This window comes from Triturus cristatus, chromosome 9 (assembly GCF_964204655.1).
Source record: "Triturus cristatus chromosome 9, aTriCri1.1, whole genome shotgun sequence".
NCBI classification, from domain to species: domain Eukaryota; kingdom Metazoa; phylum Chordata; class Amphibia; order Caudata; family Salamandridae; genus Triturus; species Triturus cristatus.
The window spans coordinates 421,930,985-423,084,417 of NC_140592.1; the positions used below are offsets into that span (position 1 = coordinate 421,930,985).

The window sequence follows — 1,153,433 nt, forward strand, 5'->3', positions numbered from 1 at the left end:
GCATCAACTGCTTCAAAGTAGTATGCACTATGTATGTAGTGTTTTAATGATCGTCACACTTGTGGTTCAGGGCTATATTTTCTTAGTCTGGTTTTATATAAAATGCGTTTGTACAGTAATGGAATACTGTAAATTTGAAAGTTATTAATATACATTAATTTGTGATTCTTTTTTGCTGATACTGTTTTTATTTGGATTATTTGAAGGAAAATCAACCACAAGTATTGAATGAACAAGATAGTGTGGCTAAAAGGAAAAAGAATTCTGGTAAGATCACAAAGCAATTTATTAAAAATGTTTGTAGGAGCAAATGTAGAGAATGTTGCAACTTCAGAAAATGTTTTAAGTAAGAAAAAAAATCAAAATAAGAGGAAAAGTAGAAAAGCAAATGTTCAGTCAAAGGAGATAAAGTATGGTAAAAGCATACAAAATCAGTATAAGGAATTACGCAAAAAATATTTTACAAGAGAGTAGTGCAGAATTTGCTGAAAGATGTGAAGAAATATAAAAATAGAGCTTTATTTTACAAAAAGAAGAAGCATATTGAAAGCATTGTGGAAAAGGCTTTTGAAGTAAAAAGGAAACTGTTTATTTTACTGTTAAACAGAATTCGATTACTAGATAAACCAATACATGTCATGAAGGCCAAAAGTAGGAGGAAAAGAGTTATTAATAAAAAAAAATGTTTGTGATGTTTTTTTGGGAGAATGGAAACACAGTTCTAGTTCAGAGCCTTTTTTTAATGAAGAGAGTTATTCACTAAGTGAAAAATTATTGTATGCAGTTGACACCATTGGTAGAGGTTATGAGGTTAGTGATGGTTGTCCAATGGAGAAAGAGAAAATGGTTGAAAGAAATGCAGAAGAAGTGATAGCTGATGAAGTTTTAGGGAGACGTGCTAAAAACCCTGTGTCCATTTGGGATTGCAGTAGTGTTTGTAGTGTACGACAGGAATCTATTGAAAAATGATGTAGTTTTTTACGAGTCTATACAAAAAAAGTGTAAAACAAAAGATTAAGCTATTGCAAGGACTAGACCCTTGCAGAGTGAGAAAACATACTGGTTTGCAAGGTCATTCTCTGGCTTGTCTTTCTAGGAAAGTTTGTGAAAGTGTTTTTCACCATTTCAGAATACTGGCAGTACATCATACTTAAATGCGGAAGTTAGTGAGAAGGTTGTATTATGCAAAAAGTCCAGCACTAAAGTTAAGTGAGTTGAACAGTTCTCTTTTACGTAGGTCAGTTTCAGATGTGAAGCAGGTCTGTGAGGATATTGAGTTTTGTTACTTTGGGCCTCAGCAAGAGAGTGAAGAAACTGACACATTAGTAGAACAAAATGTTGAAGACAATGTAGAACCTGTAATTACAGAAAAATTTGAGGATGAAATCACCAAGTTTAAGGTAATTTCAGGAGAAAGACCAAATGTTTCTTGTATTTGTTGTCGGCGAAATCACTATAAAAATCAGACTAGGGGTGTCAATCTGTATTTAAAAAGTGAAATAGAAGATAATGATAAGTGGATGGAATTTGCAACTTATTTGTTGGTAGAGGATTGTTTTGATTTGGGATGTGAGCAGCGTATTTGCAAATATTGTTATAATAAATTAGATGAGAATAAAATGCCTGCTAGAGCTGTTCATAATAATCTAGAGTTGGTTGCTATTCCTCCAGAGCTGATTGATTTAAATACGTATGAGTCTATTCTGATACAATATGTTCACCCATTTCAGGCTATTGATCGTATGGACCCCAAAACAAGTAAATTACCTCCATCAGAGTTGCAAAGAGGATTGAAAAGAAGAGTTGTGTATTTACCATTAGATTTAAGGAAAAATGTTGAATCTATTGGTGTAGATCATGCAGAAAATGAGCCACTAGTCATTCTAGTTAATGGTGCTCCTACTAAGAATAATAAAATCTGGAAAGAGTTAGTGGATGTTAGAAAAGTGCAAAAGGCATCATTGTATCTGTCAAAAAATAATTAGTACTATAGAAATGTGTTTGTTGGAGAAGAAGAAATAGATTTAGCAGAAGATAGTGAAACATTTAGTGGACAAATTGAAAAAGTGGACATGTCCAGATGTGAAGAGCTCTATGAACATTACAGTGTACATCCACTTCATTCCAAAGAGGTGATGGGGAATACAATTGAGTTGTTTCAAATGAAAAAAGCAACAGGAAGTCCTATGAGTGCATGGGAAGAGAGCTTGGAAGCTCGTTGTTTCCCGCAGTTGTTTCCAACAGGAAAAGGTGGACGATATGATGAACGTCCTGTGCAGATTCCTGCATCTGAATATCGGACAACAAGATTATATGCAGAAGATCCAAGATTTCGACAATGTATCCCTCATATGTTTCATCTTCTGTTTGAAAGTGACTTGTTTGGACTTTCATATGCAGTAAATCACATTTTAAAAACTGGAATGCATCTTCAAAATGTAACTGCAAAGGATTTTATGGATAAAGTGCAACAGAGAGATGATCATTTAGAATCTCAGTTGATTAATCTGATGGCATGTCAGCGTAGGACTAATGAATATTGGTACCGTCGACATGGAGAACTGAAATGCATGCTACGGTACTTGGGAACTCCTACATGGTTTGTTACACTAAGCTGTGCTGAGTATGCTTGGGATGATTTACTTGAATTTCTTCGAGAGGCAAATTCCAATATAAAAAATATTGAATACAAGACACCTGGAGAATTGTGCTCTTTGGATCCTGTCAATGTATGCAGATATTTCAATCATAGATTTGAAGCTATGATATCTTTCATCTGCAATAAAAAGAATCCTCCTCTTGGAGAAGTTGTGGATTTCTTTTGGAGAAAGGAGTATCAAGCAAGAGGTGCTCCTCACATACATATGATGTTATGGGTCAAGGACGCCCCCAAATTTGGAACAGATTCAGATGAAACTGTTTTGTCTTTCATTGAAGATTATGCTACATGTGCTCTTCCAAATAGCAGAGAAGAGAAAAACTTAAAACAACAAGTCTTACAATTTCAAAGCCATAGGTGTGGAAAATACTGTCGACGAAAGTACAAGTCAAAGGATAAGTTCTATACCAAATGTCGTTTTGGATTTCCACGTCCTGTATTAGCCAAAGGAAGAGTGAACAGTTTTATGTCAGCTGTACGACATACCATCACAAGAAAGTCTCCTAAAAACACCTACAACTTAAGAAGAAGCGAAGAATCAAAATACATAAATGACTACAATCCAGTTATTTTATCCATGTGGAACGCTAACATGGATATTCAGTATGTTGCGGACAATTCCATTGCTGTTGCTCGATATGTAACGTCTTACATTACTAAATCAGAAAAGACTGAATTGAAAGAAATGTGGGAAGAGATTTCTCACGAGAAGACTCTAAGTAAGAAATTATACAGTTTCAGTTTGAAGATGTTATCGCATCGTGAAATTGGAGCATATGAAGATCGGTTATCATCTGCAAGTCTATATTCCAAAAGTAGAAGAATCATTTGGGTGAGTCTAGGTCTTGCAGAAATGCGAAATCGGGTACTGGAATCTGTTCAAGAAATTGAATATTTAGCAGAAAAAGACCCTGAAAGTACAGATATTTTGAAAACCAATATGTTGGACACATACTATCCAAAGAGATGTCATCATCTTGAGAACATGTGTCTCTATGAAGTGCTGCAAAACTACACATTTAAACGGAATATTACAGAGAACATCAACGATGGAAAATATGGAGTTATTGGTTCTGAAGGATGTCTGGTGAAACAAAGGAAAGGAAATTTAATTAATCACAGAAAACTGAGTTGCGACACTGCTGACAAAAGGGAATTTTACTGTTTAGCCCTTTTGCAAATGTTCAAACCATGGCGTTCTGAACTGGAATTACTTGGAGATTTTCCCAGCTATGAAGATTCATTAAATGCTTGTAAAGATAGCATACAATGCAGTGCTTTCGCAAATTATGTGAAAATGTTGAATGATGAAATTGATCTAGAAGCTACAATTGCAGCTGAGATTGCTAGAGACAGTTCTCAAGACAGTCAAAGTTCTGCTGCACTGAGTCAAGATCCACTAGGACAACCAATTGTTGAAAATGAAGCAGCGATTGCAATGAATGAGGTGGAAACAGCAATATATCAAGCACAAGAAGATGCAATACAGTTAGGAAACTTGGAAGAGCAACTAAATGTTGAACAGAAACAAATATATCAGCAAGTGAAAGAGCAGATTGGCCATGGATTACTTCATGAAAAGAGAGTGTGCGCATGTACATCATTTCAACCTATCTGAATGTATGTGAGTGGTCAAGCTGGAACAGGAAAGAGTTTCTTAATTAAAGTAATTACAAGTTATCTGCAAAAAACAACTGAGTCGCATTTGTCTTTTGTTGTCACTGCTCCAACTGGATTGGCAGCACATAACATTAAAGGAATTACTTTACATCGTTTACTAATGCTGCCAGTAGAGCATGAGAACTAATTGGAATACCACAAGCTATCTGGAGAAGCTTGTTGTGAAGTTTCAAGAGTGCTGAAGAAAATGAAACTTCTCATTATTGATGAGGTGAGCATGGTTTCAAACTTGATGCCTGCCTTTGTGCATTTAAGAATGCAGCAATTTCTTAAAACAGAGTATGACGTGTTATTTGGAGGAAAACACGTCATAGTTTTTGGAGATCTACTGCAACTGACACCGGTAAAAGGACAACCGGTATTTAAAACACTTGCCCATGAAGATACCAGAAACTCTCTTGGCAGTGTTGGTAATGTGAACATTTGGAGTAATTTTGAATACAAAGAACTGACAACAAATATGCGACAGGCAAATGATGCTGAATATGGAAGTATTCTTCAAGATATAAGAATTGGAATTCTTTCAAAAAAAGGGAAAGAAGCTTTGGAGAGTCGATTACTTTGCAATGTCTTTCCAAATGAAAATGCAGTTGCTGCAAAAGTGCACTTGGAAATTGCTAAAAATAAGTCAGTGATTTGCTTAATGCCGACACTGCGTGAGTGTTCAATATTCAACAAAGAATTATTAAAAATGGAAAATGAAGAAATTGTTAAAATGGAAGCCATCGATAAAATACTACATGAAGGAATCACTATTATTTTGACGGGTAAGTTGAGATCAAAACTAGATTGTTTAGAAAAAAAAATATCTAAAACTGCTGGTTTGGAAAAGACACTGTATGTGTGTGTAAACTGTCGGGTAATTTTAAGGCGTAATTTGGATGTAGAGAAAGGTTTAGTTAATGGTGCAATGGGTAAAGTGGTGGATTTTGTGAATTATCAGAAAAAAGAAGGAACTGAATTTTTCAAAATTAAATTTGATCAGATTGATGAAGTTAAAGAAATTGGTCGTTGTTCAGTTCGTTTTTTGCTTGTGAAAGATTAATATGTCCGTAGGAAACAATTTCCATTTTCTCTGGCATATGCAGTGACTATTCATAAATCTCAAGGATTAAGTGTAGACAGTGCATTAGTGAACATTGGATCTACTGTATTTAAAGAGGGTATGGCATATGTTGCTTTGTCGCGTGTCAGAACATGATCTGGTTTGTTTTTGATTGATTTTGATGAGACAAAGGTTACTGCAGATGCAAACTGTGTAAAAGAGTATAATAGGTTAAGAAGGGTGTATGCTCCAAATTAAGGTCAATATCCTGTATTTGAACAGTGTGTGGGGGAAAATAACAAGATTATGTTGCGATTGCAGGTAAAAAGAAATTGGACACTGTTGATGAGATTGTTGGTTATCAGTTTGAAAATAGTTATGGTGTCAACTGCTATGCTAATGTAGTGGTCAATGTTGTTTTATATCTGGAAGGTTTGCAAGCACAAATTATGCAGAATCAGGAAAAAAGAGTTTGTTTTCTGTTGCATTCTGTTTATGAAAAATTGACAACAGATAGAAGTAAAATACAATCTGTTTCAGATGTTTCATAATCTTTTGGATGTGTGTTCTGGTTCTACACAATTTACACAAAATATCCAACAAGATGCTCAGGAATTTGTAATGTATATGCTTACAATTTTTGAAAATCAAGGTGTAGAAATAGAAAATATTTTTGGCCTTTCTTATATATTGGAACATTATTGTGAAAATTGCATGTATACATGTAGCACCAATGTAGACACTGAGAGATTTCTGTATTTAACATTACCAGACTGTAAATCAGTGTCTTTTAATAAATTAGTGAAAGGTGCAATTCAAAACATGGAGTGTAGCCAATGTAAATCAGAAATGTTATCCACATTATTCTTAACAAATTATGGAAAATACATAATTTTAATGATGCATCGTTGTACAGCTGATGGAAGAAAATTGGATACTTTAATAAAGCAGTTTGTAGCAACACAAGTATCAATATCAGGAAGGACTTTTGTAGCAATTGCAATAGTTTTCCATGATGGTCCTTCCACCACGTCTGGACATTACACTGCCTATCTAAAATGTGACAAAGGCTGGACACTTTGTAATGATGCCCAGTTGGTTTTCAAACAACGTTTGCCTAGGGAATTCCAAAATTCCTACCTAATATTTTTAAAGCCAAAGTTTTAGGAAGATAATTCACTCTCTGAGGAATGTATTATTATAATTTAATAGGACTACCATTGGACAATTTACATAAAGAAGAAGTGCAAAAATACTATTTGGCCTCAAGGAAAGGTATATTTTTGAATTATGGACTTTTTGGTGGTCATTTATTCGGTGATTATTTTAATGCGGCAACATTTACAGTTTTTATAAGTTAAAGTTATAACATTTTGTAATCTGTAAGCATTTCATATATGTATGATTTGTATTTTCTGGTATTTTACTGAGAATAGTATGTTGTTTTTTTTAACAATCTTTCTGATTGTTTTTTTTTGCCCGCTGTTAAGTGATGAGTACCATTGAAATCTCTATTTCTAGTGAAATTCAATATATTCTGAGAACAGCAAAAAAGGCAAACAAATTACTTTGTGGAAATTATGTTGTGTTGTAAAAAATGTATTATTTTGGTGCCGATTCCGATCCTATAAAACCCGGGTACGAATGGTTGTACGGAGCGTATTATCCATCCGACTCGTACCCGGGAAAACCACCTTACAAACCCGCAAGTACGATTCGTACAGAAATACCATTTCCGTACGAGTCGTACAAAACACTGACCGGCAAAAAAATACCCACAATTCCGATCCGGAACATCGCGTACGTGACGCCCGGACGGAGTCAGGCAGCGTTTTACGGACCAGCAAGTACGATCCGTGCCCACGTCACTCCGCACCGCTCATTTTTTACAGCAGCCAAAAACTCCCGGGAAATTGAGGACGACGCAAAGAAGGAGCACCGGTACGCGACGGACAGCCATGGACCCCATCCTATGTGTCTTCCTGGCCATCCTAGCCTACGACCTGGTGCACAGAAACCGACGCAGACGCCACAGAAGGTCAGAACAACACCCAGGGGCAAAGGGGGGGGCCAGGGTAGCAAACATAACCCCCACCCAAGTAAAAATGTTAATATGTCATGTACATACATGACCTCCAGGGTCTGGTCACTTCGGGGGGGCATGTCCACCAACCCCTACGTACCATCACAACGGAAGTGGACGTGGACGCGCACCCGTCACCACGGCAATGGTGGTACGGACCGTACCCATGCCCCCAGAGCGTGGGTATGGCCCGTACCACCATTGGAGTGTTGATGTAGGGGTACGCACCGTACCCACGCCCTCAGAGCGTGGGTATGGCCCGTACCACCATTGGAGTGTTGATGTAGGGGTACGCGCCGTACCCACGCCCTCAGAGCGTGGGTACGGCCCGTACCACCATTGGAGTGGTGATGTAGGGGTACGTGCCGTACCCACGCCCTCAGAGCATGGGTACAGGCCGTACCACCATTGGAGTGTTGATGTAGGGGTACGCGCCGTACCCACGCCCTCAGAGTGTGGGTACGGCCCGTACCACCATTGGAGTGGTGGCATAGGGGTACACGCAATGGAAGTGAATGTGGACGCGTACCCGTCACCACGATAATGGTGGTACGGGCCGTACCCATACTCTGGGGGCGTGGGTACGGCGCGTACCCCTACATCAACACTCCAATGGTGGTACGGGTCGTACCCGCACTCTGGGGGCGTGGGTACGGCACGTACCCCTACATCAACATTCCAATGGTGGTACCGGCCGTACCCACGCTCTGGGGGCATGGGTACAGTCCGTACCACCATTGGAGTGGCGATGTAGGGGTACGCGCCGTACCCACGCACCAGGAGTGTGGGTACGGCCCGTACCACCATTGGAGTGGGGATGTAGGGGTACGCGTGGTACGGACCGTACACACGCACCCAGAGCGTGGGTACGGCTCGTACACACCATGAATGTGGGGGTACGGTCCGTCCCACCCGTACCCCTATGGCACTAGTACAGAATGGATACAAGGCGTACACAAGCCACGAATGTTGGCTTAGGGCCTGGTGCAGCATATAAGCAGTATATTGGTGTCTGTGTATGCACCGGACAGCAGTGTACTGCACCAAGGGGGCGGGTGGGTGAGTGCACAGGACTCCCAGCAGTGGACAGAGACATGTGAGGGGTGGGTGCCAATCACACCCAGCAGTGCCCAGACATATGAGGGGTGGGTGCAGACGAACACCCAGTAGTGGACAGATACATGTGAGGGGTGGGTGCCTATCACTCCCAGCAGTGGACAGAGACATGTGGGTGGGTGCCCAGGACTCCCAGCAGTGGACAGAGACATGTGAGGGGTGGGTGCCTATCGCTCCCAGCAGTGCCCAGACATATGAGGGGTGGGTGCAAAGGAACACCCAGTAGTGGACAGAGACATGTGAGGGGTGGGTGCCTATCACTCCCAGCAGTGGACAGAGACATGGGGGTGGGTGCACAGTACTCCCAGCAGTGGACAGAGACATGTGAGAGGTGGGTGCCTATCACTCCCAGTAGTGCCCAGACATATGAGGGGTGGGTGCAGAGGAACACCCAGTAGTGGACAGAGACATGTGAGGGGTGGGTACCTATCACTCCCAGCAGTGCCCAGACATATGAGGGGTGCGTGCAGAGGAACACCCAGTAGTGGACAGAGACATGTGAGGGGTGGGTGCCTATCACTCCCAGCAGTGCCCAGACATATGAGGGGTGGGTGCAGAGGAACACCCGTAGTGGACAGAGACATGGGGTGGGTGCAGAGGATACCCAGCATAGTCCTGATATATGGGTGGTGGGTGCATCATCCTCAGATAACCACACCTCCATAGGTTCATGAACGCATCCCCAATGTGTGAAAATGTTGAGAGTGCCATATCAACACATCACTGACAGCAGTGTCCCACTCCCATGAGGATGGACGTCTTTCCCCCACGGCATGACACACCACATATGGGTGTGAGGACAAATGACACATGCATACCCACCCCTGGCGGATGCAGCACAATACACACACTGAGAACATGTCACAAGACTGCATAGTTATGTGAACGCCTACTAAACTAAGAGAGCCAAAGGGAATACACACTGTCACGCACATTCCAGGACTGATAGGAATGTACAGGTGCTGGCACAGCCACCAAGTAGTTGTCTCCCATGGAAGGAATAGGGTGGACTTCCCACAGATACAATGACCACAATTGTCAGTCAGGTGACCAAATACCCTGCAGAACAAGTTCCAATTGTGTGCTAGGCTGGGAGTACACACATGCATAGTGCAGAAAAGTGACAATTTCCACATGGAGGCATGGTAACATACTCCATACACAAGCACAGTGACTACCAAGGATGGCACAGACGATGCAGACGGAGACATTGCTGAGCAGGCATGGGCCTAGTTGAAGTGATCCGTCTGCCACCAAGGAAATGTAGACACAGGTCAGCACAACAATTGTGCAACTCCCTGCAGTGAAGATGTCAGGTGCCACAGAGGAAGGAACACTCCTTGTGACAATGTCTCCAATCACAAAGAGCATACACGAGCAAAGAATCTTTGCAGAGACCTTGTGATGGCACGCAGATACCAGGGTCCACCCCATGAGCACCATACTACAACATTTCCCAGACACCTAACACATGATCACCACCTCAACTCATGGAGCATCAGCACCAACATCAATACCTGAAAAGCAATTGTGTTCAAAGGGAAAACAAAATGCTTTATTCAGTAGTAAAATCAAATTTATGAAAGGACACTATGTACAAAGGCCATAGGCCAGTCCAGATGCGATGTCCTGGGGGGGACAGATGTCCATGCATCTACCCTAGCTTGCCTGCACATTCGAAACCTCTGGTTCATCGACTGGGGTGGGGGCATCATGAGGGGAAGGACCAGGCACCGCAGGGACAGGAGGGGGAAGGGTAGGTGTTGTGGGTGCAAGGACGGACGACTCCACCACAGGGGGTGGGGCAGCGGCAAAGGTGGAGGTTACTATGGTGCTGCACACGTCCGCAAGCTCTGCCAGCGTCTCCCCTGCACCCGAATGAACCACAGGCTCCAAGGAGGGGGGGGCGTAGAGATGGGTTGCAGCGCTACTGGGGGAGGTGGTGGACAGGGGGGGACTCAACTCCCCTACCCGTGGAGTGCCTTGCCCATTTGAGCGATGGTGAAGCTGTGGGACTGAGGCCCAGCACAGCCAAGTAGGCCTCCTTCTCGGACTGTGGGGCAGGGGAGCCGAGGGGATTGACATTGGAGGGACTGGGGAGTGAGGCATGCGGACTCCGACTGTGTCTGCATGTCTGCTTGTGTGCCCTAGACCCAGTGGGTGTGCCTTCTACCCCCTGAGTGTGCGTGACTGGAGGTGTGCGCTTGCCTTTCTCTGTTGGTGTGCTGGCTGTGTCTGGTGTGGTGCCTGCCTGGGAATGTGTGTGTGTGCTTGGGACAGGGAAGTGTGGATGGTGCAGGGGTAGGTTAGGGGACCAAGCGCTGCAGGAGACCCATTGCTGCGGTCAGTGACGAGTCCATGGACCTCAGCAACATCCGTTGGTCAGACATCGCTGATGACATGCCCTCCATGTACGACACCATCAATCAATCAATCAATCGCATTTATAAAGCGCGCTACTCACCCATAAAGGGTCTCAAGGCGCTGGAGGGGGGGGGTCAGTGCTCGAAGAGCCAGGTCTTGAGCTGCCTTCTGAAGGAGAGGTGGTCAGGTATGGCGCGAAGGTGGCTGTGTCAGTAGTGTGGTGTGGCCATGGAGGACAGTCAGGATTGATGTCTGCCCAACCTGCAACTGCCGCTGAATGTCCACAGACTCGGCAGTGAGGGTAGCAGGGGAGACAGGGGCAGGGGGTGCGGTGCCTGGCACGAAGGAGACACGTTGTTGCCCTACACGGACAGAAGGGACCGGAGCAACTGGGAGGGTGGTGATGGGAATGGAGGGGGCGGTGACAATTGTAGTGCTGCTGCCAGCTGTTGGAGCAGCCTCCGCCCCCTCAGGGAGTTCAGCCTCGGACCCATCAGCGTCGTAGTCTTTGTTGGTACTACCCAGGTCCTCCACCGCACTCCCCTCGCCCTCCGTGCCACTTGATGCTTCCGACTCGGCAGGAGTGGTGGCACTGGTGCTGGATCCCTCCTGTACGTCCGTGCAGGTGTCTCCCTCGGTGTCCCCCGATGATGCTGTGGGCAAGGTAAAGAGACAGGAAATAATCAGTCACCTGTGTACATCTGACACATGAGTTCAAACAAAATAGGTCACAGTGCATATCATGAAATGCATCATGAGTAACATCTAGATGACTCTGCACATATGTAAGCCCTGCACTCCCCAGTTGGTTCACCCACCATGCCACCTAAAATAATGAAAATCAGGACACAACAGCAAATAACAGGATATCCAATTATACTGAGAAGCTAGTGTCTGTAATAACAGACGCCAATGCTGAAGGTGTCCCCACACTCATAGACCTGTGAGTACTTTAGAAATTCAAAAATAAATACTTTCTGATCCATTGGGAATCACAAGACTTTACACAATTGACAAGTTAGGAATGTGTGAATGTTCCACTTGTGGAACAGAACACACATGTGCATGAATATTAGAAGTCACACAAGGAGGTGCACAAAAAACTACATTTACAGTCATAGTATGAACTGCCAGCCTAATGCCAAGAAGCCATTGTTAAGAAGAAATGTGGTATCAGGAAGTACATATACATGGCACCACAGTGGTCCAGATGACTGGACACCAGTAAGTTGGCATCAGCAACAACCAAGGACTAACCCAAATGCAAACACACTGTGGGAACATGGATATATATAATTCCAGAACACATTTTGGACACAACTGTGCCTTTGTTGGAAATGTGCCAGTGGGTTCCCCCAAAGTGTAAAGGTGGTTTCTTGTGCACTTCCTTGGGAGAAATGTGTCATGCAGGCACATTATTGCCCTTCACAATAATCAAAGTGAAGCATCGAAATTATTGGGACATGTTGACAAGTGTAGTGAGTGCCAAGGTACAAGACTTCTTGATTGACAACTTAAAACATGCCACCTGTCACTTGGTCATCTGTACCATGATGACACAGTTGGCTACACATCTGACACACCACCTGTCATGTGGATTGGCACACATGTCCAGACACAGGACTATGCATTAGCTAATGTCCCTGAAATAGTGTTGGAATAAGGAGCACCTGCACTGAGGAGACACCCTGATAGGAACGAAGAATGTCGACACAGATGTCAGCACACACAGACCAAACCACATAGCATCGGGAGCACACACCGGTGCCAATAATGGATGAGCTGGAAACCTGTATTGCAACTATTGATACATGCTGCAAAGCACAAACATGACACCCTGCACAACATGTCTGGGTCACTGCACGTTGAGTGTCAGTCCAGACAATTAGCACACACAGGTCAGACCTGGCAAGGAGACATAAGGTTTTGACATGTATGCCTTTCCTGCACAAACCCCCCATACAGGTGACAATGTGATTGAGACAGAGCAAGTCGGTACACCTCTCAATCTGTGTTTACTAAAATGTGCATCAAGAACTCCTAAATGTACTCAACATCACCTTGTGAAGCTGACCACACATATATCTGTGACAAACAACCATCAACTGAAAGTTGTAGATAGACACACAGGCACTGCCCAGTGTGAGTATGCAGAAGCCTAATGGGGTCATCCTGTACAATGGACACATGTAGCACACTTTACGTTAATACAAATTAGGGCAGGGAACAATGCCACAGAGGCCAATTTATGCTGAACACACAGAGACTCCTTATCCTAGGAATCATGTGATGCCACACATGATTCCTAGGATAAGGTGTCTCATTGGACAGTAGTGGGCACACTGCTCCATGGTCCTGGAATGATCTGACTGTAACTGGAGCAACCGTCCCGGCCCTAGGCATATATCCCACTCATGCACATCATGTCTGAGGCCACTACATTGGTCATGCATGCTGCAAGGGTGTGTATTCAAAACCTCACACTCCTATGTGGAGCCTCAGGACAGTGCCAACAATTATGGACCCACAAATGAGTGGACAGGACAGGGCACAGGCAAGGTACCAACACATGTCACAGACCACCCCCACACATGATTCAGAAAGCATTGTGCACCGTGATGACCTTGCAGCCTAGATGACCATGTGCAATAGTGATTACACACAGACCAGGGAACACATGTCAAGGAGGGGAAGGGAGGAAGAACAGCAGCGGTTGACTAGGGGCAACAGGATATGCACTGCACATATAAACCCTGGCAGTGTATCCATGCGACTGAGCACTTCCAAAAGTTTGTGACACACAGCAGACACACATGTACCTACCCCCTTGCTGCTGCTGCTTCTCCTGTAACCACCTATCCATGTCAGGGAAGACCACCGCCAGGACACGCTTCATTTGGTGGGTCAGGCGCCGGCGCCCACTGTGTTTTCGTGCTGGTGAGTCCCCCAGCAGGACCCGGGCGATCCTCCTGGTCCAGTACCGGATGTCCTGCCAGCGTTTCCTCACCTGGGCCATGCGCCGACTGCGACCCTCCACGGAGATCACGGCCCTGACGGGCCGCTTCCACATTTTCCCCTTCTTGTAGGCGGTTACCTGTGAGGATGTCAAAGTGAGAATAGATCACTACACCTGCTCCATGTCACAGAGACACACATTAGAACATCTTTGATTTGTTGAACAGGGCATAGCATGCTGCAAACTAATAGCACCTTCGTCATAGGGAAGTTTGCCTCTGTGTAAGCCCCAATGCACTACATGGCATTGAAAGTACACAGGTGGCATGAGGGGTGAAACACACTCCCTGAACCTGGCACACACTGTACAACACAAGCAACACAAGGCTGATGTACAGCACCTCCAAGCAGTCACATGGCCCAGGCCACTGACCCAACCTCAGCAGAGTACACAGATACACACAGGCACAGATAAATCACATGCCAGTGGCAACAGCGGATATAAACATCACTCTGCACATGTGCCACTTGCCTGGGGGGTGTCACAAGCGTGGGGCTAGCCCAGCTAGTCCGACACACAGCACGGCTTACTTCTTACATCAGATGGGTTGAGCAGTTGCCTCCTCCATGCAGCTGTGGTGCAACACTCCACATAGACACTCACCCACATGACAAGGAACATTCACACACATCAATGTCCAGGGGGCGAACACATCATTTGGTCACTCTCACCACAGCTCCACTAAACTCACACACATCTGTGGGTACAGTCACCTGTCACACCGGGGGGAACACTGAATCACCTCAGGACTATAGAACAAGAATGGCCAAGAGTATTAGCCATGCTGAATGTGCCATGCACCATGCAGTGAATGTCACAGTAAGCACTAACCCTGGGCGAGACACTACGCTTCGCCCACGTAGTGTACGTAGCACTGCCTGCTTCGCAGTTTTCGAAGTAGGCGAAGCAGGCTAGCGCTACGCACACCCACGCCCGCGCATGCGCATTTCTCGCAAGAAATGCGCATGCGCGGGCTTCCGCGCATGCGCATTTGTCAGAAGAAGTTTGAAATGGAAGAGGGAGCCCCGGAGACGCCGCGTTTCAGGTAAGTTTCTTTAATTTAGTATTTATTGTAAATCCGGGGGTTTGATTTAAAAGGAGGGCGGGCGGGAGGCGGGTGGCGCGTAGTGGGGCTACGCGAAGCACGTAGTGTTCGTAGATTTGGGCACACTACGTGCTGCTTCACGTAGCCCCACTACGCCCACTACGCCCACCCTTAGTAAGCACAATGCAAGTGAGGAGTGCACACATGAACCACATCATGCTCTGCATAACTGACCTAAGCCATTCCCTCCCTGGGACCCACTCTAAACAACATTGCATGTCTGTCACACCTGGACACAATGCCAGAATTGCCAGTCACAAAAAGAAGGGGCACAGTCAAAGGTAGCGGAGTCAGCACTCACCTGCTCCCCTAGTCTACCATACAGGCTGGTGAACTGTGGGAGGATGATGTCCAGCAACGCCTCATTCTCCTCCTGGGTGAAAGGCTGGGCCCTCTCCACAGTCCTTGACATGGTGCCAGAGGAAGCCAAACAGCAGCAGTGGTGTCGATGAAAGGTTGTGCAGGCAAGTGCCCTCTCATTCCTGTACAGAGTACCGAGTGATTGGTCAGACTCATTTGCATCCTACGTTTCCTCCAATCCCTTTGAACATACACCAGTGACAGCATTAGCATTTTTTCAAATATGCAGCATCATGTCAAGTCAACAACCACTTTGCAACAATGTATAAGCTGCCCAATTGCTTTTTCCAGGCCACACGATGGATAACTTTTATCTTGAAACTGGGTATCCATGACAACCAGCATGCATTTAGGCCCTAATACTTGTCCCTTATGTGTCTCCATTGTAATTTTCAAATACCCACTCCGGTACGGTGCGTTTCACACGTACCCCTAGGACACCACTACTCTAGTGATACGGCCCATACACACGTGTGTAGGGGTCCTATACCTATGGGAGTGTTGCCGTAGGCGTATGCCATAGTGATATGGCCCGTACATGCGTGTGTAGGGGTCCTATCTCTATGGTAGTGTTGCCGTAGGCGTACGCCATAGTGATACGGCCCGTACACACGTGTGTAGGGGTCCTATCCCTATGGTAGTGTTGCCGTAGGCGTACGCCATAGTGATACGACCCCTACACACACGTGTACGGGCCGTATCACTATGGCATACGCCTACGGCAACACTCCCATAGGGATAGGACCTGTGTGTACACGTACGTGTGTACGGTCCGTACACACACACGCGTACTCCTACCCAACCCCTGTATAGTGATACGACCGTACACACGCCCTCAGAGCGTGTGTACGGTGCGTTTCACAGCTTACACTGGTGATAGGAGGCGCACAGGAAAGGAATGGAGGTGTCAGACTCGCACAAGAATGGACATCAAGTCATTGTCAGTGCAGCCCTTCATGTGTAGGGCCTAGGTACGTCAGGCAGTGATGTGGCACATGTCTCCTCATGTTTTAACCCAAAAGTTGTGTGATGACCTGTGTACACATGTCATGTGTGATGGGGCACTATGTGGCACACTTCCCCTTCACACCTTTTACATGTGTGCATATAGTACTAACTTGTCAAGCACTGCATCACTGGCATGGCACAGTCACAAACACCCGCAACTGTCCCCTGATGCCAGGTACACGGATGTTGGAAGGCGTTCCCCGGGGAGGCTGCGGAATGGGTTCCTGACCACCCTGAGGCCCACCTTTCCCAGAATTAGGCCGAGCAAGAGCAGGGAGGCCCTTCCTGGAAGGGTCTCGCACCTAGGATCGCACGCGCTGCGCTTACTCTCTCTTCGGATAGAGGGACACCACACAGTAGGTCGTTATAAGGCAATAAGCTTTTATCGGTAGCTGTCAGGGATCTTTATGATCCGGCAGGCAGGTGCAGAATTTATGCCACAAGCGGCAGCGATCTTGTGATGACGGGGAAAGGGGTAGCGGGACAGTCTTTCAATCAGTGTCTCTGCGAGGTATCCGGCGCACAGCTCTCAATCCTCGAGCTGAGGGGATGTTGCTTCTCTCGGCAATCTCTGCCAATTCTCGTGGGGGAGCGGGCCGCGAGTCACTCAGCAGGCACTGGAGAGTCGTAGTTCAGGGAGCCGCGATGGCGTCAGCAGGGCTCAGATGGTTCAGAATTCGAGGAGCCGCGACGGCGTCAGCAGGGCTCAGAGTTCGGGGAGCCGCGACGGCGTCAGCAGGGCTCAGGTGGTTCAGAGTTCGGGGAGCCGCGACGGCGTCAGCAGGGCTCAGATGGTTTCAGAGTTCGGGGAGCCGCGACGGCGTCAGCAGGGCTCAGATGGTTTCAGAGTTCGGGGAGCCGCGACAGCATCAGCAGGGCTCAAATGGTTTCAGAGTTCGGGTAGCGTTCTTCTGTTTCGGTGAGCGATCGAGCCGCGACCAGGTCAGCAGGCTCTCGTCAGTCCAGGTCTTCTCTGCCTCTCGTCCCTTCAGCACCCCTTGTTATACTCCCCCTCCTCTTTGAAGTCCGGAGTCCTCGCGGAGAGGGGTCTCGTGCCTGGGGGGCGGTATGTCGGGGTTTCCTGTCGCTCAGCCCCTTGATCTGTTCAGATGTGTCCGGGAGGGACCCCAGACGCCCAGCAGGAGAGGCGCCCGCTCACCGGGGGCCTGGTGGCCGATCGAAACCTCCCTCGGGGAAGAGACCAGAGGTGTGGCAGAGTCGGCACCTCTCGGTCTGGTTTGGGGGGGGGTTTCGTTCTCCCTCGGCCAGGCATGCGTGTTGGGGATCTGGTCGGCCCTCGGGATGTTGGTCCACGGAGGCCGGAAGGCCGTGCCCACGAGGTTCGGCGTGTTTGTAGTGTGACTTGCTGGTCGGGAGGGCCCACGCCACGAGGCCGGTCTCACACGTGGCCCCCCAGCTGAAAAGCGGGGAGAACTACCCATCCACTTGGGAGTTCTCCTCGCTGAAGTGGAAGAATCGGGACAGGCCGTCCGCGTTGGCGTGGTCAGTCCCGGGGCGATGTTCCACAGTGAAATCCATCCCCTGGAGAGAGATGGACAAGCGTAGCAGCTTGGGGTTTTCCCCTCGCATCTGCATCAACCACCGCAGGGGTCGATGATCCGTTTGCACTTGGAAGTGTGTTCCGAACAGGTAGGGCCGTAGCTTTTTGAGAGCCCAGACTACGGCGAACGTCTCACGTTCAATCGTGCTCCACCGCTGTTCCCGGGGCAGTAACCTTCGGCTGATGAAGGCTATGGGCTGATCTATGCCTTTGTCGTCGTATTGTGAGAGGACTGGTCCGATGCCGGGTTCCGAGGCGTCCGTCTGGACCACAAACTCCTGGGCGTAGTCGGGTGCTTTGAGTACTGGAGCCGCGCACATTGTGGCCTTTAGGGTGTCGAACGCCTTCTGGCAGGCGGGAGTCCAGTGTATTTTCTTAGGGTGTTTTTTGGAGGTTAGTTCTGTGAGAGGGCCTGCGATGCTGCCATAGTTTTTAATGAACCTTCGGTAGTAGCCGGTGAGGCCCAGGAAGGCTCGGACTTCCGTTTGGGTTGTAGGGGGTTCCCAGGACAAGATGGCGTCGATCTTCGGCTGGAGGGGGGCGACCTGCCCACTCCCCACCTGGTGCCCCAGATAAGTTACGGAGCCGTGCCCAATTTGACATTTGCTAGCTTTGATGGTGAGGCCGGCCCGGCGTAGAGCCAGCAGGACTTGACGGAGGTGCTGGAGTTGCGTGGTCCATTGGGAGCTGAAGACCGCTATGTCGTCAAGGTATGCTGCGCTGAACCCCTCTAGTCCGGCCAGGACCCTGTTCACCAGCCGCTGGAAGGTGGCCGGGGCATTTTTCATTCCGAACGGCATCACCCTAAAGCGGTAGTGCCCATCCGGGGTGGAGAAGGCGGAACGCTCCTTGGCTCCCTCGGTGAGGGCAATCTGCCAGTACCCACTGGTCAGGTAGAAGGTGCTGAGGTAGCAGGCGGCCCCAAGGCGGTCAATGAGTTCGTCGGCACGGGGATAGGGTGAGCGTCTGCTCGGGTGACCGCATTGAGGCCTCGGTAGTCCACGCAGAATCTCAGCTCGGGGGCAACACCCGGTGTAGTCGCTTTTGGAACCAGGACTACCGGGCTGGCCCAGGGGCTGTCGGAGGGTTCAATCACCCCAAGGTCTAACATCTTTGCCACCTCGGTCTGGATGCAGGTCCGGACCCGATCAGCGACCCGGTAGGCCCGATGTCTCACTGGCGGGCTGTCTCCGGTGTCCACGTCGTGGACACACCAGCTGGTGACCCCAGGGGTCAGGGAGAAGAGATCTGCGAACTGCCCAAGTAGCTGGCGGCAGTCGTCGGTCTGTTGGGATGTGAGGGCGTTCGACAGTCTCACTCCCTCCATGGATCCATCGGTTTCCTTCGCCCCCAGGGGGTCTGGGAGGGGCTCGGTGTCTTCTTCGGCCCCATCGTCGGTGGCCAGGAGTAGACTTAATTCGGTCCGCACAAAGTGGGGCTTTAGGCGGTTCACGTGGAGAACCCGGAGGGGGTTCCGCGGGGACTGTACATCGATGAGATAGGTGACTTGGCTCTTCCGCTCGATCACCTTGAAGGGCCCACTCCATTTATCCTGGAGAGCGCAGGGTCTCACCGGGGCCATGACCCAGACTTGTTGGCCCGGCTGAAACTCGACCAGCGTAGCATTCTGGTCATACCAGCGCTTCATCTCTTCTTGACTGGCCTCGAGGTTTGCTTCTGCGAGTTCCCTGAATTTTCGGGTCTGGTTGCGGAGCGCCAGGATGTAACGGAACACGTCTGGAGGGGTCCCCCGGGGGGTTGCTTCCCACCCCTCCTTGACCAGGCTCAGGGGTCCTAGGACGGGGTGTCCATATAACAGTTCGAATGGGTTGAATCCCAGGGATTTTTGGGGAACCTCCCGGTAGGCGAACAGGAGACATGGGAGGAGGACGTCCCACCTCCGGCGTAGGGGTTCCTCGAGGCCCATGATCATCCCTTTCAGTGTCTTGTTAAAGCGCTCGACTAGGCCGTTTCCTTGGGGGTGGTACGGGGTGGTGAATTTGTACGATACTCCGCACTGCTGCCAGAGGGACTTCATATATCGGGAGATAAAGTTCGTACCCCGGTCACTCACGACTTCAAGGGGGAAGCCCATGCGGGAGAAGATCCCCATCAAGGCCCGGCCCACTACGGGGGCCGTTACGGTGCGGAGAGGGATGGCTTCGGGGTAACGGGTGGCATGGTCCACCAGGACGAGGATGAACCTGTGGGCCTGGGCGGTCTTAGGGTCCAGTGGTCCGACAATGTCGATTTCCACCCGCTCAAAAGGGGTACTGACGACGGGGAATGGTTGGAGCGGAGCCTTGCGCTTGCCCCCACTCTTTCCGCTGGCCTGGCACGTGGGGCAGGACTTGCAGTGGGCCTCCACATTTGCTCGCATCTTGGGCCAGTAGAAGTGGGTGACGAGTCGCTGGTAGGTCTTATCTCGGCCGACTTCTGTTCACTGTACAGCAGTCCGTTCTCCCAGTATACCCAGTGGGTGCCAGTCCGGTCGCCTGCTGCTTGGGCCTCGGCCTGTTGTCGGGGTCCAATGAGGGACGGGCAGGTGGATTGTTCTTGGCAGAACTCTTCACGGGAGGGGCCCCCCTCGCAGGGCCACGGGGCCAGTTCTGGCAAGTCTCCGAGTTTGGTCAGGGTTGCGGGGTCCGAAGGCCCGGATTCTTCGCCGGGAGCGGTTGGTTCGTCCAGAAGGGGGTCGTCGGCCTCTGGTGGCGTATCCTGGCTCTCGGGGATGGTGGCGGTGTTCAGGGGCATGGCCTCTCCCCCCTCGGAGGAAGGCGCCCGGAGAGTCATCGAGCGCGTGGTGGCGCATACCCACTCAGGTAGGCCCATCATCTCGAGGTGGGCCCTTCGTTCCACTTGTCCCCACGGGGAGTTCTCCAGGTCGTTGCCCAGGAGGCAGTCCACGGGATGGGAGGTTCGGACCGCTACTTTTAACTTGCCGGTGACTCCCCCCATTCGAAGGGGACTAGGGCCATCCGGCAGAGGCTCTCGGAATTGTCTGATGAGATGACGGGGCAAAAGGCGTCAGGCAGGATCTGATCCTCGGAAATCAGGTGACAATGGACCGCCGTGACACTCGCCCCCGTGTCCCGGAGCCCTTCGATGCGGTGACCGTTGACCGTCACCTGCTGTCGATACTTCTTCGTGTTGGCGGGCAGGGGCGTTCCGGGGACCATCTCCCGGTCCCCTAGGGAGACCAAGGCCATGGCGGCTGGTTCCCATTCTTCGGAGTCTTCCATCTCTTCCCCCAGGGCTACAGAGGCCATCTGTCGAGCCGGCGGGGTTGTGGTGGCGGTCCGCTGGTACAGGGGACACTGAGGGTCACTGGCATAGTGTCCGGTCTGCTGGCAGTGGAAACATGTGATTCTCCCTCGGGGTCCCGGCCTCCCTGGTGGCCCGGTGCTGGCCTGAGGCGGAGCTGGAAAGGGCGGAGATTGTCCTCTGGGAGGGCTGAGCGGGGATCCCCCCGGGAGCTCCCTTTGCCGGCCTTGGTTCCCTCCGTCCCTCTGGCGGGGGGGTCCCTGATTGTGGCGACCGTAGTCTCCCAAGGGGCCCCGGGAGGTCTGGGTGTTCACCCACCGGTCAGCCTCGACGGCCAGTTTCAGAGGGTCTGTGAATTTGCTGTCCAGGAGGTGCTGGCGCAGCTCTACGAAGCAATTAGCGGCCAAGTGTTCCCATGCGGTTAGGTCGAACAGCTCCTCAAAAGTGGAGACCTTGCTGCCCTTGATCCATCCGTCCAAGGCCCGGCTGTAAAAGTTCACGTACTCCACCCATGTAGTACCGGGTATCTTTTTGCAGTCTCTAAACCGTTGCCGGTACATTTCAGGGGTGAGCCCATATCTGGCTACCAGGGCCTCTTTCATGTGACCATAGGAGTTCATCACGGTGGAGGGCAGGTCTAGCAGGGTATCTCTCCCCTCACTCAGGAACCTGCCCCACAGCCCAGCCCCCCAGTCTTTCTGCGGGACTCGGTGGGAGGTCATGGCGACTTCGTAGGCCTTGAACCATTGCTGAATGTCGTCGTTCTTATAGTATTCTTTCACCACATCTTTGGGGATGTGGACCTTTGGTTCCACGGTGGAGGAGATGGGTTGGGTTTCTGAGGGTCGGGCCTCCGCCCTCCTGGCCTTGAGCTTGATTTCTTTTAGGCTACGTTTGTGCTCTAGTTGGAGTTTCTTTTCTTCGTGTTCTCTCTGTCGTTTCTTTTCCTCTAGTTCTCCATTTAGGCATAACTGTTCTACTGCCAGTTTTTTTTCAGCCAGTTTTATCTCTCCTTCGATTTTTAGTTTTGCTAGTTCCAGTTCGTGGTTGCGACTTCTTTCTCGGTCCGCTAGTTCCTCTGGGGATAGGCCCCCCTCGGGGGCGCCGTTCCTCCCCGGGCTGCTTCGTGGTTCGTTGGGGGGTTCTCCTTCTGTTGGTGTCCGGGGAGTTTCTGCCTCGACCCACGTTTTTAATGCCCCCTGGAAGTCCTCTTTCGTGCTTAGTCCGGTGGTAGCGATTCCAAAGTCTTTGCAAAATTGTTTCAGTTCTCGGTGCGTATAAGATTCCAACTGGTCTTTTTGAAATGCCGTGCTTGGGTTGGTGCCTGCGGCACCTAGGGAAGTTTCTCCTTCCATTCTTCTTGGTGGTGCGTAAGCCGTCTACTGCACGATCTATAGGTGTTGGCTCGGATCCCGTCGCCTGCCACCAAATGTTGGAAGGCGTTCCCCGGGGAGGCTGCGGAATGGGTTCCTGACCCCCCTGAGGCCCACCTTTCCCAGAATTAGGCCAGGCAAGAGCAGGGAGGCCCTTCCTGGAAGGGTCTCGCAACTAGGATCGCACGCGCTGCGCTTACTCTCTCTTCGGATAGAGGGACACCACACAGTAGGTCGTTATAAGGCAATAAGCTTTTATCGGTAGTTGTCAGGGATCTTTATGATCCGGCAGGCAGGTGCAGAATTAATGCCACAAGCGGCAGCGATCTTGTGATGACGGGGAAAGGGGTAGCGGGACAGTCTTTCAATCAGTGTCTCTGCGAGGTATCCGGCGCACAGCTCTCAATCCTCGAGCTGAGGGGATGTTGCTTCTCTCGGCAATCTCTGCCGATTCTCGTGGGGGAGTGGGCCGCGAGTCACTCAGCAGGCACCGGAGAGTCGTAGTTCAGGGAGCCGCGACGGCGTCAGCAGGGCTCAGATGGTTCAGAATTCGAGGAGCCGCGACGGCGTCAGCAGGGCTCAGATGGTTCAGAGTTCGGGGAGCCGCGACGGCGTCAGCAGGGCTCAGGTGGTTCAGAGTTCGGGAAGCCGCAACGGCGTCAGCAGGGCTCAGATGGTTTCAGAGTTCGGGGAGCCGCGACGGCGTCAGCAGGGCTCAGATGGTTTCAGAGTTCGGGGAGCCGCGACGGCGTCAGCAGGGCTCAGATGGTTTCACAGTTCGGGTAGCGTTCTTCTGTTTCGGTGAGCGATCGAGCCGCGACCAGGTCAGCAGGCTCTCGTCAGTCCAGGTCTTCTCTGCCTCTCGTCCCTTCAGCACCCCTTGTTATACTCCCCCTCCTCTTTGAAGTCCGGAGTCCTTGCGGAGAGGGGTCTCGTGCCTGGGGGGCGGTGTGTCGGGGTTTCCTGTCGCTCAGCCCCTTGATCTGTTCAGATGTGTCCGGGAGGGACCCCAGACGCCCAGCAGGAGAGGCGCCCGCTCACCGGGGGCCTGGTGGCCGATCGAAACCTCCCTCGGGAGAGACCAGAGGTGTGGCAGAGTCGGCGCCTCTCGGTCTGGTTTGGGGGGGGGGTTTCGTTCTTCCTCGGCCGGGCATGCGTGTTGGGGATCTGGTCGGCCCTTGGGATGTTGGTCCACGGAGGCCGGAAAGCCGTGCCCACGAGGTTCGGCGTGTTTGTAGTGTGACTTGCTGGTCGGGAGGGCCCACGCCACGAGGCCGGTCTCACAACGGATGATGACACCTGACATCTATCTACCAGCGTGCCACGATGTGAATATGTCATGTGTGTGTCATGTGTTCCCATGAGCTTGCTGTTGGTGTTCCATCAACTGCATCTGCTGTAGCTGCATCCAACATGTGTCTGTGTGTAGATGGCCATGGCACACAATGACGCACACCAGGCCACATGTGGAATTACACGTAATGTGTGTCTGTATGCATCGAACAGGGACTTGCGAGCTGAGGACATATCTGCGTAGTCTCAATGTCTGTATGATAAGTATTGACATGTACCCCTTCATGGCAAGGTGTGTGGTCTGTCCTTTTTCAATGACATGTGACCTGTGCATCTGGCTTTCCGCCAGCTGTCTGTATGAGATAACATCCTTCAAATGCACATATGTGGATGTATGTCACTCCTGTAATGTGTCTGGCTGTTCACTCACACTGGCCCACATCTACTTTCATGGCATGTCATGCAGACCTTGACAATCCACGTTTGTAGCTGGCTCTTGGTAGGAGTATCACCTGGCTGGCATACGTGTCCAGGATGTATTGCACAGAACAGACTCTGTATGTAGCATATGTGTATTAGCTGTTGAACATGTGCTAAGTTCATTGCCATTGGTGTAGTAATGTATCCAATCTCTGTTGTTCCTTCCAAATTTCTGCAGGGCACCGCCTCTCCCCCGACCAATGCCAGACTTGGGTGCCATGAGGGAACGTGACTGCATACACCATTACAGATTCCCCCAACAGTTAATGTAGGACCTGACAAACAGGCTGGCACCACACCTCCAACCGCGACACAGTTATCCGACTGTGCTGACCCCCAAGATGAAGGTGATGTCAGCCCTACATTTCTTTGCCACTGGTACGTTTCAATTCACCATAGCTGATGTGGGTGGCATGTCCCAGACCATGTTCAGCCGTGTCCTGCATGATGTGTTAGAAGCCATGTTGGAGCACCTGGATGAATTCATCCATTTTCCAACTCATGAGCAGTTGACAGGTATCAAGGGTTGGTTCTATGCCCTGGGAGGGATGCCCCATGTAATTGGGTCCATTGATGGGACACGTGTGGCTTTGGTACCACCACAGGCACAGGAGGTAGCCTATCGCAACCGTAAACATTATCACTCCATTAATGCCCTTGTGGTGTGTCTTGCTAACATGCTGATTTCCCATGTCTGTGCACGTTTTCCAGGGTCAGCACACGATGCCTATATCATGAGGCATAGCAGGGTGCCAGAAATGATGCTGCGGCTGCACAACGAACGAGCATGTCTTGTTGGTGGGTAGACTCTGTTTGTCCAGTATTTAGCGGTATCTTTGTATGTTACCGCATCTCCTGATCCACTTCTTTACATGATGTTTCCATGTAGGGGACTCTGGCTATCCCAACATGCCATGGCTGGTGATGCCTCTCCGCAACCCCAGAACAGCTGCAGATCACCGTTACAACAACGCCCATGGGCAGACCAGGCGAGTGATTGAGAGGACGTTTGGCCTCCTGAAGAGCCGATTCCGTTGCCTCCACAAGACAGGCGGGTCCCTCCCATATGCACCGGTGAAGATCTGCAAAATCTTCCTCGTGTGCTGCATGCTGCACAACATTGCAGTGGAGAAAGCTGTGCCACTCATCCTGGATCCCGATGAGCAGGAACATCCACCCGTTGGTCACGAGGCAAGTGAGGAGGAGGACATCCGGAGTCAGCTCATACGCAACTTCTTCTCATAATGGTGAGTCCCTGGGTCTGAGTGTGCACGCTTGGAGCCTTGTGTGGCATGTGTTGCAATGTGTGTGTCCAGCTGACTGTATGCTAAGTGACTTAGAGTTGTGTTCTGATGTGTCACTCGAGTGCTGATGTCATTCCACACATTGTAGCTGACACACTCAATTGACAACTAGCATGGTGCATGCGGATGACTATCATTTTCCTGACTTCTTCTGTGTCTGTCATCCCCAGGTAGTTGCGCATGCTGTCTCTGCTCGTGGCATCGTTGTGCTCCTGCTATTCCTCATGAGTATTGCCACATGTGCTGAATCAGCGTTACATGCACGGACATGGTGAAAAGTCTCCTTTGGGTAAGAATTGCAGCAAGGCATTTTGGGTGTGGTAGTTGTTTGGAATGTGTGGGCACTGCTCCTGTGCAGGTTTTGTTACTATGCATACATGTTGATTCACCATGGGGCACATGACATGTAGCATGACTCACATTAATTGATAGTCACACTTCGTGACAGTCATCTGTTATGCGATAGTGGATTGTGATGAAGGCATCAATGTGTGTACAACTTCCCTCGGAAACATACGGGAGGCTACGGGTGGACATAATGTGGGACTTCCCCATAAGAGGCTCAATGGGGAATTGCAGCCTCTCCGTGTGCAGCAGGGGATGTTTGGCTCACCCCCTTCACTTGTGTGCCAGTCCACTGGAATTAGAGCATCTGTGGTGCGAAGGGGCTGTCCAGTGTAGGTCCCACATGTTCATCCAAAAGACCTGTGAGTCTGTTCATATTGATGCATTTCCATGGGTGTGAGCCTGGTAATAAAGGTGTTTCTCACCCTCCAAGGTGCCTAACCTCTGTCAATGCAGGTCTCTTGCCACTGTGCATGTGGCATCTCTGGCATGGTTGTCAAGGATTGTGCATATGAGTCTATGTGTAGATTACCAACCTGCATGCTGTTCTTCATGTATTTGATTCTCTATTGTGCATGAAGTCCATGGCTGTGTATGTGTTTTGGCATGTTGGTCCCCACAACAGGCCGTCAACACCTTCTGGGGTGTGTTTCCTGTGCACAGCTCGGCCTTCAGTTTCATGATCCGGTGTCAGTCATCTTTGGTGATTGTGCATCCTTTGTCTCTGGGTGTGCCATTGAAACCGGTCACTCCTTCCTTTACATACACCTGTTGCAGTAGTCCTTTCTGACATCCTAGTCTTTGTGTGGAAATTGTGGTATAGTTCCCAGGACATGCTGCCTGCTGTTGCAGCCCCTGCAGCATGGGCACACGAAGTTTTCTGATTTGGCAACACACACACATCAAAGATGCTCCTCCCTTACTCCCTCAACCCATTCTTTTGGCTGCCATCAGCTTGTCTGTGCCACAGTTGCGGCCACGCGGTGCCAAAGGCTGGACCGTCTGCACATGCAACGTGCATATTGCACGACCCTCAGGTCCTTGCATGACCCACATCACACTACAGTCTGATGTTGCAGACATCCTCCAAGCAATGTCCATCCACACATCTCCCGCCTGCTCTCAGGCATACACTAAGCGCACACACAACAACTTTGCATGATGAGTGTGCAACTCCGACTGCCTACATGGCGCTGCCATGCCTTCCAGGCCCTGTCACACCCACCAGGTCATGTCCCTCCTACTCCCCACCGGATCTGTACCCCGGCAAGGCCATGGGAGTGGGACTCAAGGCTTCTGCATGTAGTATGGTGTTGTTTTCAGGCACATGGCACAGGTATCATCTCTCAGCGTGCCAATCTACAGTGTGTCCAGGACCCCCCTCTCCACCATCACATGCGCACACAACCTCATCATCAACTCGTATGCCATTGACAGCCAGGTGCTCCTCACCCTCACCAAGGACGTAGACATTGCCAGTTCCAATATTCAAGATTGAATGAGATCCATTGATGAATGGCAGAACAGCAGCCACCTGAGGCTGGACTTGTACAGGACTGAGGTCAACATCTGAGGATTGTCCCCTTACAGCTGGGTCAACTGCTTGTGTTCCACCCGCAAAAGCCGTGCACAAGCACCCAGTGTCTACAAGATGGTGTGCCTCATGGATTGCTTGCTCACATTTGCCATGCTAATCACCAGCATCTGTGCCTCAGACTGCAACACCCTCTGAATTATGCACATGATCCCCAGATAGATCCACTCCTAGGAAAGACGGACCATCCCCCAGGTCTACGACAACATCCGTGTCAAATACTGCCCTCTACGGAGCAGCCACATCCAAACTCCCGGGAAACTTGTCCACATCCAGGCTGCATCTGCACACCTCAGCTGCAACATCCCGCACCCCAGCCACATCACCCTCCAGCAGAGATAGCTTCAATGGATCACTGTGTGCTGCAGGATGACCTTCAGACTCAGGAGGCAGGCCACAACCCCGACCCAAAAGCAACCTTGTACCACTGTCATCCGAGACCCCGTAGTGCCATCTCCGTGCATCCAACCTTGACCTGCCACCATTCTTCAGATCCACCGTACTCCAGCATGCAGGACATAGTTCTCCCACCTGGCAACACATACCTGGGACTCCCTCCCTGGGAACCTACGAATGAGGCATGACCTCTACGCCTTAATGATACTCTTCCAAATAGGTCTGTCGGCACAGTATTGCATGCACCCCTCAGCAGCTTGAGGCCATCACAGGTGAGTATTGTGCTCCTGTACCAGACTAAGATCCCAGGGTATGGATGGGTGGAGTTAGTTCAACACTCAGGCATAGTTTGACATTTACACACACATATGTTGTGTAATAATGCCAAATGACAGCAACATCTCATGACAAAATAAAGTTTTTATTTTTGGTGGGGTAAGTCTTTTGGTAGATGAAGTAAGGTGCTCTACCGGGTACATAGACTCCAAAGTTCACAGGGGGAGATGGCATCCTTGTCAGTTGGAGTCATCAGAGTCCAGACCACAGTGTTGGTCATCATTGGTCAGACTGTGACCAGCAAGTCCATGTGGCAGAGAATGTCATTGGGTGAGGTGGTGCTGTTGCGCCAGAGGGCCAGGTGCCAGGCCAGGTGACCTGGGAGATGTGGATGGTCCGCTGACTCTCACGGTCTTTTCCGTGGATTACCCACCTTCCTCGCGGGACCCTCAGATGCAGGCCTTGATGATGTCTGTGATGCTCCATCGGACGAATCCTCCTCCTCCTCCCTCCCTGTGGCTGGTGGTGGTCTTTGCCTGGTGGCACAGGGAGGGTTGCCCATGTTGTCGGCGATCCGACGGAGTGAACGGCTCATGTCTGTTTGCACCGCCAGGAGCTCAGCCAGTCTTGCCTCCATCCGTCCTTGGTGTTGTTGTTGACTGGCATGTTGCTCGGCCCGCAGGTTCTTCATCTCATCGAGGGTCCCCTTCATCTCTGTGAGGCTCGGCACTACCTGGCTGATGCCCCTGGTGTCACGCCGGTATGTGTCCAGGATGTGGCGTATGTGTGACATACTGGTTCCCTCAGCTGCCTGGTCATGTTCTCGCCTCCGCCTGCCTCCACTCCCACCACCCCTGCCCTCACGAGCCTGGCCTGCCATTGTGGGAACATCGGGTCTACGGGACCCTTGAGGGATGGCATTAGCAGGGTTGTCTGCCTCCTCCTGGGTGCCCGGAGAACCTTGTCCCTCCTGGTCAGACTGGCTGTGTTGTTCAGTGCGAGCAGGGCTCCTGGGTGTCTCCTGGGATGTGGCAGGAATGGGGGTGGGGGTTGGCACAGATGTACCTGACGCAGGTGCTGCAGGGGCTTGGGCACCAGAGGGGCCAGGTTGGTCAGGGTCATCCACGGAGTGGTGAGAGTCGTCGCTGCCGGTGGGATCATCTTCACGCTGAGCCTGGGACTGTGATTGTTCCCCCCATTGTTGGGGGGAGGTCGATGACGTTGCCCTGTGTGTGAGAGAGAGACAACGTTAATGCTGTTTCATGCCACATCCATGTTTCATACATATTCAAGTTGTCACAGTTCCCCCAGGTAGTTGGATGTGCCTAGCATTCGTCTCAATGTCCACTTGGGGATGGGTATGTTGCGGGGTACAGATTGATATGTTCTCCTGAGTGTTTGACCAGTAGATTTTTGGCTAGGATGCTTATTTGGCTATGGATTGGTCTTGTAGTGTCACATGTCCATTGTGGGAGTGGGTAAATCCGTTGCCTGCCCCGGGGGTGTGTGCTTGTGTGAGGGGGGTGTGTGACCGGGCCTGCTGTTGGGTGTAGTGTGATTTGTCATTCGGTCTCCCAGGTGATGTGTCTGACCCCTCATGGTGCATGCTGGCATGACAGTGAGTGTGAGTTCCTGTGCTAGATATCTGAGCTTGTGGAGTTGGTGTTTGAGTGTACAGTGGTCACAGGAGGGCCTTGTGCTGCATACAGCAGGGCCAAGTGTCAGCTACCTTGTCAGTACTTTGCTAGTCCCTGTGCATTGGGCATGGTGCATGGGTATGTACCTAGGCCATATGGGCTGAGGGCATTGGTGTCTGCTTCTGAGTTGCACAATATGTTGTGTGAGCCCCACCCTCCCAGCATCCCGGACATCCAGTCTTGGGTTTGTGGTTGGTGTGGCCTGGGACATGGCATTGCCTTTATTTGTGAATGGGGCATGGAGACGTTAGTGGCATGAGCGTGTGTTTTGAGTGTGGTTGTGTGCGGTGAGGGCTTGGGGGAAGTTGCGTGCATTTGGTGTGTTTGTGGTGTGGATGGCATTCCCCCCATGTTACGTGAGTTGTTTGTGTACTCACCAGGCTCTGCGACTCCTTCGACTTCGTGTACTCCCACTGGCGGAAGCATGGCCATCACCTTCTCCTCCCAGGGATGGTAATGTACGGGTCTGCGGGGCAGCCCACCTCCAGTGATGTTACTCTGGGCGTATTCCTCGTTCATTTTTATCTTGACTGCCCTGTGCAGATCGTACCACCTGGCTTGGCATTCATGCCTGGTCCTTCAGAAGGGCGCAACAGCATTCACCTTATCGACGATCCTCTGCCACAGGCTTGTTTTTTGGGCTATGCTGGTCTGTCTGACCAATGTTCCAAACAGCTGTGGCCGACTCTGATGACTTCATTGACAAGGAGGTCCAGCTCCGCCCTTGTGAACTTTAGATTCTTGTCTGTGGGCATGGTGTGGGGTGTGGGTGTGGATGGTTGTGGGTGTGTGGGTGTGAATGTGACAGTGTGTGTGTGTATGTGAAGAGGGGGTGTTTGTGAAGGAGGTTGTGTGAAGGTGTGTAAGTTAAGGTGTAGTTAAGGTGTAAGTAAGGTGCAGTTGTTTGTCTGTGGGGTCTGGCAGCAGTGGGTCTGTTGCAAAGGCTTATGGGTTGTGTGTGTGGGCTCTTTTTATGGGTCCATTTGTGGGTGTGGCTGGGTTTGAATTTGTGGTGGGTGTGTTATAAGAGGTGGTTGTGATGTAGGGCCTCTGTTTGCCTGTTTGGATGTGCCAGGTCAGTCATTGAGATGTATTTTGTCAGGTGGACGTGTTTTGTGGTGTTGTGCGAGTCGAATTGACCCTCCTTGTGCTGTTTTACAGTGTCCTGGTTCTGTACGTGTCTCTTTCGTGTAGGTAAGGTCCGTACATACGTGATGATGGGTGAGGGTGCTGGGGTACGGTGTTGGGGTACGGTGCGTACAGGTATGGGGCTGGGGCACGAGTCTAGGGTGCGGCGCGTACGGGTGGGGGACTGGAGTACGGTGTTGGGGTATGGTGCCTACACGTGCGGGGCTGTGCTATGGTGTTGGGGTACGGTGCGTACAGGTACGGGGCTGGGGTACGGGCCTGGGGTGCGGCGCGTACATGTTGGGGGTTGGAGTACAGTGTTGGGGTACAGTGCGTAGAGGTACGGGGCTGGGGTACGGTGTTGGGGTACGGTGCATACAGGGGCGGTGCGGTGCTGGGGTATGAGCCTGGGGTACGGCGCGTACAGGTGTGGGGCTGTGCTACGGTGTTGCGGTATGGTGCATACAGGTACGGGGCTGGGGTACGGGCCTGGGGTACGGCACGTAAAGGTGTGGGGCTGTGCTACGGTGTTGGGGTACAGTGTGTACAGGTGAGGGGCTGGGGTACGAGCCTGGGGTGCGGCGCGTACAGGTGCGGGGCTGTGCTATGGTGTTGGCGTACGGTGCGTACAGGTACAGGGCTATGGTACGGGCCTCGGGTGCGGCGCGCACATGTGGGGGCTGGAGTATGGTGTTGAGGTATGGTGCGTATAGGTACGGGGCTGGGGTACGGTGTTGGGGTACGGTGCGTACAGGTACGGGGCTGGGGTACGCTGTTGGTGTACGGTGCGTACAGGTACGGGGCTGGGGTACGGTGTTGGGGTACGGTGCGTACAGGTGCGGGGCTGGGGTACGGTCCTGGGGTACGGTGCGTACAGGTGCAGGGCTGGGAGACGGGCCTGGGGTGCGGCGCGTACAGGTGCGGGGCTGGTGTATGGTCCTAGGGTACGGGGCGGAGGGGGGGCAGGGTGCTGACATACGGGGGTACGGTGCTGACATATGCGGGGGAGGGGGGCTGTACGACTCGTATCAGGGCACAAGTTTACCTGTGTACATGTGTGCTACAGCGTTCGCTCCGTACGGGGCCTTTTACATGCGGTTGTGTATTCAGACGGGCGGTACGGATCGTACTTGCGCGGTCGGACTTCTGTTTTACGATTTGCACGTAAAAATGTCCGTCTCCCTCTCGTAGACTGTTCCCGACGCTATTCGGACGTAAAAATTTCCGGCTCCCTCTCGGACCACTTTCCCGACGCAATTCGTATGTATTTTTCACGTACGAATCGTACTTGGCAGTTTGTACGGTACTTGTACGATTCGTACGCGAAAATATACGGATACGAGTCGTAAATTTCCCAGATCGGAATCGGCACCTTTATGTTATAATTTTTTTTTTTTCTTTCACAGATCCAAATTTAAAAAAAAGCTATTTTTAACAATTTATATTTGAATGAAAAACAGCAAAAAATGAATACCATTTTTTATTCCTATTAATGTGAAGGTAAGTTTAACTAAGTCTCAATATGCAGAATGAAGAGGCCTGCAAGAAGCTACAAAGTTGAAACACGTTTCTAAAAACACTCTGTTTATGTAGTTTTGAAATCTGACCATAATCAGATATCATGTGACCTGCAAAAAAAGAGATTTGAGGGGTTCATAATATTTCACGTTTTTAGCTGTTGAAGGACCGCAATCATTTCAATCATTCTTCTTTGAACATCTTTGCAGACAAAACTCTGTGCTTACTTTTATCATTCGCAAGGAAATTTAAAAACAGAAATATGTCATTTTTTGTAACATAGTTATTGTACAAGATACTCTTTTATATTTACAAACAGAGGAAAAGGCACTCTGTGCACTTTTCATACTCCATGTAAATACAACCTCATCATTTAGACCACTTTGTGTTGAAAGGGTGTTCTATAAGTGTTGTTGTGCATGATTTTACCTAATACTCATAGAACAAGACACATGTCTAGATTTATCAGTAATCTGCTCGCGATAGCACAAAGTCTTATTGCACTTAGTGCAGAGCACTTTTAAAAATTGAAATTGAGGACGGATGTCCAAGGTTTGGTCTGATGGATGCACTCTTGATGTGCTCGGCTGCGATGAAGTGGATGGCGCAGGAGCAGGAGCGTTTCTCATCCGTCTGCACTCTTCTTTTGCAAGATTGTTTGGATGAAGGGTCCTCATGTGCTTCATCATACTTGCCGTGCCGCAAGAGTATTTCTTGTTAGGATCCCCTCTCGATAGGACTCTTTTGCAAATCTTGCATGTGACCAAGGTGGCATTGGTTTTATTCTGCCCTTCGGGAAAAGTAAAAAATTTCCTTACCACTGAAGAGAAACGTTCTTTGCGTGGTAACTCCGGCAAAAATTCATCCTCAGAAGTATGAGGTGATGCAGGTGATGCCTGCTGCTCTGAAGCCATTTTTGGTTGAAAAAAGTTAGAGCTAAGTGTAAACTTACTATAAAAAATCTTCTTCTCTCCAAAGAGGTGGTTCTCCAAAGAAGCTCAAAGAAGAATGATTGAAATGGGTGGGGTCTTTCAGTAGTTAGAACAGGAAGTGTAATGAACCAATCAAATCTCTTTTTTTGCAGGTCACATGGGATCCGCGCACCGTGCGCTTACGCAGCACGCACCCAGCGCGCATCCGCAAAATTGAATTAAAAAGAAATATAGGATTAGATGTCAAAATATATTAGTTTTAAGACTAGTTTAGAGTTTGTCTTCAATTAATATTCACATGAAATACATAAATATGTTTTTTTAAATGTTAAATACTTCGCGGGATCCGTGCAAACACTCCGTCATAGATGCAGATGACGCATTGCGGAAGCGCCTAAACGTCGCATTACGTACATCGAACGTGTCGCGTATAGGCTGGGAGTCGCGTACCTGTCGCATTGAAATCACGCACTACCCACGTACCCGACGCATACCATGCGCAGATGCTATCGCGTAGGGATCGAGAACGGTGCGCTTAGGGTGTGCGGATCCAAAAACATGGAAAAAATATATATAAAATAACGTTTTGCACATATAGTTAAAAAAATATTTTGAAAAATACTAAAAAAAATTTTGAAAAACCCATTAAGTTCAAATAATATTTCTTAATTTTTAAAAGAATTAATTGAAAAAATACATTTAAAAATGGTGATAAAAAATTATTTTTTTAAAAATGTAATTAATGAAATGACACACTGAATTTGAAAAATATAGAAATCCAATCAAAATCATTAAACATGATATCTTCAGAGATAAGTTATAGATAGGAATTAGCATTTAAAAAACCTTTGAAATTCACTGAAAAAACCATAGGATTCATGCATGTTATAGTTACGAATTGGCATTTAAAAAACCTTTGAAATTCACTGAAAAAACCATAGGTTTCAGGCACGTTATAGTTACGAATTGGCATTTAAAAAACCTTAGAAATTCACTGAAAAAACTATAGGTTTCAGGGGTGTTATAGTTAGCTGGACATTTTCCTCGTACAAAACCCTAGAAATTCCCCTGTTATAGTTAGTTCAGCTAACTATAACTCGCACCCCCGCAATGCACTGCTGATGACGTCACATATTACATCACTCATGACATGGTCAGTGACATCACTGATGACATCACTGATGACATCTCAAATGACATCACTGATGACATCACTGATGACGTCATCCATGTGATAAATTAGTGCATCTTCTCACACCCTAATATAACCTTTGATACACCGACTAAAAATTTCAGACGGCCATTTTGACAACCATAGATACTCCAATACCAATAACTACTCACCCACTCATTGACTCTTAGGTCTACATACATCTCCACTCACTCACCTGTACAGTCACATATACTTACAGTCACTCTGTGCATTTATACACCTATATAGACACTCACACACCGCCAATCATCCATTGAGGTACTGACACATCTAGTCAGTCATGCAAATAATTAATCACAGTAAAATTTACTCACCTATACAGTTAAAAACACTCAAGTTCACATACTCATAAAAATACTAACACATTCTGTGTCTTCCTGCAGAAAAACAAACAGCACTTGACACAGATATCCTTGCACTATGGCACATACAGCCACTCCCAAAATCACACTCTCTCACATATAGATAGTTATATACTCTTACACACATATACACTGCGTTTCACATATGTAGTTACTGACACATGTACAACTGAGATATACACTCAAGCACTAACACACCCATACATACACTCACCCAACCATACAGTCCATCACAGATGCACTCTTAAAACCATGCACCCACTGAATCATCCACTCACAAATATAGTCACAGAGTCACACACACCCTACCCACACAAACACTCAGGCACCCATACAGATACTCAGACAACCAATCAATAACCCATATAGACACTCATATAGCTATTCACAAAACCATGCAGCCACTTATACACCAACACACAGACACATACAGACATTCACACAGTTTAGTCACTAGTCTGCAGTAAGATACATTTAATGACTCACTTATAGAGTCAGTTACGCACCTACAAAATCATCCATTCACACAATTGTACACCCACTTATTTTTCAACAGGCCTTTCCCTTTATATATTAAACATATTAAAACTGTTCAGAAACACATAATCAATGGATGATGTCATCAGTGATGTCATCAGTGATGTCATTTGAGATGTCATCAGTGATGTCATCAGTGATGTCATCAGTGATGTCATCAGTGATGTCACTGACCATGTCATGAGTGATGTAATATGTGACGTCATCAGCAGTGCATTGCGGGGGCGCGAGTTATAGTTAGCTGAACTAACTATAACAGGGGAATTTCTAGGGTTTTGTACGAGGGAAATGTCCAGCTAACTATAACACCCCTGAAACCTATGGTTTTTTCAGTGAATTTCTAAGGTTTTTTAAATGCCAATTCCTAACTATAACGTGCCTGAAACCTATGTTTTTTTCAGTGAATATATATATAATAAGCCTTCCTCCCTATTTAGGCTAAAGGCCTTTTAAGATTACAAGCACTGACTCCAAACTCTGATCTATGGCTGGCTGGGCCCTGTGTCTAAATATTGTCACGCATGATGGGGGAGAGCAAGTGTGATGGCAGGGAAGCCTGGAAACCTGCCCTTAACAAACTCCATTTTCAAATTCAAAAGTCATGAGCAGCAGAGGCTGGATTATCAGGTGGTAGGCATGGCGGCTGGCCATGAGCAAGAACAGGTGTTCAAAATTTACCATTTATCATCTGCTACACAAACATTAACTTTCACCACGCCATGAATGCCACAAAATGGAGAGCTCAAGACTGCACACTTTTTGTGACATTTAAATCAAAAACCGCAGTTATGATGCCACAAGTCTGAGCCAGATAGCCTCAAATTTAGTCCCGTGCCAGCCGCAAAGACGGCAAAGTGTAACTATACCCCTAACAACTGACAGACTTTGGACTCTACATACAATCTATATAGGGTTTGTGTGAGGGAGTGAACAGATCCACAAACCCTGATTTATGCCCAGGTCCTGCTTAGGGCCTATTAGGTGGGCAGAAACATGTTGGTGGAGCACCAGGACTCTGCATTATCCAGACATGAATGTATGGCGGTATTCCGCAAGGTGGAGTCTCGCTGTGCCTTCACAGAGCCGTCAATAAAATGAACGCGTCTTTAGTACGCATTCCTTCCACATGCAAGTCATTATAATGACTTGCCTTAGGGAGATGCTGGATTTTGGAATAGGTCAATTTACTATTCCAACTCCAGTCTGCGCAACTGAAGGGAAGATGTTGGATGCGTCCCCCTAAAGCAAGTCGTTGTAACGACTTGCATGCTGAACAAATGCGTACTAAGGACATGTTACTTCCATTGCCGGCGCTGTGAAGGCACAGCGGGATTATGCCTTTGTTCTAATGGACGTTTCCCTCCAGACATAGAGTTTTTACTCATGTGATAGGGTGTGAAAAGTAAAACTTCACAGGTCACCCATTTACACATTTTTATACCTAGATTTTTGGTCTTCTAGGACGCAGTGTAGTAGTAAGGCATAATCCCCTCTAGGGGAGGGTTTTCAGTGCTTTATTTCTTCTCTGGTGTCAAGGTTTTTTGTTGTTATGAACTACAAACGCACATAGGCCTGGGCAAAATGTAAAATACGCTAATGTCATTTGTGTAATGTTGGAAATTTCACATTACTTTTGTTATGCAAAATTCCGAAAATTACGAGTCTTTTGTGGTACACATATACAATGAATCTCAACATTTTCAGTAAAATTTAACATCAAATATTTGAATTTTCTGTAAAAAGTTCTCATGAATGTACGCAAACAACAGAAAACAGTGTCTGCTGTTTGTGGTGCATTGTTTAAATATGTAATTGTGACAATAATTGACACAAGGACTCATTTTGTGCTAATATATAGAGTTAAATACCTGATTTACATTTTGTGTAACTGCTCATAATTTCACTTAGTTCTGCTGAAATTTCACGCAGTTATGTAAATGAAAAACTACACAAATTTTGCACACCATTATATACACATCACATAAGTCCAGGTGTCTCTGTTAGGACGTTTGGCACAATAAATTGGTTCAAGGGGACAACAGGAGACACATTGGTAAAGACATTATCCATAAATGGATATCAAATATCTGATTCTAATGATAATACACAAGTGCAACCCAGTGGCAAGAGTCCACCCACAGGCCATCTGGTAAACAGAGGAACTATGGCTGATAAAATGTCACTGCAAGCAACTGGAGCACAGTTACACTCACTGGAGTGGGAATAGTAATTTTTACCCATCCACTATCCAACAATTTCCCTACTGTTGCACTTACTGGTGTGGGAATAGTAATTTTTAAACCCCTCCGCTATCCAACACTTTCCCTACTGTTGCGCTGATTGGAGTGGGAATAGTAAATTCTATCCCGCCACTATCCAATACTTTCCCTACTGTTGCACTCACTGGAGTGGGAATAGTCATTTTTACCCCTCCACTATCCAACACTCACTACTGTTGCACTGAATGGTGTGGGAATAGTAATTTTTACCCCGTCGTGATCCAACATTTTCCCTACTGTTGCACTCACTGGAGTGGGAATAGTAATTTTTATCCCACCACTATTCAACACATTCCCTACTATTACACTCACTGGAGTGTGAATAGTAATTTTTACCCCTCCGTTATCCAACACTTTCCCTACTGTTGCACTGACTGGAGTGGGAAATTTAAGTTTGCCGATTTTTAAATTGTTTAATGTTTTATTTCTAATATAATTTTTTTATTTTGATTTTATGTTATTGGTACACGCACACACACACACACACACACACATATATATATGTAAATTGTTATATGATTTTAAATGAAATAAATTAAAATTAATAGTTTATTAATTGTTTTAATTTAAATGTATATATTAATTATTATCTATGTGTGTTTAACTTTTTAAATTAAGTTTATTTGTTATATTTGTTAAAATGTATATTAAATCTAATTTTATTATTTAACTTATTTAATATTTATTATTTTATTTTATATGTCTATAAAAATCGATATTTTATACAACTATATTTTTTACATCAATATTTTTCTGATATTTTTGTACTTACCTGTTTAAGGATGAGGAGTCGATATTTTTGCATTCTATATTTTTTCAGCTATATTGTTTACTTCTATATTTTTTACATCGATATTCTGTTAGTGAACCCTTTGTAAGGTCTGCCCAGGTCCTTACCAATACATGCATGTTCCCTCTTCATCAGGCTAATTGCACAGATACTGGGCTGACTGGGACCACAGTCCTACTCACTCAGTCCACACATTTGGGCACATGCCTGTACACACTTATTCATGTGCAAAGAGCCCTAAGCCTCTCATCAGAGCTGCACAGCAGCGTAACTTGTTATAAGGCGGGCATTGGAGAGTAGCAATTAAAAAATCTATTTTAACAGGTCTAGCAGTGGGTAAGACTCAGTGAGGCTCACTCAGGTAAACATCCAGAAAACGGTTTCTCTGAAAATCAAAAAACAGGGAGCTAAATAAATCAGAAACCATTTTCCTTGAATGTTCAAAATCACAAATGCTAATGCTCCCTTAATTTATGCACCACACCCTAACAATCAAAGCTCCTCTCATCAAATTTATTAACCACAGTGCAAGAAAAAAACACAAAAAATATTTCTCACAAAAAGAAGTCATGGACTTTAAAAAGGCCATGTGACTAAAAGTGTGAAAAGTCTACCCTCATACATGCATAATCAATCCTTGTGGAGATATCTCCTAGGATCGACAGTCAGCACTGATTATTCACTGAATGCCAAATTTGGATATGACATAAACAATTAATAGTCCTGTCTATGTACGGCTTACAGAAGTTCCCAATCACTATGACCTCTAAAGAGAGAAGCAAACTTTACTAGACAATAAACAAAAAAGATCTCCCCTTTCACACTATGTTGAGGGCACTTGGAGTGGGTACCTGCAGCTCACACATGATAGGTAGGCCTGGGCAGAGCTCATGGAGTTTCACTCTATGGAATTCCATGGAGTCAACTAAAAACTCTGTGGAATTCCATAGAAATCCGCAGGCGGGCAGAGTATTACTCGGCCATGCCTACAATAGACCCATCCTCCCTGTAAAATGCATCTTGCATGGAAAACACATGCTACAGAGACAGCCCTTACTGTAGAATGAATCGTGCAAATGAAACACTATACATCTTTAGGAGAAGCACTAAAGGCAACCGAGCCAGACCTTTGTGGAGGATGCACAGTGTGTGAAAAGCACTACAGGGCACAGAACAGAAGAACTCAAGTAGCGTGCAATCTTCACGACAGGCTACAGAAGCAGAGCTCGAGCAGAGTGCATCCTGTACTGAAAGCAGGCTCATCTTGCAGAGATATGAACACAGGGGTATCACTAAAGAGAACGGCATAGGTACTCCTGCAGGAAGCACACCGTATGGCTGACCACCCTGTGGAGTCTCCTTTCCATGTGTGCTGGGAACGCAACCCTTCCCTAAAGAGGAGGCAGCCCACCACCCCCATCGTACCCCAGGCTTCTTACCCTGGTCACCCGCAGAGGCCCAGCACACTCCCCCGCCCCCAGAGCCAGATCCTGCTGCACCGGAGCCAGAAGAGTCTTGCTGTGTTTTGGTTGAGAGGCACCACAGGGCAGATGGAGAACATGCACAGCATCACCATGCCAGCTGATTGCCTAAGTGAGGGCAAGAGTACTCCGACATCCCTGCAGCTGCCACAAGCCAGGTTGGAACTCTGCCAGGCTGGGAGGAGACTGTAGGTTGTCTGGTGGGTGTGTTGCATGTGGAGCATGGCCGGGGACACTCCTCCTGCTTTCAGCACAGCGAGAGAAACAGCCACCCAGATCAGGAGAGGGAGGGGCAAAGTGGGGGCCGGACTTGGATGGGAGGGAGAGAGAGGGGATAGTCAGAGGAGAATTCACAGCAGCAGCCACCAACACCATCCGCTAGCTACCAAGCCTGCTGCTCATGCTGATTTAATCTCTGGGTTATCATTTGCCTCCTGCGTCAGATGTGCGGAGGCTTTCTGTGTGTTCCATGAGTGGTGCAGGAAGGAGGAAAGCAAAGCCAATCCCACTGACCCTCTGCTTCACTGGTGTTGCCCAGTCTCGCTTGGTCTGACTACTGGTCAGCGGACTGCCTGCTGTCAAATCCCGCTGCAGTAATTAAAACTAGCCCTTTTGTGCTGTGACATCAGAAGGAGATAAAAGGCCCTTAGCACCTCAGAGAGCGCAGAGGTGCATGAGAGCAGCCTGGATGCCTGCATCGAGGGGATTGAAACTAGGGGTAAGTGAGTAGCACACCAGTAAACTCCGCTCCACATGTGATAGGTAGAATTTTGGACGAACTCAGTGCTACAAGCAGAGCGCAGAGTGGCACAACTCTGCGAACTCTGCCAGTATAGCAGAGTTCACCACCAATCCCTAATGACAGGTTGTAATCATTGTTTCGAACTCTCAGCTGGAAAGGTACACTTTCCCTGGAAGTTAGAACAAACAATGCTGTATAACGGTGGCACAATTGCTTTCAAGGAACTCTTGGAAGGAGCCAACCAACACTGTATCAATTTCTGAAAACATTAACAAATGAACAAAGTTAATAAGTGCTAATACACTACACCAACAAACAAACGTATCACCACCACACAATACCTAAACTCCAATTAAATGTTTTTAAGGACATAATAAAATATTCATTTATCTATAATCATTATGAAAAAAAGAAAATTTTAAATAAGAAATGATAAAATATTATTAAATTGATATTTAGAAAATATGAAAATAAAAAATTTAGGAAAATAACATCTATTCAATCTCAATAAATAACATATAAATGGCATCAAACAATAAATTAATATAAACTACAAATATAAAAACTTTTTTCAAAATACATTACAAGACATTTAAAAAAAAAATACATGGAATATATTTGGAAATTTGTAATCTAAATATGAAGCAGTACATACAAGATATATACCCCAACCAATATTCAAATTCATATAAATAAAACAATAATTCATGACTCAGTAGCAGAAATCATTGACCAATAATCCAATATTAATATTTAAAATTGTTAATCCATAAAAAAAATATGGAGAATATCAAAAACTCCCCAAAAAGTTCTAAAATAACATTTATCCAACTAAAAACTCTGTATCATATCCTTCAATACTATTCAAAGCCTGAAATAAAACAAAATAAACACTCCAAAAAAACTGAAAAAATCACGACAATTTATAAAACTGTTTGACATAAATAATCCAACTTATTTTCTTTGCTGAAAAAAGTCACAATGTAATATACATCATTACATTTACTTGATCGATAACCTGTAATGAAAGAAAGCCAAAATACAAACACATACACATATGTATACTGAAAAAAAGGAAGATAAAGCAACATTGTAGCTGGTGTTGAAATGAGGCAAAACCTAGGGTTTAAAAAAAAAAAACATTAAAATAGACAGGTTTTAGGTTACTGAGCTAACTATCTCTTGTGCCCCCACCCCGCACTACTTAGAAACCCTTAAATATCACATCACGTATCACATAGTAAATGACATTAGAATTGCAACCAACCCCACCATGGGTCAACCAACCCTGCTGCACACAGCTAAACAACCTGGCCTGCGACCATCCCCTCTACTGGCACCCAACCCCCTGATACCTCAACTTCTTACTGGAAAGTTTCAGAGTGATCCATTAAGCAGGGATGAGAAAAAGGAATGGGGGTTCACAAAACACTTTACCCCATTCAGTTTCCAAAGGGAAATTTAGATGATACAGAAAACAATTGCTGAACAGAATAGCACCAATTTTGGCAGAAAGCTACATGTTTACTCAGAAAGTGTGCTTTTTGTAATATAGTGTACATCTGTTCAGCCATTTTAGTGAAATTAAAGTTTAAAAAATAGTAAAATCCAGTACTGTCTCCCAAGAGACTCCTCTTGGAGTACAGCAGAAACAAATGGAAAACAAATTCATCCTGAATTGCTTGGGTTGGATGCTGAATGCCAGTTCCTGCATCTAACACCACGCTGTGCACAGCTGAAGACTGTGTGTGGCGGGGTTTGGCCTAGCCCACATTGTGTTTCTCAAATCTATGTTTAACTTGTAAAAAACAAATGACAAGAGGTGTTTGGTAAAACAGGAACAGTTGGTTTCATTAAAATCAGTGGCCGAGAGCGCATTCATAGAACCGGGTCTGAGGACTGTCACACAGTACAATAATTCTGAGTGCCTGTATATACAATTCATGGAACATCATAAAACTCTTTATAGAATCTTCTAAGGGAAGGGAGTGTGGGCCTGGTCTTGGAACCGTAAATTTGGCCACCTGATAACAAATGCAGGTGGGTTTTGACCTTGCGTGGACACAATGTGGGTCAGTGGGTAACATATCCTGATTTCCAACACGATGAGTATGTGATCTTTGTGTGGACTGTGTGAGCAGTGTTTTGATTGGCTGTGTGTTCCTAACTTCATGTGGCATCTAAATTGATGGTGTTTTTGAAACGCGCTCAATCCTCCGGCCATATCTGTTTTACTGGGGCCAGTCTCCCTGGGCTATTGTGGTGTCACTGACTATCTGAAGGATTGATCTGGGTTTTTCCTGTTTCCGCGTTTGTTACCAGCTACGTGTCACCCCACCTGTCATCTGTCAATGAGTTGCCTTGGGCCTAGGTCGCAGGTATATATGCGTATTTCTGACTCGGAGTTGATGGGGAGGTTACATCGGGTGGATTCAACAACAGTGAAGTGATTACATTTTTATGCAGACCTAGCTCATGGCGTACATCGACATCGACTTTTTCAATATCAACAACTGCCCTGGCCTGTGGAAGTGCATGAGGGAGAGTTGGCTGCAGCCGTATCATAATCAGATATTACTTTACTTTAAAGAAAAATTGAAATTTACTGAAAAAACAAAGGTTACAGTGGAGTTATTAAAGGAGTAAGATTTGAAATTAGGTTAAATAAAACTTAGATATTCAGTGAAATATAACACTACTATTTTAAAACCAAAAAAGCCCTGAAATTCACTTGCAATACATAACTGACTTTAGTAAACTTGCATTGCTGGTGGTGCACTGCTCATAACCTCACATATGACATCCCTGATGAAATGTCTAATCCATGGCAGTGCAAGTAACATGTTGGTCAGTTATGTATAACGGGTGAATTTCAGAGTTTTTTTATTGTTAAAACTGATGTTTTTTTAAGTTAATTTCCATGGTTTAAATTAGGCGTTCACGCAACTTGCGTAGGTAAATTTTGAGACATCGCACAGAATTACTCGAGGATGTATTTTGCACCAAGAAGTAGCGCTAAATGCAGCAGAACATCAACAGCGTGCACGAACAGATGCTTTCACTTGCTGAATGTGCACTTGAGGTAGGATTTTCCCCCAACTTACTCTCAGCATGTAACGCTATTTTGTTAGTGTAAAATTCAACCTCATGTCCAAAATGCGCACAAGGATGCATTTTGCACTGATGAAATAGAGCTAATTGTAACAGAACATAAACAGAGGCTCGAACATTGGCTCACGTTCACTAAATGTGGTATCACTTTTGACTTATTTCCCCCAAAGTATTCTTAATTATGTGAGTGGGGGTAATCACGTTATTATCGGTAACAGATGCAGAATGACTCCTATTGCTCCGTCGTAATTGAAATTCCGCCCATGTCTACTACATATATCTGTAACATCCAGTGGTGGCTTGCACAGGGCGTGCTGCGGGGCGGTGGGGTGGGAAGGGACAGGGGAGGGACAGGGTGGGGGTAGTAAATTCGGACATACGATGGAACGGAGGAACCTAATAATTACTTACCTCCATTCCGTCATATGTATGAGTTTACTACCCCCCCACCCTGCCCCTCCTCCGCCCCACCGCCCCACAGCATGCCCTATTCGAGCCGCTGCTGGTAACATCTGCAATTTCATAGAATTTTCTAAACAAATTCTATTGGGACCGTCATTAAACAGTTACTTCAGAGTGTTCAGAGGACTCCACCCCTACCTTTGGGAGGGAATGTTGCCTTTTTAGATGGTACATATTCATGTTGGCAGTGTGCCTGGATTGTTTGTGGGATTCTACCCCTTACTGTCTAAATTAAATAGCCCCATGGGACCATCACCTCTTTTGCATAACCAAGATGTCAGTACTACCTTGGAGAGTTCTCTTACCCCCACATTGTAATGGTATACCTAAAATTCATGAAGACTGGAGAAAACAGATAGGTGCCCTGTGATCTCTTCCACTCACCTTACTTGAAGTAGGGCTCATATTGGAAAGGACTATCAGTCCTCCCAGTGCTTGGACAGGTTGTTAGTTAATTCTCTTTGACCCAGATGCCAGATTAGGGAACACATGGAAACATATGGCTTGATATGCTAAAGCTTTTATTATACAACAGTCCACTGTAAAATACATGTAACATAATGATTAGGAAATTCTTGAATATATTGGGAACAGCTAACATAAAAAAATGTACACAGGATAAAGAAAGCGATAAATACTAAAGTCAGTTTTTCCGTACATAACATAGCCCTATTTTCTAGTAAACCAGGGCAGAAACGTCAGAGAATGTAAAGGAACGCATATATGACTTTACCCCAAAAAAATCAGTGTTGGGTATCACTGAAAGGTTTGTGATCTATAGGTAGAAGGTAGTTGAGCAAATGCACCCTGCTGTAAATAAAACTCAAGGAATTATTGTGAAAATATAAATGGCACTGAATGTCACTATACAGAGTAGAGGCTAAAAGTTACAGGCCAGTGGCCATATATTAGAGGTCACAGTGCTGACACAATAGAAATTATAATGTGAATGCTACAGAGGTACTATCAGCAATATTTCACTGGAACTCCTAAGCAGACATGTTGAGCTATATGGGTTGAGGCGAGGTTATGCAAGTATCTAAAGGCTAAACAGAAGTTTTTAAAAATAATTAATTGTTTTACAGTGAACCAGAGTAGGCGATATATGAACCCTTCACCTCAAACTGAAAACCTAACTTAACCGCTTTTTGTACCGATTGTGATCTGTTGTGTAAATTGGTAAGCCATCCTAAAATGCATTACAGTGGTCTAAGTTGGAATTTACTGCTGCACCTGTAATCAGTCCCCTCCCCTGCCACAGTCCCCATATGTCTACCCTTTTCGCACAGAAGAGCTGAGTAAAGCTGCAGGTGAGGCTAGGGTCAGCACACATAACAGAATAACACAAAATTACTTCCAAGTCTTAGCACGTTAGTTATGTAAAGGTTTCTGAAAATAATGAAGGCCCTATTTATACCACAGTGGCTTTTTGCTACAATTATCGATTTTAGGCAGTACATTCTTAACATGTATAGGTTTTTCATGAAATCACAAAAACCTATTCAGCACTAACGAAAAAAGATTATATTTCTAAATTCCAGAAAAAACTTTTGAAAGTGTTTAATTTGGTTTTCTTCCATTGTTATATGTAAGATTGTACTTTTTCAAGTGTATGCTTTTGGGTCCTCTTCTTGTGACAAGGTAGCCAGACTGGTGAAACAGAACCCGTAAATCTATATGCAGTGACTTCCTGTTTACTCAGCGAGGGACAACACAAAGCTGGTAGAAAGGTGCCATGTTTTCGAAACCACTCAGTTGAGGTTCAAGGTTAAGATTCTCCAAATCCACCACGGATTGTAATTTGAAGTTCTGTATGATGGATGTGAGGAACAGAAACAGTTCCACCCGAGCCAATCCTTCTCCGAGGCAAACTCTTTTACCTAGGAAATAAATGATAAAGGCAAAAAAATATTAATTCAAACAAAACCTGGATCTGTTGGAAGTTGTGATTAGTGTGAAGCTGTGAACTAAAACACACCCGGTCTGGGTTATACCTTGTGCGGACTGAGTACCTTTATTTGCTGAGGAGGAGGCAGCTATAGCAAACACCATGGGGATGGCAACTCAAGGGGTCAGGAAGGTAGATAACTCATACATAGACAAGGGCCTTATTGAACAGGGCAGATGTTTTTCACTTTAATAGCATAAAAATGCATCAGTGGTGTAGTAAAGCGGGGTCTTCCTTGCCCTTACCAACCCGTACTTCACGTTGGTTGATGTAGGCAGAGTAGTAAAATGCAAAGCTGGATTGGGTTCACATCATGTTACGAAGTAGCACTTGCAGACACTAGGGGCCAAATTTATCAAGATTTGCTGCAGTGCAATGCAGCAGGACAACTTGCTGTGCTGTGTCAAATGGAATGGCAGGAATGCTTCATTTTAATTAACATATGGCGCATTTCTGCTATCTTTCTGTGCTGGCGCATTTGTGGCTGCCAACGCATGCACCATTGCGCCATGTTGCAAGGGTGCCTGCTTTCCAGCCAGGACTGTTCTTGTGCAGAAAAGGACATTTTCCTGCACAAAAACAATCCTTAGAGGCTTTTTCCTATCCTCTTTCTATGTGTGCTGCAGAATGCAAAACACTTAAAAAGAGGAAAACAGAAGGAGAAATAGAAATATTTCTCCTACTTGTGCCTCTTCCGGGAAGGCGTGGCATTTTTACACAATCCAGGTTTGCTAGTGTTAGTAAATCTTCGAACACGTCAAAATACATGGGTGAATGCATGAGAACACTCACTCTCCACCAATGAAATGCCTTTACGGAAGCAAAGTAATGCAAAGCAGTGACTTGTGTTGCCTTGCGTTACTCCACATTTACTATACTACGCAGAGCCACACAAGGCGGATTTGCGTGGCAGGTTAAACCTCACTTAAGGGCTTGCGTTGGCCTTTCGTCACCTTGCGTGACACAAAGGCAATGGAAGTTCTTGATAAATCAGGCACCAAATATCTCTTTTGTTTAGATTTCAGTGCAAGGCAGATCTAACAGATGGAGGGGGAGAAAGACCAAATTAAAGAGATCTTACATTAATACTTCATTGGGCTTTCTACTTTTCAAACTGTCTGCTCCCCACCTGGCAAACTATAGGTTTATACGTTGCTACCCTTTTCTTACATTTAATTTCGTAGGAACCCAGTGTTGGATGTCCCATGCCTGCTACCATGAAGCAATACTGTTAGAAAATGAGACATTATTTGTGTGGCCTGCACAAGTAATGGGTCAACATTTGTGCTTCACTGGGAACCAAACAAGCCATTGTAGCATTTAACTCTCATAGGGTAGCGTTGCAGAGAAGTCTAAGGCCTACTCAAGGGAGGTGCTGTGGGCTAGTAATCGTCATTCACAGATACACAATCATAACACTACAAAATGACTGTGCAGTGTTTGCTTTATATTTTGAAAAAGGAAAACGTACATTTATTGCACACATGCTACTCAACACTATGCAGCAATTTACATATATACACAAGTTGATGGAATTAAGTTTGGAAAACATTGTGCAATCATTCTTACCCCTCCCAAAGGAGGGAGTCTAGTACCACAAATCACGTTTAAACATTATCTTATTCCTAAATGCCAACGTTGACCATAACTTAATACTGGTACCAAAGCGAGTGGCTGTTAACTTCATTATTTCAACAAGCATTTCATATGGGAAAAATGCAATAATGTCATATAACCATGCCTGAGGGCACTTATTTCTGACAATAAAGCATGGTAAATTTGATCACGAGTGGCTGTCAGTCTCATTATTTAAATAAAGCATTGCAAGAGGAAATGTCTAGCACGACTGGAAGTTCTGGGAAATCCTCATAACTGTTCATAACACAATTTAACGCAGCCCCTGGAGGGCATCACAATTATAATTATATCACTATATAATAGGGAAAAGGGGAGGCAGGGTATAGGATGCGCTGGGTTGTGTAGAGTCACCGTAAATGAATCAGAATGATCAAGGATATGGCCATCCACAGTCACCAACTGTGTAGACAAAAGCCCACACGTATAGCCAAACAAAGAGTTAATATCCTGAGAAATAAGTGTCCAAAGTAATCAGAACAGTCCACACCGGTAGTTGCTACAGAATTCTTTCTGTTCTTTATTTTCATATGAAAAAGTTCAACATGGGTGTGAATTCTAGCTAAAATGTTTTTTTGTCTATGTTGAGTAAACCATTAACAAAGGGGGGGATTATGGGCTTTTGGAGAGGTCCAGCATACAGTGCCCAAGCTACAATTCACAAGAAAGGAGTATGCTGTTCCTCAAGTGTTAAATTGATAAGAAAAAAGAGAGAGATATATCTGAATGCATACCGAGAGGACAGTTATACCCGTCACCTCAAACCAGTAATGTGGGTCCTAAGGGGAATTCCCTTTTTTGGAACTAGGGCCCTCACACACCCAGCCAGCTAGGTGTCATGCTTCATCATTGGGCCTGCTCCTCGTTGGGTTGGCGCTGCAATACCCAATGGGCTCCCAATGAGGGGCTCTTTGGTGGAGATCTTTTGTTCCTTGCCAATTAGTGAGGTGTGAGTGAGGGGCCTAGAATGTGTAGGTGTGTGTGAAGAGTGAAAGTTAAAACAGGTTAGGTAACCAATATAATTTATTTAACTCTGGTTCCTACCTGATTAAAAGAAAAAGGAGAGGCGGTTTCGTCTGACATAATGAAGCAGAACAAAGTGGCACTCTACTCCAGTAGGTCAACATGTTTCTTGCCTTGACAGCCCTACCGGGTCTATGGCAATTCATCAGGACCAAAGATATAATGTGAGACTACCTACACACCGTGGTATATGTGAAAAAACTACCTACCACTTAATGTATTGCTGCAGGTTAAAAACCCTTAAGTGTGTTCTGAAAGAGAAAGGGTTACAGCATATACATAAATTGTGGGTTATACTGGCATTCAATATCTCTCTATTATTGATGGTTACTTAAAAGAAAGAAACCCTTTATTTCAAAGGGAATAGTTCCCCTTGACATTATGTTTATTTGTTAAAAATAGATTCCGTGACCTAGTCGCCAAATAAGCAACTTGAGAGAAAAGTTCATATTAAAACATTGGCTCTTTCAGGAAATATAGACTCACCAAATCAATCTATAGAGCCACGCCTCAACAGTATCCGGCGGGCTAGGACACCAGCGGGCTCAGCATCCTGGAAAATGTATATAAGTGGAATAGATAAAGCAACCACATAACCAAAGTCATAATTATCATTCCAACGCACTGGTTAAAGTGGGTGGCAAACGTGTGTCCAGCAAAATGGCAGATTTATGAAACCCCCCCAGGTGGAAATGTTACAAAATGCAGGGAACAGCGTGCATTGACACTCGGGGAGAGTAAGATGCCTCATAACTTGTTACATACTGTAGCAGGTCCTGGTGAAGATCTCCCGTCATAATCCCTGCAAATCTAAACATGGGGGTGTAGGCAAGCTGATTAAAATAAGAGAACGAGCGCATGTAAAATTACAGGAGCGCGTGTCAGTATTCATGTCCAACTGGAGGTAGAAACACCGCAGAGTGACTTGTGGGTCACTGCCCAAGGGAAGGAACCACCACTGGGTCTCCTAGCATTGCCACAAGTGAATAAAGACTCGACGGTGGACTACAATAAAGGGCACCCTACTTACCCAAAAAGGCGGTCTCGAAGTACTTAAGACCTACCCATCCCCGTAGGAACCGGGTGATGTCCAGGGGGCGTCTTTCTCATCAAGATATACAGCCCCCAATGAGTGCGGCATCCTGGAAGTGACTTCACATGCGTCACTAGCGTCTAGAGCGGTAACATCTAGAACGCTAACCTATCTAATTGAAGGAAGGGTACTAGAAATAGATATCATAACCAGCGGCCATATTGAAATGTGCATAAAGGAGCCACAAGTCTATTAATGAATCCCACTAAGTTGCTGAAAAAATCCCCAGCTTATACTAATCAGTGAGAATTCAGTTGTGTTACACCCACATTACATCATGTATCATGTTCTGATAGAGGGTGTTCCTAAAGTACATGCAATCATGAGGGAAACAAAGGGCCCTCACTTGATGGCACATAGTAGGGAATGGTGAGCATATATATCCACACTCCAGAGCAATGTTCACGGAATCAAATGCATAAAAACGCTGTTAATGCAATGTACACAGAATCAAATGCATAAAAACGATTCTAATGCAAGAGTTAAAAAAAAGGTAAAGACAGGAGAGGCCATTCGCGTCACTGGCAACCTTCCATTAAAATGTGGGCCAGAAGACGCAATTTGCGTCTCTGGTAACCTATAGATAGAATCCCACGGGGGTAACCCGTGCTTAATATCATTAACAAAGGGGGGGATTAAGGGCTTTTGGAGAGGTCCAGCATACAGTGCCCAAGCTGCAATTCACAAGAAAGGAGTATGCTGTTCCTTAAGGGTTAAATTGATAAGAAAAAAGAGAGAGATATATCTGAATGCATACCGAGAGGACAGTTATACCTGTCACCTCAAACCAGTAATGTGGGTCCTAAGGGGAATTCCCTTTTTTGGAACTAGGGCCCTCACACACTCAGCCAGCTAGGTGTCATGCTTCATCATTGGGCCTGCTCCTCGTTGGGTTGGCGCTGCAATACCCAAGTTCCAAAAAAAGGGAATTCCCCTTAGGACCCACATTACTGGTTTGAGGTGACGGGTATAACTGTCCTCTCGGTATGCATTCAGATATATCTCTCTCTTTTTTCTTATCAATTTAACCCTTGAGGAACAGCATACTCCTTTCTTGTGATATGTTGAGTAAACCACAGACTTCTTTAGGGCTAGAAACATTAAGTATGAAAAAAGGCCCAAGTTACAAGACAAAAAATGCTACATTACATTTATCACAGAAAACAAAAGGACAATTTGAGTTATTTTGTGCAAGGGTCGGTGAGCAGAGATCCATAGTCTGAAACACCATCATGGTATTGAAAAGAAAGAGTGCAAATGACAAACGATGTTACGTGACAGTAGAGGCAATCAATCTTAATGCCTAACCAGGAGGAATAAGGTGATTCCCTCCATAAACACCACACCATTGTGCAGAAGACTGAGTAAAGGCTCAAAAAGTATGACAACTGAGAATAAGTGAATTGTGATGTAAAACAAGCATGAAAGGTGGGAGAGTGAAGAAAAGGAAAAGAGGGATGTGGTAACACAACCCATGCGTTCCCCTATACATGCGGTAAAGGTAATCCACCACTCACCAAACTGCAATAAAGCTTGGTCATAATCGTAGTATATGGAATACTTGAATGTACAGTTTCCAATTGGTAACTCCAATATCGTCAAAAAGCACGTAAGATCAAAAGATCTATACAGAATAAATAAGATGAAAAAACAGTAATTGTAAATAACGAATCGAAAGAGATTAATTTATCACAGACTACTCAAAAGATTGATTACTATTTATGTTTATTGCTCAGACTAAAGACCTACTCACATAATTAAGTGAACAAACTCCAATAGCAAGGCGTTAGATTCCAAAGTTTTGTTCGAAAGTCAATGGTCAGTATCCATTTGTCTCCTAATAGTAATAGCAGGAATTAAAATTACTGTCTAAAAATGAGTGTCCAGCATATCATATTATTGATAGGAGTCCGATAGTCAATGCCTACTCATATCCATGTAAGAATGTGCTTTAATCAACCATAATTCATCTCCCAATCAAACATAAATTAGCAGTGACGGAGGGTAACGAAAATAAGTAGCGACCCCAAGACTATAGTAATGTGACATAACTACCACACGTTGTCATGTGAGAACAGAAAGCACATTGACCTGGTCCCACCGTAATTGACAGTGACATTTGAAGTAAATAAAAAACATTATGCAAAATTATCCAGGCTAATTGATGGACAATACATTTGTAATCTGGCAATGTATACGAAAATGTCAATAAAAGGTAATTGCAGCATGTGTAGATTAGCGGTACATGACATACATGACTTTGAATTAAACGGTTCAAGGACTTATCATATAGACACACACATAGACTGTACAACCAAGCATGTGGTTTATGCCATTATCTGAAAGTGTGATACAGTATATATTGGCAGTACTATCAGGAGCCTCACAGGTTGCATCTCTGAACACTACAGGGCCTTGAAAAATAGTGATATTAGATATCCTATTGCTGTCCATGCTCTTGAATGCAAAGCACAAGGCACACACATGACCTTTAAATTTCATGGTGTAGAAACTGTGACATCAGATGTCAGAGGAGGTAGCCGTGAGCTGAGACTCAGACAGAGAGAAGCTTGATGGATCATGCATTTGCGAGCCGTTGAAAAAGGACTCAATATTGACAATGAGCTACAGTATTTATTGGGTATATGATGTTACTAAAATATCCGGATAAATGAGATACTGTCTTCATCTGACTCCTCTGTGTATGTTATGCTACCTACATGCCATGTTTAATGTGACAATGCCCCTGATGTACTTCAGAATTATTCCTCCTTTTTTCCATTTATATATGCTTACCAGTTATTCACATATGGAAAGCAATTATATGTTAAAGTGTATTTTCTTTGAATATGGGTTCCATGTACGAAAATACTACCAAGGTTACTCAAACTATGACCCAAATTTTATTTGTATGCATTTTCTGGGACTTTCATTCTAATACTTCTTCATGCATTTTCTATACTATTATTCTAGTGTTCATCACTTCAAGCCCCTTTTTTCGTATACACATTCCTCTTATCCTCCACCTGTATTACTCTATGAGCTATTTTCCTGTTTACATAGTGGTTTTTCTACATCCTTGTTGGTTTTTACTGCTAGGGATACGGCCTTCATTTGGCTTAATCCAGTATATTTAACATTGTAACACTTGACAACCTTTGCAACTTTTAGTTTCTCTTGTTAGTTGACTTTAAGCATGCCAAAACGATTCACGTTTTTATTCAGGTCACTTAATTTGACTGATTTCTTGTCACTATCTTATTACCTTTATCCTTACATTAGTCTATCATTTTCATTTGCCTCACTAGCTTTATTGAATTTTAGAGCTAACATGCTCAGCGTTTATCATCTTTGCTCGATGTTCATTGATAAACATAACTTGGTTTCTCCCACTAATATATATTATATTCAGTGGGTTGCCGATTTCGATTATTATCAACTCACATCGGTTATTTGTTTATACTGGTTTCATAATTACTGTGGCCATTATATCGGTTTTGCGGTATTCATGTATTACAACTGAATTGTACACCTTTCCAATATTGTGGCCGTTATCCTGTACTGGCTAAATGGTGGACGTCTAGTCCTTCTTCTATCTTTGTTACATTTCATTATAAATAGAAATTTCAATATGCACTCTCCATGGGGATTTGCTTGTCTCTCAGGTAATTTTACTTATAGAATATGGTTTTACGCTTTGTTTGTACTTGTTGTGGAACCCACAATTTATGAGCAGACTGCTTCACAGACCGTCCTGACTCGAACTGGGACTCCAATCGATTCCGCTATGCATGCTACTGGTATTACGGAAGACTCATCATTGTTTAATGCTCGTCCTTTCGTTTAGACTTGCACGCTTAACGTTGACATGTTACTTCATTTCCGCATTTGTAACAATGGTTCCTGCGTATGTGAACGTCTCATAAGTGTAGAGCCCACGTAGACTTACTGTGCTGGTGCACTCGTATAGTTTGTGTCTCCGGCACTAGTTAGCAGTTTTCTTTCCCATGTGCATTGATAGTGATCGAGCGCAAGACTGGGAAATGGGGAACAACATATACCGATATCCTCCCTGCGTCGCAGACCCGTCGTCACGCACACTCATTCATACACGCATTCATTGGTGGGGCCCATAACACCAACTCACACACATCACCATTCACGAGTCTACACACACAGGAGGGATGAGTAATTCAAGCGCTGGACATGTGGGGGAACACCTTATAACCTATAGGGAGAGAAAAGGTTTTTTACAAAATATACATTAACATCCGTCGCCTATAGATCCCTAATCCTAAACATCAAGGCACTCCACCCTCTTGGTCGACGAACCAATTAGTTGGATTGGTTGATGGTGATTTAGAACCAGCTAAAACCCATTTAAGACTCAGAATCCTTATTTCCCTTAATAATGAAAAACCACAAACTCATATTTCTTGTTAATCAATATTTGTTTATCTAAATTTTCATAATGATTTATATTTGCATTTGTCTCGTCAAAGTTCAGAATTTCTAGATCAATTCAAGTAAATTGCAGAACATCATATTTACCTAATCTGGCTATTTGGGAGCATCTAATTCATTGGCTATGCATAACCGAGTCTGTCACAAATTGTTCGAATAAAACAGGCCAAAGCTCAAAGTCCTCTGCTCAGCACGTTACAGTCCCCAATTTTATCAAAGGACCAGAAATCGTGCAAGCATCTATCATAGCCCGTGGATTCGGAAAAAGTTTGCATTCATCAAGCGGTCGGGCAGCATCTGGACCATCAGGAAAGGCATCACAAACTTTTTGCTCTCTATTCTACCACCCTTTTTATAATGATTTCATGTTAAAGAAGATACATTTTTAGGTCAAGAACAGTGGTGATTGGCTGGTTGGGATCGTCCGATTCTTATTCCCAGATTTTCAGTACAGATCGAGGGGTGAGGTCACTTGTCAGCCAAAGTGTCGGCTTGTTCCGGTTTACTGTAAGGTTGATTGTTCCCCTATCTTGGCGACCCACCAAATTCATATCCTTGACCAGGAACATGATGAGCAAAGGTCGCTAAGAGGTTCACGATACTGCTCGCACATGCGCAGTTCACTCCGCGCCTCATGAGACAGTGGCCACTTCTGCGGGCGATGTCAGCGGCCATATTGGATTAGGCCCAGATGTCAATTCAAGCGAAACAAACACTAAAGAATAATTAATGCATAGAAATGGTGACTCTATTGTTAACCCCTTACTAATCCCTCCATGTGCTTGTATTTAGCTAGCGTGTCGCGACATTCAAAGCCATTATATTCACCTTTTTCGATCCTCCTCAATGATGCAACATCACAAAGCAACATATATCATGCAATATTCTATTATCACATATACTACTCATTAATATGCGTACAGATTTTAGTTATAAGAGTTATTTAGCCATGCAAATAGCAAATCCCATGTGTAGTTTCAATTTTAATAATGTTGATTAGTATACATGCAACACTTGTTTAATAATATTATAGTTAATAGATTATATAATTAGTATTTTCATGCAAGAATAGAGGAGGTATACAAAATTTTATACTAACTGCTCCATCAATAGTTAACCTTTTTTTGACATTTTCATGTACATTGCCAGATTACAAATGTATTGTCCATCAATTAGCCTGGATAATTTTGCATAATGTTTTTTCTTTGCTTCAATTGTCACCGTCAATTATGGTGTGACCAGATCATTGTGCTTTCTGTTCTCACATGACAATGTGTGGTAGTTATGCCACATTACTATAGTATTGGGGTCACTACTTATTTTCTTTACCCTCGGTCACTGCTAATTTACGTTTGATAAGGAGATGAATTATGGTTGATTGAAGCACATTGTTGCTAAATGGATATGTTTAGGCATTGACCATCTGAATCCTATTAATATTATGATATTCTGGACACTCATTTTTAGACAGTAATTTTAATTACTGCTATTACTATTAGGAGACATATGGATACCGACCATTGACTTTTGAACAAAACTTGGGAATTTAGTTCCTTGCTATTGGAGTTTGTTCACTTAATTATGTGAGTATGATCTTTAGTCCGACCACATAAACATAAATAGTAGTCAATCTTTTAAGTAGTGTGTGCTCAATTAATCTCTTTCGATTAGTCATTTACATTGACTGTTTTTTCATCTTATTTATTCGGTATAGATCTTAGGTCTTAGGCACTTTTTTGACGTCACTGGAGTTCCCAATGGCAAACTCTACCTTCAATTATTTCATATACTACGATTATGACCAAGCTTTAATGTAGTTTGGTGAGTGGTTGATTACCTTTACCAAATGACTAGGGGAACGCATGTGTTGTGTTACCACATCCCTCTTTTCCTTTTCTTCACTCTCCCACATTTCATGTTCATTTTACATTATCATTCACTTATTCGCAGTTGTCATACTTTTTGAGCCTTTTCTCAATCTTCTGCATGATGATGTGGTGTTTATGGAGGGAATCGCCTTATTCCTCCTGGTTAGACATGAGGATTGATTGCCTGTACTGCCACGTGACATCGTATGTCATTTGCACTCTTTCTTTTCAACACCATGATGGTGTTTCTGACTTTGGGTCTCTGCTCGCTGACCCTCGCACAAAAGAACTCAAATTGTCCTCTTGCTTTCTGTGATAAATGCAATGTAGCATATTGTGAGTTGTAACTTGGGCCTTTTTTCATATTTAATATTTGTAGCCCTGAAAAAGTCTGTGGTTTACTCCACATAGACGAAACATGTGTTAACTAGAATTCACACCCATGTTGAACTTTGTCATATGAAAACAAAGAACAGAAGAAGAATTCTGTGGAAACTACCATTGTGGACTGTTCTGGTTACTGTGGACACTTATTGCTCAGGATATTAACTCTTTGTTTTACATCACTATATAATTATACCACTCACACCTAGAGGTTGTTGCAGAATATACTTGAATCACATTCAGCATAAAATGATGCTGTTTTAAAATAGAACACCATTTCTGTAACCACACATGTGCAGTTACCACCTTTCACCCCTAGTGATGAATACAGGCCCCAGCTAGACCCGCAGGACACAAGGGTTCGCTCTCCTGTAACGGAATCTATAAGGAAGTTGGCACGGAAACTGCAAAGTACAAAGACAGCATTTATTAACCCTTAAGGGTGGTCCTACAATCCACACAACACTCTTCAGTATTGCATAGAGTAGCACAAAGAACTTGCGTACACAGTCCCCTTTTATACACAATAGAGGGGCTCATAAGTGGGTGGATACAACATGAAGCCGAAAAACATTACCATTTATGGTCATTTTCGATACTGAATCAATATGTGGGCGGAGCTAACACACTCCTTGAGCCCGCGAAAACATGGTCAAGCAAGGCTAACTGATAACAGATGTGGTCAAGTCTGGGCATGTGCCAGATGGACAAAGGAGCTATTTATAGACTGTTACTAGGCAGATTACAAGAGCAACTAACACAGAGGTTGGACTCTTCTCGTGGGGAACACGTGGAAGCATGACAATACAAAATGGAGTCCAAACTTCGGTCAACATTACAGAGAAAACATGCTCTATAAGAGGGGAATTAATGTCTTTAGTAAATGCTTAATCACATCGTTGTTTCAATTTACAACAGACGACCCTTTCAGCATTTACTGGAGACATCCTGTTTGTTAAGATAATCATCATATATGTCAATCGTCATCATTTCTTCAACTTCTTTAGCTAGACGTTTCTGGTGAGCAACATCGGCAATAGCTTTCTTATCGGGGATACAAAATGATACACATAATGAGCAGAGTAAAGGACCACACTGAACGCAGATACAGCATGAAAACAGAACCGCTACAATAATGCAGAGACCAGTTAGAACCTTCCATCCCCAGGCAGTAATTAACGCCCAAAACCATCCAGAAAAGGACCAAGTGCCGTTTTCTGTATGGATCTCAGCTGCAATTTTATGCAGTTTATTGATGGCATTATAAACTGATGGCGTATGATCAGGGATAAACACACAACAGCTACTTCCAATAATTTTACATGCTCCTCCTCTGTCAGCTAGCATAACGTCTAATACCATACGATTCTGCAATGCAACAATTCTAGTAATCTGTAATTCCTCCGTAAGATTCCCAAGAGCAGCAGCAGTCTGATTTGTCACAGCTTCTACCACTCTTGTTAACCTTCGGATCTTCCTACTGTTCAGGGCAGCTCCAACAAAGAAAAACAGTCCTAAGTTAAAATCAATATACTGTTGCAGACTGGTATCAGTCTGATCTACATCATCAATTGATAAAGTACGTTTATACCTATTTACAGTCACATTATTCAATAATTTCAGATCCTTATGATAAGATGCGGGTGCTAGGAATACAGGAGGTAATAGAAATGATACATAGCATACCCCAGACCACCCAGCCGGCAGACGGTAGTAACCTTTATTTCCACACACAAAATACGTATTATGGGAGGCCAAGAAGGTACTATTGTTCAACCCATCAATATTCAAAACAGTAATGCAATCACTAACACCAACTGGAATAAAACCCACACTCTGGACACACAGGTCCGCTTGAGCTTGTGCTACTTGAATTACAAACTTGTCCTTTCCCACAGTGTCTCTTGTGTTCGTAAAGATGTAGGGAATGGATTCATTGTCTGGTCGGTACTCTTCCCACTCCCAAATTGTCCCATTCGCTTGTGGATACCCATTTTTGTCTTGATGGCATTCTTTATTGAGTCTGAAGAGCAATCGTCCCACTGTTGGTTTCCGAGTAGCAAAAAGCAAGGTATACCATGCTCTACAAGAGCCATTATGAGAGAAAGGAAGTGGTATAAATGGCGTTCCTCCTTTCTTCTGATGAGCTGGCATCATCCCACATATCCAACAGTTCGTAGCATTCGTAGCAACGTGGGTATGATGCAGCATCTGGATGAAAGTGTTATTCAAGTAAGATTGTCGATGCTTCAACTCTTGATACGGTAATGTATAAAAGTAGTGCTCCTCAGGCACCGGAGTTGTCAACACAAGAATTTTCCGAGCGGGAGTTACATCCTCCACGAACCATGTGGTTATCCCAACAATAGCTACTGTCAACATGAACCCTACTGCACAAAGTATTTTCTTTTTCTCCATGTCAAGGTAAAGATAAGAATAAAACCAATATCTTCCTGAAACTAAAAAGTCTGTCAGAACTCTTCCCCTTGGGCAGCGGTTGATTTCTTCACCAGCGGGCCAAGACGGGTGTCGCTACACTAATGCAGGGCTGATCCCCCCCCCCTTGCCTCATCGGCTCTCCGTTTCACTAACCCAAGGGCCGTTCTGACAGTATGTCCCGGTACTGGAAAACTCACTTCCTTGGTCGAAGATGATATCGCCTTCCTCCAGGAGTCGCGTGGTCCGGAAAGAGCTCCTCAGTGGCGTTTGGCTCCGCAGCACGGCCTGTCTCTGCAGCCAAGATTTCTCGTTGATCGGTCAGCACGGCAGGTTCCACCAATCCGGGCGGCACCTTCCTACAGTGCAGAGAGTGGATCCAATTCTTTCGGTTGGAGACTCGCACAGCCGTCCTCGTTGCGAGGAGGACCTGCTCAGGGCCCACCCATCTCGGCTCCAAACTGTTCGTTCTGTCGAAGACTTTCACCATGACATGGTCACCGGGCCGGAGACCATGTCCTTCGCCGGTAGACCGATCAGGGAGCGCCTCTCGGACCTGTTGATGGATAGAAACCAAGTTATCCGTTAACTGTGCTAGATAATCGTTCATCATTACACAAGGTACATCATACATAGCCTTAGGTTTTGGCGGACCCCAAATATTCATTGGGCGTCCGAAGACAATTTCGTAAGGTGTAAGGCCAGTTCGAGAGTGTGGTACCGATCTAATTGACAATAACGCCAGTGGCAGAGCGTCTGGCCAAGTCAAAGACGTTGAAGCTTGAATTTTAGCGATCTTAAGCTTCAGTGTACCATTATACTTCTCAACTAGGCCTGCAGACTGAGGGTGAAACACGGCGTGGAACTTCTGGGTGATGCCCAGGCCCTTCAAGACGTACTTTATAACATCCGCTACAAAGTGAGGGCCGTTATCACTCCACAGAAGTCTACAGACGCCATATAGAGGGAAGAACTCTTTCAGCAGCATCTTCGCAGTAGTCATTGCAGTATTGTCTTTCGTAGGGTACGCTTCAACCCATTTGCTGAAAGCGCAGACCACTACTAGGACATACTTCAGATTATTACAGCGCTCCAGTTGGATATAATCCATCTGCAGAACCTCAAAGGGTGCAGTGGGTGTCACAAATCCTCCTGCTGGAGTTCGAGTACCTTTTCCTGGGTTGTACCTCAGGCAGATCATACAGGTCTGCACCACCCTCTTTGCTGTGCTAGCAATCTCTGGATGCTCCCAGACTTGGGTAAGCAATTTCACAATTGCGGAAGCTCCAACATGTGCTAGCCCATGTGCCATCTGAACCATAGGCTGTACAAAAGCCGTGGGTAATTTCCATCTATCCATCCGCTTATTTCTCCAGCAACCCTCGTCATCCAGTTCTCCCTCGCTAGCCCATTGTTCCCGCTCTTTGTCAGAAGCGGTCCTTTGCATTTCTCGCACTTCCTCCTTCGCATCATGCCATCTTTCCACCTGTGACTTTACTACATACACGGCAGTAGTACCGGGCTGCATCGCAGTTTCCCGTGCTACTCGATCTGCCAACGCATTCCCTTCTCCAACTTTGTCAACTACTTTCCTATGGGCGCTACACTTAACGATAGCAATTTTCTTTGGGTATGTCAATGCGGTTAAAAGATTGTGAACTAACTCTCCATGCATTATCTGTACTCCATGTGACGTTAAAAACCCTCTCTCCTTCCAGAGTAGGCCGAAATCGTGCGCTACTCCGAAAGCATAGCGGCTATCTGTATAAACATTCACACATAGTCCTATACTGAGCTCACATGCTCGTGTTAATGCTATCAGTTCCGCTGCTTGAGCTGATTTCTGTTAGGCCTGGGCAAAAATTTCGTTCCGTTCGCGGAAATTGCGATAATTTGACATTTTTGCGTTCCGCGGAGAGCGCGAAAATGTCAAAAATTCCGGTTTCCGCAGCTTGGCGATAATTTGTTTCTTGCTCGCGCTGTAAAATGATACATTCTCGCGCGCGCGCGATCGCCTTACCTGAATCCCTGCGTTCGCCGACAAGTTTTCTTGATCCGGTCGCGTTCTCCATGAGATGTTGTATTGTTTTTAGCCATTTGCGCTGTCTCGCGACAGTTCGCGCCCGCAGTGACGTCATGCGTCGCGCGATCACGTCTTTCTTCTCGCGATCATGCACCGCGAGAACAACTCAAAACAAGATGGCCGCGCCCGCAAGCAACCACATGGGTAAGTTGGCGACCCGCAACCATGCAGAAAATCTCGCGAACATGCCGGAAAAAAACTTCCGCATCTTTGCGATATTTCTGCTTGTTTGCGATAATTTTAAACATTCTCGCGATAATTTGCGAAGGTTAATTCCGCAAATTCCGCCCACCCCTAATTTCTGTGGTATGCGTGCTGTCTCCACTATCGTTTGCAATGTGGTAATCGCATACGCTGCTGAAGTCGTACCATCTGGTAGCTTCAGGCATGATCCATCCACCCACAGTTCTCCATCTACATCTGGAAAGGGCGTATCCTGGAGATCAATACGACCCTTTGTTTGTTCCTCAGTCACGAGAATACAATCATGCGCTTTCCGCGCCTCAGGCTGGGTTTCGGGGTATGGCAACAATGTTGCCGGGTTTAACGTTACGCACCTTTTTAACGTAATATGAGGAGCCAAAAGCGTCAACTCATATCCCGTTAAACGGGCGCTGGTCAAATGCTGCGTCTTCGTTTGATTGAGTAGGGCATCGACAGCATGGGGGACTAATACCAACAACTTATGAGATAACACAATTCCCTCACTTTGGCGTATTGACACAGCTGTCGCCGCAACCGAGCGAAAACACCCCGGTAATGCTCGGGCGACAGGATCAAGTACAGCCGAAAAATATGCACAAGGGCGCTGCTTATCGCCGTGCATCTGCACTAAAACTGACAATGCACATCCATCTTTCTCATGCACAAACAACGAAAAGGGTTTTGCATAATCAGGGGTCCCTAACACTGGTGCTGAACAAAGGGCCTGTCGTAGTTGCTGAAAAGCAGTATCACACTCATCTGACCAAGGGATTGGGATAGGCGTGTCCTTTGTCAAGAGGGCTAATAATGGCTTAGCTATGTGCGAAAACCCCAATATCCACTGTCTACAAAAAGAAACAAGACCCAGAAATGCACGCACATCCTTCTGTGTGGACGGTCTCGGTGTATCCAGAATTACTTGGATACGATCCGGTGTGAGTGCACGTCCCTCCTTAGACAAAAGGTGACCCAAATAAGTCACCTTTGGTCTACAAAATTGCAATTTCTTCCTAGATACCTTATGATTGTGGGATGCTAAAAAGGAAAGTAAGGATAACGTACTTTTCTCACACAACTCCAGGGTGTCAGCCGCCAGCAAGATGTCATCGACATATTGAATGAGGGCGACACCCTCGAGCAGAGCAAAGGAATCCAATTGTCGTTTCAAAGCCTGACTGTAAATGCTAGGGCTTTCTGTGTAGCCCTGGGGAATCCTACAGAAACGATAAGATCTATTATTCAATGTAAACCCAAAAAGATATCGGCTATCAGGGTGAATGGGAATGGAAAAGAAAGCATTCTTCAAATCAATCACTGAGAACATGGTCGCCGTAGGCGGGACCAAGGTAAGCAACGTCGTGATATCGGAAACCACTGGGTACTGAGGTATCACGATCTTGTTCACTTCTCTCAAATCAATTATAAACCGATAAACTCTGGCATCCGTATCCTTTTTCAGTATGGGAAGGATCGGACTGTTACAAATGTTGTAGGGGACTTCCTCCACTACCCCTACCGCCATCAAATCCTGCACTATCTGTATGAGAGCCTCCTCGCCCTCCTGGGAAATACGGTACTGTGGGAGGCGTGGTAACACCGCCCCCTCCTGGACGCTAATGTGGACCGGTGGAATCACCATTTGTCCTACATCAGTATCCGAAGTTGCCCACAAAGCATGAGGGAGGGTAGCTAACAGCGCATCCTCTGACATCGTACACATCCGTTCTGATCGGGGGTAATTGTCATTCAATATTACCCGTACACCAGCAGGGGAGCAACGGATCGTAGCCCTAAAATGCTTTAACATATCAAGACCCATAATGTTGTCCGGTGTGTACGGGGCAAGCAGAAACGGACAGGGTGCAGAAAAAGAATCAACGTTAAACATGAGGGGCTGTGAAAGAGGGCTTCGGGAGAGTGTACCGTCAAACCCTACCGATGTGACCATTAAGCCGGATGGGGGAGCCCCCGGAACCAATTGCTTAGACAGTGCACTACGTGTCGCTCCTGTATCCACGAGGAACTGATCAGTAGATCCCAAAACTTCAGCCGATACATAAGGACCCTTCTGATCAACCGGCATCTCAACTGATTCTAACCCCCATCCAACGCATCCCTATGCATGCTGAGAGTCATGGTACCCCGACCGGTCAATCCCCGACGCTTGGTACTGATGCTGGCGATCAAAAACGTTTGATCTATCGCGGTGCTGCCCAGCAGAGTCAAAACGAGCCTGGTCGTTAGAATTCCCTCGGAAGTTGGAGAAACCCCCTCTACCTCGCGGGCCACCATAGGTATGCCCCTGACGCGATGCATGCAACACCGGGCAGTCCCTAGCCCAATGACCCGATTGCTTACAATACGCACATTGGTTCCTATTTAAATCAGATCGGCCCGAGGGAGGACCATAAGATCCTCCCCTACCTCTATTACTACCCCGCCGGGGCGGGCCATAGACTTGTGCCAACATCACCTTTGTTTTCAAATCTTTCGATTTCTTTTCCTCCTGGCCCTTTGCTTCTTGCTCCTGACGCTCATAATACTGGGCGATAGTCAGGAGGGCCGTCGGTGTAGCGGAGGACCAAGAACTTTCACTCGCTTTTAACCGGGCCGCAACTGCCGGCAGCAGATTAGCCACATATTTATCCGCAAAAAGGTGGCGACCCGTATCGTCAGTAAGCGACTGACCACTAAAATCATGAAACGTCTCCTCAAAGCGCGTAAAAAATTCCGCAACTGACTCGTCAACTTTCTGTTTACATGCAGCTAACATATTCCAGTCAATCTTTTTAGGGGGGATAATTGTCTTCAACTTAGCCACAATAGCAGCAGGGAGATCTAAAATATTCTGGGGCGGTTTCTGCGCAGGCTTCCTCTCCCTATCCTCATCCTCCAGTTCAGACCATCGAGCCTTAAAAGTGGCAACATCATCTACCTTTCGCACAGACCGCCACATGTCCGGTGGTAGAATAAGCCCAAAGAACAAATCTATATCTGCTAGAGTCATAACGCAAGAATTCAAGGCCCCCTCGACTTCTTCATAGAAGGCCGCTGGATTCTTGCGGGGGTCAGGCAGCGCATTCTTTAATGCCATCACATCAGCTCTATGCCACGGAGTATAAACCCAATTATACACAAAATATCCCTTAGCATCGGCGGAGGTAATGTCCGAGCTAGTCCCCGCTCCTTTAGGAGGAACATACAAAGGCACCGCCTCCCGCATTGGCTTAGCATGCACTAGATCGCTCTTATCTGATTGAGAGGTGGATGAGTGGCCTTCTGCAGTACACGAATCCGACTGCGTCTCCTCTCCTGCTCGTTGGCGCGCTTTTTCTCTATGGGCCAGCACCGCGTCCCGCAAGGCGAATAGCCGCCGAGCCGTATCAGGAGCCTTAGAGGGAGAAAAAACACCATCATGCAATGCTTTGGCATCCGATGTCACTTCTTCAGGCTCAAAGACACTAGAATATTTCCGAAAAGCAGCAATCACTTCCTCAGCGAAATGGTTCAAAAAATACAATCTCTCTCTATCCTGCCACGACCCCCAAGTATGGAACAATTTATCCACGGACACCTTACCCTTAAGTGCACGGAAGGAAATTTGCCGAAGCTCAGCCATATGCTCAGCCGATAACATGGACCGCGTATCTACCTTACCCGGACCCGGGACGGAATCTTGCGGCCTCGGAGCAGATGCGCCGACATAAGGGGGCGGAGAGCGATCTAGTAAATAAAAATCATCATCAAGATTATTAAGGACAGGGTAAAGTGGCTGCCGAACAGCATATTGACCCGAAACTTGTAGCCTACGCTCCTTCTCTTGCCTGTCCGTCTGCTCTCTGTCCTCCCGACGCTTCGCTTCCTGTGCTCGCACATGATCATTCTTCCGTTGTTCTTTATCAAACAGCGCTTTCTCACGCTTCTCTCGCTCACGCACCTCCTTCACCCACAACCGTACACACTCAAACATATCCTGACGAGCACGCCGCTTACACATACACTGTTCCACATACTCAATCTTACGTATATCAAACGATCCATACAAAGGCCATCGTAACTCAGGATCTTTTTTTGTATATTTCCTCCATACTGTGCTGTACATTATGGAAGAAAGACCATGCTTCACATACATATCCCTATTAGGAGTCCCCTCTGGGGGAGCTGGAGCAGATTCCTCGAGGTTCAACCGGTTTCCGAAACAGCAACACCACTTACGGAGTGCGCTGAAAGCAGGCATGCTCAGAAATAATGCAAAATATGCAATATTATAGAAAAAATGGCACTTAATCGTTGCGCCGTTCAAAGTTACACAGCTCCGGAGAAATCTCTCCACATTACCTGCCTATATGTGTTGCAACGCATATATATTTTCACAAAGACAAATACAAAATATGACTAGTCATCACAAATCAAACTCAAATAGCCAGATCAGGCTTCAAAAACTCGGAGCAAGTACCGTACACCGGTTCTTACCAATCAAGAGTCCAGATTCCAACTGCCAAGCTCCACAATCGCCCAAACGGCTTTCACGGCAAGACCGACAGAAGAGGTCTCAGTCGAGGACCGGCGCCACCCAGACGGTCAGCTCGGAAGGGAAGGAAGAAAAACCTCGGGATGCCAGGGCTAAGACGCCGCTGGCAGTGATCACGTCCCCGGCCAAATTCCTCACCTTCGTCGCGACCAGTCCTTCGAGCATCCGAGTCGCCGATGAGCCCCACGTGACGGGCGCCAATTGATGAATACAGGCCCCAGCTAGGCCCGCAGGACACAAGGGTTCGCTCTCCTGTAACGGAATCTATAAGGAAGTTGGCACGGAAACTGCAAAGTACAAAGACAGCATTTATTAACCCTTAAGGGTGGTCCTACAATCCACACAACACTCTTCAGTATTGCATAGAGTAGCACAAAGAACTTGCGTACACAGTCCCCTTTTATACACAATAGAGGGGCTCATAAGTGGGTGGATACAACATGAAGCCGAAAAACATTACCATTTATGGTCATTTTCGATACTGAATCAATATGTGGGCGGAGCTAACACACTCCTTGAGCCCGCGAAAACATGGTCAAGCAAGGCTAACTGATAACAGATGTGGTCAAGTCTGGGCATGTGCCAGATGGACAAAGGAGCTATTTATAGACTGTTACTAGGCAGATTACAAGAGCAACTAACACAGAGGTTGGACTCTTCTCGTGGGGAACACGTGGAAGCATGACAATACAAAATGGAGTCCAAACTTCGGTCAACATTACAGAGAAAACATGCTCTATAAGAGGGGAATTAATGTCTTTAGTAAATGCTTAATCACATCGTTGTTTCAATTTACAACACTAGAGGGTGGCTCTCAACATAAAATTCATACTTTCAACACGTTGAACAACAAACACAGCACTCATAGTCTCGGTCCTCAGCACTCCCAGCTGTAGAGCAAAGGTTCATGCCAGGGGAGAACTTGAAAACCCATCAAAACCTTTGAGGGGTTTACATTTTTAATTCCCTCATAAGTTAGGGTGGGGACTTTGGTGCATAATTTGGGGGGAGGCTGCACTGCTCCTGTTGCTCCCCTTGAACTCTGGTAACCATTTTCTGGTGACCCCGTCCTCCAGGGGGCACCAGGAATCCAGCACTTGTGAGGTTTATTTAAACAATTGCAAGCAAAATTGACAAGCCCCAAAGGATATTATGAGGTTCTCCACTGCTTATTCTGTGCATATTAGAGCAGTAGCTCACCCCCAGCTGCTCTCACTGGCTCCCTGTGTGGCCAGCACACTGGCATGCTGCTGTCTGAGCCAACTCCTCCTCTCTGGCATGCCCGCTCCTGCAAGCAGATACAGCAATTTCTCTCAGGTCTGCCAGCTCCTCCGGCAGTTGCATGGTGCACCAGTTGCTCGACTCCCTGGGCCAAAGGATGGGGTCATGGGTCTTTTCCTCTCCAGCTGGGGGAGCGCAATAGCGCACCCTCCCACGATCAGCTTCTTGGGCCCAGGAATGGGGTCCTGGGCCCCAAATGATGAGGGAGTGTGACTGCTCTCCGGCAATGGCATTTCTTCATGGTGCCCAGTGATGGGGTCCTGGGCCCCTTCATCTTGTCGAGGAAAGCAAGGCGGTGCTTCCCCTTACTTCTTGATTCTAGGGGCCAGCCCCCGGGCCATGGTTCATCCTTGGGATAAGGCTGAAAATGGTGGTGGAGCTCCAAGCGCTTTGCCACCCGTGCTCCCAAAGGTCACCAAAATTTACACTGGGATATCTCAGGCCCCGTTGGGATAAATTGGATAGTATTTTGCTCATTTTGCTCCTGGTGGCCTGCCCTAGCGGCTTGGAACACTTTCACACATCCTCCTGGCATAAAAGCGTGACAAACTATGCAGGGAGCTGATTTCACTGGCTCTCTGAACCAGCCTTTTGCTTCACTCTCCTTCTGGGCCTCTCTCCTCCATGCGCAGAAGCCCAGTCTTTCCCTCAAGTGGTCCTGAGGGGATGAAAAGGGACAAGCTTCCCTGGTCCTGGAAGTGCCCCACTGGTCCGATTGTCAATCAGAGTCAGAGTCAGAGTCCTTGGGCCCGATGGCAGTCAGGGGGTTTCTCATTCCAATTTTCTATGTGTCAGCCTCCAGTCCCAGCATTCCACAGAAAAGCACATCCAAAAGCAAGGTCTCCCCCCTGCACTAAAGCATTTAAGGGGGGTGTGAGGTGCCAGAATGGATGCACTTTTGGCCTATACTGGCATGCCATATGATCCCCTGTTTCAACCTTTCTGCAGAGCCTTCTGGGATACTTCAAGATGGTGCCACCCAGCAGTCACTTGCCACATGTGCTATGGTGGTTTCAGCTTCACCCTTAACTTACATCACTGCCAGGGCCCTCCCCGGGCAAATCTCCAAAGGAGCCCCCCTTCTGGTTTGGCTCAGCATGTCTGGACTTCCTCCTTTGTTGAGTGGCCTGGGGCAGGCCCTCTTCCTGGCACGGGATGACAGCTGGCTGATCAATGCAGAGCAATTTCACCCATTTCCTTCCTCCTTGAGAGTTGATCTGAGCACTATCAATTGCTATCTTTGATGGGTGAGGCATTTGTTCCTGCAGCTGGGGAGAAATGTAATTAACGCAGTCCAGCAGCTGCACAAAAGGCCTAAGCTCTGATCCTGAGCTGAGTCAGCGAAATATGACATTCCTAGATGACCCATAGGCTGTACCGATATGCGTTTGGACTTCACAGAATCGTGTTTTCACACAGATTACTGTGTACATTGGTGCCACCCTGGAGTCTGTGGTCCCGAAGGAAATGGAGCTGCACCCTAAGGCAGCCTTTCCCATCAGAGCATAATGGAGTGTCACTACAGTCAAGACAGTAAAGCACACTGACTTCCTTTACATATGTACCTCCCCATTATAGGGCCTTTTTCAGGTCACCACCCAACTCTGCATAGTTCCTTCTGTGCCAGGCTACCTGTGTGAAGTTCTTGGGCTGCGCATGACAGGTGTCTCCCACGTGCAGCCCTCACACATGTGCACACATGTGTGCACAGATTTCCACATGTAACCAGTCCAGCGCCCCTTATCCTGTCTGCGTCACTGTGGCCTTTTCTTAAAAGGCAGACAATGGCGGTAAACATGAGCAGTCCATTTTGCGATGAGTTTACTGTGGGTGAGTGCCAGGTTATAAGGCTCTCCCATAGTAAAAGGCCAAAAACCAGGTGATCAGAAAGCAGAAAATCCAGGTAGATTAGATGGCCAGAGCCACCTTCTCAAATCTCCCCTCCACAAAGCACTTTTAATCAGTTGTTTTGTGTACAGCCTGGACCTGTTTGCACTCTAACACTCAACAGCCTCTACAAATTGCTAGACACTGACATGTTTACCCCTTCATCTACCCAGCTAACAAACGTTTCAAAAGATGTCAATGAGCGAATGCCAAGGAAACACTGAACATTGATATAGGGTTGGACAGGCTGGATAACATCAACACTAGCACTACTTTGGAGGAGTAGTGCTACAGCAAACAACCAATAGCATGAAGTGGGTGAGAGATGTTCTGTAGTTGACGGCACCAAGATCCTCTCTGTATATATTTTAAATAATTGTTTATAGGGCTTGCAGACAAAAGCACTGTCAAACCTGACCAAATCAGTTTGCGAATTGGCTCAGCTGTGACGCATTTATCATTATAAAAGATGCATGGTGCCCTATAAGTGCTGTTACCTACTGGTACATGCAAGACATAAAAGGTTTTTGCACTGGTTTATATAGCGTTGGTACCAAGGGCCTATGGGCCAGATGCATCAAGGCAAAAACCGGTCGCTTCTCACAATCTGCCTCTTTGCGACCGGTATGTTTGCATTTGGGATGCATCATCCCAAATGCAAAAATAGCAATTTGCGATTGCATTTAAGGAATCTCAAATTGCGATTCCTTAAATGCAATGCAAGAAGCCATTTAAAAAAGCAATTTCGCCATTAGTGTCCGCTATTTACCGAAAAATAATGCCAGGTGGTAAATAGCGAAAACGTTTAAAAATGTACTAAAGTGCATTTTTCAAAGTTGCATGTTACACACACACATGCCCTTGGGGCATGTGTGTACACAACATGGGTGCACATCACAATTTCAGGGGTGCAACAGGGTGTCCTTTTGACACCCTTGAAATTGCATGCGCAATTTGTGAGTACCTATTGGTACTCGCAAATTGCGCATGCAATTTCCCATTCATTCCTATGGGTCTGTAGGAATGAATGGGAAGCCATTCCTTAATTGCGACTCGCAATTTGTGAGTCGCAATTAAGGAATGTTTAGGAATCACTATTTGTATAGAAATTCCTACATGCATAGGCTTTTGAGAGTCCTTAATCGCGATTCCTTAAAAATGGCAATTAAGGACTCGCAAAAGCATATTTTAATGAATGTGCCCCATAGTTCCTTCCCTAAAACTGCATTGAAGCCTAAACCCAATTGGCATCTCTGGCCACAGGTCAATCCCTGGTAAATGGTACCACAGGTACCCAGGGCACTGTGACCAGAAAAAGCCTCTAAGGGCTGCAGCACTTATTGTGCCACCCTTCGAGGTCCTGTACCACTGCACTCACACACTGTCTTTGCAGGCTGCGTGTTTTGGTGCAGAAAAAAGCGAAGAGTCGACATGGCACACATCTCTGTGTGCCTTGCCTACAACCCACTGCCCTGGCATAGGTCAGTCACCCCTCTAGCTGGGTGCACTATACCAGTGGTGAGGATACAGGTGCATGAGCCCTGTACCCCTACAGTGTCTAAGTCCATTCTTAGACATTGTAAGTGCATTGCTGCCATTAAGAGTATATGGTGCTGGGAGTTTGTCATTACGAACTCCACAGCACCATAATGGCTACACTGAAAACTGAGAAGATTGGTATCAAAGTTTTCAACACATTAAACCCACACTGATGCCAGTATGTGATTTAATGTAAAATGCACACAGAGGGCATCTTAAAGATGCACCCTGAAAACTACCCCACCACTAGTGTCCAGGCTGAGTGGCTGATTTCAGCTGCCACCACTGGACATGCTTCTGGACCCCTGGAACGAAAGCCTGCTGCTCTCCGGGGTCTGAAACAATGCACATCCTGGGACGAGGTGCCAAGCCTCCTCCCCCAGGATGGGCAGGATTCACTAAGGGGAAGCTTCAAAGACTTGCCACCTTTGTGAGCTTTCCCAGGCCAATTGCGGCTTTTCAGCAACTGGTCCCCACTGGTTCTGACCCCACCTTGGGTGGGAGAACCGGTGGGCAAAACAAGTGAGGAAGAAAGGTGTGCCCACCTCTGCCAACTCCGACCCTCAGGTGGGGGAGGCGAGGTGAAGCACAGCTCTCAGTCCAAGCCATTTTGAAGATGGGGGACTCAGCCAACCAGGGACAGTCACATGTCCCTCCCCCACTGGAGGATGGCATAATAGGGGGTGTACCCACCCCAGGGAAGGGACACATTGGTCCCTGCCTTTTACCTACCTTGTACCCTAAATCTAGAATTTAGGGGCACCCCTGAACCTTCCTTCCTCAGATCCAGAAAAGGAACATTAATAAAAGAAGAAGATGGACCGAACAGCCCTGCAGCAGATAACAAGAAAAAGACACCCACTGACTTGGCCCCAGCCCTACCGGTCTGTCTCCCCCTCGAACCTGCCCCTGCGAAATCCCAGTGTGCCCTGCAGCCAGCACCCTCAAAATCCCCGGAGGACCTGTCTGCCTTCACTTCCAAAGACTGCTTCTCCAATGAACACCGTATTTGTTCAACTGCAACCTCTGGCCGGACACTGTTAGTCCGCCCCATTCTGCACCTGCCATCCACGGCCCAAGCTCAAGTGGGCAAACACCACGAGGAGGTCCCCCCCCGCGATTCTGACCCAAGATCCGGCGACCCCTGAACTGCCTCAAGCCTCCAGCTGATGCTTGCAGCATAAATCCAGAAGGCCCCCCCTAACCACAACCAGGAGCTGGTAAGAAGATCTGACCCCAAAAGGCACCCCTGCAACCGAAGCCCCACAGCCTTGTGTGCCCAAACCGACAGTGCCTAACCAACCCCTAACTTCCCAACTTACCTCTGGAAGTAGTGGTCACACCCAGAAGACCTTCATCTCCCTGCCTGCAGCGCTTTTTCAAAGCGGATGTTCTCCATTGAAACTAACAGGGTGTCCGACGTCGAAACAGCACCCTGCACCCGGCCACCCTAGTGCCGATGAGGGTGCACCTTTGGTGCTAATCTGTTTCCCCATTTTCCCTGAGCTAAAGTCCAGCAGCTTTGCTCCCACAGCTGAGTGGCCTACTAGCCAGCAGCCACTAACCGGAGGCCCCCTGTCTCCCACTGGATAACATTGGGCCTCAGCACTCTGCACCCGGACGCCCTAGTGCAGCTGAGGGTGTAACGAGAGTGCATCCTTGACCCTGGGGGAACCCTTGTTCTAACCCCACAACCTCAACTCCAAAGACCGGTTACTTGCCTCAAAACCGATAACGCTATTTTCCTACATAGGATAACATTGACTGTTATCTGTGAAAAGTTTCTAAGTGTGGAATTTGAGAAACTAAAGAAATTCTTTAAAAATTGCATAATCTAACGAAAACGATTTTACTTACCTTTTTTCAGGAAATGTCTTAGAGTAGTATAGAGGTACACTTCTCTGTGTAAGCCTAGTAATCTCAAAAGTTAGTTACCTGCTATCTTAATGAAAAGCCTATTCAAGTCTATGTACTGCATTTACTAAGTATTGCATTTCTCTGCATCCATACTGTAAATGAACTCAAAGTGCATATACAATTATCATTCAAATTGTATGTCAGTTGCATTACTACTGTAAAGTTCTTATTGCTTACCTGTGCCAGGCTTGCTTGGTTCTAAAGAAATAAAATAATTACAAGAATATTTTTATACAAAAACAATTGGTCTGTGTTGGACAGGCCACACAGAGGGCTGGCTCCCCCCCCGCACGACAGGGCCCGAGCTCCGGCCCACCCAGCATACCCCCGTGACAAGCCCCTGTACTCCGTCTCCCGACGGACCCTCTGCCCTCGGACCCCTACTCATCACGGGGTCCAGCCCCACCGGCTTCCCCGGCCAGGTCAAGCCGCCATCTTGGGCCCTGCACCACGCGGCCGCGTGGCCTCACCTCGACCCTAACCCCGGGCCTGGCCGGCCCCGACATCCCGGCACCACCATCCACCCAGGAGGTGAGCGGACCACTTGGCAGGTCAATGGGAGAACGAAGCGTCAAGAGCTCTTCCCCCGCCAGGTGCCGATCGCCTCCAGCAGCCCCCAGGCGCTGGCTCCACCCCCTGCTGGGTGTCTGGACACCTTCATCCCGGACCCTCCGACCTCCAAGTGCGAGGGTCCGGACATCAAAGGGCACCAGCCCTATAACTAAGACAGCTCCGGAGCAGGAAGGCAGTTGTATCCTGGAGTCGAGAGACACCGAGTGAACTCAACCCTGACGGTCTACTGGCGCTGCCGTAGCCCGCTCTTGTGAACCATCGTCCTGCCTGCTGGCGCTGCCGCGGCCTTCTGCAACCTTCATCTTCCTGGGACCTGCTGGCGCTGCCGCGGCCCGTTGTACCGACCATCCTCACCGGGACCTGCTGGCGCTGCCGCGGCCCTCTGCAACCTTCATCTTCCTGGGACCTGCTGGCGCTGCCGCGGCCCGTTGTAACGACCATCCTCCCCGGGACCTGCTGGCGCTGCCGCGGCCCTCTGCAGCCTTCATCTTCCTGGGACCTGCTGGCGCTGCCGCGGCCCGTTGTATCGACCATCCGCACCGGGACCTGCTGGCGCTGCCGCGGCCCATACCACCTAACCACCAAGCTCGAGGATTGTGAGCTCATCACCCTCTCATCCGAATTACCTGATTGGTAAATAGACTGTCCCGCTACCCCCTTCCCTACCTTACGAGACTCTAATCGAGGGGACCCCTGAGTCCAGACCTCCTTGTACCCTTTTACCGTACCTTAAATAAGTGTCGATAAAGATCACTGAACCTTATCCGTATGTGATATCTGTCTGTGGGGGGGAAGTTACTTGTCTGTACGATCGCTGGAGACGGCTCTCCCCGGAGACCTCTCCTCCTGACCCCGGCCGACCCTCCCGGTCCGTCTACCTTTTCTAACATTGGTGGCCAGCGGCGCGATCCGAATCAACGCGTAATCGTACAGAGAGAAGCTCACCCCACGACAAAGCACGATGTCGACCAAAGATAGCAACTCCACCGAGAAGTTCCAAATGGAGAAACTAGAGGAGTACAACCACCGCGAACTGAGACAATTTTGCATAGAACTTGGCATTGCTACCACTGGCCTGAGTACCAAGGATGACCTAAAGCACGCCCTTGAGTCGTGGACAGAAACGGGGGTCGCAAGACCCTCCGACCAAAACAGCGTCACACCAGAGGGGAACGCCACGACTCCCGAGGAACGGGGAACGGGCCGATCACCGGAGGAGATACGAGAAAGAGACAGAGTCAGACTGCACGAATTAGAGATGGCACGACTCAAGATGGATGGGGAGCTCAAGTTAGCTGAACAGAAACTCAACCTCGAGCAGATGCGGATTCGAGAGGAGCGAGAAGAAAAACAGAGACAGAGAGAGCTGGAAGAGAAAAAGATAACGCTCGAGCACGAGCGCCAATTGGCAGAGATAGAACTGCGCAAACAGCATAAGGACTTGGGGGTGCCTGAAAGACCACACACCCCGGGACCAACTGAGAAAAAAGTTCACATCCCCAAGGATGTGGTCCGCGAGTATGTCCGAGAAGACGACATACAACAATGGTTTAAGGCCTATGAGTTCGCAATGACCTCCCACCGGATCGACCGGAGTGATTGGGGAGCCGGACTTTGGGGGAGATTTATCAACGAGGGTCGCGATGCCCTGCTGCAGCTCCCCGATCACCAAATGTCGTCCTACGACCACATGAAGGCTGCCCTCCTCACCCGCTACGGCCTCACGCCCGAGATGTACCGCCAGAGGTTCAGGGATTGCACCCGGATCCCAGGTACCACTTGGGTGGAATACGTGAACTATTTCAGCCGGGCCTTCGAGGGTTGGATCAAGGGAAGTCAGGTCACCACCTACGAACAGCTCTTCAACCTCATGGTATGGGAACACCTGTCAAACAACTGCTTCGTCGAGCTCCGGCAGCATCTACTCGACAGTAAGCTGACTGACCCCCGGCAGCTCGCCGCCGAAGCTGACCGGTGGGAGAGCACCCGAGTGGGCCGGAAAGGGCCACACGACCAGAACAGAAGCAACCAAGGCCAGCACCGTCCTCGGGGAGGAGGAGGAGGCCAGGGGCGGGGGAGAGACGCCTTGCCAGCAACAACCGTGGCCAGCACCCCGCCGCCGACCGGCCGGGGCAACCCCCCGTTGCGGCCTGGGTACCGAGCCAACGTCACGTGCCACAGATGCCAGCGACTAGGCCACTACGCCAACGATCCGAACTGCCCGCTGAACCAAACGCCCAAACCCCGCCAGGTAGCGGCCGCTGCCCTGGGGGAGGAGCAGTCGTTGGAGGGTCCCGAGGAGTGTGAGCCGGACCAGCAAGGGTGGGAACCGGCCGCCATGGTCCTGGCATGCTTAGGGGGAAGAGACATGGTTCCGCGGGCTCCCCTACCCGCCAACACCAGGAAATACGGTCAGTGGGTGACCATTAATGGACAGAGAGCTGAGGCCTTGCGCGACACCGGCGCCAGCGTGACGGCCGTCCGCTGTCACCTGGTGAAGCCCGAGCAGATCTTGCCGAACATTCTCTGCCCCGTCCGCTCGGCAGATAACTCTGAAAGCATGTGCAAGATGGCCTGCGTCCCGTTTGAATGGGGAGGGGTCTCCGGCCTACTGAAAGTGACGGTCCGGGACGATGCCCCCGTGGACTGCCTCCTGGGGAATGACCTCGAGAGTTCCCCGTGGGCCACCGTCGAGAGAAGAGAGCACTTGGGGATGCTGGGCCTCCCGGACTGGGCCTGCATAACCACCCGATCCATGGCCGGCCGGGCCGCCCCCCGATCAGAAGAAACCGAATGGCCGGCACCTCCGCCCCCGGTTGCCCCCGTAGAGGACAACGGCGAGGCCGACCTCCCAGACCCGGCCCCCGAAGAAAACGCGCAACCCCAGGACCTTCCGGATCTGGCTCAGTGGCGGCAAGAAGGGGGGCCCACCCAAGAACAGTTCCGCCAGGAGCAAAAGACCTGTCCCTCCCTCGAGGGGCTTCGCCAACAAGCCAGCACCCAAGCCGCCGGGGACACCCCCGGAACCCACTGGGTCTACTGGGATAACGACCTGCTCTACAGCGAGCAAAGAATCGCCGAGCTGGGGGCCAGTCGAGTTCTGGTGGTACCGCTCCGCTTCCGAGACTTTCTACTCAACCTAGCCCACGATGTCCCCCTGGCTGGGCACCTGGGCCAAGATAAAACGTACAGTCGACTGGTGACCCACTTTTTCTGGCCAAAAATGAGGAATGACGTCCTGAACCACTGCCGATCGTGCCCCACATGCCAAGCAAGCGGGAAGAGTGGCCGGAAGCTTAAGGCTCCTCTACAACCCTTCCCGGTGGTCACCACCCCGTTCGAGAGGGTGGGGATAGACATTGTGGGGCCGCTGGACCCTCGCACGGCACAAGGACACAGGTTCATCTTGGTACTAGTGGACCATGCCACCCGCTATCCCGAGGCGGTGCCCCTACGGACCGTGACCGCTCCAGTGGTTGGCCGGGCCCTGATGGGGATCTTCTCCCGGGTAGGCTTCCCCCGAGAAGTCGTCAGCGACCGAGGTACGAACTTCATATCGAAGTACATGAAGTCCCTCTGGCAACAATGCGGGGTCACATACAGATTCACGACCCCCTATCACCCCCAAGGAAACGGACTAGTGGAGCGGTTCAACCGCACTCTCAAAGGGATGATTGGGGGATTGGAAGAGCCTCTCCGTCGCCAGTGGGATGTACTGCTCCCGTGCCTCCTCTTCGCCTACCGAGAAGTACCCCAGAAGTCCCTCGGCTTTAGCCCCTTTGAACTCCTATACGGACACCCTGTGCGAGGGCCCCTCAGCCTCGTGAAGGAGGGCTGGGAGTTGGCCCCCCTAACGACCCCTCCAGACGTCTTCAAATACCTCCTGGCCCTACGAAACCAGACCCGGCGCTTCAGGGAGATGGCCAAGGCGAACCTCGAGGCCAGTCAGGAGGACATGAAAAGGTGGTATGATCACAATGCCTCCTCCGTTGAGTTCGAGCCTGGGCAGCAAGTATGGGTGATGTCCCCCACCGAACCATGTGCCCTGCAAGACAAGTGGACGGGGCCCTTCAAAGTGGTCGAGCGTAAAAGCCCCGTCACTTACCTCATCGACATGGGGTCCACCCGGAACCCCCTGCGGGTCCTCCACACCAACCGGCTCAAACCACACTTTGTGCGCTCAGAACTAAGCCTCCTGATGGCGACCGACAGTGGTACAGAAGAAGACTCCGAGCCCCTCCCGGATCTCTTAAAGACTCAGGAGAAGGACGGCTCCGTGGATGGGGTCCGGCTCTCCGACGCCCTCACTTCGGAGCAACGCCAGGACTGCCGGGACCTCCTGCTGCAGTTCGCTGCCCTGTTCTCACTCACCCCCGGGGTCACCCCTTGGTGTTTGCACGACGTAGACACCGGGGACAGTCCCCCTGTCCGGCACCGGGCCTACCGCGTACCAGATCGGGTACGGACCTGCATACAGGAGGAAGTGGCCAAGATGCTCACGATCGGGGTCATCGAGCCCTCGGACAGTCCCTGGGCCAGTCCGGTTGTATTAGTTCCCAAGGCCGCTGCCCCCGGCACCGCCCCTGAACTGAGATTCTGCGTCGACTACCGGGGCTTGAACGCTGTCACCCGGACCGACGCTCATCCCATCCCCCGAGCAGACGAGCTGATCGACCGGCTGGGGGCCGCCCGCTACCTTAGTATCTTCGACCTGACGGCGGGCTACTGGCAGATCGGCCTCACACCCAGGGCTCAGGAACGGTCAGCCTTCTCCACCCCCGATGGCCACTATCAATTTAAGGTCATGCCCTTTGGCATGAAGAATGCCCCCGCCACATTCCAACGTCTTGTGAACCAGGTCTTGGCAGGGCTCGAAGAATTCAGCGCTGCCTACCTGGACGATATCGCTGTATACAGCCGCCACTGGTCCGACCACCTCCGTCACCTCCAAGAGGTCCTCCAAGCCCTCCAGCGGGCCGGCCTCACCATTAAAGCCGGCAAGTGCCAAATTGGCCAAGGGTCTGTGACCTACCTGGGGCACCAAGTGGGAAGCGGGCTGGTGGCCCCACTACAACTTAAGATTGCTGCCATCCAGTCCTGGCAGCCCCCCGTCACCCAGACCGAGGTCCGAGCCTTCTTAGGGCTCACCGGCTACTACCGGCGGTTCGTGAAGGACTACGGCAGCATCGTGGGGCCCCTCACGGGACTCACATCCAAGAATCAACCGAAGCGGGTCCACTGGACTCCTGATTGTCAAGCGGCCTTCGAAGAGCTGAAGGCCGCCCTGTGCACCGCCCCGGTGCTCCAGGCCCCCGATTACAGTCGGGAATTTGTAGTACAGACCGACGCCTCCGACCACGGCATCGGGGCCGTCCTCTCTCAGCTGAACCCCGAAGGTCATGACCAGCCGGTGGCCTTCATCAGTCGACGTCTCCTGGCCCGAGAACAGCGTTGGAGCACAATCGAGAGGGAGGCATTTGCAGTAGTGTGGGCCCTCAAAAAGCTCCGGCCCTATCTCTTCGGTACCCACTTCCGGGTACAAACCGACCATCGACCCCTGCAATGGCTGATGCAGATGCGGGGGGAGAACCCAAAACTCTTGCGCTGGTCCATTTCCCTGCAGGGAATGGACTTCACTGTGGAGCACCGGCCAGGCCAAGACCACGCCAACGCGGACGGCCTGTCCCGCTTTTTCCGCCTCGACGAAGAGAGTCCCCAAGGAGATGGGTGACTCTCCCCGCCTTCAGCTGGGGGGGACGCATGTTGGACAGGCCACACAGAGGGCTGGCTCCCCCCCCGCACGACAGGGCCCGAGCTCCGGCCCACCCAGCATACCCCCGTGACAAGCCCCTGTACTCCGTCTCCCGACGGACCCTCTGCCCTCGGACCCCTACTCATCACGGGGTCCAGCCCCACCGGCTTCCCCGGCCAGGTCAAGCCGCCATCTTGGGCCCTGCACCACGCGGCCGCGTGGCCTCACCTCGACCCTAACCCCGGGCCTGGCCGGCCCCGACATCCCGGCACCACCATCCACCCAGGAGGTGAGCGGACCACTTGGCAGGTCAATGGGAGAACGAAGCGTCAAGAGCTCTTCCCCCGCCAGGTGCCGATCGCCTCCAGCAGCCCCCAGGCGCTGGCTCCACCCCCTGCTGGGTGTCTGGACACCTTCATCCCGGACCCTCCGACCTCCAAGTGCGAGGGTCCGGACATCAAAGGGCACCAGCCCTATAACTAAGACAGCTCCGGAGCAGGAAGGCAGTTGTATCCTGGAGTCGAGAGACACCGAGTGAACTCAACCCTGACGGTCTACTGGCGCTGCCGTAGCCCGCTCTTGTGAACCATCGTCCTGCCTGCTGGCGCTGCCGCGGCCTTCTGCAACCTTCATCTTCCTGGGACCTGCTGGCGCTGCCGCGGCCCGTTGTACCGACCATCCTCACCGGGACCTGCTGGCGCTGCCGCGGCCCTCTGCAACCTTCATCTTCCTGGGACCTGCTGGCGCTGCCGCGGCCCGTTGTAACGACCATCCTCCCCGGGACCTGCTGGCGCTGCCGCGGCCCTCTGCAGCCTTCATCTTCCTGGGACCTGCTGGCGCTGCCGCGGCCCGTTGTATCGACCATCCGCACCGGGACCTGCTGGCGCTGCCGCGGCCCATACCACCTAACCACCAAGCTCGAGGATTGTGAGCTCATCACCCTCTCATCCGAATTACCTGATTGGTAAATAGACTGTCCCGCTACCCCCTTCCCTACCTTACGAGACTCTAATCGAGGGGACCCCTGAGTCCAGACCTCCTTGTACCCTTTTACCGTACCTTAAATAAGTGTCGATAAAGATCACTGAACCTTATCCGTATGTGATATCTGTCTGTGGGGGGGAAGTTACTTGTCTGTACGATCGCTGGAGACGGCTCTCCCCGGAGACCTCTCCTCCTGACCCCGGCCGACCCTCCCGGTCCGTCTACCTTTTCTAACAGTCTGAAGTTCAGTTTTTGAGTGTTGGAATTCATTTGCTGACTGAGTGTGTACAGCAAATGCTTAACACTGTCCTCTGATACTGCCTTACTGCTCGACCACACTACCACAAATAGAGAGTAAGGTTCTATCTAACTTTACCTCTTCCTACCTTTGGGGTTCACTGGACTCTGTGCACACTATACCTCACTTTGGTATAGTATATATAGAGCCAGCTTCCTACATTGGTGGATCAGTGGTGGGATATACAACTTTGCATTTGTTGGACTACTTGGTTACCACCTGATCACATGACAGAACTCTTAAATTGTCTTTAGAATTCTGATTTTTCAAATTGGCATTTTGTGCAAAATTACTAAAAGTATTGTAAGGGCCTCGGTTAAGTCCCTTTAGATTTTTAGAAAATAAAAAGTCACTGTTGCTCGGGGTAGAGGAGTTAGAAGTTTTTTTAACAATGCCCAGCTATTAGTGAAAATAACCACAATGACATAGAGGACAGGGTTGAGGAGCTTGACCTCACCCCTTACCTTCACTTGTCGTTCAAGGAGGTAGTGTCCCTATGCAAACTTAAAAACATAACCATGGGTCCTCATCTCACCAAACAAAAGCTCCAGGAGCTGTAGGTTGGGTATGCTAAGGACAACTCATCTGAAAATGGTGAATACCAATCAGATGAGGAAGTAGAGGATGGGAATGACCTGGTAGATCAACCCCCTCCACTTCCTGGGGAGAGAAGGGTTCAAGTACCCTTGACTCCGAGAATCAACCTCTCAGTACATAGATCTCACACAGGTGGATCAGGTATCAGTGAGGACATTGAGAACAGCCTCAATGAGGAGGACAGCCTTTTAGTAAGGCTGACCAAAAGACTGGATCTAGAGACCAGGTTGCTGGCTCTGGAAAGAGAGAGAGCAGAGATGGGCCTAGCACCCATTAATGGTGGCAGCAATTTACTATATAAAGATAAAGAGCAATCTTATGAACCCAAAATCCCCAAAGGGATTGTCCCTAAATATGAAGAGAGTGATGATATCACAAAATGGTTCACAGCCTTTGAGAGGGCTTGTGAAATGAGGAAAGTGAAGGAGTCGCACTGGGGGCACTCCTTTGGGAACTGTTCTCTGGTAACTGCAGAGACAGACTCCTGGCCCTTTCTGGGGCACATGCTGGGTCTTATGACCTCATGAAGAGAACTCTGATTGAGAGATTTGGACTCTCAACTGAGGAATATAGAATTAGATTCAGGGGGGCTCACAAGACCCAAAACCAATCCTGGATTTACTTTGTAGACTACTCAGTTAAAACACTAGATGGTTGGTTAACTGGACACAATGTGCATTATTTCAATGCACTTTACAATCTGTTTATGAAAGAACATATTTTAAGTAATTGCACTGATGAAAAGTTACATCAGCATTTGGTAGACCTAGGTCTAATTTCTCCCCAAGAATTGGGAAAGAAGGCAGACCACTGGGTCAAGACAAGTGTGACAAAAACGACCACTGGGGGTGAAAAAAAGAAAGGCGTTACAAAACCTCCCCAGGGGAAAGGTGGTGAGAATCCCCAAGAAAAAAAGCCTGAGTGTTCGAAAGGGCCCCAAAAACATGCACAGGGGGTGAGTCCCAAAACTCTTCCTAGTCCAATAATAGGTGCAGGGGAAAGAACTTTGATCCTTCAAAGGCCTGGTGTAACAACTGTAAGAAGTTGGGACACTTAACTGGAGATGCTGCTTGCCCAAACAAGTAGGCCCCTAGTCCTACTACAGCTACTCCTGGGATAACAAGTCTCCAGACGGGATCAACAGTGTGCCAAGAGCAAATTGTGTTGCACACTGAAGCAGTTCTAGTTTCAGAAGGGGAAGTTGACATTGCCACTGTAGCTGTGTGGCAACCCAACTTAAAAAAATCCTTACAATACCCTTGGATTAATGGAACTAGGATAGAAGCTCTGAGGGATACAGGTGCCAGTGCCACTATGGTGAGAGACACACTGGTTTCCCCTGAGCAATACTTGATTGGGAGAACTTACCCAGTCACCAATGCTGACAGTGTTACCACTAATCATGCAATGGCTATGGTGACACTAAACGGGGGGGTTACTGGCGTGAAACAGGTAGTGGTCTCTCCGAAGCTATCAGCTGCATGTCTGCTTGGCAATGACCTGGAAACCTCAGCATTGCCTGCTGTTGAACTGAAAACCCATGCAGCAATGCTGGATATCCCTGAACTGGTGTGTGTAAAAACAAGAGCACAGAGCAAGAGACAGGGTGAAAAAGAAGTGTTGGAGCCTGAAGGTATGGCCCAACCTTCCAGGAGAAAAGGTAAGAAGACTGGGGAACCAGTTTCTGTACAGCAAAAGGATCAGGGCCCCTCTCCTCAGGGAGAGGACTTGGACACCCCAGAGGGAATTGAGCCCCTGGAGCTTGACCCTTACCAGGTTGAACTCTAAGGCCCAGGGGGACCCTCTACGGAGGAGCTGTGCCTTGGACAGCAGGACTGTCCAACTCATGAATGTCTGGGGCAGCTAGCTGCTGCACAGGAAAAGGGAGATATCAGTGGTACCCACAGAGCTTATTTGGAAGAGGGACTACTGTACACGGAGGCCAGAGACCCCAAGTCTAGAGCCACTGAGAGAGTGGTAGTGCCTCAGAAGTACTGGGAGTTTTTCCTAACTTTAGCTCATGACATTCCCCTAGCTGGGCATCTGGGCCAAACCAAGACTTGGAAAAGGCTAGTTAGCCACTTTTACTGGCCCCAGATACACCAAAAAGTAAAGGAGTTTATCAGCTCCTGTGTCACCTGTCAGGCCAGTGGCAAGACAAGTGGCCCCTCAAAGGCCTCCCTGATACCACTACCTACCTGTGGTGGGGGTTCCCTTTGAAAGGATAGGTGTGGACATAGTAGGTCCACTTGAACCTCTCACAGCATCAGGGAACAAATTCATTGTAGTGGTAGTGGATCATGCTACTAGGTACCCTGAAACAATTCCCCTTAGGACTACTACAGTTCCTGCAGTAGCCAAGGCCCTCACTGGTGTCTTCACCAGGGTAGGGCTTCCTAAGGAGGTGGTTTCGGACAGAGGTTTCAACTTCATTTCTGCTTACCTAAAACACATGTGGAAAGAATGTGGATTGCAGTACAAGTTTACTACACCCTATCACCCAGAGACCAATGGCCTTTTTGAGAGATTCAACAAGACATTGAAAGGCATGATTATGGGGCTCCCTAAAAAACTCAAAAGGAGATGGGATGTCCTCTTACCCTGCCCGCTTTTCGCTTATAGAGAAGTGCCACAGAAGGGAATAGGGTTTTCCCCCTTTGAACTTCTGTTTGGCCATCCTGTGAGGGGACCACTCTGTCTTGTAAAAGAGGGTTGGGAGAAGCCTCTCCAAGAAACCAAACAAGATATTGTGGACTATGTGCTTGGCCAAAATTCCATAATGGCTGAGTACATGGAAAAGGCATCCAAAAATCTTGAGGCTAGCCAGGAGTTTCAGAAGCACTGGCATGACCAAAAAGCTGCACTGGTTGAATTTCAACCTGTGCAAAAGGTGTGGGTTTTGGAGCCAGTGGCACCAAGGGCATGCCAGGACAGATGGAGTGACCCTTTCACTATCCTAGAATAAAAGAGTGAGGTCACCTACTTGCTTGACCTGGCACAAGCAGGACACCCAAAAGGGTTATCCATGTGAACTGCCTGAAGCTCTACCATGACAGGGCTGACATCACCATACTGATGGTGACTGATGAGGATCACGAGAAAGAGAGTGAACCTCTCCCTGACCTCCTCTCATATAGCCCAAAAGATGGTTCAGTGGATGGAGTTGTCTTTTCAGACACCCTCTCTGCCCAACAGCAGACTGATTGCAAGCAAGTCTTGCAGCAGTATGCTAAGCTCTTCTCCTTGACCCGTGGTCAGACAAACTGTTGTACCCATGATGTGGACACTGGTGACAGTTCACCTGTCAAAAACAAAATCTATTGACAGTCTGATCAAGTCAAGGAAAGTATCAGAGCTGAAGTCAGCAAGATGCTGGAGTTAGGGGTTATTGAACCCTCTGAGTGCCCCTGGGCCAGCCCAGTGGTTCTTGTCCCGAAACCTCATCCACTGGGTGGAAAGAGAGAAATGAGGTTCTGTGTAGACTATAGAGGACTCAACTCTGTCACCAAGACAGATGCTCACCCTATCCCAAGAGCAAATGAGTTGATAGACAAATTGGGTGCAGCCACATTTCTCAGTACCTTTGACTTAACTTCAGGGTACTGGAAAATTGGCATGGCCCCAGGAGCAAATGAAAAGACAGCATTCTCCACACATGATGGGCATTATCAGTTTACTGTTATGCCCTTTGGTTTAAAGAATTCCCCTGCCACCTTCCAGAGGTTGGTCCACTAAGTCCTTGCTGGATTGGAGTCCTTTAGTGCAGCTTATCTTGGTGATATTGCTCTCTTTAGCTCCACCTGGCAGGATCACCTGATCCACCTTGGGAAGGTTTTAAATGCCCTGCGTACTGCAGGCCTAACTATCAAGGCATCCAAATGCCAGATAGAGCAGGGGACTGTGGTGTACTTGGGCCACCTTGTTGGTGGAGGCCAGGTACAACCCTTACCGCCCAAGATCCAGGCAATCCTGAACTGGGCAGCTCAAACAACCCAAACCCAAGTCAGTGCATTCCTTGGCTTGACTGGGTACTACAGGAGGTTTGTGAAGGGATATGGGTCCATTGTAACTCCCCTCACAGAACTCACCTCCAAGAAGATGCCCAAAAATGTAAACTGGACAGTTAGGTGTCAAAAGGCTTTTGACACCCTAAAGGAGGCTATGTGCTCAGCACCAATTCTCAAAGTTCCAAACTATGCCAAGCAGTTCATTGTGCACACTGATGCGTCTGGGCTAGGGATAGAAGCGGTCCTTTCCCAGACTAATGATGAAGGCCAAGACCAACCTGTTGCTTTTATAAGCAGAAGGCTTCTCCGCAGGGAGCAGTGTTGGAGTGCCATTGAAATGGAGGCCTTTGCTGTGGTTTGGTGTCTGAAGAAGTTGAGACCATACTTGTTTGGTAGTCACTTCCTAGTTCAAACTGATCACAGAACTCTCTGATGGCTAATGCAGATAAAAGGTGAAAATCCTAAACTCTTGAGGTGGTTCATCTCCCTACAGGGAAAGGACTTCGTAGTGGAACACAGACCTGTTACTGCCCATGCCAATGCAGATGGACTTTCCAGGTTCTTCCACTTAGAAAATGAAGACTCTCTAGGGAAAGATGAGTCTCATCCGTGTCGCAACAAATGTGCATGCGCGGGCGGCCGCGCATGTGCATTTGTGAGGAAGTCGTGGTGAGAGAAGGAAGAGGGAGCCCCGAGACGCCGCAGCTCAGGTAAGTTATTTAAATTACTTAAACCTTGTTTTTTAAAAGTTTAGGATTATTCTTAATGTATTTTAAAAGCGGGCGGGAGGGAGGCGGGTGGCGCGTAGTGTGGCTATGCGGAGTGTGCGAGTGTGTGTAGATTTGCCCCCACTCCATGATGCTCCGCGTAGCCCCACTATGCCCACTACGCCCAGGGTTAGTTGAGAGCCGTAAGCTGATTCAAACATTGTTCAATGTCTGGTGATTGCTTATGGGGTGAGATAAGAAGGAATTCTGTTTTTAGAGCGTTTAGTTTCAGGTGGATACATGCCAGCCAGCTTTGTGTTTCCAGTAGGACTGAGTTGAGGGGCTGAATGTCCTCAGGGTAGGCGATCTTCAGGTATAATTGAGTATCGGCCCCATACATGTGATAGTGAATGCTGGATGATTTCAGCATTTCTGTTAGAGGCTCCATGAACAAGTTAAAGAGCATGGGAGACAGTGCTAAACCTTGGGGAACCCCCAGCGAAACTGGTTCAGGATGGGACAGGGATTGGTTCACCTTGAAGCATTGGGATCTATTCAGGAGGAACGAAGAGAACCAATTAAGCACAGGCCCAGACAACCCCATGCTGTGTTCCAGGGGGTCAATTAGAGTATCATGTTTGACAGTGTCAAATGCTGACGAAAGGTCAAGAAGGATCAGCAGGCACGACTCATTGTGGTACAGCATTCTTAACGCGTCATCAACAATGTGCGTTAGGGCCGACTCTGTGCTATGGCTCGAGTGGAAACCAGATTGGCATTGGTCCAGGAGTTGGAAATGGTCGATATGGTTGCAGAGTTGGGCAAGCACACATTTCTCCAGGAGCTTTGCAAAGGTGGGGATGTTGAAGATTGGGCGGAAGTTATGAAGGTCCGAGGGATCCACAGTAAGTTTCTTTAAAATCGGAGTGACTTGACCCATTTTTAGGCAATCTGGAATAGCACCTTGACGCAGTGATGCATTAACTATCGTAGTCCACAATGTAAGTAGGGAGGATTTAACTTCCGGGAAAAGGTTTGATGGTAACGGGTCATTGTAGTGGTTGAAAGGTTTCAGAGTTGACAGCGTTTTGCGTTTAGCGCATTCATCCAAGGTTTGGAAGAGACTCCAGGAGGCATTGTTTTTGGGGAGGTGTGGTTGCGCCGGGAACATGAAATCCCTACCAAGTGTGCATAGGGGTGTTGGTGGACTGATCAACAGGTGGTTACATGCCGATCATAGTCCAGTTTCAATCTTCTGGTCTTATCTGTGAAGATATTTGCAAATTCTTCGCAGTTGGGCAATGTCCCTTGACCCAGTGATGCGGAGTTCGGATGACTATTGACTTGGGACTTGATGAGTTTGAACAGTTTTTTGGGACGGTTTTTTGCTTGGTCTAACTGAGTTATGAAAAAGGTGGCCTTCGAGCATCTGATGAGTTTATTATAGGGGCTTCTTAGGGATCTTAGGTGGTAGAGATGCTCAAGGGATGGATTGGACCACTACAGCCTTTCAGCAAGTCTTAGGTTTCTTCTTTCTGAATTAAGACTATCGGTAAACCGTGGTTTGAAGAGTTTAGAGGAGATTCTTTTGAGCTGTAGTGAAGCGACCAAGTCTAGTACATTCAGCATTGCGTGATTATAATGGGCCGTAAGGTCGTGGACATCCAACATGTTCTGTGGTGGGGGCAGGATGTTATCACAGAGAGCATTCAGATCATGCAGGTTGGTGTTCCGTAGGCATCTTTTCAACTGTTTTGGGTTCTTGGGCTGGGCTTTACTTGTTCTTACCAAATCCAGGATACGGAAGGTGATGCAATTGTGATCTGTCCAATCACATGGGAGGATAGAATCCAGGAGGATGGAGTTGGGCTTACCAATGACGAGATCTACGGTAGCTCCTTTGATATGCGTGGGGCTGTCACAGATTTGGATTAGGTTGAGGTCAAGATGGAAGGATTTAAGGCTATTGACCACCCCATTGTTTATATCATTCCAATGGAGGTGGAAATCTCCCTGGAAGATTTGGGAGCCGTGGAAGTCTACGTTGGCTGAAATAATGTCCATGATCTGTTCTGTGAAGGGAAGGTTGTCGCGTGGGGGGTGGTAAAATGTGTGCAGTTTGCAGGAGTGATTGTTGCCCCCAGTCACTTCAATGCATAGGTATTCACTGGATGGCAAAAGATCAGTCTGTAGTACCTTCACTGTAAGATTGCTCCGATGTAAACATGCAATGCCTCCACCTTGCCATAAGGATCTGTCCAACCTAATGATATCATAGTTGGGAGGTATTAAGAGGTCCAGGAAGGGGGTAGGTGAGTCATTAAGCCAGGTTTCCGTCAGCATTACAAGGTCAAGATCCTGCGCCAGGGTGAGGTCGGCAATGTCCACAGCGTGTTTAGCTGCCTATCTACAATTTAGGAGCGAGCATTTAAGACTAATGATGGCATCTGTTGGAGTGGGAAGCGTGGAGGTGACTTGCGTGAGGTTGTTCTCATTTAAGGTTCTGGTGTTAGGCGAACGTTACCTGAAGGGATCCGTGGGGATGGATTCTATTTGTTGCAAGTTTGCTATGGAGGGTGGGTGAGCTGGAACATAAGAATGTAGGAGAGAATTAATATCTGTATCGGACAGGGAGGCTCTGCATCTGGAGGGGCGCGCAGGGTCATGAGGAAGCAGAGCGGAGGCCTACCTATGAGGTATGTGGGACACATGAGATGGTGACCTCCGTGCGTCAAGGGGGGGAGGGAGCCCGGAACACCCGCGATCAGAGAGCGAGAGGGGATGGTAATTTTTCGAGCTGGTGCAGCTTGGACTGGAGTTTGCAGACAAGGTCTTAGTGATATGTAGTAGACTGTAGACCTCTGTCTTAAGTGCTATCTCGCTCAGGCAGCCTTCCAATGAGGTGTGTGGGCGGGATTGGGAGGCACTGTCCCCGGGATCCTGGAACACGAGAGAGCTAGTGAAGTCGGGGAAAGTAGGACGGGTGGAGACTGCATGTGTCCAGCAGGAAGAGATTCTGGACACTGGAGCTGCCCGCTCGGAATGGATACGCTAGGGGAGGAGCTAGTGAGGTCAGGGGAACGAAAAGCGATAGGCAACTGGATGATCCCAGCGGGAAAAGATTCTGGGCAGTGGAGCTGCACGCTCAGAATAGGAATGAGTATGGAAGGGGAGGAGCTAGTGGGGGAAGGTAGGGCAGTAGGCTACTGAATGTGTCCCAAGGGGATGGATTCTGGGAAGTGGTGCTGCAAGCTCTGGAGAATGGGTAGGATAGGAGAGGAGGGGAATGATGGATAGAGACCACTGGAGGCCGATGGGAGCCTGATGGGATTGTGAATTGGGCTGGAGGAAGGTGACTTGGGGAGAATTAGGGCGGTGTTGTACACAATGGGGCTAGGGGGGTTAGGGCTAGGGAGGGAGCGGGAGGGTTCGCGAGATGACTGTATCGGCGCAGCTCGTTCAATGCAGGCATTGCAAGGTAATTGTCATTAGGAGTTAGGGTAGGAAGAGGGGGGTCCATCGAGGCAGATATGGGATCAGCTGGTGGTGGTGTCGAGGTAGGGGATAGAGTCTGCGAGTGCTGGGGGACCGCTGGGGGTCCCGCCCTTCCGCTGTGTGCGGGATTGACGCTAGCCACTGTATTCAAAATGGTGGGGAAAAATGTGTCAAATAACATTAGATTGCAGTCGGAGGCTTGTATAAGAATGGTTCAGCTCTATAAGCCGTGGAGGCTGCCACTATCAATCTAAGACCATGTGGCGTTTTCAGGCAGAGAGTGAATGGCCTTCCGCCATTGAGCATGACGTTTAGTGTAGAAGATGAGGTCATTTATGGTAGCACCCTTTCTGATAGAGAAGTAGGGGTCTGAGATGAGGGTTTCCGGATATGATTTAAGTAGTCTATGTTTGAAGATTTTTGCTGCATTTTTAGAAAAGTTCGGGGGGTATCTGATTCGGAAAGCGTTGTGACAAGTCGGTTCCAGGTTGGGCGAGAAGAGGATCGGAAGTTTAGACTCCATATTGGCAAACGTCCTCTCAGCACACAGGTGTGGGTAAGCAGACGGCTGGGCAGAGTTTGGCCCCCACCATCAGAGGCATAAGAATACCAAGTGCCAAGGGCATGGGAATCTCTAATTGTTAGCAACGCCCCTCGGGTTCCTTAGGGTCGACTAGTTTCAGAAGGGCCAGATAATCTAGGGCTAAGAGACCAGGGGTTGGACCATGATGAATAGAGGCAGTCTCTAGAATGGAATTATCACTTTATCTGGGAAGCAAGCAAGGCAGGCAGTTTGAGAACCATCATATGAGATGGGATAACCACCGCATAATGTGTGGTATTGGGGCACATATAACAGGGCCAGGTGTGGGAATATATGACGATTGAGTGACCCACCCCAAGATGGCCACCATAAGTGAATGTGGGAATATAGGTAGTGAGTGCCCATTCCAAGATGGCCACCATAGGTTTGGAGAGGGGCAGGCCCCTTTCTATATCCATGCCCTGCAGAGAATCGAGCCCAGGGAAGGGGGCGCCATCTTCAGATCCAAAGGTAGGGGGACAGCAAGTCTGTTAAACAACAACACCAACAGGCCAAAAACAAAATGGGTGCCCAAGCATGTGCAACAACAGCACAAAAAGAGTCCCCAAACAGGCCAGGCTCGCTTGGCAGCCACAAATCACCCTACGCAGAATCCAGAAGAGCCAGCAGCACCTTCAGACAGGCCAAAGCCATCACGACTCGTTCTGCAGTGTCTCGTAGAGTCGGTAGCCCCCACGCCCTAGACTCCTCGTAGTACCGTGAATCAGGTCACAAAGAGGCAGGAGGGAATCAATGAGAGCCACCGTACCTCATCGAGTAGGGCCCCACAGTTGCGAGAGATCCGGCGGGACGCTCCAAGCTCAGGACACTCGTTCACTCACCAGAACTGTGACGGGCCGTCATGCAGCACGCTGCCGACACTAGTGCTGTAAAAGTGGCCCCAAAGTGCAGCGGGTCAGCCCTCAAGGCAGCCCTGTATCCAGGATCTCAGCGGCTGGGAGGACGGTGATGAGCTCACTACGCTGCGACCTGAGCTCAACCATCACAATCCAGGGAGCTTGTATGTTAATTAGCCTAAAGATTTGGCATACACTTTTGGATATGGAGGTGTGTGACCGCCTGGAGAGTGATCACAACCCACTGTGCTCAACTTTCAAATTATTGGTGCCACAGGAAGATAGCTCCCATGATATCCAGCTCATTATCCGTGACCTGATGCCCACCAATGATATGAGGCAACTCAAGTGGGAAATGGTCCTGGAGAAGCCACATACCCTGGATGCCATTGCCATGGAAACTGAAGATGCAATATCTGATTTGGAGGCTCCCTTACTCCACTCCCCTTGGGACCATGACCATATCCCACAACACATTTTTTCCAAACTTTTTTTAAAGAGGGTAGGGCCAAAAGTACATCCCAGATAAACTCATGCCATTGGTTTAATAATGAATGTAAAAAGGCTAGGAGTAAACTTGTGGATGCAATTTCATCTAAAGAGCCCTGCTGCGTGCGGATAGCAAGGGCAATTGACAGGAAGGTCAAAGTCAAAGCAAAAAAGGAATGGGAAGAGAATAGGTAGCAGGATCTCAGAATGGCATGTGTTAACAACAATGCTCGTAGGTTTTGGTAAGTGGTGAAATGGGGCAGGGATGTTACTCGACCACAGCCACAAAACCACGTAGCACAAGACCAATGGGTTAGCCATTTTGAACCACAATATGCTGCTGATCCTGCAGAGGCAAGTGCTCCAGCTTTTCCCCATACTTATTATACTAGCAAGCCTTTTACTGCTGCTGATGTTAATGCAGCCTTTTGAGTAATCATGAAGGACAAAGCACCTGGGATACACAGCCTCCCGGCTGACATCTTTCTCCACGATAACACAAAATGGAATAGTTATATTTTGTTACTTGCAAATGCTATTGCCTTTGGAGCGCCTATACCTGATTCCTGGAATGGGGAGATCATTCCTGTGTACAAAAAAGGCAACAAAACACTTCCTGGAAATTACAGGCCAATAAGTTTAATCAACTCCACACAAAAAGTTATTGCACGACTGGTGTTAGGAAAGGTTCAGGAATTGGTCAGGGACCAGGACATTCTTACTCCCCTACAGGCGGGCTTTCGAGAGCACGTTAGCATGATAGACCAGGTATTTAGGTTTAGAATATTACACAGGCGGACTGTGGTCTTAGGCAAGGGCGGCATGTATGCTGCCTTTGTTGACCTCAATTGCAAAAACAACAGTTGATGGACAGAATGCAGAACAATGTCATACATTCACCCCAGTACAGAGATCTGGGACTCAATCCATCGTTTTTTTGCTCACCATGCCATTCCAGTTGGAACCCAGCCATATGCAAATCAGGCTTGACCCTGTGCCTCATGGAAACAGTCCAGCCCGAACTGCCAAGCCAGGTCCTCCCTGGACTGGCACCAAGCATCCTAGGACCGGTTTCGGGGTTTCACCCCTCTTCAGCCAGGATAGCTTGATTCCAGTGGCATGGTGAGCACAGGACTCACGTCTGAGCATACCCGTCCCACTCGGGGTGCCAAATGCAAAAACAACAGTTGATTGACAGAATGCAGAACAGTGTCATACATTCACCCCAGTACAGCGATCTGGGCCTAAATCCATTGTTTTTTTGGTCACCATGCCATTCCAGTTTGATCCCAGCCATATGCAAATCAGTCTTGACCCTGTGCCTCATGGGAACAGTCCAACCCGAACTGCCAAGCCAGATCCTCCCTGGATTAGAACCAAGCATCCTAAGACCGGTGTCGGGGTTTCACCCCTCTTCAGCCAGGATAGCTTGATTCCAGTGGCATAGAGAGCACGGGACTCACGTCTGAGCATACCGATCCCACTCGGGGTGACAAATGCAAAAACAACAGTCGATGGACAGAATGCAGAACAATGTCATAAATTCACCACAGTACAGAGATCTGGGCCTAAATCCATCGATTTTTTGCTCACCATGCCATTCCAGTTTGAACCCAGCCATATGCAAATCAGTCTTGACCCTGTGCCTCATGGGAACAGTCCAGCCCGAACTGCCAAGCCAGGTCCTCCCTGGACTGGAACCATGCATCCTAGGACCGGTTTCGGGGTTTCCCCCTCTTCCGCTGAAGGCCTTAGGGATATACTCACAAGATCAGATGGCTATGTGAAATAAGAGCATTGTTGACAAACATGGGCATGCTAAATTCATGGGAAAACCCAACGAACATCCCATTCCCTTCAAAGGAGAGTGTAAAAGAAAGATACTGGGATATGGTGTATCACAATAGTCACAACAAATGTGATAGCTCATCCCTAACAGGGACTTACTTGGTAGTAAAACACCGGCCTAATCTGGAGATGTACTGGGACATTATATCCAAACCCCACGATCAGAAGCTGTACTTCCGATTTAGGGTGGAGACACTTCCTTTGAGATCTTTTACGGCCAAATGGGCAAGTCAGGGTGATATTAAATGCCCTTTTTGTGAGATGTTTGAAGAGTCCCATGCCCACGTTCTTTTGGTGTGCCCAGCATACACTGCAGCACGCACAGCGTGGTTAGCTCCAATTTGCAGATTGCTGGGCACTAGAATATGCAGTATTGCGCTAAGAATATTGCGTAATGACACTCTTCCTTGCATTGCAATAGTTGTAGCTAAATACCATAGCTGGATGTGGGCAATAAGATCATGCTCTCTCCGCACTCTCTGATTTACAAATGGTTGGCTTACATGTCTGAAGTCTTCTTTTAGCGAATCAAAGCGTATGTTTATCCACTTGTAGTATTTTTAAATACAGAATAATTTTTTAATGCACTAATTAGGACGATCCAATGTTTTATACAATTTATTGTTCTTGTTTAATCAGTTTTTAACAGAGTGTATGTTTGTTATATATATATATATTAATCATTTTTTAATCTTTTTAAAATCATTGTATCTATGTTTTGTGATCAAAAATGAGTTTTCATTAGAAGTAACTTGCTTTTATGACATTATTTCTCGAATAAAGCTTATTGGATTGGTATCTAGGTATACTACTCTGTGTAAGCCTAGTAATCTCAAAAGTTGCTTACCTGCTATTTTAATGTAAAACCTATTCAAGTTGATGTACTACATTTACTAAGTATTGCATTTCTCTACATCCATACTGTAAATCAAATCAAAGTGCATATACAATTATCATTCAACCTGTATTTCAATTGCATTACTACTGTAAAGTACGTTTTGCTTACCTGTGCCAGGCTTGCTTGGTTCTAAAGAAATAACGTAACTAAAAGAATATTTTTAGACAAAAACAATTGGTCTGAAGTTCAGTCTTTGAGTGTGAATTCATTTCCTGACTGAGTGTGTACAACAAATGCTTAACACTGTCCTCTGATACTGCCTTACTGCTCGACCACACTACCATAAATAGAGAGTAAGGTTCTATGTAACTTTACCTCTGCCTACCTTTGGGGTTCCACTTGACTCTGTGCACACTATACCACACTTTGGTATAGTATATACAGAGCCAGCTATCTACAGCATGAAGTAAACTTGAGCACTTTGCATGAACTCCAATTACATTACACAATCACACATTCATTTAATTTTTTTGTTGGGAAAGGGGAGATTAAGTTATTTGACCAGAACCACAGATGTTGCATAGATGCCGAGACTCAAACTTTGTTTCCCAGTTTTAAAGTTGGCATTGCTGGCCATTAAGCAAAGAGAGTTGCTCCCATTCAATTGTCCCTCTCAGGGACTGTGCAGTAGTGGCTGCTATAGACTGGGCTGGTAGAGTGGGGGAGGGGAGGAGAGAGGAATGAAATAAAAAGGACTTACCTTTAACGGCCGGCCACCACATCTCCTCCATCCTCGTCCTCTTCCTTCTTCCTGTCCAGGCTGACAGCAAGAAGCACCAAGGACACAGGCTCCGCTAAGCCAATCACAACCCTGCAATGCAGCTCTGTGATTGGTCTGAGCGTTGTGGTTCAGCGCTCAGACGGGACAATGTGCATGTTCCTCACCAGTTTGTGCAATGCAGCCTGGTGGGGAGCATGCAAAGTGTGCATGCACTGTTTTTTTGGCTCAAGAATGCCGGTCAAACAGTTCAGGCACACTTAGGGAGTGCACGCCACTCCTCCCCGTCTCTGGCTAGCCCCACCCTGCCACTGCCTGCAATAGGAAAAATAAAATGATAATAACGAGCCGCCACTGGGTGTGTCTTTTTGTGTGAATGTGACAAAAAAACTGATGGTGACTTGTGACATCAGAAGATGAACGCATGGCATTTCTTGCATAATAAATGACAACGACAAACTTTAAGACATATTTTAGGCAGATGTGCTCTAACCACTAGAGCTGCTGACATATAGCTGGAGAACTAGGTTCAAAGCCCAGCCTCGCCCATGGGATTCTGGAGGGACCACTTAATCATCCTGTGTCGCAAATTTGAGACGTAAAGTGTACATTATGTTTGTGTAATTCCCCACTTGATGTACATGATATTGTAGATTGTCCCTCAACCTCTCTGCCCTATGCCCCACCCCACCCACGGTGTACAGTGCTGCTGTTTCCTAGCTAAGTTCCCACTCTATCAATAACTATGTATAAATACATACATGATGTGTGGAGAAGCAGCCATGTCTATCGTACCTGCGGAAAATGGCATGAAGGCCTCGCTCTTCTTAAATCTTCCATTTTCATCCAAAAAATGCCCAGGGTTGAAGTTCATGGGGTCCCTAAATTCTTTGGGGTCGTTCAAAACAGAGCCTAGAACAGGATAAACATCAGTGCCCTAAAAAAGAACACACATATTGATTGAATACTTGAATAGATAGCATTTTATCCAGCATGAATCGCATTCACTAATTTCCCCTAGTTTACAGAACGTACTCGATTTGTGCCATGGGAAAACAAGGGGGCGTTTTGAACAAATACTATCTTGATCAAACAAGACTTTCTACAGTTTAATTGCAACATCACTTTAGAATTATTGCTAAATGTCAGTCACACTATATTTTTCGCAAGCAAATCATCCAGTGTTCTCTGGAACCATATTATTAAAAATCTGCTCCCAATGTAAAGGGAAAAAATGCTCATTGACCTACAGAGAGAAAACTTTCATACAAGAGAAGGGTTCCAACGTCCACTCTATGTTAGGGAACGCGCAGCTGTTTTTTCAGTGGTTCACACTGAATAGGGGACGTTACTTCCCCATGAAAATAAGGGAAACACTTATGTACATGCGCTCAGTAAGGAAGCAAGCATATGTGTAAGCTGGCCGCCAGAGAATGCCATGTGTATGTGCCACCCAGGAGATGATATAAATTTAGGGCCATATTTATGACCCGGTTTGTGTCGCTCTTGCACCATGCGATGTGGTGCAAGGGCAAAGCAAACCTTAAGTCAGATTTTTGAGTGTCTCCAAAAATCTGGAGTAAGACAATGCAGCAAAAATTGCTGTGTTGTGATACTCTGCCCTGGGGAGGCCTTCCATGGGCATTGCGTGGGTTTTCTCACGCAACTCTCATGGTTTTTGAGGCACTCACCAATTTACAAGACTTTGAATACCTGGGAATGCACCAAAAAGATAAGCCTCCCAGGAGAGGTGTGACAAGGAGAAATATCCTCTTTCTATGTGTTCTACATTCTGCAACACACAGAGAAAGATGAAAAAGCTTCTCATGATTGTTTACCTGCAGGAAGGCCCCCCCTCCTGCAAAAAACAATTCTGCCTACAACACAGGCACATGTGCACCATGGCGCAAGGGTACCTGCATTTTTGCTAGGCTGCTGAAATGGCACCAGAACAAGGGAAAAGGACAGGAATGTGCTGTATTGGATAAATATAGTGCATTCCTGCACTTTCTCTGTGCAGTGCAGCAAGGTGACTTGCTGTGCTGCCTTGCACCTCAAAAGTCATAAATATACCCCTTTGTGTGCACCCTGATGCCTTTCCAGATGCAGCATAGAGTGCCAAATGGACTCATCATGCTTCATGCATCTGGCGGTTCTGTCAAGAGCCCATCTTTAGAGGAATAGGGACTCTGCAATTTTCCAAATGGAAACCATTGGTATACCTATCCATGGATGTGTGCGTACAGTCACACCTGCTCTTTAGGGTTGCCTGAGGTCCTGCATATGAGTAATGAAAGTCAACGACTGCAGACACATTCCAGGGGCTTCAGGTCAACGTCAGGGTGAATATGGCTATATTCTACAGCACAGGTGATTAACTGGAGCCCTGTTACTGTATGATATGTGCTGAAACTTGAGGCACTTTAAGTGTCAATGTTTGTAAGATAGGGAGTTCATGGGTTGTGTTTGTATGAGTGTGTGTGGGAGGGATAGCGAATGAGTGCAAAAGGCTGCTGGCTTTTCATCTGCACCCACCTACAGTTCACGAAATAAACCAGAGATGCCAAACGTTCTGGTACCTCAAGTGGTCAAACTTGACACTCTCTCAACCCTTGCATTCCTCCTGATATACCACAGGTTTTCACAACTGGAGGCCATCAATGCAAAGTTCAGGCATGTTTAGATGGACAACCATCTAAAGTCCTGACATCACTTGGCGCCTATTCGTCCACCCACCACTGGATGTCCCTCTCTTCACCCTTCCAGCTCTAATTATCAGCTTCTCTTACTGCATCATCACCTGGGTGTCAGTCTAAAGGAAAGTTGTCAAAGGGTTTCAGCACCTGTTTCTTGAACTAAAGGAACCACAAACCCTAATCCTCTGTATGCTTATGAATATCACATATCCAAAATACCAGACTCAAAAGATTGGAGTACATTTTAATGAGTGAAATGATACATTTTTGCCAATCTGCTGCATCATATTGTACTATCCTTGTGATAAAACTTATGGAGGTCACTGACTTTGTGAAATCTGCAGTTTTGCATATAGTAGTGCACTGTCGTTTAACAATGCCCTGCATATTCTAACATTCTTTTACATGCCTTACATTCTCATACTTGTGTTATCATATGTAATCACTGTTTCGTACAAAGGTTTGTGGGTGTTGAAGCAACTTTGTGGCAGATTTACTAACACTTTGTGTCAGGTTTGCATCACAGAAGTGATGCAAAAGAAGCTCAAAGTGTAGAATTAAGGTTTACTTTCCAGCGCAAAAAATGTTTTGCGCTGGAAATTAGCTGTAAAGTAGCACAAGGTAGAGCAAAGAGTCAAGGGTGCGAATTATGGGTGATATATGGGTGTTTCAACGCAACCATACATGGGGCATATCAGCAAGGGTCGGCGATAATTATCGCTAAGCGCACTTAGCGCTTTAATAATTAATGCCAGCTTTTGCTGCTTTCTATCGTGGAGATAGCGTGCTATCAGCAACACTTATCTCCAAAGTGATAGAAATGCAAGCGTTAGCTGGAAAACAGTGTGATTATCGCTGGAAATCCAGCGATAATCGCACTGTGACCGGCGATACCTTGCTGATAGGGCAGGGTGGTCTTAGCCATGTAATCCACCTCCCATTGGATTACATGGCTAAGTCAGAACTAAAGCAGGCATAAGGAAAGTAGCGATAACCATGGTTAGCGCTACTTTTCTTATCGCTTGATAATTGGAGAAATGTTGGTTAGCGACATTTCTCCAGTTATTTCGGGAAGGAACGCCCACTTTGCATCTCATTAGAGATGCAAAGCTGGGCATTCAGTAAACAGGCTCTAAGGCAAGGATTCATGCGATAGCGTGACCTTGCTGATATAGCGATAAAATTATCGCCACTTTTCGGCCACAAACGGCCGCAAAAGCGGCGATAATTTTTTATCGCCGCCTTGTAGATATGCCCCCATGATTTTTGTTGCAAACCACTATTTATTAATATTTACGGACACAACTCTGTGCTAAAACTGTATGGCTCTTTGGGGCTGGCGTTAACTTGGAGTGTTTTTATTTCTTTAACTATTTCAAATGTTGCATGTGGGTGGCACTGTACAGCACACAAACAATGTTCAAACCGTTTTAAAGTCTCATAGCATAATATTGTGAACTGACAAGGTACCCTTCAAGTGCACCTGCACTAGACATCACTCAGACATCTCTACACTGTGGTCCAAAGGTGTGTGAGCAGCTCTAAGTGTCATGTGTGTGCACTAGTGTGGGAGTTAACAGCAGCTGCACCATCTTATAGTATATATGATGCTGCCCTGATCTCTCCTCCTAATGCAATGCAACTCAGAAAATTTGATCCCTGACCTGTGTTCCTCTGAAATGTAGTAAATAGTCTCTTTGTATCAGGCACTTTACTCTGCATGCAATTATTTATGAAAATAAACATTTGTATGTGAATTACTACATTTAAAAAGCGTTTCTATGCATGTATCTGGTAGAATACTGTTGTGTCTGATGGTGGCAAATGGGTTATTCATGTCATCTAAATGTATGATTTAATTCAGAAATGATATATTATTCAGTCAACCCTCTGAAAGCTATGCAAGGAACCTTTAAGGTTTGGTGGATGATACTCTACCCATCAGGTTTTAGAGAACATTATCCCTGCCACGCTGATAGACTACTGTTCGCCAACTTTACAAATGTCTGCTGGCCCAGCGGTCATCTCTGTACATTGAAAGTAAACCAATCACAGTGATTCTTTTCAATATACAGAAAGTTTGGGAGGCGACCACAGTTGGTTTTGATGGTCATTCACCAAACTTTTCTCAAGTGTTTGTTTTTTGAGAAGCAATCTCTCAAAGCGACAGTTTGCTTCTGAAAAACAGAAACTAATACCACCCCACACCCTGAGAATTTTGTCCCAGGATGCGGGGATCATTATTGCTTTTTATGTCACTCACTGCCATGTTTTTGCTTCCAGTGACGGACAGCAAATAAAATGCATTACACCATCCACCCTAAATAGTGTGGGTGGTGTAATATCCTTCCTCTGATGGCCCCTTCTCTGTGGGACTATTTAACAAAGTGTTCAGTCTTAAACTTAAGGACCACCTGTCTGTAACTGAGCCATGAGTACTGCGGGTTTTGTGGCCAGGGTACTTTGTTGCAATTTGCTATGGAATACCCAGTCGGTCAACCTACAAATGAGGACCTAAGTCTTTGAGCAAAGCATTGTTATCTCTTTCTAAACTGGGAATTAGTGTTCAGTTTCGCAGGGATTTCCAAGCTTCAAGCAAAAGGTGGGGCATTTTCTCTTGCCCTCCTACCTACCTGCACTCACTAATGCTGTCTCCCCTGCTCACACTGCCTTTCATTAGGGTCACACTTATAATGATAATGTCCAACTCCTTAAACTCTCTACATTCTTTAGGAAATTTTAACACAAAACTTTCAAGTCATGCCACAGGGTGCTTGCTATTTGTATACAATGATCACTACACCAAACAGGGGCCATTTAATACTGACCTAAACTTCTACCATCTCTACTCCAATTTTCCAGTGAATGGCAATATAATACACAGGATTCTGTAATCCCTGTATGAACGGCAGTCACTAATTTCTTTATAATCGGCCACTTTTTACTTACTAAGTTGCCGATCATAAAAGAAAAGATGTCATACCTCAACTATTATAAGTTAATGCACTCCTTAGATAGTGAAAGCTACAATTTTTCTGCATTTTTCTACATTTAAAGAGCTACTGCAGTTTCTTTATTTTTTTTAAAACTGATTTGTATTGAACTGTTTTTAACCCCTTCCCCGCTCATGACGGAACCGTTCCGTCATGAGCCACGGTTGGCGTGTGCTCATGACGGAACGGTTCCGTCATGACAATCCTGTTGGCGGCCGCTCCGCCTGCGCGGCGCTGTTTCCCCGCCTGTGCGGGGCGACAACGCAAATGGGCGGAGTCATGACGGAACCGTTCCGTCATGAGCACAGCTCAACTGTGGCTCATGACGGAGCGGCTCCGTCATGAGCACAGGCCCACCGCGCTGCCCCCCTGCCCCCCCCAGCGCTGCAGCGGAATGTCCGCAGCAGCGAAGGGGTTAATATCTGTTTGCAACAAATACCTAACAGGTTTTTGATGTGTTTAATTTTGCACTAGAGGTTTTATTTTTATTCTTCATGTTTGTAAACATGCACACTCTTTTATATGAAAGTGCTACGTACCAACGTTTTAAGTGATTTGTGGGAAAGGTGATGGTGTGACCATGTATTATGTAGGATGAAATACCTCAGGCGTAAATGATACCGATATTACAAGTCACCTCTGAGTTCCAAAACCTGATAAAGAAACTCCTCAGTGACTTGCAATGTGTTTATAATGTACAGGAGGTGGTAGTTTATACCTTATATTTTGGCCTGTTGCTGGGTCATGTACAGTCTCACTCCATGGCACAGAGGGGATTTTACACTGTTTACAGTAGGATTCGGACTGGAGGCATACCCTTCGAGTATAAATGTGTGTGCATAGGGAAAAAGATGTGGCACATTACATGTGTGCTGTGCTTTGCACCACACATGCAAAATATCACTTTATTGGGGAAATCAATGCAATCCTCCTTGTTTCCACCTGCTTCCACTAGATGTTAGTTAAAATCTATGGCTAGTTGGGCTGATACTCCCTCCAAAGTGCCCCCTTGAGTAATAGCTGCGGACAGCTAATTCGGAAGTATAAAATGACCACCTTTCCATTGCAAAACACCTTTTGCACTGGAAAGTAAATGCCCACTGCCACTTTGTAGCACACTAGTGTATATGTAAAACATTAATAAATCTAGATATATATGTTCTGCGCAATTGTACTTTGTAGAATTATATAACCAAAGAAAGGATGTCGAACATCAGGAAAAGATCTAATAGAAAAATCCGCTGACATAACTCTCTTTACCCACAGACTGGAAAGGCAATACTGCAAGAACAATATCTACAGCACGTAGGTGAACTACGCCCCGAAAAAAGAACATATTGAAATCTGTAGGGCCTCATTTATGAGGCCCTGCCATCACTTTTGCACAGCCGAAACGTCACTTTTTTGACGTTCCGATGGCACAATGTGCCCCTCGCATATTTATAAGGCCACATCAAGCCATGTTACATGGCTTTTCATGGCCTCATAAATATGTGCCCCTTCATACAGAAAACTGCGTGAAAGTGGCGTTCCATGGGTATTACTGGAGGCATTCCCAGCAACATCCATGGCTTTTTGACTCTGCCCCAGATTTACTAGAAATCATAAGTCTGAGGAAGCTCCAAAAACTTACGACTCCCCAGGGGAGGCGGAAGGGAAGCACAACAAGGAGAAATATCTTTATTTCTCCACGTTATTCCTCTATGTGTGCTGCAGAATGCAGCACAGATAGAAAGAGGAAAAACCTCTTCTGATTGTTTTTGTGCAGGAAGGTTTCCCTTCCTGCACAAAAATAAACATCCCCGCAACGCAGGCACCCTTGCAACATGGTGCTAAGTTGCCTGCGTTGTCGCACAGCAGGCCATTGTGCGTCGTTGCAGGGGAAAATGCACCGTATCTAATAGATACAGCACTTTCCTGCTCTTATCTTTTGCCATAGGGCAGTGGAGCAGCAAAGCCTCCTGCGCTGCCCTACGGCAAAAAATGCATAAATGAAGCCCGTAATGTGCACAGCATTGATACGGCAAAACTTAATGAAACTCCAAGAGCTGCTAAAGGCGTTTGCATACAAATGGTTGAATTTGTCTCCCGAAAGTTCACCAAGAAAGTTAAACTCAAATCTAAAGCCTAGGGAGATATTTTCTAATACATGAGCAGTACTCATACTGATAAAAACTGAAACCTAAACACCACTTGGCTTAAAGTCAAAAATGCCCCCACACAGCAGGGGCAACCTATGTAAAAACGAGACATGTCAAGATATTCCACAGAAAACCAGATATTGACCCTTTAGATGGGAAAAAATATAAGCCAATCAAGTATCTAAGGATGTCCTAAACGTCTCAAACTACAGTGAGCCCAGTCCTCTTGTCCTACCACATCTCACTGCAACCTTTAAAACTATTGAGACACCTTTCTTGTTGAGACCTTGTAAAAATATTGAGTATTGAAGTCTGAAATGCTCTCAGCATATCTCTGCAGAAGTAAAATTAAAACTCATACAGACAAACACCACTCCTCCTTCTATGTAACACTGTCCGAAGTGCTACAAGGACCCATCTCCTTTCTCTTGTTGTTCAAGATAATATGTGGACCTCCCAATTTATTTATTTTAAAAACACAGTTTTCTTGATTTCAAAAATAGCAATAAGATCCTCTTACAGAGCACTCTTTGCACTGTCAACCATAGTCTTATCAACCTGTCGCTCGCAGATCACTTCATATGTGGACTTCCTTACCGAGCTTGGAATTGGCTGCTACCAATATGGTGATGACACTCAGCTCTGCTCAGAAAAAACTTCCCTGAGAATGCGTCTTTTCTCTCAAAACAATCTACTGCTAAACTCACAGCATTCCGATGGTGTCCTACTCAATTAATGCATTGCGATGAACTCTGACTCAGTAATGATCTGAACAACATATTCTTCACCTCTATTTGATAAGCCTTCATAATTAAAATTGTCTTAATCTCCTACCTGTTCAAACTAAGTTTATCATCCAAATGATCTTTTTTATTTCATTTATCCACCCTGTTGTAATCCTGCAGTATTCAGACCTTTATGGATTGCACAATAGCAATCCGTTGTATTAGACCTACCTTCCTCAAAAAAATATTTACATCTATAATCTAGCATGCCTCTATATTCTAGGCTGAAAACCATCCTTACAATTTCACTTACAAAAGCTTGAACACAGAAGGATGTTCCCCCAGTCTGCAGGTAACTAAACACCAGAACACAGTGCCTTTCAAAATAGGAAAAACAGACAATCACCTGGATTTTCGAACCGCAGAATAAATCTGTATCTTTCCATCAGAATAACTACATGACTCATATTTAGGCTTTCCTGTTTTCAGTTTCTATTTTTGGTGAATGCTGGTGGGGTTTTTACTGTGATTTCAATACCATAAAAAACAGTGGTCATCAGTGGTTAAACATTTTCGCGCCTTTAAAAACAACAGAAACAGTGTTTTTCCGGTGTTTATGGAACATTATTGCTTGCTTTCTGCACTGACAGTGCATAGTATATATCCAATGTATGTACAGTGTATATGAGGTCCAAATACATTTTTACAAATCAAACTTATTGTAGTACACCATACAATACTTCTTCAGGGTGTCTTCGGTCATGCACGCTCGCTCTTTCCGTCCCATGTAAACGTTTATCTGTGAAAAGTCCCTCTCAACACTGGCACTTGAGATGGGCAATGCCAAAACAACCAGGGGGAGATGAGTTGGCATATGGGCTAGGGCGTTCAACCTCAAATCTGGGTAAGTGGGTTCAAGTCTCGGCAATGACGCTGAACATCCTGTGATTCTGGGCAAATCACTTAATCTCCCTCTGCCTGACAAAAATGAATGTGTCCTCATGTCATGCAACTGGTGATATGTAAAGCGCTCTGATACCTGATTCGGGTCAAGTTTGCGCTATATAAAACTCTGTAAAATAAAAAGAAATGTTAAAAAAACCAGTGCATAATTTGTTGGGAAAGTAAATGGCTTTAGATCTAAAAAATGCAATCAATTTCTCATGCATTGTAAAAATAAAAAATCCTGAAGTGCTCCTCTACATTTCTTTGCTTACCAACTGGCAAGCATTCTAACATGGAACATGCTGCAGTGCCAAAGCCACTAAAAGTGTTACCCAGCCTACTCTGAAGAAGATGTTTCACATCTACACCAATTATGCTGACTACTTGGTAGACAAGCGTGTTTTCAGACGCTAGCTTTTATATTATGTCCACTACAGCAGCCATGTTTTCTTGTAACAATCTAACAATGCAGTAGAGTGTACTTTTTCCACATCGCTATCTATATGCAACCGAAGAACCTCACATTTCTTGCCTTTCCCATCATCGCTAACCCAAACTTCAGTAAACAGTTGCCACATGGATAATATAGCATTCACATCCTCAAGGACTGAGAACCACTGGCTAAATGATACAGTTGGAAGGACTCTTCCTCTGATGCCACACAAAGCACAAAATGAGAAATATTTGTGTTTTAGTTCTCTTTTTTTTTTTTTTAAATATATTTTATTAAAGAGTAACATGACACTGGTATCATCCATCAAAATAAAATGTCATAAAGAAAGAAGAGATACAAGGACATGTATCATCTAAATCATCAGTATCATGACTCTTATTTTACAGTTTTCAAACCCAAGCCCCCCCACAGAGCCCACCCAACACCCCAGAGAGGCTGTGAATTGGAGATAGATATGAAAAATCAATTAAACATTAAACCAATTATCCCGATAGATTAATATCTCCAAAGCAGAATATATACAATATATACAAAATATACACACCACTATCAGCCTAGACTTAATTCAAACATCATGATTTGCATCATCCAACCAGTTCATTAAAGGTGCCCAAATTGATTCTCCATTTCTACGGGCCCTTGGGCCTCTCTTTCTGAAAACCAAGAGCTCCCATTTCCCAACATGTGTTTTAGTTCTCATGCACATCAAATCAATGTACCAGAATGGACTACAAAGTAAATAGCATTCTTCATTAAATCGGAAGATTGTACGAATGCTTTCAGCATACCATTTAGCAAGTAGCAAGGTTCTCATACAGGGAAGCCCTTCAGCTCAGGTATTAATTTTGACAGGTCATCACACAACTTTTTCATATACCTAGCTGAATCAATGGAAATACAAAAAATATCACTCCAAAATTTATTGCACTTGGTAATAACTTTTTACAGCAGATTTCTAAGTGACAATGCATTCCATGTTTTCCAAAAGTCTGGTGTCATGTTTTCACCACTATCCAGGATTCTTGGTGCGAGAACTCTTTTCACATATATCTGCCACTACACCTTGCATTGAACATTTAAAGCCTGAGCTGTTTGCCAATTCACCTACTATCAATACTGACTCACCAGAAAATATGGCTGATGTATCAAAATGATTCAGCCATTCTCTGTCTGTGGGTAAATGTAATGTTCCATGTTGGGAAAGATTCTTATGAAACCAGCTATTTTACCTCTCACTGAAATAATCAAACGTAGTCAAAATTCCAAATATGATTTTGATATTTCCCAATTCTCTATATGTTATAAAATAATTAAAATAAGACCTAAACATGCTTCTAAACCCTGCATTTTTAGACCAAAGACAATAAAACTGAAAAAAAGCAAAAAGAAGAGGAACAGTATTTTAGTGACATACCTAAACAACAAACCTCAAACAGAATAATATTAGCCCACTCTTTCTTGCTGCTACCTTGTATAACAAAGTTGCATTGTATTGGCCCCTTCAGGAAGGAATACAAATGACTCTTTCACTCTTCTTTACTTTGTTTGAATGGCATTTAGTTTGTGGTTGTGCAGGTGTTTTTTCAGTGTTTATATGCTTACACAAGTGAGGGCTATTTCCCTTTAAGTGGGGGTTTATTAGTTATTATAGGTTTAAACCTAAAACAGGGTAGCCTACTCATATTGATTGGTAAGTAGTAGGTACCAACATGCTCAGTGACTCTTAATCTTGCCCTAGATTGTGATGCATTATGTTTATGTGCTGCTTCATGTGCGCAATGTCATGTTTGAAGCACATGTTTGATTATCACACACCTCACCCAAAACCTCAGCATAGGACAAACTATATTCTACACCCTTGCAAACATACTTTCCGAAAAAGCACCAGGAGTATGATCCAATCAGAGAGCTTAGTTGCCTCGATAGTGGTACTAAGTGCTATATAAAAGTCATGGTATAAATACAGCATATTGGCTGCATCTGCTTCAATTACTTACCAGTAATTGCATTTTTCTGAGTCCTCTTCCCTTGCTTATATTCATTACACACATGAGGCATTCTTGCCTCACCAGACACCCATACCATGTGATTCCTAATCAAAGATAAAAATCCTGCTCCATCCTCCTGTAATACCACGTAATCTGACAGCACACCAAGAAAGATTGGCCTGGACTAACAGGGAGGGAGGGAGGGATGTAATGAATAGAAGGGAAGGAAGAGGACTCAGAGTAATGCAATACCGGTAAGTAATAAAAACATTATCTCATTGTCCCTCCCTCGCTTCCCTTCATTACACACATGAGATGTAGAAAGCCAAACAAGTCATCCAAATTGGTAATTCACAAAACATGTTTATTGAATAACTCAGACAAAAAGGAAAGGACCACTATTCAGGCACCATAGCAGAAAAATAAATTAGACCCACAAACCTCAGACCGGTCAACCTCCTGCACAATCTGGCAAGGAGAGGCAAAAATCAAAGGGGAAAGCCGCAATGTCTGGACCCTGAGAAGGAACCTGTAAAGCAGTGGAAAGGGAAGAAATGCGTAAAGAAGCCGCAGAGGCCACTGGCAGGAAAGAGCATCCTCCACCCAAGCCCTCCCCTCCCGAATCTGAGATCAAAACAGTGGCACCTTGGCATTGAGAACACTTGCAAAAAGGTCCATCACAGGGACAACCCACCACACCGAAAGCTCCACAAACAACTCGTGATGGAAGCAAAAAAACACTGATGACGAAATGACTCTGATGAGAATGTACGCCAGAGTATTGGAGACCCCCTTGAATATGGATCGCAGACTTCACCAGCAGATGAGACTATACTCAATGAAACAAGCTGTCCACCACAAGAGCCAGAGAAGGGGACCTGGTCCCCGCCCTGCCTATTCACATAAGCCATCATCGTAATGTTGTTCATTCTGATCACAATGACCAAACCCTTCAGAAATCGCGAGAAGGCCGCTAGAGCCAAGCATACAGCCTCCAACTCCCTCCAATTCGAAGACCTCCTCCTCTGACACTGGGACGAAGAGCCCTTGGCACAATGTACCCAAATCCAGGCCCCCCCAACCCGACAGACTGGCATCCGTCATGACAATCAAGGGGGCAGGAGGGGAGAGAGATACTCCCGCAGCACATGATCCCTGACAAGCCACTAAGCCAGGTCCCCACGGATCTGACGGGAAACAGAAATCAGAGGAGAGAGGGGTAGACAATGGGGAGACCTATGCTGATGTGAGTCATCAGTTTTTGTAAATGAAACCAGACCGAGGAAACCAGAAACAAAATCGCAGCCAGATCCCCCTGCACCTGGAGACCATGAGCAGCCACCTGGACGGGCTGGGACAAAATACTCCGAATGTGGGACCTGATCTTTGCCACCCGAACCTCGGGCAAGTGAGCACACTTTGCTGTGTACAAAATCTTGCCTCAATAAAGAGACGGTCCCAGTACCATGCCTTGTGACTGTGAGCCACCAGGCATGAGGGAGCGTGAACCAACCAGTCATTGAAGTAGGGATGAAGAAATATCCCCTGACTGTGGGCAAATCCTACCAATGGAGCCAACAGTTTTGTGAAGACCTGCGGGGCGGACTTCAGACTGAATGGCAACACAGCAAACAGAAAGTTGCAGTCCCCTATCGCAAACCTCAGAAACGTCTGATGATCCAGAGCCATAGGAACATGGAGGTAAGCATCCTGGAGATCTATGGAGGTCATAAAGTCCTGTACACCGACTAAGGAAATAATGGTCTGCAAAGTCACCATCTTGAAATGAATCTTCCTGACCCACCAATTCACTCTCTCTAGGCCCAGAACCAGTCTGAAACCACCGGACACCTTCTGAACCAGAAAAAGAATTGAATAGCAACCTAGTCCTTGTTCCTCCAAGGGAACTGGAACAATTGCCTACTTTTCTAGAAGAGCCCGAACCCCATCCAGCTTCTTCCCTGGATCCCTGGGAAAGGAGAACGGATGTTCTGAAAAAGGCTTGGAGGTCTTACAGGAGGAACGAAAGGAAGAAGAGGAAGAAGGTGGATCCCAAAAGCAAAGATAGTACGAAGAAGAAGAAGACTTCCCTTTGAAAGGAAAAGCATGTTTCCCATCCTTGAAAGCCTTGGTAATCATACTGTCCAATTGGTCTCCAAACAGCAATTTACCCTCAAACAGGATTTTCAAGAGAGAAGACTTCTCTGAGAATTCCGCCTTGCAGTCGCACATCCACAAATTCCTCAGAGCCAACAACACAGGACCAGTTGCCATGGCAGAGGACCTCAGAACATCCGAAGACAAGTCTGTCAACAACTTGGCCTGCTTTTCCATATGGACCAGCAGAACACTCTGTCTCCTTCTGAATTTCTGTGGCCAACTTCTCAAAGTCCGAAACCAGAGACTGAGCTGCATAAGCAGAATAAACACCACCCTTCAAAGTCAAATTCTCTGCAGAGAAAGCTTTCTTAAGAGCCCCCTCAATTGTCTTGCCTGTAGCATCAGAAAGAGAACAATCCTCTGGATTAATTGCTGTGTGACCAATCAGAGTGGCCAACATGGAGCCCACTTTAACTGAGTAGAAGAGAGTCCTCCTCCTCCATAAAATACAGCTTTTGCAGAAAGCATGGAACTGAAGAGCGATCCAGGTCACGCTATTCACCAGTGAGCAATTACTTGATCGGGCCATGAAAAGGCATAGCAAAAAAAGGGGGGTTTAACACACCTGGAAACATGCCTTCCGCTGCCTCAGAGGATGAGAAAGGTGCAAACCCCAAATTCTCCCGAATATGCTGTAGAATGTCCAGAACCTCCTCTCCATGCACAAACTTCCCCATAGAGGTAGAAGGATGGCTAGCCTCAGAAGCCAAGGAGTACCCAGAGGGAGAGTCTACTGGAACCACAGCCGAACAAGAGCCCCTGCGCTTGGGCTCAGCCCTGGCATCCAGAGCTCGGGCCACAGCAGCTTCAATCAACGCCTGAATCTTAGAGGCAGAGAGTAAATCAGAAGGATCCACGAGGCCCCTAGACCAGCTCTGGTGAGCAGGATTGGCTCATCCTCTTCAGAAGAGGACAGTATATGCTAGCGTTTAGATGCACGCTTCCTCACCATAATGATAAGCTAAACGATGGATTAGGGAGTCACCTAGATACAGATAGAACCCCCCCCAGTGACCAATCAGTATATTCCCCAGAACCAATAAGGAAGGTGCATCAGAACAACCAATCCAACATTTACACAAATGAATGAAAATATAAAAAATAACGGACCTCCGCCGACGCCCTTACTGTAACTCTATCGAGAAACTGACAGCAGAGGAGCCACACTGTCCCCCAAGAGCTGCAGCTTCTCAGGCTGGCCTTCAACATGGAAGGACAGCCCCAGCCACTGTGAGCCGGATACACCATCTTCTGGTCTCATGACAAGCAGATTCTGCAAGAGAGTGCTCCGCGACTCCCAGACGCAGCGCTGCATGGCCAGCATGGAGCTCAAGCCGGCCACGCTGTGACTGACCAGCATTCACCAGAGGAAAGAGAACAATGACCACAGCCCCGACCACGGCTGGTGCATGGCACACGTGTCGAAACCTGGTGAGACAATGAAGAAACAGGAGGCTAGAGAGGGATTTTTATCGGTGATTAGGAATCACATGGTATGGGTGTCTGGTGAGACAGGAATGCCTCATGTGTGTAATGAAAGGAAGCGAGGGAGGGACAATGAGGTAATGAATTTCCTCTTATAATGAAGTCTCTTTCAATTTTTGTTTCTTTTCCATAACCTGATTTCATTGTATAACACTCCAACACCCAAGAATGGCGATAGTTTTAAAACGTGCTCCACAGTAATGCCTGCCTCGAGGAGAAGTTCATGTTTTTAGTGCAACTTGTTCGTGATTTGAAGGAATCCAACCATTAATAGCAAACTCATTTCTCCATAAAACAAATATTTGTGTAACATTACAGACAAGATGGACCATAAATTGACAACTCTTGTTTTTTCTGTCAACTGTAGAAAATATATGTATTGTCAATTCACATGCAGTCAAAGGTGATCCAAGTGCAGACGACGCAGTGCTCAAGCGTTAAACAATATTTACAAATACATATACATGAAGACACTGTACAATCCCCTGGTTCTATATAATATTCCTTGTTATGAAATTCGGAGTGATGTGAAAAACAATGCAGTCCCACCTCTTTCAAAGAGTTTGTTCAACTATTGTAGTGGGGGGGGGGGTGGTTGTCGGCGTTTTGACCCTGTACAAATAAAAGTATCTCATCAGGACCAAGCCATCTGGTCTTTTAACCACCATGTGAGTTTTATTGAGCCTCCGACAAAAATTCCGTAGTATTATTCTTTGTATTCAATACATAAGATGTGAATGGGGGTGCCAGACTTAGGAAGGGATTTCCCTCATTAACTGCTATAACACTAATCGTCAGTGCTCATTTAACCTGCTCTAAAGGAAAGGCATTTGGTTTAACAGCACCCATTATAACAACATGGGGGGATATTCACAAGGATCTTTCGCCGAGTTAACGGCACTTTATCGCAGCTAAAGTTGCGATAAACTTATCGCCCCAATCACAAGCTGGTGTTAACAGCCCAAAGCACCAGTATACCCGCGATAGTAGCCGCAAAAAACATCGCCACAAGGGACCCCCGCAACTATCGCTAATGAGATGCAGAGTAGGCGTTCCCATGCCAAAAGCAGCGACAACACCACTCCACAATATTCACAACGACCAGCCAGAACTGCGATAAGAACACAAAACAGACGATAAGGCTCGTTAGTAGCAGGAAAATAACACCTGCTCTGACCTGGTGCAAAGTCGGACCGCAGCCTGCACCACAAAAGGGAGCACATCCCAGAGCCACACCTGAATAATAAAATTATAATAAAAGAGTTTTATTAAGTGCACAGCTACCCCCAACGGGGTTTCCCGGCGCTATAGCAGACAGAGAGCAGGGGAACTAAAGAGCAAACTAGTCGATTTGGCTAAATAACCAGGTTTTAAGAGATTTGCGGAACTCAAGATCTGACTGAATTAGGCGTAGATAAAGCAGAAGGTTATTCCAACATTGAGTGGCACCCACCTCAAATGATTTGCCTCCCATTCTAGCTTTTGAAAACCGAGGGGTGACCAGGAGGTGTTTGTTATTAGAATGTAAAAGTCTGGCTTGAACATAGGGACGAAGTCTCTTCCTTAAATAGAGTGGTCCTTTGCCTCTACCTGCCCGAAAGGCTAAGGTCAAGGCCTTAAATTCGATATGCTTAGCAATGGGCAGCCAGTGAAGTTGGTTTAAATAGGGAGAGATATGGCGGCGAAGCGGAACTCCGCAGATCAGACGTGCCGCAGATCAGACATGCCGCAGCATTTTGGACAGTCTGGAGTCTGCGGAGGAGGCCAAGAGAGAGACCCAGATATAATCCATTAGCATAATCCAGATGGGAGGTTATCAACGCTTGAATCACAGTTCTACGGGTTGCATTGGGCAGGTTATTAATGAATTTTTGATGATTTAATTTTGCCGAATCAAGCAGCCGAAACCGTTTGGACCTGCGTAGACAGGGACAGCTGTTTGTCGCATCTGACGCCTAGATTCTTAATTGAATCCTTGGGTAGGGGTGCCGTAGCTAACTCATCAGGCCACCACAGTTTCGGAGAAAGGGGAGATGGTTGATTAAAAAATAGGATCTCAGTCTTATCCACGTAGAGTTTTAAAAAGTTACGGTTCATCCAGGCCGTGGTATTCTTAAGGCACTCTTTTAGCGGCTCGAAGGTGGAGGCGAACACATCCTGAAAGGTAAACAATAACTGGGTATCGTCCGCATATGATATAATATTAATCCCAGTTTTTTAGATCAAATCTGCTAAAGGGGTCAGATAAACATTAAAAAGAAGTGGACTTAGGGCCGAGCCCTGAGGCACAACCAATTTAAGGGGTTTGACAGGGGAGATAAACGGGTGGGTCCAGACCTGTTGTTTATGGTCAGAAAAAAAGATGATATCCAGTTCAGCACTGTGCCCTGAATGCAACTGGGCAACTAAACATGCAGGCCAGTGGGTCGAAAGGGCAACAACACTCTCTGCCACTACCCCCAGGACCCCCCCCTCCCCGGCACCCCCCCCGAACAAAGACATGCCACATCAGCTACACCTAAACATGTACAAAATATTCTGCATGATGTCGCACAATCACAAATGCGCAACACACATTTACTTTCGAAGCAACAAATGAAACTGTATTAAAATGAACACTGAAATTAAGTGAAGACACATGACGGCTCCCTTCGGGACAATCCGTAGGTCACAGCCTGCAAGACAAAAATCATGATGAGAAGGTGTGTCCTGCGCACATCAGGGGACAGAGAGAGAGCGAAGGAGAGAGAGAGGAAGAGAAGGAGAGAGAGAGATAAGAAGAGAGGGGGAGAGAGAGAAGAAGAGAGAGAGATGAAGAGAGGGGGGGAGAGAAGAAGAGAGGGGGAGAGAGAGAGAAGAAGAGAGGGCCAAGAGAGAGAAGAAGAGAGAGAGAGAGAAGAAGAGAGTGGGAGAGAGAGAGAGAAGAAAAGAGGGGGAGAGAGAGAAGAAGAGAGGGGGAGAGAGAGAAAAAGAGAGAGATAGAGAGAAGGAGAGAGGGGGAGAGAGAAGAAGAGAGGGGGAGAGAGAGAGTGCTGCCCCTGCACACCCAGGCCGCACTGCTCACCTGCTGCCACCGGTGTGTCTCCAACCACTTGCCGGTATGTATCACAGTACACAGAGTCCAAATACATGATTGGCACAGTACACAAAATTGCACAAGACAACATCGCCTGCCCGCCCATGCACACATAGGCAGAGGCGCCCCAGCCCCTCCTGCCGTCAATCAGAGCATGCCTGCCCATGCACACCCAGGCCTCACTGCTCACCTTCCGCCACTGGCGTACAGACAGGAGGTCCTAACACATGCCGCTGCAAGCCACAAGCCTGGGTCCCAAGGACATGGCACCCTCCACACCATGCGGCCCCGCTCCGCAGGCCACCAGGTCTCACGTTTGGTGCTGGGCCTTGATTACTCCATGGCAGAGGACATACCAGTGCACCCCGCATCATTGCAGGCTGCACGCCCGCTCAGCCCAATGGGTGCCACTAACTCTGGGATCCCGGAAGTGACGCCACGTGGTGGTAGGCCCGCGCTGCCTGCTGGCTCTGGCCTACACTGCGGTCCAGCAGGGCACACAAAACCTGAGCTGTCCGGACCGCCGGGACGGCGCATCATCGCAGGCTGCACACCCGCTCAGCAGCTTAAGGTGCCACTAACTCAGTGCACCCAAAGTCACCGTCCCGTGGCGGGATGCCTGTCCCAGCCGCAATTCTCCATGTGCCACTAACCCTGTGCAACCCCAGTCAGCGCCACGTGGTGGTAGGCTCGTGACGGCCGCAAGGCCTTGGGTGCCACTAACCCTGTGCGCAACAACTAATGGGCCCTTTATGATTGAGAACCATGGTGCGTCCGTCATCCAGTCACCACCAGCAGAGGGGAATGTGACGTCCTCGGCCCCTTATGTTTGCGGAGTCACATGGTCTTTGACGCCTGTGCCGTATGGGTTAGGTGTGCGTGCAAACCTGACCTCAGGGAGTGTCTGTGACATGCTGACAACTAGACCAGTGACCTGCACACCACCAGCGAGTATGCCTGCGACAGGTAGCCATGTGGGCCCCCCCTCGGAGAATAAGTGGAGTGGTCTGGCCTGGCGTATGCCAGACCAGCGCTGGGCTTGCAAAAATGGCTCGTGGGCTCTGGGCGTGGTTCAGTTCATGTCCGGACATGGAAGTGACTGATGCGTGTGTCCCTGTTGTAGTGTCCACGGCACCCGGTACACAATATGCAATGTAGCACCCCCTGACTGGCAGCCCACAGGATGAGCATCATTGACGCATGGGAAATCACTGTCCCTACATTCATCCACACATTCATACATGAATGATGTGAGACATAACACAGCAGTGCATCACTGGATGTTTATTGCACATCCAGTGCAGTTCTGCAGCTGGAGCGGTACAGGGCAATGCCAACCACACTACACAATATGGGCCCGTGGAGGGCCAGCCAGAGTCCATCCAGGGAAGACAAGTACTGCGGAAGAGGAAGGGTGCAGTCCGCAATCTGATCGCCGTGTCATTGGTCATCAAACAGAATATGGCAGTCCATGTCGCTGTCCAAGGTGAGTGCATTGGAGTGTTTCGGGGGTCAGTGGGAGGTCATGGGGCCATGTGTGGCACCAAGCAGAAACAGGCCAGGTGGCAGAAATGAATGCTAGTGCCTCCTGATCACAAACCCATCCACGTCCTTGTCCCCGGTTGTGTGCTCTGCCCCACCTGTGGGTGTTGCAGTACCGGCTGAGGCACTGTGCCACTGACACATCAGGTGCTGGAGTGGATACGTCTGCCGCACTGTGAGGCAATGGCACACCAGGGGGCGGAGATGTGGATGGGGGCAGAAGCATTCATCTGCACCACGTCTTGTGGCAGCAATGCCATGATGATGATCTGCAGGGCATGGTAGATCCCAGCTACATTTCGCTGGTGTGCAGCGATGACTGCCATCCTTTCCGCCTCCATCCGCACCATGTCCTCCATGAACCTCCGCATGTGTGCCAGCTCACGGCTGGTATCGCTGGTGCCCCTCTGAGCAGACAGGTGTTCTTTTCTCCACGTCAGGACTCCAGTGATGTCAGTCAGGGCTCGTTGGAGACCGTGGAGCGTGCCTAGACACCCATGGATGGCGTCAAGTTTGGTAGCCATATGGTCGAACACCACCTGCACCTGCTCAGCCGTCTCCCTCTGGGCCTCAAGCACACGGTGTCAGAAGGCCATGTGTTGTTTCTGGGGTTCTTGGGAGACTGTCAGGCCGTGGGTGCCTCCTGCTGGGTGGTTTGGGTGGTGGGCGGGTCTCCTCGATGCATCTGGTCAGCCCTGATCCTGGAGGTGAGTTGTGGATGATGTCAATGATGTCTAGGAGGGCTTGTGCATCGATTCTGGGTTTGTCCTCCTCGTCATCAGTGAAGAGTGGCTGGGACTGCTCTGCAGAGGGTGTTGACAGTGGCCCTGCAATGTGAAGGGGAGATGGTGTTTTGCAATATGTCCACATGTATGTAGCCGCATGGTACATGTTGACATTCAGACAGCATGGCATTGTACATTGTGACAGTCTATAGATCTGGTCGATGACCCAGAATCATTGAGGGTGTGCACTGTGCTCTGTTTGATTGTGCATGTGTGCCATTGTGGCCATCTCCACCCATCCCCCCAGTAACTGGTGGTCACTCACCCTGTTGCGGTTGTGTTGTGTCCTGTCGAGCAGTGTCCGGTCCCCCAACTCCGGCCACAGTAGCCACACTGATGACTGTTGGCACCAGTTTCTCCATGTCATCCAGCACGAGCTGTGGCGCTGGTCCCTCACTTCCAGTCTGCATTGCTGCCTTCTGGTCTTTCGCTTGATGTCATTCCATCGCCTCTTGACCTCGTTCATTGCCCTCTTGTGCTCTCTGACGGCATTCACCTTGTCCACGATGTCCCGCCATATTCCATTTTTGGTACCAAATGACACGTTGTAGGTGACAAACAGTTGTTGATGGTGTTCCATCACCTCCGTGACTATGATCCTGTTGGCCTGCGGACTGAACTTCATCTTCCTCTTCCTCTTGTTCTTGCCCTTCCCTGTCCTCGAGGTCCCGGGCTGGTCATCCAGGGTGCTTGTAGGGTTGCGCTCGTCCTCTGTTCCTGCTCCGGCTGCACCCATGGTGCTTGGGTGTCGGTCAGTTTGTGTTTGGGTGTTTTTCTACTTTTATGGCGCTTTGGCCCATCGCAGATTTTTTTGTGTAGTGGTTTGTGTTTTTATCTCCATTGAGGTGGTTGTATCGCGGACATTGTCCGCGGTTTCTGCAGACTATTGCATGGTACCGCCTTGTTGTGAATTCCACGTCCACACGGGGTTATTTTCCCGTGATAGGTTTCGATGTGGAAAGTTGCATTAACATTTTTTGGTGATGTTTAGCACACGTTCTTGTGAATATACCCCATGGTGTTTAGGAGTGCATTGTAGTTGTTATACATATAGAATGTTATTACTATAGATGTTGATTAAATCTATGTAGTGAAGCTGCAATTGAACATTGGGGACAGACTGCTGTTGCTATCAGGAGTGCATGTTTTACTCAGCAAATCAGATGTTTATCTTAGGAAGATAACTAGGAATATGTAAAAAGAAAAACCAATATGTTTTCATTTTAGCTTCAGGAGCGCTAAACACAATTTTTTCATGAGAAAATCATGAGAGAAAAATCTTTTCATTCAAAGATAGTTCAGCAAATCCAGGCAGAGGGTCAGTATTTTCGCAAGGTAAAATCACTTTAGAAGTCACCACAGTTACTAAAATTCAGATGTCACCACCAATTTATCATTTATAATATTTTTGAGATATGCTATCACACTTTCTAAGAGCTCCTTTTTGTAACCTACCAAATGAGCAATTCATTGCAATTAATTTCCATATGAAGAAAACGGCAGACCCTTTGTACATAAAACAATTCTACAGGACTGAATCTTGTAACATTCTGCGTAAATACTACCATGAAAAATTCATAATGTAGCATGCATTTTTGTTCTTCACCTTAAATATTAATAGTATGGTTTGCAATAGCCACATTATCCAAGGGGAGCGGGGTGCTAAGCAGTTAGTTACTGGGTGGAGGAGGTACTTTGCCTTCACATTCAACCCTTGACAATCTGATCGACTGTAGTCAACATCAACATGAGAGGGACCTTCCATTTTTAAAATAATGCTATATTCCCACACAGGTCTCATATTTCTGGTACGTGCTACCATGTGCCTGGAATGTATCTCTGAGATAACCTACGGGTGGATATCTTGGGATGAGACAATTTGATGCTTTGCATGGAGATGTCAAGAAACCTCTCAAGCACTCTGTGACATTCTATCTCTGGACGTTCAGTGATATGACTAATATAACACACTGCAACTAGGCTTTGTGATGAAGTCAAAAGTTTTACCTGTTTGTCAATTTACACTTTGAGCCTCCTTTACAAGAAGTGAAAAATCGCTGCATTGCATCAGTGATGCATCAAAATGAGTTACTTATGGTATTGCACACCATGGCGTAAGGTTCAAGCAGTGTCAAAAAAATAGATGCTGCTGCAGGTGTGTTGCTGCAGCTAAAACTGATGCATCCGGAGGAAAACTGACATAAGGCTGTTTAGCGGCACATAAAGTGATGCAAACCACCGCAGCGTCACTTTTGATTGCGTCAGACATCAAACAATGACGTTTGTGGAAAAAAACATTGCCACACTTCACAGAAGACAGCCATGGAGCAGGGAAAACAGAGCAGGAGCCCCGACAACAAGCCCAGCAACCCCAACACTATCCTGGAAGTCCAGACAGACTCCCAGGGGAAGAAGAAGAGGAAGAGGAAGTGCAACTTCAGGGAGGAGGAGAATGAAATCTTGATCACTGAGTTGACAGAGCACCAACATTAGCTCTTTGTCACCTCAAAATTGACATTAGCAGAGACGGCCATTTGGCAGTCCATAGTGGCCATGATCAACATCCTGGGTCAAGCCAAGGGATAGTCACTGACTGCAAGAAATGCTGGCACAGCTAGAAGCACAAGGAAAAGGAGAAACTAGACAGTAACCTGAAGGCACCCATGCGGACTTGATGTGGAAGCCCTGCACCACAGGTGGAGCTGGATGCCTTGGAGGAGCGGGTGACAGCTGTCATCCTAGAGAAGTTGGTGGCAGGGGTTCCGGGACACAAACGTGAAGCCCATGAGGAATGACAAGACCTACTGGGTAAATCACAACAAAGGGAAATGTGGGATAAAAGGTAATTTTGTGCAGTGAAGCTAGCTAGGTTCCAGCATTCCACTGCTCTGTGTGCAGGGCAAGGGACAGGAATCTTGTTCATGTACCATTAAACATCACATTAATGTAAGTCACACATGGCACAGCTCAGTCCAGCTCCCTTACGTGTATCCCTTCCATGTAGGAATTGCAGCATCAGTCCAGGTTCACCTTTGGATAGTGGCACTTGGAGTGGAATGTATAACATTAGTCAGCAGAACTACAAGTCCCATAATACAAAGCCAAAAACATGAGGCCTCATTTACAAGAATGCTGTGCCACTGGAGCATCACTCTTTATGATGCTCCGGTGGTGCAGGCCTCTCAACCCTATCTATGAAGCAATGCAAAGCCTGCATGTCTTCTCATGGTCTCATAGATATGAAAGCACTGCCTTGCCTTACTCTATGTCAAGGAGGCATTCCATGGGCGTTGCAGTGGATTTTCTCACACAAGACTAATGGGTTTTGACACATTTCCAGATTTACAAGGATTTGTAAATCTGGAAATGAAACCAGCGGAGGCATAACGAGGAGAAATAACTTAATATGTCATTGTTTATTCCTCTTTCAATGTGTGTTGCATTTTGCAGCACACATAAGAAAGAGGAAAACGCCTCCATGGAGTTTGTTTTTCAGGAAAGCAGAAACCCATTATACCATGGTGCAAGGGTGCCTGTGTTGGTGCTAGGCACCAATTTGTGGCTTCCACAACCATAAAGGATAGGAATTCCGCAGATATCATCAATACTGAGCATTTTTGCCCTTTCCTTTTGAGTCAGGGCAGCTCAGCAAAGTGACTTGCTGCGCTGCCTTGTGTCCAAAACTCTTAAATGAGGCCCAGAATGAAACAGCACATCATGCATGAACATATTAACCCAGCCTAACCTGACCGTTACAATGCAGGCCAGCTTGCACCATAATGCCACTGTGTGTAATGCAGGCCCATGCACACAAATCTGAACTGTAAACGGATGTATGATGTTACAACGCATGCTTTTACAACGCATGCTGTTACAACGAAATTTTTACAACGCAAATGCAGTGACAATGCAAGTCTTTACAACGCAAGTCTTTACATCGACTTGCACTAGATGGCGTGCTAACATTAAAAAAGTGGAATTTACTATTCTAACTCCAGTCCACGTAACAGTAGGGAAGGTGTTTGGATAGTAAACTACACTATTTTTAATGTTAGCACGCCATCTAGTGCAAGTCGATGTAAAGACTTGCGTTGTAATGGCATGCGTTGTCAATGCATTTGCGTTGTAACAGTTTCGTTGTAATGGTAGTGCGTTGTAAAAGTTGCGTTGTAAAGGTTGTTCCCCCTGTAAACCAATGGAATTCAATGTAATTGTCAGAGGAGAAACTGCACACCTGAGAGGGGGTCATGTGTGGGGTATGTGAAGGATCAACACATAGGAACATGGCAAGAGTCACGTGTATAGTAAAAATGCATTGTACTACATAGCTCACAGCTGTCGTAACATGAGGGATGACAGCACACAGGTGTCAGTTCCCATGGTAGGGACCTGCCGAACTCCTGTCATTACCAAAATCAGACTGAGCGTGGGGGTGAGTGGCCCTGGTGGCCCCTGATAGTGTAGTGCATTGTAGGTGCTGGCGGACCATGCCTGAATGCCACTGTGTCTGAATGATGAGACACTGCATCGCAAGTAGGTGAGAGGGATATTTGTACTGCAAGGTAGTCTGACCAAGACATATGCACTGCTGTCTCTGACAGTCTCACACTTGTGTCACAGCTGGAAGGGATGACAGAGAATAGGCCACTGTGGAAGCACATCTTACATGTGATGTGGCCCTGGATGAAGATGAAGCACGTGGTAGTAGGGAGTCAGAAGGCAAAATGCCTCACCATGCCACATTTTTTAAATTCAGAGGATATGAAATGGGGATCTGTCAGGTTATAGGATGAATTAGCTTGCCACCACAAAGGGCAGGAGTCAGGGATGGTATGAGGCTGAGGTTGGTGGGCCTGGTTGTGTGTCAAACCTGGGTAGGTACATGTTTCCAGTTCCAACACTACTACCATATCGGCTACAGCTCATCCCATAGCCCTCAAAAACAGCCTAGCCATGCCAGTCCATTGCATCTGGTATCACATATTGTTGGTGTTGTAGGCACATGAGAGTCAATGTGTCATCTGGGTTACATCTGTTTGTGGTAGTAACTTGAGTGCCTGGCCCAAAATCAGGTGGGGCAGAGGAGCTATATACATGTACAAGTGAGGGGGCCTGAGTAAAAAGATGAGTCAAACTCTGCAGAGGATATACACTGTCAATTATGAAATTACTTGACTGTCAGTGTCGCAATATTCCTAGTGTGGCTGGGCCCATTCCCTCAGAGTTGCTACACAGTGCCCACTGTCCACAAATATGGAGCCAACTGTGTATGCTATGAAATCATATGAGTATTCACAATGGGAAACTCATCCCAAGTACATGCCCTAAGACATGTCTGCAGTGTAGCGAGGTTGGAAGCTGTGTAGAGGGGGGCAGGTTATGTGTGAAAAAGTCAACCCTAGCTCACATGAAAGAACAATGTGCATGCAAGACAGTACAACAAGGCAGAGTGCTCTGCTGTACTGTGTGAAAGGCAGACTGCAGAATCATAACGTATATATGAGCAAACTCACTTCACTATCACAGGTGCTGTCGGCTGAGTGCTAGTCACAGGGAATGCAGGACCCATGAGGGCTAGGTGCAATGTGCACAGAAATGGTGTCAAGTCATCAAAACACCATTCGTATAGACATCATGAAAAAGAAAGTTAATCACCAAGGCAGAGGTGGACTGTGCCGTAGATCACATGTGCAGGAATAGCAGGGTGAATGAGTTGTGTAACTGTGTTGCAACATATGTCATGACAGGACTAGTCAGCCGTGTCACACAGTGGTTGTGTGAACACTGCAGAGATGCTGGCATCTGAAAGGCAAATACACTGCAACTTGGCCTCAAATCCTATGTGGAACAGATGTCCTAAGCATCAATGTCAACCTGACAGGGAATTAGTAGGAAGTCTGAATGTCAACCAGATTAATATGTCACCAACTAACATAGATTAACAACAACATATAACTTTTAATTGCAGAGGATGTACCAACTACTCCTGATCCACTGCCTGTCCTGGATGAGGATCCTGTTGATGATGACAACCTGCCAACCCTCAACCAAGACATCCCCCGTAAAATCCTGTACCCCATTTGGACACCATCTCCGGTCGCAAGAAGGGCTGACAGCATTACACTCTCTCCAGAGGATCCACCTCTCACCCAACAAACACCAGAAGCTAGCCCACCCCCAGCCCTGGAATCTGAGGACCCTTAAGTTGAATTCCGATGCCATGTGGTATGAGTCCAGTGGGAGCTGGAAGATGCGGTGCGGGCGTTGATGGAGACCATGTTGGGCACCCTAGATGGAGTCTGTAGGAGCCTCAGTCCCAATAAGGACACCTCCTAGGCCATAAGAGGCACCTATCCTCCACTCCATGGCTTGGAAATGTCCCTAACTGACACCTCTGGTGTCCCGAGGCATAGGCATGAACAACTGCCCTGATGAAGTTTCACCAGGGAGGTTGCCAGCCAGCTGGGGGCAATCCACAACATCCTGTAGTCCATGGAGCAGAAGCAGGACTCTTACATAGCAACAATGAATGCCTTGCACCCGACATTGTCGCTGTGCTGGCAAACCAGCAGGTCCTTCTTAGTGCTATGTTGCCTCACATGTTGGGGGCAGGAGAGCCACATCTTCAGCCCTGATGTATGTGTACCTCCATTGCCAATAGCACCAAGAGTTCCCTAATGGGAGGCACCACACACATCAGAGGACGAAGATAAGGGCTTTCCCTCTTTTTACCGAAAAAGTGGCCAGTAGCAGTTCTGTGTGCCAAAGGGTCAGTTTTCCTATTTACCTGTGTTTATGGCCATGCCAGTGTACTATGTAACTGGTAATGTCCTCCCTTCACTTTGCCACCTGTTGATGTCACCCATTTGTGGACTAGCTGTGTGGCCTGTCTTCCCTAATGGCAATTGTGTACTCCTCCTCACTGGAACACTCCTCTACTCCACTTGTCCCATAATACGTATTTCTCATGAACTCTATCTGGACAGCCAATTGCTCAAAAACTATGTTGTAGTTGTTGCCCCAAAGACTGCCACTTACTCCTTGGTTAAGGTGTAAATAAAACCACTTAACAGAACCAGCGTGTTGTATTTCTGATCCCAATTGGGCTACGTAGACAATGGTGGATGAGCTGACCCTAAAGAGACTACCTTACATCTAAAGAAAATTGTATTTCAACAACCCTGGGGTAAATCTGTCCAATCCAAGTGGGAAAGTTTATGTGATCCTATGCCCATCTAAACTAGCAAATACTTATGCAAGGGCGTATGCATGAGGTGCTGCAATTAGCAATCAGTCAATGGTAAGACTGAAAGTCATTTCTGACATGGTGGGTGATAGTTCTATGCATATTATCCAGCAAAAAACAGTGATGTGACAACAAAATGGTGCTAGGGAGAGTGTGAAGTGGCTACCATCAGTGTGGCACCAAACACATCCTAGATTAGTCACAATGGTTTGACTTGATCTTCCATACAAAACATGTAGCATCATGTACACACACAGTGCAAAAGGAGGTTAATACCTGTTGTGGGACATGGTTCATTCACAGCTAGAGTGCCAACTACAATGCACTATCACGTTAGAAGGTCCCTTAAGTGACTCCATAGCAAACTTTACATGATCTACTCCTGAGGTGCTCCACCTAGTAACACATGTATTCAAACCCTGGGAAGGAAAACCTACATCAAGTGCCATGCAGTTAATAAGTAAGCAGTTGTGAAAGTGCAAAAGAATATTTATTAAACACACCATAATGACCATGAAATCTACAAATCTATGAGCTACACTAACTATTCCTATGTACAGACATTCCTAAAATAACATATGCTAACTTACGTACACTCTCATAGCTTAAATCTAACCTTATCTACCTAACCCTAACTTATCCTGCTCTACACACATCCCACAACAGACAGGTTAAGCATCATCTCCCCACCTCTTAATACACATTTGCACATGATAAAACATGAATTACTCCTATGCCCAAACTACCCAAATATTCAAACCTAAACAAAGATATATTTGAAGGTTTTTTTTAGATTTTATATACTAAACAATAACATCTCACCCACTTAACAACCTATCCACCCATATCCCCTCCTAAAAACAGATACATATTCAAAGCTATTAAAACACTAAAGCTAACCTTTCCCTACCCTAAAACCTACCCTAACCTATGCTAAAAGTACAAACAATAACAACTAGCAATATCATCTGGGAGGGCCAGAACTTTGGAGGGAGGGACTAAATCTTATGGTTGATACGGTCCACAGTCTGTTGTAAGCTGTACACCATTTGCCTGAGTGCTGCCACCTGCAGTTGTAGTCCTGCCAGCAATAAATGTGTCTCTTCCTGTGCCTTCAGCAGCTATCTCTCAAACTCAGTGGGCTAATAAGAGGTACCAGAGACTGCCTGTGGTGCCACTGCTGTTGGGACTTTGGAGAGTCCCGGACTTGGAGCAGGTTGACCACTATGGGGATCCTCCACTTGTGGCCTGGTGTTCGGCATGTCCTTTGCTTTTCATCCCTGAGGTGGTGACTTCCAGGTCCCTGCTGCCCTTGATTTTTTATAATTGTGCCCCATGCGCCTGTATGCTTTGGCAATGTTCCTAATGTGTCTGTACCTCTCCAGGCGACTCCAATAGGAATTATTCTGAGCAGGGGACGTATTGTCTTTTGGAGAGGAAGGAGATATGTATCAGACCATGCTGAATTGTCCAAAATGTCATCAATTACATGCATGAATTACTATTACCAGCACAAGTTGCATGTCCAGCCCACAAGTAACATTTGTGGAACAAATCATGATTAACCATCATTAGAAGCATGTACTACCCCTAAAATTTAATTGCTAAAGTACATAGATCTTGGCCTTGAAGGTAAAGGACATGGCAGTGTCCGGCCTCATAAACATGTACCCATGTGCATATGAAGACATATTCTGAACAATGATGTTGTGTACACATGGAATGGAACACGTGGTCCATCCAGGTGCTCCCTGGGGATTGTCATGCAATATGCAAGAGGGTTAAATCTACGGCCAATCACCTATGTGAAATGAGTGATGTGCAGTACATGTATTTGGCCTCACAATGCTTCACTGTTATGGCCTATACACAATGCCAAACACACAGCAGCATGTATTGACTCTGTGCCAGGTAGTTGAATCTTAGACAAAGTGTGGCCAGCTACCTCCAATTCAACAGACCTGTTGGGCACTTCTTCAAGTATGATACATGGGTATACCTGGAACACTTTAACATAGATCACATAATGTAAGTAGAACATGAGCATGTGGTCCTTTATTTACCCAATATTCAGTCTATACATTTTTGTACAGATTCTTAGCTAGATGCACATCAATTCATACTTACTTCATGTGATGAGTGTGTGCATGCATGCTGTTGATCTCAGATATGTGAGTATGTTGTTCTTGCAGGTAATTGGCCAAATGTTTTCAATGGTGAAACATGCTGAGGCTACAGTAGGGGTGCACAATAGTAGTAGGTGGAATGTGAAATGGCCTGTTTGCTGACAACACAGTGCATACATGCCCGTGGGACTTAACACATTAGCCTTGCTCCTCACAAATCACTACAAAGATATGAGAATCTGCGTATTATAGCGCATTGGGAATTTGAGGGCATGAATCAGGCATGTAACAGCATTGGCAAGTGTGGACTGGTGACATGTCCCACATTAAGCCATTCCTATTCAGTCTGCACCAGGGTAGGGATAATCACAGCTTGTGTGGACAAGCCACACAAAATAGTCCATGGAGCAGATTGCCATGTACATGCATACAAAAGCAAGGTGCATTAGACAGCCAGATTGAAGATCATCCGCCCACATCTATGTGCACATTGAGTTTTGTGACAGCATCTTTTATACGACCATGTCATTTTGGCAAATGCTCCTCTGTCACACCATCTAACATGTCACCACTATGCAGGACTCTGGGGGATGCACATGTACCCATGATGCTGAATGCCAGTTCCCACATATCATGATAAATGTGGGCTAAGGTGTGAACTCAAGTAAGTCATTGGTATGTAAACTGACTGACACACTCACTGAAACAAATGGGAATATATAACTTGACCACTGGATGCATGGATTATGCATTTGAACTTTTGCATATCACTAATACATCTGCGGTATTCATACTAGAGAGGAATCACGTTTTGCTATACCAAGCCTGCTCACATGGTCACCCAAGTCCATAGGATTCCAAACTTTGCTGGGACGCTGAACAATAGAAACATGTATAGAAACCTGAACAATTTGCAGTTTAAGTGGTATTAGTGTCTGAGAGACCTTCAAACATTTAGACGGTTCCAATTTTGGTAGGGTGGAGGAACATAGTCTGCAGGCATGTGCATGGGTAATGTGTACCCACAAGAGGAAGACAACTAAATAGGAAAAGCTGTTCACTGTTCACATGACAGCATTAGATATGCTGTTGACAACTGGTTGTGTTGTCTGGGGATGTGTTGCTCCCAACCACACCTATTTCCTGGGCAATTTTGGATTTGGGAAAACATACTGTGTCAGAAAAATCACAGCCTACCCCATGTAACATTGCTGACATGTTGGCACTTTCTGCCCATAATATATGTGAGGTGGACATTTGAGCTAATGATCATCATGTGTGTGAGGAGCAGGTGAGGATACACATACCATGAACATCCACTCCATAGCCTACACAACATTTGCACAGCAGATTCTGGGCCAAGTATCACATGGTTCTGCATACATAGGGATATGCTTAACATAGCAATGAGGCCCTGACATTAGCCCATGCAACTTTGTCCTACTTCTGTTGTGAATCTACATGTAAAGTAAAGCTTACTTCCGCTGACTATTGAGACCCATTACACATCTCACTGCATCTAATTTATGGGAAGACACACACTCCTTACGGAGCACAGAAGCATTCAGTTGCCACTCACTAGTCGCATTGGGATCTTTGAGGCTGCCCACCTCACCATGGGTGTATGGGTTTGGTCCAGCTACAAAAAATGGTACATTGTCCGGTGAATGCTGAACATGTACACTGTGTACTTATGAAGCACAATACGTTGACTTCACAAATGTCTGGCATTATCTATACGTTGGACATGTAACGTTAGGCAGAATTTGAATTACCCTAATGCTGGACCTATGTAAGCCATGTTGCTGTGTATTAAGATAATGTCTGGCACATCACATAACAGATGAACAGAGTGCAGACAAGGTAAAAGACCAGCCTAGCTTGCAAAATGGTGTAAGGAAGCATGGGTTCAATGTCAATGAGAACAGTCTAATTTGACTGACCATACTCTGTATAGTATGATAATGCTGGGGCATTCTAATGTACAGTTCTTTACACTGCTACACACATCAAGTAGTAGCATGCCTGTTTGAGTTACTCACCATTCTCCTTACATGAGACCAGTGCACTGAGAATGAACAATGAACATTCAAGGCCTGTACAGGCTCATACAAGAATTATTAAAACATTTATTTATTTACACAAATGTTTACTCATCATGAGGGTAAACCAAGCACTCTGTGCAACCTGTGGCCTGATGACATGTGAGTGCGCTCCCCTACAACATACATGACGAGTGGCCCCAGAGTTTGGAGTCAGTAATGACCTAGCAGGCTGGGATGACAATACTCCCTGCACCACTGCACCTATGGGCCTACCCTGCACTGGCTGGCTTGTTTTGCTATTGTCATGCCCCTGTGAAGAGGCCCCTGATGCATGTTATAGTCATTAAACTGAGTTAGCCCATATCATGCTATATTACCCCATATATATATCTGAGCCTTCCTGTAGAAAAAACTTTAAATTAATCTCTCCAAAAGACTTACACCTATGAGATCATGGCATTTAGGGATTTACCAGTAGTCCCACCAACTTCAATCCTCAGGTAATCAAGGAGATCAGACTACTAGCTGACAACATCGGCCCCATCTGTGCTTTAGACGCTGGAAGCTCAGCTGGGCATTGAAGAGCCTACTCATTTGATATTTGACCTTCTGCCACCGCTCCCATCTCTCGTTTGTAGAGCAGCCTTGGCTCACTCTTCTTCCACTGCTGATCATGTGTGGCAGGTACTGCACCAGCAGCCACAGTAGTCCTACAATTGCAGCCTCAGACGAATTCTTTGATCTGGCCCTTCCTGAAATTTCCCGACCCACACAAGCCATCCTCACACCCAAAAATACACTACTACCCCTTCCCCCAACCCTGGTAATATTAACCCCTAAATGGACAGACACCCGACAATATTGTGGACAAAACTTTCCAAAATACAAAAACAATACACACATCACAGCAAAGTTACAGAACAGGGACAGCAGAAACAACAACAAGAATGAATCACGCACCAAATCACAAGAGCTCATACCAAACAGGTCCACCAGCCAAATTGACTGCAAGTGAAAGGAACTTCACACTTCCTGGTTTGCAGCATGGCTGAGGCATTGCATAATTTTCTGCTTGGTTGTGTCATGTTTAACGTCTAGTGCGTCATTTTTCTACTAGAGGATCACGTTTTCGACTAGAACGTTACTTTTGCTACTAAAGTGGAACGTTCCCTACTAGAGCATCCCTTTTGCTACTAAAGCAGCATGTTTTCTACTAGAGCATGACTTTTGCTTCTAAAGCAGCACATTTCCTAATAGAATGTCACTTTTGCTACTAAGGACGCCCTTTTCTGCCCACACTTGCTGTGTTGCTGCTTGCTCTCTGTTTCACTGTCTGGGCCTGCGCTGGGATTTCGCACCATCCAACATTAACTTTGGACATTGCCTACAATCGTATCTGTCACTGGGAGCGGACCGCGGACTGCCTGGGACTACATTTCCCAGAGGGCAGTGAGCTGTTGCGTGAGGACTAGAGTCAGCTGGTCTACAAATTCCTTTGCTGGCTCTCGCGGCGTGGGACGCCCTTATCTGCCCACACTTGCTGTGTTGCTGCTTTATCTCTGTTTCACTGTTTGGGCCTGCGCTGGGATATCGCGCCATCCAACATTAACCTTGGACATTGCCTACAATCGTATCTGCCACCGGGAGTGGACCACGGACGGCCTGGGACTACATTTCCCAGAGGGCAGTGCGGTATCGCATGAGGGCTAGAGTCAGCTGGTCTACAAATTCCTTTGCTGGCTCCCGCGGCGCGGGACGCCCTTATCTGCCAACACTTGCTGCGTTGCTGCTTGCTCTCTGTTTCACTGTCTGTGCCTGTGCTGGGATATCGTGCCATCCAACATTAAACTTGGACATTGCCTACAATCGTATCTGCCACCGGGAGCTCACCGCTGAGTGCCTGGGACTACATTTCCCAGAGGGCAGTACGGTCTCGCGTGAGGACTAGAGTCAGCTGGTCTACATATTCCTTTGCCGGCTCCCGCGGCGCCCGGGCCAAGGGTGGGCCCGTCATTGCCCGTCGTCGGCCGGGAGAGGCTGGTCTGGGCCATGGCTCTTGGTTGGGAAGCTCTAATAAATCTTTTGAAGGTACTGTGTATATAAGTTCTACATGTGAGGACTAATTGTACTGGAGGACCTTTCTTTTTTTGGATCCGAGTGGATCGAACAGTTGGTATTAGATGTTATAACTTGTCTCTGCATAATTAATTCAGTATGGGGAAACGAAAAACATCAATTGCCCCGCCCAAGAAGAAGCAGACAAAACTGGGGGAAGGGCCCTGTCTCTCATTATTGAATTATTTGACTGGTGCAATGGGTGCTATTGAAAAGCAAATTTCAAATGTGGAAGAGGCTATGATCTCAGATAAATCACAGAGGCCCCTACTGCACCCACTATTGTTAGAAGTAAAACTAATATAACAGTTGACCCCCAAATGGATCCACAAGTGGAAAGGCCCAATAGTCCAAATGGTCCAGAAATGAGAAATTGCTGTGTGGTATATATCTCCGATCATATAGCCGATACTGACTCTGAGAGTGACATTCAGCCCTCTTTAAAATGATCTCAAAATCCTGATAACTCTCAAAAGCAGAATATGGAAGGTAGTTTAAAGACTTTGGCTACGATAAATTCAAAACAAAAAAAAGTAATAAAAAGGGTTAGAACACCGGCAAATAATAAAACCAGTGGGTGGGAGAAAGCCTCAGCTAGTTCTGATGCACGGATACAGATTGAACTTATAAATGTGAAGAATAAATTGGAAGCTCTTGATACTTACCTTAGGGATATCTTAGGAAAACTGAATGGAAGATTGGGAGTAATAGAAGATGCTTTGACTAAACCCTGTAATAAGTGTGAGCTTTTAATTCCTCCTAAGGTTGTACAATATGCAAAAAATGATATTACTCTCTTAGATCCCTGTTCATCTGTACAAGCGCATAATCAAAGTTCACAACCAATGACTGGGAGTGGAACTGGAAATGCGGGGAACAGCCCCACACCATCTATACATAATGGATGTATTACTAATCAGTATGAGGAGCAAAATATGAATAGAAAGTTAAACGTAATGAGAGGCCTAGAGTTTGAGAAACAAGTTCCATACATAGATCTACTCCTGGCTGTAACTCCATATACTGTGGTACTAACTAATGTACCAAGGTTGCGTAAAGGGATTGAGGAGACTTGGGAAAGTTTAAGAAATAAATCTTTATCCTGGCTGCGGGGTAGAATAGGCTTAACAGATAGACTATTCAATGAGTTTAAAATGGCCAGAAGGGTGGATAGGAAAGGGACAAAAAGACAAGGAAGGAGATTGTGTGATTTTGAATTTCAAAACCCCATGCCTAACTGAGACAATCTTGGGCAGGGTGTATAATAGTCCAAATCAGGAAGATCAGATCAATATTGTGCCATTAGGACACTTTTATAAACCCAGCAATTTTGGTTATGTCACAGAGAGAAAAGCTGCTTGATCGACAACTCATGGTACAAGTTATGGAATACCCACTTTTAATCGCTTTAATATGTTACAGGATCTGGAAGAAGTGGATTGACCAAACAGGCCTGATAAGATCTGTATAAATGAAGTTCCTAAGATATCTAGCGTACCTGGTAGCGATAGAGTGCAAATGATCTACATGGTTGATGTTGGCCTGGGGGATTTGACATCAATGGGTACACATGAAACTATAGAACATCGGAATATAATAGCTGCTGATCTAGCACTGAGTGTTAAGCCTGGGATCTCTGTCATTTTTGATGATATGTTTACGACAATAATGGATATTAACCCAAAGTCTAGTACAGTAGAAAGTCCGTTATCTGTCAGAGCCCCCAGTGTCATGGGTGGATGTAACTTCATGTTTTGGAATATAGCAGGTTTAAAATCTAAAGTGAACAATGTATTGTGGTATGAATTTGTACAGCAATTTGAAGTTTTCAGTTTACAGGAAACATGGGTAATAGAACCAATACATATTAATGGTTATAAAACCTTTCATACCAATGATATAGTTTCCAAACATGGTAGAGCAAAAGGGGGGCTGTGTACGTACATTTTGAACATAGTTAATTTTGAAAAGGTAGATCTGGTATGGGAGGATTGTTTTTATCAAATTATCAGATTAAAGGTTGATATAAATTGTTTAGTAATACTTGTGAACTATTACAATAATATTCCCCAAGACTTACTGGAAGGGGTTGTGAAGGCCATACGTGGACACCTACATAAGTTGCAGGAATCAGCGAGTAAAGATTTGATTATGTTATGGGGGGGGAGATTTTAATACTGATTTATGCCTACACTCGGACAATGGGAACTGTGGATTCACATTTGATATGGAGACTTTTCTTCCACACTTCCAGCACACAATGTATGGTGAATGTTTGATTGAATTAGTATTCGAGTTTGATTTGGGCTTTGCAAATATTTTAAGTAATCCTTCTGTGACTCTCGGCCCTAAGTTTAATGAGCATGGATCCTTCTCTACGATTGACTTTATATAGGTTTCTAATCGTTATGGCTCAATTATTGACAATTTCTCCCAACATCAGATTGCACTGAGCGACCATTTTGCTCAGAGTGTCGGTTTATCCCTATTTAGACATTATATAGGTAAGGCCAACAGCCCAAATGCTATTCTAGAAAATAGTATTCTAACCAGCCAACATGGTTACACCCTGAGTTGGGAGAAAGTGGTACCCTCAGATTTTATGGCTGGGGTGATAACAAACTGTATGAGGCGATTAAGGTATGTTTGGATGAAAACACTGCACCTAAGGATATTATTGACAGTTTTATTATAATCATAGATTACATTAAAAAGGCGCTTATTATTAATATAAAGCGTAGGAATCACTGTAAAAGGAGAAAGGGCTGGTTTGATCCAAACTGCACTCGGGCCTATAGAAACCTTAAGCATGTCCTGCATAAAGAAGTTAAAAATAGGGACAAAATTAGAGAGGCACGGAAAGAGTATAAGCAGGCTCTAAAGGTAGAAGAGATAATTTGAAAGTAGAAGCCTGGGCAGCCCTCCGTGAAGCATCAATTGCTAAAGATCCTTGTGCATTCTGGAGGGCAGTTAATGCTCCCTTCTTCAGAGAGAAGGCGGTATCTACTATTGAGGTGGCCATCCCAGAGAACAGATGGATAGAGCACTTCTCGCTTTTGTATGATGTAACAACCCCACAGTCACATGAAATGGGGGGTATTGAGGGTGACCGTGACACAGTATCAAGGGACATTACGGAGAACCAAGGTTTACTGTCTAGGGACCATGGGAAAGTAATGTCTTTTGAGCTTAATGAGGTAATACTGGCCATTGTTGCAAGTTCGGGAGGTAAGGCAGTGGGGCCGGATGGTGTCCCTGTCGATATTGTTAAAACTAATATTGCTTTTTGGGGCCCGCTATTGACACAAGTATTTAATGCATCAAGTTCGAATGGTTTTATTTCAACTTGGTATGAGTCCATCCTTGTCCTAATATTTAAAAAAGGGGATAGGAACGACCCAGCCTCTTATCGACCAATATCGTTGTTAGATTCAACAGTAAAAATTGTAGGTCGGGTCATATTGAACAGGATCCATGATTGGGCAGAAGAGAGGTCGGTGATAAGTGACTTACAATTTGGTTTTCGTAAAAAATTAGGTACTATTGAGCAGGGTCTAAACTTAAATATTTTATTGAATAAGTACCTTAAGGCAAAAAAGGGGCCCTTGTATTTGGCCTTTGTTGACCTATCATCGGCATTTGATTGCGTAAACCATAATAAGCTGTGGCATATTTTAGAGGAATTGGGCGTCAAACTAGTTTTAATCTCCTTTATAAGAGAGTTTTATTTAAGGGCGTGGGCACGGGTAAGGCTTGGGACGGGTAGAGAATGCACGGGACACTTTAATGTGAAATGAGGTGTTAGGCAGGGGTGCGTCCCTGCACCGTTTCTTTTTACTTTGTATATAAACAATATTGAAAAGCTTTTAGTCCAAGAATGTAAAGACGTACCTGAGGTCGGTAAGCGCCCCATTCCCGCATTATTATACGTGGACAATGCGGTCTTAATGGCACGCACCCCGTTGGAATTGCAAAGGGTGGTTTCCAGCTTTGCTAATTTTATGTCTGAGAGAGGTCTCACAATTAATTCTTCTAAGACTTCTATAATGAATTGCGGGACAGAGTGCATAAAGTCAAAATCTATCTATATTCTTAAAAAACGGATAGAAACTACAAAGATATTTTCCTATCTGGGGATATTGTTTGATCGTACAGGTTCATGGGTGCAGGCTGTCAAAGCAAGGAGACTTCTATACATTAAGACCCTATCTTCCCTATCTAATTTCAGCAGGAAATTGGGCAGACGCCCAACGGTGGAAGTTTTAGATATCTATAAAGCGAAATGCATTAATGCTGCTACGTATGGAGCAGGCATATGGGGATACGCGGACATGGGCTCACTCCGGGTAGCTGAAAATATGTTTTTGAAATTTTTATTGATGGTCCCTAATAGTACTTCCTCCTTTGTTTGCCACAGTGAATTAGGACTCGTATATTTGGAAGATATTAGAAGGATTCAACCATTCCTATTGTGGCACAGGATATGGATAACAGAGGAGACACACTTTAATAGGAGAGTACTAGAAGATGGTAGGGGCCTGGACGGGGTAGTAGGGATTGGATGGTTGGCATATGTTAAATCATTTTTATGCAATATAGGACTTCATGAATTTTGTGATAAACCGCTAACTATGGTTGGGACGGGCAGGAAAGATTTAAAGAACATTTGTTTGAATTTCCTGTCAGAACAGAGACTGAGTACTGAGCCGAATAAATCCTCAGTTCAGGCACACAATCTCATATTAACAACTTTTAGTCTTCAACCATACCTACGCCTGTCTATGAGTGACTATGAGCGATTTTTACTTGTGCGTTTTCGCCTGGGTACCTTCTATAGATTAATAAGTCTCCCTGTTGCTAATGACTGGTCAAAACAGCTCTGCAAATGTCCGTGTGATGACACCTCTGACCAGTCTACAATCCACATGCTATTCTTTTGTAAATTCTATATCCTACAGAGAAAAATATGGATTGTCCCTGTTCTAAAAGAATTGGGTATGAGGTCCTGTCGCCCAGCTTTTTTGGCACTCCAACAACTGGAGACAGTTTTTATTGTAGCCGCTGTAACTACTTTAAAAAAAAATGTTTTTAGATCTAGGAAATCGATTCTAATGTGATAACAATTTTGTATGTGCTTTTATGGTTATATTTTTCGTGTAACCGAATAAAGTATTATTGAATTGAATTGAATACTAAGGCAACACGTTTCCTAGTACAATGTCACTTCTGCTACTAAAGTTGCAAGTTTCCTACTAGAGCGTCACTATAGTTTATTTGATTCAGACCTCAACTGAGATCAACAAATACAGATGTAAAATTATTATTATTGAGTTTAAAATAATTAAAATGGTAAAACCTTTAAGACACAATATAGAATGAAAAATTAATAATGTTTTATCGTCTACTTATACAATATTCGATAAAATAAAATAAAGATGTTAAGCTTGTGCGTTTTACCTTTAGAACAGCTTCAAGAAACTTTTTAAATAGTTAAACAAGTTATGGCATACAGATTCATTGACTGGAGAATTACACAACATAATTAAATCATGGGCCAAGATAGCATTATACTTTAGTTGAATTGGGGTTATATATCGTCGTCGAGCCTCTACTGCACTCGAATTAGGACAGATTAATAAAACGTGAAGCAAATCTTGTGGCCCACCTTTCGGCGTATGGTTCCCTCCATTACTTTTATAGATTGCCATGTTTTAACTTGTGTGTATTCCATGGCATATGATAGAATCGGAGGGATTTTCATTCCATAAACCTCCAGCATTGGCATAAAATGTCTATTTCCTGTAGAATGATACAGTCTCTGTAGAGCCCCAACGTGAGATTCTGCCTTCCGACTTAAATGTTGGAGGTGGCTGAAGCTTGTAAATTATAAGTAAATATACGGCCCAACTAGACATACTCTTTTACTGTCTCGATTGGTTCACCTCCTAATGACCATATATAAGATAAAGGTTTCCTTCTGCCACTGAAAGGGAGAGCTTTAGTTTTAGTAATATTTGGCACCAGGAAATTTTCAGTTGCATATTGATTTAATTTGTTCAGGTTTCTTTGCAGGCCTATCGGAGTACGATCGAGTATAACGATATCATCGGCATGCATTAAACAATGCATGTCAACTTGTGCTAAGTTCGGAGGGTGATTTTTAATTTGGGCGAGACGCCCCGGTAAATCACTAATATAAATAGAGAATAATAGGGGGGCTAATAAGCATCCCTGTTTCAGCCCATTCTTCATGGGGAAAGGTTTGGTCCCCCCATTTGGACTCTACACCATGTTGATGTATGAAGGGAAATTATTATTGTTAAAAGATTTATAGAAATCCCCAGATTCGCCAATTTTCTCCATAGGGTCAATCTGTCTACACTATCGGAAGCAGTAGAACAATCAATAAAAACACAATATAAAGTTTGGGCATTTAACGTAACATATTTGTCAAGTACTGTTGTTGACATGCTTTGGGCGAAACCCAGTCTGTGACATAGGGATCACTTTTCTCAAAAAAGCCCAGTCTTTTAAGTGTTCCAAAACGCAAGCTGCAAAGATCTTACCGGTGGCTTCGAGAAGAGCTATTTGTCTGTAGTTTGAAGGATTCGTTCTTGAGCCTTTTTTAGGAGAGGAACCACCACACTCCCCCGCCAAGATTCTGGTATTTCCCCACTTTTCAGGCAATGTTGGAAGAGTGGGACTAAGAATTTACTCATGTCGTCTGCGTTTTTTTGTAAAACTTTAATTGGGATCTTGTCTAGTCCCATCGCTGCATATGACCTGGCAGAGGATATAAGAGTAGAAATTTGTGTGGCTATGATTTTCATTGGTTCCTGCTCGCATTGGCTCTTTAACGTTTGATACTGTCTGGAGAAGATCAGATGCTGATGATTTGGTTTATAAAGCCTTAGAATATACTTTTCCCAGTCAAATGATGAGACTGGTGTGGCTTGAGCAGATTTCCTTATCCCTATTTGTACAGAGATTATGTTCCAAAACGTTTTATTATTTCTGTGTTTCACTGCAGAATGGATGTTGACCCAGACAAGATCTTTTAGAGCCTGCCTTCCTCTCTCCTTTTTCCGTTGGTGGAGTTTTTTCAGTTTCCTTATTTCACCTTGTCTTATCACACAGAAAGAACGGAATTGATTTCTAGTCAATTTATGCAGTTGTCGAGAATTATTTTTGGCTTGTTTTCCTTTTTGAAGTATTTTAACATTTTCACGCCTTGCTGTGTTTCCTTGGAGAGAGGCAACAACGATTGAATTGTAGCTTCAAATCTGTTTATAGGATTACCTACACTACTCACGATTGTTAGCAGAACTTGGGAGATTTTATGGTTTATTTTACTGATTTTTTTTGGATTCCAGTGGATCCTACCAGTTTTGTGATGTCTAACTGCCCGTCCTTCCAAAGAGCAAAGAGACCACGAAGATGTATGTTGTGTGTAGACATCAATTTCTACAGAAAGTAATGCATGGTCGCTTTCGTGGATTTATTTGGTGAAAAATGATTAGACCCTCAAAAATAGGTCTAAACTACAGATAAAATAATCTTTATTTGAGGACTTGGTTGGACCCAGTCTAGTGTATGCTGCCGAAGTATCACCATCAATTCTCTCGTTTATTATAACGCTGTTAATTGCTTGATAGATGACAAGAGCATTTTCCCCCTTTTATCTGCTTTTATCTTATCGGGAAAGACAGGAGTTGGTATTGAACATGCTACTTCTTGTGGAGGTTTCCCCCTGTTATTAAGCAATGCGTTTGAAATCTTTCCATCGAAGTCCCCAGCTATTATCATCATAGGAAATCCCCTGACTTCTAAGATTAATTCGATTTTCTTGAATGCTTTGGTCAAGAGATGATCTTTTGAGGTTCCTGATGGGAAATAAATATTAAAAAGTAAGAGATTTGATGAAGGTTCCATTCTTTCTTTTCGGCATTTGATGCTAATGCATTGGAGATTTAGAAGTGAGAGCTCAATTTCTTCCGGGTCCCAGTCTATCTCCTCTCTCAGAAGGATTGCAAGACCTCCTTTTGAGTTACCTTTTCTAGAGGCCTCTGCTGCTTTAACAAACACAAAATATTCTTTTTGAGAGTAGGTCTCTAAGGACCATGTTTCTTGCAGTAACACAATAGAAGGTGAATTTTCTAGAACAGAAAGCATCTTGTCAGTAGTCTTTCATGCGATGTTGCATGAAACTATTAATTGTCTATCCCTAAAAAGGCAATTTCAATTCCTTGCCCGGCTTATTGCTGTTCAGAGATCCCGCTATCCAACCCCAGAAATTTTCATCCGATAACGGCTTTTGCCTTGAATCAACTCCATCTTTTATAGAGATCAGCAGCAAGCCGTCTTGCACAGGCTTCCTTTTTTCACCTCGCGCGCACTGCTGGTTGAAATTACTGTTAGTATTGTCTATAATTTCTTTGTCATCTCTCAGCTGGTCACAGGCAGGGCTGGCCTTTTTGACTATGGTAATATTGAATCCGTTTTTATGAAGAATGTCTTGTTCTTGAATTATAATAGCTGAAACTACATTTGACCAGAACTCTATGCAAGCCCCTGAGCAGGTCGATTTGTCAGGGAAAGAAACTAATTGTATTTCTCCTGTAGTTAATGATTGAAGTAGTCTAATTTTGCGTAATAGTTTGATTATTCTGCCACAGTTTAATGGACAAGTGCAGCTGGGAGATATATCTTTAAATTCTAAGAAGTTTGAGACGGGGGATTTGGAGTCGCCCTGAAAGTCCTGATAGATATGTTGATCTTCTGCAGTACGTTCATTAGATTTTAATAATTTTGTTGAAACATTTTGTGCTAAAGGATTTAAGACTTTTGTGTCTTTTCTTTCGATTAGTGGAATTTTTGGAGGTGACTGCTGACAAGTATTTAGGGACCCGTTACTACTGTCCTTGACATGGTTAATTTCTTCCCCTTCTTGCTCTATAAGGCTTGTTTGGAGAACTGTTACTTTTCGTGGAGCATTTTTCGATATTCTCCATTTAGCTCTTTTCTTTATCAGTTTATTCTTGTTATTTTGCCCAATCTTGTGTTTCTCTTTTTTATGAGGCGTTCTTGCGGGTTCCGATTGTAATGATTGATTCCAGGTTGGGGCTTCCCCTGACCCTCTCCCGACAATTATTCGAGATGGGGAGAGACCAGTTTGTTGTTCTTTTACTTGAAAAATTGGGAAAAAAGATATGGGGTTATGAATGGCTTTCCCCTTTACACTTTCTGGGCAAGGGTCTTTGAATAATTTTCGGAGGGAATACATTTCATCACCATTGAGACAATTAGATTTTTGTTTCTGTTTTGTTTGTTTTTTTCCCGTCTAAGTTTCCGTCTGATTTGCCCCGTTTTCTTGCAATCGAGAATTGCTGGAGACTGGGGGTTTTAAGAGACGCTTGTCTTTCCTGCCTGTGTCAAGCTGTAAATTAAGAGATTGCGAATGGGCTATTTGAACAGGTTGATTTAGTTGAGTCAATTGTTTTTTTCCTTTTTTTCTCTACAAGATATTGAAGGATTCCTGTTTGAGTTTCCAATATCTGATCCGAGTTTTCTAAGTTCTTTTCCAAGAGTGTTAATATAGAGTCCATGATTCTCTGCAGTGACAGAGTGGTGCTTGATACAGGATCTTGCCTGTTTACTGATTGCGGCAAAATGAACGACAGGAACTCAGAGGATTGTGAGAAGTTATGTTCCATCTCTAGCAGATTATTCGGTGTACTAAATAATATGTGGACAGGCTGTTTTTGAAGATCTTTTGTATCAGGATGACAAGGCAAATTGAAATTTAAGTCTGGAAGGGTGAAATCTGTTGCTGCGATTTGTCTGAGGCCTTCTTGGATTTCTGTTTTAACAAAAAGCCCTGGGAGGTCTTTCATGGGCAGAAGATCCACAGTCTCTTTAAACTCTTGGGAAACTGTTAAGTCTTGGACTTTTGGGGGGACTGACAATTGAGCACTTTGATGAGCTACATCCTTGAGTAGAGGGGAATTGAAGACTAAGCTCTCCATTCTAACGCCGACTGTATCTAGAGCGTCACTTTTTCTACTAAAGCACCATGTTTCCTATAAAGCGTCACCTTTCCTACTCAAGCATCACCCTTCCTACCCGTTCATCTTGTTTCCTAAAGGGTCACTTTTCCGACTTGAGCATCACCTTTCCTACTCCAGCATCACCTTTCCTACTCAAGAGTCGTGTTTCCTAAAGTGTCACCTTACCTAATTGAGCGTCACCTCTCTGAATGAAGTGTCACCTTTCCGACTAAAGTGTTGTGCTTGACTGACGCCTGGCTAGTGAAACGGACAATGCATTTTGTTTTAATTGACGCAACTAGCCTTTGTGCGTGGGACAGTGTGTAGATTGTTGTAATACAGGTAAACACTCCAACGATCACTGTTCCTGCTCAAAATATTTTGGCAGACATGTTTGAAGACTTGGGATGGGTCATATGTGTGTGTTAACAGTGTGCATATGTGTGACTCCTTGCATTCATGATGCAGTACACAGTTGCGCAAAGCATTCCTGTAAATGTGCAATAGATAGATTCGCAGCATGGGCCCATGCTGGTCAACAGGTCTACTTCTAGCTGACGTGATGTGGGAAATGAACACAAAGACCAAGATTGGATTACGTCTGGGTGGTGAACTCCACTCCGCTCGCTTAGTTTGCAGAGTTTTACGCACTCCATGTACAGCGGGGCTTGTGGAGTTTTTTTTCTCCCTCTCGCTTGCCAACATCAAGTTGGCGAGCACAAGGGAGGAAAATCCACCTCCCGGCGAGATTTTTCCTCATTCGCGATTTTCAACGTCAAGTTGTAGAGCGCGAGCATGGAAAATCAATCTCCCGGCGAGATTTCTCAATGCGGGCGGTCAGATTTCTCATTGCCAGTGGTCACGTATGCTTGTGAACGCTCACATTGAGAACCCGTCCGTTTGCGTCGAGAAAGCTGCCGCTCGAGTATAAAATCTACTCGAGGCACAGAAAGGAATCTGCCCCCGCTTGCGGTGTGCATTGTGCCGTTTGTAGTGATTACACAGTGTGGACAAACACCCGGCGCTGAAAATGACTGCGAACGGCATTTATCTAATGAACTTCGCCTCTTGCGAAGCTCCGCATAGCACGGCAGAGTTGTTTTTGTACTCCGCAAACTCTGAACAGGCTTAGATTGGATTCATAAATGTATCTGCTGTTTGAACATTCATGATGTGGTAATTTTAGCTACATCACTGTACATGTGATTCAGATGAACAACTATTGCACAATATCAAGACAGCAGAACCTGGCGTTCAGCAGACCAAAGGTTTGCTCAACAACATTTCGGGTCTTGCAGAGTGCCTGGTTGTAGTTCCTCTATGGTTCGGTCTGGGGTTATATGCATATGCGGTCATGAGCCTTGGCTGGAGACCATATCCTTGGTCAGCTGAAATAGAAAGAGATAGGACAATTGTCAATGCTTTGGGTCACTGCTACAGATGCATTCTGGTCCATATGCGTAATGTGAGTTGAATGGTCATACACATTTCTAACATTTGTTCACACTATGTGTTACTCATGGAGTTGGTCAAAGGTGTACACATGTTTCCTCCATTACTCTTTGTAAAGGCAAATGGTGAGCATAGGTTGTGATATGGTACACGTCTACATCCTGACTTACATGTTGATCCTGTAACTTTCTTTGATGGCTTCCTGGAGATGATCATGGCCACTCTATGTCATGTGCTTCCACTACATGTGTAAAGTAAAAGATTGGTGATCTGATAATTTGCTAGTTGATCCTCCCTAGGTAGGTTGTGACATGACTGACAAGGTTCACACTGACACAGCCATAAGTCCATGGTAATGCACAGATATTGTTGGTGACCTACATGACACTTTCATGGTACACTTACTTGCCAATGTGATGTTGAGTCATACACGCGGTGCAGTTCACACATGTCACATGGATTGTTACGCTATTCATTGTCTGCCTTACACTATATTTTTGGGCATAATAGTTATCATGATGTACTTTGCTTCACTCATATGTATTGCAAGGTGGGCCATGCTCATGTGGGACAGACTGATGTTGTCATGAGGAGCTGTGTACTATATGAGTATGTATGTTCAGGAGTAGAAGTTGTTGGGGATTCTGTAAGTGCATTCCTAATATTTATTCTCATAGCTGTGAGAGATCCATGTTGAGATCGGTGCCCCGAGCAAACTGTGTTGCCTTGTCCAGGTTGGCTATTATTCTTTGTTGAAAACTTTGGGTGTGTTAACATGTATGAGCTGTGGATTTGCTTGACACATGTGGCATGATGCAATGTGCATATATGTGGCACACCCCTAGTACTAATGGGCTGATCTGCTCCGACCGATACTGAGAAGGGTATTCAGTGATCCATTTCTGACTGTTAGTGGGTCTATTACGTACTTGGGTTTTGCTTAAAGTTCAAGTAGACCATTCCAATATTTGCCATTCTGGAAGGGTTAATTTATGATGAAGTGCCTGAAGATCTATGCATCATACACACTCTCTGGGTATTTGGCAAGCACGTTGGTGAACATCCCCCGATACTTGACGATGGCCTGGACATTGATGGAGTGAGTGTACTTACGGTTTCTGTAGAGATGGGATGTTGCTGCATGGGGAAGCAGTTGCACTTGTGTGCAGTCAATGGCACCTAACACATGTGGAAAATTGTAAATGGGATAGAAGTTTTTCTTGATCTCCAACTGCAGTTGTTGTGTGTTGGGGAAGAGGGCCTACAGTGGCATTAGGAGGATGATAGCATCCAGGACAAAGGGTAGACAAGCTGATAATAATGGCTGGGAGATTCCTGCCACTCTGCCTGTTGTGATCTGGAATGAGCTTGATGCCAATATGTGTAGGACAGCCATGAGCTTAAACTGGGGAGGGATGTTGATGGCCCTGGGAGTTTGTATTAGGAGCCTGGTGGTATCTGGTGTAGCAGTTGGACGAAGGACTCCCTCTTGAGCCAATAGTAAGTGATGACCTTTTCTTCCCTGAGGTCAATTAGAGTAGCTCACTGTCAATAAAAAAACTCCCTTCTCCTGCGCTGTGCTTTGTGGTGGTGATTGCCGAGGGGTGGGTGGTTGGGGTGGTGGTGGTGATCATCGTCTCCTTGTGACTCCCAGTTGCAAAATAAGCACCTCCATTGTGTAGCTGTGCCTGCCACATTGTTCTCTCTTACTTCTCTTTATATACCAATGTCAATGCATCCTTTCCAATACTGTGGTTTCACAGGTCTATGAAATTTGATGCTATTAGATCTCTGTGTGTCTCAAGAAGACGATTCATAACCTTTGTTAAAACTAATAAATATGCATGCATCTTTTTTACGGTGGAAATTATGATGGAATACCTACCTTGCGTATTTTAATACTTACGTGACCCAGGAGGTTCTGATGCTGGTTTCTTTTATGCAAGACTCCAAAAAGGGAGGCGTCTTCCCTGATACGTCAGCTTGCAAAAATGGAGTACTGACAGTGCTGGCATTGTGTCAAAATGTTTGACGTATTGGCGATGTAACTCCTTGTAAATAAGCCCCTCAGTGTTCCTTAATGATTATTTATTTTCAAATTGGTAAATATGCATATATGGAAAATCAGCTCTGGGAGATCCTACCTATTGCAGTTCAGTACCTTACAATTCTAAATAACATAAAAACATATTCAAATTTGCTCTATCCTATTTTTGCTTGGAACTCAGTTATATGTGCCACATCATAATATAGGTAGTCCGGTCTCCTGGAGCACAGTATCATGCACATCAAAGTTACTAGGTCACTATGAGAAAGAGTCAACACTGGAATGTTTACTTTATCTTAATGTGTGCTTATAGGGAAGTACTCAGGCCTAATCCAGATGAGCTGGGCCATATTTATATATGGGTCGCATCGCTTTTCTACGGCACATCAGGGTGCAACCTTCCGTGGCTGTGTGTGACTTCATAAATCCAGAGTAATGTAACGCAGTGCAAATCACTGCACTGCATTACTCTGCCCTGGAAAGACGTTCCATGGGTGGAGTGTGTGAGTTACCATGAAAACCCCATGGGTTTTGATGCATTCCGAGATTTACCACAACTTGTAGTCCTGGGAATGAGTCAAAATACTAAGCCTTCCTGGGAAGGCGTAACAAGGAGAAATGTCTTTATTTCTCATTGTTTTTACCTCTTCCTATGTGTGCTGCATTCTGTAGCAAAGCGGTACAAAAGGGGGTGGTGATGGATGGAGCATCAGAACCAATCAAACACTCACACCCAGTCAACAGATCCGGGTTTGATCCATCACCGTTCTTTAGCCCACTCTGCCACCGCAGTTCAGACATGGCCATATGCAGATCAGTCTGACCCTGTGCCTCATGGGAACAGTCCAGCCCGAACTGCCAAGCCATGCCTTCCCTGGACCGGAAACAAGCTTCCTAGGACCGGTTTCTGGCATTTCAGCCGTCTTCAGCCAGGCTTGCTTGAATCCAGTGGCAAAGTGAGCAAGGGACTCACGTCTGAGCATACCCTGCCAACTTATGGCGAACAAAGCGGTACAAAAGGGGGTGGTGATGGACGGAGCATCAGAACTAATCAAACACTCACACCCTGTCAACAGATCCGGGTTTGATCCATCACCGTTCTTTAGCCCACTCTGCCACCCCAGTTCAGACATGGCCATATGCAGATCAGTCTGACCCTGTGCCTCATGGGAACAGTCCAGCCCGAACTGCCAAGCCATGCCTTCCCTGGACCGGAAACAAGCTTCCTAGGACCGGTTTCGGGCATTTCAGCCATCTTCAGCCAGGCTTGCTTGAAAATCCAGTGGCAAAGTGAGCAAGGGACTCACGTCTGAGCATACCCTGCCAACTTATGGTGAACAAAGCGGTAGAAAAGGGGGTGGTGATGGACGGAGCATAAGAACCAATCAAACACTCACACCCAGTCAACAGATCCGGGTTTGATCTATCACCGTTCTTTAGCCCACTCTGCCACCCCAGTTCAGACATGGCCATATGCAGATCAGTCTGACCCTGTGCCTCATGGGAACATTCTGTAGCACACACAGAAAGAGGAAAATGCCTCAGGGAATGTTTTTCGGGCAGGAAAGCGCCCCTCACTGCACAAAAACAACCCTGCTTACAATATAGGCACTCTTGCACCACTGTGCAAGAATGGCTGCATTGGTGCTAGGCAGCACATCGTGCACCAATGCTGGCTGTACTGTGCTAAATATGCCGCATTCCTGCCCTTTCTCTGTCACATAGCTCAGCATAACAAGATGACTTGCTGCGCTGCATGACTTCTACATAAATATGTCCCAGAGTATGCAATGGTTTGGTGCAAAATACATTGGAGGCTGGGCTACTCTTGCTGGAGTCACTAAAATAATTCACAATAACTGACCTTTGGGAGCATGTATCCTCTGAATTGAGTATCCTTTGTCACTGAACGTGGAACATTCAATGGTATCACATTACTGAATCTTTGAATCTCGTGGATCACTGCCTCTGTGTATGGCATATTCACTCTGTCTTCAAAGGCAGGGCTCCTGTTAGGACCAATGACTCTGTATATCTCCACTTGTAGCTTCTCTGTTGGGAAATACATAGAAAGATTAACCAAGGTGTTACAGCAAGAACATACTAAACAGGTTTCTTGGAATATTGATAGTCTCATTTAGATTTGAAGGAGAACATCTATTGAAAATATAATATGAGTATAATCCGGAATTATTAATAATGTTTTCTTTTATTTGTAGTTGTATGTGCACGTATCGTCACATGTTAAACATGCACATTTTGTATTTCATATTAATGTTAGCCTGACTAGGCCTGCGTTTCTTTAACGTGAAGTTGTCTTTTCTCATTTTGCTTGCAATAATGTTTTCCCTTGCAGGTGCCTTCTCGTGGATTTATTAGTAAGAGTTAGGAGGACAATGTTTTAGAGATAGCAAGGCTGGGAAAGAAATCCTGGCAAGAATGTGATGGTCTTATATTTTACAAGCGAGCTGTGCCAGGATTGGCAAGTTGTTCGAGGCTGAGAAATTCTGTCTTAGTTGAGACATTGGGAATAGGGATCAATGTTGAAAGCACTTGAACACTGTTTTCTCATTGGATGACGGTGGTGTGTTCGAGATAACACCATCTGAATCTCATGTTTTTCCCTATATCCTGGTGTTCACCCAGTTCACAGTAGAGCAGATTACCTTTGGACTTTGAGAGGTATTGGTCTCTATGCTTCCCTTATTCCTTTCCGAGTGTGGCTTCATGCTAACACTTGTTCTTTTTGTGGAATATTTCTATTGGAGGAGAATCGGAGTTTCCTTAAGGAGCACCGATTTTATGTGTTACATTATGCATCTTTGTAATTGCTTTTTCTTCCTGCTTCCTACTTCAATGAATGAGCTTATTTAAAAATCGGAATTTACCTATTGCAAGTCTGTCTCTCACTGATATCACGAATTGTATACATTCTGGACGAATTGCAAATTTGTAATAAATCTAAATGTTATCCTCCGATTCCTAGTCTTCTTTGTGTGGCCATATTGGTTGCACGAATATTAAAATGTCTGATTGCATATTAACTTCCTTTTTGCCTCAATCATGTTAAAACAATTCAAGGTGGAAGGAGAAGCGGGAGCCTCCCAAATCCGCCGCAGCAAGCAAATGCAATGACGACTTGACCATGACATGAGATTTAACAATTGGCTTTGCGAGCTCTGTAGACTTTCTTTGAAACCCTCTGAACTGATGAAAAACATACTTGGCCCAGATCTTATCCTTTCTAGCTATTCCTCCAGGATTGGTAAATAAATCAGGTCTGCCTACTTCATAACATAAGGTCTCAACATATTTCAGCCTTTGGATTTTAATTGAATATCCGACCTGAAATCCTTATTTAATATAGTGGCTTGACCCAGCTAGATAATCAGAGTACTAGGGCTCCAGAAATGTCTACAAAATCTACTTTTCTCGATCTAGAGGAGAACATGTGCACCATAACAGACTGAATAAAGACATATGCTGGTATGTATTGCAACCATCTGTTTAGAGGGTTTGTTGCGGAACATAGAAGCAAAGTCAAAACTGAGCCCTGTTATTGAAGAAAACATTTTCTCCCAGAGGACGAATGATTTACCTAGCAGCCTATATTGTAAACCATTACCACACTATCGGTAAACGCCTGGTCTTTGAAAATAATTTGGGGCCAAATCTGCAAAGAAATGATGTAACACAGTGCAGTAAGTAAAGTTGCGTTGCGTGAACAGGAGAGAAAAGAACAGATTTATATATACTAAAATGTGGTGTTCTGCTCTCTTCCTGTGCTAGTGCACTTTTGGCTGCCATATGCCAACGCAGACAGGCTTGCACCTTAGTGCAAGGGTGTCATCGTTGTGGTATAGTTTTATACATGAAGGGGTCTCCTTGTTATGCCTGTCTTAGGTTGAGACGGGACTTTTGTTAAAGTTCCTGTCTACAATTTTTCGGAGTTCGGGATTTGCATCCAATCTCACGCGTGGGTTGCATGGGAATGCCCATTCACCACCCATGGTGCACCCATGGATGCAAAGTATCCAAGAGTGCGCATTGCGCTGGGTTACTTTGGGTTACAATCAAATGCAAATCACGATTTGCTTTGGATTGTAAAACCTCCCAGTAGATTTTGCATTGATTCAGCATTAAAAAGGTAATGCTAAAACAACACAAAGCCTTTGAAAATCTGGACCTAGGTTTTTAACTGAGAAAAAGTTCTTTATTTAGTCTTTTTTTTCAAAGACAAATACCTTATTAATCAAGTTATTTTTTTTAAAAAAAGTCTGTTAATTGAAGCCTTTGTTTATGATGTGATGAGCGACAATACCTCCAAATTGGCAGCATAACGCTCCACAACCATGGGGGCATAGAAAACAGAGGGCTGTATACAATGGGTATTCACAACTGTGCGGGGAAGGACCTTACATCAGGTTGGATAAGGTGAATGGGATATAGTTCCTTGGTCAGGAGAAGTGATGCAGCACAGCCACAGCCACATGTGTATCAGGAAATCAACAAGGGGGGCGTGGCTTGGCAGCCGACGGGCATGGACGCGTGAGCACAGAGCTCCGCATCCAGCCCAGCCGAAATCCTGCATTAATCGTGGCCCCGGTGTTCCGAGAGCCCTGGAGGGCATCCCCGCTTGGTCCGGACCCCGTGGGCGGCGCTGCAGAGCGGAGCGCGGGGCCGGGGGCTGGCGCCGCCGCCGGAACCACGGAGGACGCGAGACGCTGCCGGCCATTTTGTGCGGCCTGTGAGAAGAGGGGCAGCCGCGGCCCACAGTGAATTGGTGGCCGCCCGGAGGCGTGGCACGCCCGGGCGGGGAGACCGGAAGTGGCGGTTCCGCCGAAGCGGAGGTTAGAGTGGGACAGCGTCAGGCTGGGACGGAGAGGCTTGGTGCTGGGGGCCCTTCCGCGGCCATCTAACTGTTGCGGAAGATCGGAGGAGAGGCAGCTGCCTGGAGCGTTGCGTGAGGCCTGTGGCGGGGGCGGCGGCCCCGGAGACAGAGCGGGAGCCCTAGAGGCGCTGGCTGGTGACCGGAGGGTGGACGGCCGGCTCCGTGGGAGCCCCGGAGGAGGTGGATTGGCTGGGCCTGGTCTGCGGCCCGGACCGAACAGCTGGAGGGCGGCGCCTGCATTGGAGGAGCGGCGTGAGTACGACGCGCCGGACAGCGGTGGGCCGCATCCTGTTACACTGCACGGCGGAGGGGACGGCCATCAGGGAGAGGTGTGGGGTCTCCTCACCGGGGCGCCTTGTGGAGTGCGGACAGCGAGCACTGGTGTCATCGTCGTTCAGTGGTGGGGGAGCGTAGCGCCCAATGGCAGGTGAGGGCAGTGTCGGCGCCCCGTGGTGGCCACTGCTTTGGGGAATTGGCCTGGAGGACGATTGACTTGCGGCTCCCTGGTGTGCTTCCTTCCCTGAGAGCATGGGCAAGCCGAGACCCAAACTGGGAGAGAACCCGCCGGACCCCGTGGAGGACCCAACCGGGGGCCGGGATGGCGGGACACGCGCTGACTCCGCGGCGGGCCTCCAGCAGCGCCAAATGGACCAAATCCTGCAGGCCAAAGCGGACACGCAAGCTGCGTTGCAGACCGACATTGCGCAGGTGTCGTCGGATCTGGGACTGCTTCGGGCGGACCACAGGAAGCTGGCGGACAGGGTCAAGCAAACGGAGGACACGTTGGACTTGGTGGCCCCGGCGCAGAAAATATCAGAGGTTCAGACGGCGGATCTTCTACGACGGGTGCTGATCCTGGAGAAGAGGGCCGAGGATGCAGAAGGGCGTAACCGCCGTAACAACATTCGAGTGGTGGGTCTGCCTGAAAAGATTGAAGGAGGTGACATGTTGACTTATTTGGAGACCTGGCTAAAGGAGGTGGTGGCGCCCGGGGGGCTCACGCAGTTTTACACCTTGGAAAGGGCGCACAGGGTCCCGGCTCGCCCCCCGGATCCGGGCCGACCTCCCAGGCCGGTAGTGGCCAGCTTGTTGCACTACAGGTACCGCGATATTATTCTTCAGAAGGCAAGAACCATGGGCCCCTACCAGGTGGAGAATGTCCCGGTCTCTAGCTACCCTGATTACCCCATGGAGGTCCAGCGCAGGCGCTCCTTTTTTCAGGCGGTGAAAAAGGCGTTACGGGACGAGGGATTGCAGTACTCCTTATTGTTCCCGGCCCGCCTCAGAGTGGTACTGGACGGTAAGACATTCTTCTTTAATGACCCCGCAGCAGCCTGGAGTTGGCTGGAATCGGTCCGGACTGGAGCTGCGGCGCATACTGACGGAGAGGTGCCGTCGGGGACCCGGGCGAGGGCCCGTCGTGGCAGACGCACCAAGACACGGGCGGCGGGGGTCGGATCACCGGAGGCGTCCCAGACGGCGCTGGAGAGGCAGGTGGCGCTGAGGGCGGTCTCAGTGATATTGGGGGCCGAGGCCTCCCAGCCCGGTGAAGAATCGGGCTCCCAGAAGGGTTCTGAGGCCTCCCTCTCAGATGGCATTGGCGGGGAGGCGGAGTTGCTGCCTGATGTTACCCCAGGGACAGCGGATGAACTGCTGGACGCTTGAAGGTTTGGGGTTTCGCCTGGATACCGTAAGAGGGACATGGGCAGGGTGGGTGCTGCTTGGAGGGGGGGGCCTCGCCTGGCTTTGCGGGGTTGGGGGAGAGGCCGGTGCCTGACGACGGACTGTGGGCGGGCCCTGTTGAGGGGACCTGGAGGAGGGAGCGGGGGGTCTGAGGGGCAGGGAACACCGGGGGGGGGACTTGCAGAGACTGGGCATGGATGTACAGAAGTGGACAGTCGACAAGCCCATCTGGCGCAGAGCCACCACCTCACCCTCACAGCTGTTGTGAGACCCTGGTGGATACCAGAGTGTTTGGTTTTTTCTTGGGGTGGTATTTGGATGGGTAACTGTGGTTTAGCACCTGTTCTGGGGACGGGAGGGGGTTTGGGGAGTTGGGGAGTTCCGTGGTTTCAAGAGGATGTCAGTGTGCCTCGGAGGGTCAGGAGAGGACGGTTAGTTAAGCGATGGGATGGGGACCCCACCTGAATTGAGATTTCTGACCTGGATGTGAGTGGGCTCACCTCCATGGGGAAGAGATACAAAGTCCATGCCTACTTGGTACGGAGAGGGGTCCAGGTAGCCTTCCTCCAAGAAACCCACTTAGACCGAGAGGAGGGGAAGGCTTTGCATCGGCGCTGGCGGGGCCAATTGTTCTATACTACCTTTTCGAAGTTTGCCCGGGGTGCCCTGATTTGGGTGAGGGCGGGAATGCCTTTCCAGCCTTTGATGACGCTTGTGGACCCGGAGGGCAGATTTGTAGCAGCACAGGGGAGACTGGACGGGAGGGACAAAGCTTTATGCAGTGTGTACGCCCCTAATGTAGATCAGGCTGCCTTCTTCTCCCGACTGTCGGGGCAATTAGCGGCGTATTTGACGGGAACGGTGGTGATGGGAGGGGACTTCTACTCCGTGACTGATGTTGAGTTGGATAGGTCCCACCCGCCCCTTGCACAGTCGGTGGTCCGTCGGGTGGCCAATAGTAGACGGGCTTGGCAGAACACTTGGGGGTTGGTGGACACTTGGCGGGCACGTCACCCGATGGATAGGGATTACTCCTTCTACTCAGCACCCCACGAGTTGTATGTCCGATTAGATAGCATACTGTGCTCACCTGATGCTCAGACTTTGATGCGGCATAGTGAATACTTGGCAAAAACCATCTCTGACCATAACACCTGTATGGGGGTGCTGCAGTGGTCCAGGCAGCGACAGGCGATTCCTACTTGGCGTCTTAACCCCCTGCTGCTGGAGGACCCGGTTTTCCGGGCTGAGGTTAGTGGTTGTGTGGAGCAGTATTTTGGGAACAACTCGGAAACGGCATCGAGTCGGGCGACGGAATGGGATGCGTTTAAGGCGGTTGTCCGAGGGGTTTGTATATCATCCACGGCTGGAGTGCGGGGGACATTGCTGCGGGAGGTGGAGGGGGCGGAGACCCAACTGCGGACGGCTGAACACGCGCATCAGGCGGGGGAGGGCACGATGGTTGCGGTTATCGAGGCGCGTGAGGGAGTGGCGGTGTGAGTGGAGAAACTCCGCTGTTTTGATCATAAAGACTATCTCACCCGGGCGCACGCGGAAAGAGATAAGGTGGGCTCCCTCCTGGCATGCTTGGCGACCCCGACGGCCCGCGGCACCCCGATACTTTCTCTGGTCGAGGCAGGGGGAACTCCGGTCTACTCTCAGGCGGGGATAAATAAGCAGTTTGCTAGTTACTACGCAGGGTTGTACGATAGCACTTTGCGGGGGGAACCTGACGGCCTGGACGAATTTTTATGGCGGCTCGGCTGACCCGGCTGGACCCAGAGACAGTGAAGGACCTAGGGGGTGCCATATCGCTGAGCGATATTCGCACAGCGATTAAGCACATGGCCCGGCGAAAGACCCCAGGGGCCGACGGCTTGCCAGTCGAGTTTTATGCGGCCTACCCGGATTTACTGGCGCTGCAGTTGCAGGTCCTTTACAGCGAGGCCTGGCGAGTCGGGCGCTTACCTGCCTCCGCTCGGGAGGCGATTGTGGTGCCCCTGTTGAAGCCTGGAGGGGAGGCCAGCGCCCGCACGGCGTACCGTCCGCTCTCCATGCTGACGGTGGATTATAAAATCTTGAGTAAAATATTGGCGGCCCGCCTGTTGACCCACATGACCACCCTGATTCACCCGGATCAGGCGGGCTTTATCCCTCAGCGTAACACGGCCACCTCTGTCCGACGGTTTCTGCGGGTGATGGAGATGGACCGGGATGAATACCCGGAGGCCTGCATGCTGTCGGTCGACATAGAAAAGGCCTTTGATAGTGTAGAGTGGCCCTATTTATGTCGCGTGCTGCGGGCATTTGGCCTGGGGGATGGTTTTGTGCGCTGGACCACCTTGCTCTATAACGATGCCACAGCCCGTGTGAGGACAGGGGCGACCATATTGGCCCCCTACCACGTGAGGAGGGGGACAAGGCAGGGCTGCTCGCTCTCCCCGTTGTTGTTTGCCCTGGCCATTGAACCGTTGGCGGCGCATGCCCGGCTGGGGCGCTCCAATGCTGGAGTACAATTGAGGGGGGAAGCCCACTATATATCCCTGTATGCAGACGATCTGCTGATGTTCTTGGCGGAGGTGGAGGGTGCGCTCCGAGGGACAATCGCCTTGTTGGAGTCCTTTGGTCGCCTGTCTGGGTTCAAGGTCAACTGGGGCAAGACATGCTTGTTCCCGCTGGCGCCGGGCGGACGGGCCCCCCAATCGCTGGGGGCAATCAGATGGGAAGGTAGCTGCCTGCGATATTTGGGGGTTGGTATTTACCATACCCAGCCTGACTTGCTGGAGGGGAATATTGGCAGAGCCATTCGAGGCTTGCGTGGTAGTATGGGTTTCTGGAGCACACTCCCGCTATCGTGCGCCAGGAGGGTAGCGCTGCTGAAGATGGTGGCGTTGCCACGCCTCCTCTACTTCTTTCGCACCTTGCCCGCCTGCGTCATTTTTCGCGCGCTTCGGGCATTGTCTACAGGCTTCATTTGGGGCCCGGGAAGGCGGCGGGTGGCTTTGACCACATTGCGGCGGCCGAGAGCGGAGGGGGGCCTGGCGGTCCCGGACTTTGAAGGGTACTACCTGGCAGCCCAACTCCAATGGCTCACGCAGGTGGTGGCTAGGGAGTATAGAGGCCCGGAGGGCCCGCAGGGTAGGTTAATTCCGCGGCATGTGCTTGCCTTCATAGTCCTTCAGCAGTGGTTGGAACTTGCCCAGCTTACTCTGGAGGAACGTACCCTCCGATTGTGCTGGAACAGGTGTCAGAGGAGGGCCGCCATAGCGCACCCCTATGCCACGGAGATCCCCTTGGGAATGTGTACGGCTCTCCCGCATGGGGGCGACTGGTCTGGACTAGCCGTTTGGGAGGAGCTGGGCGTGCAGGTAGTGGGCGATTTATTCAGAGACGGGGTGCTGTTGCCCTTCCAGGACTTGCAGGACTCTTATGGGCTTCCGCGGGGGGATTATTTACTCCACGCGGCCCTTGTAGCGAGCCTCCAGCGCCATTGGACTATGGGGCTCTCGGAGCCACCGGTCGCCGCGGGTTGCCAATATGTAGTGATGGCGGCGGGGACGGCCAAGGCCATTACCTGCCTCTACCACAGGCTGTCGACGGAAGGCCTACAGCCCCTTGCCGCGTTGAGGGGTAAGTGGGAATTGGACCTTGCGAAATCGATCCCCGAGACTACGTGGTCCACGCTGGTGCGGCGGGCCTGGAAGGGAACGCGTAATGCCCGGTTTCAGTTGGTTCAGTTTTTTACGCTGCACAGGGCTTATCTGACGCCGGTTAAGGTATTGCAATATTTTGGGGGTGCTCACTCTCAGTGCCCGCGGTGTGGGGGAGAGGGGGCTGATTTTCGACACATGTTTTGGTCCTGCGTGCAGTTGGGTGACTATTGGGCAGATGTTATGGATTGCCTGAATCAGGTGACCGACCGCTCTATTGCTCCGGAAATGGGGGCCTGCTTGTTGCTTTGGTTTCCCCACACCCGCCGGACGAAGGTTACCAGCAAGTTCTACGATTTAGGGTTGATTATGGCCAAGAGGGAACTGACTATGCACTGGAAATCCCGGGTGGGGCCGAGCTTCTCGCGGTGGAGGGCGGCGTTTGCGAGATGGGCAGGCGCGGAGGGTACGCTCCGGTTGCAATTGGCCCTTCGGAGGGATGACGAGAAGGCTCTGGCGACGGCCCGAGCATGGGAGGCGCTGGTGGTGGAATTTCAGGGGCTGATGTCTGACGCGGGGGGGCAGGTAGCACATCTGACAGACAGTGGGGAGTAGGAGAGGAGCGGTGGTGGGCACTGGACGCATTAAAAGTAGTCAGCCTTGGTTTTCCAGGGACGGTTGAGCACCCATACAGGACTTATTGTAGGGGAGGGGCACATAAAGAGAGGGGAAGGCAGAGGGGGGCACACTGACATGGGGTGGGAGAGGGTGGAGGGGAGGGTCCGCATGGGAAGGATGTTTATGCTCCTCGATATTTGGTAGCAACGATAACTGTAAGGTTCTCCTTTCGATGGCAGAGGTAGCGGGGCTGGTACTGTGTTGTTGTTATGAAAACAATAAAAAATGTTTCACAAAAAAAAAAAAAGGGAAATCAACAAACTTGAACTGTAACAATCAACAAAGAAACCCAACACCTAACCACCCCCACCATTCCCCTGAGAGCGTCGCCCCATAAGGTTAGGACATGAGAAGACACCTTATGCTTAAATGAAATAGTGAGTTGGAATCCTGGAACAGAGTGCATGGGGAGAGTGTGTTGCGTACCCCATGTGTATAATTTAAAGAAACCATGCATTAAGTGTCTGCTGTTACCCTCCCCCCTATTTGTTGGTGAGGTGGTGGGGGCATCAGAGGCATTTCAAGTAGTTGTTTGTAGGTCAGTCAGGATAGTGTACTAATTGGATGCTATCGGGTATTTGCGGAGCCCTAAACAGTCTTTCTAGTGTAGGGCAGCACTTTGCCTGAGCCCATACCATAAGGGATTGCTTCCAGGCTGCCAGAGGTGGAGGTTCATGTGATTTCCAGTGACAGGTGAAACGTCATTTGGCCATCAGGAACCCCAAGTCAAGAAAGCGAGACATGACCCTTTGCTTCTTCCTTCTACGGTAAAGGCCTAGGAGACATATCTCCCATGTATGGAGCGCCGGGCAACCAGTGTAGGTAGTATAATGGTGGTGAAGCACACATCCACAGCATGTGGAGAAAATCAGCATCTATCAAGTGACAATTGGGCCGGCAGCATCCGTGTGGTGGAAGTAGCATTTTATCTTGCCGGGGGTGAGATAGGCTCTGTGTACAATATGAAACTGAACAAGTCGGAAGAGGGCATTACGGAGGTATGGACCGGGCTTTCCAACAAAGCCCCACATTCTTTGTCCATGCAGGGATGAGCCAGGTCATCCTCTTATCAGCAGCAGATGGGTGTAAGTGGCAGTGTTGCATGGGTGTGGAGCGATTCTGCAAACCAATGGTTCAAGTGCCTACCCGACCCCATCCCATGAAGATATTGTAATATGAGGTGTGTTGGACACCCCATTTGTTCCCTAATGCAGTAACCAAGGAGTAGTTTAAAAGGAACTGGAATGGGGTAGGCCTGTATCTTCAATCAGGGATTCATATGGGAGAAGGACTCCATTAAGGTAGAGGTCGCCTAGGGTATGGATGCCTACTGCATGCCAGCTATTTAGTTCTGTTGATGAGGTGGTAATCTGGCCTCAAAGAGAGCCAAGTAGAGCGACCGACAGAGCATAGGGAAGTATTGTCATCGGCAGATAGAGGCTCCGGCAGAAATAGAAGCATGCCACTGCCAGCAGTAAGGGGGTAAGGTAGTGGCACTTGATTGCAAGAGTGGAACAGATTACGGACATCCTGCAGACACCAAGCAGGTAGTATTGTCACTGTGTCTGCAAGTTTCAGGCCTGCCAACCAAATAGTTATCCATTGGAGTTAGGAAGCAAGGTAATAATGTTCAAAGTTAGGCACCGAAAGCCCACCATGGTCCATGGGGAGGCATAGATTTTAGAGGGCAACCCTACTGCGTGAGTTATTCAATATGAACACTCTTACCAGCTTTTCAAGGGGAGAAAAGAAGGAAGTTGGAATGTAGAGGGGGAGGTTGGTAAAATAGTAGAGGAAATTATGAAGGATGACCATTTTCAAAAGGGCCACTCATCCTGCTACCAACAATGGGAGCAAACGCCAAAAGGTCATCTGTGCCCGAAAGGACATTATGGCACGTGTGAGACTGCCATTGAATAAATACGTAGGGGAGTGATACACTTGGATGTTCAAATACCAGAACATGGTGGACTGCATGGTCACGCAGGTCCCATTAAGAGTGAGTTGTGGGTCCAGTAGTACAGGATAGAGGGGAACAAGCATGACTTAGCCCAGTAGACCCTTAGGTCAGAGAGGTCAGCAAAACAGTCAAGCACCAGGGCAGTCATACCAGGGAGTGAATGCACATCTCTGGGGTGTGAAGCCCATCACCCAGAGGTATACCCCAAACTTAGTTTCTCTCCTGCGGTGCAAGTGGCAGTGGTTTTATCACTAGGTAGAAGAGTAATGGGGAGAGCACGCAGACCTGATGGGTGCCCATGTATATTTGTATTGACTCCAAAACCAAAAGGCCTGTCCTGACTCTAGCCAGTGGATGAGTGTATAGAAGCTTGATCAGGCATAGACAGCGACTCCCAATGCCATAGCGTGAGGGTATTTCAAACATGAAAGTTTATTCTACAGAGTGAAAGGCATTGGCCAAATCCAGCACCAGACATCCCACCCGGGAACATTGACTCGGACTATACCGGAGAACACCGAAGAGGTGTCGCAAGTTCAAAGATGTGTTGTGGGCTGGCACAAACCTGTTCTGGTCCGGGTGGACCAGATTCAGTACCAGAGGCACCAGCTGGCAGCTAGCATTATATCCAGTAGTTTCTAGTCTATATTGAGCAGCGCCAAGGGCCTGTAAAAACCCAGATCAGTGAGTTTTTTTTTGTCTGGCTGGGGAAGAGATATAAATAGCGCTTTGCAAAGGGGAATGAGAAGAAATGAGGACGATAAGACCTTCTTGTAAAGCGTCAACAGTTCTAGAGCAAGAAGCGGGATATGGGTCTTGTAAAACTTGGTGGGCAGGCTGTTCGGGCCTGGGGCCTACTAGTAGCCTGCTATCAGATCATCTCCCATATTTCGGAGAGTGTGATACTGTCATCTAGTTCCGCCCGTTGATCTGGTGTAATGTAGGGAAGGAATATGGTTAAGAGGCAATATCTTGTGATGTAGCAGCTAAGTTTGATTGATTGAGCAAGGCATAGTGGTTAGTCAGCTTATGGTCTATGTCACGTTGAGTGTAAAGCAAGTGGCCTGTAGCGGAGCGCAGTGCCACAATGGGGTGTATAGGTTGATCAGAGCGTATCATCCATGCCAATAGTGAGCCAGACTTGTCGGCTGTGGCATGAGTTGTGGCGGAATGCTCTGCATAGTTCAGTCAGTGCAGGCGTTTCAGTAGAGAGGTGTTTTCTCACTATGCCTGCAACAAGCCGGAGGAGGCTGCTGGGTTCTGCGCCACCTGAGTGTTGAGATGTAAGAGAGCACGCTCAAGTTGGAATATGTTCCTGTCAAGTTGTTTGAGGATGATCCTGGTCATCTCTTAACAGTGTTGCCTAAGTATCACCTTGAACGCGTCCCACTCAGTCTGTTTTTGGTAGATCCGTGATTGAGTTCAAAGTACTCCTCTATTGCAGTGTGAAGCGAAGTAAGGAAAGGGGGTGGCTTCCAGAACTGTTGTCTGCCAACTCCAAATGGGGATGGCAGGAGGGCCTGTGTCCCAGGTGAGCTGGAGCTGCTGAGGGTTGTGATCGGAGTGTGTGCAGCCTATAGAGTCAGTGTGCTTGAAGGAGGCCAATAGATTGGTTGTGTCAACAAACCAGTCAATTCTATCATGTAAATGGTGCAGGGAGGAGAAGAAGGAGTATACAATGGTAAGGGGATTGCGTTGGTGCCAGATGTCAACATGTTGCCAGTGTTGGAGCCAGTCGTGTAGCGCCTGGGCATGGTAAATGCTTGCATGTGGGATAGTTGAGAAAGGACCGGTCGAGGCTAGTGCTCATAACACAGTTAAAGTCCCTGCCCAGAACCCACGAAACTCCACTCCACCGGGAAAGTGTCTCAGACAGGTGATGGAGGAATGGCATATGCCCCATATTAGATGTGTATATGCTGCCTATAGAATGTCCCAGCCATCCATTCAGAATTTTATGAGCACACATCGACCCTCTGCATCTATAACCTCTTCATCTGCTTTGCAGAGGACCACTGGCTGGACCCAGATCAAAACCCCTCTGGCAGAGGAGGAGAAGTCAGTGCCATCCTATTGGATGCACCAGCGATGCTGGAGCTTGGTTGCTTCAGTAAGTGTGAGGTGAGTTTCCTGTAAGAGTGCGACTTGGGTAGATTGGCGCCTGGGGTAGCAGTAGACAGCATATCAACGCAAGGGGGTTTGCATTCCCCACACATTCAAGGTAATGGTGTTAGAGTGTGTAATGTAGGCAATTGGTGAGGGTAGAAGAAACAGCAAAAGCGCGTGGGACAAGAGGCCAGTGCATAGACAGTGATGGTTGTACGCAGTGTTGGGTAGAGAGGCAGGACTTATCAACAGAACAAAGAAATCAATTCAAGAAGTAAAAAAAAAAAGGAAAACTATTGAATACCAATAGTGCAGGGGGTCAACATGTTACTGCCCAAACTGCTGAGCTTTGAAGCAGAGAATCAGCGATGCAACAGCTAAGGAGGTGCAAGGGACAGGTGTAGCAACCAAGGATGGTGCACCCCACGTAGTGAAAGCATTTGTGAAACAGTCAGCGGTAAACAAGTAATGACAGAGCAGATGTCCCTGTGCAGTATACCACCCGCTCCGTGATGACAGGAGTGTGAAAATAAAGGGAAAGGAGAAAATGCGTGTTGAAGGAAAGTGCCCCTTTTTGCATGGTTGCCCCCACTTTTTGCCAAACTCTTGATGTACTTTGGCTGAGTGTGCCCTGGGTTCCTGCCAACCAGGTACCGAGGGACTATGTTCTTTCCCTAAACTGTACATTTGCAAAACCTAACTGACAACTCTCTGGACACATTTAAGTGGCTTGTAAAAGGTACCTTAGGTACCAAGGGCACTGTGACCAGGGAATGCCTCTAAGGGCTGCAGCACTTTTTGTGCCACCCTTAGAGGCCTTTTACGTTTACACACACACACACACTGCGATGGCAGACTGCGTGTTTTGGTGCAGAGCAAAGTGAAGAGTCGACATGGCACACATCCCTGAGAGCCCTGCCTACAATCCATTGTCCTGGCATAGGTAAGCCACACCTCGAGCTGGGTGCACTATACCAGTGGTGAGGGTATAGGAGCAGTAATTCCATAAAGAGTATATGGTACTGGGAGTTTGTAATTATGAACTTCACAGCCACATAATGGCTTTACTGGAAACTGGGAAGTTTGGAGGCGAGGTGAAGCACAACTCTCAGTACCCGCCATCTTGCAGATGGGGAGACCCAGCCAACCAGAGTGAGGATTATGCTCACCCTCCAACTAGAGTAAGTCATAATAAGGGGTGTACCACCCCAAGGAAGGGACCCATTGGTCCTGGGATGTAACTACCTGTAATGCCCTTAAATCTAGTAATTAGGGCCAACCCTGAGCCTTGCCTCTTCACACCAGAGCTTAAAAGAAGAAGCAAGAAGAAGAAGGACCGAACAGTCACGTGGAGAGAAGTAGAGGAGGACACCAACTGAATTGGCCCCATCCCTACCGGCCTGTCCCGACCTCATACCCCTTCTACAGACCCTCGGTGTGTCTTGCAGCCAGCAGTCTTCAAAAACCCAGAGAACCTGCCCTGCCTTGAAACTAAAAAGGACTTTATCTCCTGTGAGTATAGAACATGCTCAAAAGTAACCGACTATGACTCCAGCCGACGGCGTAAGTCTCCCCCACTCCGCTCCTGGCGCCCCGAGTCTGAGTGAACCAACACCCTAAAGAGGTCTTCCCCATGATCCTAGCCTGAATTCTAGTGACCCCTGAACCTCAACAAACTCCCAAATCAAACCAGCAACCAAGAACTAAAAGGTCCCCTTAACCACGACCGACGGCGACACCCTGACCGACTCCATTACTGAAGCGGTCCAGACACAGCAACCACATCCATCCAACTGACTCCATCACCGCCTACTTGAGGTCAAAGGACATCGCCTTCATGAGCCCCATTCGCCTCCACAGCAGCTGACCTACTCCAAGGGAACCGCGACTGACTCTGCAGCATCAGCCAAAACAGCATCCTACACCCGCCCTCCACTGCGCCGCTGGTGGTGTAGTTCTTGTATTGGCCATTGTGCCCTACAGTGCTGACCTCGACCCCAGGTGCTTTTGTCCCCCAATCTGGTAGCCAGCTTGCCGATATCCCCAATCCCACGACTGTGTTTCAGCCGTTGGCTAAAGTGTGGTCCATGCACTCGGCACCCGGCCGCCTCTGTGCCACTGGCAGTGCGACTCGAGTGCCCATTTGACCGAATCCTACCCTCTGACCCCTAAACCCAATTCCGCCATTTCATGACTAAATGTGGTTTGTGAGTAACATTGTGAACCTGTACTGAGTTTGCCAAATGCATCGACTAATTTTTCTCTCCCACAGGAAATGTACCAGCCTTGTACCTAGAGCTACCTGGCTGTGTAAGAAAATAAATTACAAAGTAATTCTACTGTAACTAATCCCCTGCATTCAATCTGTATTTCTACTGTTTATGCTTGCAAAGTATTTATATGCTGACCTGTACTAGGCCTGTCTTGGTTCTAGGAAATAAATACAACTAAATAATATTTTTATACAAACAAATTGATCAGAGTTCATTCCTTGAGTGTGTGAAATCATCTCTTGCCTGAGTTATACAATAAATGCTTAGCACGACCCTCAGATAAGGCCTTACTGCTAGCCCACACTAGCACAAAATAGAGAGTAAGGTACTGTCTACTTTAACCTCTGCCTATCTTTGGGGTTCCACTGGACTTTGTGCACACTATACCTTACTTTGGTATAGTATATACAGAGCCAGCTTCTTAAACGTGTATTTACCAGCTGTAAGAAAACAAGGGTTAAGTGAGATGCAGGACAGGCACAGATGATATGAGCATCTCACTACATGCACTTTAACAGGTGGTCATAACTTAGAAAGAGCAAGTCAACTGACGTCTTCATCCACCTGCGGTGTGACATTTAGGGAGACCAGTGAGTCGATTTCAGAGGGCCATCATCACTCAAATATCCTGAAAAGTCGGCATCTAGGCCTGGAGCCCGGTGGATATCTTCTATCGCTGCCGCTAACTAGAGGGCCCGTGGTCTTTCATGAATGATCTGCTCTAGGTCAGGAGGTGCCACGGGGTCAGGTGCGAGCTGAGAAGGCCAGTAATGGCCACGGTGGGTGTTCCCAGTAGAGTCATAAGATGTAGCTACAATTCATGGAAACTGACGAGATAATGTATGTCCCGATGTCTCAAGCCACACCCAGGCATCTTTGGGCAAGTCAAAGAAGCATGTCTTCCCCTCAGCTATGATCCACAAACATGCAGGGAACAGGAGGGAGTAGTACAGATCTACTTCATGGAAGCAACTTTTAACAGCCATGAAGGATTTTAGTTGATGTTGTACTGTCGTGTAGTCCGGAAACATCTAGAAGTGCATGTGTTTTACGCAGGATGGCGTTTCGGTCTCTATGGTGGAGCAAGTGAAACAGCAGGGGCCTGGGAAAGAAGCTAGGTGGAGGTTTCTGTGTTTGGACTGTGTGGGCCCGCTTGATCGAGAAGAATTATGAGAGGGCAGTTGTGGGGAGCAAGTCATGTAACCAAAGCTTTCTACGCAAGTGTCCCTCCGCATCCTCTATCCTGCAGTACTGTGTGTGCACGCGATCCACCAATGCCTGTATGGAGGGCTACATTTCCCTGGATTTCAGCTGCAGTTCGGCGATAATGTGTTCTGCGTTGTGGACCTTGTCAGCTAACTTGCCGTGGTCCATGTGCAGTGAATTCCGCTGCCATGCTGTCAATTTTGGTCTCCCAAGGAAGCACTGATACTGTCCAGGAACATCTGTGTCTTCACCACAGCGGCCAGTATTATATCTAGCTTTTCCTTGAGGGATGAGGGACAGTTAGGGGATTCCACAGTAATAGTATCCTTGATTGCCATTTCAACAATGGCAATTGGACGTGCAGCAACAATATGGGTGCTCGAGCGCAGATGTCCTATGGCTTCATAAATGATGACAAGCTCTGAAGTTGAAGAGATCCAATACTCCAGTAGCAGCAGGCCGGCTTGCTAGCACCTGAGTGACAACCCAAACACTGCAGCACGAGCAGCCCATTATGGTCCATGAGGGAAGGACAAAGGGCCCGCTTGCTGATGCTTGTAGGTGCCCCCAGGCACCACTGCACAAGCAGCCCTACTTGGCCAACAGCATCTGTACAGCAATTCAGTTCCAGCAACCTGGCATACTGGAAGAGACACAGGTCACAGAGTCAAGTACTCAGGCTGTAGGAAGTGTTGTGTCCGGAGGGCTATGCAGTGCAAGGAAGCCACGTCACCAAGGATTCCCACTCAGTGCATACTTCTAGTGTTCATGTAGGGCAGTGGCGTGAAGTACTTTTGCTGGCATGTCAGATGATAGTAAGAGTAAGGGTGGAGTGGTCACTCTTGAAATATAATCAGCTCTGGGCTAACATCACACATGTCTGTTATGGGCATGTGAAGCTGATCATCAGAAGAAGCAGGCCACAGGCAACACAGTGAGCAACTGGGAGCGAAAAACAGTTTCTGAGTGGACAGGTAAGGCACCAAACGTGCCTTAGGCGGCGACGTATATGTGTGCCAATAGAGCCCTAATGAAGTCCATGAGGGCAGCAAACCTGCAGGGCCTCACTGTTGCCTGCTTCACCAAGGACGCGTGAGGCAGAGCAGCATGCTGGGTCACGCCGAGGCACCCAGTCAGGCTCCTCCCAGGCAGCAGCAGTGTCACTGCAGGTCTGTCTCGAGGTTACTCAAATAGCACACCAGGAAGGTTGCTGGACCAGGGGTGCAACTTGGGCAGTCAGGGCGTCCGATGACTGGCTGGAAACAGGCTAAAGGGTGAATAGCCGGGGTGATGTGCAGAGCCTCACTAGCTCAGCTCAGCAAGCAACCTAAAGTTCTATATTTAGTAGTCTTAGAGCCCAAGGTCATGATAAAATGTTTAGAAAGGTTAGTACTCGGATCAGTGTCATCTATAAAGGATACAAAATCATCAATCCGTTTTTTAAACTATTAGACAGGATATTCAGGTGATAGGCCTTTGTGGAACTATAACTGGCATGGATTCTTCTCCAGTCTTTGAAATTGTATTGTTAATGGCATCAACAGCACGTGCTGTAAAGGTATATACCGTGGAAGCAGCAAGATCCCTGATAGCATGAGAATAATCCACAAGAAAGGAAGTAGTGTTTCTTTTTGGCAAGGGAGTGTGGACCTTGTGTGACCCCAAGTACAATTAATGTAGCTTCAGCATGAGGATGGAGATCCCTCCACTTAGCAACAAAATATCCACAGAAATATATGTTTTACTACATGTATTCCAAAGTGCAGCCTCAACTAGGCCTGGGCGGTAAATTCCGTTCCGCTCGCGGAATTTGCGTAATTTGCTTAATTTCGCGTTCCGCGGAGACCGCGAAATTGCTTAAAAGTCTGCTTTCCGCGATTTCGCGAAATTATTTGCTTGTTCGCGTTCTCAAAATGCGTGTTCGCGAGATATTTCTCCCCGAGCACGCAAACAGCAATTGTGAACAGGAAAAAAGCATCGCGAACAAGCAATTCCGCGTGTTCGCGGAATTTCTGCGTGTTCGCGGAGATTTTTTACCGTTTCGCGGAGATTTGCGTAACGCAATTACGCAAATTCCGCCCACCCCTAGCCTCAACCCAAATATCTGATTGCGACCTCTTCTGTTTCTTGTGTCTCTGAACTTCAGATCCTCCAGATTATATTAGACTCTAGAAGGAGATTATGAAATGATCACAAAATATTTCCCTTGCAAGGGGGGTAGGAGCATGCTGAATTGTTTAGTTCAATATCTCTTATTAGTGCATAACTTGGTTCATTCAGTGGGGTTTTTGACACAAACAGTGGTGCTAGAACTGTTTTCAGAGTAGGGGTGCTGCCATCAATGTTATATTGCTGAAGTCATTGAGACTGAGAAAAATCCAAGAGTCAAATGAAGAACATGTGTAGCAAATGACCTCCACCTATTCAGCAGGACAATGGTATCTGTATTTTATGTAGCCAATGGGGAATTTAGAAGCACTGTTCTCAAATATATTACCAAAGCATGGTGTGGCAGTCCATTTACACGCAGCACATCTTCCAGTAGAATGATCATTAAATTGGCACAAAAGTACTTATACTGATCAAACTATATAGCTCACAAACAATAATGTGTGAGACTCAGGTTACAGCGAATATTTATTCTTTGCTCTTTACTAATTATATTGATTTGTTTCAATCCTCTTATAATCTTTGTTTCCATCATGCTTCAGAATTGCAAGAAAAATTAAATTCATTTTTGGTTTCTAACTGTTGATATATTTTGAAATATTTGTACAGATTATTTGCAGTTATTTAAATTTTGTATTGGAAAAAACAAACATCCTACAGCCTTTTCTTTTAAACGTCCTGTACCCCAGCAAGAATGTTACATAGTTCACTTCACAAAATCCTCTCATTTTGTAGTCAGAGAAAGAACAAGCATTTGCAATGCAATAGGTCTCGCATTTGTCAGAGTTAGAGCTATTGGCGTTGTAAATCACAATGTCTTTTATCTCTGTGTTTTGGTTTGGAGTGTAGTGGATATGAATGAGGTAGCATTTATAAAGCGCATGGCTATCCATAGGCATCCCAGTGCTAAAAAGTGAGAGAAACTTCAGAGACTCATCTGGGGAAGAGCCAAGTTTTAAACAGTTTACAGAAAGCCAGATGGTTAGTTTCTTTTCGAAGCTGAAGGGGAAGAGAGTTCCAGAGCTTGGCGGCGTTATAAGAAAAAAGCCGACCTCCGCTTCTGGCTCTTTTGATCCTTTGTACGAAGGCCAAGTGCAGCTCGTCTGAGCGTAAGGGCCTGTTGGCTTGATAAGGTTTGGCCAAGGGGGAGATGATCTTAGGTCCATTCCTCCTAGCAGTTTGTGAGTGATACAAAGAGCTTTGAAATGGACTCTCTCCTGAATAGGCAGCCAGTGTAGAGCTTTCAAAGCGGGTTTGGCCTACAGTCGGTAAGGAATTCCCAAGAGAATTCTTGCAGCACAATTCTGGATCATTTGGAGTTTAGAAAATACTGCTTCAGGGGAACCTAGGTAAAGTACATTGCTAAAGTCCAAGCGAGTTAAAATAAGTGCTTGGACTACAAGTTTCCTGGCTTGGAAAGGGGGCAATGGGAGTTCTTTACATAGCATTTTTAGAATGCCGAAGCAGGTGGCAACTACCTTTCTGGATTGGACTTTAATAGTAAGGTCTGAGTCCAGCCAGAACCCCAGACTTTTTATATTAGACTTGGGGATGGGTGCTGATCCCATTGTGGTAGGCCACATCATATTACATCTGAATAGTGACGGGTTACCAAGGAGCATAAGCTCTGTCTTGTCGCCATTCAGCCTCAGGTAGGAGTGGCTCATCCATTTGGCCACTTCTTCAAGGCAAGTACAGAGGCGGGATGAGGATGTATCTGAGTGGTTGAGTGAAACTACTAATTGAGTATCGTCTGCATAAGTTACAATGTTCAGTCCGTAAGGCTGTATAATCTCAGCCAATGGAGCCATATAGACATTAAAAAGCAAAGGGCTTAGAGAAGAGCCCTGTGGGACTCCACAAAAAAGGGGCCAAGGTTTGGAGGTGGTTTCCCCCTCGAATACCTGGAAGGATCGTCCTTCCAGGAAGGACATCAGCCAGGCCAAGGCTGTTCCGGACACGCCCAGGTTACTGAGTTGGTCAATCAAGATGCGATGATTAACCGTATCAAAAGCCGCACTCAAGTCCAGGAGGAACACGGCAGAAGATCCTCCCGAGTTGAGAATTTTTCTTGATTCTTCCATGACAGTTCAAAGAGCTGTCTCTGTACTGTGACCGGGGCCGAATCCTGTTTGAGTTGGGTGGAAGAGATGGTTGGATTCTAAGTAGGTAGAGAGTGTGACGTTTATATATTTCTCTAAAACCTTACTGATTCCTGGGAGGAGGGAAATGGGACGATAGTTGGCCAAACAGTCAGGGTCTAAGTTAGATTTCTTTAAAAGAGCTTTGACCATAGCTTTTTTCCAGGGGGGGGGGACTACTCCGGATGTAAAGGATACGTTAAGCAGGTCTAAAATGGCTGGGCCAACTGTCTCAGTTACTTGTTTGAGAATCCTAAGTGGAGCAGGGTCATTGGGTGATCTAGTTTTTACTCGATCTACTGTGGCTAACAAGCAGTTGTAGTCCAATATAGGAAAGGCTACTAAGCGCATATCCTTGTCTTCTATGTGGGGTTTATCACAATGGATGATATTGGATTCTTTAGTGGAAGAAAAGGAACTATAGATAGTCTTGATTTTATTGTGAAAAAATTCTGCCATTTCATTACAACGTTGGTCTGAGATAGCGGGGGAGACAGGGAGAGAAGGAACATTCATTAGTTTCTTAACAATTTGGAATGTTTCACGGGGGGAATTGGCGGAGGACACTATAGTCTTCTCGTAATAGAGAGCTTGAGTGTTTCTAATTTCAGTTTTATAGATTTTGATAGCATTCTTATATACCTTCTTCTTATCAGGGGAAAAATTCCTTCTCCAACCTCTCTCTGTCTTTTTGCAGATTTGTTTTAATTCCCAGAGTTTTGGAGTGTACCAAGCTGCTTTATTAGGTCCTTTATGTAATTGGAATGTGGTTTTAGGAAGGACTAAATCAAGTGAGCTGTTAATCCAGTTGTCAAATTTCTCATTGGCCGTAATCGGATCGGAGTCAGGAACAGGCCTGGATCTCTCCAGAGTTGATATCCAGGTGTCCAGTGGAAGTTTTGACCAACATTGGGACTTAGTATGTACCAGTCGGGTTGGGGGGGTAGCCTGAGTAGAAGACCAAGAAAAAGGGATCAGAAAATGATCTGACCAGGGAATAGGTATAGGGCCTTGACAGGATAACTCCTTCGGACCCGAAAAACATTTTAGAGACATTTGCATGGTCTTGCTATCTCAGAAAGACTTGCTGCAAATATTTTAACATATTCTTCGTGTGGGATTGGATATACCTGTTGCTCATGATGGGTTGCTTTTCTCGTATTCTTCAAATGCCTACCACTGATTTATGTTACTTCCTGCCCATTTTGACTCACTGAGTGCATCTATCAATTACTGATATCAGGTAACTATTTTTCTTTTTCCATGTTTCTCTGCCACTGAGACTTCACCATTGATGGGAATACATGTCCTGCTGGTACCTCTGTCTATCTCGCTGTCTCGCTCTCACTGTCTTTTTTTCTAAATACTTCCACTATAACATCTCTCAATCTCTGCTCCCCAACCACACACTGCCTCTGTGTCGATCTCTCTCTCCCCCTTTGCAAATACTAGCAGAATTGCACTTCATTGCATGCTTGGGAAAAACCTTTAGTGGTTGTCGGCCATCTTGGAATGTTATTTTGTTTACTTCCAAGTTGCCTCCCCATGGTGCATCCAGACAAATATACTGTACTCTACGGTTATTATATGCAGCTTTTGTTCAGTCCTCTTCGGACATTGGAATATTTTGCAAAGGTACCGTTAGCCATTTTCTGGAGGCTCTGTAAATCACAATGTGGATCAGCCCACAGGAGTATTTTAGTCTCACTGTTATTCTATTGCCTTTTGGTTGTGTCTTTCTTCCACCATTAAGATGCATGATGCATACATGCCAACATTAAGAAGAGTAAAGTGGGAAATTAAAAAAAAATATTCGGGAGAAAATATTTTCCCAATTTACTTCTATTGAAGCAGAAGCAATTTCAGGCGAGAGACAGCCAAAAACACTTTTGACTTAAACATTCGAGATTCTCCCACTGGAATCAAGTCTATTGACATGTATAATGATGTAGTATTTTACATCTGATACCAAGTCGGTGAGTAGCCCATCTGCACTAGGGGGTGAGAGCTGAATAATGTATCTGAAGAAATGGAAGCTATATACAAAGGTTTCATTTATTTTCTTTGCATCTATCTGTTTTTCAGATGCTTTTGTTAGTGCTCACTGCACTGCACTCCAACTGATTATAAACATACAACCATCTCGGAATAGTATACTGCATACTCTTTTATTATACTACCATTTCAAAATGGCTCGGACAAAAAACCCTGAAAAATGAATGAAACAGAAAATAAAGCAAACTTGTTTTTCGATAGCACTCATTTTCAGATTCTTGTGTATGCCTTAATCACCAGTGCTGCCGGGCAAACAGGCATTGGCAAAGCTAGTAGGGTTGACGTTTAGACGACATGTGAATACCCTACCTACACAGTATATTAATGTCAAACCTACCAGCTGCACTAATTTCTACAACCACTGGAAAAGGCAATAGCGGTGGGAGACACCTGGAATAATAATTTGTATACTTCCAAGATCGCCACCAAATTGCTTCTCGCAATGTAGCAGCCATCATGGAGTATTCACAATATTACTTGATATATTTGCTGCTATATCATTAAAAAATGGCCATCCTGTTGCGTTTACACACAATCTGCTAGCTGTTTTGGACAGAGCGACTCATATGTTGAGGCGGCGGAGCGTCGCCCCACTGCTCTTTGAGCAGGAAAAATGAAATGATAATAACGTGGTTATCATTCTATTTTTCCCAGGTGCGGGGCTGGGTTAGGGTGGGGCTGGAGGCACAGGGGGAGGAGTGGTTTGCACACTCCAAGTGCTTATGACTGCTTAGCTGGCCGTCTTGGCCCGGCCAAACAGTAATGCGCACTTTGCATGTTCCCCACCAGGCTGCATTACACAGCCGTGTGGGGAACATGTCCAGGCCCCCAGTCCCCATCTGAGCGCTGGTCCACAGTGTTCAGACCAATCACAACGCTTCATTGCAGCGTTGTGATTGGCTATGGGGATCCTGGGTGCTTCCTGGTTCCGGGACATGAGAAACGGAGGAGAGAAGCGGCCGGTGGAAGAGGTAAGTGGATTTGTTTTTACTTTTATTTTACCCCCGTCACCACCCTCCCCGTCCCTCCACCCTCATTCCCTCCCAGACGCTACTGGTTTTGGAAGTATACAAAGTAACAATCCTGCGATGGCAAGCCATCGATATTTACTTACTAATGTTAATTGACAAGTATTGGCAATTCCATTACCTGCAGTTAAAAAAAGCAATGGAAAAGTGAGACCAGTTGGCTTTGCCAATGTTTGTTACAATCATTGCTTACAGAGTGAACAGGAGAAACCACAGACCAGCAATCAACAGTTTTATAGTGGCATACGAGACAAGTAGGAACAGGTATTCTATTTTTTAATTAGACTTCAATTGTTTTAAATATGTAAAATCTTGACATAAACTACATTAAAGTACATCTAGTGGATAGCCTCAAACCACATCTAATCATGCCCGGCTTGCCTTTTTTCTCAGCTGTTTACCTTCGATTTCCGGATGCTTCAGTAGAATCAGCATCCCCATTGTCAGGGTTGTACTGACTGTCTCTGTCCCGGCAGCGAATAGATTTATCAACGTCATAAGCAGGTTTTCAGTGAAAAACTCCGTGTGAGTATTTTCCTTTTCCTTTAGAAAATGAGAAGCCCATTAAAAGATTTTCATGTACAACACATAAATATCCACACAAGGCACAATAACAACATATAATAAGCATGGCCATGTTTTCTAATTGGCAGGCAGAAGAATATTTCTGACCCTGTACATGCCTCTGCTTCATCCTGACATCTGAACTGTGTACCGTATCCACATTGCATCTTCCTATTTCTTATTTAAGTTAATAAAAAAAGGTGCAGCAATTGTCATTACGTGGCAGACCGTTAACAGGGCTAGACCCACTTCTCCTTACAGCAAAACACACCATTCTCTCTCTGTGTAGAAACCAACAAGGCCAACCTATGAACTCTGGTTGCATAACTGTGGCAGCTATTGGGACATAAGAAAGTAGCATATGATCTTGAAGGCAAATCTCAGGCTTTTAATGAACTATGGACTCCTGTCCTTGCATATCTGAGTGAGTGTTACAGGGGCAAGACTTGTCCACCAACTCTGCGAGGATTGGGACTGATCGACCCCAGCCCGCTACCTTGATTTTTAGGTCTCGCCTGACCCAGCGCATGCGCTGGTCTGGCGAGACTTATTGAGAGGGCTCCAAAAAGTGCTACCAGGCCAGCCTAGAGCTACAGTGCATGTGCGCGGGCGCCACTTTTACCGCGATTAATTTCACTTTCGCGGCCGCACGGCCGCTTGGCATAGCCAATAGGTCTCGCTTTTGGGACCTTATAAGTGTTTAGTTATGCAACTGTTGCATGGCTAAACACTTATAAGGTCCCAAAGGCGAGACCTATTGGCTATGCCAATGCTTGTTATCTTTTGTCATTCTTTATACTGATGTATAATACATGTGTATGCCTAATGTGTGGGTTTGAGGGGGAATTTGGGAGGGGTCATGGAGTTTAATGTAGGTGATTGTATTCACAGAAAGAAGCCTTTTCACACTGTAAAATGAATCACATAGCAACAAAATAAAAAGTTTTTTTTTTAAAGTGCAGGACATGCTATCATAATGCTGCAATCATATGTGGCTTTGCCTCCCAGATTACACGGGGAACTCTCGGATTTGAAAACCACACACTTGTAATGGGTGCTTAAAAGTGCTCCATAGTTTCTGTACTCTTAGTATTTTTGGTCTGTCCTTTTCTGGAGAGGCAGGAGTGTTTTTCTCCTATTCTTAGTATCTGTCATGCATCAAGCGTAAAGGGAGATGCCTCTGACTACCATAAATTGCCTTATAACACTGCCATAGAAAACAATGATTACAGTTGGATTCTTTTGCCTTTGTGGTCTGTCTTGACTGCACAGGTGTAGCCAGACAAATTATGTGAATATCACTAGAGAGGCTTTGACTCCACCCATATGCGGGGAGCCAGGAGTGCATGTTTTGATTGGGCAGACATTGGCGCCTGCACAGCGGGTCTGTACTGTTGGTGGGCCCACCGTGGACCCGCATTAGAGGCTAAGTCATCAGGCCAGGGAAGCAAGGCCTGCAGTGCCTAATGGCCCAACTGCAGGAGAACAAGGGTGGCTGCCAGTCAAAGCGAGGGGTCATCACTCCTTCAACACCAATGCAGTGTGTGGCGCCAGTTAAGAGTAACACCTGGCTGCACTCTGTTTGAAAAAACGAGACTCATACTACACTTGCTCGTTCAGATGGTGTTCACGTGCGACCCTGGCCCGTTTATTTATACCCTCTGGCTGAGGACGGCCACAAGGGGTGAGAGTGGATAAATTTGGAGGGGAGGGGCGCTGTTTTTCCTATTGTTTATCTGACATGGCCGCCCAAGGGGGTTCGGCCCATGCTTCGTGTTGTAGCTGGTTTGGCTGTGTGCTTGGCCGGCTCCATGTTTCTTCATTTGCTGTCACTCAGAATGCTCAGTGGCGCACAGACGGTCACCATCCTCGACCCTGCGTCCTTGCCTGTGTGCTCTCTGGGAGTCCTGATGTGGGGTCTCAGTGAGTTTCGGCCCCTGTTGTTGCTTTGCTTGCCTGTGACTGGTGGCCACTGGTTCCTTTCTGTGCTGGGCCTGCTCCACTTTGTGCTGCTCCAATGTTCAAACTCTTGGGGTGGTCGCATCCTCCCTCACGTGCTCCCTTGCGTGTGCTCCTGGGCCTGGTCTTGACTGCAGCTCTCTTTGCGGGCTTGGTTCACCCCTGGTTGGGTGCCCGCATTATCCTGCCTGGTTCTGCTGGGTTTTTATTGGCAGGTGTTGGGCTCTGGGTTTTTGTTGTCTTCCCCTGTTGCCCCGGAGCTCCTCCTTCAATGGCCCTTCTGTGGCCAGCAGTCTTTCTGCACTGTTTGCCCCTGGGCGCTGGGCTGTGTCTGGCCTTGTTCATGCCTGTGTGGGGACCCTGGTGTTGTGTGCTTCTTGGACGTTTCCCTGTTTGTGCTTTGTCTGCCTGGGTCTGTTACTCTGGGGCATGGTCCTGCAGCTGTTGGGGTTCCCGGCCCCACTGTTGCCTGATTTTGGTTTCCCCTGTGTTGCGCCGCTGTGGGTGTTCTTCTTTCTTTTCCCCTTGTGTGGTTGGCAGTCCAGGGGTTTACTCCCATTGCTCCTGGTCTGCCGGCTTGCGGCTTGTTCAGCTTAGCCTCTGGCTGTGCCTCCTTGGTTTCACTGGCTGTGCTGTGGATTTTGTGCCAGCTCTGGGGTGTGTTTCCCCTTGCGTCCCCTGGTCCCTTTTCCTGGTGACAGTGTCCTGGCTTATGTGGTCGCTGCCTGTTGGATGGCTGGTCCCTCTGCTGTCGGGTGCCTGTTCTTGCAGGTTTGGGGTGTTCCTGCCGTTGTGGCCTCGTGGTTCGGTCTGGGTCTGTCTTTGGCTCTCCGCCTGCTCATGACTTCCCTGCGTACCCCCCGGGATCCTGCTCCCGGTGTGAGTGTCAGTCAGTTGGTGTGGCCCCCTCCCCTGTTGGGGTGCGGTCCTGTGGTGTTTGTCTTGCCACTTTGGGTGTCTGCTCACCTTGCTGCTGGTTGTCCGGGGTCTGGTTCAGGGGGGGGGGGTCTTGTGCCTCTGGCTTCTCTTCTTCCTACGGTTCCCGGTCTGTTGTCTCTCTTCCAGTGGCTCGGTTTTTCTTTGGCTGTTGCCTCCATTTTGTTTTCATCCGGCCTGCTGAGTGATCCTGCGGTTCTGTGCCGGGGGTCTCTGTCGGCCTCCCTGCCCTTTCCTTCAGCCTGTGCACTTCTCCCGGGTGCGGGTTGGGCCGCTGATTAATCCTGCCTGGGCGGGTTGCTTGGCTTCGGCCCTGGCTTCCTGGTTCCTTTTTGTCCTCTGTTGCACTGGTTGTGGCTGGTTTCTTGTCCCCTGCCCTGGGGGCTTTCCCGTGCTCCTATCCACTCTTAGTGTGTACTGGGCCGTGGAGTTTGTGTGCCTGTACGGTCTGCTTGTCTTCCGCCCTGGCTTCTGTTGCCTCTCTGGCTTAGCTGGTGTTGGGGGTTTGTTTCCCCTCCCCTTGGGGTTGGGGGTTTTGGGGTTGTGGCCGTTGGCCCTGCTCCACCCCTTCCAAGCCTGTGCGGTTCTAGGATGTTGGTCCCCGGTCTTTGATGGCCTATCTGTTGTTTGGTCGGCTGTCTGCCTGGTCTCTTTGGGGGAGTCTCTTGTTGGCTTGTTCTTCTGCCGTTACTATTTGCCCTTGTCTTTGTGGCCTTGGGGGTTGGCCTCACCTGCCCCTGCTGCTCTGGGGTTTTATGTCAGGCCCTGGTTCAGTTTTTGGCCTTGTTCCTTGTGGGGCATTTGGCTTCCTGGGGTTCTGGCTCTTCCCCTGTCCTTTTCCGTTTGGTTGGGGTCTAGCTGTTTGGCCCTCCTGGTTGGTCTTCCATTCTTTCTGAGACTGGTTTCTGTTGGGTTATTGGGCCTGCACCCTTCTGGCTCTGTGGGCCTTGTGGGGCGGCGTTCCTGGGGTTGTGTTCATGTTTCCCTGGCTTTCTTGTGTGTACCTTGGCCTTTGCTGGCTCTTGGCCTGTTCCTGAGCTCTTGCTGTGGCTCCATCTCCCGGGCTGGGTGCTTGGTGGTTGTCTTATGGTGGCTCTGGTGGTTGGTACTGGCCATCCTTTCCTGGGGCCTGGTCCTCTTCTGAGAGGTTTCGGTAGCTCTGTCCTCAGGGCTCTCTGGGGGCCGGGTCATTCTGGTTGAAGGGCTAGTGCCTGGCGAGTGCTTCCCTCCTTCCTGGTTTGGTCTGGGTGGTCCTGCCCTTGGGGGGTCCTTTGGGTTTGTGCCTGCACCCTGTTGGCTTGCCCTGGCCTCTTTCTTTTTTTCTTTCTCCGGTGTGGCTGTCCGGTGGTGTTTGTCCTCTGGTAGGCCCTTTTTTTCTCCCTTCATACTTGGTTGCATTGGTGGCCGTGGTGGCTTCCTTTTTTCCCATCATCTTTTTAGGGTGGCTTGTGCGTCCGTTTGTCTATCCCGGCTTCCCTTCTGTTCTTGATGGGGCTCGCTCTGTGTTTGTGCTGCTGCCGGGTCCTGTGTGCCTCCCTGGTGGTGCTGGGCTAGTCAGCCTTTGTACAGTGGGTTCCCTTGGACATGTCCTCTTGGGGCTTTGTTTTCTTTGGTCTGCTGCGGTCCAGGGTGTTGGTTGCTTTGGTGCCCGTTTTTCTTCTGGGGCTTTGCCTTTGGGGTCTCTGTGGGATTCCTCCTTTGCGGCTTCCTTCAGGGCCGTACTGGCCATAGTTGGCACCGGGCGCTTCCCCGGTGGGCCGTGAGGGTGGGGGCCAGTTTTGGGCCCCTGCAGGGCAGTTTTTGTTACGGGGATCCGGCAATATCGGCTCCCTGTAACAAAATCGTCCAAAACCGGCCCTAGTAAACAGCTCGGCCGCACCCCCAGGGTGCCGCCGTGCAGTTTGCCAGGGCCAGTTATGGTTCCCAGTCCGGCCCTGCCTTCCTTTTTTGGGCCTGGTTGGCTTGTTGGAGTGCTCTCCTCTTTTTGGTGGGTGGGGTTTCCCTGTGGTTGGCCGGGATACTCTGTTTCCAGTTTCTCTGGTTGGCTGTCTCCTTGTTGTCGCTGTCGCCTTCTGTTTTCCTTGGTCCCGGTTTCTGGTCCTTGGCTGTGTCCCTGCTGGTCTGTTCTGGCTTCCTGGCCGGTTGGGCCGCTGGGGGTCTTCTTCTTTGTGTGTCCTCCTTGCTGTCTTTTTGTTGTGGGTGGTCTCTGCTGGTTTTTAGTTTGGCGTGTTCTCCCCCTTCATAGTTCGCTCGTGGGGGGGCTCCTGGTGTGTGCTGGCTGCCCTCTGTGGGTTGTCCTCTTCTTCGGCTTGGTCAGACTCCCGTTTGTTTTGGTGGGTGCGACCCTCCTTTGGTTGGATGCTTTCCTTTCTGGGTGCTCTGCCTGATGTTTCCTGTGGTTTTCCGTTTTTGCTTCCCTTGGGTTGCTGCCTTTGGTGTGGTTTCCTGGGTGTGCTTGAGGGTTTGGAAGGCCAAATGTTCTGCTTTGGTACTTTCCACTTTGCCATGAATGGGACGAGGACATAAGGGACCTGGGGGCAATGCTCTATTGCTTACTGGTAATCTTCGTTAATCCGGGTCCCGTTGTCCTCATCCCATTCATATGCCCAGCCCTCCCTCCTGGACAGCTAGCCTTCCTGTGGTGGTTTGGTAGTTCAGGCGGAATGCTGGGTAAGTGCTGATTATGTACTCCCAGAGGGAGGTGCGGGTTAGGGTCCCAGCATTCCTCTGGTCTTTTTTTCTGTCGGAGAGGGTTATCTCCACTTTGTCATGAATGGGACGAGGACAACAGGACCCTGAGTAATGAAAATTACCGGTAAGTAATAGAGCATTCCCTTTGCTGCTCTATTTTGTCTATGAAGCTTGCACTGCCTGTTCTGTGTTCACTTTGTATGGATATGTTGCTTGCACTGCCATCACAGAAAGCCTCTGTGCCCAATCAGGCAGGTCAGTCCAATGGTGCACAGTGGCAGGCACAGATGAGCACCTGAGCAGTGTCAGGCAGCCGGTAAGAATAGCAACAGGGGTCGGGGCACACTGAGGGAGATGCAAGAGTGGCTTCTATTTGCACAGCTGTATGTTGAGTGGTGACGCAGTACCTCAGTGTCATGTCGACATTGCAGTATAAATTAGAATATGAGAGTACTGGGTGGAGCAATAACCATCACTGAAGCACAGTTTAGATTCATTCATGTAAAGTAAACTATTTTAGTGATTGCAAGAGTTCACATCACTCGCGCTCTCATTAGAACACTTTTCTCTACAGGTCTCTCACTGCAAAACAAGAGACAAAACTGCACTGTAAAGCATGCTTTCCTATGACGAAGATAGAACAGGCCTCTGTGTGCTTGTGTGAGACATGTTTATTCATATCGCTCATTTATGGAACCTTAATACCTTAATGGATGCTGCTTTCCAATGTATACAATCCAATTCAGTTAGAATCGAATAAAGGGGCTCATAGCATGATAAAAATGCCCAAACCAAGGAATATGTATTTTCACAACTAGACGACTTGAATTAGCTCTATTCAGTGCATATTTTAGTTACTTGTGATGCACTAAAGTTTATTTTGGAAATTAACATACCATGGATCGAACATGCAATAAAATGTCATTCAAAGTGTAACACATAAGACACGGAATGTCAGACTTAAGCAAGCTATGTACATGGAAATGTTACACATATAGCAAAGCAAAACTTGGCAGCTATGACCAAATGACCTTACACAAGATGACATTTTTGGCACTGGAAGTTTAGGTGATTTGCCAAGACACACAGGATGTTGAGCCGACACCGAGTATTGAACCTGGTTTCTCCCTATACAAGTGAATATCACTGTATTCACTTCTAAACACGTGATTCATCAAACGAGAAGTGGTCTGGTTTCTTCAAAGAAACAAAGCGTGTTTCCTACCTACATCCGGTTGTAACTGAAGTAGTCTCCTGCAGTGCCACCGCATGAGAAAAGCACATTGAGGATGCAAATAAGTTCTTGTCGGTATAAGTCGTGCCCAAAGGAACTATGACACGCGTCTTCGAGTTCTTTTCACTTTCTTCTGTTAGCCTCGAAATCGAGTTTCGCCAGCGCCTGAAAGTTAGACTTTCGTTTCACTTTACCTTTGTGAATTGGGTCCAACTGTTTTAAAGTCTGTAACATTCTGCAGAAGCCTCCATTGTTCTGATTTATGTGAGGAAAACTAGCGGAACTTTTTCCTTTTATGTCGCCACCTAAGTTGAGTGCATGGCTTAAAACAGTGCTTTTGGAGGAGTGCACACAAATGTATCCAAATCTCTGCATCTGCAAAGTTGGTCCTTTAAAACTGTCTGCATTCCATTTCTATGGAGCATGTGTGTGTGTGTGTCCATCACATGTGATGTGCAATCTTGATTGCTAGACACTCACCAGCAACCGCGAACTTGTAATTAATTTGCATTCAATAGTTAATTAATGCATCTTCCATTTGTTATTCTTCTGTATAATATGTTAGTGTGTAGTTAGAGGAATGCAGTGTACCACCTGATAGCTCGTGCAGGTATGATGCACGTTTAGATAGCTACCGAATTTGGTCAGTAAAGCGTACAGGTTTATGACAATCACTACCAGCTACAGATTTTACAAAAATGTTCGACGACATATGCAAGGGCCACTCTGGCTACTGAGAATTGTGGGATAGTTCTACCATACCTGTCACAGGCAATGCTATTGTGAAAAGCTGCCCTTCACTTACTGTTCGGTCTCACATAACATAAAAATGTAGCACATACACACTGATATAACATTTGAACAACCAGCTGAGTCTCTAACTTGTACTCGCACACCTTCACCTACCCCAGCACCAGAGAGAGACAGATTCTACCCATCCAACTCCCACACTTTTGAAAGTTGGCAATCAAGCAGTACTTGAAGTGCTGAAAAGCCATTTCGTTACTGCCAGAACTGGAAACATTTCACAAAAACTCTTTTCTCGTTGGGTTCTTGGAAAATGTTTTGGTGATTTGTGAAAGTACTCAAAGGCAATCTCCATCACCCTGTCCATACACAAGTCTCGCACAACCCACTAGACCACCAAACAGCTCTCACTTTACTCATTTGAATCATCTCTCACTTGCCATCACCAAAGCCACTTAACCTCACACACATTACACAGCATTAGTTTTTGGAAAATATTACTCACTTGTGCCAGGTACTCTGTCACCTACATACTTAGGGGCAGATTTATGTTGCACTTGCGCCTCATTTATGCCACCGTTGCGTCACTTTTGTGACGCAGCAGCGGCGCAAATCCTGCGCCATGGTGCGGGGTATTTACAAACGTGACGCATCTCCCAGATGCGTCACGTTGTAAAGCCCTGCGCCACATGTAGGCGTTCCAGGGCAGGTGGGGGCGTTCCGGCGCAGAAACGCCTCCTAAAAGTGGCTGAGTGAAATCTACAAGATTTCACTCAGTCACTTTTAGGCCCATGCTGCGTCAAAACCCTGCGCCTGCTTGAAGCAGGCGTAAGGATTGACGCAGCATTGTACAGATAGGGCCTCCCAGATTATTGCTGGAGCTGCGTCGCGCTTGCGACGCAACTCCAGCAATGCGCCACTTTTCGGCACAGATGCGTCACGCATCTGTGCCGTTTTTGCCCCATGGTGCGCCGCATTATAAATGCGGCGCATCCATGGTGGCGCAGCTGTGGCGCATAATAACTGGCGCATCCCTGCTGATATGCAGGGATGCGCCAGTCGTCATAAATCTGCCCCTTAATCATTTACTCACAGTACCTCACATTATGTGCTTACTATTTAATCATTCACCACACCATCTGCTTGCCCACAGCCACTCTATCCTAAACGAGCTTTTCCCAACATAACCCAGCAACGTCACATACTCCTGAATTTGCATCATATACTCACTGTCCTCTCATCTCCCTTCAACAGTAATATCAATTGCGTATCTCACAATATAACTAACTCACCAATACACCTCTGTTCAGCGCAAGCCTACCACACACGCACACAGTGACATGCACCAGCTAAGCCACCCAAATTCTTATGGCACAACCTATCCTCTTATAGCACCATATTAATCACTTGTCTCACGGATTCTCAAAATAACTCACCCCTGCAACCAGTCTTTTACTTGGCATACCACTTGGACACTCAACATACCAATTGGCCTCACACTACACCACACTGCCCCCTGCAACATTACTAAGTGACACATACCACTGTAAACTAGTAACACAGCCCACAACATTTAATTGTTTACACCAATAACTCACCATCATTCACATATACCACTATTCTAAAACAACAAGCACATGTACCAGATGCAGTATCACTCATCGATGCCATCACCCATCACTCTCAATCACAAAACACACCACACATCCACTGAGAAAACCAACATTCAGCTTGCACACAAAGGGTCACTTATACAACCAATAACTCATGCTCAGATGGTTAGCAGAACTTACTTTCAACACCAATCACTCACATTATTACACAAGCACAATATGTCTTACCCACAGTACAACAGACCACTAATCCCCCAAAAACTTGGACAGTGATTGCTCTGCCCTGCCACTCTCATTATTTGGCTATTAACAGAAGCACTTTCACCACTCCTCTCAAGCATAGTCACTTGCAAAACCATTCATCTTTAGCAAATACAGTACTTATTCACTACCCATTACTCACAACTATTAGCACCCCAGCTACATCTCGCAGGATAGCCCAAGCACCATTTATAAAGCTACTCAACTTCAGCCTATTTTGATATATACCCATAGCTTTTGTGCCTCACCAATCATTCCATCACCTACATGTTAATTAATATTCTTCATTTATGCAATCACCTACAGCCATTCACACTTACCCACTTGCGCACACCTTTTACTTACCACCAGCCATTTTAAACACTACTCATCAACTGACCCAGTCACTCAGGTCATTCACCTACACCAGAAATGCACCATTTCTGCCTTGTACAGCATAACTGGCGGCTCACATCTCTAAAACTGCAAACTTATAATCACTCGGAACATTTATCTCATCTACTTGCACTACTTATTCAACACATCCATTTGTACAGCAGCAGCCACTCATCTCCAGCACCTAACAACTATTCAGTAACACCTCCGCTTATATATCCACTTATTCTCATGCTTCATTCTCCATTGCCAGTTTCAGTACTTAGTTTTCACTAAACATCTGCCATTTTTTTTTTTTTTTTTTTTTTTTGCATATTTATATAGCGCGAACTCGACCCGAAGGTATTGGAGCGCTTTACATAGCACCGTTTTTATGGATCTCTGACATATTATCGACAGACACATTATCGAACTACACAAATATCGCATCAAATATATCGACCTCAAAAATATCGACATTGTATACTTATTTAAAAAACTACACTAATATCGACACTACAATATCGTAATACAATTATATCGATCACACAAAAATCGCACTCATAAATATCGCAATACTAAATATCGACATGAGTCAATAAATATGACACATGTCACAAATATCGATAACCAAAATATAGACATCAATAATATCGTTTTTTTTTAAATAAATCGACAATTCTAATACTAATAAAACCAATACTTTAAACAACATAAAGAAAATATTTTCCGAAAACATACATTTTCAAATGAGATTCTACTTAAACATAAACATAACATTTATAGCGATCTCAATATTTAACAACATAATAAAAAAACACTGAAATAATTGTCACATTGGCATTTCGAACACATTTAAAAAAAATTACTACACATTATAAACAATCTTTTTATATATAATGATTTAAAACTCTCCTCCTTTAACCCCTTCAGCGCTGCGCGGATTCCCCCGCGGTGCTGAAGGGTTCGAGCGCGGGCGGGGCCATGACGGAACGGTTCCGTCATGAGCACAGCTCAACCGATGCTCATGACGGAATCGTTCCGTCATGAGCATGGAAGGGGTTAAAACTAAATATACTCTTACTTAGCATTTTCCATAAAACGAAACCAATTAACTAAAAAAAATTCAAACCATCCAATAGAAAGGCCACATACAGAAAACAACCAATAACATTCAAGAAACAATTTAAAACCACTATATAAACCAATTAAAACAAGTCTTCTACTGTGCCTTAAACTAAAGCATTGAACGAAGAAGAAACTCTGCTAAACAGAAGAAACCTACATCCTACTACTATTCTAAAAACGTAAGTAAATATTATTTTCTAACTAAACTGCCAAATTAAACTAAAACACTAATTTATCTTTACTCAAATAAATAACTAACTTATATATTCCATCTCTTTATGTTTCCACTACAGATATTACTCCAAACAGCTAAAGAAAATATTGAAGATTGCCAGAAAAGACTCACTAAAAAGTAAGTATACTATCAAAATACTTTATAAAATATTAATTAAATCCTACTCAAACCCCAAAACATCCTAAACCCCTAAACAAATCCATGTTCTCTTTTTTAAGTTTTAAAAAACCTGTATAAATTAACACCTATAGTCTATACCACTGGGCATGAGGGAAGGCTCTGTTTGCTTAGGGAGAGGTTGGGCTACTACATCTTATTTATTAGGGAGGAGGGGCACATAGTAAGAGGGGTAAGGGACGGGGGTACATTGACATGTGGTGGGGGAGGGGGGGGGGTAAAGAACTGGGTGGAAAGGTTGTTCCTTCTCCTGAATAATTGGTCTTGATGATAAATGTTTGGTACTTCCGGGACAGGTGAAGGCGGGGGAATGTTTTTTGAGTTGTTGATTTGTAAAACAATAAAATACGTTTCAACAAAAAAAATATAGTCTATACCAAACAGCAATACCACCCCACTTAAAAAACTAAACCAACCAAAACATTATATGTTCTTTAACTTTCAGATACTACATCAACTAAACAGCATTTTCTCTAGAAACAAAATCTTCATTCAAATACAACCAAAAACACTTGGTAAGTATATATAAAAAAAAATGCTTTTTTGCTATTTTCATTTAAATATATAAAGTACTATTGCATATATTTTCATATACATTTTTTCCAGATTTCTAACACATCACGATGACAGAAGAAGCCCAATTTATAACTTCGCAGAAAGGAAAATTCCTATTGTGTTACATGGGTTACACATACACCCAAGAAAAGCAGACAGACCGAAAAGTGAACTGGAAGTGTACTAAATATTATTCTAACAAATGCTACGGACGAGCAACAACAAGAGAAACAACTGTACTATATACAAGAGAGCATAACCATCCACCCAATCTCTCTGAAATAGAAGTCAGATCAACCCTTGAAAATATCAAAGAATTAAGCACTGGTTCACAAACTGCTACAAGTGTAATCCTAAAAGAACTATTACCTAGAGTGCCCAAAGAAGCAAGAGGCCAATTACCATCAATTGCTTCTATAAAAAGAACTATTGCTAGGACCAAAAAAGCAACCACGACAACTATACCATCCCCTAAAACTTTTCAAGAGATCATCATTCCACCAGAATTAACTATCACCCACAATAATGAACCTTTTATTTTTTTTGATAACAAAAGCACAGAAAAAAGAATAATAATGTTTGCTACTGCAAACAATATAACTAAACTGCAACAATGCCAAACATGGATGATGGATGGCACCTTTACAATATGCCCAAAACCATTCTACCAGCTTTACACAATACACAGTCAATATCACAACACTTCCATACCTTTAATTTATGCACTATTACCTAACAAACAAAACACAACATATAATGAAATGCTAGGAAAACTAAAACTAGAATCAAATGATTTTTACCCTCAAAGAATTATCATAGACTTTGAGCAAGCCATGATAAATTGCATTCTAAAACTGTACCCCCATACAGCTATCCAAGGATGTTACTTCCATCTAAACCAATGTATATGGAGACATTTACAAAAATCTTCACTAAGTGTAGAATATGCCACTAACATAAGTTTTGCACATCAAATAAAACTTCTAACAGCCCTAGCTTATGTACCAACCACAGATGTTGCAGAACATTACAATCTTTTATTAGAAAGTCCATTCTACAAACAAAATGAAGTAAAGTTATCTCCCCTCTTAGATTATTTTGAGGATACCTGGGTGGGGAGACTACACAGATCAGGCCATAGACGTCAGCCCAAGTTCCAAATACCTTGGTGGAATGTATATGTAAGTACACTCAACCAACAAGCCAAAACTAACAACGCCGTCGAGGGCTGGCATAATGCATTCCTAACTTCTACTGGGAGAACAACTCCAACACTACAAAAACTACTAATTGCAATACAAAAGGAACAAAGTTTCCAAGAATTAAGAATGCAACAATCTGTCCTACAATTAAAACCAAAACAATCTAGACAAACTACTCAAATGTATAATTACCTACAACAACAGGTACAGCTATACCCATCCACAAGAGGACTTGAGTACTTAAATATAATAGCTCAAACTCTCTTCTAAACCCTTTCCCAAATATTAACCCACAATTCTACTAAAACAACTATCACAACATAAATAAAGCACTTGATTATATCACATATTTAATTATGTGGTCGAAAATATATAAATCAATTACATCGACATATATTTAGACAACATAATTAAACAAACCAAGTACACAACAACAATATTAAATATATAAAGTTTTGCCACCAACAATTAAAATATTTAAATGAACTTACCTGTGTAGTTGCTCCAATGGGATAATAATATTCCTTCCAAATAAATCCAGGTAGTTCAAAATCCATAGGTGTCCGCAGCTTGCCCGCTCCGCCGCCCGGTGCTTCTTCTCCACAGCCCCCATACTGCACTGGCCTCATCCCGCGAGTGACCACGGGGGGCCGAGCGGACAGGAGTGCGGGTAGTGGTGGCGGTAGTGGTGGCGGCGTGGTAGCCGGAGCCGGAGCCAGAGCAGAGGACGAGAGAGCCTGCAGGGGCCGCGGCAGCAGAGCCGCGGAGGGCCGCTGAGAACTGCGGAGGCCGCTGTACCTAGCGGACCATCACCGTGGGTGCTCCCGACGGGCCCCTGTTTTGCCCAAGTTTGAAGAGGCTCCCTCCCAAGACTGCGCCTCCACCCTCAACTCCGCTCATACCCGCTCGGCGTCCCAGTAACCTAGACTGCATCCAGAATCGGAAGTCAGGCGGCTCTGTAGAGTGGAGGGCAGTGGAGCGGTATTGCCTAGAGCCTAGAGCTGTACAGGGGGAGCGGAACGTCGAAATCAGAGCCGTGCTGTGCTGACACCTTTTCTGGTCATTGTTAGTCATCTCTCAACCCTGCCCGAAGCCAGGGGCTTGAACCCAGTTACTTGGGCGAGTACCAGCTCCCTACGTGCCGGACAAATCTGCATAAACTGAGGTGAGCTAAGCCGAGTCTCTGCGCTACTGCTTCCTTTCCCTTCAAGCTCCATCCCAGTATCCTTACATCTCACTGACAGGTTCCCACTCCTCCCCCCCCCCCCCTCAAGCAACGCCTTCTGTTAGGCGCAGTACCATCTGTTCTACTAGAAACTGACAATACTTTCGAGTCAACTTTTGTGAAACAGCCACTGCGGAAGCTAAAGCTAATAGAGCGGCAGCAAGCAGCCGTGGCAACAACAAAGCCATAAAACTAACAAATCCAAAGTGGGAAAAAGAGGAGAATAGCAAGCACGTCAACTAGGAGGAGACACAGTGTGAGTGTGTGCCCGGAGGGGGGCCCACGGAAGCAACCTGACTAGGTCGGGCCCAGCCTGTGGGCAACTCTGCGAGCCCTGATCTAAAAAAAAAAAAAAAAAAAAAAAAAAAAGCCTTTACTAAGCATTCAGAATCTAAACAGAAACTGTAAGGTCCAAACAGAAGTTTCCCCAGGGGCAAGGTCAAGAAGTACTCTTGGATCACACAGCGCACTAGGAGCATACGAGGAAACCCTTCCCCTCTTCACTTCAGAGGCCCCCATTGCCCCGGAGCAACATAGCAAGGGGATAAAGGGGTAAGTGGGATTATCATGAGGTCCGGAAGAGTAAGAAAACCTACAACAAGACCATCACCTAAACGGAAAAGAACGAATGTTGGTGGACGTAAAGAGGCCCTAGAAAACGACAACCTGATAGAAAACAGCACTAAGGACATTAAAAGAACCAACACATGTGAAGGAGAGCTCAACGACACAAAAACGAGCTCAATAGAACTCCCGACAACTAACAGAGGGACCGGTCCAGCCTCGACATCTGAGCAATACAACGTAACTCAGATAAAAGACACGTGCAATACTGACACAAGAAAAAACTCGCAAGAACTTATAAACATAGAAGGGCATCCTCCAAGGAAGATTACAAATTATTTTCAGCCAAAAATCTACACGAAATTCACATTTCTAAAAGACCCCGGCAAAGCAATCTACTCAAATAACGACACTATAACTGGTCTTCAATCCCCACTACGACCCGTTATCGCAGTCAGTTCCTTGCCCCAAAAACCACTCACAACAACTGCAGAAGTACACGAGTTCGCAGAGGAGTCCATGGTCTCCTCAAGAAGCACAACGGGGGCCGAAGTCCAACGGGCGCAGGCAGACGTCACAACAGGAATAACTGAGGAAAACACTAGCCAAAACCACCCACAGAATCGCCTATGCGGCCAAGAAATAAAACTCAGGGGGCTAGTGCCCGAGAAGGAGAACGTCAGCAAGCTGGCCGTAACATTAGAAGGCTCCCCGGGACATCAAAACTGTAATGCTTCAAGTGACCAACCATCTCTCACCCCACCACCTTATCAGCTCATAAAGCTCAAAAATGATGACAAGATTGAAATACCACACTTAACAAACAGCCCTCCACAAGCGCACCAGACAACACAAGACGATACTTTAACAGTTGAAAAACATCAAATGGAAATGGACCCTGTAAACCTTCCTCCACACTCGCCATGCGTGGATTCGTGCATAACAGATAGTGAAATGACCTTCTCGGCCTCACAAGAGTGGGAAGACCTAGTGGCATCCTACAACGTTAAATCACCTCTTAACAGCATCACTGAGGAATGCTCCTTTCACCACACTGAAGGGAGCAGAGGCCCCACTGAAACCTTTTGGGCAACCTTACTTAACTCAATTCAGCTGTCATCAACAGCTCTACAGTATCAATCTGACAAATTAGACTTACAGCTGATAGTCCTCCAAACGCTAGCAGAAGCTACCTCTGGGATAGATAGGAAACTCGCCGACCTTAACGGCCTCATAAAAAGAGGACAAGAAGCAGCAAAATCTTTCCAAATAGAAAGAACAAACTGCGCCTGCTCCCCATTAGTAGACAAACTATCTACATTACCCATGATGCTGGGGAACCTCCTAGGGGACCTAAAACAAAACATACAAACGCACCCCATAAAGGAGAACAAGCTCGGCAATACAACCTTCTGTGATAAACCATTAGGAACCATCTATGACAACCACATAGCCTCCAAGCAAAGGGACTCATCATTAAAATCTACTAGCACATCAGAAGCGTCCCCTCCGAATACCCCGATCAAAGAAAGAGCCGATCTAAAGTCATCTACGAACGCACGAGCCCGCCGCAAACAAAAGAGAAAGGGCAGGAATAAAAAGTCTATAGGAGCAGACAGCATAAACGAGAATCAGCCAATGATTACACCTTGGGGAAAGGAGCAAATAGGATACGCCACAAACCATACCACGGAGCTTATGGACTGTAGAATTACATCACCGTTAGATAAAAATCCACTAGACATAAAATCCAAAAACGCAGCAGAGATCGTCTTATCGACACCCTTTAAAGAGAAAATAAGCACACAGACAGACCAGAAGCTTTTCGGTCACGCCAAAAATAGTCAATCTAGTAATCTATCTGAACAGGCGAACGGCACGCAAAACAAAAGAGGGCCCATCGTAGAAAACCCGCCAGCAGCAAAAACACATTCTAACAAGGCGGTCACAGAGCAAGCCTTTGTTGAGCCCTCACTAATCAATAAGGAAAACACAAACACCGACTCACCTATAAACCGTACTAAATATCTCAAGGAAACAACCATCCAGGGACAAAAGACGAAGGCAAGCATACACAGCACGAATAAGCCTGCCATTGAACAGGGTCAAATGACAAAGGCAAGTACTCACAGCACAAATAAGCCTGCCATCGAGCAGGGACTAAAGACGAAGGCAAGCACACACTGTACGAATAAGTCCGCCATCGAACAGGCCATAGAGGACCCTCACGGGATCAGTACAGAAAGCAATGACACAACATACAAAACCCAGTCTCAACACGAGGTCAAACAAAAAGAGGTATTAACACTCCCCCGAATATTGTCCCCCGGAAAAATAGAGACAGACATTATTTTATTCATTCCAGAATTCAAATCCAGAGGAAGAGTGGACACCCTAAATAGGGGCAACATACTAAGGCTAATCCACTCAATCGAACAAATAAAACATATTAACACAACAGACTTGCTTGCAGTTGAATTTCTCCCTTCCCCAGTCTCACAAGGTCAAGACACTACAAAGACAACATGGAATACTAATGATGCAGCAGACCAAATCCTGGGGCAAACGTTTAGATTTTCTCAATGGGGAATAAAGCTAGTAGCAGGAAAAAGACCAGCATACCCCACCCCGCTCCTAGAGGAAAGTAAAAAAGAGCGCCCACAAATAGCTAAATCAATTTTAAAAGGAGCACGTAGCCATTCCCCAGGTCTAAACAGTAACCCCTCATATATAGAACACTTAGTAACCCAGCAATCAGACTTAAATAAGGTAACCATACGACGGACAATAATTAAAGAAGACACAAACTGACAAAGGGCAACAGGCCAGACCTCTACGGAAAAGAAAATCCCCACCATTAAAATTTGGAGCTGGAACATTAATGGTCTTTCTGAAAAACTAGAAGACCCAGAAACATCTAATTACTTAAAATCATTTGATTTAATCCTTCTCCAAGAAACCTGGGAAGAGAAAGAGATACCCTTCCAAGGATATACAACTCAAATCCACCCAGCTACCAGAGGTTCTTCCTACGGTCACAGCTCAGGAGGCCTGGCGTCACTCGCCTCAATACCAACAATTGGTACAATGGAAGAAATCAATGTAAAAATCACCCCTCCTAGTGCGATACAGGCACTAGCAATATCAATTGAAAAAAATCAGGAGGCACAATTACTCTACATCATAAACATATATATACACCCCAAACACAGACAAACAGGGGCAAGTGAATTAGTTAGGGAAATAGCAAGACTCATGGAGGAGAGAGAAATGGAGAACGTACTTCTAGCAGGCGATTTCAACCTTCACCTCTTCGGAGAGAAAACAGCTGAAGAAATATCTCTGGACATGGATATTGCGTGGGGAATACCAAACCAAGCTACAGTTCATCTACATAAGCAAACAAGTTGCTCAAATCAATTACTGAAAGACCTCGAGCAGTTAAACCTGAGAGTACTCAATGGAAGATTTAAAGAGGATACACCGCCAGCATCAACATATTTCTCCCCAACCACCTATTCTCATCTCGACTTCACCCTCGCAACACTGCCACTGTTTGAAATAATACATTCATTTAAGGTTGGAGTGAACGGCCAAAGCGACCACCTGCCATTAGAAGTGACATTGAGCGTCGCCAGTGGGAACGAAACTGAAGCAAGGAGAAGCATTGGCACAGAATACACCACCAACTATAGACGCATAAGGTGCAAGACTGACAAAGCAGAAGAATTATCAACTAATGCAAAAATAATCCTCCACCAAATAGCAAGCCAGACAAAGAAAACAACAGAGGTATGGGAAGAATTCGTAACAACACTCGGTACCACATACGCCACAGAGCAAAAAACCCGAAAAGAGAATATCCCGTGCAATATATTCGGTAAGGTAACCACACCAGAGACAAAAAATCTAAAACGGCAAATAACCCAGATCCTTAGACAGCTTCGCAAACAATCAAACAATGAAACCCTGCAAAAAGAGCTGCGAACCCTAAAGACACAGTTAAAGAAGAAGAAATGGGAAAGGAAAAGGCAATTGAATGAGGCACTCTGGGTAAAAATCATATACGATTCAAAACAGAAGAACAGTGCTAGATTTTGGAAAACAATCCATAGCCTCCAAAGCGCAGGCTATACAGGTATTAACTCATATATATCAGAACCCGATTGGGCGCATCATTTACTGAACCACTTCAACGATAATAACCCAGAGGGGGATCCACTCAGTGGTGAAACCTGGAAAATCGAAATGAACTCAAGCGCCTATAAAATTGGATACCACACTGACGAAGAACATGAAGACTTTACCATGACAGAGCCCCTACGTATAACTGCTAATCCGGACGAGGCAGTAACAACAATCTTCAAAACAAATTTAAACCGAAAGGAAAAAACTCTTGCCGCAACGGCGGCCAGGATCAAATCACAAATTTCAAAAGGGAGATTAGAGGGTGCTCCCGGCCCCAACGGAATACCCCCAATTATGTACAAACAAGACGCCGATTTTTGGAGTGCCACCCTGGCGCCAGTTTTCCAGGAAATCAGGGAAACAGCAATAAGTCCATCATCCTGGAGAGGATCAACTATAAGCCCAATTTACAAACAGGGCGACAGGAGCAACCCAAGCAACTACCGACTTATTGCTTTAATCGACACAGAAGCAAAGTACTATGCGGGACTTATCTTGGAGGAATTAACATCTTGGGCCACCCACAAGCTCATCATTCCAATTAACCAAACCGGATTCTGTAGAGGCCAGGGTACAATAACCAACATCATGGCGCTAACCCTTCTGACAGACGCGGCAAAAACAGCCAAGAGCTCGCTATTTCTATGTTTTATAGACTACAGCGCTGCATTTGACCACGTTGACCGCAGCAAACTCTGGCAGAAGCTGGAAAAATGGGGGATTCCCGGGCCACTCTTACAACAGCTGATATTACTACACACCAATACTTGGGTCAAAATCAAGCTGGGCTCCGGTACGCACCTCTCAAGGCAAATCAATACCACCAAAGGCTTAAAACAAGGATGCGTCCTAGCCCCTATGTTGTTTAATCTTTTTCTTGCAGACCTCCCAGGAGAATTGGAGAAAATAAACTCACACGCCCCGCGGCTGGGAGGCATCACGCTTTCAAATCTCTTATATGCAGACGACCTGGTCCTTATTAGTCGGTCCCCCGTTGGACTTCAGCATCTTCTGGACACCACCAACACATTTTCAATACATAACGCATTAAAGATTAACTTGAAAAAAACAAAAGTCATGTCAGTAAATTATAACAAAACAAAGAAACACGAATGGTTTCTCGACGGACAGAGGTTAGACCGTGTAGCCACTTATAAATACCTAGGCGTACTTCTAGACAGCAGAGGCTCATTCAAAAACCAACTAGAGGCCATTCAACGGAAGGGTACAATATTCCACCTTTCAATGAGGCCCTTGAAGAAAGTCCTCCCTGATCGGTCATTGGATCCCCTTTTACAGGTGATTAGAGCACGTTTACAGCCTATGCTGACATACGGCAGCGAACCAATGCAAGGGAAAGACGCCACGGTCTTAGACAAAACCATCAGTCAAGCCTACAGGGCAATCTTCCATCTGCCTAACTACGTCTCCCCTGCCCAGATTCGACTCGAATTTGGACTCCAGAGACAAACGGTGGAGAGAAGAGGAGCCTACATAAAAAGCTGGCGAAAAATCAGAGGCGCCGAGCAAGGATCCTTAAACGCTCATCTTTGGACCGAACTCTCCACCCGAGAGAACTCTCCCGCTAGGAAGTATTTAAACGAATCCCTGGAGTCCCTGGGATTAATAAACCTCTGGGAGTCATCAACAGACATCAAAAGCTTTAAAAACGTGGTTACAAAAGTAACCAAAATGATATCATCAATTGACGATAAAGAAATTCTGGCCAAGAGGGCTCATGGATGGGCAGTGTTGAAAGACTATAATGCTCTGAAATCGCAGGCTTACCTGAAAACGGGCCTTACGCAGGTGACAAAAAACAAATTTTTAAACTTGCGTCTCGGCATCCTACCAATACTACCCCACTTGCCACCTTGGAAAAGGGGAACAGAAGTCCATCTCTGCCGACTTTGTAGAGCAGGGAAAGAGGACCTTATACATATAATCTGCATCTGTCCAATCTTGATGGACATAAGGCGCTCTTTACTTCGAACTTCATGGAATCAAAAGGGCATAAGAAGCTGCAGGCAGGCTGTGATGCTGTGCTTCAATCCAGTTGAAACTCAGCTAAACTGCCGACTGACAAAGTTCTTTGACATAGTGGCTAGAAGACTTCCGAACTAGCCACACGGCTCGCTTAATGAACAGCAAGCAACGGCACCTCAACCAAATAAAGGACAGCGGGTTACTCACCTGCCACGTTAAAGCTTCGACTGGCAAACCAAGTCACCTTGACTCTATAAACTTACAAATGGACAATACTAAAAAGTAATGAAACTCATGATTTTATTGAAAATAACTATTTTTCTTTTATAATTGTATTACAAACGTATATAAGTCTTAATATGTACTCTTTTGAAGTTTTTATATTGTGAATTTTTATTAATTGTACAATAAACCTTACCTTACCTTACCATAGGTATCCAAAAAAAATCCAAATAAAATGTAAAAATACAACTGTTTATCGAAAACAACGTGAACACAAAAAAACGACTATCCATTAACCATAAAAATCCCGAAAAATATTAAAAAGGTAAATAACCGCTCCTGGAAACCCGAACAATAAAGGAAATGTAAAATAAAGATTAGTAAACACAACTAATACACACTTCCTTTAAAAAAAAAGAAGGTGTTTGAAACCGACGAAAATATCTTCTCCGTAAAACCTACAAAAGAGAAACAAACATTCCCACCCACACACAAACACACATAAGGCACCTAAAAACATCACTACTAACGGTATTCAAACACTATAAAACTTTAACACACCAAAATAACAAAACACTAACAAAGCCACAAACCGGGAACACAACGTAAATTATAAAACCGTATACAAACTATTACTAACACCCTAACTTCTAAAACATCAATCCATACACACTTATTACAACATTACTACTTCCACAAAACACTTAAAAACTATTTAATAATAAAGAAAATAACTCTTACCTTCTCAAACGCGAAACAGCTCCCGACCGCGACCTGGATTCTACCAAAATAACCCAAAACAACAGCGAGCGGTTACAAAATAAAAGACCCACACAAACATAACAACTAAAACAATAGCAATAAATGCCCGAACTATTTATTTAACATTACACATTACTTGAAAAATTAGTAAAACATTAGAATAAAATACTCAAAAATAATACCTATTGTTTTTATCTATGTGAAAATTATTTAACGTATAATAATAAATATAATGAATAAAATATTTTTATTAATATAATAATAAAACTGTATATATTACCAAAATAAATTGATGAACATGATATAATTAATATATTGTATCTACAACATACCAAAAAAAATAAAAAAATACATATTCTAAAATGTAAACAATTTCAATATTAATTATGTAATATAAATATTAATAATTAAAATATATTAATCATGTATTTCAAAACATACAATTTCTTATGAATTCAAATAAATTCTAAAAATTTTGAGATTACACAATATAAATTTAAAAATTTTAAACAGCTATAAAAATCATATTTTTTTATTTTTAATTATTTTGTGTGTTCATATATTCATGTCCAAAATATACATTAAACAAATATATAACCATTATAAAAAAATTATGACTATAATCCAAATGTTAAATATTAATTATTTTATTACATGTTTATTTCAATGATTTAATTATTAGAATATGCGTAATAATAAACAATATTTTCTCTCTAATGAATATACATTCCAACAACTATAAAACAAATCTTATTTTCCTTTCTACTATTTAATAAAAAAATTTGGAATTTGCATTCTGATATAACTTCTATCTTTTATCCAACCAAAACTAAAATCTACAAATGTTTTGTAAATTAAAACAAATTAATTTAACTGTTCCTATTCAACTCTATATTTAATTCTAATATTTGCTATTTACCAAACTTAATTAACATACTACTCCCACTACAGACTGAACTTAATTAATTTACTATTCTCACTCCAACCTATATTAAATTATAGTAGGTGCTGGACACTGAACTAAATTAATTTACTATTCCCACTCCAGTCTATATTTAATTAAGATAAGTGCTGGACACTGAACTTAATTAATTTACTATTCTCACTCCAACCTATATTAAATTAGGGTAGGTGCTGGACACTGAACTAAAATAATTTACTATTCCCACTCCAGTCTATATTAAATTAAGATAAGTGCTGGACACTGAACTGAATAAATTTACTATTCTCACTCCAACCTATATTTAATTAAGATAAGTGCTGGACACTGAACTTAATTAATTTACTATTCTCACTCCAACCTATATTACATTAGAGTAGGTGCTGTACACTGAACTTAATTAATTAACTATTCCCACTCCAGTCTATATTTAATTAAGATAAGTGCTGGGCACTGAACTTAATTAATGTACTATTCTCACTCCAACCTATATTAAATTAGGGTAGGTGCTGAACACTGAACTAAAATAATTTACTAATCCCACTCCATTCTATATTAAATTAAGATAAGTGCTGGACACTGAACTTAATACATTTACTATTCCCACTCCAACCTATATTTAATTAGAGTATGTGCTGGACACTGAACTGAATTAATTTACTATTCCCACTCCAGTCTATATTTAATTAAGATAAGTGCTGGACACTGAACTAAAATAATTTACTATTCCCACTCCAGTCTATATTTAATTAAGATAAGTGCTGGACACTGAACTAAATTAATTTACTATTCCCATTCCAGTCTATATTTAATTAAGATAAGTGCTGGACACTGAACTTAATTAATTTACTATTCTCACTCCAACCTATATTACATTAGAGTAGGTGCTGCACACTGAACTTAATTAATTAACTATTCCCACTCCAGTCTATATTTAATTAAGATAAGTGCTGGACACTGAACTTATTAATTTACTATTCTCACTCCAACCTATATTAAATTAGGGTAGGTGCTGAACACTGAACTAAAATAATTTACTAATCCAACTCCAGTCTATATTAAATTAAGATAAGTGCTGGACACTGAACTTAATACATTTACTATTCTCACTCCAACCTATATTTAATTAGAGTATGTAGAGTATTTTCTAAATAATTATTTTTTAAAATTAAAAAATATATAAACATTTTTATTTAACTTCCCACCCTTATCCCCTATAACCCAACATTCCGCTCCTAAAATTATTTGTAAAATTCTAAATTTAATTTACAATTTCTAAATAATTTTTATAAAAAATTAACAAATATATAAACATTTTTAAAACACTTCCCACCCATATCCCCTATAAACCAACATCCCGCTCCTAAAATTATTTGTAAAACTCGAAATTTAATTTACAATTTCTAAATACATTTTTACAAAATTTAAACAATATATAAACATTTTAAAAAAACTTCCCACCCTTATCCCCTATAAACCAACATCCCGCTCCTAAAAATATTTGTAAACTTCGAAATTTAATTTACAATTTCTAAAAAATTTTAATAAAAAAATAACAAATATATATTTTACAAATATTTTTAGGAGTGGGATGTTGGTTTATAGGGGATAACCCCTATAAACCAACATCCCACTCCTAAAAATATTTGTAAAAATCTAAATTTAATTTAAAATTTCTAAATACATTTTTTTAAAATTTAAACAATATATAAACATTTTTAAAACACTTCCCACCCTTATCCCCTATAAACCAACATCCCACTCCTAAAAATATTTGTAAAATTCTAAATTTAATTTACAATTTCTAAATAATTTTTTTTTTAAATTAACAAATATATAAACATTTTTAAAACACTTCCCACCCATATCCCCTATAAACCAACATCCCGCTCCTAAAATTATTTGTAAATCTCGAAATTTAATTTACAATTTCTAAATAAATTTTTACAAAATTTAAACAATATATAAACATTTTTAAAACACTTCCCACCCTTATCCCCTATAAACCAACATCCCGCTCCTAAAAATATTTGTAAAATTCGAAATTTAATTTACAATTTCTAAATAAATGTTTTTAAAATTTAAACAATATATAAACATTTTTAAAACACCTCCCACCCTTATCCCCTATAAACCAACATCCCACTCCTAAAAATATTTGTAAAATTCTAAATTTAATTTACAATTTCTAAATTTTTTTTTTTTTAAATTAACAAATATATAAACATTTTTAAAACACTTCCCACCCTTATCCCCTTTAAACCAACATCCCGCTCCTAAAATTATTTGTAAAATTCTAAATTTAATTTACAATTTCTAAATTATTTTTGTTTTAAATTAACAAATATATAAACATTTTTAAAACACTTCCCACCCTTATCCCCTATAAACCAACATCCCGCTCCTAAAATTAAATATACATTTCACATTTTAAATAAAATTTACTAATTAAATTTTACAATATATTAAAATAATAAATTTACTTTTTTAAAACACTCCCCACCCTTATCCCCTATAACCCAACATCCCGCCCCTAAAACAATATACATTTTTCTCATATTATACACATTTTAACTATTTATACAAACAACTTCAAAATATTTACTAAACACACAATGACGATATTTTCACATGTCGATATTATTACTAACGATATTACTTACATCGACATATAAGTAAAAAAAAAAAAACTATATTTTTCACATCGATATTATCTATTTCGATATTTTGTACATTCGATATTTTTGACTCGATATTTATGTCCCTCGATATTAAAAAGTCGATATATAGACTGCTCACCCGTTTTTACATTACACATTCAGGCACGGGGAGATTAAGTGATTTGCCCAGAATCACATGATGTGGACGCGACCTCGAGGCTCGAACCCTGGTTTCCTGCACCAGAGGCGGCAGCGCAGCCGACGGACCACTCTGTCATGATCACTGTGGCACTTCCCATGCGTGCTTTTTTAGTTCCATGGTTTAGCCAGATCAACTTTATTATTTCGATCCTTTGCTAGTGTCAGACACTTTTATCTCTATCCTGGAAATTGCGAAGTGTTTAAGACATGCATAGAAATGTTGGCATCATGGGTATCTGGACTGACATACCATCATGTCTCCTTATTGTCTAAGCTCACATGCTTTTAGTGTTTTTAGTTATAGATGCATATACTCAATCTGTGAATCGAGGTGACACATTTGTTGCCATGATTGTTAGTCTTGTTGATGCGTTACTGTCTCCATGCATTGCATTTATTTTTACAAGGTAAATCGAGGTTAAGAAACTACAAAAACCCAGGTAGTAGTTCATAGTTGGAGTGGGATTTCATACTAGGAATATCCTGCCAGACGTCACACCGGTTCCAGCGCCACCCTGACTCAATTTGAGGCAAAAATGGAGAAAAAGTTGCCTTCACTTTGTATACCAACGCTTCGAGCAAGCTACGATCGAGAATAGAGAATAGCTTAATTGCTATTTCTTAACAAAAACAGGTATACTGTGTGATCCATTTTAAGAAACATGAGCATAGGCTTGCTATTTACTGCTTTAGCTCAATCTTGGCATAGCACTTAGAAACAGCTGAAAAGAATTAAAGAACTAAACAGCCATGTTAGAAACTTTCGTAATGTTTTCGCGGATCATGATATGCTTAGTTGCAATCCTTTATTGCAACCTGTGTGGTTACCATTCATATTTATGCACTAGATTGGATTAAAAAATGAACATTTTAACATACATGTCCTGTTTTCAGTGGTATTTTGAGTGTGTTATTTGCTTACAAAAGAGTGTTTGGAGTTCCACCATGTCCCTGAACACAATTTCAGAGGCTTGTCATTACTAGAAATACTTCCATTGTTCAGTGAGTTACGCCTGGGTTGCAATACAACTTCATTTCTAATTTGTACTGCTGTATTGAGGACGTTCTTTTGCTGAACGGTTAGAACTCCAAGCCCTGCAGTTCTGGGTGGGGGCTTTCGGACCGTATAAACTCTAACCCCTCTCCTGCTACCAGGTGTAACTTGTATCACTCACTGACGCCTATATTATACAGACCATTCACCCACCTTCACAAAACATCCCTATTGCATTAGTCACATGCTCCAACAATGACACACACAATCCACTCAGAACGTAACTCACCTGTAACTAATATTGCCTTTGCTCACATGTACCATGTACTCATACTTACACGTTACACCTCACCCTATCATCCACCCACAGAACACTCACCATTTCATGCAAAACCACCTGTTCACCTCTCCACCAATGACCACTCACCCAAAGATACTTGGATGCTCACTCTGTTCTCACAGCCATTCAACCACATTACCTAGTTATGCATGAAAGCTCCCTGACACCACATTTTCAAAATACGAGCAAGCCACACAAACATTTCTTTCTCCATTTGTAGGATCCAGAGTCACCGAAATCAGCATCTGATAGTGCCACATTTCATTAGTTACTGCCAACCAGTCACCACTATAACACCAATCATCCACCACTGACTTCAAGCTTTTTTTATATATCTTCAAACCCAACTCCATTTAAATGTAGTATCCCGCTCTGCCATTCACAATATTATATTAACGCTGAATTACAGGCCTTAACCACAGTTCATCACAAAAATCCCCATCCCACAGTCACACATACCTTGACTTTCCACATAAATTCTCCACCTGTTGCCTTAACGCAGGCACTTACAATCACTGATTTTCACCTGCCTGTCCACTACTAACGGAAGGAGTCATAGGACAAAATTTCAGAGTAGAGTGGAGACAGGATCAAAAGGAGTGGAGTAGTCAATCAATCATGTTTTTGTTAAGCACGACTACTCACCCGTGAGAGTCTCAAGGCGCTGGGGAGGAGAGGGGGTGCAGGTTCCAGTCCATCAAGGAGGGGGTCTGTCGAAGAGCCGAGTTTTGAGGTTTCTTGTGAATATGGGGAGTAATTTTGTCTGTCTGAGGTGCTTTGGTAGGTTGTTCCAGGCTCTGGCCGCGAGGAAGGAGAAGGAGTGGCCTCCCAATCTGGACTTTCTGGCGCGGCAGGCCACTGCGTAGAAGAGCTGGGCTGATCGTAGGGTCCTTTGCGGTGGGTGGAATTTGGCAAAGGCAGGCTTGTGGTTCTTCTTGCAGTGTTTTAGCTTAACAATACTTTTTTGCTTTTACATTGTATTAGGATGAGTGGTAGTTATATCATAGTAATTGTGGAATCATCCTGAAGTAATACTACATGTTGTACAGTCTTCATGACAGGGTCTGGGTCAATTTTGCATTGTAATCGGGAACCTGCCATTTTATGTCTCCCCATCCTCTATTTATAATGCACAGAAAAAGGGCAAGCAGTCAATGATATAGTCTTCATGGATATGTGGCAATAAATGGTTAAGCTCAATAAAGTTCGAGGTAAAAATTTAAAGAACTTAGGAGTGCAGGTTTTAAAACAAACTCTGTAAAACCCTGTAACCCTTTAATAAGTGTAATACCCCACATTGTGTATTGCCTTTAGATATCAGAAGGGTGCCTAAACCAAACATAGAAAAATTAGGAGCAATTACCACAAAACGAGGTGTACAAGAAGCACTTACTCACCACCCACGACAAATTAAGACATGTTGTGAAGGATTGAATCAAGAGGTGAGCAAAATTACCCTCACAGTTGAGGATTTTTATGATCATTAATATGAACTTTGTAATAGATGTTACAATGGGATCTTTTGCCTGAACTACCTAGGTTTTCCTCTCTAGTATCAGTAAAGACACCCGGAGAGAATATTTAAAGGTGACTGAAGAAAGATTAGGAAGTGATTCTAAGTAGGTAAGGTATCACTACTATATATAATAAATTAGGAGTCTTTTTATAATTGTAACAAATTGAATGACAGAAGTCTGGTTTTTATATTTTAGATCTGTAATTCATCGAGAAGCATAACACTGACCATGTGTCAACCCTGAACAATCAAACAGGTAATGAAGTAAAATGTACATATGAGAACAGGTGGGGATTAATATCCCATTGGTCTATATAAGAAAAAAGTTCTTCTGTTAGACCAGTTAGAGGGAGATTGAAAATATCCTCCACACTAGCACATAAATAATGGAGTATGTTTTTAAAGAGGTGAGGAATGTAGGGCAATGTGTGCATATTTTGCTGGGGCCTTGAACGTGATATAAAACTGAACTCTGTATATGTCATTATGTTGTGTTTATATAAGAAAAGTAACTACATTATGGTGCCAATTCCGATCCGGTAAAAAAATTCCCCGTCCGACTCGTATCCGGATTTTTTTCCGTCCGAATCGTCAAAGTAGCGTACAAACTGCCAAGTACGATTCGAACGGAAAAAAGTCCATACGAATCGCATTGGGAAGATTTCCCCACACGTCCTCGGGTCGGGAAAAGTCACCGACACGTCCCCGGGCGAGAAACCCACCGTGCGGAAAAATAAAGTCCGACTGCGCAAGTACGATCCCTCCCGTCCTCCCCATTTCACAACCGTACGCAAAAAACACCGTCCGAACCGAACTCCCATAGCAACCATGGAGACATGTGCCCGCATACGCGCCGAACACCCCACCACCCCCCGCCCGCGTATGTACGCCCCGAACCCCCACCCGTGTATGTACGCACCGAACCACCAGCCGTGTATGTACGCACCAAACCCCCCCCCCAGCCCTGTATGTACGCACCGAACCACCAGCCGTGTATGTACGCCCCCGAACCCCCCCCAGCCGTGTATGTACGGACCGAACCACCAGCCGTGTATGTACGCACCAAACACCCACCCGTGTATGTACGCCCCCGAACCCCCCCCAGCCGTGTATGTACGCACCGAACCACCAGCCGTGTATGTACGCACCAAACACCCACCCGTGTATGTACGCCCCCGAACCCCCCCCCAGCCGTGTATGTACGCACCGAACCACCAGCCGTGTATGTACGCCCCCGAACCCCCCCCCAGCCGTGTATGTACGCACCGAACCACCAGCCGTGTATGTACGCACCAAACCCCCACCCCAGCCGTGTATGTACGCACCGAACCACCAGCCGTGTATGTACGCACCAAACACCCACCCATGTATGTACGCCCCCGAACCCCCCCCCCAGCCGTGTATGTACGCACCGAACCACCAGCCGTGTATGTACGCCCCCGAACCCCCCCCCAGCCGTGTATGTACGCACCGAACCACCAGCCGTGTATGTACGCACCAAACACCCACCCGTGTATGTACGCCCCCGAACCCCCCCCCAGCCGTGTATGTACGCACCGAACCACCAGCCGTGTATGTACGCACCAAACACCCACCCGTGTATGTACGCCCCCGAACCCCCCCCCAGCCGTGTATGTACGCACCGAACCACCAGCCGTGTATGTACGCACCGAACCACCAGCCGTGTATGTACGCCCCCGAACCCCCCCCAGCCGTGTATGTACGCACCGAACCACCAGCCGTGTATGTACGCACCAAACCCCCACCCCAGCCGTGTATGTACGCACCGAACCACCAGCCGTGTATGTACGCACCAAACACCCACCCATGTATGTACGCCCCCGAACCCCCCCCCCAGCCGTGTATGTACGCACCGAACCACCAGCCGTGTATGTACGCCCCCGAACCCCCCCCCAGCCGTGTATGTACGCACCGAACCACCAGCCGTGTATGTACGCACCAAACACCCACCCGTGTATGTACGCCCCCGAACCCCCCCCCAGCCGTGTATGTACGCACCGAACCACCAGCCGTGTATGTACGCCCCCGAACCCCCCCCAGCCGTGTATGTACGCACCGAACCACCAGCCGTGTATGTACGCACCAAACCCCCACCCCAGCCGTGTATGTACGCACCGAACCACCAGCCGTGTATGTACGCACCAAACACCCACCCGTGTATGTACGCCCCCGAACCCCCCCCAGCCGTGTATGTACGCACCGAACCACCAGCCGTGTATGTACGCCCCCGAACCCCCCCCCAGCCGTGTATGTACGCACCAAACACCCACCCATGTATGTACGCCCCCGAACCCCCCCCCCAGCCGTGTATGTACGCACCGAACCACCAGCCGTGTATGTACGCCCCCGAACCCCCCCCCAGCCGTGTATGTACGCACCGAACCACCAGCCGTGTATGTACGCACCAAACACCCACCCGTGTATGTACGCCCCCGAACCCCCCCCCAGCCGTGTATGTACGCACCGAACCACCAGCCGTGTATGTACGCACCAAACACCCACCCGTGTATGTACGCCCCCGAACCCCCCCCCAGCCGTGTATGTACGCACCGAACCACCAGCCGTGTATGTACGCACCGAACCACCAGCCGTGTATGTACGCCCCCGAACCCCCCCCAGCCGTGTATGTACGCACCGAACCACCAGCCGTGTATGTACGCCCCCGAACCCCCCCCAGCCGTGTATGTACGCACCGAACCACCAGCCGTGTATGTACGCACCAAACCCCCACCCCAGCCGTGTATGTACGCACCGAACCACCACCCCACCAGGGAATGTACGGACCGCACCCCCACCAGTGCATGTACGGACCGTACTGACGCCAAAAAAACACGTACTGAACCCGGACAAACCATATTTACACAAGGAGAGTCAAGTAGAGTTTCCCCACACCACCAAACAGGCCCAACAACCCCACAAACATCACATACACTCACCTGCAACTGCCAAACTGCCAAACAGAGGCCCAAAACTCAATCACTCCTCATAACACACCCACACAAATTTCAAACACAGCCACACCCACAAATGGACCAATAAAAATGGACCACACACACAAACCATGAGCCTTTGCAACAGACCCACTGCTGCCAGAGCCCACAGACGACCCACACCACCATACTTGAACCTCACACTTGCATACCTTCACACAACCACCTACACAAACACCCCCTCATCACATTCACACACACACCTCCACTACCACACCCACACACCCACAGCCATCCACACCCACACCCCCACAACCACACCCCACGCCATGTCCACCACCAAGAATCCAAAGTTCACAAAGGAGGAGCTGGAGATCCTTGTCGACGAAATCCTCAGAGTCGAGCCACAGCTCTTTGGGACATTGGTCAGACAGACCAGCATATCCGAAAAAACCGCCATGTGGCAGAGGATCGTCGATTCTGTGAATGCTGTTGGGACAACCAGAAGGACCAGGCACGAGTGCCAATCCAGGTGGTACGATCTGCGGAGGACGGTCAAGAGGAAGATGACTGACAATCACAACCAGGGGAACATCACTGGAGGAGGGCCGCCCCCCAGACCGGTACAATACCATCCCTGGGAGGAGAAGGTGATGTCCACGCTGGCGGTGGAGGGACTACACGGACTGCCAGGACTCCCAGACCCTGGTGAGTACACAAACAACTCACCTCACATGGGGGGGATGCCATACACAATCAATCATGCATGCCACCCCCCCCAAGCCACCACCGGACACAACAACACTCCACAAACACACACATGCCACTGGCACCTCCATGCCCCATGCATCAATCAGGGCCATGCCAAGTCACAGGCCACACAATACACCAACACAACACAGGATGTGGTCGATGCTGGGAGTGGGGGCAGCAAAACTAACATTGAGCAACTCACAAGCACACAACAATGCCCTCAGCCCATATGGCCCAGGGCACAGCCATACAAACTGTGTGTACCCACACAGTACTGTCTTGCCTGCAAATGATGGCTGCCATGCAGGATGCCATGGGTCTGAAGGCACAATTTGCACATAACAGCAGACAATGAAGATGCATCGCTCTGATAGAGTCTCAGCACACACCGCCACAGCAGCAGCCTACACTCAGACACACTGCCCAATGGGTGCCCGGAGAACAGGGACTAACTCACATGAACAAGCCAATGGCCATTCAAAGACCGGCTAACTGTGTGTGCCCAGGAAGCTGGCCTGAGGTGACAGAGAGTGACAAAGAGAGGGAGGGAGAGGGGGAATGAGAGGGAAGGAGACAGAGGGGGGACACAGGGAGACAGACAGAGGGAGGGAGTAGGGTGACAGAGGGAGACCGACAGAGGGAGGGAGGAGGGTGACAGAGGGAGGGAGGAAGGGAGACACAGGGAGACTAAATCACCCTTGGGTGGTGTGGCCATGTCCACTCGTCAGCCGGTGGACTGTGTGCATGCAGACCAGGTCTGGCAGTGCCTCAACCCCCCCTTCCGTAGATGAAGACCGGTCCATGTGTCAATCTGTGCACGAGTCCATCCGTGCTGCAGGCACAGACCTAACCACACACCCAGTATACCCACCCACCGTGTCGGTAAGAACCCTGTCACAAATGCTTCAGTCCCCTACCTGCAACATCAAATTGCCTTGCCAAAACACCATTTGGCCACGTACAGTGCAACACGTAAGGCGCCTCTGCATGGCTCGCTACGCCCGCACACCACACTGCTGACTGTGTACCCAAATAGATGCATCAACTAAGATTGTGTCTCACACATGCGTAAAGCCCTGACAGCTGTGGCCAAGGGACATAGCCATGCACAAGTGCACTGTGAGAGGAATGCAGGACAGATCCAACTACCCAGAGGAAGAGTGCCAAATCAGAAATGCATGCAACATGGATGCCACATGTGACACTGTCAACATTGTCTCTCTCACACACAGGTCAACGTCGACGAACACCCCCCAACACTGGGGGGGAAGTCACACAGGACCAGGCTCCGCGGGATGATGACCCCACCGCCAGCGATGACTCTCACCACTCCGTGGATGACCCAGACCAACCTGGCCCCTCTGGTGTCCAACCACCTGCAGCACCTGCGTCAGGTACAACTGTGCCAACCACCACCCCCATTCCTGCCACATCCCAGGAGACGTCCAGGAGCCCTGCCCGCACACGACCACCCAGCCAGTCTGCCCAGGAGGGACACGGTCCTCCGGGCACCCAGGAGGAGGCAGGCGGCAACGCAGATGCCATCCCTCAGGGGTCCCGGAGACCCGATGCACCCACAACGGCAGGCCAGGTGCACGTGGGCAGGGGTGGCGGGAGTGGAGGACGGCGGAGGCGCGAACCTGACCAGGCAGCTCAGGACCCGGTAGTGTCCCAGGTCAGCAACATCCTGGATACATACCGGCGTGACACCAGGGGCATGGACCAGATTGCGTCCACCCTCAATGACATCAAGGGGACCCTCCAGGAGATGAAGACCCTGCAGTCCCAGCAACATGCCTGTCAACTGCAACACCAAGGAAGGATGGAGGATAGACAGGCTGAGCTCGTGGCGGTGCAAACCCAAATGACCGGTGTACTCCGTCGGATTGCCGACAACATGGGCAACCCTCCCTGTGGCACCAGGCGAAGGCCATTACCAGACACAGGGAGGGATCAGGAGGAGGAGGATTCATCCGACGGAGCGTCACAGACATCGTCACGGACTGCTTCCGAGGGTCCCCGCAGGAAGGTGGGTCGTCCACGAAAAAGACTGTGAGAGTCAGCAGAACATCACCATCTCCCAGGTCACCTGGCCTGGCACCTGGCCCTCTGGCCCAATAGCAGCACATGACATTGTCTGCCACATGGACTTGCTGGTCACTGTCTGACCTATGTTGACGAAGACTGTGGCATGGACTCTGACATTTTGCTACGACAAGGATACCAACTCCCCCAGTGAACTTTGGATTCTACACTCCCGCTGTGCACCTCTTGTCATCCCCACAAACCGTACCCCACCACAAATAAATTAATCACACTTACAAGATGATGCCGTGATTCTACATTATTACAATACATGTGTGTGTCGTACAGTCAAAGCATGCCTGATCTCAGAATTAACTCCAACCATCCAAACCGTGGGGTCGCAGTCTTGCCCAGGACACACATGGGTCCCAATGTCTCATCTGATACAGACATGGAGTACCAAACTCACCTGTGCTGGGCCCAACCAGCTGAGTGGTTCCCGCACAACTGTGGCTACAGACACATTCAGGGGAGCAACAGTCATGCGCAGAGGTCAGGGATCATGTGGAGTGACCTGGCTTGCCGCTCCCAGGTATGTCTAGACATGTGTCCCTACAATGTGCAGCATGCTTGCGTCAGGCGGATGTTGAGAATGGTGGCTAGGCCAAGGTTGGATGCATGGAGATGCCAGAATGCAGTTTAGGATCACTGTGCCACATGGTTGTGTTGGGGTTGTGGGCTGCATCATGAGTGTGGGCGTGGATCTAGAAGGTCATCCTGCAGCTGGCTGTGAAACATTCCCCCCATCCCGTTAGGACGTTGATGTGGCCTGGTTGCCCGACGCAGTAGCAGAGCTGTGCAGATGCACTCCGGATATGGACAAGTACCATGGGAGTCGTGAGGCACATGTCCGTAGACTGCAGGGTAGGATTCTACACAGATGTTGTAGTTTCCCTGGGGGATGGTCTCTCTTGCCTTGAGGTGGATGGAACTGTGCATCTTGTGCATAATACAGTTCCCACTCCCTGACAAACCCCTAGCATCTTGTCACTCTACACATAGACACATATGCACCACCTATGAAAACTATGCCAGACCTGCGGCACGCACAGTGGCAACAGGGCACCATTGACAGGGAAGAGGCACCTTGGAGACAGAGGGACAAATTTATTAGTCATGTGTGTTGGAATGACAATGATACTCTGTCAACACATACACAGGTCATGTGGATGTACATGTGGGAGCAACACTGGCACCCCCCATTGCAACACAGATGCTGGCATCCCATTGACCTGGCACACAAGTGACGGATAACAGCTAAACACCCCCTGCTGCCACGGAGAGGCCGCTATACACCATTGAGGCCCTGATGGGGCAATCACACACCATGTCAACCCGGTGCAACCTGTATGTTTCCGAGGCCAGTGTTACACACAATGATGGCCTCATCACAATCCCCAATCCCCTGCCACATGACAGTCACCAAGTCTGAGCATGGCTCCAGGTGAAGCCTGCCCCATGTCATGTTCCCCATGTAGGATCACCATGTATGCAAATGGAACACACATGAACCGGAGAAGTGCACACAGACTACAAACAATTCACACACCCAAAACGACGTGAGGCATCCCTTACCCTGAGGAGATTTCAACACTTGCCCGTGCATGTGACGCTGAATCAGCACATGTCGCTGTGTTCATGAGGAGTAGCAGGAGCACAACAATGCCACCAGCAGACAGCATGCACATGGACCTGTGGAAGAGAGACACACAAGGATTCAGCACAAAGGAGCACATCCGCAAGCATGTACTTAACACGTATCATGTTGTTAACATGACAGGTGACAATGATGACCCTCAGACAACATCCTTCCATTGCGCCATCACTTGAGTGACACTTCAATACACACCACTGACTCACTTGGCAGACATGCAGATGGACACACACATTGCAACACATGCCACACACGGCCCAATGCGTGCACACTCAGACACTGGAACTCACCACTAAGCAAAGAAGTTGCGTATGAGCCGACTCCGCATGTCCTCCACAGCCTCCTCCTCCTCCACATCACTTGCCCCGTCACCAAGCCCTTCATCCTCCACGGGTGGATGGTCCTGGTCATCTTGATCCAGTATGAGTGGAACAGCTTCCTCCACTGCCATGTTGTGCAGCATGCAGCAGACGATGATGATCTTGCACACCTTCACCGGGGCATATGGGAGTGCTCCGCCGGTCTTGTGGAGGCACCGGAATCGGCTCTTCAGAAGTCCAAACGTCCTCTCAATGACTCTCCTGGTCCGCCCATGTGCGTTGTTGTAGAGGTGCTCGGCAGCCGTGCTGGGGTTGCGGACAGGCGTCATCAGCCATGGCATGTTGGGATAGCCAGCGTCCCCTACAAGGAAACATCATGGACAGAAGTGTGTCAGCACAGGCAGTGAGATTGGAAGATGACGCCAAACACAGAACTGCCAGAGTCTACCCACCAACAATACATGCTCGCTCGTTCCGCAGCTGCAGCATCATTTCTGGCACCCTGCTACGCCTCATGATGAAGGCATCGTGTGCTGATCCTGGAAAGCGAACACAGACATGTGAAATCACCATGTTGGACAGACACACCACAAGGGCATTAATGGAGTGATAATGTTTGCGATTCCTATACACCACCTCCTGTGCCTGTGGTGGTACCAACGCAACATGTGTCCCATCTATGGACCCAATGACATGGGGCATCCCTCCCAGGGCATAGAACTCACGCTTGACATCTGTCAACTGCTCACGATTTGGGAATTTAATGTACTCATCCAGGTGAACCAACATGGCCTCTAAGAAATCATGCAGAACACGGCTGAACATCGTCTGGGACATGCCCCCGACATCAGCAATGGTATGTTGGAACGTACCCGTGGCAAGGAAATGTAGGGCTGCCATCACCTTCAACTTGGGTGTCAGTGCACTTGGATACCTGTGGCGCGGGAGGAGTTGTGCTTCCAGCCGGCCAGTCAACTCATCAATCAACCGTTGGCTGAATCTGTAGCGGCGTATACAGTCCCGTTCATGCAGGGCAGCAATGTCTGGCATACGTCGAGGGAGAGGCGGAGCCCTGCAGTGAAATGGAAGGAACACCTAAGAGTGAGCACTGTACAACAACATCGTCAATGCACTGAGCACATGTTACACAGCCAATACACATATGCCACGTTGTGAGTCAGGTCTGTGCCACAGTTCCTGGACACGAACGCCAGTCAGGTTACACTCCTACCAAGGGACAGCCACTAACGGAGGGGGGCAAGATCACGATGACATGGCATGAGACTAGCTGTGGGCCAGTGTAAGTGAACATGCACACGCATCACAGGATTCACAGACATCCACACATGTGCAGAGGTAGTATGCGTATGGTACAGACAGGTAGTTGGATGCGATATGCACTGGTCACATGTCATAGGAATAGGACAGGCCACACACATTGCCTTTGAGGAGTACATGTCGAGACAGAACATACATAGGGAGCATGTGGATATGTACTTGTGTTGATACTCCGTGTAGTTGGATACATACACACCTCATGGCAAATCACATATGTGGGCTGGTGTGCGGAACAGTGTGCCATGCCCATCGACACACAGACACATGTTGGCAGCAGCAACTGCTGACACATTGAATCACACACCTACAGCAAAATCATGGAAAGACATGCCACACACATGACATGGTTGCAGCATGCAACGCAGCCATACACGTGTCATATGTAATATTCCGTGTACCTGGCATCAGGGGACAGGTGCGGGTGTCCGTGACTGGGACATGCAAGTGACTCATGGCTCCACTAGTGTGTACGACATGCACACATGTCAAAGGAGTGCAGGGGATGTGTGGTACAATGCGCACCATCACACACGACATGTGTACACAGCTCATCGTACATGTGCTTTGCCCACACCTCAGGGGTAAAGTGCCACATCACATCCTGACACACCTGTGTCACACACAGGTGGTATTGCACAGACAATGCATTGGTGTCCACCCTTGGCAATACCTGTCCGCTCCATTCCTGTCTGTGTGCCGCCTGTCACCACTGACAGTTGTTATACGCACCGTACATACGCTCGGAGCGCGTGTATAGGGTCCCTGGGCCAATATTGCCGCTGGCGTATGCGTACGCCACAGTAGTACGGACTGTACACGCGCTTGTACGGTCCGGATCACAATATGTGCGCTGGCGTATGCGTACGCCACAGTAGTACGGACTGTACACGCGCTTGTACGGTCCGGATCACAATATGGGCGCTGGCGTATGCGTACGCCACAGTAGTACGGACTGTACACGCGCTTGTACGGTCCGGATCACAATATGGGCGCTGGCGTATGCGTACGCCACAGTAGTACGGACTGTACACGCGCTTGTACGGTCCGGATCACAATATGGGCGCTGGCGTATGCGTACGCCACAGTAGTACGGACTGTACACGCGCTTGTACGGTCCGTACTACTGTGGCGTACGCATACGCCAGCGCCCATATTGTGATCCGGACCGTACAAGCGCGTGTACAGTCCGTACTACTGTGGCGTACGCATACGCCAGCGCCCATATTGTGATCCGGACCGTACAAGCGCGTGTACAGTCCGTACTACTGTGGCGTACGCATACGCCAGCGCCCATATTGTGATCCGGACCGTACAAGCGCGTGTACAGTCCGTACTACTGTGGCGTACGCATACGCCAGCGCACATATTGTGATCCGGACCGTACAAGCGCGTGTACAGTCCGTACTACTGTGGCGTACGCATACGCCAGCGCCCATATTGTGATCCGGACCGTACAAGCGCATGTACGGTCGGTATCACTGCTTGTGGGGTGCCCTAGGGCGTGGAACGCACCGTACCTGTGTGTAAATGTATGAAAACACATAGGGGACACATGAGGGACAAGTATAAGGGCCTAAATGCCTGATGGTTGCCATGGAGACTGAGTTAAATTTTTGAATTTGAGCACCAGGTGCACAGCAGAAGTCAGTTTGAAAGAATCTACATTGTTGCAATGTGGATGTTGACTTGACATCATTATCAAAACTGAAACCATGCAAAGCCACACACTGGGGTAGGTTTGAAGGGATTGGATGAAACGTAGGATGCTAATGTGACTGACCAATCAATCTGTACTCCTATACATGAACAGGCCAGCCAGGCATATATAAGGCAGCCAGGTCCCATGAGAGAGCACTTGCCTGCACATCCATTCATCCCTGACCACTGCTGCTGATAGTGATTCCTCTGGCACCATGTCCAGGACTGTGGAGAGGTCACAGCCATTCACCCAGGAGGAGAACCTTGCCCTGATAGATGTGATCCTCCCACAGTTCCAGAGCCTGTATGGTCGACCAGGGGTTCAGGTGAGTGCAGACTCCACTAGCTTAGACTGTGCCCCTTTTGTGTGACAGTGACTTCTGGCATTGTGTCCATGTGTGACAGACATGCACTGTTGTTTGGAGTGGGTCCCAGGGTGTGGAAGGCCTCATGTCACCCATGCAGAGCATGCTGTGTTTCCTGTGTGCACTCCTCACTTGCATAGTGCCTACTGTGACAATGAATGCAAGGTGCATGCCACATTCTGCCTGCATACTCCTCCTGGGGATGTTGTTTCCACAGTCCTGATGTGATCCTGTGTTCCCCCCAGTGTGACAGGTGTCAGTACCCATGGATGTGTGTTTGTTCAGTGTACCTGTGCTGTGAGTGTCCAAAGGCCGTGTTCGTCCCCTGCACATTGGTGTGTGTGTTAGTCCCCTGTCATGTGGGTGAGTGCATATGGGGAGTGTTGCACACAAGCAGCATGAGGGATGGATATGGCCTGGCCATCGGATGTGAGCAGGGAGCAGTGCTGTGTGCATGCCGTGCTGAGCCAGCCCCACACCTGTGACACCCCCGTCTACTGGCACATGGGCAGAGTGAGGTGTGTACCCGCAGTTGGCAATGCCATGTGATTGTCCTGTACCTGTGTGTGTCTGTGTACTCTGCTGAGGTAGCATCAGTGTGCTGGGGCAGGTGACTGCTGTGAGGTGCTGTACATAATCCTGGTGTAGCCTGTGAGGCACAGTGTGATCCCTGGTCAGTGAGTGTGTGGTACCCCTCATGCCACCCGTGTGCTTCCACTGGCACGTAGTGCATTTGGCCTTCCACAGTGGATAATGTCCCTATGACAAAGGTGCAATTAGTTGCATGCATACCATGGCCTGTTCATAATGAGGATTGTTCTATATGTGTGTCTCTGTGTCTTTGCTCATGTGGATTAATGTATTCTCTCTTTTGCATCCTCACAGGTAGGCGCCATTGCCAAGGGGGAGATCTGGAGGGAAGCCGTCAGTGCCGTGAGGGGTACAGAGGGTCGGAGGCGGAGCCTGTCTCAGGTGAGGAAACGCTGGCAGGACATCCGGTGCTGGACGAGGAGGATTGCACGGCTCCTGCTGGGGGACTCACCTGAGAGCCGTAAGAACCGTGGCCGCCGTCGTCTGACCCACATCCAGAAGCGTGTGCTGGCGGTGGTCTTCCCCGATATGGACAGGCGCCTACAGGAGAGGCAGCAGCAGGAAGGGGGTAGGTACATGTGTGTCAGTTGTGTGTCCCCAGCCAATGTAAGTGTGCAGTTGCATGGATACACTGCCAGGGTTTGATTGTGCAGTGCGTCAACTTCTCCACAAAGTAGCACAGTGCTGTTCTCACTCCCTCCCTTCCCCTCCTTGCAATGTGTTCCCTGGTCTGTCGCCACTCTTGCACAAGGTTATTTATGCAGGCAGTTCATGCAGGTGCCCTATGCTATCAGCATCATGTGTGGGGGTGATGTGCCACAGGTATGGGGACCTTGCGTGTGCCATGGCCAATTTCAGTCATTGTGGTGTCCATGTCACTTGGCACTGATTGTGAATCACGACATAGGGGTGTGTCTCCAAAATGTACAGCCTTCCAGCATGCATGTCCAATTGTGTGCCCTCTGACATGATGTGCCTGAGTGGGAGGCCTGCTAAGTGCAGGGACGGTTGCTTAATTTGCAGTCATGTCCATCCTGGACCATGGAGGAGTGTGGGCACTACTGTGCCCTGGGGCACCTCTTCCTAGGTATCATGTGCGTCATCCAACAATATGGCCATTCACTGTGTCTTTGCCATGGGTTGCGTAGGGTGGCATTGTACCCTGGGCTCAACTGTTAGGACCTACAGGTTGCTACATGTGTCCACTGTACAGGGGGACCCATTTTGCTTGTGCATACTCACAGTGGGCATTACCTGTGTGTGTTGTTGAGACAATCTGATGATGTTTGCCTGTCAATGATGTGTGGACATGGCCACCAGGGGCTGTGTGTTTACAGTCATGAATTAGTGGAGGCCATGTGTTTCCATCCCAGAGTAAGAGGTGTACATACTTTCTCCGTCTCAATGAGATTGTCTCAGGTGTGGGTGGTTTGTGCGTACAAGGCCTACATGTCAGAAGCTTCATCCTCCTTGCTGGGTTTAGCCTGTGTGTGATGTTTGACTGGACATACGCTCAAGGTGCAGTGACCCTGTCATGTGTGGCCTGGTTTCATGTATTGCCTTTGCAGCATGCGGCAAGAGTAAATGGATATGATTCATGCTCATCCCTTTTTGACGACGCAGTGTGGTGCAGGTGCTGTGCACATTTGTCCCCAGAGGCTGACTCCTCTCTAAAATTTCAGGTGCAGTGATTTGCTGTTGTGTCATGATCTCCATTGTGTCTCAGTGGCATGGTGGGTAGAAAAACTGTGTGTTCCATGGCCTACATGTGTACATTGTTTTGTAGGTGTTACTCCTGTTGCTTTTCAGGCTATGCAATGTGACCTATGTATATTTGACTCATGTGACATAAGTGTACAGGTGTCTGATTTTCTCCTGTCTCTTCACCTTGCCCACAGCATCGCCGGGGGACACGGAAGGAGACACTAGCACGGACCGGGAGGAGAGATTGAGCACCAGTACCAGCAGTGCTGTCCTGTCTGGCACATGGAGTGGCACGGAGGCCGAAGGGAGTGAGGCGGAGGACCTGTTGACTGCCAACACAGACTATGACGCAGACGGGTCCGAGGCTGAGCTCCCAGAGGTGGCGGAGTCTGCCCCCCCAGCTGATGGCAGCCCTCCACATCCCCCCGCCACCTCAGGTTCCATCACCGGCCTCCCACATGCTCGTGGCCCTTCCCTCCGTGCTCGGTCCCCACATGTCTCCTTCCTGCCAGGCACCGCACCCCCTGCCCCTGTCACCACTGCTGCGGTGAGTGCGGAGTCTGTGGACATCCTGAGGCAGTTGCAGGTTGGTCAGACTGCGATGCTAAATGTCCTCCATGCCCACACCCAGGTGCTGACCCAGATGGAGGCATACATGGAGGGCATGTCGGCTGCGCAGTCTGACCAACGGCAGTTGCTGAGGTCCATAGACTCCACACTGACTGCAGCACTGGATCTCCTGCAGCGCTGCGTAACACCCCCTACCCCTGCCCCATCCACAATTCCCACTCCCGTGCCTGTCCCACGCACATCCAGACGTCAGCGTGCACGCACCCCAACAGACACAGGCACCACACCACCAGGGAAGTCGAAGCGCACACCTCCTGTCACGCACACACAGGGTGAGGAAGGCACACCCACTGGGTCGGGGGGGAAACGTAGAACACGCAGCCACAGTGGGAGTCCGCATTCCACACAACCCACTCCCTCCAAATCCACTCCCCTTAGCTCTCCTGGCCAACAGTCAGTGACAGCATCATCCACTGCGAGTGTGCCCCCCAGCCCCAGGATGACACCACCCCGCAAGCGGTGGAGGCGGGACCCGGCCAGGGGAGTTGAGTCCCCCACCCTGTCCACACCCTCCCCCAGTGGCGCTGCGACCCATCCCTTTGCCCCCCCCCCCTCCTTGGGGCCTGTGGTTGGATTGGGTACGGGGGAGTCGCTGGGGGAACTTGCCGACGTGTGCAGCGCCATTCTGTCCTCCACCTTTGGCGCTGGCACCCCCCCTGTGGCAGATTCATCCCTCCCTGCACCCACAACACCTACCCTTTCCCCTCCTGTCCCTGCGGTGCCTGTTTCCACCCTCCCCCCTGATGCCCCCTCTTCTGTGGATGAAATGGACTTGTGAACTGTGCAGGCAAGCTAGGGGACACACGTCCCGATGTGTACCCCCCCCCCGGACATTGCTGCTGGGCTGGCCCATGGCCCTTGTACATAGTGGACATTTTCTCTGATATATTTTCCTGCTGAATAAAGCCTTTTCTTTTTGTTTTGCACACTGATGCTTTCCTGGACTTGCTGTTGGTGCTGGTGCTCCCTGCGTTGGGGTGGTGATAATGTGTTAGGGGTCTGTGAAATGTTGGAGTGTGCTGCTCATGGGGTGTACCCTGCCATCTGCGTGCCATCACAAAGGTCTCTGCAAATGGTATTTGGTCATGTTTGCTCTCACTGTATGGTGACATTGTCCCAAGGTGTGTTCCGTCCTCTGTGGCCCAGGCCATTTTTCCTGCAGGGTGTCTCCCAAATGCTGTGCTGTGCTGTGTCTACATTTCCTGGATGTGTGAGGGTTGCCTTTCAATATAGCCATGCTGGCTCAGCGATGGCTCCGCCTGCATCTGGGGTATCACCCTTGTAGGTCACTGAACTTGTTGATGGGGTATATTGTCCGATGTCTGGGCACTGCTGGGAGTGATAGGTACACACCCCTCCTGTGTCTGGGCACTGCTGGGAGTGATAGGCACACACCCCTCCTGTGTCTGGGCACTGCTGGGAGGACCCTGCACCCACCCCTCCTGTGTCTGGGCACTGCTGGGAGGACCCTGCACCCACCCCTCCTGTGTCTGGGCACTGCTGGGAGTGATAGGTACACACCCCTCCTGTGTCTGGGCACTGCTGGGAGGACCCTGCACCCACCCCTCCTGTGTCTGGGCACTGCTGGGAGGACCCTGCACCCACCCCTCCTGTGTCTGGGCACTGCTGGGGGTGTTTTGCACACCCCATTCTTATAGCAGGTTCGGTGCGTACATGCACGGGTGGGGGTTTGGTGCGTACATACACGGGTGGGGGTTCGGTCCGTACATACACGGGTGGGGGTTCGGGGCGTACATACTCTGCTGGGGTGGGGGTTCGGTGCGTACATACACGGGTGGTGGTTCGGTGCGTACATACACGGCTGGGGTGGGGGTTTGGTGCGTACATACACGGCTGGTGTGGTGGTTTGGTGCGTACATACACGGGTGGGCGTTTGGTGCGTACATACACGGGTGGTGGTTTGGTGCGTACATACACGGCTGGGGTGGTGGTTTGGTGCGTACATACACGGGTGGTGGTTTGGTGCGTACATACACGGCTGGGGTGGGGGTTCGGTCCGTACATACACGGGTGGGGGTTCGGGGCGTACATACTCTGCTGGGGTGGGGGTTCGGTCCGTACATACACGGGTGGTGGTTCGGTGCGTACATACACGGCTGGGGGGGGGTTCGGTGCGTACATACACGGGTGGTGGTTCGGTGCGTACATACACGGCTGGTGGTTCGGTGCGTACATACACGGGTGGTGTTTGGTGCGTACATACACGGCTGGTGGTTCGGTGCGTACATACACGGCTGGGGGGGGTTAGGGGGCGTACATACACGGGTGGTGGTTTGGTGCGTACATACACGGCTGGGGTGGGGGTTCGGTCCGTACATACACGGGTGGGGGTTCGGGGCGTACATACTCTGCTGGGGTGGGGGTTCGGTCCGTACATACACGGGTGGGGGTTCGGGGCGTACATACTCTGCTGGGGTGTGTGTTAGGTGCGTACATACACGGGTGGGGGTTTGGTGCGTACATACACGGCTGGTGGTTCGGTGCGTACATACACGGCTGGGGGGGGTTAGGGGGCGTACATACACGGGTGGTGGTTTGGTGCGTACATACACGGCTGGGGTGGGGGTTCGGTCCGTACATACACGGGTGGGGGTTCGGGGCGTACATACTCTGCTGGGGTGGGGGTTCGGGGGCGTACATACACGGGTGGTGGTTCGGTGCGTACATACACGGGTGGTGGTTCGGTGCGTACATACACGGCTGGGGTGGGGGTTTGGTGCGTACATACACGGCTGGTGTGGTGGTTTGGTGCGTACATACACGGGTGGGGGTTTGGTGCGTACATACACGGCTGGGGGTTCGGGGCGTACATACCAGGGTGGGGTGGGGGTTCGGGGCGTACATGCACGGGTGGCGCTTGGGTGCGTACATACACGGGTGGGGGTTCGGGGCGTACATACCAGGGTGGGGTGGGGGTTCGGGGCGTACATACACGGGTGGCGCTTGGGTGCGTACATACACGGGTGGCGGTTCGGGGCGTACATACACGGGTGGGGGTTCGGGGCGTACATACACGAGTGGGGGTTCGGGGCGTACATGCACGGGTGGGGGTACGGGCCGTACTTCCACGGGTGGGGGTACGGTCCGTACATACCCCTGCCCACGCTCTGCGTGCCTGGGTACGGGCCGTACCCATGCCTTTGGTGTGTGGGTACGGTGCGTCCCACCATTGTTGCGGGCCGTGGGGTCCGCACCGTACACAGGCCTTGGGGGCGTGGCTACGGGTCGTACCACGCGTACCCCTACATGACCCCAGCAATGCTGGTACGAGCTGTACCAAGGCCTTTCTGACGTGGGTACGGGCCGTACCGCTATTGTTGGAGTGACGTAGGGGGACGCGTGGTACGTTCCGTACCCACGCTCTTGCGGCCTGGGTAGGGTACGTACCGGTTCGCGTGACCATCCACTTCCGTTGTGGCGGACGCTTGCGTTGCTGGCCTTGCCCCCACCCCCTGGAAGTGACCAGGCCCTGATGGTCAGGTATGTCCAGGCCATGTGTGATTTGGTACCATGTGTTGGTGTTGTGTGTCCTGCCCCTGCCCCCCCCTTTGCCCCTGGTTGTTGTGCTGACCTTCTGCGGCGTCTGCGTCGGTTCCTGTACGCCAGGTGGACTGCTAGGAGGGCAGGGATGGCACGTAGGTTCGGGTCCATGTCTGTTCGTCGCGTCCAGCTGCTCCTTGCGTGTGTCGTCCTGATTTCCCGGCAGTTTTTGGCAGCCGGTAAATATTTTCCGTGCGGGATGACGTCGGTTCGAATCGTACTTCCTGGTTCGTGAAACGTAGGCTGGATGCGTACCGACGTCACGTCGGCTCCTTTCAGGATCGGAATTGTGTTTAGTTTCTGTTCGGTCGGTGTTTTGTTCGAATCGTACGGAAATGGTGTTTCCGTATGAATCGTACTTGCATTTTCGGATGGATTTCGCACCGGGTACGAGTCGGACGGAGAAAAGGCTCCGTCCGACGGTTCGTACCCGGTTTTTACCGGATCGGAATTGGCACCCTAATGTATATTTTTAATTAATATTAGAGTCCTGAAGAAGGTGGTTATATCGAATTTCATTTATCGAAACACTGCATCGACAACTATATGCTATTCAGCATTTTTATCTTTGTGATATTTGAACCGTTTTTATAAATTGTATATTGTGTATATGTTTTTAATTTGTTTTTGAAAGTTTTTAACCTATGACACTTGATGCATGAAATATACTGACATAGAAAGGAAAAGGAGGTGGTTAAAAGAAAAGACAAACACCTATGTCTAATTGAAAAAAACAGTGTTTTTTAAAAGTTATGAAGTGATTTTTATGTATACTAGTACAATATATTAAGTAACATACATTTTCGCATATATTCGGGTTCAGTACTATGAGTCTATAGAATAATTGAGGTATGATGAGTGAGAGAAGGGATTATTGTAATAAGGTTTAGACATTGGTGCGTGGGGGATATCCTTGCAATTATACTATAGTGAACCCTGTCCCCTACTGTTGTAAGGGTACTTTGAGAGTAGTTTTTTTCTCCTCATTTGATGGTACCTTCTAATCCCATGTGGACAACATCCCACCGTGCACTTCAATGGATGAAGTTCGCAGTGGAGTCAAGTGCTGCAAAATGTATCTATTGGTTAAGCTATGCTATGTATTTTGCTGTGTTTTATCCGTTTTATCCAAATTGCTGCTTTTATATTGTGATAGTTTTAAATAACTTGATACAATAAAAATGTATCTATCTGTCTATCTGTCTATCTATCTGTCTATCTGTCTGTCTATCTATCTATCTATCTATCTATCTATCTATCTATCTATCTATCTATCTATCTATCTATCTATCTATCTATCTATCTATCTATCTATCTATCTATCTATCTATCTATCTATCTATCTATCTATCTATCTATCTATCTATCTATCTATCTATCTATCTATCTATCTATCTATCTATCTATCTATCCATCCATCCATAAATCCATCCATCCATCCATCCATCTATCTATCTATCTATCTATCTATCTATCTATCTATCTATCTATCTATCTATCTATCTATCTATCTATCTATCTATCTATCTATCTATCTATCTATCTATCTATCTATCTATCTATCTATCTATCTATCTATCTATCTATCTATCTATCTATCTATCTATCTATCTATCTATCTATCTATCTATCTATAAGTGTTCGCCCAGTAGTACTCATGAGATCATCCGGGAGTAGCATCCCCATCTTTAAATCAGTATGGGATTATCATATAGTAAAACAACCACTTTGAAGAGCTCCCGGGGCGCAATCCTGAAGTAATGACAGCTTCCTCCTGAAATCATCCTATTATCATTCTGGAGTAATAAAACCTCATCCTGAAGCCATCAGGGAATAATACTCATGTAATACCACTCCATCCTGAAGTCATACTGAGATCACCCTGTTATAATCCAAGAGTAATACCATTGTAACCTGATTACAATGTTATTACAATGGTATTACTCAGGAAATCACCATGGAGTAGTAAAAGATCATCGCATGTTTTCCACTGAAGTAATCAGAAGGCCATATTATAGTAATAAATCATCATTACCACAACACCATCTCACCGTGGTTTATCTGATGACTTTAGAGTCATCTCATTTATATATTTCATCCTATACTCATACATCAGGTTGGCCTGTGATGGCTTCATCAAATAATTACAGGAATAGTCCATGTGCTGTCATTGGATGACTTCAGAATTACTCAAGGATGATCTTCCTTTTTGATTAGGGTGGCTACCTACTGGATCTGACACTCTCCTGTGTAGGCCCAACTGCACGACCTATAGAAAAGCTCCAAACACCGTGCAAGGTTTTGATCTGCAGTGAGGGGTGCACAAGCAGTGGTGAGCTCAAGTCCCCTTCCTTGATTTGACTCAAAACTCAAATTACTCAGCCAAGGCAATAGTTCCTTGGGAGGTTGGCTCCTTCCTGGGTTACTATCTTCTGTGAGCCTCACTGGCTATAACAAGGAGCTGACCAACCTGGGACCATCATCCCGATTGCCTAGGAATTTACCCATGAACAATTATTTATCCAGCTGCTGATTTTGGAGGGCCCAGTGCTGCGAACATTTGTTTCCAGGGAGACTGAAAGGGGAATCACTGAACCAACATCAGCTGTTTAGATTAAAGGGCAGTCCCTTTTCCTTCCATCATCCAGGGAAGGCTCCGTCATGTGGTCGGAGGAGTGTCACCCCACTACTTTCTCACAGTGCGAGAGGCAGAATCATAAAATGGTATAAATACCATTTTAAGTTTCTGCTTCTCGCACTGTAAGAAAGCAGAAGAAGAGTTTAGTTGGGGGCAGGCGGGTGGGCGGGTTGGGCAGGCGGGTGGGCGGGTTGGGCAGGCGCGGCTAGCCCAATGTTGTGGGCGCTGACTGATTGGTTAGCCACAGGGCCGACCTAACCAGTCATGCATACTTTCCCTGCATGGAGAAAATGGCCTCCCAATAGAGGCCTGTGCAGACAGCGTCCCAGCAAATCACAACGCTACCATTGCAGTGTTGAGATTGGCTTAGGGGATGGGGAGCGAGGCTGCCTGCAGCTGCTTCCTGCCAGGTCAAACGGGGTCGCGACGCAGAACTGGACTGCCGAAGGTGAGTTTCTATTTATTTAAAATTAACCCCCCGCACGACCCCCTCCCCGTTTGACCCCTGCCCCCCCACCCACGAGTCATGCCAGTCGCGACTGCCAGCATCAACATGCACACTGCATCTCCCAGGCTGCAAAGGGTAGATCTATCACCAAAGCCCCAAGAGCAGGTGTATAAAACCGTGTCCAGATCTATTGTACTTTTAGACAGTCCTTGTACCTGCTTCTGTAACCGTGCTCCAGACTGAAGTGTTTGATTAAACCAACTGTTCCTGTTTTGCTAAACACCTCTTGTTTTTTGTTTTTTTCAAGGCGCATTCATATTTGAGCAAAATTTTGATAAGCCAGCCAGGAGAGATTGGTATCTCAGTCCCAACTGCAGCCGTAGGAAGGGGTCCTGGCCCAGACATATTCACATTTGGCCAGCAAGGCCGTTGAGCAGACTTCGCCATTAATTGGAAGTTCTGCTGACTCCATGAGCAGGAGGTTATCTGAGGCCACCATCATAGGGTAAGAGAATACATCTGTATTTGGCGTATGAAAAACAAGGATGAAGCACAAAAACTTAACCTGCACGCCCTGTCCCCGTCAGAAATCTGGCATGCTACCTATTTTATGTGTCTGAACTGAGTAGTCGCAAGGTAGCCTCAGAGACATTCCCACAAAGGGACACCTTTTTCCATAGTCAACACTTTAGGAATGGTGAATATTGTTTGTCGCTTGGGCCCTAGGTGTGATACAGGGTTGAGGCCTCACTGCTTGGACTGCTGGGGGCGATACAGATGGTACACATGGGCCCTGGGTGTGATTTAGGGCTGGCACCTCAATCTTATTCTCTTAGTCTAAAAGGGCTTTCTCAGTGCTATCGGTTTCTTAACACTGCTGATCTCTGAAAGAAGTGAGATGCGTTGTTCCCTTGGACTGCTGGGCATGATACAGGTGGTATGCATTTTCCCTGGGTATGATATAGGGTGCGATTCAGACATTAGGGAAACATATTTGGACCTAGGAGATTAGGTACAGCTGTTTTTGGCCAAGATGTTCCTGAAGCTGTTGAGTTAATCCTTTTTCTCTGCATGAACCAATATTTTCTTTGTCTCAGGTATTGATAGACTATCAGACTCACTGAGTCCTGTGTACTGAGCAGAGCTTCCCCTGTTCACAGGATACCATGTGCTGGGAGCGAGCTAAAGTATTTTTGACAAAGTCAAAAACATTTTTGTGTCAGTTTTTTCTTTGTTATAGTTAAAATTGATTTGTCTTTGATATTGTGATGCTGGTAAATTAATGCAAATGTATTTTGTCTTGAATATTGTGTCTTGTTAGTGACTCAACGTGGTAAATGAAGGTGCTGCTATTTCTCACAATTGTTAATTTGATACCAAAGCAAAATTTGTTGATCTTAGAATTCATTACTTGATATAAATTACATGTCGTATGACTAACAAATTGCACTTTCTTGCAGGTTGTGGCCCTTCATATGCATCATTTGTGGTTGTGAAATGTTCATGTAGATGCACTTGTAAATAGTGCTGAGCTGATGCTAAAGTAATTTGAACCATCAATCCCCGTGTGTAAATTTTTCCACGACCACAGTAGAGCTTAAGGATCCCTAAAACCAGAAAAGCTATGCTGTATCTGTCCCCTAAAAATAGCCCACCTTATCATGGAGTCGCCCCTCAAACACATGCAAGCCAGGTACCCCACACAGTCTAAAAATGTAACAAGTTTTGACACGAATGGCACACGCAAACTAAGGTGAACACGTTTCCGTGGCCATAGGGGGGAACCTTTCACACTAACATAATCGAACATATAAAGACACACATTACAACCAAATGCGTAGGGCAGAAGGAGAGGAGAGCGGCACTATTTTAACTATGGGCCATCTTCAAGAAGGCACAGACCGATTATCCGACCCCACGGTCTGCACCTCCTCCGCCATATGCAGAAATCAGTGTGCTCTCCCTGATGCCTGCTATTCCCGCATTAGGTTATACCAATCCGCCGATCGAAGTAGCCAAAAGGTGCCCAACCGCACAACAAACTGTTAGGTCCAAGCATGAGAGTCTAGCAGCGCAGCAAGCCCAGGCAAACCCCAGTCCAGTGCTAGAGCTCCCTGAACATTGACCCCCTGCCCGTCGTGTTCTGCCCATTGAACCCCAGCAGCGCAGAGAACATGCACTCCTTCTGGTTCAAGGTGTACATACTCAAGTGATACGGATATCAAGGACCCCCTGTAATACTTCTAGAGCTCCTAGGACAGAGTAATAATACAATTGAAAACAAAATTCCTAGGCAGTCAAAAGGTTTACATTAATTCAAACACTCATCAACATAAACAAAATGATAAGGAGAACTCAGTGTGAATATAATTAGGCTACATTAAAACATATCGGAAATTTAATTTATTCATCGATCGCGGACTTTATTACCCGGGTGATACATTTCGTGTTTACTGGTTTCCTGAAGTGGCATTCTAGAGCCATTACACGAGGTTCAAGCTACTCCCATATCCATAGACAGGTCGGTTGTGATCATCACACCTTTAAACCGTGATTTGAAGTTGATATTACTTTCACATACAGAAAGAGTTGTGGCCCTCCTGATGAAGGCGCTATTAGTGCCGAAATGCGCGTTGAGAAGATCCATCTTTTAGCCACTTCATATCATTTGTCCTTGTTTTTCTGAAGTATTGTTTTCTATTTTGTTTATGCAGATGTATTAATGTCCTGTTTATTTCAAACTAATTTTTGGTTTTGTGATATTTGTGTTATTTTGTACTTCACTGAAACTATGTTGCATCAAAACTATGTATTGTTCACAATATTATTTGAACGAAAATCTTTTTTATTAAAAAAATGAATAAATTAAATTTCCAATATGTTTTAATGTAGCCAAATTATATTCACACTGAGTTTTGCTTATCATTTTGTTTATGTTGATGAGTGTTTGAATTAATTTAAACCTTTTGACTGCCTAGGAATTTTGTTTTCAATTGTACATACTCGAGTGACAAGGAGATTTATGGTAGTTCTGGACAGTGATACAACTAATGAAGGTGAAGAAAGGGGTTCCAGTCCTCCAGGCAGGTAACCCGAATGGAAGCGAGTTTGAGGACAAAATCCGACCACAAGGAACAGTGCACATCTCTGAGCAAAGAAGACAATCCAGATTTGATTTAGAGGAAAGGCGCAAACCACGGAAAAAGAGAGAGAGCACCCGAGAAGCACAGCGAGAAAGCAGAGTGGCGCGCCCTCCACCTGAGGAGGACAGGGGTAGGTACATTGCCCCGCTCAGTGAAAAGTCTGAGGCAGAGCTAGAGGAGAGGCTTTTAGCTGTGTACCCAAGCCTCACTAGGTTGTCAATGTAGGGGAGGGGCTGACCAGGAAATTAGAGGCCAAGGTAGCCTGGTGCAAACTTAACTAAGATGTAGGAGAAGTTAAATGCCAACTTTGCATGTGCACGAGGGGAGCAGCGATGAAGACGTCCGCTGCTCGTCCTGATGTGCAAGACAAACAAATTGGCTCTAAGGGAGTTAGTAACCGGAGAGAATGGCGAGATCTTCAAACAACTGCTGGACTGAGGGGAAGGGCCAGTATGATAGACCCTGGTTGGAGGAGGGTTCTTCAAACCAGAAGACATGGCTGTTGCCGAAGACTGCATCTGGCACAGAGGGGGAGATCCCAAGTGGAAGTGCAGGATTGCCTAAGACGATGGGAAGGCTATGTTTGAGCCAAAATGTACCTGCTACTACAGAAGGAATCATCTATGTATCATGGGCTAAGATGGATAAAGAAGGCCTAAAGACCAAATTGCGAATATTGTTGGATGGAGCAGGGAAATGGATCTCATGTTTTGAAATGAATATCGCGGGAATAAACTTAGCAATAGGAGATGTCAGTTTGCTGAGTAGTCTCATTGGAGAACAGACTAACACAGTTCGACTGAGCTCACACCCCAGAAGTCACGCTGACAAACACCAAGCATGATAGAGCCTCATTCTATTTGTACAGGCATCAAATATGCACGGACTTGAAACAAATGTTCTCTTACAGCCCAGATGTAGAAGGATTAACATCAGAAAGTATGACTACTGGGGATACTAAAACTGATTTTTTGGATAGAATGAGGGAACGATAGGGACAAAAGACAGGACACGCATAGAGGGATACAGGCCCTCAGTTTGCATTATTTTATAATATCCTCAAAAAGGGGCTGCCCACTGAAATACAATGTGGACTGGACAGTGTTTTGGGGCTAGACACCAAACCCTGGTGGAAAATAAAACTCACATATTACACTATCACAAAAAGAAACAAGAAAGGGACAGGGAAAAACAGGATAAATCCCAGCGAGACATCACTAAGCTGGTCCAACACAAATTGTAAAACACCGCCCTTGGGGGTGGCTGTGTTGGCCACAATCGTGCAAATGGTATCAGTTTTGACGGGAGCTCCACTGCAAAATGCCAGAGTGTTTCAACCTAGCTATAACGGCTGAAGTCAGGGAGGTTGCCAGCAGCCCTCCCTTATAGAATGCTATCATTGCCACATAATAGGTCTCATGGCCGACCGATGTCGGATAAAAGCATATCACAAACAGAGGTTGATGAGCTTGGGTCAGTCCCTGCAAAATCTCCATTCATAGAACCAAGCCCAGGGAAACCCGAATGGACCTTGCACTCAGCCACAGAGCAGTCAGTCAGATACCACACCACCACAACAAAGATCAGATAGTTGGACAAACACATGGCAACAGCAGCAACAGAAAGGAAACTCAGCCCAACAAGGACTGGGGCCACAACCGCAGCAGGGAGGGGTAACTGTCATGGATGGCAATGCCTTTGCACAACGCGAAACCAAAACATGTAGTAATTTAAGAAAACCCCAATGCAAACCACTTATTTCACCCATACCCTAAAGTTCACTGCACCCAAAAATAAAAAAGAAGGACCAAGGAGACAACATCAGGAATTCAAACAGGGCCAGTTTAGCGCTGGTGATGCCCTGTTTCACTATGTTTGTTGGCGCACCACAATGACGTCCTTCTCCATGAATCAATCACTACCACCCTTTAACAGTGACCCTCAAGTCTCCATAACCGCTCTCTATTGTATGTTTTTCTTTTGTTTTATAGCGCTAAACATAACAGTGTTGGGTGTCAGAACACTTTACAACACACGCATGTTACACAGAGACAATGAACCTCACTTGTGTAAATCAGTGTATGGGAAATATTACATAAGACATAGGACTATAAGGTGTAGAAGTCAGATGCCATCCATACTGTTTGGCAGTATAGATTAAGAGTGCTTGATCTGGAAAAGCACAAACCCAGGAATTAAAAGTACCTCTGTGGTTGGGGATTGTCTTTAATATTAAGAATTGATTTCTACCCAAATGAACCTTTTTTGCACCATTAGGATAATAGACTGGGGCAAAAATCATAATGCTCTAACCTATACCTCTCAGTTTCCACCCAGTTCTTTGATGACGACAGCTAATAGCTTCCTGTGCTATATTAGGATTTTAATTTATAAATTGCAAGTAACAAAAGGATCTCTCCGACAAAATCAGTAACCCACTAAACTATTTACATTATATGCAATTCTGTGATCCACATGGTACATGTGTTTTGCAGCAGGTATATTAACACTCTGTGCTACTTTATGATGAGCCAAAACCTCCACTAGAAAAAACATAATCCCTTCCCAGAAGGTCCATTAATCTCCAGAGTTATCTTGACATTTTTATTGTTGCTTTCAAATTTCTGAAGTCAGGTAACGTTGCAGCAGGTCTTTTATGTCCATTATATATTTGACAACGCAGTGCCCCCATAAGTTTGTTCCTGTTGTGGTCGCACCAATTGCACCACCCTAGACCTGGCTCTAAATGCAAGCATTTACTTGCATTCAGGAATTTAAAAATGCTGTATGTGCTTTGTTGATCAGGTATCCTCCCAAGTGTCTGCCATTCATGGCGTCTGTGGGAGTGTGCGCCCCACTCTGTTGCTAATCCCTGAGGTCGAGGCTGGCTAACCACACCGCAGGGGGAGGGCAGTCTGATGAGGGGGCAGCGCAGCTCCCCGACCAGTCCTTAAAAGCAACCTCTGAGGTCCGGCCAGAGACCCAAAATGTCTTCATGGCTCATACCCCCAACAGCCCCCCAAAGACCAGAAGCCTCCAGCCAAATGTAGGCCTGCTTTTAGTTCCAAAATGAAGCTGTCCTCTGGTGTGGGGAGCCAGGTTTCCTGTACACTTGGGATAGTGAGAACCCAATAACCTCCACAGCAAGCACACAAGACCTGACAGGTTGTGAAGCACCACATGGCACTGAGTCAGTTGGGAGGAGCTATTCACCAGAACACCCGGCTATCCCAGTCCATCACTATCATTAGGCGTATTTTGACAAATTCTTGGTGTCGTACCAAACTCTCCATGCAGCAGTTTTTCCTCTTCCCTTCTCTCAAGTCATGCTGCCAGTTAGAAGTCCCCAGCCACAACCAGGAACTGCAGTTCTGAACACCCTGTAAAAGACATGGTCTGAGGGAGATGGGGTACCTGGAAAAAGGGGGTCTGCAAAGTCCATCACAGCTCCGAGCAGAATGCAGATTATGCCATATTCGGCCTGGCAATAGTCCAACACACAAGGCCTTACATACACCTTCCAGAGGAAACAGTAGGCCCAGCTTCAAAAATACCACAAAATGACACAAACAGGGGTGCACAGGGCCGTCAAACAGCTTCCTGACAATCTCCACTTTCATGAAAATAAGATAACACACCGTGTGAGATCTAGAGAGGCGACCAAAAGACAAACAAAAAGAAGCCCAAACCAACTCAAAATGAAATCTCAAAAAAAGAGATTTTTTGGTCATAGCCAAGACACCTGGTGCCACAAGGGTCATGTTCCATGCCGCAGGCCAAGGACTAGAGGGGTACACACATGCAGCAACCAATGCTCAAATAGCGTCACGCTCCCTCATTATACATTGTCCTGCAAACGTATCAACCAAAAGACACCGCCTGAACTGATTGCACCCCCATGCACACACTAGAAGAGAAGGGCTAACAATCCCTAATGGATTCTTAACTAAAGCTTGTTTTATCCTAAATGATCACAATATCATCCGGTAAAAATTTCTTTAAACATTAAGTCAGGCACGGGCGAGGCCTAACAACTCAATTCAATTTGTCTTTATTCGATAATTTTTCAATCATAACAGACACATATAAAAACATTGTATATATAAAACCGTGTGTACCACAAGAAATAAATTAATTATGTTATATTAAAAAAGAATAAAAATATATCAAAAGTGAGCCACATAAAAGAAGAGACAATATTCCCACATGACCATCAAAGAGAAGACATCCGGCATAATATTATCCTCTTCATTAATGCAAAATGGAGCCTGCATTAGCAGCCAAACTACTTCTTCTAAGGGCCCATGACCAGCTCAAATATTTTGCCATAGCTATGACTACAGATTCCCTTGTATCTGTCTTTAGGATACGCAGTGCTCTTTGGGATGATCTTGTGCCAATATTACGGCAGATCGGGTTAATCCATTTATTACGAGGACCCTTATACACAGGGCATACAAACAATACATGGAGTATGGACTCATCCTGAGATGTACATACAGTGCATTTTGTATCTCCATCTCCCCATTTTGTCGTAAAGGTTTTAAGGGGGAGGGTACCCACTCTAAATTGGTGATACAGTTTCCTGTCACCAGGTCTCATAATGACATCCCAATAGACCTCCAACCTATATTCGTACTTATGATCTAAAGAGAGGCCTGTCAGGGATGCACTATCCACCAGTGACAGGGACTTAAGACAAACCATGACCCAATAAAGAGATTTAAAATCATTTTTAGATGGAAACTGATTCCCTTCTGGGTCCTCCCACAGATGCCTAAGCCCCATGTCGACCAGCGTGCTCTTGATTTTTTTCAGGCAGGTAATTTTTGAAGGCATATCAGCTTCTCTGATATGCTTAACTGCTTTGGCATATGGTACTAGCTCAGGGGTTGTCCAAAGCCGTCTCCAATACGTGAGAGGTCTAAAGCCCGCTGCCACCTCAATAGAAATACATCCCAGATCTAAAAATAGGGGTTTGAGGTGGGATGATTGGGGAAGGCCAGTCAAAGATCTCAAAAACTTATTTTGGGCCAGGACTAAGGGGCCTAGGTTATCAAAGGCCCAAAGTTCTGCACCATAAATTATGGAAGACCTGATTTTCCCATTATATATGGCAAGTGCTGAACCTACCGGTTTAGTATAAGACAGCCGGCACTTTTTTAAAAGAGCCCCTGCTAATTGATTATTCCCAAGGGCTAATAAATCTATCTGTGGATTCCAATTCATCCTCTTGCCCATCATTACGCCCAGGTACGTAAAAGTGTCGGTTTGCTCCAACGGTGCACCATTCATTACAACTCTGCCTTTCACATTCTAATGTGTGTGCAACACCATGAATTTAGTCTTATCAACATTAACTATAAGTTCATGGTCATTACAAAATAAAGTGAATCGGTTAAGGGCTAGTTGCAGACCTGATTGTGATTTAGATAAGATTAGGGTGTCATCTGCAAACATTAAAAGTGGAACCCTCATGCCAGCAAGAGTAGGAGCATCAGTTGGATATTCAGAGTAGTATGAGATAACATTATTTATAAACAGAGAAAAGAAAGTGGGGGCCAAAACACAGTCCTGCCGTACCCCCTTGGTCACAGGAAACCGATCTCTTATCTCTCCCTGTTGACCCCACCGAACCCGGGCATAATTAGACTCATGAAGTTTAATGATAACATTTAAAATCTCAGGGGGCATCCCTATCTCCTTAAGTGAGTCCCACAGCTTAGAGCGGGGCACCAAATCAAATGCTGACTTTAGATCTATAAATGCAGCATAGAGAGCCCCCCCTGTTAAAACCACTGTGTTCCAATAAATCACCATGAATCTAAAAGCTTGATCAATAGTACTGACATGAGGACGGAAGCCAGCTTGAAAGGTGGATAGAATTTCTTGGTCATCTATCCAAGTATTTACCCTTGTCAGCACAAGCCTAGCCACAATCTTTTGCATGGTATCTATGAGACTTATGGGCCTGTAGTTACTTGGGCTGGCACGATCCCCTTTTTTATAAATAGGGATAATCTCTGCCCCGCGCCAGGATTCTGGCAGGGGAGCACCTCTTGCAAGTCCATTGGCCATATGATGTATATATTTAAGCCAGTTTTTCTTATCAAATTTAAAAATGTCCGCTGGGATACAGTCCGGACCCAGAGCCCTACCTGCTGCCACACTATCCAAGGCTCTCTCTAATTCCCCTATATCAAAAGTTAGCACGGTATCGCACATTACTCGTGGATAATGGCTTAAATTACTATTCATTGAAGCAAACTGGGTCTGGCCTAACAACTCATAATACGCTGATGCATTCCATACACAATACCCACTTTTTAACGTAAACCATCAAACATAGATACCTCGACTGCGGCCATCTTCCGGTACCTCACTAAAATAGAGCGAATGGATGGTGAAGAACACACCCCTAAGGAAAGGCACAGAAAATGATTGATGACGGCACATGCAATAATGCACTATTTTCTTAACTAACCAATGAATGCAGCTCTTATCCAACAAGCTGGCAATCAAATGTCAAGTGCACCACCTTCTCAGCGGCCACATCAGTTCCCCGACAGGACCTAAAGTGTGTGAATTGAAAGCTATGAACTGCGCTGTGAACTTTTACCTCAAACTTTTTACCCAAAGACATTCCCAAAAATACTAGAGGACTATAGACACCTTCGATGGATTCAGCACATGAGCAGCAATGCTCAATAAGTTATGTATTGTTGCATTTCTATGTATCATCTGTTAACTGTGGGTGCTGTTCCATCCAATCATCACCAAAGATCTACCTAGTCAAACGGAGTCTACCCATGAACTATTACAGTGCTTGAGTAGGGACCTCTCCCATGTCACATATAATTACATGGAGCCCATCACTAGCATCCCATATGCAATTCACAGAGACATCTTACACAACACATGGGATCAGCACGTAACCACCGTGGACTCCAAAACAACAGCCAGGTCATGTTACGTCTGTTCTCTAAAACCACATGGAGTAGGTGCAGATAGGCTTTACTTGCCCCAGGAGGTAGCCCCCCGAAAGAACAAAAGGCCTTCTCCATCTATACCTGTGTAGGATTAGGACCAAAATACAAGCCACCAAGGTAGAACCCCACAGAGTATTAGTGAATCTGATCCGATACAAACCAATCCAACAGTACTGTACCTTTTCACCGAGCCTAGTGACATTCAAATTGAGCTAGACAGGATGCGCTGGAGGGGCACCATAAGGGAAGATACTGTTTGGCACAAGACTTTTTACATTGCATGCAATTCTGCACTCTGCATGGTACACATGTTTTGCAACAGAGATATTTGGAGGTAGCTAAAACAACTGAGCCACTGCATGAACACATCCACCCCTGCCCCAATCTGCAGTCTCAGGGAGGGGGGCAGGTTGCGTATCCAGGGCAGTCTTCTTTAACAACAAATAGACTCCAGACATTATATTCAAGTGTAGGGCCATCCATTTTGATGATACATAGGAAAGGGTTCAAAAGCTTAGATACCCTAAGTCAGGAGATTTGAGATACTGATGTGGGTACATGGGTAGAAGGGAAGGAGCAACCCCTAATTGTACAGTAACTTACACTGTATTAATTCAGTTTTAGTGATCAAGGAACTATTGCACTGGTTGCGTATAGAAACTCTGGTGCAAACCTGCACATTGAAGACATGCAATGGGGCACCTCCATGCTGATGGATATCTTCTGTGCAGTGAGTTTTCCTGCACCCAGCTGGATGGTTTGGCCTCTTCTCACTCATCACTATACATACCCCAAACCTGGCCATTGCTGGAGAAGAACTGTTGGACTTATACCAACACCTGCTAAGGAAAAAGGCAACTCTTTTGCATTAGGCTCATAAAAAAAAGAACTTCTGATTATTTAGGCTGGTCTCAGCACAAGGACATTCCAGAAGAGTTCAGATCTGTTCTCTGATGCAGTAATGTCAGCTGGAGACTCCATACCCTTCTTCACCGTGCAGACAAAAACGAATGCTTGCTGGTTACAGATAACCAGGTGGGAAATGATCAAGATGATGAACAGTTCCTCAGCTCAGCCATAGTTAAATCAAGGAAGAACTAGTAGCCATCTGCCTCATGGTGATGCAACATCTATATGTGTTGGCTAAATGACTGCAATGGAGGGAAGGGTGTGTCCCAAGATCGGTGCAACCTGTTGTAAGCTTATCCCAGGAAATGATATGGACGATTGGACTTTGACTCTTGTAATCCAAGCACTGCACCTCTTACAAAGAAACATGTGAGAGGAGGGAGGTGCCCCTGAGCAGGAATGGTTTGTGAGTTGGTTTTCCCGGCTCCCCGGTGGCTGTCCGGACTGTGCACGTCATTGCTGCCCATTTTCTTATTGCAATTGTTTGTGTATGGTTTCCTGCAATTGGAAGTTTCCTACTGTTAAAATGTAATCCTCAAACTGGGTAGAATACAAGTAGCTGGGAAAATAGTAATGATCAAAACTGAAGAACAACAAACCCCGAATAATGTGACTGTCATGAGGTATGGGTTAGATGGTATAGTTGAAAATTAAACTAGAGGGGGGATATTAATATTGGAAAAGTCGATGCCATTGTGCACAATGATACTTCTATGTATCGGTACAAGATTGCAACATTTTGTTGAATTCACCCGTCATAAATTCTCCATTAGCTCGACTCAGAAATTCTTGGTCAGGCAGACTCTGAAACCTATGCCTGAGGTAACTGATTGACAGGTCACAGGGAAACACGTAGCCAGTAAACAAACTCACAAATAGGAAACTCAGATCAATCCCACAGATAGACGCAGTGACACAACAATGGTCCAGGGACATTAGCCCCAATAAAGCACACATGGCCAGAGGGGTGCACACATTCCTAAAAATATAATAAAGTCAGATGCCATACGAAGCTAAGAACACCGCACACACAGTACAAGCAGCGATCACGTGCCCCTCATGCGGTCATCTGAACAATTTACCCACTAGCCAACAGTGTGTTCACTCAAGGTCGAGGACCACCTGAATTTGTTATCAGGGGCCTTATTTATGACTCCAAATACAAGGCCAGCATTCTTTTCCATAAAAGGATTGATGGGAGCAGTTTATGATACCCAGAGAAATGCATAAAACTTTGTCCAGATCAATTATATTTTGAGGCCGTCCTTAGACCCGCTTCTGTAAATCTGCTCACAGCGGAAGTGTTTAATTAAACCAACCATTCCTGTTTTGCTAAGTGCCTCTTGTCATTTCTTTTTTCAATATAAATTCATATTCAAGCAGCATCATTAATACCTTTCAATCCCTACAGGTAAGGCTAATTCTCAGGTGTCAGATAAATACATATATACTAGTCTTCAACTCACCACCTGGATCCTGTACTAATCATCATCGATCAATCAATCAATTAGGGTTTATAAAGCATGGCTAACCACCCAATAGGGTATCCAGACGCTTGCAGGCCCAGGAGGCTTATTCCGGAAGTGAGCCGCTCAGAATTCTGGACTGCTTCGGTGGATGCCGGGAGTATGGGCAAGTGAAAGGGAGGTGGCAAATAGTTTTCTCGATGGTTGGTGGAAGTTCAGGCAGTGGTTAATGCAGAAACGTTTTAAGGAATGGGCAAAGTGGGCTCTGGCCAACAGCCCCAGCCTTATAAAGGGGCATCCTGATAGATCTGGCTCTGTTCTCCACACAGTATTGACCTGATGACCCTAAATGATTCTAAAGCATAGATTGTTTAAATACAACTTTATTTTTGTTTATTTTATTAGGTGTGATGTGTGGGAGTCTTTCACAGACATTATTTAGAGAATTTTTTTAACACCATACCACATCAATACAAACACATTCCTTGAAGTTTGAAACAGGACCTCACTGAAATAGCAGCAGCTCACAGAGATTATTTGCAACAATATTAGTGCGCTGCTGCTATATTAAAATATTGAAAACACACATCAATATCGCAGAATATTAAATTAAATGGAAACACATTTACGATTTACTATAGTGTGCCTGTGAACTGTCTGTGACCTAGCCAAAGACAACATGAAAAAGCTGAAATTGGAACATATACTCAAAGTTGTTCCATACAGGGCCCCCCCAAAGGCGTTTGGCCCAGGGCCCCTAAAATCTTTAAGATGTCTCTAGTTTAATGTAGGTGGGTCTTTGGTTATGTAGAGCCTTGTGTGTGTGGTTCAGCAGCTTGATTTGGCATCTTTTCTGTACACGGAGCCAGTGCAGTTGCCTGAGGTGGGGTGTGATGTGGGTTTATCAGGGAAGGCCAAGGATGAGTCTGGGTCTGGCATTCTGTATGGTCTGAAGTCTCTGTCGGGGGTGTGTGGCTATTCCTACATAGAGGGCGTTGCCCTGGTCCAGTTGGCTGGTGATGAGGGCTTGTTTCGCAGTGCATCTCGTGTGCAGGGTAGCCACATGAAGATCTTACTTAGCATTCGCAGAGTGAAGAAGCAGGTAGAGGAGACGGTGTTGTTCTGTGATTTCAAGGTGAGCTTGTTGACAATGAAGATTCCTAGGTTTCTATTGTGGTGGGAGGGATTAGGTGCTGGTCCTAGGTCTGATGGCCACCAGGAGTCATTCCATGTGTTGCTGCTGTTGCCAAAGATCAGTACTTCAATCTTGCCTGTGTTCAGCTGCAGGCAGTTGTGTTATCCAGACGGCAACGTTTGTCATGCATCGGTGGAAGTTGGGTCTGGTGGTGATGAGGTCATCCGTGGGTGAGAGGATGAGCTTGGTGTCATCTGCGTAGGAAATTATGTTGAGACCGTGGGATCTGATTATGTTGGCCTGCATGGTCATATATTCGTTGAGGACCATGAGGCTGAGAGATGAGCCCTGGTGGACACCGCAGGTGATCTCCTTGGGCTCAGAGGTGAAAATGGGAGTGGGATCCTCTGGATTCTTCCAGTGTGGATAATCTACCACTGTTCAAGGTCTCCCTCCCCAGTACCCTCCTAGCATCTTTCCCCTCTTCTGGGTACTCTGATCCTCTGGTATTTACACATACAGGGCCTGATTTGCAAAATTAAACTTACACTTTTATGTAAGTTTACTCATTTTAGTTATTCACAAAGATAAACTAAGACCAAAGCCTAACTTTCCTACTTTTGAATATTCACAACGGTAAATTTAAACCAAAAGTCTAACTTTACTACTTTTCAGTATTCACAAAGGTAAACTTAGACCAAAAGACTAACTTTGCTATTAGTAACTTACCTTTGTAAATACTGAAAACTTGCAAAGTTAGACTTTTGGTCTAACTTTACCTTTGTGAATGCTGAAAAGTAGTAAAGTTCAATTTTTAGTCTAACTTTACCTTTATAAATCAGGCCACAGGGTCGGTGCTGTCAGAAGATGGGCATTTGAGGGTTCTGCTCTTGAGGAATTTGCTCCTAACACAGACAGAGTACATGGAGGACCAGAACCATTAGCATAAGGTGATATCCCCCTGGTGTTGGACAAACTGCCACATTTGTTTTTAACTATTGTAGTGCTGCTATCTCTATAGGCTAACATGGGAAGGCTTTATTAACCTTTAACTAAGTAGAACATTTGACTGGAAATAGCTAGCAAAAAGATAGTCAAAATAAATCCCACAACTTGCAAATGTCGGATTTAGTATAACTAGTGCAGGAAAGCAGATTTACAACCTGCTTGCAAGTGGTTTCCCAACAGTCGGCCTATAGAAGAAGTATCTACTTAAATGTACTTGGGTTTTACCTTAGATGAGCGGGCATCCTTTCTGCCCAAAAGTAAATCATTAAGAGCAAGGCATCAGCCATAATCTTTACATTCATACTCTTTCTAAAAGACAGTGTGGCACCACTCTGAGCGCACTCCTAGCTGTGGTAAAGTCAAAATGCCTGCCTGCAATTTCCTATGGAGGTGCATTGATGTTTGGGCCGGAAGCTATCCTTTTGGAAACCCTTCTGACAGATATGTATAAACGTGTGTTCCCTTTGCCCATATCTGCCTCCCCAGCACAAATAAGGCTTGCATTTCCCCAGGCTAAACAAAATTTGGTCAAGGGGGGGGCCTTTATAAAATTCTGCCATAACCTTTAATTCGCCACAAATGATCTCTGGATTACTATGTGTTGGACCTGGCCCTTTTTGCAGGTTCACCCTTAAACTTTTTGCATTTATCCTGGCCTTTTTCCCTATGTATTGTTAGTAGTTTTAGGCCTCTAGGCACTTTAGCACTGTATCCCAGTGTAAAGTGCATGCGCTCTGTGTTACATTTAGTGAGACTGGCCTGCCCTCCCATAGGAATGCATGGGGGATATGTGTGTCTATGGTAGTTCCTGATGTGAGAGGAGTGCAGGGGCGAGTTTGGTATGTGAGAACTCGTGAGAATAAATGCTGCGCAATGGTGTGCGCAGATTTATTATGACTGGTGGAGAAGTGCCACTTCTAGAAGTTGCAAAAACAACAGTTGATGGACAGAATACAGAACAATGTCACACATTCAACCCAGTACAGAGATCTGGGCCTAAATCCATCGTTTTTTTGCTCACCATGCCATTCCAGTTTGAACCCAGCCATATGCAAATCAGTCTTGACCCTGTGCCTCATGGGAACAGTCCAGCCCGAATTGCCAAGCCAGGTCCTCCCTGGACTGGAAACAAGCATCCTAGGACCGGTTTCGGGGTTTCACCCCTCTTCAGCCAGGATAGCTTGATTCCAGTGGCATGGAGAGCACGGGACTCACGTCTGAGCATACCCGTCCCACTCGGGGTAACAAATGCAAAAACAACAGTTGCAATTCGGACTGGACTGTTCCCATGAGGCACAGGGTCAAGACTGATTTGCATATGGCCAGGTCTAAACTGGGGTGGCATGGTGAGCAAAAAAACTATGGATTTAGGCCCAGATCTCTGTACTGGGGTGAATATATGACATTGTTCTGCATTCTGTCAATCAACTGTTGTTTTTGCATTTGTTACCCCGAGAGGGACGGGTATGCTCAGACGTGAGTCCTGTGCATTCCATGCCACTGGAATCAAACTATCCTGGCTGAAGAGGGGTGAAACCCCGAAACCGGTTCTAGGATGCTTGGTTCCGGTCCAGGGAGGATCTGGCTTGGCAATTCGGACTGGACTGTTCCCATGAGGCACAGGGTGAAGACTGATTTGCATATGGCCAGGTCTAAACTGGGATGGCATGGTGAGCAAAAAAACGATGGATTTAGGCCCAGATCTCTGTACTGGGGTGAATGTATGACATTGTTCTGCATTCTGTCGATCAACTGTTGTTTTTGCATTTGTCACCCCGAGTGGGAAGGGTATACTCAGACGTGAGTCCAGTGCTCACCATGCCACTGGAATCAAACTATCCTGGCTGAAGAGGGGTGAAACCCCGAAATCGGTTCTAGGATGCTTGTTTCTGGTCCAGGGAGGACCTGGCTTGGCAATTCGGACTGGACTGTTCCCATGAGGCACAGGGTCAAGACTGATTTGCATATGGCCAGGTCTAAACTGGGGTGGCATGGTGAGCAAAAAAACTATGGATTTAGGCCCAGATCTCTGTACTGGGGTGAATATATGACATTGTTCTGCATTCTGTCCATCAACTGTTGTTTTTGCACTTCTTGAAGTTGGCATTTCTGTGTGCTGTGTGATGTGAATTGCATGTCTGGCTTGTGATTGACAGGAGCTGAGAGGGCTGGGGAATTCCAGGAGCCAGGGTTAGTCTGACCGGTGGTGAATGGAGAAATCTGCATGTAGATGGGAGGGAGGAGTTGCACCTGGGACCTGAATGGGGCTGGGCCTTCCCTTCACAATGCTGGTTCCACCTCCTGTGGTGTGTCTGATGTCCCTGGCCTGTCCTGTGAATAGAGAGGGGAGCTGATCAAAAGAAAGTACTCCTGAACCAGTTGTATCTGGTTCTCCACTTGCCCTACAGTTGCAGAACAAAGAAAAATGCTGTATAAAAGAAGGGGCTGTGACCCCATGAAAATGTTCTTGTTGTGGAATTGAATCTACCAGGAGCGTGCTGCTGCTGGGGCTCAGGGGAAGGCTTGCCTCCTGGGCCCTGCCCCTGGATCCCTGGAGGACTTCTTTTTTTGGGAACCTTCTGCCCAGCATTGCCCCCCTTCTTCACTGAGGACTGATTTTGTAACTATACAAGACCTTTTGTTTGCTCCTAAGTGCCTTGGGAACGCTTGGCCTTTCCTTTTAAAAGCACCTGGCTCTTGGATGCCCTGGGAGCGCTTGGGCCTTGCAGCACAGCGCTGCATGAAGAGCGAGAGAGGGAATCCCCAGCTTAGGGATTTCCCCGTGATGCCGGCCTTGCAGGTGCCCACCCCGCTTAGTTATATAGTTACGGTGGGTGCCCACCCCACATGGCAGCCTTGGATTTATGTACTTTATTTACCTGAGCGGGTGCCCACCCCCGCTTATTATTTTAAAGGGAGCCTACCCCTCATTGCCGGCAAAGAACGGAGTTTGCCGCCGCCCGCGGCCTGCTGGTTGTGGGCGGGGGCTGAGGATTGAAGCGGAAGTGCAGCCCATGAGAGCGGAGTCCGGTGCCCGGAGTTATGCGGGGCTACCATTAGCAAGGGAGAGCCCTGCGGTGGTGATGGTGCGTTTGGTGGCGCAGGTGGCCTGCGGCACACTGTCGGTGCCTGCACCCTGCCGCAGTGCGAGAAAAGAAGAGTGCGTCCGGTAGAAGGAAGATTGCCTCACTTACCAGCAGGGCTCCCTTGAGTGACTGGGAACCTCAGGAGCCCCGGGGGAAGTGCGAGACGTGCAGCGCTGGCCAAAAGCCCCGGTCCCAGAAGAGGGACCGGGTGAAGCGGAGACAGGAGTCCTGCCTCAGAGTCCTGTTGAGTGGGGGTATCCATGTTTTGTGCCCTTCGTGGCACAAGGCCAGTTATATATCCTGGGTGGCCCCGTCTTGCAAGCGGGCCGCTGCAGCAGTAGGGCCATGGTTATTTTAAGATCCCAGTGTGGCTCCAACAGGCGACAGGCTTATTTGTAGAGCCCCAGAGGGGCCCATGCTGGCCCCCGTATCTGGGGCCATATCGAGGCGCAGTGTCAGCGCCTGGGCGGCCCCGGTTGCGAGGGGGCTGCCCCAACAACAGGGGACATGCTTCTTTCCAGAGCCAGAGTGCTCCAACATTTGGCACATTGGTTTCAAGGGCCATGGAGAGCCCATGCCACATTTTAACTTTTCCAGCTGCTCTGCAAATAGTGGGCAGCTGCACCGTTTAGGTCTTTCTTTTCTTTAGGGCGATATGTTGACTCCAGGAGTGAGACGCACTCCTTTGCCCCCATCTCTTCCTAGACAGCTGCGCAGCACTTAGTGCCAGCTGCCACATTTAGGCCTGTGCAAAGTGCGCACCCTTGACTGTCGCTGCGTTGGCAGCAGCCCTGACTTTTGGACAGAGGGCAGGAGAGCCCCCTTTGGGATAGCCAATTGGCCAGGGGGACAGTTAGATTTATAGGGCGCCAGGCTCTAATGTGATTTATGTGCTAACAGTAGTTTGGGTGCTAGGAAATGTGATTCCTGTAGAATGATTTACGCACCTGTGTTGATACCTCTAAATGAGTTTTATGATTATGATGTTGGTTCACATATTATGGTTTATGCTAGTGAGAGTTATTCCCTAATGTAGTTATACTTAGGAGGTTAGGGTCCAACGCGTTTAGACTGGTGAGATGATTGCCTCATGTGTTTAGCATGGTGAGGTTGGCGCTGAAGGTAATTCGCGCCTGGTGTGATGCTGTGCATAATGTAGTTTATGTTACAAGCCGATGCAAAGTACAGTGATTACCAGTAGTCACTGGTGGTGTTCTATGTTTATGATAAATTTTACATTTACTAAGTTCACTTTGTGATGGTACTGACAGTGGTCCAGTGGGCCCTGTCAGGTGTAAATAATCCCTTGTAAATATGACCTAGCACCAGGTGGCACCCTGTATAATATGTGCTTACTATTCTAATGTGTTATGATAATACAAAGGCTATTTTTATATATAACCTTGTGTGGAGTTTCATTTGTGGTGGGCCTGGGATGTTGTTGCTGGGTGCGCGCGCAAATGTTTTACACATTGCCTCCGGGATAAGCCTGACTGCTCGTGCCAAGCAACCAAGGGGGTGAGCAGAGGTTATCTTTGGCGTGTAACTTCCTTGCCCTAACTAGAGTGGTGGTTTCTGCCTGGCTTTGGCGCACGCCTTAGCCAGCCAGAAATACAATTTCTAACACTATGTTTGAGCGGAAATAAACATGCAAAAAGGAAAGGCTCACTACAAGAGATATGTGGATAAGTCAATTGAGAACTTGGGCCTAGAGGAGTTCTGGCCCCTCCCAGCGAGCCAAGCTGTGTTAAAAAAAACAGTGAATAAATGCATCAAGAGGTGCACCTCAAATCATTCTCCTCCATCTTGTGATTTGCAGCCTACCTGTGCCCAGATTGCAGTGAGCAGAGTCCAGGAAGTGGTAAGGAGGCAGACTAGTGCTGTCTCTTTCCTAAAAAAGTAAAAAAAATCGATTTTCCCTACATGTGATTGAATCATATTATTTTTTTCTTTTTAAATTTCTTTATCTGTCTTTGCCTGTGGTGGTTACAGTTTAAAATTGTAGTTTTAACCTGCCAGTGATTGCATAATTTATTCCATGTTTTTGTGTTGAAACTTGTGGTTTTTCCTGCCGTGACTGCTTCCATTTAACCTGTTGAATTGTGGGATTTGCAATCCAAACTCTGTAGTTTTTCCCTCTCATTCCCATTGACTATCAGTTTTTCCCTCCAAATGTCTCCTTTGCTCTGTGCTAAGACCTGTATGTTAAGCAGTGCACCCCCAGCGACCAATATGTGTTAAGAAGTCTGTGAAACCAGCTCCCCCGTCCCCCCTGAGACAGCAGTAATCTGTTGTAAACTGTTTAAACTGTGTTTAATAGGGACAGTGCACTTTGTTTTTTGGCCAGGAGAGGGAGTAAAGCTTTATACAGATAGTGTTAGAGGACACGTTTGTTAGGGCCTTACCAAAGTGTGGATTGAGCCTGTCTGTCTCCTAGGAGATTTCTGAATAGAGGAGCAGCTTCCAACTCCCTGGCCAGCAAACCTTGTCTGAGGTAGCTGAGACCTTATATAGTCTCATATTGTTTGGTAGATGTGTACACTGGTTGGTGGTTGTATCTGATGTTTCTATTGGATTAGGGTTAGTGTCCTCATTGGCTGGGTATTTGAGGGTTCTGGGTCTGTGATTCAATCAATGTAGTGTTTGGCACTAGGGCTAGGGTTAAGATTGTTACTGGAAGTAGGGACTAGGGCTTCCTGTGTTATTGGTTGTTGGTACTTGGGTGGGACTAGGGCTAGGGGTAGGCCTTTAATAAGATGAAGTGATTAGGGCTTCCTGTGCCATTGGTTGTTTGGACTGGGTGTGGGACTACTGATAGGGTTAGGGCCTCTATTGGACATAGAGATCATGGTTTTTTAAACTGATTTGGTGCTTGGACTAGGGATAAGATTGGCTGTAAGGTCCTGATCGCCTATTGGTTCTAGATTTTAGGGCTAGTGTTGTGATTGGATAGTGTTAGGGCTAGGGTTCCTATTGGCTGAAGGGGTCACCTGACTACTAGGGCTATAAACTGCCAAGGCTTAGGGCATCTCAGCCCGGGGGTCGAGGCTAAGGGTGGAGAGGACACGGGTGAGTGCCTGTTTGAGCCTGCTTGAGACTGGTCGGGACCTGGGCCAGAAATGCTGCCCATTTTCCCATTCATTAATACCCACCCTATGTATGTGTCCCACTGTATATAACTATTTACTTTCACTATAGATATGTACCTATCTTTGTGTATTGCTTTGTATAAACACGTAGAACAATTATGTTGGTATAAAAAAAATAAAAAAAATCATCTTTTGTCTACCTGTACTTAATTCCATTGTGCATCTATGTACCTCCATGTACTTGGATCTGTGTGTCTGTTACTTTTCTCCTGAAAATGCACTACCCAATTTCTCATCCTGTACCCATATCAATAGCTTTAATCTATATATAATTACCTACTTTATGCATCTATATACTTTCAATGTACTATATGGATCTATATATTTATCACTTTCTTCTAATTTAGCATTTCCAATGCACTACCCTATTTCTCAGCCTATACTTCTCTCAATATATCTTCTGGCCCAACCTTCTGACTCATCTCAAACTTCTTTCTAATACTCCTTCCAATGCACTACCCTATCTCTCACCCTATACATCTATCAATATATCCTGTACATCCACTCTCTCATTTATCCCAAACCCCATACCACTACTATGATCTCCAAAATAACCCTTTCTAGACTCTCCTACTCTACCCCTCCTTGCATCATCTGAGAACTCTTTTTACTACACTTATCCCCCAAAACAAACCTTTCTAAACTCTTCCCTCTGACTCTTCCCCTCAAAAACCCCTTTTACACATTCACAATCCTACTCCTACTGCTATGACCTCAAAAAATTACATCTCACTCTTCTGTCCCTCCATTATCCTTTTCAATCAAGATGACAGACTAACATGTTCACTTCTCAAATTCCATATTCCACTTTACTAATTCACCACTAATCCTTTATGGCTTCCAGTGTAGTGCGCTACTCGCTAATAAAGCATTTCAACACCCCATCAGGGTTACCAGCGCTATATAAATACAAACCTTTTTTCCCTTTTCTGTCCCTCCCCAACCCTTCTCAATCCAAATAACTGACTAACATATCCACCACTCAAATTACTTTCATGTTTCGCCATACTAATTCAACAGTAATCCTTATGGGTTCCAGAGTAGCGTGCTACTCACCAATAAAGAGCTTCAAAACCCCATCAAGGGGTAGCAAGCGCTATATAAATAAAAACCTCTTTCCCTCTTCTGTTTCGCAACCTACCCTTCTCTATCCAAATAACTGAATAACATATCCACCACTCAAATTACTTCATACTTCACTATACTAATTTTCAACACTAATCCTTTATGGGTTCCGGAGTAGCATCCTACTGCCAGAAAAGCGCTTCAACACCCATCAGGGGTAACAGGTACTACATTAATCCAACCCTTTCTTCCCTTTTATCCCTACGCTACCCTTCTCACTCCAAATAACTTACTAATATCCACCACTCAAATTACTTTCATATTTCACCATACTAATTCAGCACTAATCCTTTATGGGTTTCCAGAGTAGCGTGCTTCAACACCCCATCAGGGGTAACAAGCGCTATATAAATACAAACCTTTTTTTTCCTCTTCTATCCTTCTGCTATCCTTCCCAATCCAAATAACTGACTAACCTATCCACCACTTAAAATGTACTTGCATGTTTCACTATACTAATTCAACACTAATCCTCTATGGGTCCTGGAGTAGCGTGCTACTCGCCAAAAAAGCGCTTTGACGCCTCATCAGGAGTAGTAAGCTCAATATAAATGCAATTACAATACAATTACAATACAATACTACAGAGCTATATTTTGAAGAAAATGGTGGATCAGCCTCACATCCCAATGTATAATGGCATGCTTTTAAAATTGTTATAAGAAGACACTTGTAGGAGAGTAGGTTCTGCTTCACATGGGTACCCCCACTTTTTGCTGGTGTTTCATTGTTTTTACTAGCACTCTGCCTTCAGGATTGTTAAGGCCTACCATAGGATGGGATTCTAATGGGATTCTGGGGTGCCTTATACGTCCCTAGTATATGGTATACTATGTACCCAGGGCATAGGTACCTCAGAGGCCTACCAGGGACTGCAGCATGTATTATGCCACCCCTAGGAAGCACTCCAAAATGACACCACAGGTCTGCTACTGCAGCCTGGGTAAGGTGGTGATGCACCCCTTACTGTGGTATAGGCTACCTATATCACTACCATTGCAAACACACATAAAACCTATAAGTCACTCCTATGGCAGGCCTTAACAATCCTGAAGGCAGAGTGCTTGGTTTTTATGTGAGAGGCTGCTCCTGCACGGAAACATGTTTTGTTTGGTGTCAAACACTTTGGAATACTACCCCTCCGCCAGTTCTGTTGGCGGGGGTAGCATTCCACCCTTCTAGAGGGAGAGACATGTTCACACTGGTCTACCCGGTAAAGACTTTCTACAGCCCTGGCATCACAAAATGGATGCCACTGCCACAGACGTGGGTCTGGCCTCCTGCTGCTGACCGAAACTCCAGCAGGGGAGGCTTGGACAATAGGTTTCCTGTCCCAGGCAGATGTGTATTGTGGATGGGTGGGAGCACTCTGGTGCTTTGAAGTCCTGCACCGGGGGCACACTTGGTGTCCCTGTGCATAGTCTAGTTCAAACCATTTGCAGGGGCTACCTGCCCCTGTTCTGGCACAGAACTGGACAAAGGAAATGGGTGTAACCACACCTCTTTCCAAACCCTCCCATAGGTGGGTCCCCAGAGTATGCCCAACCCCCTATCTTAGTATAAGTATAGGAACCCAGTCCTTGAGACTTTAGAATATCCTGGACAAAACTCTGCAAACATATATCCTGGACCTTCAACTTTCTATTTCAACTAGAAGACTGAAAAAATCTCCCTTGGGGTCAAGGAGTGACTCCCCTGCACTCCTGCTTGGCAGGCACCAAAGAACCAACTGTCCGGTCTGCAACTCCGAAGCTCCCGCCGGATGCCTAAGTCTTTGCATCACCAGAGGTAGATTTCCAGATTTCTCTGAGGCTACCCTGAGTCCACAGCAAAGCTGAGGCCCGTGACTATCGTGGGTATTGTGGAACCGTGACCCCTGGACACTGTGATCTTTTGCCGGTACATCATCTTCCTGGTCTTCCTCGAAGTTATACTTTGGGCTCTGAGTAGCTCTAGCCTTGAGCACTGACTGCACCGAAGATCTCTGGCCTCTACTCCATGACGGACCCGTGGGCCAGTTTCCAGTGCAACTGCTCGAGGCTCCTTCGTGATCGCTAGCCCGTTGGCTAGTGTGTCCCCACGAAGGCAACTCCTTTTCTGCTTGGGCTTTCCTGGTTGCTCCAGATTTGCCCTGACTTACCTCGCTGGTTGAGTCCCCCAGAACTTGCTGGTCTGCACCAACGTCTTTCTTTTATTTCCACTTTACTTGCCGTTACCAAGGCTTGTTGGGTCCATTCTGGTCGGCAACACCACAGCACTCGACAGACTTTGTGGGACAGCTCTAATCCAGCTCCTGGTCATCATCGACACCTTCCGGACCTCCTGGCTGCAGAGTCAAGACACCTGTCAACTCACCAGAAGCAACCGACATCTGTGGGCATTGGACTAGCGTGCCCCTGGTCACTGGTAAGTGACCAAGACTCTGTCCCCTCTGCTTTCAGGTTCCTTCCATCCTCTATCCGGGCTTGGATCTCTGTGGACACCTCTCCTCTTCACGGCAGCAGCACTTCTTTGCCAGCTTCCATTGAAAACGACACCGCGACCCAACACCAAAAGACACCTATGCACCCGGCTTCCCAGGGTGAGGTAACACGAGTACTCTGGTGCTCCCGTGGGTGTTGGCCCTAGACACCTCTAAGTCCAAAAGGGTTTGCTTGTAGTCATCCTCTAAGTGTCCTTAACTTGTAATTTTCCAACATTGACATTCCCCATAGAAGTTAACGGCGATTTGTGCCTGTGTTCTATCACTGCACGCGTCCCCCGTGGGTCTCCTACGTCACTACCTTGGGTGGTTCCTTGGGGCCCAAACACTTCTAAAGGCTCTAGGCCTTGTGTCTAGCTCAGTCGTGGTTCTTATACCACTTTATTGGTATATGGTTTTGTGCGCCCCTAGGGCCAACACGTGTATTTGTGCTTTTACTGTTGAATACTAACTTGTAAATTAAGTACTTCGAAATCCAGCCTCATAAAGAGACTAGAGGGGTGTGTTTTATCTTAAATACATATATTTTAAATATATACCTGGTGTGGTTGTCCTTTCATTTGGTGATTCAAGAGATTATAGACTGGTAAAACGAGCTGCTTTACATTCCTTCAAGACTTAGCCTGAAGGCTGCTCTCCATAGCTACCACTAGGATAGCTTTCAATAAAGGTTGTCTTTAACCTATCACCATAAGGGGTTGTTTGGACCAATACAGGGTGCCCACTATCACTAGTGGACAGCATATATCAGGCCAACTTCTCACATTGGTGTGCAGCGTGTGGGATTCCAGCTTGCTATTGCTTTACCAGATAATCTCAATTGAATTGATCATCTGAAAACCACTAAAGGTACCTTACGTACATATAATATCAAGCTTAGTATACAGTAAGTTCTACTGAACTTAGAGTTGTGTGTCAAGGGCTTAGAACACCCTTTCCACAACTCAAGAGGGTTTAGTAGGCCACACTAGTGTAGGTAGTGCAATACACCACACCACACTAGTAATGTCTAATCAGCCAGGAACCAGTGGGTCCCTGCCAGAAGCCAGTGGACTTCTCCCCTATAAGTGTTAGGATCTCACCTTTGCTCAGCTTAGGGCCTTCTGTTCTTTTAGGAAGCTGAAGACAGACAAAAGCCCAACCACCCAGCATCTCTAGGAGATACTCAGGCTGGATGATCTCTCAGGGCCTAATGGAACTGAAGGGGTAGGCAGAGTGGGTGGGGCAGCAGTTGGGGGTGGACCTAGCGGTGGAACTCCCCCTGGCCCAACCTTTGATACTAAACAAGACTGATGACAATGATCAGGATATGGACAACCCAGCTCCACTGGATGAGGATGATGAGGAAGAGCACAATGCTCCCCTCTTTGTCCCTCCAGGAAGAGTTGAAAGTGGGGTTAATAGGTAAAGATCTCTCTCAAGGGAGTCTGTCCATTCTACCTCATCTGTAGGCACATCTTCTCACAGAGGGAGGGAAACCTCCCAGGAGAGGAGAGAGAGACTGCTGAAGTATGAGCAAGCTCAGCTTCACCTCACAATGCTGCAGGTGGCCCTAGATAAGGAAGCCCTAGAGCTCTACAGAGCTAGAAAAAAGGAGGGACTAAAAGGCTGTACTGACTGTTTACCAGCCAGGACAGAAAGTGTGGGTGTTGGAGCCTGTGGCCCCAGCAGCTCTCCAAGACAAGTGGAGTGGGCCCCACACTTTTTTTGAACAGAAGGGAGAGGTTACTTACTTAGTAGACCTAGGAACTCCCAGGAGTCCCCACAGGGTTCTCCATGTCAACAGGCTAAAGCCATATGTAGACAGGACTGACATGGGCTCACTCAGGGCTACTGATGAGGGACAGGAGGAAGAGAGTGACCCACTTCCTGACCTCCTCTCACAGAACCCTGATGATGGGTCAGTTGATGGTGTGGCATTGGCAGACAGCCTCCCTGCCCAGCAGCAAACTGATAGCAGACAGGTGCTCAATCGGTTCAGAAACATGTTTTCTCTGACTCCATGGCAGACTACCTGGTGCACTCATGAAGTGGACACTGGGGACAACCTGCCTGTTAAAAAAAAGATTTATAGGCAACCTGACCATGTCAGGGACTGTATCAGGACAGAAGTCCAGAAAATGTTGGATTTGGGAGTTATTGAATCCTCAAATAGCCCTTGGGCTAGTCCAGTGGTCCTTGTGCCAAAACCTCACACCAGTGGTGGGAAAAGAGAGCTGAGGTTTTGTGTGGACTACAGGGGTCTCAATGTAGTCACTAGGACTGATGCCCATCCAATTCCACGGGCAGATGAGCTCATAGATACTTTGGCCTCAGCCAAGTACCTTAGCACATTTGACTTGACAGCTGGCTACTGGCAGATCAGACTAGCTGATGATGCAAAGCCAAAAATAGCATTTTCTGCCCCAAGTGGGCATTACCAATTTGTGGTGATGCCCTTTGGTTTGAAGAATGCACCTGCCACTTTCCAAAGGTTGGTGAATACAGTTCTCACAGGTCTGGAAGCCTACAGTGCAGCTTATCTAGATGATATTGCTGTATTTAGCTCCACCTGGGAGGATCACCTGGTACACCTAAGGAGTGTTTTGGAGGCCCTGCAAAAGGCAGACCTCACTATCAAGGCCACCAACTGCCAGATAGGGCAGAGTCAGGTTGTGTACCTGGGCCACAATGTAGGTGGAGGCCAGGTTCAACCACTGCAGAGCAAAATCCAGACCATCATGGACTGGGTGCTCCAACCACCCAGACTCAGGTGAGAGCCTTCTGGTTATTCCAAGAAGAACAGATGCATCTGAATTGTGGGTAGGGGCTGTACTGTCACAATTGAATGGTGAAGGTCAGGATCAGCCAGTAGCTTTCATAAGCAGAAGGCTGACCCCTAGAGAGAAACGTTGGTCAGCCATTGAGAGGGAGGCTTTGCTGTGGTTTGGGCTCTGAAGAAGTTGAGGCCATACTTGTTTGGTACTCTCTTCCTTGTTCAGACAGACCATAAGCCCATTTTATGGCTAAAACAAATGAAGGGTGAAACCCCCAAACTGCTTAGGTGGTCCATTTCCCTACAGGGGATGGACTTTACAGTGGAACATAGACCAGGGAGTAACCATGCCAATGCAAATTGACTCTCTCAGTATTTCCACTTAGAACATGAAGACTCAACTGGTCAATGTTAGTTTAATGTCCCTGCATTTGGGTGTGTGTGTGTAGCAGAGTAGGATCTGCTTCACATGGGTACCCCCACTTTTTGCTGGTGTTTCACTGTTTTTGACCTTAGTCTGGCTGTGGCCCTGCTAATCAGGACCTCAGGCTAGCTCCTTCCTCTCTAAAATGGTTTCCATGTACATTAGGTACATCTCTAATGGGATTCTGGAGTGCCTTATAAGTTCCTAGTATATAGTATACTATGTACCCAGGGCATAAGTACCTCAGAGGCCTACCAGAGGCTGCACCATGTATTATGCCACCCCTGGGAAGCACTCCAAAATGACACCACAGGTCTGCCACTGTAGCCTGGACCCCTTACTGTGGTATAGGCTACCTATATCACTACCATTGCACACACATATAAAACCTATAAGTCACTCCTATGGCAAGCCTTAACAATCCTAAAAGCAAAGTGCTTGGTTTTTATGTGAGAGGGTGCCCCTGCATGACCAGAGCCCCTCTGCAGCATTCGGAGTACCTCCTCTGATGTTGTTTGTGTTGCAGCCTGACCATATGCTCTTAAGTGCATTAAAGCCTTGCGGTAAATGCTAAACTTTGGACTGGCTGAACAGAAACATGTTGTGTTTGGTGTCAAACACTTTGGAATGCTACGCCCCGCCAGTTCTGGTGGCGGGGATAGCATTCCACCCTTCTAGAGGGAGAGACATGTACACACTGGTCTAACCGGTAAAGACTTTCTAGAGCCCTGGCATCACAAAATGGATGCCACTGCCACAGACACGGGTCTGGCCTCCTGCTGCTGACCGAAACTCCGTCAGGGGAGGCCTGGACAATAGGTTTCCTGTCACAGGGAGGTGTAACCACCTCTCCCCCAGACAGGCAGATGCGTATTGGGGCTGGACGGGAGCACTCTCTGGTGCTTTGAAGTCCTGCACTAGGGGCACACTTGGTGTCCCTGTGCATAGTCCAGTTCTACCTGCCCCTGCTCTGGTACAAAACTGGACAAAGGAAATGGGTGTAACCACCTCTCTTTCCAAAGCCTCCCATAGGTGGGTCCCTAGAGTATGTCCAACCCCCAAACTTTGTATAATTATGGGAACGCAGTGCTTGAGACTTTAGATTACCCTGGATGAAACTCTGCAACATATATCCTGGACCTTTGACGTTCTATTTCAACTAGAAGACTGAAGAAATCTCCCTTGGGGTCAAGTAGTGACTCTCCTGCTTGGCAGGCACCAAAGAAGCAACTGTCCGGTCTGCAATTCTGAAGCTCCCACCGGACGTCAAAGTCTCTGCATCCTCAGAGGGGGATTTTCAGACTTCCGAGGCTACCCTGAGTCCACAGCAAAGCTGAGGCCCATGGCTATCGTTGGGGACATGGAACCGTGACCCCTGGACACTGTGATCTTTTGCCGGTACATCATCTTCCTGGTCTTCCTCGAAGTTGTGCTTTGGGCTCCAAGTAGCCCCAGTCTTGAGCACCAACTGCACTGAAGATCTCTGGCCTCCACTCCATGAGTGAACCGTGGGCCAGTTTCCATTGCGACTGCTCGAGGCTCCTTCGCGATCGCTAGCCCGTTGGCTCGTGGGTCCCCACAAAGGCAACTGCTTTTCTGCTTGGGCTTTCCTGGTTGCTCCAGACGTGCCCTGACTTACCCTTGCTGGGTGAGTCCCCCAGACCTTGCTGGTCTGCACCGACGTCTTTCTTCTATTTCAACTTGACTTGCCGTTGCCAAGGCTTGTTGGGTTCATTCTGGTTGGCAACACCGCAGCAGTCGACAGACTTCGTGGGACAGCTCGAATCCAGCTCCTGGTTGTTGTTGATGCCTCCTCGACCTCGTGGCTAAAGAGTCAAGACACCCGTCAACTCACCTAAAGCACCCGACATCTGTGGGCATTGGACTATTTTGCCCCTGGTAAGTGACCCAGACTCTGTCCCCTCTGCTTTCAGCTTCCTTCCATCCTCGATCCAGGCTTGGATCTCTGCGGACACTTCTCCTCTTCACGGCAACAGCACTTCTTTGCCAGCTTCCATTGAAAATGACACCGCGACCCGACACCAAAAGACACCTATGCACCCGGCTTCCCTGGGTGAGGTAACACAGGTACTCTGGTGCTCCCGTGGGTGTTGGCCCTAGACACCTCTAAGTCCAAAAGGGTTTGATTGTAGTCGTTCTCTAAGTGTCCTTAACGTGTAATTTTCCAACCGCGACATTCCCCATAGAAGTTAACGGCGATTCGCGCCGGTGTTCTAACACTGCACGCGTCCCCCGTGGGTCCCCTACATCACTACCTTGGGTGGTTCCTTGGGGCCCAAGCTCTTCTAAAGACTCTAGGCCTTGTGTCTAGCTCAGTCTTGGTTCTTATACCACTCTATAGGTATATGGTTTGATGCGCCCCTAGGGCCCAAACGTGTATTTGTGCTTTTACTGCTGAATACTGACTTGTAACTTAAGTACTTCGAACTCCAGCCTCATAAAGAGACTAGAGGGGTGTGTTTCATCTTAAATACATATATTTTAAATATATACCTGGTGTGGTTGCCCTTTCATTTGGTCATTCACGAGATTATAGACTGGTAAAACAAGCTGCTTTACATTCCTTCAAAACTTAGCCTGAAGGCTGCTCTCCATAGCTACCACTAGGATAGCTTTCAATTAAGGTTGTCTTTAACCTATCACCATAAGGAGTTGTTTGGACTGATACAGGGTGACCACTATAACTAGTGGACAGCATATATCAGGCCAACTTCTCACAACACTGTGATTTCATACAGTTTGAAATCGGTAGTGAGAGAGATTGAGATACCTAAACCAAAAGGAATAAATGTCACGCCAACATGGAGCAGTCTGCCAAATTAGCATGGCTCATGAGATCAGAGACCCTCCTCCTTTAAACCCATTTGCGTGATATACCCACCTACCGGCTACTTGGTGACCACGTAGGTAGTCTAGAAACAAAATTTTCACAGAATGCATACAAAGTCGCTACACTACCACCATGATATTTCCACCTTCACAAATTGCAAATTACTTATATTCAATTCCTATCAAGACCCTTTCCCCAGGGCAAGCCATTTCATTTAATTTAGATTTCAAAATCCAAGAGGTGAAAATTGCCATTGACCAATTTGCTCCCAGGATGGCACCAGGACTGGACAGAGTTCCCCTGGAGTTTTACGACACTTATAAATCACAACTTGCACCCCACTCCATGTCAAATATATATGAAGGCATATCAAACAGGGCTACTCCTGGAAACGACCTGTGAAGCCATAATAACAGTATTACCTGAATCAGGCTGCGACCCGCTCCTAGTCAAATCATAGAGACCACTCTCACTGTTAAACAAAGGGAGCAAAAATACTAGGTAAAATTGTCACAGACTCACTACTCCTTTACTACCTAGACTGGTACACACAGACCCATGTAGTTTTATACTAACAAGGGACATCTGCATTTTGGAATGCTTCTAGGTGATTCTAGGATTTCCTTTGATGGCCTCTTTAGACATGGAAGAAGCCTTTCATATGCTGTTGTGGGTTATGTTTTGGGGGTGTTAGCTGGAATGGGTATCAAAGGCAATTTATTAGGCTGGGTACAGTAATTATATGCACAATCGCTAGCATGGGTCTGTACTGGAAGAGTGTTTCAAGAAAGGTTTAAGATTCATAGGGACACTAGAAAGGGGTGTTCATTATCCCCCATTCTATTTGAGTTGGCACTTGAACCATTCACATGCCTGATGAGATCAAAGGGCCAGGAATGGGATATTGCTCCATGGCAGACTGAATGCTGTGGCTTGATATGTAGACGATGCACTTCTGTTCCTCAGAGAACTGGAATTGAGTCCACAGTAACTGATCTTGTTACTGTAAGAATTCCAGGAGATCTCCAGGCTTAGATTAAATTGGGACAAATCCTCTTTATTCTCATTGCCAAAGTCAGATGCCATGGGCAACCTGCCTTTCACTTGGGATCTCTGAAGTGGGAATCTGGAACCTTTAAATACCATGATGTCCAGATATATCACTCAGAAGATAAATGAAGGGGTGCAATGCACAGAAATATGTTTCTGGCATCCTGTGCCAGATTCAATTTTGAGCGGAGCTTCCACTATCCCCACTCGGTAAGGTAACCATAATCAGTATGATTGAGCTGCCAGGGTTGTTATCATTTTTTATGTCACTCTCATTGACTATACTGAGGTCTTTTTTCAGATATGAAATCTCTTTTTTCTGAATTGATATGGGCCCAATAGAAAAAGTGCATCTCCAATTATAGAGCAATGTGCTTATTAGATACTGGAGGGACTTGTGTACCCAACCTAAGTATATATCCTGGCTCCCCAATCGATGTGGATGTCATGATGGCTAGCAGTTGAAACCGACCCTGAAAGCATGAACCCAATACATATTATCAGCAATGCCGACTTTTTTCAGGTACTATATGACAAAGGGAAGGGACCCAAATATACAGATCTCTATGCACAATCACGGTATGTTGCAAGAAATATGCTTATAAACTGGGGTTACTGCCCCATTTCCTCCAGATCTTTTCCCATGTGGTTAATTCCTGGACTGGCGAAAGTTGCCAAATTACACTGCTTTCAATCCAGATTCACATTACTATGTTGGGGGACCTCTTTGACGATGGTCCGCTTGTTCGCTTTCAGACCCTGGTGGCTGATTATAGTCTTAATGCTGGCCAGCTCCTGACATATAATGCTCTTGTTGATGCAATTAATGGAACATTGGCACCATTGAACCCCTGAAATCTGAAGTACTATATACACCAAGTGGCATATTTATGAGGCAACTGTGCTGCCGAAGCCTCACTTTTTGTGACACTCTGGCAGGGCAAACCTTGAAATCAAATCTATGAGGCCAACAAAGCCACTCTTAGTGGCTTTGAAGGGCCTCATGGATGTGGAGTAAGGTAAGGCAGCGCAAATTGCTGTGTTGCCTTACTTTCACTAAGGAGGCATTCCAGGGGCGTTACGGTGGGTGTTCCCATGCAACACCTATGGATTTTGATGCTTCTCAGATTTACAAGACCTGATAAATCTGGGGATGTGCCAAAATCTTACACCTCCCGAGGTGAGGCATAATGAGGAGAAATAACTTTGTTTCTCCTAGCTTTTTCCTATTTCTATGTGTGCTGCATTGTGCAGCACACATAAAAAGAGGAAAACACTTAAATGGATTGAGTCTGTGCTGGAAGGTGTCTCTTCCTACTCTTAAACAATCCTTCCAACAACACAGGATCCCTTGCACCATAGTACAAGGGTGCCTGTGTTGGTGCTAGGCTGCCAAAATGGGACCAACGCAGGGGTAAGGACAGAAATGCACTGTATTGGACAAATACGGTGCATTTATGCCCTTTCACTTTGATGTAGGGCAGCACCGCAAGGTGACTTGTGGCACTGCCCTACACCAAAACCTCATAAAATAGGCCCTAAATATACATGGCGTACAATCTAGATATGTGACATTAACCCAGAAAGCCCTGGCCCCTGCTTTTCAGCTAACCACAATTGCACTGAAAATATTTTAGGAATAACAACTAGGAGTAGAATTACCAGCTAAACAACAGGTACAGATCCTAGAATACATTAAAAAAAGTAAATAGAAATTACTTTTTAGACACACCCTTTAAACTACTACACCATACAACCTCTCCACAGAGCGCATGGCCAAAGTGTATCCAGGGACAACATCCGCTTGCCGCAAGTGCAAGTCTACACACTTTTTCCATGTGGTATGTCACTATTTAGTCATTCAGCATTATTGTACATCTATGATAGACCTCATACAAGAGATTGCAGTCCAGCGCCTAGTAGCCACCAATGGGCGGGCCTCTTGGGTTAGATTGGTAGACCAATGAAAGCCAGGGACACATCTAGATGAATAGATTTCTAATTTCTCATTGCTAAATCAATATTGTGATATAATGGAAGGCCCCACAGCCCCATCATCACATACATGGATACAGGATTTGCACAAATGGACTTCAGCAGAAATCTAGGATCTGACACAATTGCAACATTGAAGGCAAACCGGCACTGCCATTATGGAATGGATACAGACCAAGACGGATGTCATGCCCCCATAATAACTTGTGTTACGGATAGCAACTGACCTACCACACTGACCAGGGAACACAGAAGACACCCACTACAGAATGGGGTACTAAATATATTTTAAAAGGGCCGGTATGATGTGGCAGGTTGGTATAGGGTTCAACTGGAGAGACGTGCTGCTGGGCACAGCGATAATCACTGTGTTTTTGCAGCATTTATGGAATGTGGACATCGTGACACCACAATTACTGGTAATCTAACAACATATGATTCAGCTAAATGTAATGGATTGTTATTATAGTTTTGAGCTCTATAAATACTATATTCATGATATTAAATAGTTTACACACCTGTCTTCTGCATTAAGCCTGACTGCTCATGAGCAAAGCTACCAAGGGTTGAGCAAGGATTCATTTATTTATACTTGACTGGAGCTTATTTGTGATTATGGGGTTATTACAAGCTCTAGGTATATACCTGCACATACCAATAATCTACCTTCCAACACCAGCCTGCCTGCAAGAACAAAAGAGCAGCCCCTCTCGTGTGTGTCCCCTTTTGCCCTTCAAAGCCAGCTTCACCTTTGAAGCGTGCCATTTGGGCCCACACCCTGTTTTGCCTTTCCGCGAGGGAGAGGTCACACCTCTTTCAATGGTTGACCGTTTGTGTTCTGCATGAGAGTTGGTCACACCTTCTCAGAGGAGGGCAGGAGACTTTTGTTATGGCCAGCAACTGTAAACAGTCATTGGAAAACTGTGGTCAACAAAGTGGCTACTTACTACACTTACCACTTGGGCAAAAGTTATTTTAAATTTGACTTGACTACCAAGTCTGGTTTAATGCAACAATTCTTTTGATACCTTGAAGTATCCATTCACAAGTTAGCACTGCTGAGTGATCACCATGTAACTATGTCCTTGCCAAAGGGGCAACTAGCCTCTTCACCGTAAAAATGGCAATGTAGAGTTTTTACTACAAGGACATGTAAAGTTATAAAGGACATATCCAACATTTAATATTATTCACCATGCCCCTAGGGCTTGTTAAGTCTGTCTTAGAGTTGACTTTTACGTATTAAGAAGGAAGTTTGGGAGGAGGAGCCTAGCGCGCAACCTAGATGGCCGCGTAGGTGCGAGGCTCCCGTGGACCTCCGCGACCTCCTGAATAAATCCTGGAAATATCCTGTCCTTGTTAAGGGGACTGTGTCGGGGAACCCGAGCTGAGGCATTACCCGTTTTTTGGGCTCGAATCGGACCCCGAACACCGGTGGGAACATCGCCTGAAGATTGCGGCCTTCTCCTCGCCGGCCCCCCGGATTGGAGTAGTGGCGTGATCCGGGGACAAGGTGAATAACAGCGGCGAGCGGGGCTGGGCGACTCGCGTACCCCGCACTTTCACTTTCGCTTTTGCGCCCTCCTTGCTCTCAGGCGAGGTCGGGCTGCGGAGCGGGGTGCGGTGGTGTTGCCTTGTCCCGGTGCCCAGCTGACCCGCCTGCGGTGGATCGACCCGCAGCTCGGTGGTCGCCCCCCCTTGACACCCGTGATCTGGTGTGACGGCCCGTTTGGAGATCTTGGCGCGACGGTGGAAGGGCCAGCATGGCCACCAAACAAGATGGCGACCGGGCGAAGGTGAAGACGACCCGCCGTGGTACGGCGCACCAGGCCAATAGTATGGACCGCTACACGCTCCAAAGGGGTTCTCCGGAGACAACGCGGTCATCCCCGGTGGGCCCGACGGAGGCACCCGCCCATCCAGTGGATCTAACCCTCCGGGACGTCATGGGCGCCATCGCTGAACTGAAGGCCTCAGTGGACCAGCGTTTTGACACCTTGTCGCAGAAAATTGACTCGGTCCTGGTGGATGTGGGACTTGTGAGGGCGGACTTGTCAAAAACGAATGACCGAGTCGACTCCCTGACCCACACCACAACGAGCCTCACGACTGACGTGGTGGCCCTCCAGAAGGAGGTGCGCCGGCTTGGCCAGGCGAGCGCCCTGATGGACCGGCGACTGGAGGATTCCGAGGGTCGCGCCCGGAGGAATAATATCCGCATTATTGGTGTGCCGGAGGGACGTGAGGCGGAGGCGGCGGACCTCTTCGTGGAAGACTTGATCCTGACCCACCTCCAGCCCCGGGGGCTGAGTAAGTTTTTTGCGGTGGAACGTGCCCACCGCGTCCCCGGGGGCCGCCCTAAGACCGGTGCCCCGCCACGGCCCCTTATTGCCCGAATCTTTAATTTTCGGGACCGAGATGCCATCCTCCAGACCTCCAGGCAACAGGGACCGGTCAGGTTGGACAACATGGACGTCAACTTCTACCCAGACTTTACTCCGGCGGTCCAGAAGCAGCGGCAGAGCTTTATTGGCGTCAAACGTCGTTTAAGGGACCTAAATCTTAAGTACTCAATGCTCTTCCCGGCTAAGCTGCGGGTGGAGGTGGATGGTCGCACGCACTTCTTCGACCGGCCCGAGGCGGCTGGGGACTGGTTGGACGCCTTGCCTGGGGATCGGGGCCGGGGGGGTGGGGGGAGCGCGGCTGGCGAGGAGGGCCCGCTGGATCAGAATTGAGGGATGACTGTATTGCCTTGCTCGGGACATTGTTCCTTCACCACATACTGCTTCTGTACGTTCCCCTCCCATGGAGGTCGTGTGGGGCCTGCTGGGGGCTTCCCTCCTCCTCTGGGGGACTAGTTAGTATTTAGCTATGGGGCGACAGGCACACTGCACTTTGGGGGGGCTGTCTGGGCTCATGCAGGGGTGCAGGGAGGGGGGAGTTTTGTTGGGACCGGGGGGTGGGGGGGGTGTGTTGTTTGTTTGTACCGCAAGGCAATCCTGCAGCTGTTTTGTTGTCTTTAGACTGCTCGGTGGGGGACGACCGATTGTTTCGACGTATGATGGGGGGTAGGGACTTGACGGTGTTGTCATGGAATGTTAACGGTCTGGGGGATAGGATTAAGCGTGGTGTGGTCCTGCAGTATTTAAAACGTATTTCACCAGATGTTGTCTTTCTGCAAGAGACGCACCTTATAGGTAACACCTTTCATGCAATGAATCGGAGGGGATATCGTTTGGCGGCCCACTCTGGCTTCACCTCGGGCTCGCGGGGGGTGGGTATTATGATTAGGAACTCGCTCCCGCTGGAGATTGATGAGGTGCACCACGATGAGAGGGGACGTTACACTGCTCTGGCGGGACGTATGGAGGGTAGAGTGTTCAGTTTTGTGTCGGTGTACGTCCCGCCTGGGCTACAGGCCACTACATTTGCGGACCTGGGGCGCCTCCTTCTGGAACTTCCGAGTGGCCTCTTGGTGGTGGGAGGGGACTTTAATGCGGTTATATCTGGATCTATGGATCGCCATCCCCCTAGGGACCTCCCTCGGGCACAGGCGTGGCTGCCTGGCCTGTTAGACACACTGGGCCTGGTGGATTGTTGGCGCCTAAAGCATCCCGTATTGCAACAATACACCTTCCACTCGGGGGCCCATGGCAGTCTCTCGCGGCTTGATTACATCCTTGTCCCAGCGGCCCATGCGGGGAGGGTGGGAGAGGTGCGCCATCTGGCACGGGGTATTTCAGACCACTCCCCATTGTTGTTGCATTTCGATGTCATCCCGAGGGGGGATGGCAGGGTGGCCCCGATTAACGCCTGGTATCTGCGCGACCCCTCCATTCGTGCAGACTTGATCACATCCTTGCAGCGCTATTTTGAGGAGAATGAGGGGTCGGTCCCATCTGCCCTCTCCCTATGGGAGGCTTTCAAAGTGGTTCTTAGAGGGGAGGCCCTCTCCTTTATTGCCAATGCCCGGCGGCGCGAGCGGGAGGAGGTGACCCGGGTGGAGGCCGAGATTGCGGAATTGGAGGGTGACCTGGAGAACGGGGTAACAGACGCCAAGTTACATGTTCTGCAGTTAAAGCAGGCGGCCTACCGGGCCCTCGTCACGGAGGCGGCCAGGGGCCTTGGTAGAGAGCAGCAGGGGCGCTTGTACGATGTGGGTGATAAGGCCGGTAAATTGATTGCGTGGTTGGATAAGAGAGAGAGAGCGAGCCGAGTGGTGCCTTTGATTGAGAGCGTGGATGGTGCGTGTGCCACGGAGCCGGAAGCCATTGTCTCCTGTTTCGCGGATTATTTCCGCGGAGTCTACTCCCCTGTTTCTTCCTGTTCGGAAGCGGACTCCTTTGCCCTGCTTCAGGATATTGCACTCCCCTCCCTTACGGCGGAAGACAGAGACTCGCTGGACGTCCCCCCCACCTCGGACGAAATTGCCTCAGCTATTCGCTCGATTTCATCTGGCAAGGCCATGGGCCCCAATGGCATTCCCATTGAGCTATATAAGCTACGCCCGGATGTGCTGGCGCCCCACCTGCGTGCGATGTTCCTCGCGGCTCACTCGCAGGGCTCCCTCCCGCCGGACCAGCGTCTGGCTACAATTGTGGTGATCCATAAGGAGGGAAAGCCCCGTGAACGGGTCACATCCTATCGGCCGATTTCGCTTTTGAACGCGGAGCCCAAAATCCTCGCCAAGGTGTTGGCTAACCGGTTGGTTGGCGTGGTGGGCGATTTGGTCCACCAAGACCAATCGGGCTTTATCCCGCACCGCAACACGGCGCTTAATCTACGGCGCTTGCACGGCGTGCTTGCGCGTGTTCCATTTGTGCGGGAGCCAGCCATCTTGGCGTCCTTGGACGCCACCATGGCGTTTGATACGCTCGAATGGCCATATCTCTGGGCGATGCTCGCGAAGTTTGGGTTCGGCCCGGGTTTCATCAGCTGGGTCAAATTACTATATTCGGGCCCAATGGCGCAGGTGGTGGTGAACGGGCGTGTGTCGACCCCGTTCGCGCTGGGACGGGGCACGCGACAGGGTTGTCCCCTGTCGCCTCTTCTGTTTGCCCTGGCCCTGGAGCCCCTGGCGGAGTGGCTGCGGTGGCACCCTTCCATCCGGGGTCTCCGCTGGACCCCCGAGCACGAGGACCGTGTGTCCCTCTACGCGGACGATATCCTTTTGTATCTCGCCTCCCCGCGCAAGTCCCTGATCGTCCTAGTTGATGTGCTGCGCTCCTTCGGTCGCAACTCAGGCCTAGTCATTAACTGGGCGAAATCCTGTGTCTACGTACTCTCCGGGGAGGCTCCGGTCCTGCCGCGGGACTGCCCGATCCAGATTGCCTCCCAGGGTTTCCGGTACTTGGGTATATATATCACTCTTGACCCGGAGGCCCGCTATGAGCGGAATCTGCTGCCCCCTCTCCAGCGTTTGAGGGAGGATGTGGTGCGCTGGCGGCGTCTCCCGCTCTCGCCGCTCGGTCGAGCGGCCTTGTTTAAAATGATGTCCTTGCCGCGCTTCCTCTATGCCCTCCAGAACACTATGGACATGGTCCCGGCAAGCTACTTTCGTGAGGTGGAGGGCCTTCAGCGGCGCCTGTTCTGGGACGGGAGGCCGCGTATTGCTCTGGCTAAACTGACGCTCCCGTGGTACGATGGAGGGGTCGCCCTCCCGGACATTAAACGGTATTACTGGGCCTCCCAGCTAGCTGCAATTAATCATGGCCTTTACGGGCCCGCCCTGAACCCGGCATTCGAGATGGACAAGATGCTCCTTCCCGGTGGCGATTACAATCGAGCACTGTACTCTGGCGCGCCCGACTCCCGTCTGACGGGACCGACGCGTGTCATGGTGCGGGTTTGGCACGCGGCAAATGCAGCTATGGGGTGGAAGGACCGTTTGACCCGGGCGTCTCCACTGTATGCCTCCGAGAGGCTGGGCTCCCTGTGGACATCAAAGGGCTTCGAGAAGTGGGACACGATCGGAATCAGCACAGTGGGGGATCTCTGGACGAGGGGGGGATTCAAAACTTTTGAGACGCTGCAGGCGGAGTTCCAGCTGCAGGGCAGTGAGTACTTTCGGTACCTACAAGTCCGCCATGCGCTGGGCTCCGTCTTCCCGGATGTTGCATCCATTCCGGAGTCTTCCCCCCTGGAGGACAGAGTGCTAGATGGCCATGTCCCGGACAGCACGATCTCCCTCATATATAAGAAGCTGATTAATGATAGATCGTGCCTGTTGACTAGTCTGCGCGAAGCTTGGGTGGCCGACGGGCTGGAGCTGGACGACGAGGATTGGATGTCCGCGGTGGCCTCTCCAAAAGAGGTGGCCATCCCGGCTCGCCTTCGTTTCGTCCAGCTCAAGATCCTTCACCGGGTCTACGTGACGGGGCCACGGCTTCTACGTATGGGTTATGCCGTGGACGGACTGTGTAAGCGTGGCTGTGGTGCGTTGGCGACTTTTATGCATATACTGTGGGAGTGCCCGAAGGTGGAGCGATTCTGGCGTGGTGTGCATGAGGTCCTGCGTGTGGTCACGCGTGTAGCGCTGCTGCCTGAAGCGAGGAGGTGCTTGTTGAATGTATGGGAACCGAATGACTATTTGGCTCCGCAGACGCGGTGGGTGACTCTGGGATACATGATAGCGAAACGTGATATTGCTCAATTGTGGGGATCCCAGAGGCCCCCTGCGGTGTCGGCCTGGAAAGAGCACATGGATTGGTGTATGTTCCGTGAAAAGGTGGTGTATGTGGCGAGGGGTAAGCCTGGGGCGTGGGTGAAACTCTGGGGCCCCTGGAACGCCTACCGTGGGGGCATTTGTGAGCCGCCACAGCTGCCGGCTGCCTCGCCTGCTCCGTCTCCCTAGCTGGACCCCCTTGCTCGGCCGCGGGCACGCGGCCCCCCAGTCCCTGATCTCCTCCCATCCCCCTCTTCAGATCTTTCCTGCCACTCTGGATCCCCCACTATGGAGCAAGTGTTGTCACCTTGAATCTTGGGTTGCCTTGCGGTTGTGGTTTTTGTTGTTGTTGTTAGTCTTTAAAATGAAACCGTACTCTGTGGCAGGACGCCGTGAGGCCTGCACCGTTGATTACTCCTGTGTTTCTACTGTGCACCGCTGAGAGACTTTTACTGTCTGTGTGTACTATATTTGTGATGCTCTAGCGGCCGGCCGTGCGGTTGTAGGCCCATAACTGTAACCTTTTTATGGATGTAATAAACGGTTTCAAAAAAAAAAAAAAAAAAAAAAAAAAAAGAAGGAAGTTTGGGCTTTTCCATTAGTTTAAATGGGAAAGTTGAGTTTATAATTTGAAATGCTCTAACAGTCTGCAGAGGCACACTTAAGGTGGCACAATGAGTACTGGCTTTACTATCCCTGCTCAGTGACATTCATGAAGGCCTTGTTTCTGTGTTCCAGAATATTTTGTGAGCAGAACTGACCCCAGACAAAGCTTTGCAGCAGGTTGGCGACTCCCAACATAATGAGCTTTACAATTGCACAGGGCAGCAAAGTTTAGTCAGAGCCAAGGGCCCTACAGCTGTGCCCTTATTTGTGTCTCGTACAGTGTCATGCAGGCCACCTATTTTCTTTACTGAATGGGGTATGCCAGTGTGGGCTGATGTATGTGTGGACAGGGTGTTCTTGTCCATCTTTGATTGAGAACTGTTGAGAGTGCAAAGACACATTGTGTGTGAGATTTTTGTACATGTGAATGAGTGCTTATGAGTCTCAGTCACATGACTCTGGGCTGTCACTCACATCAGATCACAGGCTGACAGGCAGTTTCAGTAATGCCTCAGTTTCCCAACCAGTCACAGGGTAGATTGGGTCTGTGATGCTTTCTGAGGTCCACTTCACCATGAGAAGACCTGAGAAAGGGTGGGTGATGGGGAATCTCCACACTCAAATGCTGAAGTAATTGACAAGCAACTCCTGGAAGCACAGGGCTGATCCCCTATATGCCCGAAGTTGCTTCAAAATGTGACGATGCTATGTATCATTAGTGTGTGGTCTCTGAAGAACCCATGTATTCCAGATCAGAGGTTGCTCAAAGTCAGCCCTTAGGCTTGTTTAGATAAAAAGCAAACAAACCAAAATAGCGGCACTTATGCACTATCTCACGTGCCTCTGAAAACTGCCTGGCTGCCTGACGTGTTACAGTCGTGATCCCCAGGCAGGCTCGGGCATCGTTTTCAAAAGAAATGTGATGGTAAATGATATTTACAATTACCATCTACATTAATCACATACATGGAAGGGCAGGACTCCTAAACTCTTTATCAGCAGCCTCCCTACAACAGATTAGCTTAATTTGTACAGAGTCAAACAATCAATTGTTCCATAGAGCAAGAAGCACATAAGGATTCAGGCAAAAAGGCAGGCTCCAGTTGCCTGTGTATGTCAACCTCATACATAGAAGGATATATAAACAAATGTTGGAGTTTTAGGGCAATTGAGACCCCGACAAAGTCACTTTAAGATGCAGGCACTGACATGATGATGCAATAATATACGATTCACCCATGCTGCGGACCAATGTTGTTTCATTACCTATTTTAACAAAATGATTGTGCAAGCAAAATGCATAGATTATGTGTTTACTATTTCCCATAAGATTACCTTCTCCATTCTAATAAGGAAACAGTCAATTAAATCCCTTGGACAGTTGGGATCCAGGGTCTCAATGTGGTCCTTTACTCTTTCAGCTGCATAGCTTTTGAAATTCTCGAGGCTTCGCAAGAGAGTATTGTGTGGCCCAGGTAAGTGCTTGAGAATGTTCGGGAACATGTTGTACAGCTGTAGGAACAGAAGGGCAAAGATAGACCAAACTCAAAGATAATACATCAAGCTAATTTTACCTGAAGCACAAGTGAAAAAACACATTATATAGCGAATACAGGAAAAGCTTGCTGTTTTGTATATAATTGCCTCGAATAGTACTTCGTTTTTTTTAGCCGGTTTTGCAAACCCAACACAAATCCCACCGAAACTTTAAACAAATACTTTTTTTGGCCCTGGGGATCACTATGGGACCTCCTGAGAAGGTCGAGGGGGTCGAGGTGTTTCTACCTTGTCCTCTTTTCTTACATTTGTAACCTTTTAACCTTTCCAGGGCTTTGTTTTTGAAATGCGTGGGGGGCTCTTCCCCTCCATGCTGCCCCAGGGCTTCAAATTAAATAGGCTTTGGGGAGCCTTGTGGGCTCCCCCAAGCCTTGGGGAAAGCCACCTCCCCGGGGCACACTTTATTTATATATGTGGTCTGTTTCGGACCCCTGGTCGGGTACCACCAGCTCCCCGGGTCTATAAACTTGTTAGAGGGGGGCCACACAACCCCCTCATGGAGCCCTAGATGGACCTGTCGACCGCCACCCCCCAGGGCAGGCTCCAGCAATATCCCGTGGTGCCTACCCCAGGGACATTGAAGTTTGCAATGACAGCGCGGGAGAACAGCTGCCGCTCTGTCATTGCAAAATCTGCTTTGCTTCATGGGAGCAAGAGCAGGAAACCTGCTCTTGCTTCCATTAAGTGAAGAAGAATTGCTTTTGGGCAAAGGGGGCTGCATGTTAGCAGCTCTCTTTGCCCAAAAGCAATGCCAGCTCCCTCAGGAGTTAGGGAGCTGGCTGGGACCACAGGGGCATTGGGGCTTCCCCTGTGGACCCCATCATAAGGCCAGAACCCAGGGGATGGGGTCCCTGGGGCCATAATTGCCATCAAGAGGGGGGCCACGCGGCCCTCCTCCCCCCCAAAAAAAAGAAATTCTGGGTAGGCCCCGGGGGAGGGGGTCCCCAGGGCCATAATTGGCCTCAGGAGGGGGGCCATGTGGCTGTGTGGGACTTACTAGAGGTAATAGGAGGGGTAGTTGGCCCCCAAGGTTGTCCTCGGGGGCCAACTACCCCCCTGTTACCCCCAGTAAGTCCCACACAGTGAGATTGCTAAGAGGTCTTCGGAGGCCGTGCCCCCTTTCTCCACCACTCTGCAAACACTCCTCTGGCTTTTATCCTGAGGGACTTTGGGGGCAAAGAAGCCCTCCTGGTACCTCCTGTATGTCCTATGCAGCAGAATTCCTGAGTGGTGGACGAAGGCCCAGCCCCCTTTCTCCACCTCTCTGCAAATGCAACTACTAGTTATAGAAGTATTTGCAATGTGATAGGTTTCTCATTTGCGAGAGTTAGTGCTATTGGCATTGTAAATGTAAAAGTGTTTTACTAATGTTTCTTGGAGTGGAGTGGATGTAGGTTGTGAGAAGTGAAATTATGTGGTATGTTGTGCAGTGCAATTAGGTGGTGTTAGACCTGGCACCTTGGCGTGAGTTTCCCTTCCACTTTTTGATGGTGTGCCTCGACTGTTTTTCTGGTGTTGTCCGCTCAGGGCACTGCGCCACGGCTAATCCGTGCCGCAGTGCAAGTGCTCCCGAAGTAAAGTGTACCTGTAATTGATGTCCATGATTGGGTTATTGGATTCACTGTCAGTCCCCAGTAAAGTGCACCAGGGGTGCCAGGGCTTGTGAATGCCAATGCTGCTGGTGGGCTTGCAGCGCTGGTTGCGCCACCCACGGAAGCGGCCTTGTAAAATGTGTCTAGGGTCTGCCACCGCAGACCCTGTGCGCGGTCCGGGACCGTCGCGCTGACTGCGCAAGTGCCCCCACTTGCCAGTCCCTAACCCTTCCCTTACCTACATATTAGCCACCCCTCTGGTAGGCCCAAGGGCAGGGTGCATTGTAGGCATAAGGTAGGACATGCCCTGATGTGTGTGGCATGTCTTAGTAGTGAATTACAGCCATTGTCGTTTTTCACTATTGAAGGCTACCTGCTCTCCATAGGCCAGAATGGGCTGCCGGGATCACGCCGACGCTGTGACCCCAGTGGACTCAGAGAGCATGGTAGAAGTGTCAAGTTTAGTATGCCTGAACTCAGGATGATAAAATACGTCTTGTAGTCAAGTCTATTTTAATATCCTGGGTTTGTAAATACTACTTTTAGAAAGTTAGTATTTACTGACCTGACCATCTCAGTCCGCCTCTGCTGTGTGTATGTGTTCTGCCTGGCAACAGTAAGGAGCGGGGTTGGGGAATCCCCAGAGACAGGTTGGCTGCCAGGTGGTGGGTAGAGAGATTACACCTGGATGGGTGGGAGGAGTACACCTTGACTCTTGAATAGACCTGTGCGCTGCCACCACAAAGCCGGCGCCACCCCCTGTGGGGCGGCTGATGTCTCTGCCCTGCTGCTGAAAGGAAAGAGCAGAGTCACCATAACAAAGTGCTCCAGAACTGGACTGAGCCAGGCCTAGGCCCCCTGGCGCTAAAGAACAAAAGAATCATGGTATAAAAGTAGGAGCCTGGCTCCTAAGAAATCAGAATCCTGTTTACCACAAAGAACCTCTGCCCGACTAGAAGGAGAAGAAGACGCCGGAGGAGCTGGCCTGCTGCTTGCCTTGCTGAGAAAGGAGAGGAAGAGACTTACTGAAAAGACTTTGCTACTTTGTGCTTGAACATTCTCCAAGGGCTTGATCTGAGCTTGCCCCCTGAACTGAACCCCAGGACCAGTGGGTTCTCTGTGCTTCTTGCTCATCCTCCAATTCGAGCCGTGTGTGCATCCCGCTGGAAAGAGACTGCGCCCCTCATCGCCCCTCCTAGGGCCGTGACACTCAGAAGCTCGCCTGCCTCAAACCCGTGAGAGCCCCGCTCCGTCCCGAGCCGCTCTCTGTCCCCGGGCCAGGCCGCCTGCATCCCTGTCACCGCCTGCTACTGGAGCGCGCTGACCGCGCTATCACCCCTCCCGCCGGAAGCCGTCCGACGACTGTGATCTACGCCGGGTCATCCAGCTGCACTGACCGTGCCCTGCGACCCCGCTTCGCTATCCCCGGACATCTCAGGCCGCGCCGCCCCCGCTGGGGAGACCCTCCTGCACCGCCGTGCTAAAGGGTCGCTGGCCGCGCCTGCCTACGTGCCCACACCTGCTGATTGAGGACCCAAAAACACTTCCCAAGCTGAGAGTCGCACCGACCTGTGCCGGCTCTCCACATCACGAAAGAAGTTCCAGCATCGGGCTCGGGGCCCGCAACGCCTTATTTCCCCGTTCGCAGGAGTCGATCTCTGTGAGTACTGGAACCACAAGTAACATTTGCAAGAGACTACAAAGTATCCATTTTAAACTACGAACAAAGAACATTTGCCTGCTTTATAACCTGGTGGCATAGCGAAAACGTTATTGGTCTTGTAATAAGTCTGCTGAGATATATATCCTTATTTTTACATAAAGAAGCGTATTTTTATATATATCCAAGTCTGGTGTCCGTTTCTGGGGGGATTGATGTATTTACTGTGTGTATGGTTGTAAGTGCTTAACCAACAACGCCTGAGGAATCGCCTTGGCTGCTCACGCCACGCACCTAGAGGGTGAGCAAGGGTCATTCGCGAGGGGTTATCCTGCGCCCTGACGTGGAGGAGAGGGTTCCTGCTTGACACAAGGGCAACCTTGCGCCAACCAGAGATCCCCGACTCTAACATTGTTGGCAGCGGTTGGGATTTCGGATTTGCACTTGTAATTTGCATACAGTGAATTATTAATCACCAGATAGTGAGAGCAGACCAAATAACGCAGCCACAGGTTTTCATTTTTGGAACTTTGTTGAGACATCTGCCATTACTGCAACCATGCCTGGCTCACTCTCTGCTGGAAGAGCGCTCTCCGTGATTTCTGGAATAGATGAGGTGGATTGGGAGAGACTGGGAGGCTACACGATGGAGCAATTGAAAGGCTACAGTGTAAAATTCAGAGTCCCCCATGCTGGATTCAAGAGGAAGACCCAGTACACCAAGGCGTTGAGAGCCTGGAAAGAGTCACGAGACCCACGGAATGCGGGGGACATCGTTCCACCCGACAACCTCGAGGAACCCAGCAGAGTCCGGTCGCCAGAGGAGCTGGCAGACAGGGCAGCCGACAGGGCGCATGCAATGGAGATGGCAAAGTTGGCCGGACAAATGGAAATGGAAAAGCAGAAGTTGGCCCTGGAGGCACAACAACGCCAAATGGATCATGATATAAGATTGAAGGAGTTGGAGCTGAAGGCGAAAAGTTTGGACACCGCTCCTTCTGGTGGCAGCGCTCCACCAGCGCAGGTAGAGTCCAAGGTGTACATCCCCAAAGATGTAGTAAAGGAGTACTTTAGAAAGGATGACATAGGGCAGTGGTTTAGAGCCTACGAGGTGGCCATGTCCTCACACCGGGTCCCTGAGAAAGACTGGGGAGCGGGGTTGTGGGGAAGGTTCCTTGCGGAAGGGCGGGACACACTGTTAGATTTGCCCTTAGAAGTCCAGACCTCATACCCCCATATGAAGGAAGCTTTAATGACCAGGTATGGGTTAACTCCTGAGCTATATAGACAGAGGTTCAGGGAGACCAAGAAGATCCCTGAGAGTACGTATGTGGAATATGTGACCTTTTTCTGCAGAGCGCTGGATGGTTGGGTGAAGGGTAGCAAAGTGAATGATTATCAAGGGCTGCTTGATTTAATTGCATGGGAGCACTTGTCCAGTCAATGTTTTCCTGAGCTACGCCAGCACCTGATAGATAGCAAGCTGTCCAACCCGAGGAAGCTTGCTGAGGAGGCGGACCGCTGGCTCAGCACCAGGGTCCACAAGGGTCAAGTGGGAGACTCCGCCAAAGGTGGGCAGGGTCCCCAGCAGAAGAGTGGGGGGGACAGGGGTAAACAGAAGGGGTTCCAAAAAGGCCCCCAAAGTAATTCCCAAGGGAACCAGCAGAAGGGTTCTCAGCCTCCCCCACCCCCGCAGCAGAACGGGGCCCCGACAGGTAGACCTGTTCCAAAGGGGCCCTTCAATTGTTATAGGTGTGGTGACCCGGGTCACATTGCCTCTGATCCTAAGTGTCGCCTGTTTGGTAAGACCGCACCCACTGGTGCTCCACCCCGGCAAGTAGCTAATGTTAATTTTGGGGAGGAGGTAGCAGTCCAGGAGGGTGGGGGTCCCGGGCAGATGACCCTAGTCTCGCTAGGAGACAGTGAGATGGTCCCTGTAACCTACCTGCCCTCTAACACTAAGAAATATGGGCAAGTAGTGACCATCAATGGAAAGAAGGTTGAGGCTCTTAGAGATACAGGAGCCAGCGTGACCTCGGTGAGGCAACACCTGGTGTCTCAAGAGCAGATTGTACCCAATGCCTACTGTAGGGTTGTCAATGCTGACAACATAGAGAGTCGTTGTCCAATGGCTCAAGTTCCCTTTGAGTGGGGGGAGGTCTCTGGTACTCTACAAGTCGCTGTGAGAACTGACATGCCTGTAGACTGTCTGCTAGGGAACGACCTGGAGAGCTCCCCTTGGGAAAAGGTGGAGAAGACCACGCATCTGAGGATGGTGGGTCTACCCGACTGGGCGTGCGTGACCACCCGGTCCGTGGCAGCCAGTAGGGGTGTTGAGAGGGTCCTGGAGCCTGAGGGAGAGGTCCAGGAACCGGCCTTAGGGAGAAGGCGCAGGAGGCGCGGGAAACCGGCCCCCGAAGTTCCCACGGCCCAGGAGGAAGTAGACCCTGAGGGGGATGCTCTGGAGCCTACCGGGGAACAGATTGCCGAACTGGGAGATCTGCCTGAGCTGACCCATTGGCAGCAAGAAGGAGGTCCCTCCAGGGAGGAATTCTGCAGGGAGCAGAAAGAATGCCCTTCTCTCGTAGGTATGCGGCAACAGGCTGCAGACCAGGCCAACGGTGTTCAGGCCAAAACACACTACGTGTACTGGAAGAGTGACCTCCTGTATTCCGAGCCTAAGGCTGCTGAACCTGGGTCAGCCCGTGTGCTGGTGGTACCCCAGAAGTTCAGAACCTTCCTACTGGGGCTGGCTCACGATGTGCCTTTAGCAGGACATTTGGGGATGGACAAGACCTATGACAGGCTTGTCACCCACTTTTACTGGCCCCAAATGCATAAGAATTCCGATTCCTACTGCAGAACCTGTCAGACTTGCCAGGCAAGTGGTAAGAGCGGAGGGAAGCACAAGGCTCCTCTGCAACCTTTCCCTGTGGTCGGTACGCCATTCCAACGAGTGGGTATTGATATTGTGGGGCCTCTGGATCCCAAGACAGCCCTGGGCAACAGGTTCATCCTGGTCTTGGTGGACCATGCCACCCGGTACCCTGAAGCCATCCCTCTGAGGACAGTGACGGCCCCCGTGGTGGGACGGGCACTGATGGGAATTTTCTCCCGAGTGGGATTCCCTCTAGAGGTGGTGAGCGACAGGGGGACCAATTTCATATCCACATATATGAAATCCCTGTGGAAGGAGTGTGGGGTAACTTACAAGTTCACCACTCCTTACCATCCCCAAGGAAATGGGTTGGTTGAGAGATTCAACCGAACCCTCAAAGGCATGATCATGGGCCTGGACGGTCCAATGAGGCGTAAGTGGGACGTCCTCTTGCCATGCCTGCTCTTCGCTTACCGAGAGGTGCCGCAGAAGTCTCTAGGGTTCAGCCCCTTTGAGCTTCTGTATGGTCACCCGGTAAGAGGACCTCTGAGTTTGGTGAAGGAAGGCTGGGAGCAATCTCCCAGGAAACCTCCCCAGAATGTATATAGTTACATGCTGGCCTTCCGAAACCAGACTCGGCGTTTCAGGCAACTTGCTGAGGCAAATCTGGAAGCCAGCCAGGAGGAGATGAAGCGGTGGTACGACCGGAATGCCACTCTGGTAGAGCTTCAACCTGGACAAAAGGTGTGGGTCTTGGCCCCAGTGGAGCCTTGTGCACTTCAGGATAAGTGGACAGGTCCATTTGAGGTTGTGGAGCGCAAAAGTCCTATCACCTACTTGGTGGACATGCAGACTCCCAGGAACCCTTTGAGGGTCCTACATGTTAACCGCCTTAAGCCCCACTTAGAGAGGACCGAAGTGGGCATGCTGCTGGCCACTGATGATGGAATGGAAGAGGAGACCGAGCCTCTTCCTGACCTCTTAGTGGCCTCTGAGAAAGATGGGTCAGTGGATGGAGTTAACCTCTCACCCACCCTGACGCCCGAACAACAGGAAGACTGCCGCCACTTGCTGGGACAGTTTTCCGACCGATTCTCCCTGGTTCCTGGTGTCACAGATTGGTGCGTCCATGATGTGGACACAGGAGACAGCTTACCTGTAAAGCACAAGGCTTACAGGGTAACTGACAGGGTCAGAGCTTGCATTAAGGAGGAGGTCTCCAAAATGCTTGCGCTAGGGGTGGTTGAGTCCTCCAGCAGTCCTTGGTCCAGCCCCGTGGTCTTGGTCCCCAAAGCTGCTGCGCCGGGAGCCACACCTGAACTCCGGTTCTGTGTGGACTACAGAGGACTCAATTCAGTCACGAAGACTGACGCGCACCCCATCCCCAGAGCTGATGAGCTCATTGATCGGCTGGGGGCTGCCCGGTTCCTCAGTACGTTTGATTTAACGTCTGGGTACTGGCAGATCGCCTTGACCGATGGGGCCAAAGAGAGGTCCGCATTCTCTACCCCAGATGGGCACTTCCAGTTCCGAGTCATGCCATTTGGGATGAAGAATGCCCCTGCCACCTTTCAGAGGTTGGTCAACCAGGTACTGGTTGGGCTGGATGCGTTCAGTGCCGCCTACCTGGATGACATCGCAGTGTTCAGTGCCACCTGGCCTGAACACCTGCGCCACCTCTGGGAAGTGTTGATGGCGCTGCGCCGAGCAGGCCTCACGATCAAGGCAAGCAAGTGCCAGATCGGGCAGGGTTCCGTGGTGTACTTGGGACACCAAGTGGGGAGTGGCAAGGTGGCACCCTTGCAACCCAAAATTGAGACCATCCTGGCTTGGGAACCCCCCAAGACGCAGACTGCAGTGAGGGCCTTCCTGGGGCTCACTGGGTACTACAGGAGGTTTGTCAAGGGCTATGGAACGATCGTTGCCCCCTTGACAGAGCTGACTTCGAAGAAGCAGCCCAGGAACGTGATTTGGACTGACACCTGTCAGAAAGCTTTCGACACCCTGAAGACTGCCATGTGCACGGCGCCCGTGCTCTTGGCCCCTGACTTCTCCAAGGAATTCCTAGTGCAGACAGACGCTTCAGAGCATGGTGTAGGGGCTGTTCTCTCACAGATGACTGAGGAGGGCTGGGACCAACCCGTAGCCTTCATCAGTAGGAGGTTACTTCCACGGGAAAGTAGGTGGAGTGCAATTGAGCGAGAAGCATTTGCTGTGGTCTGGGCGCTGAAGAAGCTAAGACCCTACTTGTTTGGGTCTCACTTCCGGGTTCAGACGGACCACAGGCCCCTCAGATGGTTGATGCAAATGAGGGGTGAAAACCCGAAGCTGTTGAGGTGGTCCATCTCCCTACAGGGTATGGACTTCACGGTGGAACACCGTCCTGGTACAGATCACGCCAACGCTGACGGTCTGTCCAGGTATTTCCGCCTTAGTGACGAGGAACCCCCTGGGCAAGGGTAGTTCTCCCCACATTTCAGCTGGAGGGGACACGTGTTAGACCTGGCACCTTGGCGTGAGTTTCCCTTCCACTTTTTGATGGTGTGCCTCGACTGTTTTTCTGGTGTTGTCCGCTCAGGGCACTGCGCCACGGCTAATCCGTGCCGCAGTGCAAGTGCTCCCGAAGTAAAGTGTACCTGTAATTGATGTCCATGATTGGGTTATTGGATTCACTGTCAGTCCCCAGTAAAGTGCACAAGGGGTGCCAGGGCTTGTGAATGCCAATGCTGCTGGTGGGCTTGCAGCACTGGTTGCGCCACCCACGGAAGCGGCCTTGTAAAATGTGTCTAGGGTCTGCCACCGCAGACCCTGTGCGCGGTCCGGGACCGTCGCGCTGACTGCGCAAGTGCCCCCACTTGCCAGTCCCTAACCCTTCCCTTACCTACATATTAGCCACCCCTCTGGTAGGCCCAAGGGCAGGGTGCATTGTAGGCATAAGGTAGGACATGCCCTGATGTGTGTGGCATGTCTTAGTAGTGAATTACAGCCATTGTCGTTTTTCACTATTGAAGGCTACCTGCTCTCCATAGGCCAGAATGGGCTGCCGGGATCACGCCGACGCTGTGACCCCAGTGGACTCAGAGAGCATGGTAGAAGTGTCAAGTTTAGTATGCCTGAACTCAGGATGATAAAATACGTCTTGTAGTCAAGTCTATTTTAATATCCTGGGTTTGTAAATACTACTTTTAGAAAGTTAGTATTTACTGACCTGACCATCTCAGTCCGCCTCTGCTGTGTGTATGTGTTCTGCCTGGCAACAGTAAGGAGCGGGGTTGGGGAATCCCCAGAGACAGGTTGGCTGCCAGGTGGTGGGTAGAGAGATTACACCTGGATGGGTGGGAGGAGTACACCTTGACTCTTGAATAGACCTGTGCGCTGCCACCACAAAGCCGGCGCCACCCCCTGTGGGGCGGCTGATGTCTCTGCCCTGCTGCTGAAAGGAAAGAGCAGAGTCACCATAACAAAGTGCTCCAGAACTGGACTGAGCCAGGCCTAGGCCCCCTGGCGCTAAAGAACAAAAGAATCATGGTATAAAAGTAGGAGCCTGGCTCCTAAGAAATCAGAATCCTGTTTACCACAAAGAACCTCTGCCCGACTAGAAGGAGAAGAAGACGCCGGAGGAGCTGGCCTGCTGCTTGCCTTGCTGAGAAAGGAGAGGAAGAGACTTACTGAAAAGACTTTGCTACTTTGTGCTTGAACATTCTCCAAGGGCTTGATCTGAGCTTGCCCCCTGAACTGAACCCCAGGACCAGTGGGTTCTCTGTGCTTCTTGCTCATCCTCCAATTCGAGCCGTGTGTGCATCCCGCTGGAAAGAGACTGCGCCCCTCATCGCCCCTCCTAGGGCCGTGACACTCAGAAGCTCGCCTGCCTCAAACCCGTGAGAGCCCCGCTCCGTCCCGAGCCGCTCTCTGTCCCCGGGCCAGGCCGCCTGCATCCCTGTCACCGCCTGCTACTGGAGCGCGCTGACCGCGCTATCACCCCTCCCGCCGGAAGCCGTCCGACGACTGTGATCTACGCCGGGTCATCCAGCTGCACTGACCGTGCCCTGCGACCCCGCTTCGCTATCCCCGGACATCTCAGGCCGCGCCGCCCCCGCTGGGGAGACCCTCCTGCACCGCCGTGCTAAAGGGTCGCTGGCCGCGCCTGCCTACGTGCCCACACCTGCTGATTGAGGACCCAAGAACACTTCCCAAGCTGAGAGTCGCACCGACCTGTGCCGGCTCTCCACATCACGAAAGAAGTTCCAGCATCGGGCTCGGGGCCCGCAACGCCTTATTTCCCCGTTCGCAGGAGTCGATCTCTGTGAGTACTGGAACCACAAGTAACATTTGCAAGAGACTACAAAGTATCCATTTTAAACTACGAACAAAGAACATTTGCCTGCTTATTAACCTGGTGGCATAGCGAAAACGTTATTGGTCTTGTAATAAGTCTGCTGAGATATATATCCTTATTTTTACATAAAGAAGCGTATTTTTATATATATCCAAGTCTGGTGTCCGTTTCTGGGGGGATTGATGTATTTACTGTGTGTATGGTTGTAAGTGCTTAACCAACAACGCCTGAGGAATCGCCTTGGCTGCTCACGCCACGCACCTAGAGGGTGAGCAAGGGTCATTCGCGAGGGGTTATCCTGCGCCCTGACGTGGAGGAGAGGGTTCCTGCTTGACACAAGGGCAACCTTGCGCCAACCAGAGATCCCCGACTCTAACAGGTGGATAGAAAGTATGTGGTATTTAGTGTATAGGAATTATGTAGAGTGGGATTATGTATTATGGAGAGTAATTGTGTGGTATGATAGTCTGTGTTGAGGAGTTTTAACCTCAGGTTTAGTCTACCTCGTTTCCATAGAAGCTAAACTATAAACTCAATGAGACAAAAAAGAAGGAACTACTGAGGAGCACTTCTGGACCTAGTCAGAGGTATAAGCAGAGCCACTTGAACTATGCAACTGTTTGGCTGCACTGACCTTTGCACAATTGTACATTTTCCGCATTTGCTACATAATCCATCATCTGCTACATAGTTTGCAGATTTAAACAAAACAACACCTTGTTTCTAGCTCAAACGGCTCAAATGTTACCAAAAATGCAGCGACAAGTGTTACAGCGTGGTGGAAGGCCTTTTGCAAACCTAAAATGGTAACCTGTTACTTATTGCTAAATATTTGTATTACATTGGTACTAATGGTGTGCAAACCACTCTTGCTTCTTTCTGCACCGCTCTTGCTTCTTTCTGCAGTTCTGTTGCTACTTTCTGGACCTTTCTTTTCCTGCACTTTTTTTGCCTCTTTCTGTTCATCTCTTCCATTTTGAGCACCTCTCTTGCACTTTCTGTACCTCTGTTGCATCTTTCTGCTCCTCACTTGCTTCTTTCTTTACCCCTCTTTTCTATTTGTGTACACTTCTTCCCTGTTTCTGCACCTACTTTGCCTCTTTCTGCACCCCTGTTCCCTCTTTCCACACCTCTTTTGCCTGTTTCTGCACCTCTCTTGCCTCTTTCTGCACTTCTCTTGCCTCTTTCTGAACCTCTTTTGCTTTTTTCTGCACTTCTCTTGCCTCTTTCCGCACCACTCTTGCCTCTTTCTGCAACTCTGTTGGTTCTTTCTGTACTGCTCTTGCTTCTTTATGCACCTGTCTTGCACATTTCTGCACCCTCCTCCCTCTTTCTGCACTTCTCTTTCATCTGTTTCCACCCCTGCTCCCTCTTTCTGCACCTCTTTTGCCTGTTTCTGCACCTCTCTTGCCTCTTACTGCACTTCTCTTGCCTCTTTCTGAACCTCTTTTGCTTTTTTCTGCACTTCTCTTGCCTCTTTCCGCAACACTCCTGCCTCTTTCTGCAGTTCTCTTGCCTCCTGCTGCTCCTCTGCTGCCTCTTTCTTTATCCCCCTTGCTTCTTTCTGCACCCCTCCTGCATCTTTCAGCACCCTTCTTCCCTCTTTGTGCATCTCTCTTGCTTCTTTCTGCACCTCTCTCGCCTCTATCTGCATCCCTCTTGCCTCTTTCTACACCCTTCTTCCCTTTTCTTCTACCTGTCTTGCCTCCTTCTGTACCTCTGATGCTTCTCTCTGCAGTCCTCTTGCCTGTTTCTGCACCCTCTTCCCTCACCTCTTTTGCTTCTTCCTGCACCTCTCTTTCCTTTTTCTGCACCTCTCTTGCCTCTTTCTGAACCTATCTTGGTTCTTTCTGCACTGCTCTTGCTTCTTTCTGTATCCATCTTGCAAATATCTACACCTCTCTTGCCTCTTTCTCGACCCCTCATCACTCTTTCTAAACTTCTGTTGCCTCTCTCTGCACCCGTTCCCTCTTTCTGCATCTCTTGTGCCTGTTTCTGCACCTCTCTTGCCTCTTTCTGCACTTCTCTTGCCTCTTTCTGAACCTCTTTTGCTTTTTTCTGCACTTCTCTTGCCTCTTTCCGCACCCCTCTTGCCTCTTTCTGCAACTCTGTTGGTTCTTTCTGTACTGCTCTTGCTTCTTTCTGCACCTGTCTTGCACATTTCTGCACCCTCCTCCCTCTTTCTGCACTTCTCTTTCATCTGTTTCCAACCCTGTTCCCTCTTTCTGTACCTCTTTTGCCTGTGTCCGCAACACTCTTGCCTCTTTCTGCAGTTCTCTTGCCTCCTGCTGCTCCTCTGTTGCCTCTATCTTTATCCCCTTGCTTCTTTCTGCACACCTCTTGCTTCTTTCTGCACCCCTCCTGCATCTTTCAGTACCCTTCTTCCCTCTGTGTGCATCTCTCTTGCTTCTTTCTGCACCTCTCTTGCCTCTATCTGCATCCCTCTTGCCTCTTTCTGCTCCTCTCTTGCTTCTTTCTGCACTTCTCTTGCCTCTTTCCGCACCACTCTTGCCTCTTTCTGCAACTCTGTTGGTTCTTTCTGTACTGCTCTTGCTTCTTTATGCACCTGTCTTGCACATTTCTGCACCCTCCTCCCTCTTTCTGCACTTCTCTTTCATCTGTTTCCACCCCTGCTCCCTCTTTCTGCACCTCTTTTGCCTGTTTCTGCACCTCTCTTGCCTCTTACTGCACTTCTCTTGCCTCTTTCTGAACCTCTTTTGCTTTTTTCTGCACTTCTCTTGCCTCTTTCCGCAACACTCCTGCCTCTTTCTGCAGTTCTCTTGCCTCCTGCTGCTCCTCTGTTGCCTCTTTCTTTATCCCCCTTGCTTCTTTCTGCACCCCTCCTGCATCTTTCAGCACCCTTCTTCCCTCTTTGTGCATCTCTCTTGCTTCTTTCTGCACCTCTCTCGCCTCTATCTGCATCCCTCTTGCCTCTTTCTACACCCTTCTTCCCTTTTCTTCTACCTGTCTTGCCTCCTTCTGTACCTCTGATGCTTCTCTCTGCAGTCCTCTTGCCTGTTTCTGCACCCTCTTCCCTCACCTCTTTTGCTTCTTCCTGCACCTCTCTTTCCTTTTTCTGCACCTCTCTTGCCTCTTTCTGAACCTATCTTGGTTCTTTCTGCACTGCTCTTGCTTCTTTCTGTATCCATCTTGCAAATATCTACACCTCTCTTGCCTCTTTCTCGACCCCTCATCACTCTTTCTAAACTTCTGTTGCCTCTCTCTGCACCCGTTCCTTCTTTCTGCATCTCTTGTGCCTGTTTCTGCACCTCTCTTGCCTCTTTCTGCACTTCTCTTGCCTCTTTCTGAACCTCTTTTGCTTTTTTCTGCACTTCTCTTGCCTCTTTCCGCACCCCTCTTGCCTCTTTCTGCAACTCTGTTGGTTCTTTCTGTACTGCTCTTGCTTCTTTCTGCACCTGTCTTGCACATTTCTGCACCCTCCTCCCTCTTTCTGCACTTCTCTTTCATCTGTTTCCAACCCTGTTCCCTCTTTCTGTACCTCTTTTGCCTGTTTCCGCAACACTCTTGCCTCTTTCTGCAGTTCTCTTGCCTCCTGCTGCTCCTCTGTTGCCTCTATCTTTATCCCCTTGCTTCTTTCTGCACACCTCTTGCTTCTTTCTGCACCCCTCCTGCATCTTTCAGTACCCTTCTTCCCTCTGTGTGCATCTCTCTTGCTTCTTTCTGCACCTCTCTTGCCTCTATCTGCATCCCTCTTGCCTCTTTCTGCTCCTCTCTTGCTTCTTTCTGCACCCTTCTTCCCTTTTCTTCTACCTGTCTTGCCTCCTTCTGTACCTCTGTTGCCTCTTTCTGCAGTTCTCTTGCCTCTTTCTTCACCCTGTTCCCTCTTTCTGTATCTCTTTTGATTCTTTCTGCAATTCTCTTGCCTCTTTCTGCAACCTTCTTGCCACTTTCTGTACCTCTGATGCTTCTCTCTGCAGTCCTCTTGCCTGTTTCTGCACCCTCTTCCCTCACCTCTTTTGCTTCTTCTGCACCTCTCTTATCTTTTTCTGCACCCCTCTTGCCTCTTTCTGCACCTATTTTGGTTCTTTCTGCACTGCTCTTGCTTCTTTCTGTACCCATCTTGCAAATATCTACACCTCTCTTGCCTCTTTCTTGACCCCTCATCCCTCTTTCTATACTTCTGTTGCCTTTCTCTGCATCCGTTCCATCTTTCTGCATCTCTTTTGCCTGTTTCTGCAACTCTCTTGTCTCTTCCTCCAGTTATCGTGCCTCTTTCTGCACCTCTGTTGCCTCTTGCTGCACCTCTGTTGCTTTTTTCTGCACCTCACTTGCCTCTTTCTGCACCCCTCTTGCTTCATTCTGCTCTTCTCTTGCTTCTTTCTACACCTCTCTTGCTTCCTTCTGCACCCCTCTTGCCTCATTCTGCACCCTTCTTCCCTCTTTGTGCATGTCTCTTGCCTCTTTCTGTACCTCTCTTGCCTCTTTCTGCACCCCTCTTGCCTCTTTCTGCACCTTTCTTGCTTCTTTCTGTACCCTTCTTCCCTTTTCCTGTACCTGTCCTGCCTCTTTCTGCACCTCTGTTGCCTCTTTCTGCAGGTCTTTTGCCTCTTTCTGCACCCGAACCCCTCTTTCTGTACCTCCTTTGCTTCTTTCTGCACATCTCTTGCCTCTTTCTGTACTCATCTTGCCTCTATCTGCAACTCTCCTGGTTCTTTCTGAACATACCTCTCTTACTTCTTTCTGCACCTCTCTTGCTAATTTCTGCACCCTTCTAGCCTCTTTTTGCACCCCTCTTCCCTCTTTCCGCACTTCTCTTGCCTCTGTCATCACCCCTGGTCCCTCTTTCTGGACCACCTTTTCCTGTTTCTGCAATTCTCTTGCCTCTTTCTGCAGTCCTCTTGCCTCTTTCTGCACCCTATTGTATTTCATTCTGCACTTCTCTTGCTTCTCTCTGCACCTCTGTGGCTTCTTTCTGCAGCTCTCTTGCCTCTTTCTGCACTTCTCTTGCTTCTTTCTGCACCCCTCTGGCTTCTTTGTGCAGCTCTCTTGCCTCTTTCTGCATCCTTAATCCCTCTTTGTGCATCTCTCTTGAGTCTTTCTGCACCTATCTTGCTTCTTTCTGCACCCTTCTTCCCTTTGCCTGCCCCTGTCTTGCCTCTTTATGCACCTCTGTTGCTTCTTTCTGCAGTTCTCTTGCCTCTTTCTGTAATCTCTTCCCTCTTTCTGTACCTTTTTACTTCTTTCTGCACTTCTCTTGCCTCTGCCTGCACCCCTGTTCTCTTTTTCTTCACCTCTTTTGCCTGGTTCTGGAACTCTCTTGCCTCTTCCTGTAATTCTCTTGTCTCCTTCTGTACCTCTGCTGCCTCTTTCTGCAGTTCTCTTGCCTCTTTCTTCACCCTGTTCCCTCTTTCTGTATCTCTTTTGATTCTTTCTGCAATTCTCTTGCCTCTTTCTGCAACCTTCTTGCCACTTTCTGTACCTCTGATGCTTCTCTCTGCAGTCCTCTTGCCTAATTCTGCACCCTCTTCCCTCACCTCTTTTGCTTCTTCCTGCACCTCTCTTGCCTTTTTCTGCACCCCTCTTGCCTCTTTCTGCACCTATCTTGGTTCTTTCTGCACTGCTCTTGCTTCTTTCTGTACCCATCTTGCAAATATCTACACCTCTCTTGCCTCTTTCTCGACCCCTCATCCCTCTTTCTATACTTCTGTTGCCTTTCTCTGCATCCGTTCCATCTTTCTGCATCTCTTTTGCCTGTTTCTGCAACTCTCTTGTCTCTTACTCCAGTTATCGTGCCTCTTTCTGCACCTCTGTTGCCTCTTTCTGCACCTCTGTTGCTTTTTTCTGCACCTCACTTGCCTCTTTCTGCACCCCTCTTGCTTCATTCTGCTCTTCTCTTGCTTCTTTCTGCACCTCTCTTGCTTCCTTCTGCACCCCTCTTGCCTCATTCTGCACCCATCTTCCCTCTTTGTGCATGTCTCTTGCCTCTTTCTGTACCTCTCTTGCCTCTTTCTGCACCCCTCTTGCCTCTTTCTGCACCTTTCTTGCTTCTTTCTGTACCCTTCTTCCCTTTTCATGTACCTGTCCTGCCTCTTTCTGCACCTCTGTTGCCTCTTTCTGCAGGTCTTTTGCCTCTTTCTGCACCCAAACCCCTCTTTCTGTACCTCCTTTGCTTCTTTCTGCACATCTCTTGCCTCTTTCTGTACCCATCTTGCCTCTTTCTGCAACTCTCCTGGTTCTTTCTGAACATACCTCTCTTACTTCTTTCTGCACCTCTCTTGCTTCTTTCTACACCCTTCTTCCCTTTTCTTCTACCTGTCTTGCCTCCTTCTGTACCTCTGATGCTTCTCTCTGCAGTCCTCTTGCCTGTTTCTGCACCCTCTTCCCTCACCTCTTTTGCTTCTTCCTGCACCTCCCTTGCCTTTTTCTGCACCTCTCTTGCCTCTTTCTGCACCTATCTTGGTTCTTTCTGCACTGCTCTTGCTTCTTTCTGTACCCATCTTGCAAATATCTACACCTCTCTTGCCTCTTTCTCGACCCCTCATCACTCTTTCTAAACTTCTGTTGCCTCTCTCTGCACCCGTTCCCTCTTTCTGCATCTCTTGTGCCTGTTTCTGCACCTCTCTTGCCTCTTTCGGCACTTCTCTTGCCTCTTTCTGAACCTCTTTTGCTTTTTTCTGCACTTCTCTTGCCTCTTTCCGCACCCCTCTTGCCTCTTTTTGCAACTCTGTTGGTTCTTTCTGTACTGCTCTTGCTTCTTTCTGCACCTGTCTTGCACATTTCTGCACCCTCCTCCCTCTTTCTCCACTTCTCTTTCATCTGTTTCCACCCCTGTTCCCTCTTTCTGTACCTCTTTTGCCTGTTTCCGCAACACTCTTGCCTGTTTCTGCAGTTCTCTTGCCTCCTGCTGCTCCTCTGTTGCCTCTATCTTTATCCCCTTGCTTCTTTCTGCACACCTCTTGCTTCTTTCTGCACCCCTCCTGCATCTTTCAGCACCCTTCTTCCCTCTTTGTGCATCTCTCTTGCTTCTTTCTGCACCTCTCTTGCCTCTATCTGCATCCCTCTTGCCTCTTTCTGCTCCTCTCTTGCTTCTTTCTGCACCCTTCTTCCCTTTTCCTCTACCTGTCTTGCCTCCTTCTGTACCTCTGTTGCCTCTTTCTGCAGTTCTCTTGCCTCTTTCTTCACCCTGTTCCCTCTTTATGTATCTCTTTTGATTCTTTCTGAAATTCTCTTGCCTCTTTCTGCAACCTTCTGCTTCTCTCTGCAGTCCTCTTGCCTGTTTCTGCACCCTCTTCCCTCACCTCTTTTGCTTCTTCCTGCACCTCTCTTGCCTTTTTCTGCACCCCTCTTGCCTCTTTCTGCACCTATCTTGGTTCTTTCTGCACTGCTCTTGCTTCTTTCTGTACCCATCTTGCAAATATCTACACCTCTCTTGCCTCTTTCTCGACCCCTCATCCCTCTTTCTATACTTCTGTTGCCTTTCTCTGCATCCGTTCCATCTTTCTGTACCTCTCTTGCCTCTTTCTGCACCCCTCTTGCCTCTTTCTGCATCTTTCTTGCTTCTTTCTGTACCCTTCTTCCCTTTTCCTGTACCTGTCCTGCCTCTTTCTGCACCTCTGTTGCCTCTTTCTGCAGGTCTTTTGCCTCTTTCTGCACCCGAACCCCTCTTTCTGTACCTCCTTTGCTTCTTTCTGCACATCTCTTGCCTCTTTCGGTACCCATCTTGCCTCTTTCTGCAACTCTCCTGGTTCTTTCTGAACATACCTCTCTTACTTCTTTCTGCACCTCTCTTGCTAATTTCTGCACCCTTCTAGCCTCTTTTTGCACCCCTCTTCCCTCTTTCTGCACTTCTCTTGCCTCTGTCGTCACCCCTGGTCCCTCTTTCTGGACCACCTTTTCCTGTTTCTGCAATTCTCTTGCCTCTTTCTGCAGTCCTCTTGCCTCTTTCTGCACCCCATTGTATTTCATTCTGCACTTCTCTTGCTTCTCTCTGCACCTCTCTGGCTTCTTTCTGCAGCTCTCTTGCCTCTTTCTGCACTTCTCTTGCTTCCTTCTGCACCTCTCTGGCTTCTTTGTGCAGCTCTCTTGCCTCTTTCTGCATCCTTAATCCCTCTTTGTGCATCTCTCTTGAGTCTTTCTGCACCTATCTTGCTTCTTTCTGCACCCTTCTTCCCTTTGCCTGCCCCTGTCTTGCCTCTTTATGCACCTCTGTTGCTTCTTTCTGCAGTTCTCTTGCCTCTTTCTGTAATCTCTTCCCTCTTTCTGTACCTTTTTACTTCTTTCTGCACTTCTCTTGCCTCTGTCTGCACCCCTGTTCTCTCTTTCTTCACCTCTTTTGCCTGGTTCTGGAACTCTCTTGCCTCTTCCTGTAATTCTCTTGTCTCCTTCTGTACCTCTGCTGCCTCTTTCTGCAGTTCTCTTGCCTCTTTCTTCACCCTGTTCCCTCTTTCTGTATCTCTTTTGATTCTTTCTGCAATTCTCGTGCCTCTTTCTGCAACCTTCTTGCCACTTTCTGTACCTCTGATGCTTCTCTCTGCAGTCCTCTTGCCTGTTTCTGCACCCTCTTCCCTCACCTCTTTTGCTTCTTCCTGCACCACTCTTGCCTTTTTCTGCACCCCTCTTGCCTCTTTCTGCACCTATCTTGGTTCTTTCTGCACTGCTCTTGCTTCTTTCTGTACCCATCTTGCAAATATCTACACCTCTCTTGCCTCTTTCTTGACCCCTCATCCCTCTTTCTATACTTCTGTTGCCTTTCTCTGCATCCGTTCCATCTTTCTGCATCTCTTTTGCCTGTTTCTGCAACTCTCTTGTCTCTTCCTCCAGTTATCGTGCCTCTTTCTGCACCTCTGTTGCCTCTTTCTGCACCTCTGTTGCTTTTTTCTGCACCTCACTTGCCTCTTTCTGCACCCCTCTTGCTTCATTCTGCTCTTCTCTTGCTTCTTTCTGCACCTCTCTTGCTTCCTTCTGCACCCCTCTTGCCTCTTTCTGCACCCTTCTTCCCTCTTTGTGCATGTCTCTTGCCTCTTTCTGTACCTCTCTTGCCTCTTTCTGCACCCCTCTTGCCTCTTTCTGCACCTTTCTTGCTTCTTTCTGTACCCTTCTTCCCTTTTCCTGTACCTGTCCTGCCTCTTTCTGCACCTCTGTTGCCTCTTTCTGCAGGTCTTTTGCCTCTTTCTGCACCCGAACCCCTCTTTCTGTACCTCCTTTGCTTCTTTCTGCACATCTCTTGCCTCTTTCTGTACCCATCTTGCCTCTTTCTGCAACTCTCTTGGTTCTTTCTGAACATACCTCTCTTACTTCTTTCTGCACCTCTCTTGCTAATTTCTGCACCCTTCTAGCCTCTTTTTGAACCCCTCTTCCCTATTTCTGCACTTCTCTTGCCTCTGTCGTCACCCCTGGTCCCTCTTTCTGGACCACCTTTTCCTGTTTCTGCAATTCTCTTGCCTCTTTCTGCAGTCCTCTTGCCTCTTTCTGCACCCCAATGTATTTCATTCTGCACTTCTCTTGCTTCTCTCTGCACCTCTCTGGCTTCTTTCTGCAGCTCTCTTGCCTCTTTCTGCACTTCTCTTGCTTCTTTCTGCACCTCTCTGGCTTCTTTGTGCAGCTCTCTTGCCTCTTTCTGCATCCTTAATCCCTCCTTGTGCATCTCTCTTGAGTCTTTCTGCACCTATCTTGCTTCTTTCTGCACCCTTCTTCCCTTTACCTGCCCCTGTCTTGCCTCTTTATGCACCTCTGTTGCTTCTTTCTGCACTTCTCTTGCCTCTGTCTGCACCCCTGTTCTCTCTTTCTTCACCTCTTTTGCCTGGTTCTGGAACTCTCTTGCCTCTTCCTGTAATTCTCTTGATTTCATTCTGTACCTCTGCTGCCTCTTTCTGCCCCCCCTTGTCTCTTTCTGTACCGTCTTGCCTCATTCTGCACCCCTCTTGCTTCATTCTGCTCTTCTCTTGGTTCTTTCTGCACTGCTCTTGCTTCTTTCTGTCCCACCTTGCAAATATCTGCACCTCTCTTGCTTCTTTCTCCACCCCTCATCCTTCTTTCTATACTTCTGCTGCCTCTCTCTGCACCTGTTCCCTCTTTCTGCACCTCTTTTGCCTGTTTCTGCAACTCTCTTGTCTCTGTCTGCAGTTATCTTGCCTCTTTCTGCACCCCTGTTGCCACTTTCTGCACCTCTGTTGCTTCTTTCTGCACCTCACATGCCTCTTTCTGTACCCCTCTTGCTTCATTCTGCTCTTCTCTTGCTTCTTTCTATGCCTTTCTTGCTTCCTTCTTCACTCTTCTTGCCTCTTTCTGCACCCTTCTTCCCTCTTTGTGCAGCTCTCTTGCCTCTTTTTGCACCTCTCGTGCCTCTTTCTGCACCCCTCTTGCCTCTTTCTGCACCTCTCTTGCTTCTTTCTGTACCCTTCTTCCCTTTTCCTGTACCTGTCCTGCCTCTTTCTGCACCTCTGTTGCCTCTTTCTGCAGGTCTTTTGCCTCTTTCTGCACCCGAACCCCTCTTTCTGTACCTCCTTTGCTTCTTTCTGCACATCTCTTGCCTCTTTCTGAACCCATCTTGCCTCTTTCTGCAACTCTCCTGGTTCTTTCTGATCATACCTCTCTTACTTCTTTCTGCACCTCTCTTGCTAATTTCGGCACCCTTCTAGCCTCTTTTTGAACCCCTCTTCCCTCTTTCTGCACTTCTCTTGCTTCTTTCTGCACCTCTCTGGCTTCTGTGTGCAGCTCTCTTGCCTCTTTCTGCATCCTTAATCCCTCCTTGTGCATCTCTCTTGAGTCTTTCTGCACCTATCTTGCTTCTTTCTGCACCCTTCTTCCCTTTGCCTGCCCCTGTCTTGCCTCTTTATGCACATCTGTTGCTTCTTTCTACAGTTCTCTTGCCTCTTTCTGTAATCTCTTCCCTCTTTCTGTACCTTTTTACTTCTTTCTGCACTCCTCTTGCCTCTGTCTGCACCCCTGTTCTCTCTTTCTTCGCCTCTTTTGCCTGGTTCTGGAACTCTCTTGCCTCTTCCTGTAATTCTCTTGTCTCCTTCTGTACCTCTGCTGCCTCTTTCTGCACCCCTCTTGTCTCTTTCTGTACCGTCTTGCCTCTTTCTGCACCCCTCTTGCTTCATTCTGCTCTTCTCTTGGTTCTTTCTGCACTGCTCTTGCTTCTTTCTGTCCCACCTTGCAAATATCTGCACCTCTCTTGCTTCTTTCTCCACCCCTCATCCTTCTTTCTATACTTCTGCTGCCTCTCCCTGCACTTGTTCCCTCTTTCTGCACCTCTTTTGCCTGTTTCTGCAACTCTCTTGTCTCTGTCTGCAGTTATCTTGCCTCTTTCTGCACCCCTGTTGCCTCTTTCTGCACCTCTGTTGCTTCTTTCTGCACCTCACTTGCCTCTTTCTGTACCCCTCTTGCTTCATTCTGCTCTTCTCTTGCTTCTTTCTATGCCTTTATTGCTTCCTTCTTCACTCTTCTTGCCTCTTTCTGCACCCTTCTTCCCTCTTTGTGCAGCTCTCTTGCCTCTTTTTGCACCTCTCTTGCCTCTTTCTGCACCCCTCTTGCCTCTTTCTGCACCTCTCTTGCTTATTTCTGTACCCTTCTTCCCTTTTCCTGTACCTGTCTTGCCTCTTTTTGCACCTCTGTTGCCTCTTCCTGCAGGTCTTCTGCCTCTTTCTGGCCCCTATCCCCTCTTTATGTACCTCCTTTGCTTCTTTCTGCACATCTCGTGTCTCTTTTTGTACCCATCTTGCCTCTTTCTGCAACTTTCCTGATTCTTTCTGAACGCACCGCTCTTGCTTCTTTCTGCACTTCTCTTGCAAATTTCTGCACCCTTCTAGCCTCTTTTTGAACACCTCTTCCCTCTTGCCTCTGTCGTCACCCCTTGTCCCTCTTCCTGGACCACCTTTTCCTGTTTCTGCAATTCTCTTGCCTCTTTCTGCAGTTCTCTTGCCTCCCTATGTACCTCTGTTGCCTCTTTCTGCACCACTCTTGCCTCTTTCTGCACCCCTGTTACTTCATTCTGCTCTTCTCTTGGTTCTTTCTGCACTGCTCTTGCTTCTTTCTGTACCCATCTTGAAAATATCTACACCTCTCTTGCCTCTTTCTCGACCCCTCATCCCTCTTTCTATACTTCTGTTGCCTTTCTCTGCATCTGTTCCATCTTTCTGCATCTCTTTTGCCTGTTTCTGCAACTCTCTTGTCTCTTCCTCCAGTTATCGTGCCTCTTTCTGCACCTCTGTTGCCTCTTTCTGCACCTCTGTTGCTTTTTTCTGCACCTCACTTGCCTCTTTCTGCACCCCTTTTGCTTCATTCTGCTCTTCTCTTGCTTCTTTCTGCACCTCTCTTGCTTCCTTCTGCACCCCTCTTGCCTCTTTCTGCACCCTTCTTCCCTCTTTGTGCATGTCTCTTGCCTCTTTCTGTACCTCTCTTGCCTCTTTCTGCACCCCTCTTGCCTCTTTCTGCACCTTTCTTGCTTCTTTCTGTACCCTTCTTCCCTTTTCCTGTACCTGTCCTGCCTCTTTCTGCACCTCTGTTGCCTCTTTCTGCAGGTCTTTTGCCTCTTTCTGCACCCGAACCCCTCTTTCTGTACCTCCTTTGCTTCTTTCTGCACATCTCTTGCCTCTTTCTGTACCCATCTTGCCTCTTTCTGCAACTCTCCTGGTTCTTTCTGATCATACCTCTCTTACTTCTTTCTGCACCTCTCTTGCTAATTTTGGCACCCTTCTAGCCTCTTTTTGAACCCCTCTTCCCTCTTTCTGCACTTCTCTTGCTTCTTTCTGCACCTCTCTGGCTTCTTTGTGCAGCTCTCTTGCCTCTTTCTGCATCCTTAATCCCTCCTTGTGCATCTCTCTTGAGTCTTTCTGCACCTATCTTGCTTCTTTCTGCACCCTTCTTCCCTTTGCCTGCCCCTGTCTTGCCTCTTTATGCACCTCTGTTGCTTCTTTCTACAGTTCTCTTGCCTCTTTCTGTAATCTCTTCCCTCTTTCTGTACCTTTTTACTTCTTTCTGCACTCCTCTTGCCTCTGTCTGCACCCCTGTTCTCTCTTTCTTCGCCTCTTTTGCCTGGTTCTGGAACTCTCTTGCCTCTTCCTGTAATTCTCTTGTCTCCTTCTGTACCTCTGCTGCCTCTTTCTGCACCCCTCTTGTCTCTTTCTGTACCGTCTTGCCTCTTTCTGCACCCCTCTTGCTTCATTCTGCTCTTCTCTTGGTTCTTTCTGCACTGCTCTTGCTTCTTTCTGTCCCACCTTGCAAATATCTGCACCTCTCTTGCTTCTTTCTCCACCCCTCATCCTTCTTTCTATACTTCTGCTGCCTCTCTCTGCACCTGTTCCCTCTTTCTGCACCTCTTTTGCCTGTTTCTGCAACTCTCTTGTCTCTGTCTGCAGTTATCTTGCCTCTTTCTGCACCCCTGTTGCCTCTTTCTGCACCTCTGTTGATTCTTTCTGCACCTCACTTGCCTTTTTCTGTACCCCTCTTGCTTCATTCTGCTCTTCTCTTGCTTCTTTCTATGCCTTTATTGCTTCCTTCTTCACTCTTCTTGCCTCTTTCTGCACCCTTCTTCCCTCTTTGTGCAGCTCTCTTGCCTCTTTTTGCACCTCTCTTGCCTCTTTCTGCACCCCTCTTGCCTCTTTCTGCACCTCTCTTGCTTATTTCTGTACCCTTCTTCCCTTTTCCTGTACCTGTCTTGCCTCTTTTTGCACCTCTGTTGCCTCTTCCTGCAGGTCTTCTGCCTCTTTCTGGCCCCTATCCCCTCTTTATGTACCTACTTTGCTTCTTTCTGCACATCTTGTGTCTCTTTTTGTACCCATCTTGCCTCTTTCTGCAACTTTCCTGATTCTTTCTGAACGCACCGCTCTTGCTTCTTTCTGCACTTCTCTTTCAAATTTCTGCACCCTTCTAGCCTCTTTTTGAACACCTCTTCCCTCTTGCCTCTGTCGTCACCCCTTGTCCCTCTTCCTGGACCACCTTTTCCTGTTTCTGCAATTCTCTTGCCTCTTTCTGCAGTTCTCTTGCCTCCCTATGTACCTCTGTTGCCTCTTTTTCTGCACCACTCTTGCCTCTTTCTGCACCCCTGTTACTTCATTCTGCTCTTCTCTTGGTTCTTTCTGCACTGCTCTTGCTTCTTTCTGTACCCATCTTGAAAATATCTACACCTCTCTTGCCTCTTTCTCGACCCCTCATCCCTCTTTCTATACTTCTGTTGCCTTTCTCTGCATCCGTTCCATCTTTCTGCATCTCTTTTGCCTGTTTCTGCAACTCTCTTGTCTCTTCCTCCAGTTATCGTGCCTCTTTCTGCACCTCTGTTGCCTCTTTCTGCACCTCTGTTGCTTTTTTCTGCACCTCACTTGCCTCTTTCTGCACCCCTCTTGCTTCATTCTGCTCTTCTCTTGCTTCTTTCCGCACCTCTCTTGCTTCCTTCTGCACCCCTCTTGCCTCTTTCTGCACCCTTCTTCCCTCTTTGTGCATGTCTCTTGCCTCTTTCTGTACCTCTCTTGCCTCTTTCTGCACCCCTCTTGCCTCTTTCTGCACCTTTCTTGCTTCTTTCTGTATCCTTCTTCCCTTTTCCTGTACCTGTCCTGCCTCTTTCTGCACCTCTGTTGCCTCTTGCTGCAGGTCTTTTGCCTCTTTCTGCACCCGAACCCCTCTTTCTGTACCTCCTTTGCTTCTTTCTGCACATCTCTTGCCTCTTTCTGTACCCATCTTGCCTCTTTCTGCAACTCTCCTGGTTCTTTTTGATCATACCTCTCTTACTTCTTTCTGCACCTCTCTTGCTAATTTCGGCACCCTTCTAGCCTCTTTTTGAACCCCTCTTCTCTCTTTCTGCACTTCTCTTGCTTCTTTCTGCACCTCTCTGGCTTCTTTGTGCAGCTCTCTTGCCTCTTTCTGCATCCTTAATCCATCCTTGTGCATCTCTCTTGAGTCTTTCTGCACCTATCTTGCTTCTTTCTGCACCCTTCTTCCCTTTGCCTGCCCCTGTCTTGCCTCTTTATGCACCTCTGTTGCTTCTTTCTACAGTTCTCTTGCCTCTTTCTGTAATCTCTTCCCTCTTTCTGTACCTTTTTACTTCTTTCTGCACTCCTCTTGCCTCTGTCTGCACCCCTGTTCTCTCTTTCTTCGCCTCTTTTGCCTGGTTCTGGAACTCTCTTGCCTCTTCCTGTAATTCTCTTGTCTCCTTCTGTACCTCTGCTGCCTCTTTCTGCACCCCTCTTGTCTCTTTCTGTACCGTCTTGCCTCTTTCTGCACCCCTCTTGCTTCATTCTGCTCTTCGCTTGGTTCTTTCTGCACTGCTCTTGCTTCTTTCTGTCCCACCTTGCAAATATCTGCACCTCTCTTGCTTCTTTCTCCACCCCTCATCCTTCTTTCTATACTTCTGCTGCCTCTCTCTGCACTTGTTCCCTCTTTCTGCACCTCTTTTGCCTGTTTCTGCAACTCTCTTGTCTCTGTCTGCAGTTATCTTGCCTCTTTCTGCACCCCTGTTGCCTCTTTCTGCACGCACCTCTGTTGCTTCTTTCTGCACCTCACTTGCCTCTTTCTGTACCCCTCTTGCTTCATTCTGCTCTTCTCTTGCTTCTTTCTATGCCTTTATTGCTTCCTTCTTCACTCTTCTTGCCTCTTTCTGCACCCTTCTTCCCTCTTTGTGCAGCTCTCTTGCCTCTTTTTGCACCTCTCTTGCCTCTTTCTGCACCCCTCTTGCCTCTTTCTGCACCTCTCTTGCTTATTTCTGTACCCTTCTTCCCTTTTCCTGTACCTGTCTTGCCTCTTTTTGCACCTCTGTTGCCTCTTCCTGCAGGTCTTCTGCCTCTTTCTGGCCCCTATCCCCTCTTTATGTACCTCCTTTGCTTCTTTCTGCACATCTCGTGTCTCTTTTTGTACCCATCTTGCCTCTTTCTGCAACTTTCCTGATTCTTTCTGAACGCACCGCTCTTGCTTCTTTCTGCACTTCTCTTGCAAATTTCTGCACCCTTCTAGCCTCTTTTTGAACACCTCTTCCCTCTTGCCTCTGTCGTCACCCCTTGTCCCTCTTCCTGGACCACCTTTTCCTGTTTCTGCAATTCTCTTGCCTCTTTCTGCAGTTCTCTTGCCTCCCTATGTACCTCTGTTGCCTCTTTCTGCACCACTCTTGCCTCTTTCTGCACCCCTGTTACTTCATTCTGCTCTTCTCTTGGTTCTTTCTGCACTGCTCTTGCTTCTTTCTGTACCCATCTTGATAATATCTACACCTCTCTTGCCTCTTTCTCTACCCCTCATCCCTCTTTCTATACTTCTGTTGCCTTTCTCTGCATCCGTTCCATCTTTCTGCATCTCTTTTGCCTGTTTCTGCAACTCTCTTGTCTCTTCCTCCAGTTATCGTGCCTCTTTCTGCACCTCTGTTGCCTCTTTCTGCACCTCTGTTGCTTTTTTCTGCACCTCACTTGCCTCTTTCTGCACCCCTCTTGCTTCATTCTGCTCTTCTCTTGCTTCTTTCTGCACCTCTCTTGCTTCCTTCTGCACCCCTCTTGCCTCTTTCTGCACCCTTCTTCCCTCTTTGTGCATGTCTCTTGCCTCTTTCTGTACATCTCTTGCCTCTTTCTGCACCCCTCTTGCCTCTTTCTGCACCTTTCTTGCTTCTTTCTGTACCCTTCTTCCCTTTTCCTGTACCTGTCCTGCCTCTTTCTGCACCTCTGTTGCCTCTTTCTGCAGGTCTTTTGCCTCTTTCTGCGCCCGAACCCCTCTTTCTGTACCTCCTTTGCTTCTTTCTGCACATCTCTTGCCTCTTTCTGTACCCATCTTGCCTCTTTCTGCAACTCTCCTGGTTCTTTCTGATCATACCTCTCTTACTTCTTTCTGCATCTCTCTTGCTAATTTTGGCACCCTTCTAGCCTCTTTTTGAACCCCTCTTCCCTCTTTCTGCACTTCTCTTGCCTCTGTCGTCACCCCTGGTCCCTCTTTCTGGACCACCTTTTCCTGTTTCTGCAATTCTCTTGCCTCTTTCTGCAGTCCTCTTGCCTCTTTCTGCACCCCATTGTATTTCATTCTGCACTTCTCTTGCTTCTCTCTGCACCTCTCTGGCTTCTTTCTGCAGCTCTCTTGCCTCTTTCTGCACTTCTCTTGCTTCTTTCTGCACCTCTCTGGCTTCTTTGTGCAGCTCTCTTGCCTCTTTCTGCATCCTTAATCCCTCCTTGTGCATCTCTCTTGAGTCTTCCTGCACCTATCTTGCTTCTTTCTGCACCCTTCTTCCCTTTGCCTGCCCCTGTCTTGCCTCTTTATGCACCTCTGTTGCTTCTTTCTACAGTTCTCTTGCCTCTTTCTGTAATCTCTTCCCTCTTTCTGTACCTTTTTACTTCTTTCTGCACTCCTCTTGCCTCTGTCTGCACCCCTGTTCTCTCTTTCTTCACCTCTTTTGCCTGGTTCTGGAACTCTCTTGCCTCTTCCTGTAATTCTCTTGTCTCCTTCTGTACCTCTGCTGCCTCTTTCTGCACCCCTCTTGTCTCTTTCTGTACCGTCTTGCCTCTTTCTGCACCCCTCTTGCTTCATTCTGCTCTTCTCTTGGTTCTTTCTGCACTGCTCTTGCTTCTTTCTGTCCCACCTTGCAAATATCTGCACCTCTCTTGCTTCTTTCTCCACCCCTCATCCTTCTTTCTATACTTCTGCTGCCTCTCTCTGCACCTGTTCCCTCTTTCTGCACCTCTTTTGCCTGTTTCTGCAACTCTCTTGTCTCTGTCTGCAGTTATCTTGCCTCTTTCTGCACCCCTGTTGCCTCTTTCTGCACCTCTGTTGCTTCTTTCTGCACCTCACTTGCCTCTTTCTGTACCCCTCTTGCTTCATTCTGCTCTTCTCTTGCTTCTTTCTATGCCTTTATTGCTTCCTTCTTCACTCTTCTTGCCTCTTTTTGCACCCTTCTTCCCTCTTTGTGCAGCTCTCTTGCCTCTTTTTGCACCTCTATTGCCTCTTTCTGCACCCCTCTTGCCTCTTTCTGCACCTCTCTTGCTTATTTCTGTACCCTTCTTCCCTTTTCCTGTACCTGTCTTGCCTCTTTTTGCACCTCTGTTGCCTCTTCCTGCAGGTCTTCTGCCTCTTTCTGGCCCCTATCCCCTCTTTATGTACCTCCTTTGCTTCTTTCTGCACATCTTGTGTCTCTTTTTGTACCCATCTTGCCTCTTTCTGCAACTTTCCTGATTCTTTCTGAACGCACCGCTCTTGCTTCTTTCTGCACTTCTCTTGCAAATTTCTGCACCCTTCTAGCCTCTTTTTGAACACCTCTTCCCTCTTGCCTCTGTCGTCACCCCTTGTCCCTCTTCCTGGACCACCTTTTCCTGTTTCTGCAATTCTCTTGCCTCTTTCTGCAGTTCTCTTGCCTCCCTATGTACCTCTGTTGCCTCTTTCTGCACCACTCTTGCCTCTTTCTGCACCCCTGTTACTTCATTCTGCTCTTCTCTTGGTTCTTTCTGCAGTGCTCTTGCTTCTTTCTGTACCCATCTTGAAAATATCTACACCTCTCTTGCCTCTTTCTCGACCCCTCATCCCTCTTTCTATACTTCTGTTGCCTTTCTCTGCATCCGTTCCATCTTTCTGCATCTCTTTTGCCTGTTTCTGCAACTCTCTTGTCTCTTCCTCCAGTTATCGTGCCTCTTTCTGCACCTCTGTTGCCTCTTTCTGCACCTCTGTTGCTTTTTTCTGCACCTCACTTGCCTCTTTCTGCACCCCTCTTGCTTCATTCTGCTCTTCTCTTGCTTCTTTCTGCACCTCTCTTGCTTCCTTCTGCACCCCTCTTGCCTCTTTCTGCACCCTTCTTCCCTCTTTGTGCATGTCTCTTGCCTCTTTCTGTACATCTCTTGCCTCTTTCTGCACCCCTCTTGCCTCTTTCTGCACCTTTCTTGCTTCTTTCTGTACCCTTCTTCCCTTTTCCTGTACCTGTCCTGCCTCTTTCTGCACCTCTGTTGCCTCTTTCTGCAGGTCTTTTGCCTCTTTCTGCGCCCGAACCCCTCTTTCTGTACCTCCTTTGCTTCTTTCTGCACATCTCTTGCCTCTTTCTGTACCCATCTTGCCTCTTTCTGCAACTCTCCTGGTTCTTTCTGATCATACCTCTCTTACTTCTTTCTGCATCTCTCTTGCTAATTTTGGCACCCTTCTAGCCTCTTTTTGAACCCCTCTTCCCTCTTTCTGCACTTCTCTTGCCTCTGTCGTCACCCCTGGTCCCTCTTTCTGGACCACCTTTTCCTGTTTCTGCAATTCTCTTGCCTCTTTCTGCAGTCCTCTTGCCTCTTTCTGCACCCCATTGTATTTCATTCTGCACTTCTCTTGCTTCTCTCTGCACCTCTCTGGCTTCTTTCTGCAGCTCTCTTGCCTCTTTCTGCACTTCTCTTGCTTCTTTCTGCACCTCTCTGGCTTCTTTGTGCAGCTCTCTTGCCTCTTTCTGCATCCTTAATCCCTCCTTGTGCATCTCTCTTGAGTCTTCCTGCACCTATCTTGCTTCTTTCTGCACCCTTCTTCCCTTTGCCTGCCCCTGTCTTGCCTCTTTATGCACCTCTGTTGCTTCTTTCTACAGTTCTCTTGCCTCTTTCTGTAATCTCTTCCCTCTTTCTGTACCTTTTTACTTCTTTCTGCACTCCTCTTGCCTCTGTCTGCACCCCTGTTCTCTCTTTCTTCACCTCTTTTGCCTGGTTCTGGAACTCTCTTGCCTCTTCCTGTAATTCTCTTGTCTCCTTCTGTACCTCTGCTGCCTCTTTCTGCACCCCTCTTGTCTCTTTCTGTACCGTCTTGCCTCTTTCTGCACCCCTCTTGCTTCATTCTGCTCTTCTCTTGGTTCTTTCTGCACTGCTCTTGCTTCTTTCTGTCCCACCTTGCAAATATCTGCACCTCTCTTGCTTCTTTCTCCACCCCTCATCCTTCTTTCTATACTTCTGCTGCCTCTCTCTGCACCTGTTCCCTCTTTCTGCACCTCTTTTGCCTGTTTCTGCAACTCTCTTGTCTCTGTCTGCAGTTATCTTGCCTCTTTCTGCACCCCTGTTGCCTCTTTCTGCACCTCTGTTGCTTCTTTCTGCACCTCACTTGCCTCTTTCTGTACCCCTCTTGCTTCATTCTGCTCTTCTCTTGCTTCTTTCTATGCCTTTATTGCTTCCTTCTTCACTCTTCTTGCCTCTTTTTGCACCCTTCTTCCCTCTTTGTGCAGCTCTCTTGCCTCTTTTTGCACCTCTATTGCCTCTTTCTGCACCCCTCTTGCCTCTTTCTGCACCTCTCTTGCTTATTTCTGTACCCTTCTTCCCTTTTCCTGTACCTGTCTTGCCTCTTTTTGCACCTCTGTTGCCTCTTCCTGCAGGTCTTCTGCCTCTTTCTGGCCCCTATCCCCTCTTTATGTACCTCCTTTGCTTCTTTCTGCACATCTTGTGTCTCTTTTTGTACCCATCTTGCCTCTTTCTGCAACTTTCCTGATTCTTTCTGAACCCACCGCTCTTGCTTCTTTCTGCACTTCTCTTGCAAATTTCTGCACCCTTCTAGCCTCTTTTTGAACACCTCTTCCCTCTTGCCTCTGTCGTCACCCCTTGTCCCTCTTCCTGGACCACCTTTTCCTGTTTCTGCAATTCTCTTGCCTCTTTCTGCAGTTCTCTTGCCTCCCTATGTACCTCTGTTGCCTCTTTCTGCACCACTCTTGCCTCTTTCTGCACCCCTGTTACTTCATTCTGCTCTTCTCTTGGTTCTTTCTGCAGTGCTCTTGCTTCTTTCTGTACCCATCTTGAAAATATCTACACCTCTCTTGCCTCTTTCTCGACCCCTCATCCCTCTTTCTATACTTCTGTTGCCTTTCTCTGCATCCGTTCCATCTTTCTGCATCTCTTTTGCCTGTTTCTGCAACTCTCTTGTCTCTTCCTCCAGTTATCGTGCCTCTTTCTGCACCTCTGTTGCCTCTTTCTGCACCTCTGTTGCTTTTTTCTGCACCTCACTTGCCTCTTTCTGCACCCCTCTTGCTTCATTCTGCTCTTCTCTTGCTTCTTTCTGCACCTCTCTTGCTTCCTTCTGCACCCCTCCTGCCTCTTTCTGCACCCTTCATCCCTCTTTGTGCATGTCTCTTGCCTCTTTCTGTACCTCTCTTGCCTCTTTCTGCACCCCTCGTGCCTCTTTCTGCACCTTTCTTGCTTCTTTCTGTACCCTTCTTCCCTTTTCCTGTACCTGTCCTGCCTCTTTCTGCACCTCTGTTGCCTCTTTCTGCAGGTCTTTTGCCTCTTTCTGCACCCGAACCCCTCTTTCTGTACCTCCTTTGCTTCTTTCTGCACATCTCTTGCCTCTTTCTGTACCCATCTTGCCTCTTTCTGCAACTCTCCTGGTTCTTTCTGATCATACCTCTCTTACTTCTTTCTGCACCTCTCTTGCTAATTTCGGCACCCTTCTAGCCTCTTTTTGAACCCCTCTTCCCTCTTTCTGCACTTCTCTTGCTTCTTTCTGCACCTCTCTGGCTTCTTTGTGCAGCTCTCTTGCCTCTTTCTGCATCCTTAATCCCTCCTTGTGCATCTCTCTTGAGTCTTTCTGCACCTATCTTGCTTCTTTCTGCACCCTTCTTCCCTTTGCCTGCCCCTGTCTTGCCTCTTTATGCACCTCTGTTGCTTCTTTCTACAGTTCTCTTGCCTCTTTCTGTAATCTCTTCCCTCTTTCTGTACCTTTTTACTTCTTTCTGCACTCCTCTTGCCTCTGTCTGCACCCCTGTTCTCTCTTTCTTCACCTCTTTTGCCTGGTTCTGGAACTCTCTTGCCTCTTCCTGTAATTCTCTTGTCTCCTTCTGTACCTCTGGTGCCTCTTTCTGCACCCCTCTTGTCTCTTTCTGTACCGTCTTGCCTCTTTCTGCACCCCTCTTGCTTCATTCTGCTCTTCTCTTGGTTCTTTCTGCACTGCTCTTGCTTCTTTCTGACCCACCTTGCAAATATCTGCACCTCTCTTGCTTCTTTCTCCACCCCTCATCCTTCTTTCTATACTTCTGCTGCCTCTCTCTGCACCTGTTCCCTCTTTCTGCACCTCTTTTGCCTGTTTCTGCAACTCTCTTGTCTCTGTCTGCAGTTATCTTGCCTCTTTCTGCACCCCTGTTGCCTCTTTCTGTACCTCTGTTGCTTCTTTCTGCACCTCACTTGCCTCTTTCTGTACCCCTCTTGCTTCATTCTGCTCTTCTCTTGCTTCTTTCTATACCTTTATTGCTTCCTTCTTCACTCTTCTTGCCTCTTTCTGCACCCTTCTTCCCTCTTTGTGCAGCTCTCTTGCCTCTTTTTGCACCTCTCTTGCCTCTTTCTGCACCCCTCTTGCCTCTTTCTGCACCTCTCTTGCTTATTTCTGTACCCTTCTTCCCTTTTCCTGTACCTGTCTTGCCTCTTTTTGCACCTCTGTTGCCTCTTCCTGCAGGTCTTCTGCCTCTTTCTGGCCCCTATCCCCTCTTTATGTACCTCCTTTGCTTCTTTCTGCACATCTCGTGTCTCTTTGTGTACCCATCTTGCCTCTTTCTGCAACTTTCCTGATTCTTTCTGAACGCACCGCTCTTGCTTCTTTCTGCACTTCTCTTGCAAATTTCTGCACCCTTCTAGCCTCTTTTTGAACACCTCTTCCCTCTTGCCTCTGTCGTCACCCCTTGTCCCTCTTCCTGGACCACCTTTTCCTGTTTCTGCAATTCTCTTGCCTCTTTCTGCAGTTCTCTTGCCTCCCTATGTACCTCTGTTGCCTCTTTCTGCACCACTCTTGCCTCTTTCTGCACCCCTGTTACTTCATTCTGCTCTTCTCTTGGTTCTTTCTGCACTGCTCTTGCTTCTTTCTGTACCCATCTTGAAAATATCTACACCTCTCTTGCCTCTTTCTCGACCCCTCATCCCTCTTTCTATACTTCTGTTGCCTTTCTCTGCATCCGTTCCATCTTTCTGCATCTCTTTTGCCTGTTTCTGCAACTCTCTTGTCTCTTCCTCCAGTTATCGTGCCTCTTTCTGCACCTCTGTTGCCTCTTTCTGCACCTCTGTTGCTTTTTTCTGCACCTCACTTGCCTCTTTCTGCACCCCTCTTGCTTCATTCTGCTATTCTCTTGCTTCTTTCTGCACCTCTCTTGCTTCCTTCTGCACCCCTCTTGCCTCTTTCTGCACCCTTCTTCCCTCTTTGTGCATGTCTCTTGCCTCTTTCTGTACCTCTCTTGCCTCTTTCTGCACCCCTCTTGCCTCTTTCTGCACCTTTCTTGCTTCTTTCTGTACCCTTCTTCCCTTTTCCTGTACCTGTTGTGGTAAATTTTAATTACCTAGACTTAATTTATGCGGTAAAATTCAATAAGAATAACTCAGTAAAAATAAGAGGCAGAATCCGTGGTATTTGAGGTTTTAAAAGGGGATTTATTCCTTACAAAGGAATTGGTTCGAACCAGGCAATCGGATTCCGTCACCACAAAGGTTCGGGAAGGGATAGAGGCAATACCTTATTGACAGGTCATCATATATATAGTAAATGCATTACAGTGAAGACATATGCAGAAGGCGTGACAGTTGAGAAGAGAGATAAGAATACACATACGTAATGAATCAAGGCGTTACAATAGGCGTGTACTTAGAAACGTCATTATGAGGATGTCACAGGTGGGTGGATCCATAAGAGAATCCTGCAAAGTCAGCAGAAATACATGACAGAGATGTGCGCACAGTAGCATGACGTGTGTTTGACGTGTAACTGGAGGGTGAAGGGGACTTGACATTTAGCCCTACATGAGGAGACAGAAGTCTGGGATGTCAGAACAACCTAATCCCAACTCGTATCTAATATCTTGTGTTTAAGGTACTGTATTATCTGGAAGGAGAGGTCTCTCAGGCAGAGGCTATCCTATACTAACTACTAGTGCGTGTATAAGCATCTACGTGTCTACATGAGATGCGAGGGGGCATGGGCCTATCATGGTAACAGGAGCTATGAGTTACTTGCATGGAGACAGTAAGGCCGGGCCCTTTGCTTCTGTAGCTGGAAGGATGTTTACCTAAACTACTAGACAGGAATGTATTTCTCGAGGAGCGGAGCAGATAACTTGAAGGCTGAATACAGTCTTGGCAGGCAACAGGCCGGGCCAGGCACCGTTAGCCGCGCAGGAAGTAAGACAAACGTCATGGATACAGATACAGGTCCAGGCTGGAGCATTTCAGAGGCAGAAGGTAGGAAAAGGCTCGATGGCAGAATTCAGGGCCTAACTTGCCAGAGCTGAAAAACGTGAAAGGTACACCATATAAAGACGGTGGCAAGGCATACTTAAGAACGGAATATTCGATCCATTCATGGTGGATCTGAAAGAGGACATGTTAACGTTGGACGCATATGTATTTGCGTCTCCATAGCTGGAAGTGGAGGGAACATACATGTACTTGTAGCATGTACATGGAGCCGTTGGGGTCTAAGATAGGGGACACAATTGATCATAAAAATTCATATTTCCTCATTCCCTCCTTGTCCCCTACGGACCCTTCATGAGATATCGATCCTCAGGAATCCATCAATCTGTTCATGTAACATCATTTGTTCTTCTTTCTTCTTCCGGGATTTTGAATGAGAACTTGAGTGTGGAATACATGATGTGGCACACAGGCCGCAAATCGCTGGTCCACATTGTAGACACAGGCAGCAACTGAATACTATGAGAAGGGCAATACCTAGGAAGGATAGGACTTTCCATCCCCAGGCTGACAACACGCTCCAGAACCAACCGGACCATGTCCAGGTGCCTGGATTCTGATGTATCTGGCTTGCAATCTTATGAAGACGAGTTATGGCTTTATATACGGATGGCGCGTTTTCTGGAATGAAAACACAGCAACTCGATCCGATGACTCTACAGGCTCCGCCCCTATCGGCCAGGATGACGTCAAGGACAAGACGATTTTGGAGAACAACAATCCGCATCGCAGACTGCTCCTCTGTTAAGTTGCCTAGGGCAGAGGTAGTTTCATTCACTACTGCTTCAAGGGTTCTCGTTAATCTGCGTATCAGTTTACTATTAGAGACAACACCTATGTAGGGGAAGAGACCTTTATTGAAGTCTGTATATTGTTCCCATGCCGTTTCAGTGTAGTCGACAATCGGGAGATCTCTCTGGGGTCTATTGTGTACTAGATGGGTGTTTCTATGATAATCAGGAGGGGCTAGGAAAACAGGTGGCAGAAGGAATGCAATGTAACAGGTACCATCCCAATCTGGAGGTAAACGTATATATGCGGTATGACCACAAATGAAGTAAGAATGACGGGAAGCTCTAAATGTAGACTTGCCTTGATCACTGAATTCGATCACAGTAGTACATTTACTATGACCCAAGTGTACTGAACCATTCTTTCTTACACATAATTCACCTTTGACTGGTAATACGGACATAGCAGGCAAGACTGGTGCAGCTTCGGATTCAACATTCAGAATCATGAGGTTAAGTGTAAAATTACCTAATCCATATACTTCATTCTCTAGATCAGTTCCTGTCCTTTTGGGAAGTCCCTGCTTGTTAGGGTAGCAGGCTTTAAGCAACACTAAGTTCAGGTTTCTCCATACCCAGTTGCTCTGGTAAACTATGGTATTTGAATCTAAAGAATTTATCAAACTAAACCATGCGCCACAGGAACCATTGTGTGTGAATGGATACGGAAAGAGGGGCAGAACTCCCTTGTATTTCTGATAAGGAGGGAGTCGGCCACATATCCAACAATTTGTAGCGTTGTTGGCCTGATGGAAGTGATGTAACATACTAATGAATGTGTTGTTGCGCAGCGCAAGTCTGTAGGGCAACTCATGTGGAGGTAATTCGCTAAAAGAGTGTTCGGCAGTAACATCGGAAGCAGAATGTGCACGCTTGAAAATAGGGTAGTATATGTGCAACAGTATACTTGCAGCAATAATCAGAAGATTTAGAAAAAACATAATCAACAATGTCACTATACAGTGACTATGAAGTAATTTACAATATGCACTTTTCTTGAGCTGTTTCTGTCTATCTCTCTCTCGATTTCGGTCTAGAGGATACATGTCAGAGACTAATTTAACTGATTCACCTAGGAGAGGACTTAAACAATCAAATTGTCTGACTTGCTAGACCTTAGTTTCAGTTTATAGTTTTGGGCAGCAGTGTTCTCGACCAGGGGGAGTTTTGAATCAGTCTGTGGAGGGGGGCAGGGCTGAGAGTTTAAATCAGAAGGTAGTCCATGAAATTTCTTGATATGGCTCGAATGTAGCCAACCCTTGCGACCCTCAATCTTCACTGCTGTCCTCGTGGTCAGGAGTACTAATTTCGGCGTTTGCCAGCGAGGCTCCAGCGGGCTCCTCCTGTCGAAATTTCTTACGAAAACAAAATCTCCGGGAACCACTTCATGGGGCTTCACCTCGGTGTTGTCGGGAAAGGCTGCAGCTACCTGTGAACGGCAAGATTGTAGTGCAGACATCAAGGAAGCAAGGTAATCTGTCAGCATATTACAATCAACATCAGTGATTTTACGAGGTATAGGCGTCCCCCACATATTTGGTGGCCTACCGAAGACCACCTCGTACGGGGACAGCCCTGTTCGAGAATGTGCTATCATTCTCATGTAAAATAGTGCAACTGGTAAGGCTACTATCCAGTCGATGCCTTTCTCTCTACAGATTTTAGAGAGTCGAATTTTCAGAGTCTGGTTATGACGTTCCACGAGACCTGCTGCCTCGGGATGCCGGACACAGTGGAATTTCCATTGATAGCCTAACAGGAGTGAAATATGTTTCATTAGCTCGGATGAGAACGGTTGGCCATTATCTGAGTACACGATACGGGGCAAACCATACCGTGGGAAGACTTCACGAACCAGCTGCTTGGCAGTGGTCGGGGCAGTGTAATCTGAGACTGGATATGCTTCTGTCCAACGGGAAAGTGCGCATACAACTACGAGGACATATTTGAATCCTCGACATCGTTCCATCTGGACATAATCCATCTGGAGGACTTCAAAAGGGTGATCAGGAGGTTGAAATCCACCTTGCTCTACAGGTACGCCTTTACCTGGGTTGAACTGACAACAAATCATGCAAGTACGGACTTTCTGCTTGGCTGCAGCTCGTAAGTGTTTATTAAACCAAATGTTTTGAATACTGTCTAACATAGCTTTCTCTCCTAGATGTGCTGGACTATGTATTGTGTTAATGATAACTTGAACCATGGAGTCGGGGAGAAACCATGTAAATTTTCCCTTCGTCATCCATCCCTGATCTGTTTGGATCCCTCCTAGTTCAGTCCATTTCTTGATTTCCTCTGGTGTAGCATGTGTCTGTATGTCGATTACATCAAGGGCGGGATCCTTAACTGTCATGCAGTGTGTCGATGTCGGAACTATTGTCTTTGTCAAGTCGGTTGCATGAGTCCGATTCTGTGCTGTTTGCTTAGCTGTTCGGTCTGCTAGGTCGTTACCCTGGGAAATGATATCGGTGACTTTTGTATGAGCCTTGCACTTCATGATAGATATCGAAGTAGGCAGATGTATTGCATCTAACAGAGCTTGAATGAGGGGACCGTGTTGAATGTGGGCACCGTGAGAAGTTAAATAACCTCTCTCTCGCCAAAGGACTCCGAAGTCGTGTACAACTCCGAATGCATAACGTGAATCTGTGTATATGTTGACTCTTTTATTTCTGGCTTGAATACAGGCTTGTGTCAGAGCGATGAGCTCTGCTGCTTGAGCTGACAATGTGTCAATACAATTTGTTTCAATAACTTCGGTGTCTGTCGTGACTGCGTAAGCGGCCACTAACTCTCCTGTACTTGTTCTCATGCATGAACCATCCACATAAAGTGTCAGGTCTGGATCTGATAATGGAACGTCTGTCAAGTCTTGTCTGGGTTTCGTCGTAATAGTAATGACTTCAATACAATCATGTGCCAATGGGTCTGTTCCACTTAATGGCAAAAGTGTGGCAGGATTTACTGTACTACAGCGTCTGATTTCTATGTGTGGCTGGAACAATGTTAATTCGTAACCTGTCAGTCGTGCTATAGTCAAGTGCTGAGTCTGAGTTCTGTTTAAAAGAACTTCCACGGAATGTGGAACTTGCACTGTCAATTGATGTCCTAATACTATGGAATCGCTTTGTCTGATCGCTAAAGCTGTCACTGTGACTGATTTCAGGCACGTAGGCAGAGCCTGGGCTACTGGATCTAATGTGCTAGAAAAGTAAGCACACGGCTTGTGTGAACCTGCTTGTTCCTGAGTGAGTACTGACAAGGCAGTACCTTCGCGTTCTGTAACAAAAAGTGTAAAAGGCTTACTGTAACATGGTGTCGCTAAAACAGGTGCTTGACATAAGGCTTTCTTTAAGTCTTCAAAAGCTTGTGTATGTGCCTGAGTCCAAGGGAGGACAGTCGAAGTCGCTGCCTCCTGGGTTGTCAACTGAATGAGTGGTTTTACTAGAAATGCATATTGGGGAATCCATTGTCTACAGTACGAAGTGAGACCTATGAAGGCCCGCACCTCCTTTTGTGTCTTGGGTGGTGGCATGTTTACAATTAACTGGATGCGGTCAGGTGTGAGCTGTCTCCCCCCCTTGGACAGCAAGTGCCCAAGGTACACAACTTGCTGAACACAGAATTGCAGCTTCGAAGGGGACACCTTGTGCCCCTTGTCGGCCAGGAAATGTAAAACCGTCAGTGATGCTTTTTCACATTCGGGTTCGCTTCGGGCGGTGATCAGCAGATCATCGACATACTGAAGCAGGGCAGTGTTAACAGGCATGTGGATACTGTCAAGTTGTCTTTTCAGTGCTTGGCTGTAAATGCTGGGGCTTTCTGTGAATCCTTGAGGTGCGCGTGCAAATTTGAAGCTTCGTCCATTTAAACTAAATCCGAACAAATATTGGCTTTCCGGATCAATTGGGACGCTAAAGAAGGCGTTCTTGAGGTCAATTACAGTAAAGAACGTTGCTTCTGAATCAATAGCTGTCAATAGTGAAGAGATATCTGGAACCACGGGATATTGTGGTACAATGCATTTATTTAATTCGCGCAGATCAATAATCAATAGGTAAACTGGGGGTGCTTTTGGATCAGTTCGTTTAAGAATTGGAATAATAGGAGAATTACACACATTGGAGTCGGTTTCCACAACCACTCCTTGTGCAATGAGCTCGTCAATGATTTGCAGCAAAGCCACTACAGCATCTGGAGGTAACTTGTATTGTCGGATTCGTGGTAATACCACTCCTCCTTTGAGTGTGACTCGATATGGTGTAATATGCATACAACCTACATCAGTAGGGCCTTGCGCCCATAAATGTGCAGGGACGTTCTGTAACCTGTGATCCATGTCTCTAAATACATAGTGACCTTTGAAGTCACGCAAAAATAGTCGTACCCCCTCCGGGGAACAACATATTACAGCTCCTAGAGCTTTCAGTGTCTTTATACCTAACAAGTTTTCTGGGCATGATTTTGTAAGCAATAGATCTGTAGTCCGTGTCAATGGACCAACTGCAAGAGGAAGAGGTTGCGATACTTCATTAACAATAGGTTTTCCTGAAAATCCAAGGGAAACATTCTGTGAGCCTGAGAGGGGTGCCCCTGGAACCTCGTCGTGACTTATAGTCGTTCTGCTTGCCCCTGTATCAATTAGAAACTTTCTGTCTTTCCCTAATACTTGACTATGTACATAAGGACCCTCTTGATCTACAGGGACCTCAATAAGGGGTAAGCCAACTTCCCTCTCTAGGCTGTTTCATGTGTATCGCTGACACTCTGGATAGTCATTTTGTGCATACTGGTACATCTGTTGTGCCGTGTTCTGTGTTGCGGCAATAGGCTGTGGCTGTGGTACCGCTAAGGTTTGTTGTGCAGCTTGCATAGGCTGTACATTCTGAGGTACTTGTTGTTGGATCTGATCCTGTCTGGGTGGACGTGGTCTCTCCTTGGTTTTACCCGTAGAGATATTATGTTTCAGAACTGCACAATCGTTTATATAATGACCTGGCTGTTTACAATAGTTGCATGTCCCTTTAACAGGAACCGCTGAATTACTGGACTGTGTCGCACCCTTTTTATGACTGTCAGCCGGAACTGACTGGGCGACGAGCATTTTCATTTTCGTGTCTTTCATACGTCTTTGTTCGTGTTCTTGTTCTTCTCTAATTCTATTCTGATGGTACTGTAACATTTGTAACATTTGTGACGGGGTATTAGCTTGCCAAGAGCTCTCTACTTTCAATACTCTGTTCTTAACCTGAGGCAAGGAATTCTCGACTAGTTTCGTTACAAAAAGATGTGGATATGAATCGCTACTTGCTTTCAGACCACTATTAATACCAAAACATTTTTCAAATCGGGAATAAAAATCATTAGTGTCTTCATCGGGTTTCTGTTTGCAAGCTGATATTGCTCCCCAGTCTTCCTTTTTCGTAGTTAATAAACGTGGTAATACTTGTACTAATAATCCTGGTAATGCTTTAGTTTTTTCTCCAAGCCCTAGGCCTGCAGTTCGGGTATTTTCTTCGTTTTCTAATGCTGTCCAATCAATCTTTTGTTCTCCCACCTCCCGCTCTTTTTCTTTGAGTTTCTCGTAAATACCGGCAGGCAATAATACTTTCAATATTTTCATAATGTCAGGATAGGTATAATCACCCATAAGTAACATGTCTTTTATTTCACGGTGAAAACCTGCTGGATCTCTGTCATGGCTGGGCACTACTTTTTTCATTTCCAATAGTTCTATTTTAGTTATAGGCGTGTACACGAACACGCGTCTAAAAGTATTATCATCGTTTCTAACTGGGTGCACTTCGCGTAAGGGATTCTGTCTGTCTATGTAATACGTCTTTCTTTCCATGGAAGGAGCTGGATCGTGCTCTGGACACAGAAAGGCACTATATCTGTGTCGATGTTCTAGAATTACTTTAATTAGATCTGTACCTAGACCTCTCCATTTATTCATGAGTAGTTCTATCAGTATATCAGGTAGGGGACCAGGATCGGAATGTTGGCCTTTATATAATATAAGGAGATGTTGTATCATGTATGTACCGGCTAAACGCTGTTCGTCTGGTGAAAGATTCAAAAACGTATGTACTAGCGCATCATCACTATATTTATCAGAACCGTCAGCCCATTGTACTGCTGACCTGGCTAATTCTTGTTCGTCCATAGAATCGAGTACATGGTACCCCATTCGTTCTTGAAGTATTTTATCAGTAGCCTGAAATAAGTGTTCGGGGGTCTTTGGATTTGACATGGCTGCTTGAAAAATTCTCTTACTTTCTGGACGTATCGGACGTATTGAATTATTAAAGGATCTTCCCTTACCTACATACGCTATCATTTCTCTAGCTGGTAATTGTAATTGTCCTGTAGTCATTTCTAGTTGTTCCTCCTCCCCCGAGGACTCAGTCTTATCTGCATCTGTTTCTCGTTCAGGTCGTTCTCTTTCACATATTTGTTCTACTGTTTTTCGGATCCTTCGGTACATACTTTCTATACTATTCTGTTTATCATGTTTTCCGTCCGCTATATTCTGGCCCCATTTGTTAAGGGCTCTCATTTCTTCCGCGTCTACACCTGGCCTATCTCTGTGTCTTATCAGGCAGTTTATAAAGAAGCGTAACAACAGTTTCTGCGTGTCCACTTTCTGGTATGCCATGGCCTCGCCAATACTTTCAGGACCTTGCCCTGTTTGGACAAAGTGATATATTTTGTCTAGATGATCAATCATTCCTGGTAGTATCATTAAATAGTTCGCAACTCGTCGTAGACGTACTGATGATAGCATCATTCTGTCGTCTTTACCTGGTACTGGATCATATCTACAATCTGTAAGAGGCTCTTTAAGTATGTCATAATTCGCTGTTTGCAGTGTACGTTGGTGTGCTAAATCCCTATAAGTCAATCGACGCACTGATGGCGGCGTATGAAAACTTCCTGTCGCACCTCCTGAGGTGGTAGGTCCAAAAGGATTCGTAGGGTGTAAGGTAGGAAGAATAGATGCAGGGAGAAGTGAAGGAACGGGCGGAAAGTTTTGAACGGACGGAGGAGTATGTTGCTGCGGGAGTGGGGACAGATTTTCTCGGGGTCGAGCGCCATTAGCAGGCGGTGTGCGTGGCGGCGGAGGGTTAACATATTCGGGGGCTACGTCATCTAAATAGGAAGAAAGGAATATGTCCTTTGCAGTCTTGGGGTGCAATTTAGTCGGAAGCAATGGAGGTGGCAGATCTTTCGGTACTTCCAGGGTGGCCTTAGGTAAACCCTCGGCCAGAAGAGGATACATACCATTCATAAGAGTGTTTCGTTGCCTGTCTACTTGTTCTGCTTTTACTCGGATACCTTCCTCAACCAATACGTTTTCTCGGGCTTTGTCTGAATCCTCCCTACTTTTCTCTTCTTTTCTGAGCACTTTCTCTGTGCGTCTATGCGATTCTTTATGCCATAATTCAATGGCATCTTTCTGTGACTGTCTGGCTTTCTTTCTCCATAATGCTTCTTCTACTCTCATGATGCAATCTGCATCCCATGTCCCAACGGCGGGCCATCTCTGATTCTCTGCTAAATCCTTGGTGTAGTCTACCCACAAATCGAGATATAATACGGCATCTAGGCCATGTTTATGGTACATAAAGTACCCTGGAGTGTCCCTAGGTGGAACGGGAACGGCTTCCTCGAGTATCCCTTTTCTAGTTCTAATCTGTCTTAATTTTGAGAATAACGGCATCTTAAACCTTGCTACTTGATTCTTTCTCGGACTTGAACACAATTAATACAATAAACACAGTAATGAAGATCGAACAATCACTCATACCACGACATTTAAAACATATGAAAACATTTTAAAACGAACAATAATAATTAGAATAAAACTAGTTAACTGCATAATACTAGATATACTGCTAAACAGTACAGATACACTGCTGAAACAGTGCAGACCAGGTCTGTGTACCCAAACCCGTCTTGACCGGCACAAACCAATGCGCACGTCTAGATGCGTCCCCAGCAACGGTACTCACCGGGAAGCACGGAACGGAACAGAAGGCCTCGGAAAGTCTGGTCTGGACTAGACCAAACTGGACTGGACTCGACTCGTGACTTAGTTACTTCGGAACTTCGGAATCTGGTGGGCCTTTGTATACCTCGGATCTTGCTCTCTCAGCTAGGCTCTGGTCGGGATCCTCCGCACTCCTCACCGCCTCGTCTGGGTGTTGATCGCAGCCTCAGTCACCTCCGTTGGCCTGAGGGAGGTACAGGAAATCCTGCGGGTACGCGTAGTTGTCCGTCCGGCTGTGGCAGGAGACCGGGTCTGCAATGCACCTCCGGCGCGTGGGGTGGGGGAGGTGTCCCTATTCGGGCGCCAATTATGTGGTAAATTTTAATTACCTAGACTTAATTTATGCGGTAAAATTCAATAATAATAACTCAGTAAAAATAAGAGGCAGAATCCGTGGTATTTGAGGTTTTAAAAGGGGATTTATTCCTTACAAAGGAATTGGTTCGAACCAGGCAATCGGATTCCGTCACCACTAAGGGTGGGCGTAGTTCGCGAAGTAGCACTTCGCGAAGCTACGCAAAGTGAAGTTCGCACTACGCGAGCTACGCGTAGCACTTCGCGAACTGCGAAGTAACATGTTCGCACTGTGCAAGATGTTGTTTTCAATGATTGCACAGTGCGGACAAGCAACCGGCACTGTGCAATCATTGAAAATGGCATCTTGCACAGTGCGAGCTGTAGTTTTCTGCTGCTCGAGTAGATTTTTACTCGAGCTGCAGCTTTCTCAACGCGAACTGGTAGTTTCTCATCGCGAGCGGTCGCGAGCATACGCGACCCCTCGCAATGAGAAACCTGACCTTCTCGCGTTGGGAATCTCGCCGGGAGGTTTATTTTCCATGCTCGCGATCGCGAACAAGGAAAAAGTCTCGCCAGGATGTCATTTTGCTTGCTCGCGGTCGCCAACTTGACGTTGAGGACCGCGAGCAAGCAAAAAATGACCGCAGCACTACGCAACACTACGCTACGCGTGTTCGCACTGTGCTACGTGCAGTTCGCGTAGTGCGAAGTAGCGCGAACTTCGCAAACTACGCGAGCGTAGCGTAGTGCTTCGCCCAGGCCTAGTCACCACAAAGGTTCGGGAAGGGATAGAGGCAATACTTTATTGACAGGTCATCATATATATAGTAAATGCATTACAGTGAAGACATATGCAGAAGGCGTGACAGTTGAGAAGAGAGATAAGAATACACATACGTAATGAATCAAGGCGTTACAATAGGCGTGTACTTAGAAACGTCATTATGAGGATGTCACAGGTGGGTGGATCCATAAGAGAATCCTGCAAAGTCAGCAGAAATACATGACAGAGATGTGCGCACAGTAGCATGACGTGTGTTTGACGTGTAACTGGAGGGTGAAGGGGACTTGACATTTAGCCCTACATGAGGAGACAGAAGTCTGGGATGTCAGAACAACCTAATCCCAACTCGTATCTAATATCTTGTGTTTAAGGTACTGTATTATCTGGAAGGAGAGGTCTCTCAGGCAGAGGCTATCCTATACTAACTACTAGTGCGTGTATAAGCGTCTACGTGTCTACATGAGATGCGAGGGGGCATGGGCCTATCATGGTAACAGGAGCTATGAGTTACTTGCACGGAGACAGTAAGGCCGGGCCCTTTGCTTCTGTAGCTGGAAGGATGTTTACCTAAACTACTAGACAGGAATGTATTTCTCGAGGAGCGGAGCAGATAACTTGAAGGCTGAATACAGTCTTGGCAGGCAACAGGCCGGGCCAGGCACCGTAAGCTGCGCAGGAAGTAAGACAAAGGTCATGGATACAGATACAGGTCCAGGCTGGAGCATTTCAGAGGCAGAAGGTAGGAAAAGGCTCGATGGCAGAATTCAGGGCCTAACTTGCCAGAGCTGAAAAACGTGAAAGGTACACCATATAAAGACGGTGGCAAGGCATACTTAAGAACGGAATATTTGATCCATTCATGGTGGATCTGAAAGAGGACATGTTGACGTTGGACGCATACGTATTTGCGTCTTCATAGCTGGAAGTGGAGGGAACATACATGTACTTGTAGCATGTACATGGAGCCGTTGGGGTCTAAGATAGGGGACACAATTGATCATAAAAATTCATATTTCCTCACTGTCCTGCCTCTTTCTGCACCTCTGTTGCCTCATTCTGCAGGTCTTTTGCCTCTTTCTGCACCCGAACCCCTCTTTCTGTACCTCCTTTGCTTCTTTCTGCACATCTCTTGCCTCTTTCTGTACCCATCTTGCCTCTTTCTGCAACTCTCCTGGTTCTTTCTGATCATACCTCTCTTACTTCTTTCTGCACCTCTCTTGCTAATTTTGGCACCCTTCTAGCCTCTTTTTGAACCCCTCTTCCCTCTTTCTGCAGTTCTCTTGCCTCTGTCGTCACCCCTGGTCCCTCTTTCTGGACCACCTTTTCCTGTTTCTGCAATTCTCTTGCCTCTTTCTGCAGTCCTCTTGCCTCTTTCTGCACCCCATTGTATTTCATTCTGCACTTCTCTTGCTTCTCTCTGCACCTCTCTGGCTTCTTTCTGCAGCTCGCTTGCCTCTTTCTGCACTTCTCTTGCTTCTTTCTGCACCTCTCTGGCTTCTTTGTGCAGCTCTCTTGCCTCTTTCTGCATCCTTAATCCCTCCTTGTGCATCTCTCTTGAGTCTTTCTGCACCTATCTTGCTTCTTTATGCACCCTTCTTCCCTTTGCCTGCCCCTGTCTTGCCTCTTTATGCACCTCTGTTGCTTCTTTCTGCACTTCTCTTGCCTCTGTCTGCACCCCTGTTCTCTCTTTCTTCACCTCTTTTGCCTGGTTCTGGAACTCTCTTGCCTCTTCCTGTAATTCTCTTGTCTCCTTCTGTACCTCTGCTGCCTCTTTCTGCACCCATCTTGTCTCTTTCTGTACCGTCTTGCCTCTTTCTGCACCCCTCTTGCTTCATTCTGCTCTTCTCTTGGTTCTTTCTGCACTGCTCTTGCTTCTTTCTGTCCCACCTTGCAAATATCTGCACCTCTCTTGCTTCTTTCTCCACCCCTCATCCTTCTTTCTATACTTCTGCTGCCTCTCTCTGCACCTGTTCCCTCTTTCTGCACCTCTTTTGCCTGTTTCTGCAACTCTCTTGTCTCTGTCTGCAGTTATCTTGCCTCTTTCTGCACCCCTGTTGCCTCTTTCTGCACCTCTGTTGCTTCTTTCTGCACCTCACTTGCCTCTTTCAGTACCCCTCTTGCTTCATTCTGCTCTTCTCTTGCTTCTTTCTATGCCTTTCTTGCTTCCTTCTTCACTCTTCTTGCCTCTTTCTGCACCCTTCTTCCCTCTTAGTGCATCGCTGAATTACTGGACTGTGTCGCACCCTTTTTATGACTGTCAGCCGGAACTGACTGGGCGACGAGCATTTTCATTTTCGTGTCTTTCATACGTCTTTGTTCGTGTTCTTGTTCTTCTCTAATTCTATTCTGATGGTACTGTAACATTTGTAACATTTGTGACGGGGTATTAGCTTGCCAAGAGCTCTCTACTTTCAATACTCTGTTCTTAACCTGAGGCAAGGAATTCTCGACTAGTTTCGTTACAAAAAGATGTGGATATGAATCGCTACTTGCTTTCAGACCACTATTAATACCAAAACATTTTTCAAATCGGGAATAAAAATCACTAGTGTCTTCATCGGGTTTCTGTTTGCAAGCTGATATTGCTCCCCAGTCTTCCTTTTTCGTAGTTAATAAACGTGGTAATACTTGTACTAATAATCCTGGTAATGCTTTAGTTTTTTCTCCAAGCCCTAGGCCTGCAGTTCGGGTATTTTCTTCGTTTTCTAATGCTGTCCAATCAATCTTTTGTTCTCCCACCTCCCACTCTTTTTCTTTGAGTTTCTCGTAAATACCGGCAGGCAATAATACTTTCAATATTTTCATAATGTCAGGATAGGTATAATCACCCATAAGTAACATGTCTTTTATTTCACGGTGAAAACCTGCTGGATCTCTGTCATGGCTGGGCACTACTTTTTTCATTTCCAATAGTTCTATTTTAGTTATAGGCGTGTACACGAACACGCGTCTAAAAGTATTATCATCGTTTCTAACTGGGTGCACTTCGCGTAAGGGATTCTGTCTGTCTATGTAATACGTCTTTCTTTCCATGGAAGGAGCTGGATCGTGCTCTGGACACAGAAAGGCACTATATCTGTGTCGATGTTCTAGAATTACTTTAATTAGATCTGTACCTAGACCTCTCCATTTATTCATGAGTAGTTCTATCAGTATATCAGGTAGGGGACCAGGATCGGAATGTTGGCCTTTATATAATATAAGGAGATGTTGTATCATGTATGTACCGGCTAAACGCTGTTCGTCTGGTGAAAGATTCAAAAACGTATGTACTAGCGCATCATCACTATATTTATCAGAACCGTCAGCCCATTGTACTGCTGACCTGGCTAATTCTTGTTCGTCCATAGAATCGAGTACATGGTACCCCATTCGTTCTTGAAGTATTTTATCAGTAGCCTGAAATAAGTGTTCGGGGGTCTTTGGATTTGACATGGCTGCTTGAAAAATTCTCTTACTTTCTGGACGTATCGGACGTATTGAATTATTAAAGGATCTTCCCTTACCTACATACGCTATCATTTCTCTAGCTGGTAATTGTAATTGTCCTGTAGTCATTTCTAGTTGTTCCTCCTCCCCCGAGGACTCAGTCTTATCTGCATCTGTTTCTCGTTCAGGTCGTTCTCTTTCACATATTTGTTCTACTGTTTTTCGGATCCTTCGGTACATACTTTCTATACTATTCTGTTTATCATGTTTTCCGTCCGCTATATTCTGGCCCCATTTGTTAAGGGCTCTCATTTCTTCCGCGTCTACACCTGGCCTATCTCTGTGTCTTATCAGGCAGTTTATAAAGAAGCGTAACAACAGTTTCTGCGTGTCCACTTTCTGGTATGCCATGGCCTCGCCAATACTTTCAGGACCTTGCCCTGTTTGGACAAAGTGATATATTTTGTCTAGATGATCAATCATTCCTGGTAGTATCATTAAATAGTTCGCAACTCGTCGTAGACGTACTGATGATAGCATCATTCTGTCGTCTTTACCTGGTACTGGATCATATCTACAATCTGTAAGAGGCTCTTTAAGTATGTCATAATTCGCTGTTTGCAGTGTACGTTGGTGTGCTAAATCCCTATAAGTCAATCGACGCACTGATGGCGGCGTATGAAAACTTCCTGTCGCACCTCCTGAGGTGGTAGGTCCAAAAGGATTCGTTGGGTGTAAGGTAGGAAGAATAGATGCAGGGAGAAGTGAAGGAACGGGCGGAAAGTTTTGAACGGACGGAGGAGTATGTTGCTGCGGGAGTGGGGACAGATTTTCTCGGGGTCGAGCGCCATTAGCAGGCGGTGTGCGTGGCGGCGGAGGGTTAACATATTCGGGGGCTACGTCATCTAAATAGGAAGAAAGGAATATGTCCTTTGCAGTCTTGGGGTGCAATTTAGTCGGAAGCAATGGAGGTGGCAGATCTTTCGGTACTTCCAGGGTGGCCTTAGGTAAACCCTCGGCCAGAAGAGGATACATACCATTCATAAGAGTGTTTCGTTGCCTGTCTACTTGTTCTGCTTTTACTCGGATACCTTCCTCAACCAATACGTTTTCTCGGGCTTTGTCTGAATCCTCCCTACTTTTCTCTTCTTTTCTGAGCACTTTCTCTGTGCGTCTATGCGATTCTTTATGCCATAATTCAATGGCATCTTTCTGTGACTGTCTGGCTTTCTTTCTCCATAATGCTTCTTCTACTCTCATGATGCAATCTGCATCCCATGTCCCAACGGCGGGCCATCTCTGATTCTCTGCTAAATCCTTGGTGTAGTCTACCCACAAATCGAGATATAATACGGCATCTAGGCCATGTTTATGGTACATAAAGTACCCTGGAGTGTCCCTAGGTGGAACGGGAACGGCTTCCTCGAGTATCCCTTTTCTAGTTCTAATCTGTCTTAATTTTGAGAATAACGGCATCTTAAACCTTGCTACTTGATTCTTTCTCGGACTTGAACACAATTAATACAATAAACACAGTAATGAAGATCGAACAATCACTCATACCACGACATTTAAAACATATGAAAACATTTTAAAACGAACAATAATAATTAGAATAAAACTAGTTAACTGCATAATACTAGATATACTGCTAAACAGTACAGATACACTGCTGAAACAGTGCAGACCAGGTCTGTGTACCCAAACCCGTCTTGACCGGCACAAACCAATGCGCACGTCTAGATGCGTCCCCAGCAACGGTACTCACCGGGAAGCACGGAACGGAACAGAAGGCCTCGGAAAGTCTGGTCTGGACTAGACCAAACTGGACTGGACTCGACTCGTGACTTAGTTACTTCGGAACTTCGGAATCTGGTGGGCCTCTGTATACCTCGGATCTTGCTCTCTCAGCTAGGCTCTGGTCGGGATCCTCCGCACTCCTCACCGCCTCGTCTGGGTGTTGATCGCAGCCTCAGTCACCTCCGTTGGCCTGAGGGAGGTACAGGAAATCCTGCGGGTACGCGTAGTTGTCCGTCCGGCTGTGGCAGGAGACCGGGTCTGCAATGCACCTCCGGTGCGTGGGGTGGGGGAGGTGTCCCTATTCGGGCGCCAATTATGTGGTAAATTTTAATTACCTAGACTTAATTTATGCGGTAAAATTCAATAAGAATAACTCAGTAAAAATAAGAGGCAGAATCCGTGGTATTTGAGGTTTTAAAAGGGGATTTATTCCTTACAAAGGAATTGGTTCGAACCAGGCAATCGGATTCCGTCACCACTAAGGGTGGGCGTAGTTCGCGAAGTAGCACTTCGCGAAGCTACGCAAAGTGAAGTTCGCACTACGCGAGCTACGCGTAGCACTTCGCGAACTGCGAAGTAACATGTTCGCACTGTGCAAGATGTTGTTTTCAATGATTGCACAGTGCGGACAAGCAACCGGCACTGTGCAATCATTGAAAATGGCATCTTGCACAGTGCGAGCTGTAGTTTTCTGCTGCTCGAGTAGATTTTTACTCGAGCTGCAGCTTTCTCAACGCGAACTGGTAGTTTCTCATCGCGAGCGGTCGCGAGCATACGCGACCCCTCGCAATGAGAAACCTGACCTTCTCGCGTTGGGAATCTCGCCGGGAGGTTTATTTTCCATGCTCGCGATCGCGAACAAGGAAAAAGTCTCGCCAGGATGTCATTTTGCTTGCTCGCGGTCGCCAACTTGACGTTGAGGACCGCGAGCAAGCAAAAAATGACCGCAGCACTACGCAACACTACGCTACGCGTGTTCGCACTGTGCTACGTGCAGTTCGCGTAGTGCGAAGTAGCGCGAACTTCGCAAACTACGCGAGCGTAGCGTAGTGCTTCGCCCAGGCCTAGTCACCACAAAGGTTCGGGAAGGGATAGAGGCAATACTTTATTGACAGGTCATCATATATATAGTAAATGCATTACAGTGAAGACATATGCAGAAGGCGTGACAGTTGAGAAGAGAGATAAGAATACACATACGTAATGAATCAAGGCGTTACAATAGGCGTGTACTTAGAAACGTCATTATGAGGATGTCACAGGTGGGTGGATCCATAAGAGAATCCTGCAAAGTCAGCAGAAATACATGACAGAGATGTGCGCACAGTAGCATGACGTGTGTTTGACGTGTAACTGGAGGGTGAAGGGGACTTGACATTTAGCCCTACATGAGGAGACAGAAGTCTGGGATGTCAGAACAACCTAATCCCAACTCGTATCTAATATCTTGTGTTTAAGGTACTGTATTATCTGGAAGGAGAGGTCTCTCAGGCAGAGGCTATCCTATACTAACTACTAGTGCGTGTATAAGCGTCTACGTGTCTACATGAGATGCGAGGGGGCATGGGCCTATCATGGTAACAGGAGCTATGAGTTACTTGCACGGAGACAGTAAGGCCGGGCCCTTTGCTTCTGTAGCTGGAAGGATGTTTACCTAAACTACTAGACAGGAATGTATTTCTCGAGGAGCGGAGCAGATAACTTGAAGGCTGAATACAGTCTTGGCAGGCAACAGGCCGGGCCAGGCACCGTAAGCCGCGCAGGAAGTAAGACAAAGGTCATGGATACAGATACAGGTCCAGGCTGGAGCATTTCAGAGGCAGAAGGTAGGAAAAGGCTCGATGGCAGAATTCAGGGCCTAACTTGCCAGAGCTGAAAAACGTGAAAGGTACACCATATAAAGACGGTGGCAAGGCATACTTAAGAACGGAATATTTGATCCATTCATGGTGGATCTGAAAGAGGACATGTTAACGTTGGACGCATACGTATTTGCGTCTTCATAGCTGGAAGTGGAGGGAACATACATGTACTTGTAGCATGTACATGGAGCCGTTGGGGTCTAAGATAGGGGACACAATTGATCATAAAAATTCATATTTCCTCACTGTCCTGCCTCTTTCTGCACCTCTGTTGCCTCATTCTGCAGGTCTTTTGCCTCTTTCTGCACCCGAACCCCTCTTTCTGTACCTCCTTTGCTTCTTTCTGCACATCTCTTGCCTCTTTCTGTACCCATCTTGCCTCTTTCTGCAACTCTCCTGGTTCTTTCTGATCATACCTCTCTTACTTCTTTCTGCACCTCTCTTGCTAATTTTGGCACCCTTCTAGCCTCTTTTTGAACCCCTCTTCCCTCTTTCTGCAGTTCTCTTGCCTCTGTCGTCACCCCTGGTCCCTCTTTCTGGACCACCTTTTCCTGTTTCTGCAATTCTCTTGCCTCTTTCTGCAGTCCTCTTGCCTCTTTCTGCACCCCATTGTATTTCATTCTGCACTTCTCTTGCTTCTCTCTGCACCTCTCTGGCTTCTTTCTGCAGCTCGCTTGCCTCTTTCTGCACTTCTCTTGCTTCTTTCTGCACCTCTCTGGCTTCTTTGTGCAGCTCTCTTGCCTCTTTCTGCATCCTTAATCCCTCCTTGTGCATCTCTCTTGAGTCTTTCTGCACCTATCTTGCTTCTTTATGCACCCTTCTTCCCTTTGCCTGCCCCTGTCTTGCCTCTTTATGCACCTCTGTTGCTTCTTTCTGCACTTCTCTTGCCTCTGTCTGCACCCCTGTTCTCTCTTTCTTCACCTCTTTTGCCTGGTTCTGGAACTCTCTTGCCTCTTCCTGTAATTCTCTTGTCTCCTTCTGTACCTCTGCTGCCTCTTTCTGCACCCATCTTGTCTCTTTCTGTACCGTCTTGCCTCTTTCTGCACCCCTCTTGCTTCATTCTGCTCTTCTCTTGGTTCTTTCTGCACTGCTCTTGCTTCTTTCTGTCCCACCTTGCAAATATCTGCACCTCTCTTGCTTCTTTCTCCACCCCTCATCCTTCTTTCTATACTTCTGCTGCCTCTCTCTGCACCTGTTCCCTCTTTCTGCACCTCTTTTGCCTGTTTCTGCAACTCTCTTGTCTCTGTCTGCAGTTATCTTGCCTCTTTCTGCACCCCTGTTGCCTCTTTCTGCACCTCTGTTGCTTCTTTCTGCACCTCACTTGCCTCTTTCAGTACCCCTCTTGCTTCATTCTGCTCTTCTCTTGCTTCTTTCTATGCCTTTCTTGCTTCCTTCTTCACTCTTCTTGCCTCTTTCTGCACCCTTCTTCCCTCTTAGTGCATCTCTCTTGCCTCTTTTTGCACCTCTCTTGCCTCTTTCTGCACCCCTCTTGCCTCTTTCTGCACCTCTCTTGCTTCTTTCTGTACCCTTCTTCCCTTTTCCTGTACCTGTCTTGCCTCTTTTTGCACCTCTGTTGCCTCTTCCTGCCGGTCTTCTGCCTCTTTCTGCACCCTATCCCCTCTTTATGTACCTCCTTTGCTTCTTTCTGCACATCTCGTGTCTCTTTTTGTACCAATCTTGCCTCTTTCTGCAACTTTCCTGATTCTTTCTGAACGCACCGCTCTTGCTTCTTTCTGCACTTCTCTTGCAAATTTCTGCACCCTTCTAGCCTCTTTTTGAACACCTCTTCCCTCTTGCCTCTGTCGTCACCCCTGGTCCCTCTTCCTGGACCACCTTTTCCTGTTTCTGCAATTCTCTTGCCTCTTTCTGCAGTTCTCTTGCCTCCTTATGTACCTCTGTTGCCTCTTTCTGCACCACTCTTGCTTCTTTCTGCACCCCTGTTACTTCATTCTGCACTTCTCTTGCTTCTTTCTGCACCTCTCTTGCTTCTTTCTGCAGCTCTCTTGCCTCTTCTGCACCCTTAATCCCTCTTTCTGCACTTCTCTTGTCTCTTTCTGTACCCCACTTCCCTCTCTCTGCACTTCTCTTGCATCTGTCTGCACTCCTCTTCTCTCTTTCTGCACCTCTTTTGCGTGGTTCTGGAACTCTCTTGCCTCTTTCTGAACTACTCTTCTCTCTTTCTGCACTGTCTTGCCTGTTTCTGCACCCCGTTGCTTCATTCTGCACTTCTCTTGCTTCTTTCTGCACCTCTCTTGCTTCTTTCTGCACCCCTCTTGCCTCTTTCTGCACCATTTTTTCCCTCTTTCTGCATCTCTCATGCCTCTTTCTGTACCTCTCTTGCCTCTTTCTGCACATCTCTTACCTCTTTCTGCACCCTCTACCATCTTTCTGTAACTCTTTTGCTTATTTCTGCACTTCTGTTGCCTCTTTGTGACCCCTTTTGCTTCTCTCTGCACCTCTGTTGGTTCTTTCTGCACTGCTCTTGCTTCTTTCTGCACCTCTCTTGCAAATGGCTGCATCCCTCTTGCCTCTTTATACACCCCTCTTCCCTCTTTCTGCACTTCTCTTGCCACTTCCTGCACCCCTCTTCCCTCTTTCACACTTCTCTTGCCTCTGTCTGCATCCCTGTTCCCTCTTTCTGGACCATGTTTGCCTGTTTCTGCAACTCTCTTGCCTTTTTCTGCAGTTCTCTTGCCTCTTTCTGTACCTCTGTTGCCTCTTTCTGCACCACTCTTGTCTCTTTCTGCACTGTCTTGCCTCTTTCTGCACCCCTCTTGCTTCATTCTGCTCTTCTCTTTGTTCTTTCTGCACTGCTCTTGCTTCTTTCTGTACCCATCTTGCAAATATCTACACCTCTCTTGCCTCTTTCTCGACCCCTCATCCCTCTTTCTATACTTCTGTTACCTTTCTCTGCATCCGTTCCATCTTTCTGCATCTCTTTTGCCTGTTTCTGCAACTCTCTTGTCTCTTCCTGCAGTTATCTTGCCTCTTTCTGCACCTCTGTTGCCTCTTTCTGCACCTATGTTGCTTTTTTCTGCACCCCTCTTGCTTCATTCTGCTCTTCTCTTGCTTCTTTCTGCACCTCTCTTGCTTCCTTCTGCACCCATCTTGCCTCTTTCTGCACCCTTCTTCCCTCTTTGTGCATGTCTCTTGCCTCTTTCTGTACCTCTCTTGCCTCTTTCTGCACCCCTCTTGCCTCTTTCTGCACCTTTCTTGCTTCTTTCTGTACCCTTATTCCCTTTTGCTGTACCTGTCCTGCCTCTTTCTGCACCTCTGTTGCCTTTTTCTGCACATCTCTTGCCTCTTTCTGTACCCATCTTGCCTCTTTCTGCAACTCTCCTAGTTCTTTCTGATCATACCTCTCTTACTTCTTTCTGCACCTCTCTTGCTAATTTCTGCACCCTTCTAGCCTCTTTTTGAACCCCTCTTCCCACTTTCTGCACTTCTCTTGCCTCTGTCGTCACCCCTGGTCCCTCTTTCTGGACCACCTTTTCCTGTTTCTGCAATTCTCTTGCCTCTTTCTGCAGTCCTCTTGCCTCTTTCTGCACCCCATTGTATTTCATTCTGCACTTCTCTTGCTTCTCTCTGCACCTCTCTGGTCTTTCTGCAGCTCTCTTGCCTCTTTCTGCACTTCTCTTGCTTCTTTCTGCACCTCTCTGGCTTCTTTCTGCAGCTCTCTTGCCTCTTTCTGCACTTCTCTTGCTTCTTTCTGCACCTCTCTGGCTTCTTTGTGCAGCTCTCTTGCCTCTTTCTGCATCCTTAATCCCTCCTTGTGCATCTCTCTTGAGTCTTTCTGCACCTATCTTGCTTCTTTCTGCACCCTTCTTCCCTTTGCCTGCCCCTGTCTTGCCTCTTTATGCACCTCTGTTGCTTCTTTCTACAGTTCTCTTGCCTCTTTCTGTAATCTCTTCCCTCTTTCTGTACCTTTTTACTTCTTTCTGCACTTCTCTTGCCTCTGTCTGCACCCCTGTTCTCTCTTTCTTCAACTCTTTTGCCTGGTTCTGGAACTCTCTTGCCTCTTCCTGTAATTCTCTTGTCTCCTTCTGTACCTCTGCTGCCTCTTTCTGCACCCCTCTTGTCTCTTTCTGTACCGTCTTGCCTCTTTCTGCACCCCTCTTGCTTCATTCTGCTCTTCTCTTGGTTCTTTCTGCACTGCTCTTGCTTCTTTCTGTCCAACCTTGCAAATATCTGCACCTCTCTTGCTTCTTTCTCCACCCCTCATCCTTCTTTCTATACTTCTGCTGCCTCTCTCTGCACCTGTTCCCTCTTTCTGTACCTCTTTTGCCTGTTTCTGCAACTCTCTTGTCTCTGTCTGCCGTTATCTTGCCTCTTTCTGCACCCCTGTTGCCTCTTTCTGCACCTCTGTTGCTTCTTTCTGCACCTCACTTGCCTCTTTCTATACCCCTCTTGCTTCATTCTGCTCTTCTCTTGCTTCTTTCTATGCCTTTCTTGCTTCCTTCTTCACTCTTCTTGCCTCTTTCTGCACCCTTCTTCCCTCTTTGTGCAGCTCTCTTGCCTCTTTTTGCACCTCTCTTGCCTCTTTCTGCATCCCTCTTGCCTCTTTCTGCACCTCTCTTGCTTCTTTCTGTACCCTTCTTCCCTTTTCCTGTACCTGTCTTGCCTCTTCTTGCACCTCTGTTGCCTCTTCCTGCAGGTCTTCTGCCTCTTTTTGCACCTCTGTTGCCTCTTCCTGCAGGTCTTCTGCCTCTTTCTGCACATCTTGTGTCTCTTTTTGTACCCATCTTGCCTCTTTCTGCAACTTTCCTGATTCTTTCTGAACGCACCGCTCTTGCTTCTTTCTGCACTTCTCTTGCAAATTTCTGCACCCTTCTAGCCTCTTTTTGAAAACCTCTTCCCTCTTGCCTCTGTCGTCACCCCTGGTCCCTCTTCCTGGATCACCTTTTCCTGTTTCTGCAATTCTCTTGCCTCTTTCTGCAGTTCTCTTGCCTCCTTATGTACCTCTGTTGCCTCTTTCTGCACCACTCTTGCCTCTTTCTGCACCCCTGTTACTTCATTCTGCACTTCTCTTGCTTCTTTCTGCACCTCTCTTGCTTCTTTCTGCAGCTCTCTTGCCTCTTCTGCACCCTTAATCCCTCTTTCTGCACTTCTCTTGTCTCTTTCTGTACCCCGCTTCCCTCTCTCTGCACTTCTCTTGCATCTGTCTGCACTCCTCTTCTCTCTTTCTGCACCTCTTTTGCGTGGTTCTGGAACTCTCTTGCCTCTTCCTGAACTATTCTTCTCTCTTTCTGCACTGTCTTGCCTGTTTCTGCACCCCTTTGCTTCATTCTGCACTTCTCTTGCTTCTTTCTGCACCTCTCTTGCTTCTTTCTGCACCCTTCTTGCCTCTTTCTGCACCATTTTTCCCTCTTTCTGCATCTCTCATGCCTCTTTCTGTACCTCTCTTGCCTCTTTCTGCACATCTCTTACCTCTTTCTACATCCTCCACCATCTTTCTGTAACTCTTTTGCTTATTTCTGCACTTCTGTTGCCTCTTTGTGACCCCTTTTGCTTCTCTCTGCACCTCTGTTGGTTTTTTCTGCACTGCTCTTGCTTCTTTCTGCACCTCTCTTGCAAATGGCTGCATCCCTCTTGCCTCTTTATACGCCCCTCTTCCCTCTTTCTGCACTTCTCTTGCCACTTCCTGCACCCCTCTTCCCTCTTTCACACTTCTCTTGCCTCTGTCTGCATCCCTGTTCCCTCTTTCTGGACCATGTTTGCCTTTTTCTGCAACTCTCTTGCCTTTTTCTGCAGTTCTCTTGCCTCTTTCTGCACTGTCTTGCCTCTTTCTGCACCCCTCTTGCTTCATTCTGCTCTTCTCTTTGTTCTTTCTGCATTGCTCTTGCTTCTTTCTGCACCCATCCTGCAAATATCTGGACCTCTCTTGCCTCTTTCTCTACCCCTTATCCCTCTTTATATACTTCTGTTGCCTCTCTCTGCACCTGTTCCCTCTTTCTGCACATCTTTTGCCTGTTTCTGCAACTCTCTTGTCTCTTCCTGCAGTTATCTTGCCTCTTTCTGCACCCCTGTTGCCTCTTTCTGCACCTCTGTTGCTTCTTTCTGCACCTCACTTAACTCTTTCTGTACCCCTCTTGCTTCATTCTGCTCTTCTCTTGCTTCTTTCTATGCCTCTCTTGCTTCCTTCTCTACTCCTCTTGCCTCTTTCTGCACCCTTCTTCCCTCTTTGTGCACCTCTCTTGCCTCTTTCTGCACCCCTCTTGCCTCTTTCTGCACCTCTCTTGCTTCTTTCTGCACCCTTCTTCCCTTTTCCTGTACCTGTCCTGCCTCTTTTTGCACCTCTGTTGCCTTTTTCTGCAGGTCTTTTGCCTCTTTCTGCACCCTATCCCCTCTTTATGTACCTCCTTTGCTTCTTTCTGCACGTCTCTTGCCTCTTTCTGTACCCATCTTGCCTCTTTCTGCAACTTTCGTGGTTCTTTCTGAACGCACTGCTCTTGCTTCTTTCTTCACTTCTCTTGCATATTTCTGCACCCTTCGAGCCTCTTTTTAAACACCTCTCCCCTCTTGCCTCTGTCGTCACCCCTGGTCCCTCTTTCTGGACCAACTTTTCCTGTTTCTGCAATTCTCTTACCTCTTTCTGCAGTTCTCTTGCCTTCTTATGCACCTCTGTTGCCTCTTTCTGCACCACTCTTGCCTCATTCTGTACCCCTCTTGCCTCTTTCTGCACCCCTGTTACTTCATTCTGCACTTCTCTTGCTTCTTTCTCACCTCTCTTGCTTCATTCTGCAGCTCTCTTGCCTCTTTCTGCACCCTTAATCCCTCTTTGTGCATCTCTCTAGCCTCTTTCTGTACCTCTCTTGCCTCTTTCTGAACCCTTCTTGCCTCTTTCTTTACCTTTCTTGCTTCTTTCTGCACCCTTCTTCTCTTTTCCTGCCCCTCCCTTGCCTCTTTATGCACCTCTGTTGCCTCTTTCTGCAGTTCTCTTGCCTCTTTCTGTACTCGCTTCCCTCTTTCTATACCTCTTTTGCTTCTTTCTGCACTTCTCTTGCCCCTTTCTGCACCCCACTTCCCTCTTTCTGTACTTCTCTTGCCTCTGCCTGCACTCCTGTTCTCTCTTTCTGCACCTCTTCTGCCTGGTTCTGGAACTCTCTTGCTTCTTTCTGCAATTCGTATGTCTCCTTCTGTACCCCTGCTGCCTCTTTCTGCACTACTCTTGTCTCTTTCTGCACTGTCTTGCCTGTTTCTGCACCCCGTTGCTTCATTCTGTACTTTTCTAGCTTCTTTCTGCACCTCTCTTTCTTCTTTCTGCGCACCTCTTGCCTCTTTCTGCACAATTTTTCCCTCTTTGTGCTTCTCTCATGCCTCTTTCTGCACCTCTCTTGCCTCTTTCTGCACATCTCTTACCTCTTTTTGCACCCTCTACCATCTTTCTTTCTTTTCTTTGTGATCCCTTTTGCTTCTCTCTTCACCTCTGTTGCTTCTTTCTGTACTGCTCTTGCTTCTTTCTACACCTCTCTTGCAAATGTCTGCACCCTCTTCCCTCTTTATACATCCCTCTTCATTCTTTCTGCACTTCTCTTGCCTCTTTCTGCACCCTTCTTCCCTCTTTCTGCACTTCTCTTGCCTCTGTCTGCATCCCTGTTCCCTTTTTCTGGACCACGTTTGCCTGTTTCTGCAACTCTCTTGCCTCTTTCTGCAGTTCTCTTGCCCCTTTCTGCACCTCTGTTGCCTCTTTCTGCAACACTCTTGCCACTTTCTGCACCCCTGTTGCTTCATTCTGCACTTATTTCGCTTCTTTTTGCATCTATCTCGCTTCTTTCTGCAACTCTCTTGCCTCTTTCTGCACCCTTATTCCCTCTTTGTGCAGCTCTCTTGCCTCTTTCTGTACCCCTCTTGCCTCCTTCTGTACCCTTCTTGCCTCCATGTGCACCTTTCTTGCTTTTTTCTGCACTTCTCTTCCCTTTTTCTGCACCTATCTTGCCTCTTTATGCACCTCTGCTGCCTCTTTCTGCAGTTCTCTTGCATCTTTCTGTACTCTCTTCCCTATTTCTGTACCTCCGTTGGTTCTTTCTGTACTTCTCTTGCATTTTTCTCTCTCTGAGCAGTTGATGAATAGTGAACCTTCAATAGAAAAGTGAGGTTTAAGACATCTTAGGAGAAGGATTAATGATTAGGCTAGTTTGTATGAGTCTGTTGCAAGGGACAGTCAAAGTAGGCCTCTTTCTGCACTTCTGTTGGTTCTTTCTGCACATATCTTGCTTCTTTCTGCACCTTTCCTACCTATGTAGGCATAGTAAGAAATTAGCATTAAAAAAACCTTAGAAATTCACTGAAAAAAAACAGACGTTTCAGGAACGTTATATTTAGAGATTAGCAATTATAAAACCTTATTAATTCACTGAAAAAAACACAGGTTTCAGGAACATTATAGTTAGGAATTAGCATTTAAAAAACATTTGAAATTCACTGAAAAAAAGGAGGTTTCAGGGACATTATAGTTAGTCAGACATTTCAATCATACAACACCAGAGAAATTCAGTCGTTATAGTTAGCTGCGCTAACTATAACTCACGCCCCCACAATGCACTGCTGATGATGTCACATAGGACATCACTAATGACATGGTCAGTGACTTCACTGATGACATCACTGATGATATCTCAAGTGACATCACTGATTACATCACTGATGAGATAATCCATGTGATCATCTGATGCACCTCGTCACACCATAATATAACTTTTCATAACCCACTCTAAAATACGGACTACCAATCTCAAAACCATAGACACTCCAATAGCAGTTAGTTAATATCTGCTCATGGATTCATAGGTCAACACACATTTCCACTCACTAACCTATACAGTCACTTATACACGCAGTCAATCATCAATACAGTCACTAATATATATACACTCATACACCCATATAGATACTGATAAACCGCAACTCATCCATAGAGTTACTCAAGCACCTAGTCAGTCATTCAATTAATTAGTCACACTGCCATTTACTCACTTATATAGTTATAGACACACACCACCTCACTTATTCATACAGATAGTACTATATATCTACTCTCTTCTACAATCATTGACACAAGCATACAGCCACTCTCACAATCTCTCAATCTTACATTTAGTCACTTATATACTCCAACTCTCACATATACTGTCTTTTACATATGTAGTTACCTACACATATGCCACTGAGACATCTATTCACTCACCAACACAGCCATACGCACAATCACTCACCCATACAGCCCCTCGCAGATGTACTCATGAACCCATACACCCACTGAATCACCCACTCACACATCCATGCAGGGAATCACATACACACCCATATATCCACACAGACATTCAGGTACCCTTACAGGTAATTAGACAGCCAATAATTAACCCATATAGACACTCATGTAGCTACTCACCAACCCATGGAGCCACTTACATACCAACTGACAGACTGATACAGACATTCACAAAGATTAGTCATTCACCCATGCATTAATTCACTAATACACGTTTAATCACTCACTTATAGTCAGTCATGCACCCACTAAATCATCCATTCAGACACTCATACACCCACTCATTGTTTAACAGACCTTGGCGTGTGTATATATAATATTCATAAACCTTTTAGAAACAGTCACTGGATGATGTCATCAGTGATGTCATCATTTATGTCATTTGAGATGTCATCAGTGATGTCACTGACCATTGTATTATGTGACATCATCAGCAGTGCATTGTGGGGGCGCAAGTTATATTCAGCTCAGCTAACTATAACAGCCACATTTCTCTGGTTTTCTACTAGTAAAATGCCTGACTAGCTATAATGTCCCTGAAACCTGTGGTTTTTTCAGTAAATTATCTGCTGGTGGTCGCCAGTAGGTAGTTATAGTTAGGACCTAGTTACCATAGGAAAATCGCAACATTCTATTCCCAATAACTTTGGCGCCGATTGACGAATCTTCGCGAAATTTTCAAAACTCGTGGGGCGCTCCGGTCTGCTCCTATCTTAAACGTTTCGCGGTGATTGGACAAGCGGGGGCTGAGAAAAAAGGGGGGTCCCAAAACATGTTTTCCCCATGTAATTTTCCATAGGCACCTTTAGTCGCAGATACAGCCCGAACTGCTGAACAGAAATACACCAAATTTGGCAAAAAGGTAGCCCTTGGTTCAGAGTCATGCCTTTTAGTTAAATGGTGTAAATCCATTCAGTAGTTTTTTAAATATTAATGGAAATAGAAATATATATATCTGGGCGGAGCTTAACCACCCATCTCATCGTGAGATCTGATTGGCTGGCAGCACTTCATCCAAGAAGTGTTGGCAGCCATCTTGGGACCAATATACATGATAGCACCTCATTAAAAAGCATTGCAGTTAATAGAAGGTTTTAAGACTTTAGTTACATTATAAATCATGTGTTGATGATACCATACTCATTTTAGGAATTGTGGAGTGTTCTAAGGTGATTTTACCACGTGAAAAAGTCTTCTGCTGGGATATCATGAATCATGTTTGAGAGAAAACTATTTTCTCATGCTTTTCCCACAGAGGTTTGGAAGATGATCCATAAGCTAAACTGAGAGCATATTTTCTGTAAATTCACATTATCTGTCTCAGTCATGTGAGAATGAAGTCTGACATTCTCAGTAAAACGTGTACATCCAACAAGGGCATAGACTGTCAGTTGATTCCTTTGTGTTCTACTGCAGCTTCCCAGAGTGTTCTAAAGAACAACTAGAGCGCTAACAGTCCTACTTATGACAAACATATTGCACACCTGAAGCCTTGTTTGGAATAAAGTGGTAACTCTTAAAACATTTAATTTAAAAAGGAACAAAATGAGGGGGTTCATTTTGCCATAGAAAGTATGATTAGTGCTGCAGAATGAAAAATTAGGGCGCATTTTGAGTGACTTCTCAAATCCTATTCTATTTCATTAAAAAATTCTGACATGCAGACTGAAACATGCACTTTCAATACCAGCAGCAGACTTCCCTGGTGAGCAGTAGCTTTGCTACAGTGATCTAATGAGCAACTAGAGTGCTAACATTCTGAATTTATGGCAAATGTGTGACACATCTGAATGCCTTCTTGATGGAATCAAAGTACAAAACTGAAAGTATTTCCTACTGAGGAGACTGTAGTAAATGAGGAAATTAGGAAACTCCATAACAAATAAGTCTCCCAAGATGGCCACCAGAGACAAAAGAGTTCAAATGTAGCACAAATTGTCAGGATTTAGCCTAGGCACCTGCCTAGACTACAATTCCCATGTTTCCATGGGTTTTAACTACATTTCCCAGAAACCCTTGCTACCGAACGGATATAGCGAGGCACGGCCGTTAGGGAAGTGTTCGTGATTTTGATGAACTCAGCGGGAGCATTTGCTCTCGGTTCCGGAGTATCCTGAGGCAGCGCTGTCAGCGGAGTGTTTGCAGGTTCCCGCGCCCGGCTCTGGTATCGTCTTGTTTTCGCCGACCCAGGGCTTTATGTTGAAGGACGAGCGGATTGCTCGTGCAGGTACCAGGGAGACAGGCGGGTGTGCCGGGGAGTGGTGCGGCTGTCGGGGCCATTGCCTATCCCGAGAAAAAGGGAACGGATTGTTTTCCTTGATTCTAGTTAATAATTGTGAGTGGCGGAATGCTGGGGGGATCCTCCGCATTACCGTCACGAAGGTCAGAGGTATAAAGGGTGGATTACAAATACAAAGCGGGCGGCAGTAGTTAAGCGCTACGCCCTACCGTGTTTGGTTGACATTTGCTCCTCGGAAAGGTGCTTGTTTATGCTATCGGTGGATATGACGAAATATACACAGGTGGCCGTATGACAATATTCGTAACCCTCACTACGTACCAGTTATTGTTTTGCGGTGTGGAGGACAAATACCAGGAGTGTGGCCCGAACCTGAACTCTGCGGAGGATTCTATAGGCTATGGCACTTCTACGTTAGGGGGGTACGTTACCATCAGTTGATACCGAGGCCTTGAGTAGGAGGGCAAGGAGTGCAGTGTTCCCTAACTGGTTTTCTTGTGTTATGTAGGGACAAGGAAGGCACCAGGAGAGAAAAGCCGATGTGAAGCCGCTAAGCGGAGTTAGCTCAGGTGACGCTCCTTTCTTTAGCGAGACATAACTGAGAGCAGGATAACTGAGAGCAGGTATTAACCTATGTGTTTTGTTTTGTAGCTTCCCTTCCCTGCCGTCCCTTCCTTTCCCTCCCTGAGCTTTTTCCCCTTTGGGGGTTTTTTCCCTCGCCGTATTGTTCGAATACCCTGTAATTATATAATCTTCAGGGTGTTCGGAAGGTCCGGAGGTGGAGCTTATCACTGCGAATGGATCCTGCAGAGTGACAACCTGACAGAATCACGAACCCAAGAATTACATTCTGCCTGGGTTGTTCGCAGTGATAATGGCGTCCATGGAGGACGTGTTGCACGCTTTAGTCCTGGTTCAGCAGGAGTTGGCGTCAGCTAGAGCAGAAACCACAGTCTTGAGAGACAAGGTAGACCAGTTGACTAGGAATCCTTTCAATGCCTCCCCTCCTCCTTCTTCCATACAGGTGACGATGCCACCCCCCATTCCGTTGGCCAGCCCCGAGAGGTTCTCCGGCAATCCTCGTAAGACACAGGTTTTCCTCACGCAGATACTGCTACACTTTTCCTATAAACCGGCTTCTTTTCCGACTAATCACTCCAGAGTGGCTTTCGCCATATCCTATTTGGCAGGGTACGCGGCCAATTGGGCGCTGCCGTTAGTAAAGAACAATGACGCTATCTTGTCCGATTGGTCTGCCTTTAAGACAGAGTTCGAGAAAGTCTTTGATCGTAGGGCAACAACCTTTTGTGCGGACAAGGAACTCTTGGAATTGAGGCAGGGTAAAGGCGAACTAATTACTTATTTGACCACGTTTAACAGACTGGTGGCTGAGGCTGAATGGCCGGTGGAAAAATGAATGTCTCTTTTTTATCAGGGGTTAAAAGAGGACCTGAAAGATGTGGTGGCTCAAGTAGACCCTCAGCCACGAACGTGCGTAGACAATGATCAACCTGGCTTTAAGACTGGATAGTCGCATGACAGAGAGAGGGGGTGGTCGGAGAAGATGGGACCGGGGGTCTGTTGGTTTTGATCGGTCCCCTCGTAAGCCCTCTGGAGGGGTCGAAGGCAGTCCGGAACCTATGGAGATAGGTGCACTTCGAGCTCCATTAACGAAAGAAGAGAGAGAAGTCAGGAGGACCCAGGGTCTTTGCATGTACTGTGGGAAGAAGGGGCATTACGTCAGAGAATGCCCCTCCAAACCCAAGAGTACTGGGGCCAATAGATTCAAGAGAGTCGCTGTGTCTTCCATAGCTTCTGACATGGTGCAGTCTGAGAACCAGAGATCAGGGGTGGAGGGAGGACAAGAATGGAAACTCACCTCGCTATCCACGGTAGGAATAGGGGAAACCGAGTCACATCTCGTCATAGGTATGACACTCGAATGTGAGCATGTGATCCATACGGTTCTGGTTATGCTAGACTCCGGAGCAACAGGTAATTTTATTGACAAAAGCCTGGTGTCCCGCCTGGCCTTACCCCGTGTTCCGAGAGAGAACCCTGAGGAAGTTCTAGCGGTAGACGGGCAGCCTTTGAAATCAGGCCATATAGAGGAAAGAACGAGAGAGGTAGGTCTCTCTGTGGTTAGGCAGGGGGTTATCCATACTGAGCTGTTGACGTTAAACATCATCGCAGCCCCTCAGTATGAGGTAATCTTAGGCATGCCCTGGCTCTGCCTTCATAACCCAAGGATTAACAGGAGGACAAAGACGCTCCAATTTGTGCCCGAGTTTTGTCAGGATCATATGTTGCCTAGTCCCTCTGTTCATGTTGCTGTTTTGGCTACCCCTTATTTGGCAGCTACGGCAGCAGAAACCGACGTACAACTCCCTGAGGAATACAGCGGTTATAGAGACGTGTTCAGTGAAATCAAGGCGGACACTCTGCCCCCACACAGGGAGTACGATTGCCGCATTGATTTGGTGGAGGGGGCTACTATCCCTACTTGCCGAGTATACGCGTTGTCTGTCCCGGAAACCACTCATCTGAAGGAATACATCGATCACTACCTTCAATTGGGGTTCATTAGGCCGTCCCGCTCCCCTTCAGCCTCTCCTATCTTCTTTATTGCGAAAGCCAATGGGGACTTAAGAGCTTGTGTGGATTATCGCGTCTTGAACAAAAACACCGTACGTAACCGTTATCCTCTCCCCCTCATTTCGGTGTTGCTCGACCAGGTGAGGGAGGCAAAGATCTATACCCGTCTGGATTTACGGGGGGCCTATCACCTGGTCAGGGTACGCGAGGGGGATGAGTCGAAGACGGCGTTCAAAACGCGGTATGGCCTCTACGAGTATTTGGTGATGCCTTTTGGGCTTTGTAATGCCCCGGCGGCTTTCCAATATTTTATCAATGACGTGTTGAAGGACTATGTGGACCATTTTGTAGTCATGTATATCGATGACATACTGATATACTCACAGGACGAAGCTAGCCATACAGAACAAGTGAGAAGAGTATTGGAGAGGCTGAGAGAACATCATCTATATGTGAAGTTGAGCAAGTGCGAGTTTGGGGTTCGTGAGGTGGAGTTCTTGGGAGGTAATCTCAGTGCTAAGGGATTGCAGATGTCCCATCGGAAGGTCAGGGCGGTTCAGGAATGGCCAGCCCCAAGAAACGTGCGGGAAGTGCAGAGTTTTTTGGGGTTTGCCAATTATTACCGCCGTTTCATTGTACAGTTTTCACAGACAGCCGTCCCGATAACTAGGTTGTTGAAAAAGGGGGTACCATTTGTATGGACCAGAGAGGCAGATGAGGCTTTCACGACCCTAAAAAGAGCGTTTACTACGGCCCCGGTGTTGGCACATCCGGTACTAGAACAACCCTTTGTAGTGGAAGCCGACGCCTCGGAGGAAGCGATAGGGGCTGTCTTGTCCCAGAGGGATTCACTCACCGGTCGCCTCCATCCTGTGGCCTACCTGTCTAGAAAGTTGAGCCCCGCGGAGCTCAACTATACCATAGCAGAAAAAGAACTTTTAGCTATCAAGCGTGCTTTTCAGGAGTGGAGGCAATACCTGTGGGGGGCTTGTCACGCGGTGACCGTATACATTGACCACAGAAACCTCCAGTATATGTCATCAGCTAGGCATCTGACGCAAAGACAAATGCGTTGGATGCTTTTTTTTGCCGAGTTTAACTTTGTGGTGACCTATAGACCTGGCGTTGATAACAGAAAAGCAGACGCCTTGTCCCGGCAAGTGATGCCGGCGGAACAACAAGAGGTGGTCCCGCAAGCCATTATACCAGCAACCAAGGTACTGCGTGTGGTTCGGGCGGAGAGGTTCCTGGATATGGTGAAGGGTTCCAGGTCTTTGGTGGCCTGGGAATGATGGGCTGCCAGTAAAGCGGGACGGGTGGTGAGACAAGGATTGCCTTTTCAGGGAGAGTGCTTGTACCTGCCCACCATTGAAATACGGAAAAAGGCTTTTGTGTGGTGTCACGTAACGCCCATAGCAGGGCATCCAGGGGTTAACTAGAACGTGCATCTGCTTCAAAGATACTTTTGGTGGGAATCCTTGGTTAAAGATGCCATGCTGTGGGTGAAGGAGTGTGAGGAGTGTGCAAGAGCTAAGGGGGAGAACACAAAAATGAAAGGCCAACTAATGCCCATGCCCACACCTGCTCGCCTGTGGCAGAACATAAGTCTGGATTACATAACAGGGTTGCCCCTGGATCAGGGGTGTTCGGCTATCTTGGTGGTGGTAGATAATCTAACTAAGATGGGTCATTTTAAACCTTGCACAAATCTACCCATGGCTAGCCAAACCGCCCAGTTACTGGCTTCTCAGGTCATACGGCTACACGGAGTTCCTCAGGTGATCGTGTCGGATAGGGGTCGGCAGTTTGTGGCACGTTTTTGGAGAACTTGGTGTCAGGCCCTGGGTATTGAAGCAGCTCTTTCCACGAGTTTTCACCCGCAGACTGATGGGCAGACGGAAAGGCTGAACCAGACGTTGAAAAAATACATACAGTGTTATTCCAAGGAAGCGCAGGAATCATGGGTGGATCTGCTATGGATGGCCGAGTTGGCATATAACAATGCGTGGCACAGCTCTACGGTCATGTCCCCGTTCAAAGCCAATTACGGTTATGAAGCCAACACATTGCCCATCAATATCCCTCCGGAAGTAAACAACCAGCCCAACGTGAGGGCTCGCTTACGTACTTTGAGGAAGGTGCATAGGGTAGTGCACACTCATCTGTTGAAGGCTAAAGAGGTGTACAAGCGTTGGGAGGATAAACACAGAAATCCCAGTCCTCAGTTCCAAGTGGGTGATAAGGTGTGGCTGTCCACTAGGTACATCCGATTTAAGCTGAGGAGTGTGTTTCATCCACGCTTTATTGGCCCCTATCCGATAGTGAGACAAGTCAATCCTGTGGCGTACAAACTGAGGTTGCCTGGCTCTCTGAGGATCCATCCTGTGTTCCATGTTCATTTATTGAAGAGGGTGCTGACATCCCAGAGGAGGACACCCCTGCCGGTGAAATGTGACGGAGGGCTAGAATACGAAGTACGGTCCATACGTGACTCCAAGATACGCAGGGGGGTGCTTTGGTAGTTGGTCTCCTGGAAGGGTTATTCGGCGGAAGACGACTCCTGGAAGCCCTGGAACAACGTGCACGCACCGAGGGCCATAGTTTCCTTCCATCGGAGGTTTCCTTCCAAACCTGGGCCTAGAATGCGCCCGGGAGGAGGACGTACTGTCAGGATTTAGCCTAGGCGCCTGCCTAGACTACAATTCCCATGTTTCCATGGGTATTAACTACATTTCCCAGAAACCCTTGCTACCGAACGGATATAGCGAGGCACGGCCATTAGGGGAGTGTTCGTGATTTTGATGAACTCAGCGGGAGCATCTGCTCTCGGTTCCGGAGTATCCTGAGGCAGCGCTGTCAGCGGAGTGTTTGCAGGTTCCCGCGCCCGGCTCTGGTATCGTCTTGTTTTCGCCGACCCAGGGCTTTATGTTGAAGGACGAGCTGATTGCTCGTGCAGGTACCAGGGAGACAGGCGGGTGTGCCGGGGAGTGGTGCGGCTGTCGGGGCCATTGCCTATCCTGAGAAAAAGGGAACGGATTGTTTTCCTTGATTCTAGTTAATAATTGCGAGGGGCGGAATGCAGGGGGGATCCTCCGCATTACCGTCATGAAGGTCAGAGGTATAAAGGGTGGATTGCAAATACAAAGCAGGCGGCAGTAGTTAAGCGCTACGCCCTACCGTGTTTGGTTGACATTTGCTCCTCGGAAAGGTGCTTGTTTATGCTATCGGTGGATATGACGATATATACACAGGTGGCCGTCTGACAATATTCGTAACCCTCACTACGTACCAGTTATTGTTTTGCGGTGTGGAGGACAAATACCAAGAGTGTGGCCCGAACTTGACCTCTGCGGAGGATTATATAGGCTATGGCACTTCCACGTTAGGGGGGTACGTTACCATCAGTTGATACCCGGGCCTTGAGTAGGAGGGCAAGGAGTGCAGTGTTCCCTAACTGGTTTTCTTGTGTTATGTAGGGACAAGGAAGGCACCAGGAGAGAAAAGCCGATGTGAAGCCGCTAAGCGGAGTTAGCTCAGGTGACGCTCCTTTCTTTAGCGAGACATAACTGAGAGCAGGATGATGACATTGTATTAACCTATGTGTTTTGTTTTGCAGCTTCCCTTCCCTGCCGTCCCTTCCTTTCCCTCCCTGAGGTTTTTCCCCTTTGGGTTTTTTTTCCTTCGCCGTATCGTTTGAATACTCTATAATTATATAATCTTCAGGGTGTTCGGAAGGTCCGGAGGTGGAGCTTATCACTGCGAATGGATCCTGCAGAGTGACAACCTGACACAAATATCACCCAGATGTAGCCCAAGTATAGCCCAATGACAGAATGTCCCAGAGTGTTCCAAAGAACAACTAGAGCGCTAACAGTCTTACATATGACAAAAGTATGACACACCTAAAGCCATCTTGATTGGAATAAAGCGGTAACACTTAAAACATTTAATTTACAAAGGAACAAAATGAGGGGGTTCATTTTGCCATAGAAATTATGATTAGTGCTGCAGAAAGAAACCTTAGGGCACATTTTGACTTCTCAAATCCTCTTCTATTTCATTAAAAAAGTTCTGACATGCAGACTGAAACATGCACTTTGAATACCAGCAGCAGACTTCCCCGGTGAGCAGTAGCTTTACTACAGTGATATAATGAGCAACTAGAGTGCTAACATTCAGAATTTATGGCAAATGTGTGACATATCTGAATACCTTCTTGATGGAATCAAAGTAAAAAACTGAAAGCATTTCCTACTTCCTACTAAATTAGGAAACTTCATAACAAATAAATCTCCCAAAATGGCCACCAGAGACAAAAGAGCACAAATGTAGAACAAATATCACCCAGATGTAGCCCACATGTAGCTCAATGACAGAAGTGCGCAAAACACTTTTTATTTTTTGTGTTTTTGCAGTTTTATATAGTGCAGACTTGTCAGGTATTGGAGTGCTTTACATGAGCATTGGTTACAACATACAAGAACAAATTCATTTTGGTTGTAGACATGGGGAGATTAAGTGATTTGAGCAGAATCACAGTATGTTGAGCTGAAGCAGAAAATCCAACCTGGTTCCTCAGTTGCAAAGTCTGCAGCTCTGGAAGTAACACCACATCCTCTCAACATTTAATCAAGTGGTCAACTGGATAAAAAAACATAAAAATAAAAAATAATTTAAAAGTGCTTTGTCGCTATTTGAAAACTCAGAAACTATGTCTTCATTTTAGTTTTTTAGAGCACTAACCATAATTTTGATGCAAATAAGACCGTCTCATATATGTAATTTCTAAAGGAAATGCTGTAGGTATTACGGTTTTGATTACATCAAGATGACATCAGGCGTTCCACACTTTTGTAATAAATATAGAATGTTAGCAATCTATTTGTTCATTAGGATACTGTTGAGAGGCAGAGGCCAGGGGCACGGACTCTGAAAATTGAAGGCAGGTAGGAGGGTGCAGAGGCAACAATTTGACCACACTGGGCAGGCAGGAAGGGCAGTGGACGCACAACAGTCTATGGAGGGCAGTGGAAAGGGGGACAGGGGCAAGAAACCAACGATACAGGACTAGCAAGAGAGGATGTGGCCATAAAATAGATCATTGTGGGCAGAAGGAAGAGGCAGTGGTAGTACAACCATACATGCCAAGGGACACGATTCAGCCAGTGTAAGAAGGTGGAATCTGACTACATGGTTGCCCCCACTTTTTTCTGGTGTTTGATGGTTTTTGACTAGTCTGGCTGGGATCCTGCTATCCAGGACCCCAGCCTATCTGCTTACTCCCTTAAATGACATAGTGTGCATATTAGGTGCACTAGTGATTGGATTCTGCAAACAGAAACGAGGATTCATTTAATTTTTCTGTCTTCATATACCCCTGAAGAAGGGTTCTCGGAAAACCGAAATGCATTGGGAATTGTTTTGATTTTGAAATGTAGATGATACATGAACTTGTTTTGACACTTACTAAGAAGTTTATTAGGGAGCATTGAAGATTTGTACACACTCATCTTAACAGAGTGGAATATGTTTATTATCTGTCTGTACAATGTAATGATGCAATACAACGTATTGAAATAGAACAGTTCATTGATTACATGGTTTTAAGTTTTTCTAACTAATTTTAAATTTGATTATTCATTTTTGAAACCCACAGGGACTCTAGCTGTGCATCTCACAGACCTGGGTAACTCCAGGCCTCACAACATCACAAAATGGATGCCACCAGTCACAGACACTGGGCTGCCCTCCTGCTGCTGACTGAAACTCGCAGTGAAGGAGGCCCAACAATAGGCAGCCTGTCACAGGGAGGTGTGGTCACCTCCCAGACAAGGTTTAGTGTATTGGGGCTGGGTGGGTGCACTCCTAGAGTGCTTTGAAGTCCTGCACTGGGGGAGCAGTAGGCTCCTCTGTGCATATGCCAGCTCAAACCGGTTCAGGGGCTACCAGCCCCTGCTCTGGAATGAAACTGGACAAAGGGAAGTGGGTGTAGCCACCCACTCCCCTGACCCTCCCATAGGTGGGGTCATAGAGCTAGTCCCTCCCTTCCTTGTAGTATATGTTAGGGAACCCTTGCCAATGCAAACTAGATATCCCTGGATGATGCTCTGAAGAAGAATCCTGGACCTTCGATGTTCCACTACCACTGGAAGACTGAAGAATCTCCCTTGGAGTCAAGGAGTGACTCCCCTGCTTGGCAGGCACTAAAACTTTGCATCATCGGTCGCAAACCTTCTCGCTCCCGCCAGAGTCCGAAATCCCTGCAGCCCTGGAAGTGGATTTCCTGACTTCTCCAAGGCCATCGTGAGTCCCCTGCGACACTGAGGCAAGTGGACCCCACGAGTGACCAGGAACCACAATACCTGGGTACCGGGCACTATTTTTGAGTGCAACCCCTTCATGACATTCTATGAACATGTGCATTGGACCACGTGTGGTCCGAGCCTCCAGCAGGATTTCCTCTGAAGATCAGAGGCCTACCTTGTCCCGAGTGACCGTGGGCTCCTGGTGAGTGAATCCTCCTGAGGTGTCTTCACAATCCCTTGCCGGTTGGCTTGTGGGTCCCCAGAAGACTTTTCTACAGAACCGAAAGTCTCCCCTGGTTTCTCTAGGCCTCCCTGACTTACCCTCACTGGGTGAGCTCCTCAGACTTTACTGGTTTGCACCGCTGACTTTTTACACTTTCCAAGAGACTTGCTGTTGCCAAGGCTTGTTGGATCCAATCTGGTCGCCGACACCTCAGTAAGCTGAAGACTTCGTGGGACACACCGAATCCAGCTCCTGGTTGTCATAGACACCTCCTGGACCTCGTGGCTAAGGAGTCAAGACACCCGTGATCACCTGAAATCTCCCGATGACTGTGGGCATCCAGCTTCCTTGCCCCGGGTCACTGCCAAGTGACTTTGAACACTGTACCCTCTGCTTTCAGGTCTTCTTTCTTCTGAATCCACGCTTGGATTCCACCGGTCGCAAGTCTTCTTTGGCTCCCATTGAAAACGACGCCGCAACCCAACACAAAAAGACACCTATGCACCCGGCTTCCCTGGGTGAGGTAACTCCAGCACTACGGTGCTCCTGTATGTATTGGCTCTAGAACTACTTACCCTGTAAGTGACTTGCTTGTAGACTCTCCCGAAGTATCCTAAAACTTTAAAATTCCAACCGTGACTTGCTGCATTGAGGTCAATTGAGATCCGCGGCTGTGTTCACACAAGCATGCGTCTCCCGTGTGTCCTTTACTTACCTGCCTTGGGTGGATTAGTGAGGGCCCAGCGCTTCTGAAGGCCCTAAGCCTTGTCCCCTCGCAAGTCGATATTCCTAAGTCTCTTTTTTAGTATATGGTCTGGTACGCCCCTAGGGCCCTAGCCATATTTGTGCTTAATTTGTTGTGAAATGTTGATTAGTGCATATGTCCTTGACTTCTAATCTCATAAAAAGATTAGTAGAGTGTGTCTAGTAATAAATACATATATATTTTATATATATACCTGTGTGGTGTTCTTTCATTTAGTAATTCAAGAGATTATGGTAAAACAAGCTGCTTTACATTCCTCTAAAGACTTAGCCTGAAGGCTGCTCTCCACAGCTACCACTAGGATAGCTATCTTTAAAAGGTTGTCTTAAACCTATCTACCATAAGAGTCGAATTGTACTGGTGCAAGGTGTCCACTTTAACTAGTGAACAGCATATACCATGCCAACTTCTCACTGCCAAGAAACGTCCAATGTTTTTAAGCCCAAATGGGCTTTATTTGATCTGTCTCCTGTCTACAATCTCCTCTTTTTCAATGTAAGTCAAAGGGGAAAATCAATACCCCAGTTTTTTTCCAAAATCTCCCTCTTACCAAGTTCAAAATGTTTCCAAGTATGGTACATTGGATCATGGACGGCAGGAGGAATTGGGGTAGGGACATGGACTCGGATAACAGAGGACAGGAGGGACATGGAGAGGTTCACCAAACTGACCCTACAGGGCAGGCATCAGGGTTTGCAGCAGCACAATACACCACACAGGGCATGCAGGATGGGAGTGCAGCACAACAATCCATAGAAAGCAATAGGGAGGGGACAGGACCATGCCCATGGACAACAGAGAACAGAGGGGAAAGAGGCAATGGTAGCTAGCTGACCATAATGGACAGACGGGAGAGAAAGCTACAGCATAACAGACCATAAAGGGCAGGAGGGACGGATCAGGGGCATTACAATGGAACATACAAGCCAGGAGGGAGGGACTAGGGGTCTGCACATGGAAACAGAGGGCTGGGGGCAAGGGGGCAGGGCCAGCAAGATGACCATGGAGGTCAGGCAGGATGGGCACTAGAAGCAAGACACACCATGGAGAGCAACAGTGAGACTATGATGGCATACACACAGACCATGGAGGGAAGGTGGGAGGGGGTCAGGGGCAGCTAGCTGACCACACAGGGAAGGTGGGAGGGGCTGTGGCAGCACAGAAGACCATGCATGGCAAGCAGGAGGGTTAATGGCAGCACAATGGCTATGATGGGCAAGAAGGAGGGTGCAGAGGCATGCACAAAGGACCATGGAGGATTGAAGGGAGGGTCAGGACCTGGGTACAGACAAGAGAGTTCAGGGTAAGGGGCCTCACAACAGACCACGCGGGCAGGCAGGAGGAGCAGTTGCAGCACAACAGACCAGGTAGGGCAGAAGGGTGTGGCAGTAAAATGGACCATGAAGGACAGGAGGAAGGGGATAGGGGCATGGAATGTGGACAGGCAGGTTGTAGGTGTCAGGGACAGGTTACAGTCATCTGGCAATGCTAGGCAGGTGGGAGGGGAGTGGCAGCTCAACAGAACACTCAGAGTAGATAGGAGTGGCAGGTCCTTGGAATTTGGTGGGCAAAAAGGATGGAGCTGGGGCATGCACAAAGACATCGGAGGGCAGGGGGAAGGAGAATAGGGGCAGCAAGCTGAGCACAGAAGCTAAGCAGGAGGTCAATGATGGGGCATAGAATTGGGCAATGGAGGGCAGGAGGAGTGGACTGGTACATCATGCTAAATGGGGGGAAGTGGCAGCACATCAGATCATGCATGGCAGGAGGGAGGAGGCTAGTCCATGGTTTCAGACAACAGAGGATAGGGAGGAGATGGATGGGGCAACAAACTAACCCCAAACTAACTGTTCAAAGAAGGGGGGAAGGCCAGTGGCAGAACAACGGCCACACAGGGTTGTAATAAGGGAGCAGGGACATGGACTTGGACAATGGATGGCTAGAAGGAGGGAAGGCAGGAGCAGCAAGCTTGGGTGGGGGCAGCACAATGCCAGGTCCTGCTTCCAACCCCCCACCATCCATTGTGATATGCATCTTACTTAACGTTAAAAAAAACTAGAAATTTGCTGCAAAAAACAAAGATTACAGGGACGTTATAGTTAGTTGGACATTTCACTCGTACAAAACAAGAGAAATTCGGCCGTTATAATTTGTTGTGCTAACTATAACTCACGCCCCCGCAATGCACTGCTGATGATGTCACATATTACATAATTCATGACATGGTCAGTGACATCCCTGATGACATCACTGATGACATCTCAAATGAGATCACTGATGACATCATCTACGTGATCATCTGATGCACCTCCTCACACCCTAAAATACAAACTACCATTCTCGAAACCATAGAGACAGCAATACTAGTACAGCTACAATATTCTGTACACTATGCATGCAGACCTCTAATCAGCTACATAGCATTGATACAGTCTGTTAAATACTCATTTAGTACCTATACAGTCTAGGAATCCTTCTGTCTATTCCATGAACTTCTCCATTCACCCATCCAGAACTATCTACGTATCCTATCACTTCACCAATAGCTAAGCACTTATAAATTGAGTATGCACTCTCTTTGCAGCACTGAAATTACTCCAGTTATTGGTCATATACTTAAAGAATGGCCTAGCCACTAATACAAGTGCCAGTACAATATTTTGTACACTATGCATGCACACCTCTAACCAGCTACAAACTATTGATATGCTTTTCTAAATACCCAGTTAGTACCTATGCAGTGTAGGAATCCTCCTTTCTGTCCCATGCAATCTCCCATCCAGCACTATCTACTTATCCTATTACTCCACCAATACCTAAGCACATATAAATTCACTATACACTCTGTTTGTAATACTGTAATTATTCTAGTTACTAGTCATGAATTTATGGAATGGCCTAGCTCCTAACACAAGTACATCTATAATATTTTGTGCACTATCCAAGCAGACCTCTAACTAGTTACATACTATTGATACACTCTTCAGAATACCCAGTTAGTGCTCAAGCAGTGTAGGAATCGTCCAGTCTGTCCCATGCACCTCTTTAATCACTTATCTACCACTATCTACTTATCCTATCACTCCACCAATACGTAAGCACTTATAAATTAAGTGTTCACTCTGTTTGCAGCACTGTCATCATTCCAGTTACTAGTGGTATTCTTATAAAATGACTTAGGCACCAACACAAGTACACATACAATATTCTGTGCATAATCCCTGCAAATCTCTAAGCAGATACATACTATTAGTCCACTCCATTAAATAGTGAAGTAGTACCCATGCAGCGTAAGATACCTCCTGTCAGTCTCATGCAATTCATCAATCACCCATCCAGCACTATGTTCTTATTGTATCAGTCTTCCAATACCTAAGCACTTATGGGGCAGATTTACAAGCACCCTGCGCAACCAGTACGTCACTTTTTGTAACGTAGTGATGACACCAGGCACTCCTTCATATTTACAAGGAGAGGAAAAGCCACCCTGCGTGGTTTTTCCTCTCCTTTTAAATATGAACCCTTCATACACCCATAGAACAAGACACATCTCCAGATTTATGAGAAATCGTAAATTTGGAGATGTGTGTGAATGCTGCGCCATCCTAGAGTTGGTATAGCAAGGCGCAACGAGGAGAATTGTTTTCATTTCTCCTCATTTTTTCCTCTTTCAATAAATGCTGCATTCCACAGCATACATTGAAAGAGGAAAATGCCTTTACTGATTGTTGTTTTTGTGCAGGAAGGTGTCCCTTCCTGCACATAAACAATCTCCACACAACACAGACATCCTTGCACCATGGTGCAAGGGTGCCTGTGTCACCACATGGCTGCAGTTTGTGCAGCAGTGCAGAGGGAATCACAGAGTTGCAACATATTCATGTACATATGTCACATCCCTGTGCTTCAGAAGGGCCACAGTGCAGCTAAAGAGCTTGCAGTGTCACGCTGCAGTACTTCCTCATGAATCTTCACCTATAAATTCACCATACACTACTAATGCATTCTTTCAGTCAATCATGCTGTATAGATATATTCAACCAACCTGTCGCACATTGCCTTGCAATTATAGTTCTTTCTTTAACCAGATAAGGTAGTTCTGACAAGAACTTTTTTTTTTCTTCTTTTTTCTTTTCTTCTTTTTTTTTTTGAACAATTTTGTATTTTTTTTGGTGTTTTAACAAAAAATGAACAAAAAAAGAACGAATAAAACAGGAAACATTTGGAACTACTTATCATTCAAAAACAAAAAAACAAAAAAATTAATAATGATGGTTGCGTTGCGCAGCACAAACTGCATCCACCGACTGCTCACCGAAGCATATAAGTTTCTTACACTTCACGCAGTGTTGCTCGAGAAAGGTGAATTCTGGCCTAATGTCCATTGCAGGTGTTCCTGAGGACGCTCCAGATGTACTTGCCACAGCAGGTGAGGGGTTGAAAGCAGCGCGCCTCATTTCCTCCCGAGCAAGATTGAGAGGAAGTGTGGTCCGGAGATGCTTGTACATAGAAGCAGTGCCACAAGAGTATTATTTTCACTGCCTCTTGACAGGACTCGGTCACACATTTTGCACGTCACCTTTCTCGCATTTACTTTCTTCTCTCCAGGTGGAAAAGTGAAGAATTTCCACACGACAGATTCCGGCCTCTGTGGACGTGGTGCCTCCTGCAATAATTCTTCTTCCTCCAGCTGCTGCTGCTGTCCAGATGTCATTTTGTTTGATATTTTTTGAAAAACACCAAAAAAGCAAGCAAAAAGGGTTCTTGTAGGAAAAGAGATGTCTCTCTAAAGATGCTCCAACAAGAATGATAAAAAAGGGTGGGGTCCTTCAATAGTTACAGTGGAAAATGTTATGAACCAATGAAATCTTTTTTTTTTAGGTCACATGGGATCCGCGCACTCTGCGCTCATGAAGCACGCATCCGACGCGACTTCGCGAAAATATATTTAAAAATAATATAAGTCTCTTGCCCTAATATATATTAAACACACATACCTATCGTTTTAAAACATAAACATTTTTTGCGGGAGCCCAGCACGTATATGACATCACGCGGGACCCGCCACTGCGTAAGCGTTGCGTACCGCAATGCGCATGTGTAGCGAATGCGCGGGAGCAGGATTCGCAGACTGGTCGCATACCAATCGCGCACATCACGTCATATTAAATGTATGTGATGTAACTGAAAAACACGTAGCGTCGCACACCGTATGCGGATCCTTCACAACATTTGTAAAATGGTGGCTAGAATCCGCACACCCACCGTGATGTCTACGCTTTGGGTGCGCGACTCCGAAAAAAGTTTGCGAAAAAAAAATTAAAAAAGAAAATAATATAAATATATTAAAGTAAAAAATAGAACAAAACAATGAAAGAATATTTCAGTTGTAATTTATTTTGTAATTTTTTTGCAATTTTCCGAAAAATATATAATGTTATTTATTGAATAAAATAATTATAAATAAACAGTTAAAAAACTGTAGAAAATCAGTACAAAAAATAGGTATAACTACTATTACACTTTAAAAGGAGCATTTAAAAAACCTTTGAAATTCACTGAAAAAAACATAGGTTTCAGAGACGTTATAGTTAGAAATCAGCATTTAAAAAACCTTAGAAATTTACAGAAAAAATCCATAGGTTTCAGGGGTGTTATAGTTAGGTGGACATTTCACTCGTACAAAACCATAGAAATTCCTCCATTATAGTTAGTTCTGCTAACTATAACTCGCGCGGCCACAATGCACTGCTGATGATGTCACATATTACATCATTCATGACATGGTCAGTAACATCACTGATGACATCTCAAATGACATCACTGATGACATCATCCAGTGAATGTGGTTTAGTTTGAAAGTTAAATATGTATTATATACATACCAATCTGTATTGAAGATTGAGTGGATATATAACTGTCTGGATGGAGGATTTAGTAGCTGTCTGACACACACATACGTACATACATATATATATATATATATATATATATATATATATATATATATATATATATATATATATATATATATACATATATATACTTGCATATACATATATTTATATATTCACTCAAAAAAACATAGGTTTCAGAGACGTTATTGTAAGAAATTAGCATTGAAAAAAGCTTGGAAATTCACTGAAAAAAGCATAGGTTTCAGAGACGTTACAGCTAGAAATTAGTATTTAAAAAACCTCAGTAATTCACTGAAAAAAACCATAGGTTCAGGAACGTTATATTTAGCTGGACATTTCACTCTTACAAAACCATAGAAATTCCACCGTTATAGTTAGTTCAGCTAACTATAACTCGCGCACCCACAATGCACTGCTCATGACGTCACATATTACATCATTCATGACATGGTCAGTGAAATCACTGATGACATCACAGATGACATCTCAAATGACATCACTGATGACATCACTGATGACATCATCCTTGTGAAAATGTGACGCACCTCCTCACACTCTAATATAACATTTGATACACCCACTGTAAAGAATGAGTGAAAGTAATAACAAAATGAGACTCACATTAGCTGAGGAAGTTGATTTTGTATGTATGGACAGGCGGCAAACCTTAAGGCCACGGAACCCTCCAAAAGTTCCAGAGAAAGGAGTAACAAAATGAGAAGAGAGAGGCGCCGTCTTGTATAGACTTTCAATGGCTGCATGTCCACTTTTATGGAAAATGAATTAAGTTATTTAATGTCACTCACGGGCAGCCTGGTGAATACCGTCCTATGTATACCAGCCCCTGTGCCTCCAATTATAGGTGCCTTTAAAGCTGTAATTTCATCCCTCATCGTGCCGGGGTTTCAAAAATATTGCACATTCCTGCAGGTTAGAGTAGGGATTGCTCCAATCTTTCCATTCAATAATAGACAGCATATCAAGCTGACAGGAAAGTTTTCCATTCTACCATTCTATTTTACGTTTTCCACTATCATTCCATTCTATTTTACCTCGGCTGTTCAAGCAGTTGGAGGCACAGGGCCGGTATACGGAGGACTGTATTCACCAGGCTGCGTGTGACTGATATTAAATAACTTAAACCATTTTCCATAAAAGAGGACATGAAGCCATTGAAGTCTATAAAAGACAGAGAACTAATGTGGTATTTATCAGAGGCTGTATATTGTGTAAAGGAAATGCTGACATGGCAGCCATAAAGATTGGTATTACACCCAAAATGTGATTAGTCCTTCGTCACTGGCCATGATGGAGTGTTTCTCCAATGAAATCATCTGGGATAAAATGTAAACATGTTATGTGTTAAGTGCTAAATCATTGAGCAATGAGGAAGGCTAAGAGGCCAAAATGCATTTGCTCTACTAAATGATTATTGAAAATGACCCAAGAGTGCTCCGCATTTTGGTAGCAGACTATGTGAATCTATATATCTATATTCACTGAAAAAAACATAGGTTTCAGGGGCGTTATAGTTAGGAATTGGCATTTAAAAAACCTTAGAAATTCACAGAAAAAAACATAGGTTTCAGGGGTGTTATAGTTAGCTGGACATTTCCCTCGTACAAAACCCTAGAAATTCCCCTGTTATAGTTAGTTCAGCTAACTATAATTCGCGCCCCCTCAATGCACTGCTGATGATGTCACATATTACATCACTCATGACATGGTCAGTGACATCACTGATGACATCACTGATGACATCTCAAATGACATCACTGATGACATCACTGATGACATCATCCATTGAGTATGTGTTTCTGAACAGTTGTATTATGTTTAATATATATAGGGAAAGGCCTGTTGAAAAATAAGTGGGTGTACAAGTGTGTGAATGGATGATTTTCTAGGTGTGTAACTGAGTCTATAAGTGAGTCATTAAATGTATCCTACTGCAGACTAGTGACTAAACTGTGTGAATGTCTGTATGTGTCTGTGTGTTGGTGTATAAGTGACTGCATGGTTTTGTGAATAGCTATATGAGTGTCTATATGGGTTATTGATTGGTTGTTTGAGTATCTGTATGGGTGCCTGAGTGTTTGTGTGGGTATGGTGTGTGTAACTCTGTGACTAGATGTGTGAGTGGGTGATTGAGTGGGTGCATGTTTTTAAGAGTGCATCTGTGATGGACTGTATGGTTGGGTGAGTGTATGTATGGGTGTGTTAGCTATTGAATGTATATCTCAGTTGTACATGTGTCAGTAACTACATATGTGAAACACAGTGTATATGTGTGTAAGAGTATATAACTATCTATATGTGAGAGTGTGTGATTTTGGGAGTGGCTGCATGCGCCATAGTGCAAGGATATCTGTGTCATGTGCTGTTTGTTTTTCTGCAGGAAGACACAGAATTTGTTAGTATTTTTATGAATAAGTGAACTTGAGTTTTTTTAACTGTATAGGTGAGTAAATTTTACTGTGATTAATTATTTGCATGACTGACTAGATGTGTCAGTACCTCAATGGATGATTGGCGGTGTGTGAGTGTCTATATAGGTGTATAAATGCACAGAGTGACTGTAAGTATGAGTGACTGTACAGGTGAGTGAGTGGAGATGTATGTAGACTTAAAAGTCAATGAGTGGGTGAGTAGTTATTGGTATTGGAGTATCTATGGTTGTCAAAATGGCCGTCTGAAATTTTGAGTCGGTGTATCAAAGGTTATATTAGGGTGTGAGAATATGCACTAATTTTTCACATGGATGACGTCATCAGTGATGTCATCAATGATGTCATTTGAGATGTCATCAGTGATGTCATCAGTGATGTCACTGACCATGTCATGAGTGATGTAATATGTGACGTCATCAGCAGTGCATTGCGGGGGCGCGAGTTATAGTTAGCTGAACTAACTATAACAGGGTAATTTCTAGGGTTTTGTATGAGGGAAATGTCCAGCTAACTATAACACCCCTGAAACCTATGGTTTTTTCAGTAAATTTCTAAGGTTTTTTAAATGCCAATTCCTAAATATAACGACCCTGAAACCTATGGGTTTTTCAGTGAATTTCAAAGGTTTTTTAAATGCCAATTGCTAACTATAACGTGCATGAAACCTGTGGTTTTTTCAGAGAATTTCAAAGGTTTTTTAAGTGCTAATTCCTAGCTATATCAGGCCTGAAACCTATGTTTTTTTCAGTGAATTTCAAAGGTTTTTTAAATGCTAATTCCTATCCATAACTTATCTCTGAAGATATCATGTTTAATGATTTTGATTGGATTTCTATATTTTTCAAATTCAGCGTGTCATTTCATTAATTACATTTTTGTTAAAATACTTTTTTATCACCATTTTTAAATGTATTTTTTCAATTAATTCTTTTAAAAATTTAAAAATATTATTTGAACCTAATGGGTTTTTCAAACATATTTTTTTATATTTTTCAAAATATGTTTTTAACTATATGTGCAAAACTTTATTTCATATATTTTTTTCTCCATGTTTTTGGATCCACACACCCTAAGCGCACCTTTCTCGATCCCTACGCGATAGCATCCGCACATGGTATGCATCGGGTACGTGGTTAGTGCACAATGCCAATGCGACCGGTACGCGACTCCCAGCCTATACGCGACACGTTCGATGTACGTAACGCAACGTTTACGCGCTTCCGCGATGCGTCATCTGCGTCGATGACGCGGTAGGTCCGCGAATCCCGCAAAGTATTTAACATTTAAAAAAACATATTTATGTATTGCATGTGAATATTAATTGAAGACAAACTCTAAACTAGTCTTAAAACTAATATATTTTGACATCTAATCCTATATTTCTTTTTAATTCAATTTTGCGTATGCGTACTGGGTGCGTGCTGCGTATGCGCATGGTGCGCGGATCCCATGTGACCTGCAAAAAAAGAGATTTGATTGGTTCATTACACTTCCTGTTCTCACTACTGAAAGACCCCACCCATTTCAATCATTCCTCTTTGAGCTTCTTTGGAGAACCACCTCTTTGGAGAGAAGAACATTTTTTAGACTAAGTTTACACTTAGCTCAAAATTTTTTCAACCAAAAATGGCTTCAGGGCAGCAGGCATCACCTGCATCACCTCAAACCTCTGAGGATTAATTTTTGCCGGAGTTACCATGCAAAGAATGTTTCTCTTCAGTGGTATGGAAATGTTTTACTTTTCCCGAGGGGCAGAATAAAACCAATGCCACCTTGGTCACATGCAAGATTTGCAAAAGAGTCCTATCGAGAGGGGATCCGAACAAGAAATACTCTTGCGGCACGGCAAGTATGATGAAGCACATGAGGACCCTTCATCCAAACAATCTTGCAAAAGAAGAGTGCCGACGGATGAGAAACGCTCCTGCTCCTGCGCCATCCACCTCATCGCAGCCGAGCACATCAAGAGTGCATCCATCAGACCAAACCTTGGACATCCGTCCTCAATTTACATTTTTAAAAGTGCTCTGCACTAAGTGCAATAAGACTTTGTGCTATGGCGAGCAGTCAATCGATCTGATCTGCCGCCGCCAAGAAAGTCATATTTGCTAGTTTTTTAATTTTTTTTTATTGTACCCTGAAGTTCATTCTTTAGTTTCTCCTGTTTTTTTTTCAGAGAAACAAAAAAAATCACAAAATTGTTCAGAAAACCCCCCCAAAAATATAAAAGAAGAAAGAAGAAAAAAAAAAGTTCTTGTAAGAACTAACTTTCCTGGTTTAAAAAAAGAGCTAAATTTCTTTGTTAGTGTGTGAAAGTTTAGATGAATGTATGTGTAGTACGTAATTGACTGAATGAATGCATTAGTAGCGTATGGTGAATGTATAAGTGCAGAACTATGAGGAAGTGCTGCAGCATCACACAGTAACCTCTTTAATTACAGTGTGCTGTAGAACTTCCGAAGCACAGGGATGCAACATATGTACCTAAATATGTTGCAAATCTATGCTTCTGTCTGCACAGCTGCTTAAACTGCAGCCATGTGGTGACACAGGCACCCTTGCACAATAGTGCAAGGATATCTGTGTCATATGCTGTTTGTTTTTCTACAGGAAGACACACCTTCCAGTACAAAAACAATGAGAAAATGCATTTTTCTCCTTCAATGTATGCTGAACATTTTTGCTGTTCTCAGAATATATTGAATTTCACTAGAAATAGTGATTTCAATGGTACTCATCACTTAACAGCGGGCAAAAAAAAACCAATCAGAAAGATTGTTAAAAAAAAACCCAGCATACTATTCTCAGTAAAATACCAGAAAATACAAATCATAGATATATGAAATGCTTACAGATTACAAAATTGTATAACTTTAACTTATAAAAACTGTAAATGTTGCCATATTAAAATAATCACCGAATAAATGACCACCAAAAAGTCCATAATTCAAAAATATACCTTTCCTTGAGGCCAAATGGTATTTTTGCAGTTCTTCTTTATGTAAATTGTCCAATGGTAGTCCAATTAAATGATAGTAATAAATTCCTCAGAGAGTGAATTATCTTCCTAAAAATTTGGCTTTAAAAATATTAGGTAGGAATTTTATAATTCCCTAGGCAAACCAACTGGGCATCATTACAAGGTATCCAGCCTTTGTCACATTTTAGATAGGCAGTGTAATGTCCAGATGTGGTGGAAGGACCATCATGGAAAATTATTGCAATTGCTACAAAAGTCCTTCCTGATATTGATACTTGTGTTGCTACAAACTGCTTTATTAAAGTATCCAATTTTCTTCCATCACCTGTACAACGTTGCATCATTAAAATTATGCATTTTCCATATTTTGTTAAGAATAATGTGGATAACATTTCTGATTTACATTGGCTACACTCCATGTTTTGAATTCCACCTTTCACTAATTTATTGAAAGACACTGATTTACAGTCTGGTAATGTTAAATACAGAAATCTCCCAGTGTCTACATTGGTGCTACATGTATACATGCAATTTTCACAATAATGTTCCCATTTGTAAGAAAGGCCAAAAATATTTTCTATTTCTACACCTTCATTTTCAAAAATTGTAAGCATATACATTAAAAATTCCTGAGCATCTTGTTGGATATTTTGTGTAAATTGTGCAGAACCAGAACAAACATCCAAAAGATTACGAATATCTGAAACAGATTGTATTTTACTTCTATCTGTTGTCAATTTCTCATAAACAGAATGCAACAGCGAACAAAATCTTTTTTCCCGATTCTGCATAATTTGTGCTTGCAAACCTTCCAGATATAAAACAACATTGACCACTACATTAGCATAGCAGTTGACACCAGAACTATTTTCAAACTGATAACCAACAATCTCTTCAACAGTGTCCAATTTCTTTTTACCTGCAATTGCAACATTATCTTGTTCTTTTCCCTTCTTGACATCTTCAGTACAGATATTCTCTAAAATTCTTTTTTGACAAACCACACGCTTTTCAAATACAGGATATTGACCTAAATTTGGAGTATACACCCTTCTTAACCTATTATACTCTTTTACACAGTTTCATCTGCAGTAACCTTTGTCTCATCAAAATCAATAAAAAACAAACCAGATAATGTTCTAACTCGCGACAAAGCAACATATGCCATACCCTCTTTAAATACAGTAGATCCAATGTTCACCAATGCACTGTCTACACTTAATCCTTGAGATTTATGAATAGTCACTGCATATGCCAGAGAAAATGGAAATTGTTTCCTACGGACATATAAATCTTTAACAAGCAAAAAACGAACTGAACAACAACCAATTTCGTTAACTTCATCAATCTGATCAAATTTAATTTTTAAAAATGAAATTCCTTCTTTTTTCTGATAATTCACAAAATCCAGCACTTTACCCATTGCACCATTAACTAAACCTTTCTCTACATCCAAATTACGCCTTAAAATTACCCGACAGTTTACACACACATACAGTGTCTTTTCCAAACCAGCAGTTTTAGATATTTTTTTTTCTAAACAATCTAGTTTTGATCTCAACTTACCCGTCAAAATAATAGTGATTCCTTCAGGTAGTATTTTATCGATGGCTTCCATTTTAACAATTTCTTCATTTTCCAATTTTAATAATTCTTCGTTAAATATTGAACATTCACGCAGTGTCGGCATTAAGCAAATCACTGACTTATTTTTAGCAATTTCCACGTACACTTTTGCAGCAACTGCATTTTCATTTGGAAAGACATTGCAAAGTAATCGACTCTCCAAAGCTTCTTTCCCTTTTTTTGAAAGAATTCTAATTCTTATATCTTGAAGAATACTTCCATATTCAGCATCATTTGCCTGTCGCATATTTGTTGTCAGTTCCTTGTATTCAAAATTACTCCAAATGTTCACATTACCAACACTGCCAAGAGACTTTCTAGTATCTTCATGGGCAAGTGTTTTAAATACCGGTTGTCCTTTTACCGGTGTCAGTTGCAGTAGATCTCCAAAAACTATGACGTGTTTTCCTCCAAAGAACACGTCATACTCTGTTTTAAGAATTTGCTGCATTCTTAAATGCACAAAGGCAAGCATCAAGTTTGAAACCATGCTCACCTCATCAATAATGAGAAGTTTCATTTTCTTCAGCACTCTTGAAACTTCACAACAAGCTTCTCCAGATAGCTTGTGGTATTCCAATTTGTTCTCATGCTCTACTGGCAGCATTAGTAAACGATGTAAAGTAATTCCTTTAATGTTATGTGCTGCCAACCCAGTTGGAGCAGTGACAACACAAGACAAATGCGACTCAGTTGTTTTTTTGCAGATAACTTGTAATTACTTTAATTAAGAAACTCTTTCCTGTTCCAGCTTGACCACTCACATACATTCAGATAGGTTGAAATTATGTACATGAGCACACTCTCTTTTCATGAAGTAATCCATGGTCAATCTGCTCTTTCACTTGCTGATATATTTGTTTCTGTTCAACATTTAGCTGCTCTTCCAAGTTTCCTAACTGTATTGCATCTTCTTGTGCTTGATACATTGCTGTTTCCACCTCATTCATTGCAATCGCTGCTTCATTTTCAACAATTGGTTGTCCTAGTGGATCTTGACTTAGTGCAGCAGAACTTTGACTGTCTTGAGAACTGTCTCTAGCAATTTCAGCTGCAATTGTAGCTTCTTGATCAATTTCATCATTCAACATTTTCACATAATTTGCGAAAGAACTGCATTGTATGCTATCTTTACAAGCATTAAATGAATCTTCATAGCTGGGAAAATCTCCAAGTAATTCCACTTCAGAACGCCATGGTTTGAACATTTGCAAAAGGGCTTAATAGTAAAATTCCCTTTTGTCAGCAGTGTCGCAACTCAGTTTTCTGTGATTAATTAAATTTTCTTTCCTTTGTTTCACCAGACATCCTTCAGAACCAATCACTCCATATTTTCCATTGTTGATGTTCTCTGTAATATTCCGTTTAAAAGTGTAGTTTTGCAGCACTTCATAGAGACACATGTTCTCAAGATGATGACTTCTGTTTGGATAGTATGTGTCCAACATATTGGTTTTCAAAATATCTGTACTTTCAGGGTCATTTTCTGCTAAATATTCAATTTCTTGAACAGATTTCAGTTCCCGATTTCGCATTCCTGCAAGACCTAGATTCACCAAAATGATTCTTATACTTTTGGAATATAGACTTGCAGATGATAACCGATCTGAACATTCATATGCTCCAATTTCACGATGCGATAACATCTTCAAACTGAAACTGTATAATTTCTTACTTAGAGTCTTCTTGTGAGAAATCTCTTCCCATATTTCTTTCAATTCAGTCTTTTCTGATTTAGTAATGTAAGACGTTACATATCGAGCAACAGCAATTGAATTGTCCGCAACATACTGAATATCCATGTTAGCGTTCCACATGGATAAAATAACTGTATTGTAGTCATTTATGTATTTTGATTCTTCGCATCTTCTTAAGTTGTAGGTGTTTTTCGGAGACTTTCTTGTGATGGTATGTAGTACAGCTGACATAAAACTGTTCACTCTTCCTTTGGCTAATACAGGACGTGGAAATCCAAAACGACATTTGGTATAGAACTTATCCTTTGACTTGTACTTTCGTCGACAGTATTTTCCACACCTATGGCTTTGAAATCGTAAGACTTGTTGTTTTAAGTTCTTGACCCATAACAACATATGTATGTGAGGAGCACCTCTTGCTTGATACTCCTTTCTCCAAAAGAAATCCACAACTTCTCCAAGAGGAGGATTCTTTTTATTGCAGATGAAAGACATCATAGCTTCAAATCTATGATTGAAATATCTGCATACATTGACAGGATCCAAAGAGCAAAATTCTCCAGGTGTCTTGTATTCAATATTTTTTATATTGGAATTTGCATCTCGAAGAAATTCAAGTAAATCATCCCAAGCATACTCAGCACAGCTTAGTGTAAAAAACCATGTAGTAGTTCCCAAGTTCTATAGCATGCATTTCAGTTCTCCATGTCGACGGTACCAATATTCATTAGTCCCACGCTGACATGTCATCAATCAGCTGAGATTCTAAATGATCATCTCTCTGATGCACTTTATCCATAAAATCCTTTGCAGTTACATTTTGAAGATGCATTCCAGTTTTTAAAATGTGATTTACTGCATATGAAAGTCCAGACAAGTCAATTTCAAACAGAAGATGAAACATATAAGGGATATATTGTCGAAATCTTGGATCTTCTGCATATAATCTTGTTGTCCGATATTCAGATGCAGGAATCTGCACAGGACGTTCATCATATCGTCCACCTTTTCCTGTTGGAAACAACTGCGGGAAACAACAAGCTTCCAAGCTCTCTTCCCATACACTCATGGGACTTCCTGTTGCTTTTTTCATTTGAAACAACTCAATTGTATTCCCCATCACCTCTTTGGAATGAAGTGGATGTACACTGTAATGTTCATAGTTCTCTTCACATCTGGACATGTCCACTTTTTCAATTTGTCCACTTAATGTTTCACTATCTTCTGCTAAATCTATTTCTTCTTCTCCAACAAACACATTTCTATAGTACTCATTATTTTTTATCAGATACAATGATGCCTTTTGCACTTTTCTAACATCTACTAACTCTTGCCAGATTTTCTTATTCTTAGTAGACTAAAACTAACTTAACTAGAATGACTAGTGGCATGATCTACACCAATAGTTTCAACATTTTTCCTTAAATCTAATGGTAAATACACAACTCTTCCTTTCAATCCTCTTTGCAACCCTGATGGAGGTAATTCACTTGTTTTGGGCTCCATACGAACAATAGCCTGAAACGGGTGAACACATTGTATCAGAATAGATTCATACGTATTTAAATCAATCAGCTCTGGAGGAATAGCAACCAACTCTAGATTATTATGAACAGCTCTAGCAGGCATTTTATTCTCATCTAATTTATTATAACAATATTTGCAAATACGCTGCTCACATCCCAAATCAAAACAATCCTCTACCAACAAATACGTTGCAAATTCCATCCACTTATCATTGTCTTCTATTTCACTTTTTAAATACAGATTGACACCCCTAGTCTGATTTTTATAGTGATTTTGCCGACAACAAACATTTGTTTTTTCACCTGAAATTAACTTAAACTTTGTGATTTAATCCTCAATTTTTTCTGTAATTACCAGTTCTACATTGTCTTCAACATTTTGTTCTACTAATGTGTCAGTTTCTTCACTCTCTTGCTGAGGCCCAAAGTAACAAAACTCAATATCCTCACAGACCTGCTTCACATCTGAAACTGACCCACGTAAAAGAGCACTGTTCAACTCACTTAACTTTAGTGCTGGACTTTTTGCATAATACAACCTTCTCACTAAGTTCCGCATTTGAGTATGATGTACTGCCAGCATTCTGAAATGGTGAAAAACACTTTCACAAACATTCCTAGAAGGACAAGCCAGAGAATGACCTTGCAAACCAGTATGTTTTTTCACTCTGCAAGGATCTAGTCCTTGCAACAGCTTAATCTTTTGTTTTACACTTTTTTTTAGTATAGACTCGTAAAAAACTACGTAATTTTTCAATAGATTCCTGTCGTACACTACAAACACTACTGCAATCCCAAGTGTACACAGGGTTTTTAGCACGTCTCCCTAAAACTTCATCAGCTATCACTTCTTCAGCATTTCTTTCAACCATTTTCTCTTTCTCCATTGGACAACCATCACTAACCTCATAACCTCTACCACTGGTGTCAACTGCATACAATAATTTTTCACTTAGAGAATAACTCTCTTCATTAAAAAAAGGCTCTGAACTAAAACTGTGTTTCCATTCTCCCAAAAAAACATCACAATTTTTTTTTATTAATAACTCTTTTCCTCCTACTTTTGGCCTTCATTACAAATATTGGTTTATCTAGTGATCGAATTCTGTTTAACAGTAAAATAAACAGTTTCCTTTTTACTTCAAAAGCCTTTTCCACAATGCTTTCAATATGCTTCTTCTTTTTATAAAATAAAGCACTCTTTTTATATTTCTTCACATCTTTCAGCAAATTATGCACTACTCTCTTGTAAAATATTTTTTTGCGTAATTCCTTTTACTGATTTTGTCTTCTTTTACCATACTTTATCTCCTTTGACTGAACATTTGCTTTTCTACTTTTCCTCTTATTTTGATTTTTTTTCCTCCTTAAAGAATTTTCTGAAGTTGCAGCATTCTCTACATTCTGTTTGCTCCTACAAACGTTTTTAATAAATTGCTTCGTGATCTTACCAGAATTTTTTTTTCTTTTAGCCACATTATCTTGTTCATTCAATACTTGTGGTTGATTTTCCTTCAAATAATCCAAATACAAACAGTATCTGCAAAAAAGAATCACAAATAAATGTATATTAATAACTTTCAAATATACAGTATTCCATTACTGTACAAACACATTTTATATAAAAACAGACTAAGAAACTATAGCCCTGAACCACAAGTGTGACGATGATTAAAACACTACATACATAGTGCATACTACTTTGAAGCAGTTCATGCCCTAATGCCTACCTCACTAAAAGACTACATGCTAAGTGACTGAATGATTACACTACTAAAAGGAGACACACTGGGTGAGTACCAGGGTGTTTGCTAGAAGTATATGAATACTAACTGGGGAATTGAAGGTGCGAAAGACAACTGTGTAGCTGATTAGAGAACTGAATGCATACTGGATAGGCATTTAAAGCAGTCCATGTGCTAAGGCCCGACTCACTGCATGACTACTTGGGTACTGACTGAATGATTAGACTACAGCAAGGAGACTGCCTGGATGAATTTATAAGTGGTAGGCTTTTCGCACAGGGAATGGATTAGTACTTGGTACTGAATGGGTCACTAGAAGAGTGCAAAGGGAGTGACAGGATGTTTGCTGGACTATATGGATACTGACTAGAGAATTGAAAGTGTAAAAGACAAGTCTGTAGATGGTTAGAAAACTGCATGCATAGTGCATAGGGGTTTGAAGCAGTCCATGTGCTAAGGCCTGGCTCAGTGCATGAATACTTAGACAGCGACTAAATCATTAGAGTACTGTAAAGAGAGTGTCTTAGTGAATTTATAAGTGTTTGCGTTTTGGCACAGTGAATGGATTACTACATGGTGCTGAATGGGTCACTAGAAGACTGCAAAGGGACTGACAGGGTGTTTCCTAGAAGTGTATGGATACTGACTAGGGAATTGAAGGTGTGAAAACAACTGTGTAGGTGGTTACAGAACTACATGCATACTGCATAGACATTTGAAGCAGTCTATTTGGTAATGAATGGTTCACAACATAAGTACTTAGAAACTGACTAAATCATCAGACAACTTCTAGGACAGTGCCTGGGTAAAAATTTAAAATTTTCCGCTCTGGTGCAATGAAGACAATACTACATGGTACTGCACTTTAGTGTCAAATCATAACTCATTTTATCAATGCATAAGCAAACACTGACTTCTAATGCTACTAAAACTTGACAACATGACAGGTTTTATAACAGTTATCTGTCAGCAAATACACGATGTTACCAAACGCTTCTCTCACAGTGGTTCCCAAATGTACACAGACTCACAGTGTGATTCTAGACAAGCACCACTATCCCTAGGAGTTTACCAAAACTCATTCACTACAGTGGAAGAGGTAAGGGGACTGCACACAATCTACATATTTCACGACTACACTTTAGTGTCAATGCCTTCCTCATTTAATCAACACATAAGCAAAGACTGGCTTCTAATGCTACTAAAAGTTGACAACATGACAGGTTTTAAAACAGTTATCTGTCAGCCAATACATGATGTTACCAAACGCTTCTCTCACAGTGGTTCCCAAATGCACACAAACTCACAGTGTGATTCTAGACAAGCACCACTATCCCTAGGAGTTTACCAAAACTCATTCTCTACACTGAAAGCGGTAAGGGAACTGCACACAATCTACATATTTCACGACTACACTTTACTGTCAATACCCGACTCATTTAATGAAAGCATAAGCCATAACTGTCTTCTAATGCTACTAAAACTTGAGAACATAACATGTTTTAAAACAGTTATCTGTCAGCAAATACACGATGTTACCAAACGCTTCTATCACAGTGGTTCCCAAATGTACACAGACTCACAGTGTGATTGTAGACAAGCACCACTTTCCCTAGGCGTTTACCAAAACTCATTCACTACACTGGAAGTGGTAAGGGAACTGCACACAATCTACATATTTCACGACTACACTTTACTGTCAATACCTAACTCATTTAATGGAAGCATAAGCCATAACTGCCTTCTAATGCTACTAAAACTTGACAACATGACAGGTTTTAAAACAGTTATCTGTCAGCAAATACACAATGTTACCAAACGCTTCTCTCACAGTGGTTCCCAAATGCAAACAGACTCACAGTGTGATTCTAGACAAGCACCACTATCCATAGGACTTTACCAAAACTCATTCACTACAGTGGAAGTGGTAAACGAACTGCACACAATCTACATATTTCATGACTGCACTTTAATGTCAATGCCTGACTAATTTAATCAACGCATAAGCAAAGACTGGCTTCTAATGCTACTAAAACTTGACAACATGACATGTTTTAAAACAGTTATCTGTCAGCAAATACACAATGTTACCAAACGCTTCTCTCACAGTGGTTCCCAAATGCACACAGACTCACAGTGTGATTCTAGACAAGCACCACTATCCCTAGGAGTTTACCAAAACTCATTCACTACACTGTAAGTGATAAGGGAACTGCACACAATCTACATATGTCACGACTACACTTTGCTGTCAATACCTAACTCATTTAATCAACGCATAAGCAAAGACTAGCTTCTAATGTTACTAAAACTTGACAACATGACAGATTTTAAAACAGTTATCTGTCAGCAAATACACGATGTTACCAAACGCTTCTCTCACAGTGGTTCCCAAATGCACACAGACTCACAGTGTGATTCTACACAAGCCCCACTATCCCTAGGAGTTTACCAAACCTCATTCACTACAGTGCAAGTGGTAAGGGAACTGTACACAATCTACATATTTCACGACTACACTTTACTGTCAATACCTAATTCATTTAGCATAAGCCATAACTGTCTTCTAATGCTACTAAAACTTCACAACATTACATGTTTTAAAACAGTTATCTATCAGCAAATACACGATGTTACCAAACGCTTCTCTCATAGTGGTTCCCAAATGCACACACACTCACAGTGTGATTCTAGACAAGCAACACTATCCCTAGTAGCTTACCAAAACTCATTCACTTCTGTGCAAGGGGTAAGGAGACTACACACAATCTACATATTAAAGTACAGCACATTAGTGTCAAAGCATGACTTATTTTATCAATGTATAAGCAATCACTGACTTCTAATGCTACTAAAACTTGACAACATGACAGGTTTTATAACAGTTATCTGTCAGCAAATACACAATGTTACCAAACGCTTCTCTCACAGTGGTTCCCAAATGCACACATACTCACTGTGTGATTCTAGACAAACAACACTATCCCTTGCACTATACCAAAACACATTTCTTCATCTAGAAGAAGTACTACATTTTAGTATAGAAACATAAAATAACTCATTTCACAAATTCATAAACAATGACTGGTTTCTAATTCTACCAAAATATAAAAACAGCACAGTTACCTCTCTGCAAACACATGAAAAACACAAATGCTTATCACAGAATGGTTTCTACATGCACACACACTGTCAATAAGATTGTACAGAAAAAAAGTACTCCTTACACTTTAGCAGGAGAAATACATTAGTCTGATTAAAATCAAAATAGTCTACATACATCCCCTCACAATTAAATAACTCACCTTTCAAGATGTTTTGTAGATTAAGAAGTATATCAGTCACACACCAGATATCAGTCACACACCAGATTTTCTTATACAGAATCTCTGCACTGTGCACCTGTCAGCAGAACCAAAGAATGGCAAGGTTTCCCTCTCATTTTCCACACATATACATGTAAACATCAAATCACATTCCTTCCCACATAAATTCAAAAGCAAACACACATTTGTATTGGTTAAACATTTCAACCCTTTCCAAATGACATAAACTTCAATCCTTCCCCCAATCTGCCTTCTGCCCGTTACCATAGAAACAGGTCATGGAACACTGTACTGAGCACACAGGTCACAAGTTCAGCACACACAATGTTGCTAATCAAAACAGCAAGTGTGCTTGACTTCTCAACATATCAGCTTATCATATATAATGTTCCTTACAATCAGTTTTTGTTAACCAATAAGAATCATGCGTTTAAAAAACAGAAATATGCACCCTACCTTTCAGTGTAGAAGTTTGTCAAACAACCAATGATTTCTTGTCTTTTTTCAAAATTGCATCTTAGCCACCATTTTAGAAACATCTTACTTTCCAAACTGCCATTTCATTTTGAGAGACTATCTGAGTGCATCCAGACTTCCTTACAAGATGCTTACAGTGTGGATTGTGGGACACAGCTACATTTTCCGGAGCCAAAGGTATGCAGAAAACAAAGGCATTCACAAAGACCTAGGTTTGCCAAATGTAGACATTAAATGGATTGGACAGAGAGGCTTAAAGTGGCACCAATTGATGCCATTGGTGAAATCCTTCATGCAAATCCAACACCCTGACCTCATAAAAGTGCACTATGGTGGCAATGACCTAGGCACTTTGACTGGGGTAGGTCTGGAAATGCTTATGAAGGACACCTTTGCACAACTGATTTCACTTTTCCCTAAAACTGCCTTTGTGTACTCTAACATATGCCAAAGGCAGAAATGGAACTGGTCCGATCATTTTTGTCCACAGATTGAGAAAGCTAGGAAACATGTAAATAAATCTGTTTTCACTTTTCTCCGAGACTACAGAATGGGTTCCATTTACAATAACAATCTGCGCTTTCATATGCAAGAGATGTATAGGAGAGATGGAGTACACTTTACTGATGAAGGAAACAGAGTCTTCCTCAACAACTTTAGACTCTGTATAGGTACTTACTTATAAGTACCAACAACTCTGAATGAACACAACGGCTCTTTTTAGAGCCACTCATGAACAAAACACTTAAGCTTAATCTTTATCTCCCAACAATTTCATTTTTTTCCCCTTGGATCCGTGAACCCACCGCGAGAGGATCCGTGCATCCAACGCGATAGGATGCGTGCACCATGCACGCATTTCGCGGTTTAAAAAAAAAAAGTGGGGCCCAGGGGGTCCTTCTGGGATCCCCTAAGCACCTCTAGAGGGTCAGAGTATTCCCACTCTGCCCCCTTTATATGTTTTACACACTTATTCCCCTTGCATCTTCAGCCTCGCTTCTACCGAGGCAGAAAATGGCCGCCAACAGTTCCTGGTTTTGAATGTAGAGGGACACTCGACAGCCAATTACCATTCAGCATGCGATCGGGAGGGTGCACGCTCGGTTCGGGGAGGGTGCGCTTACGGTGCGGGTAGGGTCCGCGGATCCTCCCCGGCCATAGAAATCACTAACTTTTTTACCCTAATTTTCTCAGGAACTACTGAACAGATTCACACCATATATGCAAAAGGCACGAGTCCGAACTGAGGACTACCTCTTTGCCAAATTTGGTGTCATTCCGTTCAGCGGTTCGGGCTGTAGCTGCGACAACAGATCCTATGGGAAATTGCATGGGGAAAACGCGTTTTGGGACCCCCCTTTTTTCTCGGCCCCCGCTTAACGGATCACCGCAAAGCTTTCAGGGTAGGAGCGGAGCGGAGCTGGCCAAAAGTTTAGAAAATGTCGCGAAGATTCATCAACCGGCGCCAAAGATATTCCCAATAGAATGTTGTGGATTTCCTATGGAAAATAGGTCCTAACTATAACTATTTACTGGCGACCGCCAGTAGATAATCTATATCTATATCTATATTGACTTAAAAAACCATAGGTTTCACACATGTTATAGTTAGCTGGACATTTCACTCGTAAAAAAACATTGAAATTCCCCCGTTATAGTTAGTTCAGATAACTATAACTCGCGCGCCCACAATCCACAGCTGATGACGTCACATATTACATCACTCATGACATGGTCAGTGACATCACTCATAACATCACTGATGACATTATCCTTGTGATAGAGTGGCGGTCGCGTGAGTTATAGTTATCTGAACTAATTATAACGGGAGAATTTCAATGTTTTTTTTACGAGTGAAATGTCCAGCTAACTATAACGTGTGTGAAACCTATGGTTTTTTAAGTGAATTTGTAAGGTTTTTTAAATGCTAATTTATGTACGTATTATTATATTTTTTATATATTTATTTTACAATAAACTACCTATGTATATAGTTATAGATTGACTTTATCCTGTAATATGGAATGGCTCGTTTAAAATGTTTTTTTTTTAAGGGTTTTTACCGTGCGCGCATGGTGCGCGCACCCCGCAAATTTTTGAAAAAAAATACAATGTTTTTTTCACCCTTCGGGGTCCTTCAGGGACCCCCTGACAAAGGCTAGGGGGTCAGAAACTCTCTACCCTGCCCCCTTTTCATGTTCTCCACCTTTCTTTTTCACTGTCACACACAAAATGGCGGCCGACACTTCCTGATTTTGACCGATTCGAATGTTGACTGACATGTAACCACCAATCAGAATTACGCTCACGCACGTTATGGTGCGCTCACGGTGCGCGCTCGGTGCGCGCTTATAGATATTTATGTACTTTTAACTGCAATTTTCTCAAGAACTACTGAACAGATTGACACCATGTATGCAAAAGGCACATGCCTGACCTGAGGACTACCTCTTTGCCAAATTTCAAGTAATTCTGTTTAGCCGTTCGGGCTGTACCTTCGACTAAAGGTCCTATGAGAAAATGCATGGGGAAAACGCGTTTTGGGACCCCCCTTTTTTCTCAGCCCCCGCTTGACGAATCACCCCGACACTTTCAGGGTAGGAGCTGAGCGGAGCGCCCCATTAGTTTTGAAAATTTCACGAAGATAAGTCAACCGGCGCCAAAGTTATTCAAAATAGAATTTTCAGATTTCCTATGGGAACTCGGTCCTAACTATAACTATCTACTGGCAACCGGCAGTAGATAATATATATATATTCACTGAAAAAACCATAGGTTTCACACACGTTATAGTTAGGATTAGCATTTAAAAAAACCTTGCAAATTTACTGAAAAAACCATAGGTTTCACACACGTTGTAGTTAGGAATTAGCATTTAAAAAGCCTTGCAAATTCACTGAAAAAACCATAGGTTTCACACATGTTATAGTTAGCACGGGGCGCGCACCAAATGTCCGCGAGCGAAATTCTGATTGGTTGTTAGATGTCAGTCAACATTCCAATCGGTCGAAATCAGGAAGTGTCGGACGCCATTTTGTGTGTGACAGTGAAAAAGAAAGGTGGAAAACGTGATAAGGGGGCAGGGTAGAGAGTTCCTGACCCCCTAGCCTTTGTCAGGGGGTCCCTGAAGGACCCCGAAGGTTGAAAAAAACATTTTATTTTTTTTCAAAAAATCGCGGGGTGCGCGCACGGTGCGCGCACCCCCCAGCCTCCATTTTGAGTTTTAGAGGCAGAAGAGAGCTAAAAACACAAGTGGAGAACGTGAAAAGGGGGCAGGGTAGAGAGTTTCTGACCCCCTAGCCTCTGTCAGGGGGTCCCTTGAGGACCCTGAAGGGTGAAAAATACATTTTATATTTTTTCAAAAAATCGCGGGGTGCACGCACGGTGCGAGCACCCCCTAGCCGCCATTTTGAGTTTTAGAGGCAGAAGAGAGCTAAAAACACAAGTGGAGAACGTGAAAAGGGGGCAGGGTAGAGAGTCCCTGACCCCCTAGGCCTTCTCAGGGGGACCATGAAAGACCCCTAAGGTCCCCAAAAGAAAAAGTAATTTTTTATAAATATCGCACGGCGGCAAAAAATTCATTAAAAAAATAGAATCAAAAATCAAGTTTAAGTGTTTAGATGTTGGTTGGCTCTAAAAAGAGCTGTTGTGTTTATTTAGTGTTTTTTTGTACCTACAAGTAAGTACCGATGCAGAGTCTAAAGTTCAAGAGGGAGACTCTGTTCCCTTCATCTGTGAAATGTACACCGTCTCGTCTATAAATGCCTTGCATGTTGTAATGCAAGTTGTTGTGGTATATAGAACCCATACCATAGTCTCTGAGGAAAGTAGAAACAGACTTATTGATGTGCTTTTTCGCTTTCTCAATCTGCGGACAATATTGGTTGGACCAGTTCCACTTTTGCCTTTGGCATATATTAGAATATACAAAGGTAGTTTGTGGAAAAAGTGACATCAATTGCACAAAGGTGTCCTTAACAAGCATTTCCAGACCTACCCCAGTTAAAGTGCCAAGGTCATTTCCACCACAGTGCACAATTATAAGGCCAGGCTGTGGGAGATGTAGAAAGCATTTCACCAAAGGCATTAGTTTGTGCCACTTTAACCCTCTCTGACCAATCCATTTACTGTCTACATTTGGCAAAGCAAGGTCTTTCGCAATACCTCTTTTTTCCGCATACTTTTCACTCCAGTAGACATAGCTATGACCTACAATCCACACTGTGAACATCTTTCAAGGAGATCTGGATGCACTCAGAAGGTGTCTTTCAGTAGAATGGCAATCTGAAAAGAAAGATAGTTGTAAAATGGAGGCTTACATACTTTTTTTAATAAAAAGAACTCATTGGCTGTTTCAGACCATTCAACACTAAAAACTAGGCTGTATGTTAAAAATTTTAAAAGCATGTTTTGTATTGGTTCAGAAAAATGTGTTCCCACAAAAGATTACTTTGGATATGCTGTTAGGTTTGAAAAGTCAAGCACTCTTGCTCTTTGGATTAGAAACATGGTGTGCTGAACTTCTGACCTCTCTGCTCACACAATTGTTCCATGATCTGTTGCTATGGTAGGAGGCAGAAGTCATGTTGGGGGTAGGAATCATTTGGAAAGGGTTGAAATTTGCAACCAATAGAAATGTGTGTTTCCATTTAAAAAACATGTGGGAAGCAATGTGATTTGAAGTTAACATGTATATGTGTGAAAAAAGAGAGGGAAATTTTGCCATTTAGTGATTCTGGTGAGAGGAGTACAGCTCAGAGATTCTGGCTCTGATAATCTGCTGTGTGAGTGGCACATTACTTTCTCAACTAACTACTTTTAAAGGTGAGTTATGAATTTGAGAGGGGATGTATGTGGTGTATTTTGATATAAATAATATAAATTTGTTTCTTCTTTTAAAGTTGTGTTTTACATTTTATGTTTTGGAAGATATTTAACTGCCTTGAACTTGTAAGATATTATGGAGTATGTCTTTACCATAAGTTAAGGTGTACTGGTATCACCCAGGAATACTGTTTTGTGGCTAGAATCACATCATGAGTCTGTGTGCACACAGGAATTGTTGTCAGAGATTTAATTCATGTTGCTCTTGTTCTGTAAGACTTGCACTCGTAGGAAAGGGGCAGCTTGTTTTCTTGAACTATGATGATTAGCATTCAGCAGAAATCACTATCTCACAAATGAGAGGCAAATGCTAACACATTTGAAATCAACATGGTAGATTTTCCTTCCACTCCTGCAATGGGTGAGGTAGTTCCTACATGTTCAAAACTCCAATTAACCCTTACCACACATGTACTCTTACATACATCTCTGCAGTCTTCATGGAGTTGTGCAAGCGTCCATGCAGATCTCTCTTGCACCTGACAGTACACAGTCTCCAGAAACACACTCTTACCACACAGGCAGCTGCTTGTCCTGCACTCCCATGCTTACTATTCAGCACTGTGTGGTATTTCTGATAGCAGTGTGTAACGCTAACACATTGAACGTCACCAAGGCTCATTTCCTTTGCTCTAGTCTAATCACTCACCCAGGTTCCACATTCTCATGGTCTCAAGTAGCTGTTAGGACATGTGCTCTTTTCTGCCTCTCTAAACTATAAGGAAAATGTGTCAGGCTGTTGCAGTAATTATCACTTGCTCTACCACAGTAGTAAATGTGCTTTGAAATTGCCAATCAAATATTGTTTTCTGCCTAGAATAACACCATGAGTCTGTCTGCACACAGGAATTGTTGTCAGAGATTTAATTCGTGTTGCTCTTCTTCTGTAAGACTTGCACTCGCAGGAAAGGGGCAGCTTGTTTTCTTGAACTGTGGTGGTTAGCGTTCAGCACAAATCACTATCTCACAAATGAGAGGCAAATGCTAACACATTTGAAATCAACATGGTAGATTTTCCTTCCACTCCTGAAATGGGTGAGGTAGTGCCTACATGTTCAAAACTCCATTTAACCCTTATCACACATGTACTCTTACATAAATCTCTGCAGTCTTCATGTAGTTGTGCAAGCGTCCATGCAGATCTCTCTTGCACCTGACAATACACAGTCTCCAGAAACACACTCTTAGCACACAGGCAGCTGCTTGTCCTGCACTCCCATGCTTACTATTCAGCACTGTGTGGTATTTCAGATAGCAGTGTGTAACGCTAACACATTCAACGTCACCAAGGCTCATTTCCTTTGCTCTAGTCTAATCACTCACCCAGGTTCCACGTGCTCATGGTCTCAAGTAGCTGTTAGGACATGTGCTCTTTTCTGCCTCTCTAAACTATAAGGAAAATGTGTCAGGCTGTTACAGTAATTATCACTTGCTCTACCACAGTAGTAAATGTGCTTTGAAATTGCCAATCAAATATCGTTTTCTGCGTGTGTGCCTGTTGTTGCTTCCCTGTGAAATGGATCCAAATTTTAAAAACGTTCGTCTTTCTAGTTGCTTCCCTGAGAAATGGATCCAAAAATGCAGAGAAATGCCCTTCTTTTTAATTTTTCAAATCCAAAGTGCAGCAGCCTGTAGAGAAATAGAATTTCTTATATGAGAATTAAATACCTAACTAATAGCAAGACAGTGGGGTTGCAAAGTGGCCAGATTATTTTTTTTTTACATCCAAATACACCAGCATCACTTTACAGAGTTTGCCAGTGAAGTGCTACTTTCATTTTCTCGTCATTGTTGTTTCCAGGTTGGGAGAGTGTACAATTCCTGGAGGTACTGCAATACCTGGTTGATGGGTGGATTGGAAAACACAATGGTGCCGATTACGATCCGGTAAAAAAATTCCCCGTGCGACTCGTATCCGGTCTTTTTACCGTACGAATTGTACAAGTGCCGTACGAACTGGCAATCACGATTCGCATGGTAAAAAGTCCATACGAACCGCATCGGGAATGATTTCCCACACGTCCTCGGGTCGGAAAATGTGTCCGACACGTCCTCGGACGATTTACCGTACAAATGTGAAAGGTGAAGTCCGACCGAGGAATCACGATCCATCCCGTGCGTCCGATGTTACAACCGTATGGAAAAAACACCGTCCGCACCGAACTCCCATAGCAACCATGGAGACATGTGCCCGCATACGCACCCAACACTCCCCCCCCGCCCCCGTACATCCGAGACGTACCCCCCGTGTATGTACACCCCCACCCGTGTATGTACACCCCAGTACGTTCGAGTCGAACCCCCACCCCTGTACGTGTCCGACCCCCATGTATGTACACCCCAGTACGTTCGAGTCGAACCCCCACCCCTGTACGTGTCTGACCCCCATGTATGTACACCCCAGTACGTTCGAGTCGTACCCCCACCCCTGTACGTGTCCGACCCCCATGTATGTACACCTCAGTACATTCGAGTCGAACCCCCACCCCTGTACGTGTCCGACCCCCATGTATGTACACCCCAGTACGTTCGAGTCGTACCCCCACCCCTGTACGTGTCCGACCCCCATGTATGTACACCCCAGTACGTTCGAGTCGAACCCCCACCCCTGTACGTGTCCGACCCCCATGTATGTACTCCCCAGTACGTTCGAGTCGAACCCCCACCCCTGTACGTGTCCGACCCATGTATGTACACCCCAGTACGTTCGAGTCGAACCCCCACCCCTGTACGTGTCGTACCACCGTCCATGTACACCCCAGTATGTTCGAGTCGTACCCCCACCCCTGTACGTGTCCGACCCCCATGTATGTACACCCCAGTACGTTCGAGTTGAACCCCCACCCCTGTACGTGTCGTATCACCGTCTATGTACCCCCCAGTACGTTCGATTCGTACCCCCACCCCTGTACGTGTCGTACCACCATCCATGTACACCCCATTACGTTCGAGTCGTACCCCCACCCCTGTACGTGTCGTACCACCGTCCATGTACACCCCAGTACGTTCGAGTCGTACCCCCACCCCTGTACGTGTCCGACCCCCATGTATGTACACCCCTGTACGTTCGATTCGTACCCCCACCCCTGTACGTGTCCGACCCCCATGTATGTACACCCCAGTACGTTCGAGTCGAACCCCCACCCCTGTACGTGTCGTACCACCGTCTATGTACACCCCAGTACGTTCGAGTCGTACTCCCACCCCTGTACGTGTTGTACCACCGTCTATGTACCCCCCAGTACGTTCGAGTCGTACCCCCACCCCTGTACGTGTCGTACCACCGTCCATGTACACCCCAGTACGTTCGAGTCGTACCCCCACCCCTGTACGTGTCGTACCACCGTCCATGTACACCCCAGTACGTTCGAGTCGTACCCTCACCCCTGTACGTGTCGTACCACCGTCCATGTACACCCCAGTACGTTCGAGTCGTACCCCCACCCCTGTACGTGTCCGACCCCCATGTATGTACACCCCAGTAGGTTCGATTCGTACCCCCACCCCTGTACGTGTCCGACCCCCATGTATGTACACCCCAGTACGTTCGAGTCGAACCCCCACCCCTGTACGTGTCGTACCACCATCTATGTACACCCCAGTACGTTCGAGTCGTACCCCCACCCCTGTACGTGTCGTACCACTGTCTATGTACCCCCCAGTACGTTCGAGTCGTACCCCCACCCCTGTACGTGTCGTACCACCGTTCATGTACACCCCAGTACGTTCGAGTCGTACCCCCACCCCTGTACGTGTCCGACCCCCATGTATGTACACCCCAGTACGTTCGATTCGTACCCCCACCCCTGTACGTATCCGACCCCCATGTATGTACACCCCAGTACGTTCGAGTCGAACCCCCACCCCTGTACGTGTCGTACCACCGTCTATGTACACCCCAGTACGTTCCCATCGCACCCCCAACACAACCTCCTAAGTACGGAGCGCACCCCAGGCCCCAACATCACAACCGCATGTACGAGTCATACCAAGCCACACACAAGGACAGCACCATACAACCAAATGGCCCATGTACACATCGTACTCACGCTCAAAATGCACGGACACAACCAGGACAAAACAAAACAACACAAGAATACACTATTCGAATGGCACAAAGCCACTAAACATGGCCAACAAACACTAAAAATACACATTCACTGACCTGCAACTGCCAAAAACAAACAGAGGCCCAAAACACCACCACTCCTTATAACACACCCACCCAAACTTCAAACACAGCCACACCCACCCATGGACCAATAAAAAGGGCCCACACACACAAACCATGAGCCTTTGCAACAGACTCACTGCTGCCAGATACCACAGAACCATACTACAAGCCTCACCACACCTTACACTTGCACACCTTCACACAACCACCTCCACAAACACCCCCTCATCACATTCACACACCTGCACAACCACACCCACACACCCACAACCATCCACACACACCCCCCACCATCCACACCCACACCCCTCACCATGCCCACTAACAAGAATCCAAAGTTCAGTAACCGAGAGTTGGAGGTCCTTGTTGATGAAATCCTCAGAGTCGAGCCACAGCTCTTTGGAACATTGGTCAGAAACACCAGCATGGCAGCAAAAACAGCCATGTGGCAGACCATCGTCGATGATGTGAATGCTGTTGCGGACACCAGAAGGACCAGGCAGGAATGCCAAGCCAGGTGGTACGATCTGCGGAGGAGGGTCCGAGCCAAGATGCTGGAGGAACACAACCAGGCCAACGCCACTGGAGGAGGGCCCTCCCGCAGACCCGTACACTACCAGCCCTGGGAGGAGAGGGTGATGGCCATACAGCCGGTGGAGGCAGTCGAAGGATTAGGAGGACTCCGAGACCCGGGTGAGTACACGAACAACGCACCTCACATGGGGGGGACCTCATCCACAACTAAAATCACTAACAGGCACGCAACCACCCCAACCTATCGCATGACTCAACCACACTCCATTAACACGCACATGCCACTGCCGCCACCATGCCCCATGCACCCAGCTGGACAATGTCAAGTCACAGGCCACAGAAGACACCAACACATGACACGGTAACCCGGATGGCGGGAGGGTGGGCCCCAAAAATCACATAGTGCAACTCAGAAGCAGACAACAATGCCCTCTGCCCATATGGCCCAGGTCACAGCCAGACAAACAGTGTGTCCCCACACAGGAAAGACTCGCCAGCAAATGGCGGACGCCTTGCATCAACACATGGGGGTGAAGGCACTGTTTTGCACATGACAGCAGCTAATGAACAGCCAACATTGTGAAAGAGTGGCAGCACACACCACCACAGCAGCAGCGCAGAGACACGCACTACACCCAATGGGTGCCTGGAGATCAGAAACAAACTCACATCAACAAGCCAAGGGCCATTCAAAGATCTGCTAACAGTGTGTGCCCAGGAAGCTGGGCTGAGGTGACAGAGGGTGACACACAGAGGGAGGGAGAGGGGGACACAGAGGGAGGGAGAGGGGGACAGAGAGGGAGGGAGAGGGGGACAGAGAGGGAGGGAGACACAGGGACACGGACAGAGGGAGGAGGCTGACACACGGAGGGAGGGAGAGGGGGACAGAGAGGGAGGGAGAGGGGGACAGAGAGGGAGGGAGAGGGGGACAGAGAGGGAGGGAGACACAGGGACATGGACAGAGGGAGGAGGCTGACACACAGAGGGAGGGAGAGGGGGACAGAGAGGGAGGGAGACACAGGGAGAGCAAATCAGCCGTGTGGTGTGTGGGAATGTCTGCTCGTCAGCAGGTAGACTGCGTGCATGTAGCCAAGGGTGGCCAGTGCCAGAACCCCCCCTCTTCCCCATGGCAAAACACAGGGCCATGTCACAACCTGTTCACGAGCACAACAACAGCTACCTGCATAATATAAGTGTGTGGATCCACTCCATGTGCACTTGTCCAGTGCTACATGGAAGGCGCCAATGCAAGGCTCGCCACACCTGCCCACTCCACTGCTGACTGCAGTCACACTTGACGCAGCAAGTAAGACTGTGCCACACATAGTTAAAGGGGCCAAAGTGGTGCCCAAGGGACACACCCATGCACAAGTGCACTGTGAGTGGAATGCAAGACAGATCCTAATTCCAAGAGGAAATGTGCCAACGTTGAAACCGATGAAACATGGATGTTGCATGGACCAAAATTAACATTGTCTCTCTCACACACAGGTCAACATCGTGGTTCACCCCCCAACACTGGGGGGGAAGACTCACAGGACCCGGATCTGCGGGAGCCCGATCCCACCGGCAGCGACGACTCTCACCACTCTGTGGACGACCCCGACCGACCTGGCACCTCTGGTGTCCAACCACCTGCAGCACCTGCGTCAGGTACAACTGTGCCAACCACCACCCCCACTCCTGCCACATCCCAGGAGACACCCAGGATCCCTGCCCCACTACCACAATGCAGCCAGGCCGGCCAGGAGGGACACGGTGTCCCGGGCACCCAGGAGGAGGCAGGCGACAACGCCAATGCCACCCCTCAGGGGTCCCGGAGACCCGATGTACCCACAAGGGCAGGCCAGGTGCAAGTGGGCAGGGGTGGTGGGAGTGGAGGACGGCGGAGGCGCGAGTCTGACCAGTTGGCTGGGCAACCGGTATATTCCCATGTCCGTAACATCCTGGACACATACCGGCAGGACATCACGGGCATGGCCCAGGTTGTGTCCACCCTCAATGAGATCAAGGGGACCCTTGATGAGATAAAGACCCAGAAGGCCCAGCTACATGCAGAGCAACATGCCTGTCTACTGCAACACCAACGGAGGATGGAGGACAGACAGGCTGAGCAAGTGACGGTGTTCCAGGGGATTCACGATACACTCCGTCGGATGGCCGACAACATGGGCAACCCTCCCTGTGCCAGACGGCGTAGAACATCACCACCCACAGGGAGGGATCAGGAGGAGGAGGAGACATCCGACGGAGCATCCCAAACATCGTCACGGCCTGCTGCTGAGGGTCCCCGCAGGAGGCCGGGTCGTCCACGGAAAGGACCGTGAGGGTCGGCGCTACATCACCATCTCCCAGGACACCTGGCCTGGCACCTGGCCCACTGGAGCAACAGCATCACAGCATCAAGAGACATTCCCTGCCACATGGCCCTGCTGGTCACTGTCTGACCAATGTTGACAAAGACTGTGGCATGGACTATGAGGATTTCCAATGGCAAGGACACCAACTCCCCTACTGAACTTTGGATTCCAAACTCCCGGAAAGCCCCTCACTTTATCACCCCCCCCCCCCCAAAAATAAAAATTCACACCATGAAGAGAAGATGCCTGCTGGTTGCATTATTACCTTACATGTGTGTTGTAAAGTCTAAACATGCCTGAGCTCTCTTTTGACTCCAACCATCCACACCCTGGGGCCTGAGACAGGCACAGGACACACGGGTCACAGTGTATTAGGCAAGACAGACATGGAGCACCATACACACCCGTGATGGGCCCAACCAGCTGAGGGGGTGGCCGCACAACCGTGCTGACAGACACATTGAGTACAGCAACAGTCATGCGCAGAGGTCAGGGATCATGTCCAGGGTCCTGGGGGGCACCCAGGTATGTGTAGACAGGTGGCAGAACCATGTCCTGCAAGCTTGAGTCCGGTGGATGCAGAGAATGGGGGCCTGGCCAACGTTGGATGCATGGGGATGGCACATGTCACAATACCCACACAGTCATGGACATCATGCCCAATACACAGTCTCAGCCCACACACACAGCTTGCATCTTGCTACTCGACACATCGACACATAGCCACTATCAGGGAAAACCATGGCAGACATGCTGGATGCACCGTGGCAACACACCAGCATTGACTGAGAAGAGGCACCTTGGAGGCATAGGGACACCTTTATTAGTCATGTTTTCGGGATTGCAGAGGCAACTTGAAGTACACATGAACACATCTTGTGGAGTAACATATGGGTCCAACACTGGCACCCCCCTTCTGCAGCACAAATGCGTGTTAGCCATGGTACTGGCACACAATTGTCGGCTAACAGCTAAACACCCACAGCTGCTCACGGAGAGACTGCCATACACCATTGATCCGCTGATGTGGAAGTCCCACACCATGTCAAGCCAATGCTAACCGTATGTGTCCGAGGGCAGTGTCACACACATTGATGCCATCATCACAATCCACTATCCCATCACTGATGACTGTCAACCAGGCAGACCATCTATTCAGGTGTACACAGCTGCATGTCGTGTCCCATGGTGATGCTACATGGCTGCAGAGGAACCAAACATCGACAGGGGCAGTGTGCATACATCGTGAACAACTGCCACACCCAATACACCCCTGATGCATCCCTTACCCTATGGAGACTTCCAAACGTGTCCGTGCCTGTAATGCTGAGTCAGCCCACGATGACGTGTCCATGAGGAATAGCAGTGCCACAATAATGCAAGCAGCAGACGGCATGCGCAAGTACCTGGGGAAGAGAGACACACAAGAAGTCAGCCACAAAAAGCACAGCCACTTGCATGTGCATTTACTCGACACATGTATGGATGACAACATGCTAGGTCACAATTATGACTGGGGAAATACAACCATCACTGGCACCATCACTCCAATGACACACCCACACACACCTCTGACTCACGTGCCATACATGCAGGTGGAGACACACATCACAACACATGCCACACGGGGACCAATGCGTGCACACTCAGACACTGGTACTCACCACTAAGCAAAGAAGTCGCGTATGAGCCGAGTCCGGATGTCCTCTTGCGGCTCCACATCCTCCACATCACTAGCCCCATTGCCAAGCCCTTCGTCCTCCACGGGTGGATGGTCCTCGTCATGTTGATCCAGGATGAGTGGCACAGCTCTCTCAACTGCCATGTTGTGCAGCATGCAGCAGACCATGAAGATTTTGCAGACCTTCGCAGGGGCATATGGGAGCGCGCCGCCGGTCTTGTGGAGGCACCTAAATCGGCTCTTCAGCAGGCCAAACGTCCTCTCTATCACTCGCCTTGTCCGGCCATGGGCGGTGTTGTAGCAGAGCTGGGCTGGCGTGATGGGGTTGCGGAGAGGTGTGAGCAGCCATGGCATGTTGGGATAGCCAGCGTCCCCTACATGGGAAGCACATGGACATCGTTAGAAGTGGTGAAGCGGTCGTGCTGGTAGGCTATGCAAAATACAGGACAGACAGACTGTACCCACCAACAACACATGCTCTTTCGTTGCGCAGCTGCATCATCATTTCAGGCATCCTGCTACGCCTCATGATGTAGGCATCGTGTGCTGATCCTGGAAAACGAGCACAGACATGTGAAATCACCATGTTGGACTGACACACCACAAGGGCATTGATGGAGTGGTAGTGCTTCCGATTGCGGTACGCCACCTCCCGTGCGTGTGGTGGTACCAAAGCTACATGTGTCCCATCTATGGACCCAATGACATGGGGCATCCCTCCCAGGGCATAGAATCCACGCTTGACCCCAGTCAACTGTTCAGGGGTTGGGAACTTGATGAAGTCATCCAGGTGAATCAACATGGCCTCTAAGAAATCATGCAGCACACGGCAGAACATGCTCTGGGACATGCCACCAACATGAGCTATGGTATATTGAAAGGTACCCGTGGCAAGAAAATGTAGGGCAGCCATTACCTTCAGCTGGGGTGTCAGTGCCGTAGGATACCTGTGCTGCGGTTGCAGGTGTGGTGCCAGTCTCGCCGTCAACTCCAGAATCAACGGTTGGGGGAAGCGGTAGCACCGGATGCTGTCATTCTCCCGCATGGCAGCCAAGTCCGGAATTGGTCGGGCAAGAGGCGGCGCTCTGCAGTAATTTGGAAGTGACAAGGAAGAGTGAGTGCACTACGACAACAATTCATATGTACTGAGCACATGTTAATCTGTCAATACACATATGCTACATAGGGAGTCAGGTATGTGCTACATGCCCAGGACACGTATGGATGCAAGGTGACACTCCTACCAAGACCCAGCTACACACGGAGATTGAGAACCTCCCCATGCCATGCCATGGGAATAGCTGTGTCCCAGTGCAAGTGTACAGCCAGACGCAAGACAGTAGTGACATACGCCCACACATCAGCAGAAGTAGGATGCCGATTGCAGAGACTGGTAGCGGAACACTAGAGCCACAGGTCACATGACATTACACTAGGACAGCCCACACACCTTGCCATGAAGGTGCACATGTCATGACTCACCACACATTTATTGTGAGGATGCAGACATGTCCTTGTCACGCAACTCTGTGTCCCATGCATACATGTGCACCTCACATCCGATACCACATGTGGCATGGTGTGCGGAAGAGTGTGCAATGTCAATCTACACACAGACACATGTTGGTTGCTGCAACAGCTGCAGTTTTTGAGGGTGCTCCAACATCAACCTGATGGGAAGCCCCCATACATACATGACATAGTCACATTGTGCACCGTGGGTAGTGACAAGTCAGGTGTGGTAACCCCTGTACCGGGCATCAGGGGACACTTCCGTGTGTTGGTGTCCGTGCCATGCCAGTGACGCTCACCCCAAGTGTGCAGTACGACATGCACACATGTCAAAGGAGTCAAGGGCATGCCTGGCACACATTGCACCGTCACACAGTACATCTGTACACATCTCATCGTACATCTGGTGCCTTCTCGACTCAGGAGTAATGTTTCACATCACAGGCTGTCACACCTGTGCCCCACACATGTAGTAATGCACAGACAATGCCTTGATGTCCATTCATGGACAAGTATGTCCATCCATGGACAAGTATGTCCATCCATGGACAAGTATGTCCGCCCTATCCCTACCTGTGTGCCGCCTGTCACCACTGTGATGTGTGAACACCGCCGTACTGCTGCTAAGAGGGCCTGTGTACGTTCCCATATCACTATGGGAGTGCTGCCGTATGTGTACCCATCGTGATGGCGAGCGTACAGGCATGTGTACGGTCCGTACCACTACGAGTACGCATACGCAAGAACACCCATAGTGGTAGGGCTGTACGCACGCCTGTACGCTCCTTATCACCATGGGTGTCCTCGCGTATGCGTACACGTAGTGATAGTGAGCGTACAGGCGTGCGTACAGCCCGTACCACTACGAGTACGCATACGCGAGGACACCCATAGTGATAGGGAGCGTACAGGCGTGTGTACGGCCCGTACCACTGCGAGTACGCATAAGCGAGGACACCCATAGTGATAGGGAGCGTACAGGCGTGTGTACGGCCCGTACCACTACGAGTACGCATACGCGAGGACACCCATAATGATAGTGGACGTAGGCACGCGTGTACGGCCCGTTGCAATGCATTTGGGGTGCCCTAGGGCCCCGGAACGCACCGTACCTGTGTGTGAAGCTCCAAATTACATAGGGGACACATGAGGGACAAGTATCAAGGCCTACATGCATGCTGGTTGTCATGGAGACCAAGTTCAAATTTTGAATTTGTTCTGGAAGGTGCACAGCAGAAGTCAGTTGGAATTAATCTACTTTGTTGCAATGTGTTTGTGGGGCTGACATCATGCAGGAGAATGAAACCGATAGAGAACCCACAGACTGCTAGGTTTGAAGGGATTGGAGGAAACATAGGATGCAAATGTGAGTGACCAATCACTCTGTACTCCTGTGCATGAGATGGGCCAGCAAGGCAGATATAAGGCAGCCAGGTCCCATGAGGGAGCACTTGCCTGCACATCTTTGTATTCCATGACCCAGCTGCTGCTACTGATTCCCTGGAACCATGTCAAGGGCTGTGGAGAGGTCACAGACATTCACCCTGGAGGAGAACATGGCTTTGGTGGATGTGATCCTCCCACAGTACCCCATGCTGTATGGGCGACCAGGTTATCAGGTGAGTGCAGTGTCCACTGGCACAGACTGTGTCCCTTTTTTGTGACTGTGACTTCTGCCATTGTGTCCAGGTGTGACACACATGCTATGTACTGTACGGGGGTCCCAGGGGGGAGAATGCCTGATGTCTCCCAGCAGTGCCCAGAGACAGGAGGGGTGTGTGCAGAGTCCTCCCAGCAGTGCCCTGAGACAGGAGGGGTGGGGGCCTATCACTCCCAGCAGTGCCCAGAGACAGGAGGGGTGGGTGCCTATCACTCCCAGCAGTGCCCTGAGACAGGAGGGGTGGGGGACTATCACTCCCAGCAGTGCCCTGAGACAGGAGGGGTGGGGGCCTATCACTACCAGCAGTGCCCTGAGACAGGAGGGGTGGGGGCCTATCACTCCCAGCAGTGCCCAGAGACAGGAGGGGTGGGTGCCTATCACTCCCAGCAGTGCCCTGAGACAGGAGGGGTGTGTGCAGAGTCCTCCCAGCAGTGCCCTGAGACAGGAGGGGTGGGGGCCTATCACTCCCAGCAGTGCCCTGAGACAGGAGGGGTGGGGGCCTATCACTCCCAGCAGTGCCCAGAGACAGGAGGGGTGGGTGCCTATCACTCCCAGCAGTGCCCTGAGACAGGAGGGGTGGGGGCCTATCACTCCCAGCAGTGCCCTGAGACAGGAGGGGTGGGGGCCTATCACTCCCAGCAGTGCCCTGAGACAGGAGGGGTGGGGGCCTATCACTCCCAGCAGTGCCCAGAGACAGGAGGGGTGGGTGCCTATCACTCCCAGCAGTGCCCTGAGACAGGAGGGGTGTGTGCAGAGTCCTCCCAGCAGTGCCCTGAGACAGGAGGGGTGGGGGCCTATCACTCCCAGCAGTGCCCAGAGACAGGAGGGGTGGGTGCCTATCACTCCCAGCAGTGCCCAGAGACAGGAGGGGTGTGTGCAGAGTCCTCCCAGCAGTGCCCTGAGACAGGAGGGGTGGGTGCAGAGTCCTCCCAGCAGTGCCCTGAGACAGGAGGGGTGGGTGTGATGCACAGTGTGAGCCTGGATCATTGATTGTGTAGTTGCCCTCATTCCACCTGTGTCCTTTCAATGGCACGTACTGCTTTTGGCCTTCCCCCACAGGATCATGTCCCTATGACAAAGTTGCAATGCGTTGGATGCACACTATGCCTTGTTGTTAACAGCAAATGTGTTCTAATCTGTGTCCCCGTGACATGTGCAAGGTGTATTGATGTGGTGTCACTTGTTCATCCTCACAGGTAGACGCCTCTGCCAAGGAGCAGATATGGCTGGACGCCGTCAGCGCCGTGAGGAGTGCGGATGGTCGGAGGTGGCACCTGTCCCAGGTGAGGAAACGCTGGCAGGATATCCGGTGCTGGACGCGGAGGATCGCACGGGTCCTGCTGGGGGACTCACCTGAGAGCCACAAGAACCGCGGGTGCCGCCGTCTCTCCCACATCCAGAAACGTGTGCTGGCGGTGGTCTTTCCTGACTTGGACAGGCGTCTACAGGACATGCAGCAGCTGGAAGGGGGTAGGTACATGTGTGTGTTCGTTGTGTTTCACCAGCATTTGTAAGTGCACTGTTCCATGGATACACTTCCAGGGTTTATGGTGCTGTGCAGATCCTGTACCCCACAGTATTGCAGTGCTCTCCTGCCTCCCTTCCCCTCCTTGCAATGTGTTCCCTGGTCTGTGTGTAGTCACTCAATCACAAGGTTATGTAGCCTGACACCTTCTCCAAGTGTACAATGCCTGCAGCATCATGTGTGGGGGTGGTGTGTAACAGGTTTTGTGACCTTGCCTGTGCCCTGTCCAGTTCTGGACTTGTGGGTTCCATGTCAGTTGGCACTAATGCTGAGTCCAGACATGGGAGTTAATCTCTCGAGTGCCAGGCCTTCCAGCAGGCATGTCCCATGTGGTGGCCTGTGACATGATGTGCATGAGTGTGCGTTAGGCATAGTGCAGGGATGTTAGCGTGTGTTGCAGTCATACCCATTCAGGAGCATGGAGTTGTGTGGCCACTACTGTCCCCAGGGGCATCTTTTCCTAGGTATCATGTGTGTAATCCGAGAATGTCGACAATCTCTGTGTCTACAGCATAGGTTGTGCTCTGTGCCATTGTCCCCTGGCACCATATTTCTTGACGTGAGATGTATTACAAGTGTCCACTGTCCAGCCTGACCTGATTTTCAAAGTACATACTCATGGTGGCCATTGCCTGTGTGTCTTGTTGCAATCATCTGATGATGCCCATTTGTAGATTATTATTAGGACAGGCGCACCTTGGGTATTTGGTGTGCAATCTTGAATTGTTGCATCCCATGCGTATTTCACCCAGACTAAGAGATGTAAGTGCTTCCTGTGTCTCCACAGATTTGTCTCATGTAGGGGGTGGGTGGGGCGGGCATGGCCTACATGTCAAGACCTGTCATCTCCTTGCTCGCACTGGCCAGTGTGTGATGTTTGTCTGGACATACACTCAAGGTGCAGTGTGCCAGTCAGGGTGGGCATGTTATCAGTATTACCTATGCTGCATGTGCCTCTAGTTCCTGCCTATGGTCCCTGCTCATCCCTATTTGCTGCCACGCTGTGTGGTGCAGATGCAGTGCTGTATTGTCCCCAGGGCCTTGCTCCTCAGTCAGAATACCATGTCATCTCATTTGCTATTGTGTCATGCTCTCCATAGTTTTTCCATGGCATGGTGGGTCACACAACTGTGTCTTGCAGGGCCTATGTATGTACCTTGTTTTGTAGTTGTAACTCATCCTTTGTTTCAGGCTATGCACTGTAACCTACGTAGATTTGACTCATGTGACATATGTATACAGGTGTATGATTAATTTCTGTCTCTTCACCCTGCCCACAGCATCGTCGGGGGACACGGAGAGAGACATGGACACAGACGGCGCGGAGGGACCGAGCACCAGTGCCAGCGGTGACATCGGGGCTGGCACTTCGAGTGGGACAGAGGCAGAGGAGAGTGAACCCCGGGACCTGTCGACTGGCACAACAGAGTATGAAGCTGACGGGTCCGAGGATGATCTCTCTGAGTGGGCGGTGGCTGCACCACCATCTGACAGCAGCCCTACATCTGGCACCGCCCCCTCCATTGGCATCAGCCGCCTCCCACTTGCTCGTGTCCCTTCCCAACGTGCCCGGTCACCACATGTCTCCTTCCTGCCAGGCACCGCACCCCCTGCCCCTGTCTCCACTGCTGCCGCCAATGCTGAGTCTGTGGACATCCAGCGGCAGTTGCAGATTGGTCAGACTGCGATCCTTAATGTCCTCCATGGCCACAGCCAGGTCCTCAACAACATGGAGGCATACTTGGAGGGCATTCATTCATTGCAGGCTGACCAACGCAACTTGCTGAGGTCCATAGACTCCACACTGACTGCAGCAGTGGGTCTCCTGCAGCGCTACGTCCCACCCCTACCCCTGCTCCTTCCACAATTCCCACTCCCATGCCTGTCCCACATACACCCAGACGTAAGCATGCACCCACCACAACAGACACAGGCACCACACCAGCAGGGAAGGTCCGCCGCACACCTCCTGACACGCACACACAGGGTGAAGTAGGCACACCCACTGGGTCGGGGGGCAAACGTGTGACACGCAGCCAGAGTGGGAGTCCGCATTCCACCCAACCCACTCCCTCCAAATCCCCTCCCCTCAGCTCTCCTGGCCACATCTCCCCCAAAGACTCCTTCATGGCCGCTCTGTCCCTGAGCCCCACAGTGACGCCACCACGCAAGCGGTCAAGGAAGTCCTCGGTCAGGGTGGTTGAGTCCCCCCCCTGTCCACACCCTCCCCCAGTGGCGCTGCGACCCATCCCTCTGACCCCCCCCCTCCTTGGGGCCTGTGGTTCCTTCGGGTGCAGGGGAGTCCCTGGAGGACCTTGCTAAGGTGTGCAGCGAGATCCTGGCCTCCGCCTTTGGCCCTGCCCCACCCCCTGTGGTGGAGTCCTCCATCCCTGCACCCACGACGCCTACCCTTCACCCTCCTGTCCCTGCGGTGCCTGTTTCTTCCCCCCCACATGATGCCCTGACCCCTGTGGAAGACAACGGATTGTAACTGTGCAGGCAAGCTAGGGGACACGCATCCCACTGTGTCCCCCATCCAGCTGGGACTACTGGACTGCCCTATGGCCTTTGTTAACATTGGACTTACGTCATACTAGTTTTTTGCTCATGCTGAATAAAGCTATTTATTTTTTGCCCTTGGAACACTCCTGCATTGCTGGCATTGCTGTTGGTGGGGCTGCTACATGGTTGTGGGTGTTGGTCATGTGTTGGGTGTGTGGGAAATGTAGTAGTGTGCTGCTCATAGGGGGGACCCTGGGATCTGTGTGCCATCACACAGTGTTAGATACCTTTCTCCATTCATGTAAGCAGTTGCTGCATGTTGCAATTGTCCCAAGGTGTATTCCTTCCTCTGTGTACCCTGACTTCTTCCCTGCAGGGTGTCCCCTGACTTTGGCACAGAGCTGTGTGTCCATTAGCTGGGTGTGTGACGTAGTCCTTCACCTTTGCACATGCATGCTGAGCGATGTCTCCACCTGCATCATTTGTGGCATCCTTGGTAGTCATTGTACTTGTGTATGTGGCCTATTGACATTACTTCATGTGTACATGTTTTCTTTTCTGCGCTATGCATGCGTATACTCCCAGCCTCGCACACATGTGGTACATGTACTGCAGGGTCTTTGTGCACCTGACTGACATTTGTGGGCATGGTATCTGTGACTACTCCACCCTTTGCGTTCCATGGGCACTGCTGGGAGGAATCTGCACACACCCCTCCTGTCTCTGGGCACTGCCGGGAGTGATAGGCCCCCACCCCTCCTGTCTCTGGGCACTGCCGGGAGTGATAGGCCCCCACCCCTCCTGTCCCTGGGCACTGCTGGGAGTGATAGGCCCCCACCCCTCCTGTCTCTGGGCACTGCTGGGAGGACTCTGCACACACCACTCTTGTGACTGGGCACTGCTGGGAGGACTCTGCACCCACCCCTCCTGTCTCAGGGCACTGCTGGGAGGACTCTGCACACACCTCTCCAATTTCACAATATGTACGCTCATGACATACACGGATGTGGGTACGCTCCATGCATTCGAGGTGGGGGTACGTGTTGTACTTACACTGTTGGGGTGGGGGTACGCTCCATACGTACACGGGTGGGGGTACGGGTTGTACTTACACTGTTGGGGTGGGGGTACGCTCCATACGTACGCGGGTGGGGGTACGGGTCGTACTTACACTGTTGGGGTGGGGGTACGCTCCATACGTACGCGGGTGGGGGTACGGGTCGTATTAACACTGTTGGGGTGGGGGTACGCTCCATACATACGCGGGTGGGGGTACGGGTCGTACTTACACTGTTGGGGTGGGGGTACGCTCCATACGTACGTGGGTGGGGGTACGGGTCGTACTTACACTGTTGGGGTGGGGGTACGCTCCATACGTACGCGGGTGGGGGTACGGGTTGTATTAACACTGTTGGGGTGGGGGTACGCTCCATACGTATGCGGGTGGGGGTACGGGTTGTATTAACACTGTTGGGGTGGGGGTACGCTCCATACGTACGCGGGTGGGGGTACGGGTCGTACTTACACTGTTGGGGTGGGGGTACGCTCCATACGTACGCGGGTGGGGGTACGGGTCGTACTTACACTGTTGGGGTGGGGCTACGCTCCATGCATTCGAGGTGAGGGTACGTGTCTTACTTACACTGTTGGGGTGGGGGTACGCTCCATACGTACGCGGGTGGGGGTACGGGTCATACTTACACTGTTGGGGTGGGGGTACGCTCCATACGTACGCGGGTGGGGGTACGGGTCGTATTAACACTGTTGGGGTGGGGGTACGCTCCATACGTACGCAGGTGGGGGTACGGGTCGTATTAACACTGTTGGGGTGGGGGTACGCTCCATACGTACGCGCGTCGGGGTACGGGTCGTACTTACACTGTTGGGGTGGGGGTACGCTCCATACGTATGCGGGTGGGGTACGGGTCGTACTTACACTGTTGGGGTGGGGCTAAGCTCCATGCATTCGAGGTGAGGGTAGGTGTCTTACTTACACTTTTGGGGTGGGGGTACGCTCCATACGTACGCGGGTGGGGGTACGGGTCGTACTTATACTGTTGGGGTGGGGGTATGCTCCATGCATACGGGGTGGGGGTAGGGTCCGTACATATCCGTCCCCATGCCATGTGATGCTTGTGCGGCCCGTACCCAGGCCTTTGCCACGTGGGTATGAGCCGTCCCGCCATTGTTGGGGTGACGTGGGTGTGGGCGTGGTACGACTCGTACCCACGCTCTTCAGGCGTGGGTACGGGACGTACCTGTGTGGTTGTGTTGCCGGTTCGCGTCGTGACGGACTTCCGTTGTGGCGGTCGCTGGCTTAGCTGGACACGCCCCCACCCCCTCATAGTGACCAGGGCATGGGAGTCAGGTATGTCCAGGGCATGTGTGCTGTGTGACTTTGGTGGGGGGTTTGTGGCCTGCCCTGGTCCTGCCACCCCCACCCCACCCCACTTTCCCCCCTCCCTTAGTTGTTCTGACCTTCTGCGGCGTCTGCGTCCGAACCTGTAGAGGAGGTCGACTGCTATGAGGGCCTGAATGACACGTAGGTTCGGGTCCATGTCTGTCCGTCGCATACGGGTCCTCCTTGTTCGCGTCGTCCTGTCTGTCCGTCGCGTACTGGTCCTCCTTGATCGCATCGTCCTGTCTGTCCGTCGCGTACTGGTACTCCTTGTTCGCGTCGTCCTGTCTGTCCGTCGCGTACTGGTCCTCCTTGTTAGCGTCGTCCTGTCTGTCCGTCGCGTACTGGTAGTCCTTGTTCGCGTCGTCCTGATTTCCCGGCAGTTTTTGGCAGCCGGAAAATATTCACCGTGCGGGATGACGGCGGTGCGAATCGTAATTCCTGGTTCGTGAATGGCAGGCTGCGAGCGTCCCGACGTCAGGTCGGCGCTTTCCCGGATCGCATTTGTAGGTTTATTTTGTTCGGTCGGGGTTTTTTACGATTCGTACGGAAATGGTGTTCCCGTGCGAATCGTAATTCCATGTTTGTAAATTTTGACGACCGGGTACGCGTCGGACGGAGAATATGCTCCGTCCGACGGTTCGTACCCGGTTTTTACAGGATCATAATTGGCACCATAGTGTACCATGGCTCTTTGTTTATGGATGTGGTCTTTTTATACCATACTGCTTACGTTTTGTAAGGATGTAAGCAATGGACAGTGAAACGGTTTCCTTCAGGGCCCTCTAGTCATGTCCATAACTTTTCAGGTGAAACCACTCGCTGATTTCTGAATAGTTAGTTAGAGATCGTTTAGGTAACCATCTTGTTTCTGCTTACATTTCACATGCTTTGCATTCCTCATGAGTGGTTGCTTTTTTTTTTTTTAGGCAGCATATTACTCTTATCAAGTGCATAATTTGAATTGAGCCACATCCAAGTGTTTATAGCGGGCACAATTAGGTTATAGCTGAAGGCAGTGCGAGTTTCTCTCAGAGGGCAAGTATGGTGTTCAGTGGGGATGTGGCACTATGGCCAGAGCTGTGTTATTTGAAACTGGGGAACCGGGTTCCGCATTCATGACCAGTCCACCACACCACTGTACTGAGGGAACACATTCCCATGCTGGACCGTAGAAGGCCCCACTAGACCTTAGAAGGCTTGATGTCTTAGCACAAGCAGGTGTACCCTAGTGGTGTCAATTGTGGGTTAACCTTGAAGGCCTGTCCAACACAACCCATACTGAAGTTCATCTCCAGTTTTGCGGGCAGGCCTACGAAGCAGCACACCCTAGAGCAACAGTGATCCAGTCGCTGTGACTGTCACTGAGGTCACATGAACCTTGAGCAGGTTAGGGCGATGCGAACGGTGTGACCTCACTGGGTACCTATTTCGGGTGGGTGTTTGGATTGTGCTGAGGGGATTACCAGGTATTTAATCACGCAGCTCTCTGATGGATGTCACATGAGGTAAAATACTGCAATAAATGGCAGACACTCTGAAAACAAGAGCAAACGTTATGTTACATGAGGCAATGGTGGTAATTGTGCATGTATCAAAAGCAAACAAAATACAAGAGGTAGAAAACAATACGTTACAAGAGGAAAAGTGACATGTGTGCAAGTTACAAAAGAGTACGAAGTACAAGTAGAGGTATAAAAGTGCAATAAATGGCAGACACTCAAAACACAGGAACACACTGGAAAGGCACTTCTACGGGCATGGAGTACAGAATTTGCTATAATGTAAAGACTTCCTTCAGACAATAGAGAGGGTGTGAATTAAGTTTGGAAGTGTCTTTGCAGGAGGAGAACTTTGAGGTCAATTTTGAAGGACTGGGAAGAGGGAGGGGGGGGTCCGGAGCTGAGGCTGAGTTCTAGATTCTTGCCGCGTTGCTTGTAAAGGATTGGGCCATCGATCTTTCCTTCTTCCTTCAGAAACCAATCTGACGATCTCACTTCCAAACTGGTAGCGAGAGGGTATCCTCATCCCTTACTCTCCAAAAGCTACAAACGTGCTAGGAACCAACCTAGGTGAGTAGAATTCTGTCCCCCCGTCCCTTCCCCCTCTCTCCATTATGACGGTAAGCGTTCTAAGAGATACCTTGCTCTTTGTTTCTCATCCCTCTTTTCCTCCCTCTCCCTAATTCCAGGGTGTGCCATATGCTCCCACCCTTCTCCCGGGATCCCTGAGGCTTCATAAGGATATGCCTCCGAGTAAGATTGGGTTGTTTTTAACGTCACCTTTATGCTAAGTTGCTACCTACGACTTACACCGGGGTATGTTTCTTCGTCCCCCTCCCTGCCCATATGCTATAATAGTGTTCACACATTGTACAGCATTCACGTGTGTCTCGATATACCGAACTAGACACGCTATTCAGGACAAGTATTAACTTACTTGCCTGACACTTGTGCCCTGATATTTTTAGGTGCACCGATCTCACAATTAGTGCACCTGTGGTATTACTTAATGGCACATCATCGATTGAGCACCCTGTTGGCTGTCTGGCTGACCTGACAGCCATTGATTACGAGTTTTACATCAATACTTAAAATTCTTTCATGTTATGTCTTTTATTGTGTGTCAACTACCAGAATAAACTCGTTCCTCTCCACCACTATAATTCGTTGGCGGATTTTTCACTGTATATATTTTTCACATTTATAGTCCTCGGTAGGGTGAGCCTTAGCGTGTTCATACCGCCGGGACTCTGCACTTCCACTCTGGTCCTGATGAAAGCCTGTTACCATATATCTAGGCAGAAACATGTTGACCGCCACAGAGTGAATCCGGTCTTCTAATTTTTGACCCTCACTCTTCCTTTTAATATTTCCAATTAGCAAAACTAATAAAATTTATCTTTTTGACTCAATTGGATGTTTTTAAATTCACTGTCACCTCACACGAACCCCGCTCTGCAGTAACCTGGCGTTGTAACACACTGGGATGGCATTCGGCAATACCCAGTGGAGCCCGATGATGAAGCATGTCACCAACCAGGTTGGCGAGTGAGGGCTTTATACCAAAGCTATAAAACCGATGTAGGTTGCTTTTCCTTTCTCCCTATACAATATATAGGGTTGCTTTGAGTCAGCTGACACGTGCTCCTTTGACCCAAAGAGGTTCTGTTGAATTCACACGGACTTTGTTGTTTTTGAGATTAATTCCTCGAGGGGAGTAGTCGTGTTGTGTTCCCTTCCTCTCCCGTTGTTTTTGAGTTATTAGTTTCTCTGCCAAGGTGTATGTTCCATGTAAGAATAACCCACCAACTGTAGAGATTGTCGTAAACCCACGGGAGTTCATGGTGATGTCTCTCTTGTGAATTCCAAAAAGTTATTTTATCCACAATGTCCTCCAAACCTCAAAATGTCTGTCACATTTTCCTTGCAATATTGTGCCGAAATTCTCACGCTGTAGAAACAAACAATGTCAAAACGATCTGGTTTTGCAAGGGAGTCAACTGTCTTTTTGGCCTGTGCTCGGCGGCCATCTAGGGAAACCTACCAAACCCATACATTTCTGAAAACTAGACAACCGGGGGCTTCCAGGTAGGTATGGCTTGCGTGGATCCCCCAACGTTTCCTTACCCAGAATCCCCTGCAAACCTCAATTTTAGCTGAAAAAATCACTTTTTTCACACATTTTTGTGTGGGAAAATTGTGGCATCACCGGGCTCACTCAAATTTCCCACCTCCCAGCATTCCCCTGGGTCTCCCAGTAAAAATGGTGCCTCACTTGTGTGGGAGGCCCAAGTTCCCGCGACAGGCAAGGGCCCAAAACGTAGTGAGGTGACTTCAAATTTGCCTAGCTCAAAACCACCTCATTTTGCAAGGGGGTCACCTGGGTTTTTGGCCCGGTGCTCTGCGGCCATCTAGGGAAACCTACCAAACCCATACATTTCTGAAAACTAGACACCCGGGGGCTTCCAGGGAGGTACGGCTTGCGTGGATCCCCCAACGTTTCCTTACCCAGAATCCCCTGCAAACCTCAATTTTAGCTGAAAAAATCACTTTTTTCACACATTTTTGTGTGGGTAAGTTGTGGCATCACTGGGCTCACTCAAATTTGCCACCTCTCAGTGTTCCCATGGGTCTCCCAGTAAAAATGGTGCCTCACTCGTGTGGGAGGCCCAAGTTCCCGCGACAGGCAAGGGCCCAAAACATAGTGAGGTGACTTCAAATTTGCCTATCTCAAAACCACCTGGTTTTACAAGGGGGGTCACCTAAGGTTTTGGCCCGGTGCTCTGCGGCCATCTAGGGAAACCTACCAAACCCATACATTTCTGAAAACTAGACACCTGGGGGCTTTCAGGGAGGTATGGCTTGTGTGGATCCCCCAACAATTCCTTACCCAGAATCCCCTGCAAACCTCAATTTTAGCTGAAAAAAATCACTTTTTTTCACACATTTATGTGTGGGAAAGTTGTGGCATCACTGGGCTTACTCAAATTTCCCACCTCCCAGTGTTCCCCTGGGTCTCCCAGTAAAAATGGTGCCTCACTTGTGTGGGAGGCCCAAGTTCCCGCGACAGGCAAGGGCCCAAAACGTAGTGAGGTGACTTCAAATTTGCCTAGCTCAAAACCACCTCATTTTGCAAGGGGGTCACCTGGGTTTTTGGCCCGGTGTGAGGTTCTGTAGCGATCCGAACCCGTAAATTCGGTATCATAGTACTGACACGATTTTGGTACCAATGAACCGCAAACGATCCATTGTATACGTGACAGTATTTTCGCTGCGCAACTAGCACGAATTCACTGGAAACTAGGGCATTCTCTCTAAAAGTCACGGCATCCATTTTAGTTACGGCATCCATCTTGTTTCTTGCCCTCACATAGTCAATGAACGGACGATGACCCCGGCAGAGTCACCTTGTTAAGGACACGTAAGCTCGAGCCCCGAGAAAGGCTGACGCTACATGACTAGGCAGAATCAAGCTGCCTCCCTTGCCTGAGGCCAGTCCTGCTATACTGGTTCTCGTGTCCGTTGTCCTGACTGAAAGGCCGAAGACGATTGCCCTGCCCGTTTATGATCCATAAACACCTCTTATCCTACATTTCAATCCTTTGCACCTGGCTCTGCTCCTTTCTTTCTGGGCTTTTACAATGGGGAGGTTACGATTTTTATGATGGGGAGGATCAAGTAGAGAATGAAAAACTGTCGAGAGGACCTGATTGAATACCGAAAACCCACAACTAATCATTGTTTGATATTTATTTATTGTCTGTTTGGGATACCGGGTTAGGCATGAGAAATATTCTTGTAATGTTGCCCCAAGACATTTTTCTTGTATTTAAGAAGCAACCCACTTAATGCAATTTGAACAGCCTCGTAGATTCTGCCTCTCTGTGGTTCCTATGATTTCTGTATCCCTGCAGTAAATAAACCTTGGTCTTTGACGCCGCCATCGAGAAGCCCGTGTCTCTGTTTATTTGTGCACCGAGACAGGAGGAACTCAGGGGTCTTCGGGTGTTGTTTCCCTGACACCTCTGGACTCTTAAAAGTCCAGTGCTCTGCGGCCATCTAGGGAAACCTACCAAACCCATACATTTCTGAAAACTAGACACCCGGGGGCTTCCAGGGAGGTATGGCTTGCGTGGATCCCCCAATGTTTCCTTACCCAGAATCCCCTGCAAACCTCAATTTTAGCTGAAAAAAATCACTTTTTTTCACACATTTTTGTGTGGGAAAGTTGTGGCATCACTGGGCTCACTCCAATTTGCCACCTCTCAGTGTTCCCATGGGTCTCCCGGTAAAAATGGTGCCTCACTCGTGTGGGAGGCCCAAGTTCCCGCGACAGGCAAGGGCCCAAAACATAGTGAGGTGACTTCAAATTTGCCTATCTCAAAACCACCTGGTTTTACAAGGGGGGTCACCTGAGGTTTTGGCCCGGTGCTCTGCGGCCATCTAGGGAAACCTACCAAACCCATACATTTCTGAAAAGTAGACACCTGGAGGCTTTCAGGGAGGTATGGCTTGTGTGGATCCCCCAACGTTTCCTTACCCAGAATCCCCTGCAAACCTCAATTTTAGCTGAAAAAATCACTTTTTTTCACACATTTTTGTGTGGGAAAGTTGTGGCATCACTGGGCTTACTCAAATTTCCCACCTCCCAGCGTTCCCCTGGGTCTCCCGTTAAAAATGGTGCCTCACTTGTGTGGGAGGCCCAAGTTCCCGCGACAGGCAAGGGCCCAAAACGTATTGAGGTGACTTCAAATTTGCCTATCTCAAAACCACCTGGTTTTGCAAGGGGGGTCACCTGGGTTTTTGGCCCGGTGCTCTGCGGCCATCTAGGGAAATGTTAGACCTGGCACCTTGGCGTGAGTTTCCCTTCCACTTTTTGCTGATGTGCCTCAGATGTTTTGTTGGTGTTGGCCGCTCAGAGCGCTGTGCCACTGCCAATCAGTGCCACAGCGCAAGTGCTCCCTATGGTAAACTGTATATATTGATTGGTGTCCATGTTTGGCTTATTTGGTTTACTATCAGCCCCTAGTAAAGTGCACCAGGAGTGCCAGGGCTTGTAAATACAAATGCTGCTGGTGGGCTTGCAGCACTGGTTGTGCCACCCCCAGAAGCGGCCTAGTAAAATGTATCTAGGCTCTGCAACTGCAGAACCTGCGCGCGGTCTGGTACCGTTGCGCTGACTGCGCAAGTGCACCCACTTGCCAGTCCCTAAACCTTCCCTTAACTACATATTAGTCACCCCTCTGGTAGGCCCAAGGGCAGGGTGCATTGTAGGCATAAGGTAGGACATGCCCTGATGTGTGTGGCATGTCCTAATAGTGAATTACAGCCATTTCCGTTTTTCACTATTGAAGGCTACCTGCTCTCCATAGGCCAGAATGGGCTGCTGGAATTACTACACGCTGTAATCCCAGTGGACTCATAGAGCATGGTAGAAAGTCATGTTTAGTATGCCTGAACTCAGAATAATAAAATACTTCTTTTATTAAAGTTTATTTTAATATCCTGCGTTTGTAAATACTACTTTTAGAAAGTTAGTATTTACTGACCTGGCCATTTCAGTCCGCCTCTGCTGTGTGTGTGTGTTCTGCCTAGCAACAGTAAGGAGCAGGGTTGGGGAATCCCCAGAGACAGGCTGGCTGCCAGGTGGTGGGTAGAGAGATTACACCAGGATGGGTGGGAGGAGTACTCCTTGACTCTTGAATAGACCTGTGCTCTGCCACCACAAAGCCGGCTCCGCCCCCTGTGGAGCGGCTGATGTCTCTGCCCTGCTGCTGAAAGGAAAGAGCAGAGTCACCCCAACAAAGTGCTCCAAAACTGGACTGATCCAGGCCCAGGCCTCCTGGCGCTAAAGAACAAAAGAATCACTGTATAAAAGTAGGAGCCTGGCTGCTAAGAAATCAGATCCTGTTTGCGCCAAGAAGAAACTCTGCCTGAAGGAGAAGGACCTGGAGAAGCTGAAGGAGGAATACTGTCTCTCTGCCTGAGAGACTGGCCTGCAGTGGGTGCCTGTCTGCTGGAAGGAGAAGGAAAGCCTGAAGAAAAAGACTTTAATTCAACTTGTGCTTTTACAAACAATCTCTAAGGGCTTGCGTGTGAACTTGCCCCCTGACCTGCGCCCAAGGAACAGTGGGCGCTACCACCCTGAAAGAAGAGGAGAAGTGCCGTGGGTAATTCCGCAAGCTGACCCCTGGGCACCTGTGCATCCCCTGACCTCACTGAGCAACGCGACTTCTGCTGCTGGCTTGGCTGCAAACAAAGTAAAGGCCTGACAGCCCGAGCACCGTGAACAGCTGCCCCCTCGAGCCGTAGCTCGCAAAGTAAGGAGGAGAGTCCTGCGTCTGAGCGCTGAGCCCCTGTGACCCCGCCGGGTTGTGGAGGCTTTTGTGAGGACCTGAAACGTGCCCTGGTTCGCCGTACCGGGAAGATGACAGCGCGCTGCGCTGGGAAATCACCCCCCGAGGCTGCTCTTCTGCTTCTGACCCCCTTCGTGGCAACCTGCATCCTGCCCGAGCGCCCCACGAAGCTCCGCCGTCCCCTGGACACTTGGGACGCCAGCGCGACGTGGGACACGCCTGGACTGGACCACGAGGCCGCCACAAACCTTCCTGTGAAATTCCAAAGGTACTGTGTCCCTTCGCGCTAAAACGTACGGCCCGCACTGCCCGTTGTACGAGCCGTACCTGCCTTTAAAGTATTGTGGGCTGGTGCTTACTTCGTTCGACCCGTACTGCCTGTGAATCATCAGTGCTTTGAGACGTACTGGCTTGAACCGTAATTACTTCGAGACGTACTGCTTTTAAAATATCCTGGGTTCGCACCGTACTGCTCCACTGGTTGCACCGTACTGATTGCACCGTACTGCCTTTTTAAGACTCTGGGTTCGCACTGTGCTTTGGAATAATCCGTGTTCGCACCGTACTGTTTGCCCCTACGGCCTTTTGAAGACTCTGGGTTTGCGCTGTACTGTTTGAACTGTACTGCATTGAAAAGCATTGCCGGTGCTCACGCGAGAAGCGTGAGACTCGGCAAGCGTACTCCGGCTCCCGCGAGAAGCGTGGGAAACGGCAAGGTACTGTCAAAACCTTGCCCAGAGCACCCCAAAGGCGCTACGAAGTGCGCAGAAGACCAAAAGAACTCCTTTTAAATAGAACTGTGCCATTTTGGAACCTGTGGACTGCCCTTAAGCATTTGAAAGTAACTGGATTGAGATTCGCTAAGAGAACTGTATTTATGCAACCTGCCTGAAAGAAAACCTTTTATATAAAGAATTATATTTTGGATATAAATACAGCCTTGTGTCTTTGTGTGGTGGGGAGGTGATTATTGTGTGGGACAACTTGAACGCTTAACCTATATTTCCTCTGGAAATTTAGCCTGACTGATCGCGCCACCTTACCTAGAGGGTGAGCAGGGGTTATTTTTAAAGAGGTGATCCTTTGCCCTGACTTAGATGAAAAGGGTCCCTGCTTGTCGCAAGTGCATACCTGCGCCAACCAGAGACCCCGGATTCTAACATTGGTGGCAGCGGTGGGATTACGGATTTGCGTTCTTGGTGTCTGCGCAGTGATTACTAACCATTGCACAGTGGACAGTCCAGTAGCTTAAGCCACAGAACTTTTAAATTCAATTTTCGCTTGCCAAGTAAAGAAGATCCCTTGCGTTTGAAGCCATGCCGGGCTCAACCAGCTCAGCATCTGAAGCCTCTGGAATGGAATGGGAATGGGATGAATCAGAGCTGGACAACTACACGAAGAAACAACTCAAGTACTTCTGCCAGAAGTTCAAGGTTCCACATGTAGGATGTAAACTCAAACCAGATCTCTACAAGGCGCTGAGAGACTGGATGGAATCAAGGGGTGCAGCTGGTGATGGTGTACCTGAGATTGTGCCAGTGGAGCCAGCAGAGAGCATCCACAGCTTTGGCAGAGACCTGTCACCAGGGGAGCTGGCAGACAGACAGACCGCAAGAGAACCAGAGGTCACTTTGGCGAAACTGAAAATAGCTCTGGAAGAGAAAAAAATAGCTCTGGAGGAAAGAAAGGCTCTGATGGAGCATGACGCCAGAATGAGGGAACTGGCGATAAAAGAGAAAAGTTTGGAGAACACTCCCTCTGGTGCCAGCACAACGCCGGTGCAGGTAGAGTCAAGGGTGTACATCCCAAAAGATGTAGTTAAAGAGTTCTTCAGGAATGATGACATAGGGCAATGGTTCCGGGCCTCTGAGGTAGCCATGTCCTCCCACCGGATCCCTGAGAAAGACTGGGGAGCGGGGTTGTGGGGACGGGTCCTCAGTGAGGGGCGGGACACACTTTTAGATTTGCCCTTGACATGCAGAATTCTTACCCCCACATGAAAGAAGCTTTAATGACCAGATATGGGCTAACTCCTGAAATGTATAGACAGAGGTTCAGGGGGTGTACCAAGATTGCGTGGGGTACGTATGTGGAGTATGTAACCTTTTTCTGCAGAGCACTGGATGGCTGGGTGAAGGGTAGCAAAGTTAATGATTACCAAGGTCTCTTTGATTTAATTGCGTGGGAGCACTTGTCGGTTAATTGCTTTCCTGAGCTATGCCAACACCTGATAGATTGCAAGCTGACTAACCCTAGGAAGCTTGCAGAAGAGGCGGACTGCTGGCTCAGCACCAGGGTCCACAAGGGTCACGTGGGAGACTCCGCCAAGGGTGGGCAGGGTCCCCAGCAGAAGAGTGGGGGGACAGGGGAAAACAGAAAGGGTTCCAAAAAGGCTCCAAAGTAATATCCAAGGGAACCAGCAGAAAGGTTCTCAGCCTCCCCTACCCCCGAAGCAGACCGGGGCCCCGACAGGTAAACCTGTTCCCAAGGGGCCCCCTCAATGTTATAAATGTGGCGAGCTAGGTCACTTTGCCAGTGATTCTAAGTGTCGCCAGTATGTGAAACCAGCACCCACTGGGGCTCCACCCAAGCAAGTGGCTAAAGTAGCCTATGGGGAGGAGGTAGAAGTCCAAGGTGGGTGGGACCCCGTCCAGATGACCTTAGTCTCACTAGGAGACAGTGAGATGGTCCCCCAAGCCAACTTGCCCTCTAACACTAAGAAATATGGGCAAGTGGTGACCGTCAATGGGAAGAAGGTAGAGGCTCTTAGAGACACAGGAGCCAGCATGACTGCAGTGCGGCAGCACCTGGTATCTCAAGAGCAGGTCGTACCCCATGCCTATTGTCGGGTTGTCAATGCTGACAACACGGAGAGTCATTGTCCAATGGCTCAAGTTCCCTTTGAGTGGGGGGGGTCTCTGGTACTCTGCAAGTCGCTGTGAGAACTGCCATGCCTGTAGACTGTCTCCTAGTCTCCTAGGGAATGACTTGGAGAGCTCCCCTTGGGAAAAGGTGGAGAAGACAGCCCATCTGCGGATGGTGGGTTTACCTGATTGGGCGTGCGTAACCACCCGGTCAATGGCATCCAGTAGGGGTGTTGAAGGGACCCTGGAGCCTGAGGGAGAGGCCCAGGAACCGGCCTTAGAGAGAGGGCAAGGGAGGCATGAGAAACCGGCTCCTGAAGTTCCCACGGCCCAGGAGGAAGCAGACCTTGAGGGGGATGCCCTGGAGCCTACCGGGGAACAGGTAGCCGAACTGGGGGACCTGCCTGAGCTGACCCATTGGCAGCAAGAAGGAGGCCCCTCCAGGGAGGAATTCTGCAGGGAGCAGAAAGAGTGCCCCTCTCTAGAGGGTATGCAGCAGCAGGCTACAGCCCAGGCCAATGGTGATCAGTCCGGAACTCACTTGATCTACTGGGAGAACGACCTCCTGTACTCAGAGCCTAAGGTTGCTGAACCTGGGTCAGCCCGTGCGCTGGTGGTACCCCAGAAGTTCAGAACCTTCCTACTGGGGCTGGCTCACGACGTGCCATTAGCAGGGCATTTGGGGCAGGACAAGACCTTTGAAAGGCTTGTCACCCACTTCTATTGGCCCCAAATGCGCAGGAGTTCTGATACTCACTGCAGGACATGCCAGACTTGCCAGGCAAGTGGCAAGAGTGGAAGGAAGCTGAAAGCTCCACTCCAACCTTTCCCTGTGGTCAGTACCCCATTCCAGCGAGTGGGGATTGACATTGTGGGGCCACTGGACCCCAAGACAGCCATGGGCAACAGGTTTATCCTGGTCTTGGTGGACCATGCCACCCGGTACCCTGAAGCCATCCCTCTGAGGACAGTGACGGCCCCCGTGGTGGGACGAGCACTGATGGGAATTTTCTCACGAGTAGGATTCCCTCTAGAGGTGGTGTCCGATAGGGAGACCAATTTCATATCGAAATATATGAAATCCCTTTGGCAAGAATGCGGTGTGACATACAAGTTCACCACCCCTTACCATCCACAAGGAAACGGGTTGGTTGAGCGATTCAACCGAACCCTTAAGGGCATGATCATGGGCCTTGAAGGACCAATGAGGCGTAAGTGGGACGTCCTCTTACCATGCCTTCTCTTTGCGTACCGTGAGGTGCCACAGAAGTCTCTGGGGTTCAGTCCCTTTGAGCTTCTGTATGGCCACCCTGTACGTGGACCTCTGAGTCTGGTCAAGGAAGGCTGGGAGCAATCTCCCAGGAAACCTCCCCAGAATGTATTTAGTTACATGCTGGCCTTCAGGAACCAGACTAGGCGTTTCAGGCAACTTGCTGAGGCAAATCTGGAAGCCAGCCAGGAGGAAATGAAGCGGTGGTACGACCAGAATGCCACTCTGGTTGAGCTTCAACCTGGTCAAAAGGTATGGGTCCTTGCCCCTGTGGAGCCTTGTGCACTCCAGGACAAGTGGACAGGACCCTTTGAGATTGTGGAGCGCAAGAGTTCTGTCACCTACTTGGTGAACTTGCAGTCTCCTAGGAACCCCTTAAGGGTCCTACATGTCAATCGCCTTAAGCCCCACTTGGAGAGGTCCGAAGTGGGCATGCTCTTGGCCACCGATGATGGGACGGAGGAGGAGTCAGAACCTCTTCCTGACCTCTTGGTAGCCTCAGAGCAGGACGGGTCAGTGGATGGAGTTAACCTCTCACCCACCCTGACCCCTGAGCAACAGGATGACTGCCGCCAGCTGCTGGGGCAGTTTCCTGACCTGTTCTCCCTGGTTACTGGTATCACAGATTGGTGCGTTCATGATGTGGATACAGGAGACAGCTTACCTGTGAAGCACAAGGCTTACAGGGTAACTGACAGGGTCAGAGCCTGCATCAAAGAGGAGGTCTCAAAGATGCTTGCTCTTGGGGTGGTTGAGTCCTCCAGCAGTCCTTGGGCCAACCCAGTGGTCTTGGTCCCAAAGGCTGCAGCGCCGGGTGCCACACCCGAACTCCGGTTCTGTGTGGACTACAGAGGACTGAATTCAGTCACGAAGACTGACGCGCACCCCATCCCCAGAGCTGATGAGCTCATCGATCGGTTAGGGGCTGCCCGGTACCTCAGCACGTTTGATCTAACGTGTGGGTACTGGCAGATCGCCTTAACTGATGGGGCCAAAGAGAGGTCCGCATTCTCCACACCAGATAGGCATTTCCAGTTCCGGGTTATGCCCTTTGGGATGAAGAATGCCCCTGCCACCTTCCAGAGGTTGGTCAACCAGGTGTTGGCTGGACTGACCGAGTTCAGCGCAGCATACCTGGATGACATCGCAGTGTTCAGTGGCACATGGAAAGAACACCTGCAACATCTCTGGGAAGTGTTGATGGCACTGCGCAAGGCAGGCCTCACGATCAAGGCAAGCAAGTGTCAGATCGGGCAGGGGTCCGTAGTGTACTTGGGACACCAGGTGGGGAGCGGCCAGGTGGCGCCCCTCCAACCCAAGATAGAAACCATCCTGGCTTGGGAGCCCCCAAAGACCCAGACGGAGGTGAGGGCCTTCTTAGGACACACCGGGTACTACAGGAGGTTTGTCAAGGGGTATGGCAGCATCGTTGCCCCCTTGACAGAGCTGACTTCGAAGAAACAGCCCAGAAAAGTGATATGGACTGACACCTGTCAGAAGGCCTTTGACACCCTGAAAACTGCCATGTGCATGGCGCCCGTGCTCTTGGCTCCTGACTTCTCCAAAGAATTCCTAGTGCAGACAGACGCATCAGAGCATGGTGTAGAGGCTGTTCTTTCACAGATGACTGAGGAGGGCTGGGACCAACCTGTAGCCTTCATAAGTAGGAGGTTACTTCCATTGGAACAAAGGTGGAGTGCGATAGAGCGAGAAGCATTTGCTGTGGTCTGGGCGCTGAAGAAGCTGAGGCCCTACTTGTTTGGGACTCACTTCCGCGTTCAGACCGACCACAGGCCCCTCAGATGGTTGATGCAAATGAGGGGTGAGAACCCCAAACTGTTGAGGTGGTCCATCTCCCTACAGGGTATGGACTTTACGGTGGAGCATCGCCCTGGCACAGATCACGCCAATGCTGACAGTCTGTCCAGGTTTTTCCGCCTTAGTGAAGAGGAACTCCCTGGGGTAGGGTAGTTCCTCCCACATTTCAGCTGTAGGGGCACGTGTTAGACCTGGCACCTTGGCGTGAGTTTCCCTTCCACTTTTTGCTGATGTGCCTCAGATGTTTTGTTGGTGTTGGCTGCTCAGAGCGCTGTGCCACTGCCAATCAGTGCCACAGCGCAAGTGCTCCCTATGGTAAAATGTATATATTGATTGGTGTCCATGTTTGGCTTATTTGGTTAATATCAGCCCCTAGTAAAGTGCACCAGGAGTGCCAGGGCTTGTAAATACAAATGCTGCTGGTGGGCCTGCAGCACTGGTTGTGCCACCCACAGAAGCGGCCTAGTAAAATGTGTCTAGGGTCTGCCACTGCAGAACCTGCGCGCGGTCTGGTACCGTCGCGCTGACTGCGCAAATGCACCCACTTGCCAGTCCCTAAACCTTCCCTTAACTACATATTAGTCACCCCTCTGGTAGGCCCAAGGGCAGGGTGCATTGTAGGCATAAGGTAGGACATGCCCTGATGTGTGTGGCATGTCCTAATAGTGAATTACAGCCATTTTCGTTTTTCACTATTGAAGGCTACCTGCTATCCATAGGCCAGAATGGGCTGCTGGAATTACTACACGCTGTAATCCCAGTGGACTCATAGAGCATGGTAGAAAGTCATGTTTAGTATGCCTGAACTCAGAATAATAAAATACTTCTTTTAGTAAAGTTTATTTTAATATCCTGCGTTTGTAAATACTACTTTTAGAAAGTTAGTATTTACTGACCTGGCCATTTCAGTCCGCCTATGCTGTGTGTGTGTGTTCTGCCTAGCAACAGTAAGGAGCAGGGTTGGGGAATCCCCAAAGACAGGCTGGCTGCCAGGTGGTGGGTAGAGAGATTACACCAGGATGGGTGGGAGTTGTACACCTTGACTCTTGAATAGACCTGTGCTCTGCCACCACAAAGCCGGCTCCGCCCCCTGTGGAGCGGCTGATGTCTCTGCCCTGCTGCTGAAAGGAAAGAGCATAGTCACCCCAACAAAGTGCTCCAAAACTGGACTGAGCCAGGCCCAGGCCCCCTGGCGCTAAAGAACAAAAGAATCACTGTATAAAAGTAGGAGCCTGGCTCCTAAGAAATCAGATCCTGTTTGCGCCAAGAAGAAACTCTGCCTGAAGGAGAAGGACCTGGAGAAGCTGAAGGAGGAATACTGTCTCTCTGCCTGAGATACTGGCCTGCAGTGGGTGCCTGTCTGCTGGAAGGAGAAGGAAAGCCTGAAGAAAAAGACTTTAATTCAACTTGTGCTTTTACAAACAATCTCCAAGTGATTGCGTGTGAACTTGCCCCCTGACCTGCGCCCCAGGAACAGTGGGCGCTACCACCCTGAAAGAAGAGGAGAAGTGCCGTGGGTAATTCCGCAAGCTGACCCCTGGGAACCTGTGCATCCCCTGACCTCACTGAGCAACGCGACTTCTGCTGCTGGCGTGGCTGCAAACAAAGTAAAGGCCTGACAGCCCGAGCACCGTGAACAGCTGCCCCCTCGAGCCGTAGCTCGCAAAGTAAGGAGGAGAGTCATGCGTCTGAGCGCCATCCCCTGTGACCCGCCGGGTTGTGGAGGCTTTTGTGAGGACCTGAAACGTGCCCTGGTTCGCCATACCGGGAAGCTGACAGCGCGCTGCGCTGGGAAATCACCCCCCGAGGCTGCTCTTCTGCTTCTGACCCCCTTCGTGGCAACCTGCATCCTGCCTGAGCGCCCCACGAAGCTCTGCCATCCCCTGGACACTTGGGATGCCAGCGCGACGTGGGACACCCCTGGACTGGACCGCGAGGCCGCCACGAACCTTCCCGTGAAATTCCAAAGGTACTGTGTCCCTTCGTGCTAAAACGTACGGCCCGCACTGCCCGTTGTACGAGCCGTACACGCCTTTAAAGTATTGTGGGCTGGTGCGTACTTCGTTCGACCCGTACTGCCTGTGAATCATCAGTGCTTTGGGTTGTACTGGCTTGAACCGTAATTACTTCGAGACATACTGCTTTTAAAATATCCTGGGTTCGCACCGTACTGCTCCACTGGTTGCACCGTACTGATTGCACCGTACTGCGTTTTTAAGACTCTGGGTTCGCACTGTGCTTTGGAATAACCCGTGTTCGCACCGTACTGTTTGCCCCTACGGCCTTTTGAAGACTCTGGGTTCGCGCCGTACTGTTTGAACCGTACTGCATTGAAAAGCATTGCCGGTGCTCACGCGAGAAGCGTGAGACTCGCCAAGCGTACTCCGGCTCCCGCGAGAAGCGTGGGAAACGGCAAGGTACTGTCAAAACCTTGCCCAGAGCACCCCAAAGGCGCTACGAAGTGCGCAGAAGACCAAAAGAACTCCTTTTAAATAGAACTGTGCCATTTTGGAACTTGTGGACTGCCCTTAACCATTTGAAAGTAACTGGATTGAGATTCGCTAAGAGAACTGTATTTATGCAACCTGCCTGAAAGAAAACCTTTTATATAAAGAATTATATTTTGGATATAAATACAGCCATGTGTCTTTGTGTGGTGGGGAGGTGATTATTGTGTGGGACAACTTGAACGCTTAACCTATATACCCTCTGGAAATTTAGCCTGACTGCTCGCGCCACGTTACCTAGAGGGTGAGCAGGGGTTATTTTTAAAGAGGTGATCCTTTGCCCTGACTTAGATGAAAAGTGTCCCTGCTTGTCGCAAGTGCATACCTGCGCCAACCAGAGACCCCGTATTCTAACAGGAAACCTACCAAAACCATACATTTCTGAAATCTAGACACCCGGGGGCTTCCAGGGAGGTATGGCTTGCGTGGATACCCCAACGTTTCCTTACCCAGAATCCCCTGCAAACCTCAATTTTAGCTGAAAAAATCACTTTTTTCACACATTTTTGTGTGGGAAAGTTGTGGCATCACCGGGCTCACTCAAATTTCCCACCTCCCAGCGTTTCCCTGGGTCTCCCGGTAAAAATGGTGCCTGACTTGTGTGGGAGGCCCAAGTTCCCGCGACAGACAAGGGCCCAAAACTTAGTGAGGTGACTTCAAATTTGCCTATCTCAAAACCCCCTGGTTTTGAAAGGGGGGTCACCTGGATTTTTGGCCCGGTGCTCTGCGGCCATCTAGGGAAACCTACCAAACCCATACATTTCTGAAAACTAGACACCCGGGGGCTTCCAGGGAGGTATGGCGTGCGTGGATCCCCCAAAGTTTCCTTACCCAGAATCCCCTGCAAACCTCAATTTTAGCTGAAAAAATCACTTTTTTTCACACATTTTTGTGTGGGAAAGTTGTGGCATCACCGGGCTCACTCAAATTTCCCACCTCCCAGCATTCCGCTGGGTCTCCCGGTAAAAATGCTGCCTCACTTGTGTGGGAGGCCCAAGTTCCCGCGACAGGCAAGGGCCCAAAACGTCGTGAGGTGACTTTAAATTTGCCTGTCTCAAAACCACCTGGTTTTTCAAGGGGGGTCACCTGGGTTTTTGGCCCGGTGCTCTGCGGCCATCTAGGGAAAACTACCAAAGCCATACATTTCTGAAAACTAGACACCCGTGGGCTTCCAGAGAGGTATGGCTTGTGTGTATCCCCCAACGTTTCCTTACCCAGAATCCCCTGCAAACCTCAATTTTAGCTGAAAAAATCACTTTTTTCACACATTTTTGTGTGGGAAAGTTGTGGCATCACCAGGCTCACTCAAATTTCCCACCTCCCAGCATTCCACTGCGTCTCCCAGTAAAAGTGGTGCGTCACTTGTGTGGGAGGCCCAAGTTCCCGCGACAGGCAAGGGCCCAAAACGTAGTGAGGTGATTTCAAATTTGCCTATCTCAAATCCACCTGGTTTTGAAAGGGGGGGTCACCTGGGTTTTTGGCCCGGTGCTCTGCTGCCATCTAGGGAAACCTACCAAACCCATACATTTCTGAAAACTAGACACCCAGGGGCTTCCAGGGAGGTATGGCTTGCATGGATCCCCCAACGTTTCCTTACTCAGAATCCCATGCAAACCTCAATTTTAGCTGAAAAAATCACTTTTTCACACATTTTTGTGTGGGAAAGTTGTGGCATCACCGGGCTCACTCAAATTTCCCACCTCCCAGTGTTCCCCTGGGTCTCCCGGTAAAAATGGTGCCTCCCTTGTGTGGGAGGCCCAAGTTCCCGCGACAGGCAAGGGCCCAAAACGTAGTGAGGTGACTTCAAATTTGCCTATCTCAAAACTACCTGGTTTTGCAAGGGGGGTCACCTGGGTTTTTGGCCCGGTGTTTTGTGGCCATCTAGGGAAACCTACCAAACCCATACATTTCTGGAAACTAGACACCTGGGGGCTTCCAGGGAGGTATGGCTTGCATGGGTCCCCCAACGTTTCCTTACCCAGAATCCCCTGCAAACCTCAATTTTAGCTGAAAAAAATCACTTTTTTCACACATTTTTGTGTGGGAAAGTTGTGGCATCACCGGGCTCACTCAAATTTCCCACCTCCCAGCGTTCCCCTGGGTCTCCCGGTAAAAATGGTGCCTCACTTGTGCGGGAGGCCCAAGTTCCTGTGACAGGCAAGGGCCCAAAATGTAGTGAGGTGACTTCAAAGTTGCCTATCTCAAAACCACCTGGTTTTGCAAGGGGGGTCACTTGGGTTTTTGGCCCGGTGTTTTGCGGCCATCTAGGGAAACCTACCAAACCCATACATTTCTGGAAACTAGACACCTGGAGGCTTCCAGTGAGGTATGGCTTGCATGGGTCCCCCAACGTTTCCTTACCCAGAATCCCCTGCAAACCTCAATTTTAGCTGAAAAAAATCACTTTTTTTCACACATTTTTGTGTGGGAAAGTTGTGGCATCACTGGGCTCACTCAAATTTGCCACCTCTCAGTGTTCCCATGGGTCTCCCGGTTAAAATGGTGCCTCACTCGTGTGGGAGGCCCAAGTTCCCGCGACAGGCAAGGGCCCAAAACATAGTGAGGTGACTTCAAATTTGCCTATCTCAAAACCACCTGGTTTTACAAGGGGGGTCACCTGAGGTTTTGGCCCGGTGCTCTGCGGCCATCTAGGGAAACCTACCAAACCCATACATTTCTGAAAAGTAGACACCTGGGGGCTTTCAGGGAGGTATGGCTTGTGTGGATCCCCCAACGTTTCCTTACCCAGAATCCCCTGCAAACCTCAATTTTAGCTGAAAAAATCACTTTTTTTCACACATTTTTGTGTGGGAAAGTTGTGGCATCACCGGGCTCACTCAAATTTCCCACCTCCCAGCATTCCGCTGGGTCTCCCGGTAAAAATGCTGCCTCACTTGTGTGGGAGGCCCAAGTTCCCGCGACAGGCAAGGGCCCAAAACGTCGTGAGGTGACTTTAAATTTGCCTGTCTCAAAACCACCTGGTTTTTCAAGGGGGGTCACCTGGGTTTTTGGCCCGGTGCTCTGCGGCCATCTAGGGAAACCTACCAAAGCCATACATTTCTGAAAACTAGACACCCGTGGGCTTCCAGAGAGGTATGGCTTGTGTGTATCCCCCAACGTTTCCTTACCCAGAATCCCCTGCAAACCTCAATTTTAGCTGAAAAAATCACTTTTTTCACACATTTTTGTGTGGGAAAGTTGTGGCATCACCAGGCTCACTCAAATTTCCCACCTCCCAGCATTCCACTGCGTCTCCCAGTAAAAGTGGTGCGTCACTTGTGTGGGAGGCCCAAGTTCCCGCGACAGGCAAGGGCCCAAAACGTAGTGAGGTGATTTCAAATTTGCCTATCTCAAATCCACCTGGTTTTGCAAGGGGGGGTCACCTGGGTTTTTGGCCCGGTGCTCTGCTGCCATCTAGGGAAACCTACCAAACCCATACATTTCTGAAAACTAGACACCCAGGGGCTTCCAGGGAGATATGGCTTGCATGGATCCCCCAACGTTTCCTTACTCAGAATCCCATGCAAACCTCAATTTTAGCTGAAAAAATCACTTTTTCACACATTTTTGTGTGGGAAAGTTGTGGCATCACCGGGCTCACTCAAATTTCCCACCTCCCAGTGTTCCCCTGGGTCTCCCGGTAAAAATGGTGCCTCACTTGTGTGGGAGGCCCAAGTTCCCGCGACAGGCAAGGGCCCAAAACGTAGTGAGGTGACTTCAAATTTGCCTATCTCAAAACTACCTGGTTTTGCAAGGGGGGTCACCTGGGTTTTTGGCCCGGTGTTTTGTGGCCATCTAGGGAAACCTACCAAACCCATACATTTCTGGAAACTAGACACCTGGGGGCTTCCAGGGAGGTATGGCTTGCATGGGTCCCCCAACGTTTCCTTACCCAGAATCCCCTGCAAACCTCAATTTTAGCTGAAAAAAATCACTTTTTTCACACATTTTTGTGTGGGAAAGTTGTGGCATCACCGGGCTCACTCAAATTTCCCACCTCCCAGCGTTCCCCTGGGTCTCCCGGTAAAAATGGTGCCTCACTTGTGCGGGAGGCCCAAGTTCCTGTGACAGGCAAGGGCCCAAAATGTAGTGAGGTGACTTCAAAGTTGCCTATCTCAAAACCACCTGGTTTTGCAAGGGGGGTCACTTGGGTTTTTGGCCCGGTGTTTTGCGGCCATCTAGGGAAACCTACCAAACCCATACATTTCTGGAAACTAGACACCTGGAGGCTTCCAGGGAGGTATGGCTTGCATGGGTCCCCCAACGTTTCCTTACCCAGAATCCCCTGCAAACCTCAATTTTAGCTGAAAAAAATCACTTTTTTTCACACATTTTTGTGTGGGAAAGTTGTGGCATCACTGGGCTCACTCAAATTTGCCACCTCTCAGTGTTCCCATGGGTCTCCCGGTTAAAATGGTGCCTCACTCGTGTGGGAGGCCCAAGTTCCCGCGACAGGCAAGGGCCCAAAACATAGTGAGGTGACTTCAAATTTGCCTATCTCAAAACCACCTGGTTTTACAAGGGGGGTCACCTGAGGTTTTGGCCCGGTGCTCTGCGGCCATCTAGGGAAACCTACCAAACCCATACATTTCTGAAAAGTAGACACCTGGGGGCTTTCAGGGAGGTATGGCTTGTGTGGATCCCCCAACGTTTCCTTACCCAGAATCCCCTGCAAACCTCAATTTTAGCTGAAAAAAATCACTTTTTTTCACACATTTTTGTGTGGGAAAGTTGTGGCATCACTGGGCTTACTCAAATTTCCCACCTCCCAGCGTTCCCCTGGGTCTCCCGTTAAAAATGGTGCCTCACTTGTGTGGGAGGCCCAAGTTCCCACGACAGGCAAGGGCCCAAAACGTAGTGAGGTGACTTCAAATTTGTCTATCTCAAAACCACCTGGTTTTGCAAAGGGGGTCACCTGGGTTTTGGGCCCGGTGTTTTGCGGCCATGTAGGGAAACCTACCAAACCCATACATTTCTGGAAACTAGACACCTGGGGGCTTCCAGGGAGGTATGGCTTGCATGGGTCCCCCAACGTTTCCTTACCCAGAATCCCCTGCAAACCTCAATTTTAGCTGAAAAAAATCACTTTTTTCACACATTTTTGTGTGGGAAAATTGTGGCATCACCGGGCTCACTTAAATTTCCCACCTCCCAGCGTTCCCCTGGGTCTCCCGGTAAAAATGGTGCCTCACTTGTGCGGGAGGCCCAAGTTCCCGCGACAGGCAAGGGCCCAAAACGTAGTGAGGTGACTTCAAATTTGCCTATCTCAAAACCACCTGGTTTTGCAAGGGGGGTCACCTGGGTTTTTGGCCCGGTGTTTTGCGGCCATCTAGGGAAACCTACCAAACCCATACATTTCTGGAAACTAGACACCTGGGGGCTTCCAGGGAGGTATGGCTTGCATGGGTCCCCCAACGTTTCCTTACCCAGAATCCCCTGCAAACCTCAATTTTAGCTGAAAAAAATCACTTTTTTCACACATTTTTGTGTGGGAAAGTTGTGGCATCACCGGGCTCACTCAAATTTCCCACCTCCCAGCGTTCCCCTGGGTCTCCCGGTAAAAATGGTGCCTCACTTGTGCGGGAGGCCCAAGTTCCTGTGACAGGCAAGGGCCCAAAATGTAGTGAGGTGACTTCAAAGTTGCCTATCTCAAAACCACCTGGTTTTGCAAGGGGGGTCACTTGGGTTTTTGGCCCGGTGTTTTGCGGCCATCTAGGGAAACCTACCAAACCCATACATTTCTGGAAACTAGACACCTGGAGGCTTCCAGGGAGGTATGGCTTGCATGGGTCCCCCAACGTTTCCTTACCCAGAATCCCCTGCAAACCTCAATTTTAGCTGAAAAAAATCACTTTTTTTCACACATTTTTGTGTGGGAAAGTTGTGGCATCACTGGGCTCACTCAAATTTGCCACCTCTCAGTGTTCCCATGGGTCTCCCGGTTAAAATGGTGCTTCACTCGTGTGGGAGGCGGCCCAAGTTCCCGCGACAGGCAAGGGCCCAAAACATAGTGAGGTGACTTCAAATTTGCCTATCTCAAAACCACCTGGTTTTACAAGGGGGGTCACCTGAGGTTTTGGCCCGGTGCTCTGCGGCCATCTAGGGAAACCTACCAAACCCATACATTTCTGAAAAGTAGACACCTGGGGGCTTTCAGGGAGGTATGGCTTGTGTGGATCCCCCAACGTTTCCTTACCCAGAATCCCCTGCAAACCTCAATTTTAGCTGAAAAAATCACTTTTTTTCACACATTTTTGTGTGGGAAAGTTGTGGCATCACTGGGCTTACTCAAATTTCCCACCTCCCAGCGTTCCCCTGGGTCTCCCGTTAAAAATGGTGCCTCACTTGTGTGGGAGGCCCAAGTTCCCACGACAGGCAAGGGCCCAAAACGTAGTGAGGTGACTTCAAATTTGCCTATCTCAAAACCACCTGGTTTTGCAAGGGGGGTCACCTGGGTTTTTGGCCCGGTGTTTTGCGGCCATCTAGGGAAACCTACCAAACCCATACATTTCTGGAAACTAGACACCTGGGGGCTTCCAGGGAGGTATGGCTTGCATGGGTCCCCCAACGTTTCCTTACCCAGAATCCCCTGCAAACCTCAATTTTAGCTGAAAAAAATCACTTTTTTCACACATTTTTGTGTGGGAAAGTTGTGGCATCACCGGGCTCACTCAAATTTCCCACCTCCCAGCGTTCCCCTGGGTCTCCCGGTAAAAATGGTGCCTCACTTGTGCGGGAGGCCCAAGTTCCTGTGACAGGCAAGGGCCCAAAATGTAGTGAGGTGACTTCAAAGTTGCCTATCTCAAAACCACCTGGTTTTGCAAGGGGGGTCACCTGGGTTTTTGGCCCGGTGTTTTGCGGCCATCTAGGGAAACCTACCAAACCCATACATTTCTGGAAACTAGACACCTGGAGGCTTCCAGTGAGGTATGGCTTGCATGGGTCCCCCAACGTTTCCTTACCCAGAATGTCGTACTTTAATATTCGGGACCGCGTAGGGGACAGGGCCCTACCCCTGTCTATGTTGGTATTAGCGAACCGCAAATGGTAAATGCGGCATGTACGAGTGCTTTATATATCGTTCTAGCTATGAATGCACTGTGTACACGTTATTCTGCTCAACTACGCGGGTTCCATTTTGGAAGCAGTGGCCATCTTGTCATTGCCCTCACATAGGCTATGATGGAGTTAATACGGGCCTCACAGTACATGGGCTTTCCCTCTGACTTCTCTGTGACCTGGGCAGCTGGCTCTGCTGCCCCGGGTCAAACCGGTCTCACGAGCTCCCCTTCCTCCGTCCACCTGTGATTAGCATCAGGGTTTGACCCGTCATAAAATCCTTTCATTCTACACAATCCCCCGGCTAATCTCTTCCACACCTGCTTGTTCTTGCTTTATGACTTGTTTCCCAAAACAGGAGATGCTCATGTTTATTGGGGGGTCTATTTACTTCAAACATGGGATCTGAACCTTACTGTGTAAATCATTGTGGGCTGGCCGAATTGGAATGTGGGATGGTCATCATGACTCTGCTTTTTCGTTTGTAATGTATGCCTTTATATGACCATATCGTAAACCAAGGAATGTGTGCCTGGAGCATGATATTTTGTACTTAAGGAGAAGTCCGTTCCTATGATTTTCAGCAGTCTCCTGAGAACATACACGCTGTTGTACTTCTAGGATACCTGTCATTGGTCTGCAGCCAATAAACGATTCTTTGACTTCACCCAGAAGACTCTGTGTTTCTGTAGGTCCGGAACAGGGTGAAACCCAGAAGTCATAGGGTGTGTGCCCCTGCACCGCTGGGTCTAAAATACCCAGTACTTCAGTTTGGCGCCCAACTCGGGCCGATTTCAGCGGTACCAGTCCAAGCCAGAGGTTCGTGAGGAGCTTCGTGTGGAAATTCCGGAGGAAGGCCGCCACTTCATCGACCCCTGCATGTCGACGTGGTCCGAAAGTCTTTTCTGCGAGGTTCTCTGCGTCCCGACGGCTACGAAGGACTGCTGCCCTGATTAATCGACCTGTTTTGGACCCTTGACGAGTTTGAGAGAGCGAAACAATCGAGAGAGTCTTCTGGTGACGCCATCGATCAGCAATATTCAGTTAAGTATAAGTGGAGCGTCTCCCATTTGTTTTGGTATCCCTCGGGATCGTTTGGTTTGATTTGGTAATTGGTGATTTGGTGTTTGCAAACCCCAAAGCCAGAGGATTCGTGTATTCACGAGAATATCGTAATCGATAATCCTTTGACGTTTGGATCTAGACTAGTGAGCGAAGATGCCTGGTTCTGGACTATTTGGTAGATTATTCTGTTTGGGTTGTGGAAAAGATTTCCAGCTAGAGGAATCATGTCCGGTTCCTCCGGTTGGAACTCCAACTTATGAGCTCTATGTGAAACATGGCGTAGGCCCCATTGCATATAACGAAGTGTGGATCCACTACACCAGGAAAGATGGTGTTTTAAAATGGCCCCAAAATGGTAGTTTTGATACCGATATTTTAGATAATCTGGAAATTAAATTGTTTAAGAAGAAAGCCCGGCCGGCGATGTTTGACTCTTTCCGCTTATGGCGAAAAGAAGCCAAACAGAAGGAAATTAAGTTAGCGAAAAAGAATAAAAGAGAGAGAGGTATGTCAGTAATGCAAGCAGCTGTACAATTTAAAGACAATGAGGAGGAGCAAATGAATGAGCAATTGCACAGGCAGCGTAAGTTAGGGATTGACAAATGTTACCCAGCTTTGCCACATTCTAAGCAGGATGAGTCAGAAGAAAAGGAGAAAGATCCCTTGATGTCACATTTGTTGAGTTCGCCACCCCCGTATGCTCAAACTGCCACGGCGCCTCCCCAGCTTGTAAATATGCCACCTCCAGTGCACATACTGCAAGCCTTGCCGCAACCGCCAGTTGCTTTGCAGCCAGTTCCTATTCCTGTAGCGCAGTCCTCTCAAGCGCCGCCAGTTGTGCTTCCAACTGCCCCCGCACTTCCTGCGACTTTGCCTAATCCAGTAACTGCCTCCCCTAACACTCTTCCTTCCATCACTCCAGTACCTGTCTCTACATCCTCTTTTCTTCCCTCTGTTTTTCCCCCTGTTCTCGCCTCAGCTTCTCCTTCGGCGCGACAGCGCTTAGCTAATGTGGTTACTACATTAATGTCTCCTCTCTTTGGGTCATCTGGTGCAACTCCTGGTTTACAGCGTAAGCAGCTGCGCAGCCAATTGCCTAACCCAGATGAGAAAAAAATAATAGATCACATGGCGCGTAGATGGATCGTTTTTCCTTCACTTTATGATGTGGAATCAGTTGTCAATACTTTCCATCAATGGGATGCCCCTAAACAGAGATATGTGTTCGAGAAAATGTGCGAAATTCTCTGTGAAGAATTGGAGGATAGTGGTAAAAATCCGAGTCCGCAGGAATTGTGTAGAGTGAGGTTCGATTTTGGAACTGGTATAATTGTGGACCGCGAAGTAGATAAAGCAGTTGCGGTTGTATTGTCACTTAGGAATGACGATTGCCAACAGTCATTGTTTGAACAAGAGGTCCTTGTGGGGAAAAAGGCAAAAGCGCGACAATACCCCATGAGAGAAGTTCCCCCGGTATGGAAGGAAGCGGTTGCAGCTGTCGGTGGTAACCCCGCTGTGGCAGCGCATTTCCAGCGTGTTTGGGTGCATGTTCCATGGAAGCGCTCTGAAGTATTAGCGCTTAAGCAGTCCTTACCTGATCCCCGTAAGAACCCAGCAGGTTATTATAAAGAGTTGTCACAGACGGCAGGGTCATGCATTATGAATCTGGCCGTTATAGACATGTTGTTTGGCAATGTTGTTCCACAGCCTCTATGGGGATCAATTCGTAATGTAGATCACAATGCAGAACTAGGGGATACATGGGCCAACATTGTTGCTGCTGATGCTAGACAAACGGGTGGTGCGAAACCAGAACCTTTAGTAGCTGAACTCCCTGGTAGAATCATCACGTATATGAAGACAATAATGCCTGCAATGCGCGTAAATTGGGACAAGTTATCTGCATGCAAGCAGAAGAAAGATGAGACAGTGTCAGACTTCTTTACTAGGTTTGAAGAAACGTTTATTGACCACAGTGGGCAAGATATGAGTACTGAGGGTGGCCAACGGCTGTTTGTGGATAAGTTTGTGCAGAATTTACTTCCTGACCTGTGTAAAAAGTTAAAAGATTCAGAAAGTTCTTGGGCTGTTTCTTCTTCAGCGCAAATACTGGCTACTGCACAGTATTATGAAAATAGAGATAAAGACGAGAAAGATAGAACGGAGAAGAAAACGAAGGAATTAAAGACAAAGGTCCTTTTACAGCAGGCCTATCCGCCACGTGGAGGTCAGAATAATTATAGGCAACCCCAAGGTGTCTATCACCAACCCCAACAGTTTCAGAACAATCAGCAAATGAACGGGTATTACCAACCACGTGTCCCTGTAGGTCCCAACCAATGTTCATACTGCAAAGAGGAAGGTCATTTTAAATATAGTTGCCCTAAATTAATGCAGCGGAACGGTAATATGTATGGCGCAAGAGGTAGAGGTGGTCAGCAAGCTCCTAGAGGTAGAGGGCGTGGAAGTGTTCCCCAGAACGCGCGTCCTCTGCCGCCTCAAAGTACCATCAATAGCTTTGATCAGCAAGCTAACGCGATTAGCAATACGGCCCAGTATTATAATAATGATTATTATGCAGAGGACGGTGATGCAGAGAATAATGATTACTAGGACAGCCATAGACAGAGAGAGGGAGTTGTTTCAGTGCCAGTGGATCAGAGTGGACCGTATGTTGAGGTGACTACAGCCAATGTAACGGAGCCTTTTCTGCTAGACACTGGTGCTGCAAAGAGTTCAATCATGCATTCAAAACTCCCTGGCGCACCTTTGTCTGGCGATATCAATGTTTCAGTAGGTTTTTCTGGCGCCCCAGTTAGGAACCCGATTTCTAGTCCCATGTCACTTTCTGTTGGACCTTGTGAGCTGAAAGCACCCCTGATCCTGACAACAGGTTGTGGTGAGAATTTACTGGGATTAGATTTGTTGAAAAGATTGCACGCTACACTGTATTGTTCTCCTTCAGGAGTACAACTTACATTAGGTAGGAAAGTGATTTCCCCAATGTACCTGTCTAAAAACACGATGCCACCTGAATTGTCATCCCTTCCGGATGCCCTTTGGGCTACTGGTCCCAATGATGTGGGCCTCTTGGAGATACCGCCATATGTGGTGACTTTAAAGGCTAATGTCAGACTGCCACGTATTCCCCAGTACAAGATCTCTAATGAAGGGCAGAAAGCATTGTTAGACATTGTCAGCGACTTGATTCATAAGGGTGTGATAGAAGAGACAAGAGGCAACGTTTGCAATAGTCCGATCTTACCTGTCTTAAAACGAACGGACCCTTCACAGCCACCTGTTTACAGGTTTGTGATTGATCTTAGAGAGGTTAATAAGATTGTTGTGCCACAGTTTCCGGTTGTCCCCGATATAACTGCCTTGTTAACGATGATTCCAGCCTCTGCTGTATGGTTTTCAGTGATCGATTTAAAGAATGCTTTCTTTAGTATCCCAATTGCAGAAGAGAGTAGAGATATTTTTGGTTTTAGTCTGGGAGGCCGAAGCTTCCGCTTCAAACGCGCTCCCCAGCGCTACTGTGAGAGTCCATCCATATACAGTCAGGCTTTGAAAGCGCAGCTTGATGCACTTGTTTTACCTAGTGGCGCTATCCTGATTCAGTACGTGGACGATTTACTGATCGCCGCGGATACTGAGAAGATCTGTAAAGAAGCCACATTGTCACTGTTGCGCCATTTATCCGCATTCCATCACAAAGTGTCTCTCTCTAAGCTGCAATATTGTCGACAAGAAGTGACCTACTTAGGTCATCTCTTATCGAAGGAGGGAAGGAAACTGACCCCAGAAAGAATTCAAGCCATTGCACAGTTGAGTGTGCCAAAAACACAGAGAGAAGTGCGTGCTTTCTTGGGCATCACTTCATACTGTAGGCATTGGATCCCTAGTTTTTCTTTATTGGCAAAACCTTTGTTAGCCTTAACATGCAAAGATACGCCGAACCCTATCCCATGGTCTGAAGAGTGCCAGAAAAGTTTCGTGGAATTGCGTAATGCGTTATGTTCAGCTCCTGTGTTGGGCACTCCTGACTACAGTAAGCCTTTTACATTGTATGTTCACGAGAAAGATGGATGTGCGTTGTCAGTGTTAACACAGCCTTTTGGCGACAGACCGCGCCCATGCGCATATTTTTCATCCACCTTGGACCCTGTAGCGAGGGCATTGCCAAGCTGTCTGAGAGCGACAGCTGCTGCGGCGATGTCTATCCGACAATCGGCTGGTTTGGTAATGGACAACACATTGATTGTCATGGTTCCACACGCTGTAGATACATTATTAAATAGAACTAAGACACAACACTTGACTAGTGCACGATTATCGGGCTACGAACTTACACTGTTAGCTAATCACATACACATAAAAAGATGTAATACGCTGAATCCAGCTACATTGTTGCCAATTCCAGCAGACTCAGATGAGATTGAGCAACATGACTGTCTGTTCAGAACAGAAGAAGAGACGAAAGGGAGAGTAGATCTCAAAGATACTCCCCTGACTGAGTGTGATGGCACTTTATGGGTAGATGGGTCCTGTTTCAAGCTCCCTAATGGTGACACGACTGCTGCATATGCTATCACGACTCTACACACGGTTGTGGAAACTGCACGAGTGCCACATAATTCGGCCCAAGCAGCAGAATTAATCGCCCTCACGAGAGCATGTGTGTTATCTGAAGGAATGAGAGTGAATATATACACAGATAGCCAGTACGCCTTTGGCGTGGCTCATAATTTTGGGCGTTTGTGGAAGGAGCGTGGGTTCCTGACGTCGCATGGAGCTAAAATTCAGAATGGCAAGTTGGTGAATGATCTCCTTGAGTCACTGACCCTACCGTTGCAAGTTGCGATCATGAAATGCAGTGCGCACAGGAAAGTCACAGATGATGTTGGACGTGGGAATGCGTTTGCTGATGAGACCGCGAGAGAAACGGCACAGAATGTGAAGACTAGAATGTATGTTGCAGGTCCCGCCAGATGGGTTAATGATGTTGGGATGTGTGAGAACACAATAGAGAGTGTGAAGTCGCTTCAGGCTGAAGCCACAGAGGAAGAGTTAAGAAAGTGGAGAGAAAGTATGGGTAAGTTGGATGAGAATGGTTGTTGGATTGATCTGACAGAACATAGGCGATGGTTGTTGCCTGATGCATATGTGCTTCCAGTGGTTACTATGGCACATGGAATGGCACATATCAGTACGAAAGGTATATGCAAGTTGTTGGCTCCAGTATGGCAGAATACTGGGATTCCCAAGTGTGCAGAGAATGTGGTCAAGAATTGCATAGTATGCTTGAAGTACAACCCTGGTAGGGGAACCCCAACTCCGGCTGGTCACTTTGCACCCCCATCATGTCCATTTGAAGTTTTGCAGCTGGACTTTATTCACATGGAAAGATGCAACAACCTGAAATATGTACTGGTGGTTGTTTGTGCTTTCTCAAAATGGATTGAGGCTTATCCTCTGAAGGATAACACTGCCCTATCCACAGCCAAAGCCCTTGTGAAAGAGTTTTTTCCTAGGTTTGGGATGCCAAGAATGGTGTGGTGTGATAACGGAAGTGAGTTTGTGGGTAAAGTGATGAAGAATGTATGTGAAGGGCTAGGGATAAAGCAGAAGTTCCACGCTGCAAACCACCCCCAATCAGCTGGATTAGTAGAACGCTACAATGGAGCCTTAAAGCTCAAGCTGGCTAAAATCCAGGCGAGCACCGGTCTTAAATGGCCTGACGCTCTGCCCTTAGCACTCCTGTCCACCAGAATGACCATACACTCACGAGTGGGACTTAGTCCTTACGAGGTCGTTTTTGGCCGTCCCGCCAACGTATGGGGTGTACCGAGACCTACGAAGTTCAGTGAGATTGAGCATCCAGTACTGCTCGATTACCTGTATGATTTGACTGTTAAACTGCGTGTTTTGCACCAACAGGTACATGATACTCTTCCCCAAGCCTCTGAACCTCCTGGACACCCTATCAACCCTGGCTCGTGGGTCCTGGTCCGGAACTTCCAGCGCAAGAGCAACGACGAGCCTCGCTGGATCGGCCCTCATCTTGTTCTTCTTTCGACAAGATCAGCAGTGCGAGTGAAAGGGAAGAAGCACTGGATTCATGGTACCCACTGCAAAGTAGTCCCCTTGCCTCTGCCATATGACCAGTGGGTCAAGGAGGGTATCACCGACTCAGAGACAAACATTGTACCTCGCTTTGTACCATTCAGTGACGCACGCTTAAGAGACACAGTTTCAGATCAAGAGAGTGACAATATTCTGCAGGAAGCTGTGCCACCATCGAGTCGACTGGACGCCACTGAGCCTGAACTTTTGTTTCAAGACCAAACAGCACCTGGCCGCCTTCGCTATAATTTGAGACCTAGGCCCATGGACAAATAAAGATTTCCTCATTATTTCCCTTTTGGCATTTTTGCTCTCCCATCTGAAAGACTTTCTTGATTTTTGTTTTTTGAACCACCATCCGGGTTCTGCCGCAGGGTCGCGGTGCCAAGACTTTGGGGTACAGGCCGAAGACGCTAGGTCGACGGTTCTGGTTAGTCTAGGGCGTTTCCCTGGACTGACAGGCGTACTCCTTAGCAGAAGAAACTCATCCGCCGCGAGCGGCCCGAGTAGAGGATGGAGTTTTTTAAGATGGAGAGACCGATTGAGGAAATGACCTCTAATGCAAGGATGTGTAGAATTGTAAAAAGTAAATGTTTTGTCTTTTTGTGCTTTTTTACACTGTGTAGTATCATAATGTTTATTGTAGGATTTGTGTTTTTCTCCGCTCAAAAACCCATTGCACCCACTCAACAGCCTATATCTCCTTCTACTGCCTCCTCTCACTCTTTTCACCCTTTGCCTGAGCACGAACAGACCAGACGATCAGAGTTCGTAAATAACTCGTTTATCCAACTCTTGCACCAGCACCAACTGGTAATGAATACGACCAATTGCTGGGTGTGTGGGTTAATGCCCCATACCATTAACAAGGGTATTCCCTACCTGGTGCTACCGTACAGTTACAATGGATCGTCATGGGCATTCCAAACCATGTTTCTCTATGCTCTAGATACATACTCCCCTCGCCAACCGCGTTCCATCAGACCTATCACCAATAATAAGGCTTTGATGAAAGGAGTTGCCGATATGAGTAGGGATATTAATGCATACTCCTCTATTCCCAAAGAAGAGTTGAGACCTTATGCAGGATGGAACGCGACGGGGTATAGTATTAGTATGGGTGAAAGACAGCGAAAAATCTCATCTCCAATCTGGGTCGTACCCCACATGGGTCGGTTCTGCTTACAGGGTAATGGTCAGAATCCTAGGGCTCAACTGGGAAGAAGTGACTGTACTGAAACGTACACTTTCCCGTCACAGTTTTCCCCTGCGTTTTTGGCTGCTAAGGGCACATATTTCATCTGCAATGACCGAGCATATACATGGCTGCCCCCTGATTTCTCGGGCACATGTTATATTGCGAACTTGCTACCGCCGACATTTACTGCTGCCTCTGACTATCACAAGACCAGAGTTGTGAGAGGTGTGATTAGTAAGGAGGACACTGCCGGTCAGGAAGCAGGAGACTTCTTCTTGGGTTTCCTGCCGTTTTGGGGACCTATGGTCAATAGTAGGAACCTGAGACAGCTGACTCGTGTGGTTGAATCCACTGTCAATGTAACGGCTGGTGCCCTTAGTAATCTGACAGCTGAGCTCCAAGCGGATCGCCTTATGACTCTGCAGAACCGCATGGTTCTAGACGTTATTCTTGCAGACCGCGGTGGGGTATGCAAGGTCATCCAATCCAGTTGCTGCATTTTCATACCAGATAATGCTCCAACAGTGTATCAAGCCATCTCCAAACTCCATAAAATATCTGAAGCCATACACGTGGATAAGGGAGATTGGTCACTGATGGGGTGGTTCTGGGAATTGATATCTGCCTGGGGTTGGAAAGTTCTGATGGTCATTGGAATGATCTTAGCCATTCTTTTCCTGTTCTGTCTGTGCATACAGTGTACTCCTGCGATATGTGGTCTCTGTGCTACCTTATGTGTAAGGAAACCTGTATCGAGGGACGAGCTAAGTAATAGGATGATGCTACAGCAACATCTCCATGACTTCGTGAACATTGACCTGGACTCGGATTAAGATGAGTATAGTGATTGCCTATGTAAGGGCAAAAGGAGGGTCTGTCGTACTTTAATATTCGGGACCGCGTAGGGGACAGGGCCCTACCCCTGTCTATGTTGGTATTAGCGAACCGCAAATGGTAAATGCGGCATGTACGAGTGCTTTATATATCGTTCTAGCTATGAATGCACTGTGTACACGTTATTCTGCTCAACTACGCGGGTTCCATTTTGGAAGCAGTGGCCATCTTGTCATTGCCCTCACATAGGCTATGATGGAGTTAATACGGGCCTCACAGTACATGGGCTTTCCCTCTGACTTCTCTGTGACCTGGGCAGCTGGCTCTGCTGCCCCGGGTCAAACCGGTCTCACGAGCTCCCCTTCCTCCGTCCACCTGTGATTAGCATCAGGGTTTGACCCGTCATAAAATCCTTTCATTCTACACAATCCCCCGGCTAATCTCTTCCACACCTGCTTGTTCTTGCTTTATGACTTGTTTCCCAAAACAGGAGATGCTCATGTTTATTGGGGGGTCTATTTACTTCAAACATGGGATCTGAACCTTACTGTGTAAATCATTGTGGGCTGGCCGAATTGGAATGTGGGATGGTCATCATGACTCTGCTTTTTCGTTTGTAATGTATGCCTTTATATGACCATATCGTAAACCAAGGAATGTGTGCCTGGAGCATGATATTTTGTACTTAAGGAGAAGTCCGTTCCTATGATTTTCAGCAGTCTCCTGAGAACATACACGCTGTTGTACTTCTAGGATACCTGTCATTGGTCTGCAGCCAATAAACGATTCTTTGACTTCACCCAGAAGACTCTGTGTTTCTGTAGGTCCGGAACAGGGTGAAACCCAGAAGTCATAGGGTGTGTGCCCCTGCACCGCTGGGTCTAAAATACCCAGTACTTCAAGAATACTCTGCAAACCTCAATTTTAGCTGAAAAAAATCACTTTTTTTCACACATTTTTGTGTGGGAAAGTTGTGGCATCACTGGGCTCACTCAAATTTGCCACCTCTCAGTGTTCCCATGGGTCTCCCGGTTAAAATGGTGCCTCACTCGTGTGGGAGGCCCAAGTTCCCGCGACAGGCAAGGGCCCAAAACATAGTGAGGTGACTTCAAATTTGCCTATCTCAAAACCACCTGGTTTTACAAGGGGGGTCACCTGAGGTTTTGGCCCGGTGCTCTGCGGCCATCTAGGGAAACCTACCAAACCCATACATTTCTGAAAAGTAGACACCTGGGGGCTTTCAGGGAGGTATGGCTTGTGTGGATCCCCCAACGTTTCCTTACCCAGAATCCCCTGCAAACCTCAATTTTAGCTGAAAAAATCACTTTTTTTCACACATTTTTGTGTGGGAAAGTTGTGGCATCACTGGGCTTACTCAAATTTCCCACCTCCCAGCGTTCCCCTGGGTCTCCCGTTAAAAATGGTGCCTCACTTGTGTGGGTGGCCCAAGTTCCCGCTACAGGCAAGGGCCCAAAACGTATTGAGGTGACTTCAAATTGCCTATCTCAAAACCACCTGGTTTTGCAAGGGGGGTCACCTGGGTTTTTGGCCCGCTGCTCTGCAGCCATCTAGGGAAATGTTAGACCTGGCACCTTGGCGTGAGTTTCCCTTCCACTTTTTGCTGATGTGCCTCAGATGTTTTGTTGGTGTTGGCCGCTCAGAGCGCTGTGCCACTGCCAATCAGTGCCACAGCGCAAGTGCTCCCTATGGTAAACTGTATATATTGATTGGTGTCCATGTTTGGCTTATTTGGTTTACTATCAGCCCCATGTAAAGTGCACCAGGAGTGCCAGGGCTTGTAAATACAAATGCTGCTGGTGGGCTTGCAGCACTGGTTGTGCCACCCTCAGAAGCGGCCTAGTAAAATGTATCTAGGGTCTGCAACTGCAGAACCTGCGCGCAGTCTGCACCCACTTGCCAGTCCCTAAACCTTCCCTTAACTACATATTAGTCACCCCTCTGGTAGGCCCAAGGGCAGGGTGCATTGTAGGCATAAGGTAGGACATGCCCTGATGTGTGTGGCATGTCCTAATAGTGAATTACAGCCATTTCCGTTTTTCACTATTGAAGGCTACCTGCTCTCCATAGGCCAGAATGGGCTGCTGGAATTACTACACGCTGTAATCCCAGTGGACTCATAGAGCATGGTAGAAAGTCATGTTTAGTATGCCTGAACTCAGAATAATAAAATACTTCTTTTAGTAAAGTTTATTTTAATATCCTGCGTTTGTAAATACTACTTTTAGAAAGTTAGTATTTACTGACCTGGCCATTTCAGTCCGCCTCTGCTGTGTGTGTGTGTTCTGCCTAGCAACAGTAAGGAGCAGGGTTGGGGAATCCCCAGAGACAGGCTGGCTGCCAGGTGGTGGGTAGAGAGATTACACCAGGATGGGTGGGAGGAGTACTCCTTGACTCTTGAATAGACCTGTGCTCTGCCACCACAAAGCCGGCTCCGCCCCCTGTGGAGCGGCTGATGTCTCTGCCCTGCTGCTGAAAGGAAAGAGCAGAGTCACCCCAACAAAGTGCTCCAAAACTGGACTGATCCAGGCCCAGGCCCCCTGGCGCTAAAGAACAAAAGAATCACTGTATAAAAGTAGGAGCCTGGCTCCTAAGAAATCAGATCCTGTTTGCGCCAAGAAGAAACTCTGCCTGAAGGAGAAGGACCTGGAGAAGCTGAAGGAGGAATACTGTCTCTCTGCCTGAGAGACTGGCCTGCAGTGGGTGCCTGTCTGCTGGAAGGAGAAGGAAAGCCTGAAGAAAAAGACTTTAATTCAACTTGTGCTTTTACAAATAATCTCTAAGGGCTTGCGTGTGAACTTGCCCCCTGACCTGCGCCCCAGGAACAGTGGGCGCTACCACCCTGAAAGAAGAGGAGAAGTGCCGTGGGTAATTCCGCAAGCTGACCCCTGGGCACCTGTGCATCCCCTGACCTCACTGAGCAACGCGACTTCTGCTGCTGGCTTGGCTGCAAACAAAGTAAAGGCCTGACAGCCCGAGCACTGTGAACAGCTGCCCCCTCGAGCCGTAGCTCGCAAAGTAAGGAGGAGAGTCATGCGTCTGAGCGCTGAGCCCCTGTGACCCCGCCGGGTTGTGGAGGCTTTTGTGAGGACCTGAAACGTGGCCTGGTTCGCCGTACCGGGAAGATGACAGCGCGCTGCTCTGGGAAATCACCCCCCGAGGCTGCTCTTCTGCTTCTGACCCCCTTCGTGGCAACCTGCATCCTGCCCGAGCGCCCCACGAAGCTCCGCCGTCCCCTGGACACTTGGGACGCCAGCGCGACGTGGGACACACCTGGACTGGACCACGAGGCCGCCACGAACCTTCCTGTGAAATTCCAAAGGTACTGTGTCCCTTCGCGCTAAAACGTACGGCCCTCACTGCCCGTTGTACGAGCCGTACCTGCCTTTAAAGTATTGTGGGCTGGTGCTTACTTCGTTCGACCCGTACTGCCTGTGAATCATCAGTGCTTTGAGACGTACTAGCTTGAACCGTAATTACTTCGAGACGTACTGCTTTTAAAATATCCTGGGTTCGCACCGTACTGCTCCACTGGTTGCACCGTACTGATTGCACCGTACTGCCTTTTTAAGACTCTGGGTTCGCACTGTGCTGTGGAATAATCCGTGTTCGCACCGTACTGTTTGCCCCTACGGCCTTTTGAAGACTCTGGGTTTGCGCTGTACTGTTTGAACCGTACTGCATTGAAAAGCATTGCCGGTGCTCACGCGAGAAGCGTGAGACTCGGCAAGCGTACTCCGGCTCCCGCGAGAAGCGTGGGAAACGGCAAGGTACTGTCAAAACCTTGCCCAGAGCACCCCAAAGGCGCTACGAAGTGCGCAGAAGACCAAAAGAACTCCTTTTAAATAGAACTGTGCCATTTTGGAACCTGTGGACTGCCCTTAAGCATTTGAAAGTAACTGGATTGAGATTCGCTAAGAGAACTGTATTTATGCAACCTGCCTGAAAGAAAACCTTTTATATAAAGAACGATATTTTGGATATAAATACAGCCTTGTGTCTTTGTGTGGTGGGGAGGTGATTATTGTGTGGGACAACTTGAACGCTTAACCTATATGTCCTCTGGAAATTTAGCCTGACTGATCGCGTCACCTTACCTAGAGGGTGAGCAGGGGTTATTTTTAAAGAGGTGATCCTTTGCCCTGACTTAGATGAAAAGGGTCCCTGCTTGTCGCAAGTGCATACCTGCGCCAACCAGAGACCCCGGATTCTAACATTGGTGGCAGCGGTGGGATTACGGATTTGCGTTCTTGGTGTCTGCGCAGTGATTACTAACCATTGCACAGTGGACAGTCCAGTAGCTTAAGCCACAGAACTTTTAAATTCAATTTTCGCTTGCCAAGTAAAGAAGATCCCTTGCGTTTGAAGCCATGCCGGGCTCAACCAGCTCAGCATCTGAAGCCTCTGGAATGGAATGGGAATGGGATGAATCAGAGCTGGACAACTACACAAAGAAACAACTCAAGTACTTCTGCCAGAAGTTCAAGGTTCCACATGTAGGATGTAAACTCAAACCAGATCTCTACAAGGCGCTGAGAGCCTGGATGGAATCAAGGGGTGCAGCTGGTGATGGTGTACCTGAGATTGTGCCAGTGGAGCCAGCAGAGAGCATCCACAGCTTTGGCAGAGACCTGTCACCAGGGGAGCTGGCAGACAGACAGACCGCAAGAGAACAAGAGGTCACTTTGGCGAAACTGAAAATGGCTCTGGAAGAGAAAAAAATAGCTCTGGAGGAAAGAAAGGCTCTTGTGGAGCACGACGCCAGAATGAGGGAACTGGCGATAAAAGAGAAAAGTTTGGAGAACACTCCCTCTGGTGCCAGCACAACGCCGGTGCAGGTAGAGGCAAGGGTGTACATCCCAAAAGATGTAGTTAAAGAGTTCTTCAGGAATGATGACATAGGGCAATGGTTCCGGGCCTCTGAGGTAGCCATGTCCTCCCACCGGATCCCTGAGAAAGACTGGGGAGCGGGGTTGTGGGGACAGGTCCTCAGTGAGGGGCGGGACACACTTTTAGATTTGCCCTTGACATGCAGAATTCTTACCCCCACATGAAAGAAGCTTTAATGACCAGATATGGGCTAACTCCTGAAATGTATAGACAGAGGTTCAGGGGATGTACCAAGATTGCGTGGGGTACGTATGTGAAGTATGTAACCTTTTTCTGCAGAGCACTGGATGGCTGGGTGAAGGGTAGCAAAGTTAATGATTACCAAGGTCTCTTTGATTTAATTGCGTGGGAGCACTTGTCGGTTAATTGCTTTCCTGAGCTACGCCAACACCTGATAGATTGCAAGCTGACTAACCGTAGGAAGCTTGCAGAGGAGGCGGACTGCTCGCTCAGCACCAGGGTCCACAAGGGTCACGTGGGAGACTCCGCCAAGGGTGGGCAGGGTCCCCAGCAGAAGAGTGGGGGGGACAGGGGAAAACAGAAAGGGTTCCAAAAAGGCCCCAAAGTAATACCCAAGGGAACCAGCAGAAAGGTTCTCAGCCTCCCCTACCCCCGAAGCAGACCGGGGCCCCGACAGGTAAACCTGTTCCCAAGGGGCCCCCTCAATGTTATAAATGTGGCGAGCTAGGTCACTTTGCCAGTGATTCTAAGTGTCGCCAGTATGTGAAACCAGCACCCACTGGTGCTCCACCCAAGCAAGTGGCTAAAGTAGCCTTTGGGGAGGAGGTAGAAGTCCAAGGTGGGTGGGACCCCGTCCAGATGACCTTAGTCTCACTAGGAGACAGTGAGATGGTCCCCCAAGCCAACTTGCCCTCTAACACTAAGAAATATGGGCAAGTGGTGACCGTCAATGGGAAGAAGGTAGAGGCTCTTAGAGACACAGGAGCCAGCATGACTGCAGTGCGGCAGCACCTGGTATCTCAAGAGCAGGTCGTACCCCATGCCTATTGTCGGGTTGTCAATGCTGACAACACGGAGAGTCATTGTCCAATGGCTCAAGTTCCCTTTGAGTGGGGGGGGTCTCTGGTACTCTGCAAGTGGCTGTGAGAACTGCCATGCCTGTAGACTGTCTCCTAGGGAATGACTTGGAGAGCTCCCCTTGGGAAAAGGTGGAGAAGACAGCCCATCTGCGGATGGTGGGTTTACCTGATTGGGCGTGCGTGACCACCCAGTCAATGGCAGCCAGTAGGGGTGTTGAAGGGACCCTGGAGCCTGAGGGAGAGGCCCAGGAACCGGCCTTAGAGAGAGGGCAAGGGAGGCATGAGAAACCGGCTCCTGAAGTTCCCATGGCCCAGGAGGAAGCAGACCTTGAGGGGGATGCCCTGGAGCCTACCGGGGAACAGGTAGCCGAACTGGGGGACCTGCGTGAGCTGACCCATTGGCAGCAAGAAGGAGGCCCCTCCAGGGAGGAATTCTGCAGGGAGCAGAAAGAGTGCCCCTCTCTAGAGGGTATGCGGCAGCAGGCTACAGCCTAGGCCAATGGTGATCAGTCCGGAACTCACTTGATCTACTGGGAGAACGACCTCCTGTACTCAGAGCCTAAGGTTGCTGAACCTGGGTCAGCCCGTGCGCTGGTGGTACCCCAGAAGTTCAGAACCTTCCTACTGGGGCTGGCTCACGACGTGCCATTAGCAGGGCATTTGGGGCAGGACAAGACCTTTGAAAGGCTTGTCACCCACTTCTATTGGCCCCAAATGCGCAGGAGTTCTGATACTCACTGCAGGACATGCCAGACTTGCCAGGCAAGTGGCAAGAGTGGAAGGAAGCTGAAAGCTCCACTCCAACCTTTCCCTGTGGTCAGTACCCCATTCCAGGGAGTGGGGATTGACATTGTGGGGCCACTGGACCCCAAGACAGCCATGGGCAACAGGTTTATCCTGGTCTTGGTGGACCATGCCACCCGGTACCCTGAAGCCATCCCTCTGAGGACAGTGACGGCCCCTGTGGTGGGACGAGCACTGATGGGAATTTTCTCACGAGTAGGATTCCCTCTAGAGGTGGTGTCCGATAGGGAGACCAATTTCATATCGAAATATATGAAATCCCTTTGGCAAGAATGTGGTGTGACATACAAGTTCACCACCCCTTACCATCCACAAGGAAACGGGTTGGTTGAGCGATTCAACCGAACCCTAAAGGGCATGATCATGGGCCTTGAAGGACCAATGAGGCGTAAGTGGGACGTCCTCTTACCATGCCTTCTCTTTGCGTACCGTGAGGTGCCACAGAAGTCTCTGGGGTTCAGTCCCTTTGAGCTTCTGTATGGCCACCCTGTACGTGGACCTCTGAGTCTGGTCAAGGAAGGCTGGGAGCAATCTCCCAGGAAAGCTCCCCAGAATGTATTTAGTTACATGCTGGCCTTCAGGAACCAGACTAGGCGTTTCAGGCAACTTGCTGAGGCAAATCTGGAAGCCAGCCAGGAGGAAATGAAGCGGTGGTACGACCAGAATGCCACTCTGGTTGAGCTTCAACCTGGTCAAAAGGTATGGGTCCTTGCCCCTGTGGAGCCTTGTGCACTCCAGGACAAGTGGACAGGACCCTTTGAGATTGTGGAGCGCAAGAGTTCTGTCACCTACTTGGTGAACTTGCAGTCTCCTAGGAACCCCTTAAGGGTCCTACATGTCAATCGCCTTAAGCCCCACTTGGAGAGGTCCGAAGTGGGCATGCTCTTGGCCACCGATGATGGGACGGAGGAGGAGTCAGAACCTCTTCCTGACCTCTTGGTAGCCTCAGAGCAGGACGGGTCAGTGGATGGAGTTAACCTCTCACCCACCCTTACCCCTGAGCAACAGGATGACTGCCGCCAGCTGCTGGGGCAGTTTCCTGACCTGTTCTCCCTGGTTACTGGTATCACAGATTGGTGCGTCCATGATGTGGATACAGGAGACAGCTTACCTGTGAAGCACAAGGCTTACAGGGTAACTGACAGGGTCAGAGCCTGCATCAAAGAGGAGGTCTCAAAGATGCTTGCTCTTGGGGTGGTTGAATCCTCCAGCAGTCCTTGGGCCAACCCAGTGGTCTTGGTCCCAAAGGCTGCAGCGCCGGGTGCCACACCCGAACTCCGGTTCTGTGTGGACTACAGAGGACTGAATTCAGTCACGAAGACTGACGCGCACCCCATCCCCAGAGCTGATGAGCTCATCGATCGGTTAGGGGCTGCCCGGTACCTCAGCACGTTTGATCTAACGTGTGGGTACTGGCAGATCGCCTTAACTGATGGGGCCAAAGAGAGGTCCGCATTCTCCACACCAGATAGGCATTTCCAGTTCCGGGTTATGCCCTTTGGGATGAAGAATGCACCTGCCACCTTCCAGAGGTTGGTCAACCAGGTGTTGGCTGGACTGACCGAGTTCAGCGCAGCATACCTGGATGACATCGCAGTGTTCAGTGGCACATGGAAAGAACACCTGCAACATCTCTGGGAAGTGTTGATGGCACTGCGCAAGGCAGGCCTCACGATCAAGGCAAGCAAGTGTCAGATCGGGCAGGGGTCCGTAGTGTACTTGGGACACCAGGTGGGGAGCGGCCAGGTGGCGCCCCTCCAACCCAAGATAGAAACCATCCTGGCTTGGGAGCCCCCAAAGACCCAGACGGAGGTGAGGGCCTTCTTAGGACACACCGGGTACTACAGGAGGTTTGTCAAGGGGTATGGCAGCATCGTTGCCCCCTTGACAGAGCTGACTTCGAAGAAACAGCCCGAAAAGTGATATGGACTGACACCTGTCAGAAGGCCTTTGACACCCTGAAAACTGCCATGTGCATGGCGCCCGTGCTCTTGGCTCCTGACTTCTCCAAAGAATTCCTTGTGCAGACAGACGCATCAGAGCATGGTGTAGGGGCTGTTCTCTCACAGATGACTGAGGAGGGCTGGGACCAACCTGTAGCCTTCATAAGTAGGAGGTTACTTCCACGGGAACAAAGGTGGAGTGCGATAGAGCGAGAAGCATTTGCTGTGGTCTGGGCGCTGAAGAAGCTAAGGCCCTACTTGTTTGGGACTCACTTCCACGTTCAGACCGACCACAGGCCCCTCAGATGGTTGATGCAAATGAGGGGTGAGAACCCCAAACTGTTGAGGTGGTCCATCTCCCTACAGGGTATGGACTTTACGGTGGAGCATCGCCCTGGCACAGATCACGCCAATGCTGACAGTCTGTCCAGGTTTTTCCGCCTTAGTGAAGAGGAACTCCCTGGGGTAGGGTAGTTCCTCCCACATTTCAGCTGGAGGGGCACGTGTTAGACCTGGCACCTTGGCGTGAGTTTCCCTTCCACTTTTTGCTGATGTGCCTCAGATGTTTTGTTGGTGTTGGCTGCTCAGAGCGCTGTGCCACTGCCAATCAGTGCCACAGCGCAAGTGCTTCCTATGGTAAAATGTATATATTGATTGGTGTCCATGTTTGGCTTATTTGGTTAATATCAGCCCCTAGTAAAGTGCACCAGGAGTGCCAGGGCTTGTAAATACAAATGCTGCTGGTGGGCCTGCAGCACTGGTTGTGCCACCCACAGAAGCGGCCTAGTAAAATGTGTCTAGGGTCTGCCACTGCAGAACCTGCGCGCGGTCTGGTACCGTCGCGCTGACTGCGCAAATGCACCCACTTGCCAGTCCCTAAACCTTCCCTTAACTACATATTAGTCACCCCTCTGGTAGGTCCAAGGGCAGGGTGCATTGTAGGCATAAGGTAGGACATGCCCTGATGTGTGTGATATGTCCTAATAGTGAATTGCAGCCATTTTCGTTTTTCACTATTGAAGGCTACCTGCTATCCATAGGCCAGAATGGGCTGCTGGAATTACTACACGCTGTAATCCGAGTGGACTCATAGAGCATGGTAGAAAGTCATGTTTAGTATGCCTGAACTCAGAATAATAAAATACTTCTTTTAGTAAAGTTTATTTTAATATCCTGCGTTTGTAAATACTACTTTTAGAAAGTTAGTATTTACTGACCTGGCCATTTCAGTCCGCCTATGCTGTGTGTGTGTGTTATGCCTAGCAACAGTAAGGAGCAGGGTTGGGGAATCCCCAGAGACAGGCTGGCTGCCAGGTGGTGGGTAGAGAGATTACACCAGGATGGGTGGGAGGAGTACACCTTGACTCTTGAATAGACCTGTGCTCTGCCACCACAAAGCCGGCTCCGCCCCCTGTGGAGCGGCTGATGTCTCTGCCCTGCTGCTGAAAGGAAAGAGCATAGTCACCCCAACAAAGTGCTCCAAAACTGGACTGAGCCAGGCCCAGGCCCCCTGGCGCTAAAGAACAAAAGAATCACTGTATAAAAGTAGGAGCCTGGCTCCTAAGAAATCAGATCCTGTTTGCGCCAAGAAGAAACTCTGCCTGAAGGAGAAGGACCTGGAGAAGCTGAAGGAGGAATACTGTCTCTCTGCTTGAGAGACTTTGCCTGCAGTGGGTGCCTGTCTGCTGGAAGGAGAAGGAAAGCCTGAAGAAAAAGACTTTAATTCAACTTGTGCTTTTACAAACAATCTCCAAGGGCTTGCGTGTGAACTTGCCCCCTGACCTGCACCCCAGGAACAGTGGGCGCTACCACCCTAAAAGAAGAGGAGAAGTGCCGTGGGTAATTCCGCAAGCTGACCCCTGGGAACCTGTGCATTCCCTAACCTCACTGAGCAACGCGACTTCTGCTGCTGGCGTGGCTGCAAACAAAGTAAAGGCCTGACAGCCCGAGCACCGTGAACAGCTGCCCCCTCGAGCCGTAGCTCGCAAAGTAAGGAGGAGAGTCCTGCGTCTGAGCGCCGAGCCCCTGTGACCCGCCGGGTTGTGGAGGCTTTTGTGAGGACCTGAAACGTGCCCTGGTTCGCCATACCGGGAAGCTGACAGCGCGCTGCGCTGGGAAATCACCCCCCGAGGCTGCTCTTCTGCTTCTGACCCCCTTCGTGGCAACCTGCATCCTGCCTGAGCGCCCCACGAAGCTCTGCCATCCCCTGGCCACTTGGGATGCCAGCGCGACGTGGGACACCCCTGGACTGGACCGCGAGGCCGCCACGAACCTTCCCGTGAAATTCCAAAGGTACTGTGTCCCTTCGTGCTAAAACGTACGGCCCGCACTGCCCGTTGTACGAGCCGTACCTGCCTTTAAAGTATTGTGGGCTGGTGCGTACTTCGTTCGACCCGTACTGCCTGTGAATCATCAGTGCTTTGAGATGTACTGGCTTGAACCGTAATTACTTCGAGACATACTGCTTTTAAAATATCCTGGGTTCGCACCGTACTGCTCCACTGGTTGCACCGTACTGATTGCACCGTACTGCGTTTTTAAGACTCTGGGTTCGCACTGTGCTTTGGAATAACCCGTGTTCGCACCGTACTGTTTGCCCCTACGGCCTTTTGAAGACTCTGGGTTCGCGCCGTACTGTTTGAACCGTACTGCATTGAAAAGCATTGCCAGTGCTCACGCGAGAAGCGTGAGACTCGCCAAGCGTACTCCGGCTCCCGCGAGAAGCGTGGGAAACGGCAAGGTACTGTCAAAACCTTGCCCAGAGCACCCCAAAGGCGCTACGAAGTGCGCAGAAGACCAAAAGAACTCCTTTTAAATAGAACTGTGCCATTTTGGAACTTGTGGACTGCCCTTAGCCATTTGAAAGTAACTGGATTGAGATTCGCTAAGAGAACTGTATTTATGCAACCTGCCTGAAAGAAAACCTTTTATATAAAGAATTATATTTTGGATATAAATACAGCCATGTGTCTTTGTGTGGTGGGGAGGTGATTATTGTGTGGGACAACTTGAATGCTTAACCTATATGCCCTCTGGAAATTTAGCCTGACTGCTCGCGCCACGTTACCTAGAGGGTGAGCAGGGGTTATTTTTAAAGAGGTGATCCTTTGCCCTGACTTAGATGAAAAGGGTCCCTGCTTGTCGCAAGTGCATAACTGCGCCAACCAGAGACCCCGTATTCTAACAGGAAACCTACCAAAACCATACATTTCTGAAAACTAGACACCCGGGGGCTTCCAGGGAGGTATGGCTTGCGTGGATACCCCAACGTTTCCTTACCCAGAATCCCCTGCAAACCTCAATTTTAGCTGAAAAAATCACTTTTTTCACACATTTATGTGTGGGAAAGTTGTGGCATCACCGGGCTCACTCAAATTTCCCACCTCCCAGCGTTCCCCTGGGTCTCCCGGTAAAAATGGTGCCTGACTTGTGTGGGAGGCCCAAGTTCCCGCGACAGACAAGGGCCCAAAACTTAGTGAGGTGACTTCAAATTTGCCTATCTCAAAACCCCCTGGTTTTGCAAGGGGGGTCACCTGGGTTTTTGGCCCGGTGCTCTGCGGCCATCTAGGGAAACCTACCAAACCCATACATTTCTGAAAACTAGACACCCGTGGGCTTCCAGAGAGGTATGGCTTGTGTGTATCCCCCAACGTTTCCTTACCCAGAATCCCCTGCAAACCTCAATTTTAGCTGAAAAAATCACTTTTTTCACACATTTTTGTGTGGGAAAGTTGTGGCATCACCAGGCTCACTCAAATTTCCCACCTCCCAGCATTCCACTGCGTCTCCCAGTAAAAGCGGTGCCTCACTTGTGTGGGAGGCCCAAGTTCCCACGACAGGCAAGGGCCCAAAACGTAGTGAGGTGATTTCAAATTTGCCTATCTCAAATCCACCTGGTTTTGCAAGGGGGGGTCACCTGGGTTTTTGGCCCGGTGCTCTGCTGCCATCTAGGGAAACCTACCAAACCCATACATTTCTGAAAACTAGACACCCAGGGGCTTCCAGGGAGGTATGGCTTGCATGGATCCCCCAACGTTTCCTTACTCAGAATCCCATGCAAACCTCAATTTTGGCTGAAAAAATCACTTTTTCACACATTTTTGTGTGGGAAAGTTGTGGCATCACCGGGCTCACTAAAATTTCCCACCTCCCAGTGTTCCCCTGGGTCTCCCGGTAAAAATGGTGCCTCACTTGTGTGGGAGGCCCAAGTTCCCGCGACAGGTAAGGGCCCAAAACGTAGTGAGGTGACTTCAAATTTGCCTATATCAAAACCACCTGGTTTTGCAAGAGGGGTCACCTGTGTTTTTGGCCCGGTGTTTTGCGGCCATCTAGGGAAATGTTGGACAGGCCACACGAAGGGCTTGCTCCCTCCCCGCACGACAGGGCCCGAGCTCCGGCCCACCAGGCATAATCCACGAAAAGCACCTGTACCCCGTCTCCCGACGGATCTTCTGCCCTCGGACCTCTACTCATCACGGGGCCCAGCCCCACCGGCTCCCCCGGCCGGTTCAAGCCGCCATCTTGGGCCCTGCACCACGAGGCCGCGTGGCCTCGCCCCGACCCTAACCCCGGGCCTGGCCGGCCCCGACATCCCGGCACCACCATCCACCCGGGAGGTGAGCGGACCACTTGGCAGGTCAATGGGAGGACGAAGTGTCAAGAGCTCTTCCCCCGCCAGGTGCCGATCGCCTCCAGCTCCCCCAGGCGCTGGCTCCACCCCCTGCTGGGTGTCTGGACACCTTCATCCCGGGCCCTCCGACCTCCAAGTGCGAGGGTCCGGACATCAAAGGGCGCCTGCCCTATAACTGGGGCAACTCCGGAGCAGGAAGGCAGTTGTATCCTGGAGTCGAGAGACACCGAGAGAACTCAGCCTTGACGGACTACTGGCGCTGCCGTAGCCCGCTCTTGTGAACCATCGTCCTGCCTGCTGGCGCTGCCGCGGCCTTCTACAACATCCATCCTCGTCGGGACCTGCTGGCGCTGCCGCGGCCCGCTGTAACGACCATCCTCACCGGGACCTGCTGGCGCTGCCGCGGACCGTACATCGACCATCTTTCCGGGACCTGCTGGCGCTGCCGCGGCCCGTTGTAACGACCATCCTCACCGGGACCTGCTGGCGCTGCCGCGGACCGTACATCGACCATCTTTCCGGGACCTGCTGGCGCTGCCGCGGCCCGTACCAACTAAGCTCGAGGATTGTGAGCTAATCATCATCTCATCCAAACTACCTGACTGGTAGACAGACTGTCCCGCTACCCCTTACCCTGCTTTGAGAGACTTGAATCGAGGGGACCCCTGAGTCCAGACCTCCTTGTACCATTCAACCGTACCTTAAGAAGTGCTTATAAAGAACACTGAACCTTATCCGTGTGTGGTATCTGTCTGTGGGGGGGAAGTTACTTGTCTGTACGATCGCTGGAGACGGCTCTCCCCGGAGACCTCTCCTCCTGACCCCGGCCGACCCTCCCGGTCCGTCTATCCTTTCTAACATTGGTGGCAGCGGCGCGATCCGAATCAACGCATAATCGTACAGAGAGTAGCTCACCCCACGACAACAACACGATGTCAGCCAAAGATAGCAACTCCACCGAGAAATTCCAAATGGATAAATTAGAAGAATACAACCACCGCGAACTGAGACAATTCTGCATAGAACTTGGCATTGCTACCACCGGCCTGAGTACCAAAGATGATCTAAAGCACGCCCTAGAGTCGTGGACAGAAACTGGGGTCGCCGGACCCCCCGACCAAAGCAGCATCACACCAGAGGGGAACGCCACGGCTCCCGAGGAGCGGGGAACGGGCCTCTCGCAGGAGGAGATCCGAGAAAGAGAAAGAACCAGATTGCACGAGTTGGAAATGGCACGACTCAAGATGGATGGGGAACTCAAGTTAGCTGAACAGAAACTCAACCTCGAGCACATGCGGCTCCGAGATGAACGAGAAGAGAAGCAGAGACAGAGAGAGCTGGAGGAGAAAAAAATAACGCTCGAGCACGAGCGCAAACTGGCGGAAATAGAACTTCGGAAACAGAATAAAGAACTGGGGGTGCCTGAGCGACCACACACCCCGGGGCCAATCGAGAAAAAAGTCCACATCCCCAAGGATGTTGTCCGCGAGTATGTCTGAGAAGACGACATACAACAGTGGTTTAAAGCCTACGAGATCGCCATGACCTCCCACCGGATCGACCGGAGTGATTGGGGAGCCGGACTCTGGGGGAGGTTTATCAACGAGGGTCGCGATGCCCTACTGCAGCTCCCAGATCACCAAATGTCGTCCTACGACCACATGAAGGCTGCCCTCCTCACCCGCTACGGCCTCACACCCGAGATGTACCACCAGAGGTTCAGAGATTGCACCCGGATCCCAGGTACAACTTGGGTAGAATACGTGAACTATTTCAGCCGTGCCTTCGAGGGTTGGATAAAGGGGAGCCAGGTCACCACCTACGAACAACTCTTTAACCTGATGGTATGGGAGCACCTGTCGAACAACTGCTTCGTCGAGCTCAGGCAGCACCTCCTCGACAGTAAGCTGACTGACCCCCGGCAGCTCGCCGCCGAAGCTGACCGATGGGAAAGCACCCGAGTGGGCCGGAGGGGGCCACACGAACAGAACAGAAACAACCAAGGCCAGCACCGTCCTCGGGGAGGAGGAGGGGGCCAGGGGCGAGGGAGAGACGCCTTGCCCGCAACACCCGTGGCCAGCACCCCGGCTCCGGCCGGTCGGGGCAACCCCCCGTGGCGTCCTGGGGTCCGAGCCAACGTCACGTGCCACCGATGCCAGCGAGTCGGCCACTACGTCAATGACCCGAGCTGCCCGCAGAACCAAACACCCAAGCCCCGCCAGGTAGCTGCCGCCGCCCTGGGAGAAGAGCGATCATTGGAGGAACCAGAGGAGTATGAGCTGGCCAAGCAAGAGTGGGAACCGGCCGCCATGGTCCTGGCGTGCTTAGGGGGAAGAGACATGGTCCCGCGGGCTCCCCTACCCGCTAACACCAGGAAATACGGTCAGTGGGTGACCATTAATGGACAGCGAGCCGAGGCCTTGCGTGACACAGGCGCCAGTATGACGGCCGTCCGCTGTCACCTGGTGAAGCCCGAGCAGATCCTGCCGAACATTCTCTGCCCCGTCCGCTCAGCAGACAACTCTGAAAGTATGTGTCAAATGGCCTGCGTCCCATTCGAATGGGGAGGGGTCTCCGGCCTGTTGAAGGTGACGGTCCGGGACGATGCCCCCGTGGACTGCCTCCTGGGGAATGACCTCGAGAGTTCCCCGTGGGCCACCGTTGAGAGAAGAGAGCACCTGGGGATGCTGGGCCTCCCGGACTGGGCCTGCATAACCACCCGGTCCATGGCCGCCCGTGCCGTCCCTCGATCAGAAGAACCAGAATGGCCAGCACCTCCGCCCCCAGTCGCCCCAGTAGAAGACAACGACGAGGCCAGCCTCCCAGACCCGACGGCCGAAGGGGACGCGCAACCCCAGGACCTTCCTGGCCTGGCTCAGTGGCGTCAAGAGGGGGGGCCCACCCAAGCACAGTTCCGCCAGGAACAAAAGACCTGTCCCTCCCTCGAGGGACTCCCCCAACAAGCCAGCGCCCAGAACGCAGGGGACTCCACCGGAACTCACTGGGTCTACTGGGATAACGACCTGCTATACAGCGAGCAAAGAATCGCCGAGCTGGGGGCCGGTCGAGTACTGGTGGTACCTCTCCGCTTCAGAGACTTTCTGCTCAACCTGGCCCACGATGTCCCCCTGGCTGGACACCTGGGCCAAGATAAAACGTACAGCCGCCTGGTGACCCACTTTTTCTGGCCGAAGATGAGGAACGACGTCCTGAACCACTGCCGATCTTGCCCCACATGCCAAGCCAGCGGGAAGAGTGGTCGGAAGCTGAAAGCCCCTCTGCAACCCTTCCCTGTGGTCACCACCCCGTTCGAGAGGGTGGGGATAGACATCGTGGGGCCTCTGGACCCCCGCACGGCACAAGGACACAGGTTCATCTTAGTACTGGTGGACCATGCCACCCGCTACCCCGAGGCGGTGCCCCTACGGACCGTGACAGCTCCGGTGGTTGGCCGGGCCCTAATGGGGATCTTCTCCCGGGTAGGCTTCCCCCGAGAAGTCGTCAGCGACCGAGGCACGAACTTTATATCCAAATACATGAAGTCCCTCTGGCAACAATGCGGGGTCACCTACAGATTCACGACCCCCTATCACCCCCAAGGGAACGGACTAGTGGAGCGTTTTAACCGCACCCTCAAGGGGATGATTGGGGGATTGGAAGAGCCCCTCCGTCGCCAGTGGGATGTACTACTCCCGTGCCTCCTCTTCGCCTACCGAGAAGTTCCCCAGAAGTCCCTCGGTTTTAGCCCTTTCGAACTCCTGTACGGGCACCCTGTGCGAGGGCCCCTCAGCCTAGTAAAAGAAGGTTGGGAGATGGCCCCCCTAAAGACCCCTCCAGACGTCTTCAAATACCTCCTGGCCCTACGCAATCAGACCCGGCGCTTCAGAGAGATGGCCAAGGCGAACCTCGAGGCCAGCCAAGAGGACATGAAGAAGTGGTATGATCACAATGCCTCCTCCGTTGAGTTCGAGCCTGGACAACAAGTATGGGTGATGTCCCCCACCGAACCATGTGCCTTGCAAGATAAGTGGACGGGGCCCTTCAAAGTGGTCGAGCGCAAAAGCCCCGTCACTTACCTCATCGACCTGGGGACCTCCCAGAACCCCCTTCGGGTCCTCCACACCAACCGACTCAAACCACACTTTGTGCGCTCAGAACTCAGCCTCCTGATGGCTACGGACAGTGGGGCAGAGGAAGACTCCGAACCCCTCCCGGATCTTCTGAAGACTCAGGAGAATGACGGCTCCGTGGACGGGGTCCGGCTCTCTGACGCCCTCACTTCGGAGCAACGCCAGGGCTGCCGGAACCTCCTGCTGCAGTTCGCTACCCTGTTCTCCCTCACCCCCGGGGTCACCCCTTGGTGTTTGCACGACGTGGACACCGGGGACAGTCCCCCTGTCCGACACCGGGCCTACCGCGTACCAGATCGGGTACGGGCCTGCATACAGGAGGAGGTGGCCAAGATGCTCACAATCGGGGTCATCGAGCCCTCGGACAGTCCCTGGGCCAGTCCGGTTGTATTGGTCCCCAAAGCCGCTGCCCCCGGCACCGCACCTGAACTGAGATTCTGCGTCGACTACCGGGGCTTGAACGCTGTCACCCGGACCGACGCTCATCCGATCCCCCGAGCAGACGAGCTGATCGACCGGCTGGGGGCCGCCCGCTACCTCAGTATCTTCGACCTAACAGCGGGCTACTGGCAGATCGGCCTCACACCCAGGGCTCAGGAACGGTCAGCCTTCTCTACCCCCGATGGCCACTACCAATTCAAGGTCATGCCCTTCGGCATGAAGAATGCCCCCGCCACGTTTCAACGCCTCGTGAACCAGGTCTTGGCGGGGCTCAAAGAGTTCAGCGCTGCCTACCTGGACGATATAGCTGTATACAGCCGCCACTGGCCCGACCACCTCCGTCACCTCCAAGAGGTCCTACAGGCCCTCCAGCGGGCCGGCCTCACAATTAAGGCCGGCAAGTGCCAAATTGGCCAAGGGTCTGTGACCTACCTTGGGCACCAAGTGGGAAGCGGGCTGGTGGCCCCGCTACAACTTAAGATTGCTGCCATCCAGTCCTGGCAGCCCCCCGTCACCCAGACCGAGGTCCGAGCCTTCTTGGGGCTCACCGGCTACTACCGGCGGTTCGTGAAGGACTACGGCAGCATCGTGGGGCCCCTCACGGGTCTCACGTCCAAGAACCAACCGAAGCGGATTAACTGGACCCCCGATTGTCAAGCGGCCTTCGAGAAGCTGAAGGCCGCCCTGTGCACCGCCCCTGTGCTCCAGGCCCCCGATTACAGTCGGGAATTCGTGGTACAGACCGACGCCTCCGACCACGGCATCGGAGCCGTCCTTTCTCAGTTAAACCCCGAAGGTCATGACCAGCCGGTGGCCTTCATCAGTCGACGTCTCCTGGCCCGAGAACAGCGCTGGAGCACCATCGAGAGGGAGGCCTTCGCAGTGGTGTGGGCCCTCAAAAAGCTCCGGCCCTATCTCTTCGGTACCCACTTCCGGGTACAAACCGACCATCGACCCCTGCAGTGGCTGATGCAGATGCGGGGGGAGAACCCAAAACTCTTGCGCTGGTCCATTTCCCTGCAGGGAATGGACTTCACTGTGGAGCACCGACCAGGCCAAGACCACGCCAACGCGGATGGCCTGTCCCGCTTTTTCCGCCTCGACGAAGAGAGTCCCCAAGGAGATGGGTGACTCTCCCCGCCTTCAGCTGGGGGGGACGCATGTTGGACAGGCCACACGAAGGGCTTGCTCCCTCCCCGCACGACAGGGCCCGAGCTCCGGCCCACCAGGCATAATCCACGAAAAGCACCTGTACCCCGTCTCCCGACGGATCTTCTGCCCTCGGACCTCTACTCATCACGGGGCCCAGCCCCACCGGCTCCCCCGGCCGGTTCAAGCCGCCATCTTGGGCCCTGCACCACGAGGCCGCGTGGCCTCGCCCCGACCCTAACCCCGGGCCTGGCCGGCCCCGACATCCCGGCACCACCATCCACCCGGGAGGTGAGCGGACCACTTGGCAGGTCAATGGGAGGACGAAGTGTCAAGAGCTCTTCCCCCGCCAGGTGCCGATCGCCTCCAGCTCCCCCAGGCGCTGGCTCCACCCCCTGCTGGGTGTCTGGACACCTTCATCCCGGGCCCTCCGACCTCCAAGTGCAAGGGTCCGGACATCAAAGGGCGCCTGCCCTATAACTGGGGCAACTCCGGAGCAGGAAGGCAGTTGTATCCTGGAGTCGAGAGACACCGAGAGAACTCAGCCTTGACGGACTACTGGTGCTGCCGTAGCCCGCTCTTGTGAACCATCGTCCTGCCTGCTGGCGCTGCCGTGGCCTTCTACAACATCCATCCTCGTCGGGACCTGCTGGCGCTGCCGCGGCCCGCTGTAACGACCATCCTCACCGGGACCTGCTGGCGCTGCCGCGGACCGTACATCGACCATCTTTCCGGGACCTGCTGGCGCTGCCGCGGCCCGTTGTAACGACCATCCTCACCGGGACCTGCTGGCGCTGCCGCGGACCGTACATCGACCATCTTTCCGGGACCTGCTGGCGCTGCCGCGGCCCGTACCAACTAAGCTCGAGGATTGTGAGCTAATCATCATCTCATCCAAACTACCTGACTGGTAGACAGACTGTCCCGCTACCCCTTACCCTGCTTTGAGAGACTTGAATCGAGGGGACCCCTGAGTCCAGACCTCCTTGTACCATTCAACCGTACCTTAAGAAGTGCTTATAAAGAACACTGAACCTTATCCGTGTGTGGTATCTGTCTGTGGGGGGGAAGTTACTTGTCTGTACGATCGCTGGAGACGGCTCTCCCCGGAGACCTCTCCTCCTGACCCCGGCCGACCCTCCCGGTCCGTCTATCCTTTCTAACAGGAAACCTACCAAACCCATACATTTCTGGAAACTAGACACCTGGGGGCTTCCAGGGAGGTATGGCTTGCATGGGTCCCCCAACGTTTCCTTACCCAGAATCCCCTGCAAACCTCAATTTTAGCTGAAAAAAATCACTTTTTCACACATTTTTGTGTGGGAAAGTTGTGGCATCACCGGGCTCACTCAAATTTCCCACCTCCCAGCGTTCCCCTGGGTCTCCCGGTAAAAATGGTGCCTCACTTGTGCGGGAGGCCCAAGTTCCCGTGACAGGCAAGGGCCCAAAATGTAGTGAGGTGACTTCAAAGTTGCCTATCTCAAAACCACCTGGTTTTGCAAGGGGGGTCACCTGGGTTTTTGGCCCGGTGTTTTGCGGCCATCTAGGGAAACCTACCAAACCCATACATTTCTGGAAACTAGACACCTGGAGGCTTCCAGGGAGGTATGGCTTGCATGGGTCCCCCAACGTTTCCTTACCCAGAATCCCCTGCAAACCTCAATTTTAGCTGAAAAAAATCACTTTTTTTCACACATTTTTGTGTGGGAAAGTTGTGGCATCACTGCGCTCACTCAAATTTGCCACCTCTCAGTGTTCCCATGGGTCTCCCGGTTAAAATGGTGCCTCACTCGTGTGGGAGGCCCAAGTTCCCGCGACAGGCAAGGGCCCAAAACATAGTGAGGTGACTTCAAATTTGCCTATCTCAAAACCACCTGGTTTTACAAGGGGGGTCACCTGAGGTTTTGGCCCGGTGCTCTGCGGCCATCTAGGGAAACCTACCAAACCCATACATTTCTGAAAAGTAGACACCTGGGGCCTTTCAGGGAGGTATGGCTTGTGTGGATCCCCCAACGTTTCCTTACCCAGAATCCCCTGCAAACCTCAATTTTAGCTGAAAAAATCACTTTTTTTCACACATTTTTGTGTGGGAAAGTTGTGGCATCACTGGGCTTACTCAAATTTCCCACCTCCCAGCGTTCCCCTGGGTCTCCCATTAAAAATGGTGCCTCACTTGTGTGGGAGGCCCAAGTTCCCGCGACAGGCAAGGGCCCAAAACGTATTGAGGTGACTTCAAATTTGCCTATCTCAAAACCACCTGGTTTTGCAAGGGGGGTCACCTGGGTTTTTGGCCCGGTGCTCTGCGGCCATCTAGGGAAATGTTAGACCTGGCACCTTGGCGTGAGTTTCCCTTCCACTTTTTGCTGATATGCCTCAGATGTTTTGTTGGTGTTGGCCGCTCAGAGCGCTGTGCCACTGCCAATCAGTGCCACAGCGCAAGTGCTCCCTATGGTAAACTGTATATATTGATTGGTGTCCATGTTTGGCCTATTTGGTTTACTATCAGCCCCTAGTAAAGTGCACCAGGAGTGCCATGGCTTATAAATACAAATGCTGCTGGTGGGCTTGCAGCACTGGTTGTGCCACCCCCAGAAGCGGCCTAGTAAAATGTGTCTAGGGTCTGCAACTGCAGAACCTGCGCGCGGTCTGGTACCGTCGCGCTGACTGCGCAAGTGCACCCACTTGCCAGTCCCTAAACCTTCCCTTAACTACATATTAGTCACCCCTCTGGTAGGCCCAAGGGCAGGGTGCATTGTAGGCATAAGGTAGGACATGCCCTGATGTGTGTGGCATGTCCTAATAGTGAATTACAGCCATTTCCGTTTTTCACTATTGAAGGCTACCTGCTCTCCATAGGCCAGAATGGGCTGCTGGAATTACTACACGCTGTAATCCCAGTGGACTCATAGAGCATGGTAGAAAGTCATGTTTAGTATGCCTGAACTCAGAATAATAAAATACTTCTTTTAGTAAAGTTTATTTTAATATCCTGCGTTTGTAAATACTACTTTTAGAAAGTTAGTATTTACTGACCTGGCCATTTCAGTCCGCCTCTGCTGTGTGTGTGTGTGTTCTGCCTAGCAACAGTAAGGAGCAGGGTTGGGGAATCCCCAGAGACAGGCTGGCTGCCAGGTGGTGGGTAGAGAGATTACACCAGGATGGGTGGGAGGAGTACTCCTTGACTCTTGAATAGACCTGTGCTCTGCCACCACAACGCCGGCTCCGCCCCCTGTGGAGCGGCTGATGTCTCTGCCCTGCTGCTGAAAGGAAAGAGCAGAGTCACCCCAACAAAGTGCTCCAAAACTGGACTGATCCAGGCCCAGGCCCCCTGGCGCTAAAGAACAAAAGAATCACTGTATAAAAGTAGGAGCCTGGCTCCTAAGAAATCAGATCCTGTTTGCGCCAAGAAGAAACTCTGCCTGAAGGAGAAGGACCTGGAGAAGCTGAAGGAGGAATACTGTCTCTCTGCCTGAGAGACTGGCCTGCAGTGGGTGCCTGTCTGCTGGAAGGAGAAGGAAAGCCTGAAGAAAAAGACTTTAATTCAACTTGTGCTTTTACAAACAATCTCTAAGGGCTTGCGTGTGAACTTGCCCCCTGACCTGCGCCCCAGGAACAGTGGGCGCTACCACCCTGAAAGAAGAGGAGAAGTGCCGTGGGTAATTCCGCAAGCTGACCCCTGGGCACCTGTGCATCCCCTGACCTCACTGAGCAACGCGACTTCTGCTGCTGGCGTGGCTGCAAACAAAGTAAAGGCCTGACAGCCCGAGCACCGTGAACAGCTGCCCCCTCGAGCCGTAGCTCACAAAGTAAGGAGGAGAGTCCTGCGTCTGAGCGCTGAGCCCCTGTGACCCCGCCGGGTTGTGGAGGCTTTTGTGAGGACCTGAAACGTGCCCTGGTTCGCCGTACCGGGAAGATGACAGCGCGCTGCGCTGGGAAATCACCCCCCGAGGCTGCTCTTCTGCTTCTGACCCCCTTCGTGGCAACCTGCATCCTGCCCGAGCGCCCCACGAAGCTCCGCCGTCCCCTGGACACTTGGGACGCCAGCGCGACGTGGGACACGCCTGGACTGGACCACGAGGCCGCCACGAACCTTCCTGTGAAATTCCAAAGGTACTGTGTCCCTTCGCGCTAAAACGTACGGCCCGCACTGCCCGTTGTACGAGCCGTACCTGCCTTTAAAGTATTGTGGGCTGGTGCTTACTTCGTTCGACCCGTACTGCCTGTGAATCATCAGTGCTTTGAGACGTACTGGCTTGAACTGTAATTACTTCGAGACGTACTGTTTTTAAAATATCCTGGGTTCGCACCGTACTGCTCCACTGGTTGCACCGTACTGATTGCACCGTACTGCCTTTTTAAGACTCTGGGTTCGCACTGTGCTTTGGAATAATCCGTGTTCGCACCGTACTGTTTGCCCCTACGGCCTTTTGAAGACTCTGGGTTTGCGCTGTACTGTTTGAACCGTACTGCATTGAAAAGCATTGCCGGTGCTCACGCGAGAAGCGTGAGACTCGGCAAGCGTACTCCAGCTCCCGCGAGAAGCGTGGGAAACGGCAAGGTACTGTCAAAACCTTGCCCAGAGCACCCCAAAGGCGCTACGAAGTGCGCAGAAGACCAAAAGAACTCCTTTTAAATAGAACTGTGCCATTTTGGAACCTGTGGACTGCCCTTAAGCATTTGAAAGTAACTGGATTGAGATTCGCTAAGAGAACTGTATTTATGCAACCTGCCTGAAAGAAAACCTTTTATATAAAGAATTATATTTTGGATATAAATACAGCCTTGTGTCTTTGTGTGGTGGGTAGGTGATTATTGTGTGGGACAACTTGAACGCTTAACCTATATGTCCTCTGGAAATTTAGCCTGACTGATCGCGCCACCTTACCTAGAGGGTGAGCAGGGGTTATTTTTAAAGAGGTGATCCTTTGCCCTGACTTAGATGAAAAGGGTCCCTGCTTGTCGCAAGTGCATACCTGCGCCAACCAGAGACCCCGGATTCTAACATTGGTGGCAGCGGTGGGATTACGGATTTGCGTTCTTGGTGTCTGCGCAGTGATTACTAACCATTGCACAGTGGACAGTCCAGTAGCTTAAGCCACAGAACTTTTAAAATTAATTTTCGCTTGCCAAGTAAAGAAGATCCCTTGCGTTTGAAGCCATGCCGGGCTCAACCAGCTCAGCATCTGAAGCCTCTGGAATGGAATGGGAATGGGATGAATCAGAGCTGGACAACTACACAAAGAAACAACTCAAGTACTTCTGCCAGAAGTTCAAGGTTCCACATGTAGGATGTAAACTCAAACCAGATCTCTACAAGGCGCTGAGAGCCTGGAAGGAATCAAGGGGTGCAGCTGGTGATGGTGTACCTGAGATTGTGCCAGTGGAGCCAGCAGAGAGCATCCACAGCTTTGGCAGAGACCTGTCACCAGGGGAGCTGGCAGACAGACAGACCGCAAGAGAACAAGAGGTCACTTTGGCGAAACTGAAAATGGCTCTGGAAGAGAAAAAAATAGCTATGGAGGAAAGAAAGGCTCTGATGGAGCACGACGCCAGAATGAGGGAACTGGCGATAAAAGAGAAAAGTTTCGAGAACACTCCCTCTGGTGCCAGCACAACGCCGGTGCAGGTAGAGTCAAGGGTGTACATCCCAAAAGATGTAGTTAAAGAGTTCTTCAGGAATGATGACATAGGGCAATGGTTCCGGGCCTCTGAGGTAGCCATGTCCTCCCACCGGATCCCTGAGAAAGACTGGGGAGCGGGGTTGTGGGGACGGGTCCTCAGTGAGGGGCGGGACACACTTTTAGATTTGCCCTTGACATGCAGAATTCTTACCCCCACATGAAAGAAGCTTTAATGACCAGATATGGGCTAACTCCTGAAATGTATAGACAGAGGTTCAGGGGGTGTACCAAGATTGCGTGGGGTACGTATGTGGAGTATGTAACCTTTTTCTGCAGAGCACTGGATGGCTGGGTGAAGGGTAGCAAAGTTAATGATTACCAAGGTCTCTTTGATTTAATTGCGTGGGAGCACTTGTCGGTTAATTGCTTTCCTGAGCTACGCCAACACCTGATAGATTGCAAGCTGACTAACCCTAGGAAGCTTGCAGAGGAGGCGGACTGCTGGCTCAGCACCAGGGTCCACAAGGGTCATATAGGAGACTCCGCCAAGGGTGGGCAGGGTCCCCAGCAGAAGAGTGGGGGGGACAGGGGAAAACAGAAAGGGTTCCAAAAAGGCCCCAAAGTAATACCCAAGGGAACCAGCAGAAAGGTTCTCAGCCTCCCCTACCCCCGAAGCAGACCGGGGCCCCGACAGGTAAACCTGTTCCCAAGGGGCCCCCTCAATGTTATAAATGTGGCGAGCTAGGTCACTTTGCCAGTGATTCTAAGTGTCGCCAGTATGTGAAACCAGCACCCACTGGTGCTCCACCGAAGCAAGTGGCTAAAGTAGCCTTTGGGGAGGAGGTAGAAGTCCAAGGTGGGTGGGACCCCGTCCAGATGACCTTAGTCTCACTAGGAGACAGTGAGATGGTCCCCCAAGCCAACTTGCCCTCTAACACTAAGAAATATGGGCAAGTGGTGACCGTCAATGGGAAGAAGGTAGAGGCTCTTAGAGACACAGGAGCCAGCATGACTGCAGTGCGGCAGCACCTGGTATCTCAAGGGCAGGTCGTACCCCATGCCTATTGTCGGGTTGTCAATGCTGACAACACGGAGAGTCATTGTCCAATGGCTCAAGTTCCCTTTGAGTGGGGGGGGGTCTCTGGTACTCTGCAAGTCGCTGTGAGAACTGCCATGCCTGTAGACTGTCTCCTAGGGAATGACTTGGAGAGCTCCCCTTGGGAAAAGGTGGAGAAGACAGCCCATCTGCGGATGGTGGGTTTACCTGATTGGGCGTGCGTGACCACCCGGTCAATGGCAGCCAGTAGGGGTGTTGAAGAGGCCCTGGAGCCTGAGGGAGAGGCCCAGGAACCGGCCTTAGAGAGAGGGCAAGGGAGGCATGGGAAACCGGCTCCTGAAGTTCCCACGGCCCAGGAGGAAGCATACCTTGAGGGGGATGCCCTGGAGCCTACCGGGGAACAGGTAGCCGAACTGGGGGACCTGCCTGAGCTGACCCATTGGCAGCAAGAAGGAGGCCCCTCCAGGGAGGAATTCTGCAGGGAGCAGAAAGAGTGCCCCTCTCTAGAGGGTATGCGGCAGCAGGCTACAGCCCAGGCCAATGGTGATCAGTCCGGAACTCACTTGATCTACTGGGAGAACGACCTCCTGTACTCAGAGCCTAAGGTTGCTGAACCTGGGTCAGCCCGTGCGCTGGTGGTACCCCAGAAGTTCAGAACCTTCCTACTGGGGCTGGCTCACGACGTGCCATTAGCAGGGCATTTGGGGCAGGACAAGACCTTTGAAAGGCTTGTCACCCACTTCTATTGGCCCCAAATGCGCAGGAGTTCTGATACTCACTGCAGGACATGCCAGACTTGCCAGGCAAGTGGCAAGAGTGGAAGGAAGCTGAAAGCTCCACTCCAACCTTTCCCTGTGGTCAGTACCCCATTCCAGGGAGTGGGGATTGACATTGTGGGGCCACTGGACCCCAAGACAGCCATGGGCAACAGGTTTATCCTGGTCTTGGTGGACCATGCCACCCGGTACCCTGAAGCCATCCCTCTGAGGACAGTGACGGCCCCCGTGGTGGGACGAGCACTGATGGGAATTTTCTCACGAGTAGGATTCCCTCTAGAGGTGGTGTCCGATAGGGAGACCAATTTCATATCGAAATATATGAAATCCCTTTGGCAAGAATGTGGTGTGACATACAAGTTCACCACCCCTTACCATCCACAAGGAAACGGGTTGGTTGAGCGATTCAACCGAACCCTAAAGGGCATGATCATGGGCCTTGAAGGACCAATGAGGCGTAAGTGGGACGTCCTCTTACCATGCCTTCTCTTTGCGTACCGTGAGGTGCCACAGAAGTCTCTGGGGTTCAGTCCCTTTGAGCTTCTGTATGGCCACCCTGTACGTGGACCTCTGAGTCTGGTCAAGGAAGGCTGGGAGCAATCTCCCAGGAAAGCTCCCCAGAATGTATTTAGTTACATGCTGGCCTTCAGGAACCAGACTAGGCGTTTCAGGCAACTTGCTGAGGCAAATCTGGAAGCCAGCCAGGAGGAAATGAAGCGGTGGTACGACCAGAATGCCACTCTGGTTGAGCTTCAACCTGGTCAAAAGGTATGGGTGCTTGCCCCTGTGGAGCCTTGTGCACTCCAGGACAAGTGGTCAGGACCCTTTGAGATTGTGGAGCGCAAGAGTTCTGTCACCTACTTGGTGAACTTGCAGTCTCCTAGGAACCCCTTAAGGGTCCTACATGTCAATCGCCTTAAGCCCCACTTGGAGAGGTCCGAAGTGGGCATGCTCTTGGCCACCGATGATGGGACGGAGGAGGAGTCAGAACCTCTTCCTGACCTCTTGGTAGCCTCAGAGCAGGACGGGTCAGTGGATGGAGTTAACCTCTCACCCACCCTTACCCCTGAGCAACAGGATGACTGCCGCCAGCTGCTGGGGCAGTTTCCTGACCTGTTCTCCCTGGTTACTGGTATCACAGATTGGTGCGTCCATGATGTGGATACAGGAGACAGCTTACCTGTGAAGCACAAGGCTTACAGGGTAACTGACAGGGTCAGAGCCTGCATCAAAGAGGAGGTCTCAAAGATGCTTGCTCTTGGGGTGGTTGAGTCCTCCAGCAGTCCTTGGGCCAACCCAGTGGTCTTGGTCCCAAAGGCTGCAGCGCCGGGTGCCACACCCGAACTCCGGTTCTGTGTGGACTACAGAGGACTGAATTCAGTCACGAAGACTTACGCGCACCCCATCCCCAGAGCTGATGAGCTCATCGATCGGTTAGGGGCTGCCCGGTACCTCAGCACGTTTGATCTAACGTGTGGGTACTGGCAGATCGCCTTAACTGATGGGGCCAAAGAGAGGTCCGCATTCTCCACACCAGATAGGCATTTCCAGTTCCGGGTTATGCCCTTTGGGATGAAGAATGCCCCTGCCACCTTCCAGAGGTTGGTCAACCAGGTGTTGGCTGGACTGACCGAGTTCAGCGCAGCATACCTGGATGACATCGCAGTGTTCAGTGGCACATGGAAAGAACACCTGCAACATCTCTGGGAAGTGTTGATGGCACTGCGCAAGGCAGGCCTCACGATCAAGGCAAGCAAGTGTCAGATCGGGCAGGGGTCCGTAGTGTACTTGGGACACCAGGTGGGGAGCGGCCAGGTGGCGCCCCTCCAACCCAAGATAGAAACCATCCTGGCTTGGGAGCCCCCAAAGACCCAGACGGAGGTGAGGGCCTTCTTAGGACACACCGGGTACTACAGGAGGTTTGTCAAGGGGTATGGCAGCATCGTTGCCCCCTTGACAGAGCTGACTTCGAAGAAACAGCCCAGAAAAGTGATATGGACTGACACCAGTCAGAAGGCCTTTGACACCCTGAAAACTGCCATGTGCATGGCGCCCGTGCTCTTGGCTCCTGACTTCTCCAAAGAATTCCTAGTGCAGACAGACGCATCAGAGCATGGTGTAGGGGCTGTTCTCTCACAGATGACTGAGGAGGGCTGGGACCAACCTGTAGCCTTCATAAGTAGGAGGTTACTTCCACGGGAACAAAGGTGGAGTGCGATAGAGCGAGAAGCATTTGCTGTGGTCTGGGCGCTGAAGAAGCTGAGGCCCTACTTGTTTGGGACTCACTTCCGCGTTCAGACCGACCACAGGCCCCTCAGATGGTTGATGCAAATGAGGGGTGAGAACCTCAAACTGTTGAGGTGGTCCATCTCCCTACAGGGTATGGACTTTACGGTGGAGCATCGCCCTGGTACAGATCACGCCAATGCTGACAGTCTGTCCAGGTTTTTCCTCCTTAGTGAAGAGGAACTCCCTGGGGTAGGGTAGTTCCTCCCACATTTCAGCTGGAGGGGCACGTGTTAGACCTGGCACCTTGGTGTGAGTTTCCCTTCCACTTTTTGCTGATGTGCCTCAGATGTTTTGTTGGTGTTGGCTGCTCAGAGCGCTGTGCCACTGCCAATCAGTGCCACAGCGCAAGTGCTCCCTATGGTAAAATGTATATATTGATTGGTGTCCATGTTTGGCTTATTTGGTTAATATCAGCCCCTAGTAAAGTGCACCAGGAGTGCCAGGGCTTGTAAATACAAATGCTGCTGGTGGGCCTGCAGCACTGGTTGTGCCACCCACAGAAGCGGCCTAGTAAAATGTGTCTAGGGTCTGCCACTGCAGAACCTGCGCGCGGTCTGGTACCGTCGCGCTGACTGCGCAAATGCACCCACTTGCCAGTCCCTAAACCTTCCCTTAACTACATATTAGTCACCCCTCTGGTAGTCCCAAGGGTAGGGTGCATTGTAGGCATAAGGTAGGACATGCCCTGATGTGTGTGGCATGTCCTAATAGTGAATTACAGCCATTTTCGTTTTTCACTATTGAAGGCTACCTGCTATCCATAGGCCAGAATGGGCTGCTGGAATTACTACACGCTGTAATCCCAGTGGATTCATAGAGCATGGTAGAAAGTCATGTTTAGTATGCCTGAACTCAGAATAATAAAATACTTCTTTTAGTAAAGTTTATTTTAATATCCTGCGTTTGTAAATACTACTTTTAGAAAGTTAGTATTTACTGACCTGGCCATTTCAGTCCGCCTATGCTGTGTGTGTGTGTTCTGCCTAGCAACAGTAAGGAGCAGGGTTGGGGAATCCCCAGAGACAGGCTGGCTGCCAGGTGGTGGGTAGAGAGATTACACCAGGATGGGTGGGAGGAGTACACCTTGACTCTTGAATAGACCTGTGCTCTGCCACCACAAAGCCGGCTCCGCCCCCTGTGGAGCGGCTGATGTCTCTGCCCTGCTGCTGAAAGGAAAGAGCATAGTCACCCCAACAAAGTGCTCCAAAACTGGACTGAGCCAGGCCCAGGCCCCCTGGCGCTAAAGAACAAAAGAATCACTGTATAAAAGTAGGAGCCTGGCTCCTAAGAAATCAGATCCTGTTTGCGCCAAGAAGAAACTCTGCCTGAAGGAGAAGGACCTGGAGAAGCTGAAGGAGGAATACTGTCTCTCTGCCTGAGAGACTGGCCCGCAGTGGGTGCTTGTCTGCTGGAAGGAGAAGGAAAGCCTGAAGAAAAAGACTTTAATTCAACTTGTGCTTTTACAAACAATCTCCAAGGGCTTGCGTGTGAACTTGCCCCCTGACCTGCGCCCCAGGAACAGTGGGCGCTACCACCCTGAAAGAAGAGGAGAAGTGCCGTGGGTAATTCCGCAAGCTGACCCCTGGGAACCTGTGCATCCCCTGACCTCACTGAGCAACGCGACTTCTGCTGCTGGCGTGGCTGCAAACAAAGTAAAGGCCTGACAGCCCGAGCACCGTGAACAGCTGCCCCCTCGAGCCGTAGCTCGCAAAGTAAGGAGGAGAGTCCTGCGTCTGAGCGCCAAGCCCCTGTGACCCGCCGGGTTGTTGAGGCTTTTGTGAGGACATGAAACGTGCCCTGGTTCGCCATACCGGGAAGCTGACAGCGCGCTGCGCTGGGAAATCACCCCCCGAGGCTGCTCTTCTGCTTCTGACCCCCTTCGTGGCAACCTGCATCCTGCCTGAGCGCCCCACGAAGCTCTGCCATCCCCTGGACACTTGGGATGCCAGCGCGACGTGGGACACCCCTGGACTGGACCGCGAGGCCGCCACGAACCTTCCCGTGAAATTCCAAAGGTACTGTGTCCCTTCGTGCTAAAACGTACGGCCCGCACTGCCCGTTGTACGAGCCGTACCTGCCTTTAAAGTATTGTGGGCTGGTGCGTACTTCGTTCGACCCGTACTGCCTGTGAATCATCAGTGCTTTGAGATGTACTGGCTTGAACCGTAATTACTTCGAGACATACTGCTTTTAAAATATCCTGGGTTCGCACCGTACTGCTCCACTGGTTGCACCGTACTGATTGCACCGTACTGCGTTTTTAAGACTCTGGGTTCGCACTGTGCTTTGGAATAACCCGTGTTCGCACCGTACTGTTTGCCCCTACGGCCTTTTGAAGACTCTGGGTTCACGCCGTACTGTTTGAACCGTACTGCATTGAAAAGCATTTCCGGTGCTCACGCGAGAAGCGTGAGACTCGCCAAGCGTACTCCGGCTCCCGCGAGAAGCGTGGGAAACGGCAAGGTACTGTCAAAACCATGCCCAGAGCACCCCAAAGGCGCTACGAAGTGCGCAGAAGACCAAAAGAACTCCTTTTAAATAGAACTGTGCCATTTTGGAACTTGTGGACTGCCCTTAACCATTTGAAAGTAACTGGATTGAGATTCGCTAAGAGAACTGTATTTATGCAACCTGCCTGAAAGAAAACCTTTTATATAAAGAATTATATTTTGGATATAAATACAGCCATGTGTCTTTGTGTGGTGGGGAGGTGATTATTGTGTGGGACAACTTGAACGCTTAACCTATATGCCCTCTGGAAATTTAGCCTGACTGCTCGCGCCACGTTACCTAGAGGGTGAGCAGGGTTTATTTTTAAAGAGGTGATCCTTTGCCCTGACTTAGATGAAAAGGGTCCCTGCTTGTCGCAAGTGCATACCTGCGCCAACCAGAGACCCCGTATTCTAACAGGAAACCTACCAAACCCATACATTTCTGAAAACTAGACACCCGGAGGCTTCCAGGGAGGTATGGCTTGCGTGGATACCCCAACGTTTCCTTACCCAGAATCCCCTGCAAACCTCAATTTTAGCTGAAAAAATCACTTTTTTCACACATATTTGTGTGGGAAAGTTGTGGCATCACCGGGCTCACTCAAATTTCCCACCTCCCAGCGTTCCCCTGGGTCTCCCGGTAAAAATGGTGCCTGACTTGTGTGGGAGGCCCAAGTTCCCGCGACAGACAAGGGCCCAAAACTTAGTGAGGTGACTTCAAATTTGCCTATCTCAAAACCCCCTGGTTTTGCAAGGGGGATCACCTGGGTTTTTGGCCCGGTGCTCTGCGGCCATCTAGGGAAACCTACCAAACCCATACATTTCTGAAATCTAGACACCCGGGGGCTTCCAGGGAGGTATGGCGTGCGTGGATCCCCCAAAGTTTCCTTACCCAGAATCCCCTGCAAACCTCAATTTTAGCTGAAAAAATCACTTTTTTCACACATTTTTGTGTGGGAAAGTTGTGGCATCACCGGGCTCACTCAAATTTCCCACCTCCCAGCATTCCGCTGGGTCTCCCGGTAAAAATTCTGCCTCACTTGTGTGGGAGGCCCAAGTTCCCGCGACAGGCAAGGGCCCAAAACGTAGTGAGGTGACTTTAAATTTGCCTGTCTCAAAACCACCTGGTTTTGCAAGGGGGGTCACCTGGGTTTTTGGCCCGGTGCTCTGCGGCCATCTAGGGAAAACTACCAAAGCCATACATTTCTGAAAACTAGACACCCGTGGGCTTCCAGAGAGGTATGGCTTGTGTGTATCCCCCAAAGTTTCCTTACCCAGAATCCCCTGCAAACCTCAATTTTAGCTGAAAAAATCACTTTTTTCACACATTTTTGTGTGGGAAAGTTGTGGCATCACCAGGCTCACTCAAATTTCCCACCTCCCAGCATTCCACTGCGTCTCCCAGTAAAAGTGGTGCCTCACTTGTGTGGGAGGCCCAAGTTCCCGCGACAGGCAAGGGCCCAAAACGTAGTGAGGTGATTTCAAATTTGCCTATTTCAAATCCACCTGGTTTTGCAAGGGGGGGTCACCTGGGTTTTTGGCCCGGTGCTCTGCTGCCATCTAGGGAAACCTACCAAACCCATACATTTCTGAAAACTAGACACCCAGGGGCTTCCAGGGAGGTATGGCTTGCATGGATACCCCAACGTTTCCTTACTCAGAATCCCATGCAAACCTCAATTTTAGCTGAAAAAATCACTTTTTTCACACATTTTTGTGTGGGAAAGTTGTGGCATCACCGGGCTCACTCAAATTTCCCACCTCCCAGTGTTCCCCTGGGTCTCCCGGTAAAAATGGTGCCTCACTTGTGTGGGAGGCCCAAGTTCCCGCGACAGGCAAGGGCCCAAAACGTAGTGAGGTGACTTCAAATTTGCCTATCTCAAAACCACCTGGTTTTGCAAGGGGGGTCACCTGGGTTTTTGGCCCGGTGTTTTGCAGCCATCTAGGGAAACCTACCAAACCCATACATTTCTGGAAACTAGACACCCAGGGGCTTCCAGGGAGGTATGGCTTGCATGGATACCCCAACGTTTCCTTACTCAGAATCCCATGCAAACCTCAATTTTAGCTGAAAAAATCACTTTTTTCACACATTTTTGTGTGGGAAAGTTGTGGCATCACCGGGCTCACTCAAATTTCCCACCTCCCAGTGTTCCCCTGGGTCTCCCGGTAAAAATGGTGCCTCACTTGTGTGGGAGGCCCAAGTTCCCGCGACAGGCAAGGGCCCAAAACGTAGTGAGGTGACTTCAAATTTGCCTATCTCAAAACCACCTGGTTTTGCAAGGGGGGTCACCTGGGTTTTTGGCCCGGTGTTTTGCAGCCATCTAGGGAAACCTACCAAACCCATACATTTCTGGAAACTAGACACCTGGGGGCTTCCAGGGAGGTATGGCTTGCATGGGTCTCCCAACGTTTCCTTACCCAGAATCCCCTGCAAACCTCAATTTTAGCTGAAAAAAATCACTTTTTTCACACATTTTTGTGTGGGAAAGTTGTGGCATCACCGGGCTCACTCAAATTTCCCACCTCCCAGCGTTCCCCTGGGTCTCCCGGTAAAAATGGTGCCTCACTTGTGCGGGAGGCCCAAGTTCCCGTGACAGGCAAGGGCCCAAAATGTAGTGAGGTGACTTCAAATTTGCCTATCTCAAAACCACCTGGTTTTGCAAGGAGGGTCACCTGGGTTTTTGGCCCGGTGCTCTGCGGCCATCTAGGGAAATGTTGGACTTGGCCCTTCTGGCAGGTTCACCCCTGAACTTTTTGCTTTTATTGGTGACCTGGTGGTAGTGATCTTTGGTTTCTGCACACCTTCCCTGTGTCCCAGAGTAAAGTGCGTGCGCCCTCTGAGTGCATGTGGTGAGATAGGCCTGCCCTCCCATAGGAATGCATGGGGAATGTATGTGTCCCTGGTAGTTCCTGATGCGTGCGGTGTGCAGGCTCGAGTTTGGTATGTGCGGACTCGGGTGATCGAATGCTTCGCAATGATATATAATGCGTGATTATGTCATGTGCGGAAGTGCCACTTCTAGGAGTTGGCATATTAGTGTAAAGTGTGTCTGGCGTGTGATTGGCTGGTGAGCCTGGCTCCAGGAGTCTGGTTGGGTCTGCCCCAGTGGTGAGTGTGAGATTAGCATGCTGATGGCTGGGGAGGAGTGCACCTTGGACCTGAATAGGGCAGGGCTTTCCCCACACAATGGTGGCTCCGCCCCCTGTGGTGCGACTGATGACCCTAGCCCTGCCAGTGAATAGAGTGAGGGGCTGAGCACATCAAGGGTCCTCCCCAACCAGCTGCGACTGGTTTTTCCCCTCACCCTGAACCCAGAACAAAGGGAAAAGGTGTATAAAAATGGGGCTGCGTCCCCACAGAGTTGTTCTCTTCCAGGATCCTATCTGAGGGGGGCTGCTGCTGTAGCTGGACCAGAGGACCGCCACTTGGACTACCTCCCTGCCTGGAGGCCCAGTGAGCTGGCTCTGGGTCCAGCCTTGCCCCGCCTGCCTTGCTGCATGCAGGGGAGAACTCTTCTGGACTTTTACATTCTCCCCTAAAGCGCCTGGAGGTGCTTCCATTTGACTTATAGCGCTAGGAGCGCTTTCTGTGGGACCCCAGCGTCAAAGAGTGCTGTACTTGGGGTTTTGCTGAAGCTTCCAGCGGCTGGAAGCGCTGGACTTGCCTGGATCGCAGAGAGGGCTTTCACATTTACCCCAAGCGCCAGGAGCACTTTCTTTCTGATATCGAGTGCCCACCTCTATTTATTGTCTAGTTATCGAGCAGGTGCCCACCCTGCATCGCGGCACTAGGAGAACCGAGTGGGAGCCCACCCCACATTTATGCACCCCAGCGGGAGCCTACCCCGCTACTGAAGTGGTTTGTTGGAACCGCGGGTGCCCACCCCGCAGGTGCTGTTGTCCGAATACTGGTGCCCACCCCGTGTAGAAATCACCGCCGCTGCCCGCGGCAACCCGGAAATCGTAAGGACCCGGCCCGGATGTGGGCGGGGCCAACTCCGGACGTGCAGGGGATTGCGGGGCTCCCATGCCCTGAGGAGAGCCCCGCAAGTGCACCAGCCGGTTAGCAGAGGCAGAGGGGGCCTGAGGCACATTGCCGGTGCCTGCCCCCACCGCTGAGGAAGACGTACTGCCGACGGAGCCTCCCCCATCAGAGAAGAAGCTCGGCTGCCCCGCTGTGAGGGACCGGAGCAGAGAGCCAGCAGGAGGTTGCCCCGACGAAGCCCCGGTGAGTGGGGGGTGGTCGCTCCCACGCTAGTGCCGGATATCTTGCTGAGTCCCCCGAGCGGGACTCCAACGTTTCACGGGGCACATTGTCCTAGAGCCGAGACGGCTCCACCGTGGGGGCATATTTGTTTAAGAGCGCGAGGTCGCTCCCCAGTTGGGGACAGTGTTGCTTAGAGTCCAGAGGGACTCCAACGTTTGGGGGCCATTTTCTTTGCGATCAGAGCGGCCCTGGAAGGCAGCGGGCCGCTCCAACGTTTTGGGCACATCCTTTTTCTCGAGCCCACGAGGCTCCAAGGGGGCATAGTAGTTTCAGAGCCCAGAGAGGCTCCAGCGTATGCCACATTCGATGTACAGGCACAGTGGTGCCCAAGTTCAGTTCCACAGCTGCCCAGCACTTTGTGGGCAGCTGCAACGTGTAGGCTGTGCCCTCCACGCTTGGGCCTGCGCAGCCTGCGCAGCCTTGCCCTGACTTTGGGACAAAGGGCGTCCTAGCCCCCTACAAGACCAGTTGGCCTAGGGACTGCCACAGGTGGTGGCTGTTAGAAATGAGGGGGCTCTGGTTGACACAGGTGTGTACCCACAACAAGCAGGGACCCTTTACTTCTTGTCAGGGCGAAGGATGACTCACCAGAATAACCCCTGCTCACCCTCTAGGTGCGTGGCGCGAGCAGTCTAGGCTAAGTCTCAGGCGTACACGGTTAAGCAAATGCAATTACACATACAGTAAACCCCTTGCATGCACCACAAACGGACACCAATCAGGAAGTATACAAAAATAAGCTTTTATGTAGATTCAGCAGATTCAAATACAAGGCCCAGTAACATTAAACTGATGGGGCCACAATTCTTAGGAATACGGTAAAGTCTCTTCGTTACGGAAAGTTCTTTAGGCGGGCACAAGGTAACTGTGGGCCTCAGCGCACTTCGTGCTGAGGCGGCGCCCGGGAAGCACACGGCAGATGACAGGGAAATCAGAACGTTGCGGACCCTGGATCCGATGCGAGCTCGCGGTCGAGTTCGTAAGTACAGTACCTTGTTTCTTGACGCAAAGGCGGGTGCGGGATTTCAGCGGCTCTTTGGCAGAAGGGCGAGGCGGCGTCCGGGGCTCCCACACTTCACGATGGGGGTCTGATCTTCAGGCTCACGACAAGAGCGGGGTGTTGCAGGTGGCGGGTGAACAAAGCGGGGCAGCCGGGCACGCAGATTACGTCCGGGCCGTCCGAGGCTTGGAGATGCTCACAACACCGATTCCGGCGGGAGGGTGAAGGTGCACAGCGAGCCTCCAGCGAGCGAGGTGACAGGGGCAGCCCAGCACAGCATAGGGGGAGCGGCTCCGATCGAGCGAGGCTCTTCCCAAGGCGGGGGCGGCTAAGCAGTCCTGGTCACGGCTCAGGGAGGGACTGGGGCATGAGGGTCACAGCTCCGCGAGGGAAAGGACACCACAGTCCAGCGGCAGGCGAGTGAAGATCAGGTAGCGCCCAATGGTCCTGGGGCTCAGTTCAGGGGGCAAGCTCAGTTCCAAGCCCTTGGAGATCGTTTTGGAAAGCACAAGTCTTGAAAGTAAAAATAAAGCAAAGTCTTCAGCAACAGTTTCTCTTCTCCCCTTTGGCAGCAAGGTCACCACTGCAGGCCAATCCCCCAGGATAGGGACAGTCTTCCTCCTACAGCTTTCCCGGTGCCTCCTCCTCAGGCAGAGATTCTTCTTGGTCAAAAGCGGATCTAGTTTCTTAGGAGCAGGGCTCCTACATTTATACAGCAAATCTTTTGTTCTCCCAGGCCAGGGGGGCCCTTGCCTAGTCCAGTCCGGTTTCTGAGCACTTTGTTTATGCGATGCAGGCTTCTTCTTTCAGAGTGCAGGGCAGAGTCATCAGACGCTCCACAGGGGGCGGAGCCGGCATTGAGGTGGCAGAGCAGTGTCCTATACAGAGCCTAGGAGTACTCCTCCCCCCATCTACCTGTTGATCGTCCTATTCACTACCAGGCTACCTAGCCCTGCCCATCTGGGTTCCCCCAGCCCTGTCACTCACACCAGCCAGACATCAGATACACATCACGCAGAGGCGGGCTTAAATGTTTAGGCAAGCAAAGGCCAGCTTTCTAAAAGCGGCATTTGCAAACGCGGAATATTAAAATAAACCTTGGGAAAAGATGTACCTTATTATTCCGAGTTCAGGCATACTAGACTCGATCTTCTACCATGTTTCCTGGGTCTTAGGGACCGGCAAGTGTGGGCACTTGCCAATCAGCATGTCAGTACCAGACTGCACGCAGGTTCTGCGATGGCAGACCTTAGACATATTTTATCGGCCGCTTCTGTGGGTGGCACAACCAGTGCTGCAAGCCCACCAGCGGTGTTTGCATTTACATGCCCTGGCGCTCCTGGACCTCTTTACTGGGGTCTGACAGTAAATCAAACGATCCAATCATGGAATCCAACCAACATATACAATTTACATAGGGAGCACTCGCACCGCGACACTGGTTGGCAGTGGCACAGCGCGCTGAGCGGCCAACACCATAAAAGCACATGAGGCACAGCGACAAAAAGAGGAAGGGAGACTCACGCCAATGTGCCAGGTCTAACACGTGTCCCCTCCAGCTGAAAAGTGGGGAGAACTACCCTACCCCAGGGAGTTCCTCATCACTAGGGCGGAAAAATCTGGACAGACCGTCAGCATTGGCGTGATCTGTACCAGGGCGATGTTCCACCGTGAAATCCATACCCTGTAGGGAAATGGACCACCTCAACAGCTTCGGATTCTCACCCCTCATATGCATCAACCGTCTGAGGGGCCTGTGGTCCGTCTGAACCCGGAAGTGAGACCCAAACAGGTAGGGTCTTAGCTTCTTCAGCGCCCAGACCACAGCAAATGCCTCACGCTCAATAGCACTCCACCTCTGTTCCTATGGAAGTAACCTCCTGCTAAGAAAGGCTACAGGTTGATCTAGGCCCTCCTCATTAATCTGTGAAAGAACAGCCCCCACACCATGCTCTGAAGCTTCTGTCTGAACGATAAACTCTTTGGAGAAGTTGGGAGCCAAGAGCACGGGCGCCGTGCACATAGCAGTTTTCAAGGCCTCAAAAGCTTTCTGACAGGTGTCAGTCCAAATCACTTTCCGGGCCTGCTTCTTCGAAGTCAGCGCTGTCAAGGGGGCAACCATGTTGCCATACCCCTTGACAAACCTCCTGTAGTACCCGGTGAGACCTAGGAAGGCTCTCACCTCTGTCTGGGTTTTGGGCGCCTCCCAATTCAGGATGGTTTCTATCTTGGGCTGAAGGGGTGCCACCTGGCCACTCCCAACTTGGTGTCCCAAGTACACCACGGAACCCTGCCCGATCTGGCACTTACTCGCCTTGATCGTGAGGCCTGCCTTGCGCAGCGCCATCAACACTTCCCAGAGGTGTCGCAGGTGTTCTTCCCAAGTGGAGCTGAACACCGCGATGTCATCCAGGTAGGCTGCACTGAACGAATCCAGCCTAGCCAACACCTGGTTGACCAATCTCTGGAAGGTGGCAGGGGCATTCTTCATCCCAAATGGCATAACCCGGAACTGGTAGTGCCCATCTGGGGTGGAAAATGCTGACCTCTCTTTGGCCCCCTCGGTCAAGGCGATCTGCCAATACCCAGTCGTTAAATCAAACGTGCTGAGGTAGTTGGCAGCCCCTAGCCGATCTATGAGCTCATCAGCTCGGGGGAGGGGGTGTGCGTCGGTCCTAGTGACCGAATTGAGTCCTCTGTAGTCCGCACAGAACCGGAGTTCGGGTGTGGCTCCCGGCGCTGCAGCCTTTGGGACCAAGACCACTGGGCTGGCCCAAGGACTGCTGGAAGACTCAATTACCCCGAGTGCAAACATCTTGGAGACCTCCTCCTTGATGCATGTCCTCACCCTGTCAGTCACCCTGTAGGCCTTGTGCCGCACAGGTGTACTATCCCCAGTGTCCACATCATGGACGCACCAATCTGTGACACCGGGAACCAGGGAAAACAGATCAGAAAATTGTCCCAGCAACTGGCGACAATCATTCTGTTGCTCAGGGCTCAGGGTGGAAGAGAGGATGACACCATCCACTGACCCATCTTGCTCCTTGGCTGGCAGGAGGTCCGGAAGAGGTTCTGTCTCCTCTTCCACCCCAGCATCTGTTGCCAAGAGCATGCCCACTTGGGACCTCTCCAAGTGGGGCTTGAGGTGGTTGACATGTAGGACCCTTAAGGGGTTCCTAGGAGACTTCAGGTCCACCATGTAGGTAACAGGACTCTTGCGCTCCACCACCTCAAAGGGACTGGTCCACTTATCCTGGAGCGCACACGGGGGCCAAGACCCATACCTTCTGTCCAGGCTGAAGCTCTACCAGAGTGGTATTCTGGTCGCACCACCGCTTCATCTCCTCCTGGCTGGCTTCCAGATTTGCCTCAGCAAGTTGCCTGAATCGCCTAATCTGATTCCTGAAGGCCAGCATGTAACTATATACATTCTGGGGAGGTTTCCTGGGATATTGCTCCCAGCCTTCCTTGACCAGACTTAGAGGTCCTCTGACTGGGTGACCATACAGAAGCTCAAAGGGACTGAACCCCAGAGACTTCTGTGGCACCTCACGGTAAGCGAAGAGAAGGCATGGTAAGAGGACGTCCCACTTACGCCTCATGGGTCCTTCCAGGCCCATTATCATGCCTTTGAGGGTTCGGTTGAATCTCTCAACCAACCCGTTTCCTTGGGGGTGGTAAGGTGTGGTGAACACCACACTCTTGCCAAAGAGATTTCATGTACTTGGACATGAAATTGGTACCTCGGTCAGACACCACCTCTAGAGGGAATCCCACTCGGGAGAAAATTCCCATCAGTGCACGTCCCACCACGGGGGCCGTCACTGTCATCAGAGGAATGGCTTCCGGGTACCGGGTGGCATGGTCCACCAGGACCAGGATGAACCTATTGCCCATCGCTGTCCTGGGGTCCAGTGGCCCTACAACGTCAATCCCCACTCACTGGAATGGGGTACCGACCACAGGGAATGGCTGGAGTGGAGCTTTCTGCTTCCTTCCACTCTTTCCACTTGCCTGGCAAGTCTGGCATGTCCTGCAGGGAGTATCTGAACTCCTGCGCATTTGAGGCCAATAAAAGTGGGTGACAAGCCTTTCAAAGGTCTTGTCCTGCCCCAAATGCCCTGCCAATGGCACATCGTGGGCCAGCCCCAGTAGGAAGGCTCTGAAGTCCTGGGGTACCACCAGCGCACGGGCTGACCCAGGCTCAGCAACCATAGGTTCTGTATATAGGAGGTCGTACTCCCAGTAAACGAAATGTGATCCTGACTGATCACCTGCGGCCTGGTCTACAGCCTGCTGCCGCATACCCATGAGAGAAGGGCACTCCTTCTGTGCCTTGCAAAAGTCCTCCCTGGTGGGACCCCCTTCCTGCTGCCAATGGGTCAGCTCCGGCAGGTCTCCCAGTTCAGCTATCTGCTCCCCTGTAGGCTCCAGGGCATCCCCCTCAAGGTCTGCTTCCTCCTGGACCGTGGGAACTTCAGGGGCCGGCTTCCCGCGCCCCTTGCTCCTTCTCTCTGAGGCCAGTTCCTGGGCCTCCCTCTCAGGCTCCAGGACCTCTTGAGTACCTCTACTGGCTGCCATGGACCGTGTGGTGACACACGCCTAATCCGGCATACCCAACATCTCCAGGTGAGCACTCCGCTCCACCTTAGCCCAAGGTGTGCTCTCCAAATCGTTCCCTAACAAACAGTCTACAGGCATGGCGGGCCTCACAGCTACCTGAAGAGTACCAGAGACCCCCCCCCCACTCAAAGGGAACCTGAGCCACCTTGCAGTGCCTCTCTGTGTTGTCAGCGGCAACAACGGGATAGAATGCATTGGGGACCACCTGCTCCTGAGACACCAGGTGACACCTGACAGCTGTCACACTGGCTCCTGTATCTCTAAGAGCCTCCACTCTATGGCCATTTATGGTCGCCCACTGCCTGTACTTCTTAGTGTTCTCAGGCAGCTGGGTTGGAGGGACCACTTCACGGTCTCCTAGCGAGACAAGGGACATCTCTGCGGGACCCCACCCACCTTGGATATCTCTCTCCTCCCCCAAGGCTACACTAGTCACCTGCCGGGGTGGAGCACCAGTGGGTGCTGGTTCACCAAACAATGGACACTTTACATCAGAGGCAAAATGCCCCAAATTGTTACATCTGTAACATCTGACGGGCCCCTTCTGAACAGGAGGACCTGTCGGGGCCCCGGTCGGTTTCTGGGGTGGGGGAGGTTGAGAACCCTTCCCTTGGTTCCCTTGGGGACTACTTTGGGGCCCTTTTTGAAACTGCTTCTGTTTACCCCTGTCCCCCCCACTCTTCTGCTGGGGACCCTGCCCACCTTTGGCGGAATCTCCCACGGGACCCTTGTGGACCCTGGTACTGACCCAGCAGTCCGCCTCCTCAGCAAGCTTCCTAGGGTTAGTCAGCCTACTATCTATCAGGTGCTGGCGTAGCTCAGGAAAACAATTACTGGACAAGTGCTCCCATGCCATTAAATCAAGAAGCCCTTGATAATCATTTACCTTACTACCCTTTACCAAACCATCCAGCGCTCTGCAAAAGAAAGTCACATACTCCACATACGTACTATTGGGAATCTTAGTGAAACCCCTGAACCTCTGCCTATATAACTCAGGGGTCAACCCATACCTAGTCATCAAGGCTTCCTTCATATGGGCGTAAGAATTATGAACATCAGCAGGTAAATCTAACAGTGTGTCCCGCCCTTCACTCAGGAACCGTCCCCACAACCCCGCTCCCCAATCTCTCTCAGGGACCCGGTGGGAAGACATGGCTACCTCGTAGGCTCTGAACCACTGCCCGATGTCGTCATTCTTGAAGAACTCCTTCACTACATCCTTGGGAATATAAACTCTTGGTTCCGCCGGTACTGGCGGTGTGCTGCCACCAGAGGGATTAAGCTCCAAACTTTTCGCTTTCAGCTCCAGCTTCCTCAGCTTCATGTCATGCTCTAGTTGTAGTTTCTTTTCTTCCATGGCTAATCTTTGTTTTTCCATATCCATCTGCCCATGAAGTTTTGCCATCTCCACTTCGTGTGCCCGGGTTGCTGCCCTGTCTGCCAACTCTTCTGGTGACAGGCCTCTGCCAAACTCATGGACACTTTCTGGTGAAACCATTTCCACCTGATTCTCTGGTGCCTTTGACTCATACCAGGCCCTCAGCGCCTTCACGAGTTGGGCCTTATTTTTCAATCCAGTTTGGGCAATTCTGAACTTGGAGCAAAAACCTTTCAATTCTTCATTGGTATGATTCTGAAGTGCGCTTTCTTCCCAATCTATGTCCTCAAATCCAGAGATTATAGAAGCTGTCCTTCCCGCGGGAAGTGAACCAGGCATGGCTCTAACAACGGAGATTCTTGGCAAAACAAAAACAATTGCTAGTCTTGTGGCTGTGTTACTGGTCTGCTCTCACTACGTGGTGATCAGTGGTTCACTATACGCAAACCACAAATGCAAATCCGTAAATCCTCACCGCTGCCACCAATGTTAGAAATGAGGGGGCTCTGGTTGACGCAGGTGTGTACCCACAACAAGCAGGGACCCTTTACTTCTTGTCAGGGCGAAGGATGACTCCCCAGAATAACCCCTGCTCACCCTCTAGGTGCATGGCGCGAGCAGTCTAGGCTAAGTCTCAGGCGTACACGGTTAAGCAAATGCAATTACACATACAGTAAACCCCTTGCATGCACCACAAACGGACACCAATCAGCAAGTATACAAAAATAAGCTTTTATGTAGATTCAGCAGATTCAAATACAAGGCCCAGTAACATTAAACTGATGGGGCCACAATTCTTAGGAATACGGTAAAGTCTCTTCGTTACGGAAAGTTCTTTAGGCGGGCACAAAGTAACTATGGGCCTCAGCGCACTTCGTGCTGAGGCGGCGCCCGGGAAGCACACGGCAGATGACAGGGAAATCAGAACGTTGCAGACCCTGGATCTGATGCGAGCTCGCGGTCGAGTTCGGAAGTACAGTACCTTGTTTCTTGACGCAAAGGCGGGTGCGGGATTTCAGCGGCTCTTCGGCAGAAGGGCGAGGCGGCGTCCGGGGCTCCCACACTTCACGATGGGGGTCTGATCTTCAGGCTCACGACAAGAGCGGGGTGTTGCAGGTGGCGGGTAAACAAAGCGGGGCAGCCGGGCACGCAGATTACGTCCGAGGCTTGGAGATGCTCACAACGCCGATTCCGGCGGGAGGGTGAAGGTGCACAGCGAGCCTCCAGCGAGCGAGGTGACAGGGACAGCCCAGCGCAGCGTAGGGGGAGCGGCTCCGATCGAGCGAGGCTCTTCCCAAGGCGGGGGCGGCTAAGCAGTCCTGGTCATGGCTCAGGGAGGGAGTGGGGCACGAGGGTCACAGCTCCGGCGAGGGAAAGGACACCACAGTCCAGCGGCAGGCGAGTGAAGATCAGGTAGAGCCCAATGGTCCTGGGGCTCAGTTCAGGGGGCAAGCTCAGTTCCAAGCCCTTGGAGATCGTTTTGGAAAGCACAAGTCTTGAAAGTAAAAATAAAGCAAAGTCTTCAGCAACAGTTTCTCTTCTCCCCTTTGGCAGCAAGGTCACCACTGCAGGCCAATCCCCCAGGATAGGGACAGTCTTCCTCCTACAGCTTTACCGGTGCCTCCTCCTCAGGCAGAGATTCTTCTTGGTCAAAAGCGGATCTAGTTTCTTAGGAGCAGGGCTCCTACATTTATACAGCAAATCTTTTGTTCTCCCAGGCCAGGGGGGCCCTTGCCTAGTCCAGTCCGGTTTCTGAGCACTTTGTTTACGCGATGCAGGCTTCTTCTTTCAGAGTGCAGGGCAGAGTCATCAGACGCTCCACAGGGGGCGGAGCCGGCATTGAGGTGGCAGAGCACTGTCCTATTCAGAGCCTAGGAGTACTCCTCCCCCCCATCTACCTGTCGATCGTCCTATTAACTACCAGGCTACCTAGCCCTGCCCATCTGGGTTCCCCAGCCCTGTCACTCACACCAGCCAGACATCAGATACACATCACGCAGAGGCGGGCTTAAATGTTTAGGCAAGCAAAGGCCAGCTTTCTAAAAGCGGCATTTGCAAACGCGGAATATTAAAATAAACCTTGGGAAAAGATGTACCTTATTATTCCGAGTTCAGGCATACTAGACTCGATCTTCTACCATGTTCCCTGGGTCGGTTAGGATCATAGGATGTAACAATCCAAGCCGCCCATACTGGCCTATGAGAACAGGGTAGCCTTGCAGTAGTGAACAACAAGATGGTGGTAATTCACTACTAGGACATGCCACGCATCTAGGCTTGTCCTACCTTATGCTTACAACGCACCCTGCCCGTGGGCCTACCAGAGGGGTGACTAACATGCAGTTAAGGGAAGGTTTTAGGGACCGGCAAGTGTGGGCACTTGCCAGTCAGCATGTCAGTACCAGACTGCACGCAGGTTCTGCGATGGCAGACCTTAGACATATTTTACCGGCCGCTTCTGTGGGTGGCACAACCAGTGCTGCAAGCCCACCAGCGGTGTTTGCATTTACATGCCCTGGCGCTCCTGGCGCACTTTACTGGGGTCTGACAGTAAATCAAACGATCTATTCATGGAATCCAACCAACATATACAATTTACATAGGGAGCACTCGCACCGCGACACTGGTTGGCAGTGGCACAGCGCGCTGAGCGGCCAACACCATAAAAGCACATGAGGCACAGCGACAAAAAGAGGAAGGGAGACTCACGCCAATGTGCCAGGTCTAACAGTGGCTTATGTGAGTTTTGCGCAATTGTGTTAACCTGCACCTCTGAATGTTTTTCTACGCGTCATGTGCCTTGTTCTTACACCGCTGAATGTATTTTGTGCATCATGTGTTTTCCTTCCCTACACCTCTGAATGTGATGCATCATGTGTAATGTGCGTTTACCCCTACATGTATTGTGATACTTAGGTGGTTGTTTTCTCCTAGTACAGGTGGTGCTAGTGAGGTCCTGGTTCCCTGTGCGATATTTTCCTAAGGTGGTTAGGGTTGCGTAGGTGGTACTTACTTGTTACCAGTAGTTACTGGTCGTGTGCTACATGTGTTATTTAGTGCTACAGTGATTGTATGTGCTATGTTCTAAAGCATTATTCCTATGTTCTAAGTGCTAATTTCTACAAAGTGCTAATTCCTGACAGTGGTCCATGTGGCCCTGTCCCCTGTACATATAATCCCTTGTAAACTCTGCCCGTGCCTGTTGGCACATTGTAAAGTGTGTGTTTTTATCTAATGTGTTTTGGTAATACAAAGGCTATTTTTATATAATACCTTGTGTGGAGTTTCCTTTGTGGTGGGCCTTGGGTGTTGTTGCTGGGTGCGCGCGCAAACGCTTTACAAATCGCCTCCGGGATAAGCCTGACTGCTCGTGCCAAGCTACCAAGGGGGTGAGCAGGGGTTATCTTTGGCGTGTAACTCCCCAGCCCTCACTAGAGTGGTGGTTTCTGCCTGGCTTTGGCGCAAGCCCTAGCCAACCAGAAATCCCATTTCTAACATGAAACCTACCAAACCCATACATTTCTGAAAACTAGACACCCGGGGGCTTCCAGGGAGGTAAGGCTTGCGTGGATCCCCCAACGTTTCCTTACCCAGAATCCCCTGCAAACCTCAATTTTAGCTGAAAAAATCACTTTTTTCACACATTTTTGTGTGGGAAAGTTGTGGCATCACCAGGCTCACTCAAATTTCCCACCTCCCAGCGTTCCCCTGGGTCTCCCGGTAAAAATGGTGCCTCACTTGTGTGGGAGGCCCAAGTTCCCGCGCCGGTCAAGGGCCCAAAACATAGTGAGGTGACTTCAAATTTGCCTAGCTCAAAACCACCTGGTTTTGCAAGGGGGGTCACCTGGGTTTTTGGCCCGGTGCTCTGCGCCCATCAAGGGAAACCTACCAAACCCATACATTTCTGAAAACTAGACACCCGGGGGCTTCCAGGGAGGTATGGCTTGCGTGGATCCCCCAATGTTTCCTTACCCAGAATCCCCTGCAAACCTCAATTTTAGCTGACAAAATCACTTTTTTCACACATTTTTGTGTGGGAAAGTTGTGGCATCACTGGGCTCACTCAAATTTCCCACCTCTCAGTGTTTCCCTGGGTCTCCCGGTAAAAATGGTGCCTTACTTGTTTGGGAGGCCCAAGTTCACGCGACAGGCAAGGGCCCAAAACGTAGTGAGGTGACTTCAAATTTGCCTATCTCAAAACCACCTGGTTTTGCAAGGGGGGTCACCTGGGTTTTTGGCCCGGTGCTCTGCGGCCATCTAGGGAAACCTACCAAACCCATACATTTCTGAAAACTAGACACCCGGGGGCTTCCAGGGAGGTATGGCTTGCATGGATCCCCCAACGTTTCCTTACCCAGAATCCCCTGCAAACCTCAATTTTAGCTGGAAAAATCACTTTTTTCACACATTTTTGTGTGGGAAAGTTGTGGCATCACCGGGCTCACTCAAATTTCCCACCTCCAAGCGTTCCCCTGGGTCTCCCGGTAAAAATGGGGCCTCACTTTTGTGGGAGGCCCAAGTTCCCGCGACAGGCAAGGGCCCAAAACGTAGTGAGGTGACTTCAAATTTGCCTATCTCAAAACCACCTGGTTTTGTAAGGGGGGTCACCTGGGTTTTTGGCCCGTTGCTCTGCGGCCATCTAGGGAAAGGTTAGAAATGGGATTTCTGGCTGGCTAGGGCTTGCACCAAAGCCAGGCAGAAACCACCACTCTAGTCAGGGCTGGGGAGTCACACGCCAAAGATAACCCCTGCTCACCCCCTTGGTAGCTTGGCACGAGCAGTCAGGCTTATCCCGGAGGCGATGTGAAAAGCGTTTGCGCGCGCACCCAGCAACAACACCCAAGGCCCACCACAAAAGAAACTCCACACAAGGTATTATATAAAAATAGCCTTTGTATTACCAAAACACATTAGATAAAAACACACACTGTACAATGTGCCAACAGGAACGGGCAGAGTTTACAAGGGATTATATGTACAGGGGACAGGGCCACATGGACCACTGTCAGGAATTAGCACTTTGTAGAAATTAGCACTTAGAACATAGGAATAATGCTTTAGAACATAGCACATACAATCACTGTAGCACTAAATAACATATGTAGCACACGACCAGTAACTACTGGTAACAGGTAAGTACCACCTACGCAACCCTAACCACCTTAGGAAAATATTACGCAGGGAATCAGGAACTCACTAGTACCACCTGTACTAGGAGAAAAACAACCACCTAAGTATCACAATACCTGTAGGGGTCTCAGCACATTACACATGATGCATCGCACCACATTCAGAGGTGTAGGGAAGGAAAACACATGATGCATAAAATACATTCAGCGGTGTAGAACAAGGCACATGACGCATAAACACACATTCAGAGGTGCAGGAAAGGAAAACACATGATGCATAAAAACACATTCAGCGGTGTAAAACAAGGCACATGACGCATAAAAACACATTCAGAGGTGCAGGTTAGGAACAATAGCGCAAAACTCACATTCGCCACCACCTGTGGCAGTCCTTAGGCCAACTGGCCTCGAAGGGGGGGGGGCTAGGACGCCCTATGTCCCAAAGTCAGGGCAAGATTGCGCCAGCTGCGCAAGCCAAAGCGCAACGTAGCACTGGGTGTCCTAAATGTTGCAGCTGCCCACTAAGTGCTGGGCAGCTGGAGAAATACTGGGGCACCCCTGTGCCTTTTAAAACAAATCTGGCATGCCTTGGAGCCTCCCTGGGCTCTATCAAAACAATGCTGCGTAGGTTGGAGCCTCTCAGGAGCTCAGGAACACTGCCCCCTTAATTACAATGGCCCACTACGGCGGCGCCACTGCCAACACTGGCCCCCTCGTCGGAGCCTTCTCGGGGCTCGTTTGCTCTAACCAACTGGAGCCTCACTGGGCTCAATACAACAATGCGGCCCGCGTTGGAGCCTGTGGGGCTTTAATAAAGAAAACTCTGCACGTAGCAGAGGAGGGGGACGCCCGCACTCACCGTTTGCCTGGGAGGCGGCGTCTCCCCTCTGCGGCGTCGTCTACTTCACCCGGGCCCCCTCCTGGGACCCGGGACTCTGCAGGGGCACTCGGGAAGGTGGGGTAGGCTCCCATCCTCTCCGTCTTCTTTCCTACTGCTGGCGCGGACTCTCCTCTCGCGGGGCTTCCCTTGACCCGGAAGCCCCGCCCACGGAGTCCCTGCCTTCCGGGTCGCGCTGGGCAGCGGCCCGGAGGGAATCAAATGCGTGACTCGGGCCGCGGCGGTGACTCCTTCATCACGGCTCAGATGCGGGGTGGGCCGCGCGAATTTAAACAACAGAAGCGGGGTGGCACCCACAAATTAAAGACATAAGCGGGGTGGGCACCTGCACCAAAAGCACCATATAAGCGGGGTGGGCTCCCGCTAGGCATAATCAGAATGCGGGGTGGGCACCCGCTCTCGGCAGCATCACGGGGGAATCCCTACGATGGGGATTCCCTCCAAACAGATGGCAGCGCATTGCTGCGGAGCTCTAGTGCTCCTATGTGGCAAAATAAAGCGATATAGCACTCCCAGAGCGCTAGCAGGCTGCATCACGCCTGGGCAGAGAAAAAGGACCAGCAAAAAGGTCCAAAAGGTCCTGAAGGCGTCCAGGGGGGCAAAGCAGGGCCCAGGGTCCAGCACACAGGGCCCTCCAGCAGGGAGGTAGCCCCCATGGCGGTCCCTCCTGGGCCCCACCAGCAGCAAGCCCCCCTCTGTCAGGATCCAAATCAGAACATTTTGTAAGGGGACACAGCCCCTTTTTATACACATAATACCTTTGTCTCAAGGTGCAGGGGAGGGGCGAACTAGATGCAACTGGTTCTTGAGCACTTTGTTTTGCTCAGCCCCTCTCCCTATTCACAGAGCAGGCCAGGGTCATCAGTCGCACCACAGGGGGCGGAGCCAGCATTGTGTGGGGAAAGCCCAGCCCTATTCAGGACCCAGGTGTACTCCTCCCACCCATCTAGCTGTTGATCTCCCCATTCACCACTGGGCGACTCCTCCTGACTGGGGATTCCCTAGCCCGTCACATGACCTCACTCAGCCAATCACGCAACAGGCAGTCACTGCACATTTATGCCAGCGTCTAGAAGTGGCACTTCCACACTAGACACAGTCACGCCGCACACATCATCGCGCAGCATTTAATCACACGAGTCCGCACATACCAAACTCGCACCTGCACTCCCCACGCATCAGGAACTACCAGGGACAATACATTCCCCCAGGCATTCCTATGGGAGGGCAGGTCAGCCTCACTCAATGTACACAGAGCGCACGCGCTTTCCACTGGGACACAGTGTGAAAGTGCCTAGAGGCCTAAAACCACTAGTACAACACAGGAAAAAGGCTAGGATATTTGCAAAAAGTTCCAGGGGTGAACTTGCCAGAGGGGCCAAGTCCAACAGGAAACCAACCGAACCCATACATTTCTGAAAACTAGACACCCGGGGGTTTCCAGGGAGGTACGGCTTGCGTGGATCCCCCAAGGTTTCCTTACCCAGAATCCCCTGCAAACCTCAATTTTAGCTGAAAAAAATCACTTTTTGCACACATTTTTGTGTGGGAAAGTTGTGGCATCACCGGGCTCACTCAAATTTCCCTCCTCCCAGCGTTCCCCTGGGTCTCCCGGTAAAAATGGTGCCTCACTTGTGTGGGAGGCCCAAGTTCCCGCGACAGGCAAGGGCCCAAAACGTAGTGAGGTGACTTCAAATTTGCCTATCTCAAAACCACCTGGTTTTGCAAGGGGGGTCACCTGGGTTTTTGGCCCGGTGCTCTGCGGCCATCAAGGGAAACCTACCAAACCCATACATTTCTGAAAACTAGACACGTGGGGGCTTCCAGGTAGGCCTGGGCGAAAATTTCATTCCGTTCGAGGAAATTGCGATAATTTGACATTTTCGCGTTCCGCGGAGAGCGCGAAAATGTCAAAAATTCCGGTTTCCGCAGCTTGGCGATAATTTGTTTCTTGCTCGCGCTGTAAAATAATACATTCTCGCGCGCGCGCGATCGCCTTACCTGAATCCCTGCGTTCGCCGACAAGTTTTCTTGATCCGGTCGCGTTCTCCATGAGATGTTGTATTGTTTTTAGCCATTTGCGCTGTCTCGCGACAGTTCGCGCCCGCAGTGACGTCATGCGTCGCGCGATCACGTCTTTCTTCTCGCGATCATGCACCGCGAGAACAACTCAAAACAAGATGGCCGCGCCCGCAAGCAACCACATGGGTAAGTTGGCGACCCGCAACCATGCAGAAAATCTCGCGAACATGCGGGAAAAAAACTTCCGCATCTTCGCGATATTTCTGCTTGTTTGCGATAATTTTAAACATTTTTGCGATAATTTGCGAAGGTTAATTCCGCAAATTCCGCCCACCCCTACTTCCAGGGAGGTATGGCTTGCGTGGATCCCCCAATGTTTGCTTACCCAGAAACCACTGCAAACCTCAATTTTAGCTGAAAGAATCCCTTTTTTCACATATTTTTGTGAGGGAAATTTGTTGCATCACTGGGCTCACTCAAATTTTCCACCTCCCAGCGATCCCCTGGGTCTCCCGGTAAAAATGGTGCCTCACTTTTGTGGGAGGCCCAAGTTCCCGCGACAGGCACGGGCTCAAAACGTAGTGAGGTGACTTCAAATTTGCCTATCTCAAAACCACCTGGTTTTGCAAGGGGGATCACCTGGGTTTTTGGCCCGGTGCTCTGCGGCCATCTAGGGAAACCTACCAAACCCATACATTTCTGAAAACTAGACTCCCGGAGGCTTCCAGGGAGGTATGGCTTGCATGGATCTCCCAACGTTTCCTTACCCAGAATCCCCTGCAAACCTCAATTTTAGCTGAAAAAATAACTTTTTTCATACATTTTTGTGTGGGAAAGTTGTGGCATCACCGGGCTCACTCAAATTTCCCACCTCCCAGCATTCCCCTGGGTCTCCCGGTAAAAATGGTGCCTCACTTGTGTGGGAGGCCCAAGTTCCCGCGACAGGCAAGGGCCCAAAACGTAGTGAGGTGACTTCAAATTTGCCTGTCTCAAAACCACCTGGTTTTGCAAGGGGGGTCACCTGGGTTTTTGGCCCGGTGCTCTGCGGCCATCTCGGGAAACCTACCAAACCCATACATTTCTGAAAACTAGACACCCGGGGGCTTCCAGGGAGGTATGGCTTGCATGGATCCCCCAACGTTTCCTTACCCAGAATCCCCTGCAAACCTCAATTTTAGCTGAAACAAAACACTTTTTTCACACATATTTGTGTGGGAAAGTTGTGGCATTACCGGGCTCAGTCAAATTTCCCACCTACCAGTATTCCCCTGGGTCTCCCAGTAAAAATGGTGCCTCACTTGTGTGGGAGGCCCAAGTTCCCGCGACAGGCAAGGGCCCAAAACGTAGTGAGGTGACTTCAAATTTGCCTATCTCAAAACCACCTGGTTTTGCAAGGAGGGTCACCGGGGTTTTTGGCCCGGTGCTCTGCGGCCATCTAGGGAAACCTACCAAACCCATAAATTTCTGAAAACTAGACACCCGGGGGCTTCCAGGGAGGTATGGCTTGCATGGATCCCCCAAAGTTTCCTTACCCAGAATCCCCTGCAAACCTCAATTTTAGCTGAAGAAATCACTTTTTTCACACATTTTTGTGTGGGAAAGTTGTAGCATCACCGGGCTCACTCAAATTTCCCACCTCCCAGCATTCCCCTGGCTCTCCCGGTAAAAATGGTGCCTCACTTGTGTGGGAGGCCCAAGTTCCCGTGACAGGCAAGGGCCCAAAACGTAGTGAGGGGACTTCAAATTTGCCTATCTCAAAACCACCTGGTTTTGCAAGGGGGGTCACCTGGTTTTTGGCCCGGTGCTCTGCAGCCATCTAGGGAAACCTATCAAACCCATACATTTCTGAAAATTAGACACCCGGGGGCTTCCAGGGAGGTATGGCTTGCGTGGATCCCCCAAGGTTTCCTTACCCAGAATACCCTGCAAACCTCAATTTTAGCTGAAAAAAATCACTTTTTTCACACATATTTGTGTGGGAAAGTTGTGGCATCACCGGGCTCACTCAAATTTCCCTACTCTAAGCATTCCCCTGGGTCTCCCGGTAAAAATGGTGCCTCACATGTTTGGGAGGCCCAAGTTCCCGCGACAGGCAAGGGCCCAAAACGTAGTGAGGTGACTTCAAATTTACCTATCTCAAAACCACCTGGTTTTGCAAGGGGGGGTCACCTGTGTTTTTGGCCTGTTGCTCTGCGGCAATCTAGGGATACCTACCAAACCCATACATTTCAGAAAACTAGACACCTGGGGGCTTCCAGGGAGGTATGGCTTGTGTGGATCTCCCAACGTTTCCTTACCCAGAATCCCCTGCAAACCTTAATTTTAGCTGAAAAAAATCACTTTTTTCACACATTTTTGTGTGGGAAAGTTGTGGCATCACCGGGCTCACTCAAATTTCCCCCCTTCCAGTGTAACCCTGGGTCTCCCAGTAAAAATGGTGCCTCACTTGTGTGGGAGGCCCAAGTTCCCGCGACAGGCAAGGGCCCAAAACGTAGTGAGGTGACTTCAAATTTGCCTGTCTCAAAACCACCTGGTTTTGCAAGGGGGGTCACCTGGGTTTTTGGCCCGGTGCTCTGCGGCCATCTTGGGAAACCTACCAAACCCATACATTTCTGAAAACTAGACTGCCGGGGGCTTCCAGGGAGGTATGGCTTGCATGGATCCCCCAACGTTTCCTTACCCAGAATCCCCTGCAAACCTCAATTTTAGCTGAAAAAAATCACTTTTTTCACACATATTTGTGTGGGAAAGTTGTGGCATTACCGGGCTCACTCAAATTTCCCACCTACCAGCATTCTCCTGGGTCTTCTGGTAAAAATGGTGCCTCACTTGTGTGGGAGGCCCAAGTTCCCACGACAGGCAAGGGCCCAAAACGTAGTGAGGTGACTTCAAATTTGGCTATCTCAAAACCACCTGGTTTTGCAAGGGGGGTCACCTGGGTTTTTGGCCCGGTGCTCTGCGGCCATCTAGGGAAACCTACCAAACCCATACATTTCTGGAAACTAGACTCCTGGGGGCTTCCAGGGAGGTATGGCTTGCGTGGATCCCCCAACGTTTCCTTACCCAGAATCCCCTGCAAACCTCAATTTTAGCTGAAAAAATCTCTTTTTCACACATTTTTTTGTGGGAAAGTTGTGGCATCACCAGGCTCACTCAAATTTCCCACCTCCCAGTGTTCCCCTGGGTCTCCCGGTAAAAATGGTGCCTCACTTGTGTGGGAGGCCCAAGTTCCCGCGACAGGCAAGGGCCCAAAACTAGGCCTGGGCGCTAAATTCCGTTCCGTTCGCGGAATTTGCGGAATTTGGGTAATTTCGCGTTCCGCGGAGAACGCGAAATTGCCCAAAATTCTGCTTTCCGCGACTTCGCGAAATTTTTGCTTGTTCACGTTCTCAAAATGCGTGTTCGCGAGATATTTCTCCCCGAGCACGCAAACAGCGATTGTGAACAGGAAAAAAGCATCGCGAACAAGAAATTCCGCGTGTTCGCGGAATTTCTGCGTGTTCGCAGAGATTTTTTACCATTTCGCGGAGATTTGCGTAACGCGATTACGCAACTTCCACCCACCCCTACCCAAAACGTATTGAGGTGTCTTCAAATTTGCCTATCTCAAAACCACCTGGTTTTGCAAGGGGGGTCACCTGGGTTTTTGGCCCGGTGCTCTGCGGCCATCTAGGGAAACCTATCAGACCCATACATTTCTGAAAACTAGACACCCGGGAGCTTCCAGGGAGGTACGGCCTGTGTGGATCCCTCAAGGTTTCCTTACCCAGAATCCCCTGCATACCTCAATTTTAGCTGAAAAAAATCACTTTTTGCACACATTTTTGTGTGGGAAAGTTGTGGCATCACCGGGCTCATTCAAATTTCCCTCCTCCCAGCGTTCCCCTGGGTCTCCCGGTAAAAATGGTGCCTCACTTGTGTGGGAGGCCCAAGTTCCCGCGACAGGCAAGGGCCCAAAACGTAGTGAGGTGACTTCAAATTTGCCTGTCTCAAAACCACCTGGTTTTGCAAGGGGGGTCACCTGGGTTTTTGGCCCGGTGCTCTGCGGCCATCTAGTGAAACCTACAAAACCCATACATTTCTAGAAACTAGACTCCTGGGGGCTTCCAGGGAGGTATGGCTTGCGTGGATCCCCCAACGCTTCCTTACCCAGAATCCCCTGCAAACCTCAATTTTAGCTGAAAAAATCACTTTTTTCACACATTTTTGTGTGGGAAAGTTGTGGCATCACCGGGCTCGCTCAAATTTTCCACCTCCCAATGTTCCCCTGGGTCTCCCGGTAAAAATGGTGCCTCACTTGTGTGGGAGGCCCAAGTTCCCTCGACAGGCGAGGGCCCAAAACGTATTGAGGTGACTTCAAATTTGCCTATCTCAAAACCACCTGGTTTTGCAAGGGGGGTCACCTGGGTTTTTGGCCCGGTGCTCTGCGGCCATCTAGGGAAACCTACCAAACCCATACATTTCTGAAAACTAGACACCTGGGGGCTTCCAGGGAGGTATGGCTTGCATGGATCCCCCAAAGTTTCCTTACCCAGAATCCCCTGCAAACCTCAATTTTAGCTGAAAAAATCACTTTTTTCACACATTTTTGTGTGGGAAAGTTGTGGCATCACCGGGCTCACTCAAATTTCCCACCTCCCAGCATTCCCCCGGCTCTCCCGGTAAAAATGGTGCCTCACTTGTGTGGGAGGCCCAAGTTCCCGCGACAGGCAAGGGCCCAAAACGTAGTGAGGGGACTACAAATTTGCCTATCTCAAAACCACCTGGTTTTGCAAGGGGGGTCACCTGAGTTTTTGGCCCGGTGCTCTGCAGCCATCTAGGGAAACCTACCAAACCCATACATTTCTGAAAACTAGACACCTGGGGGCTTCCAGGGAGGTATGGCTTGCGTGGATCCCCCAACGTTTTCTTACCCAGAATCCCCTGCAAACCTCAATTTTAGCTGAAAAAATCACCTTTTTCACATATTTTTGTGTGGGAAAGTTGTGGCATCACCAGGCTCACTCAAATTTCCCACCTCCCAGCATTCCCCTGGCTCTCCCGGTAAAAATGGTGCCTCACTTGTGTGGGAGGCCCAAGTTCCCGCGACAGGCAAGGGCCCAAAACGTAGTGAGGTGACTTCAAATCTGCCTATCTCAAAACCACCTGGTTTTGCAAGGGGGGTCACCTGGGTTTTTGGCCCGGTGCTCTGCGGCCATCAAGGGAAACCTACCAAACCCATATATTTCTGAAAACTACTAGACACCCGGGGCTTCCAGGGAGGTATGGCTTGCGTGGATCCCCCAACGTTTCCTTACCCAGAATCCCCTGCAAACCTCAATTTTAGCTGAAAAAAGCACTTTTTCACATATTTTTGTGTGGGAAAGTTGTGGCATCACCGGGCTCACTCAAATTTACCTCCTCCCAGCGTTCCCCTGGGTCTCCCGGTAAAAATGGTGCATCACTTTTGTGGGAGGCCCAAGTTCCCGCGACAGGCAAGGGCCCAAAACGTAGTGAGGTGACTTCAAATTTGCCTATCTCAAAACCACCTGGTTTTGCAAGGGGGGTCACCTGGGTTTTTGGCCCGGTGCTCTGCGGCCATCTAGGGAAACCTACCAAACCCATACATTTCTGGAAACTAGACTCCTGGGGGCTTCCAGGGGGTATGGCTTGCGTGGATCCCCTAACGTTTCCTTACCCAGAATCCCCTGCAAACCTCAATTTTAGCTGAAAAAATCACTTTTTCACACATTTTTTTGTGGGAAAGTTGTGGCATCACCAGGCTCACTCAAATTTCCCACCTCCCAGTGTTCCCCTGGGTCTCCCGGTAAAAATGGTGCCTCACTTGTGTGGGAGGCCCAAGTTCCCGCGACAGGCAAGGGCCCAAAACTAGGCCTGGGCGCTAAATTCCGTTCCGTTCGCGGAATTTGCGGAATTTGGGTAATTTCGCGTTCCACGGAGAACGCGAAATTGCCCAAAATTCCGCTTTCCGCGACTTCGCGAAATTTTTGCTTGTTCGCGTTCTCAAAATGCGTGTTCGCGAGATATTTCTCCCCGAGCACGCAAACAGCGATTGTGAACAGGAAAAAAGCATCGCGAACAAGCAATTCCGCGTGTTCGCGGAATTTCTGCGTGTTCGCAGAGATTTTTTACCGTTTCACGGAGATTTGCGTAACGCGATTACGCAACTTCCGCCCACCCCTACCCAAAACGTATTGAGGTGTCTTCAAATTTGCCTATCTCAAAACCACCTGGTTTTGCAAGGGGGGTCACCTGGGTTTTTGGACCGGTGCTCTGCGGCCATCTAGGGAAACCTATCAAACCCATACATTTCTGAAAACTAGACACCCGGGAGCTTCCAGGGAGGTACGGCCTGTGTGGATCCCTCAAGGTTTCCTTACCCAGAATCCCCTGCATACCTCAATTTTAGCTGAAAAAAATCACTTTTTGCACACATTTTTGTGTGGGAAAGTTGTGGCATCACCGGGCTCATTCAAATTTCCCTCCTCCCAGCGTTCCCCTGGGTCTCCCGGTAAAAATGGTGCCTCACTTGTGTGGGAGGCCCAAGTTCCCGCGACAGGCAAGGGCCCAAAACGTAGTGAGGTGACTTCAAATTTGCCTGTCTCAAAATCACCTGGTTTTGCAAGGGGGGTCACCTGGGTTTTTGGCCCGGTGCTCTGCGGCCATCTAGTGAAACCTACAAAACCCATACATTTCTAGAAACTAGACTCCTGGGGGCTTCCAGGGAGGTATGGCTTGCGTGGATCCCCCAACGTTTCCTTACCCAGAATCCCCTGCAAACCTCAATTTTAGCTGAAAAAATCACTTTTTTCACACATTTTTGTGTGGGAAAGTTGTGGCATCACCGGGCTCGCTCAAATTTTCCACCTCCCAGTGTTCCCCTGGGTCTCCCGGTAAAAATGGTGCCTCACTTGTGTGGGAGGCCCAAGTTCCCGCGACAGGCGAGGGCCCAAAACGTATTGAGGTGACTTCAAATTTGCCTATCTCAAAACCACCTGGTTTTGCAAGGGGGGTCACCTGGGTTTTTGGCCCGGTGCTCTGCGGCCATCTAGGGAAACCTACCAAACCCATACATTTCTGAAAACTAGACACCTGGGGGCTTACAGGGAGGTATGGCTTGCATGGATCCCCCAAAGTTTCCTTACCCAGAATCCCCTGCAAACCTCAATTTTAGCTGAAAAAATCACTTTTTTCACACATTTTTGTGTGGGAAAGTTGTGGCATCACCGGGCTCACTCAAATTTCCCACCTCCCAGCATTCCCCCGGCTCTCCCGGTAAAAATGGTGCCTCACTTGTGTGGGAGGCCCAAGTTCCCGCGACAGGCAAGGGCCCAAAACGTAGTGAGGGGACTACAAATTTGCCTATCTCAAAACCACCTGGTTTTGCAAGGGGGGTCACCTGGGTTTTTGGCCCGGTGCTCTGCAGCCATCTAGGGAAACCTACCAAACCCATACATTTCTGAAAACTAGACACCTGGGGGCTTCCAGTGAGGTATGGCTTGCGTGGATCCCCCAACGTTTTCTTACCCAGAATCCCCTGCAAACCTCAATTTTAGCTGAAAAAATCACCTTTTTCACATATTTTTGTGTGGGAAAGTTGTGGCATCACCAGGCTCACTCAAATGTCCCACCTCCCAGCATTCCCCTGGCTCTCCCGGTAAAAATGGTGCCTCACTTGTGTGGGAGGCCCAAGTTCCCGCGACAGGCAAGGGCCCAAAACGTAGTGAGGGGACTTCAAATTTGCCTATCTCAAAACCACCTGATTTTGCAAGGGGGGTCAACTGGGTTTTTGGCCCGGTGCTCTGGGGCCATCAAGGGAAACCTACCAAACCCATACATTTCTGAAAACTAGACACCCAGGGCTTCCAGGGAGGTATGGTTTGCGTGGATCCGCCAACGTTTCCTTACCCAGAATCCCCTGCAAACCTCAATTTTAGCTGAAAAAATCACTGTTATCACACATTTTTGTGTGGGAAAGTTGTGGCATCACCGGGCTCACTCAAATTTCCCACCTCCCAGTGTTCCCCTGGGTCTCCCGGTAAAAATGGTGCCTCACTTGTGTGGGAGGCCCAAGTTCCCGCGACAGGCAAGGGCCCAAAACGTAGTGAGGTGACTTCAAATGTGCCTATCTCAAAACCACCTGGTTTTGCAAGGGGGGTCACCTGGGTTTTTGGCCCGGTGCTCTGCGGCCATCAAGGGAAACCTACCAAACCCATATATTTCTGAAAACTAGACACCCGGGGCTTCCAGGGAGGTATGGCTTGCGTGGATCCCCCAACGTTTCCTTACCCAGAATCCCCTGCAAACCTCAATTTTAGCTGAAAAAAGCACTTTTTCACATATTTTTGTGTGGGAAAGTTGTGGCATCACCGGGCTCACTCAAATTTACCTCCTCCCAGTGTTCCCCTGGGTCTCCCGGTAAAAATGGTGCATCACTTTTGTGGGAGGCCCAAGTTCCCGCGACAGGCAAGGGCCCAAAACGTAGTGAGGTGACTTCAAATTTGCCTATCTCAAAACCACCTGGTTTTGCAAGGGGGGTCAACTGGGTTTTTGGCCCGTTGCTCTGCGGCCATCTAGGGAAACATACCAAACCCATACATTTCTGAAAACTAGACACCCGGGGGCTTCCAGGGAGGTATGGCTTGCATGGATCCCCCAACGTTTCCTTACCCAGAATCCCCTGCAAACCTCGATTTTAGCTGAAAAAATCACTTTTTTCACACATTTTTGTGTGGGAAAGTTGTGGCATCACCGGGCTCACTCAAATTTCCCACCTCCCAGTGTTCCCCTGGGTCTCCCGGTAAAAATGGTGCCTCACTTGTGTGGGAGGCCCAAGTTCCCACGACAGGCAAGGGCCCAAAACTTAGAGAGGTGACTTCAAATGTGCCTATCTCAAAACCACCTGGTTTTGCAAGGTGGGTCACCTGGGTTTTTGGCCCGTTGCTCTGCGGCCATCTAGGGAAACCTACCAAACCCATACATTTCTGAAAACTAGACACCCGGGGGCTTCCAGGGAGGTATGGCTTGCATGGATCCCCCAAAGTTTCCTTACCCAGAATCCCCTGCAAACCTCAATTTTAGCTGAAAAAATCACTTTTTTCACATATTTTTGTGGGGGAAAGTTGTGGCATCACCGGGCTCACTCAAATTTCCCACCTCCCAGCATTCCCCTGGCTCTCCCGGTAAAAATGGTGCCTCACTTGTGTGGGAGGCCCAAGTTCCCGCGACAGGCAAGGGCCCAAAACGTAGTGAGGTGACTTCAAATGTGCCTATCTCAAAACCACCTGGTTTTGCAAGGGGGGTCACCTGGGTTTTTGGCCCGGTGCTCTGCGGCCATCAAGGGAAACCTACCAAACCCATATATTTCTGAAAACTACTAGACACCCGGGGCTTCCAGGGAGGTATGGCTTGCGTGGATCCCCCAACGTTTCCTTACCCAGAATCCCCTGCAAACCTTAATTTTAGCTGAAAAAAGCACCTTTTCACATATTTTTGTGTGGGAAAGTTGTGGCATCACCGGGCTCACTCAAATTTACCTCCTCCCAGCGTTCCCCTGGGTCTCCCGGTAAAAATGGTGCATCACTTTTGTGGGAGGCCCAAGTTCCCGCGACAGGCAAGGGCCCAAAACGTAGTGAGGTGACTTCAAATTTGCCTATCTCAAAACCACCTGGTTTTGCAAGGGGGGTCACCTGGGTTTTTGGCCCGGTGCTCTGCGGCCATCTAGGGAAACCTACCAAACCCATACATTTCTGGAAACTAGACTCCTGGGGGCTTCCAGGGGGTATGGCTTGCGTGGATCCCCCAACGTTTCCTTACCCAGAATCCCCTGCAAACCTCAATTTTAGCTGAAAAAATCACTTTTTCACACATTTTTTTGTGGGAAAGTTGTGGCATCACCAGGCTCACTCAAATTTCCCACCTCCCAGTGTTCCCCTGGGTCTCCCGGTAAAAATGGTGCCTCACTTGTGTGGGAGGCCCAAGTTCCCGCGACAGGCAAGGGCCCAAAACTAGGCCTGGGCGCTAAATTCCGTTCCGTTCGCGGAATTTGCGGAATTTGGGTAATTTCGCGTTCCACGGAGAACGCGAAATTGCCCAAAATTCCGCTTTCCGCGACTTCGCGAAATTTTTGCTTGTTCGCGTTCTCAAAATGCGTGTTCGCGAGATATTTCTCCCCGAGCACGCAAACAGCGATTGTGAACAGGAAAAAAGCATCGCGAACAAGCAATTCCGCGTGTTCGCGGAATTTCTGCGTGTTCGCAGAGATTTTTTACCGTTTCGCGGAGATTTGCGTAACGCGATTACGCAACTTCCGCCCACCCCTACCCAAAACGTATTGAGGTGTCTTCAAATTTGCCTATCTCAAAACCACCTGGTTTTGCAAGGGGGGTCACCTGGGTTTTTGGACCGGTGCTCTGCGGCCATCTAGGGAAACCTATCAAACCCATACATTTCTGAAAACTAGACACCCGGGAGCTTCCAGGGAGGTACGGCCTGTGTGGATCCCTCAAGGTTTCCTTACCCAGAATCCCCTGCATACCTCAATTTTAGCTGAAAAAAATCACTTTTTGCACACATTTTTGTGTGGGAAAGTTGTGGCATCACCGGGCTCATTCAAATTTCCCTCCTCCCAGCGTTCTCCTGGGTCTCCCGGTAAAAATGGTGCCTCACTTGTGTGGGAGGCCCAAGTTCCCGCGACAGGCAAGGGCCCAAAACGTAGTGAGGTGACTTCAAATTTGCCTGTCTCAAAACCACCTGGTTTTGCAAGGGGGGTCACCTGGGTTTTTGGCCCGGTGCTCTGCGGCCATCTAGTGAAACCTACAAAACCCATACATTTCTAGAAACTAGACTCCTGGGGGCTTCCAGGGAGGTATGGCTTGCGTGGATCCCCCAACGTTTCCTTACCCAGAATCCCCTGCAAACCTCAATTTTAGCTGAAAAAATCACTTTTTTCACACATTTTTGTGTGGGAAAGTTGTGGCATCACCGGGCTCGCTCAAATTTTCCACCTCCCAGTGTTCCCCTGGGTCTCCCGGTAAAAATGGTGCCTCACTTGTGTGGGAGGCCCAAGTTCCCGCGACAGGCGAGGGCCCAAAACGTATTGAGGTGACTTCAAATTTGCCTATCTCAAAACCACCTGGTTTTGCAAGGGGGGTCACCTGGGTTTTTGGCCCGGTGCTCTGCGGCCATCTAGGGAAACCTACCAAACCCATACATTTCTGAAAACTAGACACCTGGGGGCTTACAGGGAGGTATGGCTTGCATGGATCCCCCAAAGTTTCCTTACCCAGAATCCCCTGCAAACCTCAATTTTAGCTGAAAAAATCACTTTTTTCACACATTTTTGTGTGGGAAAGTTGTGGCATCACCGGGCTCACTCAAATTTCCCACCTCCCAGCATTCCCCCGGCTCTCCCGGTAAAAATGGTGCCTCACTTGTGTGGGAGGCCCAAGTTCCCGCGACAGGCAAGGGCCCAAAACGTAGTGAGGGGACTACAAATTTGCCTATCTCAAAACCACCTGGTTTTGCAAAGGGGGTCACCTGGGTTTTTGGCCCGGTGCTCTGCAGCCATCTAGGGAAACCTACCAAACCCATACATTTCTGAAAACTAGACACCTGGGGGCTTCCAGGGAGGTATGGCTTGCGTGGATCCCCCAACGTTTTCTTACCCAGAATCCCCTGCAAACCTCAATTTTAGCTGAAAAAAATCACCTTTTTCACATATTTTTGTGTGGGAAAGTTGTGGCATCACCAGGCTCACTCAAATGTCCCACCTCCCAGCATTCCCCTGGCTCTCCCGGTAAAAATGGTGCCTCACTTGTGTGGGAGGCCCAAGTTCCCGCGACAGGCAAGGGCCCAAAACGTAGTGAGGGGACTTCAAATTTGCCTATCTCAAAACCACCTGATTTTGCAAGGGGGGTCAACTGGGTTTTTGGCCCGGTGCTCTGGGGCCATCAAGGGAAACCTACCAAACCCATACATTTCTGAAAACTAGACACCCAGGGCTTCCAGGGAGGTATGGTTTGCGTGGATCCGCCAACGTTTCCTTACCCAGAATCCCCTGCAAACCTCAATTTTAGCTGAAAAAATCACTTTTATCACACATTTTTGTGTGGGAAAGTTGTGGCATCACCGGGCTCACTCAAATTTCCCACCTCCCAGTGTTCCCCTGGGTCTCCCGGTAAAAATGGTGCCTCACTTGTGTGGGAGGCCCAAGTTCCCGCGACAGGCAAGGGCCCAAAACGTAGTGAGGTGACTTCAAATGTGCCTATCTCAAAACCACCTGGTTTTGCAAGGGGGGTCACCTGGGTTTTTGGCCCGGTGCTCTGCGGCCATCAAGGGAAACCTACCAAACCCATATATTTCTGAAAACTAGACACCCGGGGCTTCCAGGGAGGTATGGCTTGCGTGGATCCCCCAACGTTTCCTTACCCAGAATCCCCTGCAAACCTCAATTTTAGCTGAAAAAAGCACTTTTTCACATATTTTTGTGTGGGAAAGTTGTGGCATCACCGGGCTCACTCAAATTTACCTCCTCCCAGTGTTCCCCTGGGTCTCCCGGTAAAAATGGTGCATCACTTTTGTGGGAGGCCCAAGTTCCCGCGACAGGCAAGGGCCCAAAACGTAGTGAGGTGACTTCAAATTTGCCTATCTCAAAACCACCTGGTTTTGCAAGGGGGGTCAACTGGGTTTTTGGCCCGTTGCTCTGCGGCCATCTAGGGAAACATACCAAACCCATACATTTCTGAAAACTAGACACCCGGGGGCTTCCAGGGAGGTATGGCTTGCATGGATCCCCCAACGTTTCCTTACCCAGAATCCCCTGCAAACCTCGATTTTAGCTGAAAAAATCACTTTTTTCACACATTTTTGTGTGGGAAAGTTGTGGCATCACCGGGCTCACTCAAATTTCCCACCTCCCAGTGTTCCCCTGGGTCTCCCGGTAAAAATGGTGCCTCACTTGTGTGGGAGGCCCAAGTTCCCACGACAGGCAAGGGCCCAAAACTTAGAGAGGTGACTTCAAATGTGCCTATCTCAAAACCACCTGGTTTTGCAAGGTGGGTCACCTGGGTTTTTGGCCCGTTGCTCTGCGGCCATCTAGGGAAACCTACCAAACCCATACATTTCTGAAAACTAGACACCCGGGGGCTTCCAGGGAGGAATGGCTTGCATGGATCCCCCAAAGTTTCCTTACCCAGAATCCCCTGCAAACCTCAATTTTAGCTGAAAAAATCACTTTTTTCACATATTTTTGTGGGGGAAAGTTGTGGCATCACCGGGCTCACTCAAATTTCCCACCTCCCAGCATTCCCCTGGCTCTCCCGGTAAAAATGGTGCCTCACTTGTGTGGGAGGCCCAAGTTCCCGCGACAGGCAAGGGCCCAAAACGTAGTGAGGTGACTTCAAATGTGCCTATCTCAAAACCACCTGGTTTTGCAAGGGGGGTCACCTGGGTTTTTGGCCCGGTGCTCTGCGGCCATCAAGGGAAACCTACCAAACCCATATATTTCTGAAAACTACTAGACACCCGGGGCTTCCAGGGAGGTATGGCTTGCGTGGATCCCCCAACGTTTCCTTACCCAGAATCCCCTGCAAACCTCAATTTTAGCTGAAAAAAGCACCTTTTCACATATTTTTGTGTGGGAAAGTTGTGGCATCACCGGGCTCACTCAAATTTACCTCCTCCCAGCGTTCCCCTGGGTCTCCCGGTAAAAATGGTGCATCACTTTTGTGGGAGGCCCAAGTTCCCGCGACAGGCAAGGGCCCAAAACGTAGTGAGGTGACTTCAAATTTGCCTATCTCAAAACCACCTGGTTTTGCAAGGGGGGTCACCTGGGTTTTTGGCCCGGTGCTCTGCGGCCATCTAGGGAAACCTACCAAACCCATACATTTCTGGAAACTAGACTCCTGGGGGCTTCCAGGGGGTATGGCTTGCGTGGATCCCCCAACGTTTCCTTACCCAGAATCCCCTGCAAACCTCAATTTTAGCTGAAAAAATCACTTTTTCACACATTTTTTTGTGGGAAAGTTGTGGCATCACCAGGCTCACTCAAATTTCCCACCTCCCAGTGTTCCCCTGGGTCTCCCGGTAAAAATGGTGCCTCACTTGTGTGGAAGGCCCAAGTTCCCGCGACAGGCAAGGGCCCAAAACTAGGCCTGGGCGCTAAATTCCGTTCCGTTCGCGGAATTTGCGGAATTTGGGTAATTTCGCGTTCCACGGAGAACGCGAAATTGCCCAAAATTCCGCTTTCCGCGACTTCGCGAAATTTTTGCTTGTTCGCGTTCTCAAAATGCGTGTTCGCGAGATATTTCTCCCCGAGCACGCAAACAGCGATTGTGAACAGGAAAAAAGCATCGCGAACAAGCAATTCCGCGTGTTCGCGGAATTTCTGCGTGTTCGCAGAGATTTTTTACCGTTTCGCGGAGATTTGCGTAACGCGATTACGCAACTTCCGCCCACCCCTACCCAAAACGTATTGAGGTGTCTTCAAATTTGCCTATCTCAAAACCACCTGGTTTTGCAAGGGGGGTCACCTGGGTTTTTGGACCGGTGCTCTGCGGCCATCTAGGGAAACCTATCAAACCCATACATTTCTGAAAACTAGACACCCGGGAGCTTCCAGGGAGGTACGGCCTGTGTGGATCCCTCAAGGTTTCCTTACCCAGAATCCCCTGCATACCTCAATTTTAGCTGAAAAAAATCACTTTTTGCACACATTTTTGTGTGGGAAAGTTGTGGCATCACCGGGCTCATTCAAATTTCCCTCCTCCCAGCGTTCTCCTGGGTCTCCCGGTAAAAATGGTGCCTCACTTGTGTGGGAGGCCCAAGTTCCCGCGACAGGCAAGGGCCCAAAACGTAGTGAGGTGACTTCAAATTTGCCTGTCTCAAAACCACCTGGTTTTGCAAGGGGGGTCACCTGGGTTTTTGGCCCGGTGCTCTGCGGCCATCTAGTGAAACCTACAAAACCCATACATTTCTAGAAACTAGACTCCTGGGGGCTTCCAGGGAGGTATGGCTTGCGTGGATCCCCCAACGTTTCCTTACCCAGAATCCCCTGCAAACCTCAATTTTAGCTGAAAAAATCACTTTTTTCACACATTTTTGTGTGGGAAAGTTGTGGCATCACCGGGCTCGCTCAAATTTTCCACCTCCCAGTGTTCCCCTGGGTCTCCCGGTAAAAATGGTGCCTCACTTGTGTGGGAGGCCCAAGTTCCCACGACAGGCAAGGGCCCAAAACTTAGAGAGGTGACTTCAAATGTGCCTATCTCAAAACCACCTGGTTTTGCAAGGTGGGTCACCTGGGTTTTTGGCCCGTTGCTCTGCGGCCATCTAGGGAAACCTACCAAACCCATACATTTCTGAAAACTAGACACCCGGGGGCTTCCAGGGAGGTATGGCTTGCATGGATCCCCCAAAGTTTCCTTACCCAGAATCCCCTGCAAACCTCAATTTTAGCTGAAAAAATCACTTTTTTTTACATATTTTTGTGGGGGAAAGTTGTGGCATCACCGGGCTCACTCAAATTTCCAACCTCCCAGCGTTCCCCTGGGTCTTCCGGTAAAAATGGGGCCTCACTTGTGTGGGAGGCCCAAGTTCACGCGACAGGCATGGGCCCAAAACGTAGTGAGGTGACTTTAAATTTGCCTATCTCAAAACCACCTGGTTTTGCAAGGGGGGTCACCTGGGTTTTTGGCCCGGTGCTCTGCGGCCATCTAGTAAAACCTACCAAACCCCTACATTTCTGAAAACTAGACTTCTGGGGGCTTCCAGGGAGGTATGGCATGCGTGGATCCCCCAACGTTTCCTTACCCAGAATCCCCTGCAAACCTCAATTATAGCTGAAAAAATCACTTTTTTCACACATTTTTGTGTGGGAAAGTTGTGGCATCACTGGGCTCACTCAAATTTCCCACCTCCCAGCATTCCCCTGGGTCTCCCGGTAAAAAAGGTGCCTCACTTGTGTGGGAGGCCCAAGTTCCCGCGACAGGCAAGGGCCCAAAACATAGTGAGGTGACTTCAAATTTGCCTGTCTCAAAACCACGTGGTTTTGCAAGGGGGGTCACCTGGGTTTTTGGCCCGGTGCTCTGCGGCCATCTAGGGAAACATACCAAACCCATACATTTCTGAAAACTAGACACCTGGGGGCTTCCAGGGAGGTACGGCTGGTGTGGATCCCCCTACGTTTCCTTACCCAGAATCCCCTGCAAACCTCAATTTTAGCTGAAAAAATCACTTTTTTCACACATTTTTGTGTGGGAAAGTTGTGGCATCACCGGGCTCACTCAAATTTCCCACCTCCCAGTGTTCCCCTGGGTCTCCCGGTAAAAATGGTGCCTCACTTGTGTGGGAGGCCCAAGTTCCCGCGACAGGCAAGGGCCCAAAACTTAGTGAGGTGACTTCAAATTTGCCTATCTCAAAACCACCTGGTTTTGCAAGGGGGGTCACCTGGGTTTTTGGCCCAGTGCTCTGCGGCCATCTAGAGAAACCTACCAAAACCATACATTTCTGAAAACTAGACACCCGGGGGCTTCCAGGGAGGTATGGCGTGCGTGGATCCCCCAATGTTTCCTTACCCAGAAACCCCTGCAAACCTCAATTTTAGCTGAAAAAATCACTTTTATCACACATTTTTGTGTGGGAAAGTTGTGGCATCAACGGGCTCACTCAAATTTCCCACCTCCCAGTGTTCCCCTGGGTCTCCCGGTAAAAATGGTGCCTCACTTGTGTGGGAGGCCCAAGTTCCCACGACAGGCAAGGGCCCAAAACGTAGTGAGGGGACTACAAATTTGCCTATCTCAAAACCACCTGGTTTTGCAAGGGGGGTCACCTGGGTTTTTGGCCCGGTGCTCTGCAGCCATCTAGGGAAACCTACCAAACCCATACATTTCTGAAAACTAGACACCTGGGGGCTTCCAGGGAGGTATGGCTTGCGTGGATCCCCCAACGTTTTCTTACCCAGAATCCCCTGCAAACCTCAATTTTAGCTGACAAAATCACCTTTTTCACATATTTTTGTGTGGGAAAGTTGTGGCATCACCAGGCTCACTCAAATGTCCCACCTCCCAGCATTCCCCTGGCTCTCCCGGTAAAAATGGTGCCTCACTTGTGTCGGAGGCCCAAGTTCCCGCGACAGGCAAGGTCCCAAAACGTAGTGAGGGGACTTCAAATTTGCCTATCTCAAAACCACCTGATTTTGCAAGGGGGGTCAACTGGGTTTTTGGCCCGGTGCTCTGGGGCCATCAAGGGAAACCTACCAAACCCATACATTTCTGAAAACTAGACACCCAGGGCTTCCAGGGAGGTATGGTTTGCGTGGATCCGCCAACGTTTCCTTACCCAGAATCCCCTGCAAACCTCAATTTTAGCTGAAAAAATCACTTTTATCACACATTTTTGTGTGGGAAAGTTGTGGCATCACCGGGCTCACTCAAATTTCCCACCTCCCAGTGTTCCCCTGGGTCTCCCGGTAAAAATGGTGCCTCACTTGTGTGGGAGGCCCAAGTTCCCGCGACAGGCAAGGGCCCAAAACGTAGTGAGGTGACTTCAAATGTGCCTATCTCAAAACCACCTGGTTTTGCAAGGGGGGTCACCTGGGTTTTTGGCCCGGTGCTCTGCGGCCATCAAGGGAAACCTACCAAACCCATATATTTCTGAAAACTAGACACCCGGGGCTTCCAGGGAGGTATGGCTTGCGTGGATCCCCCAACGTTTCCTTACCCAGAATCCCCTGCAAACCTCAATTTTAGCTGAAAAAAGCACTTTTTCACATATTTTTGTGTGGGAAAGTTGTGGCATCACCGGGCTCACTCAAATTTACCTCCTCCCAGTGTTCCCCTGGGTCTCCCGGTAAAAATGGTGCATCACTTTTGTGGGAGGCCCAAGTTCCCGCGACAGGCAAGGGCCCAAAACGTAGTGAGATGACTTCAAATTTGCCTATCTCAAAACCACCTGGTTTTGCATGGGGGGTCAACTGGGTTTTTGGCCCGTTGCTCTGCGGCCATCTAGGGAAACATACCAAACCCATACATTTATGAAAACTAGACACCCGGGGGCTTCCAGGGAGGTATGGCTTGCATGGATCCCCCAACGTTTCCTTACCCAGAATCCCCTGCAAACCTCGATTTTAGCTGAAAAAATCACTTTTTTCACACATTTTTGTGTGGGAAAGTTGTGGCATCACCGGGCTCACTCAAATTTCCCACCTCCCAGTGTTCCCCTGGGTCTCCCGGTAAAAATGGTGCCTCACTTGTGTGGGAGGCCCAAGTTCCCACGACAGGCAAGGGCCCAAAACTTAGAGAGGTGACTTCAAATGTGCCTATCTCAAAACCACCTGGTTTTGCAAGGTGGGTCACCTGGGTTTTTGGCCCGTTGCTCTGCGGCCATCTAGGGAAACCTACCAAACCCATACATTTCTGAAAACTAGACACCCGGGGGCTTCCAGGGAGGTATGGCTTGCATGGATCCCCCAAAGTTTCCTTACCCAGAATCCCCTGCAAACCTCAATTTTAGCTGAAAAAATCACTTTTTTCACATATTTTTGTGGGGGAAAGTTGTGGCATCACCGGGCTCACTCAAATTTCCAACCTCCCAGCGTTCCCCTGGGTCTTCCGGTAAAAATGGGGCCTCACTTGTGTGGGAGGCCCAAGTTCACGTGACAGGCATGGGCCCAAAACGTAGTGAGGTGACTTTAAATTTGCCTATCTCAAAACCACCTGGTTTTGCAAGGGGGGTCACCTGGGTTTTTGGCCCGGTGCTCTGCGGCCATCTAGTAAAACCTACCAAACCCCTACATTTCTGAAAACTAGACTTCTGGGGGCTTCCAGGGAGGTATGGCATGCGTGGATCCCCCAACGTTTCCTTACCCAGAATCCCCTGCAAACCTCAATTATAGCTGAAAAAATCACTTTTTTCACACATTTTTGTGTGGGAAAGTTGTGGCATCACTGGGCTCACTCAAATTTCCCACCTCCCAGCATTCCCCTGGGTCTCCCGGTAAAAAAGGTGCCTCACTTGTGTGGGAGGCCCAAGTTCCCGCGACAGGCAAGGGCCCAAAACATAGTGAGGTGACTTCAAATTTGCCTGTCTCAAAACCACGTGGTTTTGCAAGGGGGGTCACCTGGGTTTTTGGCCCGGTGCTCTGCGGCCATCTAGGGAAACATACCAAACCCATACATTTCTGAAAACTAGACACCTGGGGGCTTCCAGGGAGGTACGGCTGGTGTGGATCCCCCTACGTTTCCTTACCCAGAATCCCCTGCAAACCTCAATTTTAGCTGAAAAAATCACTTTTTTCACACATTTTTGTGTGGGAAAGTTGTGGCATCACCGGGCTCACTCAAATTTCCCACCTCGCAGTGTTCCCCTGGGTCTCCCGGTAAAAATGGTGCCTCACTTGTGTGGGAGGCCCAAGTTCCCGCGACAGGCAAGGGCCCAAAACTTAGTGAGGTGACTTCAAATTTGCCTATCTCAAAACCACCTGGTTTTACAAGGGGGGTCACCTGGGTTTTTGGCCCAGTGCTCTGCGGCCATCTAGAGAAACCTACCAAAACCATACATTTCTGAAAACTAGACACCCGGGGGCTTCCAGGGAGGTATGGCGTGCGTGGATCCCCCAATGTTTCCTTACCCAGAAACCCCTGCAAACCTCAATTTTAGCTGAAAAAATCACTTTTATCACACATTTTTGTGTGGGAAAGTTGTGGCATCACCGGGCTCACTCAAATTTCCCACCTCCCAGCATTCCCCTGGGTCTCCCGGTAAAAATGGTGCCTAACTTGTGTGGGAGGCCCAAGTTCCTGCAACAGGCAAGGGCCCAAAACGTAGTGAGGTGACTTGAAATTTGCCTGTCTCAAAACCACCTGGTTTTGCAAGGGGGGTTACCTGGGTTTTTGGCCCGGTGCTCTGCGGCCATCTGGGGAAACCTACCAAACCCATACATTTCTGAAAACTAGACACCCGGGGGCTTCCAGGGAGGTATGGATTGCATGGATTCCCCAACGTTTCCTTACCCAGAATCCCCTGCAAACCTCAATTTTAGCTGAAAAAAATCACTTTTTTCACACATTTTTGTGTGGGAAAGTTGTGGCATCAACGGGCTCACTCAAATTTCCCACCTCCCAGTGTTCCCCTGGGTCTCCCGGTAAAAATGGTGCCTCACTTGTGTGGGAGGCCCAAGTTCCCACGACAGGCAAGGGCCCAAAACTTAGAGAGGTGACTTCAAATTTGCCTATCTCAAAACCACCTGGTTTTGCAAGGGGGGTCACCTGGGTTTTTGGCCCGGTGCTCTGCGGCCATCTAGGGAAACCTACCAAACCCATACATTTCTGAAAACTAGACTCCCGGGGGCTTCCAGGGAGGTATGGCTTGCGTGGATCCCCCAAAGTTTCCTTACCAAGAATCCCCTGCAAACCTCAATTTTAGCTGAAAAAATCACTTTTTTCACACACTTTTGGGTGAGAAAGTTCTGGCATCACCGGGCTCACTCACATTTCCCACCTCCCAGCATTCCCCTCAGACTCCCAGTAAAAATGGTGCCTCACTTGTGTGGGAGGCCCAAGTTCCCGCAACAGGCAAGGGCCCAAAACGTAGTGAGGTGACTTCAAATTTGCCTATCTCAAAACCACCTTGTTTTGCAAGGGGGGTCACCTGGGTTTTTGTCCCGGTGCTCTGCGGCCATCTAGGGAAACCTACCAAACCCATACATTTCTGAAAACTAGACACCCGGGGGCTTCCAGGGAGGTATGGCTTGCGTGGATCCCCCAACGTTTCCTTACCCAGAATCCTCTGCAAACCTCAATTTTAGCTGAAAAAATCACTTTTTTCACACATTTTTGTGTGGGAAAGTTGTGGCATCACCGGGCTCACTCAAATTTCCAACCTCCCAGCGTTCTCCTGGGTCTTCCGGTAAAAATGGTGCCTCACTTGTGTGGGAGGCCCAAGTTCCCGCGACAGGCAAGGGCCCAAAACGTAGTGAGGTGACTTCAAATTTGCCTATCTCAAAACCACCTGGTTTTGCAAGGGGGGTCACCTGGGTTTTTGGCCCGGTGCTCTGCGGCCATCTAGGAAAACCTACCAAACCCATACATTTCTGAAAACTAGACACCCGGGGTCTTCCAGGGAGGTTTGGCTTGCGTGGATCCCCCAATGTTTCCTTACCCAGAATCCCCTGCAAACCTCAATTTTAGCTGAAATAATCACTTTTTTCACACATTTTTGTGTGAGAAAGTTGTGGCATCACCGGGCTCACTCAAGTTTCCCACCTCCCAGTGTACCCCTGGGTCTCCCGGTAAAAATTATGCCTCACTTGTGTGGGAGGCCCAAGTTCCCGTGACAGGTAAGGGGCCAAAACGTAGTGAGGTGACTTCAAATTTGCCTATCTCAAAACCACCTGGTTTTTCAAGGGGGGTCACCTGGGTTTTTGGCCCGGTGCTCTGCGGCCATCTAGGGAAACCTACCAAACCCATACATTTCTGAAAACTAGACACCCGGGGGCTTTCAGGGAGGTATGGCTTGCGTGGATCCCCCAACGTTTCCTTACCCAGAATCCCATGCAAACCTCAATTTTAGCTGAAATAATCACTTTTTTCACACATTTTTGTGTGAGAAAGTTGTGGCATCACCGGGCTCACTCAAATTTCCCACCTCCCAGTGTACCCCTGGGTCTCCCGGTAAAAATGATGCCTCACTTGTGTGGGAGGCCCAAGTTCCCGCGACAGGCAAGGGCCCAAAACCTAGTGAGGTGACTTCAAATTTGCCTATCTCAAAACCACCTGGTTTTGCATGGGGGTCAACTGGGTTTTTGGCCCGTTGCTCTGCGGCCATCTAGGGAAACATACCAAACCCATACATTTATGAAAACTAGACACCCGGGGGCTTCCAGGGAGGTATGGCTTGCATGGATCCCCCAACGTTTCCTTACCCAGAATCCCCTGCAAACCTCGATTTTAGCTGAAAAAATCACTTTTTTCACACATTTTTGTGTGGGAAAGTTGTGGCATCACCGGGCTCACTCAAATTTCCCACCTCCCAGTGTTCCCCTGGGTCTCCCGGTAAAAATGGTGCCTCACTTGTGTGGGAGGCCCAAGTTCCCACGACAGGCAAGGGCCCAAAACTTAGAGAGGTGACTTCAAATGTGCCTATCTCAAAACCACCTGGTTTTGCAAGGTGGGTCACCTGGGTTTTTGGCCCGTTGCTCTGCGGCCATCTAGGGAAACCTACCAAACCCATACATTTCTGAAAACTAGACACCCGGGGGCTTCCAGGGAGGTATGGCTTGCATGGATCCCCCAAAGTTTCCTTACCCAGAATCCCCTGCAAACCTCAATTTTAGCTGAAAAAATCACTTTTTTCACATATTTTTGTGGGGGAAAGTTGTGGCATCACCGGGCTCACTCAAATTTCCAACCTCCCAGCGTTCCCCTGGGTCTTCCGGTAAAAATGGGGCCTCACTTGTGTGGGAGGCCCAAGTTCACGTGACAGGCATGGGCCCAAAACGTAGTGAGGTGACTTTAAATTTGCCTATCTCAAAACCACCTGGTTTTGCAAGGGGGGTCACCTGGGTTTTTGGCCCGGTGCTCTGCGGCCATCTAGTAAAACCTACCAAACCCCTACATTTCTGAAAACTAGACTTCTGGGGGCTTCCAGGGAGGTATGGCATGCGTGGATCCCCCAACGTTTCCTTACCCAGAATCCCCTGCAAACCTCAATTATAGCTGAAAAAATCACTTTTTTCACACATTTTTGTGTGGGAAAGTTGTGGCATCACTGGGCTCACTCAAATTTCCCACCTCCCAGCATTCCCCTGGGTCTCCCGGTAAAAAAGGTGCCTCACTTGTGTGGGAGGCCCAAGTTCCCGCGACAGGCAAGGGCCCAAAACATAGTGAGGTGACTTCAAATTTGCCTGTCTCAAAACCACGTGGTTTTGCAAGGGGGGTCACCTGGGTTTTTGGCCCGGTGCTCTGCGGCCATCTAGGGAAACATACCAAACCCATACATTTCTGAAAACTAGACACCTGGGGGCTTCCAGGGAGGTACGGCTGGTGTGGATCCCCCTACGTTTCCTTACCCAGAATCCCCTGCAAACCTCAATTTTAGCTGAAAAAATCACTTTTTTCACACATTTTTGTGTGGGAAAGTTGTGGCATCACCGGGCTCACTCAAATTTCCCACCTCGCAGTGTTCCCCTGGGTCTCCCGGTAAAAATGGTGCCTCACTTGTGTGGGAGGCCCAAGTTCCCGCGACAGGCAAGGGCCCAAAACTTAGTGAGGTGACTTCAAATTTGCCTATCTCAAAACCACCTGGTTTTACAAGGGGGGTCACCTGGGTTTTTGGCCCAGTGCTCTGCGGCCATCTAGAGAAACCTACCAAAACCATACATTTCTGAAAACTAGACACCCGGGGGCTTCCAGGGAGGTATGGCGTGCGTGGATCCCCCAATGTTTCCTTACCCAGAAACCCCTGCAAACCTCAATTTTAGCTGAAAAAATCACTTTTATCACACATTTTTGTGTGGGAAAGTTGTGGCATCACCGGGCTCACTCAAATTTCCCACCTCCCAGCATTCCCCTGGGTCTCCCGGTAAAAATGGTGCCTAACTTGTGTGGGAGGCCCAAGTTCCCGCAACAGGCAAGGGCCCAAAACGTAGTGAGGTGACTTGAAATTTGCCTGTCTCAAAACCACCTGGTTTTGCAAGGGGGGTTACCTGGGTTTTTGGCCCGGTGCTCTGCGGCCATCTGGGGAAACCTACCAAACCCATACATTTCTGAAAACTAGACACCCAGGGGCTTCCAGGGAGGTATGGATTGCATGGATTCCCCAACGTTTCCTTACCCAGAATCCCCTGCAAACCTCAATTTTAGCTGAAAAAAATCACTTTTTTCACACATTTTTGTGTGGGAAAGTTGTGGCATCAACGGGCTCACTCAAATTTCCCACCTCCCAGTGTTCCCCTGGGTCTCCCGGTAAAAATGGTGCCTCACTTGTGTGGGAGGCCCAAGTTCCCACGACAGGCAAGGGCCCAAAACTTAGAGAGGTGACTTCAAATTTGCCTATCTCAAAACCACCTGGTTTTGCAAGGGGGGTCACCTGGGTTTTTGGCCCGGTGCTCTGCGGCCATCTAGGGAAACCTACCAAACCCATACATTTCTGAAAACTAGACTCCCGGGGGCTTCCAGGGAGGTATGGCTTGCGTGGATCCCCCAAAGTTTCCTTACCAAGAATCCCCTGCAAACCTCAATTTTAGCTGAAAAAATCACTTTTTTCACACACTTTTGGGTGAGAAAGTTCTGGCATCACCGGGCTCACTCAAATTTCCCACCTCCCAGCATTCCCCTCAGACTCCCAGTAAAAATGGTGCCTCACTTGTGTGGGAGGCCCAAGTTCCCGCAACAGGCAAGGGCCCAAAACGTAGTGAGGTGACTTCAAATTTGCCTATCTCAAAACCACCTTGTTTTGCAAGGGGGGTCACCTGGGTTTTTGTCCCGGTGCTCTGCGGCCATCTAGGGAAACCTACCAAACCCATACATTTCTGAAAACTAGACACCCGGGGGCTTCCAGGGAGGTATGGCTTGCGTGGATCCCCCAACGTTTCCTTACCCAGAATCCTCTGCAAACCTCAATTTTAGCTGAAAAAATCACTTTTTTCACACATTTTTGTGTGGGAAAGTTGTGGCATCACCGGGCTCACTCAAATTTCCAACCTCCCAGCGTTCTCCTGGGTCTTCCGGTAAAAATGGTGCCTCACTTGTGTGGGAGGCCCAAGTTCCCGCGACAGGCAAGGGCCCAAAACGTAGTGAGGTGACTTCAAATTTGCCTATCTCAAAACCACCTGGTTTTGCAAGGGGGGTCACCTGGGTTTTTGGCCCGGTGCTCTGCGGCCATCTAGGAAAACCTACCAAACCCATACATTTCTGAAAACTAGACACCCGGGGTCTTCCAGGGAGGTTTGGCTTGCGTGGATCCCCCAACGTTTCCTTACCCAGAATCCCCTGCAAACCTCAATTTTAGCTGAAATAATCACTTTTTTCACACATTTTTGTGTGAGAAAGTTGTGGCATCACCGGGCTCACTCAAGTTTCCCACCTCCCAGTGTACCCCTGGGTCTCCCGGTAAAAATTATGCCTCACTTGTGTGGGAGGCCCAAGTTCCCGTGACAGGTAAGGGGCCAAAACGTAGTGAGGTGACTTCAAATTTGCCTATCTCAAAACCACCTGGTTTTTCAAGGGGGGTCACCTGGGTTTTTGGCCCGGTGCTCTGCGGCCATCTAGGGAAACCTACCAAACCCATACATTTCTGAAAACTAGACACCCGGGGGCTTTCAGGGAGGTATGGCTTGCGTGGATCCCCCAACGTTTCCTTACCCAGAATCCCATGCAAACCTCAATTTTAGCTGAAATAATCACTTTTTTCACACATTTTTGTGTGAGAAAGTTGTGGCATCACCGGGCTCACTCAAATTTCCCACCTCCCAGTGTACCCCTGGGTCTCCCGGTAAAAATGATGCCTCACTTGTGTGGGAGGCCCAAGTTACCGCGACAGGTAAGGGGCCAAAACCTAGTGAGGTGACTTCAAATTTGCCTATCTCAAAACCACCTGGTTTTTCAAGGGGGGTCACCTGGGTTTTTGGCCCGGTGCTCTGCGGCCATCTAGGGAAACCTACCAAACCCATACATTTCTGAAAACTAGACACCCAGGGGCTTCCAGGGAGGTATGGCTTGCGTGGATCCCCCAACGTTTTCTTACCCAGAATCCCCTGCAAACCTCAATTTTAGCTGAAAAAATCCCTTTTTTCACACATTTTTGTGTGGGAAAGTTGTGGCATCACCGGGCTCACTCAAATTTCCCACCTCCCAGCATTCCCCTGGGTCTCCCAGTAAATATGGTGCCTCACTTGTGTGGGAGGCCCAAGTTCCCGCGACAGGCAAGGGCCCAAAACGTAGTGAGGTGACTTCAAATTTGCCTATCTCAAAACCACCTGGTTTTGCAAGGGGGGTCACCTGGGTTTTTGGCCCGGTGCTCTGCGGCCAAAAACCCAGGTGAAATGTTAGAAATGGGATTTCTGGTTGGCTAGGGCTTGCGCCAAAGCCAGGCAGAAACCACCACTCTAAGTCAGGGCTGGGGAGTTACACGCCAAAGATAACCCCTGCTCACCCCTTTGGTAGCTTGGCACGAGCAGTCAGGCTTATCCCGGAGGCAATATGTAAAGCGTTTGCACTCGCACCCAGCGACAACACCCAAGGCCCACCACAAAAGAAACTCCCCACAAGGTATTATATAAAAATAGCCTTTGTATTATACCAAAACACATTAGATAATATTCACACAATTTACACTGTGCCAACTGGCACTGGGCAGAATTTTACAAGGGATTATATGTACAGGGGACAGGGCCACATGGACCACTGTCAGGGATTAGCACTTTTAGAACTTAGCACTTAGAACAAAGGATATAAAATTAGTGTAGCACAAAATAACACATGTAGCACACAACCAGTAACTACTGGTAAAAGGTAAGTACCACCTACGCAACCCTAACCAACTTAGGAAAATGTCACGCAGGGAACCAGGACCTCACTAGCACCACCTGTACTATGAGAAAAACAACCACCTAAGTATCACAATACCTGTAGGGGTAGAAACACAAGGCACATGACGCATAAAAACACATTTAGAGGTGCAGGAAAACACAATTGCGCTCAACTCACATGAGTCACCACCTGTGACTGTCCCTAGGCCAACTGGCCTTGTTGGGGCTAGAACGCCATGTCAAGCAGAGTCAGGGCCATGATGCGCATGCAGTCAAGGCAAAACACCAAGCGCCCAGGAGCAACTGAGCACAGCCTACACGTTGCAGCTGCCCACTAAGTGCTGGGCAGCTGGGGAAAATGAGCGTGGGCACCAATGTGCCTTTTAAAACAAATATAGCAGTCACATGGAGCCTCTCTGGGCTCTAACCACAAGAAATGCCCCCTAGAGCCTTCGGGGCTCAAGAACAATGTGCCCCCAACGTTGGAGCGCCCGAGCGCTCTGAAACAAATGCGCCCCAAAATGGTGGAGCGGCCCGCTGCCTTCTGGGGCCGCTCTTCTCACAAAAGGAAAATGCCCCAGTAGGTGGAGCCTCGGGGCTCGGGAACACGTTGGGGCGGCCCGCTGCCTTCCGGGGCCGCTCGACACTCATACGGCCCCATGCCTTGTGTAGGCACGACAGAAATGCCCCCTCGCAGTTGGAGCCCTCTCGAGGCTCTTAAACCAGCACAGCTCAGAGGAGAGACCGGCGGGGACACCCCTCACTTATCGGTTCTCCGCAGCGTCGTCCTCCCACTTCTCCGGGACCGGCAGCACTCCGGCCGGTCAGCAGCGACACTGCTGCTGGTTGTCTCGCTCTCCGTTTTCCCCTCAGGGAAGTGTGGGGTAGGCTCCCGTCGGCTTCCTGTAATCAGAGCACACTTCCTCCTTCGAGGCCCCGGTCACGTGGGCAACACTCCCTCCCGCTGGACCAATGCCAGCGCGGCAGGGAGATGACGAGGCGGGGACTCCAGGCCTGCGGCGGTGTTTTTCGATCGCAGTGATGCGGGGTGGGCACCCGCTAGGGGGATAAAAACAAAAGCGGCAAAGTCCCTGGCAGGGTGGGCACCCGCTAGTGATATTAACTCTCCAATAAAGCGGGGTAGGTTCCCGCTCGAGCACCACAATGCGGGGTGGGCACCCGCTTCACAGCACGGCAGCAAAGCGGGGAATCCCACGCCGTGGTTCCCTCGCTAAGTATCGCAGCTCCACGCTGCTGGCCATAATGCAGGTGCTCCCTGGTAAGGAAAGAGACAGCGCTTCCCAGGCACTTTGAGCAAGGTCCAGCAAAGTCCTGGCAAAGTTCAGGGAGGTAGGCAGGGGGGGCAAGGCAGGGCCAGGGGCCAGCTCACTGGGCCCTCTAGGCAGGAAGGCAGTCCCAAATGGCAGTTCCTCCTGGCCTCCAGCAGCAGCAGCAGCCCCCCTCAGATAGTATCCTGGACGAGAACATTTTACTTGGGGTCACAGCCCCATTTTATACACAGGTTCACCTTTGTCTCAAGGTGCAGGGAAGGGGCGAACCAGTTACAACTGGTTCCTGAGCACTTTGTTTTGCTCAGCCCCTCTCCCTATTCAGAGAGCAGGCCAGGGTCATCAGTCGCACCACAGGGGGCGGAGCCAGCATTGTGTGGGGAAAGCCCATCCCTATTAAGGTCCAAGGTGTACTCCTCCCGCCCATCTGGCTGCTGATCTCCCCATTCACCACTGGGTGACTCCTTCTCACTCTGGGGATTCCCTAGCCCATCACATGACCTCAGCCAGCCAATCACGTGACAGGCAGTCACTGCACATTCATGCCAGCGTCCAGAAGTGGCACTTCCACACTAGGTACATGGACACCGCACACATCATCGCGCAGCATTTTATCACACGAGTCCGTACATACCAAACTCACACCTGCACTCCCCACGCATCAGGAACTACTAGGGACACATACATTCCCCCATGCATTCCTATGGGAGGGCAGGCCAACCTCACTACACGCACGCACTTTACCCTGGGACACAGAGGTAAAGTGCGCAGAAACCAAAAATCACTACCACCAGGCCACCAGTAAAAGCAAAAAGTTTAGGGGTGAACCTGCCAGAAGGGCCAAGTCCAACACAACCCCCTTCCAGCCAAAACGCAGGGTAGGCCAATCACCACCGTGATGGTCTTCCTTGCTTGGGGCGATAAAACACGGACGCAGGCCCGCAACGGCAGGGACACTCTCCGGTTTTATACCACTCTGGATTCACGTGGTACCCTCTGAAAAAACCCGGCGGACTAACTGGGCTACCCCACTGGTACTCCTCAGCTTTTTGCGGCCAGGACCAGTCCCTAGGCCACCCAGGTGCCACTGGTCCTTGCCTAATCATAGAGTGGGGGGTAGTAACCCCTGGCACATAGCAACCATTCTCCACTCTACCCCTCATCAGGGCAGTTCTAAACTGCCACTAATCCTCCAGCCTAGGGTCTGTACCCTCAAGCTGACCAAAAGTCACGGGAGAGGCCATCCTCCCCCTACCTCTTCTTCTAGGGTTCCGCCCTCTCCTCCTCCGAGAGGCGACCCCGTAATGCAATTCACCTACCAGCTCAGGACCTCTCCCTGAGACCTGGTCTCCCAACCTAGGGTTTAACCCCTCAGGTTGCACCGGGGTCAGAGGTGGGCTCTTCCACCCTCTGCACCCCCTTCCAGAGTCCTGCTCCCTACCAACTGGGGCGGTACCTCTGGAAGAAGAACCGGTCAGGACACTTGTTACAGTAGTCCTACCCTTCAGGTCAGGCTGCCCCTGAACCTGGCCTCCTAACCTCTGGTCTAAAACCTTTGGTGGAATAATTGCCTGGCACTCCAGGTCTTCTGGGGATTCACTCGCTATCCCCCTGAGGCTGACACATGACCCATGTGTCGTGTGACTGTTTGTCTGGCGCACATCTCCCGTCCCCTGTCTGCCTGACAGTGCGCGAAGATCCCCCAGAACAGAAGTGGGGCCATCCGGGTCCCCCCAAGAAGATCTAACTCAACTGGCTAGTCCCTGGTCCACTGGTGCATCCACTGTGAATCTCATCCCCCAATCACTCCTCACGCTGGACTCCTGTACCCTCCCTACCGGAGCTGTACTGCCAGACTCTAGAACCACAGGAGCTCTGTTTACAGGCGCTCCAGGTCCTCTACTCACTAGGAGATCTTCCTCAAATGGAGTAACAGGACAGCCTAGGTCCCCAACTTGGTGTTCCCTCATGAAACCATCCAAGTCCTGAGGCAGGGTTTCGTACGTCTGGGGACCCTCGGTCACCCACTTACTCCCGCTCCACTGAGCCAGGCCGTAAGCCCCTACACCCTCCTCGCTATCCTGGGACCTAGCTGGGCTACACTGAGCCTCTTCCACCACGCTGGGCTGGAAGATACCTGAACCACTACTTTTGGAAGTACTCTCCCATACTCCATCAGAACATTGGGCACTTTCCCAGCGTTCTGCTTCCTCTGCAAGTTCCCAAGGACAAAAAGAGTCGTACCTTAGCAGGTGTTGGCGCAACCCGGGAGAACAAATACTGAGCATCTGCTCTTTGGTAAACATCTTGAGCGCCTCATCCAAATCATCTTCCGGCTTAACCATCAGCCACTCCACCAGTGCATCATGACAGTTATCCACAAACAACCCCCACGACTGGTGAGACAGTTTCCTACTGCCCCTGAATTTCAACCTGTACTCCTCCTCTCGGGAACAAGGTACCATACTCGGGGAACTGGGAATGGGATATCCTACACTGAAACCTATATAGCTGCCACCACTGGACTCAACCCTCACTGGCGAATCCAGAAAACTACCACTGCGCTCAGGGGACAATTTACCCTCCAGAGCTAATTTCTCCCTGGCGAAGGCCATCTCAGCCTCCGCCATCTGTTTCTGAGCTAAGACCCTCTCGGTCTCCAGCTTGTCATGCTCTATCCTGAGCTTCTCCATGGCCAGCTGATGCTCCCTTTCTTCCCTCCTATCTACCCACTCCTCTGGGGACAGGGAAAGGGATGGGGTGCTGCTCCTGACACTGGACCCAGCAAGGGACTCCCTATCTATAAGGTCTTTCTTCCTCTTCTTCTGAATCTTCAGGGCTCCCCACAGACCCACCACCCTCCTGGTGTGAGGCCCGGGCCCTTATCCTACTGTGCTCAAGATCCCATTGACCCTTTTGCCATAGGATCAGGCTGCTTCTAAGTTCGGACTGAGTGTCTGACTCATCCACCTCTATGTCTCTCTCTTCACAGAACCTTACCAACTCCAACATACTGTACCCAAACAGATCACAGGAATCAAAAGCAGGCTCCATATTGCCGGAGGTTCTTGAGAAAAGATTACACAGGGAACCTAGGGGTCTGAGCTTAACACAGGAGTACACAATTCACAAAGGATTCAGCAAGCTCTCTATCTCAGAGAACTCACATTCACTGTCTAGTGCCACACACCATTCATCCACACACAACCCTCCCCTCGGACTGGTAAGGCAGTTTCTACCACCCCTGATTCCTCAACCTGACCACAAGTGACACAGGTACCAACTCTGGGCGCAGGGCGGGGAACAAAAGTACTGGACACTATTATGCTGCCACCACTGGATCCCACCCTTACTGGTGAATCCAGAAACACTTTCCACAGAAATAACACTTAAGAACAAACTTAGCACAATAATCCCTATACAATGTGATTATCTAAATGCAGAGTTTTGTGGTGCAGCCAGCTGCTGCTGCGGTACAGCGCAAACGCAAGTCCAAATCCCACCGCTGATCACCAATGTTAGAAATGGGATTTCTGGTTGGCTAGGGCTTGCGCCAAAGCCAGGCAGAAACCACCACTCTAAGTCAGGGCTGGGGAGTTACACGCCAAAGATAACCCCTGCTCACCCCCTTGGTAGCTTGGCACGAGCAGTCAGGCTTATCCCGGAGGCAATGTGTAAAGCGTATGCGCGCGCACCCAGCGACAACACCCAAGGCCCACCACAAAAGAAACTCCACACAAGGTATTATATAAAAATAGCCTTTGTATTATACCAAAACACATTAGATAATATTCACACAATTTACACTGTGCCAACTGGCACTGGGCAGAATTTTACAAGGGATTATATGTACAGGGGACAGGGCCACATGGACCACTGTCAGGGATTAGCACTTTTAGAACTTGAAGAATGCACTAATCGAGTTGAGTAGTGTCCCTCTAAGCACAGCCAAATAGCAACGAAGTTGCAGGATCAACGATGTTCAAACTCAAAGGTAAAATTATAAGTCGTTCATTGTTGTCATATTTCCTCGTTTTATTCACGGGATATGAAGTTCATCAAAGTAATCAAACCAAGGACTCATGAATATACTCAATGCATTTCGGGTTTAGAGTAACCCTTCGTCAGGAGTGGTCCTAGGGAAAATACACAAAGGAGAGATGTGTCGACCTATTGCGTCATGCAAGTAATTAAATTAGATTAGTGTCTGGTGAGTTAGAAACTAATCAAAAGGAGATCAATAACTGTGAAAAGCCAGAAAGGACGGAAGTGAAAAGTCAAAAATAAGGAGAAAAACGGTACCTTATAAAGTGACGGTTATTGTGAAAAACTAAAACAAAAAATGACGTAATTAAAATCGACGGTGCCGCGAGGAGCAAGAAAAAAGTGCTGTTGAAATCAAACGTGTGAAGCATAACTAATTTGACCTTAAACAACAAAGCCGTGCTGCTCCCCGGTGCGTTAAAAAGATAAATCCATATGGTGGCAAAACGTACCTGGTAGATTAAATAGTCAGAGTAACCAAAGTTACGACATGCGGTGAAAGTCAGCGTGTATGTCTACAATCCTGCTCCAACGAGTGGATCAGTTAGTAAACAGTGAAAAGGAAGAGCCTTCAAGTATCAAAGGCAGAGTAATGGAAAGTAAATAAGGACCGAATGACATCGGGAAAAAGTCAGCCATCTTGTGATGGTGTTCACAGAGTGACAGTGATGCTGTATATGCGCTCAATGGTAGATAAAGATAAATAAAGTAATAACAATGGTTAAAATGTATAAAGAATACTGGAAAGAACAGAAGATAAATAAGCAATACACAGCCAAATTAAAAAAGAGGAATTTGAAATGTAAAAAAGGTGTAGCTGAGTTGAAGACGAATAAAGTTAAATGGGAAGAAAACATTTTTTTTATTTTTTTTTTTTGGAAAAAAGATAAAAAAAGATCCAAAGTGAGACATAATAGAAGAAAGAAAAATAATAAATGAAGTAAAGTTGTGAGAAGTTGTATAAACGATAACAATGATAAATACGGATAGTCGGATAAAACAAAATAGACACAAAGATCAGAAACGAATTCAAAAGGCCAGGATGCACAGAGCAATAGTTACAAAAAGAAACTGAGTTCAACGCGGTCATTAAGTCCGTGTAGGACCAAGGCATTCATTTTGTAAATCCATACTGTTTCTCTATGTAAGAGATATTTGCGGTTGTCTCTATTGTCTCTGATTGGAACCATTTCACAAACCAGAAATCTCAATTGGCTGATGTTGTGACTCTTGGATAAAAAGTGCATCGCTACTGTTGACTTGATGTTTTGATTGCGAATATTGCTTTTATGTTCTGTTAGACGCACTTTTATTTTCCTCTCAGTTTTGCCTATGTATACAAGGCCACATGGGCATTTTAACATGTATACAAGATTCTTTGAGTCACATGTCGCCGTGACGTGTAACTTAATGTTAAAACCTTGTGTAGGATGTTGAGTTGAATTTCCTTTGATAATACTGTTGCAATGCCCACAGTTGTGACAAGGTATGGTACCTTTGTGAGTTGAAACTAAATCAATGGTGGGTTGAGAATGCAAAAGTTCCATCAAGTTCTTACTCCTCTCATATGCAAAAAGAAGTTTCTCCAGAAATGTGTCCTTGAAGTCCGGTTCTATCTGTAACATTGGCCAGTGTTTCAAAATGATTTTTCTGATGTTAAAACTCTCTGTGGAGAATTTGGTGACTATGACGGAACGTGACGTGGACTTCTTAGTGTCACAAATCTTTAACAATTGAGATCTGGATTTGATTTGAACCCTTTCCAAAGTAGAAATCAAAGTTTCTTTGGGATATCCACGATCGGTGAAGCGTTTTTCCATGTTCAAATTCTCTTGTGACAGTTGCTTGGGTTCAGAAATGATTCTTTTAACTCTGAGAAATTGAGAATACGGTAAGTGTTGCTTCAAAGAGGGCTGATGAAAGCTTGAAAAATGTGATAAATTGTTCCTGTCAGTGCTCTTCCTGTATAGAGTAGTCTCAATCCGACCCTCCTTGATGTACAACAGTACATCCAAATAGTTGATGGTATCGCTATGAATGTTATACGTGAATTTCAAACGATCATTGATCTCATTGAGAGCCTCGATCGCGGTCTTTAGTGGTTGTTCAGAACCTTTCCAAATTAAAAAAATGTCATCAATGTAACGTAAGAATAATAACATGTGTGGTTTCCACGCTGTGTTGTTGAGAATGTGGTCAAGTTCAAACTTGTGCATGAACAACTGTGCGTAGCTGGGAGCTGCACAATTGCCCATCGATGTGCCGTTCAATTGAAGATAGTACCTGTTGTTGTAACCAAAATAACTGTGATAAAGTGTAAAGTGTAGTAATTCAAGTAGAAATACTTTGTGGTCTTCAGAGATGGACGATTGTAACAGAAAAAATTTGATGGCTTCCATGCCGAGGTCGTGTGGAATGGAAGTGTATAATGAGGTTACATCAATGGTGCAAAAAAAAAGTGTTGGTGTCCCATTTAATGTTGCTTTCTTGAATGATGTTTAAAAAATGAGTGGTATCTCCTACGTAGGTTGACATGTTATGTACTAAAGGTTGCTCGGGAACACGTTGGGGCGGCCCGCTGCCTTCCGGGGCCGCCCAACACTCGTACGGCCCCCGTGCCTTGTGGCACAACAGAAATGCCCCTTCGCAGTTGGAGCCCTCTCGGGGCTCTTAAACCAGCACAGCGCGGAGGAGAGACCGGCGGGGACAGCCCCACTTACCGGTTCTCCGCAGCGTCATCCTCCCACTTCTCCGGGACCGGCAGCACTCCGGCCGGTCAGCAGCGACGCTGCTGCTGGTTGTCTCGCTCTCCGTTCTCCCCTCAGGGAAGCGCGGGGTAGGCTCCCGTCTGCTTCCTGTAATCAGAGCGCGCTTCCTCCTTCGAGGCCCCGGTCACGTGGGCAACACTCCCTCCCGCTGGACCAATCCCAGCGCGGCAGGGAGATGACGAGGCGGGGACTCCGGGCCTGCGGCGATGATTTTCGATCGCGGCGATGCGGGGTGGGCACCCGCTAGGGGGATGAAAACAAAAGCGGCAAAGTCGCTGGCGGGATGGGCACCCGCTAGGGATATTAACTCTCCAATAAAGCGAGGTAGGCTACCGCTCGAGCACCACAATGCGGGGTGGGCACCCGCTTAACAGCACGGCAGCAAAGCGGGGAATCCCATGCCGGGGGTTCCCTCGCTAAGTATCGCAGCTCCGCGCTGCTGGCCATAATGCAGGTGCTCCCTGGTAAGGAAAGAGACAGTGCTTCCAAGGCACTTTGAGCAAGGTCCAGCAAAGTCCTGGCAAAGTTCAGGGAGGTAGGCAGGGGGGGCAAGGCTGAGCCAGGGGCCAGCTCACTGGGTCCTCCAGGCAGGAAGGCAGTCCCAAGTGGCGGTTCCTCCTGGCCTCCAGCAGCAGCAGCAGCCCCCCTCAGATAGGATCCTGGACGAGAACATTTTACTTGGGGTCACAGCCCCATTTTATACACAGGTTCACCTTTGTCTCAAGGTGCAGGGAAGGGGCGAACCAGTTACAACTGGTTCCTGAGCACTTTGTTTTGCTCAGCCCCTCTCCCTATTCAGAGAGCAGGCCAGGGTCATCAGTCGCACCACAGGGGGCGGAGCCAATGTTGTGTGGGGAAAGCCCAGCCCTATTGAGGTCCAAGGTGTACTCCTCCCACCCATCTGGCTGCTGATCTCCCCATTCACCACTGGGTGACTCCTCCTGACTCTGGGGATTCCCTAGCCCATCACATGACCTCAGCCAGCCAATCATGCGACAGGCAGTCACTGCACATTCATGCCAGCGTCTAGAAGTGGCACTTCCACACTAGGTACATGGACACCGCACACATCATCGCGCAGCATTTTATCACACGAGTCCGTACATACCAAACTCGCACCTGCACTCCCCACGCATCAGGGACTACTAGGCACACATACATTCCCCCATGCATTCCTATGGGAGGGCAGGCCAACCTCACTACACGCACACACTTTACCCTGGGAAACAGAGGTAAAGTGCGCAGAAACCAAAAATCACTACCACCAGGCCACCAGTAAAAGCAAAAAGTTTAGGGGTGAATCTGCCAGAAGGGCCAAGTCCAACAGGAAACCTTCCAAACCCATACATTTCTGAAAACTAGACACCCGGGGGCTTCCAGGGAGGTATGGCTTGCGTGGATTCCCCCAACGTTTCCTTACCCAGAATCCCCTGCAAACCTCAATTTTAGCTGAAAAAATCACTTTTTTCACACATTTTTGTGTGGGAAAGTTGTGGCATCACTGGGCTCACTCAAATTTCCCACCTCCCAGGATTCTCCTGGGTCTCCCGGTAAAAATGGTGCCTCACTTGTGTGGGAGGGCCAAGTTCCCGCGACAGACAAGAGCCCAAAACGTAGTGAGGTGACTTCAAATTTGCCTATCTCAAAACCACCTGGTTCTGCAAGGGTGGTCACCTGGGTTTTTGGCCCGGTGCTCTGCGGCCATCTAGGGAAACCTACCAAACTCATACATTTCTGAAAACTAGACACCCGGGGGCTTCCAGGGAGGTATGGCTTGCGTGGATCCCCCAACGTTTCCTTACCCAGAATCCTTCCAAACCTCAATTTTAGCTGAAAAAATCACTTTTTTCACACATTTTTGTGTGGGAAAGTTAGGGTATCACCGGGCTCACTCAAATTTCCCACCTCCCAGCATTCCCCTGGGTCTCCCGGTAAAAATGGTGCCTCACTTGTGTGGGAGGCCCAAGTTCCCGTGACAGGCAAGGGCCCAAAACGTAGTGAGGTGACTTCAAATTTGCCTATCTCAAAACCACCTGTTTTGCAAGGGGAGTCACCTGGGTTTTTGGCCGGTGCTCTGCGGCCATCTAGGGAAACCTAACAAACCCATACATTTCTGAAAACTAGACACACGGGGGCTTCCAGGGAGGTATGGCTTGCATGGATCCCCCAACGTTTCCTTACCCAGAATCCCCCGCAAACCTCAATGTTAGCTGAAAAAATCACTTTTTTCACAAATTTTTGTGTGGGAAAGTTGTGGCATCACCGGGCTCACTCAAATTTCCCACCTCCCAGCATTCCCCTGGGTCTTCCGGTAAAAATGGTGCCTCACTGGTGTGGGAGTCCCAAGTTCCCGCGACAGGCAAGGGCCCAAAACGTAGTGAGGTGACTTCAAATTTGCCTATCTCAAAACCACCTGGTTTTGCAAGGGGGGTCACCTGGGTTTTAGGCCCGTTGCTATGCGGCCATCTAGGGAAACCTACCAAACCCATACATTTCTGAAAAGTAGACACCCGGGGGCTTCCAGGGAGGTATGGCTTGCATAGATCCCCCAACATTTCCTTACCCAGAATCCCCTGCAAACCTCAATTTTAGCTGAAAAAATCACTTTTTTCACAAATTTTTGTGTGGGAAAGTTGTGGCATCACCGGGCTCACTCAAATTTCCCACCTCCCAGCATTCCCCTGGGTCTCCCCGTAAAAATGGTGCCTCACTGGTGTGGGAGGCCCAAGTTCCCGCGACAGGCAAGGGCCCAAAACGTAGTGAGGTGACTTCAAATTTGCCTATCTCAAAACCACCTGGTTTTGCAAGGGGGGTCACCTGGGTTTTAGGCCCGGTGTGAAGGACTGGGTTATTTTAGGACCCAGCGGTGCCAGGGGACAACACCTGAAACCTTCGTGGGTTACCTGTTCCGGCGTACAAAACACAGAGACACGGGACACTTCCTGCGGCGTCAAAGATCAGCATTTATTTTACTGCAGGGATACAGAAATCACAAGAAGTACACAACGTGTAGGTTCTGGGAGACTGCTTCAAATTGCACAAGTGGATCGCTCCTTTTATACACAATCTGGTCATTGCACAACATGGCAGACAAAAGGTTACAACTCAGTTCCCACAGTAAAGTTCAAAAAGGTCGCATTCATGTTTTCAGAGACCCGGAACATAATTACAGCAGCATTGCCGGTTCCCAACTGTAAAAGCACATTAAGCACATTCCATTCTGACCGTAACGAATTAGAGGAGGGGACAAAAACAGATGCAAAGGAAAAGACAAGAATGCATAACAGTTTAGAAAACAGTGTAGAGGGTGATACCGGGAACTTGATTGCAGGATCATAGAACTCGTGCCTAATGCATGCATGACTGAAACAATACACTAGCACGGCAAGATGAGCCCCGAGCGGAGCCATCTGCCCTTGCCGTGTCATCCCCCTCGCCATAAAAACACCTTCAAAGGAACATGTGTCCTCTGCGAAAGCTTGGGAAACCCAGGGTCACGAAGCGGACAGTGTCCGTTCGCTGGCTACTTGAGGGCAAGAGACAAAATGGATGCCGTATCTAAAATGGAACCCAAGGGTTGGGATGGACATACCCACAAATGAGACGAACCATACATGGTAGTGTAGCGAAAACGCGTACACCCACTAAACTCGTCATTTGCGGTTCATAGATACCAAACTCGTCCATATTCGAACGTATCAAAAATGTCGTTCCGATTATCACGGAACCTCAGACGCTCCTTTTGCCCTCATGTAGGCAAGCACTAGTCGAGATCAGAATCGATTTCGATATTCATCAAATCGTTCAGTTGTTGCTGAAACATCATTCTATCCATCAACGTCCCCTTGGTAACTGATGAACGTCTTATACACGTTGCAGCACAGAGGCCACATAAGGCCGGACCACACTGTACGCAAAGACAACACGTGGATAGAAATGCTACAACAACCCCTACGATCATCAGAATCTTCCAACCCCAAGTTGATATCAAGCCCCAAAACCATCCTAGGAGCGTCCAATTTCCCTCGTCCACGTGTATGGACTCGGAAATTTTATGCAACGTTGAGATGGCTTGGTAAACGGTTGGAGCGTTGTCAGGGATGAAAATGCAACAGCTCGAATGGATAACTTTGCACACACCACCTCTATCTGCAAGAATAACGTCTAGAACCATCCGGTTCTGCAACGTCATAAGTCTATCCGCCTGAAGTTCTGCCGTCAAATTACCAAGAGCACTCGCAGTTATGTTAGCAGTCAATTCTACCACACGGGTCAACTGTCTCAGGTTCCTACTATTAACCATAGGTCCCCAAAACGGCAAGAAACCCTTAAAGAAGTCTCCTGCTTCTTGACCCGCAGTATCTTCTTTGCTGACGACGCCTCTCACAACTCTAGTTCTTTGATAGTCTGAGGCAACCGTAAATGTCGGTGGCAAAAGATTTGCAATATAACAGGTACCCGAGAAGTCACGGGGCAACCATGTATATGCACGCTCATAACATATGAAATAGGTACCCTTGGCAGTCAGGAAAACAGGGGAAGAGAGCATCGGTAGAACATATGTGTCAGTACAAGCACTCTCTCCAAGCTGGGCTCTCGGATTTCGACCAAGACCTTTCAAGCAGAAATTACCGAGGTGGGGTACGATCCATATTGGAGACGAGCTCTTGAGCTGTCTATCACCCACTGACGTACTATACTCAGCCTCACTCAGGTCCTTATAGGCTTGCACCTCTTCATCTGGAATAAGTGATACGTCGATAATATCTCGATCCAAATCAGCAATCGCTATTGCCAAAGGCTTATGGTACGGACCAGGACCAAAGTTTGCAGAACGTGGCTCTCGACTGGGGTAGGAATCTAGTGCACTACGGAACATAGTTTGGAATGCTCGAGCTGACCCTTGGGAGCTATAAGGAAGAACCAAATACGGAATACCTCTATCCATGGTATGTGGCATTAACCCACACACCCAACAGTTGGTAGTATTCATCACCAACTGATGCTGATGCAAGAGCTGAACGAAAGAGTTATTCATAAATTCCGCACATCTAACCTGTTCATGTTGGGGCAGAGGATGAAAGGAATGTGGGGAAACAGTGGTAATAGTACTCAGTCTAGGAGGAAAAGTAGGCGAAATGGAAGGCAATAACAACGGTATCCCAAAATACACTCCTCCCACCAATAGCATAGAAACAGTCAGAAACAATAGGAATACCTGCAACAAAAAACATTTTGTTCGCACAATCTTATGCAGTTTTGATCTTTGCGCCGACATCCCTTCTACTTCCAACAGCTTAGATAATGCCATCCTCTAAAAACCGTCCGTACGTTCTTGACGCACTTCGTTCTGAGTTGCGATTATCAACTCCCAGGAGTTCCCAGGAATCGACAAAGGGTAACTGACCTAGTGTCCGGAACCTGCTAAACAGAAGGAAGTACCCGCACGGCCCTACGGTTAACCCGGATGATAGGTTTCCTTAAACAAACATACAATTCAATAAAAATCTCTTTAGCTGCAAAAAGTACATATAAAAAAAATACAACAATCAGAAAAGGATGTAATCGGGCAATGTCTGTGGTAACAGTAAAGGAAGATACAGAAATTTTTTATTAGTCTTTGTTGTGTGAACGAAGAAAATATCGACTTCTTCCAGGTCGAGTCTGTTCTTAAAATAATCGCTCAGCTGATGAAACAGTGTTCAATCGATCAGATGACGATTCAGTCCTCGAGTTCTCCAAAACTAATGACTCAACAGATGTGTCTGGCTGCAATGAATTGTCTATCATAGGTTGAGCATCGCTGAACGGCACATAACGTAGAGGAGTCTCGGTTTCTGCTGTCGCAATACCAGTTCTCACCCAATTATCTGAAGGGATCACAACCTTTTTGGTATGGGCAGCATGCACCCAGTTATTTCTGCCTTCCAACCGAACTGCAGTCCTCGTAGCTAACAACACTTGGTAGGGGCCCACAAATCTTGGCTCCAAGTTACGTTTTCTACCAAAATTTCGGGTAACAACCCAGTCACCCGGTTGGAGCCGATGTCCAGGACCCTCTGTCTGTGCCGGCAAAGCTTCAAAGACCTGTTGATGAATTAACCTTAGTTTAGCAGTCAGATCATGAAGATAATCAATCAACATTGGATACTCAAGGCTATCAAAGGCCTTAGGCCTCGGGACTCCCCAAACGTTCGCAGGGCGGCCGAACACAATCTCATATGGGCTAGGCCCTACTCGAGAGTGTACAGTCGCCCTGGTCGACAAGAGAGCCAGAGGCAAAGCATCAGGCCATGATAGACCAGTCGTAGCTTGTATCTTTGCAAGTTTCAGTTTCAGAGTCCCATTGTACCCTTCAACCAAACCTGCTGCTTGAGGATGATTGGCGCTATGGAATTTCTGTCGAATTCCAAGGCCCTTACACGCACTCTGCATCACGCTTCCCACAAACTCACTTCCGTTATCTGACCACACAATCCGTGGCATTCCATACCGAGGAAAATATTCCTTCAGTAGGACTTTCGCTGTGGACAGGGCAGTGTTATCCTTAAGAGGATAAGCCTCTATCCATCTGGAGAACGCACACACCACGACTAACACGTACTTCAGGTTATTGCATCTCTCCATATGGATGAAGTCCAACTGGATAACCTCAAAGGGACATGTAGGAGGGGCAAAATGGCCAGGCGGAGTGGGAGTGCCTTTGCCAGGATTATACATCAAACACACCATACAATTCTTAACCACCCTCTCAGCACATTTAGCAATACCATCATTCTTCCATACAGGAGACAATAACTTGCATATACCTTTCGCACTAATATGTGACAATCCGTGAGCCATGGTTACAACGGCTAGCACATATGCATCTGGTAACATCCACCTCTGACATTCTGACAAGTCAACCCAACATCCATGCATGTCCAACTTTCCCGTGCTTTCTTTCCACTTGGTTCTTTCAGTTTCAGTGGCCTCATTCTGAATTGCTTTCACGCTCTCAACAGTGTCCTCACACATACCAGTCTTCGCCGGCCATCTCACTGAACTCGTAACATACATTCGGGACGCAAGATTCTTAGCCGTTTCCTTAGCAATCTCATCCGCAAATGCATTACCAACATCATCCATAACTTTCCGATGCGCACTACATTTAATAATTGCCACTTGTGTCGGCAATGTAAGTGCATCCAAGAGATCGTTCACAAGCTGTCCGTGTTGGATCTTCGTACCATGCGATGTCATAAATCCTCTCTCTCTCCACAATCGGCCAAAGCTATGTGCAACTCCAAATGCATACTGACTGTCGGTAAATACATCTCACTCGCCTCCCTTTAGACAGAACACATGCTCTTGTCAATGCAATCAACTCTGCCGCTTGCGCTGAATTCTGACTCAATCTTGCAGTTTCCACAACCGTACTCAACGTCACTACAGCATACGCAGTCATCACATCACCATTCGGCAACTTGAAACAAGAACCATCAACATACAAAGTGCCATCGGGGTCTGTCAACGGAGTGTTTTTCAGGTCCACACGACCCTTCGTTTCTTCCTCAGTTCGTAAATAACAATCATGTGGTGGTACATCATCTGATTCCGTATTAGTCGGCAACAATGTTGCCGGATTCAGCACATTACAACGCTTGATCTGTATATGACTTGCCAAAAGGGTCAACTCATACCCGGACAACCTTGCACTCGTCAGATGTTGAGTTTTTGTCCGATTCAAAAGAGTGTCAACTGCATGGGGAACCATCACTATGAGCATATTATCCATAACCAGACCTGCGGATTGTCGAATAGACACCACAGCTGCCGCTGTCGCCCTCAAGCAACTTGGCAATGCTCTAGCTACCGGGTCTAAAGTCGAGGAAAAATACGCACATGGACGCTGCTTACCACCGAATTGTTGCATCAAAACACTCAACGCACAACCTTCTCTCTCGTGAACGTATAGTGTAAATGGCTTACTGTAATCAGGAGTACCCAACACAGGAGCCGAACACAACGCATCACGCAGTTCAGAAAAACTTTTCTGACATTCTTCCGTCCATGGCAAAGGAGTCGAAACATCTTTGCACGTAAGAGCTATCAATGGCTTCGCTAACAGTGAAAAATTTTGGATCCACTGTCTGCAGTATGACGTGATACCTAGAAAGGCACGCACGTCTCTCTGAGTTGTTGGCACAGTCATTCGAGCGATCGCTGCAATTCTTTCTGGGGTCAACCTTCTTCCCTCCTTTGACAATAAGTGACCTAGATAGGTTACTTCTTGACAACAATATTGCAACTTAGAAGGTGACACTTTGTGATGTAAGTCACATAGATGCTGTAACAGTGATACTGTAGCAGCTTTGCAAATCTGTTCAGTGTCAGCAGCTACTAACAGATCATCAACGTACTGAATCAAGGCCGCACCAGCCGGTAACACAAACGCATCAAGTTGGCTCTTAAGAGCTTGGCTATAGATCGATGGACTCTCACAATAGCCCTGAGGTGCGCGTTTAAACCTGAAGCTACGACCACCCAATGAGAAACCAAATAAATCTCTACTTTCCTCAGCAATTGGAACACTAAAGAAGGCGTTCTTCAGATCGATCACTGAGAACCAAGATGCAGAAGCTGGAATCAGAGTCAGCAAAGTCGTAATGTCAGGCACCACTGGAAACTGCGGAATCACAATTTTATTTACCTCTCTCAAATCAATAACAAAACGATACACAGGAGGCTTGGATGGATCAGTTCGTTTCAAAATAGGTAACACAGGACTATTACACACGTTACCTCGTGTTTCCTCGATGACATCTTTATCGATGAAATCATAAATGATCGCTAATAGCGCTCGTTCACCATCAAGAGAAATACGATACTGGGGAATACGTGGCAGTCGCACATTCGAGTGCAATTGAACAATATAAGGTGGTATATCCAGCAGGCCCACGTCATTGGGACCTGTCGCCCACAAAGAATCAGGAAGAGAACTCAATTCCGGTGGGAGCTTATCAGTCGACAGATACATAGGAGAGATCACTCTCCGGCCCAATGTAAGCTCCACTCCCGCAGGAGAGCAGTACAAAGTCGCATATAACCGTTTCAATAAATCCAAGCCCAAAAGATTCTCACCACAACCAGTAGTCAAAATCAAGGGAGCTTCTAACTCACGAGACCCGATTGTAAGGGGCAAAGGGCTAGAAACTGGATTGCTAACGGGGGCGCCAGAGAATCCAACGGAAACATTCGTCAAGCCAGACAAAGGCGCGCCAGGGAGTTTCGAATGAATGATGGAACTTTTCGCTGCACCAGTGTCCAACAGAAAAGGCTCAACTACACCCAATGTAGCAACTGCGACATAAGGCCCTCTCTGATCAACCGGAACTGATACTTCTCCCTTCCTTTGTCTACGGCTGTCCTAGTAATTACCGTCAACACCAACATCATGCTCGACATAATAGTCGTCCACATGATACTGTGCAGATCTACCGGACGATGGATCGCGCCGATCAAAACAATTTTGCGAATCTGATGTAGTGGCAAGGCGCTCATTCTGAGTCTGAGTAACACCGCGACCTCTACCACGTGACGCTTGTTGAGGACCACTACGACCTCCCCGAGCCGAAACACCATTGTTGCGGTCACGCAGCACTGGACAATTAAACTTCAAATGACCCTCACCCCTACAATATGCGCATTGATTGTACCCCAACACAAAACGAGGTGTAGAGGAGTCATTACGCGACTGCAATCTAGAAAACTGCGATTGTAAGCGATTTAGCTGTTGCGAGTCAGTCTGATTCGAGCGCGGAGGATACGCTTGCTGCATTAAGACCTTTGTTTTAAGGTCCTTCGTTTTCTTATCTGCGCGTTCGCTTTCTTCTTTCTCCCTATTTTCGTAGTATTGGGCCGTGGCTAATATCTGAGCAGTGGTAGAAACGGCCCACGAACTTTCAGAATTCTTCAATTTGTTGCTTAGGTCAGGCAGCAGATTCGATACAAATTTATCAACAAACAGTCGCTGACCTCCCTCAGTGCTCATATCCTGACCACTATGATCGATGAATGCCTCCTCAAATCTCGTAAAGAAATCAGAGACACTCTCGCCCTTCTTCTGTTTGCACGCGGACAATTTGTCCCAGATAACTCTCATTGCTGGCATAAGCGTTTTCATAAGTGTAATTATCCTCTGAGGCAGATTCTTAATGAGCTGTTCAGGTTTAGCCCCACCAACTTGTCGTGCATCAGCCGCAGCAAGAGCAGCCCAATCACCGCACAACTCGGCTGCGTGATTCTCTTGGCGGATTTTCGCCCAAATGGGTTGAGGTACTACATTACCAAACAACATATCAATGTCGGCAAGGTTCATAATAGTAGCATCCACTAATTGGGACAACTCCTTATAATAACCTGCAGGATTTTTGCGAGGGTCAGGCAAGGTTTGCTTCACCTGCAAAACTTCTGATCGCTTCCATAGGAGATGTATCCAAACTCTCTGAAAGTGTGGTAGAATAGCAGGGTTAGCATTAGGATCACCTGGCATCCATACTGGCGGAACTTCCCGCATAGGATACTGACCTGGTTGTGCCATCCATTCCTCAGTGGTGTCCTTAAACAATGCTCGAGGTTGCACTATAGATCGAAAAGATAACAGACGCTCTAGAGCACGTCGGACATTATTACCTACAATCGTACCAGTCGAAAATTGATTGTGAAGGTCAGTGATCTCGGGCGGTACATTATCTACCGCATCATTATCCCACTCTTCTCTCAAAGATTTACACATTTCCTCGAACACGAATCTTTGAGTGGGCTCATTAAACTGAGAAAATGTCTCAAAAACTATACGCGAAGCGTATTTTGCAGGGTGTCTAATCCATTTACGCACCATTTTTACCAACGACTCACGTTCCCTACCATCAGGAATTTGACTGCGCCTCTGAGCAACATCAGAAAGATTTGACCCAAGTACTGGTCCAAAAAACGGAGAATAGAGAGTAGCAACAGCATTAAATATACGACTACGAACAGAAGGGGAAGAAGAAGAAGGCACAGGAGGAACAACATTAGGAGTAAGCGTAGAAACAGTAGCAGTAGTCCGGGTAACAGGAGTAGTAGTAAAATTGGGCTGATGAGATACCGGCAAAGGAGCAGTAGGAAAAAGAGCGGGTGAGGGAGGACGAACAATTTGCGGCACAAGGGGATTCGGAAGAACAGGAAGAGCGGCGGGCTGACCAGCAGCCGCCAAAACAACAGGTGGAAGAACAGGAGGAATCACAGGACCCACGGTATCTGGAGCATAGGGAGGTGGTGATTTCAATAGATAAGACAATAATGGATCCTCTATCACTTCCTCTCCCGTCTTATCAGAACTAGACGGTAATACCGGATAACATCTATCCACTGCCATATGATGAAGCCTAGCACTAACTTCCTGCTCCTTCTCATCTTTGTCTCGCTGATACTGTTCTGCATTTCGCATCACCGTAATGACACCTTCTCTCTTAATTTTCTTAGTCTGTTTGATTTCCTTCTGCTTGGCCTCTTTGCGCCATAATCGAAAGGAATCAAACATGGCCGGCCGAGCCTTCTTTTTAAACAATTTAGCTTCAAGATTATCCAAGATTGCAGTTTCGAAACTACCATGTGATGGCCAACTAAGAACACCATCGTTTTTAGTGTACCGAATCCAATATTCATTATATACAATAGGACCTACGCCTTGGCGACTATAGAGCTCATAAATTGGAGTTCCAACTGGAGGTATCGGACATGAATCCTCCAGTCGGGAATCCGTGCTGCAACATTTAAGGAAACCAAACAAAGTACTACGGCCAGGCATCGTGCACACTAACCGAGTTTACAAACTCAAGGGCTATCGAATTACGATGTCCTCGCAAAAATGCAAGACCCTCGGTTTTTGGCAATTGCAATTGTCAAATAAAACCCAACAACTAAGAATCCACAACTAAGAACCACAAATGCAATGGAACCATGCAAACAACAAAGTAACCTGGGAGCAACTCACAAATACTTAACTGAAAGAGCAATGGCGTCACCAGGAAGGCCCGTCTATCGTCTCGCTGTACAAAGAACTACGCCAGGCGCCAAAACAGGTCGACAGTCAGGGCATCAGTCCGTCGCAGCTGTCAGGAGGCGGGAATCTTCGCGGGAAAAGTCTTCGGGCCACTTATTTCGACAACTGGATCGATGAAGCGGGGTGCACCTTCCCTCGGAGATTTCCCACGAAGTTCCTCACGAACGTCGGGCTTTGGACCGGTACAGCTGATGTCGCCCCACGTTGGGCGCCAACTGAAGGACTGGGTTATTCTAGGACCCAGCGGTGCCAGGGGACAACACTTGAAACCTTCGTGGGTTACCTGTTCCGGCGTACAAAACACAGAGACACGGGACACTTCCTGCGGCGTCAAAGGTCAGCATTTATTTTACTGCAGGGATACAGAAATCACAAGAAGTACACAACGTGTAGGTTCTGGGAGACTGCTTCAAATTGCACAAGTGGATCGCTCCTTTTATACACATTCTGGTCATTGCACAACATGGCAGACAAAAGGTTACAACTCAGTTCCCACAGTAAAGTTCAAAAAGGTCGCATTCATGTTTTCAGAGACCCGGAACATAATTACAGCAGCATTGCCAGTTCCCAACTGTAAAAGCACATTAAGCACATTCCATTCTGACCGTAACGAATTAGAGGAGGGGACAAAAACAGATGCAAAGGAAAAGACAAGAATGCATAACAGTTTAGAAAACAGTGTAGAGGGTGATACCGGGAACTTGATTGCAGGATCATAGAACTCGTGCCTAATGCATGCATGACTGAAACAATACACTAGCACGGCAAGATGAGCCCCGAGCGGAGCCATCTGCCCTTGCCGTGTCATCTCCCTCGCCATAAAAACACCTTCAAAGGAACATGTGTCCTCTGCGAAAGCTTGGGAAACCCAGGGTCACGAAGCGGACAGTGTCCGTTCGCTGGCTACTTGAGGGCAAGAGACAAAATGGATGCCGTATCTAAAATGGAACCCAAGGGTTGGGATGGACATACCCACAAATGAGACGAACCATACATAGTAGTGTAGCAAAAACGCGTACACCCACTAAACTCGTCATTTGCGGTTCATAGATACCAAACTTGTCCATATTCGAACGTAACAAAAATGTCGTTCCGATTATAACGGAACCTCAGGTGCTATGCGGCCATCTAGGGAAACCTACCAAACCCATACATTTCTGAAATCTAGACACCCGGGGGCTTCCAGGGAGGTATGGCTTGCATGGATCCCCCAACATTTCCTTACCCAGAATCCCCTGCAAACCTCAATTTTAGCTGAGAAAACACTTTTTTCACACACTTTTGTGTGGGAAAGTTGTGGCATCACCGGGCTCACTCAAATGTCCCACCTCCCAGCGTTCCCCTGGGTCTCCTGAAAAATGGTGCCTCACTGGTGTGGGTTTCCCAAGTTCCCGCGACAGGCAAGGGCCCAAAACGTAGTGAGGTGACTTCAAATTTGCCTATCTCAAAACCACCTGGTTTTGCATGGGGGGTCATCTGGGTTTTTGGCCCGGTGCTCTGCGGCCATCTAGGGAAACCTACCAAACCCATACATTTCTGAAAACTAGACACCCGGGGGCTTCCAGGGAGGTATGGCTTGCATGGATCCCCCAACATTTCCTTACCCAGAATCCCCTGCAAACCTCAATTTTAGCTGAATATATCACTTTTTTCACACATTTTTGTGTGAGAAAGTTGTGGCATCACCGGGCTCACTCAAATTTACCACCTCCCACCATTCCCCTGGGTCTCCCGGTAAAAATGGTGCTTCACTGGTGTGGGAGGCCCAAGTTCCCGCGACAGGCAAGGGCCCAAAACGTAGTGAGGTGACTTCAAATTTGCCTATCTCAAAACCACCTGGGTTTGCAAGGGGGGTCACCTGGGTTTTTGGCCCGGTGCTCTGCGGCCATCTAGGGAAACCTACCAAACCCATACATTTCTGAAAACTAGACATCCGGGGGCTTTCAGGGAGGTATGGCTTGCGTGGATCCCCCAACGTTTCCTTACCCAGAATCCCCTGCAAACCTCAATTTTAGCTGAAAATATCACTTTTTTCACACATTTTTGTGTGAGAAAGTTGTGGCATCACCGGGCTCACTCAAATTTACCACCTCCCACCATTCCCCTGGGTCTCCCGGTAAAAATGGTGCTTCACTGGTGTGGGAGGCCCAAGTTCCTGCGACAGGCAAGGGCCCAAAACGTAGTGAGGTGACTTCAAATTTGCCTATCTCAAAACCACCTGGGTTTGCAAGGGGGCCACCTGGGTTTTTGGCCCGGTGCTCTGCGGCCATCTAGGGAAACCTACCAAACCCATACATTTCTGAAAACTAGACATCCGGGGGCTTTCAGGGAGATATGGCTTGCGTGGATCCCCCAACGTTTCCTTACTCAGAATCCCCTGCAAACCTCAATTTTAGCTGAAAAAATCACTTTTTTCACACATTTTTGTGTGGGAAAGTCGTGGCATCACTGGGCTCACTCAAATTTCCCCCCTCCCAGCATTCCCCTGGGTCTCCCGGTAAAAATGGGGCCTCACTTGTGTGGGAGGCCCAAGTTCCCGCGACAGGCAAGGGCCCAAAACGTAGTGAGGTGACTTCAAATTTGCCTATCTCAAAGCCACCTGGTTTTGCAAGGGGGGTCACCTGGGTTTTTGGCCCGGTGCTCTGCGGCCATCTAGGGAAACCTACCAAACCCATACATTTCTGAAAACTAGACACCCGGGGGCTTCGAGGGAGGTATGGCTTGCGTGGATCCCCCAATGTTTCCTTACCCAGAATCCCCTGCAAACCTCAATTTTAGCTGAAAAAATCACTTTTTTCACACATTTTTGTGTGGGAAAGTTGTGGCATCACTGGGCTCACTCAAATTTCCCACCTCCCAGCTTTCCCCTGGGTCTCCCGGTAAAAATGGTGCCTCACTTGTGTGGGAGGCCCAAGTTCCCGCGACAGGCAAGGGCCCAAAACGTAGTGAGGTGACTTCAAATTTGCCTATCTCAAAACCACCTGGTTTTGCAAGGAGTGTCACCTGGGTTTTTGGCCTGGTGCTCTGCGGCCATCTAGGGAAACCTACCAAACCCATACATTGATGAAAACTAGACACCCGGGGGCTTCGAGGGAGGTATGGCTTGCATGGATCCCCCAACGTTTCCTTACCCAGAATCCCCTGCAAACCTCAATTTTAGCTGAAAAAATCACTTTTTTCACACATTTTTGTGTGGGAAAGTTGTGGCATCACCGGGCTCACTCAAATTTCCCACCTCCCAGAGTTCTCCTGGGTCTCTCGGTAAAAATGGTGCCTCACTTGTGTGGGAGTCCCAAGTTCTCGCGACAGGCAAGGGCCCAAAACGTAGTGAGGTGACTTCAAATTTGCCTATCTCAAAACCACCTGGTTTTGCAAGGGGGGTCACCTGGGTTTTTGGCCCGGTGCTCTGCGGCCATCTAGGGAAGCCTACCAAACCCATACATTTCTGAAAACTAGACACCCGGGGTCTTCCAGGGAGGTATGACTTGCGTGGATCCCCCAAAGTTTCCTTACCCAGAATCACCTGCAAACCTCAATTTTAGCTGAAAAAATCAATTTTTTCACACATTTTTGTGTGGGAAAGTTGTGGCATCACCAGGCTCACTCAAATGTCCCACCTCCCAGCGTTCCCCTAGGTCTCCCGGTAAAAATGGTGCCTCAATTGTGTGGGAGGCCCAAGTTCCCGCGACAGGCAAGGGCCCAAAACATAGTGAGGTGACTTCAAATTTGCCTATCTCAAAGCCACCTGGTTTTGCAAGGGGGGGTCACCTGGGTTTTTGGCCCGATGCTCTGCGGCCATCTAGGGAAACCTACCAAACCCATACATTTCTGAAAACTAGACACCCGGGGGCTTCTAGGGAGGTATGGCTTGCGTGGATCCCCCAATGTTTCCTTACCCAGAATCCCCTGCAAACCTCAATTTTAGCTGAAAAAATCACTTTTTTCACAAATTTTTGTGTGGGAAAGTTGTGGCATCACTGGGCTCACTCAAATTTCCCACCTCCCAGATTTCCCCTGGGTCTCCCGGTAAAAATGGTGCCTCACTTGTGTGGGAGGCCCAAGTTCCCGCGACAGGCAAGGGCCCAAAACGTAGTGAGGTGACTTCAAATTTGCCTATCTCAAAACCACCTGGTTTTGCAAGGAGTGTCACCTGGGTTTTTGGCCTGGTGCTCTGCGGCCATCTAGGGAAACCTACCAAACCCATACATTTCTGAAAACTAGACACCCGGGGGCTTCCAGGAAGGTATGGCTTGCGTGGATCCCCCAAAGTTTCCTTACCCAGAATCCTTGCAAACCTCAATTTTAGCTGAAAAAATCACTTTTTTCACAATTTTTTGTGTGGGAAATTTGTGGCATCACTGGGCTCACTCAAATTTCCCACCTCCAAGCGTTCCCCTGGGTCTCCCGGTAAAAATGGTGCCTCACTGGTGTGGGAGGCCCAAGTTCCTGCAACAGGCAAGTGCCCAAAACGTAGTAAGGTGACTTCAAATTTGCCTATCTCAAAACCACCTGGTTTTCCAAGGGGGGTCACCTTAGTTTTTGGCCCGGTGCTCTGCGGCAATCTAGGGAAACCTACCAAACCCATACATTGATGAAAACTAGACACCCGGGGGCTTTCAGGGAGGTATGGCTTGCATGGATCCCCCAACGTTTCCTTACCCAGAATCCCCTGCAAACCTCAATTTTAGCTGAAAAAATCACTTTTTTCACACATTTTTGTGTGGGAAAGTTCTAGCATCACCGGGCTCACTCAAATTTCCCACCTCCCAGAGTTCTCCTGGGTCTCTCGGTAAAAATGGTGCCTCACTTGTGTGGGAGGCCCAAGTTCCCGCGACAGGCAAGGGCCCAAAACGTAGTGAGGTGACTTCAAATTTGCCTATCTCAAAGCCACCTGGTTTTGCAAGGGGGGGTCACCTGGGTTTTTGGCCCGGTGCTCTGCGGCCATCTAGGGAAACCTACCAAACCCATACATTTCTGAAAACTAGACTCCCGGGGGCTTCTAGGGAGGTATGGCTTGCGTGGATCCCCCAATGTTTCCTTACCCAGAATCCCCCCTCAATTTTAGCTGAAAAAATCCCTTTTTTCACACATTTTTGTGTGGGAAAGTTGTGGCATCACCAGGCTCACTCAAATTTCCCACCTCCCAGCATTCCCCTGGGTCTCCCGGTAAAAATGGTGCCTCACTTGTGTGGGAGGCCCAAGTTCCCGCGACACACAAGGGCCCAAAACGTAGTGAGGTGACTTCAAATTTGCCTATCTCAAAACCACCTGGTTTTGCAAGGAGTGTCACCTGGGTTTTTGGCCTGGTGCTCTGCGGCCATCTAGGGAAACCTACCAAACCCATACATTTCTGAAAACTAGACACCCGGGGGCTTCCAGGGAGATATGGCTTCTGTGGATCCCCCAACGTTTCCTTACCCAGAATTCTTGCAAACCTCAATTTTAGCTGAAAAAATCACTTTTTTCACACATTTTTGTGTGGGAAAGTTGTGGTATCACCGGGCTCACTCAAATTTCCTACCTCCCAGCATTCCCCTGGGTCTCCCGGTAAAAATGGTGCCTCACTTGTGTGGGAGGCCCAAGTTCCCGCGACAGGCAAGGGCCCAAAACGTAGTGAGGTGACTTCAAATTTGCCTATCTCAAAACCACCTGGTTTTGCAAGGGGGGTCACCTGGGTTTTTGGCCCGGTGCTCTGCGGCCATCTAGAGAAACCTACCAAACCCATACATTTCTGAAATCTAGACACCCGGGCGCTTCCAGGGAGGTATGGCTTGCGTGGATCCCCCAACGTTTCCTTACCCAGAATCCCCTGCAATCCTCAATTTTAGCTGAAAATATCACTTTTCTCACACATTTTTGTGTGGGAAAGTCGTGGCATCACTGGGCTCACTCATATTTACCCCCTCCCAGCATTCCCCTGGTCTCCCGGTAACAATGGGGCCTCACTTGTGTGGGAGGCCCAAGTTCCCGCGACAGGCAAGGGCCCAAAACGTAGTGAGGTGACTTCAAATTTGCCTATCTCGAAACCACCTGCTTTTGCAAGGGGGGTCACCTGGGTTTTAGGCCCGGTGTTCTGCGGCCATCTAGGGAAACCTACCAAACCCATACATTTCTGAAAACTAGACACCCAGGGGCTTCCAGGGAGGTATGGCTTGTGTGGATCCCCCAACGTTTCCTTACCCAGAATCCCCTGCAAACCTCAATTTTAGAGGAAAAAATCACTTTTTTTACAAATTTTTGTGTGGGAAAGTTGTGGCATCACCGGGTTCACTCAAATTTCCCACCTCCCAGCGTTCTCCTGGGTCTCCCGGTAAAAATGGTGCCTCACTTGTGTGGGGGGCCCAAGTTCTCGCGACAGGCAAGGTCCCAAAACGTAGTGAGGTGACTTCAAATTTGCCTATCTCAAAACCACCTGGTTTTGCAAGGGGTGTCACCTGGGTTTTTGGCCCGGTGCTCTGCGGCCATCCAGGGAAACCTACTAAAACCATACATTTCTGAATACTAGACACCCGGGGGCTTCCAGGAAGGTATGGCTTGCGTGCTTCCCCCAACGTTTCCTTACCCAGAATCCCCTGCAAACCTCAATTTTAGCTGAAAAAATCACTTTTTTCACAAATTTTTGTGTGGGAAAGTTGTGGCATCACTGGGCTCACTCAAATTTCCCACCTCCCAGCATTCCCCTGGGTCTCCCGGTAAAAATGGTGCCTCACTGGTGTGGGAGGCCCAAGTTCCCGCAACAAGCAAGGGCCCAAAACGTAGTGAGGTGACTTCAAATTTGCCTATCTCAAAACCACCTGGTTTTGCAAGGGGGGTCACCTGGGTTTTTGGCCCGGTGCTCTGCGGCCATCTAGGGAAACCTACCGAACCCATACATTTCTGAAAACTAGACACCCAGGGGCTTCGAGGGAGGTATGGCTTGCATGGATCCCCCAACGTTTCCTTACCCAGAATCCCCTTCAAACCTCAATTTTAGCTGAAAAAATCACTTTTTTCACACATTTTTGTGTGGGAAAGTTGTGGCATCACCGGGCTCACTCAAATTTCCCACCTCCCAGCGTTCTCCTGGGTCTCCCGGTAAAAATTGTGCCTCACTTGTGTGGGAGTCCCAAGTTCTCGCGACAGTCAAGGGCCCAAAACATAGTGAGGTGACTTCAAATTTGCCTATCTCAAAACCACCTGGTTTTGCAAGGTGGGTCACCTGGGTTTTTGGCCCGGTGCACTGCGGCCATCTAGGGAAACCTACCAAACCCATACATTTCTGAAAACTAGACACCCGGGGGCTTCCAGGGAGGTATGGCTTGCGTGGATCCCCCAAAGTTTCCTTACCCAGAATCCCCTGCAAACCTCAATTTTAGCTGAAAAAATCACTTTCTTCACACATTTTTGCGTGGGAAAGTTGTGGCATCACCAGGCTCACTCAAATTTCCCACCTCCCAGCGTTCCCCTGGGTCTCCCGGTAAAAATGGTGCCTCACTTGTGTGGGAGGCCCAAGTTCCCGCGACAGGCAAGGGCCCAAAACTTAGTGAGGTGACTTTAAATTTGCCTATCTCAAAACCACCTGGTTTTGCAAGGGGGGGTCACCTGGGTTTTTGGCCCGGTGCTCTGCGGCCATCTAGGGAAACCTACCAAACCCATACATTTCTGAAAAACTAGACACCCAGGGGCTTACAGCGAGGTATGGCTTGCGTGGATCCCCCAATGTTTCCTTACCCAGAATCCCCTGCAAACCTCAATTTTAGCTGAAAAAAATCACTTTTTTCACACATTTTTGTGTGGGAAAGTTGTGGCATCACCGGGCTCACTCAAATTTCCCACCTCCCAGCTTTCCCCTGGGTCTCCCGGTAAAAATGGTGCCTCACTTGTGTGGGAGGCCCAAGTTCCCGCGACAGGCAAGGGCCCAAAACGTAGTGAGGTGACTTCAAATTTGCCTATCTCAAAACCACCTGGTTTTGCAAGGGGGGTCACCTGGGTTTTTGGCCTGGTGCTCTGCGGCCATCTAGGGAAACCTACCAAACCCATACATTTCTGAAAACTAGACACCCAGGGGCTTCCAGGGAGGTATGGCTTGCGTGGATTCCCTAACATTTCCTTACCCAGAATCCCCTTCAAACCTCAATTTTAGCTGAAAAAATCACTTTTTCACACATTTTTGTGTGGGAAAGTTGTGGCATCACCGGGCTCACTCAAATTTCCCACCTCCCAGCTTTTCCCTGGGTCTCCCGGTAAAAATGGTGCCTCACTTGTGTGGGAGGCCCAAGTTCCCGCGACAGGCAAGGGCCCAAAACGTAGTGAGGTGACTTCAAATTTGCCTATCTCAAAACCACCTGGTTTTGCAAGGGGGGTCACCTGGGTTTTTGGCCTGGTGCTCTGCGGCCATCTAGGGAAACCTACCAAACCCATACATTTCTGAAAACTAGACACCCAGGGGCTTCCAGGGAGGTATGGCTTGCGTGGATTCCCTAACATTTCCTTACCCAGAATCCCCTGCAAACCTCAATTTTAGCTGAAAAAATCACTTTTTCACACATTTTTGTGTGGGAAAGTTGTGGCATCACCGGGCTCACTAAAATTTCCCACCTCCCAGCGTTCCCCTGGGTATCCCGGTAAAAATGGTGCCTCACTTGTGTCGGAGGCTGTTAGAAATGGAGGTCTCTACGTGGCACAGGTATGCACTTGCGACAAGCAGGGACTCTCAATTCTAAGTTAGAGTAAGGGGATCACCCTTTCAAATAACCCCTGCTCACCCTTTAGGTAGTGTGGCAAAAGCAGTCAAGACTATTCTCAGGGCGTCATAGGTTAAGCATTTGTGAACACATACAGTAATGCAATGACACACCACAAATGGACACCAGTCAAGGTTATATCAAAAATAGGTTTCTTTATATAAGGCTTAGCACAAGACCATAATAACGATTAAAATGACCACAGTATTATTTTAAAGTTCAATGTTCTTGTAAAAAGGCTTAAAATACAAAAATAGGCTTCTTTTACTCAATTCTGCTTCTTTTCAGGCTTTGTACCTGTTCGTACCTGTGTGTGCGACTCGTCCGCATTAAAAACAAGGAAAGTACGAGTCAAACAATCGGTGCGGACTCCGGGGTCCGTGACGCGCACACTGTGGTTCGAACAGAACAAAGTACCTTAAGTTCCTGGGGTCCGCGACGGACAGTGCGGGACAAGTTGATGGGTCCAGGTCGTAGTTCGGCAGCGTATTCGGTCTGGTCGGGTCGCGGCGTCGGTACGCGGCTTTGGTACGGGACCTTCTGGGATACGTGCGGATGGCCCGGATCAGCTTGCAGAGTCCGTGGCGTTCGGCGTTCGAGCCGTACCTTCAGTGCGGATAGGCGGCGACACTTCTCGGCGCCATGCAGCGTACAGGGAGGATCAGCGTACTGCGGCTCCTCGGCTCTGAGCACGGCACGGAGCAGTACGTTAGCAGCGTACGGACCGTACCTGCGGGACAATGGAGCTTGGGTCCGGCGTACAGGGTTCGGCAGCCAGTGTTGTATGTCTCGAATCGGCGGGGAAGGTTAGGTGCCATGCGGCCGGGAGGGATACCGTGCGTACTAATGCTTGTGGATCAGCGTAGACGCACGGTGCCGGGCGGCAAAGACACAGCTTCGCGGCGGATGGGGTACGAGGTGTACTCTGGCCAAATCCAGCAGGAAACAAGCACAGATCATCCAGGCAACTCAATTTTGGAAGGCAGATGAGTACAATGGTCCTGGGACTCAGTTCAGGGGGCAAGCTCTTCTTCCAAGCCCTTGGAGATAGTTGAAAAACAAAGTGCAAAGTCTCTTTCAGTCTTTTCCTCTCCTTTCTCAGCAAGGCACCAACTGCAGGCCAATCCCCCAGGTCAGGGAAAGTTACTCCTCCTTCAGCTTCTTCCAGGTCCTTCTAGACAGGCAGAGTTCCTTCGTGGTTCCATCAGCATCTGATTTCTTAGGAGCAGGGCTCCTTCTTTTATAGCACAATTCTTTTGTTCTTTGTCGCCAGGGGGCCTGGGCCTGGCTCAGTCCAGTTTTGGAGCACTTTGTTGTGGTGACTCTGCTCTTTCCTTTTAGCAGCAGGGCAGAGACATCAGCTGCTCCACAGGGGGCGGAGCCGGCATTGTGGTGGCAGAGCACAGGTTTATTCAGAGTCAAAGGTGTACTCCTCCCACCCATCCTGGTGTAATCTCTCTACCCACCACCTGACAGCCAGCCTGTCTCCTGGAATTCCCCAGCCCTGCTCCTTTACTGTTACTAGGCAGAACACACCACACAGCAGAGGCGGACTAAAATGGTTAGGCACGCAAAGGCTAACTTTATAAAAGTAGCATTTGCAAACCCAGGTTATTAAAATAACCTTTCCTAAAAGATGTATTTTATTATTCTGAGTTCAGGCATACTAAACATAAATTTCTACCATGCTTCCTGAGCCTGCTAGGATTATAGAGTGTTATAATCTAGCAGCCCATTCTGGCCTATGGAGAGCAGGTAGCCTTGCAATAGTGAAAAACGAAAATGGCTGTAATTCACTATTAGGACATGCCACACACCTCAGGGCATGTCCTACCTTATCCTTACAATGCACCCTGCCCTAGGGCCTACCATAGGGGTGACTAATATGAAGGTAAGGGAAGGTTTAGGGACTGGCAAGTGGGGACACTTGCCCAGTCAGCATGACAGTACCAGACTGCATGCAGGTTCTGCAATGGCAGACCTTGGACACATTAAACCAGGCTGCTTCTGTGGGTGGCACAACCAGTGCTGCAAGCCCACTAGCAGCATTTGGATATACAAGCCCTTGGCACCCCTGGTGCACTCTACTAGGGACTGATAGTAAACCAAATAGGCCAAACATGGAAGTCAATCAATGTATACATTTTACCATAGGGAGAGCATATGCACCTTAGCACTGATCAGCAGTGGTAAGTTGCCCAGAGTCATAAAACAGCCAACACCAGGTCAGAAAAAATACAGGAGGAACTCAAAAAGTTTAGGGATGACCCTGCAAAAAGGGCCAAGTCCAACACAACCCATTTCCAGCCAAAACGCAGGGTAGACCAATCACCACCGTGATGGTCTTCCCTGCTTGGGGCGATAAAACAAGGACCTGGCCCGCAACTGCAGGTGCAGACTCCAGTTCTACACCAATCTGAACCTATTGGAATCCCTCTGTCCATACTCTCAGGGCCCACCAAGCCAATCCCTGGGGAACCCTTCTCCTCACCTGTGGACACCACCTGTGCAGCACCTAACCTTAACTGGCCCACAGGTGTGTCCCAACAGACAGACAGCAAAATGCTACAGTGGCCACTGACAGTAGTCAGGGATGAGACCCAGGCCGTAGGCCTCTCAGGGCTCTCAAACCTCTGGGGCACCAGGGAGCGGGGGCAGTGGCCCCAGGTGCTTGGCACCCTTTGTCCATTGTCCCCCTTGTCAGGTCAGGTATGACATCCTGGCACTGCTTCACCAGCCCCAGGACTGTACCCGGTGGCTGGACTAAAGACTGGGGTGGCATCTCCCACACCCAGTCCTCCCTCTTGGGGCTCTGTACCCTCCCTCCTGGAGTGGTACCCCCTTCCAGAATTGCCAGGGCACCTGGGGCAGGTGTCCTGCGCAATTCGCCTACCAGTTCAGGGGTTCTATCCTGCAACTGGGCATCCAGGTCAGGGGGGACACCCTGAACCTGGCCCTCCAACCTAGGGTCTAAACCTTTCAGTTGAGCCGGGGTCAGAGGCGAGGACTCCCTCCCTCTGCACGCCCTTCCAGAGTACTGCCCACTCCCAACTGGCGTGGTACCCCTAGAAGCAACATGGGTCAGGACACCGCTTACAGTGGTCCCACCCTCCAGGTCAGACAACACCTGAACCTGGCTTCCCAACCCTGGGTCCAACCCATGCGGTTGAACGCTCGCCTGGCGCACCAGGACTTCCCGGGGAGCACGCATGCCCCCCCTGAGGGTGACACATAACTCATGTGTCGTGTGGCAGTCTGCCTGGCGCTGATCTCCCGACCCCTGTCCATCTGACAGTGCCTGAAGATCCCCCAGGACAGAAGTGGTGTCACCATGGTCATTCACTGGTGACGCAGCCCTTCTGGCTGTCCCCTGACCCACTGGTTCTTCCACTGGGGACTCTTTCCTCCTCTTACCCCTCACTCTGGACTTCTACACCCTCCCAACTGGAGCGGTACTGCCAGACACCAGAACCGAGGGAGGCCTGCTTACAGATACTCCCCGTCCACTAGACACTAGGGGACCTCCCTCAACGGGCGGACCATCAGGACAGCCTAGGCTCCCCGCCTGGTATTCTCTTAAAAAAACATCCAGGCTCTGAGACTGGGTTTCGGGCACCGGGGGGCACGCAGCCCCACACTCACTCCTTCTCCACTGAGACAGGACGTGAGCCCCTACACCCCTCCCACTACCAGGGGACCTAGCTGGGCTACTCTGCACCACTTCCACCACTCTGGGATGGAAGATACTTGAGCCACTCCCCACGGGGTCACTCCCCAATGCCTCTCCAGACCCTCTGGAATCCACCAAAAGGTCTGCCTCCAATGTGGGCTCTCTGCGGTCAGAGAACTCACCCTCACACAGGTGTTGGCATAGCTCTGGAAAACAGGGTCTTACAATATGCTCTCCCACAATTGGATCACACAGCCCCCTAGCAGGGTTAACCAAACTATCCTTCACCTTACCATCCAGTGCCTCACACACGTACTCCACACCACTCTCCTGAGACTGGCAAGACAGTATCTGACTGTCTCTGTCACACAACCCACACTCTTCTGGGCGGTCTTCACACTCACCCACCAGGACTTCAATTTTGGGGGAACCCCTCTCCCTGCACCTCTCAGCTAGAGTCAGTAGAGTGTCCCTCTCGCCAATAGGACCATGAACCCCGGCGCCAGTTACCCTATTCCCTTCAGGGATACTGCGCACTACTGGAGCTACCTCATGCCCTTGAACCTCCTGGTGTATGTTAACTCCCTCCTTCAAGTCAGGCGCCACATCTCTGGGTGTGCGTACTACTCTCTCAGCACTAGAAAAGTCAATATTGCTGCCACCAGAGGGAGAGCGGTCTAAACTCTTGACTTTGAGATCCAACTCCCTCATTTTTACCTCATGTTCCATGGCCAGCCTTTGTCTTTCCATTTCCATTCGCAGTTTTGCCATTTCCACTTCATGTGCTCTTGTAGCCCTCCTGTCGGCCATCTCCTCTGGCGACAGGCCTCTGCCAGGCTTAGAAGCACCTTCTGGGGGTATCACCTCCAGCACATTCTCTGGGAACTTGAATTCGTACCAGGCCCTCAGCACCTTTGTATACTGCTCCTTGTTTTTCAATCCAGTTTGGTTAATTCTGTACTTGGAGAGGTATCCTTTCAAGACTTTATTTGTGCACTTCAGCAGTGCCCTCTCCTCCCAATCTATGTCATCAACCCCAGAGGATATAGAGGACGCCCCGCCTCCATTGACTGAGCTAGGCATGGTTTCTAAAGTGGAGATTCTTCAGCACAACAAAAATCAATACTGTGTGGCTGCGTTATCGGTCTGAACTCACTACGTGGCGTTCACTCAATCACTGTACATGAATCACAAATGCAAATTCAAATCCCACCGCTGACCACCAATGTTAGAAATGGGGGTCTCTAGTTGGCACAGGTATGCACTTGCGACAAGCAGGGACTCTCAATTCTAAGTCAGAGTAAGGGGATCACCCTTTCAAATAACCCCTGCTCACCCTTTAGGTAGTGTGGCGCAAGCAGTCAAGACTATTCTCAGGGCGTCATAGGTTAAGCATTTGTGAACACATACAGTAATGCAATGACACACCACAAATGGACACCAGTCAAGGTTATATCAAAAATAGGTTTCTTTATATAAGGCTTAGCACAAGACCAGAATAACGATTAAAAGGACCACAGTATTATTTTAAAGTTTAATGTTCTTGTAAAAAGGCTTAAAATGCAAAAATAGGCTTCTTTTACTCAATTCTGCTTCGTTTCAGGCTTTGTACGGTTCGTACCTGTGTGTGTGACTCGTCCGCATTAAAAACAAGGAAAGTACGAGTCAAACAATCGGTGCGGACTCCGGGGTCCGTGACCCGCACGCTGCAGTGCGAACAGAACAAAGTACCTTAAGTTCGGGGGGTCCGCGACGGACAGTGCGGGACAAGTTGATGGGTCCGGGTCCTAGTTCGGCAGCGTATTCGGTCTGGTCGGGTCGCGGCATCGGTACGCGGCGTTGGTACGGGACCTTCAGGGATACGTGCGGATGGCCCGGATCAGCTTGCAGAGTCCGTGGTGTTCGGCGTTCAAGCCGTACCTTCGGTGCGGATAGGCGGCGACACTTCTCGGCGCCGTGCAGCGTACGGGGAGGATCAGCGTACTGCGGCTCCTCGGCTCTGAGCACGGCACGGAGCAGTACGTTAGTACCGTACAGACCGTACCTGCGGGACGATGGAGCTTGGGTCCGGCGTACAGGGTTCAGCAGCCAGTGTTGTACGTCTCGAATCGGCGGGGAAGGTTAGGTGCAATGCGGCCGGGAGGGATACGGTGCGCACTAACGGTTGTGGATCAGTGTAGACGCACGGTGCCGGGCGGCAAAGACACGGCTTCCCGGCGGATGGGGTATGAGGTGTACTGGGGCCAAATCCAGCAGCAAACAAGCACAGATCGTCCAGGCAACTCAATTTTGGAAGGCAGATGAGTCCAATGGTCCTGGGACTCAGTTCAGGGGGCAAGCTCTTCTTCCAAGCCCTTGGAGATAGTTGAAAAACAAAGTGCAAAGTCTCTTTCAGTCTTTTCCTCTCCTTTCTCAGCAAGGCATCAACTGCAGCCCAATCCCCCAGGTCAGGGAAAGTTACTCCTCCTTCAGCTTCTTCCAGGTCCTTCTAGTCAGGCAGAGTTCCTTTGTGGTTCAATCAGGATCTGATTTCTTAGGAGCAGGGCTCCTTCTTTTATAGCACAATTATTTTGTTCTTTGTCGCCAGGGGGCCTGGGTCTGGCTCAGTCCAGTTTCGGAGCACTTTGTTGTGGTGACTCTGCTCTTTCCTTTCAGCAGCAGGGTAGAGACATCAGCCGCTCCACAGGGGGCGGAGCCGGCATTGTGGTGGCAGAGCACAGGTCTATTCAGAGTCAAAGGTGTACTCCTCCCACCCATCCTGGTGTAATCGCTCTACCCACCACCTGGCAGCCAGCCTGTCTCCTGGAATTCCCCAGCCCTGCTCCTTTACTGTTACTAGGCAGAACACACCACACAGCAGAGGTGGACTAAAATGGTTAGGCACGCAAAGGCTAACTTTCTAAAAGTAGCATTTGCAAACCCAGGATATTAAAATAACCTTTACTAATAGATGAATTTTATTATTCTGAGTTCAGGCATACTAAACATGAATTTCTACCATGCTTCCTGAGCCTGCTAGGATTATAGAGTGTTATAATCTAGCAGCCCATTCTGGCCTATGGAGAGCAGGTAGCCTTGCAATAGTGAAAAACGAAAATGGCTGTAATTCACTATTAGGACATGCCACACACCTCACAGCATGTCCTACCTTATCCTTACAATGCACCCTGCCCTAAGGCCTACCATAGGGGTGACTAATATGAAGGTAAGGGAAGGTTTAGGGACTGGCAAGTGGGGACACTTGCCCAGTCAGCAAGACAGTACCAGACTGCATGCAGGTTCTGCAATGGCAGACCTTAGACACATCAAACCAGGCTGCTTCTGTGGGTGGCACAACCAGTGCTGCAAGCCCACTAGCAGCATTTGGATATACAAGCCCTTGGCACCCCTGGTGCACTCTACATGGAAGTCAATCAATGTATACATTTTACCATAGGGAGAGCATATCCAGCTTAGCACTGATCAGCAGTGGTAAGGTACCCAGAGTCATAAAACAGCCAACACCAGGTCAGAAAAAATACAGGAGGAAGGCAAAAATTGTAGGGATGACTCTGCAAAAAGGGCCAAGTCCAACAGAGGCCCAAGTTCCCGCGACAGGCAAGGGCCCAAAACGTAGTGAGGTGACTTCAAATTTGCCTATCTCAAAACCACCTGGTTTTGCAAGGGGGGTCACCTGGGTTTTTGGCCCGGTGCTCTGCGGCCATCTAGGGAAACCTACCAAACCCATACATTTCTGAAAACTAGACACCCGGGGGCTTCCAGGGAGGTATGGCTTGCATGGATCCCCAACGTTTCCTTACCCAGAATCCCCTGCAAACCTCAATTTGATCTGAAAAAAGTCACTTTTTTCACACATTTTTGTGTGGGAAAGTTGTGGCATCACCGGGCTCACTCAAATTTCCCACCTCCCAGCATTCCCCTGGGTCTCCCGGTAAAAATGGTGCCTCACTTGTGTTGGAGGCTGTTAGACCTGGCACTTTGGCGTGAGTCTCCCTTCCTCTTTTTGTCGCTGTGCCTCGTGTGTTTTTATGGTGTTGGCCGCTCAGCGCACTGTGCCACTGCCAACCAGTGCCACAGTGCAAGTGCTCCCTCTGTAAATTGTATATGTTGATTGAAATCCATGATTGGCTTATTTGGTTTACTATCAGACCCTAGTAAAGTGCACCAGGGGTGCCAGGGCGTGTAAATACAAATACCGCTGGTGGGCTCGCAGCACTGGTTGTGCCACCCACAGAAGCGGCCTAGTAAGATGTGTCTAGGGTCTGCCACTGCAGAACCCGCATGCAGTCTGGTACTGTCGCGCTGACTGCGCAAGTGCCCCAACTTGCCAGTCCCTAATCCTTCCCTTAAACTTCATATCAGTCACCCCTATGGTAGGCCCAAGGGCAGGGTGCGTTGTAAGTATAAGGTAGGACAAGCCCTGATGTATGGCCTGTCCTCATAGTGAATTACCGCCATATTCGTTTTTCACTATGTAAGGCTACCCTGTTCTCATAGGCCAGAATGGGCTGTTAAGATCGTTACATCCTATGATCCTAACAGGCCCAGGGAACATGGTAGGAGATCGAGTTTAGTATGCCTGAACTCAGAATAATAATGTACACCTTCTCGTGAGGTTTATTTTAATATTCCACGTTTGCAAATGCCGCTTTTAGAAAGCTGGCCTTTGCTTGCCTAAACCATTTCAGCCGCCTCTGCGCGATGTGCATCTGCTGTCTGGCTGCGTGAGTGACAGGACTGGAAGCACCCAGATGGGCGGGGCCAGGTAGGCCAGTAAACAATAGGACGATCGCCAGGTAGATGGGTGAGAGGAGTGCCCCTGAGCTTTGAATAGGGCTGTGCTCTGCCCCCACGATGCCAGCTCCACCCCCTGTGGAGCGTCTGAGGACTCTGCCCTGCACCTTGAATGAAAGAGCCTGCATCGCGTAAACAAAGTGCTCCAGGACTGGAATGAGCTAGGCAAGGGCCCCCCTGGCCTGAGAGAACAAAAGAATTATGGTATAAATGAAGGAGCCCTGCTCCTAAGAAATTAGATCCTGCTACAAGACGAACCTCTGCCTGAGGAGAAGGAACCAAGGAACTGTAGGAGGAGTACTGTCCCTGACCTGGGGGATTGGCCTACAGTGGTTGCCCTGCTGCTGAAGGGGAGGAGAAAGACTGCTGATAAACTTTGCTTCAACTTGTGCTGTTTAAGATCTCCAAGGGCTTGTGCGGAGCTTGCCCCCTGAACGAAGTCCCAGTACCAGTGGACTTCACCGCCGTGTGGGAGAGCAGGAAAAACGGACCGTTTTCCCTGCCATCTGGAAGAGAACTGCTGCCGGCGCTTCCCAACCGAAGCACACTTTCCCTGAAGCTTGCACCCACTGTCTGGCCCAAACAACGTGATTGTGGCCTCTCCACGAGCAGTAGCTCGCACCGCAAGGGAGGGTCTCACCCCGCCTGAGCATCGTGACTATTGGCCCCTACGAGTCGCAACTCGCACCGTGAAGGAAGGCCTGTGACCGTACTTGCTTTGCCCCCCTACGAACCACATTTGCCTGCGTACGCGTCTTCCCTCTGCTTTGGGGAAAGCTGTGGCACGTGTGGCCATTCCGTGCGTCTCCCCGGTAAGGAGCGTACGAGTGTTCGTGCCCCGCAGCGTAATCTTCAAGTGACCCACCACCGGCATGGCACGAATGCCGCCACCAGCTGAAGAGTGCCCCCGGATGCCCGTCTTCTGAGCCTGTAAACCCGAGGTCGCCGAGTACCGTAGTAGGCATCGCCAGGACAACCTCACATCCCCGCACTGAAAGCTGCGCTGCATTCGCGCCGACTTCCAAAGACTAAGGTACTGTGCCCGATCGCACCTCGAGGTGCACGCTCCCCCTTGGAGCGCAACCGAGCAAGTGAGACCCGTTCCCCCATCCGAACCGGGAACGAAGTGCACGGACCGTGTAACCATACGCTGAACTAAGAACTCTTTTGACAAATAGTATTGTGGGCCCGTTTTACACGTTATTTGGTCTTGTGATTAAGTCTGCTTATATAAAGAAGTCTATTTTTTGATACATCCCGTGTGGAGTCCATTTGTGGGGGTAACACTGAATTGATGTATGTGATCACAACTGCTTAACCATTATGCCTGCGATAACGCCTTGTCTGCTCGCGCCAAGCTACCTAGAGGGTGAGCAGGGGTTATTAAAGAAGTGTAACCCCTTACCCTGACTGGAAGAAAGGTTCCCTGCTTGGCATAAATACCCACTGGTGCCAACTAGAGAATCTGGGTTCTAACAGAGGCCCAAGTTCCCACGACAGGCAAGGGCTCAAAACGTAGTGAGGTGACTTCAAATTTGCCTATCTCAAAACCACCTGGTTTTGCAAGGGGGATCACCTGGGTTTTGGCCCGGTGCTCTGCAGCCATCTAGGGAAACCTACCAAACCCATACATTTCTGAAAACTTGACACCCAGGGGCTTCCAGGGAGGTATGGCTTGCGTGGATCCCCCAACGTTTCCTTACCCAGAATCCCCTGCAAACCTCAATTTTAGCTGAAAAAATCACTTTTTTCACACATTTTTGTGTGGGAAAGTTGTGGCATCAACGGGCTCACTCAAATTTCCTGCCTCCCAGCGTTCCCCTGGGTCTCCCGGTAAAAATGGTGCTTCACTTGTGTGGGAGGCCCAAGTTCCCGCGACAGGCAAGGGCCCAAAACGTAGTGAGGTGACTTCAAATTTGCCTATCTCAAAACCACCTGATTTTGCAAGGGGGTCACCTTGGTTTTTGGCCCGGTGCTGTGCGGCCATCTAGGGAAACCTACCAAACCCATACATTTCTGAAAACTAGACACCCGGGGTCTTCTAGTGAGGTATGGCTTGCATTGATCCCCCAAAGTTTCCTTACCCAGAATCCCCTGCAAACCTCAATTTTAGCTGAAAAAATAACTTTTTTCACAAATTTTTGTGTGGGAAAGTTGTGGCATCACCGGGCTCACTCAAATTTCCCACCTCCCAGCGCTCCCCTGGGTCTCCCGGTAAAAATGGTGCCTCACTTGTGTGGGAGGCCCAAGTTCCCGCGACAGGCAAGGGCCCAAAACCTAGTGAGGTGACTTCAAATGTACCTATCTCAAAACCACCTGATTTTGCAAGGGGGGTCACCTTGGTTTTTGGCCCGGTGCTCTGCGGCCATCCAGGGAAACCTACCAAACCCATACATTTCTGAAAACTAGACACCCGGGAGCTTCCAGGGAGGTATGGCTTGCATGGCTCCCCCAAAGTTTCCTTACCCAGAATCCCCTGCAAACCTCAATTTTAGCTGAAAAAATCACTTTTTTCACACATTTTTGTGTGGGAAAGTTGTGGCATCACCGGGCTCACTCAAATTTCCCACCTCCCAGTGTTCCCCTGGGTCTCCCGGTAAAAATGGGGCCTCATTTGTGTGGGAGGCCCAATTTCCCACGACAGGCAAGGGCCCAAACCGTAGTGAGGTGACTTCAAACTTGCCTATCTCAAAACCACCTGGTTTTGCAAGGGGGGTCACCTGGGTTTTTGGCCCGGTGCTCTGCGGCCATCTAGGGAAACCTACCAAACCCATACATTTCTGAAAACTAGACACCCTGGAGCTTCCAGGGAGGTATGGCTTGCATTGCTCCCCCAAAGTTTCCTTACCCAGAATCCCCTGCAAACCTCAATTTTAGCTGAAAAAATCACTTTTTTCACACATTTCTGTGTGGGAAAGTTGTGGCATCACCGGGCTCACTCAAATTTCCCACCTCCCAGCGTTCCCCTGGGTCTCCCGGTAAAAATGGTGCCTCACTTGTGTGGGAGGCCCAAATTCCCGCGACAGGCAAGGGCCCAAAACATAGTGAGGTGACTTCAAATTTGCCTATCTCAAAACCACCTGGTTTTGCAATGGGGGTCACCTGGGTTTTTGGCCCGGTGCTCTGCAACCATCTAGGGAAACCTACCAAACCCATACATTTCTGAAAGCTAGACACCCGGGGGCTTCCAGGGAGGTATGGCTTGCATGGATCCCTCAACGTTTCCTTACCCAGAATCCCCTGCAAACCTCAATTTTAGCTGAAAAAATCACTTTTTTCACACATTTTTGTGTGGGAAAGTTGTGGCATCACCAGGCTCACTCAAATTTCACACCTCCCTGCGTTCCCCTGGGTCTCCCGGTAAAAATGGTACCTCACTTGTGTGGGAGGCCCAAGTTCCCGCGACAGGCAAGGGCCCAAAGCGTAGTGAGGTGACTTCAAATTTGCCTATCTCAAAACCACCTGGTTTTGCAAGGGGGGTCACCTGGGTTTTTGGCCCAGTGCTCTGCGGCGATCTAGGGAAACTTACCAAACCCATACATTTCTGTAAACTAGACACCCGGGGGCTTCCAGGTAGGTATGGCTTGCGTGGATCCCCCAAAGTTTCCTTACCCAGAATCCCCTGCAAACCTCAATTTTAGCTGAAAAAATCACTTTTTTCACACATTTTTGTGTGGGAAAGTTGTGGCATCACTGGGCTCACTCAAATTTCCCACCTCCAAGCATTCCCCTGGGTCTCCCGGTAAAAATGGTGCCTCACTTGTGTGGGAGGCCCAAGTTTCCGCGACAGGCAAGGGCCCAAAACGTAGTGAGGTGACTTCAAATTTGCCCATCTCTAACCACCTGGTTTTGCAAGGGGGTCACCTGGGTTTTTGGCCCGGTGCTCTGCGGCCATCTAGGGAAATGTTGGCTTCGGCCCTTTTTGCAGGGTCATCCCTAAACTTTTTGCCTTCCTCCTATATTTTTTCTGACCTGGTGTTGGCTGTTTTATGACTCTGGGCACCTTACCACTGCTGACCAGTGCTAAGGTACATATGCTCACCCTATGGTAAAATGTATACATTGATTGGTGTCCATGTTTGGCTTATTTGGTTTACTGTCAGCCCCTAGTAAAGTGCACCAGGAGTGCCAGGGCTTGTGAATACAAATGCTGCTGGTGGGCTTGCAGCCCTGGTTGTGCCACCCACAGAAGCGGCCTAGTAAAATGTGTCTAAGGTCTGCCACTGCAGAGCCTGCGCGCAGTCTGGAACTGTCGCGCTGACTGTGCAAGTGCACCCACTTGCCAGTCCCTAAACCTTCCCTTAACTAAATATTAGTCACCCCTCTGGTAGGCCCAAGGGCAGGGTGCATTGTAGGCATAAGGTAGTACATGCCCTGATGTGTGTGGCATGTTCTAATAGTGAATTACAGCCATTTTCCTTTTTCACGATTGAAGGCTACCTGCTCTCCATAGGCCAGAATGGGCTGCTGGAATTACTACACGCTGTAATCCCAGTGGATTCAAAGAGCATGGTAGAAAGTCATATTTAGTATGCCTGAACTCAGAATAATAAAATACTTCTTTTAGTAAAGTTTATTTTAATATCCTGCGTTTGTAAATACTACTTTTAGAAAGTTAGTATTTACTGACCTGGCCATTTCAGTCCGTCTCTGCGCTATGTGTGTGTTCTGCCTAGTAACAGGGAAGGAGCAGGGCTGGGGAATTCCAGGAGACAGGCTGGCTGCCAGGTGGTGGGGAGAGAGATTACACCAGGATGGGTGGGAGGAGTACACCTTGACTCTTGAATAGACCTGTGCCCTGCCAGCACAAAGCCGGCTCCACCCCCTGTGGAGCGGCTGATGTTTCTGCCCTGCTGCTGAAACGAAAGAGCAGAGTCACCACAACAAAGTACTCCAAAACTGGACTGAGCCAGGCCCAGGCCCCCTGGCGACAAAGAACAAAAGAATTGTGCTATAAAAGTAGGAGCCTGGCTCCTAATAAATCAGATCCTGTTTGCGCCAAGACTAACCTCTGCCTGAAGGAGAAGGACCTGGAGAAGCTGAAGGAGGAATACTGTCTCTCTGCCTAAGAGACTGACCTGCAGTGGGTGCCTGCTGCTGGAAGGAGAGGAAGAAAAGACTACAGAAAAGACTTTTGATCAACTTGTGCTGAAAACAATCTCCAAGGGCTTGCTAGTGAACTTGCCCCCTGATCTGCGCCCCAGGAACAGTGGGCGCTACCCCCCCTGGAAGGAGAAGAAGCTGCCGTGGGTGATTCTGCAAGCTGACCCCTGAGAACCTGTGCATCCCCTGATCTCGCTGAGCAACGCGACTTCTGCTGCTGGAGTGGCTGTGAGCAACGTAAAGGCCTGTCAGCCCGAGCAAAGTGAGCAGCTGCCCCCCCTCGAGCCGTAGCTCGCAACGTAAGGAGGAGATCTCTGTGTCTGAGTGCCGAGCCCCTGTGACCCCCGCCGGGTTGTAGAGACTTTTGTAAAGACCTAAAAGTGCCCTGGTTCGCCGTATTCGGACAAAGCTAACAGCGCGCTGTGCTGTGACATCACCCCGAGGCTGCCCTCCTGCTTCTGCCCCTTTCGTGGTGAAATGTGACCTGCCCAAGCGCCCCACGAAGCTTCGCCATCCCCTGGACCCTTGGGACTTCAGCGCAACATGGGACGCCCTTGGACCGGACTGCGAGGCCATCACGAACTTTCCCCTTGAAGCCTAAAAGGTATTGTGACGATCGCGCTAAAAGTACGGCCCGTACTTGCCTCTAATGTACTTGGTTCGAATCGTACTTGCCTCTAATGTACTTGGTTCGAATCGTACTTACCTCTAATGTACTTGGTTCGACCCGTACTTGCCTCTAACGTACTTGGTTCAACCCGTACTTGCCTCTAATGTACTTGGTTCGAATCGTACTTGCCTCTAATGTACTTGGTTCGACCCGTACTTGCCTCTAATGTACTTGGTTCGACCCGTACTTGCCTCTAACGTACTTGGAATGCTGGTGTCCGGGCCGTAGTTCGAACCATACTGATCGTTCCTGCTTTGAACCGTACAGCCTTGAAATCTATTGCCGGCGCTCACGCGGGAAGCGTGAGACTCGGCAAGCGAAGCCTGAATCCAGTTCGACACGTACCTACGTAGGTACGGCCCGTCTGGTTCACTGCCAGCACACACGTACTCACGCGAGAAGCGTGAGGAACGGCCCAACATCCCCAAACTGCGGTACGGAACATACTTGAGGCGCTACGATGCGCACAATACACCTAAACAGGCTATTTTAAACAGAACTGTGCCATTTTTACACCTGTGGACTGCCTAAGCATTGTAAAGAATAACTGGATCAGCCTTTTAACAAGAGTAATGTATTTTCGCAACCTGCCTACAAGAGATCTTATATATAAAGAGCTTTTATTTAACTATAAATACAGCCTTGTGTCTTTGTGTTGCGGGGAGGTGATTATTGTGTGGGACAACTTGCAACGCTTAACATAATGCCCTCTGGAAATCTAGCCTGACTGCTCGGGCCACGTTACCTAGAGGGTGAGCAGGGGTTATTTTTAAAGAGGTGATCCTACGCCCTGACTTAGAGGACAGGGTCCCTGCTTGTCGCAAGTGCATACCTGCGCCAACCAGAGACCCTGGATTCTAACAGGAAACCTGCCAAACCCATACATTTCTGAAAACTAGACACCCAGGGGCTTCCAGGGAGGTATGGCTTGCATGGATCCCCCAATGTTTCCTTACCCAGAATCCCCTGCAAACCTCAATTTTAGCTGAAAAAAATCACTTTTTTCACACATTTTTGTGTGGGAAAGTTGTGGCATCACCGGGCTCACTCAAATTTCCCACCTCCCAGCGTTCCCCTGGGTCTCCCAGTAAAAATGGTGCCTCACTTGTGTGGGAGGCCCAAGTACCAGCGACAGGCAAGGGCATAAAACGTAGTGAGGTGACATCAAAATTACCTATCTCAAAACCACCTGGTTTTGCAAGGGGGGTCACCTGGGTTTTTGGCCCGGTGTTCGGCGGCCATCTAGGGAAACCTACCAAACCCATACATTTCTAAAAACTAGACACCCGGGGGCTTAAAGGGAGGTATGGCTTGTGGGGATCCCCCAACGTTTCCTTACCCAGAATCCCCTGCAAACCTCAATTTTAGCTGAAAAAATCACTTTTTTCACACATTTTTGTGTGGGAAAGTTGTGGCATCACCGGGCTCACTCAAATTTCCCACCTCCCAGCGTTCCCCTGGGACTCCCAGTAAAAATGGTGCCTCACTTGTGTGGGAGGCCCAAGTTCCCGCGACAGGCAAGGGCCCAAAACGTAGTGAGGTGACTTCAAATTTGCCTATCTCAAAACCACCTGGTTTTGCAAGGGGGGTCACCTGGGTTTTTGGCCTGGTGCTCTGCGGCCATCTAGGAAAACCTACTAAACCCATACATTTATGAAAACTAGACACCCGGGGGCTTTCAGGGAGGTATGGCTTGCAAGGATCCCTCAACGTTTCCTTACCCAGAATCCCCTGCAAACCTCAATTTTAGCTGAAAAAATCACTTTTTTCACACATTTTTGTGTGGGAAAGTTGTGGCATCACCGGGCTCACTCAAATTTCCCACCTCCCAGCGCTCCAATGGGTCTCCCGGTAAGAATGGTGCCTCACTTGTGTGGGAGGCCCAAGTACCCGCGACAGACAAGGGCATAAAACGTAGTGAGGTGACATCAAATTTGCCTATCTCAAAACCACCTGGTTTTGCAAGGGGTGTCACCTGGGTTTTTGGCCCGGTGTTCGGCGGCCATATAGGGAAACCTACCAAACCCATACATTTCTGAAAACTAGACACCCGGGGGCTTCCAGGGAGGTATGGCTTGCATAGATCCCCTAAAGTTTCCTTACCCAGAATCCCTTGCAAACCTCAATTTTAGCTGAAAAAATCACTTTTTTCACACATTTTTGTGTGGGAAAGTTGTGGCATCACCGGGCTCACTCAAATTTCCCACCTCCCAGCGCTCCAATGGGTCTCCCGGTAAGAATGGTGCCTCACTTGTGTGGGAGGCCCAAGTACCCGCGACAGACAAGGGCATAAAACGTAGTGAGGTGACATCAAATTTGCCTATCTCAAAACCACCTGGTTTTGCAAGGGGTGTCACCTGGGTTTTTGGCCCGGTGTTCGGCGGCCATCTAGGGAAACCTACCAAACCCATACATTTCTGAAAACTAGACACCCGGGGGCTTCCAGGGAGGTATGGCTTGCATAGATCCCCTAAAGTTTCCTTACCCAGAATCCCTTGCAAACCTCAATTTTAGCTGAAAAAATCACTTTTTTTCACACATTTTTGTGTGGGAAAGTTGTGGCATCACCGGGCTCACTCAAATTTCCCACCTCCCAGCGCTCCCCTGGGTCTCCCGGTAAAAATGGTGCCTCACTTGTGTGGGAGTCCCAAGTTCCCGCGACAGGCAAGGGCCCAAAACATAGTGAGGTGACTTCAAATTTGCCTATCTCAAAACCACCTGGTTTTGCAAGGGAGGTCACCTGGGTTCGGCGGCCATCTAGGGAAACCTACCAAACCCATACATTTCTGAAAACTAGACACCTGGGGGCTTCCAGGGAGGTATGGCTAGCATGGATCCCCCAAAGTTTCCTTACCCAGAATGCCCTGCAAACCTCAATTTTAGCTGAAAAAATCACTTTTTTCACACATTTTTGTGTGGGAAAGTTGTGGCATCACCGGGCTCACTCAAATTTCCCACCTCCCGGCATTCCCCTGGGTCTCCCGGTACAAATGGTGCCTCACTTGTGTGGGAGGCCCAAGTACCCGTGACAGACAAGGGCATAAAACGTAGTGAGGTGACATTAAAATTGTCTATCTCAAAACCACCTGGTTTTGCAAGGGGGGTCACCTGGGTTTTTGGCCCGATGTTCGGCGCCATCTAGGGAAACCTACCAAACCCATACATTTCTAAAATCTAGACACCCGGGGGCTTCCAGGGAGGTATGGCTTGCGTGGATCCCCCAACGTTTCCTTACCCAGAATCCCCTGCAAAGCTCAATTTTAGCTGAAAAAAATCACTTTTTTCACACATTTTTGTGTAGGAAAAATGTGGCATCACCGGGCTCACTCAAATGTCCCACCTCCCAGCATTCCCCTGGGTCTCCTGGTAAAAATGGTGCCTCACTTGTGTGGGAGGCCCAAGTAACCGCGACAGGCAAGGGCATAAAACGTAGTGAGGTGACATCAAAATTGCCTATCTCAAAACCACCTGGTTTTGCAAGGGGGGTAACCTGGGTTTTTTGCCTGGTGTTCGGTCGCCATCTAGGGAAACCTACCAAACCCATACATTCCTGAAAACTAGACACCTGGGGGCTTCCAGGGAGGTATGGCTTGCGTGGATCCCCCAACGTTTCCTTACCCAGAATCCCCTGCAAACCTCAATTTTAGCTGAAAAAATCACTTTTTTCACACATTTTTGAGTGGGAATGTTGTGGCATCACCGGGCTCCCTCAAATTTCCCACCTCCCAGCGTTCCCCTCAGTCTCCCGGTGAAAATGGTGCCTCACTTGTGTGGGAGGCCCAAGTTCCTACGACAGGCAAGGGCCCAAAACGTAGTGAGGTAACTTCAAATTTGCCCATCTCAAAACCACCTGGTTTTGCAAGGGGGGTCACCTGGGTTTTTGGCCCGGTGCTCTGCGGCCATCTAGGAAAACCTACCAAACCCATACATTTCTGAAAACTAGACACCCAGGGGCTTCCAAGGGAGGTATGGCTTGTGTGGATCCCTCAACGTTTTCTTACCCAGAATCCCCTGCGAACCTCAATTTTAGCTGAAAAAATCACTTTTTTTCACACATTTTTGTGTGGGAAAGTTGTGGCATCACTGGGCTAACTCAAATTTCCCACCTCCCAGCATTCCCCTGGGTCTCCCGGTAAAAATGGTGCCTCACTTGTGTGGGAGGCCCAAGTTCCCGCGACAGGCAAGGGCCCAAAACGTAGTGAGTTGACTTCAAATTTGCCTATCTCAAAACCACCTGGTTTTGCAAGGAGGGTCACCTGGGTTTTTGGCCCGGTGTTCGGCGGCCATCTAGGGAAACCTACCAAACCCATACATTTCTGAAAACTAGACACCCGGGGGCTTCCAGGGAGGTATGGCTTGCATGGATCCCCAACGTTTCCTTACCCAGAATCCCCTGCAAACCTCAATTTTAGATGAAAAAATCACTTTTTTCACACATTTTTGTGTGGGAAAGTTGTGGCATCACCGGGCTCACTCAAATTTCCCATCACCCAGCATTCCCCTGGGTCTCCTGGTAAAAATGGTGCCTCACTTGTGTGGGAGGCCTGAGTACCCGCGACAGGCAAGGGCATAAAACGTAGTGAGGTGACATCAAAATTGCCTATCTCAAAACCACCTGGTTTTACAAGGGGTGTCACCTGGGTTTTTGGCCCGGTGTTCGGCGACCATCTAGGGAAACCTACCAAACCCACACATTTATGAAAACTAGACACCCGGGGGCTTCCAGGGAGGTATGGGTTGCATAGATCCCCCAAAGTTTCCTTACCCAGAATCCCCTGCAAACCTCAATTTTAGCTGACTCAAATTTCCCACCTCCCAGCGTTCCCCTGGGTCTCCCGGTAAAAATGGTGCCTTACTTGTGTGGGAGGCCCAAGTACCCGCGATGGGCAGGGGCCCAAAACGTAGTGATGCGACATCAACATTGCCTATCCCAAAAAATGTTTGGGCCCTTGCCTGTCGCGGGTACTTGGGCCTCCCACACAAGTGAGGCACCATTTTTACTGGGAGACCCAGGGGAACGCTGGGAGGTGGGAAATTTGAGTGAGCCCGGTGATGCCACTACTTTCCCACACAAAAATGTGTGAAAAAAGTGATTTTTTTCAGCTAAAATTGTGGTTTGCAGGGGATTCTGGGTAAGGAAACGTTGGGGGATCCACGCAAGCCATACCTCCCTGGAAGCCCCCGGGTGTCAAGTTTTCAGAAATGTATGGGTTTGGTAGGTTTTTCTAGATGGCCGCAGAGCACCGGGCCAAAAACCCAGGTGACCCCCTTGCAAAACCAGGTGGTTTTGAGAGAGGCAAATTTGAAGTTACCTCACTCGTTTTGGGCCCTTGCCTGTCGCGGGAACTTGGGCCTCCCACACAAGTGAGGCACCATTTTTACCAGGAGACCCAGGGGAACGCTGGGTGGTGGGAAATTTGAGTGAGCCCGGTGATGCTATTACTTTCCCACACAAAAATGAGTGAAAAAAGTGACCTCACTACGTTTTGCGCCGTTTCCTGTCGCGGGCACTAGGCCGACCCACACAAGTGAGGTACCGTTTTTCTCGTAAGACTTTGGGGGACGCGGGGTGGGTGGAAATTTGTGGATCCACACAGATTCCGGAACTTTCCACGACAGAAATGTGGGGAAAATGTGGGTTTTTTTGACAATTTTTTAGGTTTGCAATGGATTCTGGGTAACAGACCCTTGTGGGAGGCAGTCAATTCACCCCATCCTGGATTCCCCTGGGTGCCTAGTTTTCAAAAATGTATAGGTTTGCTAGGTTTCCCAAGGTGCCCGCAGAGCTAGGGTTCAAAAACTACAGCTAGTCATTTTGCCAAAAAAGGGTAATTTTTCACTGCGAAATTGAGGTTTGACCACGATGCGTTTTGCGCCGTTTCCTGTCACGGGCACTAGGCCGACCCACACAAGTGAGGTACCGTTTTTCTCGTAAGACTTTGGGGAACGCGGGGTGGGTGGAAATTTGTGGATCCACACAGATTACGGAACTTTCCACTACAGAAATATGGGGAAAATGTGTTTTTGTGACAATTTTTTAGGTTTGCAAGGGATTCTGGGTGACAGACCCGGGTGGGAGGCAGTCAAGTCACCCCATCTTGGATTCCCCTGGGTGTCTAGTTTTCAAAAATGTATAGGTTTGCTAGGTTTCTTAAGGTGCCCGCAGAGCTAGGGTTCAAAAACTACAGCTAGTCATTTTGCCAAAAAAGGGTCATTTTTCACTGCGAAATTGAGGTGTGACCACGTTGCGTTTTGCGCCGTTTCCTGCCGCTGGAACTAGGCCGACCCACACAAGTGAGATACCGTTTTTCTCGTAAGACTTTGGGGAACACAGGGTGGGTGGAAATTTGTGGCTCCACACAGATTCCGGAAGTTTCCACCACAGAAATATGGGGAAAATGTGTTTTTTTTGACAATTTTTTAGGTTTGCAAGGGATTCTGCGTAACTAACCCTGGTGGGAGGCAGTCAAGTCACCCCATCCTGGATTCCCCTGCGTGTCTAGTTTTCAAAAATGTATAGGTTTGCTAGGTTTACCAAGGTGCCCGCAGAGCTAGCGTTCAAAAACTACAGCTAGACATTTTGCCAAAAAAGGGTAATTTTTCACTGTGAAATTGAGTGTGACCACGTTGCATTTTGCGCCGTTTCCTGTCGCGGGCACTAAGCCGACCCACACAAGTGAGGTACCTTTTTTCTTGTAAGACTTTGGGGAACGCGGGATGGGTGGAAATTTGGTGATCCACGCAGATTACGGAACTTTCCACTACAGAAATGTGGGGAAAATGTGTTTTTTTGACAATTTTTTAGGTTTGCAAGGAAATCTGGGTGACAGACCCGGGTGGAAGGCAGTCAAGTCACCCCATCTTGGATTCCCCTGGGTGTCTAGTTTTCAAAAATGTATAGGTTTGCTAGGTTTCCCAACGTGCCCGCAGAGCTAGGGTTCAAAAACTACAGCTAGTCATTTTGCCAAAAAAGGGTCATTTTTCACTGCGAAATTAAGGTGTGACCACGTTGCGTTTTGCGCTGTTTCCTGCCGCTGGAACTAGGCCGACCCAAACAAGTGAGGTACCGTTTTTCTCGTAAGACTTTGGGGAACACGGGGTGGGTGGAAATTTGTGGATCCACGCAGATTCCGGAACTTTCCACCACAGAAATGTGGGGAAAATGTTTTTTTTTTTACAATTTCTTAGGTTTGCAAGGGATTCTGCGTAACTGACCCTGGTGGGAGGCAGTCAAGTCACCCCATCCTGGATTCCCCTGGGTGTCTAGTTTTCAAAAATGTATAGGTTTGCTAGGTTTACCAAGGTACCCGCAGAGCTAGGGTTCAAAAACTACAGCTAGACATTTTGCCAAAAAAGGGTAATTTTTCACTGCGAAATTGAGTGTGACCACGTTGCGTTTTGCGCCGTTTCCTGTCGCGGGCACTAAGCCGACCCACACAAGTGAGGTACCTTTTTTCTTGTAAGACTTTGGGGAACGCGGGATGGGTGGAAATTTGGTGATCCACGCAGATTCCGGAACTTTCCACGACAGAAATGTGGGGAAAATTTGTTTTTTTTGACAATTTTTTAGGTTTGCAAGGGATTCTGGGTGACAAACCCTGGTGGGAAGCAGTCAAGTCACCCCATGCTGGATTCCCCTGGGTGTCTAGTTTTCAAAAATGTATAGGTTTGCTAGGTTTCCGAAGGTGCCCGCAGAGCTGGGGTTAAAAAACTAGAGCTAGGCACTTTGCCAAAAAAGGGTAAATTTGCACTGCGATATTGAGTTGTGACCACGTTGCGTTTTGCGCCATTTCCTGTCGCGGGCACTATGCCTACCCACACAAGTGAGGTACCATTTTTATCAGGAGACTTAGGGTAATTCAGATTTGTAAAGGAACTGTTATTATCTATTGACTTTCGATGCATTTCTGCCTTCCAAATGAAAGACATTGTGTAAAAAATAAGTCATTCTAAAAAATGACTGATAATTCTCATGCTAGTATGGGTATTCCCAATTTCAGAAATGTGCAAATATCTACTGTTTCTAAACTCTATATTTTGTTCCCATTTCAGAAATACATAGGTGTCTTTCATACCGATTTTTCCATGTACACATTTTTACAGAATAATTACTATATACCATGTACATAATAAAAAACCATTGCAAGTTGCTGCTCAGTTTTTGGCTCTGGGCTTGTCGGGTTCTTGGTGAACCTACAAGTCCTATATATCCCCACAACCAGTAATGTCCAGCGGATGCAACGGTCTATTGCTTTCAAAGAGCTGTCATAATTAAAAGAAGTTACAGGTGAAAACGCAGACACAAAAGGCTGTTTTTTTCAACTAATTTTCAATTTATCCTATATTTAACTGTTTGTTTCTTTAAAACAAACCTTTATTGATCTACACAAATGACCCCTTGCTGAATTCAGAATTTTGTCTTATTCTCGAAAATGTATAGCTTTCCAGGATCCATTATTGCTTTTGTACCCATTTCTGAAATTAACTGGTAGGAGGTCAAAAGCACAAAAAATAGCAAAAATAGGCTATGTCCCAGAAAAGTGCCAAAACTGTGTAAAAAATGTTGGGTTTCTGACAAAAGTCTGGTATCCCCGAAAAGCTGGGAAAATGGTGATTTCAACCCCACAAACCCTTTTTTGATAACATTTGCAAAAAAAACCCAGATGCTTTCATATACAGCCCGTTTTTCAAATTTTTCCATAAAAAACAAAATTTTCCTGTATTTTGGCTCATTTCTGTGACCCCTCCAGGGGAATCCACAAACCCTGAGTTCCTTTAGAACCCCCATGATGTTGGAAGAAAAGGACGCAAAATGGCGTGGATACCTAATGTGGTCAAGAAGTTACAGGGGCCAAAGCACGCACTACCCCAAATAGCCAAAAAAAGGCTTGGCACAAGAGGGGGAAAAGGCCTGACAGCGAAGGGGTTAAAACATTTAATTTACAAAGGAACAAAATGAGGGGGTTCATTTTGCCATAGAAAGTATGATTAGTGCTGCAGAAAGAAAAATTAGGGCACATTTTGAATTCTCAAATCCTCTTCTATTTCATAAAAAAATTCTGACATGCAGACTGAAACATGCACTTTGAATACCGGCAGCAGACTTCCCTGGTGAGCAGTAGCTTTACTACAGTGATCTAATGAGCAACTAGAGTGCTAAAATTCAGAATGTATGGCAAATGTGTGACACATCTGAATGCCTTCTTGATGGAACCAAAGTAAAAAACTGAAAGTATTTCCTACTGAGGAGACTGCAGTAAATGAGGAAATTAGGAAACTTCATAACAAATAAATCTCCCAAGATGGCCACCAGAGACAAAAGAGCCCAAATGTAGCCCAAATATCACCCAGATGTAGCCCAAGTATAGCCCAATGACAGAATGTCCCAGAGTGTTCTAACGAACAACTAGAGCGCTAACAGTCTTACTTATGACAAAGGTATGGCACACCTGAAGCCATCTTGATTGGAATAAAGTGGTAACACTTAAAACATTTAATTTAAAAGGGAACAAAATGAGGGGGTTCATTTTGACATTGAAATTATGATTAGTTCTGCAGAAAGAAAAATTAGGGCACATTTTGACTTCTCAAATCCTCTTTTATTTCCTAAAAAAATTCTGACATGCAGACTGAAACATGCACTTTGAATACCAGCAGCAGACTTCCCTGGTGAGCAGTAGTTTTACTACAGTGATCTAATGAGCAACTAGAGTGCTAACATTCAGAATTTATGGCAAATGTGTGACACATCTGAATGCCTTCTTGATGGAACCAAAATAAAAAACTGAAAGTATTCCCACTCAGGAGACTACAGTAAATGAGGAAATTAGGAAACTTCATAACAAATAAATCTCCCAAGATGGCCACCAGAGACAAAAGAGCCCAAATGTAGCCCAAATATCACCCATATGTAGCCCAAGTATAGCCCAATGACAGAATGTCCCAGAGTGTTCTTAAGAAAAACTAGAGCGCTTACTGTCTTACTTATGACAAAAGTATGGCACACCTGAAGCCATCTTGATTGGAATAAAGTGGTAACACTTAAAACATTTAATTTAAAAGGGAACACAATGAGGGGGTTCATTTTGCCATAGAAATTATGATTAGTTCTGAAGATAGAAAAATTAGGGCACATTTTGAGTGACTTCTCAAATCCTCTCCTATTTCATTAAAGAATTCTGATATGCAGACTGAAACATGCACTTTTAATACCAGCAGCAGACTTCCGTGGTGAGCAGTAGCTTTACTATAGTGATCTAATGAGCAACTAGAGTGCTAACATTCAGAATTTATGGCAAATGTGTGACATATCTGAATACCTTCTTGATGGAATCAAAGTGAAAAACTGAAAGCATTTCCTACTGAGGAGACTGCAGTAAATGAGGCCACCAGAGACAAAAGAGCCCAAATGCAGCACACATGTCACCCAGATGTAGCCCACATGTAGCCCAATGACAGAAGTGTGCAAAACACTTTTTTTGTGTATTTGCAGTTTTATATAGTGCAGACTTGTCAGGTATTGGAGTGCTTTACATGAGCATTGGTTACATCACACAAGATCAAATTCATTTTGGTTGTAGACATGGGGAGATTAAGTGATTTGACCAGAATCACAGAATGTTGAGCTGAAGCAGAAACTCCAACCTGGTTCCCCAGTTGCAAATTCTGCAGCTCTGGAAGTGACACCACATCCTCTCCCCTAGGTGCAACATTTAATCAAGTGATCAACTGGATAAAAAAACATAAAGATTACAAATAATTTAAAAGTTCTTTGTCGCTATTTGAAAACTCAGAAAATATGTCCTCATTTTAGTTTTTTAGAGCACTAAACATAATTTTGATGCAAATAAGACCCTCTCATATATGTAATTTCTCAAGAAAATACTCTAGGTATTACAGTTTTGATTACATCAAGATGACGTCAGGCGTGCCACACTTTTGTAATAAATATAGAATGTTAGCAATCTAGTTGTTCATTGGGATACTGTTGAGAGGCAGAGGCCAGGGGCACGGACTCTGAAAATTGAAGGCAGGTAGGAGAGTGCAGATGCAACAATTTGACCACACTGGGCAGGCAGGAAGGGCAGTGGCAGCACAACAGACTATGGAGGGCAGTGGAAAGGGGGGCAGGGGCAACAAACCAACAATACAGGACTGTCAAGAGAGGCTGTGGCAATATAATAGACCATTGTGGGCAGAAGGAAGAGGCAGTGGTAGTACAACCATACATGCCAACAGACCCGTTTCAGCCAGGAAACGTCCAATGTTTTTAAGCTCAAATGGGCTTTATTTGATCTGTCTCCTATCTACAATCTCCTCTTTTTCAATGTAACTCAAAGGGGAAAATCAATACCCCAGTTTTTTTTAAAAATCTCCCTCTTACCAAGTTCATAATGTTCGCAAGTATGGTACATTGGATCATAGTAGGCAGGAGGAATTGGGGTAGGGACATGGACTCGGATAAAAGAGGACAGGAGGGACATGGAGAGGTGCACCAAACTGACCCTGCAGGGCAGGCATCAGGGTTTGCAGCAGCACAATACACCACACAGCGCATGCGGGACAGGAGTGCAGCACAACAACCCATAGAAAGCAATAGGGAGGGGACAGGACCATGCACATAGACAACAGAGAACAGAGGGGAAAGAGGCAATGGTAGCTAGCTGACCATAATGGACAGACAGGAGAGAAAGCTGCAGCCTAACAGACCATAAAGGGCAGGAGGGACGGATGAGGGGCATTACAATGGAACAGACAAGCCAGGAGGGAGGGAATAGGGGTCTGCACATGGAAACAGAGGGCTGGGGGCAAGGGGACAGGAGCAGCAAGATGACCATGGAGGTCAGCCAGGATGGGCACTAGAAACAAGACACACCATGGAGAGCAACAATGAGACTATGATGGCATACACACAGACCATGGAGGGAAGGTGGGAGGGGGTCAGGGGCAGCTAGCTGACCACACAGGGAAGGTGGGAGGGGCCATGGCAGCACAGAAGACCAGGCATGGCAAGCGGGAGGGTTAGTGGCAGCACAATGGCTATGATGGGCAAGAAGGAAGGTGCAGGGGCATGCACAAAGGACCATGGAGGATAGAAGGGAGGGTCAGGACCTGGGCACAGACAATAGAGTTCAGGGGAAGGGGCCTCACAACAGACCACGTGGGGCAGGCAGGAGGAGCAATTGCAGCACAACAGACCAGGGAGGGCAGAAGGGTGTGGCAGTAAAATGGACCATGGAGGACAGGAGGAAGGGGTTAGGGGCATGGCATGTGGACAGGCAGGGTGGAGGTGGCAGGGACAGGTTACAGTCATCTGATAATGCTAGGCAGGTGGGAGGGGAGTGGCAGCTCAACAGAACACTCAGATTAGATAGGAGCGGCAGGTCCATGGAACATGGTGGGCAAAAAGGATGGAGCAGGGGCATGCACAAAGACATCGGAGGGCAGGGGGAAGGAGAATAGGGGCAGCAAGCTAAGCACAGAGGCTAAGCAGGAGGTCAATGATGGGCCATAGAATTGGGCAATGGAGGGCAGGAGGAGTGGACTGGTACATCATGCTAAATGGAGGGTAGTGGCAGCACATCAGAGCATGCATGGCAGGAGGGAGGAGGCTAGTCCATGGATTCAGACAACAGAGGATAGGGAGGAGGTGGATGGGGCAGCAAGCTAACTGTTCAGAGAAGGTGGGTATTAGGAACTTTATTGTTTTTAAAATGTGTGTCTGTGCGAACTACTTAAAATATGAACAAGTATGCAGCATAATCTCACTTTTATTTAGGAAGAAGAGGACGTTTGTGACTGTGACTCCGGGCTCACTTGGCAGAAATACCCCCTGACCCTCCACCCCCCATCGTAAAATGTAATGCCCGTGAAAAGGGTAGGTGGACGCAGTGTTATATAGAACATAGTCCTGAGAGCACGATTGAAAATGAAAACTAGATATAGTATATGGTATAAACTATGCACCAAAAAGTGTGATATAAGATCAACCGGGCGTGAAATATAATATGCAATACATTGTGCGCAATGACAGATTCATTGGAGAGCGCGAGATAGCACAGGCACTAGCGCATGCTATGCGATATACGCCTTGGAGTGGAATATGCATAGGGCAGTGTTGTGTAACCTAACTAGTCTCTAAAGTTGTAATATAAAATATGTGCTGGGGAGTGTAACGTTGCATTTGCACTGTGACAAAGATATGGATCCAAGATTGTAATATGTATGGCATAGCGCTGTGCGTTATAACATAGGCATTGAGGAAGGCATGTTAGATGGGGCAATATAACCCGTGCGAATGCAAGTGTGGCATGACATATTCACGGGGTGGTGTTACGGTGCACATGGGCTAGAGAGTGTCATAGCATACGCACTAGCTGGTGGAATACAACAGAGGTGTGAGGCACTCGGCAGGCACTGGTGGGTGTAACACAGCATTGGGCTCAGCCAGGAGCACGCTGTGACTCTCAAGTGAGGTTTGTCTCCTTTCCAGAGAGTAAAATAAAAATTATTACACATCCGACGGTGGATGTGTGTTTTATTAACGGTGAGGGGGTTTCTTGCATAGTTTGGTCGAATTTTTGTTGAATCCCCTTTGAATGCCATGGTGTGCGTGTATATTAAATATGCCCGTCAATAGCTACCCATGTTTGTATAAATAAACGACAAGGGTGTCTACTTGGAGAGTACCCACTGGCGGGGGCGCCGGGATTAGGCACGGTAGGGCGTCAGACACGTCAGAGCTTCACTAGCGGTGTAAACACATTCCATGTGGATTCATTCTATGCATAATCGCCTTTTAATGAATATCACGCAAATCGTCATGGTGATAGGTACGTACGGTTTGTCCAGCATGTCCTAGGTTTTTCTATAAATATATATTTTTTAAAAATAATAAAAAACAAAGGCCGGCCCCGGGGGATGAGGTCCCCGGGGCCATAAGTGGCCTGAGGAGGGGGGCAACGCAGCCCCCTCCTAAAGAATTTTTTTTAAAAAGGCCATGACCCGGGGGTTGGGGTCCCGGGGGCCGATTAAGGCCTTGGGATTGCCAAATTTATTTTTTTCAACAAAAAAATTAGGGTGCAGGCCCTGGGGGATGGGGTCCCCAGGGCCAGTAAATTAGAAAAAGAAGGGGGGCCACACAGCCCGCCTTCTTAAAAAAACAAAATAAATAAAATACCGGCATCGCACCGGAGGCCACACCCTCTCTTTGCAGCACTCTGCAAACGCACCCCCTGGTCAGTTGTAAGTTGGGGAATAAATTCCCCTTCAATACTGAGGGTCCCTGAGGGCCAACTCGCCCAACAGGTATCTCCAGTATGTGCCAGGGAGCTGCGTTGCAGACAGGTGTTCTGAGGCCACGCCCCTTTTTACACCTCTATGCAACGCAGCTCTGTGGCGCTTACTGGAGGTACCTAGTGGGCTAGTTTGACCGTAGGGACCCTTAGGATTCAAGGGGACTTAATCTCTCAACTTAGAATGGCCACAGGGCGCGTTTACACAGTGGTGAAGGGAGGGGACGGGGACTGAGGTGACGTGTGCAAACACGCCCTGTGGCGCATTTTAAGTTGGGGAAATAATTCACTTTCAATCCTGAGGGACCCTGGGGGCCAACTAGCCCACCAGGTGCTTCCAGTAAGCACCACTGCTCTGCGTAGCAGAGAGGTGGTGCAGGCCATGCCCCTTTTAACACCTCTCTGCAATGGCGCTTACTGGACGTACCTAGTGGGCTATTTTGCCCCTAGGGATCCTCAGGATTCAAGGCGACTTAATCACCCAACTTAAAAAACGGCCACAGGGCGTGTTTACACAGTGGGGAAGGGAGGGGATGGGGCCTGAGGTGACGTGTGCAAACACGCCCTGTGGCGCGTTTTAAGTTAGGGAAATAATTCCCTTTCAATCCTGAGGGACCCTGGGGACCAACTAGCCCACCAGGTGCTTCCAGTAAGCGCCACTGCGCTGCGTTGCAGACAGGTGGTCTAGGTCGTGCCCCTTTTTACATCTCTCTGCAATGCAGCTCTGTGGCGCTTACTGGAGGTACCTAGTGGTCTAGGTGGACGCTAGGAACCCTCAGGATTCAAGGGGACTTAATCTCCAAACTTAAAACGGCTACAGGGCATGTTTACACAGTGGGGAAGTGAGGGGACGGGGCCTAAGGTGACGTGTGCAAACACGCCCTGTGGCGCGTTTTAAGAGGTAGTTTTAATCCCCTGCCCTATTATATACTAGGGGCTTACAGAGGAGGTCATGCTGATCACAGGGGGACCCCAACGCATAGTGTTCCCTAGTGTATGTAGGTGTTTTCACTGTATTCTGAGTGTCTTTTAACATAGCACTGGCTCTAGGACTGGTTAGTCAGACTCAGTTACCACCAGTATCCGTCTGAAAAAGTTGAGGGTACAGGATGATTTTGCAACAAGGCTTCTTTCTGCTCTTCTGTTTGTTCTTTCTGCACATTATCCTTCTTCCTGCACTTTTCTAAGTCTTTGAGGACTTCTGTTGCTTCTTTCTGCATTTCTTTTTTTTCTTTTGGTGCGTTTTTTTCTTCTTTCTTCACATGTCCTATCTCTGTAGGCATAGTTTGAAATTTACTGAAAAAAACATAGGTTTCAGGCACGTTATAGTTAGGAATTAGCATTTAAAAAACCTTAGAAATTCACTGAAAAAAACATAGATTTCAGGGGCGTTATAGTAAGCTGGACTTTTCACTCGTACAAAACCATTGAAATCCCCCCGTTATAGTTAGTTCAGCTAACTATAACTCGCGCGCCCGCAATGCACTGCTGATGACGTCACATATTACATCACTCATGACATGGTCAGTGACATCACTCATGACATCACTGATGACATCTCAAATGACATCACTGATGACATCATCCTTGTGATAGAGTGGCAGACCTCCTCTCCCTCTAATATAACCTTTGATACACACATTCAAAAATAGAAACTAAAATTTTCAAAACAATGAACATACCAATATCAGTTACAACAACCTATTCAGTAATTCAAAGATCCACATACACATCCACTCATTCACCAACAGTCCTATACAGTCACTCATACAAGTATTCACTCATCATATGTACTCATACACCAATACATCCTGTTACACAACGCCAACGAGTTATTCACACACATAGTCACTCATTCTAATAAAGAATCAAACATCCATTTACTTGCATATACAGTTATACACACACCACCACACTTACTTCTACAGAAACTTACACATACTTAGTCTTTTAAACAATCACTTATAGAAACACATACTTATTCATACAGGAACTCTTTCAATCTCTCCCTCTCACATATACTCACTTATATACACCAATAGTCACATATACTAGTTTAAAACATATGTAGTTACTGATAAAGACACTATTGAGACAGTCATTCACTCACTAACACACCCATACACACACTCATCCACCCATACAGTCCTGCACACATGCTGTCTTTAACACATATAAATAGTGAGTCACTCATTCATGCACCTATACACTACGTAATACCCCCCACCGAACCATACAGACTCTCAGACACTCATACTGATACTCAATAAACCAACTAATAACCTATGTAGACACTCATGTAGCTACTCACCAACCCATGCAGCCACTTATACACAAAGTGAGAGACTGATACAGACATTTACATATTTAAACATTACTCACTAAGCCATGTATTGACTAAGATGCACATAATCAGTCAGTTATACAATCAATTTTTCAAAAACAAATCATCCATTTAGACACTTATATACCCATGTATTCTTCCATCGACCTTGAGATATACATATATAAAACATATGTAATTTTCAGAAAAACACATATTCACTGGATGATGTCATCAGTGATGTAATTTGAGATGTCATCAGTGATGTTATGAGTGATGTCACTGACCATGTCATGAGTGATGTAATATGTGACGTCAGCAGAGGTGCATTGCGGGCGTGCGAGTTATAGTTAGCTGAACTAACTATAACGGGGGAATTTCAATGGTTTTGTACGAGTGAAAAGTCCAGCTAACTATAACGCCCCTGAAACCTATGGTTTTTTCAGTGAATATATATATATGTATATATATATATATTATCTACTGGCGGTCGCCAGTAGATAGTCATAGTTACAACCTAGTTTCTATAGGAAATCTCAAAATTCTATTTTGAATAACTTTGGCGCCGGTTGACGAATCCTCGCGAAATTTTCAAAACTAATGGGGCGCTCCGTTCAGCTCCTACCCTGAAAGTCTCGGAGTGATTTGTCAAGCAGGGCCGAGAAAAAAGGGGGGTCCCAAAACACGTTTTCCCCATGCATTTTTCCATAGGACCTTTAGACACAGCTACAGCCCGAACGGCTGAACAGAATTACTTGAAATTTGGCAGAGAGGTAGCCATAAGGTCAAGGAAGTGCCTTTTGCAGGTCTGGTGTAAATCTGTTCAGAATTTCCTGAGAAAATAGCATTTAAAAGCATATATATATGTGGGCGGAGCCTAACCCCACATCTCATCCTGAGATCTGATTGGCTGTCAGCACTTCATCCAAGAAGTGTTGGCAGCCATCTTGGGACCAATATACATGATAACACCTCATTAAAAAGCATTGCAGTTAATAGAAGGTTTTAAGACTTTAGTTACATTATAAATCATTTGTTGATGGTACCATACTCATTTTAGGAATTGTGGTATGTTCTAAGGTGATTTCACCATGTGAAAAAGCCTTCTGCTGGGATATCATGAGTGAGAGAAAAATATTTTCTCATGCTTTTACCACAGAGGTTTGGAAGGTGATCTATAAGCTAAACTGAGAGCTTATTTTCTGTAAATTCACATTATCTTTCTCAGTCATGTGAGAATGAAGTCTGACATTCTCAGTAAAACATGTACATCCAACAAGGGCAGAGACTGTCAGTTGATTCCTTTGTGTTCTACTGCAGCTTCCCAGAGTGTTCCAAAGAACTACTAGAGCGCTAACAGTCCTACTTATGATAAACGTATGGCACACCTGAAGCCATCTTGCTTGGATTAAAGTGGTAACTCTTAAAACATTTAATTTAAAAAGGAACAAAATGAGGGGGTTCATTTTTCCATAAAAAGTATGATTAGTGCTGCAGAAAGAAAAATTAGGGCACATTTTGAGTGACTTCTCAAATCCTCTTCTATTTCATTAAAAAATTCTGACATGCAGACTGAAACATGCACTTTCAATACCAGCAGCCGTTTTCCCTGGTGAGCAGTAGCTTTACTACAGTGATCTAATGAGCAAAAAGAGTGCTAACATTCTGAATTTATGGCAAATGTGTGACACATCTGAATGCCTTCTTGATGGAATCAAAGTAAAAAACTGAAAGTATTTCCTACTGAGGAGACTGCAGTAAATGAGGAAATTAGGAAACTTCATAACAAATAAGTCTCCCAAGATGGCCACCAGAGACAAAAGAGCCCAAATGTATCCCATATATCACCCAGATGTAGCCCAAGTATAGCCCAATGACAGAATGTCCCAGAATGTTCTTAAAAACAACTAGAGCGCTTACTGTCTTCATTATGACAAAAGTATGGCACACCTGAAGCCATCTTGATTGGAATAAACTGGTAACACTTAAAACATTTAATTTAAAAAGGAACACAATGAGGGGGTTCATTTTGCCATAGAAATTATGATTAATGCTGAAGAAAGAAAATGAGGGCACATTTTGAGTGACTTCTCAAATCCTCTTCTATTTCATTAAAATATTCTGACATGCAGACTGAAACATGCACTTTTAATACCAGGAGCAGACTTCCATGGTGAACAGTAGTTTTACTACAGTGATCTAATGAGCAACTAGAGTGCAAACATTCAGAATTTATGGCAAATGTGTGACATATCTGAATACCTTCATGATGGAATCAAAGTAAAAAACTGAAAGCATTTCCTACTGAGGAGACTGCAGTACATGAGGAAATTAGGAAACTTCATAACAAATAAATCTCCCAAGATGGCCACCTGAGACAAAAGAGCCCAAATGTAGCCCAAAATCACCCAGATGTAGCCCAAATATAGCCCAATGACAGAAGTGTGCAAAACACGTATTATTTTGTGTTTTTGCAGTGTTATATAGTGCAGACTTGTCAGGTATTGGAGTGCTTTACATGAGCATTGGTTACATCACACAAGAACAAATTCATTTTGGTTGTAGACATGGGGAGACTAAGTGATTTGACCAGAATCACAGAATGTCGAGCTGAAGCAGAAACTTCAACCTGGTTCCCCAGTTGCAACGTCTGCAGTTCTGGAAGTAACACCACATCCTCTCCCCTAAGTGCAACATTTAATCAAGTGGTCAACTGGATAAAAAAAACATAAAGATAACAAATAATTTAAAAGTGCTTTGTCGCTATTTGAAAACTCAGAAAATATGTCCTTATTTTAGTCTTTTAGAGCACTAACCATAATTTTGATGCCAATAAGACCCTCTCATATATGTAATTTCTAAAGGAAATGCTCTAGGTATTACAGTTTTGATTACATCAAGATGATGTCAGGCGTTCCACACTTTTGTAATAAATATAGAATGTTAGCAATCTAGTTGTTCATTAGGATACTGTTGAGAGGCAGAGGCCAGGGGCACGGACTCTGAAAATTGAAGGCAGGTAGGAGGGTGCAAAGGCAACAATTTAACCACACTGAGCAGGCAGGAAGGGCTGTGGAAGCACAACAGACTATGGAGGGCAGTGGAAAGGGGGGCAGGGGCAACAAACCAACAATACAGGACTTGCAAGAGAGGCTGTGGCAATGTAATAGACCATTGTGGGCAGAAGGAAGAGGCAATGGTAGTACAACCATACATGCCAACAGACCCGATTCAGCCAGGAAACGTCCAATGTTTTTAAGCTCAAATGGGCTTTATTTGATCTGTCTCCTGTCTACAATCTCCTCTTTTTCAATGTAATTCAAAGGGGAAAATCAATACCCCAGTTTTTTTTCAAAATCTCCCTCTTACCAAGTTCAAAATGTTCGCCAGTATGGTACATTGGATCATGGAAGGAAATGGGATAGGGACATGGACTTGGATAACAGAGGACAGGAGGGACATGGAGAGGTGCACCAAACTGACCCTGCAGGGCAGGCATCAGGGTTTGCAGCAGCACAATACACCACACAGGGCATGCAGGACGGGAGTGCAGCACAACAATCCATAGAAAGCAAGAGGGAGGGGACAGGACCATGCACATGGACAACAGAGAACAGAGGGGCAAGAGGCAATGGTAGCTAGCTGACCATAATGGACAGACAGGAGAGAAAGCTGCAGCATAACAGACCATAAAGGGCAGGAGGGACGGATCAGGGGCATTACAATGGAACAGACAAGCCAGGAGGGAGGGAGTAGGGGCCTGCACATGTAAACAGAGGGCTGGGGGCAAGGGGGCAGGGCAGGAGCAGCAAGATAGCCATGGAGGTCAGGCAGGATGGGCACTAGAAGCAAGACACACCATGAAGAGCAACAGTGAGACTGTGATGGCATACACACAGACCATGGAGGGAAGGTGGGAGGGGGTCAGAGGCAGCTAACTGACCACACAGGGAAGGTGGGAGGGGCCATGGCAGCACAGAAGACCATGCATGGCAAGTGGGAGGGTTAGTGGCAGCACAATGGCTATGATGGGCAAGAAGGAGGGTGCAGGGGCATGCACAAAGGACGATGGAGGATAGAAGGGAGGGTCAGGACCTGTGCACAGACAAGAAAGTTCAGGGGAAGGGGCCTCACAACAGACCACACGGGGCAGGCAGAAGGAGCAGTTGCAGCGCAACAGACCAGGGAGGGCAGAAGGGTGTGGCAGTACAATGGACGATGTAGGACAGGAGGAAGAGGATAGGGGCATGGCATGTGGACAGGCAGGGTGGAGGTGGCAGGGACAGGTTACAGTCATCTGACAATGCTAGGCAGGTGGGAGGGGAGTGGCAGCTCAACAGAACACTCAGAGTAGATAGGAGTGGCAGGTCCATGGGACATGGTGGGCAAAAAGGATGGAGCAGGGGCATGCACAAAGACATCGGAGGGCAGGGGGAAGGAGAATAGGGGCAGCAAGCTAAGCACAGAGTTTAAGCAGGAAGTCAATGATGGGGCATAGAATTGGGCAATGGAGGGCAGAAGGAGTGGACTGGTACATCATACTAAATTGAGGGCAGTGGCAGCACATCAGGCCATGCATGGCAGGAGGGAGGAGGCTAGTCCATGGATTCACACAACAGAGGATAGGGAGGAGGGGGATGGGGTAGCAAGCTAACTGTTCAGAGAAGGCGGGTATTAGGAACTTTATTGTTTTTAAAACATTGTGTCTGTGCGAACTACTTAAAATATGAACAAGTATGCAGCATAATCTCACTTTTATTCAGGAAGAAGAGGACGTTTATGACTGTGACTCCGGGCTCACTTGGCAGAAACACCCCCTGACCCTCCACCCCCTATCGCAAAATGTAATGCCCGTGAAAAGGGTAGGTGAACACAGTGTTATATAGAACATAGTCGTGAGAGCACGATTGAAAATGAAAACTAGATATAGTGTATGGTATAAACTATGCACCAAAAAGTGTGATATAAGATGAACCGGGCGTGAAATATAATATGCAATACATTGTGCGCAATGACAGATTCATTGGAGAGCGTGAGATAGCACAGGCACTAGCGCGTGCTATGTGATATGCGCCTTGGAGTGTAATAAGCACAGTGCAGTGTTGTGTAACCTAACTAGTCTCTAAAGTTGTAATATAAAATATGTGCTGGGGAGTGTTGAGGTTCTGGACTTTTAAGAGTCCAGAGGTGTCAGGGAAACAACACCCAAAGACCCCTGAGTTCCTCCTGTCTCGGTGCACAAATAAACAGAGACACGGGCTTCTCGATGGTGGCGTCAAAGACCAAGGTTTATTTACTGCAGGGACACAGAAGTCATAGGAACCACACAGAGGCAGAATCTACGAGACTGTTCAAATTGCATTAAGTGGGTTGTTCTTTAAATACACGCAAAATGTCTTTAGGCTACATTACACGAATATTTCTCATGCCCAACCCGGTATCCCAAACAAACAGTAAATAGACATCAAACAATAATTAATCGTAGGATTTCGGTATTCGATCAGATTCCCTTGACAGTTTTCCATTCTTTGTCCGAACCTCCCCATCATAAAAATCGTAACCTCCCCATTGTAAAAGCCCAGAAGGAGAGGAGCAGAGCCAGGTGCAAAGGATTGAAAAGTAGGATAAGAGGTGTTTATGGATCATAAATGGGCATGGCTACCGTCTTCGGCCTTTCAGTCAGGTCAACGGACATGAGAACCAGTATAGCAGGACTGGCCTCAGGCAGGGGAGGCAGCTTGATTCTGCCTAGTCATGTAGCGTCAGCCTTTCTCGGGGCTCGGGCTTACGTGTCCTTAACAAGGTGACTCTGCCGGGGTCATCGCCCGTTCATTGACTATGTGAGGGCAAAAAACAAAATGGATGCCGTAACTAAAATGGATGCCATGACTTTACAGCAGATTGCCCTATTTCTCAGTGAATTCATGCTAGTTGCGTAGCGAAAACACTGTCATGCATATAATGGATCATTTGCGGTTCATTGGTACCAAAATCGTGTCAGTACTACGATACCGAATTCACGGGTTCGGATCGCTACAGAACCTCAGACCGTCCTTTTGCCCTTACATAGGCAATAACTCACTCTATGTCAGAATCCATTTCTATGTTCATCAGGTCACTGATATGTTGTTGAAGCATTATTCTATCCCGTGGCGTATCTTTAAAAACAGGTGGTCTTCTTACGCATGTTGAAATGCAGAGGTTACATAAGGCAGGACCACACTGAACAATGAGACAGCACGAAAATAAAAATACTAACGCAACACCAGTGACTATCAGAACCTTCCATCCCCACGCAGACAACAGGCTCCAGAACCATCTCATTAATGACCAGTCACCTTCCTCTACATGAATAGAGTCAGAGATCTTATGTAACTTAGAGATGGCCTTGTACACCGTTGGCGCATTATCTGGGATAAAAACACAGCAACTCGATTGGATCATCTTACACACTCCACCTCGATCTGCAAGTAACACATCAAGAACCATACGGTTCTGTAACGTCATGAGGCGATCCGCTTGAAGCTCAGCTGTCAGATTACTAAGGGCACCCGCAGTTTCGGTGATAGTGGATTCAACTACCCGTGTTAGTTGACGTAAGTTTCTACTGTTGGCCAGAGGCCCCCAGAACGGAAGGAAACCTTTGAAGAAGTCTCCTGCTTCTTGGCCAGTAGTATCTTCCTTACTGAAAACACCTCTCACAACTCTAGTTTTGTGATAGTCCGGTGCAGCAGTGTATGTCGGAGGTAGCAGTTGAGCGATATAACATGAGCCTGAGAAGTCAGCAGGCAGCCATGTGTATGCTCTGTCTTGGCAAACAAAATAGGTACCCTTAGCAGCTAAGAATGCAGGGGAAGACTGTGACGGGAAAACATATGTTTCGATACAGTCACTCTTCCCTAGTCGAGCTTTCGGATTCCTCCCATTTCCTTGCAAACAGACCTGACCTTGGTGGGGTACGACCCAGATCGGAGTCGAGCTTTTACGTTTGTTCTCACCCAGAGTAATGCCATATTCTGTAACATTCCAACCCATGTAAACTCGCAATTCATCCTTGGGAATGAACGGAGTGTTATTGACATCTCTAACCATGTCAGTGATTCCTTTTACCAAGGCTCTATTAGCAGAGTTATACCGAGTGGAACGCGGAGGTCGTGGAGGATAGGTCTCTAGGGCATAAGCGAACATGGTCTGAAATGCCCAGAATGATCCATTATAACTAAAGGGCAGAACCAGATAAGGGATGCCCTTGTCCATGGTATGTGGTATCAAGCCACACACCCAGCAGTTTGTTGTGTTAACCACTAGTTGATGTTGGTGCAAGAGCTGAATGAAAGTGTTATTTATAAACTCAGAGCGTCGAGCTTGCTCGTGGGCAGGAAAAGGATGGAAAGAATGGAGAGAAACAACAGTCGGAGAAACAGGAACATGGGGAGATACTGTAGATGTAACAGGTGTAAAGATCAACTGAATACCAAAAATAATTCCTCCTACCAAAGTTATTAAAACAATTAGAAGTGTCAGAGTACATTGCATTAGAAAACATTTACTATGTAATATGTCATATAGTTTTGTCTTGTGCACATTTATGACATTAACCCGTCGCAGTTCAGGAAGCTCCATCTTCTATAACCGTTCGCAACGGATGGTTTGTACCTGTTAAAAACTTGCCTCTGTTTACCCTGGGAGTTCCCAAGATAGATAGAAGAAACCGACCTTGTGTCTGATTCCCTGCAAATTAAAACAAGGCACACGTTATGACCCTACGGTAACCCAGACGGCAAGGTGAGAGAAACAATAAAAACAAAAAGATAAAAATTTAGAGCAAACTTCCTGACTGAATGGAATGCAGTAAGATCAAAACAGTTTTCAAACAGAAAGGTAATTATGCAATGTCATTAGTTCATAACATGAGAACGTAGATTATATCTGTACTTTCCGGGTCTTGTCTGATCTTGAAATAGCTGGTCTACAGGTGCGGAAATGTTCGACTCCACAGGTGGCAAATGTTCACTTTGTACAATACTCGGTCCAGGATTCAAAGGAGCGGTTCCTGCTGAGGTGTCAAAGTTCTGTGTTTCAGTTCGTGGGTGGTCCGTTATGTACTCTGCATCACTGAAAGGGATGTGCCTAGGAACAGGTTCTGTCTCGGATATACCAAATCCCTGTCTAACCCAATTGTCATAGGGGAGTGGGAGAGGGACACGCTTCGTTAGGCTAGCGTGCACCCAATTTTTCCTTCCAGCTAGGCGTACAGCAGTTCTTGTTGTGAGGAGTACCTGGAACGGACCCACGAATCTTGGCTGGAGGTTCCGAGTTCGTTCAAAGTTCCGAACTACAACTTGGTCGCCTGGTTTCAACGTGTGGCCTGGACTCTCTGGCAGTTTAGGCAAGGATTCGAATACCTGTTGATGAATAAGGCTTAATTTAGCAGTCAGATCATAAAGATAATCAATCAACATTGGGTATTCAATCTGTTTGAATTCCTTTGGCCTAGGGACTCCCCAGACATTAGCAGGACGACCGAACACAATCTCATATGGGCTAAGCCCTACTCGAGAGTGTACAGTCGCTCTGGTGGACAGTAGAGCTAAAGGCAGTGCGTCTGGCCAAGAGAGACCAGTGGAAGCTTGAATTTGAGCAAGTTTCAGCTTCAGGGTGCCATTGTACCCTTCAACCAAACCCGCTGACTGTGGGTGATTCGCACTGTGGAATTTTTGGTTAATACCCAGACCCGCACACACACTCTTCATAACTTTCCCTACAAACTCACTTCCATTGTCCGACCAAACAATCCGTGGCATACCATACCTGGGGAAGCACTCTTTGAGGAGGATTTTGGCAGTGGACATAGCAGTGTTATCCTTCAACGGATATGCCTCAATCCATCTTGAAAAGGCACAGACTACCACTAGGACGTATTTAAGATTGTTACACCTATCCATGTGGATATAATCCAACTGAATCACTTCAAAGGGACAAGAAGGGGGAGCAAAATGACCAGTTGGGGTTGGGGTTCCCTTGCCAGGATTATGCATCAGGCATATCATGCAGTTTTTCACCACTCTTTCCGCACACTTAGTAATTCCTTCGTTCTTCCATACTGGAGCTAACATTTTATAGATCCCTTTCGAACTGATGTGCGCCGCTCCATGTGCCATCGTGACTACCGCAAGTACATACGCATCAGGTAACATCCAACGTTGCTGTTCAGACAAATCAACCCAACATCCACTTGAATCCATTTTACCCGTTTTCTCCTTCCATTCATTCTTCTCATTTTCAGTTGCATCATTCTGGATTGCCTTCACACTTTCAATCGTATTCTCACACATCCCTGATTCAGCAATCCATCTTGCAGACGTTGCAACATACATTCGGCTCGTCATGTTCTTGGCCGTCTCTTTGGCGACCTCATCAGCAAACGCATTTCCACGGCCAACATCATCCGTAATCTTCCGATGTGCACTGCACTTCACAATCGCAACTTCATTCGGTAGGGTCAGGGATTCCAATAGATCACTGACTAACTGTCCATGTTGGATCTTAGTCCCATGGGATGTGAGAAAACCTCTTTCTCTCCAGAGACGTCCAAAGCTATGTGATACGCCGAAGGCGTATTGGCTGTCAGTAAACACATTCACTCTCTTTCCCTCAGCTAAAACACACGCTCTTGTTAGTGCAATTAATTCTGCAGCTTGGGCAGAATTCTGACTTACTCTTGCAGTCTCAACAATCGTACTCAAAGTCGTAACTGCATACGCGGCCGTCACATCACCATTCTGAAATTTAAAACATGACCCATCGACATATAAGGTGCCGTCTGGATCTAGTAACGGAGTATCTTTCAAGTCAATCCTACCTTTTGTCTCTTCCTCAGTTCTGAAACAACAGTCATGGGGCTCTGAATCACTCGACTCCTGAGTAGTCGGCAACGGTGTTGCTGGATTCAATATGTTGCATCGCTTGATCTGAATGTGACTTGCCAAAAGCGTCAGCTCATAGCCTGATAGTCTAGCACTGGTGAGGTGCTGAGTTTTCGTTCGATTCATGAGTGTATCCACAGCATGTGGAACCATGACTACTAACATGTTGTTCATGACAAGTCCAGCAGACTGTCGAATAGACACTGCAGCTGCTGCTGTAGCTCTCAAACAACTTGGCAATGCTCTGGCTACCGGATCTAATGTGGATGAGAAATATGCACAAGGCCGCTGTTTGTCACCAAATTGTTGCGTTAAAACACTCAACGCACAACCTTCTCTTTCATGGACATATAGTGTAAACGGCTTACTGTAGTCAGGAGTACCCAACACAGGAGCTGAACACAGCGCATCACGTAAGTCGGAGAAGCTCTGTTGACATTCATCAGACCATGGCAAAGGGCTCGGAACACCTTTTCCAGTCAGGGCTACCAATGGTTTTGCCATGAGAGAAAAATGTGGGATCCATTGCCTGCAGTATGACGTAATACCCCAAAACACACGTACTTCTCTTTGTGTGCTTGGTACAGTCATCTGCGAGATTGCTTTGATTCTCTCTGGGGTCAACCTTCTTCCCTCCTTTGACAAAAGATGACCTAAGTAGGTCACTTCTTGGCAACAATATTGCAATTTAGAAGGTGACACCTTGTGATGTAAGTCTGACAAATGACGTAATAGAGAAATTGTAGCTGCTTTGCAGGTTTCCTTGTCATCAGCAGCCAGTAAAAGATCGTCTACGTATTGGATCAGAGCAACACCAGGAGGAAGTACAAGAGCATCTAATTGACTCTTCAATGCTTGACTGTAAATTGAAGGGCTCGCACAATAACCTTGTGGAGCGCGCTTGAATCTGAAACTGCGACCTCCTAAGGAGAAACCAAAAATGTCTCTACTTTCCTCGGCTATGGGAATGCTGAAAAATGCATTTTTCAAGTCGATAACTGTAAACCATGAGGCTGAGGCAGGAATCAACGTCAATAATGCAGTGATATCTGGGACCACAGGAAACTGTGGAATTACTATTTTATTAACTTCTCTGAGGTCAATCACAAATCTGTAGATTGGAGGTTTGGAAGGGTCAGTACGTTTCAAAATCGGCAGAACAGGACTATTGCAGACATTTCCTCTAGTTTCCTCAATCACATCTTTCTGTATTAAGTCTTTCACAATCAGTAAGAGTGCTCGTTCCCCTTCATTCGAAATCCGATACTGTGGGATTCGTGGGAATTTAACATTCGCTTTCAGACTTACCACATAAGGGGGAATTTCCAAGAGGCCTACATCGTTAGGACCAGTTGCCCAAAGAGTATCAGGGAGAGAACGCAGCTCCGGTGGGAGCTTATCCATCGACATATACATTGGAGAGATGACTCTTTTGCCTAATGTGAGCTGTACTCCCGAAGGAGAACAGTACAGTGTCGCATGCAGGCGTTTCAACAGATCTAAACCAAGCAGATTCTCATTACAACCGGTTGTTAGAATAAGGGGTTCTTCTAGTTCGCATGGCCCAACAGATATTGGCAAAGGACTAGAAACAGGATTGTGAACAGGGGCACCTGAGAAACCTACTGAAGTGTTCGTTAAGCCAGACAAAGGTGCGCCAGGGAGTTTCGCATGCATAATTGAACTTTTTGCCGCACCAGTATCCAACAGAAACGGTTCGACCACGCCTGAGGTAACTACTGCGACATAAGGTCCACTCTGATCAACTGGAACTGATACTACTCCCTCTCTTTGCCTGTGGCTGTCCTAGTGCTCGCTTCTCTGAATCTCCTCATTATGATCATAATAATCTTCAACATGATACTGTGGAGATCTACCTGCTTGCGCAGATTGTGCATTTCGCTGATCGAAATAATTCGATTGGCGATCGGCCTGTGGTGTCATAGTACCACGTCCTCTACCTCTAGGAGTTTGCATAGATCCAACAGTACCTCTCTGAGCTGGGACACCACTAGTCTGTGCGTGCAGTACCGGACACGTATTCTTATAATGGCCCTCCTTTTTACAATAGGCACACTGATTCCATGCTAACTGTTGTCGGGAAAAACCATAATTAAATCTTTGGGACGTCCCTCGCTGGAATTGTGGCTGCTGCTGAAACTGGGGTCGCTGCTGTGAATCTGACTGATTCGAACGAGGCGGATACGCCTGTTGCAAAAGAACTTTAGTCTTTAAATCTTTTGTTTTCTTTTCTGACTTTTCCTTCTCTTCTTTCTCTCTATTCTCGTAATACTGAGCAGTTGCAAGTATCTGTGCTGTTGTCGACACCGCCCATGCACTTTCAGAATCCTTTAACTTGTTACTAAGTTCAGGTAGTAAATTAAACACGAACTTGTCGACGAACAATCTCTGGCCTCCTTCAGTACTCATATCTTGCCCACTGTGGTCTACGAAGGTCTCTTCAAATCTAGTGAAAAAGTCAGAGACGCTTTCGTCCTTCTTTTGTTTGCATGCCGATAGTTTATCCCAATTGACTCGTAACGCTGGCATCAGCGTTTTCATCACATTAATTATTCTGCCAGGCAAGGCAGCAATCAGAGGTTCAAGTTTAGCACCGCCAACTTGTTGCGCATCTGCTGCTACAATAACTGGCCAATCACCTCCTAAGGCGACTGGGTGGTTCTCTTGCCGAATCTTGGCCCATATAGGCTGTGGCACTACATTACCAAATAACATTTCAATGTCTGCCAAATTCATGATGCACGCTTGAACTGTCTGCATTAACTCTTTGTAATAACCAGCAGGATTTTTCCGTGGGTCTGGTAATGCTTGTTTTACTGCTAACACTTCGCCCCGTTTCCAAGGGATGTGTATCCACACTCTCTGGAAATGTGCCGGGGCAGCTACAATATTATTAGCCCCATCAGCTTGAACTGCATCACGCCATATCGGCGGAACTTCCCTCATCGGATATTGACCTCGTTTTTTCCTAGTAGTAATCGGTGAAACATCAGGGTCTCTTGTCGCTCGAAAAGGGGAATCATCCCTATGAGCTAAAATCAGTTCTATCGCTCCCCTTACTTCTGAACCTATCACCATTCCTGCGGCAAACTTCTGTTGAATATTTATCAAATCAGAGGGGACGGAATCTAAGTCATCATCTTCCCATTCTTCACGCACAAGAGAACACATCACGTCAAAAACATAACGTTGAGTAGGTTCATTCCATTGCATAAAAGTATCTAACACTCTTTGTGCATCATACTTCATAGCTTTCGACATCCACCTAAGAGCTGTCGAATCTAACATGTCTCGTTCCTGAGGACCAGGAAGCTGGCTACGTCTCTGTATAGAGTCAGAAACGGGGGTCCCAATTAAAGACCTGTAGAGAGGAGTTAAGATATTAGTTACAGAGTCGGTTATTTTCCGACGAACGGAAAGCGGAGTCAGAATGTTCACAGGGTTCGGGGATAGGGCAGCTGGAGCAGATGAAATAGTAAGGGTAGGAGTAGCAGGTAAAGCAGTTTGCGAAACGACAGGCAAAGGCGGAGCAGGCGACCCAGGAAGAGGGGGTGCCGAAGGAACATTAACCACGGGAAGGACAGGAGCTGGAATCACAGGAAGTGGAGCAACTATTCCAGGCTGACCAGCAGCTGGCTGTACAACAGGTAGTAATTGTGGTACTGTAATACCCTGTGCATACGGTGGAGGTGAATTCAACAGGTAAGACAACAGAGGATCCTTCTCATGATCCTCCATCGGCTTAGTAGGACAAGATGGCAATACAGGGTAACATTTATCAATTGCCAAATTATATTTTCTATTCGCATCTCTGTGGTAAATATTTCGTTACCGGTACTATTTTTTATGCGGTAAAGTCTATCAAGAATAACTCAGTAAATATAAGAGGCAGAATCCGTGGTATTAGAGGTTTAAAAATGCTTTATTCCTATAAAAAGGAAGACAATTCGAATTGTGGGCCTTCTATTCCATCACCACGAAAGTTCAGGAAGGAAGGGAGCATATATTATTGACAGGTAGGTAGTTTTATAGAAAATACATTACAGTGAAACAGATGCAAGAGGCGTAACAGCTGATAAAAGGTGCATACGTAGCTAATAGAGGGCGTAATTCAAGAAACGTCATTAAACATGATGTCACAAGTGGGTGGATCCATAAAAGAATCCTGCAATGTCAGCAGAAATGTTTGGCAAAGATGCGCACGCAGCCGCATGACGTGTGATTGACGTGTAACTAGAGGGTGAAGGGGACTTGACATTTAGCTCTACATGTGGAGACAGAAGTCTGGGGTTATGTCAACCTAATTCCAAATCATATCTAATATCCTATGTTTAAAGAACTGTGTTATCCAAAAGGAAAGGTCTCTTAGGATAGAATCTTATTCTATACTGACTATACTGACTGTTAGTGCGTGTACAAGCGTCTAAGTGTCTACACTAGATGCGAGGGGGTAGGAATATTCCATGGTAACGGGGCTATGAATTACTTGCATGAGGACAGCGAGGCCTGGCCCCTTTGCATGGTAGCTGGAGGAATGTTTACCTAAACTACTAGACAGGAATGCATCGGATGAGGAGCGAAGGAGATAATCTCGAAGGTGAAATACAGTTTTTGGCAGGCGACAGGCTGGATCAGGCACCGTTAGCCGCGCAAGGAGTAAGACAAAGTTCATGGTCACAGATGCAGGCTCAGACTGGAGCTTTCAGAGGCAGAAGGCAGGAAAAGGCTTGATGACAGAATTCGGGCCTACTCGCCTGAATCTGTGAAATGTGGAAAGTGAACCACATAAAGTCGGTGGCCTTTCATACTTAGGAATGGAATATCTGACCCATTCATGGCGGATCTGAAAGAGGACATGTTGACGGTGGACGCACATATGTTTGCGTCTTCAGAACTGGAGCAGGAGGGAACATACATGTACTTATAGCATGCACATGGAGCCGTTGGGGTCTACGATAGGGGACATAACTGATCACAAAATTCATATTTCCTCATTCCCTCCTTGTCCCCTTCGGACCCTTAGGAGATATCGATCTTCATCAATCCATCGATCTGTTCATATAGCATCATTTGTTCTTCTTTCTTCTTCCGGGATCTCGAATGAAAACTTGGAGGTGGGATACACGAGGTGGCACACAGACCACAAATCGCTGGCCCACATTGTAGACATAAGCAGCAACTGAATAGTATGAGAAAGCCAATACCTAGGAAGGATAGGATTCTCCATCCCCAGGCTGACAACACACCCCAGAACCAACCGGACCAAGTCCAGGTGCCTGGACTCTGGTGTATCTGGCTTATAATCTTATGAAGGCGGGTTATGGCTTTTATACAGACGGTGAATTTTCTGGTATGAAAATGCAACAACTTGATCCGATGACCCTACAAGCTCCGCCCCTATCGGCCAGGATGACGTCAAGGACAAGACGATTTTGAAGCACAACAATCCGCATAGCAGACTGCTCTTCTGTTAAATTGCCTAAGGCGGAAATAGTCTCATTCACTACTGCTTCAAGGGTTCTTGTTAATCTACGTATCAGCTTACTATTAGTGACTGTACCTATATAGGGAAAGAAACCTTTATTGAAATCTGTGTATTTTTCCCATGCTGTTTCAGTGTAATCGACAATTGGGAGATCTCTCTGCTGTCTATTGTGTACTAAATGGGTATTTCTATGATAATCAGGAGGAGCTAGGAAAACAGGTGGCAGAAGGAATGCTATGTAACAGGTACCATCCCAATCTAAAGGTAGACATATATATGCGGTCTGGCCACATATGAAGTAGGAATGATGGGAAGCTCTAAATGTAGACTTGCCTTGATCACTGAATTTTATCACAGTGGTGCATTTACTATGGCCCATGTGTATGGAACCATTCTTTCTTATACATAATTCCCCTTTTACTGGGAATACTGACATGGCGGGCAAGATTGGTGTAGCTTCAGATTCAACGTTCAGGATCATGAGGTTAAGTGTAAAGTTACCTAATCCATATACTTCATTTTCTAGATCAGTTCCTGTTCTTTTGGGAAGTCCCTCCTTGTTAGGGTAGCAGACTTTAAGTAAAACTAGGTTCAGGTTTCCCCATACCCAGTTGTCTTGATAAACTGCGGAATTTGAATCTAGGGTATTAATCAAACTAAACCATGCTCCACAGGAGCCATTGTGTGTGAACGGATAGGGAAAAAGGGGCAAAACTCCCTTATAGTTCTGATAGGAGGGAGTCGGCCACATATCCAACAATTTGTGGCGTTGCTGGTTTGATGGGAATGATGTAACATACTAATGAATGTGTTGTTGCGCAGCGCAAATCTATATGACAACTCATGCGGAGGTAATTCGCTAAAAGAATGTTCTGCAGTTATATTATAAGCACGCTTAAGAATAGGGTAATACATATGCAATAGTATGCTGAAAATAATGATCAGAAGACTTAGAAAAAACAAAATTAATAATGTTACTGTACAGTGACTACGAAGTGATTTACAATACGCATGCTTTTTCAGCTGTTTTCGCTGATTTCTTTCTCTATTCCGGTCTAGAGGATACATGTCAGAGACAAATTCAACCGATTCACCTTGGAGAGGACTTAAACAATCAAATTATCTGACTTACTAGACCTCAATTTTAGTTTATAAATTTCTGAGTTCGATTGCTCAACCAAGGGGAGCTTTGAGTCTGTTTGTGAGGGAATACAGGGTTGAGTATCTACACCGGGTGGTAGTCCATAAAATTTCTTGATATGACTCGAGTGCAACCACCCTTTTCTTCCCTCGATTTTCACGGCTGTCCTTGTGGTGAGTAAAACCAACTTCGGTGACTTCCACCTAGGATCCAGTTGGGTCTTCCGGTCAAAATTCCTGACCAGCACCAGGTCACCAGGAACCACGTCATGGGGCTTCACCTCAGTATTGTCGGGAAAAGCTGCGGATACCTGTGAACGACAAGATTGTAGTGCAGACATCAAGGAAGCCAGGTAATCTGTCAGCATATTACAATCAACGTCAGTGATTTTACGAGGTATAGGCGTCCCCCACATATTTGGTGGTCTACCGAAGATCACCTCATACGGGGATAGCCCTGTTCGAGAATGTGCTACCATTCTCATGTAAAAGAGCGCAACTGGTAAGGCTACTATCCAATCGACTCCTTTTTCTCTACATATTTTGGACAATCTAATTTTCAAAGTTTGATTATGGCGTTCTACGAGACCTGCTGCCTCGGGATGTCGGACACAGTGAAATTTCCATTGATAGCCTAATAGAAGGGAAACGTGTTTCATTAGTTCGGATGAGAACGGCTGGCCGTTATCTGAGTAGACAACACGTGGTAAACCGTACCGTGGGAAGAATTCTCGAACTAACTGTTTGGCAGTAGTCGGGGCAGTGTAATCTGAAACCGGGTATGCTTCTGTCCAACGGGAAAGAGCACAGACAACTACGAGAACATATTTGAATCCTCGACATCGTTCCATCTGGATATAATCCATCTGGAGGACTTCAAAAGCATGATTAGGAGGTTGAAATCCACCCTGCTCTACGGGGATGCTTTTACCTGGATTAAACTGACAACATATCATACAGGTACGAACCTTTTGTTTAGCTGCGGCTCGCAAGTGTTTGTTAAACCAAATGTGTTGAATGCTGTCTACCATAGCTTTCTCTCCTAGGTGTGCTGGACTATGTATTGTGTTAATGATGACTTGGACCATAGAGTCGGGAAGAAACCATATAGATTTTTCCTTCGTCATCCATCCCTGATCCGTTTGGATCCCTCCTAATTCAGTCCATTTCTTTATTTCTTCTGGTGTAGCATGTGTCTGTATATCAATTACATCAAGGGCGGGATCCTTAACTGTCATGCAATGTGTTAGTGTCGGGACTATTGTCTTTGTCATGTCAGTTGTGAGAGTCTGATTCTGAGCAGTCTGTTTAGCTGTTCTGTCAGCTAGGTCATTACCCTGAGAAATGATATCGGTAACTTTTGTATGGGCTTTGCATTTCATAATCGATATTTCAGTAGGTAGATGAATCGCGTCTAATAGGGCTTGAATGAGGGGTCCGTGTTGGATGTGGGCACCGTGAGAAGTTAAATAACCTCTCTCTCGCCACAGTACGCCGAAGTCATGGACGACTCCGAATGCATAACGTGAATCTGTGTATATGTTGACTTTTTTATTTATGGCTTGAATACAGGCTTGTGTCAGAGCGGTGAGCTCTGCTGCTTGAGCTGACAAAGTGTTAATACAATTTGTTTCAATGACTTCAGTGTCTGTTGTGACTGCGTAAGCGGCCACTAACTCTCCTGTACTTGTTCTCATACATGACCCATCTACATACAATGTCAAGTCTGGATCTGATAAAGGGATGTCTGTCAAGTCTTGTCTGGGTTTCGTCGTGATAGTAATGACTTCGACACAATCATGTGCCAATGGATCTGTTCCGCCTACTGGTAACAGTGTAGCAGGATTTAACGTATTGCAACGTCTGATTTCTATATGTGGCTGAAACAATGTTAATTCGTAACCGGTGAGTCTCGCTATAGTCAAGTGTTGTGTTTGTGTGCGGTTCAAGAGAACCTCTACTGCGTGTGGTACTTGTACTGTCAATTGATGTCCTAACACTATGGCATCGCTTTGTCTGATTGCTAAAGCTGTTGCTGCCACTGATTTCAGGCACGCAGGAAGAGCCTGAGCTACTGGATCTAATGTACTAGAGAAATAAGCACATGTTTTATGTGATCCTGCTTGTTCCTGAGTGAGTACTGACAAAGCAGTACCTTCGCGTTCCGTAACGAAGAGTGTAAACTGTTTACTGTAACATGGTGTGGCTAGGACAGGTGCTTGGCATAAAGCTTTCTTTAAGCTTTCAAAGGCGTGTGTATGTTCTTGAGTCCAAGGGAGGACAGTCGATGTGGCTGCCTCCTGTGTTGTCAACTGGATGAGTGGTTTTGCTAGAAATGCATATTGAGGGATCCACTGCCTACAGTATGAAGTGAGGCCTATAAAAGCCCGCACCTCCTTTTGTGTCTTGGGTGGTGGCATGTTAGCAATTAACTGGATGCGGTCGGATGTAAGCTGCCTTCCCTCCTTGGACAGCGAGTGCCCAAGGTAAACAACTTGCTGGACACAGAATTGCAGCTTAGAAGGGGACACCTTGTGCCCCTTGTCAGCCAGAAATTTTAAAACCGTCAGTGACGCTTTTTCACATTCATGTTCGCTTCGGGCGGTGATCAGCAGATCATCGACATATTGAAGCAAGGCAGTGTTAACTGGCATGTGGATACTGTCAAGTTCTCGTTTCAGTGCTTGGCTATAGATGCTGGGGCTCTCTGTAAATCCTTGAGGTGCGCGTGTGAATTTAAAACTTTGTCCATTTAAACTAAATCCGAATAAATATTGACTTTCCGGATCAATTGGGACACTAAAGAAAGCATTCTTGAGATCAATTACAGTGAAAAACGTTGCTTCTGAGTCAATAGCTGTGAGTAATGAAGAGATATCTGGGACCACAGGGTATTGTGGCACAATACATTTATTTAATTCGCGCAGATCAATAACTAATCGATATACTGGTGGAGCTTTTGGATCCGTTCTTTTAAGAATCGGAATTATCGGAGAATTACATACATTGGAGTCGGTTTCGACAACCACTCCTTGTGCAATGAGCTCGTCAATTATTTGCAGCAAAGCCACAACAGCATCGGGTGGTAACTTGTATTGTCGTATTCGTGGTAGTACTACTCCTGTTTTTAGTGTGACACGATATGGTGTAATATTCATGCAACCGACATCAGTGGGGCCTTGTGCCCATAAATGTGTAGGTAAATTCTGCAGTCGGTGATCCATGTCTCTGGACACGTAGTGACCTTTAAAGTCACGTAGAAATAGTCGTACTCCTTCCGGAGAACAACATATTATAGCTCCTAGAGCTTTCAATGTTTTTATACCTAATAAGTTTTCTGGACATGATTTAGTAAGCAATAAATCTGTAGTACGTTTCAATGGACCAATCGTAAGTGGAAGAGGTTGTGTCACATCATTAATTATAGGTTTTCCTGAGAATCCAAGGGAAATATTCTGTGAGCCTGAGAGGGGTGCCCCTGGAACTTCACTGCGTCTTATGGTTGTTCTGCTTGCCCCTGTATCAAGTAAAAACTTTCTGTCTTCCCCTAATAGTTCACTATGTACATAAGGTCCCTCTTGGTCTACAGGAACCTCAATAAGGGGTAAGCCAACTTCCCTCTCTAGGCTATCTCATGAGTATCGTTGATAATCGGGATAATCTGCTTGTGCATACTGATACATCTGTTGTGTCATTGCTTGTGTTGCAGCAATAGGCTGCGCTTGTGGTGGTGCTACAATTTGTTGTGGAGCTGCCTGTTGCGGAGCTAGCTGTTGCGGAGCTAACCTAGGTTGTGCATGCTGAGGGATTTGTTGTTGATTCTGATCCTGTCTAGGTGGACGTGGTCTCTCATGTGTTCTACCTGTAGCAATGTTATGTTTCAGGACTGGACAATCGTGTATATAATGACCTGGTTGTTTACAATAGTTGCATGTCCCTTTCGCAGGGCCTGCGGAATCACCCTTTTGATGACTATCGGCTGGAACTGACTGTGCAACAAGCATTTTCATTTTTGTATCTTTCATACGTCTTTGTTCGTGTTCTTGTTCTTCTCTAATTCTATTGTGATGATATTGTAACATCTGTAGCATCTGTGATGGGGTATTACCTTGCCAGGTACTTTCGAATTTTAATACTCTATTCTTAACTTGTATCAGAGAATTTTCAACTAATTTAGTCACAAACAGATGTGGGTATGACTCACTACTGGCTTTTATGCCACTATTTATACCAAAACATTTTTCAAATCGGGAATAGAAATCACTAGTATCTTCGTCTGGCTTTTGTTTACAGGCTGAGATTGCACCCCAGTCTTCCTTTTTCGTAGTTAATAAACGTGGCAATACCTGTATTAGTAATCCTGCTAGTGCTGTAGTCTTTTCCCCAAGCCCTGCTCCTGCAGCTCGGGCCTTTTCTTCGTTTTCTAATGCTGTCCAATCTATCTTTTGGTCTCCCACCTCCCATTCTTTTTCTTTGAGTTTTTCATAAACACCGGCGGGTAATAGGACTTTTAATATTTTCATAATGTCGGGGTAGGTATACTCTCCCATGAGTAACATGTCTTTTATCTCACGGTGGAAACCTGCTGGGTCCTTGTCATGGCTGGGTACTACTTTCTTCATTTCTAATAATTCTAATTTAGTTATAGGTGTGTACACAAATACGCGTGTAAAAATTATCACCGGCACCTCTAATTGGGTGTACTTCGCGTAGCGGGTTCTGTCTATCTATGTGATACATTTTTCTTCCCATAATGGGAACTGGAACGTGTTCTAGGCATACGAAATTTAAATATTGGTTTCGGGATTCTAGTATTTCTTTAATCAAATCAGTACCTGACCCTTTCCATATGTTCGTGAGTAGTTCTGTCAATATGTCAGGTAAGGGTCCTGGATCGGAGTGTTGGCTTTTATATAATATAAGGAGGTGTTGAATCATGTATATACTAGCTAAACGCTGTTCATATGGATCTAGATTCAGAAACGTGTGTGCAAGTACATCGTCATTGTATTCGCTGGGACTGTCAGCCCATTGTACTGCTGACCTGGCTAATTCTTGTTCGTCCATGGAATCGAGCATGTGGTACCCCCTTCGATCTCGGAGTAATTTATCAGCGGCTTGGAATAAGTGTTCGGGGGATTTTGTATTTAACATAGGGTTTGGAAAATGTCTATTATATTCTGGACGTATTGGACGTACCGGATCATTAAAACCTCTGGTATTATTATGGGGTCTTCCTCTACCTACATAAGCTATCGTTTCTACTTGCTCTGACTCTTGCTCCTCCTCTTCTCTGTTTAGGTTAGCGGCGTCTACCTCTAATCTTTCTTCGTGTATTCGTTCTACTTCTTTGCGGATCTTTCGGTACATAGCGACTATACATAACTGTTTATCATGTCTCCCTTCTGATATATTCTAACCCCAAGTGACAAGTTTTTGCATTTCTTCCGCATTTACCCCAGGCCGGTCTTGATTTCTGATTACACAGTTTATGAGGAAACGTAACAGTTGTCCCTGTACCTCCGCTTTCTGGTACTCCATGGCTCTGCTAATACTTTCAGGACTTCGCCCTGACTGGACAAAGTGATACATATTTTCGAAATGTGTAGTCATTCCTGGTAGCTTCGTTAAATATATTGCAGCTCGTCGAATACGTAATGATGACAGCAGCATTTCGTCCCGTTTACCGGGCACAGGATCATATCTACAATCTACTAGAAGTTCCTTAAGCATGTCGGGAGTTGCTAGTTTGGGCGTACGTTGGAGGGCTAAATCTCTAAGAGTCTGTTTATTTCGCGGCGGAGTGGCAAACATGTCTGTCGTACCTCCTGTAGCACCGTCTGAGGTGCTAGGCACGAAAGGATTCGTTGGGCGTAGGATAGAGATTGTAGATGCGGGAAAAACTGTAGAAACGGACGGGTCTGTTGGAACTTGTGTAGGAGTTTGTAATTGCGGGGATACAGACGGATGCTCTTGGTGTTGAACACCATCGGCAAGCGGTGTGGGTGGTATGGCATTAGCATACTCGGGAGCTGCATCATCTAAATAGGAGGAAAGAAAAACGTCCTTTGCTGTTTTGGGATGTGATTTGGGATGTGCTTTTATCGGAAACAATGGAGGTGGCAAATCTTTTGGTATTTCCGGAGTAGCCTTAGGTAACCCTTCGGCCAGAAGTGGATACATACCATTCATAAGGGCGTTTCTTAGTCTATCTACTTGTTCTGAGTTTACTCGAGTACCTTCCTCAAGTAATAGATTTTCTCGAGTTTTATTTGAATTCTCTCTACCTTTCTCTTCCTGTCTGTGTGCTTTTTCTGTACGTCTATATGATTCTTTACGCCATAATTCAATGGCATCTTTCTGTGACTGTCTGGCTTTCTTTTTCCATAACTCTTCTTCTACTCTCATGATGCAATCTGCATCCCAGGTCCCCGCTGCGGGCCATCTCTGACTCTCTGGTAATTCTTTGGTGTAGTCCACCCATAAATCAAGAAATAATACGGCATCTAGACCATGCTTATGATACATAAAGTATCCTGGAGTATCCCTAGGTGGAATGGGAACAGCTTCTTCGAGTACACCTTTTCTAGTTTTGATCTGTCTTAGTTTCGAAAAGAGCGGCATTTTTAGATCTTGTTTCTAGAACACACTTTATACAAGAAAACACAATAATGAACAGTCATTCACACCACAATATATAGAACGTATTTAAAACATTTAACGCTTAACAGTTTTAACGAACAATGATAATTAATAGAAAACTAGTTACTGACATTATACTGACACTAGATAATACTTATTTATATGCAAAACATACTATATTACTATATATACTGCTAAACAGTACAGATACACTGCTGAAACAGTGCAGACCGGATTTGTGTACCCAAACCCGTCTTGACCGGCACAGACTATGTGCACGTAAAATGCCTCCCCGGTAATGGTACTCACCGGGTAGCTCGGAACGGAAGGCCTCGGAACGGAACTGAAACTGGACCGGACTGGACTCGACTCGACTGGACTCGACTGGACTCGGAACTTCGGAACCTGGCGGGACTCTGTATACCTCGGATCTTGCTCTCTCAGCTAGGCTCTGGTCGGGATACTTCGCACTTCTCACCGCCTCGTCTGGGTGTTGATCGCAGCCTCAGTCGTCCCCGCTTGGCCGGAGGGAGATACAGGAAATCCTGCAGGTACGCGTTTTTGTCCGTTCAGCTGTGGCAGGAGACCGGGCCTGCAACGCACCGCCGGCGCGTGAGATGAGAAAGTGTCCCTATTCGGGCGCCAATTTATGTGGTAAATATTTCGTTACCGGTACTATTTTTTATGCGGTAAAGTCTATCAAGAATAACTCAGTAAATATAAGAGGCAGAATCCGTGGTATTAGAGGTTTAAAAATGCTTTATTCCTATAAAAAGGAAGACAATTCGAATTGTGGGCCTTCTATTCCATCACCACGAAAGTTCAGGAAGGAAGGGAGCATATATTATTGACAGGTAGGTAGTTTTATAGAAAATACATTACAGTGAAACAGATGCAAGAGGCGTAACAGCTGATAAAAGGTGCATACATAGCTAATAGAGGGCGTAATTCAAGAAACGTCATTAAACATGATGTCACAAGTGGGTGGATCCATAAAAGAATCCTGCAATGTCAGCAGAAATGTTTGGCAAAGATGCGCACGCAGCCGCATGACGTGTGATTGACGTGTAACTAGAGGGTGAAGGGGACTTGACATTTAGCTCTACATGTGGAGACAGAAGTCTGGGGTTATGTCAACCTAATTCCAAATCATATCTAATATCCTATGTTTAAAGAACTGTGTTATCCAAAAGGAAAGGTCTCTTAGGATAGAATCTTATTCTATACTGACTATACTGACTGTTAGTGCGTGTACAAGCGTCTAAGTGTCTACACTAGATGCGAGGGGGTAGGAATATTCCATGGTAACGGGGCTATGAATTACTTGCATGAGGACAGCGAGGCCTGGCCCCTTTGCATGGTAGCTGGAGGAATGTTTACCTAAACTACTAGACAGGAATGCATCGGATGAGGAGCGAAGGAGATAATCTCGAAGGTGAAATACAGTTTTTGGCAGGCGACAGGCTGGATCAGGCACCGTTAGCCGAGCAAGGAGTAAGACAAAGTTCATGGTCACAGATGCAGGCTCAGACTGGAGCTTTCAGAGGCAGAAGGCAGGAAAAGGCTTGATGACAGAATTCGGGCCTACTCGCCTGAATCTGTGAAATGTGGAAAGTGAACCACATAAAGTCGGTGGCCTTTCATACTTAGGAATGGAATATCTGACCCATTCATGGCAGATCTGAAAGAGGACATGTTGACGGTGGACGCACATATGTTTGCGTCTTCAGAACTGGAGCAGGAGGGAACATACATGTACTTATAGCATGCACATGGAGCCGTTGGGGTCTACGATAGGGGACATAACTGATCACAAAATTCATATTTCCTCATCTCCATTGCTTTCTCAGTCTCGTTGACATGCAGCTGCCTAGCAGACTCCATTAAAGTCAACCCTTTCTCTTTCTGTTCTTTCTTCATCTTCCTAATTTCTCTCTGTTTGGCTTCTTTACGCCATACGCGAAAAGAATCAAACATTGCCGGCCGGGCTTTTCTCTTAAACAACTTCTTTTCTAGATTGTCTAGAATTTCGGTTTCGAAGCTACCATGCGGTGGCCAACTAAGGACACCATCTTTTCTGGTATAACGGACCCATACTTCATTATACGTAATAGGACCAACACCATGTTTACAATAGAGCTCATATGTAGGAGTTCCAATCGGAGGAACCGAACACGAATCCTCCAACCGGGAATCCTCGTTGCAACGTAACCAGGACAGGAAACAATTACTACTGGTAGTCATGACAAACAAAGACGAATTCCAACCAAAAATGCGCAAAGAACTTAGGCCTACCAAAATGAACTAATACCAAAACAAAGATTATCTAAACAAGAGCAACCAGTGATAATCTACGAATTAAACCAGAGCAACAAGGAACAACCAAACTGAGCGTAGCCCACTTAATACTTAACTGAAATGTGGAAGACGTCACCAAGGAGAACCCGTCTACGTCTCGCCGTACTAAGGTCTGCACCTCGGGTCCAAGACAGGGCGACAGTCAGGGCAGCGGTCCTCTGTAGCCGTCTGGGAACGGGAACCCTCGTGGAAGAGATCGTCGGGCCACTTTTACGACATGCAGGGATCGATGAAGCGGGTACCTCCCTCCGGAATCTTCACACGAAACTTCTCGAACTTTTCAGGCTTTGGACCGGTACCGGATGACGTCGCCGTACGTTGGGCGCCAATTTGAGGTTCTGGACTTTTAAGAGTCCAGAGGTGTCAGGGAAACAACACCCAAAGACCCCTGAGTTCCTCCTGTCTCGGTGCACAAATAAACAGAGACACGGGCTTCTCGATGGTGGCGTCAAAGACCAAGGATTATTTACTGCAGGGACACAGAAGTCATAGGAACCACACAGAGGCAGAATCTACGAGACTGTTCAAATTGCATTAAGTGGGTTGTTCTTTAAATACACGCAAAATGTCTTTAGGCTACATTACACGAATATTTCTCATGCCCAACCCGGTATCCCAAACAAACAGTAAATAGACATCAAACAATAATTAATCGTAGGATTTCGGTATTCGATCAGATTCCCTTGACAGTTTTCCATTCTTTGTCCGAACCTCCCCATCATAAAAATCGTAACCTCCCCATTGTAAAAGCCCAGAAGGAGAGGAGCAGAGCCAGGTGCAAAGGATTGAAAAGTAGGATAAGAGGTGTTTATGGATCATAAACGGGCATGGCTACCGTCTTCGGCCTTTCAGTCACGACAACGGACACGAGAACCAGTATAGCAGGACTGGCCTCAGGCAGGGGAGGCAGCTTGATTCTGCCTAGTCATGTAGCGTCAGCCTTTCTCGGGGCTCGGGCTTACGTGTCCTTAACAAGGTGACTCTGCCGGGGTCATCGCCCGTTCATTGACTATGTGAGGGCAAGAAACAAAATGGATGCCGTAACTAAAATGGATGCCATGACTTTACAGCAGAATGCCCTATTTCTCAGTGAATTCATGCTAGTTGCGTAGCGAAAACACTGTCATGCATATAATGGATCATTTGCGGTTCATTGGTACCAAAATCGTGTCAGTACTACGATACCGAATTCACGGGTTCGGATCGCTACAGAACCTCAGTGTAACGTTGCATATGCACTGTGACAAAGATATGGATCCCAGATTGTAATATGTATGGCATAGCACTGTGCGTTATAACATAGGCATCAAGGAAGGCACGTTAGATGGGGCAATATAACCCGTGCGAAGACAAGTGTGGCATGACATATTCACGGGGTGGTGTTACAGTGCACATGGGCTAGAGAGTGTCATAGCATATGCACTAGCTAGTGGAATACAACACAGAGGTGTGTGGCACTCGGCAGGCAATGGTGGGTGTAACACAGCATTGGGCTCTGTCAGGAGCGCGCTGTGACTCTCAAGTGATGTTCGTCCCCTTTCCAGAGAGTAAAATAAAAAGTATTACACATCCGGCAGTGGATGTGTGTTTTATTAACCGTGAGGGGGGTTTCTTGCATAGTTTTGGTCGAATTTTCGTCGAATCCCCTTTGAATGGCTTGGTGTGCATGTGTATTAAATGTGCCCGTCAATAGCTACCCATGTTTGTATAAATAAACGACAAGGGTGTCTACCGGGATTAGGCACTGTAGGGCATCAGACATGTCAGAGCTTCACTAGTGGTGTAAATACATTCCACGTGGATTCATTGCATGCATAGTCGCCTTTTAATGAATATCACGCAAATCGTCATGGTGATAGGTACGTACGGTTTGTCCAGCATGTCCTAGGTGTGTCTATAAATCTATATTTTTTAAAAATAATAAAAAACAGTGGCCGGCCCTGGGGATTGGGGTCAAAAAAATATAATTAGGTGACAGGCCCTGGGGGATGGGGTCATCAGGGCCAATAAATTAGAATGAGAAGGGGAACCACACAGCCCCCCTTCTTAAAAAATTAAAATAAATAAAGGACTGGCATCGTGCCGGAGGCCATGCCCCCTCCGTGCAGCACTCTGCAAACGCGCCCCCAACAGGCATCTCCAGTATGCGCCAGGGAGCTGCGCTGCAGACAGGTGTTCTGAGGCCAAGCCCCTTTTTACACCTCTCTGCAACGCAGCTCTGTGGCGCTTACTGGAGGTACCTAGTGGTCTAGTTTGACCCTAGGGACCCTTAGGATTCAAGGGGACTTAATCTCTCAACTTAGAACAGCCACAGGGCGCGTTTACACAGTGGTGAAGGGAGGGGACGGGGCCTGAGGTGACGTGTGCAAACACGCACTATGGCACGTTTTAAAATGGGGATATAATTTCCCTTCAATACTGAGGGCCCCTGGGGGCTAACTAGCCCACCAAGTGCTTCCAGTAAGCGCCACTGAGCTGCATTGCAGAGAGGTGGTCCAGGCCGTGCCACTTTTTACACCTCTCTGCAATGCAGCTCTGTGGCACTTACTGGAGGTACCTAGTGGGCTAGTTGGACCCTAGGGACCCTCAGGATTCAAATGAACTTAATCTCCCAACTAAAAATGGACACAGGGCGTGTTTACACAGTGGTGAAGGGAGGGGACGGGGCCTGAGTTAACGTGTGCAAAAACGCCCTGTGGCCTGTTTTAAGAGGTAGTTTTAATCCCCATGCCCTATTATATACTAGGGGCTTACAGAGGAGGTCATGCTAATCACAGGGGGACCCCAACGCATAATGTTCCCTAGTGTATGTAGGTGTTTTCACTGTATTCTAAGTGTCTTTTAACATAGCACTGGCTCTAGGACTGGTTAGTCAGACTCAGTTACCACCAGTATCCGTCTGAAAAAGTTGAGGGTACAGGATGATTTTGCAACAAGGCTTCTTTCTGCTCTTCTTTTTGCTCTTTCTGCACATTATCCTTCTTCCTGCACTTTTCTTCGTCGTTGAGGACTTCTGTTGCTTCTTTCTGCACTTCTTTTGTTTCTTTCTGTGCATTTTTTCTTCTTTCTTCACATGTCCTATCTCTGTAGCATAGTTAGAAATGAGCATTTAAAAAACCTTTGAAATTCACAGAAAAAACCATAGGTTTCAGGCACGTTATAGTTAGGAATTAGCATTTAAAAAACCTCAGAAATTCACTGAAAAAACCATAGGTTTCAGGGGCGTTATAGTTAGCTGGACTTTTCACTCGTACAAAACCATAGAAATTCCCCCGTTATAGTTAGTTCAGCTAACTATAAATCGCGCGCCCGCAATGCACTGCTGATGACGTCACATATTACATCACTCATGACATGGTCAGTGACATCACTCATGACATCACTGATGACATCTCAAATGACATCACTGATGACATCACTGATGACATCATCCTTGTGATAGAGTGGCAGACCTCCTCTCACCCTAATATAACCTTTGATACACACATTCAAAAATAGAGACTAAAATTTTCAAAACAATGGACATACCAATACCAGTTACAACAACCTCTTAAGTAATTCTAAGATCCACATACACATCCACTCATTCACCAACAGTCCTATACAGTCACTCATACATGTACTCACTCATAATATGTACTCATACACCTATACATCCTGTTACACAATGCCACTCATCCATAGAGTTACTCACACACATAGTCACTCATGCTAATAAAGAATTAAACATACATTTACTTGCATATACAGTTATACACACACCACCACACTTACTTCTATGGAAACTTACACATACTTAGTCTTTTAAACAATCACTTATAGAAACACATACTTATTCATACAGGAACTCTTTCAATCTCTCACTCTCCCATATACTCACATATATACACCAATAGTCACATATACTAGTTTAAAACATATGTAGTTACTCATAAAGACACTATTGAGACAGTCATTCACTCACTAACACACCCATACACACACTCATCTACCCATACAGTCCTGCACACATGCTGTGTTCAACACATACAAACAGTGAGTCACTCATTCATGCACCTATGCACTACGTAATACCCCCCACCGAACCATGTAGACACTCAGACTGATACTCAAAAAACCAACTAATAACCTATATAGACACCCATGTAGCTACTCACCAACCCATGCAGCCACTTATACACAAAGTGAGAGACTGATACAGATATTTACATATTTAAACATTACTCACTAAGCCATGTATTCACTATGATACACTTAATCAGTCAGTTACACAATCAATTTTTCAAAAACAAATCATCCATTTAGACACTTAAATACCCATTTATTCTTCCATCGACCTTGAGATATACATATATAAAACATATTTAATTTTCAGAAAAACACACATTCACTGGATGATGTCATCAGTGATGTCATCAGTGATGTCATTTGAGATGTCATCAGTGATGTCATGAGTGATGTCACTGACCATGTCATGAGTGATATAATATGTGACGTCATCAGCAGTGCATTGCGGGCGCGCGAGTTATAGTTAGCTGAACTAACTATAACGGGGGAATTTCTATGGTTTTGTACGAGTGAAAAGTCCAGCTAACTATAACGCCCCTGAAACCTATGGCTTTTTCAGTGAATATATATACATCAAGGTGGCGTGAGGGGAGAACGGACACCGCCCACTGGGGCAGTACTAACGTTGAAGGTCCGTTCCACAGAGGCTCGGTATTCCGGGCTGGAGACATCCCCCTCACTGCCTGTCATCAATGCCTCAACCAATCGAAGCGGGCATGTGACTATTTTAATGTGGGTGTGGTACTTACCTGATGTTTGGCGGGCATCTGAAGAAGCTATTCTAGCGAAACGCGTCATGCTGTGAGCCAATTAAAGGGGCTGTTGGAAACTTGAATCCGTGTGTGCTCGATTTCTTTCGAGGGAGTGTGGTTCAGTATTTCGGTGCGGTCACAGCACCTATGAGCGCCCATCTCCAAAGCTGTTCGGTGGATTGTGGCAAAGTGTGGTAACTCTAAAAACATTTTGGAATACGCCGAACCACCGCGCTTTTGAAACCTGCCTGTCCAGCACTGTTTGGGACTGCAACTTTGCGGAAGAACCGCACTTACTGAAGCGCTGGCCTAGGCACAAGACAGAAGCAATGCGGTGAGATGTAGGATTCCTATCAGCAGCCCTTCACCCCCAGTAAACATCAAGGTGGGCGTGAGGGGAGAACGGACACCGCCCACTGGGGCAGTACTAACGTTGAAGGTCCGTTCCACAGAGGGTCGGTAGTCCGGGCTGGAGACATCCCCCTCACTGCCTGTCATCAATGCCTCAACCAATCGAAGCGGGCATGTGACTATTTTAATGTGGGTGTGGTACTTACCTGATGTTTGGCGGGCATCTGAAGAAGCTATTCTAGCGAAACGCGTCATGCTGTGAGCCAATTAAAGGGGCTGTTGGAAACTTGAATCCGTGTGTGCTCGACTTCTTTCGAGGGAGTGTGGTTCAGTATTTCGGTGCGGTCACAGCACCTATGAGCGCCCATCTCCAAAGCTGTTCGGTGGATTGTGGCAAAGTGTGGTAACTCTAAAAACATTTTGGAATACGCCGAACCACCGCGCTTTTGAAACCTGCCTGTCCAGCACTGTTTGGGACTGCAACTTTGCGGAAGGCCCGCACTTACTGAAGCGCTGGCCTAGGCACAAGACAGAAGCAATGCGGTGAGATGTAGGATTCCTATCAGCAGCCCTTCACCCCCAGTAAACATCAAGGTGGGTGTGAGGGGAGAACGGACACCGCCCACTGGGGCAGTACTAACGTTGAAGGTCCGTTCCACAGAGGCTCGTTATTCCGGGCTGGAGACATCCCCCTGACTGCCTGTCATCAATGCCTCAACCAATCGAAGCGGGCATGTGACTATTTTAATGTGGGTGTGGTACTTACCTGATGTTTGGCGGGCATCTGAAGAAGCTATTCTAGCGAAACGCGTCATGCTGTGAGCCAATTAAAGGGGCTGTTGGAAACTTGAATCCGTGTGTGCTCGACTTCTTTCGAGGGAGTGTGGTTCAGTATTTCGGTGCGGTCACAGCACCTATGAGCGCCCATCTCCAAAGCTGTTCGGTGGATTGTGGCAGAGTGTGGTAACTCTAAAAACATTTTGGAATACGCCGAACCACCGCGCTTTTGAAACCTGCCTGTCCAGCACTGTTTGGGACTGCAACTTTGCGGAAGGCCCACACTTACTGAAGCGCTGGCCTAGGCACAAGACAGAAGCAATGCGGTGAGATGTAGGATTCCTATCAGCAGCCCTTCACCCCCAGTAAACATCAAGGTGGGCGTGAGGGGAGAACGGACACCGCCCACTGGGGCAGTACTAACGTTGAAGGTCCGTTCCACAGAGGCTCGGTATTCCGGGCTGGAGACATCCCCCTCACTGCCTGTCATCAATGCCTCAACCAATCGAAGCGGGCATGTGACTATTTTAATGTGGGTGTGGTACTTACCTGATGTTTGGCGGGCATCTGAAGAAGCTATTCTAGCGAAACGCGTCATGCTGTGAGCCAATTAAAGGGGCTGTTGGAAACTTGAATCCGTGTGTGCTCGACTTCTTTCGAGGGAGTGTGGTTCAGTTTTTCGGTGCAGTCACAGCACCTATGAGCGCCCATCTCCAAAGCTGTTCGGTGGATTGTGGCAAAGTGTGGTAACTCTAAAAACATTTTGGAATACGCCGAACCACCGCGCTTTTGAAACCTGCCTGTCCAGCACTGTTTGGGACTGCAACTTTGCGGAAGGCCCGCACTTACTGAAGCGCTGGCCTAGGCACAAGACAGAAGCAATGCGGTGAGATGTAGGATTCCTATCAGCAGCCCTTCACCCCCAGTAAACATCAAGGTGGGCGTGAGGGGAGAACGGACACCGCCCACTGGGGCAGTACTAACGTTGAAGGTCCGTTCCACAGAGGCTCGGTATTCCGGGCTGGAGACATCCCCCTCACTGCCTGTCATCAATGCCTCAACCAATCGAAGCGGGCATGTGACTATTTTAATGTGGGTGTGGTACTTACCTGATGTTTGGCGGGCATCTGAAGAAGCTATTCTAGCGAAACGCGTCATGCTGTGAGCCAATTAAAGGGGCTGTTGGAAACTTGAATCCGTGTGTGCTCAACTTCTTTCGAGGGAGTGTGGTTCAATATATATATATATATATATATATATATATATATATATATTCACTGAAAAAACCACAGGTTTGAGGGACGTTATAGTTAGCTGGACATTTCACCCGTACAAACCATAGAAATGTGGCCGTTATAGTTAGTTGAGCTAACTATAACTTGCGCCCCCGCAATGCACTGCTGATGACGTCACATATTACATCACTCATGACATGGTCAGTGACATCACGGATGACATCTCAAATGACATGGTCAGTGACATCACTGATGACATCTCAAATGACTTCACTGATGACATAATTGATGACATCATCCAGTGTTTCTGAAAAGTTTAAATATGTTATATATATATATATATATTGACAAATCACCCCGAGACTTTCAGGATAGAAGCGGACCGGAGCGCCCCACAAGTTTGAAAAATTTCCCGAAGATTCGTCAACCGGCGCCAAAGTTATTCCAAATAGAATGTTGCGGATTTCCTACGGATAACAGGTCCTAACTATAACTACCTACTGGCGACCGCCAGTAGGTAATATATATGTATGTATATATATTCCAACCACTTCCGACTCGCTTAAAAATCGGACACCGATACAGGAGTAAGCTCTGCTATCCAGCTCGGGTTTATTTGTTCTCTTGCTTGACGCGTTTCGGCACACCTGCCTTGTTCACATGAGTAGTCGCAAACAATCAAACACATTTAAACAGTGGCTCATAAGTCACATGATCACTTCTAAAATAGACAAGGAAAAAAAACTGCCAGTTCCACGTGTGTTTTACAAGAGAACAGATAAAACTTCTTGAACATTTTTTTCTTTCTCTCACACTTTTTTCCATTGTTACTTTTTTCTGTATGACTTTATATTGGTGTTTAAAATTAATTGACATCATAAATCACCAATATGAAAAAATCGATAAAACTTGCATTAATAATCATGCACAGATAAAAACAATATATAGTCCCAATTGCTCTCATTTGAAGACATTTTCATTGGAATATAATCGTTTTTTTACAATTCTTAAACTGTCTCATCACACAATGTTTGCTTATTTCAATTTGCTGTGATTTCTCTGTCTCTGTGTTTTGTGTTCATACTTGTCACACAAACTGATCACATAAAGGGTCTCCTGGGCCAGTGCCCCTGCCTGGAATCCATTTTCTTGTTATTCAATCAGGCGAGTTCCTTCACAAAATATCCCAATTAATCTGCCAGTAGACCCATATCAAGGACAGTTAAAATATATCGAAATTTAGATAGGTCAGCATTTATAAAACAGTGTCTATAAAATTACATAGTTGAACAAGGTGCAAAAAGTCCGTAAAAATAAAACAGTGTCTATAAAATTACATAGTTGAACAAGGTGCAAAAAGTCCGTAAAATGTAATGTGCAAATGTTGCTAAGTAAAGTGCAAATGCTTTATCATGTGCAAATATCGCAATAAATAAAGTGCAAGTGCTTCACAGTACTTATAATGTGCAACATATTATAAATAAAGTGCAAATATTCTATAACATTTTTATTCACCTGATCTGCTTATTAAAGATATTGTTTAAGACCTTTTCTTCCCTAATTGATCTAAAAGGCACGTAATCTTTCTTGACAAGAAGTTCACAAGCTTAAACATAGTAAACACAGTCTTTTTCATTCCTCTAAAAATTAAAATTAAAAAACATTAAAATCTTTTATAATGGAATACCGATTTATACTAAATGTACATGTAAGTGCTCTTCAGCGTTTAATCCATGCGGACTCTTGGTGTTGAACATAAGTATGTATTTTGACTCCAACTTGCGCAGTTTCTTTTCTCTGTCCCCCCTCTCTGATTTTTGGGGACCTGATCAATGGCAGAATATACCAGTTCATTGGCATTGCCTTTATGCACTTCATTGATTTGACGTGCTACCACATAGTTTTTATCATTACTGTTGATTGCCCTTAAATGTTGTAAAATATGTACATGGACCATATGGATTGTACTACCTATGTACATTTTAGGGCATGAGCATTTTGAACAATAAACAACAAAGTCATTTTTTCTATTCAGTGGTTTCCTTAGCTTCCATGGGCTACTAAGTATATATATATATATATATATATATATATATATATATATATATATATATATATATCCTGCTCTCACTCCGTCTTAGTCCCTGCACTCGCGATCGGGTGCTTTCATGCACGGTGACAGAAACCATGCGGATTCCGAATCCCAAGCTCGTGGCAAAAACACCAGCACTCACAAGAACGTTCCTTTCAGATATTTATTTGAAAGGTTTAACACACACACTAGACGCGTTTCGGCTTGCCGCCTTTGTCAATAGAGGCCGGCGCCAGTTTTCCACAGATCTAAATATCTTTACATTAAGAGACATCAACAAGGGACACCTACACTTGCTTCAGTGAAGGTGTCATCCATCTTAGAATGGGTTCGTAATATGCATTGTGTTCGAATAAACGTAGATATTTTGCCCTGAATGGGCTGTAACAAACTACAAAGAACATAATATAGTCATTGGTTGCATAAAAAACAGAAAACTTTACAATTATGCCCTGGATGGGCTTTGCATCTTATTATATGTTTTCATAATAATTAACCCGATGATCTCTCATTTTTTAGAACAAAAAACAAAAAAACAAAAAGACACAAGACCTTACAGAGTAGAGAATATTATAAATGTACAGCCATTTCTTCCCCACTGTTGAGGCCGCCTGGTCTTTTGGTCTGGTTATCAATAATGTGTCGTGATTCCAGTCTGCGTAGTTGCAACAGTCTGTTACCACCTCTCACATTATTGGGCACTTGGTCCATGCAAAAGAAGCTTAAAAGGTCTCTGTTACTTTGATGGAACATCTCAAAATGCCGTGCCACCGGATAGGTGGGATCTCTATTTTGTATGGCCCTGAGATGTTCTAAAATTCTGATCTTTGTCGGGTGAATTGTACTGCCAATATATCTCAACCCACACGGACATATCAAACAATATACCGTGTGGGTAGTGTTGCAGTTCATTAGAGTTTTGATTTTCTTAGGTTCCCTCATTCCTGGTACCTTATACTCCAGTGTATATATATATATATATATATATATATATATATTCACTGAAAAAACCATAGGTTTCACACATGTTATAGTTAGCGGAAATTTTACTGATAAAAAACCAATGAAATTCCCCCGTTATAGTTAGTGCAGGCAACTATAACTCACGCGACCGCAATCCTCTGCTGATGCTAATACTGTATTTAGACACTTATTTGCCCATGTCTTCTTCCATAAATTTTTAGCTATACATATATTACAAATATTTTTTTTTCATAAAGACACATATGTCATCAGCAGAAGATTGCGGTCACGTGAGTTATAGTTGCCTGCACTAACTATAACGGGGGAATTTCATTGGTTTTTTATCAGTAAAATTTCCGCTAACTATAACATGTGTGAAACCTATGGTTTTTTCAGTGAATTTTCAAGGTTTTTTAAATGCTAATTCCTAACTATAACGTGTGTGAAACCTATGGTTTTTTCAGTGAATTTTCAAGGTTTTTTAAATGCTAAGTTACTTTACGCCATTCGTGGCGTGCGCGCCCACTTAACGCAGTTCGTTCCGTGTGCGCACGGTGGGCACGCGGTGCGCTACGTGCACCGCGTGCCCACGTTACGCTAGATGGGCCATGTACGCACGATGCGCTTCGCGCACCGTGCGCACATGGAGGACATATGATGCGCTTCGTTGTGAAAGGTAATATTTTAATTTTTCATATCTGTAATATGCCATGCACAAATGGTGCCCTTCGGGCACCATTTGCACGTGGGGTGGGGAGAGTATGGATAATTTTTTTTATAAAATAATATTTACCGTACGCGTATGGTAAGCGTAATCGGCGAAATTATCGAAAAAATTAAAATTCCGTTTTTGGCCTTGGGGGATCTTTGGGGACTCCCTCAACATGGCTAGGTGCTTAGGAGCTGTCTAAACAGCCCCTTTACATGTTTTTGTCCTTTGTTTTTTAATCCACACTTTGAGTGCGAGAGAGAAAATGGCGGCCGTCGCTTCCTGGTTTCGACCGATTCGAATGTTTACTAAGATCTAACAGCCAATCAGAATCACGCTCGCGCACGTCACCGTACGCGTACGGTAAGCGCACCGTAAGCGCACCGTAAGCTGGCTCAGATATATATATTGATTTAAAGGCTATTTTCTCAGAATCTACTGAACAGATTTACACCAAACCTACAAAAGGCACTTCCTTGACCTGTAGACTACCTCTCTGCCAAATTTCAAGGAACTCTGTTCAGCCGTTCGGGCTGTAGCTGTGTCTAAAGGTCCTATGGAAAAATGCATGGGAAAAACGCGTTTTGGGACCCCCCTTTTATCTCAGCCCCCGCTTGACGAATCCCCCCGAGACTTTCAGGGTAGGAGCGGAGCGTAGCGCCCCACCTATTTTGAAATATTCGCGAGGATTCGTCGACCGGCGCCAAAGTTATTCAAAATAGAATGTTGCGGATTTCCTATGGAAACAGGGTCCTAACTATAACTACCTTATGGCGACCGCCAGTAGGTAATATATATATATATATACATATATTACCTATTGGCGGTCGCCAGTAGGTAGTTATAGTTAGGACCGTGTTTCCATAGGAAATCTGAAATTTCTATTTTGAATAACTTTGGCGTCGGCTGACGAATCTTCGCAGAATTTTCACAACTAATGGGGCGCTCCGCTCAGTTCCTACCCTGAAAGTTTGGGGGTGATTCGTCAAGCGGGGGCCGAGAAAAAAGGGGGGTCCCAAAATGCGTTTTCCCCATGCATTTTTCCATAGGGACTTTAGTCGCAGCTACAGCCCGAACGGCTGAACAGAATTATGTGAAATGTGGCAGAGAGGTAGCCATAAGGTCCATGAAGTGCCTTTTGCAGGTTTGGTGTAAATCTGTTCAGTATTTCCTGAGAAATTAGCATTTAAATCAATATATATATCTGTAAGCGCGCAGCGTGCGTGCACTGAGCAAGTCCTGTGCGCGCACCTTGCCGTGCGCGAGCGCACTTCTGATTGGTTGTTAGATGTCAGTAAACATTCGAATCGGTGGAAATCAGGAAGCGGTGGCCGCCATTTTGTCTCTCGCATAAAGAGGGGGTGAGAAACAAAGGGGGGGAACTTGAAAAGGGGGCAGAGTGGGGAGATATTGACCCACTAGGCATTGTAAGGGGGTCACAGTAGGACCTTGTAGTGCAAAAAAAAAGATTTATATTTTGAAAAAAAATATCGCTGAGTGCGCGCACCCAGCGCGCACCCGAAATTTTTTTAAAAACAAAACATTTTTAAAAAATTCGCAATTAAGTAAAAAGATATAAGGTGGCTCTAAAAAGAGCCCTTGTGTTTATTGTGTGTTTTTCGGTACCTACAAGTAAGTACCGATGCAGAGTCTAAAGTTCAAGAGGAAGACTCTGTTGCCTTCATCAGTGAAGTGTACACCATCTCCTCTATAAATGTCTTGCATGTTGTAACGCAAGTTGTTGTGGTATATAGAACCCATACCAAAGTCTCTGAGGAAAGCAGAAATAGATTTGTTGACGTGCTTCCTTGCTTTGTCAATCTGCGGACAAAATTGGTTGGACCAGTTCCACTTTTGCCTTTGGCATATGTTAGAATACACAAAGGCAGTTTGTGGAAAAAGCGACATCAATTGCACAAAGGTGTCCTTAATAAGCATTTCCAGACCTACCCCAGTTAAAGTGCCTAGGTCATTACCACCACAGTGCACAATAATAAGGTTAGGCTGTGGGAGATGTAGAAAGGTTTTCACCAAAGGCATTAATTGGTGCCACTTTAACCCTCTCCGACCAATCCATTTAATGTCTACATTTGGCAAAGCAAGGTCTCTCACCATACCTCTTTTTTCTGCAAATTTTTCACTCCAGAAGACATAGCAGTGACCTACAATCCACACTGTGAACATCTTCCAAGGAGATCTGGATGCACTCAGGAGGTGTCTTTCAGTAGAAAGGCAATATGAAATGAAAGACAGTTGAAAAATGGGGGCACACATAGTTTTTTTTTTACAAAAAGAACTCATTGGCTGTTTGAAACCATTCTACACTAAAAACTAGGCTGTATGTTTAAATTTTAAAAAGCATGTTTTGTATTGGTACAGAAAAATGTGTTACCAAAGAACATTACTATGGATTGGCTGTTAGGTTTGAAAAGTCAAGCACTCTTGCTCTTTGGATATGAAACATTGTCTGCTGAACTTCTGACCTCTCTCCTCACAGCAGTGTTCCATGACCTGTTGCTATGGTAGCAGGCAGGAGACAAGTTGGGGGAAGGGTACATTTGGAAAGGGGTTGAAGTTTTTAACCAATAGAAATGTGTGATTTCATTTGAAAAAAGTGGGAAGCACTGAGATTTGAAATTAACATGTATATGTGTGAAAAAAGAGAGGGAAACATTGCCATTTACTGGTTCTGCAGAGAGGAGAGAGGTGTAGAGCTCTGATATTCTGACTCTGATAGTCTGCTGTTTGAGTGGCACCTTTCTTTCACAAGTAACTAATTTTAAAGGTGAGTTATGAGTTTGAGAGGGGAAGTATGTGGTGATTTTTGAGAAAAATATTAGAATTGTGAATCTTCTTCAAAAGTTATGTTTTACATTTTGAGGTTTGGGAGATATTTAACTGTCTTGAACTTGTAAGATATTAAGGAGTATGTTTTCACCATAAGTTAATGTGTACTGGTAACAATGAGGAATACTGTTTTGTGCCTACCATCAAACCATGAGTCTGTGTGCAGAGAAGAATTGTTGACAGAGATTTAATTTGTGTTGCTGTTGAAAAGTAAGACTTGCAGTTGAAAGAAAAGGACAGCTTCTTTTTAATTGTGATGGTTAGGATTTAGCAGAAATCACTTTGAAAGAAAAGAGAGGAAAATGGTAGCACATTTGAAATTAGCATTAGTTCTGTAAGAATTGCAGTCCCAGGAAAGGGGCAGCCTGTGTTTTGTGCCTACCAACACAGCATGAGTCTGTGTGCATATAGGAATTGTTGGCTGAGATTTAATTTGTGAAGTTGTTGTTCTGTAAGGATTGCAGACCCAGGAAAGGGGCAGCCTGTGCTTTGTGCCTACCAACACAGCATGAGTCTGTGTGCATATAGGAATTGTGGCCAGAGATGTATTTTGTGTTGCAGTTGTTCTGTAAAACATGCACTTGCAGGAAAGGGACAGCTTGTTTTCTTCAAATGTGGCGGTTAGCAGTCAGCAGAAATCACTAAATCGCAAATGAGAGGCAAAAGCTACAACATTTGAAACCAATAGTGTAGATTTTCAATTCAAAATAGCAAAGGCACAGGTAGTTGCCATATGTTCAAAACTGAAAATAACCCTTAGCACACATGCACTGTTACATACATCCCAGCAGTCTTCATGCAGTTTTGGAAGTCTCTTTGCTCATCTGTCTTGTACCAGACAATACGCAGTCTCAAGAAACAAACTCTTGGCACACACGCAGCAGCTTCTCTCACACTCCCATGTGTAGTACTCAGGTCTGTGTGGTGCTTCAGATAGCACTGTGTAACGCAAACACATTCAACGTCATCAAGGCACATTTCGTTTGCTCTAGTGTAGTCACTCACCCAGATTGCACATGCTCATGGTATGATGTAGCTGTTAGGACATGTGGTCTTTTCTGCCTCTGTGATCTAGAAGAAAAATGTGTCAGGCTGTAACAGTAATTATCACTTGTTCTACCACAGTAGTAAATGTGCTTTGAAATTGCAAATCAAATTCTGTTTTCTGCTTAGACGCACACTATGAGGTTGTGTGCGCACAGGAATTGTGGCCAGAGATGTAATTTGTGTTGCAGTTGTTCTGTAAAACATGCACTTGCAGGAAAGGGACAGCTTGTTTTCTTCAAATGTGGTGGTTAGCACTCAGCAGAAATCACTTAATCGCAAATGGGAGGCAAAAGCTAAAACATTTGAAACCAACAGGGTAGATTTCCTTTTCAAAATAGCAAAGGCATATGTAGATGCCATATGTTCAAAACTGAAAATAACCCTTAGCACACATGCACTGTTACATACATCCCTGCAGTCTTCATGCAGTTCTGGAAGTCTCTTTGCTCATCTGTCTTGCACCAGACAATACACAGTCTCCAGAAACACACTCTTGGCACACACGCAGCAGCTTCTCCAATACTCCCATGCGTAGTACTCAGCTCTGTGTGATGTTTCAGATAGCACTGTGTAATGCAAACACATTCAACGTCACCAAGGCCTCATTTAAATTGATCTAGTCTAATCACTCACCCTGTAACACATGGTCATGGTCTTAAGGAGCTGTTAGGACATGTGCTGTTTTCTGCTTCTGTAAATGATAAGGGAAATGTGTCAGGCTGTAACAGTAATTTGGTACTATTCAGGAACACTGTTTTGTTCCAAAAAACATAGCATGAGTCTGTGTGTATACAGGAATTGTGGGCAGAGATTTAATATATGAAGTTGTTGTTCTGAAAGAAATGCAGTCCTAGGAAAGGGGCAGCCTGTGTTATGTGCCTAAAATGATGATATGAGTCTGTGTGCACACAGGAATTGTGGGCAGAGATTTAATTTATGAAGTTGTTGTTCAGTAAGAATTGCAGTCCCAGGAAAGGGGCAGCCTGTGTTATGTGCCTAAAATGATGGCATGAGTCTGTGTGCGCACAGGAATTGTGGGCAGAGATTTAATTTGTGAAGTTGTTGTTCAGTAAGAAATGCAGTCCCAGGAAAGGGGCAGCCTGTGTTATGTGCCTAAAATGATGGCATGAGTCTGTGTGCGCACAGGAATTGTGGGCAGAGATTTAATTTGTGAAGATGTTGTTCAGTAAGAATTGCAGTCCCAGGAAAGGGGCAGCCTGTTGTGTTTACACAAATTATCCCTTAGCACACATGCATTGTTACATACATCCCTGCAGTCTTCATGCAGTTCTGGAAGTCTCTTTGCTCATCTGTCTTGCACCAGACAATACACAGTCTCCAGAAACACACTCTTGGCATACACGCAGCAGCTTCTCCAACACTCCCATGCGTAGTACTCAGCTCTGTGTGATGTTTCAGATAGCACTGTGTAATGCAAACACATTCAACGTCACCAAGGCCTCATTTACATTGATCTAGTCTAATCACTCACCCTGTAACACATGGTCATGGTCTTAAGGAGCTGTTAGGACATGTGCTGTTTTCTGCTTCTGTAAATGATAAGGGAAATGTGTCAGTAAGTAACAATAATTTGGTACTATTCAGGAACACTGTTTTGTTCCAAAAAACATAGCATGAGTCAGTGTGTATACAGGAATTGTGGGCAGAGATTTAATTTATGAAGTTGTTGTTCTGAAAGAAATGCAGTCCTAGGAAAGGGGCAGCCTGTGTTATGTGCCTAAAATGATGATATGAGTCTGTGTGCACACAGGAATTGTGGGCAGAGATTTAATTTATGAAGTTGTTCTTCATTAAGAATTGCAGTCCCAGGAAAGGGGCAGCCTGTGTTATGTGCCTAAAATGATGGCATGAGTCTGTGTGCGCACAGGAATTGTGGGCAGAGATTTAATTTGTGAAGATGTTGTTCAGTAAGAAATGCAGTCCCAGGAAAGGGGCAGCCTGTGTTATGTGCCTAAAACGATGGCATGAGTCTGTGTGCGCACAGGAATTGTGGGCAGAGATTTAATTTGTGAAGTTGTTGTTCAGTAAGAAATGTAGTCCCAGGAAAGGGGCAGCCTGTGGTATGTGCCTAAAATGATGGCATGAGTCTGTGTGCGCACAGGAATTGTGGGCAGAGATTTAATTTGTGAAGATGTTGTTCAGTAAGAATTGCAGTCCCAGGAAAGGGGCAGCCTGTTGTGTTTACACAAATTATCCCTTAGCACACATGCATTGTTACATACATCCCTGCAGTCTTCATGCAGTTTTGGAAGTCTCTTTGCTCATCTGTCTTGCACCAGACAATACACAGTGTCTAGAAACACACTCTTGGCACACACGCAGCAGCTTCTCCAACACTCTCATGTGTAGTACTCAGCTCTGTGTGCTGTTTCAGATATCACTGTGTAATGCAAACACATTCGACGTCACCAAGGCCTCATTAACATTGATCTAGTCTAATCACTCACCCTGTAACACATGGTCATGGTCTTAAGGAGCTGTTAGGACATGTGCTGTTTTCTGCTTCTGTAAATGATAAGGGAAATGTGTCAAGCTGTAACAGTAATTTGGTACTATTCAGGAACACTGTTTTGTTCCAAAAAACATAGCATGAGTCTGTGTGTATACAGGAATTGTGGGCAGAGATTTAATTTATGAAGTTGTTGTTCTGAAAGAAATGCAGTCCTAGGAAAGGGGCAGCCTGTGTTATGTGCCTAAAATGATGATATGAGTCTGTGTGCACACAGGAATTGTGGGCAGAGATTTAATTTATGAAGTTGTTGTTCAGTAAGAATTGCAGTCCCAGGAAAGGGGCAGCCTGTGTTATGTGCCAAAAATGATGGCATGAGTCTGTGTGCGCACAGGAATTGTGGGCAGAGATTTAATTTGTGAAGATGTTGTTCAGTAAGAAATGCAGTCCCAGGAAAGGGGCAGCCTGTGTTATGTGCCTAAAATGATGGCATGAGTCTGTGTACGCACAGGAATTGTGGGCAGAGATTTAATTTGTGAAGTTGTTGTTCAGTAAGAATTGCAGACCCAGGAAAGGGGCAGCCTGTTGTGTTTACACAAATTATCCCTTAGCACACATGCACTGTTACATACATCCCTGCAGTTTTCATGCAGTTCTGGAAGTCTCCTTGCTCATCTCTCTTGCAGCTGACAATACATAGTCTGCAGAAACACACTCTTGGCACACACGCAGCAGCTTCTCCAACACTCCCATGCGTAGTACTCAGGTCTGTGTGTAATGCAAACACATTCAACGTCACCAAGGCCTCATTTTCTTTGCTCTACTCTAAACACTCACCCAGGTTGCAGATGTTTATGGTATGAAGTAGCTGTTAGGAAATGTGCTCTTTTCTGTCTCTGTAAACTATAAGGAAAATGTGTCAGGCTGTAACAGCAATTATCACTTGATCTACCAGAGTAGTAAATGTGCTTTGAATTTGCAAATCAAATTCTGTTTTCTGCTTAGAAGCACACCATGAGGCTGTGTGCGCAGAGGAATTGTGGCCACAGATATAATTTGTGTTGCAGTTGTTCTGTAAAACATGCACTTGCAGGAAAGGGGCAGCTTGTTTTTTTTCAACTGTGGTGGTTAGCACTGTGCACAAATTAGTAAATCACAAATGAGGGGCAAATGGAAAAACATTTGAAATTAATGAAAAGCAAAAAAAATATTTTAATGTATTATAATTACAAAAAGGAATTTTTTTTAAGTTTCTTGCAGGTATTGCTGAGCAACAGTGAAAAAAAAATGTCTTTAAGGACAAGAAAGAGGAAAGAAAGCAACAACAAGTATATCTGGACAAAACTGGGAAAAAAAAATAGGAGGAGAAGCTGGTGATGGCAAAAAGAAAAAGTCTACTGGTAAGCAGAGTAGAGATTTCTTAAAAAAGATTTTCAAAAAACAAAAAAATGGCAAAAATAAATGTAAAACAAACAGTGTTTTATGTACAAAGCAACAACAGAGTCAACAGCAAAAAAAAGCTAATGTACAATCAGAAGTATTTCAAACTGATTTAACACGAAAATTAGATTTTAAAAACATTCGTCGAAAAATGTTTCAGAGAAGAGTGATGTTAAATTTGCTAAAGGATGTGAAAAAATATAAGAAAAAAACAAAATTTATTAAGAAAAAAAAATGTATAGAAAATATTGTAAGCAAGGCTTTGGAAATAAAAAGAAAACTTTTTATTCTAATTTTGAATAGGATGCGTAGATTAGAAAAATTAGTGAATGCAATGAAGTCACAAAGCAAAAGGAAAAGAGAAGTGAAAAAAAGTAACTTTTGTAAAGTGTTCTTGGGAGAATGGAAACACAGTTCAAGTACTGAACCATTTTTTAATGAAGAGAGTTATCTTCAAAGTAATAGTTTGTTGCATGCAGTTGACACCAATGGTAGAGCATATGAAGTTAAGGATGGTTGTGTGATGGAAAAAGAGAAAATGGTCCCAAGAAATGAGGAAGAAGTAATGGCTGCTGAGGCTATGGGGAGACGTCCAAAAGCCCCAGTGTACACTTGGAACTGTAGTAGTATTTGTACTGTGCGTCAGGAATCTATTGATAAATTACGTGACTTTCTAAGAGAATATAGTAAAAGGAGTGTAAAACAGAAGATGAAGGTGCTTCAAACACTAGATCCATGCAGAGTGAGAGAGAATACTGGTTTGCAGGGACATTCTCTGGCTTGTCTATCTAGAAAAGTGTGTAAAAGTGTTTTTCATCATTTTAGGATGCTTGCTGTTCATCATACTGAAATGAGAAAGTTTGTGAGAACATTGTATTTTGCTAAAAGTCCAGCAGTAAAGTTAAATGAGTTGAATAATGCTCTGTTCCGTGGATCTGTATCCGATGTAGTGAAGGTTACTGATGAGATTCAGTTTTGTTACTTTGGTCCAGAACAAGAAAGTGCAGAAAAGGACACAGTTAATGAGGAAAATGAGGAACAGAATGTAGAACTCATTATTACTAAAAATTTTGAGGATGAAATGACAAAATTTACTATCATATCTAGTGAAAGACCAAATATTACTTGTATTTGTTGCCGCAGAAGTCATTATAAAATTCAAACAAGGAATGTTGATCTGTATAAAAAAAGTGAAAATGAAGATAATTATAAGTGGAAGGATTTTGCAACATATATATTTCTTGAAAATTGTTTTGAATTGGGTGAAGATCAGCGTATTTGTAAATACTGTTATAACAAGTTAGAAGAAAATAGAATGAAGACCAGAGCTGTACATAATAATTTAGAATTGGATGCTATTCCTGCCGAACTTTCTGAATTAAATACATATGAGTCTATACTCATTCAATGTGTTCATCCGTTCCAGACCATAGTACGTATGGAGCCCAAAACTGGTAAATTACCTCCTTCTGATTTACTGAGAGGTTTAAAAGGAAGAGTGGTGTATTTGCCCTTGGATTTGAAAAAAAATATGGAAACTATTGATGCAGATACTTTGGAAACTGAACCATTAGTTATTCTGGTTAATGGTGTACCTACAAAGAATAAGAAGATTTGGCAGGAGCTGGTAGATGTACGGAAAGTACAAAGAGCAAATTTATATTTGAAAAGGAATAATAAATGGTATGAATCAATTTATATAGATGAAGAAGAAGAAGATTTACAAGAAGACACAGAAACACCAACTGGTCAAATTGAAAAAGTGGACAAGTCAAAGGAAGAAGAAATTTATGAACATTTTAGCATACATCCTCTTCATTCAAAAGAAGTTATGGGAGACACTATTGATCTGTTTCAGATGAAGAAAGCAAAAGGAACTCCCGTGAGTGTATGGGAGAAGAGCTTGGAAGCTCGATGTTTTCCTCAGCTGTTTCCTACAGGAAAAGGTGGACGATACGATGAACGCCCAGAACAGATTCCAGCTTCTGAGTATCGGACTACAAGACTATATGCTGAAGATTCAAGATTTCGTCAAAGTATTCCTTATTTGTTTCATCTTTTATTTGAAAGCAACTTGTCTGCATTATCTTATGCAGTAAATCACATTTTAAAAAGTGGAGTACATCTACATAATGTGTCTGCTAAGGATGTTATGGAGAAAGTGCAGCACCAAGATGATCATTTGGAAACACAACTGATCAATCTGATGGCTTGTCAGCATGGGACAAATGAATATTGGTACCGACGCCATGGTGAATTAAAATGCATGTTACGGAATTTAAGAACTCCTACATGGTTTCTAACCCTAAGCTGTGCCGAGTACGCTTGGGATGATTTACTGGATTTTCTACGAGAGGCAAATTCAAACATTAAAAACATTGAATACAAGACAGCAGGAGAACTGTGCTCATTGGATCCAGTTAATGTTTGCAGATATTTCAATCATAGATTTGAGGCTATGATGTCCTTCATCTGCAATAAAAAAAATCCACCTCTTGGAGAAGTAGTGGATTTCTTTTGGAGAAAAGAGTACCAGGCAAGAGGTGCTCCTCATATTCATATGCTGTTGTTATTGTTATTGTTATTGTTAATTTGAATTTGTAAAGCGCTTAATACCATCAGGTCTCTAAGCGCTGCGAACAGAACTACGGAAATACCAGGGGGTGAGAGTATCACGAGTAGGCATTTAAGCCCAGGCTTCCGTGAATAAGAGAGTTTTTAGTTTCCTCCTGAAGGCTAGGAGACCGCTTTCAGAGCGCAATTCGCTTGGCAGTTTGTTCCAGATTTGAGGCATGAGAGTGGAAAAGGCTCGGCCCCCTTTCGTGGAGTAATGGAAGCGTGGACATTTTAAAAGGCCCTCCGTGGAAGACCTAAGAGTACGACAGGAGGTGTAGGTTATCAGGCGTTCCTTGATATATTTGGGGGCTTGCCCAAACAGGGCTTTGTGTGTAATGCAGAGGCCTTTGAATTTGGCCCTCTGCTTGATGGGTAGCCAGTGTAGTTGTTGAAGTAAGGGCGAAGCACGATTGTGTCTGGGTAGTTTAAAGATCAGTCTGGCTGCATCGTTCATGATCACCTGTAGTCTGTGCAATAGTGAAGTTGGTAGGCCGATATACAGTGCGTTACCGTAATTGAGCCGAGCCAGGATCAGGGCAGACACAACAGTTCTCATTGATGAGAAGGAGAGGATGGGAGAGAGTCTTCCTAATCACCTAAGTAAGCTCACGCAGGTCCCGAAGACGGAGGTGATCTGGTTTGACAGGGAGAGATTAGCGTCGATTTTAATTCCCAGGCTTTTTACCATAGCGGCTGGAGCGGGGATCGCCCCCAGCTCGTTGGGCCAGAATTGAGAGTTCCAAGGGTTGCTGTTATTTGTGATAGCAAGCACCTCCGTTTTATCTGGGTTGATCTTGAGTGAGTTAGTGGTCATCCACCTGACCACGAATCTCAAGATGTTTTTTACCCGATCGTGTCCTTGCGTGCTGTTATCTATTTGGACAATAATTTGTGTGTCATCCGCATAGTTAAAAACTTGGCAGTTCATCAAGGCGAGCTTCTTGATCAGGGGACCAAGGTAGATGTTAAACAGAAGGGGGGATAGAGCCGATCCTTGAGGAACACCACAGGGGATAGACCCCCTCTCTGACGTCAGGTCCCCCATCTGAATTTTGTGGGTACGGTCTGATAAAAATGATTCAATCCAGTGGAGGATCGACCCTCCAATGCCGATGTCTCTTATTCTGTCCAGGAGTTGTGAGTGATTGACCGTGTCGAACGCTGCCGACAGGTCAAGGAGGACTAGGACACAGGGTTTTTTGTTATCTGCTTTGGTCCTGATTTCATCTAGGACGGACAGCATCACCAGTTCTGTACTGTGATAGGCCCTGAAACCGGCTTGCCTATCCTCAAGCACGCTGTGGGTCTCCATGAATCTGGAGAGGGTTTGGAGAACATATTGCTCCAGTATCTTAGCTAGGAATGGCAACTGAGATATGGGTCTAAAGTTTTTCATGTTGGATGCGTCGGCCCCAGTCTTTTTAAGGAGGGGGATAACTCTGGCTTCTTTTAGTCGAGGTGGAACTTTTCCTAATTCCAAAGAGGAGTTCATCAGGGCTAGTATTTCTTCCTCAATTGCTGGGAAGGCCAGTTTAAAAATCTTTGGAGGGCAAGGGTCTGATGGTGAGCCGGATTTAGTTTTATTTACGATACTTCGCAGTGTCGCCAAATCAAGGGATTGAAAGCAGGAAATCAGCACAGGTCGTTTTTCTTGTGACTCCACTTCAATGTTGGGGGGGAGCTTAAAGAGGGAGTTATTAATATCTGTCAGAATGTCTTGGACTTTTTCCGAGAAGAAGGATAGGAATTTGTTGCATGATTCCTTACTAGATGGTGCGACTGGTGCCTGCCTATGGCTCAGTTCGTTGAGGATGTTAAATGTTTCTTTTTGTTTATTAGAGGCCACCTGGATCCTGTTCTCATAGTGTTTGGCCTTGCAGCTAAGCAAGGTCTTTTTGTAAGCGGCGAGTTTTACCCTATATTCTGCACGAGCTTGTGGTTCATACGCTTTGCGCCAGCGTCTTTCGTAGTGGCGAAGAGTACTTTTCAGGACTCGAAGTTCTTCTGAGAACCAGGGGGAGCCTTTGCCTTTATTTCCTGTTTTTATTCTTCTAGTTGGGGCAAGTGTGTTTATGGCAGAAGTAAGTTGATTGCCGATGGAAACTGTCCATTCTTCCAAATCCAGTGTGATTGGCCTCTTGATGGGATTACTCCGAAGAGAGCTCTCTTGGCTGGGACCCGAGATTTTGTTCCAGCTTCTAACTAGCTTCCAGGTAGGAGGCTGACCGAGGTTATGTTTGATAGAGGGAAGTAGGAGGTTGATAAAGTAGTGGTCAGACCACCCACAGGGTGAGATGTCCATTAAATTCACGGAGGGGAGAGTGGTCCATGCTAGGTCAAGGGTGTGTCCTTTCACGTGGGTGGGGCCTGACACTAGCTGGATAAACCCGAGGGAGGTAAGCATTATCTCAATTTGTTGGGCCTGTGCCCCTCTAGGTGTCTGGTCCCAATGGTAGTTAAAGTCTCCTACTATCAGGATTTGTTGAAAACGTGATCGGAGGGTAGTAATACATTCGGTAAAAAGGTCAACGAAGGAGGGAAGGCAGCTAGGTGGGCGGTAAACAGTCATGATTACTATGTTAGAGGCACTGTTGCAGACCTTGGTGACTAAAATGTCTGCTGCCTCCAAGTTTTCACCCGACAGCTTCTCGATAGTCAGGTGGTTTTTAAAGATTAGCGCTACCCCACCGCCCCGCTTCCCTGCTGTCCTATTATGCCAAACGGCATCATAGCCATCGGGCAGGGATGCGATTAGCGTTGGTCCTGAGTCCTCGTCGAGCCAAGTTTCGGTCAGGGCGAGGATATCGGGGGCGTCTTCTTGTAGGAAGGTGAAGATTTCGGGTGCGTGTTTATGTAGTGATCTTGTGTTGAGTGTAGCGAGTTTCAGTGGGGTACAATGCTTTGAATGGACGAGGTCCGGATTGTGTGGAGGAGAGGCGTGACTTATCTCCTTCACTTGTGGTCTGAGGATACCTTCTCTCTGGAGGGCGAGCGAAATATCTGGGTGTAGAGGGTGAGAGCCCGCGCCTAGTGTTTGTAACTCAATGTCCGAGTATTTGTAAACATGGGCAGCGCTTTTGGTCCCTGGGCCCTTTCGGGCGCGGACGGGCGCAGACGGGTTTGCCTTAGGCGCGCCTTAGGCGCGCCAGCGGCGCGACCGCTGCACGCGACCGCTGCGCGCGTCCGCTCCAGCGTGCCGCTTTTGTGCTCCTCGTGACCCCTGGCCCCTCCCCTCCAATCAGCCCAGCTGAGCAGCAGCTGAGGCCCCTAGACTCGTGGGGAAGGCGGGGAGGAGGTGCAGGACCGGTCAGGAGAGCCCTGAGAGCCAAGATTCAAGTGTGTGGCAAGCGTGAGTACAATTAGTTTTAAAAAGCACAACAAAGTAGGTACAGTTTTAAAAGTAGAACCAATTTTTAAAAGCAGGTTAAAAGCGAGTAAAAAGCAATACTGTCACTGCCTGGGCTAGCGCGTTCTGCTATCGCTGCGCGTCCGCTCCAGCGTGCCGCTTTTGTGCTCCTCGTGACCCCTGGCCCCTCCCCTCCAATCAGCCCTGCTGAGCAGCAGCTGAGGCCCCTAGACTCGTGGGGAAGGCGGGGAGGAGGTGCAGGACCGGTCAGGAGAGCCCTGAGAGCCAAGATTCAAGTGTGTGGCAAGCGTGAGTACAATTAGTTTTAAAAAGCACAACAAAGTAGGTACAGTTTTAAAAGTAGAACCAATTTTTAAAAGCAGGTTAAAAGCGAGTAAAAAGCAATACTGTCACTGCCTAGGGCTAGCGCGTTCTGCTATCGCTGCGCGTCCGCTCCAGCGTGCCGCTTTTGTGCTCCTCGTGACCCCTGGCCCCTCCCCTCCAATCAGCCCTGCTGAGCAGCAGCTGAGGCCCCTAGACTCGTGGGGAAGGCGGGGAGGAGGTGCAGGACCGGTCAGGAGAGCCCTGAGAGCCAAGATTCAAGTGTGTGGCAAGCATGAGTACAATTAGTTTTAAAAAGCACAACAAAGTAGGTACAGTTTTAAAAGTAGAACCAATTTTTAAAAGCAGGTTAAAAGCGAGTAAAAAGCAATACTGTCACTGCCTGGGCTAGCGCGTTCTGCTATCGCTGCGCGTCCGCTCCAGCGTGCCGCTTTTGTGCTCCTCGTGACCCCTGGCCCCTCCCCTCCAATCAGCCCTGCTGAGCAGCAGCTGAGGCCCCTAGACTCGTGGGGAAGGCGGGGAGGAGGTGCAGGACCGGTCAGGAGAGCCCTGAGAGCCAAGATTCAAGTGTGTGGCAAGCGTGAGTACAATTAGTTTTAAAAAGCACAACAAAGTAGGTACAGTTTTAAAAGTAGAACCAATTTTTAAAAGCAGGTTAAAAGCGAGTAAAAAGCAATACTGTCACTGCCTGGGCTAGCGCGTTCTGCTATCGCTGCGCGTCCGCTCCAGCGTGCCGCTTTTGTGCTCCTCGTGACCCCTGGCCCCTCCCCTCCAATCAGCCCTGCTGAGCAGCAGCTGAGGCCCCTAGACTCGTGGGGAAAGCGGGGAGGAGGTGCAGGACCGGTCAGGAGAGCCCTGAGAGCCACGATTCAAGTGTGTGGAAAGCGTGAATACAATTAGTTTTAAAAAGCACAACAAAGTAGGTACAGTTTTAAAAGTAGAACCAATTTTTAAAAGCAGGTTAAAAGCGAGTAAAAAGCAATACTGTCACTGCCTGGGCTAGCGCGTTCTGCTATCGCTGCGCGTCCGCTCCAGCGTGCCGCTTTTGTGCTCCTCGTGACCGCTGGCCCTTCCCCTCCAATCAGCCCTGCTGAGCAGCAGCTGAGGCCCCTAGACTCGTGGGGAAGGCGGGGAGAAGGTGCAGGACCGGCCAGGAGAGCCCTGAGAGCCAAGATTCAAGTGTGTGGCAAGCGTGAGTACAATTAGTTTTAAAAAGCACAACAAAGTAGGTACAGTTTTAAAAGTAGAACCAATTTTTAAAAGCAGGTTAAAAGCGAGTAAAAAGCAATACTGTCACTGCCTGGGCTAGCGCGTTCTGCTATCGCTGCGCGTCCGCTCCAGCGTGCCGCTTTTGTGCTCCTCGTGACCCCTGGCCCCTCCCCTCCAATCAGCCCTGCTGAGCAGCAGCTGAGGCCCCTAGACTCGTGGGGAAGGCGGGGAGGAGGTGCAGGACCGGTCAGGAGAGCCCTGAGAGCCAAGATTCAAGTGTGTGGCAAGCGTGAGTACAATTAGTTTTAAAAAGCACAACAAAGTAGGTACAGTTTTAAAAGTAGAACCAATTTTTAAAAGCAGGTTAAAAGCGAGTAAAAACCAATACTGTCACTGCCTGGGCTAGCGCGATCTGCTATCGCTGCGCGTCCGCTCCAGCGTGCCGCTTTTGTGCTCCTCGTGACCCCTGGCCCCTCCCCTCCAATCAGCCCTGCTGAGCAGCAGCTGAGGCCCCTAGACTCGTTGGGAAGGCGGGGAGGAGGTGCAGGACCGGTCAGGAGAGCCCTGAGAGCCAAGATTCAAGTGTGTGGCAAGCGTGAGTACAATTAGTTTTAAAAAGCACAACAAAGTAGGTACAGTTTTAAAAGTAGAACCAATTTTTAAAAGCAGGTTAAAAGCGAGTAAAAAGCAATACTGTCACTGCCTGGGCTAGCGCGTTCTGCTATCGCTCAAGGATGCCCCAAAGTTTGGAACAGATGCTGATGAAGCAGTGTTATCTTTCATTGAAGAATATGCAACATGTGCTATACCTAAAAGCACAGAAGAGAAACAGTTAAAAGAACAAGTTTTACGTTTCCAAAGTCATCGGTGTGGAAAATACTGTCGACGGAAGTACAAGACCAAAGATAAATTCTACACAAAGTGTCGATTTGGATTTCCTAGACCTGTTCTTTCAAAAGGAAGAGTCAACAGTTTTATGTCAGCTGTGCGACATACTATAACCAGAAAATCTCCCAAAAATACATACAACCTAAAAAGAAAAGAAGAGTCAAAATTTATAAATGACTTCAACCCAGTCATTTTATCCATGTGGAATGCTAACATGGATATTCAGTATGTGGCAGACAATTCTATTGCTGTTGCTCGGTATGTCACATCTTACATCACTAAATCTGAGAAAACAGAATTGAAGGAAATGTGGGAAGAGATTTCTCACAAGAAGACTGTCAGTAAGAAGCTGTACAGTTTCAGTTTAAAGATGTTATCGCATCGAGAAATTGGATCCTACGAATGCTCAGATAGGTTATCATCTGCAAGTCTTTACTCGAAATCCAGAAGAATAATTTGGGTAAGCTTAGGCCTTGCAGGAATGAGAAATCGGGTACTGAAATCTGTTGGAGTATTGAATATTTGGCCGAGAATGACCCAGAAAGTACAGATATTTTGAAAACAAACATGTTGGACACATATTACCCAAAAAGAAGTCATCGTCTTGAGAACATGTGTCTCTATGAAGTGCTGCAGAACTACATTTTTTCACGGAAAGCCACAGAAGACATCAACAATGGAAAATATAAAGTCATTGGTGAGGAAGGATGTTTGGTGAAGCAAACAAAAGTAAGTTTGATAAATCACAGGAAGCTGAGTTGCGACACTACTGACAAAAAGGAATTTTACTACTTGACTCTTTTACAGCTGTTTAAACCATGGCGTTCAGAGGACGAACTACTGGGAGAATTTCAAAGCTATGAAGATTCTTTTAATGCTAGCAAAGATAGCATAGAATGCAGTACTTTCACAACTTATGTCCAAATGTTAAATGAAGAAAATGAACAGGAAGCAAAAATTGCAGCTGAAGTAGCTAGAGACAGTTCTCAAGACAGCCAAAGTTCAGGAACACTTAGTCAAGATCCCCTAGGACAACCAATCATAGAAAATGAAGCTGCAGTAGCCATGACTGAAGTAGAAACGGCTATGAATCAAACACAGGAAGATTCAATCGACTTACTAAATCTGGAACAACAACTGAATGAAGAACAAAAACAAATTTATGAAGAAGTCACCAAAAAAATTGATCATGGATTACTACATGAAAAGAAAGAGTGCTCATGCACATCATTTGAACCAATCAGGATGTATGTGAGTGGACAAGCTGGAACTGGTAAAAGTTTCTTAATAAAAGTCATCAGAAGCTACCTACAGCAAAAAACAGCTTCAAATTTGTCTTGTGTGGTAACTGCTCCAACTGGGTTAGCAGCCTATAATATAAAAGGAATTACCTTACATCGCTTGCTAATGTTACCAGTGGAGCATGAGAACAAAATAGAATACCACAAGCTAACTGGAGAAGCATGCTTCGAAGTTTCAAGTGTGTTGAAGAAGATGCAAGTTCTCATTATTGATGAGGTGAGCATGGTTTCAAATTTAATGCTTGCCTTTGTGCATTTAAGAATGCAACAAATTCTTAAGAGAGACTATGACGTGTTATTTGGAGGTAAACACGTCATAGTTTTTGGAGATCTTTTACAGCTCACTCCAGTTAAAGGACAACCAGTGTTTAATACTGTGACACATGAAGACACGAAGAAGTCATTAGGAAGCATTGGTAATGCGAATATTTGGTCGTTCTTTGAGTACAAAGAACTCACTACCAATATGAGACAAGCAAACGACGAAGATTATGCAAGTATTCTGAAAGATATCAGAATTGGACTACTCACAGAAGTTGGCAAAAAAGCATTACAGAGTCGGTTGCTACATAATTTATTTCCAAATTAAGAAATAGTTGCAGAGAAAATATACAAGAACATTGCAGAAAAAAATACTGTAATCTGCTTAATGCCAACACTACGTGAGTGCTCAATATTCAATGAGGAACTTTTGAAATTGGAAAAGGAAGAGATTAAGAAAATGGAAGCAGAGGACAAAATTCAGCATGAAAGAATTACTTTTACATTAACAGGCAAACTGAAAAATAAATTGGATTCACTAGAGAAGAACTTTTCCAAAACAGCTGGATTAGAAAAAAATCTATATGTTTGCATGAATTGTCGAGTGATTTTAAGGAGAAATTTGGATGTAGAAAAAGGTTTAGTGAATGGAGCTATGGGAAGAGTTGTGGGTTTTATTAATTATCAGAAAAAAGAAGGAATTGAATGTTTAAAAATAAAATTTGATCAGATAGAAGAAGTTAAAGACATTAGTCGTTGTTCAGTTCGTTTCATGCTTGTGAAAGACTTATATGTACGTAGGAAGCAGTTTCCGTTTTCTCTAGCATATGCTGTAACTATTCACAAGTCTCAAGGATTGACTGTAGATAGTGCTTTTGTAAACATTGGTTCTACTGTGTTCAAAGAAGGTATGGCATATGTTGCTTTGTCACAAGTGAAAACATTATCTGGTTTATTTATGATAGACTTTGATGACTCAAAAGTTAGTGCTGATACAAACTGTGTAAAGGAGTATAATATATTAAGAAGAACCTATGCTCCTCATTTAGGTCAGTATCCTGTGATTGAAAAACATGTTGTTTCTCGGAAAAGGAGATTTGAAAATATCTGTAATGTGGATGAATAGAACAAAAAAAAAAGGACAGTGATGTGATAGCAAGAAAAAAGAAAAAGGACAGTGTTGAAGAGGTTGTTGGTTGCCATTTTGAAAATAGCTCTGGTGTCAACTGCTATGCAAATGTAGTGCTGAATGTTGTATTTTATCTTGAAAAGTTGCTAGAACAGATAATAGTAAATCATGGAAAAAGATTGTGTTCTCTGCTGAGTCTCCTTTATGAGAAGCTGAGTAATGATAAAACTGAAATAGAAAGTGCTACTGATGTTAGAAATCTTTTAGATGTATGTTGTGGTTCGACACAGTTTAAAGAAAATGTCCAGCAAGATGCACCGGAATTCTTAATATATATTTTGATTGTACTTGAAGATGAAGGAGTAGAAGTAGAAAACTTATTTGGTGTCTCTTACAAATGGGAACATTGCTGTGAAAATTGTATGAACACATGTAGTAGTAATGTTGATTCAGAAAGGTTCATATTTTTACCATTACCAGAGAGTAAATCAGTGACTTTTAGTAAATTAGTTAAAGATGCCAATCACAACATGGAATGTTCTGAATGCAAATCTGACATGTTTTCCACGTTATTTTTACAGAAATATGGTCAGTATGTAATTTTAATGATGCAACGTTGTAGAGCTGATGGTTCAAAATTGGAAACTTTAATAAAGAAGTTTACAGGACAACAATTATCAATTTCTGGAAAAACTTTTGTTCCAGTTGCAATCATTTTTCATGAAGGACCTACTGTAACTTCTGGACATTACACAGTTTATCTTAAATGTGAAAAAGGCTGGACACTGTGTAATGATTCCCAATTGATTTTCAAGCAATGTTTGCCTTATGATTTACCCAATTCTTATTTAATTTTTCTAAAACCTAAATTTTGAAAACTAAAAACTGCATCTGAAGAAAGCATTTTTTGTAATTTTAAAGGATTATAATTGAAGATATCACTTAAAAAGGATTTTGAAATTACTATTTGGCCTAAAGAAAAAGTAATAAAAACAATTGTGGACTCCTTTGACAGAAATTATTTTGGCATGTGTGCTTTTGCGACAAGGTTTAAAGACGGTTTGTCTAGAAAAAATGTATTCATCTAGAAAAGTACTTGTAATATATATGTAATATTTCTAACAAGGTATATTTTAGTGAGGAAAGTTTTAGTGCTTTTTTTAAACAATCTTTCAGATTGTGTTTTTTTTTGCCCGCTGTTAAATGATGAATACAATTGTTTTCACTATTTTAAGTGAAAAATAAAAAATTCTGAAAAGATCAAAAAAGGGCAAAAAATTGTTTTGTAAAATATGTAAAAACATGTAATGCTTTTTGTAATGTACGATTGAATATTAATACTTTTTTTCTTTTTTTGCAGAACTGGAAAGAAAAAATTCTGTTCCCTTGCAAAATACTTTAAAAAAATATTTTTCTAAATTTTTTATTTTTTTTAAAAAATAAGTGAAAAATATTAGTATTTCTCAATCCTCCCTTTTCATGCTTCCATTTCTTCACCTCTTTTTGTACATTAAGTTTAAAAAAAAAAAAAGAATAATAATTTTAAAAAAACCTTGTTTTGTTTTTTTGGGGTGCGCGCAGGGTGCGCGCACCCCAAAAAACATAAATAAATAAATAAATCCCCCCCAAAAAATTTTTGGGGTTTAGTTTTTAAGTGGCTCTTAAAAGAGCCCTTGAGTTAATGGAGGGAAACAGGAAGAGAAAAACGAAAAAAAAGAAAAAACATCTATGGCCTACTGCACTAATGCGCATCAAATTTTCTCTGAATGAGATCAAGACTGGTCTCACACACAGAAATAAGTTTACCGCAATCAGTGCAGCGTGTGGACAACCTCGCAAAATAAGGTGGTCCAAAACGAGGTGTGGAAGAAGGCAAAGGCACCACTGCAGAAGAAGTGCTCGGCTGAGCTTCCGAAGATGTGCTCGGCTGAGCTGCTGCAGATGTCGTCGGTTGAGCAGGTGGAGGGTTTGCTCCAGAAGCTCGACGAAAAGTCACTGGATGCATTTTGTCAACATGCCTCAACATAGTGTGAATGCTAAAAGAATACTTCTTGTTAGGATTCCCACGTGACAAGACTTTTTGACAAAGTACCCATGTAACTTTAGGTGCATTTACCTTTTTGTGTCCCTCTGGAAAAGTGAAAAACTGCCATATAAAGCTGTCTTTCTGTTTCCTGCTCCTCTGCCTCTCAAGAGTGTCCTGGTCACTGTCTGAAGATGGTTGCTGTTCAGCCATTGTATCTCAATAACAGAATAGCTCCTTCTCCAAAGGAATCAGAACTAATAATGAGGGGAGTAGGTGTGGTTTGGGAAGAATCTGGAACTGAAAGTACTTCAAACCAATCAAAAGTGATGATTCTTGATCACATGACTTGCCATGAGGGGATTGGGTGTGGTGTTGAAACAATCAGAAACTGAAAGTAATGAAAACTAATAAGAAGTGTTGTTTTATTAAGCATATAACCCGAGGTGCGCGCACTGCGCAAGCTCCGAGCGCACACCTCGTGATTACGCATGCGCGAACGCATAGGAGCGCATGTGCATACGTCATATGCGCGTAAGTAGCACGCATACGTTGAACACGCGTATATGCGAACGTTATTGCGCGTAATTTAAGCGTATGAGGAAGTAAACCGCGTCGAGCGCGTAGGACGCACGCACGCATGCGTACGTACGTACGCATACGTACTGGGTGCGCGCTCCCAGCGCGCACTATGACGTATATATGCGTACGTAAATAACGTACAACGGTATTCATAAAAAACTTACGAAATTGTACTAGAAGCGCGCTCAGAGCGCGCACCCCAAGAATTTATATAAAAAAAAAAGTGGAGAAAAATTAATTGCAAAAATTAAAAAAACTGTTCAACTTTATCCTAATTGAAATTTTTTTTAAAAAGCAAAAACAAATAAAAGGATACAGATAATATATAAATGAATACATAGGAATTTTATTTTTAATGTAAAAAATGTTTTTAAATTAAATAATTCAAAAATTAGCATTTAAAAAAACGTACAAATTCACTGAAAAAACCAAAGGTTTCACACAAGTTATAGTTAGGAATTAGCATTTAAAAAACCTTGCAAATTCACTGAAAAAACCATAGGTTTCACACATGTTATAGTTAGCTGGACACTTCTCTCATACAAAACCAATGAAATTCCCCCGTTATAGTTAGTTCAGCTAACTATAACTCGCGCCCCCGCAATGCACTGCTGATGACGTCACATATTACATCACTCATGACATGGTCAGTGACATCACTCATGACATCACTGATGACATCTCAAATGACTGATTTTATCTTGTGATTTGTTTTTGAATTTTTCACAGGATGTTTTCTTTCTTTAGCCTATGTTTTTGTTTATAAGTGTATATAAAGCTCTTCTGATTGATTAAGGCCGTGCGGTTGCAATGTTCGTAATTTCAAAATGTATCTTGACTCTTTTTGGCGCAGTTCTTTTTCTCGATCTCCCCCACGTTCCTTTCTTGGGATAGTTTCAATTCCGAAGAATTTCAGTTGTTTCCAGTCTCCTTGGTGATGTTGCTCCATGTGTTTGGCCACTGCATTGGATCTGTCCTTATGTATTGTTGCTCTTATGTGTTCCAATATTCTTTTTTTTAATTCAAATATCGTACTCCCAACATACCTCAATGGGCAGGGGCATTCCAATACATAGATTGTATATTGTGTTTTGCATGTTATCAATTGTCGGATTTCCCATGTTTTATTATCCGCCATTTCTATTTTCATAGTTTGTTTGGCAATTTGGCAAGCTTTGCACATGTGACATTTTACGAATCCTTTTGTTTTCAACCATGTGGTCTCTTTCTCTTTGCCTCGAAAGTGGCTATGGATTAGATGATCCTTCAGGTTTTTGTCTCTCCCGTAAGTCACTGTTGGATGCTTCCCAACCAATTCCTTCACAGTAACATCCAGTTGTAATATTTTCCAATTCTTTCTTAGAATATTGACAACCTGATAACTCTCCAATGAATAATCTGTTATAAGTTGAATTGGCTGTTGTTGCGTTGTCTTTTGTTTCCGAAGTAAACACTCTTCTCGTGTTTTGTTATATGTTTTTTCCCAGCATTTCTTCACTGTTTTGGTGTTGTACTTTCTTTTTTTGAATCTTTAAATAGTTATATTGCCATGTTTTTGCCATTCCTGTTCTTCACTGCAAATTCGCCGAATCCTCAGGAATTCCCCATATGGAATACTTGAGATCAGGGATTCTTGATGAAAGCTTGTGGCTTCTAAGGTGGCATTGGTTGATGTGCTTTTTCTATGTAATGTTGTCTGTATATGGCCATTTTTTATGTAGATCTCCGTGTCCAGGAATACTACTTTTTCATTACTTATTTCATACGTGAACTTCAGATTTGTATTGCTGTTGTTTAGCACTGTAAAGTATTCTTGGAATTCCGTTTTTGTTCCATCCCATATGATAAATAAGTCGTCAGTGAATCTTCTCCAACTGACAACCTTATTCAACATTATGTCATTACTTGCACTCCATGCCACTTCTTTTTCCCAATATCCCATTGCTCAACAGGCATAACTGGGACTAAATGAAAATCCCATTGCAGTCCCGTTCCTTTGGCGATATACTTCTTCTCCGAAAACAAAGATATTTTCATTGAGGCATATTGATATCATTTCCAGAAGCATTTTATTGTGTTCACAGTATTTTATATTGCGATCTTGTAGAAAACAGTTGCAAGCTTCCAGGCCTAGGTCATTCTCTATATTTGTGTATAGGGATATGACATCCATTGTTATCAGTTGATATGTATCCTGCCAGGGGGTATTTTGTAGTAATCTTAGTAAATCTGTTGTATCCTGTATGTAGGAGCTGAGTTGAGTTACTTAGGGGTTTAGAAAAAAATCAATGTAATTAGCCATAGGTTCGAGCAAAGATCCCTTAGCTGACAGGATCGGTCTGCCTGGTGGTTTTGATTGATCCTTATGAAGTTTTGGCAGGAAGTAAATTGTAGCTGTAATTGGATGTGTTACTGTTAGATATTTTCGTTCATCCTCATTTATTAGTTCTTGTCCTACCCATTCTTGAAGCTGATTGTCAATTGCTTCCTTTATCTCCAAGGTTGGGTTCTTTTTCAATTTTTCTTAGTAATTCGTGTTCCACAATTGGCGATGTGCTTCCAAAACATATGCTCCTTTCTCCATGATTACTATGTTTCCCCCCTTGTCTGCCATTTTAATTTCAATTTGATCATCATTTGTCAGATTTACCAAGGCATCACGTTCTTGTTTGGTTAAATTATCCCTGAATTCCGGACCTTTTAATTTGTAAAGATCTTGGACAACCGCTTCCTGGAAAAGATCTATTTTGTTTCCTAGTGCTAATTGAGGATAAAACTTTGACTTTGGTTTCATCCCACTTAGGCCTGCTCCTCCTTGTGTGATTGCTACGTTTAATGGGATTTCTTCCCCCTCTATAGCATCCAAATTTAGAAGAGTTAGGAAGCTTTCCGAATCTTTTACTTGTACACTTCCCGTTACTTCCTCCGATATTTTTGATTTTTGTTTGTTTAGTTTTTCTGTGAAGAATTTTGCTAATTTTATTTTTCGGATATAGAGATATAAGTCTATCCGTACTTGTGCTAAATCCATTCTTCTTGTTGGGCAAAAATGTATGCCCCTTTTTAGTAACGATGTTTCCATTTGTGAGATGGGTCTTTTGGATAGATTTATCACTTGCAGCTCTTCCATTACTTGTTCTTCCGACGCATACTCCTTGTTTCCGTTCCCATCCTTTCTGTAGTTGTGTTTGTTTCTTTTGCCCCTTCTTTTGGGTTTCTTTGTTGCCATTGTCGACCTCTTCCTCTTCCCCTTTGTTGTTGAAATGTAGGTCGATTTTGTTCCCATTGTCTCTGCTGTAATACCAGATGCATGTCTCCTAAAAAAGATAACTTGCTTTTAATTGCTTCTGTTGATTGTTCACCCTCACTGGGGTCATTGGACATTAAGGAAGAGGCACTGCTCGAAAAACTCATTGAGCTATTCCAAATCACTTGTTCCTTCATTGCATCGAATTTTCGGGAAAAGGTGAATATGCGTCCCTCTGCATAATCATTTGCATCCCTAATAAATTTGGAATGCTTACGTTCTCTCACTATATCTTCATGTTTATCAATTTGTGCTTCCAGTTCTTCTTTAAATTTGGTCATTTCCGTTGTCATTTTCATTGCTGTTAGTTCTTTTTCCACTTCACAGAGTTGTTCCTTTGTTTTCTCTAGGCCAATTTCAATATGTTTCACCAGAATTTCAATTAACCCTAATGATGACTTCAATATAAAGTCACCCCATTCCTGTAATAGTTCATTTGAGGCTTCTTGATGATTTGGCATTATCATTATTCTCAATCCTCTAGGAACTCGTTGTACTTCTAGGTATTTTTTCAAAGTAATGAGCTCCCAGGATTTATTTATTTCCTTGCGGCTTAGTTTTTCCCAGATACGTATTTTGTTTCTAATGTCCGTTTTTTCCGTTATATTGGCTGTTGTTGGATCTTTGTCTGCATTGCCCTTTTCAAACATTGGGCTTAATAATTCATTTCTTTTCACTTCCCGTTTCTCCATAATTATATGCCTGTATTTATACTCCCGATGTGTTCCAGTTCTTTGTTTTTCAAATACGCCGTTGCGATCGGGGATTACTGTAACTTTGAAGATACCACAATTTGCAGCGCGTTTCTACATTGAAACTTTCAATGCGGTTGTATCTAGGTCGTTAGTTACTTTCCCTGACACTTAGCTGAGTTTTCGCCTGGTGCGGATACACTGTATTCACTTTCACAGTTTACACACGCTTACCTCGGTCTTGGTTTCGAGCGGTGTGTGTTTTTTCGTTTGCCGTCTCTTTACTCAGCGGTCACTGCACTCGGTAATTTGAATTCACTCCGTTGGTTCCTGGTCACAGAGCCTCTGCAGCGCTCCTTGTGGGTGCGTATCCCTGCGGCCGAACCACGCCGCTTTAAATCCACAAACAATCCCTCCGATTTGGAAGAAAATTGGGACGCACTCTCAGCAACTTTTTTGCGTTTCTTTTAATAATTTGCTTCTCGGGATACAGGCATAAGCAGATCTACGCATTTCGGTATCGCAGATACCTTGCTCACGATCAACTGTTACTTTGGGTCCGCCCACTATATGTTAGTTTGCAGTTACATGATTTCCTGGCGGTTACCCAACCCCCTTTGCATTACGGAGAATGTAGTTTTGTGCATTTCCATATAAATCACATTTTCAAATTAAATTCAATGACTTAGTTATGTTTCACATTGTCAAAGTATATAATGTCTCTTATAACTGGAACGAAAGTTCATTTCACTGAATATTTTTAAGGGAAATAAAAATTATTATATTCCACATTGTTCCTCAGCCCCTACAATGGGGCATATCATCTGACTGTCCATTGTCAATTTCTCCTTACTTTTTTTTTTTGTGTATATGATGTTTTTTGTTGTTATGCCTCCAATGGGAATTGATCTTGTTTATTCTGTCCGATTTCAAATTTTTCTCAATCGTTCCATGTCTGTTTATGACTGATTTTATCTTGTGATTTGTTTTTGAATTTTTCACAGGATGTTTTCTTTCTTTAGCCTATGTTTTTGTTTATAAGTGTATATAAAGCTCTTCTGATTGATTAAGGCCGTGCGGTTGCAATGTTCGTAATTTCAAAATGTATCTTGACTCTTTTTGGCGCAGTTCTTTTTCTCGATCTCCCCCACGTTTCTTTCTTGGGATAGTTTCAATTCCGAAGAATTTCAGTTGTTTCCAGTCTCCTTGGTGATGTTGCTCCATGTGTTTGGCCACTGCATTGGATCTGTCCTTATGTATTGTTGCTCTTATGTGTTCCAATATTCTTTTTTTTAATTCAAATATCGTACTCCCAACATACCTCAATGGGCATTCCAATACATAGATTGTATATTGTGTTTTGCATGTTATCAATTGTCGGATTTCCCATGTTTTATAATCCGCCATTTCTATTTTCTTAGTTTGTTTGGCAATTTGGCAAGCTTTGCACATGTGACATTTTACGAATCCTTTTGTTTTCAACCATGTGGTCTCTTTCTCTTTGCCTCGAAAGTGGCTGTGGATTAGATGATCCTTCAGGTTTTTGGCTCTCCTGTAAGTCACTGTTGGATGCTTCCCAACCAATTCCTTCACAGTAACATCCAGTTGTAATATTTTCCAATTCTTTCTTAGAGTATTGACAACCTGTTTACTCTCCAATGAGTTATCTGTTATAAGTCGAATTGGCTGATGTTGCGTTGTCTTTTGTTTCTGAAGTAAACACTCTTCTCGTGTTTTGTTATTTGTTTTTTCCCAGCATTTCTTCACTGTGTTGGTGTTGTACTTTCTTTTTTTGAATCTTTCAATAGTTATATTGCCATGTTTTTGCCATTCCTGTTCTTCACTGCAAATTCGCTGAATCCTCAGGAATTCCCCATATGGAATACTTGAGATCAGGGATTCTTGATGAAAGCTTGTGGCTTCTAAGGTGGCATTGGTTGATGTGCTTTTTCTATGTAATGTTGTCTGTATATGGCCATTTTTTATGTAGATCTCCGTGTCCAGGAATACTACTTTTTCATTACTTATTTCATACGTGAACTTCAGATTTGTATTGCTGTTGTTTAGCACTTTAAAGTATTCTTGGAATTCCGTTTTTGTTCCATCCCATATGATAAATAAGTCGTCAATGAATCTTCTCCAACTGACAACCTTATTCAACATTATGTCATTACTTGCACTCCATGCCACTTCTTTTTCCCAATATCCCATTGCTAAACAGGCATAACTGGGACTAAATGAAAATCCCATTGCAGTCCCGTTCCTTTGGCGATATACTTCTTCTCCGAAAACAAAGATATTTTTATTGAGGCATATTGATATCATTTCCAGAAGCATTTTATTGTGTTCACAGTATTTTATATTGCGATCTTGTAGAAAAAAGTTGCAAGCTTCCAGGCCTAGGTCATTCTCTATATTTGTGTATAGGGATATGACATCCATTGTTATCAGTTGATATGTATCCTGCCAGGGGGTATTTTGTAGTAATCTTAGTAAATCTGTTGTATCCTGTATGTAGGAGCTGAGTTGAGTTACGTAGGGGTTTAGAAAAAAATCAATGTAATTAGCCATAGGTTCGAGCAAAGATCCCTTAGCTGACAGGATCGGTCTGCCTGGTGGTTTTGATTGATCCTTATGAAGTTTTGGCAGGAAGTAAATTGTAGCTGTAATTGGATGTGTTACTGTTAGATATTTTCGTTCATCCTCATTTATTAGTTCTTGTCCTACCCATTCTTGAAGCTGATTGTCAATTGCTTCCTTTATCTCCAAGGTTGGGTTCTTTTTCAATTTTTCTTAGTAATTCCTGTTCCACAATTGGCGATGTGCTTCCAAAACATATGCTCCTTTCTCCATGATTACTATGTTTCCCCCCTTGTCTGCCATTTTAATTTCAATTTGATCATCATTTGTCAGATTTACCAAGGCATCTCGTTCTTGTTTGGTTAAATTATCCCTGAATTCCGGACCTTTTAATTTGTAAAGATCTTGGACAACCGCTTCCTGGAAAAGATCTATTTTGTTTCCTGGTGCTAATTGAGGATAAAACTTTGACTTTGGTTTCATCCCACTTAGGCCTGCTCCTCCTTGTGTGATTGCTACGTTTAATGGGATTTCTTCCCCCTCTATAGCATCCAAATTTAGAAGAGTTAGGAAGCTTTCCGAATCTTTTACTTGTACATCGTGAGATCTGATTGGCTGTCAGCACTTTATCCTGGAATTGCTGGCAGCCATCTTGGGACCAATATACATGATAGTTCCCCATTGAAATGCATTGTAGTGAATCAAAGATTTTGAGGGTTACAAAAAGGAGAACTATAAAGGGTGATAACAGACTTTAGTTGCATTAGAATTCATTTGTTGATGGTACAATACTAATTTCAGGAATTGTGGTGTGTTCTAAGGTGATTTTATTCTGTGAAAAACCTTCTACTGGGATATCATGAATCATGTTTGAGAGAAAACTGAAGCTAAAATGAGAGCATATTTTCTGTAAATTCACATTATCTTTCTCAGTCATGTGAGAATGAAGTCTGTCATTCTCAGTAAATCATGTACATCCAACAAGGTCAGTTGATTCCTTTGTGTTATACTGCAGCTTCCCAGAGTGTTCTAAAGATCAACTAGAGCGCTAACAGTCTTACTTATGACAAAAGTATGGCATACCTGAAGCCATCTTGATTGGAATAAACTGGTAACACTTAAAACATTTAATTTAAAAAGGAACAATAAAATGGGGTTCATTTTGTGATAGAAATTATGGTTAGTGCTGTATAAAGAAAAATTAGGACATGTTTCAAGTGTGATCTCAAATATCTTCCTGTTATATTTCAACAGGAGCAGCCTGTCAGTTGATGCCTTTGTGTTCTACTGCAGCTTCCCAGAGTTTTCTAAAGAACAACTAGAGCGCTAACAGTCTTACTTATGAGAGAATTATGGCACACCTGAAGCCATTTTGATTGGAATAAACTGGTAACTCGTAAAACATTTAATTTAAAAAGGAACAAAATGAGGGGGTTCATTTTGTCATAGAAATTATGGTTAGTGCGGTAGAAAGAAAAATTAGGACATGTTTTAAGTGAGATCTCAAATATCTTCCTGTTATATTTCAACAGGAGCAGCCTGTCAGTAAATGCCTTTGTGTTCTACTGCAGCTTCCCAGAGGGTTCTAAAGAACAACTAGAGAGCTAACAGTCTTACTTATGACAAAATTATGGCACACCTGAGGCCATCTTGATTGGAATAAACTGGTAACACTTAAAACATTTAATTTTAAAAGGAACAAAATGATGGGGTTCATTTTGCAATAGAAATGATGGTTAGTGCTGTAGAAAGAAAAATTAGGACATGTTTTAAGTGAGATCTCAAATATCTTCCTGTTATATTTCAACAGGAGCAGCCTGTCAGTTGATGCCTTTGTGTTCTACTGCAGCTTCCCAGAGTGTTCTAAAGAACAACTAGAGAGCTAACAGTCTTACTTATGACAAAATGATGCCACACCTGAAGACATCTTGATTGGAATAAACTGGTGACTCTTAAAACATTTAATTTAAAAAGGAACGAAATGAGGGGGTTCATTTTGCCATAGAAATTATGGTTAGTGCTGCAGAAAGAAAATTTAGGGCATTTTTTAAGTGAGATCTCAAATCCTCTTCTATTTCTTTAGAAAATTCTGACATGCAGGCTGAAACAATCACTTTCAATACCAGCAGTAGACTTCCAATTAACTCCCTGGTGAGCAGTAGCTTTACTACAGTGATCTAATGAACAACTAGAGTGCTAACATTTTGAATTTTTTTAATTCTCACTGTATTGTATTAGGAAAGAGGATTTACTGTTTTTATGTACACTTTTATGATCTATGTTTCTAAATCAGATCGAATAAAGTTTAATGAATTCTATGGCAGGACAGAGGCGAGGATTATGCATATCTTTCCTCACTTTATTTGCATAGCAGTTCAAAGAAAACGTTACACAACAATCATTAAACAAAAGACTACACAACCCATGAACCATTAGGGGGGTATTCTCCAAGGCAACTATAGACCAATCATATCACAGTCCATCGTATATAATATCGTAACGTCCCTTCCGCTTCCTCTTTCATCACTGCTCATTAGTTAAGTGCATTCCTTACATTCTTGGCTTAATCTGACGTTGTTGCTGTTTGTATATCGGTTTCTTGTACACGTTATTAGCATTATTGCCTTGGCATTGTTTCATATTCCCTGCGCAGCAGGCTCTTGCCCGAGAGTGTTCTCCCCCTGGCAGTTTCTCCCGCTGTGCGCACTGCGCGCGGTGAGATCCTATCAGGCGCGTCTGGTTCGAGCGAGGCAGCTCCGTCGAGCACTCCTGCTGGTCTTTACACGCATTTGGGAATCCAGTCACTCTTTTAGTGTCCGCTTGATTCCCGACCAACCCTCGCCTAATTTTGACACCACTATGCGGTGATTTCCCCACACGGTCACGTTAATGACCAGCGCCACCTGGTAATTGGTATTGCGCCTCAGTCTATTCTTATAACAGCTTTGGGGAAAGCCCAGCTGTTGGAGCACCGGCGAGGGGGCTGCCTTAAGGTTTTTAAGGGCATTTGTTCTGTGCTCACACCCTCTGCTATCATGTCTTCTCCAGAGGACCCTTTTTACTGCTCCTACCAGGAAGTGGAGGAGGAATGGCCCCCCAACTTCTCCCTCCAGTAGTGGTTCAAGCCCTCTCTCTGGCTATTTCTAGGGCGCTGGCTCCTCTTAGGGATCAGGTTGATAAGCTGGCGAAAAGCATCCCAGGGGTGTTCAGTGACCCAGATCTGGTGGTGGCGGGTCCCAGTAGCTCCCAGATGGGGAATAAAAGGGCCATTAAGCATAACGCGGGGCACTTGGAAGGATTCAATAAACTTATGAAGACCTTCCTCAATAGTGCGCGAACGCTAAAACCTGCACCCTGGCGGGAGGAGGAGTCCGGAGAAAATTGCGACGCTGGCACCACTATTGTAGAACCAGACAACGGATTTCCCTTAGAGGGAGAGGGTGTATCGGAGGACGATTTCTCCTCCGATGATGATAAGGATTCGGGGCGTCCCTGGCATCCAGAGTCCCACTCCTCTCAGTCCCGGGTTGGGGACGGGGTCCACTCGGACATGTTAAAGCCTACCCAAATTTACCATCCTAGGTCGGCGGAGTGGACCCCTGACAACAAAGTGGCAGAGTATGTGGTGGGGAAAATCCATCAACCCCTTGAAAGGGAGGTCAGGAATAGGATGAGGGGAGAATGCCCCAGGCCCTCACTGTAGGGGAAGGTGGCACACCCCTGAAATTGATGAGAAACTATGTACCTTTTTCTCCAAGTATATGAGGGATGCCAAGAAAGGAATTGATAGGTCTTGGACGTGGTAGGGCCCTTGACCCAAATTTTTCAATTGGCTAAGCATTTAAAAGAGTCAGGATCCCCTTTGTCCACAGATATTGTGGCTGGTTGGGCGCACCACCCTAAACCCTAAAACACTATCCCCTCCACTACCCAAACACCTCTGCACTACCCTAAACCCTAAAACACTACACCCAGCACAACACCCTACACTACCCAAACAAAATTGCACTACCCTAAACCCTAAAACACTACCACCAGCACGACTCCCTACACTACCTAAACACCACTGCACTACCCTAAACCCTAAATCTACCCCCAGCACAACCCCCTACACTACACAAACACCACTGCACTACCCTAAACCCTAAAACACTACCCCCAGCACGACCCCTTCACTACACAAACACCACTGCACTGCCTTAAACCCTAAAACACTACCCCAGCACAACCCCCTACACTACACAAATACCACTGCACTACCCTAAACACTAAAACTACCCCCAGCATGACCCCCTTCACTACACAAACGCCACTGCACTATCCAAAACCCTGAAACACTACCCCCAGCACAACCCCCTTCACTACCTAAACACAACTGCACTACCATAAACTAACCCTGGGCGTAGTTCGCGAAGTAGCGCTACGCGTAGCACCGTGAAGTGAACTTCGCACTACGCGAGCTACACGTAGCACTACGTGAACTGCGTAGTAGCCTGTTCGGGGATGATTGCACAGTGCCGGATGCTTGTCCGCACTGTGCAATCCTTGAAAACGGCATCTCGCACAGTGCGAGCTGTCGTTTTCTGCCGCTCAAGTAGATTTTTACTTGAGTGGCAGCTTTCTCAACGCAGACTGGTAGTTTCTCATTGCGAGTGGTCGCGAGCATACACGACCACTCACAATGAGAAACCTGACCTTCCCACGTTGAGAATCTCGCCAGGAGGTCTATTTTCCACACTCGCGATCGGCAACTTGATGTTGCTGATCGCGAACGAGGAAAAAGAATTGTGGGATGTCATTTTGCTTGCTCGTGGTCGCCAACTTGACGTTGAGGACCGCGAGCAAGCAAAAAATGACTGCAGCACTACACTACGCTACACTACGCGTGTTTGCACTGTGCTACGTGCAATTCGCATAGTGCGAAGTAGCGCAAACTTTGCAAACTACGTGAGCGTAGCGTAGTGCTTTGCCCAGGCTTACCCTAAACCCTAAAACTCTACCCCCAGCATGACCCCCTTCCCTACCCAAACACCACTGCACGACCCTAAACCCTAAAACAAGACCCCCTACACTACGCAAACAGCACTGCACTACCCTAAACCCTAAAACACTAGAACCCAGCACGAACCCCTACAGTACACAAACACAACTGAACTACCCTAAACCCTACAACACTACCCCCTACACTACACAAACACCACTGCACTACCCTAAACCCTAAAACACTACCACCAGCACTACCCCCTACACTACACAAACACCACTACACTACGCTAAACCCTAAAAAACTACCCCCTACACTACCCAAACACCACTGCACTACCATAAACCCTAAAACACCACCCCCAGCAAACCCCGTACACTACACAAACACGACTGCACTACCCTAAAACACTAACCCCAGCACAACTCCCTACACTACCCAAACACCACTGCACTACCCTTAACCCTGAATCACTCCCCAGCACAACCCCCTACACTACCCAAACACCACTGCACTACCCTAATCCATAAAACACTATCCCCAGCATGACCCCCTACACTACACAAACACCACTACACTACCCTAAATCCTAAAACACTACCACCAGCATGACCCCCTACACTACTCAAACACCACTGCACTACCCTAAACCCTAAAACACTACCCAAGCACGACCCCCTACACTACCCACACACTACTGAACTACCCTAAACCCTAAAACACTACCCCCAGCACAACCCTCTACACTAGTGCACTACCCTAAACCCTAAAACACTACCCCAGCACAACCCCCTACACTACCCAAACACCACTGCACTACCCTAAACTAGGGGTGAGCAGAATTTGCGAAATTAACTTTTGCAAATTATCGCAAAAATGCTAAAAACCTCCGCAAACACGCCGGAAATATCGCGAAGACGCAGAAGTTTTTTTCCCGCCTGTTCACGGTAATTTTTGCGTGATCGCGGGTTGCCAACTTACCCATGCGGTTGCGCACGGGCGCGGCCATCTTGTTTTCACTTGTCCCGCCCTCACGCGATGCTTACTTCCTGTTCCGGGTCGCGCAATGCATGTTCACGCCCGTTCCCGGTAGATATTTCCTGTTCGCGACCGCTTTTACTTGATCGCGTTGCTTTTTGCTTGCTCGGGGAGAAAATATCGCGCAAATTGGCGCACGTGGTCGCAATGGGCGCGGCCATCTTGTTTTTCACTCTATTGCATGGTTCTGGGGCCTGATTTTTAATCCTCCCTACATCTTTTCAATCCTTTGTTTAAACCCACTTTTTTTTTATCTTTCTTATTTATTATTTCTCTAACTATTTTCCTGCTTCTAAATTTTTTGTTTTTGTCTCCTTTTTTTGTTTTTTAGCTACTTTTTCTCTTTCTATTGCCTGCTATGATTTATTTCCTTTACTTTTTTAATTTTATTACCTTTTCTTACCCCAGAACCATGTCTAAGGGTAGGGCTGGTCGCCGTCGCAGCCAGAGCCGCGACCGCCTTCCTTGCGGAAGGCGGTGCCCACAAGGGGTACAGGCATGGGCCTTATTTGGGGAGGTGGAGTTGGCTGCACTGATTTTCTTTGTGCAGCGCCACCTCCCCTCAACCCTGGCAGCAGGTGGCAGGCCTGGGTCCGGGTACGGCCTCCCGGAGCATCGGCAGCGGTGGGGGAAGGTGCGCCGGGCAGTGTCGCGCTTCTCTGGGGTCCGGCGCACCCAGGCGCAGCTGATGCACCGGTGGTCCAACATCCTGGACCGTGAGCAGGACCTGCTGGACCTGCTAGGAGTGGAGGTCCCGGGGCTTGGTGACTAACTATTTAATTATTACTACTTTGTGTCTGTTCTTCTGCTCTGTGTTATATATTGCAAATATCTTTTTTTTCTTCCAACCAGCTAGAATGTTGCTGCTTACATTCCAGGTTAATTACGTTTAAAAGTCTTCTGTGATTATGACACAGGTGCTCTTCTGCACTACTACTAATCTTACTTTGCGTTTGCGCTCGCTTAGCGTGATTCTGTACGAGTTTATTTTAGAGAAATTAAGTTACGTAATGCTACAGTGACTCTAGTCCACTCCTTACTTTGTCCTGTCACTAATAGATAGGGGCGGATTGATACTTATGTGTAGGTACTTTGAATGAGTTTCTAATTTGTTAGTGGTATGCGTGATGCCCCCTCAGTTACATGATGTGCTGCTAGTACGGCAGTCTTTATTAGAACCTTTTCTAGTTTGTTCAATGACTGGTGGTAATTGGCTTAGCAATAGCAGAACATCAGTATCAATCAATCAACCCAAAATTTGGTGTATGCAAAAAATGTAGTCATGTGTCCTCCATTTGACCATATGCATTGTTGAGGAATAAAAGAAGTGGAAATGCATACTTAATGTACAATTGGTATGCCTGGAATAGGTGGGCTAGGTTGGGTGGTACGTCGTACTTAGGCTTAGTTGCTTGTAACTCTAGTATTCTGGAATCAGAATGGAAGACTGGATTACTGTTGATAAATAGTAACTTAAGTAGTCAATCCGCGAATCCCCCGATACTACTTGTTGACCAGATGAGATTGGTCAATTTAGTTATTGCAATTGTTGTTTACATAAGTGTTTTTTGACCGTTGATGAAAAATATTGTATTTGTTTGACACCATCCATCAATGTTTGTCTCTTTCTTATATCTTTCCTGTTCATCAGCACCCAGGGGCAGACAGACAGGGAGTGGGGAGTCGGCGACCACAGTCTGAACAGCACCACCAGGAGGACACCAATGAGGGCTCCTCTGCTGGCCCCAGTAAGTCTTCTTGTTTTTAATAATATTTCTTATTCCATAACTTTTACTGCACCATATTTTTCACGAACTATTGTTTGTTTCCAAATGCTATTTTTTTACCAACAATTATCCTTCGATCTGTACGGTTTCAAAAATCTTATCCCTGCCTCTGCTATGATGACTCTCAGTACTACTACTACTATCAGTCTGTCTGTACTGTAGTAGCTAAGCTTGCCCAGTTGGCCAGTGCCACTCTTTATGTGAAAGGTTGTAATATAAAACTCATATTAACCAGTAGCTCTAGCCATTGAGTCCAATCCTTTGGGTCGTCCTCTTGTACTACTTCTAGTATTATTGATCTTGAGTCTTTGTTAATCTTGAGGCTTTGAAAATTCACAGCAACAAAAGCCCAACCAGATTTATTACTATTTTGATAGGATAGCCTATAGGACATACTACTACTGTTGTAGGGAACTTGTACATACACAGACCTTTGTACAAGAAAATAGGATGTTGGTAATGGTAGGTTGGACCTTCCTCACACACCTCAATCAGAAATTCAGAACCCACCACAATCTCCTGCTCGACTATAGTACTGTCTTGTCATAACTATTAGGTCTCCGAACCCTCCCCCCAAGATACCCAAAAAGTACACAACCCAGAACATAACACACCCAACCTCTCAGTCGTGGAAGCAATGCACATGCACACCCTTACTTTAATTTGCTCACTCGTCTAAGTTAGTCCACACCAAATACCACCAAGTCTGTGTACGTTCAAAATGTTTAATTTGAATTGAGAAGCTCTGTACATTGTTCTATTATAAAATGCAGCACCAACCGGAAAATCAATAACATTAAAACAATAAACATTGTTACACTTACTTACAGTTGGGAATTAAATCATGATAACTGAACAGTGGTGGAAGGCAGCACCACCATCCTCTAGGTATTTAGTTTATATAAACTTATAAATGAAGATGTGAGTGAAGGGACCCCTCACCTTAGAAGAACCTAGTACTAGTAGTTGTTGCATCATTCAGAAGCTCTGCAAAGCTCTGGTTCGTAGAAGGGAATCTTCCGTCTGTAATGCGAAAAATGAAATGGTGCGCGTTAGTATGTTGCAACTTGCAAGCATTTCTCAGCCGTGCCAAAAAGTGTAGCATTTATTGATAAGCAATATGGATTAACAGTACGCCAGTACTTCCTAAAAAAGTGGCTTGTTAATGTTTTTGTTGACCGCTTGTACGCAGCGCGTAGACTAGACAGTAGCAGTGTGAGGCAGGTCATGTGGGCTCAAAGGTGTCTTATACAAAAAGCTGCAAGGTAACATCACATGTGCAAAAATAAAAGAGACAAAGGTAAAATGGTTGCATGGCTCGGGCTAACTAAGCAAAGGCTAGAATGACCATATATAACTATTAGTGTCTACTCTACTACTACCTGATTTGTACTAGTGATGTATGTTAGTATTAACTCATTTTTCAACCTTGCTACTGATCAATAGGGGGGAGGTGTATATGACGCCTAATAAATGTGTAATGTTTTCTAAGCGCACTACCGACCACCATTACCGGGGCCAGCGAAGGCGACGCGGAGGGAGAAGATGCGGCAGTTGCTGCAGATACCAACGGAGCGGTAGGGGGAGTGGCAGCACCAGTGGCGGGCGGTGGTAAGTTAGATTCATAATCCTTAACTATTGTTGAACTTGACAGTACACTCACTGCAAGGGTGTACTGTATGTATATGTATACTATACTGTTGAGACTTAGGACCCGCCGACACCGCAGGGGCAAACCTTCCACCATCCCTGTAGAAAAGAGTCAGAGCACCACATGTCGACCAGGTGGAAAAGGGTTTAATATGGCGGTGGTGTCTCTCTGAATACACCGCCAGCCATATAATCTGCATTTTGGAATGCCTTTGCATGGCAGCATTGCCGTCCGCCACATTGCAGAGTATGCTTGGGGGCCCCCATGGAGAGTAACTACCTATGCTATGGTACCCCCCCTGCCGTTCAAAGCAAAACGTGACAGGCTCCGTGCGGGGCCCGTCATGTTGTGCTTGGAAAAGCAGCGCAACATGTATTTTTAGCATTGCTTTCGGCACCGCCAACCAGAATGTAAAAAAAAACAGGCTGCGCCCGCCACTGTGCCGGGCGCATCTTCCTAATTAATTGTCCCCACGGGACCCCCACCCTTTTTAGCGTGAGGATTTGTCTGCCCGCCATCCGAAGTCGTAAGTAAGTATGAGTTGTTGTGAACGTTTGAAGAGTGAACTAGAAGACTAGAATCCCTTTAATTGGCATAGCAGCGGGAGTATTGAGTAACCAATGGCCTCATCTATCTGATTTCAACTTCGCTTTGAAAGTTTTATGGAGAAGAGCCCCTGGTGCACTGTTCAACTAAAAAGTGAAAGACGGGTGGAAGGAAGAAGGACGGGCGAGATTTAAAATGCTATGTACTACTGTGATTTATAGGGCTACTCTACCATGCCACTATGTGTATAAATATTTAACTTGTCTTACTGTTTTTCTAAGAGTATATTTTAAGCCTGGGCAAAGCACTACACTACGCTTGCGTAGTTTGCGAAGTTCGCACTACTTCGCACTACGCGAATTGTACGTAGCACAGTGCGAACACACGTAGCGTAGTGTTGCGTAGTGCTGTGGTCATTTTTTGCTTGCTCGCGGTTCTCAACGTCAAGTTGGCGACCGCAAGCAAGCAAAATGACATCCCGGCGAGACTTTTTCCTTGTTCGCGATCAGCAACATCAAGTTGGCGATCGCGAGCGTGGAAAATGAACCTCCCGGCGAGATTCCCAACGCGAGGAGGTCAGGTTTCTCATTGCGAGTGGTCGCGTATGCTCGCGACAGCTCGCGATGAGAAACTACCAGTTCGCATTGAGAAAGCTGCCGCTTGAGTAAAAATCTACTCGAGCAGCAGAAAACTACAGCTCGCTTTGTGCAAGATACCATTTTCAATGATTGCACAGTGCCGGTTGCTTGTCCGCACTGTGCAATCATTGAAAACAACATCTGGCACAGTGCGAACAAGGTACTACGCAGTTCGCGAAGTGCTACGCGTAGCTCGCGTAGTGCGAAGTGCACTTTGCGTAGCTTGGCGAAGTGCTACTTCGCGAACTATGCGCAGGGTTAGTATATTTTACAATTGTCTTGTTTTTTTCTTTTTGATACACAGCTACTCCTAAACTCAACCGAAAGGAGTTGGCCGCCAAGGCACGGCACCGGAAGCTGGAGGCAATCCAGCGGGAATACCGGCGGATGGTGGTCTTAGCAGAGGAGGAGGAGGAGACTGCAGCAGCAATTGAAGCCTCCTCCAGTGCCACGGGCCCCAGCCACTGCCCTCCAGCGGTACGACACCACCGTCTGGCAGCTGCCCGCCACCACCATAGTGCCATCTCTTGTGCCCCCGCCACTGTGGCTGCAACTGCCACGCCCTCAGACGCCGCGTCGCCCGTTTAGAGGAGCAGATGCATGTCCTCCTTGCGTCCCGCCCCACACCTTAGTCCCTGTCATCAAGTTCTGCCCCTTTTTTAATTCTTGTTTGGGTGGGTGGGAACTGGTTTGGGCGTTGGGTTTGGGTTTTTGCTTTACAGACTTTTTCTCCTGGACTTTCCTATGGACATTGGTTGGGGTTAGGGAGGGGGGTGTTTCAGCTTTTGTGGGTTTATTTTATTTTTGTTAGGGTAAATTAAATATATTTTTCTATGTTACATGCAATGTTAATGTTTTGTAGGTGGGGTAACTGTTTTTCATCACACTGTTTCCTTGCTGGTACAGGGCCGCCCATAGCCTGTGTTTGATTTAAATAATTTGCTGACTGTGTAAGACACAAACAGATAGATGCGACACACCTCACTGATTGCCTTGTCCTTCTAGTACTTTCAGTCTGTCCTCTAGTCTATGCATTCTTTATCTGGACTGGTGTGTGAAATTGAAATCATTGACAACATGTCCATTATTAATTCTGCCTCCCCAAAACTTCTCTCTTACCTGTGCTTGAAGTTTATGTTTAACTTTGGCACAGCAATGGCTGCATGGTGAAGATGGTTTCCTTTTTCTAACATGCCATGATTGGGGTGGTGGTGGTGGTAGTATAGTAGTAGTAGTAGACACTGGCAGGGCGGCAGCATTTGCAAAAAAAGAAAAGGAGACAGTCAATCGCCTTTGAGAGACTGTTAGAGGAGTAGTAGAATGAAGTACAGTACAGAACTTAGCGAACAACAATAATATGCTAAAATATTTTACAACGAAACATAATGGTGGTTGGGATAGCCTACTAGACAGAGTTACAAACTATAGTTGTGTCGAGTCACTAAACTAGGCCTACAGCCTAACAGTTAGTGCTGTATATGAGGAATGACAACCAACAAATCCAATCAATGCTGGCAATTAATGCTGAGGTATATGTTCCTTTGTTAAATAAAATAACCTCTAAAATATTCTACTCATGGGTGGGCAAGCAGAAGAAGATCATCGCTCTGCCTTGAAATTGAAGTACTGTTGCTTTCGCCACATCCGCCCCAGCAAGTGTGTGATTAGGTATTGGTGTACATTTAATTTAGTCACACCTCGACAATACGTCACACAGCCCGGGGGAAGAGGGTTAGGGTTTGTTGAATGGATGGGAAGGGGTTTTTGGGAAAGGTTTGACATAGAAAAACAGTATGCATGGACAAACAAACAACAATCATTGAAGACTACCATATCCATATGTTAAGGGAGAAAAAGGTAATGCATGCATGATGATGAAAGACCCGGATTACATACACTTCTAGTTCTTGTTCTGTTGTTCCGGCCTTAATACTTTTACAGATAGCAAATAGACATTTTAAATATTGGTAGGGAGGAATCGTAAACAGAGAGCAAACCTAATGATGATAATAACAACTCCAAGAACACACTGTTGTAAAGATTGTATACAAAATATTAATCAAATTATTTAAAAGAAGATAAAAGTGGATACTGTTACTGTGTTATCCTGGTAAAAAATGTGGACTGGATTTGCATCTCGGCATTCCTCTTGGTCCTCTCATCCATCAATCTTGGGTGTGTCGCCTCGCCACTCGCCACTGCCCGGCTGGAAAAAAAATGTTGATTTATTGGTAAGGTAAGTGTGCATTGTAATGTTTTCCAAAGTATAGGGCAAGGCCCGGCCTGTAATTGTAGATGGAAAACCAAAGGGGATATTGAGAAACAAAGTTGAAACAAATGCACAAGTTATGGTGTAGTGCAACAAGAACACTTTCTGAGGTTGCATGTATGCATCATCTCTACTCTAGTCTGTTTCCAGCATTGACCTTCAACAATAACAGGAGAGAGCAGGCCCACAGTGCTTAGCAGTAGCACATCCTTCGTTAAGACTTTAGAGTACTTTTTTTTTTTAAAGAGTTGGACAAAGGCAAAGCACATTATCCATTCCAAACATAGCATTTTACAGTTTAAGTTAGTAAATCCATGCATCGCAGTCCTCCCACCGCTACACTCCATTCCACTTCTACACAGACATTTGGGTCTGCTGTGGTTGTTTTTGACGTGTTTACCTTTAGGCTTTTAAGTTTATGCCACTCATGAAACGTCCTCCTGACTTCATCATCATCTCTGATACTTTTACTGACTGACTGTGAAGATCGGTCTGCAGTAGAAGTAAAATTGTTATTACACAACAAGAGTAGAAATATTATTGACTTGAGTCAGTCTTTGGTGTGTACAGAAAGATAGATTACTAGTACACTTTGACTTCACTTTGTGCACAACAAACAAAAAACGAAAACACAAAGACCAATCGCTCAGAGTCAGGTGTCCAATGCATGCCATTAATTGGCATTACCTGTTCCTTCTCATCTTAAGTTAACGGGCCGTCTATTTCGCCATCATCATGATGGACTGTGCTGTTGTGTCAATCATACTCATTGTGCAGATTGAGTGAGTCCCCTTCCTGTATTGAATTAAAAGCAATGTATCACCAAGCTGCAGGAGAAGTACAAATGTCTTATTTGCAAGAAGGGGAAAATTGAATTCACCTTGAGTTAAGTTTAGTGTGCTCTGTAGAAATTTGATTAGTGGCAGTGGACAATTACATAAATTCATGCACAACAAACACAACAAAATCATTGAGTCTGCGACTCTGCGTCCAATGCATGGCATCAATCATTACCTGTTCCATCTTCTTTTCAGTTAATAGCCAGTCTCTCTCGGCTCTGAAAGGAGGATAGCTATAGTAGTCATCTGATTCATGCTCCACTTCTTTTGGCAGGACTAGGAAAGTTTGAATTTGTTCTTGTAGTATTTTACCATCATCCAATCATCATTCATGAGGACAATGGATTTGGGCGGGAGATTCAGTATGATGGAGCGGAGGAGCTGGATTTGGAGGACTGTACTGTCAAATTGCAGACACCTGAAAACTGTATATTAAATAAGAAGAGTAGAAGACGGTGGTAATGGATTTATTGTGATTCACAAGTTTGTAACCGGAACAACAGACACACAAATAAAGGTGGTAAAAAAGGGAGGAAGACAGTAAGTGCAAGCCCAATTGTCAGGGAAGTATAGCTCATCCTCTAACTCTGGGGGGGTCCGTTTTTGGGCGAGAGACTGGTCCTTCTCAATGTTACAATGGAACCAGCAGCACTGAAAACACGTTCGGAAGAGACACTTGCGACAGGGCAAGCCAGATAGCTTATCGCCAGCCTGCTGAGCTGTGGCCATTCAGACCTTTTCCTATACCAATACTGCAATGGGTTTTGATCAATGTACACCTCTGTTGGGTCGTCCAGATAGGCCTGGACCATCCGCTCAATGTTCAGGGTTGCTGCTGGTAAGCTTTCGTGCTCTTTTCTCTGTGAATCAGCACTTTGCTTATTAATGCCTAACTTTACATACCAATCGTGTAATGATTGTACTCAGCCTAATGATCCAGTTACTGTTTCTGTGGTCGATAGTGATGGTGAGTGTTGTGATCCAAACGCACTGCACTCAGCCGACGAAGTTGCACTTGATCCTGCCTGGCCTGCTGCAGTACTTCTTGTGGGTTGATCTTGCGGGGTTTTAATTAGCAGCCGTTTGTTTTCCAACTTACTGGCTGCTTCAGCTATACAAGTTTTGTAGCGGGCAAAATCAATCTCGGAAAAAGCAAAGAATGTCTTCAGTCCAAATTTTGCACGTGGATCCAGATTTGTGGCACAAATGTTCTTGTGACAACATTTTATTTTGTATCCTTACATTTTCAGTTAAGCGCAGGGATAAGCTCTCCACCAAGTCATGGGCTTGCCTTTTGTCCTCTACACCTTTGTATGATTCAGACACATTATTCAGCTGATGCTCTAGCATTTGCAATAATGGGATAGCTTGGCCCATTGTACAGTCCTCCTTGCTGACTTCACTTGTGAAGACCTCAAAAGGACAAAGCATCTCAGTCAGGCATTTAATTAGGCTCCATTGCTCCATCTCAAGGTTCATGCCTTTAACAGTAGCATCCCCTCTTCTTTTCCAGACATATTCATGGAGTGACCTGTACTGCTCATACAGACGATCAAGCATGTAATACGTTGAGTTCCAACGTGTTGCCACCTCCTGGATGAGTGCCTTGACTGGCATCCTATGTTCACTTTGGATGATCCTCAGTTGCTTCCGAGCTTTAAAAGAATGGCTGAAATGAGTGCATATTCTTCGGCAGATGGCCAGTAAATTGCTGACTATGGGTTCTTTTTTCAGAAAGTCTTGAACTATAATGTTTATGCAGTGCGCCAAACACCGAGCCCTCTTGGCCGCAGCCATTCCAAAACCTTGCTGCGAATCTCGTGTAAAATGTTTTCAGCCGTATGAGATTTCTCCATGGCGAACATGGCTACAGTTGCATGTTTCCGAGTACCTTCAAAAATCGCAGCTGTGTCAACAGCACCTTGTGCAGATAGCTTATCTCTAACCCCCACAAAAGAGATCCAGTGTGCTGTGATGCACATGTAATCTGTGGCTTTGCAACTGGTCCACATGTTGGTTGTCAGGTGGATATTGTGAACAGCACTCTGCTGCAAAGCTTGTCCAACCAATTCCAGCACATCATGATGTAGTGCCGGAACAGCAATTCTTGCTAAATAGGACCGGTTGGGAACCTTCCATTTAGGGCAGATGGCAGACACAAATTCAAGGAAACCCACCCCTTCCACAAATGAAAAAGGAAGAAGGTCCAGCGCTAACATTTTAGCCAGCTTCACATTGTACAACCGTGCCGTTGGGTGGTTGCGTTGGAACTGCCCCGCCAACCTAAACATGCTCTCAAAGGTAGGCTGGATTACTTTCCTTTGTGGTGCTGTTTTCATTAAACCACTAAGGCTCAACGACACAGATTGTCTCATTGCGGTACTCGGTCGCCTTGGTGTCTCAGCATGACTCAGAGTATGGCTCTTACTGCGGTGCCACTCTGATGTTACTGAGGAGGATGTGGGCATTACCACTGCACTACTGGAGACAAGGCTGGAAATGCCTCCCTCTTCTTCACCTTCCACCGCAATAATATCGCTCCCTGATTCTTCCTGACCAACTTCAATGGGTTGAGTTTTTCTACTTTCTTTTAACTGAAGTAGGTGATCCTCTCACACAATAGTGTGGTGTATTCTGAGATGACTTGCTTGTCCTCCGGTACCATAGTTTGTACAAAGCTTACCACGCCGAACACTTTGCCGACAAATTGAGCATATAGCAACGTTCTCCTCCTTGGCGCTAACAGAAAAGAAGTCCCGAACTGGGGAGGAGAACTTTCTGGCACTGCTGGATGTGCCACTTTCAATACCAGATGAACTGGAGAGTGTGCTTGAAATGTGACCCTGTGCCCCTAGACTGTGACTTTTACTACCACTACCTACTGAGATGATTGAGCAGGATGTAGGTCCCTGCCGGGCCTTGGAAAATATGGCAGCTGGAAGTAGTGGTGGTGTAACCTGTGTTGGTGATATCCGTGCGACATCCCGCTCAGTAGCAGCCTTTCTGGATAGGGTGAGAATGTTGGTCTCCAATCCCTTTGGGGCGGGAGTAATGTGCATGATGACTGGCTCGTCTTCATCAACATCATCACCCCCCTCTTCTACATCTACCTCCATAACTCTAAGTTTTTCTGGGACCTTCCTTTTCAGAAGCATTGTCTTGTGGCGTATATCACTCTCAGACTGAGCTGATGGGAGCCAAGTGGCATCACGATCATAAGAAGTGGGGCTTGAAGAAGAAGATGATGGACTAAGCCTCCTTTTCCTTGCTGGTGGTCTGGAAGACAGTAGATCTTCTGAAACAGTGGTTTGACTTTGCTCCACTTTGTCTGCAGGAAGCTCGATTTCCTGAAATGCCCCTATGTCAGGAGCAACAACTACTATGGTGGGCTGTTGCGGCCGCTGCCATTCTTGTTGCGGCTGCTGCTGTTCTTGTTGCGGCTGCTGCTGTTCTTGTTGCGGCTGCTGCTGTTCTTGTTACGGCTGCTGCTGTTCTTATTGCGGCTGCACACTTATCTGCTGAGTTTGCGCCTGCGTTGAACTTGATTGTGTACTACTTTGCCGTAATTACATTTCTTCAACTTCGCTGCCCGTTAGTAGACTGGCTACCTCTGTGACACTAAAGCCCTTGGGCCTAGGTTGGTGGGGTTGGACCACTGTGCTGCTTCCAGCTTGGTTTCCGGACAACGCTGCTGCAGGTGTAAAGTTTTTGGTGCCAAAAAAAACATTGGCCGGCACACCACCAGTCGTGGTTAATAATGGCATTTCCTTTTTCTGTTCCTTCTTCTCACCGGCAACTTTCTTGGTACTGGACCTGGTACCTTTCTTTGGGGCCATCTTCTTCAGATGTCAGGTACGATGCAGATGCACAACAAGTTCTGGTCACACGTGGACGTGATGCGCAGCAGGACTTCTGTCTGGCTGGCAGTACAACGGGTAGCCGGGTGATGCTGATGACACCTCCTCCTCTGTCTTTTGTGCACCTAAAAGCAAATAAACCAGGAGAAGAACATGAGTGAAATGTTCCATTTGTTGTTGTGGTTCAGTTACTTAAAACTGTACTAGTGCAAACAAAAGATATTTATGACTTTTTTTTTAACAAGGCTATGTTATACTACTGTGTACAGTCACACACTACACTCTCAGGAAGGATAGGAAAGTTAATAATAACCACCAAAATAAAAATGTAATGGAAGTGGGGTGGACCCGATTTGCCATTAAATTATTTGAACATCTCAGCATCCATGGAGCTGCTGCTGGCAAAGGGGGTGGATGGATGGAAGCAGTAAGCCAAATAGCCAATAGGAAAACCGTGCAGGCCTATGGCAAAAGCAGGACACTAATAACTCCCAGTCCAAACACAAAAAAAGGCCACCAGCCACATGGACACTCACAAATCACAAACAAGCAGGGGGCCTGGGAAACACCAGGAGCTGACAAAAGGCCTATAAAAGCCAGGTAAATGATGCATGCTAAAGCACACTGCTCTGCCTTTTTAATGCAAGAAAATGGAAATAGGAACATTCAGAGGCCCCAAAAAGGTCTGCAGGGTGCATGTATTGCACACCAACACACCAGACACATACAACAAAAGCATGTCTTTAAGACAACCAACATCAGAAAGGCCAGCCCAAAAAAACACACTTCCCCAACTCAATCTAATGCCATCCATGCCCTAAATGATGTCTAAATTCAACAGACCACACAGAAAACACTTGATTAATAAAGCTGTGGCTACCTGCTCTGATCCTAGTGGATGAAAGCAGGCCTGTTGGAAGACAAGGCCAGGAAAGCTTGCAGGCCTAGGCTTCAAAATGGCCACTAGCCACATGGCCAGGCCCAACAACATCAGAAAGCCCACCCCAAAAAAACACACTTCCCCAACTCAATCCAATGCCATCCATGCCCTAAATGATGTCTAAATTCAACAGACCACACAGAAAATACTTGATCCTAGTGGATGGAAAAGCAGGCCTGTTGGCAGACAAGGCCAAGCAAGCTTGCAGGCCTAGGCTTCAAAATGGCCACCAGCCACATGGCCAGGCCCAACAACAACAGAAAGCCCACCCCAAAAAAAACACACTTCCCCAACTCAATCTAATGCCATCCATGCCATAAATGATGTCTAAATTCAACAGACCACACAGAAAACACTTGATTAATAAAGCTGTGGCTACCTGCTCTGATCCTAGTGGATGAAAGCAGGCCTGTTGGCAGACAAGGCCAGGCAAGCTTGCAGGCCTAGGCTTCAAAATGGCCACCGGCCACATGTCAGGCCCAACAACATCAGAAAGCCCACCCCAAAAAAACACACTTCCCCAACTCAATCCAATGCCATCCATGCCCTAAATGATGTCCAAATTCAACAGACTACACAGAAAACACTTGATTAATAAAGCTGTGGCTACCTGCTCTGATCCTAGTGGATGAAAGCAGGGCTGCTGCTGATGAGAGGTAACAACCTCTAAACACGTGTCCAGGGATGGCCAACGCGACATTGATTTTTGCTGAAGACTGTGGCAGAGGCGCACTCGCTGATGCTTACTTCATGGACCACAATGTTTTGGGGAAACACGCTGGTAGGACGAGCAGTGTGCGACCAATTGGATTTTTGTGTATATTCAGGCTCCCTTGAGCCGGTGGGGCTGACGAGCTCATGGTTACGCACCTGCGTGCCACGAGTGGTACCGGACCTGAGAACATTTTTTTGGCAGCCTACGCAGCAACCCGACACACATGCCTATTCCCTGCTGATGAGAGGTAACAACCTCGAAACACGTGTCCAGGTATGGCCAACGCGACATTGATTTTTGCTTAAGACTCTGGCAGAGGCGCACTCGCTGATGCTTACTTCATGGACCACAATGTTTTGGGGTAACACGCTGGTAGGACGAGCAGTGTGCGACCAATTGGATTTTTTAATTTTTTTATTTTTATGAAAGCAGGGCTGTTGGCAGACAAGGCCAGGCAAGCTTGCAGGCCTAGTCTTCAAAATGGCCACCAGCCACATGGCCAGGCCCAACAACATCAGAAAGCCCACCCCAAAAAAACACAGTTCCCCAACTCAATCCAATGCCATCCATGCCCTAAATGATGTCTAAATTCAACAGACCACACAGAAAACACTTGATTAATAAAGCTGTGGCTACCTGCTCTGATCCTACTGGATGAAAGCAGGCCTGTTGGCAGACAAGGCCAGACAAGCTTGCAGGCCTAGTCTTCAAAATGGCCACCAGCCACATGGCCAGGCCCAACAACATCAGAAAGCCCACCCCAAAAAAACACACTTCCCCAGCTCAATCCAATCCCATCCATGCCCTAAATGATGCTTGAAAATGAAATACATTAAAAAAACACCAAAGGAACAGTTGCTTCATCATGCACACACCCATGAGGCCATGCCCATGACTAGCTCGGGCCTACTACTGACTACTACTACCCACAACATTTTAAAAAAAAGGAATGATGATAGTTACCAAAAATAAATTGTAGTTACAACAACTGCAATGCCCACAATCAAACAGACACAACAACCACTTACTTGTAAAATATCCAAATCAAAAAATCCTCAAATCCAATTGCAATGATGCAGCAGACAAAAAGAGTGATCTTTCCAGCTCAAAATCCAAAGGCAGAATGAGCAGGAGATGGACAAAGCACTGGGAGGAGCCTGCTGGACAGGAACAGGAAGTTGGAGATTCTGTGTCATTTCCTCCCTCTCCCCACCTTTTTAAAAAAGGACTCCTTGCACAAAAAAGGACAGCCAAATGTCAATCTGAGGAGTTGTTTTCATCCAAAATCATCATTTGCAGAAGGTTTCATGCTGCTAGAGCTGATATTCTTCTCCAAATTGAAAATTTTACATGTTCGAGTTCTCGAGCTTCACATTACTTCCGCCGGATGTCGATGGCGTGTCCAAAATGACCTGATTGCGTTCTCTCGCTCCCTGTCGCGTTGGATATTACGTGTTCGGGGTCTCTTTCTCCTTTTCGCGTTCGATTAGACGTGCCCGTGTCCTCACTCTCTCGCCCACGGTGGAGAATGACGTGTTCGAGATCTCAATCTTCTCATACTTGCGTTTAGCATGATCGCGAGAAGAATGACGTGATCGCGCGACAAATGACGTGATCGCGCGACTAGTGACAATAATGCGAGCGCGAACTGTTGCGAGACAGCGCAAAATGGCTACCAACAATCCAATATCTTGGGGAGAACGCGTCTGGGTCGGGAAAACTTGTCAGCGAGCGCGGGGATTCAGGTAAGGCGATCGCGCGCACGCGAGTATGTATTTTTTTACAGCGCGAGCAAGAAACAAATTATCGCTAAACTGCGGATTACGGAAATTTTGACATTTTCGCGTTTTCCGCGGAACGCGAAATGACAAATTATCGCAATTTCCGCAAACGGAACTGAATTTTGGCCCAGGCCTACCCTAAACCCTAAAAGACTACCCCCAGCACGAGTCCCTACAGTACTGCACTACTCTAAACCCTAAAACACTACCCCAGCACGACTCCCTACACTACTGCACTACCCTAAACCCTAAAACACTACCCCAGCATGACCCCCTACACTATCCAAACAGCACTGCACTACCCTAAACCCTAGAAAAAAAAAACACCCCATGTCCAATCCCCCTTACCTCTCTCTCCTCATGGTTCCTCTCTCCTCGTGGTTCCTGCTTCACGTCGTCTCTGAGCGGCGGTGCACATCGTTGTGAGGAAACGGAACAGCCTCTGTTTCCTTACAACAACGTGGATCATCTGCATGTTTTCTAAAACGCATGGTCATTTACCATACATACCCTTACAACAAAATTTGTTGTAAAGGCATGCTTGGTAAATGACCATGCGTTCTAAAAAAATGTGTAGTAATGACTTTGCGATGTACAACGCATGCGTGGTAATGCATGCATTGTAATGGTATCGCGAAGTAAAAAAGCCGTTGTAACGGCTGTTTACCGATCAAAGCTGGTCCTTTTTCTTCAGTGAGACGTTTATTTGATTAATTAGGAAGAAGGAATGTGTTTTTTTTACCGAAAAGTGCATTCCCAGCTGTTGTATTGTGAAAGTGTCTGCGTGGCCTGGTTTCACTTCCGGTGAGAAAGTGGAAGAGTCTGTTTAGATCTTAAGGAGTTCTGTTGTTGGACGGGGCCAGCGCGACACGTCATCAGAAAACATAGCTTATGGAAGCGTCCTCCCTGAAGTCTGGAGCAGTGCCATGAGAGGTCAACGAGTGTGCGTCCCACCACAGTATGACTGTACCGCGTGACCCATGTGCCGCGTCCAGGGTAAGGGAGGCAGAAGCGGCATTGCAGGTCCTCTTGAAGACCATTTTAGCACTAATTCTACATTTTGGTACTAGGGCATTTTAACTTTGTTGTTCCTGCCACATACAAAGAGAAGATCCTGTGTTATTAAGTGCCCTCGTTACCTTTTTTGTGGGTTGTGGTGCTTGTCACTTCGCTGCCCCACTGGTGCACACGACTGGGCACCTCACCTCATGTGCCTTCTGCAGAGTCTCTGCCTTTGGATCACTGGTTTTGGTTTCTGGAGTGGCAACATAAACAGTTGCTCCCAAAGGATTAGCCTGAACACTTAGGTGAATATCCCCTGCACCAGCATTCCACGGAAATTCGTTCCTAGCTCTCCCATGTCGACGAGGATGTCAAAATAGCACGGCTCCGCTCACAACACCGTATGACGTCATCGGAGCCATAAGAGAACCTCGTTGGTGTGCTGACGTCAGTTCCACCCATTTTTTCTGTGCCACCGAGGCAAACAGGAGGACCGAGACATTTTTACATGTATACATAGTATAATAAATATATATATATTCACTGAAAAAAACATAGGTTTCAGGCACGTTAGTTAGAAATTAGCATTTAAAAAACCTTAGAAATTCACTGAAAAAACCATAGGTTTCAGGGGCATTATACTTATTTGGACATTTCACTCGCACAAAACCATAGAAATTCCCCCGTTATAGTTAGTTCAGCTAAGTATAACTCGCACGCCCGCATAGCACTGCTGATAACATCACATATTACATCACTCATCACATGGTCAGTGACATCACTCATGACTTCACTGATGACATCTCAAGTGACATCACTGATGACATCATCCAGTGAATGTGTGTTTTCCTGAAAATTAAATATGTTTTATATATGTATTTCTCAAGGTCGATGGAAGAATACATGGGTATATAAGTGTCTAAATGGATGAATTTTTTGTTTTGTAAAATTGATTGTATAACTGACTGATTAAGTGTATCTTAGTGAATACATGAGTTAGTGATTAATGTTTAAATATGTAAATATCTGTATCAGTCTCTCACTTTGTGTATAAGTGGCTGCATGGGTTGGTGAGTAGCTACATGAGTGTCTATATGGGTTATTAGTTGGTTTTTTGAGTATCAGTATGAGTGTCTGAGTATCTGTATGGTTCGGTGGGGGTATTACTTAGTGCACAGATCCATGAATGAGTGACTCACTGTTAGTATGTGTTGAAGACAGCATGTGTGCAGGACTGTATAGGTGGATGAGTGTGTGTATGGGTGTGTTAGTGAGTGAATGACTGTCTCAATAGTGTCTTTATGAGTAACTACACATGTATTAACCCCTTGCATGCCCGCCCCTTTCCCCGCCCAGTGCCACGCTTTGTATTAGCGGGCGGAGTTCATGATGAGCTGGACTCGTCATGGGCACAGCGCCACCGCAGCCCATGACGAGTCCAGCTCGTCATGGGCACTGAAGGGGTTAAACTAGTATATGTGAGTATTGGTGTATATAAGTGAGTATATGTGAGAATGATAGATTGGAAGAGTTCCTGTACAAACAAGTAGGTGTTTCTATAAGTGATTGTTTAAGAGAGTAAGTATGTATAAGTTTCTGTAGAAGTAAGTGTGTTAGTGCGTATATAACTGTATATGCAAGTAAATGGATGTTTGATACTTTGTTTGCATTTGTGACTATGTGTGTGAGTAACTCTATGGATGAGTGGCGGTGTGTAACAGGATGTACAGGTGTATGAGTACATATCATGAGTGAGTACATGTATGAGTGACTGTATTGCGATTGTTGGTGAATGAGTGGATGTGTGTGTAGATCTTGGAATTACTGGATAGGTGAAGAATGGAAACTAGCAGCAGTAAGACCCCTACAAAAAAAAACATTACCTGACCCCACCATTCTTACTAATCTTCGACCAATCTCACTACTCCCTACCTTCTGCAAATTTACAGAAAAGGAAGTAAATAAACAGCTCACCATCTTTTTAGAGGCAAAAAATATTTGGCACCCAAACCAAGCTGGTTTCAGAGCAAAACATTCATCGGAATCAGCTCTAATGTTCTCCCTGGAAACACTTAGAGCAGCACTAGACCAGGGCAAAAAAGCAGTCCTCATACTTTTAGACCTGTCCGCGGCTTTCGACATGGTGTCTCATACCATCCTGATAGACCGACTAGCCGCGGCAGGGATAACGGGTCAGGTACTGAGCTGGCTAAAGAGTTTCCTAACAAACAGATGACAAGTGGTCACCTTGGGCCAATTTAGATCAGCAGAGATTCCACTAAACTCAGGTTTTCCGCAGGGCTCATGCCTGAGTCCGACACTTTTTAATGTATACATGGCCCCCCTGATTACCCTTATATCATCCTTCGGCATAGATACCATCTCATATGCAGATGATACACAACTCATCCTAGTGATGGAGGATGACTCCAGCCAAGCAGAAGCCAGACTCAAAAACTGTATAAAGGCCACTTTCTACTGGATGAGCATGAATCATCTTAAATGCAATTCAGGGAAGACTGAAATGTTACCATTTGGAAAAAACAACTCCTTCAACCCGACTCTATGGTGGCCAGAAGATGCTACCGTCCCCCCTAATACAGCAAAAGTCATCCGTAACCTGGGGATAAAATTTGATCCTTCCCTGAGCTTCAAACAACAAGCAACAGCCGTGGCAGGGACCTGCTTCGGCATAATAAAAGGACTCAGAAAATGTTTCGATCTGATCCCTTTTGCAGCAAGGAAGATGGTGGCAGTAGCCCTCATTTCATCCCGTATTGATTACTGCAATAGCATCTACGCAGGAACAAATAGGACGGTATGCCATAAACTGCAAATGGTACAGCATGCAGCGGCCAGATTAGTGTTGGGATGGAAAAGAAGGACCTCAGCCTCAACAGCGTTGAGCATTTTGCATTGGCTGCCAATACATAAAAGGGCGCTGTTTAATATCCTGTTAATCACTTTTAGGGCATTTAATAAAACAGGACCCAAATACATTGAAAATCTCTTCAAACACTACGTCCCGCACGTTGTCTAAGATCCCAAAGTGAGAATCTTCTTACCATGCCTCATTTTAGACTCAAAACCAAAGGAGGTAAAGCACTGGCAGTTTTGGGATCTAAAGCCTGGAACTCTCTGCCGCCCCCACTCCGACAAATCCCCACAGAAATTCCTTTCAGAAGGACCCTTAAAACTTGGATCTATACCTTATCCGATACTAAATGCAAAAATATGATATAACATTTTAACTCCTATACATCACAAGAATCACTCTCATCTGGTTCTTTCTCACTCAGAAGCGCAAAAATGCTCCGTGGAGTGTAACCTGCGCTATACAAAACACATTTACATTACATTACATTGTAACTGGTATTGGTATGTCCATTGTTTTGAAAATGTTCGTTTGCATTTTTCAAAACAATGGACATACCAATACCAGTTACAACACACCTATTCAGTAATTCCAAGATCTACACACACATCCACTCATTCATCAACAGTCCTATACAGTCACTGATACATGTACTCACTCATCATACGTACTCATACACCTATACATCCTTTTACACACCACCACTCATCCATAGAGTTACTCACACACATAGTCACTCATGCTAAAAAAGAATCCAACATCCATTTACTTGCATATACAGTTATACACACACCAGCACACTTACTTCTACAGAAACTTACACATACTTACTCTTTTAAAAAATCACATAAAAAGAAACCCATACTTATTCATACAGGAACTCTTCCAATCTCTCACTCTCACATATACTCACTTATATACAGCAATACTCACATATACTAGTTTAAAACATATGTAGTTACTTATAAAGATTCTATTGAGACAGTCATTCACTCACTAACACACCCATACACACACTCATCCTCCCATACAGTCCTGCACACATATTGTCTTCAACACATACAAACAGTGACACACTCATTCATGTATCTATGCACTAAGTAATACCCTCCACTGAACCATACAGACACTCAGATACTCATACTGATACTCGAAAAAGTAACAGCCCATATAGACACTCATGTAGCTACTCACCAACCCATGCAGTCACTTATACACAAAGTGAGAGACTAATACAGATATTTACATATTTAAACATTACTCAGTAAACCATGTATTCACTAAGATACACTTAATCAGTCTGTTATACAATCAATTTTACAAAAAAAGACACACATTCACTGGATGATGTCATCAGTGATGTAATTTGAGATGTCATGGGTGATGTCACTGACCATGTCATGAGTGATGTAATATGTGACGTCATCAGCAGTGCATTGCGGGCGCGCAAGTTATAGTTAGCTGAACTAACTATAACGGGGGAATTTCAATGGTTTTGTACGAGTGAAAAGTCCAACTAACTATAACGCCCCTGAAACCTATGGTTTTTTCAGTGAATTTCTAAGGTCTTTTAAATGCTAATTCCTAACTATAACGTGTCTGAAACCTATGGTTTTTTAAGTGAATTTCAAAGGTTTTTTAAATGCTAATTTCTAACTATGCCTGCAGAGATAGGACATGTGAAGAAATAAGAAAAAACTCACAGAAAGAAAAAAAAGAAATGAAGAAAGAAGCAACAGAAGTCCTCAAAGACGAAGACAATTGCAGGAAGAAGGATAACATGCAGAGTAGAAAGAAGCTTTGTTGCAAAATCATCCTGTACCCTCAACTTTTTCAGACGGATACTGGTGGTAACTGAGTCTGACTAACCAGTTCTAGAGCCAGTGCTATGTTAAAAGACACTTAGAATACAGTGAAAACACCTACATAAACTAGGGAACACAATGCATTAGGGTCCCCCTGTGATTAGCATGACCTCCTCTGTAAGCCCCTAGTATATAATAGGGCAGGGGGGTTAAAACTACCTCTTAAAACGTGCCACAGAGTGTGTTTGCACACTGGTGAAGTGAAGGGGGACTGAGCGACGTGTGCAAACATGCCCTGCAGCTGTTTTAATTTGGGGGATAAAGTCCCCTTGAATCCTGAGGGTCCCTGGGGTCCAACTAGCCCACTAGGTACCTCCAGTAAGTGCCACATAGCTGCGTTGCCGAGAGGTGTAAAAAGGGGTACGGCCTAGTCCACCTCTCTGCAACGCAGCTCCGTGGTGCTTACTGGAAGCACCTGGTGAGCTAGTTGGACCCCCGGAGCCCTCACAATTGAAGGGGATTTATTTCCCCAACTTAAAATGCACCACAGGGCATGTTTGCACACGTCACCTCAGGCCCCGTCCCCTCCTTTCACCACTGCGAAAACACGTCCTGTGGCCATTTTAACTTGGGAGATTAAGTTCATTTGAATCCTGAGGGTCCCTAGGGTCCAACTAGCCCACTAGGTACCTCCAGTAAGCGCCACAGAGCTGCGTTGCAGAGAGGTGTAAAAAGTGTAACGGCCTGGACAACCTCTCTGCAACGCAGCGCAGTGGCACTTTCTGCAAGCACCTGGTGGGCTAGTTGACCCCCAGGGTCCCTCAGGATTGAAGGGGAATTACTTCCCCAACAGAAAACGCACCATAGGGTGTGTTTCACACGTCACCTTAGGCCCCTCCCCTCCCTTCGCCACTGTGTAAACACGCCCTGGGGCTGTTTTAAGTTGGGAGAATAGGTCCCATTGAATCCTGAGTGTCCCTAGGGGGAAATTAGCCCACTATATACGTTCATTAAGCGCCATTGCAGAGAGGTGTAAAAAGGGGCACAGCCTCCACCATCTCTCTGAAACTCAGCACAGTGGCACTTACTGCCAGCAACTGGTGGGCTAGTTGGCCCCCAGGGTCCCTCAGGATTGAAGGGGAATTATTTCCCCAACTTAAAACACGCCACAGGGCATGTTTGCAGACGTCAGAGAGATTAAGTCCCCTTGAATCCTAAGGGTCCCTAGGCACCGCAGCTCCCATGCGCATACTGGAGATACCTCTTTGGCTAGTTGGCCCTCAGGGACCCTCAGTATTGAAAGAGAATGAATTCCCCAACTTACAACTCGTCACAGGCGCGTTTACAAAATGCTGAAGGAAGGGGGCGTGTCCTGAGTTGACATGTCTGCAAACACGCCCTGTGGCTCATTTTAAGTTGGAGGTTTAATTCTTCCTCAATCCTGCGAGTCCCTGGGGGCCAACTAGGCCACCAAGTACCTCCAGTATGTGCCAGAGAGCTGAGTTGCAGAGAGGTGTTCAGAGGCCACGCCCCTTTTTACAACACTCTGCAACGCAGGTCCGTGGCACTTACTGGAGGTATCTGGTGGGCTAGTTGGCCCCCAGGGACCCTCAGGATTGAAGATTAATTAATTCCCCAACTTAAACTGTGCCACAGGGTGTGTTTGCGCACGTCGACTCAGGCCTCGCCCCCTCCCTTCACCACTGTGCAAATGCACCCCGTGGCACATTTTAAGTTGGGAAATTAACTCCCCTTGAATCATGAGGGTCCCTGGGGTCCAACTAGCCCACCAGGTACCTCCAGTAAGCACCACGGATCTGCGTTGCAGAGTGTTGTAAAAAGTGGAGTGGCCTCAGAATGCCTCTCTGCATTGCAGCTTCGTGGCGCATACTGGAGAGTCCTGGTTGGCTAGTTGGCCCCCAGGGACCCCCAGTATTGAAGGGGATTTAATTCCCCAATCTAAAACACGCCACTGGGCGCGTTTGCAGAGTGGTTCCATGAGGTGGTGGGGCCTAGGCACGATCGCATCTTTTTTCATTTTATTTATTTTCTTGGAAGGGGGACTGTATAGCCCACCTTTTTTTTTCTTTTGTGTGGCCCCGGGGACCCCATTCCCTGGGGCATGGGCTTTTTTTTAATAATAGTTTTTTTTAGGGTGGCTGCATGGCCCCCCTCCTAAGGCCATTTATGGCCCAGGGGACCCCATCTCCCGGTGCCTGGTCAACTCGTTGGGGACCATGGGGGGAACCCCAATGACCCCACGGTCCCAGCCGGCTCCATGCCTCCCTCGGGAGCCGGCATTGCTTTTCCACATGGGGAGCTGCTATGATGCAGCTCCCCGTGTGGAAAAGCAATTTGCTTTGGTTTTTGGAAGCGAGAGCAGGTTTCCTGCTCTCTCTTCCAAAAACCAAAGCAGTTTGCTGTGACAGAAGCGGGAGCCACGAGGCTCCCGCCCTGCCATAGCAAACAGTACAGGGAAGAGTAGGGCCATTGTAGGAATTAGTTAATCTAGTTGAATAACAAACATTCACCACTAATTTCTTTGTGTGATGCTCTAGTCATATTTAATCACAAGTTTTGACAAGCATTGAATGCAAAAATATAATATGAAACATGTGTTACTAACTATGTTTGTTCAAATGCCATAATTTATGCATCCATAGGTTAATTCGTAATATCAGCAGAGACCATCTAATGTCATGATTTTATGTTGGTTCCTTTTGGCGTGCAAGTGCCATAATCTATGCATTCACAGGCTAATTTACTATATCAGCAGAGACCATCTAATGTCTTGATTTTCTGTTAATTCCTTTTGGCGTATAACGCCCCCTTGTTTTACTGGATACTATTTGACATGTGTTACTATCTATTTATTCACCCTTAAGATTTGTCCATAGCTCTGTTTACAAGAGTCTGTGCAGACAATGTATGTTTGACGATAACGTCTAATGTCATGTTTTTATGTTGTTTCCTTTTTGCGTATACCGCCCCCTTGCTCTACTGGAAACCATTTGACATATTTTTTTCACTGTTAGATTTGTCTGTAACATTGTTTAACAAGGGTCTGTGCATACTGTTTCATTTCCTGACAATTTTGCCTTGGAAATCACTTCACCCCTTCCCCTTTCCCAGTTACAATCCTCTCCCCTTTGCTCATTGGTTCCCTCGTAACAAGCCCCTAATGCAGCAATCAGCGGCTGCACCACGTGTTGCACGTAGGCTTGTCAGTCGGCATCCTTCTTTACCCGCCGATCTGACAGCCGCACCCATTCACGAGCCGGACGGCCGCGGATGAGGTAAGCCTTTTTTTCCCCAAAGACCAGCATGGGACTTCAGGATTCAGACCCTTTCATTCTGGTGTTATTTACCCTCAATCCCCTCGGCTCCCTCACTTGGAGACGCCGTTTTTCAACGAGTTAAGCATGTTTTCCACAGGATTCAGACTTTTGTGATTATGTTAAATTAAACTCGTAATTCCCCCGGCTCCCCCCATATGGAGATGCCGCCTTCCAGTAGTCCAGCATATTTTTCATAGAAGTCAGACCTTTCTCTTTCTGTTTAAATTAACCCGTTATGCCCCTGAGTCCTTCTAATCAAGGTGCCGTTAGCTCCGATCATGCCACTCACGAGTCCATTTCACCCGTTCTCATTTCATTTCCAGGATTGATCGCATGATGCTTGATCACGAGCACTTGGCTCACTTTAGAATTAGAACACCCTGCGCATACTTTCGTTTACCACCCGGGTATGTATGCTCTGTGCGACGCCCAAACAATTAATCCTTTACTCCATGGCAAAATCGTCTCCCTTCCCCACCGGCTCACTATCCACTGTTGAGCATTTGATTTTAAACAGGGAAATGTTTTTCCATACGATGGCCACCGCGCCCATACTGTTTTTCCTTACCCCAACCCTTAATTCCCTTTGTGGTGCAATCATAAGTTCGTCGACCTTGTCTCTTCCCTCATCAGATTTTCCTTGGATTAACTCCCTACTGTGAGAGATTGATGACCTCACTTATGGACAACAAGCTACTCTGGAGCATTGTCCCCCTCTGACACACACTCATAGTGTTTTATTCACAAGTAGGTACCTTACTGACCTAAGCATTCACCACTCGTTCCAACTAGCATTGCTCCTCAAACCCTTTTTTCCCCTCATCCTCAGGTGCTCCTCATTCCCCCGTCCTGAAGAAGACCCCCACGTGAGGACCAAAGCCACCCTCTCCTTTTTGAGGTCGAAACGAAGACCATTCACAAACCTTGATACAGTCTCAATGGACTAAATGTGATGAATAACATGTACAATTGAGCACTGTCTTTTATCTAAGGAACAGTAGACCTATACTAGGCTGAAAAAGGTCCTACTTCATGTATGAAAATGTATTCATGTTACCTTACCTTTTTCCTGTCCCTCACCCACTGAACCAACACTTCCCATCCCACACTTTTCTTTCTCTTCAACTTTAAGAGCACTGTCATATATTACTATTTTTAGAAATATTCTTTGGAGCAAATGCGTTGCCATCCTATGTTTCATATTATATTTTTGCATTAAATGCTTGTCAAAACTTGTGATTAAATATGACTAGAGCATCACACATAGAAATTAGTGGTGAATGTCATTTAGTTATTCAACTAGATTAACTAATTCCTACCATGGCCCTACTCTTCACTGTACTGTTCATACAGACCCAGGTCTGGTAGTTTTATGTGGGTCACCCCATTGAAACTTAACACTGCCCTAGCAAACAACAGTGTCCCAGAGGTGGGCACCCCAGGACACTGCAGGAGCCGGCCCTGGGGGGTGGCGGTCCCTACGGCCATCGAGGGCTCCAGGAGGGGGGCTGCATGGCCCCCCTCCCAACATTTTCAAAGCCCCGGGGAGGTGGTGGTCCCGGGGCATGTGGGGGGGCTTGAGCCCCACACATAGGATATTTTATTAAAAAAAAAAAGCCCTGGGGTTGGTGGTCCCTGGGGCTCGGGGGGGCCTTAGAGGCCCCCCAACATTATACTATAAAGCCCCAGGGGTGGCAGTCCCCAGGGCTGTGGGGGGCCATATGCCCCCCACAATAATTCATAGTTTGCCCCAGGGGTGGCAGTCCCCAGGGCAGTGTGGGGGGATTGGGCCCCCCACACTTTTTTTGTGCATGCCTACGGGACTTGGCCCCCCAGGGCTAATTAGCAACGAAACGCGGGAGCCCGTGCTTTTTTTTTTTCTATCGGTAGGATCCGCACACCCAGCACGAATTTTTACTCATTTTTATTGAATTTTTTTTTTTTTTTAGGCCCTTGGGGGTCCTTGTGGGACCCCATGAGCAGACCTAGGGGGTCAGGGTGTTTCTACCCTGCCCCCTTTTTGCGTTCTGTGCGTTTTTCTTTTGTTTTCTTGTGCCTCGGTTCTACCGAGGCACAAGATGGCTGCCAACACTTCCTGGTTTGGTAGCCAATTTGCATACAGCTTGTGCTCGGCAGAGTGCGCGGATCCACCGCCCCCATAGATATATCTATGATTTTCTCAGGAACTACTGAACAGATTTACGCCAAAAGGCACGACTCTGAACCAAGGGCTACCTTTTTGCCAAATTTGGTGTAATTCCGTTCAGCAGTTCGGGCTGTAGCTGCGATTAAAGGTTCCTATGGAAAATTGCATGAGGACAACACGTTTTTGGCCCCCCTTTTTTCTCGGCCCCCGCTTGACGAATCACCCCGAGACTTTCAGGATAGGAGTGGACTGGAACGCCCCACCAGTTTTGAAACTTTACGAAGATTCGTCAACTGACGCCAAAGTTATTCCAAATAGAATGTTGCGGATTTCCTATGGATAATAGTTCCTAACTATAACTACCTACTGGCGACCGCCAGTAGGTAATATATATAAATATATATATATATTTTAAGCTCTAGGTTTCAAAAGGAGAAGGTGAGAAGAGAGAAAGACGGTTGGGGTTTGGAGTCCTTCTTTATTAAATAAATGGATTTATGCCTATACTACCTAAAGGCCCAGCTTTTTTTAACAGCTGATATCAGATTATCTCTCTGACAATGATCACAGCAGGAACTCCAAGTGGCACCCCAAAGTTAACAAGCAATCAGTTTTATTTAGGAATTTGTGTCAAACATCAACCTGGACAAAACATTTTAGCTGCCACCTACCACTGGGCAATAACCAACATTCCCAAAGTTACCAATTTGTGGTGGTGTAACACAAATACTTTCTTTGTTTTCATACTACAACAAATAGAGTACAGTTTGTCACAACAGTCAATAGCCCATTATGGACAACATTTCTACTCTTTTTTGTTTTCCCTAATTCAAGCACAGTATTGTTAATCCCAGTTGTTTCATCAACTTTCTGGCACAGAATGGCAATAAATAATTCTTATAATACAGCCAGTAATCACATTACTCATGCACATATGAGCGTGATATGTCAAATCTCATTGTTTTTTCAGTATATGGTCAAGCTAATAAAGTGATAGTACATTTCTACATTGGGAGCTAGTAAATTAGCAAATAGGTAATGCACCTGTCCGGAAACCTTAATGCAATTTTCATCAATCTCCATTCTAGCCTGTACTCCTCTAATTGATACCACAATACAGCTACCTGTTGTCTTATAGAACAGCAGACAATATATTGCAATGTATACAGTTAACAAGTTCCCCATTGTTAAATGAAACGTATGATTACACTAAAAAATTACATATCATTTTTATATACCTTTTGAAGATACCGTCACATTGTGCAATATGAGGACTTTCATCTTTGTATAAGCGGTAAACACATCAAAGTGATACTGAGACATACGCATGAGCATTTTAAAGTGCCTATTAGAGCAATGAAAGTACAAGTGCATGCATGCAACTTCACTCCTACATTTCCTTTGCAATCAACGGCAAAGCCATTAAACAATTACAGTCATGTTTTGACCTGATCTAGAATTGAGTTTCTTATCCATGGAAAATAAAACCTATCATAATGGCAACTAATGTACAATGGCAAATGCATCAAGACTGTTAATATGCGCTGCACTACATGAAAACGAAAGGGCAGGAATGCTCAAGTTTACCATTATATGGTGAACTCCTGTCTATTCATTGCGCAGGCAACATTTTGGCTGCCCAGGGCCAATGCAGGCACCCTTGCATTATAGGCAGGATTGTTTTTGTGCAGGAAGGGACACCTTCCGGCACAAAAACAATCCTCAGAGGCATTTTCCTCTTTGCATAATGCAGCACACTTAAAAGAGGAAATAGCCACATGAAATAATGATATTTTTCCTTGTTAAGCCTTCCCTGGGGAGGCATAGCATTTTGACACATTCTCAGGTTTACCAGTGTTGGTGAACTGGGGAATGCACGAAAATGCCTGGGAGGATGTGGAGGAACACTTAAGCTCCACTCATGAAACACCTCCCTGGGGCACAGTAACACAACACAGCAATTTGCACAGTGTTATGTTACTCCAGATTTATCAAGCCATGCAGTGCCATGCAAGGTGGCCTTGTGTGGCTTGATAAATCTTACTTTAGTGTTGTGTCACCCTTGCACGGCACAGGGGCGATGCAACACATCAATAAATATGCCCTTCAATGAAAAAATCAAAGTTTGAACGGATGTTATACTTAGTTGAAAATTTCAGTTAAAACATACTATTTTAAATAAGCAAAACCACTGAAATTCACCAGTTATAGTTGTCTCAATTAACTATAACTTGTCCTATAGTAAATTTAATTCTTGCCGTAGACATGCACTGTTAATTACTTTCCATATTACATCACTCATGATATCATTGATAAAAACACTGCAACAACTGAAATGACATTCACCCCCCACACTATACCACACGTTATAGCAAACCCACATGTCAACACTGACTGGCATGCATGCATTTCAACACACGATCACACAGCAAACACACAACTGAAATATGGGACATATTGAGTATCGAGGCACATGACAGGTCTGCCTTCACAGGGTAGGAAGAGGACTCGCTATCATCTCATCTACAAGGAATCCATCAAATGCAGAACATTCACCGAGAATACCACCCCATTCATTGAACACTTCCTGTTCAAGCTGAAATCTCAGAAAACTTAACCTTGAACAGTACACTTGCTTACTGACTACCCGGACCACATGTCACCTATAACAGCCTCATCACTAACTTGTGACCTCAATTTTCACCTGGAAGACTGAATCTACCCCTGCTCCACAGCACTCCTCGGAATCTTGAGCAAAATCGGAATCACCTAGCTCGTCCTAGAACCAGCACATACCGCAGGACACACACTGGACCCCATCTTCCCCACAAGTGATATCATCAAATACAACCCACCGCACAGTCATATGGACCAACCAGTCCTTCATCCACTTCCAAATCAAATAACTTCAAGTCAACACACCCCTATAAGGTTCAGCATTCCAAGCCACAGCTGGGGCAAAATCACAGAAGCAGACTGGCTCAGCACCCTCAGCACAGGTTAACCTGGCCCCAGAGACAACCTCAACAAGGACATCAACAATTTCAGCAACTGGATCAAGAACTGCAGGGAATCTCACACAACCATCAAACCTAACAAGCATAGTAGATCATAGAAGTAGGCCAGTTGATACACAGAAGACCTTCAAGACACCAAACAACACTGTAAAAAGGGAGACAAGAATTGGAGAGCCAACCAGAACACCATTGCCGGAAACTAACTACAAGGATACACTCAGAGGCTATCACCAGCATAAAAGAGACATCAAGAAAAAAGCACTAGAGGACCACATCGAAGGATGCTGCAACAGTTGAAAGGAGAACTTTTCAATCATTAAGGATTTTACCTCACCCTCAGTCACTGTCGCCAACATCCCAGCAACTATGCGACAACTTATCCAACTTCTTCCACAGCAAAATAACAAACATCTACAGCAACTTCACACACCAACCCAACCTGAGAAAACTCCATGCTAGCCTACCCACCACCAACCAAGATGGCCACCTGACTGAATGGACAACCCTCACCAGAAATGAGACAGCTGAAATAATGCAGACCACTTACTCAGGGGCCCTTATGGACCCATGCCCCCACCACATCCCCTACTGGGGAACATCACCAATCAGCACCAGCCTAACCCACAACTTCAACACCTTCATCTCATCCCCCACTTTCCCAGATGAATGGAAACTTGAGAAATCAACACTCCTCAAGAAGCCCATAGCCGACCCAAATCAATTGAGCAAATTCTGACACATCTTCCTGCTTCCCTATGCAGCCAAAGTGATTAAGATGGCCGTAAACAAGCAATTTATAACCCACCTCAAACTTCACCATCTTTTAGACAACACTCAATCAGGATTCAGAAAGAACTGCAGCACTCAAAGCGGCCACCAATGACATTCAAATCATCCTGGACCAGGGAGAAATAGAAACCCTCACCCTGCTCGACCTCTCTACAGCCTTTGACACTATCTCCCTTAACACCCTCATTCGAGCACTCCATGAGATTAGCATACAAGGATCCGCTCTCAAATAGATCTTATCCTTCATCACCAGAAGAAACCTAAGGGTCAGGCTGCCACCCTTCTCATCAGAGAACACAAAATTGATATGAGGAGTTCCACAGGGATCGTCCCTCAACCCTACTTTTTTAATCAAATACAGTAAACCACTTACCAACATCATCCGATCATAAGACATCACCATCATCTCCTATGCCAAAGACACTAAACTCATCCTCTCTCTGATGGACAAAACAACTACCGCCCAAACCAAATTCACCAACCGCGTGACCATGGTAGCAGACTGGATGCGAACCAACTATCTACAGCTCAACTCTGACAAGACGGAAGTACAGAACTTCGGAAACAAGACCTTCCTGGTGGCCGTTGGAGCTAGGATCAACACCTACACCCAAAGACCATGCAAGAAATCTAGGGATCACCCTAGACAACAAGCTCAACATGAAAGCTCAAGTCAATGCAGTGTGCACCTCCTGCTTACACATCCTACACATGCTGTGAAAAATCTTCAAAAAAGTTGCCTCAGAACAACTAGACAGACCTTCATGCAAGCACTCATCACCAGCAGGCTAGACCACAGAAACACTCTCAACTCTGGAATCTCCAAACAACTCCTAAACAGACTCCAGACCATCCAGAACACCATAGTACGACTAATACTGGACCTCCTATGCAGCACACACATCACAACACACCTCAGGAAGCTTCACTGGTTCCCTATTCACAAGCTCAGCCAATTCAAACTTCTCATACACACACAAAGCCCTACACAACACAGGACCAGAATACCCGAACAGCAGCATATGCTTTCACCAATCCACCAGACACCTATGCTCTGTCTCACTCTTACTCGCACACATTCCCCTCATCCACAAAAGCAAAACTCAAAGTTGCTTAGGGGCATATTATCAAGCCAGGTGATAAAATTATCGCCGCTATAGCGGCAGAAAACTGCCGCTAAAACCGGCGATAATGGGCTTGATAATATGCTCTATGGAATTCCAATTGAAGCCCATGTTAGATGTCGTTCACATCTAACCTGAGCTCCAATTGGAATTCCATAGAGCAAATGATCAAGCCCATTATCGCCGTTTTAGCGGCAGTTTTCTGCCGCTAAAGCAGCGATAATTTTATCGCCTGGCTTGATAATATGCCCCTATTTCTCTTAAATAGCACTTAAGACATAGAACCACCTCTCTCAACACATCAGAGCCTTCTCCTCACTTCTTGAGTTCTGCAAGATGCTGAAGACCTGGCTCTTCATATAAGAACCTTAGGAACTACAAACCAACACACCTGCCTAAGCACCTGGATACCCTTTTGGGTGATTAGTGCACCATACTAATTAAAATAACACAGAATTAATTACAAAACTATAAATGGTAAAGGTGTGATCCAAAGGTTGCCTTCTTCGAATTGTCGAGGAAGCTCTAAAAATGACTACACTCCAGATTCAACTTCGAAGTGTATTCATTTTTCATTAAAAACTACTGTACTGGTACACTGAAGGACCACACCATGATCTAGAAAAAAAATTGTAGAGACTTGGATTGTCAGATTTTGCAAAATTAAGTTTTTGATAATTTTCTCGCACTTGGAAAGAATGTTTTTTTATTTTTGTATGATTTTCATGTTCAGCATCCCTGAAGAAGTGACTGTTGATGCAAAACATGTGTTGACTGTTTATGTGTCATGAATTATTTTCAAGAAATTATGAAAATCAAGATTTATGGACATTTATCAACAAAAGGACTTGGTAAAAACAGTAACCCGAATCACATTTATGTTGTTTCCACCTCTAAAAGAACGATTGATGGACTGATTTACTTAAACTGTTAAGACTGTGCTGGACAGGTATAAAGTTTATCTGAGCGGGAGAATGGCAGGCAAAAATCCTGCTTACCTGTTTAGTGTAGATGCCTCCCGACTTAAAGAAATAGGTATCTCAACACTGCCATAATTCCCATGTGTTCCAACTTAATATAGTAGACCTTTCTCAAGAACTGCCTTTCTCAAGACAAATAGTGTAAGTTTGTTATACAAATCTTACCTGTCCCCAGCCAGAGCTTATGTGATAGAAGATACAATGGAGCATTGCCAGTAAGGATAAGATTCTATCATCATCATACTCAAACCGATTCCCATAGACTATAGAGCAGACAACATTGGAAGCAGCAAGACTGAAGCAGGTGTTGGGATTAAATGGTCTTTCTGGAACACAAAGGGAGAATACATTAATTCCAGCCCATTCTGTCAATCAATCATACACTTTATTGAACTTGACAAGCAAATCATATATAACAATGCAATAAAATATGTCACAGAATAGAGGTAGTAATTTAAATGAAATACACAAATTCATTAAAAAGATGCTACATTCAATGGAAACCATGAGAAGTGCAAATGATAGGTTAAGAGACAAGATTGTAACACAGTATAACTAGTCCAGTGTACATTTCTTGCAAAGCTATCATAAATACAAAAGAATCACGTTCCAACCCTGCATGAAAGATAAAGTACATTTGCAAAAATAAGCATTATAGCATATGCTACAAATGAATGCACTCATTTATCCATATTGATTTCGTATTAAGAGGGATCCTCTTATAAAATTTAAAACAGCAACACAAATATCAAAAGAGTAGCACAATTCTAAATGACTAAAATCTTCTTTATAAGAACAAGGGTGACAACACATCAGTATCAAAAGCAAAAATTGGGATTTCAAACTGTTGTACAGTGCACTAAACAAGACAAAGTGCAAAGTAGATTGTTTTGCAACATTATTACATGGGCAGGGCTGGAGGTTCTCATGCTAACCATCATAATTAAGAAAACCTACCAGAAAGTGCAGCGTGCTGAAATGATATCTGGTTACATTAAATGTATGTTGAGGCTCTATAAGAAGATATACATATAGTTGAATCTGATTGGCAGAAAAACAAACATTGGCCATGCTCACGCACTTCGCTGATTCAATTGCTGATTATAAGGAATTTATTAAAAGCGTTGCTTAAGGAGGAATGTTGCAAGGATCATTAAATAACTATATTATACCCAGTTCGCTAAATGCTTGTTTCTGATAACCAAGCCAGGGCAAACTCTCAGAATTAGTCATTGAAAGACAATCTATAATAATGGATCTTGAAAAAACTAGCTCCACTGTACGCCAGATTTTCCCCCATAATAATAAAAGGGCAAGTCCAATACAATCCACAATTCACCGAAGGCCCAGATCTGAGTGGCAAAAGGATGTTGTGCGTTCTTAGGGTCCATTAAAAGCTTTGTAATAAAATTATTTTCCACTAATTGGAGTTTCCCACAATTGCTAAAACCCCATACACCATCCCCATAAGTAGCAATTGAGAGACATTTAGTTTTTTTGAGTGTGGTCATTTGTTTGATAGGCTTGTGGCCCAATTTTGTTGCAAAATGAAATAATGTCTCTGTGGCTATTTGCTGTGCCCTAAGGGTCAGCAAGGGATACCATGATAACTGGGTGTTAAAAAGTATCCCTAGGTAGGAACATTTTTGAACTTTCTCAATCCGGTTGTCCTGAACAGTAAAAGATGTCAACTTTATAAACTTAGGGCCACACACCATAATTATGGTTCAGTTTCATGTCAAAAGAAGACATAAAGTCTACAGAGGCATCTGTGGATCTCTCAAGACTCATAGCTGTCCTTGCAAGAAGGACAGCATCATCGGCATAAAGTAATGTTGTGACAAAGTTTTGGACAATTTTTCGGCAATTTAGACTCTTTTTCAATAAATGGGCCTGTAGTTCATTTGTATGAGTGAGAAATAGAAAAGGGGCCAGTATACAGCACTAACAGGTCCCTTCATTGAGACGATTTAGTCTGTTCTCTCACTGTCACTGCTGTAGTGTATTTGAACCAAAGTTTTACAATGTAACCTACACATCAGGACATCAAGGGATTCCTCCATCCCCATATCTCCCATCATATGCTACAATCTGTCATGATTTACAGTATCAAACACACTAGACAAGTCCATGAAGGCCAGATGTAAAGAGTATGTCATGGACCTAGTGTATTTACTGACAATCAGTGACAGATCCAAGCATTGTTCTCTCGTGCCCATTCCCCACTTAAAACCATATTGTGTTTTAGAAAGCACATTACTTTTAAAGGCCTACTTTTCCAGCAGGGCCAAGAGGACCCTGCCCACGACTTTTACCGTTGCATCTATTAAAGATATCAGCCTGTTACAGGCTGCGTCATTCCCATCTCCTCGATGGAATATATGGACCACTGTAGTGTCTTTCAATGAAGCAGGTAAGGGACCTATAAAAGAATCCCTAAAGATATTTGTTAGAAGAAGCGCACAGTGGTTGGTGTTATCCTTGAACAAGTCAAGGGGAACCCCATCTTGGCTGGGTGCTTTGCGTAGGGTGCCTTGAGTTATTGCTGCCTCCACCTTCTTAACAGAAATTGATTACTAAACTTCAGAGCTTGTTCCTTATCCTTAATCACAGCAACCTCCCTTTGCTCAAAATGTCAGGCTCTGTTTAAAGGGTTAAAGATACATGAATAGTGTGACCCCCAGGTGTCTCCTGATATCAGGAAATCCATTTTTTGTGTAGAGCTATCTGAGAACATTGGCAGTTAATGACTTCCCAGAACTTATTCATGTCCTTCAAGTCCCTGGCAGCCACCAAACTCACCCAGGCCTCTGTCCTAAGATCCATCTTTCTCTGGGCTATCACTGCCTTGTACTTCTTTCTCAATACCCTGACTATTTCTTTATTGCAGTGGATAAAATTTAGGGCTCTTCTCAACTCTTTATGGGCCTTTGTACAATCACTATTGAACCAATGTTTAGGAAGGGCAGGTTCAGCCGAGCATCTGAAGGATAAGGCTGATGAGATAGATCAACAAAGTGTCTCAAAATCTTGAACTATGGCAAGAGGCACTTTTCCATGAGGGCAATATTCTCACTTCCGATTTTATACACAAAATCCTGAGAAATTTACCTGTTCCCCTTTCAGCCTTAAACCTTTATTCAGGCTAAACTGGATAAGGGGGTCATTTGACATCAGGTTCCCTGTCCGCAAATGTAGTTAGAAGGAGGCCACTAAGGGATTGTGGTCACAGGTGCTATTTGGCAAGATTTGAAAATCCCGGTTGAGACTACAATATTATTGGAACGAAACCCACATTTTACAGTTAAAATCACAAGCCCACAAAATACATAATGACTGTCTAGAAATGGTTACCTTAAAACTGTCCTCACTTAAATTATTAGCGACTTCAGAATTCCTTTGATCAAACATATTATGATAAAAATTAACAACTAAAACAATCCACAATGACCTGAGAGTAAAAGCAGTTGACACTAGGGAGAACAACATACTAATTTAACCTTCATTGCATCACATTTAAATGAGGTAAGCACTGCTTAGCCACCCTTTTCCCTCCCTGACGTAGCTGGGATAGCTTGTGTACAATGGGAGCAAAACCTGTTCATGGCACAGGTCTCTTGTAACAGAATTAGATAATGCTCTGACACAAAACCCATAAAATCCGCATTTCCCAACTTCATCTTAATTCCTGTGATATTCCAAAACAGGGCTGCAAATGAGTGATCAGGGTTCCTTGTCCTCTGGCACCAGCAGTGACCACTTAATTAGAGATTTGGTTCCTTCTGGCTTTCTTCTTAAAATCAAGGGGTAGATCTTCCCAATACCGTGGTCCCTGGTCTCCAAACCCTTGTGAGAGTTAAGTAAAGCTGGTTTGGCCTCCCTATCAGCTGTAGGGCATTTACTCATTCTGGGCCGAGATACACACAGTCAAATAATTTTGCCAGAAAGAGGTGCAAACCTATTGCTGCCTGGCATATACTGTCCTAACTGCTTGCCAGAGTTAGGAGGGTAAACAGATAATGATTGTACAGGTGGCTTATAGAAATACCTCTGGGGCAGTGCAGAAATGCCTGTGTGAATTGATGACCTCTCATAATGCCTTAGCAGCCTTCTCACTGTTGATGCATGACAAAACTTCACTACCAGGCAATCTCCTCAGATAGTCTTTGGCATGAGGTCAATCGAGCCAACGATATGAACAGTTAAATCTCGTTTCTCTCTGCTGGGGAAAAATCCTTATGCACCCCTAGCCAGTGTGTGACTTTATGTGTGGGACTGAACCCCCAACTCTGTTTTGGTGGATTTCAATGGTGGGAATCCTATCAAAACTAGCCCGTATGGGCGTGCCTCAGTGGGAGAATTAATGTCAAAGAGCTAGGCACTGTCTCCTCATTGTCGTTCATTCTAGACACCTTGTCCATATTCCTCTGTATTCCTGTTGTGGACTGTGACAGAACCTGGACTCTCTTTTTTCTCATAGTGGCCGCTCCCTCCTGTACTATCTCATCAGGCCTCTCACCTTTGTCATTTCTCCTTCATAGCTGGGTGTGGGAAGTTATCTTCTACTTTTGTGGTAGGGTGGCCACCAGACCTGACTCTGGTACAACAAGCACACAGTATCTGCAACTGCAAACGTGTTAAGGCTGACTCATACAGAGTGCACTCTGCTCACTTGCGGGCACTCGGGAAATAATAAATATAACCAGTTGGGCTTCCATGGCAGCCAGGCTTTACTCGATTGGGGAAAGACAATCCGGCAAAATTTCAACAAATTTCCAAAAGATCTCATTAAGATTCAAAATGTCCCCTACCAGCCCAGTCTTCCCCTTGGTAGCTCTTAATTTTGGCTGTTGGGCTGTTTGGGGCACCTTAGCATTTGGCCTAATGCGTTTGGCAGTAGGTCCTGGGAAGGGAATGGTAGTGTCTGGACTCTGGGAAGCCAGATAAATGCAGGAATTTATGCATCGACTAATATCTATCAATGTAGCTTTGTCTGCAACTTCTGCAGAGCTCTGGGAACTCACCCCTCTGATATCTCTTACTGGACAGTCCTTCTCAGTCGTAGCACCTACCCCCACTATGCTACTACTGACTGGTATCCCCCGAGCCTTCCTGTGGCCCCCGTTACTTCTCCCAGCCTCGATGGACAGACTTCGCTCAGTCATAGCAATATCGGTAGAGACTGCCCTGATGGCTCTCTCAGGTATTGTATCTATCTCCTTGTGGGCCTATATGGAAGAGGAGTCTTTCCCTTTGTCGTTGCCTTGCGCTTGCCCATGGTGCAGTATAACCCTAATCCTTAGTTGGGATGGCAGCTTTTCATGAATGGGGTGCCTCTGCCCACCCAACTTTCACCAGTAGGTTATGTAGGGCTAAGATCACAGATCATCAGAGGTAGTCAATAAAAAACACTGAGAACCGGTAGGGATGCCAGGAAGGCCGTTTAAGAGAGCAAACAAAAGAAGTAGCTGTCACATGGATGGAATTTCACTTATCTTCCCACCCCCGTAGGGTCAATAAATTTGCTGCCTCCACAGCATTGCTGCAGACCTGAGTCTTAGGTTTTTACAGTTTGACTTTTCCCCGAGGTAACAGGATCTAGCAACAGGGTCTTACAACACCACTTTAAAGTGGTAAAGATGGTAGGGAAACACTACGGCAGTAGGCTGCATTATGTTCTGAACCCCTGGCATCCGGGTCTCCCATCACCCTGCCGTACATCTGTGCCGGTCTTCCAGACCCAAGCACAGTGAGGGCAGACAGGCAGAGCAGAACAGGACAGGACAGGGTAACTCTGAATAACTGATGTGTATTATTACCCACACATTTTATACGCTCGCATTCTAGGCAGAGGTAGGTGAGAGTCAGTGGGCTGCAACAAATTGTTTGAAGTGTGTCATCTTCTTTCCTTGAGTGATGTGCCCTGCCGAATGGTGTGGCTATATGAACAGGGTGTCTTTCTCTTTCTCTCTAATTATCACTAATTTCCCCCAAACCACCATTGATCGATTCTGTAACCCACTCCACCAAGTTGTGAGACAATTTGAGTAGTAATTTATTTCCACCATCACACTTGGTGGGGTGCATGTTGTGTAAGCAATCCTTAATCTTTTGTGGTGCAGGTGTAAAAAACATGCAAATCCACATGCAGAGATTTGTCCACTCCTCGTGGAGTTCTGAAAAACTCAGCAAGGTGACGTGAAGCAGAGTTTTTTTTCTTGAGCGGCTCACCATCAGTAAGTTCGCAAGTGCTTGCGAGAAAAACTCACGCACTAAAACTCCTGGCAAGATTTCTCAATGATGCTGGTCTTGGCAGGTTACGATCGCTCGTGTTAAAAAAACTGCCATTCGCATTGAGGAAGCTGTTCCTCGAGTAGACTGTCTACTTGAGCGGCAGAAAGCAGCAGCACCCTCTGGCGCAACGCACAGTGCCACTCGTGCTGATTTAACAGTGCAAGACAAACTCCTGGCACTAAAAATAAGTGCAAGCAGTGCAACTTAACAGACTATGCTATTGGGGGAACTCCTCAGGGTACAGCAGAGTTTTTCTGGCACTTAGCGGAGTTCCACGGAGTAAAACTCCACAATCACGGCCCAGGCCTAATATACACCCAACAATTTTATAATTGTCAGGAAGAAAGATAATGCAGAGTAACCTCTGGATAGGAAAAACACATGAACTATATACATCATGCTTCTTATTGAGGTTTTATAAACAGAGTGGTACTCTGAGTGTTATTAATAAACATTGGTGTTTACCTAAATCGAACCCCATTCTGAAAGGACATGTTTCTTCTAGAGTTACACTGACATTTCTTATAGGAGAGAGTTTGAAAGGCAAACTCACAAGCAGTATGCTTAAACCCATTCACCAGATAGAAACTGGCAGTCTGATGAGGGAATTTGTTGTTGTGGGATTTGTAACATATACCTGTTCGCTTTTAATTAATGCAAAAACATTTGTGTTAGAAATTAAATAATATTTAGTATTATATCATTTCAGAAGGCTAAAGTTTGTACCTATGTGTGTATTAGAGTGCTCTTGTACCCTATTAGATGTAGGAAGCACCATACCACAATTAAGAGTCATCATTCCACAACTAGTTTCATACAATTAGAAGAAATGAAAAAATATTCCAAAACATCACATTATAAAAAAATTGTCATAACCATAACCCCTCACTATTGTTTCTGTTCAAAATATTTGATTGAGTTTATAATAAGGCAATAGACCAAATAAAAAAGAGCACTGGTGAAATACATAAAATTTGCAATATTACATTAAAATAAAATGTGTACCTATACAATCAGAATTGCAGTATAATAGGAACTAACATTTAAAAATAATAGAAGAGGGGAATCAGTCAGTCAGTCAAGAAAGCTTTATTCGATTGTTTGAACAGACACTCAAAAAAGCACATTAGAAATACAATACTGTTATTCATACAATAAAAAATTCACACGTGAGCTACCTTAGGCTCCAGTCCTAAGAAATTAAAACAGTATTAAACTAAAGAAAGCTCTTGACATAATAAATCAAATAATAGACAATTGTTTCCTGTGGGACAAAACTTTTTTCAGAAAAATCGATACCCTAAAAACCCTATGCTCATTGTCTAAGAATTGTAAAACCAGTAAGGCTGGTCGGCATTGGCGTAGCCTAAACTGTTTAAGAATAGGTAATAAAACCAGGGCCCTTGCAGCAGTGTCAAATTTGCAGAAGAGGGTAACAAGAATCATGGACTGTGGGAAAGAAATATCACACAGGCAGGCTTGGAGGTTTTGAGACCAGTCGTTCGTTGTAGGAAAAGTGACTAGTCGATGAAAGACTCCAAGCCTAAAATGGGTCAATAAAAATCTATCATAGGCGCTTTGTACAAAAGTTAAGTAAAATTGAATTTTAAAAGTAGTTAAAACCATCTGGTTGTGCATAACTGTGGGTTTTAAAATGTCAGACGACATTCTATTAGAGTCTAGCAGCAGCAGACCCTCGTTTCTTAATTTCTTCCTTGTTATAATCTTAATGGTGCTAGGGTCGGTAAAAAACTCAGGATGGCCAAGATCTTTTAGAACATTACACACATATCTTAGCCATGGTATCCACATTGCTCCTTTCAGGTTCAAAATATCTAAAAGAATTTCTCTGTTCCATTTGGCCTCATCTTTAGACCACAGTCTGTGCCATAAAAGCACAGGTTCAAGCCTAATTAAATCAGAGATGAATATAAGCCCTAACTCTGCGTGGCAAACACATGCAGAAGAACCTTTTGGTAAGCATAAAATATATCTTAGGAAAGAATTTTCAACTCTCTGAATTGGGAGCAGATCAGCAAAGCCCCAAACCCCGCTCCCGTAGACTGCTGCTGAAACACACTTTGCTTTGTAAATTTTTAAAAGCTCCACAGGGGGTCTTTTTCCCAATTTTCTGGCAAAAGCAGTTAAGGCAGATGTAGTACGTAGAAGTACCAGTTTTTTAGCTAAAACTGCTTGAACCCAGGTATCGTTATAGGCAAAAAGAATGCCCAAATATGAGAATTTCTTTGCAACCCCAATCTTTTGCCCTACCACAAACATATCCTTATGCTTCTTGATGCCATTACCACAGCGCATAATAAAAGTTTTGGATGAGTTTATTCTTAGGCCTAGATCTTTCATAAAGAGGGAGAAACTATCCAAGACACGCTGAAGGCCTACTTGGGTACGAGACATCAGTACCGCGTCGTTCGCGTACAGGAGGGATGGAATTGGACAACCAGCTACTAGAGGAAAGTCCTGGTTATCCTTAAGAAGGGCCTCCCCCAGTCCATTTATATACAGGTTGAAAAGGAACGGGGCCAGGACACAGCCCTGTCTGACTCCGCTCCTAATCGAAAAGGCTTCTGAGCATTATCCCCTCAAACCATAGCACACACGAGCCTTGGCATCATAATAAAAATGTTTAAGAAAATAAATAATATTTGATTCAACCCCCATAGCTTCTAAAATTGACCATAGTTTACTATGGACCACACAGTCAAAAGCGGCTGTGAGGTCCAAAAATGCTACAAACATGTTCCCTTTCTTAGCCCTTGTGTATTTCCCCACCAGAAGAGAAAGATTTAGGCCCTGCTCTGTAGTCCCCAGCCCAGCCAGAAAGCCATATTGCAGGTGTGAAAAGACCAAGTTTTCTTCAGCCCAATCCTGAAGGCGCTCAAGAAGGACTCTGCCTACCACCTTCGTTATAGCATCCAGTAGGGAAATAGGTCTGTAGCACCCTTGGTCCTGCCTGTCGCCCTTTTTAAAAATGGGCACGATAGTGGATACTACCCAGGTAGGTAAAACATTGGTGCTACAGCTGGCTTTAAGCAGCTGTACCAAAAGGGACCCCACATGGAAACATTTGAGTTAAATATATTAACAGGGACCCCGTCTGGGCCTGGAGCCTTGTCACCCTGACTAGCGTGAAGGGCCCGCTTCACCTCCTCTAAGGTAAACCCTAGATCCTTGTGCTGCAAAGCACAATTTATACCAGGAATCTCCCGAGGATGATCATCAGCCATAGAAAGTGGTTTATCCACTAATCCTCGGTTATGGCTATCTCAATTGATGGGCCCACCTCACTAGTTAAAAAGGGGGCCCTGATTGCCCTCCAGAATGCCACACTTTCTTTAGTTACTGAGGCCAGATATAAGACCTCCCAAGCCTCCTTCATTGTGGCCTTTCTATCCCTTAGTGCTTGTTTATATGCCCCTCTGGCTATCCTTTTGGCAGGGAAGTTTCTAGGAATTTTCTTCAACTCTTTCTTTAGCTGAGAATGTGCTTGGGTGCATTGTGAATCAAACCACCCATGTTGTGGACCATTGTTCTTTTTCCGTCTGATAAGGGACTCACTTATTTCAGTGGTTATACCCAGAAATGAAGCTAAAATCTTTTCAGGGGCGGCTTCTTCACTCATACAGAACTCTATGTCAGATTTACATTTCTTTATCACAGTATTAATCAGTTTTGCTTGATCTACCAAGGCCCAACCAAGGGAGTATCCATTAGTACTCCCAATAGCTATGGTTTCTAGCAGCTGGTCATTGTTGTTATGAGATCTAAACATTTTGCTAGAGGGCAATAGAATAGTTAAGCAAAGACGAAAATGATCACTAAGTGGATTTCCAGAGACATTGAAAGAACGGAGACTACGTGCATGGTTACTTGATATAAGTACATAGTTGATCGTAGAGGAAAGTCCCCTTCCGTTAAATGTCCGTGACAGAGGGGCAGGAGATAGACATGGCTCATTTGCAAATCCCAGATCATGACTCAAAATGAGTTTGTTAAACAGCTCCCCTAAGGTAGTATGCCTAAAGTGTGATGAGCATACTCCGTCTTCTCTTAAGGCTCCACATAAATTATTCCCAGCATTAGGACATGGCGTACAATTAAAGTCCTCTGCCAATATTAACATAATATCTTTTAACTTGCCTCTACTGGCTAATTTCAGCGATTGCGAGATATTTGTTATGGCAGTTCCAACTTTCCCTGGCGGAATAATATTATAAAAGTTAACCAGTGCTATAGAGCATGTTGAGTCCACATCCATTTTGATTAGATGGTGGTAATCATCATTGGCGAGCATCGTGACTTGTTCAGGCTGCTCGATATGTAGGTGCACAGACCACCCTTAGCCCTACCGCTCTGAACTTCAACTGCTGGGGTGTGGTAAGTCCTTTACCCATTGAAATGTATCACCTCCTTAGTCCAAATTTCCTGGAGGCACAACATCTCAAACTGGGTAATAAAGTCCCACCACAGTTGATTACTTAGTTTAGAACAAGTTCCAGCAATATTCCATGAAGCAATATTACAACAGGGGGATTTGCCATCATGAATACAATTTTTGAGATGAGTTAACATGCCCTCTGGTTCCTTTTGCGAATAACTAGATGGAGAAGAGAAATTGTAAATATTGACAGGGCCGATCAAAGCCTCATATTCAGGGGCCAAAGTCCCTCGTACCTCGTCTCCTCTGCTTTTGCAGGAGTCATTAGTTAGACCTATATTTAAAAGAGAGACATTTGAAAAGCCCCGAGAATCAACCTGAATCTCCATCTTCAAGCTCATAAGTCCTCGAGCCTCATCTCTGGTATTTTCAACTACAAGTTTAAGGGGGCGATTAACATTATCCCTCGCAAATGAGCCTATTTCACTCCTGTTTTCATGTCTGGAAGATGCACGAAAGTTCCCAGGGTCCAGTCAATCAATGTCTTCCAGGGAGTTCAAAGCGTCAAAGCGGTTATATGTTGGGATGGGGTATCTGAACTGCCTTATTCCCCTATAATTATCTCCCTCAGGCATAAAGGCTTGTTGTTGTTAAAAATTACATGGTTGGTAGAAATATCCCAGAGGTAATATATTTATAGCATTGGGGTTAACAGGTCCGTTATTAACCCTTTCCAGGATTGTGTGCACTAATAAAGGTGACCTAAAGGTTAAGACAATACAATCTCCATGCAATGATTTAGGCGAAGGACCCACCCATCCAATCCTTCGTACCGTTTTAAAATCTGAGAAAAGGGGATTATTCAAACCGGTCTTTGTAGTTAGAAAATGTAGAGACTTATTCTTTAGAGTAGACCAGTGCTCAAATTCATTATGTGAGCAAGGGGGGATGTTGCCAGAACCACCGTATACGGAGTTGCTTCTGGGGGTAGATTTAAGTTTTGTAGTGAATTATGTGGTGTGTCTAGATGTTTTAGGGAGTGTTTCCCCTTCTCTACAACTCTATTTTCACAATTCATCCTAGTAGTCTCTCTAGTGGTCTCTGCTTCCCTTACTAAGCCAGGGGGATTATTAGGGGCTATAACGTTGAAAGCATCTCAAGGGGGATGTTGACCAATACACACTTGATCTTTGTTTGGTCCTGCTATGTAGTTGTTTATTTAAACTGGAGCTCAGAGATGGTCCGGAGGCCATACCTGCTCCCTTGCCAGATGAAGGGTATTCTCTTAGTTTTAGACCGTGTGCCGATATAGCAAGGTGTCGACTGGTCGCCAACTCTTCCACGTTGGCTAATCTAGTTTCAATATTGGTTACCTTCAACATAATGGGTTCCAAAAGAGTTGTTATCATTAACTCGAGCTTTCCCCAAAAATTTCCATCTAATATACCATCAGTAGGCTTAGCAGTCTCATTCTGTTTTATAGGTATCAGTGGGCCCTTCTCCGGATCAGTGACAGTTTTCCCTCTTCTCCTGTTTATATTCTGAGCCGGTTTACTCTGTTTTTGAATGTTTTTGCTTTTCTTTTTTTTATGGGAGTTCTACAATAATATCTGACCTACAATTGGCCTTTTGCTCTCTAGTGAGGATTTTAGACCCACCAGGGACATCTTCAGTGTCGGGGGGAAGGGGAGAAACTATATCTATTGATTGGTCAATTACAACTTGTATTGAAGTGCCAGTCAATATGGGGGACGGCTCATTACTAGGCGCCCTCCCTTGATTCATGAGTACAGGCGTCAGAGAGAGTCTGCTCTGTGAGGGAACGGGCTTCTTGAGACAATCTTCGTGCAGTTAGTTTAATTTTGTTTATGATGGCTGATTCTGCCCTCAGAAGGAAAGCGTCTAAATTCCCTACAACACCTCAATCTTTACGCTTGCTCATAATTAAACAATGCCTACCCCAGAGGATTATATACTGAAAGAAAATGAGCAGTCCTTTAACAGTCTCAAAATCAAGTTTTTAGGGAAATGGCCCAGCCCAGCCTCTTACTGTCTCTGACAGGCTCAGATGGGCCCGCCCTTGGCCCGGGCTTTGTCCGGGCGTGGCCCGCGCACATCCTGCACCAAGGGGTCGAGGCAGCGCTTTATAGCGCGATGCTCACTCCTCCCCAAGCAGCAGCTGCTGTCAATGAGGGTGCTGTGATGCACCCTGGGACTCCGAGTCCCACCAGGGTGTCGCGGTGATGTATGGGGGTAAAGAGTCACTCCAAAACAACAAGGGCATGCACGTTAGCACAGAGCCCAGCCGGGCGAAGGTGAGTGCTTACAAAACCACGGTAAAAACAAAAAGATCCTCAAGCGGGGGGAATCGTTAACTATTGGTAACAAGTATAACGTAACAGAGCCACATATTAAAATCTAACAAACTATGCTTAATATATCATATAAAACAATTCATACCATAATGCTATATAATTATCAATTGGTTTCCAAAACAATTGGTAAGTAGATGTATTATGAACAACACCCTACATTGTCAAATCAGGTCCCTTTCTGGAAATATATTATCCATTACCACCATGCTTATAGTGATAATAATGAAGTGTCATTCCAATTGGTAGTAATTGATTTTAGAGCAACAGATATTAAGAAGTTAAAGAGCTTGTTATTTGAATCTGGCAGCTTAGTTGAGAGCATTAACGATTTACAAATCAACATATTATATGGAGGTTTATCTGATAAATGAATATTTTTTATAATAACATCCCAAACCTCATTCCAAAACTTAATGAAATTATTTTATTTGAAAAGCAAATGTTTTAGTGAACCTGGAGCCAAATTACAGTGTCAGCAATTAGGAGAATGTAGTAGTTTTGCCTTAAACATTTTTAATGGCGTCCATAAACAATTAAATAATATGAAAGCATTAGTTTGATATAAGGACACTGGCAACCATCCCAAGACGCTATTCATCCATATTTTCCTCCATATGTCTTGAGAAAAAGATTGATTGAGCTCATTATTCCAAAAAGAAGAGGTAAAATGAATGTTATTCTTGTTGAAATTATTACATCTTTTCTAATACATTGAAACAGCATGAGATGAAAAAGCTATTGCTTGAATATACGTTTCTAACTCAGATCCATTTTCAATTGGAAAATGGAAATGAATCAAGGATAGAATTACATAAGAATTAGTACTTAGGAATATCAGAAAGGAGCAGTAGAAACTTTTGTTGCAGCTCTTCAAAAGATAAAAAGTGTTATTATGATATCTCTCTTTTAAGTAAAAGATTCCCACATTCATCCAAGATTGCCAAAATTGTTTGATACCTCGTTTAAGCTTTATAATAGAACTGAACAATAAGGTTATATTTAAGGTGTGAGAAAAAGGTGTTTGAAAGAGAGAATCTAAATCCTCCTGTAATATTAATTTTGTAGATGTCAATATTGCAGATCTTCAAAATAAAGAATTAGAAGCAGACATATTAAGCAAAGTAATTAAAGAAATGGTGATATCAAACTTTTTGCAATGAGAAGCAATGAGGGTGTGTTATTAAACTCTGTAATGGTGAACCAAAAGACACAGAAGGGCCGATTCCGATCTCGGTCGGAATGGCACCGAATCGGGTTTGGCTGTAGCGGATCCGATTTCGATGCGTCTTTTCTGACTGATCCTTACATGGGTCCGGACAACGAAGTACGATGCGAAGATGCGCAAATTCTCCGACCGACTCGTTCCCGGCTCTGACCCGATCCGTCCGACTCGGTCGCACGCAAAGAGATGCGCGCAATGGAGACGATTCTCGAGCAAACGAGTACGATGCTCGAATCGGACAGCTCGACCGAGTCGGAGTGTCCGGCACGCAAAAGCTCCCGGAGTAGGACTTCAGGGGTCTGCGTCGGACCCTCCAACACCCGCAGCCGTACGACTCGCACACAGGGGGAGACTCCTGGGTCTCCCCCACACAGGCATGTACGGCACAGATGGCATCGATGCGTACCCACTGTAGGGGGCACACTTGTTTGAGAAGTACCCATTCAGTCAATGGGAGCGCATGTACGCGTCGTACAACTGGCTCCCTTTGACTTCTATGGGAGTCCGACCGAACCGAGTCCGACAGCATACATGAGCATTGTACTCGCTCGGTCGGACTGTAGGGGTCCGGCTCGGTTGGAAAACACTCCAGATCCGACTCGGTCGGAGTGCTTTCCGACCCGGATTGGAATCGGCACCTCTGTTTTAAAATAAATGTATTATGTTAGTTAAAAGAAAATCTGGCTAACCAAAAACGCCACTACATTGAGCAATTTTCTACTTTTTGTAGCTTATACTAGATGTTTTATTATTCCAAACAAATGTAAATATTAGATTTATGGAATTTATTGGACGTTGGGTCGGTATCATAGATAATAAATAAACTATTTTAAATTTATTATTAACTTTAAGAGCAATATTCATAATCATATGCCAGCGAAAATGGGATTATTGAGATGCGCTAAGATGCACAACACCCGAAATAAGTGCATGGTCAGAGATATCGATATTGTTATTTGTAGGATCTGAAAATGAATAAATGAATGGACAGGAAATTAACAAATAATCAATATGAGATTAAGGGTTGTGAGGGTTAGAGAAAAAAGTAAAGTTTCTATTTCGGGTGATGTAGACTTCAAATAACTACCAATTTGGTTGATTAAAAAAAAGATTTTAAAATAAAATAAGCCTTAGCAGAACAAAATTTAGTTTGAGAATATCTATCCAATAGTGGATCACACATTATGTTAAAGTCGCCACCAACAACAAGTGGAACAGTACCTAATTTTATCACTTCAGAGGTAAAAAGAGACCAAAATTTAGTATCATCATTTGTTGGACCATAGATATTAATTATATGAAAAATATTAAAATCAATTTTAACTTTCGCTATAATAGAATAACCTTCTGTATCTGAGTATTTGGATAGTATTTGAATATTTCACTTTTGTGCACAAAGGAAAGCAACACCATGTACTAACTGCAGGAGAGGAAATATCAACCCATTGTTTATTCATACATGGTAAAACTGTATCATCTATATGAGTTTCTTGAAGTAAACAAATGTCTGCCTTATGTCTGGCTAAATATTCTAAAACTTTAGTCTTAGAATGGTTCAAAATCTACCCTGTTTACCACCATACTCTGGTTTGCTATAACTTTTTAATCCTGATCAGGGAGCTGGGAATAAAATAAGGAATTGGATATCCCTGAGCTAGTTTTAACATCTGATTTTCTGCACTTATTCTTTGCTTGATCGCTACTCTTCTTTGTGTTTGTATTGTTTCTCCCACCCTATTGCTCCACCCCATGCATTGGTCTGCACAGCGGTGTGTTTAGCAGCCCAAATATGAAGCATGCCACAATTTTGTGAGTGAGGACAGTTTTTCCAACATATTGACTTTGCCTCCCAAAAAATCTCTTAAAGCGATTTTCTCACTCCTACTTCCTTTTGTGTGAATCATTTGCTTTAGAGGAGGTCGAAGTAGGAGTTTCCCTCCTCTCCCTCTTCTGTGTGTGTTGCAGTTTAACATTACTTAGGTTACGATGGGAAGGAATTCTATGTGCCTTATGAATTTCAAATGTTTCTCAGAATTTTAACTGTAAAAGACCAGGTATCAAGGATTTTAAGTATTGACTATAGTCGGTGCCTTCAACACCTTCCGGCAAATTAAACATGTGCAAATTATACTGCTTATTACGGTTTTCTAATACAAGTAATAAACCATTCATTGGCTTAATGGTGAGTGGGAACATACTGTAAATTTTTACCTTGCCAACTGGATTTTTATTGCATTGCCATAGACTTTCATTGAAAGGTCAGGTATGTCCTTGCGAATATTTTTATTTTCCAAAATAATGTTGTCTTTATGTTCCCATAAAGTTGTTAATAAAGGCTAATAAGAATCCAAAAATGTTTACTTTACTGGTGGAGGAGAAATTGTTTGTTTACCTTTCTTAGTTGTTGTATGCAAATTCTTTCCTTCCATATTAGTCTTTTCCAAGCAAAATATATATAAATCACGTCAAAAACACTTTAAAAACAGAGAAAATGAAATTACATAAAATATCACCAGAGCAGGCAACTGTGCAGCAGCTAGAACCAGCTGTGGATGTGGTTTAGGCCTCAGCCACATCCTTTCCTCAATATGTCCCGCCCTCCTGACAGGAAGCTCCAGTAGCACCTCACAGGTCAGCTCGATGTAAGGGCACAGCACGAAAGAAAGCCCTTAAAAAATGGAGACAGAGCCCCGAAAACAACCTTTTCAGAAGTGCCGGTCACAAAGAGGAAAATGTGACACTTTAAAACTAATAAGGAAAACCTACAAGCGGCAAAATTATCGGGAGGTGGCCATCTTGAATAGTGCGCTCGCGCGAGAACCCCTCACTACTGTATTTGTTGCATATGCAAACTTCGCCAGATGAAATCCAAGTTCATAACGAAATTGAGAACAATGAAGCTCAATTATCTGAATTTGGCAGACAGATTATCATATTTATTTAATGGTCGATCACATAAAAAAATAAGTACAGCACATGCCCTTTGTGATGAGATTAATGTATAAACAGAAGATATCTACTGTTTAGAGATATTCAGGGATATTAAAAGCCAAAATGAAGGTGTCCTGAGATGATTGTCATTAAAACTTAGGCAATAAAGAATGAAAGCAAACTTACTGAGTTTATAACTGCGATTTGTAGTTAGTCAGTTAATCTTTATTGTTTAACTAATTAAATCATACACCGAAAACACTAGCAATGCAGAGAAAAATAAGTACATGAATAAATATCAAGCATTACAAAGCAAGATCATCAAATGTGCCACTGCATATAGACTGATGTATATGATAAACAAAACCACTGATACAACTATTTGGATAATATTCAACATCCAACGATGACAAATGATAAACATGAAAGTCAGAAAGATAAATTAGCCAAACAATTTAAAGGGGCTCTCTTCTGGTAAGGTGAATCAAAGCTGCATAATTAAAGTGGACTAAACTGGCAGTCATTTGCACTTAATGCATATCTCAATACTCTTAATGCCTTCTGACAGCCCCTTTCAATGAACAGAAGCCTCAGCTATTTTCTTAGTTCGCCCGATAATAATAGGCACATCCATACTGGAATGATTCACTCTAAGCGTCACACTACAGCAAGTTTCACATCTTTTAAACTATAAGCATGCATGTCTTAATTCCAAAACAGAGATGGTTAACTAACAAATAAGCACACAGTACTGCCTAGTTAATTTTGCTAGTGGGGCAGATAGACTATTAGCCATTTTTTTTTCTGTGAGGCCATCAGGAATATAGCCTGATCATTTCCTTTTGTTAAAAGCCTCTGGCCCAGATTCTCAAAGGTGTCATGGAACACAACGCAGCAGCCAAAACTGCTGAGCTGCATTGCGGGACAGAGAGAGAACAGGAGAGCACAATATTGACAGAGATATGGCTCTATCCTCTCCCTCGCGCCAGTGCTGATTTCAGCTGCCATGAGCCAAGCATACACCTAAGCACCATAGTACTAGGGTGCATGCCTGAGTCTACCATGCGTTTTCTGCAGGAAGGGTACCCTTCCTGAACAAAATACTATGGCTAGACAAGTGAAAAACCTTTTCCTACTTTGAATGTGTGCTGTACAGTGCAGCACACATGCAAAGTCGGAAAAGAAAGGAGAAATTAAAACATTTCTCAATGTTAATGCCTGCTATTCAGCACAGTTAATTTTGTATACTAAACCCTGTAGTTAGGATGTAAAGTTAAAAAACATGGACTGTTGCATGGGAACGCCCATGTACCAACCACGTAACACCCACTAAATGCAAAGTAATGCAAAGCAGTAGTTCAGGTTCTTTGTGCTGGTTAGCATCACTTTTATGACGCTAACCCAGCACAATATGTTTGAGAATCTCCCCCAAAGAGTCTCCGATATACGACAATCTTTTAACCTTTTTATTACAATGCAGTCTTAATGGAGGCCAAGACAGATCGGTCTCCCACAAGGTTTGCAGTTCAATCCCTTAAGTAAATAAAGGGACCAAGAATGTGAAAAATGGCTACAGTGGAGTGGGTGCCAACCGGCCGCCCAGAGTTGTCTCACACGTATTTAGCACAATAAATAGTATAGGCCAAAAATTGTGACATCAATTTTGAGCGATTATCGCTGTAATTTTTAGGGCAAGATGTCTGAAGGGAAAGGTTTGAGATGACCAAATACTGATTTTTTGTGATTCGATATTTGATACTCACAAACACCAATGTATAAAAGTGTGCTTTACACTTTCTGTGATTCCCAGCGGGTCACAAATAGACCAACAACATTAATATTCATGAGGTAGGTCTTGGTTTGCGACCATTGGGAATTGCAAAAATCACATGGATGGTGGCCAGCTAGGGTCAGCAGACCAAATGTCTGTGATTGCTTTTCAATAAAGCAATGTTTTTTTAAAAATGCAGCCTGCTTTCCTTAAAGGAAAGCAGGATGTATTTAAAAAAGAAAATGAAAAGTTTTCTTTTCATTTTCTAACAGTAGGCAGTGGTCTGCTCTTAAGAAATGTTTTTACAAACCCTCATAAAGGGGAAGGGGTCCCTTTGGGACCCCTTTCTATTTGTAAACAGGTTACTACCTGCTTGAAGTAGGTGGTAAAATGTAAAAGTCTTGTGACAGCATTTCTGTCACAAAACATTCACACACCAATGTGATTCAGTATTAGGAAGGGACACTCTAGACACACCCCTTCCTTAAACTGAATTGCGAACCCTGCAATTCTTTAATAGGTTACCAAATCACAAATTGGGCCTTTGTACATCAACAAATGCTTTTTGCAGTCGCAAACTGCCTGATTCTGCGAATTGGGTCGTTTGTGACCTCAAAAAACGTTGTACATCTGACCCGAAAAATTCTAGCTAAATTCATGGTTGACTGGTTGAATTATTTTGAACAAAGTTTTGTCTGAAAACATTGCAATAGAAACGTCTAACAAAAAGCCTAGTTTCCCAGGAAATGCTTCCAAGCCATAATCAAGAGATGGTAAAAAGTTTGCATTGAGTATATCTTTGGTGACAATTTGTAAATAAAATACATGCAGTTGCGAAGAGTGCGGTTTCAGTGCCAGAGAAATTCTGTATAAGAAACTTATGAGGTTATATATTATAAACTTAGGAAAGAATCTTCAGCACCAGAGATTTTCCTGCAATTCTGATGTTTGCCCAGACTCCAATCCAGTGCTGTGTTGAAAAGAGTACAATGATTGATAAATAACATTAATCACCAATTACCATACATGCCTTCCTTACTTTATCCTAATCCGAACCAGAGTTCCTTGCCTTCAAATACCTGTAAGTTTTATTCCTTCTCACCAACCATCACACTAAAAGAATCTGCAAAGTTTAAAACCTTCCAGCTCACAAAGATGGAACTTCTGTGCTGGGGCAGAGTTGTCAAAGGAGGACCATAAACCCACAAGCCTTGGGCCCTTCCGTCTTTTCCTCTCAATTTCTGTCCATCAGTCTAAGAATATTTGGCTTTCATCATGCCTACTACCATCTTGAGTGACTTAACTCTCCATCACATATGAAATATTTTTTAAAACACGATACCAGGAATTGCATGAAATCGGCTCCAAGCCAGTCCTCGTAATCTTGTTGTCTGGAGATGTTCCCTACCTGACTGTTGTACCCTTTGGGGCATGTTAACAAGGGCCGGCGATAAATATCGCAAAGCACGCTTAGCGCTTGTATATTTATCGCCGGCTATCTCTGGAATTTATCGCCCGGTTAGCGCGTTATCAACAACGCGCATCGACGAGGCGATAAAAATTCCAGAGATAGTGTGTATATCGCCGTTTTTCATGGTGGAAAATGGCGATATCCTAGATGATAGGGCCTGTGGTCTTAGCCACAGAATCCACCCCCCAAGTTAGGTATGCCTTAGTCAGGAATTTAACAGACGTTCAATTCCTACGTTAAGGCATACTTAACGCGATTTAAAAAATCGCTACCCTTCCTTGTTAATATTGCGAAGATGCCTTCACGATATTTTCCCTGGTTGGTTTCACAGCCACGTCTACTTTGCATCTCATTAGCGATGCAAAGTTAGGCATGCTGGAAACGGGTGCTAAGTCAGCAAAACATGCGATAGCTTGTCTTTGCTGATAAGGCGATGAAATTATTGCCGCTTTTCGTCCAAAAACAGACGCAAAAGCTGTGATAATTTCATAGCGCCGCCTTGATAATATGCCCCTTTGTTCTTAAATAGAGAGTGAAAAACAACAATTCATGGTAAAAAAGGACTGATGTTCTTCTGTTAGTCATGGGCAGGGTTAGTGGAAATGAGCCATTGTGCAGCCACTGCATTTTTTTGCATAGCAATTGAATTGCCACATAATTGATCATCAACTGCAGATTATAACAAAACATAAATTGTTTCTAGCTCAAACGGTTTAAAAGATGCTAAAAATGCAGCAACAAGGGTTACTCTGCAGTGGAAGGGCCTTAGCAAATATTGATTAGTCATCTGTCTATAGCTTGTTTCTATATTTGGGTGTTAAACTGGTACTAGGCGGTGCAACCAATGCCCAGGCACTGTTAACAAGTGTAAAAATGGCAAAAAACTAAATAATACTATGACCAAATGTGCTGCATTACTCATAATTTGTGTAATCTTGCCTCATAATGTACTCAACCCTGCTGTATATTTTGCCCTCACCCACTGCATAATTCCAGTACCTCTTGCCATAGATCTGCATCAATGCAGACCTATAGCTATTAATGAAAATACCATTGGTAGCACAAGGGTGAGCATTAACCTCATACCTCTACCTTCCTTGAGAATGTAGAGAGAGGCATGCCCACCATTGTCAGCTATTTCATATCTTCGACCAGGTCTTTGGAGATCTGGATGAGAAAAAGGAGAATGGGGAAGCAAACTGTCTCTCTGTGATGTCACATAGATAAAGAACCAATTATTTTCCAAATCTCTAACAGATTAGAATGAATGGATTTACCACTATTTTAAATTACATTAATATGTGACTGACCTGAAAAAATATTATAACATAATGTATCTGTCTTTACCACAATATCCCACCATTTCAGCCCACCTGAGGAAATTAGGAGGGGAGAAGGAACATTGATGCCAAGATATTCATGGCTAAAGTGGAGTGATTAGGGTATGTACAGAGAGGTCTGCCAGAAGTGCTTTCTAGCTGGAGGAGACAATGCTTGCTACTGATTTAAATCAGTGAAGGAAAGTGCCTCAGAGGGGAGTCTCAACTCACCTGTTTTTTTCAGCTATTTAGTTCAACTGCTGAGAACCAACTTGGTTGCATGAAGACTTGGCAAAGTGATCACCATGTTTAACCAGTGGAGCAAGGACCTGGGGGTGTTAGAGTTCACTTCAGCAGATGCTGTATACTAGATACTGTACCACTTGTTAAAACTACCACCAGTGCTTTAGAATGCATTATTGAGTCCTATTGGTCCTAACTACAATATTCGCAGTAGCCAGTAGCTTCTCGTGCTCTCCTCTAGATGAGCAAAATTAAAGGAGTGTTTGGGGAGCTGAATTCGCCCTCATTTCACCCTCCATGAGGAGCTACCTATGCACGCATCCAATCATCCAGGTGCTACTCCTGAACTCATCCAGTCACTCAGGCAGTACCCATGCCCTCATACAATCAACCAGGCACTACCCATGCAGTCATGCAACCACCAAAGCAGTACCCATGTACTCATCCATTCACTCAGGCACTACGCATGCCCTCATCCATTCACTCATGCACCACCCATGCACTGATCATTTACCCAGGCACTAACCATGCACATATTCAATCACCCAGGTCCTACCTTTGCGCTCATCCATTCACCCAGGCACTATCCATGCTTTCATCCATTCACTCAGGTACTACTCATGTAGTCACCCATTTAGTCAGGCACTACTCATGCACTCATCTATTCACTCCTGCACTACCCATGCACTCATTCAATTATATATGAACCTATCTTGCATTCATTCATTCTTCAATACGCCACTCATCCAGTCATTCACTATTGCAAACATTATACACATACTTACACACACATTCATTCATTCAGTTTTTTTTATAACTATTAAAAAAATGTTTTGAGATTTTGTTTTTATGTGATTTTTCAACCTATTTTTTTAAAGCAAATATTTACTGCAACTGGCAGTTGGGAAACTTATAGAAGCTCTCCAAAACATGAAAATACTGCAAGGATCCAGAGATAAAATCCACATTTGTGAGTCTTGCAACTGTTGCAGAAAGCTGTTTTGCACTGTTTACCAGTACTAACCACAACTCCACAGTCCATAAAATAAGTGACCACCCATCTGCATTCAGGTGCAATGTCTTGAGACTGTTGTGGTACATTCAGAAGGCACTCTTTGGCCAGGTGTTTATGCATCTGCTAAAGATGTAGATGGACTTTCAGCCTCTCATTGTCTCTTCACAGATTTTACTTGCACCTCTCAACAACTTCTTCTCACAGCAGTTTTGGATTCTCCAGAAGGAATTGTGAAGAACTCCCATGCAATGTTGCCTTTTTCTGCAGGGGCCCCTCATCTTCAGAGTCTTCAGAATGCAGCTCCTGGACATCTTTGTTTTTGTGCTGTTGCTGGTTTTCCCCCTGTCGTTGTTCTGTTGTTTGAGTTGCCATTTCTTTAATAAAGTTGTTAGAATTTTACCAGAAAATTCCAGACACCTTCTCTCACTGAAGTGCTCTGAGAGAATGAACCAGGAATGTGTTTGAGTGTGTTCTTTCTTTGAAAATATCAAAGACCCCCTGTAAAATATATGCGTCAATTCCTAGGACAGGGCAACAAGCATGGTGAGTAATAACTTCCAAGGCAATCGTTGTAAGATAATTATCACAATAATGTCTATTTCAGAAGACAAAAACCAAAATTTGTCTAAAAGAAGCATAAAAAACACAGTGTACCATAGTGGATGATTATAAAATAAACTTTTTTTCTTTATTATAAAGAAATGATAATTTGTTATATAAAAATATTTTTTTGGGCCATGAAACAATCATAGGTTAAAATCTACTGTGGTACACTGTGTTTTTTATGCTTCTTTTAGACAAATTTTGGTTTTTGTCTTCTGAAATAGACATTATTGTGATAATTATCTTACAACGATTGCCTTGGAAGTTATTACTCACCATGTTTGAGTGTGTTCTTGCCAATGTTATAGTTGTAAAGGGTATCATCCAATCATATTTCTTTCCTTTCAGGTCACATGATCTTGGCGATGATCCGCGTCATCGCGAAGACCGAAAATTGAACAGAATAATGTTTTGTTTTAAAATGAGTAGTCTAACATAAATGTTAATTGACTGATATGAAACCCCAAATGAGTATCATATAATGTAATATGTATAAATATGTGTTAAACACTTTTCCAAAAACCAATGTCCATCGCGGTTATCGATGTCATCGTAACTTCCGGCATCACCGCGATCCCACAAAACAGCAAATAAAAGGCTCTTAATTAAAAACATTCTTCCAAAAGTTAGGTTTAAAGAGTATATCAATAAACAACTTGTATCAAATATTAATTAAAATATGTTCAAGGTTGTGTCTGCAAGCTTTACAAAAAGAAGCGCAGTACACAACTAACGAGGACGCCGCAGTCTAGATAGCCACCGTGAATATATAAAACAACACATTGAAGACATTTTTTCACAAAACCATCACACAAACTCAAATAATTTCTGCTATTAAGTAATGTCTGCCTACATATGTTTAAGAATTCCTCAAAAACATGTGGCTTTCACGACATCAATTAAGTGATGTCGTCTCAAATATAAAAAATGTCAAGGAAAAAAAACAACGCTTATTAGTCCACTGAAGTAAATGCAAGCTTATAAAAATACCCCTTACAGACCCATTTTAGATTGAAAATACAATTTAAAAACCTTAAAAATTCAATGAAAAACATAGGTTACATGGACGTTAAAGTTTTAAAATAGAATTTGAAAAACCTTTAAAATTCTCTGAATAAAACAAAGGTTACAGGAGCATTATGATGAGGATTTAGCATTGAATAAACCAGAGAAATTCACTGAAAAAAACAAAGGTTGCAGGGGCATTATAGTTAGGAAATCAAATTTAAAAAACTTAGAAGTTCTGTGAAAAAAAACAAAGGTTACTGGGAAGTTATAATTGGGCTGACATTTCACTCATACAAAACCAGAAATTCAGCAGATATAGTTAGCTGAGTTAACTATACCTCGCGCCCCCGCAAAGCACTGCTTAGACCTTACATATTACATCGCTCATGCCATGGTCAGTGACATCACTGATGACATATCAAATGATATCACCGATGACATCACCGATGGCATAACCACAGAATCTCTGATGCATTCACTCATACTCCCATATAACCTTTCATACACCCACTCCAACTTCCACACTACCATTTTCAAAACCATTGACACACCCATACTAGTACTTACAAATCCACTCTCTGATTCATGGGTCTACACACACATACACTCAGTCACCCATACAGCCACTCATGCACCAACTTGCTCAGTAATACAGCCACATATCTACTCATATACCCATACAGCCACTCACACACTGTAAGTCACTCATAAAGCTATGCACACACCTACTCATTCACCAAGAGAGTCACTCATACATTTAATCACCTTTACAGTTATACACACTCACTCACTTATTCATGCACATACTAACACATACTCCCTCAACTACACAGTCACTGACAAAAACACACACTCACCCATATAGCCACAAACACAATCCCTCACACACAGTCATTCATATACTCCAATACTCTCCTATACTGCCTTTCACATATCCAGTTACTCACCCATATCTCACTGACACATTCATTCACTCACTGACACACCCATACACATACTCAGTCACCTATACAGTCTCTCACTTACACACTCAATAACCCATACAGCCACTGACTCACCCAGTCACTCATCCATCCAGGCAGACAGACACCCTCTCACCCAGTCAAACAGAGACTCATGCACCCATACAGTTACTCAGATATCCAATCAATCACCCATACAGCCACTCATATACCCATGCATCAACCCATACAGCCACTTAGACACCATCTGGCAGACTGATGCCGACATTCTCCAACCTAGTCCCTCACCCATACATTCACTGAGATACCTAAACACTCATATATAAAGTCAGTCACACACTGACTGAATCATCCATATAGGCACTCATCATCAGTACACCTTATTATATATTTAACATTCATAAACTTTTAAAAACACTCACTGAATGATGTCATCATCAGTGATGTCATTTGAGATGTCATCAGTGATGTCATTTGAGATGTCATCAGTGATGTCACTGACCATGTCATGAGTGTTGTAATATGTGAGGTCATAAGCAGTGCATTCAGTTCAGCTAACTATAGCGGCTGAATTTCTCTGGTTTTGTACAAGTGAAATGTCCAACTGACTATAACGTCCCTGAAACCTGTGTTTTTTTCAGTGAATTTCTAAGGTTTTTTTAATGCTAATTACTAACTATAACGTCCCTGAAACCTGTTTTTTAGTGAATTTCTAATGTTTTTAAATGCTAATTACTTACTATAACGTCTCTGAAACCTATGTTTTTTTCAATGAATTTCAAAGGTTTTTTAAATGCTGATTACTAACTATAACGTATTAGTTGTCTTTGCAGAATGGTGCAGAAAGGGGGCGGGCCTCTGACTAGTGCTCAGGAAAATCTGCTGCGTAGGACTTACTGGAGGTACCAGAATGGCTTCTTGGCCCCCAAAGTCACTCAGGATGAAGTGGACTTCATCCCCAACACATAGTGTGCCAGGAGGCAAGTTTGCAGAGTGGTGGAGAAAGGGGGACGTGGCCTCCAAAGACCACTTAGCAATACCATTGTGTGGGACTTACTGGACGTAACAGGAGGGGTTGTTGGCCCCCAAGGACAACCTTGGGGTCACCTACCCCTCATATGACCTCCAGTAAGTCCCACAAAGCAGCATTGGTTAGTTCTCATAGGAGGCTACGCCCCCTTTGCCCACCATTCTGCAAACATGCTCCCTGGCGCGCTCTTGGATGGGGATTAAAGTCCCCTTCAGTGCTGGGGGTCCGTAGGGGGATACCTCCAGTAAGCCCTAGATCGTGGGATTTCTGAGAACTGCACTCAGGCCATGCCCCCTCTCTGCACCACTCTGCAAACGCACCTCCTGGTGCGCTCTTGGTTGGCGAGATGAAGTCCATTGCCTCCTGAGGGTCCCTAGGGGCCAACTAGCCCTCCTGTTATCTCTAATAATCCCCAGACTCCAGGGATTAAGTCCACTTTAGTCAGAGGTCCTCAGCACACATGTGGACCTCATTGCCCTACCAGCAGTGCACCAAGAGGCATGTTTGCAGAGTGGTGTAAAAAGGGGCGTGGCCTCAGACCACCTCTCAGCAATCCCACTATGTGGAGCTTACTGGAGATACCTGGAGGGCTAGTTGGTTCCTAAGGACCCTTAAGGATCTAGGTAACGTAATACCCCAACCCACAATGCGCCAGGAGGCACGATTGCAGTGTGCTGCAGGGAGGGTGCAGGGCCTCCGGCGAGATGCCAGGTTTTTTCCCTTTTTTTTGGTTAGAAGGGAGTTGTGTGGCCCCCCCTTCTCTCAATATTTTTTGGGCCCTGGGGACCCTATCCCCAGTGCCTGTCACTTTTATTTTAATTTTAAAGTGGATTGGACCCATGTGGCACACCGATTTTTGCCCCGGGGACCCCATCCCCTGGGGCATGGCTACATATTTATTTATTTTTTGTATTTTATTATTTTTAAAAGATGGGGGCTGTGCGGCCCACCTCCTGAGGCCTTTTTTGGCCCTGGGGACCCCATCCCTCGGGCCTGGCCTCGTGTTGGGGACAACGGGGGGAGCCCCGATGACCCCACGGTCCCAGCCGGATCATCGCCTCCTGCGGGAGCCAGCAGTGCCTTTGGACAAGGGGAGCTGCTGACATGCAGCAATTCTGCCTCGCTTCATGGAAGCCAGAGCAGGCTTGACGAATGTTTGTGAAATTTTCAAAACTAATGGCCTGCTCACTTCAGCTTCTGTGTTGAAAGTTTCGAGACAATTCTTCAAGCGGGGGCTGAGAAAAAAGGGGGGTCCCAAAACAAGATTTCTCCATGTTAATTTCCATAGGAAATGGAGACCCGGCTACAGCCCAAAATGCTTAACGGAGTTACACCAAATTTGGCAAGAATGCAGCTCTTGGTTCAGAAAGCACCCTTTTTGTTAAATGATGTAAATCTGTTCAGTAGTTTCTGACAAATTTGAATATTTGCAGATATCCACCTCTCTACACAAAGGATCCTCGAACCCTCCTGATCTCCACCCTGGGATTTGATTGGCTGCCAACACTTCAAACTTGGAAGTGTTGGCATCCATCTTGTGACTCAGTTGAACCCATTACAAGACAAAAGGTAAAAATGAAGAAAAGGAGGAAGGGTAGAAACACATTGACCCCATGGACCTGGTCAGGGGATCCCACAGGGACCCCTACGGCCCAAAAATTTAAAAAAAAAAAAAAGAAAATGCAGCAAGAGTTACACTGGGCAAGCAAATCCTGCCACCCCCCAAACATGAATGGCGGTGTCCCGCACTTCGTTTCTTTTAAGCCCCCAGTGGCCCAGGTTCCTGGGGCAATGCAAAATTATAGTGAGGGGGTCCACGGGGCCCCCCTGCCCTGGGGACAACCAACTCCTGGGGGCGACAGTCATTAAATGCAGGGGGCACGTGGCCCCCACAGCACCAGGGATCATTATCTCCCGGGGCTATGTTAATAAAATGAAGTGTGGGGGGCTGGAGCCCACTTACACTGCCCCGTTGACCACCACTTCCCCAGGTCTATAGTTATTAAAGCCGTGAAGGACACGTGGCCCCCATGCAGCCCCGGGGACTGCCACCTCCATGGGCCTTGGTAGATGTAGGAGGGGGCCACGGGGTCCCCTTCCTGGAGCCTGGGGTTCCCAGGGTGGAAATCGGGATATGGAAGTGAGGAGCATTACTTTATTTTCTCAGTGTAGGAGTCACAACCCTTTTGCGTTTCTCAGCACGGACCCCCATGTAACATCGAGGTGGACTTCTTTATAGATGTACTGAGATTGAACTTCATAATGTCATTAAAATTATCAGAGTTTGTTATAAATTATGCCTTGAGAAACATGGTGAGACTTATAATAATGAAATGGAATGGTTGTTGTTTTAAATTTGGCTAGACAGATTAGAAATGAGAAAATGTGTCAACCAGTAGGAAAACCAACCAGGTTTTAAAGCTACTGCCTTCAGATGCATGTCACGTGTAAGAATACATGTTCAACTAGAAACACATGTAACTCACTTGACAGACTTGGTAAGGGTTTATTTGATTTAATGTTGGCGTTGGCTTTTCAGCAAATTTCAATGAATTGGAAATGTTCTACTAAATTGTGTGTTAAGTCCTGGTGGAACAGTGTCTGTCATTATCACAGATTGGATGCTGCATTTGCCGCCTCTTTTAAACCATCTGTGAATAGACAATTATTTTGGTCACCATTAACCAATTACTTGAATAAGATTACAACATCACATATCTCACACAGCCGTTCTGAAAATTTTCAGCCTCCATAAATTGATAATATCTCTGCCTTTTCCCCCTTTTAATATCTTTCATTATTGAATTCTTCTATGTTTTGATTATTCTAATGATTTCTTTACCCTTTAGGTTATTTTTTATAATGTTACTCGATCTTCAGCTACAGATTTATATCCGGCTCCTTTTCCTCCCTCCTCCCTCCCTCCTTTAATTTTGTCCAAAACGAAAATAGCTTTTAACCCTGTTTTACAGTCTACGTTTATGTGTACTAGTTCACAGCTAATATCATGTCAAAAGTTTGGCTTATTCTCTAGTATTAGTTAATTATTCAATAAAGCTTATCAACGTAAACTTGACAGACTGCATTGCTCATTTCAAGCAGACACTTACATTTTTAAGCCTACTTCAAGTGTACCTTTCCGCAGACTCATACAAAGTAGCCTAACTACTAAGACTTCTGCCAACGTGTCTTAAACCTCATTTTTCTCTTGCAGCTTCTGTTTTCACCAAATGCTCAGAATGTTGGGCCAAGCTAAATGTAAAATGGCAACCCTTCCCATGTCACTTTTATAAGTCTCACTGGCCAGCAGCCTAAGCTTGCAGATTGGCTCCCTACCTCCCAGGCAACCATGAGCCCTTCTCTCACACCTGCCCAGGCTACTTAAAGGTTTGTTGGGTGAACCCCAAAACATTCACCTCCATTTTGTAAGCTGCAGTTTCCTTGTGCCCAAGATTCCAGTACACCAATGACCAGGAGATAGAAAGAAGCAGACTAGTGCTGTCTCTTTCCTGAAATTTAAAAAGTGATTTTTCCTACCTCTGATTTCATCATTTTTACTTCTTTTTGCTTGTTGTTTTTAAAGTTTAAAAATTGAAGATTTTTACCTGCCCATGATTGCATCATTTTTCACCTGTTTTGTCTAGAAAATAGTGGTTTTTACTTGCCCGTAACTGTTTCAGTTAACCTGTTGAATTGTGGGATTTGCAGTCCAAAATCTGTTGGTTTTTTTCTTTGACATTGCCCGTGACTCTCTGTTTTTCCCTAATAATTTCTCCCTTGCTCTGTGCTGAGACCTGTAGGTTAAGAAGTCCACCCCAGCTCCCATTTTGGTTTACAAGGGATTAAAACCGGAAGCTCCACTTCCCCCCTAACAACAGGGATATTCCATTCCAGAGACTGAACAGAGGGTGCTCTGAGAAAGCAGTAATCTGTTGTTAGCTGCTTTGTTTTAGGGATTGTACACTCATTTTTTGGCTAGGAGAGTGAGTAAAGTTTTGTACAAACAGCATTGTTAGAGGGCAAAGCCCTTACATGCAGAACTCCAAAGTGTGGATTGAGCCTGTCTGTGTACTAAGCTATTCTTAATTGAGGAGCAGCTTCCAACTCTGTGGCTACTAAACTTTGCCTGTGGTCACAGGGAGCTTATATAGGCTGCAAGTGGATGCTACTTGTGTGCAGTGATTGGTGGTTGCATCTGGTGTTTCTATTGGATGAGGGTTAGTGCTTTCATTGGTTGGTTATTTGAGGGTACTGATTGGTTAATGGGTCAGTGACTCTATGGATGTAGGGCTGAAGGCTAGTGGTCAGATCGGTGGAAAGGTTTAGGGTTTCGGATTGGTTCCTAGGGTTGGGCTTTCTATTGGACATAGGGTTTAGTGTTTCTTGTATCATTGGTGCTGGGACTATGGCTGGGGTTAGGCTTTCTATTGGACGTAGCGTTTAGGTTTCGTGCCTGATTGGATGATGAGACTAGGGCTTTGATTGGCGGTAGGAGGCTTGTCTCATATTGGTTCCTGGGTTTAGGGCTAGTGTTGTGATTGGTTAGGGTTAGGGCTGGGGTTTACATTGGCTGAAGGGGTCACCTCATTACTAGGGCTATTTAAGGCCAGGGTTCAGGGCGTCTCAGGCCGGTCATCGAGGCTAAGGGTGGAGAGGACAGGGGCAAATGAATGTTTGAGCCTGTTCAAGACTAGGCGGGGCTAGGGCCAGAAATGCTGCCCAGGTTTACATACATCAGCCCCCATCCTACATCAACCACATCCAAACCTAGACTAACATGTGCGCTACTCATTTACTACAAACTAATCTGAAACAAATTTAAATGTCTCAGTGCCCACTACAAAACCCCACAAACCATACCAGCTACCACAAATTTGCACCATCACCTACAAACGATATACAACTCAATACTATACCACTAACCAATCCACTCATAACTAACACAATCCAATTCCACACCATACTTAACTACATCCCATCCAGACACACTCCTTGCTCTAATTGTTCCTAACAGACCCCTTTTGTCACTAACAAACCTATAATCAGTCATCCATCATTTCTTCAACCAACACCCTCCTCTTCTTTCTATCACAATAACCCAACCATACAACACTTACACTCCACTGCACCACACATATTACCTCTTGCAGCAAACACGTCTAAGACACCCTTAACTCAACTTTATCCTCTCTTACACACAACATAGTCTACTCACAAATGCATCACCATCCCCTTTACCTTACAACTTCCACTCACAAACAATACTATACTAACACATCCATCTCATAAAATAAATACATCAGCACCTCCTTTCACTTCTCCTAAAAAAAAACATATCACGCACACCAGCACATCAAAATCTCCCAAGTGCAACACCTCATAATACTTACCAACACAATTAACAAACATATACCCACCTTTCAAACTACACATATGAACAAACTCCAATGTCAAGTTTTCTCTCTTCCACCACATCTAACACATATACAGCAACACAGCAACTCTCTTTCAACCGCCTCTAATCCATTGGACAATTTACAACCTTACTACATGACTCACAAGCTGTACCACCACATCTAACTTATACATCTTCCACCATAAACAAAATTAGCAACGTGCTATACCTCCCAACTTTGCTTCTCCATGTCTACTACACAACAAGGTTACACCAAAAAACCAACACTGCGCACTAACTCAAATCAAATCAAATACACTTTATTCGATTTTCATACAGTAAAAATCATAAAAGCACAGACAAAAAAGAAAAAATACTTCACATTATATCACATGGTAAAAATCAAAAGGACAATCAAGGTGTTTTCACGGGAGCGGGAGTCACATCCGTTAAAAAATATCTGTATTTAGTATTCCTGTATCTAATAACAGACTTTAAAAATGAAGAGATAACCAGTATAATCAGCCATTTTCTAAACATTGTAACCTTAAAAGAGCTGTTCTGCATTGTCTTAAGCCCAAACTCTTCAAAATAGGGATTAAAGACCTTTTCCTCGGTAAAATGTAATATTTACAAAATAAAATACAATGCAACATTGATTGAGTTGAAATATCATCGCATGGACATAGGGGCAAATTTCTCAACCAGTCGTTAATTTCTGGGAAAGTAATCATTCTATAAAATGACCCAAAGAAAAAGCGGGTAAGAAGCATACGACAGAAACTACCCTGAGCCTGTATCAAATAAGGTTGTATGCCTATGCATGTTATCATCAAGTTGTTCTCCATAACTGTTATTTTCTCTCTCTCGATGAGCCATCGTTTCTTCTCTAGTTGTTTCAAGCAATCTGTTTTCATGGTTTTTCTTGATATTGTTTCAATACTCTTTGGGGTTTTAAAGTATTCAGGATGGCCGATATCATGCGACATTATTTTTATATATGTTAACCAAGGTATGTTAGCCTCCTTCTCCAATTTAAGGCAATCCCCAATTACATCCAGATTAAAGCCTGTCTCCATGGATACCCACACCTTATGCCATAACAAGAGGGGATTAATTCTGATAATGTCAGCGATATAAGGGAGACCAAGTTCCCTATGACAACTAAAAGTAGCAGTAGAGCTGGGAACTGCCAACAAATAACGAATTAAAGCATTTTCACAAAATTGAATTTGTTCAACATCTACAAGGCCACAGATTCCTGCCCCATATGTCGCTGTTGTTATACATTTAGATTTATAGATATCTAATAGCTCCAGCACAGGTCTACAGCCTAATTTCCTTGAGAAATTAATGACTGTTCCTACTGCTCTAGAAAACATTAATTTTCTCACCTGCATCACCGCAATCCAAGAGCCAGTCCTATCAAAGTTAATTCCCAAATAGGGGAACCTGTCTGTATTTTCAATTCTGTTATTATTAATAAAAATGTCACATTTATTAATTTTTTTACTCCCTTTTCTTCTACAGCTCATTTTAAATGTCTTGCTGATTTTTACATTTAGGCCCCTATCTTGCATATAGTTGACAAAGTTAGTGACAGTTCATTGTAGGCTTAACTGTGTCCACGCCATAATGACTGCGTCATCCGCATAAAATAAAATGGGGACGGGAGTATTCTTAATAATTGCTGAAATTCGCTCAGGTATTGAACGAGACTAATAATGTATAATGAAAAGAGGAAAGGAGCAAGTATACAACCTTGTCTCACCCCCTTTCTTAAACTAAATTTGGTCGTACACTCCCCTTGCCTCCTGTAGCGGATCCCTGGCCCCTGCCCCCCTATGCAATTCCCTGAAGAATGACAGCAAGGGTGGGTCCACTTCCATGTCTTTAAGGATACTCCACAATTTTTCATGCTTTATGCAGTCAAACGCTGAACTTAAATCAACAAATGATAAAATATTTTACCCTCCTTTGCTAGTGTGTATTTACTTATAAGTAATGATAGATTAAGACCCTGCTCAATCGTGCCAAGTCCTGCCTGAAATCCATATTGTAAATTTTATAGTACCCCTTTCTCGTCAGCCCATATTTGTAATTTATTTAAAATAACCCTTCCTGTTATTTTCATAAGAGAATCCAGCAAGGAGATCGGGCAATAGCACCTTGGTTCATTTCTATCCCCTTTTTTGAATATAGGGATCACAATTGCATCTGACCATGTAGGAATAAAACCATAATGGCTACAACTGATTAAGACATTCATTAGGAGTGGGGCCCATAGCCCAATATTAGTTTTATAAATTTCCACTGGGACGCCATCCAGCCCTGGTGCTTTCCCAGAGGCACTCTCAGTTATAGCCCTGGTAACTTCCTCAAGAGAGATATCAATATCTATGGGAAATACCAAAGTTTGTACATTATCGTCACACCCCACCGTCGTTGAGGGAAACTCATAATGGTCGGTGGCCTCATCATTATAAAGATCCACAAAAAATTCAACCCACTTATCCTCAGTAATTACAGTATCCACAATATCCATATCTCTAGTCACAAAAAAGGGAGCATTTACCGCTCTCCAAAAGCCAATGCTATCCTTCCTCAGGCATGCCTGGTGCAATGCCTGCCAAGCTTCCATTTTCAGTTGTGCCTTGCGCTTTTTTATCGCTAGTCGATATAGGGTTTTGGCCTGTCTGATTTCTTCCTTGCATCTAATTTCACTGTGCAGGACGTTCTTCAGATGGGTGTGGTTCTTACTACAATACCTATCAAACCAGCCCTACGACTTGTGCAATCCTTGTCTCTGCAACCTTGTTAATACATTCTGAACCACACTTGTGATCTTAAGGAAGGCATCAAAAATGTCTTCATTCTTCCTTGTCTGTGAAGGGCAAACTTCAAAATAGCTATGCGATTTCCTGACCAATTGTTTGATAAAGGCTACGGGGTCCACTTTTGCCCAGTTTAAAAAATACCCATTAGTGCTGGCAAGGTTAATGTTAAAATTATAATGTGCATCGTTCTTGTTATTAGTTTTAAGTGACCTCTTTACATAGAAGACTATGCTAATTGGGTAATGATCACTCATTAAAAGATCATGGGTTTTAAAAGTACAAACCTTATGACAGTGCCTATTTGACAATAGGGCAAAATCAATGATAGAATTGCACCCCCTCAAAAGGTACAAGGTGTGCAAACAATTCGTTAGCATTTCCCAAATCAAACTGAAAGACTATTCCATTTAGCAAGTCCCCCAAGGATGTATGTGAGAAGTGTGTCAATGTATCTTCTTTATCTTTGCCTAAGCCACAGATTCCCCGTTGATTATATTGGCACAAAAAGCAATTGAAATCGCCAACCCATATATTGCACGTGTCCCCAGACATTTTTTCTTCTATTTTACAGAATTTTTGGCTTAAGTCCATTAAGACACTCATTGACTGCGCTTTGGGGATATTATTATAAAAAATTATTAACACTGTGGCATTTCCTCCTCCCATGTTCACTGATAAAAACTGATAATACTCAGTCTCACCTAAATGTTTTAGGTTGGTCACCCCTGCCAAATTGGAAACATAGATACAAAAGACTCCTTTATTGCGCCCCTGCTTGCTAATACTGGCTGGTGTGTTAAAAGTTCGGAAACCTTTAATGTGGGTTTCCTTGACTACCCAGGTTTCCTATAGGCAGATTATGGAGTATTCTTCTATGAACGATAGCCACTGGGGGTTTCTCACTTTGGTGAGTAGACCCGCAATGTTCCAAGAGAGTATTTGACAGACTTTGGACATACTTGCCTTAGTCTGTCCCCCTCCTACTGCGTTAGTATTTGTATTTCTAATGGTATTATCCTCTTCCATGATTGATAATACTACGTTGTTAAATCTATTATCAGGATTGCCTTGGGTGTTAATTGCATCATCGTCCGTACGCTCTATTTCATTCTCATGTCTAGAATCTTGACCATGTTCCTGTATTTGAGAGATATCACCTAGAGGCACTAGGAATTTCACCCTCCTTACATTATCCTCCCTCACATGCTGTATTCTTGGTCAATCTATGTCTTCCATAGACATTAACGGATCAAAGCGGTTGTGAAGTGGGACATTCCATGATCTTGTAGGTTCAGTATAGGAGTTCCCAACATGATTTATAAGGGGATACCTAGATGAAGGGGATAGAAAGCCCCTAGAGGTAGGATGTTGATTTGGCTGTGATTAAAAAGTACGTTCCCTACCCTTGAAACGATTGCATGCACTAGCATGGGATCATTGAACGGCAAGACTATACAATCTCCCTAAAAAACTTTTGGCCATTGCCCAGTCACGTAACCCGTCTTACCATTTTGAAGTTTTTAAATAATGCGTCAGTAGGACCGGTTTTTCTTCCTAGCCAGTGTAGTGATTTGTTACGGAGCTCCTCCCAAGGTTCATGCTCTGAAGTGTGCGTTAGAGGGGCATTGTCCAAAATTACTATATATGGCATTGCGGCCGGCGGTAAATCAAGACGACTGCACACTGGAATCTCTGGGGGTGCCCTTAACCCACTTGAAGGTGCCCCAAGTCTGGTGTTAGGTCTGTTCTTCTCAGCGCTAGGTTTGTTATGATCATTATTGCCTTTTAATAAATTACTGGGAGGGATAGGTCTTTGGGGTGGTGGTCTAGATGCGTCTTCTGTGGTGACTAAATTTGGTGTTTCTATGGGTCTGGGCCTAGTGTGCCTAGTAGAGTGGATTCCTGCCTGTGAGATTGACGGTATATTACTGGGAGGGGTGTCATTACTTTGCGTGTTTACCCCCCCCTGAGATGACTCCTTTATTTCCTCTTAATCTCCCCTCTATATTTGCCACTCTGTCTGTTAACTTTCCCAAGGCTCCAACCATACAGTTTATAAATTTTGCTTGAAATTTTTTCTAAAATAAGGCTTTGTCCCTCTATTTGCATGTTCACGGTAGGTTTTCCAGCGCTGACAGTGTTTCTGCGTGCAGGTGTTTTATATTGCTTGCCCGGTATTTTTCTTTTCTTTGCTTGGACTTGCCGGGCGTTTTCCCACTAACTTCGCTGTTTGAGTCCCCTCCCCAGCATCCGGGTTCTTACTGCGTTTCGAGGGTGATTGGGAGTCCTCCTCTAGATCACCCCCCGGATAAGTGATCTGAAATCACCTGAATACACCCATTGTGGATGCCCTGATCAATTTGGGCGTCACTTCTGGATGTAGCGGATTTATTTGACAAGTTAACATGTGTATTATCTCCTGATTGCTTGCCCCACCTCCCCTGGGTGAGAGTCTCTTCGACAGTAGGAATTTGCTCCTCGATAGCCCCCATAGCGCCAGTCAAATAGTTCAGCAACGATTTTTGCCCACCTGTTTTTAGCACTGGAGTGGCTGAATGTCCAGACTTCCTCTTGCTCATATTGATTACGCTTAAACAATCACAATCTCCGTACTAGATATTCACAATGCAGTATGTCATTGAGTCTTACCCACCTTAGAGGGGTTGCCCAGCCTGGCCTCTGCCAGCCTATGACGGGCTTCACCCGGCGCACGCCCGAGTGCATTCCCGCAAAGCGGGTACCTCGAGTTGTTTTAAGCGCCCCCTGGATGCACAGTAGCAGTGTCGGCACCTCCTGACGCGAATTCAGGGCCTTCTTGGGGATGGAGTCCGCTTCCAATGGCAGCAGTAGTGGCAATTAGCGGCTTCAGAGTCTACTAGTACCTATTAAAATAAGACGCATTAAAATATCAGTTTTGATTGTGGATTTAAGTGCCAGATATTCTGTGGTAATGAAGCTTCTTACACATCGTTGTATGGTAATAACAACCAACTTTATTGGAGCCTGCTGGATGCTTGGCTTTACTCCTGCCAGCTGTGGAGCAACTTTTAGAGAGTGGAACCCTTTGGCCTAGATGCACTGAACCTGCATAAGATCATCCACAAGCCCATACACACATTGCTGGACACATCCTAGATGTCAATTTTGCTAATGTAGAACTAGTTACCTTTTAAGCGATGACTCAAGTCACATGGTCACACCACCATTTGCTTTTCTTCCAACATAAAACAACACTAAGTGACACACCTGAAACGACCTTTCGGCCCTGGAACAAACTCAATCTGGAACACTTAGAAACATAACTAACATCCAGTACAGATCTAGAAACAATAAATTCTGTTTATAAACTATATGAGTGGCTACAGGAAGCTTTTGATAAACTGATACCACTAAACCCCACACAACAGAACAAAAGAAAACAAGCACCTTGGAGGAATGCAGAGTTAAAAGAGATAAAACAACAAATTAGAAAGTTGCAACGGCCTGGCTCAAAACAAATGCCTATCAAGACAAACTTCACCTACAGAAAATTAACAGAAGTCAGCTGTCAAAAAAGCAAAGAAAAGATACTATTCAGACGGAATTCAAAATGCTAAATGTGAAAATAAAGAATTCTATAAAATTCTCAATTAATTTTGTAAACCAAATTGCCTAGAAGTAGCTCATCCTGTTACTCAAGATTTCACAAACAAACTGACAAATCATTACACTGACAAAGCATACACATTGGACTCCTACTCAAAAAAAGACAAAGCATCAGCACTGACTCTTTTACAAAACAACAACCAAGAATACTCTAAACCAGGCTCTCTGTTCCTTCTAACACATTTCACCCAATGAATGTATGGACCTGGTCAAATCAAGCAGGCCTGCCGGCAGCCCTTCTGCCCCCTGTCCACCGCAAACCTTCAAGACAATTCTTTTAACAACCTCTGCTGCCACTCCAGTGAGAGAATCCTCAAAAGCTCCTTAACTACAGGAATATTCCCAGAAGTACTCAAAAAGTCATGCATATGCCCATTACTGATAAAACAAACGTGTACCCGCTGAATCCTGAGAACTACAGACCGATTACAAATGGACTGTTCCTGAGCAAACTGATAGAAAGCGCAGCGCTAACCCAGATGTCACAATTAATTGAAGATAATGCCATACTTTCAGACTTCCAAACGGGATTCCGTCCAGGAAGAGGCCAGAATCTGCCCTCCTTGCCATCTGGGAAGGCCTGAAGAACACAGTTGACCGCAACGGGGCTGTTGCGCTACTTCTCTTGGAACTCCCAGCTGCCTTTGGCACGTTTGACTATGACACTCTGATACAAAGACTCTACGAAGTCGGTATAGAGGGGACTGCTCTAGACTGGATCGCATCATACCTTCGCAATAGAACTAATGCCATTAGTACCCCACCTTTTTCGTCCAAACCGTACTTTACAAACGCAGGCCTCCCTCAAGGCTCTATTATCTTGCCCATGCTTTTCAACATCTACATGAAGTCATTACCGGCCCTGATCAATCAATTTCACCTCACATGCTATAACTATGCAGATGACACGCAAATACTCCTTCATCTGGAACGCCCCATTGACATTGGAAACTCAACAATTTTCAGTTGTCTCAGAGCCAAGGATCAATGGATGACGTGGAGCCATCTCAATTTGAATGCTCTCTCGAAGGGCTTTGGGATGGAAATTTTCAAAACACAGCAACGAGTTGTGAGCTGTGGGTTTTCGATAAAGTTCCATGCTTAACCCTCCTCCATCAGGAAAAATACAGATATCCAAAAATGGTAAACTACTGTTCAAATATTCAACCGTAAATCTCAGGTAGTGATTTTGTGTGTTGAGCCATGCATGAAAGGCAACAATGGTATCGGGGGCACCTCTATTAAGCAAGATAAGGCTTGGACATTTTGGACGATTGTCCAGATCATTGAATTAACTTAACATTGCCATTGTTATGTTTCTAAAGTTTTTGCACTTGTCCATTTCTGTAGGTGGTCACTGACACCACTTACACATCCTTACATTTTACATAGCAAAACGTATTGATTATCTTACGTTCGCTTGTTTTTTCAGAGCGGTGCTCCCTTCCCGAGTTGTAACCAGGTTGAGGCGGGCTCACTTGTCCTTCAAATTGGGTGAGTGAATATACCTTTTGAGTATCCTACAGGACTCAAAAATAAATTGCGTCTAAGGCATTTATAATACAATTATCCTCAAATGATATAACAATCATTTGGCATGACATTAGAGTGTTTATGTTTTTTTGTGTCTCTCTGTTTTATTTTAGACAAGTTCCAGTGATACTGAATCCGCAGGTGGATGACTGGTTTTGTATCTAAAATTATTTTTCATTATTATTCTTTTTACACTTTACTGCAGCAGCTTTGTTTCCTTGGTCCTGACGAAAGCCAGACATACTATTTAGATGGTTGATGGCTGAAACACGTTGACCTTTTTTCCATCAAGCAGTTTTCAATAGATACTGCTTTGCACTGTTATTTATTCCTGTCAGTGCAGATGAGCCAATAAAAATCCTTTTCATCTGCACTAGGCAGTTTTAGGTTGTATTCACTTATTATTATTTTCCTTGCGCTGCACCCTTACATCATTTCATTTATTAGTCTTTATTTCGACCAAATTGATCATAAAAGACACAAATATTTACAACATCACTTAATAAAATCCATTGTTCCTTAAGGACTTTTACAAAAATGTAATAACACATATAATAAAAACATATTAAAATCGGTCAAGACCCACTCCAAGGAAACCCCAAGAAAAATATTTTAAAACCCATACCAATGGGAGCTTTACTTGAAGTAAAAAATACCAAATTGCCCCTGTGCAAATGTACAAATATAAGTCATTTATAAATATATGTAATCACAGTTTCAACAATACTAGGTGATGGAAACTAAGCAGAAGACAGAACGCTAAGGTTTACTGTCACAGTCTACTTGTTTTTTCCAACTGTTGTCTTATTCTCCATGCCCATCCCAAGAATTTCGCTATGGCTATTACGATTACCTCTTGGGTACTAGACTTGGTACCAAGCTTCTGACAGACTGGTTTTAACCATGTCCTCCTTGGAGAACAATATGCTGGGCACACAAAAAGTATGTGGGAAATAGTTTCATCCATGTTTTTACAAAATAAATATTTACTGTCTGTGATCGAGTAACATGATTTTGTAAAGGCTTTGGTAGGTAATGATCCTACCCTAAACTGGAAGTAGCATTTCCTGTCCAGAGGCTTAGCTAGTATATCCCAGAATTCTTCATAGTGTGGATCTAGCTTATGTTCCAGGAAGGCACTGGTCAATGATATAGCCCCCGATTGTTTCAACTTTCCTGCTCTAATCATAGACCAGTACGCATCCTTATATTCATTTTTAGACGGAAATAGATTGTGGGCCGGATCATCCCATAGCTGTCTCATACCCATGTCCACCAAAGATCTTTTAACCTGCTGTAAGCAGCTAATCTTATGGGAATTACCATTGCCTTTTATGTCCCAGAGGGCTGTAGCGTAATGGGCTAATTCCGGAGTGGACCATAGCCTTCTCCAGTAAGCCAATGGTTTGAATCTTACAGCCGCTGTAAACTGGTGGCACTCCAAATCAGAGTATAAGGGAATTAGGGGGGTACTCTGGGGGAGGCCAGTCAGACCCCGCAAAAAACTATTTTGGGCCTGAGCTAATACAGACAAGTTTTCAAACCCCCACAATTCTGCCCCATATAAGATAGATGCCATGGCTTTGACCTGATAGATCTGAAGTGCAGGGCCTATTGGCTTAGTTTGAGAAAGCCTATGTTCTTTCAAAATCACCCCTGCTATTTGTGAATGTTTAAGTGCCATTAGTTTTATTTTTGGGCTTCCAATCCATTTTTCCATTAATAGTTACTCCTAAGTACGTGAATATGTCAGTTTGTTCTAGGGGCTCATTATTCCATAGAACTCTTGACTTTATAGCTTTATGGTTATGGAGCACCATAAATTTGGTCTTGTCCACGTTCACCATTAGTTCATGTTCGGAACAAAACACCTCAAAACGTACCAGGGCTTTTTGCAACCCGCCTTGGGTCTTAGATAAGATGAGGGTATCGTCCGCGAACATGAGAATTGGAACTTTGATACCTGCTACAGAGGGGGCATCAGTAGGGTGATCATGGAAATACCTAACCACTCCGTTTAGAAATAATGAAAACAATGTTGGGGCTAACACGCATCCTTGTCGTACCCCTTTGGAGATTGGAAATTTGTTTGTGGTTTTTCCTTGACCACCCCATCGAACCTGAGCGTAGGTTGATTCGTGCAATGGCTCTAGTGGGATTCCTAGGTCTCTCAACACAGTCCAAAGCTTGTTTCTTGGTACAGTGTCAAAAGCTGCTTTGAGATCCACGAAAGTGGCGTAGATGGTACCCCCCGCCAACTGTACAACACGCCAGTAAATTAATAGAAAATAAAATACTTGGTCTATCGTGCTCACGTAAGCCCTGAAGCCAGCTTGAAAAGGGGATAATATATTGTTCTCCGTGATCCATGATTGAATTCTATTCAGGACCAGTCTGGCCATGATCTTTTGCGTGGAGTCAATCAAACTGATAGGCCTATAGTTATTGGGACTCTAACGATCCCCCTTCTTGTATATGGGGAGAATTTCCACCCCACGCCAGGAGTCAGGGATAGATGCTCAACTGGCGATAGCATTTGCCAGAAACAATATGTACCTTAGCCATAGTTCTTTGTCTGACATGAATAAAATCACAGGGACACAATAAGGACCTGGAGCCCTACCTACGGGGGCCGAGATCACAGCTAATTCAACTTCTCTTAGGGAAAATTGAGCCGGAGTCACTACACTTAGAGCTGGGAATGGGGATACTTGTCCCATGACAGCAAATTGACCCTCAAAAAACAATACCCATTGGTCTGGGGCAATGTGATTTGACGGGATGTTTCCTGAGCCTCGACGACCCCATTTGACAAGTTGCCAAAATGATTGAGGGTTTTTCATTTTGCTAGCTATCAAAAGATCCTTCCATCTTTGTTCATCCCATACTCGTTTAGCAGAGTGTTGGATCGGTTTGTACTCCTTACGGGCTAGTCTTATCAAATTTATATCTTTTGATTTTATCGCCCATGACAACTGTCTGTAAGCTAACCTACATGCCTTGTTGTACCAGTGGTCACACTTTAAGTAAGATGGCTTTGGGGTTGTGTAAGGTTTAGTAAAGAACCTCCTAATATTTTCAAACAAGGATTCATGAATATTCTTAATATTTTCATTTATTTCATCCTGTTTTGAATATTGATCAAGGAGGTCTAGCGTCTTTTGCACCTCAGCATTCATGCTTGTGATGGAATTTTCATTTTCGTTTACCCGGGACCACTTAACCCTCCTCATATCATTACTAATTACAGCATCGGCAGTCTCAGTTAGCTCTATTGGTAGCAAAAATCCATCTTGAGCTAAACCTTTTATGTAAAGCAACAGTGGATTATGATCGCTTTTGATCCCACTACAGACCTTCATATCTACTACAAAGGACCAGTACCCTACATTTATAAAAATATAGTCTTTTCGGCTACTCCTCAAACCGTTGTTCTATGTGTGAGATCCTGTGCGGTCAGATGGAGTACGACCATTTACTGCTCGCACAACTCTCTCCAGACTAAAACCTTTCAGCTGGAGAGCTGCCTCCGTCCATTTCTTAATTGGTGCAATTTCCAATTGGGGGATACCCCATTGGATGTCTTCATCTATACTTACTTGGCTATCCTCATAGTCTAGTGGCTCAAAGGTAGTATTGAAAATAAATCACCAGCTATGATTACGTTATACCCTTCCCCTTTGCTGGCTAGAAAATTGTTAAGATCAGTGATAGTCGTTGAAGATCTACCACCTACCAGACCCCGAGCATATATGTTGACTATAAGAATTTTTGGCTGATTTTTAATACTAATGGCCAACGCCAAAATATCCACATTATCGGTCTCAAGTTCGGTTATTTTAAAGGCTGAGGACTGCCTAACCCAGATAATTAAACCACCGGAAGGCCTACCCTTATGTCCGCCCTGTGCAGGTTTATAAAAAGTGAGATAGCCATGATGAAAAATCGGTGACACCGCCCAGGTCTCCTGAAATGCTACAATATCTAACGTGTCAATAAATTCAATCCAATCAGATGAGCTAGTCTTACTAAGCAACCCCGCTATGTTCCACGATACAAATCTCATTGGTGGTAGATCGAGAATTCCCTGTTTATTGATGGAACTAGTCGTAGATGGTGCACTTAATTCGGTGGTGGTTAAGGCTGGAAGCTGCATTGTTTTTGGTTTTGTATTTCCCATATTAGGATTGGTTACTCTCAGCATGTTCAAATTTGTCAATGACCAATCTTTTTTTCTAACGCAGTCCATCCCTCCTGGTCTTAAACAGTTTGGGAGGTTCATGCAAAAGCTTTCAGAGCATCACTTTATTGCTCTTCTTTGGGATTTTAGCATCCAGATTCTCCATATAATTGAAAACATCGCTGAGCTCCCACCTCTCAGAGAGGTGGTCGTAGCCCTCAGTGGGACTAGGTTTTACCACTGGGAGGAGAAAGCCCAAATTATGGAGCATGTCACCTCTGGTGAGTGAGGGCGTTCATCCTATAAAGGGATTCCTCCCCTATTAGGTTGTTGTTACTGAGACACTTATTTACTTTTTCATTCTTTTTTTCGTGCCTACGCTTTGAGCTTGTCTAGACCCGAGAAGTTAACTGTGTTTATAGTGAATGTTCATTGGGGAAAAACTTCTTGCAGGTCTTTAAATATTCATTCCCTTGGACCCCCTACTCCTTTTTAGTGTGTTATTAGGTCTGTGCCGGACCCCCCAGCCCTGGGGACCACCACGCCCCGGGACTTTGTAAATTGTGGGAAGGGTGCCACGCAGCCCCCCCTCCTGGAGCCTTGTCATTACCCTGCTGACCACCATCCCCCAGGGCCGGCTCCTGCAGTGTCCCAGGGTACCCATCCCCGGGACACTGTAGTTTGCTATGGCAGGGCGGGAGCCTCACGGCTCCCACCCTGCCATAGCAAACTTGGTTTGGATTTTGAAAGACAGAGCAGGGAAACCTGCTCTCTCTTTCAAAATGCAAACCAAATTGCTTTTCCACACAGGGAGCTGCATCTTAGCAGCTCCCCGTGTGGAAAAGCAATGCCGGCTCCTGCAGGATGTGGGGAGCCAGCCGGACTGTGGGGGGGATTGGGGACCCCCCACGATCCCCAATGGAGAGGGCCTGCCCCGGGGGATGGGGTCCCAGGGGCTACAAGTGGCCCGGGGACCCACCACTGCCACAGAGCGTGTTTGCACAGTGGTGAAGGGAGGGGACGCGACCTGAGGTGACGTGTGCAAACACGCCCTGTGGCGCGTTTTCAAAGGTAGTTTTAATCCCCCTGCCCTATTAAATACTAGGGGCTTACAGAGGAGGTCAGGCTAATCACAGGGGGACCCCAACGCATAGTGTTCCCTAGTGTATGTAGGTGTTTTCACTGTATTCTAAGTGTCTTTTAACATAGCACTGGCTCTAGGACTGGTTAGTCAGACTCAGTTACCACCAGTATCTGTCTGAAAATTTAAGGGTACAGGATGATTTTGCAACAAGGCTTCTTTCTGCTCTTCTGTTTGTTCTTTCTGCACGTTTTCTGTCTTCCTGCACTTTTCTTCATCTTTGAGGACTTCTGTTGCTTCTTTCTGTATTTCTTTTTTTCTTTCTGTGCATATTTTCTTCTTTCTTCACATGTCCTATTTCTGTAGGCATAGTTAGAAATTAGCATTTAAAAAACCTTTGAAATTCACTTAAAAAACCATAGGTTTCAGGCATGTTATAGTTAGGAATTAGCATTTAAAAAACCTTAGAAATTCAATGAAAAAAAAATAGGTTTCAGGAGCGTTATAGTTAGCTGGACATTTCACTCGTACAAAACCATTGAAATTCCCCCGTTATAGTTAGTTCAGCTAACTATAACTCGCGCACCCACAATGCACTGCTGATGACATCACATATTACATAACTCATGACATGGTCAGTGACATCACTCATGACATCACTGATGACATCTCAAATGACATCACTGATGACATCACTGATTACATCATTTTTTTGATAGAGTGGCAGACCTCCTCTCACCCTAATATAACCTTTGATACCCACATTCAAAAATAGAAACTAACATTTTCAAAACAATGGACATACCAATGCCAGTTACAACAACCTATTCAGTAATTCTAAGATCCACATACCCATCCACTCATTCACCAACAATTCTATACAGTCACTCATACATGTACTCACTCATCATATTTACTCATCCATCTATACATCCTGTTACACAACGCCACTCATCCATAAAGTTACTCACACACATAGTCACTCATGCTAATAAAGAATCAAACATCCATTTACTTGCATATACAGTTATACAGACACCACCACACTTACTTCTACAGAAACTTACACATACTTAGTCTTTTAAACAATCACTTATAGAAACACATACTTATTCATACAGGAACTCTTCCAAAATCTCACTCTCACATATACTCACTTATATACACCAATAGTCAAATATACTAGTTTAAAACATATGTAGATACTCATAAAGACACTATTAAGACAGTCATTCACTCACCAACACACCCATACACACAATCATCCACCCATATAGTCCTGCACACATGCTGTCTTCAACACAAACAGTGAGTCACTCATTCATGCATCTATGCACTACGTAATACCCCCACCGAACCATACAGACACTCAGACACTCATACGGATACTCAAAAAACCAACTCATAACCTATAAATACACTCATGTAGCTACTCACCAACCCATGCAGCCACTTATAGACAAAGTGAGAGACTGATACAGATATTTACATATTTAAACATTACTCACTAACCCATGTATTCACTAAGATACACTTAATCAGTCAGTTATACAATATATTTTTCAGCAAAAAAATCATCCATTTAGACACTTATATAGCCATTTATTCTTCTATCGACCTTGAGATATACATATATAAAACATATTTAATTTTCAGAATAGCACACATTCACTGGAAAATGTCATCAGTGATGTCATCCCTGATCTCATGAGTGATGTCACTGACCATGTCATGAGTGATGTAATAAATGACGTCATCAGCAGTGCATTGTGGGCACGCGAGTTACAGTTAGCTGAACTAACTATAACGGGGAATATATATATATATATATATATTTATATATATATGTATATATATATTACCTACTGGCGGTTGCCAGTAGGTAGTTATAGTTAGGACCTATTATCCATAGGAAATCCACAACATTCTATTTGGAATAACTTTGGCGCCGGTTGACGAATCTTCGTGAAATTTTCAGAACTGGTGGGGTGCTCCGGTCCGCTCCTATCCTGAAAGTCTTGGGGTGATTTGTCAAGCGGAAGCCAGGAAAAAAGGGGGTCCCAAAACGTGTTTTCCCCATGCAATTTTCCATAGGAACCTTTAATCGCAGCTGCTGCCTGAACTGCTCAACGGAATTACACCAAATTTGGCAGAGAGGCAGCCCTTGGTTCACACTCATGCCTTTTGGTTAAATGGTGTAAATCCGTTGAGTAGTTCCTGAGAAGATCAAAAGTAAAATCATAGATATATCTGGGAGGAGCATAACCACACATCTCTTCGTGAGATCTGATTGGCTGTCAGCACTGCATCCAAGAAGTGTTGGCAGTCATCTTGGGACCAATATACATGATAGCACCTCATTAAAAAGCATTGCAGTTAATAGAAGGTTTTAAGACTTTGGTTACATTATAACTCATTTGTTTATGGTACCATACTCATTTTAGGAATTGTGGTGTGTTCCAAGGTGATTTTACCATGTGAAAAAGCCTTCTGCTGGGATATCATGAGTCATGTTTGAGAGAAAACTATTTTCTCATGATTTTCCCACAGAGGTTTGGAAGGTGATCTACAAGCCTAACTGAGAGCATATTTTCTGTAAATTCACATTATCTTTCTCAGTCATGTGAGAATGAAGTCTGACATTCTCAGTAAAACATGTACATCCAACAAGGGCAGATACTGTCAGTTGATTCCTTTGTGTTCTACTGCAGCTTCTCAGAGTGTTCTAAAGAACATTTAATTTAAAAAGGAACAAAATGAGGGGGTTAATTTTGCCATAGAAAGTATAATTAGTGCTGCAGAAAGAAAAATTAGGGCACATTTTGAGTGAATTCTCAAATGATCTTCTATTTCATTAAAACATTCTGACATGCAGACTGAAACATGCACTTTCAATACCAGCATCATAATTCCCTTGTGAGCAGCAGCTTTACTACAGTGATCTAATGACCAACTAGAGTGCTAACATTCTGAATTTATGGCAAATGTGTGACACATCTGAATGCCTTCATTATGGAATCAAAGTAAAAAAACTGAAAGTATTCCTACTGAGGAGACTGTAGTAAATGAGGAAATTAGGAAACTTCATAACAAATAAGTCTCCCAAGATGGCCACCAGAGACAAAAGAGCCCACATGTAGCACAAATATCACCCAGATGTAGCCCAAGTATAGCCCAATGACAGAATGTCCCAGAGTGTTCTAAAGAACAACTAGAGCGCTAACAGTCTTACTTATGACAAAAGTATGGCACACCTGAAGCCATCTTGATTGGAATAAAGTGGTAACACATAAAACATTTAATTTGCAAAGGAACAAAATGAGGGGGTTCATTTTGCCATAGAAATTATGATTAGTGCTGCAGAAAGAAAAATTAGGTCACATTTTGACTTCTCAAATCCTCTTCTATTTCATTACAAAATTCTGACATGCAGACTGAAACATGCACTTTGAATACCAGCAGCAGACTTCCCTGGTGAGCAGTAGCTTTACTACAGTGATCTAATGAGCAACTAGAGTGCTAACATTAAGAATTTATGGCAAATGTGTGACACATCTGAATGCCTTCTTGATGGAACCAAAGTAAACAAGCATTGAAAATGCAACAGGTCTCGCCCTAGTTTAAGTTAAAGCAATTCTGTTTGTAATGAGGTGGCTTTTTAGCTTTGCTTTTATTAGTGTTTTTCAAACTTTCATGTACATAACATGCATATGTATGCATATATGTATATGTATATGTATGCATGCATTTATATTTGTATTTATATAGATATGCAGATTATATATATGTTTATATATGTATGTATATATATACACATACATATATATAAATGCATATGCATATATATATATATATATCTACATATATATATGTGCATATGTAAGCCACAATCCTGAAACGATCCCAGTCACAGTCGCAAAAACAGGTACGGACCACAATGTGGAAAAAAGTTTTTCTTTTTATTGTCACAGATTACAAAGGTGCCTGTGCAAAGTCTTTACAAAGCAAGTGCCCAGACTGATGCGTTTCGACTGCCCGACGGCAGTCTTGATCACATGACGCGCTGGACCTATCAGTGCAAATATATATTGAAACTTAAAATAGCACATAATCACATGATACTTCTGATCCGATTGGTTTTAAAGACACAGTGCAAATCTAGTTAAAGGGCCACCAACTCCAATACAAAATAGTAAAACGAATGACGCAGAAATTTAATACAAGCTTTTCTCAATCTGATATGCAGAAAAGAAACTGATAGCATAGTGCTCCTTGTCAATGCAAAGTTCAAAGAATAATCAGCTCATGAATTCTGATTTATCTTGTAATGAGAAATTACTAAATGCAACATAGTGTTCTAATTTAGTTTCAATTGACTTAAATCTCCCATTCGTAAAAATATTACTACAAATATCGATGTTTGACCTCTCTGATATCTTAACACTGGCACTCTAAATATTTTTTACGTCTCAATTAATCAATACATCATTATGTGCAAAACAATGCAAGCAAAGTGCAATTGTGAAAGCGCAAAAATAAATATTCACACAAAACAAGATCAATTACATATAGTAGCATATATACAGAAGCCCCTCAAATTCTTTCTTTGTATTGAGTATCATAATGTATTTTACATTCACATAGCGTCATGTTCCTTTTTCAAGGCTTTGTAATTGGATGTATCTAATGAAAAAAGAGAAATAATACATTTCTTATAAAATAAGGTAAGGTAACCCTTATCTAATACTTATAGCAGCACAATAATTAAGTTACATATCTAATTTTGTCTGATGTTAACCTAGTATGCAGATAAAATTAGCCGGCAAAAATCTCATAAAACTCAATAAAATCTAAAACTCAGATAAAATTAAGTAAAATGAGATCATCACCGAAAAAAATCATCAATTTTTTTTTTAATAAGGAATACAAATGTAAACAAACAACATAAATATAGCCGCTATTAATCTTTTAAAAAATTAATAAAGTGCCAATACAAATACTTGATAAGGATAAAATCTCAAAACTAAAAATCGGCAATATCCTCCACCATAACCAGTTAAAATCCAGAAAAAAACAGACTAAACAACCGGCCATAGGAGACGAATAAAAACCCATTTAAAAAGCCTGATGGAGATCCATCATAAATAGTTGTTATCATCCTTTAAACCTATAAAAAAATTGTGCAAATCATCACTATTGTTAAGACCATTTGGCATTTTTGAAACAAGTAACATAATAAATTCAGATTCTACTTGTCTTAGTCTTTTTTCTCTATGGCCCCTCTGAAATTTTTGGGCACTGAACTGATAACAAAATACTTAAGATCATTGAGGTTGTTATTATGAACAAGTTTCAGATGCCTAGCTATTGGATAGTTGGGATCAGAATTGACCACCGCTCTAAGATGTTGTAATATCCGGTTAAAAACCTGCAGTTTTGCACTTCCTACATATAATAAATGGCAAGTAAATTCTAAAACATATATAGCATAATCTGTTCTACAGGTATAGTGTCCTTGTATTTTAACCGGTTCTGAACTAAAAGCTGTGATATATTCTGAAGTATTTTTCCAACCTTGCATGCACGGCATGAACTACATTTAAAGAATCCTGATCTTGCTGATAGCCAGGTATTAGAGGCTATAACCTCAGGACTGTGTTTTTACAAGTGCATCCCTCATTGAGGGCGCTCTTCTAAAAGTTACATTTGGAAGTTCTGGCAAGATCCATGACATTGTAATGTATGACCGAACAATTGGCCAATTTTTGTATAAGATCTTGCGAACCTTTCTCTCTTGTCTAATATACTGTCTACTGGCTCAATAGTGGCCGTATCATAGTCACCTTCAATTTGCATAAGTGTTGTTGGAATCTCAGAAATTCTAGAAGAGTAACCAATATCATTAGTACTGTTTTCTTTATCTAGTGCTTTGGTCAACTCTATAGCTTCATATCCTCTGTTTAAAAATCTCTTAAAGGCTTCTGTCCGGCAATCTTCTAAATCATCATCATGGCTACAGATGCGTTTAATTCTTAAAAATTCACCGTAGGTAATGCTTCATATAAGGTGCTTAGGATGTGCACTACCAGCATGAAGTATGGAATTCCCAGCCGTTAACTTTCTGTGTAATCAGGTATGGATTTTGTTTTCTTTTATATAGATTTCCACATCCAAAAATTGCACTTTTTCTTTACTCATATCCGATGTGAATTTCAAATTTAGTGTATTTTCATTTAGGTCTTTTTACAAAATGTTCTGCTGTTTCTAGGGAACCCTTCCAAATCAAACAAACGTCATCTATGAATCTCCACCAGTGAAGAACATGCTGATCAAAAATATTTTTGTGGGTGGCCCTCAGTACATGCTCCTCCCACCAGCCCACGTGTAAACACGTGTAGCTAGGGGAGAAGCATGCTCCCATAGCCACTCTGCGTAACTGTTGAAATATTTCCTTGTTAAATAAGAAGTAATTATGGGTTAAACAGATCTCTATCATTTCAACCAACATCTTATTATGTTCATACATATGTATACTTCTTTTATCCAAATAGTAACGTATTGCATTGATGCCATCACTGTGGTGAATACTGGTGTAGAGCGAACTAATATCCATCACCATTAGTAAACAATCTATATCCCATATAACTGTTTTTAATTTAGATAGAAAGTGTCCAGTGTCCCTGATAAATTTTGGCAAATTCTCAACAAATTCATACAAGAAATGGTCAACATACTTTGACATAGCCTCCAACAAACTTTTCTGAGCCAAAATAATCGGCCTACCTGGGACTGGTACCACATTCTTATGTGTTTTCAGAATAAAGTATAAGAAGGGAGTCATAGGATGTTCATTTTTTAGAAAGCTGTACTCATTTTTGGATAGTAGAGTGAGTAGTAGAGAGTTGTAGAAAGTAGTAGAGAGTGAGTAGTAGAGAGTGAGTAGTAGAGAGTGAGTCGTAGAGAGTAGTAGAGAGTTAGTAGTAGAGAGTGAGGAGCAGAGAGAGAGTAGTAGAGAGTGAGTAGTAGAGAGTGAGTAGTAGAGTGAGTAGTAGAGTGAGTAGTAGAGAGTGAGTAGTAGAGAGTAGTAGAGAATAGTAGAGAGAGAATAGTAGAGAGTGAGTAGTAGAGAGTGAGTAGAAGAGAGTAGTAGAGAGTGAGTAGTAGAGAGTGAATATTAGAGAGTGAGTAGTAGAGAGTAGTAGAGAGTGAGTAGTAGAGAGACAGTAGTAGAGAGTGAGTAGTAGAACGTAGTAGAGTGAGTAGTAGAAAGTGAGTAGTAGAGAGAGTAGTAGAGTAGTAGAGAGTGAGTTGTAAGGAGTGAGTAATAGAGAGTAGTAGAGAGCAAGTAGTAGAGAGTGAGTAGTGGTGAGTGAGTAGTAGAGAGTATTAGAGAGCGAGTAGTAGAAAGTGAGTAGTAGAGTGAATAGTAGAGAGTGAATAGTAGAGAGTGAGTAGTAGAGAGTGAGTAGTAGAGAGTGAATATTAGAGAGTGAGTAGTAGAGAGTAGTAGAGAGTGAGTAGTAGAGAGACAGTAGTAGAGAGTGAGTAGTAGAGCGTAGTAGAGTGAGTAGTAGAAAGTGAGTAGTAGAGAGAGTAGTAGAGTAGTAGAGAGTGAGTAGTAAGGAGTGAGTAATAGAGAGTAGTAGAGAGCAAGTAGTAGAGAGTGAGTAGTGGTGAGTGAGTAGTAGAGAGTATTAGAGAGCGAGTAGTAGAAAGTGAGCAGTAGAGTGAATAGTAGAGAGTGAATAGTAGAGAGTGAGTAGTAGAGAGAGAGTAGTAGAGAGTAAGTAGTAGAGAGTAGTAGAGTGAGTAGTAGAGAGTGAGTAGTAGAGAGAGAGTAGTAGAGAGTGAGTAGTAGAGTAGTAGAGAGTGAGTAGTATAGAGTAGTAGAGAGTGAGTAGTAGAGTAGTAGAGAGTAGTCAGTCAGTGTCAGTCAGTGTCAGTGTCAGTCAGTCAGTCAGTGTCAGTCAATCAGTGTCAGTCAGTGTCAGTCAGTCAGTGTCAGTCAATCAGTGTCAGTCAGTCAGTATCAGTCAATCAGTGTCAGTCATTGTCAGTCAGTCAGTGTCAGTCAATCAGTGTCAGTCAGTGTCAGTGTCAGTCAGTGTCAGTTTTAGTCAATCAGTGTCAGTCAGTGTCAATCAGTCAGTGTCAGTCACTCAGTGTCAGTCAGTCAGTGTCAGCTAGAGCAGCTCTGCTGACCTGATTCTCTGGCTCTAAAGCAGCTCTGCTGACCTGGCTCTCTCCCTCTAAAGCAGCTCTGCTGACCTGGTTTCTCTTGCTCTACAGCAGGTCTGCTGACCTGGTTCTCTGGCTCTAGAGCAGCTCTGCTGACCCGGTTCTATGGCTCTAATGCAGTTCTGCTGACATGGTTCTCTGGCTCTAGAGCAGCTCTGCTGACCTGGTTCTCTGGCTCTAGAGCAGCTCTGCTGACCTGGTACTCTCCCTCTAAAGCAGCTCTACTGACCTGGTGTCTCTGGCTCTACAGCAGCTGTGCTGACCTGGTTCTCTGGCTCTAGAGCAGCTCTGCTAACCTGGTTCTTAGGCTCTAGAGCAGCTCTGCTGACCTGGTTCCCTGGCTCTAAAGCAGCTCTGCTGAATTGGTTCTGTGGCTCTAAAGCAGCTCTGCTGACCTGGTTCTCTCCCTTTAAATCAGCTCTGCTGACCTGGTTCTCTGCCTCTAGAGCAGCTCTGCTGACCTGGTTCTATGGTTCTAAAGCAGCTCTGCTGACCTGGTTCTCTGGCTCTAGAGCAGCTCTGCTGACCTGGTTCTCTCCCTCTAAAGCAGCTCTTCTGACCTGGTTTCTCTGGCTCTAGCGCAGCTCTGCTGACCTGGTTCTCTGGCTCTAACATAGCTCTGCTGACCTGGTTCTCTCCCTCTAGATCAGCTCTTCTGACCTGGTTCTCTGGCTCTAAAGCAGCTCTGCTGACCTGGTTCTCTCCCTCTAAAGACCTCTGCTGATCTGGTTCTCTGGCTCTAAAGCAGTTCTGCTGACCTGGTTCTCTGGCTCTAAAGCAGCTCTCCTGACCTGGTTCGCTCCCTTTAAATCAGCTCTGCTGACCTGGTTCTCTGCCTCTAGAGCAGCTCTGCTGACCTGGTGCTATGGTTCTAAAGCAGCTCTGCTGACCTGGTTATCTGGCTCTAGAGCAGCTCTGCTGACCTGGTTCTCTCCCTCTAAAGCAGCTCTGCTGACCTGGTTTCTCTGGCTCTAGAGCAGCTCTGCTGACCTGGTTCTCTGGCTCTAAAATAGCTCTGCTGACTAGGTTCTCTCCCTCTAGAGCAGCTCTTCTGACCTGGTTCTCTGGCTCTAAAGCAGCTCTGCTGCTGATATTTTTTAAAATAATATAAGTTTATTATAAGTACAAATATATTATTTTTATGAAGCTCTTAGATAATCTCTTGCCCTAATATGTATATTAAAGACAAATACATATCTTTTTAGAACATAACATTTTTTTGCGGGAGTCGTGCACCCAGCGCGCCCCAGCACGTATATGACATCACGCTGGACCCGCCACCGCGCAAGCATCTCATACCGTAATGCGCATGTGTCGCGAATGCGCCGGAGCCACGGACTGGTCGCATACCAATCGCTCACATCACGTAATATTAAATGCATATGATGTAACTGAAAAACACGCAGCTGTTGCACACCGTACGCAGATCCTTCATGACTTTTCTAAAATGGCAGCTAGAATCCCCGCACTCACTGTGATGTGTACGCTTTGAGTGCGCGACTCCGAAAACATTTTGTTTTTTTTTTTTTAAGAAAATAATATAAATATATTAAAATAAAAAATGTAAACAAAAAAATTAATCAATATTTCAGTTTGAATTTTTTAACATTTTTTTTGCAATTTTCAGAAAAATATATAATGTTATTTAATGAATAAAATATTTATAAATAAACAGTTAAAAAACTGTAGAAAATCAGTACAAAAAAATAGGTATAACTACTATCATACTTAAAAATTAGCATTTAAAAAACCTTTGAAATTCACTGAAAAAAACCATAGGTTTCAGAGACGTTATAGTTAGAAATTAGCATTTAAAAAAGTTTTTAAATTCACTGAAAAAAACATAGGTTTCAGAGGCGTTATAGTTAGAAATTAGCATTTAAAAAACCTTAGGCTCTAGAGCAGCTCTGCTGACCAGGTTTTCTGAATTCACGATGCATTTCATTTGAGATGTCATCAGTGATGTCGTCAATGATGTCACTGACCATGTCATGAATGATGCAATATGTGACATCTTCAGCAGTGCATTGCGGGCGCACGAGTTATAGTTAGCAGAACTAACTATAACGGAGGAATTTCAATGGTTTTGTACGAGTGAAATGGCCAGCTAACTATAACACCCCTGAAACCTATGTTTTTTTCTGGTAATTTCTAAGGTTTTTTAAATGCTAATTGCTAACTATAACGTCTCTGAAGCCTATGGTTTTTTCAGTGAATATATATATATTCACAGAAAAAAACATAGGTTTCAGGGATTTTATAGTTAGCTGGACATTTCACTAGTACAATACCATAGAATTTCCTCCGTTATTGTTAGTTCTGCTAACTATAACTTGCGTGCCCGTAATGCACTGCTGATGATGTCACATATGACATCATTAATGACATGGTCAGTGACATAACTGATGACATCACTGATGACATCTCAAAGGACATCACTGATGACATCAACTCCCGAGAAATGTTTTTATGTTCTAAAATGATATGTATGTGTGTTTAATATACATATTAGGGCAAGAGACTAAGATATTCACAAAAATAATATATTTGTACTTGTAATAAACTTATATTATTTTTAAATACATATTCGCGAAGTCGCGTCAGGTGCGTGCTTTGTGAGCACAGAGCGCGCGGATCACATGTGACCTCAAAAAAAAGATTTCATTGGTTCATAACATTTCCCACTGTAACTATTGAAGGACCCCACCCATTTTAATCATTCTTGTTGGAGCATCTTTAGAGAGACATCTCTGTTCCTACAAGAATCCTTTCTGCTTGTTTTTTGGTATTTTTCAAAAAATATTTTTAAAAATGGCATCTGGACAGCAGCAGCAGCAGGAGGAAGTATCTTCTGAAGAATTCTTGCAGAAGGCACCACGTCCACCGAGGCCAGAATCTATCATGTGGAAATTCTTCACTTTTCCACTTGGAGAGAAGAAAGTAAATGCAAGAAACGTGACGTGCAAAATTTGTGACCGAGCCCTGTCAAGAGGCAGTGAAAAAAAATACTCTTTGGCACTGATTCTATGTACAAGCATCTCCGGACCACACATCCTTTCAATCTTACTCGGGAGGAAATGAGACGAGCTGCTTTGAACCCCTCACCTGCTGTGGGAAGTACATCTGGAGCATCCTCAGGAACACCTGCAATGGACATTAGGCCAGAATTCGCCTTTCTCGAGCAACACTGCGTGAAGTGTAAGAAACTTATATGCTTCGGCGAGCAGTCGGTGGATGCAGTTTGTGCTGCGCAACGCAACGCAACCATCATTGTTAATTTTTTTGTTTTTTGTTTTTGGAATGATAAGTAATTCCAAATGTTTTCTGTTCGATCGTTCTTTTTTTTGTTCATTTTTGGAAAAAAAAAAAAAAAATTCTTCAAAAAAAATATACAAAATCAAAAAGAAGAAACTACCTTATCTGGTTAAAGAAAGAACTATAGGTAATGTGGGAAAGTTTGGTTGAATATATGTATACAGCATGATTGTCTGAAAGAATGCATTAGTAGTGTATGGTGAATTTTTAGGTGAAGATTTATGGGGAAGTACTGCAGTGTGACACTGCAAGCTCTTTAGCTGCACTGCACTGTGGCACTTTCGAAGCACAGGGATGTGACATATGTACATGAATATGTTGCAACTCTGTGCTTCCCTCTGCACTGCTGCACAAACTGCATCCATGCGGTGACACTGGCACCCTTGCACCATGGTGCAAGGATGTCTGCGTCATGTGGAGATTGTTTTTGTGCAGGAAAGGACACCTTCCTGCACAAAAATAATCAGTAAAGGCATTTTCCTGTTTCAATGTATGCTGTGGAATGCAGCATGCATTGAAAGAGGAAAAAATGAGGAAAAATGATAACAATTCTCCTCATTGCTCCTTGCTACACCAACTCTAGGATGGTGCAGAATTCACACACATCTCCAGATTTACGATTTCTCATAATTCTGGAGATGTGTCTTGTTCTACGGGTGTTGCGTGGGAACACCCACAGCAAAGTTCTATGTATGAAGGGGTCGTATTTACAAGGAAAGGAAAAAACCACGCAGGGTGGTTTTTCTTCTCCTTGTAAATATGAAGGAGTGCCTGGCGCCATCACTACGTTACAAAAAGTGACGTACTGGTGGCGCAGGGTGCTTGTAAATCTGCCCCATAAGTGCTTAGGTATTGGCAGACTGATACAATAAGAACATAGTGCTGGATGGGTGATTGAAGAATTGCATGAGACTGATAGGAGGTATCCTACGCTGCATGGGTACTACTTCAGTATTTAATGGAGTGGACCAATAGTATGTACCTGCTTAGAGATTTGTAGGGATTTTGCACAGAGAGGCAGATTTACAAGCTCCTTGCGCCACTTTTATGTCACTTTTCCCATATTAAAAGTGACACAAAAGGGGCTTGTAAATCTGCCCCAGAATATTTTATGTAAACTTGTGTTGGTGCCTAGGTCATTTTATAAGAATACCACTAGTAACTGGAATTATGACAGTGCTGCAAACACTGGACACTTAATTTATAAGTTCTTACTCTTAATTTATAAGTTCTTACGTATTGGTGGAGTGATAGGATAAGTAGATAGTGGTTGATAAGTGATAAAAGAAGTGCATGGGACAGACTGGACGATTCCTACACTGCATGAGTACTAACTGGGTTTTTCGAAGAGTGTATCAATAGTATGTAGCTAGGTAGAGGTCTGCTTGGATAGTGCACAACATATTATAGATGTACTTGTGTTAGTAGCTAGGCCATTCCATAAGTTCATGACTAGTAACTAGAATAATTACAGTATTACAAACAGAGTGTATAGTGAATTTATAAGTGCTTAGGTATTGGTGGAGTGATAGGATACGTAGATAGCGCCGGATGGGTGAATGGAGAAGTGCATAGGACAGACAGATGGGTTCCTAGACTGCATAGGTACTAACGGAGTATTTAAAAGACTGTATCAAAGCTATGTAGCTGATTAGAGGTCTGCATGCATAGTGCACAGAATATTGTAGCTGTTCTAGTATTGATGTGTCTATGGTTTCGAGAATGGTAGTCTGTATTTTAGGGTGTGAGGAGGTGCATCAGATGATCACGTAGATGATGTCATCAGTGATGTCATTTGAGATTTGATCAGTGATGTCATCAGTGGTGTCACTGACCATGTCATGAGTGATGTAATATATTGAAGTCATCAGCAGTGCATTACTTTAATCCAAAAAGCTGGCGGCCATATTGGCCTGGTCACAATATGAAAATTCAGGAATTGATACAATAAAGAAAAGAAAACAAGTGTTAAAATGCACACAATGTCATTTCAGGATATCTTGCCCCAAGACCGCCATACCTGTATGTTCGTCAACGTGACTTATTCATAATAAACATACTTAGAATTGCAAACATCAACATAAACAATGGACTGCACATTACTTTAAAGTGAAAGGTTATCGGCCATATTAATCTGGGCACGTTGCATATTATAATGGTTCTTACACAAAAGAAAAGGAAAAAATGGGTGTTAATATACACACACTATCCCTAAATAAAGTTCTAGCGATTATAGTTCCATTCCATTCACAGCTCATTAGAGATGTCATGAGTGATGTCATGAGTGATGTAACTGACCATGTCATGAATGATGTAATGTCTGAGGTCATGAGCAGTACATTGTGGGGGCATAAGTTATAGTTAGCTCAGGTAACTATAATTGCTGAATTTCACTGGTTGTGTATGTGTGAAATCTGAGTCTAACTATACCGTCCCTGTAATCTTTTTTTTCAGCAAATTTCTAGGTTTATTTTTAACATTATGTAAGATGCATATCACAATGGATGGTGAGGGGTTGGAAGCAGGGCCTGGCATTGTGCTGCCCCCACCCAAGCTTGCTGCTCCTGCCTTCCCTCCTCCTAGCCATCCATTGTCCAAGTTCATGTCCCTGCTCCCTTATTCCAGCCCTGTGTGGCCGTGGTTCTGCCACTGGCCTTCCCGCCTGCTCTGAAAAGTTAGCTTGCTGCCCCATCCACCTCCTCCCTATCCTCAGTTGTCTGAATCCATGGACTAGCCTCCTCCCTCCTGCCATGCATGGTCTGATGTGCTGCCACTGCCCTCCATTTTGCATGATGTACCAGTCCACTCCTCCTGCCCTCCATTGCCCAATTCTATGCCCCATCATTGACCTCCTGCTTAGCTACTGAGTTTAGCTTGCTGCTCCTATTCTCCTTCCCCCTGCCCTCCGATGTCTTTGTGCATGCCCCTGCTCCATCCTTTTTGCCCACCATGTTCCATGGACCTGTCACTCCTATCTACTCTGAGTGATCTGTTGAACTGCCACTCCCCTCCCACCTGCCTAGCATTGTCAGATGACTGTAACCTGTCCCTGCCACCTCAAGCCTGCCTGTCAACATTCCATGCCCCTATACCCTTCCTCCTGTCCTCCATGGTCCATTTTACTGCCACACCCTTCTGCCCTCCCTGGTCTGTTGGGCTGCAACTGCTCCTCCTGCCTGCCCCGTGCGGTCTGTTGTGAGGCCCCTTCCCCTGAACTCTCTTGTCTGTGCCCAGGTTCTGACCCTCCCTTCTATCCTCCATGGTCCTTTGTGCATGCCCCTGCACCCTCCTTCTTGCCCATCATAGCCATTGTGCTGCCACTAACCCTCCCGCTTGCCATGCATGGTATTCTGTGCTGCCATGGCCCCTCCCACCTTCCCTGTGTGGTCAGCTAGCTGCCCCTGACCCCCTCCCACCTTCCCTCCATGCTCTGTGTGAATGCCATCATAGTCTCACTGTTGCTCTCCATGGTGTGTCTTGCCTCTAGTGCCCATCCTGCCTGACCTCCATGGCCATCTTGCTGCTCCTGCCCTGCCCCCTTGCCCCAGCCCTCTGTTTCCATGTGCAGACCACTATTCCCTCCCTCCTGGCTTGTCTGTTCCATTGTAATGCCCCTGATCCGTCCCTTCTTCCCTTCATGGTCTGTTATGTTGCAGCTTCCTCTCCTGTCCGTCCATTATGGTCAGCTAGCTACCCTTGCCTCTTTCCCCTCTGTTCTCTGTTGTCCATGTGCATGGTTCTGTCCCCTCCCTATTGCTTTCTATGGATTGTTGTGCTGCACTCCAGTCCTGCATGCCCTGTGTGGTGTATTATGCTGCTGCAAACCCTGATACCTGCCCTGTAGGGTCAGTTTGGTGCACCTCTGCATGTCCCTCCTGTCCTCTGTTATCCAAGTCCATGTCCTACCCCAATTCCTCCTGCCTTCAATGAACCAATGTACCATACATGTGAACATTTTGAACTTGGTAAGAGGGAGATTTTGAAAAAAAAACTGGGATATTGATTTTCCCCTTTGAGTTACATTGAAAAAGAGGAGATTGTAGACAGGAGACAGATCAAATAAAACCCATTTGAGCTTAAAAACATTGGACGTTTCCTGACTGAATCGGGTCTGTTGGCATGTATGGTTGTACTACCACTGCCTCTTCCTTCTGCCCACAATCGTCTATTATATTTCCACAGCCTCTCTTGCCAGTCCTGTATTGTTGGTTTGTTGCCCCTGCCCCCCTTTCCACTGCCCTCCATAGTCTGCTGTGCTGCCACTGCCCTTCCTGCCTGCCCAGTGTGGTCAAATTGTTGCCTCTGCACTCTCCTACCTGCCTTCAATTTTCAGAGTCCGTGCCCCTGGCCTCTGCCACTCAACAGTATCCTAATGAAAAACTAGATTTCTAACATTCTATATTTATTACAAAAGTGTGGAACGCCTGACGTCATCTTGATGTAATCAAAACTGTAATACCTAGAGCATTTCCTTTTGAAATTACATATATGAGAGGGTCTTATTTGCATCAAAATTATGGTTAGTGCTCTAAAAAACTGAAATGAGGACATATTTTCTGAGTTTTAAAATAGCGACAAAGCACTTTTCAATTATTTGTTATCTTTATGTTTTTTTTCCAGTTAACCACTTGATTAAATGTTGCACTTAGGGGAGAGGATGTGGTGTTGCTTCCAGAGCTGCAGACTTGGCGACTGGGGAAACAGGTTGGAGTTTATGCTTCAGCTCGACTTTCTGTGATTCTGGTCAAATCACTTAATCTCCCCATGTCTACAACCAAAATGAATTTGTTCTTGTGTGATGTAACCAATGCTCATGTAAAGCACTCCAATACCTGAGAAGTCTGCACTATATAAAACTGCAAAAACACAACAAATAAAAAGTGTTTTGCACACTTCCGTCATTGGGCTACATGTGGGCTACATCTGGGTGATATTTGTGCTGCATTTGGGCTCATTAGTCTCTGGTGTCCATCTTGAGAGATTTATTTGTTATGAAGTTTCCTAATTTCCTCATTTACTCCAGTATACTCAGGAGGACATGCTTTCAGTTTTTTACTTTGATTCCGTCAAGAAGGTCTTCTGATATGTCACACATTTGCCATAAATTCTGAATGTTAGCACTCTAGTTGCTCTTTAGATCACTGTAGTAAAGCTGTTGCTCACCACGGAAGTCTGCTGCTGGTATGAAAAGTGAAGTTTTCAGTCTGCATGTCAGAATTTTTTAATGAAATAGAAGAGGATTTGAGAAGTCACTCAAAATGTGCCCTAATTATTCGTTCTTCAGCACTAATCATAATTTCTATGGCAAAATGAAGCGCCTCATTGTGTTCCTTTTTAAATTAATTGTTTTAAGTGTTACCAGTTTATTCCAATCAAGACGCCTTCAAGTGTGCCATACTTTTGTCATAAGTAAGACAGTAAGCGCTCTAGTTGTTCTTAAGAACACTCTGGGACATTCTGTCATTGGGCTATACTTGGGCTACATCTGGGTGATATTTAGGCCTGGGCGAAAATTCTGTTCCGCTCGCGGAAATTGCGATAATTTGACATTTTCACATTCCGCGGAGAGCGCGAAAATGTCAAAATATTCGCAATCCTCATCGTACCGGAATTTTTTTTCTTTCTCGCGCTGCAAAAAAATACATTCTCGCGTACGCGCAATCGCCTCACCTGAATCCCCGCGTTCGCCGACAAGTTTTCCCGATCCGGTCGCATTCTCCACAAGATGTTGGATTGTTGGTAGCCATTTGCGCTGTCTCGCGAAAGTTCGCGCCGGCATTAACGTCATTTGTTGCGCGATCACGTCATTCGTCGCGCGATCACGTCTTTCTTCTCGCGATCATGCACCGCGAGAGTATGAGATGATTGAGATCTCGAACACGTCATTCTCCACCGCGAGCGACAGCGTGAGGACGCGGGCATGTCATATCGAACGCAAAAAGGAGCAAGAGACCCCGAACACGTCATATCCAATCCGACAGGGAGCGAGAGAGAACGCGATCAAGCCATTTTGGACACGCCATCGACATCCGACGAAAGTAAAGTGAAGCTCGAGAACTCGAACATGTAAAATTTTCAATTTGGAGAAGAATATCAGCTTTAGCAGCATGAAACCTTCTGCAAATGATGATTTGGATGAAAACAACTCCTCAGATTGACATTTGGCTGTCCTTTTTTGTGCAAGGAGTCCTTTTTTAAAAAGGTGGGGAGAGGGAGAATGTGCCATAGAATCTCCAACTTCCTGTTCCTGTCCAGCAGGCTCCTCCCAGTGCTTTGTCCATCTCCTGCTCATTCTGCCTTTGGATTTTGAGCTGGAAAGATCACTCTTTTTGTCTGCTGCATCATTGCAATTGGATTTGAGGATTTTTTTATTGGATATTTTACAAGTAAGTGGTTGTTGTGTCTGTTTGATTGGGGGCATTGCAGTTGTTGTAACTACAATTTATTTTTGGTAACTATCATTCCTTTTTTTTTTAAATGTTGTGGGTAGTAGTAGTCGTCAGTAGTAGGCCCGAGCTAGTCATGGCCTCATGGGTGTGTACATGATGAAGCAACTGTTCCTTTAGTGTTTTTTGTATGTATTTCATTTTCAAGCATCATTTAGGGCCTGGATGGCATTGGATTGAGTTGGGAAATGTGTTTTCTGGGGTGGGCTTTCTGTTGTTGGGCCTGGCCTTGTGGCTGGTGGCCATTTAGAAGCCTAGGCCTGCAAGCTTGTCTGGCCTTGTCTGCCAACAGGCCGGCTTTCATCCAGTAGGATCAGAGCAGGTAGCCACAGCTTTATTAATCAAGTGTTTCTGTTTGGTCTGTTAAATTTAGACATCATTTAGGGCATGGATGGCATTGGATTGAGTTGGGAAGTGTGTTTTTTTGGGGTGGGCTTTCTGATGTTGTTGGGCCTGGCCATGTTGCTGGTGGCCATTTTGAAGCCTAGGCCTGCAAGCTTGTTGTCTGGCCTTGTTGTCTGCCAATAGGCTTGCTTTCAACTAGTAGGCTCAGATCAAGTAGCCACAGCTGTATTGATCAAGTGTTTCTGTGTGGTCTGTTAAATTTAGACATCATTTAGGGCATGGATGCATTGGATTGAGTTGGTAAGTGTGTATTTTTGGGGTGGGCTTTCTGATGTTGTTGGGCCTGGCCATGTGGCTGGTGGCCATTTTGAAGCCTAGGCCTGCAAGCTTGTTGGTTGGCCTTGTTGTCTGCCAACAGGCCTGCTTTCAACTAGTAGGCTCAGATCAAGTAGCCACATGTATTAATCAAGTGTTTCTGTGTGGTCTGTTGAATTTAGACATCATTTAGGGCATGGATGGCATTGGATTGAGTTGGGAAGTGTGTTTTTTTGGGGTGGGCTTTCTGATGTTGTTGTGCCTGGCCATGTGGCAGGTGGCCATTTTGAAGCCTAGGCCTGCAAGCTTGTCTGGCCTTGTCTGCCAACAGGCCTGCTTTCATCCAGTAGGATCAGAGCAGGTAGCCACAACTTTATTAATCAAGTGTTTCTGTGTGGTCTGTTGAATTTATACATCATTTAGGGCACGGATGGCATTGGATTGAGTTGGGAAGTGTGTTTTTTTAGGGTGGGCTTTCTGATGTTGTTGGGCCAGGCCATGTGGCTGGTGGCCATTTTGAAGCCTAGAACTGCAAGCTTGTTGGCTGGCCTTGTTGTCTGCCAACAGGCCTGCTTTCAACTAGTAGGCTCAGATCAAGAAGCCACAGCTGTATTAATCAAGTGTTTCTGTGTGGTCTGTTGAATTTAGACATCATTTAGGGCATGGATGGCATTGGATTGAGTTGGGAAGTGTGTTTTTTGGGGAAGGATTTCTGATGTTGTTGGGCCTGGCCATGTGGCTGGTGGCCATTTTGAAGCCTAGGCCTGCAAGCTTGTCTGGCCTTGTCTGCCAACAGGCCTGCTTTCATCCAGTAGGATCAGAGTAGGTAGCCACAGCTTTATTAATCAAGTGTTTCTGTGTGGTCTGTTAAATTCAGACATCATTTAGGGCATGGATGGCATTGAATTGAGTTGGGAAGTGTGTTTTTTTTGGGGTGGGCTTTCTGATGTTGATGGGCCTGGCCATGTGGCTGGTGGCCATTTTGAAGCCTAGGCCTGCAAGCTTGTTGTCTGGCCTTGTTGTCTGCCAACAAGCCTGCTTTCAACTAGTAGGCTCAGATTATGAAGCCACAGCTGTATTAATGAAGTATTTCTGTGTGGTCTGTTGAATTTACACATCATTTAGGGCATGGATGGCATTGGATTGAGTTTCGAAGTGTTTTTCTTTGGGGTGGGCTTTCTGATGTTGTTGGGCCTGGCCATGTGGCTGGTGGCCATTTTGAAGCCTAGGCCTGCAAGCGTGTCTGGCCTTGTCTGCCAACAGGCCTGCTTTCATCCAGAAGGATCAGAGCAGATAGCCACAGCTTTATTAATCAAGTGTCTCAGTGTGGTCTGTTGAATTTAGACATCATTTACGGCATGAATGGCATTGGATTGAGTTGAGAAGTGTGTTTTTTGGGGGTGGGCTTTCTGATGTTGTTGGGCCTGGCCATGTGGCTGGTGGCCATTTTGACGCCTAGGCCTGCAAGCTTGTCTGGCCTTGTCTGCCAACAGGCCTGCTTTCATCCAGTATGATCGGAGCAGGTAGCCACAGCTTTATTAATCAAGCTTTTCTGTGTGGTCTGTTGAATTCAGACATCATTTAGGGCATGGATGGCATTGGGTTGAGTTGGGAAGTGTGTTTTTTTGGGGTGGGCTTTCTGATGTTGTTGGGCCTGGCCATGTGGCGGGTGGCCATTTTGAAGCCTTGGCCTGCAAGCTTGTTGTCTGGCCTTGTTGTCTGCCAACAGGCCTGCTTTCAACTAGTAGGCTCAGATTATGAAGCCACAGCTGTATTAATGAAGTATTTCTGTGTGGTCTGTTGAATTTACACATCATTTAGGGCATGGATGGCATTGGATTGAGTTTCGAAGTGTTTTTCTTTGGGGTGGGCTTTCTGATGTTGTTGGGCCTGGCCATGTGGCTGGTGGCCATTTTGAAGCCTAGGCCTGCAAGCGTGTCTGGCCTTGTCTGCCCACAGGCCTGCTTTCATCCAGAAGGATCAGAGCAGATAGCCACAGCTTTATTAATCAAGTGTCTCAGTGTGGTCTGTTGAATTTAGACATCATTTAGGGCATGAATGGCATTGGATTGAGTTGAGAAGTGTGTTTTTTGGGGGTGGGCTTTCTGATGTTGTTGGGCCTGGCCATGTGGCTGGTGGCCATTTTGACGCCTAGGCCTGCAAGCTTGTCTGGCCTTGTCTGCCAACAGGCCTGCTTTCATCCAGTATGATCGGAGCAGGTAGCCACAGCTTTATTAATCAAGCTTTTCTGTGTGGTCTGTTGAATTCAGACATCATTTAGGGCATGGATGGCATTGGGTTGAGTTGGGAAGTGTGTTTTTTTGGGGTGGGCTTTCTGATGTTGTTGGGCCTGGCCATGTGGCGGGTGGCCATTTTGAAGCCTTGGCCTGCAAGCTTGTTGTCTGGCCTTGTTGTCTGCCAACAGGCCTGCTTTCAACTAGTAGGCTCAGATCAAGTAGCCACAGCTGTATTAATCAAGTGTTTCTGTGTGGTCTGTTAAATTTAGACATCATTTAGGGCATGGATGGCATTGGATTGAGTTGGGAAGTGTGTTTTATTGGGGTGGGCTTTCTGATGTTGTCGGGCCTGGCCATGTGGCTGGTGGCCATTTTGAAGCCTAGGCCTGCAAGCTTGTTGGCTGGCCTTGTTGTCTGCAACAGGCCTGCTTTCAACTAGTAGGCTCAGATCAAGAAGCCACAGCTGTATTAATCAAGTGTTTCTGTGTGGTCTGTTGAATTTAGACATCATTTAGGGCATGGATGGCATTGGATTGAGTTGGGAAGTGTGTTTTTTTGGGGAAGGCTTTCTGATGTTGTTGGGCCTGGCCATGTGGCTGGTGGCCATTTTGAAGCCTAGGCCTGCAAGCTTGTCTGGCCTTGTCTGCCAACAGGCCTGCTTTCATCCAGTAGGATCAGAGTAGGTAGCCACAGCTTTATTAATCAAGTGTTTCTGTGTGGTCTGTTAAATTCAGACATCATTTAGGGCATGGATGGCATTGAATTGAATTGGGAAGTGTGTTTTTTTGGGGTGGGCTTTCTGATGTTGATGGGCCTGGCCATGTGGCTGGTGGCCATTTTGAAGCCTAGGCCTGCAAGCTTGTTGTCTGGCCTTGTTGTCTGCCAACAAGCCTGCTTTCAACTAGTAGGCTCAGATTATAAAGCCACAGCTGTATTAATGAAGTGTTTCTGTGTGGTCTGTTGAATTTACACATCATTTAGGGCATGGATGGCATTGGATTGAGTTGGGAAGTGTGTTTTTTGGGGGTGGGCTTTCTGATGTTGTTGGGCCTGGCCATGTGGCTGGTGGCCATTTTGAAGCCTAGGCCTGCAAGCTTGTCTGGCCTTGTCTGCCAACAGGCCTGCTTTCATCCAGTAGGATCGGAGCAGGTAGCCACAGCTTTATTAATCAAGCTTTTCAGTGTAGTCTGTTGAATTTAGACATCATTTAGGGCATGGATGGCATTGGGTTGAGTTGGGAAGTGTTTTTTTTGGGGTGGGCTTTCTAATGTTGTTGGGCCTGGCCATGTGGCTGGTGGCCATTTTGAAGCCTAGGCCTGCAAGCTTGTTGTCTGGCCTTGTTGTCTGCCAACAGGCCTGCTTTCAACTAGTAGGCTCAGATCAAGTAGCCACAGCTGTATTAATCAAGTGTTTCTTTGTGGTCTGTTAAATTTATACATCATTTAGGGCATGGATGGCATTGGATTGAGTTGGGAAGTGTGTTTTTTGGGGGTTGGCTTTCTGATGTTGTTCGGCCTGGCCATGTGGCTGGTGGCCATTTTGAAGACTGGGCCTGTAAGCTTGTCTGGCCTTGTCTGCCAACAGGCCTGCTTTCATCCAGTAGGATCAGAGCAGGTAGCCACAGCTTTATTAATCAAATGTTTCTGTGGTCTGTTGAATTTAGACATCATTTAGGGCATGGATGGCATTGGTTTGAGTTGGGAAGTGTGTTTTTTTGGGGTGGGCGTTCTGATGTTGTTGGGCCTGGCCATGTGGCTGGTGGCCATTTTGAAGCCTAGGCCTGCCAGCTTGTTGGCTGGCCTTGTTGTCTGCCAACAGGCCTGCTTTCAACTAGTAGGCTCAGATCAAGAAGCCACAGCTGTATTAATCAAGTGTTTCTGTGTGGTCTGTTGAATTTAGACATCATTTAGGGCATGGATGGTATTGGATTGAGTTGGGAAGAGTGTTTTTTTGGGGAAGGCTTTCTGATGTTGTTGGGCCTGGCCATGTGGCTGGTGGCCATTTTGAAGCCTAGGCCTGCAAGCTTGTCTGGCCTTGTCTGCCAACAGGCCTGCTTTTATCCAGTAGGATCAGAGCAGATAACCACAGCTTTATTAATCAAGTATTTCTGTGTGGTCTGTTGAATTTAGATATCATTTAGGGCATGGATGGCATTGGATTGAGTTGGGAAGTGTGTTTTTTTGGGGTGGGCTTTCTGATGTTGTTGGGCCTGGCTATGTGGCTGGTGGCCATTTTGAAGCCTAGGCCTGCAAGCTTGTCTGGCGTTGTCTGCCAACAGGCCTGCTTTCATCCAGTAGGATCAGAGCAGGTAGCCACAGCTTTATTAATCAAGTGTTTCTGTGTGGTCTGTTGAATTTAGACATCATTTAGGGCATGGATGGCATTGGATTGAGTTGGCAAGTGTGTTTTTTGGGGGTGGGCTTTCTGATGTTGGTTGTCTTAAAGACATGCCTTTATTGTGTGTGTCTGGTGTGTGTTGGTGTGCAATGCATGCAACCTGCAGACCTTTTTTGGGCCTGTGAATTTTCGTATTTTCATTTTGTTACATTAAAAAGGCAGAGCAGTGTGCTTTAGCATGCATCCTTTGCCTGGCTTTTATAGGCCTTTCGTCAGCTCCTGGTGTTTTCCAGGCCCCCTGCTTGTTTGTGATTTGTGAGTGTCCATGTGGCTGGTGGTCTTTTTTTGTGTTGGGAGTTATTAGTCTCCTGCTTTAGCCATATAGGCCTGCATGGTTTTCCTATTGGCCTACTGCTTCGATCCATCCACCCCCTTTGCCAGCAGCAGCTCCATGATTGATGAGATGCTCAAATAATTTAATGGCAAAAAGGGTCCACCCCAATTCCATTACATTTTTATTTTGGTGGTTCTTATTATCTTTCCTATCCTTCCTGAGAGTGTAGTGTGTGTACACAGTAGTATAACATAGCCCTTGTTGACAAATTCTCAGAAATGGCTAGACTATATCTTTTGTTTGCACTAGTACAGTAGTAAGTAACTGAACCACAACAACAAATGCAACATTTCACTGATGTTCTTCTCCTGGCTTATTTGCTTTTAGGTGCACAAAAAGCCAGAGGAGGAGGTGTCATGTACTGCCAGCCAGACAGAAGTCCTGCTGTGCATCATGTCCACGTGTGACCAGAAGTTGTTGTGCATCTGCGTCCTGCCTGACATCTGAAGAAGATGGCCCCAAAGAAAGGTACCAGGTCCAGTACCAAGAAAGTTGCCGGTGAGAAGAAGAAACAGAAAAAGGAAGTGCCATTAACCACGACTGGAGTGCCGGCCAATGTTTTTTTTTGCACCAAAAAAGTTACGCCTGCAGCAGCGTTGTTCAGGAACCAAGCTGGGACCAGCACCTCAGCACCAGCGGTCCAACCCCACCAACCTAGGCCCAAGCCCTTGAGTGTCGCAGAGGTAGCCAGACTACTAACGTGCAGCGATGTTGAAATGTCATTATCGCAAAGTAGTACACAATCAACGCAGGAGGGAAACTCAGGAGACAAGTGTGCAGCCGCAACAAGAACAGCAGCAGCCGCAACAAGAACAGCAGCATCCGCAACAAGAACAGCAGCAGCCGTAACAACAGCCCACCATAGTAGTTGTTGCTCCTGACGTAGGGGCATTTCAGGAAATCGAGCTTCCTGCAGACAAAGTAGAGTAAACCACTGTTTCGGAAGATCTATTGTCTTCCAGACCACCAGCAAGGAAAAGGAGTCTTAGTCCATCATCTTCTTCTTCAAGCCCCGCTTCTGATGATCGTGATGCCACTTGGCAGCCACCAGCTCAGTCTGAGAGTGATGCGCGCCACAAGACAATGCTTCTGAGAAGGAAGGTCCCAGAAAAACTTAGAGTTATGGAGGTAGACGTAGAAGAGTGGGGTGATGTGGATGAAGATGAGCCAATCATCACGCACAGCACTCCCGCCCCAAAGAGATTGGAGACCAACATTCTCACCCAATCCAGAAAGGCTGATACTGAGCGGGATGTAGCACGGATATCACCAACACAGGTTACACCACCACTACCTCCAGCTGCCATATTTTCCAAGGCCCGGCAGGGACATACATCCAGCTCAACCATCTCAGAAGGTAATGGTAGTAAAAGTCACAGTGTAGCTGCACAGAGTCACATTCCAAGCACACTAACCCTGGGCGTAGTTCGCGAAGTAGCACTACGCAAAGCTACACAAAGTGCACTTCGCACTACGCGAGCTACGCGTAGCACTTCGCGAACTGTGTAGTACCCTGTTCGCACTGTGCAAGATGTCGTTTTCAATGATTGCACAGTGCGGACAATCAACCGGCACTGTGCAATCATTGAAAACGGCATCTTTCACAGTGTGAGCTGTAGTTTTCTGCCGCTCGAGTAGATTTTTACTCGAGCGGCAGCTTTCTCAACGCGGACTGGTAGTTTCTCATCGCGAGCGGTCGTGAGCATACGCGACCACTCGCAATGAGAAACCTGACCTCCTCGCGTTGAGAATCTCGCCGGGAGGTTTATTTTCCATGCTCGTGATCGCCAACTTGATGTTGCTGATCGCGAACGAGGAAAAAGACTCGCCGGGATGTCATTTTGCTTGCTCGCGGTCGCCAACTTGACATTGAGGACCGCGAGCAAGCAAAAAATGACCGCTGCACTACGCAACACTACGCTACGCTCGTTCGCACTGTGCTACGTGCAATTTGCGTAGTGCGAAGTAGCGCAAACTTTGCAAACTACGCGAGCGTAGCGTAGTGCTTTGCCCAGGCTTAAAGCACACCCACCAGTTCATCTGGTATTGAAAGTGGCACATCCAGCAGTGCCAGAAAGATCTTCTCCCCAGTTTGCGACTTCTTTTCTGTTAGCACCAAGGAGGAGAACGTTGCTATATGCTCAATTTGTCGAAAAGGTGTTCGGCGGGGTAAGCTTGGTACAAACTCTGGTACCGGAGGCCAAGCAAGCCATCTCAGAATACACCACACTATCGTGTGGGAGAATCACCTACTTCAGTTAAAAGAAAGTAAAAAAACTCAACCCATTGAAGTTGCTCAGGAAGAATCAGGGGACAATATTATTGCGGTGGAAGGTGAAGAAGAGGGAGGCGTTTCTAGCCCTATCCCCAGTAGTGTAGTGGTACCGCCCACATCCTCCTCAGTAACATCTAAGTGGCACCGCAGTAAGAGCCATACTCAGAGTCAGGCTGAGACACCAAGGCGACTGAGTACCGCAATGAGACAAACTGCGTCGTTGAGCCTAAGTGGGTTAATGAAAACAACAGCACCACAAAGGAAAGTAATCCAGCCTACCTTTGAGAACATGCTTAGGTTGGAGGGGCAGTTCCAACGCAACCACCCAACGGCACGGTTGTACAATGCAAAGCTGGCTAAAATGTTAGCGCTGGACCTTCTCCCTTTTTCATTTGTGGAAGGGGTGGGTTTCCTTGAATTTGTGTCAGCCATCTGCCCTAAATGGAAGGTTCCCAACCGGTCCTATTTCGCAAGAATTGCTGTTCCGGCACTACATCATGATGTGCTGGAATTGGTTGGACAAGCTTTGCAGCAGAGTGCTGTTCAAAATATCCACCTGACAACAGACATGTGGACCAGTTGCCAAGCCACAGATTACTTGTGCATCACTGCACACTGGGTCTCTTTTGTTGGGGTTAGAGATAAGCTATCTGAACAAGATGCTGTTGACACAGCTGCGATTTTTAAAGGTACTCGGAAACTTGCAACTGTAGCCATGGAGAAATCTCATACTGCTGTAAACATTTTGCTAGAGTTTCGCAGCAAGATTTTCGAATGGCTGCGCCCAAGAGGGCTTAGTATTGGTTTTGTTGCCACAGACAATGGCAGTAATGTACTTAAGGCCATGGATCTTGGTTCCTATTTCAGGGTTCCGTGTTTGGCGCACTGCATAAACTTTATAGTTCAAGACTTTCGGAAAAAAGAACCCATAGCCAGCAACTTACTGGCCATCTGCCGAAGAATATGCACTCATTTCAACCATTCTTTTAAAGCTCGGAAGCAGCTGAGGATCATTCAATGTGAATATAGGATGCCAGTCAAAGCACTCATCCAGGAGGTGGCAACACGTTGGAACTCAACGTATTACATGCTTGATCATCTGTTTGAGCAGTACAGGCCACTCAATGAATATCTCATGCAAAGAGGGGATGCTACTGTGAAAAGCATGACCCTTCAGATGGAACAATGGGGCCTAGTTAAATTCCTGACTGAGATGCTTCGTCCTTTTGAGGTCTTCACACGTGAAGTCAGCAAGGAAGACTGTACAATGGGCCAAGCTATCCCATTATTGCAAATGCTAGGGCATCAGCTGAAGAAGGTGTCTGAATCATACAAAGGTGTAAAGGACAAAAAGGGAGCCTATGACTTGGTGGAGAGCTTAGCCCGTTGCTTAGCTGAAAATACAAGGATAGAAAATACATTTTTGCACAAGAACATTTCTGCCACAATTCTGGATCCACGGGCAAAATTTGGACTGAAGACATTCTTTCCTTTTTCAGAGATTGCTGGTGCCCGCTACAAAACTTGGATAGCTGAGGCAGCGAGTAAGTTTGAAAATGAACGGCTGCTAATTAAAAACCCGCAAGATCAACCCACAAGAAGTAATGCAACAGGGCATGCAGCATCAAGTGCAACTTCGGAGGCTGAGGGCAGTGCGTTTGGATCACAACACTCACTGTCACTATCAACAACAGCAACAGCAACAGCAAGAATAACTGGATCATTAGGCCCAGTAGAATCATTAGACGATTGGTATGTACAGTTAGGCATTAATAAGCACAGTGCTGATGCACAGAGAAAAGAGCCCGAAAGCTTAGCAGTAGCACCCCTCAACATTGAGCAGATGGTCCAGGCCTATCTGGACGACCCAACAGAGGTGTACATTGATCAAAACCCATTGCAGCATTAGTATAGGAAAAGGTCTGAATGGCCACTGCTCAGCAGGCTAGCGATAAGCTATCTGGCTTGCCCTGTCGCAAGTGTCTCTTCCAAACGTGTTTTCAGTGCTGCTGGTTCCATTGTAACAGTGAGAAGGACCAGTCTCTCGCACAAAAATGTGGAGAGGTTAACAATGATCAAAATGAATCAGCACTTCATACCACCGAATTACACAATACGTGAATCAAGGGAGGAAGATGAGGACAGCGGCTCAGGTGACGGAAGTAGTGTGTCACATGATTACCTACTACTGGCTGAACCCCCAGAGTTTGAGGACGAGCAATACTTCCCTAACAATTAGGCTTGCACTTACTGTCTTCCTCCCTTTTTTTCCCCTTTATTTGTGTGTCTGTCGTTCCGGTTACAAACTTGTGAATCACAACATATCCATTACTACCGTCTTCTACTCTTCTTATTTCAATATACAAGTTTCAGGTGTCTGCAATTTGACAGTACAGTCCTCTGAATCCAGCTCCTTCGCTCCATCATACTGAATCTCCTGCCTAAATCCATTGCCCTCATGAATGATGATTGGATGATGGAAAATAGAAGAAAAAATAAAAACTCTCCTAGTCCCGCCAAAAGAAGTGGAGCATGAATCAAATGACTACTATCGCTATCCTCCTTTCAGAGCCGAGAGAGACTGCCCATTAACTGAAAATGAGATGGAACAGGTAATGATTGATGCCATGAATTGGACGCAGAGTCGCAGACTGAGTGATTTTGTTGTTGTTTGTTGTGCATGAAGTTATGTCATTGTGCACTAATCATCTTTCTACAGTACACACTAGGGTGCCGATCACGATCCGGTAAAAAATTCCCCCGTGCGACTCGTATCGGGTCTTTTTACCGTACGAATCGTACAAGTGCCGTACGAACTGGCAATCACGATTCGCATGGTAAAAAGTCCATACGAACCGCACCGGGAATCATTCCCCACACGTCCTCGGGTCGGAAAATGTGTCCGACACGTCCTCGGACGATTTACCTTACAAACGTAAAAATCCAAGTCCGACCGAGGAATCACGATCCATCCCGTGCGTCCGAGCCTACAACCGTATGGAAAAAACACCGTCCGCACCGAACACCAATAGCAACCATGGAGACATGTGCCCGCATACGCGCCCAACACTCCCCCCAGCCCCCGTACGTCTGACACGTACCCCCCGTATATGTATACCCCCACCCGTCTATGTACACCCCAGTACGTTCCAGTCGTACCCCCACCCCAGTACGTGTCGTACCACCGTCAATGTACACCCCCCCACCCTTGTACGTGTCGTACCACCGTCTATGTACACCCCAGTACGTTCCAGTCGCACCCCCACCCCAGTACGTGTCGTACCCCCCGTGTACCTACACCCCAGTACGTTCGAGCCACACCCCCACCCCAGTACGTGTCACAGCCCCGTCTACCTACACCCCAGTACGTTCCAGTCGTACCCCCACCCCAGTACGTGTCGTACCCCCGGTGTACCTACACCCCAGTACGTTCGAGCCACACCCCCACCCCAGTACGTGTCATAGCCCCGTCTACCTACACCCCAGTACGTTCCAGTCGTACCCCCACCCCAGTACGTGTCGTACCACCGTCAATGTACACCCCCCCCACCCCTGTACGTGTCGTACCACCGTCAATGTACACCCCCCCACCCCTGTACGTGTCGTACCACCGTCTATGTACACCCCAGTACGTTCCAGTCGTACCCCCACCCCAGTACGTGTCGTACCACCGTCAATGTACACCCCCCCACCCCTGTACGTGTCGTACCACCGTCAATGTACACCCCCCCACCCCTGTACGTGTCGTACCACCGTCTATGTACACCCCAGTACGTTCCAGTCGTACCCCCACCCCAGTACGTGTCGTACCACCGTCAATGTACACCCCCCACCCCTGTACGTGTCGTACCACTGTCATTGTACACCCCCCCACCCCTGTACGTGTCGTACCACCGTCTATGTACACCCCAGTACGTTCCAGTCGTACCCCCACCCCAGTACGTGTCGTACCACCGTCAATGTACACCCCCCCACCCCTGTACGTGTCGTACCACCGTCAATGTACACCCCCCCACCCCTGTACGTGTCGTACCACCGTCAATGTACACCCCCCCACCCCTGTACGTGTCGTACCACCGTCTATGTACACCCCAGTACGTTCCAGTCGTACCCCCACCCCAGTACGTGTTGTACCACCGTCAATGTACACCCCCCACCCCTGTACGTGTCGTACCACCGTCAATGTACACCCCCCACCCCTGTACGTGTCGTACCACCGTCAATGTACACCCCCCCACCCCTGTACGTGTCGTACCACCGTCAATGTACACCCCCCCACCCCTGTACGTGTCGTACCACCGTCTATGTACACCCCAGTACGTTCCAGTCGTACCCCCACCCCAGTACGTGTCGTACCACCGCCAATGTACACCCCCCCACCCCAGTACGTGTCGTACCACCGTCAATGTACACCCCCCACCCCTGTACGTGTCGTACCACCGTCTATGTACACCCCTCCACCCCTGTACGTGTCGTACCACCGTCTATGTACACCCCAGTACGTTCCAGTCGTACCCCCACCCCAGTACGTGTCGTACCACCGTCAATGTACACCCCCCCACCCCTGTACGTGTCGTACCACCGTCTATGTACACCCCAGTACGTTCCAGTCGTACCCCCACCCCAGTACGTTCCTGGCGCACCCCCAACACAACCTCCTAAGTACGGAGCGCACCCCATGCCCCAACATCACAACCGCATGTACGAGTCGTACAAAGCCACACACAAGGACCAAATCGTACAACCAAATGGCCCATGTACACACCGTACACACGCTCAAAACGCACGTACACAACAAGGACAAAACAAAACAACTCAACAATACACCATTCGAAAGGCACACAGCCACTAAACATGGCCAACAACCACTAAAATAACACAATCACTGACCTGCAACTGTCAAAAACAAACAGAGGCCCAATACACCACCACTCCTTATAACACACCCACCCAAAATTCAAACACTGCCACACCCACCCATGGACCAATAAAAAGGGCCCACACACACAAACCATGAGCCTTTGCAACAGACCCACTGCTGCCAGACACCACAGAACCAGACTACAAGCGACACCACATCTTACACTTGCACACCTTCACACGACCACCCTCACAAACACCCTCTCATCACATTCACACACACACACAACCATCCACACCCCCCCCCAACATCCACACACCCCCCACACCCACACCATCCCCACCCACACCCCTCACCATGCCCACTACCAAGAATCCAAAGTTCAGTCACCGAGAGTTGGAGGTCCTTGTTGATCAAATCCTCAGAGTCGAGCCACAGATCTTTGGAACATTGGTCAGAAGCACCAGCCAGGCAGCCAAAACAGCCATGTGGCAGACCATCGTCGATGCTGTGAATGCTGTTGCGGACACCAGGAGGACCAAGCAGGATTGCCAGAACAGGTGGTACGATCTGCGGAGGAGGGTCAGAGCCAAGAGACAGGAGGAACACGACCAGGCCAACGCCACCGGAGGAGGGCCCTCCCGCAGACCCGTACAGTACCATCCCTGGGAGGAGAGGGTGATGGCCATACTGCCGGTGGAGGCAGTTGAAGGAGTAGAAGGACTCCGAGACCCGGGTGAGTACACAAACAACGCACCTCACATGGGGGGAACTGCAACCACAACCAAAATTAATAACAGGCACGCAACCACCACAAGCCATCGCATTACTCAACCACACTCCATGAGCAGGCACATGCCACTGCTGCCACCATGCCCCATGCACCCAGCTGGACAATGTCAAGTCACAGGCCACAGAAGACAACAACACATGACACGGTAACCCGGATGGCGGGAGGCTGGGCACCAAGAATCACATAGTGCGACTCCAAAGCAGACAACAATGCCCTCTGCCCATATGGCCTAGGTCACAGCCAGACAAACACTGTGTCCCAACACAGGAATGACTTGCCAGCAAATGGCGGATGCCTTGCATCAACACATGGGGGTGAAGGCACTGTTTTGCACATGCCAGCAGCTAATGAACAGCCAACAGTGTGAAAGAGTGGCAGCACACACCACCACAGCAGCAGCGCACAGACACACAGCAGACAAAATGGGTGCCTGGAGATCAGAAACAAACTCACATCAACAGGCCAAGGGCCACTCAAAGATCTGCTAACAGTGTGTGCCCAGGAAGCTGGGCCAAGGTGACAGAGGGTGACACACGGAGGGAGGGAGAGGGGGACACAGAGGGAGGGAGAGGGGGACTGAGAGGGAGGGAGACACAGGAAGATGGACAGAGGGAGGAGGCTGACACACAGAGGGAGGGAGAGGGGGACAGAGAGGGAGGGAGAGGGGGACAGAGAGGGAGGGAGACACAGGAAGATGAACAGAGGGAGGAGGCTGACACACAGAGGGAGGGAGAGGGGGACAGAGAGGGAGGGAGAGGGGGACAGAGAGGGAGGGAGAGGGGGACAGAGAGGGAGGGAGACACAGGAAGATGGACAGAGGGAGGAGGCTGACACACAGTGGGAGGGAGAGGGGGACACAGAGGGAGGGAGACACAGGAAGATGGACAGAGGGAGGAGGCTGACACACAGAGGGAGGGAGAGGGGGACACAGAGGGAGGGAGACACAGGAAGATGGACAGAGGGAGGAGGCTGACACACAGAGGGAGGGAGAGGGGGACACAGAGGGAGGGAGAGGGGGACACAGAGGGAGGGAGAGGGGGACACAGAGGGAGGGAGAGGGGGACAGAGAGGGAGGGAGAGGGGGACAGAGAAGGAGGGAGACACAGGGAGAGCAAATCAGTCCTGTGGTGTGTGGGAATATCTGCTCGTCAGCAGGTGGACTGCGTGCATGTAGACAAGGGTGGCCAGTGCCAGAACCCCCCCTCTTCATCATGGCAAAACGCAGGGCCATGTCACAACCTGTACACGAGCACAAGGACAGCCACCTGCATCATATGAGTGTGTGGATCCACTCCATGTGCACATGTACAGTGCTACAAGGAAGGCGCAAATGCATAGCTCGGCACACATGCACACTCCACTGCTGACTGCAGTCACACTTGACGCAGCAAGTAAGACTGTGCCACACATAGTTAAAGGGGCCAAATTGGTGCCCAAGGGACACACACATGCACAAGTGCACTGTGAGTGGAATGCAAGACAGATCCTAATTCCAAGAGGAAATGTGCCAACTTTGTAACGGATGAAACATGGATGTTGCATGGATCAAAATTAACATTTTCTCTCTCACACACAGGTCAACGTCGTGCTGCACCCCCCAACACTGGGGGGGAACACTCACAGGACCCGGATCTGCAGGAGACCGATCCCACCGGCAGCGACCACTCTCACCACTCTGCGGACGACCCCGACCGACCTGGCCCCTCTGGTGTCCAACCACCTGCAGCACCTGCGTCAGGTACAACCGTGCCAACCACCACCCCCACTCCTGCCACATCCCAGGAGACACCCAGGATCCCTGCCCCAACACCACAATGCAGCCAGGCTCGCCAGGAGGGACACGGTGTCCCGGGCACCCAGGAGGAGGCAGGCGACAACGCCAATGCCACCCCTCAGGGGTCCCGGAGACCCGATGTGCCCACAAGTGCAGGCCAGACGCAAGTGGGCAGGGGTGTTGGGAGTGGAGGACGGCGGAGGCACGAGCCTGACCAGTTGGCTGGGGATCCGGTATTTTCACATGTCCGTAACATCCTGGACTCATACCGGCAGGACACCACGGGCATGGCCCAGGTTGTGTCCGTCCTCGAGGGGATCAAGGTCCAGCAGGCCGAGCAACATGCGGAGCTAATAGCCTGTCTACAGCTACACCAACGGAGGATGGAGGACAGACAGGCTGAGCAAGTGACGGCGTCCCAGGGGATTCACGCTGAACTCCGTCGGATGGCCGACACCATGGCCGACCCTCCCTGTGCCAGAAGGCGGAGAACATCACCACCCACAGGGAGGGATCATGAGGAGGAGGAGGAAACATCCGACGGAGCATCCCAGACGTCGTCACGGCCTGCTGCTGAGGTTCCCCGCAGGAAGCCGGGTCGTCCACGGAAAGGACCGTGAGGGTGGCTGCTACATCACCATCTCCCAGGACACCTGGCCTGGCACCTGGCCCACTGGAGCAACAGCATCACAGCATCAAGAGACATTCTCTGCCACATGGCCCTGCTGGTCACTGGCTGACCAATGTTGACAAAGACTGTGGCATGGACTCTGAGGATTTCCAATGGCAAGGACACCAACTCCCCTACTGAACTTTGGATTCCCTAATCCCGGAAAGCCCCCCACTTTGTCCCCCCCCCCCCCTAATAAATCACACTATTAAGAGTAGATGCCTGCTGGTAGCATTATTACCTAACATGTGTCTTGTACAGTCTAAACATGCCTGAGTCATCTGTTCACTTCAACCATCCACACCCTGGGGCCTGAGTCTGGCACAGGACACATGGGTCACAGTTTATTAGGCAAGACAGACATGGAGCACCATACACACCCGTGATGTGCAGAACCAGCTGAGGGGGTGGCCGAACAACCGTGCTGACAGACACATTGAGTACAGCAACAGTCATGCGCAGAGGTCAGGGAACCTGGCCCGTGTCCTGGGGGCACCCAGGTACGTGTAGACAGGTGGCAGAACCATGTCCTGCAAGCTTGAGTCCGGTGGATGCAGAGAATGGGGGCCTGGACAACGTTGGATGCATGGGGATGGCACATGTCACACTACCCACACAGTCATGGACATCATGCCCAATACACAGTCTCAGCACACACACACAGCTTGCATCTTGCCACTCGACACATTGACACATAGCCACAATCTGGGAATACCATGCCAGACATGCAGGATGCACCGTGCCAACACACCAGCATTGACTGAGCAGAGGCACCTTGGAGGCATAGGGACACCTTTAATAGTCATGTTTTTGGGATTGCAGAGGCAACTTGAAGTACACATGAACACATCATGTGGAGTAACATGTGGCTCAAACACTGGCACCCCCCTTCTGCAGCACAAATGCGTGATAGCCATGGTACTGGCACACAAGCGTCGGCTAACAGCTAAATACCCACAGCTGCACACGGAGAGCCTGCCATACACCATAGATCCGCTGATGTGGAAGTCCCACGCCATGTCAAGCCAATGTCAACCGTATGTGTCCGAGGGCAGTGTCACACACATTGATGCCATCATCACAATCCACCATCCCATCACTGATGACTGACAACCAGGCAGCCCATCTATTCTGGTGTACCCAGCTGCATGTCGTGTCCCATGGGGATGCAACATGACTGCAGAGGAACCAAACCCCGACCTGGGCAGTGTGCACACATCGTGAACAACTGCCACACCCAATACACCCCAGATGCATCCCTTACCCCATGGAGACTTCCAAACGTGTCCGTGCCTGTAACGCTGAGTCAGCCCACGATGCCATGTCCATGAGGAATAGCAGTGCCACAACAATGCAACCAGCAGATGGCATGCGCAGGTACCTGGGGAAGAGAGACACACAAGAAGTCAGCCACAAAAAGCACAGCCACTTGCATGTGCATTGACTCGACACATGTATGGATGACAACATGCTAGGTCACAATTATGACTGGGGAAATACTACCATCACTGCCACCATCACTCCAGTGACACACCCACACACACCTCTGACTCACGTGCCATACATGCAGGTGGACACACACATCACAACACATGCCACACGGGGACCAAGGCGTGCACACTCAGACACTGGTACTCACCACTAAGCAAAGAAGTCGCGTATGAGCCGAGTCCGGATGTCCTCTTGCGGCTCCACATCCTCCACATCACTAGCCCCATTGCCAAGCCCTTCGTCCTCCACGGGTGGATGGTCCTCGTCATGTTGATTCAGGATGAGTGGCACAGCTCTTTCAACTGCCATGTTGTGCAGCATGCAGCAGACCATGAAGATCTTGCAAACCTTTGCCGGGGCATATGGGAGTGCGCCGCCGGTCTTGTGGAGGCACCGGAATCGGCTCTTCAGCATGCCAAACGTCCTCTCTATCACTCGCCTTGTCCGGCCATGGGCGGTGTTGTAGCGGAGCTGGGCCGGCGTGATGGGGTTGCGGAGAGGTGTCAGCAGCCAAGGCATGTTGGGATAGCCAGCGTCCCCTACATGGGAAGCACATGGACATCGTTAGAACTGGCGAAGCGGTAGTGCTGCTCGGCCAAACAGAATACAGGACAGATAGACTGTACCCACCAACAACACATGCTCGTTCGTTGCGCAGCTGCATCATCATATCAGGCATCCCGCTACGCCTCATGATGTAGGCATCGTGTGCTGATCCTGGGAAACGAGCACAGACATGTGAAATCACCATGTTGGACAGACACACCACAAGGGCATTGATGGAGTGGTAGTGCTTCCGATTGCGGTACGCCACCTCCCGTGCGTGTGGTGGTACCAAACCTACATGTGTCCCATCTATGGACCCAATGACATGGGGCATCCCTCCCAGGGCATAGAAACCACGCTTGACCTCAGTCATCTGTTCAGGGGTTGGGAACTTGATGAAGTCATCCAGGTGAATCAACATGGCCTCCAAGAAATCATGCAGCACACCGCTGAACATGCTCTGGGACATGCCACCAACATGAGCTATGGTATTTTGGAAGGTACCCGTGGCAAGGAAATGTAGGGCAGCCATTACCTTCAGCTGGGGTGTCAGTGCCGTAGGATACCTGTGCTGCGGTTGCAGGTGTGGTGCCAGTCTCGCCGTCAGCTCCAGAATCAACGGTTGGGTGAAGCGGTAGAGCCGGATCCTGTCATTCTCCTGCATGGTGGCCAAGTCTGGAATTCTTCGGGCAACAGGAGGCGCTCTGCAGTAATTTGGAAGTGACAAGGAAGAGTGAGTGCACTACGAGAACAACTCATGTCTACTGAGCACATGTAAATCTGGCAATACACACATGCCACATAGGGAGTCAGGCATGTGCTACATGCCCAGGACACGTATGGATGCAAGGTGACACTCCTTCCAAGACCCAGCTACACACGGTGATTGAGAACCTCCCCATGCCACGCCATGGAAATAGCTGTGTCCCAGTGCAAGTGCACTGCCCGACGCAAGACAGGAGTGACATACACCCACACATCAGCAGAAGTGTGATGCCGATTGCAGAGACTGGCAGCGGAACACTTGAGCCACAGGTCACATGACATTACACTAGTCCAGCCCACACACCTTGCCATGAAGGTGCACATGTCATGACTCACCACACATTCCTTGTGAGTTTGCTGACATGGCCTTGTCACGCTACTCCGTGTCCCTTGCATACATGTGCACCTCACATCCGAGAACACATGTGGCATGGTGTTGGGAACAGTGTGCAATGACAATCTACACACAGCCACATGTTGGTTGCTGCAACGGCTGCAGCTTTTGAGGGTGCTACAACATCAACCTGATGTAAATCCCGGACACATATATGGCATAGTCACATTGTGCACTGTGGGTAGTGATAAGTCATGTGTCATGAACCCTGTACCTGGCATCATGGGACACTTCCGTGTGTTGGTGTCGGTGCCATGCCAGTGACGCTCACCCCAAGTGCGCAGTCCCACATGCACACATGTCAAAGGAGTCAAGGGCATGCCTGGCACACATTGCACCCTCACACAGTACACATGTACACATCTCATCATACATCTGGTGCCTTCTCCACTCAGGAGGCATGTTCCACATCACAGCCTGTGACACCTGTGCCCCACACATGTGGTAATGCACAGACGATGCCTTGATGTCCATTCCTGGACAAGTATGTCCATCCATGGACAAGTATGTCCGCCCTATTCCTACATGTGTGTCGCCTATCACCACAGTGATGTGTAAAATCCGCCGTACTGCTGCTGAGAGGGCCTGTGCATGTTCCCAAATCACTGTGGGAGTGCTGCCGTATGTGTACCCATCGTGATGGCGAGCGTAGATGCGAGTGTACGGTCCGTGTCACTACGGGTACGCATACGCGTGCAGACCCATAGTGATGGAGAGCGTAGATGCGAGTGTACGGCCCTATCACTATGGGTCTGCACGCGTATGCGTACCCGTAGTGGTACGGACCGTACACTCGCATCTACGCTCACTATCACTATGGGTCTGCACGCGTATGCGTACCCGTAGTGGTACGGACCGTACACTCGCATCTACGCTCACTATCACTATGGGCCTGCACGCGTATGCGTACCCGTAGTGGTACGGACCGTACACTCGCATCTACGCTCACTATCACTATGGGTCTGCACGCGTATGCGTACCCGTAGTGGTACGGACCGTACACTCGCATCTATGCTCACTATCACTATGGGTCTGCACGCGTATGCGTACCCGTAGTGGTACGGACCGTACACTCGCATCTACGCTCACTATCACTATGGGTCTGCACGCGTATGCGTACCCGTAGTGGTACGGACCGTACACTCGCATCTACGCTCACTATCACTACGAGTACGCATACGCGTGCAGACCCATAGTGATGGAGAGCGTAGATGCGAGTGTACGGTCCGTACCACTACGGGTACGCATACGCGTGCAGACCCATAGTGATAGTGAGCGTAGATGCGAGTGTACGGCCCTATCACTATGGGTCTGCACGCGTATGCGTACCCGTAGTGGTACGGACCGTACACTCGCATCTACGCTCACTATCACTATGGGTCTGCACACGTATGCGTACCCGTAGTGGTACGGACCGTACACTCGCATCTACGCTCACTATCACTATGGGCCTGCACGCGTATGCGTACCCGTAGTGGTACGGACCGTACACTCGCATCTACGCTCACTATCACTATGGGTCTGCACGCGTATGCGTACCCGTAGTGGTACGGACCGTACACTCGCATCTACGCTCACTATCACTACGAGTACGCATACGCGTGCAGACCCATAGTGATGGAGAGCGTAGATGCGAGTGTACGGTCCGTACCACTACGGGTACGCATACGCGTGCAGACCCATAGTGATGGAGAGCGTAGATGCGAGTGTACGGTCCGTACCACTACGGGTACGCATACGCGTGCAGACCCATAGTGATGGAGAGGGTAGGCATGCATGTACGGGCCGTTGCCATGCATTTGGGGTGCCCTAGGGCCCCCACACGCACCGTACCTGTGTGTGATGCTCCAAATTACATAGGGGACAAGTATTAAGGCCTACATGCATGCTGGTTGTCATGGAGACCAAGTTCAAAATTCGAAATTGTTCTGGAAGGTGCACAGCAGAAGTCAGTTGGAATTAGTCTACTTTGTTGCAATGTGTTTGTGGGGCTGACATCATGCAGGAGAATGAAACCGATAGAGAACACACAGACTGCTAGGTTTGTAGGGATTGGTGGAAACATAGGATGCAAATGTGAGTGACCAATCTCTCTGTACTCCTGTGCATGAGACTGGGCAGAAGGGCACATATAAGGCAGCCAGGTCCCATGAGGGAGCACTTGCCTGCACATCTTTGCATTCGTCGACCCAGCTGCTGCTACTGATTCCCTGGAACCATGTCAAGGGCTGTGGAGAGGACACAGCCATTCACCCTGGAGGAGAACATGGCTCTGCTGGATGTGATCCTCCCACAGTACCCCATGCTGTATGGGCGACCAGGGTATCAGGTGAGTGCATAGGCCACTGCCACAGACTGTCCCTATGTTGTGACTGTGACTTCTGCCATTGCGTCCAGGTGTAACACACATGCCATGTACTGTCGGGGGGGTCCCAGGGGGGGGGGGTGCCTGATGTCTCCCAGCAGTGCCCTGAGACAGGAGGGGTGGGGGCCTATCACTCACAGCAGTGCCCTGAGACAGGAGGGGTGGGTCCAGAGTGCTCCCAGCAGTGCCCTGAGACTTGAGGGGTGGGTACAGTGTGCTCCCAGCAGTGCCCTGAGACAGGAGGGGTGTGTGCCTATCACTAACAGCAGTGCCCTGAGACAGGAGGGGTGGGTACAGAGTGCTCCCAGCAGTGCCCTGAGACAGGAGGGGTGGGTACAGAGTGCTCCCAGCAGTGCCCTGAGACAGGAGGGGTGGGTACAGTGTGCTCCCAGCAGTGCCCTGAGACAGGAGGGGTGTGTGCCTATCACTAACAGCAGTGCCCTGAGACAGGAGGGGTGGGTGTGATGCACAGTGTGAGCCTTGATCATTGATTGTGACATTGCCATCATTCCACCTGTGTACCCACTGTGGCACGTAGTGCTTTTTCCCCTCAACAGGGGATGATGTCCCTATGACAAAGGTGCAATGCGTTGGCTGCATGACATGCCTTGTTGTAACCAGCTAATTTGTACCTATATGTCTCTCTGTGACATGTGGCTGGTGTATTGATGTGGTGTCACTTGTTCTACCTCACAGGTAGGCGCCACTGCCAAGGAGCAGATCTGGCTGACCGCCGTCAGTGCCGTGAGGCGTGTGGATGGTCGGAGGCGGAGCCTTCCCCAGGTGAGGAAACGCTGGCAGGATATCCGGTGCTGGACGCGGAGGATTGCACGGCTCCTGCTGGGGGACTCACCTGAGAGCCACAAGAACCGCGGCCGCCGCCGTCTGAGCCACCTCCACAGGCGTGTGCTGCCGGTGGTCTTTCCAGACCTGGAGAGGCGCTTACAGGCGATGCAGCAGCCGGAAGGGGGTAGGTACATGTGTGTTTGTTGTGTGTCACCGGCATTTGTAAGGGCACAGTAGCATGAATTCACTGGCAGGGTTTAAAGGTGCTGTGCAGATCCTGTTTGCCCCAGTATAGCGCTGTGCCCCTGCCACCCTTCCCCTCCTTGCAATGTGTTCCCTGGTCTGTGTGTAGTCACTCCTCCACAGGGTAATGTAGGCTGGCGCTTTGTCCACGGGAACAATGTCTGTAGCATCATGTGTGGGGGTGGTGTGTAACAGGTTGTGGGACATTGCCTGTGCACTGTCAAGTTCACTGCATGTGGGTTCCATATCAGTTGGCACTGATGCTGACTCCAGACATGGGAGTTGGTCTCTCATGTGTCATGCCTTACAGCGCGCATGTCCCATGTAGTGGCCTGTGACATGATGTGCATGAGTGTGCGATACACATAGTGCAGGGATGGTGACGTGTGTTGCAGTCATTACCATTCAGTAGCATGTAGTTGCGTGCCCACTACTGTCCCCTGGGGCACCTTTTCCTCAGTGGTGTATGTGTCATCATAAACGTGGCCACTGTCAGTGTCTACAGCGTAAGTTGTGCTCTCTGCCATTGTCCCCTGTCACCATGTATATAGACGTGCTATTTTGTACAGGTGTCCACTGTGCAGCCTGACCTGATTGTCCTTCTTCATACTCACAGTTGCCAGTGCCTGTGTGTCTTGCTATACTCATCTGAGGATGGGCACTGGTACCACATTATTTGTACAGGCGCACCTTGGCTGTTTGGCGTTCAATCTCGCTTTTTGCCTGCCCCTGTGTGTATCACCCAGACTATGAGATGTTGGTGCCACCTGTGTCTCAACAATTTGCCTCGTGTAGGGTCTTGTTGGGGCGGGCAATGCCTATGTGTTAAATCCTGATTACCACTTGCTGGGTCTGGGCAGTGTGTGATGTGTCTGGACACACACGCAATGTGCAGTGACAGAGTCATGTTGTGCATGTTTTCAGCATTACCTATGCAGCATGTGTCTCAAGTTCATGGATATGGTCCCTGGTCATCGGTATTTTCGCCAACGCTGTGTGGTGCAGATGCAGTGCTGGATTGTCCCCAGGGCCTGGGTGCTATGTCAGACTCCTTTTCCTGTGTTTAGCTATTGTCTCATGCTCTCCATGGTATTTCAGTGGCATGGTGGCTCAACCAACTGTGTGTTTCATGCCCTACATCGGTACCCTGTTCAGCAGATGTTAGGGATCTTCCTTTTCAGGCCATGCAATGTTACCTATGTGGATTGGACTCATGTGACAGATGTGTACAGATGTCTGATTATTTCTGTCTCTCCACCCTGCCCACAGCATCGTCGGGGGACACAGAGGGAGACATGGACACAGACCAGGCGGAGGGACCGAGCACCAGTGCCAGCCGTTACATCGGGTCTGGCACATCGAGTGGTACAGAGGCGGAGGAGAGTGTGGCCGAGGACCTGTCGACTGGCACATCAGACTACGAAGCTGACAGGTCCGGGGACGATGTCTCCGAGTGGGCGGAGGCTGCACCAGCAGCTGACAGCGGAACAACACCTCGCACCGCCCCCTCAGTTTCCACCAGCCGCCTCCCACTTGCTCGTGTCCCTTCCCAGCGTGCCCGGTCACAGCATGTCTCCTTCCTGCCAGGCACCGCACCCCCTGCCCCTGTCTCCACTGCTGCCGCCAATGCAGAGTCTGTGGACATCCAGCGGCAACTGCAGGTTGGTCAGGCTGCGATCCTTAATGTCCTCCATGCCCACGGCAAAACCCTCACCAACATCGAGGCTTTCTTGGAGGGCATTCATTCATCGCAGGCTGACCAACGCAACTTGCTGAGGTCCATCGACTCCACACTGACTGCAGCAGTGGGTCTCCTGCAGCGCGACCTCCCCCCACCTACCCCTGCCCCATCCACACTTCCCGCTCCCATGCCTGTCACACGTACACCCAGACGTCGGCATGCACCCACATCAACGGACACGGGCACCACACCAGCAGGGAAGGTCCACCGCACTCCTCCTGACACGCACACACAGGGTGAGGTAGGCACACCCACTGGGTCGGGGGGCAAACGTGTGACACGCAGCCATAGTGGGAGTCCGCATTCCACCCAGTCCACTCCCTCCAAATCCCCTCCCCTCAGCTCTCCTGGCCACATCTCCCCCAAGGACACCTTCATGGCCGCTCTGTCCCTGAGCCCCACAGTTACACCACCACGCAAGCGGTCAAGGAGGTCCCCGGTCAGGGTGGTTGAGTCTCCCCCCCTGTCTCCACCCTCCCCCGGTGGCGCTGCGACCCATCCCTCTGACCCCCCCCCTCCTTGGGGCCTGAGGTCCCTTCGGGTGCAGGGGACTCCCTGGAGGACCTTGCAAAGGTGTGTAGTGCCATCCTGGCCTCCGCCTTTGGCACTGACCCACCCCCTGTGGTGGAGTCCTCCATCCCTGCACCCACAACGCCGCCCCTTTGCCCTGATGTCCCTGCGGTGCCTGTTGCTTCTCCCCCCCCTGATGCCCTCACCAGTGTGGAAGACGATGCCATTTGACTGTGCAGGCAATGTAGGGGACACGCATCCCACTGTGTCCCCCATCCAGCTGAGAATCATTGACTGCCCTATGGGCTTTGTGAAGATTGAACTGCCTGCGATCCACGGACATTGTGCTCATGCTGAATAAAGCTTAATTTTGTTTTCATTATCACACTACTGCTATGCTGGTATTGGTGTTGGTGGGGCTGCTACATGGTTTTGGGTGGTGTGTAAGGGTTTGGGTGTGTGGGATGTGTAGTAGTGTACTGCTCATTGGTGGGACCCTGTGATCTGTGTGCCATCACAAGGTGTTGGCTAACTTTCTTTGTTCATGTAAGCAGTTACTGCATGGTGCACTTGTCCCAGGGTGTATTCCTTCCTCTGTGTACCCAGCTTTCTTCCCTGCAGGGTGTTCCCAATGTTTAGCGCAGAGCTGTGTCTACATGAGCTGTGTGTGTGACGGAGCCCTTCTACTTTGGCCATGCATGCAGGGCCATGTCTCCACCTGCGACAATCGTGGCATCCTTGGTGATCACTGTACTTGTGTGTGGAGTCTGTTGACATGAGTTCATGGGGACATGTTCCCTTGTAGCCAGTATGCATGTGGATAATTCTGGCCTCACACACATGTGTTACACCCCTCCTGTATCAGGGCACTGCTGGGAGTGATGGGCACCCACCCCTCCTGTCTCAGGGCACTGCTGGGAGGACTCCACACCCACCCCTCCTGTCTCAGGGCACTGCTGGGAGGACTCTGCACCCACCCCTCCTGTCTCAGGACACTGCTGGGAGGACTCCACACCCACCCCTCCTGTCTCAGGGCACTGCTGGGAGGACTCCACACCCACCCCTCCTGTCTCAGGGCACTGCTGGGAGGACTCTGCACACACCCCTCCTGGGTCTGGACACTGCTGGGAGGACTCCACACCCACCCCTCCTGTCTCAGGGCACTGCTGGGAGGACTCTGCACCCACCCCTCCTGTCTCAGGGCACTGCTGGGAGGACTCCACACCCACCCCTCCTGTCTCTGGGCACTGCTGGGAGGACTCTGCACACACCCCTCCTGGGTCTGGACACTGCTGGGGGGACTCTGCACACACCCCTCCTGGGTCTGGACACTGCTGGGAGGACTCTGCACCCACCCCTCCTGTCTCAGGGCACTGCTGGGAGGACTCTGCACACACCCTCCTGTCTCTGGGCACTGCTGGGAGGACTCTGCACACACACCTCCAATTTCTGGATATGTACGCTTGGGACATACACGGTGTGGGTGCGCTCCATGCATTCGAGGTGAGGGTACGGGTCGTACTTACACTGTTGGGGTGGGGGGTACGCTCCATGCATACGCGGTTGGGGGTACGGGTCGTACTTACACTGTTGGGGTGGGGGGGTACGCTCCATGCATACGCGGGTGAGGGTTCGTGTCGTACTTACACTGTTGGCATGGGGGGTACGCTCCATGCATACGCGGGTGGGGGTACGGGTCGTACTTACACTGGTGGGGGTGGGGGTACGGTCCGTACGTCCGCGGGTGAGGGTTCGAGTCGTACTTACACTGTTGGGGTGGGGGGTACGCTCCTTGCATACGCGGGTGGGGGTACGGGTCGTACTTACACTGGTGGGGGTGGGGGTACGGTCCGTACGTCCGCGGGTGAGGGTTCGAGTCGTACTTACACTGTTGGGGTGGGGGGTACGCTCCTTGCATACGCGGGTGGGGGTACGGCTCGTACTTACACTGGTGGGGGTGGGGGTATGGTCCGTACGTCCGCGGGTGAGGGTTCGAGTCGTACTTACACTGTTGGGGTGGGGGGTACGCTCCATGCATACGCGGGTGGGGGTACGGGTCGTACTTACACTGTTGGCATGGGGGGTACGCTCCATGCATACGCGGGTGGGGGTACGGGTCGTACTTACACTGTTGGCATGGGGGGTACGCTCCATGCATACGCGGGTGGGGGTACGGGTCATACTTCCACTGTTGGCATGGGGGGTACGGTCCGTACGTCCGCGGGTGAGGGTTCGAGTCGTACTTACACTGTTGGGGTGGGGGTACGCTCCATGCATACGCGGGTGGGGGTAGGGTCCGTACATATCCGTCCCCACGCTATGTGATGCTTGTGCGGGCCGTACCGAGGCCTTTGCCACGTGGGTACGATCCGTCCCGCCATTGTTGGGGTGACGTGTGTGTGGGCGTGGTACGACTCGTACCCACGCTCTTGAGGCGTGGGTACGGGACGTACCTGTCTGGTTGTGTTGCCGGTTCGCGTGGTGACGGACTTCCGTTGTGGCGGTCGCTGGCTTATCAGGACACACCCCCACCCCCTCGTGGTGACCAGGGCATGGGAGTCAGGTATGTCCAGGCCATGTGTGACTTATGTGGTTGTTTTGTGGTCTGCCCTGGTCGTGCCACCCCCACCCCACCCCACTTTCCCCCCTCCCTTAGTTATTCTGATCTTCTGCGGCGTCTGCGTCGGTGCCTGTAGAGCAGGTGGACTGCTATGAGGGCAGGGATGACTCGTAGGTTCGGGTCCATGTCTGTCCGTCGCGTACTGGTACTCCAATCGCGTCGTCCTGTCGCGTACGGGTCCTCCTTGGTGGCGTCGTCCTGTGTGTCTGTCACGTACTGGTCCTCCTTGTTCGCGTCGTCGTCTGTCCGTCGCGTACTGGTGGTCCTTGTTCGCGTCGTCCTGATTTCCCGGCAGTTTTTGGCTGCCGCAAAATATTCACCGTGCGGGGTGACGTCGGTGCGAATCGTGATTCCTGGGTCGTGAATGGCTGGCTGCGAGCGTCCCGACGTCAGGTCGGCACTTTCCCGGATCGCATTGGTAGGTGTTTTTTTGTTCGGTCGGACTTTTTTACGAATCGTACGGTCATGGTGTACCCGTGCGATTCGTAATTCCTTGTTTGTAGAAATTGACGACCGGGTACGCGTCGGACGGAGAATATGCTCCGTCCGACGGTTCGTACCCGGTTTTTACCGGATCGTGATCGGCACCCAGACGTATCTGAAGGTGAATTTTCCCCTTCTTGCAAACAAGAAATTTGTACTTCTCCTGCAGCTTGATACATTGCTTTTGATTGAATACAGGAAGGGGACTCAATCTGCGCACTGAGTATGATTGACAACAGCATCGTCCATGATGATGATGGCGAAAAAGACGACCTGTTAACTTAAGATGAGAAGGAACAGGTAATGAAAATTAATGGCATCCATTGGGCACCTGACTCTGAGCGATTGGTGTTTGTGTTTTTTTTGTTTGTTTGTTGTGCACGAAGTGAAGTCAAAGTGTACTAGTATTCTTACTGTACACATTAAAGAGTGACTCAAGTCAATAATATTTCTACTCTTGTTGTGTAATAACAAAATTTTACTTCTCCTGCAGGCCGATCTTCACAGTCAGTCAGTACAAGTATCGGAGATGATTGATGGAATTAATTACAAGTCAGGACTGGATGATGTTTCATGGGTGGCATAAAAGCCTAGAGGTAAACACGTCAACAACAACCACAGCAGACCCAAATGTCTGTGTAGAAGTGGAGTCGAGTGTAGCGGTGGGATGACTGCGGTGCATTGATTTACTAACTTAAATTGTAAAATGCTATGTTTGGAATGGATATGTGCTTTGCCTTTGTCCAACTCTTTAAAAAAAAAGTACACTAAACGGAGGTTGTGCTAAGCAACGTGCCGTCAGGCCTGTCACTGTGGGCCTGGTCTGTCCTGTTGTTTTTGAAGGTCAATGCTGGAAACAGACTAGAGTAGAGATGATGCATACATGCCGCCTCGGAAAGTGTTCTTTTATGCACTACACCATAACTTGTGCATTTGTTTCAACTTCGTTTCTCAATATCCCCTTTGTTTTTCCACCTACAATTACAGGCCGGACCTTGCCCTATACATGGGAAAACATTACAATGCACACTTACCTTACCAATAAATCTACATTTTTTTCCAGCCGGGCAGTGGCGAGTGGCGAAACCCAAGATGGATGGATGTGAGGACCAAGAGGAATGCCGAGATGCAAATCCAGTCCACATATTTGACCAGGATAACACAGTAACAGTATCAACTTTCATCTTCTTTTAAATAATTTGATTCATTTTTTTGTCTACAATCTTTACAACAGTGTGTTCTTCTTTAATTTTGACCTGCCTGCTGCCTTGTTGACCTACCTGCCGTGAGGGGAACGGCCAGTCCAGCGGGGATATTTCTCCTCTCTTGCCTTCGCTCTGCTCACGGACGCCTCCGCCACCGCCGTGAGGGGAACGGCGCACCGGAACTCCATTTCCCGGCTTCCCTGGAGAGCGGCGCTCGCGGTGACGACACCTGGCAGCGCCGGACTACTACATAGGCTGCCAGGTGTCACCGCAGCGCGGGACGCGCGCGGGCCGTGCCCGGGCGAAGCCCGGGCCAAGGGCGGGCCAGTCCTTGCCCGTCACTGACCGGAGCTGGACGGGGCGGGGCAACCCTTCCAAGTTGTGCCACTCCATCAACGGTCACCCCAAGGTACTGTGGACTTTGCTTCCTAAACGGATTGTTTGTACTACTCCTGGTTGCTAACCCAGTTTCCCGTGTGGATTATTTGTTGGGCACTGCGGCAGTCGGCCCTTCTAGGATAAATTGCTTTTTCTGACTCTTGTTATGCTATTTAATGATCGTAAAGGCAGAGTAGCCAACGATCATTTTCTATCTTGTTAACAAGGTCAACGTTGACCACACGGGATTGGTCTGGGACTAGTTTGTGGCCGTTCACGATTGGACGAGGTTGGGCTTGTCCACAATCATTGGGTTTTCATCCCATTTCATTGTGTTTTTTATCGCAGAGGGCATCTACCTATTAATACAGTTTGGGGTTTGTTATAGGCACTGCTTGTCTCAATATAACTTAATATGCCTCTAAGGTCCGGTAAGGCTCGCACAGTTCAACTGCAAACTTCTAAGGGAATAGTTTCTGGTCCGCTTGATGATAATTCGAGCAACTGGGATTTTAGAAAAAGAAATAGCATTGACTGAGAAAAGGCTTTCCCTAGACTTAGTTAGTGGTAAGCGCTCCTCTTTAGGTGCCCTTGCTACTATTTCTAGCCCTGTGGCCCAAGTCCCGTCTAATTGTTTACATTCAATAACGACGGAGGCACTAATGCATGCTGAGGGAGAAGGGGTGGGTTCCCTACATTCTCCAGACAATACTGATTTGAGTTTAGATGATATCCAGCATAGATAGAGTGGACACAATCATTAATTTGGTGTCGAATCCACCGGAAGCGATTGATTCTTTTAGAAAAAAAGACTGTAAAAGGAAAAATATTCTGAGCAATCATGGGGTAGAGCACAGAAGCTGTTTAAATTAAATGTTTCTAATAGTACTTGTGCAGCTGGTTCATTGCTGCCCACTGCTATGCAACCCCCCCCCCCCCGGTACTTCCAAATGTATTGTGCCCCACTCTAACCTCTATTGGTTCATCAGATCCTTGCCCTACTTGTCTTAATAGTGACGAAATCCTGTTGGCAAAAATGGAGGCCATGATTAAAACCCTCCTGCTCCCCGTCCTGGAGCAAACCAGGCTGATGACCATCAAAATTGATGCTTTGGAGTCTGCCGCGAATATGAACATGAACCTACTTCATGAGCTATCCGTCCCCTCCATAGTTATGGGGGCTTCCACTTCTCAGGCAAATCCAATTAAGTGTACAGACAATGTTAGCCTTGGTAAAGCAACGGGGGCTGTAGTAACCAAGTCTCCAGCACAGGTGGGTTCCAGGGACAATGTTAGCACTGTTGGTGTTGGCACCTTGGCGCAGGATTCTAGTAAAGTCACCTCCATGATACCAGCGCATCGAGCTCAAACAGGCAGGACGGACGACAGGGAAAATGTTGCACATAGCACCCTATCCCAGCCTTCTCTAGGAAAGCCAGCTACTAATCGTAATCCCACTACCCATACTGGGGGAATCAATGCTAAGTGTGCTTATCTCCGTACTGACTTACCCCCAGAAGCAAATCATTATACTATTGTGTTAACCGGGGCAGCACCCGTTAAGGAGGGTGTTAATGAGACAGACAGGGACTTACGTAATAAAGTAGTATTCTGGCTCAATAAAAATCGCCCCCTCCCGCCACCAACTTCAACTGAAATCCTATTAGTAAGGAGAGTAGATTGGGTGGGTTTTGGGACCAAAGACTTAGAGGGTGATTGCATTTTGGTATCGTTTAAGGATCCCTGGGTGGTAGAGTCCATTCGAAGGGAAGCAAGGTTTGCAAGAATGGGGGATGTTCAAACACTGGACCTTGCTTATTTTTACCCCGAAAGACATTCTAAACTCCCACCCGGCCCCCCACCTAAGAGATTACTAGATAGGAGGCGTCCAATTGTTAGATCACCTTACCGCCCCCAATACCCTCTACTTTTCAATCGTTACGGCCCCCTTTCCGACCTTGAGGCTGTCGATTGACTACACCTACCAAGTAAGGTGAACAGCACTGTTGAGTGTTGTAGGGATGTAGTAACCAGGCCCGAAAGGGTGGAATCCTCTATGGGGTTTGTCGAAGAGGGGGGCCTAATGCCAAATCTTATGGGGGGGACGGTCGAAGCGACTGCTGAGGATATTTTAGAGGAAATTGTGGGGGTGGATAGTGTATGTATGACTTCCAGTTTCGAGATACGGGCAGAACCTGTGAAGGCAGTGGAGAACCAAGCCTCCACTGTGCCAATGGCTCAATTATCTAAAAGTAATGTAACAACTCCACACGATATATTAAAGGTAGCTTCCTGGAATGTGGCTGGGATTAAGGGTCGGCTACTCTCAGAGGAGTGGTTGGAATTTATAGATACTTTTGATATCATATTACTTCAGGAAACTTGGGCAACGGTCCCAATCCACAGGGTTGGGTTTATTAATTTCTCCAAACCCGCAATCAGTGGTAGTAAAGGGCGCGCTTCAGGGGGCCTATTGATTTGGGTGAAGCAGGCTTTGGGAGCCCACCTGTCTGAAATATTTGTAGAACATCAGGACCTCCTGGGTATTAAAATGAGTAAAGCTGTCCATCGGGATTTGATTATTATTAACATCTATGCACAAGGCCTACCTAGAGGCCGCTGCCCTGGTATTGTTGATGTAGTGGACAGGTATCTCGATGGGTTAGGAAGTGACAATTTTTTTGTCCTAGCGGGTGATTTGAACTGCACCTTTGAGCCGCTTCAGGCAGCTGGGGACAGTTGGGGGTCCACTGAGGATGCAGTCTGGAATATTCCGGACTTATCTATTGATAAAATTGCCAAAGGGACTGAGGCTGCTTTGAACTGGATGGCTTTATGCTTGAATAGGGGCTTAAGGGCAGCTAATGGCCGCTCCTTATCAGACCAATGTGCCTGCGATACCTATGATAATGGCTTAAGGAAAAGCCGTATAGATTATATTTAGCTAAAGTTGGAATTCTGGCAATATATGATCGACATGGAAGTGGTATCCCGCCCAGAAAGCGACCACAATCCTTTGTCGCTTAGTTTAAGGTTCCCGGGCTCAAATAGATTGAGGAATCCAGATACTTTTAGGATTGGAGATGTCACCTTGTCCAATGACAGAAGAAGGCTGAAAGGGTCTAGGTTGGGGGGTGACGCCTCCCTCCTCGAAAGTATTAATAATTTGGTCACCAACACGGTGAATGAACTCATGCCCAATGTGTTTGAGGGGGTTGGCATCGATTATGTTACCGAGACTCACGAATGCTGTTTTGAGCAGCTTAAATCTCTTTTATCCTGTCCATGCTTAGAAGGCCCCCCTAAAAAACGTGGTTCCCGTCAGAAATGGTACAACGGGAAATGTAGGGAGGCCTATAGCCAATTAGTTAAAGCGGTTAAGTCTCGGGTTATGAGTGATGTCAAGTTAGCTAGGGTACAGTATAAAAAAACCCAGTGGGATGCTAAAAGAGAGTGGGAAGATAGGCACTGGTCCGATCTCCTGCATGCATCTACATCCAATAACCAGACTAAATTCTGGGAACTTGTAAAGTGGGGCAGAGACCCAGATTCGAAAACGCCTACAAATCATGTCCCCCCCGGAACTTGGGTGGATTTTTATGCTGCCCAATTTAGGTCTGAGATCTCGGAATCCTCCACCATGTTGAGTAATGAGTATACACTGTTTGATCACGGTGGGGTCCTGATCTTCTCAGAACAAGAAACCGAATTGGCCCTGGGTTTGACTCAGCGGGGGAAAGCACCGGGGATGGACCTAATCCCCGCTGACTTGTTTAAAGCCAACCAAGAACTTTGGGTACCGTATATTACCAGGTTAGCCAACACAATTGCTAAAGGAGCTAGAATCCCAAAGAGCTGGAAGGGGGCTGAGATCCTTCCAATCCACAAAAAAGGAGATCGGTCTAATCCGGGCAACTATCGCCCGATCAGCCTTATTGATTCTCTTCAAAAGGTCATTGCACGAATGGTCTTAGGTAGAGTTCAGGGCTGGATGGTCTCTGAGGGCATTTTGTCTCCCATGCAAGCAGGCTTCAGATCTGGTATCAGCACCATCGACCAGGTGTTTAGACTTTGTCTGATTTACTGGAAGGTGGTGCTGTTGGGCGGGGGAAAAATTTTCGCCGCTTTTATTGATCTGAAGGCGGCTTTTGACATGGTCCCGAGGGCTAAACTGTGGCGTGTCTTGAGAGACTTGGGTTTGCCCTTGGAACTATTGGATTTAATTGTTAAACTGCATGAGGACAATTTTGCAAGGGTCCGGTGGGGAGGTCAAGGACAAGTGACGAACAGTTTCCCAGTAACACGTGGGGTTCGTCAGGGGTGTGTCCTGGCACCCACACTCTTCCTGTTATTTATTGACCAGGTAGTAAATTTTTTCAAGGCCTTCCCCACTGATGCTCCCTCCCTGGCTGGGAAGAAGTTCCCCATGCTTATCTTCGCTGATGACACTCTGCTCCTCTCTAAGACTAGAAGCGGTTTACAGCGGGCTCTGAACCGCTTTGAGGAGTTCTGTGTCATCAATGATTTGAAGGTAAACGTGGGCAAAACTAAGTTCATGGTTTTCACTAAGAACACTTCGGTTCGGAGCTCGGTAAGGATGGGTGGGGCTAACTTGGAACAAGTAGATCATATGACCTACCTAGGGGTTACCCTAGACTTTCGCCTGCGATGGAAGGAGCAGGTTGTCGAACAGCAGCTTAAACTGGCCCGCCTAACTGGCTGTCTCCTTAGGGAACAAAGGAGATCGATCACTAAACGTGTGCTCCCAGCGCTAAAAATTTATCACGCAAGGATTAACGCTGCTATTTTATATGGAGCAGATCTCTGGGCGTATATGGACCTTTCTAGTCTGTTCAAAGCACAGTGCAAGTTCTTGCGGAGTTTAGTGGGGCTACCAAAATCAACTCCATCTATACCCCTTTGTTTGGACTTAGGATGTAATCCAATAAATGAGATGGCGAGGTTTAGATTGGTAGCCCTTTGGAGACGGATTTGGTCTTCTCCCGACCTAGCCATATTTGCTAATGAACTTGTAGAAGTTAGGTCCATTGAGGGCTCCGGGAGAATACCATGGCTACGCATGGTAAAAACCATTCTGGTGGAAATGGGATTGGAACAGCTGTGGGTGTCTCCAGGAACCAATGTGTTTCCCACCAAACAAGAATTTAACCCCTTCAGCGCTGGGCGAATTCCGCCGCGGTGCTGAAGGGTTCGAGCGCGGGCGGGACCATGACGGAACGGTTCCGTCATGAGCACAGCTCAACCGTGGCTCATGACGGAACCGTTCCGTCATGAGCATGGAAGGGGTTAAAGCATTGTACTGGGCCTCAGTTTGGCAAACCCTAGTGTCCGCTTCTAGTTCTACAAGTTTAACAGGAAGGTTCCTGGCTAATAAGTTGGATCCTTCCCGTGAGAACTACTGGGATATCATTACCAGACCCCTTGACAAGAAACTCAACCATCAGTTTCGGGTGGGATCTCTGCTCTTGAATTCATTTACTAAAAATTGGGGTACTGGAGCAACCGAATGTTGCAAATGGTGTCCTGGCGATAAGGAGACTGAGGGCCATCTTTTATTTGCCTGTCCCATGTATAAAGACCCACGTAGAAAATGGATAAAACCTCTGTTCCAACACCTTACTTGCAGTAGGTCTGTGGAGGCCATTCGGGCATTGAAGACGAATACCTCAGAGTTGTTTGTTGTGAGCACAGCGAAATTCCTTGGCTGGGTTTGGATTATTAGAGCTAACAAACAGATAGAAATGATTGCTCATCCGAATTGTATTTAAAACTTTCATTCCAAAGATGGACATTGTATAGTATTTTAAGATGGTTTTTATTGACTGATTTTATGCTTTTAAAAATTTATATAGATGGATTGTCTAAATACAAATGGGATGCTTAACAAGGGTTTTTTAAATGTATAGCTTTTATTGTGTGTCTCTCAAAGGCGACTGACTGTCTCATTTTCATTTTTGCAAATGCTGCTGCCCTGCCAGTGTCTACTACTACTCCTATACTACCACCACCACCCCAATCATGGCATGTTAGAAAAAGGAAACCATCTTCACCATGCAGCCATCACTGTACCTAAGTTAAACATCAAGCAAAGGTAAGAGAAGTTTGGGGGAGGCATAATTAATAATGGACATGTTTTCAATGAATTCACACACCCCTTTGAGTCCTGCAGTCTCCTCCTCCTTCTCTGCCAAGACCACCAGCTGCCAATATTCCTGCTGGATTCCCTCCAGCTGCAGCGCCGTGCCTTGGCGGCCAACTCCTTCCGATCAACTTTGGAAGGAGTAGCTGTATATCAAAAGGAAAAAAACAAGACAATTGTAAAATATGCTCTTAGAAAAACAGTAAGACAAGTTAATTATACACATAGTGGCATGGTAGCACTATAAAACATAGTACATAACCTTTATTAAATCTCGCCCGTCCTTCTTCCTTCCACCCGTCTTTCACTTTTTAGTTGAACACCAGGTGATCTGATCTGACTTTTAGTCTTCTCCATAAAACTTTCAAAGCGGAGTTGAAATCAGATAGATGAGGCCATTCGTTACTCAGTACTCCCGCCCCTATGCCAATTAAAGGGTGTCTTCACTCTTCAAATGTTCACAACAACTCTTACTTACTTAGGACATCGGATGGCGGGCGGACTCTGTGCGCCCGCCATCCTCACGCTAAAAAGGGACTGCCCGCCATTAGGGCGGGGGTCCCGTGGGGACAATTAGGATGCGCCCGCCACAGTGGCGAGTGCATCCCGTATTTTTAACATTGTGGTGGGCGGTGCCGAAAGCACCGCCCGCCGCAATGCTAAAAATACATGTTGTGCTTTTCCAAGCACAACGTGACAGGCCCCATGTGCAGCCTGCCATGTTGTGTTTTGAAAGTCAGGGGGGTACCATAGCAGATTATATGGCTGGCGGTGTGTTCAGACACCACCGCCACATTGAACCCTTTTCCGCCTGGTCGGCATGTCGACTGTGCGGAAAATCGGCAGATGGTTTCTATTCGCCACGGACCCCCCAGCCATTGTAATATGGTGGGGGGTCTTTTCTACAGGGATGGTGGGAGGTTTGCCCCTGCGGGGTCAGCGGTGACTACCGCCGGCCCGGCGGGGGCAATCCGCCGCCATCCTAATGGGGCCATAAGTCTCAACAGTACAGTATACATACAGTACACCCTTGCAGTGAGTGTAATGTCAACAATAGTTAAGGATTATGAATCTAACTTACCATCGCCCGCCACTGGTGCTGGCACTCCCCCTACCGCTCCATCGGTATCGGCAACTGCCGCATCCTCTCCCTCCGCGTCGCCTTCGCTGGCCCCAGCAATGGTGGTCGTGGTCGGTAGTGCGCCTAGAAAACATTACACATTTTTTAGGCATCATATACACCTCCCCCTATTGGTCAGTAGCAAGATTGAAAAATGAAAAATGAGTTAATAGTATGTAACATACATCACTAGTACAAATCAGGTAGTAGTAGAGTAGACACTACTAGTTATATATGGTCCCCCCTAGGGTCATTCTAGCCTTTGCTTAGTTAGCCCGAGCCATGCAACCATTTTACCTTTGTGTCTTTTATTTTTGCACATGTGACGTTACCTTGCAGCTTGTTGTATAAGACACCTTTGAGCCTCACACTGCTACTGTCTACGCGCTGCGTACAAGCGGTCAACCAAAACATTAACAAGCCACTTTTTTATGAAGTACTGGTGTACTGTTAGTCCATATTGCTTATCCATAAATGCTACACTTTTTGGCACGGCTGAGAAATGCTTGCAATATAGTAAAACGCACCACTTCATTTTTCGCATTACAGATGGAAGATTCCCTTCTGCGAACCAGAGCTTTGCAGAGTTTATGATGCAACAACTACCAGTACTAGGTTCTTCTAAGGTGAGGGGTCCCTTCACTCAGAGATCTTCTATTATAAATGTATATAAACTAAATTCCTAAGGGATGGTGGTGCTTCCACCACTGTTCAGTTATCATGATTTAATTCCCAACTAAGTAAGTGTAACAATGTTTATTTTTTTAATGTTATTGATTTTCCTGTTGGTGCTGCATTATAATAGAACAACGTACAGAGCTTGTCAATTCAAAATAAACATTTTGAACTTACATAGACTTGGTGGTATTTGGTGTGGACTTACACGAGTGAGCAAATTAAAGGAAGGGTGTGCATGTGCATTGTTTCCACGACTGAGAGGTTGGGTGTGTTATGTTCTGGGTTGTCTACTTGTTGGGTATCTTGGGGGGAGGGTTCGGATAGCTAATAGTTATGACAAGACACTACTATAACTAGTCGGGCAGGGGATTGTGGTGGGTTCTGAATTTCTGATTGAGGTGTGTGAGGAAGGTCCAAACTACCATCACTAACATCCTATTTTCTTGTGCAAAGGTCTGTATGTGAAAAATCCCAACAACAGTAGTAGTATGTCCTATCATATCAAAATAGTAATACATCTGGTTGGGCATTTGTTGGTGTGAATTGTCAAAGCCTCAAGATTAACAAAGACTCAAGATCAATAAGACTAGAAGTAGTACAAGAGGACGACCCACAGGACTGGACTCAATGGCTAGAGCTACTGGTGAAACTGAGTTTTATTTACAACCTTTCAAATAAAGAGTGGCCAACTGGGCAAGCTTAGCTACTACAGTACAGACAGACTGTTAGTAGGAGTAGTACAGAGAGTCATCATAGCAGAGGCAGGGATAACAAGATTTTTGAAACAGTACAGATCGAAGGATAATTGTGGGTAAAGAATAGCATCGGGAAACTGAAACAATAGTTTGGGAAAAATATGGTGCAGTAAAAGTTATGGAATAAGAATTATTATTAAAAACAAGAAGGCTTACTGGGGCCAGCAGAGGAGCCCTCGTTGGTGTCCTCCTGGTGGTGTTCTCCCGCCAACTGTGTCCCACTCCCTGTCAGCCTGCACCTGGGTGCTGAACAGGAAAGATATAAGAAAGAGACAAACATTGATGGATGGTGTCAAACAAATAAAATATTTTTAAAGAACGGTCAAAAAACACTTATGTAAACAACAATTGCAATAACTAATTTGACAGATCTCATCTGGTCAACAAGTAGCATCGGGGGATTCACGGATCGACTACTTACTGTTTATCAACAGTAATCCAGTCTTCCATTCTGATTCCAGAAGACTAACTAAGCCTAAGTACGACGTACCACGCCACCCGAACTAGCCCACCTATTCCAGGCATGCCAATTGTACATTAAGTATGAATTTCCACTTCTTTTAGTCCTCAACAATGCATATGGTCAAATGGAGGACACATGACTGCATTTTTTGAATACACCAAATTTTGGGTTGATTGATTGATGCTGATGTTCTGCTAGTGCTAAGCTTATTACCACCACTCATTGAACAAACTAGAAAAGGTTCTAATAAAGACTGGCGTACTAGCAGCACGTGACGTAACTGAGGGGGCATCACGCATACCACTAAAAAATTACAAACTCATACAAAGTAACTAAACCTAAGTATCAATCCGCCCCTATCTCTTAGTGAAAGGACAAAGTAAGGACTAGAGTCACTATAGTATTACGTAACTTAATTTCTCTAAAATAAACTCTTACATAATCACGCTAAGCGAGCGCAAATGCAAAGTTGCAAACAAGTAAGATTAGTAGTAGCGCAGAGGAGCACCTGTGTCATAATAAACACAGAAGACTTTTAAACATAATTAACCGGGAATGTAATCAGCAACATTCTAGCTGGGTGGAAGAAAAAAAGATATTCACAATATATAACACCGAGCAGAAGAACAGACACAAAGTAGTAATAATTAAATAGTTACTCACCAAGACCCGGGACCTCCACTCCTAGCAGGTCCTGCACACGGTCCAGGATGTCGGAAACCGGTGCGTCAACTGCGCCTGGGTGCGCCGGACCCCAGAGCAGCGCAACACTGCCCGCCGCACCTTCCCCAACCGCTGATGACCCTCCCAGAGCCCGTACCCAGACCCAGGCCTACCACCTGCTGCCAGGGTGAGGGGAGGTGGCGCTGCACAAAGAAGATGAGTGCAGCCAAATCCACATCCCCAAATAAGGCCCATGCCTGCACTCCTTGTGGGCGCCGCCTTCCACAAGAAAGGCAGTCGTGGCTCTGGCTGCGGCAAGCCCTACCCTTTGACATGATTCTGGGGAGAGAGAGACGGGGCGGGAAAGAAAAGGTAATAAAATTAAAAAAGTAAGTAAAGGAAATAAATAGCAGACAATAGAAAAAGAGTGAAAAAGTAGCTGAAAAACACAAAAAAAGTAGACAAATACCAAAAATATGGAAGCAGGAAAATAGTTAGAGAGATAATAAATAAAAAAGATTTTAAAAAAGTGGCTTGAAACAAAGGATTGGAAAGATACAGGGAGGATTGAAAATCAGGCCCCAGAACCTTGCAATAGAATGAAAAACAAGATGGCCACGCCCATTGCGACTGCGTGCGCAAGTTCGCGCGATATTTTCTCCCTGAGCACGCAAAAAGCGGTGTGAACAAGTAAAAGCGTTCCCGAACAGGAAATTCGTACCGCGAACGGACGCGAGCATGCATTGCGCGACCAGGAACAGGAAGTAAGCATCGCGGGCGGGAGAAGTGAAGACAAGATAGACGCACCCGTGAGCAACCGTATGAGTAAGTTGGTGAGCCGCGATCTCGCAGAAAATACCGCGAACGGGCGGGAAAAAAACTTCTGCGTCTTCGTGATACTTCCGGCGTGTTTGCGGAGAGTTTTAACATTTTTGCGATAGTTTGCAAAAGTGAATTTCGCAAATTTCGCCCACACCTAGTGATATTTGTGCTCCATTTGTGCTCTTTTGTCTCTGGTGGCCATCTTGGAAGACTTATTTGCTATGAAGTTTCCTAATTTACTGCAGTCTCCTCAGTAGGAAATACTTTCAGTTTTTTACTTTGGTTCCATCAAGAAGGCATTCAGATGTGTCACACATTTGCCATGAATTCTGAATGTTAGCACTCTAGTAGCTCATTAGATAACTGTATTAAATCTACTGCTCACCAGGGAAGTCTGATGCTGGTATTCAAAGTGCATGTTTCAGTCTGCATGTCAGAATTTTTTAATGAAATAGAAGAGGATTGGAGAAGTCAAAATGTGCCCTAGTTTTTCTTTCTGCAGCACTAATCATAATTTCTATGGCAAAATGAACCCCCTCATTTTGTTCCTTTGCAAATTAAATGTTTAAGTGTTACCACTTTATTCCAATCAAGATGGCTTCAGGTGTGCCATACTTTTGTCGTAAGTAAGACTGTTAGCGCTCTAGTTGTTCTTTAGAACACTCTGGGACATTCTGTCATTGGGCTATACTTCGGCTACATCTGGGTGATGTTTGTGCTACATTTGGGCTCTTTTGTCTCTGGTGGCCATCTTGGGATACTTATTTGTTATGAAGTTCCCTAATTTCCTCATTTACTACAATCTCCTCAGTAGGAATACTTTCAGTTTTACTTTGATTCCATCAAGAATGCATTCAGATGTGTCACACATTTGCCATCAATTCAGAATGTTAGCACTCTAGTTGCTCATTAGATCACTGTAATAAAGCTACTGCTCACCAGGGAAGTCTGCTGCTGGTATTGCAAGTGCATGTTTCAGTCTGCATGTCAGAATTTTTTATGAAATAGAAGAGGATTTGAGAAGTCACTCAAAATGTGCCCTAATTGTTCTTTCTGCAGCACTAATCATACTTTCTATGGCAAAATGAACCCCCTCATTTTGTTCCTTTTTAAATTAAATGTTTTAAGAGTTACCACTTTATTCAAATCAAGATGGCTTCAGGTGTGCTATACGTTTGTCATAAGTAGGACTGTTAGCGCTCTAGTTGTTCTTTAGAACACTCTGGGAAGCTGCAGTAGAACACAAAGGAATCAACTGACAGTCTCTGCCCTTGTTGGATGTACATGTTTTACTGAGAATGTCAGACTTCATTCTCACATGACTGAGAAAGATAATGTGAATTTACAGAAAATATGCTCTCAGTTTAGCTTATAGATCACCTTCCAAACCTCTCTGGGAAAAGCATGAGAAAATAGTTTTCTCTCAAACGTGATTCATGATATCCCAGCAGAAGGCTTTTTCACATGGTAAAATCACCCTAGAACACACCACAATTCCTAAAATGAGTATGGTACCATCAACAAATGATTTATAATGGGGGAACAACCTTTACAACGCAACTTTTACAACGCACTACACTTACAACGCATTTTTTACAACGCAAAATCCATTACAACGCATTGCATTACAACGCATGACACTACAACGCATTTTTAAAAACTACCTTTACAACGCATTCCATTACAACGCATACTACCTTTACAACGCATACCATTACAACGCATAATATTACACTACACTATCCAACACTTACCCTACTGTTGCACCCCCTGGAGTTAGAATAGTAATTTTTACCCCTATACTATCCAACACTTACCCTACTGTTGCACCCCCTGGAGTTAGAATAGTAATTTTTACCCCTATACTATCCAACACTTACCCTACTGTTGCACCCCCTGGAGTTAGAATAGTAATTTTTACCCCTATACTATCCAACACTTACCCTACTGTGGTAAATATTTAAATTACCTGTACTATTTTTTATGCGGTAAAGTCTAGTAAGAATAACTCAGTCAAAATAAGAGGCAGAATCCGTGGTATTAGAGGTTCTGAAAAGGGCTTTATTCCTTACAAAGGAATCATAGTTCGAACCAGGCAATCTTATTCCATCACCACGACGGTTCAGGAAGGGATAGGCAATACATTATTGACAAGTAACAATATATATATGAAAAGCATTGCATTAAGACAGATGCAGGAGGCGTAACAGCTGATAGTACAGATAAGAATACACATACGTAATGAAAATGGGCGTAATAACAGGCGTATACTAGAAACGTCATTTAAAATGATGTCACAAGTGGGTGGATCCATAAGAGAATCCTGCAGTGTCAGCAGAAATGTTTGGCAGAGATGCGCGCGCAGCCGCATGACGTGTGATTGACGTGCAACTAGAGGGTGAAGGGGAATTGACATTTAGCTCTACATGTGGAGACAGAAGTCTGGGGGTCAGGTCAACCTAATCCCAAATCGTATCTAATATCTTTGTTTAAGGAACTGTTTTATCCAAAAGGAAAGGTCTCTCGGACGGAATCTACTCTATACTGACTGTTAGTGCATGTACGAGCGTCTATGTGTCTACATGAGATGCGAGGGGGCAGGAATCTTTCATGGTAACAGGGGCTATGAATTACTTGCATAAAGACAGCGAGGCCAAGCTCTTTGCTCGGTAGCTGGAAGGATGTTTACCTAAACTACTAGACAGGAATGCATTGGATGAGGAGCGGAGCAGATAACTTGAAGGCTGAATACAGTTTTTGGCAGGCAACAGGCCGCGTCAGGCACCGTTAGCCGCGCAGGGAGTAGGACAAAGTTCATGGATACAGATGCAGGTCCAAGCTGGAGCATTTCAGAGGCAGAAGTAGGAAAAGGCTTGATGGCAGAATTCAGGGCCTGCTCGCCTGAACTGTAAAACGTGAAAAGTGAACCATATAAAGTCGGTGGCCAATCATACTTAGGAATGGAATATTCGACCCATTCATGGCGGAGCAGAAAGAGAACATGTTGACGTTGGACACACATGTATTTGCGTCTTCATAGCTGGAATTGGAGGGAACATACATGTACTTGTAGCATGTACATGGAGCCGTTGGGGTCTAAGATAGGGGACACAATTGACCATAAAAATTCATATTTCCTCATTCCCTCCTTGTCCCCTACGGACCCTTATGAAATATCCATCTTCATCAATCCATCAATCTGTTCATATAGCATCATTTGTTCTTCTTTCTTCTTCCGGGATCTTGAATGAAAATTCGAAGGCGGGATACACGATGTGGCACACAAACCACAAATCGCTGGCCCACATTGTAGACACAAGCAGCAACTGAATAGAATGAGAAAGCCAATACCTAGGAAGGATAGGATCCTCCATCCCCAGGCTGACAACACGCTCCAGAACCAACCGGACCAAGTCCAGGTGCCTGGATTCTGGTGTATCTGGCTTACGATCTTATGAAGTCGAGTTATTGCTTTATATACTGACGGCGCGTTTTCTGGTATGAAAACACAGCAACTTGATCCGATGACCCTACAAGCTCCGCCCCTATCGGCCAGGATGACGTCAAGGACAAGACGATTTTGAAGAACAACAATCCGCATCGCAGACTGCTCCTCTGTTAAGTTACCTAAGGCGGAAGTAGTTTCATTCACTACTGCTTCAAGGGTTCTAGTTAATCTACGTATCAACTTGCTATTAGTGACTGTACCTATGTAGGGAAAGAAACCTTTATTAAAATCTGTGTATTGCTCCCATGCTGTTTCGGTGTAGTCGACAATCGGGAGATCTCTCTGCTGTCTATTGTGTACTAAATGGGTATTCCTATGGTAATCAGGCGGGGCTAGGAAAACAGGTGGCAGAAGGAATGCAATGTAACAGGTACCATCCCAATCTAGGGGTAGGCGTATGTATGCGGTATGACCACAGATGAAGTAGGAGTGACGAGAAGCTCTAAATGTAGATTTGCCTTTATCACTGAATTCTATTACAGTGGTACATTTACTATTGCCCATGTGTATTGAACCATTCTTTCTTACACATAATTCGCCTCTAACTGGAAATACTGACATAGCGGGCAAGATTGGTGTAGCTTCGGATTCAACATTCAGGATCATGAGATTAAGTGTAAAGTTACCTAATCCATATACTTCATTTTCTAGATCAGTTCCTGTTCTTTTGGGAAGTCCCTCCTTGTTAGGGTAGCAGACTTTAAGTAAAACTAGGTTCAGGTTTCCCCAAACCCAGTTGTCTTGATAAACTACTGAATTTGAATCTAGGGAATTAATCAAACTAAACCATGCTCCACAGGAGCCATTGTGTGTAAATGGATACGGAAAGAGAGGCAGAACTCCCTTGTATTTCTGATAGGGAGGGAGTCGGCCACATATCCAACAATTTGTAGCATTGCTGGTCTGATGAGAATGATGTAACATACTAATGAATGTGTTGTTGCGCAGCGCAAATCTATAAGACAACTCATGCGGGGGTAATTCGCTAAAAGAATGTTCGGCAGTAGCATTGAAAGCACGCTTGGAAACAGGGTAATACATGTGTAATAATATACTGGCAATGATAATCAGAAGACTTAGAAAAAACATAATTAACAATGTCACTATGCAGTGACTACGAAGTGATTTACAGTACGCATGTTTCTTGAGCTGTTTCTGTCTATTTCTCTCTCTATTTCGGTCTAGAGGATACATGTCAGAGACAAATTCAACCGATTCACCTTGGAGAGGACTTAAACAATCAAATTGTCTGACTTGCTAGACCTTAGTTTCAGTTTATAGTTTTCCTTTTCTGTCTTGTCAACCAGGGGGAGTTTTGAGTCAGTCTGTGAGGGAATGCAGGGCTGATAATTCAAGTAGGATGATAGTCCATGAAATTTTTTGATATGGCTCGAGTGCAACCACCCTTTACGTCCCTCAATCTTCACAGCTGTCCTTGTGGTCAATAAGACGAGTTTAGGCGACTGCCAGCGAGGCTCCAGCGGGTTCCTTCTGTCGAAGTTCCTTATCAGTACAAGATCTCCCGGAACCACGTCATGGGGCTTCACCTCAGTGTTATCGGGAAAAGCTGCAGCTACCTGTGAACGACAAGATTGTAGTGCAGACATCAAGGAAGCCAGGTAATCTGTCAGCATATTACAATCAACATCAGTTATTTTACGGGGTATAGGCGTCCCCCACATATTTGGTGGTCTACCGAAGATCACCTCATACGGGGATAGCCCTGTTCGAGAGTGTGCTACCATTCTCATGTAAAAGAGCGCAACTGGTAAAGCTACTATCCAGTCGACACCTTTTTCTCTACATACTTTGGACAGCCTAATTTTCAAAGTTTGATTATGCCGCTCCACGAGACCTGCTGCCTCGGGATGTCGGACACAGTGGAATTTCCATTGATAGCCTAACAAAAGTGAAACATGTTTCATTAGCTCGGATGAGAACGGTTGGCCATTATCTGAGTACATGACACGGGGCAAACCATACCGTGGGAAGAATTCTCGAAGTAACTGTTTGGCAGTAGTCGGGGCAGTGTAATCTGAGACGGGATACGCCTCTGTCCACCGGGAAAGAGCGCATACAACTACGAGGACATATTTGAATCCTCGACATCGTTCCATCTGGATATAATCCATCTGGAGGACTTCAAAAGGGTGATCGGGGGGTTGAAATCCACCCTGTTCTACAGGTACGCCTTTTCCTGGATTGAACTGACAACAAATCATGCAGGTACGTACTTTCTGTTTAGCTGCTGCTCGCAAGTGTTTATTGAACCAAATGTGTTGAATACTGTCTAGCATAGCTTTCTCTCCTAGGTGCGCTGGACTATGTATTGTGTTAATGATGACTTGAACCATTGAGTCGGGGAGAAACCATATAGATTTTCCCTTTGTCATCCATCCTTGATCCGTTTGGATCCCTCCTAATTCAGTCCATCTCTTTATTTCTTCTGGTGTAGCATGTGTCTGTATGTCAATTACATCAAGGGCGGGATCCTTAACTGTCATGCAGCGTGTTGGTGTCGGAACTATTGTCTTTGTCGTGTCAGTTGTATGAGTCTGATTCTGAGCAGTCTGTTTAGCTGTTCTGTCAGCTAGGTCGTTACCCTGAGAAATAATGTCAGTCACTTTTGTATGGGCTTTACACTTCATAATCGATATTGCAGTCGGCAGATGTATTGCATCTAACAGAGCTTGAATAAGGGGACCGTGCTGGATGTGGGCACCGTGAGAAGTTAAATAACCTCTCTCTCGCCAAAGCACGCCGAAGTCATGGACGACTCCGAATGCATAACGTGAATCTGTGTATATGTTGACTTTCTTATTTTTAGCTTGAATACAGGCTTGTGTCAAAGCGATGAGTTCTGCTGCTTGAGCTGACAAGGTATCTATACAATTTGTTTCAATAACTTCAGTGTCTGTTGTGACTGCATAAGCGGCCACTAACTCTCCTGTACTTGTTCTCATGCATGAACCATCTACATACAATGTCAGGTCTGGATCTGATAATGGAATATCTGTCAAGTCTTGTCTGGGTTTCGTCGTAATAGTAATGACTTCAATACAATCATGTGCCACTGGGTCTGTTCCGTTTACTGGCAAAAGTGTGGCAGGATTTAATGTACTACAACGTCTGATTTCTATGTGTGGCTGGAACAATGTCAATTCATAACCCGTCAGTCTTGCTATGGTCAAGTGTTGTGTTTGGGTCCGGTTCAAGAGAACCTCTACTGCGTGTGGTACTTGTACTGTCAATTGATGTCCTAACACTATGGCATCGCTTTGTCTGATTGCTAAAGCTGTTGCTGCGACTGATTTCAGGCACGCAGGAAGAGCCTGAGCTACGGGATCTAATGTACTGGAAAAATAAGCACATGGCTTGTGTGATCCTGCTTGTTCCTGCGTGAGTACTGACAAAGCAGTACCTTCACGTTCTGTAACAAAAAGTGTAAAACGTTTGCTGTAACATGGTGTTGCTAAAACAGGTGCTTGACATAAAGCTTTCTTTAAGCTTTCAAAAGCTTGCGTATGTTCCTGAGTCCAAGGGAGGACAGTTGATGTTGCTGCCTCCTGTGTTGTTAACTGAATGAGTGGTTTTGCTAGAAATGCATATTGAGGGATCCACTGCCTACAGTACGAAGTGAGGCCTATGAATGCCCGTACCTCCTTTTGTGTCTTGGGTGTCGGCATGTTAACAATTAACTGGATACGGTCGGGTGTAAGCTGTCTTCCCCCCTTGGACAGCAAGTGCCCAAGGTACACAACTTGCTGGACACAGAATTGCAGCTTTGAAGGGGACACCTTGTGCCCCTTGTCGGCTAGGAAATGTAAAACCGTCAGTGATGCTTTTTCACATTCAGGTTCGTTTCGGGCGGTGATCAGCAGATCATCGACGTATTGAAGCAAGGCAGTGGTAGCTGGCATGTGGATACTGTCAAGTTCTCTTTTCAGTGCTTGGCTATAGATGCTGGGGCTTTCTGTGAATCCTTGAGGTGCGCGTGCGAATTTAAAACTTCGTCCATTTAAACTGAATCCGAACAAATATTGGCTTTCCATATCGATTGGGACGCTAAAGAAAGCGTTCTTGAGATCAATTACAGTAAAGAACGTTGCTTCTGAATCTAAGGCTGTTAGCAATGAAGAAATATCTGGGACCACGGGGTATTGTGGTACAATGCATTTATTTAATTCTCGCAGATCAATAACTAATCGATATACTGGTGGTGCTTTTGGATCAGTTCGTTTAAGAATCGGAATTATCGGGGAATTACATATATTGGAGTCCGTTTCTACAACCACTCCTTGTGCAATGAGCTCGTCAATAATTTGCAGTAAAGCCACAACAGCATCCGGCGGTAACTTGTATTGTCGTATTCGTGGTAATACTACTCCTGTTTTGAGTGTGACTCGATATGGTGTAATGTGCATACAACCTACATCAGTGGGGCCTTGTGCCCATAAATGTGCAGGTAGATTCTGTAACCGATGATCCATGTCTCTAGACACATAGTGACCTTTAAAGTCACGCAAAAATAGTCGTACTCCTTCCGGAGAACAACATATTACAGCTCCTAGAGCTTTCAATGTTTTTATACCTAACAAGTTTTCTGGGCATGATTTTGTGAGCAATAGATCTGTAGTCCGTGTTAATGGACCGACCGTTAATGCAAGCGGTTGCGATACTTCATTAATAGTGGGCTTTCCTGAAAAACCAAGGGAAATATTTTGTAAGCCTGAGAGGGGTACCCCTGGGACTTCGCTGTGACGGATAGTGGTTGCGGAGTTGGGGGCGGATGATCTCGGCGTTGAGCACCATCGACAGGTGGTGTGTGTGGTGGAACATTAACATATTCGGGAGCTACATCGTCTAAATAGGAGGAAAGGAAAATATCTTTTGCGGTCTTGGGATGTGCTTTAATCGGGAATATTGGGGGTGGCAAATCTTTCGGTATTTCCGGGGTGGCCTTAGGTAAACCTTCGGCCAAAAGAGGATACATACCATTCATAAGAGTGTTTCGTTGCCTGTCTACTTGTTCTGTTTTTACTCGGGTACCTTCCTCAATTAATATATTTTCTCGGGCTTTATTTGAGTTCTCCCTACTTTTCTCTTCCAGTCTGAGTGCTTTCTCTGTGCGCCTATGCGATTCTTTACGCCATAGTTCAATGGCATCTTTCTGTGACTGTCTGGCTTTCTTTTTCCATAATTCTTCTTCTACTCTCATGATGCAATCTGCATCCCATGTCCCAGCTGCGGGCCATCTCTGACTCTCTGCTAAATCCTTGGTGTAATCCACCCATAAATCAAGATATAATACGGCATCTAGGCCATGCTTATGGTACATAAAATACCCTGGAGTATCCCTAGGTGGAATGGGAACAGCTTCTTCGAGTACTCCTTTTCTAGTTTTGATCTGTCTTATTTTTGAAAAGAACGGCATTTTTAAACCTTGCTACTTGATTCTTACTTGAACTGGACTTGGACACAATTAATACGATAAACACAATAATGAACACTCATTCATACCACAATTTTTGAACACAGTAAAACATTTAACATTTAACGAACAATGATAATTAAGAGAAAACTAACTACTGACATAATACTAATACTAGATAATACTGGATTATATACATGAACATACTGGATATACTGCTAAACAGTACAGATACACTGCTAAAACAGTGCAGACCGGATCTGTGTACCCAAACCCGTCAGGACCGGCACAAATTAATGTGCACGTCTAAATGCCTCCCCAGCAATGGTACTCACCGGGTAGCACGGAACGGAAGGCCTCGGAACTGAACTGAACTGGACCGGACTGGACTCGACTCGACTCGACTCGGAAACTTCGGAACCTGGTGGGCCTCTGTATACCTCGGATCTTGCTCTCTCAGCTAGGCTCTGGTCGGGATACTTCGCACTTCTCACCGCCTCGTCTGGGTGTTGATCGCAGCCTCAGTCACCCCCGCTTGGCCGGAGGGAGATACAGGAAATCCTGCGGGTACGCGTTTTTGTCCGTTCAGCTGTGGCAGGGGACCGGGCCTGCAACGCACCTCCGGCGCGTGAGATGAGAAAGTGTCCCTGTTCGGGCGCCAATTTATGTGGTAAATATTTAAATTACCTGTACTATTTTTTATGCGGTAAAGTCTAGTAAGAATAACTCAGTCAAAATAAGAGGCAGAATCCGTGGTATTAGAGGTTCTGAAAAGGGCTTTATTCCTTACAAAGGAATCATAGTTCGAACCAGGCAATCTTATTCCATCACCACAAGGGTTCAGGAAGGGATAGGCAATACATTATTGACAAGTAACAATATATATATGAAAAGCATTGCATTAAGACAGATGCAGGAGGCGTAACAGCTGATAGTACAGATAAGAATACACATACGTAATGAAAATGGGCGTAATAACAGGCGTATACTAGAAACGTCATTTAAAATGATGTCACAAGTGGGTGGATCCATAAGAGAATCCTGCAGTGTCAGCAGAAATGTTTGGCAGAGATGCGCGCGCAGCCGCATGACGTGTGATTGACGTGCAACTAGAGGGTGAAGGGGAATTGACATTTAGCTCTACATGTGGAGACAGAAGTCTGGGGGTCAGGTCAACCTAATCCCAAATCGTATCTAATATCTTTGTTTAAGGAACTGTTTTATCCAAAAGGAAAGGTCTCTCGGACGGAATCTATTCTATACTGACTGTTAGTGCATGTACGAGCGTCTATGTGTCTACATGAGATGCGAGGGGGCAGGAATCTTCCATGGTAACAGGGGCTATGAATTACTTGCATAAAGACAGCGAGGCCAAGCTCTTTGCTCGGTAGCTGGAAGGATGTTTACCTAAACTACTAGACAGGAATGCATTGGATGAGGAGCGGAGCAGATAACTTGAAGGCTGAATACAGTTTTTGGCAGGCAACAGGCCGCGTCAGGCACCGTTAGCTGCGCAGGGAGTAGGACAAAGTTCATGGATACAGATGCAGGTCCAAGCTGGAGCATTTCAGAGGCAGAAGTAGGAAAAGGCTTGATGGCAGAATTCAGGGCCTGCTCGCCTGAACTGTAAAACGTGAAAAGTGAACCATATAAAGTCGGTGGCCAATCATACTTAGGAATGGAATATTCGACCCATTCATGGCGGAGCAGAAAGAGAACATGTTGACGTTGGACACACATGTATTTGCGTCTTCATAGCTGGAACTGGAGGGAACATACATGTACTTGTAGCATGTACATGGAGCCGTTGGGGTCTAAGATAGGGGACACAATTGACCATAAAAATTCATATTTCCTCACTACTGTTGCACCCCCTGGAGTTAGAATAGTAATTTTTACCCCTATACTATCCAACACTCACCCTACTGTTGCACCCCCTGGAGTTAGAATAGTAATTTTTACCCCTATACTATCCAACACTTACCCTACTGTTGCACCCCCTGGAGTTAGAATAGTAATTTTTACCCCTATACTATCCAACACTTACCCTACTGTTGCACCCCCTGGAGTTAGAATAGTAATTTTTACCCCTATACTATCCAACACTTACCCTACTGTTGCACCCCCTGGAGTTAGAATAGTAATTTTTACCCCTATACTATCCAACACTTACCCTACTGTTGCACCCCCTGGAGTTAGAATAGTAATTTTTACCCCTATACTATCCAACACTTACCCTACTGTTGCACCCCCTGGAGTTAGAATAGTAATTTTTACCCCTATACTATCCAACACTTACCCTACTGTTGCACCCCCTGGAGTTAGAATAGCAATTTTTACCCCTATACTATCCAACACTTACCCTACTGTTGCACCCCCTGGAGTTAGAATAGTAATTTTTACCCCTATACTATCCAACACTTACCCTACTGTTGCACCCCCTGGAGTTAGAATAGCAATTTTTACCCCTATACTATCCAACACTTACTCTACTGTTGCACCCCCTGGAGTTAGAATAGTAATTTTTACCCCTATACTATCCAACACATATTAAGTAATTTTTACCCCTATACTATCTAATACTTACCTTAAATGCAATTTAATATTATGCGTTGTAATGGTATGCGTTGTAAAGGTAGTATGCGTTGTAATGGAATGCGTTGTAAAGGTAGTTTTTAAAAATGCGTTGTAGTGTCATGTGTTGTAATGCAATGCGTTGTAATGGATTTTGCGTTGTAAAAAATGCGTTGTAAGTGCATGCGTTGTAAAAGTGTGCGTTGTAACGACATACATCCTTTATAATGTAACTAAAGTCTTAAAATCTTCTATTAACTGCAATGCTTTTTAATGAGGTGCTATCATGTATATTGGTCCCAAGATGGCTGCCAACACTTCTTGGATGAAGTGCTGACAGCCAATCAGATCTCATGATGAGATGTGTGGTTATGCTCCGCCCAGATATATATGTGATTTTACTTTTGATTTGCTCAGGAACTACTGAACGGATTTACACCATTTAAGCAAAAGGCACGACTCTGAACCAAGGTCTACCTTTCTGCCAAATTTGGTGTAATTACGTTCAGCAGTTCAGGCTGTAGCTGCGACTAAAGATCCCTATGGAAAATTGCATGGGGAAAACACGTTTTGGGACCCACTTTTTTCTCGGCCCCTGTTTGACGAATCACCCAAAGACTTTCAGGATAGGAGCGGACCGGAGCGGGCCATGAGTTTGGAACATTTTGTGAAGATTCATCAACCGCGTCAAAGTTATTCCAAATAGAATGTTGCAGATTTCCTATGGATAATAGGTCCTAACTATAACTACCTACTGGCGACCACCAGTAGATAATATATATATATATAAATACATATTCACAGAAAAGACACAGTAATTAAAAGTTGCCCTGGCTCAAGATATAAAACCACTGAAATGTACTGTCTATCATTCACAGCTCACCTGCTATGCATGTAAGTATGGATATATGCATTATGCATGCATGTATGTAGCATTTCTATAGCGTAAAATTTAGCCAAAAGGCAGCAGAGTTCTGTCCAGGGTCAAAGACACAAGCATAAATGCAATGTGCGATAGAAGAGGCATTTGTTTGTAGACAGTTAATGCATTGTGATGTGGTGTTCTTTAAAGAAGTGAGTCTACCACTCTTTCCTAAACTGGAGTGGCTCTAGGGCAGCATGGACATCGTTGAGGGAATGCTGGGGGTTGCAGCTGTGTTTTTTATGGCTCTGAGAGTGCACTGAGGCCTGCTAACGAGATCTCAGGGCCAATGTTCTAACCCCTTCCAAAATATATGTTAAATTGGCTGTAGGAGAGTAGGATCTGCACTTATGTTGCCCCCACTTTTTTTCTGATGTATACACTGGTTTCTGGCTATAGTCTGGCTGGGTCCCTGCTAATCAGGGCCCCAGTCTCTCTTTTCTCTATAAACGACTTGGTGTGCATATTAGATGCACTAGTGATTGGATACTGTGGTACCTTATGAGCCCCTAGTATATGGTACCGTAGGTACCTAGGGCATAGGTACTTCACAGGCCTACCAGGGGCTGAAGCATGTATTTTGCCACCCCTGGGAAGCAGACTAAATCTAACACCACAGGCCTGCTACTGCAGCCTGTGTGAGGTAGTGTTAGCACTCCTCACTGAGGTATAGGTTTCTATATCTCACCATATACACACATATAAACCTGTCAGCTACCCCTATGGCAGGCCCTATCAATCCTAAGGGCAGGGTGCTTGGTTTACAATGTGAGGGGGTGCCTCTGCCTGAGCAGGGCCCCTCTACAGCTACCAGAGTCTATTCTCTATGGCTGTTTGTGGATGCGGTTAAACCATATACTCTTAAATTGCATTAAAATGCTAACTTTGGAATGACTGCATCAAAACATGTCGTGTTTGGTGTCAAACAACTTGGAATCATACCCCCACATCAGTCCATGATGTGGGAGCATGATCCCACCCTTCTAGAGGGGGACGACATGTAAAACAACAGAAATCTGAAAGAGCCCTGGCATCACAAAATGGATGCCACCAGCACAGACACTGGGGTGCCCTCCTGATGCTGACTGAAACTCGCAGTGGAGGAAGCCCAACAAAAGGCATCCTGTCACAAGGAGGTGTTACCACCTTCCAGACAGTATTTAGTGTATTGGGGCTGCGTGGGTGCACTTCTAGAGTGCCTTGAAGTCCTGCACTGGGGGAGCAGTAGGCTCCTCTGTGCAAATGCCAGCTCAAACCGGTTCAGGGGCTACCTGTCCCTGGCATGAAACTGGACAAAGGGAAGTGGGTGTAACCGCCCCCTACCCTGACCCTCCCAGAGGAGTGGTCATAGAGCTAGTCCCTCCCCTATCTTCACTATAAGATAGCAAACTTTGCCATTACAAATCAGATAACCCTGGACGACGCTCTACAAAGAATAATCCTGGCCCTTTAATGTTCCACTTCCTTTGGAAGACAGAAGAATCTCCCTTGGAGTCAAGGAGTGACTCCCCTGCTTGGCAGGCACCAAAAACCTTAATCAACTGTCTCAAACTTTCACGCTCCCGCCAGAGTTCGAAGTCCCTGCAACTCCAGAAGTAGATTTCCTGACTTTTTGAAGGCCATTGTGAGTCCCCAGCAAAGCTGTGGTGAGTGGACCCCATGAGTGACGAGGAACAGCAATACCCGGGGACCGTGCACTATTGTCAAGTGCAACCCCTTCATGATGTTCTTTGAATGTGTACTTTGGACTGTTTGTGGCCCAAGCCCCCAGCATGTTTTGCAGTGAACATCAGAAGCCTACTCCGTCCCGAGTGACCGTGGGCTCCTGTGAAGCATTTCCTGAAGAGGCGTCTTTGTGAACCCTTGCCCATTGGCTTGCAGGTCCCCTAAAGACTTTCTTATCAACTCAAAGGGCTTCTCTTGTTGCTAAAGGCCTGCCCTCACTTACCCTTGCTGGGTGAGTCCCTCAGACCTTGCTGGTCTGCACCATTGACTTTCTTCACTCTACACAAGACTTGCAGTTGCCAAGGCTTGTTGGCTCCAATCCGGTTGCCAATACCGCCATCAGCTGCAGACGTTGTGGGCCACTCCGAATCCAGCTGCTGGTCATCATCAAACTCTCCTGGACCTTGTGAGCAAAGAGTCAAAATACCATCGATGACCTGAAATCACCCGACATCTGTGGTCATCCATCTTCCTGGCCACCGGTCACTGGCAAGTGACTTTGAACACTGTCCCCTCAATTTTCAGGTCTTCAGCATCTTGAATCCACCCTTAGATTCCACCGGACACTTCTTCAGTCGACGTAAGCAGCAAGTCTTCTTTGGTCTCCATATAAAACAGCGACGCGACCCGACACCAAAAGACACCTAAGCACCCAGCTTCCCTGGGTGAGGTAACTCATGCACTCCAGTGCCCTAGTGTGTGTTGGCTCTCGAATTACTTACCTTTTAAGTGGCTTGCTTGTAGACTTCCTTGAAGTAACCTAAAACTTTAAAAATCAAACCGCGACTTGCTCCATTATAATCAATAGGGAACCTGCGGCTATGTTCACACACTGCACGCGTCTCCCGTGGGCCTACTACTTACCTGTTTTCACTGCAGTGGTGAAGCCCCAGCTATTCTACAGGCCCTAGGCCTTGTCATTTTGCAAGTCGACCTTCTTATACCATTTTTTTAGTATATGGTCTGGTACGCCCCTAGGGCTCCAGCCATATTTGTGCTTAACTTATTGAGAAACGTTGAATTTTTAATGTGTATCTGACTTCTAATCACATAAAGAGATTAGTAGAGTGTGTCTAGAAATAAATACATATATATTTGATATATATACCTTTGTGGTGTCCTTTCATTTGGTAATTCAAGAGAATATAACAAGCTGCTTTACATTCCTCTGAGACTTAGCCTGAAGGCTGCTCTCCACAGCGACCACTAGGATAGCTTTCTTTAAAAGGTTGTCTTAAACCTATCTACCATAAGAGTTGAATTGGACTGGTGCAAGGTGGCCACTATAACTAGTGACCAGCATATGCCAGGCCAACTTCTCACATTGGCTAACCCCAATTGCCATAAACTTACTTATAAGTCCCTAGTAAATAATACCAAGGGTATCCAGGCCATATAGACAGATTGTCCCCCTAGGATTGCAACACTGGATGTGCCTCCCTGTGTGTGACAAAAAGCAACATGGCTCTTGTCTAGTTTGACATTGCCATTTAAACCAATGGTCGATTCCCCAATTTCTCATAACAATATAAATTGATCTCCTCTAAAGGAAGACCTATGGAGCCCAAAGGCAGGAAGCTGTGCATTGAATGAATGAATGAATGACTGAATGAATGAAAATGAATGAATGAAAGAGTATTTGTAAAGCGCACAGCTACTCAGAAAGAGTGTCCCAGTGCTGGAGAGCCTCAAAACTAGTCTGCTGCTGTATCTAATGGACGGGGTAAACTTAGGGTGAGTCTCGGAAGAGCTAAGTTTTAAGCATCTTCCTAAAGGTGAGTATGTCCGTCTTCTGTCTGAGTGTCACCGGAAGGAGGAATTATTATTAAGCACGACATATACATTTAGTATGTCCTAAGAGCAAAACTTCAAAATTGTTGTTTTTGCTGTGGAAAAGTTAGTAACCCAATTGGCTAACACAAAGTTCCCAACTGACCTCTCAGTCTGGCTAACTTCTGAATGGAATTATTAAAATACGTATTTCAAGGTACTATATTAAAAATGTTATTACACCTGACTTGAGGTACATGTCAAATTTAATGTCACTTTGGCAGAAATTCAACTTTTAGAAGATGCTACCAGACAGCCTTCTGGCCTCCTGAGGAATAATGTGAATGACTCCATGTCTTAGGAACAATAGAAGCCTGCTACAGGGAGACGTGTTACCTCTCCCTCTAGGAAGCCATTTTGGGTGTTGGTCCACGAGGTGTGCTTCAAAGATGAAGATGCCTTAGGTATGCAAATGGCAATCACACTTCTGATGGATTGCCCCTTTGTTCTGGTAGACAGGTTGGTATTGGAAACAGAGAGGGAAAACCTGTGGTCAAACCAGTTTATCCATAGGTGTGTGGTCCACATGTAGCCACACCTCTAGCGTGGACTACCAAGCTCCTACAATCCAAGGAAGGGTACATACATCTTGACAGAGGGTAGAATAGTGCTCTCTGAGATTGCTAGGTGCCGCACATAGCCAGATGTGGTCACAGAGTGAGAGGGAACCTGGAACCCCGTTAGCTAGTGACCGCATCATCACCCCAAGACACTTTCTACACATAAATATGGCACCCCTGCCACTGTAAACGTCAGATCATGATGGAACTGGAGAAAGGAACAAAGAAGTTCTACCATGCTGACCCCTGGACCCGGCAAAAGAGACTTCACCGACTGCTGGACTGCACCTACTGCACCTTGGGCTAGCAAAGAGAAGACTGTGCCTGTAGCTCCTGGCTCATAAAAAAGTCACTCTTGAGCCCCAGGCCAAAGAAGGGACAATAAGGGTCAGTCCACTGACCCCCTGGAACCATTACCAGAGGAAGAGGTCCACTCCGGCAAGTCTGTAACCACATACCTCCGATTGCCACTGGGCTTCCCAAGAGACCAATCCTCGATAGACATAAGTGACATTTTAGTGTGCCTGACCCGGGAGTGTCACCAGAGTCCAGATTGGTCATCAAAGAGGGACACCGCCTTCACCAAAGGTTACCACTGTGTCTGCTGTGTATGGAGATCGGTAATCCAGCCGCATCTGACCTTCTATGGGATAAAAGAAGACTTCAGGAGACACCAAACTCTGTGGGAAAATGTATCCCACCTTACCCATGAACTGAGCAAAAATCAGAAGGACACCCCGTCGACTGCACAGCGTCCAGAGCAACTTTCAGAATTCTTAGCATCCAACATCCACAGGTAACTTTCCAAATACTCCTTCTTGATCCCCCTAACCTTCTTCCTGCTGAATTGGTTGCCCCTCTCACGTGTGTGTAGCCAAACAGAACTCTTTGTTGACAGTTACCAATGCTTGTTTGTACTTTGGCTAAAAAGCTGAGATTTACATTTTTACTTAAAAATTCTATATAGCTGGATCCCTCTGGTGGATTGGGGTGGATTGTGGTCATCTTGGTGTCTAAAAATTGAGAAAAATATAACCTATTTTTATAAATTGGTGTTGGAGCTCTTCTGTATTTTGTAACTTTCTTATTTTGGTGCTTCTAAATGCTTTACTCTAGTTCCTTTGTTTAAGCCTTGCCCCCCTTGAAGCCACCCCTGCCTTGGATTGAGCTAAAGGATTTACCAATTCGCCTGAATTGACCCAACACAGTTTTGTAAGTCTATTACTCGTACGTTTGTGCAACCATACCATATAATAACCCATAATCCTCACAGCTCTGGAAATGGTGAACTCAATTCATGAGAAGATTTACACCTAGGCATAGGTGTAGCTCTATATCTGGGGATATCTACATTTGCAAACATACCTTTGTGATTAGGATGGTGTATTTTTTCTATGTTTGATAAAGTGCTCTGTCACAAGTATTCAGTTTCTCTCATGTGCACTTCCCTAAACAAAACTATAACATTTTGCCATAAAGCCACAGTGGATTGGTTGTTTCTATCAAAGCCTTCTAAAGCAATCTAAAATGTAAAATCAGTTGGTAGGGTAATGATCCCACTACCCTTTGTCTTTAAATATACAGAGCTTTAAATGTTTCAGTACAAAAGGCTTCAGTACACATCCCACCTATTTCTTATTTCTCTCCATAAAGATAGGACTGTAGAGCTGTCAATAAGGTATTTGGTATCAAATTAAACTTGCCTTTGTAGATGATCAAACTTGAATTCTCTCTTGTCTACTTACATCCCTGTGTTAAGTCACACACACCTTTAGTTTTATGGAATTCCACCAGAAGGAACTGGATTTCTTCACTGATACGCTCCTCAATGCTCCTCTTGCCCATTCCAAAATTCCTAAGAGTTGTGATGCAAAAGTTACGGAGCTTCTTCCACCTTTCTCCATTACTGAAGATAACTCCTGAAGCAAGAAGGGAGGTAGGATAGAAACAACACAAAATGTGGACAATTGTTAGTTTTCATTGTTAATACAAAATGCATGCAATCATTTGTTTTTTAGAGTAATCACCTTCTTTCCACTACCCTTAGGAGTATCTCTAACACACTGTTTATAGTTGCCAGACAGAAGCCACTAAACAATATTATACCATGTAACACAAAAAGCAGAAACATGCTATGCTCCTTCATTCAAGCTTTGAATATTGCATGATTTCAATTTGCTGCTTTAAACCACAAGCTTGTGCTTTCCACCATATTTGGACACAAGCAACTTACCACAAATGAGCACAGAAGGTGCAACATGCACACTTAGGTCATTGTTACGAGTTACACATTCATTCTGATTAGGGGTGGGTGATTAACGCCACTCCTCTGGCAGAGTTCATGGAGTTTTGCCCACTCCGCTTGGAACAGGGAGCTCCGAAAAAACTCCACCAAACAAAGTGTGACAGTTTGTTTCTCTTGTGCGGCAAATTAGCGAGGAAATCGAGCACTAAAATGCATCCCGTGGGCGGTCGCAACAGGTCGTTACTGTTCACGTAGAGAAAACTGCTGTCTGAGCAGAAAATCTACACAATCAGCACAGAGAAGCAGTGCCCTCTGAAGCATTATGTGGTGCTGTTTTTGCTGAATTTATAGTGCCGAATAAGCTTCCGGAGCTAAGAATCACCGCGGCGTGAAAAATTCCACCGCCCACAGAACTCCTCTGAATCTCACAGAGTTTTTATGTAACTTCGCAGAATTCCACAGAGTGAAACTCCACGAGTTCTGCCCACCCCTAATTTTGATGGGCCCAGTAAAGAAAATTACTGAGTCCTTCCAAATTATGAGTTCAGTGCTTGCACCACTGGTAAGTGATATTTCACACAGAGAGTTTCCAGGCTGAATACCATGGAGAAAACTGAAATCAGCACAGTAAATCAGATCTCTTCATATTACTCTCCGCAGACTCGTAATTTTTCTTTATTTTCCTGTTTCCAGATTTACCTATGGTTCCGGAATCCATGGAGGGTAGGTCGGTCGCGAATTGTGTACCTGACGGATGAGTCAGACGCAACGCCATTGCGCGTCCCGTGACTTCAGAGCCTTTGGCTCATTTCCCGGTCCCTACTCAAGAGGAACCAGTTGGTGTATTTGGTTAGGGTATGCATTTCAATTCTTACACACAGGGTACGATTCACAAAAGTAATCTGAGACAAAATCCTAACTTTACAACTTTCGGTATTCACAAAAGGCATTTAGTAGTACTAAAGTTAGGATTCCTAACTTTACTACTACTAAACTGAGACAAAATCCCAACACTACGACTTTTGGTATTCACAAAAGGCATTTAGTAGTAGTAAAGTTAGGATTCCGTACTTTACTACTACTAAACTGAGACAAAATCCTAACTTTACGACTTTTGGAATTCATTAAAGGCATTTAGTAGTAGTAAAGTTAGGAATCCTAATTTTACTTTTACTAAATCCCTTTTGTGAATACCGAAAGTCGTAAAGTTAGGATTTTGTCCCAGATTACTTTTGTGAATCGGACCCATAGATGTGAACCTGCCCCCTATGAGTAGCTAGTAGGGTTTCAAGGTCTTGAAGAAATGCCACGATCTCAAAGACATTAAAGGGCATGAAACATGTTTATCATTATTCTCACTTAAACGCTTGACAAGACTATTAGAATCTCTTCGTGCAAGTACTATGTAAAATTTTCCTCTGCAAGCTAGACGACTGACCCTAAGATGGCAGCTGAAATGAGGGGCAGGAACTCCTACGTCAAACCAACTGCAAAATGATGAACTCCATTTTGATCTTGCCAGCAGGTACTGTCCCCCTGCTTTACGACCATTTCAATGCTTCTGTTATTTAATACATGGGAGGCTGATGATGTCCTCACAAGCCCCTCTTCTTATAATGTGAGAGAGGTCTGATCGAAGAGCATCACAATATAGTAAAATGATAGCAAAAAAACTACCCAGTGCCAAGTATTACTACAAGGCAACTAAATCTTAATCCAAAACAAAAAGGGATCCCATATCTAAATAGTATTTCCGTTGCAAATACCCGCATAGGAGGCGGCCATCTTTACCGGCCCTCAACAAAACGGCAGTCATCCCAAATGGCTCCCACCTTCCATTAAACTGCCTTCCCCCACCCGAAGGTGAAATACCACACAGAACAAGGACTTCCCACATCATGGCTGGTCCACACATGATACCAGAAGGAAATAGCACATACTCTATTCACTACCCTCCAAATCTAACTAAAAGTGCCTCGAAAAGGTTCAAACAAAACCTTCTTAGAAAAAAACCCAAAATCTTGTTTCTGGACCCCTCCTTCAACACCAAGAAAGGCACTATAATCAATAAACTCATATTCTTCACAATAAGAATAAGCAAATGGCGGTCTGCCTTCTCTAAGCTACTAACCATCGTTGCCCATAAAAATATCCCCTATGGAACTAGGATAACAACAACACCCGCACCAAACCTCAGAGCCACCCTGAACATACCATCCTACAAAAAAGGCACTGTTCTTATACAAGCAGCTAACAAGGACCTAGAACTTTTTGACAAATACTTTCTCACCCTAAAAACTCACACCATCTCACCACCCAACGCACCACAGGACCTATCCATACCCTCCACCCCTTCATCCCACAAAGATCTGAGTCCCCACTCCTACCCAGAACCTATGAAAGAGGCAATAACAACTCAACTCATTCAGAACTCATATCACCTACACCCTCAAATGGAATCATCTTCAGCACCAACAACAACGCCCCTCCCATTATATCCAATCTCCGACCTTCTGTATCTCCACACTCTGCCACCTCCCCTATCCCCACTACTCTCACCCTCTTCCACAACCCTCTACCGACCGCTGATGACACTCTCCTCAACAACCCTCTTCCGACCGATAATGACACCCACTACGACATGGTCACTCTATCGAGTCAGATTAAAGACCCCAGCCAGCACATACCCCTATCATTATCTACCACCCCACTCCCGCTCCCAGCTACACATACCCATCACACTTCCCACACAGACATCAAACCCCTCAGCAATACTACTCCCAGCTGTCCCTGCCCGCCGATCCTGTCTCCTCCTCTCTATCACCCTTCTGAACAAGACCAACTCATAAACCAGTCCTACCTCACATCTAGGAAACTACAAAACGTTATATTAGATATTAAAAGCATCCTACTACTTGCTGAACACTCTCTTTCCAAACTTACCCATCTTCAACACTATCTAGCGGCAGTCAACAATGTGATCAAAACTATCCCCCTGCCCCTGACTAATCGACACGCGCTCGCAAACTCCCCAACTACCTACCAGACCTGGAAATCCATACCCTTCTACTACTATACAAAACTCCTACGAGCCCCATCACACTTGAAGAAGATCTCAACTACCTAACGGACCTGGAAATCCAAACCCTTATACTGTCATACGAATCCCCCGCTTTCCACATCACTAATGAAGAAGAATTCTCTATTCTCCCAGTCCCCGTCAACCCAAACAGAACAGCCCATCCAAAACACAGAGGAATAAACCTGAACAACCTCCAATCTATAACACCTAACCCGTAAATTCACGAACCGACCGTAAAGAATTGCTCAAAACCAATCTCCTGCCTTCTCCTAAACTGCCGTTCAGCCTTAAAACACGCCTCGAACATCGCCGACCTCACCCTGAACATGAAAACGGACATAGCCATCCTCACGGAAACTTGGCTCAATGAATCGTCCTCCCCATGCCTAGACCTTCTAGTCCCCCAAGACTACAACATTATTAGACTAGATAGACCTCTCAAAAAGGGTGGAGGACTAGCCTGCATTCATCGATCCGACATTACCATCTCGAAGTTTCACTCCGAACCCATGGACTCCTGTGAATACCTTGGGATCTCTGTCAAATCAGATAACCACTCCCACAAACTACGTATCCTCTACCATCCCCCATGTAAGAAAATGTAGTATTTACAGACCAACTTATGGAAATCATTACTACAAACTCTACCCCTCTTTCCAACTACATATTCCTCGGTGACTTCAATCTCCACTGGGAAAACCCCCTTGACAAACAGGTCAACACCCTCAAAACCTTCCTAGCAGACCATTCCTTGATCCAAGCTATCTCAAAGCCCTCTCACTCTAAAGGTGCTACTCTTGACTGGCTCATCTCTAAACAAAATACGATTGAATCTATCTTGATCACCCCTTGTGACTGGTCAGACCATCACATCATCACCTTCCAAATCTTCTCCACCACAAAGAAAACTTTCCCACAACAAAACAAGCCCAAACAATGGATAAGAAACATGAAAAACCTTGACTGGTACAACCTAGCCTCCCGCTGTGAGAAAGTCCTCATCCCCCCAACAACATGTCCGACGTCAGTGACCTCACCGATCACTACAACTCCACAATGACCAAGGTCTTTGGCCAAGCTGCTCCACCTAAACTCAAACGAATTCCAGACAAAGACTAAAATCCATGGTTTAACAAAGCCTTGAATGAAGAAAAACATAAACTTAGATCATCAGAGCGGAAAGGGAGACAAAATCCCTCCCCCCTCCATCTTAAACTACTTCGGAAAGCTAGAAACTCCTATAACAAAAGTATTCTACAATCTAAAAAAGACTTCTTTAGATCAGAACTAGACAATGCCAAGAACAGACCAAAGAAACTCTTTGAAATTCTAAAACAACAATCTAACAAATTAGCTATATCCTCACTGCTGACCTCGAAATCACAGCTTAGCAGCGAAGAATTTTCTTCATTCTTCACAGCAAAAACAAACTCCCTCCAACTTGAGCTTAACACAGCAGCAATCAACTCATCCACCCCAAAGAACCTTTAAGTTGAAAACCCTGAACAACCTAAGTTACTTTTGCCAAAAAATAACTCTCACTGGTCCACCTTCAAACTTTACGATCTTAATGACATCACCAAAACTTTAGCAACCACCAAACTCAATAACCACTTCAATGACCCACTACTCTCAAATTGCTTTCCCCACATCTACCAAGTCATCTCCCCTCTCTGGACCAAAATCATCAACGCCTTGCTAGCACAAGGTCACATACCAGACTGCCTAAAAACAGGCCAAGTCACACCTATACTAAAGAAACCGACAGGAAACCCCTCCGACCCCAACAATTTCAGACCCATCACCAACATTCCCATGCTAGCCAAGCTTCTGGAAAGATGTGTTCAACAACAACTGAACCAACACATCATGGACTTCAACCTTCTGAACATCCACCAATCGGGTTTCAGACCAGGCCATATCACAGAAACAGCCATTCTGCATGTAGTGGACAACGCCCTCATTGCTCTTGACCGCAGCGAAACCTGTCCACTAGTCCTGCTCGAACCTCTCCTCAGCCATTGACATGGTCAATCATGACAAAATTCTAAGAAGACTAGAAAATAGGATGGGTTTATCTGGCACCGTCCCTCAATGGTTCAAATCCTTTCTGGAAAACAGAACACAATCGTTCATGGTTGTTAGACCTGGCACCTTGGCGTGAGTTTCCCTTCCACTTTTTGATGGTGTGCCTCGATTGTTTTGCTGGTGTTGTCCGCTCAGGGCACTGCGCCACGGCTAATCCGTGCCGCAGTGTAAGTGCTCCCTAGGTAAAGTGTACCTGTAATTGATGTTCATGATTGGTTTATTGGATTCACTGTCAGTTCCCGGTAAAGTGCAGCCAGGGGTGTCAGGGCTTGTGAATGCCAATGCTGCTGGTGGGCTTGCAGCGCTGGTTGCGCCACCCACAGAAAGCGGCCTTGTAAAATGTGTCTAGGGTCTGCCACCGCAGACCCTGTGCGCGGTCTGGGACCGTCGCGCTGACTGCGCAAGTGCCCCCACTTGCCAGTCCCTAAAACCTTCCCTTACCTACATGTTAGCCACCCCTCTGGTAAGCCCAAGGGCAGGGTGCATTGTAGGCATAAGGTAGGACATGCCCTGATGTGTGTGGCATGTCTTAGTAGTGAATTACAGCCATTTTCGTTTTTCACTATTGAAGGCTACCTGCTCTCCATAGGCCAGAATGGGCTGCTGGAGTCACTACACGCTGTGACCCCAGTGGACTCAGAGAGCATGGTAGAATGTCAAGTTTAGTATGCCTGAACTCAGAATAATAAAATACTTCTTGTAGTCAAGTTTATTTTAATATCCTGGGTTTGTAAATACTACTTTTAGAAAGTTAGTATTTACTGACCTGGCCATTTCAGTCCGCCTCTGCTGTGTGTGTGTGTTCTGCCTAGCAACAGTAAGGAGCAGGGTTGGGGAATCCCCAGAGACAGGTTGGCTGCCAGGTGGTGGGTAGAGAGGTGACACCAGGATGGGTGGGAGGAGTACACCTTGACGCTTGAATAGACCTGTGCTCTGCCACCACAAAGCCGGCGCCGCCCCCTGTGGAGCGGCTGATGTCTCTGCCCTGCTGCTGAAAGGAAAGAGCAGAGTCACCATAACAAAGTGCTCCAGAACTGGACTGAGCCAGGCCCAGGCCCCCTGGCGCTAAAGAACAAAAGAATCATGGTATAAAAGTAGGAGCCTGGCTCCTAAGAAATCAGAATCCTGTTTTACCACAAAGAACCTCTGCCCGACTAGAAGGAGAAGGAGACGCTGGAGGAGCTGGCCTGCTGCTTGCCTTGCTGAGAAAGGAGAGGAAGAGACTACTGAAAAGACTTTGCTGCTTTGTGCTTTAAACATTTTCCAAGGGCTTGATCTGAGCTTGCCCCCTGAACTGAACCCCAGGACCAGTGGGTTCTCTGTGCTTTTGCTCGTCCTCCGATTCGAGCCGTGTGTGCATCCCGCTGGAAAGAGACTGCGCCCCTCATCGCCCCTCCTAGGGCCGTGACACTCAGGAGCTTGCCTGCCTCAACCCCGTGAGAGCCTCGCTCCGTCCGGAGCCGCTCTCTGTCCCCGGGCTAGGTTGCCTGCACCCCTGTCACCGCCTGCCACTGGAGCGCGCTGAACGCGCTATCACACCTCCCGCCGGAAACCGTCCGACGACTGTGATCTACGCCGGGTCATCCAGCTGCACTGACCGTGCCCTGTGACCCCGCTTCGCTATCCCCGGACACCCCAGGCCGCGCCGCCCCCGCTGTGGAGACCCCCCTGCACCGCCGTGCTGAGGGTCGCTGGCCGCGCCTGCCTACCTGCCCACACCCGCTGATCGAGGACCCAAGACCACTTCCCAAGCTGAGAGTCGCACCGACCTGTGCCGACTCTCCACATCACTGAAGAAGTTCCAGTATCGGGCTCGGGGCCCGCAACGCCTTATTTCCCCGTTCGCAGGAGTCGATCTCTGTAAGTACTGGAACCACAAGTGACATTTGCAAGAGACTGCAAAGTATCTATTTGAAGCTACGAACAAAGAACATTTGCCTGCTTTACAACCTGGTGGCATAGCGAAAACGTTCTTGGTCTTGTGATAAGTCTGCTGAGATATATATACCTATTTTTACATAAAAGAAGCGTATTTTTCTACATATCCAAGGCTGGTGTCCATTTCTGGGGGGATTGATGTATTTACTGTGTGTGTGATTGTAAGTGCTTAACCAACAACGCCTGAGGAATCGCCTTGGCTGCTCACGCCACGCACCTAGAGGGTGAGCAAGGGTCATTCACGAGGGGTTATCCTGTGCCCTGACGTAGAGGAGAGGGTTCCTGCTTGACACAAGGGCAACCTTGCGCCAACCAGAGACCCCCAAGTCTAACATTGGTGGCAGCGGCTGGGATTTCGGATTTGCATTTGTAATTTGCATACAGTGAATTATTAATCACCAGATAGTGAGAGCAGACCAAGTAACGCAGCCACAGGTTTTTATTTGTTGAACTTTGTTGAGACATCTGCCATTACTGCAACCATGCCTGGCTCACTCTCTGCTGGAAGAGCACTCTCTGTGATTTCTGGAATGGATGAGGTGGATTGGGAGAGACTGGAAGGCTACACGGTAGAGCAATTGAAAGGCTACAGTGTAAAATTCCGAGTTCCCCATGCTGGATTCAAGAGGAGGGTCCAGTACACCAAGGCGTTGAGAGGAGTCAAGAGACCCACGGAATGCGGGGGACATCGTTCCACCCGACAACCTTGAGGAGCCCAGCAGAGTCCGGTCGCCAGAGGAGCTGGCAGACAGGGCAGCAGACAGGGCGCATGCAATGGAGATGGCAAAGTTGGCAGGACAAATGGAAATGGAAAAGCAGAAGTTGGCCCTGGAGGCACAACAACGCCAAATGGATCATGATATAAGATTGAAGGAGTTGGAGCTGAAGGCGAAAAGTTTGGACACCGCTCCTTCTGGTGGCAGCACTCCACCGGTGCAGGTAGAGTCCAAGGTGTACATCCCCAAAGATGTAGTAAAGGAGTATTTTTAGAAAGGATGACATAGGGCAGTGGTTTAGAGCCTACGAGGTGGCCATGTCTTCACACCGGGTCCCTGAGAAAGACTGGGGAGCGGGGTTGTGGGGAAGGTTCCTTGCTGAAGGGCGTGACACACTGTTAGATTTACCCTTGGATCTCCAAGCCTCATACCCCCATATGAAGGAAGCTTTAATGACCAGGTATGGGTTAACTCCTGAGCTATATAGACAGAGGTTCAGGGAGACTAAGAAGATCCCTGAGAGTACGTATGTGGAGTATGTAACCTTTTTCTGCAGAGCACTGGATGGTTGGGTGAAGGGTAGCAAAGTGAATGATTATCAAGGGCTGCTTGATTTAATTGCATGGGAGCACTTGTCCAGTCAATGTTTTCCTGAGCTACGCCAGCACCTGATTGATAGCAAGCTGTCCAACCCGAGGAAGCTTGCTGAGGAGGCGGACCGCTGGCTCAGCACCAGGGTCCACAAGGGTCAAGTGGGAGACTCCGCCAAAGGTGGGCAGGGTCCCCAGCAGAAGAGTGGGGGGGACAGGGGTAAACAGAAAGGGTTCCAAAAAGGCCCCCAAAGTAATCCCCAAGGGAACCAGCAGAAGGGTTCTCAGCCTCCCCCACCCCCGCAGCAGAACGGGGCCCCGACAGGTAGACCTGTTCCAAAGGGGCCCTTCAATTGTTACAGGTGTGGTGACCCGGGTCACATTGCCTCTGATCCTAAGTGTCGCCTGTTTGGTAAGACCGCACCCACTGGTGCTCCACCCCGGCAAGTAGCTAATATTAACTTTGGGGAGGAGGTAGCAGTCCAGGAGGGTGGGGGTCCCGGGCAGTTGACCCTAGTCTCGCTAGGAGACAGTGAGATGGTCCCTGAAACCTACTTACCCTCTAACACTAAGAAATATGGGCAAGTAGTGACCATCAATGGAAAGAAGGTTGAGGCTCTTAGAGATACAGGAGCCAGCGTGACCTCGGTGAGGCAACACCTGGTGTCTCAAGAGCAGATTGTACCCAATGCCTACTGTAGGGTTGTCAACGCTGACAACATAGAGAGTCGTTGTCCAATGGCTCAAGTTCCCTTTGAGTGGGGGGAGGTCTCTGGTACTCTACAAGTCGCTGTGAGAACTGACATGCCTGTAGACTGTCTGCTAGGGAACGACCTGGAGAGCTCCCCTTGGGAAAAGGTGGCGAAGACCACGCATCTGAGGATGGTGGGTCTGCCCGACTGGGCGTGCGTGACCACCCGGTCCATGGCAGCCAGTAGGGGTGTTGAGAGGGTCCTGGAGCCTGAGGGAGAGGTCCAGGAACCGGCCTTAGGGAGAAGGCGCAGGAGGCGCGGGAAACCGGCCCCCGAAGTTCCCACGGCCCAGGAGGAAGTAGACCCTGAGGGGGATGCTCTGGAGCCTACCGGGGAACAGATTGCCGAACTGGGAGACCTGCCTGAGCTGACCCATTGGCAGCAAGAAGGAGGTCCCTCCAGGGAGGAATTCTGCAGGGAGCAGAAAGAATGCCCTTCTCTCGTGGGTATGCGGCAGCAGGCTGCAGACCAGGCCAATGGTGTTCAGGCCAAGACACACTACGTGTACTGGGAGAGTGACCTCCTGTATTCAGAGCCTAAGGCTGCTGAACCTGGGCCGGCCCGTGTGCTGGTGGTACCCCAGAAGTTCAGAACCTTCCTACTGGGGCTGGCTCATGATGTGCCTTTAGCAGGACATTTGGGGATGGACAAGACCTATGACAGGCTTGTCACCCACTTTTACTGGCCCCAAATGCACAAGAATTCAGATTCCTACTGCAGAACCTGTCAGACTTGCCAGGCAAGTGGTAAGAGCGGAGGGAAGCACAAGGCTCCTCTGCAGCCCTTCCCCGTGGTCGGTACGCCATTCCAGCGAGTGGGTATTGATATTGTGGGGCCTCTGGACCCCAAGACAGCCCTGGGCAACAGGTTCATCCTGGTCTTGGTGGACCATGCCACCCGGTACCCTGAAGCCATCCCTCTGAGGACAGTGACGGCCCCCGTGGTGGGACGAGCACTGATGGGAATTTTCTCCCGAGTGGGATTCCCTCTAGAGGTGGTGAGCGACAGAGGGACCAATTTCATATCCACATATATGAAATCCCTGTGGAAGGAGTGTGGGGTAACTTACAAGTTCACCACTCCTTACCACCCCCAAGGAAATGGGTTGGTGGAGAGATTCAACCGAACCCTCAAAGGCATGATCATGGGCCTGGACGGTCCAATGAGGCGTAAGTGGGACGTCCTCTTGCCATGCCTGCTCTTCGCTTACCGAGAGGTGCCAGAGAAGTCTCTAGGGTTCAGCCCCTTTGAGCTTCTGTATGGTCACCCGGTAAGAGGACCTCTGAGTTTGGTAAAGGAAGGCTGGGAGAAATCTCCCAGGAAACCTCCCCAGAATGTATACAGTTACATGCTGGCCTTCCGAAACCAGACTAGGCGTTTCAGGCAACTTGCTGAGGCAAATCTGGAAGCCAGCCAGGAGGAAATGAAGCGGTGGTACGACCGGAATGCCACTCTGGTAGAGCTTCAACCTGGACAAAAGGTGTGGGTCTTGGCCCCAGTGGAGCCTTGTGCACTTCAGGATAAGTGGACAGGTCCATTTGAGGTTGTGGAGCGCAAAAGTCCTATCACCTACTTGGTGGACATGCAGTCTCCCAGTAACCCTTTGAGGGTCCTACATGTTAACCGCCTTAAGCCCCACTTAGAGAGGACCGAAGTGGGCATGCTGCTGGCCACTGATGATGGAATGGAAGAGGAGACCGAGCCTCTTCCTGACCTCTTAGTAGCCACTGAGAAAGATGGGTCAGTGGATGGAGTTAACCTCTCACCCACCCTGACGCCCGAACAACAGGAAGATTGCCGCCACTTGCTGGGGCAGTTTCCCGATAGGTTCTCCCTGGTTCCTGGTGTCACAGATTGGTGCGTCCATGAGGTGGACACAGGAGACAGCTTACCTGTGAAGCACAAGGCTTACAGGGTAACTGACAGGGTCAGAGCTTGCATCAAGGAGGAGGTCTCCAAAATGCTTGCGCTAGGGGTGGTTGAGTCCTCCAGCAGTCCTTGGTCCAGCCCCGTGGTCTTGGTCCCCAAAGCTGCTGCGCCGGGAGCCACACCTGAACTCCGGTTCTGTGTGGACTACAGAGGACTCAATTCAGTAACGAAGACTGACGCGCACCCCATCCCCAGAGCTGATGAGCTCATTGATCGGCTGGGGGCTGCCCGGTTCCTCAGCACGTTTGATTTAACGTCTGGGTACTGGCAGATCGCCTTGACCGATGGGGCCAAAGAGAGGTCAGCATTCTCTACACCAGATGGGCACTTCCAGTTCCGAGTCATGCCATTTGGAATGAAGAATGCCCCTGCCACCTTTCAGAGGTTGGTCAACCAGGTACTGGTTGGGCTGGATGCGTTCAGTGCCGCCTACCTTGATGACATCGCAGTGTTCAGTGCCACCTGGCCCGAACACCTGCGCCACCTCTGGGAAGTGTTGATGGCTCTGCGCCGAGCAGGCCTCATGATCAAGGCAAGCAAGTGCCAGATCGGGCAGGGTTCCGTGGTGTACTTGGGACACCAAGTGGGGAGTGGCAAGGTGGCACCCTTGCAACCCAAAATTGAGACCATCCTGGCTTGGGAACCCCCCAAGACGCAGACCGCAGTGAGGGCCTTCCTGGGGCTCACTGGGTACTACAGGAGGTTTGTCAAGGGCTATGGAACGATCATTGCCCCCTTGACAGAGCTGACTTCCAAGAAGCAGCCCAGGAACATGATCTGGACTGACACCTGTCAGAAAGCTTTGGACACCCTGAAGACTGCCATGTGCACGGCGCCCGTGCTCTTGGCCCCTGACTTCTCCAAGGAATTCCTAGTGCAGACAGACGCTTCAGAGCATGGTGTAGGGGCTGTTCTCTCACAGATGACTGAGGAGGGCTGGGACCAACCCGTAGCCTTCATCAGTAGGAGGTTACTTCCACGGGAAAGTAGGTGGAGTGCAATTGAGCGAGAAGCATTTGCTGTGGTCTCGGCGCTGAAGAAGCTAAGACCCTACTTGTTTGGGTCTCACTTCCGGGTTCAGACGGACCACAGGCCCCTCAGATGGTTGATGCAAATGAGGGGTGAGAACCCGAAGCTGTTGAGGTGGTCCATCTCCCTACAGGGTATGGACTTTACGGTGGAACACCGTCCTGGTACAGATCACGCCAATGCTGACGGTCTGTCCAGGTATTTCCGCCTTAGTGACGAGGAACCCCCTGGGCAAGGGTAGTTCTCCCCACATTTCAGCTGGAGGGGACACATGTTAGACCTGGCACCTTGGTGTGAGTTTCCCTTCCACTTTTTGATGGTGTGCCTCGATTGTTTTGCTGGTGTTGTCCGCTCAGGGCACTGCGCCACGGCTAATCCGTGCCGCAGTGCAAGTGCTCCCTAGGTAAAGTGTACCTGTAATTGATGTTCATGATTGGTTTATTGGATTCACTGTCAGTTCCCGGTAAAGTGCACCAGGGGTGTCAGGGCTTGTGAATGCCAATGCTGCTGGTGGGCTTGCAGCGCTGGTTGCGCCACCCACAGAAAGCGGCCTTGTAAAATGTGTCTAGGGTCTGCCACCGCAGACCCTGTGCGCGGTCTGGGACCGTCGCGCTGACTGCGCAAGTGCCCCCACTTGCCAGTCCCTAAAACCTTCCCTTACCTACATGTTAGCCACCCCTCTGGTAGGCCCAAGGGCAGGGTGCATTGTAGGCATAAGGTAGGACATGCCCTGATGTGTGTGGCATGTCTTAGTAGTGAATTACAGCCATTTTCGTTTTTCACTATTGAAGGCTACCTGCTCTCCATAGGCCAGAATGGGCTGCTGGAGTCACTACACGCTGTGACCCCAGTGGACTCAGAGAGCATGGTAGAATGTCAAGTTTAGTATGCCTGAACTCAGAATAATAAAATACTTCTTGTAGTCAAGTTTATTTTAATATCCTGGGTTTGTAAATACTACTTTTAGAAAGTTAGTATTTACTGACCTGGCCATTTCAGTCCGCCTCTGCTGTGTGTGTGTGTTCTGCCTAGCAACAGTAAGGAGCAGGGTTGGGGAATCCCCAGAGACAGGTTGGCTGCCAGGTGGTGGGTAGAGAGGTGACACCAGGATGGGTGGGAGGAGTACACCTTGACGCTTGAATAGACCTGTGCTCTGCCACCACAAAGCCGGCGCCGCCCCCTGTGGAGCGGCTGATGTCTCTGCCCTGCTGCTGAAAGGAAAGAGCAGAGTCACCATAACAAAGTGCTCCAGAACTGGACTGAGCCAGGCCCAGGCCCCCTGGCGCTAAAGAACAAAAGAATCATGGTATAAAAGTAGGAGCCTGGCTCCTAAGAAATCAGAATCCTGTTTTACCACAAAGAACCTCTGCCCGACTAGAAGGAGAAGGAGACGCTGGAGGAGCTGGCCTGCTGCTTGCCTTGCTGAGAAAGGAGAGGAAGAGACTACTGAAAAGACTTTGCTGCTTTGTGCTTTAAACATTCTCCAAGGGCTTGATCTGAGCTTGCCCCCTGAACTGAACCCCAGGACCAGTGGGTTCTCTGTGCTTTTGCTCGTCCTCCGATTCGAGCCGTGTGTGCATCCCGCTGGAAAGAGACTGCGCCCCTCATCGCCCCTCCTAGGGCCGTGACACTCAGGAGCTTGCCTGCCTCAACCCCGTGAGAGCCTCGCTCCGTCCGGAGCCGCTCTCTGTCCCCGGGCTAGGTTGCCTGCACCCCTGTCACCGCCTGCCACTGGAGCGCGCTGAACGCGCTATCACACCTCCCGCCGGAAACCGTCCGACGACTGTGATCTACGCCGGGTCATCCAGCTGCACTGACCGTGCCCTGTGACCCCGCTTCGCTATCCCCGGACACCCCAGGCCGCGCCGCCCCCGCTGTGGAGACCCCCCTGCACCGCCGTGCTGAGGGTCGCTGGCCGCGCCTGCCTACCTGCCCACACCCGCTGATCGAGGACCCAAGACCACTTCCCAAGCTGAGAGTCGCACCGACCTGTGCCGACTCTCCACATCACTGAAGAAGTTCCAGTATCGGGCTCGGGGCCCGCAACGCCTTATTTCCCCGTTCGCAGGAGTCGATCTCTGTAAGTACTGGAACCACAAGTGACATTTGCAAGAGACTGCAAAGTATCTATTTGAAGCTACGAACAAAGAACATTTGCCTGCTTTACAACCTGGTGGCATAGCGAAAACGTTCTTGGTCTTGTGATAAGTCTGCTGAGATATATATACCTATTTTTACATAAAAGAAGCGTATTTTTCTACATATCCAAGGCTGGTGTCCGTTTCTGGGGGGATTGATGTATTTACTGTGTGTGTGATTGTAAGTGCTTAACCAATAACGCCTGAGGAATCGCCTTGGCTGCTCACGCCACGCACCTAGAGGGTGAGCAAGGGTCATTCACGAGGGGTTATCCTGCGCCCTGACGTAGAGGAGAGGGTTCCTGCTTGACACAAGGGCAACCTTGCGCCAACCAGAGACCCCCAAGTCTAACAATGGTGAACAAAAATCTTTCTCCCTCCTCACCGAACCCTCTAGGAGTACCAAAAGGCTCTACCGTATCCCCCACCTTATTCAACCTATATGTCGAACCACTAACAGAAATACTACAGCAGGCGAACATAGCCTACCACATGTACGCGGACGACACTAAACTTTACATCAAGATCTCCTCCATTGAAGACATAAAGACGATGAACTTGGCACTCAAAAAGACTGTCCATTGGCTAACGACCAACTTCCTCAAGCTAAACTCGCAAAAAACAGAATTTCTTCTTATCTCCCCCCCTTTTAACTCCCAGGAGACAAAGGAATCGACCAAGTTGATCACTGCATTGAACTGTACATCAACTCTGGTAGACTCCACCAAAACACTTGGAATTACATTAGATAAGAACCTTAACATGCAATTACACATCAACCTGTTAGCTAAAAATGCACACTTTCACCTCAGCTATCTTAGGAAAATGAAACCTTTCATTGTGAACCCAGACCTCAAAACTGCAGTTCAGTCTTTAGTCATCTCAAAGCTGGAGTACGGATGCACCTACCTTGTGGGGCTTCCCAAAATCTCACCCGCCCCTTTAAAAGCCGATCTCCATGCCACAGCAAGACTCCTAACAGGATCTAGGAAATTTGACCATATATCGCCACACCTGAAAGCACTCAACTGGCTACCTTATGAAGCTCAAATCCACCTAAAAATGGCATGCATCACTCACAAAGCGCTTCACGACAATACTCCCCAATACCTATCCCAAAAACTTACCGTATCTGGAGGAATCCGACATTCTAGGAGCATTGATAATTTACTCCTGAAACCCTCTCGTTTCAACATGAAAAAAACCTCTGACAGAGCATTCTCCTTAGCAGCACCAAGAATATGGAACTTGCTTCCTCCCTACATCAGAAAATTCTCCTCTACTCCTTGGTTCAAAAAAGAAGCACAATCATTCCTTATGTGCAAATTACTCCCATAAAGTATCACATGGACCATTCCACATCTACACTCTTAAACTTGCCTCTTCTATCCCTCTAAGGAAACCCTCGCTGCTCATGACCCATTGCTCAGAAATACTCTCGCGCCTGTGACCATCCGAACTTTGTAAAATTTGCTGATTTTATGTATGATATATTTTGCTAATTTTTTTATTCGTACTGTGCCCTCACTGTAAAGTGCTCTGATACCCTACCCTTGGTCTGGTCCGCGCTATAGAAAACACAAAAAATAAAAATAAATACTATAGTGTTAGACCTGACATCCTTGGCGTGGGTTTTTCCCCTGTCTTTTGCCTCTGCTACCTGGATTTTTGATGCTGTGCTCGATTTCGTTTTTGCTGGTTTAGATGCTTTGGACACTCTGCCACTGCTAATCAGTGCCAGAGTGTAAGTGCTCCCTGTGTAAAATATCGTATTGATTGGATATACCTGATTTGCATATTTGTATCACCATGAAGTCCCTAGTAAAGTGCACTGTGTGTGCCAGGGCTGGTGATGACAGATGCTACTAGTAGGCCTGCAGCGCTGATTGCGGCACCCACACGAGTAGCCCTAAATGGTGTCTCAGGCCTGCCACCGCAGGCCTGCCTGCAGTTCCTGGACTGCCATGTTCTCCTGGCCAGTGTCCACACTGGCCGGGCCAAACCCTTCCCTTTTTATGCACATCAGGCCTCCCTATGGAAGGCCCAAGGTACCCCCTGGGCAGGGTGCAGTGTATGTAAAAGGTAGAGCATGTACTACTGCAGGTATCATGCTCTGGTAGTGAACAGCGGCCATTTTGTGTGTTCACTGCTGCAAGGTTATCTTGCTCCATAGGCTAACATGGGGGAGGCTGGTGCCAATGGCCATCAGCCTATCTTCTCATAGGAACAAGATAAGACATGAGTGTTTGATATCCCTGAGCTCAGCAATTAATAACACATCTTTTAGGAGAGGTTGTTGTTAAATCCTGAGTTGGAGAACAGTACTTTTTAGAGAGTAGCTGTTCTCTTGTCTGACCCTTCTGTGTGCCTGGGAATGCTTGTGGATTGACCGTCTGGTTTGAGAGTGACAGGGGCTGGGGAGCCCCCAGGAGGTTGGATGAGTCAGCCCTTTGCTGAATGACTGCATTTGCAAGTAGAGTGGAGGGAGGAGATAGCACCTGGGAGTGAATAGGGCTGTGCCTGCCTGCCACACTGCTGGCTCCACCTCCTGCTGGGCGGCTGACGACTCTGCCCCTCACTCTGAAAGGAAAGCAGAAGCCAGGAAAACAAAGTGCTCCAGCAACACCCAGAACTGGATCAGACCGGGCTCAGGACCCACTTGCACAAAGACTTCAAAGACTTTTAGGGGTATAAGTACAGGACCCCTGACAACAGATTTTTAGATTCTACCATCAAGAGGAACCTCTGCCAGAAGAAGGACCGCGGAAGAACTGAAGGAAGATTGCCTTTCTGTGTGCTCCAAGGGCTGACCTGTTCTGCTCTTCAACTGAAGGGGAGAAGAAGGGCTTGCTGTGTGCTGTGCCCCTGCCTACTTGTAACTGCCAAGACTTTGCTGTGTGCTGTGTCTTTGACTGAATCTCCAAGGGCCTGAGAAGAGCTGGCCTCCTGTCCTGGAACCCAGGGTCAAAAGGTTCCCAAGAAACTGAACTAAGCTATCAAGTCCGTGCTGTACCTGCCTGGAGTGTGAATTTGTCAGCAGCTGCTAAGAGACCCGATCGGTGTGCTCATCGGCACACGGCTTTTGCGAGGGTCGGAGGACTGTGTGGCCTCCCCTCGTGAATTCTGCCTCAGATCATCAACGGGGACCCTGAGGGTGGCCTAGCCGTGGCCAGCACCCTCCAACCCCTGTTGCCGTGAAGGTTTCTCGCTGCCAGAGGGCCGTACATCGCCCCGCAATCTAGCCTGCACTTCCGAGGCGAAGATCGAGCCCACTGCCCTCTCATTGGTCGAGAGGATCGAGCCCCCTCACTAACGCCGCGCTGGGATTGGCCAGCGTCATCGGACCATACCGGGAGCCCGCTGCCCTTTCATTGGTTGAGAGGATTGAGCCCCCTCGCTGATGCCGCGCTGGGATTGGCCAGCGTCACTGGGACATCCCGAGAAGCCGGCAGAGTAGTGTCCGAGTCATCAGCGTGACCCGTCTTCGTCGAGGGAGCCGCGAGTGTATTCAGCGTGCCCCTGGCCTGTGAACCAAGGAGGAGAAGTGCCGCACTGCCTCCCCGCCGCTCGTTGGATTGTCGAGAGCGGGCGGAAGAGCGGACGTGAATGGCCGGGGCTGCTTCAGAAGATTCTACCCAAGCTGAGGCTGCAGTGTACAGCGCAACGGTGAGAAGAGCTGACTGGGGCCCATAGCCCTGCTGTGATACCCCTGTGATAGCGAGTAGAGACTTGAGACTGTTTTTATAGTAGGAGAAACTTCCTAGTAACCTAGTGCAACCATTAAGCTCATGTGCAATTACCCTGTAAGTGATCGTCTTTCTCTCCTGCTACACTAGATAAAGATATATTTTTATATACATACCTGTGTGGTCTACCTTTGTGGTGTACTGGGGGGTCATTGTGGGGATTGAGTGCAAATACCTAGCACATTGCCTTGTGGATAAGCCTGTCTGCTCGTGCCAAGCTACCTAGAGGGTGAGCAGGGGTTGTCCACAGTGTGTGTCCCTGTACCCTGACTAGAAGCAAGGGTCCCTATTTGGTCTCAGGTACTTACCTCTGCCAACTAGAGACCCCCAGATCTAACATATAGGTTTTTAATCATGACATGGAACGCACTAATCAAAGTTGGTTCGGCTTGTTTCCATAGTTATTTTGAAATATATACATTCCCCACACTCTATTCACCTTTGTATATACACCACACACCTCAAACACACCTGCTTCATCTACATCCAAGAACACAGGTAAAACATCTCTGGCAAAGAGCCCCCCTGTAGGGCCCGTTGGACATTGCAGCACCGGCCCAATGAGGGGCTGCCCTATGATGAAGCATGACACCCCTTGAGGTGTGTCAGGGCCCTTGCTCCTTATAGGAGATATCCCCCCTCCCTTTTCTCTCTGTTAGGAACAGCACACCTCGTGGTTTATAGTTCTTTTGTTTGAAGTTGCCATTTGAGTCATAATTCATGCTAAGTTGAAGAGGCTTACAGCTGATATTTTTGTTTCTTACTGGATGATGCAAAATGCTAATATAGATATATAATGACATATGTGCAGGTTTTTCATCATCTGTACCGTTAAAGCTTTCTCTGATACTTCTAGAGGTGCAAGAGTTGTAACCTAGCACATCGGACCTCTATACAAATGAGTAGTAAGAATGTTGTATGAGTTGGTAATTTGTCTGGTGTGGTTTATCCAGATTTGTAATACTTTTAACTTCACTAACATGCACTTTCAATTAGAGTCTTGGGGACTAATTTAGAGTTTGACGGATTGGTCACTTTGTCTAAGGGGTCGATTATGATGTCATCAGGAAATGTTCCGAACAGCATTCAAATCCGATTCGGAAGCCTTGTTTCCGAACGAGTGAGACATGTTTCTCAATGAGCAAGTACGATGGCTGGAAAGCTTTCAAACCGTCCGACTCGGTTCCAAAAGGCATTGGGAGTACCTGAGTTGTTTGGAGCTGAATCGTTGTGGTCTACGGAGCGTGTTTTCAGCCGAGTGATTAGGATGTCAGATTTGTACAGCCTTTCTGATTCGGTTTGTTCGGAAAGGATCGGCTTCAGGAATCTGACTTTGGGGGGTCCATAGCAGGCCCCCCTTCACCCAGGGCCCTCCGAATTGGGCCCATGGGGGTACCCATGGGTCCCCCCTTCCCCTGCATTCAAAGTTTGGCAGGCATCATGGGGTGCATGTTTTTTCCCACCTACCCTTTTTTCAATGGAAGTCTGTGTCTTGTTTGGAACAAAGGCTCCCATTGAAGTCAATGCGAGTCCAACCGTACCATATCCAGAGGCATCTAGACACATTGTACTCAGTCGGTTGGACTACCAGAATACGATTCGCATGGAAAATATTACGGAACCCAGTCGGTATGAAGGCTTTCCTGACAACATCGTAATTGACCCCTTAAACGTGACAAATATCTGACCCACCTTTTTTCAAGTGCCTTATTTTCTATGGCACTTGTCATAAAGTGGATCAGCTATCTGTCACACTCAAGATGGAGTACCTGTCCACCAAACTCGATGTTAGACTTGGGGGTCTCTGGTTGGCGTAAGGTTGCCCTTGTGTCAAGCAGGAACCCTGTCCTCTACGTCAGGGCACAGGATAACCCCTTTGGGAATGACCCTTGCTCACCCTCTAGGTGCGTGGCGTGAGCAGCCAAGGCGATTCTTCAGGCGTTGTTGGTTAAGCAATTATAATCACACACACAGTAAACCCATTAATCCCCCCAGAAACGGACACCAGGCTTAGGTATGTGAAAATATGCTCCTTTATATAAAAATAGTTATCTCAATATGCAGACTTATCACAAGACTAGTAACGTTGTTTCTATGCCACCAGATTATTAAAGCAGGCAAACAGTTCTTTACGCGAATACTTCTTTAGTCGTTTCTCAATGTCACTTGGGAGATTCCAGTCTTGACTTACTTCAGGCCTACTGCAGCTCACGCATCGGCCGTGGGTGCGCTCGCGCCGTGCACAGCTCCTCCCGGTGGCTCCCGGGCAGCAGCGGTGAGGCGGGCGTGCGGTGAGGATTTAACGGGGAAGTAAGGCGGTGCGGGCCCCGAGCCCGATACTGGAATTCCTGTCGCACTGTTGCGTGGAGAGAGTCGGCGCAGATCGGTGCGACTCTCGGCTTTGGGGAAGTGTTCTTGGATCCTCAATCAGCGGGTGTGGGCAACAGGCAGGCGCGGCCAGCGACCCTTAGCACGGCGGTGCAGGGGGGGTCTCCACAGCGGGGGCGGCGCGGCCTGAGAGGTCCGGGGATAGCGAAGCGGGGTCACAGGGCACGGACAGTGCAGCTGGATGACCCGGCGTAGATCACAGTCGTCGGACGGATTCCGGCGGGAGGGGTGACAGCGCGCTCAGCGCACTCCAGTGGCAGGCGGTGACAGGGGCACAGGCAACCTAGCCCGGGGACAGAGAGCGGCTCCGGACGGAGCGGGGCTCTCACGGGGTAAAGGCAGGCAAGCTCCTGAGTGTCACGGCCCTAGGAGGGGGCGATGAGGGGCGCAGTCTCTTTCCAGCGGGATGCACACACGGCTCGATTGGAGGACAAGCAAAAGCACAGAGAACCCACTGGTCCTGGGGTTCAGTTCAGGGGGCAAGCTCAGATCAAGCCCTTGGAGAATGTTCAAGCACAAAGCAGCAAAGTGTTTTCAGCAAGTCTCTTCCTCTCCTTTCTCAGCAAGGCAAGCAGCAGGCCAGCTCCTCCAGCGTCTTCTTCTCCTTCTAGTCAGGCAGAGGTTCTTTGTGGTAAAACAGGATTCTGATTTCTTAGGAGCCATGCTCCTACTTTTATACAGTGATTCTTTTGTTCTTTAGCGCCAGGGGGCCTAGGCCTGGCCCAGTCCAGTTCTGGAGCACTTTGTTATGGTGACTCTGCTCTTTCCTTTCAGCAGCAGGGCAGAGACATCAGCCGCTCCACAGGGGGGGCGCTGGCTTTGTGGTGGCAGAGCACAGGTCTATTCAAGAGTCAAGGTGTACTCCTCCCACCCATCCTGGTGTCATCTCTCTACCCACCACCTGGCAGCCAACCTGTCTCTGGGGATTCCCCAACCCTGCTCCTTACTGTTGATAGGCAGAACACACACACACAGCAGAGGCGGACTGAAATGGCCAGGTCAGTAAATACTAACTTTCTAAAAGTAGTATTTACAAACCCAGGATACTAAAATAAACTTGACTACAAGAAGTATTTTATTATTCTGAGTTCAGGCATACTAAACTTGATATTCTACCATGCTCTTATGAGTCCACTGGGGTCACAGCGTGTAGCGACTCCAGCAGCCCATTCTGGCCTATGGAGAGCAGGTAGCCTTCAATAGTGAAAAACGAAAATGGCTGTAATTCACTACTAAGACATGCCACACACATCAGCGCATGTCCTACCTTATGCCTACAATGCACCCTGCCCTTGGGCCTACCAGAGGGGTGGCTAATATGTAGGTAAGGGAAGGTTTAGGGACTGGCAAGTGGGGGCACTTGCGCAGTCAGCGCGACAGTCCCAGACTGCACGCAGGGTCTGCGGTGGCAGACCCTAGACACATTTTTCAAGGCCGCTTTCTGTGGGTGGCGCAACCAGCGCTGCAACCCACCAGCAGCATTCGTATTTACAAGCCCTGGCACTCCTGGTGCACTTTACTAGGGGCTGATAGTAAACCGAATAAGCCAAACATGGACACCAATCAATGTATACATTTTACCATAGGGAGAGCATATGCACCTTAGCACTGATCAGCAGTGGTAAGGTGCCCAGAGTCCTAAAACAGCCAACAACAGGTCAGAAAAAATACTGGAGGAAGGCAAAAAGTTTAGGGATGACCCTGCAAAAAGGGCCAAGTCCAACACAACCCCCTTCCAGCCAAAACGCAGGGTAGACCAATCACCACCGTGATGGTCTTCCCTGCTTGGGGCGATAGAACAAGGACCTGGCCCGCAACTGCAGGGGCAGACTCCATTTCTACGCCAATATGAACCTATCGGACTCCCTCTGTCCAGACTCTCAGGGCCCACCAAGCCAATCCATTGGGAACCCTTCTCCTCACCTGTGGACACCACCTGTGCAGCACCTAACCTTAACTGGCCCACAGGTGTGTCCCAACAGACAGACAGCAAAATGCTACAGTGGCCACTGACAGTAGTCAGGGATGAGACCCAGGCCGTATGCCTCTCAGGGCTCTCAATCCTCTGTGGCGCCAGGGAGCGGGGGGCAGTAGCCCCAGGTGCTTGGCACCCTTTGTCCATTCTCCCCCTTGTCAGGTCAGGTATGACATCCTGGCACTGACCCACCAGCCCCAGGACTGTACCCGGCGGCTGGACCCAAGACTGGGGTGGCCTCTCCCACACCCGGTCCTTCTTCTTGGGGCTCTGTACCCTCCCACCTGGAGTGGTACCCCCTTCCAGAATTGCCAGGGCACCTGGGGCAGGTGTCCTGCGCAATTCGCCCACCAGTTCAGGTGTTCTATCCTGCAACTGGGCGTCCAGGTCAGGGGGGACACCCTGAACCTGGCCCTCCAACCTAGGGTCTAAACCCTTCAGTTGAGCCGGGGTCAGAGGCGAGGACTCCCTCCCTCTGCACCCTCTTCCAGAGTACTGCCCACTCCCAACTGGCGTGGTACCCCCAGAAGCAACATGGGTCAGGACACTGATTACAGTAGTCCCACCCTCCAGGTCAGACAACACCTGAACCTGGCTTCCCAACCCTGGGACCAACCCATGCGGTGGAACGCTCGCCTGGCGCACCAGGACTTCCCGGGGAGCACACATGCCCCCCCTGAGGGTGACACATAACTCCTGTGTCATGTGACAGTCTGCCTGGCGCTTATCTCCCGACCCCTGTCCATCTGACAGTGCCTGAAGATCCCCCAGGACAGAAGTGGTGTCACCATGGTCATTCCCTGGTGACGCAGCCCTTCTGGCTGGCCCCTGACCCACTGGTTCTTCCACTGGGGACTCTTTCCCCCTCTCACCCCTCACTCTGGACCACTGCACCCTCCCAACTGGAGCGGTACTGCCAGACACCAGAACTGATGGAGGCCTGCTTACAGACACTCCCAGCTCACCAGACACTAGGGGATCCCCCTCAACGGGCGGCCCATCAGGACAGCCTAGGCTCCCCGCCTGGTGTTCCCTTAAAGAACCATCCAGGCTCTGAGACTGGGTTTCGGGCACCTGGGGGCACGCAGCCTCACACTCACTCCTTCTCAACTGAGACAGGACGTGAGCCCCTACACCCCTCCCACTACCATGGGACCTAGCTGGGCTACTCTGCACCACTTCCACCACTCTGGGTTGGAAGATACCTGAGCCACTACCCACAGGGTCACTCCCCAATGCCTCTCCAGACCCTCTGGAATCCACCAAAAGGTCTGCCTCTAATGTGGGCTCTCTGCGGTCAGAGAACTCACCCTCACACAGGTGTTGGCATAGCTCTGGAAAACAGGGACTTACAATATGCTCTCCCACAATTGGATCACACAGCCCCCTAGCAGGGTTAACCAAACTATCCTTCACCTTACCATCCAGTGCCTCACACACATACTCCACACCATTCTCCTGAGACTGGCAAGACAGTATCTGACTGTCTCTGTCCCACAACCCACACTCTTCTGGGCGGTCTTCACACTCACCCACCAGGACTTCAATGTTGGGGGAAACCCTCTCCCTGTACCTCTCAGCTAGAGTCAGTAGAGTGTCCCTCCCTCCACTAGGACTATGAACCCCTGCGCCAGTTACCCTATTCCCTTCAGGGATACTGCGCACTACTGGAGCTACCTCATGCCCTTGAACCTCCTGGTGTATGTTAACCCCCTCCTTCAAGTCAGGCGCCACATCTCTGGGTGTGCGTACTACTCTCTCAGCACTGTAAAACTCAATATTGCTGCCACCAGAGGGAGAGCGGTCTAAACTCTTGATCTGGAGATCCAACTCCCTCATTCTTATATCATGATCCATTTGGCGTTGTTGTGCCTCCAAGGCCAACTTCTGCTTCTCCATTTCCATTTGTCCTGCCAACTTTGCCACCTCCATTGCATGCGCCTTGTCTGCTGCCCTGTCTGCCAGCTCCTCTGGCGACAGGACTCTGCTGGGCTCCCCAAAGTTGTCGGGTGGAACGATGTCCCCCGCATTCTGTGGGTCTCTTGACTCCTTCCAGGCTCTCAACGCCTTGGTGTACTGGACCTTCCTCTTGAATCCAGCATGGGAAACTCGGAGTTTTACACTGTAGCCTTTCAATTCCTCTACTGTGTATCCCTCCAATTCCTCCCAATCCACCTCATCTATTCCAGAAATCACAGAGAGTGCTCTTCCAGCAGGGAGTGAGCCAGGCATGGCTGAAGCAATGGTCGATGTCTCAACAGTTCAAAAATGAAAACCTGTGGCTACGTTACTTGGTCTGCTCTCACTATCTGGTGATTAATAATTCACTGTATGCAAATTACAAATGCAAATCCGAAATCCCAGCCGCTGCCAACAATGTTAGACTTGGGGGTCTCTGGTTGGCGCAAGGTTGCCCTTGTGTCAAGCAGGAACCCTCTCCTCTACGTCAGGGCACAGGATAATCCCTTTGGGAATGACCCTTGCTCACCCTCTAGGTGCGTGGCGTGAGCAGCCAAGGCGATTCTTCAGGCGTTGTTGGTTAAGCAATTATAATCACACACACAGTAAACCCATTAATCCCCCCAGAAACGGACACCAGGCTTAGGTATGTGAAAATATATGCTCCTTTATATAAAAATAGTTATCTCAATATGCAGACTTATCACAAGACTAGTAACGTTGTTTCTATGCCACCAGATTATTAAAGCAGGCAAACAGTTCTTTACGCGAATACTTCTTTAGTCGTTTCTCAATGTCACTTGGGAGATTCCAGTCTTGACTTACTTCAGGCCTACCGCGGCTCACGCATCAGCCGTGGGCGCGCTCGCGCCGTGCCCAGCTCCTCCCGGTGGCTCCCGGGCAGCAGCGGTGAGGCGGGCGTGCGGTGAGGATTTAACGGGGAAGTAAGGCGGTGCGGTCCCCGTGCCCGATACTGGAATTCCTGTCGCACTGTTGCGTGGAGAGAGTCGGCGCAGATCGGTGCGACTCTCGGCTTTGGGGAAGTGTTCTTGGATCCTCAATCAGCGGGTGTGGGCAACAGGCAGGCGCGGCCAGCGACCCTTAGCACGGCGGTGCAGGGGGGGTCTCCACAGCGGGGGCGGCGCGGCCTGAGAGGTCCGGGGATAGCGAAGCGGGGTCACAGGGCACGGACAGTGCAGCTGGATGACCCGGCGTAGATCACAGTCGTCGGACGGATTCCGGCGGGAGGGGTGACAGCGCGCTCAGCGCACTCCAGTGGCAGGCGGTGACAGGGGCGCAGGCAACCTAGCCCGGGGACAGAGAGCGGCTCCGGACGGAGCGGGGCTCTCACGGGGTAAAGGCAGGCAAGCTCCTGAGTGTCACGGCCCTAGGAGGGGGCGATGAGGGGCGCAGTCTCTTTCCAGCGGGATGCACACACGGCTCGATTGGAGGACGAGCAAAAGCACAGAGAACCCACTGGTCCTGGGGTTCAGTTCAGGGGGCAAGCTCAGATCAAGCCCTTGGAGAATGTTCAAGCACAAAGCAGCAAAGTCTTTTCAGCAAGTCTCTTCCTCTCCTTTCTCAGCAAGGCAAGCAGCAGGCCAGCTCCTCCAGCGTCTTCTTCTCCTTCTAGTCGGGCAGAGGTTCTTTGTGGTAAAACAGGATTCTGATTTCTTAGGAGCCAGGCTCCTACTTTTATACAGTGATTCTTTTGTTCTTAAGCGCCAGGGGGCCTAGGCCTGGCCCAGTCCAGTTCTGGAGCACTTTGTTATGTTGACTCTGCTCTTTCCTTTCAGCAGCAGGGCAGAGACATCAGCCGCTCCACAGGGGGCGGCGCCGGCTTTGTGGTGGCAGAGCACAGGTCTATTCAAGAGTCAAGGTGTACTCCTCCCACCCATCCTGGTGTCATCTCTCTACCCACCACCTGGCAGCCAACCTGTCTCTGGGGATTCCCCAACCCTGCTCCTTACTGTTGCTAGGCAGAACACACACACACAGCAGAGGCGGACTGAAATGGCCAGGTCAGTAAATACTAACTTTCTAAAAGTAGTATTTACAAACCCAGGATACTAAAATAAACTTGACTACAAGAAGTATTTTATTATTCTGAGTTCAGGCATACTAAACTTGATATTCTACCATGCTCTTATGAGTCCACTGGGGTCACAGCGTGTAGTGACTCCAGCAGCCCATTCTGGCCTATGGAGAGCAGGTAGCCTTCAACAGTGAAAAACGAAAATGGCTGTAATTCACTACTAAGACATGCCACACACATCAGGGCATGTCCTACCTTATGCCTACAATGCACCCTTCCCTTGGGCCTACCAGAGGGGTGGCTAATATGTAGGTAAGGGAAGGTTTAGGGACTGGCAAGTGGGGGCACTTGCGCAGTCAGCGCGACAGTCCCAGACTGCACGCAGGGTCTGCGGTGGCAGACCCTAGACACATTTTTCAAGGCCGCTTTCTGTGGGTGGCGCAACCAGCGCTGCAACCCACCAGCAGCATTCGTATTTACAAGCCCTGGCACTCCTGGTGCACTTTACTAGGGGCTGATAGTAAACCGAATAAGCCAAACATGGACACCAATCAATGTATACATTTTACCATAGGGAGAGCATATGCACCTTAGCACTGATCAGCAGTGGTAAGGTGCCCAGAGTCCTAAAACAGCCAACAACAGGTCAGAAAAAATACTGGAGGAAGGCAAAAAGTTTAGGGATGACCCTGCAAAAAGGGCCAAGTCCAACACTCGAACTCAGGCCCTTCATCATAACACATATCTCAGTATTGACAATTAAGAGGCAGAATAGAAAAATGAAGGTAAGAAACATGCTTTCTACGTTTTAGTAATATTAGCCAATGTGACTTTGCATAATTATGATTTTAAGTGCCTACATAGAGTTATATGTGGCCAATTTTCATGAACATTTAGATGAAAAAAATATTATGCTTCAACTTTTTTCAAAATGTTCTTGGGGTGTGTAAGCTACAACATGGCTGTGGAGGGTAAACGTTAGGTGCCACATGTCAAAAACAATAATTTTTGATTTAGAATCACTGATCACTGAATTGCTTATCAATTTATGTTAAAATGTTCTATATAATGCACCACTGCACAGTTTTCGTCATCTTTCCTCAGATTGGTAGAACTCCCTGAATCACCACTTTGAATTTACACCATCCTCTCCTTACCGCACATTAATCAGTCTCCAAATGTCTGCCCAAAGAGGTGAATCTGCTTATGCATTTTTAAACAAAACTACAGAGAGCAAGACAAAGCAGCAAGGAAATCTCGAGTTCTGAATGACTCTTAGGCCTATATTTACTAAACAAAAATCATGCTTTTCTCTTTGGCATACCTGCCTCAAGGAGGCAAATGATTTGACACAAATCCCTTTCTACAATTCTTTGTAGATAGGGAGTTGTCTCATAACGAATAGGTGGTCCATGGAAACACGCTTGCACCAACCATGAAAGACCAACTTGCCCAAAGTAGCACAGTTTCTTTTAGTTGGATTGTAAATCCCACCACTACACTTTGCATTGAGTTTGTGTTAAAAGTAACACAAACCGACACAAAGAGTATAACTCTGGGCTGTAGTGTTCTATTCTCTCTGGCTTTTCACACTCAGGGGCATATTCTCAAGGACTCATCGCCGAGTCAGCGGCACTTTATCGCAGCTAAAGTGACAGTAAATTTATCGCCCTATTCACAAGCTGGCGCTAACAGCCGATAACACCAGTTTTCCTGCGGTAGCAGCCGCAAAAAACATCGCCACTGATGACACCGGCAACTAACGCTAATGATAAGCAGAGTAGGCGCTCCCGTGCAAAATTCCGCGACAACACCACTTCGCAACATTTTGAATGACCAGCCAGATCGGCGATATGATCCCAAAACATGCGTTAAGGCGCATTAGCAGCAGGTAATTAATACCTGCTCTTTCCTGGTATTAAGTTGGACGATAACCTGCACTAGAAATGGGAGCCCAGCCCACAGCCACACCAGAAGAACAACAGATGCCATGGAGCTACTGATCATGCAGCTCGGACACCCAAGAGGGCCACAACACCCACTGCCACCAGCCCTACCCCGGGCTCCCCCCACAGACAATTCAAGAACAAAACAATTCACCTGATGTCGCACTATTACAACAAATAACATTCATGTGTGGTCAGAAAAAGGAAAATCTTTCATTCATCTTTGAATTTCCCCAAAAATTATTTTATTTAAATTTGTCATGGCGGGTCTTCTCTGGACAATCTGTAAGTCACAGCCTGCAAGACAAAATTCAAGATAAGAAGGTGTGTCATACGCTCATCAAAGGCCAGAGAGAGAGAGAAAAAAAGGGAGAGAAAGTGAACGAGAGGGCGAGAGAGAAAGAGAGAGAAAGGGGGAGAGTGGGAGAAGGAAAGAGAGAGAGAAACAGAGGAAGGGAGAGACAGTGAAAGAAAAGAGGGAGAGAGAGAGAGAGAGAAAAAAAGAGAAAAATAGAGGAAGAGAGAGAGAGAGACAGTGAAAGGAAGAGAGGGAGAGGGAGAGACAGTGCCGACACTGTGCACCCAGGCCTCACTGCTCACTGATTTTTGGAGATCGCTATTTGAGAATCGCAAAACGGGATGTATTTAAAAATTTGCAAATATTTTGTGATTTCTTGTTATTCCTTAATTGCAATTAGCAAATTGCGAAATCGCAATTAAGGAATACCTTCCCATCCATTCCTAAGGGCCAGGAGGTCCATAGGAATGAATGGGAAGTCATTCGCAATTCACAATTAGAGAATCGCAAATTAAGAATAATTTCAAGGGTGCAAGGGTGTCATAAGGACACCCTGATGCACCCCTCAAATGAGCATGTATGTGCGCCACATGGCATTTTGAAAAATGCCAAAAAGTGCATTTTTCAACGAGATTTCTCAAATTACCACCAACTTGAAGTTGGTGGGAATTTGCGATTTCTTAAGGAGAAATCGCACAACTTGGGTGCTTATTACAAAGCATTTAAGGAATCGCAATTTGCGATTCCTTAAATGCTTACGCAAAATTAAGGAATCGCAAAATTAGCGATTCCTTAATAATGCGATGCGATAATGGCTCATACATCGTGTTTTGCAATTTTGTATTTGCAAACGCTGTTTTTTTGCGAATCGCAGCATTTGCGAATACAAAATCGTTTGATACATATGCCCCTAAGTCCCTTATCATTGCACACAGCATCATCGCTTGCCTGCCCCGGTGCACACAGGCTGCTGCACCTCAGCCCCTCCCGCCACTCAGCGGTGATTTCCCGCCCCTGCGCACCCAGACCTCACTGCTCACCTTCTGCCACCGGCGTGTCTCCAAGAGGGCCCACCACGTGCGGGTGCAAGCTCCAAGCCCGGGGCCCGCGACCTGGACAGCCTCCACATCATGCAATCCTGCACCGTGGTTCACCAGGTCGCACACTTGATTCTAAGTCTTGATTTTGCAATGGCAGAGATCATATCAGTGCACACAGCATCATCGCAGGCTAAACACCCACTCAGCTCTATAGGTGCCACTAACTCTGTGAACCACGAGGCAATGCCACGTGGCGGTTGGCCCACGCTGACCGCTGGCTCGGGCCTATACTGTGGCCCTGCAGGGCTCACACTAATCCTTACCTGTTCAGACCACCAGGATTGCGCATCATCGCAGGCTGCCCACCCGCTCAGCACTTTATGTGCCCCTACCTCAGTGCACCGAAAGTCATCATCCTGTGGCGGTAGGCCCACGCCAGCCACAGTGTATCCGGTGCCACCAACTCTGTGCAATGCAAGTCATGGACCCTTACTGATTGAGTCTCGTGATATGCCAGGGGGACGCAGCCATGTCTTCAAACAGCTACGTTGTATTGGTCATAGGTATGTCGGCGCCACAAAGGATTTACACATTAGTTTGCTGTTTTCCACTATTATGACGGTGCTGCAAGGTGTAGAGAACCACAAACTCTACAGGGGGAAGCAAAGCTTAGCACAAATTTTTTCAATTCCCCAGCACACGTGAATATGGGAGTTTTAACGTTTTTTTGTTAGTTAATGAAAATACAGTAAACCAAAACAATTCGAAGAGTCATGCGTCAAGTCTTCTTCTTGTCTTTTATTCAAGAAGCTTTCATAAGGAACATCACAGCCAACACTTGTTTCGTCGTTTAGGGATAGTAGTCCCACGACTTCCTCAAGGTTGTATAAGTAAAAGACAATAGTAAAGAACCAATACATGGCATCAGGAACTTCAACAAAGAGGGGTTTCTCATCGTTAATATGTAACCATCATACTCCGGAGAGAAATTCCAGCAGATTTAAAGCATTTCATTCACAGTTCTCACAAACAAAGTATGTCAAATGGTGAAATGTGAAAGCCGAAATTTGATGAGACTATGACCCAAAAGGATGGAGAGAGAAGGAAAACCAAACGTGACAACATCAAAGGATACACATTCTCATATTTCATGTGAAAACAGGTAAAGACCGTTCCTTTACACTGTAAGGTAGTGAGCCTCAAATATGCATGCAAAACCCGTGATGCCTACCACAGCTATAAGTCCACCAAGACTAAACATATTTACCTAGTTTCTTATTTAGTCATAGATCTGTTAAATAGAAATAAAAAAGGCGAAATTAAACGAAACCCTATCAGAAATGTCCAACGAATTGTGATTATGTCTAAAACCGTGTTTGTGAGCAGGACAAATAGCCTACTTGAAATGTGGTACAAATTCCAGACCACTCAAGGATCTAGTCTCGGACGGGGATAAATCAAAACCTCTCACTTCCGTTTCCATGTAACGTGTAAGTCCGCAGTAGTCTGTAAAGTTGAAATGAGGCCCGTGATTACTCGTATGGAGTACATGTCCCCTAAGTATCAAGCAATATCCACATTTTCGTTCTTCAATCTTTAACCACCAATGTCTATGTGGGCTAGGTAAGTTGCGCCCAAAGTCTAACTAAAATTTTAACACAGAGTTTGTTACTCAAAATTCAACGAGGCTAGTTGCTGCTGAGGATTTCCAAAATATAGATCCATATCACCACCCAGAGTCAATGTATCCTCTTACCTATCGGTATTGATGTGTGTGTCGGTCCACCGTCCTCATAATCACAAGAAAAGGCGGCTAAGCCGAGTGCAGCAGCCCGTGTCTCAAGTGTCTCCGTCTAATACCTTATAAACCCACTCAGCAGATAACACTTCCTGATGATGCTGACGTATCGCGTCAGAGTCATAAAACTAAAGAAAAGACTCAGTTTAGTCTTCTCAGTCTTAAATTTCTCTATATTCATTTAAGTGTGACACACTCGTATTTCTAATTTCGTTAATTTGCACCTACATATGATTGTGAAAGTGATTTTAAAACTCCAAAGATAATCAGAAATGAAAAGAACTCCATATCTTAATTAAGACGTAAAATCATATGTACGCGTCCCGTAATAACAGGACCGTCTCTAATTTGCCGCTCCATAGTAATGCCACTTGTGCCTTTAAATCTCACGATCAAGATGTGGAAAAGTGATAATTCGTTGTGTGATGATAGGACTAACCTCACTTGCCGTTTCCTATTAGTGTTGCGTGTGTCCCAGGTATCGTGCCCTTAAATCTCTCCATCAATTTTGGTCATTACAATAGTGTTCTAGAATCCTTAACACCTCTAATTGGTCACTCGTGTTATAAGCATTATGCCACATTATGATATCAAAATAGGAGATAAAGTTATACAAAACAGTTTGAACATAGACATCAGACATTCTGTTTATGATCCTCCAGTTGATTCTCCTTATTAAGTCAGAGTCAAGTCTGATGGTGATGCACATGTTCACATAATGACCATTTCTTAGGCACTTAGGGTCAGATTTCCAAACATTAAGAATACCAATGTCCTAATTGCAATTATCTCTGAATCGCAATTAGGAGATCGGCAGTCCTAATGTACGAATCTTTGTATTCCCTAAATAACAATTCCTAATAGGTCCCAAATCAACCTACCTCATGACGATTAATGAGGTAAGTCATGATTTACCATCCATTATGAGTCTCCACCATCACTAGGATGGTGGCCTGCTGAGGTTTGCAGACCACCATGTCTGTGAGTGCTTTTTAATAAAGCAATCCTATTTTTTTTGTGCAGCCTATTTTCCTTAAAGGAAAATGGGATCAATTTAAAAAAAGAAAATTAAACATTTAAGTTTAATTGTTTAAGAGCAGGTAGTGGTCCCTTGGTGGTAAAGTATTACTGTTTTCAACCAGCATTTGGTTGTAAAACTGTAATTCATATCATTCCGAATCGGTATTTGGAAAGTATGCCCTAAACACGCCCCTTCCAAATACCAAATCGAAAAGTACATTGCGATTAAGTGCCAACCGCCAAATGGACATCAGGAATACCACTTTCCTAATTGTGATTCCGTCTGAATTGCAATTAGTGAATCAGTATTCCTAATGAACGAAACTCTTTTGAATTTAATTAGCGATACCTAGTGGATTGGAAAAAGACCTATCTCGTGGATATTAATGAAGTAGGTCGAAATTTGCAACCCGTAGGTATCTCTGCCATCACAAGGATGGTGGCCTGCTACGGTCAGCAGACCACCATGTCTTTGATTGTTTTTTAAAAAGGCAATCTTTGTTGTTGTTGTTTTTAAATACAGACTGTTTTCCGTAAAGTGGGACAACAACTTCACAAACCACCCGATTCTGCGAATCGGGACATTATCGACTTTGACTGCAAAAATACTTTCTACATCTGGCTTCATCTCTTTCTCACAGTTTATTTCTAGTTTTCTAATTTATTGCCTCTATTTTGTTTTATTATTCTGAGAATTATATATGCCTGCAATATGATTGAACACCAAAGAATTTAAAACCAACTGCTTTGACTAGAAATGGTGAGAAAAGTTTTCCCGATCCGGTCACAACAGCATTTTTATCCAAGTGCTCACCATGTACTCTTAAAAAGCACATTTTCAATCTATTGTAAGATTTTGGTGATTCTACTAAATGACGCTATAACTATCCTTCTTAAAATTGACTTAGAGGAGCAGTCGTCTTATCTGTGCATTTTTCATGGCGCAAGAAACATGACCTCCTGCTACTACGACTTGGTGTGTTTGCATCAAAGGACCACATGCCCTCATGGAAACAGCACTGGACAGCTCCAGAATATCAGCTATGTGGCCAAACAAACTGACCTTTGCTCCATTTGCCGTGTGTTTGCTGAACATTGCTAGGACAGAGACGAAGAATTCCTATGACCTAGATTAAGAACTTTTCTAATTAGATCATGTCGACCTGCTGTTATTACAGTACTGAGGGAAACTCCCATGCAACTGGCATGTAAAACCGTAACATTGCCGAACATACCAGCCAAGGAAATGGCAAAAGCCAGTATCTGACTTTTAATCTGTGTCTCTATCTGAGATTAGTACAATGTTGATGTGGTTCACGTTTTATACTTCTTATAATGTGGTATACTTTGAAATTGAATACGCGTAACAAAATAAATAGAAGCTCTCTTAGTCTATAACGGCCTTCAACTGTTTGAGTGGTAAAGTATATCATATGCACTTTAGTACAAAATTCTTGTATTATCATTAAGAAAAAAGGGCTTCCTATGAAGTAAGACTTTTGTCTTTGTTCTCCTTACTGGATATAGTACTTTAGCTGATTATGATATTAAGTACTGACTGGTCGAATGTTTTTTACTAATAATGCTTGATTGGCTAGCTCATATTATCTTGGTAGTATGTGAGATGTTGCTTTTATGTGCATGCAATGGTTTTAATCATTAAACTTGACACACTTTATGGCACAGTTTTGCACTGCAAATACGCATTTTTAAACCTAGAAAACATTTCCTGAGAGGTTTGATGTTTTTTAACCGTAATGCTTGACTAACTGTCTCATATTATTTGGGTAAGAAGTTAGCATTTGCTTTTATGTGCATGCAATGGTTTTAATTGCCAAACTAAATACATTGTATACAAAGTTTTGCACTGCATGTACTCACTGTATAAATACTAGAAAAAAGGGTTCTCTAAGAGGTTGGCCTTGTTATTGTTTTTGCTTATGGAGTGTAGTATTTTTGTATTTGAAAGTATTGCATTGTTATTCTGTGAAATTCGTACCGATGCAAAGCGAAAAGAGATTATGCATCAATTTCTTATCTTTCATTCTTTAGAACTGTGAATATCTGCAGCATTATCATGGTAAAAATTGGTATACCTTTTTGTAAATCTAATGGTTTTAATTAACTCTGCATCAATACACTTACTAAACTTAATCTTTGTCAAACAGATTTATGCTTAAGAGACGTTGATTTTTGGATGTTGAAGATCCACTCCTATCCAAAGTTCCTCTCCTTCTCATTTCTTAGAAATCTACTATTACTGATTGTGTTCACCCTACCACACATAAAACACAAATAATGTGTGCTACGACCAGTTTATATTCTACAGAGTGATGCCTTGAAGTCACATGCATTGACATTGCAACATCTGGATTGGGAGAAGTCACTCTAGTAAGACTCCAACCCTCCTCCTATTGAATAGTTTTTAAACTCTCCAAGAACCTTTCTTCGTTTTCTCAGAACCTCTCCTCCCATAAATGTCAATAAAACGAGTATCAAAATAATCTCAGCAGATGATGACCACGCACTGTAGAAGCAACAGGACTATGAATAACTCCTCCCAGCCAGGAAATGCTTCATCAGATAAGTTTCCATCTAGTACTCATACAACATGTTTCACAGTACTCTGCACTTGCCCATTTAGTAGTCAATAGACAAATTTACATGATTAGTCAAGAACAAACAAAGCCTATATTTCGTCTGAAAATATTAATCTTGTCTTAAAGGAAACTGCAAGGTATAATCCACCCACCTTTATTAGTTTTAGCGATTCTCATATATGTTAAAAACGAATTCCTCCTTTGCGCGGCTGCATGCACATCATTGGAAGCATTTTCCACCAGCTTTCTAAAAAGGGAACACCAGCACGCTGACCTCCGTGGCCACCAGTCAAAGGGAAACCCAGTTATTTACGTTAATCAAGCGATTTATGGACCTCTTATATTATACGTGATCATAGGTGCGTGTCACCATTCATCAGTTTGTAAAAACGCTTTTTTGCTCAGTATCATGAGGCAGCCTACTCTCTGCTCTGAATCCCCAGGCATGTGACAATAGCCCTCCTCAAATTTGCTTGTCCCTCCTGTCTTCCCCCCACCCTTATACTTAGTGTTAGAGGGTTTCTCAGAAAAAAAGATTGAGGGCCAGATATATGATACTTTAATGAAATGAAACACAGCAAGATTCCCTGTTGCACTGCATTAAAGGGAGAGGGCAGAAATGCACCATGTTTAACATTATATGGCACATTCCTGTCATCTCCTTGTACTGGTGCACAATGTGATCCCTTGCGCCAAATGCAGTCACTCTTTAGCCATGGTGCAAGGGTGCCTGTGTTGTAGACAGGATTATTTTTGTGCAATAAGGTGAACCTTCCTGCGCAAAATCAATCCTCAGAGGCATTTTCCTTTTTCTAAATGTGCTGCAGAATGCCGCCAATGGGGGTAGCACCACAGCTCGCCACTGGAGCATGAGCATGCACTTGGTCAGGATATGTGCCATGGCTGCTAAGGTCATCCATACTTTATGTTGTTTCCTGTGTTTAAAGATACCTAAAGTGCATTCTTCTCATGTGTAGATGTCAAGGAGTTCTGTGACCTTTTGTAATGTGTTTTTAATCAATTGCCAGTAACCTTGTAGGGCCAAGCAGGATCACAGCATCAGGCTTAGATCTATGTTTAGCGAGATGCACCATGGGCAGCAGAGTTGCGCCATGGTAACTATTTATTTGTGCAAGGGTCAGGTAGGCCCAATGGAGCATAAAGACTGTACATTATTAAAGCGGGTGTTCTAGACACAAGCTGGGGGAATTGTAGGGCCTGTTCCCACTCTGTGTCATGAAGTGTCCTCCCATGGTCTTCCTCCCATTTGTTCCGCAGTGCAAGCCAAAAGGTCCAGCAGGTAGAGCATAGCTGTCTAAGAGGGAGAAACTGTCCCTGTGGGAGGCCGTTGTTTGTGGTGAGTTGTTGGAAAGTAAGATGGCGCCCATTGGAGAAGAGATACCCAATGGTAACCAGCGACTGCTCCCACTAGCTTCATAGCTCCCTGGACTTGTAGAAACCAGGAAAGCAGGGAGGTCAACAAAAGGGAATTCTGGAGCATTATCAGGAGTACAGTGTGTGAGACGATGCAGTCGGACCATATAGTTGCGGGTCACCAGCAGGGACCAGAGGAATCCCCGAATCCTGGATGGGTACAGTGGTCCTGGCCCCTGGCTTGTTTCTCCCAGGTGCATCCAATTGTCCACCAGGCCACCCACGGTAACTGGGCCACCAGGAAGTGTGACTCGAAACGTAGAGCACTGAGTCCACCCCACCTTACAAGTAGCTGTAACTTTTTTCAGGGTGATTCAGCGGTATTTGTTTCCCTAGATAGAGACACAGAGCAGTGAGCCCAATTTACCCAAAAAGGTTTTTGGTGGAACTATGGAGAGGTTTGCAAAATAATAAAGGAGTCAGGGAAAAATCACCATTTCAGTCAGCTCTGTCTTGCCAATAGGTGCCAAGGACAAATTCCTACAGAAGTGCACTTGGGATCCGATCCTGGCCAGAAATCCAAAAGGTTGATCCGCGCACAGATCTTGGGGGGTATGATGGAGGCAGATCCCAAGATAGAGAACAGCATTCCAACAGTAATGAAGCAGAGCAACGCAAAGGTGTATCTCTCATGGTGCCAGGAAAGGGAGGATTGGATAGACAGGTGATTTTGCCCAGTTTACTCAGAGCTCCACATCCCTAGCAAGATCAGTCAGTGCATTGTGTAGCAAGGAGCTGTCAGCCTCTATATCCTGTAGGTATAAGAGTACATAATCAGCATACAGGGATACAGCATTCATTTTCTGTCAGCCAGGGGATGCCTCAGGCCATTCCCACCCTCTGCAGTCTAATACCAAAGGGCTCCATAGCCAACATGAAAAGTAAGGGGGATGGTGAGCCCCCCTCCCTGGTTCCACAGCCCACAGGGAAGGGAGATGAGATTAGACAACCCAAGCATATCTGGAATGTGGGAATTGGTGTATAGCAGGTTTGTGTTGGCAAGAAAGCATGCGCTTATTCCCATTCAGGTGAAGACCTGAAAGAGGTAGTTCCATGTCAGTGAGTCAAACGCCTTCTCCAAATCCAGTATAAGGCAGGCTGCTTGTAAGAAGTGTCAATTTGCGTGGTTCTGTACATGAAACGGGCACATGATGTTTTGTGAGGTGATACGCCCAGGGACAAAGCCATTATAATCGGTATGTATGAGTTCAGGATGAACCTAGTCATATCTACTAGAAAGGATTTTCCCTAAGATCGTGTAATCCGCTCCAGGAATAGCGATGACTGGAGTTCCTATCTGGTTTGAGACTGGAAACCAAAAGGGATTCCCAGAAGAATTGTGGAGGCTCACCTGTATGCAGTGCCTCATTAAACATCTAAACCAGGCAAAATACCATACTCGTAGAAAGGTGTTATAACATTCTTTTGGCAATCCAGGCCAGGTGTTTTATTTCTAGAGTGCTTCTGGACTGCCTGCTTTACGTCCGCTGCTGTGATAGTTGTGTCCAAAGAGAGTTTGCATGAGTCAGTAATGCATGGGAGGGTGAGGACCAACAAAAAAGCATTCGCCTTATCTGTGGATATGTTGTGGGGTGCCTGATATATGCACAGGTATAACTAAAGGAATGCCTAAAGTATTTGGCCCTGTGTATGAAGAATCGCATCAGACGGTGCGAGAATTCCCAAAGTATGGACTCGTGGAAGTGTCTTGGCGTATCAGCCAAGTGAGAAGACACCTGGATTCACTTTCTCTGTGTACTTTGGCAGCATGTGCTGAAAAGTTAAAGTATCATAGATAATCCAAGAGGATCACTCTGTCTCCACAATCTACCCATCCATGCAGGCTAGCGCCTCTCATAACCACCTTTAAGGAATCTCATTCAAGTATCCCAGTGGAGCCAGTGTTGTGGTTTTCAGTGAAATATCACCGGATGTGGGTCTCCTATGCAATGTGGGAGACAGTGTTTGCATGGTAATCCAGTGGGAGCCCCCATTTCGGTGTTGGGGATGGAGCAGCCCATTGCAGATCAACGATGTGTGCATCATGATCAGAGATAATATGTCCGAGATAATCGGGGTGGTGCACTAGGGGAAGTAACGGATGGGAGCAGAGGAAGTGATCCAGGCACACATAGAGACCTGGAGGTGCAGAATGGAAAAAGTAGAATCTGGTACTAGAGTGTGTGGCTCTCCACATGTCTGGCAGCATCGAATGATGGACCAAACACAGCAAATGTTCTGATTTTATGAAGGAGTGAGCATGGTAATGGAGGGAGGGATCTGTCTCAGTTAGAGTCAAGCATGCAATTCTAGTCCCCACCCAGCACCCATGGCATGTGTGTCTAATGGGAATGATCCAGAAGCCCCCTGATCAGTATTCTGGGCATAAATGCTCCTTATGAGAATGGCAAATATCTCCCCTCCTTATCTATTCCTGCTTTCAGTACCTGAACAGGAACTCCAGGCTGGATCCAGACCATGGCTCCATGCTCTTATACTGAGTAGGTAGTGGTGTGCATGATAGCCTTCTATTGCTTACACAGCTGCTCCAATTCCGCAGCAGTAGTGTCTGTTTCCTAGAAGAATATTATATGCGCTTGCTGGCGCATGGTATATGAATAACTGGAATACCTCTTCCTCGCTGTATGCATGCCAAGCACATGTTTAGTGTAAAGAATCTGAAGTTAAAGGGGCCCATAGTGAGTGTGAGGGGGAGCGCATGACTTGTGCAGTGGAGAAATTGCTGAAGCCACCCCACCCACTGGTTGTATTAGGATGTTCATTGTTTGAGGAGTCATCAGCAGTGGGGACTGGGAACTCCTACGTGAATGAGTGAAGGGGCCTGAATTGTCATGGGAGGTGGTGATTTGTGGGGCCCTTTCGTCATGGTGGTCCAGAGGAAATGTAGGAAGCATTTTTAGTAAACGACCTCATCAACCACATTCAAGTGTAGAGGAGGAGGTTAAATATAATTGTCTGATGTTTGAGGAGTCATCACTGGTGGGGTCTGGGATCCCCAGCAGGAATAGTCAGATGGGCTGGTTTCTTCATCAGAGGTAAACATGTGTGGACCTCTTTCATCATTTGTGACTCCAGCTATAGTCCCCAGCTGGCGGCCACCCATAGAGCTCATCAGCAATCCTCAATAATTTGTGCCATAGCATGGGACTCCAGTGGAGTGGGCCAGGGAAGGCCCCTCTCATGGTTTGTCCCGTCATGGTCAGGGCGAAGGGCACCCGCGTCTCTTGCAGGAGAGGAATGTTGGTAGTGATCCTCCCAGTCCCAAGCATCCTTGGGGTCCGTGAAAAAGGTAGAGCCATCATTTGCCATGATTTTGATGTGGGCCAGGAACAACAACGAATATTGAACCCTTAGCTGTTGGAGCTGCCATTTGATCTCCAGGAAAGTGGAGTGCCGCAGCTGAATGGCTCATTGTAGTCTGGAAACAACATTATTAGCTTGCCATTGACCTTTAGGGGTCCAGCCAATCTGGAAGTCCTCAAGATGGCAACAGGGCCCTTAAAGTATAACAATGTAACCAACATGGGGCGTGGGGCACACACGGAAGAGAACGGTGGGATGGCACTCGATGGGACCTCTTCAAGGAGAAGAAGGGGATGAAGTCTGATGTGGGAACAAATTACTTGATTTCTAACACATATCCTCACTGGGTCTAAACTCTCAAAGTGTGTATAGGGTAGCAAATTAGGAAGGGTATTGAATCTCAATATAGAGATTAAAGAGAAATCCCTTAAGGACGATTACCCTCACTCACCAAAGGTGACATGCTTCATCATTTGGGAATCTCCCCTCAGTGGAAAACCTAGTTCCACTGAGGGCTACAACCCCCTCACTGTGAGGGAGGAGCTCAGGGATGTTTTTTGAGTTGAAGCTGCTAACCACTCAGGGATCCTAAAGTCCCATGGCAAGTAAGGTAAAATGCAAAAACACGCAGCGCTAATAATAATAAATGTGATTTAAATCTACCTAGTGAGCAACAAATTGAACTAGCTTTATTGGTTTGCGCCCACTGGCAGGTATAAAAAGCAGTGCAACAGCAGTATGGGAATTAAACTGCTGGTTGTGAACAAAAGGTCAACATGTTTCAGCCCTTCTGGAAAGATATATATATAGCAACAAGAGACCCCTGAGCCCAGAGGTCAAGAGAACACGCACTCACTCGGAATCCAGTCATTTGAGTTGCAGTTCGTTTTAATTCAAAGCCAAATTCATCAGCAAACAAGCCAAACAACGCTGGCCCAACGCGTTTCGGTTCTCACACGAACCTTGATCACGGGTTACCAACAAAATGACCTGACATTATTTATTTCTATTTTTTCTTTCACTTCCTGTTTCACAATTTGCAAAGCATTCTGGTCATTGTAGTGTGTTTAAATTACACATTGTGCTGGTGAATTGCAAAAAAATACCAATTAGGTAAAATTAAATGGTAAAATAACATATGGAGAAAAGAGATAAGTTCCGGATGAGTTTGTCATTAATACAATTCTTAACAACACCCTTTTTTAAGCAATAATATTCAATTGTTGTTGTGATATGGGAACTCCACTTATAAACTATCCACTGTTGACTTACAATTCTGGATTATAGATACCCTCTAGTGGGTATGTCAAAGGCATGGCATGCACACATTATTTTTAGGCTGTATTAACCTGTTATGTCGAATTCGCACACAGGGTACTGTACTTGATCAATGGATTACATCCCTCTAGTGGGTGTTTGAGCATTATACATTCTTAGATATGCCGAATTGGCTGATTGAACCCATTTGTACAGAATGAATGTAATAGCAAATAAACTATTGAAGCCTTATACTGTTGTGTCATGCATTGATTACAACTACAATTATAGTCTAGTCCTTTTAAGAAAACAGTTTCACCAGTAGAGAGTTCACAAATGCACAAAAAGTTCCTCATCCTGATTTAAGCCATAAGGAGTCAGGGTTCTGAATGAAACAATGTGCTTGGACTCCTTTTGACGGGGAAGTTTTTCTCGGTTACCTCCGCGTTCCAGAAATGGCACTTGTTCAATGGCGTAGTACCTAAGCAGTTCCCATTTGCTTTCATGCATACTTTCCATGTGCTTAGCAATTGCATTAGAGCGATCTAAGTTCACAGTGGCTCTAATGTGTTCCAGGATTCTTTTCTTGTTTTCCTCTTCCTCCTCTGCCCTGTCCTCTGCCCCTTCCTCTAACTATAACGGGGGAATTTCTATGGTTTTGTACGAGTGAAAAGTCCAGCTAACTATAACGCCCCTGAAACCTATGGTTTTTTCAGTGAATATATATATATATATATATATTCACTGAAAAAACCACCCCAATCCTGGCGCTGCTCTCTTACAGAGAGAGCCTCTCTCTGTAAGAGAGCAGCGCCAGGATTGGCTGCAGTGCTGCAGTGCTGCAGCGCGGCAGCGGTTGCCAGTCTAGTCTGCAGTTACAGTAGCAGAGGAGGCATCAACCCAGCGTCCAACGTAGTAATGCGATGCCCAATCACTGTAATGGCTTATTGTTAAGCCATGCAGTGGTTGGGTCATTCTGCCATTGCTGGGCAAATCAGGCCGGCCCTTCCTTCTCCTCTCAGTCTCACAGTTACAGTGGAGGGAGCACGTGTATACTCTAGTACTTGACTCGTCACTCGGAATCAAATCGACTTATCAAGCACTGCTGTAGTGAGTCCTCCTCCAGTGCACTCATCATCTGATCCTAGTGATCTGTCCCTGTCAGAAGAAGAGTCAATCCACGGAAGTTAGCTGGTAGATTTTGTGACTGTTAACATACTTAAGTTCAGTTGTTATAGGTCAGGATCTGAGACAGGTGGTTGCTGAGGTGTGAGGCCATGATCACGCCTTTGCGCACACTGCACAGCAGCAGTGAATTATATAACCAATATATCCTAAACTGGCCAAGTGGCCATATAATAAGAAACAAGTGTCGGGGCGTGGCCCAGCTCGCGAGTCGCGACTAAGTCTGTAAATAAATGTAATACGCACATGATCATTGCATCGCATGGAAGGCGTGGTGGGCCTTGAAAGTTAATGAATGGCCCCGGCCCCCGCGGCGCCACATTACATAAATAAGTTTGCTGTCTTTCAGCGCAGCGGCAGTGCGTTTACTGTAACTTTTTACATAATCCCGGGCCGCACCGATTGGCAATTGCATGCGCGTCGCATGAAAGGCGGGGTGGGCCTTGAAAGTGAATGGAATGGCCCCGCGGTGCCACATTATAAATAAGTTTGTTGTCCCGGCCTCAGCGCAGCGGCAGCGTGTTTTTATAATTGCGGGCCCAGTCGCATCGGTCCGCACCGATACGCATCACATGGAAGGCAGGGTGAGCCTTGAAAGTTAATCCATCGCCTCGGGTGGACATAGCATGGATGAATACCATTGCCAACTAAACTAAATAATATATTTCTTGGCTTCCAGCCCAGCCCCGGGACAGCCGTGAGCTTCAGAGGCTGGCCAATGCGGCCATCAAGCGTAGGTGCGTTAGCGTGAACTTTAATTGACTGTTTTAATATATACAACGCCTGAGACTTTATGGGTGCATTTTTTTTCTTTTATGTAGCACTGGCATTAGTGGATTCATAGTGCTTGAGTGTCCTATAATACAGGTTTCGTTCACCAGCCTCAAAACGCTGGTAAAAGAGAGCCTCGGTTTATCAAGTGAGGAACAATGATGGCTATTGTGACCGGATAGTGATTTCGCCCGTATCAGTCTGTGGGAGGGCGAGGTTCCACATTCACCAACCATTACGCTATTGTCTGCCAAAAAAAACATGGTCAAACCCAGACTGCTCATGGTTTCATAAGTTCACAATCCACTAGAATTGAGGGTCCATTTATATATGCTCGTTTGTCGCCCGGCTCCTCCTTAGTGTTCTAAAATGTTCCCCAGGCCAGTGCAACCGCGCTTAGCGCCAGACACTAACTGTTTCCCCTGTGTGCCACTTAACCACTGCACTGATGACACGTTGGTTAGGCGGTGACCATTGTTGTCCCAGAGAAAGGAGCCAACACACACAGTCATTCCCAATTCTCAAAAGTGTTGCTCGGTTCCCCTCGACAGTAGTAAGGAAGTGGAACATACTACTGTACATATGTGAGCTATGTTTTCATCAGCACAGTCCTCCTTTGCAATATTCTATGTGTGCATGCCCCCCCAATAAGGTGTTACCCTATTTGAAGAATTTGTATATAAATAGTTACAAACAGCATGTGCCCCAATCATAAACTCATTTGCAGGTGCAAGTCCTTCTTTAGCCCTCAGCAAAGCATTGTATCTCGAAGTCTGTTATGAAGCTCTGTGGTTATACTGAATAAGCATCTACCTATGTTACATGACATCTCTATATTAATGTAATAACTGCATTTTCACCATTGCTTTATTAACCTTCCTGCTTTCTCAAATTTGCTTGAAAATGCACAATTTGTCCACTTTGTTTTCAAAATTTTCTTGGGGGGAGAACCCTCCCAAACCCCCGTAGGTTATTTCGGCTCTCTCACTACGCTTGCTCGCTGGGGTTCAGTATGGCAAGATTTTTACACCACACCACTTTCAAATGTCACCAGCCGCCACTGCTGACACCTTAACTGATCTTAACTGGGGAAATGCTATGTAGCGATGTCACGTTAGTGCTTGTGTATGGACAGACTAATTATTTTTACCCACAAACTTCTGATGAAGGGGAATTTGGATGTCTGCACGATAATCTTTTGTATCCTGATTTTCAAACTAATTATCTTGTGCATGTTGCACCGCCTTAGCTTCATCCGTAGATTGGGCTTTGTATTAGTTCCAATCTATTTCTACACCCTCACTTTGAGGTGCATGTATGTCCAGTCGTTCTTGGTTTTGTAATAAACCAACTAAACTTAATTGGGATTCAGTGCTTCGTAACAGTCATGATAAATTGGAGCTGAAACGATTGACATCCTAACGATTGCTCTCCCCCTACGTTTTCATGCTGATAAAAAGTCCAATCGACCTCAGGTTCTAGAGCGGATCTGGAACATGGAACCCAGTTTCTTCAGTTGGCAGCAAAGTTGGATGTTTATCACATGAAGCAGAAGGAGAATACAGGAAAATCTAGAAAAGATCTGGACCCCTAGATCTCCAAAATAGCACCCAATGATCGAGAGCGACAGACTTTGGTGGAGACTGACAGAGCTTGGTGGCGCGGTGAGAACAGTAGTGAACAGAGGAGTGAGTATCAATAGGGATGCATCATGTGTTAGATTGCAGGAGTAATGTGACTGTGGAATGTCGGGAGGAGTTTGTGTGAAAGTCAAGTGAATGTGGTTTTGGTCCAGACTTGGTCCAAGGATTGGGATTTGAGTTTCAGGTCCTGAAGTGGCCTAAGATCCCGGGATATATTAAATGGTGTAGAAGACATGAGTCATTGTGATTGTCTCACCGCTGATTTGAGGAGTTGTTGTGAGACTTCATCAGCAGTTCCATCTAAGACAGGGAACTTTGTGTGAGTGAGATGTGTGGGAATCATCTGGTAAACTTTGTGTAAAGGGGTGGATTATACTAATTCAGGTGAGCAGCTCAGGTGAGGGATCGATGTGTATGAATGTTCTTGGGTAATTTATTCTATTGATCTTTCAGAAAGGCAGACAATTACGGAGTTGTGATTGCGTGAGTGAATGTGGACGGAGAAATTGCTGCGAGGAGGAAAAGGTGACGTTAAGCTGTGCAGCACTGTGATTGGTCGCTTGGTTGAACGCCGCGCTGAGGTTGAGTGGTAGTCATCAGAAAGCTGCGATTCGGAAAATTGTCTATCAAGGGGAAAATTTTGATCTAACCATGAGATATTTTAGGGTGTTGCAAGATTTGCTCTGGGAAAATCAGGGAGTTGTCACTCAAGTGGGTGAGGAAGCACTGCCTGAGAATACTCCACCACATTATATGGCAACAAATGTAGGACTTCATACTATAGTTTGGCTTCAAAATTGACACAAAATCACTGAAAAGAGGGAGTTTTGGCATTTCCACGTTATGGCTCATTTCGATTGGAGGTGTTGTGTCAGTTGAGGGTAGTTATGTCTTCGCTACAGCTTTTACCTAGTCCGACACTAAAGCATTAGATGCATGGATGCAAGCAGCACATGCAAAGAACAGGGAGAGATTTCATGGGAAGATCAAAAAGGCAATGGAGTCATACAGGATGCACAATGGGACTCACAACTTAAAACATGGAAAGTAGACACCATTGAGGGAGATAGGTTGTATCGATGCTGGTGACAGGATGTCAGCTTATTGGATAGGTTATTATCGGAGCGTCCAACACCTTATAATCCCCATTCGGAGGAGGGAAGGCGAGAACTGGTGAATACAGGGAATACGGAAAGAATGTCAACATCACAGACAGGCCCTGGTGCAGGCATAGTGGAAAGGATTTCAACAGGCGTAGAAGGAACGGTGGTAGCTGCTTTAGGAGGTGCAGAGTCAAGTGAAGTCAATATTGCTTTACGGTTACCAGAAGCCCTTACAGTACCGGTCACGATCGGCCCTGTAGTCTCTGTGTATGACCTGAACTTAGTGGGAAACTCTAGACAGCAACAGTGAGGGTTGGAGGAGAGAATAGGCTAAGAAGGGAATAAGACCACAAATGGATCTAGTACCCCTTTGCCGGCAACTGCAGAGCCCTCGAGAATACCCATTGGGTCTAGTACCATACGATCTGTGTCCTTAGCAAATTCTGATTTGCGGATGTGGGAAGCTCAAGTCAGAGGACCCATGGGAAGAACACTGCAAGCAAATGCAGGTCAGGGAGCATCTGAAAAACAGCGTGTCTTAGAAGTCTCACATTTAGAGAATTGGCTGAGAAATTAAAATAGTGATAGAGAAAGACAGAATAGCACGTCGAGTCAGGGCGCGATCAAAGCTGCGGTGAAGGCAAGACTGTTGGATGTAGTGAGATTGAAGGCTGAGGTGGATAAAATAATCAATGGGAACTTGCCTTTGGAGAGGATAGACACTTATGAGCAGGATGAGCTATTGTTTGTGGCGAAGTATGTCACCCGTAAGGCGAGACTAGCACATGAGTGTAGGAGAGTAGGATCTGCTTCACATGGGTACCCCCACTTTTTGCTGGTGTTTCACTGTTTTTCGACCTTAGTCTGTCTGTGGCCCTGCTAATCAGGACCACAGCCTAGCTGCTTCCTCTCTAAAATGATTTGCATGTACATTAGGTACATATCTAATTGGATTCTGGAGTGCCTTATAAGCCCCTAGTATATCGTATACTATGTACCTAGGGCATAGGTACCTCAGAGGCCTACCAGGGGCTGAAGCATGTATTATGCCACCCATGGGAAGCACTCCAAAATGGCACCACAGGTCTGCTACTGCAGCCTGGGTAAGGGTGTGCTTGCACCCCTTACAGTGGTATAGGCTACCTATATCACTACCATTGCACACACATATAAAACCTATAAGTCACTCCTATGGCAGGCCTTAACAATCCTGAAGGCAGTGCTTGGTGTTTTATGTGAGAGGGTGTCCCTGCATGAGCAGAGCCCCTCTGCAGTGTTTGGAGTATCTCCCCTGATGCTGCTTGTGGTGCAGCCTGACTATATACTCTTAAGTGCATTATAGCCTTGCGGTAAATGCTAACTTTGGGATGGCTGCACGGAAACATGTCGTGTTTGGTGTCAAACGCTTTGGAATACTACCCCCCGCCAGTTCTGGCGGCGGGGGTAGCATTCCACCCTTCCAGAGGGAGAGACATGTTCACACTGGTCTATCTCGGTAGGACTTTCTACAGCCCTGGCATCACAAAATGGATGCGTCTGCCACAGTCACAGGACTGGCCTCCTGCTGCTGACCGAAACTCTGGCAGGGGAGGCCTGGACAATATGTTTCCTGTTGAAGGGAGGTGCAACCACCTCCCCAGACAGGCAGATGTGTATTGGGGCTGGGCGGGAGCACTCTCTGGTGCTTTGAAGTCCTGCACTGGGGGCACACTTGATATCCCTGTGCATAGTCCAGTTCAAACCGGTTTCAGGGGCTACCTGCCCCAGCTCTGGTGTGAAACTGGACAAAGGAAATGGGTGTAACCACCCCTCTTTCCATCCCCTCTCATAGGTGGGTCCCTAGAGTATTTCCACCCCCAAAACTTAGTATAAGTATGTGAACCCAGTCCTCGTGACTTTAGATTACCCTGGATGAAACTCTACAACATATATCCTGGACCTTCGACTTTCTATTTCGACTAGAAGATGGAAGAAATATCCCTTGGGGTCAAGGAGTGACTCCCCTGCTTGGCAGGCACCAAAGAAGCAACTGTCCAGTCTGCAATTCTGAAGCTCCCGCTGGACGCCGAAGTCTCTGCATCACCAGAGGGGGATTTCCTAACTTCCCCGAGGCTATCCTGAGCCCACAGCAAAGCTGAGGCCTGTGGCTATCGTGGGTGAGGAGGAACCGTGACCCCTGGGCACTGTGTACTATTGCTGGTACATCGACTTCCTGTTCATCCTTGAAGTTCTGCTTTGGGCTCCAAGTAGCCCAGCCTTGAGCACTGACTGCACCGAAGATCTCTGGCCTCCACTTCACAAGTGACCCGTGGGCCAGGTTCCAGTGTGACTGTTTTAGGCTCCTTCGTGATCGCTAGCCCATTGGCTAGTGGGTCCCCACGAAGGCAACTCCTCTTCTACTTGGGCATCCCTGGTTGCTCCAGATGTGCCTCAGACCTTGCTGGTCTGCACCGACGTCCTTCATCTCTTTCCACAAGACTTGCCGTTACCAAGGCTTGTTGGGTCCAATTTGGTCGCCGACATCGCAGCACTCGACAGACTTTGTGGGTCAGCTCAAATCCAGCTTGTGGACTGGCAAGTGACCCAAACTCTGCCCCCTCTGCTTTCAGGTTCCTTCCATCCTATATCCAGGCTTGGATCTCTTCGGACACCTCTCCTCTTCACGGCAGCAGCAGTTCTTCACCAGCTTCTATTGTAATTGACGACGCCACCCGACACCAAAAGACATCTATGCACCCGGCTTCCCTGGGTGAGGTAACTAGAGTACTCTGGTGCTCCCGTGGGTGCAAGCCCTAGAAATTCTTAAGTCCAAAAGGAACTGGTCCCGACTCAATTCTAAGTGTCCCTAATCTTTAAATTTCCAACAGCGACATTGCCCATAGAAGCTAACGGGAACCCGCGGTTGTGTTTACATACTGCATACAGTCTCCGTGGGTCCCCTGTGTCACTACCTTGGGTGGTTCCTTGGGGTCCCAGCGATTCTACAGGCTCTAGGCCTTGTGTGTAGTTCAGTCATGGTTCTTATACCACTTTTTTAGTATATGGTTTGGTACGCACCTAGGGCCCAAACGTGTATTTGTGCTATTACTGTTGATTGCTAACTTATACATTAAGTACTTCGAACTCCAGTCTCATAAAAAGACTAGAGGGGTGTGTTCTATCTTGAATACATATATTTTGAATATATACCAGTTGTGGTTGTCCTTTCCTTTGATCATTCAAGAGATTATAGACTGGTAAAACAAGCTGCTTTACGTTCCTTCAAGACTTAACCTGAAGACTGCTCTCCATAGCTACCACTAGGATAGCTTTCAATAAAGGTTGTCTTTAACCAATCACCATAAGGGGTTGTTTGGGCTGATACAAGATGCCCACTAGTACTAGTGGACAGAATATATCAGACCAACTTCTCACAACGAGGAATTGACAGCATCTGTGAAACATATGATGTAGGTCTGTCCAAAACAAAAATGTTACAGGGAAACCATCAATTGAATTGCAGTGATCAGGAATTGGAAGAGAAAAGAGTAACAGGTTTGAAAACATACATTCAATAGCTGATCATAGGGATACACTCTTAGAGCATGCTTGACAAATAGGAGAAAAGGTGGCCAAAGAAAAGGAGCATTAGGAAGGTGACTGGGAAACGCCGCCTCCAGGAGGGGGAACAGCAGGAGTTGAGGTTTATCCACTGTGAGACGTGCCAAGTGGAGGGATGTGCATGTTCCTTGGAGTAGGGGTGATTTAGCTGGGTTCACAAATGATTTTCCTCGGCTGAGGAAGAAGTCTGCTGAAAGGTACAAGCAAGTCAATCGCTTTGTAAAAATTTCAAAGGTGTTGTGAATTGATCTGAACACATTGATTGACATTGTAGTTCCCATTGATTTATGGCCTGCTTGTAATATTGCTATTGATTGGCCTTCTGCTCAACCAGACAGGGATCCTATAACTCACGGTCCTTCACCTTTGGTTATGAAAAAGTTTGAACAAGTGATTACATGTTTGTAGTCCAAAATAGCCCCACAAGATTACGGTTAGGTTAAAATAGATCGAACAACCCAGGAACCCAAAGAATCAGTACATGCCTATATACGAACAGCTTTTGCAAACCTTCAAGCAATACAGTGGGTTAGTTACACTTGACCTTAGAGCTATGGGAGAGTTTGTTTCCAAATTTGTGATGGGGTTGAGACCAGAAATTAGCGTTATGATCCAGCAACATTTGATCCGCTGGCAAAACAAGTCAGTGGATGAAATTTTACGGTATGCCAGATATTGCAGTGATGAGGTGGATTCCAAACACAGGAGAATAAAGGACAAATTGATGTTGATCCAGGTGAGGAATGCGCAAAGAGTAGATCAGTCGCACAAAAATGGGAGAACAATTGGCCGGAATCAAGGGAATGAACAAGGAGGGGCTCAGAACGCTGTGAGTAACTCTGGACAGGGAAAAGGGAGAGGTGTTCCTATGGACCCCAAAGCAGGTATAGACATTGCCACACTAAAGAAAACTATCGCTTGCCATTTTTGTCACAAAATCAGGCAATGGAAGTGTGAGTGCTGATTAAAACTTATTGGCCACTGAGAATTTCACCCTGAAGCGGTGTTCTGTGTTAAATTCTGCTACCTTGTTGCCTATTCCACATGTTGATGGGGAACATTGTGAGGACCATGACTGTCTGGATGTAACTGAACTGTGCACTAAACCGAGACCCAACATTGTCAATGAGCTACTGCCTGACTCTGACCAGATCCTTTTTGTTGATGGTTCATGCTTAAGAGACAATGAAGGTTACTTAAAAGTACCTTTTGCTGTCTGCACCATTTCTGGAGTTGTGGAAGCTACTTGTTTACAGGGAGTATACTCCACACAAGTAGCTGAAATTATCGCCTTGAACCATGTATGTCTTGCTTCTGATCAAATCAGAGTCACCATCTATACAGATAGCCAGTAGGGTTTTGGTGTAGTTCATGACTTGGGACAACTTGGGTCACAGAGGGGGTTCTTAACATTATAAGAAATGGGGAGTATGTGAGACAACTGTTGGAAGCCTAGCAGCGACCAAAAGAAGTGACGGTTGTAAAATGCGCTGCACATGGGAAGGGGGTAGATTTTGTGACTGTGGGCAATCGATATGTGGATGAAGTCGCCCGCTTTTGTGAAACCCATGCATGTATTTTTAATGGGGAATATTCTGGTGAGAGCACAGAGAGAACCAAGCTCAGCATGATGCTAGCCATCGCAGATACCTGAGATGAGGTCAGACGTCTGCAGGTAGATGCGTCAGATCAGGAACAGGCTGGTTGAATCAAAGCAGGATGTGAAAAGGGGGAAGATAACATTTACATTTCAACAGATGGTAGAGCAGTGCTACCAGATTGTTTGCTGAATCCTATGGTGAGACAGTTTCATGGAGCAGTTCATATTGGGAGAGATGCAATGATGAGATTGTTCAGGCTAGCGTGGTTAAACCCAAAGTTCCATGTGATTGCTGATGCAGTGTGCCATCGATGTGTCATGTGCCAACAGATGAATGCTGGAAAGAATACTGCAGTTGCTTTGAGTCACATTCGAAGGTCAGGAGGTCCTTTCAACCGAATACATTTGGATTTTGTCAAGATGCCTAGGTGCAATGGTATGAGATACATTCTGGTTGTTGTGCGCATCTTTTTACGGTGGGTGGAAGCTTATCCGACTAGAAGGTCTGATAGCTTCACAGTAGCAGATTTACATCTAAGCAAGCTTATCCCACGCTTCGGGTTTCTAACTACATTGGAGTCGGCCCGAGAGACTCACTTCCATAGTGAGATCATGAGGCTGTTGTGCACTGCCTTAAAAGTTATTCAGTGACTGCATGGTAGCTACAGGCCAGAGGTGTCAGGAATGGTGGAGCAGATTAATGGGACTTTAAAGATGAGAATAGCAAATGTGTGCTCCTCGACATCACTGAACTGGCCTGATGCGTTGCCTTTGGTTTTGATGAGTTTGCACAGCATTCCAGACAGCAGGACTGGCTAACCCATCATGAAATCCTCATGGGGAGGGTGATGCATTTACCTGTGGTGCCATCCACAGCATTAATTAACATCACTGATGATTTGGTTCTTGACTAATGCAAAAGATTGACTAATGAAGTTTGTTCTGTGTCTTTCCAGGTTGAAGCTACAACTTTACTGACCTCAAAGGACTTCTGCCATGACTTGGGTCCGGGAGATGGGGTCCTGGTCCAAAAACATGTAAGGAAGAGCTGTCTCGATACATGGTGTTGAGGTCCATACCAGGTGATCTTGGTGACGAACACTGCTGTGAAGTGTGGAGGCCTGACAAACTGGATACATGCCTCACACACTCACAGAGTTTCAGGACCCTCGGAATAAACAGCTCCTCTCCCAGAGTGACTCCGGCCATGGTTGCAAGACGACCAGTGAGGACAAGCCAAGCTGTGGGGGTTCCTGAAGAGGCTGGATACCCACCAAGTCGAGCTGAGGGTAGTCACACTACACAAGCCCAGGTATGGTCTCAGAGGGATACGGTAAAGTTGTGAGTGGTATAGAGTCTGACACAACTAAAGAGAATGGTGTGGAAAGTGGTCATGTGCTGTGAAAGAAAGCTGAGGTCACCAGAGAATCGTGGCCGGTGACACAGAAAAGGCGAAATATGAGACTTGCACCAGAAAGAGATCTTGGTCCCATATCTGAATCATCTGAATCTGATCAAAGTGAGTCAGAACAAGCTCAAGGGAGCTTGAGGAGATCTAGGAGGGCAAGAGTACCGTGCCAGAGATACGCCTCTCCGGAGTGGACTTACCTTGCTACAAATGCTGTGAGAGTGAGATCTGAGACTTTGGTATTGATAATTGAATTTTGAACTGTAATAAAAATCATTTTGTTTAAGGAGATATCTTGAACCCGAGTGGAAGAAGAATAAAAATAGGGACTTTATCGTAGAAGAAGAAAGAGGGCTAGGGAAGTCTTTCAAGCTGTGTAAATAATTTGCCAAAGACTGATAACTGTTTCCACAATTTCAAGGAACTGTTTATGAACTTTATTGTGCAACAGGGAGAGACAGAGAAAGAGACACTGTGTTAATCCTCTTACAGCTACAATCCCAACAGTTGAAAGTGGTGTCTGGAAATCCGAACTGTAGACACAAATGTTTATTATGTACAATTATTGTAGGAGTAATCATAGTAATAGCTGTAGTCATCATTATGTCCACTATAAGTTGACATGAAGCTGAGGGTAAGGGAGTGGGAGTACATGAGACATCCACACCTATCACTTGTAGCACAAGAGAGGGTATATTAGGATCTGCTAGTGCTTTAATAGAGGAAACTAGTAGCTTATTGCATGTAGATTTGTCCAAGGGTGACTATACGCTGAATGCCAATGCAAAGTTAGTGTATGAGTATGTGAATACCATGGATGTGAGAGACTGTTATGTATGCATGCAATTGCCAGCCTCAGTTGAGGAGGGCCTTAAGTACCATTACCTTCCCTTGACGCATGACATTAGTTGTAGTTTGCTTCTTAGTATGTTTTATGGAAAGGATCATTACGAGTACTATTTCTCAAATTATGATTTGGTGCTTTCAGAAATTCCAGTCTATAAGCATCTGAACAAATATGATTATTACATGCAAGAAGAGAGAATGGAAAAGTATTTTGTACCTACTGTTACATTAGACACATCTCATGCACATAGACACAATTTAACCTGTATATTAACCGAGATAGAGAAGACGTATGTAGATCGATAGACATAGAGGACTAACAGTTAAACTCGATAGTAGGAAGATGTTTTCAAATAAACCAAGGAAGACTTAGCTCACTAGGCTAAGAGAAGTTATGGTCCAATAACTCTAAATTGGGAACAACGAGTAAAGCTTTGTATTCAACAAGAACAGACGCGTCATAACACCATCTTTGTGGGACAGAGAGCATGTGAACACTCATTTCTGATTAATGCTTCTTCAAAGAAGTTCTTGCAGGATGCAGAACAAGTGGTGCTGAGTGTGTACTTTGTGTGTGAGAGAAATTAATATGCCCGACTGCCGAACAATTGGTATGGTACTTGCTATGTGGCTCTTGTGTTTCCTAAGATATACCACGTAGAGGATTTGAATAGTTTGGAAGGGAAGTCATCACATATAGAAAAACGTAGTACCAATTCAGGAGAGGTTGTAGGAGATGTGTTTGGAGCAATGATGCCTAGTTTGGGAGTGTTCTTAAATGATATCAAGATTAGAAGTTTATAGTAGATAACTTGTCAGTTAATACGGCTCAGTCATTGTTACTTGTAGCTGAAGAGATGGTTTCGATAAGAGCTATGGTGATGCATAACCATCTTGCTTTAGAGGTGTTATTAGCAAAAGAGGGCGTTGTCTGTAAAATGTTGAGGGTTCAACAGTGCTATACTTATATCCCAGACCATAGTTTGGATCTGAGGAAATATGTAAGTAACATCACCAAGATACATCATGAGATACATGAGGTGACAACTGAGGGAATTTGGGATGAAGTTGGAAAAGAGTTTGGGAAAGTTGGAAGTTGGTTTGCAAACCTTGGAAAATGAATCCTTGGTTATATCTTGAAACCAATAGTGATGGATGTGATCTGTGTCATCTTGTTGCTGTGAATAGTGAGGGCCTACAAGTGGCATCAGTCTAGACGAGCTGAAAATTCCCTTAAGGAAAGAGAAAGGAGAATGGAATGACTGCAGGGCAGTCACTATGAGAACCTAAAGTGCTCAGAAAGGTTTTGACAGGGGAGACTGGCTACGACATCTATTTAGATCAGTACTCACTACAGGGAGTTGAATTTGGTGTGATGACACTTGTCATCAGAGGGGGGATTGATGTTGCGCAAAATTCACTTTTAATTTGTAGGGGTGCATTATAATCATGAAGTAGTACTCACCCGCATATAATCCTTTGGTGTATTAAACTGGGACAGTAGAACGTGAACTGTAATAACATGAATTGGGGTGTTTTAGGGATATTTTCATGTAAACATGAAAATATTAACGTTGAATTCATATGCTTTTAGCTGAAAACATTAACGTGCAGAAATCGTATATGCAGCTGACAATATTCACATATTTGATGTGCTTATGTGCTCACGTAATGTGTTAATTTAGGAGTGCTCAGTAAAAGTGTTAATTTTATATGTAATTCCATAACGCCTGTGTGCTATTTCTTATGTTGGACGATTTCTGTAGTCCTGAAATGCATTTTCCCTGGAAGCTCTCACATTAGATATAATAATTGAATTTCATGTGCATGTTGTATTTGTTATGTCTCACGTTTCTGTTGCAAGTGGAAGACTCACCCTTGTTAGTTAGAATAATGTCTTTGTTTTAGGCGTTTGTCTTATGGAGAAGAGGATACTTTGAACGTTGATACTGACAATGGAGAACTGTTGTACTTTCACATCGGAGCAAGCCCGGGAATCAAGGTCACCTAGCCAAAGCTTGTGAGCATCGCTGTCTAATGGAAAGTTACCTACGAGGAGGTGGCCTGAGTGGATGGTGTGATGTTGCAAAGCACCATCGGATACTACATGTGGTATTGATGTATTGTAACTAGGGAAAGGGCCCTAGGATGCCTACCTTGCCTTGAGAGAGAGAGAACATCTTAGAATGAGCTCTGGGGCTTTATGCTACTTGACCCGACTGATGTTAAGAGACTTCTTATGAAGACTTCACAGGTTGACACCATAACTGATCTTGCCTAGGGAAATGCTATGTAGGAATGTCACATTAGTGCTAGTGTAGGGACAGACTAATGTTTTTTCCCACAAACTTTCGATGAAGGGGAATCTGGATGTCTGCTCGGAAATCTTTTGTATCTTGATTCTCAAACTAATTATCTTGTGCATGTTGCACTGCCTTAATTTCATCCACAGATTTGGCTTTGTATTAGTTCCAATGTATTTCTACACCCTCACTTTGAGGTTGCTGTATGTTCAGTTTTTCTTGGCTTTGTAATTAACCAACTAAACCTAATTGGTAGTCTGTGATTCTTAAGAGTCATGGTAAATTGGAACTGAAATGATTGACATGCTAACAATTTCCCTCCCTCCTACGTTCTCATGCTGATAAAAAGTCCTATCGACCTGAGGTTCCAGAGCGGGTCTAGAACATGGCCCCGGCTCCTTCAAAGGTGTGCATTAATATTTCATATTTTCGATTTTAATGTAGTTCCTGGCCACACTGACGTGATTATTTTGAGACTTGCTGAATGTTCCATGTGATGTGAACCTAATACACTAGAAACTTATATCCATTTTTGTTTAAATGTGCACACACATATTAAATGTGCATCATTGAGTTAATGCTATAACTTGTTCTGACAGTTTAGGCTTGTATTTCAACATGATGCATACATTCTGTTTTCCATTTTCTGCTAACATGACATTTCTTGCAGGTATTCACATGCATTTTTAGCTGTAGATAGATACATTACTGTACTAGGAATAGAAGACCCTGAGAAGAAGACCTTGATGAAGGAACATGGGGAACCAGAGAGTTGACAGAAAAGGACTACTGAGAAAATGTAAAACCAACCTGCTCATGAGAAGCAGATGCCATTCCCATGTCCAGCGTGACATTTTCCCCCGAAGTTGCAGTGTGCTACGTGACAAATGGATGAGAACTATAACCTCTGATGATACGTTCAAAGGGGGATTTACAGAATGGACTTCGTGTGTTATAATGTACTGTTCACACCATTGGAGATCAGATCCCTTTTGACATTCCTTCAGAAACGTTCCCCTGAATGAGTAGAGCATTTTCCTTTGGACTCTCAGAGGTTCACGCATGGGCTAACAGTTACTCTCAGACCCATAGAAGACCCTAGACTGAGCTTCTGGGATGCTGACAACTTCCCTACTTATTTCTACTTTCTTTGTTTTAATTTCCTTTATAGATATTCCTGATTGGTGACTCTTAGATTTTTAAGAACCATCCCTTTAGCTGGAAGTCTACTATATGCTTGTTACCATTCATGCCCCCACTGCAAGTTGGCCAGATATAGGGTGTTATACATGGAGGCAAGAGTTTCTGATTCTGGTCAGAACAACCCCATCAACATTTCGCTATTATGCATTTAAGCTCTAGGAACACTGAGTCTGTGAACTTTTGTTCTCTGATCAATTGCTAATTGTGAATTAGGAGCAAGTGTGATTGATCTGCAAGGCTGGGGATTGGGAGGATGTCAGGGCCATTTTCAGACTCAGATGCTGCCATGGAGGGCATTTCATACACTGCCATACTATAATAGAGGATTGGCTTTGGGCTCGGCTACATCTGTCTGCCCCAGTGTACCAGTGCCTGTAGCAGGTGTGCATTTGCACTTATTAAAACAAATATCTCTGTGCCTGATTATTTTGGGTAGAGAAACATCTGGACGCCCAGAATAGGCCGGGCCGAAGATACCTTCCAGAAAAACTACTGTGATTGATTTGTATTGAAGATCCTGATAGAGTAGCAGTTTGGTCACTCACACTGAATTGATGTGCTACAGAGAAAATTAAATATCAGATCATTGAAGAATATTACTCACCAAAGCCCTTGAGGAAGTTGTCCACAATTGGTAGTTCTCCCCGTCCCTCAAAGTCCCCTCCTTGATCAATCAGAGCTTCTTTCACAGCCTCAAATCCACACAGGACCACCACCGGTCGTGGACCAAAATACACAGTGTAAACTGGTCCATAATTTTTTCTCAACTGTATGGGAATTCAAAATGAAAGCTTGATCAGTTGTGTAGATATTACTCATTCCTTCATTACTGGGTGTTTGGAGGCTACCTAGGACTCAAGGTTGATCAAAACAAAAATAAATGCACATGGATTTCACAAGAATGATGGGCAACAGGCATTATAAAGCACAGCATAAATGTTATAGTCCAGGACATTCTGGGACAAACTTAAGATGTGGAGGATGCCTATGCACTCAAAATGGGAAAGGTGGATCATCAGCCATTTTTTGACGGATGCTACATATCTGTCAAATTAGAAATGAGTACTTTCGTCCTATACAAACAATTGCATGGAATGCAAAGTTTTCAATTAAAAATGTCTTTGTCATAAAGATTGTGCTTAACCAAATGGACATACATAGTTACATCATGACCTTTGAATAGGATGATGACCTTGTCTTGTTCAAAGTAATATTATAGAAAGGACAAGAACATATCATTACAATTTACTGCAACTCTTGCTGAAGAGTTTAGTTACTTATTAACTTCATATATATATATATTAAACAGTAAAGTATGGGCACCTTCACCCTATAAAAACCTTATTCTAATACAACTATCCTTTCACAAACGGGTCTATGGACGAATCAGCCAGCCTATCACTCAATTAACTAATCATCAATTAATAACGTAATGTTCATGACATCATATGTGTCCAAAGGATATGGTTATAATATACATACTATATACGTTTTTGAAAGCATACAATAAAATCCACTTATTTAAAAATAAAAAATAAACAATTAGAAATCCATTGAAGGCTGTTCCGTGGCTAAAACGCTGATGCACTGCAGTAAGAAGCAGCTTTATGCAGCTCCCAAGCCCAGGGACATAAAAAGCGTATTACCCTAGGGCCGCGACAGTAAAGACTCGCAGAAGGGACAAAGAAAACATACAGGGATCTTTGAGGCCCACAAGATGAAAGTGGACTCCGTATTTAGGGTGCACTCCACCAGTTCTGGTCTAGGAGCCTCAGTGAGCATCAGCCAAGATGGCAGCGCCAGAAAGCTTAATGCGGGACTCCAGGTTGTAAGCCTACCACAGGAGAGAGGCAGTGTGGATGTGTGCTGGTGAGAAGCGTTCCACGTAGGGTGACCAACTGGCATTGGTGCAAATTCAGGACGGTGAGTGTAAAAATTCAGGACAAAGGGTCAAAATTCAGGACACAAATTCAGGACAGGAAGTCAAAATTCAGGACAAAAGTTCAGGACAATAGGTAAGTTTTACAGACACATCAGAGGAGGTCGCGCAATAGTATATAAGTAAGCCCAGCCATACAGTGCTTAATTTGTAAAATATGAAGTCCACGTGCTCAAATGTTTGTAAGAGGCCACATCCACTTTCCCTGGCTCCACTCACTTCCTTCACTGACTCCACCCACTTACTCTAGGAGCATTATCAACTCTGCGTGGGTCCTCGCTGCTGGATGGCCACCTACCAGCCGGGCAGTAAGTTAGCCACAGAAACCAACTGGCTCACCTCGCCGAGCTGTGATCCAATGACCTGGACAAGGGTGGCATGAAACCAGTACATGAAACCAATGGGCCACCAAGTGTTTACGTTTATGAAAGTGCCCTCAATTCAGCCCTCTAGTGCTGGTCACGCACATAAGTCCCTAGCCCAAACCATCCACTGGTCACGCACATACAGTCCCTCGCCCGAACCATCCACTGATGATCACACACATACAGTCCCTTGCCTGAATCAGCTACTGATGGACACGCACATACAGTCCGTTGCCCGAACCATCTACTGATGGTCACGCACACAGTCCCTCACCCGAACTGTCCACTGATGGTCATGCACATACAGTCCCTAGCCCAAACCATACAGTGCTGGTCACGCACATACAGTCCCTAGACCGAACCATCCACTGATGTTCACGCACATAGAGTCCCTCACCCGAACCATCCAGTGCTGGTCATGCACATACAGTCCCTCACCTATATATTCAGTGATGGTCATACATGGCAGTCCCTTGCCTAAGGCATCACGAGATTGTCACTCATGGCAGTCCCTCATCCGAGCCTTCCAGTGTTGATCACACATGGCAGTTTCTCACCTGATCCATCAAGTGATGGTTACTCATGTGCTGGTCACTCATGGTAGTCCCTCACTTCAAGCATCAAGTGATGGTCATTCATGTGATGGTCCCTCATGGCAGTCTCTCCCCCGAGGCACCAAGTAATGGTCACCTATGGCATTCCCTGAGACATCAAGTGATGGTCATTCATGGCGGTCCCTCGCCTGAGACATCAAGTGATGGTCATTCATGGAAGTCCCTCGCCTGAGGCATCAAGTGATGGTCACTCATGGCAGTCCTTCACCTGAGACATCAAGTGATGGTCATTCATGGCAGTCCCTCACCTGAGGCATCAAGTGATAGTCACTCATGGCAGTCCCTCACCTGAGACATCAAGTGATGGTCATTCATGGCAGTCCCTCGCCTAAGGCATCAAGTGATGGTCACTCATGGCAGTTCCTCATCGGAGACATCAAGCGATGGTCATTCATGGTAGTCCCTGAGGCATCGAGTGATGATCACTCATGGCAGTCCCTTCCCTGAGGCACTGAGTGACAGTCACATGCACGGCAGTCTCTAGACCGAACCTATATTAACAACGTGGCCAAACTGCAGTAGTATATATGTAGCATTGATGCAGATGCGCCGAGTGTATTATGCTATTTATTTCCACTGTGAAATGTGAAGAGGGGCCATCAAAAGAAGAGCAAAGCCTCAAGTGACTCCTGATGTCCTTATCCATTCTCAGCAAAGATGCCACCAAGTACCATTGATAACTGGAATAATACTTGTTAGTTACAACGCTTAGAAGCATGAGACGTTCTTTAAGGCGCATATTTACTTCATATGATAAGAAGTTGGAGGGCACAGTACTCTTCGTGAGTCAACGCATATTGCAAGTCATGCTGTTTTATTATTAATAAAGTTATGTTTGCGGCTCCATACCACCCTTCTGCCCCGTTCTACGATCTGTACACAACAGGTGTTAATATTTACCAGGTCAAAGGGTTTCAATTACTCACCATGGAGGATGAAAGGCTGAGTGGCCCTGCAGGGATTCAAATTTGTGACTTAAACAAAAGCCCACAACCCCATTCCTCTTAACACGAGGATGCCATACGAAAACACAATTTATACACAAGACAAATAGACCAGTTCTACAACTCAAGAAAAAGAAAACACATTATGCAGCCAATGACCAAAATAGCCATTTCACAGCACTAGAAGGAAAAACACCCGGTGAAAATAAATTCCCAGCTCACTCACAGAAAACGGAAGCCCCAAAAAGCTGTGAAATACTATTTCCGATAAAGGAATTATTTTCCAGCTGTAGTATAGTCTGCCCACAGAACACCACTAAACTGTGTAATCACCCATGCCTCAAGGTGCAACTCTTGACCCTTCAAGAACACACAACATCCACCCCCTTAGAATGTGCTAGCATAGTAAGGCGGCGTCCTATCAGGAGACAACCGCAAGGCCTTGTTGAACTCCACATGATGTACCGTAAATTGGCATGACCCCACGTCACATGTGAAGTGTACATAACACAGAGAGCATCTCATGGCTCCTTACACAACCACAACCCCCCCTTCAACATAACGCTATCAGGTACCACTGACCGGACGTCTCAACCGCCACAAGAGCACAGCAGAATCACATCCATCCTTAAGTTCACCACCACTGCCTCCTGAAAATAATTTATAGCCCCGGCCATGACAATGAAGTGCCGGTGCTGAGCACCGGAAAGCACCGGCACAAATTAAGCACTGCAGCCATATCCAAACATATTCAACCATTTGCAAACCTATCCATCATGTATCCTTCCATCTATCATTTCACTTATCCATCCCTTCATCCATCCTTTCACTCATCCATCCATTATCCATCCATCCACCCTTTCACCCTATCCATCTGTACACTCATCCATCCATTCTTCCAACCATCCATCCATCCATTCATCCTTCCAGCCATTTACCTTTTCACCCATCCAGCCATCCTTTCACTTACTCATCCATCCACCCAGTCACTCCTCCTTCCACCCATCCACCCTTTCAGTCATCCATCCATCCTTCCTTTCTCTCTCCATCAACCCTTTCACTTAGCCATCCTTCCTTCCATCCACCCACCCATCCATCTACTCATCCACTCATGAATCCATCCATTGACCCTATATCTCATCCATCCTTTCTCTCATCCATCTATCCTTTCATTCCTTCACTTATCTATTCATCCTTTTGTCCATCTACCCCCCCTTTCACTCACTCATCCATCCTTACATCCAGTCTTTTACTCATCTGTCCATCCATTCACCCTTGCACTTATCAATTCATCAATCCATCCATCATTTCACTCATCCATCCACCCACTCACTCATCATCCACCTTTTCACTCATCCATCCACCCTTTTACCCATCCAGCTACCCTTCCACCCATACATCCAGCTATTTACCTTTTCTCTCATCCATCCTTCCACTCACTCATCAATCCATCCATCCTCTCTCATTATCCATCTATTCAATCGTACATTCATCCATTCACCCTTTCACTAATTCATCCAGCCATCCACCCATCCCTTCACTTACTCACTCGCCCATCTTTTCATATTAATTTTGAGCTTAGCCTTTTTGAGAAGATGCCCATCAAGAACTTCACCCTCGCTGCAGGAACTATTCCAGGGCTGGGACAGAAGCCACCCAGGATGGAGACAGGATCCACCAAGGGGTGGGGGGGCAGGAGCCACCACATGGGGGGACAGGAGCAATCACTGGGGGGGTGGGGGCAGGAGCCATCACAGGAGGGGGACAGGATCCACCAGGGTGGGCACAGGGGTGGGCATGCAGTATTCTAGTATCATCTTGGTCTCTTCCAGGGAGGGGTAGGGCTCCTCGCCCCCTCCTGGACAAGACAAGAGAAGACAGGCTCTCTTTCCAAAATGTTAGTTTTGCCATCCCTCACTGTGATGTACAGTACTTAAAGGAGATACTCCAAGAGAACTGATTTAACTGATTGTCCTCCATACTTTGTTAATCAGTGTGGGTGGGTTTGTGCCATTTCTTTATTTTATTACATTATAGACTGCATGTTTGAAGCACTGAGGTTTGCTTACAATTTAGTGACAGTAATTAAGCTCTGTGAAGAGAACCACGTGCTGCCTGGTGTAATCAGGGCCAGTTCTAGGGTGTTTGGGGCCCTGGGCAGAAAGGGAATGTGTGAGGCCCCTCTAAATTGCAGAGACATGACGCATTCAGGGCTGTTTGCATCTGAATAGATGCCCCAGCTCCTGAAGCTGCAGCCCCTCCCTCTCAGTCCCCTTCAAACACCTCTTAACAGCTCATCAAGGACGGAAGGTGTGAGGGTTGCCATCCCGCTGTGCCTCTCCAATGCTGCTGGGTATCTGAGCTTTGGTACTGCATCGGAGTTTGTTACACCCGACCTCAACAGCATAGGAGTCAAGCAGGGAGGTGGGTGGAAGCTGTGCCGGCTTTAGGGTGTTGCGACCGGTGCCCGGTTAAAATTACGGACAAATGGCGTCCGTTAAAGAATCCTTCACGGACAACGGACAGACGGCCGAAATTACGAACTGTCTGTGAAATTTACGGACGGTTGGTCACCCTAGTTCCACCCTTATATGTTCTGATGCCACCCGGAAGGTCCTTTGGAGACCCAGTGAGCGGCTGCGAATGCCAAAGGGGCGTGGTTATTGCTTGCAGAAACGATCCACTGTTAGAACCGGGAATGTTGTCTCTCCTCTTGATTAAAGGAGGGTGGAAGCAGAAGGAACGCCCCACTAGACCAAGCGAGCTGCTTCCCTACTGCTCGGTGAGGCATCGAGTGATGATCACTCATGGCAGTCCCTTCCCTGAGGCACTGAGTGACAGTCACATGCACGGCAGTCTCTAGACCGAACCTATATTAACAACGTGGCCAAACTGCAGCAGTATATATGTAGCATTGATGCAGATGCGCCGAGTGTATTATGCTATTTATTTCCACTGTGAAATGTGAAGAGGGGCCATCAAAAGAAGAGCAAAGCCTCAAGTGACTCCTGATGTCCTTATCCACTCTCAGCAAAGATGCCACCAAGTACCATTGATAACTGGAATAATACTTGTTAGTTACAACGCTTAGAAGCATGAGACGTTCTTTAAGGCGCATATTTACTTCATATGATAAGAAGTTGGAGGGCACAGTACTCTTCGTGAGTCAACGCATATATTGCAAGTCATGCTGTTTTATTATTAATAAAGTTATGTTTGCGGCTCCATACCACCCTTCTGCCCCGTTCTACGATCTGTACACAACAGGTGTTAATATTTACCAGGTCAAAGGGTCTCAATTACTCACCATGGAGGATGAAGGGCTCAGTGGCCCTGCAGGGATTCAAATTTGTGACTTAAACAAAAGCCCTTTGTGTTATCCCTGTGCACTCTAGACGATTAGACAAATTTCAAAGAATTTATGTTGGTGCTCCTTGTGTCACGCGGAGTCCTCCCGCGTCTTTAAAAGAATTATTCGTGTGTAGTGAGAAGAATCACCTTCTCGCAAGACAAGGGCACTCAGTAAACCATGAAACTGATAAAGTTTCTTCAACAATTTATTTACTTCATAGATTGAGTTTCGACAAATTCATCCGATTAAGTCTCTCGTTGAAATATCATTTCCAAATGTAATCATACATAACAAAGAATTGTTCTTCTTGAGCACATTAGACATCCACCCAATGCATTTCGGGTCAATAATCTGACCCTTCTTCAGGGGTCTACAAATGAAATTAAACAGGACCATTAAGTTCACTATCCCAAACAAATGAAACAACTCTGGACAGTTAAATCAATGCATAAAAAATCACATGTACAGACCAAAATACATAAACTGTGATGAAGACAAACCAAATGAAAGAAAATTAACGAAACGAGCGGTAAATAAATATTTAAGCTGGGGAGCAGAAAATGAACGGAAGTGAACAATACATGCGGGAAATAAATGTGTAATTGAAAAAATAATAACGAAGCGTGTACTAAGGAGAGATGCAGATAACCCAGGTCCAAAATTCAGTAAAAAAGAAACGCGCCAGCATAAAACGAGTGAAAGAAAGTACCAAAAGGTCCCTTTAAAACCCGGAAAGAGCGTATTTAACATGAACTTACTGGAAACCAAACGGTTTTCACATGTCTAAGGCTCTGCGGACGGCGTGAAAGTTCAACGTCGAACTTGATGACAAATCTAAATCACCCTGTGATAGGTTAATATATATAAGCTAAAGTGACGTGATGTGGGAATGGACAGTATAAGCCAATCGGTTACGTGTTAACGTAATCACAACGAATGGGCATCAAGCTGACAGGAATGTAGACGCAAACGGCCAATGAAGCGGCCAGACAAGTAGAAACCCCAAAGAAAAGACCAACATTTCAATAAAGTTAATGAAGAAAGAAAAAGGTTTGAGAAAGGAAAATGTACATAGAAGTGGAAAATAATAAGTGAAAAATATAGACAAAATCTGAATATGTTAATAAACATCATCATCCCGTAACATAATTCATGAATAATAAACAGTGAATTACGGGACCGGATAACACGATTTACCAATGTAACAGTAATCAGCAGACTAGAGAAAACAAGCATATTCTATGCGGTCATTCAACCCAATGGGATGGGAACAATTTAGCTTTTTAATCCAAAAATATTCAGTCCTTAGTCTTTGTTTTACAGGATCCATGTCTCGACGTTGTGTGATCTTTTCAAGTATTGTAAAACGCAGTTGAGAGATTTGGTGACCAGCTTCAATCCAATGTGATGCCACAGATGATTTTAAATTATTTGTTCTGATGTTACTCTTGTGTTCTGAGATACGGATTTTTACTTTCTTCTCAGTTTGACCTACGTATATTTTTCCGCAGGGGCATTTAATGGCATATATACAATTAGTTGTATCGCAAGTGCTTGTGTGATGTAAAGCTATGGAGTAACCTTTTGTAGGGTGATTGAATTTGTTGCCGATTATTACATTACTACAGTGGGTGCAGTTTTGACATTGAAGCATACCTCGCCAAGGTTTAGTCAATTTCTTGGGTGTATTCAAGATTTCTTTAATGTTTTTAGAACGTTGAAAAGCGAATGTGATTTTATTGTCAAAAAGATCGACAAGATCTGGTTCCATGGAGATGATTCGCCAATGTCTGTTTATAATTTTCTTGATTTGTGATGATTCAGTGGAATATTTCAAAACACATACAGTTTTATTTTTGTCTTTTTTGTCTGTGGTTTTTTCTTGAAGAAGGTTAACTCTAGGTACCAATGATACCTTATCTGCAGATGTTTTCAACACACTCTCTGGGTAGCCCCTTTGTCGATACTTAATCAATTGTTGTTCAATAGACTTAGTTAAATCTTCATTGTTGGATACAATACGTTTTATTCTGATAAGTTGCGAAGTTGGTAAATGTTTTTTTAACGTTTCAGGATGGAAACTCTGAAAAAGTAAACTGGAGTTTCTGTCAGTCTTTTTAATGTGTAGCTGAGTCGAAATTTGGTTGTGATCAAGCTTGACAATGACGTCCAAAAATGTAATGCTTTTTTCATCTATGTGATAGGTGAATTTTATCCGGTCATTGTGTGAGTTCAATGTCGAAATATTCTCCTCAAGTTGTGAGCAGGATCCTTTCCAAATAAAGAATAAATCGTCAATGTACCGTTTGTACATGATAATGCCTTCGTTCCACATATTATTGTCAAGGATGTGATCAGTTTCAAATTTGCTCATGAAAATGTTGGCGTACGAGGGAGCCCCCCCGAATCCCATAGATGTGCCACTCGTTTGATTGTAGAAGTTGTTTTGCCATTCAAAATAACTGCAATACAAAGCAAATTGCATAAGTTCCATGATAAATAATCTTTGTGACTCATCTAATTCGCTTCTTAACAGGCTCCATTCCAATGCTTCAAGGCCTTCGTTATGGGGTATTGAAGTGTATAGCGCTACTACATCAATAGTACACAAACTATAAGATACACCATTTTCAAGTTCAACCAAATTCAACAAGTTCAAAAAAGAGGTGGTGTCTTTAATGTAGGTGACGCTTTTTTGAACAATAGGCTGCAAAAATTTGTCCACAAATTTACCAATAGGCTCAGAGATGGACCCACAAGCCGAGACAATGGGCCTGAAAGGAGGATTATGAATATCCTTATGAATCTTTGGCAGCATGTATAGCTTCGGTCTTCTTGGAAATTTTGTCTCAAAAAATTGTTTGGTTTTGGTGCCAATCCAGTTCAATTCAAATGCATGCTTAACAATGTTTTCTAGTATTTGTTGGTATTCTCTAGTAGGATCAGATTCCAAAGGCAAATAGATATCTTGATTTGCAACATGTTCATTGACATTTTTGATGTAAAATTCAGTGTCCATTATGACAAGGGCGCCGCCTTTGTCTGCTTTAGAAAAAGTTAGTTGTTTGTCAGCACTCAAATTTTTAAGTGTATTCCATTCTTTGGGAGAAAGATTCAACTTTCTAGGTTTAACGAATTTTATTTCCTGTATGTCAGCAAGTACGGATCTCTCAAAAGCTTCAATAGTTTTGTGAGTGAAAGGCGCACAAAAGGTACTGGTTGGTTTAAAATCCTTATCCCCTGTTTCTGTACATTGTGGTGTTTGAGTATCTTTGAAGAAAAATTTTAGTTTCAAGGTTCTGAAAAAATTAAACAAAGCAATTTCCGTTTCTGGTAGATTAGAATGGTAGGTGGGAACAAATGTAATGCCTTTATTCAGTACTTTAATTTCTGCTTTGGTCAACTGTTTGGATGAAATGTTAACTATGAGGTTGTTTTCGATTTCTGGCTCCTGGACCTCTCTGCAATTGTTTGATCTGATTCTTTTACTCCTTCTTGTTGGCTTTCTGTTGATGTTGGAGAATTGGCCGCGGGGCTGATGTCTAAAAAAGCAGGCTGTTGGGTGCTAGTACTTGTAGATGGTTTGGTGATGGATACAGTTGCTTTGTTTAATGGAGCTCTTGACCCTGAAATTTCTGAATCTGATACCACGCTTTCTTGGGATGAGGATGTAGTTGTCTTTTGTGTGGGTTGTGGTTGCCATTTCCTTTGATTATAAACTTCGGCCCAGGTGTAAACTTCTTCTAGCTTATAATCCAGTGTATCTCTGCGATATTTTCTAACTTTTCTTTCGTTGACTTCTTTTGCATATTTTTCCAGTTTCAAGTTGATGTCTTCCAACGTTTTGGTGAGATCTGGAATTTTATTAATTTCAGTCTGTAAGGTTTTAATTTCCTCTTCTAGTTCAATTAAGACTTTTGAAAGTTCTTCCACAATCAAGAGAATCAAATCTAATGAACATTTGTTCAATATCTGATACCATCTTTCAACAAATTTCTTGCTGTTTTTACATAACATTGGCTTGAGGGCTATCCTAAGTCCCCTAGGTATTCTTTTGTTTTTGTGATAATGAATTAACGTGGTGGCGTGCATCCTTTGGTTAATTTCTTTTTTACTTATGTATTCAAACTGTCGTAAAAGTTGAGAAGTGGTGTTTTTTTGTGGAGTGAAACTTCTGGTCTCCTGGATCAAATCGTAAATTTCCTGGGCTGCTTCTGCGGAGAAGCCGAGTGTTTCAGCTTTGTTGGTGGTTAATTGTGCAATGTCATCTAATTGCATGATTGCTGGTGGTGCAAACAAGGATGGGAAGGACTGAGGATCAAATGAAAACCACTGTGTTATCCCTGTGCACTCTAGACGATTAGACAAAGTTCAAAGAATTTATGTTGGTGCTCCTTGTGTCACGCGGAGTCCTCCCGCGTCTTTAAAAGAATTATTCGTGTGTAGTGAGAAGAATCACCTTCTCGCAAGACAAGGGCACTCAGTAAACCATGAAACTGATAAAGTTTCTTCAACAATTTATTTACTTCATAGATTGAGTTTCGACAAATTCATCCGATTAAGTCTCTCGTTGAAATATCATTTCCAAATGTAATCATACATAACAAAGAATTGTTCTTCTTGAGCACATTAGACATCCACCCAATGCATTTCGGGTCAATAATCTGACCCTTCTTCAGGGGTCTACAAATGAAATGAAACAGGACCATTAAGTTCACTATCCCAAACAAATGAAACAACTCTGGACAGTTAAATCAATGCATAAAAAATCACATGTACAGACCAAAATACATAAACTGTGATGAAGACAAACCAAATGAAAGAAAATTAACGAAACGAGCGGTAAATAAATATTTAAGCTGGGGAGCAGAAAATGAACGGAAGTGAACAATACATGCGGGAAATAAATGTGTAATTGAAAAAATAATAACGAAGCGTGTACTAAGGAGAGATGCAGATAACCCAGGTCCAAAATTCAGTAAAAAAGAAACGCGCCAGCATAAAACGAGTGAAAGAAAGTACCAAAAGGTCCCTTTAAAACCCGGAAAGAGCGTATTTAACATGAACTTACTGGAAACCAAACGGTTTTCACATGTCTAAGGCTCTGCGGACGGCGTGAAAGTTCAACGTCGAACTTGATGACAAATCTAAATCCTGGATTTGTCATCAAGTTCGACGTTGAACTTTCACGCCGTCCGCAGAGCCTTAGACATGTGAAAACCGTTTGGTTTCCAGTAAGTTCATGTTAAATACGCTCTTTCCGGGTTTTAAAGGGACCTTTTGGTACTTTCTTTCATTCGTTTTATGCTGGCGCGTTTCTTTTTTACTGAATTTTGGACCTGGGTTATCTGCATCTCTCCTTAGTACACGCTTCGTTATTATTTTTTCAATTACACATTTATTTCCCGCATGTATTGTTCACTTCCGTTCATTTTCTGCTCCCCAGCTTAAATATTTATTTACCGCTCGTTTCGTTAATTTTCTTTCATTTGGTTTGTCTTCATCACAGTTTATGTATTTTGGTCTGTACATGTGATTTTTTATGCATTGATTTAACTGACCAGAGTTGTTTCATTTGTTTGGGATAGTGAACTTAATGGTCCTGTTTCATTTCATTTGTAGACCCCTGAAGAAGGGTCAGATTATTGACCCGAAATGCATTGGGTGGATGTCTAATGTGCTCAAGAAGAACAATTCTTTGTTATGTATGATTACATTTGGAAATGATATTTCAACGAGAGACTTAATCGGATGAATTTGTCGAAACTCAATCTATGAAGTAAATAAATTGTTGAAGAAACTTTATCAGTTTCATGGTTTACTGAGTGCCCTTGTCTTGCGAGAAGGTGATTCTTCTCACTACACACGAATAATTCTTTTAAAGACGCGGGAGGACTCCGCGTGACACAAGGAGCACCAACATAAATTCTTTGAACTTTGTCTAATCGTCTAGAGTGCACAGGGATAACACAGTGGTTTTCATTTGTTCCTCAGTCCTTCCCATCCTTGTTTGCACCACCAGCAATCATGCAACTAGATGACATTGCACAATTAACCACCAACAAAGCTGAAACACTCGGCTTCTCCGCAGAAGCAGCCCAGGAAATTTACGATTTGATACAGGAGACCAGAAGTTTCACTCCACAAAAAACCACCACTTCTCAACTTTTATGACAGTTTGAATACATAAGTAAAAAAGAAATTAACCAAAGGATGCACGCCACCACGTTAATTCATTATCACAAAAACAAAAGAATACCTAGGGGACTTAGGATAGCCCTCAAGCCAATGTTATGTAAAAACAGCAAGAAATTTGTTGAAAGATGGTATCAGATATTGAACAAATGTTCATTAGATTTGATTCTCTTGATTGTGGAAGAACTTTCAAAAGTCTTAATTGAACTAGAAGAGGAAATTAAAACCTTACAGACTGAAATTAATAAAATTCCAGATCTCACCAAAACTTTGGAAGACATCAACTTGAAACTGGAAAAATATGCAAAAGAAGTCAACGAAAGAAAAGTTAGAAAATATCGCAGAGATACACTGGATTATAAGCTAGAAGAAGTTTACACCTGGGCCGAAGTTTATAATCAAAGGAAATGGCAACCACAACCCACACAAAAGACAACTACATCCTCATCCCAAGAAAGCGTGGTATCAGATTCAGAAATTTAAGGGTCAAGAGCTCCATTAAACAAAGCAACTGTATCCATCACCAAACCATCTACAAGTACTAGCACCCAACAGCCTGCTTTTTTAGACATCAGCCCCGCGGCCAATTCTCCACCATCAACAGAAAGCCAACAAGAAGGAGTAAAAGAATCAGATCAAACAATTGCAGAGAGGACCAGGAGCCAGAAATCGAAAACAACCTCATAGTTAACATTTCATCCAAACAGTTGACCAAAGCAGAAATTAAAGTACTGAATAAAGGCATTACATTTGTTCCCACCTACCATTCTAATCTACCAGAAACGGAAATTGCTTTGTTTAATTTTTTCAGAACCTTGAAACTAAAATTTTTCTTCAAAGATACTCAAACACCACAATGTACAGAAACATGGGATAAGGATTTTAAACCAACCAGTACCTTTTGTGCGCCTTTCACTCACAAAACTATTGAAGCTTTTGAGAGATCCGTACTTGCTGACATACAGGAAATAAAATTCGTTAAACCTAGAAAGTTGAATCTTTCTCCCAAAGAATGGAATACACTTAAAAATTTGAGTGCTGACAAACAACTAACTTTTTCTAAAGCAGACAAAGGCGGCGCCCTTGTCATAATGGACACTGAATTTTACATCAAAAATGTCAATGAACATGTTGCAAATCAAGATATCTATTTGCCTTTGGAATCTGATCCTACTAGAGAATACCAACAAATACTAGAAAACATTGTTAAGCATGCATTTGAATTGAACTGGATTGGCACCAAAACCAAACAATTTTTTGAGACAAAATTTCCAAGAAGACCGAAGCTATACATGCTGCCAAAGATTCATAAGGATATTCATAATCCTCCTTTCAGGCCCATTGTCTCGGCTTGTGGTTCCATCTCTGAGCCTATTGGTAAATTTGTGGACAAATTTTTGCAGCCTATTGTCCAAAAAAGCGTCACCTACATTAAAGACACTACCTCTTTTTTGAACTTGTTGAATTTGGTTGAACTTGAAAATGGTGTATCTTATAGTTTGTGTACTATTGATGTAGTAGCGCTATACACTTCAATACCCCATAACGAAGGCCTTGAAGCATTGGAATGGAGCCTGTTAAGAAGCGAATTAGATGAGTCACAAAGATTATTTATCATGGAACTTATGCAATTTGCTTTGTATTGCAGTTATTTTGAATGGCAAAACAACTTCTACAATCAAACGAGTGGCACATCTATGGGATTCGGGGGGGCTCCCTCGTACGCCAACATTTTCATGAGCAAATTTGAAACTGATCACATCCTTGACAATAATATGTGGAACGAAGGCATTATCATGCACAAACGCTACATTGACGATTTATTCTTTATTTGGAAAGGATCACGCTCACAACTTGAGGAGAATATTTCGACATTGAACTCACACAATGACCGGATAAAATTCACCTATCACATAGATGAAAAAAGCATTACATTTTTGGACGTCATTGTCAAGCTTGATCACAACCAAATTTCGACTCAGCTACACATTAAAAAGACTGACAGAAACTCCAGTTTACTTTTTCAGAGTTTCCATCCTGAAACGTTAAAAAAACATTTACCAACTTCGCAACTTATCAGAATAAAACGTATTGTATCCAACAATGAAGATTTAACTAAGTCTATTGAACAACAATTGATTAAGTATCGACAAAGGGGCTACCCAGAGAGTGTGTTGAAAACATCTGCAGATAAGGTATCATTGGTACCTAGAGTTAACCTTCTTCAAGAAAAAACCACAGACAAAAAAGACAAAAATAAAACTGTATGTGTGTTGAAATATTCCACTGAATCATCACAAATCAAGAAAATTATAAACAGACATTGGCGAATCATCTCCATGGAACCAGATCTTGTCGATCTTTTTGACAATAAAATCACATTCGCTTTTCAACGTTCTAAAAACATTAAAGAAATCTTGAATACACCCAAGAAATTGACTAAACCATGGCGAGGTATGCTTCAATGTCAAAACTGCACCCACTGTGGTAATGTAATAATCGGCAACAAATTCAATCACCCTACAAAAGGTTACTCCATAGCTTTACATCACACAAGCACTTGCGATACAACTAATTGTATATATGCCATTAAATGCCCCTGCGGAAAAATATACGTAGGTCAAACTGAGAGGAAAGTAAAAATTTGTATATCAGAACACAAGAGTAACATCAGAACAAATAATTTAAAATCATCTGTGGCATCACATTGGATTGAAGCTGGTCACCAAATCTCTCAACTGCGTTTTCCAATACTTGAAAAGATCACACAACGTCGAGACATGGATCCTGTAAAACAAAGACTAAGGACTGAATATTTTTGGATTAAAAAGCTAAATTGTTCCCATCCCATTGGGTTGAATGACCGCATAGAATATGCTTGTTTTCTCTAGTCTGCTGATTACTGTTACATTGGTAAATCGTGTTATCCGGTCCCGTAATTCACTGTTTATTATTCATGAATTATGTTACGGGATGATGATGTTTATTAACATATTCAGATTTTGTCTATATTTTTCACTTATTATTTTCCACTTCTATGTACATTTTCCTTTCTCAAACCTTTTTCTTTCTTCATTAACTTTATTGAAATGTTGGTCTTTTCTTTGGGGTTTCTACTTGTCTGGCCGCTTCATTGGCCGTTTGCGTCTACATTCCTGTCAGCTTGATGCCCATTCGTTGTGATTACGTTAACACGTAACCGATTGGCTTATACTGTCCATTCCCACATCACGTCACTTTAACCTATCACAGGGTGATTTAGATTTGTCATCAAGTTCGACGTTGAACTTTCACGCCCTCCGCAGAGTCTTAGACATGTGAAAACCGTTTGGTTTCCAGTAAGTACATGTTAAATACGCTGTTTCCGGGTTTTAAAAGGGACCTTTTGGTACTTTCTTTCACTCGTTTTATGCTGGCGCGTTTCTTTTTTACTGAATTTTGGACCTGGGTTATCTGCATCTCTCCTTAGTACACGCTTCGTTATTATTTTTTCAATTACACATTTATTTCCAGCATGTATTGTTCACTTCCGTTCATTTTCTGCTCCCCAGCTTAAATATTTATTTACCGCTCGTTTCGTTAATTGTCTTTCATTTGGTTTGTCTTCATCACAGTTTATGTATTTTGGTCTGTACATGTGATTTTTTATGCATTGATTTAACTGTCCAGAGTTGTTTCATTTGTTTGGGATAGTGAACTTAATGGTCCTGTTTCATTTCATTTGTAGACCCCTGAAGAAGGGTCAGATTATTGACCCGAAATGCATTGGGTGGATGTCTAATGTGCTCAAGAAGAACAATTCTTTGTTATGTATGATTACATTTGGAAATGATATTTCAACGAGAGACTTAATCGGATGAATTTGTCGAAACTCAATCTATGAAGTAAATAAATTGTTGAAGAAACTTTATCAGTTTCATGGTTTACTGAGTGCCCTTGTCTTGCGAGAAGGTGATTCTTCTCACTACACACGAATAATTAAACAAAAGCCCACAACCCCATTCCTCTTAACACGAGGATGCCATACGAAAACACAATTTATACACAAGACAAATAGACTAGTTCTACAACTCAAGAAAAAGAAAACACATTATGCAGCCAATGACCAAAATAGCCATTTCACAACACTAGAAGGAAAAACACCCGGTGAAAATAAATTCCCAGCTCACTCACAGAAAACGGAAGCCCCAAAAAGCTGTGAAATACTATTTCCGATAAAGGAATTATTTTCCAGTTGTAGTATAGTCTGCCCACAGAACACCACTAAACTGTGTAATCACCCATGCCTCAAGGTGCAACTCGGCACCCTTCAAGAACACGCAACATCCACCCCCTTAAAATGTGCTAGCATAGTAAGGCGGCGTCCTATCAGGAGGCAACCGCAAGGCCTTGTTAAACTCCACATGATGTACCGTAAATTGGCATGACCCCACGTCACATGTGAAGTGTACATAACACAGAGAGCATCTCATGGCTCCTTACACAACCACAACCCCCCCTTCAACATAACGCTATCAGGTACCACTGAACGGACGTCTCAACCGCCACAAGAGCACAGCAGAATCACACCCATCCTTAAGTTCACCACCACTGCCTCCTGAAAATAATTTATAGCCCCGGCCATGACAATGAAGTGCCGGTACTGAGCACCGGAAAGCACCGGCACAAATTAAGCACTGCAGCCATATCCAAACATATTCAACCATTTGCAAACCTATCCATCATGTATCCTTCCATCTATCATTTCACTTATCCATCGCTTCATCCATCCTTTCACTCATCCATCCATTATCCATCCATCCACCCTTTCACCCTATCCATCTGTACACTCATCCATCCATTCTTCCAACCATCCATCCATCCATTCATCCTTCCAGCCATTTACCTTTTCACCCATCCAGCCATCCTTTCACTTACTCAACCATCCACCCAGTCACTCCTCCTTCCACCCATCTACCCTTTCAGTCATTCATCCATCCTTCCTTTCTCTCTCCATCAACCCTTTCACTTAGCCATCCTTCCTTCCATCCACCCACCCATCCATCTACTCATCCACTCATGAATCGATCCATTGACCCTATCTCTCATCCATCCTTTCTCTTATCCATCTATCCTTTCATTCCTTCACTTATCTATTCATCCTTTTGTCCATCTACCCCCCTTTCACTCACTCATCCATCCTTACATCCAGTCTTTTACTCATCTGTCCATCCATTCACCCTTGCACTTATCAATTCATCAATCCATCCATCATTTCACTCATCCATCCACCCACTCACTCATCATCCACCTTTTCACTCATCCATCCACCCTTTTACCCATCCAGCTACCCTTCCACCCATACATCCAGCTATTTACCTTTTCTCTCATCCATCCTTCCACTCACTCATCAATCCATCCATCCTCTCTCATATCCATCTATTCAATCGTACATTCATCCATTCACCCTTTCACTAATTCATCCAGCCATCCACCCATCCCTTCACTTACTCACTCGCCCACCTTTTCATATTAATTTTGAGCTGAGCCTTTTTGAGAAGATGCCCATCAAGAACTTCACCCTCGCTGCAGGAACTATTCCAGGGCTGGGACAGAAGCCACCCAGGATGGAGACAGGATCCACCATGGGGGGTGGGGGGGCAGGAGCCACCACATGGGGGGACAGGAGCAATCACTGGGGGGGTGGGGGCAGGAGCCATCACAGGAGGGGGACAGGATCCACCAGGGTGGGCACAGGGGTGGGCATGCAGTATTCTAGTATCATCTTGGTCTCTTCCAGGGAGGGGTAGGGCTCCTCGCCCCCTCCTGGACAAGACAAGAGAAGACAGGCTCTCTTTCCAAAATGTTAGTGTTGCCATCCTTCACTGTGATGTACAGTACTTAAAGGAGATACTCCAAGAGAACTGATTTAACTGATTGTCCTCCATACTTTGTTAATCAGTGTGGGTGGGTTTGTGCCATTTCTTTATTTTATTACATTATAGACTGCATGTTTGAAGAACTGAGGTTTGCTTACAATTTAGTGACAGTAATTAAGCTCTGTGAAGAGAACCACGTGCTGCCTGGTGTAATCAGGGCCAGTTCTAGGGTGTTTGGGGCCCTGGGCAGAAAGGGAATGTGTGAGGCCCCTCTAAATTGCAGAGACATGACGCATTCAGGGCTGTTTGCATCTGAATAGATGCCCCAGCTCCTGAAGCTGCAGCCCCTCCCTCTCAGTCCCCTTCAAACACCTCTTAACAGCTCATCAAGGACGGAAGGTGTGAGGGTTGCCATCCCGCTGTGCCTCTCCAATGCTGCTGGGTATCTGAGCTTTGGTACTGCATCGGAGTCTGTTACACCCGACCTCAACAGCATAGGAGTCAAGCAGGGAGGTGGGTGGAAGCTGTGCCGGCTTTAGGGTGTTGCGTCCGGTGCCCGGTTAAAATTACGGACAAATGGCGTCCGTTAAAGAATCCTTCACGGACAACGGACAGACGGCCGAAATTACGGACTGTCTGTGAAATTTACGGACGGTTGGTCACCCTAGTTCCACCCTTATATGTTCTGATGCCACCCGGAAGGTCCTTTGGAGACCCAGTGAGCGGCTGCGAAGGCCAACGGGGCGTGGTTATTGCTTGCAGAAACGATCCACTGTTAGAACCGGGAATGTTGTCTCTCCTCTTGATTAAAGGAGGGTGGAAGCAGAAGGAACGCCCCACTAGACCAAGCGAGCTGCTTCCCTACTGCTCGGTGCAAGCTCCCTACAATGGAGGAAACATACAATGACTGCGACGTATTGCACAAATGACCTCTGCTGCAAAAGCTGGTGAGTTTGCTCAGGTCAGGTCACAGCCCATAGTTCTTGTACACTGAAGGGCACCCAAGTCATGGGGCAAGAGCCCCCACATGACCTGACTACATCAGAGGATTCCCTCCCCCAATACTAAAAACATAATAGGAATAGAGAACAAATCAAGGGCATAACAGTGCTGCCCCCAGTGTCCAGTAGCTGGACTGGAGGCATGAAGCCACAGGGAAATCGACAGTGAAGGTGAAACCTAAATACCCACAGGTGTGGTCTGGTAAAGTCCTCAACATAGTTGCCTCCCTGCCACAAGCCGAAGATGTCTTCTAATTTAAAATATTGAGGGCAAAACTGTACCGATTCCACTAATTTTGCTAAAGTACTACAGGTCATTCATGACATCAAAGGTGGTCTTGAGCATAAAATAGATGCTTGCACTATAGATATCACTCTCCTGAGGAATGACCATAAGAAACTAAAAGAAAGAGTGCTTACCCATGAGGCTTCTTTGGGAGACGCAGCGTTGCAACGCAGAATGGAGAAACTGAGATGGTGTATCTTTCAACTGCAGCCAAAGAATGAGGGCCATATTATCAAGAACGGCGTTAAAATTATCGTCGCTTTAGCGGCTGGCATATTATCAAGAATGAGATATGGCACTGGCATTAACTCAAGGGGGTGAGCAAGGAGGACAGACACCCGCAATGAATGGCTCGAAAGCACACAGGGGAGATGGGGGTCCTAGACAGCAGCATTTTATGAGTAAACCCGCAAAGGAACAAAGGCTCTGACGTGCAAGCACGTCTACTCGCCCACAGATCTTGCAGCGTTCTGATTGACAGCAATGATTCTGCTCTGGCTAGTGAGAAGGATGAGCATCTCTAGATGGCATAGATATGGGCCGAGGTTTAGCTCTCATGATTTCTTTTGAGACTCACATGTTTAATCCTTTTCATCAGTGCAGTTTATGTTATTACACGGGGTATCTGATTGCTACGACTAGAACTGGGAATGTCATGTAAATTCTTTCTCTCCCTATGGGCCTGACCCCTATTCTGTGATTTCCAGGCAAGATGAACTCCTACTACATGTAGTGTGTGGCCCCACCCCTACAGGAAGCTCTTCAAGAGCAGTGTTCTTTTCTAAGCTGCCCGCGCCAGGGCCAAAATGGTATTAAGCCCCAATCATCGCATGAAGTGCTCATATGATCCAGACGGACTGGTTAAGTTTTCATGTGTATGCATTCTTACAGGGTGGCACTGATAATTTTGAAACCTTGGAGGGTGACAGGAGTTCAGTGAGACCTGTGATTGATGTTCGACTGTAGTAATATAGGAGACATCTTTATGTGAGATGGCAAAAACATTTGCACCCAGAATTTACATACAGATTGATGGGTGGGTTGTGTCTAACGTGGTGGTGCTCATGGAGTAGTGGCTGGGTAACGAGAGAAGTGGGAGGTGGAGACACATTCATTGGGATGTCAGAAATCATTTAAATTGTATCATCTGAAATGTAATGGGGCTGAAATCGTCATATAAGAGGGACAGAATTTCTCATTTCTAAAAAGAGACAAACTGAACATGCTGCATGCCTGTAGGAAACACATATCACAGAGAAGGAATTACAGGAGATAGGGAGAAAGTACACAGCCAGGTGTAAGGCTTATACGAGAGGCACACTTATATGGATAGTGCCCGGAGTTCCATACACTGAGCAAGACACTTATATTGATTCAATACACAATAGTAGATAGAACCCTAGATGGCAGGTCATGGTGCTGGCTTTTATCTATGCTCCCATATGTGCTCAATGAAGACGTGGTTCGACGTCGCCCCGATTGTGGGGTGGTGACTTCAACATAGGTCACATTAAATGGTGGTGGGTTCCCTCAAGAAACTTTGGCAGCTCCTATTATGGCATGGTTGCTCAGTTGCGAATAGATAGGCCCCCATTGTTTCTCACACACAATGCTTCGATGATGGCAGCCCAAAACAACACAGGGGCTAGTGACTCGGACGGAACCACCTGTCAATGACACTCTGCAGATGATACTCTCCCATGGTGGGAACAAACACGCAATCACCCGATGTATAATGTTATATTTGCTGCTTTGTGTGTGGACATACTAGGTTAAAAAAAGAATGGGGAGGGGTGCTTGGGAAGGAATTAACTGACATGGAATAGGAGAGGTTACTGCAATACACTAAAACAGTCACCAACCAGCAGTTCCATATTTGAGCATACCCAATTTAATTACCTGCATTTGACTTATTTAACCCCTGAGAGATAGGCCCGCTTATTCCGCGGGGCCGCAGACACATGCCCCAGATGCAGAACTGCAGTGGCAGATTTTATCCACATGGTGTGGGCCTGCTCAATCATCACCCAGTTCTAGTTGTAGGTGGTTGCAGCACTGGCAGAAGTTACAGGATAACAGTTGATCAGGACATGACAACCGGCATACTGTAAACATTTCATAGGCTAAATTCAGCCAAACAAATAGCACCGTTTATAGATTTGGGACTAGCGCTGGCCAGACTAGCTCCAGAAGTGAAGAACTAGTAGCAGACGTTAAGAGGTGGACACATGCAGAAGTTACAGTGGCCGGAATTGCACAGTGGGACACTATGTTGCTGGCTATGCAATCCAAGACAGATGAGAGACTGCCATAGAGACAATGGATGCTGGTGTTGAAGGAAGTGACCCGCCAAGGGCCACCCGGGTCATCACTGACCACCTATCAGCCTTCTATACCAAATGAAGAGTCTGAGAGACAGTGGAGAATATACACCAAAAACTATTTATTTGTATACGCTCAGAGCGGGGCCCCACTTGCAAAGTCTCAAGAGAGTGCTACAGAGGGAACTGAAAGAAAGTCAGCATAAAGATACATTATGTGCATTACATGGCTAGTTAAGAAGATGCCCACAGTGGAATTTTCCAAGCAGTTGTAGCTAGACAGGGAAAGACAAAAAGTGGTTTCTGCTCTCATATCTTCCACAACTCAGCACAGTTCAAGAAAGTTTCACCCTGGGCTGCGATCAAACTTGAAAACAAAAGAGGTACGGTGTTCCTGGGTGGCAAGTTCTTTTTACTTTTTAATCAGGTTGTGACCTCGCCAGAATAAAAATAATTATAGAGGATTCCCTTACCTTTTTTAACCCACACACCACATCTACATCTTACCAGGCCCCTCACATCCACAGCACATATACAGCAAGGAACAAAAGATCTCCGATAAAGAGCCCCTTTATGGGTGCCCGTCGAGCATTGCAGCGCCGGCTCGACGAGGAGCAGACCCATATGATGAAGCATGACACCTAGCTTGCTGGGTGTGTGAGGGTCCTAGTTCCGAAAGGAGGTATTTCCCACCTCCCCACCACTCTGAGTACTCACCAGGTGGCCAACTTGCCACCCAGGAACACCGTACCTCTTTTGTCTTCTAGTTCTACCCAGGGCAAGTACGGTGGACATTTATCAAGCCCTCATTGTCCCCCTTGTTGTTTACTGCGATCAAACTGCCAGACTGGTGGGAAAGGGCCTTTATCTAGTGGGAAAGCTATGCACTGGCACTAACAGTTCTTTATTGCAGAAACAAAACTTAGCAAAGGGTATTTGAAGGAACCGGAAAAGATTAGTTTTGAACATCACAAATAATGGAGTCTAAAACAGAAAATGGTGCAGCGTATGCTAACTTATACATAGCATTACGTGAGCATCAACGGGCCTAATCTAACAAACCCTCCTTTTAGCAGGAGCTAAAGACATTTTCTAATATAAAAAAAACAACTGAGAAGACAGGCACATGGATAGGGCTACTGTAACAGCGTCAGAAGCTGACAGAGCATCAAAATCAGAAAGGCAATCGAGGTGAAGCTATGGGCACACTTTGCAATCTACATCAGATATTGGGACAGCAGGGAGGGATGAATGCTCAAATATTCCCTCATCTATATTCATAAGATCTTCAATATCAGCTTGGAGCATCATAGCAGTATTAGTAACATTGGCTGATATTTTCACTTTGGGCGTGAAAACAGTAGCACTATATTAACAAAAGAGGGGAAGACATTGAACGAGGATGCAACAGAGCACTAATACTACTATAAGATAAATCATTTTCTTGCGGATCCAACCCCAATTACCCCCAAAAAAACAACTCCAGTTCACACTTTCCATCCCCTTGACGTTATCAATGATGTCCATAATGTGTTGTGTTATATTATTTTCCATATTTTCTATACCAACCACAGACTGGTAGCCAACTACTGCGCATACACCACCACTCTTAGCCAAGATAAAATCCACTGCATATCTAGTCTGTTTCGAATACACCCGCATGCTTTCCAACTGAGTAGTGATGTAGATCAAGGCAGCCACCGTAGTATTGGACAGGATTTGCAACTTACAACCGAAATATTCTCTAGCTTTCTTACCCCTGGCCATGGCAGTACCACCCAGTGTAAGGATGGAGGAGAGGATATATCCAAATGTAATTCCATTAATATAGCTATTTCAATCAATCAATCAATCAATCAGGGTACTTGTAAAGCGCGCTACTTACCCGTGAGGGTCTCAAGGCGCTGAGGGGGTTGCCGCTACTACTACTGCTCGAAGAGCCAGGTCTTGAGGAGTCTTCTGAAGGCGAGTAGCCCTTCACAGAATTCTTTAGTTAATGTCCTTTTCACCCATCTTGTTTTGTGTCAATCATATTTATATGGAACACCAAAGGCAGTACCCTCCCAAGAACCACATCATCTGTACCATTATAGACATTGGAGTAAGTTCCATTAGACAGAAATAAAAACCCTGGGTGCGCATATATCGGCCCCTGATAGTTCACTGCAGAGTATCTGGAGTTCATTCCCAAAGTGCTCAAATCATTTGTATTCACCAAAGGGACTGTATTTGTAAACAATATTATACCTGAACAATTAATGTAAAAAGAAGTATCTGTACTGTTCACTAAGGGGCAACAAGCAGGATAATAACCAGCCTCTCGAGGTACTGTCAACTCCTTGTAATGCCAACCCACCAGCGTTATATTCTGCTCTTCCATATAGAAATTATCACAATATGTATTGTTATTGCAACCCGGATAACCCAAACACTGTGGTTTCATATGATACAGACTAGGTCCAGGATAACTAAATCCAAACATTCCCTTTACTTCCACAAACTGAGGTGAGCGTGTGTATGTGTAATTAACAAGTGACAATGGATATGCAGTCCAGAGGCTAGTGACAGATCGAGTGTAGTAGCAGGCGCTCCCTTTTCCTAAGAACCACCTATGGGTCTCCACAAACACATCACTCGGGCAGCCCTTTTTTCTTGCATCTCAGAGAAATGACTTCACCCCTACTACGTGTGGGTACATTATGTGCATCCTCCAAAAAAACCACAATACCACACATATTATTATCATCATTATGAGGACAATGTCATATACAATTTTACTACGTATTGACCAAATCACACTGTATTGTATAGTGGTCATTGACTGCTCCTCCTCATTAACTTTCCTGCCAAAAGGGTGCACAGTATATTAAAGGAAGAAGATGCCCAGAAAATATTAATGTTCCCAGTGTCTGCCAGATCCTCACTGTCACAGGCTCCTATCATCCATCAATCAGTTGGCGCTCTTGAGCACCGGCGGCGGAGTTTGCTTTGTCCTAAGCTCTTTCCTAATCTATCCCACGCTGACAAAGGTGGTATACTCTCAGTGTATACTTTTTAAAATAATGTTCAAACAACAAAAGCAAAGCAAATACAGGATTTATACTTGTTGCACTCCCTTGTTGGTACTGCTACCCAGTACTTTCCTACCTTATGCAGTCCATCCCTAGTCTTTCTTTTTCCCAAACTCAGTGGTCCTCTTACGAGGACATAAATTGTACCTGGCAGCTCGAGGCACTGTGTGATCACTGAATAGAGGCTCCTGGATAGCTCATATTTCTGGTGGGACAGCCTTGTTCAGAACGTTGTTGTTCTCCTTGTCTGTTTGTGTCCAGATCAACTGTGTGTCACTAAAAGGCACACATCTGGCCTCTTGCTCACATTCAACATCTCCTATTCCCTCCTTGAACCACTGGTCATAAGGCAACGGCAAAGGTATTCTTTTGCAATGGGTCACATGGACCCAGTTCTTTTGACCAGCAACCTTCACAGCCATCTGTGTAGCCAGCAGGACCTACTCAGGACCTTTCCATCTGGGCTCCAAACGTTTCTTCCTCTCAAAGTTCTTGATAAGGAAGAAGTCCCCAGGCTCAATGTTGTGGCCAGGTCCCTCGGGTTTGGAGGTAAGAAGTCTCGCACCTGTTGGTGAATAGAAAGCAAACTTTCATGATTGTCCAAAGTAATCAGGCAATACAGGATATTCATTATCTGAATATTTCTTAGGCCTAGGGACACCCCAGACATTCGCAGAGCGTCCAAACACTACCTCGAATGGTGATAAGACAGTTCTATAATGTGCTGTAGTTCTAGTTGACAAAAGAGGTAACGGAAGAGCATCTGGCCATTTCAATCCTGTTGTCTCCTGAATTTTTGCCAATTTCAGTTTGAGCATACTGTTGTACTTCTCAGCAAGACCCTCTGAATGCGGGTGATTGGCAGCATGGAATTTCTGTATAATGTGCAAACCTTCACATATTAGCCTAATCACTTTCCCATTGAAATGAGACCCGTTATCACTCCAGATAATTTGGGGCTTTCCGAAACGAGGAAAATATTCTTCAAGGAGTACTTTCACAGGTGTGATGGCCATATTGTCTTTAGTAGGGTAAGCCTCAACCCATTTACTGAATGTGCATATAACCACTAGGACATACTTGAGATTGTTGCAACGTTCCAGCTCAATAAAGTCCATTTGAAGGACTTCGGAATGGGAATTTAAGTGGTGTAAAGTTACTGGATGGTGTAGGGGTATCTTTTCCTGGATTGTGCCTCATGCAAATCATACAATGTTTCATTAAATGCGCAGCACTCTTGGAAATATTATCGTTACACCACACCTGGGTCAATAGTTTACAAATAACTTTTGCACTCATATGAGCTAGACCATGAGCCATAGTAACCATAGGGAGCACATATGCATCGGGTAACATCCATTTCTGTTCTCCAGACAAATCAATCCAACACCCTTCTTCATCTAATCATTCTGTACTCTCTTTCCACACCACTAATTCCTCCATGGTAGACTCGCTTTGTATCTCTTTCATACTCTCAACTGTATTTTCAAACATGGCGTTCTCTGGAACCCAACTAGCTGGGCCTGCAACAAACTTTCTCTTTATCTTGCTTTGAACAGTTTCCTTGGCTCTCTGATCTGCGAATGCATTCTCTCTGCCCACATCATCTGTCACTTTCCTATGGGTGCTACACTTCACAATCGCCATTTTCTTAGGGAGTGTTAATGCGGATAACAATCGCGATATGAGATGTCCAAGTTGTATCTTAGTGCCATGAGAAGTAAGGAACCCTCTCTCAGTCCACAATCACCTAAAGTTGTGTGCAACCCCGAATGCATACTGGCTATCTGTGTAAATATTGACAACCAATCCTACACTCAATTCACAAGCTCATGTAAGGGCAACAAGTTCTGCCGCCTGGGCTGACTGATAGGGGACTTCTGATGTCTCTACCACTGTGTGCTATGTAGTAATACCATAAGCTGCAGTAGTGGTGCCATCTGGTGATTGGAAACAAGAGCCATTGACATATAGTTCCCCCTGGGGATCAGATAAGTGAACATGAGTCAAGTCTACCGATTGTATGACGAATCAACTACTGCCTAAACAACGACTCCCTAAACCGCGAAAGCTAAACAACAAACAATGCTTAACTACTACTTTTTTTACAACGACTTCCTTATCCACGAAAATACTTTAAATTGCCCATTACTAATTGACCCCAGTATGTTCTTTCAAATATACATGTTCAAGCTGTGCCCCTCTGCTCAAGCACAATCAAGGACAGTAGACTCGTAAGGCTGAAATAAATTGAGCATTTGCTTGATTTAAAAAAAAAAATTGTAATAGATGAATATTTTGAAAATATTTTTAAGTGAAGATTCTTTAAATAAACTTATTTTCCAAATGAAAGACATACTTTTATATTCCGGATGAACAATAAAAGTCAATTATTCACACAGAGTCACAAAATTAAAATTCCATCATCTATTTTCACACATCTGTCTGCAATGATCACTAAAATGCCCTCGGCATAACGAAACTGAATATAGAAAATAGAAAAGAAAAGCACTTATGCCGGTAAGACGTGCACTGATGAGGTGCAGTGTCCTTGTTTTATTCAAAAGTGTATCCACAGTATGGAGTACCATAACTGTGAGGTCATTATCAAGTACGAGTCCAGCTGATTGTCTTATTGAAGTGGCCACAGCCGTGACCGCTCACAGACAGCATGGGAGGGCCCTTGCGACAGGATCAAGCACAGCAGAGAAATAAGCAAAAGTTCTCTGTCTATCCCCAAATCTTTGCATTAAGACAGAAAGAACACAACCAGCCATCTAGTGCCATACAGCACAAACGGTTTCCAATAATCAGGTGTGCCTAACACTGGAGCAGACCAAAGCACAGTTTTTAATTGTTCAAAAGATTGCTGACAATCTAGCGACCAAGGCAACTGTTCATGCACTGCTTTTGTTGTCAGTGTAAGCAAAGGTTTGATTAGTAAAGAATAATTAGGGATCCACTGGCAACAGTCAGAAGTGATGCCTATAAAAGCACGCACATCTTTTTGAGTTTGTGGAAGGGGCATTTTAGTTATAGTACTGATGCCTTCTGGCATTAACCTTCTACCCGCCTTCGACAGTAGGTGACCAAAATAGGTGACCTCCTGTCGACAGTACTGAAACTTCGAAAGGGAGACTATATGTCTATGATGCACTAATAATTTCACCCTCCAACCCTGCAACTTTGTTCCGTATCAGAAGCAAATAACAAATTATCTACATACTGCACCAATACATTACTTGGAGAAAGTGAGAGTGAATCCAACTGACCTTTCAATGCTTGACTATAGATGCTAGGACTTTTAGTATAGCCTTGAGGAGTGCAACAGAATCGGAAACTTTTGCCAGCTAGTGTAAATCCGAACAAATACCTGCTATCTGCGTGGATACGAATGATAAAGAATGCAATTTTTAAATCAATAACAGAGAAAAACTTAGCAGTAGATGGAATCATTGTTAAAAGTTATTATTATTAATATTTAATATTAAGGAGTTTTATATAGCGCTAGCCAGACCAGAAGGTATTGGAGCACTTTACAACACTTTGTAAAGAGGAAAACACATATTATAGCAGTAGTAGACAGGATGCCTCAACGTGCAGTAGATGACTTTGCGCGTTGTATAAAGCTAGAGGCCGGGAAGTAGCATAGTCTCATAATAGTGAGCACAGTAGTTCAAGCCGTGCATCCTTCCGAGCGGGGGGATAATGGGAAGGAGTCAGGCTAGGAGTGAGGTAGAGGTCTTAGTTTCAATGTGTCATTGTGCCGTAGAGTGCACGCTTGTGAGTTTTGGTGGCAATCTATCCATTTGAGAGAGTACGCTTGAGGAAGAGGTCTTTGAGCTGCCTTTTGAATTTTAGAAAGGAGGGGATGGTCCTGATATGAACTGGGATGGAGTTCCAGATTTTGGGTGCATTTCCAGAGAAGGATCGGGCTGCGGTTTTTTGTTTGTGGGTTTTTGGCGGGATGAGGAGTAGAGTGTTGAAGCTCCTGAGGCTCCTTTTCGGACCGGCCTTCGTGAGTTTGGAGGCCAGGTAGGCAGGTTTCCCTGTGTGTAGGGCTTTGTGCGTGAGGCAGGCAGTTCTGAAATTGGCACGCGTTTCAAGTGGGAGCCATTTCAACTTTCTGAGTGCGGCCGAGATATGGTCATATTTTTTTACTCCAGTGACCATTCTTGCAGCTGCATTAAAAGTTGATCGGAGGGGAGCTAGGTGTGATTTTGATGTGCCTGTGAGAGTTGCATTCCCATAGTCTAATCTGGAAAGTACCAAGGATTGTGTCGCTTCTTTGAGGTCGTTGGTTGGGATGAAGGGTTTTATCTTGTTGAGTAATTTCAGGTTGAGGAAGGTGCTCTTTGCAATGTTATTGATGTGTTTGTCCATGCTTAGTTTAGGGTCCAGGGTGATTCCCAGCGATTTGACCGAGTCGGCCAGTGAGAGATTGTCGTTGTAAGCATCAATTGCTTTTAGCCATTCAGTGACTTGGGGGTTCTCCGTTTTTTTGGAAATGAGGAGGATTTCCATTTTGTCTTGATTCATTTTCAAGTGCTTTAATGAGAGCCAGTGTTGGACTTCTCTAAGAGTGTTGTTGAGTCTCTGGATGTCTTCAATGGAGGAGGTTTCAAGATAGATCTGGGTGTCGTCCGCATAGAGGTGGAAGGGAATGTTGAATCTTTTGAGTATAGTGGTGAGGGGTTCCATGTATATGTTGAAATGTTGCGGGGAGAGGACTGATCCTTGGGGGATGCCTCTACTGACAGGGTGAAGGTCCGACGTGAAGTTGTTGATTTTGACTCTTTGAGAGCGATTCTGGAGAAAGGAGCCGAACTAGTGTAAGACCACCTCTTCAGCCCCTAGCCTTTCTTGGAGTACCTTATTGAGTAGTTGGTGGTCCACCGTATCGAAGGCTGCCGATAGGTCCAGGAGGATGAGTAGGGAGCATTGGCCTGTATCGAGAGACTTGTGTATATCATCCATGATATTAAGAATCGCTGTCTCTGTGCTGCACCCTTTTCTGAAGCCCGATTGGTGGGGGTCTAGGAGGTTGATGCTGTCCAAAAAGTGTAGTGATATCAGGAACCACTGGAAAATGTGGGACTACTATTTTATTGACCTCTCGCAAATCAATCACAAAACGATATACATCATTAGTTTTATCAGAGGAGTCTGAAAGTGCCTTTTTTTAGGAACGAAAGAATAGGACTATTTCATATGTTACCTACAGTCTCTTCGATAACTACCTTGCTTATTAGATCATGAACAAATTGAAGAAGGGCACGTTATCCTGCCTGTGGTATTTTATACTGAGGATTGCGGGGCAATATGCCATTGTCCTTAAACTATATAGAAATTGGGGATATATGCAATAGTCCTACATCAGCGTCGCCCGGGGCCCATAACATGGGCAGTACTTTATCAAATTGTGGTGGAAGGGGGGGATCTTTAGATAGGCACTGTCTAGTATTCACATTCGGACCGACGGTAATATAAACACCATCTGGCAAACAATATATAGCAGCATGCAACTTTTTTAGTAAGTCCAAACCAATCAGATTGTCACCACAATTGGATGTCAAAATAAATGGGGAGTCCAAGGTAAAACGACCAACAGTAAGGGCAAGGGGGCGCGAAATGGGGCTTACAACCGGTACTCCTGAAAAACCCACTGAAACATTATTATGGCCAGATAGGGCCACCCCTGGGACCATGTGTTGGGAAACAGAACTCTTTGTAGCACCTGTGTCAACCTAAAATTCCTTAGTCGATCCTTGCAAATCCGCTTTGACATAAGGACCACGCTGATCTACAAGTATGTGAACTGGTCCCTTACCCTGCCCCTAGCTGTCCTAGCTGTAAGAAATGCCTGTTGCATTGTCAAACTCATAATCATCATTATAATACTGTCCGCCACTGGTGTTATCAAAATAATTGTCGGAACGGCCCATAGAGGTTGTAGTGTTTTGCTGTCTATAGGCCCCACAACCCCTATTCCCAGGAACCCTTCCTCGAGTAGAAAAAACCTTTTGCAAAAGCACAGGGCACTGGCTGCGCCAGTGACCTTCTTCCTTACAGTAAGCACACTAAATCTGTGTCAAATGTGTTGTGGGAGGCTGTCTAGTGCGTGCAAGTTGTCGCAGGGATCCCCGTCCCTGATATGCCTGTTGCAATAATTCCTTTGTCTTCAAATCCTTATGTTTCTTGTCATTTTTGTCTTTCTATTCATTATCCCTATTCTTGGGCCATATTTAAAATCACAGAGGGGTAGAATGTGAACAAAGTGCTTTCAGAAGCCTTGAGTCTGGATATTATTTCGGGGAGGAGATTAGTGACAAACCTGTCAACAAATAAACAGACTCCCCCTTCTGTAGACATATCCTGCCCACTTTAATCCAGAAACGTCTCTTCAAGCTGAGTCAAACAATCAGACACACTTTCATTTGTCTTCTGCCGACAGGCAGTCAATCTTTCCCAACTAACCCTCTTGGGTGGAATAAGTGAGTGCATATATGCTATTATACGGCCAGGCAAGGCGAGTAACTCAGCACATGATTTATCTCCTGACTTCCGATCACGGTCCTAACCCTTAATCGCATCCCATGTGCTGTCCAACTCAGCGACATGGTCTTGGGTATGCACGTGTCACCAAATATCAACTGGAACTGGTAGGCCAAAAATAGTTAAATGTCTGCAAGGTTAATCACAGAAGAAGAGGCAGCCTCTGTCAACTCTTTATAGTAGGTAGTAGGATTTTTTCGGACTTGGAAAAGTAGCCTTAAGGGCCAGAACTTTACTCCTTTTACACGGAGGATAAAGCCATTGCTCGTGAAAGCTGGCAGCCACAGTCGGTCTAGTAAACGCTCCCTGTTGGTCCTTCACTTCAGGAATTTCCGGGTGATAAACGGGGTTACCTTCTCGCATTGGGAACTGAGTTATTTGAGTGGGATTCTTATTATGTAGTCTGCTTCTATAAGAAATCAAAGTTGAAACATTACCAAACACTTGGTCCGGTTCCATGTTAGATGCATAAACACAGTTCTAATATCGAATAATATTTGGGGAGCCTCCATTTTGATATGTGAGTGCCAAAGGTCAATCAGAGCGGCAGACATATACTTAAGGACATGCTGCTGAACGAAGGATTCAAAATCTTGCATGACCTGCCAGATATCCTTGAGACTGTAAATTGTATTATGAGCCCACCATATAGCCTGGTCCGCTATTACTTTCTTCTCTTCCTCCATTATCCTAGATCGCATTAACGGACCTAGCTCTCTCTCATGGAGCACGCACCAGTGTGTCAGTAATTAGTGACAATGGAGGATGAATGACTGGAACAGGAGTAACAGGTATTGCTGTAGCCAGAGATTGTAACGAAAGAGAAGGAGTAGAGGGTACATTAACCGGGGCAGTAGGTGTGAAAGCTGTAGAGACGGATGCACCCTGGGCAGGTTGTTGTTGCTGATGGGGAACGGGATATATACGTTCCTGGACATATGGTGGCGGGGGTCGAGTATCTATCAAAGCCTCCATAATAGTATCACCATCCTCCTGAGCCCTTTAGGACCTATCAATCTGCAACCAAAATCTCCAGTCCACACATTCTACCCCTTGTTCCTGCTTCTCCTTATCATAAGCGACAGCCTTCCGTGGAAGGGTCTGCATACCTTGCTTTCTAGCACCCTTCTCCATCTTTTATTGCCTCTCTTTGGCCTCTTTCTGCCTAGTACGAAGTGAGTCAAACATGGACAGTCTACTGCGCCTTTTAAACAATTGTTCTTGAAGAAATCCAATTTTGTGTTCGTAAAAGGAGCCTGTCAAATGCTACTGTAACTCTGCATTGTCCCTCGTATATTTGTGCCATAATGTACTAAACATAATAGGGTCAAGGCCATGTTTTATATACATTTAAAACTTAGGACTGCCCTCAAGAGGTGCAGGCTGGGATTCTGCCAACTGTGCATCTGTAGAACAACAGCCACAAAACAAACATCAAATCTTACTAAAACCAGGCATAAAGCAAAATTGTTATTTTACCTGGCAAAGTATTTGCAAACACTTTTCACAAAAACAACCCTTAAAGTGAAACAAAACCAAATTACATTGTTACCACATCCGCATAGAACCGCAACAGACTCACCTTATATCAGATGTACAGATAAACCAGTTCTCCCTTGCCAACTCTTCGGACCAAACAGTCAAATCAAGGGTTCGAAGTTCAGGACTCCAGTCGGGATGACCACTGGGCGAGTCACCCTCCGGTGGGACAAAGAAAAAGAGAAATATACCTCCTCATGCAGGGATCCCTGAGCCGCTGGTTCTGACCTGATGATGTCCTCGTCCTACCTTCCATCTACAGAAGATGGATAGGTCATGACCCGAAGGAGTCCCTGTTCAGGCGTCAACTGAAGGAAGTGACCTGCCAAGGGCCACCCAGGTCACCACTGAACACCTCTCAGCCTTCACTACCAAATGAAGAGTCGGAGAGACAGTGGAGAATACACACCAAAAACTATTTATTTGTATACGCTCAAAGCGGGGCCACGTCTGCACAGTCTTGAGAGAGTGCTACAGAGGGAACTGAACGAAAGTCAGCATAAAGATACATTATACACATTACATGGTTAGTTAAGAATACGCCCGCAGTGAAACTTTCCAGGCAGATGTAGCTGGACAGGGAAAGACAAAAAAAAGGTTTCTGCTCCGTTATCTTGCACAACACAGCACAGTCCAAGACTGTTTCACCTTGGGCTGCGATCAAACTGCCAGACAGGTGGAGAGGGCCTTTATCTAGTGGGAAAGCTATGCACTGGTACTAACAGTTGTTTATTGCAGAAACAAAACTTAGCAAAGGGTATTTCTTGGGACTGGAAAAGATTAGTTTCAAACATCACACACTAAAACAGAAAATGGTGCATCAAATGCTAACTTATACATGGCATTACGTGAGCATCAAAGGGCCTAATCTAACAGTGTTACAAATGTTAAAAAACAAAATGGGGTCTGATCCAGTTAAGGAATCATGAGGCAGGATCATTATACAGATTCAAAACCAGAAATTCCCCCATTAAACATGGGGACTCTGTGCGCTTTTACTCGGACCCTGGGCAAAGTGGACCCTCATTCTAAGGAATTTTCTGCCTGGACCTAATTGCTGTATCTTTCATCACTGTTCGCCGGACCCGCTTCGCGGGTCCCGCTTCACGGAAACAATCAGCGGAGTATCTGTAGTTTCTACGACAGCTGGGGAGGTCTGTGGCAGTGCAGCAGGGCTGCGAGCGTTACTGCAGGAACTCCATCTCCCAGGAGTCCCTGCCTGGCCAATTGCTGATACCTGGCCCGCTCTCCCTGCAAGCCACGCCCCCAGCGCACCGGCTGCATTCAAGAACAACTTTTCTTCCCTGTGCTGGTGGGACTCTGTGCGCTTTTACTCGGACCCTGGGCAAAGTGGACCCTAATTCTAAGGAATTTTCTGCCTGGACCTAATTGCTGAATCTTTCATCACTGTTCGCCGGACCCGCTTCGCGGGTCCCGCTTCACGGAAACAATCAGCGGAGTACCTGTAGTTTCTACGACAGCTGGGGAGGTCTGTGGCAGTGCAGCAGGGCTGCAAGCGTTACTGCAGGGACTCCATCTCCCAGGAGTCCCTGCCTGGCCAATAGCTGACACCTGGCCCGCTCTCCCTGCAAGCCACGCCCCCAGCGCACCGGCTGCATTCAAGAACACCTTTTCTTCCCTGTGCTGGTGGGACTCTGTGCGCTTTTACTCGGACCCTGGGCAAAGTGGACCCTCATTCTAAGGAATATTCTGCCTGGACCTAATTGCTGTATCTTTCATCACTGTTCGCCGGACCCGCTTCGCGGGTCCCGCTTCACGGAAACAATCAGCGGAGTACCTGTAGTTTCTATGACAGCTGGGGAGGTCTGTGGCAGTGCAGCAGGGCTGCGAGCGTTACTGCAGGGACTCCATCTCCCAGGAGTCCCTGCCTGGCCAATATCTGACACCTGGCCCGCTCTCCCTGCAAGCAACGCCCCCAGCATATACGTACTTAACCACGCTCACGACCGCGCACGCGGGACGCGCGTGGGTCGAAGCTCGGAGCGAAGCCCGGGCAAAGGGCGGGCAGTCTGTGGCAGTCCGGAGCTGTCCAGGACCGGGCTGGGTCACCCCCCTGACAACAACACTTGCATCCTTAGACATATAGGGGTGTATTATTATTAATATCCGGTTATCACTATAGCTTGTGTTAATGTCCACCCGTTCAGGGAAGAGCCTTAGGGGAGGAGGATAGGGAGGAGCCAGCGGTATTATAGGCACTATGGATCAGTTCATTACACGGGTAGCTGCTGTAATAGAGAAGGAGATTGTAATGACAGAGCGGCGTCTTTCCCAAGAACTTCCTCCGTCGAAACGGTCCTCATTGAGTTCCCTGGCGTTTGTTACCTCGCCTGTAAGTAGTTCAGATCCCCTCTCAATTACATCCCCTCCACTGGAGCAATTACGGGTTGCATCTCTGAGGGCCAGTATAGATAGGTTGGAGAGCTTGGCAGCCATATCTATTCCCCCTCTTGTTGATAGTAGTAGTTTTGACCCACTCTCCAGTGAATTCCCTGTCCCTACACCCTGCCCTATCATTCCTACTATTCAAGTTAATATCCCTCAGCCACCTGTCTTACCATTGACGGTCTCCAAGAATGTAACTTATACTAAAAGGAAAAGGATTGCTAGCCCACATAAAGGCAGCTTCCCAAAACTTTATAAGAGACCAAGGAAGCATGGTGTCAGGGGAATAGGAACTAAAGCAGGTGAGGGGTTGGGCATGAAAAACCCCGGGATGGAAAAGGGGGGTGATCATTCAGGTCATATGATTGAGGAAGCATGTGTAGATCCAACATCAGACTGTCATTTAGCCCCACCCAATGACTCTGTAACAATTATACAATTTGAAGATCTGATGATAACATTACTTTCCCCGATTGTAGAGAGAGTAAAAGGGTTGGGAGAGAGGTTGGATAGATTTGAACAGGCAACCTTGGATAATTTCTTCTCTCTAAAAACCCGTATCAAACTGCACTCTAAAATCAGGGAGGATGAACAGGGAGGGGAAAGTGGCACCCGGGTGTTCCCCGCATCCATTCAGGCCACACCTACCGCTTCTAATACAGCAAACACTGTAAATATGTTGCCTGTGGCTAATGCCCCTGCTGCACACGTTGTGGATACCCCAGGCAGTACTAGCCAATTAGGCCTAGCACAACCGAGTGTACCTAAGCCTTTTAAAGCCCCGGCAAAGAAGCCTATCTGGGCTGAGCTGCCGGGTAGGAAGGGACCTCTTAAACTCAAGGGAACCTCGAATGGGATTGCCAAAGGCAATGGTCCCGATCAAGCCCACTCGACCAGAACTTGTACTAACTTCCCCAGAGTAACCCAGCCAGAAGAATCTTCCCCTAAAGTGGCTCCAACTTTGCCACCGGTGAATTTGCCCCCCGAGTGCCACCCGTATGTCGACATACTTACTAACGTACCCACCTTGAAGGATGATTATTATGAATCCCACCAGGCTTTAAAAAATAAAACCATGCACTGGTTAAAGACCAATAGACCTCTTCCTAGGGGTCTAGATGGGTTGATCCTAGGAGTGAGAAGGGTAGGGTGGGTAGGTTATGGTCGCAAGCACCTAGAAGGAGATTGTGTGGTGGTAAACTTTAAAGACAATAGGGTTGCACAAACTATTTGCAATCAAAAGTATGTAATTGGGGGGCAAGCATTGGTGTAGTAGATTTAACCTATTTCTACCCCAGGACTGCAGCAAATTATAATGGTTTACATTTTGGTGGGGGTTGGAGCAATAACCCTATTTATCCCGAGAACCCTGTCATCCCTCAATTTTTCCAACTGGCAGCCTGGCCCGGGTCTTATGGGGGGCCGTCGGGATATTGAACCGACACTTGCCATAGGGTGGCCATCAGGGTTCTAAGCCCAGGTGATGTCCCTGGGCTAAACGAGTTGAGTGAAAGCAATGCTATTCTTCCCTCTCAGTTAGACGAAGCCTCTAACCCACCACAGGACATTAACCTGCCCGCAGGAAGATTAAGTGGGGGCAGCAGATTAAGTCTTATAGATCAGACGGAGGGGGCACTAAGCACCGAGCCCTGCAGGGAGCCGGTTGTGGTGGATCCAGACCTTAAGATTTTCAGCTGGAACGTTGCGGGTATCTCGAGGAAGCTGGGACTAGCAGACTGGAACGCCCTTGTGGAGGGTTACTCTATTTACATTTTTCAAGAAACATGGTGCAGGGAGCCCTGTCACAAGGTAGGATATTCAACTTATTTTTTTCCCGCTGTCCCCCTCTGTACTAGGGAAGGGACGCCCTTCGGGTGGTCTCCTCATATGGGTTGATGTCGCTCTCGATTGTCAGGTGGTTCAGCACCCCACCAACTCTCCCAATCTCCTCAATATTACAATAAAGGGTGCACGGGGTGGTCTGCTCCTGGACATCTTTAACATCTACGCCAGAGGTACGAAGGGTGGTATACAATCAGCCACAATATCCCTATTAGAAGGTCTGCTCAGGCAGCGCCCCAATAAATCTCGCATCTTGGTGGCGGGAGACCTGAATTGTATGTTCGAGCCTTTGGGCTTGGACGATACATTGGGAAGTGGTGAGGAGGACTCCAGGAGGGGGATTCCTGCCCTAGCGCTGCCCCCTATCAAGAGGTGGACTCAAGTGGCGGTACAGATTAATTCCCTTAACATGGAATTTGACCTTAGGGCTGTTAATGGGAGGTCAAAGTCTGACTTAGTGGGAGCTCATACTTATAATAGGCCGAATTATACGTCTAGAATAGATTATATTCTTCTTGACGTAAGTCTATGGAGCATCCTGAGGGATATGGAGATTATACCGACAACTGAGAGTGACCATCATCTCCTCTCACTTGCCCTCTTTCCCCAGTGGCTAGCCGATAAGGGGGGATTATCATCTTATATAGCTCCAAACCCCCACAAAGTTTTTCCATCCAATTGTGGTAGGCGGCGGAAGTGGGCTAAGCTTATCATGTCCGAAGAGAAAGTGGCAGATATAGGGGCACTCCTCGCTGCAGCACAGTGCAAATTGGAGTCGCTGACCCGATTGTCTGAGGAGGTCACGCTGACCTTCTGCGACTTAACTAGGGCGTTGAGCAACCTGTTTATTCTCCCTAGCTTTGCTCCTCGTGCTAACAACAGGAAGTTGCTGCCCAAAGCGCAGGGTTGGTTTACAAAAAAATGTAGAGTCAAGAAAAAAGCGCTGGTAGGGGCTGTCAAATCTAAATCTCAGGTTGCAATTAGGCTTGCAAGGAAAGATTACTCCCAGACCTTAAAGGTAGCAAAAAGAGAGGGGGAGGAGAAGTTCTGGGCGGACCTCTTGGCTGCAAGCTTGGGCAGGAATGCTAGGGGATTTTGGAGTTTGGTAAGAACCAGGGATAGGCCTGTTGGCACATTGCTGACATGTAATATCCCAGCTCAGAAATGGTTTAGCCACTTACTGTCCCTTTATACCCCTGCCGAGGTGGTCCTTAACAACTCCTTTGCTCTGGTGGTTGAGGCAGGGGACACTGAGGCCGATGCCTTTACTGTCAGAGAAGTGGAGGCCGTAATCAACTCCCTGGTCCCCCTAAAAGCTGCCGGGCCTGACGGGATACCCGGTGACTTGTTACGTGCCAATCCCAAGAAATGGGGGAAGTTGGTTTCCACTCTATTGAATGCTATTATGGGGGGAGCATCTGTACCTGAATCCTGGAAAGGGGCAGAGGTTGTCCCGATATTCAAGAAGGGATGTCGGGACAACCCCGCTAACTATAGGCCCATAAGCCTTATCGATTCATCCCAAAAGGTGGCAGGGAAGGTTATTTTGGGGAGGATCCTCCAATGGGTGGATGATAACAAGATCCTGTCAGATTTCCAGGCTGGTTTTCGCTCTGGAGCCGGGACCATCGAGCAAGTCTTCAGACTGGCGCTTCTGCATTGGAAGGTGGTGGTGCTGGGCAAAGGCAGTCTTTATCTGGCCTTTATTGACCTCAAGACTGCCTTTGACCTGGTACCTAGGGAGGAACTGTGGAGGATCTTGCAGGGTTTGGGGGTGCCTTCTTATATCCTATCGCTCCTGATAAAACTACACACAGGCAATTATGCGCAGGTACGGTGGGGTAAGAATGGGGAGAAAACCGACAGAATTCCAGTAAGTAGGGGCGTCCGCCAGGGATGTGTGCTAGCTCCCACCCTATTCTCTCTCTATGTGAATGGTGTGGTTGAGTATCTGCTACAAGAACCTGCTGATGCACCCTCCCTGGCGGGCACTCGGATCCCCACACTGCTCTTTGCAGATGATACCCTCCTCATTGCAAAGACCCCCCAGGGCCTCCAAAAACTTCTTAACCGCTTCCAGGAGTTCTGTTCCCTTAGGGGATTGGTGATCAATGTTGACAAGACCAAATATCTGATCATGAATCCCCCTAGGAAACTGGGGCGCCTCCCGGTCTTGAACTCTGCTCACCTGGAGAGGGTATCAGAGTTTGACTACCTGGGAATCCGCCTTAGCGACTCTTTGAGTTGGACTCCGCACATTCACAAGATGCTCCTTAACCACAAAAGGGTGGGTGGTGCGTTGCTTAGGGAACATCGTTCTTCCACAAAACAATTTATTGCCCCAACTGTGGAGATTTATAAAGCTAGAGGGGTTAGTGCTGCCTTGTACGGGGGGAGTTGTGGGGTACAAGCAACCTCGATGTACTTGCAAAATCGGAGAGCAAATTCTTGAAAGATCTGATGGCTCTCCCTTTGAGCACACCCACAGTTCCAGTGTTGCTGGATCTAGGCTGCATACCAATTGCAGACCAAGCTCGTCTTCATCCCCTGCTCCTGTGGGCCCGCTTGTGGAGGGTGCCCGAATTAGCCTCCTATGTGGAGGGACTGTCCGAGGTGATGTCAATGGGGGGCTGGTATAGGATTAAATGGTTGAGGGATGTTAAACACTTTCTGGGGGAGTTGGGCCTAGGTGAAGCTTGGGTTACTCGATCTGCCCCACCTAAAGCCACTCTAAAGAAATTATATTGGGATTGGGTTTCTTCCAAACTCACTGTCGATCCACGCCTATGTAAGTCAACTGTAGCTTTCTTGAGGATTAAAGACGTGGTAGCTTACGAACCCTATCTCGACATGATTTCCATTCCATTTGACAGGGCTTTATATTTTTAATTTAGAGTAGGGATTCTACCTGTAGGTGACCTGATATCCTGGTGGAAATTGTCCCCCCAGCCCTCCCCCTTTTGTGCCCTCTGTTCCACGCGGGTCGAGACGGTGGCACATATTCTTTTTGAATGCCCTGACTATTGCTCTCCCAGGAGGCGCTGGCTCAAACCACTTTGTAGACTGTTGGGAACTCGCTATTACACTGTGGCCCTACGCATTTTATTGTCCGACACATCCACTTTGGTGGTTTGTGGTGTGTCTAAATTTTTAAAGTGGACTTGGTTGATTCGTGCAAAAAGGCTTTCTGTATCAATCTAATCCTGATTTTAACTGTACTAATTGTATTTATTAAGTTACTGTTTTTATACTTTTTTTTTATTTATTTTTTTCTGGGAAAGTGTTTTATTTGTTGTATATATTGTGATTATTTTCTTGTGTTTTTTTTTTTTCCTTAACTGTTGAACTGCTTTCAAGATATTTTATGTATCGAAATAAAGCCTATCAATCAACAAATGTTAAAAAACAAAATGGGGTCTGATCCAGTTAAGGAATCATGGGGCAGGATCATTATACAGATTCAAAACCAGAAATTCCCCCATTAAACATGAATAGATCAAATTTTTCCCTGAACTTTCCATCAGTTCTGAGGACATGTATCACAAATATATTGTTTTGGCTGACATTTTCTTCTCTTTCTGACCACACCTTATTTGGTCCTCCTTCAAGAGCATTAGGTTTAAGGCTGTACTAAATCCCAAGTCATGAATTATTAACTATGAACTGTCAATATATTTAGTATTTGTGCATTAAATTATTATTTTTCAAACTTTTTCATGAAACAAACGTATTTGCAATTCTTACAAAATGAAGAAACCACAATTTCTTCCATCATAAAAATACAAAAAGCTTATTATTGCAACAACATATGGACATAACAGCGTCCATTATACACATCCAACATTTTTAAAAAGAAAAAACATGGAAAAGTGTCAAACACATATAAACATGTTATGTTCAGCTATTTACTAGCCTTGCGACATAGCATTTCATGAGTGTCCCTACTTGGTACTTGGCAGTTCAAAAGTACATATTGCGATTTGGTAACATGTTACAATGGGCCATATGCATCAACATTAGGAATACCGATTTCCTAATTGCGAGTATCTTAGAATTGCAGTTGGTAAATCATTATTCCTAATGTAAACTACAACTATAAATTTCTCAAAAGCGATTCCTAGTAGGTCGCAAATCAACCTATCTCGTAAATATTAATGAGGTAGGCCACAATTTGTGACCCATTAGGAATCATAGCCATGAAAGGATTGGTGGCATGATGAGGTCAGTAGACCACCATGTCTTTGATTGCTTTTAAATGAAACAAAACCATTTTTTTCAAATGCAGACTGTTTTCTTTAAAGGAAAAGGGGATTTGTTATAAAAACGAAACAAGGAATCTTTGAAGTTTTTATTTTTTAAGAGTAGGCGACCACTTCCTACTCCTAGAAATATTTTTTCAACTTTCTCAAATGGGAAAGGGTCCCTAGGGGACTCCTTCCTATTTGGGAATGGGTTACCACCACTTTTAAAATTACTGTTTAGCGACCGGAAGTCAGTTGCAAAACAGTAATACCGACTCTACTGATTTAGGGCCTCATTTATGAAAAGTGACGCATTACTGCGTGAAAACAGTGATGCGTCACTTTTCACTGCGCCCTCCCTGCGACTCCAGTGATGCGTCATATTTACAGTATGACGCATCATGTCGCAAGGTGTCACAGATACGTCAGTATTTCTGACGTATCTGTAGGCGCAAAAGTGACGCATTGCTGGAGTGTGTCACAAAAGTGACGCAACTCCAGCAATGTGTCCTTTCACATGGGGCAAGCCCCATGTGATAGGGCCTGCGTCAGTCTTACGCCTGCTGTGAGGCAGGCGTAAGATATTGACGCATTCGCACCCTAGAAGTGGCGCAGTGAAATCTCGTAGATTTCACTGCGTCACTTCTACGATGCTTACTTACGTGGGAACGCCCACCCTGCATACATTATACCTGACACAGGTATAATGTAGCGCAGGGGTTTACAAAGTGACGCATCTAGGTAGATGCATCACTTTGTAAATATGGCGCATCATGGCGCATGTTTTACGCCACTGCTGCGTCACAAAAAGTGACGCACCAGTGGCGCAAAAGTGACGCAGGGGCTCATAAATGAGCCCCTTAGTATTTAGAGGGGACGCCCAAAACATGGTCATTCTAAATACCAAATCACAAATGCAAATTGTGATTCGGTAATAAGTTACCGAATCACATTCTGTAATTTGTACTTCTGAAAAAGCATTTTTTCGGCCACAAATGGCCCAATTCTGCTAATCGGGCCATTTGCAACAGAAAAATGATTTGTACATCCGGTCCCAAATCAGATGTTGTGTTATTGATTCAGTATTTGGAGGAAGAGTGTTTAGGGCGTCCCTTACAAATACAGAATCGCAGTGATATTTATGACAGTTTTGCAGTCAATTACAGTTGCAAAACATTAACATTTTACCGACACCTTAAAGAAGGTGGCAACCGTTAGTAAATGGGAAGGGGTCCCCAAGGCATACCTTTTCCTTTGTGAATGTTAAAACAGATATTTTTCAAGACTCTTAAAAAATTAAACTTAAACATCTCATTTTCTTTTTTGAAACACATCCTGTTTTCCTGTTAGGAAAACGGGCTGCATTTAAAAAACAAAAACAATTGCTTTATTGAAAAGCAATATCTCTCATGGTGGTCTGCTGACTCCAGCAGATCACCATTACTTTGATGGCCGGAATTTCTATTGGGTCTCAAACTGTGACTTCCCTCATTAATATTCATGAGGTAGGTTGATTTGCGACCCACTAGGAATCGCAATGTAATTGTTGTACGTTTTTGTGCATTAAGAATTGTGATTTCCTAACTGTGATTCTGTAAGAATCACAATTAGGAAATCGCAAACCCTAAAATTTGTACATATGGCTCAAAGTTCCGATATAGAGCAACTAGCCTGAAAAAACTTTGAGACTGGTTGTTAGACTTGGCATCTTTTGGCATGTTTTCCCTGAGTTTTTGCTTTCTGACCTCCCGGTTTTTGCTGGCTTAGTGTCTCTGCGCACTGTCTCACTGCTGATCATTGTTAAAGTGCAAGCGATTCTGTTGTAAACTGTGTTATGGATTGGTGTTTCCATGATTGGCCTATTTGATTTACCCGTCAATCCCTAGTAAAGTGCTCTGAGCATGCCAGGGCCTGTAAATCAAATGCTGTTAGTGGGCTGCAGCACTGGATTGTGCCCCCCATGCAAACGGCCTGTAAATTTAACTTCCCTGCCAACTCTTCGGACCAAACAGTCAAATCAAGGGTTCGCCGTTCAGGACTCCAGTCGGGATGACCACTGGGCGAGTCACCCTCCGGTGGGACAAAGAAAAAGAGAAATATACCTCCTCGTGCAGGGATCCCTGAGCCGTTGGTTCTGACATGATGATGTCCTCGTCCTACCTTCCATCTACGGAAGATGGATAGGTCATGACCCGAAGGAGTCCCTGTTCAGGCGTCAACTGAAGGAAGTGACCTGCCAAGGGCCACCCGGGTCACCACTGAACACCTCTCAGACTTCTCTACCAAATGAAGAGTCGGAGAGACAGTGGAGAATACACACCAAAAACTATTTATTTGTATACGCTCAAAGCGGGGCCACGTCTGCACAGTCTTGAGGGAGTGCTACAGAGGGAAATGAACGAAAGTCAGCATAAAGATACATTATATACATTACATGGTTAGTTAAGAATACGCCCGCAGTGGAACTTTCCAAGCAGATGTAGCTGGACAGGGAAGGACAAAAAAAAGGTTTCTACTCCGTTATCTTGCACAACACAGCACAGTCAAAGGCTGTTTCACCTTGGGCTGCAATCAAACTGTCAGACAGGTGGAGAGGGCCTTTATCTAGTGGGAAAGCTATGCACTGGTACTAACAGTTCTTTATTGCAGAAACAAAACTTAGCAAAGGGTATTTCTTGGGACTGGAAAAGATTAGTTTCAAACATCACACACTAAAACAGAAAATGGTGCAGCAAATGCTAACTTATACATGGCATTACGTGAGCATCAAAGGGCCTAATCTAACAGTGTTACAAATGTTAAAAAACAAAATGGGGTCTGATCCAGTTAAGGAATCATGGGGCAGGATCATTATACAGATTCAAAACCAGAAATTCCCCCATAAAACATGTATATATCACATTTTTCCCTGAACTTTCCATCAGTTCTGAGGACATGTATCACAAATATATTGTTTTGGCTGACATTTTCTTCTCTTTCTGACCACACCTTATTTGGTCCTCCTTCAAGAGCATTAGGTTTAAGGCTGTACTAAATCCCAAGTCATGAATTATTAACAATGATCTGTCAATATATTTAGTATTTGTGCATCAAATTATTATTTTTCAAACTTTTTAATGAAACAAACGTATTTCCAATTCTTACAAAATTAAGAAAGCACAATTTCTTCCATCATAAAAATACAAAAAGCTTATTATTGCAACAACATATGGACATAACAGCGTCCATTATGCACATCCAACATCCAAACCCGAGTTGGCCAGAAACGGTTCTGACAAGGAGTCAGTCGGAATGCTTTCCGATAATGAGGCCCATAGTCTATTTTGCCATGTCATAGTTATCATTTGACAGCATTAAGTATGCAGGTGGATGTGTGGGAAACTGTACTTTCTGTGTGTGAGTTCCACTGCATATGCTCTAAGAAGAAAAAGTGTATATTGGGGAGGGGGATTGACAGTTTGTTTAGTACTATGAGAAGTCCCTACGTGCAAGTAGAAAAGTGCTCAGCTGACTACTAATTCCCAATGCTGTCACAGACAACCTGAATATCAGCTAAAATATCTCTCAGTACAGTTGCATTTGTGCTTTTTAATTCTGAGAAAATGGTAAATTAAATATAATACTTTCAGAGGACATCCCTGCCATTGGATTGGAATATCAGTGTCTCACTGAGATATCTAACCCTGGAATTCTTCATCAAAGGAGTAAGAAAACTCATTTCTAAACCCACCCAAACTCCTTATGAAAATGCACACTCTATTTCCCTTGCATAACAGTAGCATAGGCAATAAATGGTAATGGGTGAGCAGGAGTATCACAATTTGTGGAATGACTAGAGCAGAACACGAAATGTTGCTGTGGCTTATGGTGAAACCAATCAGACAAAGCCTCACTTCCAAGTTTTTTTTAAATGGGCATTGAGAACAGTGACTAGGATTCCATCTCTACCTCCCCACCTCTTCCACACCTTCATGACAAAGAGAAATATCCCCTCTGAGCTAGCCCCTGATATTCCTTTCATGAAAGTAAGTTCCTGGTTGTTTGTGACATTCCTGCTTCACAAAGGCAATTTGTGCCGGTAGTTTCCAGTGCTCAGCACCAGCACCTATTTTACCAGCCCGGGTCTATACACATTTTCTCCTTGGCCAATGGCCCAGTGATTATTCAAAATAAATTCCTGTACAACACTTTACAAATGAAAGCAAAAAAAAATGAGGAGAAATGAAACATTTCTCCTCGTTGCACCAGGGTAAGACCAGGTTTTCCCTGGTCTTAATTCTGGTGCTGCCTCCTATTTACGCCTCCCTTGTAAATACGAGGCAGCCCCAGAATCAATGGGTGTTGTGGTGGAATGCCCACCGCAACATCCATTGCCCTCCCCTTTCACGCTAAGCATAGCGTGAAAGGGGTCTTATTTACAAGGCAGCATTAAGGCATGTTAAGTGGCTTAATGCTGCCTTGTAAATAAGGTGAGGAACCTATCGCCATAACAACTGATGTTGTGATGGCGATAGGGACTTGTACATATGCCACTATGTTCCTTGTGAAAAGCAGGCGCGATCTGTCAAATTGACATCACTAACATGATGATGCCGCTCTTCCAATATGTCTGGACCAGGGTAAGCCTTCCTATGATGACATACCAGGTAGCCACAGAAGGAGAGCAGGAATTTATTTTTAATAATTACCGGGCCATTTGCGGAGGAGAAAAATCGTATAGACTCGGCCCGGTAAAATAAGTGCCGGTGCTGAGCACCAGAAACCACTGGCACAAATTAAGCACTGGAATCTGGTGTCGCCAACCAGTAGCTCATGAGCTACTGTAGCTCTCCAGCTACCTTTCAGTAGCTCACCTGTATGCAGCCCAGCTTATTAAATGAGCAAGCTATTGCTTGTTTGAATTATTATACAAATATAATTTTTTTTATTATACAACACTAATAATAATAGAAGCACTCAATGCATTTCATTGAACATAAGTAGCTCTCAGTACAGAAACGGTTGGAGACCCCTGCGTGCTTAATTTGAGAAAGAAAAAGTGCTGGTGCCCGAAGTTCTGCCTAGAAGCCAGTGACCTGTTCAATTACACATCAGTGTACCTCATACCAAGGCTGATAGTCTTTAATCCACTACCAGATACTCCCTGCCCCTTTTCTCTCTCTTGGAGATTCCTACTTTATCCCTTTGTGACACCTTTGTTATCTTTCGTTTCCTCCTTCTTTCCCATTTGTGTGTTTGCACTTGGGAAATATCTGATGTGGAAAAATAATTGCTGGTCTTCAAAAATAAGTGCTGGTGCCCCCAACCGGCAACCACTGGCTTAAATTAAGCACTGCAACATAGTGATTTTGCCCTAGTCTTATTGCGCCCTCATCATCGTATGGGCAATCAGGGCTCTTACAAGCCAGGCTCCTGAATCCACACATTTTATATCCTACATATGTATTCTAGAATAATAGGATCCCCCTCATTGGAGTACTTAGAAAATACTGCTGCAATTGCTGTTGCTGTTTTACTACTTTTGTAATGTGTCAGAGCAATAAACAGGATGCATAGCTTCTCGGACCTACCTCTTGAGTTGTGAGCTACAGTTCAAAAACTTACAAAATGCTGTTAAAGTTAATAATAATTATACATTTCCTATTTGGGTGTGTCTTCAGGAAATTGGGGTGATGTTGATGAAGCGTGGAATTTTAAATCCTTCCTTCGTCACAGACAAAATATCATACTAGCATATTCACTCAATACATTCTTTGGTGGGGCCCATAACACCAACACTCACACATCATTGATCCGTTATCACGGGAGAGATGAATTTTCCAATAGCTGACATGAAAGGAATACCTTTTCACCTAAAGAACCCAATTTACTTGAACATACATTAAGTACCTTTATTAAACTCTGAACCTCGAGATATTCCCTCCATTTAGTCGATGGATCAGTTAGTTGAAATTGGATATTTGGTGACTGAATTCTTTAATCTACATTTAATCTTATTCTAATTTCTACAAATAACTCACCTGACACATTTGTTTGTTAGAATAATAATTTTGTTTATCTACTCAATTGCAATTTAAAAGATCATAAACCAAACCACCGAACACCATATTTACCTAATCTGGCTATTAGTCGTCCTCTAAGTCAATCACGTTGTGGAAAAGTCTTTAATTCATCAAAGTCAGGCAGCAATTCAGTCTGTCAAAGATTCAGGATAAACAGCTGTCCAGCAGTGTTATCGTCCTCTCCGTCAGCATCAGCACTCTCCTTATAATAATGACGAACGCAGCCCCTTAACTCACTATTCTACCATCTTTTATAATGAATTTTATATCAAGATGTAACAAAAATCAGTTTTAGACAGTCCTGATTGGAGGATTTGGGGTCGTTCGGTGAGGTTCTCACATAGTCCTTTCTGTTAGATCATCACGCTTGCTGGTTCTGGTTTTAAAGACAGTCTTTTGTTTAACACTTTTGGCAACTCTCCCAGTGCGTCCTTGATAGGTACATCTTACATGAGGTCAAGACGAGGCCACTTGTTGCTGGCTGTGGCGCAGACGCACTTCACCCGAAACCTCGTGGAACAGTGACGAGGCCGTCATGTCGAAGTCTGCCATCTTTACTAAGGCCCAAATCGGTCAACTTAAGTAAAACAAACAAAAACATAATTAAAACATTGAAATGGCTAATAAAACGTTAAACCCTCACTAATTCCCCTATGTGTATGTAATTATCTAGCACGATAGCAACATTCAAAGCGTTTATATACACCCAACGATGTCATCTGGTGCAATTTACAATTACATCACAAAAGCAACATATATCATGCAATATTCAAATTTTCTACCATTAGTATGCATCCATATATTAGTATACAAATTAGTTCAGCCATGCAAATGCAAATCCCACGTGTAATTCTTTCATTAATATAGTTGGTTAGATATCACTTCAAACAGATTAATAATATTACAATTAATAGATTATTCAGATTACTATAAACATGCAAAAATGGGGGGGGGGGGTATACAAAATTTTGTACTACCCGCTCCAGCAATCCCCCCTTTGGTGATTATATCACCACACTATTAAAATTTTGTATCTCTTTCATGGAATTTCAAAGTGATTTCTTGTTTTTATTCATAATTCAGTTTCCCCTGTCTCTTCTCTTTTTGCTGATTTGTACATACTCTCCTTAACTTCCTCCAATTCTATCTCATCAAATTCTCTCTCTTGTTTTATGTCTTTTCTCCTTAAATTTTCTCTTTTTAACTTTTTCTGGTTTTTATTCCATTTGCGACAGATACACCCTAATCTTATTATTAATACTATAAAAATCACACATGTTAATGGAAATAATATCTTACCTAAAAAGGTACTACCTAAATTTACTAAGAAATCTTTAATAGCTGATATTTTCTTCCCAATCTTTTCCCATACACTTTCAACCTCCAGTGGTACAATTTCGTTATGCAATTCTGTAATATTTTTAATATACATTTTCAAATCTTTACTTTCGTCAGGAATGTAAGTACAACAATGTTGAACTTTCAGCATTCCACAGACTCCACCTTCTTTTGCCAATAATATATCAAGGGCAAGTCGATTTTGCATTACCATAGCACGCATGGCTACCATTTCAGTGTTTACCAATAAAAATCCTCCAGCGGTGCTTGTTGACAAGCGATCCACTACTGTTGAAAGTCGTCTGATTTTGTTTGCATTCAGAGATATTCCCACTGCCGGTATCAATGCTCCAAAAATATCACCTACAATTTCTGAACAAGATTCTCTCTTACTACGTGCTAAATTACTACCTAATGTACACCATCTTCTCCTATATCCGTGTGAAAAATATTCGGAAAGACCAGGCCTACATAACATGTGTCATACCAATGGTCTGGCAAACGATAATATGCCCTGTTCCCACAAATGAAATATAATCCAGGAAAAACTGGATTTTTTCCACCTTTAAATCCCCATACACCCATGATTCGTTACGTATCATGGCACTCGCTATTCCCTACAAAATAGCTATCGTATGCAGTTTTATTCCTTCTAATACACAATTTCCCTTTCTGAGGCCAATCTAAAGCCATAGTTGGACTCATTTTCCCTTTCAAGTGTTTTTCCATTTCTACATCCCATAATGTTTTCTCCACCTTTCCTTCTGATGCCTTTCTTTGCATTTTCAGTCTCCTTTCTTCAACCATATCTAAAAATGTCTTTTCCTCTTTCTTTAAACTGCAAGTCAAATTGTTTTCAAATATGTATTCTAATGTTAGTTCTTTAGTCTCTAAGAAAAATTCACCTAATACCTTTGCAGATTTTACCTTGTTGAGCTTGTTAATTGACGGTACTTGTGAAAATATAGTATCTACATCTGAAAAATAATATTGTAATTTCCCTGTTTGATAAATTAGACTAGCTATTACACTACATGTTATTCCATAAGTTACTGTAAGGTGGTGATAATCACTCCCTCCGATACAGAGGCAGGTAACTGCATACAGACATAGCAGTCCCTTACATTCATTGTCTTTACATATTCGTACAACAATTTCAAAAACACATTATTAGAAAAATTTGTTATAGACCTGTCTTTATGTAAATAGTTTTTTTCTATTGTAATCGGAACTACCTTTTGAATCTTCCCTATATTAGCTATGTTTTCACTATGTCCTTCTATTGTATCTATAGTAACTTTAAATGAGATCAGGAGAGCAGGTACACTCCATAGAAGCATTAATAATCCTGTACATTAACAAAACATTTTACACCATCTCTTCAAAAATGTACATCTACCTTTTCTATCTATGTTTGCCATCTTTGCTAAAATGGACTGTGTCTTTTGACTTAGCCTCTTCTACTTGACAACTAGTTTTCTAACCCAAGGCTCCAAGCACCTACTTGGTTCTACCAGTTTTTGTCTTTTTCTGTATTTTTATTGTCTTTCCATCAGTTGTTTTCTTATCTCATTCAGTTTGGCATTTCATCATCTTTCACTTTTCCTTCGTGATCCGTATACAGAATGTCCTGACCATCCGCTTCTTCTCCAATATCGGACAAGATAACTCTCAGGATTTTCGATTCTTCATCTTCCTCATTCACTTCTGATACAATCACCTCTGGATTTCCTTGGCTATCCGCCTCTTCTTTTACTTCAGGCAGGGCCACATACGTCCATTCTGGTGATTTATATTTCTGGTTAGGTTTTCTGGTTCTTTTGCTCTCTCTAATTTCAATGGTGTCTTCGTCTTTTGATTTCACCTGACTTGTCACTTCATTCACCTGTTCAGCTCTTGGTGAATTTACTCGTGTCAGTCGGTATCTCAATCTTTTTATTTTATTCAGCCAAACATCATATTTTGCTGCTCTTTTCAATCTACTTCTTTTATCATTCTTTTCAGTTCTCCAAGCTCTCTTTCTTAGAACTCGACTTTTAGGTATTTCATATTCGCTTTCAAATGACTCTGTTTCAACTTGCTTTTTACTCTCAACAGTTTATTTTTCCACCACTTCTTTAGTTTTCCCTACTTCTGTCTCTCCTCGAATCTCCGACACGCAATCTTCCGTCTGACTACTTGTCCCTGCTTCTAACTGAATGTTGGAGTTCCCTACACCTCTTCGGGGGTCTTCCGCAATAATCTTTCCCTTTCTCTCTGTATTTGGCACCTGTCCATCTAAATGTGTTGTTACAGGTGGAATTTCTCTCAATCTCTTATCTGGCACTTCCTTTTCATGAATTTCTTTAATTGTCTCTTCACTGTCTTTTTCTTTTATTTTCCCTTGTTTTTCCCTTGAACACTTGGCTCCTTGTTCGGTGTCTGAGTCTGAGCTAGTATCAGAGACCTGTAACCTTCTTCTCAGGGAAATACTTCTTGGAACATATGTTAGACTTTGTTCTGCTTCCCCCCTTTCAGGGTTTTCTTTTGTTTTTGGCTCTCCGTCATCTGACTCAGTACTGGATTCTGATTCATCAAAATACTCCTTTTCCGTGCTGTCCACTGGATTTGGAATTCTCAATGTATGGCTTGCATGGATCCAGTTTTTCAATCCAGCCCACTTTACAGCTGTTGTTGTGGTCAAGATGACTTGTCTTGGTTTTCCCCACCTTGGAACCAAACAGTTTCTTCTTCCGTGTACTTTTACTCTCACCCAGTCCCCTGGGCTTAGATCATGGGCTGGCTACTTTTCAAGGGTGGTGGCATCCGCTCCAACCTGATGAAACACAGAATGAACTGCGTCAGCCAGGCTTTTACAGTATTCCAACACCATGTCATCAGTTATAGTCATCAGCTTGTTGACTGGTATAAACACGTGCCGCATGGCTCATCCCATGATGATTTCATGGGGGCTTAACCCTGTAGTTCTATCTGGAATTGATCTTATAGTCATGAGTACCAGAGGCAAGACAACAGGCCATTTCATACCTGTGGCTAAACACATTTTCCCTATCCTGTTTTTGATAGTACTATTCATCTGTTCCACCACACCAGAATCCTCTGGTCGGTAGGCACAATGTAGTTTTTGTCGTACATGCAATGCTTCACAAATCAGTTTTATGATCTCATTATGAAAATGTCCTTCTCGGTCTGATTCAATTGTCACTGGTAACCCAAATCTAGGGATGAATTCCCTCAAAAGTAATTTTGCTACTGTTATCCCATCATTTCTTCTTGTTCGGAATGCTTCTACCCATCTGGAAAACAGACAGACCATAACCAAAACATACCTCAGTCTGTTACAGGGAGGCATCTCAATTAAATCCACTGGCATTCTGGTAAAAGGCCCTCCTTCTCGACGTATTGTTCCTAGACTCACTACTGTCTTTCTTCCAGGATTGTATTGCTGACATATTAGGCATCTCTGACAAAGACTTTCTGCTACAAGTCTGAATTTTGCATTGTACCAGGTTTGTTTAAATGACCTGACCATAGCATCTCTCCCTATGTGTCCCTGACCATGATACATCCGTGCCATGTCAGACATCATGCTATCAGGCATGACTGGTCTTCCATCTGGATAGACCCACACATGATCCTTCTCTCTTGGTGCACATCCTGCTTTTACCCACTGCTTCATTTCCTCATTTCCTGCTTCTTTCTGTAATTGTCTCATTTCTTCTCATGTTCCCACAATGTTAGTAAACATCAAGGAACAAGAAATCACTTCTCTTTCCTAAGCCCGATTAATGGAATTCTGATTTCGTGCACAGTATTGTGCCATGTCATTAGCGTATTTGTTGCCAGTGGCGATATAATCACCACTTTGACTGTGGGCAGCACACTTCACAACAGACAATTGCCTAGGCAGCTGTATTGCCTCAAGCAATTTTCCAACCACTTCAGTATTCTTAATGGGTGTTCCACTTGATGTCAAAAAGCCTCTCTGCAGCCATATCTGACCGAAGTCATGTACGACTCCGAATCCGTACTGGCTGTCAGTTATCACAGTCACTCTCACACTCTTTCCAATCTTGCATGCTCTAGTCAAAGCAACAAGTTCAGCTACTTGTGCCGATTTTACTCCTTTCAGATATGATGCTTCCATTACTGCTGCAACCGTACATACCGCATATGCTGCACTTAACACTCCACCATCTGTTCTCAAACAAGACCCATCCACAAACAGAACCAAATCACTTTCTGGTGGGGGTACATCTTTTATGTCAGGTCGAGGTTATATACAGAAATCAAGTACATCCAGACAGTCATGATCTGCTTCATCTCTGACTTCCACATTCTCAGCATCAGGCAGTAATGTTGAAGGTCACATTCAAACATCTCACAAGACTTACATTTGTGGCACCTCATATAACTTTCTCATACTTAGTCAGCCGACTATGTGTCATATACTGAATGCGACTCTTTGTTAAAAGGATTGCCACATCATGAGTTACCAACACTTTCACAGGATACCCCATCACAATTCCCTCACTCTGTTCCAAACTTCGGCATGTAGCAGCTACTGCTTTCAAACACCCAGGTAGGGCCACAGCTACTGGGTCCAACATTGACGAAAAATATGCAATTGGTCTCCTCAGTTTTCCATGCTTCTGTATTAGCACATCCATTTCTCTCACTGCAATACAACTCAAACTCCTTTTCATAGTCAGGTACACCTAGTGCAGGTGCTTCACACAACCCATCTCTCAATCTTTTAAATGCTGCCAATTCTTCTTTGTTCAAATCAATGGGATCTTTCACATCGCTTCTTGTCAGTCATACCAAAGGTTTTGCAATCAACGAAAAAATGCTAATCCATTGACGACAATATCCAACCATTCCCAGAAACATTCTCACCTCTCTTTGGGTCATGGGTGCACTCATTCTTTTTATGATCCTGATTCTATCTATCATTATTTTCTCAGTCGTTTTTCAATGTGATGTCCTAAATATTGTACTTCTTTCTTGCAAAATTGTAATTTTGATGGGGACACTTTAAGTCCTCCATCTGCCAAATGATTCAGCAAGGCTATAGTGTCTAGTTCACAAGCCTCACGGGTTTTCGACGCCACAAGAAGGTCGTCGATGTACTGAACTAATACTGAATTTTCGGGCATTTCTAGACTTTCCAAAGACTTCTTCAATAGCTGATTAAATATCGAGGGGCTTTCTGTATACCCCTGTGGAATTCGGCACCAAGCCAAAATACACTTGCCGAAACGAAATGCAAAAATTTGCTGACTGTCATGGTGCAATGGGATGGAAAAGAAAGCATGGCATAGATCAATTACTGTATACCATTCTGCGTCATGGGAAATCTGATATAAAATCACCGATGGATTTGGTACAATGGGACAACATGACATAACAATTTTGTTTATCTTCCTCAGATCTTGTACTATCCTGAACTTCCCACTAGGCTTTTTCAGTCCCATTATTGGTGAATTACATGGACTACTCATTATTTCTCTCAAAAGATCTTGTTTTATCATTTTCTCAATCACAGGAGTCACTCCTTCAATTATTTCAGGTGTCAATTTATATTGAGGGACATTTGGATAACTTACTCCTTCTTTTACTGTTATTTTTACTTGATCTACATTTCTCAATAATCCCACATCTTCTCCTGTGAAATCCCAAACTTCTGCCTTTACAGATTGTTTTAATTCTTTAGGTAATTCATCAGGGTTAAATACAGCAAAGATTAAATTAACCTTATTTTCCCGGTTTGTCATTTTCATTTTATACAGCACATCTTCATCCGGGGTTGCAAATGCTATCCCATCCGGGGTACAAAATATAGCGCAGTTCATTTTGCACAACAAATCTCTACCTAACAGATTCACAGGACTGGTGTCGCACACGACAAAGCGGTGCATTTTAGAAAATTTCCCTATGCTAACTTTCACTGGGTCTGTAAGGTAAGTTTTAATCTGCCTGTTGGATACACCAACTACTTGGATCGTTTCATCCGAGCGAGGAAGATTCTTAACATCAGCTGATCTGACAGTTGATCGAGTAGCACCAGTATCAACTAGGAAAGTAATGCTTTCATCATTAATCTTTCCATCTACAAATGGGCCTGACTGGTCTACTTCTAGAGTTGCGCCAAGTATGCACTCTTCTTCCTCCCTTCGGCACCGTCAATAACTTTCTTCTGAATCACTCTCATCGTGTTGCAGCCAATACTGCGAAACAGCGTTAGCGCGTGGCAGTTTATTTACCTGTTCTCCGTTGTAGAATCCTGTTTCACTACTATACCTCTGGGAGTTTTTGCTCTGTGGAAAAGGCGGTTTTGGCACCTGATTCTGTTGGGTAACAACCTGCTGCTGTTGCTGCGGTTGACCACTCACCTCATTCTGCACCTGTGGATTAAATGATGCATTTTCATCGTTAGTACTTGGGGGAAATTTACACTCGGATTTCCAATGCCCTTTTCTACCGCAAATATGACACAGGAATTTCTTCTTACCTTCCTCTATATTTCCTTTACCTTTTCCAGGACTGAATTTTTGTCTTGATCCTGTATTATTCGCTTGTTCTGCTAATTGAGCTTCCTGTCTCTCTGCTACCTTCACTTGTGCCCACATAGCCTTTTCTTTCAATTTTCGCTGTTTAGCTTCAATCTCATCACTGAAATATTTAGCGTGTCTCAACACTTCGTCTATTTTCTTATTCTGCCAAACTACAGTATGTTGTTTTATCATCTCACTAATTTCTGGACGAAGACCATATACAAACCTGTATACAAAATGACTTAGATCCTTTTCACTCAGATTTTTATCTCCACTAAACTGTTTAAAGGCCAAAATCAGCCTCTCATAATATGCATGTACTGACTCTTTGCTTTCCTGATGCGTTCTGTCAATTTTTACCCAATCTGCCTCTTTAGGTGGAACCTTATTCTTCAGAAAGGCAATAACCTGTTCGTATTTCTTCATTACCTCGGGGTCTGGAGCCCCTGTTTTTGGATCCCTTGGATATTCTTGTGTTGGCCAATCTATCATTATTTTGCACTCTGTCCATAGATCTGCTGGGAATATGAGACGTTATTTCGCATGCCATTACTTCGCATGCTATTACTACGCGGTTATTACTTAGCAATAACCTTTACTACGCAAGTTTTTACTTCGCATACCATTACAATGAAAATGTTAATATATGCGAAGTAAAAACTTACCTAGTAATAAGAATGGTATGCGGAATAACGTGTCATACTACCTAACACCTCTAAAACACTAAAACACTACCAATACATTAAAACACTACACTACCCTATACTACTGAAACACCACTACACTAACCTAAACCCTAAAGCACTACCCCCTGCACGAACATACACATTCCCCTACTCCTGTGCCTACACTCATTCACTACCCATCACAACCCCCCGACACTACACTAAACCCTAAAACACTACCCTACAATTCACTAACCCCACAACACTACCCTAAACCCTAAAACACTAACCCCAGCATGACCCTGCCCCTACCCCCAGTCCGTTCCCTACTCCCAAACACTACCATTTCCGACCCCATACAATATACTACACCCAAATACACAACTTTACACTACACCTACACTACCATTTCCGACCCCATACAATACACTACACCCAAATACACAACTTTACACTACACCTACACAACCGTACACACAGCTTCACTTACCTCTCTCTCCTCATGGATCACCTTCCACTGCTCCAGCTTCCTGCGTCCTCAGAGCTGTACTACGTTTTTAGAAACGGAAGCGCCTAAATAAACACAACGATGTGGCTATCCTGCTAAGTAACGGTCATGCGCAGTAAAACCATGCGAAGTAATGGTTTTTGCGCACTAACAATCCGAAGTAAAGGCAATCCAAAGTAGTGGCCGCGTAGAAAAGGTCACCCACCATCTGCTGGTACTCTTATGTCAAACAGGCTGTTTAGATCAATCCATAATACTTTGGACAATTTCACAAATCTGTCTACATGTCTATACCACTCAATGGGTTTTTCACGTAGTTGAGGGAAGTCATTTGTGAATGACAAAATATCTTGCCTAGTCCATGGGACATGTACATATCCTCCTCCTGGAATCTCTCTCATAGGATATTCTGTTACTACCTTCTCCTTTTCTCTAACAGGGAAAGCTGAAAAGGTTTTATCTGGCGCATCATCTCTTTTTCGATACCATCTACTTTTCCATTTGTCCACATCTCCCCATTTTCTCAACAAGATAATTATTTCCTTAATCTGACTCATTCGTCCTGTGGTATTCATATTTTCAATGTCCTTTTCAGTGAAATCTATTCGATATGGTTTCTGTAGGGCTTTTACCTTTTCAATCTCTATACCCATTTCATTTGCTACTTCTTCTAATCTTTCATGGAGATTTTTTGCTCTCCAATTTATGCTTTTACACAGAAAAAGCCACTCCTCATCCTGGTAAGTTTTTAACTTCTCCGTAGGGATAGTTCCTACTATTAACTCTTCCAGTACCATTCGTAATTTGACCACATCTATTGGCTGAGATTCTTTATCTTTTCTTTGCAAGTTTCTCAACCATTCACTTAATTCCTCTGTAGATGGTCCTACTGACTTCTCTACATTACCTTGTTCTGAATACTTTTGTGTTTCTGAAAGTGACTCCATTGTTGTTATTCGTCTTTCTGCAAAATTCTGGCCTATAAACGGGTTATTAGAAACATTTGGTTCAATCATACTTATTGTCTGTCTCCATGGATTTTCATTTTGACTGTTTAATGTTTTTATAAGGGACCGTTAAACAATGTTCGCTATTTTTTGTTTATCGAAAATTGGCATTACTGGACCTATCGTTACTGGAACTGTTACAGCTTCCAAATTTTTTGGTTAATTCTCTTATTTTCTCTGTTAATTCTAAGGTTGTCTTTGCTAGTTCTGCTGAATTTTCACCATTTATTCTACTTTCTGACTTCCTCTATACCTCCCTAATGGGATTGTTTTTTCCTAAATCTTGGAACTCTGGTTCCGATTTTATGATTCGTAAAGTTTCTTTCATTGGGGCACTTGGTGTTAATATTTCTGGTTCTGACCGATATGGGGGTGGATTTTTATAGAACATGTTGTCAAGAACATCATCCTCTGATTCATTCACTCCATACCCTCTTGATTCCACATTATGTCTTTTTTCTGTGCATTTTCTTCCTCAATTTTCTTCTGCAGTTCTTACGGAAAACAAACCCTCAGTCATACTTGCATTCCGCCACCTTCTCATTCGATCATCATGATTCTCATGTCCGTATGATCTACCAAATATGTACCTATACCTTCCGCCACTTCTCTGTCTTTCTCGGTCATGCATCTCATCTTCCCATTCTGTCAATGCTTCAAATTGTGTCGGTCTAGGTCTCGGTTCTAGATTCATCATTTTCTCTCTTAAATTTCTCAAAACCGCTAAATTAAATGAACCATGTTCTGGAAAAGCCAAAACTCCGTCATTTCTAGTGTACTTAACCCAATTGTCTAACCAAATACAGGTGTGATATCCATATTTCGCAACCATAAAGGATGCAGGGGTTTTCAGTGGAGGAAGTAATTGTCCTTCCCTCGTTACAATCGGTTTGTCCTTCTTAAACCACCTTTTAACTCTACCGAACCAGGACTTCTTCTCCTTTTCTGGGGGATCATAATACATCTTTTCTGTCTTTTCGTGTATCTCTAGTTTCTCCTTTCGACTGTACCGCTTTTCTGACCAATTGTTGCGCGACTCACACTAATGCATCAGTCCGGAGCATCTAAGTCACTCTGTAATTCTCCAATCCCAGCGCGACTCACACTAACGCACTAATCAGGAGCGTCTACGTTACTCTGCAATTCTCCAATCTCAGCGCGACTCACACTATCGCACCAATCAGGAGCGTTCTACGTTTTCAACTGACTGGCCAATCCCAGCGAGGTCGTTCTGACATCAGCAGCCGCTGCCGCAGCTCCTGCTCCTGTCTACCCCTCCTTTACAAAATTCACTCGGTAAGTTTTGTTTCAAATTTACAAATCTGTTAGTAACAACACAAAAAACACCACCATTGTCCACTTCGCTAACCAAGGAATAGCAATAGACTTTTCTCACGAGAATTCCGTCTTTCCTGAGAGCAGCACTTACCTCTGCCCTACTACGGAATCGTTACTTCCATTGATAAAGTAGCACATCCCTCTACCCTACCCTTCTAACAAGCATTAGCTAACCGTTTCTCCAGAATTAAGACACTTGGTTGGAGACCCAATGCTCCTGAGAAATAAAACTAGAGCTTCACAATTAAACCGAATGCCTTCACATTCACGCACCTTCACACGAGAAAATGTAGTACATTCACACAGAATCCTGTCTTTCCCAAGAACAGTGAACAGTCTGTCCAACTACAGAATTATGACATATGTTGATAAAGTAGCACTTCCCTCTACTTTATCCTTCTAACAAGCTTAGGGAGCACCTATTACCTTTCTAGTGATAAGCGTTATCGGAGTGCCATTTGGACTCCTGGTACCTAAGACCAAAACTTCACAGGTGACCTTCGCTACCATACACTTCTTTCATACAGGAGATATTTCTAATGGCAACACGCGACGATGTCACCGGATCGAACCCAGACAATGTGTCGTGCAACTTCAATCGTTACACGTTTTCCCTGTGTACCTACAGGGCAACAACAATTCCGTCTTTTCCGAGAACAGCGCTTACCTCTGCTCTACTACGGAACTGTTACAAACTTCCAATTTCCTACATCCCAGAAGCCGTGCCAACAACATAGAACTCAACGCGACTCAACATAGAGTGTTAATACATAAATCAATACTAATCAATAACCAATAAGCAATTTACAAGCAATAATCACCAAACCAAAACAATAACAACAATCATACTGCTACCAGAGAAACTGATGCAGCGTGGAATTTTAAATCCTCCCTTCGTCACAGACCAAATATCATACTAGCATATTCACTCAATACATTCATTGGTGGGGCCCTTAACACCAACACTCACACATCATTCTCACGGGAGAGATTAATTTTCCAATCGTTGACATGAAAGGAATACCTTTTCACCTAAAGAACCCAATTTACTTGAACATACATTAAGTACCTTTATTAAACTCTGAACCTCGAGATATTTCCTCCATTTAGTCGATGGATCAGTTAGTTTCAATTGGATACTTGGTGACTGAATTCTTTAATCTACATTTAATCTTATTCTAATTTCTACAAATAACTCACCCGACTCATTTAGTTGTTAGAATAATAAATTTGTTTATCTAATCAATTGCAATTTAAAAGATCATAAACCAAACCACCGAATATCATATTTACTTAATCTGGCTATTAGTCGTCCTCTAAGTCAATCAAGTCGTGGAAAAGTCTTTAATTCATCAAAGTCAGGCAGCAATTCAGTCTGTCAAAGATTCAGGATAAACAGCTGTCCAGCAGTGTCACCGTCCTCTCCGTCAGCATCAGCATTCTCCTTATAATAATGACGAACGCAGCCCCTTAACTCTCTATCATCTTTTATAATAAATTTTATGTCAAGATGTAACAAAAATCAGTTTTAGACAGTCCTGATTGGAGGATTTGGGGTCGTTCGGTGAGGTTCTCACATAGTCCTTTCTGTTAGATCATCACGCTTGCTGGTTACAGTTTTAAAGAAGTCTTTTGTTTGACAATTTTGGCAACTCTCCCAGTGCGTCCTTGATGGGTACATCTTACATGAGGTCAAGACGAGGCCACTTGTTGCTGGCTGTGGTGCAGGCGCACTTCACCCGAAACCTCGTGGAGCAGTGACTAGGCCGTCATGTCGAAGTCTACCATCTTTACGAAGGCCCAAATTGGTCAACTTAAGTAAAACAAACACAAAACGTAATTAAAACATTGAAATGGCTAATAAAATGTTAAACCCTCACTAATTCCCCTATGTGTAATTAATTATCTAGCACGATAGCAACATTCAAAGCGTTTATTTTCACCCAACGATGTCATCTGGTGCAACTTACAATTACAACACAAAAGCAACATATATCATGCAATATTCTAATTTTCTCCCATTAGTATACGTACATATATTAGTATACAAATTAGTTCAGCCATGCAAATGCAAATCCCACGTGTTATTCTTTCATTAATATAGTTGGTTAGATATCACTTCAAACAGATGAATAATATTACAATTAATAGATTATTCGGACTAATATAAACATGCAAAAATGTGGGGGGTATACAACATTTTGTTCTACACGCTCCAGCTCCAGCAATGTGAGAGGGGTGGTGGGTAGGGGTGGGCGGAATTTGCGAAAGCGACTTCCGAAAATTATCGCGAAAATGTTAAAAATCTCCGCAAACAAGCGGAAATATCGCGAAGATGCGGAAGTTTTTTTCCGGCATGTTCGCGAGATTTTCTGCATGGTTGCGGGTCGCCAACTTACCCATGTGCTTGCTGGCGGGCGCGGCCATCTTGTTTTCAGTTGTCTCGCGGTGGATGATCGCGAGAAAAAAGACGTGATCGCGCGACGCATGACGTCACTGCGGACGCGAACTGTCGCGAGACAGCGCAAATGGCTAAAACAATACAACATCTCATGGAGAACGCGACCGGATCGGGAAAACTTGACGGCGAACGCGGGGATTCAGGTAAGGCGATCGCGCGCGCGCGAGAATGTATTATTTTACAGCACGAGCAAGAACCAAATTATCGCAAAGCTGCGGAATGCGGAAATTTTGACATTTCCGCGCTCTCCGCGGAACGCGGAAATGCCAAATTATCGCAAATTCCGCGAACGGAACGGAAATTTTGCCCAGGCCTAGTGGTGGGGTGGAGTGTTATTGTAATTTGTTGCATTGTGCTAGGCAGTGCGTGGTGCAGCTTGTGCAACTTGCTCTATGCTCGGGCTGCACCTCCACTGCTTGTGGTATTTCAAATGTAATGTTATTCTTTAACTTGGGCCCGTGCAAGCAAACAGAGCAGCGGGTGAGGATTCCAGTTAATGAGTTCATCTTGGGATTTGAGCTGGCCAGCCGCTACCGGTCGTGGACGAGTATTTTCGAAATAAATCTTCGCGCTTTAGTGGCACTTTCCTGGCATTTGGGAGACTGAGTATGAGTAACACAGATTCGGCATGTGTCTGAGTGTGGTTCAACTCGTACACTGTTAGAATCCGGGGTCTCTGGTTGGCGCAGGTATGCACTTGCGACAAGCAGGGACCCATTCCTCTAAGTCAGGGCAAAGGATCACCTCTTTAAAAATAACCCCTGCTCACCCTCTAGGTAACGTGGCGCGAGCAGTCAGGCTAAATTTACAGAGGGCATAAGGTTAAGCGTTCAAGATGTCCCACACAATAATCACCTCCCCACCACACAAAAGACACAAGGCTGTATTTATCCAAAATATAATTCTTTATATAAGAGGTTTTCTTTCAGGCAGGTTGCATAAATACAGTTCTCTTAGCGAATCTCAATCCAGTTACTTTTTAAATGCTTAAGGGCAGTCCACAGGTTTTAAAATGGCACAGTTCTATTTAAAATAAGTTTTCTCAGGTCTTCTGGGTACTCCGTAGCGCCTTTGGGATGTTCTGGGCAAGGTTTTGACAGTACCTTGCCGTTTCTCACGCTTCTCGCGTCTGCCGGAGTACGCTTGCCGAGTCTCACGCTTCTCGCGTGAGCACCGGCAATGCTGTTCAATGCAGTACTGTTCAAACAGTACGGTGCGAACCAAGAGTCCTCAGAAGGCAGTACGGGGCAAACAGTACGGTGCGAACCAAGATTCCTCAGAAGGCCGTACGTTTTAAAAGCACCAATGATTCCCAGGCAGTACGTCTCACAGCACAAAGGATTCCCTGGCAGTACGTTTTAAAAGCACAAATGATTCCCAGGCAGTACGTCTCACAGCACAAAGGATTCCCTGGCAGTACGTTTTAAAAGCACAGCATTGGGTCCTCAAAGCACTCGAGATGTGAGTACGGGCCACGTACAAGCAGGTACGGGCGGTACTAGCGCACCAGGCTGGGGGATTTTAAATGCGGTACGGCTTCGAACACCAGACGCTTGTGATGTACGTACGGTCCGTACGAAAGGGAGTAGGGCTGTACCTTTAGCGCGGACTCACCGGAAGATTGTAGTCTGCAAAGGGGGGGTTCGGGGCGGCCTGGTAGTCTCGTCCAAAGGCGTCCCACGTCGCACTGAAGTCCCACAGGTCCCGGGGACGGCGAAGCTTCGTGGGGCGCTCGGGCCGGTCACAGTCCACCACCAAGGTGTAGAAGCAGGAGGGGCAGCTTCGGAGGCAATTCTCCAGCGCGTCGCGCTGATGGCTTTAGTCGGGAGATGATCAGTGCGTCGCAGGTCCTCACAGTGGCCTCCACACCCTGGGGTCACAGAGGCTCGGCGTTTGGAGCCTGGTCAGTTTCTTCTTCACTTTGCGAGCTACGGCTCGGGGGGCAGTTGCTTGCTGCGCTCGGGCCAGTCAGGCAGGCCTTTACTGCGCTCACAGCAGCCCCAGTGGGCGGACGTCGCGGTGCTCAGATAGAGGGGGACACACAGGCACTCGGGGGTCAGCGTTCAAGATCACCTCCAGCAGCTCCTCTTCTTCTGGGGAAGTAGCGCCCACTGTTCCTGGGGCGCAGATCAGGGGGCAAGTTCACACGCAAGCCCTTGGAGATTGTTTTAAAGGCACAAGTTGAATCAAAGTCCTTTTCTTCAGGCTTTCCCTCTCCTTCCAGCAGACAGGCACCCACTGCAGGCCAGTCTCTCAGGCAGAGAGACAGTATTCCTCCTTCAGCTTCACCAGGTCCTTCTCCTTCAGGCAGAGTTTCTTCTTCGCGCAAACAGGATCTGATTTCTTAGGAGCCAGGGTCCTACTTTTATAGTGCAATTCTTTTGTTCTTTAGCGCCAGGGGGCCTGGGCCTGGCTCAGTCCAGTTCTGGAGCACTTTGTAATGGTGACTCTGCTCTTTCCTTTCAGCAGCAGGGCAGAGACATCAGCCGCTCCACAGGGGGCAGATCCGACTTTGTGCTGGCAGAGCACAGGTCTATTCAAGAGTCAAGGTGTACTCCTCCCACCCATCCTGGTGTAATCTCTCTACCCACCACCTGGCAGCCAGCCTGTCTCTTGGAATTCCCCAGCCCTGCTCCTTACTGTTGCTAGGCAGAACACACACACACAGCGCAGAGGCGGACTGAATGGCCAGATCAGTAAATACTAACTTTCTAAAAGTAGTATTTACAAACACAGGATATTGAAATAAACTTTACTTAAAGAAGTATTTTATTATTCTGAGTTCAGGCATACTAAACATGACTTTCTACCATGCTCTATGAGTCCACTGGGGTCACAGCTTGTAGTGACTCCAGCAGCCCATTCTGGCCTATGGAGAGCAGGTAGCCTTCAATAGTGAAAAACGAAAATGGCTGTAATTCACTATTAAGACACACATCAGGGCATGTCCTACCTTGTGCCTACAATGCACCCTGCCCTTGGGCCTACCAAAGGGGTGACTAATATGTAGTTAAGGGAAGGTTTAGGGACTGGCAAGTGGGGGCACTTGCACAGTCAGTGTGACGGTACCAGACTGCATGCAGGGTCGGCGGTGGCAGACCCTAGACACATTTTACTAGGCCGCTTCTGTGGGTGGCACAACCAGTGCTGCAGGCCCACTAGCGGCATTCGCATTTACAAGCCCTGGCACTCCTGGTGCACTTTACTAGGGGCTGATAGTAAACCAAATAAGCCAAACATGGACACCAATCTATGTATTCATTTTACCATAGGGAGAGCATATGCACCTTAGCACTGATCAGCAGTGGTAAGGTGCCCCGAGTCATAAAACAGCCAACAACAGGTCAGGAAAAATACCGGAGGAAGGCAAAAAGTTTAGGGATGACCCTGCAAAAAGGGCCAAGTCCAACACAACCCCCTTGTGGTAAATAAAAATTCCTTTACCGGGACTGAATTTGATACAGAAACATTATAAAATAGCTCAGTAAAATGAGAGGCAGAATCCGTGATATTAGAGTTTCGGAATGGGCTTTATTCCAGTGATCGATTATAATCGGATGCTTCAAGTTCCATCACCACGGGGGTTCAGGAAGTGAAGTACATACTTTATTGACAAGAAGTAACTTTTATAGTACATACATTATAATGAAGTGAATACAGTAGGCGTAACAATTGATAAGGACATTGACGTTTGGTCTGCGTAACCGAAAATGGGTGTAATAATGAGTAAAAAGGAACATGATTGGTTATGATGTAATACATAGGTGGATCTATAAGATAATACTTGGCATAGATGCGTGCGCAGCAGTATGACGTGTAATTGACGTGTAACTAGGGGGTGACGGGGACTTGACATTTAGCTCTATATGTGGAGACGAGAAGTCTGGGGGGTCAAGTCAACCTAATCCCAAATCATATCTAACATCCTATGTTTAAAGAACTATGTTATCCATAAAAGAGGGACTCTCGGACAGAATCTATTCTATACTGACTGTGCGTGCGTGTACAAGCGTCTAAGTGTCTACACTGAATGCGAGGGGGTAGGAATATTCCATGGTAACAGGGCTATGAATTACTTGCATGAGGACAGAGAAGATGGGCCTTTTTGCTTGGTAACTGGAAGAATGTTTACTTAAACTACTAGGCAGGAATGCATCGGCTGAGGGGGAGGCAGATAATTCGAAGGTGAAATACAGTTCTTGGCAGAGAGTAGGCTGATGTCAGGCTTCGTGAGCCGCGCAGAGAATGAGACAAAGTTCATGGTCACAGATGCAGGCTCGGACTGGAGCTTTCAGAGGCAGAAGGCAAGAGGAGTTTTGATGACAGAATCAGGGCCTACTTGCCTGGACTGTAAAGTGGCATAAGTGAACCATATAAAGCCGGTGGCCTTTCATATTTAGGAATGGAATATCCGGCCTATTCATGGCGGATCTGTCAAAGGACATGTTGACGGTGGACGCACATGTATTTGCGTCTTCATAACTGGAACTGGAGGGAACATACATGTACTTGTGACATGCACATGGAACCGTTGGGGTCCAAGATAGGGGACATAACTGACCAGAAAAATCCATATTTCCACATTCCCTCCTTGTCCCCTACTTGCCCTTCAAGAGATATCAATCTTCATCAATCCATTGATCTGTTCATATAGCATCATTTGTTCTTCTTTCTTCTTCCGGGATCTTGAATGAAAATCTTGATGTGGAATGCACGATGTGGCACACAGACCACAAATCGCTGGTCCACATTGTAGACATAGACAGCAACTGAATAGTATGAGAAGGCCAATACCTAGGAAGGATAAAACTCTCCATCCCCAGGCTGATACCGCATTCCAAAACCAACTGGACCAAGTCCAAGTGCCTGGGTTCTGGTGTATCTGGCTTACAATCTTATGAAGGCGAGTGATGGCTTTATATACAGATGGCGAATTTTCTGGTATGAATACGCAGCAGCTTGATCCGATGACCCTACAAGCTCCGCCCCTATCAGCCAGGATGACGTCAAGGACAAGACGATTTTGAAGCACAACAATCCGCATAGCAGACTGCTCTTCCGTTAAATTGCCTAAGGCGGAAATAGTCTCATTCACTACTGCTTCAAGGGTTCTAGTTAATCTACGTATCAGCTTACTATTAGTAACAGTACCTATATAGGGAAAGATGCCTTTATTAAAATCTACATACTTGTCCCATGCCGTCTCAGTGTAATCGACAATGGGGAGATCTCTCCGTTCTCTGTTGTGTACTAAATGAATATTTCTGTAATAATCAGGAGGAGCTAGGAAAACAGGTGGCAAAAGGAATGCAATGTAGCAGGTACCATCCCAATCTAGAGGTAGACGCATAGATGCAGTCTGACCACATATAAAGTAGGAGTGGCGAGAAGCTCTAAATGAAGATTTTCCTTGATCACTGAATTCTACTATAGTAGTGCATTTACTATGGCCCATATGTATGGAACCAACCTTTCTTACACACAATTCACCCTTCGCTGGGAATACTGACATGGTGGGTAAGACTAGTTCAATTTCAGATACGACATTTAGAATCATGAGATTAGGTGTAAAATTACCTAATCCATATACTTCATTTTCTAGATCAGTTCCTGTTCTTTTGGGGCGACCCTCCTTGTCAGGGTAACAGACCTTGAGTAAAGCTAGGTTCAGATTTCCCCATACCCAATGATCTTGGTAAACTGCTGTGTCTGAGTCTATGGAATTAATTAAGCTAAACCATGCTCCACAGGAGCCATTATGTGTAAATGGATGTGGAAAGAAAGGCAGGACTCCTTCATAATTCTGATAGGGAGGGAGTCGGCCACACACCCAACAATTGGTGGCATTACTAGTCTGATGGGAATGATGTAACATACTAATGAAAGTGTTATTGCGCAGCGCAAGTCTATAAGACAATTCATGCGGAGGTAAATCACTAAAAGAATGTTCAGCAGCAACATTATAAACATGTCTAGAAATAGGGTAATGTATGTGCAACAACATACTTGTAATGATTATTAAAAGACTCAATAAAAACAAAATTAATAATGTCACTATGCAGTGGCTACGCAGTGATTTACAATACGCCTGTCGTTTCAACATTTTTCGGGTATTTTCTCTACTCAGGTCCAAGGGATACATGTCAGAGACAATTCAACCGCTTCACCTTGGAGAGGACTTAAACAATCAAATTGCTCGACTGGTTGGGCCTAAGCTTTAGTTTGTAATTTTCAGATTTGTTCGGTTCAACAAAAGGGAGTTTTGTATCAGTCTGTGAGGGAGTGCAGGGCACAATGTCTATATCCGAGGATAGTCCATGAAATTTCTTGATATGGCTTGAATGAATCCAGCCCTTGCGGCCCTCGATCTTCACGGCTGTTCTTGTGGTCAACAGGACCAACTTGGGTGCTTTCCACCTGGGCTCCAGCTGAGTCTTTCGGTCGAAATTCCTCACAAAGACAAGATTACCCGGAACAACGTCATGGGGTTTCACCTCAGTGTTGTCGGGAAAGGCTGCAGCTACCTGTGAACGAGAAGATTGTAGTGCAGACATCAAGGAAGCCAAGTAATCTGTCAGCATATTACAGTCAATATCAGTTATTTTGCGTGGTATAGGCGTCCCCCACATATTTGGTGGTCTGCCGAAGATCACCTCATACGGGGATAGCCCTGTTCGAGAGTGTGCTACCATTCTCATGTAAAAGAGTGCAACTGGTAACGCTACTACCCAGTCGACACCTTTCTCTCTGCATATTTTGGACAGGAATGCATCGGCTGAGGGGGAGGCAGATAATTCGAAGGTGAAATACAGTTCTTGGCAGAGAGTAGGCTGATGTCAGGCTTCGTGAGCCGCGCAGAGAATGAGACAAAGTTCATGGTCACAGATGCAGGCTCGGACTGGAGCTTTCAGAGGCAGAAGGCAAGAGGAGTTTTGATGACAGAATCAGGGCCTACTTGCCTGGACTGTAAAGTGGCATAAGTGAACCATATAAAGCCGGTGGCCTTTCATATTTAGGAATGGAATATCCGGCCTATTCATGGCGGATCTGTCAAAGGACATGTTGACGGTGGACGCACATGTATTTGCGTCTTCATAACTGGAACTGGAGGGAACATACATGTACTTGTGACATGCACATGGAACCGTTGGGGTCCAAGATAGGGGCCATAACTGACCAGAAAAATCCATATTTCCACACCCTTCCAGCCAAAACGCAGGGAAGACCAATCACCACCGTGATGGTCTTCCCTGCTTGGGGCGATAGAACAAGGACCTGGCCCGCAACTGCAGGGGCAGACTCCATTTCTACGCCAATCTGAACCTATCGGACTCCCTCTGTCCATACTCTCAGGGCCCACCAAGCCAATCCATGGGGAACCCTTCTCCTCACCTGTGGACCCCACCTGTGCAGCACCTAACCTTAACTGGCCCACAGGAGTGTCCCAACAGACAGACAGCAAAATGCTACAGTGGCCACTGACAGTAGTCAGGGATGAGACCCAGGCCGTATGCCTCTCAGGGCTCTCAATCCTCTGTGGCGCCAGGGAGCGGGGGGCCGTAGCCCCAGGTGCTTGGCTCCCTTTGTCCATTCTCCCTCTTGTCAGGTCAGGTATGACATCCTGGCACTGACCCACCAGCCCCAGGTCTGTACCCGGCGGCTGGACCAAAGACTGGGGTGGCCCCTCCCACACCCGGTCCTCCTCCTTGGGGCTCTGTACCCTCCCACTTGGAGTGGTACCCCCTTCCAGAATTGCCAGGGCACCTGAGGCAGGTGTCCTGCGCAATTCGCCCACCAGTTCAGGTGTTCTATCTTGCAACTGGGCGTCCAGGTCAGGGGGGACACCCTGAACCTGGCCCTCCAACCTAGGGTCTAAACCCTTAAGTTGAGCCGGGGTCAGAGGCGAGGACTCCCTCCCTCTGCACCCCCTTCCAGAGTACTGCCTACTCCCAACTGGCGTGGTACCCCTAGAAGCAACATGGGTCAGGACACTGATTACAGTGGTCCCACCCTCCAGGTCAGACAACACCTGAACCTGGCTTCCCAACCCTGGGTCCAACCCATGCGATTGAACGCTCGCCTGGCGCACCAGGACTTCCCGGGGAGCACGCATGCCCCCCCTGGGGGTGACACATAACTCATGTGTCGTGTGACAGTCTGCCTGGCGCAGATCTCCTGACCCCTGTCCATCTGACAGTGCACGAAGATCCCCCAGGACAGAAGTGGTGTCACCATGGTCATTCACTGGTGACACAGCCCTTCTGGCTGGCCCCTGACCCACTGGTTCTTCCACTGGGGACTCTTTACCCTTCTCACCCCTCAATCTGGACTTCTGCACCCTCCCAACTGGAGCGGTACTGCCAGACACCAGAACTGAGGGAGGCCTGCTTACAGACACTCCCTGTTCACCAGCCACTAGGGGATCCCCCTCGACGGGCGGCCCATCAGGACAGCCTAGGCTCCCTGCCTGGTGTTCTCTTAAAGAACCATCCAGGCTCTGAGACCGGGTTTCGGGCACCTTGGGGCCCGCAGCCCCACACTCACTCCTTCTCCACTGAGACAGGACGTGAGGCCCTACACCCCTCCCACTACCATGGGACCTAGCTGGGCTACTCTGCACCACTTCCACCACTCTGGGTTGGAAGATACCTGAGCCACTCCCCACGGGGTCACTCCCCAATGCCTCTCCAGACCCTCTGGAATCCACCAAAAGGTCTGCCTCCAATGTGAGCTCCCTGCGGTCAGAGAACTCACTCCCCAACAGGTGTTGACATAGCTCTGGAAAACAGGGACTTAAAATATGCTCTCCCACAATTGGATCACACAGCCCCCTAGCAGGGTTAACCAAACTAGCCTTCACCTTACCATCCAGTGCCTCACACACGTACTCCACACCACTCTCCTGAGACTGGCAAGACAGTATCTGACTGTCTCTGTCACACAATCCACACTCTTCTGGGCGGTCTTCACACTCACCCACCAGGACTTCAGTTTTGGGGGAACCCCTCTCCCTGCACCTCTCAGCTAGAGTCAGTAGAGTGTCCCTCCCTCCACTAGGACTATGAACCCCTGCGCCAGTTACCCTATTCCCTTCAGGGATACTGCGCACTACTGGAGCTACCTCATGCCCTTGAACCTCCTGGTGTATGTTAACCCCCTCCTTCAAGTCAGGCGCCACATCTCTGGGTGTGCGTACTACTCTTTCAGCACTAGAGAATTCAATACTGCTGCCACCATCTGAGCTGGATTCCTCCTCCCACTCAGAAAAGCTCAATCTCTGAGCTACGCACCTTTCTGGTTGCTGGGCTGAGACACTCATGGCCTCAAGCCTCTCGAGCTCCATATCATATTTCTTCGTTAGGAAGTCATGCTCCATTTGCATTTTCTTTTCTTCCAGAGCCAGATTCTTGCTTTCTAGCTCCAATTGGGCATTTACTTCCAGCTCTGCCAACTTCAATTCATGATCCCTGGCGGCCTGTCTGTCTGCCAGCTCCTCTGGCGACAGGTCTCTGCCAAAACTGCGAACGCTTCCCGCTGGTTTCAATGGTGTAACTTCCTTGGTTGCACCCCTTGATTCAATCCAGGCTTTCAGCGCGGTTTTCTCTATGCTGTTTGGGCCCGGCATGACTCCAAACACAAGGGATCTTCTTCTCTTGGCAAGCAAAAATAAAAAGTTCTGTGGCTCAAGCTACTGGACTGTCCTCACTGTGCAATGGTTAGTAATCACTGCGCAGACACCAAGAACGCAAATCCGTAAATCCTCACCGCTGCCACCAATGTTAGAATCCGGGGTCTCTGGTTGGCACAGGTATGCACTTGCGACAAGCAGGGACCCTTTCCTCTAAGTCAGGGCAAAGGATCACCTCTTTAAAAATAACCCCTGCTCACTCTCTAGGTAACGTGGCGCGAGCAGTCAGGCTAAATTTACAGAGGGCATAAGTTTAAGCGTTCAAGATGTCCCACACAATAATCACCTCCCCACCACACAAAAGACACAAGGCTGTATTTATCCAAAATATAATTCTTTATATAAGAGGTTTTCTTTCAGGCAGGTTGCATAAATACAGTTCTCTTAGCGAATCTCAATCCAGTTACTTTTTAAATGCTTAAGGGCAGTCCACAGGTTTTAAAATGGCACAGTTCTATTTAAAATAAGTTTTCTCAGGTCTTCTGGGTACTCCGTAGCGCCTTTGGGATGTTCTGGGCAAGGTTTTGACAGTACCTTGCCGTTTCTCACGCTTCTCGCGTCTGCCGGAGTACGCTTGCCGAGTCTCACGCTTCTCGCGTGAGCACCGGCAATGCTGTTCAATGCAGTACTGTTCAAACAGTACGGTGCGAACCAAGAGTCCTCAGAAGGCAGTACGGGGCAAACAGTACGGTGCGAACCAAGATTCCTCAGAAGGCCGTACGTTTTAAAAGCACCAATGATTCCCAGGCAGTACGTCTCACAGCACAAAGGATTCCCTGGCAGTACGTTTTAAAAGCACAAATGATTCCCAGGCAGTACGTCTCACAGCACAAAGGATTCCCTGGCAGTACGTTTTAAAAGCACAGCATTGGGTCCTCAAAGCACTCGAGATGTGAGTACGGGCCACGTACAAGCAGGTACGGGCGGTACTAGCGCACCAGGCTGGGGGATTTTAAATGCGGTACGGCTTCGAACACCAGACGCTTGTGATGTACGTACGGTCCGTACGAAAGGGAGTAGGGCTGTACCTTTAGCGCGGACTCACCGGAAGATTGTAGTCTGCAAAGGGGGGGTTCGGGGCGGCCTGGTAGTCTCGTCCAAAGGCGTCCCACGTCGCACTGAAGTCCCACAGGTCCCGGGGACGGCGAAGCTTCGTGGGGCGCTCGGGCCGGTCACAGTCCACCACCAAGGTGTAGAAGCAGGAGGGGCAGCTTCGGAGGCAATTCTCCAGCGCGTCGCGCTGATGGCTTTAGTCGGGAGATGATCAGTGCGTCGCAGGTCCTCACAGTGGCCTCCACACCCTGGGGTCACAGAGGCTCGGCGTTTGGAGCCTGGTCAGTTTCTTCTTCACTTTGCGAGCTACGGCTCGGGGGGCAGTTGCTTGCTGCGCTCGGGCCAGTCAGGCAGGCCTTTACTGCGCTCACAGCAGCCCCAGTGGGCGGACGTCGCGGTGCTCAGATAGAGGGGGACACACAGGCACTCGGGGGTCAGCGTTCAAGATCACCTCCAGCAGCTCCTCTTCTTCTGGGGAAGTAGCGCCCACTGTTCCTGGGGCGCAGATCAGGGGGCAAGTTCACACGCAAGCCCTTGGAGATTGTTTTAAAGGCACAAGTTGAATCAAAGTCCTTTTCTTCAGGCTTTCCCTCTCCTTCCAGCAGACAGGCACCCACTGCAGGCCAGTCTCTCAGGCAGAGAGACAGTATTCCTCCTTCAGCTTCTCCAGGTCCTTCTCCTTCAGGCAGAGTTTCTTCTTCGCGCAAACAGGATCTGATTTCTTAGGAGCCAGGGTCCTACTTTTATAGTGCAATTCTTTTGTTCTTTAGCGCCAGGGGGCCTGGGCCAGTTCTGGAGCACTTTGTAATGGTGACTCTGCTCTTTCCTTTCAGCAGCAGGGCAGAGACATCAGCCGCTCCACAGGGGGCAGATCCGACTTTGTGCTGGCAGAGCACAGGTCTATTCAAGAGTCAAGGTGTACTCCTCCCACCCATCCTGGTGTAATCTCTCTACCCACCACCTGGCAGCCAGCCTGTCTCTTGGAATTCCCCAGCCCTGCTCCTTACTGTTGCTAGGCAGAACACACACACACAGCGCAGAGGCGGACTGAATGGCCAGATCAGTAAATACTAACTTTCTAAAAGTAGTATTTACAAACACAGGATATTGAAATAAACTTTACTTAAAGAAGTATTTTATTATTCTGAGTTAAGGCATACTAAACATGACTTTCTACCATGCTCTATGAGTCCACTGGGGTCACAGCTTGTAGTGACTCCAGCAGCCCATTCTGGCCTATGGAGAGCAGGTAGCCTTCAATAGTGAAAAACGAAAATGGCTGTAATTCACTATTAAGACACACATCAGGGCATGTCCTACCTTGTGCCTACAATGCACCCTGCCCTTGGGCCTACCAAAGGGGTGACTAATATGTAGTTAAGGGAAGGTTTAGGGACTGGCAAGTGGGGGCACTTGCACAGTCAGTGTGACGGTACCAGACTGCATGCAGGGTCGGCGGTGGCAGACCCTAGACACATTTTACTAGGCCGCTTCTGTGGGTGGCACAACCAGTGCTGCAGGCCCACTAGCGGCATTCGCATTTACAAGCCCTGGCACTCCTGGTGCACTTTACTAGGGGCTGATAGTAAACCAAATAAGCCAAACATGGACACCAATCTATGTATTCATTTTACCATAGGGAGAGCATATGCACCTTAGCACTGATCAGCAGTGGTAAGGTGCCCCGAGTCATAAAACAGCCAACAACAGGTCAGGAAAAATACCGGAGGAAGGCAAAAAGTTTAGGGATGACCCTGCAAAAAGGGCCAAGTCCAACACAACCCCCTTGTGGTAAATAAAAATTCCTTTACCGGGACTGAATTTGATACAGAAACATTATAAAATAGCTCAGTAAAATGAGAGGCAGAATCCGTGATATTAGAGTTTCGGAATGGGCTTTATTCCAGTGATCGATTATAATCGGATGCTTCAAGTTCCATCACCACGGGGGTTCAGGAAGTGAAGTACATACTTTATTGACAAGAAGTAACTTTTATAGTACATACATTATAATGAAGTGAATACAGTAGGCGTAACAATTGATAAGGACATTGACGTTTGGTCTGCGTAACCGAAAATGGGTGTAATAATGAGTAAAAAGGAACATGATTGGTTATGATGTAATACATAGGTGGATCTATAAGATAATACTTGGCATAGATGCGCGCGCAGCAGTATGACGTGTAATTGACGTGTAACTAGGGGGTGACGGGGACTTGACATTTAGCTCTATATGTGGAGACTAGAAGTCTGGGGGGTCAAGTCAACCTAATCCCAAATCATATCTAACATCCTATGTTTAAAGAACTATGTTATCCATAAAAGAGGGACTCTCGGACAGAATCTATTCTATACTGACTGTGCGTGCGTGTACAAGCGTCTAAGTGTCTACACTGAATGCGAGGGGGTAGGAATATTCCATGGTAACAGGGCTATGAATTACTTGCATGAGGACAGAGAAGATGGGCCTTTTTGCTTGGTAACTGGAAGAATGTTTACTTAAACTACTAGGCAGGAATGCATCGGCTGAGGGGGAGGCAGATAATTCGAAGGTGAAATACAGTTCTTGGCAGAGAGTAGGCTGATGTCAGGCTTCGTGAGCCGCGCAGAGAATGAGACAAAGTTCATGGTCACAGATGCAGGCTCGGACTGGAGCTTTCAGAGGCAGAAGGCAAGAGGAGTTTTGATGACAGAATCAGGGCCTATTTGCCTGGACTGTAAAGTGGCATAAGTGAACCATATAAAGCCGGTGGCCTTTCATATTTAGGAATGGAATATCCGGCCTATTCATGGCGGATCTGTCAAAGGACATGTTGACGGTGGACGCACATGTATTTGCGTCTTCATAACTGGAACTGGAGGGAACATACATGTACTTGTGACATGCACATGGAACCATTGGGGTCCAAGATAGGGGACATAACTGACCAGAAAAATCCATATTTCCACATTCCCTCCTTGTCCCCTACTTGCCCTTCAAGAGATATCAATCTTCATCAATCCATTGATCTGTTCATATAGCATCATTTGTTCTTCTTTCTTCTTCCGGGATCTTGAATGAAAATCTTGATGTGGAATGCACGATGTGGCACACAGACCACAAATCGCTGGTCCACATTGTAGACATAGACAGCAACTGAATAGTATGAGAAGGCCAATACCTAGGAAGGATAAAACTCTCCATCCCCAGGCTGATACCGCATTCCAAAACCAACTGGACCAAGTCCAAGTGCCTGGGTTCTGGTGTATCTGGCTTACAATCTTATGAAGGCGAGTGATGGCTTTATATACAGATGGCGAATTTTCTGGTATGAATACGCAGCAGCTTGATCCGATGACCCTACAAGCTCCGCCCCTATCAGCCAGGATGACGTCAAGGACAAGACGATTTTGAAGCACAACAATCCGCATAGCAGACTGCTCTTCCGTTAAATTGCCTAAGGCGGAAATAGTCTCATTCACTACTGCTTCAAGGGTTCTAGTTAATCTACGTATCAGCTTACTATTAGTAACAGTACCTATATAGGGAAAGATGCCTTTATTAAAATCTACATACTTGTCCCATGCCGTCTCAGTGTAATCGACAATGGGGAGATCTCTCCGTTCTCTGTTGTGTACTAAATGAATATTTCTGTAATAATCAGGAGGAGCTAGGAAAACAGGTGGCAAAAGGAATGCAATGTAGCAGGTACCATCCCAATCTAGAGGTAGACGCATATATGCAGTCTGACCACATATAAAGTAGGAGTGGCGAGAAGCTCTAAATGAAGATTTTCCTTGATCACTGAATTCTACTATAGTAGTGCATTTACTATGGCCCATATGTATGGAACCAACCTTTCTTACACACAATTCACCCTTCGCTGGGAATACTGACATGGTGGGTAAGACTAGTTCAATTTCAGATACGACATTTAGAATCATGAGATTAGGTGTAAAATTACCTAATCCATATACTTCATTTTCTAGATCAGTTCCTGTTCTTTTGGGGCGACCCTCCTTGTCAGGGTAACAGACCTTGAGTAAAGCTAGGTTCAGATTTCCCCATACCCAATGATCTTGCTAAACTGCTGTGTCTGAGTCTATGGAATTAATTAAGCTAAACCATGCTCCACAGGAGCCATTATGTGTAAATGGATGTGGAAAGAAAGGCAGGACTCCTTCATAATTCTGATAGGGAGGGAGTCGGCCACACACCCAACAATTGGTGGCATTACTAGTCTGATGGGAATGATGTAACATACTAATGAAAGTGTTATTGCGCAGCGCAAGTCTATAAGACAATTCATGCGGAGGTAAATCACTAAAAGAATGTTCAGCAGCAACATTATAAACATGTCTAGAAATAGGGTAATGTATGTGCAACAACATACTTGTAATGATTATTAAAAGACTCAATAAAAACAAAATTAATAATGTCACTATGCAGTGGCTACGCAGTGATTTACAATACGCCTGTCGTTTCAACATTTTTCGGGTATTTTCTCTACTCAGGTCCAAGGGATACATGTCAGAGACAATTCAACCGCTTCACCTTGGAGAGGACTTAAACAATCAAATTGCTCGACTGGTTGGGCCTAAGCTTTAGTTTGTAATTTTCAGATTTGTTCGGTTCAACAAAAGGGAGTTTTGTATCAGTCTGTGAGGGAGTGCAGGGCACAATGTCTATATCCGAGGATAGTCCATGAAATTTCTTGATATGGCTTGAATGAATCCAGCCCTTGCGGCCCTCGATCTTCACGGCTGTTCTTGTGGTCAACAGGACCAACTTGGGTGCTTTCCACCTGGGCTCCAGCTGAGTCTTTCGGTCGAAATTCCTCACATAGACAAGATTACCCGGAACAACGTCATGGGGTTTCACCTCAGTGTTGTCGGGAAAGGCTGCAGCTACCTGTGAACGAGAAGATTGTAGTGCAGACATCACGGAAGCCAAGTAATCTGTCAGCATATTACAGTCAATATCAGTTATTTTGCGTGGTATAGGCGTCCCCCACATATTTGGTGGTCTGCCGAAGATCACCTCATACGGGGATAGCCCTGTTCGAGAGTGTGCTACCATTCTCATGTAAAAGAGTGCAACTGGTAACGCTACTACCCAGTCGACACCTTTCTCTCTGCATATTTTGGACAGGAATGCATCGGCTGAGGGGGAGGCAGATAATTCGAAGGTGAAATACAGTTCTTGGCAGAGAGTAGGCTGATGTCAGGCTTCGTGAGCCGCGCAGAGAATGAGACAAAGTTCATGGTCACAGATGCAGGTTCGGACTGGAGCTTTCAGAGGCAGAAGGCAAGAGGAGTTTTGATGACAGAATCAGGGCCTACTTGCCTGGACTGTAAAGTGGCATAAGTGAACCATATAAAGCCGGTGGCCTTTCATATTTAGGAATGGAATATCCGGCCTATTCATGGCGGATCTGTCAAAGGACATGTTGACGGTGGACGCACATGTATTTGCGTCTTCATAACTGGAACTGGAGGGAACATACATGTACTTGTGACATGCACATGGAACCGTTGGGGTCCAAGATAGGGGACATAACTGACCAGAAAAATCCATATTTCCACACCCTTCCAGCCAAAACGCAGGGAAGACCAATCACCACCGTGATGGTCTTCCCTGCTTGGGGCGATAGAACAAGGACCTGGCCCGCAACTGCAGGGGCAGACTCCATTTCTACGCCAATCTGAACCTATCGGACTCCCTCTGTCCATACTCTCAGGGCCCACCAAGCCAATCCATGGGGAACCCTTCTCCTCACCTGTGGACCCCACCTGTGCAGCACCTAACCTTAACTGGCCCACAGGAGTGTCCCAACAGACAGACAGCAAAATGCTACAGTGGCCACTGACAGTAGTCAGGGATGAGACCCAGGCCGTATGCCTCTCAGGGCTCTCAATCCTCTGTGGCGCCAGGGAGCGGGGGGCCGTAGCCCCAGGTGCTTGGCTCCCTTTGTCCATTCTCCCTCTTGTCAGGTCAGGTATGACATCCTGGCACTGACCCACCAGCCCCAGGTCTGTACCCGGCGGCTGGACCAAAGACTGGGGTGGCCCCTCCCACACCCGGTCCTCCTCCTTGGGGCTCTGTACCCTCCCACTTGGAGTGGTACCCCCTTCCAGAATTGCCAGGGCACCTGAGGCAGGTGTCCTGCGCAATTCGCCCACCAGTTCAGGTGTTCTATCTTGCAACTGGGCGTCCAGGTCAGGGGGGACACCCTGAACCTGGCCCTCCAACCTAGGGTCTAAACCCTTAAGTTGAGCCGGGGTCAGAGGCGAGGACTCCCTCCCTCTGCACCCCCTTCCAGAGTACTGCCTACTCCCAACTGGCGTGGTACCCCTAGAAGCAACATGGGTCAGGACACTGATTACAGTGGTCCCACCCTCCAGGTCAGACAACACCTGAACCTGGCTTCCCAACCCTGGGTCCAACCCATGCGATTGAACGCTCGCCTGGCGCACCAGGACTTCCCGGGGAGCACGCATGCCCCCCCTGGGGGTGACACATAACTCATGTGTCGTGTGACAGTCTGCCTGGCGCAGATCTCCTGACCCCTGTCCATCTGACAGTGCACGAAGATCCCCCAGGACAGAAGTGGTGTCACCATGGTCATTCACTGGTGACACAGCCCTTCTGGCTGGCCCCTGACCCACTGGTTCTTCCACTGGGGACTCTTTACCCTTCTCACCCCTCAATCTGGACTTCTGCACCCTCCCAACTGGAGCGGTACTGCCAGACACCAGAACTGAGGGAGGCCTGCTTACAGACACTCCCTGTTCACCAGCCACTAGGGGATCCCCCTCGACGGGCGGCCCATCAGGACAGCCTAGGCTCCCTGCCTGGTGTTCTCTTAAAGAACCATCCAGGCTCTGAGACCGGGTTTCGGGCACCTTGGGGCCCGCAGCCCCACACTCACTCCTTCTCCACTGAGACAGGACGTGAGGCCCTACACCCCTCCCACTACCATGGGACCTAGCTGGGCTACTCTGCACCACTTCCACCACTCTGGGTTGGAAGATACCTGAGCCACTCCCCACGGGGTCACTCCCCAATGCCTCTCCAGACCCTCTGGAATCCACCAAAAGGTCTGCCTCCAATGTGAGCTCCCTGCGGTCAGAGAACTCACTCCCCAACAGGTGTTGACATAGCTCTGGAAAACAGGGACTTAAAATATGCTCTCCCACAATTGGATCACACAGCCCCCTAGCAGGGTTAACCAAACTAGCCTTCACCTTACCATCCAGTGCCTCACACACGTACTCCACACCACTCTCCTGAGACTGGCAAGACAGTATCTGACTGTCTCTGTCACACAATCCACACTCTTCTGGGCGGTCTTCACACTCACCCACCAGGACTTCAGTTTTGGGGGAACCCCTCTCCCTGCACCTCTCAGCTAGAGTCAGTAGAGTGTCCCTCCCTCCACTAGGACTATGAACCCCTGCGCCAGTTACCCTATTCCCTTCAGGGATACTGCGCACTACTGGAGCTACCTCATGCCCTTGAACCTCCTGGTGTATGTTAACCCCCTCCTTCAAGTCAGGCGCCACATCTCTGGGTGTGCGTACTACTCTTTCAGCACTAGAGAATTCAATACTGCTGCCACCATCTGAGCTGTATTCCTCCTCCCACTCAGAAAAGCTCAATCTCTGAGCTACGCACCTTTCTGGTTGCTGGGCTGAGACACTCATGGCCTCAAGCCTCTCGAGCTCCATATCATATTTCTTCGTTAGGAAGTCATGAAACGCTATTTGCATTTTCTTTTCTTCCAGAGCCAGATTCTTGCTTTCTAGCTCCAATTGGGCATTTACTTCCAGCTCTGCCAACTTCAATTCATGATCCCTGGCGGCCTGTCTGTCTGCCAGCTCCTCTGGCGACAGGTCTCTGCCAAAACTGCGAACGCTTCCCGCTGGTTTCAATGGTGTAACTTCCTTGGTTGCACCCCTTGATTCAATCCAGGCTTTCAGCGCGGTTTTCTCTATGCTGTTTGGGCCCGGCATGACTCCAAACACAAGGGATCTTCTTCTCTTGGCAAGCAAAAATAAAAAGTTCTGTGGCTCAAGCTACTGGACTGTCCTCACTGTGCAATGGTTAGTAATCACTGCGCAGACACCAAGAACGCAAATCCGTAAATCCTCACCGCTGCCACCAATGTTAGAATCCGGGGTCTCTGGTTGGCACAGGTATGCACTTGCGACAAGCAGGGACCCTTTCCTCTAAGTCAGGGCAAAGGATCACCTCTTTAAAAATAACCCCTGCTCACTCTCTAGGTAACGTGGCGCGAGCAGTCAGGCTAAATTTACAGAGGGCATAAGGTTAAGCGTTCAAGATGTCCCACACAATAATCACCTCCCCACCACACAAAAGACACAAGGCTGTATTTATCCAAAATATAATTCTTTATATAAGAGGTTTTCTTTCAGGCAGGTTGCATAAATACAGTTCTCTTAGCGAATCTCAATCCAGTTACTTTTTAAATGCTTAAGGGCAGTCCACAGGTTTTAAAATGGCACAGTTCTATTTAAAATAAGTTTCTCAGGTCTTCTGGGTACTCCGTAGCGCCTTTGGGATGTTCTGGGCAAGGTTTTGACAGTACCTTGCCGTTTCTCACGCTTCTCGCGTGAGCCGGAGTACGCTTGCCGAGTCTCACACTTCTCACGTGAGCACCGGCAATGCTGTTCAATGCAGTACGGTTCAAACAGTACGGTGCGAACCAAGAGTCCTCAGAAGGCAGTACGGGGCAAACAGTACGGTGCGAACCAAGAGTCCTCAGAAGGCCGTACGTTTTAAAAGCACCAATGATTCCCAGGCAGTACGTCTCACAGCACAAAGGATTCCCTGGCAGTACGTTTTAAAAGCACAAATGATTCCCAGGCAGTACGTCTCACAGCACAAAGGATTCCCTGGCAGTACGTTTTAAAAGCACAGCATTGGGTCCTCAAAGCACTCGAGATGTGAGTACGGTCCACGTACAGGCAGGTACGGGCCGTACTAGCGCACCAGACTGGGGGATTTTAAATGCGGTACGGCTTCGAACACCAGACGCTTGTGATGTACGTACGGTCCGTACGAAAAGGAGTACGGGCCGTACCTTTAGCGCGGACTCACCGGAAGCTTGTAGTCTGCAAAGGGGGGGTTCGGGGCGGCCTGGTAGTCTCGTCCAAAGGCGTCCCACGTCGCGCTGAAGTCCCACAGGTCCCGGGGACGGCAAAGCTTCGTGGGGCGCTCGGGCCGGTCACAGTCCACCACCAAGGTGTAGAAGCAGGAGGGGCAGCTTCGGAGGCAATTCTCCAGCGCGTCGCGCTGACGGCTTTAGTCGGGAGATGATCAGTGCGTCGCAGGTCCTCACAGTGGCCTCCACACCCTGGGGTCGCAGATGCTCGGCGTTTGGAGCCTGGTCAGTTTCTTCTTCACTTTGCGAGCTACGGCTCGGGGGGCAGTTGCTTGCTGTGCTCGGGCCAGTCAGGCAGGCCTTTACTGCGCTCACAGCAGCCCCGGTGGGCGGAAGTCGCGGTGCTCAGATAGAGGGGGACACACAGGCACTCAGGGGTCAGCGTTCAAGATCACCTCCAGCAGCTCCTCTTCTTCTGGGGAAGTAGCGCCCACTGTTCCTGGGGCGCAGATCAGGGGGCAAGTTCACACGCAAGCCCTTGGAGATTGTTTTAAAGGCACAAGTTGAATCAAAGTCCTTTTCTTCAGGCTTTCCATCTCCTTCCAGCAGACAGGCACCCACTGCAGGCCAGTCTCTCAGGCAGAGAGACAGTATTCCTCCTTCAGCTTCTCCAGGTCCTTCTCCTTCAGGCAGAGTTTCTTCTTGGCGCAAACAGGATCTGATTTCTTAGGAGCCAGGGTCCGACTTTTATAGTGCAATTCTTTTGTTCTTTAGCGCCAGGGGGCCTGGGCCTGGCTCAGTCCAGTTCTGGAGCACTTTGTTATGGTGACTCTGCTCTTTCCTTTCAGCAGCAGGGCAGAGACATCAGCCGCTCCACAGGGGGCGGAGCCGGCTTTGTGCTGGCAGAGCACAGGTCTATTCAAGAGTCAAGGTGTACTCCTCCCACCCATCCTGGTGTAATCTCTCTACCCACCACCTGGCAGCCAGCCTGTCTCTTGGAATTCCCCAGCCCTGCTCCTTACTGTTGCTAGGCAGAACACACACACACAGCGCAGAGGCGGACTGAATGGCCAGATCAGTAAATACTAACTTTCTAAAAGTAGTATTTACAAACACAGGATATTAAAATAAACTTTACTAAAAGAAGTATTTTATTATTCTGAGTTCAGGCATACTAAACATGACTTTCTACCATGCTCTATGAGTCCACTGGGGTCACAGCTTGTAGTGACTCCAGCAGCCCATTCTGGCCTATGGAGAGCAGGTAGCCTTTAATAGTGAAAAACGAAAATGGCTGTAATTCACTATTAAGACATGCCACACACATCAGGGCATGTCCTACCTTATGCCTACAATGCACCCTGCCCTTGGGCCTACCAAAGGGGTGACTAATATGTAGTTAAGGGAAGGTTTAGGGACTGGCAAGTGCGGGCACTAGCACAGTCAGTGCGACGGTACCAGACTGCACGCAGGGTCGGCGGTGGCAGACCCTAGACACATTTTACTAGGCCGCTTCTGTGGGTGGCACAACCAGTGCTGCAGGCCCACTAGCGGCATTCGCATTTACAAGCCCTGGCACTCCTGGTGCACTTTACTAGGGGCTGATAGTAAACCGAATAAGCCAAACATGGACACCAATCAATGTATACATTTTACCATAGGGAGAGCATATGCACCATAGCACTGATCAGCAGTGGTAAGGTGCCCCGAGTCATAAAACAGCCAACAACAGGTCAGGAAAAATACCGGAGGAAGGCAAAAAGTTTAGGGATGACCCTGCAAAAAGGGCCAAGTCCAACATACACGCTCTGCTTACGTTGTCTTTTCATGCCTGGCAATGGTTAGCTCACTACTAATGTCAGACAGACGCTATTGCGTTTGTCGTGACATGCAGCAGCCATATTAGAAAGGCTGAATTTACACCATAATTTCAGCCACACGTTTTAACACAACACTTCGCAGTCTACTCCACTCCATGCATATTTAGTCCACAGTGCCTCACTCGTCGGAGACACCATCTTCAGCGGGAGACCATGGTCTACAATTTTGTCAACAACGTAAGGAATTTTATCTTTCATTTTCAAAAGAAGCAACTTAAATATTAGTGAGTTAGTTTGCAATCATCATTGCCACTTCTCAACAAGTAACCACCTCCCTTCTTGGCTCATCCTGATAAACTCACTATTAAATTGGCACAGTGGTTTCGACTTTTTGAAAATCATCTAACAGCCATAGATGCGGGGGTTTATTGCTCATAAAGGAAGTTTGCATTTTTATTTGGCAGTTTGGGGCTTACAGCGCACCAAAAATCAGACAATATACTACCTACTGCTGCCCCTCGAACTCCAGCTGGTGATAATTGGAATATTTATGTGTAAGCAATTGAAATTTTCAAAAAACAATTTGCAGAGGAACCTAACTTCATGCTTGAAAGACATAAATTTGTAAAGCGGAAACAATTCAATCAATCAATCAGAAGTTTGTTAAGCGTGACTACTCACTCGTAAGGGTCTCAATGCGCTAGGGGTAGGAGGGGTGAAGGACCCATTCCATCAAGGAGGGGGGCTGTCGAAAAGCCAGGTTTTGAGGTTTTTTGTGAAGATGGGGAGCGATGTAGTCTGTCTGAGGTGAAGCGGAAGGGCGTTCCAGGCTTTGGCCGCGAGGAAGGAGAAGGGGCGTCCTCCAGATCTGGTCTTTCTGGTGTGGGGGACCACGGTGTAGGAGAGCTAGATTGATTGTAGGGTCCTTTGGGGTGCGTGGAATTTTAGTCCGCTATTCAGGTATGCTGGTCGGTGCCATGGAGGGCCTTTTGTTCGTGGATGAGTATCTTGTAGATGATTCTCACCTCGACGGGGAGCCAGTGGAGTGTGCGCAGGTTCTGGGAGATGTATTAGTGTTTTGGCAGGTTGAGGACCAGACTTGCGGCGGCGTTCTGGATGTTCTGTAGCTTGCGGTGAGGTTTTTGTTTATTCCGGCATAGAGTGTGTTGCCATAGTCGAGTTTGCTGGTGACCAGGGGGTGAGTGACGGTCTTTCTGTGTTCGAGGGAGGAGTTGAAGAATACAAAGCTATGCTTAGAATCCTAGCTGTGACTTGTCAATTTGGTCCCAATTTGGATACCTACATTCTCAATCAATTTGTTTTTAATTGTGCATTAAAAAAAATACAAGAGCAGTTACTGAGCTGTCGCAATCCTACACTTAGCAAGTTGTTGGATTTGGCCAAAACCATTGAACGTTCTTTGTTCTCATCAAAAGTTTTGAACCCTGATGCCATGGTCAATATCAATGTTGAGTCCACCTCTGCTCAGGAAGTTGATTCAGTGTGCACTGTGCAAAAGAAGGCAAATATTCAAACAAAAAGAGGAAGTGGAAAGAGGACTTCTACAATGTGTTACAGATGTGGATCAAAAAATCATTTGAGCAACTTTCCAGGGTGTCCGGCTATGGGGAAACACTGACTTGGTTGCAAGTAGCTAGGTCACTTTCAGGTGGTGAGCAGGAGCAGCAAAAACACTGTTTGTATCAACAATGTGGATTTGGAACTTAATTATTGCACTGATTCTGTTAACAAGGTTGTGTTAACTATTGAATGTAATACCATTTGTACACCAGTGAATGGTCCCTCATCCGATGCGATTATTGACAATGTGTTGTTACAGGTCATGGCGTACTCTGGTTCGCCGATTATCATTTTTCGGGATACCACATTTCATAACAATTGGGGTTCAAGCATTTCACTTGCATCCCCTGACATCCTTCCAAAAGCTTTTAGTGAGAAATCCATCAATTTTTTAGGTTTCTTCATAGGTAAGGTTCAGTGTATGGGCAGAGAAATTACCAACATGTACATTGCCTTCAAAGGTTGGCAAGACCTTGCCAGGATGTGATTATATCTCATTACTGGTTCCAGCACTCCTGTAGTTATGGGTGAGCTACCTGCAGACTCTGTGTGTAGTGTAGATGAGCCCATCTACATGATTCTGAGCAGGCATAAAGAACTATTTTCAGAGGAGATTGGAACAGTAATGGGTATTGCACATCACATCAGGCTTAAGCCCGATGCCGAACCATGTGTACATAAAGTATGACAAGTTCCTTTGTCAGTCAGAGGGGAACTTAAACAGATATTAAAAGATTTATGTGGCCAAGAGGTCCTTCAACCTGTAGACTTTTCCCAATGTGTTGCACCAATTGTCATTGCATGCAAAAAATCATGCAATATTAGGTTGTGTGCCAACTTACTCAGATTAAATTCCAATATTGATTGAATTTCACTCCCTGTTCAGAATACACAAGATGGTGGCTAACTTAGGCAATGCCAAATTGTTCTCTGTTATTGACTTGAGATCAGCATACCAACAAATTCCATTTGACAAAGAGTCTCAGGAACTGACGGCTGACTGTTGCCCAATACAGTGGTTACAAGTACTTGAGACAATGGTTTGGGTTGGCATAAGCTCCCAGTGTTTTTCAAAAGCTCATAGAAGTTTTGTTTTCAGATATCAAAGGGATAAATGTGTACCAGGATGATATTCTGTTTTTGCAGAATAATTAGAACAACACAATTTCATTCTTGAGAAGGTCTTGTCCATTCTCACACAAAGTGACATGACAGTCAGGAAAGACAAATGCAAGTTTGCCAACAAGGCTTTGGATTACCTGGGTCACACTACCCATGACACTAGAATCAAGCCCAAGTTCTCTTTGGTCAAAGCTATTCAAGATGCTAGTGCGCCCACTGATCGTGATGCTCTGCATTCCTTTTGTGGTCTTGCAGAGTATTATGCTTGGTTTGTGTCAGGACATGTCGCTGCTGTGGAACCACTCAGATCTCTGTTACGAAGGCGGCAGAAGTTCATTTTGATGGAGGGAATACAGACCACTTTTGAGAAAGTGGAGGACTTGATTGTAAATGCACCTTTCTCCCACAGCTTTCAGAGATGATTGCACGCCTCTTATCACTGTTGACAGCAGTCTCTGTGGTCTTAGAGTTTTAAGCAGGAGGGTAGGTGACAACAAACAAACTCTTGCATTTGCTTCCAGGTTTCTCAGGAAATAGGAACAACAGTACAGCACCATTGAGCGAGAGGTCCTGGTGCACTTTTTGCAGTTCAGAAATTCAAAATGTATGTCTGGGGACTTTGATTTGATTTACACACTGACTACTATCCCCTTGTTTACATCTTCACAAAGGGTATTCAGAATAATGTGTCTGCAAGGCTGACACGGTTGGTTTCAAAGCTGCATGAATACACATTTAACATAAGCCATGTGGCAGGAGGATATTTTATTGGGGCTGATTGCCTATCTCGCATGCCTCTACCTGATCTAGATGAAGAACTTGAAATGAATGATGATGTGTGTTTTGCACATGTGGATGCTGTACAGGCCCATCTAGATTGTGAGTCCACATTTTCAGAGGAGGACTGGAAGAGTGCCTTCAAAGAGGGTGAAATTCCGAAGCAGGTCAGTATGTACATAGTCCAGGGTTGGCCTGAAATCGGGGAACAACCTTTACAACGCAACTTTTACAACGCACTACACTTACAACGCATTTTTTACAACGCACCATCCACTACAACGCATTCCATTACATAGCATGACACTACAACGCATTTTTAAAAACTACCTTTACAACGCATTCCATTACATCGCATACTACCTTTACAACGCATACCATTACAACGCATAATATTACACTACACTATCCAACACTTACCCTACTGTTGCACCCCCTGGAGTTAGAATAGTAATTTTTACCCCTATACTATCCAACACTTACCCTACTGATGCACCCCCTGGAGTTAGAATAGTAATTTTTACCCCTATACTATCCAACACTTACCCTACTGTTGCACCCCCTGGAGTTAGAATAGTAATTTTTACCCCTATACTATCCAACACTTACCCTACTGTTGCACCCCCTGGAGTTAGAATAGTAATTTTTACCCCTATACTATCCAACACTTTCCCTACTGTTGCACCCCCTGGAGTTAGAATAGTAATGTTTACCACTATACAATCCAACACTTACCCTACTGTTGCACCCCCTGGACTTAGAATAGAAATGTTTACCCCTATACTATCCAACACTTACCCTACTGTTGCACCCCCTGGAGTTAGAATAGTAATTTTTACCCCTATACTATCCAACACTTACCCTACTGTTGCACCCCCTGGAGTTAGAATAGTAAATTTTACCCCTATACTATCCAACACTTACCCTACTGTTTCACCCCCTGGAGTTAGAATAGTAATTTTTACCCCTATACTATCCAATACTTACCTTAAATGCAATTTAATATTATGCGTTGTAATGGTATGCGTTGTAAAGGTAGTATGCGATGTAATGGAATGTGTTGTAAAGGTAGTTTTTAAAAATGCGTTGTAGTGTCATGCTATGTAATGGAATGCGTTGTAGTGGATGTTGCGTTGTAAAAAATGCGTTGTAAGTGCATGCGTTGTAAAAGTGTGCGTTGTAACGACATACATCCCCTGAAATCAGATGCTTACAGGGTGATTTAAAGACTGATGCTCAGGTGGCTAGGGAACTTTCTTTAGTCAGCGGTTTGGTCCTAAGAGATGATTTACACATTCCTCCATTCAGGTTACATGAGTCCATTATTTCTAAAGTACATCAAGGGCATGTGTGCACCACCAAGACTTGCATGAGCATTAAGCAACATTATTAGTGGGCTTATCTGGATAGTCAGGTTAAACATGTGGTAGACAAATGTCCAGAGTGTCTTCTTTCTGGCAAGCATTGGAAGGTCATCAAGACGCCCTTGTAGCCCGTTCCTTATCCTTAACACCTTTGGACAAATTGGGCCTGGATTTTTCAGGGCCGTTTGTTTTACTTCCTGGTGAGATGATGTATGTTATTTTGTTAGTTGACTACTATTCTAAATGGTTTTACTTCTCTTTTGTCAATTCTCCTTCAACAGAGGTAGCCGTCAAATTCCTGGAGTAAGTGTTTGCCATTGATGAGTCTCCTAGATACCTGGTGACCGACAATGGCTCCCTTTTTGTTAATAGTCAGATGTGCAAATTTTTGAGCAAACATGATGTCAAGCATTTAAGGGTTGCTTTGTATTTGCCAACATCCAGTGGCCTGGTGGAAAGGGGGACCGACAATGGCTCAGATTTTGTTTCTAGTCAAATGTGGAAAGTTTTGAGCAACCATGATGTCAAGCATTTAAGGGATGCTTTGTATTCACCGACATCCAATGGCCTGGTGGAAAGGGGGAATAAAGTCATAAAGGAAGGGGTGCAAAAAGCTCTCACAGCTGGAATGGAAGGTAAACAATTTCTCAAACAGAAAGTATGGGAGTTCAACATGACACTTCATTTTACCACGGGTGTTACCCCATTTTCACTGTTGAGAGGTCATGAATATCATTGAGCTATGTTCCCCACATGGCTTAAGGAATATGCTGCCAATGAAAAAGGAATGTGTTACCAATTAAACGGGAGATAGCACTACCTTGAATGAACGGGTTAAAGCAAGAGAATTGAAGAGACAGTCAAGTACGAAACAAAATTTTGATTAGAGTAGACATTTTTAATCTGACTTTGCTGTTGGAGATCAAGTTTTGCTTAAAAAAAACAGGTATGGTAACGAAAGGGGAGTCAAGTCTTTCATCCCCTGCAAGAATTAGCAGAATAGGTAAGGGATCAGTCATGGTAGAAATAAAGGTTGGTGGAATAAATGGAGTTTGGTAAAACTCACACCGCAGCAAGCAGGTATCGTTAACTAGTCACAAAGTTGATATTAGGAGCAAAATCATAATTCTACAGGATGCTACTTCCCATTACAATGCTGTTGGTACAAGGTCACGTGTTGTTAGGGGACTTTGTAAATTTAATGACTACATAATGTATAATGTTTTAGAAGTTGTGATTGCTGTAATTGTTCCATGCTATTTTTATTTTTAGGGGGGAAGGTAAAGTAATATGTTGCATTATGCTAGGCAGTTTGTGGTGCAGCTCGTGTGACTTGTTCAATGCTCGAGCTGCACCTCCAGTGCTTGTGTTATTTCAAATGTAATGTTATTGTTTAACTTAGCCCCATGCAGGCAAATAGAGTGGTGGGAGAGAATTCCAGTGAATGACTTAGTTCATCTTGGGATCTAAGCCTGCCGGACGCCTGTCATGGGCAAACATTCTTGGAATAAATCTTCACACTTACCTCTTGTCTCTAGAGATTTCTTCTACAACAGTTATCCAGTGAATTGTTGCAACACACAACTACACAACATGCAATATCCAGTACTACATACCATCTTTACATATGGTTTACTGACGTGACAGAAGATGCACACTTTTCTGCCTCCCAACAGGTTGTTGCTCCAACCCATAGGGTCACATGTATCAACATTTGTAATAGCGATTACCTAATTGCGATTTTCTGCGAATTGCAATTAGGTAATTGCTATTACAAATGTATGAAGCTCATTGAGTTACAGATAGCGATTCCTCGGGGGGCGCAAATCGATCTACCTCATTAATATTATTGAGATAAATCGCAATTTGAGACCCACTAGGAATCGCTAAAAAGATGGGGATGGTGGCCTGCTGTTGTCCACCATGTCCATGATTGCTTTTAAAAAAAGCAATCCTTTTTTTATGCCGCCCATTTTCCTTAAAGGAATACAGGTTGCGTTTAAAAAGAAAAAGAAACATTTTCTTTTAATTTTTTAAGAGCAGGCAGTGATCCATGGGAGCACAACATTCTCTTAAAAAAATGTTTTTACAATCATTCCCAAAGGGTAGGGGTCCTTTGAGGACCTCGTCCCGTTTGCGAATGGATTACTGCCAACTTGAAGTGGCTGGTAAATTGCAAATGTTTTGCGGCCATATTCACGGTCACAAAACATTCACATATACCGTTGCGATTTGCTATTTGGAAGGGATACCCTAAACACGCCCCTTCCAAATACCGACTCGCAAACCCAGTTAGCAATTTGGTAACAGGTTGCCGAATTGCAAAATGGGGTTTGATACCTTTTTTGTGATTGCAAACGGGTTGACTCTGTGAATCGGGCCGTTTGCGAATGAAAAATTGGTTGATACATGTGGCTCAAAATCTCAAACTCTTGACCTGAAATGTCCACGCGATTAGCAATCCACAAAGCCTCATCTTATCCTCCCTTTTCTCACAAGGCATAGTATAGACATCGTCGGGGAGGAGAGGAGTACAAACCTAGGTGCAAAAATGGGAGATGCACCTTGAGGCAAGTTTGACTACTGGGGTCTTCCTTCCATCTTCCTCCTATGGGGCATGTAGGTTCATGTCCTAGGGCTTAAATTACACAAGCCTTTCTCCAGTGGAGTGTTACATAGGTCACCCCACAAAGTGGTACCTTCCCACTATAATTTAGTAAGAGTGGAGTCCCCCCTTTTTTCTATAGGTCCTGATGAATGCCACTGACCCAACTAGGCCAAACGGCAGAAACATGTCGACCATATTCACTATGGTGTATGGACAATAAAATCCCCATTACACCGTTCACTTGTTTTTAATACCATATAGCTGACAGTCACATTAAAACTCGTTTGATATCTATAATGGTTTTTAATCCCACTCACTCTTTCACGGGCCCCCACTTAGTTTAGAAGTGCATCCCTGTCGTCAGGTGTATGCCCGCCCTCTACCAAACCAAGTTTCTAGAGGGCGAGATACCCACACACTTGAGCACCTTGGTCTCTATACTGGGAGTGGCCTCATTTGTGTTAAACATTTGATGTTGGAGGCTGCCTGCTCCTAGCGCCCCGCGCTTCTGGTTCCCTCCCCCGGGACTTCCCCGGGGATAGTGTGGTTATATATAGTATAGATATAAACTTTGATCAGGAGACACACATATAGCATTTCTCCTTATATATTTGCTAGCAGATAATGTGCATATCGATACATGTCTCCCTTATTAATGTGTATGGGCCAAACATCGATGATTACAAATTCTATGATAAGCTAGGGCGGAGACTGATGTCCCATGCATCTCCACAATAATAACGGGCGGCAATTTGAATATCTCCTTACAAGCTGGAATTGACTACCGGTAAAGGGACTGGGAGACACATCTGAGCTTGTGAAGAATTATAAAACGTATTGACTCACTGTGGGTTGGTGGATGTGTTCCACATTTGATATCCAACAGCTCAAGACTTCTCATTCTACTCAGTGGCTCACATTCCAGGATGGATTTTTAGTTGGGCACTAGACATGGGATGGCTAGACTGTTGTGATCCTTGATCATTCACTGGTGTGGCTTTCACTGAACATTCCCTCAGTAGCTTGAGACTCCTGACTCTGGCATTTGCATCTTCAGGAGCAGCTGGATGAGGCCTTTCAGACTGAAATCAGGCAATCAATAAATTCCTACTTATAACTGAATCACGGTTCTGAAATAAATGATGTGACAGTATGTGAGGTGTGCACGGAAGGTGGCATGATCTGCCCTCCATGGGCAGCTGCTGATATTGTTAAGATTCAGTCTCCAGAAGTGCAGGAATACTACAAGCCGAATGAGATTCAGCAAGAATTTACTTAGTTTAATTCTGATATATATGCAGCAAGAATACAACACAACCCAGAACAACACCAGCGAGAACCACTATGTGAACCCATAACAACACAAGATATTAAAGCTAGTATAAAAGCCATGAGGAGTAGGTCTGCTCTTGGGGAAGACATGCTTTGAGTAGAATTTTACAAATAATATGTGGAAGAACTAGCATCAGTTCTGCTGGAGATGTATATGAAGGCTTTTGAGTAAGGTGTTCTTCCCCGTATTTTGTGAGAGGCAATAGTGATTACCCTTCCTAAACCTGGTAAGCCTGCACATCTATGCAAGTATTATCACTCCCTCTCACTGTAGACACTAAAACATTAGATAGAAACATCACTAATAGGCTGATCCCAACTCTTCCCTACATGATTGCACCAAATAAGACTGGATTTGTCCAAAGTAGGTCCATTTCTGACAACTTACATATGATTGTTCATTCTTGTGCATCAGATTGATCCAACCCTAGTGGTGGCTGCTGTCTTCCTGCAGACAGCCAAGGCTTTCAATTTAATTGAATGGTTGTATCTCATTACAGTTTTGGATAGTATGCGCTTGGGTCAGGCTCTGCTAAGATAGGTATCTCTATGAGACACAAATCCATATGCAAAAATTAGAGTTAACAATCTGACATCATCCTCTGTCCCTGTAGGCAGAGGGATCTGACTCTGGTGTCCCCTCTTGCCAATCATTCTTGCACTAGCAATGGACCCCTTGCATGTATCAATGAAGACCTTGGAAGACTGGGCCTCACCCAACCAGTAAAAGGACCTACCCGAGTTGACAGACACCTCTATGACCCTATTTTCACCATCTGAGTCGACAAGCCCACACCGTCCCCAAAGAAAAACCATGCCCTCATCAAGTTCAGTATCCCCGTCTGTTCCAATGCACATGCATCTCCAAAAGACCAGCCCACCGAAACTGGAACAGCATCAGTGACAAGGACTGGAACACCGCCCTCAACACCCACTGACTGAACACAGCAACACACAGCAGATTTTTCAAGAATGTCAACTATTGGATCAACTCTTGTGCAGACTCCCTGGCTCCCCTCAAACAGCAATACAACAAGATCACAACCCCAGGCTTGTTGGTACATGGAGGAACTCAGATTTATGAAATTCTACTGCAAACAACTGGAGTGCAAATGGAGAATGGCCCAAGACAATGCAGACAATAGCACATACAAATCCTCCCAAGGATGCTACCACTCAATGATACACACCACTAAATACACTGCTCTGGCAGACCACATCAATTCCAGAACCAACAGAAACAAATAAATATTTGCCATTCGGAACAATTTCACATCACCAATTGCCACCTCCAACTCAATCACTGCCTTGCAGGACCTCTGCAACAATCTCTCACAATTGTACAACAACCAAATCACAGCCACTTACGGGAACTTCAACCCACAATTGAACCTGACAGACCTCTCCAAATGCCTCCTGTTTTTATCCAAAGAACCATTAGTAACCAATTAGCCCATCATCATCCCAGAAGAAACAACCGCCACCATGAAGTCCATTCACTCCGGGGCTCCATCAGACCCCTGCACCCACCAGACCTACTCCAGAGAACAGCAACCCATCAGTACCATGCTCACACCCATTCTGAATGCCTCTCATTCTTCCACAACGTTCCTGTTCGATTTGGGAGTCTCTAGTTGGCAAAGGTAGGTACTTGTGACAAATAGGGACCTTTACCTCTAGTCAGGGTAAGGGGGTACACTCCTAAAATAACTGCTGCTCACCCCCTTGGTAGCTTGGCACGAGCAGACAGGCTTATCTCAGAGGCAGTGTGTAAAGCATTTGTGAACACATACAGTAATCAAGTGACAACACTACAGATGGACACCACACAGGTTTTATATCAAAAATAAGTATTCTTTATATATATTTAACACAAGTTCATAAACAACAAAACTCCACAATACTGTTACTTTAAAATGGTAGAATTTAGCTTAGTTCTCTTTAGTTCTTAAAGTGCGACACTCTTAGTTCAATGTACCTTTAGATGCGACACACAGGGCAACGAAAGTGCTGCAAGGACGGTGATGCCTTGAAGATTTTGGTGCAAAGAAATAAAGACGTGAAGAACTTCCTGATGCGGCACGCTTCTCCGATGTTGCGAGAGATCTCGGCTCGATGCGTCAGCTGCAGCGGTGACACCCTTGTCCAGTGATGGGACGACAGTGGCTTTGGCGGTGACACTCTTCTCCAACGATGCGAGATGCTTCATCTCGATGAGACAGTTGCAGCGGCGACACCCTTGTTCAGTGATGCGACAACAGCAGCTCTGACGGCGGCACGCTTCTCCGTGGATGCGAGGTGCTTTTCTTGATGCGGTGCAATGCGACAGCTACAGCAGCGACATCCTTGTTCTGAGAAGCGATGCCAGCGGCTGTGATGGCGACATGCTTCTTCTTTGTTGCGAGACTCTTATCATGATGCGCTGCAATGCGACAGCTCCAGAGGCGACACCCTTGAGCCAGCCCCAGTAGGAAAGCTCTGAAACGCTGGGGTACCACCAGCACACGGGCTGACCCAGGCTCAGCAACCTTAGGCTCAGAATACAGGAGACCATTCTCCCAGTAGACCCAATGTGACCCAGACTGATCACCTGCTGCCTGGTCTGCAGCCTGCTGCCGCAGACCCACGAGAGAAGGGCACTTGTTCTGCTCCTCACAGAATTCCTCCCTGGAGGGTCCTCCTTCTTGCTGCCAATGGGTCAGCTCTGGCAGGTCCCCCAGTTCAGCTACCTGCTCCCATGTAGGCTCCAGGGCATCCTCCTCAGGGTCTGCTCCCTCCTGGACCGTGGGAACTTTGGGGGCTGGTTTCCCGTGCCCCCTGCCTCCTCTCTCTAAGGCAGGTACCTGAGCCCCCCTCTCAGGCTCCAGGTTCTCTTGAAAACCCCTACTGGCTGCCATGGACAGTATGGTGACACACGCCCAGTCAGGCAGACCCAACATTTCCAAATGACCACTCCGCTCCACCTTCGCCCAAGGTGAGCTCTCCAGATCATTCCCTAACAAACAGTCAACAGGCATGGCGGGCCTCACAGCTACCTGAAGAGTACCAGAGACCCCCACCCACTCAAAGGGAACTTGAACCACCTTGCAGTGGCTCTCTGTGTTGTCAGCAGCAACAACTGGATAGAATGCATTGGGGACAACCTGCTATTGAGACACCAGGTGACACTTGACAGCTGTCACACTGGCTCCTGTATCTCTAAGAGCCTCCACCCTATAGCCATTGATGGCCACCCACTGCCTGTATTTCTTAGTGTTATCAGGCAGTTGGTTCCTGGGGACCACCTCACAGACTCCTAAAGAGACAAGGGATATCTCTGCTGGCCGCCACCCACCTTGGGCACCTATCTCCTCACCTAGGGCTACACTGGCCATCTGCCGGGGGACTGCACCAGGGGGTGCTGTCTTCACAAACAGGCGGCACCTGGGATCATTCGCTCTATGACCCAGGCCTCCACACTTTTAGGATTTCAGGGGTCCCCCTTGAACAGGTGGACCTGTCGGGCCCCTGATGGTTTCTGTTGGGGAGGCTGGGAACCTTTCCCTCGGGGATTACTTTGGGGCCTTCTCTGGAACTCCCTCTGTTTACCCTTGTCCCTCCCACTCTTCTGCTGTGGACCCTGCCCACTCTTGGCTGAATCTCCCACGTGACCCTTGTGGACCCTGGTACTTACTCAGCGGTCTGCCTCTTCAGCAAGCTTCCTAGGATTAATCAGCCTACTATCAATCAGGTGCTGGTGTAGCTCTGGAAAACAATTACTTGACAAGTGTTCCCATGCAATCAATTCAAAGAGCCCCTGGAAATCATCAAATTTGCTACCCTTCACTCAACCATCCAATGCTCTGCAGAAAAAAGTGACATATTCCACCCATCTACTATTCTCTATCTTCTTGCAACCCCTGAACCTCTGTCTGTACAATTCAGGAGTTAAACCATACCAGGACATTAATGCATCTTTCATGTGGGGATATGAATTATAGACATCAGAAGGCAAGTCTAACAGTGTGTCCTGCCCTTCACTAAGGAACCGCCCCCACAACCCCGCTCCCCAATCCTTCTCAGCGACCCGGTGGGAAGACATGGCTACCTCATAGGCCTTGAACCACTGCCCAATATCATCATTCTTAAAAAATTCTTTCACCACATCTTTGGGAATATACACCCTGGATTCAACAGGCAATGACGGTGTGCTGCCACCAGAGGGACCAATCTCTAAGCTCCTGGCTTTTAATTCCAACTCCCTCAAACTTTTCTCATGATCCAACTGCATTTTCTTTTCTTCTAGGGCCAATTTCCTATTTTCTAATTCCAGTTGCCCAGCCAACTTGAGCTTGGCCAGATCCATCTAATGCCTCCTGCCTCTCTCTCTGTTCTCCAGCTCCTCTGGAGACAGACTCTTGGCAGAAACATTGCTACCTGTGGGGGAAGTTGCTTTCCTTCCTCCTGGACCCAATGGCCCACCCAGCCGCTCCTCTGCATTCTCAACCCCTTCCACATCCTCAGGGGTATTCCTAGCTTCTACCCAGGCCCTCAGCGCCTGAATTTCTTGCAGAAGTACTTCAGCTGCCTTACTTTGTAGCTTTCTAGTTTCCCCTCTTCCCACTCAAGGTCAATAGAGGCGATGGACGCTGTGTCCTCCATGATGTTTAAACTTGGCAAAAATAGAAGATCCCAGAAAAGAAATCTACCAAAAGTATGTGGTTGTGTTTTGGTCTGCACTCACTAGTAGTGTTCACCAATCACTGTACATGAGTCACAAAGGCAAGTCCAGAATCCTCACCGCTGACCACCAATGTTAGATTTGGGGGTCTCTAGTTGGCACAGGTAGGTACTTGTGACAAATAGGGCCCCTTGCCTCTAGTCAGGGTAAGGCGGTACACTCCTAAATGAACCCCTGCTTATCCCCTTGGTAGCTTGGCACGAGCAGGCTGGCTTATCTCAAAGGAAGTGTGTAAAGCATTTGTGAACACATACAGTAAAAAAAGTGACAACACTACAGATGGACACCACACAGGATTTATATAAAAAATAAGTATTATTTATATAGATTTAACACAAGACCATAAACCACAAAAATCCACAATACTGTAACTTTAAAATGGTAGAATTTAGCTTAGTTCTCTTTAGTTCTTAAAGTGCGACACTCTTAGTTCAATGTACCTTTAGATGTGACACGCAGGGCAACGAAAGTGTTGCAAGGACAGTGATGTGTTGAAGATTTTGGTGCAAAGAAATAAAGACATGAAGATCTTCCTGATGTGGCACGCTTCTCTGATGTTGAGAGAGATCTCGGCTCGATGCGTCAGCTGCAGCGGCTACAACCTTGTCCAGTGATGCGATGACAGCGGCTTTGGCGGTGACACTCTTCTCCAACGATGTGAGAAGCTTCCGCTCGATGCGACAGTTGCAGCGGTGACACCCTTGTTCAGTGATGCAACGACAGCAGCTCGAAAGCGGCACGCTTCTCCGTGGATGAGAGGCGCTTTTCTTGATGCGGTGCAATGCGACAGTTACAGCGGTGAAATCCTTGTTCAGAGATGCGACGGCAGCAGCTGCGACGGCAACTTGCTTCTTCTTTGTTGTGCGACTCTTCTCGTGATGCAATGCGACAGCTCCAGCGGTGACACCCTTGTTCAGAGATGTGACGGCAGCGGCTGCGACGGCGACACGCTTCTTCTCCGTGAGTCGCCCTTCCAGCTCCTTGCGACACGCAGTCCCTCGGAAGGCCCAAAGCAGCAGCAGACACTTCCAAAGAATTCTGGGGAGCTGGGGGTTGAAGTCTGTTGTCCCTGAGACTTCAGCAGGAGGCAAGCTCTTTTCCAAGCCCTTGGAGATCCTTACACAAGTTGAATGACAATGCACACAAAGTCCTTTCTCCTTTCTTTGGCAGTCAGGCAACCACTGCAGGCCAATCCCCCAAGCAGCACTGCAGCTTAAGGATAGTCCCTCCTCAGTTTCTTCTGGTTCCACTCCTCAACAAAGGTTTCTTCTTGTTTCCCAAAGGGATCTAAATTTCTTGGATTGGGGTCCCAATATTTATTGTAAGCTTTCCTTTGTTCTCTGAAGGCAGAGAAGCCTTTGCCTAGTCTAAACCAGTTCTGGTCAGTCTTGGAGCACTTTGTGTACATGACTCCTTCTTTCCTTTCAGAGTGCAGAGCAGAGACATCAGACGCCCCACAGGAGGAGGAGCCAGCATTGTGGGGGGAAGGCACATCCCTATTCAAGTCCCAGGTGCAACTCCTCCTTCCCATCTAGATGCAGATCTCTCTATTCACCACTGGGCTGACTCACCCTGTCTCCTGGAATCCCCCAGCCCTGTCACTCAAACTCCAGACAAGGAATACACAGCCTAGCAGAGGCAGGTTTGAATGGTTAGACAAGAAAATACCTACTTTCTAAAAGTGGTATTTTCAAACACAGAATGTTAAAACCAACTTCACTAAAAGATGTATTTTATCATTCTGAGTTCAGGCATACTAAATTTGAATTTCTACCATGTTCCCTGAGTCAGTTATGATTATAAGATGTAGTAATCAAACTGCCTATTCTCTCCTATGGAGAACAGATAGCCTTGCAATAGTGAAACACGAAAATGGCTGTAATTCACTATTAGAACATGCCACACATACCAGGGCATGTCCTACCTTATACTTAGAATGCACCCTGCCCTTGGGCCTCCCATAGGGGTGTCTGATATGAAGAAAAGGGAAGGTTTAGGGACTGGCAAGTGGGTGCACTTGCCCAGTCAGCATTACAATACGAGACTGCACACAGGCTCTGCAATGGCAGGCCTTAGACACACTTTTACAGGCTGCTTCTGTGGGTGGCACAACCATTGCTGCAAGCCCACCAGCAGCATTTGGATGTACAAGCCCTGGGCACTCCTGGTGCACTGTACTAGGGTCTGACAGGTAAACCAAACCAACCAATCATGGAATCACTAATTCATACATCAATTCACAATAGGGAGCACTTGCACTGTGGCACTGGACAGCAGTGGCACAGTGCCCAAAGCATCTAACACCAGCAAAAACACATGAGGCAAAAGCTAAAAAATGGAAGGGAGACCCACGCCAAGGTGCCAGGTCTAACAGTTCCTATATGCACTGAAACACTCAACTGTCCTCCTGTTGTTGAAGAAACTCTCTGTGGACTATTCAATGCTCACCACCTCAGACCAATCTCCCTGCTACCATTGCCGGGCAAGGTCTTAGTGAAAAGTATCAACAAACACCTCACTGAATAACCCAACGACCATCAACTCCTCAACACCACTCAGTCTGATTTCAGACCCATCTACAGCACAGAAAATGACCCCTTTTTCTCAAGGGCTTATTATACACCAATGTTCAGGGCCAGATTTGGCCTGACCTCTAAGTCAAACTGCTGGAGGTGCAAAGTCCTTGCAGAATACATTTTACACTCATCTTGGGAATTATCTCAAATTCATTCATATTGACTTAAACTGAATCAAGAACTTAATATTATGGTGTCCTCTGATTTAATGCTTACACTGTTGAATGCCCAACTAGGCTAGGTTAAAGATGTCTCTAAGCCTTATTGCTGTTTTACGGTGATGTTCCTGATCGGGGAAACGTAGATTGTCTATTAACTAGAGGAAGGACACTTTCCCTAGATATGCACACTGATTGAGAGATTTCACCACTTGTTCTAATTATTTTGAGATATATGTTATTTTACTACTGTGGGCTTCCCATCCAATGGACCTCTGTGATCCGCTTTATCAATACTTATTGGATCTGCGACATTCTTCCGGACTGCTTATGATGAATTACATCTTCAGTTCAAAACAACTTTGATTCCATGACTCAACAGCCAGAGACATTCTGTTGTCATTTGCTAATACTTCTATGACTTGGGGCTCACACTTACATGTATGCCACATAAAATTTGATCTGTAGACCATTAATTCTGAGCACTTTTCCCCTACCCAACTATTCACAGCTGTCTTCATCTCTTAGTCTGCTATTTCATATCCCAAATCAATTGCTTCCTCCTGTGTGATCTTAGGGGTTAGTGCTTGTGCATCATAATCAATTAAATCTTGGGTGCAAGCTGAGTCGCTAGCCCAGTAGAGGCTATCATAATAGGTCTTAAACGCTGCATTTAACTCAAGTTGGAAGTATACTGATAGACCCTTTTCTGTATGGGTATGCAGGATATGGGTAGGCCTTTGTTCCCTATTGGCTTGCCAGATCGGAGGTCTCTCTGCTTTATTACATCCATTGTGGGCTTTTTAAATGCAGCTTTATAATTATATCCGGTCAATCTGTCCACCAGAAAAAACAATGTCTTCCTTTCCTCACCAATGAGCTCTCAGGACACACCACCCTTGCACAGCTTTCCTGAGGGCATTTAGTACGTCTTCTTGTGTTGCAATGTATCAATGAAGTTGCTCTCACCTGACCCTAGCAGAAATGCAGTGCCCCTATATCATTTTTTTGAAGGCATCTCATTTTACCATGGCTAAAGATACTGTACCTGTGGCTTCAGCAATGTAATTTTAAATGACCGTCCCAAGGAATGCCTTAAAATCGAAGTCCTCAAGAAAATCTACGTTGAGTTTCTAGGTTATGACTGCTCTCAGAGTGTCCCATTGTATTGTCAAAAGCAATGAGTTGAGATCAGAGTAAGTCCTGACCAATAATTCAGCAGATATGACTTTTGCTTGCTGTTGGGACTTAAAAGTTCTTCACATTGTGATGGGCATGCACCCCTGCCCTGTGTGCCCCAACTGTAATGATGTCTGGAAACCTAATGCTGATGTTTGTTGTCATGGGTGAAAATGGATCATGCATGCACAATGGCATAGGCATGTCTCAAGGATTGCGGTCTTTTTGGACCGGGAGGAGTGCCAAAAATGCTACCTTAATATCGGTAAAAGGATACTACCTTTGCCTGGAGTAAAGCAGCACAAGGGTGGTGGTGGTAGTAAACCATGTAGTGATCAGGAGAAGTAAATAGTTATTTTTTAGCTGCATCACTGGAGTTAGGATTACCAGCTCACTCATCTATATTCCTCTGATGTGTGCTTAACTCTCCCTTGGCCTACCTCGGTTTTGTGTGTAGTGTTGTGCAGTGCATGTGTGCTATACCTGTGCTGGGTGTATGTATCAAAGCAAACACAATATGATAATGGACAGAGCCAGAAACATACAGACACTCACCCCCAGTTACTATCAGATGTGGGTTAAATCCACCATCGTTCTTCTGTTCACTTCGCCACCCCAGTTCAGATCCAGTCATATGTAAATCAGTCTTGACCCTGATCCTCTTGGGAACAGACCAGCCTGACCTGCCAGGCAAGGTCCTACCTGGACCAGAAACAAGCATCCTGGGACTGTCTTCGGAGTAACACTTGTCATCAGCTAGGCTGGCTTGAATCCAGTTGGAAAGTGAGCAAGGGACCCACTTCTGGGCATACCCTGCCAACTTAGGAAGAACAAAGCTAACACAATATGATTGTGGACAGAGGGCTAAAACTTTTCAGACATTCACCCCCAGTCACTTTTAGATTTGGGATAAATCAACCATCATTCTTCTACTCACTTTGCCACCCCGGTTCAGACCCAGCCATATGCAAATCAGTCTTGACCCTGTTATTCATGGAAACAGTCCAGTCCGGACTGCCAGGCCAGGTCCTCCCTGGACTGGAAACAAGCATCCTGAGACCGATTTCGGGGTGACACCCCTCATCAGCCTGACTAGCTTGAAAGGAGTGGCTAAGTGATCAAGGGACCTAAGTCTGGTCATACCCTGTCAACTTAGGGCAAATAAAGCAAACACAATATGATCATGGACAGAGCTCTGAAACTTATCAGACACTCACCAACAGTCACTATTAGATTTGTATTAAATCCACCATCATGCTTCTGCTCACTTCACCACCCCAGTTCTGACCCAGCCATATTCAAATCAGTCTTGACCCTGTTCCTCATGGGAACAGTCCAGCCCGAACTGCCAGGCCAGGTCCTCCCTGCAACAGAAACACACATCCTGGGACCGGTTTCATGGTAACACCCCTCATCAGCCAGGCTATCTTGAATCCAGTGTCAAAGTGAGAAAGGAACTCACATATGGGCATACCCTGCCAACTTAGTGTGAACAAAACAAACACAATATGATTTTGGATGGAGTGATGAAAATTTTCAGACACTCCCCCTCAGTCACTATTAGATCTGGGTTAAATCCACCCTCATTCCTCTGCTCACTTTGCCACAACAATTCAGACCCAGTAATATGAAAATCAGACTTGACCCTGATATTCATGGGAACAGTTCAGCCCGAAATGCCAGGCCTGGTCCTCCCTGGACCAAAAACAAGCATCCTGGGACCGTTTTTGGGGTAACATCTTTCATCAGCTAGGCTGGCTTGAATCCAGTGGCAAAGTGAGCAAGGGACCTACGTCTGGGCACACCTTACCAACCGAGGATGAATAAAACAAACACAATTTAATCACAGACAGAGAGCTGAAACTTTTCAGACACTCGCTCCCAGTCACTATTAGATCTGGGTTAAATCCACCATCATTCTTCTGCTCACTTTGCCACCCCGGTTCAGACCCAGCCATATGCAAATCAGTCTTGACCCTGTTATTCCTGGGAACAGTCCAGTCCGGAATGCCAGGCCAGGTCTTCCTGGACTGGAAACAGGCATCCTGAGTCAAATTTCGGGGTAACACCCCATATCAACCAGGCTAGCTTGAAACGAGTGGCAAAGTGAGCAAGGGACCCAATTCCGGTCATACCCTACCAACTGTGAGCGTATAAAGCAAACACAATTTAATCATAGACGGAGAGCTGAAACTTTTCAGACACTAGCACCCAGTCACTATTAGATGTGGATTAAATCCACCATCATTCTTCTGCTCACTTTGCCACCCCAGTTCAGACCCAGCCATATTCAAATCACTCTTGACCTTGTTCCTCATGGGAAAAGTCCAGCCCGAACTGCCAGGCCTGGTCCTCTCTGGACCAGAAAAAAGCATCCTGGGACCGGTTTCAGGGTAACACCCCACATCAGCTAGGCTGACTTGAATCCAGTGGCAAAGTGAGCAAGGGACCCACGTCTGGGCATACCCTGCCAACTTAGGATGAACAAAGCAAACACAGAATGATTATGGACGGAGCGCTTAAACTTTTCAGACACTCAACCCAGGCACTATTAGATCTGGGTTAAATCCACCATCATTCTTCTGCTCATTTTGCCACCCCAGGTCAGACCCAGCCACATGCACATCAATCCTGACCCTGTTCCTCATGGGAACAGTCCAGCCCGAACTGCCAGGCCAGGTCCTCCCTGGAACAGAAACAAGCATTCTGGGACCGGTTTCAAGGTGACAATCCTCATCAGCCTGACTAGCTTGAAACAAGTTGCTAAGTGAGCAAGGGACCCAGGTCTGGTCATACCCTTCCAACTTAGGGAAAATAAAGTAAACACAATATGATCATGGACAGAGCACTGAAACGTTTCAAACTCTCAGACAAATTCACTATTAGGGGTGGGTTGAATCCACAATCGTTCTTCTGCTCACATAGCCACCCCAGTTGAGACCCAGCCGTATGCAAATCAGTTTTGACCCTGTTCCTCATGGGAACAGTCCAGCCAGAACTGCCAGGACTGGTGCTCCCTTGACCAGAAACAAGCATCCTGGGACTGGCTTTGGGGTAAAGCCTGTCATCAGCTTGGCTAGCTTGAATCCAGTGGTAAAGTGAGTAAGGTACCCACATCTGGGCATACCCTGCCAACTTAGGACGAACAAAGCAAACGCTATATGATTATGGACGGAGAGCTGAAACTTTTCAGACACAAAACCCTTTCACTATTAGATATGAGTTAAATTCGCCATCGTTCTAATGCTCACTTCACCACCCCAGTTCAAACCCAGCCATATGCAAATCAATCTTGACCCTGTTCCTCATGGGAGCAGTCCAGCTAGAACTGCAAGGCCAGGTCCTGCCTGGACCGGAAACAAACATTCCTGGGACCAGTTTCAGGGTAACACCCCTCATGAGCCAGCCTAGCTTGAATCCAGTGGCAAAGTGAGCAAGGGACCCACATCTGGGCATACCCTGCCAACTTAGGGCGAACAAGGCAGACACAATATGATCATGGGCGGAGTGCCGAAGGTTTTCAAACACTCACCCCCAGTCACTATTAGATCTGGGTTATATCCATCTTCGTTTTTCTTCTCACTTCGCCACCCCAGTTCTGACCCAGCCCTATGCAAATCAATCTTGACCCTGTTCCTCATGGGAACAGTCTAGCCCGAACTGCCAGACCAGGTCCTGGCTGGAGCAGAAACAAGCATTCTGAGACTGGTTTTGTGGTAACACCCGTCACCAGCTAGGCTGGCTTGAATCAAGTGGCAAAGGGAGCAAGGGACCCACATATGGGCATACCCTGCCAACTTAGGGCAAAGAAAGCAGATACAATATGATCATAGACAGAGTGCCCAAAATTTCCAGACACTCACTCCCAGTCACTATTAGATCTGGGTTAAATTCACCATCATTCTTCTGCTCACTTTGTCACCACATTTCAGACACAGCCATATGCAAATCAGTCTTGACCCTGTTCCTCATGGTAACAGTCCAGCCTGAACTGCCAGGCCAGGGCCTCCCGAACAGAAACACACATCCTAGGACTGACATCTGGGCATTCACTCCCAACTTAGGGCGATCAAAGCAAAAACAATATGATTACGGACGGAGCGCTGAAACCTTTTAGACACTCACGCCTAGGCACTATTAGATCTGGGTTAAATCCATCATCGTTTTTCTGCTCACTTCGTCACCCGAGTTCAGACCCAGCCATATGCAAATCAGTCTTGACTCTGTTCCTCATGAGAACAGTCCAGCCCGAACTGCCAGGCCAGGTTCTCCCTGGACCAGAAACAAGCATCCATCATCAGCCAGGCTAGCTTATATCCAGTGGCAAAGTGAGCAAGGGACCCACTTCTGAGCATACCCCGATCACTTAGGGCAAACAAAGCAAACACAATATGTTCATGGACGCAGCGCTGAAACTTTACAGACACTCATCCTCAGTCACTGTTAGATCTGGTATGTATGCCTGTGAATGGAACAATAAAAAGAAAATGCAGTGCTGTGCAGTGTGTGAAATTTCTATGCATGTGCTGGGTGTATGTGTTCCTGTGAATGGTATACTATAAATAATTTAGTGCTGTGCAGCGCAAATATTCCACGTCAATGTGCTGGGTGTATTTGAGCCTTTGAATTGTGCACTAGATGCAAGAATCTGGGTTCCATTTTGGGAGACTCACAGAGGAACATGTAGAGAGTAGTAATCCCCCACAGACAGATGTGTGGATTGCTGCATTGCTCCAAGCTAGGTAGGAAACACTGGAGGAAGGGAGGGTCAGGCTCTTCAAAAAACCTCAAAGGGTGCTCTTTGATTCAGAGAGAGGTCACTGTGAAATGCCTGGGAACATCTCACCAAGTAAATAGGGCTGATAAGAAAGTATTGGAGGGTAGGGCTGAGGCTCTGGAGTAAACCTTTGATGCACATATCACTGTGACTGACATCAAGGTGTGAACCTCTAGTCACTCCCATGTCCTGTGTTGTGGGGCTATCGGATTTGGAGTCACTGCTATGTTAAAGCCTCCTTTTAGGAGGAAAGGAGAGCACAGAAGGTACGTCAAAAGGCAGCAGACCCCAACAAAAATTTCATAGACTCAGACTCCAAATCACATTTGGTGTCTGGAAATGGACTGTAAGAAGGAGAGCTTGATACCCCATAAACTCTCAACTGTCAAGCAGCCAGTCGGGCTGTGCAAGGAGGAGAAGCTCTGCACGACCTCTGCCTGTGAACAGGACTGGGTACCAAGGCCTGCCAGCCTCCCAGCTGGTCAGGGTACATCATCCAGGGAATCCAAGACCCCCTGCCCTTTGAGCCTGGAGCACCAATGCCTGTCTGTTCACCCAGACCAGTTTGCCCTGTGAGGGGGAGGAGAGCATATGAGGGAGTGAGGTCGGTAGGATCCTGGCGAGTGGATGCCCTAGGCAAGGTGTGAAGAGGCAGTTGTTGCACCAATCTCGTCTTTGCGAGTATGCTAGGAATGGTTGGTGACCCCCTGTATGCTAGAGGAGGGCAGCTGTGAAGTAAGCCGTTACTGTTACTGCACCGAACAGGTCATTATCTATGAACAGTATTAAATCGGTGTCCTCGCGTGCTTGGTGGCCATGCCATGCAGATTTCTGTGAGCCGATTGAGATGGAGCCTGTTTGTTGTATCAAGTTGGCGGCCCTTTGCCAGAGGGGGACCCCACGAGGTTTGCTGCTGTGCTCATCAGGCCATAATCCATGTAAAGACGAGGAAAGGTTGCCCCATTTGCCAGAACGGGCCACCGGGACCATGCAAGAACAGTGGTGGGGTCAAGACCTTTGACTGAAGAAGGAAGCAGCCATGGGGACCCGAGTCTAAGCCATGAATGAGGATCAGCATCTGGATCATCACACCCTTCTCTCTCCAATAGGAAGGAACCTGAGGAACTTACCAGACATTGAGGATGATCAAGAACCCCCTGACCACTGCTGCTGCAGGATCACAAGTGAGAAACTCGAGGAAACCCAAGAACATCCCTCCTGAAGTCTTACTGGATGTAACTGCTGCAGCATCAGCACCTTTGAGGGAGGCACGCTCCGAGGCTCTACTCACTTGAATTCTGCTGGTGCCAGTAAGACTGATTTTCTGGCTAGATGGCCCAGGGAAAACTTGCTTGTCAGATAGCTCTGCAGCTCTGGAACACTTTTGACTTTAATTGAGAATTGGAGTGGGACTCCAGAGACTTGAACTAGTAGCGGGGCTTAACCTGAATAATGTTGATAGTGAAAGGAGAATAACAACTACCACTAGCCAGAATGGAGTGGGACTCAGGGACCTACCTATGAAATGCTAGAGCCCCAACCTTAGAGGACTGTGTGCATATTGTTTGTGACTGGTCTTATTTTATTGTGTGGTCATATATAAATACTCCTTTCATCATGAAAGCAAGTATTTAACTTGACAATCATTTACTGCTGTCACTGCTCTCAATTGATTTGTGAGCTTGTGTTCATCTCCTTGTGTCTACTCCCCCCACAAGAACCCTTGAACTGTTTGACACAAGCTATCACAGATGGTCAAGGGCTAAAGGGGTACGTGACCCTTTTGCTCATGACTCATAGTTGGTTGGACCCCTGTACATAAGGAGGAAAAGTTCCATGGTTGGGCACAGTAGCTCCTGCTTGCTTGCCTGATGGCCCTCTGAATGGGGTTCTGACACTAGCATTCTCTGGCAGCAAAGAAGTCTGTCCAGGCAGAAATGTAATTAATGTAACCTGATTATTAGGAGTATTTCCTCCCCGTGGAGTTATGAGCCCTCTAGCTGTCCACCATTTCCCACTGCACCATCCAGTAAACCAACACCTTAGCCACCTTACGTGTCCCAGCCACGGGGATAGGAGGGTGTGACCTATCCAATTTTGCATCTACCACACAGTTGCAGTTACTCCCAATGACTTATAGGAAACCTAAATGAGGTTTCAAGTTTCTTTATTTTGCATAGTTAACAAAAACCATTGCAATATTAACATTTAAAAGAAAAGCGATTTAGACAAATATTCAATATGATTTTATCAACCATTGCCACATTTTGAACACTATGTTATAGAAAAATATCATCAAGTAAAAACAGTTTAAACCCGAGATAAAAAACACTATACAGTTTAAAATCAGAGTTAATAATAGTGGCATTAGTGAGTGTCACTAGTTCGCAGGGTGGAGTGGAGTGCAATCACAGATTTTTAACTCCCGTAGAACAGTATCGTATTGTGTATGTTGTACAAATTATCTGGGCTTGTTGCAAGCTTATTCACTAAAATTCAGGTGATCCGTCCCTGGTGTGGTCAAAGCAAAGACCTCTTCCCATCTACAGGACGTCATACAGCATCAGAGCTTTATGTTTGCTATATCACATTTTCGGTATTTTGGGCATTTTTGGTTCTGCCAGCATAATACATTTTACCATTCTGCAGTTCAACTGTGTGTTCTCCGGGTTTAAGCAGGCCAGCACTGCTTGCCTCCTGGTGCAGCTGCTTTCCTCTTAAGGGGTTCTTTTAGGAACTGTTGCCGTTCTTGATGCAGTTCCTTGCATGAGTAGATTAGATGTAAAATATCTCCTTGCTTGGTATTACACAGCCTGCACGTGTCTTGTGCTGTTGTCCTCAGCCATGGCAGAAGATGCTGAGCACACAGAAAAATCCCCAGTCTATGCCTTAGAAAGTTCAGTTTTATGGCTTTGGGAAATCCCTGATTGAAGAATGTTTGTGGGGCAAGTGATTTGTAGGCGTTCAAGGTCATCCAGGCATGAGATTTATTTGAGAAGCTTGCCTTGTCCTCCACCAAGGAAATTTGTTTTATGCATTTCCAGACTAGTTTTTTAAAGGTTAGATAGCCGAGTTACGTGTCCCAGAGTCCCTTGAGTCTGGTAGATTCTAGGGCTAACTGAAAGTAACATCTAGCTTGGGAGGACTACCTATGCTGGATGTCGTGCCACGGCAGATGATTTAACGTGTTTATAGTGGCGCTTCTGATCTTCTGCCAGCAGATGATGCAAGATCCATGCCTGGCCAAGAGTTGTTGTAAAAGACCGAACTCCAGCCTTATTTGAGCCAGTGAAGTGTAGAGCGGGAGGCAGAACATGGTTCTATATGCTTCGACCAGTGTGTTGTCCAGATCCTTAGCATCTTTCCACGCATTGCCTCACTGCCATAGGCAATAGAGGGGAGTAGTTTAGCCTGGACTACCTTCAGAAACATGGTCAAAGTCAGCCCCATCAATTTATTTGAAAGTTTTGTCATGGACAGAGATATCAACAATCCTTTCCTTCTTATTTCCTCTTTCTGGTGCCTAAATGACCCTTCCTTGTTGATTATAACTCCTAGATACTTGTACTCCTGAGCTGGTTCAAGTTTAGTGCCGCCCAGAAACCAGTTTCTCTGCAGGTTTTTGTTGTTGTTTATTGTCATTGTCCGAGTCTTACTCAGATTTATTTTTAAGTTGTTTTCTGTAGCATAGTTCTGCATTTCCATTAATAGATATTGAAGACCAACGTAAGTGTGACTAAGCAGAACTACGTTGTCTGCATACATAAGATTGGTCAATGTTTTTCCTCCTAGCTTGGGTGAGTGGGAATTACAGGCATCGAGCGCCTTTGGGAGGTCGGCCATGAATAGATTGAACAGGGTTGGTGCGAGCACACAACACTGTTTCAGTCCTTTTGTTGTGGGGACTTTTGAGGAGAGGTGGGTACCGCCGCCTAGTTTCACCTGGACCCAAGTGTCTGTATGTAGAAATGACAGAATGTTTAAGATAGGCTGTGGTATGCCCCATAGCGCCAATCTCCCCCACAGTCTGCCCCTCTCTACGTTGTTGAAAGCAGCACTGAAGTCGATGTAACATAGATGTAGGGGTAGGTTAAAGGTTTTAGCTGCGTCAATTAGTAAAGAGATTGTGAGGATATTTGTTGATGTGCCGGCCATTTTGCAGAAACTGGTCTGGTTCAACGGTATTATCTGGTTTGCCTCTGCCCAAGATGTGAGCTCCTCTAGTATGATGCCTGCAAAGTATTTTGCTTCATTATCTATCAGAGCAACTAGGCGGTAGTTACTAGCCTTGGCCTTATCTCCTTTTTTGTAAATTGGCACAATTGTCGAGCCCTTCCACAATTCCAGTATTCTGTTTAGCAGCCTGACTTCCTGAAAGAGAGGTTGCAGGATATCAGCCCAGTCCTCCGTCTTTGCTTTGAACAGTGCAGGTGGAATGCCGTTCGGTCCCGGAGCCCCTTCTTTCCTCCATTTGGCGATCTGCTTTTTTATAAGGAGTGACAGGGGGCTGTAAGCTATGCATGATGGTACGTTTTCTGTGTCTGGCAACTTCTCCTCCCTCGTCTCAGTGGCACATGCTCCAGCTTGTTCTTCTGGTGGCCAGCTATTAAGAGTCCGACGCCTCCCGTTTGGTTATTAAAGTGAGTAGTAAGAAATTCTACCCAGATTGCTTCTGAGATGTATGACGCTATGCCCTCATGGTGAGGGTGGATAATCCCATTCACGGTTTTCCAGAAACGGACACTGTCATTGCAATCTATGTCATGTAAGAGTTTTGCCCAGGTCGCAGTTTCTTAATCTCTGCTGATGTTCCATTTCAGTCTTTTAAGTGCTGCCCTTTGGTCTTTCAAGACTGATCGTGCGCTGGCATTTCCCAGGAGTCTTCTCAGCCTGCGCAAAGTCATATTTATTGAATTTTTGAGGGACTTCAGATGATCTCTTTGGCCTTTCGGAATTATGTTTTTTCTGCATGATTTCTGGGAGTTGTCTTTTATGGAGGAAGTAGCTGCATGTTGTTCTAGAAGTGTGGCAGTGAACTGTCCCCAGTGGGCATTTTGGTCTTCTAGACTGAGTGCTTGAGATTTGAAAAGTTGGATTGCGGCTTCGGCCTTAGGATTTGTGTTGATTACTGACCATTTGATCCTTCTTAAGTTGGAAGTCTGAACCCAAGGATGTGTGGGAACAGAGATAGGCTTGCAAAGGTGTAATCTAGTATGGAGCTTGTTGTTGCAGAATAGAATGTATCGACTGGAGGGGAGTCGTCAGGGAATCTGCCATTTGGCGCTCGGAGGTTTAGGTGTTGTAGATCATCTAGAAGGCGGCTTTTGCAGCATTTCTTCCTTCCATGCAGTGGGGCGCATTGTATGGGGATGTTGTGGATTCCAGTTTGGGTAGATACCTCCTCTCCTTCTGCTGAGCCAAAGAGATATTGGTTCAGGTCCCCTGCCAGGATAAACGTTGGTGTTTTCATCTCTGTTGCGTACTTTGCCACTTGCTCAGTGAGTTTTTTTAAATCTTTCACTTTACGTTTAGGGTGAACATATAAGTTGATTAGGCACACCTCTGTTTCTTCGTCCTGGAGGAAGATGGTAATTGCAACTGCTATTGTTGCAGATGCCGTTGAGCCCATGAGAGTTGCTGAAGGTATGCTCATCGTGGATACGTAGGTGGCAGGCCCCCCAGAGCGATATCCAAATCTACCACTCCTTGTCGCTGGTGTAGCAAAGCACATGTAGCGCTGAATGTGCTGAGGATCCATGAGCCAGTTTTCTTGCAGCAAGATTATATCGAAAGTTCTAACATAACTCAGGAAACCCAGGTCCTTGATTTTTGTTGCTAAACCATTGATTTTCCACGAGCATAGTCTAAGTGGGGTCCCCTCTACCCTGCTGTGGCCTTCGTCCTGTGAGTGGCATCAGTCCTCCACTACGTGTGTAATTATAGTAAGGGATATTACTTCCCTGTTGAATCCGTGGCTTGTGGAGGCGGCTGCCATCCGTAGTGTTTCTTGTGGGTCCAGATAGCTACTAGCGCTCTGTTGTCGAGATCTACCCCGAGCTCCTCTAAGTAAGCAGTTTGAGCGTGCATGGTGTATTTTTGGTCCAGGGCTGGCGTTACTTTGTAATAATGGAAACGGGTAGGCTGGTTTTTGGAAGGGGGCGATATCATTACCCCAGTCTTGGAATGTGCCCAGTTCTGCTAGCATTATCTCTGCAATTTTACTTGAGTTCCATGTTGCCTTTGTGGCCTCTGGTCTTTGAGGGTTGGCAGTGCGTATGAACTCTATGGAGAGTAGATCCTTTGAGCTTTTGCCGGTGAGATTTGGAATTGCCTTCATTAACCTTATGATATTACCTCGATTTAACGTATCCTGATGGCCCTTGGAAATGTATAGGGGTAGAATACCAAAGCCTGTGTTTCTTACTGCCTGGTTCTTGGTGTTTGTGTTACCGGCAGATGTAAATTTGCTGTGGCCATCGGTGCGGATTGGAGTATGAAGCTGGTTGCTTCTTTGAGCTGGATTTCCACTTCATTGCTTGATGTTCCAGCCGTAGAGTTCCTTGGGTTTGCCTTAGATGTTATTAATTTGGGGGGTATTTGTTTTGAATCTTGCGCTCCATCCTGAGCCTCTTTATACGGGAACCTCCAGCTGGGGCAATCGTTATTTGGTGGAAGAGGCCATTTTGGCTCTCTGAGCAGTGTATCCTGGTTTGGCCTGTCTATCTTACCAGTGCATCCTCTTCTGGGCCCGTTGTTTGACCTCATATTAGTGTCTTTGCACATTATTTCTGTCGGCCTCAGGGCCCCAGAGTTGCCCGCCTCTCCACTTGCCTGTTGAAGGTGTACAGGTTTATTGGATAAGGGCCATGTCTCTTCCTTCGGTTCTTGGCAATGTGGTGACTGTTGACTGTAGCCTCTGTCGAGTTTTTTTGTTAGGGGGATGGATGTAGTACCTTGTCTTTTTTCTTCTTTGTATTCTGCACCAGCCCCTGATGGGGTTCCCTGTCCATTTTCTTCTCTAGTTTCCGCATGTGCCCTGGCTGCGTATGTCCGTGTTGGGTAACCTCCTTGTTCCGGGGAATTATTGGAGATGTTTGGTGACTGTTGTGCTTGATTTAGAATACTTGAGTTGCCTAAGTTAATGTCTTGTTGAGAGAAGTAGGCTGTTGCATTTGTGGGGGCTTCTGGTTGCGCCCTTTCCTTTTCTGTTGGCAGCGTGGCTTAGCATTTAGTTTTGGCGATCCTCCGATGCCGGACCCTCCTGTCTTCTAAGTGTTCTCATTAGAGTTGCCTGTGTGCGTGTTACTGTTTGGTTGATCGTTGGTTGTTCCATTTGTGTTGTTGGGAATACCCTGGCCTTTATTTTGTGTTTCCCACTGTTGCGCTTTTTATGTCCTTTATCATGCTACTTAGCATTGAGGGCAGAGTGGATAGTTTGTCCACGATCTGGTCACAGTTGCAGCTGAGGTGAGTGTCGGGGTAGCACTCTCTTTATCAGGCCATTCAGGTTTTCCAATTTCTCGTCGATGCCTGCCGTGAAGACTGCCAATGTGTTCAGTAATATAAGCTGAATCTCCATCTTGTCTGACTGAAATTGCAGTGCTTCGACGGCCAGTTGTATTGTGTTTAATAAGGAAGTCCAAGTACCAGCAGTTTGTTCCTTTGTTTGCGCACTCTCCTTTGGGTCGTTTTTGATCTGGTTCATGTGAGATGGGTTCCGGGAAAGCTCTTGGGGAGGGAGCTCCCTTTGTACCTGATCTGGTGAGTAAGTGGCGAGCATGTTTTCCCATTTTTGCGTATTCAAGTAAGAGTTATTCGCCCTCCCATCATCTTTCTGGTATGGGTCCGGTATCCCTGCACGTGGTCCTTCTTGTTGAAAATGCAGGTAGTAGTGGGGTGGTTGGCGATTTTGCGTTTACTAAATGAGATGTTTGGATGGGGGTGCTGTGGGTACTGGTCGTCGTATTAAATGTGGGGCTGGAGTTGATTTAAATGATTTGATCCCCGTTATTCACATTCTTGATTTTTTAGGTGGTACTGTCCCCTGCCCTGACGCCAGGTAGTAGTGGTAGTGCAGTTGTTTTTTTAACTTGTCTTCCATGGTAGGAGTCCCCTGTAAGCAGCCCTGTTGGCTGGTTATTGTTGGATGAAGCTCTGAATACACGGGCGCTCCAGCGGGAGCTGCCGGGGATGTAGTGCCTGCTGCTAGCACCCCCACTGAGTGCATTGGAGATTGAGGCTTGATCTGGAGTTGCTGGCCTTGTTGCTGTGGTGCCCTAGTATCCAGCCTATATTTGTCTGAGGGCGATGTACTTGGGGCAGGTGCTTGTGACTGTAGGGGTTGCAGCAGAGTTTGCAGGCCTTTAAGAGTTGCATTGCTGGAGTAAAGGACGGAACCTGCATCCCTTAGAAAATTAAATTTTGTGTACATTTTGGGTTGGTAGGAGTATGTAGCGCTGGTAGGTCCCGTCCGTGCTGTTATTTCACTTTGGTCCTGGTCTGTTGCAATGAGTATTGATTCGGCGCTGTGCTGAGCCCAGGAGTTTGTTTCTTTCCTTTTCTCCCCCCTGTCCTGGGTGGCATGGCCACTCTGGTTCTTCCTAACCTCATTGAGCCTGTGAAGTTTAGAGAGCAGATCAGCGACTGCGACGAGCAGGGCAGGGTGCAGGGTGCACGTGGCGAGTAGTGTAATAGTACTGTAATAGCTTGGGTGACTGTTCTACGTTGTGCTCTCTCCTGTGCATTGTCCTGAGTAGCACCTAACCGCGCTTCTGGCTGTGCTTCATTGTTGCCACAGAGGTTGCCGCCGTCTCCTCGGTGCAAAAATATAACACTACTGCACCACTGCTGTGCTACTGTAGCACTGTAGCACGTCCTCTGCCGTTGACCATTGGCCTCTACCCTGTCTCTGTGGGCACTGCTGGGGCTTAGATGTGCAATGGAATAGCCAATGCCCACCGCAGGGCAGTGCATAGGTAGTGCGTTGGTGGTGCGTAGGGGGCCTAAGGCAAGGCAGGATGAGTGAGTGTGCGAGGCAACACAAGTGGGTCGTTGGCTACACTGGCTGTTTGGCTGCGCTCACCGCCACTCACCGCTGGCACGGCGGCTCCGCCCGGATCAGGTGATTGCAACTGGTGATTTAAGCGGGTCACAGCGGGGCTCCAAAGCACTCCGGCTCTCGTTCAGGCCGCGGTCTGTCCCACAGTCTGTCCTCTGTGCACCAAATGACTCCCATAACGGCGGGAACAAGGGTATAGGCAGCGCTGGCGCTGGAGGCACTAGGTGGGCAGGCTGGGAGCTGCGGGAGCCGCGGCAGCAGCAGCTTCTCCTCCTTGCGTTCGGCATTTAGCATCTGACATCACCAAATCACATGAGGTGGCATTTTCTCGTGGAATGCCAGGCGTTCTACGTTTGGGGCATATACATTGATCAGTGCTATATCTGTGCAGTCCAGTCTGATTATATCTATGAAATAATGTCATCTGAGGTAAAATATATTTGATAGAAGTTAAAAAGATGTGCCCATCGTCCCCCAGATCAGAACCCCATTAGCAAATGTTGAGTGTGTTGTAAATGCATACAGCTCCACCATATGTTTTAGAACACTTATCCCTTGTTCTATGTAAGGTGTGTCTCTTTAAGAAATGCAATGTGAGCTACAAGTCTCTGATGTAATTTTGCTGGAATTGCTTAGCCCACACACATTCGATGGTATTATATTAATCTTACCTAACAACCAGGTAATCATAGGCATTAATCAGTAGTACGAAAGGAACACAACAGGGATCCCCTCCAGGGGAGATGCACTCTGTACCACACCCCATCTGCTCACTCCAGTATGAACTTGCAACATTCAAACAATCTTCTTTAACCAAGAAAACATCTTCATAACTTCCCAACTTTACCCTCCCAGGATCGTGATGATGGCATATCCTGTCCAACTGGTGATAAACTGATATATATAGTCCTTCTAGCTCACACCAGTGCATGCAATGAAGGGGGAAGAAAAAGATAGAGCCACCTAATACCGTAGTTGCCAACAGCCCCCAACCAAAACGCCGGCTTACTAACACATAACAGAAAAAAGGTATACTCCAATCCAGGCCACTCCACAGTTAATAAAGTGTGCATTTTTATCAGAAGTGGGCAAGAGGCGCAGTGTCATATTATATTATCTGCTGTGCCGGGTATTATTCTAAGCAACACACTGTAAAAGTCACATTTTACTGTGCTCTTGGGCCCTGTTGCTGAGTCATCTTCTGCATTTTGTTTTTCTGCTAGTGGTCTCATTGAGATGCTTAAACATGGAGCAGCCTTCCATGAGCTTTCTCTTTCTGCTTCATCCTCTTGTTTCTAGCTGCGCATCCCCATATCCTTCTGGAGTGCTGTCTTTTTTACATACATTTAGCGTGTCTGGCCCCTCCAACACACCTCTGTGATCTCTAGCTTCATAATTCTCTGTCCAATGACATGCCTGAGTCAGGTCAGTGGATAAAAATACCTTCCCTTCCACCTTGATTCACAGGCGGGCCAGAAATAACAATGCATAAGTCAGGCCGAGCTTATACGTTTCTTCACAGCCATGAACAACATGTGCTGGTACTGAAGAAGTATCGTATAGTCTAAGTACAGAGATACTTTAGCACTTTTCCACTGACTTAGCAGAAGGTAGTCCCTATCCCACAAATGCAGTAGCTTAAGTCACCACAGGTCGCGGTGTAACACCTGGTCTAGATCGTCATGCTGACACTCTGTGTACTCTCATGAGTGGGTAAAATTTAGGGAGACCCTTCAGCGCCACTGTTTCCTGTAACCAATCCTTCAGAAATGCCACCAATGAATTTCTCTCGGTGTGTTCAGGAAGACAAACTATCCTTATATTATTTTGCCTAGCTTGGCCTTCCTGATCATCCAACCTACATTTTAGCAGTTTCACTTTCTTGATCATGACTGTCAGTTGCTGTTTAATGTGTGCTAGAGTTGGGGTGAGCTCAGTCAAGGTCATCTCCACCTCAGTCAAGTTTCAACAACTTTCTTTGATCAGCCCTTATCAAGTCCAAATTCACTGCCAATTAATCAATTTTGCTTTCTAGCAAGTCTCTGGTGGATCTTACGGCCACAAGAATGGTGTCAAGCTTGTTCGCAGGCCCCTGTCTATCAGTGACTAGTGTCAGATTCTGTGCCATCATTACCATGCTCCCATCTGTCATGGCACCACCAGTGTAGTCATTTAGTCATCTTTGTGTTTTGGGTCCTCCCCATCACTTTGAGAGCGTGCAGAGCATAATCACCACTGGGAAAGCAGTGGCAGGCTGCCACTTGTGGACAGCCTCCAATGGGTCACAGGCTGCCTCACAACAATTCAAGAAAGAATACAACTGTTCCATCACTCAACAGACAAGGAACAAGATTTCAGCAGCAGAAGGCTTTATTGTGTACAAGAATGATGTGGGCCTGCTCTTAGAAGCCAGGGCAGAATGCTGCACTTCTCAAATCATCAGTATGCAGGAAAGTAACAGGTCACACTGAGCTGAGATCCCTCAGATACCAATTTTCACACTGGGTCTGTCGCTCTGCAAGGCCCCATATAGATCCTGACTGCAATACACAAATAAATCATGCAGTCTATACTCCCCTTTCTCATGTATTACATTACAACATAGCCAGTTGACGATCACCAACTGTGCACATTAGTGATGTCTGTGAAAGTAGAAACACATGTATTTCCCAGGGTCCTGTAAGTGCGGATCAGGTACTCCCACCCACACTAATCCACTGGCAGCCCATACACCACGTCTCTGTGCACTTGGGGGTGTGCCGCACTTCATCCAATGTTGTATCACTTGCTCTTCCAGGGCATGTTCATGGCACCCAGCAGCATATATTTGGCCTCCATCCCGCACAGGCCTGAAGCCACAGATCTTGGCTTCATTACAGTGGGGGACAGACCTGTGCGCCGATGTGGGTGACACTCTGCTTCCTCATCCCTTCCGATATTTATATGCCCGGGTGACAGCTACAGAGCCTCGGTCCACTGATACCCACTTTAGAACTCCTCCATTATTTAGTCTTCCCTACAGATGCTACAATCAAATCCGTTCAAAATGGTTGCGACCCAACATATGGGCATATTTACAAGGTAATGGTGGAGTGTGGCGCTGCAGCAAATTTTGCAGGCCCATGCTTCGCCATTTCTAAAATGCAGAGATGCTCTGTTTTTACAACAATATGACCCTGGCGCTAAAAATAACAGTCTAGCACCAACGCAGACACCCTTGCACTATAGTAGAGGGTGCCTGCATTACAGATAATGATTGTTTATGTGCAGAATGGTGTCCCCTCCTGCACATAAACAATCAATAATGGTGTTTTGCTCTTTCTATCTAAAAGCAAAAATAGGAGAAATAAAGGTATCTCCCATTGTAGCGCTATTCTAATGCCTGCTATTGCATGGCGTTAGTTTACGGTGCTGGCTCAGATTTACAGATTCTTGTAAATCTGGGGCAGCATCAAAAGCAATGGGTGTTGCATAGGAACGCTCACAGCTACACCTATTGCATTCTTCTTTCACGTATATACCTGCATAAAAGGGTACCATATTTACAAAGCGACGTTAAGCAGCAAAAAGTGGCTTAAAACCACTTGTAAATATGTGACGTTCTGGGTTCATAATCCCCTTCTAAATATCCCCCTCAGTATCTCCACCTGGGACACACAGCTCCCATGGACTCCAAAACACCACAGGACTCCTTGCCAACGTTCAACAATGACAACAGGCTGCCAACTGGTCTCCATATGTGCAGGGCAACCGGAAAGCTGCAGGAAAAGCCTCTCCATGGCATGGAGGTTATCTTCACCATCGGGGGATGTTCCCATTTGACGTTTAGATAGAGATGCCTCTTTCTACTGGACGACTTTTGATAAATGTCACTTTTCCTCTTGCAGAAGGTTCCCAAACCCAAGTAAGAATTTGTTGACCTGGTCTTTGAGTGTATAGCCCTTTCAGCAGTGACATTCTGTTTTGAGTGATACCCACTACGGAGAATGAGGTTGAAGTCTGGGAAAGTCATTTTCCTGGGAGAGGTCCAGATCTGCAAGCCACACATCTCTTCACCTATTGGAAAGAATTGGTTTGGAGAGAAGTGTGAAGAAATGCATTTAAAGCTTAGTGGCAGAGGAAAAGCCATGCCACGGAAGTCAGAAAATAGGTTTTTAAATTGCTTTCTCTTAGGATGGAAAAGTCCCTGGTATGGTGAAGAATGTGCACCCCTGCCATGAGAGCCGAAGCTGCAATGATATCTGGGACCTTGGTGCTGATGTTTGGTCATGAACAAGCACGGATCATCTATATCATAGCTGCCAACTGTCCCGTTTTTGCCGGGACGGTCCCTGCACGTTAGAGACTGTCCCTGGTAATTCACTATCATGGGACAGTCCTGGCATGCCTTCATTGGTGCATAATTGGCGAATCACTTAGCTTTTAACGATCTGCAGATTGCTCACTTTAAAAAGTTAAAATAAAATTTTGTATCTGTCCTATGTGTATCAAAAACCTCTGGTTGAGTATTTTCATCAGGAATCCAGCAGATGTCACTCCTGTATTTGTTTTGAAATATTATCAACATCTTGCTGTACTTTTCTTAATCCTTTTATCACAAGAGCTAAAAGTGAACATTAAATTATGCTAATTAAGTGGGTTGGGTGGATTGGGCGGAGTGGGCAGAGCTTTGGGGCAGTGGGTGTGGTGCATTTTCAAGTAAGTAATTGATAGGTGTGCTGCAAAGTTTTTTCAATTGTTGGGAACTATGGCATTTGCGCCATGCCTGAACCATGGATTGCAGTCTTGCTTAGACCTAGAGAAGTGCCCAAATTGCTAGACTCATAAATGAAAAAGGGCTACTCTCCTTACCAAGGAGTTAATTAGGAAGAACGTGGTGGTGGCAGCATATCTTTTTTTAGTAATCATGTTCACTAGCGTGACCAAGCATTTTAATGTGTGTCACTGGAGTGAGGCATACCAGTCAACTCATGTAAAATTCAGCTGCTGTGTGTTTAACTCTCCCTTTGCTTAGACAGTGTTAGCATGTAGTGCTGTGCAGCACGTATATGTACATGTGCATGCTGTGATTTATGTGGGCCTGTGATAAGTTCGAAACATGGAGACCTGTGGGATCCTTACAGGTTCTTGAGCAAGACATGTGAAGGTGGAGGAGCTCAGCACCAGTGCCTGTCTGCCTGCAGAGATCATAGAAACCTGTGAGGAGGAGGACACCCTCTGCCGGGAGGAAGGTCCATGAAGGAAGCTGCTGTTACCCTTGCCCATGTTCAGACTAAAGTTGGCAACCTTGTATGCCAGAGGGGGATGTTGCCCATGTGCAGACCTAAGTCAGCCACCTCATATGCCAGAGGGGGTCACAGTGAAGAAATCTGCTGAAGCACCAATCAGGCCATTGCCCGTGTGCAGGCTACAGCGAAACCATTTGCAACAAGCATTGGCAAAGCCAATAGGTCTCGCCTTTGGAACCTTATAAGTGTTTAGACAGAACTATTGACTTTGCTAATGTGTTTAAAGCTGTGTTTTAGAGTAGTGGGGCTTGTGTGCAGCAGGTTGCAAAGTTGTAATACAAAAAACGTTATAAGCATTTTTGTAACCTTGCCCATAATTGAGATGAGATTATGTATAATTGAACGACCTTATTAAAAAAGGATTTAATATAAAAAATGTTTAGTGTATGATTGAACAGTGCACACTCGTCCGTGGCATAAGGAGAGCCAGCACATCGCTCTCAGTAGTTAGAGAGGGAAGGGATACACACTCTACATCAAGCTAACGAAACGCCATTCACAAACTCTACTTAGATCCTACCCTTCGCATATTGCATATTCTGCAGAGGAAACACTGCGTGCACCATGCGGTTCTCACAATACAATGCACATAAGGCAGATGGCGCACACTAAACTTTATATACTACTGCAGCACATCCTGGCCATGTATTTTACTCGGCACATGACGTACACCGATGTCAGTACTCTAGCTGAACTTTATGAGAATCATGCTGTACACAAGATGCATACAGCACACTCTGCGCATAGCACTTGCAGCATACATAAACTAGAGAGGAAAACAAACTTCCCCCGACCCCTGCAAAAAACATAAGGAACGATGATGTTGTCATGCCAAATTAACTACCAATTTGAGAGCTATTGGTGATGTTAATGTCCATATCTTTTACCCATGTGTTAGGAAGTGGAGTGGATGTTTGTGGTGAGGAGTGGAATTATGTGGGTTGGATTTGAGTTGTTTATTAAGAAATTGTATGGCATGAATTGAGTGGTGTATAAGCCCCAGTCACAAGCTGACAGCGCGCAGACTCCACAGCAATGTAAAGACCTGTTGGAGAGGGCAGAGGGCGCATTTAAAAGAGAAGACATCACCTTCGCTGGTGAGGGAAAGTGTCCAGAAGCTGCGAGCAGTGAAAGTTCGCATAACGGGAGGGCGGTGGAGGATGAGTGGCAGCTGCAAGGGTGTGGAGTACTATTCGTCAATGCACAAGGCACAGGACAAGAGTGAGTGTGGCAAGGGCACACGGTGGGCCGGGATGTTGTCGGGTGCAGGGTGCAGGCTGGCAGGAGAAGCTGGAAACCGAGTGTCCTGCAGGCTCACCTGAAAGAAAGCGTGTGAACTACTGTTCTGCTCTTGAGAGCAGGCCCTAGCTATTTCATCATCTCCACTGGGCTGCTGGGGAGGACTCTTTCCGTACTTGTTGTTAGACTTTTTAGTGACAACCGGTAGTGAGGAAAGACGTGGATATGGGGGGGGGACAAAAGAAATGAGGAAACACACAATGTGTACTTGTGCGGGAGACTTGCTTATTGGACTAAGCGGGGGTTATTGTTGCTGGTTGCTTTGTTTCTTTTTTAATTGAAACTGCCTTTGATGACCGACTCTGATAGGTATGCGTTGCTGCCGTGAAGAAGGATGAAGCGGCACACATAGAAGTAGAGGCAGGCAAACAACAATAAACTGCACCGGACCAATTGATATAAAAAAGAAAATGGTGCAGCAAACACACGAGAAGTAAAGCTAACAATAAGGGGACATGTGGCAGGGGCAGTTGCTCCCAAAGTCAAAACTCACTTAAAGGCGGGACAACCAGCAACCTTTAACAAATGAAAACAAGCGGCCGCGAAAGTGATCGGGATTGCGATCAAACATCAAAGCAGCCGCGAAAGTGAAAGTAATCGCGGTCAAGTGCGGCGCGCGCACCTGCGTACTTGTACTGTAGCTCTAGGCTGGCCTGGTAGCACTTTTTGGAGCCCTCTCAAGAAGTCTCGCCAGATCAGCGCATGCGCTGGGTCAGGCGAGACCTAAAAAGGGACTGCAATGAAGAACACTGCTGTTGCACTGATTGGGTTACTGCTCATGAGCAGACTTAAGTCTACAACCCAGTATGCCTGGTGGGGGCAACTGTGAAGAGCAACAGTCATCGCCCTTGTAGATCTTATGACAAGAAGGAGGGCCGTTGCCAATAGCATTGTGTGACCATGAGGAAGCAGTGGGTTCTTCTGACCTCTCTGGCCAGAGCCCTGACGGAAGCATCGAAAGCGGAGTGACCAACCTGCCAGTGGGATCAGAGGAACGTACCACATCATCCAAAGGAGTGCTGCGGCTGATAAGTCTCTAGACCTGCAGGGCAATGCCAAAGAGCATGTGGGGTCTTTCGTATTGAAACACCAGCAGAAGTGGGTAAGACGGATTGCCAGGCCAGAGACTTCAGGTAATACTTGCTCTGCCTCCATCCCTATAGGGCTGACTTCTAAAAAGCTATAATGGAACTTCTAAGATTTGGACTCGTAGATGTCCTACCTGAATGTTCCCTATCATAAACAGTGAAGAACAACTGCCAGTAGACATGGAAGAGGGACTCAGTGCTCTGTCCTAACTTACCTTTGTGAATACAGAAAAGTAATAACTTAAGTTTGTAAATCGGGCCCTTACTGTACTTAATATTAAAAATGTTTCATTAAAAGGGCCCAATTAAGTCCTCTAGTCTCTCAATTCATCCTTGTTATTTTGATGTAAAAACCTTCCCTCTAGTGGGCTGCTCCTCGGAGCTCTTATTTTATGCATGCTGAGCAAAAGGATTCTTAGCCGAATCAAAAACAATTACAGAAACAAAATAATAACAGTGAAAGAAATAAACAATAGAACTGGCATACAACAGAATCGTTTTTTCAGCTTTAAATAAAAGCTATTTTGACTTGTTCGGATTCACCGACTTGATAATAATAAGGTAAATTCAACTAAGGCAGAAGTCGGTGAAAACACTTTTTACTACCGTATTAAGAAAGCAGATGTTTGCATACAACAAAAACAAAAAAAGTGCACAACAATAAAGTAATCAAAAAATGATGCAGCACAAAGACCAACAGCACAAACCAACGCCAAAGCACAACAGCTAATCACAAACATTCTTATCAGAAATGAACATCTCCAGAAATATGCTATCATAATAAAGTGGTAAAAGGTGCTTGTAAAAAGTGCTGCTTTACTTACCACCAACGATATTTAACAGTATCAATCAAAAATGCCTTAAAGTAGCACTTCCAGTGTTCACTTAGTGTGATAAGGCCCAAGTCCTAAATTAGCACTTTCGGTGCTCACTTTTATGTGATGTGATCTATCCCCACTCTCACTGCTTACAAAGCCATGAAACTCCTTTTTGCAAAGATAGTTTTAGAAGAAACCGACTTACCTCCAGCAGAGATTTATACAGATTACTGCTTTTGAGCTGCAGAAGATTCCCTAAGAATGGCAATGGGGTTGGCCCCGGTGGTAGATTGCCCCCTTTGCTCACAGATGTCCAGGCTAGAAGGAAAAGAACCCCGATGGCTAGAAGAAAACTCGTGTTGAAAAACAGATCCATTTTTGAAGGGTGCAACAGCACTGAGACCAACTTAGTAAAACACGGAAGAAACTTCGCAAGGACTGACTGATGCACAACCTATCCTTTTCTTTTAGTAGTAGCAGGGCCATCTCGTAAATATTCATAAAGCTGAAAGCAAATAGTTGTTTTTTATTATGGCTCCGATGAAGAATTGTGACCTGTGCTTAATTGGCAATGCTAGACAATTTTGGCAAGCCTTCTTAGCAGATTAGTTCCAAGGCCCTCCAGCACTTCGAAATTGCGTAGTTCTGGACTCCTCCCCTATATTTCCTCACTATATAAATACTGCACGGCTTCCTGTTTTGATGCATGCATGAAAATGAATGGGCCCTCTTTCAAAAACAGAACGGAGGTTGCTGATTAGCCTAAGGCTTTAAAGTCTCACTGTCTCTGACCTCTTTGTCGAAACAGATGGTGTCTCTCAGAGCTTAATTTAAGCCAGTGGTTTCCGGTGCTCGTACTTTGACAGCCTGCGATTTGGTAGCGCTATTTGTCTAATTTTGTGATGATCACAACCGTTCTTTAATAATTTATTATACATTAAAAATGACTGCCACCTGCCACGCAAAGTTATAAGACTAGCTAGGACAGCAGGTACTAGTAGTATTATTGTATATTAAAAGTCTGAATTGTTATGTTATGTGCTGTCATTGGCAGCGCTGGCCGGGGCAATGGGGGAAACAACCGTTACATGCATGCATTACAACAACGCATGCTTTTACGCCGCATGCCATTACAACGAAAATGGCTTGCTGTAGGGGGGTATAAGGTGCTGTATTTAACTTCAACACCTTCCCTACTGTTGCACAGACTGGAATTGGCATCGTAAATTATACTATTCCAAACTGCAGCGCACCCCCGACAACAAGTCAGCGTTAAAAATTGAGCTGTAACGGCATGCGGGGTAAAAGCATGCGTTGTACATCATACAACCGGCAATGGGTGGTGCAAACTGCAATGGCCTCCTGACAAGGCACCTGGCACTTATTTTGTGTTACAAATTAAGCACTGGTTTCTCCTCCTACTTATAGTTTGACAGGTTGAGTGCGTGTAATAACCCTAAATATTTCTAATCATCATAGTTATTATATTTGAGGCTGTTCAGCCTCAAGACAAGTCACCCATCTGCCAAACTTTAAATCACGTCCTTTAGTTTTTTGCTAGAATATGAAATTACGTTGCAAAAGCAAAAGACAAGGGGCCTTTGTTAAAACAGGATCAGTTGGTTTAATTAAGTGCCTTGTCTGTGGAGTTGTAAATAAAAGGTCCCAGACAGCAAATGCAGGTGGGTCTTGACCTTGAATTGACACAATATGGGCCAGTGGGTAGTGTGCCCATATGTCCGGCATCAAGACTGATATGCATATGGCTGTGTCTGAGCTGGGGTGGCCTGGTGAGCAAAAGAACAATGGATTTAACCCAGATCTCTTGACTAGTGGTGAATGTTTGATTTGTTCCGCATTCCATCCATCATTTGTGTGTCTTTTCCTTTCTTGTCCTACGTGTACTAGGTATACCCAGACGTGGATCTCGGGCTCCCTGTGCCACTGGATTAGCTAGCCTGGCTGATGAGGGGTGATACCCTGAAACCAGACCCAAGATTCTTGTTTCTGGTCCAGAGAGGACCTGGTTTGGTGGTTCGGGATGGACTGTTCCAATGAGGAGCAGGGTCAAGACTGATCTGCATATGGCTGTGTCTGTATTGGGGGTGGCATGGTGAGCAAAAGAGCAATGTATTTAACCCAGATCTCTTGACTTGCGACAAATGTTTGATTTGTTCTGCATTCTGACTGTCATTCGTGTGCCTTTTGCTTTCTCGCCCTAGGTGCAACGGGTATGCCCAGACGTTGGTCCCGGGCTCACTGTGCCACTGGGTTCAAGCTAGCCTGCCTGATGAGGGTGTGAGACCCTGAAATCGGTCCCAAAAGGCTTGATTATGGTCGAGGGAGGACCCGGCTTGGCAGTTCAGGCTGGACTGTTCCTATTAGGATCAGGGTCAAAACTGATTTTCATATGGCTGGTACTTAACTGGGGTGGTATGGTGAGCAAAAGAACGATGGGTTTAACCCAGAAGTCTTGACTGGGAGTGAATGTTTGATTTATTACACATTCCAACATTTGTGTGTCTTTAACGTTCTAAAAGTGGCATTTTCAGAAGTACTATTTAAAATCCGATTCCACACTAAGGTGCCGATCACGATCCGGCAAAAACCGGGTACGAACCGTCGGACGGAGCATAATCTCCGCCCGACGCGTACCCGGTCGTCAAATTTTACAAACAAGGAATTACGATTCGCACGGGTACACCATTACCGTACGATTCGTAAAAAAGCCCGACCGAACAAAAAACACCTACCAATGCGATCCGGGAAAGCGCCGACCTGACGTCGGGACGCACGCAGCCAGCCATTCACGACCCAGGAATCACGATTCGCACCGACGTCACCCCGCACGGTGAATATTTTGCGGCAGCCAAAAACTGCCGGGAAATCAGGACGACGCGAACAAGGACCACAAGTACGCGACGGACAGACGACGCCGCGAACAAGGAGGACCAGTACGTGACGGACAGACATGGACCCGAACCTACGAGTCATCCCTGCCCTCATAGCAGTCCACCTCCTCTACAGGTTACGACGCAGACGCCGCAGAAGGTCAGAATAACTAAGGGAGGGGGGAAAGTGGGGTGGGGTGGGGGTGGCACCACCAGGGCAGGCCACAAAACAACCACATGAGTGACACACTACACATGGCCTGGACATACCTGACTCCCATGCCCTGGTCACCACGAGGGGGTGGGGGCGTGTCCTGATAAGCCAGCGACCGCCACAACGGAAGTCCGTCACCACGCGAACCGGCAACACAACCAGACAGGTACGTCCCGTACCCACGCCTGAAGAGCGTGGGTACGAGTCGGACCACGCCCACACACGTCACCCCAACAATGGCGGGACGGATCGCACCCACGTGGCAAAGGCCTGGGTACGGGCCGCACAAACATCACATAGCGTGGGGACGGATATGTACGGACCCTACCCCCACCCCGTATGCAAGGAGCGTACCCCCCACCCCAACAGTGAAAGTACGACCCGTACCCCCACCCGCGTATGCATGGAGCGTACCCCCCATGCCAACAGTGTAAGTATGACTCGAACCCCCACCCACGAATGCAAGGAGCGTACCCCCCAGCCCAACAGTGTAAGTACGACCCGTACCCCCACCCGCGGACGTACGGAGCGTACCCCCCATGCCAACAGTGTAAGTACGACTCGAACCCCCACCCACGAATGCAAGGAGCGTACCCCCCAGCCCAACAGTGTAAGTACGACCCGTACCCCCACCCGCGAATGCAAGGAGCGTACCCCCCTGCCCAACAGTGTAAGTACGACCCGTACCCCCACCCGCGTATGCATGGAGCGTACCCCCCATGCCAACAGTGTAAATACGACCCGTACCCCCACCCGCGGACGTACGGAGCGTACCCCTCATGCCAACAGTGTAAGTACGACTCGAACCCCCACCCACGAATGCAAGGAGCGTACCCCCCAGCCCAACAGTGTAAGTACGACCCGTACCCCCACCCGCGAATGCAAGGAGCGTACCCCCATGCCCAACAGTGTAAGTACGACCCGTACCCCCACCCGCGAATGCAAGGAGCGTACCCCCCATGCCAACAGTGTAAGAACGACCCGTACCCCCACCCGTGGACGTACGGAGCGTACCCCCAGCCCAACAGTGTAAGTACGACCCGTACCCCCACCCGCGGACGTACGGAGCGTACCCCCCATGCCAACAGTGTAAGTACGACTCGAACCCCCACCCACGAATGCAAGGAGCGTACCCCCCAGCCCAACAGTGTAAGTACGACCCGTACCCCCACCCGCGAATGCAAGGAGCGTACCCCCCTGCCCAACAGTGTAAGTACGACCCGTACCCCCACCCGCGTATGCATGGAGCGTACCCCCCATGCCAACAGTGTAAGAACGACCCGTACCCCCACCCGCGGACGTACGGAGCGTACCCCCCATGCCAACAGTGTAAGTACGACTCGAACCCCCACCCACGAATGCAAGGAGCGTACCCCCCAGCCCAACAGTGTAAGTACGACCCGTACCCCCACCCGCGAATGCAAGGAGCGTACCCCCCTGCCCAACAGTGTAAGTACGACCCGTACCCCCACCCGCGAATGCAAGGAGCGTACCCCCCTGCCCAACAGTGTAAGTACGACCCGTACCCCCACCCGCGAATGCAAGGAGCGTACCCCCCATGCCAACAGTGTAAGAACGACCCGTACCCCCACCCGTGGACGTACGGAGCGTACCCCCAGCCCAACAGTGTAAGTACGACCCGTACCCCCACCCGCGAATGCAAGGAGCGTACCCCCCTGCCCAACAGTGTAAGTACGACCCGTACCCACACCCGCGGACGTACGGAGCGTACCCCCACCACACCAGTGTCAGTAGACTCGTACCCTCACCTCGAATGCAGTGTGCGTACCCCCACCGTGTATGTGCCAAGCGCACATATCCAGAAATCGGAGGTGTGTGTGCAGAGTCCACCCAGCAGTGCCCTGAGACAGGAGTGGTGGGTGTGGAGTCCTCCCAGCAGTGCCCTAAGACAGGAGGGGTGGGTGCAGAGTCCTCCCAGCAGTGCCCTGAGACAGGAGGGGTGGGTGCCTATCACTCCCAGCAGTGCCCAGAGACAGGAGGGGTGGGTGTGGAGTCCTCCCAGCAGTGCCCTGACACAGGAGGGGTGGGTGTGGAGTCCTCCCAGCAGTGCCCTGACACAGGAGGGGTGGGTGTGGAGTCCTCCCAGCAGTGCCCTGACACAGGAGGGGTGGGTGCAGAGTCCTCCCAGCAGTGCCCTGAGACAGGAGGGGTGGGTGCAGAGTCCTCCCAGCAGTGCCCAGACACAGGAGGGGTGGGTGCAGAGTCCTCCCAGCAGTGCCCTGAGACAGGAGGGGCGGGTGCAGAGTCCTCCCAGCAGTGCCCAGACACAGGAGGGGTGGGTGTGGAGTCCTCCCAGCAGTGCCCAGACACAGGAGGGGTGGGTGCAGAGTCCTCCCAGCAGTGCCCAGACACAGGAGGGGTGGGTGCAGAGTCCTCCCAGCAGTGCCCTGAGACAGGAGGGGTGGGTGCCTATCACTCCCAGCAGTGCCCAGAGACAGGAGGGGTGTGTGCAGAGTCCTCCCAGCAGTGCCCTGAGACAGGAGGGGTGGGTGTGGAGTCCTCCCAGCAGTGCCCTGACACAGGAGGGGTGGGTGCAGAGTCCTCCCAGCAGTGCCCTGAGACAGGAGGGGTGGGTGCAGAGTCCTCCCAGCAGTGCCCTGAGACAGGAGGGGTGGGTGCAGAGTCCTCCCAGCAGTGCCCAGACACAGGAGGGGTGTGTGCAGAGTCCTCCCAGCAGTGCCCTGAGACAGGAGGGGTGGGTGCCTATCACTCCCAGCAGTGCCCAGAGACAGGAGGGGTGGGTGTGGAGTCCTCCCAGCAGTGCCCTGAGACAGGAGGGGTGGGTGCCCATCACTCCCAGCAGTGCCCAGAGACAGGAGGGGTGTGTGCAGAGTCCTCCCAGCAGTGCCCTGAGACAGGAGGGGTGGGTGTGGAGTCCTCCCAGCAGTGCCCTGAGACAGGAGGGGTGGGTGCCCATCACTCCCAGCAGTGCCCTGAGACTGGAGGGGTGTAACACATGTGTGTGAGGCCAGAATTATCCACATGCATACTGGCTACAAGGGAACATGTCCCCATGAACTCATGTCAACAGACTCCACACACAAGTACAGTGATCACCAAGGATGCCACGATTGTCGCAGGTGGAGACATGGCCCTGCATGCATGGCCAAAGTAGAAGGGCTCCGTCACACACACAGCTCATGTAGACACAGCTCTGCGCTAAACATTGGGAACACCCTGCAGGGAAGAAAGCTGGGTACACAGAGGAAGGAATACACCCTTGGACAAGTGCACCATGCAGTAACTGCCTACATGAACAAAGAAAGTTAGCCAACACCTTGTGATGGCACACAGATCACAGGGTCCCACCAATGAGCAGTACACTACTACATATCCCACACACCCAAACCCTTACACACCACCCAAAACCATGTAGCTGCCCCACCAACACCAATACCAGCATAGCAGTAGTGTGATAATGAAAACAAAATTAAGCTTTATTCAGCAGGAGCACAATGTCCGTGGATCGCAGGCAGTTCAATCTTCACAAAGCCCATAGGGCAGTCAATGATTCTCAGCTGGATGGGGGACACAGTGGGATGCGTGTCCCCTACCTTGCCTGCACAGTCAAATGGCATCGTCTTCCACACTGGTGAGGGCATCAGGGGGGGGGGAGCAACAGGCACCGCAGGGACATCAGGGCAAAGGGGCGGCGTTGTGGGTGCAGGGATGGAGGAGTCCACCACAGGGGGTGGGTCAGTGCCAAAGGCGGAGGCCAGGATGGCACTACACACCTTTGCAAGGTCCTCCAGGGAGTCCCCTGCACCCGAAGGGACCTCAGGCCCCAAGGAGGGGGGGGGTCAGAGGGATGGGTCGCAGCGCCACCGGGGGAGGGTGGAGACAGGGGGGGAGACTCAACCACCCTGACCGGGGACCTCCGTGACCGCTTGCGTGGTGGTGTAACTGTGGGGCTCAGGGACAGAGCGGCCATGAAGGAGTCCTTGGGGGAGATGTGGCCAGGAGAGCTGAGGGGAGGGGATTTGGAGGGAGTGGACTGGGTGGAATGCGGACTCCCACTATGGCTGCGTGTCACACGTTTGCCCCCCGACCCAGTGGGTGTGCCTACCTCACCCTGTGTGTGCATGTCAGGAGGAGTGCGGTGGACCTTCCCTGCTGGTGTGGTGCCCGTGTCCGTTGATGTGGGTGCATGCCGACGTCTGGGTGTACGTGTGACAGGCATGGGAGTGGGAAGTGTGGATGGGGCAGGGGTAGGTGGGGGGAGGTCGCGCTGCAGGAGACCCACTGCTGCAGTCAGTGTGGAGTCGATGGACCTCAGCAAGTTGCGTTGGTCAGCCTGCGATGAATGAATGCCCTCCAAGAAAGCCTCGATGTTGGTGAGGGTTTTGCCGTGGGCATGGAGGACATTAAGGATCGCAGCCTGACCAACCTGCAGTTGCCGCTGGATGTCCACAGACTCTGCATTGGCGGCAGCAGTGGAGACAGGGGCAGGGGGCGCGGTGCCTGGCAGGAAGGAGACATGCTGTGACCGGGCACGCTGGGAAGGGACACGAGCAAGTGGGAGGCGGCTGGTGGAAACTGAGGGGGCGGTGCGAGGTGTTGTTCCGCTGTCAGCTGCTGGTGCAGCCTCCGCCCACTCGGCGACATCGTCCCCGGACCTGTCAGCTTCGTAGTCTGATGTGCCAGTCGACAGGTCCTCGGCCACACTCTCCTCCGCCTCTGTCCCACTCGATGTGCCAGACCCGATGTCACGGCTGGCACTGGTGCTCGGTCCCTCCGCCTGGTCTGTGTCCATGTCTCCCTCTGTGTCCCCCGACGATGCTGTGGGCAGGGTGGAGAGACAGAAATTATTCAGACACCTGTACACATCTGTCACATGAGTCCAATCTACATAGGTAACATTGCATGGCCTGAAAAGGAAGATCCCTAACATCTACTGAACAGGGTACCGATGTAGGGCATGAAACACACAGTTGGTTGAGCCACCATGCCACTGAAATACCATGGAGAGCATGAGACAATAGCTAAACACAGGAAAAGGAGTCTGACATAGCACCCAGGTCCTGGGGACAATCCAGCACTGCATCTGCACCACACAGCGTTGGCGAAAATACCGATGACCAGGGACCATATCCATGAACTTGAGACACATGCTGCATAGGTAATGCTGAAAACATGCACAACATGACTCGGTCACTGCACATTGCGTGTGTGTCCAGGCACATCACACACTGCCCAGACCCAGCAAGTGGTAATCAGGATTTAACACATAGGCATTGCCCGCCCCAACAAGACCCTACACGGGGCAAATTGTGGAGACACAGGTGGCACCAACATCTCATGGTCTGGGTGATACACACAGGGGCAGGCAAAAAGCAAGATTGGACGCCAAACAGCCAAGGTGCGCCTGTACAAATAATGAGGTACCAGTGCCCATCCTCAGATGAGTATAACAAGACACACAGGCACTGGCAACTGTGAGTATGAAGAAGGACAATCAGGTCAGGCTGCACAGTGGACACCTGTACAAATTAGCACGTCTATATACATGGTGACAGGGGACAATGGCACAGAGCACAACTTACGCTGTAGACACTGACAGTGGCCACGTTCATGATGACACATACACCACTGAGGAAAAGGTGCCCCAGGGGACAGTAGTGGGCACGCAACTACATGCTACTGAATGGTAATGACAGCAACACACGTCACCATCCCTGCACTATGTGTATCGCACAGTCATGCACATCATGTCACAGGCCACTACATAGGACATGCGCGCTGTAAGGCATGACACATGAGAGACCAACTCCCATGTCTGGAGTCAGCATCAGTGCCAACTGACATGGAACCCACATGCAGTGAACTTGACAGTGCACAGGCAAGGTCCCACAACCTGTTACACACCACCCCCACACATGATGCTACAGACATTGTTCCCGTGGACAAAGCGCCAGCCTACATTACCCTGTGAAGGAGTGACTACACACAGACCAGGGAACACATTGCAAGGAGGGGAAGGGTGGCAGGGGCACAGCGCTATACTGGGGCAAACAGGATCTGCACAGCACCTTTAAACCCTGCCAGTGGATTCATGCTACTGTGCCCTTACAAATGCCGGTGACACACAACAAACACACATGTACCTACCCCCTTCCGGCTGCTGCATCGCCTGTAAGCGCCTCTCAAGGTCTGGAAAGACCACCGGCAGCACACGCCTGTGGAGGTGGCTCAGACGGCGGCGGCCGCGGTTCTTGTGGCTCTCAGGTGAGTCCCCCAGCAGGAGCCGTGCAATCCTCCGCGTCCAGCACCGGATATCCTGCCAGCGTTTCCTCACCTGGGCCAGGCGCCGCCTCCGACCATCCACACCCCTCACGGCACTGACGGCGGTCAGCCAGATCTGCTCCTTGGCAGTGGCGCCTACCTGTGAGGAGGAACAAGTGACACCACATCAATACACCAGCCACATGTCACAGAGAGACATATGGGTACAAATTAGCTGGTAACAACAAGGCATGTCATGCAGCCAACGCATTGCACCTTTGTCATAGGGACATCATCCCCTGGTGAGGGGAAAAGCACTACGTGCCACAGTGGGTACACAGGTGGAATGATGGCAATGTCACAATCAATGATCTAGGCTCACACTGTGCATCACACCCACCCCTCCTGGCTCAGGGCACTGCTGTGAGGACTCCACACCCACCCCTCCTGTCTCAGGGCACTGCTGGGAGGACTCTGCACCCACCCCTCCTGTCTCAGGGCACTGCTGGGAGGACTCTGCACACACCCCTCCTGTCTCAGGGCACTGCTGGGAGTGATGGGCACCCACCCCACCTGTCTCAGGGCACTGCTGTGAGGACTCCACACCCACCCCTCCTGTCTCAGGGCACTGCTGGGAGGACTCTGCACCCACCCCTCCTGTCTCAGGGCACTGCTGGGAGGACTCTGCACCCACCCCTCCTGTCTCAGGGCAATGCTGGGAGGACTCTGCACACACCCCTCCTGTCTCAGGGCACTGCTGGGAGTGATGGGCACCCACCCCACCTGTCTCAGGGCACTGCTGTGAGGACTCCACACCCACCCCTCCTGTCTCAGGGCAATGCTGGGAGGACTCTGCACCCACCCCTCCTTTCTCAGGGCACTGCTGGGAGGACTCTGCACCCACCCCTCCTGTCTCAGGGCACTGCTGGGAGGACTCTGCACACACCCCTCCTGGCTCAGGGCACTGCTGGGAGGACTCTGCACCCACCCCTCCTGTCTCAGGGCAATGCTGGGAGGACTCTGCACACACCCCTCCTGTCTCAGGGCACTGCTGGGAGTGATGGGCACCCACCCCACTTGTCTCAGGGCACTGCTGTGAGGACTCCACACCCACCCCTCCTGTCTCAGGGCACTGCTGGGAGGACTCTGCACCCACCCCTCCTGTCTCAGGGCACTGCTGGGAGGACTCTGCACCCACCCCTCCTGTCTCAGGGCAATGCTGGGAGGACTCTGCACACACCCCTCCTGTCTCAGGGCACTGCTGGGAGACATCAGGCACCCCCCCCCTGGGACCCCCCCGACAGTACATGGCATGTGTGTTACACCTGGACGCAATGGCAGAAGTCACAGTCACCACATAGGGACAGTCTGTGGCAGTGGCCTATGCACTCACCTGATAACCTGGTCGCCCATACAGCATGGAGTACTGTGGGAGGATCACATCCAGCAGAGCCATGTTCTCCTCCAGGGTGAATGGCTGTGTCCTCTCCACAGCCCTTGACATGGTTCCAGGGAATCAGTAGCAGCAGCTGGGTCGACGAATGCAAAGATGTGCAGGCAAGTGCTCCCTCATGGGACCTGGCTGCCTTATATGTGCCCTTCTGCCCAGTCTCATGCACAGGAGTACAGAGAGATTGGTCACTCACATTTGCATCCTATGTTTCCACCAATCCCTTCAAACCTAGCAGTCTGTGTGTTCTCTATCGGTTTCATTCTCCTGCATGATGTCAGCCCCACAAACACATTGCAACAAAGTAGACAAATCCCAACTGACTTCTGCTGTGCACCTTCCAGAACAATTTCGAATTTTGAACTTGGTCTCCATGACAACCAGCATGCATGTAGGCCTTAATACTTGTCCCCTATGTAATTTGGAGCATCACACACAGGTACGGTGCGTGTGGGGGCCCTAGGGCACCCCAAATGCATGGCAACGGCCCGTACATGCATGCCTACGCTCTCCATCACTTTTGGTCTGCACGCGTATGCGTACCCGTAGTGGTATGGACCGAACACTCGCATCTACGCTCACTATCACTACGGGTACGCATACGCGTGCAGACCCATAGTGATAGTGAGCGTAGATGCGAGTGTACGGTCCGTACCACTACGGGTACGCATACGCGTGCAGACCCATAGTGATAGTGAGCGTAGATGCGAGTGTACGGTCCGTACCACTACGGGTACGCATACGCGTGCAGACCCATAGTGATAGTGAGCGTAGATGCGAGTGTACGGTCCGTACCACTACGGGTACGCATACGCGTGCAGACCCATAGTGATAGTGAGCGTAGATGCGAGTGTACGGTCCGTACCACTACGGGTACGCATACGCGTGCAGACCCATAGTGATAGTGAGCGTAGATGCGAGTGTACGGTCCGTAACACTACGGGTACGCATACGCGTGCAGACCCATAGTGATAGTGAGCGTAGATGCGAGTGTACGGTCCGTAACACTACGGGTACGCATACGCGTGCAGACCCATAGTGATAGGGCCGTACACTCGCATCTACGCTCTCTATCACTATGGGTCTGCACGCGTATGCGTACCCGTAGTGATAGTGAGCGTAGATGCGAGTGTACGGTCCGTAACACTACGGGTACGCATACGCGTGCAGACCCATAGTGATAGGGCCGTACACTCGCATCTACGCTCTCTATCACTATGGGTCTGCACGCGTATGCGTACCCGTAGTGATAGTGAGCGTAGATGCGAGTGTACGGTCCGTAACACTACGGGTACGCATACGCGTGCAGACCCATAGTGATAGGGCCGTACACTCGCATCTACGCTCTCTATCACTATGGGTCTGCACGCGTATGCGTACCCGTAGTGGTACGGACCGTACACTCGCATCTACGCTCGCCATCACGATGGGTACACATACGGCAGCACTCCCACAGTGATTTGGGAACATGCACAGGCCCTCTCAGCAGCAGTACGGCGGATTTTACACATCACTGTGGTGATAGGCGACACACATGTCGGAATAGGGCGGACATACTTGTCCATGGATGGACATACTTGTCCAGGAATGGACACCAAGGCATCGTCTGTGCATTACCACATGTGTGGGGCACAGGTGTCACAGGCTGTGATGTGGAACATGCCTCCTGAGTGGAGAAGGCACCAGATGTATGATGAGATGTGTAAATGTGTACTGTGTGAGGGTGCAATGTGTGCCAGGCATGCCCTTGACTCCTTTGACATGTGTGCATGTGGGACTGCGCACTTGGGGTGAGCGTCACTGGCATGGCACGGACACCAACACACGGAAGTGTCCCATGATGCCCGGTACAGGGGTCATGACACATGACTCATCACTACCCACAGTGCACAATGTGACTATGCCATATATGTGTCCGGGATTTACATCCGGTTGATGTTGTAGCACCCTCAAAAGCTGCAGCCATTGCAGCAACCAACATGTGGCTGTGTGTAGATTGTCATTGCACACTGTTCCCAACACCATGCCACATGTGTTACCGGATGTGAGGTGCACATGTATGCAAGGGACACGGAGTAGCGTGACAAGGCCATGTCAGCAAACTCACAAGGAATGTGTGGGGAGTCATGACATGTGCACCTTCATGGCAAGGTGTGTGGGCTGGACTAGTGTAATGTCATGTGACCTGTGGCTCAAGTGTTCCGCTGCCAGTCTCTGCAATCAGCATCACACTTCTGCTGATGTGTGGGTGTATGTCACTCCTGTCTTGCGTCGGGCAGTGCACTTGCACTGGGACACAGCTATTTTCATGGCGTGGCATGGGGAGGTTCTCAATCACCGTGTGTAGCTGGGTCTTGGAAGGAGTGTCACCTTGCATCCATACGTGTCCTGGGCATGTAGCACATGCCTGACTCCCTATGTGGCATGTGTGTATTGCCAGATTTACATGTGCTCAGTAGACATGAGTTGTTCTCGTAGTGCACTCACTCTTCCTTGTCACTTCCAAATTACTGCAGAGCGCCTCCTGTTGCCCGAAGAATTCCAGACTTGGCCACCATGCAGGAGAATGACACGATCCGGCTCTACCGCTTCACCCAACCGTTGATTCTGGAGCTGACGGCGAGACTGGCACCACACCTGCAACCGCAGCACAGGTATTCTACGGCACTGACACCCCAGCTGAAGGTAATGGCTGCCCTACATTTCCTTGCCACGGGTACCTTCCAATATACCATAGCTCATGTTGGTGGCATGTCCCAGAGCATGTTCAGCGGTGTGCTGCATGATTTCTTGGAGGCCATGTTGATTCACCTGGATGACTTCATCAAGTTCCCAACCCCTGAACAGATGACTGAGGTCAAGCGTGGTTTCTATGCCCTGGGAGGGATGCCCCATGTCATTGGGTCCATAGATGGGACACATGTAGGTTTGGTACCACCACACGCACGGGAGGTGGCGTACCGCAATCGGAAGCACTACCACTCCATCAATGCCCTTGTGGTGTGTCTGTCCAACATGGTGATTTCACATGTCTGTGCTCGTTTTCCAGGATAAGCACACGATGCCTACATCATGAGGCGTAGCGGGATGCCTGATATGATGATGCAGCTGCGCAACGAACGGGCATGTGTTGTTGGTGGGTACAGTCTGTCTGTCCTGTATTCTGTTTGGCCGAGCAGCACTACCGCTTCGCCAGTTCTAACGATATCCATGTGCTTTCCATTTAGGGGACGCTGGCTATCCCAACATGCCTTGGCTGCTGACACCTCTCCGCAACCCCATCACGCCGGCCCAGCTCCGCTACAACACCGCCCATGGCCGGACAAGGCGAGTGATAGAGAGGACGTTTGGCATGCTGAAGAGCCGATTCAGGTGCCTCCACAAGACCGGAGGCGCACTCCCATATGCCCCGGCGAAGGTCTGCAAGATCTTCATGGTCTGCTGCATGCTGCACAACATGGCAGTTGAAAGAGCTGTGCCCCTCATCCTGGATCAAGATGACGAGGACCATCCACCCGTGGAGGACGAAGGGCTTGGCAATGGGGCTAGTGATGTGGAGGATGTGGAGCCGCAAGAGGACATCCGGACTCGGCTCATACGCGACTTCTTTGCTTAGTGGTGAGTACCAGGGTCTGAGTGTGCACGCATTGGTCCCCGTGTGGCATGCGTTGTGATGTGTGTCTCCACCTGCATGTATGGCACGTGGGTCAGAGGTGTGTGTGGGTGTGTCACTGGAGTGATGGTGGCAGTGATGGTAGTTTTTCCCCAGGCATAATTGTGACCTAGCATGTTGTCATACATACATGTGTCGAGTAAATGCACATGCAAGTGGCTGTGCTTCTTGTGGCTGACTTCTTGTGTGTCTCTCTTCCCCAGGTACCTGCGCATGCCGTTTGCTGGTTGCATTGTTGTGGCACTGCTATTCCTCATGGACATGGCATCGTGGGCTGACTCAGCGTTACAGGCACGGACACGTTTGGAAGTCTCCATGGGGTAAGGGATGCATCTGGGGTGTATTGGGTGTGGCAGTTGTTCACGATGTGTGCACACTGCCCCGGTCGGGGTTTGGGTCCTCTGCAGACATGTGGCATCCCCATGGGACACGACATGCAGCTGGGTACACCTGAATAGATGGGCTGCCTGGTTGTCAGTCATCAGTGATGGGATAGTGGATTGTGATGAAGGCATCAATGTGTGTGACACTGCCCTCGGACACATACGGTTAACATTGTCTTGACATGGCGTGGGACTTCCACATCAGCGGATGTATGGTGTATGGCAGTCTCTCCGTGAGCAGCTGTGGGTATTTAGCTGTTATCCGACACTTGTGTGCCAGTTCCATGGCTATCACGCATTTGTGCTGCAGAAGGGGGGTGCCAGTGTTGGAGCCACATGTTACTCCACATGATGTGTTCATGTGTACTTCAAGTTGCCTCTGCAATCCCAAACACATGACTATTAAAGGTGTCCCTATGCCTCCAAGGTGCCTCTTCTCAGTCAATGCTGGTGTGTTGGCACGGTGCATCCTGCATGTCTGGCATGGTATTCCCTGATTGTGGCTATGTGTCAATGTGTCGAGTGGCAAGATGCAAGCTGTGTGTGTGTGCTGAGACTGTGTAATGGGCATGATGTCCATGACTGTGTGGGTATTGTGACATGTGCCATCCCCATGCATCCAACGTTGTCCATGACCCCATTCTCTGCATCCACCGGACTCAAGCTTGCAGGACATGGTTCTGCCACCAGTCTACACGTACCTGGGTGCCCCCCAGGACACGGGCAAGGATCCCTGACCTCTGCGCATGACTGTTGCTGTACTCAATGTGTCTGTCAGCACGGTTGTTCGGCCACCCCCTCAGCTGGTTCTGACCATCACGGGTGTGTATGGTGCTCCATGTCTGTCTTGCCTAGAAAACTGTGACCCATGTGTCCTGTGCCAGACTCAGGCCCCAGGGTGTGGATGGTTGAAGTGAACAGATGACTCAGGCATGTTTAGACTGTACAAGACACATGTTAGGTAATAATGCTACCAGCAGGCATCTACTCTTAATAGTGTGATTTATTATTGGGGGGGGGGGGGGCCAAGTGAGGGCCTTTCCGGGATTAGGGAATCCAAAGTTCAGTAGGGGAGTTGGTGTCCTTGCCATTGGAAATCCTCAGAGTCCATGCCACAGTCTTTGTCAACATTGGTCAGCCAGTGACCAGCAGGGCCATGTGGCAGAGAATGTCTCTTGATGCTGTGATGCTGTTGCTCCAGTGGGCCAGGTGCCAGGCCAGGTGTCCTGGGAGATGGTGATGTAGCAGCCACCCTCACGGTCCTTTCCGTGGACGACCCGGCTTCCTGCGGGGAACCTCAGCAGCAGGCCGTGACGACGTCTGGGATGCTCCGTCGGATGTTTCCTCCTCCTCCTCATGATCCCTCCCTGTGGGTGGTGATGTTCTCCGCCTTCTGGCACAGGGAGGGTCGGCCATGGTGTCGGCCATCCGACGGAGTTCAGCGTGAATCCCCTGGGACGCCGTCACTTGCTGAGCCTGTCTGTCCTCCATCCTCCGTTGGTGTAGCTGTAGACAGGCTATTAGCTCCGCATGTTGCTGGGCCTGCTGGACCTTGATCCCCTCGAGGACGGACACAACCTGGGCCATGCCCGTGGTGTCCTGCCGGTATGAGTCCAGGATGTTACGGACATGGGAAAATACCGGATCCCCAGCCAACTGGTCAGGCTCGCGCCTCCGCCGTTCTCCACTCCCACCACCCCTGCCCACTTGCGTCTGGCCTGCACTTGTGGGCACATGGGGTCTCCGGGACCCCTGAGGGGTGGCATTGGCGTTGTCGCCTGCCTCCTCCTGGGTGCCCGGGACACCGTGTCCCTCCTGGCGAGCCTGGCTGCATTGTGGTGTTGGGGCAGGGATCCTGGGTGTCTCCTGGGATGTGGCAGGAGTGGGGGTGGTGGTTGGCACGGTTGTACCTGACGCAGGTGCTGCAGGTGGTTGGACACCAGAGGGGCCAGGTCGGTCGGGGTCGTCCGCAGAGTGGTGAGAGTGGTTGCTGCCGGTGGGATCGGTCTCCTGCAGATCCGGGTCCTGTGAGTGTTCCCCCCCAGTGTTGGGGGGTGCAGCACGACGTTGACCTGTGTGTGAGAGAGACAATGTTAATTTTGATCCATGCAACATCCATGTTTCATCCGTTACAAAGTTGGCACATTTCCTCTTGGAATTAGGATCTGTCTTGCATTCCACTCACAGTGCACTTGTGCATGTGTGTGTCCCTTGGGCACCAATTTGGCCCCTTTAACTATGTGTGGCACAGTCTTACTTGCTGCGTCAAGTGTGACTGCAGTCAGCAGTGGAGTGTGCATGTGTGCCGAGCTATGCATTTGCGCCTTCCTTGTAGCACTGTACATGTGCACATGGAGTGGATCCACACACTCATATGATGCAGGTGGCTGTCCTTGTGCTCGTGTACAGGTTGTAACATGGCCCTGCGTTTTGCCATGATGAAGAGGGGGGGTTCTGGCACTGGCCACCCTTGTCTACATGCACGCAGTCCACCTGCTGACGAGCAGACATTCCCACACACCAAAGGACTGATTTGCTCTCCCTGTGTCTCCCTCCTTCTCTGTCCCCCTCTCCCTCCCTCTCTGTCCCCCTCTCCCTCCCTCTGTGTGTCAGCCTCCTCCCTCTGTCCATCTTCCTGTGTCTCCCTCTCTCTCTGTCCCCCTCTCCCTCCCTCTCTGTCCCCCTCTCCCTCCCTCTCTGTCCCCCTCTCCCTCCCTCTGTGTGTCAGCCTCCTCCCTCTTTCCGTCTCCCTCCCTCTCAGTCCCCCTCTCCCTCCCTCCCTGTCCCCCTCTCCCACCCTCTGTGTCCCCCTCTCCCTCCCTCCGTGTGTCAGCCTCCTCCCTCTGTCCGTCTCCCTCCCTCTCAGTCCCCCTCTCCCTCCCTCCCTGTCCCCCTCTCCCACCCTCTGTGTCCCCCTCTCCCTCCCTCTGTGTGTCAGCCTCCTCCCTCTGTCCGTCTCCCTCCCTCTCTGTCCCCCTCTCCCACCCTCTGTGTCCCCCTCTCCCTCCCTCCGTGTGTCAGCCTCCTCCCTCTGTCCGTCTCCCTCCCTCTCAGTCCCCCTCTCCCTCCCTCTCTGTCCCCCTCTTCCTCCCTCTCTGTCCCCCTCTCCCTCCCTCCGTGTGTCAGCCTCCTCCCTCTGTCCGTCTCCCTCCCTCTCAGTCCCCCTCTCCCTCCCTCCCTGTCCCCCTCTCCCACCCTCTGTGTCCCCCTCTCCCTCCCTCCGTGTGTCAGCCTCCTCCCTCTGTCCATCTCCCTCCCTCTCAGTCCCCCTCTCCCTCCCTCCCTGTCCCCCTCTCCCACCCTCTGTGTCCCCCTCTCCCTCCCTCCGTGTGTCAGCCTCCTCCCTCTGTCCGTCTCCCTCCCTCTCAGTCCCCCTCTCCCTCACTCTCTGTCCCCCTCTCCCTCCCTCTGTGTCCCCCTCTCCCTCCCTCCGTGTGTCAGCCTCCTCCCTCTGTCCGTCTCCCTCCCTCTCAGTCCCCCTCTCCCTCCCTCCCTGTCCCCCTCTCCCTCCCTCTGTGTCCCCCTCTCCCTCCCTCCGTGTGTCAGCCTCCTCCCTCTGTCCGTCTCCCTCCCTCTCAGTCCCCCTCTCCCTCCCTCTCTGTCCCCCTCTCCCTCCCTCTCTGTCCCCCTCTCCCTCCCTCCGTGTGTCAGCCTCCTCCCTCTGTCCGTCTCCCTCCCTCTCAGGCCCCCTCTCCCTCCCTCCCTGTCCCCCTCTCCCACCCTCTGTGTCCCCCTCTCCCTCCCTCCGTGTGTCAGCCTCCTCCCTCTGTCCATCTCCCTCCCTCTCAGTCCCCCTCTCCCTCCCTCCCTGTCCCCCTCTCCCACCCTCTGTGTCCCCCTCTCCCTCCCTCCGTGTGTCAGCCTCCTCCCTCTGTCCGTCTCCCTCTCTCTCAGTCCCCCTCTCCCTCCCTCTCTGTCCCCCTCTCCCTCCCTCTGTGTCCCCCTCTCCCTCCCTCCGTGTGTCAGCCTCCTCCCTCTGTCCGTCTCCCTCCCTCTCAGTCCCCCTCTCCCTCCCTCCCTGTCCCCCTCTCCCACCCTCTGTGTCCCCCTCTCCCTCCCTCCGTGTGTCAGCCTCCTCCCTCTGTCCGTCTCCCTCCCTCTCAGTCCCCCTCTCCCTCCCTCTCTGTCCCCCTCTCCCTCCCTCTGTGTCCCCCTCTCCCTCCCTCCGTGTGTCACCCTCTGTCACCTTGGCCCAGCTTCCTGGGCACACACTGTTAGCAGATCTTTGAGTGGCTCTTGGCCTGTTGATGTGAGTTTGTTTCTGATGTCCAGGCACCCATTTTGTCTGCTGTGTGTCTGTGCGCTGCTGCTGTGGTGGTGTGTGCTGCCACTCTTTCACACTGTTGGCTGTTCATTAGCTGCTGGCATGTGCAAAACAGTGCCTTCACCCCCATGTGTTGATGCAAGGCGTCCGCCATTTGCTGGCAAGTCATTCCTGTGTTGGGACACAGTGTTTGTCTGGCTGTGACCTAGGCCATATGGGCAGAGGGCATTGTTGTCTGCTTTGGAGTCGCACTATGTGATTCTTGGTGCCCAGCCTCCCGCCATCCGGGTTACCGTGTCATGTGTTGTTGTCTTCTGTGGCCTGTGACTTGACATTGTCCAGCTGGGTGCATGGGGCATGGTGGCAGCAGTGGCATGTGCCTGCTCATGGAGTGTGGTTGAGTAATGCGATGGCTTGTGGTGGTTGCGTGCCTGTTATTAATTTTGGTTGTGGTTGCAGTTCCCCCCATGTGAGGTGCGTTGTTTGTGTACTCACCCGGGTCTCGGAGTCCTTCTACTCCTTCAACTGCCTCCACCGGCAGTATGGCCATCACCCTCTCCTCCCAGGGATGGTACTGTACGGCTCTGCGGGAGGGCCCTCCTCCGGTGGCGTTGGCCTGGTCGTGTTCCTCCTGCCTCTTGGCTCTGACCCTCCTCCGCAGATCGTACCACCTGTTCTGGCAATCCTGCTTGGTCCTCCTGGTGTCCGCAACAGCATTCACAGCATCGACGATGGTCTGCCACATGGCTGTTTTGGCTGCCTGGCTGGTGCTTCTGACCAATGTTCCAAAGATCTGTGGCTCGACTCTGAGGATTTGATCAACAAGGACCTCCAACTCTCGGTGACTGAACTTTGGATTCTTGGTAGTGGGCATGGTGAGGGGTGTGGGTGGGGATGGTGTGGGTGTGGGGGGGGGTGTGGATGTTGGGGGGGGGTGTGGATGGTTGTGTGTGTGTGTGAATGTGATGAGAGGGTGTTTGTGAGGGTGGTCGTTTGAAGGTGTGCAAGTGTAAGGTGTGGTGTAGCTTGTAGTCTGGTTCTGTGGTGTCTGGCAGCAGTGAGTCTGTTGGAAAGGCTCATGGTTTGTGTGTGTGGGCCCTTTTTATTGGTCCATGGGTGGGTGTGGCAGTTTTTGAATTTTGGGTGGGTGTGTTATAAGGAGTGGTGGTGTATTGGGCCTCTGTTTGTTTTTGGCAGTTGCAGGTCAGTGATTGTGTTATTTAAGTGGTTGTTGGCCATGTTTAGTGGCTGTGTGCCTTTCGACTGGTGTATTCTTGTGTTGTTTTATTTTGTCCTGGTTGTGTACGTGCGTTTTGAGCGTGTGTACGGTGTGTACATGGGCCATTTGGTTGTACGATTTTGTCCTTGTGTGTGGCTTTGTAAGACTCGTACATGCGGTTGTGATGTTGGGGCATGGGGTGCGCTCCGTACTTAGGAGGTTGTGTTGGGGGTGCGCCAGGAACGTCCAGGGGTGGGGGTACGACTGGAACGTACTGGGGTGTGGGTACACGGGGGGTACGACACGTACAGGGGTGGGGGGTGTACATTGACGGTGGTACGACACGTACTGGGGTGGGGGGGTGTACATTGACGGTGGTACGACACGTCCTGGGGTGGGGGTACGACTCGAACGTACTGGGGTGTAGGTTCACGGTGGTACGACACGTCCAGGGGTGGGGGTACGACTGGAACGTACTGGGGTGTGGGTACACGGGGGGTACGACACGTACTGGGGTGGGGGGGTGTACATTGACGGTGGTACGACACGTCCAGGGGTGGGGGTACGACTGGAACGTACTGGGGTGTGGGTACACGGGGGGTACGACACGTCCAGGGGTGGGGGGTGTACATTGACGGTGGTACGACACGTACTGGGGTGGGGGGGTGTACATTGACGGTGGTACGACACGTACTGGGGTGGGGGTACGACTGGAACATACTGGGGTGTAGGTACACGGGGGGTACGACACGTCCAGGGGTGGGGGGTGTACATTGACGGTGGTACGACACGTACTGGGGTGGAGGTACGACTGGAACGTACTGGGGTGTAGGTACACGGGGGTATGACACGTCCAGGGGTGGGGGTACGACTGGAACGTACTTGGGTGTAGGTACACGGGGGGTACGACACGTACTGGGGTGGGGGGGTGTACATTGACGGTGGTACGACACGTACAGGGGTGGGGGGTGTACATTGACGGTGGTACGACACGTACTGGGGTGGGGGTACGACTGGAACGTACTGGGGTGTACCTAGACGGGTGGGGGTATACATACACGGGGGGTACGTGTCGGACGTACGGGGGCTGGGGGGAGTGTTGGGCGCGTATGCGGGCACATGTCTCCATGGTTGCTATAAGTGTTCGGTGCGGACGGTGTTTTTTCCATACGGTTGTACGCTCGGACGCACGGGATGGATCGTGATTCCTCGGTCGGACTTGGCTTTTCACGTTTGTAAGGTAAATCGTCCGAGGACGTGTCGGACACATTTTCCGACCCGAGGACGTGTGGGGAATGATTCCCAGTGCGGTTCGTATGGACTTTTTACCATGCGAATCGTGATTGCCAGTTCGTACGGCACTTGTACGATTCGTACGGTAAAAAGACCCGATACGAGTCGCACGGGGGAATTTTTTGCCGGATTGTGATCGGCACCCAAGCCTATGATTTTAAATTTTGAGTCCAGAAACACCAAACTCCAAAATTCTATCCCTCCCCAATTGGAAATTACATGTAAAAGCTTTTTTAAAGCAATCCTAGTATTAACCTATGTGAAAGATAGGCCTTGCAAAAGTGGAAAATAAAATGAATTTAGCAGTTTTTAACTACTAGGACATGTAAAACTCAAAAGGACATGTCCAACCTTTTAAATATACTGCCCCTTGCCCTTAGGGCTGCCTAGGGCCTACCTTGGGGGTGACATATGTAATTAAAAGGAAGGTTTGGGCCTCGCAAGTAGGTGAACTTGCCAGGTAGAAATGACAGTTTAAAACTGCATACACAGGCTCTGCAATGGTGGGCCTGAGCAATGTTTAAAGGTCTACTGATGTGGATGGCACAATCATTGCTGCAGGTCCACTAGCTGCATTTAATTTACAGGCCCTGGGCACATATATACAGGCCCTGGGCACATATAGTGCACTTTTCTAGGGACTTATAGGTAAATAAAATATGCCACTTGTGGATAAAACAATGTTACCATGTTTTGAGTACACAGCATATGCACTTTTGCACTGGTTAGCAGTAGTAAAGTGCCCAGAGTAGTAAACCCAACAAAAACAAATTTAGTACAAAGGGGAGGAGGAACGCAAACATTTTGTGGTGCCCCTGCAGAAAGGGCCATTTCCAACAATTTACTACTCTTATCTCCACATCTAGGTAGCTTGAAGATATATATATATTGCCAAAGAACATGTATATGAAGTAAAGTAAAGTAAAGCTTTGCTTTCCCACAGAAACTCACCTTCACAATATTCTTGTCCTCGATTTTCTTGACATAATAATTTTTACACAAAATATTTATGATCCAATATTTTGCCCAAACACCAACATGAGCACCAGGCAAACAGGCTCACTCTCTCATCTTTGCTCGCTATTAGGCTTGGGCAAAGTTTTAGTTTTGCAGGTGTAATCGGAGTAATTTCTATAATTTGGTGTTTGTCTTTTGACATGAAATTTCAAAGCATTATGTGATTATATCTGTCCACATAATTATTAGTAGTTTGGCACAAAAATCCTATTCCAGAAGCACAGGAACAACAAACTTAGAGGGCATGAGCGACTACTAGCTGCTTCTGTAAGTATGCAGTTGCTGTATTTAACATTATTTTCTTAGTTCAAAACACACCCTTGGGTTCATTTGTGACATACAATTTTAGTTTTAAATGCTGGGTTATGCTGCTCACTAAAGTGTGCCTAAACTTGCATACTTTTGGCTGTAATTTAATGAAATTCTGCCACAACAAATTCCACAATTTACACCCACCCCTATATATCTATTGAATCATTAGAAACTAACATCAGAAATAATTCCAGTATAAAATGCATCTGGCTCCTTAAATGGAGCAGAATTCCTGTTTGCAAATGACATCATGAGGTCTGTGAATAAGCAGCTGTGTTGAGATGGAAATGTTCCCTGCTTGTTATACAGTTGTGTTCTCTGTTATGCATGGCCATAAGCACGTAACTGGTATCCCGGTTTTGGCATTTTTGTCCCCAGCCTCAGGCTAATTCTAGCATGAGTGCAAAGGATTAGGTCTGTCTTTGACAAATGTCTGCTCTTGCACTTGCCTGGACCTGGAGGGCTACATCAAGTGAGCCTTCAATAGTGACTGAAGACACCTATCCAACTCACTGATTCATGCATGTATTATAAAGATGGCAGCATACCATGGGGAATATTCTCAAGGATCTATCGCCGAGTTATCGGCACTTCATTGCAGCCAAAGTCGCGATAAAATCATCGCCCCATTCACAAGCTGGTGTTAACAGACGGCACCATCAGTTTACCTGCGATAGCAGCCGCCAAATACATTGCCACAGATGACCCCGGCAACTATCGCTAATGAGGTGTAGAGTAGGCGTTCCCGAGCAAAAATCCGGGACAACACCACTCCGTAACATTCTCAACGACCTGCCACATTGGCGATAAGATCCCAAAACAGGTAATAAGGCGCGTTAGCAGTAGGAAATTAGCACCTGCTCTTACCTGGTGCAAAGCCAGATGACAACCTGCGGCATAAAAGGGAGCCCAGCCCATAGCCACGCCTGAAGAACAACAGATAACATGGAGCTACTCATCATGCAGCTCAGAGCCCCAACAGGACCGCCCCCCCTGAACTCCCTGCCCCCCCAGACCACCACAGAGGCAGCACAGACAAAGACAGCGGACCTTCAGGAAACGCACCAGCCTCACAGACTTAACAGCAGAGTATGTCATTGCCCACTACAGGCTCAAAAGGACAACCATCCTCCGCATCCTGAACATCATTGCCCACAGGCTGACAGTACCAACACAGCGGACAACCAACATTCCTCTGCAGACAAAGCTGCTGGCTGTGCTGCACCTATTGGCCTCTGGGACATTCCAACCAACAACCGCCAGAGTCAGAGGAGACTCACCACCAGCACTATCCAAGTTCCTCAAACCTGTCCTGGATGCCATCATCAGCTTGGTACCCCAGTACCTATACTTCCCCCACACTGCGCAGAAACAGCTAGAGACCAAGCAAGCCATCTATGCCATAGCTGGATTCCCGCACCTGTTGGGGCAATTGACTGCACACATGTCCTTCTTGGGCCACCTGCCGACACTGCACACAATTACCACAACAGAAAACACACACATTCCATCAATGTGCAGGCAATAGTGGATCACCGGGTACTCTTCACCAATGTCATCAACGGTGAGTAGACAAAATATCGGAAATGTAATATCGATATACAAAAATATCGAAGTCAAAATATCGATGGAACAATATATCTCAGTTATTAATATCGATGTAAAAAATGTCGAGATTGTTATGTGTAGAAAAATATCGAGGTATAGTATATCGAAAGACATAATATCGTGTAGTAAAAATATCGAAAAAGGATAGTATTTTGTCATTTTGTGATTTGTTAAAAATTATTGTTTAGAAGTGTTACAAAATGTTTATTTAAGTGTATTAAAAATAATATTTTTGTTTCTAATAATATAATATTTTTAATTTTGATATATAATTTTAGGAGCGGGATGTTGGGTTTATAGGGGATAAGGGTGGGGAGTGTTTTAAAAATATATATTTGAAATAAAATATTTTAAATTTTTTTTGTACAATTTGAATTTAAATTTTGAACAAAATTGCAATATTTACATTTTAATTAGGAAAATATTTTTATTAGTGGGATGTTGTGTATATAGGGGTTAAGGGTGGGGAGTGTTTTGGAAATAAATATTAAATTTAAAATGTTATGATATAATTTTATAAATAAATTTGGGAATAAAATTGAAATTTTAAAATTTTAATTATAAATTAAATGTAATAAGTGGGAATTTGGGTTCATAGGGGATAAGGGTGGGTATTGTATTAGAAATAAATTTAATATAATATATTTAAAAAAAAAAAAAAATCAAATTTGTTCTTAAAATTTAAATGTTAAAATTGTAATAATAAAATAAATGTAATAAGTGGGATTTTGGGGTTATAGGGGATAAGGGTGGGGATTGTTTTATAAATATATTTAACATTTTATAAAAAATATAGCAATTTACATTTTGGTATTAAAATTAAAATTTAATTTTTTTAATAAAATAAATGTAATAAGTGGAATTTTGGGGTTATAGGGGATAAGGGTGAGGAGTGTTTTAGAAATATATTTAATATTTAATATTTTATAAAAAAAATGGAAATTACAAATTTGGTATTAAAATTAAAATTTAATTTTTTAATAAACTAAATTTAATAAGTGGGATTTTGGGGTTATAGGGGATAAGGGTGGGGAGTGTTTTAGACATATATATAATATTTTATATTTAAAAAATAAAAATGGAAATTGCAATTTTGGTATTAAACGTTAAATTTAATAATTTTAATAATAAAATAAATGTCATAAGTGGGATTTAGGGGTTATAGGGGATAAGGGTGGGGAGTGTTTTAGAAATATATATCAAATTTAATATTTATTAAAACAAATTTACATTTAGAAATGTTCTTTGAATAAAAATGTAACAATTTTAAGAAGATAATTGATTTAATAAGAGTGATGTAGGATTTATAGGGGATAAGGGTGGGTAGTGTTTAGAAATTAGTAATTAGTTTAAAAAATCCTAAAATTATAGTAACCCTAATTCAATATAGATTGGAGTGGGAATAGTAAATTATTTATGGTCAGTGTCCAGCACCTACTCTAATTTATTATAGACTGGAGTGGGAATAGTAAATTATTTATGGTCAGTGTCCAGCATCTACTCTAATTTATTGTAGAATGGAGTGGGAATAGTAAATTATTTATGGTCAGTGTCAAGCACCTACTCTAATTTATTATAGACTGGAGTGTTAATAGTAAATTATTTATGGTCAGTGTCCAGCATCTACTTTAATTTATTATAGACTGGAGTGGGAATAGTAAATTATTTATGGTCAGTGTCCAGCACCTACTCTAATTTATAATATACTGGAGTGGAAATAGTAAAAGATTTATGGTCACTGTCCAGCACCTACTCTAGTTTATTATAGACTGGAGTGGGAATAGTAAATTATTTATGGTCAGTGTCCAGCACCTACTCTAATTTATTATAGATTGGAGTGGGAGTAGTAAATTATTTATGGTCACTGTCCAGCAGCTACTCTAATTTATTGTAGAATGGAGTGGGAATAGTAAATTATTTATGGTCAGTGTCAAGCACCTACTCTAATTTATTATAGACTGGAGTGGGAATAGTAAATTATTTATGGTCAGTGTCCAGCACCTACTCTAATTTATTATAGACTGGAGAGGGAATAGTAAATTATTTGTGGTCAGTGTCCAGCACCTACTCTAATTTATTGTAGAATGGAGTGGGAATAGTAAATTATTTATGGTCAGTGTCAAGCATCTACTCTAATTTATTATAGACTGGAGTGGGAATAGTAAATTAGTTATGGTCACTGTCCAGCACCTACTCTAATTTATAATAGACTGGAGTGGAAATAGTAAATGATTTATGGTCACTGTCCAGCACCTACTCTAGTTTATTATAGACTGGAGTGGGAATAGTAAATTATTTATGGTCACTGTCCAGCACCTATTCTAATTTATTATAGACTGGAGTGGGAATAGTAAATTATTTTTGGTCACTGTCCAGCACCTACTTTAATTTATTATAGATGGGAGTGGGAATAGTAAATTGTTTATGTTTACTGAGCAGCAGCTACTGTATCCTATTGTACAGTGGAGTGGTAATAGGAAATTATTCATGTTTACTGGCCAGCATCTATCTACTACAATTTATTGTAGATTAGAGTGGAAATAGGTAATAGTTTATGTTTAGTGTTTTAAGTATTTATCATGTTTTGTTATAGTTTGTAGTTATAATAGTATATAAATTGTGTATATTTGTTATTATTGATTTAATTAATTTAAATAGCATTGGAAGTGTAGAAGTAGTTATTTTTACTTTGGAACATGTACTGTGATTATTGTTAAGTGCAGTGGTTCTAGTATATTTTGAGGTTTACTGTCTGGTATTTCATGAAATTAAATGACATTGATATAGCAATAGTAAACATATATTTTAGTGTATATTAATTGTATTTTATTATTATATATTGGATTTGTACTAATTAATTCAATATTTATAGTTTAGGATAATAAATACATTTAAAGTTATAATGTGATATGTTTACTGATATATTTAATATTATTAGTAGGAAAAAAATATGAATATTTTGTATTGCAATAATGGGTAATGGCATTCTGTAATTTTATTATATTTATTGATTTTTATTTTTGTAAAAACAATTTTTTCTATGTGTTAAATATTCATAATAGAAGGTAAATATTAATAATCAGAGAACCACAATTAATAAGACAAGAACATGGTATTTATCGTACATTTTCTAATTTTTTATTGTTTATTCATTTGAGTAAGATCATTCAGAAATATCATTATTTACATTGTAATTAAATTCAAACATATTGAATATAGGTCAGAACAAATGTTATGTACATTTACTATATTTTCTACCATTTTGTAATAAATTAAAATTAATATTAATAATGTTGTAGAATTTAGTGTTTTAAATTAAATTTAACATAGCAATAGGTTTTGGAAATCTTTATACAAAACATTTGGCAAATATTTTCATATATAAACATTTTAATATTTGTAGTACAAACATGTTATATGTTTTTTATTAATATTAATATGTAAAATATTAATATTATTTTTTTTTACAATGTTTTCAAAACAAACATATTTTTAACATAAATAAAATTTTAGCATTCATGCAAAATATTTGTAACAATTTTTCATACATTGTTTTGTAGTATTTTCTTTTTAGAAATTATAATAATAAATATTTTACATTTTGTAATATTTATTTTTATAATTTTACACATTAGGAACATTTGTTGACAATTTGTAGGTACATGAAAAAATAGGTCTATTTTTGCTAAATAATATAAAATATAAATTGATTTAATGAGGGTTTTTTGGTATAGTTAAATGTTTTATTATGTTTTGGGCACTCTATTTTGTAACCCGGTAATGTTGTTTTGGGTCATTTGGTTTGAAGGGAAGCTCGCGGTTGGGAGTTACTTCGCGTCGTGAAAGGTAAGGTTTGTTTTATATGTTTTAGATGGTTTAAAACTTTATTTTGAGCCTAGTTAGATAATGTTTAGTGTAGTTGTATATATATTAGTTATATTTGGAAATGTTATGTGTTAGAGTTGCGTGTTGTGTTTTTACGTGTTTTTAACGTTGTGTAGGCATGTTTCGAGAGTTAGGTTTAAGGTGTTTAATGTATATTTAGAACTGTTTTAAATCTAGTATTATTGTTAGTAAGTGTTTATGTGTTGTTTTATGTGGGTGGGAATGTATGTTGCTTTGTTTTTATACTTTCTTTTCTAGGTTCTTCGTTTCGGATGGAGTCGTTTTTTTTTTTAAAGAAGTGTGTGTTCATTTTATTGAACAATATGTTTTTTACACTTCTTTAAATGTTTCGGTTTTCATGGATCGTTTTTTAATATTTTTAACTATTTTCGGGTTTTTAATGGTTTTTCGAAGGATATTTGGTGAATGGATTATGGATTTAATCGACAGTTGTATTTTTGCATTTTTTTTGGGAACCTTTTTTTTAATGTTTGGATTGTGTAAGCAGGAAATGGATTTTTCCGAGTTTGGAATAAACTTGGTAAGTTAATTTATTATTATTTCTTGTGGGTGGGTATTGTTTAATATTGTTGTTTATTTTTATTTTATTACAAATATTATTAATGTGTGTTAATATATTTTTGACAATATGTATAAATATGTTACACACAGTAATTATTTTTGTAATAAGATAAATATATTTTATGTGTTTGATATTATTAAAAATGAGTAATTAGTCATTTATTTGTATTGGTCTTTTAAAGAAGTGTTTTAGCTATGATGTTTAGGTATTCTAGGCCTTTGGTAGTAGGGTACAATTTTACTTGTTGCTCTAGATATTTATACATTTGTTTAGTTTGTTTTGAGGTTTTTGGAGTTAGCTGAGTTATGGATTGTTCCATTCGGAACTCTTGATAACTCTGTTCTTTTTGTAGGCATGATATAAATCTTTCTAGTGTTGGATTGTTCTGCCTGTTGATTGTAGGAAGGCGTTATGCCATCCTTCAACTGCGTTATTAGTTTTGGATTCTCCATTTAATGTGCTTCTGTATACGTTCCACCAGGGAATTAAGAATTTAGGGTTTCTTCTGTGGCCAGATCTATGTAGTCTGCCTACCCATGTATCTTCGAAATAGTCCAATAGTGAACTTAGTTTTTCTTCATTTTGTTTGTAGAAGGTGCTGTCTATTAAAATGTTGTAATGTTCTGTTACGTCTGTGTCAGGTACATAAGCTAGTGCTTTGGTGCCGATCACGATCCGGTAAAAAATGTCCCCGTGCGACTCGTATCGGGTCTTTTTACCGTACGAATCGTACAAGTGCCGTACGAACTGGCAATCACGATTCGCATGGTAAAAAGTCCATACGAACCGCACTGGGAATCATTCCCCACACGTCCTCGGGTCGGAAAATGTGTCCGACACGTCCTCGGACGATTTACCTTACAAACGTGAAAAGCCAAGTCCGACCGAGGAATCACGATCCATCCCGTGCGTCCGAGCGTACAACCGTATGGAAAAAACACCGTCCGCACCGAACTCCTATAGCAACCATGGAGACATGTGCCCGCATACACGCCCAACACTCCCCCCAGCCCCCGTACGTCCGACACGTACCCCCCGTGGATGTATACCCCCACCCATCTAGGTACACCCCAGTACGTTCAAGTCGTACCCCACCCCAGTACGTGTCGTACCACCGTCCATGTACACCCCAGTACGTTCGAGCTCCACCCCCACCCCAGTACGTGTCATACCCCCCGTGTACCTACACCCCAGTACGTTCCAGTCCTACCCCCACCCCAGTACGTGTCAAACCACCGTCCATGTACACCCCAGTACGTTCCAGTCGTACCTCCACCCCAGTACGTGTCGTACCACCGTGAACCTACACCCCAGTACGTTCCAGTCGTACCCCCACCCCAGTACGTGTCATACCACCGTGAACATACACCCCAATACGTTCGAGCCCCACCCCCACCCCAGTACGTGTCATACCCCCCGTGTACCTACACCTCAGTACGTTCCAGTCGTACCTCCACCCCAGTACGTGTCGTACCACCGTGAACCTACACCCCAGTACGTTCCAGTCGTACCCCCACCCCAGTACGTGTCGTACCACCGTGAACCTACACCCCAGTACGTTCGAGCTCCACCCCCACCCCAGTACGTGTCATACCCCCCGTGTACCTACACCCCAGTACGTTCCAGTCGTACCCCCACCCCAGTACGTGTCAAACCACCGTCCATGTACACCCCAGTACGTTCCAGTCATACCCCCACCCCAGTACGTGTCGTACCACCGTGAACCTACACCCCAGTACGTTCCAGTCGTACCCCCACCCCAGTACGTGTCATACCCCCCGTGTACCTACACCCCAGTACGTTCCAGTCGTACCCCCACCCCAGTACGTGTCATACCCCCCATGTACCTACACCCCAGTACGTTCCAGACGTACCTCCACCCCAGTACGTGTCGTACCACCGTGAACCTACACCCCAGTACGTTCCAGTCATACCCCCACCCCAGTACGTGTCGTACCACCGTGAACCTACACCCCAGTACGTTCGAGCTCCACCCCCACCCCAGTACGTGTCATACCCCCGTGTACCTACACCCCAGTACGTTCCAGTCGTACCCCCACCCCAGTACGTGTCAAACCACCGTCCATGTACACCCCAGTACGTTCCAGTCGTACCCCCACCCCAGTACGTGTCGTACCACCGTGAACCTACACCCCAGTACGTTCCAGTCGTACCCCCACCCCAGTACGTGTCATACCCCCGTGTACCTACACCCCAGTACGTTCGAGACCCACCCCCACCCCAGTACGTGCCATACCCCCGTGTACCTACACCCCAGTACGTTCCAGTCGTACCCCCACCCCAGTACGTGTCGTACCACCGTGAACCTACACCCCAGTACATTCGAGCTCCACCCCCACCCCAGTACGTGTCATACCCCCGTGTACCTACACCCCAGTACGTTCCAGTCGGACCTCCACCCCAGTACGTGTCGTACCACCGTGAACCTACACCCCAGTACGTTCCAGTCGTACCCCCACCCCAGTACGTGTCGTACCACCGTGAACCTACACCCCAGTCCGTTCGAGCCCCACCCCCACCCCAGTACGTGTCATACCCCCCGTGTACCTACACCCCAGTACGTTCCAGTCGTACCCCCACCCCAGTACGTGTCGTACCACCGTGAACCTACACCCCAGTACGTTCGAGCCCCACCCCCACCCCAGTACGTGTCATACCCCCGTGTACCTACACCCCAGTACGTTCCAGTCGTACTCCCACCCCAGTACGTGTCATACCCCCGTGTACCTACACCCCAGTACGTTCCAGTCGTACCTCCACCCCAGTACGTGTCGTACCACCGTGAACCTACACCCCAGTACGTTCCAGTCGTACCCCCACCCCAGTACGTGTCGTACCACCGTGAACCTACACCCCAGTACGTTCGAGCCCCACCCCCACCCCAGTACGTGTCATACCCCCGTGTACCTACACCCCAGTACGTTCCAGTCGTACCCCCACCCCAGTACGTGTCATACCCCCCGTGTACCTACACCCCAGTACGTTCCAGTCGTACCTCCACCCCAGTACGTGTCGTACCACCGTGAACCTACACCCCAGTACGTTCCAGTCGTACCCCCACCCCAGTACGTGTCGTACCACCGTGAACCTACACCCCAGTACGTTCGAGCTCCACCCCCACCCCAGTACGTGTCATACCCCCCGTGTACCTACACCCCAGTACGTTCCAGTCGTACCCCCACCCCAATACGTGTCAAACCACCGTCCATGTACACCCCAGTACGTTCCAGTCGTACCCCCACCCCAGTACGTGTCGTACCACCGTGAACCTACACCCCAGTACGTTCCAGTCGTACCCCCAACCCAGTACGTGTCATACCCCCCGTGTACCTACACCCCAGTACGTTCCAGTCGTACCCCCACCCCAGTACGTGTCATACCCCCCGTGTACCTACACCCCAGTACGTTCCAGTCGTACCTCCACCCCAGTACGTGTCGTACCACCGTGAACCTACACCCCAGTACGTTCCAGTTGTACCCCCACCCCAGTACGTGTCGTACCACCGTGAACCTACACCCCAGTACGTTCGAGCTCCACCCCCACCCCAGTACGTGTCATACCCCCCGTGTACCTACACCCCAGTACGTTCCAGTCGTACCCCCACCCCAGTACGTGTCAAACCACCGTCCATGTACACCCCAGTACGTTCCAGTCGTACCCCCACCCCAGTACGTGTCGTACCACCGTGAACCTACACCCCAGTACGTTCCAGTCGTACCCCCACCCCAGTACGTGTCATACCCCCGTGTACCTACACCCCAGTACGTTCGAGACCCACCCCCACCCCAGTACGTGTCATACCCCCGTGTACCTACACCCCAGTACGTTCCAGTCGTACCCCCACCCCAGTACGTGTCGTACCACCGTGAACCTACACCCCAGTACGTTCGAGACCCACCCCCACCCCAGTACGTGTCATACCCCCCGTGTACCTACACCCCAGTACGTTCCAGTCATACCCCCACCCCAGTACGTGTCAAACCACCGTCCATGTACACCCCAGTACGTTCCAGTCGTACCCCCACCCCAGTACGTGTCGTACCACCGTGAACCTACACCCCAGTACGTTCCAGTCGTACCCCCACCCCAGTACGTGTCATACCCCCCGTGTACCTACACCCCAGTACGTTCCAGTCGTACCCCCACCCCAGTACGTGTCATACCCCCCGTGTACCTACACCCCAGTACGTTCCAGTCGTACCTCCACCCCAGTACGTGTCGTACCACCGTGAACCTACACCCCAGTACGTTCCAGTCGTACCCCCACCCCAGTACGTGTCGTACCACCGTGAACCTACACCCCAGTACGTTCGAGCTCCACCCCCACCCCAGTACGTGTCATACCCCCCGTGTACCTACACCCCAGTACGTTCCAGTCGTACCCCCACCCCAGTACGTGTCAAACCACCGTCCATGTACACCCCAGTACGTTCCAGTCGTACCCCCACCCCAGTACATGTCGTACCACCGTGAACCTACACCCCAGTACGTTCCAGTCGTACCCCCACCCCAGTACGTGTCATACCCCCCGTGTACCTACACCCCAGTACGTTCGAGACCCTCCCCCACCCCAGTACGTGTCATACCCCCGTGTACCTACACCCCAGTACGTTCCAGTCGTACCCCCACCCCAGTACGTGTCGTACCACCGTGAACCTACACCCCAGTACGTTCGAGCTCCACCCCCACCCCAGTACGTGTCATACCCCCGTGTACCTACACCCCAGTACGTTCCAGTCGGACCTCCACCCCAGTACGTGTCGTACCACCGTGAACCTACACCCCAGTACGTTCCAGTCGTACCCCCACCCCAGTACGTGTCGTACCACCGTGAACTTACACCCCAGTCCGTTCGAGCCCCACCCCCACCCCAGTACGTGTCATACCCCCCGTGTACCTACACCCCAGTACGTTCCAGTCATACCCCCACCCCAGTACATGTCGTACCACCGTGAACCTACACCCCAGTACGTTCGAGCCCCACCCCCACCCCAGTACGTGTCATACCCCCGTGTACCTACACCCCAGTACGTTCCAGTCGTACCCCCACCCCAGTACGTGTCATACCCCCATGTACCTACACCCCAGTACGTTCCAGTCGTACCTCCACCCCAGTACGTGTCGTACCACCGTGAACCTACACCCCAGTACGTTCCAGTCGTACCCCCACCCCAGTACATGTCGTACCACCGTGAACCTACACCCCAGTACGTTCGAGCCCCACCCCCACCCCAGTACGTGTCATACCCCCCGTGTACCTACACCCCAGTACGTTCCAGTCGTACCCCCACCTCAGTACGTGTCATACCCCCCGTGTACCTACACCCCAGTACGTTCCAGTCGTACCTCCACCCCAGTATGTGTCGTACCACCGTGAACCTACACCCCAGTACGTTCCAGTCGTACCCCCACCCCAGTACGTGTCGTACCACCGTGAACCTACACCCCAGTCCGTTCGAGCCCCACCCCCACCCCAGTACGTGTCATACCCCCCGTGTACCTACACCCCAGTACGTTCCAGTCGTACCCCCACCCCAGTACGTGTCATACCCCCCGTGTACCTACACCCCAGTACATTCCAGTCGTACCCCCACCCCAGTACGTGTCGTACCACCGTGAACCCACACCCCAGTACGTTCGAGTCCTACCCCCACCCCTGTACGTGTCGAACCACCGTGTATGTACATCCCAGTACGTTCGAGTCCTACCCCCAACACAACCTCCTAACTACGGAGCGCACCCCAGGCCCCAACATCACAACCGCATGTGCGAGTCGTACCAAGCCACACACAAGGACAGCACCGTACAACCAAATGGCCCATGTACACACCGTACACACGCTCAAAACGCACGGACACAACCAGGACAAAACAAAACAACACAACAATACACCATTCGAATGGCACAAAGCCACTAAACATGGCCAAAAAACAACAAAACAACACCTTCACTGACCTGCAACTGCCAAAAACAAACAGAGGCCCAATACACCACCACTCCTTATAACCAACCCACCCACAATTCAAACACAGCCACACCCACCAATGGACCAATAAAAAGGGCCCACACACACAAACCATGAGCCTTTGCAACAGACCCACTGCTGCCAGACCCCACAGACAACCCACAGCACCAGACCTCAACCTTTACTGCACCTTACACTTGCACACCTTCACACAACCACCTTCACAAACACACCCTCATCACATTCACACACACACGCACCTGCACAACCACACCCACACACCCACAACCATCCACACACCACCCCCACCATCCACACCCCCCCCACCATCCACACCCCTCATCATGCCCACTACCAAGAATCCAAAGTTCAGTAACCGAGAGTTGGAGGTTCTTGTTGATCAAATCCTCAGAGTCGAGCCACAGATCTTTGGAACATTGGTCAGAAACACCAGCCAGGCAGCAAAAACAGCCATGTGGCAGACCATCGTCGATGCTGTGAATGCTGTTGCGGACACCAGACGGACCAGGCAGGAATGCCAGAACAGGTGGTACGATCTGCGGAGGAGGGTCCGAGCCAAGAGGCAGGATGAACACGACCAGGCCAACGCCACCGGAGGAGGGCCCTCCCGCAGACCCGTACACTACCATCCCTGGGAGGAGAGGGTGATGGCCATACTGCCGGTGGAGGCAGTCGAAGGATTAGAAGGACTCCGAGACCCGGGTGAGTACACAAACAACGCACCTCACATGGGGGAACGGCATCCACAACCAACATCACTAACAGGCACGCAACCACCACAAGCCATCGCATGACTCAACCACACTCCATGAGCACGCACATGCCACTGCTGCCACCATGCCCCATGCACCCAGCTGGACAATGTCAAGTCACAGGCCACAGAAGACAACAACACATGACACGGTAACCAGGATGGCAGGAGGCTGGGCCCAAAAAAGCACATAGTGCAACTCAGAAGCAGACAACAATTCACTCTACCCATATGGCCTAGGTCACAGCCAGACAAACACTGTGTCCCAACACAGGAATGACTTGCCAGCAAATGGCGGACGCCTTGCATCAACACATGGGGGTGAAGGCACTGTTTTGCACATTACAGCAGCTAATGAACAGCCAACATTGTGAAAGAGTGGCAGCACACACCACCACAGCAGCAGCGCACAGACACACATCACACCCAATGGGTGCCTGGAGATCAGAAACAAACTCACATCAACAAGCCAAGGGCCACTCAAAGATCTGCTAACAGTGTGTGCCCAGGAAGCAGGGCCGAGGTGACAGAGGGTGACACACGGAGGGAGGGAGAGGGGGACAGAGAGGGAGGGAGAGGGGGACAGAGAGGGAGGGAGAGGGGGACAGAGAGGGAGGGAGAGGGGGACAGAGATGGAGGGAGAGGGGGACACAGAGGGAGCAAGACACAGGGAGAGCTAATCAGCCGTGTTGCGTGTGTGAATGTCTGCTTGTCAGCAGGTAGACTGCGTGCATGTAGACAAGGGTGGCCAGTGCCAGAACCCCCCCTCTTCACCATGGCAAAACACAGGGCCATGTCACAACCTGTACACGGGAACAAGGACAGCTACCTGGAGCATATAAGTGTGTGGATCCCCTCCATGTGCGCATGTACAGTGCTACACGGAAGGCGCCAATGCATGGCTCGCCACACCTGCCCACTCCACTGCTGACTGCAGTCACACTTGACGCAGCAAGTAAGACTGTGCCACACATAGTTAAAGGGGCCAAAGTGGTGCCCAAGGGACACACCCATGCACAAGTGCACTGTGAGTGGAATGCAAGACAGATCCTAATTCCAAGAGGAAATGTGCCAACTTTGTAACGGATGAAACATGGATGTTGCATGGATCAAAATTAACATTTTCTCTCTCACACACAGGTCAACGTCGTGCTGCACCCCCCAACACTGGGGGGGAACACTCACAGGACCCGGATCTGCAGGAGACCGATCCCACCGGCAGCGACCACTCTCACCACTCTGCGGACGACCCCGACCGACCTGGCCCCTCTGGTGTCCAACCACCTGCAGCACCTGCGTCAGGTACAACCGTGCCAACCACCACCCCCACTCCTGCCACATCCCAGGAGACACCCAGGATCCCTGCCCCAACACCACAATGCAGCCAGGCTCGCCAGGAGGGACACGGTGTCCCGGGCACCCAGGAGGAGGCAGTCGACAACGCCAATGCCACCCCTCAGGGGTCCCGGAGACCCGATGTTCCCACAAGTGCAGGCCAGACGCAAGTGGGCAGGGGTGGTGGGAGTGGAGGACGGCGGAGGCGCGAGCCTGACCAGTTGGCTGGGGATCCGGTATTTTCCCATGTCCGTAACATCCTGGACTCATACCGGCAGGACACCACGGGCATGGCCCAGGTTGTGTCCGTCCTCGAGGGGATCAAGGTCCAGCAGGCCCAGCAACATGCGGAGCTAATAGCCTGTCTACAGGTACACCAACGGAGGATGGAGGACAGACAGGCTGAGCAAGTGACGGCGTCCCAGGGGATTCACGCTGAACTCCGTCGGATGGCCGACACCATGGCCGACCCTCCCTGTGCCAGAAGGCGGAGAACATCACCACCCACAGGGAGGGATCATGAGGAGGAGGAGGAAACATCCGACGGAGCATCCCAGACGTCGTCACGGCCTGCTGCTGAGGTTCCCCGCAGGAAGCCGGGTCGTCCACGGAAAGGACCGTGAGGGTGGCTGCTACATCACCATCTCCCAGGACACCTGGCCTGGCACCTGGCCCACTGGAGCAACAGCATCACAGCATCAAGAGACCTTCTCTGCCACATGGCCCTGCTGGTCACTGGCTGACCAATGTTGACAAAGACTGTGGCATGGACTCTGAGGACTTCCAATGGCAAGGACACCAACTCCCCTACTGAACTTTGGATTCCCTAATCCCGGAAAGCCCCTCACTTTGCCCCCCCCCCCAATAATAAATCACACTATGAAGAGTAGATGCCTGCTGGTAGCATTATTACCTAACATGTGTCTTGTAAAGTCTAAACATGCCTAAGTCATCTTTTCTCTTCAACCATCCACACCCTGGGGCCTGAGTCTGGCACAGGACACATGGGTCACAGTTTATTAGGCAAGACAGACATGGAGCACCATACACACCCGTGATGGGCACAACCAGCTGAGGGGGTGGCCGAACAACCGTGCTGACACACACATTGAGTACACCAACAGTCATGCGCAGAGGTCAGGGATCCAGTCCAGTGTCCTGGGTGGCACCCAGGTATGTGTAGACAGGTGGCATAACCATGTCCTGCAAGCTTGAGTCCGGTGGATGCAGAGAATGGGGGCCTGGCCAACGTTGGATGCATGGGGATGGCACATGTCACAATACCCATGCAGTCATGGACATCATGCCCAATACACAGTCTCAGCCCACACACACAGCTTGCATCTTGCGACTCGACACATTGACACATAGCCACAATCAGGGAATACCATGCCAGACATGTAGGATGCACCGTGCCAACACACAAGCATTGACTGAGAAGAGGCACCTTGGAGGCATAGGGACACCTTTATTAGTCATGTATTCGGGTTTGCAGAGGCAACTCGAAGTACAGATGAACACATCATGTGGAGTGACATGTGGGTCCAACACTGGCACCCCCCTTCTGCAGCACAAATGCGTGATAGCCATGGTACTGGCACACAAGCGTCGGCTAACAGCTAAATACCCACAGCTGCACACGGAGAGCCTGCCATACACCATAGATCCACTGATGTGGAAGTCCCACACCATGTCAAGCCAATGCTAACCGTATGTGTCCGAGGGCAGTGTCACACACATTGATGCCATCATCACAATCCACTATCCCATCACTGATGGCTGTCAACAAGTCAGACCATCTATTCAGGTGTACACAGCTGCATGTCGTGTCCCATGGTGATGCTACATGGCTGCAGAGGAACCAAACATCGACAGGGGCAGTGTGCATACATCGTGAACAACTGCCAAACCCAATACACCCCTGATGCATCCCTTACCCCATGGAGACTTCCAAACGTGTCCGTGCCTGTAACGCTGAGTCAGCCCACGATGTCATGTCCATGAGGAATAGCAGTGCCACAACAATGCAACCAGCAAACGGCATGCGCAGGTACCTGGGGAAGATAGACACACAAGAAGTCAGCCACAAAAAGCACAGCCACTTGCATGTGCATTTACTCGACACATGTATGGATGACAACATGCCAGGTCACAATTATGACTGGGGAAATACTACCATCACTGCCACCATCACTCCAGTGACACACCCACACACACCTCTGACCCACGTGCCATACATGCAGGTGGAGACACACATCACAACACATGCCACACGGGGACCAATGCGTGCACACTCAGACACTGGTACTCACCACTAAGCAAAGAAGTCACGTATGAGCCGAGTCCGGATGTCCTCTTGCGGCTCCACATCCTCCACATCACTAGCCCCATTGCCAAGCCCTTCGTCCTCCACGGGTGGATGGTCCTCGTCATGTTGATTCAGGATGAGTGGCACAGCTCTTTCAACTGCCATGTTGTGCAGCATGCAGCAGACCATGAAGATCTTGCAGACCTTCGCCGGGGCATATGGGAGTGCGCCGCCCGTCTTGTGGAGGCACCTGAATCGGCTCTTCAGCATGCCAAACGTCCTCTCTATCACTCGCCTTGTCCGGCCATGGGCGGTGTTGTAGCGGAGCTGGGCCGGCGTGATGGGGTTGCGGAGAGGTGTCAGCAGCCAAGGCATGTTGGGATAGCCAGCGTCCCCTACATGGGAAGCACATGGACATCGTTAGAACTGGTGAAGCGGTCGTGCTGGTCGGCTATACAGAATACAGGACAGACAGACTGTACCCACCAACAACACATGCCCGTTCGTTGCGCAGCTGCATCATCATATCAGGCATCCCGCTACGCCTCATGATGTAGGCATCGTGTGCTGATCCTGGGAAACGAGCACAGACATGTGAAATCACCATATTGGACAGACACACCACAAGGGCATTGATGGAGTGGTAGTGCTTCCGATTGCGGTACGCCACCTCCCGTGCGTGTGGTGGTACCAAACCTACATGTGTCCCATCTATGGACCCAATGACATGGGGCATCCCTCCCAGGGCATAGAATCCACGCTTGACCTCAGTCATCTGTTCAGGGGTTGGGAACTTGATGAAGTCATCCAGGTGAATCAACATGGCCTCCAAGAAATCATGCAGCACACCGCTGAACATGCTCTGGGACATGCCACCAACATGAGCTATGGTATTTTGGAAGGTACCCGTGGCAAGAAAATGTAGGGCAGCCATTACCTTCAGCTGGGGTGTCAGTGCCGTAGGATACCTGTGCTGCGGTTGCAGGTGTGGTGCCAGTCTCGCCGTCAGCTCCAGGATCAACGGTTGGGTGAAGCGGTAGAGCCGGATCCTGTCATTCTCCTGCATGGCAGCCAAGTCTGGAATTCTTCGGGCAAGAGGCGGCGCTCTGCAGTAATTTGGAAGTGACAAGGAAGAGTGAGTGCACTACGACAACAACTCATGTCTACTGAGCACATGTAAATCTGGCAATACACACATGCTACATAGGGAGTGAGGTATGTGCTACATGCCCAGGACACGTATGGATGCAAGGTGACACTCCTTCCAAGACCCAGCTACACACGGAGATAGAGAACCTCCCCATGCCACGCCATGGGAATAGCTGTGTCCCAGTGCAAGTGAACAGCCCGACGGAAGACAGGAGTGACATACACCCACACATCAGCAGAAGTGGGATGCCGATTGCAGAGACTGGTTGCGGAACACCGGAGCCACAGGTCACATGACATTACACTAGGCCTGCCCACACACCTTGCCATGAAGGTGCACATGTCATGACTCACCACTAGGCCTGGGCGGTAAATTCCGTTCCGCTCGCGATTCCGCGAAATTTTTGCTTGTTCGCGTTCTCAAAATGCGTGTTCGCGAGATATTTCTCCCCGAGCACGCAAACAGCAATTGTGAACAGGAAAAAAGCATCGCGAACAAGCAATTCCGCGTGTTCGCGGAATTTCTGCGTGTTCGCGGAGATTTTTTACCGTTTCGCGAAGATTTGCGTAACGCAATTACGCAAATTCCGCCCACCCCTACTCACCACACATTCCTTGTGAGGATGCTGACATGGCCTTGTCACGCTACTCCGTGTCCCATGCATACATGTGCACCTCACATCCGATAACACATGTGGCATGGTGTGCGGGACAGTCTGCAATGACAATCTACACACAGACACATGTTGGTTGCTGCAACGGCTGCAGCTTTTGAGGGTGCCACAACATCAACCTGATGGAAATCCCGGACACATGAATGACATGGTCACATTGTGCACTGTGGGTAGTGACAAGTCATGTGTCATGACCCCTGTACCGGGCATCATGGGACACTTCCGTGTGTTGGTGTCCGTGCCATGCCAGTGACGCTCACCCCAAGTGCGCAGTCTGACATGCACACATGTCAAAGGAGTCAAGGGCATGCCTGGCACACATTGCACCGTCACACAGTACACCTATACACATCTCATCATACATCTGGTGCCTTCTCCACTCAGGAGGCATGTTCCACATCACAGCCTGTCACACCTGTGCCCCACACATGTAGTAATGCACAGACGATGCCTTGATGTCCATTCCTGGACAAGTATGTCCATCCATGGACAAGTATGTCCATCCATGGACAAGTATGTCCATCCATGGACAAGTATGTCCGCCCTATTCCTACCTGTGTGTCGCCTATCACCACTGTGATGTGTAAAAACCGCCGTACTGCTGCTAAGAGGGCCTGTGTATGTTCCCAAATCACTGTGGGAGTGCTGCCGTATGTGTACCCATCGTGATGGCGAGCGTACAGGCATTTGTACGGTCCGTACCACTACGAGTATGCATACGCGTGCAGACCCATAGTGATAGTGAGCGTAGATGCGTGTGTACGGTCCGTACCACTACGGGTACGCATACGCGTGCAGACCCATAGTGATAGTGAGCGTAGATGCGTGTGTACGGTCCGTACCACTACGGGTACGCATACGCGTGCAGACCCATAGTGATAGGGCCGTACACACGCATCTACGTTCACTATCACTATGGGTCAGCACGCGTATGCGTACTCGTAGTGGTACGGACCGTACACACGCATCTATGCTCACTATCACTATGGGTCAGCACGCGTATGCGTACTCGTAGTGGTACGGACCGTACACACGCATCTACGCTCACTATCACTATGGGTCAGCACGCGTATGCGTACCCGTAGTGGTACGGACCGTACACACGCATCTACGCTCACTATCACTATGGGTCTGCACGCGTATGCATACCCGTAGTGGTACGGACCGTACACACGCATCTACGCTCACTATCACTATGGGTCTGCACGCGTATGCGTACCCGTAGTGGTACGGACCGTACACACGCATCTACGCTCACTATCACTATGGGTCTGCACGCGTATGCGTACCCTTAGTGGTACGGACCGTACACACGCATCTACGCTCACTATCACTATGGGTCTGCACGCGTATGCGTACTCGTAGTGATAGTGAGCGTACATGCGAGTGTACGGCCCGTACCACTACTTGTACGCATACGCGTGCAGACCCATAGTGATAGTGAACGTAGGCATGCATGTACGGGCCGTTGCCATGCATTTGGGGTGCCCTAGGGCCCCGAAACGCACCGTACCTGTGTGTGATGCTCCAAATTACATAGGGGACAAGTATTAAGGCCTACATGCATGCTGGTTGTCATGGAGACCAAGTTCAAATTTCGAAATTGTTCTGGAAGGTGCACAGCAGAAGTCAGTTGGAATTATTCTACTTTGTTGCAATGTGTTTGTGGGGCTGACATCATGCAGGAGAATGAAACCGATAGAGAACCCACAGACTGCTAGGTTTGAAGGGATTGGTGGAAACATAGGATGCAAATGTGAGTGACCAATCACTCTGTACTCCTGTGCATGAGACTGGGCAGAAGGGCACATATAAGGCAGCCAGGTCCCATGAGGGAGTACTTGCCTGCACATCTTTGCATTCGTCGACCCAGCTGCTGCTACTGATTCCCTGGAACCATGTCAAGGGCTGTGGAGAGGACACAGCCATTCACCCTGGAGGAGAACATGGCTCTGCTGGATGTGATCCTCCCACAGTACTCCATGCTGTATGGGCGACCAGGGTATCAGGTGAGTGCATAGGCCACTGCCACAGACTGTCCCTATGTTGTGACTGTGACTTCTGCCATTGTGTCCAGGTGTAACACACATGCCATGTACTGTCGGGGGGGTCCCGGGGGGGGGGTGCCTGATGTCTCCCAGCAGTGCCCTGAGACAGGAGGGGTGGGGGCCTATCACTCACAGCAGTGCCCTGAGACAGGAGGGGTGGGGGCCTATCACTCACAGCAGTGCCCTGAGACAGGAGGGGTGGGGGCCTAGCACTCACAGCAGTGCCCTGAGACAGGAGGGGTGGGGGCCTAGCACTCACAGCAGTGCCCTGAGCCAGGAGGGGTGTGTGCAGAGTCCTCCCAGCAGTACCCTGAGACAGGAGGGGTGGGGGCCTATCACTCACAGCAGTGCCCTGAGACAGGAGGGGTGGGGGCCTATCACTCACAGCAGTGCCCTGAGACAGGAGGGGTGGGGGCCTATCACTCACAGCAGTGCCCTGAGACAGGAGGGGTGGGTGTGATGCACAGTGTCAGCCTTGATCATTGATTGTGACATTGCCATCATTCCACCTGTGTACCCACTGTGGCACATACTGCTTTTTCCCTCACCAGGGGATGATGTCCCTATGACAAAGGTGCAATGCGTTGGCTGCATGACATGCCTTGTTGTAACCAGCTAATTTGTACCCATATGTCTCTCTGTGACATGTGGCTGGTGTATTGATGTGGTGTCACTTGTTCCTCCTCACAGGTAGGCGCCACTGCCAAGGAGCAGATCTGGCTGACCGCCGTCAGTGCCGTGAGGGGTGTGGATGGTCGGAGGCGGAGCCTGCCCCAGGTGAGGAAACGCTGGCAGGATATCCGGTGCTGGACGCGGAGGATTGCACGGCTCCTGCTGGGGGACTCACCTGAGAGCCACAAGAACCGCGGCCACCGCCGTCTGAGCCACCTCCACAGGCGTGTGCTGCCGGTGGTCTTTCCAGACCTGGAGAGGCGCTTACAGGCGATGCAGCAGCCGGAAGGGGGTAGGTACATGTGTGTTTGTTGTGTGTCACCGGCATTTGTAAGGGCACAGTAGCATGAATTCACTGGCAGGGTTTAAAGGTGCTGTGCAGATCCTGTTTGCCCCAGTATAGCGCTGCGCCCCTGCCACCCTTCCCCTCCTTGCAATGTGTTCCCTGGTCTGTGTGTAGTCACTCCTTCACAAGGTAATGTAGGCTGGCGCTTTGTCCACGAGAACAATGACTGTAGCATCATGTGTGGGGGTGGTGTGTAACAGGTTGTGGGACCTTGCCTGTGCACTGTCAAGTTCACTGCATGTGGGTTCCATGTCAGTTGGCACTGATGCTGACTCCAGACATGGGAGTTGGTCTCTCATGTGTCATGCCTTACAGCGCGCATGTCCTATGTAGTGGCCTGTGACATGATGTGCATGAGTGTGCGATACACATAGTGCAGGGATGGTGACGTGTGTTGCAGTCATTACCATTCAGTAGCATGTAGTTGCGTGCCCACTTCTGTCCCCTGGGGCACCTTTTCCTCAGTGGTGTATGTGTCATCATAAACGTGGACAATCTCAGTGTCTACAGCGTAGGTTGTGCTCTGTGCCATTGTCCCCTGTCACCATGTATATAGACGTGCTATTTTGTACAGGTGTCCACTGTGCAGCCTGACCTGATTGTCCTTCTTCATACTCACAGTTGCCAGTGCCTGTGTGTCTTGTTATACTCATCTGAGGATGGGCACTGGTACCTCATTATTTGTACAGGCGCACCTTGGCTGTTTGGCGTCCAATCTTGCTTTTTGCCTGCCCCTGTGTGTATCACCCAGACTATGAGATGTTGGTGCCACCTGTGTCTCAACCATTTGCCTCGTGTAGGGTCTTGTTGGGGCGGGCAATGCCTATGTGTCAAATCCTGATTTCTACTTGCTGGGTCTGGGCAGTGTGTGATGTTTCTGGACACACACGCAATGTGCAGTGACCGAGTCATGTTGGGCATGTTTTCAGCATTACCTATGCAGCATGTGTCTCAAGTTCATGGATATGGTCCCTGGTCATCGGTATTTTCGCCAACGCTGTGTGGTGCAGATGCAGTGCTGGATTGTCCCCAGGGCCTGGGTGCTATGTCAGACTCCGTTTCCTGTGTTTAGCTATTGTCTCATGCTCTCCATGGTATTTCAGTGGCATGGTGGCTCAACCAACTGTGTGTTTCATGCCCTACATCGGTACCTTGTTTAGTAGATGTTAGGGATCTTCCTTTTCAGGCTATGCAGTGTTACCTATGTCGATTGGACTCATGTGACTGATGTGTACAGCTGTCTGATTAATTTCTGTCTCTCCACCCTGCCCACAGCATCGTCGGGGGACACAGAGGGAGACATGGACACAGGCAAGGCGGAGGGACCGAGCACCAGTGCCAGCCGTGACATCGGGGCTGGCACATCGAGTGGGACAGAGGTGGAGGATAGTGCGGCCGAGGACCTGTCGACTGGCACGTCAGAATACGAAGCTGACAGGTCCGAGGAGGATGTCTCCGAGTGGGCGGTAGCTGCACCAGCAGCTGACAGCGGAACAACACCTCGCACCGCCCCCTCAGTTCCCACCAGCCGCCTCCCACTTGCTCGTGTCCCTTCCCAGCGTGCCCGGTCACAGCATGTCTCCTTCCTGCCAGGCACCGCACCCCCTGCCCCTGTCTCCACTGCTGCCGCCAATGCAGAGTCTGTGGACATCCAGCGGCAACTGCAGGTTGGTCAGGCTGCGATCCTTAATGTCCTCCATGCCCATGGCAAAACCCTCACCAACATCGAGGCTTTCTTGGAGGGCATTCATTCATCGCAGGCTGACCAACGCAACTTGCTGAGGTCCATAGACTCCACACTGACTGCAGCAGTGGGTCTCCTGTAGCGCGACCTCCCCCCACCTACCCCTGCCCCATCCACACTTCCCACTCCCATGCCTGTCCCACGTACACCCAGACGTCGGCATGCACCCACATCAACGGACACGGGCACCACACCAGCAGGGAAGGTCCACCGCACTCCTCCTGACACGCACACACAGGGTGAGGTAGGCACACCCACTGGGTCGGGGGGCAAACGTGTGACAGGCAGCCATAGTGGGAGTCCGCATTCCACCCAGTCCACTCCCTCCAAATCCCCTCCCCTCAGCTCTCCTGGCCACATCTCCCCCAAGGACTCCTTCATGGCCGCTCTGTCCCTGAGCCCCACAGTTACACCACCACGCAAGCGGTCAAGGAGGTCCCCGGTCAGGGTGGTTGAGTCTCCCCCCCCTGTCTCCACCCTCCCCCGGTGGCGCTGCGACCCATCCCTCTGATGCCCCCCCCTCCTTGGGGCCTGAGGTTCCTTCGGGTGCAGGGGACTCCCTGGAGGACCTTGCAAAGGTGTGTAGTGCCATCCTGGCCTCCGCCTTTGGCACTGACCCACCCCCTGTGGTGGAGTCCTCCATCCCTGCACCCACAACGCCGCCCCTTTGCCCTGATGTCCCTGCGGTGCCTGTTGCTTCCCCCCCCCCTGATGCCCTCACCAGTGTGGAAGACGATGCCATTTGACTGTGCAGGCAAGGTAGGGGACACGCATCCCACTGTGTCCCCCATCCAGCTGAGAATCATTGACTGCCCTATGGGCTTTGTGAAGATTGAACTGCCTGCGATCCACGGACATTGTGCTCATGCTGAATAAAGCTTAATTTTGTTTTCATTATCACACTACTGCTATGCTGGTATTGGTGTTGGTGGGGCTGCTACATGGTTTTGGGTGGTGTGTAAGGGTTTGGGTGTGTGGGATATGTAGTAGTGTACTGCTCATTGGTGGGACCCTGGGATCTGTGTGCCATCACAAGGTGTTGGCTAACTTTCTTTGTTCCTGTAGGCAGTTACTGCATGGTGCACTTGTCCCAGGGTGTATTCCTTCCTCTGTGTACCCAGCTTTCTTCCCTGCAGGGTGTTCCCAATGTTTAGCGCAGAGCTGTGTCTACATGAGCTGTGTGTGTGACGGAGCCCTTCTACTTTGGCCATGCATGCAGGGCCATGTCTCCACCTGCAACAATCGTGGCATCCTTGGTGATCACTGTACTTGTGTGTGGAGTCTATTGACATGAGTTCATGGGGACATGTTCCCTTGTAGCCAGTATGCATGTGGATAATTCTGGCCTCACACACATGTGTTACACCCCTCCTGTCTCAGGGCACTGCTGGGAGTGATAGGCACCCACCCCTCCTGTCTCAGGGCACTGCTGGGAGGACTCTGCACACACCCCTCCTGGCTCAGGGCACTGCTGTTAGTGATAGGCACCCACCCCTCCTGTCTCAGGGCACTGCTGGGAGGACTCTGCGCACACCCCTCCTGTCTCAGGGCACTGCTGGGAGGACTCCACACCCACCCCTCCTGTCTCAGGGCACTGCTGGGAGGACTCCACATCCACCCCTCCTGTCTCAGGGCACTGCTGGGAGGACTCTGCACACACCCCTCCTGGCTCAGGGCACTGCTGTTAGTGATAGGAACCCACCCCTCCTGTCTCAGGGCACTGCTGGGAGTGATAGGCACCCACCCCTCCTGTCTCAGGGCACTGCTGGGAGGACTCCACACCCACCCCTCCTGTCTCAGGGCACTGCTGGGAGTGATAGGCACCCACCCCTCCTGTCTCAGGGCACTGCTGGGAGGACTCCACACCCACCCCTCCTGTCTCAGGGCACTGCTGTTAGTGATAGGCACCCACCCCTCCTGTCTCAGGGCACTGCTGGGAGGACTCTGCACACACCCCTCCTGTCTCAGGGCACTGCTGGGAGGACTCCACACCCACCCCTCCTGTCTCAGGGCACTGCTGGGAGTGATAGGCACCCACCCCTCCTGTCTCAGGGCACTGCTGGGAGGACTCCACACCCACCCCTCCTATCTCAGGGCACTGCTGGGAGGACTCCACACCCACCCCTCCTGTCTCAGGGCATTGCTGGGAGGACTCCACACCCACCCCTCCTGTCTCAGGGCACTGCTGGGAGGACTCTGCACACACCCCTCCTGGCTCAGGGCACTGCTGTTAGTGATAGGCACCCACCCCTCCTGTCTCAGGGCACTGCTGGGAGGACTCTGCACACACCCCTCCTGGCTCAGGGCACTGCTGTTAGTGATAGGCACCCACCCCTCCTGTCTCAGGGCACTGCTGGAGGACTCTGCACACCCCCCTCCTGGCTCAGGGCACTGCTGTTAGTGATAGGCACCCACCCCTCCTGTCTCAGGGCACTGCTGGGAGGACTCTGCACACACCCCTCCTGTCTCAGGGCACTGCTGGGAGGACTCCACACCCACCCCTCCTGTCTCAGGGCACTGCTGGGTGGACTCTGCACACACACCTCCGATTTCAGGATATGTACGCTTGGAACATACACGGTGGGGGTACGCTCAATGCATTCGAGGTGAGGGTACGAGTCTACTTACACTGGTGTGGTGGGGGTACGCTCCATGCATACGCGGGTGAGGGTACGGGTCGTACTTACACTGTTGGGGTGTGGGGTACGCTCCTTGCATACGCAGGTGAGGGTACGGGTCGTACTTACACTGTTGGGCTGGGGGGTACGCTCCTTGCATACGCGGGTGGGGGTACGGGTCGTACTTACACTGTTGGGGTGGGGGTACGGTCCGTGAGTCCGCGGGTGGGGGTAGGATTCGTACTTACACTGGTGGGGGTGGGGGTACGGTCCGTACGTCCGCGGGTGAGGGTTCGAGTCGTACTTACACTGTTGGCATGGAGGGTACGCTCCATGCATACGCGGGTGAGGGTTCGAGTCGTACTTACACTGTTGGCATGGGGGGTACGCTCCATGCATACGCGGGTGGGGGTACGGGTCGTACTTACACTGTTGGGCTGGGGGGTACGCTCCATGCATGCGCGGGTGGGGGTACGGGTCTTACTTACACTGTTGGGCTGGGGGATACGCTCCATGCATACGCGGGTGGGGGTACGGGTCGTACTTACACTGTTGGGCTGGGGGGTACGCTCCTTGCATATGCGGGTGGGGGTACGGGTCGTACTTACACTGTTGGGGTGGGGGTACGGTCCGTGAGTCCGCGGGTGGGGGTAGGAGTCGTACTTACACTGGTGGGGGTGGGGGTACGGTCCGTACGTCCGCGGGTGAGGGTTCGAGTCGTACTTACACTGTTGGCATGGAGGGTACGCTCCATGCATACGCGGGTGAGGGTTCGAGTCGTACTTACACTGTTGGCATGGGGGGTACGCTCCATGCATACGCGGGTGGGGGTACGGGTCGTACTTACACTGTTGGGCTGGGGGGTACGCTCCATGCATACGTGGGTGGGGGTACGGGTCGTACTTACACTGTTGGGCTGGGGGGTACGCTCCATGCATACGCGGGTGGGGGTACGGGTCGTACTTACACTGTTGGGCTGGGGGGTACGCTCCATGCATACGCGGGTGGGGGTACGGGTCGTACTTACACTGTTGGGCTGGGGGGTACGCTCCTTGCATACGCGGGTGAGGGTACGGGTCGTACTTACACTGTTGGGCTGGGGGGTACGCTCCATGCATACGCGGGTGGGGGTACGGGTCGTACTTACACTGTTGGGGTGGGGGTACGGTCCGTGAGTCCGCGGGTGGGGGTAGGAGTCGTACTTACACTGGTGGGGGTGGGGGTACGGTCCGTACGTCCGCGGGTGAGGGTTCGAGTCGTACTTACACTGTTGGGGTGGGGGTACGCTCCATGCATACGCGGGTGGGGGTACGGGTCGTACTTTCACTGTTGGGGTGGGGGGTGCGCTCCTTGCATACGGGGTGGGGGTAGGGTCCGTACATATACGTCCCCACGCTATGTGATGCTTGTGCGGCCCATACCCAGGCCTTTGCCACGTGGGTGCGATCCGTCCCGCCATTGTTGGGGTGACGTGTGTGGGCGTGGTCCGACTCGTACCCACGCTCTTCAGGCGTGGGTACGGGACGTTCCTGTCTGGTTGTGTTGCCGGTTCGCGTGGTGACGGACTTCCGTTGTGGCGGTCGCTGGCTTATCAGGACACGCCCCCACCCCCTCGTGGTGACCAGGGCATGGGAGTCAGGTATGTCCAGGCCATGTGTGGTGTGTGACTTATGTGGTTGTTTTGTGGCCTGCCCTGGTCGTGCCACCCCCACCCCACCCCACTTTCCCCCCTCCCTTAGTTATTCTGACCTTCTGCGGCGTCTGCGTCGTAACCTGTAGAGGAGGTGGACTGCTATGAGGGCAGGGATGACTCGTAGGTTCGGGTCCATGTCTGTCCGTCGCGTACTGGTACTCCTTGATCGCGTCGTCCTGTCGCGTACGAGTCCTCCTTGATCGCGTCGTCCTGTCGCGTACGGGTCCTCCTTGGTCGCGTGGTCCTGTGTGTCCGTCGCGTACTGGTCCTCCTTGTTCGCGTTGTCGTCTGTCCGTCGCGTACTGGTGGTCCTTGTTCGCGTCGTCCTGATTTCCCGGCAGGTTTTGGCTGCCGCAAAATATTCGCCGTGCGGGGTGACATCGGTGCGAATCGTGATTCCTGGGTCGTGAATGGCTGGCTGCGAGCGTCCCGACGTCAGGTCGGCGCTTTTCCGGATCGCATTGGTAGGTTTTTTTTGGTCGGTCGGGCTTTTTTACGATTCGTACAGTACTGGTGTACCCGTGCGAATCGTAATTCCTTGTTTGTAAAAATTGACGACCGGGTACGCGTCAGACGGAGATCATGCTCCGTCCGACGGTTCGTACCCGGTTTTTGCCGGATCGTGATCGGCACCTTTATCTATGTGACAAGAATTGAAGTCTACTGGCCACTAATTTTAATATACTCTGCTAACTATGTTCTCAGATATCGCTGCTGAGATCCTAAGTACCTGGCTGTATGCGAGTGATGAGCAAGTTACGGATAGTATGATGGTTTGAGTGAACTAGAGTAGTACAGGTCTGCGTGCACAATATTGGAAGCCCTGGCCTTCATCTGGGCGCAAGGTGAAGGTAAGGTTACTCTCCTTTGCTTTGGAAGTGTATTGTTGAAATTTCTAAGAATGAAGGGGTGGTAACAGGACCGTGAAATGGGGAAAGAGAAGACAGCCCCCCTTTAGAAATTTGAATAGTTCCTTTGATGTAGAGGGCTGATGATTAGTCTTCCTTAAGACTGCCTTTTGGTGGCTGGTAGGATTTAATGGTTTGACTGGGGATCTTTGCTTCGTCTTGCCTGCATGGTGTGGAGAATTCACATTGGACATCCCTTCATTCTCTGCTTTAACTCCTCGCCGGACCCGCTGCGCGGGTCCCGCTTCGCTCTTCGCTGTGCCCGGTTGTCTAGCTGGTGGTGAGCCTGCCTGCTGCTTTTAAGCTGCCCCAGCTGATCTTGGACTGCCGCTGTCTGTGTGTGCATGTGGACGGGACCTCAGGGCTGCGAGCTGACCCGCAGGGACTCAGTGTACCAGGAGTCCCTGCGTGAGGCCGAGACCCGCAACACCTGGGTCGCTCTCCCTGCTTGCCCCGCCCCCGTCACAGCAAATAAGTGCCAGCTGCCTCGTGAAAATCGTTGGGATCTTTGCTTCGTCTTGCCTGCATGGTGTGGAGAATTCACCTTGGACATCCCTTCATTCTCTGCTTTAACTCCTCGCCGGACCCGCTGCGCGGGTCCCGCTTCGCTCTTCGCTGTGCCCGGTTGTCTAGCTGGTGGTGAGCCTGCCTGCTGCTTTTAAGCCGCCCCGGCTGATCTTGGACTGCCGCTGTCTGTGTGTGCATGTGGACGGGACCTCAGGGCTGCGAGCTGACCCGCAGGGACTCAGTGTACCTGGCTGTATGCGAGTGATGAGCAAGTTACGGATAGTATGATGGTTTGAGTGAACTAGAGTAGTACAGGTCTGCGTGCACAATATTGGAAGCCCTGGCCTTCATCTGGGCGCAAGGTAAAGGTAAGGTTACTCTCCTTTGCTTTGGAAGTGTATTGTTGAAATTTCTAAGAATGAAGGGGTGGTAACAGGACAGTGAAATGGGGAAAGAGAAGACAGCCCCCCTTTAGAAATTTGAATAGTTCCTTTGATGTAGAGGGCTGATGATTAGTCTTCCTTAAGACTGCCTTTTGGTGGCTGGTAGGATTTAATGGTTTGACTGGGGATCTTTGCTTCGTCTTGCCTGCATGGTGTGGAGAATTCACATTGGACATCCCTTCATTCTCTGCTTTAACTCCTCGCCGGACCCGCTGCGCGGGTCCCGCTTCGCTCTTCGCTGTGCCCGGTTGTCTAGCTGGTGGTGAGCCTGCCTGCTGCTTTTAAGCCGCCCCAGCTGATCTTGGACTGCCGCTGTCTGTGTGTGCATGTGGACGGGACCTCAGGGCTGCGAGCTGACCCGCAGGGACTCAGTGTACCAGGAGTCCCTGCGTGAGGCCGAGACCCGCAACACCTGGGTCGCTCTCCCTGCTTGCCCCGCCCCCGTCACAGCAAATAAGTGCCAGCTGCCTCGTGAAAATCGTTGGGATCTTTGCTTCGTCTTGCCTGCATGGTGTGGAGAATTCACCTTGGACATCCCTTCATTCTCTGCTTTAACTCCTCGCCGGACCCGCTGCGCGGGTCCCGGTTCGCTCTTCGCTGTGCCCGGTTGTCTAGCTGGTGGTGAGCCTGCCTGCTGCTTTTAAGCCGCCCCGGCTGATCTTGGACTGCCGCTGTCTGTGTGTGCATGTGGACGGGACCTCAGGGCTGCGAGCTGACCCGCAGGGACTCAGTGTACCAGGAGTCCCTGCGTGAGGCCGAGACCCGCAACACCTGGGTCGCTCTCCCTGCTTGCCCCGCCCCTGTCACACCATTGCCTTTATTACTGATTACTTTCTCCGCAGCGCGGGAGCGCGCGGGAGCGCCCGGGGCTAAGCCCGGGCAAAGGGCGGGCCGTCTAAGGCCGTCCAAGGACGAACAGGGACGGGCCGGGCCCCTTCTCTTTCATCGCGGACTTGAGGTTATACAGCATGTTTTAATACTTATTGTGTGTAGTTTTATATAAGTTGTTATTTGTAGAATTTTATATTTATTCATTTTCCGTTTCTTAGTATTTTAAACTATATATTTATCTTGAATAATGCCGCTATTAACTAGGAAGGGTAGGCAGGTCACAGTAAAGTCAGGCAGTGGCAAAGCCACTGGAACTTTAGATGATTTTATTACCCGGGCTACGCGGATATTGGAGAAAGAAATTGCACTTACTGAAAAACGTTTGTCTTTGGATCTTGTTACGGGCAAACGCTCATCCTTAGGACGGATTGGCTCTGTGGTTACTCCGGGAAAAAGCAAAACTAATGATTTAGAAGTTAGCCCCAATTTAGTAGTAATCCCTGATTCCCAAGAAACAGCTAGGGGGTACACTGCAGTGGATTGTCCATTAGAAGATCACACTGCATTGGATATTAGCGGGGACGGTAAGTCGAGTATTGACTCGAGTGTGTTGGAGCCTGCCCCCTCAAAACCCCAAGTTCTGGACCATGTTAATACAGTTACACAAACCAGAAAACGAAAAAGAGGGAGGGGTCATATGAAGGGAAAGGGAACACGATTGGGGAATCCTGGTTATCCGCCTATTTGCTGTAAAAATCGCAATAATGACGATTTGTTGGGACACATTGAAACCTTGTTAAAAGGCCTCTTGATGCCTCTCATTGAGAGAACTCAAATTGTTAATTTAAAATTAGACCAATTAGAGCTCCTATTATCAGTTAATACTCACTCACTGGATACCTTGGTCAAAAATAGTAAATCTCTCGAGTCCCCGGAGATTTGCATTGCCACAAAGAAGGGTTCTCAAAAAACTTCTACCCAAAACTCTAGCAAACCCCCCCAACCTGATATATCAGGCGATACCCAGCGAATCCCCGCTCAGACAACTTTAACTAAATCCACACTGATGGTTAATGCGGCCTCTCAACCAATGTCTGAGTTAGCCGTAGCAACAACACCGATTCCAACTATATCCATGCCGGTGGTAACATTGGGAGCTAAACCAACTTTATCAAGTGGACTATTAGCCTCGGGTAAAAAAGCACCCAAACCAATTTGTGTGAACATACCCCCTGATTCTGCCCCTTTTATGGTAATCCTGACAGGGGTTCCGATGGTTGCACCGAACAAACATGAATCAAGTCAGGATTTATTAAACAAAGTTATATTCTGGCTTAATAATAATAGACCACTTCCCCCAGCCTCTACTACTAAAATATTAGGTGTACGAAGGGTTCCTTGGGTTGGCCAAAGTAAGAAGGACTTAGAAGGAGACTGTATTCTTATTAATTTTAGGGACAGGTGGGTCAAAGACCTAATTTGTGATGAAGCTAGGTTTGCTAAAATGGGGGATATCCAATGTATAGGCCTTGAATACTTCTATCCCAATTTATATCATGTCTCACTCTATAACTGTTACTCTGGGTCAGGGCCGCAGGGAAATGGCCACCCTGGATGGATACAGAACAAAACTATATTTCGACCCCCCCAAAACCATCCCGGTATGAGGTATCAGGGTGATGGATGCCCTATGGGACCCATACGTTTTAGTAATACTACGCAACTACCCTATGATCAACCAGAGATGAGAGTACAGGGGGAGGAATATCTAGGGTGGATGCCAAATAGCAACATTCCCCTAAGAAACCGCTTTGACCCATTGGCGGGAATGGAGGGTTTAGATTGACCAGTGGACAAAAAAAAGGAGAGCGTATCATCTATATTAGATTTGGCTATAGGGGTAAATGAGGGGGTAAGTCAGAAAGACAATTCGGTGGTGGATGTCACCAATCTTAATACAGGGTCTAATTTACTTTTGGATATACGGGTGACCAGTATCTTAGGCTGTGAGCCACACTTGTCGATTATTGAGCAGGATCAGACAAGTTTAAAAGAGCCTGTGGTCGATAACCAAGGAGAACCCACACTGTCTTTAATGTCTTGGAATATTGCTGGTCTTGCGGGAAGATTAGAGGATGAAGGCTGGTTGGACTATGTGGGTAGCCAGGACATTTTGTGCTTCCAGGAGACATGGAGCAAAATGGGTGAGGAAATTGATGGTTTTCAATCTTTTAGCGTCCCGGTGGTACCTTCACCAGCGGGGAGGGCAAGGGGCGGGATAATGACAGCACTCTCTATTAAACTTAAGAATTTGAGAATTCTAAAGATAGCGGACACTCCCTGGTTTCAATTGTTATTGCTCGAAAATCTGTTCCCCGAGCCCTTGTTGTTAATTAACTGGTACCACAAAGTTTTTGACAGAAATTATGTAACCGCAATTCAGAGTTTGGAGGATGCAATAAGCAAGGCTCGTAGTGAACGACCACTATTATTCGTTGTTTGGGTTGGTGATTTTAACTCTTCATTGTGTAAATTTGGTGGTTCAAATGTGTGTGGTCTTGAGGATTTAAATAAACAACCTTTGATGCATTTTAAACACACACCCCAGGGGGATGCCTTAATTAATATTATTGTTTTAAATGATTTATGTATGGTAGAGCCCTGGGCAGCCCCAGATACTTTACCAATACCAACCTTTCATGGAGTAAGAGGCGCAACAAGCACCATTGATTTCATTTTTGTGTCCAGTAACTTCCTGCTTTATGTTACTAAACTTGAGATAATAGCTAATGCCGCAAGCGACCATAACCCTCTAAAGCTTTCTTTATGTACCCCTATTAGTGGGAATCACCCGGTCTGGGATCAGCCTATAGAATATAATAAGAATCAGGGTGTTACCATAAAATGGGGTAAAATAGATGCTGTAGGTCTAGAGGCAAAGATTTTTAAAGAATGTAGGACTGAAATTGACTTATGTCAAACGTCTATATTAGACCCAGAAAAGGTTATTGGGAACTTTGAAAAATTATGTGGGCATGTGGCTGAGTATCTTACAAAACCAGCAGGGAAAAAGAATATAAAGTGTTTTAGATGGTTTGACTCCGCATGTTCCGCCTCACACAAATCCCTAAAAGCGGCCCTTATGCAAAAACCAAGGAATAAAGACTTGGTAAGATCATCTAGAAAGGCCTATAAAGAAGCTATTCTTCTTTCTTCTTTAAATCTTTATTTCGGCAATATTTCAGCCATAAAAGAGTACACAACATATTATACACATTAAAATTACACTGTTAAAAGAGCATCTAAAAATGACATAGGCAAATGCAAATCAGGGATGAAAAACAGTGTCAATGTTAATGTTGCTTTTTGGGGCACACATTGTATCTGTAACTGACGTTGCACAAGTAGAAAACATGCCCGACTACTAGGCAGTATTAGATAGTATAAAACTCCTTTTAATCCAGAAAGCATGCAAATATTTGGCTAAGGCAAATACAATGTGACCTGCAGTTTCAGTCTTAAAAACCCTTAGTGCGTCCGAGCATTTCCTAAAACCAAGGTTCCTACAGATAGGTACAATCCATTTCTGCCTTGCTCTGCTATAGAGTGGACAGAAAAAAAGGATGTGGCTTTCATCCTCTTTAATCATGTCACAACCAATACAGTGTGAGGACCTAGTCGGGTACCATTTGCTTGTTAAACACGCTAAGGGGAGTGCACCAAACCTCCATTGTATGTATAGCTTCCTAGCCATAACAGGGAAAATTACATCCATAAAATCTTCAAATGAATAGACTGATTTGATCTCTATAAATGCTTTCACCATGGTACCATTCTTTGAATCATGGAGCCACACATTAGAGCATCGAGATCGGTATAACTCGGTGAATGTTTTCCCAGGCATCTCTCTGCAAGCTATTGCTGGATTCACCCACATATCTGCAAGACCCAGATTCGTAAATTCATCTTTGATGTATGAGAGCCAGGGGATATGTGCTGCCCTGCCTAATCTCAGTATTTCTTGGAGCTCTGTTTTGTACTGCTCCAGCTCGGGGGTCAGCCAGATCCTCCTCCAAAACCTGAGAGGTTTAATGGCTAGTTCCTCCTGGATGGGGAGTAAACCTAAGTCAAGCCTCAGCGGTAGTAGGGGTGTACTTTGGGGGAGCGCGAGCAGTTGTCTCAGGAAGTTGTTCTCAACCTTAGTTAGTCCTGGTCTAATAGCGTGCCCCCATAGTTCCCCTCCGTATAGTGCAGCCGCTCTGGCCCTCACCTTATAGATTTCGAGACTAGGGCTGATGGGTTTAAAAGTAGAGGCATTTGTCATCTTTAGGATTCCCCCAGCTATTTGGGTCAGTTTAAGTTGAGATTTTGTAAGATGTGGGCCCCAGGAAAGTTTTTCACCTAGGGTAACACCAAGGTATTGGAAGGTGTGAACTCTCTCGAGTGCAACTGAATCAAGGGTAGGTGGTGGCCTAGTGTGTATTGGGGGATTAAAAATCATGTATTTGGTCTTATCTACATTGATCTGTAGTCTGTGCTCCCTACAGAAGTTGCTAAATCCCTCCAATATACGCTGGATGCCCATTGGTGTCTTGGAAAGGAGCAGGGTGTCATCCGCAAACATTATGGCTGCTACTTTCCTGCCTGCCAACCTGGGTGCATCGTTGTTAGGGACTGCATCCAGGCTGGCAATCAATCCGTTCACATAAATACAGAACAGAGTAGGGGCCAGGACACACCCTTGCCTGACTCCCTTGCTTACAGCAAACCTGTCAGACAATACACCTCCTCTTGCACACCTGACCTGGGCAAAATTCTCAGTGTGTAGCCTCACCAATATGACCAGTAGGGAGATGGGTACACCCAGATCGCGTAAAACAGCCCAAAGTTTGCCCCTAGGAACAGTGTCAAACGCAGAGCGTAAATCAACAAAAACCATGTGGAGACTGCCACCCTCCAATGACACAGTCTTCCAGTATAGCATTACTAGGCGGAAGATCTGGTCCATGGTAGATGTTTTACTTCTGAAACCAGCCTGATAGGGAGAAAGGATATCATTCTCATTGATCCAGTCCTGCAAGTGATCTAAAATAAGTCTTGCCATTATTTTTTGGGGGACGTCAATGAGGCTGATAGGCCTATAATTAACGGGGAGCAGGGGAGAACCCTTCTTATATATCGGTACGATTTCCGCTCCCAACCAAGAGTCCGGGACCTCCGTACCGTGCACATTTTTTTTTTTTTTTTTTTTTTTTTTTTTTTGAAACCGTTTATTGCACAAGGAAAAAGTTACAGGCATGGGCCTACAACCATCCGGCCGGCCGCTAGAGTAGCAAAAGGCATATAACATACATACAGTGAGAGTCTCTTGGCGGAGCAGATTGGCAAATCAGGTGATATCAATAGCGTAGGCCGCATAACTCCTAGCCCACAATACGGTTTCCTTTTGTCAAACAGAACAACACAAAAAACCACACCCGCAAGGCAACCCGCGATCCAAGTGACAGTACGTGCTCCGTAAATGGGGGATCCTAACCAGCAGCAGAACTCTGAAGAGGGGAATGGGAGTATAGCAGGGACTGGGGAGCCACGTGCCCACGGCTGAGGGAGGGGGTCGGCTAAGGAGATGGGGCTGGCGAGGCTGCCGGTAGCAGTGGCGGCTCACAAATACCCCCACGGTAAGCGTTCCAGGGGCTCCAGATTTTCACCCACGCCCCAGGCTTACCCCTCGCCACATACACTACTTTTTCACGAAACATACACCAATCCATATGTTCTTTCCAGGCCAACACCGCCGGGGGCCTCTGGGATCCCCACAATTGGGCAATGTCACGCTTCGCTATCATGTATCCCAGAGTCACCCACCGCGTCTGCGGGACCGAATAATCATTTGGTTCCCACACATTCAGCAAGCATCTCCTCGCTTCAGGCAGCAGTGCGACACGCGTAACCACACGCAAAACCTCATGCACACCACGCCAGAATCGCTCCACTTTCGGGCACTCCCACAGTATATGCATGAAAGTTGCCAAAGCACCACAGCCGCGCTTACACAATCCGTCAGCAGCAAAGCCCATACGTAGAAGCCTCGGCCCCGTGACGTAAACCCGATGAAGGATCTTAAGCTGGACGAAGCGAAGGCGAGCCGGGATGGCCACCTCCTTCGGAGAGGCCACCGCGGAGATCCAGTCCTCGTCGTCCAGCTCCAGCCCATCGGCAACCCAGGCCTCGCGGAGGCCAGTCAGCAGGCACGATCTGTCATTGATCAGTTTTTTATATATAAGGGAGATCGTGCTGTCTGGTACATGGCCATCCAGCACCCTGTCCTCTAGGGGGGAAGACTCCGGAATGGACGCAACATCCGGGAAGACAGAGGCCAGCGCGTGGCGGACTTGTAAGTATCGAAAGTACTCACTGCCATGCAGCTGAAACTCCGTCTGCAGCGTCTCAAAAGTCTTGAAACCCCCCCTCGTCCAGAGATCTCCCACCGTGCTGATTCCGATCGTGTCCCACTTCTCGAAGCCCTTCGATGTCCACAGGGAGCCCAACCTCTCAGACGCATATAGCGGTGATGCCCGGGTCAAACGGTCCTTCCACCCCATAGCTGCATTAGCCGCGTGCCATACACGCACCATGACACGCGTCGGTCCCGTCAGACGGGAGTCGGGCGTGCCAGAGTAGAGCGCTCGATTATAATCGCCACCGGGCAGGAGCATCTTGTCCATTTCAAATGCCGGGTTCAAGGCGGGCCCGTAAAGGCCATGATTGATTGCAGCTAGCTGGGAGGCCCAGTAATACCGTTTAATGTCCGGGAGGGCGACCCCCCCATCGTACCACGGGAGCGTCAATTTGGCCAGAGCAATACGCGGCCTCCCGTCCCAGAACAGGCGCCGCTGCAGGCCCTCCACCTCGCGGAAGTAGCGCGCTGGTACCAAGTCCATAGTGTTCTGGAGGGCGTACAGGAAGCGCGGCAAGGACATCATCTTAAACAAGGCCGCTCGGCCAAGTGGCGAGAGCGGAAGACGCCGCCAACGGGCGACATCCTCTCGCAAGCGCTGGAGGGGGGGCAACAAGTTCCGCTCATAGCGGGCCTCCGGGTCTAGAGTGATATATATACCCAGGTACCGGAACCCCTGGGAGGCAATCTGGATCGGGCAGTCACGCGGTAGGGCCGGAGCCTCCCCGGAAAGCACATATACGCAGGATTTCGCCCAGTTGATGACAAGGCCTGAGTTACGCCCGAAGGAGCGCAAAACATCAACCAGGACAACCAGCGATTTGCGCGGGGAGGCGAGATACAAAAGGATATCATCGGCGTAGAGGGACACGCGATCCTCATACTCAGGGGTCCAGCGGAGACCTCGGATAGAAGGGTGCCACCGTAGCCACTCCGCCAAGGGCTCCAAGGCCAGTGCAAACAGGAGCGGCGACAAGGGGCAACCCTGACGCGTGCCCCGCCCCAGCACGAATGGGGCCGAGACTCGCCCATTCACCACCACCTGCGCCAATGGGCCCGAATACAACAATTTGACCCAGCTAATGAACCCCGGGCCAAATCCGAATTTCGCCAGCAACGCCCAGATGTATGGCCATTCAAGCGTGTCAAACGCCATGGTGGCGTCTAAGGATGCCAAGATGGCCGGCTCCCGCACAAACGGGACACGCGCGAGCACCCCGTGCAAGCGTCGCAGATTAAGAGCCGTGTTGCGATGAGGTATAAATCCAGATTGGTCTTGGTGGACCAAGTCGCCCACCACACCGACCAACCGGTTGGCCAACACCTTGGCAAGGATTTTGGGTTCCGCGTTCAAGAGCGAAATTGGCCTGTAGGATGTGACCCGCTCACGGGGTCTCCCCTCCTTGTGTATCACCACGATCGTGGCCAGACGCTGGTCCGGCGGGAGGGAACCCTGCGAGTGGGCCGCCAGGAACATCGCGCGCAGGTGGGGCGCTAGTACATCCGGGCGCAGCTTGTAAAGCTCGATGGGGAGACCATTAGGGCCCATGGCCTTGCCGGACGCGACCGAGCGAATAGCCAGGGCAATTTCGTCCGAGGTGGGAGGAGCGTCCAGCGAATCCCTGTCCTCCACCGAAAGGGAGGGCAGCGCTATGTCCCGAAGCAGGGAATGGGAATCTTCCTCCGAGCAGGGGGAAACCGGGGAGTACACCTCGCGGAAGTAATCCGCGAAGCAGGAGACAATGGCTTCCGGCTCGGTGACACGCGCACCATCCATCCTCTCAATCAAAGGAACCACACGACTCGCTCTCTCCCTCTTATCCAACCACGCAATCAATTTACCCGCCTTATCGCCCACATCATACAATCGTCCCTGTTGCTCTCTACTGAGGCCCCTGGCCGCCTCCGTGACGAGGGCCCTATAGGCCGCCTGCTTGAGGTGCAAAACATGCAACTTGGCATCCGTTACCCCGCTCCCCAGGTCGCCCTCCAGTTCCACAATCTCGGCCTCCACCCGGGTCACCTCCTCCCGCTCACGCCTCCGGGCATGGGAGATAAAGGAGAGGGCCTCCCCTCTGAGGACTACCTTAAAGGCCTCCCACAGGGAGATGGCCGAAGGGACAGACCCCACATTCTCGTCAAAATATCGCTGTAAGGATTTGATCAAGTCGGCACGAATAGTGGGGTCTCGCAAGTACCATGCATTAATTGGGGCCACCCTGCCCTCCCCCCTCGGGAAGACATCAAAATGTAACAGTAATGGGGAGTGATCCGAAAAACCCCGCGCCAGATGGCACACCTCTCCTACCCTCCCAGCGTGGGCCGCCGGGACCAGGATGTAGTCAAGTCGCGAGAGGCTACCATGGGCACCCGAGTGGAAAGTGTATTGCAGCTGCGTAGGGTGCTTTAGTCGCCAGCAATCCACCAGGCCCAGTGTGTCTAAAAGGCCGGACAGCCACGCCTGTGCCCGGGGGAGGTCCCTAGGGGGGTGACGATCCATAGACCCAGAAACTACCGCATTGAAGTCCCCCCCAACCACCAGCAGGCCACCCGGGAGGTCCAGGAGGAGGCGCCCCAGGTCCGCAAATGTAGTAGCTTGTAACCCAGGCGGGACGTACACTGACATGAAAACAAACACTCTACCCTCCATTCTACCCACCAGGACAGTGTAGCGTCCCCTCTCGTCATGGCGCACCTCATCAATCTCCAGCGGGAGCGAGTTCTTGATCATGATACCCACCCCCCGCGACCCCGAAGTGAAGCCCGAGTGGGCCACCAAACGATAGCCTCGCCGATTCATGGCATGGAAGGAGTTACCTATAAGGTGTGTCTCCTGCAAGAAGACAACATCTGGCGATACACGTTTCAGGAACTGCAGGACCACACCACGCTTAATCCGATCCCCCAGGCCGTTAACATTCCAGGACAACACAGCCAAGTCCCTACCCCCCATCATACGTAGAAGCAATCAGTCGTCCCCCACAGAGCATTTCGAGAACAGCAATACAGTAAAGGGTTTGCCTTGCGGTGCGAACAAACAACACACCCCCCCCGCCCCCCCATCCCAACAGAACTCCCCCCTCCCTGCACCCCTGCATGAGCCCAGTCAGCCCCCCCAAAGTGCAGTGTGCCTGTCGCCCCATAGAGAAAGACTAACTAGTACCCCAGAGGAGGAGGGAAGCCCCCAACAGACCCCGTACGACCTCCATAGGAGGGGAACATACACGATCGAGAAATGGTAAAGAAGTCTTGTCCCGAGCAGGGTCTATTATTCACCCCTTAATTCTGATCCGGCAGGCCCTCTCCACCGCCCGCACCCCCCCCACCCCCCCGGCCCCGATCATCAGGCAGAGTGTCCAACCAGTCCCCAGCCGCCTCGGGTCGATCAAAGAAGTGTGTGCGACCTTCCACCTCCACCCTTAGCTTAGCTGGAAAGAGCATTGAGTACTTTAGGTTCAGGTCCCGCAGGCGACGTTTAACACCGAGAAAACTCAGTCTCTGCTTTTGGACCGCCGGAGTAAAGTCTGGGTAGAAACGCACATCCATGTTGTCAAGCTTGACCGGTCCCTGTTGCCTGGAGGTCTGCAGGATAGCGTCCCTGTCCCGAAAGTTAAAAACCCGGGCAATGAGAGGCCGCGGCGGGGCACCGGCCTTCGGCCTACCCCCAGGGACCCGGTGAGCATGCTCCACCGCAAAAAGCTTACTCAGGCCCCGGGGCTGCAGATGGGTAAGGATTAGATCTTCCACAAAAAGGTTGGCGGCCTCCGCCTCTCGTCCCTCCGGCACCCCCACAATACGAACATTATTCCTCCTGGCACGACCCTCGGAATCCTCCAGTCGCCGGTCCATCAGGGCGCTCGCCTGGCCAAGCCGGCGCACCTCCTTTTGGAGGGCCGCCACATCTGTCTCGAGGCCCGTTGTGGTGTGGGTCAGGGAATCGACCCGGTCATTCGTCTTAGACAGGTCGGCCCTCACCAGGCTCACATCCACAAGGACCGAGTCTATTTTTTGCGCTAGGGTGTCGAAGCGCTGGTCCACCGAGGCCTTCATCTCCGCGATGGCGCCCATGACGTCCCGGAGGGTCAGGTCCACCGGCTGGGCAGGCGTCTCCGTCAGGCCCGCCGGGGACGTGCGCGATGTCTCCGGAGATCCCTTCTGGAGAGTGTAGCGGTCCATACTGTTGGATTGGTGCGCCGGGCCACGGCGGGTCGTCTTCACCTTCGCCCGGTCGCCATCTTGTTTGGTGGACATGCTTGCTCTCCCACCGTCGTGCCAATCTCCTCAAAAGGGCCGAGAAACCCGTTCACGGGGTCCGGGGGGGGGGAGGGCGGCCACCGCACCGCAGGACGATCCACAGCTGGCGGGTCAGCCGGGCACCTGGACAAGACCACACCACCGCACCCCGCTTCGCGACCCTACCGCGCTGGAGGCGAGGAGGGTGCAAAAGTGAAAGTGAAAGCGCGGGGTACGCGAGTCGCCCAGCCGTGCCCGCCGCTGTTGTTCACTTTGTCCCCGGATCGCCCCACTACTCCAATCCGGGGGGCCGGCGCGGGGAAGGCCGCAACCTTCGATCGGCGCTCCCGCCGGTGTTCGGGGTCCGATTCGAACACGGAAAACGGGTGGCGCCTCAGCTCGGGTTCACCGACACAGTCCCCTCAAAAAGGACAGGATATAGCCAGGATTAATTCAGGAGGTCGCGGAGGTCCTCGGGAGCCTCGCACCTACGCGGCCATCTTGGTTGCGCGCTAGGCTCCTCCCCGTACCGTGCAAAATTGAGTTGAAGAGTGCACAGAGGTACGGTGCCCATATCTTAGGCTGATCTTTGAGCAAATCCCCGGGTATCTTATCTATGCCCGGTGCTTTACCCATTGCCAGTTTCCCTATGGCAGTCATAACATCATCTACGGTGAATTCCAGGGCTTCGGCATCCCCCACAGACGAGAGCCGGAAGGGCAAGAGATCTAGATCAGAAGTGGCAGCGTAAAGAAATTTAAAATGGGATTCCCACACCCCCGGGTCAAGATTAGCTTCAATGGCATTACGGGGTTCCGCGCACCCAGAATTCACAATGGCCCAGAATCTACTCAATTCCTTATTTGCGAGGGCCGATGATAGACTTTCCCATCTCTCCCAATCCCAATCTATCTTAGCCTGTTTTAAAACTTGTTTGTGGGCATCCCTAAGTGAGCAGATTGTTAGCTTGTCACTGCCGGTTTTGATGGCATTAATCAAAGCTGTTTTAGCTCTCCTGCATTCGGCATTATACCAGGATGGCGGGTTAGTCCTTGGTTGCCTAGCAGGAACTATAGGGTTTAAAAAGCCTGCAAGGGTATCAACTAATTCCCTGTGAACATTGAGGAAGCGTGCAGAGTTATCCTCGGACTGCCCTTTGTCCCAGATGTCACTTGCCAGCTTAAGCAAGGGGAGAATAGATGAATATAAGCTTGGCAATGCATCCCGCCTTTCGCATAGGGTTTCCCACTTAACCCTCCTCCTGTTGTTGGTGAGAACCAGTCCTAGTTCAACAGTTGGTTCCAAATGGGCTTTAGCAGAGTATGGCATTTCCATTCTCAGCAGTAGGGCGTTATGATCGCTATCCGATCTATTCACGACCTCCAAATCCATAATTTTAGACCATAACCTAGTCTGGACCAAAAAGTAGTCCAGATGAGATTCGTGGTCTTTTTTGTTGTAAGTGCATTTGGATGGAATGTCCGAAGGCATTCGGCCATTAACCGCCCTAACTGAAAACTGCAAGGTTAGAGTCATGACCTGGATGGCCAGTGGGGTCCATGCCTTTACAACAGTGGACCTGCACTGTGGGATACCCCAAAACTCATCTTCTTCCTGCAATGCCCCCTCACCCAGCCCTGGAAGGGGCTCAAAGTGGCAATTAAAATCTCCTGCAATCACACAGTTAATATCATGGTCCAAAGATTCCAGGAAAGAGGATAGTTCCCCTACAGTGTTTGATTCTTTAGCCATAGCAGTAGGGCGTGAATATACATTCACAACTGCCAATTTATATGAGTTGGGCCAGGACAGTTGGACACAAAGAATGTCGTCCGAATTGGTCTGGATCAAATCCACACTACAGCCCAGGTGTACACCTATCCATGTTGTCAGGCCACCAGAAGGGCGGCCCTTGCCTCCCCACCGAGCCGCGATGTTAAAGGAAGCGAACCCGGCTCTATGAACCACCTCCCTGGCCCAGGTCTCCTGCAATAGAATCACGTCAGCAGTGTCCACAAAAGAGCCCCATTCGGGACATGCTAGCTTATTTGTTAGGCCTGCCACATTCCATGATAGTAAATTCATACATTGGGGGCGAAGTGTGTGCTGGGATGGGGGATCTGATACAGACGAGATGCTACTTCTCTGCTGGGGATCAATTCTCCCTCCAAAGATGGAACTAGCGCTATGGGAGGGGGCTGACATTGGAGGGGAAGCAGAAAACTGCAGGGGGTGCGCTTGGGGATTGCCATTGATGCTACTGTAACTGGTCTCCCCTATGCTAGTGGTGCAGCCCATAGTGTCAAGAGTCAAATTCCCTTCCTCATGCAGCCCAAGGGGCTCTAAACCTAGAATACTGTCCCCCGTAGAACCCTGAGCTACCTGAGTTGACTTGGCCAGTCAATCGACCTGGTCGAGGCAGCTAAACCTATTTGTACAAATAGGGTAAGCCCATTCTGCGTCGGAGGGCAGATGCCTTGATTTCCCAGCACCTCCCCTTTGTCTATGCGGAATGTATGTCCAACCGCTCTCTTCTATCCTCAGATGATCGTTTGGGTAGAAGTAAGAGAGGGGGCGCACCCCAATGTTCGTGTCTAAGCGGGGTTTTTTCCAGTTGCAGATATAATCTGCTGTCCTGGCATCCCGAAAGTTAACTATGACACAATCGCCAGTTAAGTTTTTAGGAGTGTGCCCTACCCACCCCACCCTTCTAACCATAATAATCTCACAACTAACCTGCGGTGGCAGGGGCCTATGGTTTGAGAGCCAGTGGATTGCCTTGTTTTTTAGGTTCAGGAACTCCTCAGTGTTATGATCATTAATTTCAGGAACCCCTGTTAGGACTACCATGTATGGACTAGCTTCCGGAGGCAAGTCTATTCTAGAAATCATCCTAGTAGCCTTATCCTGGGTTCGCTTTCTCACTGTCCTCATGTTATCGCTATTATTACCCAAGGGGGCCTCTCCCAGGATGTTACTATCTGTGTGATGGTCCGTAAGAGGCCTAGCTTCATGATGTTCTAGTGATGGAGTGTTTGGTGTAGCTGGAATTGCCAGTGATGTAGCTTTCGGGACAGGTGGTAGCCGTGGAGCTATGCAATGGGCCGACGGGACTGGTAGGGCCCCGGCTATAGTGGTACAGTGGCAATTGCAAAAGCATGCGGGGAATACTTTATTGTTGTTAGCACCCTCAGTGTGATCCTTAATTCCTTGTTCAAGCTTAGTCAGAAGGGTGACTATTCCCTCCAACCTGGATTCCAGGGGTGCCAGTAGCGCGCGCAGCATTAGATCTAATTGTTGCGGAACTATTGCGTCCCCTTCTGACTGTGTCATCAATTCAGACAGGGCTGATGCCTGGACAGGGTGATCCCCAGAAGACTTAGAGGAAGACGAAACTGGAGGGAGGGTGCAGCTACCCTGACCATCTCTAGCCACCAAGTCTGCCACTAAAGCTACACCATGATGTGCAGATTTAGCTCCCCCTGGCTTAGAGCGAACTTGCCTGGTGGCTTTTGGCTTGGAATTTGCGGACAACCCTACCTTAGTGGCCCTTTTTTCCCGTAGAATCGGTCCCGACCTAGTCACTGGAGGGGATGTAGTTCTAAGGTTGACCACAGGGTCGTTGTCACTAGAAGCTTCACTACTAGAAGTCTCATCAATAAATTGGGTGAGAGGAAGGGCATTACTAACAGTGCCATTTGGGGTGCGTGCAGATGCGAGGAGGCCCAAAGAGGATCTTCTTGCTAGGGCCAAATCCTGCGACACTCTGCGCTCCATGAGGACAATACCCTGGTCAATCACCGAGTTGGCTCTAACTATGAATTGATCTAGTGTACCAGTGAGATTTCCTTTGGTCGCATGGTTCCTACCCTCTTTGGCTGCCATACTCAATTAGGGTACAACACAGTGCGCGATTAATCTAGTATAGCAGCGATGTGGCCTCCACAAGACAATACGGACAATACAGCCACGTGCAATGGAAATGACAAGTAAAGAACACATACGCGCTAGAGCCGTAGGTGAAAGAGGGGTAGCCCGGTCCGGTCTCTCTCGGTCTCAAACGGGCTACAACGGGCCCGCCCTTGGCCCGGGCTTCGCCCGCGCTGCGATCCGCGCTGCGGATTCACGTGGACATAGTTAAATAGTAAGGAGGGCGGGTCTTCGGGAAGAGGAGCAGGTGAGCCTGGTTAGCGGAGCGCAATGCTCGCCGGTCCTCGCAGTCCCGTTTTGTTCCGGTGATCCTGGAGCCCCACAGCAGCGTAGCGTCCTGGACAGGGAGGGAAAAGGAAACCCAACCTCCGTAGCACAATCCGAGTCTTTAAGTGGTGATGGAGCCTTCGAGCGGCTCCCGCGCAGCGGGGGCCGCGAGGCGTGGCGTGACGTGAGCAAGGTGGTCAGCGGGAAGAGGAGCAGGTGAGCCTGGTTAGCGGAGCGCAATGCTCGCCGGTCCTCGCAGTCCCGTTTTGTTCCGGTGATCCTGGAGCCCCACAGCAGCGTAGCGTCCTGGACAGGGAGGGAAAAGGAAACCCAACCTCCGTAGCACAATCCGAGTCTTTAAGTGGTGATGGAGCCTTCGAGCGGCTCCCGCGCAGCGGGGGCCGCGAGGCGTGGCGTGACGTGAGCAAGGTGGTCAGCGGGAAGAGGAGCAGGTGAGCCTGGTTAGCGGAGCGCAATGCTCGCCGGTCCTCGCAGTCCCGTTTTGTTCCGGTGATCCTGGAGCCCCACAGCAGCGTAGCGTCTTGCGATACGTGTACTGACGCAATGTCAAGCCGGGTCCTGAAAGAAGCTATTATAAAAAGGAAGCAGGAGCTAAAAAATTGTGCCTGGGATGATTTAGAAAAGGCCTCTGAGCTAAAAGATAGTAGGCTTTTTTGGGGCGTAGTAAATCGTCCTCTGTTTAAAAGTGATACCAAGGAAACCATAGCGATGCAGGTTACTGGTGAATCCTGGGAAGTCCACTTTGGTAAAATCTTTAACCCCAAGGCATTATCACCCTCGGTTTTGTTGGATGACCCAGGAATTTTGGTAATACCATCTACAGCTTCGCTTCTTAGCTCCTCGCTTACACTGGAGGAGGTTGAAGAAGCCCTGAGGAAAGGTACATCATTAAAGGCCCCGGGCCCTGATGCCGTTCCCTTGGACTTTTTTAAGCACAATATGGAAGTATGGGCCCCGTTGCTGTTAAATGTTTTTAGGGCTGTGGTTGTTGGTAGTATCCCTGTATCATGGAAGAAGGCAGTAGTGGTCCCGATCTTCAAGAAGGGTGATAGGTGTGACCCCCGATGCTATCGACCTATATCCTTGATTGATGCATCCTGTAAGTTATTAGGAAGGGTTATCTTGGCCAGACTGGAAACCTGGGCTGATTCTGTTGGTTTAATAGTAAACTCCCAGTATGGATTTAGAAGTGGGAGGGGAACGGTCGAACAGTGTTTAAATTTGGCACTGATTATGGGCAAGTACATGAAGGCAAGGAATTCTGCAATTTACCTTGCCTTCATGGACTTGTCCAGCGCGTTTGACACTGTCTGTAGAAGTAAGCTATGGCAGATGATGGATAGTATGGGCTTTGAAGAACCATTGGTCACGCTGCTCCGCAGATTGCATGCTGCAACATCCGTGGCCATAAGGTTTGGACCTGGGGGTGAAATGACAAAACCGATTCCCTCAACTGAGGGGGTCCGTCAAGGGTGCATTTTGGCACCTTTTCTATTCTTGGTGTACACAAATGGATTGGAGAAATATTTGCTGGACCACTGTTGTGATTTTCCAAAAGTAAATGGTAAGAGTATTCCCATATTGTCATATGCAGATGACACTGTTCTAATGACCCTTGCTGGAAATAGCATGCAGACATGCTTAGATGCTTTTAATACCTTCATGTTGGACCTTGACCTAAAGGTTAATTTCGCAAAATCTTTTGCTATGGTCTGTGGCCCAAAAGGGTCAAAATCTAGGAAACCTATGGTGAACGACTTTACCATTGAAAAGGTGGATAATTTTAACTACCTGGGAAATCTTTTCAACAGTAAACTAAGTTGGGCTCCATTAATGAAAACTCGAGTCCAGAGTACTACACGCGCTATAGAAGGTCTTTTCCGCTTTTGTGGCAAGTTGGGTCAAAAACCTGTTGCGCATCTCAAAACCCTATATACATCTAAATGTTTATCTGTTGCCACTTATGGGCAGGAGTATGGGGGACTGAGAATCCTTCAGTCATACAGGTGATGGAAAACAAATTTTTAAAACGGGTTTTATTGATTCCATCGGGTTCATCAAACATTTTTTGCCACAATGAAATGGGAATGACCAAAGTGACTGATATTATCCGTCTGTCGCCTTTATTACTTTGGTGCAAAATATGGCTATCGGACAACCTCCAACTCTCCAGATAAATTCTTTTAGATTGTATGAGCCTGGATAATGTAAAACAGATTCCCTGGTTGTCATATGTTAGTGACATGTTGCATAAGATAGGTTTGGGCCATGTTTATGAAAATCCCGAAAATATTCAGGGAAACATGAAAGCCCAAATTAAAGCATGTTACTGGAAATCCTTAGATATACCTAGCTTGGGAGGCTCAACAAGTCGTGTATCTAAGGTCCAGCATCAGTTTTATTTAACTTTCTTGACAAATGTCCAATGGCGGTTTTATCTTACAAGGCTTAGGCTAAATACATTCCACTTCCTTTTTGCCTTCCCCAAACAAGGGGGTTGGTGTGAGAGGCTACCCCCCTATCCCTGCAACAATAGTGTTAGACAAAGTACTATACATGTTGTCCTTTTTTGTACCTTATACCAAGAACCCAGGATTAGATTCATTAAGCCTATCCTGAAGGGGCGACAACCATGTACTTATAATGAAGGCTATGATTACTTGCTGTCACTATCTTCTGTTGAAGTTTGTTGTGCTATGTTGAACTTCATACGAGCATCGCTCCAGATTAGGAAGCGTTATGGATAACCTAGCCTGGACTTGTAATCTCCCATTGGTTTTTTGTACTTATGCTGTATGATGGTCTCTTAAACAGATTTTGTATTACAAATGGCTCATTTTAAATCATGTATTTTATGTCTATTTTGTGCTTTTATGATTCTCTGTATGAATCGAATAAAGATATTGAATCGAATCAACTGCAGTTCCTGATATATATGTGTGAAGGATCTCTGGAAAAGGACCAGCCTTTTATGTCTCTTCCTGACCACTATCAGGTGTGGCTATCATAGTCTGGTGAAACTGCTCATACCTCTTTATACGTCTGTTGTGGGTGCTCCACCGTAATGACAACCTTGCTATGTGGAGCATGCCTCAAGACAAGGACTAAGTCTGAAAGACAGATTGTGATTGCCACTAGGCCTGGGTGACGAACTCCGCTGCATTGGTGGAGTTTTCCACACTTCATGATCCGTGAAGCATGAAGAGTTGCGAAAGACTCCGCTCCGTGAAGCAGATCTTAGTTTTATCCTCGCTTGCACTCGCCAACGTTAAATTGGTGAGCGCGAGTGAGGAAAAGCCACCTCTAAAACACCTCCCAGGAGGTTTCTCAATGCAGGCGGGCGCAGATGGTCACGGCCGCTCGCATTGAGAAACCTTACGTTCACGTTGAGGGGGCTGCCACTCTTGTAGAAAATCTACTTGAGCGGCAGAAAGAAACAGCCCCCTCTTGCGCTGTGCATGGTGCTGTTTGCACTGATTTTCCAGAGTAGGACAAACACCCAGCACTAAAAATCTGCATGAATGGTACAATCTAATGCACTCTGCCGCTTGCTGAATTCCACATAGCGTCGCAGAGTTTTTCTGTCACTTCACAGAGCTCTGCGGAGCGGAGCTCCACAAAGGCAGCCCAGGCCTATTTGATACATGAAAATAGGACCAACCCAAATTGTGTCTGTATCTTTAGACTGCAAATACACATTGCATGCCTTCTGTTCATGTATAGGGTGTGAGCTACTGACCTACTTGTTGCAGTTCTAACCGCTGTTTGATCAAGGAGGAGGCGCTGACAGAGCACCCAGAGGACTACTGCACATGCAGATCTGGTGTATGTATGCCTGACAGCCAACTTCCCAGAGGTTAGGTGACAACACTTGGAGTATGATCTGGAGAACAACTGCTTTACTTGTCCTGGAACACTTGGCAAGTACTGCCTGAATGAAGAGGGAAGGAGTCAACAAATTTGAAGGTAGAACCCACTGTTGTAGTGGGCAAGAGCCGTTGACCCTGGTGCTGTGGCCCATGTACCAGCGGCTCAAGAAGAGCATGCATGACTGGCATGCTCCTAACTCAGAGCCGGTCACTGAAACAGAGTGGAGGATTTGTGACATTGCTGCAGTGAGCCTGAGCGATTCCTGTCACTATCCCTTCTGTTGCAACTTTGGGGGTTGCTGAGTGTTCCCGATCTGCCTACACTGTTAAAGAAGGGATTGGCATTGACCTGCAGCACTGGTTCATGTGCCAGTGTGACTGTGGCACTTGTCATGTTCTTCCCATGTAGTCTATACCACCAAATAAGAACACTGTGAATCCTTTGGACCCACTCCAGGATGCTCTGAGCAGATGGAATATGTGAGCAGCCTTGGCACTTGCCAATTGTGTACTGTATGGACTAAGCCAGCTATAAGAAGAAATTGCTACCTTGAGGTACATTGTCCCCAAGCACTAAAGCACTGATTTGCTGCCCATAGCACTAACTCCCAGCATACCTTACTGGATGCAGCCTTCAAGCCTGAAAGAGCCTCAAACCTTGCCAAGTTGCCGACCCTGGCAAAAAGATCAAATGATGGACGGAATGCTGAACAATGCAAACATTCACCCTCAGGCACAAAGATGTGGGTTTAATTAAATCGTTCTTTTGCTCATCACGCCACCTAGTTTGGACCTAACCATATGCAAATCAGTCTTGATGCTGATCCTCATGGGAACACTCCAGCCCCAACTGCCAAGCGAGGTCCTCCCTGGAAAGGAAAAAAGCATCCTGAGACCGGTTTCAGGGCATCATCCCTCATCAGCCAGGCTAGCTTGAATCTAGTGGCACAATGAGCATGGGACCCACGTCATGAGGAGCAGGGTCAAGACTAATTTGCATATGATTGGGTCCAAACTGGGGAGGCATGGTGAGCAAAAAAACAATAGCTTAAACCCAGATTTTTGTGTCTGGAGGTGAATGGTTGCTTTGTTCAGCATGCCATCCATCATTTGATCCTTTTGCTTTTGTCACCCTCTGTGGGAAGGATATGCCCAAACGTGGCTCCTGTGCTCACTGCTCCACTGGATTCAAGCTAGCCTGGATGATGAGGGAAGGTGATGCCCTGAAACCGGTCCCAGGATGCTTATTTCCAGTCCAGGGAGGACCTGGCTTGGCAGTTTGGGCTGGACTGTTCCCACGAGGAGCAGGGTCAAGACTGATTTGCATTTGGCTGGGTTCAATTTGGGGTGATGTAGTGAGCAAAATAGTGATGGATTAAACCCAGATGTTTGGGACTGGGGGTGAATGTTTGCATTGTTCAGCATTCTGTCCATCGTTTGTTCCTTTTGCTTCAGTTGCCAGCCCAGGGCATGCACCTGGAAGGAAAACTAACTCACCAGCCTGAACCAGGGAGGTCTAGCAACGGTCCGCAAGACTCCAGAGAAAGTAGGTCCACTGCAACTGCAGGCCCTCCTGTTGCACCACCATAAATCCCAAAGAGAGTCGGTGTCTAAATACAGCCACCATTGCCTCCAGGACACTAGCATTCAGCCTGAAACTACCCATCCTGAGTGAGGTAGCCCAATGACTCAACCAGAGCCGATTAGCCTCAGAGCATACAGAATAAGAATAGGAGGCTGCCCCAAGGCCTACCACAGGCCAGAGAACAGGGGAGAGATTTAACTTTAATTTAGCCTTGAAGAGACTAATAAATAAAGAGAAAAATTGCTGCACCTGCACTGTTTTCTACACCTGAAAGACCCTAGTATATGAGAGGCAGAGAAGGGGTATAGAGTGTGAGAAACCAGCCTTCCTTGCAGTATTAGCCTCACACCAGTGAATTGGATATTTGAAACTTTATGTTTTAATGTGCATTACTTCATATTATCATGTAATAAAGTACTTTTCTTCTTCCTAGGAGAAGCACTGGGATGGAAAATCAAATTATTGCTGGTTATTTGTAACTCTGAGGCCATTGTACCCTCATACGAAACTCCCTGACCCTTGCTCTGGGACGTGCTCTCTCCCCAGCAGCTCTGCTCTTTTTTTTTTATTTCAGAGTTTTATATAGCGCAAACTTGACCCAAATCCAATCAGGTATCAGAGCGCTTTACATAGCACTAGTTACATTACATTAGGACACACATTCATTCTTTGTTAGGCACGGGGAGATTAAGTGATTTGCCCAAAATCACAGGATGTTCAGCGTCATTACCGAGACTCGAACCCAGTTCCCCAGTTCGACCGCCCTAGCCGTTAGGCCAACTCCTCTGCCACTGACCCGCTCTACCCCGCCCAGGCTAGGTTCGAGAATGCCCTGACTGCGCCTGTCCCCTCTGTTGGATATTTCCTTAATTAGCCTCAGTTCGTTCTTACGAACTCTGTGCCCGTTTTATTGCCCGTTTTGCTACTTTCGTGAACCACTGTTTTGTATTCATTTAATTAGCTTGAGGTTGTTTTGTTGCCCGTTTTGTTGCTTTCATGCCCCACAGTTGTTGTATTCATTTAATTAGCCTGAGTTTGTACTTTTTGCTTTGTTCTGTATTGTTCTGCTTGGTTCAGTATTGTGCCCGTTCCAGCCACCACCACTGCCCCTGGACCCCTCCCCCTTGACTGCCCCCACTCCTGCCTCCCAGCTGCTTGTCCCTTCCCCCTCCCCTCCTTAATGGCAGCCACTGCGGGGGAGCGCAAGCAGGTCCTCTGACCCTCGGTCTGGGACCTGCTCTCTCCCCAGCAGCTCTGCTCTGGTGTGCTCTGCCGCTGACCCGCTCTACCACGCCCAGGCAGGGTTCGAGACTGCCCTGACTGAGCTTGTTCCCTCTGTTGGGTATTTCCTTAATTAGCCTCAGTTCGTTCTTATGAACTTTGTGCCCGTTTTGTTGCCCATTTTGTTGCTTTCGTGCCCCACTGTTCTTGTATTCATTTAAGTAGCTTGAGTTTGTTTTGTTGCCCGTTTTGTTGTTTTCGTGCCCCACAGTTGTTGTATTAATTTAATTAGCCTGAGTTTGTACTTTAGGCTTCGTTCTGTATTGTTCTGCTTGGTTCAGTATTGTGCCCGTTCCCGCCACCAACGCTGCCCCCGGACCCCTCCCCCTTGACCGCCCCCGCTCCGTCTCCCAGCTCCTTGTCCTTCCACCTCCCCTAGGTAATGGTGGTCACTGCAGGGGAGCGCGAACAAGTCCTCGTACCCTCGGTCTGGGACCTGCTCTCTCCCCAGCAGCTCTGCTCTGGTGTGCTCCGCTGCTGACCTGCTCTACCCCTCCCAGGCAGGGTTTGAGACCGAACTGAATGCGCCTGTCCCCTCTGTTGGGAATTTCCTTAATTAGCCTCAGTTCGTTCTTACGCACTCTGTGCCCGTTTTGTTGCTTTCGTGCCCCACTGTTGTTGTATTCATTTAATTAGCTTGAGTTCGTTTTGTTGCCCGTTTTGTTGCTTTCGTACCCCACTGTTATTGTATTCATTTAATTAGCCGAAGTTCCTACTTGTTGCTTCATTCTGTAATGTTTTGCTTCGTTCAGTGTTGTGCCTGTTTCTGCCACCAACTCTGCCCCGGGTACCCCGCCCCCTTGGCCGCCCCTGCTCCTGCCTCCTAGCTGCTTGCCCCTCCCCTACTTAATGTTGGCTGGTGTGGTGGCGTGCAAGCAAGTCCTCTTACCCTTAGTCTGGGACCTGCTCTCTCCCCAGCAGCTCCGCTCTGGTGTGCTACGCCATTAACCCACTTTACCCCTCCCAGGCAGGTTTCGAGACCACACTGACTGCATCTGTCCCCTCTGTTGGGTATTGCCTCCATTCATGCTTACGAAATCTGTGCCCAATTTTGTTGTTTTCGTGCCCCACTGTTGTTGTAATCTTTCAATTAGCCTGAGTTCAGACTTGTTGCATTGTTCTGTATTGTTCTGCTTTGTTCAGTATTGTGCCCATTCCCGCCACCACCACTGCCCCCGGGACCCCTCCCCCTTGACCACCTCCCTCCTGCCTCCCAGCTTCTCGTCCCTCCCCTCTCCCCTACTTAATGGCAGCCGCTGCGCAGTTGGGCGTAGCGGGCATGCCGCTGGCGCACCGAAGGCACGCCTAAGGCAAGCCTGCGTGCGCCCGTCCGTGATCCGACCGCGACCAGTGCCAGGAACCCTGGATCCATGACCTACCATCGCTATGGACCAACGCCTCCTTCGCCCCCGACATCAACACCGCCATCCTGGACGGATACATGATCCAGAGGAAGGACTGCCCCAACCACCCAGGAGCGGGCCTCGCCATCACCAACAAGAGCACCCTCCGCCTCACCACCTCCAGCAAAACCTTCCCCTCCGCCGAACACCTGCACTTCCAGATCCAGATTAGCCCCAAAGCCACACTCTGAGGAACCCTCTTCTACAGACCCCCCGGCCCCCGGACACCCTTCACCACCACCCTCACTGACTTCATCGCATCCCACACCATCACCTTAATAAACTACATACTGATTGGAGACCTGAACTTCCACCTTGACAACCCCAGCGACCCCAACTCCACCATCCTTTGCGACAACCTTGCCAACATCAGACTCAAACAACTCGTCACCACACCAACCCAGAGAGCAGGACACATCCTTTACCCCATCTTCGCTGCAGGAAACAGCATTCACTTCAGCCACACAACACAACCACCATGGACTGACCACCACTGCATACACTTCACCGTCAACAAACCCAAGGCACCCAAACAAGCCGCATGCCCACCACGAAGGAACTGGAGCAAGGTCAGTGATGATCAACTTAACTCCACCCTCATTCTAGACAACCACCCCTCGTCACCCAACGCAAACATCCCAGCCAGAGGACTCCACACTTGGATCTCCAACTGCACAGACGACCTCTCCCTGCTACCCAACCCCGACAAACAACGCCCCAGGAAAGCTGCCTGGTTCACCTCCGACCTCCAAGAAGCAAAGCGCACATGCAGACGCCTGGAGAAGAACTGGAGAAACACCAAGAATACCGAAAACTACTCAACCTACAAGGACGCAATGATGGACTACCACAACCAAATCAGAACCACCAAGAGGAATTTCATCCACAACAAAATTATCACCAACTCCAAGGAACTCTTCAGTGTCATTCTGGAATTCACCAACCCACGCAGCGAAGCCACAGATATCACCCCATCCCAAGACCTCTGCGACAAGCTTGGAACCTACTTAAACCTCAAGATCAAAAACCTCTATGACAACTTTGTCGACCATCCACCAGACACCACAACCCCCCCCCGCCCCCCTGAGACACCAGCCAGCCCACCATCTCCAACTGGATACCGATCACGACCGAAGACACCACCTCGACCATGAAAGGCATCCACTCGGTGGCCCCCACTGACCCCTCCCTGCCTCTCATCTACCACAGAGCTGCGGCTGCCATCGCACCCGAATTACAATGCACCATCAACACCACCTTCATAACAGGCACCTTTCCAGATGACTTGAAGCGCGCAGAAGTCAGGCCCCTGCTCAAGAAGCCCACAGCTGACCCCACCGAACTTAAGAACTACCGGCCCATCTCACTCCTCCCCTTTGCAGCCAAAGTCTCAGAGAAAACAGTAAACAGGGAACTGACATGATTCATTGAATAGAATGCCATCCTCGACCCATCCCAATCCGGATTCAGAAGCAACCACAGTACTGGGACCACCCTACTCACTGCCACAGATGACATCCACACCCTCTTGGACCAAGGCCACTCCACAGCCCTCATCCTACTCGACCTATCAGCGGCCTTCGACACCGTCTCCCACCACAACCTAGTCAGCAGACTGCATGATGCCGGCATACAAGGAACAGCCCTGGACTGGATCCAATCATTTCTCACCGGAAGAAACCAAAGGATCAGACTACCACCCTTCCTCTCCGATCCCATGAAAGTCACCAGCAGAGTCCCACAGGTGTCATCACTGAGCCCGAGCCTCTTCAACATCTACATGGCCCCCCTCGGAGCTATCATTCGACAACACTGCCTCAACATCATATCCTACGTGGACGACACCCAGCTCATCTTCTCCCTCACCAAAGACCCTACCACCGCCAAACTCAACTTCCAGAAAGGAATGCAGGACATCGCAGTCTGGATGACCAACAGCTGCCTGAAGCTCAATGCTGAGAAGACATAAGTTCTCATCCTTGAAACAACCCCTTCATCATGAGACAACACCTGGTGGCCGACCGCCCTCGGAAGCCCACTTACCACCTCAGACCACGCCAAAAACCTCGGCATCGTACTCGACTCATCACTCACCATGAACCGACAGTTCAACACCGTCAGCTTCAGCTGCTTCAACACCCTCCATGTCCTCCGCAAGACCTTCAAATGGATCCCCCTGGAGTCAAGGAAGACAGTCACCCACGCACTCATCACCAGCAGACTAGACTATGGAAACGCACTCTACGCCGGCATAAACAATTCCCTACTCCGCAAACTACAGACAATACAGAACACAGCCTCCAGACTCGTCCTCGGCATCCCCCGGTGCTCACATCAGCCAACACCTAAGAAGACTCCACTGGCTCCCCGTGGAGAAAAGAGTCACCTTCAAAATGCTCTCCCACGCCTACAAATGCCTACACAACAACTTACCCAAATACCTCAACGACAGAATCAACTTCCACATACACAAAAGAAACCTCTGATCCTCCAACCTCACACTGGCCGAAACCCCACGCATCCTCAGAGCAAGAGCAGGCGGAAGATCCTTCTCTCACATTGCCGCTAAGAACTGGAAGGAACTACCGACAGACATCAGGCGTGCCTTTCCTGAACATCTTCAGGAAGACCCTCAAGACCTGGCTCTTTGGCTAAACAGACCTGCGGACCCCCCCTCCCCTCCGCGCCTTGAGACCCTCACGGGTGAGTAGCGTGCTTACAATTCCCTGATTTATTGATTGATTGAGTGGCTTGCCATCATTACCACTGATAGTCAAGTGATGAAGGGGTAGTATGATTGGCCACTAGAAAATAGAGGCAAACCACCCGAGTCCCTGGAGCAGCAGCTCAGTAGTACCTGCCTGCCCCCTCCTGCTCATTCATCACCCTTCCTCATCCAATCTCAAAGGCTGACTTTGCCTGTCTACTCACTTTCAGAATAAGAAAGGTGACAGGATTAAAAATACCATAACAAGTGATGCAGGAAAGGAGATGATTGAAATCATCCAAATGATCTATTATAGCCTGAAATAAATAGGATCCGTATTAGTGGTTTGATGCAAATTACACCATTTTCTTCATACAATACCACACCATCCCATGCCATGCCATCCCATACCATACCGCACAGTACAATACTGTAACATACCATGCCATACCGTACAATACCCTATCATATTATAATTGACAAATTTCAGGGCTTTTTCTGGCATGTAATCACTGAACCATAAGTAACATTTGCCTGTGTTTTTTCATTCAATTTCTATGTTTTGTTTACAATTAACTTTATTTACTTGCCATGACCCATTATCCAATGTACACAGCCTTCAGTTGTTTGTACTGGGGATTGGGCATATGGTGGAGGAAGTGACTCGCTTGGGGCCATCCGGGTCACTGATGACCAGCTCTCCACCTTCCTCACCAAAATGAAGAGTCGGTCAGACAGTGGAGAATATAAACCAATAACTGTTTTATTCATATACACTCAGAGTGGAGCCCCATCTGTACAGTCGTTGGGAGTGCTACAGAGGGAACTGAAAACAGTAAGCATAGAGATACATTATGTACGTTTCATGGCTGGGCAAAGACACGTCCATAATGGTATTTTCCAAGCAGATGCTGCTGAACAGTGAACTGCAAAAAAAAGGATTCAGCTCATGTATCTTTCACAACCTAGCATAGTCCAAGGTCGTTTCACCCTGGGCCCACCACCAGACAAGTGTGAGAGGCACTCTATCTAGTGAGAAAACTGTGCGCTGACATGAACAATTTACTCATTACCGAAACAGAACATATCATTTCAGAATCAAAATTTAGCAAAGGGCATTTCTCAGAAATGGACAAGATCTGTTTTGAACAGCCTAAAATGGCGCCTGCAAAGAAAATGGCGTAGCGAATGCTAACTAAATCATGACACTACGTGAGCATTTACGGGCCTAATCTAACAGACCCTCCTTTTAGCATGAGCTAAAAACATTTTCTGAATACACAAAAAGGAAGCAATAAGAATAACACAAGGATACCATTGTCATAGCACAGGAACACATCAGAAAGTAATAAAGTAGAAGAATCTGAAATACATGAGGGAATCGAAGGGTGTTCCTTATGATCAATATCAGGAAGGGGAACAGTGAGGAGAAAGGAATCCTCGAATATCCTTTCATCAATATTCATGAGATTGTCAACATCTTCCTGAAGCATCATCGGGGCATTTGTAACATGAGCAGATATTTTCTGTTTGGGTGTGAATATAGAGGCACAGTAGGAACAGCAGAGAGGGATACATTAAATGAGAATGCAACAAAACCCCAGCACCACAACAAGATAAATCAGTCGCTCAAAAATCCAATCATAACTACCAAAAAGGGACCAACTCCAGTTCCCACTTTCCATGCCCCTGATATTTTCGATGATGTCCAGAATGTGTTGTGTTATGTTTTTCTCCAAATGTTCTATCCCCATAACACACTGATTGCCAATTAAAGCACAAACACCACCAGACTTAGCCAATAAGAAATCTACAGCATATTTAGTCTGTTCTGAATACACCCGCATTCTTTCCAATTGGGAGGTAATATCTCTCAAAGCCGCCACTGTGGTGTCGGACAAAATTAGCAATTTATATCCAATATATTCTCTAGCTTTCTCCTCCCTGCTCATGGCCATACCACCTAAGGAGAATATGGAGGACAAAATATATCCAAATGTGATACCATTGTTATAGCTGTTCACTTCGATATCTGTGACACCTTCACAGAATTCTTTTGTTAGTGTTCGCTTTACCCAACTCTTTGTTTGGCTTGATATCCTTACATGGAACACCCAGAGGCAACACCATCCTAAGAGCCACATCTTCGGTACCATTATAAACATTAGAGTAGGTCCCATTAGACAGAAAATAAAACCCAGGGTGTGCATACATCGGCCTATCATAATCTACTGCAGAAAATCTGGAATTCCTTCCAAATGTACTTGGATCTGATTTATGCTCTAGGGAAACTCTTTGTTTGTATAATTTCATTCCTGAACAATTTATATACAAAGATGTGTCTGTAAAATTCACCATGGGGCAACAAGCAGGGTAATAACCAGCTTTCCGGGGTACTGTTATCTCTTTATAATGCTAACCTACATGTGTTATATTCTGTTCCTCCATATCAAATTTGTCACAATATGTACTGTTGTCACACACGGGGTAAACCTCACCCAGTGGCTTTCTGTAATATAAACATGGTCCGGGATAACCAAGTCCAAAAATACCCTTTACTTCTACAAAATCTGGTGGCCGTGTGTACGTGTAATTAACAAGCAACAAAGGGTATGCTGTCCATAAACTGGTAACAGAATCAATAGGATAACAAGCAGTCCCATTCCCAAAGAATCTCTTATGCACTGCCACAAACACATTATTTATTGTAGCCCTCTTGTCTTTTCCCAGAGAAACAGGTTCATTCAGGTCAAGTGTGGGTGCATCATACACATCCTCAAAAAATGATAACACCCCCATACTGTTATCACCACCATTACCAGAACAATGACACATAATATTTTACTTTGAATGGAAGAAATCCCACAAGGTTAACTTGGAATGATTACTTGTTCCTCCTCATTAACTGGTCTACCAAAGGGATTCATAATGAAATTAAACAAAGGGACGCATAGTAATAAAAACGTGAATGTTCCCAGTGTCAATCAGAGCCTGACTGGTGCAGGCTCCTATTGTCCATCAATCAGTTGAAATGTATGATGGTACATCACAAACACTTACATTGTATGCCATTACATCTTAATTGTTACATCGCATGTTCCCTTAGATCGTGAGTAATCACAACATATCTCAGCAAAAAAGTCCAGAGGTAGAAAAATATACAAACACAAAACAAAACCAAATGGGCTCAGAGTGCCTGAATGTAACCAAACTAGAGCCAAGCTAAACTAACAAAGTCCTTACAAAGAGGACATAATCCCATCACCCACCGTGGTGGCATGCTTCATCATATGGGATGTCCTCTCAACCAAACCTACTTTGGCTGAGGAGCTACAACTCCCAGTGTGGAACTACGAGAGGAGCTCGCGGATGTTTTAATCTACGCTTGTGGAAAATGATCTCCTAAAGGCCAGTCCTCAATCCCATAGGCTTGGTATACAACTCACTAGCCAAGCCCCCTCCTGTAGGAAAAATCCAAGGAATGAAGGGCTTCATTCCTTGGCCTTGCACAGTGGGATTTAACCTGTAATATCATTAATTATCTATTTACGTCTGAAAGGAGATGGACACCTCTTTATCCTCCTTCAACATTAATAACCACCGTCCGAGTGGTGTGGTATATGTCTGTTGGCTTTAGTTCATTACACTATACACTGTTTTTATCTATTTTTTTCACAGAGCGTTGTCTCACGCCCTGAGTTGTTACCAGGAGCGGCAGGCGTAGTCCCGATTTAACTACGGGTAAGACTGAGACATTGCAGTTTGATGGTCTTGGTGCATGTGGGCTTGTGTTCTGTTTGTTTTACACTGCCTAGCCATTTTTTGATTGTTTTGTTTTATCTACACAGGTACTTACCACTGTGACTGACAGGATACTTTAAACTAGTGAATTTGATCCTTCGGTATAAGGTTGGTGTATCGGCCTGTTTCCATCTTAATACTAGTACCAATTGGTGCTTCGTGCACTTCGGTGTAGGTGCAGTAGTTTTTGTCATAATGGTCCTGATGAAAGCCTAGATCCAATTTTTTGATCGGTATAGGCTGAAACATGTAGACCGTCTTTCGGTTTTGTTAGTGCGTTTGGTCATTGGGCCAGTCCGCGCTATTACCTTGTTTTTAACGTTGGCACAGGGATATTCCTTATTAAAGCTATTTCTGTTCCTGTAGTCAATTTTAACTCACATCCTTTACACTGCACTCCTTATATTCACCTCACTTAGGACAGCTTCATCGATCTTTAGGAGATCATTTTGCACCAGCGTAGATTAAAACATCCGCGAGCTGCTCTCGTAGTTCCACACTGGGAGTTGTAGCTCCTCAGCCAAACAAGGTTTGGTTGAGAGGAGATCCCATATGATGAAGCATGCCACCACGGTGGGTGATGGGATTATGTCCTCTTTGTAAGGACTTTGTTAGTTTAGCTTGGCTCTAGTTTAGTTACATTCAGGCACTCCGAGCCCATTTGGTTTTGTTTTGTGTTTGTATATTTTTCTACCTCTGGACTTTTTTGCTGAGATATTGTAAGTAGGGGGACTTGTCCAGGTTGGTTGTGTGATCCCTCAGACCCTCTCTTCAATTAGTTTTCCCGATAATCACAACATATACCATGACGTCGCATTTGTATAGCAATGCATGCAAAATATATTCACACTGCATGCTTTTAAATTGTGATTTTTATCCGTATGCGCATTTCTCTTCAGCTGACGCCTTGACCCGACCCTAAACCCTAATCCTTGAATCATAAAACAGTACCCTACAATATGGCACGCTAACACTTCCCTAAACCCTAAGCCCTAAGCCCTAAACAGTAAAGGCTGTAAAGCAAGCCTACACTACGACCTCAACCCTAAGCCCTAATCCCCAAAGGCCAAAACAGTACCTATACGGCAACTCGCCCTAAGCCCTAACGCAAACCCAAAACAGCACCTATACTCCTAGTAGCCCTAAGCCCTAATGCCGGAAGCCAAAAACAGCACCTATACTACCATCAACCCTAAGCCCTACCGTAATACCAAAAGAGTACCTATACTACAAGAAGCCCTAAGCCCTAATGCAACCCCAAAACAGCACCTATTCTACTAGTAGCCCTATTCCCTAATGTCTGAATCCAAAAACAGCACCTATACTACCATTAGCCCTAAGCCTTAACGCAACCCCAAAACAGCACCTATTATACTAATAGCCCTAAGCCCTAATGCCTGAATCCAAAAACAGCACTTATACTAACATTAGCCCTAAGCCCTACCGCAATAGCAAAACAGTCCCTATACTACAAGAAGCCCTAAGCCCTAACGCAACCCCAAAACAGCACTTATTCTACTAGTAGCTCTAAGCCCTAAAGCCTGAATCCAAAAACAGCACCTATACTACTGTTAGCCCTAAGCCCTACTGCAATAGCAAAACAGTACCTATACTAAAGCAAAAAACACTACCCTACACTCTAAGCCCTAAATACGAGCGGCCTCCTTACCTGTCTCTTGTTGTTGTTTTCCAGCGTTGTCTCCCTGTCGTCTGTGTCCCCTGGAGCCCGTCTCGACGCCCCCCGTAGCCCGTCTCGGCGCGTCCATTACATCCCATGCGTTGGGAATGCATGCGTTCTGAAAGCGCATGCGATGTAATGGCGTGCATAGACAACGCACGCGTCGTAATGTCGCGTGCGTTGTAAGTGTACGCGATGTAAATGCATGCATCGTAACGCATGCATTGAGATGGTTGTCTCCCATCAGTTGGCACTCTTGAGCACCGGCGGTGTCCTAAGCTCGTCTTGTTCTATCCCACGTCTACATAGTCTATGTACTCTCAAAGTATACCTTTTCCTCTAACTAATGTTCAGACAAAGAAAAACGAAACAAATGCAGAATTTTCCAAAACCTCTTGTTGGTACTGCTGCTCAATACTAGCCTATTTTACCAAGTCCATCCCTAATCTTTTTTTCTCTTTCAGCTCAGTGGTTCTCGTCTAAGAACATAAATTATACCTGGCAGCCTCAAGCACATTATGATCTGAGAACAGAGGCTCTTGGATAGCTCGTATTTCAGGTGAAACAGCCTCTCTTAAAACATCATCATTCTCCTTTATTATTCTGGTCCATATCAATTGGGCATCACTGAAGGGCACAAACCTAGGCACTTTCTCACATTCAACATCCCCTACTCCTTCCTTAACCCACTGGTCGTAAGGCAACGGCAAAGGTATCTACTTACAGTGGGTGCCATGCACCCAATTCTTCCGACCTGCAACTTTCGCAGCCGTTTGAGTGACCAGTGGAACCTGTTCAGGACCTTTCCATCTGGGCTCCAGACTTTTCTTCCTCTGGAATTTTTTTATTAAGATGTAATCGGCAGGCTGGATGTCAAGACCCAGTCCCTCATGTTTCGGAGGTAGGGAGTAGTGAGTCTGTTGATGAATAGAACACAGATTTTCTGTTAACTGGCCAAGATAATCAAGCCACACAGGATATTCATTTTCTGAAAATCGTTTAGGGTGGGGGACACCCCAGACATTTACTGGGCATCCAAAGACCACCTCGAAAAGGGACAAACCAGTTCTAGAGTGTGCTGTTGTTCTAGTTGACAAAAGAGCTAATGGAAGAGCATCTGGCCATTGCAACCTCGTTGTCTCTTGGATTTTTGCCAATTTTAGCTTGAGCGTGCCATTGTACTTCTCAACGAGGTCCGCTGACTACGGGTGATTGGCAGCATTTCTGTTTAATGCACAAACTTTCACAAATTAATTTACTCACTTTCCCATTAAAATTAGATCTGTTATCACTCCAGATAACTCGGGGTATCCCAAATCGAAGAAAGTATTCTTTAAGGAGTACTTTTGCTGTTGTAATGGCCGTATTGTCCTTAGCAGGGCAAGCCTCAACCCATTTACGGAACGTACAGATAACCACCAAAACATACTTAAGATTATTACATCATTCCAATTCAATAAAATCCATTTGGAGGACCTCAAATGGAAAAATGGGTGGTGCAAAATTACCTGGTGGTGTAGGGGTACTCTTCCCTGGATTATGATTCATGCAACTCATGCAATTTTTCACCAAATGCACAGCTGTTTTAGAAATGTTGGCATTGTGCCAAACTGTAGCTAACAATTTACAAATGCCTTTTGCACTAATATGAGCAGGACCATTTGCCATAATAAGCACAGGAAGTACATATGCATCAGGCAGCACCCATTTCTGTTTCCCAGATTTATCAATCCAACACCCTTCCTCATTCAACTGTGCTGTACTTATCTGCCATTCCACTAGTTCCTCTATCGTTGCTTCACTCTGTATCTACTTTACACTCTCAACTGTATTTTCAAAGATAGCAACCTCAGGAACCCTTCTAGCAGGACCTGCAACAAACATTTTCTTCATCTTACTGTGGGCAGTGTCCTTAGCTACCTGATCTGCAAATGAATTCCCTCTGCCCACATCATCCATGACCTGTTTGTGGGCACTACACTTAATTATTGCCAATTTCTTAGGAAGAGTTAATGCAGATAAAAATCACAATATGAGGTATCCATGCAGAATTCTTGCGCCATGAGAAGTAAGGAACCCTCTCTCTACCCACAATCGACCCAAATTATGGGCCACTCCAAATGCATACTGACTATCTTTGTAAACATTGACAACCAACCCTTCACTCAATTCTCAAGCTCGAATAAGGGAAACGAGTTCGGGGGCTTGAGCCGACTGATAGGGGGCCCTTGATGTCTCTACCACCGTACGCAATGTGGTGATAGCATAAACTGCAGTAGTGGTGCCGTCTGGTAATTTGAAATAAGAGCCATCGACATATAGTTCTCCTTGGGGTAAGAGACGGGAACATCAGTCAAGTCTACCCGTCCCTTCGTCTCTTCTTCTGTTCTAAAAATACAGTCATGTTTCTCAACTGCATCATTCTCAGAAGGGAGGGGCAGTAACGTGGCTGGATTAAGAGTGGTACATCTTTTAATCATAATATGCTCAGCAAACAATGTAAATTCATATCCAGTAAGACGTGCACTGGTGAGGTGCTGTGTCTTTGTCTTGCTCAAAAGTATATCCACAGCATGGGGTACCATAACTGTGAGGTCCATATCAAGTACCAGTCCAGCCGATTGTCTAATCGAAGTGGCTAGCTACAGGGTCAAGCACAGCAGGAAATTAAACGCAAGGTCTCTGTCTATCCCCAAACTTTTGAGTCAAGACAGAAAGTGCGCAGCCAGCCATCTGGTGAACATAGAGCATAAAACGTTTCCTATAGTTACCAAGCACTGGAGCCGAGCAAAGAGCAGATTATAATTGCTCAAAAGATTGCTGACATTCTGGCGTCCAAGGTTCATGCAAAGGGCATTTCTCAGAAATGGGCGAGATCAGTTTCGAATAGCCTAAAATGGCGCCTGCAAAGAAAATGGCATAGCGAATGCTCACTAAAACATGACACTACATGAGCATTTATAGGACTAATCTAACAAGGGGCAGGCTAATCCAACAAGCTGTGGCAGCCAAGTTTGCACAGTGTACAGCCAGGCCCTCTGCCTAGCCAGCCACAGATGGTGGCAGCTAGGTCTGTGTGAGAAAGTGCCCTCTTTCTTGCATGGTATGCCCCCACATTTTGCTGAATTGCTGATGTTCTTTGACTTAGTATGCCCTGGGCTCATGCTAATCAGGTACCCAGGGCCTATGTTCCTTCCCTAAAATTAAATTCAAGCCTAAACCCAATTGGCATCTCTGGCCACATGTCAGCCCCTGGTAAATGGTACCACAGGTACCCAGGGCGCTGTGACCAGAGAAGGCCTCTAAGGGCTGCAGCACTTATTGTGCCACCCTTAGAGGTCCTGTACCCTGACACTCACACACTGCCTTTGCAGGCTGTGTGTCTTGGTGCAGAACAAAATGAAGTGTCAACATGGCAAACATCTCTGTGTGCCATGCCCACAAACCACTTCCCTGGCATAGATCAGTCACCCCTCTGACTGGGTGCACTATACCAGTGGTGAGGGTTCAGGTGCATTAGCCCTGTACCCCCACAGTGCCCAATTCCATTCTTGGGCATTGTAAGTGCAGTGCTGCCATTAAGAGTATATGGTGCTGGGAGTTTGTCATTACGAACTCCACAACACCATAATGGCTACACTGAAGACTGGGAATTATGGTAACAAACTTCCCAGCACCATAAACCCACACTGATGCCAGTGTGGGATTTAATGTAAAATGCACAACAGAGGACATCTTAGAGATGCCCCCTGAAACTCGAACAACTTCTAGTGACCTGACTGAGTGGCTGCTTAGGCTGCCACCAACAAACATGCTTCTGGACCCCTGGGTCGAGAGCCTGCTGCTCTCGGGGGCCAGAAACAATGCACATTCTGGGACAAGGTGCCAAGCCTCCTCACCCAGGATGGGCAGGGTTCACGAAGGGGAAGCTTTAAAGGCATGCCGCCTTTGTGAGCCTCCCCAAACCATTTGCTGCTTTCAGCAACTGGTCTCCACTGGAAAACAAGTGAGGAAAAGAGGTGTGCCCACCTCTGCCAACTCCACCCCTCAGGTGGGGGAGGCGAGGTGAAGCATGACCTCAAATCCCTGCCATCTTGAGGATGGGGGAGCCAGTCAACCAGGGACAGGCTCCTGTCCCCTCCCACTGGAGAGTGGCAGGATAGGGGGAGTCCCCCCTCCCCAGGGAAGGGACCCATTGGTCCCTGCCCTTTACCTACCTGTAACAGCCCTAAATGTAGTATTGAGGGGGCACCCTGAACCTTGCTTCCTCAGATTCAGACAGGAAACAAGAAGAAAAGAAGAAGAAGGACCGAACAGCCATGCAGCAGCAAACAAGAAGACACCCACTGACTTGGCCTTAGCCCTACCGGCCTGTCTCCCCCTCGAACCTGCTCCTGCGAAATCCCAGTGTGTCCTGCAGCCAGCAACCTCAAAAACACTGGAGGACCTGCATCCCTGCACTTCCAAAGACTGCTTCTCCCGTGAACAATGGATTTGTTCAACTGCAACCTCTGGCAGCAGTCGGAGACCACAAATCCGCCCCACTCTGCACCCGCTGTCCATGGCCCGAGCTTGAGCGGGCAAACACCATGAGGAGGTCACCCTGGCGATCCTGAACCGAGATCCAGTGACCCCTGACCTGCCTCAAGCCTCCAGCCGATGCCTGCAGCCTAAATCCAGAAGGCCCCCCTAACCGCGACCCCGGAGCTGGTAAGAAAATCTGACTCAAAAAGGCACCCCTGCACCCGACGCCCCACAGCCCTGTGTGCCCAAACCGACGCTGCCTAACCAATCCCTAACTTCCCAACTTACCTCTCAAAGTGGTGGTTGCACCCAGAAGTTCTTGGTCTCCCTGCCTATAGTGCTTTTGCAAACCGGAGGTTCTCCATTGGAAACAACAGGGCATCCGACTTCGAAACAGCACCATGCACCCGAACGCCCTAGTGCCGCTGAGGGCGAACCTTTGGTGCTAATTTGTTTCCCCATTTGCCCTGAGCTAAAGTCTAGGAGCTTTGCTCTCACAACCCAGTGGGCTGCTTGCCAGCAGCCACCAACCGGAGGCACCCTATCCCCCATTGGATAACATTGGGCCTCAACACTCTGCACCCGGCCACCCTAGTGCCGCTGAGGGTGAAACAAAAGTGCATCACTGACCCTGGGGGACCCCTGAGTCTAACCCCAGAACCTTAACTCCCACAGTCGATTACTTACCTGTGAACTGATAACCTGTTTTTCCTCCAAAGGATAACATTGACAATTTTCTTCCAAAAAGTTTTTAAGTGTGGAGTTTAGAAATCTAAAAATATTCTTTAAAAATTGCACAAATAACCAAAACATATTTACTTACCTGATTACAGGAAATGTCCCAGTGCTGAATCAAGGTATCCAGCACTGCGTAAGAAAAGTAACGTACCAAGTAACTTACCTGTAATTTACTGAAAAAGCCTATTCCTTTCAACGCACTATTTTTCTTCTAAAAAACGACTGTGTGGAGTTTTGAAGTCTAAAGATATTCTTTAAAAATCATGCGAATAGCCAAAATGTATTTACTTACCTGTTCTCAGGAAATGTCCCAGTGCTGAATCTAGGTATCCAGCACTGAGTTAGAAAAGTAATGAGAAAAGTAATTTACCTGCAATTTACTGAAGAAGCCTATTCATTCCAATGTACTGTATTTGCTAAGTGTTGCAACCTACTGCATCCCCTGCAAATCAAAACAAAGTGCAAATTCTATTGCATTTTCAAACTGTTCTATATTCAGCAACTTATTACTGAAAAGTATTTAATGCTTACCTGTGCCAGGATTGCTTGGTTCTACAAATAAAACAACAGTATTTTTTATTATACAAAAGCAATTGGCCTAGAGTTCAGTTCTTGAGTGTGTGAATTCATTTGCTGACTGAGTGAGTACATCAAATGCTTAACACTGTCTACTGATACTGCCTTACTGCTCGACCACTCTACCACAAATAGAGAGTAAGGTTCTATCTAACTTTATCTTCGGCCTACCTCTGGGGTCACCTGGACTCTATACACACTATACCTCATTTTGGTGTAGTATATATAGAGCCAGTTTCCTACAGTCTGGCCTACGCCTAGACCCTGCATTCAACATGTTGTATCTTAGCTTGCAAGCCATTGTATGTATGTGTTCTGCTACGTGCGTGTGAGCTCGAGGGGATTCCATTACGGAGGTGAGAATGCGGCGTTTGAGTTGAAGGCGGTTGAAGCGGGGATTGGAGAGTGTGAAGGTGCAGACCGATGGGGCGCTTGTATTGATCCAACTTATCTCCAATAAACTAATGGATCTTGAATATTCATCTGGTTGATTCATCCTTCATCGTACAGACCTACTTACAAAAGTGGCCACGATCGAGCTTAGCGTGCAGATCTACTTCACGGTTCGTGAAATATATATAAGAAGGTACGTGTATGTTTTACCTGCTTATAGTCGGGGGCACACATCGAGCCTCATCAACATAGCGCGCTATAATTAATTGAAAAACTTACAGTGGCCCCATCGGGAAAATTTTGGTTCATATGCGAGTTAAAAGAAACTGATATTTAACTCAAGACTAATTGGATCTTTGGTACGTAAATTGTAGGCGTTCCTTTGATTACTTTAAACGTCGAACCTGCGTCGAAACAAGATTGTAACTTACAGCGTTACTTTTGGCGGTTCTTGGCGGCGCCGGAAATTTCAAACAATCACTGCACGGCGTTAAGAATGCCACCATCACGCGACTCACATCCAGGTTCTAAAAGCGGGCGAGCCGCGCTTCCGTAGTGCAGCAGGAAGTTCAAAGGAAACGTTCACGTCATCACGTTTCAGCATTATTGGTTTCCCAGCAACCGGGCCGACTCACGAAGATACTTCACACGTTCAGTTTATCGAGCATTTAACACTGGAACAAGCCATTCAAAACATTTCAAAGTCTGAAAAAGTGATTTATAAGGTTATAATTTAAAGTACAGTATTGCAAAAAAAGCTGGCATAAAGCTTTTAAAGACAACGGTGACAACTTTAGTTATTTAAATTTTTCTTTTTTTAGTGTAAACTAACAACTTTATTCAACAAGCAGTACTGATAACTGACCACGTCAAGATATAAACATCACAGACTACGGTGACTACTTTAATTATTATAATTTGCTTTGTTTGGATTATCCATATGACTCAATTTAAAATATAAAAATATGAACGTTAATTTTCTTGAACGGATGAAGAACGTTTAGCTGTATTAATGTTATTTTTGGACATGTTGCATTGATGATAATATTTTAACACATACTATTGGCTACCATGGAAACCAATGCAATACTAGCTCCACCTAAATTTCTACAAAATCCAGGGTTGCCTCCCATGGTTTGGGAAGACTGTCAAGAATCATTTGAAACCTACCTTGAAGCTATCGGGGGTGAAACATTCTTAGCCTCACGTAAGCTAGCCCTTTTAAAACATAACTTAGGAGTGGAAGGAAGAAAAGTTTTAAAAACTCTACCTAAACCCATAAATGTTAATGCACCAATAAATAATGCAGTACAGGGGGATGATGGGGGAAACTCCACTGATGAAGAAACTTATTTGACAGTTCTAAAGCACAATCATTTGACGTTGACGAGTAGGTTGATGCATTAAGAGTATTAGAGGAGAACTATGGAAAGAAAACTAGTATTGTTGTTGAAAGACACTAATTTTTTTCAAGGGCACAATTAACTGGGGAAACAGTGGAACAGTATGTTGCTGTTTTAAGGACGTTAGCTGCAACTTGTAAATTCAAAGATTTACATGAAGAGATTATTAGGGACCAATTATTAAATAGGACAAACAATCCTAAAATTCAAGAGAGATTATTAGACTTAAAGGACCCAAACCTACAGAAAACAATCAGTGTAGCAAGAAGAATTGAAAATACCTCACGATATGTAAAAGAATTAAAAGGTGAGAATCCAAAAAATTAGCTAAATCTCTTAGACAACCGCTCAACAAAGACCACAGTTAGTGTACCTAAGGATCACAACAATACTTATAAATTCAAACCAAAATTGAAGTCTGAATTAGACAGACACAATGAATCTTGCACTCATCCTAACAAAGGCAAAATGCAATCGTCTACTTTTAAACGTTTTTGTTTCAGATGTGGTAGCAACATGCACACCGCCAGCAATCCACGATGCCCGGCCATCAATGTCACTTATTTTAAGTGCAGTAAAACAGGTCATTTTTCTAAAATGTGTAAAACTGGCGATCGTGAATTTTGGAAACAGTCAGTAAATACGGTTAATTACAGTAATGATTCACCTTTAAGTGATAAGGACAGTGATATCAAAGTAATGGTTATTTGGGACTTGGAGGTCAATGAATTATCAGACATATATCAACCACCCAAATGTATATTATCAATTAACCAAGTGGAGATTTCTATGTGGGCAGATTCATGTTCACCGTTCATCATCATAGACAAGCATATGTGGTTATCCGTTGGTATGAACAATCTTTTACCACCTGATGTGGAACCTGTAGGGTATGGTGGAAACAAACTCCCTGTCTTAGGGTATTTTGTTGGCAACATATCGTGCAAGGGTAGAAACACTCAAGCTAAAATTTAAGTGGTTGACAAAGGTAGAGCCTTGTTGGGGTGGAAAGAACAAAAAGGGTTGGGAATGATTCTTGATCCCAATCATCCTAACCAGGTATTACTAACAGGTGATTCTCACATTTTAGATTGGGGAATAAAATATCCTGGGCTGTTTAAAACCAAGCTTGGTTGTTTAAATAAATTTGAACATCGTATCATACTAAAATCTGATGCTATACCAGTAGTCCACAAAGTTCGCAATTTTCCTTTGATTTTAAGACCACAATTAAAGTTGGAACTTGATAGATTATGCAGAGAGAATATAATAGAGCCTATAGAAGCATCTGAATGGCTTAGTCCAGTGGTCTTAGCATGCAAACCCAATGGAAATTTGCGTATGTGTGTAGACGTAAGAGATTTAAATAAAAACATATGGATAGACCGTCATCCTCTCCCACGTATCAATGAAATGATAGCCTGTGTTAGGAATGCCAGATATTTTTCAACAATTGATTTGTCTAATGCATACCACCAGATAAAATAACACCCCACCTCGCGTCATCTCACATCTTTTATCACTCCTGAAGGTGCATTTCAATTTCTCAGAATGCCTTTTGGTTTAGCTTCTGCGGCAGCAGTTTTTCATGTGCAGTATCCTCAAGGGTGTAAACAACATGCTAGTTTTTCAAGATGATGTGCTTGTGTGGGGAAAAGATATGTTAACTCATGATGCAATTTTGGATGATGTCTTGAGGAAACTTCAACAAGCAGGTTTGACACTCTCAGCTGATAAATGTAAATTTGCTATGACACAGATCGACTATTTAGGTCACACCTTGTCAGCTGATGGCGTCAAACCTAAGAAGAACCTTTTGGATGCGATTAATCATGCTCCGTCTCCTGTTGATAAGGAGCAACTTCGCTCATTTTTGGGGTTAGCGGAGTATTACTCTAAATTTGTAGGTCATTTCGCATCTAAAGTGCATTGTTTGAGACTTTTGATGAAGAAAGGTGCAAACTTTGTATGGAGCCCTGATTGTCAAACGGCATTTGACAACCTTAAAAAAGACATCAGTCAAGCAGTGGCTCTTAAACCATATGATCCTCACAACAAATCTATCATTGTTGTAGATGCCAGTTCTTATGGGTTGGGTGCTGTTTTGATGCAAAGAAATGATACTAATGAGTGGGTAGTTGCATTTGCCTCCTGCACTTTAAAAGGTGCGGAAGCAACTTGCTCCGTGATCGAAAAGGAAGCCCTTGCGTGTTTTTGGGGTATAAACCACTTCAGAGCATATATTTGGGGTACTCAATTTGAATTGAGGACTGATCACTAACCCTTAATAAACTTATGCACGACCAAAGGGGCAGGGAAGGCCACCCCCAGAATTGCGAAGTGGTTGTACAGACTACAAGAATATGATTTTCAAGTAGTGTATGTACCTGGCCTTAAAAACATAAATGCTGACTGCTTATCACGTTTACCTCTTCCAGAAATTTCCAAAGAGGACATTCCTCATGTGGACCTTGAGGATGATTATTTGATAGCTTCGGTTGAGGAGGTTTGCAATGGTGCAATTAGTTTAGAGGAATGGAAACAAGCTACCTTAACAGACCCGGTATTACAACGGATTGTTTCGAGCTTGGTTAAACGTTGTAATCATCAAATTTTGGACAACATGGAGTTATCTGAATACAAAACGATTTGGTCTGAATCATCGTCGGGCATAGTTAGAAGAACAGATAAATTAGTGGTGCCTTTTGGATTACACCCAGATTGTTGGAACTCTTACATGAGGGACATCCCGGTATGTCCAGTATGAAAAGGAGGGCAAGATGTGATTTTTGGTGGCCTGGAATGGAAAAGGACATAGACAGATTTGTGAGGAACTGTGTAGCTTGCATGTGTAGTGACAAATCACATACATCACAGGACACCACCATTGCACCTACTGTATTTCCCGACAAACCTTGGCAAAAACTAGCAATGGACATTAGTGGTCCGTTCAATACCAGTTATATAACTGGTAAATTTGCTTTTATTCTGATGGATTACTATACCAAATGGCCTGAAGTCGCTTTTGTAAGGGAAATCAAGGCATCTAACGTTATCTGTTTTTGTGAAGAAATTTTTCACAGAGAAGGTTATCCAGAAAGCATCACCACTGACAATGGCCCACAGTTTCTAACCAATGAGTTTCAGGAATATATGAAAGTCCACGGAATTAAACATATTACTACTGCAGTGTACAAGCCTAGGGGTAATGGAATGGTAGAGAGGTTCAATCGTGTATTGAAGGAGTGTATTCAGTTGGCTGAAATGGAGGGAGAGGATTGCAGGTTATCGGTTAAGAAAATGTTATGGAATTACCGTAACACTCCTCATTCAGCTACTAGGGAGACTCCTTTCAGTCTTCTCAAGGGAAGATTGGCATGTAGTAAAACACGGGTACTCAAAGTACGGCCCGCGGGCCGCTGGCGGCCCGCCCGACCTTCATTGGCGGCCCGCGGACCTTGTTGCCATATGAGTCCTTCCTGTAAAGTTTAAACAGAGAAGATGGCCGCAGGAGCATACGTTGTGAAAACGTATTCAATACGTATTCACATCGTTTGCTCCTGCGACCATCTTCTCTGCTTATCCTTGCCTCTGATTGGCCTGAGCCTCTGAGACGTCACACCCGGCACCCAGCGCGAAGCACAGGCCCTTTAAAAGTCAGCGGTAACTAGCGCTTTTACAGCTGACTTTTAAAGGACCTTTTAAGAAGCTTCCTGTGTCCGTGGTGTCGACGTCCTCGCAGCTCGCAGCCCCGGAGAATCTTCACTGCAGCCGCTCTGACACCTTTGTAAAATAAATGAAAACAGTTACAAAGTTTAAAGTAAGTAAATTACACCCGGCCGCCCCCCAGATGGAGCAGAGCATTGAGATATAGATCGTCACGATCTGGTGGTCACACAAATATATTAAAACGTCGAAGCCCTCTTAAAGATTCAGGTCTGGAGACGCAGTTATCACACTGCGCAGCGGGTTTGTACGCATCACAGATCAAACATTTTCATCTGATTTCAACACAATTTCAACCAGCAGCGGGTTGAAGCGAATGAGTCTAAACATGTATGCACTGACTCATACTCTATTTTTGCTATTTTTCAGTTTCACACTTTGAACGGCTGTTATTTTGAAAACTTTTGTCATATTTCTAAGAATGTCTTACTTTTTTTCGATTAGATCCCTTGATATTAATCCAAATTTCTTTACTGTCTCCAAAAGTACTGTTTTTTGAATGGGGGCTGCATTGCCTGCTGGTGTACGTCATCTTGAGGTCATATCCTTGTTCCTGTTTTTCAGTGCATCATTGACAGCTGTTTGCGTGCCATTTATATTTGAATGCTATTGCAACTGGATGTTCAATGTTTGTGTTTCTCTCTGGCGTGTTAAGTGCTCCAATGTCCTCTGCGCGTGCCTCTCACTATATATTGCGAACACACATAAAATAACAAGCATTGGCATAGCCAATAGGTCTCGCTTTTGGGACCTTATAAGTATTTAGTTATGCAGCACATTAACCTTGGTGCAACAATATCAACTGTTGCATGGCTAAACACTTATAAAGTCCCAACGGCGAGATCTATTGCCTATGCCAGTGCTTGTTTAGAATGGATTCCAACCCAGGGTACCCCCCCTGACCATGTTAATGTGATTGAACAGCTGAATTTTGCGCCCCAAACTCCTATTAATCCACTGAATTACCTTATTTTTTAGATGAGAGTAATGTTCAACAGAATTTTCTTTCAAGGGGGAAACTTGACCAAAACAAGAAGGTAAGGTGTGTCAGCAGAGGGTCAATTAAAACTGGGAGGTGTGAGTAAAGATTTTATAGAGCTAACTGGCACCTTGTTATTGGGACATACAGCAAAGTTGATTTTGGAATTATTCACAATAGAACTATGGCAAGGTGGAATACTGAGAGCAGCAGCCTCTGAGTTGAACGTCATGTGGGCGGTAATTGTATCCAATGCTCCGTTTGTAGCCCCATGGTGGCCACCTGCATTTGGTAGATCAGGGTTACTCATAGTACGGGGAGAGACAGAGAGAGATAGAGGGAGGGAGACAGAGGGAGGGAGACGGAGGGTGGGAGACGGAGGGAGGGAGGGAGAGGGAGATGGAGGGAGACAGAGGGAGGGAGGGAAGGAGGGAGACGGAGGGTGACAGAGGGAGGGAGGGTGACAGAGGGAGGGAGACAGAGGGAGGGAGACAGAGGGAGAGAGAGGGAGACAGAGGGAGAGGGAGATAGAGGGAGAGAGACAGAGGTAGAGAGACAGAGGGAGAGAGACAGAGGGAGAGGGACAGAGGGAGAGAGACAGGGAGAGAGACAGGGAGAGATAGAGGGAGAGAGACGGAGGGAGAGAGACAGAGGGAGGGAGACGGAGGGAGGGAGACGGAGGGAGGGAGACGGAGGGAGGGAGACGGAGGGAGACAGGGAGGGAGGGAGACGGAGGGAGACAGGGAGGGAGACAGAGGGAGACAGAGAGGGGGAGACTGAGAGAGCCGGAGAGGGAGAGAGACGGATAGAAGGAGAGAGGGAGGGAGACGGAGGAGTGAGGGAGAAGGAGGAGGGAGGGAGACGGAGGAGGGAGGGAGACGAAGGAGGGAGGGAGGGAGATAGAGAGATAGAGAGAGGGAGAGAGAGAGATATGTGTATGCCGGGTCCAGTGGCTCAGTGGACGAAGGCGTCCGCTGCAGGGACCTGTGTTCCACCTCATGGTCACAGTTTTTTTTTTGCTCTATCCCCGCCCCCTCCCCCAATGACCCCACCCCCAAGGTGCGGCCCTCGGCCACAAACCACACTGTAAATTTGGCCCCCAAGAGAAAGTTTGTGAGTACCCCTGTAGTAAAATCACTCCTGCTTGGATGCATATGGAAAGTGTAAGGAAAGTTCCTAAGGAAACTATAAGGCAAAGAGTCAATGACTATCAATACAAATATGTTTTGAGACATGATATAAAGATAAAAGGGCAAACACGATCAATCAGAATTGGGGATTGAGTGAGAACTTCACTTGAGGGGTTGCCCAGAACAGGAATGTCCAGATGGTCTAAACCCAAAGAAGTATTGAAAACAAATGGGAATTGTGTTAGGTTAAGTGACGGAAGATGGTGGAATCTCAGGAAGGTGACGTTATGTAATGAGCTTGAATCTAGGGTATGGACTAATGATGAGGGCAGTGCCAGTTCTCCAAGACCTTGTGACCCCAATTCTGTTCCCTCAAATAATAAAGTTGGTGAGGAATCATCTGTTGCACATTATGCTGGTTATAGGAGATTATCTGGGCGAATCATTCATAAACCATCGTGGCAAAAAGATTATATGTGTTCCTAACTATGTTAAAGTCATGTTTTGTAAGAAGTAATATGTTCTAAGTTTGAACAGTCTATCACTGGAACATAGTGTTTATCAACATTAATATATCTTAATAACTTATTGAGTTTTTTCCAATTTGCCTTGGCTAGTTATTTGTTTAATTGTAAATAGTTCTTTTTGTATTTGTTTTTTTGAAGAAAGGAGATGTGTTGTATCTTGGCTTGCAAGCCATTTTATGTATGTGTTCTGCTACGTGCGTGTGAGCTCGATGGTATTCCATTACAGAGGTGAGAATGCGGGGTTTGAGTTGAAGGCGGTTGAAGCGGGGATTGGAGAGTGTGAAGATGCAGACCGATGGGGCGCTTGTATTGATCCAACTTATCTCCAATAAACTAATGGATCTTGAATATTCATCTGGTTGATTCATCCTTCATCGTACAGACCTACTTACAGGGGTCACCTGGACTCTAAACACACTATACCTCATTTTGGTGTAGTATATATAGAGCCAGTTTCCTACAGTCTGGCCTACGCCTAGATCCTGCATTCAACACTCCACCTGTATCCAACCACAGTTCCGTACGGTTCTCAGTGGTCCGTGTACCCGAGCTGCGCATGAGGACACTGCAAGGGATGGTCACAGGGCCTGGCAATCAACCCGCTGAGAGCAGCCAGCTCCTCCATGTGCATATTCTATGTGTCATCATACTTCAGAATTATAGTAAGGAGGTACCTGGGGGACATGTTTTAAATCTTTATTCACTGTGGTGCGCACTTTCCCTTTATCGTATGCTCAAGGCACGTTTCGATCAGACTTTCATCTAGATCATTGTATGTTAGACTCTTTTCTCTATCATATTTTGTATTCACCTGGAAAGGTCTGTTACTTTGTTTTTATTACCTTACAAATGCATTATGGGAATTGAAGTTCACAACTGAAATTCACTTGATTTGTAAAAATTGATGGCCTGATTCTCAAAGGTAAAGTTTAACAAAAAGTCGAACTTTTCTACTTTTCAGTATTCACAAAGTTACGTTACGAGCAGAATCTTTACAGCTCTGCAGTCTGCACACATGGTGCGGGCGGGGCAGAGATTCCACCCCAAGTGCAGAGATTTTGCCCCGAGTGTGGAAACTCTGCTCCGAGTGCAGAAACTCAGCAGTCATAAAGATCCTACTCCTTTTTTACCTTTTTGAATACCGAAAAGTAGTAAAGTTAGACTGCTGGTCCTACTTTACCTTTGTGAATTGGGCCCTGACTACTTAGTATTAAAAAAGTTTCAGTAAAAAGGTCCAATAAAGTCATGTTGTCTCAGTTCATCCTTGTTAGTTTGATGTAAAACCTTCCATCTTGTGTGCTGTTCCTCTGAACTCTTATTTCATGTATGCTGAGCAAAATGATTCTTAACCGAATCAAAACCAATTACAGAAACAAAATAATAACGTTGAAAGAAATTAAAAATAGTACTGGCATGCAACAGAATAGGTTTTTGTCAGCTATCAATTTTGACTTGTTCAGACTCACGGACTTGACAGTAATAGGGTAAATTCAAGTATGGCTGTGGTCGGTGGAAACATTTCACTGCTGTATTAAGAACTGAAGGCTGATTTGTGCATACAACAAAAAGTTAAAGTGCACAACACTAAAGCAATCAGAAAATGATGTAACGCAAAGACCACAGAACAACAGCACAACCAACAGCTACTCACAAACAGTCTTACTAGAAGTTACCATCTCCAGAAATCTGCCTTTATAATGAGATGGTAAAAGTTGCATGTAAAGAGTGCTGCCTTACTTACCACCAAGAACATGTAACAGTGTCAGTATATGTTGGTACGTAGTATAGAAAGGAGATAGGTAATGTGATGGAGGAATAATATGGTGTAGTGGTATATGTTGGTTAGCATTTAATGATTTATTTTCCCACATAACTAAGCATAAGTAAATAAAAAGGTTTTCTTCTTTTTATTTTTGTATTTATTTTCTTTTATAGACACACATAGAGCATTAAAAATGTGTCCTAAATTGTTTATTTGAATAGCTAAAATAGTACTGCTAATATAAACCTTAAAAGTTAAAATATATAAAGTTGGTATTATGATGGAAAATATATTGTGAAAAAATATTTTGGAGTGAATTTACTACCAGTGTGTGTATTAACAAATTTTAATTTTTTATTTTGAAGTGTGTGTGAATTTTACATAAACTTGGCAGACTTGGGGATGTAATTTTTGGGGTTCTGTACATTTTTTAGTTTGGTTAAATGTGTTTTAAGGGTTACATTTGAGAAACCGAAAATTCAGTTAAGAATATAAAACTGTGGGGGTGATGGGTGTGGAACGCAAATCAAAAAATGTGTGAAGAAAACAGCCTTGGTGGGCTATATATTAATTCCAGTGGCACAGCGATGGTGCTTTTGAGTTTGGCAAAAAATAATGTCAGAAGCTACTGCATCTGTCCCATTATCACATAGCTATTACCATGTGTAAATAAATGATGTACCCTTGCAAGTTTCCCAAGATACATTTTCACCTCTTAAGAAATATAAGTGGTACCCAATCCAAAATACACATAAAATAAGCAGGGGTTTCAAAAAGTTTGTAAATTCCCAATTCATCCTCTCCATGTAGCTTAAGCGACTGACTGGAAGCCGAAAAGAGACAAACGCTGCAAAAGAATAAACCTAAGGAAGTTTGGATAGGCTTTAGGATGGCTAAGTAGTAGCAGTAGTATACTTTATTCGATAAAAACAAATTTTCATCATAAAAGTGAATATACAATAATCATGACCTATGTAAACACACACTACAAGCATACAAATAAATCATTAAAATGTTCAACATAAGCATCATAATACATCGCAATACGAGGGATACGATTGAAACTCATCAGATTTACTCTACATTAACAACATAGCTAGACAATTCCCCTACTATATAAATATCTGGGGCCATTATCCTAACCCTAGAAGCATTCCTTCATGAATTGGAGCTTAAGTCTCCTCATACGAATCACCCAAGCACTTCCGATAAATTTGGCAACACCACACACCAATGAGGGAGAGGATGTATCAGTACAGAGGACTCGCAGGGCCATTGCATGGCATCTAAGGCCCAGGCCCTTACATAAGGGTTTTAACCATATCCTCCTAGGCACCTTGTAAGCTGGGCAAGCAAACATAAGGTGCGCCACGGACTCAATAGGGGCTACGCAACACGGACAGGCCTTTGATGAGCCACATTGAGGGTTCCACCCAGAAGTAAAAGCATTTACTGGAAGGATTCCAAACCTGACTTTTAAATATAATGATCTATCTAGGGGTTTCTCAATATAGTCAAGGAGTGGCTCAAATAGCCTAGACCCCTTAATTTCTAGGAAGCGCTCGATAAGGGAACCCCCAGCATCTCTATGGGAAGTCTCCTGCTGGACCCACTCCCAATACAGCTTCTTAATAGCTAATTTAGGTGGCGGGGATTGGCTTTTCCAAAGATCTCTTAGGCCTATATATCCAACCAGCTGCCTCAAATTATTCAGCCACTTAATCCTGTTACCTTCATCTAACAAGATAAGTTCGTCCAGTGCAGCTGCGTAGTTCTTGAGCTCCTCAGTCCTTCTCAGTCGGACCCAAAAGAGTAAAGGGTGAAGGCGCACTATATCTTTAAGAGGGCGCCTGCCTATATCTAAACGTAGTGGTATTAATGGGGTAGAAACTGGTAAGGCAACCAAATCTCTCAAGAACTTGTTTTCTGAAGTAATTAAATCCGGGAAGTTCTCGAACCCCCAGAGTTCAGAACCATACAGGGCAGTTGGTAATATTTGGCCTTCATAGATTGCAAGGGCCGGGGCCACAGGTTTACTCGCAGACGCCCTATGCTCTCGCATTACCGCCCCTGCAACCCTTTTAAAATTTAATAACATTTTAGCCAGATGGTCATTCCAGCGCATCCGGTTATTCACCCTAACACCCAAGTAGTCAAAGGAGTCCACCATCTCCAGAGACTCCCCGTTTAGCGAGAAATTATTTTGAAATCTTTTGGAAGGGGAGAGGGCCATGAGTTTTGTTTTCGAGGTGTTAATTGTGAGTCCCCTGTCATTACAAAATTCACTGAAGCGGTGCAGTAGCTTTTGGTGGCCTGCTGGGGTTTTCGAAATCAGAATGGTGTCGTCCGCGAAGAGGAGGGTTGGGGTTTTTTCCCCTGCCAGGGAAGGCGCATCCGCCGACTCGTCCCTCAGATGGTCCACCACACCATTCACAAATAAGGAAAAGAGGGTCGGCGCCATGACACATCCCTGGCAGACTCCCCTTCTCACGGGCACCCTCTCGGTCAATTGACCTTGGGTACCCCATCTGATTCTTGCATAATTACCTTCATGGAGCTTAACTATAAGGTCCAGAAGGTAACCCGGCAAGCCCATCTCCTCCAAAATATCCCACAGCCTAGCTCGGGGGACCAGGTCGAACGCCATCCTGAGATCTATAAATGCCAGGTAGAGACTACCATGGTTAATTAACACAGTTTTCCAATAGATCGCAAAAAAGCGGAAGACCTGGTCCATCGTGCCCACTTTTTTCCGAAATCCAGCCTGGAAATGGGAGAGGACCTGCTCCTCCTCCATCCATGCACCAACTCGCAGAATGATGACCCTGCCAACCACTTTCTGAATCACATCTATCAGACTGATTGGTCTGTAGTTTGCAGGGTCGTCCCTATCACCCTTTTTATAAACAGTGATCACCTCAGCACCCTTCCAGGAGTCTGGGATGGGGTGTCCCTTGGAAATTAAGTTCATTATTAATGCAATAAGTGTGGCCCAAGCTATGGGTTCTTTCAAAAGAAGGTCCCCCGGAATACCATCTTGGCCTGCAGCCTTCTTCGGGGTTAGATGTCTTATGGCCACTACTACCTCCGAAGACACAAATGGATCCTCGAGCGTTGGTAAAAGAGGGGCCCGTTTGGCTGGATCATAAAAAAGGGGTTCACTTGCATCTTGTCCACCATATAATGTTGAAAAATGGGAATACCATTGTTGGCTAGTAATGTGATTAGCCAATAAAGGCCTATTGTATTTTCTGGCCTTATTAATCAAATCCCAAAACAGTGAGGCGTTTTTCATTTTAGATGCATATTTGAGGTCCTGCCAATGCTGTTCCTCCCACTCTTTTTTTGCCCGCACTTGTTCATTCGCATACTCTCTCCTGGCTACTCTAACTAAAGGTTAATTCTTTTTGCAGAGGGCAACAGTTAACTCACGTCTTTTAGCCCGGCACTTTGCAGAGTACCAGGGATTACTGGGTTTAGGGGGTTTTGTATTGGAGCATTGGATTGAAAATTGTTTACCAACTTCCTCAATAGCATTTTTGTATATCTTGGGGAATAGCGACTCCTGGGCAACCCCTGTTCCCATGGCTAAATCCTCCAACTCTCTGGTTAGCTCGTCAATATGCATCTTAATCTTTACCAATTTATCTGGGTGAGAGCTAACCTTATCCCATTTCAATCTTCGGTTGCCATCGTATGGGGCCACCTCCTTTGTTATCCTCAAAGGGGCTGGATTTGGGCCACCTTTTAAGTTACTCCACCCTAACGTCAAACATAAGGAGTTGTGATCACTGTGCTGCGAGGAGACCACCTCCATATCAACTAGGTCACGCCACATAGTAACATCCAGTAAGATATAATCAATTCGGGACGGGCTGCTGAGTCTATTAAACGTCATGGCCCCGTCCCGATCAGAGGGTGATCTACCATTTACTGCTCTTAAGTTAAAATCCACAGTAAGAGCATTAATATGTAATGCCTTAGCGGACCATTTTTTAATCGGGGGTAATAACAGTGCGGGGATAGACCAGCTAGCATCGTCCTCCTCCATACCCAGGGGGTCATCCTCACTTAAGGGTTCGAATGTACAGTTGAAATCCCCCCCCACAAGTATTTTAGAATTTGAGGGGCAATTAACTAATGTCTGTTCTAAAATCGTAAAAGTACAAGGCATTTTGGCTCCCCGAGTCCCTCTAGCGTAAATATTAAATAACTCAATCTTGCTTCCCGTCGTCTGGCCTTCAAATGAAAGGTGTTGAATGTCCCTGCAATCCGAATCATGAATTGAAATGTTCCAGTTTAAATCTATTTTTATCCATATGTGTAAGCCCCCAGAAGGTCTGCCCTTGCCACAGCTATAAGCGGGTACACAAAAGGTTGCATATCCAGTTTTGTATACTGGTAATAGACTCCAAGTTTCTTGGAACATACATATATCACATTTTTCAATAAAGTTGTTCCAATCAGGAAGAGCCAATTTTTTTTCCAACCCAGCTATGTTCCAAGATAACAGACGAATAACATCTTTACCGCTGGTGGGCGGAGCAGGAATAACTCCATTTACAACAATCGATGTCCCTGGGTTGGGTGTTTCAAAATGGTCTACCCGATTTAAAAGCTGACTATCGTCACTACTACCTCCCACTGGTAGTGAGTGGGTAACAGCAAGAGATCTAGTAACAACCCTGCTTATAGGATCCAAGAGGGCCCTGTCGCTAATAAGGGGTTCATCAGCCTCATCGGAAGTCTCAGTTACGTTCTCCTCTAGCCTGACAACACTTTGGCTGCCTCACTTACCCTTCCTGTACTGTAAACTTCAATCACAGTCATCCATGCCCGTAAAAACATCAAACCTATTCCCTAGCTCCAATGGCGTAAAAGGCCTCAAGTGCTCCAGTCTCCGGTTGTTATACCTAGGACCTCTACGAGGTATCATATTCCAACCTTGAGGATCGGGTCGCAAATTCTTGCCATGTAATGCAGTGGGAGTAACTGGGTATGCTCTAGCATTATTCCTGGCATGAGGTGGAAGGAACACCAGGGACCTGGGGTAGAAATAAGTCAAGGCTCGGGGGCTAATTCGACAATTACCATTATCTAAAGGCCAAGTCAATATAAAATCAACCGCTTCAGGATCTCTAAAGTTAATCAGAACTATATCTCCCTCGATGTCTTTACTTTTACCACCAAGCCAAGGGAGACGTCTGACATACCATATCTCCCCATTGACGTTCTTATTTATAGGTCTATATATTCTTAACCAATGTATAATTTTATTTTTCAGCGGATAAAATTCTTCTCTCTTATTATCAGCCAATGAAGGGACCCCTGTCAAAACCACCACCAAGGGCGTAGCTTTGGGGGGTAAATCAACCTGTGGCCCATGGGACCAAAGGCCCCCATCCCTACTGGGGCTTCCCTGCTCCTGACGTGTAATCCCCCATGGTGCAATGGTAAACCCTTCCAAGGGGTTAATAACAGGCTTGCTAATTAGATGTTCCAAAGTCGTTGGGGGTCCCTTTCTAAAGTGGTCAAGTACTAAGTGATCAGGAGCCTGTGGTATATTTTTACTAGAATCGGGAATTTCCTGAGGAACATTAATAGTGGGTAATGGGGCCTGAAGAGTTGCCCCATTCACTTGAGCCTTATCTGCGGCAATCATGTTGCTCAATGCGGATTCAATAATTTCTAACCTTTGCTCCAACCTCCTCAAACTATCGGTAATGGGCAATATAAGAGTGCTAAGTAAATCTCCCAGTTTGGTTATGAGAGCAGTAGGAATGATAGACGCCTGCGGGGAGATATCAGCGGGCAAATCAGGCTCAGGATTAATCACAACTAAATCAGAGCCTACAGAAAGGGTATGAGTGGCCGGGATTGGTCTACTTTCTGGCCCTGTTTCCAACTCCAAAACATTTCCTTTTAGGGTCTTTGTGTGTTGGCCAAAGTCAGAATGGTTAATTCTAGGGTTAGCCTGGCCCGCCCCCTCCTTGCGTCTTATTTTCCTAGGTGGAGGACCATGGATTTTCCCCTTAACCAGATACTTAGCCTTTTTCCCATGTTGTTTTCCGCGGCCTAAAAGCCGTGTGTTAAGGACTTTAGGGCTTCCTTTATCATTTAGAGGGAGAGAATCACTAATGACATGAACACTAGGAACACAATATATAGGGGAACAATCACGTAATAATAACGGGACACTATCTTGCGAAAGGGGGGCATCACTTGAACCACCATTGACACAATCACCTGGGGGGGGCTGAGAAATAGGGTCCTCTGGAGCTCTACGTTTCATATTCTCGATTGAGCGTCGGCGCTCAGTTCTACGCTCGGCCATTGAAGTACCCCTTTCGTCATCCATTCTGATCTTCTTGAAATAACTATCTAAAGGGCCATTTGCCACGCCCCCCAGTTTATCCCCTAGCATTTTATTCTCCATCAAGGACATTACAATAATACTATACCGCAGATACTACGGTGTCAGTAACCAGGCCCAGCCCAGCCACGTTCGGCCTCGGAGGGCCTCAGAGGGCCCGCTCTTTGCCCGGTATTCGCCCCGGGCGCGGTCCGCTGGCGCGTTGACGCGAAATGGATATGCTAGAGGAGGGGTCCAAGGGGGGGGCGGAGCCGGGAAGAGTCTCCAGGTGTGCCAAGTTAGTCAATCAAAGAGCACCCTGGTCCTCGCAGTCCCGGCCTCTCAAGCTCCACGGCAGTCCTTCCACAAGCAGCGCAGCCCACCCCTCGGTCAATAAGCAGCAGCAGGGCGAGAACAAACTCCAGTGGCAATGTCAGTATCAGCGAGCGGCTCCCGCGAAGCGGGGGCCGCGAGGAGTAGTGTAGGCGGTGGGGGCGGGGAAGAGTCTCCAGGTGTGCCAAGTTAGTCAATCAAAGAGCACCCTGGTCCTTGCAGTCCCGGCCTCTCAAGCTCCATGGCAGTCCTTCCACAAGCAGCGCAGCCCACCTCTCAGTCAATAAGCAGCAGCAGGGCGAGAACAAACTCCAGTGGCAATGTCAGTATCAGCGAGCGGCTCCCGCGAAGCGGGGGCCGCGAGGAGTAATGTAGGCGGTGGGGGAGGGGCCGGGAAGAGTCTCCAGGTGTGCCAAGTTAGTCAATCAAAGAGCAGCCTGGTCCTCGCAGTCCCGGCCTCTCAAGCTCCACGGCAGTCCTTCCACAAGCAGCGCAGCCCACCCCTCGGTCAATAAGCAGCAGCAGGGCGAGAACAAACTCCAGTGGCAATGTCAGTATCAGCGAGCGGCTAAGTGACTTCATTGTGTTTTACGCACAAAAATACCTTGCTACTTCTTTTCGTAGATTTCCTCGCTGAGGGAATATAAAGTAAGCAGCAAATTAAAAAAGTTGTTTCTAGGGTTCCATACTATCCCCTCCATGCAACTTAATCAAATAGGAAGCCGATAAGAGGCAAACATTGGAAACGGGTTAACTCAAGGAAATTTTGATAGGCTTCTGGATGGCTCAGTAAGTTACACGTGTTCATGGCAAAAAAATTGCGTTTATTGGTTAAAATCTCAAGCTCTAGCAGTGCCTACTTAAAATTCCATTTACCCTATTTCACAAACCTTAGAACCATTAAAACTGGTGAATAATAATACATTTTATTTAACGCGCTTTAAATCAACAAATGCAGCAATAAGCAGGCTAGTGCCCCACCTGAATGTAAAAGTACCTTACATGTTGCACCCAATGTCTACCGCTGAGGCACTAACAACAAGTTATCCTAATATCCGTTGTGGGCTTGACTCATTGTTTCAGACTCAAAATGGACCATCACAGAGGCAATAATTCTAACTGGTATGTTTCACTCTAATAACTACAACAACATTTGCTGAGGCCCTCTCGGTTCAAAAGTGAACACAGGGGTGTGTACATACTGCAAAAAACAGTATAATTTGTATTTGTATGGCATTGTTTGTTTCCTACAGTTTTTATAAGGACAGCACCATCTGTTTAAATATGGCAGCTTCGTAGTTTATTACACATGGTAATTGCTACATGCAAAAAACTCGCATTACTTTTAGTAAGGGCCAATGCAATTATATAATTTTGCAGCTTTGGCGTCTTATGCATTTTTATTAACTTGCCACATTTGCCAGATTATCCATCAACTGCTGCATAAACTGCACATTTCATCCAAAAATACGATTAAAGCAGAAACATGTTAAATGTTCATAAACCAAAACAAATTCTGTTGCTGCATGGTTGATGGCGCATTGCAAACATTCACTGGTAACTGATCTATTGCTTTTGGCTGTGTGTGTGTGTTAATGTGGTGTAATAACATGGAACCCTAGTTCAAACATTGCAAACATGTAAAAATGGAGAATCAATAAAGCAATACTATCATAAAATACGCCACATAACACTGCATAATTTGATTATACTTGCCATAAATATTCTGAACCCTGCTATATAAACTGGTCCTGTCCTCTGATGCATAATTCCAGTGCCCCTGCTCATAACTGCTATCCCTATCTAAACAGGTTTGAACAAACCAGAGTGTGCTAGTACTACATTGAGCAAGCACCAAATAAACCCTTCTGCTGCTCTGTAGGAATGAATACAATGGTTCCATTGGCACCTGGCAGGTGTAAAACAAATTTAATTGCAAACGTTTTACCTCAGATCAGGTGTAAATTGACAATTTTTTGTACAAAGTTTGAAAAAAATATGTTATCCAACCTTTCTCCTGCCTATCTATAAGAAAGGCTAGTGGAAAAAAATGAGTTACAATTAGGTAAAATTATCATACAAATGCCAAATGCAAGCACAGTTAATACACAATATACAGAAAGTGCTACATGTAACATAGACTATTTCCACCATAAAACACAGGAATATTGTAAAAAAATATATAATTAACACAGCGCATACAATTAGCACTTAATTTTAACTGGAAAAAAGTATTTATAATAAGCTAGATATATAATATTATTTAGGGTGAAACAAATGTATCGAAATAAAATAAAGCAAATACACCAGAAATAACCTCAACTTGCAACGATAGTAAGATAGCAACACAAAATCTGTGCAGTAGTGAAAAAATGTAAAATCTACATTGATTTGTTTTCACAATTTCCTAAATGCTACCTCGTCCTCCATACACTTTTGCAGAGGTCTGAGAGACAGCACATGTGGCACAGTGAGAATAAAATGCTCACTTCATCTGAAATGCAACTTGTGAAGCCACAGAGGCTAATACCATTCCTTAGAATGATACAATTCTGCATATTTGGTTGGTTATTACTCCCTAGTACTGCATCTTTTATGCACGGAAAGCAGTTCATTTGTGAAAGGTTACATGTTGCCATCTGAAAAGCATAAAAATCGTCTGTTTCAGTGAAAGGCTCTAGCAACATAACAGGCAGCTAATTAGTACATGACGATTTATTTATTTCCCGGGTAGTTTACTGCTACAGTCCGGCCTCTGGAGAATGCTTTTGTGAAAGATTTAGAGGTCAGAAGGCTTTTTTTTATTCACTGTAAATCCTAATAAACTCGTTAAAGCTACAAAATAATGTGCAAAACAACAATTAGTTCTCAAAATAAAACCACGGTCCGTTCAACTAAAAAAAATCCCTTTCAGCCAAGGAGCTGCAAACACATTCTGCAAACAAAACACAACTTGTTCGCAAACATGGCCCGTTGCCAAACACAAAACAAAACAATAATTTGCAATGCAATAGGTCTTGCATTACTGAAAGTTTTAGCTATTGGCGTTGCATTATTATTTGCAGCGCAAATAGCTCAAACTTTCAGTAAAGCGAGACCTATTGCATTACAAATGCTTGTTTAGTATTGGTCGTCCGTTACTGAGGATTGCTCGGACTACACTAACAAGCATTGAAAATGCAATCGGTCTGGTCCTGCCCGCCATGCATGCGAGCTCCAAGGCTAGGGGTAGGCCTGGGCTAAAATTACATTCCGCTTGCGGAAATTGCGATAATTTGACATTTTTGCGTTCCGCGGAGAGCGCGAAAATTTCAAAATTTCCGCAATCCGCATCTTACCGGAATTTTTTTTCCTGCTCGCGCTATAAAAAACTACATTCTTGCGTGCGCGCGATCGCCTTACCTGAATCCTCGCGTTCGCCGACAAGTTTTCCAGATCCGGTCGCGTTCTCCACGAGATGATGGATTGTTGGTAGCCATTTGCGCTGTCTTGCGACAGTTCGCGCCCACAGTAACATCATTCGTCGCGCGATCACGTCTTTCTTCTCACGATCATGCACGGCGAGACAAATGAAAACAAGATGGCCGCGCCCGTGAGCAACCGCATGGGTAAGTTGGCGAGCCGCGACGACGCAGAAAATACCGCGAACGGCCAGGAAAAAACTTCTGCATCTTCGCGATATTTCCGCGTGTTTGCGGAGATTTTTAACATTTTCGCGATAGTTTGCGAAAGTGAATTTCGCAAATTCTGACCACCCCTAGCTAGGGGGGCGGGGGCAAAGTGTGTGCTGAAGTGAGGAGAAGCACCCCGAGTGGCCATTACGAGTGAGCAAGCCACGGAAAAAAACATGGACAATACGAGCGGAGCGAGGAATTTACAAATTGAACTACATGAGGAGGGGAGGGAGGGGCTAAAGGCTACACGACCGGGTGAATGAAAAGTGGAATGTGGGGCAGGCTTGGAGTAGAGAAACATGGAAAACAGGAGGGGAGTGGGAAATGTACAACTTGAACGGCATGGGGAGGGAGGGGCTAAAGGCAACACAACACGGACACCGAACACCGGGTGAAAGAAAAGCAGGCTGCGTTGTATGAAAAGAGGGCAGGCTTGGAGCAGGCAATTAACATTTGAAGCCGAGGCAAAGGAAACGAGTTATGGCGACTGCTGAAAATACCAACCACAGCCAGCATGACCTTGCATAAACCAGCGTCCGACCCATTTCAGCAGCACTGCAACTATTCCCTGCAACAATCACTGCTGCACTACAGTGATGGAACGCATCTGTTAACATCCTGTGAGCGGCACCCACCCTTGGAAAACAGCTCTTGTCCGTTGATGCAGAGGAGAGACATTCGGTCAAGATAGTTGCGCGCTCGGTGGGCAGGCGGGTATAAATTACCCTAATGAAATGAAGAGCAGGGCAGTAGGAGCGCGCTGGTTTTACTTTCATAGGGAGTGTATGCGGTTACTATTCGCTTTAAACTATCTATGTATTTGGCTGGTGTTTTCTGGAATTTATGAAAGCGGCAGCTTGGTGGTGAACGGAAACATATCACTGGATTACCAGCGCGCTCCCACTGCCCTGCTCTTCATTTAATTATATTCCAGTGATATGTTTCCGTTCACCACCAAGCTGCCGCTTTCATAGATTCCAGAAAACACCAGCCAAATACATAGTTTAAAGCGAATAGTAACCGCATACGCTCACTCTGAAAGTAAAAAAATGCTGGTTTTACGACTTGCGCCTAAATGAATAAGAAACAGGCATGAGAGTGATAGGAAAGCTAACCAATAACATGCAAAGATCGGGCTCCAAGTCCCACTAAGTTCTAGGTAAGCCACAATGTGCCTCGCAGTAGGCATAACCTACAGATACACCGAACACATACCAGGAAGGTGTTACGCTATAACTAACACACACAAAAACAAAAGACTGAGCCCGGAATGGTCAAATACACAAAAAGCAAGGCAAAAAAGGGCAAATATACAGACACTTTACACAAATCATAATTATAAGGATACAAAGAATGAAACCCCAATGTGAGATATCCACAATTCACAAACGACATGGCAATGTAACAAATAGCGTGTCAGAGGCGGTCCAAAATATACCTACATTAGAAGTGTTGTCAAATAGGGCGGAGGAGTTTAGTACCCGCCGTCCCTTACCTTTGTCCCCGCGCACTTGTTAAGAAACTCCCTCAGCTCTCTGCGCACAGCCTCCCGAAGAACATTGAGATTCACTCTCCCGTTGGACGGGTGAGCCGCCATCTCCCACAGACCAAGGAAATGACAGGTTAGGTGAACAGAATGTCACATGACTCTACTGGGCGAACTGGTGCGCTGGGAAGATGTAGCGTTTAGATAAGGGCCCAACATGGTGGCCATTTTAGACCGCCACACAATGGTAAAATTTATCTTCAAACATTTAAAAACAAGTATTACCCCTCAGCAGCACCCCAAATAAAGTGCACGTTGCCGTCATGTGTGCCCTGTCAGTGCCAATCGTTGTCCTCGTATGAACAGCCACGGTGAAGCAAGTGGTCCCATCAGACAGACACACGTGGAGTCAGTCTGCAAAGGCCGTGCCCACACCACGAGGGACAGTGCCCGTTGGCAGTGCCAACCTAAAATATGTAGAATGCTGAGGAGGCGAGGGGCATGCTTTCTAGACCCAAAGGAAAGACAACTTTGAGAACAAACACGGATTCGAAACTAGTGGTGCACATGCACCACAGAGGAGCAGGGGGCAAGGCGAACGTGCGCTGCTGTGCGTAACAGACACCAATGGGAAGTGGGCGGACCAAAGGCGGGACATGCACCCGCCTTTGCCCAATTGTGGGCTGTATTTTTTTTTAAACGCACGCAAAAGCCAATTGCAGCCAACGAAAGCAAAAGCACATGCACAAGCGTGTGGTCAGCTTTCAGAAACCCCTACATGAGGTTTCGCGCTGCACGGGCAGTGCTGCGCTCTGCAACGCTAGGCGCGAGATCTAATAAAGCTGTTTCAGATGGCTGTGGCAGCTTGAGGGGGATGAGTGGGAACTCAGCCCTGAGCCAGGCAGAGTCTCTCTCTCCGAGGAAGAGGAGGGAGCTGGTCAGGACAAAAAACAGGGAGGTGGGGCAAGGGGCTGCCGGGATTTAGCTGCCAACCTGAAATTCCTCCCTCTGGGGGATGGTGCTTAGAGGGGAACAAAAATGTCCCACAAATGTCCGGCAGCGCTTGGAGAAAACATTTTCAGGCTGCCTGCACCTTTAGAAGATTCCTGCCTTGACCTTTCATTAACCATATTCCTCAGAGACAGCACAGCCTAATGTATTAGCAGAACACCCCTGTCGTAGCAGATCGAGAGTTGGTCTTTTCCGGCTTGGGAGGAGGTGGGAGGGATGAATGCTGCAATAAAATGTAAGCAGCTACAGGCCTGAAGCACCCACAGTGTAACAGGAGCAGGGCAGGAAAAAAGTAATAAAATAGCCCCCCCACAAACAGATAAACACAGCCAAGCGTACTGAAACTGAACTTAGTCCTTGCTGACTGGGAAGAACAAAGAGTAAAAGGAGGGACTAAGAGGCAGGACTGACCACTAGCAAGCAAGGATTTTTAAAAGACACTGAAACAAACAAATCGAAAGCAGGGGGTGGCTTTAGGCCTACAGAGAAGTATACTAACGTATAAAAGAGGTCGCACGCTTACGCTCGACCAAAAACAGACACAGGTTGCTGATTAACTTAAGGTTTTAGAGGCTCATTGTCTCTGACCCCTTTATCGAAACAGATCAGAGCTTAATTTGAGATAATGGTTATGGTGCTCGGACTTTGACAGCCTGTGATTTGGTAGCGCTATTTGTCTAATTTTGTTATGAGTACAACCGTTCTTTGATAGTTTAATATACATAAAAAATGACTCCCACCCTATTTTATAAGACTAGCTTGAACAGCAGGTATTAGTAGTATTAATGTACATTAAAAGTCTGAATTGTTATGGTAGGTACTGTTATTGGCAGTGCTGGCCAGGGCAATGAATGGTGCAAACTACACTGGCTTCCTGATAAGGGCCCTGGCACTTTTTTGTTTTGTTACAAATTAAGCACTGGTTTCTCCTGCTTATACTTTAACAGTTCGACTGCCTGTATAACCCTAAATATATCTCCTCATCATAGTAATTATATTTGACACTGTCCACCTTCAGACAGGTAACCCATCTGCCAAACTTTAAACCAGGTCCTTTAGTTTGTTGCTGTAAAATGAATGTACCTTGAAAAAACAAATGAGAAGAGGTGTTTGGCAAAACAGGAACAGTTGGTTTAATTAAACACTTTGGCTGGGAGCACAACCCACTGAAACGGGTCTGAGGATTGTCTCAAAGTACAATCCATCTAAGTTGATTTTTATACAGTTTTGGTTATCAAAAAAGTATATCCAGCAATCCTTGTTTGGTAAAAGAATGTAGGTCTTATCTGTGGAGGCATAAATAAAAGGTCCCTGATAATAAATGCAGGTGGGCCTTGACATTGCATGGACGCAATGTGGGCCAGTTGGTAGTGTGCCCAGCTGTCCGGCATGAGGGGAGCATGATCACTGCAGTTAATGCTTGTGATGTGTCCTGATTGGCTGTGTGTTTCTAAGTTCATGTGGCGTCTGACTTTATGGTGTTTGGGAATGTGCGCACCACTCTGGCCACGTGTGCTTTTTTGAAGCCAATTACCCTGGAGCATTTTGGTGTTGCTGTATTTATTTGCGGGTTGGACCTGGGTTTCCTGTTTGCATGTTTGTCTGCCGGCTATGTGCAACCCCAACTGTGACATGTCAATCAGTTACCGTGTACCTATGTTGCTGAGCCCGCCTGACTACGTATTTCTGAGTCGGGGTTGCTGGAGAGTTCATCATGGGTGAATTTGATAATAGTGATGCAATTTCATTCACACATGCGAGTGTATCATTATAAGCATTGGCATCGATTTTTATCAATATCAACAATCCCCCTCTAGTCAAATTTTCAACTACATTATCTAACCCCTACTTCATTACAGTCAAATTATTGGGGACATGTTGTTCTTCAGTTTTGATCACTACTCCTAGTTACTTACATTCTACATAATTTGAGGACTGTGTTTTTACAGCAGGAAATACCTAACTGCAGGAAACCACACAAGAACAATAAAAATATGAAAACCGGCAACAGTGACGTGTGCAAGAATGTGTATGTGCATTAAGCTCACCCTTCATGCACATGTACAGTCTTCAAATCAACTCAGACACCTGTGCACAATGGGCATGTGTGCTGCCATTGGTGGTGGCATGCTCACTTTTGACCATGAACAGTCTCATTCACGGTGCAGCATCATTTTGTTGTCAAGACATGCTGCCCTGTGTAGGCAATTTGTATGCGCGTGGTGTTGATGCAAGGGGAACAGTGTGACACTCTGCTGCCTCTCCACTCACTGTGCCCCTTTGCTTGTTCAGGAGATGCAGCCCTGGGTCCCCCAAGTGCGAAAGCAAGTAGTGAGTCTGCAAACCATAAACACATGCATTGCCACAACACAGTGATTGTGAGAAGGTGGCCTTTCATATGCTGTCCACTAGTTAAAGTGGGCACCCTGTACCAGTCCACATGATGTTCAAGGTCAAAGATAACCTTATTGAAAGCTATCCTAGTGGTAGCTATGAAGAGAAGCCTTCAGGCTTAATCCTGAAGGAATGTAAAGCAGCTTGTTTTACCAGAATATCACCTCCTGAATGACTAAATGAAAGGAGAACGACACAGTAGTTATATAAAAACATGCATTTATTAATATAACACTCTCTATTATCCTCTACACGAGGATGGAACACAAAGCATACAATACTATATCAATAGAACAGTTGTAAGTAGCACAATACACAGCAGGCTCTAGGGCGAGACCAAACCATATACTAAAAAAATGGTATAACAAACATGACTTGAATAGACACAGTGCCTAGAGCACGTAGAATCGCTGGGACCCCAAGGAACCACTCCAGGTGAGTAGATCGGGACCCCACAGATGACGGGTGCAGTGTGTAAACACTAGCACGGGCTCCGTACAACTCTTTGAGAAAGTTGCAGTTACTGTTTTACAAGTTAAGGACACTTTTAGGAGGACTTCAAGCAAACCCTTTGGAACTTAAGAGGTTCTAAGGCTGACCCACCCGTGGATAACAAGGCACCCGAGTTAGCTTTTCCTGAGGAGCCGGGTGGATAGAGGTCAAGTGGTGTCGGAAACCTCAGTCATTTTCTATGGAGTGCTGAGAAGAAGTGCTGCTGCCGTGAAGGTAAAAAGTGTCTGGTGGAATCCAAGCCTGGATTCAAGATGGAAGGAACCTGAAAGCAGAGGGGACAGAGTCTGGGTCATTTCAGATGACCAAGGGCACGGTAGTCGAATGCCCAACGATGATGAGTGCTACATTTGCGTTGATAGGATGCTTGACTCTTCAGCCACGAGGGCCCGGAGACTTATAGGGCAACCAGGAGCTGGAGGTGAGGTGTACTACAAAAGATGTCGAGTGCTGAGGGGTCGGCGAGCACCGACAAGCCTTGGCAAATGCAACCTACGCAGGAAGGACAAACAGGTTACGGTGTGGACCAGCAAGGTTCAGGGGACTCTCCAAGCAATGGAGTCAGGGCACATCTGGAGCAACTAGAGAAGCCCAAGAACAAAGAAGGTGACCCTCACCAGGACCCACAGGCCGACAGACCAAGAGTTGCAAGGAGACCTCAAGCAAGTTTGCAAAGTACCAGCCCATGGAGCACTCAGTACAAGGAAGCTGGAGTTCTTTGGTGCAAATACTGTTAGGGGTCAGGACTACATGAAGTCCAATGCACTAGCTCAGGAATCACCAATAAGCATATGCAACTGCAAATGTACGAGGTGCAGAGGGGTTCGGGTCACACAGTCCCCACGAGGGATACTGGCCTCAGAATTACTGAGAGGGCAGATCAACCTCAAGGATCTTCGAAAACCCACCTCTTGTGTTGCAGAAATCTTCAGAGTTCTCAGGAGCTCTGGAACAGCAAACTGGTCAGATGTGTTTAGTACCTTCTAGTGCAGGGGAGTAACCCTTTTACTCCAAGGGAGATTCTTTAGTCATCCCGCGTCATGCAGACAGTCGAAGTACTTGGTATCTTCTCTAGCAGAATCTTGTCCAGGTAAAATCCAAAGTCCGGTAGCCAGGTAACCCACTTTGTACCCATGGGAAATGGTTGGACAGATTCAGGGGACCCTTATAGGGGAGGGGCAGGACAGAGGGGTGGCTAAACCCATGTCCTTTGTCAAGATTTGCACCAGAGCAGGAGCCAATGGCTCCCAGAACTGGTTTGAGCTGGACTATGCACAGGGACACCATATGTGCCCCCAGTGCAGACTTTCTGGCACTCTCAGAGTGCACCCACCCAGCCCCAATACACTAAACCCTGTCTGGGAGCTTGGCTGTCTGGGAGCTTGGTTCAGCAGCAGGAGGGCAGAAATGGGTCTGTGGCTGGCAGCGTTCATTTTGTGCTGCCCGGGTCGAGAAAGCTGGTACCGGGTAGACCGGTCACCCATGAAGGTTACTTCTGAAGGGTGGAATCATAACTCCCACACCAGTTACTGATGTGTAGGTATGATTCCAAGGTGTTTGAAACCAAACATGACATGTTTATATGAAGCCATTTTAAAGTTAGCTTTTAGCACGAGGTTCTAATGCAATTTAACATATATGTCTGGCTGCATCACAGATAACCCCAGAGAATGGTCTCCGAAGGCTGCAGAGGGGCCCTGCTCATGCAGGGGTGTCGTACTTTGGTATTTGGGACCACGTAGAAGACAGGGCCCTACCCCTGTTTATTCATGTCTTAGCAAACCGCGATTGGTCAATGCGGTATTTACAAGCGCTTTGCATAACGTCCCATTGCCAAATGCACTATGTATACGTTATTATACATTGACTCCGTGGGTTCCATCTTGGAGCGGTGGCCATCTTGTCATTGCCCTCACATAGACAAACACTTTATAAGCCTTTAGAATACATGTACTTTCTGCTTGACTTCTCCATGACCTGGGCAGCTGGTCTCCGCTGCCCCAGGTCAGTCCGGTCTCACGAGCTCCCCTTCCTCCGGCCACCTGTGATTAGCATCAGGGCTTGACACACCATAAAGTCCTTTCATCGCACACAAGCCTCTGACTAATCACTTTCGCACCTGCTTGTTCCTGCTTTATGGCCTGTTTCTCAAAACAGGAGATGCTCATGTTTATTGGGGTCAGATGTGGGATCTGAGCCTTGCTCGGTAAATAATTGCGGGCTGGCTGAACTGAAATGTGAGATTGCAATCATGACTCTGCTTGTTCTTTGAAGTAAAATATGTGAATGACCAACTGCAAGAGAAGGGCGGTGTTGCCCAGAGCATAATATGCATTATAAAAGAGAACACTGGTTTTCGTTCTGCAGACTGCCTCATTCAGTTGCTAAGGCTTCTGTGCGACGTAGTCTCACTCATTTAATGTTTAATAAAGATGTCTTTTCATATTTCAGCTTCTTCTGCCAGTTTCTTTGTTGCATTACCATGAGAGCGTCTTTTATAATACTACAGCAACAGGATAACCCGAAGTCATAGGGTGCTATCCCTGGCACCGCTGGGGTCCTAAAATCCCCGGTACTTCAGTTGGCGCCCGACAGCGTGGCATCAATACAAGTGACTATCTGGAGGAGCGATCTTGTCAGAGGACAGAAATCTACTGGGAAGAACAGGACAGAAATCCACTAAGCAGGTACCGAGGTTCTGGGGGATTCTTTGTCTCTGCAGCCCAGTATATCTCTGATCTTTCTGACTTTGACTCTCCAAAAGATGTCACTCCCGATTAGAACCCTTTTGGCGTGAGTATTATAAAAGACGTATGGGCATGTAGAACTTGACAGTTAGAATTTGGATAACCTTTTGATTATTAAGAATAAGAATTAAGTATAAGTGGGTCGCTCCCAGTCCTTTGGTTCTTTGGGTCTTTAATTTGGTTATCGCAATTACCAAAGCCGAGGGGTTGGTTTCTTGGTTTCTGATTTGGTCATTGCAATTACCAAAACCGAGGGTCTCGCATATTTGCGAGTTTATTGGTAGAGATAAGCCCTTGAAGTTTGGAGCTAGATTAGTGAGCTATAAGATGCCTGATCTTAGCAAATTTGGAAATGTAGCTTTTGGTTTGTATAAGTTTGGATATGCGAATTGCAATTTGTGTAGGCAGGTAATGAGGAGATATTTCTCCATTTGGTTTTGATTATAATACTTGCGTTTTCCGCAATATTTTTGGCATGCCTGTTTGTAAGCTCACATGGAAAAATGTGTTGCTTTTTTGGAAGGTACCATAGTTAAAATCGGTTAGATTTAAAAACATATTTCTTCCTTGGTGATTTTGTATCCCCAGGGAATTAAAATATGACATAAATACAAAACAAGGATCCTTCGTTCTGCGCAGTTTCACGAATGAAGATATGCACAACGATTTTGTGTGGTGTTCTGCTAGGCAGAGCTAGTGAATTGAGCGCATTCACTACTTCTTGGACATGCATCTGTCTGTGGGGCTGTTCATGCAGCATTTTGGAACACTATTGAAAAGCGTTGCTTGTAAATGTGACCTACAACCAGTATTTGCAAATGGTTTGTTTCAAGTATAGTCTGTCAGCTGTTCTTTCTTTCTGTCATGCGTATTGATTTGTAAGTCAACTGTGTGTTTAAATGTCTGTGGTTTTTTTATCATTAGTGCAACTTCTGTAAGTAAATTGCGACGGCGCTATTTATGAAAAATGGCTAAAGCGCGCTGTGTTGTCTGTTTACCCCCTTTCTGTTTATGTCTGAAATGAGCTCAATATGTGTTTGTGGGTCTTCTGATGTTTCCAGTCTGTTAAGTAGTTTGCTGGTTAATTAATATCAAGTAGAAACTTAAAACAAAAATCCAGAAATGAACAATGTGATGTGCTACAATAGCTATGTGTTGCTCTTTAATTTATAGAATGAGCAATTGTGCACATATACAAAACTGCCGTTAAATGCTTAAAGGATAAAATTAGAAACACATTTGATAGATATAAATCAGGCCCCAAAAACGAAATTATCTATTTTTGCAAAAGTAAATAAATTTACAGCATTTTCCTTAGATGCATTATATTAGATGTTCACAGGCAAACTTTTCAGCTGCAGTATATTTGATAGAAATGTTCATTCAGCCAGCACCTTCCCAGTTGAACACGGGTGAAATTTGGCAGAACCGTCTTTTTAAATGAAAGTGGCGCAAAGATGTGACGCGTTTCAAATTGGGCTTATGCGCTTAGGCTTGTGAGTTAAATGTGTCCAAAATGATAGGCAAGGGATGCAGCTTGTTTTTTATACATAGAATTATCACAAAAACGAATAATTGGGATTTTTTTAAAAAGAAAATTATTAATCATGGGAAAAATTATTTTAAAAAATAAGTGCTTTTCAAAATCGTTTTTTGATATTTATAAAGCTTAATACTCATACTATGACCTCCTAGCATTAAAATTTGATTTAAGTTGTGTTGCATCACTAAAATGACAAGCATTCGCGCGTACAATTTTCCCTTGGTGCAGGCGCAAACAAGCTCATTTTTATACAGTATAAGTTATTATTTCCAATGCCTGACTCATGGGTTATGTAATAGACATTCTGGTAATGCATATTACGCAAGAAAATTGTAGGATATTCATTTTTTAATGCTTAAAATATCAAAGTCGAATTTGGGTAAAAAAGACTGTTTCAATTGCATTTTCTTTCATTCAGAGTGCTGTTTAAAGTGTCCCAGGCTTCAGTAAATGCATACGTTTAGGTTTTGATATATATTTACAGGTTGTGCCTTCTTATGATTCAATGAGTCAATGTGCCAGTACAAAGGCTTGTTTTAATATCAGGGTTGAAGGTTCTAACTTTAGCTGTGTCTGTAACAATACTACTGAACACGCTATGACAAACAAGACCTTGTTAAAAACTTGGGGAAATTAAATAAAATATGGTGTCGCAACCCGCAACTATTTGATGTTAATAAAAAACGGCCTTAATGGAGTTAGCACCCACATAGAGAAAGAGAAATGGAGAATTGTTTTTTGATGAAGGAAAAAGAGGATGTTTGTGAGCAGGTACGTGATGAAGTGAGTAATGATAGAGGGGTGGAGAAATGTAGAACTACGGTTATAGGAACTGGGTAATACGTAGGAAGGAGAAGAACAATTGGGAAAATACAATGCCGTGGAGGGAAGAGAGATGATGAAGGGGAGTAATAAAGACATGAAGAGTAGCATGAGAAAGGTTGTATTGACGAAGGGAATAAAGAGGAATATGGTACCGGTTTGAGTAAGTAGGAGAGGAAAGATGAGATTGCAGGTTCTAGCAGTAGGGGTGAAAATATTGTGATTACCTGGCGGGAGGCACTGAGTTTCATATGCTAATATAAAAAGGACTAACAGAGCTCGAATAAAGGCAAATGACTAAATGATGAAGAAAATATCAAAACTCATTGTGAATACAATTCACTTAAGGTTGATGAAATGTATACCATTGCATAGGATTACAACAAGCATTTATTCTAAAAACTGGTACGTGTGTTATTAAGTTTTGTGAATTATTCACAGTACATGTAGTTTAACGATCTGGGAATAGGGATAATTTTTTTAGCGCCTAAAAAGGAGAAATTATTTTTCAACATAGAGCGAATTATTGCAAGTTAGGAGGGATTAGGAAGGCCTTCTGGCTTTGACGAATTCAGAGTGTCAGAAGCTGGGGGTTGGGAGCTGCAGAGCAACTCGGTCAGGCTGCTGAGATGCTATCTTTAGTGTAAACAATGAGTAGGCTGCCACGTTGACTTTTATGACCTTTTAAATTAGGGCCTTGCCTCTGTGGAATGCAGAATGACCTTGCTACACGGGCCTCTAAAGGTGGGGTTTCTGGTTTCTCCATAGCATCACTAAAACTAAAGAACTTAATTCCACTGGGAAAAGGGGTTTTCTTTGAAAGTCCAAACATCATGTTAAATGCTTTGCTCTAAAAAAAAAAAGAAAATAGAATGATGCCTGCTATAGTTGCTCTTATTTAACAGAAAACGAAGTGTTGCATTAAGTCTTAGACAAAAAAAACAAGATGCAGCCTTTTTCTAAAATTTCTTTAAGGCTACATGCCGACGTGAGAATGCATTGCCAATTAAGACTTCTTTTTCACAGTGGAAATTGTAGGTGCCAAATTACTATGGAGTGTCAGTGTAACGATTTTTTATTTCTAGAAATGTAAAACTTGAGTGGCTGGATGTTGAAAGGACTGACAAGAGGGTAACAGTTAAGTAATGCAATTTATTTTTGTGTATTTGGTTCTATCATGAATTGTTCTTGCTGGTCCTGTATGTTAGAAGAGAAACAGTAGAGTTATGTTTGACAGCAGATTTCCATTGCCTGGTGATCTACTGTCAAAAAGGAGGGTAAGTATTTTAAACCTGACAAATTAAACAGGCCCAAATATTGGGTTTTGGGCTGCAGGTTTACAGTGCATAAAGTACATGACATGGTGTTGTGTGTCACCGCTTTTTACATATGCTATTGTTTTGTCTATGCTTTTTGTGCTTGATATACAGCAAGTATATCTGATGGCTTTGATGTTTTGTGCGTTTTTATTATTTTTTGCATGTTTTCGTTGTATGGGGATGGTCATGACGATGCCCATCGCTACGCAACAGTTGGTTGAACTTGTTCTGGTTACTAAATTCCACAGCTAATGATATTTTCATGCTGTAAACATGAGAGGCAGCACTTTACCAGTGCATGTCTAAATTGGCTATAATGGTATTACAGAAAACTAAAAGAGATCTACAGGATCAAAGTGTGTCACCTGTCACCTGTGACCTGTCACGTTACTGCCCTTCCCTTAAAGGAACAGGCAGCCCTACATTTATGTATCCTTGATTGGACCTAAGGATGAAATTATAGATCTGTGACTCAAGGTGGCCTAATTTCTATATTACATGAGGTAATGGTGTCCTGTCTCCTAAGTAGCATATGGCCTTTGCTTCTTAAAAGGAAACTAGGTTTTCATTTTTCCCTGCAGAAGGAACTGGAACATTACCTAAGATTACCGTATATGGTACAGTCGCCAGCGGTAGAGTTAAAATGTATGTGACTTTGGCCTTTTGTGTATCACCCGTACTCTTGGTGATGTCACATGCCTGACTACTAAATTCTTGTCCTTCCTATAGATTTTTATTTTTTTTATTGCTTTTGTTTCTTCCCTGCCCAATGTCGCATTATGCTTAGTGATTGGGGATTTTAGTTGTGTCCTAGTTCCAATTCCCTTTTCCGTATTCCTTTCACCAGTCAGCCCATTTATTATTGTAGGTGTATTGTTCAGGTACATACTTCCAGACTGCAGTGATGCACCAGGAACCCCCATATTATGTACAATTCCCTTTTGCATGACCAGACTGGTTTCCAAGAATTTTCCTTAGGCCTGCTTCAATGTTTTCCAGCCTGACTGTCAGGGTAGCGATAGCCTGGCTAACTGACTCAATATTATAGTAAGACAAGTTTTCCATACCAATAGGGGATATCTTGCGTTTACCCTTTTGAACATGACAAATTTTCAATGTCTATTTTTAATGTGGTTTTTACCCTTTTTGTTCCTGCTGCTTTAATTTTTGGTGGGATCAGATGTGTTCTAATCATGCAAATATCAGGACCCTCTAGTTCTTGTCTTTTGTTTTCATATCTGACTATTAGCCTGTGTATTGCCTAGTGCACCTGATATGAAAGGTTTCTACATGCCTATGATAATCTGTACCATGTGATTTCTCTATTGAAATGTCCTAGATAAGGAATTTAGAAACACTTATATGTAATCATTCAGAAAAAAAAAATGTGTGTTTGCCCTATTAGACAATGCCACCATATGTGAAGACATCCATTTTAGATAGAATTCTCGTGTAGTTATCTACCCTTAGATGATGAAGGCTCTCACACGGAAACCCAATTGAAAAGCTTAGAGGCACTGTTTTGCCTACTGCCTTTTTTGTATTGCTTCCTAAGAAAGACAGTGTATTCTGGACCAAAATTGTCCCATGGCGTGTTTCCACTCCTTTGAAGGACCGCAGGCCACCTGTTTACAGTCCCCTTGTTATACAACGAACTGGTTAAAGCATCACGCTTGCTTCGTCATAAGGCGTTCAACATCAGAAAAGATGGAGGAGCTGGTTTTGCCACAGAACCGGAATTTCAGTACACAAGAGCGCCTGTCATGTGCTGGTAACCTCTGACAGTGTGCAGTCCCTTGAGCCCCTTGGCCTGAGTTTTTGGCCACACATACCCCCTCTGTTCCTTTGCTTCAATGGAAGTGCAGTGCACCGGCGGATCCAAGATTGACAGAAGGCACTACATTCCAGTGCCCATGAAAGAGCAGCCTGAGCGTCCTCTGACACCGAATGATGAGTGTTGGATCCTGAGAATGGTCCCGGGTCTGCACAAGATGATCTGTGCCCATGACCAATGAAGAGCATATTATTTGTAGTGTCTGCAGCAGAGGAAAGACACAGGTGCACTGCCTTGAAACATTGAGACCGTGAGCTGTGAGTGTTTGCCAGGAGGGCACTCCAACTGAGCAGTACTTTCTTTTTTTTCATGAAAGGCTTGAATGAAGAGGCCCATGCAAAAGAAAACAACAGAAGAAGATTTGATGGACAATAGAAGCCTGCCAGAGAGGCTTTTTGAACGGACTCTGGGCATAGGTGGTTTCACAAGAGGTTTCCGTGTGATTGTATAGACTGTTTGTTTTGCTGGCATTGTCTAGTATAAGCAGAATAAAATCCATTTTCTGTGGAAAGGTGCCCCCTTTTCACCTCAGAGCATTGATGAGGGTCACCACTGTTTCACCTGAACATAAAAATTATGGTTTCATTTGTAATAGTGGTTACTACTTTCTCCCGTTGTCTCTATGTTTTCTAGTGTTTTTTAAACATGACGTTGTCATTTATGGGTGGGATTGTTTTTCTCTACCCAATTGACTTCTGCACCCGCTTCTCAACCTATGTCTTTTCCCACTACTGTTTCTTTGCACTCTTTTTCACCCTTTTCCTGAACATGAGCAGGTTAAAAGATCAGAATTCGTAAGCAATTCTTCTATACAGCTTCTGCATCGACACTAGTTAGTAGTAAACATCACTAATTGTTGGGGGTGTGATCTTATGCCACCTAGATAGAGGTATTCCTTATTTTGTCCTGCCATATGTGGCCTTTGTGCTACTACATGTGTCCCGTGAGAGTCGCTAAGTAATAGGATGATGCTACAGCAACATCTCCATGACTTCATGTCTGTAGACCTGGACTAAGATCAGTATTAGTATAGTGATTGCCTATGTAAGGGCAAAAGGAGGGTCTGTCGTACTTTGGTATTTGGGACCACGTAGAAGACAGGGCCCTACCCCTGTTTATTCATGTCTTAGCAAACCGCGATTGGTCAATGCGGTATTTACAAGCGCTTTGCATAACGTCCCATTGCCAAATGCACTATGTATACGTTATTATACATTGACTCCGTGGGTTCCATCTTGGAGCGGTGGCCATCTTGTCATTGCCCTCACATAGACAAACACATTATAAGCCTTTAGAATACATGTACTTTCTGCTTGACTTCTCCATGACCTGGGCAGCTGGTCTCCGCTGCCCCAGGTCAGTCCGGTCTCACGAGCTCCCCTTCCTCCGGCCACCTGTGATTAGCATCAGGGCTTGACACACCATAAAGTCCTTTCATCGCACACAAGCCTCCGACTAATCACTTTCGCACCTGCTTGTTCCTGCTTTATGGCCTGTTTCTCAAAACAGGAGATGCTCATGTTTATTGGGGTCAGATGTGGGATCTGAGCCTTGCTCGGTAAATAATTGCGGGCTGGCTGAACTGAAATGTGAGATTGCAATCATGACTCTGCTTGTTCTTTGAAGTAAAATATGTGAATGACCAACTGCAAGAGAAGGGCGGTGTTGCCCAGAGCATAATATGCATTATAAAAGAGAACACTGGTTTTCGTTCTGCAGACTGCCTCATTCAGTTGCTAAGGCTTCTGTGCGACGTAGTCTCACTCATTTAATGTTTAATAAAGATGTCTTTTCATATTTCAGCTTCTTCTGCCAGTTTCTTTGTTGCATTACCATGAGAGCGTCTTTTATAATACTACAGCAACAGGATAACCCGAAGTCATAGGGTGCTATCCCTGGCACCGCTGGGGTCCTAAAATCCCCGGTACTTCAGGGGCACCCTCTCACATAAAACCCAGCCCCCCGCCTTCAGGACTGAGAAGGCCTGCCATAGGGGTGACTGATAGTGTCTAGGTGTAGTGATATATAGAGATATAGTTAACCTATATCTCAGTAAGTGGTGCAAGCACCCGCTTACACAGGTTGCAGTAGCATACCTGTTGTGTCATTTTGAATAGCCTCTCATGGGTGGCATAATACATGCTTCAGTCCATGGGAGACCTCTGGGGTACCTATGCCCTGGGTACATGTGTACCATATAATAGGGACTGATAAGTGTACCGCAGTGTCCAATCTGGAGTGTACCTAAAGTACAGAAATAACAATTTAAGGGAGAAAGCAGATAGACTGGGGTCCTGAATAGCAGGATACCAGTCAGACTAGTCAAAACCAGCAAAACACCAGGAAAAAAGTGGCTGTAACCATGCAGTCAGATCCTACCACCCTACAGTGATCATTCAGAATTCTGTCTAAAAGGTGCATATCACACAATGCAAAAAATCAGCATAATTAAAGCATAATGTGATGTCATACAATGAGCAGGGGGTATGTACCTATAACAGTAGAGTGCATGGACCAGTCATATCAGGAATGTGTCCTCAAAACATTATCCACATGTCTTGTCTGTGTGCCATGCTCACAGAACTATAATGCCCCTGTAAAGAAGTATGACAATTTAGGAATGACACCAAGCAAGAATATCAGTGTAGCACCAATGCACATGTCACCATCACCCCTCTTGCCAAAATGCCCTCATCGCCTCCAAAGTGTACACATGGGCCATACCAAAAACAGTATTCTACATGAATAACATTCCTGGTGTGAGATGCCCATTACACCTAGACGTGCATGGAAGCAAGTATATTGGGGATGTCAACAGTGTCAGTGAATAAATAAGCAATCCTGTCAGTAAACACCCTCACACAAACAAAGGCATCCAACAATCCTACACAGAACAGTACGTATCATCTATGTGACCATCTAAGGGGCATATTCCCAAACACACATCATGCTGCCAATTGCACATGATGTGACGGTGGGGTGGTGATAGGGGCTGAGCTCCAGTAAGAGGCCAGTGGAAATCCACAGCCATTTAATTATGCCCACTTACACACTGCACGTGTTGTGACCGTGTAATTGGTGTTGGTGCTGTCTGTACACCTTGCAACACCCATAGTAGGGGTGATTCTACCACAATGCAGTGTACAGACACACAAATCTGAGCTAATCTGCGTAGACAACAATGTGGTACAACCTTCACCTCTGTCACTACTAAACAGAGGACACAACTGGTGCTGCATGTGTGTATAAACTGGCCACTCACATTTGGCATTCTTGTAAACTACAAGAAAAAAGTTACAACTATAATGTCACATCAGTGATGTTTCTCAATGATTCAATATCCTGCATGTAATAGGTATCTCCTCCCAAACACTCTGAATGGGAATTGTCATGCAGTCTGCTTGTAAAGTGATCAAATGCATTATCATACTTGAGAAACACATACAACAGCATCTCACCTTTACATTGCAGAGGGAGAAACATCACTTCCTGTACAGCAGCCTGTCCCACTCTTCAATGGTGACGATGAAGACATCTCAACTATCGACCAGGACACCCTCCAAGAGCTGCTCAACTCCATTGGTAGCCTATCTCCTGAAGCAGGGACATCCAGGAACGTTGTGGTTGCTCTACCCCCTGCACAAAACACCCAGCATGCACACCTACCAACACACCTGTCTCCCAGGACCTTGATGACCCACTTCTAACATTTCAACGTCATGCGGTAGAGGACCGGCAGGAGATGGCTTGTCAGGTGCGGGTGGGGTTTGACAGCCTGGCGGGCAAATAGGATGGGGTACGTGGGTGTCTCAGTCCCATTCAGGACCACCTAGAGTCCATCACAGGCATCCACAGTCTGTTCCATGCTCTCCAGCATTCCATGGCTGACATCGCTGGAATACTGACTCAGAGACAAGAACAGCTGTCCAGTCAAAGTGGCTCCAGCGAGGTCACAAAGGAGTTGCGTCACATGAGAATGATCATGGAGAACACGGAGCGAATGCAAGCTTCATATATGGCAGTCATGTTTTCATACCACAGAGACGTCGCTGGAGTCCTCCAAGCCTTGCAACTCATCATCACTGCTGTGCTGCCTCAGCGTTTGGCACAGATGACTGCTGCTGCACTTTCAACATCCACATCTCATCCCCCTGATGTGTCACTGCCTCACAGTGCCCCAGCCAATCTTCCATCACGCACACGGGAGGCACATGACACATCAGAGGAGGAAGATGTTGATGAATCAACAATCTTGAGAAGAAGTCAGCCGTAGCAGTCAACTCTGTCAAATGGACTGTTACTGCTTGGAACTGTGCCTAGCATCATGCCCTGGAACATCAGCTTCCACTGTCCCCTGAAATACCCTGCGAGACTCACCTTGGACAACGATAAGGATTGCCATATTTGTTTTGCTTCCCAATGACACTGCAATCAGCCTGCTGACAGAACTCTGCCTCTTCCTCAACATGTCTCTGCACATGTTCCCCCCATGGACTCGGAATGGCCCCCCCTGGGGGGCAATCAAAGAATCTTTTGCTGTTGCACAAAGAACCGGCTCAGTCTATCACATCTTTCTTGCACATGTCAATAAAAATCATTGAGTCACGAAAATGTGTGTTGCCTGTGACCAATCATGTTTAAAATGTGCCAACAATGCATGTTATGTGTAGCCATCACTACCAATCAAAGAACATCTGACAAAGGTAATATGCTTAGTCTGTGTCCTTGATATGCAATGTGAGTGCCTTACACTTGTGACATAAATAATTTAATTATCTGTTACACAACACTGTCTTGGCAAAATAAATTGACTACATGCCCATGATGTTGATTGTAATTTGGAACAATGCTCACGTCAGTGTACTGACACATGAAGGAACATATATACAAGGCCCTATCACCAAGACTATCTCACTTTTAGTGATGTTGTGGTGGTGTTAGGGCAATAGCCTTAGTTAAAAATCAGTGTTAAGCCACTTAACGTGGCTTAACGCTGCCTTGTTAAGAAGGCACACTTTCACACTATGGTTAGTGTCAAAGTGATGATCAATGGGTGTTGTGGTGGGTGTTCCACCCAAAAACACATTCCTTTTGAATCTTCCCCCTATTTAGAAGGGCAGCGTACATAGGAGTCAGTGCATACATTTCAACCATGGTAAACCTGCTCTAAACATGGCAATAGCATGATAAATGCATCTTACCTCCATGTATCTGCTTTTCACATGTGTGCTGCCTCGTGCTGCACACATGGAAACAGCTATCTGGCATGGATTGCATATGTATAGGAAGGTGTCCCTTCCTGTACATAAATGTTCTGTAAAAACAATGCCATTTAGTGACTTACATGTGTGCTGCATTAAGCAGGACACATACAAGTGATAAAAATACAATTTATGAATCTCAATGTGCAGGATGTGACACCTAACCAATCATCCCCTAAACGCAGACACCCTTGCACAATGGTGCAAGTGTGCCTATGGTGCTGCTACACTGCTAAGTGTAGCGCCAGCACAGTGGGAAACACAAGGAATCACCATATTGTTGTATATATGTTGCAGCAATGGGTTCCTGAAGGTGCAGAGTGATTTGTCAATCCATGTTGGCTGACGCCCCACTCTGCCTTTTCTTCTTACATAGGCCACAAATTGTCTACTAACAATACTTCATAAATGCATACACTGAAGAACTACCCATAGCCAATGTGTTGGACAGTGTGTTAAAATATGTGTGATGTGACATGACACATGTAAAGTCCGGTCACCTAATATGTCTCTGTTGGACTTGACCCTTTTGGCAGGTTCATCCCTAAACTTTTTGCCTGTCTCCTAGCCTTTTCCCTGTGTAGTGTTGGTGGTTTTAGGCCTCTGGGCACTTTAGCACTGTGGCCCAGTGTAAAGTGCGTGCGCTCTCTGAGTGCGTATGGTGAGATTGGCCTGCCCCCCCATAGTAATGCATGGGGGATATGTGTGTCCATGGTAATTCCTGGTATGAGAGGAGTGCAGGGGCGAGTTTAGTATGTATGAGTTCGTGAGAATAAATGCTGGTGACTGGTGGAGAAATGTCACTTTTAGAAGTTTGCATTTCTGTGTGCTATGTGTCTGCCTGACTGATGTGAATTGCATGTCTGGCTTGTGAGGAGTGACAGGGGCTGGATGGTGTGGGTGGCTCCAGGAGACAGGGTGAGTTAGCCCAGTGGTGAATAGAGAGATCTGCATCTAGATGGGAGGGAGGAGTTGCACCTGGGACCTGAATAGGGCTGTGCTTTCCCTCCACAATGCTGGCTCCGCCCCCTGTGAGGTGTCTGTTCACTGAGCCCCCACCTAACACAGGAGAAGAGGAGCTGGGCAAACAGAGTGCTCCAAATCCCACCTGAACCAGTTGCATCTGGTTTTCCCCCAGCCCTGTGCTTTTAGACAAAGGAAAATGTCCTATAAAAGAAGGGGCTGTGACCCCATGAAAATGTTGTGCTTTTGGGTGCTGTTCCTGACTTTGGTGGGGCCTGCTGCTGCCGGGCTCCAGGAGGAACTGCCACTAGGGACTGCCTCCCTGCTGGAGGGCCCTGTGAGCTGGCCTGCCTGGGCCCAGCCTTTGCCCCCCCCTTCATCCTCAAGGACTCCCCTGGACTGTGAATGTTTGCTTTTATTTCTTAAAAGCACTTGCTTTATTTTTTATAGCGCTGTGCTCCCTGCAGCTGAGGAGGAGCACTTCTATCTTCTACTTTGCAGTGCAGAGCTGTGATCATTTTGGAGGGAATCCCGATGTAGGGATTCCCCCGCTTGTGCTGATTCCTTAGCGGGAGCCCAGCCCGCGTCATGGCTGCAGTGCTGATTTATTAAGTAGCGGGAGCCCACCCCGTGTTCTTGCCGCATTTTGAATTTATTTAAGTGGGAGCCCACCCCGCTTATTTGATTATGGCATCCTCGCGGGTGCCCACCCTGCCTATCTGATTTATTATCCTTGCGGGTGCCCACCCCGTATCGCCGCCATAGAAATCACCGCTGCGGCACCGAGCCGCAGAGAAGGAAAACGCCGCCAAACCAGGAAGTCAGGCCAGCGCCGCCTGACTGTGAGCGGGGACTGGAAGGAGTCAGGAAGCACCCGAGCGGAAGCCGTGCCTGCAGAAGAGCAGAGCTCCCCTGCGTGAGGGAGAGCCCCGCAGCCAGCCACGTTAAGGTGATTACAGCAAAGGGGGTCCGAGGCGCATTTCTGGAGCCTGCCCCCGCCGCAAGAGAAGCAGACACAGGTTCCATGAAGCTGAGAAGCCCCAGGAGACCAGAGGAGTGCGAGTGCCGGTCCCACGTGTTGCTGCAGTAGAGAGGAACATAGTCCCAAGAGCTCCGGTGAGTAGGGTAGGGCGGGAGCCTGCATTTGGTTACAGAGTCCCGTGGGGCTCACACGCACATGGTTGGTGCCCACTTCGGGGCACATTGTCAGTGCTCACACCCCTCACAGCTGCCCTGCTTGTCAGATGGCAGCTGCAACATTGGGCAGGATATTGGTTTTAAAAATCCCAGTAGGGGCATTCTGGTTAGAGTCCCAGAGAGGGGCTCAGGGGGCACTCTGGTGCCCGTGCTCATTTTCACAGCTGCCCAGCAAGTAGTGGGCAGAGGCTACGTTCAGGCCAGTATAGTGAGCACTTTTGCTTCTGCTGCTGTGCACCCAGCCCGGACATTCTGGACATTGGGCATTTGAGCCCTTGTGAGAGGCCAGTTGGCCTGGGGCCAGTTTCAGTGCATTGTGCACACTGTTTTTATGCCAATTATTGCTTGTGCGACCTAGTGCCTCAGATGATTATTGCATAATGTGTGATGCTAATGTAGTTTTATGCCTAATGTGATTCATGTGCAAGGTGATTTATGCATCCTCTGTTTTATTCTGTAGGATCTAGGTCTCAGTTCAGTATTTCACCAGTAGTTACTGGTTGTGCTCTACATTTACTATTTGTGCTACAGTTAGTGGTTGTGTTCTACGTTTATGATAAATCTTACTGTTACTATTTCAACTAAGTGATGATTCTGACAGTGGTCCATGTGGCCCTGTCATGTGTATATAGTTCCCTGTAAATACTGCCTGGTTCCAGTTGGCACAGTGTACGTTGTGTGATTATGATCTAATATGTTTATGACAATATAAAGGCTATTTTTATTTTTAACCTTGTGTGGAGTTCCTTTTGTGGTGTGCCTAGTGTGCTGCTGCTGTGTGGGTGTTGTGCGAACGCTTTACACATTGCCTCCGGGATAGGCCTGACTGCTTGTGCCAAGCTACCAAGGGGGTGAGCAGGGGTTATCTTTGGCGTGTAACTTCCTTTCCCTGACTAGAGTGGTGGTTTCTGCCTGGCTTTGGCGCAAGCCTTAGCCAAACAGAAATCCCATTTCTAACAGTCTCAAATAAAAAAATATTCTATCAAGCATAAAGAGGAGGAATGCAGTAGGAAAGCGTAGCTCAGAATCTGATAATGGGTCCAAGAAGTGGCATGGTTATCTGTAACGCACGCCACTACATCTCTCACACAAACTATTACAAATTGGTCACACTGTTGTCCAAAATCTACAAGGCTATGCAGAAACCTGTAATGAGGTGTCAGAAGGAGTTGTGAATCATGATAAGTATACATTCCCTGCAGCCCCAGGTGTAACGTTAAGCTGTTGTGGAGAATGATGTAATAAAATATCTCAAAAAGTGTCCAGACTCCATAGCCAAAGCATTAATACAATGCTGTGCATAGAACAATGCCCACCGTGCATCCGTAGTAAATCTGTTCTACCTGAATCACCACATATGATTAAAGATTTGTCAGACCAATCAAAGACTCTTTTCCAATGTGGACTTTGCACCCCAAAACATGAATACGTTTGTCAAAAATTTCTAAAAACGAGGTTTGTTTGTGGCCTGTCCCTTGAAGATGCTGTAATCACAATTGCAGCCATCAAAATAGTTTGGGGGTCGGATGCATCTGTCGTCATACACTTCCAATCGAACAGTACTGGTCAATGCAACAAAAAGTAATGGGAGCATAAAGCATCCAACATTTGCAATTTATTTATAACAAAGCACTACTAAAGAATTTTTTTTTTATCCTAACTGATCCTACACTACAGTAACCTAACTTGCACGAAGATCTAACTGCACTTAACTAACTAGCTTACCTAACCCTATACACAGATCAACATATCTTAAACATCATCCCACCAACCCCCTTATGGGACCTAGTTGACGGCACAAATACACCTTATCTTACATATCAACTAACTAAACATACATGCTAAATAAATATTTGTTTTATTGTTTTTTTAATTTTTATATTACAAGTCAAAAAAACTTCAACTCCCCTCCCAAAGGAAACGGAAACTTAAACAAAAGCACTATGAAGATAAAATACTAACATCAAATAGCTACCTACACCTAACCCAACAATATCCCTACACTAAATCTACAGTTAACACTCACTAACAATAGAATAGGTTCACAGGATGAGAACTAGGAGGGGGCAACCGTGGGACTGGACATGGTGGTAAACAATATTGGCATTGTCCATCAATAAGGGAGCCCCAGGGCACCCTTAATGTCCATGAGGTGGCCCTTAATGTCATCTTGGTCCCGTTCAAGTCGGGCAACTCTGATGTTCAGACTGAAAATTAACCTCCTCTCCCTTCTGGTGAGGACAGATTTTTCAAGGTGTGCATGAGCTCTGGAGGTTGTCCCTGGTTGTGCACTCGGTGAGCGGGTAACAGTCATGTGTGAAGATGTGGCTGCCGCATGTGGAGCAGCCACTGATCCAGCCTGGACAGCAGACCTTCTCCTTTGAGTGGGCTGATGAGTTCCGGATGGTCCAGGGATTTGCTGGGTCTGGTTCTGCTGTGTTGATGATGCAGGCAGTGTAGTGTGTTTCTTCCCAGCAATCATTGCACTGTCTGTGACTGATTTCCATCTGCCTGCACCCCTTTCATCCCAGTACCTCTTGGCCATTTCCTTGTACCCCTTAGCCACATGGCTGATGTGTTCATAACGTTCCTTTGGCAGGAGGAATTGACACTGCTCTACATGTTATCTGAAAAAAAGAAATGATAATTGTCATGTTTACTGACTCCTATTACATGCCGGCGTTATGCATATTTGCTACACCTATGAATAAATAGCCATAGCTTACGTGAACATCATCAAAAGCAACATGCACATAGACACATGACATGATAAATCATGAACATATCATGGCCGTATTCCAAATTGGATGGTCATGACAGGGAAACATCCTTTACCCCACATGCGTTACTCCGCAGTGCCATTGCCCTGCAGTATTTTACCCCGTAAAATGTATGACAATGCAGGGCTGTACACTGCTAATTATCACTACACATTCCCCATTAGAATACAATTTAGTATTCAAACTCCACCGTTGCGTTGTAATGGGGAATGTGTTGTGATAGTTAGCGGTGTACAGCTCTGCGTTGTCAAACATTTTGTGGGGTAAAAGAGTGCTTGCCAATGGCAGAGCAGAGTAACGCATTTGGGGTAAAGTGTCCTATTTGTAATGACAAAATGATAAGTCATGTGCTTGGATAATGCAGCCACAGTGTGCATGAACAACTATTCTTAGTTTACTGTTTGGTATTTTTAAAAAGAGATGGGAAGTACATCAAGTATGGAGTGTGACAGGCCAATATCAGACCCTGCCATTCCAACTAGACAAAGACAGTAGGCTGCGCATTCTGCAAACATTTCTGGTGACTAATCACAACAGTGTTAGTCATGTAATACATTAGAGCAAATGTTAAAACATTGTATGAATGAGCCCTTGGAGGTGTCACCACAGGTACACAACCAGATTAGATCATGTACACAGGCCATTGTAAATTTGTTGGACAATGCCAGAAGTTTGACATGCATGCAAGGAGAGAGGGCATATGTTGCTTGCAGCTGTGTGTACAGGTATTAACCTTCACCGAACATTTATGTGCCATGAACCAATGGGATAGCAAAGATGCTGCATGTGAACCACACATTTGTCTGCACTGTTCATGGAACTGTGGCAGTGGGAACACAAATCTGCTATTGATAAGGAAGACACCCTTGCCCAAAGTGTTTTGTTGTCTGGACTGAGCACATGTTAGTCAATGTTACGCAAAGATCATGACCATGCACCTGATCCATCAGTGAACTAATCTGTACAATATGTGTGACACATCCAGATGGCAAAATAGTAACATGTGAAATGGCAGAACCCTTGATAAAGTCACCGTAAAGACCATGTTTACAACATTTCTCACACACAGTATGAAAAACATTCATTACACAGTTTTGTAGGTGACCTTGTGTGAATGGTACTGTGTCATCATGAGTGGTCTTGGCCGTGTACCAATGTCCAACACTCCTCGAGGAAATGTGGTCTGCAAGGATGCCTGTATTGAGATTGTCCTACACTATTTTCAAATAGCATGATTCCGCACTGACTCTGCATTAGTCTGTCCAAGACTATGTTGTGAGTGCAAGGTTTCCTATTGACTACAGAGGCTTGCTTCTTTAACTTAGCATTAAATTGATTTGCCTTTTTTCATCAACAAATACACAATTATTTCATGTGACCAATTAATGTACCGACAGTCTATTACACATTGTGTGACTGGTCCTGCAAAACTTGTTGATGTTCCATCATGTCATTCATCCCTCTGTGACACGTACTCATGAGGGGATATGTTGAAAGAAGTGGCTGAGAGTTGTGTTGTTCTTCCTGGCTTGACGCCTCAATCTGCAACATCTGAAAAACAACCCTGCACCATATTGACAGGAATATGGCGCAGGCTTGCGTTTCACCCAGCGATGGTGCTATGTTGAGCAATTCTGCGCAAATGCAGGCACCATTGCACCATGGTGATAGGGGTGCTGCATGCAGTGGAGTATTGTTCATGTGTGGGAAGGTCCACCAAATGGCACATACACAATCCACACAAGCCATAATGTCACTTTCATGTGTGCTCCTTCATGTAGCACAAATGAAAGTGACAACATGGCTTTTTCATTAAAGTGTCTTTATGTAAAGGAAAGGACACCTTCCTGTACATGAAGAAAGAACGGAAATTTGCATTTTCCATGTGTGTTGCACAGCTAGCATAGCTAGCCATTACACGGTCTCTGCTTAGTGTGCATTCACCATCTCCATTGACAACATTACCTAAATTGCTAGGTCACACATTACATGTTGTGGGTCTGTTCTTGTGAACACAGTGTCACATGTTAGAACATGCATGTCATCAATGGATAATGTCATATTGTATGTTACAATATGTATTGGATGCACATTTGACATTGTAAGTTGTTTTTTGTATTGTCACTACACATATCATTAGTACCCAATATACTAAAATATCCTACAGACACAGAACAGATTATGCAAACTTAGATGTGTGTGACAGATAACATGAGGGAGCTGCATCCTCAGATTTATGCATAGCTCGACATGACACACTGAGCCATGATGAAGCATATTACAGACACAGCTGAACATCTGAACATGTAATTGGTACTTTTTAATGTCATGGATGCACTTTGCATGCCACAGTCCATGCACATAAATATGTGACAATGCCTGTCAGCATGAGCTGTCCACAGGTCCTGCCGAGCATGCTGTGCCTTTGTATGAGACCCTGGTGTCTAGTCACAGATGCTGCTCAGTGACAGAGATGGCATTCTAGTGGTCACATTTCCTTAGACTTAATGCATGAACAATGAACCTTTCCTGATGTCAAGTGTTGTCATGTTCTTGTTTTGACATCACACACATGTGAAGTATGCATGTTGCAACTTGTTGTGTTCATAATTTAAGGATGGTACTGCTTATGTAAATATCTTTGTGTGCATTGCAGTACACACACCATGAGTACACTGATGTTGCAGGGTAGACATACGATCTCTTTAAAGCTGCTCTCAATGTATGTCAGCAAGAGTATGTTGGGCAGACCATCACTGTTGAGGTGGTGGCCCATCTGCTATGCTGGACATGTGATGCGGGGACATGTGATGATTCAAATTGGAGTGTCCACTACCATCCCCTGCTTCAGCATATTGAATTGCCTAAATTGCATTCCATGCTGTACACTGTATTTAATTATCTGTGCTCACAAAGGATAATGCTTGCTTAGTCAGTGAGTCTGAGAGAGTGTAGTATAGTGATGCCTACTGTTGTACTGAGTTGTGGTAATGGTTGTGAGTGAGGGAGAGGGGGACCAGGGGTTGTATCAGCAGTCCATTCATGAAAAGCCTGCTTGTGCATTAGATACTTTGAATAGACAACATAGTCCATGTGATCTGCTTGCAGATGTTGCCATTCAAGAGGAAGATATATCTTGCATCCTATCAACAACACAATTATAATTTAACCTACACTTGACAGATTTGTGTACTTGTGAAAAGATTAAACAAGCATACAAGAATTTTGTGTGGTGATATTTTATTGTACAAAGTTACAATGTTAAAAAACTTTGTGAGGAATATACATGTGATGAGATATTTAGTCCTGTGATTAGGTAAAAAATTGGTGATTAGACAACAGGATGTGGAAGCACACCGCTGACCTCTCAGGCAAGGTTCACCCCTGGTTGGCGCAGATAGTGCTGGTCTCTAGACACGTGTTTCTGGTTTATTAACCATCATCAGTAGAGAATACAGTCTTGTATTTTGGGGTTTGCTGAGTAGGCTGCCAAACATTATATCAGGTCCGGTACCTCTCACTGAGGCGCAGGTGTTTCATCCACGAGCTCGTCAGCTCAATGACTCACGGGAGTACTTTAAATAGACTACAGGATGTGGGAGCACACCGCTAACCTCTCAGGCAAGGTTCGCCCCTGGCATTCTGGGTAATGCAGTCTCTTGTAGATCGATCTGATATTTTTTAGTGTTTCGCCAAGGTTGGCACAGATAGTGCTGATCTCTAGACACGTGTTTCTGGCTTATTAACCATCAGCCATAGAGAATACAGTCTTGTATTTTGGGGTTTGCTGAGTAGGCTGCCAAATATTATATTAGGTCCGGTACCTCTAACTGACGCGCAGGTGCTTCATTCACGAGCTCGTCAGCTCAATGACTCACGGGAGTACATTAAATAGACAACAGGATGTAGGAGCACACCGCTGACCTCTCAGGCAAGGTTCGCCCCTGGCATTCTGGGTAATGCAGTCTCTTGTAGATCGCTCCGATATTTTTGAGTGTTTCGCCAAGGTTGGCGCAGATAGTGCTGATCTCTAGACACGTGTTTCTGGTTTATTAACCATCATCAGTAGAGAATACACTCTTGTATTTTGGAGTTTGCTGAGTTGGCTGCCAAAAATTATATCAGGTCCGGTATCTCTCACTGACGCGCAGGTGCTTCATCCACGAGCTCGTCAGCTCAATGACTCACGGGAGTACTTTAAACAGACACCAGGATGTGGGAGCACACGGCTGACCTCTCAGGCAAGGTTCGCCGCTGGCATTCTGGGTAATGCAGTCTCTTGTAGATCGCTCCGATATTTTTGAGTGTTTCGCCAAGGTTGGCGCAGATAGTGCTGATCTCTAGACACGTGTGTCTGGTTTATTAACCATCATCAGTAGAGAATACAGTCTTGTATTTTGGGATTTGCTGAGTAGGCTGCCAAACATTATATCAGGTCCGGTACCTCTCACTGACGCGCAGGTGCTTCATCCATGAGCTTGTCAGCTCAGTGACTCACGGGAGTACTTTAAATAGACAACAGGATGTGGGAGCACACCGCTGGCCTCTCAGGCAAGGTTCGCCCCTGGCATTCTGGGTAATGCAGTCTCTTGTAGATCGCTCCGATATTTTTGAGTGGTTCGCCAAGGTTGGCGCAGATAGTGCTGATCTCTAGACACGTGTTTCTGGTTTATTAACCATCATCAGTAGAGAATACAGTCTTGTATTTTGGGGTTTGCTGAGTAGGCTGCCAAACATTATATCAGGTCCGGTACCTCTCACTGAGGCGCAGGTGCTTCATCCACAAGCTCGTCAGCTCAATGACTCACGGGAGTACTTTAAATAGACAACAGGATGCGGGAGCACACCGCTGACCTCTCAGGCAAGGTTCGCCCCTGGCATTCTGGGTAATGCAGTCTCTTGTAGATCTCTCCAATATTTTTGAGTGTTTCGCCAAGGTTGGCGCAGATAGTGCTGATCTCTAGACAGGTGTTTCTGGTTTATTAACCATCATCAGTAGAGAATACAGTCTTGTATTTTGGGGTTTGCTGAGTAGGCTGCCAAACATTATATCAGGTCCGGTACCTCTCACTGAGGCGCAGGTGCTTCATCCACGAGCTCGTCAGCTCAATGACTCACGGGAGTACTTTAAATAGACTACAGGATGTGGGAGCACACGGCTGACCTCTCAGGCAAGGTTCGCCCCTGGCATTCTGGGTAATGCAGTCTCTTGTAGATCGCTCCGATATTTTTGAGTGTTTCGCCAAGGTTGGCGCAGATAATGCTGATCTCTAGACACGTGTTTCTGGTTTGTTAACCATCATCAGTGGAAAAAACAGTCTTGTATTTTGAGGTGTGCTGAGTAGGCTGCCAAACATTATATCAGGTCCGGTACCTTTCACTGACGCGCAGGTGCTTCATCCACGAGCTCGTCAGCTCAGTGACTCACGGGAGCACTTTAAATAGACAACAGGATGTGGGAGCACACCGCTGACTTCTCAGGCAAGGTTCGCCATTGGCATTATGGGTAATGCAGTCTCTTGTAGATCGCTCTGATATTTTTGAGTGTTTTGCCAAGGTTGGCGCAGATAGTGCTGATCTCTAGACACGTGTTTCTGTTTTTTTTAACCATCATCAGTAGAGAATACACTCTTGTATTTTGGGGTTTGCTGAGTAGGCTGCCAAACATTATATCAGGTCCGGTACCTCTCACTGTCGCGCAGGTGCTTCATCCACGAGCTCGTCAGCTCAATGCCTCACGGAAGTACTTTAAATAGACAACAGGATGTGGGAGCACACCGCTGACCTCTCAGGCAAGGTTTGCCCCTGGCATTCGGGGTAATGCAGTCTCCTGCAGATCGCTCCGAAATTTTTGAGTGTTTTGCCAAGGTTGGCTCAGATAGTGCTGATCTCTAGACAGGTGTTTCTGGTTTATTAACCATCATCAGTAGAGAATACAGTCTTGTATTTTGGGGTTTGCTGAGTAGGCTGCCAAACATTATATCAGGTCCGGTACCTCTCACTGAGGCGCAGGTGCTTCATCCACGAGCTCGTCAGCTCAATGACTCACGGGAGTACTTTAAATAGACTACAGGATGTGGGAGCACACGGCTGACCTCTCAGGCAAGGTTCGCCCCTGGCATTCTGGGTAATGCAGTCTCTTGTAGATCGCTCCGATATTTTTGAGTGTTTCGCCAAGGTTGGCGCAGATAATGCTGATCTCTAGACACGTGTTTCTGGTTTGTTAACCATCATCAGTGGAAAAAACAGTCTTGTATTTTGAGGTGTGCTGAGTAGGCTGCCAAACATTATATCAGGTCCGGTACCTTTCACTGACGCGCAGGTGCTTCATCCACGAGCTCGTCAGCTCAGTGACTCACGGGAGCACTTTAAATAGACAACAGGATGTGGGAGCACACCGCTGACTTCTCAGGCAAGGTTCGCCATTGGCATTATGGGTAATGCAGTCTCTTGTAGATCGCTCTGATATTTTTGAGTGTTTTGCCAAGGTTGGCGCAGATAGTGCTGATCTCTAGACACGTGTTTCTGGTTTTCTTAACCATCATCAGTAGAGAATACACTCTTGTATTTTGGGGTTTGCTGAGTAGGCTGCCAAACATTATATCAGGTCCGGTACCTCTCACTGACGCGCAGGTGCTTCATCCACGAGCTCGTCAGCTCAATGCCTCTCGGAAGTACGTTAAATAGACAACAGGATGTGGGAGCACACCGCTGACCTCTCAGGCAAGGTTCGCCCCTGGCATTCGGGGTAATGCAGTCTCCTGCAGATCGCTCCGATATTTTTGAGTGTTTTGCCAAGGTTGGCTCAGATAGTGCTGAGCTCTAGACACGTGTTTCTGGTTTATTAACCATCATCAATAGAGAATACAGTCTTGTATTTTGGTGTTTGCTGAGCAGCCTACTCAGCTTACCCCAAGTTTGAAAGACTGTAATCTCTACTGATGACGGTTAAAGAACCAGAAACACGTGTCTAGAGATCAGCACTATTTGCGCCAACTGTGGTGAAACACTCAAACACTCTTGAAGCAAGCAAGCAACCAAAACTGCATTTACCACAATGCCAGGGGCGAACCTTGCTGGGAGGTGAAGCGGTGTGCTCCCACACCTTTTCCTGTATAATAGTACTCCTGTGAGTCATTGAGCTGACGAGCTCGTGGATGAAGCACCCACATGCGTGTGAGAGGTACCTGACCTGAGAAAGATGTTGGCAGCCTACTCAGCAAACCCCAAATTTGAAAGACTGTAATCTCTACTGATGATGGTTAAAGAACCAGAAACACGTGTCTAGAGATCAGCACTATCTGCGCCAACTGTGGCAAAACACTCGAACACTCTTGAAGCAAGCAAGTAACCGAAACTACATTTACCACAATGCCAGGGGCGAACCTTGCTGGGAGGTGAAGCAGTGTGCTCCCACACCTGTTCCTGTTTAATAGTACTCCTGTGAGTCATTGAGATGAGAAGCTCACGGATGAAGCACCCGCATGCCTGTGAGAGGTACCTGACCTGAGAAAGATGTTGTCAGCCTACTCAGCAAACCCCAAATTTGAAAGACTGTAATCTCTACTGATGACGGTTAAAGAACCAAAAACACGTGTCTAGAGATCAGCACTATCTGTGCCAACTGTGGCGAAACATTCGAACATTCTTGAAGCAAGCAAGAAACCGAAACTGTATTTACCACAATGACAGGGGCGAACCTTGCTGGGAGGTGAAGCGGTGTGCTCCCACACCTGTTCCTGTTTAATAGTACTCCCGTGAGTCAGTGAGATGACAAGCTCGTGGATGAAGCACCCGCATGCCTGTGAGAGGTACCTGACCTGAGAAACAGGTTGGAGGCCTACTCAGCAAACCCCAAATTTGAAAGACTGTAATCTCTACTGATGACAGTTAAAGAACCACAAACATGTGTCTAGAGATCAGCACTATCTGCGCCAACTGTGGTGAAACACTCGAACACTCTTGAAGCAAGCAAGTGACCGAAACTGCATTTACCACAATGCCAGGGGCGAACCTTGCTGGGAGGTGAAGCGGTGTGCTCCCACACCTGTTCCTGTTTAATAGTACTCCTGTGAGTCATTGAGCTGACGAGCTCATGGATAAAGCACCCGCATGCCTGTGAGAGGTACCTGACCTGAGAAAGATGTTGGCAGCCTATTCAGCAAACCCCAAATTTGAAAGACGGTAATCTCTACTGATGACGGTTAAAGAACCAGAAACACGTGTCTAGAGATTAGCACTATCTGCGCCAACTATGGCGCAACACTGGAACGCTTTTGAAGCAAGCAAGTAACCAAAACTGCATTTACCACAATGCCAGGGGCGAACCTTGCTGGAAGGTGAAGCGGTGTGCTCCCACACCTGTTCCTGTTTAATAGTATTTCCGTGAGTCATTGAGCTGACGAGCTCGTGGATGAAGCACCCGCATGCCTGTGAGAGGTACCTGTCCTGAGAAAGATGTTGGCAGCCTACTCAGCAAACCCCAAATTTGAAAGACTGTAATCTCTACTGATGACGGTTAAAGAACCAGAAACACGTGTCTAGAGATCAGCACTATCTGCGCCAACTGTGGCAAAACACTCGAACACTCTTGAAGCAAGCAAGTAACAAAAACTGCATTTACCACAATGGCAGGGGTGGTCCTTGCTGGGAGGTGAAGCGGTGTGCTCCCACACCTGTTCCCAAAAAATTGGTGATTATTTGTCCTCTTCTTGCTGCTCCAGCAGCAGAGGTTGTTTTGTGTCTTCCATCACACAAGTTCAGGTCAGTACAGGAGTTGGCCCCCGATACATCAGGGCATCTGAACCTGGATTTGAGGACTCCAAATGTCCGCTCAGGTATGGCCCTTGTGCATCCCAGTGCAATGTTGAAATCTATCTGGGACTGTGTATGTCTCACTCTGAATGGCGTCATCAGCCATGGCGTGAGTTCATATTCTTGATCACCTGAGACAGAGAGAAGAGATATGTGGCCATTAGTACATGTGCCTGCTGTGTTTGTAGAATGCCTTCTTAGGTGTGTGTGCATTGTGAAAGTTTGTACTTTCTGCTTTGACATGTTTATTTTCCTACACTTTAGCAGCATCATTGAAATTAACTTGCCTATACTTGACAGACTACACATCACCATGCTGTCATTTTCCGTGTCATGTGTATTGACTCCATGTTTTGACTGTCATGATGTATGACTCAATGTAAATGAACATGGGTGTTTATTTACAGACAGGTAGAAAAGGAGATGACGTGTCCTGTGCACATATTGTTGAGGGTGCGCCATTGGCACATTTGCCATGTTAGGCATCAAGCTTGACTTTTTGAATGACTACTATGTTGGCATATCATCAGGGTACCTCATCGATAGTCATTCTGCTGAACGTGAATGAGAGTCTACATCTTGTCTGCTTAAGATTAGACTTATTGTGAGCTCTTCATATCAACCTTGCCACAAATGTGGGACCGAGTCTAGTGGACAGTGGCACAGCTCTATAGTGCACTTGACTTACTGTGACATTTATGGACAAAATACATATGCATTGATGTACTTGTGCATGGTTTGACTTAGACTCTACATATATGCATGTTGTGGTACGACATGTCCATTTACACGTGTGTGTATGTTCACAAACAACACATTCAGATTTTTGATTTTGACATCAGATTGCTACACCTCATCATGAGAGACATATGTGTGTACGACATGTGTTGAGGATGTGATTTGGATAGTTTGTATGCTCTTCCTATGCAAGCTCCATTCAGCAACAACACAGAACGATGCTACTTTTGTTGTTATTTGTGGTTATTTGGTGCTCCCTTCATTCGGCTCTACTTGCAGCGCCATGATGCATGTACATCCACTACATGGTGCCTGGCTGACTGTGTTTTTGCATGTCAGAAAATTGTGCACTTTCACAAGTAAGAGCAGGGTGATCTGTAATCTTTTGTACATATTGTGCATGTGTTGTAATAAACATGTATGTGTTACAGCAGTATCATATGTTCTGTGTAATGTACTGCATTGGATAATTGTAATTTGTGTCTGATGAGTTCTGCGAAGTGTATATTTCATAGTGATTTGTGTGACATTTTCATGCATCTTCCCTTGTTGGGCTAGGTTCCACATGTCTTGATTGATTTGCAGTGTGTGGTTGTGTGCATTGTTTGGACATGGTCCAAGGTTTGTCGTTTTACATTTACTAACTGTGCGTTGTCTCATATTTGATCAACGTTCTTGTGTACTTGAGGAGTGTGGTGTGTTCAGTTTGTACTTACCAACAAGCAGGCCATTTCCATAAGTTCCATTCTCAAACTGCTGATTGATTACCGATTGGCAAAATATATATGAGTCATGCACATCCCTGGGAACTTGGCAACAAGATTGATGAACAGGCCCAGGTGGTCCACAATTGCCTGTACGTTGATGGAGTGTGTGTGCTTCCTATTCCTGTATATGTGTGCAGTGTCTGCAGGAGGCACACGTAGGACATGGGTGCAGTCAATTGCCCCCAACACATGTTGAAAACCAGAAATGTCATTGAATCCTTGTTTGTTCTCAAGTTTTTCCTGTGCAGTGTTGAGGAAGTGTAGATGCTGTGGCATCAGGCTGATATTGGTATCCAAGACAATTGGGAGGAACCTGGAGAATGATGACTGCGAGACTACCCCCACTCTGGCAGTGGTTGGTTGAAAGGTGCCAGAGGCCAACATGTGCAGCACTGCCAGTATCTTTGTCTGTGGCGGGATGTTTGTTCAGTGCTGGGATGGTGCCTGCAGCCTTGGCCCTATCTGAGTGAGAATGCATAAGATGGAGCTCCTTTTCAACCTGTAGTGGGCTATCACATCCTCTGGACGTAGGTCTATCAGCGTGATACGCTGACGGTAGACACGCTCTCTTCTTTGGCGCTGCCTCTTTGGTGGTCCTGGTGGTGTTGAGGGCTGTGGTCGTCTCGGCTCCTAGCTGCAAGAGTAGTACCTCCATGGCTTCAGTAAGTGGGAAAATGATGGTCTAGGTTGGTCTCCCTTATATGCATGTGTTGTTGCACCATTTTTAGACCAGCTTTTTTCTGGTCTTAAAATCCTGCCGCTAACTAGACTTTGCTGCAGTGTTTTTTGAAGTATCGCCGGACTGAATGATCAATGTAAATATCGCGAAGTGGGGTTAGGGGCTGTTTTTGAACGGGAACGCCCACCATGCATATCATTTTAGTTAAGTCCCACTAACAGAAGTGGCAATCCGAAAATCGCATGCTTATGCTTGAAAACTGCAGCTAACTGCGGTTAGCAGCAACTTGTAAATACAGCGATAAGGAAAAAGCCACCGCAGCGCTGGAATAATGATACTATGGCAGCGTTAACTCCTTGTACGTATGCCCCACAGTGTCTTTGGTTTAACCATCTTACTCTGTCTATATCTAATAAATGAATTATTCATCACACCGTGGAGTATTGGAGTTTGTCCGGAGAGATTCGGGATATGTACTTCTCATATTATTATAACACAATGTGGACAACAAGTTTTCATATTTTAAAGCTGATCTAATGAACAAACTAATAGGCAACATGGATGTGTACTCAGATCAATGCGCCTTATTTAAAACCAAATGATGCAGCGCTGTGCCAGAAGCAATTTTGCTGTGTCACGCTGTGTCATTTCCAAGGCACAGGAATCTGTCATGTTAAAAACAATAGAATACATTCCTGTGCTTTTCCCTGCGCTGCGCCAGCGCAGGCCCCCTTGCCTCATGTTGCAAGGGTGTCTGCGTTGTGGGGTGATTGTTTTTTGTATAGGAAGGGACACTTTCCTGCAAAAAACAATCATTGATGGGGATTTTCTCTTTCTATGTAAGCTGCAGAATGCAGCACGCATAGAAAGAGGAGGAACGCGGAGAAATAAGAGTATTTTATTATAAGATTCTGGCACATTCCAAGGCCTACAAAATGTGGTAAATCTGGTAATGCGTCAGAATTTATGGGTTTTGCTTGGGAACACCCACAGCAACACCCATGGCATGCCCCTTTCACACAAAGTGATGCAGGAAAAGGGGGCGTATTTTCAAGGCCATGGAAAGCCATGCAGGGTCGCTCTTGGTGGCCTTGTAAATATGGCCCACCACACTGCGCTGCCGGTGCGTCAAATAAAATTAAGCACCTGTGCACAAGGGGCTTATAAATAAGCTCTAACATATGCATCTGTCATTTTTAAATTTCATGTTAAAGGATATGTTTATGTATCCTATCACACATTTGGATATCCACCCATGTCTTCACTGTATTCAGACTTTGAATACTTGATTCTTTGTCAGTGGCTAAAATATTCTTTGTCAGTGGCTAAAACCCTCTGACATGTCATTACAATGTCAGCACAACAGGACCATTTTAATTGTAGGTATTACCGTGCAAAATTGGAGATGCTGGTGTTGATGTTCTGTGCATCCACCATGTCATTGTCTTTCAGAATGGTGGTATTTGGCTGTCTCATTACTCTGTATATATGTCTCTTGTTACCTACAGTTAGGCAACATTCTTTATGTCTACCAACACCACAGAGGGTATCCTGGTAGCAGCAATTCAGCCCTTTAGTGATCTTCACTCAGGTATGTTATCTGGAAACTTTATTTACTGTGCTCTTTCTTCTCTTAGTTCTCCTTTTCCATTTCTCAACATCATTTCACATTTTATAACGATGTATATTTTTTATCTTTTTCATACTTGTAAATGTAATATGATAAATGTAAAACATACATTTGCCTTCATTGACCTCATTTGTGTCAACTATCACTGCCCCCGTTGTTTCAAAACTGATATAAATTGAAGTTACCTACATCAACATCATTTGTGTCACCTATCACATTTCCTTTGTTTCAATAGTCATATAAATCAAAGTCTGTATCACTATTCCCTGCAGTTGCTGGTTCCTGGGAGACGTTACAACTACATCATCAAGAACTCTGGTACAGCACCTGCACAAAGCAAGCATCCAAGACAGTAGTAGGTGAAAAGCTCATGCATATAAGTATTAATTCCATGTATGGATCAATCCTCACCATCATATGTTTGAGTACACTCTTATGTGACTAAGATAAACTTTAACTTCTATCTGAAATCTAGTGTGAACCAGGTATGACCTATAGCACTTTTCACCTTACTCTTGCGAATCCCAGGGAACACTGGGCTTAATAATTATACTTGCCATTCACAAGCAGAGAACGGCAGGCATTCCCAGGAGAAATTCTGTTCTCCAAGCAGCTGTCTTGTGACCTCCACTGCAAAATAAGACGCTGAGGAGGAGAACATTGTTGATCCCACCAAGAAACCAACTTGAAAGGCCACCTCACATTTGGACTGTAGGCTTCCTCCAATACATCTTCTGAGAATTGCTAGACCTCAACCCCCAGCTTAACAACTATGGATGCTTGTATCAACTATAGAGGACAACCCTCCACATTGCCCTCAACCAACTGATACCTCAGTTGATTCAGCTACACACTACTTCCATGCAAGGTCATTGAAAAAAAGTAAAATCATCTAATAAAGATTAAATATCTGATGAGTAGGAGATCTGGCCCACTTATCAATCTACTCCGGCCCAAAGCCTTCCAGATGCCACTTTCCTCCAAAAAGGACAACCTGCTAGCTATGTTGGAAGGTTTGACTGGCCAAATCCTGCCATCTGGGAGGATCATTTTAAAAGACAGCAGTAATCACCTGCGCAGTGGGATATTTGTTACCCTGTGTGAGACTGCTGACCCACACTAAGATAACATTGAGAAATGTTACCAAGACATGACCAGGTTGCACCATGAACATTGTCATTTTGAGGGAGGAGACCAATATGCAATCTGCCTTGACTATCCAGATGTTAAAGGCAAAAAAAACAAGTGCCAATGTTATTCGGCAGGACAAAGGCGTACTCAGGACTAAAGACAGGTACTGCAAAAACCTGTCAGGTCTGCACTGCTGACAAACCCTGATGTTTATCCACCTGTACCAACCACAAACCCACCACCTCCACCTATACAACCTCAACCATGATCACAAGAACCAATAGGGCCAACCTAAGTCGCCTCAACCTAGGTCTTTGTGGAAACTGTCTCCACGTCTGACCTCTCTTGTTATCAACTAATGCATTCTGTGTGTTGTAGTTTTGTTTTACTGCTTTTGAACTAATTAGACTACCCCACCTGAAAACAATGATTTGCAACAGAAAAGGTGAGATCTGAAGACATAGTCCATAATCACTTGTGTTGAGGCAGCCACCCACAGCAAAAATGCAAACAGTTTTGTATCATCTGAGATGTAGAGAGCCCTCCCTCACTTACTGAGAATGTAAGCATCATTTCCTGACTCACAGTACTTCAGTCACCTGAAACAAATGCTTTGTAACAATTTAGTAAATACCTCTCTCTAACTATTTATTCTAACACTCTTACCTGTGAGCACATTTGGAAATAACAATTGATAACACATAACTTACCTTGTGTGTGCTTTAATGTGTGTGTTGATATATGTGACAAAATGATCATTTGTTCGTATTGCTTTATAGTTAATGTTCCCATGCATATCACTGACATAATATCGGAACCAGCAATATTGTGACCCAAAATTTTGTTTCAAAAATATTCATTACAAAAATATTCTTTAATGGCAAGTATTAAAATATCAAAAAAAAAATCGTTTTACACTGATATCGTTAAAGAATACAAAAATATTGTTTTTTTAAATATATAGAGTTTGATATATTAAATCTTAAATATTTTGATTATGACATTAATATTAATGAAAATTAAATAAATGTAGGATTAAATACTATACAAAAAATGTATTTATATAAACAGACGCACACTCCCACATATATATGTGTATGTTTAAATATACATACATATAGATAAAGTAACACTATTATTAAAAATAGATATTTTACATCACATTATAATTTTCTTTAAGTGTACTGTTTAAAAACACACGCACATATTACCCACTGGAGGTTGGTTAGGATCCTTTTTCCATTGAAAAAATGCTTTTTGACTTGCCTATATCTTTGGCACCATTTGGTGAATCTTCACAACACTTTCCAAAAATAGTGTCACACTAAGTCTTGTTGAGCATGGGATGTTTGGGGGTGATCAATCATATGGGGGCTAGGAAAAAGGGTGTGAAATAAAGTGCATTTTCCCATGTTAATTTTCATAGGACTTGTCAATACTCCCACAGCCTGACCCACTGGACTGAATTACACCAAATTAGGCTGAAAGGTAGATTTAGTTACATAGATTTCGTTTTTTCTTATTGGGTGTAAATCCGTTCAGTCGTCTTTGAGAAATTAAAGAAAATCAAGTAGTAAATATCTGTGGCCACAGGTCTTTCATGAATAATCATGAAAAATGATGAGCTGGTGCAGGGAAAGGTAGAGATCAGATTAGCTGCCAACACTTCAACCAGGAAGTGCTGACAGACTTCTTGGGACTCTCCTTCAGTCAACTCCCCCAAAAAAAACTGAAAAAAAAAGAAAAAGGGGCAGGGTAGGAATACCTTGAGCCCAAAGCCTTGGTTTGGGGTCCCTCTGGGAGTCCTTTACGGCATAAAGCTTTTTTTTACAAAAATTGCCACAAAATTTGTGGATTCTCTGCACAAACAATGCGCTGGCTCCCCAGCTTGTTTTGAAAATAGCCCCGGGTGGGCCTGGTCCCATGGGTATGTGTGTATATATAAACATAAAAGGATGGAAGTGTACATCCCCCCACTTTAGGCATTTAAATATCCCGGGGACCACCACCTTGATGCGGCTTAGGTCTGTATGAGGGGGAGTCGTGTGGAACCCCCGGGGACTACCACCTCCCTGGTGCTAAATTGATCATAATGAGTGACCCCGCAGACCACCCAGGCTCTCTTCCTCCTCTGGGCCAAATTAACATTTTTAAAGAAGGAGGGGGGCTGTGGGGCCCCCTCATGGGCCATATAAGGCTCAAGGACCACTCCTGGAGCCATACATGGCCCTGGGGACGGCCAGCCCCACAGGGCCGGCTCCTGCTATGTCCGGGAAGCCAATGTGTAGCCCAAGATTGCATAGGTCAATAAATTCCATCCTATTTAAATTCATAGCTCACAGTGCATGCACTGTTACACTGTGCTATTAATAGAAGGTTTTATGTTCATTTTATGTCTTTGTTTTTTATATATTTTAACTTCATTTCAACTTATGTAAGGCACAATTGTACTTACTTGTACTTTAACAATAAAATGCGTTTTAACTAAACTAAGAAATACCAATGGGGAAAAGTGTAATGAAAATCACTCAGGTAAACCTGTCAATAGGAAAGCTCCTGGTCCGACCCTAAATAATTGCACCATAGGAGACATAAATGATCTAATTGAAGAAGTAGAACAAATTGTATGCCCTGACGCCCCAAACATATTAGGGCCAACATTTTTAAAAACAAAGTGGCTCCTTTATTTAACAAAAAGGGAACAAAAACATTTTTTTGCTTCTAGTGTACCCTCAGTTTCTTCTACCCAAGTACCCATCCCTGAGGGCACTTCTGGATTTGCTCCCCAAGTCTCTGCCCAAACCAATCCCCAAATCCAGCTAGAAACCACAATACTCTACTCAAATAGTTTTTTCACCCCTGGCTCCAGGTGAAGAACCCACCACTGAGCTTAGTTTGAGGCCTGTCAACAATATACAGCCAGTAGTGGACGACAAGACTAGAGAACAAAAAAAAGACCTTTGGGAAATTATCACTATCATGAGGGCAGAAATTACGATCCAATAACTATTGATAGAGTCCCATCCACCAGGTTCCATGAAGGCAGGATGTGAGGCAGGAGGAGGTCACTTACAAGTAGGGGGGCATTTCTCAACTTGACCCCCTCGCCAAACATGTTACCTCCTTTTACTTGTAGAGAAGTATCTCCGAGTCCTTTACATCCCGCTAGGAGTAATAGACAGGAATTCCCACTACACTTGCTATTTACAGTCGATAGAAATCCTCTCTTTTCAATGCGGACTGTCAGTATTCCCACCCGGATTCTATTCAGGGGAAGAGAGTAAGAGCTACAAACTTACCACCTGGTATGGAATGTCTATGTTCCTACCCAAGGCCCTCTATAGCTATGAATTGCAAATTCAATATTTAAAATTTACCAATACCTCATCAGCAAAACTACTTGGATGCAGCCGTAAAGACAGACACTTCCCCTCACACCAGGACCATCTCCATGACAGGTGTTCCTAAGCTTCAGGCACACTTTAGGGAAAATGAGGCCTCCCTGTTCAATAAAGTTATCCACTGGATCAGAGACGTCCGGAAGTGTTACAGTGCAATTCACTCAGATATCCTCAGGGTCACACATTTAGCATCTGCAGGTGATAACTCAGATTTTGTTAGGTTAAAAATTAAACTCTTCCATTGTAAGTGGTATATTACCATTCGAAGCTTGACCCTTTCCACCAGTTAATTCAGATTCAGTTTAAAACCCATATAGCTTCACTGCACAGGTTGGACTGATCCTAAACCTTCTATCCCATATCCCTTGTTGATTGACTGGAGCCGACAAGGAATCCTGCCCTAATTAGATCTATAAGATCTAAAGCAACACCTTCACAGGAGTCGCCTCAAAGTCTAACACAATTGCCACAATTCGACCTTTGACTACAGCTTGACCAGGCCCAAATAATTTGCCCTGATGCAGGATCATCATGATTCATCACCCAAACAAATTTTGCTGTTCACCCCCTATAGGGAGACGGTAGCACCACATCAGAGAACTCAGGCTATTTCTTCCAAAACTAGTACTTTATCACCAGTTTCTTGGAAAATAGCAGGACTAAGGAGCAAAAAGATACACGAAGATTAGAAGTTTATTATTGATAATGGTGATATTATCATGTTCCAAGAAACTCATAATCAAGGCTTTAAATCATTCTTTGTAACAGCTTGAAGGTCCCAGGCAGGCAGACTATCAGAGGGACTTGCTATATGGTTTAGCATTTCCCTGGGATGTCATGTGAAGCAACTAATTATTGATTCCCCTGACCTACTTGGGCTAGAAGTTTCATCTTGGAATGGGAAAAAACTTTTTTGTAAAATGTCTTCAACAGAAGTGCTCCACAGTCGTAGATTGCATCAAAAGGGCTTGAAAAGAGGCTGCTGTCATTGTGGGTGGGGACTGTAATACAAGTTATTATCCCTCAGCTCTGCTAAAGGACATTGCAGGTGAGGAAGAACAAATATGGGACATTCCACAACCCCTAGGCCTATGCACATCGTTCCAGACCAAGGTAATTTGACAAATTATAGATCTTTGTTTATGCTGCCACCTGAGAGCCTGTAATGGCCGAAATGTCCCTGATTTAGCTAGGCGTCCTATCTTTAGAAGGAACACCTGTCAGAGCAACATGGATCACATATTTTGGATTTATACTCCTGGTCCAACCTTATTGATACAGAAATCATACAATGGTACAAAAGTGATTCCTTTCCCTTGCTTCTTACCCTTTGGGTTAAACTAGATATTTTAGGTAAGCAGCCACGATTACCCTGTGAGGATTTATTTGTTACCAATGATCAGAGGAATGTAAGATGGGAGTGTGTTACTAATAACTAGGGCACTTATGCCCATTGTACCATCACTTGGCCCCTAAACTATCTGTATTTGCTGACCTCGAATCCTCTCTTCACAATGTCATAGATTTCCATGACAAGTGCTTTGAGGAACTGAAAAACTATTTTTTCACCAAACCTCCCCCTAAGAGGAGTATGCCTCCGTCCATTAACCCCAAATGGTATAACAAGACCTGTAGGGCAGTCAAGCTTCTTTTAATCAAAGCCATTAAAGGTGGATCTCTACTTAAAATTTAGACAGCTAGAGTCAATTGTAAAGTAGTCCAAAAACAGGCCAGTCATTTGGGATACCTCTGTTTGAGTTGATATCTTAGATGCTGTCTGACCTGGGAATCAGGCAGCCATTTGGCTCATGGTGCAAAAATGAGCACTGTGAGACCAGAGAACAACATCCTACCCCAGGATTGGGTAACCCAATTTCAGTCACTTTACTGTAACACACCTCTGGTTTCCCAACTTCTACTACTTTGGATTCTGAAGAACCAGTCATCGACCCTGTAGTGATCAGTTTCCCAACTGTGCGGAAATTAGATGACGATGCAGATTTTTCCTTGCTGTTTTAAACAAATTGTACTGTCAGTTCACAGAAAGCAGGTAAGCTCATGTGCCGGATAAGAACCCAGCAGATATTTTTTAATCAGAGTCCAGTATCTGACCTCCTTATTTGAATTACCTAGCCAATGCCAGCATGGCTGAAGCCTAAATCTTTGCTACCCGGAAGGGAGCAGAGGTAATATCTATTATAAAGAAGGGTCTTAAATCCCACCCAGCAAATTATCACCCAATATGCCTTACGGGCAAGGCTCAGAAAATATTCTGCAAACAATTCTAGATTGACCTCTAACATGGATCAAAGACAGGAAGACCCTCTTGCAGTTCCAAGCAGGGTTCCACTCCAAGATGAGCACAATAGATCAGGTCTTCAGATTCCAGCTTTTAAGATGTAAAGTAGTGGACACCAACAGGTGAACCTCTATGTGTCGACCTAAAGGCAGCATTTGATATGGATCCCAGAGAAAGGCTTTGATGTACCCCAACAGATATAGAGCTTCCATCTCCGCTGCTGGACATCATAGTGTGTCTTCATACTGACAACTACAAGCAGATCAGATGGGGATCTAATGGGGAAACAACTGACTAAAAGTCACAAAGTGGGTCCAGTAAGGATGTGTTTTTGCCCAAACACCATTCCTTCTTCTCATAAATGGTTATGTACATTTCTCCTAATGAAATGACTCCCCAGTTGTGGGGGAAGCATAAATGCCAGCCTTAGTGTTTGCAGGTGAAAAAATGGCAATACGTCAAAAGGAATCAAGACTCCATTAGTTAGGTTTAAACTGCTTTGCTCTAACCACGGCTTGGCCAATAATACTAGTAAAGCTGGTTTCTTGGCAACCCATCCGCACAGGTTCTTTACAGGGGTTTTAAGTTTGGAGGGTGTGGATCTTGAGAGTTATAGACTTTGACCACCTGGGAATTTGCTTTTCTAGTGCTAATCCCTGGGTTAGCCAGATCACAAAGAGTACCCTTTTGTTAAATCATAGGGTGGCTGCTACATTGAGATTTGCAAAAAATACCTCCCTTCATCCTGTATCTCCTCTCTTAGAAATGTGGAAAACCCAAGCAGCGGTGCCTGCAGTTTATGGGACAGAACTTTACATTGATGCATTAGGGGTTGTATTAAATACATTTTCGAGGGCAGTACCTAAACTCCTCCAAAGTACATCACTAGTCTTTAAACTAGATTTGTGCATGCAATCTATCATCCCCAAAGAGCGACTTAAACCAGTTCTCTATTGGCTGAGGATTTGGTCGATTACTGAGCTTTGGAACCTTACAGGGTAGGTCTCAAAGATATTTTGGAAAGGTAAATATGAGTTGTAGCGTTACCTTGGTTAAAGTAGTAAAGCAGGCGCTAATCTCCCTGGGCTTAAATGATCTCTGGACTAATCCAGCATCCATCGTCTCCACTTAAATGGTGAAGGATCTCTTTTGGATGAATGAAGACAGGAAAACAAACCAATCACCAAGTTTTGGCTCTTTTGAAAACAGATTTTGAGGGAGAAAAAACCAACTCCATGGTTCGATCCCTTAATGGACGAGATTGACCCACCTTTCACATAGGCCCTTTATAAAAAATTTAGGTTAGGTGTCTTTCCACTAGCAACTGTTACCACTAAAGGCCCGATTCTGATCTCATCAGAAAGTTCTCTGAACCAGATTTGGCTTTTCCAGATCTGAGTCATAGCCCTTTTGTCTGACTAAATTGTACACAGGTCCAAACGTCTATGTACGATGCGAAGATCGCGTACGCGTTGACCGAATCGTTTCCCAACCCGATCCTGTCTGTACGTCTCGTTCATAGCCGAGTTGTGCCACACAATGCAGCCGGATTCTGAGCTAGCAAGTACAATGCACAATTTGGACAGCCGCATCGACTCGGTCTCAGCGAGAAGACACGGCTTATGGAATCCTTCTTCGGGGGACTGTATCAGGCACCCCTACACCTGGCGCCCTCCGAATCTGTCACGGGGGTGCCAATGGGTCCCCCTGATCCAAGCATGCACAGTGTGGCGGGCACCATGGGGTGCCCGTCACAGGGTGTACGCTTTCCCCACCCACCTCTTTTTGCTATGGGAGCCCGTGTACGCGGCCAGTATACAGGCTCCCACAGAGTTCAATGGGAGTCCAAGCAAACCGAGTCTGTAAGCATGCGGATGCATCGTAGTCCTTCGTTGGGACTCCAGGTGCATGATTTGCTCGTAAAGCCCTATGGATCCGAGTTGTACAGAGGGCTTTACTAGCGAGATCGGAATCGGGCCCTAAGTGGTAAGGTCCAACCAAAGGTAATTAGTTTTCCTCGTGTGCAGAAAACAGCGGGCAGTGTAAGTGCTGAATTGTGCCCCTTTGTGGCACCCTGTGAATTCACCAACAATAGGTTGCATTGGGAATTTTTAGGTTGGATACTACATCCTGCATTGTATCTTCAATTGCAAAATTTCTTGAATGTATGTGGCCCATCCGGTCCAAGGTTTCATCTCTTTCGGCTCTTCCTGTGCGTAGTATGACCCAACTACCTGATCCATCTGGTTTTAGCTAGTCAACCTGCATTTAGGACAAATTTAAGGAACATGTTGTCAGAAGGAGTAATATCAAAAGAGGGAAATGTTTTATATTATATATTCTCAGAGTCATGTTGTTGTACCGTGCTGTTATGGCCTAGAAGGGATCAAATTATTCACCTTTAGTCCCAGTCAAAAGAGCTTTATTATAAATTCAAACTATTGATGCACTAATTCAAATTAAAAGCAAAGCACCTTGTAATATTTAAAAAGCAAGTGAATTACTGTTAGAGAATAACCATCAATGTATTTGTATAATTATATTTTATAATGCACCTACTACCGTTGTAATTATGATATTGCAGTTTGTTGTCTGGGGCTAGATGGACTTGAATTTTTTTCTCATAGATACATCTAAAGTTACTCTTACATTGAACCCTATTTCTTACTGTGCTAGTCCAAACCCGTAAAACAGAAGCACTTGAATATTAGGTAACTGTTAATGGTAAGCCCACTTTTGCATCTGTGCAAATGTACTTTTCAGAGCACTTTACCATTTTGTTTTATATGTGAGTTTTGGCATGAAAAGTTTATAAATGTATTTTTGATATGGTGTTCGAATGAATTAATAACATCTGATATGTTGTTTTTATGTACAGGACTGAAAATTGCAATTTGATTATGTTGCTTTTAAGGTCTTTGACTGAAATACAGTGCTTGAAACTGAACTGAATTAATCATTTTACATGATTATTGAGCAATTTAATTATGAATTGTCAATAAAACATATTAATTATGTAATTAACTTCCCACACTATACCCCCACAAACCTTGAAGCCCACGCTTATAAGATAATAAGTATAGCACAATAACATAATTATAATCGGTTGTATGACAGAACCACGCATGCCATTGCAATGTGTTCCTTTACAAAGCACCCTTAACAACGCATATACCTTTACAACACTTGCCTTTACCATGCATAATTTTACCATGCATATGCCTTTACCACGCACGCCTTTACAATAAAAATATAAATATTTGTCAGGTAAGAATAAATCTATCTATCTATCTATCTATCTATCTATCTATCTATCTATCTATCTATCTATCTATCTATCTATCTATCTATCTATCTATCTATCTATCTATCTATCTATCTATCTATCTATCTATCTATCTATCTATCTATCTATCTATCTATCTATCTATCTATCTATCTATCTATCTATCATAGCTAACATAGCTCATTCTAACATAGCTGCTATGTTGAAAGGTTCGGGATGATCCATTACGCGAGGGTTGAGAAATAAGTGGGTCCCAAAACGCACTTTCCCCATGTTAAGTCTTTGGGGATTTTTCATTTTTTGACCACAACTACAGCCCGAACCGCTGAATGAAAGAACACCAAATCTGGCACAAAGCTAGATGTTGGTCCCGAAAGCATGTTTTTGTGATTTAATGGAAATCTGTCTGGTAGTTTCAGAGATGTTTAAGTTTAAAAAACAAAGGTATCTGGTAGCCCAAAATCCTACTGAAATGCTATTGAACCCCATTGAATTGCATTGTAGTGAATGGCAGGTTTTGAGGATTACAAAAAGGAGAATATATAAATGGTGAGAACAGATTTAAGTTACAAAATATATCAGTTGTTGATGGTACCATACTAAATAATTTTAAGAATGGTAGTGTGTTCCAAGGTCGTTTTACAGTTTGAAAAATCCTTCTGCTGGGATTTCATTAATCATGTTTGAGAGAAAACTGTTTTCTCATGATTTTCCCATCGAGATTAGTGGAGGTGCTCCAGAAGCTATAATGCAGGGTGCAGAGACAGAATATCGAGTCATAAATATCGAGTTGCACAAATACCGAGTCATAAATATTGTGGGCCAGAAATATCGACAGCAAGAAGATTGTGGTCAAGAATATCGATTTAAGGTAAGTACTCAGTGCAGCAAGATGGCCGCAGAGTAGGAGCTCTCCTCTGAGACTCCCAGGTTAGGGACTACCAGATGGGTATTTTTCCCTTATTTACCTCGCCAACCACCCCCATCAAAAAATAAATCAAACGCCTTTATTACCAGACGGTGATAATAGCATGGCTATCCTAGCGGAGACAAAGCGACGCCAGAGCAGATCAACTGCAGAGCCACTCCGTCCCTGGGTTCATGCCCTGCCGCCGTGTTGGGAAAGGCGCCGGACCCGACCCAATGCTGAATGGTCGCCCAGACAGGAAACTGATGCTCAGGTCACTCTGGGCTGTTGGCGGTCATGACTCCAGAGTAAACGCGGTGCTTGTGACCGGGCTAGGACAACAACGGACACCGGGGACTGCTGAAAAACAATGCCTGACCACAAAATGGCTGTCGCGCGGTCAACTGCCCACAGGTAACACTCCTGCCTCACAAGTGCGTCCAGAGGGGAGATCTCCGCTCGCCAACAAAGGTAAGGTGCTGCATCGGGGGACTAGTACCGGCCACCAAGAGCAAGCAGTCACGGATATCAGGGACTGCTGAATAGCAATGCCTGACCCCAAAATGGCTGACGTGCGGCCATCGGCCCACATTTAACCATCTCGAGGTTGGATCCCCGGGGAGCCAGGCCCCCACTTGCAGAGTCCAGAGAAAATCCACCCAACATCGAGCCGTTAGCTTGGGGCTGACCCCGCATCCCGCTCTCAGAGGCATCGACGTAAACCCGGATCTACCCCGGCTAGGACACCCGCACTGCAGAGGAGCGATCCGCCTCCCCCTATTCTGGGATCGATGACCGAGAGTCCCTTTCCCTGCACTACTTTGGATTTATCGAGCACGCTGCGGCTGTTGGGCTTCAGGGGCTGCCTGACTCCAAAATGGCGCCCGAGAGCTGCGGGATCGATGCAGCTGGAGAGCGGGAAGGAGACTAGCAACTAGAACACCTCAGCAGCCACGAGAAGGTAGGCTATGGATTTCCACTGAACCAAAGGGTGCCGCTGGAGGGGGTCACACATTGACCTATAGGGATGACACAGATTTGCTCCAGGATTATGTGAGAATGACTCGCCTGACCTGCTAATGGTGGTTACCTCTCCCACTAGCGATTTTTCTCACCATCACTCACCCCCTCTGAAGACATGCGGACATTGGCCCTGTCCTCCCGCCGCATCACTGCATAGATTACACCCCATATGCTTTTGAGTCATTGAAAATTTTGGGGACCGACTGAACAGAACACCAAGGTCTTAACCCCCTTGCCTGACCTCAAGATGGCCGCCTCAGTTGGTCTCTCCATGATGCTTGACCACTCCTGGACAATCAAACTGGTCATCGACCTGAACTTAATCACATCCCTCACCTGACCTTGATCCCGCTCTCACTCCAGGATATGTTCCTTTTGAACTTTCCCTCGACTGTGGAGACCCTGCTATTTGACCGAGGCCCGGTGGAGCTATCTGTTAGCTGAAGAGGAGATGAGCCGGACTTTGGGCAGACTTTTCTTCGTCTCTCTGTCGTATCCCCCTCCTTCCCATACACCCTACCCCCTCTATGCTCCTTTCTTCTCGTCGTCTATCCCTTTTCTGTTTTTCTGTTGACACCTAGTTATTTGACTGATGCCCAGTGGAGCTACCTGATAGCTGAAGAGGAGATGGGCTGCGGATTCCCTCCCGGCCGTCATCTACCCAGCCGGACCTTGGGCAGACCTTCCCTTCGTCTCTCCGTCGTATTTATACCCTACTCATTTTTCCCCTACCCCCTTCCCCTTCTTCACTCCATTTTCCTTTTCTTCCATGCTCCTTAAAAGTTTTACTGGTATCTTTGGTAACTTGTAACTGATGTATGTTTGCAACTATGTGGAACCTTATGTAAAGCGCTCTGATACCTTCGGGTCTAGCCAGCGCCATATAAAACTCTTTAAATAAATATATATAAATAAATAAATAAGTAATATCGATTTTAAAAATATCGAAGTGTTTAATATCGTTTGCAAAAATATAGTTGTTAAAAATATCGTTTTTATTATTGTTCTGTATTTTAGTACATATTTTATATGTATGTGATGTATGTTTTTTGTAGTAGAATTGTGTGTATTTTTAATATATGTGTTAACTTTTTAGTAGTTGTATTCTTTTTTTAATTTGTATTTTGTGCTTTTAGTTACGTAGCGGGTTGTGGTTTTATAGGTGAATAGGGTGGAAAGTAATTGAATTATATTGAAATTATTAATTTATTTTTAATTGAATTTTGCGTTTTTAGTTCTGTAGCGGGTTGTGGGTTTAAAGGGGAAAAGGGTGGCAAGTAATTTAATTATATTAAATTTATTGATAAATGTTTATTTATTAATATTTGTTTAATTGAGATGTTATAGTGTTAAATTTCTAAAGTAAATTATTATTAGTTAATTAATAATTCATCGTTAATTAATTTTCATTAATTAATTGGTAATTATTATGGTAATTGTGTAATTCAATTTAGGTGTATGTTGTAGTATTTATATGTGAAAGGGTGGGAAGTAATTTATTTTCAATTTAGGAATTAATAATTGGTTGTTAATTAATTTTAAATCAATTAATTAATTGGTTATTAATTTTGGTAATTTTGTAATTCATTTTAGGTGTGTGCTGTGGTGTTTATACGTGTAACGTGGTGGAAGTAATATATCTTTAATTTATGAATTAATAATTGGTTGTTAATTATTTTTAATTAATTAATTTGTAATTAATTTTGGTAATTGTGTAATTCATTTTTTGTGTGTGTTGTGGTTTTTATAGGTGTCAAGAGTTAGAAGGGTGAGAAGTAATTTATTTTTAATTGATGAATTAATAATTAGTTGTTAATTAATTTTAATTAATTAATTGTTAATTAATTATGGTAATTGTGTAATTAATTGTAGGTGTGGGTTGTGGTTATAGGAGTAAAGGGTGGTAAGTAATTTGTGTTTGATTAATTAATATATGGTTGTTAATTAATGTTAATTATTTGATATTTATTTTGGGTAATTATTTATTTTTGTGTGTGTTAATTTTACTTTTAAAGGGTTAAAGGGTTGGTATTAAATTAAGTTAATTATTTATCTATTAGTTGTTAATATTAATTGTTTTAAATTTTAAAATAAGTTTTAATTCTGTTTTATTGTTTTATAGTTTAATTTAGGTGTGTGTTGTGGTTATTATAGTGTTAAGGTTTGTGTAGTTAATTAATGTTTATTAGTTCCTTTTTATTAATAATATTTTTTTATTGATTATTAACTATGTTAATTATGTAAATAAATGTAATTAAAAATGTTGAGGTGATTTGTTATTGGCGTGATGATATAGGGTAGGAAATAAAATAAATACATTAATGGTTTAATGAATTTTTTTGTTTGTAAATATTTTCTAGTTTAAAAGAAATATTTAGTTGAAAATTTATTTATTATTTTATTTTATATAATATGTCTAGGTTTTTGTTATACGTAGTTAATATTTATATATTTTTTAAATATTGTTTTTTTTAATTACATGTTTTGTTTAAGTGTTTGAGTGTGAATAGCATATTTTTGTTCTCCGCTATCCAACACTTTCCCTACTGTTGCATTCACTTGAGTGGGAATAGAAATTTTGAACCCTCCACTATCCAGCACTTTCCCTGCTGTTGCACTCACTGGAGTGGGAATAGCAATTTGTATCCCTCCGTTATCCAGCACTTTCCCTACTATTGCACTCTCTGGAGTAGGAATAGTAATTTTTACCCCTCCGCTATTCAACACGTTTCCTACTGTTACACTCACTGGAGTGGGAATACATGTCTTTTACCACTTCGCGATCCAACACTTTCCCTATTGTTGCCCTCTTTGGAGTGGGAATAGTAATTTTTGCCCCACCGCTATCCACTCTTTTCCCTACTGTTGCACTCTTCAGAGTGGGAATAGAAATTTTTTCCCCTTAGCTATCCAACACTTTCCCTACTGTTGCACCCACTGGAGTAGGAATAGTAATTTTTACCTCTCCACTATCCAATACTTATCCTACTGTTGCACTCAGTGGAATGGGAATAGTATTTTTTACCCCTCCGCTATCCAACATTTTCCCTACTGTTGCACACTTTGGAGTGGGAATAGTAATTTTTACATCTCAGCTATCCAACACTTTCCCTACTGTTGCACTCACTGGAGTTTGAATAGTAAATTTAATTATTTTGCTATCCAACGCTTTGCCTACTGTTGCACTTATTGTATTGGGCAACTTAAGTTCAAATATTTTTTTAGAGTTTCATGTTTTGTTTTGTTTTAGAATTTTATTTATGTATTTTATATATATATATATATATATATTCACTGAAAAAACCATAGGTTTCAGGGGTGTTATAGTTAGCTGGACTTTTCACTTGTACAAAACCATTGAAATTCCCCCGTTATAGTTAGTTCAGCTAACTATAACTCGCGCCCGCAATGCACTGCAGATGACGTCACATATTACATCACTCTTGACATGGTCAGTGACATCACTCATGACATCACTGATGACATCTCAAATGAATCTCAAGTGAATTTCTGAGGTTTTTTAAATGCTAATTCCTAAATATAACGTGCCTGAAACCTATGGTTTTTTCTGTGAATTTCAAAGGTTATTTAAATGCTAATTTCTAACTATGCCTACAGAGATAGGACATGTGAAGAAAGAAGAAAAAATGCACAGAAAGAAACAAAAGAAGTGCAGAAAGAAGCAACAGAAGTCCTCAAATACGAAGATAAGTGCAGGAAGAAGGATAACGTGCAGAAAGAACAAAAAGAAGAGCAGAAAGAAGCCTTGTTGCAAAATTATCCTGTACCCTCAACTTTTTCAGACGGATACTGGTGGTAACTGAGTCTGACTAACCAGTCCTAGAGCCAGTGCTATGTTAAAAGACACTTAGAATACAGTGAAAACACCTACATACACTAGGGAACATTATGCGTTGGGGTCCCCCTGTGATTAGCATGACCTCCTCTGTAAGCCCCTAGTATATAATAGGGCATGGGGATTAAAACTACCTCTTAAAACAGGCCACAGGGCATTTTTGCACACGTTAACTCAGGCCCGTCCCCTCCCTTCACCATTGTGTAAACACGCCCTGTGTCCATTTTTAGTTGGGAGATTAAGTTCATTTGAATCCTGAGGGTCCCTAGGGTCCAACTAGCCCAATAGGTACCAACAGTAAGTGCCACAGAGCTGCGTTGCATAGAGGTGTAAAAAGTGGCACGGCCTGGACCACCTCTCTGCAATGCAGCTCAGTGGCGCTTACCGGAAGCACTTGGTGGGCTAGTTAGGGAAATTATATCCCCAATTTAAAACGTACCATAGTGCGTGTTTGCACACGTCACCTCAGGCCCCGTCCCCTCCCTTCACCACTGTGTAAATGCGCCCTGTGGCTGTTCTAAGTTGAGCGATTAAGTCCCCTTGAATCCTAAGGGTCCCTAGGGTCAAACTAGACCACTAGGTACCTCCAGTAAGCGCCACAGAGCTGCATTGCAGAGAGGTGTAAAAAGGGGCTTGGCCTCACAACACCTGTCTGCAGCGCAGCTCCCTGGCGCATACTGGAGATGCCTGTTGGGGGCGCGTTTGCAGAGTGCTGCATGGAGGGGGCATGGCCTCCGGCACGATGCCGTCTTTTATTTATTTACATTTTTTAAGAAGGGGGGCTGTGTGGTTCCCCTTCTTATTCTAATTTATTGGCCCTGATGACCCCATCCCCCAGGGCCTGTCTCCTAATTATATTTTTTTGACCCCAATCCCCAGGGCCGGCCACTGTTTTTTATTATTTTTAAAAAATATATATTTATAGACACACCTAGGACATGCTGGACAAACCGTACGTACCTATCACCATGACGATTTGCGTGATATTCATTAAAAGGCGACTATGCATGCAATGAATCCACGTGGAATGTATTTACACCACTAGTGAAGCTCTGACATGTCTGATGCCCTACCGTGCCTAATCCCGGTAGACAACCTTGTCGTTTATTTATACAAACATGGGTAGCTATTGACGGGCACATTTAATACACATGCACACCAAGCCATTCAAAGGGGATTCGACAAAAATTCAACCAAAACTATGCAAGAAACCCCCCTCACGGTTAATAAAACACACATCCACTGCTGGATGTGTAATACTTTTTATTTTATTCTCTGGAAAGGGGACGAACATCACTTGAGAGTCACAGCGCGCTCCTGACAGAGCCCAATGCTGTGTTACACCCGCCATTGCCTGCTGAGTGCCACACACCTCTGTATTGTATTCCACTAGCTAGTGCATATGCTATGACACTCTCTAGCCCATGTGCACTGTAACACCACCCCGTGAATATGTCATGTCACACTTGTCTTCGCACGGGTTATATTGCCCCATCTAACGTGCCTTCCTCAATGCCTATGTTATAATGCACAGTGCTATGCCATACATATTACAATCTGGGATCCATATCTTTGTCACAGAGCATATGCAACGTTACACTCCCCAGCACATATTTTATATTACAACTTTAGAGACTAGTTAGGTTACACAACACTGCCCTGTGCATATTACACTCCAAGGCGCATATCGCATAGCACGCGCTAGTGCCTGTGCTATCTCGCGCTCTCCAATGAATCTGTCATTGCGCACAATGTATTGCATATTATATTTCACGCCCGGTTCATCTTATATCACACTTTTTGGTGCATAGTTTATACCATACACTATATCTAGTTTTCATTTTCAATCGTGCTCTCAGGGCTATGTTCTATATAACACTGTGTTCACCTACCCTTTTCACGGGCATTACATTTTGCGATAGGGGTGGAGGGTCAGGGGGTGTTTCTGCCAAGTGAGCCCGGAGTCACAGTCACAAACGTCCTCTTCTTCCTGAATAAAAGTGAGATTATGCTGCATACTTGTTCATATTTTAAGTAGTTCGCACAGACACAATGTTTTAAAAACAATAAAGTTCCTAATACCCGCCTTCTCTGAACAGTTAGCTTGCTGCCCCATCCCCCTCCTCCCTATCCTCTGTTGTGTGAATCCATGGACTAGACTCCTCCCTCCTGCCATGCATGGTCTGATGTGCTGCCACTGCCCTAAATTTAGTATGATGTACCAGTCCACTCCTCCTGCCCTCCATTGCCCAATTATATGCCCCATCATTGACCTCCTGCTTAAACTCTGTGCTTAGCTTGCTGCCCCTATTCTCCTTCCCCCTGCCCTCCGATGTCTTTGTGCATGCCCCTGCTCCATCCTTTTTGCCCACCATGTCCCATGGACCTGCCACTCCTATCTACTCTGAGTGTTCTGTTGAGCTGCCACTCCCCTCCCACCTGCCTAGCATTGTCAGATGACTGTAACCTGTCCCTGCCACCTCCACCCTGCCTGTCCACATGCCATGCCCCTATCCTCTTCCTCCTGTCCTACATGTTCCATTGTACTGCCACACCCTTCTGCCCTGCCTGGTCTGTTGTGCTGCAACTGCTCCTCCTGCCTGCCCCGTGTGGTCTGTTGCGAGGGCCCTTCCCCTGAACTTTCTTGTCTGTGCACTGGTCCTGACCCTCCCTTCTATCCTCCATCGTCCTTTGTGCATGCCCCTGCACACTGCTTCTTGCCCATCATAGCCATTGTGCTGCCACTAACCCTCCCACTTGCCATGCATGGTCTTCTGTGCTTCCATGGCCCCTCCCACCTTCCCTGTGTGGTCAGTTAGCTGCCCCATACCCCCTCCCACCTTCCCTCCATGGTCTGTGTGTATGCCATCACAGTCTCACTGTTGCTCTTCATGGTGTGTCTTGCTTCTAGTGCCCATCCTGCCTGACCTCCATGGCTATCTTGCTGCTCCTGCCCTGCCCCCTTGCCCCCGGCCCTCTGTTTACATGTGCAGACCCCTACTCCCTCCCTCCTAGCTTGTCTGTTCCATTGTAATGCCCCTGATCCGTCCCTCCTGCCCTTTATGGTCTGTTATGCTGCAGCATTCTCTCCTGTCTGTCCATTATGGTCAGCTAGCTACCATTGCCTCTTGCTCCTCTGTTCTCTGTTGTCCATGTGCATGGTCCTGTCCCCTCCCTCTTGCTTTCTATGGATTGTTGTGCTGCACTCCCATCCTGCATGCCCTGTGTGGTGTATTGTGCTGCTGCAAACCCTGATGCCTGCCCTGCAGGGTCAGTTTGGTGCACCTCTCCATGTCCCTCCTGTCCTCTGTTATCCAAGTCCATGTCCCTATCCCATTTCCTTCCATGATCCAATGTACCATACTTGCGAACATTTTGAACTTGGTAAGAGGGAGATTTTGAAAAGAAACTGGGGTATTGATTTTCCCCTTTGAGTTACATTGAAAAAGAGGATATTGTAGACAGGAGACAGATCAAATAAAGCCCATTTGAGCTTAAAAACATTGGACGTTTCCTGGCTGATTCGGGTCTGTTGGCATGTATGGTTGTACTACCATTGCCTCTTCCTTCTGCCCACAATGGTCTATTACATTGCCACAGCCTCTCTTGCAAGTCCTGTATTGTTGGTTTGTTGCCCCTGCCCCCCTTTCCACTGCCCTCCATAGTCTGTTGTGCTTCCACGGCCCTTCCTGCCTGCTCAGTGTGGTTAAATTGTTGCCTTTGCACCCTCCTACCTGCCTTCAATTTTCAGAGTTCATGCCCCTGGCCTCTGCCACTCAACAGTATCCTAATGAACAACTAGATTGCTAACATTCTATATTTATTACAAAAGTGTGGAACGCCTGACATCATCTTGATGTAATCAAAACTGTAATACCTAGAGCATTTCCTTTAGAAATTACATATATGAGAGGGTCTTATTGGCATCAAAATTATGGTTAGTGCTCTAAAAGACTAAAATAAGGACATATTTTCTGAGTTTTCAAATAGCGACAAAGCACTTTTAAATTATTTGTTATCTTTATGTTTTTTTATCCAGTTGACCACTTGATTAAATGTTGCACTTAAGGGAGAGGATGTGGTGTTACTTCCAGAACTGCAGACTTTGCAACTGGGGAACCAGGTTGGAGTTTCTGCTTCAGCTCGACATTCTGTGATTCTGGTCAAATCACTTAGTCTCCCCATGTCTACAACCAAAATGAATTTGTTCTTGTGTGATGTAACCAATGCTCATGTAAAGCAATCCAATACCTGACAAGTCTGCACTATATAACACTGCAAAAACACAAAATAATAAGTGCTTTGCACACATCTGTCATCGGGCTATATTTGGGCTACATCTGGGTGATTTTGGGCTACATTTGGGCTCTTTTGTCTCCGGTGGCCATCTTGGGAGATTTATTTGTTATGAAGTTTCCTAATTTCCTCATGTACTGCAGTCTCCTCAGTAGGATATGCTTTCAGTTTTTTACTTTGATTCCATCATGAAGGTATTCAGATATGTCACACATTTGCCATACATTCTGAATGTTAGCACTCTAGTTGCTCATTAGATCACTGTAGTAAAACTACTGTTCACCATGGAAGTCTGCTCCTGGTATTAAAAGTGCATGTTTCAGTCTGCATGTCAGAATTTTTTCATGAAATAGAAGAGGATTTGAGAAGTCACTCAAAATGTGCCCTCATTTTCTTTCTTCAGCATTAATCATAATTTCTATGGCAAAATGAACCCCCTCATTGTGTTCCTTTTTAAATTAAATGTTTTAAGTGTTACCAGTTTATTCCAATCAAGATGGCTTCAGGTGTGCCATACTTTTGTCATAATGAAGACAGTAAGCGCTCTAGTTGTTTTTAAGAACATTCTGGGACATTCTGTCATTGGGCTATACTTGGGCTACATCTGGGTGATATTTGGGCTACATTTGGGCTCTTTTGTCTCTGTTGGCCATCTTGGGAGACTTATTTGTTATGAAGTTTCCTAATTTCCTCATCAGTCTCCTCAGTAGGAAATACTTTCAGTTTTTTACTTTGATTCCATCAAGAAGTCATTCAGATGTGTCACACATTTGCCATAAATTCAGAATGTTAGCACTCTTTTTGCTCATTAGATCACTGTAGTAAAGCTACTGCTCACCAGGGAAAACTGCTGCTGGTATTGAAAGTGCATGTTTCAGTCTGCATGTCAGAATTTTTTAATGAAATAGAAGAGGATTTGAGAAGTCACTCAAAATGTGCCCTAATTTTTCTTTCTGCAGCACTAATCATACTTTTTATGGAAAAATGAACCCCCTCATTTTGTTCCTTTTTAAATTAAATGTTTTAAGAGTTACCCCTTTAATCCAAGCGAGATGGCTTCAGGTGTGCAATACGTTTATCATAAGTAGGACTGTTAGCGCTCTAGTTGTTCTTTAGAACACTCTGGGAAGCTGCAGTAGAACACAAAGGAATCAACTGACAGTCTCTGCCCTTGTTGGATGTACATGTTTTACTGAGAATGTCAGACTTCATTCTCACATGACTGAGAAAGATAATGTGAATTTACAGAAAATAAGCTCTCAGTTTAGCTTATAGATCACCTTCCAAAGCTCTGTGGTAAAAGCATGAGAAAATATTTTTCTCTCAATCATGATATCCCAGCAGAAGGCTTTTTCACATGGTGAAATCACCTTAGAACATACCACAATTCCTAAAATGAGTATGGTACCATCAACAAATGATTTATAATGTAACTAAAGTCTTAAAACCTTCTATTAACTGCAATGCTTTTTAATGAGGTGCTATCATGTATATTGGTCCCAAGATGGCTGCCAACACTTCTTGGATGAAGTGCAGACAGCCAATCAGATCTCAGGATGAGATGTGTGGTTAGGCTCCGCCCACATATATATATGCTTTTAAATGCTATTTTCTCAGGAAATACTGAACAGATTTACACCAGACCTGCAAAAGGCACTTCCTTGACCTTATGGCTACCTCTCTGCCAAATTTCAAGTAATTCTGTTCAGCCGTTCGGGCTGTAGCTGTGTCTAAATGTCCTATGGAAAAATGCATGGGGAAAACGCGTTTTGGGACCCCCCTTTTTTCTCGGCCCCTGCTTGACGAATCACCCCGAGACTTTCAGGGTAGGAGCTGAACGGAGTGCAGCCATATTGGGAGTCCATTAGAATATTGTTTTCCTTTGCCCATCCCTCCAATCTCGACAATATAAGACGGCCCATAAGTTTGGCTGTCGCATCAATTAAGGAGATTGGTTGGTAATTTTTTGGGTTACCTTTGTCACCCTTTTAATAAATCGGAACAATATTACCTATGTTCCAAGAGGGCAGAGGGTCAACAATGGCGACATTGGTTAATAAAGTAACCCATACGTCCTCATTTTCTTGAGAAAAATCTATGGGGACACCGTCGGGCCCTGGCGCTTTCCCAACGCTACAGGCTTCTAACCCAGCTCTAACTTCACTAACAGAGAAAGAGAGGTATTTCCCATTTGCATCGCCTGGGATATTTCTCTGTGAGGATGGAAGATCGTTTGGGGAAAAAATAGTTTAGAAATTAGCTACCCACTCCTCCTCTCCTACATGTAGGGTCCTTTTTTGTTTTAACATCGGGTCCATTTATTATTCCCCAAAATTCCTTCGAGTTTCCCAGAGCCAAGGCCTGCTCTAGTTTGGCCCATATCTCTTTTTTTAGCTCCTTCTCCCTGTTTTTTCTAGCCTGTTTATATTCCCTGTGAAGGGTAGCAATTGCTGGTATGTTTCTTGGTTTGTTTCCCAGGGCTGTAACAAGAGCTTTCCTCATTTTAGAGCAAGGGGAGTCAAACTATCCCTTATCCTTTCCCGCTCTCTTGGTGTTATTCCTAGTGAGAGCATTCTTTATAGATTCTAGGAGTACTACAAAAGACAAAACCAGAGATTGTGGAGGGATAGCAGAGTCCAGGCAACTTGCAATAGTATCAAGGGTGTTTCTAATTATTTCAGGAACCATCTTTTGTTTATCCACCTGAGCCCACCTAAGTTGGTATCCACTTCTACTGGCTAATATTGGCTGGCCCACTTTCTGAGAAATTTAAGATTCAACCGCATGTCCCTGACGAAGGGAAATCTATTCCCGAAATGCATTGGGCTTGGTAAATAAATCATGACATGGAACCCACCTCACGCTTCTGAGCTTATGTTGAACAGTGATGGTTAACATGCATTGAGTAAAATGAATTGAACAAAAGATACACAGGGGAGAAGGAGAGGGAATCGAGCGCCCGGAAATGGGAGCGCGACCTTCTTGAGTACAGAGGTCAGCATACCCCAGCACGAAGGTGATGAATGATTATTCTGGATACAATAATTGGAGCACACCGGTGGGAGGGGATAGGGAGTAGGGGGAGGGAGGGGTAGGAACGCATAGGGGACATCACGGTTGAGAGTATTGAGTTAGCCAGAAGTAATCGAAGGTACATGTTGATGGTAAAGGCACCGGGAACAGAGGACGAGGAATAGTCAATTGTAAGTTGGCGTGTGTGGAGGACAGAGTTCAACTGTGCAACAACATAAAATCTGGCAATGTAACAAAGGAAATGTCTCCAACTGATGAAGTGCACGATTAGCGGGGGTTTGAAGGTGTTGAAAATTTAATAAAAACATTTAAAAAAAAAAAAAATGAATTGAACAAAAGAAAAGATAAGGTGAAAAGCAGATGAATTTAATTCATTGGATTCAGGCAGTGACGTGGCAGTGCAGCTTGGTGGAACCAAAGCTGGTTCCTTAGTTGTTGAGTTTTATAGTGTTTACAGAGCAATGGGACGATGCGCAAAGCAAGCCTTGCATGCCGATAATGTACATTGGTTTAAATATGGATTAATAGTAGGATTACCCGCAGTGCATCTCACCCCCCACTTCACTTCATACCACTTTCTGAGGAGTCATCACAGCCCTTGGCACCTGAATGATCTCACAAAACAATATGGCATGGTCACAAAAATCTGTAATTTGTGACTGGTAATTAGGCCTGGGCGAAGCACTACGCTACGCTCGCGTAGTTTGCGAAGTTCGCGCTACTTTGCGCTACGCGAACTGCACGTAGTACAGTGCGAACACGCGTAGCGTAGTGTTGCGTAGTGCTGCGGTCATTTTTTGCTTGCTCGCGGTCCTCAACGTCAAGTTGGCGACCGCGAGCAAGCAAAATGACATCCTGGCGAGACTTTTTCCTTGTTCGCGATCGCGAGCATGGAAAATAAACCTCCCGGCGAGATTCCCAACGCGAGAAGGTCAGGTTTCTCATTGCGAGGGGTCGCGTATGCTCGCGACCGCTCGCGATGAGAAACTACCAGTTCGCGTTGAGAAAGCTGCAGCTCGAGTAAAAATCTACTCGAGCAGCAGAAAACTACAGCTCGCACTGTGCAAGATGCCATTTTCAATGATTGCACAGTGCCGGTTGCTTGTCCGCACTGTGCAATCATTGAAAACAACATCTTGCACAGTGCGAACATGTTACTTCGCAGTTCGCAAAGTGCTACGCGTAGCTCGCGTAGTGCGAACTTCACTTTGCGTAGCTTCGCGAAGTGCTACTTCGCGAACTACGCCCACCCTTACTGGTAATACTGCTCCTATCACTAAGTGGATGTGTTATCAGAATGAAATCAATAGTGGATTCTTGATTTTCTCACCAGAATGTGGTTAATAAAGCATCTGAGGTGGTAGCCAAGCTATTTACCATTTGCAAATTCCTCGATGAAACCATCCTCTTAAGGGTGTTTCCATAATTGTCATGCGAAAAATGAGAAAAAGGATTGCCCAGCGCGTCCGCCATACCACAAACCCGTTCTAAATTATATTTACAGGGGTGAGTGTTGAAATCTCCCTACCAAATGATATTTATGATAGCCTTTTGTTTGATAGAATTGACCACCTTATCAATAGCCCAATTCACATCCTCCAGTGGAAAGTGCATATTTGGACCAAAATTATTATTATCATAAGGGGTGAATCTATTTCCTAGTTGGATTCCCGGATTTCCCAACAAATTCGGTCTATCTAGATTTTCTCTTATGCAAAGTGGGAATTCCAGGTTCAACAATATGGTGTAATTTGTGTTCCTATTAGAGGAGCACTGGAGAGATATTTAAAAGGGATCTTGGTGTATGTAGATTATTAAAATGTATTAAGACACAGTCATCCTTCACCCTCTTTGGAGACAAACCCAGCCACCCTACCCTTCTGGCCATAATAATTTGGTTGGTTAATTGTTCCCTCCCCCTGCCTAAACCTACTGTATGATGGTTCAGCCAGTGTAGAGACGTAGCCATTAATTGGGAGGTTGTTTCTAATTGGTCCTGCCTTAGAGTTGGAACATTGGTCAGAACCATCACCAAAGGTGATGATGATGGCGGTAAATGGAGAGAAGAATAGTCATTTGATTTCTGAATTTTGTTATTATAATGTGTCTGGCCTTTAGCATTTTCTCCTTCCCCCCCTGTTAAAGATTACAGGGATCTGTTAGCATGAGCTGAAAGCCATTTTGTACTTGGCAGCCATTTGAGTTAGCTATGTGCCGGCCATTTGCTGTTACCCTCATTTAGAGCCTTGCACATGCTCAGAAGGGCCTAGCTAGTATAATTCACCTGCTCCTAGTATAGAACTGTCAGGCTGTTCTAACTTATGTCAGCAACTTTTTACTCCTCCTACTTGTGCATTTTCTGTATGACCATCTATGTGTGCAACTCGTCTCATGTGTACTTGTACCGTCTTTTTCTGAGCCCCTGTGTGGGTATATAAGGCCCCTGTTCTCTGTACTCTTTAGAATGCATCCTACAGTGACTTCAGATCACTGTTGTGACGCAATCTCCCTCTTCTGAGGTTAATAAAAAAAATGTCTTTTATATTACAGCTTCTGTGCCAATCTCTTCTTTGCTGTTGGTTTAAAAGGACCAGGTGTATCAGTGAAACCCTTGAGAAGGTTTTGATTTCTTCAATTGATGCCCTCTGTGAGGCTCATCAGAGAAGAGGCTATCCAAGGGAGTGGTCTTGATGGGAGAAAGGAATCTACTGAGGAGGACAGAACAGGACTTTAGTAAAAAGGTACCATAAATTGAGATTCTGTCTCTGCAGCCCAGTATATTTCTGGTCTTCCTGATTTGACTCCTCCAACTGCTTACCACTCCTTACTGAGAACATTTTTGGCATGAGTATTTTAAAAATGACCGTTTGGTCACTCAGAACTTGGCAGTTAGAATCTGGAGACCTATGCTAGGTAAGGTCATTTGTGAGATAGTGAGAGAAGTGCACCGGCTGCACAGATAAACATGAGATATAAAGTGATATAACGTGAGATATAAAGTGAGACATAAAAAGTGATATAGAGCAATACAACGTGATACAGTGATACAAAGTGATAAAGTGATAACGTGATACAAAGAGATAACGTGATAAAGTGATATATAGTGATATGTAAATGGAAATTGGCCAATATGTGATAGGAATGTGAGAAATACATAAAATGCAATTTATGTAGGTAGGTAATGAGAAACTTTTGTAAACTTGAACGGCACCCTTTGAGTTAAGTGCTACTTTGTGTAAAATATTGTATATGCTGCAAAATTCTTGGCATGCCTGTTCTTAGCACACATCGTAGAATGTGCTGCTTTCTTGGAGGTACCATTTTGGAACTTCTATAGAATTAGCTGGCTCCCCTAGAGGGGATACCTAACTAGGTTTAGGTATGAAAAACATATTTATTCCTCGGTGACTAGTACCCCGAGGAACTAAATATGTACATAGAAAGGATCCTGGTCTGTGCACTTAGTAACATTCATAAGTGGTGATATGCGGAGCGATTTTTGGTGTTCTGCCAGCCAAATCTAGTAAATATGACTTACAACTAGTATTTACAAATGGTTTGGTTTAAGTACAGTCTGTGGGCTGTCTTTTGTTTCTGTCCTAAGTGTTGATCTGTGGGTTAAATGTGTGTTTAAATGTCTGTGGTTTGTCATTAGTGGTACTTGTGTGAGTAAGTAGCGATTGCGCTCTTGGTGCAAGAATGGCTAGCCTTAAGCGCGCTCTATTGTGTGTTATGAGTGTATGACCCCCTTTTTAAAATGTCTGGAATGAGCTCAATGTGTTTTTTTTTGTCATCATTCTGTTATGCAAAATATCATTAACATAACAAATATATTTTTAAATAATCCAGCAATGAATTATATAATATATGCTAAATAGCTGCACGCTATCATTAAAATTGACAGAGTAAGACACTATACATGTGTGCAAATTGCCACGATGCTAAAGATAAAATTAGAATTCACATTGAATAGGAATTAAAAAAAAGCTTCAAAAACGAAATTGTGTGTTTTGCAATAAATACATTAAGATACAATATGTCACAGCATTTATCCTTATGTATTAGGTATTAAAAGGCATTCACATTATCTGAGTGAGTTGGTTGTTGCTGAACTAAATACACATTACAGAATGATAGATTTGTGCTGGCTTGAAAGGCGTGTGAATTCGATGCCTGTTCATCACAAGCAGCTGTGTCAGCTCGTGGGTATTTCTGACTCCAGGCCACAGAAAGAAAGAATGCTGAAGTCCACTAAATCTTAAGTCAGTGCAAATACGGTGTAAAACCCTGCATTTCAGACTGCTGTCTTAAAAGTTAGAAATATAGTTTCATTATTTTGGATAACAGAGAACAGATTGACAGTAGGGATTTCTTTTCTTAATGCCTTTTTAAATAAGGACATCTGTGGTTTCGATGTTAAATAATGACTCTCATTTAAAAGTGGTGCAGACTTTCATGTTTCAAGTTAGGCTTCTGTGCCTATGGTTATGAATGAATGCATTTAAATATGATAGGCAAGGGATGCATCTTGCTTTTCATATGTGGACTCATCAAAATGATTGGATTTATTTTTTAAAAAAAGTATATATATTTTGATTATATAAAAAAATGTTATTAAAGATAGGTGCATTATATTTGTTTTTTCAATATTTATAATGCCTAATAATGATACTTTGAACTCCTAGCATCAAAATTGAATTTAAGCAGTGATGTACAGCACTAGGGAGTAACTTATATGTGAAATGTCACTTTACCCAGGCGTACAAAACTCATTTTTATTAGGGTATACATTATACATTTCTGATCCCCCATCTCTGGGATATGTAGAGGACATTCTGGGGATGACTATTATGCAAAAACATTGTAGGATATTCATTTTTAAGTGCCCCAAACATCAAAGTCGAAATGGGGTAAAATTCACTATTTAAATGAGGTTATTCCAATCAGAGCAGCTTTTAAACTGCCTTAGGGTCCAGTAAATGCACATATGTAAGTATAGAATGAATAGCTGACATCTATACTGCTAGACAAGCACTAAGCACACTGCTTACAAATATACCTATGTACGAAAAACTGGCAGAAGTTATTAAGCTCACCTCTGAATTGCTGGTAGACAGGAATGGAGTGGGTTTGGTGTTGAGCTCTCAGTCTCCAGGGTCACTTTGAATTGGGAGAAAAGCATGGAAACCCTTTCACACAAAATGGAACAGCTGCTGTAAGGGTTAAAGGTCGAGTTCTACATTTAGAAGCCTTGCACGGCTCAGCGCAAGGTTTGCTTTGAAATTTCGACATTTGAAAGACGAGATGTCAGGGCTGGGAGAGAAAGAGAGGTTTTGCGTACTTTTTTTGGCAAAACCAAGCTTTTTTGCACTGATATGAACAAAAGGCAATATAATGGTATATGTGAGCTCTGATTAAGAGAATGGCTCTGCCATATATATAGCACTAATGCTTTTAGAGCTGAGTTAAGGAAGCAATGGGATTTAGTTTGAATTCATGCGCCCTCATGTTCCACTTGTACATTTGCTAAAGGAATTGGTGGTTGGTTATTCATGTTCTTTAGCTGGTTCAATGTGCTATTTACCTCCTATAACTCTGTTTATGCCCAGTTGCTACAAATAGGGGTTGATAGTGTTGACAGAAGTGAAACCTGTTACAGGTTTCCTACGGGCAAAATGGGGAAAGGAGGCTAGCTCCTCTACAAATTAAGGGTAGGCAAATTTATGTTTTCTCTCTCTTTTTCTCACTTTTTTTTAGGCCGTCTAAACCGTCTCTGAAATAGCCATGAGACATGTAATGGGCTATTCAGTAATACTGTTTTAAACATTGTTAGCATTAATAAAATGAATAAATAAATAAGTCATGTTACTGCCCATCCTGTCAAATGAAATTATGAAAGGATGAGTAGTCTAGATTGCTGTTCCATTATTTGATATTTAAGGGGAACTAGATGTGGGTAGTTTTTGTTCTAAACTTCTCAGGTGATAACACCATTATTGTTTATGTTATTCTCATGCTACATACAGTTTTGCAATGGCATTGCTAGTTTTTATTAGCTAGTCTGTGTAAATAAACTGACAGTCCTTACTAGAGCTGATGTTGCATAGTTTGGATTGTGTGTTCCTTAGCAAACATGTTTGAGGAAAATATTGTTTTATAGGAGTTTGTTTGTCACAACATGTTCTGCTGGAGAAAATGTACCCATTATGTTGAAGTTTTTAATTATTTATGTAATAGGAATCCTTGTTAAATTAGCAGTTTTAGATTTTCCTGTTTCTCCTATAACACGAGAGCATGGTCCTAAGCATACAATGTAGGTGCTTTTATTAAGAGAAATCATTTTAGAAGTGTCTGCAGTCCTGTACAAGTAATGCAAAGTCTATGAGTAAAAGTGTAGAACAGTTCCTTTTTTCTTGAGGGTCTCCAGATAAATAATATAGGAATACACAGATGTAAGGATTTGGAGTATGTCTGTATTGTTTTTTCGCTTTTCCTCAGAATTTAGTAAATGAACACAGACTTCCTTGGCTGCTTGGGATTGGGTGACGTATTACTCTTGTCAGTTCACCAAAGAGTTCCTTTTATACTTGCCAATAGGTCCAGGCTGTTGTTGTTCTTTTTACTCTCACATAGATGAAAGTGGTTCTTGGGTGCCTTGCTAATATATGGGGCGTCCCAAGACTAGGAAGTATTCTGAGACTGTCCTCTCTGTTGATAGATTATTTCTGTGCCTTGTCTAAAGATCTTTTGTCCAGTCCACCAATAGATATTTGCTCCCTTACAACCATTGCCAGGGGAGCACGGACATCAGATCTAGCTTGGGGAGTCAGCATCAGTTCAGCTTGAAGTCAAGGTGAAGGTAACCAGCACAGGCATTGCTGGCAACTAGGATCTCAGTGAAGGTAGAAGGCCGGAAGCACTGGGATGTGAAGTGTGTACCCCTGCCACTGTCTTGGGCGAAAGACGGGGTCACAAATCAGAAAGGAGAAATCATGGATCAAGTTTTTGATGCCCAGCTGAGAGTCACAGACCAACCAGAACGGCAAGGAAGTTTTTCCTTGAGGTGACCCCTTTTGAAACAAGGGTTGCTTCAGGCACTTCAGCATCACGCTCCTGAATGCTGGCTGCAAAGTCTTCACCTTTGTTGGTCAAGAGATACCTGGGCACACTGGATGCAATGTGTGACCCCAACAAAAGAGCAGTGTGCCAGCAGAGCAATACAGGAGTTAGGGAAGGACTTGAGTTCAGGGTACAGGTGCTGTGTCTCTGGTGCCTGTTAGATTGAAGTGAAGAAAACTGGTACACTGCCTGAGACACAGGACAGGATTGCTGAGAGCATTTGCCCTGGTGGGTGATTGCCCTATTCTGAAAGAAGAAACTTTTCCCTTGAAACTGGGCCGTGATTCCTGAGTTGCGAGTTCTGCAGCTCCACCGTGGGAGCAACAAGAGCCTGCCTGTGAGGCTCAAACGGACACAGGGAGAAGACTCCCCTCTGGTTGGTTGTACAGCAGCTTTAATTTCCCAAGGGCTTTTTCTTTTTTAGTAAAATGTACCCCATTGGTCGTCCCATTTTTGAGGAGGAGCAGCCCTTTGCAGCTCTTCGTCCTAATTCTCATGGCCCTGTGTGGTCCTCCTGGTCCCCTGGATCCAGGATCATTTTTGTAATAATATGTCTGACTGCTTTAATATTTGCATTAGGAATAATGTTTATTCTGCGAGAGAAAAGTTCATCTGAGCAGTTGACAAATGTTACTTTACCCTTTCCTTGATTATAATGATTGATACTCTAGCCCTCATAAAGGAAGCACTGGAAAAGTCTAGTGAAAATGTTTTTATTAGATATGTGCTATTGGCTATTCTGAAGTTGAAATGGATGGTCACTGACATACATAAGAGCCTTGAAAATGTTTTTACTAGATGGTTCTGGGATTTGCTTAGGACTAGAAAGTTAATAATTATGTTTGTGGTTATAGTCATTACTCTCTCCTGCTATCTGTATGACCCAATGCTCTGTGCCCTTTTTACTCCTGCTTATACCTTATATATACCCGCTTAACAATATTTAGATTGAGAAATGCCCACCTAGCAATGAATTAGGATATTGATAAATTTATGAAAATCAATGTGCAAATATTTTCTGTGTTCCTACTGGATCATGGGAATGTCTTTAGCTCATGCTAAAAGGACTATCTGTTAAAGAATACAGGGATCTGTTAGCATGAGCAGAAAGCCATTTTGTACTTGGCAGCCATTTTAGTTAGCTATGTGCTGGCCATTTGCTGTTTCCCTCATTCAGAGCCTTGCACATGCTCAGAAGGGCCTAGCTATTAGAATGCATCTGATCCTAGTATATAACTGTCAGGCTGTTCTAAAAGATGTCAGCAATTTATTACTCCTCCTACTTGTTGACTGTGCATTTTCTGTATGACCATCTATGTGTGTAACTCTTCTCATGTGTACATGCACCGCCTTCTTTTGAGCCCCTGTGTGGGCACAAAAAGGCCCCTGTTCTCTGTACTCCTTAGAATGCCTCCTACAGTGACTTCAGATCACTGTTGTGACGCAATCTCCCTCTTCTAAGGTTAATAAAAAAGATGTCTTTGATATTACAGCTTCTGTGCCAATTTCTTCTTTGCTGTTGGTTTAAAAGGACCAGGTGTATCAGTGAAACCCCTGAGAAGGTTTTGATTTCTTCACCCCCACATACTGACCGAGAACTGGTACGATGCACAGTTCTAGTAGTATTAGCCAATTAATTTGGTAAATTGCTTTGACCTCTTGAGTTCCTTTGAGCTTCTCCCTGTGGAACGGTAATGTTATACACATGGGTCGGGACTCCTGAAATCTTTCGGGGCCGATTCAGTTGCTGATGCTGATTTAACACATGATCTCTCGCCCTATTAGATAACATTTTAGCAGACCCTGCCAAATGAGTAAATAGTCCTACTGACTGGTGGGAGAGATGGCCTTCCGTGTTATCAAAAATCAAAGGGACTGCCCCAACCGTCTGTTTAACTGACCCTGCCACCTCATTTTGCTGGATTCGGTTTAAAAATGTTTGGTTCTGCAAAAAAGTAGCCTCCATGGAAGATAACCTTTCTTCAATTTGGGTTAATCTATACAAAATGGGATTTAGGAGTACAGTCACCATAGTTTCCATCTGTAGTCCTTGTTTGTATTGAAGGCTCCGAGTCCAGGTCACCTTTCCCAGTACTTTTCCCTGGGCGTGTCCCTTTCAATATTTTCTGTTTTGATGTTCTTGGTCCAGCTCCTCTCCTTTTTTTAACTAGGGCCTCAGAAGTACTATTTTCTAGCTGGGATGACAATGTTTTCCCCCTCGTCGCCATACCGCACATAGATGGAGCGTTATTTGAGGGGGATGGGGTTGGCGCAGTATCATGGAGGGTGACAAGTGTAGATTGGGTAGAAATCGAGGGGTCAGAGTCAATCACTCCAAACAATCAATTTGTGCACTTGTACTGATTCTTTTGCTAAAAAAATTCTGAGTGGGGGACAGGGTGACATTTTTTAAGCCCCCCGTTTGAACTACTAGCTGCTGGTTTTTCGACTTTGAGAGTGCACTGAGGCCTACTAACCAGCCCACAGTGACAGTGCTCTAACCCACTACAAAATATGTGTTAAATTGGCGCCCCCAATTGGCATGAGCAGGCTTACTTATAAGTACTTATTATATGGTACCTAGGGTACCCAAGGCTTGTAAATTACAATGCTCACCAAGGGCTGCAGCACTGATTGTGCCACCCTGTGTGCGGCAAGGCACAAAATGGCTCCCAGTCTGCCACTGCAACCTGGAAGAGCAGGTTTAAACTACTAGGTTGCCTTTGCCATTTAAACTAATGGCAAAGCCCCAACTCCCATAACAACATAAGTAAGTCTCCCGTGAGGAAGGCCTATGGAGCTTAGAGTCAGGGAGCTATGTATTATTAAGTGGGGCATGTACTTTTTGTATGTCCTAACAGCAAAACTTCCAAATTGTCATTATGGCTGTGCAAAAGTTATTAGTAGCCCTATTGGCTAACACAGAGTTACCGGCTGACCTCTCAGCTTGGCTACCTTCTGAAGGATACTACTAAAATCAGTACTTCAAGGTATCAAATGAATCATGATATTAAACACACCTCGATGCCCAAGTTGAATTATGGTCACTTTTAAGGAAAGGCAACTTTTAGAAAATTGCCACTTTGTTGCCTAGTTTGTCCAGTGGCATTGCACAGATGCTGGCCACCTGACATCCTTCTGCCCTCCTGGGGAGTCATGTGAATGACTCCCAGGATCAGGATTAATAGAAGCCTGTCCTCTTGCAGTAAACCACTCAGGGTGTTGGCCCAAAAGGCAAGCATCAAAAGTGGAGCCTCCATGGTGGGCAAATGGCAATCACACTCCTGAAGCGTTGCCCCATTGTTCCGGTAGACAGGTTAGCGCTGGGAACAGAGAGTGGTGACAAGTGCCTAAACCGGCTTTCCTGTGAGTGTGTAGCCCACAGGTAGCTACACCTCTAGGGTGACTACCAAGCTCCTAACATTCAAGGAAGGGTTCAGACATCTTGGAAGTAGACAGAATTGTGCACTCTGGGATTTTTACATGGCACACATAGCCAGAAGTTGTCACAGGATGGAAGGAATGCAGGTAGCCCAATTGCTAGTGACCACAACACTTCCCAGGGGACTTTCTGGGCATAAATATGGCACCCCTGGCACTCTGAAGCTCAGATCATGTCAGAACTGGAAAAAGGACTGAAGAAGAGCTGCTTCACTGACCCTTGGACCTGGCAAGAGAGATTGCATCATCAGCTGTACAGCACCTGCCACAGCCTGGTCTAGCAAAGAGAGGGCTGTACCTGTGGATCCTGGCTCATAAAAACTCGCAATTGACCCCCAGTCATGGGGAGTAACTCCAAGGATCAGTCGGCTCACCCCCTGGAACCAGCACCAGGGCCATTAAAGCTGTAGAAGGCCCCGCCAGCAAGTCAGTAGCCTTATTCTTCGAATCACCGCTGACCACCACTCAGTGATCCAAGAGACTGATCATTCATGCATACCCAAAAGTGGCACACAAGTCTGCTGGACTCAGGAATGTCATCTGAGTCCAGATTGGTCACCAAAGATCAGCCTTCACCTAGGAGTACCGCTGGACTCAGTGTGTATGGAGATCGGTCACGCAGCTGCAGCTGGCCATCTACTAGCTCAAAGAGGACTTTGAGGGACAGTGACCCCTGTGGCCAAAAACACCACACATTACCCATGGATCAAGGAATAACCACAAGGACTACGTCACCCACACAGCACCCAGAGCATCTTTTAGCACCTTCAGTATCCTACATCTCCAACATCAGGACCACGTCATTGAAGTCTATTGTGATCTTGATGTAAAGCGTGGAACTGAACTTAAGAAAGCTTTGGTGACCAGATAACTTTTCAACTACTTCTTACTGCCCCCCACATGACATTCTCCATGCCAAATGTTGTCACCTCACTCAGGCTAGAATAGCCAAACACAACTCATTGAAACTTTTCAAAAGTTTCTCAAATTTACATTTAGCAATGCTTGTTTGCACATTGGACTAAAAAGTTAAGATTTAAGTATTACTTAAAAATCTATATCTACAGAATCCTCTGGTGGATTTTGCTCATCTTGATGTCTATAACATTTCCAAAAATATAATCTATTTTAATAAATTGGTGTCAAATTTCTTTCGTATTGAATGACTTTCTATTCTAAATGCTTTACACTAGTTCCTGTTTTGAAGCCTTGCTACTCAAAGCCACAGGATTGAGCTAATTGTTCTACAAACAATCATTATGTCAGGGCTCACCTTCAGCTTCTCGCTGATTTTCTGTTATCTTGCCCAGGAACAGAAGTCGCTAGCTTCCCAACTCCCACTTCCAACCACTCAGCCCCAAGTTATACTTAGGGGGCTAACTGGTTAGTGAGGGGGAAGGGGGAAAGTGGATAAAATAATAAATATAAGAAGAGACTGGTTCTGGACCTTCTGGTTTTCTATCTGGATATCTTCTTCAGCCTTCGCACTGCCTACCGAAGACTCCTAAGGAAAACTAAACACACAACAATTTTATTCTTTCCCTTCCTCTACACTATTCTATCTATTTTCTTCATTTCCCTTGTGATTTGCTACCTACCCATAATCCTGAACTCTGTGCTTCTCTTCCTGACCAACTCTGTTTTCTTCGTTTCTTGTTATGGATGTCTTTATTTATCTGTAAAATAGTTACCTTTTGATTATATCCTATTTAATTCCTGAGCGTTTATCTAATAACCTTATATATATATAAATATATACATAACCTACCAGCAGTTGGTTTTTACTGGGGCTTTCTCTTATTATCTCGTCGTCTTTTCTGTTCTTTCAATTCTCTAACTCTTGTCTTTTAGATTATTTCTTCCTGAGTTTAAACCCTTTTATCTCTGTTCTTTTTTTCTCCTCAGGTTAATGCTGTGGTGGAATTGCTCTGGTAAGTCTTTCTCCTGTCTACCTTTTTCCCTGCTCGTTACAGTTTTTATTTGGCTATGGTTCTGCACCACTCTAACTCACTTCTCTTTTTTCTTTTACAGGACCCGGTAATCTTATTAATGCAGATACGGTAAGTTTTAATTACTTTCAACGATATTGCATCTTTTGGCATTACTTGACATTATTTATATGCCTGAAAACCTTTCCAGTAATTCACTTAGCTTTCTGCTTGTTCGCTGTCAGGTGTAGCAGAATCTTCAGTCGGAACTGAAGAGACGAGGCGTCTCCAATCTCTACTCAGGTAAGTCTCTCAACACGAACTCCAAGCGTCTTCTTTATTCTTCAGGTAAGTATTGTTTCTTTGACTAAGGGATTGATCTCGAAGGGGTAAGACTCTGAAAACTTCGTACTCTAGGATAATACACTTCAAACTGGGAACACTCGGAAAACAGTCTTCTCTGAGGGAAAGTCTTTAGTGAAGTGCGCAATACTTCAGGCGTGCGCGCGTCACGTCAGCCTCTCTGGATTGCAACAACTAGACCGCCGACCCCAGCGCCTTAGCGGCCATCTTGGAATTGCGGACATGCCACCAACTCGACCATTGATGCCTGTTCAACCCTGCAGCACCACTTGAGTTTAACCCCTTGCGCATCACTTTGAAACTCGCATTAGGGATCCTGACAGTACCCCCCACCAAAGATGGTCCTCCCACTCTAAGTTTGGTTGGATTGCGCTGATAAAAAAGTTTTATTAGCCGAGGAGCATGAACATCTGAATCTAATTCCCAGGACCGTTCCTCTGGACCATAACCTTTCCAATCAACCAGAAAATACAGTCTTCCTCTAACAAATTTTGAGTCCAGAATTTCTTTTACCTCAAACTCCACTCCTGTGTCTAGCTGAATAGGGTTTGGAATCGATTCTTCTCTCAAATTGGGATCTGCCTTCTTCAAGAGAGAAACACGAAACACTGGGTGAATCTTGAATTTGGAGGGCAAGGTCAATTTATAGGTCACTGGATTAATCTGCTCCACAATAGGGTAAGGACCAATGAATCGGGGTTGGAATTTTCAGTTCCCTTTTAGTCTTAGATTTTTTGTATTCAACCAGACTTCATCTCCAATTTCTAAAGGGGGAGGTTTCTTTTTTTTCTTATCTGCATACTTCTTATACTTTTCCTTAGCCTGTTCTAGATTCTTTGATGCTAATTCATGTACAGATTTCAAATGAGTCACCAAATCCTTGACTGCTGGGACTGAGAGCTCCACATCTTATACTGCGGAATTTGGATGTCTACCATAGTTTAAATAGAACGGAGAGTAACCAGTGGACACATTCTTCGCGTTATTATGAGCAAATTCAGCTGTCCACAAGTAGTCCGGCCATTCCCCATCCTGTTTCAGCGAGAACAATCGCAAATATTGCTCCATTTCTTGGTTCACTCTTTCAGTTTGTCCATCCGTCTCCGGATGGAAACTGGTGGAAAAACGAGTTTCTACTCCTAACCCTTTCATAAATGCCTTCCAGAAATGTGAGACGAATTGGGTTCCCCGATCTGATATTATGACCTTGGGTCACAATCTGTGCACTAAAATGACTTGCTAGCTGTTTCGCTGTAGGGATTCCTTTTAAGGCCAAGAAATGTGTCATTTTCGTGTATGCATCTACTATTACTAGGATTGTATTTGTCCCATGACAGGATGGTAAGTCTGTAATTAAATCTAGAGTGATTGTGTGCCAAGGATGAGGAGGAATGGGCAAGGGCTGCAACAGTCCCTGAGGAGCGTGCAGTTCTGATTTTGCCTGAGCGCATATCTCACAAGTCTTTACATATTGTTCTATATCTTTGCTCATCTGTGGCCACCAATATTTTCTTTTGATCAGATCTGCGGTCTTGAACTCTCCTTTGTGCCCAGCCAACAAATGGTCGTGACATTCCTGCAAGGCTTGCTTCTGCAACGCGGTAGTCGGCAAATACAATGCACCTTCTTTAAATGGTAGATCATCTCGAACTTCTCTTCCAGGCTCTAGTTGCGCCCACTTCTGCATTTCTTCTGGGGTCAATTCTTGGATTACTTTTTCCTTGAAGTTCAGTATATCTGTGGCGCAAATGATCCTGGCATCTGGAATAATCACTTGAGCACTTAGCGGGTTCCTTTCTTCTCCAGTTCCCATCCTCGACAAGGCATCCGCCTTCCCATTCTGAGTACCCGGTCGATAGGTGATCACAAAATCATAATCAGCAAAATACAATGACCAACGAAGTTGGCGAGGTGTCAAAGTTCTGGCTGACTTCAAAAATTTTAAGTTACGATGGTCCGTGTAAACTGTTACCACATGGTGGCCGCCCATTAAATAATGTCTCCACTCCTTGAAAGCGTCTTTAATAGCCAGCAACTCCTTTTCAGTAATTGTATAGTTAATTTCAGCCGGTGTCAACTTCCTAGATCGATAAGCAACCGGGTGTAATTGGCCAGTTTTCTTATTCCTCTGAGAAATAACTCCTCCTACCGCAAAGTCAGAGGCATCTGTCTCAACATAAAAGGGCTCCATCGGATCGGCATGAAGGAGGATGGGTGCAGTGGTGAACTCAACCTTCAAATCCTTAAACGCTAGCTCTGCTTCTTCTGACCATTCGAATCATGTTCCCTTCTTCAGTAGCCACGTCAAGGGTAGTATTTGTTGAGAAAACTCTCCAATAAACCTTCGATAGAAATTTGCAAACCCATTAAACGCTTGGACTTCTCTGACACTGGTGGGTGACTTCCATTCTAGTACAGCTTGAATTTTCCGTCTGTCCATATGAATTCCTGTTGGCGAGATCACAAAGCCCAAGAATTCTACCTGCGAAACTCCAAAAGCGCATTTCTCCAATTTGACAAATAATTTATTCTCTCATAGTTTTTGTAAAACTCCTCTAACTTGTGTCTGATGCTCCTGTGTATCTTCAGAGTAGATCAGTATGGCATCAATATACACAATTGTGCATTGATCGATGAATTCGCTGAGTATATCATTTATAAAATTTTGAAACGCTGCAGGCGCATTACTCAATCCATAGGGCATAACCTGGTACTCAAATAGCCCAAAGCGTGTCCGGAAAGCCGTTTTCCACTCGTCACCTTCTCTAACTCGAATAAGGTGGTAAGCCCCTCTCAAGTCCAGCTTCGTGAATATCTGTGCTCCTTTGATCTGGTCCAATAAGACGGAGAAAAGGGGAAGAGGATACCTGTTCTTCTTTGTTATTCGATTTATGGCTCTATAATCAAGGCACGTTCTCAACTCGCCCTGCTCCTTCTTAGGCACAAAAAATAGTGGCGAAGACACTGGAGATTGGGAAGGACGTATATCCATTGGCCAGGTATTTGTCAATATATTCTCTCAGATGATGATTCTCTTGTTCTGTCAAGGCATACACCCGACTGCAAGGTAAATTCGCCCCTGGCTCTAGGTCTATCTTGCAGTCGTAAACACGATGAGGCGGCAGTTGTTCAGCTTCCTGTTCGTTGAAAACGTCCTCGAAGTCCTGATACTCTGGTGGTATTGATTGCATATTGATTACGCACACAGAGACTTCGGCCGAACATAAGGCGTGAACTGGGTTTTGTTTACTTGTTTCCTTGTGAGCTCCAAAACAGTTCTCTCTACAATATTCTGAGTTCATTTCGATTGTTCTGTCACTCCAATTAATTGAGGGATTATGCTCCGTGAGCCATGGAAGTCCCAATATAAGTTGAAATTGCGGGGCATCAATTAAATTAAAGTGTATAGCTTCTCTATGCCCATCTTCTCGAATCAGCTCTACCAATTCTGTGTGACTCGTGATAGGCCCAGAGGATAGGTTGGTACCATCAATCGCTCGAACTGGTTCTTCTCTTGCCTTGGCGATTGCTTGCAGCCCAATTTTTGCCGCGAATTTCAGATCGCAGAAATTACCTGTGGCTCCTGAGTCCACCATCACCGCTACTCCTTTCATTGTTTCTTGACAAAATCGGATTGTCACAGATAAAATCAAATGGGGTGAAGACGACTGTAATGTATTCGCCAATCGATGTTCCTGGGGAGTTGATTTCAGATTCGCATCCACCTGCACAACTCCTTCTACAGGTGGTGCTGCGAGTTTTCCTTCGGTTTAAATGAACCCTTTGGCTTTTTCGGACAATTTCGCACAAAATGCCCACTAGACTCGCAATACATACATAAGTTGCTGACTCGCCTTTTTTCCTTTTCTTCTTTAGTGAGCGGTCCCCGGATTATTCTTATTTGCATAGGTTCAGATCCTGAGACACTGTCTGTGCCCTTTCCTGTTTCTGTCTTAGCTCTGTCGAAACGTGGGACCGTACTTCTGAATTCTCGTCTTCTCTCTCCTCTTCGCTCTCCCTGCCGGAAATCCAATTCTAGAACCAGATCTATTAGGGCGGAGATTTCAGTTGGACGGTTCGGTATTTGAGCCAAACCATCTTTTAGTTCATCTCGCAGGCCTCGATAGAATATTGCTGTCCTCTTGTTCTCTGGTCAATCAGTTTCCATTACTAACTTGTTGAACTGGGCTAGGTAAGCCACCAAGTCTCTATTTCCCTGCTTCAGCTCCAATAGTTCGTTATCTACAGCTTGAGAGATCTGTCTTTGGTCAAAAATTCTCAAAAATTATTTCTTGAACTCATCAAAATTCTGCAATAATGGATCATCTCGTGAAACTATCGGCATCGACCATGCCGCAGCATCTCCACTGAACCCCTTCGCTCCCAGGCCTTTTCCCCCTCCTGTGCCAAGCCTTTTTTTGGCTATTTGGGGTAGTGCACGCTTAGGCCCCTGTAACTTATTGACCACATAAGGTATCCACGCCAAATTTGCGTCCTTTTCTTCCAACATCATGGGGATTCTAAAGGTACTCAGGGTTTGTGGATTCTCCTAGAGGGGTCACAGAAATGAGCCAAAATACAGCAAAATTTTGTGTTTTTTCAGAAAAATTAAAAAAACGGGCTGCAAATGAAAGCATCTGAGATTTTCCCTGTAAATGTTATCAAAAAAGGGTTTATGGGGTTGAAATCATCATTTTCCCAGCTTATCGGGAATACCTGACTTTTGTCAGAAACCCAACATTTTTTACACAGTTTTGGCATTTTTCTGGAAAATAGCCGATTTTTGCTATTTTTTGTGCTTTTGACCTCCTTCCAGGTAATGGCAGAAATGGGTACAAAAGCAATAATGGATCCTGGAAAGCTATACTTTTTCGAGAAGAAGACAACATTTTGAATTCAGCAAGGGGTCATTTGTGTAGATCCATCAAGGTTTTTTTATAGAAACAAACAGTTAAATATAAAATAAATTGAAAATTAGTTGAAAAAAACAGCCTTTTGTGTCAACGTTTTCACCTGTAACTTTTTCTAATTATGACAGCTCTTTGAAAGCAATATACCGTTGCATCCGCTGGACATTACTGGTTGTGGGCATATATAGGACTTGTAGGTTCACCAAGAACCCGACGAACCCAGAGCCAAAAACTGAGCAGCAACTTGCAATGGTTTTTTATTATATACCGGGTATCTAGTAATTATTCTGTAAAAATGTGTACATGGAAAAATCGGTATGAAAGACACCTATGTATTTCTGAAATGGGAACAAAATATAGAGTTTAGAAACAGTAGATATTTGCACATTTCTGAAATTGGGAATACTCATACTAGTATGAGAATTATCAGTCATTTTTTAGAATGACTTCTTTTTTACACAATACCTTTCATTTGGAAGGCAGAAATCCATCGAAAGTCAATAGATAATAACAGTTCCTTTACAAACCTGAATTACTCTAAGTCTCCCGATAAAAATGGTACCTCACTTGTGTGGGTAGGCCTAGTGCCCACGACAGGAAACGGCGCAAAACGCAACGTGCTCACAACTCAATATCGCAGTGAAAATTTACCCTTTTTTTGCAAAGTGCCTAGCTCTAGTTTTTGAACCCTAGCTCTGCGGGCACCTTGGGAAACCTAGCAAACCTATACATTTTTGAAAACTAGACACCCAGGAGAATTCAGGATGGGGTGACTTGGCTGCCTCCCACCAGGGTCTGTTACCCAGAATCCCTTGCAAACCTAAAAAATTGTCCAAAAAAACACATATTCCCCACATTTCTGCAGTGGAAAGTTCTGGAATCTGCGTGGATCCACAAATTTCCACCCACCCCACGTTCCCCAAAGTTTTACGAGAAAAATGGTACCTCACTTGTGTGGGTCGGCCTAGTGCCCGCGACAGGAAACGGCGCAAAACGCAACCTGGTCACACCTCAATTTCGCAGTGAAAAATGATCCTTTTTTGGAAAAATGACTAGCTGTAGTTTTTGAACCCTAGCTCTGCGGGCACCTTGGGAAACCTAGCAAACCTATACATTTTTGAAAACTAGACACCCAGGGAAATCCAGGAAGGGGTGACTTGACTGCCTCCCACCAGGGTCTGTTACCCAGAATCCCTTGCAAACCTAAAAAATTGTCAAAAAAAACACATTTTCCCCACATTTCTGTCGTTGAAAGTTCCGGAATCTGCGTGGATCCACAAATTTCCACCCACCCCGCGTTCCCCAAAGTCTTACGAGAAAAACAATACCTCACTTGTGTGGGTCGGCCTAGTGCCCGCGACTGGAAACGGAACAAAACGCAACCTGGTCACACCTCAATTTCGCAGTGAAAAATGACCCTTTTTTGGCAAAATGACTAGCTGTAGTTTTTGAACCCTAGCTCTGCGGGCACCTTGGGAAACCTAGCAAACCTATACATTTTTGAAAACTAGACACCCAGGGGAATCCAGGATGGGGTGACTTGGCTGCCTCCCACCAGGGTCTGTTACCCAGAATCCCTTGCAGACCTAAAAAATTGTCAAAAAAAACACATTTTCCCCACATTTCTGTCGTGGAAAGTTCCGGAATCTGCGTGGATCTACAAATTTCCACCCACCCCGCGTTCCCCAAAGTCTTACGAGAAAAACTGTACCTCACTTGTGTGGGTCGGCCTAGTGCCCGCGACAGGAAACGGCACAAAACGCAACGTGGTCACACCTCAATTTCGCAGTGAAAAATGACCCTTTTTTGGCAAAATGACTAGCTGTAGTTTTTGAACCCTAGCTCTGCGGGCACCTTGGGAAACCTACCAAACCTATACATTTTTGAAAACTAGACACCCAGGGGAATCCAGGATGGGGTGACTTGGCTGCCTCCCACCAGGGTCTGTTACCCAGAATCCCTTGCAAACCTAAAAAATTGTCAAAAAAAACACATTTTCCCCACATTTCTGTTGTGGAAAGTTCCACCCACCCCGCGTTCCCCAAAGAGAAAAATGGTACCTCACTTGTGTGTGTTGGACTAGTGCCCACGACAGGAAACGGCGCAAACGTAGTGAGGTAACATCAAAATTGCCTATCTCAAAACCACCTGATTTTGCAAGGGGGGTCACTTGGGTTTTTGGCCCGGTGCACGGCGGCCATCTAGGGAAACCTAGCAAACCCATACATTTCTGAAAACTAGACACCCGGGGACTTCCAGGGAGGTATGGCTTGCATGGATTCCCCAAAGTTTCCTTACCCAGAATCCCCTGCAAACTTCAATTTTAGCTGAAAAAATCACTTTTTTCACACTTTTTTGTGTGGGAAAGTTGTGGCATCACCGGGCTCACTCAAATTTCCCTCCTCCCAGCATTCCCCTGGGTCTCCCAGTAAAAATGGTGCCTCACTTGTGTGGGAGGCCCAAGTACCCGCGACAGGCAAGGGCCCAAAACGTAGTGATGCGACATCAACATTGCCTATCTCAAAACCACCTGGTTTTGCAAGGGGGGTCTCTTGGGTTTTTGGCCCGGTGCACGGCGGCCATCTAGGGAAACGTACCAAACCCATACATTTCTGAAAACTAGAGACCCGCGGGCTTCCAGGGAGGTATGGCTTGCGTGGATCCCCCAACGTTTCCTTACCCAGAATCTCCTGCAAACCTCAATTTTAGCTGAAAAAATCACTTTTTTCACACTTTTTTTGTGTGGGAAAGTTGTGGCATCACCGGGCTCACTCAAATTTCCCACCTCCCAGCGTTCCCCTGGGTCTCCCGGTAAAAATGGTGCCTCACTTGTGTGGGAGGCCCAAGTACCCGCGACAAGCAAGGGCCCAAAACGTAGTGATGCGAAATCAACATTGCCTATCTCAAAACCACCTGGTTTTGCAAGGGGGGTCTCTTGGGTTTTTGGCACGGTGCACGGCGGCCATCTAGGGAAACGTACCAAACCCATACATTTATGAAAACTAGACACCCGGGGGCTTCCAGGGAGGTATGGCTTGCGTGGATCCCCCAACGTTTCCTTACCCAGAATCCCCTGCAAACCTCAATTTTAGCTGAAAAAATCACTTTTTTCACACTTTTTTGTGTGGGAAAGTTGTGGCATCACCGGGCTCACTCAAATTTCCCACCTCCCAGCATTCCCCTGGGTCTCCCGGTAAAAATGGTGCCTCACTTGTGTGGGAGGCCCAAGTACTTGAATTTAAGCGTGACGGCCTTAGAAAGTCTATGGAGTAGGTAAAAATCCGGCGTTAGTGTCAGGATGGGGTTCACTCCAATGGTTTATCCTATTGACGGGCTTGAGGCTCCATCATAGTGTTTGATATTGACGGTGTCTATTTACTTGAGCGGTGCTGTCGATAATCCAGATCCTTCTACCTCATTAGTGTAGGTAGGAATGGGCTTCTTCAGACGACATTTTACTTGTTCTGAAGAAACGGACAGCCGGCCTGTGGGTCCTGGCTCGTCTGGTGTGAATCGGCTATTCACTAACGCCGGATTTTTACCTACTCCATAGACTTAGACCTTCTAAGGCCGTCACGCTTAAATTCAAGTCCTGATGAAGACCCGCACTGACCTATCAAGAGGGCAGTACTAGGGTTGAAACGTCGACTAATTTGTGGACCTTCGTATAGAACCTGTGCCAAAAAAGAATTCTTCCATAGCGCAGTTTTACTATTCGACACACCCTGGCCACTTTCAAAAAATTCGCTTTTAAACCACTGTACATATCACGCACATTGTCACCGAGCACCTATTTCTCACTGTGTCACTTCTGTCAACACATCATTGCATGACGGCCACTCATGAAAATATTGATGTATGCAAATATGAATGACGCAATTCATATATAAAGAATTTTTGGTTGCATTTGAACTGTCTTGTGTGTTGCTTAAAGTCAAATTAATGTACATTGTTGAAAAATGCTTGACTAAACCGAATGCGCAAAGCAATACTTTCACCCAACAGAACCACTGTTACTTTATAAAGGTTTATCATACATGGCACATTCTTGAGATCGCTTTGATACATGAAAGAACATCCTCAGAATCCCCACTTCAAGCTCGTTCCCACACATATCTACAGTGGAAGTCCCCACCCTACCCACAGTAGGAGATGGCTATCACACAGCTGGGCATTCCGCCAATTCCCGGGGGTGTGTGCGACTGGTCGGGTCTCAGGGGGTGGGGGGGCCTTGATATACTGTAATCCCTTTGATGTGGGGTGTTTCCCTTACAGTAGGGGCAATAAACTGCATCCGCAGGGCTAGGTGATGGCCTGGGATCGGTTCGGACAATCAGGCGCAGAGGAAGGGGGTTATCAAAGAGATGTATGACCATGTATGGGATGTCGGTCAGGCGTGGGATGTGGTTCCATGGCAGGGTCACGCAGAAGGAGTGGGTTTATGGCCCGTGTATGAGAGAGTGGGGGTGGCCGGCGCGCGGGGGGATGTTTGCAGCACCGGAGGGACGCGTTGGCGATCGGCAATAAGCAGGGAGAGAGACCAGGATGCCTAAAATGGCTGCCGTGCGTTTTTCTGTGTGTCGCGCTGGGGAGAGACAAGATGGCGCAGATACTGTTCAGTTACGAGCTACATTTCCACACATGTTGAGTGAAAACTCACTGCCAGAATCTTCCCCTCCCTCCTCTCCCTCAGGCGCACTGTCAGTCTCATAATCATGCTCAGAGGAAGATTCAAGAAGCATACCGACCACCTGTTGAGCAGTCATTCTACGGCTAGCCATATGCTTACTAATAAAGGTAACTTGTCAAACAAGTCAACAACAACAAACACTTCGTAAAATAAGTAATAAACAAAAAGCACCTTTATCAAAAACTCAAATATACTCCAAAACAATACCACTCACTTGCCAGAGGCAGCTAAACTACTCACCACCACCAGCTCTGTACAATCACAGTATGGATCAACAATATCCCACTAAAAAAGAAAGAGAAAAGCAATTACACATAAGACTATGCAAAACACATCGCAAAGAATTTCATGCTCAAACCACTAACTAAATATGCCGCCATTATGACATCACTTACAAAAAAATTCATTCAGACATTATATTATTACTCATTTGGTGCAAATACAACAACAAAAAAATTCTTACCAAAACAATGCAACTACACAAAACTGCAGAACAACCACTGTCAAAAAGCTTTAGACTAGAATAAAAGGAGAACAAAACTTTATTGTAACATATGCATATAATGCTCTAGACCATCACGTACTGCGCACAATTTATTGCTTGAACCTCCCACTTTCAAGAAGGAAAGATCGATGGCCCAATCCTTTACAAGCAACGTGGCGAGAATCTGGAACTGAGCCTCAGCTCCGGACCACCCCCTCCCTCTTCCCAGTCCTTCAAAACTGACCTCAAAGTTATCCTCCTGCAAAGACACTTCCAAACTTAATTCACACCCTCTCTATTGTCTGAAGGAAGTCTTTACATTATAGGAAATTCTTTTCTCCATGCCCGTAGAAGTGCCTTCCCAGTGTGTTCCTGTGTTTTGCGTGTCTGCCATTTATTGAACTTTTATACCTCTACTTGTACTTTGTACTCTTTTGTAAGTTGCACACATGTCACTTTTCCTCTTGTAACGTATTGTTTGCTACCTCTTGTATTTTGTTTGCTTTTGATACATGCACAATTACCACCATTGCCTCATGTAACATAATGTTTGCTCTTGTTTTCAGAGTGTCTGCCTTTAATTGCAGTATTTTACCTCATGTGATATCCATCAGAGAGCTGCGTGAATAATTACCTGGTAATCCCCTCATCACAATGCAAACACCCACCCGAAATAGGTACCCAGTGAGGTCACACCGTTCGCATCGCCCTAACTTGCTCAAGGTTCATGTGACCTCAGAGACAGTCACAGCGACTGGATCACTGTTGCTCTAGGGTGTGCTGCTTCGTAGGCCTGTCAGCAACACTGGAGATGAACTTCAGTATGGATTGCGGTGGACAGGCCTTCAAGGATAACCCACAATTGACACCACTACAGTACACCTGCTTGTGCTAAGACATCAAGCCTTCTAAGGTCTAGTGGGGCCTTCTACGGTCTAGCATGGGAATGTGCTCCCTCAGTACAGGGGTGTGGTGGACTGGTCATGAATGCTGAACCCGGTTCCCCAGTTCCTAATTCAACAGCTCCGGCCATAGTGCCACATCCCCACTGAACGCCATACTTGCCCACTGAGAGAAACTCGCACTGCCTTCAGCTATAACCTAATTGTGCCCGCTATAAACACTTGGATGTGGCTCAATTCAAATTATGCACTTGATAAGAGTAATACGCTGCCTAAAAAAAAAAAATCACTCATAGGGAATGCAAAGCATGTGAAATGTAAGCAGAAACAACATGGTTACCTAAACGATCTCTCACTAACTATTCACAAATCAGCGAGTGGTTTCATCTGAAAAGTTATGGACATGACTAGAGGGCCCTGAAGGGAACCGTTTCACTGTCCATTGCTTACATCCTTACAAAACATAAGCAGTATGGTAGACCACATCCATAAACACAGAGCCATTGTGCACATTGTGTTTTCCAATTCACCCATCAACCAGGTATTGCAGTACCTCCAGGAATGGTACACTCTCCCACCCTGGAAACAACAATGCTGTTCAAAGGAAGACGAGAAAACGAAAGTAGCACTTCACTGGCAAACTCTGTGATGCTGGTGTATTTGGATGTAAAAAAAAACCAATCAAGCCACTTTGCAACCCCTCTGTCTTACTTTATTTTGCCCCCCCTGGAAACAACAATGCTGTTCAAAGAAAGAAGAGAAAACTAAAGTAGCGCTTCACTGGCAAACTCTGTGATGCTGGTGTATTTGGATGTAAATAAAATCAAACTGGTCACTTTGCAACCCCTATGTCTTACTTTATTTTGCCCCCCCCCCCCCCCCCTGGGAACAACAATGCTGTTCAAAGGAAGACGAGAAAACGAAAGTAGCACTTCACAGGCAAACTCAGTGAAGCTGGTGTATTTGGATGTAAAATAAAAAAAAACAATCTGGCCACTTTGCAACCCCTCTGTCTTACTTTATTTCGCCCCCCCCCCTTGGGAACAACAATGCTGTTCAAAGGAAGACGAGAAAACGAAAGTAGTGCTTCACTGGCAAACTCTGTGATGCTGGTGTGTTCCGATGCAAATAAAAACAATCTGGCCACTTTGCAACCCCTCTGTATTACTTTATGTCGCCCCCCTGGGAACAACAATGCTGTTCAAAGGAAGACGAGAAAACGAAAGTAGTGCTTCACTGGCAAACTCTGCGATGCTGGTGTGTTCCGATGCAAATAAAAACAATCTGGCCACTTTGCAACCCCTCGGTATTACTTTATTTGCCCCCCACGCACCCACCAATCCTAAAATCCCCCCTCCCCAGCCCCAAAACTCACCTTTACTCTCGACGCGCAGGAAGCAAAAGGCTTTCTGCGCCTCGGAGAGCAAAGGGGACACCTCCAATGACGTCAGCGCGCGCGGGGGAGGGGGCGGGGGGAGGCAGGGGAAGGTCTTCCCCTGCCTTCCCAGTTAAAAAAACAAAGATCGACCACTAACGGGGGGAGCGCCAGCGCTTCCCCCGTGGGTGGGTGTCATGACGAGATGGTCTCGTCATGGGCACAGCGCGACTGTGCTCCATGATGAGACCATCTCGTCATGGGCACAGAACGGGTTAAATATGACAAAATGAAGGCTACCTTAGATTGCGCATCAGGAAAAATAGAAGGGCGGCACATGAAATGAAGTGAGCATTGAGTAATAAACACCTGCGCCTTTTGTGGGTCCCCACTAAATCTCTCAGGCGCTGCCAACGGTATCACTGGAGATAAGGAATGTATTACTTGTGTTGTTAATTGTGTTGTGTCTCCCATAGATGTGGTGGGACCCTCCCTTCCAGCAGCATACGGTTGTCTTATTCTCTGTGCGAATTCTGCCGTCTCCTTCCTAGAACTCATGACCTCCTGTCTTAGGCTTTGATTCTCTTCTTTAACTCCTACCAGTTCCTTTTGTATCGCCTCTAGTACCGACCCTAAGGTCTGTAAATTAATTCCCTCAACTATTTCTTTTCTTTTCGGGTGCAAGATTAGGACGTGGGCACTTCAGTCTGTCAGGGCTCACCTTCAGCTTCTCGCTGATTTTCTGTTGTCTTGCACAGGAACAGAAGTCGCTAGCTTCCCAACTCCCACTTCCAACCACTCAGCCCCAAGTTATACTTAGGGGGCTAACTGGTTAGTGAGGGGGAAGGGGGAAAGTGGATAAAATAATAAATATAAGAAGAGACTGGTTCTGGACCTTCTGGTTTTCTATCTGGATATCTTCTTCAGCCTTCGCACTGCCTACCGAAGACTCCTAAGGAAAACTAAACACACAACAATTTTATTCTTTCCCTTCCTCTACACTATTCTATCTCTTTTCTTCATTTCCCTTGTGATTTGCTACCTACCCATAATCCTGAACTCTGTGCTTCTCTTCCTGACCAACTCTGTTTTCTTCGTTTCTTGTTATGGATGTCTTTATTTATCTGTAAAATAGTTACCTTTTGATTATATCCTATTTAATTCCTGAGCGTTTATCTAATAACCTTATATATATATAAATATATAGGGGTGGGCGGAATTTGCGAAATCCACTGTCGCAAATTATCGCGAAAATGTTAAAAATTATCGCAAACAAGCGGAAATATCGCGAAGATGCGGAATTTTTTTCCCCGCATGTTCGCGAGATTTTCTGCATGGTTGCGGGTCGCCAACTTACCCATGTGGTTGCTCGCAGGCGCGGCCATCTTGTTTTGAGTTGTCTCGCAGTGCATGATCGCGAGAAGAAAGACGTGATCGCGCGACGCATGACGTCACTGCGGGCGCGAACTGTCGCGAGACAGCGCAAATGGCTAAAAACAATCCAACATCTCATGGAGAACGCGACCGGATCAAGAAAACTTGTCGGCGAACGCAGGGATTCAGGTAAGGCGATCGCGCGCGCGCGAGAATGTATTATTTTAGAAACAAATTATCGCCAAGCTGCCTAAAGCGGAAATTTTGACATTTTCGCGCTCTCCGCGGAACGCGAAAATGTCAAATTATCGCAATTTCCGCGCACGGAACAAAATATTTGCCCAGGCCTATAAATATATACATAACCTACCAGCAGTTGGTTTTTACTGGGGCTTTTTCTTTTATCTCGTCGTCTTTTCTTTTTCTGTTCTTTCAATTCTCTAACTCTTGTCTTTTAGATTATTTCTTCCTGAGTTTAAACCCTTTTATCTCTGTTCTCTTTTTCTCCTCAGGTTAATGCTGTGGTGGAATTGCTCTGGTAAGTCTTTCTCCTGTCTACCTTTTTCCCTGCTCATTACAGCTTTTATTTGGCTATGGTTCTGCACCACTCTAACTCACTTCTCCTTTTTCTTTTACAGGACCCGGTAATCTTATTAATGCAGATACGGTAATTTTTAATTACTTTCAACGATATTGCATCTTTTGGCATTACTTGACATTATTTATATGCCTGAAAACCTTTCCAGTAATTCACTTAGCTTTCTGCTTGTTCGCTGTCAGGTGTAGCAGAATCTTCACTCGGAACTGAAGAGACGAGGCGTCTCCAATCTCTACTCAGGTAAGTCTCTCAACACGAACTCCAAGCGTCTTCTTTATTCTTCAGGTAAGTATTGTTTCTTTGACTAAGGGATTGATCTCGAAGGGTTAAGACTAGGGGTGGGCGGAATTTGCGGAATTGCGTTACGCAAATCTCCGCGAAACGGTAAAAAATCTCCGCGAACACGCAGAAATTCCGCGAACACGCGGAATTGCTTGTTCGCGATGCTTTTTTCATGTTCACAATTGCTGTTTGCGTGCTCGGGGAGAAATATCTCGCGAACACGCAATTTGAGATCGCGAACAAGCAAAAATTTCGCGGAAAGCAGACTTTTTAGCAATTTCGCGTTCTCCGCGGAACGCGAAATTACGCAAATTCCGCAAATTCCGCGAGCGGAACGGAATTTGCCGCCCAGGCCTAGTTAAGACTCTGAAAACTTCGTACTCTAGGATAATACACTTCAAACTGGGAACACTCGGAAAACAGTCTTCTCTGAGGGAAAGTCTTTAGTGAAGTGCGCAATACTTCAGGCGTGCGCGTGTTACGTCAGCCTCTCTGGATTGCAACAACTAGACCGCCGACCCCAGCGCCTTAGCGGCCATCTTGGAATTGCGGACGTGCCACCAACTCAACCATTGATGCCTGGTCAACCCTGCAGCACCACTTGAGTTTAACCCCTTGCGCATCACTTTGAAACTCGCATTAGGGATCCTGACACATTACTGGACCCAAGATGGTTTTGCAAGTGTATTACATGGTAAGGTTACACAACCATACTATATAATACACTATAACCCTTGGAGTGGCATGCGCCTTAGTTAGTTTAGGTAAGAATTAGAGCCATTCTTACATGTACACAATCCTTTACTACAGTTGTCTTCACTTTGCCACATCGACTTTTCACACATTTGCATTCATGACATTTGGACTAGTTTCTTGGAAGCATCGACCTTGCTTACACAGAACAATTTGTGAGAACACTATCACACTGCCATGGCATTAGGTACAAGGCCCTCATGCGAGTGATACAAAGGGGTTTATTACATCCATATGGCTACACAGCTATCTGGAAAACACAAACAATGGTATCCTAATCACAATCTCAACCGGTGGCAAGAATGCCATGTTCTATAAAAATCTTTCTGTTTCGTGACATAATCAGAGGAAACACTTCTGTTGACTTTGAGGGGTCCCTGCATGTTGAAGCTTTTGCCTAGCAGCTGACTAACATCTCTGTGAGGGGTGTCCAGTTTGAGACCAAAATTAGGTCTTACACTCTTACCCACTAGGTAAAGGAGTTAGATCATCCAGAAGGGGGTTTCTTGGCAGATCATACATTTACACCCTAGACACATAGGTTAGGGTTTGCATTGTAGGAGTATGCTTGATTGTTATAATCTGTTATATGTATGCATATATATGTTGCCTCAACAAGATGGTGGAACTCTTTGTTCATTCTTTTTGTTGATACTAATTATAACCTTTGTCTGCTTCTGTCTATTGATCATCCCAGCTCATACTTCTTATGCAAGAATCACTACAGTTCAATAAATTTTGAAAATGCCCCTTTGTGAATTCTTTGTATATTTTTCGGAGCGAAAGGGAGCAGCACGAGTGACTGAGTGAAATGTGCTAACTCCATCACCATGGTTCCTGAGGGAACACAGGTGTCATGTTCAGTGGTTGCCAGAACTGGTTGCCCCATGTCAATGTTTGGGGGCTAACAGTGGCACTGTGAGCTAGCTGGTCCAAGGGAAAACATATCCTACAGGAGTAAATAGAATCAGTCTGGCACCATCCTAAGTTTATGTTGTCCGCAAATGCGCAGCTCCTACTGATTAGTGGAAGATACACAACATGAC

General features: G+C 46.7%; 1 protein-coding gene across 2 annotated transcripts; it reads right to left on the minus strand.

Moving 5' to 3' along the window:
* Window positions 1–45,081: 45,081 nt before the first annotated feature.
* LOC146798082 (cytochrome P450 2G1-like) lies at window positions 45,082–954,498 on the minus strand. 2 transcript variants are annotated; one of them, XM_085625296.1, is made up of 9 exons: window positions 954,228–954,498; window positions 830,749–830,911; window positions 772,925–773,074; window positions 651,272–651,432; window positions 260,743–260,919; window positions 168,982–169,123; window positions 144,605–144,792; window positions 95,469–95,610; window positions 45,082–46,454 (listed from the first exon to the last, which is right to left on the minus strand). In XM_085625296.1, the coding sequence occupies exons 1-9, from the start codon at window positions 954,396–954,398 to the stop codon at window positions 46,273–46,275; spliced, it is 1,476 nt and encodes a 491-aa protein (XP_085481422.1). In that variant the 5' UTR covers window positions 954,399–954,498; the 3' UTR covers window positions 45,082–46,272. The 2 variants fall into 2 exon arrangements, with proteins under 2 accessions (XP_085481422.1, XP_085481423.1); XM_085625297.1 differs by lacking the exon at window positions 260,743–260,919.
* Between the last annotated feature and the right edge of the window lie 198,935 nt (window positions 954,499–1,153,433).

What these genes read in the sequence shown, in the direction of transcription:
- LOC146798082 (XM_085625296.1), bottom strand. Translation starts at nt 954,398, where the DNA reads ATGGATCTGTTTTTCAACACGAGTTTTCTTCTAGCCATCGGGGTTCTT. An exon ending in CAACTTCCTCAAGGGCTTTG is followed by an intron (nt 773,075 to 830,748) that starts GTGAGTAATATT and finishes TTCTTGCTTCAG; the next exon opens with GAGTTATCTTCAGTAATGGA. An exon ending in GAAGCATCCGGAAATCGAAG is followed by an intron (nt 144,793 to 168,981) that starts GTAAACAGCTGA and finishes ATTTCCCAACAG; the next exon opens with AGAAGCTACAAGTGGAGATA.